Below are 1,153,433 nucleotides of genomic sequence, written 5' to 3' on the forward strand. Positions count from 1 at the left end.
CGTACGGGCCTTTCTGGATACAGAAAATGTCGCGACTGCTGCCCTGGCCAGCACATTCTGCAGATCTCTCACCAATTGAAAATGTCTGGTCAATGGTGGCCGAACTACTGGCTCGTGACAATACGCTTGTCACTACTATTGACGGCCGGCCGGTGTGGCCGTGCGGTTCTAGGCGCTTCAGTCTGGAACAGCGCGACCGCTGTGGTCGCAGGTTCAAATCCTGCCTCGGGTATGGATGTGTGTGATGTCCTTAGGTTAGTTAGGTTTAAGTAGTTCTAAGTTCTAGGGGACTGATGACCACAGATGTTAAGTCCCATAGTGCTCAGAGCCATTTGAACCATTTTTTTGAACTACTCTTGATGAACAGTGGTGTTGTGTTGAAGCTGCACGGGCAGCTGTACCTGTACACACCATCCAACGCCAGAGCTGGTTGTTAACTGCAAATTGCGTGAAAATGTAATGACATGTCAGTTCTAGTATAATATATTTGTCCAAAGAATACCGGTTTATCATCTGAATTTCTTCGACAACGATATTTTGTTTACAGATTTGAATTTCCCATGGTAAAGTGGTCTAGAAGCACACACTTCAATATCAGAAATGGAGCCCTTGTCGAACAGTGTAATCAGTAATGAATGGACCTATTCGTCACGGAGCTGAGGATATATGCCAGGAGAATTGTATACAGCGTGAGGTGCAAACCAAAGGAAAACGATGTACCATTTTTATTGAAACAATAACAATGTTGTACAAGGTTAAAAGCTAGTATGCAATTCGAAGTAGTTAATTAAATCGCTTCAGAACCGGGCGAAAGGTATGGCTAACGGGTCGGTACAATACCGACATAGGCGTCAGCTCTGCGTGGGAATTAAACAGTTAGCAGAGCGAACGAAGCACAAATAGAGTCCGCATTCGCAATCACAAGAAAGAGCTTTGTTCGGATTGATATCACAGGGCCAGAGACATTAAAAATGTTAATGGAATGAAAAGCGAAGATCATGATCTTATAAACCCCTTCCTCGGTAAAGTGAATGCTGACCTACGACGACCAGGAGTGGCAGATGGCACTGGAATCGCTGTGGCAGTGGAGCCACTGTACAGTGGCTGGTCCCAACAGCAAAAGAGAATATACGAATTTAACTCAAAGCAAACATGACTGTTGTACTAAACGTTATGTACCTTGAAGCAGAACGGCCACACTGAGGTACTGCCCTCCAGGTTATGTCTCTTTCTCGTTATCTTTAAAAACTTCGAAGTTGTTACAAGCCCTGTTTCTGAAGATGACGGACTTCACTTCCACTATTCTACAATCGAAGTAGCCAGTAGCAGCTGTAGTAATCGAAGTTGAAAGTCAGTCACTTTGTAGTTTAATTATATTCCTTTCATTTCGACTACACTTCATCATCCTCCTTACAGCCCGGACTTACCGCCCTGCGATTTCCATTTATACGGACAGCTTAAAGAAGCCCTAGGTGGCCGACGATTTGAAGATGACGAGAGTGTGGAAGACATTCAGCGCAACTGGCTGGTGACGCGGCCCATTTCTTCTTATGATGAGGGCATCAAAAAGCTGCCCATACGCAGGGACAAATGCATTTCCAAACCGGGAGACTATGTGGAAGATAAATTATAATCGTCTCGATTTTTTCAATAAATCAGTTTAAATAAAAAATAAAATTCCGTTTATATTTGATCCGCCCTTGTATACAGGGAGGTCAGAAAATGTGTGAAATGATTGTAGGGATGTTACGGGGCAGGTTGTACTGAGACATAAATGTCAAGAAAGAAATTCGATACGTTGCGCCGTTTCCGAGTTATTTAGCAGTGAAGTTAGCCAATCAGATCGTCGCGCGCGGAAATTCAAGTTTCAGCAAACGAGACAAAGCACTGGTTGGTCAACACCGCCCCTGGCAGGCCGCTTGAGTGTGAGCGCGCGACGCCCCGATTGGCTAAATTCTACGCTAAATAACTCGGAAACGAAGCAACGTATCGAATTTCTTTCTTGACATTTATGTCTCAGTACAACCTGCCCTGTAACGTCCCTACAAGCATTTCACACATTTTCTGACCACCCTGTATATATTACTCTGGAAGCAACTGATGATGTTTTGCAGAGGGTAGATAATGCAAAGTATCACGTCCGCCCCCGCCCCCCCTCCTCTTCCTATTCTAATCGCGGATGATACGTGGGTGCAAAGTTTTTTGGTATGACCCTGGATTTCTATAGTTTTAGAGCAGTGAACATTGAGTAGTCATTATATAAGATGTATGTTGGGGAAAACACTTTATTTTTTTAAAACGTGCATACTGGGGACTTCGTGTGTGAGGCTCTCGACAATTCACAGCGTCCTTCATGCAAAGTAGCCCACTGCACTATGGAGAGCAACTCTGAGAACCTTTCACGGTGGCTTTGTAAAACTATAACGAGTAGTACAGCTCTTCTCTGGATCTTTTCCATCTCTTCCGTTAATCTTGTTTAGTTTCAGAATGGTGAACAATAGTCAGGAACTGGGAGAACGACAATTTTTGTAGGCCATCTTTTTTATGCACGAAGAAAACTTCCTTAAAAATTTGTCAGTAGGTCTTGAGTCGTACCATTACACTTATTTATGTTTACATTCAGCTGCCAGCCTTTGGACCAAGTGCTGATCACCTGTAAGTCACTCTGTATTTTCTAACAAATTTCTGACTATGACACCTTCCTGTACAGCGCCTTCTGCTAGCAACCTCACAAGACTAAGATATTATCCGTCTGGTCATCTACATACATAGTACGTAAATTCACTATTCTCTGGAAAATATTTCAAGCACCATAAGGAAGACAGCACAACTTACATCACTCTCATCTGGGACAACACTATCATAATACGGTGACATGCGTCGTATGCTACCTTTTGCTTCTGATAATGACTTCTCCCTGTTAGCGACATATCAACTTTCGTATGCTATGAAGTATTTAACACGATTGTTTATTTGTGCTGATTTTCCGTATGTCGATATTTCGTTTACCATGTGACTGTGGTCAAATACACTCTAGGAATGGAAATGAAGTCCCATTCTTCTTGACAGAGCGTAGGGGAACGATGCGGGAGACCCGCACCGCCGTACTAGGTAAGGTTCTAATGGAGGTGGTTTGCCGTTGCCTTCCTCCGACCGTAATGGGGATGAATGACGACGATGAAGGCGACATAACAACACACAGTCATCTCGGGGCAGATGAAAATCCCTGACCCCGCTGGGAATCGAAACCGGGACCCCACGCTCGGGAAGAGAGAACGCAACCGCGAGACCACGAGTTGCGGACCACTTTAAGAAAAAAAAGAAAAAGCGGCACTTCACGGAAGAATTACCCGAATCGGAAGGAAATCGGTAGTTGTAGCGTACGTGAACAGAGGAACAAATTTTTATAATTCCAGAGAAATTGGATGGTTTATTCAAGAGAAAGAGCTTCACAAATTGAGCAAGCCAATAATGCGTTGATCCACCTCTTGCACAATATATATATAGCCTAGAACCGCTCGACCACGGCAGCCGGCTAAACAAATGGGTACCACACCACTCACATAGCTATATTAATGGGAGGGGTACTCTTCTAGCTATGAATGGAAACAAATGGGCACTGTAACAAATAAATTTATTGACTCAGAACATGAAAGTTACCCACTGCCGTTTTAAAAAACCATTAATAACCGAATAAGGGAATTCAAGTGAAAGCATAACCTTGGTACAGGTGGGTAGGCAGGATAAAACTCAGTTAATAACTCTCAGATACGGGCAGTGACTGAGTGAGTTATTAACTAAGGGTAGAAAGTACAGGGGAAGATAGGAGTGAACGCTGCTAGATTGCCAAAATGCGCTTTGAGAGCAACAAAATGGATGTGGGACTTGACGGTCACGCACTCGCCTCCTGAGGGGAACGAGTCAGATTCATTTCAGAACTGCTTCGGCGGTGCTACGAGCGCCATATTACGTGTTGGTCAGTTCGTATACAAACAGCAACAGCTATAAGATACGATATCCGCCCTCCTTTAGTAAGTGGAGCTGAAATGCAGACACCTCCCCAGCCGAAGCAAGGCCTGTCACTAAAGTCGTCTCTCTTGACCAAAGCCTAAAGAAAAGGCGTCACTGAACGAAGAGCTAAAGCGAAGTGTTTCCACTAAGAGCCGTCTGAAACTCGTCTGTCTTGCTGCCAGAACTGGAAATCACTGCCAAATGAAAGCACAGATTCCAAGTTCCTACGGACGAAAAATGTGTAACAGCGTTAAACAAGCTTCTATACTTTTCTGTCAGATTATACCTCAGACAATCGCTCAGAGGCGGGTAGCTAGAGGCAGGAGATTTCTCCCACTCCACGACGCGATTCTGAAATGGACACATGAGAATCTCTGCACGTAGGCACAGAGCAAAGGCGCGAGCGCTGCCGAAAATGCTGCGTGACCCAATAAGGAGGCTGTATTCTGAAAGTTTGAACTGGACGTTACTCCGAGGCATTATAACGAACCCTGACCAGAGCTACACCTGCCGAGATATCTCTTATTTGACTAATAGGACTCCGGTGAAAGGTTCGATGTTTCCTTCGATAGAGGAATGTGTGTTCCCTATCCCTTCTGCGGGATGAGAAGGCCAGGAGTCTCTCTATCTGCCGAAGGGCCACTGCCCAAGTGTAGCGGCAAATCCGTCTTAAGAGAGACTATAATCCTGCGCATCCATCTTCTGAGCTTCCCACTCTTTGTAACCACCACCAGCTACGTAAGAAAGGCAGAAGTAAAGCGAAAAAACAGACGTCTCGCAACTCTAATCTACACTACTTGCCATTAAAATTGCTACACCAAGAAGAAATGCATATGATAAACGGGTATTTATTGAACAAATATATTATACTAGAACTGAATGTGATTACATTTTCATGCAATTTGGGTGCATAGATCCTGAGAAATCAGTACCCAGAACAACTACCTCTAGCCGTAATAACGGCCTTGATACGCCTCGGCATTCACTCAAACAGAGCTTGGACTGCGTGTACAGGTACAGCTGCCCGTGCAGCTTCAACACGATATCACAGTTCATCAAGAGTAGTGACTGGCGTATTGTGATGAGCCAGTTGCTCGGCCACCATTGACCAGACGTTTTCAATTGGTGAGAGATCTGGAGAATGTGCTTTCCAGGGCAGCAGTCGCGACATTTTCTGTATCCAGAAAGGCCCGTACAGGACCTGCAACATGCGGTCGTGCATTTTCCTGCTGAAATGTAGGGTTTCGCAGGGATCGAATGATGGGTAGAGCTACGGGTCGTAACACATCTGAAATGTAGCGTCCACTGTTCAAAGTGCCGTCAATGCGAACAAGAGGTAACCAAGATGTGTAACCAATGGATCCCCATACCATCATGCCGGGTGATACACCAGTATGGCGATGACAAATACATGCTTCCAATGTGCGTTCACCGCGATGTCGCCAAACACGGATGCGACCATCATGATGCTATAAACAGAACCTGGATTCATCCGAAAAATGGCGTTTTGCCATTCATGTACCCACGTTCGTCGTTGAGTACACCATCGCAGGTGCTCCTGTCTGTGATGCAGCGTCAAGGGTAAGCGCAGCCATGGTCTCCGATCTGATAGTCCATGCTGCTGCAAACGTCGTCGAACTATTCGTGCAGATGGTTGTTGTCTTGCGAACGTCCCCACCTGTAGACTCAAGGATCGAGACGTGGCTGCACGATCCGTTACAGTTATGCGGATAAGATGCCTGTCATCTCGACTGCTAGTGATACGAGGCCGTTGGGATACAGAACGGCATTCCGTATTACTCTCCTGAACCCACCGATTCCATATTCTGCTAACAGTGATTGGATCTAGACCAACGCGACTAGCAGTGTCGCGATACGATAAACCGCAGTCGCGATAGGCTACAATCTGACCTTTATCAAAGTCGGAAATGTGATGGTACGGATTTCTGCTCCTTTCACAAGGCATTACAACAACGTTTCACCAGGCAACGCCGGTCAACTGCTGTTTGTGTTTGAGAAACCGGTTGGAAACTTTCCTCATGTCAGCACGTTGTAGGTATCGCCACCGGCGCCAACCTTGTGTGAATGCTCTCAAAAGCTGATCATTTGCATATCACAGCATCTTCTTCCTGTCGGTTAAATTTCGCGTCTGTAGCACGTCATCTTCGTGGTGTATCAATTTTACTGGCCAGTAGTGTATCTCTGCAATTACAGTGCAGTGTACCGAACTATTAATTGAACAAGGGAATTTGCATATTGACCTCTGAAATATGTTAGTGGACAGTTTCAAGGAAAAATGGCCACTTTGTATTATTATCACTGAAAGCGATGTCTCATTCAGTAAGCCAAGGAGAAATTCTATATAATTCATTCAGTATTACCTTACAATCTCGTCCACATGTGACTCCCTGCTGTGGACCTCACAGTTGGCTGCAAACAATTTAAAAACTGCTCGAACAGTCCACGGGTATACTGCCGGTTCATAGTGTCCAGCTGGCACAATATTTCGGCGATCAGACATGTCTCCATCGTCAGGTGCGCTGACGATGGAGACATGCCTGATCGCCGACGAAATATTGTGCCCGTTGGGCACTATGAACCGGCAGTATACCCGTGGACTGTTCGAGCAACAAATACGCCGGGAGAAAACTGAAGAATCACAATTTAAGAACTGTCCATTTAAGTACAGTACATGGGGAAGAACATGGGTCAGATGAGGGGCATTCAATAAGTAAAGCGACGTTTTTTTATCTCGGACAGTGCTGGTGGAAAAAATAAGAATTTATTCTGCAACATCTTGGAATATTCCCGCTTCAGTCCCTATAATTTTCATTTAGTTCCGAAAGGTGGCGGCGCTATACGTAGCCACCATTATGCCGTCTGTAACGGCGATGCGTTTACCAAATAGAGAGCTATTACGGAGTTTCTTTTGACGGAAAACAACAGCATCGCAGATATTCATAGGTGCTTGCAGACTGTCTACGTAGAAGTGGCAGCGAAGAAAAGCGCGACGAATCGTTGGGCGAAGAGTCTCTCAGCATCGCACCGAGGTCGCGCAAACCCTTCCGATCTCCCGCGTGCTGACCGGCTGCAAACATCTCTGGCTCCTGAAATGTTGGAACGTGCGGACACCCTCATTAGAGGTGATCGCTCGATCACAATCGGACACCTCGCTACTCAACTGGACGTCTCTGTTGGCAGTGCTGACACACTCGTCCACCACTTCTGGTACTCAAAGGAGTGTGCCAGCTGCGTTGCTCGCTGCCAAACAGAATACAATAAATGACAAAGAAGGAACGCGTGTGTGGAATTGCTTGCGCGTTACGAGGCTGATCTGACAATTTTTGGTCGAACGTCGTCACAGGCGATGAAACATGCGTTCATCACTTCGAACCGCAAACAAAACGGAAATCTATGCATTAGCGCCACATCACCTCTCCTCCGAGGGAAATTTTCAACGCTGCACTCTCAGCCGGTTAAGTCACGGTGACAGTATTCTAGGGCTCTGAAGGGTTATTCTGTTTGATGTCCTCCTTCATGGTGCAACCGGCAGCTATGATCCACAAGCTGCGACATTGTCGCGAAAAAACAGTGACCCGTATATACAATAAGTTTCCCTTTATTTACGTCTATGGTCACAAACTTTTTGTTAACAGATTATCGGTTTCGGTCTTTAATGACCATCATCAGATCTGCAGCAAAAATGGGAAAAACATAAATACACTCGCATATTGTCTACAGCTTAAAAACAATACATAGACCATAATGAAAAGTAGTACTGGTAATATATACATTTGTGCGCTTTAAGTATGAAGAAGCATACCTGTTTCATAAAAACAAAGTCCTAATGTACTGCAGCCATAGTGGCATCATCAAATGTCAAACGCAGAATCAGCACCAGCATCGTCAAATGCATATAAATAACATCATATGCATGAGTCATGTTGTCAGTAGCACTACTGTTTAAAACAAGCTGTCGAACGGTAGCCACAAGATGTTTGTGTTGTAAGTTCACCAGATGTCGCTAATGTCGGAATGCACTAGTTTTCAATAATCAATTGAAACAGGGAAGATAAGGAGGGGGGGATACAGTAGTTGAAGTCTGTAATGAACTTATAACGTATAAAAGGCATTACAGTAATAAAAAGGAATAAAAAGAAGAACATGACCAAAGTAAGATTGTTAAAAAGAGGAAGAGTTAAGAAACTGGTTGACATGTAGTCCAGTGCCAATATTATAGATAATGACATAAATATTAAACACCGTCGACAGTACACCGGATAATATTAAACAGCCATAAAACAAATGGCTAAAGGAGCCACAAATGAAAGAAAACACAGTGCTGCACATAGTCAGCGCCCTCTGTTAGCGCTAACTCCAGAATTCCGCACAGGCGGGAAGTGGTTGGAGGAACGTGACCGGCACAGGGCCCCTCGTTCCCAGCGACACTCCGTTGCAAGAAACGAATGATAAAATTCCGTGACAGCGGATGACCCACATTATCTGGTTAATGCAGTCTATGAAATGAATAGAGAAGGTACAAGAACATACTAGAGTCATACGCAAAACGTACGAAAACGAAGTAAATATGTGAGGCACTCGATACTCGGTGAAATTATCAACACACTATATATAACAGAGGCATGTAGCGATTAGAGAACACAGATTCCTACACATTTTTTTCCTCCACTGTTGTGCCCCAAGGTTCCGTCTTTTGCACCTTCTGTATACAGCGGACATGCTGCCGCCTTCATCCCCCCATCCACTTTCTCCAGTACTCCGATGACACCGCCTTTCTTGCCCTTGCCCCCACCCTGCAGCGCTCCCAACACCTTCTCCAGTCCCGTCTTGACCAGTTCACCACTTGATGCAACAGGTGGTTGCTTAAGGTCAATCCTTGCAAAACCCAGGCGATCACTGTAGGCAAAACCACCGCTTCCTTCCGCCTCCTAGATTTCTGTATTACCATCTATGGCCGTCCTATCGTGCTCACCCCCACCCTTAAGTACCTTGGCGTCACCCTCGACTGTCGCATCTCCTGGACCCCCCACCTCCGAACAATCCAAGCCAAGGCACGCTCCTGACTCCGTCTCCTCAAGCTCCTTTCCGGCCGTACGTGAGGTCTGGACCCCTCCACCATCCTCCATACCTATAAATCCCTCATTCGCCCTATCCTTTGCTACACCCACCCTGCCTGGATCTCCGCTCCCCCTACCTTTTACAAATCCCTTTAGATCCTAGAACGCCATGTTCTTCGCTTCGCCTATCGCATCCGTCTCCCCTCTCCCACGCGGATCCTGTATGACCTTATTCCGTTCCCCCACCTCCTCCTTTTCCTCGTATGGATACGGATCCTCTACACCTCCTGTAAACTCGATCCTCCACACCCGCTGGTCTCTCCCATCCTCTCCCGCACCCGTCCACTGCGGCACCTGTATTTCCACGTCCCACCTGCTCTCCATCTCTCCACTCACCATACCCTCTCCCAAGGTGGCTTCCGTCAGCTCCCCCTCCCTGATGATGCCCTCCTCCCCTCCATCTACCCCTCCTACCAGCTTTGATCCTCCCTCCCTCTTCCTGTGTTTGTTCCTATGGGCACCCTCTCTCCCTTCTCTCCCCCTTCCCTCCCTTTCTCCCTACTCCTCCCCTGGGATTCCCCTACCCCCATACCTCCATTCCTCCTACCATCTCCTCTGCCATTGGCATCTTTGCTCTCCCTCCCCCACCCCTTCTTCCCCTCTTGGCAGGTCCCCGGACTCGCACACATTACGTGGACATTCGCGCGCCGGAAATCATCGCCTAGTGTTTGTGTGTGGCGTCGTGTTCGTGCTGAAGTGTTCCAGTGTTCATTCGTTTGTGCTCCAACGTTCGCGTGTGCCATCTATCATCTCTGTGCGTGTCCACGTACCTGAACATTCTTATCTTGGACTCTGCGCCCGTGAACTGCTCCGTGTGTTTTAATTTTGTATGTCTACGTCTGTATATCCACCCTGTCTGTTCTACGACTATCTTCTTTTGTATCTTTAGTTTTATCTGTGGCCGAAGAGCGGCGTAATATGCCACTGCTGGCCTACCTGTATCAGGTGTGAAAATAATAAAGAAAAGAAGGTGACGATTAGAGTAAAACATTGTTAAATAAAGCAGCTATTATACACTCCTGGAAATGGAAAAAAGAACACATTGACACCGGTGTGTCAGACCCACCATACTTGCTCCGGACACTGCGAGAGGGCTGTACAAGCAATGATCACACGCACGACACAGCGGACACACCAGGAACCGCGGTGTTGGCCGTCGAATGGCGCTAGCTGCGCAGCATTTGTGCACCACCGCCGTCAGTGTCAGCCAGTTTGCCGTGGCATACGGAGCTCCATCGCAGTCTTTAACACTGGTAGCATGCCGCGACAGTGTGGACATGAACCGTATGTGCAGTTGACGGACTTTGAGCGAGGGCGTATAGTGGGCATGCGGGAGGCCGGGTGGACGTACCGCCGAATTGCTCAACACGTGAGGCATGAGGTCTCCACAGTACATCGATGTTGTCGCCAGTGGTCGGCGGAAGTTGCACGTGGCCGTCGACCTGGGACCGGACCGCAGCGACGCACGGATGCACGCCAAGACCGTAGGATCCTACGCAGTGCCGTAGGGGACCGCACCACCACTTCCCAGCAAATTAGGGACACTGTTGCTCCTGGGGTATCGGCGAGGACCATTCGCAACCGTCTCCATGAAGCTGGGCTACGGTCCCGCACACCGTTAGGCCGTCTTCCGCTCACGCCCCAACATCGTGCAGCCCGCCTCCAGTGGTGTCGCGACAGGCGTGAATGGAGGGACGAATGGAGACGTGTCGTCTTCAGCGATGAGAGTCGCTTCTGCCTTGGTGCCAATGATGGTCGTATGCGTGTTTGGCGCCGTGCAGGTGAGCGCCACAATCAGGACTGCATACGACCGAGGCACACAGGGCCAACACCCGGCATCATGGTGTGGGGAGCGATCTCCTACACTGGCCGTACACCACTGGTGGTCGTCAAGGGGACACTGAATAGTGCACGGTACATCCAAACCGTCATCGAACCCATCGTTCTACCATTCCTATACCGGCAGGGGAACTTGCTGTTCCAACAGGACAATGCACGTCCGCATGTATCCCGTGCCACCCAACGTGCTCTAGAAGGTGTAAGTCAACTACCCTGGCCAGCAAGATCTCCAGATCTGTCCCCCATTGAGCATGTTTGGGACTGGATGAAGCGTCGTCTCACGCGGTCTGCACATCCAGCACGAAAGCTGGTCCAACTGAGGCGCCAGGTGGAAATGGCATGGCAAGCCGTTCCACAGGACTACATCCAGCATCTCTACGATCGTCTCCATGGGAGAATAGCAGCCTGCATTGCTGCGAAAGGTGGATATACACTGTACCAGTGCCGACATTGTGCATGCTCTGTTGCCTGTGTCTATGTGCCTGTGGTTCTGTCAGTGTGATCATGTGATGTATCTGACCCCAGGAATGTGTCAATAAAGTTTCCACTTCCTGGGACAATGAATTCACGGTGTTCTTATTTCAATTTCCAGGAGTGTATCTATTATGTTACCCTCAGGAAACTGGAGAAATGACTTCAGCGAGTTCGTCGCCACGAAAGGGGAAACGAACTACTTATTCATGACAGTGCAAGGCCTCACACACGTCTGCATATCTGACAGGATCTCACAAAACACCATTGGCCTGTTCTTCCGCATCCAGCCCACAGTACTTGTCTCGCACCTCCCGACTTCAGTCTATACGGCCCAATAAAGGATGCACTCCGCAGGAAGCTGTATGCACCTGATGCGGAGGTCATTGATGCAGCAAGACGTTGTCTCTGGCGTCGACCAGTAGAGTGATACCAAGGGGGTATACATCCCCTCCCAGTAAGGTGGCGTAAGGCCGTCACATTGAACAGATGTTATGTTTAAAACTAAACCAACTAGCCAAAAAAGTGGGGCATAAAAAAATGTCGCATTACTTCTTAATGGGGCCCGGATTTTAATGACAAGTCATATTTTTTTCTGAACTATAGGGTGAATTTTAGAACAATTTATACACAAATCTAGACATTTTAGCGTCGAAAAATGTATTTTGATTGTGCATATAAAGTCGTATTTCAACAAATTTTAGTAATAGACCGTCTTGCGGCTAAATTTTAATATAATAGGTCATATTTCCGTCAACTTTTCCAAAAATGCATATAGCGTTTTCTCGTATCTTACGGGACACACGAATAAGAAAATGAATATGTTGCTCTCGAGACAATATTTAACGTGGTATTATGAAAGATAAACAAATTAGTACATAGCTTTATTTCTCAGATCTGTAGCAGGAAATCAGTGTACCACAACAATCGTTTCGCGAACATAAAACATTGTTGTGCAGAGTCGACAATACGCTCTCAGAGCCAACAAAGGCGGCTTCTGCCGTAATAATCATCACAGTCGTACAGGTGTTCCCAGTAACCAGTTTGAATACAGTCTTTGCCTTGTTCAACATGCCTAAAGCAAAGTGCCCCGACAGCGTGAAGTTGCGAGGATATGTTCGAGAATTTGGAGAGAAGTTCTTTAGTACTGATGGGAAAATATTATTTTGTAAACTGTGTGAAGTTAGTGCAGAAAAGCGCTTTAATGTGCAACAACAGTGTAATACCGCTAAACATACCAGCTGTGTGAAACGAAGTGCTGAAAATAACAGTAGGCAAACGCTGTTATTTGAACAGACAGGTCAATCGTCAACCGTGCAATCATTCTGCAAGGATTTGTGTGAGATGATGGTGTCCTGCAACATCCCATTAGAAAAGCTGAAGAATCCATGCTTCAGACGGTTCTTGGAGAAGTACACGACACATCCAGTTCCAGATCAGATCAATCTACATTGAGAAAGAACTATTTATCCGTATGCTACAATACGAAATACGAAATACGAATTACTATTGCTGAGCAAAAGATCTGACTGTCGATAGATGAAACTATTGATATTAGTGGGCGATATATTGCAAATGTTGTTGTTGCTGTTCTAAAAGTTGATGGCCCTGGACATGTTCCTACTAACGTGTGGAGCTCTCGACAGAGTAAAGAATCTACATCTACATCTATACTCCGCGAGCCACCTTACGGTGTGTGGCGGAGGGTACTTATTGTACCACTATCTGATCCCCCCTTCCCTGTTCCATTCACGAATTGTGCGTGGGAAGAACGACTGCTTGTAAGTCTCCGTATTTGCTCTAATTTCTCGGATCTTTTCGTTGTGATCATTACGCGAGATATATGTGGGCGGTAGTAATATGTTGCCCATCTCTTCCCGGAATGTGCTCTCTCGTAATTTCGATAATAAACCTCTCCGTATTGCGTAACGCCTTTCTTGAAGTGTCCGCCACTGGAGCTTGTTCAGCATCTCCGTAACGCTCTCGCACTGACTAAATGTCCCCATGACGAATCGCGCTGCTTTTCGCTGGATCATGTCTATCTCTTCTATTAATCCAACCTGGTAAGGGTCCCATACTGATGAGCAATACTCAAGAATCGGACGAACAAGCGTTTTGTAAGCTACTTCTTTCGTCGATGAGTCACATTTTCTTAGAATTCTTCCTATGAATCTCAACCTGGCGCCTGCTTTTCCCACTATTTGTTTTATGTGATCATTCCACTTCAGATCGCTCCGGATAGTAACTCCTAAGTATTTTACGGTCGTTACCGCTTCCAATGATTTACCACCTATGGCATAATCGTACTGGAATGGATTTCTGCCCCTATGTATGCGCATTATATTACATTTATCTACGTTTAGGGAAAGCTGCCAGCTGTCGCACCATGCATTAATCCTCTGCAGGTCCTCCTGGAGTACGTACGAGTCTTCTGATGTTGCTACTTTCTTGTAGACAACCGTGTCATCTGCAAATAGCCTCACGGAGCTACCGATGTTGTCAACTAAGTCATTTATGTATATTGTAAACAATAAAGGTCCTATCACGCTTCCCTGCGGTACTCCCGAAATTACCTCTACATCTGCAGATTTTGAACCGTTAAGAATGACATGTTGTGTTCTTTCTTCTAGGAAATCCTGAATCCAATCACAAACCTGGTCCGATATTCCGTAAGCTCGTATTTTTTTCACTAAACGTAAGTGCGGAACCGTATCAAATGCCTTCCTGAAGTCCAGGAATACGGCATCAATCTGCTCGCCAGTGTCTACGGCACTGTGAATTTCTTGGGCAAATAGGGCGAGCTGAGTTTCACGTGATCTCTGTTTGCGGAATCCATGTTGGTTATGATGAAGGAGATTTGTATTATCTAAGAACGTCATAATACGAGAACACAAAACATGTTCCATTACTCTACAACAGATTGATGTAAGCGAAATAGGCCTATAATTATTCGCATATGATTTATGACCCTTCTTGAAAATGGGAACGACCTGCGCTTTCTTCCAGTCGCTAGGTACTTTACGTTCTTCCAGCGATCTACGATAAATTGCTGATAGAAAGGGGGCAAGTTCTTTAGCATAATCACTGTAGAATCTTAAGGGTATCTCGTCTGGTCCGGATGCTTTTCCGCTACTAAGTGATAGCAGTTGTTTTTCAATTCCGATATCGTTTATTTCAATATTTTCCATTTTGGCGTCCGTGCGACGGCTGAAGTCAGGGACCGTGTTACGATTTTCCGCAGTGAAACAGTTTCGGAACACTGAATTCAGTATTTCTGCCTTTCTTCGGTCGTCCTCTGTTTCGGTGCCATCGTGGTCAACGAGTGACTGAATAGGGGATTTAGACCCGCTTACCGATTTTACATATGACCAAAACTTTTTAGGGTTCTTGTTTAGATTGTTTGCCAATGTTTTATGTTCGAATTCGTTGAATGCTTCTCTCATTGCTCTCTTTACGCTCTTTTTCGCTTCGTTCAGCTTTTCCTTATCAGCTATGATTCGACTACTCTTAAACCTATGATGAAGCTTTCTTTGTTTCCGTAGTACCTTTCGTACATGATTGTTATACCACGGTGGATCTTTCCCCTCGCTTTGGACCTTAGTCGGTACGAACTTATCTAAGGCGTACTGGACGATGTTTCTGAATTTTTTCCATTTTTGTTCCACATCCTCTTCCTCAGAAATGAACGTTTGATGGTGGTCACTCAGATATTCTGCGATTTGTGCCCTATCACTCTTGTTAAGCAAATATATTTTCCTTCCTTTCTTGGCATTTCTTATTACACTTGTAGTCATTGATGCAACCACTGACTTATGATCACTGATACCCTCTTCTACATTCACGGAGTCGAAAAGTTCCGGTCTATTTGTTGCTATGAGGTCTAAAACGTTAGCTTCACGAGTTGGTTCTCTAACTATCTGCTCGAAGTAATTCTCGGACAAGGCAGTCACGATAATGTCACAAGAGTCTCTGTCCCTGGCTCCAGTTCTGATTGTGTGACTATCCCATTCTATACCTGGTAGATTGAAGTCTCCCCCTATTACAATAGTATGATCACGAAACTTCTTCACGACGTTCTGCAGGTTCTCTCTGAATTCGACAGTTGCTATTTTGTTTGACAACTCTCTGAAGCTTTGTGGCCGGATGGTGTGAAAAGAGACAAAGTTTTGCTGCTTGTAACAGATGGTGCTTCATATATGGCTAAAGCAACCAAAGGGCTTGAGATTCTCTACACCAGTATGGTGTACGCCACTTGCCTTGCGCATGCCTTGCGCATGCGTTGCACAGAGTTGCTGAAGAGGTGCGATCAAATTACCCTGACGTGGACAAATTAATTTCCTGTGGCAAGAAAATCTATGTGAAAGCTCCGCTACGGGTGCAGAAATTCAAGGACACAAGCACCTTCAACGTCCCTCCCACCTAAACCTGTTCTTACACGAAGTGGTTCTTGGCTTAATGCTGCTGAGTATTGCTGCACCAACTACACCCAAATAAAGACAATCTTCTGTGAGCTTGATAGCGATGAATTAGGTGCTATCAAAATTGTGAAAAAAGTCTTTACAGATACATTGTCTCGAAACTTGGCATACATCAACGCCAATTTTTCAATGATATCAAAAGCCATCAAACGACTGGAAGCTGTTGGCACTCAGCTATGTGAGGCCCTGAGTATTGTACAACATTTGCAGAGTGAGCTGGGTCGAGCTCGTGGTCATGTGGCTGACAAAGTGAAAACCAAATTGCAAAGTGTTCTCCAACGGAATCCTGAATATTCTACACTGTGCAAAATTAGTGACAGTCTTTCAGGAAATGCCGCAACATTTGAAGATACTGAAACAAAGCTGAACTCCAGTGACCTGGCTGCCTTCAAATACGCTCCAGTGACGTCTTGTGAAGTGGAGAGGAGCTTTTCCAGGTACAAAACTATCCTCAGCGCCAACCGTAGATCTTTGACAATGCAAAACCTGAAAATGCACCTTGTGATCCAGTGCAACTTTGCAGATACTGAAGATTGACATACGGTATTAAATAATGCGCAACGCTTTAAATACTATGTAGAAATAAAAACATTATTTTACCGTTTCAACAGATGATCTTTTCACTGTACCTTGTGTTTAGAAACTAAAACATTCAGACATTAAAAAAATAGGTGCAAATTACCCACAAACACTACAGAAAGAAAGAACTATACTTACAATATTTTGAGAAGTGAATTTTGTATTACTTTATGGTGAATAAAAATTAATTAAAAAACAAGAATGCTTTAAATAAATTTCTATTAAGTCGTATTTTATTTTTAAGGTCTTATTTATGTAAGTTTTAGGCCCTAAATGCTTGCATATTTCACTGTTTTTTAGGTCATTAAAATCCGGGCCCTACTTATGAAACACCCCTCGTACCACTCTTCCTTCGGAATATCTGACGTAAGAGGTTTTTTTTTATACGACTGTCAAGCGTAACTATAGAGCTTGTATGTAGCTCCTGCTAAAACGAAATTCTAAGAGACGTCACCTACCGATGCCTGACTCACGACGGGAGACCTTTACGACGTGGAGCTGTGTAGAAATCCGGTTAATGAGGCGAAGGACCTACAGATGAGGGATATAAGGCGCCCGAGAATCTGGGCCGACCACAGAGGAGATCTATAACGCTAACGTGGCAAACGAGCCGCCAACCGCCAAGCATACGAGGCCGGCGACTTCTCCAGCGACCGCAGTCCAGCAGGTCTGTCCAGCAGCCCAGAAGCCCGCCACGTACGGTACCTCTCACGTCATGCCTGTGACGCCGCGAACATGAGTGACCTACACATTTTTAATTATATCTTTAATCACATCTTTACTTTGCCAGCCATCATACGGAACAAAGCGGAGGATACATATTGTATCCTAAATATGTTGCTCTCGTCCTGTATCAGTCAGAGGTGGTACACTTCCAATATTGCTGCACATTTACCTGGGCTTACTGATGTATCCAAGAAAACTGTTGTTATTGAAGAGGCAGATCTAAGTTGCAACTGCGCCAATCCCCCTCTCCCCTTCCTTTCTCCTTGGCTATGGTTGTGGAAACCCTGTTGATTCTTACACTGGAGTTGTTCGGCCTCCATTAACGACGCCAAACGTGACTGCAAGGGTACGTTTCTTAATTTTATGAACGTTTTTCGCTGTTGGTAGTTACAGTGTCTAACAGTTCTTACCTCCATATCAAAAACGTATCACATAGCATTATTAATCACAGAAAAGCCCTTTTCGCACTTAAATGGAATTCGTTTGGATTTGTGGGAAATTAATACCCGACTTACAGAACGATTCAAAAGTAAATATCAGTTTAATACTAGTGGAACCTGGAAGGTTAAACTATTTTTTTTGTTCTGGTTTAAATGTCGTCCTTTTAGTATTATCCAGTTGACACTTCTTTATTTAAATGAGTGTGTCTGTACTTAAATTGCAGAATGACTGAGAAGATGACACTTCTACGTTATCTGATTCTGAAACAGCTGAGTAAAACTGAACGTTCTGAGAATACTTTCCCTTTACTTTTTCTTATCATGTCAACATTGACCCACTATATTCTGACGCAACGCAAACTGACTACTCAAAAAAAAAAAAAAAAAAAAAAAAATAATAAAAAAAAATAACCTGACTTCAAATAATTAATTCAAAAGAATGGCCCTGACTAAAAAGAAATCTGAACAATAACCTATTTCATTAAGCACTTACCTCACAAAAATATTCGTTACCCGAACTACTGCAATACAGCGAGCTTCAATACTGCCAGATAAATAAAAGATTCTAACTACTGAAGTCACTAACTACTAATAGGCATGTGCTTAGCAACGGAAAGATTTTGTTGCAAACCAAATAATGTATTTTTTACCTTAATAATGTGACATCCAGTTCAAACACGAATATATATCGTCATTGACATACAGTACAAAGATATATAATACTTCAGACCTCTACCCTCCACCAATGCTAACTTCTCACATCTAACATCCATCACTGCTGGGTGTTCACCTCCAACTGCCCAACAGCACTTCCATTACTGTTGGCGACTAACTTCTACTGCCCAACACTACTGGCGATTAACTTCCAACAACGAGTCCGACCAGTCACAGGGTCTCTTACAACGAAAGCGCAGCCAGAGATCCAATGCAAAGCGCTACACAGCGCTGCCAACACAGAAGCAGCCCACTTACACAGAATTTGAGCATACTAGCTTAGTGCCTAAATCTTTAAATGTATAAATTGTTCACTGTATGTATTTCTCAGTATTTCTGTTGTTGAAATACGATAAATAAATAAAGTGGCAACTTTGTTAATTTCTAGTCACAATGAGAGGAAAGTTCGACCACATAAAGCGGATTAGCGCTGTCCTCTTGTCGCAGCCGCGCGGGTTCGAACTCCGGTCCAGCAAAGTATGTTAAATTGTTGCGAATGATAGTATTTGTCCTGTTCCGCGCTTCCATGCTGCTACTGCTGTATGAATCTTATAAACAGCTCTCAAACATTTTTCAGTATGGTATCTGTCCTAAGAACAACTGCTTGGCCATGGGGACCAATTTTATATCGATTACAGCAAACAGTCAAGAACCTACATCTACATCTGTACTCAAAATATCATCGGAGAGCGAATAATGAAATAAAAATATTTTGTTGGTTATTTTTAATGCTCCAAGTTCGGAAAGCTACATCTGGTGGTTATACGTGTTCGGGATGTAGTTGTTTACGATTTCTGTACTGCTATCCAGTCTATCATCTCAAGGTAGTAACGGTTCAATTACGTCCGATTTTTTAATTCTCACCTAAGGAAATCGGCCAGACATCTTAAACTAATCTTACTGCGACGGGCAGCTGAACTTGTTACAGAAAGTGCCGACAGTAAAATTTTCGTTATTAAGTAATCTGGGTTACTAGCCGCAGATACTGCCAGCGCTTTTTCCCATAGTAAATATCGTCCAATGAGTGCTTTGCTGGTTTGTCGTGACGATAAATACTTTTAAAGTGCGTTACGTTACCTTAACACTGGCAGCCATCAGGTGTAAATCTCACAGACATAAAGCAAAAATGCAACCTGCTGATTAACCGCATCAGAGAGGTCGGGAAATGTGAACAATAGTATTACAAAGACTACTCATATGTTGGGAGCCCGTAGTGTGGAGACGCCGCCACCGATCGACATACCAACGATACCAATAGATTTAACACATACTGAGTCATATTTTTTCTAGTACACAAGTGCTGCAATCCGCACCATATCTTATGATTTTTTTAACAAATGGCAAAAATAATCATCTAGAGAAAATATACCATCAGATAAAATGGAGTACTACCTGGAGGAATTTACAGAGTAACATTCTATCATGCGGTACACGATTGCCAATAAAATATAGCAACCAACGAAAATTGTGCAACATTCACCTCAGCACAATTTTCACGTGTCGATACGTTACTTCACAGGTTCAGATGAGATGCGGTCTTGTAGCCTAAGCAGACTTGCAGTCTTAGATTGCACAACTCCAGATTGCATTGATATAATGAAAGTGATAAGGTCTCAAAAGCTGCGATGGATCCGGTGCAAAAACAATGCATCATTTTGGAAAATGTTAAAATGTGTGCGAATTCTCAAGCGACCAAACTGCGGAGGTAATCAAAAATGGCTCGGAGCGCTATGGGACTTAACGTCTGAAGTCATCACTCCCCTAGACTTAGAACTACTTAAACCTAACTAACCTAAGGACATCACACACATCGGTGCCCGAGGCAGGATTCGAACCTGCGACCGTAGCAGCAGCGCGGATCCGGACTGAAGTGCCTAGAACCGCTCGGCAATCGCGGCCAGCTGGCGCGGGGTAATCGGTCACTAGACTTACACACTACTTGAACTAACTTATGCTAAGGACAACACACACACCCATGCCCGTGGGCGTACTCGAACCTCCGGCGGGAGGTGCCATGCAATTCGTGACATGGCGCCTCAAACCACGCGGCCACTCCGCAGGGGAGCATTTTGGATGGTCAAACACGCGGCTACTTATGCAATTCATAATCAATCGGCCTTTTTCACCGATTATTACTCACACAAACAATTCGAGTATCAAACAATAAGATTCTGTAAGAACTATGGAGAATTATTTAGCGATTGGGTAAACAGCATAATCACACCACCATAACTAAGATTAAGAAGATGAAGAGTAAGAAGCAGAGGAACAAAGAAGAAGAAGAAGAAGAACAAGAACAAGAAAAGTAGGGTGCAACAATGGACGGTTAAGAGTCCTGTGTTCCAAAGTGTCGAGCTTTCATTCAGATGTTCCTAAATACCACACGAGACAAAATTTGTATTGTACTTCTAAATGTTGTATTAACTTTCTGTTTCATTATCACTATGCAGAATAATATGTCGTTATTATTAATAAATCTCGTTAAAAATGAAGTATTAATTCCAAATGCAAAACTAGGGCCGTGTGTCCACTCCCGCAAGTAAATATTTTTTGGGATGTTTAGATTAGAATAAAAACTTGAGCAAGTTTACTTCTGTAAGTCGCTTAGATAAGCTAATTTCAGGAACTTGTTACAACCACTTGCAGAAATGTTTCCACGATAGTAGTCGTGTCATGAAATAAGCAAGTGAAGTTTATGGTGTCATGTTTAAAATCCAGAGCAGCTGTCACCTTTATTCCATTATTGTTACTGGACAAAAATCGTTACAAAATACATAATCTTTAGAAAGAAAGAGATGGTCTGGTCAAAAAGTGGATGCAGAGCCGTACATATTTAAGTAATCTAGAAACACCATTGGATGAATTAATATCAGAGGACTTCCTTCACTTTAAAAACTTTCAGAGAATCTCGGTCTTTTGTACGCCTACAACCAAACAGTTGAAAAAAGGATATAAAAATTTGGCAAATTTGCGATTTTTGCTAATAGTGTTTATTACTATCATTGCAAACGTGATGCATGTACACTACGGGCCATTAAAATTGCTACACCACGAAGATGACGTGCTACAGACGCGAAATTTAACCGACAGGAAGAAGATGCTGTGATCTGCAAATGATACGCTTTTCAGAGCATTCGCACAAGGTTGGCGCCGGTGGCGACACCTACAACGTGCTGACATGAGGAAAGTTTCCAACCGATATCTGCGATTTCTCATACACAAACAGCAGTTGACCGGCGTTCCCCGGTGAAACGTTGTTGTGATGCTTCGTATAAGGAGGAGAAATGCGTACCATCATGTTTGCGACATTGATAAAGGTCAGATTGTAGCCTACCGCGATTGCGGTTTATCGTATCGCGACATTGCTGCTCGCGTTGGTCGAGATCCAATGACTGATAGTAGAATATGGAATAGGTGGGTTCAGGAGTGTAATACGGAACGCCGTGCTAGATCCCAACGGCCTAGCATCAAGGTCCTGTAAGGGCCTTTCTGGATACAGAAAATGTTCGACTGCTGCCCTGGCCAGCACATTCTCCAGATCTCTCACCATTTGAAAACGTCGGGTCAATGGTGGCTGAGAAACTGGCTGTCACAATACGCCAGTCACTACTCTTGATGAACTGTGGTATCGTGTTGAAGCTGCATGGGCAGCTGTACCTGTACACGCCATCCGAGCTCTGTTTGACTCAATGCCCAGGCCGTTATTACAGCCAGAGGTGGTTGTTCTGGGTACTGATTTCACAGGATCTATGCAACCAGATTGCGTGAAAATGTTATCACATGTCAGTTCTAGTACAATATATTTGTCCAATGAATATCCGTTTATCATCTGAATTTTTTCTTGGTGTAGCAAATTAATGGCCAGTAGTGTATATTTGCGCCAAGTTTACACAAAAAATTTAAAAACCTGTGTCCAACCATTGTACTTCCCCTACTGGTGAAACAAAGTAATCGGTAAAGTGGCTCCGTACTTCATTGCCTGACGGTGACCAGTTTGATCAACCACTACAGACCCTATATGGCAGTGGGAGTAGCGGGACATGAGATCGTTAGCACAATCTCCCCTCAACGTTGGCGCACGACTCTTAATTCGCCAGCTTATTATACACAGTGGTACCAGATCGAAAAATGAAGTATAAGAACATCTTGCGGCGGGAGACGCATTTCCTACCTAATCCGTTCTACTCCATACGCTTTTGGTCGCTCGTAAGCCAAAGCAAGAGTGAATTTATTCGTGGCATCGCGGTAAGATTAATGCTCGATGAAATCGGACTCTCAAGACAAGCCGCTACGCAGAAGTAAAGAAAACGCTGTCGCTCACAATCAGCATTAACAGGCGAGGCTCGAACAAGACGTTCTCGCCTTACCACTACCGAAGGCAGACTACTCGCTCGGCTGCGAACTCCTTGAATACTAGTGACCAAAGTGTACAAACAGCCAAAATTTTCTAAGCGTGATTGCACCTGATTTCTAGTAAATGATTAAGAGTTGCGTGTTAACTGTTTCCATATGTTGAAGTCCTAATCGTGTCCTAAATGTCATGTCAACATGAATCAAATCTGTGTGTGTTTGTGGGGAGGGGAGATGGGGGGAGTTCGTACGGTGCCCTACTGGGAGGTCAGCGCGGGATAATGCCATGCGAGGACCCGGGTTCGATTCCCTTCCAGGTCAGAGATTTTCTCCTCTCGGGGATTGGGTATTATTGCGTTGTCTTAATCATCATATCATCCGCCTCGAAGTGCAAGTCGTAGAACTGGCGTCGACTAAAGAGATGTCCACCAGACTGGAAGGCCCTGACCACAGCCACATTTCCTTTACGTCTTCCCGAAGTTGTGTAGATATGTTTCTCCCTTCTTCTTAAGTCTCTTTACTGAGAGACAGCAACAGCTAGCGATTCCTGCAACCTACACGAGCACGGTTTTTAATGAGCATTTTCTTTCGTCATTTGCCTCTTCTGATAAAAATGGCACAGCATGTAATCCCACGTGTTTGGTTACGAAGAACTTTTGCTCTATCTGCGGCGGGCGGCAAACGCGGGGCCGTGCTGTATAGTAAAGAGATAGCGGACAGGAATGGAAACACTCCAAGCGTTCAGGCGGGCTGGCGATAACTAACCGAAGCGACTGCTCCTTCTCAACAAAGGGATGGAGTAGATCTTGTTTCGCTTACGACGAGAGTTCGTTTCCTGCGCCAGTGCCACGTTATTATGCGCGAGTTATACTCGCTTCAAGTCACAGTTTAACAACTCACGTCAGAGCAGCTCGTGTACCTGCTGTGGTAACGCCAAGTAACGAGGCTGGAAACTGCGTTGTCAAAAGAGCAACAGCGGAAGCCGAGAGTGACTACTGTGAAAACTTTGGTTAAAAAAGAAAGTACAGTTATACAGGTTGGGCCAAAGGTCGCGGAGAGCCTATAACTGTGAGTAACATGTTTATTTATTATTTTTATCATTCTTTTGTTTATGATTCCACCAGAACAAAGGATGCAGGTCAACCACGCAATATAATATATAATTCCTTCGTGACTGTATGACTTTTGGCTCAGCCTTTACAGTAAAAATGCGGTGACAACCTATCTAACAAGGCAGACAGGTCAGCTACAACAACAATTACATGTCCTTAATAAGACTCTCGGTAGATGAATGAATGTATTACTTTGCCAGGACGAAGCACTCTCGTCTCTCCACTGCTCCTGATGTATATTCAGTTTAAATTCCTGATTTTATTTAAAAGTCATTCCATCTGCCTGTTAGTCAAGCATCTTCTCGTAGTTTTGGGTCACGATTTTTATATTTATTAAAAAAAAAGTACAGTTACTTCTTGCTTTCCTGCGATATTCATTGCGCCTTTTATCTTTAAGAGACCTGAAGATGATCATTATTGTTGAAATTTTCTAATAATAAACTGGAATTACGGAAGGTAACTCCTGTACTGCCTCGGTACCTCGTGTACAAATGCAACGCTGTCGCATTTGTAAAATATTGACTCATACACTCTATGGGTGTGTTGTGGGGGGGGGGGGGGGGGGGACGTGTGCAATGTGGTGAAGTGGTGATGGTGTTGTCACAGTGGAATTATCACAAACCAGGATGAATTAAAGAGAGGTAGTTACGAGAAGTAAGAACTGCCTGATTACGACAGTAAGTGACATTTGAAGTGGAGCTTCATTGTCCATCGAGGTGTGTTGTTTCGCAAGAACGTTCGTGCGACCATTTTCCGCATTAGCTAGACTAATATTCGGCTATAAACAAAATAACCTACGCGTGCTGAAATTTTGAAATTTAAAATCTTAGATTCGTTTTGCCTTCTGTGTGATGGGAATGTCAGCTGTTGTTAGTTATAATGTCCTGACGATGTACTTTCTCAGGTTCAAACGCACACTTGCACCATTCGGCATATTCGCGTCGATGTTATTCGTTTCTGATCTTTTTTGTGAGACTTTATTCTGCATACAGTAGCTAATTCAAAGCCTTCTCTGATTATCTGGCTACCAACTGGCGCTCTTAAGGTGTCATAGTATGTCCTATGCCGCCAATGTTAAATTGTCGAATTTTGTGACCCATTATCTCGGAAACTTTAAGACACCAACTTACAATTTTCGATAATTATTGAATGCACCTTTCTAGATACACTGAACTAAAATTATTACTAAAATTATATTATGGGGCAAGTTTTTATTTTCAAACACTCAATTTTTTGACAGAATTTTGTAAATAAATGAACATAAAAACAAAAAAACTCAGGATATTTTAATTATTCTAGTTCCATATGTGTTGAATTTCACACTTGGCATGCTGTGAAAATTTCATGTCTCTATCTTCAGTACTTTTTTAGAAAACGGGACATTTATTGCTAAAAATGTAGTTCAGAGATATTGAGGTTTAAAACTTTTTTTATTACAAATTCTTAAACAGATTTAAATTTCTGCGTCTTTTATACACTAGAATTGCCCTGGCCCATAGTCTGTGTCTTCTTCAGTGTCACAACAGCCCAGTGCTTGCCTCCTTTTCTTTCTTGCTTCTTTTGTCATTTGATGAGCAGTTAACTCTGCTTCACTTACATACATTTCCTGTAGTCTTTTAGCTGTGTTCTGTCCAAATCTTGTCCCTAACTTCTCCAGAACCTTAAGTCTTTCATAGTTCCCACCATTAAAAGTTATTACAGCATTAGAAACTGCTAACTTTAGAGTTATAAGGCCAACAAATACATTTTTACCCACATGGCACCACACAACATTATTGAAGGACTAATTCACATTCTGGTTCTTCCCATGCAAACACTTGTTTAGTAGCTCCGGATTTGCCAAATCTCTGTAAAGAGGTTTGATTGCCTTCATTACTACCAAAGGAAGAGAATGTTTATGTGTAAATTCATGCAGGGTGCCAGAAAGTTCAGCTTGCCTGTATTTACATCAAGTGTGTGGTGGTGGTGGACACGAAGCATGATATGGCTTTTCATCGGTTGATATTCGATGAAAGAAAGTGCTCCACACATGTCTTTTCATCTTCTCTAAATTGTCACAGTTTTCTCTAATGGCCTTCCCATAATATTCCTGTTATACATCAATTACTTTGTCCGTTAGTCTTCCAGCACATTTTATTGTCTAGCCATCAGACAGTTTTATGTTACCCTGCTTGGTTTATAGGTTACGCAGTCGTGTTCACATCCTTTTCTTGACATGTCCTACACACTGTAGTTTTTGTATAGGAACATCATATGGCTAATATCTCATTATATGACTGCTCAACTGTGGCATTATATGCTTAGCCGCGAAATTTGACAGTCACGTGTCAACATTCAGAATATTATTTGAAGATCTCGCAATTGTCTGATTTTAATGTATTACATACCAAAATTTTCAGGAAAGTCCAAAGTACATTATGGAGTAGATAGCAGAAAATGTCAAGTTTCAACGAATTTCAGGTACAATGTCCCCTTAACACGAGAACTATTGTAGGTTCGAATGCAAGACGATTTGTGCGTACATAATTCGTTGACTAGTAGAGAAATACTAATATCGTCAGAAAACATTAAATTACGTAACATCCACTGAAAAAAGCTCTCACATAAAAAGTGAATCGTACTTGGGATTATATATTTCAACAATACAACACGTAATACTGTTCCATTTGAACGACTGTTCGTTCGGCATTACGTGAGATTGTACGAGTAGTTGCAACTCAGTACCGTTATGTAAACGGGGAAGTGCTCCACACGAAAATTTACCCATACACGAAAGCTCGGAGCGAAACACACGGTACGAACGTTGCATATTTTTAGTTAACGTAACTATCAAGTTGCTTCGTGTTACTGCTTTTGTTTTCGTATGACTATAATTTTCGACAGTCGCGAGTTGAAAACTTCTTAAAACAATCATGAGTTTTCTATCACGATCTACTTCAGTGTTGGGAAGTGTTATAAGTCAGATCTTATATTGCCGCAGATAGCACTGCTACAGTGATGCCTAAACTATTCTATTACGAACCGAAGTACATTTAAGAGACCTAACGAGTCAGGGAAGAATTAAACACAAAGTCATAATGAACACTAAATAACCTTAATTAAAGTTGTGTTATCATGACAACCAAGAAGAAAATCAAAGACGTTTATTATTTCATAACTAAAGAGCAGGAGATTCAATACCCGAAAAGTATCAAGAAATATTATATGATATTGTTTTATGTGAATATGCTCGCTACTAGACGTATTTTGTACTAAAAAACAAATGAAATAAATTCTAGGAGACTGACCGTTCAGATTGAGCTTTTGTGGTCCTTTTCGCTTAGTCGCACGACCGAATGGATGAAAGCATTGAAAAACATTGTCAGACCATAGCTAAATATAAATGAATTTCAGACTACCCGGACGCGTCAGTTAAACGCTAAAAACATATTAACCAAAATAACGACCTCTGAATTTACAAAAGAAGTGCAAAACAGAAAATAAAACTTGAGACCAGTTGAAACGAACGAGCATCATTTTAAGTAATTACTCACAGCTGAATCCTAGAAGTGAGGTCATGTATAACCGTAACTTCGAGGATTCAGGAGGCCTGTAAAGCGAGTGAAGTGAAATGATACGATATCTTTTTTAAATTTTATTTTCGCTGTCATACTGAAATACATGTGTAAAATGGAAGATAAAAACTATTATATTCTAACAACAAAGTAGAATCAGTAAGAACCTTTATCATTAAACAATCTTTGAAACTGTATCTGTATGTAAGGAGTAGCTGCTATCATTTGTTAAAACAGACACATCTGGGGAGAAGAAACTGCTTCAAGTTTTTTATGATTAGACTTTCCGCTTGTTCCTTCTGCTCAGATAGTCGAATGTACATGTAGCAGTCTTGTAATTTAATTTAGACAGAATAATAATTAGCCGGCCGAAGTGGCCGTGCGGTTAAAGGCGCTGCAGTCTGGAACCGCAAGACCGCTACGGTCGCAGGTTCGAATCCTGCCTCGGGCATGGATGTTTGTGATGTCCTTAGGTTAGTTAGGTTTAACTAGTTCTAAGTCCTAGGGGACTAATGACCTCAGCAGTTGAGTCCCATAGTGCTCAGAGCCATTTGAACCAATAATAATTAATTGTTTGCAACCGTGCCTACAATCAGTGTAGTCTCCTGTAGATTTTTCACATATATTTTCATGTTGCATATTTCCTGTTCTAGGAACGTGGTTTCAGAAAGGGTAACGTAAATTGCTCAAAAGCCATCAGATCGATGACGTGTCGCGACTTCTTGCTGTTTAAGCATTCCATTTCAGATAGAAGCTCATTTTTTAATACGAATCCCGAATCAGTATTACTACCACTACTTACGATGCAAACTAAATTTACACGTTTCACGATCAATCCACTAATCGAACAATGGGACTTTCGGCAACACCCATGGCTTGATACACTCATCAATTAGCAAAGCGATGGCTACTTTATTTTTCAGGAAAACAAGTCAGTATTTAACAGTGGAATTAATAATTTGATGTATGGATTTAAATTCGGTGCATCACGCCATCACCTTTGCAATGTGTCTTTTAGACGGCAGGTCTTCCATTTATGCACTGTATACTGTTGAGCAGATTTAATAACCTCTAACGTTTTCGCTTGCTCTTTGCTGCCAGACAAAGGCTACATTACACGTGGACCATCTCTCGTGGTAGCTACTGTACATCTTACAATACTGATACGGAAACGAGCGAAAAATATTGCGCATATTACCTTCCTTTCCTGATTCTTCTCCCAGTTGTCCTTGAAGACTTGTAACCAACAGGGTGTTCGTAAGCATGAGAGATAAACCTTGAACTGTTGAAGATGAATGTTATATTCATGCTATTAATGAGCGCCGCCCCAGGGAACCTTTCAGCATGTACACGGCGCCCGTATCAATAATGTTTAGTGCCTTGCTTCCTTCATTTAACTTCGCGTGTCTTCGACGAGTCCGCCAACCGTTCGTGTCACGTTTCCGAAGAACGAAATTATAGTGGCGGAGTCCTATCGGTCTTCCGAACAGGAATGACAGCTGCTGCGCCTCATGCGGAATTATAAATGACGGAAGTGTCTCTTTGTGCCGACTGCCACATGCAGGCAGCGGCTATCTGTTTTTTTCCATTCTTTTGTTACAGTACAAGAGCTAGAAAAGAATGCTGGAACCCCTTCCAGTTTCGTATTTACGCTTCTGGATATTAAAAACTGCAACACTGTGAAGATGGTACGCAAGAAACTTCCATCTGGCATAAACTGTATTCTTTACTTCAATACGCAATTGATTAGCATTTCACTGTATCTGTGAACAGTACATCGGAGTAACACCATCTACATTCTGTATGTAGAGAAAGATTTCGCTGCGTTTTCTCATTCAGAAATCGCATTTGAATGTTGTTTTGTTTGTGACAACATCGTGTTATGCCTCGTCTAACAAGATGATCTCAGACGTGTTAATCACTGATTTTGGCGAGTCGTAGGTATATTGCAAAGGGACTTTTCCTGTTCAGCTGGCTAGCGCCTTTTCATAAGTTTCCGAGGAAATCGACGTTAAAATTTTATGCGTACCTGCTGTACGTATAAATTTTGTTTCGTTTCGACCAGTTGAACGTAGAGCAGTGACGTAAGTTGACGAGCGCCATGCTGGCGGTATGGGTTCAAATCCTTCCTGCCTACTTCATTTACAAAATGTAGTGCATGGCTGCACGTTCAGAAACCGTGAATAGTTACAAGTGAAAGAAAAACAGCCCTCGGTCACTATTTTTGACAAATTAACCTGGTTTCAACACTGCTAGGAGTGTCTTCTTCAGAATTTAAAACAAAAACTTCGTTTTGCAACCAGCACCACGCAAATAACGAGCAGCCCTTGGTGGCTCGCCATTACAGTTTTCTTTATCTTAAATATCTTTGTGACTAATGCCCTTTTGGCCTATTTATTATTTTATAAATGACATATAAGTACTGTCAGTCTTTTATTATGATTCCGTACTTACACCCTGTCATACGTCTTTAGTCATTATTCTGTGACCAAGTTATAGAATATAGACCATTCTTTGTTTTAAATTCTGAAGAAGACTCTCCTAGCAGTGTTGGAACCAGGTTAATTTGTTAAAAATAGTGACCGAGGGCTGTTTTTCTTTCAATTGTACTTCATTTACTTTTCAATTTCATCGTATAGATTATCATTGAACAGTATACATCATGCAAAATATGCCAAAAAATCGTCATTTTCGCTGTAGTAGTTCTATCAATAAATGTGTGTCTTACTTTGCATCGCTTATATGGCTTGCTGTTATACAACACATCAGAATTCCGGGTCGCATTTGTCGTAAAAGCAACCGGAACACAAATTCGTAGAGCACCGCGCATGTTTATTGAAAGCCGTTGCCTTGCAGTCACGCAGATTATGCAGAAGCGATAAGGCGACGAAGCACAGTTCGATGAAATTAAAAAAAAGACTGTTCTTTATTCGATTGCCGGCCAGGGTGGCCGAGCGGTTCTAGGAGCTACAGTCTGGAACCGCGCGACCTCTACGGTCGCAGGTTAGAATCCTGCCTCGGGCATGGGTGTGTGTGGTGTCCTTAGGTTAGTTAGGTTTAAGTAGTTCTAAGTTCTAGGGGACTGATGACCTCAGAAGTTAAGTCCCATAGTGCTCAGAGCCATTTTTATTCGATTAACTTCGATACGAACTACGCGTATTTGGTCATTCGAGTGAAAGCAGATCCACTAAACCGATATACAATTAAAAAATGTATGTTTATGGAATCTTGCCTCGAAGCGATTTCTCTATCAGTCTTCAGCACGTCGGGAGGATTTTGAATGTTTTTTGTGAAAATTTTAACCTGTCTATAAACGAGAACATCTCGGTGTTGCGCAATTGCAGTACATTTGGGTGGAATAATTTAAAGGTGCATGTGCGTGATTTACTTTCATCTACAAAGATTTGATCGTAAACTGTCTGATCAATCTGCCCTCCCCACGAATGAACAAGTTGACGAAAATTACTCTTCTCTCACACAGAGAAGAATGACATATTTTAAAAATTATTCGTGCAGCACTTTCGTGAGCTTCCCTGATTTCGTGCGGGTCGCAGCTACATTACTTGAATTATGAGTCAACCCGCCAGCTCTTTTTTGAACAATACGAACAAATCTCCTGGATGCTTCTTGCATAAATGGAATAACGTAAGGGAAAAAAATGGTGCAAATGGCTCTGAGCACTATGGGACTTAACTTCTGAGGTCATCAGTCCCCTAGAACTTAGAACTACTTAAACCTAACTAACCTAAAGACCTCACACACATCCACGCCCGAGGCAGGATTCGAACCTGCGACCGTAGCGGTCGCGCGGTTCCAGACTGTAGCGCCTCGAACCGCTCGGCCAATCCGGCCGGCTACGTAATGGAATATTTGCACTGTGTTGTGCATACAATGCTGTGTATACTGTGCCGTGAAGGAATGACTAACCTTGATTGAAATATTTTTTTCTGCGCGGGGATGGTTTTCACTCCTTGTTCCGAAGGGCTCTACTGTACGCCGAATGGTACTGGCAGCCCGTGTGATCGGGATTAATTACATAATCGAGGTTAAAATTGGGGATTGGTAGTTCCGTCTGTAACTGGAATCCTTACTCAGGTGGTAATACCTGGTCCATCGTTGCGAACTCTTTGTTGTCCAAATACTTGGAATTTTAATTACGAACCACTAACGGTTTACACATTTGAATAAAGTGTGCAGTAATTGGGTTGTTCAGGGAGAGGAGACCAGACAGCGAGGTCATCGGTCTCATCAGATTAAGACGGGGAAAGAAGTCAACCGTGCTCTTTCAAAGGAACCATCCCAGCATTTGCCTCGAGCGATTTAGGGAAATCACGGAAAACCTAAATCAGGATGGCCGCACGCGGGGTTGAACCGTCGTCCTCCCGAATGCGAGTCCAGTGTGCTAACCACTGCGCCACCCCGCTCGGTTGCACAGTAATGTTCGATTTATTAATGAAATTACAACAACGAAAATGACTACTTTTGAATAATTTGGCGTAACGTAGTCTGTACGACGAAACCAAAAAATAAATTAAAATTGAACCCATACCGCCGCCTGTATAGTAGCAACTGCGCTACGCTCGCTTGCTCAAAATGTGTGTGCCATTACAGGTATGGGAGATATGCCTAAGACTTCAGTGTCGGTTTTCTCGGAAAATAGGGGCCGTCTCGCGGAATGCCGCTGGCCAGGTATTCAGGGCAGGCCCTTCTACAAGGTAGGTACGGCTCTGTATTCTGTCAAATAAAACTCATAAGTGCAAAAAACTAGCAAACAGAACAGAAAGGCAATAGCCAACATCAAATTTCGATTAACGATCGAGATATGGCAATACAGCTGCCGCAATCATGTAACCTCACCTGTAAGACATTGACAGCACCAATCGATGTTTAATGGACGTAAAAAGCAGCTACACGTAAGTGCTACTGTATAACCACCCAATACTGTTAATAACTGTACCATACATAAGAATAGAAACAAAAGTTAATGGAATCGTGTATTATTCACAGGCAGCTAGGAAATGGCCGTCAGATCATAGAAGTTAACCACTGTCGGGCTGGGCTTGCACTTGGATGGGTGACCCTCCTGTCTCCCGAGCGCTGTTAGCAAGCGGGGTGCACTCAGTCCTTGTGAGGCAAACTGAGAATCTACTTGATTGAGAAATAGCGACTGATGACCATGGATGTTAAGTCCCATAGTGCTCAGAGCCATTTGTGAAGTAGCGGCACCGGTCTCGTAAATTGAGTGGAGTGTTGACCACATGCCCCTCCATGTCTGTATCGAGTGATGGCTATTGACTGTGGATGACACGGCGGCCGTCGGTACGGTAGGGCCTTCTTGGCCTATTCGAGCGGAGTTCAGTTTACTTTTTCAATTAGAAAATGGCACTGTAGCCGAAATAGGCCTCTCGCGAACCAATAATATACTAAATAATTCAAACAGAGCAGCGATGTGGTTTTCTCTACTTATAAGTGGGACTCGTCAAGAAGCGTGATTGATAGGCCTGATGGTCCGGTTGTAAGAAGGAGGACGTCTGATGGCATACATGGAATTTGGACAGCGACAGGACCGTGACGTATGGTTCCGCGACATCCTTACTTTCATTTTCGGGGTCTATCTAAAGTCTCGGGAATTTGGAATCGATAAATTCAGTAGGATCATACTGAACGCCATGAAGGATCTTAACGACGCCACGCAAGTAGCACCCAAGAGGACACGCTCGTCGTTTGTTCGAGCGTGCATGGTCACATACACACATAAAAAAAGTTTTGCATCACCTCCGTTCCAAGATTTCCGGAACATGTAGAGAAAATTGGAACAGATATCAACATAAACCTTTTTATTGATCACGAAAGCTACACATTGCATGTTGTAACACCATACAGCGAGACCTTCAGAGACGGTGGTCCAGATTGCTGTGCACACCGCTACCTCTAATACCCAGTAGCACGTCCTCTTGCACTGATGCATGCCTATATTCGTCGTGGCATACTATCCACAAGTTCATCAAGACACTGTTTGTCCAGATTGTCCAACTCCTCAACAGCGATTCGGCGTAGATCGCTCAGAGTGGTTGATGGGTCACGTCGTCCATAAACAGCCCTTTCACCCTTTCCCAGGCATGTTCGATAGGGTTCATGCAATGTCATTATCCTGAAGGAAGTCACTCACAAGATGTGCATGACGTGGGCACGAATTGTCATCCATGCAGACGAACTCCTCGCCAATACGCTGCCGATATGGTTGCACTATCGCGGTCGCAGTATGGCATTCACGTATCTCACAGCCGTTACGGCGTACGTCGACCCACATAATGCCACCCCAGAACAGCAGGGAACCTCCATCTCGCTGCACTCGCTGTACAGTGTGTCTCAGGCGTTCAGCCTGACCGGGTTGCCTCCAAACACGTCTCCGACGATTGTCTGGTTGAACGCATACCGCACCGCAAGGTGTCGTTGTTGCAAAGAGAGACCTCGCCATGGACGTTGGGAGTGAAGCTGATCATCATGCAGCCTATTGCGCACAGTTTGAGTCGTAACACGACGTCCTGCGGCTATACGAAAAGCATTATTCAACACGGTGGCGTTTCTGTCACGGTTCCTCCGAGTCGTAATCCGTAGGTAGCGGTCGTCCACTGCAGCAGTAGCCCTTGGGCGGCCTGAGCGAGGCATGTCATCGACAATTTCTGTCTCTCTGTATCTCCTCCTTGTCTGACCAAAATCACCTTGGTTCACTCCGAGACACCTGGACACTTCCCTTGGTGAGAGCCCTTCCTGGAATAAAGTAATAACGCGTACGCGATCGAACCGCGGTATTGGCCGTCTAGGCATGGTTGAACTACAGACAACACGAGCCGTGTACCTCCGTCCTTGTAGAATGACTGGAACTGATCGGCTGTCGGACCCCCTCCGCCTGATGGGCGCTGCTCATGCATGGTTGTTTACATCTTTGGGCGGATTAAGTGACATCTCTGAACAGTCAGAGGGATTGTGTCTGTGATACAATATCCACAGTCAACGTCTATCTTCAGGAACTCTAGGAACCGGAGTGATGCAAAACTTTTTTTAATGTGTCTGCTTTGAGTCAGGATGTGGACTTGTTCACAGCAAGATAAGTATACACACGAGAAATGCGAAGACGTAGGCATCATCTGCAGCGACTTTCCGCAGCCCTCTCTTGATTATGGGAACTGCGAACAGTTGTAAACTCGTGTAACCTGGTGATGGAGGTTTAGTCAGCGTTACTCGGGAGACAACACGAGGAGGTTGGCTGATTATCTCCCACATTCGCCACCGAAATTACAACGGAAACACCAATCAACTAACACACCATGGGCAAACATCAAATCGTAAAAAATAAATAGTCCAGTTTCTTTATCGGGGCAGAAACCTGAAGCTAATTCTTTAGACAAAACCGAACCACTCGAAGACTGCTTTCCCCTCAAGTCTGCTTCTTTTCTTTTCTTTTTGGTCGCTTGGCACTGTTCGTACTCCTGATCTTCAAGTATCTGTCTGCTTGCCCCGTAAGAGGGTAGACAGGAGGCCGGGCACAATAATACGAACTGTTCAGTTTAGTTTAGAATGGAACGTTTCACAACTGTTAGTTGGCGGGAACAAGACTTCGAGAGATTTACGAGTGTCGAAAACGTAGCCGGGTTCAGTTTCAACACATGCTCCCCAAAAATGGTTCAAATGGCTCTGGGCACTATGGGACTTAACATCTGAGGTCATCAGTCCCATAGACCTTAGAACTCCTTAAACCTAACTAACCTAAGGACATCACACACAGCCATGCCCGAGGGAGGGTTCGAACCTGGGACCGTAGCAGTCGCACGGTTTCGGACTAAAGCCCGTAGAACGGGCACGTGCTCCCCGTCTTCCTATAGTATCACGTTTTCTCTGACAGTTTTCTGATGCCGCAAATGTTTATGCGTATCCACGCAAGTGATATATACAGCTCCAACACGATTGCGAGACAGAGAGAGATTATCTCTGACTCGTGATATAAAAACGCTGTGGGTAATGTGGAACATTTCGTGTACTATGGATTTGCGACTTCTAATTTAGCAGCTGTGGAGAGGAGGATCGCAGCGGAACTAGGATGATGAATCCTGAAATGTAGCGATGAAAATTAGTTATGCAAAAATATGTTTATTTATTTTTTGTTCCATGGGACCAAATAAAGGAGAAGTCTCCATGGTCATGGAACGAGTCAATACATGAAATTATAACACGATAGTAGAAACAGATAAAATGAAATATAAGAAACATATTCAGACGACAAGTCGTAAGTTTAAATAAAGAAAATCAACAGTGTAACACTGGAATTTGCTTAATTTTTCAGCTCTTCCAGGAGCTCCGCGACAGAATAGAACGAGTGAGCCATGAGGAAACTCTTGAGTTTTGACTTAAAAGTGTTTGGGTTACTGCTAAGATTTTTGAGTTCTTGTGGTAGCTTATTGAAAATGGATGCAGCAGAATACTGCACACCTTTCTGCACAAGAGTCAAGGAGGTGCATTCCACATGAAAGCTGGTAACCCTTGGGAATAAGCTAATATTGATAACAAAAAACGACATTAAAGAAAATATGTACTGTGAGGGCAATGTCAGAATTCCCAGACTATTGAATAGGGGTCGACAAGAGGTTCTCGAACTCACACCACATACAGCTCGATCAGCCCATTTCTGAGCCAAAACTAGCCTTTTTGAATCAGAAGAATTACGCCAAAAAATAATACCATACGACATAAGTGTATGGGGGGGGGGGGGTTGTTTTGGGGAAGGAGACCAGACAGTGAGGTCATCAGTCTCATCGGATTAGGGAAGGACGGGGAAGGATGTCGGCCGTGCCCTTTGAAAGGAACTATCCCGGCATTTGCCTGGAGCGATTTAGGAAAATCACGGAAAACCTAAATCAGGATGGCCGGATGCGGGATTGAACCGTCGTCCTCCCGAATGCGAGTCCAGTGTCTAACCACTGCGCCACCTCGCTCGGTCATAAGCGTATGAAAATATGCGAAGTAGACTACTTTTCGTGTTGACCTGTCACTTATTTAAGATACTGTTCTAATGGTAAATAAAGCAGCATTTAGTTTCTGAACAAGATCCTGAACATGGGCTTTCCACAACAGCTTAATATCTATCCGAACGCCTAGGAACTTGAACTGTTCCGTCTCGCTTATAATATGCCCATTCTGTCTGATCAAAATATCGGTTCGTGTTGAATTGTGAACTAGAAACTGTAAAAATGAGTCTTACTGTGATTTGGCATCAAATTATTTTCCACAAGCCACGAACTTATTTCATGAACTACATTATTTTATACTCTTTCAGTATTACATACAAGATCCTTCACTACCAAGCTGGTGTCGTCAGCAAACAGAAATATTTTTGAATCACCTGTAATACTAGAAGGCATATCATTTATATAAATAAGAAACAGCAGTGGCCCCAGCACGACCCTTGGAGAACACCCCACTTAACAATGCCCAATTGGGACTGAACATCACTACCACTCTCAATATTACGGAGAATTACCCTCTGCTTTCTGTTCTTAAAGTAAGAGGCGAACCAATTATAAGCTACTCCCCTTAATCCATAATGGTCCAACTTCTGCAGTAATATTTTGTGGTCAACACAGTCAAAAGCCTTCGTTAAATCAAAGAAAACACCTACCGTTCGCAACCTTTTATTTAATCCGTCCAAAACCTCACAGAGAAAAGAGAATGTAGCATTTTCAGTTGTTAAACCATTTCTAAAACCAAACTGTACATTTGACAGCAAATTATGTGAATTTAAATGCTCCAGTAACCTTGTATATACAACCTTCTCGATAACTTGAGCAAACAACGATGGCACAGAAATAGGTCTAAAATTGTCGACATTATCTCTGTCTCCCTTTTTATAAAGTGGCTTCACTACCGAGTACTTTAATCGGTCAGGAAACCGACCACTCCTAAAGGAAAAGATACAGATATGGCTACGTACTGGGCTAAATACATAGAACAATACTTCAGTATTCTGCTAGATATCCCGTCATATCCATGAGAGTCCTTGGTCTTTAGTGATTTAATCATTAACTCAATCTCCCTCTTGTCAGTATCATGGAGCAGCATTTGGGGTAACAGTCTCGGAACATTTTCTTCTAAGAGCGCTGTGTGATTCTCTGTTGGGACTAGGTTTCTATTTAGTTCACCTGCTATATTCAGAAAGTGATTATTGAATACTTTACATATATGCGACTTATCAGTAACACGGACATTCCCACTATCACTGATTCTATATCCTCGACCTGTCTCTGCAGACCAGCCACTTCCTTTACGACTGACCATATGATTTTAATTTTATCCTGAGACTTAGCTATTCTATCTGCATACAACATACTTTTTGCCTTCCTAATAACATTTTTAAGCACCTTACAATACTGTTTGTAATGGGCTGCTGCATTTAGATTTTGACTGTTTCTAACGTTTTGATATAATTGCCACTTTGTTCTACAAGATAGTCTTATAATTTGATGAATGAAAAATGTACGTTTAATTCTTTAGTTACTATAACTTCTGCCTTGTCTGTGGCTCAGAACAATATTTGGTGTAACTCGTAGGGAGATTTGTATCCTCGGAAAGCAGTAGAGTCTGCACCACGGTCGTTTATGCTTTATTTTAAGGGATTAAATTCTGGACTTTATCGAAATTATTACACAACTTGAACACTGATTCCCATGCTGCAGAATGAGTACGTCATAACACCCATGACGGCTTCCCCACGGCGCACGATTGTGCCTCTGATTATTTCAAGAATTTTCAGAGTAGATCACCGGAATTCTGTAGAGCCAGAGAAATTTTTTTGTACGTAGTGACTTCGACATCGAGAGGCAGACAGAGTATGATTACGAACTGTAACTTCTAATCTTTTCTTTTGATAGACTTGAGAGCTAAATTAGGAATTAATTTTATACCTGCAAGTGTGGGTGATAATTGTGTTAAGATATTAGGGTAACGACCTTTCTCGCCCAAAAGTTTCCACTCGAGCAACTAGATATTATTCAGTCACAACAGTTTACCTTCAATTTCATGAGGAGGGAAGTTAAATTCCCACGCCCAGTCACCAGGAATAGCTGGCATGAAACCAATTGTGATGCACCCCATCACCTCATCTGTACTCAAGAAAAGCAGCCCGAAGTAGGTTTTCAAGAAATAACTCTCTAGCCTGTTGGAAGCTACCTTGTACGTTTCCGACAGCCCTAGCTCCTCTATCTTGCGTCACCAAGACTGAACAAGGTGGAACCAGGGGATAACGGTGCTCCTGAAAAACTGTCTCTTGGAGAGCGATCAGTGGCCTCATATACACTTACTTTGAGGTTCTGTGGTGGCGCTTCCCGCGGAAGCGTCGTACTTCCACGCCCAGCGATTGCGGGGAAGGAGGGGGGGCGGGGGACCTAGCCGCTGTGTCTTCCTTTAGCGGCTGACGATGAACTCTTCATCGCCAACTTCTGTAGCTGAATCAATTGCCTCCAATGTGGAATCGATGGACGATGATACCACACATAGGACACCATGAAGCGGAAATGTGAAACACCTACATCAATAGTAAGTAAATAAAAGTAAATGAAACTGAGTGGATGACCAGAACGACGTGTTTCAGGAACGTGAGTAAATCACAGTCCGCAGTTCACAAAGTTTCGACAGCGAGAGTCGATGAGTGATTATCGGATTAATCGATAAGCCGGAACGTTCCGTAGTCCAGATGGCGACGTAGTGAGGTGGGACCCCTCTGGCCAGCATAGCCAATAACTGGACAGCAGCTATTACATTACTGATGTGCTCCGGGTTTTGTTTTATCTATCCCACCACTTAGCGTCCAAGAAGTGCTCTGAGAAGGAAGCTATTAAGCACGTGAATCCAGGCCCTGCCAGATTGTTTGATCCCAGACACGCCCACTGTTAGGCATCAGAAGAGCAGCTGTTGTTGGTGTACCTAAAATATGTCAGTCAGGAAGAGGGTCCTCCGTTTTACGACAAACAAACAGTCTACTCCCCGTACACAGAAATTTTTTATTACATACAAAGGGCGATTAAAAAGTTTTGCACAATCGTCTCTAATTTTTTATTTTTTGAAGGAGGAGAATGAAATTGTTTGCAAACTTACCAGAAACATTTAGCTGTAAGTTGGCGTATAAAAGTATTTTCTTTTATTTACAGGTGAGCCATAATGTACCGTGAAGTAGATGTAAGGTTACGACAACGGTCGGTGATGGAGTTTCTCTTCAAGACCGGCGATTACTCTGCCACATCGATTCACAGGAAGTTGCTCCCTGTTTATGGGGAGGACACAGTGGATCGCAGCAGTACCCAGCGGTGGTTACAGAGGTTTAAAGAAGGTGATTTCTCTCTACTGGACAATCCACGTAGCGGTAGACCATCGACGGCAGTGAGTAATGTGAATAAGGAGATCATTGCTCAAATCATCCAAAATGACAGATGTGTGACGACACGACAGCTTCCTGAAAAGACTCGTTTGTCACTGTGTAGTGCGGTATCGCTGGTACAGTCACTATGGTACAGAAAAATCTGTGCACGTTGGGTGCCTAGATTATTGACAAGAGAAATGAAAACGGTGAGGAAGAATGTGTGCGAGGGTCTCATGAAGACCTTTACTGCAGAGTGGAGACACTGTTTTGACGGCGTCATTTCCCAGGATGAAAGATGGTTGTTTTCGTCCGAACCTGAGAGCAAAACCCAGTACATGGAGTAGCCTCATCTGGGTTCCACTCGGAATAATAAACCAAGACATTCACGAACAGCAGGCCGAAAGGTGACAGGCCTCCTTCTTCTGGTATCAGTGTGGGGTCATCTTCATTGGCTTCTTGGAAGTTGGCTCCACAAACAAGCTGCGACGTGCCATCAAGACCCACAGACTACTCCATGACAATGCCAAACCCCATCAGCCCTTATGACGCAGGAGAAAATCAGGAAAATGGGTTGGAAAATTGTTCCTCATCGTCCTTACAGTCCGGACTTGGCTCCGTCTGATTTTTACCTCTTTGATTGCCTGAAGGCTCATCTGCGCGGTAAAACATTTGATAATGAGGAAGACCTTATTTCCTGTGCCAAGCGATGGTGTGAAAGTTCAAATGGTTCAAATGGCTCTGAGCACTATGGGACTTAACTTCTGAAGTCATCAGTCCCCTAGAACAGAACTACTTAAACCTAACTAACCAAGGACGTCACACACATCCATGCCCGAGGCAGCATTCGAACCTGCGACCGTAGCGGTCTCGCGGTTCCAGACTGTAGCGCCTAGAGCCGCTCGGCCACCCCGCCCTGCTGTAAAAGTCAATCCCCAGAATTTTACCAACGTGGATTTACATCATGGAAAGAACGTTGGGCCAGATACGTCACAGCTGATGGGGGCTACACTGAGTAGGCTCAATGTATGTCTAAATGTTCCAACTACGTTCACAAAAATTTTCATCCTCCTCCGGCAAAAAATAAAAAAAATTAGAGACGACTGTTCAAAACTTTTTGAAAGCCCTTTGTAAATTACCATACACATTCAGGTTCAGGATATGAAAATGGTAATCTCAGGAAAATCCTATGCAGTCTAGGAAGATCTCATTTCAAAAATATAAGGCAAGAAAAGTATGTTCATCAAATTTAACAAAACTTAATGCGAAAAAATATGACAAAAGTGCAAGCAGAAATCTCAACTGAAATTTGCGTCAGAAATATTCACTCTGACAAGATAAACCAAGCTACTGTAGTTGGGCAACGTTTCCTGTCACCTCTATGACTTTTCCGAATTTAAACCTCAAGGTAACATGACTGTCACAAACACGAGGGAATTATCTCCAACATTTAGTGCCTCAGCAATGAGTCATTTACCTTCGAGCGAATGGCGGTGGTGGCCGGCTGCTGTGTTCGACCTGTCTTGTACCTGTCAGCATAATAATTCTGCGTTGACCTCTGACTGAACTTAACCAGTCGAAAACTTCCCTGAGTTTCCGTGAAGGGAAAGACTGTATGTGTCCGCAGGCTAAGACAAAATGACTTTGCGCTCTCACTAAGGTTGGGTGACGTGCACAATACTGCCCTCAAAATTCTCACAAGAACGTTAACTAGAACGATTTCATCTGGTTTTCTCCCCTTTGGAGAACTAAAAGGGATTCAGCACAAATATTGCTGAAACAGAGAATAGTGAATCAAAAATGTGCAAAATGAAACCTCGCATGGTGAGGAATTAATAAGTAGCGTGGAAACTTCAGAATTCTTAGGAGTCCACATTGATGAGAAAATTGGGAAAAGCACATTTTGAAACTCGAAAAACAACTTAGTTCAGAAACATTTGCACTTACAATAATTGTAAATCTTTGAGTGAGACAAATCAGTAAATTGACATGTTTTACATATTTTCATTCATTAATGTCATATGGAATAATGTTCTGGGTAACTCATCTTCAAGAAAGAAAGACTTCATTGCTCAAAAACGTGCTGTAGGAATGACGTGTGGTGGTCATCCACGATCATCTTGTAGAGATCTGCTGGATTTGGGCAGTCTGACTGCTGCTTCACTGTATATTTCTACTCTCATGAAGTTCGTTGCAAATAATTCAATGCAACAAGTCCACTAAAGAGACAGCTTACACTACACTCGTTCGTCCTCTGTTAGAATATTGCTGCACGGTGTGGGATCCTTACCAGGTGGGATTGACGGAGGACATCGAAAAGGTGCAAAAAAGGGCAGCTCGTTTTGTATTATCACGTAATAGGGGAGAGAGTGTGGCAGATATGATACGCGAGTTGGGATGGAAGTCATTAAAGCGAAGACGTTTTTCGTCGCGGCGAGATCTATTTACGAAATTTCAGTCACCAACTTTCTCTTCCGAATGCGAAAATATTTTGTTGAGCCCAACCTACATAGTTAGGAATGATCATCATAATAAAATAAGAGAAATCAGAGGTCGAACAGAAAGGTTTAGGTGTTCATTTTTCCCGCGCTCTGTTCGGGAGTGGAATGGTAGAGAGATAGTATGATTGTGGTTCGATGAACCCTCTGCCAAGCATTTAAATGTGAATTGCAGAGTAGTCATGTAGATGTAGCTGTAGAAAGGGAACAATGATGTACATAATTACAATACAAGAACGAAAAATGACATTCATTATTCCACATTAAGGTTGTTTGCAGCACAAAAAGGGATGCACAATGCTGCAAAAAATATTTTGATCATTTACCCGATGACATAAACGTCTGACAGGCAACAAACTAAAATTTGAAAAGAAACTAAGAAAATTTCTCCTTCACAACTTCTTCTATTTCGTAGAAAAATTTCCTTTATCGTAATGTGCAAAAAGGTCGTGGGTAGATATTACTAAGTCGCATATGTTTATCTATTTTCTTTTTTTAAAAAAGGAACAAACCTAGAAATGTTCAGAATTTAACCATATGTACTAATTAATGTGCAATGTGAAAATGAAATTGCTCGTTCCATACTAATAGGGTCTATGCTGCAAAATGATACATGTGACATATGACTAACTAACTAAATAACTACCTAACTGTATATTCTGGATATTCGATGCCTGTATAAATACCAGCATTCTGGGATATTCGATGACTATATAAATAGCTGTAGTCGCTGTCCAGGAGGTCAGTTCTCTTCTGGCTGTACGCTCTTGTTCGCAATAAACTTGCTTTCAGTGCTAAGTGCTGTATTTCATTGACGATCCTGCTTTTGGATTTGAACTTGACTGTGGTTAGGACGTGAGATTATAATTACTTCTTCTTCAGAACACGACTATGTTGAAAATTCTGACGGCTCTTGCACAGATTTAGCAATAACTGCGATACTGAACAATAAAAAAAAATTTTAATTTTTGTCCGTTTATTATAATGTTTTTGGGGAAGTTTTCTCTTCAGCTACAGTTAACGTGGGTTATGTGCTGCATTTCCAATTTTACGCGTTTATAAACTAGTTTGCTTCGAGCGCACAAAGGTTCAAGTCGTGGTCTAGATATGCGACGTCTTTCTGCAATTTATCATGTCCTCTGCTGCTTTACATCTGTTTCTTTTTCTTAAAAAGAAACGTCACTTTTCATAAACTCTAAGATACAGTAAAATCGTAACTAAACAGTCCTGGAATGTGCTGTTTCATACCTCTTGTCGTCATCAAGCAACATATAGAATGGCAAATTGGGTGTCTTCTTTTAGTTACTGTCGCAATTCATTGCGCTATGTACGCTCTCTTTTATGGAAGCTGTGCTACAAATCAGTATAAACTATGGGCGACGGACTAAGCGCGTCGGAGAAACTACATGTGGACCTCTATCTGTTTAGAAAATGATGTATCTGTAATGAATATTTTGTAGAAAATGAATAATATCGGTTCGTGTACGACTGAGCACGACACCAATATATTCCAAAAAGCCACGGACGAAAATGAGATTTATCAATGGGTCATATGTAGGATTCTGTTGATACAGAGCTGGTGGGTCATGAGTTTAGGATACGTCTTGGCCTAGCGACCATTTGTATATCTATTGGAAAAATGGATATACTGTAGCAATCCCATAGTATAGGTCAAACTGAGCCAGTCGGTTGGTGCTTTTGCATTACATGTGATCTAGTGTGTACCTTAGGCGGCTTACAAAAAGCACCATTTGTTCATGTGCCCCGATAACACCAAAAGCCATGATTTTTGAGTCTGAAAAGTGCCAGTTGTGCGGATGGCCACTTCTATAATTTATATTCATAGTAAATCGTCGAAAGTGTTACCATATGTTTTTAAATCGATGTTCTCCGGCAGCCTTGGAACTTTTTCCGATATGTGTACCCGTTACCAAGACCCAAAGGTTCAAAGTTACCATACATACGCACCTAAAATGTGCATGTAATATCCCGTGCGAGGCATAAATGCAGTTTAACTGACATAGTGAACACATGACTTGGGTTCTAGTGTCGTCAAAATTCTTTCACCACAACAATTTTATGATGTGCCTATACGTATATAAAGAAAGTGGTACAGCAGTGACAGCAAATGGTCTAAAAAGGATCTTAAAATGCCTAAAAAGAATTTAAAATATCTGCCAAAGTTATGTTAAAATGGAAAGACTGCAAATTCAGTAAAATATTTCTAATAACATCTTTACTCTTTTAAGATACAAATCATGAGCTGGGCATTCTTGATAAATTACGATCACTGAGCAAAGTATATAGAAAAGTAATCTGTAGATTTATATAAATGTGTCGAAGTATACAAATAAACTGTCAAAACTTTACTGACATATAGAATTCGTTTTGTATAAGCAGCACTCTACTGTAGCAGGGAGAAGCAGAGAGCCAGCGGAAAACTGCACTTGCCGAATCACAAAAAAGAGGCAAAGTGTTCTTCTTTAAGAGACTGACAGAAGAGTGGGGAACCAGCTCCCTCAGTCTTCATTCCGCTTTCCTCACCAGATATTTCGGTCTGCGAATGTATTCGTGTTTTTTTTCTGCTGAAAGAGAGTAGCAGAGAGGCAGTAAAGGTGAAAGAGAGAGGAGATAGTGCGAGTGAGAGAGAAAGGGAGAGGAGACAGTGATGGTGAGAGAGGTAGAAAGTGGCAATGAAACACAAAGAGAGATGAATAAAGAGAGTATCAGTGGGAGCCAAAGAGAAAAAGGAGATAATGGTCGTCAGTGAGAGACAGTGGCAGGCAGTGAATGGGATACGCTGAATGTGAAGGCTTAACTACAAAGAGAGACTAGGGAAAAGGATTTAGAATGTTTTCTTTCAAAGAATATGTTCGTATGTCAAAATATTTGTTGAGCAAGGCGTAGCGAGGACAGAGGCAGCTGGTTCCCCACTAATCTGTCAGAGTCTTTGAAGGAGGAACATATTCGCCTTTTTTTGTGCTCCTACAAGGGCATTTTTAGGTTGGTAGATGTAATGACTAACAAAAAAATAAATAATGTGAGTACTCTACGTTGTTATATCGTGATGAACATATTTAAAGATATAGGTGAGAAAACTGGAATACGGATCACCATTTAGCACAGTAATCGACAAGTAGAATGTAAAGAAATAATAAAGAATAAAATTGGAAAATCACCTTTTGTTTTATGTACCTAGACAGAAAACTTCTACAATTATAATATCAGTCTCGCAGCTTTAGTATGAGACAGTGGTTATTATTTATTTATTATAATATATCATTCAGTACCATTATTTTACTGCGTCGTTGAAAACTATTTCATTTCAAACTTTTCTTTCAGTTGATATTAAACAACATACTGGATAGTTTTTCTTGATTTCTCGTAGAGTGAAGATAACTTTTCATTTGTATCAGTTCAAAAAAATTTCTGTTGCATGATGCGACAGAGAAACAAATGGTCAAGAACTATTGAATTATAAGTGATGTGCTGAGTAATGATTCACTGAAGACGCATTTATTTATAAATTGAAGGTGTTCTTCGGCTGTCCGTCTAGCAGCTACATCCAAATTCGTATCAGCTACACGAAGATACCTACGCTAGCTTTCTATTGCTTGCAGCACCTCCTCCTTATCGAATTCACTGCAAATTTCTATCAGTTTCTCCAGAGATATAGGTAGAGCGTCATCGGAAGCTTCAAGCATAAATTTTGTTCTGTTGTTTATGCTTCAAGCATAAATTTTGAAAAATTTTGATGATTTTTTTTCCATGGCCATGTATCGTTGAGGCAATTCTTGTATAAATCGGTCTATGCAATTAAACATTGGTGGACGAACTTCTTCTTTAATCAATAATTCAGCGTTATGAGCTAGTTCACTCCACATTGCTTTACTTACCTTCCTTATTCCTCGACGGTCAAACTTAATGTACACATCACTGCATTTTTAGTGCCAAAAGTAACAGCACTTTCTGCAATTTTTGGAGACTAGATATTGTTGGAGTAAATCTGCTTCCTCTAGTATGGTGTACCAATAGCTAATGTAGGTTGAAAGGGTATAACCACAACGATCTGCAAAGAACAAGCTTACTGCGGATTCAGTATCGAGGTTTTCCTTCGATGGATCTTGCGTATCTTCCAAAGTGCTCACAATTGTATCCACGTTTTCTTTTATGACTGTAACGGAATTGTAGTGAGGACTATAGCGGGTACCACATAATGTTTTTAAACTTACTCCTTTTTTCTCGCTAGCGCCCAGGTACTGCATGTTGTCCCTTTTATGAAATAAATCATCACATAATTTCTCTGTTGCTCGGACCTGTTATTTACGTTTCGCGCCGAAGCCGCCATAGACCGAGAGGGATGCACACCTTTAAGCCGCTGACTGTAATTAGATGAAGATTTTGCCCTACTGGGTGTGCTCAGCAGAAAAAAAAATTACGAACTTTTCTTGACGGTTAGTTCCAGCCTGTTGGTAAAAAACCATGTATGACTCTACACTAGTTCATGTAGTTGGATGTTCATATTCGTGAAAAAGAACTATTCTGTGTAGCCTCTGGCGTTAGGAACTTGCTTATACTGTATAAGAAACAGTAGTAAATAATAATAGTGATGCTGTCGCTGTTTGTTGGTAATATTTACTGGCAAAATGCAACCTACCACCAGATTGCGTACTTACGGCTATCCTGTGTGGCCGTTTTTCAGTACGACTTGAAAAGAGAGAGAGATTATTAATTGATCACCGATGCGGCGGTTCTCGATTGTGTTCATTTGAATTGTGTTTATTTGAATATAAAAATGGAAATGAAAGCAAATTAGTGGAGTTTCGTAAGAGAAAGATTAACAGTCGGAAGTTGAACACACTAGTGGTCTCCCAAATACAATCGAGACACCGCGATAAAGAGCGAACCTGTAACAAAACCCATATACAATTTGAACATCATTTTTGGTTAGTGAAAGAAAAGAATAAGGAAATTACTGCATCGTAAAATATTAATATATTTTGAACAAATTGGCTGTAGACTTCTAGACGTTGAGAAATACACAATAAATGCATGACTTACATCTGATATTTCTTTTGTACATTGGGCAGTCCAATAATCACTGTTTTGTCAGTCCGCTCCTTCTTAAAAATTAAATGTCTTTGCATGTTCGCAAGTACATTATATCCTCACCCGAGTTACCGGAATGTTTGTTCGTCGTTTCACATAGTTTTTGCACAAAATAAAAATACAACTTGTAGCAATGCTATGTAGTACGTCTTAGCATGTCGGCGACCAACAGTACGAGGAATAATGAAGTCTTTAGAATATTTCTTAACAAAAGATAGATTGTTCTTTCTTCTGTTTCGCAGCTTCTTGCTATCAAGCGCTGCGGCAATGATTTTAAATATCTGCGCACAGATGGTCATAGTGTTTATGTAGAGTATTTAAATGATGACCGCGCGTCTTGGTATAGGCGCACATTAAAAAAAATATTTCTACTCTTTACTCTCGCGCTGTGATGCTTAGCATTTTTGTGAACTACAGCTCGTTGGCTGTCCTTTTATATTATGACAAATATCTCATATGTAAAGTATCTGAAATCCAATAATATTACAAGCCTTTGAAAAAGTAATTTTTAGACTGTATTACTTTAGTTAAAAAAATTAGTAAATCACTGGTAGGCTCCTCACCACACTTATGCACTTATTATTAAACTGTACACCTACATAGAGCACAGGTATCAAAACACGTTCGATGTAGAATAACTGTGTGTAGCAGACAATTGGCTATCATTCTACAGTTTTTATGTTTCGTGCAAGTTTTACAAAATTGTAAAAATTCTAAACACATCAATTTACAATTTCCATGGCCAGATAATAGGTAAGTAGGTATCTGTGTTTATATTTCGCTTACTATGGGTAACTCCAAATAGCTTCTTATTTACTAAGCATACAGTGTCTCAATATTTGCGATTTGATTAAAAAAAAAACCTCCCCCCGCCACCAATTAGTCCACCACTACAAAACATACTATTCGCATTAATTGGATATCGTACTCAACAGAGAGAAGCTTACCATCCCCTTAGTAGAGCGCTACTGCCGTAGCGTATTAACAAAGTGAGCGGGGGTATGCCATATCCCCCCCGCCCCCCCCCCCCCCCCTGCCACTGGCTGGTGTTGCAGTGATGCTCCGGACGCCCCCGCCGTTGTCTGGAAACGTGCCGACCATGTTTGTGTCGCGTTTGCGCCCGCCTTTTGCGTCATCCGGCTGGTTCGTAACCTGGCAACGCCGCCGATTTTGGGCGTGACACAGCTAGTGCGTCACACGGGCGCGCCGCGGGTAGTTTCGCGGGCCTGCGCTCACGGGTAATTAATTAGTCCACCTGATCCGCTACTGCCACGCAAACACTGCCACCCACACAAAAGCACGTGTCAGTTTCCAAGGAAACCAACAAACACCGTTTGTTGGGATTGTCTCAGCGGATAAACAAAGAGCTTTTAACTGTCTGCCAAAGCCGTTTCGCTTCCGTTATTTGTGAGGCGTCATCAGTAGTTATATATACTGATCAGCCAGAACATTATGACCACCAAACGAGTATCGATATAAACCCGTGCAGGTGAAAGCAGCGTCAACTGGCGAGGAATGACTGCTGGTCAGACACACGTGTGGCGCACGTAGTATCAGTGAGTGTTCTGCCCGAGTGCAGAATGAAGAAGGCGCGCGATCTGAGTTTGTCAGAGGGCACGTTGTGATGGACTGGAAGCTCGGAACAAGCATTTCGGAAACTGTACAACTTTTCGGGTGTTCGAGGAGTGCTGTTGTGAGTGGCTTCAACACGTGGCGAAACCGAGGTGTAAAACAGAAGTAATATCCGGCGTTCGCCAAGGAAGTGTTATAGGCCCTCTATTGTTCCTGATCCATATTAACGACATAGGAGACAATCTGAGTAGCCGTCTTAGATTGTTTGCAGATGATGCTGTCATTTACCGCCTTGTAAAGTCATCAGATGATCAAAACGACTTGCAAAATGATTTAGATATCTGTATGGGGCGAAAATTGGCAACTGGCCCTGAATAAAGAAAAGTGTGAAGTTATTCACAGGAGTACTAAAAGAAATCCGCTAAATTTCGATTACGCGGTAAGTTACACAAAACTGAAGGCTGTAAATTCAACTAAATACTTTGGGATTACAATTACAAATAACCTAAACTGGAACGATCACATAGATGATATTGTGGGTAGAGCAAAGCAAAGACAGCGATTCATTGGCAGAATACTTAGAAGGTGCAACAGGTCTACTAAAGAGACTGCTTACACCACGCTTGTTCGCCATATTCTGGAGTATTGCTGTGTGGTGTGGGATCCGCATCAGGTGGGACTGACGGATGACATCGAAAAAGTACAAAGAAGGGCAGCTCGTTTTGTATTATCGCGAAATAGGGGAGATAGTGTCACAGACATGATACGTGAATTGCAGTGGCAATCACTGAAACAAAGGGTTTTTCGTTGCGACGGCATCTTCTCATGAAATTTCAATCACCAGTTTTCTCCTCCGATTGCGAAAACATTCTGTTGGCACCCACCTACATAGGGAGAAATGATCATCACGATAAAATAAGAGAAATCAGGGCTCGCACAGAAAAAATTTACGTGCTCGTTTTTCCCGCGTGCCGTTCGAGTGTGGAACGGTACAGAGACAGCTTGAAGGTGGTTCATTGAACCCTCTGCCTCGTACTTTATTGTGAATAGCAGAGTAATCACGTAGATGTAGATGTAGCAACCACGTCCAAACGTCGTGGCGCTGGGCTGATAACCCTCATTACAAATGTCGGACGTTGTAGGCTGAGTGCACTGCTAAAACAGGACAGGCGGAGAACTGTGGTGCAAATAACACCAGACTTTAACGCTGGGCAGAGTACAAGCGCATCTGAACACACATCACACCGGACATTTGTAACGATGGGCTTCCACAGCCGACAACTCACGCATGTTCCAATGCACCACGACATCGGGAAGTGGGTAATTTCCGAGAATGAGAGCCTATCGAAGTTGGAGGGCTCCAAATGATACATATCGAACGTGCGATAGTAAATTCATTATGGAAGTCTAGTGGCGCGCGTTTTGATAAATAATTTGTAATCGTCGTTTTTATCAGTTTCGCTTCGTTTTTTAAGTTCGTGTACATTACATTCCCGCCGTAATTGTTTGTAATTCCATTGGGAAATCGACACGGTTTCTCTTGATAGCGACTGAAATGTGTGCTGCTTCTCAAGTTTCTTCTGCGGATTGCCTCACATGGAACATTCTAATTCCATGCATATCCAGCATAGACAAACGTTTGACTTTTTGCCGGAAATATGGAGTTCTGCAGGATGACGAAAGGAGGGCCTGTGTTGACTGTGGTGCTGCGAGGTCTGTGAAACTCCGTAAGGCAAGTGCGAACACTGAGATTCCGTTGCAATTTCATTGCGGACTCTGCGGAAAGCGAACCATCATCAGGAAAAATACGTGGTACGAGTCCTCCGAATTATCGATTCAGACGAGCGTAATTGTTGTGTCGTGCTGGATTCGAGATTACACGTTGCAAGCCACAGCATCAGATACTGAGTTATCGGTAAGTACTGTATGTGACTACTTCGGGTTCTGCCTAGAAGTGTGCTACGTGATAATGACAAATGACAGTGTGCCAATTGGTGAACCGAATAAAACAGTAGAAGTAGACGAATCTCATATTGCTATACGAAAGAATCAGAGAGGACGACCTTCTAAAAGCGAAGTAGATCATATTTGGGCTTTTGGTGGGGAAGAAAGGGAGTCACGCAAGTGTTTCGTTGTGAGGGTATTGTCCCGAGACAAGGTGACTTTAGTGGGTCTCATAAAACATTTCATACTGCCTGGGACAAAAGTCACCACAGACGGGTTTCAGTCGTACCAGTCTCTCAAAGCTGACACGTTCCAGCACGAATTCTTGAACCACTCTGTGGAGTTTGCCTCTTTAGATGACGCCAGTGTCCATACCCAGAATAAAGAACGGCTGTGGAAGTCTGTCAAGTCTACCATAAAAAGAGAAGGGCGTCCAGGACAGAAGGAACAACTGTATTTGTTCCATTACCTATACTTTCACAACTTGCGTTTGCAGGGGAAAGTCGACGCATGCGACACTCTGCCGATATTCCTGCGCGATATTGGCAGAGTTTACCCTGGGTACGGGAGAAAAGGAATTGCTCCTGCAGCTTATACATCACGCGGACTGTCACAAGGCGTTAACACCGACGACGAGTAAGGTAAGTCGTCTCCTTTGAATTTACAAGTGCTTCTCCAACGCTTTTCTTTTATCGTTGCTGTAGCGACAACTTAATGGGGGGTAGGACGTCAAACTGGCCGACTTGGAGCAGGAGAGGCACCACAGGACATTTTAATCTCCACTGTCGATACTTTTACAAACAAATTCATAAAACTTTGTCAGCATGACCAGGAAGGGTTCAGAATTCACGCTCATAGCAGTGGAAGTTCCAAAATATAACAAAATATATATTTTTTACATGTGAAATGTCATCATTTTTTCACTTACTTTTGGCAGCATACGTTGCTATAGGTACACTTTTCTTCAAAGTAAGGGAGATTCTTCAATGAATTTTGCACAGCATACAAACCATACTTACAGGTGTATGAAACTCTAGAATTTTCCAAGTCTATTAAAACCTGTGTTAGAAATTGAGATAATTAACCATAAAATTTGAGTTTTTTCTAAACATGAAGTTTAAAATGTAACAGCTCATTTAATTTTTCATTAATTAAATAAATTCTAGAGTTTCGTACACCTGTAATTATGGTTTGTATGCTGTGCAAAATTCATCGAAGAATCTCTCTTACTTGTGAAGAAAAGTGTACCTATAGCAATAAATGCAGCCAATAGTAAGTGAAAAAATGATGAAATTTCACACGTAAAAAAATTTATTTTGTTATACTTTTGAACTTACATTGCTATGAGTTTGAATCCTGAATCATTCCTGGTCGTGTTGACAAAGTTTTATGAATTTATTGGTGAAAGTATAGACAGTGGAAATTAAAATGTCGTGTGGTGCCTCTCCTGCTCCAAGTCGGCCCGTTTGACGTCCTACCCCCCTTAAAACATACTCGTAACGCGCGCCACGAGACTTCCATAATCTACTATTGCACGTTCGATATGTATCGTTTGGAGCCCTCCAACTTCGATAGGCAATCATTCTTGGAAATTACTGGGAAGTGGGACTGAAATGAGCACCTGACCATGGGCACTGTAAGTTGGCGTAGCGACAGAGCGTGGCATGAACTGATAAATCCTGATACCTTCTTCATTATGCTGGTGGGTGGCGCGAATCCGTCGTCTTCACCTCCTTGACACCTGTACTGCGGGACGGAGACAAGCTGATGGCGGCTCCATTATGCTCTGTGGAATACTCATGTGCGAATCCATGGATCAGTGAGGCAACATGTCAGCCAAGAAGTATCGTACACTGGTTGCAGACCACGTACACCGCATCGTGACAATCGTATTTCCCAAAGGCAGTGGCATTTTTCAACAAGATAATGCGGCATGCCACAAGGCCTGGAGTTTGGTGGAGTGATTCGAGGAACACAGTGGCGAGTTCCAATTGGTGTGCTGGCCCCACAGATTGGAAGGTCTAAACCCGATCGAGAACATCTGGGATGTGATTGAACGTGGCGTCTGACCTCATGGCCCATCTCCCAGAAATTTACGGGAATTAGGTGACCTGTACGTGCAGATGTGGTGTCAGCTCTCTCCAGCGATCTACCAAGGCCTCATTCTTCCCTGCCACGACGTGTCGCGGCTGTTATCCGTGCCAAAGGGGGACGTAGGGCTATACAGGCGGAAAAGAAACGCAACACCAAGAAGAGTTGTGCAACATAAACGAAAGTTGGTAGGCGTGTTTCTACATCTGAAAGATGATGTTTATCTTGAGTCTCTTAAGAGTGGCGCTAGTAGCGTCCCTGTTAGAATCCAGATAAGGTTTGGTTTAAATACACGCTGTAACGCTGGTGAGCCTTCGTTACTTTTGAGACTGGACGTGGTGAGTTGATGTTAGTCAAGAATGCCTTTAAGGCGACAAATACTCCATTATCAACTCAGTTTGAACGAGGTCGTGTAATAGGGCTACCAGAAGTCGATACCGCAGAAAGACTTGAGAGGAATGTAGCCACTGAGCCACTGCACATGACGGCTAGCAGCACTGGTCACGAGAATCTACGGTCGCAAGAAGACCGGGGTGCGGATAGGCACGTGGCACAAGAAGGAAGGCCACTGTGTTCGGTGCATGGGTGTGGCGCATAGTACTGCATCTGCAGCAGCAATTTGAGCAGCAGTTGGCACAACAGTGGCACAATGACCTGTTACGAGTCGGTTACTTCAAGGAAAGGTCCAACCAGTCGTCCTGTAGCGTGCATACAATTGACCCCAAACCACCGTGATTTGCAACTTCAGTGGTCTCAAGCTAGAGCTAATTGGAGGACAAATTGGAGGTATGTCTTGTTTTCTGATGAAATCTCGTTCTGTCTTGGTGCCTGTGATGCCCCTATGTTGATTAGAAGGAGGCCAGTTGAGGAGTAGCAACCAACCTTTCTGTGCGCTAAACATACTCTACCTTTACCTGGAGCCGGCCGGAGTGGTCGAGCGGTTCTAGGCGCTTCAGTCTGGAACCGCGCGGCCGTTACGGTAGCAGGTTCCAATCCTACCTCGAGCATGGATGTGTGTGATGTCCTTAGGTTAGTTAGGTTTAAGTAGTTCTAAGTTCTAGGGGACTGATGACCTCAGCAGTTAAGTACCATAGTGCTCAGAGCCATTTGAACCATTTTTACCTGGAGTTATGGTCTGGGGCGCGATTTTTTATGGCAACTGGAGTACTCTCGTGGTTATCCAGCGCACTGTGACTCCATATTTGTCCGTCAGTATGGTGATTCAACCTAGTGTCCTGCCATTCATGAACAGCATTCCAGGTGGTGTTTTCCAACAGGATAACAGTCGCCTACATACCGCTGTTGTAACCCATCATGTTGTGCAGAGTGTCTACATGTTGCCTTGGCAACAGATCTGTCTCCATTCGAACACATATGGGACACCATCGGATGACGACTCCTGCATAATCCATAAAAGCATTAACCGTCCCCACAACCGCTCAGGCTTGGAACTCTGTCCCACAAACTGCCATGCGGCACCGGTACAACACAGTGCATGCACGTTTGCATGCTTGTGTTCAACATTCTGGGGGTACACCGGTTATTAATGTACCAGCATTTCACATTTGCAATGGCATATCTCGTGCTTACAAATATATTCTCGAAATTTCATTACTCTACATTAGTTATTGTTTAGTGTTCCGATTTTTATCCCTCAGTTTATATATATATATATATATATATATATATATATATATATATATATATATAATGACAACATAAATTAAAACGTTTTCACCTTTTATTCAGTAATTCGAAGCCCTAGAGGTTCAGCTTGATCATGTTGTTTCCCCTCTTCACCTCTGTGTACGACTGATCATTTATCGCAGCTTTGGAATATAGAATGGTCTTGATCGGACAATTTTATATTAAGCGTTATGCTTTTCAAAATTTCATCATAAGACTGAAGCTGTGGAATAAAGTGTACAAGAAAATTAACGATAGCGCATTGTTTATGATAACATAAGTATGCATCTAAGTATTCCATATTCAGGAATTCCGATTAGTATCGTACATGCATTAAAATCAAACTTTAGTACAAAACTCACGAAGGTGACCACACAGGCTGAATAAAATATAGATCTCATCTCTTGTAAGCATATTTGACAATGCTGGTGTTTATTCGAATAGAACCAGTGCCAAACTGAGTGTGGCGACTAAGCAATCAAAGAAGTAAACGAAGGCCAGTAGGTGGCAATAACATTAACACATTAACCATAGAAAGCAAGGCAAAAGAGTAACTTAGCAAACAACTATGCATTACGATGAAATACACGTCAGAACTTCGCTAGCAAATTGACTAAGATACATTATGCTATTTTTATAGAGAAGAAACTCATACTGACAGCGTGAAATGTGCGTTGTGAACAACGTTATGGAGATAGTCATTACTGAATAATCATAACAGAAGACATACAGGGCTATTACAAATGATTGGATCGATTTCGTAAATTCACTGTAGCTTCATTCATTGACATATGGTCACGACACACTACAGATACGTAGAAAAACTCATAAAGTTTTGTTCGGCTGAAGCCGCACTTCAGGTTTCTGCCGCCAGGGCGCTCGAGAGCGCAGTGAGACAAAATGGCGACAGGAGCCGAGAATGCATATGTCGTGCTTGAAATACACTCACATCATTCAGTCATAACAGTGCAACGACACTTCAGGACGAAGTTCATCAAAGATCCACCAACTACTAACTCCATTCGGCGATGGTATGCGCAGTTTAAAGCTTCTGGATGCCTCTGTAAGGGGAAATCAATGGGTCGGCCTGCAGTGAGCGGAGAAACGGTTGAACGCGAGCGGGCAAGTTTCACGCGTAGCCCGCGGAAGTTGACGAATAAAGCAAGCAGGGAGCTAAACGTACCACAGCTGACGGTTTGGAAAATCTTACGGAAAAGGCTAAAGCATAAGCCTTACCGTTTACAATTGCTACAAGCCCTGACACCCGATGACAAAGTCAAACGCTTCGAATTTTCGGCGCGGTTGCAACAGCTCATGGAAGAGGATGCGTTCAGTGCGAAACTTGTTTTCAGTGATGAAGCAACATTTTTTCTTAATGGTGAAGTGAACAAACACAATGTGCGAATCTGGGCGGTAGAGAGTCCTCACGCATTCGTGCAGCAAATTCGCAATTCACCAAAAGTTAACGTGTTTTGTGCAATCTCACAGTTTAAAGTTTACGGCCCCTTTTTCTTCTGCGAAAAAAACGTTACAGGACACGTGTATCTGGACATGCTGGAAAATTGGTTCATGACAAAACTGGAGACCGACAGCGCCGACTTCATCTTTCAACAGGATGGTGCTCCACCGCACTTCCATCATGATGTTCGGCATTTCTTAAACAGGAGATTGGAAAATCGATGGATCGGTCATGGTGGAGATCATGATCAGCAATTTATGTCATGGCCTCCACGCTCTCCCGACTTAACCCCATGCGATTTCTTTCTGTGGGGTTATGTGAAAGATTCAGTGTTTAAACCTCCTCTACCAAGAAACGTGCCAGAACTGCGAGCTCGCATCAGATGCTTTCGAACTCATTGATGGGGACATGCTGCACCGAGTGTGGGAGGAACTTGATTATCGGCTTGATGTCTGCCGATTCACTAAAGGGGCCCATATCGAACATTTGTGAATGTCTAAAAAAACTTTTTGAGTTTTTGTATGTGTGTGCATAGCATTGTGAAAATATCTCAAATAATAAAGTTATTGTAGAGCTGTGAAATCGCTTCAATCATTTGTAATAACCCTGTATTTGCATACATGTAGTACAATATAAACATAAAACCGATATGGATAAGAAATAAAATATAAGTTGTGAAGGAATAAATTTATGACCAGAACTAAATAAAATGTTACATAAGTAACACCACATGCAGTCATTTTACATAAACGAACATATAATAAATGACACAACAGTATCATTTATGTGAGCCCAGATTAGTGGCAAGAATTTGAAATAAAAAAAGAATTATCATACAGTAAAAGGAATTTTTGTATCATTTTTTTAAACTAATTGGTATAGTGTTAGATCGTATAACTGTCCAGCTGTTACCAGTTTACAACCATCACAAAATGAAATGTTACTTCAGTATGACCAATTGTAATCGTCACGTTAGTCGAACAAAGAATGGGTGACATGCAACATAACCATTTAGGAAAGCCTAGGTGAGTGGCAACAATTTGAAATAAAACAGCTCTTATCAGAATTTATAAGACGTAAAGGTGTAATATCACAATGTACTGTATAATAGCTCAGCTGATGCGTGAAGACATCCAAGAAACATCTTAACATGTTGTGTTTGAGGATGTAAAGTTGGGATCATTTGTTGACAAAAGCCGATGCCTACTCAATCGTAGTGCTGAAATAGTGGTCATAGTATATAGGAATTTATGGATTCCATTTGGACATATAATTATACGGAATGTATTTGGCGAATTTGTATAACCTTATGGAAATGTAGAACTATGCACAAAAAATTTTCTCTTTGAATTAGTAGCGAAATCCAAACGTTCAGCTTTCGTAAGGTTTAACTACAGTGTGATGTTCCGCCTCGATAGCTGAATGGTCAGCGTGACGGACTGCTGTCCTATGGGACCCGGGTTTGATTCCCGGCTGGGTCGGGGATTTTCTCCGCTCAGGGACTGGGTGTTGTGTTGTCTTCATCATCATTTCATCCCCATCCGGCGCACAGGTCGCCCAATGCGGCGTCGAATGTAATAAGACCTGCACCAAGGCGGCCGGACCTTCTCCGCAAGGGGCCTCCCGGCCAATGACGCCAAACGCTCATTTCCATTTTTACTACAATGTAATGTGGTAATGTACATTGATGAGCCAAAACATTATGACCACCTGCTAAATAGCTTGTTTTTCCGTCTTTGGAAAGAAATACATCACCAATTCTGCGTATCACGTATCCGACAGTTTGTTGGTAGGTTTGTGGAGCTACCTGTATGTGGCATTAGATGTCTAGACACAGGTCGCGTAACTCGCGTCAGTAACGGGCCTCTGATCTGCGTACGCGGTGATGGCGCCCGATAGCTACCCAGATGGGTTCTGTGGGCTTTACATGAGGTGAATTTCGTCGCCGAGACATCAACGTGAGTTCACTGTAATACTCCTGACACCACTGTAGCACGGTTCTGGCTCCAAGACACGGACAATTATACTACTGAATGATGGCATCGCGGTCGGGGGAGACATCAAGCATGAAAGGGATGGAGACGATTGGAAGTTGTCAACGTATCTTCGATTACTACCACAGGTCCCACGCAAGCACAGGAGAATGTCTCACATAGCGTAATAGTGCTCCCACCAGCCTCCATCCGAGCCACCATTCAACTGGATGACGGCGTTTGTAGAGAAAACCAGCGACCTAGTGTAGCAAAAATGCGATTCCCCCGAAGAGCCGACGCGTTTCCATTGATCTACGGTCGACTGTCGGTGGTCTCGTGCCCACTGCAATCCTATCTGACGATGTCTCTGGCTCAGCATGTGAACACTTACGGATGGTTTGTGTGGTGTCACCGCCAGACACCACACATGCTAGGTGGTAGCCTTTAAATCGGCCGCGGTCCATTAGTATACGTCGGACCCGCGTGTCGCCACTGTCAGTGATTGCAGACCGAGCGCCGCCACACGGCTGATCTAGGGATACGTCCTAGCACTCGCCCCAGTTGTACAGCCGACTTTGCTAGCGATGCTACACTGACAAATACGCTCTCATTTGCCGAGACGATAGTTAGCATAGCCTTCAGCTACGTCATTTGATACGACCTAGCAAGGGGCCATTACCAGTTTATATTGTTATTAATGTATCAACAAGAGCGATGTTCTCCAATTATGGATTAAAGTTAAGTATTCAATCAACTACGTTCTTTTCTTCATAGGATAATTACTTTACCTTGTTCCAGACCTCACGCCAGTCTGCGTGAGTTTAAACGCGTGCATTTCGGCCTCCTCTAGCAACACGGTGTTGGCTCTTCTGCCAACACAACAGTTTGCTGTGGAGCTCCGCGATCAACAATGTTCGATGAACGGAGTGCTCTGAAACACTTGCCCGTGCACCAGCACTGTGCTCTTTCGCCAGAGATGCCACAGGTCAGCACATATCCATCCTACTCTGCACAGCAGAAAAGCCTCCGAACTCCACGTTCTGTGAAGAGTCATGGACGTCCAACCATTTAGCACCTAGTGGTAGTTTCATTATTCCTTCTATCTTTTTCCGTAGGTGCTCACGACAGTAGCATGTGAACATTCGACCAGGTTCGCTGTTTTAGACGTACTCATTCAGAGGCTCTGTGTAATAAGAACTTGCTCTTTGTCAGGGTCGCTTATCTCAATGGCCCACAGCTTCGCTAGGGTGATACACTGTCCGTGACTCTCTGCCTAAAGGCTTTTGTTACCGTGTCACCTGTTCCCAATGCCACCAGGCGGAATCCAACGTTAAGGTGCTCTTTGTCCATAATGTTTTGCCTTGTCAGTTTACACGTAATGTAACTATATTCGATGCGAGAGTGAAATTTACTGTGCCCATAGTGTGGAACGCATGGCGAAGAAGCACACGAGTGTTGCGATAAAATTGTAAAGTAAGTGAAATGAATAGCATGAAGTACTAATGTTGGCGAAATGCAAAGTACCGATGCACTACGTATTGAAATGTCCCCTTTAGAAAAATTATACAGGACTATGCTTAAACTGACACACAATATTTTTAGCGCAACGCAATCTGACTTTCAAAAATCCCTGCAAAAGAATGGCCCTGACTAACATTAACCTATACCTTTCACAAATCACTTACCTCACAAAAATCTTCGTTACTCGAACTACTGCAATACAGCAAGCGCCACTACTGCCAGCTAAATAAAAGATTCAAAGTACGGAAGGCACTAACTACTGATAGGCATAGTTAGCAAATGAAAGATTTTAATAGAGAACAAACAATGTATTTCCCTTAATAGTGTTGAAAAATCATAATATACATAGCAGTTCATGACATCCAGTCTTGCAAATTTCCAAACTCTGCCATTTCTCTCCCCACATCCACCACTGCTGGCGGCTCACCTCCAACTGTGCAACGCTACGCGCTGTTAACATCCAGCTGCCCAACACTAAAATGGCAGACAACAATGCAAACCAGCCACAGACTGCACACAGCACAGCAAGTGATTTTCATACAGAGCGCTACGTGGCATTATCAATAAGAAAACCTAAATAGCCTACTTACATAGCCCCCATGCTCCCCACAAAAAATTTTACAAATTGTTTTGGGCAGTGGCCAATAATGATTTGAAGAAATTTTTCATAATTACAATAACAAAGATATCAAATGCACACACTTACTGATACGATGTTGGTCAAAAGCTAAAATTTTATCGCAGTCCATAAAGACAGTCCTGATCATTCATCACAGCAGATTTTTTTTTTCTCAAAGTCTGAGCAGTAAAAGAAAATGCACACGGAAGTAGTGGATTTCCATGCAGTCTTGAGGAAGTAGTGTTGTCCTTCAACGGAAAGACAGTGCTGACTCTTAACATGCAGATAGGTAATGGGCCACAACAGAGCAAACCCACAGCAGAGTCATTCGAAGTTTTGAAGAATATTGGTAGGTAGATCATCACAGACCAGACTCACTGTAGTCCTGGTAGAGATTACGGTATTGGTGAGTCATCAAAGGTGCAGACCCAGTGCAGTCCTTGTAGAAATAATGGTATTGGTGAGTCATCAAAGATGCACACCCACTGTAGTCCTTCTAGAAATAATGGTGTTGGTGAGTCATCAAAGGTGTAGACCCACTGTAGTCCTTGTAGAAATAATGGTGTTGGTGAGTCATCAAAGGTGTAGACCCACTGTAGTCCTTGTAGAGATAGCTAGCAGCCATCTGTTGCGACTGTGCAGGTGCACAAGCACCATCGAAGAGTCTTGCAGAGAATATAGCAAGTCCATAAACCACTACTTGTGCACTCACAAAGTTTCTGGAATCGTCCCTAGAACCATCAATGCTGTTATCCAGTCCCTTGCTGAATTATTAACACACGTGCAAACACTAACAGTCTCTACTTCTCACATATTGTCCATATACTATGACCAACAGAAACGTGTGCAGTGAAATGGAACTTACAAGGTAATAATATGATGAGCTGGTGTCAATTACAATGTTATAACATAAGAATACAATTACAAAGGTACAAAATACATCATTAAAGAACATAACAATACAGATAACATTTGTAGTAATACAGGCTTTACAAAAGAATAGAAATAGACATATACATCAGTGTTACAGGAATTATGACATAAGTAAATAAATAAAATAATGAGAATAGTTCTTGAAACATTAATTTCACACATGATCATTAAAACAAAACAGAATAAATAATGTCTAAACATCTTTACGAAGAAAATAACATAGTATTTGAAAAATTATACAACATAAATCTTTTTAGCTAAACACATAAAGACAGGAAAAACACAAATATACAAGAGTACACAAACGCATAGCAGAATAACACAGGGGGAAAGGACAGGGTTTGTTTTCAGTGTAACATTTGGTACTGCAGTATTTTGCAAACAAAACCTTTTTTTTTCTTGGAGATCTCCCTTCATTCATCATTATTCCCAAAAAGTCCTATCTATACCTGCTTTCTGTACTTTTTTCGTATTACTTCTCAATGTATTTCTTCCAATTCATCGCAACTCATTCTCTTATACAGTCTACCCCCTTTTAAGCTAACTTAAATCTACTGAGCTCAGATGCTAAACTAAGGGACGAGGCAATGCAGCAGCATAAAACAATTAATACAAACAGCAATGAAAAAAAAATGGAAATTGTCAAAGCAAGCTGCAGTAAATCTAAATTACCAAGCAATGCAACATTACAACTAATATGAGCCAATGTGCAGCAACAAGAAAAATAAATCAGTAGTAAAACTAGATTAACAGAGTAATACAAAGTGGAATTTAATAGCACTATGCCTGGCAAGCAGCAGCAGCAAATGCAATAACTTATGTCTAATCATGAAAAAGCTCAAGCAGAAAAAATATTACAGTAAAGATGGCCATGTCTAATACCTATGTCACATCTTAACAATAGAGTGATGCAACTCTGTAACTTGCTCTAGCAGAAAAGTTACCAAGTCACTGACAAAAATTATGTATGCAATTCCTATGAAGTGGAAATGTCTTTTTGTGCTCCCTCATTTTTTTGGAGTACATCCATCATAAAGTTATCTTTTACTGGATCTGTAGGCATAAAATATTTACATTACTACATCTATAAAATTTTATTTTAACCAATGCTGCAGTGCAGCTAGGAACTAGATATTAAACAAAATAGGCAAAGCAAGGCTTGAAACGTCATTCACTAGCCTTATGGCATTTCATAATGCAGTAAACAATCTTTCAACTAGCAAGACAATAGACATGAAATGTTTCTCATCATTTCATTTCAGTAAATATCATAAATTAAGAACTCTACAGTGTAATCATGTTTTCAAGTTTGAGGGTGTCGTATTTACGATGCTTTCTACAAAGGAATGTCAATAGCGAGGATAATGGCCTTTTTTTTTCTTCTCCACCTGTGCCTCTGAAAGGCACACACTAATGGCTTTTTTCCAAGCATCTGTCACGCAGCTGGGTGCCCACGACGCATTACGTGAAGGTGGTCACTTAACTTTCCTACCGAAATATTTACGACAGCAGTTTCCGCTACAGTGACAGTCTCATATAAAAATATTTCACAGGTCAAGAATTTGCGTTACAAATCTGTAGAAACAAAATCCTATTGATATAACAGTGTCCAAAAAATTTTCGGTGGCATTGTAATACATTCACGCATTTACATACATTTCATAACTCTTAAAGTACGATTCTTGGTTTCCAACATCCTTTTTCACAAGTCAGAGTCCCTAACCACTATTCATTACTCCTTACCTTATTACACATATACATATTCGTCGACACGTCAATCTTGCAGCGACACTTCAATATTTCATCATAATAAATACATAGCACAATCAAATTCCTCCTATAGCATCAGTTTATTGATCATAAACATGCCTCAACAGCATAATACACATTGTCATCATAATAATAACATCATTAAAAACTCAGGCAAATCTCAGAAACGTCATAGCTTTCTGAAATAATTTCAAAACCTAAAAAACATTCTCTGCTCATATCAATAGTGTCATCTACCTCAAACTTACTTTAAAATCATGATTCCATACCAAATACATCATTCAAAGCTCTCATAGAATCACAATGGTTCTGAAAAAATATGAAGAGTTCACAAAGTACATACAAAATACAATTTCATAAGTGTGAAGTTATCCAACTGTGTAATTACATAAACATCTGTCACTGATGTAGTAAAAAAAATGTTTGTCTCTCTCAGTTAAATGATCAGATAGCTGTGTAATTTGTGTGTTAGAGAAATATGATACCGATGTGTAAAGTTGTATAAGCAAATACCATATTAGCTAGGGCTCCTTGTGCTTGCCAAACACATGGTACACAAAGTAAGTGTGTACCCCCCTGAGGATTAATGTAATTATACCCTCAGGTGTTACAGATTACAGCAATGGAATGAAATGTATCACGGAAAACTTTCTTTGTAATTCAAAAATCTTTAAAAATAAATGATTTAAGTACAAAATTAATCACTCAATTACGTATCCTGTAGCGCTAAACTGTGCGTCTTGTTGTAAGATAATCTCTGTGGAAGTGTCGTAGTTATCGTCCTCCAAAAGCTGAGTTCTGTAGAAGCCAATGTACTTACCTCATGATAAACAAAAGTGAAATGCTTTGCATATACACTCCTGGAAATGGAAAAAAGAACACATTGACACCGGTGTGTCAGACCCACCATACTTGCTCCGGACACTGCGAGAGGGCTGTACAAGCAATGATCACACGCACGGCACAGCGGACACACCAGGAACCGCGGTGTTGGCCGTCGAATGGCGCTAGCTGCGCAGCATTTATGCACCGCCGCCGTCAGTGTCAGCCAGTTTGCCGTGGCATACGGAGCTCCATCGCAGTCTTTAACACTGGTAGCATGCCGCGACAGCGTGGACGTCAACCGTATGTGCAGTTGACGGACTTTGAGCGATGGGGCGTGAGGTCTCCACAGTACATCGATGTTGTCGCCAGTGGTCGGCGGAAGGTGCACGTGCCCGTCGACCTGGGACCGGACCGCAGCGACGCACGGATGCACGCCAAGACCGTAGGATCCTACGCAGTGCCGTAGGGGACCGCACCGCCACTTCCCAGCAAATTAGGGAAACTGTTGCTCCTGGGTCTATCGGTGAGGACCATTCGCAACCGTCTCCATGAAGCTGGGCTACGGTCCCGCACACCGTTAGGCCGTCTTCCGCTCACGCCCCAACATTGTGCAGCCCGCCTCCAGTGGTGTCGCGACAGGCGTGAATGGAGGGACGAATGGAGACGTGTCGTCTTCAGCGATGAGAGTCGCTTCTGCCTTGGTGCCAATGATGGTCGTATGCGTGTTTGGCGCCGTGCAGGTGAGCGCCACAATCAGGACTGCATACGACCGAGGCACACAGGGCCAACACCCGGCATCATGGTGTGGGGAGCGATCTCCTACACTGGCCGTACACCACTGGTGATCGTCGAGGGGACACTGAATAGTGCACGGTACATCCAAACCGTCATCGAACCCATCGTTCTACCATTCCTAGACCGGCAAGGGAACTTGCTGTTCCAACAGGACAATGCACTTCCGCATGTATCCTGTGCCACCCAACGTGCTCTAGAAGGTGTAAGTCAACTACCCTGGCCAGCAAGATCTCCGGATCTGTCCCCCATTGAGCATGTTTGGGACTGGATGAAGCGTCGTCTCACGCGGTCTGCACGTCCAGCACGAACGCTGGTCCAACTGAGGCGCCAGGTGGAAATGGCATGGCAAGCCGTTCCACAGGACTACATCCAGCATCTCTACGATCGTCTCCATGGGAGAATAGCAGCCTGCATTGCTGCGAAAGGTGGATATACACTGTACTAGTGCCGACATTGTGCATGCTCTGTTGCCTGTGTCTATGTGCCTGTGGTTCTGTCAGTGTGATCATGTGATGTATCTGACCCCAGGAATGTGTCAATTAAGTTTCCCCTTCCTGGGACAATGAATTCACGGTGTTCTTATTTCAATTTCCAGGAGTGTAGATATCTTAGTTAATACGCTTATTGCTGTGATGAAGAAAGTACTGTGCTGTAACGTATTGTTGTGCTACGGAAAAGGCTGTCTCCTTGTAGCTATACCGCAAAAGTTACTACTAAAACACGTTTTACTTTCCAGAATAATACAGAAAAACTGTGCTGATATAAAACAGAAACACTGAAAGAGCAACACTGTAAATTGTCACTCATTAGTAGCGTCGTGATAAAATCGTGTAGCTGTCATATAAACTAACCACTGTGTCATCTGGTATCTCACAGAAAGTACTTTAAATCCAGAATGTATTTTCAAGTAAACCAAAATGTTGCATTAAAATCTCATTAGCAGTACTGGTAAATGTTCTAAGTATGTGAGCCTTATAGTCGTTATGTAATTGTGCAAGTAACAAGCAAGAATGTACACACACAATAACACTGTGTCATCTGTTCACAATAACAATGCATTCGTAATTTCTGTTTAAATAAGTTCTCTAGGTTCTTGACTGGATATTTAACTTCAAACATTGTTGCATATTAACAGATACTAAGTCTGACAATGCATACTAGAAATGTGAAGTGAAAAGTTTTATGGCAAAGACGAAGTTAAAAAGCAGATTATCTTTCAATAAACGGTTTTACATGTGAAATGTTGTGTAAACCTTAACTCTTCCTAGTACGCAGAGTTTCAACCTGAACGCAATTATCATGCGGTATACGTCGATAAAAAATATTGGAATTTTTCTCAAGGTTAGCGTCTATATTATTTTTCTCTGAGCCAGCCGGCGCACGCGGCTGCCTGCGGTGCGAGTCATTGTCTGCTATCTCTTTGTTGGCGTGCGTCGTTATTGGGATTAGGAGACCTAACTTCTACGAATTCACCTTGTCGAGAGTGCCCTGCTCTGTTTGAATCCCGCCAGTTCTAATGGAATTCAGGTCTGTCGTTTTGTCGGTGGTTTACATAGTGGAGAATTTCTCCAGGAATCGTAACTGCGTGCTAATCTGTTGCGTCTGAAGTTATTCTGTCTCTCTTGATAATAATTGTTTTTGTTCCCATATTGTCTCTGTGGTAATCTCTGTCATATTCATTACTACGGAAATGCGATCTTTCTCTGTAACTATTATTTCTCTGCCAGTGGTTGTCATATGGGTGGTGTCTGTTTAGGTCACGATTTGCGTTGTAAGAATAGACTTGTCGTGTCCAGTTATTGTTTCTGTCGTCACGGAATTGTGACGGATGTGACCTGTAGTGGTTGTTTTCCTGTTTTCGCATCCCGCGACTGTCTGTGTCAATTTCTAATTCTTGTAAGAGTCCCTGAAAAGCTTCAATGTCGTCTTTGCAACGTCCTGCCAAAATAATATTTCTTAAATGTTCAAACAATTTCATTAAGCAAATGCGGATGAGTTCTGAAGGGCTGTATGCGTTTGAAAGATATGGTTCTTATGCAACATGTCTTCAAAATATTGCACAAGACCGGAAAATTCGGATTGTTCGAAATGTTTCATCATTATGATGCTATGTTTTACTCGGCCTTGTGTAGCTTGAGACCAATATGCTGAGAGGAAGGCATGATAAAACTCTGCTTCACTGTGACAATCGTGAATGACCAATCGCATTCTTACAGCTGGTTCATTCTCTAAGTAGCCACACATAAATTCTAATCTGTGTTCTAACGACCTGTTGGGAGGAAAACAATGAGAGAATTGATGGAGCCATGCTTATGGATGAATGTCGTTGCCAGAATTCTTAAATGTTTTGAATTTACGTGTAGTAATGAACAGCTTATAGTCAAAATCATCGTGTCGGCGAGTCGCACATCGCTCATTGTTACTTCGTTTCGGCGGTTCCATCTCAAAATTCAATGCGCCTTGCCAATTTCTTTCATAATTTCCGAAGTGTCCTGTGTTATTATTTTGTGGTTGCTCCGTATTTCTATGTCCCTCTTCCCATACTGGAGTGCGAGTGTCCTCTGAAATATGTAATTCTTGTATTACTTGTGCCAACTGATCTTGTACTTCCCGGATTTCTCTTTTGTACTGTGTATTGATTTGATTTTGATTTTGTTTGAATTTTCTAAGTTGTTCATACTCTTCAGTGTCGGTGAAAGCTACAGGTCTTGTGTCATTCAGATCATCATCTACCTTTGTAGATAAGTTAGTGAATTGATATGAAAGTTCGGCTACTTTATCCGATAGTGAAATTATTTCCTCTGTGTGTTTTTCTGAACCAAGTTTCAGAGTGTCCATTTGTGTTGAAATCGTATCTACTGTGTCCTTTAAATTTTCCTGAGTTTTTGCAAGTTGCGTACCAAATTGGTAGATGCAACTGAGTCAATTTTAGCTTGCAAGGTCTCATGATTTTCATGAACAATAATTTGCAGTTCTGTTATGGCTGCTTCGTGATTCTGTAATGCATTTTCATGCCGCCAAAAAATAGGTTGAAAATGCTCACAAATTTGTGGTTTTACGTCATTACAGGCTTTTTGACATTTCGATTCAATGTTATGTAACTCAGTAGTTAAATCTTCATGTGTTTGTTCAAGTGTGATGTCTAACTTTTGAAGCTTTGGCTGTGTTTGTCTCTGATTTTGTTCCATTTGTTGCATTAATTGCAATAATAATGTATTAGTGTCTGGAATGTATTTCTCTATGCTTTTTGGCAGTGCATTTTCACTGGCAACATTCGCATTTTGAAAAGCAGAAAATGTGTCTTGACGTATTTGAGAAAACGGTGAGGACGCAAAACCTGAATCTGCAGTATTTGTAAGATTATGTCTGTTAATTCATTACACAGTGGTGCTGATAAGCTACGTCCGTCGTCACTATTATTTCTCAATTTACTTTGGAGCCTAGTGTTACGTATTTCACACGCCATTATTGTCAAAATATTTCACACGATAACACAGAAAAGCACAATTTGAAGAGCAAAAATAAGAGAACACATTAACATAGCACTGATTAAAATATCTAGTTAATTGCAAGTGTAGCTGCGAAATACTTGGTGCAAATTTACATGCATGCTACAACTGTGTACAACAATGAAAAACTACAACTACAGAGGAAATTCTCTCTATGATTACGTGCTAGCAATAAACAAAAGCTACACTAATTACACAAACTACAAGAAAAAATCAGAAGATTCCAGTGAGGTATCCTCGGCTAAGGGTCGACATATGAAACGTCCCCTTATAACAATTATACATGACTGTCCTTAAACTGACACACAATATTTTTAGCGCAACGCAATCTGACTTTCAAAAATCCCTACAAAAGAATGGTCCTGACTAACATTAACCTATACCTTTCACAAATCACTTACCTCAAAAAAATCTTCGTTACTCCAACTACTGCAATACAGCGAGCGCCACTACTGCCAGCTAAATAAAAGATTCAAAGTACGGAAGGCACTAACTACTGATAGGCATAGTTAGCAAATGAAAGATTTTAACAGAGAACAAACAATGTATTTACCTTAATAGTGTTGAAAAATCATAATATACAAAGCAGTTCATGACATCCAGTCTTGCAAATTTCCAAACTCTGCCATTTCTCTCCCCACATCCACCACTGCTGGCGGCTCACCTCCAACTGCGCAACGCTACGCGCTGTTAACATCCAGCTGCCCAGCACTACAATGGCAGACAACAATGCAAACCAGCCACAGACTGCACACAGCACAGCCAGTGATTTTCATACAGAGCGCTACGTGGCATTACCAATAAGAAAACCTAATTAGCCTTCTTACAGTATAATTAAAGCAGCTACACATCGAGGCAGTTACATTGTGGTGACAGCCTGCGAAAACAGTGACACCGTCACTTGCGGTCGAATGATTCTACAGAGGAATCCTGGCAAGACAGCCACATCACGTTGGCCCATGAAAATGGTGCATCATCTAACAGGGCAGAAGGTATTAACAACCATTCAACTATAATTATTGTATAGTATATAAGTCACAAATTATATGTGATTATGGCCAAACTAAGCAACATTAGATCAATTGGGCCAAATACGTGATACATTTCGTATAGTGCCTTCAAATAAATCTAAAACCCAGTTCCCACTGAAAAACTCCTGCTGACTAAGTAACTGACGTATTGCCATGGACGTCCTTGATCCCATTGGTAGTGACGACCTCCCCAATCTTCTCACCATCTCCTCTGCCCATGGCCCCACTCCCGCCCCCCCCCCCCGCCCTGCCACCCCTCCGAAATCCGTCCACGACTACCACCGCGCCGACTGGGATGCCTACCAGGAATCCATAGCATCACAGGTCGAAAGCTACCCCCTGCACCTTCCTCTCCCCTCTGTTTCCCTCTGGTTAGGCCTCCCGTCCCTCAGCGGGCCCCTACCAGGACTTTTTACTCTTTGTGTGTGCTCCATTGCTTACAGTGGTTTTATAAGTGTCTCTCGCTCTGTTTGTTTTTAAACTGTGGCCGACTTTTAAATTGTGTGTGTGACTCCAGTGTATTTTAAGTTCCGACAAATCGCCAACTATGTTATTTTAATCCTATGTCGACTTGTCCCCCAATGTACGTCCATTTTCGGTGTTTTTATAACCCCCTTTTCTCTACCCTTTTTATTTATAAGTTTCCACTTTTTATTTTGTAATGCCCCTCAGCTGAAGAGTGGCGGATTGAGTCGCTGCCAGCCCTCCCCTGCCCATATGGGGCAGGGAAATGAAACTATAATGAAGAAAAAATGCAAACAATGTGATTGACAGATTTGATGTGTATATACTTCAAATTCATCCAAAATATTTAACAGACGACTATGAGGCGCGACATGCAAAACTTCAAGTCTTTCGGCTATCGGCAGCAAGCCGTGCTTCGTTTTTAATGCCGCCACAGAGCCAGGTGTTACCGGGACATGAGTGCTCTCTGTAACTAGTACTGACTTCTCTCCCCATCCCATCATAAAAATTATCGCAATCTCCACATTGTCACTTATATACACCTGATTTACGAAAAAATTCTTCTTGGTTTCTGTCCTACATCATGTCTTAATTTCATGTGTAAATTTCCTCTCGATTTAAACGAATCATTGATATCATCCATTCTCAAAACTTTCGCAATTTTGTCACAGTGGCGCCCATTACGTGCTAGGCTAACAAAACGGCCTTTTGTATCCTCTTTTTTGATTACCTTGGATTTCTTCTCCTGTATAGAATAAAACAATTTACGAATACTTTTAACTTTATATCCATTTGCTATATCTACTTGAACAGTCATCTGCAATTCATAATACCTTACGTCCTGATTTATAGCCATCCTCAAAATTTTGTGTATCATGGAGCGAAAATACACCCTTTTGTAGCTGCTTGCATGACATGAATCTTTAATGATTATAACATTGGGGGAAGTGAGTTTACAAAAACCTCTGAAAATAAGGTTATTGTCTTTCTTAGTAATTGAGATATCTAAATAATTCAGTGAACTGTTCACTTCAAAATTAGAAATGTCCTCATCATACCCTTCAAACAATAGTAGTATGTCATCTGCATAACGACCATATGATTTAACTGTTAGTATGGACACTCCGAATATGATTAAAAAAATGTGCATTCCAAGTGATTGACATAAATCTCTTCCAGGTTTCCAGCAAGTGAATTACCCATACCTAAGCTATTTGACTATTTGACCATGAGTAGAATTTGTCATTGATGGTAAAGGCAGTGAAAGACAAGGATAGTACTAGTACCTCAATGAATTCCACAGCCTCACCATGGTAAAGCACACTGTTGTTGTGTGGTCTTCAGTCCTGAGACTGGTTTGATGCAGCTCTCCATGTTACTCTATCCTGTGCAAGCTTCTTCATCTCCCAGTACCTACTGCAACCTACATACTTCTGAATCTGCTTAGTGTATTCATCTCTTGGTCTCCCTCTACGATTTTTACCTTCCACGCTGTCCACCAATACTAAGTTGGTGATCCCTTGATGCCTCAACACATGTCCTACCAACCGATCCCTTCTAGTCAAGTTGTGCCACAAACTTCTCTTCTCCCCAATCCTATTCAATACTTCCTCATTAGTTATGTGATCTACCCATCTAATCTTCAGCATTCCTCTGTAAGCACATTGTGGGTCAATAAATTCTTTTTACTTACATCAAGGGTTGCTTTAACGGTAACATGAGCACATGTTAGCAAAATCCAGTGAAGGTAAATGGGTACCATCTGGTACTTGAGTTTTGAGTTTGTCCATTAATTCTTAGGAATTTTTTACACTAAACTTCTTTTGAAAGACATCGGCATCATTAAATTTTTTGTTTAAAAACTTGTTAAATTTATTATTAGAGCTCAAACAATAATTAAAAAGAGGCCTTATAGGGAAAAGGTTGCTATGTAACTTCACTTGAGATCTAAGATCTGGTGTTTTTGGATTCATCATAATAACACTTTTCTTTTCGAAATCAGTTTGAAACAAGAAGTTACTGTTTTTGAGAAATACCTTTAGGTCATTATGGAACTTATTCACAATACTCTGTTTGATCTCAACTACTCCTCTGTCCCTGAAGAAATTTTGAATTTTGGTTATGTAATTTGTGTCAGAGCCACAGAGTTACCTTCATCTGATTTTGTAACAACAACATGCTCGTCATAGAACTTTATATTAAGCTGTTTAAAAATGCGATTATAGTCCATAGAATTCATTGGTAATGTCATAAAACCTCTGAACACCCTATTTGTTTTTGGCTTGACATTTAGAAAGCTTAGCATACTCACAAACTGCTTTAATCTCCGTGTCTGTATTTTTTACAAGCTATTTATTCATACGAGGCGTGAGGTTGTGTGTGAGATCCTTAGTCAATATTTTTAATTCATAGGGGGCAAATCTAACGTTAGAAAAATTGAAGACACGATCCGCAAATTTATGAACATTCGCTCTATGGCAAGCAGCATATTTGCACTAACCACACAATTTGGACTTTACAGTCCTGTGTATGAATCACCTTATCCTTTTCGTACTTAACAGCATCAGATAATAGTTTACCAACATTAGAGTAGTCTGCCTGAGGAGTCAACTGCTCTAGATAACACAGAAGATCGAACACTTTCTGAATCATAATGGCTTTCATCCTATATTCATCACGAAGCTCACTTTGACAAGACATAGGTATTATCTTATGGAAATTTGGAACACTTTTACACTTAATTTTTCCATAGTTAGGTGTAACACTTTAAGATAAACATTTCCTATTAAAACGCCTTTCACTAAGGCCTTCGTCGCCGCCAATCTAAAATGATACCGACACTTCATCTAACATTTATGTTTATCTAGATGATCCTTTTGGCCCACCTGGAACATACATATCGACATTTCTAAACTGTACACTTCACATCTTACCAGTAAGCCTATAAACGCTTCTTTTCTGCCTACATCAATGTGCTGTGGCAGACGTTGAAACGTATCGAAAGTCTACATGCATTTATTCAGGAAATTTGAAACGTAAGTGTCTGTATACACTAGGAATGCTTTAAAATTCCTAATGAACTCATTAACCTACTTTGAGTGTGACGAACACAGAAAGTAAAACTAAACTTGGGAACAAAATTACACAGATTATTCATATAATTTCTGAACTGAGAAAGACAGACGGTCTACTTTCTCACCTACGTTATTAAAACCTGGAGTAGTGATATGTACAAAACATTCACCCAAATCTTACAGTTAAAGCTGCAAATACGAACATCTCACATGTGGCATAAACCGATCAAAAGCAAAAATTCCTGGATACAGGAAGAGCCAGAACGAATGCGAGAGGCAGCTTTGGCTTTTTCGTAAATGAATCATAAAAATAGTACCTCGTCATCAACCTGAACAGAAGGTCGAATACAGTCACTCATAGGGAAAAGACGATCACGTAAAAGGACCCAGGAATTAAAGTAACTCATTAATAGCATTAAAAGATGATTCATAATAGACCAATCCAATAATAAACACCACGAATCACTCTTATTGGAGTATAAGTCATGTACGTACGATGAGCAGACTGTCAAGGAGGTTCAGATTCCTGAATTACACAGCACTGAGCCAACCAGTGGTATTGTGCAGACGAAAGACGTTGTCACAACCAAATAATTTTCCACATTCAAACTTAAGCCAAATGTTTACGAACAGACAAATTTATGTTGATGACTAATATTCGTGTATGTTCGACACACTCTGATGCTTATTCTATGGCCAATATTGTGTGAGGGGTCACTATTATAAATCAAGATCCTATGTAACTTCCCCAAATTACCTAACTCACAATACCACTTAACTGCAGCCATGGTTGTAGCTACACTCCTGGAAATGGAAAAAAGAACACATTGACACCGGTGTGTCAGACCCACCATACTTGCTCCGGACACTGCGAGAGGGCTGTACAAGCAATGATCACACGCACGGCACAGCGGACACACCAGGAACCGCGGTGTTGGCCGTCGAATGGCGCTAGCTGCGCAGCATTTGTGCACCGCCGCCGTCAGTGTCAGCCAGTTTGCCGTGGCATACGGAGCTCCATCGCAGTCTTTAACATTGGTAGCATGCCGCGACAGCGTGGACGTGAACCGTATGTGCAGTTGACGGACTTTGAGCGAGGGCGTATAGTGGGCATGCAGGAGGCCGGGTGGACGTACCGCCGAATTGCTCAACACGTGGGGCGTGAGGTCTCCACAGTACATCGATGTTGTCGCCAGTGGTCGGCCGAAGGTGCACGTGCCCGTCGACATGGGACCGGACCGCAGCGACGCACGGATGCACGCCAAGACTGTAGGATCCTACGCAGTGCCGTAGGGGACCGCACCGCCACTTCCCAGCAAATTAGGGACACTGTTGCTCCTGGGGTATCGGCGAGGACCATTCGCAACCGTCTCCATGAAGCTGGGCTACGGTCCCGCACACCGTTAGGCCGTCTTCCGCTCACGCCCCAACATCGTGCAGCCCGCCTCCAGTGGTGTCGCGACAGGCGTGAATGGAGGGACGAATGGAGACGTGTCGTCTTCAGCGATGAGAGTCGCTTCTGCCTTGGTGCCAATGATGGTCGTATGCGTGTTTGGCGCCGTGCAGGTGAGCGCCACAATCAGGACTGCATACGACCGAGGCACACAGGGCCAACACCCGGCATCATGGTGTGGGGAGCGATCTCCTACACTGGCCGTACACCACTGGTGATCGTCGAGGGGACACTGAATAGTGCACGGTACATCCAAACCGTCATCGAGCCCATCGTTCTACCATTCCTAGACCGGCAAGGGAACTTGCTGTTCCAACAGGACAATGCACGTCCGCATGTATCCCGTGCCACCCAACGTGCTTTAGAAGGTGTAAGTCAACTACCCTGGCCAGCAAGATCTCTGGATCTGTCTCCCATTGAGCATGTTTGGGACTGGATGAAGCGTCGTCTCACGCGGTCTGCACGTCCAGCACGAACGCTGGTCCAACTGAGGCGCCAGGTGGAAATGGCATGGCAAGCTGTTCCACAGGGCTACATCCAGCATCTCTACGATCGTCTCCATGGGAGAATAGCAGCCTGCATTGCTGCGAAAGGTGGATATACACTGTACTAGTGCCGACATTGTGCATGCTCTGTTGCCTGTGTCTATGTGCCTGTGGTTCTGTCAGTGTGATCATGTGATGTATCTGACCCCAGGAATGTGTCAATAAAGTTTCCCCTTCCTGGGACAATGAATTCACGGTGTTCTTATTTCAATTTCCAGCAGTGTATCTTCGGATATATAGTGTCTGATTCATGGTTTTGGTTATTTACACAATGTTTTGCAGTCTTGCTAACCTGTGGCTAGCTTACAGTTAGTTTAGTATATACTGATATTTTTATAAACTACCAAGGTCAGTAGTGAAAGCTAGTCTAGTCCCACACTGATTTCTGCGATTATTTCACACAGCGTTGCTACCTGGTAGCACTGACAACTCTGCGCAAAAAAAGCTGCTGTCGATCGTTAAGTGAAAGCCGACGGCCACTTTGTAGTCACCACTTGGTGATGAGACATGGCTCTACAGCTTCTTTGTTGAGACCAATTGTCAATCTTCAAAATCGGTCAGTAAAGGTTCTCCAAGACCAAAAAAAGCTCGCCAGGTAAGGTCAAATTTCAAATCCACACTGATAGTTTTCTTTGACTTTAGAGGGTTAGTTCATCATGAATTCGTGCCACAGAGACAGACTGATAATCGATGGTACCATCAGGCTGTAAGACATCTGCGAGAAAATGTGAGAAGGAAATGGCCTGAGATGAGACAATTCACGGCTATTGCATCACGATAACGCACCTGTTCATTCATCCCTGTTGCTTCATGACTATTGAAAAAAACATTGTGCTGACTCATCCTCTGTATTCTACAGACCTGTCCCTGCAGACTTTTCATTTGCAAAGTTGAAAACCCCATTGCAAGGACAAGATTTTCAATGACAGACGAGATAAAAAAAATTCGCAGACAGCACTTTGCACGATCCATCAAGAGGTGTACCAAGACTGCTTTCAGGAGTGGGAACGGCGTTGGGAACAGTGTATCAGTTGTGGAGCAGAGTATTTTAATGGATACCATGCACAATAAAGAAAAGATAAGTGCAAAAAATTTTCTGAACAGACCTTGTGTACATTGGGATAAACTTGAAGCTACAGGAATAAACTTGAAGCTACAGGGATGAACTTGAAGCTACATGTTACAATGATTAAAATACTACCCACAAAACTAACACTACACAAAAGATGATCAGAGCCAACTGAAATTGTACAAAGATTCTGGGAAACTGCTACTGTTATACGCTACAATTGCTCAGTATCTACTATTATTTAACTTTAATGTAATTATTACATTTCATGATATTGTGCTTCGAAGCAAAATACAGCAATCAACTGAAAACTTATATTACACTCAGAGAAATTCCCATACAATTTTAGTTCTGGATATTTTTTTATATGACCACAAGACTTTTTGATTCGTAATGGATCTTCAAAAAACTGGAAAAAGAAAATAATTATTCACTTAGAGTTTGCATGTACTCTTCTCTGTTTATTGCATGGTGCTCTGTTGAGATGGATGGTGTAAGAGGAAGGTAGGGAGACTTATTATATTTTCAAACATTTCATTTAAAAACTAATAGGGCAAAATGGTAATTATGAATCTATACATAAACCTATTAGCCATGATGACATGAAATTATGAGCAACACCTACAAACATATGAAATTAAATTTTCATTTACTCTTGACGCCAGTCAAGTCAGAGAGACATATCCCATCAAATACCAAGAAAAAACATTTCCTCACTACCAAGAAGCAACTACTATACGTTACGTGATCGAAAGTATTCGGACATCTGACTGAAAATTCTTAAAAGTTCATGGTGCCCTCCATCAGTAATGCAGGAAATCATTATGGGGTTCGCCCACCTTTAGCCTTGATGACAGCTTCCACTCTTACACTCATACGTTCAGTCAGGTGCTGGAAGGTTTCTTGGGGAATGACAGCCCATTCTTGATGGAGTGCTGCACTGAGAAGAGGTGTCGATGTCGGTCAGTAGAGCCTGAAACTTTGTGGCGAGGGGTAATACCTGAAATTTTGTATTCTTGGCACACTGTTTACACCGTGGATCTTTGAATATTTAAGTGCCTAACCATTTCTGAAATTGAAATATCGCATGCGTCTAGTTCCAACTAGTATTCCGCGTTCAGGGCTGTTAATTTCCGTCCGTGCGGCCATAATCCCGTCGGGAATATTTTCACGTGAATCACTGAGCACAAATGACATCTTCGCCAATGCAATGCTCTTTTACACCTTGTGTACGCGATACTACCGCCATCTGGAAACGTGCATATCACTATCCCACGATTTTTCTCGCCTTAGTGTGTTGCTCATACAACGTTACGCATTCCTACATCATTACACCTGAACCATAGAAACGATAACGTTTGACAATGCTGGTTATACACTCATATGGCGAGGGCTGGCAACAATGAGTACCCAGGAGCATTGTCGGATAAGATCGTTTTGGAGATTTACGTGTTATGGTGTGGCCAGGCATAATATTGCACGGGCGGATTGACCTCAAAATCTATGGACACGGTACATTTGCCAGTCAACATCGTTTGGACACTACTTATCTATGTGTATCTTTTCAGGGGGCATTCGATCCTTACTCCAGTTTTGTGATGACAATGCGCGCCCGCATCAAACAGCGCAGCTTGAGGAGTTCTTGGAGCCAGAAGATATTTGCCCTTTCCTCCGTCTTAAATTCCACCGAGCACGTGTGTGACTCGTAGGGGGATGTTATGTATACACTAACGACCATCCAGTAATTGTCAGCTGCACCGGAGGAGGAATGGAACGGACAGTCGCAGTACTCCTCACCAACTTTGTGGCCAGCATGGGATCACATTGCCTAATAAGCATTGCCATGCGTGGTAATCATACACACTGTTAAGAACCTTGTCCAGCTTTTGTAACGTCCAGGGGAACATCATGAATCGCAGTGAGTTCAGTTTAATTAGAGTGTTTGAATAAAGGTGTCATTTCTGTTCCTCTCTTTCAGTATTTCTTTCAGTTACCCTCTGTACTTCACTACAGCAGTTCTTCCTATGTATGATCCAAGTCTCATCGAGCTATGTTACTTGGTGGTGACACATCATGCGAAAGATACTTTCGCTCGTAAGTTTTATACATCAGTGTAGTATTACTGTACTGAGTCAGAGTTTATTTGTCTTATTGGTAGAATGATGCGAAAGCCAAAGGCATGCTGCGAGTACTTACCTATCATGAGAAACTTCACACAGAACCGAAGTATTGTAGTAATTATGCGTGTAGTTACTACAAACAGGATTAAGAATCATCTGTTGTTGTTGGGCAGATAATGAAAGTATTTTGAACGCTCGACATACAACTGTTTCGGCCAGAAGCTCGTCAGTGTACTAAATTTTTAATTCCTGCATTAAAGCAGAGAGACCATGTGGTGTCACCGCCAGACACCACACTTGCTAGGTGGTAGCCTTTAAATCGGCCGCGGTCCGTTAGTATACGTCGGACCCGCTTGTCGCCACTATCAGTGATTGCAGACCGAGCGCCGCCACACGGCAGGTCTAGAGAGACTTCCTAGCACTCGCCCCAGTTGTACAGCCGACTTTGCTAGCGATGGTTCACTGACAAATTACGCTCTCATTTGCCGAGACGATAGTTAGCATAGCCTTCAGCTACGTCATTTGCTACGACCTAGCAAGGCGCCATTATCATTTGCTATTTATCTTGTGATGCATGTACCGTCAGACCCATGTTCACCAATTATGGATTAAAGTTAAGTATTCCAGAAGCTACGTACTTTTTTTACTAGACTCAACTCCTTTAACTGTTCCAGACCTCACGCCATCCTGCGTGAGCTTAAATGCGTGCCTTTCGGCTTCCTCTCCTAGTGGCTTGGCTGTCTTACCAAGTCACAACAGACCGCACCATTATATGCTTTACGTAGTAATCGCCAAGGATTATGGTATAAGAAAAATGTGACTTTATGCAATAATGCTATCATTTAGGTCCATAAATGACTTGCAAGGTGACTTGTAACAAGAATTTACACTGAATGAGCTGTACGATAGCATCATGCAGGAGTGTAAACAATATGTCATGAGTCGTAAGTTACGACTGGTCAAAATTTGCTCCAGAGTGGGATCAGAATCCGGAGTATTCGATATTGAGAGAAACGACCTAAACATTTTTTGATTTGATATTTTCCTTAGATTTAATTAATTAATTAATTATAATTTCTGGGTCTTCATCCTCCCTGTGCTGCATTTCATTATACTCCCAACAGTTGCCTTCTTGGCCTTGATTCTTCACCATTGATTTGCGTATAGCAAAGGGAATACACTGTACAAACGAATTGGCGGAACATGACTTTGGGTGAGCAATAATTTAGGATTGGTTATGTTATTGTATTATACTTTTATCTTTCACGGCTTATGCCCACAACAACAAATCACTAAATTCCAGTCAATTTGCGTAACAAGAGGTGAAACGTCCGGCAGGGGTCGAAAACGAAGTGGAAATACTGACCAGCCCGCTATCCTGGATGCCCTTCATTGGACTTTCAGACCCTCAGTAACATATACGCCGCTCGTGAGCGTTCATCTCCGCCTGACATCTACTACGTGGCATGCTTCATAGAAGCCAATCTTCAGTGAGAGAGACCTTGAGTGTTCTTGGAGAACATGTAGTGGAACAGGACGACCCCGATCAAGTCTGTCAAGCAGATCCCACACACACTCGGTGGGGTTTAGGTTAGGACTCACTGGTGGCCATACCCTTACTTGAACGTCCAGTCTTCGCAAAACACTACTGGTGACACCCGGCACATGAGCCATGGCACTGTCATGCATGAAAATAATTCAGGGCCATCACCGTATGCGGCAGGTAAGCTACCACATTTCCCAACAAAATGTGTTCGACATACTGCTTAGCGATAATGCGACCGTGGACAAAGACAAGATCCGTATCTCAGTCAACAATCATGCCTCCCCACACGATCACAGGAGCGTAGCCAAATGTGTCAATATCCTGGCCAACATTCGGCACCGCTAACAACAACGTCTGCATACACGAACATGGCCATTAGCTTGCGTCACAGCAAATGTGGACTCATCCGTGAATAACGCATTCTGTCAGTGACGAAGTTGCCATTAAATATGGGGACCACAGAACTGAAGGCGAGCTGCAAGATGTTGTGTCAAGCGGGGTACTCTAACAGGCTGTCTACGTCGTAAGTGTCTCGTCAGACACAACGGCTCCAGTGTTCCTTCTAAGACCGTCTTCTAGAGCTCTGGTGGTATTCGCACGACACCGCAACACAGAGGCGGCCAGATATCGGTTTTCATGTGGGGTGGTAATGCGTCGGCGACCTTGTCTTGTTCACCTTGTGTATTGATCTGTCTCCCTGTAGCGTCTCCATAACCTACTGATGACAAGTGGAGAGATATTGACATCTGCAGCAACACGACGGAATGTCCATCCTTCATGAATCAAACAGACTGCCCTTACAACCTGCACTGCTTCAAGAGTCGCACTGCATGTCCTTGGCTGAATACAATGTCCACGAATGACAACATACATCTGTGTACCTCAATAGAAAACTCTAGGACACTGGTACTCACTTCCTTGTGAGGGGTCAATGCATACTGTAATGCATAACACAACCAACAAATGACGAATATCTTTAGTTTCCAGAATGAGATTTTCACTCTGCAGCGGAGTGTGCGCTGACATGAAACTTCCTGCAGCATAAAACAGTTTTAATCTGCCAGGAAGTTTCATATCAGCGCACACTCCGCTGCAGAGTGAAAAGCCGGCTGTTGTGGTCGTGCGGTTCTAGGCGCTACAGTCGGGAACCGCGTGACCGCTACGGTCACAGGTTCGAATCCTGCCTTGGGCATGGATGTGTGTGATGTCCTTAGGTTAGTTAGGTTTAATTGGTTCTAAGTTCTAGGCGACTGATGACCTCAGAAGTTAAGTCGCATAGTGCTCAGAGCCATTTTTTGCAGAGTGAAAATCTCATTCTGGAAACATCCCCCAGGCTGTGGCTAAGCCATGTCTCCGCAATATCCTTCCTTTCAGGAGTACTGGTTCTGCATGGTTCGCAGTAGAGCTTCTGTAAAGTTTGGAAAGTAGGAGACGAGGTACTGGCAGAAGTAAAGCTGTGAGGAGGGGGCGTGAGTCGTGCTTGGATAGCTCAGTTGGTAGAGCACTTGCCCGCCAGAGGCAAAGTTTCCGAGTTCGAGTCTCGGTCCGGCACACAGTTTTAATCTGCCAGGAAGTTTCATCTTTAGTTTTGCGTACACTGAAAGCGGCGATCTGAAGCTGTGCAAAAAGACCATTCTATCAAAATACGTTTCGCTTACCGGACGTTGATCTCTGTGTTCCCACGATTATTCAGAGCAGCGTATTTCTTTCGCTATGAGATTAATTTACACTTCTTCGTTTGTGGGTTCTTCTTCTGAAATAAGACGTCTTCTTCATAAATTAAAATAGTTATTTAGTTATTTTTAAAATGGGAACTCCTAATTTAAGTAAACAATTTAGAACAACAATATTCTTTCTTCGGAGAAAGAGCGAGAGAAGAAATAGGGAGAATCAGGCTTAGAGGCAAGCTCAGGTAACGTAATTATTAAATAGACTTTCATTGTTCCTACTGAACAATTATTAAATAGACTTTCATTGTTACTACTGAACAATCGAAGGTCCTCCATTACGGAATGGGACCACCAAGGAAACGAAGGAAAAAGGGCGGGGATAAAAACCATGCTAAGCTTTGGCAATTTTCGTAGGTAAGTTGCAGTCGATCTAGAAACTCCGAATTACGAAGGTGTGTAGTAGCCTATCTTCCAGTCAGCCTGATTTTTTCTTTCACGTTGGACAATAGGAAAGCACCTACCTGTAAATAATCGATAACACGGAAAACACCGAAGTGCACATGTGCCTTATAGGGTACTGCTGAAAAGGGGTAAATAAATTGAGAAATCAGCTTTACCTTTGAAAAGGTGTACTGAAAACAGAAAGAAGTTACTTTCAGTACAAATTGCACTTTGAGAGTAAAAAATGTATTACATAACATTATACACATTATAGAACTTAACAACAAGAACATATCATTTTTTCAAGAAAGATTTTATGATTACTAGCGAGAAAAAGTGAAGTGATTCAACAAATTTTAGACTAGGTTTACGCGCAAATAATCATGTTCGTCCTGACCAATAGCCGTGCTGTGTCTTTGGCGTGGCCCCATATCCTGGACACTTGACCTTAACTTCATAGTTGGAAATCTTTTCCGGAAACAAGTAATTCTCTCTCGTCCGTTGTCATCTCCTTATTAAAATTATCAGGAAGATTATTCGTCCCAGCCAGATCAAATGCAGCACATCGCATCTAGTTAAGTCTTAAGATGGTAGTAATTTCCATCTCTTATTTTGAAACAGAAACGGTCTGCAACCCTCTAAGTAACCTGTTCCTCTCAGCAGCACGTAGACGTCTCTTTCTCACTCTTATCTTCAACGTATTGCTTGGAACTCGTTAGGTGGATGCAGCAATTTTCAGAGCCATGCTGACCTTCGCTGTCTGTATTGTTCACTCCATGTCACATGCATCCCACGATTGACTGACTTCGTAACGCTTTCATGTATACACCGTCGCTGCTGAGAAGAATAAATTATTTTTGTTTTTTATAAATATAATTTATTATTGTGGGGTAATTATTACGTTCATTATTAATCATTATAATTAAGATTCATCGTTTTCTCTGGCCTACCGAGAACAACGTGAAATAACTTACGCCTTTCTGTCCAGTAGTTTTTCATTCTTTACCAATGATCTCTTCTTCCTGCTGCTCATTGTGTGCCTGTCGTTTTCTTTGTTGTCTTCTGGAAGCCCTTGAAACTTTTTACTTTTCCTATGAACTCTCCTCTTTTTTCCTATTTCATTTTCAGTTATTTCCATTTCCCACAGCTCTGCTAGACTGATCCACGTCAGTGATGCTTTTGTGTTTCTGTTAATGAAATAAAAAATTCTTTTTGTTGTTCCTATTTCGTGTAGCCTTTTTAGGCGTCTACAGAATACAAATTTTCTCTTCCTCATTTTGCCTAATAATCTTTTTATCCTTTCGTAAATTTCTTTTTGGGTTCCTCGTCACAGTCTGTAAATACGGAACCCTTACAGGATCTCTTTGTTGTCCATCTGTCTGTTTACCTGTCCGACTGTTAAGGACCCTTTTTTCCAGGAACAGGCAAACGTACCAAGCTCTCATTTACACTGATATGACGAAAGACATGGGTTGCCTCCTAATTTTTTGTCTAACTTCCTTTTAGCCGGCGTAGCGCAGAAACTCGATGTGGCGTGGAGTCAACAAGTCGTTGGGAGCCCCTGCAGAAATATTGAGCCATGCCGCCCCTATAGCCGTGCATAATTTCGAAAGTGTTGCTGGTGCAGGATATTGCGGATAAATGTTCAGTGGGATTCATGTAGGGCGATATGAGTGGAAAAGTGGTACGCTCGAATTGTCCAGAATGTTCTCCAATCCATTTGCGAACAACTGTGGTCCTTCGACACGGCGCACTGTCATCCATAAAAATTCCATCTTTGTTTGGGAACATGAAGTCCACGAATGGCTGCAAATGATTTTCATGTTGCCGAACATAACCATCTCCAATCAATGGTCGGTTCAACTGGACCAGAGGATCCAGTCTATTCCATGTAACTCAGCCCACCACCACCAGCTTGCACAGTGCCTTGTTGACAACTTGAGCCCATGGTTCCGTGAGGTCTGCGCCACACTGTTACCAACTGAAATTTTGACTCATCCGACAAGTCCACGGTTTTTTTTTTTTTTTCGTCTAGGGTCCAATCGATGTGGTCACGAGCCAAGACGCTGCAGGCGATGTAGTGATGTTAGCAAAGGCTCGCGCTCGATCGTTTTCTGCGATAGTCCCTTACAGCCGCACTGTCCTAGTGGAAATGTCTATTGTACGTCCCTTATTGTTATTTCATGTAGTGAAATTTCGAGAGAGCACTTTCCGGGAAGAGTCGGGCCCCCACATACGTCTCACGTAATGAACACAAGGAGAAAATTCGAGGAATTAGAAAATGGTTCAAATGGCTCTAAGCACTATGGGACTTAACATCTGAAGTCATCAGTCCCTTTGACTTAGAACTACTTGAACCTAATTAACCTAAGGACATCACACACATCCATGCCCGAGGCAGGATTCGAACCTGCGACCGCAGCAGTAGCGCGGTTCCGGACTGAAGCACCTAGAACCGCTCGGCCACAGCGGCCGGCCGAGAAATTGGAGTCAGTACTGAGACTTATCAACAACCATTCCTCCCAAGCACTATTAACGAGTGGAACTGGGTTGGAGGGTTCAATTAGTTGCACAAAATGTACACACAAAGCTTTAGGTGGCCTGCAGAGTACGTTGTAGATGTAGATGTTGCTTGTTTCTCAGCACTGACAACTCTACGCAAATGCTGCTGCTCTCTGTCGTTAAGTGAAGGCAATCGGCCACTGCGTTGTTCGTGGTACGAGGTGCATTCAAGTTCTAAGGCCTCCGATTTTTTTTCTAATTAACTACTCACCCGAAATCGATGAAACTGGCGTTACTTTTCGACGTAATCGCCCTGCAGACGTACACATTTTTCACAACGCTGACGCCATGATTCCATGGCAGCGGCGAAGGCTTCTTTAGGAGTCTGTTTTGACCACTGGAAGATCGCTGAGGCAATAGCAGCACGGCTGGTGAATGTGCGGCCACGGAGAGTGTCTTTCATTGTTGGAAAAAGCCAAAAGTCACTAGGAGCCAGGTCAGGTGAGTAGGGAGCATGAGGAATCACTCCAAAGTTGTTATCACGAAGAAACTGTTGCGTAACGTTAGCTCGATGTGCGGGTGCGTTGTCTTGGTGAAACAGCACATGCGCAACCCTTCCCGGACGTTTTTGTTGCAGTGCAGGAAGGAATTTGTTCTTCAAAACATTTTCGTAGGATGCACCTGTTACCGTAGTGCCCTTTGGAACGCAATGGGTAAGGATTACGCCCTCGCTGTCCCAGAACATGGAGACCATCACTTTTTCAGCACTGGCGGTTACCCGAAATTTTTTTTGTAGCAGTGAATCTGTGTGCTTCCATTGAGCTGACTGGCGCTTTGTTTCTGGATTGAAAAATTGCATCCACGTCTCATCCTTTGTCACAACCGACGAAAAGAAAGTCCCATTCATGCTGTCGTTGCGCGTCAACATTGCTTGGCAACATGCCACACGGGCAGATATGTGGCCATCCGTCAGCATTTGTGGCACCCACCTGGATGACACTTTTCGCATTTTCAGGTCGTCATGCAGGATTGTGTGCACAGAACCCACAGAAATGCCAACTCTGGAGGCGATCTGTTCAACAGTCATTCGGCGATCCCCCAGAACAATTCTCTCCACTTTCTCGATCATGTCGTGAGACCGGCTTGTGCGAGCCCGAGGTTGTTTCGGTTTGTTGTCACACGATGTTCTGCCTTCATCAAACTGTCGCACCCACGAACGCACTTTCGACACATCCATAACTCCATCACCAGATGTCTCCTTCAACTGTCGATGAATTTCAGTTGGTTTCACACCACGCAAATTCAGAAAACTAATGATTTCACGCTGTTCAAGTAAGGAAAACGTCGCCATTTTAAGTATTTAAAACAGTTCTCATTCTCGCCGCTGGCGGTAAAATTCCATCTGCCGTACGGTACTGCCATCTCTGGGACGTATTGACAATGAACGCGGCCTCATTTTAAAACAATGCGCATGTTTCTATCTCTTTCCAGTCCGGAGAAAAAAAATCGGAGGCCTTAGAACTTGAATGCACCTCGTAAGAGGTAATGCCTGAAATTTGGTGTTCTCGGCACGCTCTTGACACTGTGCAAATCGGAATACCGAATTCCCTGACGAATTCCGAAATGGAATGTTCCATGTGTCTAGCTCCAACTATCATTCCGTGGTCAAAGACTGGTAATTCACGTCGTGCGGCCATAATCACGTTCGAAACATTTTCACATAAACCACCTGAGTACAAATGACGGCTTCGCCAACGCACTGCCCTTTCATGCCTTGTTTACACGATACTACCGCCATCTGTATATGTGCATACTGCTATACCACGACTTTTCTCGCCTCAGTGTAAATCTCTTATTAAGGTCTGTGGTCCTATGGCGGTCTAAAATTCTAAGCTTCCAAGTCAATTCAGTTACAAGATACTTCCGTTAACGTCAAATATTTTGATACAAACTCACTCATCAAAATCTGTGGGGTACTATCCGTTGTCTTAGAATCTTGAAATTTCGGCAGAAAAGTTTTAACAGTACAAATAAAGTAAACAATGTGAGCGACGTGTGGGTTGCTATTCTGTCATTCTGCGCAACGGATTAATCTGAGATGTACCCTTTGCCCTGCGGTTCCTGCAAGATGCAATTTCCACCCCCACACTACTACAGAAGTCAGACAGACGCTCCGAACGTTCTAAAGAGAAATGCCTGAAAAACTTCCAGCAATAAATATCATCTGGAGTCGTCCGCTGTAAGGAAATGACACAAAAATTCACAAAATTTCTTACGCAACTGGTGGGTTCAAAAAAATGGCTCGGAGCACTATGGGACTCAACTGCTGAGGTCATTAGTCCCCTAGAACTTAGAACTAGTTAAACCTAACTAACCTAAGGACATCACAAACATCCATGCCCGAGGCAGGATTCGAACCTGCGACCGTAGCGGTCTTGCGGTTCCAGACTGCAGCGCCTTTAACCGCACGGTTCACTTCGGCCGGCGCAACTGGTGGGATACTTGCATACTGGAGTAGTGCTAGTTAGTGTAAGAAAAACATGAAACTAACGAAAATTATTATTTATTTTGCAAAAATTCTGAGAAATCCCAATGGTACTTTTAGTTATGAACTGAACAAGTTATTTCCGGGTTCTTTTCGGAATGTGAAGTTACCTCTTAAGAATAGGATTCGCTAATGAAATTTCTATACAAAGTTTAAGATGGCTGTTGACTTGGCAGAATGGCTGAGAGGCGCGCCTACTCAACTTGAATAATTATCCTTTAGAATGTTGTTAGGTATGGTTGAGGCTGTAGCGTGTGAAATGCAGTGAAGTGTACTGTCGTGGAGGAAATATGGGGCTCGCAAGAGCTGTAGCGCACAATACCGTAACCTGTGATGACTGCTGTCTGCGCCGCTCGCTGCTGACAAATAATATAACTCTCGTTCTATCTGGATTAACCTTCGCCAATCAAACTCTCCCTACACCTTGATGAAGTCAAGGTCTCCTATTCACCCCTAGTCTAACTATTGGCATGGTACACCGGTCAGATAACCAGTCCACCGCGATGCCACTCAAAAATTCGCTCGCAGGCGTTTAACTATAACTCAGTGAACAACGCTTAAGCGCAAGGACTAAATATAGAGTCGCACTTCTATTTGCTCTCGACAGAGGTGCTCTCACAGCGAAGTACTGAAGAGAGACTTGTTCCTCGCTCTTTGAGTACACATGTGTGTGTATGCCAGCCTCGAGTATTTCAACCGCGGTGTGCAGTTGCGATTTACTTGTTATTTGCATATCGTTTACATGAATTCATACAACATTTACTTTAACTTATCGAGTTTGGGTTCGAATGAAGTGTCTTGATGTGCGGAATATGATTGTGAGGGCGGAATATGTAAGCAATGAAGGTCAGGAGACCACGACGTCTTACAACAATCAGAAACTTGTTAAGTTGTACTTATATGATATAAAAATATTTCTTTTGCAGATTGAAGATGCATTGCATTTATTATCCATTAGAAGTATAACAGACGAACATTTATGCATGCAAACATAAAATGTAAGTTGTAATCATTAAATAAAAAATGTTTTATTAAATCTTCTTTTTCTCTGTATTTAAACTGAAGACCCCTGCTCGCTTCTTTCTGTGTTTCCAGGCTGGTCTGAGGAACTACTGTACAGATCTTAACACTGTTTTGGAATTTCCGGGACAAATATCTAGCCAGTACCGTTATCGAAACCAGGCCAAAATCGTTGAAATCCTCGATTCCTAGGATGGATAAACTATTTTTGTACAGAATCCTATTGCGCGAGAGTTTCTCGCACTTGTCCAATTTTTTACTTACTTTCACTTCGTATTGTCATATTTTAATTCCAAGATTTTCCTGAATGTTTTGCTTCCATTCTTATCTGTTTGACGTAATTGGCTGTATTTAACGAAAAACGTTCCGAAGCATAAAGCGTTCAGGTCTAATGACAGTATAACAGTGCTGGAGTTTTGCTTTTATTGATAAAGATTTCTTATTGTACAGTTGTTTTTGTTAGTTGAAGACCAATTGCCTTGCCAAGTTAGGTTCTTTGTACTAGGTGTGTGGCTGTATTATTCACCTAGATATGTAAATTTTATTGCCATTTTTATTCTTCTACAATCGGTTTCTAAGTAGTTCAGTGCCTGCTTCGCATCTGTCATATACTCAGTCTATTTTTTTTTTTTTTAAAGTTGTCTTTTGTGGGAGATTCTCCTGCATTGTTGCACACTCAATAGATTCACCTAAGATGGCAAGATCGTCTTTAAAAGACAAACAGTCAATTCTCATATTATCCCCTTTTCTCCGACATTTTTTTTTTTTTAAATTCGTTCTCCTTCTCTTTCTTTCCTCCATTCCCCGATTGCCTTTTCTAGCACACAATTGAGCGACAGTGGGGCCATCCATTTCCTTGTCTAACACCAGTTTTGATCTGAAAGACCTTGGAGGTTTCACCCAAAAATTTTAATTTTACACTTGGTGTTTGTTAGTGAGTCTTCTAGGATTCACACTGCTTTGTTGCCAGCTCCATGCTCTTTTAAGGCGTTCAACTGCGTTTCCCTGTCGCTCTAAACATTAGCTTTTTTGAAGTCTGCAAATGTTATATACTCTTTGATTCACATTCTCTATACCTGTTTATAAATTACAGTTTTAAAATTTGTTCTACACACGATCGCCTTTTTCGAAATATTCCTTTACTGTAGTTAATTCAACATATTTTCACAAAAGTCAGAGCAACGGGAGGCTATGGTTCTCTCATAGATGGCATTCCACAAAAGTAGTTGTTACTGGGCGATAGCCAGCGATGAGCATTCCTCGAGACGGAAATTTGTCGTTAAGCAACCGCTATTTCAACACAGTTATTTTATAAAAACATAATCTTTTGTGTATATTTGTAATGAATACTTGAATTCAGAATTTACCTTAGAACGGAAGCTCTCAAAACCATACGAAACGTGACTGCGAGATAAGCGATGCCCTGGCTTTTCAAGTGAGTATGCGTGACTGAACGGGTTGCGAGAGTCACGTTATTCAATTTCCGTGCGGTTGCAGCACTGAAAGGAATCACAAATTCAATTGCCCTTCACGCTTACACTGGCCATTATGCTCGCTCTTCCACCAGCATTTGAATTAAATTCTCTGACATGAAACGGATGGAATCGATGAGGATGAATTGCATCAAATGTAGTGACATGACGTGACATCTGTACGGTACGCGGTAAGTCGCTTTTATCAATAGGCTACGAGCGCGCCTTCTGTTCGATGTGGTTTGCTACGAGATTTTAGCTGGTCCATTCACTGTATTTTATCACTAGTCAACGAACCCCAGCTTAATGTTTTCATCTTATTACGGGATTTTAATTGCAGATTATTTAACCTACGTCAGCTAGTGTTGTTTTAATAATCTGATAAGGAAATATTAAAAATTCGGAGTAGGAATTAAAATACATGGAGAAGAAATAAAAACTTTGAGGTTCGCCGATGACATTGTAATTCTGTCAGAGACAGTAAAGGACTTGGAAGAACAGTTGAACGGAATGGACAGTGTCTTGAAAGGCGGATATAAGATGAACATCAACAAAAGCAAAACGAGGATAATGGAATGTAGTCGAATTAAATCGGGCGATGCTGAGGGTATTAAAGTAGTAAATGAGTTTTGCTATTTAGGGAGTAAAATAACTGATGATGGTCGAAGTACAAAGGATATAAAATGTAGACTGGCAATGGCAAGGAAAGAGTTTCTAAAGAAGAGGAATTTGTTAACATCAAGTATAGATTTAAGTGTCAGGAAGTCGTTTATGAAAGTATTTGTATGGAGTGTGGCGATGTATGGAAGTGAAACGTGAACGATAAATAGTTTGGAGAGAATAGAAGCTTTCGAAATGTGGTGCTACAGAAGAATGCACATAACTAATCAGTAGGTATGGAATAGAATTAGGGATAAGAGAAATTTGTGGAACACCGTGACTAGAAGGACATGTTCTGAGGCATCAAGGGATCACCAATTTAGTATTGGAGGGCAGCGTGGAGGGTAAAAGTCGTAGAGGGAGACCAAGAGATGAATACACTAAGCAGATTCAGAAGAATGTAGGTTGCAGTAGGTACTGGGAGATGAAGAAGCTTGCACAGGATAGATTACACGGAGAGCTGCATCAAACCAGTCTCTGGACTGAAGACCACTACAACAAACAAGAAAATATTTGCGAGTGCTGGTAACTTAGATGCTGAACTCCCCAACTCACAACAGCGACAGCAATGACGATGTATTCCTTACGTTAGAGTCCAGCAGCTCTGAGCATACTTCACGAATATAATTATTCGTCACTGCGTTTTATTCAGTTCACTCGCCCCAATGTCATACATTTCACGCCCGTAGATTTAATACTGCTGACAGATAGAAGAGTAGGGTATGAAGGCCTTACACAAGACACCACACATAGACTATACAAACGAGGTAATCAATTAAAGACTAGTGTTTATTTAAGTTCAAACATCTGGGCTCAGAGACCATGGTCAATGTACAGGGTGTTTCAAAAATGACCGGTATATTTGAAACGGCAATAAAAACTAAACGAGCAGCGATAGAAATACACCGTTTGTTGCAATATGCTTGAGGCAACAGTACATTTTCAGGCAGACAAACTTTCGAAATTACAGTAGTTACAATTTTCAACAACAGATGGCGCTGCGGTCTGGGAAACTCTATAGTACGATATTTTCCACATATCCACCATGCGTAGCAATAATATGGCGTAGTCTATGAATGAAATTACCCGAAACCTTTGACAACGTGTCTGGCGGAATGGCTTCACATGCAGATGAGGTGTACTGCTTCAGCTGTTCAATTGTTTCTGTATTCTGGCGGCACACCTGGTCTTTCAAGTGTCCCCACAGAAAGAAGTCACAGGGGTTCATGTCTGGCGAATAGGGAAGCCAATCCACGCCGCCTCCTGTATGTTTCGGATAGCCCAAAGCAATCACACGATCATCGAAATATTCATTCAGGAAATTAAAGACGTCGGCCGTGCGATGTGGCCGGGCACCATCTTGCATAAACCACGAGGTGTTCGCAGTGTCGTCTAAGGCAGTTTGTACCGCCACAAATTCACGAAGAATTTCCAGATAGCGTGATGCAGTAATCGTTTCGGATCTGAAAAATGGGCCAATGATTCCTTTGGAAGAAATGGCGGCCCAGACCAGTACTTTTTGAGGATGCAGGGACGATGGGACTGCAACATGGGGCCTTTCGGTTCCCCATATGCGCCAGTTCTGTTTATTGACGAAGCCATCCAGGTAAAAATAAGCTTCGTCAGTAAACCAAATGCTGCCCACATGCATATCGCCGTCATCAATCCTGTGCACTATATCGTTAGCGAATGTCTCTCGTGCAGCAATGGTAGCGGCACTGAGGGGTTGCCGCGTTTGAATTTTGTGTGGATAGAGGTGTAAACTCTGGCGGATGAGACGATACGTGGACGTTGGCGTCATTTGGACCGCAGCTGCAACACGGAGAACGGAAACCCGAGGCCGCTTTTGGATCACCTGCTGCACTAGCTGCGCGTTGCCCTCAGTGGAGCTCCAACGTCAGGCGCGTAATGGGGCCCCTTAGGGAAATGGCAGCAAGAGAGGGGAAGAAAACCAATGTGCACTCCGTGTGCATACCGGGGGGAGTCATTCCAGATGTGGAAAGGGTCCTTCCGGATGCCATGAAGGGTACAGGGTGCACCCATCTGCAGGTGGTCGCTCATGTCGGCACCAATGATGTGTGTTGCTATGGATCGGAGGAAATCCTCTCTGGCTTCCGGCGGCTATCTGATTTGGTGAAGACTGCCAGTCTCGCTAGCGGGAAGAAAGCAGAGCTCACCATCTGCAGCACCGTCGACAGGACTGACTGCGGACCTTTGGTACAGAGCCGAGTGGAGGGTCTGAATCAGAGGCTGAGACGGTTCTGCGACCGTGTGGGCTGCAGATTCCTTGACTTGCGCCATAGGGTGGTGGGGTTTCGGGTCCCGCTGGATAGGTCAGGAGTCCACTACGCGCAACAAGCGGCTACACGGGTAACAGGGGTTGTGTGGCGTGGGCTGGGCGGTTTTTTAGGTTAGATGGCCTTGGGCAAGTACAGAAAGGGCAACAGCCTCAACGGGTGCGGGGCAAAGTCAGGACATGCGGGGACCAAGCAGCAATCGGTATTGTAATTGTCAACTGTCGAAGCTGCGTTGGTAAAGTACCGGAACTTCAAGCGCTGATAGAAAGCACCGAAGCTGAAATCGTTATAGGTACAGAAAGCTGGCTTAAGCCAGAGATAAATTCTGCCGAAATTTTTACAAAGGTACACACGGTGTTTAGAAAGGATAGATTGCATGCAACCGGTGGTGGAGTGTTCATCGCTGTTAGTAGTAGTTTATCCTGTAGTGAAGTAGAAGTGGATAGCTCCTGTGAATTATTATGGGTGGAGGTTACACTAAACAACCGAACTAGGTTAATAATTGGCTCCTTTTACCGACCTCCCGACTCAGCAGCATTAGTGGCAGAACAACTGAGGGAAAATTTGGAATACATTTCACATAAATTTTCTCAGCATGTTATAGTCTTAGGTGGAGATTTCAATTTACCAGATATAGACTGGGACACTCAGATGTTTAGGACGGGTGGTAGGGACAGAGCATCGAGTGACATTATACTGAGTGCACTATCCGAAAATTACCTCGAGCAATTAAACAGAGAACCGACTCGTGGAGATAACATCTTGGACCTACTGATAACAAACAGACCCGAACTTTTCGAATCTGTATGTACAGAACAGGGAATCAGTGATCATAAGGCCGTTGCAGCATCCCTGAATATGGAAGTTAATAGGAATATAAAAAAAGGGAGGAAGGTTTATCTGTTTAGCAAGAGTAATAGAAGGCAGATTTCAGACTACCTAACAGATCAAAACGAAAATTTCTGTTCCGACACTGACAATGTTGAGTGTTTATGGAAAAAGTTCAAGGCAATCGTAAAATGCGTTTTAGACAGGTACGTGTCGAGTAAAACTGTGAGGGACGGGAAAAACCCACCGTGGTACAACAACAAAGTTAGGAAACTAGTGCGAAAGCAAAGAGAGCTCCAATCCAAGTTTAAACGCAGCCAAAACCTCTCAGACAAACTGAAGCTAAACGATGTCAAAGTTAGCGTAAGGAGGGCTATGCGTGAAGCGTTCATTGAATTCGAAAGTAAAATTCTATGTACCGACTTGACAGAAAATCCTAGGAAGTTCTGGTCTTACGTTAAATCAGTAAGTGGCTCGAAACAGCATATCCAGACACTACGGGATGATGATGGCATTGAAACAGAGGATGACACGCGTAAAGCTGAAATACTAAACACCTTTTTCCAAAGCTGTTTCACAGAGGAAGACCGCACTGCAGTTCCTTCTCTAAATCCTCGCACAAACGAAAAAATGGCTGACATCGAAATAAGTGTCCAAGGAATAGAAAAGCAACTGGAATCACTCAATAGAGGGAAAGTTCCACTGGACCTGACGGGATACCAATTCGATTCTACACAGAGTACGCGAAAGAACTTGCCCCCCTTCTAACAGCCGTGTACCGCAAGTCTCTAGAGGAACGGAGGGTTCCAAATGATTGGAAAAGAGCACAGATAGTCCCAGTCTTCAAGAAGGGTCGTCGAGCAGATGCGCAAAACTATAGACCTATATCTCTTACGTCGATCTCTTGTAGAATTTTAGAACATGTTTTTTGCTCGCGTATCATGGCATTTCTGGAAACCCAGAATCTACTATGTAGGAATCAACATGGATTCCGGAAACAGCGATCGTGTGAGACCCAACTCGCCTTATTTGTTCATGAGACCCAGAAAATATTAGATACAGGCTCCCAGGTAGATGCTATTTTTCTTGACTTCCGGAAGGCGTTCGATACAGTTCCGCACTGTCGCCTGATAAACAAAGTAAGAGCCTACGGAATATCAGACCAGCTGTGTGGCTGGATTGAAGAGTTTTTAGCAAACAGAACACAGCATGTTGTTATCAATGGAGAGACGTCTACAGACGTTAAAGTAACCTCTGGCGTCCCACAGGGGAGTGTTATGGGACCATTGCTTTTCACAATATATATAAATGACTTAGTAGATAGTGTCGGAAGTTCCATGCGGCTTTTCGCGGATGATGCTGTAGTATACAGAGAAGTTGCTGCATTAGAAAATTGTAGCGAAATACAGGAAGATCTGCAGCGGATAGGCACTTGGTGCAGGGAGTGGCAACTGACCCTTAACATAGACAAATGTAATGTATTGCGAATACATAGAAAGAAGGATCCTTTATTGTATGATTATATGATAGCGGAACAAACACTGATAGCAGTTACTTCTGTAAAATATCTGGGAGTATGCGTACGGAACGATTTGAAGTGGAATGATCATATAAAACTAATTGTTGGTAAGGCGGGTACCAGGTTGAGATTCATTGGGAGAGTGCTTAGAAAATGTAGTCCATCAACAAAGGAGGTGGCTTACAAAACACTCGTTCGACCTATACTTGAGTATTGCTCATCAGTGTGGGATCCGTACCAGGTCGGGTTGACGGAGGAGATAGAGAAGATCCAAAGAAGAGCGGCGCGTTTCGTCACTGGGTTATTTGGTAACCGTGATAGCGTTACGGAGATGTTTAATAAACTCAAGTGGCAGACTCTGCAAGAGAGGCGCTCTGCATCGCGGTGTAGCTTGCTCGCCAGGTTTCGAGAGAGTGCGTTTCTGGATGAGGTATCGAGTATATTGCTTCCCCCTACTTATACTTCCCGAGGAGATCACGAATGTAAAATTAGAGAGATTAGAGCGCGCACAGAGGCTTTCAGACAGTCGTTCTTCCCGCGAACCATACGCGACTGGAACAGGAAAGGGAGGTAATGACAGTGGCACGTAAAGTGCCCTCCGCCACACACCGTTGGGTGGCTTGCGGAGTATCAATGTAGATGTAGATGTAGATGTAGTGGTTGCCGTACGCGGTCGCCCTACCTTTCCAGCACGTTCATCCGTCACGTTCCCAGTCCGTTGAAATTTTTCAAACAGATACTTTATTGTATCGCTTTTCGGTCCTTTGGTTACATTAAACCTCCGTTGAAAACTTCGTCTTGTTGCAACAACACTGTGTTCTAGGCGGTGGAATTCCAACACCAGAAAAATCCTCTGTTCTAAGGAATAAACCATGTTGTCTACAGCACACTTGCACGTTGTGAACAGCACACGCTTACAGCAGAAAGACGACGTACAGAATGGCGCACCCACAGACTGCGTTGTCATCTATATCTTTCACATCACTTGCAGCGCCATCTGTTGTTGAAAATTGTAACTACTGTAATTTCGAAAGTTTGTCCGCCTGAAAATGTACTGTTGTCCCAAGCATATTGCAACAAACGGTGTATTTCTATCGCTGCTCGTTTAGTTTTTATTGCCGTTTCAAATATACCGGTCATTTTTGAAACACCCTGTATTAAATTATTGTGTGACGTTTCGACAACATATGCAGAAGACATCATCACGGACATCGTTATTGGCCGACTTTTCCTTGAAGATGTCTCTCAGAGATGGGGATGAAACATCAGTAAATTGATATAAGTTGTCTCCTAGCGTCTATCTGCATCTTCTTTAGTGATTTTTATCCGATTTTCATTAACAGATCCAATGATCCACAAGGAACAGTTTTGTATATAATTTATAAAAGATTCATACAAATTGTCTGAATTACGATGAATTAAAGTTAATTACTTGGGTTGCCCAGAAAGTAATGCAGCACATTTTGCTATGTTACGAATGTGATCGTTACGTACGTATTACTTGAAGTCTCCCGAGTGAGCGCGCCAAGTTTCAGTCACGTCCGACAGATAGCGTAGCTGCAGGACAGTTTCAAAATGGCGTCTGTAGGTGATGTACGTTACAAGCGATGTGCCGTCATTTAATTTCTCACTGGAGAGAACGAAACTGTGCGGAAAATTCACAAACGCTTGCGCAAAGTCTACCGAGCGTCTGCTGTCGACAGAAGTAGAGATAGTCGCTGGGCACGGAGGGTGAGGTCATCAGAAGGCGGTTCGGCGGAGCTCCACGATTTGCAGCGGTCGGGGAGACCGTCCACGGCTGTCACACCTGACTTGTTGCAGCGAGCTGATGTTGTCATTCGCGAGGACAGACGCATTGACGCATTACAACTCGACAGTTGGCGCTGCACCTGTCAATCAGCAAAGGAAGTCCACACAGTGAAGCACTGGCTCCGCCACCAGGACACTGCTTGGTACCGACAGGGCATACACACCCTTGTTTCGCACTGGAGAAAGGCCATAGAACGAGATGGAGATTACGTGGAAAAATAGGGTGTGTAGATAAAATAACACGCTTTCGCGTGTGTAATTCTCAATATGTTCAATAAAGAATTCTTGAAGAAAAAAATGCGGTGCATTACTTTCTGGGCAACCCTTGTATATGAATGCATGGTGTCTGTTCTTCCAAAAGAACGGGCATGACGCACTCAAAACTGATACACCTCAATGGGTAACGAATCCATCACCTTCAATGCGGTTGCGCAATTATGCTCGACATCCAGCGGGAATCTAAAATTCTAGAGCATTGAGCACATGGACAGGGACTGCAGATAGGTGGCGCCAGGTGGGAAAGCCGACTGGCTGGGGAGCGTTCCCAGATAGTCAGCGCATTTGTGATAAACACTGTGTCTGGATGGCGAAGTGGTTAAAGCAACAATCTCAACCATGAGATCCCGGGTTCGAGTACCTATACGGCACTCATGTTCACCCGTCGCTGCGGTTTTCGCGATGCAGCTTGTAACCTTAGTTCCTTTCCTCTCTTTCCCCTCCACCTTCAACTTACATAAAATTAAAGTTGCAAAAACGATGACACTGCCACCTAACGAACAACGACCATAACTCGAGAGACCAGATGTCTCTTAAGTTAGCAGAAAGTGTGGCCAAGTTCACACCTGCTTTGATGGCTTAGTGCAGAGGGTTTGGCTGAGAACCGAAACGTTACAGCATCGAATCCTAGCTAGTTCACTTCTTTTTATCCTGTCTTTTAACCTAGCAGACGGACATGGAAGTCGTCTAACTGCCATCGAATTTATTAGAATCGTTTCAGAATAACTGTCTAGCTAAGAAACGTGATTTTCAATTATTTATGCATAAGTCAAACGCAACATTGGATGTAGCTTACTTCGTTTATATAAAGAAAGTTTTGTAGCAGAGCAGCAAATGATTCATCTCTCTTTGGGTGAAACATAGGTGGCATCGCGATTATCTGCATGGTGGGGCGAAAGATATTATTTGTTTGAACACTTTAAAAATGTGCAGAAGAATGGTAAACGAATCTTCACTGGCGGAAAAGAGATTTAGGCCTTTTGAAAGTCATGAAGATATGGGCACGATCTACTTTTTTGGAATTTTGAAGTTTCTGTGGATGAATACAGAGGATTTCGAAACACATTTACAGATGGGTCACGGACGCATTTTTAATTTACTGTTTACCTGCAGTCGTTTGAGAACAACTGGGCCGGTCGGAGTGGCCGAACGGTTCTAGGCGCTACAGTCTGGAGTCGCGCGACTGCTACGGTCGCAGGTTCGAATCCTGCCTCGGGCATGGATGTGTGTGATGTCCTTAGGTTAGTTAGGTTTAAGTAGTTCTAAGTTCTAGGGGACTGATTACCACAGCAGTTAAGTCCCATAGTGCTCAGAGCCAACTGGATAGCGAAAAGAACATGCGAATCAAAAATATGTTTTATTTTTTATGCTTCAAATACAACATATTCCCAAAAAGTACTTAGTAACTTCGCTTCCTCTACAAACAGTACGTTCTTTCAGCAACACAACAAGTGACTCAACTTTCAGCTTTCTGCTTTCCTTGAATCAAACCTACATTGAACAGGATTTTTTACGTAGCACGTCGAAGAAGTATGCTATGAAGACTCCACGACAAAGAATTGTGGCAATGAGTCTTAACAATGCATCACGGTGCGCACTAAGCTTCGCAAGAGGAGCATTGTAACAATAGGTAATCACGCCGATGATACGTGTTTCTTCTTATTTTTCTTGTTTTGTACGTGCCACGTCAGCGTGCCTCTGATACATATTGAATTACTCACGCACACATATATCCAGGGGCGATTCTAGAAGTCGGTAAAGGGGGGGGCTAATGGGGGGACGGGGTTTGGGGAAATATCGCTTAACAAAAGGAGAGTTGGGCCCCTCCACCGAGATATTGGTAAAATTTGGTGTTGCTTAAAGTACTTTTTGGTAACTGTTTTCGAGTTCAGGGTAAAAAATGTGTATTAATAAATAATAAGACGCCCATTTTAAGTTAAATGGTATTTATTGATTTAGGTAGTAATTTATTTGCCGCTCTTATTCTTTTGTTGAAATGTGTTTGAAATACATTGGAACCTATATTGCTGCGTAATTACAAAAAAAAAAAAAAAAAAAAAAAGATTGAATCAGTTGGAGTAATATATTCGCCGATTTCTGAAGTCATTTTATCCAGTGTAATATGATACTCCATTGGGGAAGGGGGGGCTATAGCCCCCACAGCCCCCATAGCCCACCCCCCTCTTGCCACCGACCCTGCATACATCCTACATTTTTATACGGTATTTACATTGGTTGTAAACTAATTACTTCCATCATTGCCATGTGACGTCATTCAAAACGCCAGTTCGGTATAGAAGGCATAACATTCATGCCTCCAGACAACTTTCCTGGCGTTTGCTACTTACGCTACGTAAGTTGTGTCAAAGTGATGATATTCACATATTTAATGTTACTCTCTGAATATTAATCGTGACCACAAACAAAACACACTGCGCTAGTCAAGTCATCTGGCGGTAGATGCGTAACGCTACTTGCACAAAGCCGTTACAGGTCACTAGTAGCTCCTAAAGAACATTCATCCGCCAAATGTAGGTGTAAGCAAATGCGCAGCTCCACTCAGACAGTGCCTCACGGTGCATCGACAGTTAATTCGACGGTATCTACACCGTGTCTCAAAACAGCAGCGGGACTTCTACAGTCGCAGCCCAGAAGAGCACAACTGGACCTCGCACACGTGTCCCACTCGGAAGAGGCCGCACAAACAAATATTTGCTCAAATTACACTTAAAGGCTTTGCGTAAAAATCAGGAAAGGAAAATAAATGCACAGCTTATACCTCGTTCATGAGGAAATAAAGGTGAATCACAAAAGGTGGCCGGCCGAAGTGGCCGCGCGGTTCTGGCGCTGCAGTCTGGAACCGCGGGACCGCTACGTTCGCAGGTTCGAATCCTGCCTCGGGCATGGATGTGTGTGATGTCCTTAGGTTAGTTAGGTTTAACTAGTTCTAAGTTCTAGGGGACTAATGACCTCAGCAGTTGAGTCCCATAGTGCTCAGAGCCATTTGAAACACAAAAGGTGCTGAAAGTGACCGCCTCGACTTATGAACAGAGTTGAAAACGACGCTGCAGGTTCCCGAATGTTGCTGCCAGAACCTCTGGTGTCACTGCCTGGATTTCACGGATGATGTTCTCTGGTAAATCTTCCAGGTTGTTTGGTTCGTTCCTGTAGACCTTGACTCTCAGGTCACCCCAGAGCAAAAAGTCAAATGCTGTTAAATCAGCTCCTTTTGAAATCACTCTGTCGGGGAAAAATGATTCGACCTCAGCCATGGTCACTCGAGACGTCTGGCATGTGGCGCTATCCTGTTTGTACCAGCCGAGGGTAAGTTCTTCATCGTTCAGCTGCTTCACAAATTTCCGAAACATTTCAATGTAAACTGCGTTTGTGACAGTAGACTCGAAAAAAATTGGTCCGATGATGCGACGCTGTGATATCGCACAGAACACTCCAGACTTTTGTGATTGGAGGGGTTGCTCGACAAGTGCGTGTGGATTTTCATTACTCCACAAAGGTGTATTCTGAGAGTTTCCGTAGCCAGAGAGCTGGAACCACGCCTCATTACTGAACCAAGTGTACTGCAATAAATTGATGACACCAATGGCAACATGTAATACGTTTGTCTTTGTCTTTGACATTCAGCTCCTGAACAACTTTAAACCTGTATGGAGCATGCCGACTTTCTTCGTAGGCCTGTGACATACGCTCTGTGGCATTCCACATTCCTGAGATAAATGTTGTCCAGACTTTGCAGGAGAGGTCTAGCGTTAAAAGGTTTTGGCTTTTCACATTTAACCTAATATAACATTGATGATGATAATTTATGGCAATGTTTGCCGACAAGACAAAGAGTGCAGCCTTTAACACTAGATTGCGTACTCACGGTAGTTCTCCTTGGCCGTTTTTTGGTACGACTTGGAAAGAGAGAAAAATTAATGAAAGATCGCCGATGCGTCGGTTTTCGATTGTGTTCAGGAGACGCACAGATTGATTGCGTGAAAATAGTTTCTCAAATGACCTCCTAACCCGGATTGCTTTCACGCAATCAGACTCTTCAATGAAATTACCTAAGGGACCTATTTGAACAATAAAAAAAATTGAAATGAATGCAAAACAGTGAAATTTTGTAAAAAAAGTTGTCAGATCGGAAATTGAACACATTAATGGCCTCCCAAATACAATCGAGACACCACTATAAAGAGCGAACCTGTAACAAAGTTCATTTAAACATAAACATTATTTGTGGTTAATTTAAAGAAAAGAATAAGCATAGATTTTCTGTACAGTGAAGCATCAATATATTCTCAAAGAACAAAGGCATTAAACTATAAACATCAACAAATTTACAATGAATACGAAACTTACATTTTTATGTTTTTCTCATACATGGAGCAGTCCAACAATCGCTGCTTTTGTATGTGTGATATTTTGTAAAAATTAAATGTCCTGGCGAGCGCGTAAGTATTTTTTATCGTCACAAGGTTTACAAAAGCGTTTTTTTTCTTGGTGATAACGTGGTTTTTCACACTAAATGAAATATAACTTGTAGCGGTGCTACACAACACGTCTTAACAAGTCGGCGACCAAACATCAGACGTAATGATGTACATGTTAACATATCGGCGACCAGAAGTACAACTAACTATAAAGACTCTAGAATTTTTTTAACAAATGATAAATTGTTCTTTCTTCTGTTTCGCAGCTTCTTGCTATCAAGCGCTGCGGCAATGATTTTAAATATCTGCGCCCAGCGAGTCATAGTGTTTAGAAGTACCTTTTAAACGCTGGCCGCGTGTCTTGGTATAAACAGATTTCGTTTCTTTACTCTCGCGTTGTCATGCTTAGTATCATTACAAACTACAGCTCAATGGCTGTCCTTTTCTCATATGCAAAATGTCTGAAATCCAATAATATCACAGAGGCCAACAATCGTTGTTTCACGTCAGTCACTTTCTCTTCCGTTAGTGGCGTCCATCCACAGGGCTTGAAGATCCAACACCGTTCCGCTGCTTCCCATCTTGTCCACTAACTTCTGTATGCAGCATTGAGACGGTATACGGTGGTCACCAAACAGTTCAACAAACATTCTCTGACGTGTTTTAACGGAACCAATAATCCAATATTGTTTCACAAGAAACATGCGCTCGGCGACTGATTAGCGATATATTCTCACCAAACACTGAGCTCCAGCCACAGAGATGCCAGCAAACACAATGTTGCGTCAAACGATGTTGCAGAGTGCAGTGTTGCCACGTCAAACGTCACAAATAACATGGTGTAGTTTCAGCGAAATTACTACATGTCTGTCGGGCCTCTTGCGAGTGGGAGATCCTGTATTAGCCAGCATTCACTACATCCACGACCATGTGGCCCTCATGCCCCATGGTGAACCATATTTAATTGGATGTCATCACAAAGTGAAGAACGGATTACGCTTCTGTATGCCAGCAGGCTGTTGGAATCCGCAGAAATCCCCATCCCCCACGGAGTGTGAGGACGAAGGTTCGGGCAGGAGCCATGTCATGCTGGAGCACACGGAGGATGCAGTGACCCACACTGGGTGGTTTGGCGGGAAACACACAGTTTTGTTTACTAATATTAACTGTGTAAATGTGTATATACGGTTACTAGTAGTCTGTCGACATTATCCACACTGACAACTTCGTAACTATGATTTCAGTAACTCCAAAATCTAGCTCACATTTTAGTTAGAATTTTTGTTTAATACGAGCTGTATCCTGCCACCCTTTCCTCTGGCTCAGTCTGCTTAAACGGAAAAGAAAGAAAATATAAAGCACACGTTTCTAATAAGTATGGGAATTCGATATATGGTACACCCCAATTCTTCTACAAAACGTTTCATTATTTTGTTTGCCCAAATTTTTATTCTCGCAGTAACGATGTGTTAAAAGGGAAACTATGTTTTAATGTTAATGAAGCTACGTCTTTGATACATGTTCAAAGATTGCATTTAACAAATCGAAACATGCAGATGGTGTAAAAGTGGTGAAGGCGAAGCCAGTCTGAATAAATGAAAGAGCGCTTTTCTTTTACCTTCTCATTGTGTTATCACCTTTCGTGTGTGGAGCTCGATCTGAGCGGATGAATGTGTCGTGGATGTTCGTATATTTGTTCGATAAAGGTTATTTAAATCTATCTGTTGTATGAGTTCCATTATTAATTCAAGTCATTACCATCTCTTTTAACCATTTACGCTGTTATCTTTGCATATTACAGACAAAATTAGGCGAGTTTGGCCGCGGATTGTTGGGACACGAACGATCGGACATAATTAGTGTCCTTTCGTTAATTACTTTTCGATTAAGCTGCCGAACCCAACTGAGATTTTATCCTGATCATCTCCGTGCTGTACTCAGTATTTTTCAATCAAAACTGCACAGGTCTGATTGGCTTCCATTTCCGAAACACGTCTGCCAGCCTCCTCAGTGGAATAATGTCACGCAGATAAGCAGATAAAAATAAAGAGGGTGCAACTCAATAAGACAAATTATTGTACTGAAGCAGGGAACTTCGCTTTGGCGCACCACATGGTGCTCTTCTTACTGTCAGTAAAATTACCCATTCTCAATGAAGGTTCCCTCCATGTTGCGATAGTTCTCTTGTTCAAAACTGCCCCTTTTGTAAAGTGTTAAATTCTTGTCGTCCCTTCGAGCAACGCCTCATTTGGCTCTCATCTGCAAACTGTAGCGCGGGGGAGGGGAGGGGAAGGGGTGAAGCTTTACCCCCCATCTCTATCCATCGCCTCCTCCCCCTTTCATTGTCCATCCACTTCTCCTTCGCCTCTCTCTCTCTCTCTCTCTCCACCTCAAATTCAGATTCTGTCGTAGTATTATAATTATAAACCAATAAGCTATAAAGAGAAGTTCTCTACTAGCTAAAGACGTCTCACTGTTGTATATACGAGGGCTGTTCAATAAAGAAAGATCATAATTTTTATGGTCATAATTTCTTGCACTAAAATTAAATTATGATATTCTGTTAGCTTAATGTGCAACAAACACGCCGTAGCAGTTTTGTTGTTGGGACTGCTGGTTCCCGCCTGTCAAAGGTCAGACGTCTTCAGTATTGCCTACCGCAGCAATGAAGGTAACACGCGAGGAACAATATGCGGCTTTGAAATTCTGCTTCTCAACAAGGCCCATACAATGTTGCAGGATGCCTATGGAGAGTCTGTTCTTTCCTACCGCATAGCTGGAAGGTAGTTTAAAATGTGTAAGGAGGGGAGACAATCAATTTCAAAGGAAGGTAGACTCGGCGCTCCAGTTACTGCTGTTATGGAAGAAAACATCCATACTGCTGCTGTCATTGTGAGAGAGGATCGACGAATTACCTTAAGATCACTTTCTGGTGACAGACAAATTCCACATGACACGTGTTTATGAGCGATAGGTTCCAAGACTGTTGATTACCGAAGAAAAGGACATTCGCGTGCAGGTATGCATGCAGTTAAAGTTGACTTTACAGGAATATCCGGAGTTTCTATCAAATGTAATCATTGCTGATGAAACTTGGCTACATGATTTTGATCCTGAGAGCAAACAGCAAAGTTCAGTGTGGAAATCTGCTTCATCACCAACCCCCAAAAAAGCAAAAATAGTTGCTTCTGCAGGGAAAGTTAAGGTCATCGCATTCTTTGATATTCATGGAATAGTTTATCAGCATATTGTACCTGCATACACATCTGTAACAGGAAAATACTACACGAATGTAGTGAAAACATTGCAAGTCCATATCAGGCGCAAAAGACCACATTTCCCTGAAGCAGCCTGGATGCTGCACCACGATAATGCGCGGCCGCATATTGCCAATGTTGTTGCTGAATATATTGCAAAAATCAACGTAAAGTGCATCCTTGATCTTCCCTATAGACCAGATTTAGCTCCGTGTGACTTTTTTCTATTCCCTAAAATGAAGAAACGCATTCGTGGGAGGCGTTTTCGATCATCCGAATCAGTGGAGAAGGCTGCAGAGACGATTTTGAAGGACCTCTCAGAAAATGGTTTCCAGCATGTATTTGAAGACTGATTATGAGGATAAGTAAAGGTATGTTGTCAAAAAAAATAAGATCATTCTTTATTGATTGTGTGTGTGCACAGTCTATATGTATCTAAATGTTATGTTTATTGCAGTAACGTGTAAAAGTTTGAAGTAAGTCGGACAGGTACGCCTTCAAATATTTCGTAACAATGTTTTTCCTACATATATCTAAAAACACGCTCGTATTACAATTCAAGGTCGTGTCAAATTTCTAAGCATTCGGTCAAGAAGTTTCGGAGCTCAACGATTTTGAACAAACCCTTTTAACTACACATATGCCAAATGGCGTTCCAGCACATTTACGTTTTTATTTAGATTGTCAGTCATTGGCCGAGTAACCCAACCAATAAAAACGCACCCTCTGTTGTTAGCTGACTAGGATGTTTTTAACCAGCTTTCAAACGGACAGTATGTGTGCTTTGCAAGTTCTGGTATCATCCAACTCAAAAGTGATTTAGTGATTAAGAGTGCGCCGGAGAACGTTTATATACGATCTCGTGTGTGTACGACTTCGATTAGTCTTTAAAACGGTATGGAGATAATTTTATGAACTTGCAATGGGTGCTCGATATGTGAAGATTATATTATTCGAGTATGCTGTTAGAATGACTCTAAAGACTTTGTTTTCCTTATTCTGCATTAAAATAAGGTGGCGTCCTTTAATTTCGAGACTGTCACAAAAGTAGCGTTAACACTTTTCCATTTACCACTCCATCATTCACAGTTGATTGTACGCATCTTAGAATCTGCGACCAGCGAAGAAGAAGACCAATTACACCATCGACATGAATTTACTAGATACAAGGGTAGAAAACCCCTTACGATATGTTAGGGAACTTGCAGGTGTGCTCGACCTTATCGGTACGAGCTCCACAAGCAACAGTTCGCGAGGAACGACTTGTGCTGTTAGCATGTCGGACGCAGTAATGTTTCACGGCAGGAACACGGCTTATCCTGTCCTAATTAATTAACTAATTAATTAATCAGGCAGTGGAGTGAAACGTAAGAGGAGCTGCTACGAGTAGACCACTGTTCAGAGATAGACCAGTACAAGTGAACATTTTCCTACGTTGCCACACCTCGTCTTCACTCTCAACATACATATCATAGAAACTCCTTCAATACATCCCTCTCTATCACACACACACTTTCTCTCTCTCTGCCTCTCCTTCTGCCTCCAGCCCCTCACTCCTGTTTATTAATCCCAATCAAAGAGTGTCATTATGTATCATTTTACTGCTGTAGCCATTGCAATTCAAATCTGTAACATTTCACCTAACCGTTATTAACAAGTATGAAGTTTAAGCCATTTTAACATTTCACCTGATTGTATAAACAAGTACGAATGTTTAGCTGTTTTAACTTGTCAAAATTGGATTTATATACCACCTGAAGTACACAAACATATATTCGACACCTCAAAACAAACACCTCCAAATGCTTTAAACAATTATTCTGTAATAATGTTGTTACGATGTATATTCTTTGCACTTTCCGATTATGTCTTCTCTTTGTAATGACACATTCCTATGCAGAGACATACAATATCTTAAAAGCTGCGCCAAAGATAAATTGAGAGGCATGTATATTATAATTTTTGTAAAGTTCACATTGGATTCTCTTTTGTTTGATACTCCAAGGAGCTAAGGGACACTTTCGATTGTTGCCTTGTGGAGGATGGACGTGATTTTTGGACTGTGCGGAAAGGCAGCCATATGGTTGGTAATTATGGTTTGTGCGACGAGCACAGCAAGTCTTATTGTGTTGTGAATAAAAAAATAGTGAAAAGTATCGAAGTGTTACGAAAATTATTTATAGCGACGTAGCATAGTATTCCTTGGTTTCCACCGTCTTCGTGAAGTGAACCGATGCCGACTCATGGTGGTACACACGGTCAGCAAAGAGAAGAACATCGATGGCGACTAATGAATTAATATTGTGGCAGAAGGACTAATTCTACGTCTAAGGTGAGAACTCTGATTAAATCAACAATGACGTGGAATTTAAAATGTAAAAATGTTTTTTATTTATTTCGCCACACTGGCAACCGCTGACAGGGACAGTGCTGGTGGAACAAAGAGTAAGTACTTCATTGTTGTGCTACAAATGTACTTGTACTAATTACTGTTTCTCTGTTACATGACGCACATGGAAAATGACGAATAAAGTGAAACAGTATTAACTGTATAAACGGATGGCACAATAACCAGAAGGAACAAGGACAAGGATTTACAAACCTAACGTAATCGTGAGTGACGCAGCTCAGCCGTAATTAAGGTAGGAAAGCGCAAACGCATGCAGCGGCTGCACCTTGGCTTAGCTCCACTTAAAGCAGAACCTTTTCCTGTCCATATTAAAATCCTGGTAGTGTTTGTGGCAACACACAATTACACTTTGATAATTACTTTTTTATGTTCAACAATCGCAGAATTAGAAGACGTAGTGCGCCATCTTGTAAATTTCCGATGCGCAACAAATAACAATCGCGAGATATTTTTATAAATTCAACTGCGAGAGAATTTAAAGATTTAGATTAACAGTAAAGTACAGATAAAAATAATATCTTCACAATGGAATCGGAGAACTTTAATTTAACAAATGTTCATGGACACGTCACCGATTCTGACAATAGTGACGTAAATGATGATGCAATTAGTTTTTCAGCACAACATAATGTAGAAGTAAATACAATTCAATTGCACTCGACAGGGATTAACAATAACGAACCACTTGCAAATGAAACCTTGTGCACAGTCGATGAAGCATCGATTACCAGATCAGATGAAAATATTTCGCGTGAAATCAGTGAACCTAGCCAGGTTTCGATTGAATCAGACCGTGGCAGAGAAACAATGGCAACAAATAATGGCATAAATACAAACACACAAGCTTCGTCAGTTACGTTTGAGGCATTATATAGTCTGATGTCAAACGTGAGCGAGCAATTATCTGATTTAAAGATGAGTCACAACACAACGAATACAAAACTGGCGAATCTAGAAGTCAGCCACAACACAACGAACACAAAACTGGCTAATCTAGAAATCAGCCACAACACAACGAACACAAAACTGGCGAATCTAGAAATCAGCCACAACATGACAAACACAAAATTGTCAAACATGGAAATTGGGTTCCAACAGCAGTTTTCAAGTGTAAACACGCAATTTGAAAACATACACAGACATTTCGATCAACGCTTAAATAAACTCACCAATGAAATCGATCAAAAGATCGAAGACAAAGTCATCAAAACCGTCAATAGTGTATACAATGTATTGGCAAATGACTTAGAAAAGAAATTGTCAGACTTTACAAACAAACAGGAACAGGAACTGTCAGAAATAGTAGAAACACACAATCAAACACAAACCGTACAAAAAGAAATACATGAAAACGTACAAGCTATTCAATTAAATTTAACAAGAGTACAGTCCGCATGTGAAGAAATACCTGACCAAGTTAATAAAGTTAACGAAGAAGTCGGTTTTCTGAAACAGGAGACTCGACGTATCAACGCGGACATTATCAAAATAAATGAAACTTTAGAAAACGGTAATGTAAATGAATCAATAACTGACCGGGAAACAAAACTTTTTGAAAAATTAGGTAATGAAATCAAAGTAGCCGAGGACAGAATACGCAAGGAAATTGCTGGTAGACTGAATGTTTCAAATGACTTGCCTACGTCAAGCAGCAGGCAGCGCGACACTTACTCGCCCGTGCCAGATTACGATGTCAATAACGCAGAACATCACGCGCCCAGTCCGGCGTATGTGCACGCACCGGCACAGGCAAACAATGGCTATTCGCCAAACGCGGTGCTGCAACAGGCAGTAGGTGTGTCGCCTTGCATCTCGACGATTCTAGTCGATGAGAGCCTGTTGAAACATACACAGTTTCCAGTTTTCTCCACAGAATCCAGAAAAACTCATCCAGTCGTATTCGTAAGAGCATTTAAAAGTGTCTTACCAAGAAACTGGACTGAGGCACAGAAGATTAGATATGTAGTAGGCTTCACACAAGGCGACGCACTTTTGTGGGCCACAGACATGGCTGAACAGTGCGTCACCTACGAACAATTTGAACGGGCATTCTTGGAGAAATATTGGTCTGCTGGGGTCCAAGAAAGACTGCGCCGTGAAGTATTCAACCCACAACCGTTCAACCTCAAAAACGGCGGGTTGAGAAAGTATTTCGAAAAGTACTTGAATAAGACGCGCTATTGGAACAATCCAATACCGCACGTAGATGTTCTCAAAATTCTGAAAAACAGACTACCCGCGAACCTACGCGAAAAATTGGTAACCATACCGGAGAACGACCTTGAATACTTTCTTTCCGTGCTTGACTCAATTGATCTAATATACGAAGAAGAGCCGAGCACAAGTAATCGGAATGAATATTCCGGAACCAATCAAAACAACGGTAACGGATATCATTTTAATGGCAGTGGACAAAACCCACACAGTTGGCATCCGTATGCAACAAGGCCAAATAATGGAACCTGGAATTACGGAAATCGGAGGAATTCGGCGCCACAGAGACGTGAAGACCGAAGGTATAGTACAGATTACGGTCCACGCCGGTATGGAAATGATGGAAATCACGTGAATGATTGGTCAGGCCCGCGTGATGAAAGGCGGCACACAAATGAAAATTACAATAGTTACAGTAATAGGAATGATAGACCAAGGAGGAATAGCGACGGCCGGTCGCAAGAAAATGTTGCACGCAGCGGTCCGGAAACTAATTGGCGACAGAATAACCACTCAGTACACTTTGTAGAGGTAACGGACAGTACTGAAGCAACGCCGTTGTCTCCCCCGGTAAACAACAATCGGTCGTAATGAGCCCCCACCGGCCGACCGATTTGACAACAGGGGGCACAAACAAGCACACATTACATCTTAGACAATTATTTTTAAGATATGATCAGGATGCGACCGTAGAAGATGATCTATGTGAAGAAGAGACGAAAGCACCAGACAAGGTAAGTGACCTCGTGCAGGCTGTAATAACAACAAAAAGATAAGAAAGGTTACAGAATTTAACATTGGACAGGAAGTACTATTACGTACCCACCCAAAATCCTCTAAAATTAAGGCATTAAACAAAAAGTGGCAGTTGTTGTATGATGGCCCTTTCATTATAATAGACAAACCTCACCCAGGATGTTATCTGTTAGGTAACACACGAACGGGCAAGGTGAAAGGGTTATACCCCCACAAGGACATCAAGGATTTTTTTCATTAAAGGTTATATGTTATTTTAGCAAAATTGAAATTGTACAACCTTGGATCACATAGTAAAATTGCTGTCATTAACCTAAGAAACTTGCGAACAACTGGGGGCATATGATAGCTTGAAAACGCATATTTAACCAAACCTAATGAAACATGTGTTACTGTGAGTCTTAACACTATAAAATAAACCATACGGTACTTTTGTAGTCTAACTCAGTTATTTAAGAGAGGGGAACAAAGACAAATTAGCGCGAAGGTCAGAGTTTGTTCGCTTGAGACGAGCAACAAACCACACGTCGAAGTTGCAATCCAACGCTCAGCTCATGAGCACGCGATAGCTGCATGTCAAGACGAGGTCATTGGCCGCGCTGTAGGCAGCGAGCCGGGGAGAAATCTTCCCCCCTTCCATGTCCGATCAGCTGAGCGTATACAAAGCGCAAAGGCGCATGCGCGGTCGAGTCCAGGTGTCACGTGACTATTACACGATGGTGGCTATCACGAATATTGTTCACCAACAATGCAGAGTTTTCCCCGCACCTACAGTCCAGTCGTGGTACGTAAGCGCGCATGCGCGGAAAGTTTAAATGTTTTGAGACTACTCTTACTATGAGACACAGAGACGAAAGTCATTCAAGAACAAGAAAGGAAAGGGTACACAAGTCTTGTAAATAGTAACTTAGAAAATTTAATTATAAGCTGGTATTACGTAATAAAAGTGAACATACAAGTACATACTGGTCATGGACGGTATTGTAATATTATATTATACTGAGTAAAATTTTAGCTTGTACGGAAGGAGAAAGAAAATAGAAAAATAAATAAATAAATAAATAATGCAGATATATAACCGGAAGAAAGGCTATGTACACGAGAACAGCACACAATTACATATAGGGAAAAAGCAGTAAAGAGGAAATCAAAGAGATAACGCATACATTTACATTACACAGTAGCTAGCGATTTTCAGAATGAACAACAAGGTAAACGCGGGAATTTTTGTGACTAAGGAAAAGAGTGACACAAGCTTTAAAATAGGATAATAATAAACAGATCTATGCAGCGTGAGGTATGAACTGAATCGCTCTCAAAACAAATACCTAGGGTTTATAGAGAGAGACACACACATTAACGTTGGGAAACACCTGAAGCACTCAGCAAACAACTTTGTAGAATATATAAGCTATACACGAGGGTACATGTACGAAAGCTAAAGTGTAAAGGAGGAAAATAGGGAATGTTGCACATTAATGGACTGTAAGGCAGTTATGTATGTAAGAAGAAATATTTAGTTGTAAGTATTATTAGTATAAGGGACGATGCTCAGCACACCCTGAATTATTTTGGAATATTGAAGGAATGGTGCAGGGTACCGAAAAAGGGCCCCACCAGCAAAGTGTATACTATAGTGGTAGATATTTTTTTGTGTATAAACGTATGTATGAATGTGTGAAAGGCGAAAGAAGCCCTGTACATGTACGGAACTTAAACAACGTAGAAGTGTATAAGGAAAATTAAACTGTAAGACAACCTCGTATAAACAGGTATACCTAACGTCAGGAAACAACTTAATTAAAACTGTAAGACTACGAGTGTACGAGAAAAGGTGAAAAACCTGACACAAAGTGCAATATTAGCGATGCTTCACTCATGTATGCAGAAGGAAGGTATGAATTACTTTACCCACTTGAAACATGAAAGGATAAATCATGTTAAAATTATATCTTTCACACATATAACAATTTACAGTCACAAAGAATGAAAATGATGTCGCCGCTATACGAGAAACAGGTAAGTAGTGTGATCGACGACCTGTAAGCAAGGGAATCGCCTATAAAATGAATTATGAACAAAAACGTCATAAAGAATTTCATGCTGCACTGAGGCTATGAAGGTCTGATTGTTCGTGTACATAGATTTTCATGACAACCGATGCATTAAAATGTCTGTATTTTTTCTCCCATGATATCACAAGACGCCTATAAGCTCACTTTAATTGAAAATGATACACGCACACAAGGGCGTGCCGCTATTATGAAACACTGTACATATTAATAGTAGCTACACCCTGAACTTCAAAATTGTATGTTTATATGTCTATGTTAATGTAGGAAATTTTATTAGAGGTAATGATTTACAAGCACACCAGAACGTGCTTAAGCACAAAACACTGTACATATTAGGGTTATGCTGCATATAAATGATTATTTCGTGCATTTTCAGATTTTATACGCAAAAAACCGTAGCATACACGTAGTCGTTGCCACTACCCTAAGTAGAAGGTAGAAAATTCCCTTCCCAAGCTTCAGTGGAGCGGCTACAGCTGTATTCTCTGCATGCTGATGCATGTCGTTGCGTATGAAGAATACGTAACGGAGGTAAACCTTAACTTATACTCGAGTTCAAGAAGGAAAACAAAGGACTTGTTCCTTCTAACAGATTAATGGAAAAAGGCGAGTGTGTGTGTGTCAGTAAAATCCAAGACGAAGAAGCCACTATGAGTGGTCAAAAATTTTTTCAATTTTAGTCGATAGTTTTTTCCTGTAGTTAATGTAAACAATGTATTGTATGTATTATATGTTATTCCTTTGTATGTGATGTATTTTGTATTTCATGCCAAGTCCCGTGACTTACAAATTATGTACATTGACCAGAAGTATTGAGGGGAATGAATCTCAGTACAATAGGTAAAAGGGGTTAATGCGAAGAAAAAAAAAGTGTAGTGAAAAGGAAGTTTCGATCGCAATACTCGCGGTTAAAGTGGTGTGTGCAGAAATTAAAATTGTGCAAAGTAGTGCTACGTTGCAAGTGTCAGCGAGCCTAAACAAGTGACATCGAAAATTGAAGCTTGTATCGTCAAACGACCCATGGCGTCACAGTAGGAAAGGACAATGCCAAACAAGTTTGACATGGTACGCTTCTTACCAGGAGCTGAATCGACGGGATCGTCCTCCGCCTCGCACATAGTGTGGTGTGTTCTTCGGGGCACATATTCCAATGTACCTCGTCGTATCCAGTCTAAGTACTGGAAGGAACTACAAAAAGCACACGCATACTGAGGTTCGGAAGTCTCGACGGTACCCGCACGTCGGTGTATATTCAGTGCACTATCGCGCGCTAACGGACGACCAAACAATCAGGCGCGCGTATCACCCGCCCATATTCAACACGGGCTAGCGAACAAAGCTCGTCGCCCCAGAATAAATACAGAAAGCAATACAAGGACTTAATTTTCACCTCTGATGAGGAAGGAAACATCTGTATGTAACGTTGTATTCAGTGTATATCTTATTGTACAAACTTTACTACATGATGTCATTTTCTCGGTATTAACCAGAACTTTGTATATTAGGATTAAGGTTTGTAAATATTAGCATAAGTATACCAAAAAACTGACACACACTCAGAAATACCAAAGAATTCACAGTGCCATGAAAATGAGACAATAAAAATGAAGTGTGTAAATAAAAGACCCCCAAACCTATCAATTGCAAGGTCGACTACTGTATCCTGTCAATCAAATAAAATTTTCTAGTGACAGTATACAGTAGGGGGGCAGTTGTAATGACACATTCCTATGCAGAGACATACAATATCTTAAAAGCTGCGCCAAAGATAAATTGAGAGGCATGTATATTATAATTTTTGTAAAGTTCACATTGGATTCTCTTTTGTTTGATACTCCAAGGAGCTAAGGGACACTTTCGATTGTTGCCTTGTGGAGGATGGACGTGATTTTTGGACTGTGCGGAAAGGCAGCCATATGGTTGGTAATTATGGTTTGTGCGACGAGCACAGCAAGTCTTATTGTGTTGTGAATAAAAAAATAGTGAAAAGTATCGAAGTGTTACGAAAATTATTTATAGCGACGTAGCATAGTATTCCTTGGTTTCCACCGTCTTCGTGAAGTGAACCGATGCCGACTCATGGTGGTACACACGGTCAGCAAAGAGAAGAACATCGATGGCGACTAATTAATTAATATTGTGGCAGAAGGACTAATTCTACGTCTAAGGTGAGAACTCTGATTAAATCAACAATGACGTGGAATTTAAACTGTAAAATGTTTTTTATTTATTTCGCCACATCTTCTGCTATACGAACCTTGCACCCAGCTGATTCCAGACGCCATATTTGTTTACAAATGTGGCAGTATACATGTGATGTGTTACGACAGCAAAAGGAACCTGTGACCACTAAAGGTACTCTAGTTCACTTATTTAATGTTTACCATTAGATATCAGTTTAATTTTTTGTCAAAAGTAATCCTAAACCATATTCTGAAATAGTGTCTTGTTTCTCCACTAGGCAGTGCCCCAAGTTCCTCCAAAAAATCGTAACACGACACAAACACACAAATGTCATACTGACTAATGTAAATCCACCCGATGATGGAGGTTTAAATCTTCGAAACGCGTCGTGGAAATAAATAAAGCGGTGACTGGCCACAGTAAACTTGTTGTTTCATTTAATGTCAGTAACAGTCACGGTAAAGCCTAACCTAAAAATGTTCGCATTTAAAATTATTGTAGATTGTTGCTAATTTGTGTTGCCATTGTTTTTGCTGTAGTATGCGTAAAAGTAGAGTGCTCTAAAGGATTAGGAGAACATGACTTTGGGCGTCAACTACACAATAATTGAAGACTGCGTATGTTACCAAATTACGTGTACCCTTCTCTTTGGCAAATTAAGCACAGAACGAAATATTACATCCTCGGTCGTTTACATAAAAAGAACTGCAGTCCCCGACAGGTGTCAAAAACAGTGTGGAAACAATCATTCCTTCAGTCATCCTGGGTGCTTTTCATTGGATTTTGAGGGCTTCAATAACGTGTATGCTCTCCGTAAGCGTTTATCAGTGACTGACACCTACGTTGTAAAGTGTAAACTTTCACGGTCTGAACTGTCACAGTTAATAAAATATTCCGAGCTATTATGCCGTGGTCTAAAATATTTCACTGCAGAACCGGACGCTTCGTCCCCATCTGCGGAGGAAATTTTCAAGGGGGATCGTAGCTTTGCTGAACGTCCAATTCACATCCTAACTCGCTACTGACTACAGCAAAATTCCGCTTCCGCGAGCTTACGTCCAGTGGCGTAATGTCACATGTTCTGAATACTCGAGCGCAACTCAAATGTTCGAATGTGTGTGAGTTCCTAAGGGACCAAACAGCTGAGGTCATCGGTTCCTAGACATGCACACTGCTTAAAGTAACTTACGCTAAGGACAACACACACACCCATGCCCGAGGGAGGACTCGAAGCTCCGGCGGGAGGGGCCGTGTGAGAGCGGAACTGGCCGTTGTCGACTGCCGTCTTCCGCTGTTGCTATCATCCCACGGTGGAAGACTGGTACACATCTTCTTCAGCAGCGGAATCCAAATTTCATTCAGTTTCACGCCCTCCTCCTTCCTATTAAAATTTCTGGGTATCCGTTTGCAGCTGCCAGTACCTGAGTCCGGTGAAAATGAATGTGATGGTCTCCTGCCTGTGAAGCATATTCCGCAACAGCTAATCTGCCAGTCTCCCTTCTTCTGCAATTCCCCTTGTGCTCTTCGAGTCGGTCACTTTTTGTCAATTTTTTTTTTTTTGTAGTATCCACGTACACCTTGCCACAGCAACACGGAACCCTATAAATGCCAGCTTTTTCCAGCGGTTGGCTGCCATCCTTGGCCGATTTTAGATCATCTTGTAGCCGGCCGGTGTGGCCGAGCGGTTCTATGCGCTTCAGTCTGGAACCGCGCGACCGCTACGGTGGCAGGTTCGAATCCTGCCTCGGGCATGGATGTGTGTGATGTCCTTAGGTTAGTTAGGTTTAAGTAGTTCTCAGTTCTAGGGGACTGATGACCTCAGATGTTAAGTCCCATAGTGCTCAGAGCCAGCCAGATCATCTTGTATCTTTCGTGTGGGTGTGTAAATTATCGCGATGTTCCGCTTTCGCCAAGATTTTCCCTATGCAGTCAGTCACGTCCTTATTGAATGGTAGGAAAACTTCCGATTTCACCGGCGCTTGAGCATCACTATGATTTCTACGCTGTGGTCCTAACGCTTTTTTCACCTCAGCGAACGAATAAGCATTCTTGACCAATTGTAAGGTGTCAGGCAAATCCAACACCTTCCATGAAAACCCTGACATGATAAGCAAATCAAGTAGTATGTCACATAGCTCAGAATAAATCGTGACATTAAATTAACCAAACTAATACGAGTAACGAGTGAGCAAATGGAATACCACAGACTAACACAAGAATGCCTAAATGCATGTCATACCTTCCCACCGTGAGACACGCAGTTCCGAGGGGAGAAACGAGAACAGAAGCCGAGAGCAGAACCGTGTTAAGCTAGAAGGCCCTACGATAAGGGACGGACACCCACGTTGCCAGCTGACCACCAGGACCACCCTCCAGCCCATGTTAAAAGCTAGAGCACTCCAGAAGAACAGTTTAGATCTTACGATAACACTAAAAGGGCCACACCAGCCGCAAGTTTTAGCGTGAGACTTTTTCGCGTCTCTGTTACGTTGCAAACTTTAAAAACATTGCCCCACCACGAAAAGTATAATGTTTCTCATTGGATGGACAGAATTTTTGTAGGCGGAGCTTAAGGTTAACATTGAGACCCTGATTGGTCAGATGAAAACACAGCCAGATAGTTTTTTTAAACCAGCTTCGGTAAATTGTAGTAAGGAGAAGTTAGGCGAGAGTTGCTTCCGAGTCGGCGAGGTGCGTAGAGCTGTGCCGACCGACGCCCCCTGACACTGCCTAACCAACGACAAGGTAATGAACGCACGCGATGCCGCATAACAGCGCATAAAGCTTCACTCAGAACTGCAGAAGTCTCATCTGTTACACCCCCGTTTTGCGTAATACTAGTGTCGATCGTCAATTAAAGCTCATGGTATTCACATTTGCTACGTAAGTTAAAATCTGAAACGTGATGATTTTTCTGTTATATAATTATTGAGCAGCCACATCAGCCACTGTAATTTACGACAAGTTAGATAAGTAATTAAAGATAATTGAGGGTCACTGTAGACCATTTTGATAGTTTTCTCTTTTGTGAAACTTAATTTAAACCTAGATTATAGATGTGATATGGCATAGGTCATCCTTCGATCCATTGTAGAACTTGGAAACCCATTCAGGGAATATTCGTTCACATTTTTGTTGAACGCAGTTGGTTTTTATCATCCTGTATTAAAACATTTCTTTTTATCAATAGTGCAATTTATAAACAGTGTTTTGTGAGTAGAATAAAATTTCCAAAGGTAAACTTAACTGCTTTTTCGACGTTATTTTACCAGCTAACTAAAAGTAGGAAAGCCTTGAAGCCCTTCCACTAAATTTACTTAGTATTAAGATTCTTTTACAGGGAGTGCAGTGGAGCCGACGCTGAAATCATTAAGTATTTGGTTATATCATCGCTAGTCTCACTGAACTCTTCTTAACTCTACATGTCATGTGTGGTCTGGCGTCTCCTTACCAGCAACAGGTCCCAGATTCAAACTAGTCAATTCCCTAAAAAACACGCTCAGAGCGTCGTTGCGCGAAAGTGGTAGGGAGACACGACATAGAACAACAGAAACCACGCAGAATGTTAGACAATGCAGTGGTGAAAGGTTTTAATTGTGCGTCTAGCAGCTCTGGTTCACTCGAAGAGCAGAAGGGGAATTCCAGAAGAGAGGAGATCGACACATCAGCTGTTGCGGAACATGTTTTACGGTCAGGTGACCATCACATTCATTTTGACCGGACTCAAGTACTGGCAGCCATAAACAGATGCCACGAAAGGCTATACAGGGAGGGCATAGAGATTGTGAAACACCGCAGGAATATTAATAGAAAGGAGGAGGACGTGAAATTGAATAAAATTTGGATGCCGGTGCTGAAGAAGATGTGCACCAGTCTTCCACCGTGGGATGACAGTAACAGCGGACGACGGCAGTCGACAACGGCCAGTTGCACTCGCGTATTCAAAATATGTGACGTCACGCGAGTGCGCGTGATCTCGCGTAATCGGAATTTTGCCGTAGTCAGTAGCGAGCCAGGGTGTGAACCCTACGTTCAACAAAGCTACCATCCCCCTTGAAAATTTCCTCCGCAGATGGGATAGCTTTTTGAAGTGAAATCACTTAGACACGGCATAATAGTCGGGAATATTTTATTAATTGTGACACCTACGTTGCATGCTCAGTTTGTGTCTACGGATGTCACCCTTTGGTATCCGTTCCCATTTTTCAATGACAGCCCACGAAAGTTGTTGGAGGGTCTCTGGTGAAACAGGACGACCGTGGATGCGTCTGCGAAGATCGTCGCACATATGTACAGTGGTGTTTAGGTAGGGACACGCCACTGGTCATTCCATTATTTCAAAGGCCAGTTTCCATAAGACATCCCTCGTAAGGCCTGCCCCATGGGCCCTGGCATTAGAAGGAATTCAGGGCCACCACCAAATGCAGCAGCCAGTGCGTGGTCCAACGGGATCTGTTCAGCGTGTAAGTAGGCTGTTTAGGTTTTTTTATTGGTAACGCCACCTCTGTATGAAAATCACTGGCTGTGCTGTGTGCAGTCTGTGGCTGCTTTGCATTGTTGTAATACTCGCCATTGTAGTGTTAGGCAGCTGGCTGTGAACAGCGCGTAGCGTTGCGCAGTTGGAGGTGAGCTGCCAGCAGTGGTGGATGTGGGGAGAGAGATGGCGGAGTTTTGAAATTTGTCATGAACTGCTATATTTATATATGATGATATCAAGGTAAATACATTGTTTGTTCTCTATTAATATCTTTCATTTGCTAACTATCCCTATCAGTAGTTAGTGCCTTCCATAGTTTGAATCTTTTATTTAGCTGGCAGTAGTGGCGCTCGCTGTATTGCAATAGCTTGAGCAGCGAAGATTTTTGTGAGGTAAGTGATTTGTGAAAGGTATAGTTTAATGTTAGTCAGGGCCATTCTTTTGTAGGGAATTTTGAAAGTCAGATTGCGTTGCGCTAACAAAATATTGTGTGTCAGGTTAAGCACAGTCTTGTATAAATTGTTCAAAGGGGACGTTTCATATGTCGACCCTTAGCCGAGGATACCTCACTGGAATCTTCTGATTTTTTGTTGTAGTTTGTGTAATTAGTGTAGATTTTGTTTATTGCTAGCGCGTAATTGTAGGGAAAATCTCCTTTGTAGTTGCAGTCTTTCATTGTTGTACAGTAAAACAGTTGTGGCATGCATGTAGATTTGCACCAAGTATTTCGCACCTGCAATTAACTAGATATTATTTTCAGTGCTATGTTAATGTGTTCTCTTATTTTTGATCTTCAAATTGTGTTTTTCTGTGTTTTCGTGTGAAATACTGTGACAATAATGGCGTGTGAAAAACGTAATACTAGGCTCCAAAGTAAACTGAGAAATGACAGTGAAAATGAAAGCAGTGTGTTAGCGCCACCGAGTAATGAATTATCTGATGTTCAAAGTAGTAATTTGGTAATTGTGCATAGGGAAATGGAGCGGGCTGCAAACAATGGTGTAGACAGTGAAACAGGTAGTGAACAGGGAAGCATTATCGATCAATCGGTCGGCAACAGCTCGCCTCAGGAATCCGAAATGACAGGACACAATTTCGCAAATACTGTAGATTCAGGTTTTGGGTCATCACCGTTTTCTCAAATAAGTCAAGACACATTTTCTGCTTGTCAAAATGTGAATGTTGCCGGTGCAAATGCACTGCCGAAAAGCGTAGAGAAACAGATTCCAGACACTAATACATTATTATTGCAATTAATGCAACAAATGGAACAAAATCAGAGACAAACACAGCAACAGTTAGACACAATGGAACAAAATCAGAGACAAACACAGCAAAAGCTTCAAAAGTTAGACACAATGGAACAAAATCAGAGACAAACATAGCAAAAGCTTCAAAAGTTAGACACAGTGGAACAAAATCTTAAAAAGTTAGACTCATTGGAACAAACACTTGAACAAACACGTGAAGATTTAACTACTGAGTTACATAACATTGAATGGAAATGTCAAAAAGTCTGTAATGACGTAAAAACACAAATTTGTGAGCATTTTCAACCTATTTTTTCGTGGCATGAAAATGCATTACAGAATCACGAAGCAGCCATAAAAGAACTGCAAACCATTGTTCATGAAAATCATGAGACCTTGTGGGCTAAAATTGACTCAGTTGCATCTACCGATTCGGTTACGCAACTTGCAAAAACTCAAGAAAACTTAAAGGACACAGTAGATTCGATTTCAACACAAATGGACACTCTGAAACTTGGTTCAGAAAAACACACAGAGGAAATAATTTCACTATCGGATAAAGTAGCCGAACTTTCATATCAATTCACTAACTTATCTACAAAGGTAGATGATGATCTGAATGACACAAGACCTGTATCCTTCACTGACACAGAAGAGTATGAACAAATTAGAAAATTCAAACAGAATCAAAATCAAATCAATACACAGTACAAAAGAGAAATCCGGGAAGTACAAGATCAGCTGACACAGGTAATACAAGAATTACGTATTTCAGAGGATACTCGCGCCCCAATACGGGAAGAGGGACACAGAAATGCGGAACAGCCACAAAATAATAACACAGGGCATTTCGGAAGTTATGAAAGAAATTGGCAATGTGCATCGAATTTTGAGATGGAACGGCCGAGACGACCTAACAATGACCGATATGCGACTCGCCGACATGATTTTGACTATAAGCTGTTCATTACTACACGTAAATTCAAAACATTTAAGAATTCTGGCAACGACATTCATCCACAAGCATGGCTCCATCAATTCTCGCATTGTTTTCCTCCCAACTGGTCGTTAGAACACAGATTAGAATTTATGTGTGGCTACTTGGAGAATGAACCAGCTGTAAAAATGCGATCGGTAATTCACGATTGCCACAGTGAAGGAGAGTTTTACCATGCCTTCCTCTCAGCATATTGGTCTCAAGCCACACAAGACCGAGTAAAACATAGCATCATAATGATGAAACGTTTCGAACAATCTGAATTTTCCAGTCTTATGAAATATTTTGAAGACATGTTGCATAAGAATCAGTATCTTTCAAACCCATACAGCCCGTCAGAACTCATCCGCATTTGCTTAACCAACTGCCTGAACATTTACGACATATTATTTTGGCAGGACGTTGCAAAGACGACATTGAAGCATTTCAGGGACTCTTACAAGAATTAGAAATTGACACTGACAATCGCGGAACGCGAAACCAGGAACACAACAATTACCTGTCACATCCGTCGCAATTCCGCGATGAAAGAAGTAATAACTTGACACGACAAGGCTATTCTCACAACACAAATCGTGACCAAAACAGACACCACCCGTATGACAACCGTTGGCAGAGTAGTAATAACTACAGGGAAAGATCACCTCTCCGTGGTAATGACTATCACAGAGACAATAAGATAAACAGACAATATGGGAACCAAAATAAATACTTTCAAGGGAGACAGAATAACTTTAGACGCAACGGACCAGCGCGCAGTTACGATTCAGGGAGAAATTCTCCACCATGTGACCGACAAGAAACAAACTATGGAATCTACCGAAATGACGACAGACGATATGATCGTAACGACAGACCTGAATTGCATCAGAACTGGCGGGATTCAAACAGAGCAGGGCCCTCTCGTCATGGTGAATTTGTAGAAGTTAGGTCTCCAAATCCCAATAACGACGCGCGCCAACAAAGAGACAATAGGCAATGACTCACACCGCTGGCAGCAACAAAACGTACTTATGAAACTGATGACGCAGCTGCCGTAGCTAGTAATTACGTAAAAATGGAAGACATTAGGGACATCTTACTCCAGGAACACGACGTAACACTTAACAACATTGCATATCCTGTGATTCACATTACTGTAAATGACGTAAAATTTACGGCAGTACTTGACTCTGGCAGTCCCATCTCAGTAATTAGTGAAACAGCCTTTAGCAAATGCAACAAATCGAACGATTGCCCCACACTTCCGTTACGTAAGATTAAATTACAAGGTGCAATCTTTGGAAAAAGTGTAGATGTACGCCAACAAACCAACTTAGAATTCTTTTGTCAAAGCCACAGCTTCTCTACGAACTTTCTTATTGTTCCATTATTGTCGACGGAAATTATATAGGGAGTAGACTTTTTGAATGAATTCAAAGCAATCTTAAACTTTCACGATGCTGAAATAAGTTTAGAGAAAGAAGGTAAGTCAATAGCTTTGAAATTTGAAGACTGGCTCTCAAACCATGATGAGGAAATTAATCGGCTTTACGTTCTGTTAGACAACAGTTCGGAATGTTCTACGGAACTAGACACTAACAATCACTCTGCAAGTACTGACAGGGATGACATCGACGGCATATTTGAAATTAATGAGTTAATTCAGAATAAAATTCAAACAATTGAGAATTGTAATGACACTGATAGGCAGGACCTTTTTGAGATTTTACAAGCACATTCCACAGTTTTTACTCACAAAACAGGAACAATCAAGGGATTTCAATACCAATTTCGTGTTCGTGAACATACTAAATTTTGTGTTAGACCATACGTAATTCCGGCGCATTATAGGGACCGTGTTAGAACAGAAATACAATCTATGCTTAATGAGGGCATTATTGAGCCTGCAGTAAGCTCATACAACAACCCATTACATGTTGTTGAGAAGAAAAATGGATCGATCAGGCTTGTTTTAGATTCGAGACAAATCAATACTATCATCATTCCTGAAACAGACAGGCCGCAGACGATGGAAGAACTTCTTCAAAATTTTAATGGTGTAAAAGTGTTGTCTTCCATTGATCTCAGATCCAGCTTTTATCAGATCGAACTTCATCCAGAATGTAGAAAATACACAGCTTTCCTTTGTTTCGGCGTTTGTTACCAGTTTCGGAAACTTCCTTTTGGTTTGAACATTTCTTCGGCAGCATTCATTCGTGGGTTAAATTCCATATTACCTGAGTTCTTAAAACGTCACATCACCTTATATGTGGACGATATTCTGATAGCAGAAGCTTCATGGGAACAACATAATCGCATTCTCAACAGTTTGTTACGTATTTTTGCAGAATCTGGAATTACAGTTAACTTGGAAAAGTCTGAATTCGGTAGGACAAAGGTGAAGTTTTTGGGACATATTATTTCTTCTGAAGGGATTCAGCCGGATCCTGAAAAGTTAGAAGCAATCAGAGCCATTCCAGTTCCATCCACAAAAAGACAAGTCCGCAGCTTTCTAGGTCTCGTAAATTTTTACCGTCGTTTTCTGAATATGCAAATTCTTGTTACACCAAAACTTTGTTCTCTCACTGGAAAAAATACTATTTGGAACTGGGACGCACAAGCACAATTGGAATTCAATTCTTTGAAAGAAGCGTTACTTCACGCGCCAATCTTAGCTCATCCAGATCTGTCACAAGATTTCTGCCTTAGCACGGATTCTTCTAAAGTCGGTCTTGGTGCCCATTTATTTCAAGAAGCCATAGAAAATGACACTACCATTCAGAAAACCATTGCTTTTGCTAGCCGAGTGCTAACAAAATCTGAAAAAAATTATTCCGTTACTGAACTAGAAGCTTTAGCTATCGTTTGGGCATTTAACAAATTCCGTTTCTTTCTTTCTGGTAAGCACGTAAAAGTATACAGTGATCATCGTGCATTACAATTTCTTATGTCTTCAAAATTAAATCATGACAGGTTAAAACGTTGGGCATTGTTTCTGCAAGAATTCCACTTTACAATGGTCTACATTCCCGGCAAGGAGAACATTGTTGCGGACGCGCTGTCACGCGCACCGGCTGGGCTTGAGAAAAGTAACACAGAAGGCAACCTCGAGAAAAATTTCAGTATTCTTTACATTCAGAAAGTCGCCTTTGAAAACTTCATCACCACATCTTTAAAGGACATTGCTCATGAACAAGGTAAAGATCCGATTTGGAAAGACATCAAAAGTAAATGGCATGAAAAGACATACACTCAGATTTGGCATTATTACCTGGTTAGAAACAACATACTCTTCAAACGCTGCAGTGTTGATGACAAGCTATGGGTACTTTGCATTCCAGACGATTTTGTTAATAAGCTCATTTGGTACATTCATTTCAGCTACGCACATTTTGGTCCACGAAAATGTTATCATATTCTTCGAACGACTTGTTATTTTAACAATATGGAAAAGCGAATTCGAAGAGTTTTTTCTATTTGTAAACTTTGTCAAAAGGCGAAACCATCTACTATCTCACATCGTGCTCCGTTGTTTCCTATTATTCCTTCTAAATTAAAAGAATTTGCTGCTGTTGATCTCTTGGGACCCCTTGTCAGAACATCCAATGGATTTTCGTACGTTCTAGTCGCTGTTGAACTTACTTCAAAATTTGTTTCTTTCACTCCGTTACGTAAAGCCACTGGGCAATCTGTATCCAACGCCTTTCTTAAAAATTTCTTACGTGAAGTTGGCCACGTTGCTAAAGTCATTTCAGATAACGGACCGCAATTTAGATCTGCTGTTTGGTCACGCACGCTTCGGAATCATAAAATTAAACCTGTTTTTATTTCATTGTACTCACCACATTGCAACCCGTCTGAAAGGATTATGAAAGAAATCAATAAGCTTTGCAGACTTTATTGTCACAGAAAGCATCAGCATTGGGACAGATATTTACACTTATTTCAAAATGTGCTGAATGAAATGCCTCATGATTCCACTGCTTTACCACCTATTCTTGTACTGAAGAATGAAGAACCACCGAACAGAATCAGAGAGCTTGTACCTTTCCCGAATACACGTAAACTTCGACACAAAGACATAATTGATTTGGCTCTTAAAAATATAAAATCTGCAGCAGACAAAAGGAGAAAACTACACGGTAAAGCAAATGCAAAGAAATTGTATACTGGTCAGAAAGTTCTCATTAAAGCTCATTCATTGTCACATAAGAAGAAACACTTGAGTCACAAATTCTTTCTAGTTTACAATGGACCTTACAGAATCCGACATATACCACATGATAATTGCGTTGAAGTTGAAACTCTGCGTACTAGGAAGAGCAAAGGTTTACACCACATTTCACATGTAAAACCGTTTATTGAAAGATAATCTGCTTTTTAACTTTGTCTTTGCCATAAAACTTTTCACTTCACATTTCTAGTATGCTTTGTCAGACTTAATAAACTGTTAACATGCAACAATGTTTGAAGTTAAATATCCAGTCTAGAACCTAGGGAACATTTTTAAACAGAAATTACGAATGCATTGTTATAGTGAACAGACGACACAGTGGTTAGTTTAAGTGACAACTACACGGTGTTATCACGACGCTACTAATGAGTGACTATTTACAATGTTGCTTTTGCGGTGTATCTGTTTTATATCTGCACAGTTTTTCTGAATTCTTCTGGAAATCAAAACATGTTTTATTAGTAACTTTTGTGGTATAGCTACAAGGAGACAGCCTTTTCCATAGCACAACAATACGTTACAGCACAGTACTTTCATCATCACAACAATAAGCGTAATAACTAAGATATCTCTACGCAAAGCATTTCACTTTTGTTTATCATGAGGTAAGTACATTGGCTTCTGCAGAACTTAGCTTTCGGAGGAAAATAACTACGACACTTCCACAGAGATTATCTTACAACAAGATGCACATTTAGCGCTACAGGACACGCATTTCGGTGATTAATTTTGTACTTAAAACATTTATTTTTAAAGATTTTTGAATTACAAAGAAAGTTTTCCGTGATACATTTCATTCCATTGCTGTAATCTGTAACACCTGAGGGTATAATTACATTAATCCTCAGGGGGGTACACGCTTACTTTGTGTACCATGTGTGTGGCAACCACAAGGAACCCTAGCTAATATGGTATTTGCTTATACAACTTTACACATCGGTACCATATTTCTCTAACACACAAATTACACAGCTATCTGATCATGTAACTGAGAGATAAACTTTTTTTATTACATCAGTGACAGATGTTTACGCAATTACACAGTTGGATAACTTCACACTTATGAAATTGTATTTTGTCTGTACTTTGTGAAATGCTCATATTTTTTCGGAACCATTGTGATACTATGAGAGCTTTGAATGATATATTTGGTAAGGGAGCATGATTTTAAAGTACGTTTGAGGCAGATGACACTTTTGACATGAGCAGAGAATTTTTTTAATTATTGGAGGAAGCTACGACGATTTTGAGATTTGACTGAGGTGTTATGATGTTATTTTTACGACGACGATGTGTTTTATGCTGCTGAGGTATGTTTATGATTAATAGGCTGAGGCTATATGAGTTATTTGATTATGCTTCATATTTATAATGACGAAATATTGACGAGTGTCGATGGATTCGTATATGTGTAATAAGGTAAGGAGTATGAATAGTGGGTAGGGACTCTTGACTTGTGAAACAGGATGTTGGAAACCAAGAATCGTACTTTAAGAGTTATGAAATGTGTGTAAATGCGTGAATGTATCACAATGCCGGCGAAAATTTTTTTGGACACTTATATTTATAGGATTTTGTTTCTACAGATTTGCAACGCTAATTCTTGACCTGTGAAATATTTTTATGTGAGACTGTCACTGTAGCGGAAACTGCTGTCGTAAATATTTCCGTAAGAAAGTTAAGTGACCACCTGCACGTAATGCGTCGCGGGCACCCACCTGGGCGACAGCCGCCCGAAATATTTTTACATCTGCACACGTGATTAGGACAAGTGTCTTTCTACGAGAGTTGAGAGCTACTGACTTACGAAATGCCACATAGCTATTGAATGATGTTTTTATGCTTTGGTTTGCGTAATTGCTTATTTCATTTGACATCTGTTTTCCAGCTGTGTTGCAGCATTGGTTTCATAAAATAAAATTAAATGCATTTGCTAATGTGAACACTTTCTGTCAACAGATCTATTAAATAATAATTTTGTGATCCACATTCTTCAAAAAAGGAGCACTCGGAAAGGAAAGAACAATAAGAAGGGACTAGTAACAGTAACTGCATACATAATATTCTTTTCAAGTACATGGTAATATTTCTTTTACAATAAGTTGTTGTGGTGCACCACTTTAATTACTTAGACATTAAGATGTGATTATACATTTCCCTTGTCTGCATTGTTATCTTTAGTGTACTATTTTTTCTGCTTGAGCTATGTCATGTTTAGATATAAGCTGCTGTTTGCCAGGCATAGTGCTACTGAACTTTAATTTGTGTTACTCTGCTAAGCCAGATTTATTTTTTTGTTTGCTGCGCATTGCCTCATATTAGTCGTAATGTTGAATTGCTTGGTAATTTAGATTTACTGTAGCTTGCTTTGCGATTTTCCATTTTTTTTCATTGCTGTTTATATTAATTGTTTTATGTGCTGCGGCATTGCCTTGTCCCTTAGTTTAGCATCTGAGCTCAGTAGATTTAAGTTAGCTTAAGAGGGCGTAGACTATATGAGAAACTGACTATGGAGAATAGGTAAAGAATGCATTGCGAAGTTATATAAAAAAGATTTGGGCCCAAATGAGTATTGTACAATCAGAAATAATTATTTTGAAAGAAATATGAACAGAATACAGAAAGCAGGCTTAGATAGGACTTTTTGGGAATAATGATGAACAAAGGGAGATCTCCAAGCAAAATACTGCAGTAAACAAACCCTGTCCTTTCCCTTTTGTATAATCCCAGTATATGTTTGTGTACCCTTGTGTATTTGTTTTCTTCCTGTCTCTGTGTACTGTTTCATAGAACTTTTTTCTCTTCTAATACTAAGTTACATTCACTATGATGAGGAATACTGTTATCCTCAAATACAATTGGCATTAATAATGCGTTATTTACTTTGTAAAGATGTTTAGACATTATTTATTCTGTTTTGTGTTAATGCTAATGTGTGAAGTTGATGTTTCGAAAGTTACTCTGATCTTTTATGTATGTACTTATGTCATAATTCCTGTAACACTGATGTATATGTTATTTCGATTCTTTTGTAAGGCCCATGTTACTACAAATGTTATCTGTATTATTATGTTTTTAATGATGTTTTTTGTACCTTTGTAATTGTATTCTTATGTTATAAAATTGTAATTGTCACCAGTTCATGATATTATTAACTTGTTAGTTACATTACACTGCACACGTTTCTGTTGGTCATAGTATATGGACAATATGTGAGAAGTAGGGACTGTTAGTGTTTGCACATGTGTTAATAATTCAGCAAGGGACTGGATAACAGCATTTCTGGTTCTAAGGACAATTTCAAAAACTTTGTGAGTGCACAAGTGGTGGTTTATGGACTCGCTATATTATCCGCAAGACTCTTCAATGGTGATTGTGCACCTGCACAGTCACAACAGATGGCTGCTGGCTATCTCTACAAGGACTACAGTGGGTCTGCATCTTTGATGACCCACCAGTACCATTATCTCTACAAGGACTACAGTGGGTCTACATCTTTGATGATCCATCAATACCATTATTTCTACAAGGACTGCAGTGGGTCTGCACCTCTGGTGGCCCACCAATGCCGTTATCTCCACCAGGACTACAGTGGGTCTGCTCTGTGATGACCTACCTACCAATACTCTTCAAAATTTCGACTGACTCTGCTGTGGGTTTGCTCTGTTGTGGCCCATTACCTGTATGCATGTCAAGAGTCAGCACTGTCTTTCCGTTGGAAGGACAACACTACTTCTTCAAGACTGCATGGAAATCCACTACTTCTGTGTGCATTTTCTTCTACTGCTCAGACTTTGAGAAAAACACTACTATTTTACCGTAATGAACGATCAGGACTGTCTTTATGGACTGTGAGAAAATTTGAGCTTTTGACCAACATTGTATCAATAAGTGTGTGCATTTGATTTCTTTGTTATTGTAATTATGAAAAATTTTTTCAAATCTGTATTGGCCACTGCCCAAACCAATTTGTAAAATTTTTTGTGGGAAGCATGGGGGCTATGTAAGTAGGCTGTTTAGGTTTTTTTTATTGGTAACGCCACACTGTTGCTCCTGGGGTATCGGCGAGGACCATTCGCAACCGTCTCCATGAAGCTGGGCTACGGTCCCGCACACCGTTAGGCCGTCTTCCGCTCACGCCCCAATATCGTGCAGCCCGCCTCCAGTGGTGTCGCGACAGGCGTGAATGGAGGGACGAATGGAGACGTGTCGTCTTCAGCGATGAGAGTCGCTTCTGCCTTGGTGCCAATGATGGTCGTATGCGTGTTTGGCGCCGTGCAGGTGAGCGCCGCAATCAGGACTGCATACGACCGAGGCACACAGGGCCAACACCCGGCATCATGGTGTGGGGAGCGATCGCCTACACTGGCCGTACACCACTGGTGATCGTCGAGGGGACACTGAATAGTGCACGGTACATCCAAACCGTCATCGAACCCATCGTTCTACCATTCCTACACCGGCAAGGGAACTTGCTGTTCCAACAGGACAATGCACGTCCGCATGTATCCCGTGCCACCCAACGGTCTCTAGAAGGTGTAAGTCAACTACCCTGGCCAGCAAGATCTCCGGATCTGTCCCCCATTGAGCGTGTTTGGGAATGGATGAAGCGTCGTCTCACGCGGTCTGCACGTCCAGCACGAACGCTGGTCCAATTGAGGCGCCAGGTGGAAATGGCATGGCAAGCCGTTCCACAGGACTACATCCAGCATCTCTACGATCGTCTCCATGGGAGAATAGCAGCCTGCATTGCTGCGAAAGGTGGATATACACTGTACTAGTGCCGACATTGTGCATGCTCTGTTGCCTGTGTCTATGTGCCTGTGGTTCTGTCAGTGTGATCAAGTGATGTATCTGACCCCCGGAATGTGTCAATAAAGTTCCCCCTTCCTGGGACAATGAATTCACGGTGTTCTTATTTCAATTTCCAGGAGTGTATGATGATATCAAGGTAAATACATTGTTTGTTCTCTATTAATATCTTTCATTTGCTAACTATCCCTATCAGTAGTTATTGCCTTCCATAGTTTGAATCTTTTATTTAGCTGGCAGTAGTGGCGCTCGCTGTATTGCAATAGCTTGAGCAGCGAAGATTTTTGTGAGGTAAGTGATTTGTGAAAGGTATAGTTTAATGTTAGTCAGGGCCATTCTTTTGTAGGGAATTTTGAAAGTCAGATTGCGTTGCGCTAACAAAATATTGTGTGTCAGGTTAAGCACAGTCTTGTATAAATTGTTGAAAGGGGACGTTTCAAGCGTACTGCCTGGTGGTAAGACGAGCGTGGACAACGACTAGACCCGTATGGCTGTCAACTATGAAGCCTCCTCACTATATCACAGAACCTTGGAAATCTATTGATTTCCTGGCCAACATTTGGCAAGTACCGCTCACCACGGGTCTCCGCATACGAGCAAGGCCTTCACCTTGTGTCAGAGGATATCGGGACTCGTCCGTGAACAGCACGCTTCGCCAGTGTCGAAGTTGTGAGTTCGTATGGGAACGACAGAACTGAACGCGGGCTGCAAGATATTGCCCTGACAAACGGGACACCCTAACAGGACGTCTGGGTTGTAAGTCCTTTCTCGTAACGTGTTCATTACAATCTGATCGAACACAGCGGCCGCAGCGGCCCTCCAGAGACCGTCTTGCAGTGCTGGGGCGTTATCTGTACGACGCCACAACGCAGAGACTGCCAAATATCGGTCTTCACGGGGGGTTGTAATGTGTCAGCGACTTTGTCCAACTCGCCTTGTGTACTAAGCTGTCTCCCTGTAGCGTGTTCACAACCAGTAGATGACAGATGGAGAGATATTGACATGTGCAGCAGTATAACGTAAAGCCCGTCCTTCTTGGATCAAACAGACCGCCCTTGCAACTTGCACTGCATTACGATGTCGCAATGTATGTGCTTGGTCGAATGCAACTTCCACAAATGAGTACTGCCGTCTGTGTACCTCACTAGAAAATACGGGGACATCGGTATTCACTTCAATTAGAAGGGTCACCTGATACAGTGATGCATACCACAAACAATAGGTGAGGAATGATTTTAATTGTTGCGTGCATTGAAAGCGGAGATCTCAAGCCAAGCAATAAGACCACAGCTACCGCCGGTATCAAAAAAGATTTAACATACCGGCTTTGTCCTAATACTTTCGAACAGCGTAGTTAGCGCTATGGCGAGGTTGTATAGGTGCTGCATGCATGCAACGCACCTCATTAAGAGCAGCCGCTTTCGGTGTTACAAGGCTCTCTTTGTGCTACATTTGTATGTTGGATGCCAAGTGTGTTTGATGAACCCAACGATAAGAAGATAGCGTGACTGTATTTTGTATATTGGACGCCAAGAGCATTTGATGAATCCAGCGATGAGAAGAAAACGTGACTATGTTATGTGTGCAAGCCACAGTTCGATCTGAAGCTTCAGTGTTGCAGAGAATGGGATAAATTAACCACAAAGCTCTGTAACATTCTTTAATGATGTTTTGTCACAAATGATTTTGAAAGTGAAGTTCCATGTTGTAATTATCTTGTATTATCTATTACATTTCATGCCTCTGTTTTGAGTAGACTGTGAGATGCTTTTAATAAGATGAATAAGTAAAGGACGTAATAAACTGAAAAAAAAACCTGCATCCGAAGAGGCTTTTGAGGCTAAACAGTACCGACCGACCGCCGCGTCATCCTCAATCCAAAGGCGTCAATCGTTGCAGATATGTCTGGGGATGTATTCAATACACCGCTCTCCCTGCCATTATCAGTTTTCGTGCTTCTGCCCCACCAAGTAGCTCCTCAGGTAGCCTCACAAGGACCGAGTGCACCCCGCTTGCCAACAGCGCTCAGCGGACCAGGTGGTCACCCATCCGAGTGCTATCCAAGCCCGACAGCGCTTAACTTCGGTGATCCGACGGGAAAAAGGGCATACGAAGGCGTTACATAATGTGTTGCTACACACTGTACGAGGCGACCAGTTTGTTAAAGCTGCTGCAGTCTCGGGCGCTCGCTTATTACGTGCTGCTACAATCGCAGGACCGCCCGCCACTGTGCTAGTGCCTGGCGAACAAAGGACTGCGTAGCGTCGGGGCGGCGCGGGCCGGCGGCCAAGATGGCGCCGGCGCAGGTGCAGTCGTGACCGGTTACGAAACCGGGAGGCGCGGCTCGCCGCGGCGCGCCACGCCGCCTCGCCGGCGGCGTCGTCAGCGGTGAGGCGTCTCCGGCGCCGCATTCCGCTCGACGCCGACGCCGACGCCCGACGCCGGCCGCCGCTATGCCAGTCGTACGCCGCACCGGCAACACCGTCCTCGCAGTGGACCCTGTGGACGCCAGCGGCGTAAGTCACACCGCAGCTCCTCGCCGTTTTGCGCTTTCTCACCCTGGCTGGCGCTAATTATTATTCACAACGTATGAAAAGTATCGGAACGTTGTGCAGGGCTAGGATACAACGCACGGACAAGTGTCCTCGGAAAGAGTACAATCTCTGTGAGGTAACCAGACAACATCGCACTACAAGACGAGGAACTGACCTTTCAGTGACGTGTCATTTATCGGGTACTAAATTATCTGAGTCGTCAATTATGTGTAAATTCGTGAATGTTATTGTGGTCATGTTATGTTTTATAAGGTGTCTGTGGAATCTGTTTTGGTAGATTTGCCGACAAACACGTGCACCAATTGCTCCTTTTTTTTTATCTCCCTCTTTCTCTCCTTTCCGCGTTCGTCTCTCCTCTCCAACTCTCTCTCTCTCTCTATCTCTTCCCTGCACTCCGTCACCCCCCCCCCCCCCACACCCCGCAGACACACACATACACTCGCACCAAGGGATCCGCGTTTTTTATTACATACTATACTATAAAAAATAGTAGCACACACATACACAAACACAAGCTCGCACACAGTGAACTGAAGTTTACGTTGATCTGATATTCAGCATCATATACCATATCTTCTTCACACGTTTTTCTGGCTGGAATATCCACAACTGCTGATATCAATCATCAGTGATAAATGCCGGCCGGCCGCGGTGGTCTAGCGCTTCTAGGCGCTCAGTCCGGAATCGCGCGACTGCTACGGTCGCAGGTTCGAATCCTGCCTCGGGCATGGATGTGTGTGATGTTCTTAGGTTAGTTAGGTTTAAGTAGTTCTAAGTTCTAGCGGACTGATGACCACAGATGTTAAGCCCCATCGTGCTCAGAGCCATTTGAAACATTTTTGATAAAAGCCGCTACAGATGTAAATATTATTCGTTTCTAAAAAGGAAAGCACAACCTGGTTTCAACACTTGTGTTCCATCTTCAGGCATATCTGCAAAATCATAAATCAATAAAAACAATAATACGGACTCAAATTTTAAAGTGTGTGCAAGGTTTTCTTTTCTAAGAACCTCTGCTTAACTTTTCTTATCTTACCAATGTAGATAGATGCCTTAAATGATTTATAATTTTTCAGAGGGACCTGAAGATGGGACACAGGTTCGAAACAACTTCTTGTTTCCTTTTCAGAAATAAATAGTATTTACAATTGTAGAGCATTTTATCATTGATGATTATAAATTTTTTGCTCTTTCCAATACTTTATGCACACTAGAGGCAAAAAACTGAGGATATCTGTCCGTCATTAGGCACTGTAGTTTAAAAAAGATATATCTTGAAACTTCCTGGCAGATTAAAACTGTGTGCCCGACCGAGACTCGAGCTCGGGACCTTGGCCTTTCGCGGGCAAGTGCTCTACCATCTGAGCTACCGAAGCACGACTCACGCCCGCTACTCACAGCTTTACTTCTGCCAGTATCTCGTCTCCTACCTTCCAAACTTTACAGAAGCTCTCCTGCGAACATTGCAGAACTAGCACTCCTGAAAGAAAGGAGGGTTCGCAGCAGAGCTTCTGTAAAGTTTGGAAGGTAGGAGCCGAGATACTGGCAGAAATAAATCTGTGAGTACCGGGCGTGAGTCGTGCTTCGGTAGCTCAGATTGTAGAGCACTTGCCCGCGAAAGGCAAAGGTCCCGAGTTCGAGTCTCGGTCGGGCACACAGTTTTAATCTGCCAGGAAGTTTCATATCAGCGCACACTCCGCTGCAGAGTGAAAATCTCATTCTGAAGATATATCTTTTTTATCAGGAGTGCTAGCACTGCAATTTACAATTCCTGTGAAATTTGGAAAATATTAGAGGGTTAGTGGTGGAAACAAAGTCGTGAGGGCGGGTCGTGAGTCTCGTCTGAATAACTCAATCAATACAGCAGTTGTCCTCTTGTTTCGGGTTCGAGTCTTGGTGAGGCATACAGTTTCAATCAGCCAGGAAGAAATCATCGCAGCTAAAATTCATTCTGTAAGTAATCAAATTAATCAAACAAATTTCCGTTTTTGTTATAAACTCTATTGCAAAAAGCTAAACTCTTTCTCACAGAAGGCAAGTTACTATGGCGTGACAGTGGAAATGATAATCGTGGTATATTTTTCTTCACTTTGTTTGCTCTTCATTGGTTCAAATGCCTCTGAGCACTATGGGACTTAACAGCTATGATACTAAAATGTAAAAGTTTGGAAGAGCACAAGGGAAATTGTAGAAGAGGAGAAACGGAACGATCAGCTGTTGCGGAGCATACTTTCCAGCCAGGGAACCACAATATTCGTTTCGAGGAGACGCAAGTACTAGCGGCCACGAGCGGATACTACGAAAGGCTATACAGGGAGGCAATCGAAATCGCTAAACACCCAAATAATTTCAACCGAGAGGAGGAGGGCGTCAAATTAAACGGTATATGGATGCCGGTGTTAAAGAAGATGTGTACCACTCGTCCACTACTGGGTGATGGCAACGGCGATCGACGGCGACGGACAGCGGCCAATTGCACTGACGTTTGCAAAACACGTGACGTCACGCCGCGGCGCGGGGGCGCGCGGACACGGAATTTAGCGGCAGTCAGTAGCGAGCCAGTGTGTGTGTTGGACCTTCCATCAAGCTACGGACCCCCTTGAAGATGTCTCCCGCAGTCGGAGACGAAACGTTGGGAATCACCACAGAATTCATCAACCGACCACGGCATAACAGCCCGGATAATTATAATGGACATAATGGACAATTAACAGCTATGGTCATCAGTTCCCTAGAACTTAGAACTACTTAAACCTATCTAACCTAAGGACACCACACAACACCCAGTCATCACGAGGCAGAGAAATGCTCTTCATTACTTGAACTGATTTAATGTAATAGTTTCTTTCTTTCTGACCAAACAGTCTCTTCATGGTTGTCACACGTGTTGTAAGTACTTCAGTACCATATTTTCCAATATCTAGGCTTTGCACTACCATATAATTTTTCTTCTACGGTTGACATTATTTCAGTTTTGACCTTGGACGCTTGGGGCGTGTTCGTCTAATCTTTCCTTTGCTGCTGCAACCTTGTATGATTCTGTGTCCGACATAATAATATTTTTAAAACGGTTCTTGTTTATTCTTCAGTCTTAGTTGCACAATTTTTAAATACATGACATGTTTCGATCACTCTGGATTATGTCCAGATCGATGCAGTTGTATCAGCAGTCCGTCCTGCCTGTGTCAGAACCTCATATCAAGTATCCTGAAGATGATCCAGAATGATCGAAGCATGTCACGTATTTAAAAATGTGCAACTGATAACTAAAAATTAATGAGATCTGTTTTAAATATCAGCACAGTTGTTGCTCTCGCGGCAAATATGTTGGCTGTAGTGATAATAATATTTCTTCTGTTACATCTTCCTCGCTCTGGGTTTACAGTTGTTATCGTTTCTGCTGTTTTTAGTTCCTTTCAATTTCACTTTTTAATCAGTAACTGATATTTATGCTAATTGAGGTATCTGTTTGGTTTAACAGGACTCTGTTTCAGCTAGAAGACAAGTATCATTCACGTGTATTCTGCTTCTGTGCTAGTACCTTCATGTGTAACGCCTCTCCATCTTTGAAATTAAACGATCTGAATGGTAGAGTGTATTGTGACTTTACACCATTTTTTTTTAAATCTGTGGTTGCACAATCCATTTTTCTTGTTTTATTTCTCTCAACAGCATCTCTATGTTTTTGTTTCCATCTATATTCTCATCAAAATTTAAATCGTTTTACTCTGATTGGTAAATACAGTGACAGTAACAACAGAATGAAATCGACTCTTTTGATCGTGTAGCAGACGTGGGATTCAGATTTCAGCGGGAAGTGAATCAACGTCATAGCCAAAGAGTCAAAGGGGCTAATGACACGGGCTCTCCGACCAGGCTGCTTTCTACATTACAATGTACTGTTCCCCAACACGACACCCACCTCGCACGCAAGTTCACAATCGATCCAAACCCCCCTGCGGACTTTCCGTGTCATATTTATCGGCTGTCTGCTTTTAAATGTAAGAAACGACAGTGTTTATCCTTAATGTCACTCCTGATAAATTTACTATCGTGTTTTGCAACGGCTCTGACAAGTAGGCTAGTTCCTGAGGTACATCGTCCTAGCTATCGCTAAAGAACGTAAAATTGTGTAGATAACTGGCGAACTACCTTTTGTGTGGCCTAACAGAAACTGTAATTTCACCTTACGCAGTTAGAAAAGTGTGACAGGTACTTTGCACTTACTGTTTGTTGCATAGTAAAAAGTAAAATATGTACTGTTTTATGTCTTTATATGAAGTGACGAGTTCATCAGTTAGTTTCAAGTGTCTACATTTTTCCTGCTTGGCTGTCGGCAACAGTTTTCATCACATGCTAAACAGACTGCTGGTGTATGTCTTACTTGGTAGTTCGTTTAATTTTTACGGAACAATAAACGTTATTCGTTGCTGAGTTTGAGAATTAATAGCCAAGAGACGTTAATAGTTTCGTCTATTACCTCATATTTTCGGCTTAGTGATCCTGCTTATTATACAGGGTTAGTCACTAACTACTGCCACCTAGAATAACTCCAAAAGTATGATAGTAGATGAAAAGTTTGTGGGACAAATGTTGCATTGGACAACGGGGGCCACAATATGAGGTTGGTTTTTTGTTGCTATGTGGGGTCGTGTCAGGGATATGAAGGTCAACCTTTTTTTATGGCATGCTATATTTGGTACTTATTTTGTGATAGCGGCTATCGAGACGATTCCAATGATGTGTAACAGTATGGCCTTTGGAGGACAACGCAGGTGAAAAAGGTGGCATGAACGTCCACTTACAGGAGGTGTTCGAACTGATGACCATTAGTATCAGTGCAGTGCTGCGATCTTCTTATCATGGATCGAATGGTATCCCTTATCTCATCGGCACTTACCGAAGTACATGCTCTGACATTTCTCTCTCGTGTGTCGTGCAAATAGTAAATATTCGCAGAATACGGCGAATCCATCTAACGTGACATTGACATGTAAACACCATTCCACGGTTTCGCAATACAACGCTAATAGGAACGGTAAGACTAGTATCGTCGATTAAGGGAATATAAATGATGTATTCCTTCGAAGAACAAGTCGATATGCTTCTCATTTACGGAGAATGCCAACGAAATTAAGTGAGAGCTACAAACGTATACGCGGTTGTTCCAGAGACAGCGACTAACTCGACTTCAGATGATGTGGCAGTAAAAACTGCGATAGCCATGGTATTAAGGAGAGGCTGGACATGCACTCGAATTAATACGTGCACCAAGCAAGTTAAAGGGAAAATCAATTGTAACTCAATATTCACTGTAACAATTGTTGAGTCCGGAATAGCAAAATAATTGAAATTAAAATTACGAAACAAGACTACGGCTATGACAGGACTTTCACTTGATGACAAGGTTGCTAAAAATCACACGACGCTAACCTCAATTAAATCCTAGCACTAATGCGAGAATACTCACCATTCTGGCTGCCACCTCGGATCTCGGAGACCAACCGCACTCCCTCGGTCTCAGAAACAGGAATTCGCTTTTCACCACCACTCCCCGAATCAGAATCTTCTCTCGACAACTCTCCGGCACTGAAAGATCACTGCACCCCTCTCCAAATCCAAATTCTCTCTGTACTCTTTCCTTTCCCTGTCTCTGACTTCTCAACAAAGTAGTTTCGCCATAAGTCTGCACCAGCCAATCAAGACTCGTGCCTACTTGTTTCACCAAATGGAAGAGGGAAAATTATCCAAGATAACGCTCCTTTGGCAGGCCAATAAGAGCTCTGGTCTTGGCGTTAGCCTTTGAGACGTGAACAAATACTCGTTTCTACCCTTATCATCTTGCTCATTTTTCGATAGCATCTTAACTCTTCCCACGGTTTTGGTAAACTTTTGGCGTCGGTACGTGTGTCGGGGGAGAAACTTACTTCCTAATCAGCGGGTTGTCAATATTCGACTGGCTCCAGTGTGTCGACTGGGAGGTGGGGAGTCGGGGGGAAGGATTAGGTGTCTTCAGTTTCTGAGTTGTCGTTTCTGGGTGGAGCCATCTAGTCTGCAAGGGACATGTCTTCACTGTTAATCAGAGAAGTGTCCCGTTCGGTGCATATCGGCGAGAAGGTACCATGATGAACCCCTTCTGGGCTCGTTAAGTGACCGCTCTGGGCGGTCCTGCACTGTTTGAGAGATATAAAGAGGGCTGCATTGTCGGAAAGGGCTTGGAGCTCTGCCATCCTAAAATTACTGCATACCACCAAAAACTGTTATTTCAATAAGATCTAAGTTTCTTATTCCTTGACCTGTTAAGAGAAGCATGAAAATGTCTATCTAATTTCCATTTAAAGGAGCTAATTATGAGTATGGATGCTATATTGTTAATGGCGAGCGATCTTAATCGACTTCTAATCACAGCAGACGAATACCAGCATCTTCCCATATTCCTTTTAAAATCTACCTCTTTGTCGTCTGTTGTCAGTTTGGATTTCCATATTAGTTGGATTAGGAATGAGATGAGGATTGTGGACGCAGATTATTATTTAACAAAAATGTAAGCCTAAAGTAAACAGTAACACGCTTAACTGAATTTTACACATAATCAGAGCAGTTTATTTATTTATCGTGTCAGAAGCAAACTAAAACAATATTAGATACATTACTACATATATACATACATTATGGTTTGTAAATTAAACTAGTCAAGAATGAAATAAATGACTAGACACAGATTGTGTTGTCAAACATAAGGCAATTTTAATCTATACAGTGGATGCCCAAAAATTTGCAACGTCCAGTGCACTTTGTGTAGCGTTTACGAGGTCCTCCATGGTGCACACAGTTGGAGGCAATGTGCATTGTAGTAGATGTGTTGATGTCTGCACGGCAGCTCCGCAGTCACACTGGAGAGAGTCCACCTGGAAGCCCCACCTCTCCAGATTACTCTTGGATCTTGTGACAGAAGAACGCAGGCGGTTGAGTGATTTCCATGTGGACCATTTCTCTGTGTGGCCTGGGGGAAGAACTTGTTGCGGGATCAGCCACTCCTCCAGATGCTGGCATCTGACCTGCCATCTCTTCTCCCGGTGTTGATGTCTAGTGTCAGCGAGTGACCTCTGTTACTGTTCCTTTACAGGATGTAGAATAATGACCGATACCAGTCACAACAGAAGGCGGTATTCGGTTTCGGGCTTGTGCCCATCATCATCTGGTTTACATACATGTTTCAACGCTCAATCTTGCAGATCACTTTTTAAATAAAAAACCAGATACTACGTTAATGACTAAATAGATCCAATTGAGGCACGTGCAAGTTGCAAAGCAACAAGTGTTGTAAGTTATTGTAGTATTTATATACAGCTGAAGTATCCAAGTCGTTTTCACATCACATTCATCACAGCTTTGACAAAAATATCTCAATTTTTTACTCATTAAATGTTTTTTAAACTTCAGGGTAAATACTGGTTTTCCTTGTTATGTCTTTGATACAGCACAAGTTAGTACTGCAGATGCACATACGCTCACAACATATAACGTGTACATATAGGGAAATAGACGTTGTTGTCTAATACCTTAGATCTAAGAACTTCAGATATAATACATGTACAGAGATGTAACTGATATTACAGATTATGAAAATGAAATTTTTACACTGACTATTTGTCTTGTTGCAGTGACTGAGATGCTGTTGTAGCTTACTGTTAGCGCTGAAGGATATTTGAATACCATTGTTAGGACAGAGGTTAGCATTTTCGTAGGAAATTTTTCCGATAAAGGGGATGCAAACAAATGTCTGCATTAGTTCTTGTGAACATGATTTAGGAGGTGTGCCTCGTTTCTTTGCGATTTTGTTGTTAAGTTTATCATTTACATCTGGGCCGTATCCATTCCTATGAGCAATTCCTTTGATAGTGTTCTGCACTGGGTGACAGGATGTGTTGTTTATGACAACACCACTGGTGGTGGATTTTCGGTAAATTTGGAAGACACGTCTGTTATTTACATTAGAGACTGTAGGATCAAGAAAGTTGAGTTATTTATCTAATTGATGACCTACAGTGAAGTTAATGTCGTTATGCACTCTACTGACAATATTTGCAAGTTTTTCGGTCTCGTCAGTTGTACCATCACACAAGTTAATGGTATCATCAACATACCTTTTGTAATAAATTACTTTAGCTTTATAAAGATGTAATTGATAACAACAAGATCAAAAAGGAACAATGCACATCTCCTAACCCAGACGCACAAGAACAAATACACACATTTGCTCGCATCCCCTTTAGCAGAAAAATTTCATAATAAATTGCTAACCTCTTTCGTAACAACGGTATTCAAATATCCTTCAGCACTTACAATAAGCAACAATAGCACATCATTCATTGCAGAAAGACAGACAGCCAATGTATCAGCAAATCAGTTATTTACAAATTTTTATGTGACAATTTCGTACAGTTATACATTGGCCAGAGAGGAAGGAGTTTCACTATAAGGCACTGGGAACACATGGACGCCTTAGAGCTATAAAACTTGGATAAATCCGCTTTACCGGGAACACATGGATGCTTTAGAGATAAATAACTCTGATAAATACATTTTTGCAACAGATCTGAAAGAACATGGCCACTCAGCCGTAACTATTAAAGACAACCTGCATATAGTACACAGTGCGAGCAAAGGGAAGAAAAAGAATGTTCCTGAAGAGCTTGAAATTTGCATTCATACCACGAACTCTCCACACCTCACTCTCACCAAACAAGTAGACCTGGCAAACAAGTCACTTACACACATCTTTAATGAAATTTTTAAAAAGTAAAACTGTTGAACATTATCTGCCACAAATAGTAACAAAAGTTAATAATTGTGACAAAGTTATATAATTTTCCATTAGCCATTCTATATATTATATGTAAGCGGGGTTCTATAATCACGTGACAATTTCATTTTCATACTCTGTAACATCTGTTATGTTTTTGTATGTGTAACATCTGTGAACTTCTTAGACCTAAGGACTTCGACCGTTACCCTTGTTTTCCTAGGTAAGAATGGTGGGAGCTGTGAATGTATGTACTTCTAAAGTTACTAACATCTACTGTATCAAAGGCATGACCTGGAAGGACCAATATTTACCCTGAATGGTAATATACATTTAATGAGTAAAACGCTGAGATATTTTTGTCAAGAATGTGATGAATTTCACGTGTATACGACATGGATACTCCAGCTGTATGTAAATACTGTAATACCTTACAACATTGAAACATATAATTGCATGTTGAACACCTGAAGATGGGCACAAGTCAGAAACCGGTCGTGCATTAAGTGAAGCCACCCTATACTGTGACTGGTATTGGTTGTGAACGTCCAGTATACTGGAATGGGTGTGTGTCAGGAACTTCTGTATGCGCTGTTACTGTTCGTTTGCACGGTTTTGACTAAGTTTTTACATTTTCTGAAGTACCATTTTGACTACCTTATGACGATTTGAAAATGGGTCTCGGCCCGAAACTAGTCATGGAGTGAATAAAAAAGTGAAATTTGCTACTTTGGACTGGTTTTTCGGTGTACTCGTGTCGGTTATTACTCTATACCCATTAGGGTATTTTCGAGAGGTTTGTAATATTCACAATCACTTAGGAAGTGGAAAAGCAAAGAACAATTTAGAAAAGGAAAAAGATGTGAGAGGGAACTGACAGATGTCTCTCAATGTTGTCATTGATGCCATGGATGTATTGCCAAAACAGTCAACCATTAATTCAGGGGCATTTGTGAAGGCTCGAAGCAATCCAACATTCTCGGCCAGACAAGAATCCAAAAGAATTGCTGCTCCAAAAAGCCTATGCACCAGTCTCACAAACACGAGAAACTGTAGTCAAATATCCTACAGCCAAGACATGGCACCCATGCCTTCCATCTGTTTGAGCCATTTAAGGGCACTCTACGTGGTACACGGTTTAAAGATAATGAGAACGTAATTCCTGCACTGTAAACATGGCTACGAGCACAAGGCAGGAGTTGTTACCAACGGAATACATAGTCTTGCCCAACGTTGGCTTAGGTTCATAGCACGTGGTGGTGACTATGTGTGTAACTGTTTAGTGAGAGAGTAAGTGTTTAGTGAGAGACCCTCGTATAAAGAGACTCAGCTCCATCCTCTCGGCATCAGTGCCTGACCATGATGACAACGATTTAATACACTCTTGTGTCGTCCTTAGATAGCAAACAGACGACAGCGGCTGGTACCTGTTGGCCGGATTTTACTAAGTAGGTCTGTACATCTTTTTGGTGACTGTCTTACCGTGCCGGCCCGTGTGACCGAGCGGTTCTAGGCGCTTCTGTCTGTAACAGCGCGACTGCTACGGTCGCAGGTTCGAATGCTGCCTCGAGCATGGACGTGTGTAATGTCTTTCGGTTAGTTAGGTTTAAGTAGTTCTAAGTTCTGCGGGACTGATGACCTCAGATGTTAAGTCCCATAGTGCTCAGAGCCATTTGAACCATTTGTCGCCGGCCGGTGTGGCCGTGCGGTTATAGGCGCTTCAGTCTGGAACCGCGTGACCGCTACGGTCGCAGGTTCGAATCCTGCCTCGGGCATGGATGTGTGTGATGTCCTTAGTTTAGTTAGGTTTACGTAGTTCTAAGTTCTAGGGGACTGATGACCACAGATGTTAAGTCCCATAGTGCTCAGAGCCATTTGAACCAACCATTTGTCTTACCGTCTCCAGGAAAAAAAATCTTGGTTCATATCTCCTATTCACTTTTCGTTACAGTCACGACGTGGAGATTCAATACACTGATTCGATCTAAGTGAATTCCTATGACAGACGTGTGGTAGCTCGCCTCAGAGCGTTACCTTGAACTGCTGCAATATTTTCACATAACAGATAGATGCTCAAGTTCTTCATAAAACCAGAGAACTAGTTCCGTAACTGCGTATTTATAAATATTGTTAATTAAATAATTATTGACATAACTTTTCTCCTTTGGGATGGATACTCCTTGCCTTCTTGCCGTTTTTACTGGCTTTTGAGGAACTACATACAGTCATGTATGCGCGCAATAGAGGAAGGAAATGTCTTAAGGTGATACGTGACAGATAAATATTTAATTGCAGTATAATGACATATGGTACCTAAAGACAGTAAATGTGACAACAATCCGGTTCCAACATTAAAAGGATTGCTTTGAGTTTCATGAAGTCTCTATACAGTTAACTGACTGAGATGGAATGTGATGTTCCACATATTAAAATGTTGTTCCATGATGACTACAGGGACCGAGATTGGTAACTGTTGTTTACACGACTTATGTTGACACCTTGACGTGTCTCGTGTTCTGCCAGATATTAGTGTTTCGTTGTCTTCATGAGGTGTTATCTGAGACTAAGAGTCGTGTGGCATGGGTCCAATATTCATACCTACTGCCTTTCCCCTTCCTGATTGCCTCAAGCTCACCGTCTCAGGTCTGCGACTGTTCACGTACGCTGATATGTCGGTTCTCAAAGGAATTTTTTCAACAGACTCTGCATGCTGCACCACATCTCCTTTGTCCTCTTACTCAGTTGTATACTATGTCTATAACGATCAGAACTTCACCATGCAAGGGTGTCCTAGTGCCATCGCTTGACTGTTGGTGTGATAATATTTGAACGTTGCCTATACCGACACTACTTTCTCTTGAGAAATTTACACGAGATCAGCTTTCTTATGCTTGCCCTTACCGAAAACTTCGGGCGATTTTTATTCTTTACAGCCTTCTTAATAATGACGATAAACAGTTCCACTTAGGCCTGATGTTTCAAAATTTTGGCTTCAGTATTTTGTATTAACATTTACCGCACCTACCAGGTTATCATTTTCACCATTTCAAAAATAAAAAAATAAAAAAATAAGGGGGGGGGACACTAGCACTCACAGCTGGTCAGCTCTTTTCCTTATCCTCCCTTTGATGTATCTGTCGCTTACAAAGTTGCTTAAAAAGGATCACATTATGCTATCAACAACTCGCTATATCAGTCACTGTACCATTTTACGTTCATCTCAGTCTATTGCCCGTTTTATTTATAAGCTGCAAACTTTAACACAATTCTTCAACTGGTGCACTTTCAAAAATGTCCATGCCTCGGTTGTTATCTTTATATCGGTCTGTTCTCTCCAGCTTACCCCGTAAGTTCTTTAAGCCACATCTACAGTCAACAAACTGCAGAAATTCCTTTTTTCCTATAAAAAATTATGTTTGCTTACATGGCACACAAAACTCGTCTGCCAACCTTATCTTGACACCAGACATACATTCAACAACAAAAACACAAAATAAAAACTCGCCAATTTGTAGATAAAGGAAGAAAACAGAGCAAAGAGCAGAACAGAACAAGGAAAAGAACTGTTCTACACAGCCCAAGTGTGTGCAGTCACCCAGTTGTGAAGCTTCCCAAACTCAAGGTAACACTCTATCCTTTTCTATTTAATACACCTTTTTGAATCCAACTCACCGCTCATCTGCATTTGACCTCCTTGTCTCTCAATTTTAATACCATACAAATTACTTATCTGTTCTACTTTTCTTCAGTGCAGCGACAACCATCGCAGTAATGAAGTTCTGAAATGTACAAAAATTGTTCTTTACATCTTACAAAGAGAATCACAAGATGTGTTTAACCTACCCATCCCTTCAGCAGACAAGTATGTAAAACAAGTTTACAGAAATAATTATATATTAAATCACCACCTACACTCATATCAGCTCTAAGATGTGAAACTATTAAGAATGGATCTGCCATCTCGAAGTTATTAAATTACAAAGGAAGCAGCACTTTTTGCTTGATAACTTTGGGCTGTTTTTCGGTCGCTCCATAAATTTTGATGCCTGACGGTGTCATTAATACCACTCCTCTTTGCTTGGAAATGCATCAGAATATTTAAGTAACACGCTAGCTTTTACTTAACCGTTGTGTATTAATATTTTCGAATCGATACAACAGGGCTGAAGTTAATACTAGTTGGCACTGGATCATCTTCAGGCAATAAATCTACAATCACTCTTCTGAGATCAAAATCTTGCTTAATGAGAAATTTTCAGTTTGTGACCTCCGCAGGATTCAACACTGAAACCCCTTAAGCTTCCTGTCGGGAAGCTACATGTCCCATATGCACTATGGCTCACACTACTCTTTGTATCTGTCTAAAAGAGGTGCTACGTTATTAACTAGTCTGAAGGGCAGTTTCCATTCGAATTTCATCCCAAATGGAAATCATTGTATATTATCACTTTCCTCTGTAGACACTTCTGTATACTTCAGTTGTTCAAAAATGGTTCAAATGGCTCTAAGCACTATGGGACTTATCATCTGAGGTCATCAGCCCCTTAGACCTCGAACTACTTAAACTTAAATAACCTAAGAAAAACACACACATAAATGCCCGAGGCAGGATTCGAACCTGCGACCGTAGCAGCAGCGCGGTTCCGGACTGAAGCGCCTAGAACCGCTCGGCCACAGCGGCCGGCTTCTATTTTTCTGTCATATTAAGTTCCAAGGCTGAACCCTTACGTACAGTCTCGACCATACCTTTTTCCCAAGTCCTTTTTCACTATGCAAAGCTGCCACTGGAAAAATGCTAAATAGGTCACTTACGGGGCTCCAGAAAGGCTCAAAATCATGAAAAGTTCAATTTTTACTTTTTTGCGTTTTCTGAATCTGCAGACTATTACCTTTTAATAGATATATAATTTATTCAATTCCGAAGACTACAACTATTTTTAAATTTTTTTTGAAATGTGTTCTACATGGGCGTGACCCACTGTGGCGCTGTTAAACTGTTGTCAAATGGTGTTATTATTAACGTCCGTGTTCATCAGGTACATTTTAGTGATGTGAGATAAAGTATGTGTTGTGGCTAACCTGTGATGGATCAATATACATCGCTGGTGTGATTGTCGATTGTTTCATGTTTATTTACTCTGTCGTTATCTCGAAAATATTCGTAATTAATTCTGTTTCTTGAGTCTCTGTTTTGTTGAAGTATAATAATGAGTAAAAGTAAAGTTATTAGAAATCCTGTGAAGGCTTTTAAGAAAAGGAGAAATGTTGGAAAGCCAAAGGTATGTGTTATTACTGTAAACAATAAAGACGATGACCAAGTGAGTGAACCTAACCTCTCAAGTACACCTGCCCATAGCAGTCAAAGTGGGAAAGAAAATACTTCACAGAAGAAGCTTGGTTCAATGAGTGAAAACTATGAATGTTTTATGGGCGAATCGGATGTGAATGAAATATTTGATATGTCGGTTCTCAAAGGCATTTTTTCAAACTGTGTAAGATGTATTAATTGTAGTGAAGTTGGTCTGGAACTCTCCATAATAAAGCACGTAGGACTTGCTAGTGAAATACAACTGAAATGTGATAAGTGTTCATACATGACGACCTTTTGGAACAGTGTTGCAGTAACTGCAACTGAAGAAAATGGTAGCAAAATCTACGAACACAACATTAGATTTGTTTATTCCTTGCGTTCAGTTGGTAAGGGTGCTACTGCAGGTGCAATTTTCTGTGGCATCATGAATCTTCCAACTCCCCCAACCAAGTTTACGACCATAATAAATTAATAGGGTCTAAAGTATAAGATGTCTGTATAGAATCTATGAAGAACGCTGTGGAAGAGGCAGTAATGGAAAATAATGGTAACAGAGATTTGACTGCAGCGTTCGATGGTACCTGGCATAAACGGGGACACACATCTCTTCATGGTGTAGTATCTGCCACCAGTATGTATACAGGGAAAGTTTTAGATGTAGCAGTAATATCAAAGTATTGTAGATGTCCACAAACATATAAAGGTACACATGAAAATAATTGCAAAGCTAACTATAGTGGCAGTAGTGGAGGAATGGAAGTGGCTGGTGTTGCCAGTATATTCCAGCGTTCTGAGGCGTGTGATAAAGTGCGATATGTTAATTACCTTGGTGATGGTGATTTTAAAAGTTTCAAACATGTTCAAGGACTGAAGCCCTATGGTGATGATGTTGTAGTGCAGAAATTTGAGTGTATTGGACACGTACAGAAGCGAATGGGAACAAAACTTCGGCGACTGAAAGCTTCGTACAAAAAACAAAAACTCAGTGATGGTAAAGGGTTGGATGGGAAGGGAAGGTTAACTGACAGTGTAATTGACAAAATACAGAACTATTATGGAATGGCTATTAGGCAAAATACACAAAGTGTCGACGAAATGACGAAGGCTGTTTGGGCTCTTTTTTTTTCATACTTCTTCAACCGATGAAAATCCCCAACATAGCTTGTGTCCCAAAGAAGAAGACGGTGTAAATATAACAAAGGATTGCTAACTGGTGAAGTGTACACTCATAAGCATAGTCTGCCTCATGCAATAATGGAGGTGATAAAACCTATTTTCAGAGACTTAGCAGCACCTGAACTGTTGCAAAAGTGTATTCACAGAAAAACTCAAAACCCCAATGAAAGTGTAAATAGTGTTATATGGTCGAGAATCCCCAAGACTGTATTTGTTGGAATAGAAACACTTCACTTTGGTGTGTATGATGCTGTTGCGACTTTCAATTATGGCAACATTGTAAGGTGCAAGGTATTTAGAAATATGGGAATGAAGATAGGTTCTAACATGGTACGAGCGATGCTTGCTTTAGACAAGGAACGCCTTCGGGCTGCAGACAGGGCTGTAAAGAGTCTAGAAATACAAGCAAGAGTAAACAGGAGGAGGAACAAGAGGAAGCTGGAGCAGGAGTTTGCAGAGGATGAAGATAATCCATCCTATGGACCTGGAATGCACTAAAAAGTTAATCCAATCTTTGTCGCTCGATTCCCAAAACTTTTATTTTCCCATACTAATTACATGTTTTCTAAGGATCTTCCAGACATATTTGTTTCAAACTTTCAGTAAATGTTACACAGTACCTTCTGCATAATTTAACACAGCCTTTTTCCAAAAAACTGTACATTTTTGAATATATAAATAAAAAATTGCAAAAAAATGTTGTGAATTTTCATTACAATTGAAAAAAATCATCTTTAATAACTGAACTAAAATTTCGTAAAATCCCTGTGTTAAGTTGTAGCCCATATTCCAATAAATAATCTGTAAAAAGTTCAACTTCCTACCTCAAATACTTTGTGAGGAAAGATGTAATTTATAAGCGTTATTTTAACATTGCAAGTATAGGGCGTTCCGGAGCCCCTTAAACATCACCAGCTAGTGACTGTATAACTTTAATTTTATGTGTTTTGGGAATTTATAAAACTGAAGTCATTCATTTACCAGGTGATGATGATTTATTAAGTGACTTGTTCATCATTTTTGCAGTAGTGTTCCAATTATACAATAAGGTCACACGCTTCCTGAACGACTTTTTGCTGCGTCTCCAAGCAAAGCTATCACATTTGGTAACTACGTGCTCTTCCAGTGACGTTCTGTCATACTGTTTTTTTTTTTCATGTTTGCTGAAAACATTACAGTCCTAAAATATCGTCCACTTTCATCTCGTCAAAAATTATTTTGTGTCTGGAATTGCTATGAAGGGTGTCATTCTGAACTGCACACACATGTGGAGCTCAAATAATTCATCGCCAACGTCAGTGTTGTCAACATGGGCCATGGGTGGGTCACTCATACCATTGTAGCCCCGCCACTGGCATCGAAGATAAATCATGGCGCTAGTTTTCCAGTAGCTTTCAAATCTGAGTTCTCATCTTTTAAATTTGACGTTGGTACTCCAGTCGATCCTGTACTGAGACGCTATTTAGTTTAATGGCTCAGGAGGATTATGCTGGTTGCATAATCTCACACCTCAAAGTGAATTGTATTATGTTGCACATTACATGAGTTTGGCCACCCACCTTGTCCATACATTGTATGCACTGGCATACCATTATCTTAACTTCGTTGTACCTTCATGCAGCAGCGTGCACGTGTAGACATTCCATACATTCTAAAAATCTCACATAGTTTTTGTAATTATCTTGCAGTGCTGCAGTTAACTCTCAATGAATTTGAAAAGGCAGCATTCGTTCAGTGCCAGATAGTTCTGTGCCCGTTCAAGCACCAGTTTATTTAATGTTTTTCCAACAGTACTCCCAAAAAACCTTTCATTGTGCCTTTCTGAGTGGTATTTTTCTCCAATCCTAAAATTATGTAATAGATCTCTTGGAATTTCTGGCACTGAAAATCCCTTCAAAATGTTATTGTGAAATTATTTTAGATTAATGCAAGTATTTGAAATTTCGTTCACTACGCGAACTGTATGCCCTTTCAGATGTGCAACTGTAAAAGAAATTTCTTCCTCTGTCAATTAAGGTGCCAGCAGCACCATAAACTGTCCCCAATTCGTGGTCTAGTGGCTAGCGTTGTTCCCTGTGGATCACGGGGTCCCGGGTTCGATTCCCGGCCGGGTTGGGGATTTTCTCTGCCCGGGAACTGGGTGTTTGTGTAGTCCTTATCATTTCATCATCTTCATTATTTGTGAGAGCATCTAGACGGAATTGTGATAAAAATGGATTGTGTAAGAATTGGGGCTTTGTATGGACGCTGATGACTGCGCAGTTGAGCACCCCACAAACCAAACATCATCATCATCATCATCACCATAAACTCCTGGATGTACAACTTCATGGTGCACTTTAACTTGCACGTCAAAGTAACTGATCATACACCATTTAGTAAATTTTGCATCAGCAGAGTCGGCTGGCGAAAGGTGTACTGCATATTGCGACAGCTCTGGAATTTCTTGATCGCTTTTGACTAATCTCTTCCCAACAACAGTACTGTGTGCCAGCTGTATACATTGAAATGACTCGCACGCTTTTCACACAGTGTCCAGTATACGATTTGCTTCTTCTACATGTTCACTAAAACTAGTACAAACCTCCTGCATAACAGTAGCTCTTCTACACATTGCTTCCTCATCAGCAGGTTGCCGTTGCCGCTACCTGTTGAATGAAGATGTGATAGTAGTTTACATTGATTGCAACTTTTTCGCGAGTTGTAACTCGGACCTCTTCGCACATATTTCACGAAATTTGAACACAGAACTGAGTTCCTTCACTTTCGAATTAACATGTTCACGCTGTTGTATTATGTATGGGAAAACTAATATTCAATGTGTTCCACTTCCAATTTCAAGTTAGAAATTTCAGTAGAAGCGTGTTCTCACCCATTCTTAATCTCCATATTCAGACGTGAATTTAGATTAGCATTGTCCTTCTGCACTTCAGACTTTAAATTACTTACAGTTTGAAATTAAAGACGATATCAAAACATTGTTCCCATTGGGTTTGACCTCCAGAGACAGTTTTCCTGCTGTAAATTCTGTCAATAGGCATGTGTCAACAGAACCATCAGGTGCTCAAGCAGTCAGCTCGAATACGACCGATTCTCTTGTCACTTGATCTATTGGATATCACACTCGAATATCCTGCAGCAGTTTCATCTTCATACTCAGCACTAGCAGAATACATAATTGGAGGGAACATTTCATTACTCGTCCGCAGCTCGTGGTCTCGCGGTAGCGTTCTCGCTTCCCGAGCACGGGGTTCCGGGTTCGATTCCCGGCGGGGTCAGGGATTTTCTCTGCCTCGTGATGACTGGGTGTTGTGTGTTGTCCTCAGGTTAGGTAGGTTTAAGTAGTTCTAAGTTCTAGGGGACTGATGACCATAGCTGTTAAGTCCCATAGTGCTCAGAGCCATTTGAACCATATTTCATTACTGATGACCACCACATGAACTTTATCCAGACCAATATTATCTCTCACGTCTCTGTATGCCGAAGAACCTAAGGGATCCTTGGAGTTTTACAACAGTGCCCAGCAGCTGTCAACATATGTTTCGACTTAGCTTTCAGGCTGTCGCTCACCAAGTAGCTTTCCGTAGCGCCGACATTAGCTGTGATCGCGTTGGTGAGGTACTCCCCCCAATTCCAGAGCGTGGCCCGTGTGCCACATATTCCAGCTGGTCTCACCCCACCGACAGGTTAATGGCCACCCATCGTTCTTATCGACTCTCGGTGAGAGTGAACGGACGGTTGTAAAATGCTCACGCTTTCTGGCATTTAAAAGGACTATCTACGATCTGAACATGTTATTCTTGATGTTGTTTTCTAAAACCTCTTCCAGGAGTATGTGGAGAAGAGGGCACAAAAACCTTTTCCCTCGATATTTCTATAGCAGTACTCAGACAGTTTCCTGGTTGATGCACCAACTGGAACCTGTTTCGCCTTCTACATTTGCATTTGTGCGTCGAATTTTAACAGAGAGGTGAATCAGTCAAAAATAGACTTCTCTGTCAAGAAAACTCTGTTACTGTAGCTGGCGCAATAAATGCACACAAAACTAATATTACTATGGACTTACCAGACGCTTCCTGCAACTTGGTCCAGATCAGCTCCGCCACAGCCTGTTAAATCCTACCTGTCTTACCTGGTCTGCACTGCTGCTGATGTTGCATTCCAACTGGTGGCACACAAACATCAGGCAGAGATTAAAAGAGAGGCCAGGAATGAGGTCGGAGGACCATCAAATAAGCAAACAACGCGTCTGATACCAACAGACTATATTGTCGAGACCCTGTGTCCTCTAATAAGATTTGTGAACATCAGCAACCACTTCAAAGCGAGATAAATATTCACTGCTCCGGAATTCACGGAGCCTTAACAGAATCCACCAAGTAGAAAAGCAACTGGAATCACTCAATAGACGAAAGTCCACTGGACCTGGCGGGATACCAATTCGATTCTACACAGAGTACGCGAAAGAACTTGCCCCCCTTCTAACAGCCGTGTACCGCAAGTCTCTAGGGGAACGGAGGGTTCCAAATGATTGGAAAAGAGCACAGGTAGTCCCAGTCTTCAAGAAGGGTCGTCGAGCAGATGCGCAAAACTATAGACCTATATCTCTGACGTCGATCTGTTGTAGAATTTTAGAACATGTTTTTTGCTCGAGTATCATGTCGTTTTTGGAAACACAGAATCTTCTATGTAGGAATCAACATGGATTCCGGAAACAGCGATTGTGTGAGACCCAACTCGCTTTATTTGTTCATGAGACGCAGAAAATATTAGATACAGGCTCCCAGGTAGATGCTATTTTTCTTGACTTCCGGAAGGCGTTCGATACAGTTCCGCACTGTCGCCTGATAAACAAAGTAAGAGCCTACGGAATATCAGACCAGCTGTGTGGCTGGATTGAAGAGTTTTTAGCAAACAGAACACAGCATGTTGTTACCAATGGAGAGACGTCTACAGACGTTAAAGTAACCTCTGGCGTGCCACAGGGGAGTGTTATGGGACCATTGCTTTTCACAATATATATAAATGACCTAGTAGATAGTGTCGGAAGTTCCATGCGGCTTTTCGCGGATGATGCTGTAGTATACAGAGAAGTTGCAGTATTAGAAAATTGTAGCGAAATGCAGGAAGATCTGCAGCGGATAGGCACTTGGTGCAGGGAGTGGCAACTGTCCCTTAACATAGACAAATGTAATGTATTGCGAATACATAGAAAGAAGGATCCTTTATTGTATGATTATATGATAGCGGAACAAACACTGGTAGCAGTTACTTCTGTAAAATATCTTGGAGTATGCGTGCGGAACGATTTGAAGTGGAATGATCATATAAAATTAATTGTTGGTAAGGCGGGTACCAGGTTCAGATTCATTGGGAGAGTGCTTAGAAAATGTAGTCCATCAACAAAGGAGGTGGCTTACAAAACACTCGTTCGACCTATACTTGCTCATCAGTGTGGGATCCGTACCAGATCGGTTTGACGGAGGAGATAGAGAAGATCCAAAGAAGAGCGGCGCGTTTCGTCACAGGGTTATTTGGTAACCGTGATAGCGTTACGGAGATGTTTAATAAACTCAAGTGGCAGACTCTGCAAGAGAGGCGCTCTGCATCGCGGTGTAGATTGCTCGCCAGGTTTCGAGAGGGTGCGTTTCTGGATGAGGTATCGAATATATTGCTTCCCCCTACTTATACCTCCAGAGGAGATCACGAATGTAAAATTAGAGAGATTAGAGCGCGCACGGAGGCTTTCCTACAGTCGTTCTTCCCGCGAACCATACGCGACTGGAACAGGAAAGGGAGGTAATGACAGTGGCACGTAAAGCGCCCTCCGCCACACACCGTTGGGTGGCTTGCGGATTATAAATGTAGATGTAGATGTAGATGTAATCGTCTTACCGATTTAACTTCGACGAACTAGAGCCCCCAGTGGGATAGCAGCCAAAATATGCTGCCACGCGAGACTTAATAACATAAACACCAGGATAGTGCTGAGACTGCTTAGCGGCCCCAACCCAAAAGATACTTCTCTACTACTGAAATTCTACACACAACCACAACCAGAAGGCCCTCTGCGACTATCTACCACAGTAGTGAGTACAGACAGTAAGCGTGGTCCCACTTACCAGTACCGTGAGAGGTGATGTAACAGCCTGACATAAGCTTCCTTCGTCCACTCCAACTAGGTCTAATTCTGTTGTTATTGCCACAGTTAGAAGTATAGCTTCTAAACACAGGTCAATGCAATTTTCTATGCGACTCTCCATAGCTATACTTCGCCAACGTCACATGAACTAACAAAATGCTCATTGCGCCATTGCAGTTCAGCTGCCATTGGCTGCAAGTCTGTCGTCAGGCAACATCCTGAACGATCTGCCGAGAACAATGGGACGCTGTCCCTTTGTTGAAACCTTTAAGCGATCCGTCACGCTGTCGTTTATTGGGCAGAAAAAGTTTTGGGTTATCTACGTTAGATGTATACGTAAGGTACTGTGAACAGTTTCACATACATTTAGAGTTTTATAGTACTTATTCTTTCAAAATACAGCATGTTACTTGTAAGCAACATTGCCTGTAAAAGGCGCATGGATGCTACAATAGGAAGTACCACAATTTTATTCCAGTAGCTGAAAAAAATGGTTGCATGTTGCTCTATTTCATGTGAAATATCTTGAAACAATTCCTCTTTGGAACAAAACACAAAGCAATTCGTATTTTTTCACATTTTGTAGCCGAATATTCCTGATGGCAAAGCCGATAACTCCCCTTTGTCCCTCACTCTGTCCAGTGACCAAGACTTTCATATCGTATGTCATTCACAGGCACAGTATATACTATTTTCGTCTTCTTATGAAATGGCTGTCGGTCCAGCGACGGCGTGCCAGGCTTCGTATTCCCAGAAAAAGTCTGTCCTCGAAACTGCTTCAACGACACTTTACTGTCTTTTGTTTCTCAGCACTATAGAAGACAAGTAGAGATACTATCGTTTTTGACTTGTGGTACACTCTTCAGTTCCGTTAGCATTCCTGCCAAGTTCGCTCCCCCCATGTGCTATTTATACTGCTGTTCAATGTTGGGACAAGACACATCGACCTTTTCTTCTCCTTCAAATTCCACCTCTTTACAGCAGTAATAAGATCAATGCCACAGAAGGAGCTTGGTAGACACACAACTTTATTATCTGATCACTATACCATTGTGATTTAAGACTCACTGTCCTTTCGGTAATAAAAACAGCCACGACAGTTCTTCTGGACTGTTTTATCATCTCCTGAAGGACAGTTTGTCAATGTGATTTTTTTTTCGATTGTGTCGACTGAATATATCTTCATTGCCAAAATATACATTGCAGATCAAATCATTAGGTATAGTTTGTTGGGCGGCAGGTGAAATAATACTGTTATGTTTGTTCTTTAATTTTTGAACATAGCTGTTCTTTGTCTGGTAGTCTTGTGCGATTTATGGTAAGCACAGCCTTTTTTAAGGGCCTGAAGACTATTTGGGCAAACAGCCAGAAAGCAAAAGAGAACGTGCTGTTCACGAAATACTTGTCCTATGGTTCTGAGTACTCGAACAGCTTCGACACTCTTTGTTCGTAATTACGTCAATAGTTCGTCTTAAAAGTGAAGAATAATTTCGGACACTGCTACACGGTTTTCTATTATACAGCGAGCGGCACACAAAACATAACACGACAAGCGAAAGGAGGGCTTCCCAGATAAATTCTTAATCCAATTAAGTTCAGTTCTCCAAAGTTTCAAAAGATATAAGCGTTATATAACTCGACGGAAACACACTCAGTCATCATTAAAGCCATCCGAGCTTTAAGCGACCACTGTCATGGATAAAATCACGGTACAATCTGTATCTGAGCGTAGCACCTTGCCTGACAACTGACAACGATCGAATAACGATCGAATAACCTCTCAGGTGCAGACACCTTGTTCTTTATATATGCTCGGTACGGACGGCGAAGGAAATACTTGCACCAAAACTGCTTCCAGCTTTGACAGCCGGCATCTTTTATGACTACAAAATTATTTGTGTCATCGTTAATTGAAGACTAACAACTATCCCAATTTTTCTTTCCGTAAATATGTACTTCATTACACTACATTGCATTAATAAATGTTCCACAGATCATAAATACGACATTTAATAATGATGTGGAACATGTCAGTCTAATATAACATTTTTTTACACGATATAATTAATCTTTTTTACATTCATTGCTTCATATTTAAAAATTCATCTATTGAGTAGAAGGAGCTGTCATTCAGAAATTCTTTTTTTGTTTTCCAATACTGTCTGTCTGTCTGTTAGACTTTTAAGGCTATTTAGCAAATGACCAAAGACCCCCATGGCAGTATAATTCGCTCCTTTCCTCTAGTGTTGTACCTATGCACTTTTTTATTATTATTGATTAAGGAGACGTTGTTAATAACAAATTTTGTAAGTTTATATACGTATTGTGAAGGTAAAAGGGTTCAAATGGCTCTGAGCACTATAGGACCTAACTTCTGAGGTCATCAGTCCCCTAGAACTTAGAACTATTTAGCCGGCCGAAGTGGCCGTGCGGTTAAAGGCGCTGCAGTCTGGAACCGCAAGACCGCTACGGTCACAGGTTCGAATCCTGCCTCGGGCATGGATGTTTGTGATGTCCTTAGGTTAGTTAGGTTTAACTAGTTCTAAGTTCTAGGGGACTAATGACCTCAGCAGTTGAGTCCCATAGTGCTCAGAGCCATTTGAACCATTTAGAACTATTTAAACCTAACTAACCTAAGGACATCACACACATCCATGCCCAAGGCAGGATTCGAACCTACGACCGTAGCGGTCGCGCGCCTCCAGACTGTACGGCCTAGAACCGCTCGGCCGCTCCGGCCGGCTATTGTGAAGGTAATGTGAATACCTCTAGCTCCTTATATAAATGACTGCAAAGTGATCTTGGGTGGTCTCCAGCTATTATTCTGATTACACGGTTTTGTGCAATGAATACTTTTTCTCTTAATGATGAATTACCCCAAAATATGATGCTATATAAAAACAGTGAATGAAAATAGGCGTAGTAGGCTAATTTACTGATATATTTATCACCAAAATTTGCAATAACCCTAACAGAACAAGTAGGTGAACTCAAATGTTTCAGCAGATCATCAATGTATTTCTTCCAATATAAATTCTCATCAATGCACAAACCCAGAAATTTTGAGTGTTCTGCCTTAGCTATAGAGTCTGTTCAAAGTCTTTAGTTCTCAATGGTGTTATGCCATTACTGTACACAACTGTATATGCTGCATTTTCTAAAAAAAAATAGTGTGAGTCCATTTGAAGCGTACCTCATAACAATTTTCTGAAAGACATTATTTAAAATTTCCTAAGCTAATTCCTGTTGCTTGAGTATGATTACTATACTTGTATAGCCGGCAAAAAGACCTAAATTTACATCTTCATGAATCCAGAGAGGCAACTCATTAATATATATTAAGAACAGTAAGGGACCCAAGACTGAACTCTGTCAGACACCGTTCTTGATACCTTCTCAGTTGGAGGACTGCTGATTTTTGCAGGCTATCTGTAATGTTAGTTTCAATCTTCTGCATTCTTCCATTTAAATATGAACTAAACCGTTTATACACTGCCCCAATTATACCACAACACTTAAGCTTATGTAGAAGAATTTCGTGATTCACGCTGTCAAAAGCATCTTAGAGATCGCAAAAAATTCCAAGTGGATATTCAGTGCATTTAATATTTTATCAGTGAAAGCATATATAGTACTTTATGTTGAAAATCCTTCCCGAAAACCAAATTGACATTTTCTTAGTACTTCTTTTTTACAAATATGTAAAGATACTCTCAAATACATTACTATTTCCAAAATTTTGCGTAAACCTGTCAGAAGTGAGATTTGGCAGTAGTTGTTAGCGTCAGACCTATCCCCTTTTTTATGCAATGGTTTAACAATAGCATATCTCAGTGTGTCTGGAAAAATGCCCTGTTTCAATGAGCTACTTGCTACTTCTATATGATTGACAATCCTACTTAACTGCTGGGAACAAGCTTTTAGTACTCTGTTGGAAATGCTATTAATTCCATGTGAGCTTTTACTTTTGAATGAATTTATAATTTCCCTAATTTCAGTAGGAGAGCTGGGATGAATTTCAGTTTTATTAAATTGCCTATGTATTGTATCTTACATACAGAGCCTGGCATTTTTTAACTAATATCTGGATCTTATTTTCTCTACAACATCTATAAAATCATTAATAAAATATTTTCCACTTCTGACTTTTTGTAAACAAATGTTTCATTTGATTTCGATAGAAATACAGTCTTCCTGTGCTCTCAGTTGCCCTATTTCCTTTTTAACAGTACTCCAAATTGCATGAATTTTATTGTCAGATGCGCTAATCACAGACATAAAGCACATACTTCTGGACTTTTTAATAATTTTTCTTAATACAGTGCAGTACGTTTTATAGTATTGACCCTCTTGACAGAGTTGTTCAGTTGGAGCCGATCATACCTCATGAAAGCAGGATCCAAGTAAGCATTTGCAGGGTTCGTTGCACATGCTATTTTTACAAATCACACTCAATATTTTATCCCTGATTCCTATCAATACTGTTTCCTGCTCCACCCACTATCACAAGATGCTGCTGTGTAAAACACTTGCACAATGACCCTAAATTCTCCGTCACTTCGCTAAGACATGCACTTGGCTTGAAAAAACCCCTCATCTGGTACCTGCCACCTAATCTTTCCTGTACGATTTGGCCCAAACCTCTTCTGTAGCTACTGGCTAACAACAGAACTTTCCTCCTACTGTCTACTTTTAAAAAATAGATGATTTCCTGATGGAAGTCTGTTGTGTATAGACTACAATTACATCTACTTGAGCCTCTTGCTTAGTTAAATAAGGTAGCAAGGCAAATGTACCAATGATGAAAGTGTCAGATACTGTTCTCTTTCTGTGGTCTTTATTCACTCTTACCACCTCCCACCTGTCTTCACCCTTCTCCCCCTTAATCGTATCAGTTCCTCCGTAGCTTCCTCTGTTCTATAGCATCCTTAGCTCAATAAATCTTAAATTCTGAACTTCAGAATTTTTCAGACAGAACCGAGGGCAGACGGTGTCCTCTAAGCTGTTTCTGTTTTAATTTCAGTATCTTTTTAAAACTGTTGATGGTGCACAGCAACAAGCCACAGTTGCTTTTAGGCTACTTTATTCAGAAAGTGCCGTTACCAGTATCAAGTTTTTCACCGTTCATCATCAGACAGCTTTTCAGACTTTCAACGAAACAGATAATACGTTGGTTTGCTGGTGAGCTGCCATAGAGTAAACAATAATTGACAATTACATACGTGTAACCAAAATGGCCGCGCTGCAGATTTTTGTTGGAATGCAACATAGGTGAAATATCCATTTGGCGCATTTGTTTTTTTATTTCAGTTTTCTTCCAATGAAGTACATTCTCAAGGATGTTTGTATTTTCGAAATCGATAAGGGTACTTTTTGAGTAATGCAACTTAAAACCAAGTTGTGGCTGGTTGCAGTATACTGTCAACAATTGATTTCATATGACAGCAACAGTCTCCATCCATGTCTTCATTTGACAAAACCGCACTTCGTAAAATTATCATATTATCTTAAAACTTGGTACTGCTTCGTCATTTCATATTAAAAATGTAACGCTATCAACTTGGCTTTGTAGCTTAATAACAAAGACCAATTACTATAATTTTGGGTACTGACTTTGCTTCTGTCTTAATTATTCAAAAACTAAATGAAGTAGCCTGATGAAAACTGCTACCATCTGTTTTTTATTGTAAATGGAACCTAAATCCAAAAGTAGAACCTTCTAGATTTAATAGCACGCTTCTCTTAGAATTTTAAAAAAAGTGTGTTTTCGAAGGCACTAATAAGCTAACCATCATGACATACACAACATTTAACTTTTTCATAGTGTTGCATAATCTGACCGAGTTCTGAAGCATTGACCACTGTAAGTATATTGTGCTGCCTCTTTGTCAGCGGATCAGGACATACGCTAGACTCTGCTCTATCGACCTTGGCCAAGCAACGAGGAAAAATCAATACTTACAGTTAGTGAACCTCTCAGTGCTTGCTTGCTTCCCCACGTGTTCTACACAAATTATTACAGCACGCCCATCAATCCCACAGAATCTCTCCTCTTCCGTAACATCTGGCAGCATTCCCTTGCCTGTATAAGGAATAAAATCCTAGACGATGACTGATACACCAGCACGTACATATTTTAAGCCCCATTTTTGGGGTTTACTTTAATTACATAGGTTTCCAGCCCTTGTACCATTAAGAGACATCATCTCATAAATAGACTGTTCAGTTTCTTGTTACTGTTGGGAGCAGTTTTTTACAACACAATCAATAAATGTTTTGATCTTGAATAATTTGTCATTACTGTTTGTTGCTGTCTCATTGTTTGCAAAATATATATAGCTACGAAGTTATTTGAAGCATTTCGAGCTCGAAATGCATGAAATTTTGTCAAGATTGGTTGTCTCTGGTCAGCAACCTGTGTAAGAAAATATATTTATAATACATGTAAATGAGCATACCAATGAACTGCTCCACCATGCTGTACCGAATACGTGTTAGTATCTCGAGTAAATGTGGCCACCAGATCACCTCTAAATAATATCCTGAAACACTGCAGTGAGATATCTGCCGAATCGATGTCACACACAAAAGGAGCATCAGCTACTCATGAATGCAGTGCCTGTCTTCTTGCTGTGTTTGTTGCTTCTGTTGCTGCTGCGTGATGCACTACCAGCATATGAGGTCAGATTTGGTTGTTAGTGCCTGATAAATCCCCACATTAGATTCTGGAATAACCTGTGATACGCTATTGCGAAGAGTCTCTGGATGATATTCCGGATCCTAGTCACTGTTGTAGGTAAGATATCGTCCTATGGATCCCTTTCACATCCAGAATCATAAAAACAAGGGTCTTCAGACGGTAAAATAATGCTGAGTCTTTTATTTCTTTCATAAAATGTGTGTGCCTTCATTTCCAATATCTTGTAAATAAGTATTCATAACAGTATTAGAAACGCTACAGACATATTTTTACAGAGTTCGATATCTTTTCACGCTTCATATTTATAAACATCAAGTAATAATTCGCTAAGAAACTTTTATAACTCATCTTCAAGGTTTCTGAAATGGCAGGAAACTTTGATCTCGGAGTGGTAAGGTGCTAAACACTGAGAAAATGTTCACTTTCGACGTATGATTTGCCACAGACGCCAAATTTAACATAAACAGTGATGAGAATTATTTATTTGCCACACAAGCCAAACTTAGAATAAACAATGACAAGTAATCATACTCAAGGGGACATTACAATAAGTCACCAAACCTTTAAATTTCTGTCCTTTGACTATTCCAGACAACTGCCTTGTTTTAATTTATAACAAAGGAAAATCTTGAACTTGATAAAAATCAAAAAATCGCCCACAGAAGCACTCAGTGGATTTAACTTTTATTTGCCTACTTGAAAATCAATATTACAATAATCGCAGTACTAATAATACTTCAGATATTTCAAAGAATTTTCAAGATAACAGAATATGTAACTTATATCTTTCTTTTCAAAAAAGGAAGCGAGCTTTGACAAATCAATAAGCATAAGCAACCATTCGTAAGAACAAGCAAGGACAATTTCAAAGCAATAAAGTGCGAGAAACACGTGGGTGAGACAAAGCACCATGGCCGACTGGAGCTTGACCCACGCTCCAAACGGTTGCTCCATTTAGTACAGATTCTAAAACACACACAGAATATACATTAGATTTTTTTTTGAGTCATCAGTCTTCTTACTGGTTTGATGCAGGTCCCGACGAATTCCTCTCCTGTGCCAGGCTCTTCATCTCGCAGTAGCACTTGCTACCTATGTCCTCGCTGGATGTGTTCCAAACTCTGTCTTCCTCTACAGTTTTTGGCTCTGCAGCTCCCTCTTGCACTGTGTAAGTCATTCGCTGATGTCTTCATGTCTTATCATAGTATCCCTTCTCTTGGTCAGTGTTTTCCACATATTCCTTTCCTCTCCGATTCTGTGCAGAACCTCCTCATTCCTAACCTTATCAGTCCACCTGATTTTCAGCTACACCGTAGCTACACATCTCAAATACTACGATTCTCTTCTGTCCCGCTTTTTCCACAGTCCATGTTTCGGTACTCCAAACGTACATTCTCAGAAATTTCTTCCTCAAAGTAAGGCCTATGTTTGACATTAGTAGACTTCTCTTATCCAGGAATGCCGTTTTTGCCAGTGTTAGTCTGCTTTTGATGTCCACCTTGCCCCGTCCGTCATTGGTTATTTTGCTGCCTAGGTAGCAGAATTCCTTAACCTCAATTACTTCGCGATCATCAATCCCGATGTTAAGTTTCTCGCTATTCTCATTTCTGCTACTTCTCATTACTTTAGTCTTGTTTCGATTTACTTTCAGTCCACTTGGATCCATGAGCTGTTAATTCTCGCACTTGTCAGCTCTTGCAGTCTTTGGAGCTGCGCGGATGATATTTTCCCGAAAGTCAGATGGTATGTCGCCAGACTCATAGATTCTACAAGTGAATAGTCGCTTTGTTGCCACATCTCCCAATGACTTTAATAATTCTGATGGAATGTTATCTACCCCTTCTGCTTTATTTGATCTTAAGTCCTCCAAAGCTCCCTTAAATTCTGAATCTATTACTGGATCCCCTATCTCTTCTAAATCGACTCCTGTTTCTTCTGCTACCACATCAGACAAATCTTCCTTCTCATAGAAGCCTTCAATGTGCTCTTTCCATCTATCCACTCTCTCCCCTGGATTAAACAGTGGAACTCCCGTTGTACTCTTGATGTTACCACCCTTGCTTTTAACTGCACTGAAGGTTGTTTTTGACTTTCCTACATGCTGAGTCAGTCCTTCAGACAGTGATTTATTTTTCGATTTATTCATATTTTTCATGCAGCCATTTTGTCTTAGTTTAGTTTGCACTTCCTACTTATTTCATTCCTCAGCGACTTGTATTTCTGTGTTCCTGAATTGTCTGAACAGTTTTGTACTTCCTTCCTTCATCGATCACCTGAAGTATTTCTCCTGTTACCCACAGTGTCTTCGCAGTTACCTTCCTTGTACCTATGATTTTCTTTCCAACTTCTGAGATTGTCCTTTTTAGAGAGGTCCATTCTTCTTCAACTGTTCTGTCTACTGAGGTATTCCTTGTTGCTGTATTTATAGTATTACAGAACTTCAAACGTATCTCTTCATTCCTTAGTACTTCTTTATCCTACTTCTTCACGTATTGATTCTTCTTAACTAATCTCTTAAACTTCAGCCTACTGTTCATGACTACTACATAGTAATCTGAGTCTATATCTGTTCCCGGGTACTCCTTACAATCCATGATCTGATTTTGGAACCTCTGCCTGACCATGATGTAATCTAATTGAATTCTTCCCGTATTACACGGTGTTTTTCAAGTATACTTCCTCCTCTTGTGATTCTTTAACAGAATATTCGCTATCACAAGCTGTAATTTATTACAGAACTTAATTAATCTTCCTTCTCCCTCAGTCCTTGTCCCAAACCCACATTCTCTTGTAACCTTTCCTTCTACTCCTTCCCCTACAACTGCGTGCCAGTCCCCCATGACTACACTCCTGGAAATGGAAAAAAGAACACATTGACACCGGTGTGTCAGACCCACCATACTTGCTCCGGACACTGCGAGAGGGCTGTACAAGCAATGATCACACGCACGGCACAGCGGACACACCAGGAACCGCGGTGTGGCCGTCGAATGGCGCTAGCTGCGCAGCATTTGTGCACCGCCGCCGTCAGTGTCAGCCAGTTTGCCGTGGCATACGGAGCTCCATCGCAGTCTTTAACACTGGTAGCATGCCGCGACAGCGTGGACGTGAACTGTATGTGCAGTTGACGGACTTTGAGCGAGGGCGTATAGTGGGCATGCGGGAGGCCGGGTGGACGTACCGCCGAATTGCTCAACACGTGGGGCGTGAGGTCTCCACAGTACATCGATGTTGTCGCCAGTGGTCGGCGGAAGGTGCACGTGCCCGTCGACCTGGGACCGGACCACAGCGACGCACGGATGCACGCCAAGACCGTAGGATCCTACGCAGTGCCGTAGGGGACCGCACCGTCACTTCCCAGCAAATTAGGGACACTGTTGCTCCTGGGGTATCGGCGAGGACCATTCGCAACCGTCTCCATGAAGCTGGGCTACGGTCCCGCACACCGTTAGGCCGTCTTCCGCTCACGCCCCAACATCGTGCAGCCCGCCTCCAGTGGTGTCGCGACAGGCGTGAATGGAGGGACGAATGGAGACGTGTCGTCTTCAGCGATGAGAGTCGCTTCTGCCTTGGTGCCAATGATGGTCGTATGCGTGTTTGGCGCCGTGCAGGTGAGCGCCACAATCAGGACTGCATACGACCGAGGCACACAGGGCCAACACCCGGCATCATGGTGTGGGGAGCGATCTCCTACACTGGCCGTACACCACTGGTGATCGTCGAGGGGACACTGAATAGTGCACGGTACATCCAAACCGTCATCGAACCCATCGTTCTACCATTCCTAGACCGGCAAGGGAACGTGCTGTTCCAACAGGACAATGCACGTCCGCATGTATCCCGTGCCACCCAACGTGCTCTAGAAGGTGTAAGTCAACTACCCTGGCCAGCAAGATCTCCGGATCTGTCCCCCATTGAGCATGTTTGGGACTGGATGAAGCGTCGTCTCACGCGGTCTGCACGTCCAGCACGAACGCTGGTCCAACTGAGGCGCCAGGTGGAAATGGCATGGCAAGCCGTTCCACAGGACTACATCCAGCATCTCTACGATCGTCTCCATGGGAGAATAGCAGCCTGCATTGCTGCGAAAGGTGGATATACACTGTACTAGTGCCGACATTGTGCATGCTATGTTGCCTGTGTCTATGTGCCTGTGGTTCTGTCAGTGTGATCATGTGATGTATCTGACCCCAGGAATGTGTCAATAAAGTTTCCCCTTCCTGGGACAATGAATTCACGGTGTTCTTATTTCAATTTCCAGGAGTGTATTAGATTTTCACCTCCGTTTATGTACTGCATTACCCTTTCAGTATCCTCATATACTTCCTCTATCTCTTCATCTTCAGCTTACGATGTCGGTATGTATACCTGAAGTATCGTTGTCGGTCTTGGTTTGCTGTCATTTCTGATAAGTACAACCCAATTACTGAACTAATCACAGTAACACACTGTGCTACCTTTCTATTCATAATGAATCCTACGCCGGTTAAACCATTTTCGGCTGCTGTTGATATTACCCTATATTTAGCTGTCCAGAAATCCTTGTCTTATTTTCATTTCACTTCACTGATCCCTACTATATCTAGATTGAAACTTTGCATTTGCCTTTTCAGATTTTATAACTTCCCTATCACATTCAAGCTTCTTAAATTCACGTCCCGACTCGTAGAACGTTATTCTTTCATTGGTTATTCAATCTTTTTCTTATGGTCGCCTCCCCCTTGGCAGTCCCCTCTGGGAGATCCGAATGGCGGGCTATTCCGGAATCTTTTGCCTATGGACAGATCACCATGACACTTTTTCAATTACGGGCCACATGTCCTACGGACACGCGTTAATGCAGTGGTTTCCATTGCCTTCTGCATTCTCATGTCGTTGATCATTGCTGATTTCTTCCCTTTTAGGGACAGTTTCCCATCCCAAGGGTAAGAGAGTGCCCTGAACCTCTGTGTCCGTTCCTCCACCATCCTTGATGAGGCCGTTGGAAGGATAAGGGTGACTTCTTATGGTGGAATATTTACGTAACAGATAAATGCTAAATCGCGCACAAGACTCCAGCCATGACAGGAAAAAATCAGGACAGACAGCAGAGCACTCATGACGCGCAGGTACTTAAGGAAACCAGAGTAAAATTTAAGTAACAATTTGAATTAGAAGACGTACATGGTCCATTTAAGCCTGACTGAGGAAAAGCAAATAAATAAGCCTTTTTGACGCACAAATACTTATAGTTAACTGACAACGAAAAATATTGGACACCTAAATCTAGAAAATACATGCACCGGTAGTGCAGGTAAAAGAAGATGTTCCTAGAGTAGGTACCCACAAAACAGAACTAGGCCTTCTCACAACTGAATCAACGTCTAACTCGGACACAATCTTATTGTTGGGATACTGATCGATAATTATTGCAATGGCCAGTACTACACATACCAAAAAACGTTTTGCGTCACCCAATTTCCCAGAACTCCTGTAGGTAGACGTTGACTGTGGATATTGCATCACAGACACAGTCCCTTTGACTTTTCAGAGATGTCTCTTAACCCACCCAAAGATGTAAACAACCATTCATGAGCAGTCCCTATTAGACGGAGAGGGTCCGACAGCCGATCAGTTCCAGTCATTCCATCAGGAAGGACGTACACGTCTTATGTTGTCTGCAGTTCAACCATGCTTAAACGGTCAATACCGTAGTTCGATCGTGTCCGCATTGTTACTTTGTACGAGGAAGGGCTCTCAACAAGAGAAGTGTCCAGGGGTCTCGGAGTGAAGCAAAAGTGATGTTGTTCGGACATGGAGGAGATACAGGGAGGCAGGAACTGTCGATGACATGCCTCGCTCAGACCCCCAAGGGCAACTACTGCAGTGGATGACCGCTACCTACGTATTTTGGCTCGGAGGTATCATGACAGCAACGACACCATGTTGAATGATGCTTTTCGTGCAGCCACAGGGCGTCGTGTCACGAGTCAAGCTGTGCGCCATATGCTGCGTGGTGTGCAGCTTCACTCCCGACCTCTATGGTGAGGTCCATCTTTGCAACCACGACACCATGCAGCGCGGTACTGATGGGCCCAACAACATGCCGATTTGACCGCTCAGGATTCGCATCACGTTCTCTTCACAGATGAATGTCCCATATGTCTTCAACCAGAAAATCGTCGGAGACGTGTTTGGAGGCAACCTGGTCAGGCTGAACGCCTTAGACACACTGTCCAGCGAGTGCAGTAAGGTGGAGGTTCCCAGCAGTTTTTGGGTGGAATTATGAGGGGGCGACGTACACCGCTGGTGGTCATGGAAGGCGATGTAACGACTGTACAATACGTGAATGGCATCATCCGACCGATAGTGCAACCATATCGGTAGCATATTGGCGAGGCATTCGTCCTGATGGACGACATTTCACGCCCCCATCGAGAACATCTTGTGAATGACTTCCTTCAGGATAATGACATCGTTCAACTACGGTGGCCAGCATGTTCTCCAGACATGAACCCTGTCGAACATGCCTGGGATAGATTGAAAAGGTCTGTTTATGGACGATGTGATCCACCAACCACTGTGAGGGATCTACGCCGAATCGCCGTTGAGGAGTGGGACAATCTTGACCAACAGTGCCTTGATGAACTTGTGGATAGTATGCCACGATGAATACAGGCATGCACCAATGCAAGAGGACATGCTACTGGGCATTAGAGGTAGCGATGTGTACAGCAATCTGGACCACCACCTCTGAAAGTCTCGCTGTATGGTGGTACAACATGCAATGTGTGGTTTTCTTGAGTAATAAAATGGGCGGAAATTATGCTTATGTTGATCTCTATTCCAATTTTTTGTACAGATTCCTGAACTCTCCGAACCGAGGTGATGCAAAACTTTCTTTGATGTGTGTATAAGCCACACCAGGTGATAGTGAGAACACCAAACGAATCTCTGTAGCAAAAGTACAAGGATTTTCACGAACTGTACATTTTAGGCGCACAAGACATGGTCCTTACATTTTGTTCCTGCATCGGGCTTTACGAGAATTAAGGAAGGTGTATGTGGCAACGTCCACCAACCAACACAGCAAGAAACAGACCTAGTGACAATCCAAAGCACGACTCGCTACCGCAAAGCCAGAGTGACGTGGCAACTCTCCAGTAGACGTAGGCATGCTCTCCGAAGTAAACATCCTCCATCCAAATACAGCACGCACACCTGCACGGCTAGCAAAGCGCAGCCCGCGATCGAGCCGAACTCCTTCACTGACAGACAACCACTTAATAGCATGAAATGTGCGCCTAAACACAACCCCAAGGTGCTACAAGGTTGTCACCTATTGAGACGCCAGAGAATCCACACTCAGGTAACGAAATTCAAAGGAATGGAAGAACCGATATGAGCCCACATGCTTGGCTCAGTTCTCCCCCTTAACGAAAACAAGGGATGGGGGGTGGCGAGTGATAGTAACAAGGCCCCATAATCATAGGGACAGTCTGTGGTTCAGCATCCCGATTACCAAGGACATCCTGAGATATCTATTCGTGGCTTTGCCCTGTGCAGAGAAGCTGACTGGGGAGGTCAAAAAAAAAAAAAATGGCTCCGAGCACTGTGGGACTTAACATCTATGGTCATCAGACCCCTAGAACTTAGAACTACTTAAACCTAACTAACCTAAGGACATCACACACATCCATGCCCGAGGCAGGATTCGAACCTGCGACCGTAGCAGTCGCGCGGCTCCGGACTGAGTGCCTAGAACCGCAAGACCACCGCGGCCGGCGACTGGGGAGGTCATCCTGATGATGATGTACAGCCCCACAAAGCGAGGGAGCGTCTTAGCATTAATCTTCTGGCCGGCCTCACTCCGACTCTTTAAGAAAACAACATCACCAGCTTTTAGCGAGGCCAGATACCTGCCGCTGTTATGCCGGGCAGCCTCCCCCGTTGTGCGAAAATTGTTCCTAGTAGCGTCCCAATTAACCAGGAACGATAATGTTAGCTTAGAAAGTTTAGTTTTGTTGGTTTCATGCACAGATGTATTAAATGCATAATTAATCCGCTAGATGGACTGGTCCCATTTCAGTTGAGAATGGGAATGGAAAATAATCATGACTAATTTCAAGTTACGATTAACTCGTTCCAGAAAGGATGGCCACATGTTACTGGAAATGGTCGCGATGTGAGAAACTGCAACATTAAAACAAAACCTCCTGAATTTTCAGGACAAAAATATCGGTCGCTAAAAGCTGGGGTGCCCCAAAAATCGAAAATATTCTAGCCAGATGCTGAATGGTAACCGCGGTTGTCACAAATTTACTCATAATGCGAGCTAACATCCCAAAGATGTTCGGGCTCACATGCGGTTCCCCTTCATCGAAATGTCTTGGCTCAAACTCGTCCTGGGGTTGAACCACACATGTCGCATTACACGCCCTGAATTAGACACTTGTAACCCTTTGGTTAAATTATCTGGCTGATGCCAAGCTTGCGGATTAGAACAGTAATAAAAATATCAGGAACTAAATTAACGACCCATAAATGATGTAGGCCACACAGTTGCAATTTTATTAGAAAAATGTTTATTCAGAAAGCAAATTAATAGCGAAAGTGGTCGTACTTAGAGTTACTGTTACACTCTAGCGCATATCCATTTGACACTGTTTGATCATTCAGAATCTCAACGCGAATTACCAGTCCAATACCACACCTCGTAAACTATGCGAAAAGTTAGAGTTCACACCAGGCGCGTGGCTGCTCACCGCTCAAAGTCCCGCGATACCACAGAACGCAAAATTTTCTAAGTCGTTTCACTTCCTAGCTGCCTAATGACCGACCGTCCGCTTTTGTGTCTCCATCCGAACTGACCCCTTTGGTGTCTCGGCCAGAACTGTCGCTCTGCCCGTCTCTAGGCCACGTTTCCCCACGCGCCGAACATCCTCACTCAACTGAATATGGCAGTCCCCTTTCCTGAAGCCGTCCATCTGATTGTCTACAGCTTATTCTTGATTATTTTACATTTTAACGTAATTTAAGGGACTCCGGAACGCGCTATACTTGCAATGTTAAAATAACGGCTAGAAATTACATCTTTCCTCACAAAGTATTTGAGGTAGGAAGTTGAACTTTTTACAGATTATTTATTGGAATATGGGCTACAACTTAACACAGGGATTTTACAAAATTTTAGTTCAGTTATTAAAGATGATTTTTTTTCGATTGTAATAAAAATTCACAACATTTTTTTGCAATTTTTTATTTACAGGGTGTTTAAAAAATGACCGGTATATTTGAAACGGCAATAAAAACTAAACAAGCAGCGATAGAAATACACTGTTTGTTGCAATATGCTTGGGACAACAGTACATTTTCAGGCAGACAAACTTTCGAAATTACAGTAGTTACAATTTGCAACAAACTCTATAGTACGATATTTTCCACATATCCACCATGCGTAGCAATAATATGGCGTAGTCTCTGAATGAAATTACCCTAAACCTTTGACAACGTGTCTGGCGGAATGGCTTCACATGCAGATGAGATGTACTGCTTCAGCTGTTCAATTGTTTCTGGATTCTGGCGGTACACCTGGTCTTTCAAGTGTCCCCACAGAAAGAAGTCACAGGGGTTCATGTCTGGCGAATAGGGAGACCAATCCACGCCGCCTCCTGTATGTTTCGGATAGCCCAAAGCAATCACACGATCATCGAAATATTCATTCAGGAAATTAAAGACGTCGGCCGTGCGATGTGGCCGGGCACCATCTTGCATAAACCACGAGGTATTCGCAGTGTCGTCTAAGGCAGTTTGTACCGCCACAAATTCACGAAGAATGTCCAGATAGCGTGATGCAGTAATCGTTTCGGATCTGAAAAATGGGCCAATGATTCCTTTGGAAGAAATGGCGGCCCAGACCAGTACTTTTTGAGGATGCAGGGACGATGGGACTGCAACATGGGGCTTTTCGGTTCCCCATATGCGCCAGTTCTGTTTATTGACGAAGCCGTCCAGGTAAAAATAAGCTTCGTCAGTAAACCAAATGCTGCCCAGATGCATATCGCTGTCATCAATCCTGTGCACTATATCGTTAGCGAATGTCTCTCGTGCAGCAATGGTAGTGGCGCTGAGGGGTTGCCGCGTTTGAATTTTGAATGGATAGAGGTGTAAACTCTGGTGCATGAGACGATACGTGAAGTTGGCGTCATTTGGACCGCAGCCCCAACATGGCGAACGGAAACCCGAGGCCGCTGTTGGATCACCTGCTGCACTAGCTGCGCGTTGCCCTCTGTGGTTGCCGTACGCGGTCGCCCTACCTTTCCAGCACGTTCATCCGTCACGTTCCCAGTCCGTTGAAATTTTTCAAACAGATCCTTTATTGTATCGCTTTTCGGTCCTTTGGTTACATTAAACCTCCGTTGAAAACTTCATCTTGCTGCAACAACACTATGTTCTAGGCGGTGGAATTCCAACACCGGAGAAATCCTCTGTTCTAAGGAATAAACCATGTTGTCTACAGCACACTTGCACGTTGTGAAAAGCACACGCTTACAGCAGAAAGACGACGTACAGAATGGCGCACCCACAGACTGCGTTGTCTTCTATACCTTTCACATCACTTGCAGCGCCATCTGTTGTTGAAAATTGTAACTACTGTAATTTCGAAAGCTTCTCCGCCTGAAAATGTACTGTTGTCCCAAGCATATTGCAACAAACGGTGTATTTCTATCGCTGCTCGTTTAGTTTTTATTGCCGTTTCAAATATACCGGTCATTTTTGAAGCACCCTGTATATATTCAAAAATATACAGTTTTTTGGAAAAAGGCTGTGTTAAATTATGCAGAAGGTACTGTGTAACATTTACTGAAAGTTTGAAACAAATATGTTTGGAAGATCCTTAGAAAACATGTAATTAGTATGAGAAAATAAAAGTTTTGGGAATCGAGCGACAAAGATTGGATTAACTTTTTAGTGCATTCCAGGTCCATAGGATGGATTATCTTCATCCTCTGCAAACTCCTCCTCCAGCTTCCTCTTGTTCCTCCTCCTGTTTACTCTTGCTTGTATTTCTAGACTCTTTACAGCCCTGTCTGCAGCCCGAAGGCGTTCCTTGTCTAAAGCAAGCATCGCTCGTTGTTGTGTTCGTAGATTTTGCTACCATTTTCTTCAGTTGCAGTTGCTGCAACACTGTTCCAAAAGGTGGTCATGTGTGAACACTTATCACATTTCAGTTGTATTTCACTAGCAAGTCCTACGTGCTTTATTATGGAGAGTTCCAGACCAACTTCACTACAATTAATACATCTTACACAGTTTGAAAAAATTCCTTTGAGAACCGATATATCAAATATTTCATTCACATCCGATTCGCCCATAAAACATTCATAGTTTTCACTCATTGAACCAAGCTTCTTGTGTGAAGTATTTTCTTTCCCACTTTGACTGCTATGGGCAGGTGTACTTGAGAGGTTAGGTTCACTCACTTGGTTATCGTCTTTATTGTTTACAGTAATAACACATACCTTTGGCTTTCCAACATTTCTCCTTTTCTTAAAAGCATTCAGAGGATTTCTAATAACTTTACTTTTACTCATTATTATACTTCAACAAAACAGAGACTCAAGAAACAGAATTAATTACGAATATTTTCGAGATAACGACAGAGTAAATAAACATGAAACAATCGACAATCACACCAGCGATATATATTGAACCATCACAGGTTAGCCACAACACATACTTTATCTCACATCACTAAAATGTACCTGATGAACACGGACGTTAATAATAACGCCATTTGACAGCAGTTTAACAGCGCCACAATGGGTCACGCCCATGTATAACACATTTCAAAAAAAATTTAAAAATAGTTGTAGTCTTCGGAATTGAATAAATTAAATATCTATTAAAAGGTAATAGTCTGCAGATTCAGAAAACGCAAAAAAGTAAAAATTGAACTTTTCATGATTTTGAGCCTTTCCGGAGCCCCTTAAATAATCAAACCTTGACCACTTTCACGTTCTAAATAAAGTAACAATAATATTCATTACATAATAAACGTTAAATTCCTTTACGTAAAACCAGCAAAATTTCCTTCTTAACTTTGAATGTCACTGCCAGTGCCCTTGCATCAATGTGCTCTCTGGTAAATAAATACAGAACAAAAGTAATTATGCACTAAACTTTACAACAAATATTCTATTCCAGAATGAGATTTTCACTCTGCAGTGGAGTGTGCGCTGATATGAAACTTCCTGGCAGATATTCTATTACCTAATGATTCAATAAGGTGTCATGCCGTCATCGTTCATTGTGTTTTGTGTGGAGGAAATGATGATCTGATGTTTAACGAAAGTACTGATAATTTAAATTTACTATATATTTTAAACAAATAAAGTTACAGAGTTGATATTTACATCATTTGTCATTTTAATGATGCGCTTCTATATGAAATGTCGATCGTTAAGATCGACCAAAGTGTTCAGAATTTAGCATTCAGGTCTTTGTTACAAAACTTCTTAATTTCACTTTAACAGTAAGTCCTAAACTATTATACACATGATCAATATTCATGTTTTATTGGGATCACCATGAAATGTTATGGAGGATAGCAGATTAAAATTACTATGGCTTGATTCTCTGCAACTACAGAATTAAATAGTTTTCATAAATGTTTCCGTTTATGGCTGATCTTAGGTCCGCCAAAAAAACTGCTACGTCTCTTTGGCCACAAAAGGCTTCTACTGGGTTTTCCTAAGACGTAGGTTCTCGTCTGTCTGATCGCACACTACATCGCTTACGCCTCAATAGGCAATATACGCCTGTGAGTTCCCCCATCTCGTGGTGAATCTGCGCCTTTTGTGCCACGCGGATCTGGACGACAGGGTTCGTTCCACAAGTCCTGCAGGCTGACTTTTTCGGTCATATTTTTAAATGAGAGCGCAATGTTCGTTAACTCACAATCAGTGACGAAACTAAACGAGTAAATATGTCAACCATCACAAGTATGTCCCAGATAGTTTATAACCAGCTTATCCATAGGGTTCTCTTCCCGACTGGAAAGAAGAATGCCCCTAGGGCTACTAGAATTAGGTCTAACCATTCTGGATTCTTCACATTGGCTGACTAATTACCTTACGTCAGCATTCTAACGCTACCAAGTTAAGTGTTCTTTAATCCTCATCATGGTCTTGTAAGTACCCAAATGTCCTCCACATACAAACGGGTGAAAGTATTTATTCGAACCAATAATTTGAAATGACAAATTTTCACCTTCCCATAATAGTGGGTATGATAACACAAGAGGTCTTTGTTGGTGGAATATCCCGGCCCCTTCTAACAATCCCTAGGCCATTGCTTAGCGTTACTTCATTGAGCATCTTTCTCTTGTTTCCCTTTTAAGTCACCGAACAATGCAGGTATCTCGCCCAGGACTGCAGAAACACACACGGATTCCTGGGTAATTTGTGGGGCCTCAACGACTTCTGAATCACATTGGAAAATGTGACGACAGCATTAGCAACTTGATTACCTACACCTCTAACTATCTTCACTTGAAAACGGAAGGTGAAATTCTAATCGCTAGCTGACAATCGCATCCATTTTACAGGGCCTATCCAACACCTAGGTCAAAGCCTCGTTATCCATTTCCTACAGCTCGTGCTCAAGGTGGAACTTAAATTTCTCTGGTCGGAACAATACAGGCAACGCTTACAGCCCAAATACAGAGTACTTAACTTCAGCAGATGATAATAGCCTGAAATTGAAGACGACCAGCTTCCGGTCTCCATCACAACTTGCAGTATAGCTGCTGTCCCTGAATGAGAGGCGTCAGTTTGTAAGAGAAAATAGCGATCTTAATCAGGGACAGCTAATACAGACATGCTAGCAAAAACCGTTTTCAAGGCTTCGAACGTGGATTTATGACTGTCGGTCCACTGAAAATTTTCACCTGTTTGGAGCAACTCATATAGGGATGCACCCAGTTGGGCAAAATAAGCGATAAATTTCCAGAAAAACTCAACCATTCCTATGAAGCTAGCCATATGCTTCTCATCTTTAGGCAGAGGGAACTGATAGATAGTATTACTGTGATCCTGATCGACCCTGATTCCATCAGCCGATATGATGTGTCACAGAAGGGAAATATCCTGGTGGGCCAAATTTACCTTGGAAGGTTTTTTAACAGTCCGACTAGATTCGCATGAAAGACGCAAGACATGGCATAAATGATCAACGTATACAACTAAGGTCTTAATGTTTAACAGAACAGAATCCATCAAACGCAACAACACAACTGCCTTAGTGGCCATCCTAAAAGGGACTCGATTATATTCAGATTCCTGTCGGAGAAATAAACCGATAGTTACCGTCTATTCGTCACGGGGATAGGTGTTGGGTCTGAATCCCAGTGAAGCAAAACTTATACGTCCTGTCATTTCGGATTCAGCCACCTCGATAGTGCTGAAAAATTTCGATATCTAATATCTGATTGTGTGTTGTTATCAATAGTTTATGTGCTACAATCGAATCTCCACCCAACACAAAACTTGACTTCACATCCTTTCAAGTTTAAAAATGTGTACACCTCATGATCTGTGCATGAAACATCTTCGGTGGTTAGGTAACAGCTGAGTAGGATATCCGGGTACCAGTCCAGTACTAAAATCTTAGTCACGCAATTTCAAGTTGAAACCTGCTTTTTTGAAATTTTATTTATTGTACTGAAATGGAATTTACAAGCTTTAAATACTGAGTCATCTCTAATGACATGTTTCTTGATATTTGCATTATAGTGGCACTACTTTGCATCTAGATTGATAGCCATACAAAGCAATTTTCTATAGTGGTCTCTTTGGCTAAGCCAACGAACAACATAAAATATCAAGTGGCCGGGGAAGGGGGGGGGGGGGATGGTGAAGGTGGGAGGGGAATTCGTGTAGTCGCAAGTTTTTGTGCGCTGGCAGAGTATGAGTGTCATGGACAACACACTAAAAATCCTGACCAGTGGGATATGAGTGTGGGGGTGAGGACGCGTTTATAAGGTCACTTCTAAACTGCATAATATTTCCTACGAAAAGAACCTATCCATTTTTTCTCTAGGGATAGTAGTTCTCACTTTTTAGGGTATGGACAAATCGCAGATTTAAAAAAATTATGTTTTAATGGTATGAAATTTATGTTCATTGTTAAATGAAGTGGGCTAAGAAAAAATATTACATTTGCGTACCTCACGCACGTAACAGGGAGGAGAGGGGGAGGTGGGGGTTAGAAGCACGAGGAAAGGTAGGTCGCCGGGTTGTGGTCACGCACGCCCCCCCCCCCCCCCTCCCCCTACACAGGCCTGCAAACTGGAGAGCGAGCAGGCGATTCCCCATGTCTCTCTGTCCAACATCACAAAATGCAACCTCAGGGTGTTTCACAATGTCATACCGACCCTTCCGTCACTCAGCTTATGAATATTGGCGAAGCAGTCTGCAGACTTGCGCAAGGGTTCGTTATCGTCCACAAAGTGTATTAACACTACATCGAATACAGATATGAATTTCTAATAACACTAATAAACGCTTAGTAACTGAATATATATAAATTTCATACTGCTAGAGGGAAAACTGATTGTTAGTCATCGTGCATGGAAACTGTAGCATTCTTCTGGAAAAGGCACCCTTTCCCCCTCACCCCACCCCACGAGCGATGTTCGCTGTTGTGTTTACAAACAGATTATTCCTATCCAGCTTTTCCTGTCTCCTACGTTAATAGATAAAATAACTTCCCTGTCCTTGTGTTTATATAGTGGATTTATTTCCAGTTTATTGAGTACTTAGATGCGGTACATCAATTTTATACCATTAAAATACTATTTTTAAAAATCTGCGATTTCACCATCCACTGCAGCGCGAAAATCATTAATCCTAGAGAAAAAACTAAATAGGATCTTTTTTTAGACTCCTTAATGCTGCTGAATAGTTGCAGGAAAATATTTTCGCTTCCAATTTTCGTGATATTCAAGAAGAACATAAAAAGTGAGTTTCAAATACACCCTCCCCCCAACACCAACCCCACGCTCACACACCACTGGCCAGGATTTTTAGTATATTGTTAATTACATTCCCGCCCCCTCCCCGTTGCCACTGTTCACAAATTTGCGACTACACGAGGTTTCCCCCTGATTCTGCTTCGTTGACTAGACTATTTATAGTAACCATTTTGTATAGTCAAACGACTGTACGGAAAAGTCATTACAGGACTTGCTAGAATTTTACGTTATCTGCATTGTACACAAAACATCAGAACACAATACAGGTCGTTTGGATAACTTTGAGCGTGATAGTACACTAAGAGTAGAATTTCCTCTTCCTTTTCTTCCCTGCACACTGTTATCTTCAGGATGAATTTTCGCTCTGTAGTGTAACGTGCGATGATTCCGCTCCCATTTGCGTTCAAACGTCTGATCGTATTCTATTACGTTGTATGCTCTTCTGATACAGTTTGCAGGTATCCCATCTTAATATTCCTGTAACGGCAACGTATACCTCTCTACTCTTCCATTACTTAATTTGAAACTCTGCTGGAAAGCAAATCCATGGTACATCTTTTGTCCTTACTACCACCCATCTAGTATATTAACTCTTTCAGAGCCAACAGCATTCCGAACTCTCTTGTTCTATCACGGATTCATTCTTTTCATTTCCACCATTCTTTTTAAGTGTGTGGCTCATGGGTGCTAGGGTCTTTAATTTCTACCTCGTTTCTCACTCCAGCACCCTTCTAATCCAGTTCCACTATCACCTGTACTGAAACAAAAACTTAACAATTTTAGATTGAACAATAACAACGAACTGTTAGTGTTACACTACATTACACTACAATATCTGAGTAAATCAGTGGTATAACACAACTTCTGAGCCCTTCTTACATACGGTTTAGTTAGCAGAAAGCTAAAACTCACCTCGCAGACTGCTTAAATTCCTTAGGTTGTTGTGATCGTGTACTGTAAGCCCATCGGTTCCTATAAAATAGAATTCTTATTTGTGCTTTACGTTCTGAATTCTTGTTTTTAGCTAAAGGTTTTGTTTTGTACCTGCATCTGTCAGTGTAAAATAGTATTTACGTTTATTAGTGTCATTTAGACTTGATACGTTGAATGTAGCAGTTTTTATAGTTTTATTAGACCATTTTCGCGTGTACGTAAACGTTTGTTTACATTATAAATGCGAGGGATAATTTGTAGGTGTAGCTTACCGTAGGTTACTGTTTAATTCGTTAATAATATTCACTATAGAGCCCCTAGCAGTTTACTGTAGGTAACTTTTTTCTTTAGTATTCACTAGATAACCCCTTGCAGGAAAATAAGCACCAGATCTAGCTTCTACCATACATTTTATTGTTTTTAATTGTTTTCTGCCAACTAAAGTGTAGCTCTTAAACTTGTGTGGCAGTAGCTTTCCTTAAGTTTCTTATAGTAAATCACATATTAGCTAGATGGATAGGGACTGTGTCTGTTGTATGCGGATACAGGAGGAGTTGGCCACAATCCAAAGGCAGCTGGAAGCTATGTTGGCCACAGTCAACAGGCTCCAGAGCGCCACCTAGAAGTGCGGTGGGGATGGGGTGCTTGGGGCAGCCTCTGCTCTATTAGATGTGCAGGGGGCATGTCACAGCTCCCTGTCACTGAGCCGACCTCAGGTGCAACTGAGCCGGCTGGCCCACTCTCACCTCAGTGTAAGAGGCGGACTGTGTCGAGGTCTCGAGCCTCAAGGCGAAGGCTGCAGGGGGAAGCAGGCTCCTGCCAAATCCCATGCACTTTGCAAATAGATTCAGTGTGCTATCTGATGCTGGAGGGGGGGGGGGGGAGGCTGAGCCGGATCAGAATGCACCTTCTGCCAGGATAATGGCTGCTCCTTCAGCAAGGTCCGGACAGGCACGTGGGGATAGGGGTTTGTTAGTTATTGGGAGCTCCAATGTTAGGTCGCTCATGGAGACCCTCAGGAACATAGAGGCTAGGACCGGAGAGAAGACCAACGTTCACTCGGTGTGCTTGCCAGGGGACATTGTCCGGGACGTGGAAGAGGCCCTTCCGGCGGCTATCGAGGGCGCTGGGTGCAGCCAGCTGCAGGTTGTCGCCCATGTTGGCACCAACGATGTCAGTAGTCGCGGTTCCGAAGAAACCCTTTGGTCCTTTTGACGGCTGGCTAAATTGGCGAAGTCGGCCTCCATCTCTCGAGGAGTGAAAGCCAAGCTGACGATTTGTAGCATCGTACCCAAGGTGGGGTCGTCTGGTTTGCAGTCGAGAGGAGAATCTAAACGAGGGGCTACGTCGACTCTGTGACGACCTACGCTATGTGGTGGAAGGTTGTAGGACGCCCCTCGATACATCAGGGGTGCGCTACACACAGGAAGCAGCTACATGGGTAGCACAGTAATTGGGCGTGCACATGGGGGTTTTTAGATCAGGTTCCTCCCCAAGCGGAAAAAAACCGTTGGCCTGAAAAACTACCAGTTCATGACACTAATGTGGGTGTGCCAACTGTAAAAATAGTTATTTTGCCTAAACAGCTGATTCCAAAGGATTTAAAGATGCTAAATCTCATGTTAGTAAATTGTCGAAGTGTCTGTAGCAAGATCCCCGAGTTACTCTCCGAAATATACAGTAGTGATGCCAATATTGTACTAGGTAACGAAAGCGGGTTGAAACCAGACGTAAACAGCAGTGAAATTTTGAACTCGGATTGGACAATGTTTAGGAAGGATAGGACTGATGCTATGGCAGGTGGAGTGTTCATAGCAGTTAAAAGCTGTTTAAACGCAGTTTAGATCGGTACTGGGTCGGACTGTGAAATAGTCTGGATAAAGCTGTCAATCAGACAAGGAGTGACCATTGTATTAGGATGTATTTAATAGACCACCAGAATCTGCAACAAACGTCGCAGAACGATTCAGGGAAAGTCTTGAGTACATAGGAAATAAATATGCAAATTATCCATTAGTTATAGGTGGAGACTTTAAACTGGCGTCCACTGACTGGGAAAATTACACGTTTATCATACGGGGCAGAAGCAAAGACTCGTGTGAAGTTATTCTAGGAGCGCTCTCAACATACAACCTTGAGCAATTGGTTAGAAAACTAACTCGAGATGGGAACATATTAGATATCTTGGCGACAAACAGACGTGATCTTTATGTGCAAGTTAATCTAGAGGAAGGTATTAGCGACCATAATGTCGTTGTGGATTCTATGTCAGTGGAAGTTGCAAAAACAATCAAAGAAACAGCGTAGAGTTTTTTTGTTTGGGAAAGCAAATAGAAGTGTCATTAATGAATATAAGCATTCATCTCGGGTCACAAAGATATTGAGCATCTTTGGTCGAAATTTAAAGGTATTGTCCACCACATGCCAGAGAAATATGTGCCTCGCAAAAATATAGGGGAGGAAAGGGATCCACCTTGGTTCAACAAACATGTTAGAAAGTTGCTGAGAAATCAGAGAATTTTGCACAGTCGGCATAAATGTAGTCACTGCCCCGCTGACAAACAGAAATAATGCGAAATGAAAACAGCTGTCAAAAGGTCAATGAGAGATTCTCTTAACGAATTTGAAAGCAATATTTTATCTGCAGATTCTAAAAATAACCCCAAAAAATTTTGGTCATACGTAAAATCTATGAAAGCTACAAATAATTCTATACCTTCTCTTGCTGACAGTATGGGTAATGTAATGGATGATGATAAACAGAAGGCCTAAATTCTAAACCTAGCTTTCAAACACTCGTTTACAGTAGAGAATTGCAGCACCATTCCTCCTTTCAACTGTCGAACAAACGCAAGGATGGCTAAAGTAGTGTTTAGTGTATCTGGGATTGTAAAACAGTTAAGATCCTTAGACACCAGGAAGGCATCTGGCACAGACGGTACCCCCGTAAGATTTTATGTTGACTATACTACAAATATAGCACCCTTCTTATTCATCGTCTATCGGAGATCATTAGATCAGCGGAAAGTTCCACGGGAGTGGAAGGAGGCCCAGGTCATAGCAATCTATAAGAAGGGTAGAAAACGGGATGCTCATAGTTACCGGCCAATGTTACTGACATAGATTTGTTGTAGAGTCATGGAACATATTTTGTGTTCAGACTTAATTACTATTCTAGACTCTGAGAAGTTCATCTGCAGAAACCAGTACGGTTTTAGGTAACAGCGGTCAGGCCCTCTTTGTGCATGATATACAACAGGCTCTAGATATCGGCTTCCAGGTCGATGCCATATTCCTCGACTTTCGAAAGGCGTTCGACTCAGTTCCGCACTGTCGCTTGCTCCAAAAAGTGCGCGCGTTAAGGTCTATCCAATCACATATGCGGTTGGATAGAAAATTTTCTAACAGACAGACAGCAGTATGTCGTCCTGAATTTGCATAAACGATCTGGTTGATGGTATTGACAGCGGCATTAGTCTGTTTGCCTATGATGCTGTAGTCTGCAGGAAAGTAGTATCACACGGAAGTTGTGAACAAATGAATGAAAATTTGTGGAAAATAAATGCGTGGTGTAATGACTGGCAGTTATCTCTCAAAATTAGTTAGTGTAACCTACTGGGTATAACAAGGCGAAAATTCCCATTAATGTACGGGTACAAAATAAATGCCCAGTCTTTGGAAGCGGTAACATCCGTCAAGTATCTGGGTGTGGCTATTCGAAAGATCTCAAATGGAACGATCAGATTAAATAAGTAACGGGTAAGGCCAACTCTAGATTGCGGTTTATTGGTAGAATCCTGAAACGATGTAGTCCTTCAGCAAAGGAAATTGCTTACAATACGTTAGTACGTCCAGTCTTAGAGTATTGTTCGTCTATATGGGACCCTTGCCACTTGGGCCTGAGTCAAGACATTGAGAAGGTCCAAAGAAGAGCAGCAAGATTCGTGACTGGTACATTTATCCATCGCGAGAGCGTTACAAATCTCATATAAAGTTTGATGTGGGACACACTTGCAGATAGACGAAGCGCTAAACGGAAGGGGCTGCTCACTAAATTCCGAAATCGATCTTCACCGAGGACGTGGATTCTTACAGATCTGTGCACTCTCATATTTGAGAGTTTCTTGAACTGAATTCTTAGCTGCTGCTATTAGGTTTCCCTGCGAGTCTAAAGATAATTCCATTAACAATATTTCCAGAGCCTTCTGCATTTCATTAGGCTCACCCGATGTCATACTTTTGTTATCCTATTCATTCCATAGAAATATTCGCTACAGGCAACGTCTTTTATGAGACTGTATTCCAAAAAATAACTTATATTTCGCTGTTCATTGTTTTGTTTTGGATTAAGGAATGTAATTTACAATTTCTTGTAGAATTCCTTCGTTCAGCTGAACTCCATGATTCATTACGAGCGGTGGTAATGAAGTTTTAATTATCATCTCGAAAAAAATAAAATTACATAATAGATATTCGTTTTCAAGTGTCTCTGCAATCCTGGTGCACGTTGAAATCCTCGCGCCACCGTTCCTTAGCATGGCACTAGAAGTGCGAAAACGAGATGGCGCAGATCACTGGTAAAGTTTAATACCAGACAGTGATTCATGTCCTGCATCTGAAGGGAAACCACGCTGTGACTGTCTATACCAGAGCTGGTCACGGTGTGCCAGACTTCACGCGGACTGAGTGTGCAGGCAACGGATGGGCAAAGGCTCCACGTGAATCGGCTTTATTCGTTATTTCCCAGAAGTACTCGGTATAGTGCGACATTTCATTTAGTATACAAAATGAAGGTGGAGAGGAAAGGTTTTTATTTCTTTATTGTGATTTCATTTCCCTGCCCCATATGGGCAAGGGAAGGCTGTAAGCGGCACAATCTGCCGCTCTTCAGCCGAGTGACATGACAGCTAATACAAGAAGAAAAAGTTACATATAAAGGCGATAAAAAGAGGGACATAAAACAGAGTAAGGGGAGATAATGGAGGAAAAAATACACTGACATGGAGACGTTCATGGAGGGACAATTAAAAAAGTTGGCATAAAGTTAAAAAACACAGTTGGCGATTCTTAAAACACGAAGAAGTCACTGAAGGCACACGCACAGGTTAAAAGTCGGCCACAGTATTAAAAACACTTCAGAACAACACACTTTAAACCCACTTGGAGCACACACGATGAAGAATAAAACTGCCAGCCGTGACCTGCCGAGGGAGAGGTCTGAGAGGATGCAAAAGGAGGGGAGAGCAAGGTGCAACAGGGGAGGGGGCGGGATGGGAAGAGTAGGGATGCCAGTGGGTGCACCAAGAGGCAGGAGACAGGTGGGGCAGGAGATGAAGAGGGAAGACAAGGCAGGAGGGAGTGCAGAGAGACTGAAAGGGAGCACAGGAGAGGGAGGGGGAGTAGGAGGGGAAAGCCTCTCAGGAGAAGGGAGGGGGAGGGGAGGGAGCCCTGAGGAGGAGGCAGGAGGAAGATGGGGTTAGAGTTGGTAGGAAGGGTAGATGTGAGGGTGAAGCTCATCATCTGGGAGGGGTAGATGGTGGAAGTTGCATTGGGAAAGGAGGCGGAGGGTGTGGAGATGGAGAGAGGGTGGGACGCAATGGTAAAGGCGCGGCAACAGGCAGGGGGCGGAGAGAAAGGGAGACACCAGGGGGTGAGGGGGATCGAGGCGGTGTTGATGTGTTCAGTGAAATGGACAAGGTGGGGGAAGGGGATGAGGTCCTAGAGGATCCGCGTGGGGGACGGAAGGCGGATGGGGAAGGCGAGGCAGAGGGCATGGCATTCGAGTATTCGGAGGGCTTTATAGATCCTGGAAGGGGCGGAAATTCTAGGCGCTACAGTCTGGAGCCGTGCGGCCGCTACGGTCGCAGGTTTTAATCCTGCCTCTGGCATGGATGTGTGTGATGTCCTTAGGTTAGTTAGGTTTAAGTAGTTCTAAGTTCTAGGGGACTGATGACCGCAGAAGTTAAGTCCCATAGTGCTCAGAGCCATTTGAACCATTTGAACCAGGGGCGGAAATCCAAGCAAGGCTGGCATAACAAAGGATGGGGTGGATCAAGGATTTGTAGGTGTGGAGAGGAAATGAAAAGGAAAGAACAATATATGTGAGCTGCATTGAGACCTTTTGGAGAATTCGCGGCGACGAGTGAAAATGCGTGCTGGAGTTGGACTCGAATTCTGGATTTTCTGCTTACTAGGCAGTTATGTTATCCACTGCACAACTCTGAAGACGGTGTTTATCCGATCTGTGCGGAATATCTCGGGACGCATCTTTGCCGACTCACATTCCCACCTAGCGCCACCTATAACCATGCCCTGTCCAAGTGCTCCATGCTCGCTGCTTCGAATTCCCGCAGGAGGTCGGACGTAAAGTGCATCTGCACTGAGGAAGGAGGATTATTGGCCACCGAGGAGAATTAATTATATGAATACATGGTGTCTGTTCTTTTTGACATGTCCAAAGGAACAGGCGGAATGTGCAGCTGCCCTGAGGAAGATGGATTCTAGCCTGTCAAGGCGAATTAATTATATGAATGCTAGTTGTCTGCTCTTTCCGACATGTCCGGAAGAGCAGACACCACGCATTCATATAATTAATTCGCCTTGACAGGCTAGAATCCATCTTCCTCAGTGCAGTTGCTCATTACGTCCGGCCTCCTGTGGGAATCTCGAAGTAGAGAGCATGGATGGAATGGACAGTATCTGCAGATAAGTGACGCTAGGTGGGAATGTGGGTCGGCCGAGATGCGTGCCGATATAGTCCACGCAGATGCGATAAACGCTGTGTTCCAGATGGCGCAGTGGTTGCCTAGTATGCAGGAGAACCCGGGTTTGAGTCCCGGCCTTGCACACATTTTAATTCCTCGCTACTGATTTTGCATAAAGTTCCGGACATGTCCGAAAGAACAGACAACACGCATTCATATAATTTCCTTTAGTAATGCGTTGTAGCATTTTTAGGTCGGCACATATCTCTTCCGTTAGACAAGAACTGTGGTACCAGCGCAGTTTACCCTTTGCTATTTGTGCATAGGATGAAGGACGTTCGCAGGTCCAGTGGATGTTTGTGGAGAAAGAGGTAGTCTTGCTATCTATCGTTTCAGGCCTTTGTAATGAATGCGAATGACAGTAAAGAGGGATGAGAATTCTCAGTATATGTTATGCAGTCGTATAAGCGACGGGAACTGCAGGTATGGAAGGAACCGATATTACAGTACCACACAGAAAGAATATGAAGATTTAGTTCACAATGAAAGGGCACCGACTTACAACTATCGACAGATAGGATTCATTGGTCAGTGCATGATGCTAAATTTGCAGCCACGCACCACGTGAAGATACTGGTGGTATGAATAGCAAAAACTTATGATGTGATACGCATTATTCCACAGTCAAATGCAACTATTTTCGACGGGACTGAACTGAGAATATACAAACTTCATACATGTATTACTGCAAACGTCGCTAGTTAGGTCAAGGAGCAAGTCTGGAGCGATTTTTCGATTTAAAACTCGCTGCTGTTCAATTTATGAAGGAAAAAGGAGAGCAGGAACGAAAATGAGAACATCCGGAATGGATTGCAGACCTCGCATTTTAAGTGGACTTGACTGCACACTGCCCACAGTAAGACATTGCAAGGTTAAGAATAACTTCTTTCTCATTTGACGGGGATGCATTTGAAAAGGAAAGCTCGTTGTAGAAGGGGCACATTTCGACAAATAGTCCAGTTCCCTAATCTCACTGACTTTTAGGGAAACGCGAGATTTGAAGAATTCATTGTGACATTGAAAGAATTACAAAAATAGTCTCCTAAACGCTTTGAGGTCTCTCTCAATCTTACATCTGTTTCGAGACCGTTTGACATTTCAACTGAAAGTGCCCCTGTGAATGTGCAGATGTAACTGATTCTTGTGCAAGGTAATTATCGCTTTGATGACAAACCCTATTACGTTAGAACTGTCCTGGATGTCTACATTTCATTCCTCAGGTAGAGTTTCCACGTCTCCATAATGATGTTGCAGAAGTGCTACAACATTTCAATCGACATTTTTTCTATTACGAAACTCAGTAAGTCACGATCGCGTACAGACTGAGTGCGTAAATCTGTGAAATTGTCTGCGTCTGTCCATATGCCAGCAGTTGGTACTAGATAAAAATCATGTCTTCAGCATGTCAAAAATATCTATGTTGTTGAGAAATGTAAAATATAAAACCAAGTTGTACGCAGTGCGACTGCACTGCGATTTAAATGCGGTGCGTTCGCAGTTTTCCCCCCTCCTACCTCCTCCCACACAAGACAGCGTGCGGTGGTGGTGGGGGAAATGTGCAGCGAAGCAGGGCACTATGGCACTCGTGCCAGGGCATGGCCCGCGAGACGAAGTCTTAGCTGGCCCTGGTCTATCCTGATTTGGTGGAAGTATTCGTATGTACCGTGGGACATAGTAGATACGTGGCGTACACGGTTCTAGTGTGACTAAACAAGTCTGAATGACGAAGAGGGAACTGGCAAACCATCTCTCTGTGATGAAACGGAAATCGCAAGAGAAGTGCAGGGCTCAGTGCTTAAAGGCAGGCGTTCAACAAACGAGGCAACAGTGGAAACACTGAAAATCGGTTATGCACCAGTTTACAAGAAGTAGCACGACACGACTAAGGCTGCAGCCTGCTGGGTTAGGCGACTGCTCACACCCTTTCGAAAACTTGCTGGACCAAGCGGGCAGCGGGAATGCTGCAGCTGTGTCAGGCCAGTCCAGATGATTACTTTAGCTGCCTAATCCATCGAAGGTGTAGCACTACAACCTGTGATGAAGGAGAAAATCAGTGGAAACACGTGGATTCACCACCGATGAAAAAGGTGATACTGATGGTTTTTGCGTCTGTCATGGTGTGGTTGTGCTACAGAAGAACGTTGAAGATTAGATGGGTAGATCACATAACTAATGAGGAAGTATTGAATAGGATTGTGGAGAAGAGAAGTTTGTGGCACAACTTGACCAGAAGAAGGGATCGGTTGGTAGGACATGTTCTGAGGCATCAAGGGATCACCAATTTAGTATTGGAGGGCAGCGTGAAGGGTAAAAATCATAGGGGGAGACCAAGAGATGAATACACTAAGCAGATTCAGAAGGATGTAGGTTGCAGTAGGTACTGGGAGATGAAGAAGCTTGCACAGGATAGGGTAGCATGGAGAGCTGCATCAAACCAGTCTCAGGACTGAAGACAACAACAACAACAACATGGTGTGGTTACAGGACCGTGTTACCGTAACCTCCTGATGAGGTTATGGGAGGCTTGCCAGGATGAAGCTAACGGGATGCTTCTTCTCCTGGACAACACCGCAGCTCACTCTGGCCACAACACAAAACAAAGTACACTTTACTTCTTTGGACTATCAAACTTTGCCTCACTCCTCCGCCGTATTTACCTGACTAGACACCCAGTTGCCATTCCTCGAAGGAAGATACCATCGCATATTACGCATTTCCAGAATGCTGACGAAGTTAGTTTTGAAGTAGAACGTTTCCTTAAGGGGAGCCGGAGGTGCCTATGCTGCCTTTGTTAAAATCACTAAGTTTGGGGAAAATTTACGAATAAACTACCAAATAGAAAAATTTGAATTTTATTTTACATATAGAGTGGTTTAGTATTGCAGTTATGGCAGAGGGATTTTGGAGTATCTTTTCTAGTTTCCTTCCAATTATTTTTTTTATTAATGACCCAATTTTTTTACAAATAATTGCTTTATAATTAAACTGAAATGAAACTACTGAACATGGCTGTGTTACAATGTAAGTTTGACTACTAGTAGTGCTGTATAAAAATTTCATCTCTCTAGCTTGCGTGGATTTTGAGAAAATGTTCCTTATATTCGAAAAATTCTAATTGATGGGAAATGGCTATCAAAGTTTCTCAATACATTCCTGCACTATAGGATGGATTATCAGGGTCTTCTTCTTCATCCTCCAAAAGCTTCCTCTTCTGTCTTCTTTTCTGGCCTGTTGTTCCATCATACTTCATATGCCCTTCTCTTCTTTCTGCTCCTCTTATCCTTTCTCTGTCAACATTTCTTAGTGCTCGTACAGTGTTCACCCCAGCTGTAAGTCCTAATGCCTTCAGAACTTCACACTTCACACTGTTCCCTTGGTTGTAGGTTGCTATTGCATCATAAATGCCAAAGTGCAGTGTTTTTATGCTTACAAACATCCTTTTAGGAATCACTTTCCAAATCAAATTGTTTACGCCCTCATTAGGAATCTGCGTCTTTCCGTGTAGACATTTGTGCAACAATTCTGGCTGTGCTAAGTCATGAAAAATTGGTTTTATTGTTCCCTCCTGATTCTTGTACATACTGCTTATTACCCGTTTTACACAAGAAGTATAATACTACCAACAACAGGCGCAACACTGAACTAATTCGAAACGGTAAACAGCAAAGAGACGATGTTCCGCGCTCTTATTCTTTGTAGTATCGCAACTTGATATTAGTGTTAATTTTCTTTTCCCTACGTTCTTCCTCTTCTTATATACACGGTTACTAAAACGTGGCATCGTAACCAGAACAAAAGTGTACGACAATATTAAATGGAGCAAGATGTTCGAAATTCTGAGGAAAATAGGAGTAAGCTGTAAGGAAATACGGGTAATATTTGTCACAGAAAACAATGTAGCCAACCCTTGCGCACTCGCTGTATGCGTAACATAAGGCGCTGTATGCGTAACAGGCCGAGAAAATCCCAAGCAGTTCGCCAGGAAGTCACGAGAGGGTGTTAGATGCATTCATCGGCCGCCCATTTCCTCTGCAGGCGTGGGAGAAAATGGTAATAACTCCACTTCTAGGGCGAGTAGAACAATAATTCAAAGTTTACATTAAAGAGGAATGTTCCAATTAATTTTCGGTAGCAAAAAAAAAATCGTAATTTTTTGGATTTGACCACCTCCGGCTCCCCTTAACAGAGAAGAAGCAGGCCTCTGGCAGGTTATTGATTGTTGAGAAAAGTATGTCATATCGAAGGATTAATATGCGGAGCAAGTCTAACACCATCATCAAATTTCACGATACCAGCTTGACATCTGCCAGGCGACAGTTAAAATGTATGAATACGCTTCGAATTTGAGTTTCTTTCTAGGTAGTTATTTGTTCGATACACAAAGTGATCGGAAGCAAATTTATATACTCTTCAACAAGCAACGCAAGACGGCTTTTCTTGCCAGAAAGCAATCGCTCTACCCACGCTGTATCTACATGGTTACAATTATTGAACTAGATGAAAAGGAACGTAATTTAGTTACCAACTAAGGCGTGCACACACTTCATTCAATATGTAAAGTCACTAACGATAGTCAGATTTAGGTAACAGCATGTTCGATATACCTACCATAATTGGCGATGATGTGGCGCAGACGAATAGCGAAATTCTGCATAACCCGCTGAAGTGGCGGAACATCAATGCTATCGATGACCTCCTGAATGGCTGTTTTCAGCTCAGCAATGGTTTTGGGGTTATTGCTGTACACCTTATCATTAATATAGCCCCACAAAAAGAAGTCGCATGTGTTCATATCCGGAGAATATGGCGGCCAATCGAGGCCCATGCTAGGGGCCTCTGGGTACCCCAGAGCCACAATGCGGTCCCCAAAGTGCTCCTCCAGGACATTAGACACTCTCCTGCTTCGATGGGGTCGAGCACTGTCTTTCTTGAAACACATCGTGTCGAAATCAGGGTCACTTTGCATAATGGTGATGAAATCATCTTCCAAACCCTTCACGTACCGTTCGGTAGTCAAGGAATATCGCACAGATTATTTCGTGACTCGAGATTGCGCACACACAGTCACCCGTTGATGGTGCAGAGACTTCTCGATGGCGAAATGATACAGTTTTGCTAATTGACAAACCCATCCAAATGAAAGTGGGTTTTGTCGCCAAACCAATAATAATACTAATTACCATCATGCCCCGCGGCCAACCTTGCCGTTTCAACGTCCTAAAGCAGACCTTTCAGAAGATATGAAGATTTTATTTCATGGAGTCACCCTGTATATGTGGAAGGCAATAAACTTTCTTTAATCCATACTACACTAAAAGTATCTTTGACTACATACTGCACAGCTATAAACATAGTATGTATGTAAATGCTTTTGCTCTTTCCAACTGACCGATGTAGACTATTTAAGTTCCTCCCATATGGGCTTGATATTCCAATACGTCTCTCCTACGTTTTGAACTCCAGAGAATTTGTTCTTCGTATCCAGCATAACTTTGTTTAGTTGTGCTGGTACTGTTCTTACGATCTAAACTGTATCACGTAGTTGCTACCCTGACGAAAACAGAAAGAGTTATACCACGCAGCACCATTCCCAAATGTATTAGACTTTTTGGAGGTGTTCACCACATAATGGGTGTCACATGATTAAACTTTCGTTCTATTCGGAACTGATGCCCATCAGCATCTGTCAGAGACATGATCAGACAGGCACGAATACTCTCTTGTATGCGCTGTGGTATTGTTGCAAACAGCCACCGAATATCATCTGGAGGAGGATTTTCGCATGCCTTAAGCACACGTTATGCCAGTTCACATAGGGTGTTGGCCAGAGGCTGTCATGAAAGTGTACATCTTCCCATCACTTCTAGAGATGCTTTGTAGGCTACAAATCACGGGACTGGGAAGCATTCAAGGATCTGCACAGTCCTCAAGGCTTTGGTGCAACTGCAGTGTGGGGATTTGCATTATCCTGCTGGAATATGCCATGTAGTCAGGCTCCTGGAAATGGCATATTGTAGTGAAGGGCACTGCAACAGGCTACTGGTATAACCTATACCGTCTTGAAGTGTAAGGCAATATACTGCTGGAATATGCCATATTGTCGTCAAGGGTACAGTAATAGGCCACAACAAATTGCTGCTGGAACATGCCATAGGGTCATGAAGGACACGGAAACAGGCTGCTGGGTTATGCCATATGGTCATAAAGGGAATGGAAACAAGCTTCTGGAATATGCCGTATGATAACGAAGGATACGGCAACAGGCTTTATCATTACTTCCACATGCTGACGAACCCACAGCATCCGTTCAACAATTACCAAATCAATCCTGTTGCCATACCCAGTAACAGGTCACGTCATGATTACAGGAGCTGGAGAGGCAAGGATCTTTAGAATTGATACCTGCCGGCTGATGTGGTCGAGCGGCTCTAGGCGCTTCAGTCTGGAACCGCGCGAGCGCTACGGTCGCAGGTTCGAATCCTGCCTCCGGTATGGATGTGTGTGATGTCCTTAGGTTAGCTACGTTTAAGTAGTTTCTAAGTTTTAGGTGACTGATGAGCTCAGATGTTAAGTCCCATAGTGCTCAGAGCCATTTGAACCAATTTATACCTTCTGTGGCTATCACCATGTCGTTCACGACCCGCTGGCTTCGTTTTGTTCGCCACAGACAGAAGTGAGACACACAACTAAAGACCACATAATGCCACCCAACGTCCCAGTTGACTCTGGCTCCATATAATGCAAGTGTCTGCTGTCTGTCGTATGGTGACCGCAATAGACAACTCATTCCAACACACTTCCACAAATCTGTTCTCGGCAGTTCGTGGTGATACTCTGCTCGTAGCCTCTTCCTGGATTTCAGCTGTTGTCATCCGTCTATTTGTAAGACCCATCCGAGCTGTCATACGATCCTCTCGTTGTGTTGTCTTTCAGCAAGGATCCGTGCCTGGACGCTTGTTGCCACACTGTTGTCCCGAATTCATCTCGCTGCCGCCCTTTCTGTGGTCATTGCACTACAAGAAAACTTCTTTGCGATCTTTCTGTATGATGCTTTCGGTGCTAATGATTCGACTCCTCTTAAAAGTCCGAAAAATTTGGTAAGTTGCACGTGCACTGTCTCTGGGCGCGATACGTTGCTATCTCCACTTAAAATGTTCCAAAAACATTAGACACATGCAACAACCATCATGTATTCACACTATTCTTCATTTGTGTGATTAGCGTTTTTCTGCACTGAATATCCTGAATATTATTTGCCATATGCATTGTTGTTGTTGTTGTTGTTGTTGTGGTCTTCAATCCAGAGACTGGTTTGATGCAGCTCTCCATGCTACTCTATCCCGTGCAAGCCTCTTCATCTCCCAGTACCTACTGCAGCCTACATCCTTCTGAATCTGCTTAGTGTATTCATCTCTTGGTCTCCCTCTACGATTTTTACCCTCCACGTTGCCCTCTAGTACTAAGTTGGTAATCCCTTGATGCGTTAGAACACGTCCTGCCAAGCGATCCCTTCTTCTAGTCAAGTTGTGCCACAAATTCCTCTTCTCCCCTATTCTAATCAGTACCTCCTCATTAGTTATATAATCTACCTATCTAATCTTCGACATTCTTCTGTAGCACCACATTTCGAAAGCTTCTATTCTCGTCTTGTCCAAACTACTTATCGTCCACATTTTACATCTATAAATGGCTACACTCCATACAAATACTTTGGGAAAAGACTTCCTGACACTATACTCGACGTTCACAAATTTCTCTTCTTCAGAAACGCTTTCCTTGCCATTGCCAGTCTACATTTTATTTCCTCTCTACTTCGACCGTCATGAGTTATTTTGCTCCCCAAATAGCAAACCTCCTTTACTGCCGGCCGCTGGTGGCCGAGCGGTTCTGGCGCTACAGTCTGGAACCGCGCGACCGCTACGGTCGCAGGTTCGAATCCTGCCTCGGGCATGGATGTGTGTGTTGTCCTTAGGTTAGTTAGGTTTAAGTAGTTCTAAGTTCTAGCGGACTTATGACCTCAGCAGTTGAGTCCCATAGTGCTCAGAGCCATTTGAACCTCCTTTACTACTTCAAGCGTCTCATATCCTAATCTAACACCCTCAGCATCACCCGATGTAATTCGACTACATTAGATTATCCTCGTTTTGCTTTTGTTGATGTGTATCTTACATCCTCATTTCAAGACACTGTCCATTCCGTTCAGGTGCTCTTCCGGGTCCTTTGCTGTCTCTGACAGAATTACAATGTCATCGGTGCACCTCAAAGTTTTTATTTCTTCTCCATGTTGAAAATTATTGGAAGAGTTAAAAAAACTACATAAATATTGGAGAAAAATCTGCTGTGGAAAACGCAATTATAACTGTAACGAAAATTAAGTGAAGTTATGCAGGACGTACAGCCATGTGATTGGATGATCCGCAAGCCACAGAACTATTGAAACTGCCTGGCAGATTAAAACTGTGTGCCAGACAGAGACTCAAACCCTGGACCTTTGCCTTTCGTGGGCAAGTGTTCTACTAGCTGAGCTACCCAAGCACAACTCAAGGCCCGACCTCACAGCTTTAGTTTCACCAGTGCCTCATCTCCCCAATACTTGGGAAGGTAGGAGATGTTCAAAATGGTTCAAATGGCTCTCAGCACTATGGGACTTATCATATGAGGTCATCAGTCCCCTAGAACTTAGAACTACTTAAACCTAACTAACCTAAGGACATCACACACATCCATGCCCGAGGTAGGATTCGAACCTGCGACCGTAGCGGTCTCGCGGTTCCAGATTGAAGCGCCTAGAACCGCACGGTAGGAGATGTACTGACAGAAGTAAGTACAGCTGTTTGGATGGATCGAGCGTCGACCGTAGGTAGCTAAGTCGGTAGAGCACTTGCGAGCTTCGGGCAAAGGCCTTCAGTTCGTGTCTCGAGCAAGAACACAGTTTTAACTGTTGAGCTGAAGCATGTTTCTTATCAGCGCACACTCCACTGCAGAGTGAAATTTAATTCGTAGAATTATTACTCTGCATTCCAAGACATAGGGCAGAGAAAGCGACATTATGTAAAGTGCGTAGGTGGCGTTAGAGAACGCGCATAGGGGACTGATGACCATAGATGTTAAGTCCCATAGTGCTCACAGCCAAAACACGCATAGCCGGAAACCCTAATCTATTTAGAAGTCTGGAACAGTGGTATTTCCTATAGCAGATGTCAGGTAGCGTTGACGATGTCGGAAGTGAATATTATATGTCCAAAAGTACGGTATGTGTTCTATACAGGGTTATTACAAATGATTGAAGCGATTTAACAGCTCTACAATAACTTTATTATTTGAGATATTTTCACAATGCTTTGCACACACATACAAAAACTCAAAAAGTTTTTTAGGCATTCGATATGTGCCCCTTTAGTGATTCGGCAGACATCAAGCCGATAATCAAGTTGCTCCCACACTCGGCGCAGCATGTCCCCATCAATGAGTTCGAAAGCATTGTTGATGCGAACTCGCAGTTCTGGCACGTTTCTTGGTAGAGGAGGTTTAAACACTGAGTCTTTCACATCACTATGCCTGAAACTTGCCCGCACGCGTTCAACCGTTTCTTCGCTCACTGCAGGCCGACCCGTTGATTTCCCCTTACAGAGGCATCCAGAAGCTTTAAACTGCGCATACCATCGCCGAATGGAGTTAGCAGTTGGTGGATCTTTGTTGAACTTCGTCCTGAAGTATCGTTGCACTGTTATGACTGACTGATGTGAGTGCATTTCAAGCACGACATACGCTTTCTCGGCTCCTGTCGCCATTTTGTCTCACTGCCCTCTCGAGCGCTCTGGCGGCAGAAACCTGAAGTGCGGCTCCAGCCGAACAAAACTTTATCAGTTTTTCTACGTATCTGTAGTGTGTCGTGACCATATGTCAATGAATGGAGCTAGAGTGAATTTATGAAATCGCTTCAATCATTTGTAATAGCCCTGTAGATTCACAAGAACATTAGTAAAATCAAGAATCAGTAATGTGTCAAGTTTGCTTCCTAGTCACTCATTCGATTATTACAGACTGGAAAAAAAATTGCTCAAATGAAGAAGATAGAAGGCTAATTGCCACTGTGTAGGGCGATCAAAGTTTTCTTTTGAAAGGCAACTGATCCGTTGCCTACACGGTGGTGGTTATATATCCGCATCGGAGTCGTACTGTCTTGCATATACGTTGCAGCATCGCCCTTAAAGGGCATCTTTTTGGTCGCCCCTCATACCTGGGAAGAAAGCCGGCCGAAGTGGCCGTGCGGTTAAAGGCGCTGCAGTCTGGAACCGCAAGGCCGCTACGGTCGCAGGTTCGAATCCTGCCTCTGGCATGGATGTTTGTGATGTCCTTAGGTTAGTTAGGTTTAACTAGTTCTAAGTTCTAGGGGACTAATGACCTCAGCAGTTGAGTCCCATAGTGCTCAGAGCCATTTGAACCAACCTGGGAAGTAAACGATGGAAATGAATAGGAAATTATCGTACCTTCCTTTGAAGGAGAAATTGTAAAACTCAGTCAGGAAATTGCTGTTCATATTGCCTTACGATTTTTTGAAACTTAGCAGTCTTTCGACTGGTAGGATGTTGTCTTTCAGCCCTCAGTGTCTTGTGCTAATCTCGTCTTTTCTGCGTAAGTAGGTTACAGTACCCTTGTTCGCCCACTGCTTGAATACTGCTCAGCAGTGTGGGATCCGTACCAGATAGGGTTGATAGAAGAGATAGAGAAGATCCAACGGAGAGCAGCGCGCTTCGTTACAGGATCATTTAGTAATCGCGAAAGCGTTACGGAGATGATAGATAAACTGCAGTGGAAGACTCTGCAGGAGAGACGCTCAGTAGCTCGGTACGGGCTTTTGTCAAAGTTTCGAGAACATACCTTCACCGAAGAGTCAAGCAGTATATTGCTCCCTCCTACGTATATCTCGCGAAGAGACCATGAGGATAAAATCAGAGAGATTAGAGCCCACACAGAAGCTTATCGACAATCCTTCTTTCCACGAACAATACGAGACTGGAATAGAAGGGAGAACCGATAGAGGTACTCAGGGTACCCTCCGCCACACACCATCAGGTGGCTCGCGGAGTGTGGATGTAGATGTAGATGTAGATTACTTCACACAACATGTTCTGTAAGTCGTTTTGTTTATTCTAGATTTTGTGTGTCTGAAATTTTTCTCTATATTGCTCCATCAGCGATACATTAACTATTTATTAATACCCCATACCGCTTCACTAACCTGTCTCTCCATTTGGCAGGGATTTTCTCACCTATTCTTTCCAGTACTTTTTCATTTCGTACGTCATCTGTTCATATAATTTGAACATTGTTCGGCAGCATCACATTTCAAATGCTTCCAGCTTTTTCTGCTCCGAATTCCCGACGGCCCACGTTTCACCTCCATACACTTTTTTATTGGTGACCTAGTGGTGCACTCGAATTCCACGTGTGTAGCACTAACAATAAATGTCTGCAGCTAGACGTCCTGTTTATGGACCACTGAGAAGACTTATGATTAAAATTCAGAGAAAGTCAGTTGAAAAAAATTACTTTTATATAACTTAAAAGATTTACGCAGCATACACTACGAAAATTCTTGGAGGCATGAAAGTTATCCTTTCCATGTCTAATTGGCGTTTGGAGTGACATCTCGTGGCAATGATAGGAGCTGCAAGCTAATACCCTGCCAAGTCTGTGCGACTGCATGAGCTACGGCCGCTTTCTAGCCACCTGACTACAGCGTCAGTACTGTGCGAACTCCTTGACTGCAACAGAGTTTGGCATGAGCTACGGCTGCCTGTCGATCATCCAATTCCAGCGCCATTCTGGTGCAAGCCACATTTTCTGTGTGACTTTTCCTTCAGCTCCCTTAAACATCACGCCAAAAATTCTGTTGTTATCAGCTAAGTATCTGGCATGTAGTCAACTGCAGATGAGTCAAGGAGTCGACAGTAGCTTCTTCTGACCTCCCTGTAGTGGTAACTCAGTCCAAACTGGCACTGCGGTCAGGAATCGCTACACATGTCTGCTGTTCACCACTAGATTGCAATGGCATCGTTTCCTCAGCGATGGTGAACTTTAATTCATCTTAGTTCATTAGGTTCGCTTAAATATTCGTAAATTTCGCACTAAAACCTTCCTTACAATCAATGTATCTATTAGTGGAAAGAGTATCAAAATCGCCGTAGTACATCCTGAGACTATGCCAAACACACAGGCTTAAACTGTAGCACGGGACTTTATATTGATTCTCTCTTCATCTGCCTCTCTTTCCCACCTACCCGAGGTCTTCTCCATTCCTGACGATCCCCATTTTGATTACTCCCTCTTCCCCACCGTCCTTGAGCGCACTGTTACCTCAGTCCCACCGCTCGTCTCTAGTGTCCAATACTTGTATCAGTTACCCCCCTCAGACATCAAAACTCCTATCACCACACATGACATCACACTCGTCCTCCACTCCAAACGCAACACCGCCCCTAGTCAAGACACTCTCACCTACCACCACCTTATGGAATTCTCCACGTCCTTCCCGGTTGTCCTTGCTACCCTGTACAGCATCCTCCCCTCCACTGGATTTTACCCTTACCCGTGGAAGACGTCCCGTGTTCTACTGTTCCCTAAACCCAACAAAACCCCCTCTGACACCTCTTCCTATCGCCACATCAGCCTCACCTCCGTGTCCAGTAATGTCTTCGAGACCATCCTCTCCTGCCGTATTCACCGCCACCTTAACCAGCACCATCTCCTTCCCCTTACCCAGTGTGGCTTTGGGCCCTCCTTCTCAGCCAACGACACAGCACCTTAACCTTACTAATCTTCTTTCCCTCCAACTTAACTCCCGTCACTCTGCTATCTTTGTTTCCCTTGACCTCCAGACACCTACGACCATGTCTGACATCCTGGGATCCTCTTCAAACTCCAGACCTATACTCTCCCTATCAATTTCGTCCGCTTCGATGCTTCCTTCCTCTCCCGTCGTCCCTCCTATGTCACTACCCACAATTCCAACTCCTGTATTTTCTATCCCTTCACTGGCGTGCCCCAAGGCTCTGTCCTTTCCCCTCTTATCTCCTGTACACTGCTGATATGCCCAAGCCTTCCCTAGCTGTTCATCTCCTCCAATTTGCTGAGGACACTACCTTCCTGGCCTTTATCCTACCCTTCAACAGTCCCAATGTACCCTCCCAACCCACCTTGACCAAATCATCACTTGGTGCAACCAGTGGTTCCTTTGCATCAACCCCTCCAAGAGGCAGGCAATCATTATATGCCACCACCCACTCCTTCCGTCTCCATGATTTCTACCTCACCATTTATGGTCGTCCTATCCACCTCACTCCTAGCCTAAATTACCTTGGTCTCACCCTTGACTACCACCTCATCTGGACTCCCAATCTCCTTACAATCCAACACAAAGCCCACAACAGACTCCACTTCCTGAGACTCATGTCTGGCTGGACATTGGGACTGCATCCTTCCTCCATCCTTCACACATACAAATCCTTGATCCACCCCATCCTTTATTATGCCAGCGTCACCTGGACTTCCACCCCTCCCAAATTCTATAAAGCCCTCAAAATCTTCCAATGCCATGCAATCCACCTCACCTTCCATATCCGCCTTCCGTCCCCCACACGCATCCTCTACGAACTCATCCCATTCCCCCACGTTCTTCTTTTTCTTGAACACATCCACACCCTGTATATCATCTGCCGACTCGATCCACCCCACCCTGTAGTGTCCCCCTTCGTCTCCACCCCCAGCCCATTGCAGTGCCTTTACTGTTGTGTTCCGCCCTCTCTCCATCTTCACACCCTCCATGTCCTTTCCCACCGCCACTTCCAGCACCTAATCCTCCCGGATGATGAGCTTTGCCCTGACATCTACGCCTCTTACCAACTCTAACCCCACCTTTCTCCCCCCTACTCCTCAGCGCTCCCTCTCCCATCCCCTTCGCTTTCCCTGAGAGGTTTATCCCCCTCCTCCACCCCCTCCCTCTCCTGCGCCCTATTCTGTGTCTTTGCACTCCCTCCTGCCTTGTCTTCCCTTTTCATCTGTCACCCCACTTATTTACTGTGTCTGCCTCTTGGTACACCTCCTGTTCCCCTTTTTTTCCGCTTCCTCCCGGCCCCCCCAGCACTGCCCCCCACCACTGCACCCCCCCCCCCACTCTTTTTCCCTCCTCTCCAGTCTCCAGTGTCTCAGCAGGTCCTTTCCAGTATTTTTTTTTAAATAGCTGGCTCTGTGTAATTTTTATACTGTGACCGACTTTTAACTTGTGTTTGCCTCCAGTGTTTTTTAAGTGCACTTCGAATTGCCAGCTGTGTTCTTATAATTTTATGTCGACTTTGTAACTGTCTCCCGGTGCATTTCCCCGTATTAGTGTACATTTTAACTCCCATCATCTCCATTTACTGTGTTTTTTATGACCCCCTTTTTATCCCCCTTTTCATGTAAGTCCCCCTTTTTGTATTTTTGTAAAGCCATTTGGCTGAAGAGCTGTGGACTGTGCCACTGACAGCCATCCCCTGCTCATATGGGGCAGGGAAATGAAACTACAATAAAGAAAAAAAAATGTCATTTGCCTCTATCTCCTGTCCCTCCCCCTTTACTGTTTCCTCCCTTCTACCCCCCCCCCCCCTCCCCCAGTCTTTGCACTCCTTCATGGACTTCTCCCTTACCTAACCTCCAAGTCTCCTGTCACTTGGTATGCTACCATCTCTCTGCCCCTTTCTGTCGTGTTCTGGTGCTCGCTGTTTGTGTTACTTAAGTGCTGTGTGTTTTAAGTGTCATCGAACTGTGTAGCTTTTACTACTGTACACTGTTTTATCATGTTTCTGTACAACGTATTCATTGAGTGTGATTTTATTTATACACTAGACTCTCGCTAATCTGGCCTCCCAGTAATCTGGTGCACATCCAAAAACACGTGAACAATGAATTATCCTGCCCAACAATGCTTAGTTAAACAATGTTTTATATACTGTCCTTGAAATTTTAGCTTTCTTTATAGTTCAGAATCTTCTCTAATAAAGGAAACACGTTACACTAGACCTCAAGCAGAAATTCGAAATTTTAGATAAGCTAAATCGAGGTTCTTGGCAGAAAGCCATTGCTGTTGAGTTCAGTGTTGGACTAGCAACTATTTGTGACATCAAAAAGAGAGAAGATGTTACAGTATTCGACAGTACTCAAGACAAATGGATAGTGAGTTGGAAGGTTAAGCGAAAGATTGAGAATGAAGAACTGGATGTAGCTGTTTATACTACAATGCAGTAAAGAAATTCCAGTCAGTGGCCTGATTATAAAGGAAAAAGGAGATGCTTTTAACAACCAGCTTGGCGGTAGTAACTTGTTTGAAGTGAGCGAAGGTTGGCTATCAAACACGGCATTCGGCAGCTGACAGTCACCAGGGAAAGTCGCTCAGCTAACGATAAGGATGCTGAGTTTGTAAGCAAGATACGGAAGATAACAGAAGAAGAAGATTTAACTGCTGATGCCTTGTATAATGCTGATAAAACAGGACTCTTTTACAAGATACTTCCTTCAAAAGCATTAGCTGCCAATAACGAGAAGGAAGCTCGTGGCTACAAGCAACAGAAACAGTGTGTAACATTAATGGCGTGTTGCTATGCAAATGGGAGTCATAAACTACCGCTTATGGTGATTGTAAAATCCCAACATCCACGTTGTTTTCAACACGCTGACATGAATACTCTACCAGTGCAGTATTGCGCTCAGAAGAAATGGTGGGTGGACAGACAAACATTCTCTTGGTGGTTCCATGAAACGTCTGTACCACCAGTGAGAAAAGAGATAAAGAAGAAGAAGCTTCCACTGAAAGCTATCTTTATAGCTGACAATGCTCCCAGTCATCCTTCAGATGTTTCTCTAAAGTCCGATGGTATACAAGTGCTCTTTCTCTCACCAAATGCGACAGCCCTAATTCAGCTCACGGACCAGGGAATTTTGGTGTCAATTAAACGTCGTTATCGACATTTACTTCTTGTCTCCTTATTGAACAAAACGACTCTATCGAGACTGTGCTTAAGGCGTGGAATGCAATTAACATACGTGATGTTGTTTTTCAAGCAGCCGAAGCCTGGGATAAAGTGGAGAGCGCTACCATAATGAAGAGCTGGAGAAAATTGTGGCCATCCATTGAAGCCGAGTTGGATCCAATAGAGAGTGACCAGTCAATTCTGAATCATCAATTACTTTGTACAATGACATGTTCCACAATCTTCCAGGAGGAGAAGTAATTGATGATGGAGATGTTACTAAGTGGCTGAATGACGAAAACAGTGATACATACCAAACTTTAATAGATGAAGAAATAATCAAAAGCGTGCAAGAAAGTGATGATGAAAGTGATGAAGAAGAGGACACAGGAAGAGAGAGCATGAAGATTTCTCACACTGCTGGCGCTGAAGCTGTCGAGGTCTTCCTACAGTGCATTATGCAACAACCAGATACATGCAGTACGGATGTAATGCTTGTAAAGCGATTGCGCGATAAAGCATGCCGTCGTCGTGTATCATCATTGCGACAGTTCAAAATTAGTGACATGGTTCATAGTGAGTGATACAACTGTATAATTATCTACAATATACACTCAAGGAATAAGCTTTCTTTGAAAATTAATGAATTTTTGGATTTAATAAAGCGTATCCTCTATGTTTTAAAATTGTATCCTTCGGTTTAATGAAGTACAGTACACTATATCCCCTACGTTTTCAAAATAAATAAAAAACAAAATAAACGAATGAAATAAATTTCAGGCACTCAATAATCCGGCACTTCCGCTAATCCGGCACCCATATGTGCCAGGAATGGACGGATTAGCGAGAGTCTCGTGTGTGTGGATTTTATGCAAATGTCCCTTGTTAAACTCAACCTTTTTGTATATTTTAACCCCAATTGTTTTCCCCTTCTCATGTGTCAATTTAATCTTTTATCCCTTTATTATTTGTTTTTTTTTTTCTCCTGTCTTAGTTGTACAGTCTCTTGGCTGAAGAGCGGCGAATTGTGCCACTGCCAGCTCGCCCCTGCCCACATGGGGCAGCGCCATGATATTACAATAAAGAAAAAAAAAACTTGATGTGTGTGAACCAACTACTGATGTCTCTTGTGTAGTTATTCTTCATAGAAATGAGAATTCGCTTCTTGCACTAAATGTCACTGACATTTTAAAGCTACCCGACTCTCTGTTACTCATCATCTTTGTCTTCATTCTTTTTATGCTTGAGCCAGCGACTTAATTGGAGCAACTGGTCCCTTTCGTTGAGCAGAAAACATTTAAGATATGACTCATAGTGGTCGCCCATGGTCAACAACGCCAGATAATAACCGCTGAGTGAAAATTATGACCCTGACAAGAAATTCGGAAGAACTCCGCACCGACTTTTGAAAGCAACTGGCAGGGCCGTGTCGATTCAGGTATTCCACAACCGTATCCACAGGATCAATATGTTTTGTAGATGACCATTATAAACGGTATCATGGTATGCGTGGAAGGTGGACAGGGAAACATGTAACTGGACTTGGATCAATGGCCATGTGTTCTCTTCGCTGGAGAAAGCAGGATTCGTCTGATACCTGTTGATCGTCGTAGAAGAGTGTGGAGGAATCCAGACATTGCTGCACGTCTCGGCTATGCAGTCGCAAGGATTCATCAGGTAGGGGTTTGTTATACCATGGGTTGGTATCGTGCACGTGTGTCGGGTGGACCCCGTCGATACCGAGGGTAATTTGAAGGTTGTGCAGACTCGGGACAGGATCGTTCAACCCACTGTCCAAACCTACAGTCAACATACTACCGACGAGTTCGTCCCACAAGCCGACAAAGGACGATACACTGTGTGTTCTCCATAGAAAACTTCCTCCAGAATACGAAAGGAATCGATTGGAATGGAGTGCAGTAAATGCAGACGTGAACCAGTTGAAACGAGCAGTATGGCGTCGAAGGAGCTCAATAGGTCCGCCGATGAAGAGTGTAACAGACTTTGTGAAGTTAATCTTTGTCTTCTGTTGCTGCGGTGGTAATACATACACTGTGTCCTGCGGCGGGGACAGATGCAAAACTACTGTTTTCTCATGGCGACGGATGTAAAGCTCCTCATTTCTGTCTTTATTAAATGTCTTCTGTAGTTTTTTTTTTGTGACTATCGGACTATTAGGCTCAAGTATGGGAGCGTTACGTAGAGATCATGCTGCATTACGAAAATAACTGATCATGTGCCTAGAACGAATACTCGTCTCTTATACTTTACAAATATTGAAGTTATTTAATTAAAAGATGACACATGAAAATTTGAAATAATAACAGTACAATTAAATTACTTCAATTCTTGTTCCTTATGCACGTAGCAAACTACCCTAACAATGACTACTTTCATGCAGTCTCGTTTAAAAGCTATGTTAGTGTCAGCCGGCCGAAGTGGCCGTGCGGTTAAAGGCGCTGCAGTCTGGAACCGCAAGACCGCTACGGTCGCAGGTTCGAATCCTGCCTCGGGCATGGATGTTTGTGATGTCCTTAGGTTAGTTAGGTTTAACTAGTTCTAAGTTCTAGGGGACTAATGACCTCAGCAGTTGAGTCCCATAGTGCTCAGAGCCATTTATGTTAGTGTCACATTGAAACCGAAGTGAACATTGTTATGTTACGTTTTCACATTAATTAAACAGGTAATCACTTAACGTGTGAGCCTTTTAATTTCACGTTCTAATCGCAATATGTTACCGACGACAATGACTGATTCTCAAACACGACAATGTATCAACCATATACCTCATAATAAATCCGACGCGCCTTTCCTTAAAATAACTGAAATACGTTTCTTCTTTAAACCGACGTAACACCTTTGATTATTAATTCCATTTTCTATCAAACTGTAGACATCACTTATCCGCAACGCGGCGGCGCGCGGCCGCTCCGTAAGGAAGCTTCACAGCGACCCTCCCTCCCTCCGGCTGCCCCCCCCCCCCCTTCCCCCGCCCACGAGGACGGCACGTGACCACTAGTGCTGAGGCATTGTTGTCGCTATACAGAGAAAAGACACGCTCGGCCCCGAAAGTTTCAGAAGCCAGCGAGAAGTAAGGAGTATAATATCGGTACATGATTATATCAAATACGGCCTTACGTACTTCTTACAGCTTAAGCAGCCCCCACGTCGACCGCCCTGCGGACAGCATCACAAGAAGGATCTAAGCACGTTACGATGCACAGGTTGGAGTAACACGGTTCTGAATGTTACTCGCAGGAGACAACCTTCAGAGACGCGGAAAGACATTAACCTCATAAAAAGTGCAATACAATTAGCAAAAGCAATGGCTGTCTGTAGTAGAAAAACAATAAGGACAAAGTGTGAAATTTAAAATTTTCCCGGCGAACTAAGTATTCAAAAAGAGAGAGCACGCCTATTAAAGCTTTAGCTGTTCTTCCCTTTGTTGGCAACATTTCCTTCAAAATTGCAAGAATCCTCCACGGTTTCGAAGTGAAAGTAATTTTCCGTCCACCATCGAAGATTTCCGACCTGCTGGGATCAGTGAAAGACGATCTGGTATTGCGGAAGGCGGGAATTTATAAAATACCTTGTCAGTGTGGCATGTCACATATACAGGGTGTTTCAAAAATGACCGGTATATTTGAAACGGCAATAAAAACTAAACGAGCAGCGATAGAAATACACCGTTTGTTGCAATATGCTTGGGACAACAGTACATTTTCAGGCGGACAAACTTTCGAAATTACAGTAGTTACAATTTTCAACAACAGATGGCGCTGCAAGTGATGTGAAAGAAATAGAAGACAGAACGTGACAGATGAACGTGCTGGAAAGGTAGGGCGACCGCGTACGGCAACCACTGAGGGCAACGCGCAGCTAGTGCAGCAGGTGATCCAACAGCGGCCTCGGGTTTCCGTTCGCCGTGTTGCAGCTGCGGTCCAAATGACGCCAACGTCCACGTATCGTCTCATGCGCCAGAGTTTACCCCTCTATCCATACAAAATTCAAACGCGGCAACCCCTCAGCGCCACTACCATTGCTGCACGAGAGACATTCGCTAACGATATAGTGCACAGGATTGATGACGGCGATATGCAATTGGGCAGCATTTGGTTTACTGACGAAGCTTATTTTTACATGGACGGCTTCGTCAATAAACAGAACTGGCGCATATGGGGAACCGAAAAGCCCCATGTTGCAGTCCCATCGTCCCTGCATCCTCAAAAAGTACTGGTCTGGGCCGCCATTTCTTCCAAAGGAATCATTAGCCCATTTTTCAGATCCGAAACGATTACTGCATCACGCTATCTGGACATTCTTCGTGAATTTGTGGCGGTACAAACTGCCTTAGACGACACTGCGAACACCTCGTGGTTTATGCAAGATGGTGCCCGGCCACATCGCACGGCCGACGTCTTTAATTTCCTGAATGAATATTTCGATGATCGTGTGATTGCTTTGGGCTATCCGAAACATACAGGAGGCGGCGTGGATTGGCCTCCCTATTCGCCAGACATGAACCCCTGTGACTTCTTTGTGTGGGGACACATGAAAGACCAGGTGTACCGCCAGAATCCAGAAACAGTTGAACAGCTGAAGCAGTACATCTCATCTGCATGTGAAGCCATTCCGCCAGACACGTTGTCAAAGGTTTCGGGTAATTTCACTCAGAGACTACGCCATATTATTGCTACGCATGGTGGATATGTGGAAAATATCGTACTATAGAGTTTCCCAGACCGCAGCGCCATCTGTTGTTGAAAATTGTAACTACTGTAATTTCGAAAGTTTGTCTGCCTGAAAATGTACTGTTGCCTCAAGCATATTGCAACAAACGGTGTATTTCTATCGCTGCTCGTTTAGTTTTTATTGCCGTTTCAAATATACCGGTCTTTTTGAAACACCCTGTAGGACAAACATTGCGAACAGTAGAAGAACGTTGCACTGAACATCAACGCTGTACTCGCCTTTTGCCACCTAGCGAGTCTGCAATTGCTGAGCACCGCATTTCCAATGGACACTCAATGGAGTATGGCGAGACAACAATTTTGGCCACAGCAACATCCTATTGGGACTCCGTCATAAAAGAATCAGTGGAAATTCGCATGACAGACAATCTTATCAACCGTGACAATGGCTACCAGCTAGATAATGCGTGGAACCCCGTCATCTCTAAGATCTGCTCCAGACGAAGACCTCAGAGTACTCCGATGGCCGCGGCAATTGACAACGCCGAAGACAGCTGAGTTCTGCAGTTCCACCAGCGAGGGCGCTACTGGCGGGCGGTGTGGTTCGTCTGTCCATATGATTTTGACGCATGCGCGGAATACTCGCTGCACGCTACATATTACGGAACGGAGGGCGTCTTCGTCAGTCTTCGATGGCTCACCTCAGGATGGCTGGCAGATGTCCACTCCAAATATCGTGGATGGAAGCTAACGATGATCGGCTGCAAGCCCGAAATCTTTTGGAATAAGGATAAAAACAGATATATAAAACAAATAGAGCAAGTAGATAGATTTAAATTTTTAGAGACCATGTTAAAGTACTTAGATCAAAGAGTTCAGTTATCGAAGCAGTACCATCAACAGATATCTCCAAAATAAAGTAAGAACAGAAACTTAATATAAAGTCTATAAAGTTATGTCAGGACCAACATTGCTGTTTGCGAGTGAATCTCAGGTAACGTAAAAACAAGAACATGTAAAATAAGATTACACACCAACGAAATTCTTCAGGAACATAGCAGGATATACAAAGTTAGGTTATCAAAGAAATATACATACTAGTAAATAACTTAAAGTATTTGATATAAACAGAAAGGCTGAAGAAAATAGCCGGAAATCGATATTTCATGTGTTGCGAATTCAGGAGTCGATATTACGAATACACTTTTGGCAGTATATTCCGCAAGGTGAAAGACGTATCGGAAGATCAGCAAAAAATGGGAAGACTATATATACATGCAATATGCCCAACAAGGGCTAACGCATGACGGAAGCAATAAGGCATACCCTTCTTCATATGAGAACATACAAAAATCTTTCTCAGAAACGGAAAGTATATGACTGACAGTAACCCGCTGCACTGGTTATCATAACTTGGATATCCTTATATTTTGCTTCTCCGCTGGTTTTGGCTGTGCAGCCTTGTGGTGTAACCCCTTAAAATGACATATTTAGCTTACACTCAAAACTCACGTTCTTGTAAATTGTTCAAAATGCAGTTATGTTGTCGAACTTAAAAATAAACAACGTGACACAGAATGTTTCTTGAACGTAACATATCACTTGGAAGTATAACTGGATAAATGAACGTAACATAGCACTTTCTTCAACGTAACGTATCATTTTCAAGTACAACTGGATAAACAAACAACATGACATTGTTTCTTCAACTTTCAAGTATACTTGCAAATGACGGGAATGGTCGACTTAAATTTAAATAATATAAACGGCCGTGTATTTAAGTGGTGACCTAATCTTGGTATGTTGCACTGAATGAACTTAATATTGGTTAGCAGTGATTAATTCTACGTGTAGGATTCTGGGCAAAAAGAATGAAATTAAATATACTATGCAACTCAGGCGCAATAAATCTGCATCGATAAACTCGCCATGTACATTTCCCCAAATATGCGAAAACTATAATCAATAACATGTCCGACACTGAATATAGTTGGCACAAATCAGTGTTATTGAACTATAAGTATGCAATGGGCACAGGCCTGTATTCAATTACTCGAAATACACTGACACACCCAACCCACGCAAATCGTGTGCTGTTGTAGACAAACCACATCCCAAAGATGTGTACGTCACCAGTCAATTTCAAACGCTGGCCGGGGAGGCTGAGCGGTTCTAGGCGCTACAGTCTGGAACCGCGCGACCGCTACGGTCGCAGGTTCGAATCCTGCCTCGGGCATGGATGTGTGTGATGTCCTTAGGTTAGTTAGGTTTAAGTAGTTCTAAGTTCTAGGGGACTGATGACCTCAGAAGTAAGGTCCTATAGTGCTCAGAGCCATTTGAACCATTTCAGTTTCAAACACCACGTGGGTCGTGGTTCTCGGCCAATCAAAACAAAAGCACATTTGTAATAGCTTGTGCGCACTTCGTACAATGATGGTTTTTCCGTCTGCTACTTCAGAAAAATATATATTTAGTGGGTGAGAAACCGAAGCTGCGAAACGTGGTTAATGTACTGATTGAATGGGAGCACATGTGACTACTGTTTTAAAAATAATATGGAAAATTGTAAGAAGGAGTGTGGAGAAAACACCATATTTACAGTATATGTCGGTACTGTTGTAAGGACGATGTTATCTTAGCTCGAGAAATTACAATGTTACGTGTAGAACAACAATATGTTTTAAAGAGAAAGCAGATACTACATAAGTTTTGTTATTGAGAGCCTGATTTTATGTAGATTATATTTCAAAAATCTGTCCTTTGGCTACACCTCATCTCGTAGCAGGATTCCGAGACGTGTGTGGTGCCGATGATACTCAGTGCTGGTATTTCACTATTCTGCGGTGAAAATAACGTCACCATATCCGTTTGATATCGTGGGATTCCACTTCCAGAGTGTGCACAATTTGATATACGTGGCACTGACTTATTTACGAAGTATATTTCTCTATATAATTCCATATTCCGAGCCATCTACGATACAGTGTCAGTTCAGTGACTGATATGACGAAGTTCAAGGTTTATTTACATCCACGTATAGTCCTCAAAATGTGAAAACCTGACACAGTGAATATATATTGTTTCATACCTGACCCACAGATTGGAGCCCATCGCACATGCGAAAACAGTCTTAGTTTATCCACAGATAAAAGCGCAGTGCACAGGTCACAGTTCAACCCATATTGGGCATCACCTATCTGCAGTTCACATTGATACAGTAGACATACACTGGGGGAAAAAAATTATTACACTCAGAAAGACGACATCGATTTTGATCCGATGACAGGAAATGCCACCTGCAGGTAGTAGATGTAGTGATAATAATTTCAACGTCGCCCGCCAACATATACCATAGTGATATAGCTACCAGAGCGCCGTCTGTGTCTATCCTTTAACAGGGAATGCTCGCAGCCATATGGCTCAGTGTGGTGCAAACGTGTGAATCAAGCAGACGACCATGCCACCGAGATGGACTCGTGCTTCCTACAGCCAGATGAGCAAGTTTGAAAGGGGTCAAATCGTGGCCTTCCGAGTGGCGGGATGGTCGTTTCGGAGAACTGCCACACAGGTTAGACGTGCTGAGTCAGTTGTGCGTCGATACTGGTGTCAGTGGTCACGTGAACACTCAAACCTGTAAATGAGATTTTGGACGTCCACGCAGTACAGACGCCCGCCAGGATCGCCGTATTGTAAGGGCAGCAGTGGCACATTGTACAGGTACCAAAGCACAGATAAGAGGGCTTGTGAACCCAGACGTGTTAAAATTAACTGTTGACAACCGGTTGTTAGCAGTGGGACTACAGGTATGCACGCCTCTAGCACGTCTTCCACTCACTCCACAGCACCGACTTGTGCGGATCGACTGGTGCGGTTAGAGGATCACTTGGAAGATGGAATGACGCCCCTGGTCTTCAGTTATGCAAGCAGATTCTGTTTGCAGGCAAGTAATGGTCGTTCGCGTGTACGACGTAGACCTGTCGAGCGCTGTCTCAGGCCCCAGACCAGGCCTTATGGCTTGAGGTGCGATAAGCTACAATTCTTGCTCACCTCTGGTGTTCCTACAGGGGACGCTAACCAGCACTTGGTACGTGCAGAATGCTGTTAGACCTGTTCTTTTGCCGTTCTTGCAGTGGGAAGGTTATGTGACGTTCCAACAGGATAATGCTCGCCCACACATTGGCTATGAAACACAACGTACGCTACAAAACGCGCAGCAACTTCCCCGGACAAAACGATCTCCGAACTTGTCTCCAACCGAGCACGTGAGGAAAATGATGGGACGAGAAGTGACACGCTCGAATTGTCATCCAACAGCTCTTATAGAATGACGTGAACAGGACGATCAGACGTGAAATAACGTATCCCAGGACAATATTCGCCATCTGCACGATGGACTGGACGCCAGATCAGCGCCTGTTCTCACTTTTATTTTATTTTAGAAATTGTAATTGTATACTTCCTTATCTGACATTCTTTACAAGACGCTTGAGGATACCCACTGCCTTCTAACACAATATTTTCATTATTGCAGTTAGCGCCAGGTGATGGAACTTTAAGTACACTCCCGGAAATTGAAATAAGAAGACCATGAATTCATTGTCCCAGGAAGGGGAAACTTTATTGACACATTCCTGGGGTCAGATACATCACATGATCACACTGACAGAACCACAGGCACATAGACACAGGCAACAGAGCATGCACAATGTCGGCACTAGTACAGTGTATATCCACCTTTCGCAGCAATGCAGGCTGCTATTCTCCCATGGAGACGATCGTAGAGATGCTGGATGTAGTCCTGTGGAACGGCTTTCCATGCCATTTCCACCTGGCGCCTCAGTTGGACCAGCGTTCGTGCTGGACGTGCAGACCGCGTGAGACGACGCTTCATCCAGTCCCAAACATGCTCAATGGGGGACAGATCCGGAGATCTTGCTGGCCAGGGTAGTTGACTTACACCTTCTAGAGCACGTTGGGTGGCACGGGATACATGCGGACGTGCATTGTCCTGTTGGAACAGAAAGTTCCCTTGCCGGTCTAGGAATGGTAGAACGATGGGTTCGACGACGGTTTGGATGTACCGTGCACTATGCAGTGACCCCTCGACGATCACCAGTGGTGTACGGCCAGTGTAGGAGATCGCTCCCCACACCATGATGCCGGGTGTTGGCCCTGTGTGCCTCGGTCGTATGCAGTCCTGATTGTGGCGCTCACCTGCACGTCGCCAAACACGCATACGACCATCATTGGCACCAAGGCAGAAGCGACTCTCATCGCTGAAGACGACACATCTCCATTCGTCCCTCCATTCACGCCTGTCGCGACACCACTGGAGGCGGGCTGCACGATGTTGGGGCGTGAGCGGAAGACGGCCTAACGGTGTGCGGGACCGTAGCCCAGCTTCATGGAGACGGTTGCGAATGGTCCTCGCCGATACCCCAGGAGCAACAGTGTCCCTAATTTGCTGGGAAGTGGCGGTGCGGTCCCCTACGGCACTGCGTAGAATCCTACGGTCTTGGCGTGCATCCGTGCGTCGCTGCGGTCCGGTCCCAGGTCGACGGGCACGTGCACCTTCCGCCGACCACTGGCGAAACATCGATGTACTGTGGAGACCTCACGCCCCACGTGTTGAGCAATTCGGCGGTACGTCCACCCGGCCTCCCGCATGCCCACTATACGCCCTCGCTCAAAGTCCGTCAACTGCACATACGGTTCACGTCCACGCTGTCGCGGCATGCTACCAGTGTTAAAGACTGCGATGGAGCTCCGTATGCCACGGCAAACTGGCTGACACTGACGGCGGCGGTGCACAAATGCTGCGCAGCTAGCGCCATTCGACGGCCAACACCGCGGTTCCTGGTGTGTCCGCTGTGCCGTGCGTGTGATCATTGCTTGTACAGCCCTCTCGCAGTGTCCGGAGCAAGTATTGTGGGTCTGACACACCGGTGTCAATGTGTTCTTTTTTCCATTTCCAGGAGTGTATTCAGAAGCAAGTCGAGTATGCGATGAAAGACCGTTGATTCAGCAGCTGTTGCGCTGTTTCTTGAACGTAACGAACTACTTTGTAAAGGTGTAACACTAGAAAACCTGTTTTAGCTGGTGGAGGCTAAACCACTTACTGATATTGGTATTTCAGTATGGATCGATACCTGGTACCTCTGAACCGCTTGTGCTACTGATGTGCAAATGTAATCATTTCCTGTACTCCACATGCTACGTTGCAACGATAAATCTTGAGTGAACTGGAAACCTCTGAAAGGGAGTACTAATTTTTTCCGGTAGTTTATTAATTTAAATGTTCATCCATATATTTACAAACGAATACATTCACACCAGTTACGCCGTCTCCCTCAACAATCAGTGTTTTCCCTGCCAACGCCCTACCACTCGGTTGCACAGTTTTGATAGTGCAAAGCAAGCTCTCTTATACTAAAAATATGCACAACTTCGTCGAAACATTTATGCTCTGATGGGCGTGTGACTGAATGTGCAGAATTTAGTACTAAATATAATTAAGAAAACAAAAGAATTAGGGAAAAATACGAGGGTTATTCGGAAAGTAAGGAACGATCGGTCGCGAAATGGAAACCACAGTGAAAATCCGATGAAGTTTTGCACAGGTGTGTTGCGCAGTGTCTCTAGTATGACAGTAGATCGTCTTACGTCGTTCTTTTTAGTTCTGAGCACACAGGGAGCACATAAAGATACCTAGAACAATAGTGTCTCCCGCCAAGTACGAGGCCCTGGTGAGAAATTTCGCCTGAAGCTATGCAGCCAACATTACATAACTGTCGTGCGTTTTCTTCTTCAAAACAATTCTCAGTTGCATTCTGCAGGGGCAATGAAGATGCTCCTGCATCGTTTTCAGTTGGAAATGTTTGATACCCACAATACAGTCTTTAATTGTCTCCCTCTGAGTTTCATCTGTGCTCACATGAACCGCTGGCTACTAAGACAACATTTTGGCACAGACAACAAGCTGTAGGCCAGCGTAGAGAATTGGCGGAAAGCAGTGGCGCCTGCCTTTTGTAACGAGGGTATAGGAAAGTTGGTACAACGCTACGACAAACGTCTAAGTCGGATCGGCGACTATGGAGATAAGTAGCTGGAAGCTGTAGCTAACTGTTGCAAATAAAACAGTTTTGATTTTCACTATCGTTTCCATTTCGCAACCTATCGTTCCTTACTTTCCGAATAGCCCTCGTATTTATACAGGTTTTCTAGTGTTATACCTTTACAAAGTGGTTCGTTATGTTCAAGAAACACTATATATATCATGCTATTTATTTTAAAGTCTCGTAACACTACTACATTTTAACAATGTACGACCAAAGTAAGTTTTACCTGTTATATTAAATACGTCCAGATAATATGTTAATCTGGTGGGTTATACCATACACTTGGAAACGGATATATAACTGAAACTGCGCAGTAATAATTATTACAAACCAAAAGGATAATTCAAGGCAAGTTCCGATAGTCACTGGGCTATTCCACTGTCGCACGAAAATTCACTTCGGCTTTGGATCCCGTTGCAACTGAGATGTCATATTGAACAAAATCTATGAGGGCTTCCTCCGAATTGTTATGTGAAAGCTCTTAAAACGTTTTAAATAATTTTGTAAAATGAAGAAACCGCACAACAATTGCTGAATCAACTTTCATCGCATACACGACCTGTTTCGGAACACTTAACGTTCTTTCATGTGGTGTAAAGTGTAATAATGAAAATATTGCGTTACAAAACAATGGGTATCCTCAAGCGTCTTGTGAATTTAGTGTCAGCCAAGACCATTGTCATGAGAGACGGGGCGGGGAGGGCGGGGGGGGGGGGGGGGGGCGGCTTCAGGTGAGGACTTCACGGGAAGAGGTGGGAACTGCGTTGGTAGAACAGGAATAAGTCTCACAACAGACTAAGGATGCTCCTCGGGAACAACATTCTTTTAGCAATTAGAACGCAGCACATTATTTTTAACCGAGAGAAATCTTCAGACGTAAAAGTAACCTCGGATGTACCGCAAGTGAGTGTTACAGAACCATTATTATTTTTTATACAATGTGAGTTCGTGATGATGTTACGGACTTTCAGGGATGATGGAGAAGAGTAAATGCATCAACTTGAGGTAAGGGACCCTGGTCAGGAAACGAACGAGTGGGAAGTTATAAGCGAAAATCGTCCTGATACGTCTGACAGAGGAATTCATTGCCGGTAAATTTGCTGCTAAAACTGCAGGGCAGGAAACTGTTAGCGGTGATATGGACCGAAACAACAGAAAAATGTGTAGTAGACATGCGCTCTGAAATGCGTGTCTTAACAGCTATGAGAGGTTCTTCTTCATCGAACACATCTCTTGTAATGAATCTTTGAACACATCTCTTCTGTTGCAAGTTCTTTGGTTTCCATACTTCTAGAAGAAGTAGTAATAACCTAAACAAAAGAAAGTCTAGGAAATATGGGTTCTGAAATGTGCATCTGAAGAACTAAGGGCATTTGTTCAATAGAAAAGATGTATTTCACAGTAGTAAAGATAAATGAGTGCTCATAGCTATTAAGATATGCTTATTAGGACCCATGTTTACTACATTTTTTTAGCTTGTTTTCGTCCATACTACCACCTCTGAAACTTGCTTAGCCTACAGTCTTTGCAACAACAGTACCGGTAATGTATTCCATTGTCAGACGTATCAGAACGATCTGCACATGTAGTTTTCGACTCGGTCGTTTTCCGTCTAGGCTCCCACACCTCCAACTAATACGTTTACCCTCCTCCAATTCCCTGACAGTTTGTAACATCGTCAGTGAATCAGCATGTATATGCAAATGACGTAGTGTATAAGTTCGAAAGTTCCATGAGGCTGTTTGTGGATAAAAGTGTTACACAAACGGAGATCTCAAAGCTATAAAATTGTAGCGAAATGCAGGAGGACTTGCGGAGGAGTGATGCTCGGTGCTGGGATTGGAGGTTAGCTCTCGGCATAAACAAATGTGACGAATAGCGCACAGGAATAAGCAGAAAGTCTCGTTATTTATGATTACCGCATGAGTACGGAGTGATTTAAATTGGAACCGCCACATAAAACTTATAGCAGGTAAAGTAGACGGCAGACAGATTCATTGGAGGAATCTTCAGAAAGTGTGGTCCGCCCACAAAGGTGGTAGCTTAAAAAGTTCTTGTCCGACCGATACGCGAATATTGCTCGTCAGCGTCGTACCTGACTCAGGGAGGACTGACAGAGGAAAGGGGGAAGATCTAAAGAGGGTGCTGTGTTATGTTGCAGGTTCTGGTCATACATAAAGCACACCAGTGGCAAGACGCAATCAATACCTTCACCGCACAATAACAACGATGACCTCACTGATCACACTGCCACTAAATCATAGTTACTAAATGCGGTTTTCCGAAACTCCTTCACCAAAGAAGACGAAGTAAATATTGCTGAACTACAATCAAGAACAACCGCCAAGACGAGAAACATAAGAGTAGATACCCTCGGTGTAGCAAAGCAGCTTAAATCACTTAATAAAGGCAAGGCCTCCGGTCCAGACTGTATACCAATCAGGTTCCTCTCAGAGTATGCTGATACAATAGCTCCATATTTAGCAATTATATACAACTGCTCGCTCGCAGAAAGATACGCACCTAAAACCGGAAAATTGCTCAAGTCACATCAATATCCAAAAAGGGCCATAGGAGTAATCCGCTGAATTACAGGCCCATATCGCTAATGTCGATTTGCAGTAGGGTTTTGAAACATATTCTGTGTTCGAACGATATGAATTACCTCGAAGAAAACGATTTATTGACACATTGTCAGCACGGATTCAGAAAATATCGTTGTTGTGTAACACAGCTAGCTCATTATACTCATGAAGTAATGAGTGCTATCGACAGGGGATGTCAAACTGATTTCACATTTTCAGAAGGCTTTTCGACACCGTCCCTCACAAGCCTCTTCTAAGCAAACAGCGTGCATATGGAACATCGCCTCATTTGTGTGACTGGATTCGTGATATCCTGTCAGAAAGGCCACATTTCGTAGTAATAGACGGAAAGTCATCGAGTAAAACAGTAGTAACATCCGGCGTTCCCCATGGAAGTGTTATAGGCCTTCTGTTGTTCCTGATCTATATTAATGACATTGGAGACACTCTGAGTAGCCCTATTAGATTGTTGCAGATGATGCTGTCATTTACCGTCTTGTAAAGTCATCAGATTACCAAAACGAATTGCAAAATGCATTAGATATCCGTATGGTGCGAAAAGTGGCAGTTGACCCTGAATAAAGAAAAGTATGAAGTTATTCACATGAGTGCTAAAAGAAACCCGCTAAATTTCGATTACGTGGTAATTCACACAAATCTGAAGGCTTAAATTCAACTAAATACTTAGGGATTACAATCACAAATAACGTAAATTTGAACGATCGCATAGCTAATGTTGTGGGAAGAGCAAACCAAAGACTGCGATTTATTGGCAGAAAAAGAATGTGCAGCAGGTCTAGTAAAGAGACTGCTTGCCCTACGATTGTCAGCTCAATCCTGGAGTATTGCTGCGCGGTGTGGGATCCCCATCAGGTGAGACTGACGCATGACATCGAAAAAATTCAGCTAAGGGCAGCTTGTTTCGTAATATGGCGAGATAGGGGAGATAGTGCCACAGACATGATACGTGATTTGGAGTGGCAATCATTGAAACAAAGGCGGTTTTCGTTGCGACGGGATCTCTTCATGAAATTTCAATCACCAGTTTTCTCCTCCGATTTCGAAAACATTCTGTTGGCACCCATCTACACAAAAATGGTTCAGATGGCTCTGAACACTATGGGACTAAACATCTATGGTCATCAGTCCCCTAGAACTTAGAACTACTTAAACCGAACCAACCTAAGGACATCACACAACACCCAGCCATCACGAGGCAGAGAAAATACCTGACCCCGCCGGGAATCGAACCCGGGAACCCGAGCGTGGGAAGCGAGAACGCTACCGCACGACCACGAGATGGGGGCCCCATCTACACAGGGAGAAATGATCATCACGATAAAATAAGAGAAATCAGGGCTCGCACACAAAAATTTATGTTCTCGTTTTTCCCGCTCGCCGTTCGAGAGTGGAACGATAGAGAGACAGCTTGAAGGTGGTCCATTGAACCCTCTGCCAGGCACTTTATTGTGAATAGCAGAGTAATTACTTAGATGTAGATGTAGGTTCATTCAGTAAGTCACCGGTATGCTCAGCCAACTGCAGAGGCAGACTCTGCAAGGAAGGTGTTGTGCACTGAGATCGGTCTATTGTTTATTAAACTAAGACTTCACTAATAATGTAGAATTCTAAATCCACACCTCTAGTGCATATACTTAGAAGATTACAGAACTGTGGCTGGATTTCGTCTAGTCAAAACGTGAAGCCAGTTACTGATACGTCTTCATCGATGTTTTAATTAGTGAATAGTAATGAAAACATCGTGTCTGAAGTAAAACTAGTTGTCACCAGAAGCAAGGTATTTGGACTGGCTGCTCGGAATGAAGTATGTCAGTTGGTTCAAAAGAATTTTATAGAAAATTTGAAAATTAAGATGAGGGGCTTGTCATATTAGACTTTGCTAGATTAGTCGATGTAAGCCACCTTCACATATCCTATTAAGCTGTGGTTCTGACTTACAATACATGTTAGTAGAACTGGGAACAAATTCTGAAAGATATGTACGAAAATTCGAAACACACCAAAAATCGATAAAGCACATAATGTTAACAGGATCAACATGAAAATGGACATGTAACATACAGTAGTTTTGTGTAGTGACCGAAAACATCGCTGTTATGTTACATCGGAACCAGATTTCATTACGTACAAGGATGTCAGGAACAAAGCAGATTTCATTTGAAACACTAAGTTTGGAATAGATCGATTGGTTGCCACAGCTGTCAGGTTTATGAAAAGCGCTATGAGTTAAACTGAATTATACCTGAATGCCCTGGTGCGGTTTACAGTTATAATTCCTATAATCTACGTTCCTAGAAGAGCCAGCCAATATACTGCTTGTTCCTACATATATCTTGCAAAAGACTGTGATGGTAAAACTAGAGACATTACAACTCGGAGGACAGCTTGTCTTCTCCTCGTCCCTTTGCCCTGCATCGGCGCAGGTTCGGCATGGTTATTAACAGTTTTGGCGTGGTTAGTTTAAAGGTTAGTTTAAAGGGTGTCCAGATACCATTCCTGTCACCACCCCATTACCCTCCAGCACAGAATATGTGTACCCCTACTGTCTCCATGTAGCGTTAATCATGTGAAAGCGAGCAAAAGTTTTGCAAACGTTCTGCAAATCGTGCAACTGATGCCGTGCTTGGGTACCCGCTTGTAGAGATCAGGAACGGACCGAGTACGAATCTGATGTTGCGGGTTGCGTACTTCACAATCTAAGGCGCCGCTGTTACGCCGGTGCTAACCGGCTTCCTTCGTTCCCGCTGAAGGTCCGCGAGTCTGACTGTGGCGCTGCTGTCGCTTCATACCCGTCAATGCGTTCCCTCTTCCTGAAGCAAGCTGGAGTGTAAGGTTAGTCACAACTTATTGTTACTATGGAAGACGAGTACGCGATCTTGCTACTGTAAAGTAGCACTGAGAAGGCGAAATGACCGATTGTCGGGATGAGATGGTGTTTAACGAAACTGTATTTTCCGAGGCTGCGTACGCTGTAAGACGAAAATCAATTGATGGAAAGTACACAAGTGAGGAGTGATATTTGGAATAAGTTTCATGCTGTAGTCCACGCTTAAGACGAAAAACATACAAATTCTGTTCGTCCAATGCAAACAAATGGTTGTATTGTTGTTTATTAAACTTCCAGCATCAGAAAACACATGTGCTGCCCCAAACACAGAACAACGTCATTGATATATCCCTGCGACTAAAAAGCGCGCTATTTCTGTATTCATTTGGTCATGGCAACTTGCGTTTATGGGCTAACGGCAAGGTGGGTCACTTATCGTTCATTTCTGTAATTTTTTTAAATAATTCATCACTATTTACAGACTGCAGTTCATCATCAAGTTATGTTTTCTGTGTACCGTCGTTACAGACTCGATAACAACTCGAAAGTTTGTGTATGTCGACATAATTCTAAGACTATACCTGAACTGAAATTAAATACTGAAATAAATTTACAGCAGTCTCCAAAATTGTTTTATCTATATAAATGCATTCACTTCTAACGGATCAGTCGTTATATCGGTATACAATAATAATCACGCCCAGTTGTTGCTTCTTTCATTTAGTAGGTTAGACATTTTCTGACATTTCTGTTTCCACTTGAGAATGGCTATAAGGCCGAGATCACGAGTGTGTGAAATACTTCAACAGTAATTGGCGGTTCTATGGCAGAAATTTCTTTCAAAACGTTTTCGTATGTAGTGGGAAACCCGCGAGTCCGCGGTTACACTTGCGACCTCGTGCGCTCGCTCTCCTTTCTGAGCGAATCGAGTCCACTTGTACCCGATAACAGACTCGGGTGATGAGTGGGCTGCAGCCGGGCGAATTCGATACAGGGCGGGCGCACCTTGAAAACTACCTCTTTGATTATTTTTATCAAACACTGGCCTACAGAATTTCCCCTGACAAAGACAACTCAAATTTAACCTATTAATTTATTACCCATAATATACAAGCCCAACGCAATCTGACTGCTTTACATTGGCAACATGACTTCCAATAACTAACACAAAATAATGGCCCTGAATTGCCAGAAATCCTAACAATAATACAGATCCAAAAAATTTGAAATTAAAGAAACATGAAACTACCTCCAACTCTGTTAATGGTCTAAACTCATTTCAATATTCATAACACGAACTAGAGAAGTTACAGCAAGTAGCAACTACAGCCAGCTAAATTGAAAGATTCTACTTCAGACTCTAACTACTAGATGACATATGGTTAGCGGAAGAAATATTTTGGTGAAGAGCAAACAAAGTATTTAGCAAATTTCACCTTTTTCATGTGACATCCAGTTCCAAATATTGTATAGCTCTCAATAATTCCAGTGCCCAAACATTATCAACCAAACATCCATCGTCATACATTTCCTTCCGTATTATAAACACATCATTTCATCTCACTTAACAATGCATGTCCCACCAACACAGAGTCTCCACTAAGAATATCATGTCCATACACTTCCCTATTCAATCGCTATCTGCTAGTCCGTCCAACCACAGGATCTCTTGCCGAGGGCGCATAGGGCTGTCTGCGATATTAACACGGTCTATAGCGCTGCCAACATACAAACAGGCTACCTACAACCTCCCCGTCCCTGTACGCGGCACTTTAACACGCACAGCTATCCGGGCGGGCTACACGGAGGCTTGTCACCAATCATTATTCTCGTAAACCATTCATGACCGGAACAGGAGAGGAGGGGTGGGGGGGGGGGGGTTAAGTGGTACAGGAAGTACTCACCGCCATGCGCCGTAGATAGATGAAAAAGTCAGTAGTGTCATACAATGAAGAGCCAAAGAAACTGTTACACCTGCTTAATATCGTGTAGGGTGCCGCAGCATGACATGGCATGGACTCGACTAATGTCTGAAGTAGTGCTGGAGGGAACTGACACCATGAAACCTGCAGGGTTGTCCATAAATCGGTAAGAGTACGAGGGGTTGCAGATGTCTTCTGAACAGTACGTTGCAAGGCATCCCAGATATACTCGATAATGTTCATGTCTGCAGAATTTGGTGGCCAGAGGAAGTGTTTAAACTCAGAAGAGTTCCTGGAGCCAGCCTGTAGCAATTCTGGACGTGTGGCTGTCGCATTGACCTGCTGGAATCGCCCACCTCCGCCGGAATGCAGAATGGACACGAATGGATGCAGGTGATCAGACAGGATGCTTACAGACATGTCCCCTGTCAGAGCCGTATCTAGCCGTATCAGGGGTCCCACATCACTAACGGCAAACGCCCCACACCATTACAGAGCTTCCTCCAGATGGAACAGTCCCCCACTGACATGAAGGGCCCATGGATTAATGAGGTTGTCTCCCTACCCGGACACGTTCATCGTTCATCCGCTCGATACAGTTTGAAACGAGACTTGTCCGACCAGCTATCAAGAGTTCAATGTCGGTGTTGACGGGCCCAGGCGAGGCGTAAAGCTTTATGTCATGCAGTCATAAAGGGTACACGAGTGGGTCTTCGGCTCCGAAAGCCCATATCTATGATGTCTCATTGAATGGCTCGCACGCTGACACTTGTTGATGGCCCAGCATTGAAATCTGCAGCTATTTGAGGAAGTGTTTAACTTCTGTTGTCGTTGGTCGCGTTCTTGCAGGATCTTTTTCCGGTCGCAGCGATACCAGAGATTTGTTTTACCAGATTTCTGCTATTCAGGGTACAGTCATGAAACGGTCGTACAGGAAAATCCCTACTTCGTCACTGCCTCGGAGATGCTGTGTCCAATCGCTCGTGCCCCCACGGTAACACCACGTTCAAACTCACTTAAATCTTGATAACCTGCCTTGTGGCAGCAGTAACCGATCTAACAACTGCGCCAGATACTTGTTGTCTTATACAGGTATTGCCGACCGCAGCGCTGTATTGCTGTATTCTGCTTGTTTACATATCGCTGCGTTTGAATACACATGCCTGTACCAGTTTCTTTGGCACTTCAGTAAAGAATCTGAAAGTTTCAGCACAGGCTAGGATGACGTACAGTAACTTTGGCTCGAGTCTAAAAGAATAGTTGACCACGCACTGGATGGATATGTAGGCAGTAGAACAGTCCATAATGGGAGGGAACCTCTATTGTTTACAGTCACCGTAAAAAAAATCTTGTAGGGAAACAGAGATTACTGTATAACAGATGTAAAACAAAGCATAGGGCTGTATATAGAGAGATGCTGAATGAAACGCGTTTGGCTGTCAAGAGGGGAGTGTGTGATGCTTTCACTGACTACCGTAGTAGGATCTCCTCAACTGATTTTTCATAGAATCCAAATAAATTGTAAAGGATGTTAGAGGAGCCAAAGATAGTGTCCATCCCCTACCGAATGAGACTGGAACTGAAATTGAGGGTAGCAAAGAAAAACCCCTTTTTCAGATGTTCCTTTACAAAGGAAAGAGAATTGCCCCAATTTAATCGCTGTACCACTCAAAAGGTGAGTGAAATAAGTATTTGTGTTAGTGGTACTGAGAAACAGCTGAAATCATCAAAATTGAACAAAGCCCTAGGGTCCCATGGAATACCCGCCAGATTCTATAGTGAATTTGCGTCTGAGTTAGCCCGTCTTCTAACTATAATCTGTCGTAGATCACGCGAACAATAAACCGTGCCCAGTTCTTGGAAAAAAACACGGGTCACACCCGTGTACAACAGGGGTAGCAGAAGTGATCCACAAAAGTACCGTGCAATACCACTGATATCGATTTGCTCTAGAATCTTAGAACATATTCTGAGCTCAAACATAATGAGGTATCTTGAACGGGGTGACCACCTCAATACCAGCCAGCATGGACTCAAAAAACATCGAACACGTGAAACCCAACTCGCGCTTTTCTCACGTGACATACCGAAAGTTTTGTATCAAGGCAGTCAAGTAGGGCAGTATTTCATAAATTCCCAAAAACATTTGAAGCAGTATCACACCTACGCTTATTGTCAAAAGTACCATCGTATAGAGTATCAAGTGAAATTTCTAACTGGACTGGGGACTTTTTAGTACAGAGGACACAGCACATTATCTTGGATGGAGAGCCATCATCAGATGTACAAGTAACTTCGGGTGCGCCCCAGGGAAGTGTGTTGGGACCCTTGCTGTCCATGTTATGTATTAGTGACCTTGAAGACATCAGGCTTTTTGCAGCTGATGCAGTTATCTATAATGAAGTACTATCTGAAAGAAGCTGTATAAATATTCAGTGAGATCTTGATAAGATTTCAAAGTGGTGCAAAGATTGACAACTTGCTTTAAATGTTCAGAAATGTAAAATTGTGCACTTCACAAAACGAAAAAAACGTAATATCCTGTGACTGTAATATCAACGAGTCACCTTTGGAATCGGCCAACTCATACAAATAACGGTGTGTAACAGTTTGAAAGCATATGAAATCGAATGATCACATAGGTTCACTCGTGGGTAAAGTAGGCGGCAGACATCAGTTTTTTGGCTCTAGAATATTGCTCAAGAGGGTGGGACTCATATCAGATAGGACTAATAGGGGATACTGAAATGGCATGAATGGTTACAGGTTTGTTTAATCCGTGGGAGTGTGTCACAGAGATACTGAAGGAACTGGACTGAAAGGCTCTTGACCATAGACGTAAACTATACCAAGAAGGACTGTTAACAATGTTTCAAGAACCGGCTTTAGATGATGACTCTAGGAATATACTACAATCCCCTACGTATCGGACACAAAGGGATTATGAGGATAGGACTAGAATAATTAATGCACGCACAGAGGCCCTCAAACAACCCTCCTTCCCGTGCTCCATAAGTAAATGGAATGGGAAGAAATCATAATAACTGGTACAATGGGATGTAGCCTCTGCCATGCACCTCAAGCTGGTTTGTATACACTACTGGCCATTAAAATTGCTACACCAAGAAGAAATGCAGATGATAAACGGGTATTCATTGGACAAATATATTGTACTAGAACTGACATGTGATTACATTTTCACGCAATTTGGGTGCACAAATCCTGAGAAATCAGTACCCAGAACAGCCACCTCTGGCCGCAATAACGGCCTTGATACGCCTGGGCATTGAGTCAAACAGAGCTTGGATGGTGTGTACAGGTACAGCTGCCCATGCAGCATCAACACGATAGTACAGTTCATCAAGAGTAGTGATTGGCGTATTGTGACGAGCCAGTTGCTCGGCCACCATTGACCAGACGTTTTCAGTTGGTGAGAGATCGGGAGAATGTGCTGGCCACGGCAGCAGTCGAACATTTTCTGTATACAGAAAGGCCCGTACAGGACCTGCAACAAGCGGTCGTGCATTATCCTGCTGAAATGTAGGGTTTTGCACGGATCGAATGAAGGGTAGAGCCACGGGTCGTAACACATCTGAAATGTAACGTCCTCTGTTCAAAGTGCCGTCAATGCGAACAAGAGGTGATCGAGACGTGTAACCAATGACACCCCATACCATCACGCCGGGCTATACGCCAGTATGGTGATGACGAACACACGCTTCCGATGTGCGTTCACCGCGATGTAGACAAACACGGATGCGACCACCATGATGCTGTATACAGAACCTGGATTCATCCTAAAAAATGACGTTTTGCCATTCGTGCGCCCATGTTCGTCGTTGAGTACAGCATCGCAAGCGCTCCTGTCTGTGATGCAGCGTCAAGGGTAATCGCAGCCATGGTCTCCGAACTGATAGTCCATGCTGCTGCAAACGTCGTCTAACTGTTCGTGCAGATTGTCGTCTTGCAAACGTCCCCATCTGTTGACTCAGGGATCGAGATTAGGCTGCACGATCCGTTATAGTCATGCGGATAAGATGCCTGTCAGCTCGACTGCTAGTGATACGAGGCCATTGGGATCCAGCACGGCGTTCCGTATTACCCTCCTGAACCCACCGATTCAATATTCTGCTAACAGTCATTGGATCTCGACTAACGCGAGCAGCAATGTCGCGATACGATAAACCGCAATCGCGATAGGCTACAATCCGACCTCTATCAGAGTCGGAAATGTGATGGCACGCATTTCCCCTCCTTACACGAGGGATCACAACTATCACCCGGCAACGATAGTCAACTGCTGTTTGTGTATGAGAAATCGGTTCGAAACTTTCCTCATGTCAGCACGTTGTAGGTGTCGCCACCGGCGCCAACCTTGTGTGAACGCTCTGAAAAGCTAATCATTTGCATATCACAGCGTCTTCTTCCTGTCGGTTAAATTTCGCGTCTGTAGCACATCTTCGTGGAGTAACAATTTTAATGGCCAGTAGTATAGATGTGGTAGGTAAAGATGTGGACTTGATCCTCCTCGGAACGCTGTACTCCTGGTGTGTATTATCGCTTTTCCCGTCACGAGGAAATGAGAAGGCAGCCGCAGTTATTGGAGGAGTTCTCGTTAGCCCGCTTCTAGCTCGTGACGGAGGGACAAGTTTGCCGGATGCTGCCAGTAGAGAGAGAGCAGGTCCAGCCGCCCGGCGCGGCGCAGCGCCCGCGCCCCGCGGCTTCTGCGCATGCGCCGCGACTGCCGCGGCCGCAGCCTCCGCCCCTGGCACTACTGTGCTCGCGCCTCTGCCGCCCGAGGTGCGCGCTCCACACGGCGACGCCGCCTCCGCCTGCCCCCAGGTCGTCTCGTCCACGGCCCGCGTGCGGCCCGCCGCCCTCACCGACGCCGGCGCGCCCGCCTCCATCACGTCTGTAACGGCGCTGCCCCCCGTCACGACGGCCGCGGGGAACGGCATCGCAGCCGGCATGTCCGCCGCCGACGGCGGAGAGAGCATCGCGCTCGACAGCTTCCGCCGCCCCGACGAGCGACGCATCGTCATCGGCGGTGAGTAGCCCGGCGCCGCCTCTCTGTTTACCTGCCGCCCCCGCCGCGCCACGCCTTCTCGCTGGCTCGGAGTCACCAGCTCCTAATAATAGAACAGCAAGTGTCTCCGCTCTTCGTACGGATTGCGCTGAACTCACCTGGGCGTCCTGTCTTTGATTTCGTCGTGCCTGTACAGCGGAGATGTGCAACAGCTCTTACATCTTTCATACCGTCAATATCTGTTTAACGCTAACAAACTACTCTGTTTCAATAAAATGCGAGTCGTTAACCTTTTTTTCAGTTCGCCGTATTTTATTGAACGTTAGCTCCGATTACTGTTGTGTCATTTTAGGTAAGACCAACCCAATTTCTAAAATAAAAGGGTCCCTCTATGCCGCTAGCCCAGTTGAATTTGTACCTTCGGTGTGACAAGTACTGCTCTCTGATATGTACAGATAGTACAGTTTTACTGCTTGTTTTTATAAGTTCACAGGGCTTTAATACCAGCACTCATGATGGTCATTCTGTGACTGAAACCGATTTGCAACGGTAATAAAGATTTCTACTTCAACGACCAATGCTGACCGTCCCTTTGTTATTAACAGAACGATGCGTTTTGAAATAATAAACTGCGCGCTGCGTGTGTTAATCTCTCAAGTGTCACAATATGATCACAGACCCATTTTCAGACTTAAATTGAAAAATTTGTTAATTAGTTCGACAGTGCACGTCGGACTTCTTGCTTTAGCTCAAGTTAATATTTTGTGTTACTGTCCCAGTTACATTCTTGACGCTCGGTCCATGAATCATCGCTGCACAAAATCTTTCGGAATTGCTTCCTTGTTAATAGTTGGTGGCGTAATTTTAACGTTTTTCATTGAATGACGCGAAGTTCACGGAGCTCTCGAAGCCACCAATGTGCGGTGCTGATAGGACACCACCTATGCGAACGGAAATAGGCTGCATAGAACACGTCACATCGAGTAGGGGTTGCTGGTAGCCTCACACGTCCCATAATTACAAATGATTCAAAACGCACATGAACACAACTGAATCTTACAAATTTAGCATGTAAAAAGGTAAGTAAACACTTCCATTAACTCATTTTATTAATTTTCTGGTATTTTTCGCATTTGCTGTGTAATTATAATGTGTACTATTTTGTACAGAACCACAAAATCATTTGAGGCTGGCTTGGAAGGCTGAAACTAGCCATCAACAAACAAAATTGTGGTTCTTCAATTTCTCCAGGCGTATTTCAAGACGAAATAAATCTCGGGTGAACAGGTACATCAGCGCACCTGATTATGGCAACGTGGTCGATTGCCGAAATATTGTGTCCTATGGACACTCATACCAGGCTGTTCACCCGAGATTTATTTCGTAACAAACGAAATTAATACAGCAAAAGCGGAAAAAAAAAAGAGAAGGGAGTTTCTCAGTCATCGATCAGTGGCTGAATCATTTCTGAGAAACGCCTTGAAAGATTGATCTCATTACCAGTGTTACGGATGTGTCATTGCGTCATATTGCGCTACACACACCAATGTTGCAACCAACAACAATATCAGCTGAAATATTGGACTTTTCACACCGTGAGTCGATTACTCTTCCAGAAGCGTTGCTGAAACTGATTATTAACTATTATTAACTGAGAGCTGACTGCCACCAGCCATGCTAGCGCTGAGATAAAAAGTAGTAAAGAGACACTGAATTCAACGAAAAGGCGAACTTTGTCTCGTCTCATCACTGCAGCAGCATTTACGGCACGTTACATAATCGTTATTAGTCACCCAATATTATTTTACTAACAGCCGGAAGACGGACTTCCTAGTCAAAAGAATTTGGAATCTTAGCGAACGTCAGGGTGTAGAATGCAACAGAAAACCACCACCTTCCTTCGAACGGAACAAAAGCAGGAAGATTAAGCACGCAGCGAAACAGCTGGTGCAATATGTTACTGTAAGATTTTCGCAGAAGAGCAGAAAATAGTGCAAGAAAAAGTGATGACAGGTAAACCCTATTGTACCATTATTCTGTTAAAAGTAAGGTCACAATCAGGCACGGCAACAGAGAAAAATCGTTAATTGAGCCGTACAAAGCTGTACTGAGCAGTGGTGCAGCTTCTGAGCTACTAGGATGGGTTGTGATGCCATGTTTTCTTACCATCTGCCTAATTATTCTTTCCTTCTCTGTGGCAGCCCCTTGCCCTCTCATACCGATGGTGTTTTGCGAGTCTCGAGTCTCGTGCAACTAATCATTTACTTCAGTGATGGGCACGACACGAATACCGGAAAGACAATTTCCTTTACACCAAACGTAAGTGAAAGGTGTCACCTACTACGCGCGCAGTAACCTAATTTTCTAGCACGTGGGACTCACGAAACGCTAACGAACTCTCAGTCTAACGGATTTGTGTGTATATGCGCATCAACACAAATGCGCGCGCATCGGCGTGTAGTTGGGGTAAGTGCGCGGTGCGTTTGGTCGATCGCAGTACACGGCTGCTGTTACGTTGAAACTTTGAGGAGCGCCGACATCCCATTTGGGTAGACCTAAACAGCTGTGCAGGTATTGATCTTGGTCCAGTTGCAAGGGACAAAGGCGGTGAAACTTCTGTTTTCGGTAAGCGATTATCCGAAGTTAACGATTGCGCCTCCAAAGCCGTAATGCGGTTTAAGATTTTTTTTACATAAGTTTACTTTTAGTCGCTTTGATATCAGTAATGAGAGGATCTATATATGTTAAAATAAGCTGGCTATAAAAAGCAAGGAGTCTAGCAGTCGTTATAAGTGAAAACAGTGTATAAATCTATCAATAGCGTAAAAGAGTAGTTGTTTTTGTGATCTGCTGTTCGAAGAAAGTTTTAATACAGTTTTCCGCGCTAATCTTCTTATTGGCCGAGCGGTTCTACGCGCTTCAGTCTGGAACCGCGCGACTGCTACGGTCGCAGGTTCGAATCCTTCCTCGGGCATGGATGTTTGTGAAGTCCTTTGGTTAGTTGGGTTTAAGTAGTTCTAAGTTCTAGGTGACTGATGGCCTCAGATGTTAAGTCCCATAGTGCTCAGAGCCATTTCAACCAATCTTATGCACAAGCCCGTTCACCTCTGCATAACGTAGGCAACCTACATCCATTTGAAATCGCTTACCGACCCCTCATTTCGGTCAAGGTGTGTCGTAAATTTCTGTTTCCGCACATTCCATTCAGTGCCTACTCTTTAGTTATTCGATCTATCCATCTAAACTTCCTCATTCTTCTATAGCAGCCATTTCAAACCATTTTGCTTTTCTGTCGTCTGCGTTCACGTCCGTACAAGTGTACACTTCATACAAATACTTCAGAAAAGACTTCTTAACGCATCAAACTTATATTTCGTTGTTAACGAATTTCTGTTTATCAGAAACTCTTTCCTGGCTATTTTCAGTCTGCATTTTACATCATGTCTGCTTCGACCATGGACAGTTACTTTCCTCCCAATTACCAAAACTCATCTATTCCTTCTAGTGTCTCACTTTCTAGTTCACTTCTTGATCAGCATCAACTGCAGTATATTGGTAAACACTATGCTCTTTTTAGTTATACAGGGTGTTACAAAAAGGTACGGTCAAACTTTCAGGAAACATTCCTCACACACAAAGAAAGAAAATATGTTATGTGGACATGTGTCCGGAAACGCTTACTTTCCATGTTAGAGCTCATTTTATTACTTCCCTTCAAATCACATTAATCACGGAATGGAAACACACAGCAACAGAACGTACCAGCGCGACTTCAAACACTTTGTTTCAAGAAGTGTTCAAAATGTCCTCCGTTAGCGAGGATACATGCAGCCACCCTCCGTCGCATGGAATCCCTGATGCGCTGATGCAGCCCTGGAAAATGGCGTATTGTATCACAGCCGTCCACAATATGAGCACGAAGAGTTTCTACATTTGGTACAGGGGTTGCGTAGACAAGGGCTTTCAAATGCCCCCATAAATTGAAGTCAAGAGGGTTGAGGTCAGGAGAGCGTGGAGGCCATAGAATTGGTCCGCCTCTACCAATGCATCGGTCACCAAATCTGTTATTGAGAAGCGTACGAACACTTCGACTGAAATGTGCAGGAGCTCCGTCGTGCATGAACCACATGTTGTGTCGTACTTGTAAAGGCACATGTTCTGGCAGCACAGGTAGAGTATCCCGTATGAAATCATGGCGGTGAATTGAGGAAGTACAGTACATACTGACGAAACTAAAATGAGCTCTAACATGGAAATTAAGCGTTTCCGGACACATGTCCACATAACATCTTTTATTTATTTGTGTGTGAGGAATGTTTCCTGAAAGTTTGGCCGTACCTTTTTGTAACACCCTGTATAGAAAAAATGTCACCACTTGTTTCACTAATTATTGCGACCTATGTTTCGGGTTATTAGCCCATTATCCACCATAGATCACGAAGATATTGTTTTTTAAAGACGATTGTCTACTAACCCGTTTGTTCATTTACATACACATTAGCGTTAAATGTTAATCTTCCCTCGCACACAATCTGACCATCTTGTTGCCTAGCTGTGACGCGTTACTTCGTGCTGCCACGCCTAGTTGCTATACAATGTTACAACCTCGTCCAGATATTCAATTTATGTTTTCATGGTTTGCTAAAATCACTTCTATTAACAGATCTGTATCCTATTCCTGTCGGGATCAGCAATTAATTTGTAATAGCCACGCTATCCCCTGGCTATTAAGCTCTCGACGTTCTTCCATTTTTCTTCTGCTTATGAAGCACACGAATGACGTCTCATACGTGACGGCGTCGTGCAAGAGCCACTCTCAGCACCTCATTCACGTGCTCGTTTCCTCGCCAGAAGAGCGGGACAGGCGTGCGTACGGCAGTTTTACACGGCGCTTCCCTCGCCCGCCAGCCTCACGCAGCATTGATTTTCCCATCAGATGGCGCGCCGGGGCGCCAGCGGCGCGCCGTAGAGGGCGCGGTGCTTCGTTAGCTACTTGTTGTTTATTTCTGGTTGTGTGCTCCAGCGCTCTCGCTTCGAGTGCGCCGCGTCGGCCGCAAAAACTCTGTTATTCACTGTACCGAGCTTTCCGCAGTAGTACTAGTCGAGGCGCGACGCAGAGCTGAATATTGCTTAGCGGACTGCATTTGTGACAAAAATTCGCCTTCCCTAGCTCTGCAGACCTAATCTCACATACGACAGCAGATGTTGCTGTAATTTACCGTCTAGTAAGGTCATCCGAAGACCAGTATCAGTTGTAAAGCGATTTAGAAAAGATTGCTTTATGGGGTGGCAGGTGGCAGTTGACGCTAAATAACGAAAAGTGTGCGGTGACCCACATGAGTTCCAAAAGAAATCCGTTGGAATTCGATTACTCGATAAATAGCACAATTCTCAAGGCTGTCGATTCAACTAAGTACCTGGGTGTTAAAATTACGAACAACTTCAGTTGGAAAGACCACATAGATAATAATGTGGGGAAGGCGAGCCAAAGGTTGCGTTTCATTGGCAGGACACTTAGAAGATGCAAGTCCACTAAAGAGACAGCTTACACTACACTCGTTCGTCCTCTGTTAGAATATTGCTACGCGGTGTGCGATCCTTACCAGGTGGGATTGACGGAGGATATCGAGAGGCTGCAAAAAAGGGCAGCTCGTTTGGTATTATCACGTAATAGGGGAGAGAGTGTGGCAGATATGATACGCGAGTTGGTATGTAAGTCATTGAAGCAAAGACGTTTTTCGTCGCGGCGAGATGAATTTACGAAATTTCAGTCACCAACTTTCTCTTCCGAATGCGAAAATATTTTGTTGAGCCCAACCTACATAGGTAGGAATGATCATCAAAATAAAATAAGAGAAATCAGAGCTCGAACAGAAAGATTTAGGTGTTCGTTTTTCCCGCTCGCTGTTCGGGAGTGGAATGGTAGAGAGATAGTATGATTGCGGTTCGATGAACCCTCTGCCAAGCACTTAAATGTGAATTGCAGAGTAATCATGTAGATGTAGATGTAGATGTAGATGTAATTAAAGTTTCGCTACTTGAGCCAGTGTAGACGGAAAACTATTTACTGTATGGCTACCCAACTTCATAGGAATGATGTCCAGGCTGTGCGTTTTTAGCATTGGCAGTGTCACGACTAGAGACCGGATTATATGCATGATAAAAACCTTAAAATAAGCATGCAAATGTGCATGAAAAATGCTTAAAAACTGCATGAAAAGTGTCGAAATATGCAAGATAAAATAGTAAAAATACTTGGCTCTTACTGCGTGCGTTTTATCTGAAAGCCGAATTTCTGCATATCAGTTATGAGGATGAGCGCCGGCCACACGAAATATCGGTACATTTATAACGCTGATATTTTTTGAATACTTCCTGTTGGCGGTTAGGAAGGAAATCTCTTTGGGATTGCTTTCTAAAAACGTGCAAAATAGGGACGCATACCGTATTTCAAGAATTGTTCCTTCTTTGCTGTTGTTGTCGGTAACAAGCGGATGCGATGCGAATGAGTCGCAGCGAAACAATCGATACGTAAAGTACCAACTTCGAGATATATCGCAAGCAGGGCGGCTCGCTCGAAAACTCCCTAATACTTTATTTAAAAAACAACTCACAATCATGAAGAGTTTTGAACAGCATTAACTTCTAATTAATAGTATTGGTCCAAGTATCATTTACAATTTATTTTACATTTTTCTACTATTGTTAACGTAAAGGACCAAGTACTATTCCGAATGTTCGGCAGTAGTAAGATTGTGTTTTCGATCACTCAAAACATTTTATAAGGACAAAAGAACGTTCTACTTCAACTGAGGTAACTGGACAGTATCTGAATTTGGGTGCTATGTTGGCACTTATTGTTTCTGGTAAAAGTTAACCTGCTCATTTAATAAAACTATCAATATAGTACAAGGGTTGAAAGCCTGGGTTATTGTTTAAATATTTTCAAACTTTTCTTTCAGCTTTTTTGGGAATACTTCTGGCAATGAGGAGAAAGAAACATTTCAGTTTCTACATTGTATAGCAACCTTTGTTAAGTGCGTACCACGTTTGTATTCCAAGTTACAAACGTTCCTCGGTGTGTCGGCCATCTTCATCCACAACAGCCTGGAAGTTTGTTCGATTACCATTTCACAATAGGTCGCAGCACTTTTCGAACGGTGGACCCTGGAATGTCCAGCCGTCGTGACAAAGCTCGTACACTGCTTGAAGATTGCACATTGCGTCCAGCATTCTCAGACATGGGAAGAGTAATTTCTTCAACAGTTTGTGGCGGTATTGAACATCGGCCTCTCCCAGGAGCAATTCCCAAATCACCGTTAATTTGAACTTCCGAATAATGTTATTTGACCGCTGTCCGGAAAGATGACTTCCCCTTATTCCTTTAATGGGTTGATATTCACGAAGAACAGCAGCGCTATTGCTGTTGTTTTGATAAAATAGCTGCTCACCTTGTCCAGGCCCATGTTGACTGTAAGTTGAAATGTTACAAAAAAGTAACAGAATAATCAATAGAATATGCTCCAGTTTTTTAATTAAGGCTAAAATATATTAAGAATTTATTTTTTTCTGTGTAAATAAATCAGTAAAGTAAGGAAAAACGTCATGATTTAATGTAAGGAATGTATTTTTTATTGCTGTTCTGCTAACGAATGTTGCAGAGAAATGTTTATCTATCGGAACTGTAAAGCAAGTTGAAGTCAGTAGTCGTAATTTGTTTTTGGATTATATAAAAACAGGAGCTGTGAACTCTCTCTCTCTCTCTCTCTCTCTCTCTCTCCCTTTCTCTCTCTCTCTCGTTTGTTTTCCGTCGCTGTTTCACAAGTGTAAGTGTCGCTCTGTAAAGTTTGCCAAATAATTACGCTAATTTAATTTCAAAAGCCGTGTTTTAATGAAGACTGTACTTTCCTTCTTTATTAATTCCACATATCATATTATTATGCTACCAGAAATTTTCCAAGTTGCAGCGAATGAGAGGTGCCGACGGATCGTTTGGTGGCCATAGCGAACGCTACTAGTGTTGAAAAGGCTATTACTTTATCAAACTTTTATTTCAGCGTCCCTGAGATATGTTTTACCGGTCTTTTCAATCAGTATCCGGGAAATGTAATTACGCAAACTGCGTAATTTTTTGATCAGTCTAAACAATGCCGTCGGTCAACGTTCTCGTCAGTCTGGTGGGAATCTGATGCTGGTTGGCAGAATATATGATTTCATCATCCACAAGTAAAATTTTTTTATGCACCATTATATCATTTTACGAGCTTGCCGCCAGTAACAGCAATAAATTTAATATTACGTTTTGTTAATACCAATAATATTAAAAAGTGTAACGCACCCTATGTCGCCGAGCCGTAAGTCATGACTGGAGACCGGATTATATGCGTTTGCATTTGCATATTAGGTTCATTTTCAACGGTTATCGCATATTTTAACTAAAAACTTGTGACGATGCATATTTTCGCTCTATGTTTACAACATTTTAAAAATTTAGACGGGCGGTCTCTAGCTCAATCTAGCTTTGATGTCTCACAGATTGACCGCGCCCTAGAACTGCGTGCAATGGCTAACCGAGACGCCACTGCCTAGCGAAATCGTTACAGAACGAAAGAGGAACAGGAACAGGCAGACAGAGTCAATGCTCTAGCGCCCGTGCCCCAGTTAATCCCCTCCGCTGTCGTACTGTACACGTCGGCAACAATTAAATTTAATACGCTTCTATTTACTTGTACACAGGTGAACGTGTTTACGACGTGTAGTGTGTAACGTATTGTGCGTCATGCCACCCGAAAAAAGAAACGCCGTTTCGTGGATAGCTGACCATCCTGTAACATTTACGAGGGCAGTTCAATAAGTAATGCAACACATTTTTTTTCTCGGCCAATTTTGGTTGAAAAAACCGGAAATTTCTTGTGGAATATTTTCAAACATTCCCGCTTCGTCTCGTATAGTTTCATTGACTTCCGACAGGTGGCAGCGCTGTACGGAGCTGTTAAAAGTGGCGTCTGTAACGGATGTGCGTTGCAAACAACGGGCAGTGATCGAGTTACTTTTGGTGGAAAACCAGGGCATCTCAGATATTCATAGGCGCTTGCAGAATGTCTACGGTGATCTGGCAGTGGACAAAAGCACGGTGAGTCGTTGGGCAAAGAGTGTGTCAACATCGCCGCAAGGTCAAGCAAGACTGTCTGATCTCCCGCGTGCGGGCCGGCCGTGCACAGCTGTGATTCCTGCAATGGCGGAGCGTGCGAACACACTCGTTCGAGATGATCGACGGATCACCATCAAACAACTCAGTGCTCAACTTGGCATCTCTGTTGGTAGTGCTGTCACAATTGTTCACCAGTTGGGATATTCAAAGGTTTGTTCCCGCTGGGTGCCTCGTTGTCTAACCGAACACCATAAAGAGCAAAGGAGAACCATCTGTGCGGAATTGCTTGCTCGTCATGTGGCTGAGGGTGACAATTTCTTGTCAAAGATTGTTACAGGCGATGAAACATGGGTTCATCACTTCGAACCTGAAACAAAACGGCAATCAATGGAGTGGCGCCACACCCACTCCCCTACCAAGAAAAAGTTTAAAGCCATACCCTCAGCCGGTAAAGTCATGGTTACAGTCTTCGATGTCCTTCCCCATGGTCAAACCGTCGGATTTCCATATGTTTGGCCCAATGAAGGACGCAATCCGTGGGACGCACTACGCGGATGATGAAGAAGTTATTGATGCAGTACGACGTTGGCTCCGACATCGACCAGTGGAATGGTACCGTGCAGGCATACAGGCCCTCATTTCAAGGTGGCGTAAGGCCGTAGCATTGAATGGAGATTACGTTGAAAAATAGTGTTGTGTAGCTAAAAGATTGGGGAATAACCTGGTGTATTTCAATGCTGAATAAAACAACCCCCGTTTCAGAAAAAAAAGTGTTGCATTACTAATTGAACTGCCCTCGTACATATGATGGAATTGTTTATATTGTCGAGTTTGCGAGAAAAACGTTTCGTGCCAAAAAAGAAGTTTCAAATAGGCCAGCATGTCAAGGCAGGTCTTTATACCGCAGGATTGCCGAAGAAAGTACCACGACAACAACTTCTGGCAACAGCAAGTTGCAGTAGCTGGGATTTCTCCAAAGGTAACCAGAAAAGTCGGTTTAATATGGATCCATGTGAAGCAGTCATTGGAAGCAATACTCCTCTTCACACACCTACAAATCCTATGCTCATAGGGTTTCTGCGCTAATATTCTCTAAATCAAAATATGGCAGATAAGTCAACATTGCGTAAAAATTACATATCGACGATTTACGTAAATGTTCTGAATGAAATACGCAATGAACTCAAGGACAGCATTACATGGATTTCAGTTGACGAAAAAACAGAGACTTGTGGCCGATACATTGCAAATTTAATAAAAGAAGAGCCTTCTTCTTCCTATTCAGCGGCCTGCAAAGAACTTGAAAAAGTAAATCATTCTACAATCGTCAGATTTGTGAATGAGGGTACTAGAAAAATATTTCCAGAATCTTCTGCAGATGGAAGGGTCTTTGTATTTCAGATGGTGTTCCCCTATCTAATCAAAGCAGAAAAAGCCGTCCGACTATTTTGTCCCAATTTGATTCACGTGACACGTTTTGCGCATGGAGTACATCACCTTGCTCAAGACATACGTTCCACCTTTGTGAATGCAAATAAACTGATTTCATCCACAAAGAAAGTACTTCTAAAAGCTCCTGCTCTCATCAAGACCTACAAAGAAAAACTACCAAATGTGCCTTTACTTCTCAAACCAGTCGTTGGGGTATGTGGGTCGAAGCTGTGTTGGTTTACAATGAACATATCGAGGCCATTAGAGTGATAGTAAACAGCTTCTACAGTGCAGAGGCTTTGGCAGTTTGCCAGTGCAAGGAAGCTTTTAATGATTCGGGCATTTAAAAAGACATTGCTGTGATTATCACTCGTTTTTCCCATGTGCCTGCAAGTGTAAAGAGCTTGAACTGAAGGTTTGGCGTTGAATGATTCTATTCAGTTAATGAATTTTTAGTGAAATGGTATTCGAACAAACTTCCAGGCTGTTGTGGTTCCAGATGGCCGACAAACTGAGCAACGTTTGTAACCTGGAATACAAACGTGGTACGCAGTTAACAAATGTTACTACCTAGTGTGGAAACTGAAATTTTTCTTTCAATGGTTTGTTCGTTTTCCTCTTCCCAATGCCCCTACAAACGTGCGAGTGCATAACCAAGCGCCTTCCGCCCTCTGCCCTTGCAACCACCACAGGTGCTCCACCCCACTATTCACCCCGATGATCTGTTCTACTTATTTTGATGACTTCCACTCTTCAAGGGTTTGACTTTTGACTACGAACATCGGGAGCGTTTTGGTGCGCTAATGAGGCACTGTTTTCAGTTCAGGATGCTGTTTTCATACAGCGAAACCGCTTGTGACAACAGAGATATTACCAATTACAGCTGTTTCTCAGTTCATTTTATTTCCATTGATTATGAAAATTAACAGTTGTGGCTGCCCACATTACAAAGATCTATGTTTCCAAAATGTTTCCTTGTCCTATGATCCCTCGTTTTTCATGGGGGCCCTCTCAGCTAGCAGAAGTTTCATCTGATGTTCCTTTCCTTGGTCCATTATTTCTATTCTGAATGACAATAGTTTGTCGCGTTCGTTGTCCAGGAGCGGAATTAAGCTGGGCAATGGGCATCCAAAAGAAAGAGATGGAAAAAAATGGAACATTTAAATTCTTTGTTACTTCGTGCTCTTAGTAATACCCAGTCCACCTTCCCACAACTAAGTGTTGTATACGGCTATGCTTTTTCTGACGGTTCAAAATGGTTCAAATGGCTCTGAGCACTATGGGACTTAACTCCTGACGTTATCAGTCCCCAAGAACTTAGAACTACTTAAACCTAACTAACCTAAGGACATCACACACATCCATGCCGGAGGCAGGATTCGAACCTGCGACCGTAGCGGTCGCACGGTTCCAGACTGTAGCGCCTAGAACCGATCGGCCACCCCGGCCGGCTCTGACGGTTCGTGAGCTATATAAATTGACCTTTGACGTCCCGATTGCTTACTTGGAAAACGGTGTACGCAATTTGCAAAGCTGGAACAGAGGAGCGTCAAGGCAACTGCCGAGAGAGGAAACAGATAAAACAGTTGTAACGGGACAAGCCACGTAGCGGAGAACCAAAAAATTGTGTCCGGTAAGACTTGGGTCTCGGTAGCCATTAGTGCAGAAGTTCCCAGTCTTTCTTAGACCATTACCTCCGTGTACAGTCAGGCATTAGCTATTACCCGGCACCCCAATTCCAGCCCCCACATAAAAATTAACGGCTAATTAAACGTTGCAGTGAAAACGAATTTTGTTTAAACATTGTTTTTAAAAGACAAAAGGTTAATGATACTTGGTTTTGTTAGGTGTTTCACTAAACGATGAACTATTTAGTCAATGACACAACTGGTTCTGCTAATTTCTGAGATCATCTTTTTTTATTGAGTGAGCGAGCTGTACTCGGCCACGCGTTGCGGTGACTCAGTTTGCTTTAAGGGAGCAGAAAGAAGAGAGAAATCACACGTTTCTAATATGTATGGGAATCGGACACACAGCCTAATCTCCTTCCCTCCCCTGTCTCCGGCCGTCGCCTCCTCCCCCTCTCTTCGTCCATCTGCTCCTCATTCCCTCTCTCACTTTCCATCACTCTGTCCATCTTTCGCTGTCCAACACCCCTCCCCCTTTCTCTCTCCATCTTCTCCTTACCCCTCTCTCTACAACTCGCCCTCCTTCTCTCTCTGTCCATCTACTCCTTCCCGATTTCTGCGCCCATTTGCTCACACCCCTGTGTCCTCCTACAGTCCTACCCCCCCCCCCCCTCCCCCCACCATTACTCAGAACTTGAGCCTTGTTTATTGTTATTCCAAATTCCTATTTTGTAACAGTACTTTAATTATAAGCCGATAATTCTTGTATACAACTTTCCTGTCTGCTAACAACGTTTCACTGTTCTATATACACACATCAAAAAAAGTCTTACATCACGTCGGTTCTGAGAGTTTCAAAACCTGTACAAAAAACTGGAATACATATCAACATAAACATCATTTCCGCCCTTTTTATTGCTCATGAAAACCACACATTGCATGTTGTACCACCATACAGCGAGGCCTTCATAAGTGGTGGTCCAGATTGCTGTACACACCGGTACCTCTAATACCCACTAGCACGTCCTCTTGCGTTGATGCATGACTGTGTTCGTCGTGGCATACTATCCACAAGTTCATCAAGGTACTGTTTGTCCAGATTGTCCCACTCCTCAACAGCGATTCGGTGTCGGTTCCTCAGATTGGTTGGTGGGTCATGTCGTCCATAAACAGACCTTTTCAATCTATCCCAGACATGTTCGACAGGGTTCATGTCTGGAGAACATGCTGGCCACTCTAATCGAGCGATGTCGTTATCCTGTAGGAAGTCATTCACAAGATGTGCACGATAGGGGCGCGAATTGTCGTCGGTGAAGACGAATGCCTCGCCAGTATGCTGCCGATATGGTTGCACTATCGGTCGGAGGATGGCATTCATCCATCGTACAGCCATTACGGCGCCTTCATGACCACCAGCGGCGTATGTCAGCCCCACATAATGCCACACCAAAACAGCAGGGAACCTCCACCTTGCTACACGCGCTGGGCAGCGTGTCTAAGGCGTTCAGCCTGACCGGGTTGCCTCCAAACACGTCTCCGACGATTGTCTGGTTGAAGGCATATGCGACAATCATCGGTGAAGAAAACGTGATGCCATTTCTCACCGGTCCATTAGGCATGTTGTTGGGCCCATCTGTACCGCCCTGCATGGTGTCGTGGTTGCAAAGATGGACCTCGTCATGGACGTCGGGAGTGAAGGTGCCCATCATGGGTCTATTACGCACAGTTTGAGTCGTAACACGACGTCCTGTGGCTGCAATCAAAAGCGTTATTCAACATGGTGGCATTGCTGTCAGTGTTACTCCGAGCCGTAATCCGTAGGTAGCGGTCATCCACTGCAATAGTAGCCCATGGCCGGCCTGAGCGAGGCATATCATCGACAGTTCCTGTCTCTCTGTATCCCCTCCATGTCCGAACAACATCGCTTCGGTTAACTCCGAGACGCCTGGACTCTTCCTTTGTTGAGAGCACTTCCTGGCACAAAGCAACGATGCGGACGCGATCGAACCGCGGTATTGACCGTCTACGCACAGTTGAACTAATGTCAACTCGAGCCGTGTACCTCCTTCCTGATGGAATGACTGCAACTGATAGGCTTTTGGACCTCCTTCGTCTAATAGGGGCTGCTCAAGCATGTTTGTTTACATCTATGGGCGGGTTCAGTGAGATCTCTGACAGTCAAAGGGACTGTGTCTGTAGTACAGTATCCATAGTCAACGTCTATCTTCAGGATTTCAGGGAATCGGGGTGATGCAAAACCTTTTTTGATGTGTGCATAAAATAAAAATACAGAGCCTATGTTGGTCCATACTATTATTGCACTAACGTGTAAAAATTTGAAATAAATCGGTTGAGTACTTTTTGAAATTTTTAGTGAGAATGTTTTCTCTCACATCATACATATATGTTAATATATAATATATATTAAAACATATGTCCGTCCGAATGTTCGCCCGAGTATTGTGCGAAAATCTGAATTAAATCGATCAAGAACGTTTCGAGATTTTTGGCAATAACATGACATTTTTATAAATTTCGCACATATTTTGATATTATAGGTATTTAAAAATTAGGTATACAAAAACAAGCGTGTTTTCGCATGCAACGTTGCGTCAAAATTTCCAAGCATTCAGTGAAAAACTTTCGGAAATTTAAAATTTTCCACAAACGAACTTTTGAATTTTTTGTTACACAGAAGTAAATATTCTTTGTTGTATGTCTCAAATCTCCGAAAGTTCTTAACCGGCTGATTTGAAATTGTGACACACTGTCGAATTAGAATCACTTGTGTTTTTTATACCTGTTGGAGATCAACACCGTAAATAAATATGTGTCAGGGGATACATTGTAAGCAAATATCGCAAGTTAGTTTGTTCAGAATATTAAATTTCCAAAACTTCTCCACCCGTACTCGCATGTTTCTACATGCCTTTTGGTGCTCCAGTAGTTTACAAGAACACGGAAGTATTCGAATGCAATGTTCAAAGATGGTTCAAATGGCTCTGAGCACTATGGGACTTAACATCTATGGTCATCAATCCCCTAGAACTTAGAACTACTTAAACCTAACTAACCTAAGGACATCACACACCACCCAGTCATCACGAGGCAGAGAAAATCCCTGACCCCGCCGGGAATCGAAGCCGGGAATCCGGGCGAAATGCAGTGTTGCGACGAAATTTCAGAGCAGCCGATGATGAACTTTGGGAAGTAGACGATTTTGAACAAACGAACATTCAGATTTTTATTTATAAACGTGCAGCACTGCCGGGTGCGTTTTCCGTGCTCCCTGAAACTACTGTTCAGAAAAGGAAGCTACGTATGCACACTGAGGGTGGGCACTTCTTACAGAATGTGCTTGTTTTGTACTGCGCCGCTTGCTGCCGACACTTCCGTCACCTTCGCACTCTGCACCATCATTTACAATCATCCAAGTTAAAATTCGTACTCTATACTTAGGCCTGTTGTTCGTAAGTCACCTGATTAGCTAGGCTCCTTACTTACGTAACGGAAGAAGTTGGAAAGCTTCAGGTTGCCAATGCTCTGTACATGATCACTGCCTCTTATAATAATGATAATAATAATAATAATACACTCCTGGAAATTGAAATAAGAACACCGTGAATTCATTGTCCCAGGAAGGGGAAATTTTATTGACACATTCCTGGGGTCAGATACATCACATGATCACACTGACAGAACCACAGGCACATAGACACAGGCAACAGAGCATGCACAATGTCGGCACTAGTACAGTGTATATCCACCTTTAGCAGCAATGCAGGCTGCTATTCTCCCATGGAGACGATCGTAGAGATGCTGGATGTAGTCCTGTGGAACGGCTTGCCATGCCATTTCCACCTGGCGCCTCAGTTGGACCAGCGTTCGTGCTGGACGTGCAGACCGCGTGAGACGACGCTTCATCCAGTCCCAAACATACTCAATGGGGGACAGATCCGGAGATCTTGCTGGCCAGGGTAGTTGACTTACACCTTCTAGAGCACGTTGGGTGGCACGGGATACATGCGGACGTGCATTGTCCTGTTGGAACAGCAAGTTCCCTTGCCGGTCTAGGAATGGTAGAACGATGGGTTCGATGACGGTTTGGATGTACCGTGCACTATTCAGTGTCCCCTCGACGATCACCAGTGGTGTACGGCCAGTGTAGGAGATCGCTCCCCACACCATGATGCCGGGTGTTGGCCCTGTGTGCCTCGGTCGTATGCAGTCCTGATTGTGGCGCTCACCTGCACGGCGCCAAACACGCATACGACCATCATTGGCACCAAGGCAGAAGCGACTCTCATCGCTGAAGACGACACGTCTCCATTCGTCCCTCCATTCACGCCTGTCGCGACACCACTGGAGGCGGGCTGCACGATGTTGGGGCGTGAGCGGAAGACGGCCTAACGGTGTGCGGGACCGTAGCCCAGCTTCATGGAGACGGTTGCGAATGGTCCTCGCCGATACCCCAGGAGCATCAGTGTCCCTAATTTGCTGGGAAGTGGCGGTGCGGTCCCCTACGGCACTGCGTAGGATCCTACGGTCTTGGCGTGCATCCGTGCGTCACTGCGGTCCGGTCCCAGGTCGACGGGCACGTGCACCTTCCGCCGACCACTGGCGACAACATCGATGTACTGTGGAGACCTCACGCCCCACGTGTTGAGCAATTCGGCGGTACGTCCACCCGGCCTCCCGCATGCCCACTATACGCCCTCGCTCAAAGTCCGTCAACTGCACATACGGTTCACGTCCACGCTGTCGCGGTATGCTACCAGTGTTAAAGACTGCGATGGAGCTCCGTATGCCACGGCAAACTGGCTGACACTGACGGCGGCGGTGCACAAATGTTGCGCAGCTAGCGCCATTCGACGGCCAACACCGCGGTTCCTGGTGTGTCCGCTGTGCCGTGCGTGTGATCATTGCTTGTACAGCCCTCTCGCAGTGTCCGGAGCAAGTATGGTGGGTCTGACACACCGGTGTCAATGTGTTCTTTTTTCCATTCCCAGGAGTGTACTATGTTTGCCCTACAGCAGTGTAGCAGCTTTTACATAATTACTGTTATGCTGTGCCCTCATTTAGTTCGCGTATTGTTATGATCTGAGTAAAGAAGCAATTTTTGGCGCTCTACGCAAGCTGTCTTGAACTCGGTGAAGGAATTTTCTTGAAATATTTAACCGTATATGACATAAGTCTCAGTTTTACTGTCGTAGATGCACAGTACAAGCTATGTCTGTAGCTGCTGGACAATATTAGGAAGATCATGTTCATTCATTTGTTTGAAAATAAAGTAATTAGTTATTGGTACCAATTATTTTATTGATTGCTGATATTTCTTCAGTACCGGTAGTAAATATTTCAGAATAACATTCAGTCATCAGCTACAATTATATTTTCATTTCACTTTACCGGTTTCGACATCTCCAGAAGAGTATAAAGCTAACGATACTGTAAATATTTTGAACTACATGTAAAGTATGAGAACTGTGTTGCAGAAACTTACTTAGTATTGGTTCATCAGATTTCAATACAGCCAAGGCCTAAGGATTTATAATATCCCTAATTTTCTACGTTTCTGAAGATGACAAATTAATCTGTCGAAACGTGTACAGCGAAATATAGATATGTTTGCAACTGATGACTAAATTTTATTCTGGAATTATTGGTAGGATACGTAATCGGTACTACAGTGTTGCGCAATTGTGATAATCATAATCACTTTCAAGAATAATTTAGTTTCGTGACCGAAACACAAATGAACCCTTTGTTTTTACTCCTGAGAAGAAATACTTTAATCTTCAGGTGGTAATTACTCCCGTCTTGGGAACCATTGAACTAGCCGCTGTTAAGTAGATAATACAGAGAGAGAACAGATTTACTAGACACACAAACAATATTAATCGGAATATTGAACTTCAGTTATATCCACTTTTTGATTGTGAATGTCGAGAAGTTCTGCAACTGCTTAATGTACCCGTTTGCATTTTGGTGTTAACGGCAGCCTAGGCACGGGACGATAATACTCCGACTGCTTCTAGTCTCTGACTACTGGTGCGAGATGATGTAGAATGTTGGGGGGGGGGGGGGGGGTGTCAGTTACTTTTTCTCGGATGGCAGGTGCAGATTTGAAGAGGTTGCAGTGAGCTTGGTATACAGTAGGATGATCCTCCATTCTGGTGGTCAGACATAGATGGAAAGTTTGATGAGTATGCCTGCCTTCACGTTCTCATGCAGTCTAACATCGGCCACTGTCCCATCTGGATGTCTCATAAATCTGGATATTGCTCGATTCAACCAACCAGCCAAGTGGAGACCCCCAATGACGACCCTTTCAATCTCTTTTGGGTGCTGATAACGCTATCTCACACGATTATACGGCACCGCCATGTCCTTGACAGTGACCGCTCAACAGCTGACACTGTTCACGCCACTTATACGGCGTGTAACAGGTACAAGTGCAGATATTTCTATATGTGGTACCTCAATACGTACTCACATCGGTGTAGTGGTTGTTTCTTCCCTGTGTCGAACTGTCTTCACGCACACACGACAAATAATATAATACGTGACGTTGTCCACACGGTCGCAACTGCACCACATACTGGACTATGCCTGTCAGTATAGACTAACTGTTTTGCATCCACCCGTCCACACATCAACAGCTGACAAGCTGCCCAGCGGAAAATAAGCCGTGATGGCTTGCTCCTTCTAGCTGTACTTGGAGACACTAACCAACCTAAAAGTATACGACTTGTAATAGCAATAATTATTGGTCTGCAAATGACTCAAGTACTAATTAATGTTGTTCAGTTCATCTTCCTCACTCATCAACAGATATATCTGCGCTTATGCCCGTTACACGCTATGTAAAGTTCTAGGCCTGGTAACAACACGAACAGTACTACCGGATACAGGTGGTATTCCTACCTAACACAGAGGATTGCAACTCCATTGTACATGTAATAAGTTACATCGACATTCGACCGGGTCTTCCGGGTGCTTCACTTTTTGTTGTCAGGCTTTATACAAACGAGAACACTCACAAACTTTGTTATCTCGTCCACGATAACATAGTAAAAAATCTAAACTCGATATGTTTTTAGTTATGAGTATACTTTGGATGTCAGCGGCCTCACCCTGTACGAAATTAATTCGCAAGATTACCTGAGTGAGCGGATTAAGACTAGTCATAACTTGTAGTAAGCATATAGAAGTAGCTAGCTGTGGTTGCTTCTGCCTGTTAATGTATAACTTCACTCGTTCAACATCCGTAATGGCTTGCCTCCACTACGAGATTTACGTAACGTGGTGTGCGAATGAATGAATGAATGTCACTGCGATGTGGGATATAGATATACGTGAAAAATATATAGATATGACCCACCATCTTCCGGAGAGAAATGTTAATCCATACTGGACGATCGCCAAGAGTGATAGGCAGGGCGGAATTGGATACCACGGGCTATCTTGCCTGCTTCAGATTGCTGATATTCTCAGCCACAGAAGATGGTTTACTTCACATGTCCAGTCCGTGTGAGTGGTACCGCAATCAGCAAGTAGCTTTGTTCAAGCAAAAGTGAAACACCGTTACGTTACTAATATTATGATTATCTTCGCATCAGAAGACGTAATTGCTTACTGGATATCTACGAACTCTCCAAGAGATTGTAATCTGCCGATATGGTGGAGTGTCTGTCCCCACGGAGTAGCACACCGCATTGTCCGCTGGATGATAATGCCACATTTGTGTATTGTTTGATCTTTACCTTTCCGAAACTATTCTACGACTGTAATACCTTACGGCAGAATCACTTCAGAATAAATTGATGGATATGTACTGTACTTTACACTATTTTGCTCGACAATGTAAAATAGTTTTATTTATTCCAGAATGAGATTTTTACTGTGCAGCGGAGTGTGCGCTGATACGAAACTTCCTGACATTAAAACTGTGTTCGCAGAAGAGCTTCTGTGAAGTTTGGAAGGTAGGAGACGAGGTACTGGCAGAAGTAAAGCTGTGAGGACGGGGCGTGAGTCGTGCTTGGGCAGATCAGATGGTAGAGCACTTGCCCGCGAAAGGCAAAGGTCCCGAGTTCGAGTCTCGGTCCGGCGCAAAGTTTTAATCTGTCAGTAGGTTTTATTTATTACCTGTTAACATCATCTGCTGCTACGAACTGTGTTCAGTATTAAGGCAAATTCGTTTTCATCACCAGGGGATCCACTTACATACTGCATGTAATGTGACGTTGGCTGCAAGCTATGCGCGCCCAGCCATATTAAAGTTTGACGTAGCACGATCGTTATGAAGTTGCAAAAAGCATCCACGCTTCCAAGCGTTGTTTGGAAGAGAAATGCAATAGTGTAACGATTGTCTGTAAGATGCAGTGAATGCTCAAGATTACATGTTTGCACAACAAATACCATTCGTTCCGGGACCTGTCGATCAACAAACGTGTCAGTCACAGGGCGTCACCCATTTTGCGTTAGTGTCTCACAGGTGACACTCATCCGACATTGCTTCCGTTGAATTTTAGGCTATAACAAAAGCGATAAACCCACTCTTAGTAAACGAACTCCTATGTTTAGATGATTCTGCTTCTTGGTACGCAGTTCTCTTTCTCTTCTTTCTGTATTAAAAACGTTTAAAACGGTCATGCAGTCGACGTAAGTTGATCGCAGTTAGTTGCAGTAAGCTGGGCGCGGCAGCTTCGCGTGCCTACGTCAGCCAATAACGCAACATAATTCTGTAAACGTCTCTATGGCAACGCTTCAGTGCTGTCACAGCTCTGTCGATGACTATTAGTTTCGCATGCAGCCGTTATCACTTCGCAGTTCAAAGCTGGCAGGCAACAGCGCTGAGAGCTGTCGGGTATCTCCTTACGCTGTAACGACTATATAGCCCAGTTGCAGGTTGCCTGTCGAACGGCTTCGAAGGGGAACAAATATTTGATTACCAGTGTTTCATATAATTGATGACTGAATTTAAAAATTTAAGAGAAATATAATCTTACGTAAAATATTTAGCACAATAAAGTAAGTATGGAAGTTCGAATCAGTGTATATGTTACGGTAAAAGTAAGATAACCGGTAAATCCTAGTATTAACCGGTGAAACCTAAGATCTACGATCGCGGTGTGGTAAAAGTCCGAAATTTCGAACTTTTACCAAGAGACATTGGCAAATCTTAGGTTTTACCAATTTTGTGTTAAGATAAGTTGCTTCGTTGGCAATTACGCGTAGTTTCAGTCAGTGTCGAGCATCGTGCGTACAGTCATCTTTGTGACTCGTTTTAGTGGTGTTTCTTCTGCAGCTTTGCATCAGAATGAGTGATAAGTGAATCACTGAATAGGAAGAAGAACAACAATTTTTATGTAACTGCTGAGCAATATAATAATCTGTTAAGTGAAGTGCAAATGCAAAAATCGTTTCCAATAAAACATCTGTTCACTACAGATGTTTGAAGGGATGTGATGTTCTCAATATCGGAGGTGAAGAGTAACACATAGGACCGGTGTCTCCTGGAAAAGAATGAATTCGTTATTATGTTCGTTTTGATGAGCTGTTTAACATACTACACGAAACCCACATTACTATAGGCCGCCGGCCGGCGTGGCCGTGCTGTTCTAGGCGCTACAGTCTGGAACCGCGTGACCGCTATGGTCGCAGGTTCGAATTCTGCCTCGGGCATGGATGTGTGTGATGGCCTTAGGTTAGTTAGGTTTAAGTAGTTCTAAGTGCTAGGGGACTGATGACCTTAGAAGTTAAGTCCCATAGCGCTTAGAGCCATTTGAACCATTTTACTATAGGCCTTGGCGACCGAACACGGATGATTGTGGAACTGAATCGTAAGTACAAGAATGTGACTGTTGAATCAATCGTCACTTATCTGAGATTATGTGAACCGTGTCAGAAAAAGCGAAAAACATTGAAAAGGGGGGGAAATGAATTCACAGTGCCAGATTGACTTAATCGACATACAGGCAAACTCAAACAATAAGTCGAAGTTCATACTTGTATACGAAGATCATTTGACAAAATCTGTTATCCTCCACGCGCTAGTTTTGAAAAGGGCTGGTGAAGTAGCATATCATCTTTTGGACATTTTTACCACCTTTGGTGCTCCGAGTATCCTTCAGTCTGATAATGGTAGAAAGTTTTGTAACCAAATAATTCAAAGTTTATGTGGGTTGTGAAGTGATATAAAGAGAGTCCATGGGAAGCCGAGGCACAGTCAGTCTAAGGGATCGGTCGAAAGATCAAATCAAGATATCAAAAATATGTTATCAACTAGGATGGAAACTAACGAAACTTGAAAATGGCCTGAAGGGCTGAGGTTTGAGTAAGCAATGAAAAATAGGGCTTATTATGAAGAGATCAGATGTTCACCATATGAAGCCATGTTTGGGGGTTCCAATGAAAATGGGCATTGCGACCACAGTTGTCCCGCATGGTTTATTAAAAAAATTAACACTGAAGAAGACTTGGAAACAATGTGAAACACCACTTCCAAAGACTCACAGGAAATTGAAAATGACGGCCAAGGAATTGATGCAAGTGAGTGAAGTACTGGAACAGAGGGAAAGGAGGTAGGAAGTGCGGCTGCAGCAGGTGAGGAAGTACCAGAGACACAGGATATGACGACACACTTAACAACGAGTCAGCAGCTGATGGTTGTGACGACACACGCTGACGACTCCTAACAGTGTTAGTAAAGTGAAGCGGATCCGAGAAGCAGCCAAAGAAGGTCTTCAAATGCAGGCAAAGGAAATGAAAGCAGAGTCATGTAACAAAATTCCAAAACTTTCAGTCGGACAGAATGTGCGAATTAAAGTAACGGATGTAGACAGGGCAAAAATTGATGCAAAATCTGTAACAGCAGTAGTGATGAATATTCAGGATAAAGAATTTGTCAACTTGGTACCAAAACTGGTAAACTGAAGTCATTGTACAGTAGGAACCAGTTTACATTGTGCAAGGAAAATTTTATCAACGTCGAAGAAGTAGCAAGAGAAGAAATTAGTCTACGGGAAGTGTTTGCCAAACAATGTTTTGCTGGATGACAAGGGTTAAAAATGTGCAATGTCTTAAAAAGTGTGCAACTAAAAAATGCTTGGGTAAATCGTCTTCCATATTATGTAATTCGAAATGACACAATAGTCAGCCTTGTTGTAACAAAAATTAACGTTCACAAGGTAACATTTTTTACAACATTTTTCACTAATATGGAATGTTGCTCATTATAATTACATTGGGATGCAGTAATATTTAAAATATGTAAAGTTACTATAAATACAAACTATTTCAGTAAATTGCTCAACTGATTATTTTTAATGAATACGGTTTTACCAGTTGGTATGGGTACGATTTACCAACGTCTCTTGGCAAAAGTTCGAAATCTATGCATGTAATAAGAAATGTCGGACTTTTACCACACCGTGATGTTATGTCTTAGGTTTCGCCAGTTAATTCTACGATTTACCAATCATCTTGCTTTTACAGTAACATATATATCTAGAGGCAACTTAACTCACAGCGACTACAGTCTGATGACAATCACTGGTTGGTTGACACTTCGCACATCAGAGCTGGTCCCCGCCAGTCAGGACACTCACCGTAACGACCGACTTCGACCATTGCCAAACTGCCACGAGAGACGGCCAGTTCACTTCCATCTGCTTGTCCGGCTTTCTTTCTTGATGTGTTTGGGAGTCGTGGATCCTGGTTCCTGGACCAACCCTCTGTACTTTGCATTTTATCAGGCATGATGGGACTTACGAGGATGCTAAGGAAATACAATGACTTAAGGAAACACATAACTAAGAAGGGGATGTGCGGCATAAAAGAAACTTGTTAGGGGTGTATCTACATCTGAAAGATATATGCATTCAAATTTAGAGCCAGTAGCATGACAGTGGCGGTACTAGCACCACTATGAGGATGCAAATCAAGTTTGCTTTAAATATACGCTGTTACGATTCCTGAGCGTTAGTTACCTTTCAGGACGAACGTTATGAGTTTATATTAGTCAAGAAAGCCTTTAAGGGGGGTAGGACGTCAAACGGGCCGACTTGGAGCAGGAGAGTCACTACAGGACATTTTAATTTCTACTGTCTATACTTTTACAAATGTATTCATAAAACTTTGTCACCATGACCAGAAAGGATTGAGGACTCACACTTACTCAGTGGAAGTTCAAAATCGTAGCAAAATACCTTTTTTTACATGTGAAATTTCATCATTTTTTTACTTATTACTGACTGCATTTGTTGCTATAGGTACACTTTTCTTCCCAAGTAAGAGAGATGCTTCGATGAATTTTTCATAGCATACAAACAGTAGTAACAGGTGTATGAAACTCTAGAATTTTCCAAATCTATTAAAAACTGTGGAAAAATTGAGATAATTAACTATAAAACTTGAATTTTTTTTCTGAACATGAAGTTTAAAATGTAACAGTTCATTAATTTTTTCATAAATTAAATAACTTCTAGAGTTTCGTACACTTGTAACTATGGTTTGTATGCTGTGCAAAAGTCATCGAAGAATCTCTCTTACTTAGGAAGAAAAGTGTACCTATAGCAACAAATGCAGCCAGTAGCAAGTGAAAAAATGATGAACTTTCACATGTAAAAAAATGTGTTTTGTTACGTTTTTGAGCTTCCACTGCTATGAATATGAATCCTGAGTCCTTCCTGGTCACACTGTTAAAGTTTTATGAATTTATTTGTAAAAGTATAGATAGTGGAAATTAAAATGTCCTGTGGTGCCTCTCCTGCTCCACGTCTGCCCGTTTGACGTCCTAGCCCCCTTAAGGCGACAAATACGCCATTATAAACACCTCACTGAGTTTGAACGAGGTCGTGTAATACGGCTACAACAAGCTGGATTTTCCGTCTGCGATATTCAGAAGGACTTGGTAAGAATGTAGCCACTGCGCATGATTGCTGGCTACGGAGGTCAATAGAATGTACGGTTGCAAGAAGATATGGCTGCGCATGGATACATGGCACTACCGAGAGGGAAGTCCACCGTGTTCACCGTGTGGCTCTGGCGCATCGAACTGCATCTGCAGCAGCAATTTGAGCAGCAATGAACACCACAGTGACACAAAAAACTGTTAAAAATCGGTTACTTCAAAGACAGCTTTGAGCTAGACACCCCGTAGGGTGCATTCCACTGACCTCAAACCACAACCACTTGCGAATTCGTTGGTGTCAACCGACAGCTCATTGCGAGGCAGGGTAAAGGTCTGTTATGTTTTCTGATGAAACCTGGTTGTGCCTCTCTCGCAATGATAGCCCCGAGTTGGTTAGGAAAAGGTCATCTGAGGGCCTGCGACCAACCTCTCTGCATGCTAGACACACTGGACGTATACTTGTAGTTGTGGTCTGTGGCGATTTCGTATGACGGCAGGAGCACTCTCGCGGTTATCCTAAGTAACCTGACTTCAGATTTTTACGTCCGTCTGGTGATTCGACCTGTTGTCCGGCCATTCATGAACCGCATTTCAGGGGGTGTTTTCCAACAGGATAACGCTCGTCCACAAACTGCTGTTGCAACCCAAAATACTCTACAGAGTGTACTGTACACATGTTGCCTTGGCCCGCTCGACGATCACCAGATCTGTCTCCAGTCGAGCACATACGGGACATCACCGGACAGCTCCAGCGTCATCTGCAAACAGCATTAACCGTCCAAGGTGCTACTCCAGGCGTGTGTAAAATGGATGTACGCAACGGATAATGCTGAACGCGAAAACGAAGATTTGGCCCTGTCTGATTACCCCCTGAAGCAGCTCTTAGGACCTCTTAATGGTGATATTATCTCCTCCTTCTTGCTCTTTGAGATATAAATTACAACATAATCATAAATGAATAATTAAGGGAACTACTAACTACAAATGGTAAATGCTGTATCTGCTCATACATTTGTTGTGGATTAAAACCCCTTTATATATTACAAATGTTTATATATCAACATCCAATGGACATAAAGAGATACAAATGTATTTCCTAACTAATATGATCGATCAATTGTCCAAATCTGCCTCTTTTTATGGCTACGCGATCTAATATAAATAACGCAAGATGACTGACATCACCTACGTACCAAACACTAGAAGACACTACTTTCTAAAATGATCTACAGTGATGTGCAACCTCAGTGGACGTAAGATTTACGTAATCGCAGCTGTTTAGCTTTATAGCCCTAATAAACCGAAGCAATTAGCAATATCACCGTATGTACTGCGTCCGGTGTGTGGGAGTAATGGTTCTCGTACACGTCTGTGACGACAGAGAAACTCCAGCCTCAAAAATATATTTAAAAAAACCCTCATTCAAACACTAGGACGGCAGAAGACGGTCCTCTGACTAGTATAATCTAATACTGTCTCCACGTCTCTGTGTTCTACACACGTGAAACGCGAACTTCCAGCCACAAGGACGGAGTTCAGATGACGTCTCAACCTGAGTATAGGCAGAAGAAGTGCTCTCAATCACTGAGCGCTGCGTACTCAACGACGACTCCCAACTCCGGCGGCGAAGTCCAGAATCATATAAGTTCGCAACAGTACAGTACCTAACCGTTCTATCAGATCTCCTGAGAGCAAAGACAGAAAGTCCATCTGTACGAACAAAAGCTGATACTGAGTGGCTGTCCAACACGGGCGCTCTTAACGGAAGACCTCATCCTCAACACTGGTGGCTTTCCAGCAAAGCTCGGCTCCCTTCCCTTGCAACTGCAGAAGGCGAATCATATTCTCGAAACCACGGAATATTCTCCCTCTCTATAGATTCTTCCGAATGCCGACCAACCATATGTAAGAGTTTTGTCGTCTAACCCGGGCCGGCTGCGGTGGTCTAACGGTTCTAGGCGCTACAGTCTGGAACCGCGCGACTGCTACGGTCGCAGGTTCGAATCCTGCCTCGGGCATGGATGTGGGTGATGTCCTTAGGTTATTTAGGTTTAAGTAGTTTTAAGTTCTAGGGGACTGATGACCACAGATGTTAAGTCCCATAGTGCTCAGAGCCATTTGAACCATTTTTATCTAACCCGGAAACTTTGCGAGGAAATACCTATACCCATTAATTAGGGACTCATACAATGGAACGCTTCTCAGAGTAAAACTCCTCGGAAATAACCCTCCCCGCGAGATTTCCGACATAACGCTTCCTTGTTCCCCACTGCCGTGTCCAAGATTTTCAGAGTTTCCGGTTTTCCTTCCGGTGTAGTTACAACACTGGGCCGGCTTGAGTGGCCGAGCGGTTCTAGGCGCTACAGTCGCAGGTTCGAATCCTGCCCCGGGCATGGATGTGTGTGATGTCCTTAGGTTAGTTAGGTTTAAGTAGTTCTAAGTTCTAGGGGACTGATGATCTCAGAAGTTAAGTCCCATAGTGCTCAGAGCCATTTTTTTTACAACACTGGCCGGCCGTCGCTGTATTGTGCTTCAGCGCTCAAGTACCCCGCCCCGACCGTCCATCTTGGGTTACTTCCTGTACTATGCAGGACCAACACAGCTGTGCGGCCTTTTCCACCCAGGACCTGAGTTACGCCTGTCTTTTCATTTCCACTGACGTTCCAACTTATGCTAGTATATGCAATCATTCGCCGGCCGGTGTGGCCATGCGGTTCTAGGCGCTTCAGTCTGGAACCGAACAACTGCTTCGGTCGCAGGTTCGAATCCTGCTTCGGGCATGGGTGTGTGTGATGTCCTTAGGTTAGTTAGGTTTAAGTAGTTCTAAGTTCTAGGGGACTGATGACCTCAGATGTGAAGTCCCATAGTGCTCAGAACCATTTGAACCATTTTTGATTTGCAATCATTCATTACGCCGTTCTGATAATAAAGACAATTCATCACCTTTGATGCAATAAGCGTTAACAAGTATTCACAGGGTGTATGTGAGAGTGTCAGTCTCCTTTAAATATTGAAATATACGATGTAGAACCTATCCAATGGTACCTAATTCCGGTTGTAAATCACGGCAAAGTATGTAGATGAGTGCTTGTAAGGTGAGAAATTAGAGCCACCTTACAACCGTCGTTCCTGTATTGACCAACCGAGTGCACCAGGCACGGAAATCCATCGCACAAGCTGGCATCCGGTACCTGTAGTACAGAATGCATGCTTGCATCGAACATTCTGGTGGTTATACCGGTTCTTAGTGCACCAGTGTTAACCTTCTGCAATGGCTTATTTCGCGCATACTTTAACCTGTGATCTTGCGATGTTAATCTCTTAAATGTCTTGCCTATGCAAATGTATTCCAGAAATTTCATTACTCTACATTAATTATATTTTGGTGTTGCGATTTTTTTCCATTAGTGTATGTGCGTCTCGTACATGGCTCTAACCAGACAGTACTGGATCCTTTAGCACAACGCGTGTTCCCGCGTTACATATACAATTATTATCACACGGAGACTGGCCTACATTAGATAACTTTCGTACGTGAGGCAGAGCTTTTTGAAGGCAACAGGCCATCGCTACGGTTGGTTCTGTAATAACACTATCAATGTAGACAAGTGTAATGTGCTGCGAATACATAGACATAAAGATCCCTTACCATTTAGCTACAAAATATCAGGTCAGCAACTGGAAGCAGTTAATTCCATAAATTATCTGGGAGTACGCATTAGGAGTGATTTAAAATGGAATGATCATATAAAGTTGATCGTCGGTAAAGCAGATGCCAGACTGAGATTCATTGGAAGAATCCTAAGAAAATGCAATCCGAAAACCAAGGAAGTAGGTTACAGTACGCTTGTTCGCCCACTGCTTGAATACTGCTCAGCAGTGTGGGATCCGTACCAGATAGGGTTGATAGAAGAGATAGAGAAGATCCAACGGAGAGCAGCGCGCTTCGTTACAGGATCATTTAGTAATCGCGAAAGCGTTACGGAGATGATAGATAAACTCCAGTGGAAGACTCTGCAGGAGAGACGCTCAGTAGCCCGGTACGGGTTTTTGTTAAAGTTTCGAGAACATACCTTCACCGAGGAGTCAAGCAGTATATTGCTCCCTCCAACGTATATCTCGCGAAGAGACCATGAGGATAAAATCAGAGAGATTAGAGCCCACACAGAAGCATACCGACAATCCTTCTTTCCACGAACAATACGAGACTGGAATAGAAGGGAGAACCGATAGAGGTACTCAGGGTACCCTCCGCCACACACCGTCAGGTGGCTTGCGGAGTATGGATGTAGATGTAGATGTAGGGAACAGTGTAAATCAGGACAGTGGTGTAGCGAAGTGGTTAAGATTTGAAGGGTGGTCACAGGAAAGGTACGAAACAATACTGTGAGTATAACTGAAGTCTCTATTCAAAGGTAATCACCAGAGGCCCGAGCACAACTATCCCACTGTTTCACGAGTCGAAGTATTCGCTGTTCCCAGAATTACCTATTCAAAAACGCAGATAAAAATTCACTTGACGCCTTCTCGAGAGACAATCTCCACTCATTCCAAATTAATAATATAAGTGTAAACCAGATGTGGCTTAAATGCAAAGAAATAGCGCCGGCAGCAGCTGAGAGATTTACACCAAATGAATTAACAAACGACGGAGCTGATCCTCATTGGTACACAAAACGGGTTAGAACACTGTTGCAGAAACAACGAAACAAACATGCCAAATTTAAACAGACGCAAAATCCCCAAGATTGGCGATCTTTTACAGAAGCTCGAAATTTAGCGCGGACTTCAATGTGAGATGCCTATAACAGTTTCCACAACGAGACTTTGTATCGAAATCTGGCGCAGAGAAACAATCAATGCCTTCTCTGCCCGGTAGCAAAGGAGATACCATCGAAGACAATGCTGCCAAAGCAGAGTTACTAAACACAGCCTTCCGAAATGCCTTCACAAAAGAAGACGAAGTAAATATTCCGTAATTCGAATCAAGAACAACTGCCTACATGAGTAACGTAGAAGTAAACATCCTCGGAGTAGTGAAGCAACTTAAATCACTTAATAAAAGCAAATCTTCTGGTCCAGACTGTAAACCAATTAGGTTCCTTTCAGAGTAAGCTGATACATTAACCCCATACTTAACAATCACATACAACCGTTCGCTCGACGAAACGTCCGTACCCATAGACTAGAAAGTTGCACAGGTCACACCAATATTCAAGAAAGGTAGTAAGACTAATCCACTAAATTACAGGCCCATGTCGTTAACGTCGATATGCAGCAGGATTTTACAACATATGATGTGTTCTAAGATGATGAGTTACCTCGAAGAAAACGGTCTACTGACACACGGTCAACATGGGTTTAGAAAATATCGTTCCTGTGAAACACAACTATCTCTTTATTTGCATGAAGTGTTGAGTGCTATGGACAAGGGATTTCAGATCGATTCCGTGTTTCTGGAGCAGCTTGTAGTGAAATTGCGTACTTATGGAATATCTTCTCAGTTATGTGACTGGATTTGTGATTTCCTGTCAGGGAGGTCACACACAGTTCGTAGTAATTGACGGAAAGTCATCGAGTAAAACAGAAGTGATTTCTGGTGTTCCCCAAAGTAGTGCCGTAGGCCCTTCGCTGTTCCTTATCTATATACACGATTTTGGAGACAATCTGAGCAGCCGTCTTCGGTTGTTTGCAGGCGCTACTGTCGTTTATGAACTAATAGAGTTATCAGAAGACCAAAACAAACTGCAAAACGATTTAGAAAAGATATCTGAATGGTGTTAAAAGTGGCAGATGAGCCTAAATAACGAAAAGTTTGAGGTCATTCACATGAGTGCTAAAAGGAACTCTTTAAACTTCGGTTACACGATAATCTAAAAGCCGTAAATTTAACTAAATACCTAGGTATTACAATAATGAACAACGTAAATTATAAGGAACACAGAAAATGTTGTGGGGAAGGCTAATCAAAGGGTGCGTTTCATTGGCAGGACACTTACAAAATGTGTAAGTAGGCTGTTTAGGTTTTCTTATTGGTAACGCCACGTAGCGCTCTGTATGAAAAATCACTGGCTCTGCTGTGTGCAGTCTGTGGCTAGTTTGCATTGTTGTCTGCCATTGTAGTGTTGGGCAGCTGGATGTGAACAGCACGTAGCGTTGTGCAGTTGGAGGTGAGCCGCCAGCAGTGGTGGATGTGGGGAGAGAGATGGCGGAGTTTTGAAATTTGTAAGACTGGATGTCATGAACTGCTATATATATTATGACTATTAAGGTAAATACATTGTTTGTTCTCTATTAAAATCTTTCATTTGTTAACTATGCCTATCAGTAGTTAGTGCCTTCCGTAGTTTGAATCTTTTATTTAGCTGGCAGTAGTGGCGCTCGCCGTATTGCAGTAGTTCGAATAACGAAGATTTTTTTGAGGTAAGTGATTTGTGAAAGGTATAGGGTAATGTTAGTCAGGGTCATTCTTTTGCAGGGATTATTGAAAGTCAGATTGCGTTGCGCTAAAAATATTGTGTGTTAGTTTAAGCACAGTCATGTATAATTGTTGAAAGAGGACGTTTCAAATGTAACAGACCTACTAAGGGGACTGCCTACACTACGCTTGTCCTTCCTCTTTTAGAATACTACTGCACAGTGTGGGATCCTTACCAGATAGGATTGGCAGAGTACATCGAAAAAGTTCAAAGAAAGGCAGCACGTTTTGTATTATCCCGAAATGTGGGAGAGAGTGTCACAGAAATGATACAGGATTTGGGCTGGACATCATTAAAAAGAAAGGCGTTTTTCGTTGAGAGGGAATCTTTTCACGAAATTCCAATCACAAAGTTTCTCCTCCGAATGCGAAAATATTTTGTTGACACCGACCTACATAGAGCGGAACGATCACCACGATAAAATAAGGGAAATCAGTCTTGCGGCTCACTCTGAAGATGGCTGAACGTTATACAGCCGAAATATTAGAAGAAGAAGGAGATTTCTTGCGGCTGCACACCAGAAACTTAATGGAACAAGGGAAATCAGAGCTCGTACGGAAAGATATACGTGTTCATTCTTTCCGCGCGGTATACGAAATTGGAATAGTAGAGAATTGTGAAGGTGGTTCGATGAACCCTCTGCCAGGCACTTAAATGTGATTAGCAGAGTATCCATGTAGATGTATATGAAGTAGATGTAGAATTCCTGCTGCTATGACAGGAGCCAGTCCTGCTCTGTGTCCCTCAGTTGGTCGTCTAAGTTGAAGCGCTTTCCTTTGAGCTGTGTTTTTGACAGACGAAACACATGGAAGTCGCAGGGTGACGTGTCCGGGCTGTAGGGCGGATGTTCCAGCTGCTTCCACTTGAGCTTGGCCATTACACATCGTGTGACTTCGGAGACGTGTGGACGCGCTTTGTCGTGGAGCAGAGTCACTCCCTACGTGAGCAACCCAGGCTGTTTGCTCCTGACGGACTTGCATAGGCTACTGAGTGTCTCACGGTACACGTCGCTGTTAACGGTTTTACCGTCCTCAAGGAATTCGATGAGTATCTGACTTGAAGAGTCGAAATAGACGGAGAGCTTCACCTCGCCTGCTGAAGGCACAGCTCTGAATTTTTTAGGTAGAGCTGACGATGCGCACGAAAACGCCGGACACTACACTCGTGTCCCTAGATGTCTCACTGCGTTATCCGAATGCGGCAAATGCAAATTTGAACTGATTGGCTTGTTATGACGTTTGGTACCATTTCATTCGAACACTCCTTATGCATTCCAGATACGTAGAAGTTTGCTGGCTCGAATTTTGTCACATGTTTTGAAATTTTTGGTTCTAAATCTTATCAAACTTAGTTTGATTATTATTTTTATTCCATAAGTTGGTTTAATTGTATTTTTTTATTTCTAATAGTTTGCTGCGTCATTTCCACTATCATACATTGTAAGTAGGCTGTTTAGGTTTTTATGTTGGTAACGCCACGTAGCGCTCTGTATGAAAATCACTGACTGTGCTGTGTGCAGTCTGTGGCTGGGTGGCATTGTTGGAATAGTCACTATTGTGTTGTTGGGCTGTTGGTTGTGAACAGCGCATAGCGTTGCGCAGTTGGAGGTGAGCCGCCAGCAGTGGTGGATGTGGGGAGTGAGATGGCAGAGTTTTGAGAGCGGACGATCTGGACATGTGTCCGTCAGAAAAACGAAATTTGTAAGACTGGATGTCATGAACACACACACACACACACACACACACACACACACACACACACATATATATATATATATATATATATATATATATATGACTTTTGAACACTATTAAGGTAAATACATAGTTCTCTATCAAAATCTTTCATTTGCTAACTATGCCTATCAGTAGCTAGTGCCTTCAGTGATTAGAATCTTTTATTTAGCTGGCAGTTTTGGCGCTCGCTGCACTGCAGTAGTTCAAGTAACGAAGATTTTTGTGAGGTAAGTGATTCATGAAAGGTGTAGGTTATTGTTAGTCAGGGCCATTCTTTTGTAGGGATTATTGAAAGTCAGATTGCGTGGCGCTAAAAAAAATATTGTGCTTCAGTTTAGTGTTGATCAGAATAAGTAAAGAGAGAAATGTCTGAGGACGTTCAGTTTAGCTCAGCTATTTGAAAATCAAATAACGTACAGGTTTTCCAGCACTGTAATTTGTTAATTTTTCTAAGGGGATGTTTCAATATATTCTTTTATTTTCTCTAATTTTTTCTTTGTATCATGCCTATAACCTGCAACCGACACTGCTCAACGGTTGATAACGTGGCAGCTCTTGTCGCCAGTGTAAGGACGGTTTCAGGCAGCCAACAAAAGCGAGAAATTACAGTTTCATTTTTACGCTGAAACTGTAACTTTCCTTTCTTGAATTTGCTCTTAGGGGGTATCTTTAACCGCCGAGGACAAAACGAGCCTCATTAATAGTTCTGTCACAGATTGTTGGCCGCAGTTTTCTCGGATACACTGCACACGTGAAGTTGTGGTTAGACTAGTCATTGGCCTCTTAGAATCCGCTACACACAGGGCATCTCCCCTTTCTGTCACATCTCATGGTGGGCGCTTCCAACCAACACTGCTCCGCGTCGTTACACAGCACTTGCGAAGTGACCCGACGTGTATGTGTGCCGCCTATCAGCCGACAGGCAAAAAAATAAATAAATAAAATAAAGGTTCAAATGTGTGTGAAATGTTATGGGACTTAACTGCTAAGGTCATCAGTCCCTAAGGTTACACACTACTTAACCTAAATTATCCTAAAGACAAACACACACACCCATGCCCGAGGGAGGATTCGAACCTCCGCCGGGACCAGCCGCACAGTCCATGACTGCAGCGCCTAAGACCGCTCGGCTAATCCCGCGCGGCCAGCCGACAGCCATGCGGCAATACTGTAGACAGACGTCGGCTAACAAGTAATTGCAATCAGATTATACTCAGGTCACAAAGGTCGTGGGGTACCTCCTAATACCATGTCGGACCTCCTTTTGCCCACCATGGACTCACCAAGTCGTTGGAATTTCCTTGCAGAAATACTGAGCAAAATATTGCGGAAGTGATGCCTCTGAGGAAGTTTGTGCACGAACTGACCTCTCGGTTACGTCGCATAAATGTCCGTTGGGATTCATGTTGGGCTATCTGGATGGACAAACCATTCCCTCTTGCTGACCAGACAGTTCTTCAAACAAATGGAGAAAAACTGTGGCCCGTAACACGGCACTCTCTCATCCATAAAAATTCCAGCGTTGTTTGCGAACCTGCAGTCCGCGAATGGCTGCAAATGGTCTCCAAGCAGCGGTAACAACTTTGCAGCCAAATGCCGGCCACTGTGGCCGAGCGGTTCTAGGCGCTTCAGTCCGTGACAGCGCGACTGCTACGGTCTCAGGTTCGAATCCTGCCTCGGGCATGGATGTGTGTGATGTCCATAGGTTAGTTAGGTTTATGTAGTTCTAGGTTTTAGGGGACTGATGACCTCAGATGTTAAGTCCCATAGTGCTCAGAACCATTTGAACAATTTTTTTCCAGCCAATGATCGGTTCAATTTGACCAGAGGACCCGACCATTCCATGCAACCAAAGCCTACACCATTAAGTAACCAGCACCAGCTTGCACAGTGCCTTGTAGATAATTTGGGCCCATGGCTTCGTGGGGTTTGCGTCATACTCGAACCCTACCATCAGCTCTAAACAACTGGAAGCATGTGACCAGGCCACGGTTTCCCAGTCGTCAAAGATCCAACCGATATGGTCACGAGTTCTGTACAGGCGCTGCAGACGATGTCGTGCCGTTATCAAAGGTACTCGCGTCGGACGACTGCTGCAATAGCGCATTAACGCAAAATTTCGCCGCAGTCTCCTAACGGATACATTCGCCATACGCCCCACTCTGATTTCTACGGTTATTTCACGCACTCTTGCTCGTTTATTAGCACTGACAACTTTATGCAAACTCCGCTGCTCTCTATCGACCGTTGTCCGTGGTGAGAAATAATGCCTGAAATTTGGTATTTTCGGCAAGCTCTTGACACTGTGGGTCTCTGAATATTGAATTCCCTAACGATTTCCGAAATGAAATGTTCCATGCGTCCATCTACTATTCCGCATTCAGAGTCTGTTAGTTCCAGTCGTGCTGTCATAATCAGGTCGTAAACCTCGTCACATGAATCAACTGAGTACAAATGACAGCTCCGTCAGTGCACTGCCTTTTATACCTTATGTAAGTGATACTGCCGCCATCTCTATATGTGCATATCACCATCCCATGTTTTTTGTCACCTGTATAGACTCCATTAATCCAGTATTTGAGAATCAGAGCACTTAGCGACTTCGAACAAACTTTGCAAATAATTTCAGTTCTTTTCGATACTTTTTACTCTTTAGGACCCCCTGCCCCCCCCCCCCTTCCCATGAAACAATGAAAGAAAAAAAGTCTGTCCCTTATCACACTTTAACTATTCACGCAGTCAGACTGCAGCATGAGGCATGACGTTTTGATGTATCAGCTCTTCACTGCTACATCTATTCACAACACAATTTGCAGACAATATCCATATACAGGGTTAAAATGTAAGTGCCATGTGGCTAGGGCATCCCGTCGGGTAGACCGTTCGCCTGGTGCCAGTCTTTCAAGTTGACGCCACTTCGGCAACTTGCGTGTCGATGGGGATGAAATGATGATGATAAGGACTGCACAACACCCAGTCCCTGAACGGTGAAAATCTCCGACCCGGCCGGGAATCGAACCCGGGCCGTTACGTATAACATTCCGTCACGCTGACCACTCAGCATTTTTTTTTTTGTCTTTTTTTTTTTTTTTTTTTTTTTTTGTCATCAGTATACTGCCTGATTTGATGCGGCCCGCCACGAATTCCTTTCCTGTGCTAACCTCTTCATCTCAGAGTAGCACTTGCAACCTACGTCCTCAATTATTTGCTTGACGTTTTCCAATCTCTGTCTTCCTCTACAGTTTTTGCCCTCTACAGCTCCCTCTAGTACCATGGAAGTCATTCCCTCATGTCTTAGCAGATGTCCTATCATCCTGTCCCTTCTCCTTATCAGTGTTTTCCCCATATTCCTTTCCTCTCCGATTCTGCGTAGAACCTCCTCATTCCTTACCTTATCAGTCCACCTAATTTTCAACATTCGTCTATAGCACCACATCTCAAATGCTTCGATTCTCTTCTGTTCCGGTTTTCCCACAGTCCATGTTTCACTACCATACAATGCTGTACTCCAGACGTACATCCTCAGAAATTTCTTCCTCAAATTAAGGTCGGTATTTGATATTAGTAGACTTCTCTTGGCCAGAAATGCCTTTTTTGGCATAGCGAGTCTGCTTTTGATGTCCTCCTTGCTCCGTCCGTCATTGGTTATTTTACTGCCTAGGTAGCAGAATTCCTTAACGTCATTGACTTCGTGACCATCAATCCTGATGTTAACTTTCTCGCTGTTCTCATTTCTACTACTTCTGATTACCTTCGTCTTTCTCCGATTTACTCTCAAACCATACTGTGTACTCATTAGACTGTTCATTCCGTTCAGCAGATCATTTAATTCTTCTTCACTTTCACTCAGGATAGCAATGTCATCAGCGAATCGTATCATTGATATCCTTTCACCTTGTATTTTAATTCCACTCCTGAACCTATCTTTTATTTCCATCATTGCTTCCTCTATGTACAGATTGAAGAGTAGGGGCGAAAGGCTACAGCCTTGTCTTACACCCTTCTTAATACGAGCACTTCGTTCTTGATCGTCCACTCTCATTATTCCCTCTTGGTTGTTGTACATATTGTATATGACCCGTCTCTCCCTATAGCTTACCCCTACTTTTTTCAGAATCTCGAACAGCTTGCACCATTTTATATTGTCGAACGCTTTTTCCAGGTCGACAAATCGTATGAAAGTGTCTTGTTTTTCTTTAGCCTTGCTTCCATTATTAGCCGTAACGTCAGAATTGCGTCTCACGTCCCTTTACTTTTCCTAAAGCCAAACTGATCGTCACCTAGCGCATTCTCAATTTTCTTTTCCATTCTTCTGTATATTATTCTTGTAAGCAGCTTCGATGCATGAGCTGTTAAGCTGATTGTGCGATAATTCTCGCACTTGTCAGCTCTTGCCGTCTTCGGAATTGTGTGGATGATGCTTTTCCGAAAGTCAGATGGTATATCGCCAGACTCATGTATTCTACACATCAACGTGAATAGTCGTTTTGTTGCCACTTCCCCCAATTATTTTAGAAATTCTGATGGAATGTTATCTATCCCTTCTGCCTTATTTGACCGTAAGTCCTCCAAAGCTCTTTTAAATTCCGATTCTAATACTGGATCCCCTATCTCTTCTAAATCGACTCCTGTTTCTTCTTCTATCACATCAGACAAATCTTCACCCTCATAGAGGCTTTCAATGTATTCTTTCCACCTATCTGCTCTCTCCTCTGCATTTAACAGTGGAATTCCCGTTGCACTCTTAATGTTACCACCGTTGCTTTTAATGTCACCAAAGGCTGTTTTGACTTTCCTGTATGCTGAGTCTGTCCTTCCAACAATCATATCTTTTTCGATGTCTTCATATTTTCCCTGCAGCCATGTCGTCTTAGCTTCCCTGCACTTCCTATTTATTTCATTCCTCAGGGACTTGTACTTCCTCCTTTCATCAATCAACTGGGGTGGATAGGGTGACAATTATTAAACTCTATTGAATAAAATCGTCATAACTTGTAAACGGTAGCACGTTCAGATTGCACGGTTGGCCGCAGGACATGAAAGGAATTGGTATGCACGTGTATGGTTTGGTTTAGCAACGAAGCCGACTTTCATTTGGATTGGTTCGTCAATGAGCAAAACTGCATCATGTGCGGGAATGAGAATCCGCATTTCGCAATCGAAATGTCTCTGCACCATCAACGGGTGCCAGTGTGGTGTGCAATATCCAGTCACGGAATAAGAGGTGCGATATTCCTTGATAGCACGGTGCCTACCAAACGGTACGTGAAGTTTAGGAAGATTATTTCATCCCTATTATCCAAAGTGACCCTGATTTTGACAAGATGGAGTTCATGCAAGTCGAGGCCTCAGCCCATCGAAGCAGGAGAGTGATGTCCTGGAGGAGCACTTTGGGGACCGCATTATGGCTCTGAGTACCCAGGGGCCACTGGCATGGGCCTCGATTGGCCGCCATATTCTCCGGATCTGAACACATGCGACTCTGTTTTGTGGGGCTACATTAAAGACAAGGTGTACAGCAATAACCCCAAGACCATTGCTGAGCTAAAAACAACCATTCGGGAGGTCATCGACAGCATCGGTGCTCCGACACTTCAGCGGTTAATGCAGAATTTCGCCAATCATCTCGGCCACCTCATCGCTAATGATGGTAGGCATATCGAACATGCCAGAATCTAAATCCAAATATCTGTAGTGACATTTACGTGTTGAATAAAGTGAGTGCACGTCGTAGTTCGTAACTAATTTGCATTTCTTTCATATAGTTCAATAATTACCACCCTCTATATGACTAAATATACCTGCAAGATTTTATCATTTTACGACGCGTAGTTCAGAAGATATGACGTCATAAAAATTGACAGGGGTGAAAAATTAGCTTTTCTTAAAGTGGAGCGCAATTCACCCAGGCTACATTCATCCAGTGTCTGAAATTGTTTCGTGTATGGGAGCCCGATTCTTTAAAGAATCAGGTTGCTTGGGTTAACTAGTGTTTGTTAAGAGAGGTGGCAGCTTTAAACTCTTATTATGTTAAAATAACATTTAATGGTACAATATCAAACACCGTTGAGTTGTGTCGAACAGAAATCGATATAGCACAAGCACCACAAAGCTGGTGAGCCCTCCACGGGTCAGTTTCAATTAGGGTACAGTGTAGAGACTTGGTTGACCTCCTTAGCTTATTAGCAGCTACGCCGCGGTCGAGAGGGTGACACAGCTGCGTCGCGACTTACAAATATAATTAGAATAGTAGTCTATTTGTGGACCATTACACATGAAGCACTTACGATTCGTTTATTACAAAACATCTGCTTTGTCATAATGTCATGTTTTTAACCGACAGAAAGAAGATGCTGTGATATGCAAATCATTAGCTTTTCAGAGCATTCACACAAGGTTGGCGCCGGAGGCTACACCTAAAACGTGCTGACATGAGGAAAGTTTCCAACCGATTTCTCATACACAAACAGCAGTTGACCGGCGTTGCCTGGCGAAACGTTGTTGTGATGCCTCGTGTAAGGAGGAGAAATGCGTACCATCACGTTTCCGACTTTGATAAAGGTCGGATTGTGGCCTATCGCGATTGCCGTTTATCGTATCGCGACATTGCTGCTCGCTTTGGTCGAGATCCAATGACAGTTAGCAGAACACTGAATCGGTGGATTCAGAGGGATAATACGGAACGCCGTGCTGGATCCCAACGGCCTCGTATCACTAGCAGTCGAGATGACAGGCATCTTATTCCCATGGCTGTAACAGATCGTGCAGCCACGTCTCGATCCCTGAGTCAACAGATGGGGACGTTTGCAAGACAACAACCATCTGCACGAACAGTTCGACGACGTTTGCAGCAGCATGGACTATCAGCTCGGAGACCACCGCTGCGGTTGCCCTTGAAGCTGCAGCACAGACAGGAGCGCCTGCGATGGTGTACTCTACGACGAACCTGGGTGCACGAATGGCAAAACGTCATTTTTTCGGATGAATTCAGGTTGTGTTTACAGCATCATGATGGTCGCATCCGTGTTTGGCGACATCGCGGTGAACGCACATTGGAAGCGTGTTTCGTCATCGCCATACTGGCGTATCACCCGGCGTGATGGTATGGGGTGCCATTGGTTACACGTCTCGGTCACCTCTTGTTCGCATTGACGGCACTCTGAACAGTAGACGCTACATTTCAGATGTGTTACGACCTGTACGCGCCATTCAAGCTCTGTTTGACTCAATGCCCAGGCGTATCAAGGCCGTTGTTACTGCCGGAGGTGGTTGTTCTGGGTACTGATTTCTCAGGATGTATGCATCCAAATTGCGTGTAAATGTAATCACATGTCAGTTCTTGTATAATATATTTGTCCAATGAGTACCCGTTTATCATCTGCATTTCTTCTTGGTGTAGCAATTTTAATGGTCAGTAGTGTATCAATATCAATATTGCGGTTTACAGGATTCTGTGAGAGTCTGAGTCGATATGAAATAAATTTGTGCCAGCAATGGCTCGTCGGAGAAAGAAAAAAGACCTGCCTAACCAAAAACAGGCTTAACAGATAAAAATATTACGATGAAGCTTCTGGCGGACTATCAACGAGTCAACCCTTAATCTGTCTTCCACTGATGAACTGAATTGTTTCTGTACTGCAGTACTGTGAGAAACTTTTGATTCAGTCTGGCTGATCCCTTCTCTTTATCTGAGACCGCTGGAGCTCATAACCAATGACGTTAGTCCAGCTGAGGCTTGCATCTGAAATGCCGTCAGGCCCAGTTTGCAGATCCGCACTGCCACCATTTTAGTATTTTAGTATTCTGCTAGGTACCCCGTCTCACCCATGAGAGTCCTTAGTCTTCAGTGATTTAATTATTGACTCAATCTCTCGCTCGTCAGTATCATTATATTCAGAAAAGAGTCTTGGTAAGGCATTATCTAAGATAGTTATATGGTTCCTTGGAGGAACTAAGCTTTTATTTAGTTCACCTGCTATATTCAGAAAGTGGTTATTAAATACTGTACATATATCCGACTTACCAGTAACTGAAACATTTCTACTATGCACTAACTTTAGACCCTCAACGTGGTGCTGCTGACCCCACACATCCTTCGCGAGTGACCATAGGGTTTTAATTTTATCCTGAAAATTAGCTACGCTATTTGCGTACCACATACTTTTTACCTTCCTAATAACATTTTTAAGCTCATTACAATACTATTTTTAATAATACTGCTTCAGCTCCATGGTGACTGCTTCTAAGATTTTGATATAATTCCCACTTTGTTCTACACGATATTCTTATCTCCCTGGTTAGCCACCCAGGATTCCTGTTAGCGCCAATAGCCTGTTCTAATGGAAAGCCACTTTCGAAGGGCACTAGAAATGTGTCGAGGAAAGCATTATATTTATCGTCTAGGTTTTTAGCACTGCAAACATCCTGCCACTCGTCTTCTTAATTTGGAATAAGAAGGTCTCTTTTGCAACTGGATTAGCTTTTCTAAATACTTTATAATTATACTTAACATATGATTGAGCACAAAAACGTTTTAGTGTTAAAATTTTTGCATTATGGTCTGAAAGGCGATAGACATTTTTGCTAGCAAAATACCCCTCTAGTAATGAAGAATGAAAAAAATATTGTCTATGGTTGTGTTACTGTTCCCCTACACTCTCGTTGGAAAGAATACAGTTTGCACCAGATGACATGAATTAAGGAGGTGTACCAGCATAGTATTTCTTAGACACTCACTTACACAACTGATATTGAAATCAGCACATACAACGAATTTCCAGCACTTTCTATGAAGTGAAGCAAGATCCCTCTCTAGCTCGAAAAGGAGTGTTCCGAAATCAGAGGCAGGCGACCTATAAAGAACAATTATAAGTTTATTTCCACTAAATTAAACCACAAGTGCACAACAGTTTGATGGGAGGGACATCCTTGTCGTTTCCGTGAAACAAGATCTGCGTTAAGGTACAAATTCTTCTCAAGCAGAGGCCTCGGATATCTCGCTGAGGGCACACCCGGAAGCGCCGTGGCGGCTGCTGTTAAGTGAGAGTCGAGTAGCCCCACCAGGCGGCTGCCGATCGTTAAAAAAGTGCGCACGCACGCGCAACCCTTTAGCGCGTGGCCCCATATTAACCTCATTAGTCACCGGCGGGATCGAAGCTAATTGTGACTCCAGGCGTCGACAGTTGGTGTGGGACGTGGTGGCTCGGGTGGAGATGCATGCAGGGAGAGGGGGTGGAGGGTGGGGGGGAAAACACTGCGTATGGGACGATGTTATCGTCCAGTTATGGCGTTTATGCCTCATCTCAGCCCACATTTTATCATACTCTCTACGACAAAAAGAATGGCTCACCTCTAAGTACGAGGGGCGTTTGAAACGTCCGTGCAAAAATAAATACTACTTACGTGTTTGGGGTAAACCTTTTTTGTTTTTCGACATAATCTCCTTTTAGACTTATACACTGCGTCCAGCGCTGTTCTAATTTGTTGATATCTTTCGAATAACAGGAATTGTCCAATTCTACAAAATACCTATTAGTTGCTGCACTCGCCGGCCGGAGTGGCCGAGCAGTTAAAGGCGCTACAGTCTGGAACCGCACGACCGCTACGGTCGCAGGTTCGAATCCTGCCTCGGGCATGGATGTGTGTGATGTCCTTAGGTTAGTTAGGTTTAAGTAGTTCTAAGTTCTAGGGGACTTATGACCATAGCAGTTGAGTCCCATAGTGCTCAGAGCCATTTGAACCATTAGTTGCTGCAATCACCTCTTTGTTTGAATAAAATCTTTGTCCTGTCAGCCATTTCTTCAAATTGGAGAACAAATAGTAGTCCGAGGGAGCCAAGTCTGGAGAATAGGGGAGATGTGAAACGAGTTGGAATCCTATTTCCATTAATTTTGCAACCACAACTGCTGAGGTGTGTGCTAGTGCATTGTCGTGTTGGAAAAGGACTTTTTAGCGTTTCAATCGCCTGCATTTTTCTTGCATCACGGTTTTCGAACGGCGCAGTAACGATGAATAATATGCACATGTAATAGTTTTGCCCTTTTCCAGATAGTTGATGAGGATTATCCCTTGCGAATCCCAAAAGACAGTCGCCATAACCTTTCTGGCCGAAGGAATGGTCTTCGCCTTTTTTGGCGCAGATTCCCCCTTGGTAACCCATTGTTTAGATCGTTCTTTGGTCTCAGGAGTATCCATGTTTCATCCACAGTGGCGAAACGACGCTTAAAGTCCTGCCGATTCTTCCTGAACAGCTGCAAACCATCCTTGGAACACTCCGCACGATTCCGTTTTTGTTCAAGTGTGTGCAATCGCAGAACCCATCTTGCAGATAGCATTCTCATGTCCAAATGTTTATGCAAAATATTATGTGCCCGTTTATTCGAGATGCCCACGGCACTAGCAAGCTCACGCACCTTAACTCTTCTGTCATCCATTACCATGTCAGGGATTTTATCAATGATTTCTGGAGTCCTAACCTCCACAGGGCGTCCAGAACGTTCAGAATCACTTGTGCCAATATGGTCTCTCCGAAAATTTTGAAACCACTTATAAACTGTTCCAATCGAAGGTGCAGAGTCACCTTAATGTTTATCAAGGTTCTCTTTAGTCTCCTGAGGCGTTTTGCCTTTCATAAAGTAATGTTTAATCACCACACGAAATTCTTTTTCGCCCATTTTTGGACAGTCACTCGACTTCCTTGATTCATACGAATGCCAGACACAATAAAATAGACGAATAAGGCTGCAGCTTGGTGTGCGTTCTTTCCAAAGATGCTAATAACTAAACATGACCTCGATATCGCGCCAGTGGTGCCATCTCTCGGACTTTGCATGGACTTTTCAAACGCCCCTCGTAGTTATGCACATTAGTTACACATGGATATTCATGCAAGAATCGACGGAAAATCCAAAATAGTAAACTTTGGCGCCCGATGGATAGCAGTCTGACTCTGCAGCGCAGTTTCACCGCGAATCTGGCAACGACAGTAAACAGCGGACATGTCGACACTAGGACATCAAGTCTTTGCGAATTTCATTCCGTTTACTCAGTTGGTCAGTGACTGTGTCTCCCAGACAGGCGCGTGAACAATGTCAGCGTTTGGGAGAACACGTGTAATGAGGTTCAAAGAAGCCTGTTGGAGTAATGGGCGACTCGCTCGACATTTCAGTAGTAGTGATGCCATTATTCGACGATGTTGGCAGGAATGGCTCAACCATGGCTGAAGACAGCGACAAGGGATCCGTCGACCTAGAGAGGCGACAGAACGTGAGCAATCGTAAGAGAGGCACTCAGAGTCCCGGAGTTATCATTGTCATCGATCCGAAGTGAAACTGGTCCTTCAGTGACCACAAAGACCATTAACAGGCGGCTTACAGAAAGGGGGCTGAGCTCAAGACGCCGACTACCATTGACCTCTGTATACCAACAAACATGTCTGCAGTGCTCTCAGGCACATTCAGCCTGGATTCTCATTGGCAGGAGTAGAATTGTCTCTAGTGATTAGTTCCGCTTCGAGCTGAGCTCCAGTGACCAGAGAAGACGTGTCTGGAGGTAACCCCGACAGCGGTGGGACACAAACCTGACTTCCGCCAGCCATATGGCCCGACAACGACGAGTGATGGGTCTGGGGTGCCATTTCTTTTCATACCAGGGACACCTTTGGTGGTCATCAGCGATAACCTTACAGCACAGCAGTATGTTGACGGTATACCACGCCACGTATTGTTTCCCTTCGTGGCAAGCCATCCTGGGCTTGCATTTGCGGACTTTCTAATAACTACACACCCCCCGACTCAGAACTGCAATATTAAAAGTTTTGGCTGGTTTCGTTGTCTAGGGGCTGGGATATGTAGTTGCCGCATTACAGGGCAAATACTGCTGTGTCTACAGTATACGATAAGAATACACATATGAATCGAATGGTCGAAGGTTTCTATCACTTGGCAATTGCGAATTATGAATGTAACATATAAATTTATAAAAGAATGGTTGCAATTAAATAAAATCTGCCGGTGCAATCTTAACGGCATTAAATGGTGAGTACGATAGTAGAAGTACTTTTGAGAATGCGGTATATTTCTGCAAAACACTTGTTGGTGTCGATGGTCCAGCAATTAAATACAATATAACTCAAATAACAGGACAACAAAATACCGGGTGATCAAAAAGTCAGCATAAATTTGAAAACTGAATAAATCACGGAATAATGTAGATAGAGAGGTACAAATTGACACACATGCTTGGAATGACATCGGGTTTTATTAGAATAAAAAAAATAGAAACGTTCAAAAACTGTCCGACAGATGGCGCTTCATCTGATCAGCATAGCAATAATTGGTATAACAAAGTAAGACAAAGCAAAGATGATGTTCTTTACAGGAAATGCTCAATACGTCCACCATCATTCGTCAACAATAGCTGTAGTCGAGGAATAATGTTGTGAACAGCACTGTAAAGCATGTCCGGAGTTATGGTGAGACATTGGCGTCGGATATTGTCTTTCAGCATCCCTAGAGATGTCGGTCGATCACGATACACTTGCGACTTCAGGTAACCCCAAAGCCAATAATCGCACGGACTGAGGTCTGGGGACATGGTAGGCCGAGCATGACGAAAGTGGCGGCTGAGCATACGATCATCATCAAACGACGCGCGCAAGAGATCTTTCACGAGTCTAGCAATATGGGGTGGAGCGCCATCGTGCATAAACTTCGTACGTTCCGGCAGGTGTTTATCAACCAGGCTGGGGATGATACGATTCTGTAACATATCGGCGAACCTCTCACCCGTCACGGTAGCAGTTTTGCTGTCCTGCGCCATCTGTCTGACATTTTGTGAACTTTGTTTTTTTTTTTTTTGTTCTAATAAAACCCCATGTCATTCCAAGCATGTGTGTCAGTTTTACCTGTCTATCTACATTATTCCGTGGTTTATTACGTTTTCAAATTTATACTGACTTTCTGATCACCCTGTATTCCTACTGCACTTAATTAGCTGTGAACGACAATATAGTTCGCGAGATATTCACTTCTAAATGCACACTACATCTTCACTGTAGGAGCCACGGAAATCTCACAAGTGCACAAGTCGGCACTCCGAAGTATTTCTATCTGCCGCGACCACGAGCAAACCGCTGAACACTCTCCAAGTCTTTCCGTGCGTCCGACGCGCTTTCGCGTCCAGCACCACTCCTGTCCAGTCCCGTACTCCCCGTGTCCTGTGCGACTCTCCCTCCGCCGGCCGCGGTGGTCTAGCGGTTCTGGCGCTGCAGTCCGGAACCGCGGGACTGCTACGGTCGCAGGTTCGAATCCTGCCTCGGGCATGGGTGTGTGTGATGTCTTTAGGTTGGTTAGGTTTATGTAGTTCTAAGTTCTAGGGGACTTATGACCTAAGATGTTGAGTCCCATAGTGCTCAGAGCCATTTGAACCATTTGACTCTCCCTCCCGCCGCACTCCCCCTAACTACTCAGGACTCTGGAATCGATGCTCCTGCCCACTTCCATACAGTCTCTCCACGTGTCCTTTTTGCAACGATTGCTGTGGTTGGACGACGGTTCAATCCCGCGTCCGGCCATCCTGATTTAGGTTTTCCGTGGTTTTCCTAAATCGCTCCAGGCAAATGGCGGGATGGTTCCATTGAAAGGGCACGGCCGACTTCCTTCACCGTCCGTCCCTAATCCGATGAGACCGATGACGTCGCTGTCTGGTCTCCTCCCCCCCAACAACCGAACCCAACCCAACCCGCTATTATTGGCTAGAGAGCTCCCGCCCTGTCTTCAAACCAACGCACTCTCACAAACATAATGACACATATTCGAAATACTGGAGCCTTATTTAAATACTTGAAATTAACTAAATATTCCTACGGCTAGACCATAAACATGCTCTAACAAACATTATTAAATACATAAAAAATTAAATAAACATTTATCAAAGGAAAAGAAGCAAGAAGGAGGCCAGTAGCCTAATGTCTCTGTGCTTTCTAAAGCACAGTAAATATTTAACCAATTTCTTCATGTATAGTATATATCTGATATAAACAAAGATATAGATGAATAAATATATTTATAAGCATGCTGCTACCGTTTTTTCGTGTAACTGTGGAGTGCTTATGGGAGGACGCGATCAATAGTAATCAGCCACTTTCACCTCGAATAACTCATGTACTATTCAAGTTACATGCCTGTAATTCATACCAATTTAGGTTTACACTAATAGCTTTCTAAAGACATGGTGGTCGACAGAATCGGTTGAAGCGTTTGTATTTTGGAAATTCGTTGCTGCGTGTTACTTGTATAATTTATCGTCAGATACTGAACTTTAAAATAATAAATAAACTGACGATCTGATCACACCATCAGAACCGTCGTGCAAATAATAGTAATGTACTTGTTTCTTTTTGAGGTGTCATCATTCATCTGGCCACTATTAATTTCTATACGAACTGTGAAATGTCTGCTATTATGGTTTCACAAAGTCCGCCATCTTTGTCACTCGCGGCATAGACGTCCCCTTCACCGACACAAAACACCGTCCTCGTCAGAGCGGAATTCCCAGTCACGCGGCTGGACCATGCGCTGGGGCTGCCCCTCTCGTCCGGCTGACGTTCGCCACCACGTGTTTGCTGCCGGGCACCGGCTGGCCGATCGGTCTGTGCAGCCACGCCAACTTAGAATATTTTCCGGGTGCCACAGTCCGCCCGTTACCTCACACATTTCAGCAAGATAACGCGCTGTCGCACATGGTGAGAGTTTCTACTGCTTGTCTTCGTGTTTGTTAGACCATACCTTGTCCAGCAAGGTCACAGAATCTCACCTCAACTAAGAACGTCTGAAGCATTATGCATAGCACCCTCCAACCAGCTCGTGATTTTGACGATCTAACGCGCCACGTGGAGAGAATTTGGCACGATAGGACATTCATCCATTTTATCAATCAATATCAAGCCAAATAACTGCTTGCATAATAGAGGTGAACCAAAGCGTTATCGACTTGCTCAACTTCTGAATCTCTTTCTCTTGAATAAATCATCAATTCTTTCTGAAATTTTAATCATTTGTTTGTCTACACATATACCCCCTATCAACTGATCTCCATCAGAGTCAGATACCTCCTTCGTGGTGCGCCGTTTTTTTTTTTTTTTCGCAGTGTGTGAAAGCTCACGCTGCTGCAGGTTAGCAAGCAGGCAACACCAAGAGAACACACCGCCCCACAAACGACAGATAGCCGAAGAGCGAGAGAACGAAGCCGAAGCCTAGTCGTGCTGAATTAAGCATAGAAATTTGTAATTCACCTTCTAGCAATGGCGCCTAGCGCATGACTTTAATTATTTGTATTTACTGTTCGTACGTTTTTGCAGAGTTCCAGCTGTATTGATGTTGTTATCCAAATTGATGCCTTTCTAATTATGATGTTAATAACTCTAATTTGACACTCTAACTTTCGTTTAACGTTATACGTCGTTGGCGCAGAACCAGTCACGAATGTACCCTGGGCGGGTAGGAGCGGAACAGTCAGGCTACCTCATCATCGCAGTCTAAATGAAACTTTCCATTCTGCAGCTGATGATTGTTCATATTCGCAATTGCAAATATATTTAATGTATTTCATAATGACTATAGCCGCCGCAGTGTCTGTTCCTTTGAACATCGCCGGCCGTTGTGGCCGAGCGGTTCTAGGCGCTTCAGTCCGGAACCGCGCTGCAGCTACGGTCGCAGGTTCGAATCCTGCCTCGGGCATGGATGTGTGTGATGTCCTTAGGTTAGTTAGGTTTAAGTAGTTCTAAGTTCTAGGGGACTGACGACCTCAGATGTTAAGTCCCATAGTGCTCAGAGCCATTTGAACTATTTGAACCTTTGAACATCCACACATCTCCACAGAAACTTAGCAACATCATTCGATATAACACGGGCACTGCAGTACAGTTAGTCTGAAACTAGTTTTCCAAGACGCAGTATGTGTGCACGGAGGATGTTACGTTGTTTAGCGTAAAAATTAATTTTTCATTCAAAATGATTCGCGAAAATTTACATGTCATTTACGTGTGATGACAGTTGTTAAATATTATTGTGGCGTTACATAAGTGATAATCACATTCCGGGATCTTTTATGCAAACTTTAATACTGGGATGGCTCTCAAAAATTTACCCTGATTTTGACACTGAAGTAACAAGAAGTCAAGTGGCATTCGCGTATTCTGAACTTTGAGTGTTGCCATAAGCTGCTCCAAATATTCCCTGTTTTATGCGTGCATGATGGGATCTGCGGCCGACGGAGAAGGAATCCAGTGGGAACAACGGGACAGCTACGCGAGATACGGGGTAAGCAAACAAGTGAAGTCAGCAGACGATCTGGGGAGAGTGCTGGAGTGTTTTCTTGGGAAGTACGCAGCACAGTCCCCCAAGTGCAACAGTTCGCAACTTCTGCTGTTAGCAGGTTCCACGCAATAGTGTGTCACGCCGAAAACATGCCATTTTTTCTTTTTTTGTCATCAGTCCTCTGACTGGTTTGATGCAGCTCACCAAGAATTGATCCCCACGTCAGAGTTTTCATCTCAGAGCAGCACTGGCACCATATGTCCTCCAGTTATTTGCTGGATGTATTCCAATCTCTTTCTTCCTCTACAGTTTTTACAGTCTACAGCTGCCTCCAGTACCATGGAAGTCATTTCATGAGGTTTTAACACGTGTCCTACTACTCTGTCCATTCTTTTTATCAGTGTTTACCATGTATTCCATTCCTCGCCAATTCTGCAGAGAACCTGCTCATTCCTTACGTTATCAGTTCACCTAATTTTCAACATCCTTCTGTTGGACCCACGTCTCAAATGCTTCGATTCTCTTCTGTTCTGGTTTTCCCACAGCCCATGTTTCACTACCATACGATGCTGCGTTCTACACCCACATTCCCAGAAACGTTTTCCTCAAATTGAGGCCTTTGTTTGACACTAGAAGACTTCTCTTGGCTAGGAATGCCTATTATGCCATTGCTAGTTGGCTTTTTATGTCTTCCACAGTCCGTCATCTTGGGCTATTTTGCTGCCCAGACAGAATTTCTTAGCTTCGTCTACTTGGTCATCCTCAATTCTGATATTATGCTTCTCGATGTTCTCATTTCTACTACTTCTCATATCTTTCGTCTTTCTTCGATTTACTCTCAATCCAGTCCTGTACTCATTAGATGGCTCATTCCATTTAAAACATCCTGCAATCCTTCTTCACTTTCACTGTGGATAACAATTTCATCAGAGAATCTCATCGCTAACATCCATTCATCTTCAGTTTTAATTCAACTCTTGAACCTTTCATTTTCGCATTGCTTCTTCGATGAACAGACAGAATAACAGAGGTGAAAGACGACATCCCTGTCTTACACCCTTTTTAATCTGAGTACTTCGTTTTTGGTCGTCCACTCTTATTATCCCTTCTTGGTTCTTGTACATATTATACATATAACCTGCCTTTCCTTGTAGCTTACCCCTATTTTTCTCTGAATTTAGAACATCTTACACCATTTTACATTGCCAAAAGCTTTTTCCAGATCGATAAATCCTGTGAACGTGTCTTAATTTTTCTTCAGTGTTGCTTTCATAATAAACCTCAATGTCAGAACTACCTGTCTGGTAACTTTACCTTCCCTAAAGTCAATCTGATCCTCGTCTTTCCACATATCTTCTTAACATTACTGTCTTTGTTTATAATTTCACATAAGTCTGTTCTGACTCTTCTATATGCTGAGTCAGTCCGTGCGGCAATCATTGCTTTTTCGATTTCTTCACATTTTTATGTAGCCATTTTGCCTTCGGTTACCTGCATTTCATATTTATTTCGCTCCTAATTGACTTGTATTTCTGTATTCCTGAATTTCAGTGAACATTTTAGTACTTACTTCTTTCGTTCATCAGCTGAAGTATTTCTTATGCTTACTGTAGTTTCTTCGCAGTTACCTTCCTAGTAACTATGTTTTTGTTTCCAGCTTCTGTGATTGCCCTTTTTAGAGATATTGATTCCTCTTCAATGAAACTGTCTACTACACTATTCGTTATCATTTTATCTATAGCCTCAGAGAATTTCAACTGTTTCTACTCATTCCTTAGTACTTACGTATCTCACTAATATTCTTGACTAGTCTTTTAAACTTCAGCCTACGCTTCATCATTACTAATTTGCGATCTGAGTCTATATCTGCTCCTGGGTAAACCTTGCAATTCAATATCTGATTTTGGACTCTCTACCTGACCATGATGTAATGTAACTGGAATCTTTCCGTATCTCCCGCCATTTTCCAAGTATACCTCCTATTCTCTCTCTTGAAAAGAATATTCTCTATGACTAACTGAAATTTATTGCAGAACTCAGTTAGTCTTTATCCTATCTCACTCCTACTGCCAAGCCCGTATTCCCCCGTAGCACTTTTCCCATTCCTTCTCCCACAACCGAATTCGAGTCTCCCAGTCCGCAGCCTCCCATTACTATCAGATTTTCATCTCCCTTTCACACTGAATTACCGTTTTCTCTGTTTTCTCTTATTCTGTTTGCGAGGTTGGCTTGTCTACCGGAACCGTTATTGTTAGTGTTGGTTTGCTATTGAGTTACAGAAACTCACTCTCTGCCCCACCATCCTATTCAATACGAATCCTACTTCTGTTATACCATTCTCTGCTGCTGTTGCCGGCCGGAGTGGTCGTGCGGTTCTGGGCGCTACAGTCTGGAACCGAGCGACCGCTACGGTCGCAGGTTCGAATCCTGCCTCTGGCATGGATGTGTGTGATGTCCTTAGGTTAGTTACGTTTAATTAGTTCTAAATTCTAGGCGACTGATGACCTCAAAAGTCGCATAGTGCTCAGAGCCATCTGCTGCTGTTGATATTAACCTATGCTCGTCTCACTGGAAATCCTTTCTTCTTTCCATTTCACTTCACTGAGCCCCACTACATCTAGACAGTGCCTTAGTAGTTCTCTTTTCATATTTACTAGTTTCCCTACCTCGTTCACACTTCTGACATGTCACGTCCTAACTCGTAGAACGTTGTCCTCTCGTTGGTTATTCAATATTTTTCTCATAGTCACCTCCCCCTTGGCACTCCTCTTCCCGAAATCCGAATGGGAGACTACTCCGCAATCTTTTGTCAGTGGGGGGATCATCATAGCACTTTTTCAGTTACAGACCACATCTGCTGTGGATACACATTATGTGTCTTTAACGCAGTGGTTTTCATTGCCTTCTGCATCCTCATGCCTTTTAGGAGCAGTTTCCAATCCCAAGTGCAAGAGAGGTCTCCTAGATAAATACGAGCCTCCGACTCGACCAGGCAATCCTTGATGAGATTCCCAGCCGCAAAGGGTTTCCCTGCCTTCGCAACTCTCAGTGAGCATTTGTAACTTGCGCGAAATCTTTGCCCTCCTGTTTCATGCTCCTACTACGGCAAAAAACCTTACAATTAATTCTGTACAATCCTGTTTTTAAAACACTTTTATAATTTTAACAATTAACTGTTTCATTCATTGAAACCCAAATAAAAAACTAACAAAAAAAGATTGGTTTTAGGTGCGTTTTCCCCTAGTTCCTCTGAAAAGCGGTCATAGACGCTAGATAAGACAGCGAAACGTGATCGGAAAATAAATTTTTATCTATGGGAATATTTGCGCTTTAATTAATTGAAAACATACCTCAAACTACAACATATGTTTTCCCATCCATCAAAACACATCCATCAAATACATAGAAAGAAAGAATGACTCTTAATGACACTTTGCTGTCCGAGAGAGCGTTTGTGACGGCTTTTCAGAAAGTGGCGAAAAATAACGTACCTGAAACTACTTTTATGTCAGTACGGCGCGATGTAATGCAACGCAAATACACTCCTGGAAACTGAAATAAGAACACCGTGAATTCATTGTCCCAGGAAGGGGAAACTTTATTGACACATTCCTGGGGTCAGATACATCACATGATCACACTGACAGAACCACAGGCATATAGACACAGGCAACAGAGCATGCACAATGTCGGCACTAGTACAGTGTATATCCACCTTTCGCAGCAATGCAGGCTGCTATTCTCCCATGGAGACGATCGTAGAGATGCTGGATGTAGTCCTGTGGAACGGCTTGCCATGCCATTTCCGCCTGGCGCCTCAGTTGGACCAGCGTTCGTGCTGGACGTGCAGACCGCGTGAGACGACGCTTCATCCAGTCCCAAACATGCTCAATGGGGGACAGATCCGGAGATCTTGCTGGCCAGGGTAGTTGACTTACACCTTCTAGAGCACGTTGGGTGGCACGGGATACATGCGGACGTGCATTGTCCTGTTGGAACAGCAAGTTCCCTTGCCGGTCTAGGAATGGTAGAACGATGGGTTCGATGACGGTTTGGATGCACCGTGCACTATTCAGTGTCCCCTCGACGATCACCAGTGGTGTACGGCCAGTGTAGGAGATCGCTCCCAACACCATGATGCCGGGTGTTGGCCCTGTGTGCCTCGGTCGTATGCAGTCCTGATTGTGGCGCTCACCTGCATGGCGCCAAACACGCATACGACCATCATTGGCACCAAGACAGAAGCGACTCTCATCGCTGAAGACGACACGTCTCCATTCGTCCCTCCATTCACGCCTGTCGCGACACCACTGGAGGCGGGCTGCACGATGTTGGGGCGTGAGCGGAAGACGGCCTAACGGTGTGCGGGACCGTAGCCCAGCTTCATGGAGACGGTTGCGAATGGTCCTCGCCGATACCCCAGGAGCAACAGTGTCCCTAATTTGCTGGGAAGTGGCGGTGCGGTCCCCTACGGCACTGCGTAGGATCCTACGGTCTTGGCGTGCATCCGTGCGTCGCTGCGGTCCGGTCCCAGGTCGACGGGCACGTGCACCTTCCGCCGACCACTGGCGACAACATCGATGTACTGTGGAGGCCTCACGGCCCACGTGTTGAGCAATTCGGCGGTACGTCCACCCGGCCTCCCGCATGCCCACTATACGCCCTCGCTCAAAGTCCGTCAACTGCACATACGGTTCACGTCCACGCTGTCGCGGCATGCTACCAGTGTTAAAGACTGCGATGGAGCTCCGTATGCCACGGCAAACTGGCTGACACTGACGGCGGCGGTGCACAAAGGCTGTGCAGCTAGCGCCATTCGACGGCCAACACCGCGGTTCCTGGTGTGTCCGCTGTGCCGTGCGTGTGATCATTGCTTGTACAGCCCTCTCGCAGTGTCCGGAGCAAGTATGGTGGGTCTGACACACCGGTGTCAATGTGTTCTTTTTTCCATTTCCAGGAGTGTACAAAATTTAGCCGAAAAGAAATGTTCGTGTTGTTGACAATCTGATATTCTATAAATGGCACATTGCTAAAGGACATATCAGATTGTAAATTATAATTTCATTTATTATCTTTATAAACAATGAAGAGTCATATGCTGCTTGAACTTATTTTTCAGTTCTTCAGACTTTGGACTGGCGTTCCTAATGCGACAAATTTTCGAACTGATATTTGTGACAGGTATTAAAGCGCCGTTCAATCGAGTACTTTCTAAATACATGAGGTTCCAATGACATGCTAAACATTTGGCATGATTTTCGACAGCCGCACAAAAGAAATTAATTTCCCACCCGGGTTTAAATAGTGCGGACGCGCCACTCCTTTTCTTTGTCCGCTGCTGTTGCCCTTCCGTCTACATCTACATCTACATCTACATGACTACTCTGCAATTCACATTTAAGTGCTTGGCAGAAGGTTCATCGAACCACAATCATACTATATCTCTACCATTCCACTCCCGAACACCGCGCGGGAAAAACGAACACCTAAACCTTTCTGTTCGAACTCTGATTTCTCCTATTTTATTTTGATGATCATTCCTACCTATGTAGGTTGGGCTCAACAAAATATTTTCGCATTCGGAAGAGAAAGTTGGTGACTGAAATTTCGTAAATAGATCTCGCCGCGACGAAAAATGTCTTTGCTTTAATGACTTCCATCCCAATTCGCGTATCATATCTGCCACACTCTCTCCCCTATTACGTGATAATACAAAACGAGCTGCCCTTTTTGCACCCTTTCGATGTCCTCCGTCAATCCCACCTGGTAAGGATCCCACACCGCGCAGCAATATTCCAACAGAGGACGAACGAGTGTAGTGTAAGCTGTCTCTTTAGTGGACTTGTTGCATCTTCTAAGTGTCCTGCTTTGGCTCGCCTTCCCCACAATATTATCTATGTGGTCTTTCCAACTGAAGTTGTTCGTAATTTTAACACCCAGGTACTTAGTTGAATTTACAGCCTTGAGAATTGTACTACTTATCGAGTAATCGAACTCCAACGGATTTCTTTTGGAACTCATGTGGATCACCTCACACTTTTCGTTATTTAGCGTCAACTGCCACCTGCCACACCACACAGCAATCTTTTCTAAATCGCTTTGCAACTGATACTGGTCTTCGGATGACCTTACTAGACGGTAAATTACAGCATCATCTGTGAACAACCTAAGAGAATTGCTCAGATTGTTACCCAGGTCATTTATTTAGATCAGGAACCGCAGAGGTCCCAGGACGCTTCCCTGGGGAACACCTGATATCACTTCAATTTTACTCGATGATTTTCCGTCAATTACTACGAACTGCGATCTTCCTGACAGGAAATCACGAATCCAGTCGCACAACTGAGACGATACCCCATAGGCCCGCAGCTTCATTAGAAGTCACTTGTGAGGAACGGTGTCAAAAATTTCCGGAAATCCAGAAATACGGAATCAACCTGAGATCCCCTGTCGATAGCGGCCATTACTTCGTGCGAATAAAGAGCTAGCTGTGTTGCACAAGAACGATGTTTTCTGAAACCATGCTGATTACGTATCAATACATCGTTCCCTTTGAGGTGATTCATAATGTTTGAATACAGTATATGCTCCGAAACGCTACTGCAAATCGACGTCAATGATATAGGTCTGTAGTTCGATGGATTACTCCTACTACCCTTCTTAAACACTGGTGCGGCCTGGGCAATTTTCCAATCTGTAGGTACAGATCTATCGGTGAGCGAGCGGTTGTATATGATTGCTAAGTAGGGAGCTATTGTATCAGCGTAATCTGAAAGGAACCTAATCGGTATACAATCTGGACCTGAAGACTTGCCCGTATCAAGCGATTTGAGTTGCTTCGCAACCCCTACGGTATCTACTTCTAAGAAACTCGTACTAGCAGCTGTTCGTGTTTCAGATTCTGGAATATTCCATTCGTCTTCCCTGGTCTCTGTTGACTAACGGCTTAGTGTCGTATCAACGTTTTTGACCGCTGCTGGCGCGGCGGTATGTCTTCCGTATGGAGCACGCTTACAGCGTGGTGGCAAGGCGCGGCTGGCGGACCCCACAGTCAGCTAAGCGACAAGGCTCGACCACTGCAACAACATACGTATTCGCCCGGCGCGCTGGCCTCGGGCGATCGCGGCCGCTAGCGACCCAGGGGCAGAGTTTGGACGAGCCCGCACTAAGATATGACACGCGAGGCGACGTGGAGATCTTTCACATTTGCCTATCGATCCTCGAGGCACGTTAGCTTCGCAAACAAGTGACTTGCGCGGGGCACAACTGTGCTGAATTTATGAATTATGAAGCAGATCGGATCGTTTGGCGCCGACGTGCTTCGGTGTTGACCGAATGCTACCTAAACTGATACTCCATTCTGACGGCACATATTCATTAAAATATCGGGTGGTTATAATGAAAATGCAGCTATACAGATACACTGCTGGCCATTAAATATCCTACATCACGAAGATGACGTGTTGCAGACGCGAAATTTAACCGAAAAGAAGAAGATGCTGTCATATGCAAATGATTAGCTTTTCAGATCATTCACACAAAATTGGCGCCGGTGGCGACACCTACAACGTGCTGACATGAGGAAAGTTTCCAACAGCAGGCCGCGGTGGCCGAGCGGTTCTAGGCTCTTCAGTCCGGAACCGCGGGACTTCTACGGCCTCAGGTTCGAATCCTGCCTCGGGAATGGATGTGTGTGATGTCTTTAGGTTAGTTAGGTTTAAGTAGTTCTAAGTTCTAGGGGACTGACGACCTCAGATGTTAAGTCGCGTAGTGCTCAGAGTCATTCGAACCATTTTTGGGAAACTTCCTTGACTCTCTTAAACCACTCATATATTGTTCCATTTACACCAGAGTATTGTAATTTCTGTAAATAATGTCATGGTTCACACAATCAAATTCTCTGCATAAATCACAGAGAATTCCTGTTGATGACATTTTACTATTTAAAGACTCTATTATGTTGGCAGCAAAATTGTACATTACTTTCTCAGTGAAACAGCATTTTGAAATTCAAAGACGTTTACTTTCGCACCAACTTCCTGCCGGCCACCGGCATTCCCGAACTGACAAAACATTTTCATGACGGTAAGAAATTCTTCCAGACGAGATTCGCACGCTGCCTGCTTCCATTCCACAACGAATACAAAAATGTACACCCTCCCGTACATCAGTTCCGAATGGAATGAAAGTTCAACAATTTATTGCCTAACATGTGAAGAACACTTCCATAAAGTTTGCTAAGTATTGTTCTAGTACTACAGGGTGTAACACTTTCCATTTTCGTCAGTCTTGGCGGCGCTGTTTCGGGCATGATGTCTCAGACAAAGCAGTAATGTTACGAAGCGTTTTGAACGTGTGACGCGTCTGTTACGGTATTGCAAGCATTTTTGAAAATTTATTTTACATGTTTATACACAGATATCGATATGAGGAGAAGCATTTCTTGTTTTAGGATTCAATAACTCGGTAAACCTGGAACCCAAATGGGCTCTGTCTGTCTGTCCGTCCGACTGTTAAGAAAGCTTTCTCTCAGGAAAGACGCATCAAGTTGAAATTCATGTCACATATTAAGGGTTATAGTCCCCTATCGATGTAAAAAAGTAGGACGTCTAAGTCAAACCAATCAAAACGTATAAACATAAAATTAGGCAAGAAGAAAGATTTCACAGTACAAGTAAAAGGAAAATATCAGAAAATTAATTTGTAATCATATCGCAAGTAAAAATATTACTTTTGTCAATTGTTATTTGACTTCAAAATTCTCGCAAGGCTTGGAATCCGTGGGACCGATATCTCGCAAGTATCAATATCGATAAGGCAAAAATCGTCGAGATTATCGATTTCCGGAAGGGATGGATTATCTACATACATAATAATCGTAGGGGGAGACCAAGAGATGAATACACTAAGCAGATTCAGAAGGATGTTGCAGTAGGTACTGGGAGATGAAGAAGCTTGCACAGGATAGAGTAGCATGGAGAGCTGCATCAAACCAGTCTCGGGACTGAAGACCACAACAACAATAAAGTTTCTACGGAAACCTCCGTGAGACAGTCCTACTCTCATCTGACCATTTTTTTGTTTTTACTGCAGATTCTGGAAGAAAGTTTACTTTTCGGGTACTTAATGTAAGCTACACACTTAGCAGCGTAAACTTGAGCATAAAATACGGTATATTACACGGCACTGTCACGTTAATCTGAACACCGCCTCTGTTCGACGTCAACGTGAAATACCTACTCACAGACAGCAGGTGGCAGCACTAGCAGTGGAGGGTATGTAAAACATGTCTCGGGGCAGCGGGAAACAAAGCAGTCGTTGCCGTAATGCGGAAACGGTGATACTCATCTGACGTCCAGAAGGGCATGTTAGTTGACTTTTGGACCAAGATTGGAAGTATTTCCGAAACAGCTAAGTTTGTAAACCGTTCGTGTGCCACCGTGATTACAGCGTACCGTGCGTTGCAAAACGGCGCTATCCAAACCTCACGTCGAAGGAACTGCAGTGCACCACGGGTCATACACTACTGGTCATTAAAATTGCTACACCAAGAAGAAATGCAGATTATAAACGAGTATTCACTGGACAAATATATTATACTAGAACTTACATATGATTACATTTTCAAGCAATTTGGGTGCATAGATCCTGAGAAATCAGTACCCAGAACAACCAGCTCTGGCCGTAACAACGGCCTTGATACGCCTCGGTTATTGAGTCAAACAGAGCTTGGATGGCGTGTACAGGTACAGCTGCCCATGCAGCTTCAACACGGTACCACAGATCATCAAGAGTAGTGACTGGCGTATTGTGACGAGCCAATTGCTCCGCCACCATTGACCAGACGTTTTCAATTGGTGAGAGATCTGGAGAATGTGCTGGCCAGGGCAGCAGTCGAACATTTTCTGTATCCAGAAAGGCCAGTATAGGACCTGCAACATGCGGTCGTGGATTATCCTGCTGAAATATAGGGATTCGCAGGGATAGAATGAAGGGTAGAGCCACGAGTCGTAACACATCTGAAATGTAACGTCCACTGTTCAAAGTGCCGTCAATGCGAACAAGAGGTGACCGAGACGTGTAACCAGTGGCACCCCATACAATCACGCCGGGTGATACGCCATTATGGCGATGACAAATACACGCTTCCAATGTGAGTTCACCGCGATGTCGCCAAAGACGCGTCTGACTATCATGACGCTGTAAACAGAACCTGGATTCATCCGAAAAAATGACGTTTTGCCATTCGTGCACCCTGCTTCGTCGTTGAGTACACCATCGCAAGCGCTCCTGTCTGTGATGCAGCGTCAAGTGTAACCGCAGCCATGGTCTCTGAGCTGATAGTCCATGCTGCTGCAAACGTCGTCGAACTGTTCGTACAGATGGTTGTTGTCTTGCAAACGTCCCCATCTGTTGACTCAGGGATCGAGACGTGGCTGCACGATCCTTTACAGCCATGCGGATAAGATTCCTGTCATCTCGACTGCTAGTGATACGAGGCCGTTGGGATCCAGCACGAAGTTTCATATTACCTTCCTGAACCCATATTATGCTAACAGTCATTGGATCTCGAACAACGCGAGCAGCAATGTCGCGATACGATAAACCGCAATCGTGATAGGCTACAATCCGACCTATATCAAAGTCGGAAACGTGCTGGTACGCATTTCTCCTCCTTACACGAGGCAACAACGTTTCACCGGGCAACACCGGTCAACTGCTGTTTGTGTATGAGAAATCGGTTGGAAACTTTCCTCATGTCAGCACGTTGTAGGTGTCGCCACCGGCGCCAAGCTTGTGTGAATGCTTTGAAACGGTAATCATTTGGATATCACAGCATCTTCTTCCTGTTGGTTAAATTTCGCGTCTACAGCACGTCATCTTCGTGGTGTTGCAATGTTAATGGCCAGTAGTGTAGATGACAACGGTGAAAGGCGGCTGCGAAGATATGTGCTGGAGAACAGACGTGCAACTGTTGAGCAACTGACCACCCACATGAACCAAGGGGCGACCAACAGAGTCTTCTCAACAACCATTCAGCCAACGTTCCTGCGTATGGGCCTCCGGAGAAGGTGACTGGCTTGTGAATCCATGTGGACCGCTGTTCATCCACGACGCAGACTTAATTTTCGCGGTAGCACTGCAACTGGACGTCCAATGAATAGTGACATGTGGCCTTTTCAGATGATTCACGTTTTATGCTCTATCGGCTACATGACATTGGCTTGTACGGGCCTTAAGTATCGTCGTAAGGGTCCAGGACGGAGGGAAGAAGCGTTATAGTTTTGGGAATGTTTCCGTGCCATTCCCTGGGTGATGTCGTCATTCTGGATGCCACAATGGATCAACACAAGTGCGTATGTATCCTTAGGGACAATGTCCACTGCTACATGCAGTTTCTTTTTTCATCGGAGGAGGAAGAGGACGGGGAGATTAGTGTTTAACGTCCCATCGACAACGAGGTCATTAGAGACGGAGCACAAGCTCGGGTTAGGAAAGGATGGAGAAGGAAATCGGCCGTACCCTGTCAAACTAACCATCCCGGAATTTGGCTGAAGTGGTTTAGGGAAATCACGGAAAACATAAATCGGGATGGCTGGACGCGGGTTTGAAACGTTGTCCTTCCGAATGCGAGTCCAGTCTGCTAACCACTGGGCCACCTCGTTCGGTTTTTTCCACGGCATGGTGGTTTCTACCAGCAGGACAATGCAACATGTCACACAGCTCGCAGTATTCGTGCGTGGTTCGAAGGGCTCCATGATGAGACTCTTGTACTCCTCTAGCCACCGTACTCTCCTGATTTAAACTCATTCGAGAATCTGTGGGACCACATCGGTCGGGCTGTCCGCCCCACGGATCCTGGACACGGTACTGCAGTCAGCACGACTCAACATCCCTGTCGGTGCCTTCCAGAACCTCGCTGACTCGCTTCCTGAACGTTCGCACTGCAAAACGTGGTTTTTTCAGGCTTTCGACAGGTTGATCACACTAATGTGACTGGACACTGTAGTAGTGAACTCATCCACAAACAACATTTACTTTCACTTTAAACAATAATTACGCACCCGATTGCAGAGTTCGACCGGACCTCCAGCAGGGGTCCTAGCGGGATAGCGGACGGACATTCATAACGGACGCCAATTCGTAGCCCGGCTGTGTCAACATGCCCAACCTAACCGGATGGCCAGCTTTTATTCAAGGCAAGTCAGATACCGTTGTGGTTGAGATCATATACGTTCCTCACCAACGGCCGTCGAGGAATCTCGAAACGCCGGTTACTGCCCCAGCACCCGGGTCGTGATTTAGGAGCTGGTGGCGCGGCATAAGTGCAGGTGTCAGCACGCTTTCTGATTTCCGTATCGGGCACTGGCTTGTGCTTGAGCTGCTGCGTATGCAACGCCTTCATTGTAGAAGAGAGGAGTGACCGCTTACGACAATTGTAATGTCTCATCCAAGAGATCTGACACGTCAAAACATTGTATAGGCGAAATATTTGAAAGTCGTGGAGTGGAGTTTGAATTTTCAAGGAAAATTCGTTATAGACGTCTGCATATCCACCAGGCCAGACTACGTTTTCCTCTCCCCATTAGACGCTGTACTGGACTCGGTTCTCAAGAAAGACATGAGGCTGATTTTCTGTGGGGATTCCGGTATAAGCTTTCTGACTGCTTCTCCAGAGAAAAGAATGTACAGGTGCAAAAATTTGTTTTCCAACTAAGGTTTAGGCAAAGAAAGGCACGATCACAGACAATAGCTTCGTAGGGTCTCTAGCTGGTGGGCAGAATGCGAGAAATATTAGTAACACCTACACCTACATCTACAGCCATACTCCGCAAGCCACCTGAGGGTGTGTGGTGGATAACGATGTCAGATAACGATGCACAAATGGTAATACTGAAGGGAATCAAAACAGTGTCATATCCCAAAGTAGTAAAGATTCAGATATACAAGTCCACTTGCACTGCAGCCTATCTCCAAGAGCTGACTTGGCAAGAAGTTTATAGTACAGACGATCTGAACGACGAGTATTGTACATTTTCTCAACCGTCATCAGTTTCTTTAGCCGCACCGTTCGCTCGGCGCCCCCCGTCGGAGGTCTGAGTCCTCCCTCGGGCATGGGAGTATATGTCGTTCATCGCGTAAGCTAGATTATCTAGTGTCCAAGGCTAGGAACCGATTACCTCAACAGTTTGGTCCCATAGGAAGTTACAACAAGTTTCCAAATTTACACTTTCTTTAATAGCTCTTTTCAATAAAGAAATTGTAGGTAGACTTTCAGTATTAAAAACAAACCGATTTCGATAACTAATGACACTAGAATATCATGTGGAACGAAACAGATATGAAAGACAGTCAGAGTCCAGTATCAGAATTTTAGTACAGACAATGCTGCAAAGTGTAGAGAAATGCCATCAGATAGGCTAAGACAATTAATTACACCAACAGAACAGAAAGCTCACAGAACAAAATTACAACTATATGGTGAATTACTGTGAAAAACGTATCAGGGCAGAAAGTGGGTGTCCAGCACAATACGCCTCTCTTGTGTGTGAATGAAACTGTTAGTCATAGACGAAAGTAGTGCAAAGTATTTAAAAATCACTTCTTTTCAATAGTCTCCAAGTTACCTCCGACTTTCATTAGTACAGGTAAATATGCAGGGCTCTTGCAAGCAATGTATAGGAGCTAGTGGCACATGTCAGTGTACACAGTTTGGTGTCAGACTCTCAATTTTGGCTTTAGGGAGGGAGTGCCCACAGATACTACTATTTATTCTTTTGTGTGTGAGGCGCCAGCCGAGTTAAACGGTGACGACAGTAGACATTTTCTTTGATTTAACATAGTACATGTTTTCTTTTACATATGTTGGAAAGTTATGGGATTAGGAGAAAATCTCTGCAGTGCTTCTTCTCATATGTGGATTGAAGGAAGCAGAAGATTGTTCTCCGGTGTCAGCGAACAGGGAAGATGTTTGAATCTGACTGAGTTCGCTTACAGTGGTGGGTAGAGAGTAACTTAGGCTTCTATTCTGGTCCCATTGCTGTCCTTGATGTACATCAATGATCTGCAGCTAAACATGACAGACGACACAAAAACTGTCCTCGTTGCAGATGAAGCAAGTGTCACAGTGAAAGATTTGGAACGTAGTATAAATGATGTAGACAATAAGGTAGTCAGTAAAATCACCAAGTGGTTTCTACAGAATAGTTCACGCTTAACAGTGGCAAAAAGTAATGTATATAGTTGTGCGACTGGATTCGTGATTTCCTGTCAGGAAGGTCGCAGTTCGTAGTAATAGACGGCAAATCATCGAGTAAAACTGAAGTGATATCAGGTGTTCCCCAGGGAAGCGTCCTGGGACCTCTGCTGTTCCTGATCTATATAAATGACCTGGGTGACAATCTGAGCAGTTCTCTTAGGTTGTTCGCAGATGATGCTGTAATTTACCGTCTAGTAAGGTCATCCGAAGACCAGTATCAGTTGCAAAGCGATTTAGAAAAGATTGCTGTATGGTGTGGCAGGTGGCAGTTGACGCTAAATAACGAAAAGTGTGAGGTGATCCACATGAGTTCCAAAAGAAATCCGTTGGAGTTCGATTACTCGATAAGTAGTACAATTCTCAAGGCTGTAAATTCAACTAAGTACCTGGGTGTTAAAATTACGAACAAATTCAGTTGGAAAGACCACATAGATAATATTGTGGAGAAGGCGAGCCAAAGCAGGACACTTAGAAGATGCAACAAGTCCACTAAAGAGACAGCTTACACTACACTCGTTCGTTCTCTGTTGGAATATTGCTGCGCGGTGTGGGATCCTTACCAGGTGGGATTGACGGAGGACATCGAAAGGGTGCAAAAAGGGCAGCTCGTTTTGTATTATCACGTAGTAGGGGAGAGAGTGTGGCAGATATGATACGCGAATTGGGATGGAAGTCATTACAGCAAAGACGTTTTTCGTCGCGGCGAGATCTACTTACGAAATTTCAGTCACCAACTTTCTCTTCCGAATGCGAAAATATTTTGTTGAGCCCAACCTACATAGGTAGGAATGATCATCAAAATAAAATAAGAGAAATCAGAGCTCGAACATAAAGGTTTAGGTGTTCGTTTTTCTTGCGCGCTGTTCGGGAGTGGAATGGTAGAGAGATAGTATGATTGTGGTTCGACGAACCCTCTGCCAAGCACTTAAATGTGAATTGCAGAGTAGTCATGTAGATGTAGATGTTCTGATACGAAACTATACCGTCTCAAGGTGGTCAAACATTCAATGAAGTCGACCGTTTTAAATTCTTAGTACTGAGGATGGATAGAAGGCTTTCTTGGAGATTATGACGTTTAACATCTTGTACACGAAATGAATACCGTTATTTTCACTAGAAGAATGGTCTCCGCTATTTCTGACACTGAAACACCCAAGTTTATTTACTTCTCTCAGTTCCACTCTACTATCTCGTATGGTGCCAATTTGTGAGAAACTCTGTGGGCATTCTCAGCCCAGGAACGGGCTGAGAATGCCCACAGAGTCTGCTGCGTCAGTTCACGAATTTCGTGAAGGCCGTTCCTCAGGTGTCTCGGAATACTAACTCTGCCTTCTCTGTACCACATTGCTGACAGTACTGACTCGTTCAGTGAACACCAGACGGAAAAACAATATATCCTTGGATAACACTTCCTTAAGCACTGTATAGGAAGGTGTGCGCAACTAAGGTGGTTACATCTTCAATAGGCTTTCAGCCGAAGTAATAAACCGCAAATATTCAAATCCAAGGCCGCGCGGGATTAGCCGAGCGATCTTAGGCGCTGCAGTCATGGACTGTGCGGCTGGTCCCGGCGGAGGTTCGAGTCCTCCCTCGGGCATGGGTGTGTGTGTTTGTCCATAGGATAATTAAGGTTAAGTAGTGTCTAAGCTTAGGGACTGATGACCTTAGCAGTTAAGTCCCATAAGATTTCACACACATTTGAAAATTTTTTTTTCAAATCCAAGTTGAAAGGTTTCCTTGTATTGCACTCCATTCATTCTATACAGGAGTTCCCCGCAGTAGTTCCGAACTTTTCTTTGTAACCTGTTGTTTGTTAGAAGGCAGAGTCTCACGGCGATAGCATTGAATAAAATATTCTCAGGCTACCAGCCGTTTCAAGTGATCAAAATTACACGAGCTTTACGGTGAAGCACATCTTGGCATTTCCAAGCAATATGACTACCAGTAGACTGCTGGTACGCCCTTACATACACAAACTACCGGCTGTGACGTCACTGGTGCCCGTGGAATCGCCACTAGCGCTTTAATCGCATGAAGTGTTGAGTGTTATTGACAAGGGATTTCAGATCGATTCCGTATTTCTGGATTTCCCGAAAGCTTTTGACACTGTACCAAACAAATGGCTTGTAGTGAAATTGCGTGCTTATGGAATATTGTTACAGTTATGTGACTGGATTCGTGATTTCCCGTCAGAGAGGTCAGAGTTCGTACTAATTGACGGAAAGCCATCCAGTAAAACAGAAGTGATTTCTGGCGTTCCCCAAGGTAGTGTTAAGGGACCTTTGCTGTTCCTTATCTATATAAACTATTTGGGAGACATTCTGAGCATCCGGCTTAGGTTGTTTGCAGATGCCGCTGTCGTTTATCGACTAATAAAGTCATCAGAAGATCAAAACAAATTTCAAAACGATTTAGAAAACAAATCTGAATGGTGCGAAAATTGGCAGTTGACCCTAAATAACGAAAAGTGTGAGATCATCCGAATGAGTGCTAAAAGAAATTCGTTAAACTTCGGTTAATCAGTCAAATATAAAGGCCGTAAATTCAACTAAATACCTAGGTATTACAATTACGAACAACTTAAATCAAAAGTTGTTGTTGTCGTGGTCTTCAGTCCTGAGACTGGTTTGATGCAGCTCTCCATGCTACTCTATCCTGCGCAAGCTTCTTCATCTCCCAGTACCTACTGCAACCTACATCCTTCTGAATCTGCTTAGTGTATTCATCTCTTGGTCTCCCTCTACGATTTTTACCCTCCACGCTGCCCTCCAATGCTAAATTTGTGATCCCTTGATGCCTCAAAACATGTCCTATCAACCGATCCCTTCTTCTGGTCAAGTTGTGCCACAAACTTCTCTTCTCCCCAATCCTATTCAATACCTCCTCATTAGATACGTGATCTATCCACCTTATCTTCAGCATTCTTCTGTAGCACCAAATTTCGAAAGCTTCTATTCTCTTCTTGTCCAAACTAGTTATCGTCCATGTTTCACTTCCATACATGGCTACACTCCATACATATACTTTCAGAAACGAATTCCTGGCACTTAAATCGATACTCGATGTTAACAAATTTCTCTTCTTCAGAAATGATTTCCTTGCCATTGCCAGTATACATTTTATATCCTCTCTACTTCGACCATCATCAGTTATTTTACTCCCTAAATAGCAAAATCCTTTACTACTTTAAGTGTCTCATTTCCTAATCTAATTCCCTCAGCATCAGCCGATTTAATTTGACTACATTCCATTATCCTTGTTTTGCTTTTGTTGATGTTCATCTTATATCCTCCTTTCAAGACACTATCCATTCCATTCAACTGCTCTTCCAAGTCCTTTGCTGTCTCTGACAGAATTACAATGTCATCGGCGAACCTCAAAGTTTTTACTTCTTCTCCATGAATTTTAATACCTACTCCGAATTTTTCTTTTGTTTCCTTTACTGCTTGCTCAGTATACAGATTGAATAACATCGGGGACAGGCTACAACCCTGTCTCACTCCTTTCCCAACCACAGCTTCCCTCTCATGTCCCTCGACTCTTATAATTGCCATCTGGTTTCTGTACAAATTGTAAATAGCCTTTCGCTCCCTGTATTTCACCCCTGCCACCTTCAGAATTTGAAAGAGAGTATTCCAGTTAACATTGTCAAAAGCTTTCTCTAAGTCTACAAATGCTAGAAACGTAGGTTTGCCTTTTCTTAATCTTTCTTCTAAGATAAGTCGTAAGGTTAGTATTGCCTCACGTGTTCCAACATTTTTACGGAATCCAAACTGATCTTCCCCGAGGTCCGCTTCTACCAGTTTTTCCATTCGTCTGTAAAGAATTCGCATTAGTATTTTGCAGCTGTGACTTATTAAACTGATAGTTCGGTAATTTTCACATCTGTCAACACCTGCTTTCTTTGGGATTGGAATTATTATATTCTTCTTGAAGTCTGAGGGTATTTCGCCTGTGTCATACATCTTGCTCACCAGATGGTAGAGTTTTGTCATGACTGGCTCTCCCAAGGCCATCAGTAGTTCTAATGGAATGTTGTCTACTCCCGGGGCCTTGTTTCGACTCAGGTCTTTCAGTGCTCTGTCAAACTCTTCACGCAGTATCTTATCTCCAATTTCGTCTTTATCTACATCCTCTTCCTTTTCCGTAATATTGTCCTCAAGTACATCGCCCTTGTATAAACCCTCTATATACTCCTTCCACCTTTCTGCCTTCCCTTCTTTGCTTAGAACTGGGTTGCCTTCTGAGCTCTTGATATTCATACAAGTGGTTCTTTTCTCTCCAAAGGTCTCTTTAATTTTCCTGTAGGCAGTATCTATCTTACCCCTAGTGAGACAAGCCTCTACATCCTTACATTTGTCCTCTAGCCATCCCTGCTTAGCCATTTTGCACTTCCTGTCGATCTCATTTTTGAGACGTTTGTATTCCTTCTTGCCTGCTTCATTTACTGCATTTTTATATTTTCTCCTTTCATCAATTAAATTCAATATTTCTTCTGTTACCAAAGGATTTCTATTAGCCCTCGTCTTTTTACCTACTTGATCGTCTGCCGCCTTCACTACTTCATCCCTCAGAGCTACCCATTCTTCTTCTACTGTATTTCTTTCCCCCATTCCTGTCAATTGTTCCCTTATGCTCTCCCTCAAACTCTCTACAACCTCTGGTTCTTTCAGTTTATCAAGATCCCATCTCCTTAAATTCCCAGCTTTTTGCAGTTTCTTCAGTTTCAATCTGCAGTTCATAACCAATAGAATGTGATCAGAATCCACATCTGTCCCTGGAAATGTCTTACAATTTAAAACCTGGTTCCTAAATCTCTGTCTTACCATTATATAATCTATCTGATACCTTTTAGTATCTCCAGGATTCTTCCGTGTATACAACCTTCTTTTATGATTCTTGAACCAAGTGTTAGCTATGATTAAGTTATGCTCTGTGCAAAATTCTACAAGGCGGCTTCCTCTTTCATTTCTTCCCTCAATCCATGTTCATCTACTATGTTTCCTTCTCTCCCATTTCCTACTGACGAATTCCAGTCATCCATGACTATTAAATTTTCGTCTCCCTTCACTACCTGAATAATTTCTTTTATCTCGTCATACATTTCATCAATTTCTTCATCATCTGCAGAGCTGGTTGGCATATAAACTTGTACTACTGTAGTAGGCATGGGCTTTGTGTCTATCTTGGCCACAATAATGCGTTCACTATGCTGTTTGTAGTAGCTTACCCGCACACCTATTTTTTTATTCGTTATTAAACCTACTCCTGCATTACCCCTATTTGATTTTGTATTTATAACCCTGTAATCACCTGACCAAAAGTCTTGTTCCTCCTGCCACCGAACTTCACTAATTCCCACTATATCTAACTTTAACCTATCCATTTCCCTTTTTAAATTTTCTAACCTACCTGCCCGATTAAGGGATCTGACATTCCACGCTCCGATCCGTAGAACGCCAGTTCTCTTTCTCCTGATAGCGACGTCCTCTTGAGTAGTCCCCGCCCGGAGATCCGAATGGGGGGACTATTTTACCTCCGGAATATTTTACCCAAGAGGACGCCATCATCATTTAATCATACAGTAAAGCTGTAGTAGCACATTGGAAGTAACACACAGAAAACGTTGTGGGGAAGGCTAACCAAAGACTGCGTTTTAATGGCAGTGTAACGCCGGAAATGCATATCCTCCTATTTCCATCTATTATACTATAAATTTTTTCCTTATTTTGTCACCTGAAGATATGACATTTCTGTCTCTTTATATATTGCAATTGTTTTACTATTTGTATATATATATATTTATGCATTTATGTCGATGTATTATTGGTTTGTTTTGTAAATATTATTTGTAATTTTACGCTGAGTCTGGCCTAGGGAAAACTATGCTATCGAACGAATACATCGATAGGTCGTGTGGAGAACCAAAGTGTTTAGGATCTTTGGTAGTGTTAACTCTAACACTTTCGTTCTTCACACGACCTATCGATGTGTTCGTTCGATAGCATAGTTTTTCCTAGGCAAGACCCAGCGTAAAATACAAATAATATATACAAAACAAACCAATTATACATCGACATAAATGCATATATATATATATATATATATATATATATATATATATATATATATATATATATATATATATCAACAACACCATGGATTAGCCAAGTAAAATTAGATTTACAAAAAGCAAATATTGAACTTAAAGATGTCAAAGATAGAAAAACTTTTAGAAATAAGGTGGAAAAGTGGATTGTATTGTCGGAGAAGGAAGCACTAAAGAGACCAGGAACAAAATGGACAGAAGAAAGAAAAAGAAAACATGGAGAACGAATGAAAGAAGTATGGAAGAAACGACGTCAGAAAGCTTTGCGTGATCCTTCTGGGTCCATTCGCGATAAGTAAGTAAGTATATATATATATATATATATATATATACAAATAGTAAAACAATTACGATATATAAAGACACAGAAATGTCATATCTTGAGGTAACAAAACAAGGAAAAAAATTATAGTACAATAGATGGAAATAGGAGGATATGCATTTCCGGCGTTACAAGGTGATGAAATATGGGTTCACCAATTTGAGGCCGAAACAAAACGACAGTCCTTGGAATGGCACCATTCCCACTCTCCACAGAAGAAAAAAATTCAAAGCGGCTGCTTCCGCCGGTAAGGCCGTGATCACCGTATTCTGGGACTGTGAAGGTGTGATTATCATTGATGTGACGCCAAGAGGCGGTACCATTAATTCAGAAGCATATGAGTATATCAACACAAAAAACAAAAGTCAAGACGCGCTTCCGGCGACCCCGGCGCCACGGCAACCCAGCAGATGTTTCGCTGCAACACGATAACGCTCGGCCCACACAAGTCTAAGGACAGATGAACACTACGCAAAACAGCGTTCGACAGTGTTACCCCATCCACTCTACAGCCCTGACCTCGCCACCTCGGACTTCCACTTCTTTGGGCCACTAGAGGATGCCATTCGTGGAAGAGATTTTGAGGACGATGATGAGGTGATTCACACACTGAAGCACTGGCTCCGCCATCAGGACAAGGATTGGTACAGACAGGGCATACACACCCTTGTTTCGCACTGGAGGAAGGCCACAGAACAGGATGGAGATTACGTGGAAAAGCCGGCTGTGTAGATAAAACACCATTCTTTTGTGCGTGTAATACTGATTATGTTCAATAAAGAACTGCTGGGAAAAAATGCGGTGCATTACTCTGAGCAACCCTCGTATAGGGGCGTACCAGCAGCTCTCTGGTGGACATACCACTTGACAACGGCTGAAGACTGCTTGGCTGAAAACTTTTTAATCTCTTGACGCGGCTGGAAACGCGAGAACTTTTTATTCTATGTACTGTTTATTCGTATACCGCACTCTGTTTTGTTGTTCAAAAAATGGTTCAAATGGCTCTGAGCACTATGGGACTTAACATCTGAGATAGAACTTACAACTAGAGCTGCGATGACCACTGTGTCCGGATGGCGCAGTGGTCAGCGCATCTGCCTAGTAAGCAGTCTGCCGCCGGCAGTGCTGCGAGGCGGTCACGCGCCAGAGCGCTGCGGGCGAGGCGCGCACGGTGTGTTTGTGTTTACTTCGGTCGCTGTAAGTGCCGTTTTCCTTCTAGACCACCATGGCGCACAACTATCGGAAGAAGACATTACGTTTCAACTTTTGTTCCGACTTCGCCCGACCCAAGGCCCTGGAGGTAGAACGATTTATACGCGATGAAGTTAAAATACCACCAACGGATCTAATTGGTATCCACTTGTCCATAGTTAGCAGTACCGTCTACGTCAAAATGATCAACGATGCGGCGTGCGACAAGGTGCTTCAAGACGCAAAACGTGGACTGCGCTTCTGTCAATCCGACGGCAACGTCGGACCCATTACCATCGATCACGCAGGTCTCGGCACACGTACGATAAGGATCTTCGAACTGCCATTCGAACTACCTGCAGACGTCGTCATCGAGGCGCTCCGTCCCTATGGCAACGTTCTGGAACATGTTGCCGAACGATGGGTCCAATTTCAGACCTATCCAGTTTTAAACGGTGTTAGACAGGTCCGCATCGAGTTGCAGAAACACGTGCCTTCCTATCTACGTATCGGAGGCTGCCGTGCCATTATAATGTACGACGGCCAACCTCGGACCTGTTCCGGTTGTGGGAAAGAAGGTCACCTACGGTCTGAATGCATTCAACGACGTGTCGCGCAGCTCCCGTTGTCGAAAGCGTCCGTCACACCTACGATGACCGCCCTACCGGTCACTTACGCAGCGGCTCTTGCCACGTCTACAGTTTCGTCCAGTCCGTCGCCCGGTCCTTCCGATCGGCACGTCCCACCGTCCCAGTCACCAACGGACGGTACAGACGTCCCACCTGACAACCTTGCCTCCGAACAGGCTCCCGCACCGGACGCTGAGGAGACCAGTACATCTTCACAACACCTGTTTGACAATTTCATTGTACCCACCGACGCCTTCGAACCAGGTCGACGCTCCTCCTTGCCGTCGTCCGACACTGAGGAACACGTGCGCAAACAACGATCGCCACGTAGGCGCAAACGCCGTCGCCGTTCACCCACGGGCTCTCAGAGCGTTGCCACCCGCGACGACGAAGACGACACCCAAGCAGCCGACATTTCCACGCAGAGGTCGGCGGACAACTTTCACGATGAACAAGACGTTTCGCAGGACGGGACCACTATGGAGGTCGCCACGCACAATGTAACGATCGGTGCGCCGGTTGAGACGCCTGTCTCCCCGCCGACAACTCCAGATCTCTCTCACCACGACGCAATTCCCATGGACATTGGACAGACCCACGGCACAGGAGCATGGGCCGACGACATTGAGGAAGGTACGCCCCCTCCTCCGGATGAGTTACCTCCGCCGGACGAGGCTGCCTGTTAACATCCAAAGCGAGGCATTGCAGCTGATGGGACGGGACTTCCTGTCGGTGCCCTCCTCTTACTTCCCTTGGTGATGGTAGATGCGCGTCCTCCACCACTGAAACAAACATACCGGTTTGCCACACTGAACATCAACATGATCGGCACTGCACCCAAGCTGCAACTCCTATGTGACATGCTTCGGGCCTCCGACGTCGACGTCGCCCTTCTTCAGGAAGTACGCGTTGCCACACTACCACCAGTCTACGGCTACGACTCATACACGTCCACATGTGATCAATCAGGGCGTGGAGTGGCTTTCTACATACGCGAAGGAATCCCACTCAAGGACACGACAATCCTTCCCTGTGGAAGAGGCATGGCTGTTACCATCTTCGACACGCGCGTCATCAATATCTACGCTCCGTCTGGCTCCACGAACCGTCGGCAGCGGTCCACTTTCTTCGGACATGACGTGGCGCCCCTGTTTTCTGGACGCTATGATCGCCTTATCATGGGAGGCGATTTCAACTGTGTCCTCCATCCGCAGGACCAAGTACCTGGTTATTCGCCATGCCCGGCGCTGCTCACCTTAATCGAAGATTTTCATCTAGTGGACGTTTGGGAGAAAATTCATGGCAATACCCCCGGTTTTACCCACTATACAGCACATTCTGCGAGCAGACTGGACCGGTTTTATGTCTCTGCTCACCTCGGCAATGAAGTCGCCCAAGCCGAACGATGGCCCCTTGCATTTTCGGACCATTGCGCCGTCATTTGCTCCCTGGCTCTGCCACCTCAGTCAGTGTGGCGCAGCAGAGGTTACTGGAAGCTTAATACCTCCCTCCTTAATGATCCACACTGCCGACAATGTATTGCCACTACATGGGCGTCTTGCGAAAGACGCCTTCCGCAGTACACATCCACGTTCCATTGGTGGCTCAAATGTGCCAAACCTGCGATCAGAAAGGCCTTCATACAATGTGGCAAGGAAGCAGCAGCATGGCATCGAGACACCACAAATTTTCACTACGCCGTCCTCCGTGAGCTCGATGCGCTCCCTCCATCACCTGACACCCACAGGGAACGACAACGTACTAAAGCTCGTCTCCTCTCTCTTCAACGTGCACGACTGCATGGTGTCGTGGTGCGTTCCCGACGACAAGACCTCCTCCACGACGAAACCCCATCCACAATCCATGCCGCATCCGACCATAGTCGTCGACGTCGGCTTTTCGTCCCCAACATCACGACCTCCGATGGTGTTCACCACACAACACAGGCGGCGGTCGTGTCCGCCTTTGCTGAACATTATCGCCAATTTTATGATGATAAACCGATGGCGACGCCCATTCCTGACGATCTCCGTCCTTCCCCTGATCGGACCCTCACCGTAGCGGAGTCAACGTCCATGATGTCTGCAATCACCGCAGAAGAGGTGGTAGATGCGATCAACAAAGGGGCCAAGAACAAATCACCCGGACCAGATGGTCTCCCAGTGGAGTTTTACCGGGCGTTCACCACGTTAATGCTTCCTCGCTGGACGGAAATGATTCAGGAACTCTTTACTCCGTCCTTCCCAATTCCACCTGAATTCGTCACTGGCATTCTTCTACCTGTGCCTAAACCGAAGGGAGGGTCTCATGTCTCTGCATATCGCCCCCTTACACTACTGAATGCAGACTATAAAATCTATGCACGCCTCTTAGCAGCGCGCATACGCACCGTCTTACCTACGGTCCTTTCACCTGAGCAGACTGCACGTGGTTGTGGGGCCACCTTACAAACAGCCCTAGGAGAATGCCGTGACCTCATTGCACTGGCGTCGGTTTGTCGCCTTCGTGCAGCACTGGTATCCGTCGATTTCACGAGTGCCTTTGATCGCGTTCGACACCCATTCCTCCTCACGGTGGCGACACGTATGGGGTTCCCATTGCTTTTTGTCGATGCCATTCGCCGGTTACTCCTTCCCGCGGTCTCGATGGTACAAGTCAATGGGAGGCTTGTGGGGCCGATTCCTATACGCCGCTCTGTGCGTCAAGGATGCCCTATGTCTACTTTACTATATGCCATTGCACTTGAGCCCCTCATCACTGGACTTACCTCTAGACTGCAGGGCCTCACTTTGCGTGACCACACCTTTCACTGTAGGGCTTATGCGGACGATCTCCTCTTTCTCACCTGCTCCTCCACGGAACTCAATGACGCCATCCAATGGATCCACCAGTATGGACGTCTTTCTGGTAGCATTCTTAATGTCCATAAATCGACTATGATGCACATTGGGCGCGGCCTCCCGGCTATGGTGCCGACCCCACTCCCAGTTAGTGCCACCCTTCGTTACTTGGGTATCGAATTTACGAGCTCCACACACCGCACAGTGGCCCTGGCTTATCGGCGGCTTTTGCAGTCGATTCGGCACCATGTCCGCGGTCAAGTGCACCGTAACTTAAACCAACTCCAACGTGTGTCCTATGTCAACATCTATGTCGCCCCTAAACTGGTACACGTCGCCCAGATCCTCCCAATGCCGTTACTCCTTGGCCGCCGCATCCAATCAGCCTTTGGATATTCCGTGTCAGCAGGGGCACTTTTCAAAGTCCGCTACAACACTCTAACACTGCCTCCTGCAAAAGGTGGCATCGGACTCATCAACGTGCGGGCACGCTCTTCTGCACTCTTTGTCCACACTCTGTTGCGGCACTGGCAGTGGCCGGTCCCGTCTTTAACACGCAGTCTCTTAGATATCCTCCGACCAGCTTCTCTCGATCCACCGATCAATGTGGCACCTATTTCTCCATTATTGTACTACGTCGCCAATTGTTTCATAGAACTCAGCTACGTTCGGGCCGATCTTCCAGTCACCCGTCCTCCCCGTACAAAAGATTATTATCGTTTGTTTATGCTGTCCAACCCTTGCGACCCCATGGTGCTACAGCATCCTGACATTAACTGGCGCACGGTTTGGGGGTGTGTGCATGCACCCTTTTTACCGTCGTCTGTGTCTGCACTCTGGTATGTTTTAGTCTATGGAAAATTCCCGACTAATAGTCGACTTTATCGCATAGGACTGGCCACCTCCCCACTCTGCCCTGACTGTCAGCTCGAAGACACCGACGAGCACCGTCTTACGTGCCCCCTGAAACAAAACGTATGGCTCCTCATCCAACGAATCGTGGGCTTTTACCTCCGTGCCCCGCCAACGACGGTAACCCCGGATTTCCTGTTGTTGCCCCAGACATTTCACTACCCTCTTGCTAAGCACCATACCCTAATCTGGTTTCGAGGACAGGCTTTAGAATATCTCTTTCGGAGTGGTCCGCATACAGTCCTTGACTTCTGGTACAAAGTTGTGGCCGCACATAGCACCCTCACCCGAAAACCATCTTACCGACAAACTTTTGCCGGTTATCTCCGCAGCGTCTTCCTTGACCCCCCTCAAAGTTGGGGTGTACCATGCCTACCTGTCACATGATGCAACACGTTCTCATGCATCGACCAAAAACAAACACAATTTTTTTTTTTTTTTTAAAAGGAAGTGGACAGATTATGTTATATTTTGTTGTATTTAATGTTTTTCTTTTTTAATATTTTTTTGTTTAACTAACAGTCATTTGTATATTTTTAAATGGTACCTTGAAGAACTCTTGCATAGTGAATATATATATATTTTTAGTTTGTTCAATACAAATTTTTAAACAAAAACAAAAACGGAAAAAAAAAAAAAAAAAAAAAAAGGAAAACAGGATATGTTCTAATTTGTTGCATTTCATGTTATTCTAATAATTTGTTTACCTAACACTCATTTGTATATGTTTAACTGGTACCTTGAAGAATTTTTGCTTTGTGTATATATATATTAAAAAAAAAAAAAAAAAAAAAAAAAAAAAAGGAAGCAGGAGATTCGGTTTCGAAACCCGGTCTACACAAATTTTCAACATTTAACCAATGTCTGTTAGCAGCTCTGAGTCAGTCATTTCTTTGTGTCTTGAGGAGATGCAGAGGTCGGCGACCACGGACTACCAGGCTGCACATCACTCTTTATTTATTTTATTTGTTAGGTTCTGTCTAACACACGAGCCAGAGCTACTTGATCAAAGAATGAATCAGTACACAGTTGACACAACGCCGAATTAAAGAATTTATAAACAAAGATTTAAAAAATTAGCAAAACACCACAGAACAGCCGGCCGCTGTGACCAAGCGGTTCTAGGCGCTTCAGTCCGGAATCGCGCTGCTGCTACGGTCGCAGGTTCGAATCCTGCCTCGGGCATGGATGTGTGTGATGTCCTTAGGTTAGTTAGGTTTAAGTACTTCTAAGTCTAGGGGACTGAGACCTCAGAGCTTAGAGCCATTTTTGACTGGGGATAAACAGCGCCGTAACCGGTTTCGAATCGACAGATTCACTATCGGAGGGCTGTTCACATTTATAGTTACTTTTTCTGTACACCTGACGTTAGCTTACTATCGAGGAAATTCCTTGAACTGGGTGCCCTACAGCAAGTAAAACGATATAAGAAAAAATGAATGTTTTGTTATAGATTGACCTAACAATGAATTATGATAGCGTTAACAATTTTCTAAAATTACAAAAATGCCTCTGAGCGCTATGGGACTTAACATCTGAGGTCATCAGTCCCCTAGAACTTAGAACTACTTAAACCTAACTAATCTAAGGACATCACACACATCCATGCCCGAGGCAGGATTCGAACCTGCGACCGTAGCGGTGGCGCAGTTCCAGACTGAAGTGCCTAGAACCGCTCGGCCACACCGGCCGGCCTCTAAAATTACTACATTAGTTTTGTGTTACTTACATCGAAAATCCTGCGTTTTATTGCGTTATTGACTGCTTCCGAAGAAGAACAATTTCGCCGAATGTCAGGCAAGATTTAAAATTTTCTGAACGTCGAAAACACAGGTGGGGTAGAACACCGCACACAGTTAAGTATTTCAGCCACCTGGTTGTTGACCATATATGCAAAGACAATGAATTACAGACAAAAACGTGCCAAAGACTGCGTCTGTCAGGGAAGACACAATCTATACGTAGATGTTACAACAGGAAATTCATGGAGCGTAGTTGTTGCAGTAAATGCAATATATAATGGAATGAGCGTTGTTTGGAACCGTACATAAATAAGAAAAATCTAATGGAAGTATATGCTCTGTTAAATTACTGAAAGACACAGAACATTAGAAACCTGCCTGCACTAAATACGTTACAGAGGTAGTAACTTGCAGCATGATAATTTCATGATTAACTGTGGAATGTTGCCGTTTTTACTCTGTCGTAACAAGTAACATGTATTTTCATGCAGCCACAGCTTCATCATGTCAATTTTCGACAAAATTGCAATAAGTATATAACATTTTTAAAAAATATAGCAAAATAGGATGTCTCCATATGACCGCAATGTCGTCCTCCGTAAAATTATCTGCTTAGTTGTATATTTCCACTGCTTTGCGAGACGAGATGGACTTAGTAATACGCTGGACTGATGACAGAAGCTCCCATGAACCGGGTAACGTGACTGTGTATTGACTTTTGTGTTTGTCTAAGCCACTGTTGACATACTTCCTGTTACGTACAGTGTAGAACTGTCGATAGTTTTACAGACGCCTGCGTTGTCCACTGACTTCTGTTTATCTTTCTCGGAGGTTGGTAGCTGTTTAGCTTTCGCTGCGGTTTGCACACAGCTGTTATTAAGTGTTTATTCAGAAGTTTCCCAGTGCGGCCCTTCACTGTGTTTGTATATGGCAGAAAAACTGTAGCACTCTGCGGTTCTTATTCACGCCGCCCTTCAAACTATAACGCAGAGTAATTATTCGACGATATTTTTTTTTTTTTTTGGAATCGCGTCCATTAACTTTAATAAAACGTTGTGGATTTCTGTTTGTCGTTTATTAGACAGGGAAGACAGATATTGTTCTCTTATTCTCCAAGGTATAAGACTAATAACTCAGGATATGATTAAAGCTTTTTACATTGATCCGTAGTTACCACTTTTCTACATGCTGGATATTCAGGTTTCATACTGATGGATGTATCTTTTCTATGAGGGTTGATTAATGGTCATAATAAAACAGATCAAAGAATAATTCCTTCGCAAAAAATCGTTATGTGCAAAACTTTTTTAATTGTCTTTGGTTTGAAACTACTTTTAAATACATGTGATGCATACCTGTGTAACTGTAAATTCTCTTAGTGTAGTTCAAATTCAAATGGCTCTGAGTGCTATGGGACTTAACATCTTAGGTCATCAGTCCCCTAGAACTTAGAACTACTTAAACCTAACTAACCTAAGGACATCACCCAACACCCAGCCATCACGAGGCAGAGAAAATCCCTGACCCCGCCGGGAATCGAACCCGGTAACCCGGGCGTGGGAAGCGAGAACGCTACCGCACGACCACGAGATGCGGGCTCTTAGTGTAGTTGACAACATTCTCGAGATCTTGAACACTTTCACTGATGACGCAGTGGATTAACGTTACAGTAAATCATCTTCAAAACGCTTTGTGTTTTTGGGGCACAAGATCTCTCTACTGGCTTTAAAAATCCTTTTATCTGTATATAACTTGAGTCTTTCTATTTCCAACAGTAATTTCAGTGAGTGTTGACTGACGCATCGATTCATATTTGACGCAAACACATTACCGTCCCAAACTCTCTTTGATTGTACATTTACGTTTGATTCGATTTTTAAAGTAAGGAGTTCGTTACGTTTGCGGATAGTTCTTGGCGCTGCAATTCCTTTCCATCTTGTTCACTTTGAATTGGCAGAAGCATTCCTTTAATACACAACAATAACGTTTGTGTCATTTGTTCAAATGTGTGTGAAATCTTATAGGACTTAACTGCTAAGGTCTTCAGTCCCTAAGCTTCCACACTACATAACCTAAATTATCCTAAGGACAAACACACACACGCATGCCCGAGGGAGGACTCGAACCTCCGCCGGGACCAGCCTGACAGTCCATGACTGCAGCTTTTGTGGCATTTCAAACGTTTTGTATTCACGGTATCCTGCTGCCAGTATGAAGTTGAAGAACGACATTGTATCTATAGGGATAGGCGAGGCTGCTTGTTCTATTTTTTAATTTTATTTTGGCCGGGTCGCTATGGGGCTACATACCCCTCTTTAGCAGTCGTATAATTTATTATTGCGCTCTCATAGCACTTCTGCTAGTATATTTTTTGAAATTTTACTTTAACTTCTATTTAGTTTTTGGCGGCTCGCGTTATAACTCGACGAGGACATGCTAAATTCCAAATAAAAGCTAAAGTAACATTTCCAAACAAAGATTTTACGGGAGTTCTTTGAGGGCAGGAAACTACATTACTCAGTTACATTAGTGTTAAAAACCATTGAGCTTCTGGAAGGTAGCGCCATGCCTACCCCAGTGCCGTGGCGAGCTACGCTAGGTTTCTCGGTTGCCGATCCATGGCGCCAACAGCCGTATCGTGGCGGTCCCAGAGATTCTACGAGGATTGCTCATAAAGCAATGCTCAGCACTTTTTTCGCAGCCGAAAACAATGCTACAAATTCGAAACGTTACGTATGTATTATTTGAAGTTTCCTGAGTGAGCGCGCCAAGTTTCAGTCACTTCCGACAGATAGCGTAGCTCCAGGACAGTTTCGAAATGGCGTCTCTAGATGATGTACATTACAAGCAACGTGCCACTATTCAATGTCTCACTGCAGAGAAAGAAACTGTGGGGAATATTCACAAACGCTTGAGCAACGTCTTTGGAGCATCTGCTGTCGACAGAAGTACAGTTATTCGCTGTGCACGGAGGGTATATCATCAGAAGGCGGATCGGCGGAGCTCTACGATTTGCAGCGGTCGGGGAGACCATCCACGGCTGTCACACCTGACACAGCCCCCGCGGACTTCCACGGACCATTAAAGGATGCCATTCGTGGAAGACACTTTGAGGACGATGAAGAGGTGATTCACACAGTGAAGCACTGGCTCCGCCAGCGGGACAAGGATTGGTACAGACAGGACATACACGACGTTGCTTCGCGCTGGGTTAAGGACATAGAACTGGATGCAGATTACGTGGAAAAACAGGGTATGTAGATAAAGCACCATTCTTTCGTGTGTGTAATTCTCATTATGTTCAATAAAGAACTGTTGAAGAAAAAAAATGCGGTACATTACTTTATGGGCAACCCTAGTGGACTGAGTTTAAATCTGGGGTGACAGGTGGCCAGGGGATTACCGTAAACCTACCCATGTGCTCTTCGAACTACGTACGCACACTGTGAGGTGTTTGACATATTGCTTACCCTTGCTGACAAATACCATCAAGCAGTGGAAAAACAAACCGCACTTAGGATTGCGCACTGTTTCCAAGGATAGATCGACTGTGCTTCCTAGAATCTTGAGATCATACAGGTGATGCCACGAAAACATTCCTCACACCATAACGCTGCCCCCTCCCGTCTGGACCTTTCTGGCTAATGTTGCAGGGTGTTTACTTTCAGACGTTTCACGCCGTACGCACCAACAGCCATCTGTTCGATGGAGCATAAAACGTGTTTCATCTGAAAAGACCACCTGTGGCCAATCAGTGGCCATTCAGTTACGGTGCTGGCGTCAAAATTCCAGGCTTTGTGGCTGATGAAAAGCAGTCAGCAGTGGGGTATGAACCAGGAGGCGCCTGCTGCGGAGGTCCATATGCAGCAACGTTCGCTGAACGGTCATTGAGGTCTCGGTAGCCTCTTGGTTCATCTGGCTCACCTACTCAACAGCTGTACGTCTATTCACTCGTACACATATCCGCAGCCGCCGTTCACCACTGCTATCTATGTCCCATAGTGTACCCCAGTTGTGTTGGTGGCAGTTTAGGATAGCGTCATTTTTCCGTGCGCGGCATAATTCAACCACAGCGGCACACAAATAGCTTACGTAAGTCGTTTAGGATATGTTTCCAGCCATGCCCGAAAAGTAATACTCATTCAATTTCTGCCATCTAATAAATCGCTCCGTTTCCGCATTACGACAATGGCTGCACTGTTTTTGCCCCTTTCGGCCTATCCGTCACTGGAGTGCTGCACCTTACGTCTGTGAGTGGTTACTGCACATAGACGTCGAACTTAATGTGACTGTACTGAAGACTGAAGACTGGCATGTAGCCAAGTAGTGGTCATGTCAAAATAAAAAGAAAGAATAAAACTAACTGACTTGACTGTGTATTTAGTGTAGCGGCACCACAGTTTAAGATAGGACAGTTATATTCGGTGCAACATTTATGAGCGCACAAGTTACAGCCAGGTGCATGCCTGTTGACAGAAAGTTTGCTGGCCAGCGGTTGCGAAGTAGAATGGTGACCACAGGGCCATCGAACCACTGAAAAGCATAAACACAGCGGTTTTCATGGCGCAAGTTACAGGCAGAATGGGCCCAATGGCGCAACATAAGTGTTGTGAGTACGTGACCCGGAGCGACGTGTTAGCAAAACAGGGACGCACAGCCGAGTGTAAATAGGTGCCGCTTTCTAACGAGATTCATTCAAGTGTGGCGGCTCTACTGGACAGCGGGCTGTGTTACACCACCAGCTACATGCAGCAGTAGATGGGGTGCCAGCATCCCAGTACACGTGGGTCGCTAGTTGGACCCTCTGAGGCCGACACGGGGTCTGCCACCCGCCAGTGGTGGGCTGTAACGCCGGAAATGCATATCCTCCTATTTCCATCTATTGTACTATAATTTGTTTTCCTTATTTTTGTTACCTGAATATATGACATTTCTGTGTCTTTACATATTGTAATTGTTTTACTATTTGTATATATATATTTATGCACTTATGTCGATGTATAATTGGTTTGTTTCGTAAATATTATTTGTATTTTTACGCTGGGTCTTGCCTAGGGAAAACTGCTATCGAACGATTACATCGATAGGTCGTGTGAAGACTCAAAGTGTGTAGGATCTTTGGTAGTGTTAACTCTGCCGCGTGGAGCGCGGGCAGAGCTGTTGGAGTCTGGCTGGAGTAGCGAGTGGAGCAGGTGTGTTGTGTGACGCTCCCGCGAGTTGCCGCGCTTTCGGGGTTTGGCAGCATGTAATTGCGCTCGACTCGCGATGATAGTTTCTGACATGGTGTCGCGGACGGGAAGCATTAGCTGGCGCACATCAAGAGCCCGTTTCGCCTGGTGACCGTGTCGAGAAGAAGGCGCGCCAACATCCAGCTTCTGCAACAGCGACGGCCGACAATGAGTGACTGTCGCCACCTCCTCGATCGACGGCTTCAAACCTTCAATCAACCAACAAGGAAGACTAAAAGCACGTAAAGTTTCAGAACTGTATGGCAGACCTCAGCTTTTCAAATTGTTGCATCACAAAATTACAGCAACTTAGCATGAACCTTTGTTGCTCATTGTCCGAATTGCATTGCCAAGCAGGGTCCCTTCCTTTTCCGAAATGAACCCGAGTGTCGTTGAAATTCAAACGCCAGCATAATTCCATGTCACTGCTTTAATTTCAAAGTTCAATTTTAGTATTCATAGCTGGCTACAATATTTAGATTACACAAGCACAAATTAAGAGTGCGAGTTTTGTTACCGTATTTTAGCTTACCTGTGACTGCAGCTCAGCTTGGTACGTACTAAATTTTACTATTGTTAATTGTTCAGAATCGTTTAAGTCAAGTTCAAAGTTAAATCTCTTCTTTCTAAATTGCGTAGATTCAAGTAGCTTTAGAAATGATTGTTGAGGTAGTCCAAGACTAACTGTATTTCGATGTGCTTCAGAAAGAAAGCTCACTATTAACTTCAGTCACTAAATTAACTTTCGATTTTCCGGTTTCATTAATTCTTTTGCTAAATTAAGTGTAGCGAAATTTATTACTTCTGACAAACTTTCAGTTTTCTCACTACACGTGTCAACCTTCAGTTGCCACGCTTCTAGTGCTAATTATATGTGTAATAACCTTTCTTTTTCAGTTATTATAGTAATTGTCCATAGGACTGGCGACCGTAATTTCCCCCAAATCTCAAATATCTAATTACCGCTAGTTGATTGTTAACGTAACGGCCGCACATTTACTTTCTTTATTAACTTTATCCCTATTTCAAAATTAATTTCCACCAGTTTCACTTGCATTTTTCGTTTCATTTAGATGTAACCCTTTCCTCCCTCTTTACCGACAGGTTAACTTCGGTGACGATTGCTTTTCCAAAATTCCCATTAGGTACACGCGTTTTCATTTTTCACTGTCATTAAGGTCGATAAGTGAGAGGGAGGTTACAGGGCCGCTCCATGGCTCACTACCAAGGGCAGTCGTCCTGGCTTCCAACACAAGCTGGAGGCATCCCGAGCGGAGGGCTGCAGATTTTGACTCCGGATCACGGACGCTAGTTGTCACCACGTCCTAAGCTATGCCGGCGAGGGAACACGGCGCAGACCATCTTGCAGTTGTCACTTGGCCGGTCGGCGGCTCCTCAGAGTGGCGCGGAGGCAACGAGGATGTGGACAGCTGAGTCGGCAGGGATGCAGACCGCCGAGTCAACTGCCGGCATCCTGATGATGATGCAACCCCACTGGCATACGAGGCCAGCTCGACACAGCTTTGCATTGCGTGGGCCGCTGGGTGCTGGGGTGCTTCCTCAGCACTACGAGGCCCTGTCATGCAGACCGAGGTGTACGAGGGCACTGCAGTTGGAAACAGTAAATCACTTGGAAAGCTCGGATACGGCGCCTTCTACCTCTTCCTGCTACATTTGGTCATCCTGATACATTCGGTGGCAGAAGTTTCCACTAGATACAGTATCATTCTTCAGCAGATATGGTACTTTTGTATTCTCCTCGGGTTATTCTGTAACTGTACTACATATCTTTTGCTACTAGGCTGTCCAAAAGAGCCACTCGAGAGTTCTTTCTGTTCTCAATACAACGTTGAAAGTGACGGTGTACTTGTACGAAATTACTTTCTTTGCTAGCTCCAGTATGCGGACAAATGTTATACGCATACATCCATTGAGCTTTCGGTTGCAGGGCTGCTGTTTCAGAGCTTACACTGTGTTGAAGTTGAGGTTGCTCGCATGTGTGGCTTCAAATACACCCCACACACACCACGACTTTTACGCCAAATCGGGTCGTCCGTGAACTCGTAGACTTTCCTCGTTTGTAAAGCGGAAGATCGCGACCCGCCAGATCACACTGCACGGCTCCTGTGAGTCACTGGCCAGTCCTGCGCTATTTGGATCACTCAGCACATGCAGTTAATGTACCGCTCTGACCGATTGCCTTTTCCCAAGGTACCCGACTGCAGTCGTCCATTTCATGCAGTTCCCTTCGCAATGTTCGCTCGAAAACGGGTGATGGACCTACATTGACTGACAGCAATAACTGGCGTCAGGTTTGAAACTGATGGTCATTGACGAGACCTGACCCCCTGTCTCCGGCCCCGGCGGTTACACCACTGCTCCTAAGCCATACACAGTTGCGAGTAGTAAACCATTCCTTGTAGACACGGTGGATAGCCATGTTACGAAACAGAGCAGCTTTGTTCATTGGGCATCCCTAGACGCAATCAGTCTTTTCTTCCACTAACTCACGTTTCCGCGTCGACCATCTTACAGTGCTGATCCCGTACAACCTACTGGCACACACTTGCACACACACACACACACACACACACACACAAACACACAAACACACACACACACACACACACACACACATGCAAACGCACACCACTTCACTGTTATTACGAACAGCAATGATCACGTGACTGCCTGCACTAGTTCTTCTATAATTATGGCCCTCCAAAGCGACCACTGTGCTCCCTTACGGATGTAACTAATAATTTGTCCGTTGAGCTTAGTTGTTTGCATTATTCGTGAAATAAACCTTGTATGGCATTTTAGTGGCCTAGTTTTCAAGGTAGCCCCTCTGCTAAATATAACCTATCGCAGGTCCCTGTAACATCATACTGTGCCCAGCAGTTGGAAGTCAGTAAACTATCATCCAGTCTCTTCGAACATATCCTGAGCTCAAACATAATAAGGTGTATATGGATAAGGTGATGATCACCGACGATCATTTCTTTCAGAGTAGATGCACACCACGCTCAATCTCTTAACGTGGATCAGGGACTGCAAGTAAGGGGTTCAGGGATACGTGCCGCTACACGTCAGTAGTGAATAACAGGTTGAGAATTTGGTTCGGAACAGAAGCGCGCTCGGATGGCCGAGGTGCTTAATGCGACCGCTCGCCTAAAGCGAGAAATCCTGGTCCGAGTCCGGTGCGGCACAAATTTTCACCTGTTCCCGTTCATACATGTCAATGCCTAAATGCGGCTAAGGCCGTTAAATCCTTTCGGCGACTGAATAATGACGTATGTCGAACAGAAAGACGTTGTTCGTGCCAACTAGTATCGATTTCGGAAACATCAGCTGTGTCAAACCCAAATCGCACTTTTCTCACACGAATCCTGAAAACTATGGATCAAGGCAGTCGGCTAGATGCAGTATTTCTCGATTTCTGAAAAGTATTTGACTCACAACCACATATACACTTTTTATCAAAAGTATTATCATCTGCAGTAAAAGGTAAATTTGTGTGCGGATTAAGGACTCTTGGTTGGGAGGACACAGCAAGTTATCTTGCATGGAGAATCATCGACAGATGTAGAACTAACTTCGCATGCGTCCTAGGGAAATGTATTGTATCCCTTGCTGTTCGTGTTACATATTAATCATCTTTCCGACAATACTGGTGGTAACCTCAGACTTTTACCAGATTTTAGACAAATTAATTTGTCATCTTCAGAAGCTTACAAAATTAGGGATATTATAATTCAACATACCTTGACTATACGTCTGTGTACAGTGTAAGATGTATATTACACAAACTTACTTATATTACAGAAACTTACTGCTGGTTCAGCAGATGTCAATATCTTCTTCATAGAAGTATAATGCCATAACATGTCCAAAAATTGACATATTGAATGTGATTATTGTAAACACATACTGACAGTTTACGTTAACTGAATCACACCTATGTACATGTCAAGCTGCTGCGCTAGCAGCAAGGAACGTATATAAAAGCACATGAAGTCCAGCTAAGGTATATAAAGAAGTTACATATCATAAATTTTACAAAAACCATTGCGCATAGTTCTAACACTTAAAAGAAAGGGGATAATTTTCACATTTTATTAAATGCTATGCACTCAGAATAATATCTATTTTTAATGCAAGTTGATCAATCAAAGAATCTTTTGAATTTTGGGGGGAATGTTTATTTATTACAAATTCTTGTGAAAGATTCATATTGTAGCCCTTATCAACTGTCTGCAAAATTTCCATGTTAACCAAAGATAGAGGAGGAAGACTGTATTTCTTAGTTTTGAGATGTTCTGTGTTCTGCAAAGACTGACATATGAAATCTCACCATTTTTGTTGAGCATAGCGCAGATTTGAGAAATTCGACAGTTGGAGGTTTCTCATTATTTATAAAGAGCAACTTCGTGGCACTATTGGTAGTAAAGGAAACAGTGATGTCATGTTTTTAAACATATTAGCTACGTGATTTAAAATGTCACAAAAGACAGTGAGAATTCATATAAGTCAACTTTTGCAGAACATTTCAAAACTGAGAAACACACTCTTCCTCCTTCATCCTCGCTTAACTTGGAAATTATACAAACAGTTGACAAGGGCTACAAAATGAACCTTTTAAAATAATTTTAAAACCAAAGAATTATCGAACAATCAACTTGCCTTAAAAATAGATACTGTTTTGATTGCATACTATCTCCTATAAAAAGTGAAGAATAGTCCATTCCTCTTGTATATTAGAACTATGTGCCCATGTTTTTCTTTTCGAATGGCATATATATATATATATATATATATATATATATATATATATATATATATATATATATATATATTCCTTTCTAATAACACAACAATTTGACATATAAATAAATGTGATTCAGTTACTGCAAATTTTCAATCTGTGTTTACAGTCATATGCAATACCTACATTTTTGGACATATCATGGCATTATGTTCAATGAAAAAGCTGTTGATATCAGATTTACCAATACTAAGTAAGTTTCTGTGATATATTTCTTATATTTTACATAAATGTATAGCCAAAGACTAAAGACGTATAATATGCCTAGTTTTGTAGGTGTCTGAAGATGTCAAATCAATTTGGCGAAACTGGTAAAGCTAAATAAAAGTATATTTGCAACTGACGACTGAATTTTATTCTAAAAACCATACAAATACCTGGGTGTAACATTTCGTAGGGATATGAAATGGAATGATCACATAGACTCAGTCATGGGTAAAGCAAGTGGTACACTTCGGCTTGTTGGTAGAGCACTAGGGAAATGCAATCAGTCTACAAAGGACGTTGCTTACAAAGCACTTCTAACACCCATCCTACTATATTGCTCAAGTGTGTGGGACCCATACCAAATAGAACTAACAGGGGATACTGAACCTATACATAGAAAAGCAGCACAAATGGTCACAGATTTATTGGACCTGTGCAAGAGTGTCACAGAGATGTTTAAAGAACTTATAACTCTACCAGCTACCACTAATTAGCAATACACCAATGATATTATTCCTGTGAAAGTAATCAAATTAACCTTGATTGAGCATTAATTGTTAATTTATCGGACTATGTTTTGATTGTCTAAAGATATCTATTGAAAGAAGTAATAGCAGAAGGAATGGTAATCGAACCAAGGTTCTATTAGTAATAAACTGCAGATCCCAATTACGCAAAGATGTACAAAGTGCGTGCACGGTTTGTAAGGAAAGTAAACTACTAGTATTTATTTTCGGGATAAAATTCAGTCAGTTGCAAATGAATTTTATTATGCTTTAACGATTTCGACAAATTAATTTGTCATCTTCAGAAGCTTAGCATTTGTCGAAACCGGTAAGCATAATAAAATTCATTTGCCACTGATGACTGAATTTAACCCTGACAAAATAATACTACAGTTCCTGAAAATTACAGACATGAATAAAATAATATTTATATTTACTTTACTTGATACTGAAATTCTATTTTCCTCATAGGTCACAAGCAATACACCAGTGGCTTGCCACGAATAACACAGAAGTAGTGAATCGTTTTGGCAACAACTGGCTCTCTGTATAGTATGTGTATATTAAAACTGAAAGCTAATGACCATTAAAGATAAATGATTATCAATTGTAGAGCACTACTAATGTGTATATGAGGATTTCTGATCAGTTTAATTGCTGGGAAATACTGTGACTGAAATAATATTCAGATTTTTATGTTATTTGTTCCGATTACTATTTGTTTTGTCATTTAGCATTCACTTCTGTATACTCAATAGAGCACACATTAAATATGTGATGTTTGAATCTGTAGTAATTTCAGTAGTGGTAGCCACTTACTTACTGTAGCGAACAAATGTTATAAAATAGGTAGTTGCACTTAATTAGTACAGTAGCTGTGATATGGACAGCAGAGCTTGCTCAGCAAGTTGTATGTAGGGCCAGAAACCAATCTACCAGTGACCAGATCAAGACTGACTAGTTTTGGTACGACACAGTATGAAAACCACTGTGAACTGCAAACATATAAAATATTCATATTATTACAACCCTGTGCATTAATTATTCCTTGAGCTAACTTTCAAGTTTACTAGACAGTAACTACTCAGACTGATTACAGTTTTATGCAGGCAAGTTTGATACTGTGCTGATATTTCTATAAGAATGACATCTACGAAAAGCGCTTCAGATCTTTTGTTGGCAGTTACACCTTAGTGAAACGATAACTATTCTATGAAAAGCACGTGGAATGGTTCAGGAACAATACTTACAGAATGGTAAACAAATCTACTACTCCACAAAAGTTATTAAATGTTATAGAAATAAATTATTTTTAAGTACAGTGAAATAAGACACACGGAAATATCGCAGCTTTGGAATAGGACCTTCTATAGGTAAATGACTACTAATAAAATACGAGTGATCAATACAAAGTTTACAGAACACGAACTTATTACTGGATTATAAAACGCGTAACTGATCCATGCAGTTATACAGTACTCGATTGATTCTTTGAGATAAAGGTGGAGGCTGTGGCGATTTACTGCGGCTATTAAAAAACAAAAAATAATAATAAAAAGGCTGCAAAAGTGTCCATGGCTCTTACTGTGTATCAATCTCTGAAACTTCCCTTCTTAACGTCGGATGTTCGTAGTACAGAGGTAGCCAATGTATACCACCAATAATGAGCCACATTTTCTCCACGTCCGAGGCTATATTCAATAATCTTCCTGCTGTTCTTGTCTCATTCAGCACACAACATGAGAATTCTTCGCATGCTATCCACCAACCAACGCTCGTCACAAAGGAGCAGTTTGACCAGTGCAGTTTGACCGCCAAATCCAATTTTTCTATTTCGTGCCACGCGGGTTTCTTTTCAGATGAACTTCTCTGCATGTTATTACAAACCATGTTCCCTATGTATGAACTAATTTTACAAGTAAAGTTTGAACATTTATTCTTCTACAGAATATTATTTTTAAAATTACATCCACAGATTAATTATATTTACATAAATGGACATAAAAATGAATAAAATATTTACATAGGTGATAAATCAAGACATGGTTATACAGATGCCACATTAAGTAAAAGCAGACGAAGAAGTTACACTGATCAGCCAGAACTTGGTGACCACCTACGTTATAGCCTGTATGTCCAACTTTGGCACGGATAACAGCCGCAACGAGTCGTGCATGGAAGCAACGAGGCCTTGGAGGGAGTTGGCATCACATCTGCATGCACAGGTTACCTAATTCCCGTAAATTCCGAGGAGGTTGGCGATGAGTTCTGGCTCCACGTTCACTCACATTCCAGATGCGTTCCATCATGTTCAGATCTGGCGAGATGAGGGCCATCATATCAACCGGAACTCGCCACTGTGGTCCTCGAACCACTCCACCACACTCCTGGTCTTTTGACATGGCGCATTATCATGTTGAAAATTGCAACTGCCGTCGGGAAACATGATACCATGAAGGTGTGAACATGGTCTGCAACCAGTGTACGATACTCCTTGGCCATCATGGTGGCTTGCTCGAGCTCCAATGGACCCTTGGATGACCACGTGAATGTTTCCCAGAGCATAATGGAGCCCCTCCAGCTTGTCTCCGTCCCGTGGTACAGATGTCAACGAGCTGTTGCCCTGGAAGACGACGGATTCAGCCCTCCCATCGGCATCACGAAGAAGGTGTCGGGATTCATCATACCATGAAACGCTCAGCCACTGCCCCAATATTCACTGCCGATGGTCACGTGCTCATTTTAGTCACAATTGCCAACATTGTGGTGTTAACATTGGTACGTGGCGTTAACATTGGTACGTTGGCCGTGCCCCATCTTTAGGAGTGTTCGGTGCATTGTGTGTTCAGACACACATTTACTCTGGTCAGGATTAATTCCGCCACAGTCCGCCACCTGTTCTGTTTTACCAATCTACCGAGCCTACGAGCTCATCTGTAATGAGGGGTGGCCGCCCAGTTCCACGACGTCTGGACGTGGTTTCACCTTCGTTTCGCCACGTGTTGAAGACACTCATCGGGTCAGTCCTCGAACACCAAATAAATCGTGCAGTTTCCGAAATTCTCGTGCCGAGCCTCTATGGGATCACATTCTGGCCTCGGTCGAACTCAGATATATCTTGCGCCTTCCTCATTCTACACACATCAGCGAGCCTATTTCGGTACATATGGTCATTTTTATGTACCTCAGTTAGATAAATAACACGACAGAACATAATTCACATAGTAACAATATCAAATGCGTATTAGGCCTACCTCCATGAACCATGGACCTTGCCGTTGGTGGGGAGGCTTGCGTGCCTCAGCGATACAGATGGCCGTACCGTAGGTGTAACCACAACAGAGGGGTGTCTGTTGAGAGGCCACACAAACGTGTGGTTCCTGAAGAGGGGCAGCAGCCTTTTCAGTAGTTGCAGGGGCAACAGTCTGGATGATTGACTGATCTGACCTTGCAACACTAACCAAAACGGCCTTGCTCTGCTGGTACTGCGAACGGCTGAAAGCAAGGGGAAACTACGGCCGTAATTTTTCCCCAGGGCATGCAGCTTTACTGTATGGTTAAGTGATTATGGCGTCCTCTTGGGTAAAATAGTCCACCATTCGGATCTCCGGGCAGGGACTACTCAAGAGGATGTCATTATCAGGAGAAAGAAAACTGGCGTTCTACGGATCGGAGCGTGGAATGTCAGATCCCTTAATCCTGCAGGTAGGTTAGAAAATTTAAAAAGGGAAATGGATAGGTTGAAGTTAGATATAGTGGGAATTAGTGAAGTTCGGTGGCAGGAGGAACAAGACTTCTGGTCAGGTGACCACAGGGTTATAAACACAAACTCAAATAGGGGTAATGCAGGAGTAGGTTTAATAATGAATAAAAAAATAGGAGTGCGGGTAAGCTACTACCAACAGCATAGTGAACGCATTATTGTGGCCACGATAGACACGAAGCCCATGCTTACTACAGTAGTACAACTAGCTCTCCAGATGATGAAGAGATTGATGAAATGTATGATGAGATTAAAGAAATTATTCAGGTAGTGAAGGGAGACGAAAATTTAATAGTCATGGGTGACTGGAATTCGAGAGTAGGAAAAGGGAGAGAAGGAAACATATTGGGTGAATATGGATTGGGGGAGAGAAATGAAAGACGAAGCCGTCTGGTAGAATTTTGCACAGAGCATAACTTAATCATAGCTAACACTTGGTTCAAGAATCATAAAAGAAGGTTGTATAAATGGAAGAATCCCGGAGATACTAAAAGGTATCAGATAGATTATATAATGGTAAGACAGAGATTTCGGAACCAGGTTTTAATTGTAAGACATTTCCAGGGGCGGATGTGGTCTCTGACCACAATCTATTGGTTATGAACTGCAGATTAAAATTGAAGAAACTGCAAAAAGGTGGGAATTTAAGGAGATGGGACCTGGATAAACTGACTAAACCCGAGGTTGTACAGAGTTTCAGGGAGAGCATAAGGGAATAATTGACAGAAATGGGGGAAAGAAATACAGTAGAAGAAGAATGGGTAGCTCTGAGGGATGAAGTAGTGAAGGCAGCAGACTATCAAGTAGGTAAAAAGACGAGGGCTAGTAGAAATCCTCGGGTAACAGAGGAAATATTGAATTTAATTGATGGAAGGAGAAAATATAAAAAGCAGTAAATGAAGCAGGCAAAAAGGAATACAATCGTCTCAAATATTAGATCGACAGGAAGTGCAAAATGGCTAAGCAGGGATGGCTAAAGGAAAAATGTAAGGATATAGAGGCTTATCTCACTAGGGGTAAGATAGATACTGCCTACAGGAAAATTAAAGAGACCTTTGGAGAAAAGAAAGCCACTTGTATGAATATCAAGAGCTCAGATGGAAACCCAGTTCTAACCAAAGAAGGGAAAGCAGAAAGGTGGAAGGAGTATATAGAGGGTCTATACAAGGGCGATGTACTTGAGGACAGTATTATGGAAATGGAAGAGGATGTAGATGAAGATGAAATGGGAGGTACGATACTGCGTGAAGAGTTTGACAGAGCACTGAAAGACCTGAGTCGAAACAAGGCCCCGGGAGTAGACAACATTCCATTAGAACTACTGACAGCCTTGGGAGAGCCAGTCCTGACAAAACTCTACCATCTGGTTAGCAAGATGTATGAGACAGGCGAAATACCCTCAGACTTCAAGAAGAATATAATAATTCCAATCCCAAAGAAAGCAGGTGTTGACAGAAGTGAAAATTACCGAACTATCAGTTGCAAAATACTTACGCGAATTCTTTACAGACGAATGGAAAAACTGGTAGAAGCCGACCTCGGCGAAGATCAGTTTGGATTCCGCAGAAATGTTGGAACATGTGAGGCAATACTGACCCTACGACTTATCTTAGAAAATAGATTAAGGAAAGGCGAACCTACGTTTCTAGCATTTGTAGACTTAGAGAAAGCTTTTGACAATGTTGACCGGAATACTCTCTTTCAAATTCTAAAGGTGGCAGAGGTAAAATACAGGGAGCGAAAGGCTATTTACAATTTGTACAGAAACCAGATGGCAGTTATAAGAGTCGAGGAGCATGAAAGGGAAGCAGTGGTTGGGAATGGAGTGAGGCAGGGTTGTAGCCTGTTCCCGATGCTATTCAATCTGTATATTGAGCAAGCAGTAAAGGAAACAAAAAAAATTCGGAGTGGGCATTGAAGTCCGTGGAGAAAAAATAAAAACGTTGAGGTTTGCCGATGACATTGTAATTCTGTCAGAGACAGCAAAGGACTTGGAAGAGCAGTTGAACGGAATGGACAGTGTCTTGAAAGGAGGATATAAGATGAACATCAACAAAAGCAAAACGAGGATAATGGAATGTAGTCGAATTAAGTCGGGTGATGCTGAGGGAGTTAGATTAGGAAATGAGACACTTACAGTAGTAAAGGAGTTTCGCTATTTTGGGAGCAAAGTAACTGATGATGGTCGAAGTAGAGAGGATATAAAATGTAGACTGGCAATGGCAAGGAAAGCGTTTCTGAGGAAGAGAAATTTGTTAACATCGAGTATAGATTTAAGTGTCAGGAAGTCGTTTCTGTAAGTATTTGTATGGAAGTAGCCATGTATGGAAGTGAAACATGGACGATAAATAGTTTGGACAAGAAGAGAATAGAAGCTTTCGAAATGTGGTGCTACAGAAGAATGCTGAAGATTAGATGGGTAGATCACATAACTAATGAGGAGGTATTGAATAGAATTGGGGAGAAGAGGAGTTTGTGGCACAACTTGACAAGAAGATGGGACCAGTTGGTAGGACATGTTCTGAGGCATCAAGGGATCACAAATTTAGCACTGGGGGGGCAGCGTGGAGGGTAAAAATCGTAGAGGGAGACCAAGAGATGAATACACTAAACAGATTCAGAAGGATGTTGGTTGCAGTAAGTACTGGTAGATGAAGAAGCTTGCAGAGGATAGAGTAACATGGAGAGCTGCATCAAACCAGTCTCAGGACTGAAGACAACAACAACATTAGGCCTAATACATTCAAAAAGTTTTATGTTAGGAAATAGTTTTATATTTCGTTCATTCGCTACAGTGTCTCAAGTATGAGGTCGAGAAGTTGTAATATTAAATTTTTATAGAAATTTGGGATCGTCATATTCCTCCACGTAATTTGTGTGATGTTCCCGCGTGTTCTCCTTCTTCATTCTAACAAACAATCTTTTCATCACTAATTGTGCAACTACTTCTGTCATTGTCAAAACTTATTCTCCAGTTAACTTCACTAACGCTGCCAGAATCACCGGTTCAGTTACACCGCGTTTATTCTCCGTTTAGGCATTATTATGTGTGTGTACAACGCGCTATTCCGAGAATAGAACGTAAAGAGGCTGCTGACCGGGGACTGTACAACTGGCCCATAGTATTGTAGAGTTCTGGCAAAAATTTTATGTCAAAATCCTTCTCTGGTATTGTTACATTACATCCTGGATTTTCCATTGTTTGATTTTTGCCTGACGGCTTTTCTTCGATCCTAACCCTGTGCTGTTTTCCTTTGTGACTACTTTCTATTGCATCGCTACGCTCAATGTCCATCCTTCTTTAGATTCTTTCCTGTGTTTCTCTTGTTGCCTTACGAACTGCACTGCACGCTCTACTTATGACCCACACTGTATCTCCCTCTCTGGTATTGTTACATTCCATCCAGGGTTTTCCATTGTTTGATTTATGTCAAAATTTCATTTTCTTGGATACATCGAGAAGATAATATGTGACCTTTCTTACATGTTATTCCCGTTAGTCGTTTATTTCCACTGTGGGAGTTTGAGTTTATGAATTTCGCTAACAATTACAACAACGCTGATCATTCTGTTCAGCTCGTAGAGCCCCGAACAGTTTTGTCTAGGGGAAAGCTTTTTGTTTCTAGATGGGACGGGGATTTGCCTAGTAGAAACGTCACGCACACAATGCACGCATTCAAAAATCGACTTGTGATTCGTTCGGAAATCACCTTAGAATGTGTTCGGAAACGTTCAAAAACAAACTGGGATGTGTTTCAAACATGAATAATCGGTAGACCAACGTCCGCTGAATGCTAGGCGCTTTGTGAAACAAGGTTTTCTTCTTCAAGAATATGAATGAGGCGTCCCCCGAAATTGCCGTTCTGGGCCGACGATACCACGGGTTGTCCCCCCCCCCCCCCCCCCCAAGCCGTCGGCACACGGACCGTGCTGTCGAACGTTAACGTTGAGCGTGCCGAGTTCAACGTGCTGCTGAACGCATAGGAGCGATGCGACTTGTGCATACGGTACGTGGACCCCAACGAGGTATACGCGATCGCAACGCACTGCAGCGGCAGTTGAGGGATGTTTCTAGTTCGTAAATCACACTGTTTACTCAACGGGCGAACGTAAAATTCCCACATTTGCTCTATTAAAACGCACATTTCCTGTATCGTCCACGAAAAGGAAAGTACCATGTCCAATCAATTAGGACACAGGCTTATAAAAGTTCCATTACAAATAGTTCTGTACAAATTTGGAATACTTCTCCGCATAAGGTAAACATTATTTCATCATTCCCACATTTTAGTAAAACCCCAAGGTCAGTCTTACTTGATCACTGTTCCTACCCAGTAGCAGAAACTTTGCAACATGTGAATTACGAAGCGTAAAAGAAAAAGGGGCAAAATATCTTGTAACGGAACTGAAATGATGGTGGGCTGACAGTAATTTGGAGCCCGCGCGTCGGAAACGGGCGCGCTGGTGTGAGACTGCCAGGGAGTGCACCCTGATGCCATCTATTGGCGAAACTGGGAATTAGCGCTGTCTCAGACAATGCAATAAGATATCGGAGTCAAATGTATTCTTTTTCTTGGTATTTATAAGCTATTACTGTATGATTTAATGTTATAAAGCGCTAGTAGTAAATTATTATGACTGGTATGAACTCCAGGGTAATAAATATAAATATTCTTAAATACTAAATGATTTCGGTGAAAAGGTGGTAGGGGAACGCCCCCACTCTGGGTGATACGAGCGTAGCTAGAGGTAGCTGGAGACACAGGGACTGAACAATGGATTGGCCTGGGGAGTGTTGACGTGACAGGACGTGCGTAACTGTGCTCACGCAAAAGTGATTGTGCAACAGCGAAGAGGCGAATACCGTCGCCGTTTGTGGAGTGGAACGCGACGAATGGTTGTCGAAGCCGTCTCTATGCCACTGGGGCTGATTGTAAGAGTTCCTGCGCCCAGATTTTATGGCGGACGTGCAGTAGCTTATACGAGTGCTACAGCTCGTAGTTCCAGCCACCATTAAGGGCATGAGGCGTGAAGAGCTGCGTTAGCCACCTGCATCTCACCACCAGCACCGACACGTCTACCCAAGGCAAGACTGCTTGCAATTGTTAAGTCGAACTTTGTATACATGTAAAAGGAGAATACCAGTTTTCTTTTATGCAAGTGCAGAGGACAGAATATAGTAATGAGTAAAATTACGACGCATGTTGTTCATTGTAAAGTGTAGTAACCTGAAACATAGTGTAGTGAAATCAGACTGAGGCCACCATCGCCTCTTTCATTTACAATTCTTTTGGGTGTAGAATACTTTAGCGTAAAAGAATATTGAATAGAGCAACGGTCATACCAGAATGAGTCGCCTATTTATAGTTACTTAAATTTTTCTGAGTAACCTTTCAAGTAAAGTCACTTAACTAATTCTATAGCAATTGTCCAAAGAGTAATATCCCAAAATCATTAAATAAGTTGAAGGGTAGAAGTTTGTTAACCTAAGTTGCTTAAATTGTCTTGGTAGTAATTACCAAGCCAACTCACAGAAATTGAGAGAGTATTTGCTTTGTAGAATCACCTAGAATGATCAGAAATAGTAATATTCAGAATTAAGTTTAAAATTCAACTCAAGCCGTTTCACTTTGAAACGAGCCAAAAAATTGATTTATTCTTTTGCTCCTTCAGAGCTGGCGACCGTAGTTATAAGTATTTTCAGGAGGATTCGACGGTAAGTCTGCTGCTCTCGTCGTGCTGATAGGATTATCCACTGCTGCTAGCAGTGGTGATTGGATACATAAGCTCACTACCAAGTTAAGTGGGTCAGGTAGGCAGTGTTACCGTGTGAACTGTAGGGCACTGTAGGCCGTGGATCGAACCCGTTCAATCATCACAGCTCTTTGGGAAATAGTCCGGTTAGGAGTGTACTAATCCAATAGGTAAATACTGGCGAGTAACGGTCAAAAATGTATACGCAAGTGAATTTAGCAAGGTCCATGTAGCTCCTAGTTAATGTGGTGTAATGGCGAGGGTAGGAGTGGAGTAAAAGTGAGCTGAGCTTGTGGCAGCTGTGCCGTCTTCAAAGATTAATAACGCCAGAATTCACTACTAACTCTTACCATTAGGGCTGAGCTATTTACGGTTAAAATACGTAGCAGTAAGCGCAAAGGCGTGACAGCTACAAGTCCGTATCGGCTTTATACATACGGAAGTAGGAAGCGGGTCATTCTGTCAGTGGAGGGGGTTAAAACACCGGAGTCAGTTGAGAACATACCCCATTTACTGATGGAAAGATTCGGCGGTTCGGTCGCAATCTTTATACAAGTAGAGCAAGCTGTCCTGTAGATTAAGCCAATCAGTCACCTCTCAAAAAAAGGTGAACTCATATTTACATAACATCAAATATTACAGTATATACCTATATATTAAACTAATAATAAAGTATCAGAACCTAATAAAAACGCGAATGTTAGGAAATAAAATTTGGAAATGTCAAGACGCAACCACTGCCCAACAAACAACTCGTTACAGGATATTGACGCTACTCATTACGCTAATCCAACAACCGAAGCCTCACATCTAATCATATTATGTTACCCCTTGCTGAAAACCTTAATCGTAGATATTACTAATTGAAATTTAATTATAACAAACTGTACCAGGAAAAATGCGTTTTGGGTGGATCTTCAGTGTGTCGCTGCCATCAAATAGCCCACTCTCATAATCCGCAAGTTACAATAATTCTTTTGCTGCGAATACGATGTTTTTAATTATTTTATTGGAACGAATCACACAGTTAACAACGGGGTTTCCAGTGATTCTCAATTTGCTGGTGCTCAGAAACGGCATATATACATATAGACTTGAATTGAATGCCAATATGGCGCCTCACAACTCTGTACTGAAGGGAGACGGCGTGCGTGTGACGTAGGTGGCGTTGTGCCATCTCATTGATCAACGCTCCGACGCACGCTCAGAATATCTGACATGCCAGATATTGCTCTGCACGTTCGGAAAGACTCCCGAACGTGCTATTCCACGCTGTGACGTCAGAAACTCGGCACGCCCAAAGCTCAACGTTCGGACGCACGGTCCGTGTGCCAACGGCTTTGGGATCCGAGCTTGAGAGCAGTTGGCCGACCTGGGCGGCGAGCATGGCTGTTGGGCTGTTGCCAGTTCGCGACGCCGCTATTTGCGTCTCCCCACTCGCTCTTACGGCCAGCCGATGGGTGCCTCAACAGGTCACTTCTCAGTCCTCGAGCGCCCTTGTTTACGTCCGGCAGTTCTCGAAGACTACGGGTAACACAAGCGTGCGAAGTTTTAGAGAAACTCCTGCCTGCCGTAACGATGTTATCAGAGTGCCTGTTTAGGTTTACTTTCGAGCGGAAATGAACCACAATAAATGAGTACAAGAAAGAGATCGCGGATCCTTACGTGTTCACACGAGGTGCCAACAGCAGTCAACGCAGCCATCAGCAATGTCCAAGGAGCTTATTCAATCCGCCGAGCAAGTGTTTCCACATGAAGCAACGGACCTGGAAGCTTGTCGCCAGCCCCGGCGTCATTCTTACGTACAAGAGTCGTGCAGCGCCGAGTGCCAATATCAACAGCAGCGGCTGCATCATCCACAAAAGTCACAAGCATTCGAATTACCACCGAATCAAGAAGGGCCACTATCTTCCCACGATGTTCCCCAAGAATGTCCACCTCATCAGCAAATACAGAAATCTAAACCATCATCGCGAGGTACGCAACATATGTATTACTAATGACAGTGCGGTTCAGTTCATATATTTTTTTAGGTTAGTATTATTACGCAATATTTCACAGTTGTTAAGATACATTTGTTACACCTTTTAAAGAGCACATAGTACTAACCATTGCTTAGCTTAAGCGTTCTTTTTCTTATAAACTTTCATAAACCTCTTCATCCTCCCACTATTTGTCTCTTCGTCTTTCTGTCAGTTCCTTGTACGTGAACGTGTTAGAGTCGACCCTCTGTTTGTAAGAAGTCTCTGTACAGGCAACTCCACCGAGAAGTAAAGCCTTCGCACATACGTCTGATTGTGAGAGATCTGTGACGTCACTTTTCTGCGGCTGAGCAATACGATCTCTGATTAGGCTACGGTTGCAGTGGCACCGACATCGGCAGATCTCGCCGACGACCGACGTCGTCCGAAGATGGCCGATCTTTTCAAATCAATACGTCACAACGTATGCGGTCACAATGTGGCGGATCTCATCGCTCGAACGTACAGATTTCCGGCGACAGTCGTTGAAATTGAAATCAGTTTGTTTTTATCGATCATAATGGCTGACAACACACGAAACATGGACTGTGAGAAACTGGTAAGTTTAGCCAGAGGTGAAGTTTGTGGCATCCTGAGAATAAAAATATCATAATCCGTTTATAGATCCGAAACTATGGATTTAAATCGCAGGTTTATTGGAAACCATAAGTAGGCAAACTCCTTATCAGAAATTTTAGGCGTGGATTATAAACTCTAAAAATAATTTGTTCAAGAGACAAGGATGGTGTCTCTTATGATTAAAAGTAATGCACTGGGTATTTTTGAGTTATGATAAGTGGCCATTAGCTGTCTACACACTATTTTTACTACTTACTGGCGTTTGTATGCCAGCAGTCTGGTTATTCTGTTACATGAAGTGGTTTGTAAATGTGATGTATGTATTTGTTTTCACTTTACAGTGCTTTAGGTGTTCAGGTTATCTTACTCCAGGCTTTGTGTTCGTTTTTTACACATATGCTGAATGACAGTCATTCAAGATTAACTGACGTAGTTCTACGCAACTGTCAAACAAATTCAGCAAAACAGATTTGGAATGCTTGTCTAGAGGTGTGATTTGAGCTCTGTTAAAAAATCCGATACTCATATTAAGGATGGAGTTCTGGCTCGAGTAAAACGAGAAGTGACAGTTTGATATTTGACATGTGACGATTACATCTTTCCCATGATTACACCTATTCCGCGTTCTGAAAAGTACGGTTGCAAAATTTTGAGTGATATGTTGGATGGTATTTACCATGTCCTAAATACTAATTTTAAAGCTAATATTTTCGCTCTTTCACCCCAAATACTACGAAATTTTTACCTTATTCTATACTGAATTTTGGAGCTATGCTACTTGCAAGTGCTCTACAAGACACTGCAATATGATTGATTTTCTTTATTAAAAGCTAAACTGAATTTTAAATAATACTGTCACCAGTCATCTCCGTACGTCCTTCCTCAAATCTAATGGCCAAGCCTTCAAAAGAGCAGCGAAGTTTTCAGTACTAGAATTTGATTATCTGAACATATCTACCGCCAGTATTGCATTAATATTCACCTGTGTCAGAATAAAGTGAGCTGCTGTAGCGGGACTTTGAATTTCGCCGCGCTACACTCGTTCCCTCAGATAAAAAATATCCCGTCGCAGCGGTATGAGCGCTCGACGGCAGAGAAACTACTAAAATTGTAACTCTTTTTTTGTTTTCTATCCGTTTCAATTGTCTCTTGATAGCCGAAGCTTAAGGCAGGCGTGATCTGATGAAGACGTTAAAAAAACTTATTAGCTAGTCTTGATATGATTTTAATGTGTAGACATATTGTGGAAGTTGTTCAGAAATTCGGAGGATGAAAGTAGCGAAGTAAATTAAATTGCATACAGTATCAAGATGATTTTAATTGGTATAAATTAGTGATTCCTGGACGATTGCAAGATTTTGGAGCAGACTTTTCACGCAGAATTGAAGGAGATTTTTGAAGACCTGGACGCCGCACGAAAGAAGACATGTTAACCTGGTAAAGAATGAACTCAAAGCTACGCCATTTCCCCCTGTCAGTTACACTTTGTTGTTGTCTGTTCTTTTTCAAAAATTTTTGTAGTGAAAATTGGTTTAACTTTTGCTCAGAAACGCCACAAGGACCACCCCAACAATAGCTTTTCCGAATAACGAAGTCCGGTAGCTTTTCTGTAATACAAAGTCAGATTTGCTTTTCATTTTTCCCCTTTTTCACGGTCATTAACGATTTTAAAAACCCATTTCCGCTTACGATTTCTTCCCACATTTTAAAACTTTTTCCTTTCTTCTCTAATACTTTTCTTTTTTTTATTAACCACTACACTGCTCTGAAACCACAAATCTGCTTTTTATTAATTAAATAGTACTTATTTACTCACACACAAATTTCAACCATTCACAATATAATAGAAACATCCACTTTCACTACGTAAATTAACCAATATGTGCTCTTCATCTCACTGGCAAAACCTTTGTGCACCGACGTTGCCACTGTAGCATCATAAACCGTATTCTGAACAACGTATTTTGGAGAGATCCTTAGTGCAGTGCGTCATTGAAACTACATATTTTGGTAGTACATGGGTACTTCGTAAAACGTGTCTGGTAACTCCAGTAATTGAACACGGAGTGTACTGAACTGGAAACGTTCTTTTCGAAACAGGTATAGCTCATCCATCAATATTTTTGATAGCAAATACCGCACTGCAGCCCTAGCGTCTAAGCACAGAGGCGTCGTGATGTCCATTCCATCACTAGAAGCTAAAATCTAACATTTATCATACATAGACTTGATTCTAACCTAATCTGCTAGACCCCGCCAAAAACTGACGAATGAGATCGAGCGCATCGCGACCAAGCCGTCGTCCGATGTTATCGGGCGACCTCTGGCGCCGGCGTCTGACGACCGCTGTCGATGCCGCTGCCAGCGCTGCCTAGGGCTGTCCTTGAACAAGACTCAACCTGTTCAAACAGTTTGCGTCACAGTTCGCGCTCTGTTCGATCTTTTGACTGGCCTGCGATCTACTGACTTTTGTTGGAACTATCAAAACGATCTGTCTTAGCGCTTACAGTGCACTATCGGTTTATGGACAGCCGGTCAAAAACTGAACACGGATCAAGCATGAAAACAGAAAGAACGTGTACTGGACAGCGCGCGCGCAAAAAAAAAAAAAAAAAAAAAAAAAAAGCGAACGGTTCCAAGGACAAAAAGTGAAATATACAGGGTGTTACAAAAGGTACGGCCAAATTTTCAGGAAACATTCCTCACACACAAAGAAAGAAAATATGTTATGTGCACATGTGTCCGGAAACGCTTACTTTCCATGTTAGAGCTCATTTTATTACTTCTCTTCAAATCACATTAATCATGGAATGGAAACACACAGCAACAGAACGTACCAGCGTGACTTCAAACACTTTGTTACAGGAAATGTTCAAAATGTCCTCCGTTAGCGAGGATACATGCATCCACCCTCCGTCGCACGGAATCCCTGATGCGCTGATGCAGCCCTGGAGAATGGCGTATTGTATCACAGCCGTCCACAATACGAGCACGAGGAGTCTCCACATTTGGTACCGGGGTTGCGTAGACAAGAGCTTTCAAATGCCCCCATAAATGAAAGTCAAGAGGGTTGAGGTCAGGAGAGCGTGGAGGCCATGGAATTGGTCCGCCTCTACCAATCCATCGGTCACCGAATCTGTTGTTGAGAAGCGTACGAACACTTCGACTGAAATGTGCAGGAGCTCCATCGTGCATGAACCACATGTTGTGTCGTACTTGTAAAGGCACATGTTCTAGCAGCACAGGTAGAGTATCCCGTATGAAATCATGATAACGTGCTCCATTGCGCGTAGGTGGAAGAACGAACTAAAATGAGCTCTAACATGGAAATTAAGCGTTTCCGGACACATGTCCACATAACATCTTTTCTTTATTTGTGTGTGAGGAATGTTTCCTGAGAGTTTGGCCGTACCTTTTTGTAACACCCTGTATAGCTGACGGGTAAAGGAATGGCGTGGTGGTTAAGTGGATACCGTGCTGGACTGTCACACGTGTTCTACTCTCCCTCATACCAGTTTTTCTTATTTTTGCTCTGTTCCCTTTATTCAGATTTGTTCTATGTCGTGCTGTAACATCCGTTTGCAACAGCGCGGTGTAAGGTAGGGACCTGTAATGAAAGTTGATACTGCCGAACTGTTCTATTAGCAAGTGGTTTTCGAGAGGGAACTGCAAACGTTTGATGACAAGGCGACAAGTCAACCGAATCCCCCACCGGTAAACACGTCTGGTGTGTCACACACATTATTGGTGACAGAGCGTGTGTTATATGATAGGAATCCCTTATCGACGCACCTAATTTGTACGTCTGGTTAGTCAGCGACAAATGCCTCCTCGCCCGATATCCTACGGATGTGGAAGTGAATGTGATCACTCTCAAGGAAATAATAAAAAAAAAATAGATTGTCACATAAGCTGCAACAAATGAACGCAACAATTTCACGACCACACAGTTTCTCTGTGCTCTGTCAAAACATATGTTTTTAACGTTTTTCAAGTTCCGTTACGTTTTGGAAGTTTTTACTCTTTGAATTCCTTTGTTGTAACATAGTTTACATCCGTTTATTTGTTGTCTTCATTTCTGTGAGACGGCTATGTGGTATCTGGCATACTCTCATTATTCATCACATTTACTTGCGACGCTAACGTATTCTTACCACATGACCTGTATTCTGTAACCAATGTATAGTATAACAACTGTCAAGACTACAGAAAGAGAACAAACATTTGAGTGACCGGACGGACTAAACATAATGTTGTGAAAAAAAAAACTAATAACAAATGGCACGAGGGAGTTTAGAATACTGCTCGTCCGCGTGGCTGTCCAACATCATGACACCATGACTACTTATTTACGACGCCGATGGTGTTTCAGGCTGCTCTCTATTGCACTGTTTGTTCTTGGACCGTTCACTGTTCCTATTTTGCTTTTTTTTCACAGTTCAGTATGCTTTCTTCCTGTTTTCATGCTTGATCCGTGTTCAGTTGTTATCGGGCTCTCCAATAGGCCATCTAATTATTAAATCTGATAAAGGTGCGATGGGGATTTGTCCATGATAGTCTACCGCTGTAATTCATTCACGCTATAAAAATTACAGTTACTTACGATACATTTTGTTTGTTCCGCATTTAATCCTCGATAAACTGTCATGATTCTTTCACCAAAATTTTTCCGCCTTATTTTCAAACCGATTAAAATCGTAACGATTTCATCTGTTATTCTAAAAGAGATTGGTACCTACTTGGTAAAACATTATCGCCTCTCATAATCATATAAAATATTGTACTGTGTTCAGTCAAGTAATATTTTTTGAAGGACGTTTTTGTCTTTGTTACCTTGACTTAAAAATCAACGTAAATGCTTATATAGCCTTACATACCGGTATGAGAACTCGTTTTGTGAATTTGTTCGAACACGATAGAAGTTACTGTACTGGTAGCATTTAATGGTATTTCCTCCAGCGTTTCACGAAATTTTCAAATTTTAAGCAGAGCCATAGCATTTTGTTGATGTTGGGATTCGAACGCGCAAACGCTAAGATGCCGTTGGTCGAGGGTAGGCAATTTCAAATCTTCTATTAATGACTTCACTATGAAGGATGGTTGGCTTCCATGTCTAGCACACTTCTAGCAAGTTTACGTAGTCCTGTTCGTCCTACGATGCGCACCTGAGAAGTCTGCAAGAAGGTAAAGGTGGGCGTGACGTTGCTCTGTGCTGCTTTATTACACTTCGTACCTTCGACGCATATCGACTTATGATGTGGTTTCTTAGAGTTAGCGCAAAATGTCCTACCCTGCTCCCGCAATCTGACATTTTATGTCCTCTGTGTAGGTATAGGAAACATCGGTTAGTACTTTTTAATTTATGTTTTCTTTCAATGTCAGTAACTGTATTACATTCTTGGGCCCAATGGCAACGTTCTACGCAAAATACGCAAAATGGATCGTAGTTTTTATCGCCCTTTGGTAATGTTTGTTTGTGATTAGCGTAGACATGACGGGCTGCAGATGTGGGAGTGTAAGTCAACGTTCTATTGTCACGGAGGATCTTCTGCGAACAGTCCGGAGCCGCGCGACTGCTACGGTCGCAGGTTCGAATCCTGCCTCGGGCACGGATGTGTGTCATGTCCTTAGGTTGGTTAGGTTTAAGTAGTTCTAAGTTCTAGGGGACTGATGACCATAGATGTTAAGTCCCATAGTGCTCAGAGCCATTTTTTTTTTATCTTCTGCGAAGCAAGCGCTGCGTTTATTTCTGTTCCTATAAATCCCACCAAGTGAAATATGTCCACTTTTGAAGGACCGGTTTGCTTGAAGTGAATGAGCCAGCGTCGGCAGATATCATCGGGAAAAGTTCTGAGAATTTTTGGTGTTAGTACGCGACCATAACCATTTACATATTCACCGAGCGCGCGCAAAGCTTGGCTGCAGCGGTTGCACTCCATAAATGTAGAAATAAGGGATTCTGGATTCGGAAATTGAATGGGATTAATATATTCTAAATAATTCAGGTGAGCTTGTATAATTCTGTTTTTATCGTCATAGCATGCAATGAGCATTCTCTTGGTTTCTTTATATGCGGCTAAATACTTTGGTTCCGCTTCTAATCAGAAATATTTGTTTATGAATGGTTGATATCGTGAAGTCTTAAGCAAATGATTGCTGGAATTGTTCTAAAAAATGAGCCCAGTTCTCAACATTTCCGGAAGACGTCTCAAGTTTTGCAGTGGGCAATCTGATAATAGATGGTGGAACAGTTTAAGTGACGGTCGTAGCAGTTTGTTTATCACTGATCGTAGTGTGAGCCATGAAATTCTAAGTTCCCCTCTCTTCTGTGTGACGTGCGCACAATAGCGCGCTTGGCTGCGTCTATATATTCTTCGCATTTGAATTCATCAGCAGCATAACCAGCGTCATCGAAAAGATCGTGTACTTTGTTATCAAAATCTGTTTGTGTACTAAGTAGTTCCTGCAATCTATCTTTGGAATATTCATAATTTTCGGTGGCAATTGTGTCATTTAAGTTGTGTATCTCGTTCAAAATACGTGTAATATTAGCTCTTGCTCTCGCCCATACACCTTTCAAGCGTTATAAAAGATAGATTGCTTTTCCGAGTAAGACGCCATGAAGTTCCTGCAATTGTCTAACAACGGGAGGCCACGACGTTTGGGACGCGGATTTACTGCAAACTTCGTACAGTCGTAGTACTCCATTAGGACAACAAAATGTGTAAGCAGTAGCGCGTACTTCTCAAGCGTTATTGAGAAAATCGTAAGATAATTTCGGTCGTCAAATATATACAAGTGCGTGGCCCTTTTTACCATGGAGTGGCGGGAGCCGATTGGTGCCGGCACGGTAGCTCAGCGTGTTCGGTCAGAGGGTTTAGCTACCCTCTGTAATAAAAGAAACTGAATGAACGGATCAACTAACAACCTGAACGGGTGTCATCGGATGGCCGCCACGAACAAATTCAACGAAAAATATAGAACCAAATGATATTACAAAAAAAAAAAATGGTTAGAGTTCAGGCCCCGTAATCGCGGGGTCGCTGAATCGAGTCCCGTTCGTCAGTTTTCTTTATTTTCATCACAGAAATTTTCTTTACTATTTATATTACAACTGATAGAATGGGAAAAATACGTGAAATCGGATGAACTTTTATTACATTTACAATGTTATTTGGCAGCCTACAAATTTTTATTATCACAAATAATATAATATTCATAACTACCAACTAGTAAACGATCAAACGCATAAAATGATACTGAAAAAGTATGCTTGTCCGTGATTTGAGAAATCTCTTATACCTGGAAGGAGCCTGAAACGACTTCTTACCTGCTAATTTTGACCGGCACAGACGGCTTTCGAAAGATGTACAATTAATCGTCGCTTTCGATATTACGAGTACAAGTTGCAGGATGTTATTCTTCGTAAACACATGGAAAACATAAGGTTAAACAGCACCAGCTGCATTGAATAAATGCTATGTTTCCGCATACGCAAGGTCTTTTGAGGTTTTCCGTGGAAAAACAAACCTCGTTAACATTTTCAAAAACGTCTCTTTCAGCCGATAATTTGGAAGCAAACCATGCATAACGCAGTGTTTCCTTAAATATCGGCGCTGATAATTGGTCATGCAGGATCGAGTGTATTTTAATAGCGTCTTCGCGAGAAGCAATTTCTGGTTCTCTTTCGATTAAATACGAATAATTCTCAAGACACGGGCAAGCATACATTTTCAGTATCACTATAAGCGTTTGTTCGTTTACTATTCGTTAGTTATGAATATTATATTATTTTTGATAATAAAAATTTGTAGATTGCCAAATAACAATGTAAAATGAATAAACGTTCACCCGATTACACGTATTTTTCCCATTATGTCAATTGCAATATAAATAGTAAAGAAAATGACTGTGTTGAAAATAAAAAAAAATAAAAAACTGACGAATGGGATTTGATCGAGCGATTACGGGGCTTGAATGGTAACCACTTTTTTGTTAGTTTTTTTTATTTCTTAAATTTTTTGTTTTTTTATTTTTTTAAATTGCTGACCACTTTTTTCCATAGTCAGACTTAGCACCTTTGCTGACATACATTTTGTTGTACTACCGCATAAATAGTGTCTACAATGTCCATATGTTGACAAATAGTGGCTAATTAGAAAATTAATTAATTAAGGAAATGAATAAAACTGAAAATGCCCAAATGAAAGACATGAAGACATTGCGGATAGTACAAGAAACATGCTCCTGTAGCAATGGAATGAAATTCGTGTCGGGGTCGACACCTGCTCACGACCCGACGTTCGATAGAGCAAGAGAGTCATCTATCGACTCGTTCTCCAGACGTTGGTGTAAGACTGGGTCGGCTTCTCGGAATTAACTAAGGGTCCGTAAGTGTGATCGATGTCTATCTCGGCTTCTTCGTCTATCTCATCTCTCACCCGTCACACCCCATCTGGCCGGCGGGTCGGTAAATGTAAGTCGCAAGTAATTAGCGAGGTCTTGTCCATATTTCTTATGCTGTTGCAGCTTCGTGTGTCCATCCAGGAGAAAATGCCAAAAATCAATGTTGTCCTTTCCGATTCGTTATACACGTAGCCCACCATTCCCCGTACCCATGTCACTGCATTGGTTTTTTGGACCGGAAAATAAGATCCTTGGGGGAAAAAAAGTGTGTCTGATGAAACTGTGTGAGGGGCGGAGAGTAACAGGAACGGCAATATCTGTTGTGCCAAATGCCACACTGGAGCCGTCCCACTACATCCTAAACGATGTTCATCAGTGTCCACTGTTGCGCAGCCTAAACATAGTGGAGTGTCTGCCAAATGAATCGCGTGCCGCAGTTGATTCGTTGCGAACTTCCTATTTACCACCACATACCATGTTGAGCGTACCGACGTTGGGAGGTAACCGTTCCGTATAACGCGCCATATCTGTCGCCAGTTCTTGTCTGGGTACTTCTTTTCCAGGGTATTCCTGGGGCACCGGCGCAGTAAGAGTTGGTATACATCTCGCGTCGTCGGTAGTCGTGTTGTTGGGAAGGAATCTCTGACATAGCTAAGCTAAAAAAAAAAAAAAAAAAAAAAAATGGCCACACACAAGTATATATTTCACGAGCGAAATTATCTTTTCTCAGTAACACTTGAGAAGTACGCGCTGCTGCTTACACATTTTGTTGTCCTCATGGAGTGCTTCGAGTGTACGAAGTTTACAGTAAATCCGCTTTCCAGACGTTGTGGCCTCCCCGTGTAAGTGGATCAAGATAGTACGTGGTTTGGCAAACAACTAACAGATGACAGCACCAGCGTAGCGCAAAACATGAAAATCCGTTAAAGCGCCAGTCGATCAGCTAAAATAGCAATACAGAGGGGCAATAATGTAATGAGTTGTCGTTACAAATGGCACTACAAAATATGTGGCGTGATAATTCAGTTGAACTTAACTGTGTGTGCAAGCGGTTGTCGTCGGAAACTTTGTTGCTTGCCTGACAAATTGCTGTAGTAAACTCCCTCGTGGTATTGCCACGTCACGTGCGTACAAAATTCGTGGTTCACAAAAAGAAATCGCGGAAATCACTTCCCAGGTCTCGGCACCATTTCTTATGACGTTAATCACAGTAGTAAGTAGCGATTTTTATTCTAACACAACACTTTATGTAACAGTCACAGAACATACATATAACGAAAGAGTTTACAACATGTTGTGTCTTACAAAGAGTATTATTAATCAGAGATATAAATGTTCCGACGATTTCAGTTCCCAACAGTTCTGGCTAGTTTGTAGTTCCTTGCGTATCCCTTGCATTCACTTCGCGAGCCAAATGTCACCTGATCGTTCGACTACGCCCTATACTGTATCGAATGTGTGTCGTATCAGAAAGTTTCGAGCCTGTTCGAACGAGAGTATTGTTTGACCAGTCCTGTCTCTGATAGACAAGGCAGTTTCAAAGCAACGTGGAAATTTTGTGCTTTAATGTTGAATTAATTGTTTCTGAGTGTAACTTAGTGTCTTTTCAAAAGGACGCCAGATTGTAGTGAAAATTATGATAACGGACCGTGGCGGCTCGCAAGTATACAATCTGAGGGTTCATAAATTTGTAGATTTAGATAAATCTGAGAGTGTGAAATTAATCGTTGTATAACACCTATGATTACGAACAAATTTATACAACTACAGTAGTAGTATCACTGCGTCTTCAGGCCACAAGCGGCCCATCGGGACCATCCAACCGCCGTGTCGTCCTCAGATGAGGATGCGGATATGGAGGGGCGTGTGGTCAGCACCCCGCTCTCCCGGTCGTTATGATGGTTTTCTTTGACCGAAGCCTCTACCATTCGGTCGAGAAGTCCTCAATTGGCATCACCAGGCTGAGTGCACTCCGAAAAATGGCAACAGTGCATGGTGGCCCGGATGGTCACCCATCCAAGTGCCGGCCACGCCCGACAGCGCTTAACTTCGGTGATCTCACGGAAATCGGTGTGTCCACTGCGGCAAGGCCGTTGCCCATACAACTTTACCCACTGCCAATACTAACAGTAACAGTATAATAATATGCATCACTTGTTTGACAGAAGAAAGAATTGTTTTTGTGGAATTTTGTTGTTTTGCACATAATTAAACACAGTTTAGGGCAAGAACGAAATAATCTGTATGTTTTCGCTACTCACCGTTTCGCATTTTTTTGTAAGTGGGAGTTTTCGTGCTTTTTTGCTTTTTCAGACCAATATACAAGATCCCTAACACCTGTATTAGCCCACAACTTAACTTCCGGGCTGAAAATCGGACATTCTTACGTTTCACCCACACAACAACTTACGCCTATTGAATACTTCTTGGTTAAATTTTCGCTTATTTGATTACGTCACTTTTTCAATCAACGGATCTGCACCGAGTGGCCTTAGCTCCTTTGCTACTATGGTTTCCTGGTAATTTTCTTTCCTTTAGGACTTAAAATAGATTCAACAGAGTTCATGTTGACATCGCACATGAAAGCCGATTCCCAACAATAAACTACCGTTGTGGAAATGATTTAATTCAAGTAGTTTTGGCTGTCAATATGGTCACTTGACTAGACTACAACGTAACCCACAAAATAGGCTTTGCTATCAGTATAACTATAACGTATGCTGACTTCCAATCTAATTTTACTACATAGTGAATGAATTGGCATATGTGAGGAATGTACTGCCGCCAAGCGGGATTTATGCTAAGCGCATGAGGATGAAAGTTTGCTGTCGTGTGCTACCACCTGTCGACATTGAGCTCCACTTGTGCTGGAGTGGTAAGGGCTAGCTGTAGACGCCACGAACTATGCACGTTGCTTATCAAATCCGTGTGTATTTTATCCATAAAGCAATTACGTCACGCTAGTTACGCATCCATGAAAGCTCCTTAAAATGTGGACAGCTGAAGTTGGGTTCAAGTCCCTGATGCTACGGTAGCAGTGTAGCATAGCGCGGTAGATTTAGTGCCGCATATTTCAGATTACCGTTACGTTACGTTACGTTTAACAGCATTAAAAAACATAACCAATAAATCCGTAAGGTATCAAAAAATAGTGTGTTTATGTGCTCTTACGCTGCAGCCGCCGCTGATAATGGACCTAAATTTAGTGTGTTCACATTCCCGTCTGCAAAGACGTAAGACAGAAATGGGTCTCAGCAGTTCAGAGGACCTGCACATTTATCTTGATTAATAATGTATGGTTACTAAGTTTAATAGTTTAATGCTACAAAACTGAAAACTCTAACCAATATGCTAACAATAACGAAACATTACGTCACCTCAATTTTTGCCCTCTTGAGTCAGTTTTCCTTTATCTGCTCGCATCCTATGTCTACGTTAACAATGAGATGTGTGCTTCTTTTGAGGTGTGAAATTGCATTTGAATGCGGACGACATTTGAAGAAGTACCAGAACTTATGGCCAAAGAATTAGCGAACTCCTTACGATATCTTTGGACTGTCCACATTTAAAGAAAGGTGTGTGAGAATTTATGTAGTACTTAGCAGAAAATTCTTGTAATCACTTTTAAAAAAAATCTAAATTGAAGTACCAGTTCCTTAAGTTATTTCCATGTTGATTCTAGTCAACCACATACAAGTACACAATAACTAATTGCTTTTTTAATGTTGTGTTTATGTGTTTATATCCTGATGCTCTCCCGTTATACACTCCTGGAAATTGAAATAAGAACACCGTGAATTCATTGTCCCAGGAAGGGGAAACTTTATTGACACATTCCTGGGGTCAGATACATCACATGATCACACTGACAGAACCACAGGCACATAGACACAGGCAACAGAGCATGCACAATGTCGGCACTAGTACAGTGTATATCCACCTTTCGCAGCAATGTAGGCTACTATTCTCCCATGGAGACGATCGTAGAGATGCTGGATGTAGTCCTGTGGAACGGCTTGCCATGCCATTTCCACCTGGCGCCTCAGTTGGACCAGCGTTCGTGCTGGACGTGCAGACCGCCTGAGACGACGCTTCATCCAGTCCCAAACATGCTCAAGGGGGGACAGATCCGGAGATCTTGCTGGCCAGGGTAGTTGACTTACACCTTCTAGAGCATGTTGGGTGGCACGAGATACATGCGGACGAGCATTGTCCTGTTGGAACAGCAAGTTCCCTTGCCGGTCTAGGAATGGTAGAACGATGGGTTCGATGACGGTTTGGATGTACCGTGCACTATTCAGTGTCCCCTCGACGATCACCAGTGGTGTACGGCCAGTGTAGGAGATCGCTCCCCACACCATGATGTCGGGTGTTGGCCCTGTGTGCCTCGGTCGTATGCAGTCCTGATTGTGGCGCTCACCTGCACGGCGCCAAACACGCATACGACCATCATTGGCACCAAGACAGAAGCGACTCTCATCGCTGAAGACGACACGTCTCCATTCGTCCCTCCATTCACGCCTGTCGCGACACCACTGGAGGCGGGCTGCACGATGTTGGGGCGTGAGCGGAAGACGGCCTAACGGTGTGCGGGACCGTAGCCCAGCTTCATGGAGACGGTTGCGAATGGTCCTCGCCGATACCCCAGGAACAACAGTGTCCCTAATTTGCTGGGAAGTGGCGGTGCGGCCCCGTACGGCACTGCGTAGGATCCTACGGTCTTGGCGTGCATCCGTGCGTCGCTGCGGTCCGGTCCCAGGTCGACGGGCACGTGCACCTTCCGCCGACCACTGGCGACAACATCGATGTACTGTGGAGACCTCACGCCCCACGTGTTGAGCAATTCGGCGGTAAGTCCACCCGGCCTCCCGCATGCCCACTATACGCCCTCGCTCAAAGTCCGTCAACTGCACATACGGTTCACGTCCACGCTGTCGCGGCATGCTACCAGGGTTAAAGACTGCGATGGAGCTCCGTATGCCACGGCAAACTGGCTGACACTGACGGCGGCGGTGCACAAATGCTGCGCAGCTAGCGCCATTCGACGGCCAACACCGCGGTTCCTGGTGTGTCCGCTGTGCCGTGCGTGTGATCATTGCTTGTACAGCCCTCTCGCAGTGTCCGGAGCAAGTATGGTGGGTCTGACACACCGGTGTCAATGTGTTCTTTTTTCCATTTCCAGGAGTGTAGTTGTCATGGTGTCCCAATTGTATGTCAGCTGCTGAAAATTCTTCCGGGTTGTATAGACGTTTCGTCCAAGGCTACGTTGGACATTTTCGGCGGTGCTCCTGGTTGTGCTGAGTCTTGCCGACTGACTCAGCAAAACCAAGAGCACCTCCGAATATGTCCAACGTAGCCTTGGACGAAATGTCAGGGAATGAAGAGTTCCATGGACCAACCCCGAAGAATTCTCAGCAGCTGAAACATCTGGTCGTGAAAGCCTTCGTTGTATGACTAATTGTATGTCATTGAATCAGGCATTTGCTCGAGAAGATTCAGATAGAGGTCGAAAACGTTTGGAAGACAGCACACTCGAGATAGCCATACAGCAGAGTGTAGAATCGCATGAAAAATCAATTGAGACGGCTTTTAGCAATTTAGATGAATTTTAAGCTAAATTGTGAAAACTAATTGTGAAAAGACATGATAAACAAACCAAACAGTTTGTGTCTTGTGTCAGTTAAGAATAAGCCTTATCTAATGGTTATGTGTTACGTTTTTATACTCGTAAATAATGATTTATTTCTGACTTTATTAATGATGCTGAGTTAAATCATGCTGGAAAGCGGAAGATACTCAAGAAAGTAAGTGAAATTCATGCAGCTAGTAACGTTCTGAAAGAAATTTATGTGTTTTTTAATGTAACTGAGGCTCCGTTTTAGGCGAGTTTGTCCTGCACTGAAAACATTTTGGAAGCTTTAGGAAAGTTACCTGGAATTGAAGATAATATTAAATTTTCGAAGGAACAAATTTCATTTATAAGATTAAAAAGTTCAACACTGTTTAGGTACTGATGTGATTTAATGATTTTGTGGTCATTAATGTACTTATGACTCCACATGCATACACGTTTATGAGAAGTGCTTGCATTTTTTCTATTCCAAGACAAATACCTTATCAATACTTTGTAGTAAGCTTTCAACAAACCCACTCATTGAGCAGCGAACAGACCAATTTCTTAATAATATAACAAACAAGGCTGGAGTTTATCTGTAAACGAAAAAACTCTACTATTGATTGAAGAGATCCATTTGAAGTCCCAACTTGGTTATAAAGGTCGAAATGATGTCTGTAGTGCATTTAACACTGACAAGCTTTTGTGTGCAACTAGTGCCTATGTTTTCATGATCCAGTTTTCAAAGATGTGGTGCATATTCTCTCACTTCACACAATTCAAGCTGACGGCTTTTTTTCCGCTCATTAAAAATATTATTACGAAACTAGAAGCAGCTGGCATTCAGGTGATGCGAGTAGTAGCTGATAATAGCGCAATTAATAAAAAAAGTTATTACATATTTATCTGGCCCACCTAGTGTTAAGATAAAACATATTAATCCCATGCAGTCTTCTGCAGGCTACTCAGTTTACTATTTTGTGGATACTGTTCACATTTTAAAAAAGCATCCGCAACAACTGGTATAACCAAAAGGACCAAACTCTGCGCTTTCCCGTCTCTAGTGATAGCCTGAAGGAAGGTGTTACTTCCTTCACACCACTGAAGGAACTACATTTAATAGAAAAATATGGCAGTATTTGAACATATATATCCTTATACCCAAATTCAGTTGAACAGCAAAGCGTGAAGTTAGAATTGCGTGTTTTTAACAACCTGTTAATTGTTGCTTTGCACCAGTTAGACTCAAGGAAAAGAAATGAAAACTGGGAAAGTGCTGCCACATTTATAGAAATAGTAGGTCAATAGTTGGATGTTGTAAATGTTAAACTATTGCTTAAAGTTCAGTGGCTAAGAAATGTTTTCCAGGAACATGTAACCGTCAATTTAAAACATATTCATGATTTTTTGAGAACATTTCTGCCATTGTTGTGTGTATGAGAAGATTTCACTGATGTAAGGAAATCGAATACAGAAACGCATTTTCCTCCTAAGCCCACTACTGCAGTCTTGCTTGAATTTAGTAATTACTGGTTGTGTGAGAAAAAAATGAATTTGCTTTTTGGGAAAATATAGACAGACAGTTTAGACGACACGTTTGGGAAATATCTCCACCTAAAGGCGGAAATTATCATCTCTCTTTAAGGATAGTATTTGAATGAGAGGGAATATTAAGGGCACGGAGCTTGGTTTCTCTTGTACTAAATCCAAAGCGCTTGGTGATGTCATAAAGCCTCCTCATGTTGATCTGCTAGTTGTGGAATCCCAGATTTAAAAGATTCAGCTGCAGCCACATTTCTATTTAGTAGTAGATGATAATGATGTAGATGAAATAGAGGGAAATACTTGGCCGTTACTCCATTGTGTGTCAGGTTATTGTTCACGCCAGCCACTTAAGAAATTCAATGTACGTATTGCAAAGATTTCCCCAGTCTCAAGAAATGAAACAAGCAGACGATTTATATACTGATAACAGATGGGGAGCTCTAACACATCCAAGCGATGACCCTTAAGGAAAATGAAACGTTGTTTCTACAGCAAGCAAGTCAAAGGGGTGTGCTTGTGAAAGTTGCCCAGACATTAGTTCCTTGGTTTTGTTTGTACAAACAGCCACAAACTTGAATCCATAACAAGTGATATAATGATTAGATGCGCAAATGTTTCGTTGACTACTGAGGTTGGGACTTTAATAGTGGCAACTATTTATTTACAGCTCGTACAAAATAGATACGTTTTCCTAAGTTTTACTGGCCTTCAAAGTCGTCACCAGCGTTGTGTATAACCCGTTGCCAGCGATGTGGAAGTCGTAGTATACTTTTAGCAGTACCAGTTGTGTTGACAGTTTGAGCGGCGCGGTCTATTGCCAGATGAATTTGTAGCAGTTCTGAAGCCTACGCCATGAAGTATTTTCTTCAGTTTAGAAATCGAGTTGAACTCACGAAGGCTTAAGTCAGGGGAGCGCAGTAGGTGGTATAGCACTTAGTAGCCCCATCAGTCAAACAAATCAGTAACAGCTTGCACTGTACGTGCTTGAGCCTTATCCTGCAAAATGATTGTCAGGTCCTGCAGAAAGTGTCATCACTTCTGTCTCTAAGCTGGCCGTAGGTTGTGTTCCAAAAATGAACATCATAGACACAGAAGTGATGACACTTTCTGCAGGACTTGACCATAATTTTGCAGGACAATGCTGAAGCACGTACAGCGCAAGATATTACTGATTCGTTTGACTGATGGGGCTGCTAAGTGCTATACCACCTACTGCACTCCCCTGATTTCGTCCTTGTGAGTTCAACTCCATTTCTAAACTGAAGGAAACACTTCACGGCATTCGCTTCAGAACTGCTACACCTTCGTCAGGCAATAGACCGAGCCGCTCGAAGTGTCAACACAACTGGCACTGCTAAGAGTATCCTACGACTTCCTCATCGCTGGCAACGGGTTATACACAATTCCGGTGACTACTTTGGAGGTCATTAAAACTTTGAAACACTTATCTATTTGGTACGAGCTGTAAATAAATAGTTGCCACTATTAAAGTTCCAACCCTCTTAATTTTGCAAACCGAAAAAAATAATATAAATGTCACCAAAAATATAACTATTTACTCGTATAAAAGGGTGAATAACTGATTTGTAACTGCGTCTTGTCACACATGAAATTACTAGCAAATAAACATTTCGTGCGCGCGCGTGTGTGTATGTGTGCGTGTGTGTGTGTGTGTGTGTGTGTGTGTGTGTGTGTGTGTGTGCGTGCGCGCGCGCGCGTGTGTGTGTCTGTGTCTGTGTTTTTATTGGTTATGTTAATTACACTGAATATATTTTTACAATCAGACTGGAGAATTTGTTTATGTTCTCACTAAAATGGAACATTCTCAGTACCATATTTGCCGTTTTATTGCGCGCTTCAATGAAAAAAAGTCTATAAAAGCTTTACTTCATCAGTTGTGTACGAATTTGGAAGTGCTGTGTGGTCCGAACAAGACATAGCCAAGGCAAAAGCACCACAGTCGCAAAGATGCGAGTTGGTGCCAGTGACATAGAGACTCGCCACTTGAGCGAGGTACACCAGCGCTACATGCGGCGCAGAGGATGAAGATATCGACTTCGCCTCTGCCAATTGCCGGCCGAATACAATCGGCCAATGACCGGAAGACAACGGACAGAAGCCTACTCGGAAGATAGCAGCTCTCGCCCACTTGGTTATAGATAATCGTCCAGGGCCGACTTAGACGTGGAACGTCGTTCAGTGAACTCTTAGGAGTGAACAGACAGTTGTTGTAAATTGCATTTACTTTGTGCTGTGAAGTTTACCTGCGATTATTTGCACTGAGCCATTGAGGGCCTTAATTTTTGTGTTGTATTACAAGCAACGTGCCAAACTTTCTTATTCAACTAGCCACAAAGACAAGTAAACCTTATAACTCATTTGTGTGACTTCGTTACTAATTTGTTGCAGTGTTGTATAACCTTAGTTCTCCTATACTGTTACCTGATCCTGCGGCATAGCTGTGTAATAGCGCCACGGAGAAATTGTCTTAGCGGTGTACTGCACCAGAAGCCGTTTCACGAACTCACAAACTCGGCTTACCGTAACAGTGGCAACTCGGACCCCACAGCAGTAGCGACGAGTCCTTTACAAGACTGGCGATGAGGCTTTACAAAAGGAAGGAAATGTATTGTAATGTCTAATTAAGAGTTGAGTGTTACCTAATTGTGAATTAGAATTTGCGACAAGAAGATGTCAGTGTTCAACATCAGGCGCTAGATACATTGCCTTTAAATACACAGGCCACTACATTTCTATAGCTCTTTTCACTTTAATTTGTTATGAGACCTTTCATCATTCACAAAGTAGTGCAACAGAGTACGCAGTACTCGCATACTTGTAGGAGGTTTTCTCGTTTCCGTTCATGTCTGTCTTGGTTTAAACAGTGAGTGAAACAGCGTCTCCTCGCCTTTGTGCGTGGGGTTGCCTCAGCCGTAGAGCATGACGTCACAGCACTTGCGATCATGCTTTGCTCGTAGGTGGCGTTGGTACAAGCGTTCGACAAAAATGTGGAGACACCAAAATCACAACACATTACTAAGCGTATCTTGGTGTGGGAAACCAGTTGCCATTCAGAACAGCTCCCAGTTGTCTCGGAATGGAAAAATAGAGCTCGTGAATGCTTTTGAAGAGAAGGTTCTACCATTCTTCTTACAAAATAGTGGCAAGTCTATGGAACGATGGTGAAAATGAATAGCGCTTACACATCTACATCTACATTTATACTCCGCAAGCCACCCAACGGTGTGTGACGGAGGGCACTTTACGTGCCACTGTCATTACCTCCCTTTTCTGTTCCAGTCGCGTACGGTTCGCGGGAAGAAAGACTGCCGGAAAGCCTCCGTGCGCGCTCGAATCTCTCTAATTTTACATTCGTGATCTCCTCGGGAGGTGTATGTAGGGGGAAGCAATATATTCGATACCTCATCCAGAAATGCACCCTCTCCAAACCTGGACAGCAAGCTACACCGAGATGCAGAGCGCCTCTCTTGCAGAGTCTGCCACTTGAGTTTGCTAAACATCTCCGTAACGCTATCATGCGTATCAAATAACGCTGTGACGAAACGCGCCGCTCTTCTTTGGATCTTCTCTATCTCCTCCGTCAACCCGACCTGGTACGGATCCCACACTGATGAGCAACACTTAAGTATAGGTCGAACGAGTGTTTTGTAAGACACCACCTTTGTTGATGGACTACATTTTCTAAGGACTCTCCCAATGAATCTCAACCTGGTAACCGCCTTACCAACAATTAATTTTATATGATCATTCCACTTCAAATCGTTCCGCACGCATACTCTCAGATATTTTACAGAAGTAACTGCTACCAGTGTTGGTTCCGCTATCATATAATCATACAATAAAGGATCCTTCTTTCTATGTATTCGCAAGACATTACATTTGTCTATGTTAACGGTCAGTTACCACTCCCTGCACCAAGTGCCTATCCTTCTCTTCAAAAAGCAGAACACAGAGGATCAGAAGTACTGAGATATGGTGACAGCGGTGGCCAGGGCAGATGCGACACTGTGATAACTATTGACAATTATGAGAGTGAAAAAATGGTTCAAATGCCTCTGAGCACTATGGGACTTTACATCTGAGGTCATCAGTCCCCTAGACTTAGAACTACTCAAATCTAACTAACCTAAGAGCATCACACACATCCATGCCCGAGGCAGGATTCGAACCTGCGACCGTAGCAGCAGCGCGGCTCCGGACTGAAGCGCCTAGAACCACTCGGTCGCAGCGGCCGGCTCTAGACGTTTATCGCAGGAGAAAATTAAAACAAGAGGTCTACAAGCAAACATGGACAATTCCCTATGGCATGAAATGCTTCATAACACTGATCTACGCAGCGATATGTCCAGGTGAAATTCGGTAAGGATATGATTTTGTAAACGTCTTGGTCGTAAGTTAATTTGTTCACCGTTAGGCGTTCTGATACATCACGATCAGAGTAAAGCTATGGCGAGACAAAAAAATACAATGTAAGAAATGTTAATGAATATTATTTCATGCATTAAAGAGCAATACGTACTCGCACTTAACAATAAAATATAAAGCAAAGTTCACTAATGTGAGCATGCAACTAACTGTAAATAGAAGGGTGAAAGCGTTGGTATCAGGTGCTAAACTGTCTAAGCACCGATAACGTACCGATCAAAAACCCGGATGGCGTTAACAGCCATTACACAGGATAAACTGAATACCAAAGAATACGATCGCAATGAAAAAACCTAAGCGACTTATCGATTGACTCTTGCAAATGTATGTGATTACGTTAAAATGCACAGTAATAGACAGTTACAAAAGAATTTGCAACATGTAGATGTTAACAGTATACAGTTTGGTACTAAACTACACTCCTGGAAACTGAAATAAGAACACCGTGAATTCATTGTCCTAGGAAGGGGAAACTTTATTGACACATTCCTGGGGTCAGATACATCACATGATCACACTGACAGAACCACAGGCACATAGACACAGGCAACAGAGCATGCACAATGTCGGCACTAGTACAGTGTATATCCACCTTTCGCAGCAATGCAGGCTGCTATTCTCCCACGGAGACGATCGTAGAGATGCTGGATGTAGTCCTGTGGAACGGCTTGCCATGCCATTTCCACCTGGCGCCTCAGTTGGACCAGCGTTCGTGCTGGACGTGCAGACCGCGTGAGACGACGCTTCATCCAGTCCCAAACATGCTCAATGGGGGACAGATCCGGAGATCTTGCTGGCCAGGGTAGTTGACTTACACCTTCTAGAGCACGTTGGGTGGCGCGGGATACATGCGAACGTGCATTGTCCTGTTGGAACAGCAAGTTCCCTTGCCGGTCTAGGAATGGTAGAACGATGGGTTCGATGACGGTTTGGATGTACCGTGCACTATTCAGTGTCCCCTCGACGATCACCAGTGGTGTACGGCCAGTGTAGGAGATCGCTCCCCACACCATGATGCCGGGTGTTGGCCCTGTGTGCCTCGGTCGTATGCAGTCCTGATTGTGGCGCTCACCTGCACGGCGCCAAACACGCATACGACCATCATTGGCACCAAGGCAGAAGCGACTCTCATCGCTGAAGACGACACGTCTCCATTCGTCCCTCCATTCACGCCTGTCGCGACACCACTGGAGGCGGGCTGCACGATGTTGGGGCGTGAGTGGAAGACGGCCTAACGGTGTGCGGGACCGTAGCCCAGCTTCGTGGAGACGGTTGCGAATGGTCCTCGCCGATACCCCAGGAGCAACAGTGTCCCTAATTTGCTGGGAAGTGGCGGTGCGGTCCCCTACGGCACTGCGTAGGATCCTACGGTCTTGGCGTGCATCCGTGCGTCGCTGCGGTCCGGTCCCAGGTCGACGGGCACGTGCACCTTCCGCCGACCACTGGCGACAACATCGATGTACTGTGGAGACCTCACGCCCCACGTGTTGAGCAATTCGGCGGTACGTCCACCCGGCCTCCCGCATGCCCACTATGCGCCTTGCTCAAAGTCCGTCAACTGCACATACGGTTCACGTCCACGCTGTCGCGGCATGCTACCAAGACTGCGATGGAGCTTCGTATGCCACGGCAAACTGGCTGACACTGACGGCGGCGGTGCACAAATGCTGCGCAGCTAGCGCCATTCGACGGCCAACACCGCGGTTCCTGGTGTGTCCGCTGTGCCGTGCGTGTGATCATTGCTTGTACAGCCCTCTCGCAGTGTCCGGAGCAAGTATGGTGGGTCTGACACACCGGTGTCAATGTGTTCTTTTTTCCATTTCCAGGAGTGTATATGTCAAAAACTTAATGGCAGGTAGAGGGGACCGAAATAAGCAGATGTCGTATAGGATTGCGTGTCTGGTAATGTTTGTTTAAGATGGTCAGAGCGCTGATGACTGCGGCGTATAAAAACGCTTCGCTAGCTCGATTCATCAATTCCTGCAAGGATATCGAGCAGCATGCATCGACCAATGCGGAGCTAGCCGACATGCATTTCATATGCGGGGCTGCACAAGGAATTTTTTTTTTTTTTTTAAATTTCCGACCCAGCCGGGAATCGAACCCGGGCCCATAGGATTCACATTCTGTCGCGCTGACTACTTTTTTTTCCTTTATTTTTTTTTCGAACCCGGGTTTTCCGATTCCCAGCCACGTACCTGGTCCGTTTTTTTCTTTTTTTTCCGCGGGCAAGTGCTCTACCAAACTTTTTTTTTGGGTGTGAGGTGTTGTTATTTATTTATTTTATATGAAGGAAGGTAGGAGAAACAGAAATTTATTATTCACATAATAAACATAGTACGTCCTGACACATGATAACTGTTCTGGAAAGAACCTCGCTGCCGTCCTACCATGCAGCATGAAATAACAACAAAATCAAAGTGGGGCCACCTCCGCCACCCTAAAGAAAAGTATTTTGGATATGAAAACAAAATTTGAAGTACATCCATTTACTAACTGTTCAAGCGTGAGTTTTTCGTAGGTACTCGCGTAGTGTTCTTAGTCGATCACATTACTTGGTCGGTTTCACAACGAAAGCACCGCCGCTCATCTTTGCGCACCCGGCACACCCCAAATATATGGCGCGTCCGCAAACTTGGCTACACAAAGGATGTACACGGAGTACTTCTCGTAAAGGAATCAGGCGAATCACCGTATATTCGAGCGTCTTCATAGGGAGGTACGCACGAGTGGATCGTTTTATGCATCCAGGCGTGGATCTGGCATTCGAAGATATCGCAAAACTCCTGCGGTGGAAGACAGAATACTACACACAGTTGAGGATAATTCTTCGAGAGCTGCAGGACGTCCTTGGGTGTGAGCCGTCAAAGTGTTCTGAAGACTTTACATCAAGACGGAATGCATCCGTATCATTTACAGAGAGTGACCCCTGATGATTATCTTCCACGTCTCAACTTTGCTCTTTGGTATCTACAACATACTACAGCCAATGAAACGATTACTTTCCACATCTCAACTTTGCTCGTTTATACCTACAGCAGACTGTAGCTAATGAAACCTTCCCTGCAGGTGTTTTATGTACTAATGAGGCTACCTTTACACAGACGGTTACGTTGAACATCAATAATTCTCACCTGTGGGCTCATGGTAACCCACGTGGCACAACAGCACAGGCCTACTGAGAAACGTTTTCCATTAATGTTTGGGCAGCCTATTCGTTTAACTGGCCATACAGACAACAGCTTCCTACAGGAGGTCTCATCTGAACTTGTGAGCGATATTCCTTTAGCAGTCTAGCTGCTCGCTGACGAATGCGGCTCCAGCAGAATGGAGCCCCAACTCATTTCAGTCAAATCGTCACGAATCACCTATTGCTGCCTACGGCCAGCAGTGGATAGAACGGGGCGATCCAGTTTCCTGGTCATCGCGTTCTCGCGATTTAACCTGCGCGGATTTTTTCTAGTGGGGTCAGATGAAAAGCCTGGTGTATGAGAGTCCCATCACATCTGAAGAAGATCTAGTTCCCCGCGTGTCTGTTGCTGCTGGACATATGATCGACATGCCTGATGTCTTTTCTAATCTACGCCAATACAATCGCCGTTGCTGTGAATCGTGCATCACTATTGGTGGCCGCTCTTTCGAGCACCTCCTGTAAATTATTAATAAATTTCTGATGTCCTTTGTCTTTACACGCCCTCTCAGATTCTTGTGATTCACACTGCTGCACACGCTAGCACTGTAATGTGTCGTTGACTCACACACATTCCTACAGGAAATCTGCCTATTTAAGTCCCATCTACCTGCCTTTACATTTTTGACCAACCTGTATACATGGATCGCATGACATTTCCTACATTCAGTGGTCGCTTTCGACTGGGTCCGGCAGAATCCCATTCAAAAAGTCCGACGAACAGGGGGCAGCAGCGGAAATGTTGCAGCTGTGTGAGACCAATCCAGATGACTGCTATAACGACCAAGTTGATGTCTACCTTAGCAAAGTTCTCGTGGAAAGGGGAATTGCTTCGAGTGCCGGTGAAGACAGCAGTTTTGCATCCATGCAATGGAGGAATGGGTCTAACCGACATCAAGTCTAAAGCGATGGCACTGTATGTCAAACGAACATGGAGCATAATGTGTAATGATCCAGGGTGTATTACAGCAAAACTATACGACACTGTCAGGCCAGAAAGTGTAGAGCCGCCGATAAATATACAAAAAATAAATTTTAAGCTAAAACACATTAGGGAGTATTATCTTGAACTAAGTTATCTCAGCAAAAAACTTTTAAATTCCCAAAATGTTGCAGCAACGGCGATTTTCACTGAAAGACGGAAGCATGAAAAGAAAAATAACATAGTATGTAAGTGCGCTGGAATAGCATGGAAAAACATCAGTAGCGATCTTCTTTCGTTTGACGTGAGAACAGCGTGGTGCAAGGTAGTCAATAACATCATCAGCACTAATGAGCGTCTCTTTGCCATCGGTTTAAGTGACTAACTTCTGCAGCAAATGCAACCTGTTGATAGTGTGCCTCATCGTTACACATGTGGATATCGCATTATCAACTGCAGGTGAACCAGGGAGAAAATTGCTCAAATAACAAGAACTTCAGCAAACAAAGTACCGACTAACATTTTCTTCAGATCAGAAGAAAGTTACTACCCTCAGGCAAAAAATAAGGCAGTGATTTGGTTAATGGCCAAATATACAAGTTACGTTTTTAACAATATTGGGAGCGATGAACATATTGAATACAAGACGTATATGGAAAATGAATTCGAGAAAACACAAGTATCAGAATCACAATAAGAAATATGGTAACATGCACCGAACTGCCTTCAACAGAACGGGTATAGGTTAGGAACTGGATTCCTCGTAGAGATGGGATGGATTGGGTCACGTTCCCGACCCTAACCTCACCTGCAAGTTACACATGAAAAATAAATCAGTAGTACAGCAGATACAAGAATATGGCGACAAGCATCTGGTGTCTGATATAAAGGAAAATCTTGAACTCCCTAAGGATGCGTTTAGAAGGCTGGAACTGACAAAAATTACAAGGCAGTGAAGGACTTTACGATGTCGCTGTTCGGGACTTCTCTTCTGTCCATGTAATTTAACCTGGAAGGAAGACATATGAAGGATTTACTGAATGATTAATTTGGCTCTGGGAAATGATGATGAGGAACCTCAGGCTACAGAAGAAGAAAATGTGCGTGCTGAACTGCCACTAGTTGAAGGTGACAGTAAAGGTGCTAAATGTATGCTACTGCTAAAGACTGAATATGATTCCTCATTCTTTGAATGCTGTAATTTATGACTGCAATTATCTGTCACTTTATTTATGTCATTTTATTGTAGCCATTTTTGTTACTGTTTTTGTGGTATAAAAAAAAAAGTTGATGAGCCACTGTGGTGAATAGTGGTCGAGGGAGATCGTGGTCAGGTTGAAGGGTGGGTTACAGTTCGGTGGTGAGTGGGTGCCTATTATACGCCCGATCAAACGTCACAGAGATAGCACTGGAAAACCAATCATTTATTGCTCAAAATATGTTTGTCGTGTCGTTGCCTCAGGATGGCAGCACCAACGGCACATAAACAGCGTACGTCCAGTTGAGGAAGGCGCTGCAGTCTGCACTCGGAGGTCTGCAGACACTATGGAATGACGAGGCAGCTGTTGGGACAGGAGAAGAGCTCCGCATCAAAAGCGCCCCTTAGCGGCCGTGTCGCAGCCCTGGGCTAGGGCAGACAATGCGGACACGATCATGCCAGTGACCCCGTGCACGTGTGATAGTTCCCAGTAGTAGAGTCTGCTTAGAGCAGAGACGGGCGGCAAGAAATTTGCCTGCACAGGCCTTAGCGGACAAGCGACTGCATGTCCCCAGATGGAAATCAGAGATCCCGTCCCCAGTCTTGAAGGCGGTAGCAGCTGAATTACGCCCTCCGGGAAGCTCGACCGTTGGAGAGCACCAAGTCCACAGCATTCGACTTGGCATCAGTACGTCTTGTATGGTTAGCAACGTCAGAGTCTTGAGTGGGTGACTGTTGTGCCATGTAGCCTCGTACCCTCAAGGGCTCCTGGACCGACGCAGGTCCCTCCCCGAGACTGGTGGCCTGCAGACTTTGATAGCTTCACTAGAAATGAGGGTTATTTATACTGGCTTGGTGTGTTCTGGTTTTGCTACTGCATCGGTTCTGATCACGTAAGTCACGATGAGTCCATGTCTCAGAAGTGAAGCAACCGGGCTGAAACGCCCAGCTTAATCCGCAGGACAGGATAGATAGTTTAAATTGTGGAAAGGGGCTAAAATAAGGGGCTGTCAGTTACACTCGAGCATACAACTTTATTATTTGATCAAACATTACAAGAGCCTAATTTTTTTTTCTTTCCTTAACACCCAGCTTTAATCTTTGGGGCTTAATTACCTGTGAAAACCACTTTAATTTAAAAACGGCTGAAGGCCAATAACTTAAAACGCAAGCCTAATCAGAAATTTAAAAGGCAAGCCTTATCTTACAACAGTTCTTTATTTAGGCTGAAGGCCCAAAGAATCTGAGATTTTCTGAGCAAACATGGCTAAAGAACATTAATTTTTTTCAATGTTACTTATAACCTGTCTTGATTGCCAATTTTTTTTATTCATATGACCGGTTGGACGGGTTTCGGTTCATCCAGAACCATCTTCAGATCTGATATTTCGGTTACAGGAGTAACCCGTTGGACGCATGGACTACTCAGTTTATTTTACTTATTTTTTCATAGTTCCACACAACTTCTTACTGTTTTCTCGATTGATCTGTGTTCAGTTTTTCAAGGCCTATCCACTGTGCCAACTTATAATTAAATCTGAGGGGGGTGCGATGGGGAGGTTCCCTTGTAAGTTACGAACTATAAAATTTTTCAAGGAAATGACAGCAATAAATATTTATTGTTTATGGCAGCTACTGTACATAGGTTTTAGTATGACGTGTAAAAAAAAAAAAGGTTTATTTGCTCCACATAAACTATTAATAGTCCTCAGTCAGTAGAAATCGGCAAGAATCGAAAGAATTCTATAAAATAACTTGTTTTCTTCAGCACCGACCTATGAGATCTTACAACACCGTAGCGAAGTAACAACAAGAAATTCGTTATTCAGCATGATGGAGCTGTGTGAATCAATTTCACTATTACCACGTACTCTGAGGCGACAAAAGTTGTGGGACACCTCCTAATATCGTGTCGGACCTCCTTTTGCATGGAGTCGTACGTAAAATCTATGAACGCTACAAATAATTCAATGCCTTCTCTTGCTGACAGTACGGGTAATGTAACTGATGATGAAAAACAGAAGGCCGAAATTCCAAACCTACCTTTCAAAAACTCGTTTACCGTAGAGGACAGGAGCACCATTCCCCCTTCCAATTACCGAACAAACGAAAGGATGGCTGACATAGCGTTTAGTGTATCTGGTATTGTAAAACAGTTAAGATCCTTAGACGCCAGGACGGCATCTGGCCCAGACGGTATCCCCGTAAGATTTTATGTTGACCATGCTAAAAATATAGCACCATTCTTATCCGTTATCTATCAGACATAATTGTAACAGGGGAAAGTACCACGGGACTGCAAGAAGGCCCAGGTCATACCAATCTATAAATAGGGGAGAAAATCGCATGCACATAATTACCGGCCAATTTAACTGGCATCAATTTGTTGTAGAATCATGGAACATATTTTGTGTTCAGTCACAATTACCTCTGACAAGCTCATCTGCAGAAACCAACACGGATTTAGGAAACAGCGGTCATGCGAGACACAGCTGGCCCACTTTTTGCATGATATACAACAGGCTCTAGATGCCGGCTCTCAGGTTGATGCCATGTTTCTCGACTTTCGGAGGGCGTTCGACTCAGTTCCGCAGTGTCGCTTGCTACGGAATGTGCGCGCTTACGGTCTGTCCAATGACATATGCGGTTGGATAGAAAGTTTTCTAACGGACAGGGAGGAGTATGTCGTCCTGAACGGGGTGACTTCAACGGAAACAAGCGTAACTTCAGGTGTGCCCCAGGGCATCGTAATAGGCCCTCTGCTTGTTGCGATTTACATAAACGATCTGGTTGATGGTATTGACAGCGGCCTTAGACTGTTTGCCGATGATGCTGTACTCTACAGGAAAGTAGTATCACACGGAAGTTGTGAACAAATCAACAAGGATACGCAGAAAATAAATGCGTGGTGTAATGACTGGCAGTTATCTCTCAATATTAGTAAGTGTAACCTACTGCGTATAACAAGGCGAACATCCCCATAAACGTACGAGTGCAAAATAAATGCCCAGTCGTTGGAAGCGGTAACGTCCGTCATGTATCTGGGTGTGATTATTCGAAGTGATCTCAAATGGAATGATCAGATTACACAAGTAACGGGTTTATTGCAGTTTATTGGTAGAATCCTGAAGGGATGCAGTCCTTCAAAGGAAATAGCTTACAATACGTTAGTTCGTCCAGTCTTGGAGTATTGTTCGTCTGTATGGGACCCTTACCAGTTGGGTATGATTCAAGAGATCGAGAAGGTCCAAAGAAGAGCGGCAAGATTCGTGACTGGTACATTTAGCCATCGCGAAAGCGTTACAAATCTCATAGAAAGTTTGAAGTGGGACACACTTGCAGATAGACGGCGCGCTAAACAGAAGGGGCTGCTCACTAAATTCCGAATTCCCATCTCCACCGAGGACGTAGAGCGTATATTATTACCACCAAGTTTCAAATCACGCAATGATCACCATTCAAAGATGAGGGAAATAAGAGCTCGTACGGAGGTGTTCAGACAGTCGTTTTTCCCCCTCGCGATCCGCGAGTGGAACAGTGGGCGGGGGGGAAGGAATATGACTTTGGCGCAAATTGTGCCCTCCGCCACACACCACTGGTCGCTCGCGGAGTATATATGTAGATGTAGATGTAGGTGAGTGGTGCAGAAATAAGAGCCATGCCGCCGGTGCAGGATGTTGTGCACCAACTGTCCTCTCGATTATGTCCCATAAATGTTCGATGGGAGTCATTTCGGTTGATGTGGGTGGTGAAATCATTCGCTCGAACTGTCCAGAATGTTCTTCAAGCCAGTCGCGAACAACAGTGTGTCAGTGACGTGACATCGTTGTTTGGGAATACGAAGTCTATGAGTGGCTGCAAATGGTCTCCAAGTAGCCAAACATAACGATTTCCAGTCCGTGATCGGTTCATTCCATGTAAACACAGCCCACACCATTGTGGAGCCACCACCAGTTCGCACAGTGTCAACCTGCATCCATGGCTTTGTGGTCTCAGCGCCACATTCGAACCCTACCATTAGTTCTTACCAACTGGAATCGGAACTCATCTGACCAGGTCACAGTTTCCCAGTCGTCTTGGGCGCAACCGATAAGGTCACCAACCGAGGAGAGGTGATGGAGGCGATGTCGTTCTGTTAGCAAAGGCACTCGCGTTGGTAATCTGCTGCTATAGCCCATTTACACCAAACTTCGCCGCACTGTCGTAACGGATATCTTGGTCGTACATCGCACATTGTTTACTGTGGTTATTTCGCAGTGTTGCTTTTCTGCTAGCACTGACAACTGTACGCAAATACCGCTGCTCTCGGTTATTAAGAAAAGCCTTTGGCCACTGCGTTGTCCGTGGTAGTGCTTGTAATGTGGTACTCTCGGCACACTTTTGACACTGCAGATCTGGGAATATTGTATTTTCCAACGATTTCTGAAATGGAATGTAACATGTGTCTGGATCTAACTACCATTCCGCGTTCAAAGTCTGTGAGTTCCCGTTGTGCGGTCATAATCAGGTCGGAAACCTCGTCACATGAATTGCCTGAGTACAAATGACAGCTCCGTCAATGCATTGCCTTTTATACCTTGAGAGCGCGATAGTACCGCCATCTTTATATAAGCATACCACTATACCATGACTTTTATCAGCTCTGTCTATAAACATTCGTCTTGGAGGGCGAGCAGCTTGAGGAAAGAGAGAGTTCCTTAAAACAGAACAGAACAGAACAGATTCTGCGCCTCTGTTACAACTCCTAGTGTTGTGGCCCCCCTATGCTCATCCCCTCCTGTAAAACTACCTTTCTGCAATTTTTTCTACACTTATTTCGCGTATTTTCAATCTTGTTCAAATGGCTCTGAGCACTATGGGACTTAACACGTGAGGTCATCAGTCCCCTAGAACTTACAACTACTTAAACCTAACTAACCTGAGGAGGTCACACACATCCATGCCAGGGCAGGATTCGAACCTTCGACCGTAGCGGTCGCGCGGTTCCAGACTGAAGCGCCTAGTACCGCTCGGTCACACCGGCCGGCTTCAGTCTTGTAAATATGAGTAACAAAAATGAAACATCACTGAAAAACTTTGGTTAAATGCACTCCATTGATATTAAAGTAAGCCGCGCGGTCTAGGGCGCCTTGTCACAGCTCGCGCGGCTCCCCCGTCGGAGGTTCGAGTCCTCCCTCGGGCATGGGTGTGTGTGTTGTCCGTAACGTAAGTTAGTTTAAGTTAGTTAATTAGTGTGTAACCTTACGGACCGATAACCTCAGCAGTTTGGTCCCATAGAACTTACCACAAATTTCCAAATATTAAAGTAACATTTTAGCAAATAAACTACAAAATTTCCCAAAAAATTACAAGTTAAAAATCTTATTGTTTATAGTAGCTACTGTAGGTCGGCTTTAGTACGATGTGTTATAAAAAATGAAGTTTATTTGCTCCTCCTAAATTATCAATGGCCCTCAGCAGCAGAAATCGGCAAATATGGTCCGTGGAAGCTGATCGGTACGACAACCTGCAACAGGCGACTCATCTAGCCGTTTAGTAATATTCAATGAAGCACCAAAGAAACTGGTAAAGGCATGTGTATTCAAATACAGAGATATGTAAACAAGCATAATACGGCGCTGCATTCGCCATCGGTTATATAAGACATTAAGTACTGGCGCAGTTGTTAGATCGGTTGCTGCTGCTGCAATAACAAGCCATCAAGACTTTAGTGAGTTTGAACGTGATTTTATAGTCGGCGCACGAGCGATGGGGCGCAGCATCTCCGAGGTAGCGCTGAAGTAGGGATTTTCCCGTACGAGCATTTCACAAGTGGATCAAAATGGTTCAAATGGCTCTGAGCACTATGGGACTTAACTGCAGAGGTCATCAGTCCCCTAGAACTTAGAACTACTTAAACCTAACTAACCTAAGGACGTCACACACATCCATGCCCGAGGCAGGATTCGAACCTGCGACCGTAGCGGTCGCGCGGTTCCATACTGTAGCGCCTAGAACCGCTCGGCCACCCCGGCCGGCTTTCACAAGTGTACCGTGAATACCACGAATCCGGTAAAACATAAAATCTACGACATCGCTGCAGCCGGACGTCCTGCAAGAACAGGGCCAACAACAATTGAAGACAATCGTTCAACGTGACGGAAGTGCAACCGTTCCTCAACAGATTTCAATGCTGGGCCATCAACAAGTGTCAGCGTGCGAACCATTCAATGAAACATCTTCGATATGGGCTTTCGGAGCGGAAGGCCCACTCGTGTACCCTTAATGACTGCACGACACAAAGCTTTACGCTTCGCCTGGGCCTTCAACACAGACACTGGACTGTTGATGACTGGAAACATGTTGCCTGATCGGACGAGTCTCGTTTCAAATTGTATCGAGCGGATGGGCGTGTACGGGTATGGAGACAACCTCATGAATCCAACGACGCTGCATATCAGCAGGAGACTGTTCAAGCTGGTGGAGGTTCTGTAATGGTGTGGGATCATTGCAGTTGTAGTGATACGGGACCAAATGGTTCAAATGGCTCTGAGCACTATAAGAGATAACATCTGAAGTCATTAGCCCCCTAGACTTAGAAATACTTAAACCTAACTAACCTAAGGACAACACACACATGCATGCCCAAGGCAGGATTCGAACCTGCGACCGTACAGCAGCGCGGTTCCGCATTGAAGCGCCTAGAACCGATCGGTCACAGCGGCCGGCGATACGGGATCCCCGATAGATCTAGATACGACTCTGACAGGTGAAACGTATGTAAGCATCCTGTCTGATCACCTTCATTCATTCATGTCGATTGTGCATCCCGACCGATTTGGGCAATTCCAGTAGAACAGTGCGACATCCCTCACGTCCAGAATTGCTACAGAGTGGCTCCAGGAACACTCTTCTGACTTTAAACACTTCCGCTGGGCACCAGACTCCCCAGACCTGAACATTATTGAGCATATCTGGGATGCCTTGCAAAGTGCTGTTAAAAAGAGATTTGTACTCGATTCATGTTGCAGTTCCTTCCAGCACTACTTCAGACACTCTTGGAGTCCATACCACGTCGTGTTGCGACACTTCTTCGTGTTTGCGGCGACCCTACACGATATTAGGCAGGTGTACCAGTTTCTTTGGGTATTCAATGTACTGGGTGATCAAAAAGTCAGTATAAATTTGAAAACCGAATAAACTACCGAATAATGTAGATAGAGAGGTACAAATTGACACACATGCTTGGAATGATATGGGGTTTTATTAGAACCAAAAAAATACAAAAGTTCAAAAAATATCCGACAGATGGCGCTTCATCTGATCAGAATAGCAATAATTGGCATAACAAAGTAAGACAAAGCAAAGATGATGTTCTTTACAGGAAATGCTCAATATGTCCACCATCATTCCTCAACAATAGCTGTAGTCGAGGAATAATGTAGTGAACAGCACTGTAGAGCATGTCCGGAGTTACGAGGAGACATTGGCGGCACGTGTTGTCTTTCAGCATCCCTAGAGATGTTGGTCGATCACCATACACTTGCGACTTCAGGTAGCCCCAAAGCCAGTAATCGCGCGGACTGCGGTCTGGGGACCTGGAAGGCTAAGCATGACGGAAGTGGCGACTGAGCACACGATCATCAACAAACGACGCGCGCAAGAGATCTTTCACGCGTCTAGCAATATGGGGTGGAGCGCCATCCTGCATAAACATCGTACGTTCCAGCAGGTGTTTATCAGCCAGGCTGGGGATGATGCGATTCTGTAACATATCGGTGTACCTCTCACCCGTATCGGTAGCAGTTACAAAACCAGAATCACGCATTTCCTCGAAGAAAAAAGGCCCGATAACGGTAGATGTTGTAAATCCAACCCATACCGTGACTTTCTCGTCGTGCAATGGAGTTTCCACAACATTTCTAGGATTTTTGGTAGCCCATTTCTGCAGTTGTGCGCGTTGACAGACCCTCGGAGCGCGAAATGAGCTTCGTCGGTCCACAACAAGTTACTCAACCAATCGTCATCTTCGGTCATCGTTCGACTCCCCTACCTATGGCGATAGGATCGTAACGCTGAACTAGCGCATTCCCCATTCCGATAATACAGCTTCACTAAAAGCGCCTTTTCAGGTAACGTCAACATGCTGCGTCTGCTGGCGCATCTGATTCTCCCTCTTTTTTTTTTTCTTTATTGTATTTCAATTCCACATCGTGGCAGGCTGGCAGCAGCATATGCGCTGCTCTTCAGCCGAAAGACATAGAACAAACAACAGAAGACAGTTAAAAATATACAAAGGAGAAAATATGGTGAACATAGATATAAAAAAAGGGGGAACATCGTGGAAGGCAAAAGGCAAAAACAAAGGGGCGACTGTAAAATGGAGATAAAAACCGTAAAAAAGTAGCACACACAAAAAACTACACACTGCGACAATTAAAAGAACGCAAGGAACAGTATGATCGGAGCATAAAAGTATCGACGGATGGCGTAGCACATAACAAACACTGACAGCGAACCACAAGGCAGTACACAATTAAAATCACACCTCTTGACGCACAGGAGAAACAGCACTAAACACAACACTGATGTGGCACACTGACGATGAGCAAAACAGAGGATCTGCCAGGCGCAAGGAGATGAGGAAGACTGGAAGAAGGGAGGGAGGGGAAGAGAGGGGGGAGATGGGCTGAAGAGGGCCAGGGAGGGAGGGATGTGGAAAGGAAAGAGTCAAGGTGCAGGGTCTCAGGGGAGGGGGGCATGGAGAAAAATCCGCTCTGGGAGAAGGAGGGGAGAGGAGAAAGGGGGCCCAGGGGAGGGGGGGGGAACAAGGCCAGGTTATAGTTGGAAGGAAGGGTAGATGTCACGGCAAAGTTCATCATCCGGGAGGGGGTGGCACTGGAAATTACCCTGATGAAGGAGGATGTGCAGGTGGAGAGAGGGAGGGATACATCGATAGAGGTGCGGCAACCGGCGTGGGGTGGAGAGGAAGGAGGAAACCAGAGGGTGGGGGGGATCAAGCCTGCGGACAATGTAAAGGATGCGGAGATGTTGGAGGAACAGGGGGAAGGGGATCAGGTCACACAGGAGCTTTGTGGGGGAAGGAAGGCGGATACGGAAGGCAACGCGGAGCGCATGGCGTTCGAGGATTTGGAGGGCCTTGTAAAAGCGGAGATCCAGGCAACACTGGCATAACAGAGGATAGGACGGATGAGGGATTTGTAGGTGTGAAGTATGGTAGAAGGATGCAATCCCCATGTCCGGCCAGACAGGAGTTTCAGAAGGTGGAGGCAGGAATGGGCTTTCTGCTGGAGGGTCTGGAGATGAGGGGTCTAGATGAGGTGTCGGTCGAGGGTGAGGCCAAGGTATCTCACGGTGGGAGTGAGCTGGATGGGACGACCATAAAGGGTGAGGTAGAAATCATGGAGGCGAAAGGAGCGAGTGGTGTGGCCTATGATGATGCCTGGATTCTCTCTCTCATTACATCCCCTTTTATACACGATTTTCATGCATAGTCACTAACCTTTTGCTGTCCAACGCCATCTGTTGGACATTTTGTGAACTTTGTTCCTTTTTTTGTTCTAATAAAGCCCCATGTCGTTCCAAGCATGTGTGTCAATTTTTACCTCTCTATCTACATTATTCCGTGGATTATTAAGGTTTCGAATTTATTCTGACTTTTTGATCACACGATAGATGGTTATTGGACGACATAGCATCGTGACAGCTGTATGATTTTACAGTCGCGGGCCGACAGAAAAGCTTCTTCTCGTAGAGAGAAGGTAGGAAAACAATAGGCAGCAGAACTTATGTACCTCTCCTGGTTACGACTTTAACTTTGTCTTTGCTTTTGTTTTAAGTATAAAATTTTGGGGCCACTCTCCCTGCCTGCACCCTTGGCGGGGTGTAACCGCCACTCCCTCGGTACCCCCCTGTCTTTAAACTACCTTGGCGTAGGACGTGGCCTGTGTATAGGTGAGGAGGGAGAGGCCGCATTCGTATAGGAGCGGCAGGGCGCAGCACAATCGAGGTGATCGGCAGCTCTACAGAGTTCGCTCGCGGACTCGCACTCGCCGCGGCGACAGTGCGTGCTCGGCCGCACGGTGCAGGGGCGAGCCGCGGCGCGCCGGCTGCATATCGACTGGCGGGCGGCTGCGCGGGCCTGCGCGCTCGCCCCATTCGCGCGGCCGCCGACCGCTGCAGAGCAGGCCCGCCGTCGGCGGCCAGCAGTCGCCATGCCGCGCATCGGCACCAACGACGTCTTCGGCAAGATGGAGGCGGCGCCGGAGCCGCCGTCGCCGCCGCTGCCGCCGCGCGCCGAAAGCTTCTCCGTTATGTATAGCAACGGTGGGTGAGTCGCCGCGCCCGCCTAGTAGCGCTAGCCCCCGGCAGGGGGACGCGGCAGCTAATCTGCCCGTCAGCGCCGCAGCGGACGCGCCGCGTACTAAGCGCGCCGCAACACGCACTGCCGTGTCCTAGTCCTCTCTCTCTCACCCCACGATCTCGGCTGCGTTGCATTCCGTACCGTACGCGTGGGCACTTTTGCTTGGAGATAAGCGGTAACTAATAATGGGGCTTCACCCTTTATTAAATGATAAGTAATTCAAACCCTCAGCTGCCGACAGGTGTTGTTGATATACCTCGATAGGGACAGCTGAAAATGTGTGCCCCGACCGGGACTCGAACCCGGGATCTCCTGCTTACGCTCTGTCCATCTGAGCCGCCGAGGACACAGGTGAATAGCGCGACTGCAGGGACTTATCCCCTTGCACGCTCCCCGTGAGACCCACATTCCAAAAAAAATGTTCAAATGTGTGTGGAATCTTATGGGACTTACAAGGTCATCAGTCCCTAAGCTTACACGCTACTTAACGCAAAGTATTCTAAGGACAAACACTCACACCCATGCGCGAGGGAGGACTCGAACCTCCGCCGGGACCAGCCGCACAGTCCATGACTGCAGCGCCTAAGACCGCACGGCTAATCCCAACTGTCCACAATCTACATACTTAATGTACCGATATTTGCTCATCCACTCATTACTCGCGCACACTAAGGTGACGAATCCCTTTATAGGCTGAGCTATTAAAAACACATCAGTTTTCCAGATTTTGTAAGAACCATAGCATTAAATGTGAGACGGAAAGCGAAAATGGACCTCTTCTCGAAATTTTTGATTCTGAGTTATTGTAATTTTTACGTTTAGGATTAGAGTCTGAAAAATTGGAAAAAAATACAACTCTGGCTCTAAATTTGAATCATTTATGACAGGCTGAATGTGTGTGATGAGCTATTTTGAGATAAGGCGTTTTAAAGTTTCACTTTATCATAATTGTTTAATTTGACATGTTTAAGAAGCAAATTTTACAAATATATTACCCTTAAAATGACGTTCGTCAAATGGGACAGAGTTATTTTAAGTTAACATTACACTATGTGGTTAATCCCTTCAGACCTACAGCACATTATAGTGTACGTAATTTAAAACCAAGAAAATTGACCACAAAATGAGAGAAATTAGTGAATCCTGCTTCTTTTTTTTATTTTTTGGTTGGCGGGAGGCAGACTATTGGTGTTTTTATTCTGTCTTATGGCCAACTGCAAATATATAAAAAGGGATGACGCGTCTTGCTTGGCATCATTATAATCACAAATTGGTCTTCTTTTATAGAAAGCTACTCTGACCTCCTTAAAACGCCTCTGAAATTTTAGGTGGTGTTGTTTTGCGAAGCATTACATAGACAACTGGGAGATTATCAAAAGGAGACTCTTGTCGTGCCGGTGTTATTTCCCCATTACAAGTGAGTTTCAGAAGACTGAAGGCTTTCAGTGCTGTTGTTGACTCCTGTTGGATTCAAACAACTTTCAAATCGATGCGAACGTGTTCAGAATGACGTAAATTATCATAATACATACATACAAACACACACACACACACACACACACACACACACACAAACGGATATTTCAGACATTATCGAAAATTTCTGCTTGTTAAAAATTTTACTTCTCTGGTAAGAGGTCACTTTTCGCTTTCCGTCTCGCAAATAGTAAGAGAAAAATAGTGAATTCTTTTCAGGTGTCTGAACTTTTTTTACCATTTGGCAAGGGTGGTACTTTTGAGGTCTGTGTGGCGCTCCAGTTGCTTGCACACCAACGCGTCTCAGCGCAGCAGTTTCCCCTAATAACGAACCGAAATGTGTTAGAATGTGTTTGTGTTAGAAATCAGTCATTTGGAGGGTAATTAAGCACTTACTACGTGGAATTCACCAAAATATTTTTATTTTCATTGCAGCACGGAAATACTCCACACAATAAATATTTTGGATTTGGCGTACACTGATCCTTCCTTTTCCTCCATACACCTCCCCCTGTTTCTTGCAAAAGTGGCAAAATGAACACCCTTACTTCCTTATCTTTCGTCGTTCCGGACTAATTTCTTCGTTTTCTTGCCTGTATTGCTGCCTGTCAGAACTACCGTTGTAGCACTGGGACTGGTAGTTTCTGCATTCGTCTTATCCATCAGTCCCCTGAGCAACATTTCTTCAAAAGTGGAGTTTTCCCATACACCGAACATCTACAAAAACTTTTTGCATTTTTGTCCCCACCCATAAGGAGACCCAAATCTGTCGGAATGATTCACATCTCACACATTACGACTGTAGCCCTCTATTATCACGAAGAGGTGAAAGAAGAGGTTCATAACTTTCTGAACAGCTTGGCGGCGAGCTGCTGTGACAGCGGCATACAAAAACTGCCACAGCGTCTACAAAAATGCAGCGACAGAAATGGTGATTATGTGGAAAAAAGCTAAATGTTCAAGCTTTAAACCGATGTAAACCACTGTAGAAATAAACAGGTCTATGTACTTATAAAAAAATAGGAGACCTTACTTTTGGGATTACCATCCTGCTATAATAGATGCACTAATCCATACATCAAAATTAAACCAACCAATCGTTGATGAACTATCCACAAATAGGAATACCATGTTTTTAAGACTGTCTTTCCTAGGGATGACTTCAAACCAAATTGCCAACCTTTTCTACACGTACAACATCTCCAACAACAAAATACAGAACAACGTGAAACGTCCCCTTAGAAAAATTATACAAGACTGTGCTTAAACTGACACACAATATTTTTAGCGCAACGCAATCTGACTTTCAAAAATCCCTACAAAAGAATGATCCTGACTAATATTAACCTATACCTTTCACAAATCACTTACCTCACAAAAATCTTGGTTACTTGAACTACTGCAATACAGCGAGCGCCACTACTGCCAGCTAAATAAAAGATTCAAACTACGGAAGGCACTAACTACTGATAGGCATAGTTAGCAAATGAAAGATTTTAATAGAGAACAAACAATGTATTTACCTTAATAGTGTTGAAAAATCATAATATACATAGCAGTTCATGACATCCAGTCTTACAAATTTCAAAGCTCCGCCATTTCTCTCCCCACATCCACCACTGCTGGCGGCTCACCTCCAACTGCGCAACGCTACGCGCTGTTCACATCCAGCTGCCCAACACTACAATGGCAGACAACAATGCAAACTTGCCACAGACTGCACACAGCACAGCCAGTGATTTTCATACAGAGCGCTACGTGGCGTTACCAATATAAGAACCTAAACAGCCTACTTACAAACGTTATTCATAGAACCAAAACCACAACGCAACAGTATCAAAAATTAGATGTGTAGGAACTCATTTGCAACTCATGTCCTAGCTTCTGCATTGCACAAGCTGGCAGAAGCTTCACAACAAGATTTAAACAGCTTTTGGATGTCGTCCGTCTCAACAACCTGAACAACTAAATTTTCGCCATACTTCTAGTCCACACACTCATTCTACAAACAGCTCAGAAGAGAACCTCCAAATACTTCAACTTCCCGACAAAGGCATGAAACTTGATCTGCTTTAAGGAAGTGATATCTTTACCAAAACGAATACAGCATCGGACTACCTACTCAGTGAACAGACGGGACTGAGAAACAAACTGTTTCTTCTGAACTTCAAAGACTTACTAGTCCAGAACAGCTAATCAGTCAACCAACTCCCCCATACCACCCTCTCTTTACATCCAATGTGCACTGATTTCAACATAAATAACCTACTACAGAATAAATCCTGCACTATGTTATAAATATGCAAGCCTACTATTAATGAAATAAATTAATACTCACACACATATTAGCTTTAGCTGCAATAAACGTAATATGGTTTTACTAATATTTGAGACGATGGTAGTATAACAATATAAATAAGACAGCGGTTAATTTGAAGTTTTGTTCACGTTGTTTTCAAAAGTAATGTTCATATACATATAAAGCACTCCGTCTTGATGCCACGAGTGGCCTACCGGGACCATCCGACCGCCGTTTCATCCTCATTGAGGATACGGATAGGTGGGGCGTGGGTTCAGCACACCGCTCTCCCGGGCGTTATGATGGTATTCTTGACCGAAGCCGCTACTAATCGGTCGAGTAACTCCTCAGTTGGCATCACGAGGCTGAGTGCACCCCGAAAAATGGCAACAGCGCATGGCGGCCCGGATGGTCACCCATCCAAGTGCCGACCACGCCCAACAGCGCTTAACTTCGGTGATCTCACGGGAACCGGTGTATCCACTGCGGCATGGCTGTTGCCCATATACATATAAACAGCTGCAATTCTCTGCATATACTACAAATTCATTTTATTTTTGGGAAGTCATGTTAACTCCAGTTTTCATTGAAGCATTTGCCCATACTTCGACTGTGTTAAATACAGAGAAAAACAAATAATTTCTATGAGAAAAGTACGTTATATAGAATATTTCGCTTGGTTCTTTGTAACAAGCACCAGCTGCACAGCTATGTTTCTTAACCTGTGAAAAATGAGCGATGCGCTGTGAACTGTCAATCGCAATGGAAGCTGATAGAGGGACAGTAATAACAAAGCCACCCATAATGTCACAGGCCAGCATCTAGTATACGCTTTGAAATAGTCATGTAAAATCCTGTTCGTCATCCGAAGATGAGCCTGAAAAGATTCGAAAACTTGTTTAAGCAACTAACAACATTTCAAAAAAATGTGGTTCCGAATTTCCGTATTTATATAGTGCAAGAATATGCTGAACTTTGCACAGACCCGCAGCCCATATACGCTACCTCCTTGTACGAGGCGCAGCGGTTAACACACTGGACTCGCATTCGACAAGACAACGGTTGAAACCCGGGTGCGGCCATCCAGATTTAGGTTTTCCGTGATTCCCCTAAATCGCTCCAGGCAAACGCCGGGATGGTTCCTTTGAAAAGGCACGGCCGGTATATTTCTCCATCCCTGACACAATCCGAGCTTGTACTCCACCTCTAATGACCTCGATGTCGACGGGACGTTAAACTCAGTCTTCCTTCCTTTATTCCTTCGCAGTACGTGTGCCTGCTCCATTTACAGTACGACGAGGTCGGCTGTATAGAGGGCAGATTTGAAAAGAAAATGCACTGGCAAATACGAAGAGCTATGTCCACACACAGTGCAAGAAGCCGCCCCAGTCCTGCTGTCCAGGGAAGACAATCAACAGACTTCCGGACACCGAGACAACACCGGACGTCCGGTTTTAGTAGTCCCTGGGACTGCAGGCTGGTATTGTCAGCTGCGAGTCACCGTTGGGCTCCCGAGGTGCCTCTTCAAGTCTGTGTTATTCCGTTGCTTGACAACGCGCTCCCTGACTTTCAAATGACCTTCGGTATTCTCGGCAAGAGTCTGTACACGCAGTCACATTAAACGAGAGGGTAGCGTAACCAGCTCAGAATTTACGACAATGACGAAATGGTTCAAATGAAACGTCGCTTATATTGTGAATTGCAGGTCTTTTCCAAGTCTATAATCTGTTGCGAGAAATCCCAGAGTCGTCTTTTATGGTATAGACAAGATTTTTAATAAGCTCTGAATTGAAATAAAAATCCTGACCGTAAAATGTTCATAGAGATATCCATTTATTCACTTGCGGATTATCTTCTATTCACTGCGGTCATACACTTCAAAATCGATGATAATGTTAAATAAACAGTTTACTTTACAATCACGTCTGTTCATTACCACATCCAAATAGCTTCTATATTGTTGAGACGAGACTTCACATGGTGGGTGGAAACCGTCAGTATCAATTAGCTGCTTACATGTTGACATCCTTGCGCAGGCAAACTGGAAACTACGATATTTATGATAAAAAGTGATGGTGGTACTTTCTATAAAGTAACTGAATATTTATGTAATCGTCGTTTTATGTAGAAACGAAATGTATAGTTTTTGCCTTTGAAAGTAGAGGTAATCTTGGATTCGGAAGTTGATATGGCAGTTCTCTAGCCAAATTTGTCTTCAAATATTTCTTTCTCTGGCAGAGGTTTTTTGAGTGTTGTGTATTACTTCACTGGAGCAAAAATCCAAAATGAATGGTGGTGTTATCAGTTTTGCAATTGTAGTGTATTTTGGAGTTAAGAATTTCGATGCAATTTAAATGTTTCCACTTCAGTATTACCTCAGTCAAGCAAGTTTGACAGAATATGATATTTATTCCGGACCATCTCCAAATCTTCCTCATGAGATATAAATCCTTAAAAAGATTATTATTTTTGTAACAGGCAACTCTGCAAATTATTAATGGTTCGTCAGTTTACTTTCTATTTCTACTATGTAGTATGGTCATTTACACATTGTCCTCATTGTTAGACTAGATTGAATGTTGTTTTATTTTAACTGCTTCGCAAATCTACCTGTTTTCTATTACTGCATATTTTCAAAGTTGGTAATAATAACGGTATAATGAAAAAACTTCGCTAACTGGGAGGATGTAAATCCACTCTTATGACATTAACTAAACGTGCCTATCACGGATAGAAGATTTTCATTTCAATTATAAATATAATTCGCAAAACTAATGCGAAAAGTCGACGGAAGTGATTGACACCGAGCAGCCTGTGTCTTGGTGCTCGACAACTGGCCAGTGTACTTAGTGATCGAACCAACACACGGGCGAGAGCGTTACAGCTTCCAGTCACCAAGACACTAGCGGCTGCCCTATCCTCCATTCCTACAGGACAGCTAGCTCAGCTTTCCAGCAGCCAGGCATCACTCACGCGTGCTCCGCTGCTGCCTGACCAGCTGATGGACTGCATGATGGATGACACAGGCCGGCCCATCTCCATGCATACTGGGCCGCTCGCCTGTGTTGCCAGGTTGTTAACTGCAGTTCGTCTCCCTAGGCATACACCTCATGACCTGGTGGCGTAATGTGTGTATTATGTATTAAACCTGGGACCTAGAAATTTACATGCCTTCATTTTAATTTCTTAAGCCCAAGCCACATCTCTAGTAGTTCGCAGTTGGTTCAGAGGTTACATTAGGCTGGCAACCTTTACTTATTTGTTGTTACATTTATGTTTTTTTGGGTTGGGCCCAGTTTGCCTAGTTTGGTATTTGTTCAATCAGAGTACCTTTTCATGCCTCACCCGGACGAGATCTCACATGCTACTTGATAAATATTTGCTGGATTTTTTTACATGACCGGTACGACTTTCTTGTACGCAATAAAGGTATGATCTGCTGTTCAGATTTGTATACGACCTTTTAATGTTAATTAACCATGAAGAATCTCTGTTGGTTTACCTTTCTTATAGAGCCTGAAAATGAGATTTACGTCCTGAAATCCGGGTCTTGTGTACGATTTCAAACAAATAAAGTGTTGGTCATGTGCAACTGGAGCGTTTTCATTCATCAAGAAAAATTTTAGCCACGGTTGTGGCATGTTTCGCGAAGAGTATATTACATCACAATTTAGTCCATAGATAAATGACGTATGTTTCTCCGTAAATCTCGAAGCTCTCTCACCTTATGACCATAACTGTATGGTCTATTAGATGAAATGAAAGTTTTACGCACCACTGTAACTGCGAAGGACCTATAATATACGTACGCTAAAACGTGACCAACATCGTTTTTCAGCTGCCTGGACTGGATTCATGGACACCAGAGTTGGACATTTTGGCAGTCCTTCGAAGAAGAATCCTCAGTGATTGTGGGATTTTCTGGCCTAGCTGGTTTTATTGTAGGATTTTCTAGCCTAACTGGTTTGCTTGATACAAAGAGAGCTGCGTTCATTAAATAGCAACTCAGGAAAGTATGATTCCGAAAATATGTGGTCTATGGTTAAATGGAAGCACCGGAAAAAATAATATTGTTGTTATCATTTTGCCCATGATTCACGCTTCTGAGTTGAGATCCATTGTCTTATTGTTACGCTGTCCACCTGTTCAGGACTTGTGTGGCAATACATTTGCTGTCAGTAGCAAACGTGTTGTAGCGAAGAGCGCAATCGCACACTGACATAGCCGCGGACGTGTACGGGGGTTCGACAAAAAATACGGAAACATCGTCAGAAACGCATGCTTGAACAAAAACGCTACTGCTAGCCGAGCCTGCAAACTGCGCTGTTGTATTTCAAGACGAACAGCACCCGTGAAATGTCGTCAATACGTTGCAAGTGTCAGTCGGAGCTAATTCTAAAGTGGCCGAATTGTTGGTACTTGTATGTTAGGTGCTTCCGTAGCCAAGGGACTCGAAGCGTCTGGTGTTTCAAGAGGCACTGAGTAGAAGTTTTTACCGTATAGAGGGAAGCGGAAAACCTCATCCGTGAAGTCGCAAGGTGGACGAAATGTGCGTTTAGTGATCGCGACAAACAATCATTAAAGAGGATTGTGACGAAGTATAAGTGCACAATAGATGCGGAAAACCCGAATGTCGCACTCCTGAACCCTGCCAGCACCAAAACAACACGAATGGAGCTCCTTAAGCAGAGAACTGTACGTAGGACGAGCTCGACTTCCGAAACACTCATTAGTGCAGCAAATGCCCGTAACAGGGAAAGGTGCTGCCGAAGCCATAAGAACTGGCCTATGGAGCAATGGAAAGATGTCATTTCGTCGCATGAGTATTCTTTCGCACTGTTTCCAAATTCTGACCTAGTTTATGTCCAATAGTAAAACATGGCGAGGGTTCGGTGATGGTTTGGGTAGCTGCATTGGGTATTCCATTGGCCACATGCTTACTCTGCAATGTCACATTACTGCAAAGCCTTACGTGAGCATTTTGAACTGATGAAGAACATTCCATTGTACAATGTTTTCCCCCAATGCTGATGCTGTGTTGAAGACGACAACGCTCCTGTTCACACGTCTTGCATTGTCCAGGACTTGGTTTGTGAACTCGAGGGTGAATTATCGCATTTCTCCTGGCGACCACAGCCTCCAGATCTCAATATTATTGGACCTCTGCGGTATACTTTGGGAACTACAGTGCGCGATCGCTATTAAGTCTATCTTATTACCTGAAATTGACAGTATTTTGCAGGAATAATGGGATAAGATCCCCCTGGAAGCCAAGCAAGACCAGTTTTCATCCATTCCGAGACGATTGTAAACTGTTCAGAATATCAGTGGGTTTCCTACACCGTACTACATAGTGATGTGTTGTATTTTTTGGTGTTTCGATACAGAAAAACAGGTGCAGCGCAGTGAGCAACTGAAATGGCACAGCAACTGGAAACATACTCCAAAGCTCTACTAAACTAAACACTACGATTATTTAAAGCAAACCATCTAAATTGAACACAGGTTCACTGCGAATCCCTGCGGTACTTGGACCAAATGCATTGTCGCACCCAGCAGTAGTAAATTGGTGCTACGAATTTGATCAAGGCCGCACATACGTGGATGATGCTTATCGGTAGGTCTAGATATTGTACCATGCATTTCCATTTTTTTGGCAAGCTGATAGAACACAGAGCATCTGCGGGGGAAGGCGGAACGTGGGGGAGGGGAGATTTTCCAAGGATGAGGACGTCCACTCAGCAGTTCTCGAATCTTGAATGGCTCGGTGAACAAGGAGAGGATTTTTATGGAACGAATTGTAGGAAGTTTCCACTGTTGTTTTCTGTTTATCACAGACATGGTGACAATGTTGAAAAACAGTGTCATATATCTGTATAACTCTGAAGTGTAGTGCAGCGTTTAATAAAAGTTACTGGGTCTGTAATAATATTGTGTACTTACTTTTTGAAGTTCCCATGTACGTACTCAAAAATGAAAATATACCGATGCAGATAGAGCATATATGGTTACAGTCTACTACAGATATCCGATAAAATAAATATACAGAAGGAAGTTTTTCACTCTGCAGCGGAGCTTGTGCTGATATGAAACTACCTGGCAGATTAAAACTCTGAGCCGGACTGAGACTCGAATTCGGGACCTTTGCCTTTCGCGTGCAAGCGCTCTATCGACTGAGCTACCCAAACGCGACTCACAATCTCTCGCCAGAGCTTTACTTCCGCCAGTACCTCATCTCCAACTTCCCAAACTTAACAGAAGTTCTCCTGCGAAACTTTCAGGACTACCACCCCTGCAAGAAACACGATACTACGAAGACGCGCCTTAGACACAGCCTGGGGGATATGTGCAAAATGAATTTTCATTCGGCGCACAGTTTTAATCAGCAGGGAAGTTTCATATCAGCGCACACTTCGCTGCAGAGTGAAAAATACCTTCTGGAAACATTCCGAAGGCTGTGGCTAAGCTATGTCTCCACAATTTCGTCTCGAGCTTAAAACGAAACTCGTGGAGTCCCTAATACTCCCAATTCTTGATTATAGTGATCCTATTCTCCAAGCACTTTCGTATGAGAGCTCACATCTGCTGTAAATGGTGATGAATGTTTGTGTTCGATACATATGATGTACGCTATTTCGACCATATCACTCCTGACTGTTTTCATGACTAAGTGCCGATAAGCGCAGAGATTACCATGCCCTGTGTTTGGTGTATCGTATTCTCAGTCATTGCATTGATTGCTACTTATTTTCAACTCTTACACTACAATCTGAACAACACAGCAGAAATACTCGTTCTCAGCAAAGTAAAATCTGCTCTGCGCCGCTCCATAGCACTGCCATGTTTTTTTGTATCAGGACCCCGACTTTGGAACTCTTTTCCTCGAAATATTAGAGAAATTAAGGGGAGTTAGAACGGAAACTTTTTTCACATTTTCGGATTTTTATCTAATTATAAAATTTGCAATTTTCCGAATAAAATGATATATATCACTTATAAACTCACATGGGAAGTATTTTATTTTATTTTTTAAATATAATCTACATCCGTTGAAAATGGTAAAATTTTTACGTGCATTACTTCAAAATCTAATAAAATCGGTATTTTTTATACAGGAGGCTGTGGATTGCTCTGTTATAAAGGTTAATAGTGTCGGTCATGTCCAGAAGAGGATGGGCAACAGGTTGAGGAAGTTGAAACAAAGTCTGAGAGACAAGAAACTTTCTGATGGTAAAACCATGAGAGGCAGGCTGACATACAAAATGACTGATGAACTGCAGCAGTATTGTCGGATGGCCATTAGAAATAATACTGAGGATTTGTTGAAAATGAAGCAGGAAGTATGGGCTACCTTCTTCCACAGACTGTCAACTGATGAAAAGCCAGTACACCACCTTTGCCCTCCTGGACCTAATTCATGGTGCAATTACTGCAATGCACAGTACTCAAACAGTTCATACAACCATAAGCATTCCATCCCAGCAGCAGTCATGGATATCATAAAACCTGTTTACAGAGACCTGGCAAATCCTGAATTACTGAAGAAGTGTCTATATGGTCAGACTCAAAATCCCAATGCGTGGTTCAGTAATCTTATATGGACTCGCTTACAAAAAATTGTTTTTTTTTTGGAATGAAGACACTAAAGTATGGAATCAGTGATGCTGTTATTTATTTTAATGATGGCAATATTGGTAGCATGAAAGTGCTACAGCATATGAGAATTAATCCTGGAGCAAACTTCATCAGAGAACTTGAACGGATGGACAAGGTTTGCATTGATAAAGCAGAGTATGGAGCACAGTTGGCCACTAAGGAGTCCTGAAAGAAGAAGAACTTGGCAAAAGATCAAAAGGATAATATAGAGTATGGTACAGGGTGCTTCTCAGTGACTAAAAATAAAAAAATAAGCATATATTAATTGAGTTACAGTCTTTTGAAACTTTAGAAGCCGTTCCTGGAAATTTACATTCTCTGTTGCAGTTTTCCCTAGATCTTCGAATAGAGTATTATAATTTACAGGGAGTAATAACACACACATTCTGAGTCTACTGACCTAAAAGGAGAAGATAACGTTATGTATAATTAAAATTATTTATGATAACGTACAAAAAAGTACACCAAATTTTAACAATTAAAAAATTGTATTTGCGAAAGCAGTGGCTGAAATTCAATAATTGTAGTTCAGTAGACTCAGAACATACACTTTAATGTCCTGTAAAAGTTTCATGTCAATGGCTACAGCGGTTCCCGAAATACAGGGAGGCCAAGTCCCTAAATTTGACATTGTTGGGATAGGGCGTTCCAACTCCCCTTAAAATCCTCCCAAACTTCAAAAGACAGATGAAGACTCACCTTCCGTCACAACAGCTATCTCATCTTGCAGCGCACTTTCATCAACCATCCCTCCCCCAACATTTTCCCTCCCCTTGTCCAAAGAATTCTCCAGTGAAATTCACTTCTGTTGAAGTAGCTATTGTCACTTTCATTTGAATCTTCTCCTTTTCATTGTCCCTTCCACATCTTGTAATGCCAAAGAAGACTTCAAAAGTGTTAAACTAATCAGTATTATACTTAACGCCTCCAAAATTTTATTATTATCTTATTATTATTGTTACTAATAATGTCATTAGTATAATAATAATAATAATTATTATTATTATATAATAATTATTAATTCTCCAAATTATTATTTTTACTAATGATGCAAATTATTATTATTGAGTTTGTTGTGATTAGATTAGATTAGATTAGATTAATACTGTAATATGATTAATACTGTAATAATATGATTATTACTGTAATATGTAATAACTAATTACTATCATTCTCAATCCCTCCATTATTTTATCATCATTATTAGTTTATTGCTAACTATTATTTTTATTAATAATGCAGATTTTTATTATTGTGATTGTTATGTAATATTTTTTTTATATATTATTCCTGGTCAGATATAAGAGAGAGCCTTAAGGCCTTAATCTCATCAGACTAAATAAGTGATTATAAATAAATAAATATCCTTTCTTCTAGGAATGCTAGTCCTACAAGTTTTGTAGGAGAACATCCGTGAAGTTTAGAAGGTAGGAGATGAGCTATTGGCGGAAGTAAAGCTGTGAGGGCGGCTCATGAGTTGTGCTCAGGTAGCTCCCTGCTAAAGATGACGGTTCGGGGCTCGAGTCTCGGTCCGGCATACAGCTTTAATCTGCCAGGAAGTTTCAGTATCGAATACATCCGTCACCTCGATAACAGGAAACAACTGTGTTGTACAATGTTGAAGATAAAATCTTCTTCATAACATAGGACTATTTATTTATTTAGCGTATGGCATCTACAGAGGAAAATTGCACACAAAGTATTAATTAATATAACAAACGAATTACAAATATATTATCAAATAATTGATTGCAAACAACAATATGCGAAAGATTAGGGAGACAGCCGCTGCAGCTATTACAAGTCCACATCTATTCAGGTCTCCCACTGAACAGCACGTTGAGTAGCATTCATGATATCCCTCCATTCTCCTTCAAACCTGCTCGCAGGACATTCGAAGATCTGGTGAGGGACTGTTTGTTCTTCTGCACCACAGTCGAATCGTGCGTCATCAGTGAGTTTCCATTTGTGGAAAATGGCCTTACACCTGCCGTGGTTAGTCCTCACACGATTAAGTCTGCACCAAGTTCTTCTGGGCGTTTGCATTCCATCCACCGGTATCGAAGGATCAAAATCGGTGATGACAGGATGGTGATTATTCAGCGACCAGTATTGCCTCTATTCCCCTGCTATGTCGTACCTTTCTGGGAATATGAGGACTTCGTCTTCCCATACAGGTTTCCTGGATTTTAGGCAGGTACTTGGTAGATGGTCCAATATGTTTCGGATAGTTGTATCTTCAGAGACAGAGGGGTCATTAATTTTCTTCCATTCTCGGATAGCTGCTTGTTGCCTTCTGAGGGAGGGAGGAGCTATATTGCAAAGGGCATGAAGCCAGAGAAGTGGAGTTGATGGCAGAGTTCCTGAGACAATCCTCATGGTGGTATTAAGCTGGGCGTCTGTTTTCTTCGTGTGTGTGCTCTTGTACCAGACTGGGGCGCAGTATTCTGCCACCGAGTAAACAAGAGATTGTGCTGCGGTGCGTAGGGTGTTAGCTTGAGCTCCCCAGGAGGTTCCAGTCAGCTTTCTTAATATGTTATTTCAATTTTTTATCTTTTGACTGGCTATTTCTAGGTGGTTTTTATCGGTCAGGGACCGGTCAAGAGTGATTCCTAGATATTTTGGATGGCTGTTGTGCGTCAATTGCTCATTGCAGAATGTTACTTGTAACTCTCGTCTTGCCTCATGATTGTTCAGGTGGAATACGCTTACCTCAGTTTTATTTGGATTTGGGCAGAGCCTCCACAATAGAACTGAAATACACATTTGTAGTGACAAAATGTAGTTCTAGGACATGTCTGTAAATCAGGTGTTACGATTTTTCTTCTGTTTTTTTTCGGTAGGGAATGTCAGGTCTTAAATGGCTACACAGGATAATGGAAATGGCGTGGGAGTCGGGACAGGTTCCATCAGGCTGGACGAAAGCAGTAATCACACAAATCTTTAAACATGGAAACAGAAAAGATTGTAACAACTACAGAGGTATCTCTTTAATCAGCGTTGTGGGTAAAATCTTTTCGGGTATTGTTGAAAGGAAAGTGCGAGTATTAGTTGAGGACAAATTGGATGAAAATCAGTGTGGGTTTAGGCCTCTTAGAGGTTGTCAGGATCAGATCTTTAGCTTACGGCAAATAATGGACAAGTGTTACGAGTGAAACAGGGAATTGTATCTATGCTTTATAGGTCTAGAAAAGGCATATGACCGGGTGCCTAGAAGGAAGTTATTGTCTGTTCTACGAGATTATGGAATAGGAGGCAAACTTTTGCAAGCAATTAAAGGTCTTTACATAGATAGTCAGGGAGCAGTTAGAGTTGACGGTAAGTTGAGTTCATGGTTCAGAGTAGTTTCAGGGGTAAGACAAGGCTGCAACCTGTCTCCACTGTTGTTCATATTATTTATGGATCATATGTTGAAAACAATAAACTGGCTGAGTGAGATTAAGATATGTGAACACAAAATAAGCAGTCTCGAATATGCGGATGACTTAGTTGTGATAGCAGATTCGATTGAAAGTTTGCAAAGTAATATTTCAGAGCTAGATTAGAAATGTAAGGACTGTGGTATGAAGATCAACATCTCCAAAACGAAAGTAATGACAGTGGGAAAGAGATATAAACGGCTTGAATGCCAAATAGGAGGAACAAAGTTAGAACAGGTGGACGGTTTCAAGTACTTAGGGTGAATATTCTCACAGGATGGCAACATAGTGAGAGAACTGGCAGCGAGGTGTAGCAAAGCTAATGCAGTGAGCGCTCAGCTACGATCTACTCTCTTCTGCAAGAAGACTAAGTTATCTGTGCACCGTTCAATCTTTCGACCAACTTTGTTGTATGGGAGCGAAAGCTGGGTGGATTCAGGTTACCTTATCAGTAAGGTTGAGGTTACGGATATGAAAGTAGCTGGGATGATTGCAGGTACTAGTAGATGGGAACAATGGCAGGAGGGTGTCCACAATGAGGAAATCAAAGAAAAACTGGGAATGAACTCTATAGATGTAGCAGTCAGGGCGAACAGGCTTAGATGGTGGAGTCATGTTACACACATGGGAGAAGCAAGGTTACCCAAGAGACTCATGGGTTCAGCAGTAGAGGGTAGGAGGAGTCGGCGTAGACCAAGGAGAAGGTACCTGGATTCGGTTAAGAATGATTCTGAAGTAATAGGCTTAACATCAGAAGAGGCATCAATGTTAGCACTGAATAGGAGATCATGGAGGGATTTTATAAGGGGACTATGCTCCAGACTGAACGCTGAAAGGCATAATCAGCCTTAAATGATGATGATGATGATGATGATTTTCGGTAGGGGGAGGCGAGAGAGAGGAAAATTACTTGGCCGCTCTAGAGTCGTCACATTTGCGTCAGGTGACCAGTATGTGTTGCCCCACGCGCGTAACGTCACGCAGCAGGGCGTTGTCCGTGTGTGCACATCGGCCTGCCCGGTAGATAATTAGGCTAACTGCGACGCCGGCCTGTCCGCCGCTCATGCGTGTCCAGCCTCGCAGGCGCAGTCGATGTCCGGTGTCACGCGCCGCACGCGATCCTCGTCCCCTGCCACGCGCGGAAGCACTCGTGTTTCCTCTGCCCCAGTTGTGTTCGGGCGAGAGGTCACACGGTAGTCTTCTGTTCCTTCCGCGTCCTGCCCCTTCCCTCTCCACGCGCTTGACCGCAACCCAAGGTCGTTATGTAACTGTAGGTAACTTCGCAACCATTGCTGTTGTCTATGTCGGCTGAAGACTGACATTAAATATCGCCCCATCGATAATGTAACGGAGGGCATTACGTTGGCTTTTACATACCAATTGGTACTGTGGTATTTCACTGGATATTCACAACTACGTCAAAGCAGTAGTGGCTCATGACTTTCGATTACTATCTGACGTCACATGAAACATACTTTTTCCCCTCTTTCTCCCTTTTCTTTCTTTAATCCTTATAGCCACAATTCTTTGACTTTAGCAATTTTCGATCATTTTATGTCATTAGAGTAGGTCGGAAATCGCTGAAGTAGAAGGAAACCAGAAGAATATGTTTTGAGACCTTTATTTCATTTTCTCGAAAAGGCGTTCGAGAGACCGCCAGGCCATAGCGGTACAGACATCAATAAGCATTTTTTACTTAATAAAAATGGTATTGTTGGAAACAATTCTTTTTCTGAGTGGCACATATATGCCTTACATGAGGGACACTTTCAACGATGTCTTGCTTCTGTATTGTAAATAGCACAGATTTCATGTCTCTCATGACAATAACATTTCGCGACGCGCCTCAACTTTGGGTTTGGAATTTCATTCTGGAGTGAAAATCTCTTCTTTCTTCTTTAGTTCTGAAAAGAATTGAAGGTGTTACTTGTTAGCACTGATATCTTCAAAACTATTTTATTCGGACTTTGTAGAAAAAGTGGACGTATTTTATTGATGACTGATACGTGTCGTGGTGTAATTTTTCTTTTATTTCTTCGCTAAATAGTTCGAATTCTCCAAGAACCACTACTTTCCTAATTTACTGTAACAATATTAGATGCAATCCTCCTGGAGTAACTTCAATATCTCGTTATAAGGGTGCTATCGCCCTCTGTCTACTTCTCAAAAAACAGTGTTCACTTTACATTCGTCTTTTCGAGAGCATGGTCACGTCTCTGAAGCAGCATGACCTTGCTAAGACCTTCTTTGTCTACCGTAGCGTCAATATGCGGACTCGCCAATATAGTCAACAAAATTAACACTCTGAACACTATGTTAGAGGATAATGCTCTCACTAACCTTGACCGCGTATTTACCTCACTGAATTTTAATTTGGCTATCGAATTCCTTGTGAAGCGTTCAGTAGACAAACTGCTGGGTAGTTACATATAGCAACAAAGTATTTGTCGCACTTCGCTTCTTACCTTGAATTATCGTTCTGATACTGTTTTCCACTAAATACTGGATACACAACTGGAACAGGAACCGTAACTACACTCACCCAGCCGGCCGCTGCGGCCGAGCGGTTCTAGGCGTTTCAGTCCGGAACCGCGCTGCTGCTACGGCCGCAGGTTGGAATCCTGCCTCGGGCATGGATGTGTGTGATGTCCTTAGGTTTGTTATGTGTAAGTAGTTCAAGGTCTATGACACTGATGACCTCAGATGTTAAGTCCCATAGTGCTCAGAGCCATTTGAACCATTTGCACACTCACCTAGAGCAGTTCCTCCGGCAAATTCAAGTCTATTCACGGTCACCACGTTCTGATGGAACGAATTTTGAAAGTTAAACCTGTTCTTTCAACTTGGAACAGTTATTTAATTTATGTTCTGATGTTAGAACACGGTACTGAAAACCAAAATGAAAGTGACAAGATATTTATCGATTTTCTTTTGTTACTGTAAGTCTTCCCAAAAAACGAAACTGTTGAACCTTCAAGAAAAAGATTTGATGTAAATTAATTTTACTCAGTTACTGAAAATTACTCATGCTGCTGTTACACTAATCATTGATAAATTTTGGTGTGCGGATTGAGAAAACTCAAACGGGTGATTCAAATTAAACAGTCACAAGCTGCAGAAACTAAATCTCTCTACATTGTGGAAAAGCACGCCCTTGGCAAAACCAACTAATAAATAGTTTGTAGCTTGTCTTGTTAGCAGCAGTGCAGTTGAGGATATGGTGTCAAAAACACTTCTGCAAATTCTTCGCGTGTATGGGTACAGTTATATGACAATGGCGTCGTAATTGCTGTCTGTATTAACACTGCTTGGAGCCAAGTTGTGCAGCGTCATGATTTAGCCTGGTAAGTCTTATAACCAGGGCTAATAACTATCAGAGACGCTTTCTTAACGCAGAAGCATTAATAAACCTTGTCTTCCAACAATACTTGGCTATGTTAGCACGCAGTAGTAATGTCTTGAAGAGTGCACCAAACCATAAAACCACTCACTATTACTGCCGAGTGGCTACTACCCACAGTGCAGTCTGTCTGTGGCAAACGTTTCTCCGCATAAAAGGTGTTCCCCAAATTCGACAAAGCCACCTGTTATCTCTGTGTCGTCAGTCACTGTTCGCAGCCGGCCGGGGTGGCCGAGCGGTTCTAGGCGCTACAGTTTGGAATCGCGCGGCCGCTACGGTCCCAGGTTCGAATCCTGCTTCGGGCATGGATGTGTGTGATGTCCTTAGGTTAGTTAGGTTTAAGTAGTTCTAAGTTCTAGGGGACTGATGCCCTCAGAAGTCCCATAGTGCTCAGAGCCTTTTGAACCATTTTTTTTCACTGTTCGCCAGGCGTGCCTTCTTCGCCTTTTCCCTTGAAGAAAAGACGTACACCTAAAAGGAACGGTATTGGGAACAGCTTGGTATCCCTCATGGCTAATGACTCCCTTATTTCTTATGCACCAATTATACTTTCCGTAATAATAATTAATACCAAGTTAAGGAGGAGCTCCGGTAACATAGAAATTACTTTTTTATGTTGTTAATTCAAAAACAACAATACAGCAGTGAATTTTCCATTCTAATTAAACTTTTAAAAAATTATTAAATGAACACTTCAGATCTCTGCTTACACTGACTTCAACACTGTTGTGTTATGTCCTTATCTTTGAAATTTCCTGCATGGTCCGTCATGCGAAATCATTAAGACTGACGGGAATTACAAGTACAAAATATCTTACAAGAAAATTTTCTAAATCTATTGTGCTTCTAAGCGACTATGAGCACAAATAAACTTACCATGTGACCAGGAAAAGATATGAAGACATAATTTTCACAGTAAACACTCAAAGTCAAACTCACAGTGACCTAGTTCCCACTACTCGTGACACTGCGACTACTGAGACTCAAACTGCTTTGGAGCTACAAATAATACACCCGCGTAGGTTGTGCTATCAGGATAGTAAACTAAAAATAAATGGGGCGTCGCAGACCTGTTAGACCTCAAGCGGTACATGACATTATATGCTCAGATTTTAGGTGGAATGATTCACTTCCGTACATTATCCCATCAGCCAGCCTTTAATGCATTAGAATCGAAGGAAAAATAATGTATTACACAAAATAAATTCACATCTGAGTCCCTGGTGTGCTCACGAGTGCTACTACACACACACACACACACACACACACACACACACACAGAGAGAGAGAGAGAGAGAGAGAGAGAGAGAGAGAGAGAGAGAAAATGAGATTTTTCACTCTGCAACGGAGTGTATGCTGGTATGAAACTTCCTGGCAGATTAAAACTGTATGCCTGACTGAGACTCGAACTCAGGACCTTTGCCTTTCGTGGGAAAGTGCTCTTTCAGGAAGTTCCATATCAGACCACACTCCACTGCAGACTGGAAATCTCATTCTGGAAACATCCCCCAGGCTGTGGCTAAGCCATGTCTTCGCAGTATCCTTTCTTCCAGGAGTGCTAGTTCTGCAAGGTTCGCAGAAGAGCTTCTGTTAAGTTCGGAGGGTAGGAGACGAAGTATTGGCAGAATTGAAGTTCTGAGGGCGGGTCATGATTCGTGCTTGGGTAGCTCAGATGGTAGAGCACTTGCCCGCGAAAGGAAAAGGTTCCGATTTCGAGGCTCGGTCCGGCACACATTTTTAATCTATCAGGAAGTTCCAACAAATACCCCTCCAACATTGAAACTTTTTTTCCGAGGGCCTAAAACGCAGAATATTTGTTAGTAAATCTTATTAGTTGTCATTAAAAAACTAAAAGGGTAGGAAAATGCTAATTTAAGGTTAATTCGACCACGAGGTCATTAGAGACAGAGCAGAAGCTTGGACAGGAAGGGTAGGAAAAGAAATCGACCGTGTCATTTTGAAAAGCATAGCCTCGGCATCCGCCTATGCCATTTAGGGTCACCAAGTAAAACCTAAATTTTAGCGACCGTCCGAAAGTGCCTACAGTGTCTTATCACTGAGCAATCTCTCTTGGTGCTAGCAAATTCTGCATAATAGTGGACAACTACTGCTCACAATTTAATGTACTTCATAGTAAGTTCTAATTAACAACACAATGAATTTTTGGGAAGGATTTGATGTGGTACCGTGTAGTTAAAATTGAAGTGCAACTATTCAAAGAGGTCCACTGTGGGCTGTAATTATCATATGGCAACGAAACGTGGTACATACGCTAACGCTTTAATGTGGAACCGATTTACGCAGGAAAAAAGATAGTTCCAATTTTGGCCACAAGCTGCAACTCTGGCGCTGTACACTGTTCGTATGACAAGAAGACAGCCAGGCAGTCATTTGAGGAACTATAACGGTAATATCCCATTCCTTATCCACTGTATATGGAAACTTTTCTATGCGTCTTACTTGAACTCACAGCGCCAGATTTGCATCTGGTGGCCAAAATTGGAACTAATTTTTTTCCTGCATAAATCCGTTTCGCATTAAAGCATTAGTATATCTGCAGACTTTCGCTGCTATGTGACAATTACAGGTCAGGCCGGACCTCTGTGAATAGCTGCATTTCCTGCACCCTCGTACAACGACACTCCGCAAGCCACCGTACGGCGCGTGGCGGAGAGCACCCTGTACCATTACTGGTCATTTCCTTGTTCCACTCGCAAACAAAGCGATGGTAAAATCTATATGCCTCCATATGAGCCCTAATTTCTCTTATCCTATGTTCGTGGTTCTTGCACGCAGTTGGCAGTAGTAGAAGCATTCGGCAGTCAGCTTAAAATGCCAGTCCTCTGAAGTATCTCAGTTAGATATAACTACTCGGTATCTCTGAACTGAGATAAAGCAGTTTCATTTAAATGAGTTTGTGCAGTAAAGCTATTAATCATCACACAACTGACTTCGCTCAGTACGGTGTAAAGTTTATTGAATATGTAATTAAACTGACTACAGCGTAAAATAACAAACAATTAAAAAATTTGAGACTGATAATTGCATCTTGCGTGCTGTACCTTGATGGAAGTGGATTGCAGGTGAGAGGTGATATATTTTATGAACAATGATTTTGGAATCATCAGTCTTCCGAATTATTTGATGCGATTCGTCAGTATTCCCTCTCCTCTGCCAACCTCTTGATCTTACGTCAACACTTATAACCAACGTCCTCATTTGTTATTGGGTGTATTGCAATCTCTGTCTTCCCTTACTCTTTCTGCATTGTATGGCTCGCTCTAGTGCCGTGCAAGATGCACTAATGTGTGTCCGTCCCTTCTGCTACTCAGTGTTTGCCACATATTCTTTTCCTCGACGATTCTGCAGAGAACCTCTTCATATCTTACCTTAGCAGTCATCTTAATTTTCAGTACCCTTCTCCTCCCAGACGCTTCGACAGTCCTCTTGCCCTCTTTTCGCACTCTCCGTGATTCACTTCCATACGTGCTGTGATCCAGACGTATATTCTTCGCCTTTCCCGCTGCTAGCTTTACCCCTCCGCCTCAGGATCATGGTGTTATACTCAGCACTCATCCATAGAGATTAGGCGGCTAAAAATGTTGTCTGGACTGGCCTGACGCAGCCGGTAATAACTTCATGTGGCTGAGTGGACGGGTGTGAGTCTTTCAATTGAACGCCATTTCGGCGACTTGCGCGTTCCTAATCTACCCCAGTTACCCACACGGGAAAAGGAAACTCATGGTTTAATGTAGAATCTGAGTCAAGTGTCGTTCCTAGAGACTCCTCGCATCGTACACTTCCATTAACTCAGCGTGGATCAATGCAGCGCTTTTTCCACTTAAAGTACAGGAAGAGGATTACCGCACGATCCTCCACATTATCAGTAGCCTGCGCCATTTTGTTTTTGATTTTGTGGTGCAGTGCTGCGGTACTGAGACTAGGGGATCTGACTGTGCACCAGGACTGCGAACACATACCTGCAAACAAACGAAACGGAAAATTAATTATGTCACTTCATTTTTTCGAGGTGATAGTTAGAATTTTATGACTATTCTTGGAAAAGTTTACTTGATGCCGATTTTGTCTTTCATTATTTCAGTGTAATAAATATCACCGACGCAAATGATCCTGAGATAATTATTAATACAATTACTAGACACCATTTTCTTTCTAGATTCGGTAAGGTATTAATTGTTTCACACTACATTTAATGGAGGGTATCAGCAATCAGTTTAACCATATTCTAAAGTAGCAACGAAAACGGTTACGATGTATGTTAATAATGAATACGAATTATTTATGATTCTTTTTAATTCATTCATTATCAGGATAATAATACAAATTATATTCTACGTTTACAGCATTTGTAGACTTAGAGGAAGCTTCTGACAATGTTAACTGGAATACTGTCTTTCAAATTGTCGAGTTGGCAGGGGTAAAATACAGGAAGCGAAATGCTATTTACAATTTGTACAGTAAACAGACGGCAGTTAAGGGGTATCAAAGGGAAGCAGTGGTTGAGAAGGGAGTGAGAAATGGTTCGAGCCTATCCGTGATGTTATTGAATCTGTATACTGAGCAAGCAGTAGAGAGAACAAAAGAAAAATTTGAAGAAGGAACTGAAGCCCAGGAAGAAGAAATAAAAACTTTGATGTTTGCCTCTGACATTGTAGTTCTCTCAGAGACAGCAAAAGACTTGGAAGAGCAGTTTAACGAAAAGGACAGTGTCTTGAAAGGATATAAGATGAACATCAACAAAAGCAATACGAGGATGATGGAATGTAGTCAAAGTGAATCAGACGAGGCTGCGGGAATTAGGTTAGGAAATGCGAAGCTTAAAGCAGTAGATGAGTTTTGCTGTTTGGGCAGCAAAATAACTGATGACGGCTGAAGTAGAAAGGCAATAAAAGCGTTTCTGAAGAAGACAAATTTGTTAACCTCGAGTATGTATACAGGGTGGTCCATTGATAGTGACCGGCCAAAAATCTCACGAAATAAGCGTCAAACGGAAAAACTACAAAGAACGAGACTCGTGTAGCTTGAAGGGGGAAACCAGATGGCGCTACGGTTGGCCCGCTAGATGGCGCTGCCACAGGTCAAACGGATATCAACTGCGTTTTTTTAAATAGGAACCCCCATTTTTATTACATATTCGTGTAGTATGTAAAGAAATATGAATGTTTTAGTTGGACCACTTTTTTCGCTCTCTGATAGATGGCGCTGTAACAATCACAAACGTATAAGTACGTGGTATCACGTAACATTCCGCCAGTGCGGACGGTATTTGCTTTGTGATACATTACCCGTGTTAAAATCGACCGTTTACCAATTGCGTAAAAGGTCGATATCGTGTTGATGTATGGCTATTGTGATCAAAATGCCCAACGGGCGCGTGCTATGTATGCTGCTCGGTATCCTGGACGACATCATCCAAGTGTCCGGACCGTTCGCCGGATAGTTATGTTATTTAAGGAAACAGGAATTGTTCAGCCACATGTGAAACGTCAACCACGACCTGCAACAAATGATGATGCCCAAATAGGTGTTTTAGCTGCTGTCGCGGCTAATCCGCACATCAGTAGCAGACAAATTGGGCGAGAATCGGCTTGCTCTGAGCACTATGGAACTGAACATCTGAGGTCATCAGCCCCTAGAACTTAGAACTACTTAAACATAACTAACCTAAGAACATCACACACATCCATGTCCGAGGCAGGATTCGAACCTGCCAACGTAGCAGTCGCGCGGTCCCAGGCTGAAGCGCCTAGAACCGCTCGGCCACATCGGCCGGCGCGAGAATCGGGAATCTCAAAAACGTCGCTGTTGAGAATGCTGCATCAACATCGATTGCACCCGTACCATATTTCTATGTACCAGGAATTGCATGGCGACGACTTTGAACGTCGTGCACAGTTCTGCCACTGGGCACAAGAGAAACTACGGGACGATAACAGATTTTTTGCACGCGTTCTATTTAGCGATGAAGCGTCATTCACCAACAGCGGTAACGTAAACCGGCATAATATGCGCTATTGGGCAACGGAAAATCCACGATGGCTGCGACAAGTGGAACATCAGCGACCTTGGCGGGTTAATGTATGGTGCGGCATTATGGGAGGAACGATAATTGGCCCCCATTTTATCGATGGCAATCTAAATGGTGCCGTGTATGCTGATTTCCTACGTGATGTTCTACTGATGTTACTACAAGATGTTTCACTGCATGACAGAATGGAGATGTACTTCCAACATGATGGATATCCGGCACATAGCTCACATGCGGTTGAAGCGGTATTGTATAGCATATTTCATGGCAGGTAGATTCGTCGTCGAAGCACCATACCATGGCCCGCACGTTCACCGGATCTGACGTCCCCGGATGTCTTTCTGTGGGGAAAGTTGAAGGATATTTGCTATCGTGATCCACCGACAACGCCTGACAACATGCATCAGCGCATTGTCAATGCATGTGCAAACATTATAGAAGGCAAACTACTCGCTGTTGAGAGGAATGTCGTTACACGTATTGCCGAATGCATTGAGGTTGACGAACATCATTTTGAGCATTTATTGCATTATTTACATGTAATCAGGCTGTAACAGCATGCTTTCTCAGAAACGATAAGTTTACAAAGATACATGTATCACATTGGAACAACCGAAATAAAATGTTCAAACGTACTTACGTTCTGTATTTTAATTTAAAAAACTTATTTATTACCAACTGCTCGGCTAAAATTGTAAGCCATATGTTTGTGTCTATTACAGCGCCATCTATCAGAAAGCGAAAAAAGTGGTCCAACTAAAACATTCATATTTCTTTACGTACGACACGGATATGTAATAAAAATGGGGGTACCTATTTAAAAAGACGCAGTTGATATCCGTTTGACCTATGGCAACGCCATCTAGCGGACCAACCATAGCGCCATCTGGTTTCCCCCTTCAAGCTAGACAAGTTTCGCTCTTTGTAGTTTTTTCGTTTGGTGCTTATTTCGTGAGATATTTAGCCCGGTCATGATCAATGGACCACCCTGTATATTTTAGTGTCAGGAAGTCTTTTCGGAAAGTATTTGTAAGGAGTGTGTCCATGTATGGAAGTGAAATATGGACGACATATAGTTTAGACAGGAAGAGAACAGAGGATTTTGAAATCTGGTGCTACATAAGAATGTTGAAGATTGGTTGGGTAGATTACGTAATTAATGGAAGGTACTGAATGGAGTTGGGGAAGAAAGAAATTGTTGGCACAACCTGACTAGAAGAAGGGATCGGTTGGTAAGACACATTCTGAGACATCAAGGGATCATCAATTTAGTACTGCAGCGAAGTGTGCGGGGTAAAAATGGTAGAGGGAGACCAAGTGATGGAAACAGTAAGCAGATTCAGAAGGATGTAGGTTGCAGTAATTATCGGAGATGAAGAGGCTTGCACAGGATAGTGTAGCATGGGGAGCTGCATCAATCAGTTTTCTCACTGAAGACCACAACACCAGCACTATGTCAACAACTATTGCTTCATTGCGTCAGATCACTCCACTGGGAACTCGGCTACGGAGTTGAAAAGGGAAAAGATAGCGATTCAGAAGTGAATAGAGAAGACCACTGGGACCTGAAGAAAATCGAAACGAAAGAAGAAAATATAACAAGTAGTACACCGGCACATGTTACACTGAAAGTTGAAGAGCTAGAAACCCAGTAGTTTCAAACGTATGGTGCATTAAATGTGTAAGCTTATTCATACATTTTATTTTGATCGTGCAACTGTTTAAAATTGACCTTTAGTTATCCTCAATGTCTCCGCTACCATCAGGAGAAATTTCTTCCACTGAAGTAACAGATCTTTATCTTACACGCATTCAGACGCCCACATCGCTACAATCTAACTGCACTGAATGTTCCATAAGAGCGACGTTTCTGTACTCTGAACGCTAATGTCCGGTGCGTACACTGAAAGCGTTCACATTGATTTTGCAATAAGGGAGCTTTGCGTGTCTGAGTTCATCGCTGATTGTTCTCCAGCGTCAGAGCTTGTGACAACAGTGGACTGAGAGCTATCGATTAACAAAACAGGGTTAAAAAACGTTTCGTTTGTTTAGAAACATGTGTATTACTGAACCACGTTCCAGGCGTAGGTTTCTTATTTAAGGGTTTCCAGGGACGACAAAAATTTTATTTGCAGTGTTTCTTATACTGACGGAAAAAAATCGCAACACCAAGGAGCTGCGCGACATAAACGAAACTTGGTAGTCGTGTTAATGCAGCTGAAAGATAATGTACACACATCAAAAAAGTTTTGCATCACCCCGGTTCCCACAACTTCTGAAGATAGACTTTGACTGTGGATATTGTACCGCAGACACAGTCCCTTTGACTGTTCAGAGAGATCACTAAACCCACCAAAATATGTAAACAACTATGCATGAGCAGGGGTCCGACAGACGATCAGTTGCAGTCATTCCACCAGGAAGGAGGTACACGACTAGTGTTGTCTGTAGTTCAACCATGCCTAGACGGTCAGTACCGCAGTTCGATCACGTCCGCATTGTTACTTTGTGCCAGGAAGGGCTCTCAACAAGGGAAGTTAACGAGAGCGATGTTGTTCGGACATGGAGGAGATACAGAGAGACAGGAACTGTCGATGACATGCCTCGCTCAGGCCGCCCAACGGCTACTACGGCAGTGGATGACCGCTAGCTACGGATTATGGCTCGGAGGAAGCCTGACAGCTACGCCACCATGTTGAATAACAGTTTTCGTGCAGCCACAGGACGTCGTGTTACGACTCAAACTGTGGGTAATAGGCTGCATGATGGGCAACTTCACTCCCGACGTCCATGGTGAGGTCCATCTTTGCAACCACTGCAGCGCGGTAGAGATGGGTCCAACAACATGCCGAATGGACCACTCAGGGTAGGCAACACGTTCTCTTCACCTATGACTGTCGCATATGCTTTCAACCAAACAATCGTCGGAGACGTGTTTGGAGGCAACCCGGTCAGGCTGAACGCCTTAGACACACTGTCCAGCGAGTGCAGCAAGGTGGAGCTTCCCTGCTGTTTTGGGGTGGCATTGTGTGGGGCCGCTGGTGGTCATGGAAGGCGCCATAACGGCTGTACGATACGGGAATGCCATCCTCCGACCGATATTACAACCATATCGGCAGCATATTGGTGAGGCATTCGTCTTCATGGACGACAATTCGCTCCCCCACCGTGCACATCTTGTGAATGAGTTCCTTCAGGATAACGACATCACTCGACTAGAGTGGCCAGCATGTTCTCCAGACATGAACCCTATCGAACATGCCTGGGATAGATTGAAAAGGGCTGTTTATGGACGAAGTGACCCAGCAATCACTTATAGGCATCTACGCCGTTAAGGAGTGGGGCAATCTGGACCAACAGTGTCTTGATGAACTTGTGGATAGTACACCACGACGAATACAGGCATGCATCAATGTAAGAGGACGTGCTACTGGGTATCAGAGGGACCTGTACAGCAGTCTGGACCACCACCTCGTAAGGTCTCGCTGTATGGTGGTACAACATGCAATGTGTGGTTTTCATGAGCAATAAAAAGGGCGGAAATGATTATGTGTATTCCAATTTTCTGTACAGGTTGCGGAACTCTCGGAACCGAGCTGAGGCAACACTTTTTTTGGTGTGTGTATATTTACATTCCGCGCCAGTCGCGTAGGAGAGACGCTAGTGGCGCCACCATGAGAATGCAAATCACGTTTGCTTGGTTACCTATGAGACTGGACGTCGTTAGTTGATGTTAGTCAAGTACGCCTATAAGGCATCAAAGATGCCACCATCAGCAGCTAACTGGGACTGAACGATGTCGTGAAATAGGGGTACGAGAAGCTTCCTTCTCGGATATTGGAGAAAGACTCAGTAGGAATGAAGCCACTGCACATGATTACTCGCAGCGGTGGTCAGGAGTATGTACAGTCACAAGAAGACAGTGCTGCGGACGACCACGTGGCACTACCGAGAGGGAAGACCACCGTGTTCCACGTATGGCTCTGGCGCATCGTGCTGCATGTGCAGCAGCAATCTGAGCAGCAGCTGGCACCATGGTGACACAACGAACTGTGTCGGATCGGTTACTTCCAGGGCAGCTTCGAGTCAGGCGCCCTGTAGCGTGCATTCAACTGACCCCAACCACCGCCATTTGTGACTTTGGTAGTGTCAAGCTAGAGCTCATTCGAGGGCAGGATGGAAGTCTGTTGTTTTCTCTGGTGAAAGCTGGTTCTGCCTCTGTACCAATGATCACCATGTATTGGTTACAAGGAGGCCAGCTGAGGACCAGCAACCAACCGGTCTGCGTGCTAGACACACTGGACCTTCATCTGGAGTTATGGTCCGAGGTGCGATTTCGTATGACAGCAGGAGCACTCTTGTGGTTATACCCCCCACGCTGACTGCAAATTTGTACATCAGTCTGGTGATTTGACCTGTTGTGCTGCCATTCATAAACAGCATTCAAATTGTTCAAATGGCTCTGAGGACTATGGGACTTAACATCTGAGGTCATCAGTCCGCTAGAACTTAGAACTACTTAAGCCTAACCGACCTAAGGACATCACACATATCCATGTCAGAGGCAGGATTCGAATCTGCGACCGTAGCGGTCACGAGGGTCGAGACTTAAGCACCTAGAACCGCTCGGCCACAGCGGCCGGCTGAACAGCATTCTAGGGGGTGTTTTTCACCAGAACAACGCTCTCCCACATACCGCTGTTGTAACCCAACATTCTCTACAGAGGGTCGACATGTTGCCTTGGCCTGCTCGATCACCACATCTGCCTCCAGTCGTGCACATATGGGACATTATCAGACAAAAACTGCAGTGCCATTCACAACCAGCGTCAGCCGTCCCTGTATTGACCGACCAAGTGCAAAACGGCTGGAAATCCATCCACAAACTGACATCCGGCACCAGTACAACACAATGCATGTACGTCTGCATACTTACATTCTGAGGGCAACAGCGGTTGTTAAGGTACCAGCATTCCACATTTTCGATGGCTTATCTCGCGCTTGCATTAAGCTGCGGTCTTGAAGTATTAATCACTTACATATGTTACCTAGACAAGTATTCCAGAAATTCTATTACTGTACATTAATTATTTTTTTCTGTTGCGTTGTTTTTCCTCAGTGTATGAACATCAACCGAACTTAAAAATTTAAAATGTTGTCATAATTTACTCATTAAGGGGCATAATCGTACATCGAAGGTTTAACACAGTCATGTATTAAAATTACAGACTGTGTATATATCTCATGAGAAAGAGTAACTCAAGGAGCGCTAATTAGGCCCACTATATTCCTCTAGTATTGGAGATTGAGAGAACTTAACGGCATCCACCAGGCCATATAGGTGATATCAAAGCTTTTCGAAATTTTTCTCCTTTTCCATCTCTGTCCCTCTCCTTGCCCATCCCTTTCCCCTGCCCACCACCGTACACACACAAAATAGTGAAAGAGCAAGGTTTATGGCTATTCATGCTGTAAGACTTCAGCATCAGCTTAACATCATTTAATTTACACGTTAACTCATTTTAGAAGATATTGGGCGTTTGAAGCTGCTTCATACATACACTACTGGCCATTAAAATTGCTACACCACGAAGATGACGTGCTACAGACGCGAAATTTAACCGAAAGGAAGAAGATGCTGTGATATGCAAATGATTAGCTTTTCAGAGCATTCACACAAGGTTGGCGCCGGTGGCGACACCTACAACGTGCTGACATGAGGAAAGATTCCAACCGATTTCTCATACACAAACAGCAGTTGACCGGCGTTGCCTGCTAAAACGTTGTTGTGATGCCACGTGTAAGGAGGAGAAATGGGTACCATTACGTTTCCGACTTTGATAAAGGTCGCATTGTAGCCTATCGCGATTGCGGTTTATCGTATCGCGACATTGCTGCTCGCGTTGGTCGAGATCCAATGGCTGTTAGCAGAATATGGAATCGGTGGGTTCAGGAGGGTAATACGGAACGCCGTGCTGGATCCCAACAGCCTCGTATCACTAGCAGTCAAGATGACAGGCATCTTATCCGCATGGCTGTAACGCATCGTGCAGCCACGTCTCGATCCCTGAGTCAACAGATGAGGACGTTTGCAAGACAACAACCATCTGCACGAACAGTTCAACGACGTTTTCAGCAGCATGGACAATCAGCTCGGAGACCATGGCTGCGGTTACCCTTGACGCTGCATCACAGACAGGAGCGGCTGTGATGGTGTACTCAACGACGAACCTGGGTGCACTTATGGCAAAACGTCATTTTTTTCGGATGAATCGTGGTTCTGTTTACAGCATCATGATGGTCGCATCCGTGTTTGGCGACATCGCAGTGAACGCACATTGGAAGCGTGTATTCGCCATCGCCATACTGGCATATCACCCGGCGTGATGGTATGGGGTGCCATTGGTTACAAGTCTCGGTCACCTCTTGTTCGCATTGATGACACTTTAAACAGTGGACGTTACATTTCACATGTGTTACGACCCGTGGCTCTACCCTTCATTCGATCCCTGCGAAAGCCTACATTTCAGCAGGATAATGCACGACCGCATGTTGCAGGTCCTGTACGGGCCTTTCTGGATACAGAAAATGTTCGGCTGCTGCCCTGGCCAGCACATTCTCCAGATCTCTCACCAATTGAAAACGTCTGGTCAACGGTGGCCTAGCAACTGGCTCGTCACAATACGCCAGTCACTACTCGTGATGAACTGTGGTATCGCGTTGAAGCTGCATGGGCAGCTGTACCTGTATACGCTATCCAAACTCTGTTTGACTCAATGCCCAGGCGTATCAAGGCCGTTATTACGGCCAGAGGTGGTTGTTTTGGGTACTGATTTCGGAGGATCTATGCACCCAAATTGCGTGAAAATGTAATCACATGTCAGTTCTAGTATAATATATTTGTCCAATGAATGCCCGTTTATCATCTGCATATCTTCTTGGTGTAGCAATTTTAATGGCCAGTAGTGGATATCTGTTGAGAAAGATTAACTCGAGGAGCGCTAATCTAGTATTGGAGATTGATAGAACTTAACGGCTTCCAGCAGACCATACAGGTGATATCAAAGGTTTCCGAAATTTTTCGCGCTCCTTGCCCAATCCCTCCCCCTGCCCACCACTGTACACACACAAAATAATGAAACAGAAAAGTTTATCTCTGCTCATGCTGTAAAACTTCAGCATCAGCTTAACGTTATTTAATTTACACGTTACCTGATTTTTGAAGTAATCAGACGTTTGAAGCTGATTCGTACATGGGAATTCGATTCTTTAAGTAATCGAGGACCGAGGAATTACCGGTTTTTAAGGCTCCGTTAGTAATTCGGCGCTAACTGAATTCTTATACGATCGTTTTGTTGCACGTCTGTCTGTTCGACTGCAAATAATCAGTTTTCTCAGGAATGCGTAGAAATATCAATCTGTCACATGCTAAGTCCTGACTGTAACACATTTACGTTTCTAAATGAATCCAGTCAAAAGACAAGGCCGTTTATGTAATAATTTTCGACATCGTGCCAGTGTCGATAGAGATAACACGCAAAAGTGTCCGCTTGCGCAGCTGAGTGGTAACGTGTTTGCCTACCACGCAGTGGGCCTGGGTTCTATTCCTGGCCGGGTTGAAAATTTTCTCCGACCGTGAACTGAGTATTGTGTTGTCTTCCTCAATCTTTCATGATAATCACCGGCACGCAAGTCGCCCATTGTGGCGTCGACTGAAATAACACTTGCAATTCGGTGGCCAAATTTCCCTGGAAGGGGCCTTCCGGTCATCAGAGACAATATATATATATATATAGGGTGAGTCACCTAACGTTACCGCTTGATATATTTCGTAAACCACATCAAATACTGACGAATCGATTCCACAGACCGAACGTGAGAAGAGGGGCTAGTGTAATTGGTTAATACAAACCATAAAAAAATGCACCGAAGTATGTTTTTTAACACAAATCTACGTTTTTTTTAAATGGAGCCCCGTTAGTTTTGTTAGCACATCTGAACATATAAACAAATACGTAATCAGTGCCGTTTGTTGCATTGTAAAATTTTAATTACATCCGGAGATATTGTAACATAAAGTTGCCGCTTGTGTACCACTTCCCCGATGTTTGATCGTGTGTATCGGAGAGCACCGAATTACGTAGGGATCCAAAGGGAATGGTGATGGACCTTAGGTACAGAAGAGATTGGAACAGCACATTACGTCCACATGCTAACACCTTTTTATGGATCTTTTTCACTGACGCACATGTACATTACCATGAGGGGTGAGGTACACGTACACACGTGGTTTCCGTTTTCAATTACGAAGTGGAATAGAGTGTGTCCCGACATGTCAGTCCAATAGATGTTCAATGTGGTGGCCATCATTTGCTGCACACAATTGCAATCTCTGGCGTAATGAATGTCGTACACGCCGCAGTACATCTGGTGTAATGTCGCCGCAGGCTGTCACAATACGTTGTTTCATATCCTCTAGGGATGTAGGCACATCACGGTACACATTCTCCTTTAACGTACCCCACAGAAAGAAGTCCAGAGGTGTAAGATCAGGAGAACGGGCTGGCCAATTTATGCGTCCTCCACGTCCTATGAAACGCCCGTCGAACATCCTGTCAAGGGTCAGCCTAGTGTTAATTGCGGAATGTGCAGGTGCACCATCATGCTGATACCACATACGTCGACGCGTTTCCAGTGGGACATTTTCGAGCAACGTTGGCAGATCATTCTGTAGTAACGCGATGTATGTTGCAGCTGTTTGGGTCCCTGCAATGAAGTGACGACCAATGAGATGGTCGCCAATGTTTCCGCACCATACATTTACAGTCCACGGTCGCTGTCGCTCTACCTGTCTGAGCCAGCGAGGATTGTCCACGGACCAGTAATGCATGTTCCGTAGATTCACTGCCCCGTGGCTTGTGAAACCCGCTTCATCGGTTAACAGAACTGCAACGCATTCTCTGTTAATGCCCATTGACAGAATTGCACTCGGTGATTAAAGTCATCACCATGTAATTGCTGATGTAGCGACACATGAAACGGGTGAAAGAGGTGACGATGCAGTATGCGCATGACACTACTTTGACTCAGTCCACCGGCTCTCGCAATGTCCCGTGTACTCATGTGTGGGTTCATGGCAACAGCCGCTAACACACCAACTGCAACCGCTTCTCCTGTGACGGGCCTGTTACGGACCCGTTTGCGTGCTACGACCATACCTGTTGCATACAGTTGGCGGTAGATGTTTTGCAATGTGCGGCACGTTGGATGCTCTCTGTCCGGGTACCGTTCTGCATACACCCTGCAGGCTTCAGCTGCATTTCGTCGACACTCGCCATAGATGAGTATCATCTCCGCCTTTTCAGAGTTCGAATACACCATGGTCACAGTTCCTAGAACACTACACTATCACAGACGTCTGGTAACACGGTGTACCGCAGTTGGTCTGCATGCGGAGACGAATGCAGAATAACAATAGCAGTAAGCGCCACATGCGGACACTGCGACAGCTAGACCAAACCACAACAATGCACTACGGCCACACTCGTAAACACGGTCGTCATCGTAAACATGTCCCTGCAGATGCTGCTCGCCGACCGTGGCCCGTGTTTGTTACAACACGCAACTTAACGTCGGAGGTTTCAAAAATGGTTCAAATGGCTCTGAGCACTATGGAACTTAACATCTATGGTCATCAGTCCCCTAGAACTTAGAACTACTTAAACCTAACTAACCTAAGGACATCACACACATCCATGCCCGAGGCAGGATTCGAACCTGCGACCGTAGCAGTCGCGCGGCTCCGGACTGAGCGCCTAGAACCGCTAGACCACCGCGGCCGGCTCGGAGGTTTCAAGCGTCAACTTTAGGTTACAATATCTCCGGATGTAATTAACATTTTACAATGCAACAAACGGCACTGATTACGTATTTGTTTATATGTTGAGATGTGCTGACAAAACTAACGTGCTTCCATTTAAAAAAACGTAGGTTTGTGTTAAAAAACATACTTCCGTGCATTTTTGTAATGTTTGTATTAAACAATTACACTATCCCCTCTCCTCACGTTCGGTCTGTGGAATCGGTTCGTCAGTATTTGATGTGGTTTACGAAATATATCCAGCGGTAACGTTAGGTGACTCACCCTGTGTGTATATATATATATATATATATATATATATATATATATATATATATATATATATATATGTATGTATGTATAGGGTGGTCCATTGATAGTGATCGGGCCAAATATCTCACGAAATAAGCATTAAACGAAGAAACTACAAAAAACGAAACTCGTCTAGCTTGAAGGGGGAAACCAGATGGCGCTATGGTTGGCCCGCTAGATGGTGCTGCCATGGGTCAAACGGATATCAGCTGCGTTTTTTTTATAGAAACCGCCATTTTCATTACATATTCGTGTAGTACGTAAAGAAATATGAATGTTTTAGTAGGACCACTTTTTCTCTTTGTGATAGATGGCGCTGTAATAGTCACAAATATATGGCTCGCAATTTTAGACGAACAGTTGGTAACGGGTGAGACAAAAGGAAGTCCGCTCGATATTAAGAGATATCTCATGACCTTTGTCACCTCAGCGTATACAGCAACCATACATTTCAATCATTTGTGCAACAATATAACACGTCGGACATGCATCAAAACAAGCCTTAAATGCAACCTAAAATCATCTCTCCAGGACGACTCCTATTCCAGGGACGAATTTTTATTTAAACGTCTCTAGTCGGTAAAAAAATTTAAAATAAACTGGTTTGTAAATGTAGCTGCATCAGTGCTCTAATAACTGTACCATCCATCTTTCGGCGCATGAGTTGCAGCAGGTAGGCTTTGACACGGTTGATTTCTACAACACTGTGACACAGACCACGGAGGATACTAAAGTAAAATTCCACCGTGTTGTTGTACCATCGCATTCTGTATCGCCAGTAGTTCATCAGTGTCCACCTCAAAGCCGGTTTGGCGCATTGCATTCGCCACAGAAGTACCGGCTGAAATGCATGTTTGCGTCGTAAACATTTCGTCGGCGACTACTGCACGGCAACCTTTTCTTCAGAACGGCTACATTCCGTTTCCACATCTCCCTGCCCCCATAAGTTGCCTGTCGCGCCAGGATAACGGTGCAGATATATGCCAAATGGTTTGAAAAGACCGTCGGCCAGTATTTCGACTGCTGGAATCTGGTACGTAGCTCGCGTGACGTGTATATGCGGCCCGGACGACTCGCTGACATATCCGTAGATAAACGGGAACTCCGGCGCGTTCCCGTGTAGGCAGGCCCATGTGTCTAATAAGGCCATGTCAAACACGGTGGTGCTTACTTCTGAACACATGTGGTAACTCGTACTGACAGTAGGCAATTGAAATGACCTCCAAGGACTATATGATTGTACCCACCCACGGAGAGGGGCAATATCACAGTCCGCAAAAATTCCGATCGGGCTCATCTGTAACCGGTGCCAGAAGGGCGTACACATTGATGATCCGGACGTCGACGAGCGTAAGCGCTGCTCCTCTCTCCGAAGCTAAAAAGTTCGATATCCTCTTTAGCTAGGATTGCAGGGCCAGCTCTTCGACGGTACTTGGGTTGCTAAGAGCGTGATAAGCGCGCAACGAGCGGAGGTACGCCTCGCTTATATCCTGTCACAAGGCGATATTGGCATTTGTTGCCCGTAACATGCCACTCATAAGCTACAGTTAACGCCAATTGCTGCTTTTAGTGATGTTTACGATCGCTATTCGACACACTTGTTGGGGGTTCGTTCAGCACAACTCCGCTAAATATTCTGCTGCTGAACTCGCCGTTCTCTCTAGGAGTCGGTGGCTGTTTCACTTGCATCTTCCTGTATCATACTGTCCATGGCATCTTTGCTCTCGTCCGCATCACGTGTTGCCGTCGGTATGTCCGTCGTTCCTGCATCCTATTTGTCACAGTCAACATCATCTATCCAATTCACCGGGTTGTGGCCAAGGGTGGCTCGGTGCAGGGTCAGAACTTGTTGGTTAGGGTTGTCGCGCTGTACCCACGTCCATGGGCGTTGCACCACTGCCTTTACCGCCATAGTGACCTCAGATCGTCTTTTCCTGCATGGGTGGCTGTTCGTTTGCATGACCCAGACCCGTCGCCAGAGTGCTGGGCTGCGTTTATGCTATTGGTCTGGCCTTTTCTCGATATGGGCGGCCTGTCATAGGCACCAGGGGGCGCGATACATTGTTTCTCGCGTTTCTTTTGTTGGTGCCGAGGCGTGCGTCCTTCCTCCATATCAGTTGTTTGAGACTGCGCCCATTTCTTAATCTCCTCCTATCTCGTGCGTGACCTCAGTGGACACATCCATTCCTTCCGTTCGTATGGGATCAACACGCACCGAGGCAGCGTGACCTTGGAGCGTCTTCCACCGTTCTCACCGGCTGGTTCGCTACCGGTCCATCCTGCAGCGCTGCTGTCTACCGTCGTTCACCGCCAGGCGCTTGTGTAGCGGGTAGCGGTGCCATAGTTCATCGCGCCGCCACGACGTTGTGGGTGGGCCATGCTTGAGATCGTTGCGATTCAAGGCTTTCTTCCATCGCCAACTGCGCATTTCGTCGTTGTAGGCACTCTGATCGCAACTGACCTTCTTTACCACAACCGAAGCATGTGCGAGGCTGCCTCTCGTACATAACGATTGCACGGCAGCCAGAAATGTATACGTAAGAGGGGCCGCGTTTGTAGACATCGATTCTGACTTGACGAACAGCACTGAGAACAGGCTGTGTCTCGATGCTCATCCATTTTTCTTCCTTGTGGGCGAGGACCGTCCTGTACTGCTGCAGTGCCGCCGACGCGACTTGTGCCGTCACCTCAGACGTTAGTTCCTTTATAAAGGATAACATTTTACATTCTTGTACTAGTGCCCACTGGCTCCATCAGAACATTCCCCACATCGTCATCGGAGTGAAGGAACTTTTAAGACCCGCCTGCCGACTGAATGAATCAGTTGCAGCAACCATCATTGATGAGTTTTAGCCGGCCGCTGTGGCCGAGCGGTTCTAGGCGCATCAGTCCGGGACGGCGCTGCTGCTACGGTCGCAAGTTCCAATCCTGCCTCGGGCATGGATGTGTGTGACGAACTTAGGTTAGGTTTAAGTAGTTCTAAGTCTAGGGGACTGATACATCAGATGTTAAATGCCATAGTGCTTAGAGCAATTTGAACCATTTTTTTAAAGATTTACGTATAGGACATTCGCTGCTATTGAAAGATGAATGCCAATCAGTTCGTGAGGATCGAGTTTGTCCACGTCTCCCAAAAACGTTCAATTTCAAGCGATTTTGGTAGGACAAATCGATTTTAAAATGTGCACTTCACAGTCGATTTTCGCAGCGAGCTAGACATGTGAAAGTCGTCTGTGTACTCTGTACTCTCCGCTGCTAAATCAATACACCGCCGCTTCTTCTACGCTGCTTCTCGCGGGAAGGACCTAAACAGCACGTCCTCGCCGCACGATCTCTTCAGCTCGATTGCTTACGAAGCGCGACTCACGACCCTTCCTTACACCTTTACTTCCACCAGTACCTCGTCTCCTACCTTCCTAACTTCACAGAAACTCTCCTGCTAAAGTTGCAAGATTAGCTCACTCTGCAGAGGACTTTGTGCTGATATGAAACTTCCTGGCAGATTAGAACGGCTGCAGAATGAAAATTTCATTCTGGAAACATTTCCGAGGCTGTAGTGTTAGTTTTCCAAGTTTCACAGGAGATCTCCTGTGAAGTTATGAATGTAGAAGACAAGGTACCGGAAGAAGTAAAATTGTGAGGACGGCTCGTGAATCTTACTTGGATACTTCAGTCGGTAGACATCTTGCCTGCGAAAGCCAAAGGTCGCGAGTTCGAGTCTCTGTCTGGCACACAGTTTTAATCTTCCAGGGAGTTACATATCAGCGCACACTCAGGTGCAGAGGAAAAATTTCATTCTGGTATCGAATTGTTGTCTGCACACAGTGTATTGGAGGTATTAGGCACTATTATGAAGTATTAGCATTATATGTTTGATAGTTAATAATATTTTTCAAACATATGGTCATTTATTTTGTAGTAAATTGTCGTTCATTGTCTTCACCCTCCCTCTTCCACGTAAGAGGACCTCCATTAATTACCTGAGGCTTCTTTTCCACATTTTTACTCCTTCTACCCTCTCAGTAAGATTTGATGAGATGTGATGGGACCCACCCACTTCCTCACCTGACGTTTTCACCGTAAGCGAATAAAAACCACAAAAAATGAGAAAGTTTTCATTTATTTTAAACATTGATAAAAACATTTTAGCCGTGCGGAATTAGCCGAGTGGTCTAAGGCGCTGTAGTCATGGACTGTGCGGCAGGTCCCGGCGGAGGTTCGAGTCCGCACTCGGGCATGGGTGCGTGTGTTTCTCCATAGGATAATCTACGTTAAGTGGTGTGTAAGCTTAGTGACTGATGACCTTAGCAGTTAAGTCCCATAAGATTTCGCACACATTTGAACATTTTTTTTGAAAACATTTTAACATGTCTTGTTTAGAAAATGTATTTAACAGTGTTTAGAACAAGTAATTAGAAACACTTTATTTTAAACATGCCAACCACGAGTAGCATTCGAACTAACGGACGGAGGCATAAAAAGGCCCCACGAAATTAGTATTAACCATTTTGCCCGATCCATAAAAATTGACCTTTTATTGATGTATTATGTGCATCTCAATGAAAATTTTATTACTTTGCAGATGAGACCCATTTTTTGGACTTTCTTTGCAACCATACGATTATACAGCTTTTCAGTCTATTGATTTACATGATCAATAAGATAATTCTTGTTGATGAACTATAGCTTGGCTTTCTTCCACAAACGGACAACTTCTTTCTCGCATGCGTGTTTCAACTTATCGGCACGCCGCGTAACATAAGCGCTTTAAAAGATTTGTTACAAATTAATACTGATAGCAATAACATCGGTTCCTTATGAATTACAGAACATCACCATTGGCTCACTCCCCGTATTATCTCTGACATTTAGGAGGAACTTGGTTCAAATCGGGGAATACTCGGCATGCGTACGTTCAGTTCAGATATGCCATAAGGACTGTTGGGCTCTCTAATGTTGTCTGTGCTCGGGATTAATGTTGTTGTTGTTGTTGTGGTCTTCAGTCCTGAGGCTGGTTTGATGCAGCTCTCCGTGCTATTCTATCCTGTGCAAGCTTCTTCATCTCCCAGTACCTAGTGCAGCCTACATCCTTCTGAGTCTGCTTAGTGTATTCATCTCTTGGTCTCCCTCTACGATTTTTACCCTCCACGCTGCCCTCCAGTACCAAATTGGTGATCCCTTGATGCCTCAGAACATGTCCTACCAACCGATCCCTTCTTCTAGTCAAGTTGTGCCACAAATTCCTCTTCTCCCCAATTCTATTCAATACCTCCTCATTAGTTATGTGATCTACCCACCTAATCTTCAGCATTCTTCTGTACAACCACTTTTCGAAAGCTTCTATTCTCAACTTGTCTAAACTATTTATCGTCCATGTTTCACTTCGATACATGGCTACACTCCATACAAATACTTTCAGAAATGACTTCCTGACACTTAAATCTATACTCCATGTCAACAAATTTCTCTTCTTCAGAAACGCTTTCCTTGCCATTCCCAGTCTACATTTTATATCCTCTCTACTTCGACTATCATCAGTTATTTTGCTCCCCAAATAGCAAAACTCCTTTACTACTTTAAGTGTCTCATTTCCTAATCGAATTCCCTCAGCATCATCCGATTTAATTCGACTACATTCTATTATCCTCGTTTTGCTTTTGTTGATGTTCATCTTATACCCTCCTTTCAAAACACTGTCCATTCCGTTCAACTGCTCTTCCAAGTCCTCTGCTGTCTCTGACAGAATTACAATGTCATCGGCAACCCTCAAAGTTATTATTTCTTCTCCATGGATTTTAATACCTACTCCAAACTTTTCTTTTGTTTCCTTTACTGCTTGCTCAACATACAGATTGAATAGCATCGGGGAGAGGCTACAACCCTGTCTCACTCCCTTCCCAACCACTGCTTCCCTTTCATGTCCCTCGACTCTTATAACTGCCATCTGGTTTCTGTACAAATTGTAAATAGCCTTTCGCTCCCTGTGTTTTACCACTGCCACCTTCAGAATTTGAAAGAGAGTATTCCAGTCAATATTGTCAAAAGCTTTCTCTAAGTCTACAAATGCTAGAAACGTAGCTTTGCCTTTCCTTAATCCAGTTTCTAAGATACGTCGTAGGGTCAGTATTGCCTCACGTGTTTCAACATTTCTGAAGAATCCAAACTGATCTTCCCCGAGGTTGGCTTCTACCAGTTTTTCCATTCCTCTGTAAAGAATTCGCGTTAGTATTTTGCAGCTGTGACTTATTAAACTGATAGTTCGGTAATTTTCACATCTGTCAACACCTGCTTTCTTTGGGATTGGAATTATCGTATTCTTCTTGAAGTCTGAGGGTATTTCGCCTGTCTCATACATCTTGCTCACCAGATGGTAGAGGTTTGTCAGGCCTGGCTCTCCCAAGGCTGTGAGTAGTTCTAGTTGAATGTTGTCTACTCCCGGAGCCTTGTTTCGACTCAGGTCTTTCAGTGTTCTGTCAAACTCTTCACGCAGTATCGTATCTCCCGTTTCATCTTCATCTACATCCTCTTCCATTTCCATAAAATTGTCCTCAAGTACATCGCCCTTGTATAGACCCTCTATATACTCCGTCCGCATTTCTGCTTTCCCTTCTTTGTTTAGTACTGGGTTTCCATCTGAGCTCTTGATATTCATACAAGTTGTTCTCTTTTCTCCAAAGGTCTCTTTAATTTTCCTGTAGGCAGTATCTATCTTATCCCTGCTGAGATAAGCCTCTACATCCTTACATTTGTCCTCTAGCCATGCCTGCTTAGCCATTTTGCCCTTCCTGTCAATCTCATTTTTGAGACGCGTGTATTCCTTTTTGCATGCTTCACTTACTGCCTTTTTGTATTTTCTCCTTTCATCAATTAAATTCAGTATCTCTTCTGTTACCCAAGGATTTCTACTAGCCCTCGTCTACTAGCCTTCACTATTTCATTCCTCAAAGCTACCCATTCTTCTTCTACTGTATTTCTTTCCCCCATTCCTGTCAATTGTTCCCTTATGCTCTCCCTGAAACTCTGTGCAACCTCTGGATCTTTCAGTTTATCCTGGTCCCATCTCCTGAAATTCCCACCTTTGTTAATGTTACAAAGTAAAATGTAGTGTATATTGCCTTTCGTATTTAAGCATGAAATCTCTTTCGTGCTGTTACCGAGACTCCTGTTCTTTGACGTTTTTATATCACGAGGGTGCGCCCGAGGCTGCGACACGCGTTGACAGGATGCGGGCAGCAGACCCGAGGGTGTAACAGCGCGTATCGATCCAGCGGCTTCGGGGCTCCGGGAGGCCGGGGCCACGAACACCCTGTGGGACAGGGGAGGCCCCTGGAGGCGAGCCGTATCCCCCCGTGAAGCTGAGGCGCTGTAGCGTAGTCGCCACAAAACCACGAATTCGGCACGGACTTGTCATACGGCTAATACGCTATATACAATACAGAATAGTACACTTTTGGTCATTAAATTTGCTACACCAAGAGGAAATGCAGATGATAAACGGGTATTCATTGGACAAATATATTATACTACAACTGACATGCGATTACATTTTCACGCAATTTGGGTGCATAGATCCTGAGACAGCAGTACCCAGAACAACCACCTCTGGCCGTAATAACAGCCTTGATACGCCTGGGCATTGAGTCAAACAGAGCTTTGGTGGCGTGTACAGGTACTGCCCATGCAGCTTCAACACGATACCACAGTTCATTAAGAGTAGTGACTGGCGTATTGTGACGAGCCAGTTGCTCGGCCACCATTGACCAGACATTTTCAATTGGTGAGAGATCTGGAGAATGTGCTGGCCAGGGCAGCAGTCGAACGTTTTCTGTATCCAGATACGCCCATACAGGACCTGCAACATGCGGTCGTGCATTATCCTGCTGGAATGTAGGGTTTCGCTGGGATCGAATGAAGGGTAGAGCCACGGGTCATAACACATCTGAAATGTAACGTCCACTGTTCAAAGTGCCGTCAATGCGAACAAGAGGTGACCGAGACGTGTAACCAATGGCACCACATACCGTCACGCCGGGTGATACGCCAATATGGCGATGACGAATACACGCTTCCAATGTGCGTTCACCGTGATGTCGCCAAACACGGATGCGACCATCAAGATGCTGTAAACAGAACCTGGGTTCATCCGAAAAAGTGACGTTTTACCATTCGTGCACCCAAGTTTGTCGTTGAGTACAACATCGCAGACGCTCCTGTCTCTGATGCAGCATCAAGGGTAACCGCAGCCATGGTCTCCGAGCTGATAGTCCATGCTGCTGCAAACGTCGTTGAACTGTTCGTGCAGACGGTTGTTGTCTTGCAAACGTCCCCATCTGTTGACTCAGGGATCGAGACGTGGCTGCACGATCCGTTACTGCCATTCGGATAAGATGCCTGTCATCTCGACTGCTAGTGATACGAGGCCGTTGGGATCCAGTACGGCGTTCCGTATTACCCTCCTCAACCAAACCGATTCCATATTCTGCTAACAGTCATTGGATCTCGACCAACGCGAGCAGCAGTGTCGCGATATGATAAACCGCAATCGCGATAGGCTACAATCCGACCCTTATCAATCTCGGAAACGTGATGGCACGCATTTCTCCTCCTTACACGATGCATCACAACAAAGTTTCACGAGGCAACGCTGCTCAACTGATGTTTCTGTATGAGAAATCGGTCGGAAACTTCCTCACGTCAGCACGTTGTAGGTGTCGCCCCCGTCATCAACCTTTCGTGAATGCTCTGAAAAGCTAATCATTTGCATATCACAGCATCTTCTTCCTGTCGGTTAAATTTCGCGTCTGTACCACGTCATCCTCGCGGTGTAGCAATTTTAATGGCCAGTAGTGTATATTAGAGTTGTTGGTAGTCAATCAGCGTACAGTGAAGCTGCTAGGTCGGTCCAGTGGTGAGAGCCAGCGTATAGTTTGGTGCTCACACAGACAGCAACACACACTCACGGAAAAAGCCGCAACAACAAGAAGGAGTTATGCGATCAAACTAAAGTTGGCAGGCGTATTTCTACATCTGAAAGATGATGTCTATTCAAATTTCGCGCCAGTCACATACGACTGGCGCTAGTAGCGCCACTATAAGGATGGAAATCAAATTTGTTTGAAATACTTGCCGTAAAGAATGGGAAGGCCTCTCAGCCCAGCCGTTGCAAATTTATTTATGGAGATCTTCGAACAGCGAGCGCTACAGACTGCCAATAAAAAGCCTGCTTAACGGTACCGCTATGTTGATGACAAATTTGTAGTGTGGACTCATGGTGAAGAAGTGTTGGATGTCTTCTTGGTGCATCTGAACAGTATTAACCCGAAGATACAGTTTACGATGGAAAAAGAGAGCAACGGTCAACTCAGTTTCCAGGATGTATCGGTAATTAAACGGGTGGATGGGACACTGGGCCACAAGCTATATAGAAAGAACACTCACACGGATCGATACCTCCACAAGGAATCTAACCATCATCCAAGGCAAAAAAGAGGTGTCATGAAAACTTTGGTGGACAGAGGCAACAAAATCCGCAAGCCGGTTTACTTACACAATGAACTAAATCACTTACGGTCAGCCTTAATGGAAAACCAGCAAGGAAATTGACCGAGCCCTCCATCAAAGAAGAAAAGAAGCCAGAAGTCCATATCAACAACGGTCACCTACTGGAAAAGTTTTCCTACCGTTCATTAATAAAGTCACGGACCGTATCGGGAAAGTTCTGGCCAAGTATGGGATCGAAACAATCTTCAGGCCCACTAAGAAGGTTAAGGAATATTTAAGATCTGCAAAAGACGCCCGACACCCCCTAGCAACACCTGGGGTATACACTATTCGATGTAGTTGTGGACGAGTATATATTGGAACAACGAAAAGAAGTGTAAACACCCGCTTAGCCGAACATAAAAGAAAATGTCGCTTAGGACACATCGAAAAATCGGCCGTAGCTGAGCATGTTTTTCGAGATGGGAATCACGAAATTAAATTTAATGAGACAAGCGTTCTGGCACGAACATCCCATTATCATGCGCGCATGTATAGAGGAGCAATAGAGACTCACAAACACCATAACAATTTTAACAGAAAAGAGGAAGTTTTAAAGTTAGACAAAATATGGATGTCGACGTTGCGCCAGCAGAATGACAGTCGATTACTCTTAATCGAGATTGAGGACGCCTTCCAAAGATAGGCATACCGTCGGCATCACGTGACGAACGGTGGTGCTCTCTATGCTCTCTATAAATGCGAGAGTACCTGGAGCCTCAGTGGCAGTAACTGGACGACCACAGAAGATGTCTCCCGCAGCTGGAGAAGAAACGTCAGGTAGAAATTTTATACATCGACCACGGCCTCTCAGCCCGGAAGTTTCAACTGAAGACTTGCTGTAACGGTTGTATTTGTTCCCCTTGAGACCGGACGTGGTGAGTTAATGTCAGTCAATAATGCCTTTAGGACGACAAACATGCCACTATCAACATCTTACCGAGTCTGAACGAGGTCGTGTAACAGGGCTAAGACAAGCTGGATATTCCTTCTGCGATACTGCAAAAAGACTTGGTAAGAATGTAGCCACTGTGCACGAGTGCTGGCAGCGGTGATGAGGAGAATGTACGGTCGCAAGAAGACCGGGCTCTGGATGGCCACGTGGCACTGGCGAGGGAGGAGACCAAATTGTTCGACGTCTGGCTGTGACGCGTCGCATTGCACCTCCAGCAGCAGTTGTCACTACAGTGACACAACGAACTGTGACAAATCGATTACTTCAAGGACAGCTCCGAGCCAGACGCACTGTTGCGTGCTTTCCATTGACCACAAACCGCCACTATTTGCGACTTCAGTGGCGGGCAGGGTGGAGGTTTGTTGTATTTTCTGATGAAAGGTGTGATGGTTAGTAGGTAAGTAGAGGACCTGCAACCAACCTGTCCACGTGCAAGAGACACTGGATCTATACCTGGAAATGTGGTTCGGTATGCGAACTCATATGGCACTAGGAGCACTCTTATGGTTATCCCACGCACAGTAACTGCAAAATTGTACATCAGTCTGGTGATTGGACCTGTTGTGCTGCCATTCATGAACAGCGTTCAAGGAGCTGTTTTCCCACAGGATAACGCTCGCCCACATACCGCTGTGGCAACCGATCATGGTCTACAGAATGTCGACATGTCGTCTTGGCTTGCTTGATCACCAGATCTGTCTCCAACTGAGCACATGCGAGATATCATCGGACGACAGCTCCAGCGTCATCCACAAACAGCTTTAACCGTCACTGTATTAACCGACGAAGTGCTACAGGCATGGAACTCCAGCCCACAAACTGGCATCCGACACTTGTACAACACAATGCATGCACGCCTGCATCTTGCATACAACATTCTGCGGTTTACACTGGCTATTAGTATACCAGCATTTCACATTTGCGATGCCTTACCTCGCGCTTACATTAACTTGTGATCTAGCATTGTTAATCACTTACATATGTTACCTAGCGAAATGTATGCCCGAAATTTCATTACTCTACATTAATTATTTTTTGGTGTTACGATTTCTTTTTCCGTCAGTGTAGTTGGCCACGTACTACTTATTAAACCATCCATGTCTAAAATCGTTCAGACTTCATAGACAGAGGCAATATCGTTTTCCTTCGTGAAAATTTGCTACCGTGAAAGTGAACATTTTTGAAAACTTTCCTGTTGCTCTAGCGTTGTCGGTATTAATAACTTACTCCTGGAGCGTATGTGACACAGTCATGAGGTGGTGGTAGTGGTAAGTTCCTATAACATCAAGCTGCTGATGCCATCGGTCCCTAGGCTGACACAGGTAGGACTCGAACCTCCGACGGCGGGAGCCGAGCGAACCGTGGCAAGGCGCTGTAGACCACGCGGATACTCCGCGCGGCGACTCATTCATGAGACTGAATTTCAGTTTTCACATCAAAATGTTTAAGCTGATATGGTTTCCTGCTCAATGAACAGACTGAGTTAGCCAATTCTGCGTTTTTACAAATTTTCAGTCATCTACTTTCCAGTACGATAAACGGATAGATACGACTCCCTTTGGCAACAACAACATCCAGACGCTAACTCAACATGAAATACCAAACTAAAATGCAGTAGTCTGGTTAGTCATACATTAATACTAAAGTTAAATTAATTTAAAATTTGACCTCGCTATCACATATTAATATAATGCCCACTGTCATAATATTTATTTATGTAGAACTGTTTCTTATCGTATATTCTGTTCCTCTTCTATACCACAATATTTACGTAATATCTATTTCAGGCATATATACATATGTATATGTATATTGACTATTTGCTACAATTAAGATAAACAAATAAAGAAAACAATTTTGTTGCGGAGATAGATGTTACATATATATTGCTACAATTATATATTGTTACAATTAAGATAAACAAATGAAGAAAACAGTTTGTTACAAAACAAACTGTTGTAACCTCCCCACAATAAATATATATATAGTGTAACCTCCCAACAGAAAAATTATATAACAACCTCCCAACAGTAAAAGATATATTTATATAATTCACATTCAGCGTAACCTACCAATAATACAATGTGACTAACCTCCTAATAAAAAATCTGACCCATATACAACCTTTCAATAACAGACTGACTGTGAATCTAAACTGGTAAATTTGGATGTCAGCAGTGCTGCTTCATGGCCCTGAAAGATCATACTGAATAAATTGAAAATTTTTACCTGAATTAAGTCGCCGGATAACGCGTATATATCTGCTCCTATAAGAATTTTTTCTGGCACAGGCCAGAGCAATGCTGGCCGATAGATTTGTCATGTATAAAAAGAACAACTGATTTTTCTTTGCAATAATCGGGATGACCATGGATTGGAGAAATTAGTAAATTCTTTAAATTGAGATGATTGATTGTCAAAAACTAATTTTTTGTAAAAAAGATTATTATTAAGAGATTTTTTAAAACATTTACATGGGACTTAATATAACAATGGTACATATGAGCCAGGCTGCTTTTACCTTATACTACACCGATCAGGCACCCTCATCGCTCCCCACGACAGGCCCAGCCAACTCCATACACACGACTGCTAACTGCTACTTACTGCTACTGCTACACATTTCGTACTGCATACAACACTGCTGTTTGGTCTGAGATTATCTTATAGCTTACATATCGCAGGCAGCGCGTGAGCAATCCATCCAAATTACATCTGCTCGAGTGCGCTAGCAACAAATTCCTTAGTCATGGACCTCTTACACTGTTTTCTTTATTTGTTTACTTTAATTATAATAAATACTCAGTGTAATAGAACATTTATACATTGCAAATTTACTGCTGTCACATCAATGTATACATCGTAACTTCTCTGAGGGAGAAACTCTTTGGCATTGTTTTGTATCTGGTTTCGCCGTCATTCCATATAATCTCCCATGTGTCAAAAACAATTTGAATTTGATTTCTATGCAGTGTTCCTAATTATGTGTATATTTATACAGATCGCTCAGAAACAGTCTTAAAAGCTTTTAAGGATGTTGCAGAGTAAGCTGTACTGAGAAATAACTGCTAAGAAAAAGAATTCAATACGTGCCACCATTTGCGAGTCAAAATGGTTCAAATGGTTCTAAGCACTATGGGACGTAACATCTGAGGTCATCATTTCCTTAGACTTAGAACTACTTAAACCTAACTAACCTAAGGACATCACACACATCCATGCTCGAGGCAGTATTCGAACTTGCGACCGCAGCAGCAGCGTAGTTCCGAACTGAAGCGCCTAGAACCGCTCGGCCACAGAGGCCGGCCATTTGCGAGTCAATTAGAACTGAAGTTACGTCACTAAGGCAGGTGAGTGCGGTAATTCAAGCGGCCTACCAGAGACAGTGTCCCAAAGGTGTGCTTCGTTTTTTTTTTATTTTTATTTTTTTTTAAAGCCGCATAAAAGAGGGATACAAAAGTTGGACGTCGAACGGCAGTAAGGATCGAAGCCGACCCAAAGGCTGAGCAGTCTTATCTGCCATAATGTACGCTATGGGGACTGCAGACACCGTGTCTGGCGGGCCGCTTGAATTTACGCGCACAACGGCCTCATTGGCTCAATGCTAATTAACTCGGAAACGTATCGAATTTTTTTTAAGAGTTATTTCCCAGCACTACCTTCTGTGCAACACCCTTACAAGCTTTCCAGATAGTTTCTGATCACCGTCTGTATAAAGATAGTGTATTATACTTTTTTTAAACTGAAGTGCGTTTAAAATTAGTTGCGACTGTTCACGTATGGCTGACCGGAAGGGGACGTGACGCCGTTGTCCGGTTAACACCAATGAGGAGCCGACTTTCCCTACCACACCTCCAGCAGTTCTGCTGGTAAAGCGCCCCTGTTGCCACATCATGAATAAACAATAACACGTGACGTCACACATTAGGTGCATCTGTGTTCGTCAGCTGTGGTAAAAAGTCGTATTTTCTATTCTGTAGTCGTCAGGTATTTTGAACAAGTCTTGTGTTGGCGTTGCATTAATAACAAAATTGCAGTACGTTTGCATACACGATTTGCAATAAAAGTTTCGTCCAAGAACACGTTCACAAGCTGGGAAGATAACGAACGTTCTGCTGCAAAACATTCCTCAGTATTTGACAATACTAATGGACGAAACGCCCTACCACTCTGTTGTGATGCCTAAAGCTCCAGCAATGCAATGGAGGAAAACGGATATTTTCCTCTGGGGACAAAGAAATGTTTCACGAGATAAAGCTGAACCTAGCATGTATAAAATGAAGTTAATGGAACTTGTGCTATTATACAAGCCGGAACTTCACGCTGCCGGGTCGATGAACAGGCTAACGGTAAAGGTCATAGTTTAAGCAGGCTTCCTCCGTATCATGCTTGTTTAAATCCGGCTGAGAATATATGGACCTAGGTGAAAAGTAATGTGGCAAAAAAACAGCAAAAAATTTACGATCACTGAGGTTGGAATGCCGTCTTAAGCATCCACTGCAAATTTTACACTACAGGACTGGTTTTTAATTGTCACTCATACCAAGAACATAGCTGAAGAGACACTGATTCATGAAGGAATGTGACGAGTTTTGAGGAATATGCAGCATCTTTTGTTGCCATGTTAAAATCGGCTTCTTTTGTTGAAACACAGCAGAATTTAGAAAACTTCGTCTCACTAACATTGTAATCCAGTTGAAATTGCGACAGAATTCTGAAATCGTGTACTATTAAACTAGCAACTGACTGCGAGTCAAGTCAATTGTTTATGGAATGGCCCATTCTCAGTACAAAAACAAACGTGTAACTTCTTCACTTACATCGTTACAAAACCCACAGCTGTTCTCGTTTCACCAGCTATCGATTGTCCTCAACAATTACATTATTCCATTCAAAAAATCTGTACATGCTTGAATATCTCAGTAAATACGGATGTTTCGCGTATTGATCATATGGCAAAACACTCTCGTATTTGCTTGCTATCATTTGCCAAAATCATGTTTCGATATCTTACACCATTTATGAGATACGAGAGGAATGTACGAATATACATCTCATGCTTTTCTTTCTTTTTTTTTCTTTTTTCTCCACTGATCACGAGTTCGTGACGGAGCACTTTACATACCCTCCACTCCCTCGAGATTGGAAACCGACGGTGATATCACTCCAAGTTTAAAGAGTGATTCAATATATACGCAGCAACATGTAACCTAACACGCACCTCCGGCCGGTGTGGCCGTGCGGTTCTAAGCGCGTCAGTTTGGAACCGCGTGACCGCTACGGTCGCAGGTTCGAATCCTGCCTCGGGCATGGATGTGTGTGATGTCCTTAGGTTAGTTAGGTTTAAGTAGTTCTAAGTTCTACGGGACTGATGACCTCAGAAGTTAAGTCCCATAGTGCTCAGAGCCTAACACACACACCAAAGACAAATTCATAGCGACACCTATTTTTCACTGCAAAGTATTTCTAGCAGTAGTTACCTACTAACGAAATATCACAATAACTGTGGCCATTAACGAAATGATAGGCTTTTCATCGTGAAGCTGACTGTTATTAAACTTTAAGATGTGCGAGGATGAGAGTTTATTGCCCATTGGTTTCTTTAAAAAGCGTTTGAGAAAGATCGTGGCGCGCACTCAAGCGAGCCTGCCATTATACTGTGGTCACATGCTGACGCACCAAGCACACGCTGGCAGCTACCCTTCTCTCCACTCGCTCCGCGCTGAACTGTCAAAAGTCGCAAGTAATTTTAAACGCACTGTAGTTCGTGAACACAAGCAGTAAACAGTGGAACATAATGACTCAGGAATTTTGATGCAAGTAACGTAAAGCTAAGCCAGTTCTAAGTTAAAGCTTTGTCTTCGTCGGTTACTAGGTCTGTCAAGTAAGTCCTTTCTCACATACCTTTTTTTTGCTGCAAGACACCATCACCGCAAAGGACTTACGTCTCAAGCAGGAAAAACAGTCGACAACCAGTGTAAACAACAAATATGATTTAAACTTGAACAGCCGCCAGATGATGAACCTGTCGGTTCGAAATCGGTAACTCCGCTACTTGTGTAAATTACTAGTTGTGACTGACTCTCGCTTCTGTGCAAGAAACAGTTAGTATTTTGTATGCACCACGGTTTCAAGATATCAGCTTTCGAAAACATGTTTTACTGGCCCCTCAGATCTCGACCTAACAGGGCCATTAAACGTAGAAACTGACAAAGGTTTACACTGGCATAATCGGGCACTCAAAAAATTTTGTTCGACCATAAATGCAACGATAAAAACGTAGAAACATGCTGAGATTGTACCCCAGACAACATGACTGCAAATGCGAAAGGAGTGCTGTGATGCACCAAACCAGTCAGCTACATAGTCTTGTTTGTTTGAACACTTATTGTCGCTTCCCATCATGTTTTTCTAGCAGATACTAAGAGGATCGGTTCAGAAAACATATAAAACTGGTGCGGAGGTGTGGAGACCCTGTAATGTCTGTGGGGAGCATAATGAGAGAAAGCTAATTATGTTAGGAGAAGGCAAATAAAAATGATTCGGGGACAAAAAGTGTCACTGAGTCAGGTGGTGTTGTGAAAACTCACTGTCCTCGTATTCTGGAGGTAGCGATTCAAATCCCTACACGTCCATTCTGAGCTAGGTTTTCCGTGATTTCTGTAAATCGCTTAAGCAGAATGCCGGGATGGCTGCTTTAAAAAGCACCCCGCCGAGTTCCTTTGCCTTTCTTCCCCAGTACGGGCTTGTGCCTCGACTCCAATGATCGATAGTTTGTTAAACCCTAACATTTCTTCCTCCTTTCTTCAACAAATGGTGCAGGTGGTTTATTGTGACAACTGTTCCTCCCCAAAAATTCCGTGGCATTCATTGATTGTGAGAAAAGGAAATAAATCCGACTCATTGAGTACACCGTTACTAGAAGAAAGATTTTGGGCGTTAAGGGAAAGGAGACTTGCTCCAGCACCGATTTCCAGGGATGAATGTTTAACAAATTTAGAAGGTGTAATCTGATATTAGAATGAAGTAGGATATGTCTCTTGACATTATTCCAAACAATTTCATATCCGTATATGGTCTACGTATCGTGTGATACTAAAGGGTTTCAATTTACAAAAGAAATAAAACCTTCACCGATGAAGCAAAACAAAAAATTGCCACTGGCAGGTTTCGACAACTGAACAGTTTTCATTTGTCCACTGTTAATACAGTGCTTAACCTGCAAAGGGCTGCTTTTTTGAGGAATCACGCATGAAACTGAACATCAAAGATCTCTGCGCGTAACTGAGACAATGTGAAGACGAAATGGTGAAACTGCGTTGCTCGAAACTGGATCTGCTTCAGTAGTTTTATTTCGTCAGTCACACAGTTACAACCAGACGTAGCACCTCAAATAACTCGTGTACGCAAAGGTACAGGGGTTCGACAATATGGAAACACCGCTAGAAATGCACGTTTAAACATAAACACAGACGCTAGCTAAGCCTGCAGGTTGTGTTATTGTACTTCAACACGAACGTCAGCTTTGCAATGACCTCAGTACGTTGGAAGTGTCAGTCAAGACCAGAACAATGTTCTGTGTAGTTTTGAGGGCATTACGTCGGAGTCAAGTGAATTCGAACGTGGGCAATTGTTGGTGCTCGTGTTCTGGGCGCTTCCCTAACTAAGATTGCCGAACTGTTTGGTGTTTCAAGAGGAGCCGTATCGAACATTTTTACTGTATACAGCTTAAGCGGAAAAACATCATCCGCTAAGTTACATCGTGGTCTAAGTGTGTGTTGAGTGATCGTGATGGACGGTCACTGAAGAGGACTGTGACGAAAAACTAGAGGACAGTAGCTGCAAACGTCACTGCAGAGCCGAACGCTGCACTGCAGAACCCTGCCAGCAGCAAAATAAAACGAAGAGTGCTCCAGAAGCAACGAATTACAGGGCCAGCTTTAATTCCAAAACCACTCATCCGTGATTCAAATGCCCGTAACTGGAAAACGGATTACAGAAGCCATTAAACCTGGAATACGGAACAAAGGAAAAAAGGCATTTTGTTAGTGAGTCTTTTTTCAAACTTTTTCCAACTTCGAGTCCATGGCCCAAGACTCGCGAAATCTAAATCTATCACAATACTCGAAATATTCACCAGCTCAGGCTGTTTCGCAAAGTGACACACGGGATACTAAGAATAGTAACTTACACTCTATCTATCCTCAGCTTCGCTATACAAGCGGAACAAGTTAGTCCTAGACTGGAGCACCTTCAGACCTCTCGAAACATAAAGTCCCTTCAGAAGTTAAAGTATCGTAGCGGCCGTTCACTGCCCAGACTCAAACATCTCCACGATCGAACACCACTGCCTTCTCCCAGAACTGGCGTAAAGGTTTCCCGCATCGCTCCCTTGACCTCCTCACTCGAAACATTCCAGTCTCCACTTGACTCCAATAGTGTTCCGCCACCTTCATTGGCTGAAGGCCATCCCCACCAAAAATACATCGTTCTCAAGCTCTGCATTCGTGATTTGACTCACCTGACCACTTCTCAGACTATACAAATATATTACAACACTATTTAAATAAAAGAAATGTACAACTTTGAACATGGCTGACGTTGGCAGCAAGCGTGTACACAAATTTGAAAAATAAGTAAAAATCTGCCGATGTTACTTATGTTTTAATGTTTCACTTTTTGAAGAACATTATGTCTTATATTTTAATGTATGACTTGAGCAACTCAGCTCTTAAATAACTGTACATCTTTGACAATATGTGCTTCATGTAATTACCTTACCTTCTGATGAAGTCACCCTTAGAGGTGACGGAACCTGGTCAAGGTATATAGAAAAATCTATGCAACCGGTTGGCAGATTTTTACATATTTTTCAACTAAAAGAAGTGTTATAAACATTCCGTTACATTAAGACCACTTACAATAAATGTAGTAATAGTTGGTTCATACGTAAATATGCCATTATGCACTGCGCAAGCGTGCTCACGTTAAATGACAACAAATTGTCATTAAATATAGTTTAAAGAGTTATTTAAGCCTGCTTGTCAGAAGTGTCTTTTGGCATTCTTTTATAAATGTGTTGTCCGCTAACACACGCGATTGGCCATTTTAAGTTGGCACAGTTTTTAACAGAATTTGCAGTCAGCATTTAAATGAAGTTACTGGCAAAACAATGAACCATTCATTAAATAAAAACGCAAGTATTACAAAATATGAGGTACATCTACATCTACATCTACCTCCATACTCCGCAAACCACCTGACGGTGTGTAGCGGAGGGTACCCTCTATTGGTTCTCCCTTCTATTCCAGTCTCGTATTGTTCGTGGAAAGAAGGATTGTCGGTATGCTTCTGTGTGGGCTCTAATCTCTCTGATTTTATCCTCATGGTCTCTTCGCGAGATATACGTAGGATGGAGCAATATACTGCTTGACTCTTCGGTGAAGGTATGTTCTCGAAACTTTAACAAAAGCCCGTACCGAGCTACTGAGCGTCTCTCCTGCAGAGTCTTCCACTGGAGTTTATCTATCATCTCCGTAACGCTTTCGCGATTACTAAATGATCCGTAAGCGTACTGTAACCTACTTCCTTTGTTTTCGGATTGCATTTCCTTAGTATTCTTCCAATGAATCTCAGTCTGGCATCTGCTTTACCGACGATCAACTTTATATGATCATTCCATTTTAAATCACTCCTAATGCGTACTCCCAGATAATTTATGGAATTAACTGCTTCCAGTTGCTGACCTGCTATTTTGTAGCTAAATGATAAGGGGTCTATCTTTCTATGTATTCGCAGCATATTACACTTGTCTACATTGAGATTCAACTGCCATTCCCTGCACCATGCGTCAATTCGCTGCAGATCCTCCTGCATTTCAGTACAATTTTCCATTGTTACAACCTCTCGATATACCACAGCATCATCTGCAAAAAGCCTCAGTGAACTTCCGATGTCATCCACAAGGTCATTTATGTATATTGTGAATAGCAACGGTCCCATGACACTCCCCTGCGGCACACCTGAAATCACTCTTACTTCGGAAGACGTCTCTCGATTGAGAATGACATGCTGCGTTCTGTTATCTAGGAACTCTTCAATCCAATCACACAGTTGGCCTGATAGTTCATATGCTCTTACTTTGTTCATTAAACGACTGTGGGGAACTGTATCGAACGCCTTGCGGAAGTCAAGAAACACGGCATCTACCTGTGAACCCGTGTCTATGGCCCTCTGAGTCTCGTGGACGAATAGGTATTCATGATGCACTCAGTTGCTGTGTAAATGTGGAGGATACGATGTTATGACAGACGTCTGCATAAGAAAGAAACGTATAAGACGTCGTAAATCAATAAATAAAATAGATTCAGATCCATAGCTTTCGGGGATGATAGCTATAGTGCAATGCTACTGGAAATTTGTGGTAAGGTCTTATGGGACCAAACTGCTGAGGTCATAGGCTTCTAAGCTTACTCACTACGTAATCTAACTTAAACTAACTTACGCTAAGGACAACACACACACCCATGCCCGAGGGAGGATTCGAACCTCCGACGGAGGGAGCCGCGCGAACCGTGACAAGACGCCTCAGACCGCGAGGCTACCCCGCGCAATGTTATTATCTGAGATAATGTTTGTTGAAATCTCATGAAGCGATTAAAAGTTGTTAATTCAGAGGGTCATTGTGAAAATGTTTAATCGGTGTGAGACATTACCTTCTGTAGTTTTAAAGATACTGACTGATACATTACTGTGTCACTGGATGGGCCTCATTTTTCTGAGATCACCAATGTGTTCAGACTTGCATTAACGTTTGGTGTGAGTTACTGTAGAATCTCAAAGAGCTGTAACTTGGTCATCTTTAAGAATGTGTGATACCCCGCCATTTCCTGGAGCATATTCTGTACAGAGCCAATGCGAGTATCATCCGTCCAATTTCCCAGCTCTGGGCTCTACATGTTTCCGACAACATGCTCTTTGTCTCTGCACCTGGCTGGCCGGAAATGTTCCACATACACGGACTCGCAGCTGGTGGTGTAGCGGCTAGCGTTGCTGCCTCGGGATTACGGGGTCCCGGGCTCGATTCCCGGCCGGGTTGGGGATTTTCTCTGCCCGGCGACTGGGTGTTTGTGTTGTCCTCGTCATTTCATCATCATCATTTGTGACAGTTGCTGGATTGAATTGGGTAGAAACACTTGTACTGTGTAAAAACTGGGACTTTGTACAGGCGCTGATGACAGTGCAGTTGAGAGCCCCACAAACCAAACATCATCAAACCCGAGCTCGCTGCGGCACTCCCTGAACCCCGGGCCCACTATCGTTCAGCCGTGGATCAGCTTCACCTTGCCTCGTAGAGGTTCTAGGCGGCCGATTAGCTTACCTATGTATACGTAACGTTACATTTTGTAGAGTTGTTGTTGTTGTTGTTGTCTTCAGTCCTGAGACTGGTTTGATGCAGCTCTCCATGCTACTCTATCCTGTGCAAGCTTCTTCATCTCCCAGTACCTACTGCAACCTACATCCTTCTGAATCTGGTTAGTGTATTCATCTCTTGGTCTCCCTCTACGATTTTTACCCTCCACGCTCCCCTCCAATACTAAATTGGTGATCCCTTGATGCCTCAGAACATGTCCTACCAACCTATCCCTTCTTCTGGTCAAGTTGTGCCACAAACTTCTCTTCTCCCCAATCCTATTCAAAACTTTCTCATTAGTTATGTCATCTACCCATCTAATCTTCAGCATTCTTCTGTAGCACCACATTTCGAAAGCTTCTATGCTCATCCTGTCCGAACTATTTATCGTCCATGTTTCACTTCCATACAAGGCCACACTCCATACAAATACTTTCAGAAACGACTTCCTGACATTTAAATCTATACTGGATATTAACAAATTTCTCTTCATCAGAAATGCTTTCCTTGCCATTGCCAGTCTACATTTTATATCCTCTCTACTTCGACCATCATCAGTTATTTTGCTCCCCAAATAGCAAAACTCATTTACTACTTTAAGTGTCTCATTTCCTAATCTAATTCCCTCAGCATCACCCGACTTAATTCGACTACATTCCATTATCCTTGTTTTGCTTTTGTTGATGTTCATCTTATATTCTCCTTTCAAGACGCTATCCATTCCATTCAACTGCTCTTCCAAGTCCTTTGCTGTCTCTGACAGAATTACAATGTCATCGGCGAACCTCAAAGTTTTTATTTCTTCTCCATGGATTTTAATACCTACTCCGAATTTCTCTTTTGTTTCCTTTACTGCTTGCTCAATATACAGATTGAATAACATCGGGGAGAGGCTACAACCCTGTCTTACTCCCTTCCCAACAACTGCTTCCCTTTCATGTCCCTCGACTCTTATAACTGCCATCTCGTTTCTGTACAAATTATAAATAGCCTTTCGCTCCCTGTATTTTACCCCTGCCACCTTTAGAGTTTGAAAGAGAGTATTCCAGTCAACATTGTCAAAAGATTTCTCTAAGTCTACAAATGCTAGAAACGTAGGTTTGCCTTTCCTTAATCTTTCTTCTAAGATAAGTCGTAAGGTCAGTATTGCCTAACGTGTTCCAGTATTTCTACGGAATCCAAACTGATCTTCCCCGAGGTCGGCTTCTACTAGTTTTTCCATTCGTCTGTAAAGAATTCGTGTTAGTATTTTGCAGCTGTGGCTTATTAAACTGATTGTTCGGTAATTTTCACATCTGTCAACACCTGCTTTCTTTGGGATTGGAATTATTATATTCTTCTTGAAGTCTGAGGGTATTTCACCTATCTCATACATCTTGCTCACCAGATGGTAGAGTTTTGTCAGGACTGGCTCTCCCAAGGCCGTCAGTAGTTCCAATGGAATGTTGTCTACTCCTGGGGCCTTGTTTCGACTCAGGTCTTCCAGTGCTCTGTCAAACTCTTCATGCAGTATCGTATCTCCCATTTCATCTTCATCTACATCCTCTTCCATTTCCATAATATTGTCCTCAAGTACATCGCCCTTGTATAGACCCTCTATATACTCCTTCCACCTTTCTGCTTTCCCTTCTTTGCTTAGAACTGGGTTTCCATCTGAGCAATTGATGTTCATACAAGTGGTTCTCTTTATCTCCAAAGGTCTCTTTAATTTTCCTGTAGGCAGTATCTATCTTACCCCTAGTGAGATAAGCCTCTACATCCTTACATTTGTCCTCTAGCCATCCCTGCTTAGCCATTTTGCACTTCCTGTCGATCTCATTTTTGAGACGTTTCTATTCCTTTTTGCCTACTTCATTTACTGCATTTTTATGTTTTTGTAGAGTAGTTCTTACAATTATAACAGTAACAATAAGTCAACACACCTTCACGCCTTAGGTTTTCCTGAGACTGGGACTTTGTATGGGTGCTATTGACCGTGCAGTTGAACGCCCCATAAACCAAACATCATCATACCCGAGTTCGCTGCGGCGCTCCCCTTTTTTAGCAACAAGGAGTTGTTAGTAAATGGTAGAATAGAAGACCGTTCACGGAAATATGCCGTATACCTGAATAATACTATTGAGTTTTGTTTGTTACACACTGAGCCGAACCAAATTATGAATTTGGAAAATACACAAAAACGCGTGTGTAATGCACTACGACCCGTTGAAACTCTCTTTTAACTTTACTTTTACTTCAGCCTTATACACTACTAGCCATTAAAACTGCTACACCACGAAGATGACGTGCTACAGACGCGAAATTTAACCAACACGAAGAAGATGCTGTGATACAAATGATTAGCGTTTAAGAGAATTCACACAAGGTTGGCGCTGGTGGCGACACATACAACGTGCTGACATGAGGAAAGTTTCCAACCGATTTTTCGTACACAAACAGCAATTGACCGGCGATGCCTGGTGAAACGTTGTTGTGCTGCCTCGTGTAAGGAAGAAGAGAAATGCGTACCATCACGTTTCCGACTTTGATAAAGGTCGGATTGGAACCTATCGCTATTGCGGTTTATCGTATCGCGACATCCAATGACTGTTAGTAGAATATGGAATCGGTGGGTTCTGGAGCGTAATACGGAACTCCGAGCTGGATTTCAACTGCCTCGTATCACTAGCAGTCGAGATGACAGGCATCATATCCGCATGGCTGTAACGGATCGTGCAGCCACGTCTCGATCCCTGAGTCAACAGATGAGGACGTTTGCAAGACAACCACCATCTGCACGAACAGTTCGACGACGTTTGCAGTAGCACGGACTATCAGCTCGGAGACCGTGGCTGCGGTTACCCTTGACGCTGCACCACAGACAGGAGCACCTGCGATGGTACACTCGACGACGAACGTGGGTGCACGAATGGCAAAACGTCAATTTTTCGGATGAATCCAGGTTCTGTTTACAGCATCATGATGGTCGCCTTTCTCGATACAGAAAATGTTCGACTGCTGCCCTGGCCAGCACATTCTCCAGATCTCTCACCAATTGAAAACGTCTGGTCAATGGTGGCTGAGCAACTGGCTCGTCATAATACGCCAGTCACTACTCTTGATGAACTGTGGTATCGTGTCGAAACTGCATGGGCAGCTGTACCTGTACGCGCCATCCAAGCTCTGTTTGACTCAATGCTGAGGCATCTCAAGTCCGATATTATGGCCAGAGGTGGTTGTTCTGGGTACTGATTTCTCAGGATCTATGCACCCAAATTGCGTGAAAATGTAATCACATGTCAGTTCTAGTATAATATATTTGTCTAATGAATACCCGTTTATCATCTGCATTTCTTCTTGGTGTAGCAATTTTAATGGCCAGTAGTGTAATTTCACGGCAAGACATCATTGTAGGATGGTGAACCATTTAACCACGAAACAGACATCAGTGTCTGACAAGAGCAGAAGTCGACAGAATCATTGTTCGGAGACATATGACCGAATCATACGCACATCTGTTGCACACAATGAACGCAAAATACATTAAAATGATTGGCCTTTAATCTCAGGCACCCTCATTGCTATGAGAAAGTACAAATTAATGACTGACCGCAATATCCCTTCGGTCATTGGGTCTCTACACAACGATCGACTGACTTCACTGGAACCTGTCTAACAGTTTTAAACAGATATCAAATTTGATTGCTCTAAGCCAGGCAAATATATAATTTCGAAGCAAATTGCACTGCATGTCTGTTCGCTACGACAGACAACCGGAGAAAGACAAAGAGAGTAAATGAGCTCCCGTTCTTATACAAAAACAGGAGGAAAATCTTTCCCTACTCTGTTTTGTTTAAGCATCAGGCCACTTCAGTATCGTTGATCATCGATAAATTTCCACTACACCCTCACCACAGACCTCTGTGGGTGTCACAAATACAATTATTACTACACATAGAGACAATTGACGAAGAAGAATATGTGTATGCGAGTCTGGCTCTTTACAAATATTAACTAAAATACGTACATTGTGAAACGTCCCGTTAGAAAAATAATGAATTACTGTGCTGATAAACCTCTTACGTTATTTGATTTTCAAACAGCTGAGCAGAACTGAACGTTCTCAGACATTTCTCTCTTTACTTATTCTGATCAACACTAAACTGACACACAATATTTTTAGCGCAACGCAATCTGACTTTCAAAAATCCCTAAAAAAGAATGGCCCTGACTAACAATAACCTATACCTTTCATGAATCACTTACCTCACAAAAATCTTCGTTACTCGAACTACTGCAATACAGCGAGCGCCAGTACTGCCAGCTAAGTAAAAGATTCTAACTACTGAAGGCACTAACTACTGATAGGCATAGTTAGGAAATGACAGATTTTGATACAGAACAAACAATGTATTTACCTTAATAATGTTCAAATTCATCATATATATGTATCAGTCCATGACATCCAATAATACAAATTTACTCTTTCTGATGGACACACGTCCAGATCGTCCGCTCTCAAAATTCTGCCATCTCTCTCCCCACATCTGCCACTGTTGGCGGCTCACCTCCAACTGCACAACGCTACGCGCTATTCACATCCAACTGCCCAACACTACAATAGAGAATATTTCAACGATGCCAACCAGCCACAGACTGCGCACAGCACAGCCAGTGATTTTCATACAGAGCGCTACGTGGCGTTACCAATATAAAAACCTAAACAGCCTACTTACATAGCCCCCATGCTCCCCACAAAAAATTTTACAAATTGTTTTGGGCAGTGGCCAATACAGATCTGAAAAAAAAATTCATAATTACAATAACAAGGATATCAAATGCACACAACATACACTGTTGGTCAAAAGCAAATATTGTTCTCATTAAGACAGCCCTGATCATTTATCACAATAGTAATTACAGTTTTTTTTCACAAAGTCTCATTAGTAGAAGGAAATGCACACGGAAGTATTAGATTTCCATGCAGTCTTGAAGGAGTAGTGTTGTCCTTCCAACCGAAAAACGGTGCTGACTCTTGACAAGCAGACAGGTAATGGGCCACAACAGAGCAAACCCACAGCAGAGTCAGTCGAAGTTTTGAAGAATATTGGTAGGTAGGTCCTCACAGAGTAGACCCACTGCAGTCCTTGTAGAAATAATGGTATTGTTGGGCCATCGAAGGTGCAGATCCACTGAAGTCCTTGTAGAAATAATGGTATTGGTGGGCCACGGAAGGTGTAGACTCACTGTAGTCCTTGTAGAAATAGCCAGCAGCCATCTGTTGCGATTGAGCAGGTGCACAATCACCATCGAAGAGTCTTGCGGATAATATAGCAAGTCCATGAACCACCACTTGTGCACTCACAAAATTTTTTTTGAAATGTCCTTAGAACCAGCAATGCTGTTAACTAGTCCCTTGCTGAATTATTAACACACGTGCAAACACTAACAGTCCCAACTTCTCACATATTGTGCATATACTATGACCAACAGAAACGTGTGCAGTGAAATGTAACTTAATTATTACAATTATAAATTTACAACATAAGAATACAATTACAAAGGTAAAAAATACATCATGAAAGAACATGATAGTACAGATGACATTTGTAGTAATACAGGCTTTACAATAGTATCGAAATAAACATATACATCAGTGTTACAGGAATTATGACATAAGTAAATACATAAAAGATCAGAATAGCTTTCGAAAATAATGTCTAAACATCTTAACAAAGTAAATAACATATTATTAATGCAAATTATATTTGAGGATAACAGTATTCCTCATCATAGTGAATGTAGCTTGGTATTAGAAAAATTCTACAACATAATCCTTATTAGCTAAACATATAAAGACAGGAAAAACACAAATACACATAGCGGAATAACACAAAAGGAAAGGACAGGGTTAGTTTTCAGTGTAACATTTGGTACTGCAGTCCAACCGAAAACTTCATTCCATAGATCTTTCCTCTTACTTCAACATTTGCTCCTGCAAAAAAAATCCTATGTAACACTGTTGTCCCTAAACCCCACTGTTTTGTTCGTATCCTCTTTCAAAATAAATATTTTCGGTTGCACAATACTCATTTTTGCCTAAATCTTTTTCATATAACTTCTCAATGCATTCTTTCCCTATTCTTCATAATTACTTATGTAGTCTACCCCCCCCCCCCCCCCCTCTTAAGCTAACTTAAATCTAGAGCTCAGATATATATACTAAGGGACGAGTCAATGCAGCAACACATAACAAATTAACACAAACAGCAATGACAAAAAATGCAAATTGGCAAAGTAAGCAGCAGTAAATCTAAATTAGCAAAGCAAATGCAATATTACAGCTAATATGAGTCGATGTGCAGCAACAAGAAAAATGGATCAGTAGTAAAACCGGCTAAACAGAGTAATACAAAGTGAAATTCAGTTGCACTATGCCTGGCAAACAGCAGCAGCAAATGCTAAACTTACACCTAAACATGACAAAGCTCAAGCAGAAAAAATATTACAGTAAAGATGGCCATGTCTAATACCTATGTCACATCTTAACACTAGAGTGATGGATCATGATAACTTACTCTAGCAGACAAGTTACCAAATCGTTAAAAAATTATTTATGCCATTCCTGTGAAGGGAAATGTCTATTTGTGTTCCCTTTTTTTGGGAAGGTAGATCATAAAATTATTGTTTAACGCATCCATAGACAGAAAATATTTACATTAGTACACCTATTAAATTTTATTTTAATCAATGCTGCAGTGGAGCTGGAAACTAGATATTAAACAAAATAGGCAAATATATATACAAACCAAAGCATGAAACATCATTCACTAGCCATATGGCATTTCATAAGGCAGTAAAAAAATCTCTCAACTAGAAAGACAGTAGTCATAATCAGGTGTATAGACATAGCTTCTGGAATACTTAACTTTAATCCATAATTGGTGAACATCGGTCTGACGGTACATGCATCACAAGATAAATAGCAAATGATAATGGCGCCTTGCTAGGTCGTAGCAAATGACGTAGCTGAAGGCTATGCTAACTATCGTCTCTGCAAATAAGAGCGTAATTTGTCAGTGAACCATCGCTAGCAAAGTCGGCTGTACAACTGGGGCGAGTGCTAGGAAGTCTCTCTAGACCTGCCGTGTGGCGGCGCTCGGTCTGCAATCACTGATAGTGGCGGCACGCGGGTCCGACGTATACTAACGGACCGCGGCCGATTTAAAAGCTACCACCTAGCAAGTGTGGTGTCTGGCGGTGACACCACACTGTGTCTTCTGTTCACTATAACAATGCATTTGTAATTACTGTCTAAATATGTTCCCTAGGTTGTAGACTGGATAGTTAACTTCAAAACATTGTTGCATGTTAACGGTTTCTAAGTGTGACAAAGCGTACTAGTAGCGTGAAGTGAAGAATTTTATAGGAAAGACTAAGTTAAAAAGCAGATTATCTCTCAATAAACGGTTTTACATGTGAAATGTGGTACAATCCTTTACTCTTCGTAGTATGCAGAGTTTCAGTTTCAACGCAATTATCATGTGGCATACGTCGGTAGGGTATACTGGAATTTTTCTGAAGGTTAGCTTATGTTATTTTTCTCAATCCCAGCCGGCACACGTGGCTGCCTGCAGTGCGAGTCATTGTCTGTTTCTTTGTTGGCGCACGTCATTATTCGGATTTGAAGACCTGACTTCAACAAATTCACCTTGTCGAGAGGGCCCTGCCCTCTTTGAATCCCGCCAGTTCTGATGAAATTCAGGTCTGTCATTTTGTCGGTAGTTTACATAGTTTCCTGTTTGTCGGTCATGTGGTGGAGAATTTCTCCTGCGCGGTGGACCGTTGCGTCTGAAGTTATCCTGTCTCCCTTGATAAAAATTGTTTTGGTTTCCATAGTGTCTGTTTCTCTGATTGTCTCTGTCATAGTCATTACTGGGGAGAGGTAATCTTTCCCTGTAATTATTACAACTCTGCCAACTATTGTCATACGGGTGGTGTCTGTTGTGGTCACAATTTGCGTTGTAAGAATAGCCTTGTCGTGTCTAGTTATTATTTCTGTCATCGCGAAATTGTGACGGATGTGACCTGTAATTGTTGTGTTCCTGTTTTCGCTTTCCCTGAAAAGCTTCAATGTCGTCTTTGCGACGTCCTGCCAAAATAATATGTCGTAAACGTTCAGGCAATTTGATTAAGCAAATGCGGAAGAGTTCTAAGGGGCTGTATGGGTTTGACAGGTACTGATTCATGTGCATCATGTCTTCAAAATATTTTACAAGACTGGAAAATTCAGATTGTTCGAAATGTTTCATCATTATGATGCTATGTTTTACTCGGTCTTGTGTAGCTTGAGACCAATATGCTGAGAGGAAGGCATGATAAAATTCTCCTTCACTGTGACAATCGTGAATGACCGATCGTATTCTTACACCTGGTTCATTCTCTAAGTAGCCACACACAAATTCTAATCCGTGCTCCAATGATCAGTTGTGAGGAAAACAATGAGAGAATTGATGAATCCATGCTTGTGGATGAATGTCGTTGCCAGAATTCTTAAATGTTTTGAATTTACGTGTAGTAATGAACAGCTTATAGTCAAATTCATCGTGTCGACGAGTAGCATATCGGTCATTGTTACGTCGTGTCGGCGGTTCAATCTCAAAATTCGGTGCACCTTGCCAATTTCTTTCATAATTTCCGAAAAGCCCTGTGTTATTATTTTGTGGCTTTTCCGCATTTCTAAGTCCCTCTTCCCATGTTGGAGCGCGAGTCTCCTCTGAAATATGTAATTCTTGTATTACTTGTGCCAACTAATCTTGTACTTCCCGGATTTCTCTTTTGTGTTGCTTATTAATTTGATTCTGATTTTGTTTGGATTTCCTAACTTGTTCGCATTCTTCTGTGTCATTAAAGACTACCGGTCTTGTGTCATTCAGATTATCATCTACCCTTGTAGATAAATTATTTAGCTGATCCGAAAGTTCGACTTCTTTCTCAGATAATGAACTAATGTCCTCCATGTGTCTTTCTGAACCAATTTTCAGAGTATCTACTGTGTCCTGTAAGTTTTCCTGAGTTTTTGAAAGTTGCGTAACCGAATCGGTAGATGCAACTGAGTCAATTTTAGCCCTCAAGGTCTCGTCATTTTCATGAACAATAGTTTGCTGTTCTTGTATGGCTGCTTCGTGATTCTACAATGCATTTTCATGACGCGAAAAAACAGGTTGAAAATGCTCGCAAACTTGTGTTTTTACGTCATTAGAGACTTTTTGACATTTCGATTCGATTTTAAGTAACTCAGCAGTTAAGCCTTCACGTGTTTGTTCAAGCGGTTGTTCCACTGAGTCTAAATTATGTAGCTGTTGCTGTGTTTGTTTTTGATTTTGTTCCATTGCGTCTAACTGTTGCTGTGTTTGTCTCTGGTGTTGTTCCATTCTGTCTAACTTTTGAAGATTTTGTTCTGTTGTGTCTAAGTGTTGCTGTGTTTGTCTCTGATTTTGTTTCATATGTTGCATTAATTGCAATAATAATGTATTAGTGTCTGGAATCTGTTCCTTAGCAGTGAATTTGCACCGGCAACATTCACATTTTGGCAAGCAGAAAATGTGTCTTGACTTATTTGAGAAAATGGTGAGGACCCAAAACCTGAATCTACAGTAATTGCAAGATTGTGTCCTGTCATTTCGGATTCCTGAGGCGAGCTGTTGCCGACCGATCGATCGATAATGCTTCCCTGTTCACTAATTGTTTCACTGTCTACACCATTATCTGCCGCCCGCTCCATTTCCCTATGCACAATTACCAAATTACTACGTTGAAGCCGGCCGGTGTGGCCGTGTGGTCTGGGCGCTTCAGTCTGGAACCGCGTGACCGCTCCGGTCGCAGGTTCGAATCCTGCCTCAGGCATGGATGTGTGTGATGTCCTTAGGTTAGTTAGGTTTAAGTAGTTCTAAGTTCTAAGGGACTGATGACCACAGATGTTAAGTCCCGTAGTGCTCAGAGCCACTACGTTGAATGTCTGTTAATTAATTACACGGTGGTGCTGATAAGCTACAATCGTTGTCACTATCGTTTCTCATTTTACTTTGGAGCATAGTGTTACGTTTTTCACACGCCATAATTATCACGTATTTCACACTATGACAAGAAAAGCACAATTTGAAGAGCAAAAATAAGAAAACACATTAACATAGCACTGAAAATAATATCTAGTTAATTGCAAGCGCAGCTGCGAAATACTTGGTGCAAATCTACATGCATTCCACAACTGTTTTACTGTACAACAATGAAAAACTACAACTACAAAGGAAATTCTCTCTATAATTCAAATGGTTCAAATGGCTCTGAGCACTATGGGACTTAACATCTATGGTCATCAGTCCCCTAGAGCTTAGAACTACCTAAACCTAACTAACCTAAGGACATCACACAACACCCAGCCATCACGAGGCAGAGAAAATGCCTGACCCCGCCGGGAATCGAACTCTCTATAATTACTCGCTAGCAATAAACAATAGCTACAATAATTACACAAACTACAAGAAAAAATCAGAAGATTCCAGTGAGGTATCCTCGGCTAAGGGTCGACATATGGAACGTCCCCTTAGAAAAATTAATGAATTACTGTGCTGATAAACCTCTTACGTTATTTAATTTTCAAACAGCTGAGCAGAACTGAATGTACTCAGACATTTCTCTCTTTACTTATTCTGATCAACACTAAACTGACACACAATATTTTTAGCGCAACGCAACGCAACGCAATCCCTACAAAAGAATGGCCCTGACTAACAATAACCTATACCTTTCATGAATCACTTACCTCACAAAAATCTTCGTTACTCGAACTACTGCAATACAGTAAGCGCCACTGCTGCCAGCTAAGTAAAAGATTCTAACTACTGAAGGCACTAACTACTGATAGGCGTAGTTAGCAAATGAAAGATTTTGATCAAGAACAAACAATGTATTTACCTTAATAATGTTGAAATTCATCATATATATGTACCAGTCCATGACATCCAATAATACAAATTTACTCTTTCTGATGGACACACGTTCAGATCGCCCACTCTCAAAATTCTGCCATCTCTCTTCCCACATCCACCACTGCTGGCGGCTCACCTCCAACTGCGCAACGCTACGCGCTGTTCACATCCAACTGCCCAAAACTACAATAGAGAATATTTCAACAATGCCAACCAGCCACAGACTGCACACAGCACAGCCAGTGATTTTCATACAGAGCGCTACGTGGGGTTACCAATATAAAAACCTAAACAGCCTACTTACAATTGTTCTTCCAAAAAGTAATACTTTAAATGTGTATATTATTTAACATTCCAGATAAACCACTATAGTCGTCGTCCGGGGCTCGTGGTCTTCTGGTAGCGTTCTCGTTCCCAGCGCACGGGGTCCCGGGTTCGATTCCCTGAGGATTTTCTCTGCGTCTAGATGACTGGGTGTTGTGTGTCTTTCATCATCATTTCATCCTCATTCACTCGCAAGTCGCCGTAGTGGCGTTAAAAGAACTTGTGGAGCGGCGGCCGAACCGCCCCGCGAGGGGTCTCCCGGCCACCAATGCCATACGCACATTATTATTATCATAGTTGTCGGTGAAGAGAAAACTGCCACATAGGCGTGACAACAAAATGCCAAGACCCATAAAATGGCCTCCCGACAGAGAAGAAACAAATTCCAGAATTGCTTATACTTCAGAACTTTAAACAGCGCCATAAACTTCAGTACGTACAACATAGTAAATAAAAATATTTTTGTGCGTCTTAAAATCGAGTGAAATGTAAAATTATCACACGACAAATGGAAAATTATTAGATGACAAGGATATTGTCTATCATAATAAGAATAGGAAGCAACAAACTTTAGATAAGTCAAATGAAGAAAGACAACCTTTCTTTCAACAAAAATGAGATCCAGCTACTTAAACAGAGCTGAAGCTTTATTTATTTGGTACGTATTTTATTTTTGTTTCTAGCTTCTTTCTTGCTTGACAGATTATTCGAGCCACTTGTGTTTCTGGTGACTGAGAACGCTATAAAGACATAGAATGATTAATATAATACGTACATTAATATTAACCGCCATGTAAGTTATGTATTATAACAAAACGCATATTATAAAAAAAATTTAAATCATACTTCTACCCTTAACCGGAAGAACCTTATAGCCCACAGAATAATGAGACGGAAGTTGACTTTTTGGCAACGGGCTTGTTAATAACCACAAAATAGAACAAAACGTAAAATCGTGTGTTATTCCTCTTTACTCGTGGAAGTACATAGATATGTTTCTTAGGCGTGAAATATTGTGTTTATATTATTTTTTTTTTACCAGATGTGATGCAGTTAGCTTAAATGATTTTATTCAAAAGCTTTTGCTCTGTTTACATTTTTTCTTTACAATCATTCATGTTTCTTGATGTTTTACTACTGCTTGCTACTCAAAAGTATACCATCTATAACGTCAGTTACGTGGAAAAACACTTGAAAAAAAGAAAACACATTTCTTAACGGTGCATATGACTTTAATAGACAGTAGGCTTTCTTTCCGCTACCTGCTCTAGTATCGCCCCAAATTTCAGACAGTAACAACTTTCAGAGCAGTGAGAATCTCGGCTTTATACGACAATTAGTGTGTCCAGGTCTTAGGAAAATGGTACTGTTAGTTATCTGAGGCATTGGTGTTACTTTTTAAGGCCATGATATGACCCAGTGAACACCATCAAACATTTACCAACAGGAATAATGTTTAAATGAGATTTCCGAAGTGTGCAGCATGAAACGTCCTTGGCTTTCTTATAGCGGCAGTTCATCGTGCGTCCGCGCATTTTCAGATAGAATAATTCTCTTCCCATTTTGTCCGTCAATTCGCAGATTTATTGTACACAAGAGACGCGGTGGAGTTTATGTTCTCCGTCGATGTACAGAAGTCCCTGATCGAAAAGAAGTTCTCCGGAGGATTCGAGAAGTTAGCTACTGAGTCAGCATGAAAGCGACATCTATCTGGCTTAGCTAAAAGTGTTCTTAATGTACAATTATCGTCAGTCATTTGACATCCACTACACCTAGGATTTTCCATCCATTATGGTCCTCAGCAATAAGCATCCATGTTGTTCTTACTTTTTTTTATGACGTCATCTAAAAATCCTTCATTAGGTCTGTGTGTTTTTTTTTATCGCTCCGAATCCTGGAAAGGATTTCTGTGGCGCATCTTCCAGTTAGGTCCCATTCAACTCTGTCGCTTTTGCAATATAGTCTTAACTTTCTAGCTCATTAAAACTGTGTGTCTGACGGGGACTCGAACTCATGAGCTTTACCTTCCGCGGAGAAATGCTCTACCGACTGGGCTACCAAAGCAGCACTCACGACACCTCACCAAAGCTTCATTTCCGCCACTACCTCATCTGGTGCCATCACAGAAGTTCTCCCGCGAAACTTGAAGGACTAGAACTCCCGGAAGAGCGGATATTGCAGATACACGGTTTAGTCGTAGCCTGGGAGATGTTTTCCAGAATGAAGTTTCATATCAGCACACAATCCCCTTCAGAGTGGAAAATTTCATTATTGTCATAATTTCTTCCTCCATTATGATATGCTCCATGATTCACATTTTTGTTTTCTTCATTCTTCTAGTAATTCCCAACCTACATCACTCAGTTATTTCGCGGTGCAATTTGTGAATGCTTTTCGAACTATAATTCATGTCAAGCTGGTAGTGCACAACAGTCGTAAACTTTCCGTTACAGACGCTATGGATGCTTCGGTTTGAAACCTTTATAAGCTGGACCTCCCAAAATTACGAGTTAACTGAGGGCGTTAGTTGAGCAACACCCGAAATTCCACCAGGATATACATCATAACCAATGATATTTTGATCAAAATGTAGGAAGATTGGAACAACATGCCCTTCAATGCGCGTCTACAAATAAGCGTTATTTCACCAAGAATTGAGCGGGGAAGTAAGTTCAGCAAGTCATCGATACGCCGACGTCGTGTTATTACATCGATCAGACAATTTTCCAGCTGCGCACTACCGTAATCAAGCAAATCTTTCCGAGCTGCGAGGGTAGTAGTATTATAAAATGTCAAGGAAGATGGCGTGACTGTAAGTGCAACTACGGATCGATGTTATTACGCGCTTCGCAGAAAAACTATTTTCTTTTTGCTTCTTCCGCTACAATTCTCTAATTCGGCGGCTAAACTGAACTTCCAGCGCACATACACTCAGACTCTCATTCAAAAACACAGCACTAACACTGGTAAATAATAGGAATCTGAATATTTGCGCTGTGTGTTAAGGTGATGGTCGTTATTTGGTCGTATGGTAACAAAGCTTATGGATTGAGTGATCACAATCAGCTGCTGCGAATGAAGGTATGAATTCCACGCGCGGCTAATGAACAGATTGTTACTTACTGAAAATAAATCGTTAGCTGACGGAATATAATAACTTCATAGTTTTAGATATTATTGCCCTGTAAACACACAAGTTCTAGAACGACTACGTAGATCATCCCGTGTACGACAGTACACAGTACTAAAATGCTCCACAGACCTGCGCTCGAAATGCAATTTTTCAAGGGACTGTATCTCGGTTTCTGTTGATCACAGAGATAAGGGGTCAAGTGTTTTGGGCCGGCCGGAGTGACCGAGCGGTTCTAGGCGCTTCAGTCTGGAACCGCATGACCTCAGATGTTAAGTCCCATAGTACTCAGAGCCATTTCAACCATTTCGAATTCTGCCTCGGGCATGGATGTGTGTGATGTCCTTAGGTTAGTTAGGTTTAAGTAGTTCTAGGGGACTGATGACCACAGCAGTTAAGTCCCATAGTGCTCAGAGCCATTTGGACCAAGTGTTTTGGAGAGTCCCTGGTCTAGCGACCATTTGTATACCTAACGGAATAACGCACATACTTCAGCTATCTTAGGCTTAAGGGTCAAAATTTAAACATTACTCACATCCTCCAGCCCACACAAATTGAGAAATAACTTGGTTCTTTTGCACTGGCTGTGGTCTATGGTGGACCTTAGGCGACTTATAAAAGCACCATTTGTGCATGGTCGGTTCCTGAGAAAACCCCGGAAAACCATGATTGTTAAGTACCTAAAGGAGCAGTTGTGGGAATTACCTATACTTTCTACTCGTGACCAAATTTTTACCGTAAGTTCTTAAGATTATGTTGTCGGGGAACTTTGAAACTTCTTGCGATATTATTATCCTTTACCTAAATCCAAAGTTACCGTACCTATATACTTAAAATATACACGCAGTATCCGGTCTTAGGCGCAAATGTAGTGACTTAGTGGAGGCAAGGAAAAGTGTTCTACCGTCATGGAAACGGTTCTGAGGACGCCGAACTATATTTATAGCCGGCATTTTTCACGAATAAAACTTTATGACGAGCTGTCTCTGTATAATGGGCTCTTTGGCCTGTAGAACTATGCCCAAAGTGGCACAGTAGTGACCAAAAATGGTCTAAGAAGGTTCTTAACATGCTTGAAATAACTTAAAATTACTGCCAACATTTATTTAAAATTGTAAAGACTGCAAATTCAATAAAACATTTATAATAACACTTTAAAGATACAAATCATAAGCCAGGCGTTTTCGATAAATTGTGAACTATGAGCAAGTCCATAAAAAATTTAAAGCAAACGATTCTATGTTGACCTCTTTTTCTGCGTACTTATTTGTTGTTTGTATGTGTCAAGATACATAAATGTGTCGAAGTATACAAATAAACTGTCAAAATTATACTAACACACACACACACACACACACACACACACATATATATATATATATATATATATATATATATATATATATATATATATATATGTATATGGACCTTGCGTTGGTGGGGAGGCTTGCGTGCCTCAACAATACAGATAGCCGTAACGTAGGTGCAACCACAGCGGAGGGGTATCTGTTGAGAAGCCAGACAAACGTGTGGTTCCTGAAGAGGGGCAGCAGCCTTTTCAATAGTTGCAAGGGCAACAGTCTGGATGATTGACTGATCTGGCCTTGTAACACTAACTTAAACGGCCTTGCAGTGCTGGTACTGCGAACGGCTGAAAGCAAGGGGAAACAGCTGTAATTTTTCCCGAAGGCATGCAGCTTTACTGTATGGTTAAATGATGATGGCGTCCTCTTGTGTAAAATATTCCGGAGGTAAAATAGCCTCCCATTCGGATCTCCGGGCGGGGACTACTCAAGAGGAAGTCGTTATCAGGAGAAAGAAAACTGGCGTTCTACAGATCGGGGCGTGGAATGTCAGATCCCTTAATCGGGCAGGTAGGTTAGAAAATTTAAAAATGGAAATGGATAGGTTAAAGTTAGATATAGTGGGAATTAGTGAAGTTCGGTGGCAGGAGGAACAAGACTTTTGGTCAGGTGAATACAGGGTTGTAAATACAAAATCAAATAGGGTAATGCAGGAGTAGGTTTAATAATGAATGAAAAAATAGGAGTGCGGGTAAGCTACTACAAACAACATAGTGAACGCATTATTGTGGCCAAGATAGACACAAAGCCCATGACTACTACAGTAGAGCAAGTTTATATGCCAACTAGCTCTGCAGATGATGAAGAAATTGATGAAATGTATGATGAGATAAAAGAAATTATTCAGGTAGTGAAGGGAGACGAAAATTTAATAGTCATGGGTGACTGGAGTTCGAGTGTAGGAAAAGGGAGAGAAGGAAACATAGTAGGTGAATATGGATTGGGGGTAAGAAATGAAAGAGGAAGCCGTCTGGTAGAATTTTGCACAGAGCATAACTTAATCATAGCTAACACTTGGTTCAAGAATCATGAAAGAAGGTTGTATACATGGAAGAATCCTGGAGATACTAAAAGGTATCAGATAGATTATATAATGGTAAGACAGAGGTTTAGGAACCAGGTTTTAAATTGTAAGATATTTCCAGGGGCAGATGTGGACTCTGACCACAATCTATTGGTTATGAACTTAGATTAAAACTGAAATACCTGCAAAAAGGTGGGAATTTAAGGAGATGGGACCTGGATAAACTGACTAAACCAGAGGTTGTACAGAGTTTCAGGGAGAACATAAGGGAACGATTGACAGGAATGGGGGAAAGAAATACAGTAGAAGAAGAATGGGTAGCTCTGAGGGATGAAGTAGTGAAGGCAGCAGAGGACCAAGTTGGTAAAAAGACGAGGGCTAGTGGAAATCCTTGGGTAACAGAGGAAACTTTAAATTTAATTGATGAAAGGAGAAAATATAAAAATGGAGTAAATGAAGCAGGCAAAAAAGAATTCAAACGTTTCAAAAATGAGATCGACAGGAATGGCAAAGCAGGGATGGCTAGAGGACAAATGTAAGGATATAGAGGCTTATCTCACTAGGGGCAAGATAGATACTGCCTACAGGAAAATTAAAGAGACCTTTGGAGAAAAGAGAGCCACTTGTACGAATATCAAGAGCTCAGATGGAAACCCAGTTCTAAGTAAAGAAGGGAAAGCAGAAAGGCGGAAGGAGAATATAGACGGTCTATACAAGGGTGATGTACTTGAGGACAATAGTATGGAAATGGAAGAGGATGTAGATGAAGATGAAATGGAAGATACGATACTGCGTGAAGAGTTTGACATAGCACTGGAAGAACTAAGTCGAAACAAGGCCCCGGGAGTAGACAACATTCCATTAGAACTACTGACGGCCTTGGGAGAGCCAGCCCTGACAAAACTATACCATCTCGTGAGCAAGATGTATGAGACAGGCGAAATACCCTCAGGCTTCAAGACGAATGTAATAATTCCAATCCCAAAGAAAGCAGGTGTTGACAGATGTGAAAATTACCGAACTATCAGTTTAATAAGTCACAGCTGCAAAATACTAACACGAATTCTTAACAGACGAATGGAAAATCTGGTAGAAGCCGACCGCCGGGAAGATCAGTTTGGATTCCGTAGAAATGTTGGAACACGTGAGGCAATACTGACCTTACGAATTATCTTAGAACAAAGATGGAGGAAAGGCAAACCTACGCGTCTAGCATTTGTAGACTTAGAGAAAGCTTTTGACAATGTTGACTGGAATATTCTCTTTCAAATTCTAAAGGTGGCAGGGGTAAAATACAGGGAACGAAAGGCTACTTTCAATTTGTACAGAAACCACATGGTAGTTATAAGGGTCGTGGGGCATGAAACGGAAGCAGTGGTTGAGAAAGGTGTGAGACAGGGTTGTAGTCTATCCCCGACGTTATTCAATCTGTATACTGAGCAAGCAGTAAAGGAAACAAAAGAAAAATTCGGTATAGTAGTTAAAATCCATGAAAAGGAATTAAAACTTTAAGGTTCGCTGATGACATTGTAATTCTGTCAGAGACAGCAAAGGACTAGGAAGAGCAGTTGATCGGAATGGACAGTGTCTTGAAAGGAGGATATGAGATGAACATCAACAAAAGCAAAACGAGGATAATGGAATGTAGCCGAATTAAGTCGGGTGATGCTGAGGGAATTCGATTAGGAAATGAGGCACTTAATGTAGTAAAGGAGTTTTGCTATTTGGGGAGCAAAATAACTGATGATGGTCGAAGTAGAGAGGGTATAAAATGTAGACTGGCAATGGCAAGGAAAGCGTTTCTGAAGAAGAGAAATTTGTTAACATCGAGTATAGATTTAAGTGTCAGGAAGTCGTTTCTGAAAGTATTTGTATGGAGTGTAGCCATGTATGGAAGTGAAACATGGACGATAAATAGTTTTGGACAAGAAGAGAATAGAAGCTTTCGAAATGTGGTGCTACAGAAGAATGCTGAAGATTAGATGGGTAGATCACATAACTAATGAGGAAGTATTGAACAGAATTGGGGAGAAGAGGAGTTTGTGGCACAACTTGACTAGAACAAGGGATCGGTTGGTAGGACATGTTCTGAGACATCGAGGGATCACAAATTTAGCATTGGATGGCAATGTGAAGGGTAAAAATCGTAGAGGGAGATCAAGTGATGAATACACTAAGAATATTCAGAAGGATGTAGGTTGCAGTAAGTACTGGGACTGAAGACCACAACAACATATACATATATATATATATATATATATATATATATATATATATATATATATATTTTGTACCAGGGAAAAGAATGGAACCAGTTGAAAAATGCAGCTATCGGGGCACAAAGAAGGCGAGTACGTTGCTCTTTAAAAGACTGGCAGAAAAGTGGGGAACCAGCTGCCTCACTCATCCCGCTTTCCTCACGAACATTTTTGTCTTGCATTGTGCAAAAGTGAGTGGCAGAGAGACAGTGCCGGTGGGAAGGAGCTGGTGCTTGGTGCTAGGAGGAGACAAAGAGAGAGGAGACACTGATAGTAGGAAAGTGACAGTAAAAGAGAAAGAGTCGTGGATGAAGACCAGGCAGTGGCAGTGGAAGCCAAAGAGAGAGGAGATGTTGAGATCGGCGACAGAGAGTGGCAGTAAAAAACAAAGAAAAATAGATGGTGATAGAAGCAGTGGGAGCACAAGAGAAACGACACAGTGGAAATGCAAAGTACAGATAAGTGGATACCATACATAGCCTTCTGGGAGTCTGGACCCTTCCAGACCGCCGAACGTTAACATGGAGGTATACGGGAGGGCGCATTATCTACCGAAATTTGAAACATGTAGGGAAAAAATTACTTGGACCCCAAAGAATTTTTGAGTTGTAAGGTATGATGGCATTGAGAAAGAAACACAAAAAGAGACAGAGTAAATGGGAGAGGAGACATTGACATTGGAACATACTGTAAACCAGTGGGAAGTAAAGGTGAGAGTGGGAGAGAGACATATATAGACAGAGGCAATGAGAGGGAGATGCTGAGTATGAATGCTTGACTACAAGGGTAGACTGTGTAAAAGGATTGATAATCTTCTATATTCAAAGAGCGTGAATATGTTCTCATGCCAAAATTTCTGGTGGGAAAGGCAAAAATGAGCGTTCAGTCAGCTGGTTCCCCACTTCTCTGCCAGCGTCTTGTAAAGAGGAAAATATTCGCCTTTCTTGCACGCCGCTGGTGCCAGGAATGTTAGTTTAATTTCTCCAGGGATAACGCTTGTAAATAAGCAGCTTGTCTCGCCAAATCAAGGAAAGAAGTCTTTTTAATTAAATTCAACTCGAAATAGAACTGCTTACTGTACTCCGAACTGCTGTGTATCACAGAGTATTTTCTCCACAATTCAGTTTTCTGTCAGTATTTTTCTGTGAACAGAACTGTATGCATAGATAGTGCTCCCACATGGGTTACGATCCGCGATTATGACCTGGAATGGTAGCTGATACTGCAGTATCTGCTCTCGCTGAAACTTTTTCCAGTAGGGTGACGCATCTTTCTTGAGTTTCAGGAAACTTGTCGTCGTAATTATTGTCGTACACTGAATTACTACCCACCTCGTAGACATTCCCGGCAGAAGAGCACGGGACACAGCGATTTTAAACAGATTTATCCACAGAACTGCTACTGTGCAGGACCACCTGGATTCTTACGTAAAACTGAAGCGCAAGTTTTGAAAAGAAAAAAAAATATTAAAAAAAGCACGGTTGTAGAGATCGAAATATTAACGCTCCCCGAGAAACGGTAGGTGTTCAATAATCACCGCACGATCAGCCTATTACACTGCTCCCTGTATATGGGGCTGCACGTAGGAAAATAGGTAGGGTTCTCCGTGGATAAGGCAAAGGACCTGTTTTTCGACGACATAAGAAGATAAACAAGATGCTGCTCTCGGTTAAGGAGTCTCAGCCTCAGGATTCGTGAAGTGTACAAAATCCAATAATGAAAAAAAGCCAGTAATACATCAATCATATGGTGCTAGTAGGTACCGATATCTTCTTTTACATGAGGAGAAATTCATATGAAAACTATATTGATAAAAATAAATTATTTCACGTCTAAATATTTATATTCCAAGTATTTAAAACAACATGGAACCTTTAACATAAAATTTTGGGAATTCATCTTTATTGATTTTGCTGTATATTTACCAGCGTTTGTCTCTGACAAAGATGTCTTCGCTTTGTACAGAATCCGATTTTTCCTCGTTGTGATCAGATCTGGCGGGAAGAGATTCTAAATGGAAGACGAGTCGTTTTGTGATGATGCAGAAGGCAGATGTCCTACTTGTCTTGTTTGTTCAAATTATGCCATCATAATACCTGTTGCAGAATGCAGATTCTTTACTTCCTTCACTATTTCCAGAATTACCCGATTTTCACAGTCCTTTCCTCCTTACTAGTAGAAAATCCGCATATCTGCAGAAAAGATAACGAAGCAGACATGAAGACAGACAGCAGAGCATAACGTCTCTCTTTCATATGTGGACGTCTCTTTCGATGCAACTCACTTCAGAACAACAGCTACCGTCCTGCCTGAGGACAACACATTGGATACGCAGCTCTGGAGAAGCACATTACAATTATCCGTGCGAAATTAACTATATCTGTTAATCAACCTGCACAGTTTTTTCGAATATCAGCGGCCAATTAGAAATCATGATACAGAAAAATCAGTGGCTGCTGAGCACAGCGTCAAGAATAAACACAAATTTTTTTGTGATGAAACGAAAAACTTTCCCCTTGTATCAACCTAACGGGAACCTTCCAGAAAAAGGGTCTAGAGTACGGAATGTGCAACAGTAGCTTTAACGGGGGCAGCAGCTAGACTTTATACGTGGAAGCAAGCACTTGAGGTGCTTAGACTACGGGGAAATTCGCCATGCTGTACACGTCCCGACGGAGGCAACCAGCACTGTAGGACCTCTGGCAGCGCGATGAAAGTCACTTGTTCCTGACAAAGCCGGCTGAAGTTAGTGTTGAAAGATCGAGTTGTAATTCAGATTTTTGTGTCAATAATATCAAGAACATTTTACAAAACACTGCTCTTTTAACATAATACTGTCCGTATCTTATGTATAATATTCTGCTCTTTGTGGTAAATAAATTTTGATATTTTCCTCTAAAAAATGTGTAGTCAGAATAAAGATGGAATACTAATTGTTCTGAGGTGGGAAAATCATACAGCCTTCAGCAAGACTGAAAAAGATATTGTATAGTTTTTAGTTAAAACGTGATTTCAACAAACTCCCACTGCAGCTGGTTCTGAGCGTGTTATCATTGCTATTTCCGTGGTGATGACTCCAGGCGCATAAATCGCTGTAGAAGAGTGGTACGTTCTCTCATAGTTGACTGTGTTAAAATGCAGCACAATTCGATGAGATATGTCGCACTACACGGCAAGAGTAATCGGACTTCGAATAACGAACAATTGAAACTGCAGGTTCTAAGATAAAGAATGCAAATACGCGTGTGATAGCGCCTTAATGGAGCGTAATCGTCACATCACCTAAATTTCGATTCCCAGCGGAATTAGGGCGCTGAAACATATAACAAATTTGTACACACAGTTAGTGATATTTAAGGAACTATTCAGTATACAGGGTGTTACAAAAAGGTACGGCCAAACTTTCAGGAAACATTCCTCACACACAAATAAAGAAAAGATGATATGTGGACATGTGTCCGGAAACGCTTAATTTCCATGTTAGAGTTCATTTTAGTTTCGTCACCTACGCTTCCACCTACGCTCAATGGAGCACGTTATCATGATTTCATACGGGATACTCTACCTGTGCTGCTAGAACATGTGCCATTACAACAACGACACAACATGTGGTTCATGCATGATGGAGCTCCTGCACATTTCAGTCGAAGTGTTCGTACGCTTCTCAACAACAGATACGGTGACCGATGGATTGGTAGAGGCGGACCAATTCCATGGCATCCACGCTCTCCTGACCTCAACTCCATTGACTTTCATTTATGGGGGCATTTGAAAGCTCTTGTCTACGCAACCCCAGTACCAAATGTACATCTACATCTACATCTACATTGATACTCCGCAAGCCACCCAACGGTGTGTGGCGGAGGGCACTTTACGTGCCACTGTCATTACCTCCCTTTCTGTTCCAGTCGCGTATGGTTCGCGGGAAGAACGACTGTCTGAAAGCCTCCGTGCGCGCTCTAATCTCTCTAATTTTACATTCGTGATCTCCTCGGGAGGTATAAGTAGGGGGAAGCAATATATTCGATACCTCATCCAGAAACGCACCCTCTCGAAACCTGGCGAGCAAGCTACACCGCGATGCAGAGCGCCTCTCTTGCAGAGTCTGCCACTTGAGTTTATTAAACATCTCCGTAACGCTATCACGGTTACCAAATAACCCGGTGACAAAACGCGCCGCTCTTCTTTGGATCTTCTCTATCTCCTCCGTCAACCCGACCTGGTACGGATCCCACACTGATGAGCAATACTCAAGTATAGGTCGAACGAGTGTTTTGTAAGCCACCTCCTTTGTTGATGGACTACATTTTCTAAGCACTCTCCCAATGAATCTCAACCTGGTACCCGCCTTACCAACAATTAATTTTATATGATCATTCCACTTCAAATCGTTCCGTACCCACACTCCCAGATATTTTACAGAAGTAACTGCTACCAGTGTTTGTCCCGCTATCATATAATCATACAATAAAGGATCCTTCTTTCTATGTATTCGCAATACATTACATTTGTCTATGTTAAGGGTCAGTTGCCACTCCCTGCACCAAGTGCCTATCCGCTGCAGATCTTCCTGTATTTCGCTACAATTTTCTAATGCAGCAACTTCTCTGTATACTACAGCATCATCCGCGAAAAGCCGCATGGAACTTCCGACACTATCTACTAGGTCATTTATATATATTGTGAAAAGCAATGGTCCCATAACAGTCCCTGTGGCACGCCAGAGGTTACTTTAACGTCTGTAGACGTCTCTCCATTGATAACAACATGCTGTGTTCTGTTTGCTAAAAACTCTTCAATCCAGCCACACAGCTGGTCTGATATTCCGTAGGCTCTTACTTTGTTTATCAGGCGACAGTGCGGAACTGTATCGAACGCCTTCCGGAAGTCAAGAAAAATAGCATCTACCTGGGAGCCTGTATCTAATATTTTCTGGGTCTCATGAACAAATAAGGCGAGTTGGGTCTCACACGATCGCTGTTTCTGGAATCCATGTTGATTCCTACATAGTAGATTCTGGGTTTCCAGAAATGACATGATACGCGAGCAAAAAACATGTTCTAAAATTCTACAAGAGATCGACGTAAGAGATATAGGTCTATAGTTTTGCGCATCTGCTCGACGACCCTTCTTGAAGACTGGGACTATCTGTGCTCTTTTCCAATCATTTGGAACCCTCCGTTCCTCTAGAGACTGTTCGTGCTCGCATTGCGGACGGCTGTGATACAATACGCCATTCTGCAGGGCTGCATCAGCGCATCAGGAATTCCGTGCGACGGAGGGTGGATGCATGTATCCTCGGTAACGGAGGACATTTTGAACATTTCCTGTAACAAAGTGTTTGAAGTCACGCTGGTACGTTCTGTTGCTGTGTGTTTCCATTCCATGATTAATGTGATTTGAAGAGAAGTAATAAAATGAGCTCTAACATGGAAAGTAAGCGTTTCCGGACACATGTCCACATAACATATTTTCTTTCTTTGTGTGTGAGGAATGTTTCCTGAAAGTTTGGCCGTACCTTTTTGTAACACCCCGTATAGTAAGCCATTTTAACTCAACATCAAGATGGTTCTTACATGCATCTAGACAGAAGAAGTGTGTGAGCGTACAGGCTGTGGGGGGAGATTAGAGCGGCAGTTTCCCGCCACAGAGCACGTGGCTGGCGGTTGCTACGGGGCCGTGGCGAGCGGCTAGCGTTTACGCGGTGTTGGAAAAACCCGAGCGCTTGGCCGTGTTTGCAAGCTTGGAGAAATTTAAATGCCAGAGAAAAATGGATAAAAACAGAACTAATAGTGAATCGGAGGTGCTAGCTGGCACTCATGGGCAGAAAAATATGTAAAGCTAAATTATCTAGACGCCCCACAAAAATGCATAGTAGTTTAAGAGTTACTGTTGTCTTAAAAATTGTAAATTTATGAAAGTTCAAAAGCTAATATCTTGGCAATGCTTTGGCCAATTAATATCAACAAAGTGTTTACGGATGCGGCTAGTAGATTTTGCATACTGTGTACCATTTTTGAATGAGAGGTCGGAATATGAGATTCGACTGAGAGAAACTGTGATTTTGGTAATAAGAGACGAAACTAGCCGCAACATTCTAAAGTTTAAAGAGGTAGATGAGTAAATAAGTGTGAATTTTTATTTGTTTATTTATGTTTAGTATCAAAAATTCGGGAAAAACAAAATTACGCCATGAGAACATTTGTGAAAAGAAACAGTGGCATATACACAAAATTGGACTTTAAATTGTTATTGTCCAGAAAATTTCCATATTTTTCAATATGCCATTTGTGATTTTGTGTGTAGTTTTAGAATATTCGTAATTTTTGTCAAAGATTGTTTTGAGTTACGCAGTCGTTTCTAGCGGACGTGCCACGCATCCGGGGGGGGGGGGGGGGGGGTAGTAGGGTAGTAGCGGGTTGGTATCTACGTTCGAAAGCGATCAACTGGAGCGCAATGTAGTGGCTTAGTAAAACAGACAAGAGTGTATTTTGTGAATTGTGAACAGACTGTCGAGTGCTGTGATTCGCGACATATGAATTTTATAGTGAAGTGTTGTTAGAGGCCGCCCTTACGTAAAAGCCCCTCAGACTGCATTTTAAGTGTTTACTCAACATACTGAAGATTATTCGTGGAAAAATAGAAATAAACTACTTGTTCAAATTATAAGTCAACGTGAATGACTCAATATTTTTTTTTAATTTCGCCACAATACCTGCCTGTATTGTTTTTTTTATATTTTATTTTAGCTTTAAAAATTGAGTTCACGACAGGTGTGAGCTGGCACCCTATGACGAAAAACGTAGGCAAACATTGAGACCAGCCCCATCTTTCGGCCGCTCAATTAAGCTGATTGTAACACACAAACACACACACACACACACACACACACATATTCATGCCATGGCACTATTTAAGCTGCAATGTGTAGTGCTCAGTACCGTCGTAAGTGGGATGTATGTAGTGCTTCGTTTACTTCATATAAAAAGAGAAGGAAATTAATCCATCAACCCTAATACACAGAGATCAATAATATACATCTGTGCATAGTTCTTGATTAAAAGACATAAATTAATTTATTACAAAATGAAGTAGTATCGTTTACTTTGTAATTAACAGACAGTCCATTTTTAGAGAAGCACTTCCTAATTTATAGATTTCCAGTGGGATGGTTTAACTTATTTATTTCTATTTATTTATTCAAGTTGATCAGATTAGGGCCATGAGGTCCCCTCTCTAGGTTGGACCAGGGTTCCACACATGCAGCATTTTACACATCATGGTTACATAATGACAGTAGTTCGAAATGAGAAAAAATAGATTAATCTAGTGACAATATGGATAAACAGTAATGACGAAGACCTAATAAAGTTAATACTGGCAGTATTTTTACAACAGCTGCTATACATAAAATTATGATAAAAGCAATAATAATAACAGTAAAAGAAAAATGAAATAATAATGGTAAACATGAGAAAAATTGGCAGTAGTAATGAAGATTTGTGCAGATGTACATTAATATATTGGTATATAAAGCATATGTATACTAGTCTAGCGAGTTTGGGGAAGGGAGATTTAAGGAGGCAGCATCAGTTAAGAAAAAAACTGGGAACTGAGGAAGAGCTCGTATGAAAGAAGGAAGTAATGGGGTGAAGTGCACTCCTGTACAGATGAAGGCATTACTGTCGCTTTCGTAGATACGTCATTAACTGTTTTTTGAAGCCGGACATGTTTTTAAGTTCTTTTATATAACGAGGGAGGTTATTATAGAGTCGGATTCCTGCTACCATAAAGGAGTTCGAGAAGGTGACAGAGGGGATTTTATTGCGGTGGGAACGTGTGCATGTTGTTCATACATGAGCGTTAAGGACGAGGAGAGATATGAGGACAGAGTACATTTATGACAGTAGATGAGACAGAGTGTATGGATATCTCTGCGTTTGTTTGCACGCAGCCACGACTGTTGTGCATATGCTGGTGAAATGTGCTCAAAAAGTGGAACGTCACAGATATATCGGACGCAGGCATTCATGACCAGTTCCAGACGTCGCGAATTTTCCTGAGAGAGACCTTGTAGGATAATATCGCTGTAGTCAATGATTGTGATTATAAGCGTTTGTACTAATTTCTTTTTCAGGTCAAAAGCGACGAGTTTTTTATATTTTTGGATGGCATGAAGGGATGCTGATGCTTTTTTGCACACTGCAGTTACGTGCTCTGTCCAATTTAGATTTTCATCTATTATTACTCCCAAACTCTTTTCTGAGGGAGAGAAGTTGATATTTGTTCCATTTAGGATTAGAGATGGTACGGATTCCCTATGTTTTTGCGCTAATGAGCTTAGAGTGGCCAACAAGTACCGCTTGAGTCTTAGATGGGTTGTGTTTTAGTCCTATGTTCTGTGCCCATTTTGATAGTGTATCGAGGTCAGTATTGAAATTTTCAATATATTGCTTAAGATTCATTGGTTTTGCACTTAGATACAACTGAAGGTCATCAGTATACATTTGATATTTGCAGTAGGTCAGAACCGATGACACATCATTGACATGCAGAGAGAAGAGTGTAGGACCTAATACTGAGCCTTGGGGAACGCCTGACACTACCAGCTGCCATTGTGATTTTATATTCCCGGACAGCAAACGTTGCTGACGAGATGTCATGTATGAGCGAAACCATTGCACTGCACTTGGCGAGAAATTTAGACCGCTAAGCTTGGCAAGTAAGATGTCGAAGTCGATAGTATCAAATGCTTTGCTGAAATCTAGGAAGTAATTGATAGTCGCTTCTTGTCTATCCATGGCAAGTTTCAGGTCATCAGTCACTTTTATCAGTGCGGATGTTTACGGAAACCTGATCGGTATTCGTCTAATAGGTCCTTAGTTGTTAGGTAGTTGGTGAGCTGGTAATGGACTATATATTCTAAGGCTTTTGATAGTGCAGGAAGAATGCAGATGGGGCGGTAGTTAGAGGGTGCTGTGGCAATGTCCTTTTTAGGCAGTGGCTTAATTTAGCCCAGTTTCCAGGCCTCAGGGAAAACTCTTGTGGTTAAGGAATCGTTGAAAATGTCTGTTATAGAGGGCAATAGTGGATCAATAATACGTTTTACAATCTGGATAGTGATGCCATCATATCCAGTATATGCTGGTCTAATCCGCATGATGGTTTTCTTGACATTATTGCAAGTAACGTGTTGTAGATAGAATTTTTCTTTGCTACAGTCGTTAATCCCCATGAAGTAATCAATGATTCTCTTGTTTTTTTTTTGCGGTTCAATTGTGGTTAACTACACTCATCCTCATAAATTAAGGATAATGCTGATACATGGTGAAACAACGCTCTGGTGGGCGGTTTGCGGGTTTAAATCACCTCGGGGTATGACCATGCCGTGCATTTGACCTGCGGTCGTCGCACGGTGGCGCTGGCAGCAGTCCACATACGCAGAGGTGTGTTGGTGCATGTCAGAGTATGGTGCAGCGAGTAAGTGTGCAGACGTTTTCAGACATGCTAATGGTGACTGTGTGTTGAAAATGGATCAAAGAACACATATTGATGACGTTATGAGGGGTAGAATACTAAGGCGACTGGAGGCTGGTCAAACACAGCAGGTCGTAACACGGGACCTCCGTGTGCCACAAAGTGTGATCTCGAGATTATGGTGACGATTCCAGCAGACAGGAAACGTGTCCAGGAGCTACAGTACGGGACGTTCACAGTGTACAACACCGCATGAAGACTGATATCTCACCATCAGTGCCCGCAGACGGCCATGGATTACTGCAGGTAGCCTTGCCCGGGACCTTACCGCAGCCACTGGAACAGTTGTCTCCAGACACACAGTCTACAGACGACTTAACAGACATGGTTTATTCACCCGGAGACCTGCATGGTGCATTCCAGTGACCCCTGGTCACAGGAGAGCCCATAAAGCCTTGTGTCAAGAACACAGTACATGGTTTTGGAACAGTGGTCCCCGGTTACGTTCACGGACGAGTCCAGGTATAGTCTGCCGGGTTTTCACCTGGCGTGAACCAGGAACTAGATACCAACCCCTTAATGTCCTTGAAATGGATCTGTATGGAGGTCGTGGTTTGATGGTGTGGGGTGTGGGGTGGGATTATGACTGATGCTCGTACACCCCTGCATGTCTTTGACAGAGGAACTGTAACAGGTGTATCGGGACGTCAAAAAAAAAAATGGTTCTGAGCACTATGGGACTCAACTGTTGAGGTCATTAGTCCCCTAGAACTTAGAACTAGTTAAACCTAACTAACCTAAGGACATCACAAACATCCATGCCCGAGGCAGGATTCGAACCTGCGACCGTAGCGGTCTTGCGGTTCCAGACTGTAGCGCCTTTAACCGCACGGCCACTTCGGCCGGCTATCGGGACGTCATTTTGCACCATTTTGTTGGCCTTTTCAGGGGTGCAGTGGGTCCCACCTTCCTCCTGATGGATGATAACGCACGGCCCCACCGAGCTGCCATTGTGGAGGAGTACCTTGAAAGAGAAGATATCAGGCGAATGGAGTGGCCTGCCTGTTCTCCAGACCTAAACCCCATCGAGCACGTCTGATATGCTCTCGGTCGTCGTACAGCTACACGTCTGCAAACCCCTAGGACACTCCAGGAGCTCCGTCAGGCACTGGTGCAAGAATGGGAGGCTATACCCAGCAGCTGCTAGACCACCTGATCCAGAGTATGCCAACCCGTTGTGCAGCCTGTGTACGTGTGCATGGTGATCATATCTCATATTGATATGGGGGTACATGGGCAGGAAACAGTGGCGTTTTGTAGCACATGTGTTTCGGGACGGTTTTCTCAACTTATCACCAATACCGTGGACTTACAAATCTGTATCGTGTGTGTTCCCTATGTGCCTATGCTATTAGCGCCAGTTTTGTGTAGTGCCACGTTGTGTTGCACCACATTCTGCAACTATCCTTAATTTATGGGCATAAGTGTAGTTTGATACAGAAACAACCAAAGCTGCAAGATCAGCTTTTTATTTAATTGTTGACTAGTTTCCGCTCATCTGGTCACATTTTGAAATAATTCTGCGGGACAGAAAATTAAAATTACGGTTCACCCAATAAACTGTTACAAAAATTATTGAGTGCGTATAACAAGATACGAAATGTATCGTACTAGGACATACCTATCAGACAGACAAAATAGTATTTTCAGAAATAGCATAAAAACGATGTCAAGATAACACGCATCGGCACAACAAAGTCAACTTTAATCACGAACAGTGACTGAGCTAATACATGAGTAATTGCCTACTTCCTCCACTGCCACAGAGAAATCTCAGGTAAGAGCTGCCCTATCAGGATGTAGGGAATCTCTTCGTTACAACTTCTGATCATCAAGGGTAAATGTAGTGTTGGCAGAAAAGCCAACACCGTGTTGCTAGAGGAGGCCGAAATGCACACGTTAAGCTCACGCAGACTGGCGTGAGGTCTGGAACAGTTAAAGGAGTTAAGTTTAATAAATAAAGTACGAAGCTCTTGGAATACTTAACTTTAATCCATAATTGTAGAAAATCGCTCTTGTTTAGACATTATTACAATATAAACTGGTAATGGCGCCTTGCTAGGTCGTAGCAAATGACGTAGCTGAAGGCTATGCTAACTATCGTCTCGGTAAATGAGAGCGTATTTGTCAGTGAACCGTCTCTGGCAAAATAGGCTGTACAACTGGGGCGAGTGCCAGGACGTCTCTCTAGACCTGCCGTGTGGTGGCGCTCGGTCTGCTATCACTGACAGTGGCGACACGCGGGTCCGACGTATACTAATGGACCGCGGCCGATTTAAAGGCTACCACCTAGCAAGTGTGGTGTCTGGCTGTGACACCACAGTAAAACAACTACTGCACACTGAGTTGGACTTCAGTGGGATATGTGGTGGTAATCGATGGCATTGACCCGCGCGGACATTACTGCGGACCACCTGTAATGCTTCATATTTATTCCCCATCCCCACAACGATGGCATCTTACAGCAGCAGGTTAAGTGTCCGTGTAGCAACGTCGGAATCGTGCTACAGTGGTTAGAGGAAGTGTTACAATGAAATCAAATTAATGTTTCTGATCTGTAGCCACTGGAACACACATCGGGCGCCAGTCTCGTGCCCGTAAACCAACATCCCGTAATTCGTGAGAATTGCTTTCGCTGTGCGTAGATATCAGGATCCTCATACTTCTGGAATCCTCTCAGGGACTTGTAGAATCCATGTGAAGCAGAATCTCTCTCGTACTGTGTTTGAAAAGTGGAACAGCACGCTATTAAACAATTGATTATAACGTTTTGGTTCATCGGTGTACAAACAGAAGTTGTATGCTGTAGCGACACGTAACTTCATTCATTGCGAACCACAAAATTGTATGGAAAGAAACCAAAATAGTATGACACTGAAAAATCATTAGCACCTTTCGAAATACAACGTACTCTTAAAGTACTTAACCAGAAAAAGACCAAACAGAATATATAGCTGTAAGAACCATTTTGAATGACACTTCATAAGAAAAGACCAAAATTAAAACGCTACGTTGTCTTTTATTTCATAATTCCTTGTAAAGCCCCTGCGGCCGTCTTTGAGGCAACCAGCTTGATTTTTATTTGGGCCCTTTGGCGCTAGAAGTACTTAGTAAATCCTGTAGCGTTCGATAACAAGACAAGGCCCCCCTCTCCACATGCCCCACGCAAGAAATAAGCTCCAGAACACTTTGCGAGTTTCACATATCTATGCTGTGGCGTACAAACGAGATCTTTGTGGATTCTATAACATCGTGCTTAGGTATCTCCACTCTGTTCACGCGTAAATTTGATAATATGATAATTTAAGGAGCCATTTCTACCTCTCCAAGTTCAAAAGAAGACAATTCTGTGCATATTCCAAGAGGAATGGAAACCCAAAATGTCTTTCTCTTGCCTAACTGTTCGAAAGTGGATAATGAAGTTCAAATGGTTCTGAGCACTATGCGACTTAACTTCTGAGATCATCAGTCGCCTAGAACTTAGAACTAATTAAACCTAACTAATCTAAGGACATCACGCACATCCATGCCCGAGGCAGGATTCGAACCTGCGACCGTAGCGGTCACGCGGTTCCAGACTGAAGCGCCTTTAACCGCACGGCCACACGGCCGGCCGGATAATGAAGTGTTTCTGTTCCTCTACACATCATTTAACGAGTACGATCTCTCTTTTGCCATTGTTGGTCGTTTCGCTTCATGTGATATGTACCATAACATACTGCAACTGGTTACCTAATTATCGTACAAACACTGTTACACAGACGTTCAGTTATTCCGCTTGCTAGCTGACTAATGAGTTACGATACTCAAACGTGTTCAGTGGAGCGTCAGTATTCCATCACGCATGTAATACACAATTCCAGAGTATTACTCATTCTCATTTTCTTTTTATAAATTTTTCAAATACATCTTTCTACAAGGACTGTTCGCAAATTTGATTTTGTATTTATTAAGGCTTAGTGCACTGCGTAAATTTTGGTAACATCTGTTCATCAGCGGGAATGGCGTCGTCAAGTTGACATCTGTTAAAATATGGAAACGTGATGAGTTTAAAGTTTCTGCTGTTGTGGATTCCAGGGGGACATGCGATTTTCGGTGGGTCATCAACAAAGGTGAGGGCCGATTTGACAGATATCAGTTTTAATCATCGACCGTCGAATATTGTATACCGCTTATTTCTTCTCTCCGTTATTCACAAGGGAGCAAGACGTACTCGTAGAACTGGCGAATTTCGCTGCATCTCACCAAATTACGCAACACGCAATCGAAGTACATCTTGCTTTGATTTGTCAAGCAGTGGCCATTTCTGACGTCAGCGCCGCGTGTGGGATGTGTTCTCTAGCACCGCATTCTTGTATCGCTCTCTTGTTCGGTTTTAGGAAACCAAACGAAGTAAATATGACGACATCGTCGCTGGCGAGTCGCTTTAATTTGTGTGTGCAACATCCTGATCTACTCAACGTATCGAATTTTTTATTAACTGTAATTTCCCTCCATAACCTACCCTGCAACATCCTTACAAGCTTTTCAGACTTTTTCTCACCACCCTGTATACAGACTATCTCATTAATGTCGCGACAAACTTCTAGGGGATGTGGGACACAACATAAGGATTTAGAATTGCATAATACGAGGGTAAGTCAATTATTATCCGAAATTTAGTTATATTTTTGTTTCTTTTGGTGGTACTGTCGTTTTACATTGATGACGCATGTTTTGTTTATTTGTTGTTATATCTTTGAAATTTTCAAGCTGCTAGGGTAGTTATCGCTGCCGTGCTGTTAATCATGGCTGCTCCGCTGTCTATTTCCACCAAAGAAGAGCAACGTTCAGTGATCCGTTTTTTGCGGTCGGAGGCGTATCAGGGGCCCAAATTCATCCAAGACTTTCGGTACAGTACGGAAACGGTGTTTTGCCACTACGGAGTGTCTACGAATGGACTGAAATATTCCGAAATGGTCGCACGAGTGTTACGCACGATGAAGGTGCCAAACGACCGTTTACCGACACAGATTAAGAAACCATTGAGCGTTCACGTGAAATAATTCTTAGACAGATGATTAACAATTGACGAAGTGGCACATCGTCTGTAAATTAGACACGGTTCTGTCTTCGAAACGGCCGGCCGGAGTGGCCGTGCGGTTCTAGGCGCCACTGTCTGGAACCGAGCGACCGCTACGGTCGCAGGTTCGAATCCTGCCTCGGTCATGGATGCGTGTGATGTCCTTAGGTTAGTTAGGTTTAATTAGTTCTAAGTTCTAGGCGACTGATGACCTCAGAAGTTAAGTCGCATAGTGCTCAGAGCCATTTGAACCATTTGTCTTCGAAACCATCCACAACAGACTTGGGTTTCATAAAGTTTGTGCAAGATGGATCCCGAAACAACTCACTCTGTTGCATAAACAAACGCGCTTGAACATCTGCAAAAAACATTTGGATCGCTATGCTAACGAAGGGGACAACTTCTTAGACAGGATCATTACTGGTAACGAAACATGGATCGATCATTACGAGTCGGAGAGTAAACGGCAGAGTATATAATGGAAACATCCAGATTCGCCGTGCAAGAAAAACTTCAAGACCCAACCGTCCGCAGGAGAACTGTGCTTACGGTTTTTTGGGACGCACAAGGTGAAGTGCTGGAACATTATGGGGAAAGCGGCAAAAAAAAATGGTTCAAATGGCTCTGAGCACTATAGGACTTAACATCTGAGGTCATCAGTCCCCTAGAACTTAGAACTACTTGAACCTAACTAACCTAAGGACATCACACACATCCATGCCCGAGGCAGGATTCGAACCTTCGACCGTAGCGGTCGCGTGGTTCCAGACTGTAGCGCCTAGAACCGCTCGGCCACTCCGGCCGTCGGAAAGCGGCACAACAATAAACAGTGTACGTTACAGTGAGATGCTTTCTGCCAGGCTAAAGCCGGCAATTCGAAGCAATCGCCGAAAATTGCTGTCAAAAGTTGTTGCACGACAATGCCCGTCAGCATACTGCTGCCCACACTGCTGAAAAGCTCCAGAAACTTAAATTTGCAGTACTGGAGCATCCTCCATGTAGTCCCGATTTTGCCCCTTGTGACCAGCACATGTTTGGCCCACTCAAACAGGCATTAATGGGCCGCCGATTTGCCTCGGACGAAGCAGTGAAAGAAGCGCTCCATTCCTGGCTCGCAGCTCAACCGAGAACCTTCTTTTATGAGTGCAGCAGGAAGCTTGTACAACGATGGACCAAGTGCGTTGAAACGCAAGGAGACTACGTCGAAAAATGATGTTCTTGCAAGTTCCCTATTTGATTACAATAAAATTTTATAACTACTTTGCCGATAATAATCGACTTACCCATGGAAGCAAACGTCAGGGGTGAGTGGTACTAGAGATCGATTATCGGATAGAAAATGAGAGTGATTCATTTGAAATATTTAACGGAAACAATGAGTACACATGGGGTGTGATATGAATACAGCTGAAATGTTACAACAGGTGGGCGAAGTTTGCACAATGAAACGCCATGCATGCCGAACACCGACGGCGCATTGACTGCCGGATACGCTCGAACACATCGGGAGTTTCTTTGATTGTAGGCGCTTCGCAGATGATTCTTGCGACGAGGTCAGTTTGAGACTCCGCGGGATCGCGATATACAGGGATTTCGTAGCTCCGCACAGAAAGAAATGAAGGCTCGATAAACCCGGTGAGCATGGGAGCCAGTTATACTATCCACCGCGCTCAATTCATTGATGCGGGGAGTAACTGTTCAAAAGCCTACGAACAGCCAGTTCAAATAGAGCATTTGGAGCCACGTGCTGCGCTTCGCATTTTCCGGACCATCTTCAAGCAAGCTGCGAAGAATCTGTTCCAGAGAGGTCTAATACTTCGCGCTACACACATACATTAACTGTGAAGCGATGTTGTAGCGCGTAGTGCTACACACCGTGGAACTTTTGCGGTGTCTACAGTACAAATGCTCATTGAGGTGATTGAATACGCCGTACCTAGAGAACGTCAACTCAGCAGTAAACAACACGTAAGCTGAATACACATCTCGGTTACTTTGTTTGCAAAAATCACTGTGTCAAACACACACATGTTGGATGGTCGTCGGGGTGAAAAAATTTCACCCTTATGGGATGAAATACGTGTAAACGCTTTGGCTTACAAAACACTCGTTCGACCTATACTTGAGTATTGCTCATCAGTGTGGGATCCGTACCAGGTCGGGTTGACGAAGGAGATAGAGAAGATCCAAAGAAGAGCGGCGCGTTTCGTCACTGGGTTATTTGGTAACCGTGATAGCGTTACGGAGATGTTTAATAAACTCAAGTGGCAGACTCTGCAAGAGAGGCGCTCTGCATCGCGGTGTAGCTTGCTCGCCAGGTTTCGAGAGGGTGCGTTTCTGGATGAGGTATCGAATATATTGCTTCCCCCTACTTATACTTCCCGAGGAGATCACGAATGTAAAATTAGAGAGAATAGAGAGCGCACGGAGGCTTTCAGACAGTCGTTCTTCCCGCGAACCATACGCGACTGGAACAGGAAAGGGAGGTAATGACAGTGGCACGTAAAGTGCCCTCCGCCACACACCGTTGGGTGGCTTGCGGAGTATCAATGTAGATGTAGATGTAGATGTAAACAACAGCGTCTTCACGACATATGCCGAGGAGGAAGCAATATACACTACTGCCCATTAATATTGCTACACCACGAAGATGACGTGCTACAGACGCGAAATTTAACCGACAGGAAGAAGGTGCTGTTATATGCAAATGATTAGCTTTTCAGAGCATCCACACAAGATGGCGCCGGTGGAGACACCTACAGCGTGCTGACACGAGGAAAGTTTCCAACCAATTTCTCATTTGACCGGCGTTGCCTGGTGAAACTTCGTTGTGATGCCTCGTGTAAGGAGGAGAAATGCGTACCACCACGTTTCCGACTTTGACAAAGGTCGGATTGTAGCCTATCACGATTGCGATTTATCGTATCACGGCATTGCTGCTCGCGTTGGTCGAGATCTAATGACTGTTAGCAGAATATGGAATCGGTGGGTTCAGGAGGGTAACACGGAACCCCGTGCTGGATCCCAACGGCCTCGTATCACTAGCAGTCGAGATGACAGACATCCGCATGACTACAACGAATCGTGCAGCCATGCCTCAATCCCTGAGTCAACAGATGGGGACGTTTTCAAAACAACAACTGTCTGCACGAACAGTTCGACGACGTGTGCAGCAGCATGGACTATCAGCTCGGAAACCACGGCTGCGGTTACCCTTGACGCTGCATCACAGACAGACAGGAGAGCCTGCGATGGTGTACTCAACGACGAACCTGGGTGCACGAATGACAAAACGTCATTTTTTCGGATGAATCCAGGTTCTGTTTACAGCATCATGATGGTCGCATCCGTGTTTGGCGATATCGTGGTGAACGCACATTGGAAGCGTGTATTCGTCATCGCCATACTGGCGTATCACCCGGCATGATGATATGGGGTGCCATTGGTCCATTGGTTACACGTCTCGGTCACCTCTTGTTCGCATTGACGGCACTTTGAACAGTGGACGTTACATTTCAGATGTACTACGACCCGTGGCTCTACCCTTCATTCGATCCCTGCGAAACCTTACAGTTGAGCAGGATAATCCACGACCGCATGTTGCAGGCCTGTACGGGCCTTTCTGGATACAGAAAATGTTCGACTGCTGCCCTGGTCAGCACATTCTCCAGATCTCTCACCAATTGGAAACGTCTGGTCAACTTAGGCCGAGCAACTGTCTCGTCACAATACGCCAGTCACTACTCCTAATGAACTGTGGTATCGTGTTGAAGCTGCATGGGCAGCTGTACCTGTACACACCAACCAAGCTCTGTTTGAGTCAATGCCCAGGCGTATCAAGGCTGTTATGACAGCCAGAGGTGTTTGTTCTATGTACTGATTTCTCAGGATCTATGCACTCAAATTGCATGGAAATGTAATGACTTGTCAGTTCTAGTATAATATATTTGTCCAATGAATACCCGTTTATCATCTGCATTTCTTCTTGGTGTAGCAATTTTAATGGCCAGTTGTGTACTATTTGACTCTCGTAGGAATATACGCTCTCGGATCTTTAACAATGAACCATCATTTGATGCAGAAAGCCTCTTTTGCGGCGTCTGATGTTGATTCATCATCTCACTGACGGTTTCGTGCTTACTAAATGAACCTGTAACTAAACGCGTCGCTCTTCTTTGAATTTTGTCTACTGTCTCTATCAATCCTATCTGGTACGATTCCCAGACTGACGAGCAATAATAAAGTACTGGTTGAAAGAGGGTATTGTAAGCTACCTCCTTTTTTGATCGACTATATTTCCTGAAGATTCTTCCAATGAATCTGTCTAGCATCTGGCTTTCCTGCAGTTAGTTTTATGTGGAACTACCATTTTAAATCGCTCCGTACTCCTAGATATATTTATGGAAATAACTGCTTCCAGTGACGGTGTAATCAAACAATAAGAATTCTTTCTGTCTACGAACACGCAATATGTTATACTCGTCTATGTTGACGATCGATGACGACTACCTGCACCAAGCGACTATCCTCTGCAGGTCATCCTGCATTTCGCTACAATTTTCTAGCGTTGCAACTTCTCCGTATACAGCAGCATCATCCGCGAAGAGCCTCATTCAACTTCCGATGTTGTGAACCGTGTCATTTACATATAGAGTGAAAAGTAATAGTCCTATGACACCCTCTTGGGGTATGACCGAAATGACTTTTACGCCTGAATGCTTCTGTCCACTGAGAATGACATGCTGTGTTCAGTTTGCTAGAAACTCTCCAATCCAATCACGTAGTTAGTCTGATATTCCGCACGCTCCTATTTTTTTTTTTTCGTTTGGCGGTAATGCTGAACTGTGTCGAGTCCTTAGGGAAATTAAGGAGTGTGGTAACTATCTGGGCTCTCGTGGACGAACAGAGACAGCTGGGTTTCACACTATCGTTGTTTTCGGAACCTACGTTGGTTACTACAGAGATAATTTTCGCTCTGGAGAAATGTCATAACAAGCGAGCATAAAGCACGTTTCAAAATTCTGCAGCTGACCGATGGAAGAGGTGCAGACCTACAGTTTTGTGTGTCTGTTCGACGACCCTTCATGAAAACGGGAATGTACTGTGCCTTTATCCAATCATCAGGAACACTACGCATTTCAAAAGACCTACGGTACACGGATAATGGAAGAGGAGCAAGTTCGTTGATATACTCTGTCAAATCGAGTGGCCTATCCCTTGTCGAGTGGTTTCCGTTGCTTTTCTATCCTATGGTAAGTTGTATAGATTTCTGCGAGACGATTTAAAGGTGGCACTAAAGTGTGGTCTTCCTGTGTGAAACAGTTCTGGAAAAAGATATTTATATTTCGTCCTTCCGAGCGGTTCTAGGCGGTCCAGTACGGAACTGCGCTGCTGCTACGGTCGCAGGTTCGAATCCTGCCTCGGGCATGGAGGTGTGTGATGTCCTTAGGTTAGTTAGGTTCAATTAGTTCTACGTCTAGGGGACTGATGACCTCTGATGTTAAGTCCCATAGTGCTTAGAGATATTTGAACCATATTTTGTCCTTTTCTGTGTCGTCCATTCCTCCTTTAGTGCCATTATGGTCACAGAGTGTCTGATGATGATGTTCGGTTTGTTGGGTGCCCAACTGCGCGGTCATCAGCGCCCTCACAAAGTCACAATTTTTACACAGTTCGATTTTTACGCAATCCAATGTAGCCACTGTCACGAATGATGGTGATGAGGTGATGAGTACGAAATGATGAGAGCAACACCAACACCCAGTCTCCGGGCAGAGAAAATCCCCAACCCTGCCGGAAATCGAACCCGGGATCCCGTGATCCAGAGACTAGACTCCGGGCTGCGGACTCAGAGTGTCTGGACAGATCCGTTTACTGATTTATCAAAAGACCAAAACTTCTTAGGGTTTTCTACCAAGTTGGTAGACAAAATTTCAATTTCGTTGAACGCTTCAGCCGGCTTATTCAAAATCCGGCCGGAGTGGCCGAGCGGTTCTAGGCGCTACAGTCTGGAACCGCGCGACCGCTACGGTCGCAGGTTCGAATCCTGCCTTGGGCATGGCTGTGTGTGATGTCCTTAGGTTAGTTAGGTTTAAGTAGTTCAAAGTTCTAGGGGCGTGATGACCTTAGACGTTAAGTCCCATAGTGCTCAGAGCCATTTGAACCCATTTGAACGCTTCACGCAAGACTCTCCATACAATAATTCCGACTTCGTGCAATTTTTGTTGGTTTGTGAGGCTTTGGCTACGTTTAAATCAGCAGTGAAGCTGTCGAACCACAGCGAGCCTTTTCCATCTCTCACAACTTTCCTCGGCACATAGCTGTCTAAAACGTATTGTACAATGCTCTTGTACTTTGAAATTTATTCCTGAAGATGAGTTTAGCTATAATAGTTTAATTGAGTGCCTAAGGCGACATATGAGAATTTATGCCGGACCGGGAACCGAACCTTAATTTTCCGCTTATCGCGAGGGATCGTGTTACCACTCAGGCTATCCGAGCACGATCCCCGAACCGACCCAAACATCTATATGTCACACGTCTATATTTATCTTTTTACAGATTATTTATTCATTTACCCATACTAACACATCCCGTGATTCCCGTGCATGTTTTAGAATGGAGACAACGGAAAGCCACTGACTATGGTTGTCATTTTTATCACAGGCCCTTCTTCGCCTTATACATGTTAATGTTTGCTGAGGAATTAAAGTTTCAAGAACTTAAATTCGTTCCTGAAACTCATTTTAACTGTAATAGGTGTAGATTTACTACCTACAGCAACATATGACATTTTGTACCAGACCGGGACTCGAAAGGGATTTTCCGCTTATCGCGCGCGGTCTTTTACTTTGTCCACTCGAGATGAAATTTTCGTGCTGACCGCTCAGGCAATCTGCAATCCGTTTCTTGTCGCTGTTACTAAGCAGAGAGATCTTCCTACGTTTCTTTGCATTCTTTTTTACAGCCGTACTCAGAGAAGCACAAACGACCATACCATGACTGACTCTTTATTGTAGATTAACTGCCTCAAAAAGTTCGGGTATACTTGTCATCAGCAGGACTAAGTGGTTACCTTCACGAGTCGGCTCTCTGATTAAATGCTCAAGGTAATTATCGGGTGACGCATTTAAAACAATTTCACGTGATGCATTTTCCCTGCTACCCGCCCTAATCTCTTGAGCTTCCTAGTATACAGCTGGTAGGTTGAAGTCTCACCTGATAATACAACATGATCGGGAAACTAACGTGAAATATTCTCCGTCTCTCCCCTGAAACGTGCCGCTTCTGAAGCAGGACGTCTGCGAAAGCTTCCGACGACCACGTTTGATTTACCTATAACCTTGCAGAGAAAGTACAAGGATTAGCAGTTGACCCTGAACGTACATAATTGCAAGGTACAGTGCATGAAGAGTCGAGCAGATCCACCACTGTATAACACTGTCACTGCATTTTACGTAGCTTGTGCAATCAAATACGAAATTTGGTTTATTACATACTATGCCCAAACAGAACAAATAGTCCTGTCACGGAAAAGCCACGTATAACACTACCGCCTGCCACTGTTATACCACAACCTCAGAGCTCGAGGTAGTTCGTATAAATGAAACCAATTTTATTAAAGCAATTACAGTATAAAGAAGCAGAGCAGTGTTACCCTCTGAAAGGAATTAAGTTGTGTTGACCGTGATATACCTAACGGAAGTGGCTTATCGAAAGTGAAAGTTAGAATTACGTAAATATTTAAACAGTAACAAACAATAATTTACCTATCCACAGTATCCAAATGATAATAACAACGGTCGCCAGCCTTATTAGGCATAAGAATATGTAACATTCTTGTTCAAGAAACTGAAAATGGGTAACTTCAATGGGTAAACACAGCCTATACTTTTGTCACACCAAAGTGCAATGAACTAGGTTCACGTTAAGGTTGGATCTGACAGAGCAGAACAAAGTATTTGAATAAATATAACAGATAACAATACACACTATTACCTTCAGGGCTTATTCAAACTGAATGGTGTCAATAACATTACTATTAATATTTACTGTAAAATTATAAATTGGGCATAGGTCACCTAGCAGGAGCACAATAGACAAACTGTGGATCCTGTTACACTGTTAATATGCACTTCCAATACACAAGAGAGACAAACACTTAGCGAACCTGAGTATATAATTTTCCACAAATGCCGTTCACGACTTTTGCTGCAGTGAGACACAATGTTGACAAATTTGCAAGAAACTGACTCACCTTTTAAAATTTACTACAGGCAGCACTGTGATCATTAACCAAGCAAAACTTTATAAGCCCCAGTTTTAAGAACTTTTAATTTTTAAAAGTAACAGCAAATTGTCTTTATTACCACAGTCTTCTACTTTTAAGTCAATGATTAAATAGGTAACTTTCAAAGTCCACAAAACTTTCAATTGGACTGTTTCAATTGCTGGGAGGCTTTCACAAAGCTACATTTACTACCTCCCACAATTTCACTAAATCCACAGTAAATCTGAATTCTCCCTTTTTACCAAACATCAAACAACATTATTTAATTAATTGTTTGGCTTTGAGGCTTTCATTTTTTCCACAACAAGAACTCTCTGTAATCATAGTTCAAACGGAGAGGAACCTGAGAGGTGATGTGATAAGAAAAGAATCACGGTAGGTACATAAATTCAGTTATAAGTTACCTTATATTTGAGCACACTAAAACATCAAATGAGCTGATCCTTCACTTAGCATATTTATAATTCCTTGATTCCATTTCAGTGATCGCGCAACGTGGTGGCAAGTGCATGTCGGTGGGTGGATTTGCAGGCGGAAATGCTAGACTGTCATTTCTTCGTGGCGATGATAGGTACTGATTCCAGAATAGTTCCAGCTCTTTATCCGTCCATCCGAGGCATTGGAAAGCGGCACGAGAAACCTCCCTCGGCACCAGCACAATACACAACTTTAACATGAGCAGTTGACCGTTTGGTAGCTCGTCCCCGACTGACTCTTGATTCCACCTTTTCTACCTAAGCCAACCACATTTTGCGCGCGCTACACAGTTCCGTTCCCGAGGGGAACCACACCACCTTTTACTTACAAAATAATTAATAACCCTACGTGAAGGTCAGCAGTTCACATAACAGCAAACAATCACTTTAAATAAAACAGAAAACAGAACCTTTGCACCTATTGACATTTCTACAAATAAATTATTTAAACAAAAGTATTCAACCTCAAAGATAACCAAAGAGATTATGTGAGAAAGACAAAACATATCATTTGCTCATTTTATGCATATTACAGAGATTACACTTCATTGCAGTATCGAATTAAACATACACTAATTACAGAAGTTCAACGACGGGATGTTGAACAAAACAGAAAGCTAAATGAATCGACAAAGAGTATGTAGTGTGTAAGCTATAGTGTTACAACTGGTCGATAATGGTTTTTCTTTCTTGAGTCTGTTTTGATGCGTCCCCCGCCCCCCTCCTCCCACGAATTGTTTTCTTGTGCTAACCTATTCATATCAGAGTAGCACTGCCAACTCACGTCTTCAGTTATTTGTTAGATGTATTCCAAACTTTCTCGTTTCCTGCAGTTTTTACCTTCTACAGCTTCTTCCAATGCCATAGATGTTAACTCCTTGCTGTCTTAACGCATGTCGTTTCGTCCTGTCCCCTCCTTCTGTAAGGGATTCCCGCATGTCTTTTTTTTTTTCGCCGATTCCGCGGAGAAATTCCTCGTTCCCTATGATACATTTCAATTTTCTACATCATTTTATAGCACAACATCTCGCCGGCCGCGGTTGGCCGTGCGGTTCTAGGCGCTCCAGTCCGGAACCGCGCTGCTGCTACGGTCGCAGGTTCGAATCCTGCCTCGGGCATGGGTGTGCGTGATGTCCTTACGTTAGTTAGGTTTAAGTAGTTCTAAGGTCTATGGGACTGATGACCACAGCAGTTGAGTCCCATAGGGCTCAGAGCCACAACATCTCAAACGTTTCTATTCTCTTTTTTCCCGGTGCACCCACAGTCCATATTCGCTGACAAGCAATTCTGTGTTCCAATTTTAGATTCTCAGAAAGATTTTCCTCAAATTGAGACCTATGTTTAACAGTGTAGTCTCCCCTTGACCAGGAATGCCCTCATTGGCTGTCCTAGTCTGCCTTTTATGACGTTCGTGCTTCGTTCGTCATGTACTATTTTGCTTCCAGGACAGCATAATTCCTTAACTTCGTTTACTCCTTGGTCACGAACTTTGATGATAAGTTCATAGCTAATTTTATTTCTGTTACTCATAATTACTTTCCTCGTCCTTCGGTTTACTCCCAGTCCTCATTCTGTTCTCATTAATCTGTTCATTCCATTCAGTGTGCCCCGTAATTCTTTTTCACCTTCATTGAGGATAGCAACGTCATCAGCGGATCATACTGCGGCGGCGCGGTTCCTTTTGTCCTTCACCGACCTGTAAACTCGTCGCCAGCAGTTTGCCGGTAGGAAAGCCAGCAGAAACCTGCCCTACTGCGACTCGCACCACGCTGCGTACATCGTAACTATCCTAAAAATCAGGAAAAGGTATTAATTTTGAATGAAAGGTGGAAATACTGGCAAAACTTCTATATATTCTGAAGTTCACTGCCAAGTCCGTGTTAATCCTAACACAGTCATGCACGAACCCTTTCATTCACGTTAGCAAGTTTATGGTAACGTATTTCCCGAAATCTGAACATCTACTAAGCACGGATTCTTCTTAAATGGAAATGCTCGCCATACTATTAAGTTTATCAGTATCTAAAGCACTCAAGTTTCTATTCAGCAATCTGCTCAATACGCCACGCGGAATTACCGTCTTTTCTCATTTTAAATAATCTGGTAATTACTTAAACAATCCGTAATTTCTAAAAAAAAAAAACACACCGGAATAAATATGCATTCACTTTAAAGCACTTTTGAGGCATGTAGCATAACTAAAACCGGCAAACTTCCTTCGGAGCTCATACTACACACGTCTGTACCATTGAAAGGCTGGGCTCCGACTCCTTTAGACTGCTGTAAGCATTCTCTATCTCCAAGAGAAAAGACACGTGAAGAATACTCTGTTCTGACTGATTAGTTTTCTTTAAGGCGAATAGAAAAATATTATTCTCCCGCGTTAGTCCGCGCTTTTCATGACTAACCAATCAACAAACAACACTCTTTCGAATTGTACTCTTTTCCGAAATAAATATTTAACAGTCTGATACTTTATTCATACTTTACGTTATTAACTATTTTCATTTGCACTCTAATTAGTTTTCCTTCTACCATAAACTTACTTACTATATTATGATACGAAATTCCCTGTCGTCTGCATTGACTTAAAAATTTCTCACGCTGGTTCTCATAGCCTCAGCCGCTTGGGGTCTCGCGGTAGCGTTCTCGCTTCGCGAGCACGGGGTCCTGCGTTCGATTCCCGGCGGAGTCAGGGATTTTCATTTGCTCTGAGATGACTAGGGTCGGAGGAAAGCAAAGGCAAGCTACCTCCATTAGTACCTTGCCTAGTACAGAGGTGTGGGTCTCTCGCATCGTTCCCCTACGTTCTGTCAAAAAACATATGACTTCATTCCATTTTCCAGTTCGTACAGCGTTTGTCAGTATAACAATGATACACATATTTACATTATACAACATTCACGCATCATTCACACTGCTAAAATAATTTACAAAACTGTACAAACACAAATAAACAAAAAAGCCTTCAAGAAATAAAATTCTTCTTGAAAATGGTTAATGTGGCTCTGTGCACTATGGGACTTAACATCTATGGTCATCAGTCCCATAGAACTTAGAACTACTTAAACCTAACTAACCTAAGGACATCACACAACACCCAGTCATCACGAGGCAGAGAAAATCCCTGACCCCAACGGGAATCGAACCCGGGAACCCGGGCGCGGGAAGCGAGAACGCTACCGCACGACCGCGAGCTGCGGACAATTCTTCTTGAATGTCTCTGTCTGCTGCTGTACTCTAGTGGATGAAAATTAGATCTACGTACTCGACGGAACCCGCTTCAGACCATCTGTCACTGTACACGCATGAGTCATTCTCCCGCTACACAGGCTCCAGACAGGGGCGATATAAAGGCCTCAATACCATTGATTGACTTACTGGCGACAGATAGCTGGAAACAGTAACTACCGTAAAATAGCTGGAAGTAACTAATGGAGCAATCCTAATACGAACGAGCTCAAAAAATAGATTGTAAAGAATGTGGATGTTAGGCTGAGAACCGCTACAGGAATCTTAAGAAAATTTTATTCACCCACAGAAGATTAGGTTAAGAAGCAACTGTAGGCCGTCTCTGAATATTGGTCATGAGTTTAGTTCTCTTAGCTAGTTTTATTAATGGAAGAGATAGACAAAATTCAACGAAGAGAAGCGCATATCGTCACGGGATCGTTTAGCTGGTGCGAGAGTGTTACGACTATAAAATACGGGAGAGTCGGACGCTACAGGATGGGCTTTGTGCGTTTCGGAGAGGTTTACTGTTGACTTCCACAGAACGTAAGCTACAAGAAAAATCGGGAACCGTGCTACTCAGCCTCACATACATCTCACGAAATGACCGGAATGAGAAAAATCAAATAAATTCCAGAGACTTACCGACGGTTTTTCGTCACACGCACTATCCGCGAACGGAACAGGGAAGGCTGAACGTATATTGGTACCAGAAATTCCCTCCGCCGTAAAGTACAGCGAAATGTGCTTGCAGAGTATAGTTGGAACTGTAGAAGTAACCTGAACCTCTCTATCAAAGTGTTTCTTGCAGAATTCTGTAGAGTTTTTTCCAAGTGGCATCTTCGCTTTTTATGTATGTCGGCCTGAAACAGCCGGTTGAGGTAAGCGACCATTACTATTACTGTACTCGACTGGATTTTAGAAAAGCTGCCGGCCGTGGTGGCCAAGCGGTTAAAGGCGCTACAGTCTGGCACCACGCGGCCGCTACGGTCGCAGGTTCGAATCCTGCCTCGGGCATGGATGTGTGTGATGTCCTTAGGTTAGTTAGGTTTAAGTAGTTCTAAGTTCTAGGGGACTGATGACCTTAGAAGTTAAGTCCCATAGTGCTCAGAGCCATTTAGAAAAGCTGGGTAGTCGCAAACAAACAAGTACTAGCTGTCTTTTGGTGCATTTATTCCAAACATGTTTCGGTCTCTACCCATCATCTGATTTCCATTTCATAGCAAAAATAACTTGACCGCTTGTTCCTTATTCATAGATCCACGAAGCAAAAGGTGTTACATATAAATTAAACTTGGAGAATGGAAATGTTGGTCATCAGAAGTAGTTTTTCGTAATGCTTTCCAAGACCACATTCCCATTCTCCAAGTTTAATTTACGTGTAACACCTTTTAGTTCGTTGATGTATGAGTAAGGAACAAGCTGTCAAAGCTATTTTTGCTATAAAATGAAAATCTGATGATGGGCAGAGCGCGAAACATGTTTGGAATAAATGCACCAAAAGAGAACTAGTACTTATTTGTTTGCATCTACTCAGCTTTTCTAAAATCGGGTCTATTATATCTTCGCTTTTTGACCGGAGCTTTGGAAACATTTTTCTCGGTCGGTAAACATGTATGCATGCATTACACCTTTGTAATGTGCCTGTCGTTGTCCCTGTCCTCAGCTGTTGTCCGGCACGCATTGAAGGCACCATGCCCAGTAGAACTTGTAAGAAACATCCCATCTGTCAGCAATGGTACACGAAAATGGCTCTGAGCACTATGAGACTTAACTTCTAAGGTCATCAGTTCCCTATAACTTAGAACTACTTAAACCTAACTAACCTAAGCACATCACACACATCCTTGCCCGAGGCAGGATTCGAACCTGCGACCGTAGCGGTCACGCGGTTCCAGACTGTAGCGCCTAGAACCGCTCGGCCACTCCGGCCTTCAAAAAATACACGAATTCTGCGTTTCTCCCAAATTACCTTTTCTACATAGCACATGTCCACAAAGCATAATCGAAAACTTCAGGATCACTTTACCTCCTCAATTCGCGTTTTTACTTGTTCTGTTAATACGGGTATCAGAGGATGATGTGCATGGTGAATGGGATGGATGTCCCAGGAGCTGACTCTTGAAATCTTTAAGTTCTATCACTGTCGAAGCACGTTTTTACACCTTTTATCTTGCTGAAAAATGACTGCTTTCATTTCCAAGCTAGATCTCGTCTCGTGTACATTGTCATTCAGATGATCTACAACTCTTGCGTCATGTTAATCAGCTATTATTTTACCTTATGCATCCCAGAAAACACTAGCAGGTTGTATCGACATCATCATTTTTAATCTCTGTTTTGCTTGTGATGTAAAGTAATGTATCTACACTGACATTTTTCTCAGATTAAGCTGTGCGTTATCAATGCATTTTTTGCCTCTCTGTTTTGCAGTAACATATGTGGGCAGCGGAAATGTGTACTTTGAGTGCAAGCTTCACGCCTTCCTAGCGGTGCAGGAGGGCAGCGGTACGGTCTCAGCTCTCCTTTGTCGGCAGAGAATAGTCTGTGAATCTCGTTAGCCCAAGCGCACCTCCCTGGGGTGCTAAGTAACTTTAGCAAAAGCCAGGCTGTGACGAGCTACGCTGCCATTGTGTTAACGCTGTTGGCGCCGGTCCCTGTGCTGGACTGTGAACGCTATGCCAACCGTGCCGTCCATGGAGAATATGAGCACGACATTTTCGCTTTTATGCGTTAACTTCCAAGGCCCAGACACCGTGGAGGTGCTTGGCTTGCGTTCGAGCGTCGGTTGCTTTTCACTCCAGAAATTTAGTTTATCCAGTGAGATTACATCGTGCCACCGAGCACATAGCGTGCACAAACTGATCAATCAAAGACCGCTTCAGTCCAGGGCCAATCTCATGATTGTAATATGCGGGTCTTCTACGCAAAAAGTGGGAAGTTTGTCGCCCTTTCTACAATTTTTCGTAAAGTTTACTTTGCTCCTCACCCATCACATTGGCAATAGTTTGGAATGGTCCTCCCCACGCTGAATATTTGAAAGACTCGAAATTGAGCAGGAGGGTAGCATTTTTTAAGCGATCGTGGACGAAAGCCGGAGAAGTCGGAAGCTGATGGCTACCTGGGGCTGTTCGGCACACTATGCTGATCTTGAGGTGAGAATCCGTAATTCAGTCAAGCTTGTTTGTTTCATAACTTTTGACTAACTTTTGTAGAACTGAAGAGTAAATAAAATTATGTTAAAAGCAGAATTGACTTCCATTTCAAGATTTTAAGATTCTCCTACATCTTTGCTGGTTAGTTAACCCATTAAAAAATCACTATAATGAGATATGTTACCACGTTGTCCTGTGACATGTCGGCTTTGCCCTTGCACACACTGATGACATGGCGTATACAATTTAAGTACAAACATCAAATATTTAATAATTCTGTCAATTACTGACTTGCTTTTCCGAAAAAAAACTAGCGACCGCTTGACTGACTGACGAGTGTATCAAGCGGTGGGTGATGCTGCACGTACCATTGTTCGATAAGGGTACTCACCGTGAAAAGCGTTGATTTAGTTTCGACCTTTATCACTGGTAGCAATAATGATTCGGACTTCGTTTTAAAAGAAGTCGTAGGTTCTGTTTGAAAAGAAATGCTTACACAGCTAGACGCAATGCGCAACCGGTCTGATGGCTTTTAAACAATGTACGTTACCCTTCCTAAACATCTTTTCTAGAACAGAAAATACATCATCCAATGAATCTATAGGGCCGGCCGCGGTGACCGAGTTGTTCTAGGAGCTTCAGTGCGGAACCGCGCGAATTCTACAGTCGCAGGTTCGAATCCTGCCTCGGGCATGGATGTGTGTGATGTCCTTAGATTAGTTACGTTTAAGTAGTTCTAAGTTCTAGGGGACTGATGACCTCAGATGTTAAGTCCCAAAGTGCTCAGAGCTATTTGAACCATTTGAATCTATAGGAGGCTACATTGATTGTAGACACATTTTTAAATATTTCATTGTTATTCAGAATTAACCTAATTACAAGATTAGCATACGTACCTACAACTGTTTGAGTCGGAGGAGTAGTCTAAAGTAAGTTAAACCGGATGGAGCCTCTTCCCTTGGTAATCTTTCTACAGTTTTCAACAGCTGATAATAGTTTCGTCTTAGATATCGATACAGTTATCCAAAATTGTTTTAATGATACAGGTCATCGTTGATTTTATTTATTTGTTAGAAATAAATAAAATTTCCACGGATAGACCTCACCATGACAACAACAACAAAATATTTAAAAACAAATATCGTATCCTTTTACTTCGTATGGTTTCACACTAACAGGATTTATGTACAATGGAATTAGTAACAGTGTTCTTTTGATAGTTACATTATACATCACACATGCCTAAGAAGGGGTCAGAATTTCACTTCTAAAGCCGTTGTTTTTCTCCTCATGTTAGTACTGGAGAAAATGGGAGAACTGGGTGGTTTAGGAGGTGGTGGGGAAAGGGGGAGAGGGAGTCTTGTGGCTAAGAGAAAGCTGCATGTGGTTCCTTCAGCTGCGATTGGATAGATCATTTAACAGAGCGTTTCTTGAGAATGACAGAGAACAGTTTCTTCATTATCAGGAAGAATAACAGTTGAAATGAGAAAATCGTGAATATGCTGCAGAATCGCGGACGTGATACATCGGCCACTGTGGAGCCACACAGACACTCTGTTATACAGATGAAAGAGACGACGGCGTTACAGTGTTCAACGGGGCTCTTCCTGCTGTTGTTAACCAAGCCGGGGAAAAGACGCAAAGGGGGGGAAAGCGAACAGACACAGAACTGCACAAAGGTCTTGACGGGCAAAGGACAGCATTTCTGTCAACTGCTAAAAGCCCCGTGGTGACAAACGCGCCCGCTGATCGAAGAGCGAGAGCGGCCACGCTCCGTTTTCCCGCCCCGCCCCGCCCCGCCACCCCCGCACTTCCCAGCCCCATCCCTCTCCCCGCCCCGCCCCCGCCGCCGCCACGCTACCCGCTGGCGTGACTCCGCCCCCGCGGGCTGCGCACTTGACTCGGCCAGGCCGTGCCTGCGTCAGTGTAGTGAGAGCCGCCCACCCGACCCAACGCCCCGCCGCCGCAGCCGCCGCCGCCGCCGCCGCCGCCGACCATGCCCAACGAAGGTAGGCAACCAGGCGCTACACACTCGCTTCATCCTCGGCGTAACTCCAAATCAAAACAACACAGCCAAAAAAAAGAAGATGTTTTCCATCGCGTCAAAGAGATACACATTACTTTCTCTTGACACAATCTTTACAGAATAGCTGATTAAATTGGATACTGCCACAGGAATTCCGTACGATTCCGACAGGAGTATGGCGAAAATTTCTCAGCGTTAATATCAACGAATTCAGTACGTACTAAGGTTGTACAGGTTGCGCAATAAATTAACGTCAGGTATCAATACGATACGCTGAACAGTACTTATGATCATCAGCCATCCGACATCCACTGCCAAATAAAAATGCTTTCCATGCATTTATTGACAAACACCCATGTTTAGTTTATTTGGATGTGCCGTGTTTCATATCGCATCTCGACATCTTGTAGAACGTGTCAATGGAGTCACAAGTAAGATTTATATTCTCTGTGAAAATATGACTAAATGCTGGCCTTTTACGTTAATGTCTTTTTTTAAATCTAAATCTTCAACAAAATTTGATAAAAGCAAACAAATCACAAGCATTCTATCTATTCAGAAATTTACGTATTAATTAGTAGGAGTTGTTGAGTAGCAATGATTCCAGATTGTTTTTAAAACTTTCATTATCTGCCGGCACATGTAATTCACAAATCCTGTGGACAAAAATTTTTATGGCTGCATACTTTGCTCTTTTATGTGCAAGAGCAACGTTACATTGTGGAAAGTGAAGGATACTTTTGTTCTTGATGTCATATTTATAAGTGTAACTATTAATTTCTAATAATTTCTGTTTCTTCACAACATACTTCATATCAAACTAACTGTATGGTGAAGATATTGTTGCCGACCGGGGTGGCCCAGCGGTTCTAGGCGCTACAGTCGGGAACCGCGCGACCGCTACGGTTGCAGGTTCGAATCCTGCCCCGGGCATGGATGTGTGTGAGTGAGATGTCCTTAGGTTGGTTCGCTTTAAGTAGTTCTAAAAGTTCTAGGGGACTGATAACGTCCGAAGTTGAGTCCCATAGTGCTCAGAGCCATTTTTGAAGATATTGTTAGTAAGCCTAATTTGTTACACACTCGTCTACATATCGTTCCAGGATACTGATCCCGGATGGTTTCTGTTGTCACCTGTCCACGATACAAGAGGTTGTCGTCTTGGGGTTTTCTTATCGTTTGGAATCCAGAAATGAGCTACCTTGAACCATCTGTTGCTCTTTCGCTTAAATACTCGCTCGTACAACTGCAATGTCGTTACATTTACGCCTTTCGTTCGAGACTGTTACCTAGTCTGTTTGTTTATTTTCTTTTCTGTCCCAGTAATTTCCGCTGCAAATGGCTCCGTAAATAGCTCTGTGGCTCTCTGGTTTTGGATGGCATGCACCAAAGGCCTCGTCGCACAGTGTTAAGTCAAAGCTTTGTTATGAAATCACCAGTTTACCAAAAGAATTCCAAGCCAGTTTTACTCAAATAAGGAAATTTTTGTTTATTTTCCTGTTCATCCAGTCGTGGCCTTTAACTACTCGAAATACAAATAACAGCAAACGCTGTTAGCTTTCATAACTTTCTCTTTGGTGTGTTCGTTGGACATTAATTTAGTCTTACTGTCTTCGAATTCAGGCCTACTTTCAAGCGGGCTGTATTCAGTTGTGCCATTCGATGTTCAAATTTAATTGCGCGTTAGACATATAATCAAATGGAATCATCAATACGAAGAGTGTTCAGATACGTTCCATTAACACATGTTCCTTCTTCGTGTTCCTACTTCAAGGATCTGAAAACTGTTTCTGTCAACAATGATAACTGCTTAGATGATACAGAATCTTCTTGTACAACTCCTCAGGAGTGGCTTCTAATCAGATTACACGCCTTTGGAGTATCGTCTCAGTTGTGCTACCGTATTCTAGATTCCCTGTCAAAAATGTCGCAGTTGATAATAATTGAAGGGAAGTCATTTAGTGGAACAGTACATTTGTCGTTTACCAAGGAATTTTTAAAGGTCCTTTGCAGCTCTTCATCCACTTTGGAGAAAATATATGCAGTTGTCTTAAATTATTTCCAGATGAATCTGTAGTCTACTTACTAGGATCTGCAAAATGATTTAGTCAAGATATCTGTATTGCACGAAAAGTGGCAATTATGATCGGTTTAACGTGGAACCATAAAATAGAAAATGTTGTGGGGAAGACGAACCAAACACTGCGTTTTATTGGCAGAATACATAGAAGATACAACAAGTCCACTGAACAGACTGTCAACGCTGCAGTTGCTCGTCCTGTTCTGGGGTACTATTCTGGAATGCAAAACGTTAGGACGAAAGAAACTTTCGCATAATGCGTCGCTGCCAGTAACATAGCTCGATGAAAAATGGACGACACATAGAAAGAACATCTTGTGCTTTGTAAAGAAGGTAGCCGGAGGAAATACGCGATGACATGAACAGAAGTGACACATTCGTTCAAGGACAACAACTGGACCGAAATCACTGCGATTTACGATGGTCTCCTGGACACTACAAAAGGAGGGACATGGTTCTTAATAGGGTGTCCGATCACCACTGATAGTAACGTATACTCAGCAACATACTCAAGGTTAGTAAGGTGTTCCTGTGGTGGGGTGTTTTGCCCTCCACCAGCGCTGTAGAGGAGCTGGTTGGTTGTTGCTGCATGATGTTAACATGCTGCAGAACGTCTCCCAAACGCATCCCGCACGTGCTCGATGGAATTTAAGAAGGGAGGGGGGGAGGTGCATGGACTGGCAGGGTTAGTCCGCTCGCCGAATATCCTCCCAGTCCACGAGCTCCTCGAAACGTGCAATTCAGTGCGATCGGACATTTTCATCCGCAAAAATGAAGTCAGAGCCAAATGCACTCCTCAAACAACACAAAAGTGTAAGGAGCACAGTGTCACAGTGAACTTGACCGGTGAGTGTACAGACTTAAAAGATGTGGAAATGAGTATGCCGATGCAATATTTTGTCTCCAATTTTTTCTCAGAAACTCAGTTCTTAATTACTTTCGTCCTGGTTTGCTTATTTCGGTACCAGTTTTGTAAACTACGGAAACATTTTAGTATGATTTACACAAAAAGGTAATAATCCTTATATTTATCACGATCAAATTTAATATAAATAAAAAGATTAATATTGTATAAAGTAAAATATGTTGTCAATAACACAGAGAATATTTATTTCACTCAGTTACGTATATATGACTTGTAGTCTCTTTGGAGCTGACTTTCGCGGCATTACTCCGAGTTAGTTCGCCGTTGATTCTGGAAAGTAGAAGAATGGTCGCTCTTGGACTGAAATTCAAAATGGTTCAAATGGCTCTAAGGACTATCTGACTTAACATCTGAGGTCATCAGTCCCCTAGAACTCAGAACTACTTAAACCTAACTAACCTAAGGACATTACATCCATGCCCGAGGCAGGATTCGAACCTGCGACCGTAGCAGCAGCGCGGTTCCGGACTGAAGTGCCTATAACCGATCGGCCACAACTGCCGGCTGGACTGAAATAATTAGACGCTTATTGTCACGAAACTGTGAGAGCACGAACCTGTGAGAGCACGAACCAGCACTTACGAGAAATCTACCTGAAAGAGTTATTTGTTTTTACTTGTGTCAAGTGTAAAGAGTGCACAATAAAACGGCAATTTTAGAATAGAAATAGTATTTTCAGTCATTAAGATCTGGAGAAGCGGGCCGACAGACTTCAATTTTAGGAGAAATTGTAATATCCCCTGAACCACTGTGGCCTTCAAAGAGACAAGAGCAGACATTTACATACAACAGCCACAAAATCATTTAATTTTTACATTGCAAAAATAGTGTCTGTGCACTTACAAGCAGTCAGTGATTATTGATTCAGCCTACACTGTGTGTGCGTGTTATAACACGCATTAACGGCCATCCGGCACCTGTCAACCGTGCTGGTGGTACAATGGAACCCCCTACCGTAAGAATTCCTTACCCACAATGTAGGCAGTATGGCAGCGCATTACAGAGTATGCAGTGCCGTCTGTGGTGATCACACACCCTATAAATAACCGTGACATGCCTTTTGTAATGTCCAAGGGACTGTCATGAATAGCGGAGGCTTCAGTGTAAGTACTGTCTTCTAATAAAAGTGTCACTTCTGTTCGTGACATTGTCTATTTCTTCTTTACGACACTGTAGCAGTTCTTTCTAAGTATGGCCAAAGTTTCATCTACCTATGTTACTTGGCAGTGACGCATCACGCGGAAGTTACTTTAATCCTGAATCTTCGCACACGAGTGTAAAATTGCCAAATACTTGGATACAGCGAACCCCATACTAGACGGGATTGACCCTCGCCAGGAGAAGAAACAGCGGAAGTTCATGGCAGACCAATCGTATTAAAACGTCAGTTTTTGTGACGAAAGCACGTCTTTTGCAGTATTATATGAATATTTTGAAGAAATTGGTGCCCGTTAAATACATAAACCAAAGAATTTTCTGTGCGGCTGGTCCCGGCGGAGGTTCGATCTCCCTCGGGTATGGGTGTGTGTGTGTTTGTCCTTAGGATAATTTAGGTTAAGTAGTTTGTAAGCTTAGGGACTGATGACCTTAGCAGTTCAGTCCCATAAGATTTCTCTCACACACACACACACACACACACACACACACACACACACACACACACACCAAAGATTTTTTTTTAAATTAATGTGTGTGCTTTTTAAGTTATCTCTAAACTCGCAACGGTTACTGTAAGAGTGAGCCCTCGCGCAAGTGCACGTCGTTCACCAGCTAGCTGAAATAACAGTACTTTCTCCAGTATCTACTGGAAGATACTTTTCGTCTTCAGGGCTGGAGCTTCGTTTGGGAAGTGCGAAAGTCACTCATCCCATAAACCCTCTTCGAGGAAAAGATTGCGTCCTGCGATAAGCCCTTGCAAACAGCGTGCGGCTAATTCGACACGTCAGGTGTCAGAGGCGATGGTCGTTTTCGAAAGTGGGCGATCGATGGTTTGGTTGGCGTCCCTGAAAGCCAAGTCTTTGACAATACATCACTTACCTCAGACAGGCATTCTACACAGATAGTAAAACAGCAATTGAAATTCTAAGGTATAGGCCCTACTGCACGGAGAACCATGTGTTTAATCTGTTTCCACTGATGTGTGCTGATCTGTGACTTAACGTTTCTTCGGACGCTAGACAATAAAACGACATGTTAAACTACCTTAGAAATTATTCGTTTCACATATCAATTATAGGGAGACCACTGTAAACGCAAGATAAGCCAGAATAATATAACATGAGATATATTTTACACAAAAATTAATAAGCTTAGAGTTAATGTTCACTCAGTAGATTCTTGCTAAAGTAGTGGTCAAGGAAGTGGAACAAGTAAAAAAAAAGCCTCTCATTTACAGCTTACTAAAATTTTTGTGGTAGATACGTAAATAAGTGCAAAATAAAGAACATAAAATAATATTTAGGCTTTAATGGCAAATCATCTTTGGCTTAAGAGAATATACGTATTAGCTTGTGTGGTCCATATTACTGTACATGAAATGATTGTGGTTGAGTACAAGATGTTGCCTAAAGCATCCTTTTAGACTGTATTTTTTGTAGCCAAATTTTATGGGGTGTAGAAAGTTACAGAAAAGGAGCGTTTCTTAATAATGTACATCGTTTAGTGTTACAGTAAGTGAACTTAAGTGTATACTCAAATTTATACACCTAGTAATGATTTTATGATCTAAATTACTGGCTTAAAAGTTATTTACAATAAGTATCATACAGAAATAAATACACTAGGAAGTAGTAGTTACTGAAGTTCAATCTTTGAAAGGAAGAAAGCAAAAAAGTGCCATTTACTTTGACCTCTGCATCAGTTAGGCCTTGTAAGCCACACAGCAAATAAATGTTCTATGTCATTTCCAGAAATTCTGCAGTGTTTTCCTCCTAATTGTTATTTTCTCATCACGTACTTTATGATTACGCTGCATGGAAAGTATACACACATATAGTTGAACGGCAGTGGTGATTACCTTAAATATTTAATGACAGTGATTTGGCTAAATATGTTTACATTTTCGAAAAAACTTCCTCATGAATCCAAGTGATGAAAGGTCACTAATAATTAAATAAAACGCAGTTGCCCTGAGATGGAGCCTCTAGGTACTTCTCACGTAAATACTTTCGATTCGCGTAATTGCTGACAGGTGTATTTGTAAGGTTTTCGCATTGAAAACATTCGTTTCTGTTAGAGATATAACGATTCTGTCGCATTCTCTCATTTGCTGGAAAATTTTTGTAAAGGAATATATGACTTTAGTGTTGGAGGGCAATTAGACGATCGTATTTTCTAATTAGACAAATTTTGCGTCATGTCTCTTGATAAAAACATTCAATAGACTTGTGTTATACAGGGCACTTGAACGGTTAATTTTTCGTGTTGTTATATTTATATGACTGGTGCATTTCGTTAATCCTTGAAAATAATTCTGCTTAGTCTTCCAACAATCAGCAAAATTGTGATGGGGGGATGTGTTCAACACTTTCTTATTAACATTCATACACGACTTAAACGTACTGAACCGTTTTAGGTGACCAAGTTTCTTTGTGTGAACGTTGATTACAAAATAAGAATTAATTTTCCAAGGTGATAACACACCGACTCACTTGTCTGTAAATATATAAAATCATGATCAGACGTTTTCCTTGCTGTCCACGATCACATCTGAATTGTCCGCTTGAGGGAATACGTTAGTGAAAAACCGATATCACACAGCTCAGGCTTTCATGGCTGGTATTTGCGGGTTTTTTTTATAATTTTTGTTTCATAGGCATTGCGCCGTGGTCCACGGCATATTTCTCTCAGTACCGTCTCGTCTTTCAATGCTGGAGACATCATCAGAGGCTCAGCAAACGGAACTGTTCGTACACGTTCACGCAAAGGTGGCTCATGACGTCGTCAGATTGTTGCCTAAGATCGCGGCATCACACCGACATGTGCTATGGAGGTTGTATTTAGGACGCTTTAACACTAAGGCCCACAGCTTGTCTAATTTTAGTTCTTATTTTCTTTAAAGTTGTTTGTGTGGTTCTGAGTTTATATGTGCTCTATGTACATTCTAGCAGAGAAATGATTGGAACTTGATAAAGGCGTAATATTGGAGAAACGGATTTGGTTGTCACATGGTCCCAGAGCATGATTCGCTACTGGCGATTTATGTTGTGTTAATTAAAGGGAGAGGCGGCCGGTGTGGCCGAGCGCTTCTAGGCACTTCAGTCTGGAATCGGGCGACCGCTACGATCGCAGGTTCGAATCCTGCCTCGGGCATGGATATGTGTGATGTCCTTAGGTTAGTTAGGTTTAAGTGGTTCTTAGCTCTAGGGGACTGATGACCTCAGATGTTAAGTCCCATAGTGCTCAGAGCCATTTAAACCATTTGAATTTTTGAATTAAGGCGAGTGTTAATGCTTCTTTTTCTAGTTTTTACTTTAGATGCACTTGACCGCATGTGCAATGCATTTATATAGTCCTGACGTCATAGACCGGTGGTTTGCGTGGATACGGTTAAAAAGTTCTGCTCGTTTGAGACTGCGACTGATTTGAATTATTACAGCGTCTTATGAGGTATCCACCACTGGAAGAGGAAACGTTACGTTGGTAAATATAACTTAGTCCACGACCTAATGCCCACGAAACAAAATTCACTAACGACGGAAAGAGAGATAACTGCTGTGTTGATGGGAGAGAACTTCTGTCACCAAGCGAAATCTCGGGTGTCTAGAAGTCGCTAGACAATTTGCTGTTCATCAAAGTAAACACGAGCGCAGTATGGGCAAGGCTCGTGGTCTGAGCGAACATGACTGCATCCTAGTTATAGGTACCCGATACGTGGGACACTACCTCGCAGGGAACATACGTGCTTTTCTCGTCGCAGCGTGCCAAAGTGTATCGCAATTGTTGAATCCTCGCTAGCCGCTTTTATGTCGTCTTGTTGTGTCTGTAGAGCTGACCCTGGGAAGCAAGGACAGGATGTTTTGATGGTAGCCGGTGTCCTCGTTCTTTAACACAAACTGTCCGCAATTATTGCCAGGGTTCTTTACTACATAAACAAAGAGCTACTTAGGCTTCCATGAGTTGTGGTACAAGCTCTCCTATATAGACCATTTCAGCCTCACTGCTGTTGAAATACGAAGTCCGCTGTGGGCACTATTGTGTTCACCGTGTGCTGCCTGATTCTAAGCTAGAGGCCGTGACTGCGGCTCCATCTCGGTGACACGCTGGAACTCACACTGCTTACAGACTCCAACTAATTCGGCGTAACAGGCTCGAACTAACTGGCCCTCCGGTCCTCGGCTGCGATCCTAAATACTGGCGACTGAGAGGGCGTTGGCGCAAGCTCACGCCAGCACAGCCATTACCTATATTCGAGAAAAATCGTCACCGCCAGAGACAACTGTTTTGATCAGCGACAAAGACCACCGTCCACTACGTTGGACTGTAGCAGCAATGCCGTAATTCGATCACTAGAATAAGAAGAGCTGGGGATTAACCCTGCCAGCACGCGTCGATATGAAATACAGAAGTCATTTGTGTCTCTTCTCACTCCATATCAATTTAGGATTTCGTGGTAAGGAGGAAAAAGCGAGTTTACTTTGATGGAAAGTTCATCGAAAGATATACAGATAACTTCAGGTGCCCCCAGGGACGTGTATTGCGACCGTTATTGTTCATGTTGTATATTAATGACCTGGCAGACAAGTGTCTCTCCTAAGAATCATCAGGTGCATTTTCTCTAACGTTATCTGCAATTTAGTCTCTGCGGTATGAAGCTGGAGTCAGCCCCCACCCCTCAAGAAGAAAAAAGAAAAAAAAACTGCTAATCACGTATCTAAGTGACGCTCATAGTCGACGGAAACCTTCGGTTACTTTCCCATTACTAACAAAATAACTTTAAAGCGAAATTGTACGTGCCCACTCGATATAGCGCTCCCAAATTAGGCTGGTACGATATTCCTTTGTATCGGCAGTAAAACACGAAGAATGACCGGTACTCTAGCAGCGACTGAGCAGCGCTACTGCATGGCGATAGCAGTCAGTGCAGGCCGGGGCGGTGCTGTGGAGCAGTGGGTATCCTTCGTGTTTTACAAGCCCTGTTGCTACAATGCCGATATAACAAAAATCGCACAAAGCTGATCTGAGACGGGTCAGTCGAATGGGCACGTAACATTCCGCTTTAAAAATCACAGAAAACATACCGACGCTCTCAGTTGACAACAGGCGCCGCATGAAAGGATAATGAGTAGAATGTGGTTGGGCTGACTTCAACTAAGCACTACAAAAACGAAATTCCAAAATTCTCCCGAAACATCAGAGAAAATTAGTCTGACGACCCTTAGGAAGGATATCTCGTATTATGAAGTACTACCTAAAATTGGCTGCACAAATATTCATTCAGATCGTAATAATAATAATAATAAAAGTAATCACAGCTCCCTTTAAATGTCCAGAAATGTATAATTGCACACTTCAAGAAAGGCAAATACGGAGTGTTCCATGCTACAACATCGATGGGTCATCATCAATAGTGAGGTCACACAAATAAGTCAGTTTGTGGGGATATGAAACTGACTGATTGAGCAGGGCCAGTCGTAGGTAAAGCAAATGGGGGTTCACTTATATGGCACTCGGACAATAAAATCTGGCTATAACGGAGATTGTTTACAAAACATTTGTGCGACCCATCCTAGAATGTTGCTTACATGTGTGAGACCCATGCGAAATAGGATTAACAGGAAATGTTGAATGAATACGAAAAATGTCAGCATGAATCCTTACATGTAACTTAGCCCGTGGGAGACCGTTATAGGGATGCAGAAAAACCTGAACTGGCGGAAACTTGAAGGCAGACCACCATCCAGCAAATTCTAACTTTCCAAGTTTCAACAACGGTTACTGAGTGAACAATCTAGGAATGTACGACAACAGCCAAGTATCGCTACCGCAGGTGCCGCGAAGGCAAGACTGGATTAAATAGAGTGTGCACAGAAGGATTTAAGCAATCATTCTTGCCACACTCCATACTTGAATAGTGGTGGAAAAATTGTAATACTAGTACAATGCACTTCACATCGGTTTTCAGAGAGTGGATCTAGATGTTGGATGGACACAGAGATGAGCATAGATGCAGGAGCGCCTCTATTGGGATGAAGATCATCTGGGCTCACGAGTCGCAGTGTACAAGTATACAAGCCGATGGAAAGGTACAGACAAGTACTTCGGAAACATCATAAGGTGTCGCGTCCCTTTTGCCTCCAGAATACCGTTCAACCGGCTGGCGTATGTACTGTGTCGGGACTCATAGCCTTCCAGCGTAACAGCGCAGCTTCACGGGTGGCCTATGCGAAAAGCTGTAGGGGCTACAAAGGCGAAAACCAAGCGCACGCCTCGCCGACAGGCGGCAGCCCGATCGCTCCGAGAGGGTGCAGACAGCACAGACCTACTTGCTTCAACAGAATAACGTGCTCGAAAATAGATCTCACTGTAGCCTGGAGCCTCGACAGTGTTTATGCCAACTCGCAACTACGGCGAGTCAATGCCCCGGGGGCGGCCTCTGCGGGCTTCACATAAAACGCTGCCGCTGTTTCTCAATCTGAAGCTCACCTACAATCAGCAGCGAATTTTCGTCCAACGCCAAGTCGTCTTGTATGAGATCTTCATCTCCGATGCTAAGTGGAGCCGCCATCAGTCGTCCGCGAGCTACGCCGAGATATGGCCTCTACACCGCGAAACTCCTGGACGTTGGTATTTTTCGCCAGTTAAACAGTCCCTCGCGAACCAGTACTTTGACTCTAGTAATGGTGATCCAGTTTTCCATAGCTGACAGGGCAACGGACTTAAGTATTTCACTCACTTCGAATGCAGAGACTTAAATGTGAACTATTTCTTTTCTTCTGTAATTACGCTCTAAAGAAGGAGAATTGAAATTCTATGTTCATTTCAATAAGCTTTCTTTTCATTGATTACTGCACATTAGATTATCGGCATCGAACCTGGAGCGAGCCACTTCAGGATGCACTCTTGTGTACTGGAAGCTTAGATAAGAATGAGTGAAGCACCTTTTATGTCTCACATCATGTATCACTTGGGGAAGCCGGCAAGTGTGGCCGACGGTTCTAGGCGCTTCAATCTGGAACCGCGCGACCGCTACGGTCGCAGGTTCGAATCCTGCCTCGGGCATGGATGTGTGTGATGTCCTTAGTTTGGTTAGGTTTAAGTAGTTCTAAGTTCTAGGGGATTGATGACCTCAGATGTTAAGTCCCATAGAGCTCAGAGCCATTTGAACCATCACTTGGGAAGTATAATTAAACCTCATTGTCCAATCACAGGCATTCGTTTGTTGGTCGACAGCAAACTGCAGACTGATCCAACGGTGTCACAATGTCCTGTGATATGTAACTGTGTTCTACTGCCCCCCCCCCCCTCTCACCCCACACTTCGCTGGTCGCCTCATCTCAATCCTACAGGGCACATATAGGACGCCACGATTGACATTTGGAGCCAGTTCCCCCCATTTTCTTCTATTGAGGACAGATGTATAGGGATCATGGACCAGGATAGCTTCCCAAAACTTTCGTCGTCTCCTTATGTTCGCAAGGGCAAAAGGGAATGCTAGGCTTTAATTCAATTGATCATGAGTGTATCATGCTCCCAATTTACGATGTAATTCATTTTTTCGTTAACTACAGTTTCTGTGAATATTTCAAAATATAAGTTCCCAATTGTTATCCGACTGATAATCCGAAAGTTCAACAATCACTACGTGTTGCCCAATCATTTGTACTAAACATTCTAACTGATATCGGTAGGCTTAGTCGCGAGTGTCAGACTTTTCAGTCTTTCTTTGCAGGAGACGATTTTGATTCTGCATGCCTGACAATCTATGCATAATCAGTCCTTTCCCGCGAATCTCAGTTCCACACGTCATCCTTCTCATCCACTTTCAGTCTCCAAGAAAATGCGAAAGTCTCCAAGAAAATGCGAAAATGTACTCTCCTCAGAGAATTTGATTCCGATGCCGGTCTGTTCATTCGAATTTAGGTTTCCTGTGGTTTCCCTTAAAAATCTCAGGTCGAATGCAGCAAAATGCCACACTTAGTGAAATGCTCTGCGATGTTATCCAGCGCTCGAATGAATTTCTTGCTGGTCTCCCCTTCTTCGGAGGGCATCTTCGCCTACTAGCTTCAGATTCGCTACTCACTGAAGTAAAATCTCGTTTCCACAAGCTCCAATGCAGAGATGTGAAGTTATGTGTTTTCAAGACTCGAGTGCAATTTGCCGTTGTCGTGTGCTGTCGTCCTGCTATTGCTGTCGCCCTACGGTGAAAGACTGGTGCACATCTCTTTCAGCGTCGGAAGCCGTACGATATCTGTGTCGTCACACATCTGCGCAGAAGCTATCGAAAACGAAGTTTTACTCCAGTGAATAGCGAACCATCGCCCTTGAAAATATCCTTCGCCGATGTGGGGGAAACTTTGCATTTCTCCAAGAACTTCATCCGACCACAGGATGGTAGCCAGGAATATTTTGATAGGTAAGAATGCGGCAATGATTGCTTCGAAACGGTCGTGGGTGATTCCCTCGCTCAAACCTAACTGATCTGTTACCTCGACCCTAATGGTTTTCTACCGGCAGTGACTTTCATGTCGACAAAACATAAAAATCTGTTCCTCGTTGGCTTCACTTTAAGCGTCCCGTCATTTTCTTTTAAAGTAGGAGAATGTCACAACGATTTGTTTCTCCTGAAGATGTATCTGCGGCACAGAATCTTCATCACGAGTCACAGTACTTTACACAGAGGATCCTAGACACTGGAGAAACGATACCGTTTGCGTTTAACGTGGAATAGTTGGTTGCTGAAACAGCTTACCATAAGCAGCAAGGGTTCAATCAATGTTGCGATAGGTCAGGGTCGGGCCTCTATCGAACGAGAGCGATCAAACTCTCTGGTCGACGGTCGTGAAAGTACGGTAACGATCTGCATCTATAATCAACATGAACTCCTCCGCACCTACGTCGTTACAGATGGAAAAGCCAAACGGGACAAAAAATTCTGTAGCATTAATATAAACGTGGCAAACTTTTTCACGATGTTTCCTACTTCGTGTGATTAATGCTCCAGTATTGCTTTAATTTCGTCTAAATGAACTAAGAAGGCTTTAGATGTTTTGAAAACTGTAGCATTTTAATAAGTTTTGTAAAAGACTTTGTCCTTTTCCTGACAGAATTACTCGCGTTATTAGTCGTATTGTGATAATACCCCCTTCGTTCTTTTTCAGCCTGGCAAGAAGCCATCAAGACATGGAAATTTCCGGAAACATGTCCCGGTGAATTATTATTTCGACAATAAATACTATTTCCAATAACACAATAGAGAGTTTCTTCAGCGCTATATAGTAACAGTAATGTATATTAACACCCACTTCTGATAAAAAGATACAGATAACACATTCGTTAAGTAGTATCCCGTTCTCACTGGTTGGGAATGGTTTCTTGTTGCCAAGAATTTGTGTACGGAATGTTTCTAGGTGATGAGGAAAATTTTCGGAATTCATAAAAACCTAAATAGGCCACGAATCAACAGAAAAAAAACTCTGAGCTAACAACGCCCTTTGAAAACAAATAAGAAATTTTTGACAGTAATAGGTAACACGACATCTTTCAGCAAGCAGCAGGAGGGAAAACTCTCTCGTTGAACATTCATCGGCAGGTGACAAAGTGGCTGGTGCACAATTTACTACGTTGAACAGAGATTCTTACAGTTTATTTACTTGGTGGTGCTGAGCTCATAACGTCAAAATGCAGTGCGCTTCAAAAAGATTCATTCGATTTCACAAGACTGTACGTTCTACATGAAGGAAGATTGAATTTTAGCTTAAGCATTGCACTCCATAGTTTCTTTTTTCGAAAGAACCATCCTATTTTACAAGAGTACATCATTTACACTTATGCACATATAATTAGGCTATACTTTTTATCATTTCGTTTATTATCAGATCTACATTTCACAAATATTCAACGCCGCCTCCACCGGACCCTCGATGAACGTGCAGACAGTAGTGAGATTAGTCCCATACTGTAGAGGTCACGTGTGGGGTTACTGCATTCATTGCTGTTGTTAGTCCGTGTCGCTGTTCATCCAAAGTTGTTGAAAGGGGAGGCACATAGCTGGAGTTTTTCCCAACCTCCGCGTCCCCCCCAAAAAATACATAGTGACATATCTTGAGTTATGAAGACTTTGGAGACTAATCGTGCAATTTCAGATTCGTGCATCCATTGCAGACGATCCACCACTAAGGAGGTGCAGTGTCGTACTCTGCCGCAAAATCACTTCACACATTTATAGCTGTATTACATCTTTTGAAATGGGGAACGCAAAACGTCTTTTCTTGCTGTGTTAGCAGCACTGTTTTACTCTACTCACTACACTCCTCTGCAGAACTTAGAGAGGAGCTCGGAAAAGTAACATAACATATTAACCACTTGGTGGTCAACAGTCAATGTGCGAGAGCATGTTGCCAGAGGTGTCCCAGACGTAAACGGAAAGTTGGACGTCACATGGAATGAGATCCTCGTTATTGTAACGCCAAATGGGGCTGTACTCGCAACACGAGGCACTTGAAAGAACGGGAAAATTCAGTGTTTGTCAGAGGTAATTTACGCTGCACTGTGGTGGTGTTCTTCACTACAACATGGCCCGGCGACAACGTTTTGATGACTTCACATGAGGAAGAATCATCGGGGAACTGGAAGGAGGACGAAGTATGCCGTGTGAAGCCCAGGTGTATGGTATTTCTCACAGCATTGTTGCACTTGCATGCGACCGCTCGCGGCCCTTGGGACTGGGATGGTTGACAGGGAGGACACTCGAAGTTTGCAGCGTTTCCTTCTGTTAATGTTGCCAAGCGGAGACTTCGTCGGGCACGAACGACAGAGTCTAAAGAAACAGCTGTAGAGGCACTGTCAGTGTATTTCAGCACACATAAGGAAGAAAATTGCCCACGAGAAGCCAAGAGCTCATTTTTCAGTCATCGACATGCCGGATAGTCCACGTACAGCCTCCTTCCTACGCTCTTCCTCTGATTATTGATGGCCTATTATATACGAGATTCAATAAACGTCCAGAAATATGACGTATTGACACGGATACATGCACTAAACAGGGGCAGCTCTCCGCCAGTAACATCAGTCTTGTCCAAAGAAAGACCACTGTAATGCGGCCGAAACGTCTGTTTCATAGTTTATAAATATAAAAATATTTTATTTTATACTAGCCGAGAAACCCGGCGATGCCTGGGTATTTATTTGTGGCTGTGCATGTGAGTGCGTACACATGAAATTTATTTATGACCTATAAACCTTTCTTTAATACAACGTATGAAGTATACTGAAGAGCCAAAGAAACTGATACACCTGCCTAATATCGTGTAGGGACCCGCGAGCCCTCAGACGTGCAGCTGCATGCACTCCATTCATGTCTGAAGTAGTGCTGGAGGGAACTGGCACCATGAACGCTGCAGGGCTGTCCATAAACCTGTAAGAGTACGAGGGATGGACATCTCTTCTGAACAGCTCGTTGCAAGGCATCCCAATTATGCTCAATAATGTTCATGTCTGCGGAATTTGGTGGTCTGCGGAAGTGTTTAAACTCAGAAGAGTGTTTCTGGAGCCACTCTGTATCAATTCTGAACGTGTGTGGTGTCGCACTATCCTGCTGGAATTGGCTATGTCCGTCGGAATGCACAATGGACGTGAATGGATGCAGTTGATCAGGCAGGATCCTGACGTACGTGTCAGAGTCGTATCTAGACCTGTAAATGGTCCCGTATCACTCCAACTGCACACGCCCCACACATTACAGAGCCTCCACCAGCTTCAACAGTCCCTGCTGACATGCAGGGTCCGTGGATTCATGAGCTTGTCTCCATACCCGTACACGTCCATCCGCTCGATACAATTTGAAACGAGACTCGTACGACCAGGCAACATGTTTCCGGTCATGTTTCCAGTCCAATGTCGGTGTTGACGGGTCCAGGCCAGGCGTAAAAATTTGTGTCGTGCAGTCATCAAGGGTGCACGAGTGGGCCTTCGGCTCCGGAAGCCCATACCGATGATGTTTCGTTGAATGGTTCGCACGCTGACGATTATTGATGGTCCAGCATTGAAACCTGCAGCAATTTGTTGAAGGCTTGCACTTCTGCCACGCTGAACGATTCTCTTCAGTCGTAGTTGATAGCGTTCTTGCAGGCTCTTTTTCCCGGCCGCTGCGATGTCGGAGATTTTACGATGGCGGTTCAGAAAGTAACCTCCGATTGGTCACAGTGCGGGTTGTGGGGGGAGTAGCGACGCCATCTGTGCGTTCACGCACTCAACAGGTCAGTTGGCATCAAGCCGTGGTCGAGTGAACGTCGTACCTGCGCTAGTTTAGTTTTTGTGGCAGTTTGAAATGTGTGCTGCAATAGAAAACCCCGCCAAATGTGAAGTGCGTGCTGTCATAAGGTTTTTTACAGCCAAAGGATATTCTGCAGCAGCTATTCATCGTGAGCTTTGTGCCGTGTACGGACCAAGAGTTATGACTGAAGGAGTTGTCCGTGAATGGGTACGTTTATTTAAAAGTGGACGAGAAAACATTCATGATGAAGAGAGGAGTGGTAGACCATCATTGGTGGCTGACGAACTCGTTCAGACAGTTGATGCAAAAGTTCGTGAAAATCGACGTTTCTCAATGTCGGAGTTGTCTACTGGTTTTCCACAGATTTCTAAGACTCTCTTGTACGAGATAGTGACAGCAAGATTGGGCTACCGTAAGTTCTGTGCACGATGGGTGCCCAAAATTCTTACCGACCACAACAAAACTCAAAGAATGGCCTCTGCATTAGACTTTCTGTCACGTTATGAGGACGAAGGAGAACCATTGTTAAACAGAATCGTGACCGGTGACGAAACCTGGATTAAGTACGTGAACCCTGAGACAAAAGAGCAATCAAAGATGTGGGCACATTCAAATTCGCCTACCAAACCAAGACAAGCCTCGCAAGATTTTTCTGCCAGAAAACTAATGGCAACGGTGTTTTGGGATGCCAAAGGGGTGTTGTTGGTTGAATTCATGGAACGTGGTACGACCATTAATCAAGACGTTTACTGTGAAACAATAAAAAAGTTACGACGGGCTATACAGAACAAACGCCGTGGTATGCTGACTTCCGGTATCGTTTTTTTGCACGATAACGCCCGTCCTCACTCTGCTCGCAGAACAACGGCCCTTCTTGAGTTCTTCAAGTGGGACGTTATCAACCATCCACCTTACAGCCCAGACCTGGCGCCAAGTGATTATCACCTCTTCATGCATTTGAAGAAATGGCTCGGGTCACAGCGGTTTGATGACGACGAAGAGCTCAAAGATGCGGTCACAGGCTGGCTCCAGGGACAAGCGGGTGATTTTTATGCAGAAGGAATTTCAAAGCTTGTGAAGAGATACGGTAAGTGCCTCAATCGCTATGGAGACTATGTAGAAAAATAGTGCAAAGATGTAGTTGTAAGATGTATATATTAAAATATTTTTATTTAACTTGGTGTATTTTTTAAAATCAACCGGAGGTTACTTTCTGAACGGCCGTATGTTTTACTAGATTCCTAATATTCACTGTACACTCGTGAAATGGTCATACCGGAAAATCCCCACTTCATCTCTCCTTCGGAGACTATAACACTTCACCGACTATAACACCACGTTCAAACTTACTTAAATCTAGATAATCTGCCATTGTAGCAGCAGTAACTGATCTGACAATTGCGCCAGATACTTGTTGTCTTATACAGGCGTTGCCGACCACTGGGCAGTATTCTGCCTGTTGACGTATCACTGTTTTTGAATTCGGATGCCTATACCAGTTTCTTTGTCGCTTCAGTGAAGTATTATTCGGGAAGTGAACGAAGAACTCGTTTGCTTCACTAACATGGGAGAGAGCTGGCTGTATGAAAAGCAACTGGCATCCAGTGTCTGGCCTTGTGCTTCGTTTCTGATCATGGGATAACATAAGATCACCGAGAATTGTGCACATTGAGAGCGAAATGGTAAATTGTCACGAATAAGCGGGAAATTGGTGTATACAAACTGACTCGCCTGCGCCACTTTCCGTCAAAATTTCCGCTTCTATGATGTTACGTCGGAGAGAAGTAACGTAAAGCCTCTGTGAGTGATGGGGTCTGAGGAGCGAGATAATGCACGACACTCTCGATCACAGTTATGTCACGCCTCGCTCTTCTAAGCAGGTTCGGAAGTGCAAGTTAAAGCCTGTTGTTATCGAGCGACAAAGTTTCGTCCCACGATCTTCGTTGAATTCTCAAGACTGTATAGTTCTCAGTCATTTAGCCATACTGATAGAGTCAGAAAGACTCAGTAGTTTCCTAGGCATTTTTACTCGTAAACAAAAGAAATCAAAATGTAATAAGTGGACATGCAAATCACGAAGCTAACTTAATCTTTCCCATTTCCCTATCAAATAATATAGCTAAAGCCTGTCGAATGAAGTAAAGCAATGCCGTAAAGTTTTTAATACACAAATCGAAGTCAGTACATTTTTATATTGTAGCCAAGTAAATTGGTTGTTAGTTTGTATTCATAAAAATAAGATTGTGGGGCTTAATTCTGTAATTTAGATGAAGTTTCGAAAGTTTATCTGTCACTGACGTTAAAATGGAACATCGCTATTAATTGGTTCTTCGATGTACTACGAAACTAACAGCACTATCTATTGGTTCTTTGCTGCACTGCGCTGTGGTGATTGAAGATCTGAATTACTAAGCCGAGCAGGCGTTTTTAGGCAAACTTTTAAGTTTTGATATCTTTCTTTCCGTGTTCCAATTATGATGAAATATAAGCTATACTTTCCCTCAAGCTACGGTTAAGTTATACGTGAAAACCTCATGAAAATTTATCTGGTAGAGGGACTAACGTGTTTAAACAGACTGGAAGACACGACGGTTTTCCTGTTTTATTATTATATTTGTACAATGACGTGGTATAACACCTAGAAGAATTTTAATTATCTTAATTATCAATAATACCGCTGACTGGTCCGTGCTCCGGAACGTAACAGTTACCATGGCAGCCTCGTCTCGAGATCTACATTGTCGTCGAGGACGTCTACCAGCCTTCATTCTCTATTCATGAAACTGGGCCGGGCTATTGTAGAATTTTGTTCTTTCCAGACAAATATCGCAATAGATTGGGAGTTGGGAAAAGAGATTTTCAATTTAAACAAATTACACCTTTTTTTTTAGTTTTTACGTAGCGGCCAACGAAAAAAGAAACTACGAATGAAAGAAAAATCAACCATTGAAAAGTTACTCAGCCAACGCAAGTGACCACGAGTTGCGTGCATTCCTGTGCATTAAATTTGTGGCAGCCAGTTGATGTGACACAGCTTTCCATTTTCTGCCATTTGTCACGAAACACGTAATTCACCTGACTGTTGTGTACACACACCTTGACCTTTTCTTGTGTCAAGCGCTGGTTGTTTGCTATTGCCATGAAAAATGACTCACCACGTCTGTTTGTTTTTCTGCTTTGTTCTTCATTCTCTGGCGCGTTGCGCTTGAGTTAGATATTACCAACCTTTGATTTCTTTCTCAGAGTTTACACACGTCAGTCGCGTGTGTCATTTTGTTCCAAGACTAAAGGGTGGTACCTTTTCTCTAATCTCTTGAGGCGTTAGTGCTTTCTTAGTGGCTTCTCTATCTCCTAGAGGCAAGTATTTATTTTTCATGATTTCCGTTGTTGTTCTTGCCACATATCTAGTTGATAATGTAACTTGAGAATGGCGTTTTTGCTTTCTAGGAGTTAGCATTACCATCTGTAGTTTACGTAACTACTATATCTATACAGAGAATGGTAGAAGTCCAGCCCCATCCTAACGATTACTAAGAAACTTTACACATAGATTTCTTTTTCTTTCTTGGTCAGTAGTTGAACAATATTGTGGCGTTAAGGCACTCGTGTTCCTACATCTCATCGATATGCTCTGAAATGATGCACTGCTGTCATAGTGTTTCAAACTTCTGCGCTGGATTCTACTTCATAGTAGTCGCACAATTTATTACCAGTAATATAACAGCATTTTTTTAAGGCGGCAATACCAGTCCATGTCCTCGAACTAAATTCTTGTTAGTTTATGTATGAATACATGGGAAGCAGAAGAAACTTTGCCTCCTTAATCACGCACCATTACACGTCGTGTCTCTACATTTAAAAATTTCTGGGGCATCCAGGCAATGCGGGGTGGATGGTCTGAAAACAAACAATTCTCTTGCTACAGGATCAATATGCATTACACTCAATTTCTACTGGCTGTAAAAGAAGAAAGGAAGATTAGTGTGCTTAACATCCCGTCGACATCACGGTCTTTAGAGGATTAGGGAAGATTGAGAAAGAAAATCGGCCGTGCCTTCTCAAAGGAAGTATCTCAGCATTTGCGTCAAGGAATTTAGGCAGCTCACGGAAAACCTCAGTCTGGACTTCCGGAAACGGATTTCTAGTGTCATGCTTCCGAATCCGAGTCCAGTGTGCTAACCACTGGGCTACCTCGTTTGGTCGATGTAAAAGAGTTAATAATTTACTTTTACTTCGGTCTTTACTACATTTGTAACCAGTTAACAATTGTGCTAACAATGCCTGGTGCTAAGGTAAACATACTATTCGCTTCTGACCTCACGCTTTCCTTTGTTCCCCTCATGGACTACAATGCGGTTAGAAATGGAATATTGTTGCCAAGTCAGTTATTTGTTTCCAGACGTAATAATTATCAGAATGACAGTAAATTAGGGACACTGTTTCACCTTGCATACAGAGGAAAGAAAAACCAGAGTTAGAGAGAGAGAGAGAGAGAGAGAGAGAGAGAGAGAGAGAGAGAGAGATGTTACGTCCCGAGGCATAGGCTGCTATTCAGAGCCGCCTGCTGTGGCCGAGCAGTTGTAGGCGCTTCAGTCCGGAACCACGATGCTGCTACAGTCGCATGTTCGAATCCTGCCTCAGGCATGGGTGTGTGTGATGTCCTTAGGTTAGTTAGGTTTAAGTAGTTCTAAGTCTAGGTGACTGGTGACCTCAGATATTAAGTCCCATAGTGCTTAGAGCCATATTAACGATTTTGCTATTTAGACCACTGTACAATCAACGTGCTACAAACATACTTTTAGCGTGAAAATTGTTGGATGTGAGGTCCGCCAGTTATTCAAAACACCGTTTTTTCTCAATACCCAAACATGTTTCGACACCACTGTGCCATCATCAGTGGGTTTTCGTTTTATTTATTCTACAATGTGAACATTTTTGTTAAATGATTATAAAATTATGTGCATCTTTAGTTCAAACAACAGATCGTTTCTTTTTGTAAATTTTCTAGAAGATGGATTAACTCCCAGCATAAACCTCTCTCATCAACATCGTTTGGTTGCAGACGACAAGCTAGCTGTATTAATTAACAAACAAGTGATCCAGAAAATTCAAGCACACCAAATGTAAAGGTATTTACAACAAGAAACGATGTGTTGTTTGAACTAAAGATGCACATAATTTTATAATCATTTAACAAAAATGTTCGCATTGCAGAATAAATAAAAACGAAAACCCACTGATGATGGAACAGTGGTGCCGAAACATGTTTGGATACTGAGAAAAAGCGGTGTTTTGCATAACTGGCGGACCTCACATCCAACAGTTTTTAATTTAAACACGGTCAATACAAGGAGCTGCAAAACAAAATGATGAATGTTTTAGCGTGAGTTTTCATGAGCAAAAAATTGTGTCATCGAACTACGGGTCATTCCGTATACTTGGAACCTTTCCGTCTGCTTCTTTAGAGAGTCAAAGAAGTATCCTGCAGTATTTCTATTACAGTTCTTCATGGAAAATATGACAGTGCTACTACCTTATGCAGTTCATCAGCACACATTGTCCAAATAGTCAGTGACGATGACAGACTAGAGTACTGACGAGTCGTAGTGTACAACTATATAAGCCGATGAAAGGGTACAAACAAGTACTTCGAAAACGACACAAGGTGTCGGGTCCCTTTTGCCTCCAGAATACCGTTCAACCGGGTGGCGGATGTACTGTGTCGGGACTCATAGCCTTCCAGCGTAACAGCGCAGCACCACGGGTGGCCTAAGCAAAAAGCTGCAGGGGCTACAACGGCGAACACCGCCTCAGCAGTGCCGAGCGCACGCCTTGCCGACAGGCGGCAGCCCGATCGCTCCTAGAGAGTGCAGACAGCACAGACTTACTTGCTTCAACAAGATAAAGTGCTCGAAGATGGGTCTCACTGTACTCTAGAGCCTCGACAGTATTTAGGCCAGCACGCAACTACGGGGAGTCAATTCTCCGCGGACGGCCTTTGTGGGCTCTACGCCGAACGGTGCCGCTGATCCTCAATCTGAAGCTCCCATAGGATCAGCCCGCGACCTGTAGTCCGACGCCAGTCTGCTTTCCTGGGATCTTCGCACCCGATGCTACGTGGAGCCACAAGCAGTCGCCGAGATTTTGCCTCTACGGCGTGGACCTCCTGGACTTCGGTACTTTTCGCCAGTCAAACAGTTCCTCGAGAACCAGTACTTTGGCTCTAGTAACTGTGACTCAGCCGGCCGCTGTGATCGAGCGGTTCTATGCGCTTCAATTTGGCACCGCGCGACTGCTACTGTCGCAGGTTCGAATCCTGCCTCGGGCATGGATGTGTATGATGCCGATAGGTTAGTTAGGTTGAAGTATTTCTAGATTCTAGAGCACTGATGACCTCAGATATTAAGTCCCATACTGCTAAGAGCCATTTGAACCAGTTTTAACTGTGATTCAGTTTTCCATGGCTGACAGTCAACCGGACTTACCTACTCGCTCACTGTTACGGTGAGACTTATATGTGAACTATTTCTTATGTAACTACGCTCTGAAGAAGGAGAATTGAAACTATGTTGATTTCAATACACTTGCTTTTCATTGTCTAGCGACGCTTTAGATTCTCTACATCGAAACCGGCTTGTGCCACTTCAGAATGTGTTCTTGTGTAGCGGATGTTGGGATCAGAATGAGCGATGGATGCACTTTGTGGATTTCACATCGTGTATCATTTGGGAACGATAATGGACACCACTGTCCGATCACGGAGATTCGTTTGTTTGTGTACAACACATTTCAGGCTACTGCAACGGTGTCGGAATGGTCTGATAAATATGTCTGTGTTCTACCACTTCCCCTCTCTCACCCCACCCTTAGCTGGTCGCCTCATCCAAATCCTATAGGGCACATCTAGGACACCATGGATTGACATTTGGACTCAGTTTCACGGGAGTAGAGCGATCATTGACAAGGATAGCTTCCCAAAACTTTCGCCGTCTTCTAATTTCCATGTCAAATGGTTCAAATGGCTCTGAGCATTATAGGACTTAACATCTGAGGTCATCAGTCCTCTAGAACGTAGAACTACTTAAACCTAACCAACCTAAGGACATCACAAACATCCATACCTGAGGTAGGATTCGAACCTGCGACCGTAGCGGTGGCGAGGTTCCAGACTGAAGCGCCTAGAGCCGCTCGGCCACATTGGCCGGCTTTCCATTGCAACTGCCTCCCATCTGTCACAAGGGCAAAAGCGGATGCTAAGCTCTAATTCTATTGATCATGAGCGTATAATTCTCCCAACTTACGACGTAATTTATTTTTTCGTTAACTACAGTTCCTGCAGATGGATATTCGAATAAATAAGTTCCCAGTTGTTATCCAACAGACAATCCGAAAGTTCTACAACCACTACGTGTCGCACAATCATTTGTACTAAACATTCTAATTGAGATCGGCAGGCTTAGTCACGAGTGAGAAATGCTTAAGTCTTTATTTGCAGGAGACACTGTTGATTCTGCGTGCCTGACTACCTATGCGTTGTCAGAATCCTTTTCCACAAATCTCAAGTTAAGGCTGTTTCACACGTCATCCTTCTCATCTAGTTTCAAAAATGTGTTAAATCTCTTAGAAAATGTCAAAACGTATTGATTCGGGTGCCGGTCTGTTCATCCGGATTTAGGTTTCCAGTGGTTTCCCTTTAAAAGCTCAGATCGAATGCTGCACTTATTGAAGTACTCCGGGGTATTATGCAGTGCTCGAATGAATTTCTTGCAGGACTCCCAATCTTCGGAGGTTGTCTTCGCCTACTAGCTTCAAACCCGCTACTCACTTAAGTAAAATCTCGTTTCCGCAAGCTCCCATGCAGAGACTCGAGTGTGATTTGCCGTTGTCGGGTGATGTCCTGCTATTGCTGTCGCCCTACGGTGAAAGACTGGTGCACATCTCTTTCATCATCGGGAGCGATATGATATCTGTGATGCCACACTACTGCGCGGAAGCAATCGGAAACGGAGGTTTATTCCACTCAATAACGAACCATCCCCGCTTGTAAATGTCCTTAGCAGATGAGGACGAAACGTTGGGTTTCTCCAAGAAGTTGATTAAGCCCTGTGGCTTGATCAACTGGAATATTTTAACATGTATGAGTGCGGCAATGATTCCTTCGAAATGGACGTGGGTGATTGCCTTGCCCAAGTCTAACTGATCTATTAGACCGACTCTAATGATTTTCCAAAGGCAGTGACTTGTATGTCGACGAAATATAAAAATCTATCCTTCGTTGACTCCTTTCTTTACGTCACTTATATCCTCACATCATTTTCTTTTAAAGTAGGAGAATGTCACAACGATTTGTTTCTGCTGAAGATGTATCTTCGGCACAGAATCTTCATCATGAGGCACAGTACTTTACACAGAGGATCCTAAACACTGGAGAATCGATACTTTTTTGTTTAACGTGGAATAGTTGGTAGCTTAAAACAGCTTACCGTAAGCAGTCAGGGCTCAATCAGGGTTGCGATAGGTCAGGGTCGGGCCTCTATCGAACGAGTGCGATCAAACAATCTGGTTGACGGTTGTTAATGTACGGTAACGATCTACATCTATAATCGACATGAACTCCTCCGCACCTAAGTCGTTACAGATGGAAAAGCCAAACGGGACAAAAATGCTCTAGAATTAATATAGAGGTGGCAAATTTTTCGTAACGTTTCCTACTTCGTGTAATTAATGCTCCAGTATTGCTATAATTTCGTCTAAAAGAACTAAGAATGCTTTATATCTTTTGAAAACCATAAAAGTTTAGTAGGTTTATTTTTGAAAATTATTTGTCCTTTTACTGACAGAATTGCTCATGTTGTTAGTCATAGCTAGATCCTTAGTTTAATAGATTCCGACGTATTGTGGTATTGACCCCGTTCGTTGTTTTTCATCCTGACACGAGGCGAATCCCGACATAGAAACTGCCCGGAAACATGTTCACGCGAATACCTATTTCTACAATTATTTTCACTAACACGGTAGAGGTATTCTTCAGTGATTCACAGTAACAGTAATGTATATGAACACCAACTTCTGAAAAATGAAACATTGGTTAGGCGTGGTTTCTTGTTGCCACGATTTTGTGTACAGAATATTTCTTGATGATAGGGAAATCTTCCGTAAGTCGTGAAACAACAGAAAAAAGTTCTGAGCCCACAATCGCCGGTCAAAAGGAATAAGAAACTAATTTTTTGACACTAGATTGTAGGTAACAAGACACCTTTAGAAGAAGGTAGGAGAGGAAACTCTCTCGTTAACATTGGTGGGCAGGTGACAAAGTGGCTGATGCACAAGTTTCTCCATTGACCAGAGATTTGTTTACATGGGGGTCCTGATCTCAGAATATCTCAATCCATGTGCCTCAAAAGGATTCATTCAGTTTCACAACGTGGACGGAGATAGGATTTTAGCTTAAGCATAGCACTGCATCGTTTCTTTTTTCAAAAGAACCATCCTTACAGGAATATATCTTTTACATGCACGTACAGTTACTTGGTACTTTTTACGAATTCGCTTATTATCAAAGTTTTCACCTACATTTCACAAATATTCAACGCCGCCTCCACCGGATCCTCGATGAACGTCCGGGCAGTAGTGAGACTAGCCCCATTCTTTTGAGAGCACGTGTGGAGTTTCTGCATTCATTGCTGTTGTTAGTCCGTGTCGCTGTTCATCCAAAGTTGTTGAAAGGGGAGTCACAGCTGGAGTTTCCCCAACCTCCCCATCTCCGCCGAAAAATACATAGTCTCATATCTTGAGTTATGAAAACTTTGGACACTAATGGTGCAATTTCAGATTCGTACACCCAAAACGGAAGATCCACCACAGTGCCGTACTCTGCCGGAAAATCACTGCACACATTTATAGCTGTATTGCATCCCTCGAAATGGGGAACGCGAAACGCCTTTTCTTGCTGTGTTAGCGCCACTGTTTTACTCTACTCACTACAGTGCTCTGCAGAACTGAGCGGCGAGCTATAAAATGTAACATAACATATTAACTACTTGGTGGTCAGCAGTGATAGTGCGGTACTGGACCGACGTATGACATCGAGAGGGTACAAAGAAGGGCAGCTCGTTTTGTATTATCGCGAAATAGGGGAGACAGTGTCACAGACATGGTACGTGAATTGGAGTGGCAATCATTAAAACAAAGGCGTCTCTCGTTGCGACGGGATCTTCTAATGAAATTTCAATCACCAGTTTTCTCCTCTGATTGCGAAAACATTCTGTTATCACCCACCTACATACGGAAAAATGATCATCACGATAAAATAAGAGAAATCAGGTTTCTCACGGAAAAAATTATGTGCTCGTTTTTCCCGCGCGCCGTTCGAGAGTGGAACGGTAGAGAGACAGCTTGAAGGTGGTTCACTGAACACTCTGTCAGGCACTTTATTGTGAGTAGCAGAGTAACCACGTAGATGTAGATGTAACATGTTGCCAGAGGTCTCCCAGGCGTGCACGGAAATCTGACGTCACGTGGAATGAGGTCCTCGTTATTATAACGCCAAATGGGGCTGTACTCGCAGCACGAGGCAGTTGAAGGAGCGGAAAAATTCAGAGTTTGTCAGAGGTAATTTACACTGCACTGTGGTGGTGTTCTTCACTACAACATGGCCCGGCGACAACATTTTGAAGACTTCACATGGGGAAGAATCATCGGGGGACTGGAAGGAGGACGAAGTGTGACGTGTGTAGCCCAGGTGTGTGGTACTGCTCACAGCATTGTTGGACGTGCATGCGACCGCTCGCGGCCCTTCAGAGTGGAATGGTTGACAGGGAGGACACTCGAAGTTTGTAGCATTAGCTTCTGTTAATGTTGCCAAGCGGAGACTTCGTCGGGCACGAACGACAGAGTCTAAAGAAACAGCTGTAGAGGGACTGTCAGTGTATTTCAGCGCACAATAGGGAGAAAATTGCCCACGAGAAGCCAAGAGCTCATTTGCCAATCGTCGACAAGCCAGATAGTCCATGTATAGAATCCTTCTTACCGTCTTCCTCTGGTCATGGATGGCCTGTTATATTCTAGACTCAATAAACTTCCAGAAAAATGACGTATTGAGACGGATACTTTGCTCTAAACAGGGCCAGTTGCCTGCGTATTTATTTATAGCTGTTCATGAGCGTTCGTACACGGGAAATTTATTTATGACCTACAAACCTTTCTTCAATACAACGGTTGAAGTACACTGAAGTGCCAAAGAAACTGGTACACACGCCTAATATCGTGTAGGGCCCCCCGCGAGCACGCATAAGTGCCGCAACACGACATGGCATGGACTCTACTCCATCTGAAGCACTGCTTGAGGGAATTGACACCATGAATCCTGCAGGGCCGTCCATAAATTCGTAAGAGTACGAGAGGGTGGATATCTCTTCTGAACACCACGTTGCTTGGTATCCCATATATGCTCAATAACGTTCATGTCTGGAGAGTTCGTTGGGCAGCGGAAGTGATTAAACTCAAAGTAGTGTTCCTGGAGACAGTCTGTAGCAATTATGAACATGTGGGGTGTCGCATTGTCCTGCTGGAATTGCCCATGTGTGCCAGAATGCACAATGGACATGCATGGATGCAGGTGATCTGACAGGATGCTTACAAACGTGTCACCTGTCAGAGCGCCCGCATCTCGTGGTCGTGCGGTAGCGTTCTCGCTTCCCACGCCCGGGTTCCCGGGTTCGATTCCCGGCGGGGTCAGGGATTTTCTCTGCCTCGTGATGGCTGGGTGTTGTGTGCTGTCCTTAGGTTAGTTAGGTTTAAGTAGTTCTAAGTTCTAGGGGACTGATGACCATAGATGTTAAGTCCCATAGTGCTCAGAGCCATTTGAACCATTTTGAACCTGTCAGAGTTGTATGTAGCCGTATCAGGTGTCCCATGTCACTCCAACTGCAGACGCCCGCACCATTACAGAGCCTCCACCAGCTTGAACAGTCCCCTGATATGCAGGGTCAATTGGTTCATGAGGTTGTCTCCACAACCATACACGACCGTCCGCTCGATACAATTTGAAACGAGAGCCGTAATGTTTTGTGTCAGGCAGTCATCAAGGGTACACGAGTGGGCCTTCGGTTCCGAAAGCCCATATCGATGTTGTTTCATGGAATGGTTCGCACGCTGACACTTGTTGATGGTCTGGCATTGAAATCTGCAGCAATTTGCGGAAGGGTTGCACTTCCGTCACGGTGAAGGACTGTCTTCAGTCGTCGTTGGTCCCGTTCCTGCTGTATCTCTTTCCGGCTGCAGCGATGACGGAGATTTGATGTTTTACCGCATTCCTGATATTCACGGTACAGTCGTGGAATGGTCGTACAGGAAAATCGCCCCTTCATCGCTACCTCGGAGAAGCTGTGTCCCATCGCTCGTGCGCCGACTATGACACCACGTTCAGACTCACTCAAATCTTGATAAGCTGCCATGGTAGCAGCAGTAACCGATCTAACAACTACGCCAGACATTTGTTGTCTTATATAGGCGTTACCGACAGCAGCGCCGTATTGTTCCAGGTTACGTATCTCTGTATTTGAATACGCACGCCTACACCAGTTTCTTTGGCGCTTCAGCGTAGTATGATTCAGTAAGTGAACGAACAACTTGTTTGCTTCACCAACATGGTAAAGAGCACGTGGAGCTGGCCGTATGAAAAGCAACTGCCACCCAGAGTCTGGCCTTGTGCTTTGCTTCTTCTCGTGGCATATCATAAGCTCACCGGGAATTGTACAAGTTTAAAGTGAAATGGTAAATTGTCATGAATAAGCTGGATTTGGTATACACAAACTGGCTCGCCTACGCCACTTTCCGTCAAAATTTCCGCTTCTATGGTGTTACATTGGACAGAAGTAACGTAAAGCATCTGCGAGTGAAGAGATCTGAGGAGCGAGATAATGCATGACGTTCTCTATCACAGTTACGTCACTTCTCGCTCTTGGAAACAATTTCCGAAGAGCAGCTTAAAGCCTGATGTTGTCGAGCCACAGGAAGTTTCGTCTCACGATCTTCGTTGAATTCTTGAGGCGACACAGTCCTCAGTCATTTAGCCATTCTGATGGATTCGGAAAGACTCAATGGCTTCCTATGTATTTCTACTCGTAAACAAAACAAAATCAATATGTAATGAATGGGAATGGAAGTCACAAAGCAAACTCAATCAATCCGTTTTTTCTAGCAAAGAATATACCTGAAAACTATCTGAAGAAGTAAAGCAATGTCGTTACGTTTTTAATTCACAAATCGAAGTCAGTACATCTGTATGTTCATGTCACGTAAATTCGCTGCTAGTCTGTATTCATAATACGATTGTGGCCTTAATTCTGTCACTGTCATTAAATTCCAAAAATCCATCTTTCACTGACTTTAAAATGTAACTCGTTCTTTGACATACTACGAAACGATCAGTACCATCTATTGGTTATTTATTGTACTGCGCTGTGAAGATTAAAGATCCGAATTACTAAGCTGAGCAGACGATTTTAGATAAACTTTTAAAGTATGAAATCTTTCTTCCCTGTTCCGATTTTGATGAAATAAAGCTACACTTTCGTTAACCGTAGAAATAGAAATAGAACTGTTGTCATTCCATTCTACAGCTGATGGTATTCCTTATTCGCAGTTGCGGATTCATTTGACGTCTATCACCTTTCGTTCACTATTCATGAAATCTGGGCGGGCTATTGTAGAATTTTGTTATTTCCAACCAAATATCCCACTAGATTGGGAGTCGGGCAGAGGGATTCTCAGTTTAGAAAAAGATGAGAACTTTTTTCAGTTTTTGCATAGCGGCCAATGGAAGAAGAAACTACGAGTGAAAGAAAAATCAAACATTAAAAGTTACTAAGCCAACGCAAGTGACCACGAACTGCGGGTATTCTTGTGCATTAAATATATGGCAGTGAGTTGATGTGACGTGCGGCTTTCCATTTTCTGCCATTTGTCGCGAAGTACCTGATCCACCTACCGTTGTGTACTCAACTCTGACGTATTCTTGCCGTGACAAGCGCTGGTTGTTTGCTATTGTCATCAAAAATGAATCGCTACTTCAGTTTGTTTCTTTGCTTTGTCCTTCATTCTCTGGGGCGATGTGGTTGACGTAGATATTACGAACCATTGATTTCCTTTTTCAGTGTTTACACACGTCCGTCACTTGCATCATTTTTTCCTAAGAATAAACGGGCACACTTTGTGCTATTGTTTCCCTATTCTTTTGTGGCATTGGGGCTTTCTTAGTGACTCCTCTGCGCCCGAGAGTCTAGTCTTGATTTTTTCATACTTTCCGTTGTTCTTGTCACATAACTAGTTGATAACATAACTTGAGAACAGCGTGTTTGCTTTCTAGAAGTTAACTGAACAGTTTGTGATTTACGTTACCGCTAAATCTCTACAGAGAATTATGGTAGTGCAACCATCTCCCAACGGTTAGGAAACAGGTTTGACATAGATTTTTTTTCTTTCTTTGTCAGTGGTTGAAGAATATTCTGGCGTTAAGGTACGTGTTTCTACAACTCATCGATATGCTTGTGTGCCATACCGCATGCAGTACTTCACAGTAGTCTTCTAAATTTACTGTCAGTAATGTAATAGTATTTTTATGGCGGTAATACCAGTCTATGTACTCGAACTAAATTCTTGCTAGTTTATGTATAAATACAGATAAAGCAGAAGAAAAATCGCCTCCTTAATCGCTCACCATTACACGTCGTTTTTCTAAATTACGCATAAAAATTTCTCGGGTAGATGGACTGAAAAAACACGTTTCTCTTGCTTCTGAATCAATATGCATTACGATTCAACATCTACTGGATGTAAAAGAACAAAGGAAGATTAGTGTGTTTAACATACCGTCGGCATCACGGTTGTTAGAAGATTAACGAAGGGCGGGAAAGGATATCGGCCACGCCCTTTCAAAGGAAGCATATCAGCATTTTCGTCGAGAAATTTAGGTAGATCACGGAAAACCTAAATCTGAATAGCTGAAAACGGATTTCTGCTGTCGTCCTTCCTAATGCCAGTCCACAGTGCTAACCACTGGGCTACATCTCTCAATCGATGTAAGAGGGTTAATAATTTACTTTTACTCCGGTGTTTACTACATTTTCAACCAATCAACTATTGTGTTAACAATGACTAGTGCTAAGTTAGACAGGAAAGCGTGCTATTCACTTCTCACATTATACTAACGTTGGCTCTCGTTCCCTCATGGACTAAAACTGTCGTCAGCAATGGAAATTGTTACCAAATGAGTCACTTGGTTCCCAATGTAATAATTATTAGACTGACAGTAAATTAGTGACACTGTTTCACCTTGCAGCAGACACGGGAAAGGAAAACCACAGAGAGAGAGAGAGAGAGAGAGAGAGAGAGAGAGAGACTGCTTTTTTAAAGAGTCAAAGAAGTATCCGGCAGTATTTCTGTAACAATTTTTCACGGAAAATATGAGACTGATACTACTTAAGCAGTTATGCAGCACATGTTGTCTATTCAGTCTCGTCTAGTTAGTCAGTGAGGGTGACAGTCTCAGCTACTGACGACACACCAGTGTAGTCTAAGAATACACGCTACGCTAATTTTCTGCCAGCTCGAGAGGCTAATTTAGATTCATGGAGACGCTTTCACAACTCTCAGCTGTTAGAAACGGAGGAACAGCTAGCAAATGAGGAAGAGTTACAGCTTGAAGAATTCATGCCGCATGGATGCAACTGCTTTTCGTGTAGCTGCATCCTCACGAGGGGATCACAGACGCCGAGATGAACTATAATCTTTCAAGCGATTTCATTTTGAGTCTCCTCATTCCCCCGTAATGCGCTGCTGGCATTGAAGACTGCAGCACCAGAAAGGATAGAAAATACGAAATTTTACTTACTGTCTACGTAAGTGATAAAATTTGTTTGTGATTTACGCCTTTACAGTGGATGAAATTTAGTTATGAGGGCATTTTTCTTTATGTTTATACGCACGTGATGTGTGTATCCTCATTTAGATAAATGAAGCTACAATAAACAACGTTAGTATCTATAGGGTAGAATTGTTAATTGGAGATGCATTTTTTACGTGCTAAGCGTAAAGGTCACAGTGCCCTCTCCAAGTACGAGTACGTAAGCTAATTAGCTCTAATGCTTCGTTAAAGCGATTTATTTTTGGACAGCCCTCACACTGACATATAGCACGGCACGCTCACATTAATGCACGCGACACTCTTTCACAGGATGAAAAACATCTCAACGAAATGGCACTGCCACAGCCGAAAGTGGTGTCCGGACTGGCAACATAATATGCCGACGACGTTATGAATTGAAACTACACTACTGGCCATTAAAATTGCTACACCAAGAAGAAATGCAGATGATAAACGTGGATTCATTGGAAAAATATATTACACTAGAATTGACATGGGATTACGTTTTCACGGAGTTTGGGTGCATAGATCCTGAGAAATCAGTACCCAGAACATCCACCTCTGGCCGTAATAACGGCCTTGATACGCCTGGGCATTGAGTCAAACAGAGCGTGGATGGCTTGCACAGGTACAGCTGCCCATGCAGCTTCAACACGATACCACAGTTCATCAAGAGTAGTGACTGGCGTGTTGTGACGAGCCAGTTGCTCGGCCACCATAGACCAGATGTTTTCAATTGGTGAGAGATCTGGAGAACGTGTTGGCCAGGCCAGCAGTCGAACATTTTGCCTATCCAGAAAGGCCCGTGCACGATCTGCAACATGCGGTCGTGCATTATCCTGCTGAAATGTAAGGTTCCGCAGGGATCGAATGAAGGGTAGAGCCACGGGTCGTAACACATCGGAAATGTAACGTCCACTGTTCAAAGTGCCGTCAATGCGAACAAGAAGTGACCGAGACGTGTAACCAATGGCACCCCATACCATCACGCCGGGTGATACGCCAGCATGGCGATGACGAATACACGCTTCCAATGTGCGTTCACCGCGATGTCCCCAAACACAGGTACGACCATCATGATACTGTAAACAGAACCTGGATTCATCCGAAAAAATGACGTTTTGCCATTCGTGCACCCAGGTTCGTCGTTTAGTACTCCATCGCATGCGCTCCTGTATGTGATGTAGCGTCAAAGGTAACCGCAGCCATGGTCTCCGAGCTGGTAGTCCTTGCTGCTGCAAACGTCGTCGAAATGTTCGTGCAGATGGTTGTTGTCTTGCAAACGTCCCCATCTGTTGACTCAGGGATCTAGACGTGGCTGCACGATCCGTTACAGCCATGCGGATAAGATGCTTGTCATCTCGACTGCTAGTGATACGGGGCCGTTGGGATCCAGCACGGCGTTCCGTATTTCCCTCCTGAACCCACCGATTCCATATTCTGCTAACAGTCATTGGATCTCGACCACTGCGAGCAGAAATGTCGCGATACAAAAACCGCAATCGCGATAGGCTACAATCCGACGTTTATCAAAGTCGGAAACGTGATGGTACGCATTTCTCCTCCTTACACGAGGCATCACAACAACGTTTCACCAGACAACGCCGGTCAACTGCTGTTTGTGTATGTGAAATCGGCGGCAAACTTTCCTCATGTCAGCACGTTGTAGGTGTCGCCACCGGCGCCAACCTTGTGTGAATGCTCTGAAAAGCTAATCATTTGCATATCACAGCATCTTCTTCCTGTCGGTTAAATTTCGCATCTGTAGCACGTCATCTTCGTGGTGTAGCAATTTTAATGGCCAGTAGTGTAGCAATCAGATGAAATATAAAAGCTCTTGCAATCTAAAACTCATACAGATTCTACACTCTGCTGTCACATTATGTGGCCACCTGTCAGAAGGCTGAGTAACCGCATTTTTCAGCACGGGCCGCTGCGAGACGTCCAGGACGAGGGTAAGTGAGGTTCTGGAAGGTACCGACAGGGATTTGCAGCCATTCCGACTCCAGTGCTGTGGTCAGCTGCTCTAGGTTTCCCAGCTGAGAGTCCATGCTGCTAGTGGTCCCGTCCAGTCGGTCCCATAGATCGTAGACTGGGTTTAACCCGGGAGTTCTACATCTACATCTACATTTATACTCCGCAAGCCACCCAACGGTGTGTGGCGGAGGGCACTTTACGTGCCACTGTCATTACCTCCCTTCCCTGTTCCAGTCGCGTATGGTTCGCGGGAAGAACGACTGTCTGAAGGCCTCCGTGCGCGCTCGAATCTCTCTAATTTTACATTCGTGATCTCCTCGGGAGGTATAAGTAGGGGGAAGCAATATATTCGATACCTCATCCAGAAACGCACTCTCTCGAAACCTGGCGAGCAAGCTACACCGCGATGCAGAACGCCTCTCTTGCAGAGTCTGCCACTTGAGTTTGCTAAACATCTCCGTAACTCTATCACGGTTACCAAATAACCCTGTGACGAAAGGCGCCGCTCTTCTTTGGATCTTCTCTATCTCCTCCGTCAACCCGATCTGGTACGGATCCGACACTGATGAGCAATACTCAAGTATAGGTCGAACGAGTGTTTTGTAAGCCACCTCCTTTGTTGATGGACTACATTTTCTAAGCACTCTCCCAATGAATCTAAGCACTCTCCCACTCGTTGGCCAGGGGAGTAGGATAAACTCATGCTGGTGCTCTCCGAACCACGCAGTAGACTGCGAGCTGTGCAATACGTTGCACTGTTCTGCTGGTAGATGCCATCTTGCCGAGGAGAAACGAATTGCCTTTATGGATGAACGTGGTCCCCCAGGATAGATGCATTCTGGTGTTGATCCATTGTGACTTCCAAAATGACGAGATGGTTCAAATGGCTCTGAGCACTATGGGTCATCTGTCCCCTAGTCTTAAACGTAACTAACCGAAGGACATCACACACATCCATGCCCGAGGCAGGATTCGAACTTGCGACAGTAGCGTCGCGCGGTTGCAGAGTGAAGCGCCTAGAACCGCTCGGCCACAGCGGCCGGGAAAATGACGAGATCACCCAGTAATTGCCACGACAACATTCCCCAGATCATAACACTCCCTCCTCAGGTCTTGACCCTACCGACGATTTTTGCAAGGTGTTTAGTTTCTGACGTTTCACACTGTACGTGCCAACGACCATGCGACCTGGAAAGGCAAACTGTCCCCAAGCAGTCGACGTTCACTTTTGGTATTGGTCTGTAGATTCCAGCCTTCGTCGCCGATGAGCAGCAGTTTTTACTGAGCCGTGGCGGCATTGAATTAGTAGGCTGTTCTGTCTGGGGCCACTGGCTCAGGTGTAGTATCGACTATCCCTCTTGCGGCCCCATTGCCAATATCTATGAGGAAGAGTTGGTATCTGTGGGTTGTGTCCTTACAAGGTCTTTGCTTGCCGAGATATATATATATATATATATATATATATATATATATATATATATATATATATATACGGGGTTCGCTGGTCCGAGAAGGAGTTTGCGGATTGGCGGTAGCGTTGCGATAAGAGGTGGTCACGAGGTCCGAGTGGCCGAAGCCACGATCTGCCCAAGGAAAGACTATGCAGAGCAAAGATATCGGAGTACTTCGCCGGGGTCAGTGTCGACTACGAGCAGCAGGCCGGCATCCCGTCGGTTGGTCGGCAACATTCGTGCCGAACGACCGCTCGTGGCCTAGCTGCCCTCTTCTTCCTGGCTTTCATCGGCAAAACTCAGTAACCGATGCGACGCACCGTGGATCCATGGGACTGCTTGCTGATAAAGGGGAGTAACATTCTGTAATCCTCGTGGTGATTTGTGTCTTTGTCTACCTGCCCCCCTCATTATTTTGTACCCGACCCTCAGAGTTTTACTCGGTCGGCTCTTTGGTCGTACATATAGGCAGTAGTATTGTACTAAGACACTTGTTGTCGTTTGAAAATTTGTCCCGCTATTATATTGTCTTTCCTTCCTGGATTGTACCCGATCATTAATATTCTAATTAATCAGCTCTTGATCGTAAATACAGCCGGAACAGATTCACTAAGGCACAGGTTACCGTCAAACGAAGGTAGAACCTTCTGGTTAGATTTAGCTGTTAACCGGTTCAGTTCTTTGATTGTAATTGCATTTCTCAGTCAGTTATAATCTGAACAATCTGTTGTACTAAGCTGTTCGTTTCCGTATTTGAAAGACCCGGCCATTATTGCTGTACTTTAGCTGAATCTTGTGGTTCCGTCGTGTGAGTTTGTAATGGACCTGGGAGATGTGTTATTTTCTACCGGATTTGTCGATACCAAATCTAATGAGGGAGGTTGTAAATGTTTTCTTATATTTTCGTCAGAATATTTTTTGTGAACTGTAATTTGCCTTATTTTATGCTAATTTGCTTATATGTTCGAGAGTGACAGCATATTGATTAATATTAGCAGGTGTGACGAATAATATCAAAGAGACTGGTTACAAGTGGAAGCTTGTGTGTTGTGACAAATGTCTTTGACGCTGGAGTCGTCTTTGACCGTAGTCAGCCGGCAGTGAACTCTCGGTGTGTGAGGATGTAACAATGTACAGGTCCCGGTTATTTGTAAGTGACCAGAAAAAGTGAGTTTTTTATATAAACATCGAGAAGCACATTCGGAAAAATGGTATTTGAAGAACCAAAAATGAGGCAAACGCATTCAACCAGGACATTTCCGCAGCCGACGAAATAGCATTATGGAATCATACTTTCACTAGACGACTGAAGCCAACACAAAAAAGTCAAATATCATCTTATAAACATCCACGGAAAAGTGACTAGTGTCACGAAATATGCTAAATTCAAGTATATAAAAATAGTGAGTATATTTCAAATTCTCTTGTAATAAGTGTTCACAAGTGATGTTTTAAGACGTTCCTTCAGAGCGGTCTTAATAACTGACAATCAGTTTAACCTTGAAAATATTAACAGCCAACTGTCACCAGTGCTTTAGTCCAATGTCAGAAGGGATGGGTTGGGATCCAGTTGCACCTTGGTTGCCGATTGAAATTAAGAGGTTGGTTGCTTTGAAATAAGCCTTATCATTGTCAAATTGTTTGCTAATCTGTTTAACCTTTAAACACAGGTGCTCATCTTAACCCCGAACCTTTCGACATACAGTTTCCAAAATAAAAGTTAAGTCATCTGTTTTCAGTAATTGAATCACTCTTGTCATCAATGATGCTTATATAGTATTCATGTGTTGCAGAAGGGCGTTTAATAAGACATACTGTGTCCAGCGCGGTAGTAAACACCGCTGTTTCATCCGATAACGGGCGGGCTGTAGGTCCGGCTGACTTGTAGTCATTGTTATATTGTTTGCTGTTTTGCAATACAGCACTTCAGATGTCTTTTGCAAAGGTTAAAAGCTTCCTCAACTTAAGGTTTAAGGTCAAAAGAATTTTGCAAATTTGTTAAAGAAAATTTTATAGTTAAATGCTTCGATTATGTGACACACAGTTTATATGTTGTTCAATAAACAGGTTGTGGGAAAAGGAAGTTACATTGGTGGGTCCCCCCTTCCACGTTTTCCTGAATTCCCGTAAGTACCACGTATCAGTCACGGGAAAACGAACCAGCCGTCTACTGCAGAGGCCCACACGCAGAGGAGACACTGTTCGTAGCCCCTTGGTTTCGTAGCCCCTTGGTTCAGCTGGGCAATCAGTTGCTTGAGAGCTGCAGATCTGTTCGCCCACACACATCTCCATAGCCGTCGCTCACCCCTGTCGTCTATGCCTTGTGATGCACCGCATTTGCCTCGGTAGCAGTTTTCGATGGCGTCATTTTGCAATCCACGATATACTTTGATTACAGTGGCACGCGAACGGTTTACAAATTTATCCCTTCCGGGGATGCTTCCACGCTTGGCCCGGTAACCAATGATATTGCCGTTTTGGACGTCAGATAAATCGCTCCGTTCCGCATTACGATGACGATTGCACTGTTTGCCGCGTCCCCCCCAAATGCTTTTGTACCCTCCACTGCTAGTGCTGCTACCTGCTGTCTGTGAGAGGTTATTTCAGGCTGACGTCGAACATAGGCGGTGGTCACATTAATGTGACTCGACCTCGTACAAACCATTTGCTCACTGTGACTTTTGGCCTGTTGTTCGCTGCTGTATTGATTCGGCATCGGACTCTTCGTTGACTCCATTGCTGGACAACTTACTCCCGAGGTACACATATCACTGCAGTAACACGCATAACGGTGCAGCTACGTGACACGTGTTCTCTCAATGTACTGCTACTGTTCAATGAAACTAAGTACGTGAATGTACTACAAGGTTTAGCATGTATTTACACGTATATAACTTACAGATAACTATTCTACACACATTGCTGTTACTGAAAATCCAAATTATAGTTTATTTCTTAAAAAGGTCACGGGACCAATGGCTTCTATCATTTACGATGCATTACTGAGGACGTCGGCGAAAGCTCATCAATGCGTTAATCATTCATTTCTTGAGGAATGAGCTCTATCTCTTCCCGGACCATGGCTTTCAACGCATCAGTGTTGTGGAGTCGCCGCGAAAGAAACGATGTTGAGATAACCGCACACAAAAAAAATCAGGAGCTGAAAGCAGAGGTAAACTCGCCGGCCTTGGGAAAGCACCAAATCTTGAGAGTATTCGAGGTGGAAAATAGCGCCTCAGAGCAGAACGCGAATCACGGGTCGTATAGGCTGTAGCCCCATCTTGCTCAAACCGTACTGCATTTAGATGGCACTGCCCCTGCAGCTGTGGAATGAAAAATTTGTTAATCATGGCTAAATACCGCTCGGAATTAACACTGACTCGTCCTGCCGCTGACAAATATCCACGAGAATTGAATAGACTGAATAATAGGCAGGGGCAGTACAAACTTGTATCAGAAAGTGTGGTTAGCTTCGTCGTGCCCGTCGACAGAGATGCAGAGCGTTGGATTTCTACGAATTCACGATCGTAATTTTCATGGTTGCATTGTACTGAATACTAAACAATACTAAACCGGAGGTGTGAGGTTCATGTCTTCTACTAAGAACAGCACGCAGTACAAGGACTTAGGAATGATGGCAACACCCGCGCTATTGAAGATCACCAGCTGACACCAACCAAGAAATGCAAACGATTGAGGACGAGAAGACCTTTCTCGTTAGTTTTGTTACGAGGACGCTGCACATCATTGCCAGAAAGAGGCGCCCAGGACCAACCTAAACAGGGCGAAAGCTAGAGTTGTTCCGGCGAGTGGGTGTCCCAATACCACGAGAAAGCCATGGCAAGAAATTTAGCTGCTCGACTAGCCTTTGTGGCTATTTACGGTATTCATTGTCAGTCTTAATCCGAATAACAATACAATGATCCTGCGGACATGTATGAATATCCGAAGGAACAGACACTGCGGCGACTGCAGCTGTTGTGAAAAGCATGAATCGCTTTCGCAGTTCGAATATGGGCAGCCATTATCTGTACAATGGAAGGACGACTGTGAAAATTTGTTCCTAACCGGGACTAACCCTGATTTCCCGCTTATCGTGTGTGGTCGCCTTATCATTACGCTGTTGCTGTTGTTGATGTTGTGGACTTCAGGCCTGAGACTGGTTTGATGCAGCTCTCCATGCTACCCTATCCTGTGCAAGCTGCTTCATCTCCCAGTACGTACCGCAGCCTACATCCTTCTGAATCTGCTTAGTGTATTCATCTCTCCCTCTACGATTTTTACCATCCACGCTGCCCTCCAATACCACATTGTTGATCCCTTGATGCCTTAGAACATGTACTACCAACCGATCACTTCTTCTAGTCAAGTTGTGCCACAAACTCCTCTTCTCCCCAATCTTATTCAAAACCTCCTCATTAGTTATGTGGTCTAACCATCTAATTTTCAGCATTCTTCTGTAGCGCCACATTTCAAAAGCATCCATTTTCTTCTTGTCCAAACTATTTATCGTCCATGTTTCACTTCCATTCATGGCTACACTCCATACAAATACTTTCAGAAACGACTCCCTGACTTAAATCAATACTCGATGTTAACAAATTTCTCTTCTTCAGAAACGCTTTCCTTGCCATTGCGTCTACATTTTATATCCTCTCTACTTCGACCATCATCAGTTATTTTGCTCCCCAGATAGCAGAACTCCTTTACTACTTTAAGTGTCTCATTTCCTAATCCAATTCCCTCAGCATCACCCGACTTAATTCGACTACATTCCATTATCCTCGTTCTGCTTTTGTTGATGTTCATCTTATATCCTCCTTTCAGGACACTTTCCAATTCCGTTCAACTGCTCTTCGAAGTCCTTTCCTGTCTCCGACAGAATTACAATGTCATCGGCGAACCTTAAAGTTTTTATTTCTTCTCCTTGGATTTTAATACCTACTCCGAATTTTTCTTTTGTTTCCTTTACTGCTTGCTCAATATACAGATTGAATAACATCGGGGAGAGGCTACAACCCTGTCTCACTCCTTTCCCAACCACTGCTTCCCTTTCATGCCCCTCGACTCTTATAACTGCCATCTGGTTTCTGTACAAATTGTAAATAGCATTTCGCTCCCTGTATTTTACCCCTGCCACCTTCAGAATTTGAAAGGGAGTATTCCAGTCAACATTGTCAAAAGCTTTCTCTAAGTCTACAAATGCTAGAAACGTAGGTTTGCCTTTTCTTAATCTAACTTCTAAGATAAGCCGTAGGGTCAATATTGCCTCACGTGTTCCAACATTTCTACGGAACCCAAACTGATCTTCTCCGAAGGCGGCCTCTACCAGTTTCTCCATTCGTCTGTAAAGAATTTGCGTTAGTATCTTGCATCCGTGGCTTATTAAACTGATACTTCGGTAATTTTCACGTTTGTCAACTCCTGCTACCCCTGTACAACTCACGGCCAGATCCAAACTTCCATATGCCGTCAACCAAGTGTCTACACCCTGTACTTGTACATCCGTTATGTGTATTCCATATACAGGGGAGACATTTAATTTGAAACTCGCTTGCTAATTGCCGGCAGATGCCTCCCCCCCGCACCACCTCACTGTCCGTTATCCCAAGGAAACGACCACCACAGACATGATGATAAAAGTCTAGGAAAGATAAATCATTAAAGACGGTAAAAATAAAAGAACAAGAAGAATAAAAAGATGGGAAGGGTAGAAGCCAGGTCAGACTGCCGAGTAAGGGCCACTTTGGAATCCCTGGGCCAGAGCAGGCGAGGGTAGTCCCTCCAACCCACTTCGCGGGTGAAACGTAAAACCAGGTCATCCGCTTTCGCATCGTCCCCTAGCACCAGAGATAGCGTGTTATAAAGTCAAAGATATCGACGCAAGGCAGCGAAATTTGAGTAGTCTAGTAGGAAGCGAGCCACCATCAAGTGAGCACCACATCGCCAGTAATGTGGGTCCTCATGTTGGAGAATGTGGTCATGGATCAGCCAAGTGTGGCCAATGCATATTAGACAAAGGACAGTGGATTCCCTGCGACAAGCGCGAAGGGAAGACTGCCACGTCGTTGTGGTCTCATTTATTGACCTCCATTTGTTTGGGGAGCTCAGAGAAAACCATTCTGAGTTCCAGACATCCAACAACTGGTGGTACAGAGTCGACCAAAAGTCCAGATTTGTGATCCCACTTCCAGAATCGGCAGCCTGGTAGCCAACTTTGCTAAGTGGTTGGCATGTTCATTACCTGAGATCCCAACATACCCAGGGGTACAAACAAACACAATCAGATGTCCAGCTTGATGGAGGTCTGGAAGAATATCCCGGAATGTTGTGACTAGAGGGTGACGAAGGTAGTGTTGGTCTATAGCCGGGTTCGAGTTCCGGTCCGGCACAAGTTTTCATTGTCGTCATTCCATTATACAGCTTATGGTTGACCAGATTCGTAACCACAAATACTTTCCATGTATCTATGGCTATTCGTCATCTTGCGAATCGGTATGTATAATTAAACCAAGCCTCTGAAAATTCCTGCGCCCTCTGATCAGGCAAGCCCATAGCGAACTCTAAAAGCCGGGGATATTAGTTTCATACCATTTAATTAATGATTAATTTCATCGACATTTGGAATATAATTCGGAGCGACCCATGATGTATAGAGAAGATTCGTTGATTTGCGTACAATCAGAATCCACCACCGGAAATACAAATAAATGGCTCTGAGCACTATGGGACGCAACTGCTGTGGTCATAAGTCCCCTAGAACTTAGAACTACTTAAACCTAACTAACCTAAGGACAGCACACAACACCCAGCCATCACGAGGCAGAGAAAATCCCTGACCCCGCCGGGAATCGAACCCGGGAACCCGGGCGTGGGAAGCGAGAACGCTACCGCACGACCACGAGATGCGGGCCCGGAAATACAAATTATATTTCATTGAGAGATGTTCTTGGTCAGGAAGCCTGAACAGGGCGGCGGTTGTTCCTACTGCATACCTTGAGATGAGCCAGAGAAGTGTGTCTTCTCTACAGGACGATTCCACAGATCATGATTATGGCCGTTTGACAGGAACTAACAAACTTTGGATGGGGAGCGGTAATTGGAGCTACAAACAGGGCACATTCCGTTTCGAAAATCTTTAGGGTACTTAGTAAACCGAGATCCACAGTGTCAACCGTGTGCTGAGAATACCAGAGTTCAAGCATTATCTCTCTCCGTAGACAATTCAGTGGTCGACGGCCTTTACTTAACGACCGAGAGCAACGGTGTTTGCGTTAGAGTTGTCGTTGCTAACAGACAAGCAATACTGCGTGAAACAACCGAAATCAATGTGGGACGTAGTGTAACCTCCCCCTTACTAATCAGCCTATCCTGCTTGCGATATAAAATATGACCGTGGATCGTATGTATGCGTAATGGATTTTTACTAATTGGATAAGGCTATCTTTCCCGAAGAAATAATACCGATAAGTAGGGGGAAAGTGTACAACCGATGTTTCTGATAGAAAAGTCTACTAAAAATAAAAAAGTAATTAAACCGAACAGGGCTACAATTTGGAAAAATAAAAGTTATTTTGTGCATTCAGTCACGAACAACACTGGACAGAAAAAGGGTACCACTGATCATGAATCCAAAAGTTACACTAATGAAGGAAAAGGAAATAATTACGGTCGCCAGCCCACTAGGGCGATTTACATCCAAAATCCTGTACAAGACGACGAGGAAGAAAAACTATTATTAAATACTGACGTGGCTACTGAAGGTTGCCACGTTTTTTGACACTAATTTTAGGTGAGTATGTAATGATAAAGAAAACTGAGAAATCACTTTTACGTTAAGTTTGTCATTAAATTTTGAGAAAGGCAATCGAGTAATGATTTGAAAATATGTTAGTATTGAACTTCGTTACGTGAACAATGACTTTCAGAGACCTCAACATAACGTCATCAAAGAAATTTAGAGAAAGGCAAGCCCTTTTTACTTTGCAGCTACTTAGGTTTCATATTGGATTTCATATTATTGTCTGAACAACTGAGCCTTTTTTTTTACTAACTTGAACAGAATTAAATACTAGAATATGTACCAAACCAAACAGCTATGTGCTCCAAGCTATATGTAAAATAAATAAAACTTCCGCACTCTTAATTTGTGCATTTTGTTTAGATCTGGATTTTTTCCAGTGATAGATTCTCAAACTTCTGTTAGCATATAAGGAAAAAAGGGAACAATATCTGGCTGCTATGAGGACACAATCGCACCGAATTTGACTATTATTTAAATAAAGTTCATTAATCAAATCACATTCAGTTGTGCTGCTGGGTTAGCCGTTGATAGTTTCTTCCAATGAACGGTCTTACTTCAGTGATGTGCATACGACAAAACTCGGAAGCGACGACGAATCTGTGTTGCTGGAACTGCTGCTGCCGTTGAAGACGGTGGGGCCACGGCTAATTACAGGAACTGGCAATCTTAATTAATACAGCCTCTTCCGCCCGTCCACTGTCCTTCCTCGCGCTACTAGTCATCTGGCCGGTGCGCGTACATGATGCCGCCGAGATGGTACTCTCTACTGCGAGAGCGTTAACACCACCCTTCCGCACACTACAAGCGCTGGAACCCGTCTCTAGCTCTCTTCGCGCGCTCTGCGCAACAGTCCCCTACCCAACGATTTTACAACGCACAAGCGTCGATGCAAATAACAATTCCTTTGGCTTTTTCCCAGAGCTTAAAAGTTTCACAGTAAAACACAGATAAATACAATGAAACGTCAACAGACTTCTACCTAAATGTACACATACAGTGGAGCAATGTCCTTACTTATTAAAAGAAAGCATTTAAATTACAAATATTTACATACAGTTTCAAAAATGATGTATCGGTAGCAGGTGCATCCTGCATTTTCGGTGTTACAGCAGGACTAACGTATCCGTAGAACAGTGCGACGAAATTGGGCGTTAATAGGCTACAGTAGAAGACGACCTACGTGAGTGCCTTTGTTAACAGGCACTACACCGCCGCTCCTGGATTCGTACTATATCGGTTGGACCCTAACTGACTAGAAAACCGTGCTCTCGCCAGATGATTCCCGATTTTATTCGGTAAGAGCTGATGGTAGGGTTCGAGTGTGGAGCAAATCCCACGAAACCATGGACCCATGTTGTCAACAAGGCACTGTACAAGCTGCTGGCAGCTCCATAATGGTGTGGGCTCCGTTTACATGGAATGGACTGGGTCCTCTGGTTCAACTGAAACGATCATTGACTAGAAATGTTTATGTCGTTGGCTACTTGGACACCATTTGCAGCCATTCTCATGGACTTTATTTTCCCAGACATGTCTTCAGGCCACAGCTGCTCGCGACTAGTTTCAAGAACATTGTGGACAATTCGAGCGAATGATTTAGCCACCCAGATCGCTCAGCATGAATCCCATCGAAAATTTATGGGACATAGAGACTCCAGTTCGTGTACAAAATTCTGCACCGGCAAACTTTCGCAGTTGTGGACGGCTATACAGGGTGGTCCATTGATAGTGACTGGGCCAAATATCTCACGAAATAAGCACCAAACGAAAAAACAACACAGAACGAAACTCGTCCAGCTTGAAGGGGGAAACCAGATGGCGCTATGGTTGGTCCGCTAGATGGTGCTTCCATAGATCAAACGGATATCAACTGCGTTTTTTAAAATAAGAGCTCCCATTTTTATTACATATTCGTGTAGTACGTAAAGAAATATGAATGTTTTAGTTGGACCAATATTTTTGCTTTGTGATAGATGGCGCTGTAATAGTCACAAACGTATAAATAGGTGGTATCACGTAACATTCCGCCAGTGCAGACGGTATTAGCTTCGTGATATATTACCCGTGTTAAAATGGACCGTTTACCAATTGCGGAAAATGTCGATATCGTGTTGATGTATGGCTATTGTGATCAAAATGCACAACGGGCGTGTGCTATGTATGTTGCTCGGTATCCTGGACGACATTATCCAAGTGTCCGGACCGTTCACGGGATTGTTACGTTATTTAAGGAAACAGGAAGTGTTCATCCACATGTGAAACGTCAACCACGACCTGCAACAAATGATGCCCATGTAGGTGTTTTAGGTGTTGTCGCGGCTAATCCGCACATCAATAGCAGACAAATTGCGCGAGAATAGGGAACCTCAAAAACGTCGGTGTTGAGAATGCTACATCAACATCGATTGCACCCGTACCATATTCCTATGCTCCAGGAATTGCATGGCGACGACTTTGGGCGTCGTATACAGTTCCGCCACTGGGCACAAGAGAAATTACGGGACTATGATAGAGTTCTTGCACGCGTTCTATTTAGCGACCAAGCGTCATTCACCAACAGCGGTAACTTAAACCGGCATATGGTTCAAATGGCTCTGAGCACTATGGGACTTAACATCTGAGGTCATCAGTCCGCTAGAACTGAGAACCACTTAAACCTAACTAACCTAAGGACATCACACACATCCTTGCCCGAGGCAGGATTCGAACCTGCGACCGTATCGGTCGCGCGGTTCCAAACTGAAGTGCCTAGAACCGCTCGGCCACTCCGGCCGGTAAACCGGCATGATATGCACTATTGGGGGAACAGAAAATCCACGATGGTTGCGACAAGTGGAACACCAGCGACCTTGGCGGGTTAATGCATGGTGCGGCATTATGGGAGGAACGATAATTGGCCCCCATTTTATCGATGGCAATCTAAATGGTGCAGTGTAAGCTGATTTCCTACGTGATGTTCTACCGATGTTACTACAAGATGTTTCACTGCATAACAGAATGGCGATGTACTTCCAACATGATGGATGTCCGGCACTTAGCTCGCGTGCTGTTAAACCGGTATTCAATAGCATATTTCATGACAGTTGGATTGGTCGTAGAAGCACCATACCATGGCCCGCACATTCAACGGATCTGACGTCCCCGGTTTTCTTTCTGTGGGGAAAGTTGAAGGATATTTGCTATTGTGATCCACCGACAACGCCTAACAACATTGCCAATGCACGTGCGAACATTACGGAAGGCGAACTACTCGCTGTTGAGAGGAATGTCGTTAGACGTATTGCGAAATGCATTGAGATTGACGGACATCATTTTGAGCATTTATTGCATTTATGTGGTATTTACAGGTAATCACGCTGTAACAGCACACGTTCTCAGAAATGATAAGTTCACAAACGAACATGTATGACATTGGAACAACCTAAATAAAATGTTCAAATGTAGATACGTTCTGTATTTTAATTTTAAAAAATTGTGAGCCATATGTTGACTAGTACAGCGCCATCTATCGCAAAGCGAAAAAGTGATCCAAGTAAAACATTCATATTTCTTTACGTACTACACGAATATATAATACGAAATGGGGGTTCCTATTTAGAAAACGCAGTTTATATATGTTTGACCTATGGCAGCGCCATCTAGCGTGCCAACCATAGCGCCATCTGGTTTCCCCCTTCAAGCTAGACAAGTTTCGCTCTTTGTTTTCTTTTTTTCGTTTGACACTTATTTCGTGAGATATTTGGCCCGGTCACGATCAATGGCACTCACTCCGTCTTCAGGCCACAAGTGGCCCATGGGGACCATCCGACCGCCGTGTCATCCTCAGCTGGGGGTGCGGATAGGAGGGGCGTGTGGTCAGCACACCGCTCTCCAGGTCGTTATGATGGTTTTCTTTGACCGGAGCCGCTACTGCTCGGTCGAGTAGCTCCTCAGTTGGCATCACAAGGCTGAGTGCACCCCGCAAAATGGCAACAGCGCATGGCGGACCAGATTGTCACCCATCCAAGTGCCGGCCACGCGCGACAGCGCTTAACTTCGGTGGTCTGACGGAAACCGGTGTATCCACTGCGGCAAGGCACCTTGTACATTCAGTATGGCTCAATATGTCAGCAGGTGACACCGATGGGCTTGTTGAGTCCGTGCATTCTCGAGTTGCTGCACTACGCCGGACAAAATCAGGCCCGACACGATACTAGAAGGTAACCCATGACATTTGTCACCTCACTGTATGTCGATCCTGATTTTTTTCCACACGCGGGATGGGTACCCGCTGACACGCTATTTTGGTTTCCGCCAGTTTACAGTCAGTCCCAGGTTGCCTATCACATTACGCCCCTGCGGTGGAAGCCCACGGCTGGCAGTTAATTAAAGTCGGCCGAGGCGCGCCAGTCCACTGGTGGCCGGCCGACCCCCTCTGCCCGCGCCGCCATATTAGAGGACGCGTGTAATTACGTCCGGCAGCGGCGCACCGCCTCGCTGCCTCCCGTCTCGTGTAACTAACTGACTGACTGGCAGCCGCCGAAACTTTTCGCGACAACACCGAGCTCAGTCTACATTTCAGGTTATTCGCATACACTTTTTATGTTAAATACCGTAACATTCAGTAGGCGTACCTGATGGGATACCAGTTCGTTTTTACGCAGAGTACGCGAAGGAACTTGCCCCCCTTCTTGCAGCGGTGTACCGTAGGTCTCAACAAGAGCTTAGCGTTCCAAAGGATTGGAAAGGAGCACAGGTCATCCCCTTTTTCAAGAAGGAACGTCGAACAGATGTGCAGAACTATAGGCCTATATCTCTAACGTCGACCAATTGTAGAATTTTGGAACCCGTATTACGTTCGAGTATAAGGACTTTCCTGGAGACTAGAAATCTACTCTGTAGGAATCAGCATGGGTTTCGAAAAAGACGATCGTGTGAAACCCAGCTCGCGCTATTCGTCCACGAGACTCAGAGAGTAATAGACACTGGTTCCCGGGTAGATGCCGTGGTCCTTGACTCCCGCAAGGCGTTTCATACAGTTCCCCACAGTCGTTTAATGAACAAAGTAAGAGCATATGGACTATCAGGCCAATTGTGTGATTGGATTGAAGAGTTCCTAGATAACAGAGCGCAGCATGTCATTCTCAATGGAGAGAAGTCTTCCGAAGTAAGAGTGATTTCAAGTGTGCCGCAGGGGAGTGTCGTGGGACTGTTGCTATTCACAATATACATAAATGACCTTGTGGATACATCGGAAGTTCACCGAGGCTTTTTGCGGGTGATGCTGTAGTATATCGAGAGGTTGTAACAATGGAAAATTCTACTGAAATGCTGCAGGATCTGCAACGAATTGGGACATAGTCCAGGGAATAGCAATTGAATCTCAATGTAGACAAGAGTAATGTGCTGCGAATACATAGAAAGAAAGATCCTTTATCGTATAGCTACAATATAGCAGGTCAGCAACTGGAGGCAGTTCATTCCATAAATTATCTGGGAGTAGGCATGAGGAGTGATTTAAAATGGAACGAACATACAAAATTAATCGTCGGTAAAGCAGATGCCAGACAGATTCATTGGAAGAATCCTAAGGAAATAAATCTGAATGCAAAGGAAGTGGGTTACAGTACACTTGTTCGTTCACAGCTTGAATACTGCTCACTGGTGTGGGATGTGTACCAGATAGGGTTGATAGAAGAGAGAGAAGATCCAACGGAAAGCAGCGCGTTCGTTACAGGATCATTTAGTAATCGCCAAAGCGTTACGGAGATGATAGATAAACTCCAGTGGAAGACTCTACAGGAGAGACGCTCAGTAGCTCGGTACGGGATTTTGTTAAAGTTTCGAGAACATACCTTCACCGAAGAGTCCAGCAGTATATTGCTCCCTCCTACGTATATCTCGCGAAGAGACCATGAGGATAAAATCAGAGAGATTAGATTCCACACAGAAGCATACCGACAATCTTTCCTTCCACTAACAATACGAGACTGGAATAGAAGGGAGAACCGATAGAGGTACTCAAGGTATCCTCTGCCACACACAGTCAAGTGCTTTGTGGAGTACGGATGTAGATGTAGATGTAACACAGACGCAGTCCAACAAAATCGGTTCTCGTGTAAGACTAAAAGGGTAATTTGCAGTTATAGTCATCGCTTATATCGAACAGGTAATTAAGTGGGTCTGTTTCTCTGTCGTGTGACGGCTCACCACGTGGTGCGAGTCTATCTTACGTGACGTCGTTTAGGCGACTTGGGTGTCGGTGATGATGAAACGATGATAAGCACAACATAACGCCCACTCCCGTAGCGGAAAAAACCTGCGACCTGGACAGGAATCGAACCAAGGCCCCTTCGGATTGGTATTAGGCCACGCTGCCGCTGCAGCTATCATGGCGAACATTGTGAAACGCCCGCTAAGCCCGCAGGGCAGAACAGGTAATTAGGATTGTCGAATGGGCCAAATAACGTTGGGGTCAGTTCAAATGGCTCTGACCACTATGGGACTTAACTTCTGTGGTCATCAGTCCCCTAGAACTTAGAACTACTTGAACCTAACTAACCTAAGGACATCACACACATCCATCCAGGCAGGATTCGAACCTGCGATCGTAGCAGTCCCGCGGTTCCGGACTGAGCGCCTAGAACCGCTTGGCCACCGCGGCCGGCTTGGAGTCAGTTTCAGCATCTAATTGTAATTTATTATAATTTAATAACACATTTATAACCAAAGCGGCACATTGTCGAACCTTTTCCAAATGCAGCTCTTTCACGGCTGAAGGCCTCCAAACACGAAATCTTAAAAATCAACAAGACAAAAATCCAATTAAAACAGCAATAAAATAATTAAAAAACATCTATTACAGCTAGGTGGAAAGCCTCAAAGCAAAGTAGATAGAACAAAAATAGGCAAGGCGCAATACAAATGGCTGAAGGCCACAATTAAGTTTCAAAATTTTAAAATATATTACCATAATCTTTTAAAGGCAGAAGGCCGCAATGTTTAATCTTGAAAAATAATTTTAAGAATCAAGCCCACACTGAATTTTTCAAATTTAAAAAAAAATTTAGCCATAAGCCTTAAAATTTAAATAGCTGAAAACATAACTAAACACCAGTGGAAAAGACAATGAAGACAACTGCACTCAGAAGCCTCCAGGGATGTCTGTCTGCCCTCGTTCACTTAGGTGAGACAGGTGGTGAGCCCAACTGCACTTGATCCGTCGGAACCCAACCAGTGGACAGCCACGGACCGACCGACACAACGACTTGCTTGCCACCAATCAGTATATGAGAACTCAAACACAAAAGGTTACGAACGTGATAACCCACAATGAAATACGTATTAGCTGTCAAAATTACACACCATGTTGGACAGCGACAACAGCTGAGCAAAGGACGCTGCCCGAAATTACGTTATTGACCAGGGCAGGTAACCAAAACACAAACGGCCGACTGCACCGCACGGAGATACCTTCCCTGGTCCGCAGCAACCGACCGACTCCTGCTGGTCCATCGCGACTGCTCTGCTGGTGCGTCTCCCACTCACTTCCAGACACACGACGGCGAAAATACTGGCTCTGACTCAACTATGCAGAGGAAACACGCCCACTGGCTAATCGACATCCCTGCACCAGGAAAGGACCGACCCAAGTTCCAGAAGATGGTAATAGAAGGGGCCCAGAAGCACCCGGAGAACCAGTTACTCGTCGCCGAATGAGACGACCGACCTGAGCCAATACGTCGACAACATTTAAAACAACTTGTCAATCAAGTCACACATCTACACCTGACAAACACTTACACGAAGACCTGAACGATACCCAACAGTCACTAGGCACGCACGAAAACAAACCGGGAGTCGATGCACGCACACACAGCCGACTCATGAACAATCGGCGAGCCAAAACGCGTCATCCAGTAGGACGACCGACCGACGATCCAACAAGACCGTGGCCCGGCTCAAGTAATGCGTGGCGGCAGTGGTCGGGCGAGCCATGTCGACGCAGACCTCACAGCTCCAACCCGGCTGCACTAATGCCGCATTGCAACTCCCCAACTGGCAGGTCCAGACTGCGCTCCAGACGCGTTCCAACTGACTGGGAGACCCGAACTCGCAACCCGAACTCGCTTATGACAGACAACGACCAGGAAGTCGTAGCAGTCGAGCAAAGATACTACGAGAGGTGATATATCGATATGCGGTGCTAACGCCGCTCACGGTCAGGCAAAGAAGCAACTCAGTCACAGTAGTAATTCAAATTAAAAAGAGGGTGTAAAATACATGATGGCGGGAACACGAGCCATGCACGGCTCACACTGTATGGGTAGTCCTCTTTGAACACATGAAAAATACACTGACGGAAAAAAAAATCGCAACACCAAGAAAACTGATGGAGAGAAGTAAAATTTTGCGACTCCATTTTTCCTCAGTGACGTTTTTGAGTCATTGCAAAATCACAGGTTAACGTAAGCGCGTAATTAGTCACTGCAAATCTGAAATTCTGGTACCTCAGTAACCAGTGCAACCGCCAGAATGCTGAATGCAAGCATGCAGACGTGTGTGCATTGTGTCACAGAGAGCCGGTTGTGGCCGGGCGGTGTGGCCGTGCGGTTCTAGGCGCTTCAGTCTGGAAGCGCGTGACCGCTACGATCGCAGGTTCGAATCCTGCCTCGGGCATGGATGTGTGTGATGTCCTTAGGTTAGTTAGGTTTAATTAGTTCTAAGTTCTAGGTGACTGATGACCTCAGAAGTTAAGTCGCGTAGTGCTCAGAGCCATTTGAACCATTTGAACCAAGAGCCGGTTGTAAGTTTGTGGGATGGAGTTCCATGCCTGTTGCGTATGGTCGGTCAATACATGGAGGGCTAATGCTGTTTGTGAATGACGCTTAACTTGTCGTCCGATGATGTTCCATATGTGCTCGATTGGAAATACACTCCTGGAAATTGAAATAAGAACACCGTGAATTCATTGTCCCAGGAAGGGGAAACTTTATTGACACATTCCTGGGGTCAGATACATCACATGATCACACTGACAGAACCACAGGCACATAGACACAGGCAACAGAGCATGCACAATGTCGGCACTAGTACAGTGTATATCCACCTTTCGCAGCAATGCAGGCTACTATTCTCCCATGGAGACGATCGTAGAGATGCTGGATGTAGTCCTGTGGAACGGCTTGCCATGCCATTTCCACCTGGCGCCTCAGTTGGACCAGCGTTCGTGCTGGACGTGCAGACCGCGTGAGACGACGCTTCATCCAGTCCCAAACATGCTCAATGGGGGACAGATCCGGAGATCTTGCTGGCCAGGGTAGTTGACTTACACCTTCTAGAGCACGTTGGGTGGCACGGTATACATGCGGACGTGCATTGTCCTGTTGGAACAGCAAGTTCCCTTGCCGGTCTAGGAATGGTAGAACGATGGGTTCGATGACGGTTTGGATGTACCGTGCACTATTCAGTGTCCCCTCGACGATCACCAGTGGTGTACGGCCAGTGTAGGAGATCGCTCCCCACACCATGATGCCGGGTGTTGGCCCTGTGTGCCTCGGTCGTATGCAGTCCTGATTGTGGCGCTCACTTGCACGGCGCCAAACACGCATACGACCATCATTGGCACCAAGGCAGAAGCGACTCTCATCGCTGAAGACGACACGTCTCCATTCGTCCCTCCATTCACGCCTGTCGCGACACCACTGGAGGCGGGCTGCACGATGTTGGGGCGTGAGCGGAAGACGGCCTAACGGTGTGCAGGACCGTAGCCCAGCTTCATGGAGACGGTTGTGAATGGTCCTCGCCGATACCCCAGGAGCAACAGTGTCCCTAATTTGCTGGGAAGTGGCGGTGCGGTCCCCTACGGCACTGCGTAGGATCCTACGGTCTTGGCGTGCATCCGTGCGTCGCTGCGGTCCGGTCCCAGGTCGACGGGCACGTGCACCTTCCGCCGACCACTGGCGACAACATCGATGTACTGTGGAGACCTCACGCCCCACGTGTTGAGCAATTCGGCGGTACGTCCACCCGGCCTCCCGCATGCCCACTATACGCCCTCGCTCAAAGTCCGTCAACTGCACATACGGTTCACGACCACGCTGTCGCGGCATGCTATCAGTGTTAAAGACTGCGATGGAGCTCCGTATGCCACGGCAAACTGGCTGACACTGACGGCGGCGGTGGACAAATGCTGCGCAGCTAGCGCCATTCGACGGCCAACACCGCGGTTCCTGGTGTGTCCGCTGTGCCGTGCGTGTGATCATTGCTTGTACAGCCCTCTCGCAGTGTCCGGAGCAAGTATGGTGGGTCTGACACACCGGTGTCAATGTGTTCTTTTTTCCATTTCCAGGAGTGTATATCTAGTGATGAGCAGACCGAGGCAACATGTCGACTCTCTGTGCAGCAACAGCGGTATGTGGGCGGGCGTTATCCTGTTGGAAAACTCCTCATGGAATACTGTTCACGAATGGCAGCATAACAGGTCGAATCATCAGATTTGCAGTCACAGTACGTGGGACAACCAGAGAGTGCTCCTGCTGTTATTCAGAATCGCGCCCACGACCATAACTACACATCTAGGTCCAGCATGTCTAGAACACTGACAGGTAGGTTACAGGCCCTTTTTCTTTCCTTTATTGAATTTAGATTCTCCCCCTCCCGGTGACTTAAATTGTAAAACGGAGGAAAATTGTGGAAAGTTAAAACAGAAAACAAAGGGTTGGCGATGCTAATAAAATGCACAGGAAGCAGACAGGTAACATAGTAGACAGACAATTAAAAAACACAGTGACAGTCTGGTTTCTGTTCACAAGACATATCAAAATTACACCCAGCGACAGTATGATTGCCGTTCGCAACACTTCGGAAAAGATGCACAAAACGTAACACTCACTGGAAACACTGCACTAAAAAGTCGGCACAAAGATGACACACCACAGCCAAGGGCAGATGGGGGAGGGGGGGGGGGACCTAGGCAGATGAGGGGAGAAAAGGGGGGAGGAGGGGAGAAACGAAGGGGGGGGGACCGACGGAGGTAGAGGACAGATAAGGGGGGCAGGGCAGACGCGAGAGGGAATGGGGAAAGGCAGAGGAGGGAAATGCAAAAGGACTCGTAGGAGAGAAGGGAGGCAGAGAGAAGGTAGGTGGGGAGAAAACGGGATGGAAAGGGGGGGAGAGGGAGTCCAGGAAAAGGACAGAGTAAGGGAGGGGGAGTGAGGATCATAGTTGATAGGAGGGATAAATGGAGGGAGAGAGGGCATCATCCGGGAGGGGGAGTCGACGGAAGCCACCTTGCGAAAGGAGATGGTGTAGAATGGAGGGTAGGGGGGACACAGCGGTGAAGGCGCGGCAGAGGGTGGGGGTTGGAGAGGAGAGGAGCAGCCAGGGGATGAGGGGGATCAAGGTAGCGGGACGTGTAGAGTTGCACGTCCTCAACTGGAATCCTTTTAACCAGCACACGGCCATTACTGACACTGAGGCGGAACCAGCTTTCATCAGAAAACACAACCCTGCTCTTCAAAGAACTCTTCCTTGACACCACTCAAATAGCAAATGGCGGTGGTTTGCGGTCAGTGGAATGCACGCTTCAGGGCGCCTGCCTCGGAGCTGTCCTTGAAGTAAGCGATTTGTAACAGTTCGTTGTGCAAATATGGTGCCATCTGCCGCCCGAACTGCTGCAGCAGATATAGTTCGATGCGCCGAGCCATACGCCGAACACAATGATCTTCTTCCCTGTCGGTAGTGCCACGTGGTCGTCAGAAACCTGGTCTTCTTGCAGCTGTACATTCCCGTGACCGCCGCCGCCAGCAATCATATACAGTGGATAGTTATTCGTAGCCCTATTATATGACCTCGTCAGACTCAGTGATGTGTTGATAATGGCGTCTTTGTCGCCCCAAAGGCATTCTTGACTAACAACGACTCACCATGTCCGATCTCAAAGGTAAGTCGCACGACCGTTTCAGCGTGTATTTAAAGCAAAGCGGGTTTCCATCCTCAGAGTGGGATTACTAACGCCACTCTTAGGCGCGAAATCTGAACAGACATCTTCTTTCAGATGTTGAAACACGTCTAGCCGGCCGCTGTGGCCGAGCAGTTCTAGGCGCTTCGTAACCGCGCTGCTGCTACAGTCACAGGTTCGAACCCTGCATCGGGCATGGATGTGTGTGATGTCCTTAGGTCCTTAGGTTAGTTAGGTTTAAGCAGTTCTAAGTTCTAGGGAACTGATGACCTCAGATTTAAGTCCCATAGAGCTTAGAGCCATTTGAACTTTTATTTTTTATTTATTTTTTTTTTTTAAACACGTCTACAAGCTTTAATTTACGTCGCTTAACTCCTTCTTGCTGTAGCGATTCTTTCTTTCTTGGTCAGCACAGATGAGATTCGTGACTTTTTTCTAAGAAAATAACAAATAATGCTAAATCCGATGATACCGTCTTATTCCTTCACTTCTGTCTTTAATTTTTTTGTCCACATCGGACGCTCCCAGTAAGCGCTGAACCAGGTAGGACGACCCCCCTGCAGCCGGAACATTAGTCATTGACGGAAATTTCCAAAGCCAAAAAAAAATGTTCAAATGTGTCTGAAATCTTATGGGACTTAACTGCTAAGGTCATCAGTTCCTAAGCTTACACACTACTTAACCTAAATTATCTTAAGGACAAACACCACACACCCATGCCCGAGGGAAGACTCGAACCTCCGCCGGGATCAGCCGCACAGTCCATGACTGTAGCCCACCAGACCGCTCGGCTAATCCCGCGCGGCTTTCCAAAGCCCTCTAGTCGACCTGTAACAAAAGAATTTTTTTACATTTTCAATAATTTTTTATTAACATTGGTAAGGTAATGTAAAAACAGGGATTCTATCAACTTGGTGACGTGTTGAAATAAATGTCATTTTCTTCGCCCTAAAAATCGAAACAACAGCGTGCACCGATAACAGCTACGTACACTGATAGAGAACTCAATGTGGAATACTGGCATTAAATTCCGATCAGAATCATATGTAGGGCTACCGGTCTCAAGTTATGGTTCCCGTCAATTTGAAAAATACGGTTTCGAGAAAAATACGTTTAAAGTTTTCGGTTACAATTTTTGTAGTGAAGTTAAACATACCTCTAGTCAGTGATCACATACACTCCGTCTTCCGGCCACAAGTGCCCCAGCGGGGCTGTCCGACCGCCGTGTCATCCTCAGCTGAGGATGCGGATAGGAGGGGCGCGTGGTCAGAATACCGCTCTCCCGGTCGTTACGATGGTTTTCTGTGACCGGAGCCGCTACTATTCGGTCGAGTAGCTCCTCAATTGGCATCAAGAGGGTGAGTGCACCCCGAAAAATGGCAATAGCGCATGACAGCCCGGATGGACACCCATCAGCGATCACTGGGCCATATAGTAATCCTACGAGGTCCAGAAGGAGATCTCCTCCGTAGCGATGGTGGTGGTACTGCGGGCCGCCTTGGCAGCTTCCGTCACCCGCTGCTCTGCTCGCTCGATACGCCCTCCGTCCACTTTCATGTTGAAGTTGCTACAGGTGACCCCATCTCAAGTTCGACCGCTTTTGTAATTTTCATAACGCCTGTTGGGACGTCATTAAAATTGCTGCTGCGATAGTTGCTATATCGACTATTTTTTCCCCGCTGTGAATGAGTTTCTGAGACATTTTTTCACAAACCGCCACGTAACCCGATAACGGAGTTCCTGGCGAGCTTGAGAGGAACACTGTAGTAAAGTAGACATCGCAGAGAACGTTTAAAGCAAAAAAAAAAAAAAAGTTTTTAATTTTAGAAGAGGAATACCCCCTTAGTTTCAACGGATAAAATATTAGTCACCGTGTTCAAGGAACACACGGTTCGTTTCGGAGTTCTGTAGATGGTTTAAAACTAGCTACAGGAAGTCACCTGACCTCCGCTACTGACGTCGGCATGGCAGTGAACTAGTTTGTGCACGACAGTTGGTCATATATAATCACCACAGAAATATAAGTGGATGTAGACATGTGACAATAGCAGAAAGGAGCTGCATCACGCCAAGAGTGCCCATTAGCACACCGTGAACGAAGTTGCCCTGTTAATAGTCTATCAACATAAATTGTCCAGCGTGTCTGAAAGAAATGGCTTACCTTCCACAGCCGTGTAAAACATCGTATGAACAGTGGTCATAAAAATATTCCAACTGACGGTCAGCGGTAAGTCACGCTTTGCCAGCAAGAGGCTATATAATAAAAGGGCTACAGCTGCTGCTGTATGAATATAGCTCGCTCAGTGATACTTCTCCACCCACTTGCTAAAAAACGGAGTTTTGGAGACGTGCTACTGCCAATATCGAGAAGTGGCAAGACATGTGGTCTATATCTTTCATAATTATTCAGTTTCTCAACGAGATTGAAAAGAAATAGAGTACATAGGCGCTGATACGAGATTAATTAAAGGAAAGATTTATTCGTGGTACAGTGCTTGCTCAGACTGATTCTAGTCTTTTCATCGACACCTTACGATAATTTGGTGCTGCTACGCTAATCGTGGTGAAATCTAAAGCTGTCATTTATTTCGCACAGTTCGCTACCAATTTCGGTCAATGATCATAATCAATCTTTGCTGACATAAACGGCAGGAAAGTTATATCATAATTTGGTCAAAAGTGATACGCTCTTTTAAGCCCCCTATAGTACGTAAAAAATTTCTCACAATAATAATTGTGTACGATAGCTTTCGTCAGGAGTCAAGTCCACATCGACAACGGGTCTCACACTGCTATCGATGTAGACTTGCATCTTGACGACGATTGTCGTGCAGCAGAAATTTTTTACGTGCTATGGTGGGCTTAAAAGAGCAAATTACTTTTGTTAAAATTATGGAATAATTTTCCTGCCGTTAATACCAGCTAAGCTTGATAATCCTCACTGGCCGGAACTAGTAGCCTATTATGCAAAATAAATGACAGCTGAAGATTCACCAGCCGGCCGAAGTGGCAGTGCGGTTAAAGGCGCTGCAGTCTGGAACCGCAAGACCGCTACGGTCGCAGGTTCGAATCCTGCCTCGGGCATGGATGTTTGTGATGTCCTTAGGTTAGTTAGGTTTAACTAGTTCTAAGTTCTAGGGGACTAACGACCTCAGCAGTTGAGTCCCATAGTGCTCAGAGCCATTTGAACCATTTTTGAAGTTTCACCATGAATTTTAGCCATTATTTGGCGGCTGAATACCCGCACCTACAAACATACATGAGCTGTGTGCCGGTGCTGAGGACGAGTTAACGGTACGGGTTTTGACCCCCAAGAGAGACGCTCTGGAAATTCAGCCCGGAAAACAGGGCAGTGACCGCTCCCGGACAGACACTGTGTATTGTTAACTCGCGGCCATGAAACAGCTTTCGCATCGGGGAGCGAGCTGCGTGTCAAAGTCGCTCCTGTGATAAAAAACCTGTCAGAGTGTCAGAATTCTTCAGTGAATGGCCATCATAGCGTACGGGTTTGGGAAGAGCTGGGAGTATGAGGAATTAGCCTCTCGTTCAGCCCTTGAGCTTTTTGCGGGTTGCGTAGCGAGGCTACTGGCTCAATGGAAGGCAGCTTCTGGTCAATTGCTCTGTTAATGATGGATGTAGGAGATTTGTCTAACATACGATTGCCGCTCGTAGCTCTTGGTGGGAGGTACTGGAAAGGCAGTTGTAGAACAAGCTAGAAAGAACATTGGATTCTGGACTGCCAGGCAGTACAGATCCTCACGAGGCCCGAAACGATGACAGTAAGTACATAACTTTGTCATGTACAGCGATGGGTCAACTCCCAATGGCCGACTACTTTTCGTGAGTGATTTACGGGGTCACAGCTCAATTCACATGCCGTCGATTGTTATGGTGAGCATCAAAGCAACAACGGCATATTTGGGAAATTCGATTACTGAAATGTCATCAGCAGTTAGGGTGCGAATTTTCGGTCTACCAGTGTACGCTGAGATCCAGGACTATCTTTTGTAACTTCTAGCGGACAGTCAACCACTATAATCAATTAATAGGCGAAACGAACAGTCCGTATAGTTTCAGGAACGAACGAGTAGCTGAATTCTATTCCCCTTCAGTAACTTTGCCACTCAACAGCTTCTGGAAAGATTGTTATATTCATTATTGTAAAATAAAATTTTGAAAGTTACAGTATGTATATTTTTCATTGATTAACGTTCTGCAGATTTTTAACTGTAATAAACCAACTAGTTAATTTGAGTTTCATTCATATTCAACTAGTGACTAATTTCCTCATCGTTATCAATAAATTTAATAGTAAAATTGTGGATCTCCACCTTAAGTTTCGATGCCAGGGTCATGATCTCCTTTGCATTTCAAATCCGACGTGCACATTTTCATCAGTACAGGTCGTATCTGACTAGGTCAGATCCAGCTAACAGTATCAAATTACGCAAACTGGGTTTAGAAATTTGGCAAGCCGGCAGTTGGTGCTTTGAAGCACATCCACTTTCAGGACAAATGTTAAGAGAATCAGGGTCAACGTTTTAAAGCTGTTATTGAGCCTTGCTCACTCTCTGCCGCTCCGCATTATCCCAGTTCTTGGAGATCCATCTACGGTTTCATCTCAATCCATAGTTACGTTCACAGCGAAAGGACACACGAAAATCTAAAATACAACAACGAAAGCTGAATTTAACAACAGAATAAAAGAGTCGGCTGAAGACAGTGCTAATCCTCAAGACGATTTTTTTGAGTTATGGTATTGCAAGTTATAATGTTGGTTAGAATGAGAGACACACTACATTACGCCGAAGTTATATATGTTGTAGATATTACTTTCTAGCGATAAATATGGATGTACTTGTTATCAGCATTCAACTGAATGTACTCGAAAATCCTTCAGGCAACGTGATCGGACTAATCGTTTGCAAATCGAGGCTTAGCACTTTATTACGCGGACCCCTTCTGTTGAAACAAACATTGCGGTGTAAGAAGTTAGTTGACTATCAATCAATATACGGTGGTGCAATACTATCTGTGTAATAGTTTCAACTTGATAACGACAAGGAGTCACGTAGGAATGCAACTACATACATTGTATTTGTAAACGTCACTAAAACTCTCCAACAGCCGTATACTTGAAGATATTATTTTGTTCTGGAAGCAACCAGTTTCGGCATTTCATTATGCCATCCTCAGGCCCCATACACTTAAGGCGTATAACAATGGAATTCACGATATCCAGTGATTTATAGTGCTATACGGTGAGTTCGTTTATTTGGACAGAAGCGTATAGGGCCTAAAGATGGCATAATGAAATGGCGAAACTGGTTGCTTTCAGAAAAAAATAATATCTTAAAGTACACAGCTGTTGGTGAATTTTACTGACATTGAAAATTACTTACCAGCCAATGTCCCTTGGCCATGCTGGACCAACAGAGATATATACTCTAGGTTGAGATCATGTGTTTGAAAATGAACAGATATTACTTTATTGGTTATTTAAAAGCTTTCACATGATAATTTGTGATAGTTAAAAAGTATTTAAGCTAGAGGCCACATAAATTAACGTAATAATAATCTTCAATTACACATATATATACTAGCAACGAATCAAAGCAACATATTTAACTAAGATGCACAATGAAGATACGCGAGGAACGTCTGAAACATGCTCATCTTATGCTTTGTTGTAGGACAGGAAACAAGCGTCCAGTTTTCATCTGCAACTGTGTCAAGCATTATAGCCCCAATATCTAAAGCACCGCATCCAAAATTCCAGTTCTTGTAATATTGTTATTCAGAATACATTTTTCTTCACAAAAATTTGCATCTAATATATGATGACTTCAGTCGCATCAATCCATACGAACTGGATTTCATCCATCTAAAAGTTCCAGTCACAAAAGCAGCACATGACAATCGTATTTTTGATTTTTTTTTACATTTATGGTACGTGAAAGTCACAAGTCAAATATTAATCCCTCAAAATAGTTCGATGCAACTCTCACAAATTCTCGAGGAAATCGACTTTGAAATTTTCCGATCGTCGTCAATACGCTAAAGAAAAGCCCATTATTCTCGATAGATTGCGTGGCTCTCTGGCAAAATACTCGCCTACTAAGTATGTGCCATGGGTTCGTTTCGCAGCTCTGCCAAAATTTTAAATAAAGGTGCACGCTCCATGAACATTTCCATGAAGCGAAAATTACTTAAGATTTAAACAATCTTTTATAAAAATCATTAATTAATTCAGATAGTGAATGGAGACGAAAATTTAATAGTCATGGGTGACTGGAATTCGGTAGTAGGAAAAGGGAGAGAAGGAAACGTAGTAGGTGAATATGGACTGGGGGTAAGAAATGAAAGAGGAAGCCGCCTGGTAGAATTTTGTGCAGAGCATAACTTAATCATAGCTAACACTTGGTTCAAGAATCATGAAAGAAGGTTGTATACATGGAAGAACCCTGGAGATACTAAAAGGTATTAGATAGATTATATAATGGTAAGACAGAGATTTAGGAACCAGATTTTAAATTGTAAGACATTTCCAGTGGCAGATGTGGACTCTGACCACAATCTATTGGTTATGGACTGTAGATTAAAACTCAAAAACTGCAAAAAGGTGGGAATTTAAGGAGATGGGACCTGTGTAAACTGACTAAACCAGAGGTTGCACAGAGTTTCAGGGAGAGCGTAAGGGAACAAATGGCAGGAATGGGGGAAAGAAATACAATAGAAGAAGAATGGGTAGCTTTGAGTGATGAAGTAGTGAAGGCAGCAGAGGATCAAGTAGGTAAAAAGACGAGGGCTAGTAGAAATCCTTTGGTAACAAAAGAAATATTGAATTTAATTGATGAAAGGAGAAAATATAAAAATGCAGTAAATGAAGGAGGCAAAAAGGAATAAAAACGTCTCAAAAATGAGATCGACAGGAAGTGGAAAATGGCTAAGAAGGGATGGCTAGAGGATAAATGTAAGGATGTAGAGGCTTATGTCACTAGAGGTAAGATAGATACTGCCTACAGGAAAATTAAAGAGACCTTTGGAGAGAAGAGAACCACTTGTATGAATATCAAGAGCTCAGATGGAAACCCAGTTATAAGCAAAGAAGGGAAAGCAGAAAGGTGGAAGGAGTATATAGAAGGTCTATACAACGGCGATGTACTTGAGGACAATATTATGGAAATGGAAGAGGATGTAGATGAAGATGAAATGATAGATATCATAGTGCGTGAAGAGTTCGACAGAGCACTGAAAGACCTGAGTCGAAACAAGGCCCCGGGAGTAGACAACATTCCATTAGAACTACTGACGGCCTTGGGAGAGCCAGTCCTGACAAAACTCTACCATCTGGTGAGCAAGATGTATGAGACAGGCGAAATACCCTCAGACTTCAAGAAGAATATCATAATCCCAATCCCAAAGAAAGCAGGTGTTGACAGATGTGAAAATTACCCAACTATCAGTTTAATAAGTCACGGCTGCAAAATACTAACGCGAATTCCTTACAGACGAATGGAAAAACTAGTAGAAGCCGACCTTGGGGAAGATCAGTTTAGATTTCATAGAAATATTGGAAAATGTGAAGCAATACTGACCCTACGGCTTATCTTAGAAGCTAGATTAAGGAAAGGCAAACCTACGTTTCTAGCATTTGTAGACTTAGAGAAAGCTTTTGACAATGTTGACTGGAATACTCTCTTTCAAATTCTGAAGGTGGCAGGGGTAAAATATAGGGAGCGAAAGGCTATTTACAATTTGTATAGAAACCAAACGGCAGTTATAAGAGCTGAGGGGCATTAAAGGGAAGCAGTGGTTGGGATGGGAGTGAGACAGGGTTGTAGCCTCTCCCCGATGTTATTCAATCTGTATATTGAGCAAACAGTGAAGGAAACAAAAGAAAAATTCGGAGTAGGTATTAAAATCCATGGAGAAGAAATAAAAACTTTGAGGTTCGCCGATGACATTGTAATTCTGTCAGAGACAGCAAAGGACTTGGAAGAGTAGTTGAACGGAATGGATGGTGTCTTTGAAGGGAGGATATGAGATGAACATCAACAAAATCAAAACGAGGATAATGGAATGTAGTCGAATTAAGTTGGGTGATGTTGAGGGTATTAGATTAGGAAATGAGACATTTAAAGTAGTAAAGGAGTTTAGCTATTTGGGGAGCAAAATAACTGATGATGGTCGAAGTAGAGAGAATATAAAATGTAGACTGGCAATGGGAAGGAAAGCGTTTCTGAAGAAGAGAAATTCGTTAGCACCAAGTATTGATTTAAGTGTTAGGAAGTCGTTTCTGAAAGTATTTGTATGGAGTGTAGCCATGTATGGAAGTGAAACATGGACGATAAATAGTTTAGGCAAGAAGAGAATAGAAGCTTTCGAAATGTGGTGCTACAGAAGAATGCTGAAGATTAGATGGATAGATCACATAACTAATGAGGAGGTGTTGAATAGGATTGGGGAGAAGAGAAGCTTGTGTCACAACTTGACTAGAAGAAGGGATCGGTTGGTAGGACATGTTCTGAGGCATCAAGGGATCACGAATTTAGTATTGGAGGGCAGCGTGGAGGGTAAAAATCGTAGAGGGAGACCAAGAGACGTGCATTTCTCATATATGTTGATTAGCGTACATCAAATGAATTTCATATTAAAATGACGTAGGTATTCTAACAGCATGGAACAAAAACGGAGCAAAATAATGACCAAAACAATACTCGAACCAGAGATTGTTTGTTTCAAATGCTATTGATTTTTCATTTCCCATCTTCATGCGTTTTAAATGTCACGGAACTGCTAGTAGAACATGCACTTCTGTTTAAAACTTTTCATCAACTGGGAATCGAACCTAAAATCCCTCGGTGACAAGCAAGCATTCTACCACAAGACACATGGCCTCTCGAGCAAAATCGACCTTGCCTTAGCGTTTTAAAGGTGGTGGGAATACTTCAAAATCGACCTTCTCGAGAATTTTTGTGAGGTGCATCGAATTATTTTGGGGAGTTAATATTCGAGTTTTGAAATTCATGTACCATAAATACAAAAAATTCCAAAAATTCAAATGCCGTGTGGTCACCATGTCAGTATAAATCACTACCATCAATATTGTGTTTGAATAGCGAAACGAACAAGGTGTATCACAAAGCTTTCAGGTCTGTGTCTACATATCACAGTGTTCGAAACAAAAATGGTGTATTTTGCACCTCTAAAGATGAGAATTTAATTGAAAGGAAACGCTCTTCCCAACATGCTTGTTATTAGGTCAACTTGCCTTACCCAAGAGTGTTTTAAGCCCTTAAAAGGAGAAGACAGTTGATCACAAAAAGAAAAACTTTCATTAGCAACGTAATCGCTAACGGAGACTGAATGGCGAACGCAGACTGACGAACGCTTCGGGATCAAACGAAACGCGCCAGCATGTCGTAGTGACTACAGGTTAATCTCTATAGCGTATCAGTCGTTACTGGAAATGGGTAGCCATAAAACTTCATATTAAATCAATGAGAAAATGGCTGAAAAGAAATTGGGAATCGTGTTATGTACTTTGTAAATCAATGTCGAGACACAGGTACATGTATACAGGACATGTTCGTGACGATGGGATAGTCATCCAAAGATATTGGGCAAACAGTTAATTTCAGGTAAGCCCAGATGAACAAGAGGAGCAATTACGAATCTCAGTTAATACGTAGAGCACACCTAAATCTAGTGGCAACAGAATCCTCTGATCCAGATATCACTGTTCTTCTTGGGCATCATTTATGCAGCCTACTCGTATCAAATGTACAAGGAGAACTTAAATCGCGGAATTCTACATTTAAAAATTATGTGAAATGTCCCCTTTTGAACAATTATACATGACAGTCCTTAAACTGATACACAATATTTTTTTTAGCGCAACGCAATCTGACTTTCTAAAATCCCTACAAAAAAAAATGGCCCTGACTAACATTAACCTATGCGTTTCACAAATCGCTTACCTCACAAAAATGTTGGTTACTCGAACTACTGCAATACAGCAAGCGCCACTACTGCCAGCTAAATAAAAGATTCACACTATGGAAGGCACTCACTACTGATAGGGATAGTTAGCAAATGAAAGATATTAATAGAGAACAAACAATGTATTTACCTTAATATCATCATATATATAGCAGTTCATGACAAATTTCAAAACTCCGCCATCTCTCTCCCCACATCCACCACTGCTGGCAGCTCACCTCCAACTGCGCAACGCTACACGCTGTTCACATCCAGCTGCCGCTGCCCAACACTACAATGGCAGACAACAATGCAAACTAGACACAGACTGCACACAGTGATTTTCATACAGAGCGCTACGTGGCGTTACCAATAAGAAAACCTAAACAGCCTACTTACATATGGATCAAACTAATCATATGTGTAGTCATACTTTGAGTAGTTAGTTAGTTTACAATATTTAAATTTATAGATTCCGCCCTCCCTCCCCCTCCCAAAACACTGGAACCATAGTCATTATTCACCGGAACAGCCAATAAATCCATTAGACCAACGTTACATAGATGCGCGAACGATCCAAGGGGTGGAATACCAAATGCCTGAGTCCGTCTCGTGCCCTTGTCAATAACACCGCGAGGTGGAATTCGAGGTCGGCTGTTGCATATTTGACGAAACAGATCGAAGCTGTGACCCGAGCATTGCGCGTATGTACTCATCATGGAACCTAATACCACTTCCTAAATAGCAGTACGAACGTACTGGGAAACGTATCACAGATTAATCAGACTTAGGTAGACTGTAATTGAAACACATTGCTGTATAATTGATGGTCATTGAAACAGGTTTCCAATTTTTTCTCTCGCTATATCTCTCTTTTCTTTTGCTTGAAAGTTCTGCAGTGGCAGTAGCACAAAAGTATTCGTTACCATTAACGTACGACTTGGCATGAGTAATATTTTAGAAATTAGAAGAACGACTTATCACACTGCTGTGACTACCAGCACCGCGCGCAAAACTTTAAAATGATGACTGAGAAAGGACTGATGAAACATCCTTGCGTTGGTCACGAAGTACGTGGACGTCGACTTTATAATGTGTTGTATGCAGAATATCCGCGACCACCTGGATTTACACAGTTCAGTGAAGGCGGGACGTTTTCTTCAGTACAGTTCCCGTATCAGCATTTCCATACTTCTCTTACATATCACCATCTCTCTGTCTAATGGTAAGACATCTGTTTTGTAATGGGAACCGATCTACCTTGTCAAGTAGCACTACCCAAATCTTGTGTTAACTGAAACTTCATGGCAAATTAAAACTGTGACCCGGACTTGAGTAGAACCTGGGACCCTGTCAAGTGCTCTACCAACTGAGCTACCCAAACACCACTCACGATCCTATCCTCACGGACTTACTTCCGCCAGTAGCCCATCTCGTGCCTTTCATACTTCATAGAAGTTCTCCTGCATACCTTGCGGAACCATTACACCTGGAAGAAAGGAAGGCAGGTGGTGACTCGTGCTTAGACTTCTCAGTCGGTAGAACCTTTTTCCGCCAAAGGCAGAGATTTCAGTTTAGACTCCTAGGGCACAGTTTTAATCAGCCAAGAAATTTCAAATCAGCGCACACTCCATTGCAGAGCGAAAATTCGTTCTGGACCGTTTTATTCAATGGTAGCCGAAGTGTAACATTCGCTAATAGCCACTTTAATAGCTAACACGTAAAGTAGTAGAAAATACTGTGAGTTGGACAGCCAGGCTGAAGCCACGCTGTAGGCGTAAGGCACCTTACAGCATCTATTTGTTCATTAGGCCATTTCGCACATATATTTACTAGAGTCAACGATAGTTACCAATTTTTTGATCATTTAATGTATGAAATACATACAGGAAATAGATGCGAGAACTATCCCACAATCAACTTAACAAAAATGGCTCAAATGGCTCTGAGCACAATGGGACTTAACATCTGAGGTCATCACTCCCCTAGAACTTAGAACTACTTAAACCTAACTAACCTAAGGACATCACACACATCCATGCCCGAGGCAGGATTCGAACCTGCGACCGTAGCGGTCGCTCGTTTCCAGACTGTAGTGCCTAGAACCTCTCGGCCACACGGGCCGGCTCAGCTTAACAACTCATAGGTTTACATCCAAGTTTGTGTCAAGATCAATATGCATAAAAATGAAGAAGCAAATAGAGGAACAAACTGATGACGATCAGTTAGGTTTTAGGAAAGATAAAGGCACCAGAAGTTAATTTCATGTTTCGCTTAATAATATAAGCAAAACCAGATAAATCGAGACACCTCTGTGGTGTCACCGCCAGACACCACATTTGCTAGGTGGTAGCCTTAAAATCGGCCGCGGTCCGGTAGTATACGTCGGACCCGCGTGTCGCCACTATCAGTGATTGCAGACCGAGCGCCGCCACACGGCAGGTCTAGAGACACTTCCTAGCACTCGCCCCAGTTGTACAGCCGACTTTGCTAGCGATGGTTCACTGACAAATTACGCTCTCATTTGCCGAGACGATAGTTAGCATAGCCTTCAGCTACGTCATTTGCTACGACCTAGCAAGGCGCCATTACCAGTTACTATTGATGCTGTAAAACATGTACCGTCCAGAGCGATGTTCACCAATTATAGATTAAAGTTAAGTATTCCAGAAGCTACGTACTTATTGGCTATTATAATTACCTTGTCCTGTTCCAGACCTCACGCCAGCCTGCGTGAGTTTAAACGCGTACCTTTCGGCTTCCTCATAGTGGCTTGGCTGTCTTGCCAAGCCACAACAACCTCCTTGGGATTTGTTGACTCAAAACAACCTTTCGATGATGTAAAATGGTGCAGTATATTTGAAATCTTCACAAAAGTTGGTGTATGCTAAAGAGAAAACCACGTAACTTGCAAATATACAACAAACTGAAAAGCCGCGAGCAATTTCGCATGCCCATTTTCATTTACTATGACAATAACACACTGAGTAGAGGACAATGATGGAGAGGAATACGATATTAATGTTTCATTAAAGTGAACTGGAATACAGTGACTGCGCTTCTAACTTCACATCAAATACACTGAGGAAACAAAAGTTGTAGGATAGCTATATGCACATATACAGATGATCGTAGTACCATGTACGCAAGTGCATTGGCGGAGCTGTCGTTTCTACTGAAGTGATTCATGTGAAGCGGTTTCCAACCTGATTATGGCCGCATCACAGGAGTTAACAGACTTTGAAGGCGGAGTGATAGTTGGAGCTGCACGCGTGGAACGTTCCATTTCGGAAATCGTTAGGGAATTCAATATTCCGAGATCCACAGCGTCAAGAGTGTACCGAGAATATCAAATTTCAAGCATTATCTCTCACCACGAGTAATGCAGTGGCCGACGGCCTTCAGTTAACGACTGAGAGCAACGGCGTTTGCGTAGAGTTGTCTGTCGTAACAGACAAGCAACAGTGCCTGAAATAACAGCAGAGATCAAGGTGGGACGTATGGCGAACGTCTCCGTTAGGACAGTAGGGCATTAATAGGTTATGGCAGCAGACGACAGATGCAAGTGCCTTTGCTAACAGCGCGACATCGCCTGCAACGTCTTTCCTGTGTTCGCAACCCTGCCAGTTGGACGTTAGTCGACTAGAACCCCGTGCTCTGTCCAGATGACTCCCGATTTCAGTCGGTAAGAGCTGATGGTAGGTTCGAATGTGGCGCAGATCCCACGAACCCAAGGACACAAGTTGTCAACAAGGCACTGTGAGAACTGGCAGTGGCTCCACAATGATGTTGGCTGTGTTTACGTAGAATGGACGGGGTCCTCTTGTCCAAACGAACCGACGATTGATTGGATATTCGGCTATAAGGAGACCATTCACAGCCGTTCATGGACTTCATATTCCCAAACATGTCACTGGGCCACAAATGTTAGCGAGTGGTTTGAAGAATTATTTGGCCACCTAGATCGCCCCACATAAGTCCAAGGTCAGTCCGTGCACAAAATCCTGCACCGGCAACACTTTCGCAATTATGGACGGCTGTAGAGGCAGGATGGTTCAAAATTTCTGCTGGGGACTCCCAGCGACTTGTAGAGTCCATGTCACTTCGAGTTTTGCACTACACCAGGCAAAAGTAGGCCCGACAAGGTATTAGGAGATACACTCCTGGAAATGGAAAAAAGAACACATTGACACCGGTGTGTCAGACCCACCATACTTGCTCCGGACACTGCGAGAGGGCTGTACAAGCAACGGTCACACGCACGACACAGCGGACAAACCAGGAACCCCGGTGTTGGCCGTCGAATGGCGCTAGCTGCGCAGCATTTGTGCACCGCCGCCGTCAGTGTCAGCCAGTTTGCCGTGGCATACGGAGCTCCATCGCAGTTTTTAACACTGGTAGCATGCCGCGACAGCGTGGACGTGAACCGTATGTGCAGTTGACGGACTTTGAGCGAGGGCGTATAGTGGGCATGCGGGAGGCCGGGTGGACGTACCGCCGAATTGCTCAACACATGGGGCGTGAGGTCTCCACAGTACATCGACGTTGTCGCCAGTGGTCGGCGGAAGGTGCACGTGCCCGTCGACCTGGGACCGGACCGCAGCGACGCACGGATGCACGCCAAGACCGTAGAATCCTACGCAGTGCCGTAGGGGACCGCACCGCCACTTCCCAGCAAATTAGGGACACTGTTGCTCCTGGGGTATCGGCGAGGACCATTCGCAACCGTCTCCATGAGGCTGGGCTACGGTCCCGCACACCGTTAGGCCGTCTTCCGCTCACGCCCCAACATCGTGCAGCTCGCCTCCAGTGGTGTCGTGACAGGCGTGAATGGAGGGACGAATGGAGACGTGTCGTCTTCAGCGATGAGAGTCGCTTCTGCCTTGGTGCCAATGATGGTCGTATGCGTGTTTGGCGCCGTGCAGGTGAGCGCCACAATCAGTACTGCATACGACCGAGGCACACAGGGCCAACACCCGGCATCATGGTGTGGGGAGCGATCTCCTACACTGGCCGTACACCACTGGTGATCGTCGAGGGGACACTGAATAGTGCACGGTACATCCAAACCGTCATCGAACCCATCGTTCTACCATTCCTAGACCGGCAAGGGAACTTGCTGTTCCAACAGGACAATGCACGTCCGCATGTATCCCGTGCCACCCAACGTGCTCTAGAAGGTGTAAGTCAACTACCCTGGCCAGCAAGATCTCCGGATCTGTCCCCCATTGCGCATGTTTGGGACTGGATGAAGCGTCGTCTCACGCGGTCTGCACGTCCAGCACGAACGCTGGTCCAACTGAGGCGTCAGGTGGAAATGGCATGGCAAGCCGTTACACAGGACTACATCCAGCATCTCTACGATCGTCTCCATGGGAGAATAGCAGCCTGCATTGCTGCGAAAGGTGGATATACACTGTACTAGTGCCGACATTGTGCATGCTCTGTTGCCTGTGTCTATGTGCCTGTGGTTCTGTCAGTGTGATCATGTGATGTATCTGACCCCAGGAATGTGTCAATAAAGTTTCCCCTTCCTGGGACAATGAATTCACGGTGTTCTTATTTCAATTTCCAGGAGTGTATCATATGGCTTGTCGTCCCAGCACAAATTTAATTTGGTGCAGGTAGTCCTTGTTTTCCCTATGCTTTCTGTGAGCGCTTGGCAACGGGAAGTACGAGTGCGACGGATCTGAGACAGACAAGGCATTTACCGTCATCACTAAATAAAGCGACCCTGGAGCATCAGCAGAGGCGGGCAGTCTCTATTGTTGTCTTCCTGAAAGTCGCCAAGCCGGACCAGACGCGGGGGTGTCACCTACTGTGCGCTGCTGCCCTGCAGCAGACCCTATAACAGGGAACGGTTTCTGTCAGTGAGAGGCCAGCGCTTTCTCGTTTGCCTTCAGCATATAACAATCCTGCACTTTCCTAAAGAAACACGGCTTACAGGAAAGTAAGAGCGAAGCTTCAGGCACAGTTTTCGCTTTCAGAGGATTTCTGATGCCAGGCTAGTTACTGGGCGAGCAAATGCGCGATGGATAAAAATGTCTGTGACGTCACGGAGACGGAGAAGAAGCAGCAGATTTTTGCGGCAAGAAGGACGAATCGAAAAGTCATTGGCGTTTTATCGCGGCGCGTTTTCCTCGGCGGGACTTTTGTGCATGAAGGGACGTCGCCTTTGGCCGCCTGAGTGTTCATATTCTGCGATTGCCGGATATGTCCAGTTTGGCGGTGAAAAATATCAGGCTGTACGTTTCAGCTAAAGAAGCTTGAAGCTCTCTGGGAGACAAGGAGGTGCACCCATCTTGTGCACGTTACTAGCGATCGTTCCCAGACAAAGAGCCGTGCTCATTTGGCGCGCATCTTAGCATTGGAGCACGGACCAAAGATCGTGCCAACGGAAGCTCGACCCTCGACCTGAACTGCAGAGCCACAGGTATGATGGCAGCCTTCTGCACGTCTCGTGCTGATTACTTACGGTCAGCATAGTCAGCAGTACCGTCGTCGTAGGACAATTCTTGGTCCGCATTTGCTCAAACCATTGCGATCATCAATCTCAGGTTTAGCATAGCTTTAGTGGATACATGAGTTTCTCAGTAACTATCAGGCCAACAGTCGTATTCGTTTAGTTAAATATTCATGACTAGTTTTCAGAATGTCTAAGGGAGATGTCTTTTTCTCGAACTTCCAGCATGCTGGAGAAACTTGGGTCAGCAACTTTTGTTAACCAATAGATAGAAAAAAGTGTCCAAGTTACAAATATTTTATTCTTCATTCCACGACTAGTTTCGGGCCGAGACCTCTTTTTCAAATCAAAGTAACAAAGTCCAAAAACGGCATTTCCGAAGATATCAACAAAATATGTAAAGAATAGTGCATACTGTATGCACTGTCAATGTACATTACACGTTTTGTTGACATCTTCGGAAATACCATTTTCGACTTTGTCATGTCGATTTCAAAATGGGTCTAGGCCTGAACCTAGTCATCGAATGAAAAATTAAAAACTTGCAACTTGAACTGGTTTTTTGCTCTATTGACACGTTGTTCAAGTAACGCTCAAAACCAATAAGTTTACTTGGTAGAATTCACACAAAGCACATTTGTAAAGCCAAGTGATATTCTTTCATATTCAGATCCTTTTAATGTTGTTTCAGTTGTATAAATTAATGCGTTAGTGCAAAGCTTGTTTCTGTTAACATCTTCCATTCATATCAAATTTATTCCTTCGTAACGCTCCACTTTAGGATCCGTAGCTATGGCAGTAAATTCTTTGCGTTATCCATTCAATTGTGCACAGTAATTACAGCGTTGGTCTTAAAAGCGCGTTCGACTCCAAATTAACATTCTGGGTCAGCATAAATATTTTTACACTTAAGGGCTTTTGCAAACCAATAGTGAACCACGAGAGAAGGGTTCCAATTAAACAGACAGTAATACAGGTATTCAGGCTTCCTTCTTTAATGTTCAGTCTATCTATCGAAGTAGCAATGAAGAAAATTAAAAAAAAAAAAAAACATTCAGAAGCGGAAACATGATTCAGGGTGAAGCATGCCACAGATGGGATTATCTTATGACATTGCCAGGATGGCCGGTGGTCTAGCGGTATGCTGGAAAGGTAGCTTAGAGTTTTCGGTCAAAGGGTTAGCCGCCCTCTGTAATAAATTAAAAAAAAGCAGAGTAAACGGATCAACGATGAACTTAAATGGATGTCACTGGATGGCCGCCCCGAACAAATTCAATGAGCCATAACGAACAAAATGACATTTAAAAAAGGGGGGGCAGCGTCCTTGATTACTAATCAAACCGTCCTCGGTCCCGCATTTGAAACCCGCCACGGCTTAAATTTTGATTAATAATCAGCATTGGCGGCTGAAGACTTCCGGCATAAGAAGTTACCCTCATTATGCCAATGGCCTTGTCAAAGAGGGCGGAGGAGCGGACAGAGGTCCAGGGCACTCTCTTGTCCTTGGGGAGGGAAACTGCCCCTAAAGGAGGAAGAATCAACAATGATCAACGGCATGAGGATGCAGAAGGCAGTGGAAACCACTGCAATGAAAACAATAACGTGTATCAACAGGACATATGGCCTGTAACTGCAAAAGTGTCGTGATGATTTCTACATTGGCAACAAATACTGGAATAGTCCTCCATTCGGGAGGGGACTGTCAAGGGGTAGGTGACCATGAGAAAAAGATTGTATAATCAACGAAAGGATAACGTTCTACGAGTCGGAGCTTGGAATGTCAGAAGCTTGAACGTAGTAGGGAAAATAGAAAATCTGAAAAGGAAAATGCATAGAGTCGATCTAGATATGGTGGCGGTCAGTGAGGTGAAATGGAAATAAGACAAGGATTTCTGGTGAGATGACTATATGGTATATCAATAGCAGCAGAAAATGGCATAACGGGAGTGGGATTCGTTGTGAAAGTTGTTACTGTGAACAGTTCAGTGATAGGTTTGATCTTATCTGAATCGACAGCAAACCAACGTCGACAACGATAATTCAGGTATACATGCCAACGTCGCAAGCTGGAGATGAAGATGAAGAGAGAGAGAAAGTATATGTGGGTAGTGAAAGGGTATACAGTGAGGAAAATCTAATAATCAGGGGGGACTGGAATGCAGGTGTAAGGGAAGGAGTAGAAGAAAAGGTTACAGGAGAATATGGGCTTGGGACAAGGAATGAGAGAGGAGAAAGACTAACTGAGTTCTGTAATAAATTCCAGCTAGTAATAGCGAATACTCTGTACAAGAATCACAATAGGAGGAGGTGTACTTGGAAAATGCCGTGTGATACGGGAAGCTTTCAAAAAAAATGGTTCAAATGGCTCTGAGCACTATGGGACTTAACTACTGTGGTCATCAGTCCCCTACAACTTAGAACTACCTAAACCTAACTAACCTAAGGACATCACACACATCCATGCCCGAGGCAGGATTCGAACCTGCGACCGTAGCAGTCGCGCGGTTCCGGACTGCGCGCTTAGAACCGCTAGACCACCGCGGCCGGCGGGAAGCTTTCAGTTAGATTACGTCATGGTCAGTCAGAGATTCCGAAATCAGATACTGGATTATGAGGCGTATCCAGGAACATGTATAGACTCAGATCACAATTTAATAGTGATGATCAGACTGAAGTTCAAGAGATAGTCAGGAAGAATCAATACGCAAAACACTGAGATACGGAACTACTAAGGAATGACGAGATACGCTTGAAGTTCTCTAAGGCTATAGGAACAGCAATAAAGGAATAACTCAGTAGGCAGTACAGTTAAAGAGGAACGGATATTGCTGAAAACAGTAAACAGAAGTTGGAAGGAAAAACATAGGTACAAAGAATGCAACTGCGAAGAAACTATGGGTAACAGAAAAAATACTTCAGTTTATCGCTGAAAGAAGAAAGTACAAAAACGTTCTGCGAAATTCAGGAATACAGAAATACAAGTCGCTCAGGAATGAAATAAATAGCAAGTGCTGGGAAGCTAAGACGAAATGGCTACTCGCAAGAGAAATGATTGTCGGAAGGACTGATTCAGCATATAGGAAAGTCAAAACAACCTTCGATGAAATTAAAAGCAACGATGGTAACATTAAGAGTGCAACCGGAACTCCACTGGTAAATGCAGAGGAGAGGGTGGACAGGTGGGAAGAGTACACCTAAAGCCTCCATGAGGGGGAAGAATTGTCTGATGTGATAGAAGAAGAAACAAGAGGCGATTTAGAGCAGATAAGGAATCCAGTATTAGAATCAGAATTTAAGAGAGCTTTGGAGCATTTAAGAACAAATTAGGCAGAAGGGATAGAAAACAATCCATCAGAATTTCTAAAGTCAATGGGGGAATTGGCAACAAAACGACTTTTCACGCTGGTGTGTAGATTGTATGAGTCTGGCGACATACCGTCTGACTTTCGTAAAAATATCACCCAAAATCCCGAAAACTGCAAGAGCTGACAAGTACGAGAATTATCGAACAATCAGCTTAACAGCTGTTACTGACTAGAATAATATACAGAAGTATGGAAAAGAAAATTGAGGATGTGTTAGATGACGATCAATTTGGCTTTAGGGAAAGTAAAGGCACCAGATAGTGAATTCCGACCTTTCGGTTGATAACGGAAGCAAGGCTAAAGAAAAATCAAAACACGTTCATAGGACCTGTCGAACTGGAAAAAGCTTTCGACAGTGTAAAATGGTGCCGAATGGTGGAAATTCTGAGAAACATAGGGGTAAGCTATAAGGAGAGACGGGTAATATACAATAAGTACAAGAGCAAAGAGGGAATATTAAGAGTGAACGACCAAGAACGAAGCGCTCGGATTAAAAAGGGTGAAAAACAAGGATGTGCCAACGGCCTTGCCGCAGTGCTAACACCGGTTTCCGTCAATCACCGAAGTTAAGCGCTGTCGGGCTGAGCTAGCACTTGGATGGGTGACCATCCGGTCTGCCGAGCGCTGTTGACAAGCGGGGTGCACTCAGCCCTTGTCAGGCAAACTGAGGAGCTACTTGACTGAGAAGTAGCGGCTCCGGTCTGGTAAACAGACATACGGCCGGGAGAGCGGTGTGCCCACCACGTGCCCCTGCATATCCGGATCCAGTGACGCCTGTGGTTGAGGGTGACACGGCGGCCGGTCGGTACCGTTGGACCTTCCACGGCCTGTTCGGGTGGAGTTATAATACTCTCTTTATCTCCGGTTTTATGATATTTACAATCACGAGTCGCGACATAGTCACAGGAAAAATCCATACTGATACAGGAACGTTTTTTTAGATCCTATTTATTCCAGGTACGGATGACAATATATTACACCCCATAGTTAATTTTGGCCTGCGATGACAATCTTCACACCTAAGTACAAACAATGTTTGACTCATATGTTAATCCTAGATGATTGAAAATTTGTTTGTAGTAATGTCTGAAGTAGGCCATCAAAGCAAAAATAATGACCTAGTATAAAATATTGTCGTTTTAAAACACGTACAGCGAAGATTGTCGTCTGTTAAAACAGTATAAAAAAAGTAGCAAGACTGGAAAGAACGTCGCTTCGATGGCATGCATTAAAGGTTGTTATCAAGTTTGGATTAGAAAAGGATGAGGAAGAAAAGTCGCCTTGGGTTAGTTTATGGACCCCTTGTGCCACGCGCGTAAGTCTATTTATGGAATCTACAGGAAATCTAGAGACCGATATTGAGAGTAAAACCTGCTACACCGTAATGGGAGTCCAGTGTCTCAGCCTTATCGCTCCCTGATAGTCACAAGATGTTCCCGAGGAAAGAGGGAGGTTGATGGGGGGGGGGGGGGGGAGGGGGGAGCGGGGAAGAGGGGATAGTACTGAGCGGTATGCACAATATTATCGATAAAAACTGCAATACCATGAGAGTGACATACAACAAATGTCAAAGAGGAATAACTGTACTATGAGCTTCGATATGCGGCAGATTATCATTTCAGCGCAACCACACTACTTTTCTGTATATAAGGAACGATTAAGCAGAGGGTTTTTCATCCGGCAATCGCATTTGAATATTGGTTGTTTGTGACAAGTTGGTGTTAGCCCTCTTGGAAGGAAAAGCACGGTCGAAATTCAACGGTGGCTGGGTTTTGTCTTATTGAGACGGTAGTTTACTGTTCCGCGACATTGCCGCTAGCGATGATCGGTATCCCGTAATTGTCCTGCGAATAGGGAAACGATGAGCTCAGGAGGGATGTGCTCAACACAGCGATTGCAGCATCTTCACGACGCCTTCGATTAGTGCCCGAAAGGACAGACGTATTGTATAGCAAAAAAAAAGGTTCAAATGGCTCTGAGCACTATGGGACTCAACATCTGTGGTCATCAGTCCCCTAGAACTTAGAACTACTTAAACCTAACTAACCTAAGGACATCACACACATCCATGCCCGAGGCAGGATTCGAACCTGCGACCGTAGCAGTCGCGCGGTTCCTGACTGAGCTCCTAGAACCGCTAGACCACCGCGGTATTGTATAGCCTGGCATGCTAGATATTACAGCCACGTCACGAGCCCTGAGTAAGGTAATGGCCTTCTGTACACTAAGACTAGTATCGACAAGGGCTGTGAGACGATTTCAGGGTGACCACTAAGACCAACGAGATGTACAGGCACCGCGGTGTACGTCACATCACGTGACACTTCAGGTCTTACGAGTTTCGGCGACCGTCTCTCAGCGGGGAGTGTGCTACTGTTTCCGACCAGTTTAATACTTCTTTGCTGCACGTTAAATAGACTTACGTTCCCGATAAATTACGCCAAATTTGACGAGTTTATTGGCTACCTTTTCATTGACATAATGATTTCCCACCTGTCCTCGGGCATAGCCGAGCGTTTGCGATGTACACCACAAGACAAAAGACGCACCACGAAATAATTACTCTAATGGGACGGAAATCGGTAAATGTGATGTACATGTACAGGCAATCAAATGATTACAATTTTTCACAATAATCTTCAATCAAATGATTACAATTCTTCATAATAATCTTCACAAGGATTTAAAGTCAGTTACTCTTGTACAAAACGGTGTGCATTATTCAGGAACACACATTTTCAATAACTTGCCAGCAGCCTTAAAAAGCTTAACAACCAATGAAATTCAGTTTAAGGGAAGCCTAAAGGATTTATTAGTGGCCAACTCCTTCTACTCCATTGATGAATTTCTCAGTAGGACCAACTGCTGCACCATTTCAGTGCAGTAATGTGTCCATTGTAAATAAGTATTGTAGTAGTTTGTTTATTACCTTATAAGTAAATAAAAACTTTTTTGTTTTAAATTCAGTGCATTAGTGTTTGTAAAATGATTCTTTCATATAGTTTTCATTAAAAAATGACGATCATTCCACTTGGGACCAGTGGACGTATTATCGTTTTTCTGACATGTTCCACATCCTGGAGGACCTCCTCACTATGGATCAATTGGAATGAATGTAAATCTAATATAATCTAAAGAGAAACTGGATGATTTATGCAGGAGAAAAAAGCTTCGCAAATTAAAAAAGTCGAAAGCGCGTTGGCCCATCTCTGGTCCTTATGCAAGCAGTTATTCCACTTGCCATTGATAGAAGGATTTCTTCCGGCGGGATATTGTGTCAAACAGTGTCAATTTGGAGCGTGAGATCGTCAAAATCTCGAGCTGGTTGGAGGGCCCTGCCCTTATTGCTCCAAATATTCACAATTAGGGGGAGATCCGACGACCTTGTAGTCCAAGGTAGGAGTTGGCAAGCACAAAGACAAGCAGTGGAACCTTCGTGTGAGCGGCCATTATCTTGCTGAAATGTAAGCCCTGGCTGGCCTGCCATGAAGGGCAACTTGGTTGGGGTTGGGTTGGGTTGTTTGGGGAAGGAGACCAGACAGCGAGGTCATCGGTCTCATCGGATTAGGGAAGGACAGGGAAGGAAGTCGGCCGTGCCCTTTGAAAGGAAGCATCGCGGCATTTGCCTGGAGCGATTTAGGGAAATCACGGAAAACCTAAATCAGGATGGCCGGACGCGGGATTGAACCGTCGTCCTCCCGAATGCGAGTCCAGTGTGCTAACCACGAAGGGCAACTTAACGGGGCGTAGAATATCGTCTACGTGCCGCTGTGTTGTAAGAGTACTGCAGATGACAACCAAAGAGAACCTGATATGAGAAGAAATGGGTACCTCACACCATCACTCCTTGTTTTTGTAAGTCCATCCTTCCGACTAGAGGTCTGGGGGAGTACGGTCGTTCACTGTTGTTCCTTACGATTTAATTTATTGTGTAGCTGCAAGTTTCGGCACTTCGGTGCACAAAGGTCTGAAGATGGTGCACTAAAGCGCCGAAACAATAAATGACATCATAAGGACGGCTGTAGGTGTTCATTTATTTACAATCACTCCCTGTTGTCAGCCGCTGTTCAGGGCGACAACAAACACATCTTCGTCCTGTAATCTCATTGACTGGAGTAGAACTGACTTCAGTGATGAGTCCCGCTTCGAACTGAGCCTTGATGACCATGCGACGACCCTCAGTTTTCTTTTCCGTTCTTCTGTATATCATTCTTGTCAGCAACTTGGATACATGAGCTGTTAAACTGATTGTTCTAGCCCCTACAACTTGCGATCTTTGACATAGAGCTGAAGCGGCATAGAATGACGTACCCATGTCTGTCATCCATACTAGGTTCAGCTTTATGCCCGGCTGAGTTGGAGCCATTGCTTCTGTCGAAAGTGGCAGCCTTATTTACTAAATTTCGAAACCTGTACAGCCCAAAATGACCTACAGGTTTAATTATGTATTTTCCAAGCTGTACAGTATAGGCACAATAGGCAAAAATCCGTTATGTGCTACCTTTCATGGTGCCACAGATTTAGCTGCCGGCTGTGTACGTGTGTGACCCAAGTTCTGCGCCGAGAACTGCTCTCTCCGCCACAGGCTCAGACAGGCGTTGTCTCTTTAATAATCCAATTTGCGTGTTTGTTCTCCGACGTGCGTATCGCAGCCACCATCAACTGGGCGTTTCTGCTCTGGAAGTGTGACGTCAATGGCCGGCGACACTGTTGCGAGTATCGATCGATCTCTCGCGCTGGGTCAACACCGCGTGTCGCCTTCTAAGGAGGGATGTGCCGCGACGCCATCCGCTGAAGATCTCCGCGCTACGTATTTATTTTGGATCCAGGTGGTCATAGTTATTCAACTATACACACTTTGCGATAAGTAACTGGACGTGAGACAGCGTCTTTCGTATTTCATGAGAGCGAAATGCCTCTTCAAGAAGATAGGAATTCGACTCCTCCTTCAGAGTACATTGTTGTTGTGGTCTTCAGTCCAAAGACTTGTTTGATGCAGCGCCCCATGCTACTCTATCCTGCCCAAGCCTCTTCATCTCCGAGTCACTACTGCAGGCTGCATCCTTCTGAATCTGCTTACTGTATTCATCTCTCGGCCTCCCACTACGGTTTTTACCCCCATACTTCCCTCCAGCACTAAACTGATGATCCGTTGATGCCTCAGAATGCGTCCTACCAACTGATGTCTTCTTCTAGTCAGGACGTACCACGAATTTCTCTTCTCCCCAGTTCTATTGAGTACCTCCTCATTAGTTACGTGACTTACGCACCTAATCTTTAGCATCCTTCTGTAGCGCCACATCTCAAAATAAGCTGTTCTCTTCTTGTCCATTATAATTATCCGGGCTGTTATGCCGTGGTCGGTTGACGAATTCTGTGTCGATTCCCAACGTTTCGTCTCCGAGTGCGGGAGACATCTTCAAGGGGGTCCGTAGCTCAATGGAAGGTCCAACACACCCACTGGCTCGCTACTGACTGCCGCTAAATTCCGTGTCCGCGCGCTCCCACGCCGCGGCGTGACGTCACGTGTTTTGAAAACGTCAGTGCAATTGGTCGCTGTCCGTCGCCGTCGATCGCCGTTGCCATCACCCAGTAGTGGGCGGATGGTACACATCTTCTTTAACACCGGCATCCATATGCCGTTTAATTTCACACCCTCCTCCTTACGGTTGAAATTATTAGGGTGTTTAGCGATTTCGATTGCCTCCCTGTAGAACCTTTCGTAGTATCCGCTCGTGGCCGCTAGTACTTGCGTCTCCTCGAAACGAATATTGTGGTTCCCTGGCTGGAAAGCATGCTCCGCAACAGCTGATCGTTCCGTTTCTCCTCTTCTGCAATTTCCCTTATGCTCTTCCAAACGTTTAGAAACAGTTCTTTTAGTGGTACCCACATAAACATCACCACCGCTGCATGGGATCCTATACACTCCAGCTTTTTCCAGTGGTTTGCGAGCGTCCTTGGCAGGCTTAAGGTATTCCTGTATCTTCCTGGTGGGCTTGTAAATTACGGTAATATTTCGCTTCGTCAAGATCCTCCCTATTCTTTCCGTTACATTTTTAACAAACGGCAGAAAAACCTTAGATTTTGCAGTAGCCTGTACGTCAGTATGATTTCTGCGTGGGTGCCTCAACGCACGTTTACGAACCCCCTTGAAGATGTCTCCCGCAGTCGGAGACGAAACGTTGGGAATCGACACAGAATTCCTCAACCGACCACGGCATAATAGCCCGGATAATTATAATGGACATGATATTTCCGGCCGTGAAAGTCTACATTTTTGTTCTCTTCTTGTCTAAACTATTTATCGTCCATGTTTCACTCCCTTACATGGCTACACTCCATACAAAAACTTCCAGAAAGCAGTTACTGACGCTTAAATCTATACTCGATCTTAACAAATTTCTCTTCTTCAGAAACGATTTTGATGCCAGTGCTGGTCTACATTTTATATCTTCCCTACTTCGACCATCATTAGTTGTTTTGCTTCCCAAATACCAAATAGCAAAACTCGTCTACTACTTCAAGTATCTCATTTCCTAATCTAATTCCCTTGGCATCACCTGATTTAATTCTACTAAATTCCATTACCCTCATTTTGCTTTTGTTGATGTTCATCTTATATCCTCATTTCAAGACACTGTCCTTTACGTTCAGCAGCTCTTCCAAGTCCTATCTGACCAAAACTATCCGGACACCTATTAACAGTCTTCAGTATGTGGTGTGTCTACTCTCTGCCTTTATGACGAACTCTACTGGGGACACTCTCAATGAGGTGTGTGAATATCTATGGAGGAATGGCAACCCATTCTTCCTCAGTAACCGAAACCGAAGATTGTAATGATGTTGGACGCTCAGGTTTGGAGCAAAATCGAAGTTCAAACTCATCCCAAAAGTGTTTCACTGCGTTCAGATCGGAACTCTGGGCGGGTCAGTCCATCTCAGGAACTTTATCGTCGACAAACTATTCCCTCATGTACACTGCTTTATGACTGGGTGTATTGTCATGCTGATACAAATAATCCTCATCTTCGAACTCTTCCTCTACTGTACGCATTTCATAGCGCTGTAAACTGTCTTCATAGGGTGCTGATAAAGGAAGTGCTACTGTAGTTATGAATATAGAAGATTATCGAAACAAAATTTTGAACTTTTCGACGTCAGGACAGTACAAAAAACTTACGAAAGTCTCTACAGCCAGCGTACTGAGGGAAACAAATAATCTGATTAAGTCATCTATCTGTTCAAAAAGAAGATAAAAGAGAGCTTTGTTGAAGAGTGAAGCTATGTGTCCTAGATGTATAGTTAGTGCCATCAATTCTCACACGTATGAAATAGGAAGATATCTGGCAACACGTTTACAACCATATGTTGGGCAAACTGACTCATATATAAAAGACTCGCGTCATTTTATTGAGAAACTTGAAGGGCTAATCCTAGGCCCTGAAGATATTCTTTTAAGTTTTGACATAGTGTCCTTATTCACTATGGTTCCAGTTAACGAGGTTATGATTTTTATAATGGATATTTTTTCCAGGAGATTTGACTGCTCCTTCTAAAAATTGCCTTACTTCGAGTCAGTTCCATTGGGACAATTAATTTTATGAGCAACTTGATGGTGTACTAATGGGTAACCCATTAGGTCCTGCGTCGCTAATTTCTATATGGAGAAATTCGAACAATCGGCTCTGGACAAAACAAATAAGAAACCATCTCGCTGTTACCGGTTTGTAAATGACGCATTTCTGGTTTGGTCCCATGGTAGAAAGGCGTTGGATGGATTCTTTGACCATCTAAATAAAACTAATCCAAAAATTCAGTTTACCATGAAACTGGAAAATGATAACAGAAAATCTTTCTCGGATGTTTCAGTTATGAAACAGTCTGATGGAAATTTGGAACATAAAGTTTTTCGGAAAGTAACACATATGGACAAGTATTTTCATAAAAACTGAAATCACCATCTGCAACAAAGCTAATTGTCACTAAAAATTTCGTCGGAACTCCTGGACACTGAAATAAAACACCTGAAGCAGGCTTTCGAGAAAAATGGCTACTCAGGGAAAGAGGTAAACAGAATTTTGCGACCAAGGAACAGAAGACCGAAGGACAAGGATGAACCACAACGACCGAAAAATACATTCTCTCTCCCTTATATTAAAAAAGCAACGGATCAGATCGGTAAGATTTTACAGAAACATGACATCAGACCGGTCTTTAGACCAACAAAGAAACTAAGTACTCTGATCTGTGAAGGACAAACGCCCTCCTCTGTTGACATGTGGTGCATACAAAATTCCGTGTACGTGTGGTAAAGTTTATATTGGAACTACCAAGAGGAGCCTAAATACACGGCTAATAGAGCACAAAAGCCTTTGCCGACTAGGAAAAATAGTGAAAACAGCTGTAGCAGAGCCTTCTCTTCAAGCAGGAACCACGAAGTGACGTTTTCTGAAACAGAAATTTTATCTACAACGTCAAATTTTTATCCACGCTATGTAGAGAAATTACTGATATTTATAAGCATCATGATAATTTTAATAGGAAAGAGGAGGCAATGAAACTTAGCGACATATGGACAGTAGCTCTGCAGAATCGCTGGACAGTTTTATCTTTGACAAGACGAAAATCGATAGTTAAGTTTTATCTCTGACAAGGATTATCTCTGCTCATCATATGTTACTTTGACCACGCCCCCTTTCCTACAGTATTTATGTCTCCCTCTCGGAGAAGAGCGCCTCTGAGGATGTCCAGCGCAGTCCTGGACGAACGTCAGGAACAGAAGAGTTTCTTGGACAACGACTTCACATCCCGAGAGGTTTAGCAGCAGCCATGTCATCCGGTCGTGAAAGTCTTCATTCTACGTGTTCATATCCTTCCGCATTTAGCATTTTCTTAAGCTCAATAAAGAGACCATACTGTAACCATGAAAGACACCGAGCGACCATAAAACCATCTAGTTCATACTTCATCGTTGGCACGACACCTGGTAGCAGGTAGCGTTATCCAGGCAGCCGCCAAACCCAAATTTTTCCGTCGGATTGCCACAGGGCTATGGCGTGATTCTTCATACAGTATCACTCGTTTCCAGTCATGCACTAACTGTCCAGTGGTGCCGCTTCTCACACCATCTCCAGCGTCGCTTAGCATTGACAGCAGAAATGTGTGGCTTATCAGGAGCTGTTCGCCCACTGTATCTCATTCTTTTTTAATTCTCAACGCACAGTCATTGTGCTCTGTACTGCTGGCAGCAGTTTGGAAATTTCGAGTGAATCCTTCTGCTGATTCCACGTGATTTTGCTTTACAACTCCCACTGCAATGTTCCACAGTCCCTGTTCATCAGTATGTTAGATCTGCCTGGTCTTCGTTTAGCAGTAATTGTTTCTTCGCGTTTCCACTTCAGAATCAGCTTACCAACTGCCTACTTGGGCAACTTTAGAAAGTCTGATATGTCCTTGATGAAATGGTCACTCAGGCGGCATCCAGTGACTAGTCCACGTTCGAAGTCTCCCCACCAGTCCATTCAGCTGTTACTGCTTCTATACTGCCTGCTCGTCTTCTCTGAACTGGTGGGTCCGCCTCTCCTGACATCTAGTGGTCAATTCCGAATCACGTAGGGGCAGCCGGATATTTTGATCAGATAGTGTATGTAGAGACCGTGGCATGTTGTCACACGGTTAGTTGTCACAGGTCCCCTTTTCTCATTCGCTGCTGCTTCCTAGAGCTTTAAACTCAACGGCTGGTCAAATAGTCAACAAAGAAATTCGCCAAACAGCCGTGCAAATAGAGAAGTTATTTTATTCTTTTAATTTACTCTACCAGTTTCGGCAATTCATTATGCCATCTTCAGGACCGATATGCACCTTTCAAAAATTATGGATATTGGCATAGTGGGGCAATACGTTTCTGGATGTCCTGAATTCTCAAGTGCTTCCTTCGAAGACCTGATTGCAACTTAATTTGCAGTCAAGTCTTCGAAGGAAGCATTTGAGAATTCGGGACATCCAGGAACATATTGCCCCAGTATGCCAATATCCACAATTTTTGAAAGGTGCATATCAGGCCTGAAGATGGCATAATGAATTGCCGAAACTGGTAGCGAAAATAAAATAAAATGACTTCTCTATTTGCACGGCTGTCTGCTGAATTTCTTTGTTAAATAGACATTCTAAGCAGGTTATACGCAGTTTTTAGGTCCAGTTAACAATTTTCTGGGTTTTATTGGCGTTTCTGTCTTTTTGCAGCTGTAAGTATTCATTTACTGATATAATTAACCTGCATTATTTACTCCGCGTTCAATGTGAGCTATGTCCAACTATTGTCTATTAATTTATAACAGTTGCACAGAGTTATTCTGTGTCGACATGGAAGTCAAGATCTGTTATTCCTACTCCGTTTTTATGTGAAATTGCTATTCAGAACTGGTTGTAAAAAAATCTGGGATGGTTGTCACACCGACATCCTATCCCGGCAGGTTTTTAGTAGCTTTTTTACTTGTTTCAGGCAAAGGTATTGGAAAAAAATAAAAAGCGACAAATCAAGAAGAAAATGCTTCGGATGTCATGTTTGCAGCAGTGAGGAATGTGAAAACGGAGTTGCTGTTGGGATTATGAATTCGTAAAGTAGCAGATGGTTATCAAATCAGCTTTAGAACTTTAGCAATATACTATAAGAAAATTCCCCAAGACGATATTGACAATGAAAAGATAGTTCGGCCTCCCACCACCGTTGCCATTTTCCAAACAGAAGAAGTTTTTCTTATCTTCAACCAACGCTTTCATTGTGAAAATCAGAGGCGAGCGGTTTTGCACTAACTTCTAGCTTCAGCTGAACAAGCGTGAATTTTTTTTTTTTTTTCATAATCAGCTAAGTTCTTGGAAGATGTAATTTTCAACCTCTCGAATTTTGTGACATGGACGAAATAGTCGTTATTTCTGTGCAGAGAACAGATAGGGGCTGGTGCTACAAGTAAAGCTAAGGAAAAATGGATCTAAGTTATAAAATGTAAGAAGTGAGCTCATGAACTATGTATCGATGATCAAATAAATTTCATACATGTGAACATTATGACAGAGTGCTCGAAAGTGATTAAACTAATATAGAAAATATACTTAAACATTTGCTTAAACTATTATTTTAGTTTATAAATAGGTTTTAAACACGTACTAGTGCTTTATCAGCATATCTAGATGAGTTTTCTATTCTTAATACAACTTTGTAAAAATATAATTTCTTTTTTCCCAGCTACAGAACCTGTGACAACCAAACGAAATGCATGTGACAACGACCCATAGATAGGGCACGTTGTTACAAAAAAAATTTCGGACACAACTCTTTTCTTGAAAACCCAAACGCTGCTATTGATTTAATGTATTGGGAAAATGTGGCCAAGGATACATATTACAGGTACATTAGCGACAGAAAGGGAAGGTCTAAACAGTATCTTTTCAAAAACTAAAACCCGTAAGCTCTGACGACATGCTCCAGTTTCCACTATATTCGTTAATTAAATTCGTCATAATTTCAGGACATTGATGTCTATATCAAGAAAACTAAAAAGAAACGAGCTTTGTTATTATTAAAGCTGTCTGTTTCTCAGGAAATGCTTCAATACGCAGCGTCAAAAATCTATGATAATTTGTCCAATAGCATGAAACGTCTGACAGGCAGTAAGGCAAATTTTAAATCTACCCTAACATAATGTCTTCTGGACAATTCCTGTTATCCCATACACGAAGTTTTAATTAAAAACTAGAATCATCTCTAGTTGAAATAACACTACGAGTACTGTTCCGAAGGAATGGATTCTCAGATCGTGAAACTGAATGTGCGATGCAATCAAAACCAAGAACCTCTGGGAAAGAGGTTGAGATCGAGAGTGAGGAAGAGAAGGTACAAATCACTTATCTGCCTTATGCTGGCCCAATATCCTGGAAAGATCAGTAGACTTCTATGGAAAAATACCGATCACTGAAGCTCGTGCCCTGTAACTAAAATGGGTAATATTTTTTGTAGTGTTAAACGATGTACGTCTCAGAAAATTGGTTGTATATCGCTTTCGATGCCAATGAGGGGAGGCCTTACGTGGGTCAGACTATCAAAACAGTCGTGGAGAGGTGCAAGAGAGAACAGAGATACACCCGACAAGAACAACAAAGCAAACCAGCTGCCGCCGATCACTGCCTTCAATATAAGTATGGAATGAGATACGGCGAGACCAGTGCCGTGGTACAAACATCATGTTTCTGGGATTTCGTAATTAAGGAGTCTATCGAAATAAAGATGTGAGAAAATCTAATAAACAATTTAAATAGCGCTTGAGTTCCAGAACTCAGTTTCTTAAAATCTCGCCGGCCATCAAATCCATCAGAGATGGAAAACGCTAGGGGGAATTTACGTGTCACAGAATATCAGTGCGAGCTCTGAAAAACAAAAAAGCATCAAAGGGAAACAAAACAGCATCAAAGGGCGTAGTGGGAATCGGACTCCGCTGTAAATGTCGGCGTGAGACCAACAATAGTTGTCAATCTGGTTGGAATCCACGCAGCGAGTACACGTAACAGCAAAACTCGCAACACCTGAAGAAGGTGGCTGGGTCTGTTGTCGAAACATTGTGCGTAAAATGGAAACAACAACTCGGCAGAACACGCGGAAGCACAGTATACATTAAAAGTTCTCATAATTATCAGAAAGGATAAATAAATAAAGGCGCGAAAAACCAAGCTCGCATGCAAAAACCGCGAACCGCGAGGAACTACCAACATTGGTATCGGACGGCTAAATAAAGAGAGGTCTATTCAATTTTGCACAGCCACTGCACCACGTCATTCAGAGGGTCGGTACCCTCAGAGCTACGGCCGTAAGCTTCGCGGCAGGCTGGGGTCAGCTGCCGTGTACCTTCCGTGTAGGGCATTATTAAGCGAACCAGAACTTTCTGCCCTGTACTTTCTGGTGCTACCTGCTGCCTCGGAATATTCCCGCCCACGATTCGATTTCCGACTCTAGCAGACACTAGCGTTAAAAATTCAGCACAGGCCTGCGCTAGGCTTACCTTATTTTGACCTCAGCTCGTGTCTGACAGCGGTCGAACTTGACAAGGCCGAATAGCTTGGCCTACTAGTGGGTCACAGCACCCGGGCGTACAGAGGTTACGGGATTGATCGATTCCGTCCTCCGAAACTGGGAAGTTACACGGTATATTCCATTCGTTATCCCTTGCAGCCCAAATGTTTCTTGAGCTGTACAGGAATATTTATTCTATTACTTATAGAAAACATAAGTTTTGTATTCAACATGAACGTAAATTATGTATACAGCACGATTATTCTTGAAAATGCCGACTCATCATCAATCAGCCGAAACTGGTAAGGACAGAAACTTCATATTTGGAGAAGATGTGGATTTTATACTGTAGGCGTCTTTTAAGAAGGGATTATTGGAAATTCCAACACTAATGTGGTAAAACAGGGGATGAAGGTTTTTTAAAAAAAAAAACGTCGCTGTTAAAGTAATTTTGAAGGTAGACCTACGAAAATTGGTATTTGGTTTCTCAGTCAGAAATAAAGAAACACGTGTTCCAGCATTTTTCGAATTTTAACCCCATGGAGTTGGAATAGTGGATGAAAGCTGTTTTTGAAAACATGTCATTGTTAAAAAACTATTAAAGTATTTTAAAGCTACATCTATGAGCACTAGTTTCTGACATCTCTGTTACAAATTACGAAAATGCGTGTTTCAGTGTTTTTGGAAATTTAACCCTTAAGGAGGTGAAATAGAGGATGAGATTTCTTATGAAAATATTTTATTATGAAAGCATTTTTAAAGCTAGATCTATGAAAATTTAAATTTGGTTCCTCAATTAGAAACAGAAAAATATGTGTTTTACTGTTTTTGGAAATTCAATCCCTATGGGGGTGAACAGGGGATGAAAGCAGTTTTAAAGCGAAATTTTTGAAAATTGGTCATTGACTTTTCGGTTACAGATGAAAAAAACGCGAGTTTCATTATTTTCGGAAACTGAACCACTAAGGGGGGTGAAATACGGTCAGAATCATTCACTGACTCATCATCGCCCAGCCCAAACAAGTAAGTATAGGAACCTGAAGTTTGGAAAGGGTGTGGATCTGAACTTCAGGCATCGTTTAAGAAAGGATTGTCCGAAATTTCACTCCCACGGGGGTAAAATAGGGGATGAAAGGCTGTTTGAAAGTGTGTCGCTATTAAGGGAATTTTGAAGTTAGAACTACAAAAACTCGTATTTGGTTTCTCAGTCAGAAAATAAAAAATACGTGTTCTAGCATTTTTGGAAATTCAACGACTAAGGAGTTAAATAATTACTAAAGAACTACTAAAAGATTTTTAAGGCTACATCTGGGACAGTTGATTTTTGACTTCTCGGTCAGATGTAATAAAAAATGCGTGTTTCAGTGTTTCTGCAAAATGACTCCCTAAGGAAGTCCAGTAGGGAATGAAAATTTTTAAGAAAATATTTCGTTACATTAAGAAAAATTTAAAGCTAAATTTATGAAAATTGGTTTTTCACTTCTCGGTTACATATAAACATATTTTGTTAGTGGATGAGAATTGATATGGAAACACTTCCACAAGAACGCAAAAGGAATGATTTACAAAAACTTTGGACTCCAACTACCATAATCGCTTTTGATCAGAAATACGTTCGGGATAAACCATGCCTATATGACCGTCATTAGCGTGGAAAGCTTAGAAGGTCTTGCAGCTTGTGAACAACAAAAATATTAGATAAAATAAAAACAAAATAAAACAAAAAATCTCTGCAGACCACACAGTCTACGCTAGCGAAACAGCGGGTGCTAAGCTAAGATATGTAATTTGTTGAGTTACTCTCCCTACGACCAATAATATATGTCATAAATACTTCTGCAAGGGAGAGTGCTGTTCCTGTAGAATAGTGACGGACTTTAGAATAACGCGGACGAATGCGCGCTAGAGACCGTCATAAGAGCTTCCGGCATTTGCTATAGTTATTGTTCTTGCTAGAAATGAGGCTGTGTTTTGCACAGCATTTGTAAATACGAGAGGCTTTCGACAAGCAATGCCACAATAATTTTTTCTGAAAGCAGATTGCGTTTCATTCACGATTCCACTACACCGTATTACATCACCATAAGAGCAAAAGAGATTGCGAAACGATTTAGAAAATATATTTGTATGGTGCGGAAATTGGCAATAGACTCTAAATAATAAAGTTTGGGGTCATCAACATGAGTGCTAAAAGAAATCCGTTAAACTTCGATTACAGGATAAATCAATCGAATCTAAAGGCTGCACATTCAGCTAAATACCTAGGAATTACAACTTAAATTGAGAAGAGCGCATAGAAAGTCTACATCTACATACATGGATACTCTGCAAATCACATTTAAGTGCCTGCCAGAGGGTTTATCGAACCATCTTCACAGTTCTCTATTATTCCAATCTCGTACAGAGCGGAAAGAATGAACAGCTATATCTTTCCGTAAGAGCTCTGATTTCCCTTATTTTATAGTGGTGATCGTTGCTCCCTATGTCGGTCGGTATCAACAAAATATTTTTACATTCGGAGGAGAAAGTTGGTGATTGAAATTTCGTGAGAAGATTCCGTCGCAACGAAAATCACATTTCCTTTAATGATTTCCAGCACAAATCCTGTAACACAGGGCTTAACAACTGGCCGGTTTTGAGCGCGAGTACTCGCGTCTGCTCAGGCACGTGCTCGCGAGCAGCTGCAAGGTCGTAGGGGTAGGGAGGGAGGGAGGGGAAATGCGCGCGCACGTTTGAATAGGGCCGCAGCGTGCCTATTGAATTCGCGCCGACTGTGTAACGTTTAAAGTACTACGATCAGCTCTTAGCAGTCACTTCGCTGGTTAAGAATCATGTGAAGTAGCCGTTGTGTAACCCCAACCATGTTTTCGCAGTTCAACCCCCATTGGGAGGAATTGTATCTGTTCACAGAAAAAGATGGTGTTGCAAAATGTTTAGTATGTCACAAAACGCTGAATTCTTTTACGAAATTTAATTTGCAGCGACATTATATGTCGTACCACGCGAAAGACTACGGACGTGGAAAATGTGATTGACAGATCGTGCACAGGAAGTTATTAAACTTAAAAGGAAGCTATCCGAAGAAGATCTGGACGACGAAGAAAAATCAACTGAGGCAGCTCTCAGAATGGGTTACAAAATTGCTTTGCTTTTAGCAAAATCCCTGCGGCCCGTAACTGATGGCGATTTAATAAAAGAATGTTTGGTACTTGCAGCGGAACATTTGTGTCCATCTCAAGTTGAACAGTTTCGGATTGTGCCATTGACCATTATGCGTCGCATACAGGACATGGCAGACGACGTCCAGAGCCAGCTTGCAAATATCTGTAAAGATTTTATGGCGTATTCTACATCTACATCTACATTGATACTCCGCAAGCCACCCAACGGTGTGTGGCGGAGGGCACTTTACGTGCCACTGTCATTACCTCCCTTTCCTGTTCCAGTCGCGTATGGTTCGCGGGAAGAACGACTGTCTGAAAGCCTCCGTGCGTGCTCTAATCTCTCTAATTTTACATTCGTGATCTCCTCGGGAAGTATAAGTAGGGGGAAGCAATATATTCGATACCTCATCCAGAAACGCACCCTCTCGAAACCTGGCGAGCAAGCTACACCGCGATGCAGAGCGCCTCTCTTGCAGAGTCTGCCACTTGAGTTTATTAAACATCTCCGTAACGCTATCACGGTTACCAAATAACCCAGTGACGAAACGCGCCGCTCTTCTCTGGATCTTCTCTATCTCCTCCGTCAACCCGACCTGGTACGGATCCCACACTCATGAGCAATACTCAAGTATAGGTCGAACGAGTGTTTTGTAAGCCACCTCCTTTGTTGATGCACTACATTTTCTAAGCACTCTCCCAATGAATCTCAACCTGGTACCCGCCTTACCAACAATTAATTTTATATGATCATTCCACTTCAAATCGTTCCGTACGCATACTCCCAGATATTTTACAGAAGTAACTGCTACCAGTGTTTGTTCCGCTATCATATAATCATACAATAAAGGATCCTTCTTTCTATGTATTCGCAATACATTACATTTGTCTATGTTAAGGGTCAGTTGCCACTCCCTGCACCAAGTGCCTATCCGCTGCAGATCTTCCTGTATTTCGCTACAATTTTCTAATGCAGCAACTTCTCTGTATACTACAGCATCATCCGCGAAAAGCCGCATGGAACTTCCGACACTATCTACTAAGTCATTTATATATATTGTGAAAAGCAATGGTCCCATAACACTCCCCTGTGGCACGCCAGAGGTTACTTTAACGTCTGTAGACGTCTCTCCATTGATAACAACATGCTGTGTTCTGTTTGCTAAAAACTCTTCAATCCAGCCACACAGCTGGTCTGATATTCCGTAGGCTCTTACTTTGTTTATCAGGCGACAGTGCGGAACTGTATCGAACGCCTTCCGGAAGTCAAGAAAAATAGCATCTACCTGGGAGCCTGTATCTAATATTTTCTGGGTCTCATGAACAAATAAGGCGAGTTGGGTCTCACACGATCGCTGTTTCCGGAATCCATGTTGATTCCTACATAGTAGATTCTGGGTTTCCAGAAATGACATGATACGCGAGCAAAAAACATGTTCTAAAATTCTACAAGAGATCGACGTAAGAGATATAGGTCTATAGTTTTGCGCATCTTCTCGACGACCCTTCTTGAAGACTGGGACTATCTGTGCTCTTTTCCAATCATTTGGAACCCTCCGTTCCTCTAGAGACTTGCGGTACACGGCTGTTAGAAGGGGGGCAAGTTCTTTCGCGTACTCTGTGTAGAATCGAATTGGTATCCCGTCAGGTCCAGTGGACTTTCCTCTATTGAGTGATTCCAGTTGCTTTTCTATTCCTTGGACACTTATTTCGATGTCAGCCATTTTTTCGTTTGTGCGAGGATTTAGAGAAGGAACTGCAGTGCGGTCTTCCTCTGTGAAACAGCTTTGGAAAAAGGTGTTTAGTATTTCAGCTTTACGCGTGTCATCCTCTGTTTCAATGCCATCATCATCCCGTAGTGTCTGGATATGCTGTTTCGAGCCACTTACTGATTTAACGTAAGACCAGAACTTCCTAGGATTTTCAGTCAAGTCGGTACATAGAATTTTACTTTCGAATTCAATGAACGCTTCACGCATAGCCCTCCTTACGCTAACTTTGACATCGTTTAGCTTCTGTTTGTCTGAGAGGTTTTGGCTGCGTTTAAACTTGGAGTGGAGCTCTCTTTGCTTTCGCAGTAGTTTCCTAACTTTGTTGTTGTACCACGGTGGGTTTTTCCCGTCCCTCACAGTTTTACTCGGCACGTACCTGTCTAAAACGCATTTTACGATTGCCTTGAACTTTTTCCATAAACACTCAACATTGTCAGTGTCGGAACAGAAATTTTCGTTTTGATCTGTTAGGTAGTCTGAAATCTGCCTTCTATTACTCTTGCTAAACAGATAAACCTTCCTCCCTTTTTTTATATTCCTATTAACTTCCATATTCAGGGATGCTGCAACGGCCTTATGATCACTGATTCCCTGTTCTGTACATACAGATTCGAAAAGTTCGGGTCTGTTTGTTATCAGTAGGTCCAATATGTTATCTCCACGAGTCGGTTCTCTGTTTAATTGCTCGAGGTAATTTTCGGATAGTGCACTCAGTATAATGTCACTCGATGCTCTGTCCCTACCACCCGTCCTAAACATCTGAATGTCCCAGTCTATATCTGGTAAATTGAAATCTCCACCTAAGACTATAACATGCTGAGAAAATTTATGTGAAATGTATTCCAAATTTTCTCTCAGTTGTTCTGCCACTAATGCTGCTGAGTCGGGAGGTCGGTAAAAGGAGCCAATTATTAATCTAGTTCGGTTGTTTAGTGTAACCTCCACCCATAATAATTCACAGGAACTATCTCTAGCTCTGGACGAAAGTGTTGATATCACTGAAACAGCGCAGCTTGCCATATTATTAGAGGTGTTAATAGAGATCTTCAGGTGAGGGAGGAGCTCCTCGATGTAGTAGCCATGAAGAACACTACAACCGGAGGTGATATTTTAAGTAGTGTTGAAGAAAGTGTTGAAAATATAGGATTGTCGTGGAATTCTTTAGTTTCAGTGTCTACAGATGGTAGAGGCGTACACTAAGCTAATAAAATTATGTGGCACGTGTACATTCTCCATTATTTGTTTCATTTGTCGCAGTAATAATTCGTGAGTGATATCCCTGCAGGTGGCCGCGGATTTACATCGACTGGCGGCAGCTGCTGTGTACCCCGCGTGACTCTCTCCACTCTCCGCTCTGGTCCGGTAGTGGGGGTAGCGTGCTCGCGCTGCTCACAGCTTGCTCCGTGAGCACGTATGTTGTGAAGCCCTGCTGTAACATTTCAATGACAGCCTCTCCCATATTTCGCGATAATACAAAACGTGCTGCCCTTCTTTAACTCTTTCGATGTACTCCGTCAGTCCTATCTGGTAAGGATCCCACACTCCGCAGCATTATTGTAAAAGATGACGGACAAGCGTAGTGTAGGCAGTCTTCTTAGTAGATCTGTTACATTTTCTAAGTGTCCTGCCAATAAAACGCAGTCTTTGGTTAGCCTTCCCTACAACATTTTCTGTGTGTTCCTTCCACTATAGGCTGTTTGTAATTGTAATTCCTAGGTATTTAGTTGAATTTACGGCCTTTAGATTTGACTCATTTATCGTGTAACCAAAGTTTAACGAATTTCTTTTAGCACTCATGAGGATACGTCACGCTTTTCGTTATTTAGGGTCAACTGCCAATTTCAGCACCATTCAGATATCTTCTCTAAAGTATTTTGCAATTTGTTTTGATCTTCTGATGACTTTTTTAGTCGATAAACGACAGCGTCATCTGTAAACAACCGAAGACGGCTGCTGAGTTTGTCTCCCAAATCGTTTATATAAATAAGGAACAGCAAAGGGCCTATAACACTACCTTGGGGAACGCCTGAAATCACTTCTGTTTTACTCGACGACTTTCCGTCAATTACTACGACTGTGACCTCTCTGACAGGAAATTACAAATCCAGTCACATGACTGAGACGTAATTCCAATAAGCACGCAATTTCACTACGAGCCGCTTGTGTGGTACAGTGTCAAAAGCCTTCCGGAAATCCAGAAATACGGAATAGATCTGAAATCCCTTGTCAATAGCACTTAACACTTCATGCGATGTATTCTAAACCCATGTTGACTGTGTGTCAGTAGACCGTTTACTTCGAGGTCATTCATAATGTTCGAACACAATATATGTTCTAAAATTTGCTGCACATCGACGTTAACGATATGGGCCTGTAATTTAGTGGATTACTCCTATTACCTTTCTTGAATATTAGTGGGACCTGTGCAACTTTCCATTCTTTGGGTACGGATCTTTGTCGAGGGAACAGTTGTATATGATTGTTAAGTATGGAGCTAGTACATCAGCATACTCCGAAAGGAACCTAATTGGTATACAGTCTGGACCAGAAGAGTTGCTTTTATTAAGTGATTTAAGTTGCTTCACTTCTCCGAGGACATTTACTTCTACGTTACTCGTGTTAGCAGCTGTTCTGGATTCTAATTCTGGAATATTTACTTCGTCTTCTTTTGTGAAGGCATTTCGGAAGGCTGTGTTTAGTAACTCTGCTTTGGCAGCACTGTCTTCGATAGCATCTCCATTGTTATCGCGCAGAAAAGCCATTGATTGTTTCTTGCCGTTAACATACTTCACATATGACCAGAATCTCTTTGGATTTTCTGCCAGGTTTTGAGACAAAGTTTCGTTGTGGAAACTGTTATAAGCATCTCGCGTTAAAGTCCGCACTAAATTTCGAGCTTCTGTAAAAGATCCCCAATCTTGGGGATTTTGCGTCTGTTTAAATTTGGCGTGTTTGTTTCGTTGTTTCTGGAACAGTGACCTGTTTTCTGTGCCACGGAGGATCAGCTCCGTAGTTTGTTAATTTATTTGGTATAAATCTCTCAATTGCTGTCGATACTATTTCTTCGAATTCAAGTGTTGTGAAGAAGGCGAACCGAAGAGTGCGTTTTATTGACAGAACACTTGGAGGATGCAACAGATCTGCCAAAGAGACTGTCAACACTAAGCTTTAATTCCTCTTTTGGAGTGTAGCTGTGCGGTGTGGAATCCTTACCAGACAGGTTTAACGGAGTACATCGATAAAGTTCACAGAAAGCAGCACGTTGTATATTATCGAAAAACAGGGGAGAGAGTGTCACGGACATGATACAGGATTTTTGGTGTACATCATTAAAACAAAGGCGTTGCGACGGGATAGTGTCACGAAATTTCAATCACCAACTTTCTCCTCCGAATGCGAAAGTATTTTGTTGACCCCTAACTGCATGGGAAGAAACGATCATCATAATAAAATAAGGGAAATCATAGCTCGCATGGAAAGATGTAGGTGTTCGGTTCTGGCACGAGCTGTTCGAGAGTGAAATAATAGAGAATTATTGTGAAGCTGGTTTGATGGCACCTCTGCCAGGCACTTAAGCTTGATTTGCAGTGTAGCCATGTAGATGTAGATGTAGATTTTGGCTGCAAAACCTTATTTTTCAACGTAATCTCTGTTCAATACGTCACCTTACTAGGAAAGCCTGTAGGCCCGCGTGGTACCACTCGCTGGTCGACGTCGGAGACAACGTCTTGCTTCATCAATAACCTCCTAATCATCCACATTCTGCTTTGCTCATTTGGCCAAACAGGTGGAAGTCGGAAGGTGCGAAATACGGGCTGTAGGGTGGATGAGGATGAACAGTTCATATAAGTTTTGTGAGCTCCTATCGGGTGTGCAGACATGTGTTTGGCCTTGTGTTGTTCATGGAGAAGGAGAAGTTCATTTGTCTTTTTGTGACGACGAACACACCGAAGTTGTTTCTTCAGTTTCTTCATAGTTGATTGTTGCACCAGGAGGGAGGACATCAATCAGAATAACCCCTCCAGAGTCCCAAAGGTCATCGCCTTGACTTTACCGGCTGACTGTTGTAACGGGACATCCTCTTCTGACATTAGTTTTCCTAAACAGCAGTTGTCAATACCAGTATTATCTTCCGGATTTTGGACAAGTCAATATTATCTCAGTTACTTTTCTGAAAACTTTTATATTATTTTATACACAGTATGTTATATTTCGAGCTAAAATTTATGCTAATTAATTACTTTATAAAATGTTTTAGTTTTGATGTTTTAATTGATAAGTACTAGTCCTGAATGTATAGTTAAAATTGTTTTTTTTAGAAACGTTCGAAATTACGTATTATTTGGCACACTTCAAATTTCGTTACTCATTACGCAATCTACGAGGTGCGACAATAAAGTAATGAGACTGATGTGAAAAAAAATGTTGTTAACCGTTTTAGTCAAGTTTAGTGTTATCTCCTTCAAAGTAGTTCCCTTCTGATTGCATACAATTTTTCCAGCGCTTCTGCCATTGATGGTGACATTTCTGGAACTCATCTTCTGTTAAATGCTCCAAGACCATCGTCGCAGCTTTTTGGACATGTTGTGTTGTATGAAAATGGTGTCCCATGACCGCCGTTTTGACTCTAGGAAATAAAAAAAGTCGCATGGAGCGATATCTGGTGAATAAGGTGGCTGTGGTAGTACTGAAATTTGTTTTGAGGTTAAAAATTGCTGTACTGACAGTGCAGTATGGGATGGGGCATTATCGTGATGCGGAATCCAATTATCAGCAGTGTTGGCACGGATACGAAGAACTCTTTTACAAAGTCTCCCTAAAATTTCTTTGTAGTAATATTAGTTAATTGTTTGTCCATGAGGCACCCACTCTTTATGAACAATTCCCTTGGAATCAAAGAAACACACAGGCATGCACTTCACTTTTGACTTTGACATGCGAGCTTTTTTGGTCTGGGTGATCCCTTTGAGCACCATTGCGAACTTTGACGTTTTGTCTCTGGATCGTACTGGAAAAATCAACTTTCAACACAGCTCAACAATTCTGGATTGATTTCCGTTAGCTCTAACAGATCGGCTGCCACATTTTCCTGTGTTTCTCGCTGTTGTGGTGTGAGATTTTTTGGGACCATTTTTGCATAAATCTTTCTCATACCAAGATCTTCAGTTATTATTAGACGTACCGTTTCTCGATCGATGTTCAGTTCTTCTGCAGTCATTTTCACGGATAATCTTCGATCAGGTCATACGAGTTCATGCACCCTGGCCAAGTTGACGTCCGTCCGTGAAGTTGATGGTCGTCCACTGCAGTCTTAATCTTCAACATTCGTTCTGCTTTCACTAAACATTTTATGCCAACGAAAAACTTGATCTCTTGACATAAGCTCCTCTGCAAAAGCCTTCTGCAGCTTACCCGTAAGTTGTCGTCGCGTTTTCACCCAATTTAACGCAAAAAGAAATGCCATACCGTTTCGTAATATTATGCGGTTCCATTTCCGTGACAAGAGACACGTACACATTTAACTTATTACAGCACAGCTCACGACTGAGCAGTTGCATCAATGTGCCGCTTGGACTAGAAGCAGCTTATAGACAAGGTCAAAGATATTGTGCCTAAGCAAGCCTGCAGGGTTGCCACATCTTGCAAAGAAAATCAGTCTCAATACTTTATTGTCGCACCTCATAGTACTGTTTACTATGTTTATTTCTTGATTCATTGATGATCGAAATTAATAGAAATACATTTGTCAAGAAAAATTGTAAACTCTTTGGAATATGGTTATTACAGCAGTGTGAAGTGGTAATAAGCATGCCTCTGATGTGAACCGACGTATTTTGTATTTTGGGCGAACAACGTAATTCCGGCTTTGTTAATGTGAAAATTCAGAAGACTGTATGATATACTAAAATGCGACAAAATATATTAATGCGACAACAAAAATTCTGCAACAACAATCTTCAAATTTGAGAATTTCACCTTCAAGAAGCAGACCCCTAGACAAGAAGAACTAGAGCCAACTGAACATGAAAACTAAAAAGTTTATTGTTATCTTCTCTCCTCTTAAATTTTTCATTAAGGACTTAGTTTATTGTGGACAATAGGTGCATCTAGGAATGAGGGGTGGATTACAAAGTGCATCCTTGAACTTTTTCTTCGGAAGAGAGGTGGTGTGGAGCCACTCCATGCATTGCTGTTTTGTTTCCGGTTCGAAGTGATGAAACCATATTTCATCACCTGTGATGATCTTCGGCAAAAAAGTTACACGATCAGCCTCGTAAATGAGTACCCCACCTGGTGGACGAGTGTGTCGGCGCTACTAAGAGAGACATCCAGCTGAGCGGTGAGGTATTTGATTGCGATCCGCCGATCACTTGGAATGAGAGTGTGCGCATGTCCCAACACTGTAGGAGTTACAGCTGTGTGCGGCCGGCAGACATTCAAGAGATCTAACAGATTTGCGCGACTCTTTTGCGATGATGACAGACGCCCCGCCCGACGACTCACCGTGCTTTTGTTCGCTGCCAGGTCTCCGTTGTCATTCTACAAGAGCCTCAGAATATCTGCGATGCTCTGGTTTTCCGCCAACACGAACTCAGTGACAGCTCCCTTCTTGGAACGCACCTCCGTAGCAGACGCCATTTTCAAGGCTACCTATAGCGTCGCCACCTACCGCAACTTCATGACACTACAGGCGCCGATGCTGGAATATTCCACGATGCCCGACAACAATTTCCCGATTTTTTCAGCTGGAAGTGCCAGAGAAAAGAAAGTGTTGCATCATTAATAGAACGCCCCTCGTATTTCGCGTTCTACACATTTATTTGCTCTGTGATATATTAAAGCTATTTGTAACCGTTAATTCTTCAAGTACGTAATTTTATGGTGATTAAAATGATACGAATTTTTAGAACTATTTGCATAACATGTTGACAGTTAAACCATAGTTAGTCAGCCGTGCACCATATTGTGCCTTGAAACAGAAGAATGTCTTCTACCATGGAAAATGGGATATTTGCAAATTAACTGTTCGTTTCTTTAACGTCTCAGCTATTATCCCTGCTCTAAAAATTGAAATTTTTGTTAGTTTCCTGTAGCTTCTATGTCAAAACGTATTAACTTGTAACTGGTTTTTGATAATACGTCTTCTTAATTTGAGTTCACTTGGTTATTGTTGTGTAGTAGTGTAATAATAGACCATACAGACTATTAAATGTGATAGTGATAAGATTTTCTCCATTGCAACACTTCTAAATATCAATCGAGTTTTGTTCATAGGTACATGTCCACTTTGTACCTTGGAACATGTTATCATACTTGGGAAAACGTTGACTTCCCTAAGTAATTTTTTGCAATTTCAGAAAAGGACTGCAGCTCATAGAAAGGGAAATCCATCATTTAAAAACTGAATAAGAAAACATGCTAAGTCTGAAAAGCGTCCCAAGGTGCAACACCTTCCTCTTCTCTATGTGGCCACACACTAATCTGTCAAGGGCAGCTGAACCTAATGCATTTCATTTTTGTTTATATCACTACACTACTGGCCATTAAAATTGCTACACCAAGAATAAATGCACATGATAAACGGGTATTCATTAGACAAATATATTATACTAGAACTGACATGTGATTACATTTTTCCGGCCGGTGTGGCCGAGCGGTTCTAGGCGCTACAGTCTGGAGCTGCGCGACCGCTACGATCGCAGGTTCGAATCCTGCTTCGGGCATGGATGTGTGTGATGTCCTTAGGTTAGTTAGGTTTAAGTAGTTCTAAATTCTAGGGGACTTATGACCTCAGCAGTTGAGTCCCATAGTGCTCAGAGCCATTTGAACCATTTTTGATTACATTTTCACGCAATTTGGGTGCATAGATTCTGAGAAATCAGTACCCACAACAACCACCTCTGGCCGTAATAACGGCCTTGATACGTCTGGGCATTGAGTCAAACAGAGCTTGGATGGCGTGTACAGGTACAGCTGCCCATGCAGCTTCAACACGGTACCACAGTTCATCAAGAGTAGTGACTGGCGTATTGTGACGAGCCAGTTGCTCGGCCACCATTGACCAGATGTTCTCAATTGGTGAGAGATCTGGAGAATGTGTTGGCCAGGGCAGCAGTCGAACATTTTGTCTATCCAGAAAGGCCCGTGCACGATCTGCAACATGCGGTCGTGCATTATCCTGCTGAAATGTAAGGCTCCGCAGGGATCAAATGAAGGGTAGAGCCACGGGTCGTAACACATCTGAAATGTAACGTCCACTGTTCAAAGCGCCGTCAATGTGAACAAGAGGTGACCGAGACGTGTAACCAGTGGCTCCCCATACCATCACGACGGGTGATACGCCAGCATGGCGATGACGAATACACGCTTCCAATGTGCGTTCACCGCGATGTCGCCAAACACAGGTACGACCATCATGATGCTGTAAACAGAACCTGGATTCATCCGGAAAAATGACGTTTTGCCATTCGTGCACCCAGGTTCGTCGTTGAGTACACCATCGCAGGCGCTCCTGTCTGTTATGCAGCGTCAAGGGTAACCGCATCCACGGTCTCCGAGCTGATAGTCTATGCTGCTGCAAACGTCTCCGAACTGTTCGTGCAGATGGCTGTTGTCTTGCAAACGTCCCCATCTGTTGACTCAGGGATGGAATCGTGGCTGCACGATCCGTTACAGCCATGCGGATGAGATGCCTGTCATCTCGACTGCTAGTGATACGGGGACGTTGGGATCCAGCACGGCGTTCCGTATTACCCTCCTGAACCCACCGATTCCATATTCTGCTAACAGTCATCGGATCTCGAGCAACTCGAGCAGTAATGTCGCGATACGATAAACCGCAATCGCGATAGGCTACAATCCGACCTTTATCAAAATCGGAAACATGATGGTACGCATTTCTCCTCCTTAGACGAGGCAACACAACAACGTTCCACCAGGAAACGCCGGTCAACTGCTGTTTGTGTATGAGAAATCGGTTGGAAACTTTCCTCGTGACAGGACGTTGTAAGTGTCGCCACCGGCGCCAACCTTGTGTGAATGCTCTGAAAAGCTAATCATTTGCATATCACAACATGTTCTTCCTGTCGGTTAAATTTTGCTTCCGTAGCACGTCATCTTCGTGGTGTAGCAATTTTAATGGCCAGTAGTGTGTTTCATACGAAGTACCTTTGAAGCTGCTCTGTGGCGGCAGCATATAGGACGTTGGGCACCAAAATTGTTCAAGATAGCTGTTCTCATACATACTGAGGGTGGAATCGTAATCTCTTCATTGTATGTGGCGTAGAAGAGTGAAGGCATATAGGTTAACCTTTGGGGGCTAGAAAGGCTCTATTTATTTACTATTAGGTATAGCTTTCGGAGAGAGGTTGGAGCTATCTGACATTTTAGGAAACGTATTTTCCGTGTAGGAACAAGCTGGGAAAAGTGATAGTCAACTTCATAAAAATACATTATGATTACCTATTTTGTTATGGTGCGCGCTGCCCGATCAAAAGTGTCCAGATAGCTGTCAGACTACGCTACTATGGGTTGTGTCCACCCTTCGCCTTTACGACAGCTTGAACTCTGGTCGGGGCACTTTGCCATTTTCAGTCTTAATGACTGCGCAGGAAGCCCATTCTTCATCAAGAGCCGATACCAGGCAAGATAGTGATGTTGGATGCCGGGGTCTGAAGCGCAGTCGAAGTTCTGCCTCATCTCAAAGATTTTCCACTGCGTTCAGGTCCGGATTCGGGGTAGACAAGGCCATTTCGGGTATGTTATACTCGACCGACCACTGCGTCACAAATGTTGCTTTATGACTGGGTTCATTGTTATACTGGTACGAGCATACAGTTATCGTCTCCGAACAGTTCCTCTACTGCACTCAGTACATAATGCTGCAAAATGCTTTCATATCCGTCCGCATTTAGAGTTTCCTCGAGCAGAATAAAGGAGCCATACCCTAACCAGGCAATATATTGCAAAAGCAACGAAAAAAGCATGCCAAATTTAAAAAAGCGCAAAATCCCAAAGATTGACAAAGTTTTACGGCAGTCCGGAATTTAACCCCTGCTTCAAAGCGAAATGCTTTTAATAGTTTCCACAACGAAATTCTGTCTCGAAATCTGGCAGAAAACCCAAAGAGATTCTGGTCGTGCGTAAATTACACCAGTATCAACACGCAATCAATACCTTCACTGCGCAATAGCATTGATGATGTTATTGATGGGCTCTGAGCATTATAGGACTTAACTTCTGAGGTCATCAGTCCCCTAGAACTTAGAACTACTTAAACCTAACTAACCTAAGGATATCACACACACCCATGCCTGAGGCAGGATTCGAACCTGCGACTGTAGCGGTCGCGTGGTTCCAGACTGTAGCGCCTAGAACCGCTCGGCCATCCCGACTGGCCGATGTTATTGATGAGAGCGCCACTAAAGTCAAGTTATTAAACACGATTTTCCGAAATTCCTTCACAAATGAAGACGAAGTAAATACTCCAGAACTCGAATCAAGAATAATTGCGAACGTGAGTAACTTCGAAGTATATACCCTCGGTGCAGCGAAGCAGTTCAAAACATGTAAGAAAGGCAAGGCTTTCGGTCCAGACTGTATACCAATCAGGTTCCTTTCAGAGTAGGCTGAAACAATAGCTCCGTATTTAGCAATCATAACAAATGGCTCTGAGCACTATGGGACTCAACTGCTGAGGTCATTAGTCCCCTAGGACTTAGAACTAGTTAAACCTAACTAACCTAAGGACATCACAAACATCCATGCCCGAGGCAGGATTCGAACCTGCGACCGTAGCGGTCTTGCGGTTCCAGACTGCAGCGCCTTTAACCGCACGGCCACTTCGGCCGGCCAATCATAACAACCGCTCGCTCGTAGAAAAATCAGGACTCTGGAAAGTTGTACAAGTCACACCAATGCTCAAGAAAGAAAATAGAAGTAATCTGCTGAATTATAGACCCATATCACTAACGTCGATATGCGGTAGGATTTTGGAACATGTACTGTGATCGAACATTATGAATCAAGTCGAAATAAACGATTTATTGGCGAACAGCTGTTTGAGGCGCCATGTCACAGATTGAGCGGCCCCTCCCTCCGGAGGCTCGAGTCCTCCCTCGGGCATGGGTGTGTGTGTTGTTCTTAGCATAAGTTAGTTTAAGTAGTGTGTAAGTCTAGGGACCGATGACCTCACCGGTTTGGTCCCCTAGTAATTCACACACATTTGAATATTTTTTAGTTTTATTTATTTATTATTATGTTTTTACAAACAGCCAACACGGATTCAAAAAATATCGTTCTTGTGAAACAAAATTACCTCTTTGAAACTTCCTGGCAGATTAAAACTGTGTGCCGGACCGAGACTCGAACTCAAATTCGATCGGCACGCAGTTTTAATCTGCCAGGAAGTTTCATATCAGCGCACACTCCGCTGCAGAGTGAATATCTCATTCTAAAATTACCTCTTTATTCTCACGAAGTAATGACTATTATCGGCAGTGGACGTAGAACTGATTCCACATTTTCAGATTTTCAGAAGGCTTTTCACACCGTTCCTCACAAGCTACTTAAAATTAATTTGCGTGTCTACGAAGTATCGCCTCAGTTGCGTGACTGAATTCGAGATTTCCTGTCAGAAAGGTCACAGTTGACGAAAATTCATCCACTAAAACAGAAGTAATATCTGTTGTTCCTGATCTACACAAGCGTTTTAGGAGACAATCTAAGCGTGCTCTCATTTACCGTCATGTAAAGTCATCAGATAATCAAGACGAATTGAAAAATGATTTAGACAAGATATCTATGTGGTGCAAAAAAGTGGCAGTTGACTCTAGATCGTAGAAAGTATGAAATCATCCACATGAGGGCTAACAAGCATCATCGAAATTTCAATTACACGATAAATCACACAAATCTGAAGGCTGTAAACTCAACTAAATACTTAGAGATTAGGATTACGAATAACTTAAATTGAAACGATCAAATAGATAATGTTACTCAACTAACTACTTGGCGATAAAAATTACGAATAACTTAAACTGGAACGATCACATAGAGAATGTTGTGGGGAAAGCAAACCAAAGACTGCGATTTATTGGCAGAACACTTAAGAACGCTTAAAAAATATAACAGGACTACTAAAGAGACTGCTTAGACCACGCTTCTGCGCCCTCTTCTGGACTATTGTGTGCGATGTGGGATCCACATCAGAAGGGACTGACGGAGGACATCGAAAAAGTTGAAAGGAGGGCAGCTCGGTTTGTATTACCGCAAAACAGGGCAGAGAATGCCACGGATATGATAAACGAGTCATTAAAACACGTGTGTTTTTCGCTGCGGCAGAACCTTCTCATGAAATTTCAGTCACCAACTTTCTTCTCAGTGCATGAAAATAGTTTTTAGACGCCCACATACATAGGGAGAAATGATCATCATAATAAAACAGGAGAAATCAGAGTTCACGAGGAAAGATTTATATGTTCATTTTTCCTGCGTGCTCATCGACGGATGGAACGGTAGAGAAATGGCTTAAAGTTGGAGCGATGGACCCTCTGCCGGGCACTTAATCGTGAATTTCAGAGCAATTGTGTAGACATGTAGATGTAGATAAAGATGAATATATTTTTTCTCTTTCTGCAGATATTTTCTTCCAAATTTGGACCATGTTATCTGTAAGCAAATTGTTCAATTGTTTTCTTAGTCATCACTTCCACTTCAGTTCTACTATTCTGCATTAATAAAAAATGAAAATCATCCACCATACTCATATATTGTTTTTGGGATGGTCCTCCACCACCGCTTCCCACCTTGTTTGTCTTGTTAGTTTTTAAACCTATCACTGCGCCGCCATTAACACCACACGGCAATCCGCAGCCCATTAGTTAGTTTCTTGTTCCATAGACCATTTGTATGATTAATCGCGATAATGTTAAACGAATCACTTTACACTCATATTACCGGTACGCAGTCATGTAAATATAGCTACATGTAGAACATTTTCAAAATTCTATTCCTTTTTTCACATACAAATTGTGAATTTGTAAGCCCTACCCACCACCTTCTACACTTTACGTAAACAGAAAATCTTCTACGGAATAGAAGGACCTGTCAGATGGTATATTTTTTAGTTTGTTTTCAGATTTATCATTTTCTAACCAATCAAAACTTTTGGGATTCTGCAGTGCTTTTTCTGCTAAAGTCAACATCAATGTGGAATAATGAATATAATTTTTTGTCTCTGGTATTGTAATTACGTGGCAGAGACTGGAGGAATACCGACATATCAGGCAATACCGACACCATCTTTTCGTCGGTTGACTTGCATTGTAATCAGTGGGAAACAGTGCTGCAGTACAGCGGATTATACCATAATTAGGATGCAGAGACGACCACCTCTTGTATACGACAGTCTTACTGTAGCAATATAAATTGTTATTACATAATATTTATGTTATTTTTACTCTTTGCTTAAACTGAGGTAAGTGTTTCAAAACCTTTTTAAAGGTATAAATTATAATTTAGATACATAATATGTTTTCTAGTGTTTTAGAATGGGTTTTGTAACATTTCGAGCATAAGTAAACCCATTAAGGACTGGACTCCACCATGGTGTCTGAGTGAGATAATATCGACAGGCGAATATGGAGCAATGTCGACAGTGTAAAAGTTGTTTACGCTTGAGTAAAGTCTTATATTTAATTTCACATGGCGAGGACAAGAAAGAAAATAAATCAGAGAGGGCTAAGGAGAGTCAAGAAACCCTTTTAAAAAAATGGCGTTAGTTTAATAAAGTCAGGGAGAACATTGAGCAGTGTGTCAAAGGAGCTGAACATATTAACAATTATACTTTATGATCGATTCGGACAAGAAATCTTCCTTGGGGAGAAGAACCTTTTGTTACTCCTGAACAATTACAAGAATTAGTCACCCATCTGACTACATTGGCACAATCATTCTATAACATTTTCCTGGTTGAACTGCGGCGAATTGCTTGTAATCAGGCAGAAAAACTTGGCCTAAAACCGCAATTTCAGTATAATTACCAAAATGGCTGGTGATATTGGGTTTTTGTTTTAAAAAGAGAAAACCCAAAGAAACTTGAGAAAACCGTCAGCTACAAGTATCAACAAAGCTCTAGATTTCAATAAAGCTGAAGCTGATTTTTTTTTCCAGCTTGAATACCATTTTCGAAAAACTGGCTGTGTACGTATTTTGATGCACGTTAAGATAGTAAAATGTGTTACTTTCTTAGAACAGGAATTCTATTCTGTCTGTATTTCCTACCTTTGGTGTTATCCTCTGGGGGTGTAGAGATTATCCAGCCACACAAGGCAATGCCAAAAGGATGCATACTAGACAAAATGTTTATGTAACTCTGAATGGATTCGACAGTTTTCGATTTTTCTGCTACAGCTATATGTCTAACATTCATCGGTCACACAGACCCTATGAATTTTTGCATAGAAGTGACATATCCAAAACAAAACGAGAAGTCTCTTAAGTATCGGTATTCCCCGGTCTCCCTTACATCATTATTTGTTTTGGGGGAATACGTATTCCTGGAAGTGGTAGTCAAAATGCTTAACTGCTTAAACAGGTAGTCATGAGTGAGCCTCACATATTATTCTTACAGTACACTTCTCATAAACGAAAACTTTAGTTTTTTCTTTAAGCCGTGCCATCCCGTAACATTATTTCATGCGACATTGTTGAACGAAAATTCTTAAGATATGTTAACTTACTGTTTTGTCTCGTAATAAAATCTGCTGTGATTCGAATTAAACTAGTTGTTTCAAGAGCTGAAAATGTGTATTTCTCGGTTTAAATTCTCATCGTTACGGATACCTAATATTTTTGAAGTTTCCACCTTAGTTGTTATTTCCTCATCGTGGGTAAGATTTGAGCTGCTCGGGGGAACAAAATGGTAAGCGCCAAAATAACAGTTTCGAGATACAGCGCATCTAAAGTTTCAATTGATCTGCAAATCTGAATAATTTTTTTCTGAACAGTCCTTTTATTCTGTAGTGATTCTAACATCTATCTTCTACTATACAGACATAAATGAAACTCAGAACTGACTAAAACAAATGAAATATTCAAAAATTATTACATTACCATACACCACTAACAACACATAGTCATAGAACATTACATATTAAATTTTACAATAAGTCTTCAACACTTTACTGAAACTGCAAAATTATCAACACTCTCATTACTAATGTCTTTTTCATCTAAAACCGTTGGCTTTAGTGACAGGAAAAATCCATTGTGGACAGGAGGCATGTAATTTAGGAGCGACAGGACGTCAGCAACTTTCTTCTTTTCAATAAGCCTTGGCCCATTGTATTTAAGTCGCAGTGTAGTAACTGGTCCTTGCCTTCCATGTTTCCTGAAGTTTATTTCATGCCAAATGTCATGACAAAATGTCTCGCTGATGAATCAAGATGATGGATATTCGGAGGTCACCTTCCACCTACATATTTTCCATTTACATCTCGATCATCAAATGTCTTCTTTTTGAAGACAAACGGTTCTTTAGAGTGTCATATTTGATATAAATCCTCTCTTTTCATATTATATACAAGCCGACTTCTTGATGATCTCGCACCACTGATCTGGACTGTACACATCTTGTACTTGTCGGCCAACGTAATTTTCAATTGTACTTCAGGAACATAATGGTATGTACATGCACTTACCATTACGTTCGTGACACGCACTAAAGACAGTATATTTACAAAATAACATACCTCTGAGTCATCTGAATCGTTAGTAATGTATTCTGGATCCCTCTCGAAGATATTAGTATCATTGGAAGTATATTCCTCGTCTTCTGCCATGTTCACTGTTGCCATAATCTGAGAGATGTTTTTACTTGCCGCCATTCTCTCTGTCACTTACCATTATGTTTCCGCAACAGACGGACAGTGGCGCTTACCATTAAGCTCGTCCCTGACATCTGTTGAGTGAATTTGGAACTACTAGCACAGTCTAACATAACAGTCGCGACACTTCGCCTTTATTTTGTTGCTACAGCGCCAGCAGCGCCCCAAGCGGCCGGTAGGTTGAGCTGTGAGTTCGGCGCGATCGTGAAAGCGAATAGTGATTGTTTATTTTGATTTATACGATGGTTTTTACCATCGGGAACGATTGTAGCAACAACAACAGGAAGAAGACACCACAGCTGTCTTTTTTTAGGTTTCCTAAGGATCCTGGGAGGTATATACCATCATGTTACTAAACTGTATCGTCAGGATTCACTTGCAAACTATATGTGTATAAATGATGAATGTTTCGTTTTAGGAGCAGAAAATGGCTAGTTAATAGCAGACGAGACCACTTTATGAAGAAAGACCCAGTTTACCTGTTTCATTATATTAGCTTTTGTTCGCTACATTTCGAACAAAACCGGTTCATGAACGCAGACAATAACAAAATCGTTTGGAATGCAGTACCCACACTGTTTGACATTCCCCTCAGCTGATGATGAAGAAGAAACTGCCACAAAGATTCGACAGTCAATCTAAAGCTGTTAAACAGTCCTATGACACTGAAGCAGCCAGTTCGACTCTCCATGTATCAGTGCCAGATTCGTGTGAATCATCAACACAGACCTGCTTTGAAGATGAAGTGGTTAAATAAGTGTAGCTGTTCGTGTCTTACAAAAGCGTGTGAAGTGTCAGAATGCCCAGAAGCGAAACTATTACGGGACAAGGAAAGTGCCTACAGACAGATTGTTTGAAAATTATTCAAATATTTGGTTTTTCGTGAAATGTAATGTAATCAGCTCATTATAGTGTTTTCAGCATATGTATCCCACTATTTGGCAGTTGCTTGTCCCACTTAGATGAAGGTCGTACTTGTGGCAACAGGAGACAATGACAAACACAGTAAGCCTACAGAACGATAAACGAGCTGTCGATCGCTTTTGCATGTAGAGGTACGTGTCTGTGCTTCTTACATGTGAATCTGTGTGTTTATATTCTTTTGATATCAACGTGGTAAGCTGCAATTCTGTCCAATGTAACAAGTGTTTCTTCACGAATGTGTTGTAGCTTGCCACTCTATTCATGGTTTTTGTCCATACTTGCGCATATTTTAGAATCATTTTTAGAAACGTATATGCCTTCTGATACCACACAAACTCTTGGAGGCAAGAAAATAACTCGAATAAATCGGATATTACGTAGGAAACAAATGCAAACAAACACAATGCTTACGACGCGTCTGACGTTCACCTTACCTGCCGCTTGGAGCGCTAGTGTCGCTCCATCTGTCAAACGGCAACAACTTTTACAGCAGTGAGTGTCGCGACTGTTATGTTAGACTGTGCTACTAGTAAGTTTACTGCATTGTGCATCCCAGAGGTGGTGTCATTAGCCATCTACCGCAAAATACACGGCGATGGCGCTTACCATTGTGTTCCCCAGAGCAGCTCATTTATAAACGTTGTAGTAACTTCAGATGTGCAAAACTGAGTATGTTGTGTCTTTTTGCAACTGGTAGTGAAACAATGTGCAGGAGCTACTCAATAATGCTTTCCAAAGGGTAATTTTCTTTATGTACTTTTGGACTGATTACAGTACTGGTGTCATGTGCAAAAAGAACTGATTGTGATTGTATATTAGATGAGAGGTCGTTTACATAAAAGAAAAACAGTATCGGACCAAAGTGTGAGCCTTGTGGAACCATATAAGTGCTTTCTGCCATGGCAGAAGAGCGTCCCCTGTTTTCATTGCCTGGATTATGTTTGTTACAGCTGACGAACCGGAACACGACTCCGGGCTGTGTGGGACCATCCTGACCGCCATCTCCTGGGTCCTCGTCGTCCTCACGCTGCCCTTCTCTCTCTTCGTCTGCTTCAAGGTAATTGCAGAACAATAATACCAATAGCATATAACTCTTTACTTCCACATGATGATCGACAGGACGTAAGTGTACAATCCACGATGTCTCAAGCGACCGGCAATCAAAAGGTTGTGGAACTGGAATTTGTCTTTGACAAAAAAGCTTACTCGTGTGTTGTCGACCAGAATTAAGAATTTTTTTAGTCAGTTAGTTCACAAGTCTGTTACATGGCGCCACTTAACGACACGTGAGCAAATTCTGAATTATTTTGCATTCGTCTAGAAGGGCCGTAGGTGAGGTACTACGCATTAATCTTCAATAATTACCATTAGAATTGAAAAATAATCTCCTTGACGTTTATGCTAGCAGATTCTTATGTTGTACAAGGGGACATCAAAAAGTTTCCGTTCCAAGGCCACACTAATGCCTTGCCTGCAAGTCAATGCTTGTATAACCGCATCGGAGTTGCGCTGGGTTGCATACACGCTGCATCATCACCCTCAGACGGAATTTTTTTGACCCCTCACTAGATTACCGTCAATGATAAATTGAGTAAACAAATGAGAAGATATAGCCACAGAAGGAAATGATGTGGATTGTAGAGGGGAAAATGAAACGAGATCAGCTATCTAGAAGATGGGTAACGGATTTAAAGGCAGGCATCGAGTTCAGGAGTCCTCAAGACGGGGAATTTGAAAGACCATTGCTCTAATGAACATCAGATAAACAATTAAACCCATTCGCGGTTACTGTACTTAGAGTACATTAACAATTAATATATCTTAAATCGCAGGATCCTTGCAACTGCGAAAAATGGGAGTCCACAAGAAAATAAGCGAAGGAACTGAAATTGCGGACCTTCAGCGTCTATCAAAGGATGCAGTCAGAGACGCTTGACTATAACGTGAGAAAGTTCAAAGTGTTCCTTGCGACATAGGCCATGATAGCACAGATATCCTGAACAAACGTTTCAAAATTTGTCACCTACAGTCGAGCACTGCTGACGGAAAAAATAACCCCAAAATGGATGCCGGAACGATTAACATCTTGTGCAGAATTTCAGTAGACCCGAATTTGAAAGTTGTGGCAATCTGTCTCGTGTTTTTATGTCGCTTCTCAAAAACAAAGGAAGATAACACTTAAGCCTCTAATAGATGAAGTGATAGAGACCGAACACAAATTCAGATTGCAGAAGAGTGGGGAAAGAAACTGTTCCGACATTTGGCTGAAGCGATTTATTAAAGTCACGGAAAATATCAATGTGGACAACGAACAGAGATATGAACTTGATTTCTTCCGAATGCAAATGTAGCGTACCGAATGAACTGATGCGCAGCCTCGCTTTGGTGTCGTCTCATAATGTATTCCATTCAAGTTCTGTACAACGTCCAAAACAAAAGCTCTTCTTGGGTGACTGCTACGTAAGTGTTATAGTATTCCTGTGGTGCCTGGAGGAAACGGTATAGGCCTTTGTCAGAAAACTTCCAAAAGACAGTTACGTTACGTGCTCCAATGCGTCCAACCAATTGGCTACACGTGACAAACGCAAGAAAGATAAACGGTGTCTTCACTGTAAGTGTAATAATTTAACTGCGTAAAAGTACAGCAGACAAATTTTGGATAAAGAATATTACGTAACTTATAACGAAAATGCCAAAAGTGACAAATTTCCATTTAACCTTTTGCGTCCCAACAACATGAAAATAACTATAATTTTAAAATTTTACACAAAAGTAACGTTTATTATCATAGTAGGGAACAAATACAAGAAGAAGTTGGGAAAAAAGTAAACGCTCAGTTGTTTTATGGAGGTGGTCTTTGTAACGTAATTTTAAAATTTTAAACAAAATTAACCTTTATAATCGTAGTAAGCAACGGATACAATTCTCGAAAAGTAAGCAGGAAAATTTTTTATAGAAGTAGTTTCACTTTGGAACCATAAGGACACACAGTGATCAGTATCCATCATTTAATGTGAAATATTTGAAAGCAAATTCGTATTCCTCCTAGACACAATCACAAATATCATAACTTCCATCAACTCACAACACCTAAAACAAATTTTAGTCCTAAATAACAAACAAAAATGGGCATAAAATTTAATAAATTTGGTATCACACCTACATAGAGTCCCAGTGGTTTTAATTTGATAATACTCTTAAAAACAGTAGTACAAACTCAAATTTACGTTACAGAAACTTAGATTTTCTTATTTGCACTGTCAATGATCGCGTCAGTATGGCTACTATAACAAAAACAGCATTTCGCTGTCTGCTACAGTGACGCTGCACATTTCCACCCCGAATATTGCTTTGAACGCTAAAAGTAACTGCTACGACGCACTAAGGTTCGTGGAAGTACCTCTGTATACCATTGGTGTGCCTGTGTTGTAACAGCATCGATGGTTTCATTCTAAAGGTACTGGTACTTCAAGAAAATAATAATCAATAAAATGGTGGTTTCAGCCAGGAACTACTGGTACTCAAGTGTATACTAGGCGCCACACCGTTCATATCTCGTCCTTCAGCTATGACAATTACTTTAATTTTCGATGGCGACGTTGACAGTAATTTAGGCCATACGTAAGCTGCTCCATATTTCAGTTTTTCTGTGCTCAACGCCTGAAGAAAGGCAATCCCGCAGTTCTGTGTTGTGTTACCGGTAATAGGAATAGGTTCCTGAGACATGCGCTTGGTTTCATCAGCGAGTGGAGATCGATAATACAAACTGTAGGTAGATCATTGGTCAGTGCTTAACAGCTAGCTTGTTTTGTCAGCAAGCAAGTCGTTGCTTTCGAAAAGACTGACTATTAAATGAACTCACTGCGGTCCAGGTCACTCATTTTTGTGAAAAATGTTTCACTTAGAGCAGCTTTCCACTGGTGACATGCCGTATTTGTGAATTTAAAGTCAGTTACATCTTCTTCCTGCGTAAAGGTCTAAAAAAAAGTAATATGCTGAAAACTGTCTCTACTATCACAAAATACAGGGTTATTACAAAGGATTGAAGCGATTTCACAGCTCTACAATAACTTCATTATTTGAGATATTTTCACAATGCTTTGCACACACATACAAAAACTCAGAAAGTTTTTTAGGCATTCACAAATGTTCGACATGTGCCCCTTTAGTGATTCGGCAGACATCAAGCCGATAATCATGTTCCTCCCACACTCGGCGCAGCATGTCCCCATCAATGAGTTCGAAAGCATCGTTGATGCGAGCTCGCAGTTCTGGCATGTTTCTTGGTAGAGGAGGTTTAAACACTGAATCTTTCACATAACCCCACAGAAAGAAATTGCATGGGGTTAAGTCGGGAGAGCGTGGAGGCCATGACATGAATTGCTGATCATGATCTCCACCACGACCGATCAATCGGTTTTCCAATCTCCTGTTTAAGAAATGCCGAACATCATGATGGAAGTGTGGTGGAGCACCATCCTGTTGAAAGATGAAGTCGGCGCTGTCGGTCTCCAGTTGTGGCATGAGCCAATTTTCCAGCATGTCCAGATACACGTGTCATGTAAAGTTTTTTTCGCAGAAGAAAAAGGGGCCGTAAACTTTAAACTGTGAGATTGCACGAAACACGTTAGCTTTTGGTGAATTGCGAATTTGCTGCACGAATGCGTGAGGATTTTCTACCGCCCAGATTCGCACATTGTGTCTGTTCACTTCACCATTAAGAAAAAATGTCGCTTCATCACTGAAAACAAGTTTCGCACTGAACGCATCCTTTTCCATGAGCTGTTGCAACCGCGCCGAAAATTCAAAGCGTTTGACTTTGTCATCGGGTGTCAGGGCTTGTAGCAATTGTAAACGGTAAGGCTTCTGCTTTAGCCTTTTCCGTAAGATTTTCCAAACCGTCGGCTGTGGTACGTTTAGCTCCCTGCTTGACTTCCGCGGGCTACGGGTGAAACTTGCCCGCATGCGTTCAACCGTTTCTTCGCTCACTGCAGGCCAACCCGTTGATTTCCCCTTACAGAGGCATCCAGAAGCTTTAAGCAGCGCATACCATCGCCGAATGGAGTTAGCAGTTGGTGGATCTTTGTTGAACTTCGTTCTGAAGTGTCGTTGCACTGTTATGACTGAGTGATGTGAGTGCATTTCAAGCACGACATACGATTTCTCGGCTCCTGTCGCCATTTTGTCTCACTGCGCTCTCGAGCGCTCTGGCGGCAGAAACCTGAAGTGCGGCTTCAGCCGAACAAAACTTTATGAGTTTTTCTACGTATCTGTAGTGTGTCGTGACCATGTCAATGAATGGAGCTACAGTGAATTTATGAAATCGCTTCAATCATTTGTAATAGCCCTGTACTAGTTAGCCAGGAAACATTGCATTCGAGGGTATAGTTCTGTAACGCTTGTTAGTTAATTAGTTACTTGTCCCATAGATAATATTCACGGTTAACTTTACTATCTTGAACTGTATATAGGCTTTCCTTCTATCTTAATCCATATTCTGCAAACCGCTGTGGAGTGCATGACAGAGGGCTCTTCCCACTGTAGCAGTTATTAGTGCTTTTTCCTGTCCCATTCACCTCTGGAACGTGGGGAGAACGACTGTTTTAATGCCTCAGTGCGTGTTGTAATCAATCTAAACTTGTCCTCACTATCCATATTGGTGCAATATGTGGAAGGACCTTTAGGGGTTTGTAGTATATTCGTAGAGCCATCATTTAAAGACGGTTCTCGAAACTTCTAAGTACCCTTTCTCGGCATAGTTTGCCTCTGTTTTCAAGTGTCTGCCAGTTCAGTTTATTCTACATCTCTGTGACACTCACCCACAGGTCGGACAAACCTGTGATCATTCTTGATGCCATTCTCTGTATACGTACAATATCCGCTGCTAGTCCTATTTAGTGCGAGTCCTACACTCTTGAACAATGGAAATAGGTCGCACGAGTTATTGCATTTCTCCATTATTCTACCAATAAGCGGAAGTCAGACATCTGCTTTACCTACAACAGAGCCTATGTGATCGTTTGATTTCATATCCCTAGGAAGACACACCGAGGTATTACACCTCCAGTTAATCAATTTCAATCATGATTCGTTGATATAGTAGTCATAGGATACTACGTTTTTTACGTTTTGTGAAGTGCACAATTTTACAGTTTCGAACATTTAAAGCAAGTTATCAATCTTTGCACCACTTTAAAATCCTATCGAGATATAACTGAGTAAATGTGCAACTTTTTTTCAAACAGTACCTCATTATAGATAACTGCATCAACAACAAAAAATGTTGCCTACATATACAACGTGAACGGCAAGGGTCAAAATACACTTCTCTGTGGCACTCGCGAAGTCACTTCAACATCTGTCGATAAGCCTCCATCCAAAATAACAAACAGCGTCTTCCGTACCAAAAGAACAATTTCAAGTCAGTCACAATTTTCGATTGATATCAGACATTGTCGTGCTATTGATAATCAGTGTGCATGTGGTACCGAGTCAAGTGCTCTTCGGAACTGAAGAAATACTGCATCTGCCTGGCTGCCTTGATCCAAGGCTTTCGATAGGTCACGTGAGAAAAGTGTGAGTTGGGTTTCACATGATTGATGTTTTCGGAATTCATACTGGTTGAAATGGAGGAGGTCACTCTGTTCGAGATAACTAATTGCGTTTGAGCTCAGGAAATGTTCTAAGGTGTTTAAACAAATGGAGGTCAAGGATTCTGAATGGTAGTTACCCGGATCACTTCTGTCACCCTTTTTATAAGTTGGTGCGACCTGTGCTCTCTTCTAAATCCAGAACACGGTTTTTGTTCAAGTGATCTACAGTTAAGAGAGGACCAACTCAGCCGCAAATTCGTTATACAATCTGGCAGAGAATCCATAATGCCCTTGAGCTTTGTTAAGTATTAGTGGTTTCAGCTATTTGTCGACATCAGTGACACTAATATCTATATCATTCGTCCTTGCAGCAGTTGTTGTTGTTGTTGTGGTCTTCAGTCCTGAGACTGGTTTGATGCAGCTCTCCATGCTACTCTATCCTGTGCAAGCTTCTTCATCTCCCAGTACCTACTGCAATCTACATCCTTCTGAATCTGCTTAGTGTATTCATCTCTTGGTCTCCCTCTACGATTTTTACCCTCCACGCTGCCCTCCAATACTAAATTGGTGATCCCTTGATGCCTCAGAACATGTCCTACCAACCGATCCCGTCTTCTGGTCACGTTGTGCCACAAACTTCTCTTCTCCCCAATCCTGTTCAATACTTCCTCATTAGTTATGTGATCTACCCATCTAATCTTCAGCATTCTTCTGTAGCACCACATTTCGAATGCTTCTATTCTCTTCTTGTCCAAACTATTTATCGTCCATGTTTCACTTCCATACATGGCTACACTCCATACAAATACTTTCAGAAAGGACTTCCTGACACCTAAATCTGTACTCGATGTTAACAAATTTCTCTTCCTCAGAAACGCTGTCCTTGCCATTGCCAGTCTACATTTTATATCCTCTCTACTTCGACCATCATCAGTTATTTTGCTCCCCAAATAGCAAAACTCCTTTACTACTTTAAGTGTTTCATTTCCTAATCTAATTCCCTCAGCATCACCCGACTTAATTCGACTACATTCCATTATCCTCATTTTGCTTTTGTTGATGTTCATCTTATATCCTCCTTTCAAGACACTATCCATTCCATTCAACTGCTCTTCCAAGTCCTTTGCTGTCTCTGACAGAATTACAATGTCATCGGCGAACCTCAAAGCTTTTATTTCTTCTCCATGGATTATGCAGCAGTGTGAGGGTTAAATTGGGGCCATAGCCCTGAATACAGCTTTTCTGCTTTTGCTTTAATACCCTCAAGTTCAGTCCCTGTCTCGTCCATGAGTATCTGGACACTAACTCTGAGGCCACTAACAACCATTACATATGACCATGATTTCTTTGGGATTTGTGCAAGATTTTTCGTAATATACCGCTACAGTGCTCGTTGGAGGCTTAAAGCATTGCCCTCATGACAGCCAAAAGTGTTTCATTCAGCGTCTTCCTGTCTCTGGCCCTATGCTTTGTTTTACAAGTATAATGCAGTAGTCTCCGTTTCTTTAGAAGTTCCTTTACAGCGGCTGTAGCCTATAACATAAAGGGTCCCTCCCATCATGAACTATTTTTCTAGGTATATGCCAAGAATTCTTCTAAATTTATGCAACAGTTCTTCTACATGCTTTTCTCCAGAGTGAAACGTTTCCAGTTCGTTACTGAGATGACGCTGCCGCCTCTTTATCTGGTTTGTTGAAAATAGAAATCCTTTTGCTTGTTTTAATTGCTCTTTGTACTTTGGTAATCATTTTTGCTACAGCTGATACTAGTTTCTATGTGAACATCCTGAATGAGACCAGATCTTTTTGTTGCTGTTGCATTCATTATATTTCCATCGTGAGTGGGCTTCCGGACAAACTGTTCCAGGCAGTGCTGTGCTTCCGGATGTTCTGCCAAGTTGTTTCCATTTTCTGCTCAGTATTTTAATGACCGACCCAGTTGCTGCGAGTTTTGCTGTTATCTGTACTCGTTGCCTGGACTCCTACCAGACCGTCAACTATTGCTGCTACTTATCGATTTCTCTTTGATGCTCTTTTGTTTTTCACAGATCGCAATGATATTCCGCGAAACGCAAACTTCTCGGTGGTTTCCAGCTCTGCCGGATGAGTTGGCCTGCGAGACTGTGAAAAATTGAGTGTCACATGTAAAGCATTATTTAAATTGAAACCTTCGTCCCTGTTATAAGGTTTTCTGGCATCTTTATTTCGACAGATTCATTCATTTTGCTGGCGCTGAAACTTGGCGTTTGCACCACGGTACTGGTATCATCGTTTTTCATTTCACGATTATTTTCGAGGCAGTGCTCGGCGACAGCTCATCTGCTTTGTTGTTTATTTGGGCGTGTCTCTGTTATTCCTTGCATCTCTCCTCAACTGTTCCGATAGTATGCCCCACGTAAAACATGCCGCACTTGCAAGGAAGGCGATACACACCCCATTTCCCGAGCTTTTCATCGTTTAACATTACAAATAATACTTTTCATATTAGCTGAAGAGAGCGAAATACAGTGGATACCATATTTATGTAGGGGTCTACAGATCTGTCCTGATATTGAACCAGCATAAGGTAGATAAGCGATTTTTGGCTTCTCTTCATCGGTCCCAATGGCTGAATCGTCCGTTCAGTTTGATGGTAGGAGTACCCATTTCTTTGCAACCCTATTCGTAAGTGTTCTAATTCTTCGGCGAGGCTTCTCCTTGTCTGAAAGTGTTCGAGCTCTATGGACCAGGGTGTTTAGCAACGAATTGCTTTGTGTTGGATGGTAACGGCTCGAGGCGTGGAGGTAGAGGTCGGTGCGCTTAAGTTTTCAACTGCACTGCCACCCAGAGATCCGTTTGTTCTTCTCTTAACTAACGCGTCGAGGAAAGGTAGTGGGTCCTCTTTTCCAAGTTCCATCTTGAAGTTTGTATTGATCTGGATAAATTTTTAATGTTCCAGGAAATCTTGAAGCTATTCCGCTCCATGTGGTCAGACCGCAAGCGTATCGTCCACTTATCACTAGAAACACGTTGCTTTTAACTTGGCGGATAGTAGTGCCTTTAGTTCAAAGTATTCCATGTATATGTTCGCCACGTCAGACGATAAAAGACTACGCATCGCCAAGCCATCGTTTTGCTCACAATATTTTCCGTCGAACAAGAAATAAGTTGACGTCGGAGCGCGCCTAAAATGGAAACAACTCAGCAGAACATCCTGAAGTGCACCATTCATCAATCACGCCACGAAAACTTCAATGTTCGAGGTAGTTCCCAGAGAGCAAACCAGTTACATATTCTCCCAGTTCGATATGAACTTCCCTGTGGTCGTCTTTATGTGCCTGTGTGAGCAATGTCCTCTTACGAGGTGACCAACTACACATGTTCATTGCATGCAGTTCCAGTCGCTGTGTTCTCTCACTAACAGGTTGGGATCAATCTTCATTCACAGTCTGCAGCAATTTCTGTCGGGTTTGACGCGACCATCTCATTCAGGATGTTTTTTCCGACAACAGTTCTGATGTCATGACGACGTATGTTACACCACTGTTTGTAGAAGACGTTGAACTGTCCGCTGTGAAACACCAACAAATCCGGCAACTTTACACACTGTATAGCCATGGGCACTGTTAAACCCGATTCCCCTTTCTGCCACTCTGTCACATTTACCCATGTTTACGTCCAATGTCCCCTTGAAATATATATGTGTCACCAATCGTTACTGCCTTAGGGTCACGTGCAGGCAGAGCGCGTGCGGTTGAGCACGACTGGATCCCTGTGCCGTCTGTTGAGGCTTAATGATTCATCTGTGCGTGCGCACTGGGGCGCTTATTTCCATCATGATTGTGATTACGAACTGTTCGTTGTAGGTAGATTTCAGAAAACGCATTCGGTAATGTTTTGCAGGACGTATTGTCACGCCTAACAGTAACAAAATTGTAATTATCCTAGTTGACTGTTGGATGATTAATGTCTCCATCAATGATTACAGTATGATTGCGGAACTTTCGTACAAACGAATTCAAGTTTTCTCATACATCAGGAGGTGCATCTGGTGGTTGGTACAAGACTCCACCGAGCTAGGTGGCGCAGTGGTTAGACACTGGACTCGCATTCGGGAGGACGACGGTTCAATCCCGCGTTCGGCCATCCTGATTTAGGTTTTCCGTGATTTCCCTAACTCGTTCCAGGCAAATTCCGGGATGGTTCCTTTCAAAGGGCACGGCCGACTTCCTTCCCCATCCTTCCCTAATCTGATGAGACCGATGACCTCGCTGTCTGGTCTCCTTCCCCCAACAAACCAACCAACCAACCAACCAACAAGACTCCAGTTATAATTTTACGCCCCTGATACCGAGTCTTGCCCAGATAATCTCTCATGCAGGTTCAATTTCGATCCCGAAGGGTACGAGTTTCTTGTCTGCTGCGACAAATATACCGCCTCCATCTCCCAATAGCCTATCCTTTCAATATACACTTAAATTTTCCTCAAAAATCTCACCGCCATCAATTTCAGGTTTCAGCCAGCTTTCTGTACCTAGCTAACAAGCTTCTCTGCTTTACAAGAGCTCTTCATACTCTGGCACTTGGTTGCAAATGCTTTGGAACTTATCTACTAGGATTCTAATACTATCGCCTGGGGGGGGGGGGGGGGCATTCCATTCTTATACCTCTGGATCTCCTACAGCTGCCGTTATCTGGACTGAATGAAGAGTCGCCTAATTTAAGAATTCCCTGTGTGCAGCCACACATTCAGTCAGCTACCTGTGTAGCAGTCTTTGATATGTAGTGCACGCTTGATCTGTTTAGAGGGACAGTTCTCAAACCTATAGCGCAAATCCGGGAAGTCGCAGCCTAGCTTGTCACAGAGCATTCGAAGTCTCTGGTTCAGTCCTCCCACTCGACTCAGAACCAGGGGACCACGGTCTGTTCTGGGGAAAATGCTCCAAATTGTGAGCTTCTTTGAAACTTGTGCAAGGATGATCTTCTCAACTTTCTCTCTCAATTATTCGAACGATCCAAGTATGACCTCACAACCCAGACAAGAGGCATCTTTTGTTGCACTTTGCGCCCAACAATCTGCAGCTGCTTGCACTCTGTTTCCTCAGTGGCTGCCAGAATAGCTTCTTCAAGATGTTGACTGAGGCCCCCAGGCACAATCGCTGAGTACACCTGAAGTACCTTCCCATATCTTGCTGCCATTTCCCTAAGGGGTACCATTATTCGCCATATACTTGAGCTGACAATGATTAATAGACCTTTGTCTTTTTGGCACTGCGGGTTTCTACAGGCAAAGTCAGTCTCACTAGGTGACTTTCAGTTTCAGCGAAAGACAGCAGTTCAGACTTATTGATTTGGGGGATCAGTATAAAATCCCGAGTTCTCTCTGTTCCTTGTTAACCCTACACAGGTAGTCTAACCCTACCACTGGCATGCCACTCACTGATAGTCAAGTAGACAGCCAGTAATAGATCCCCTGCTTCTTGTAGAGGAGGCAAGATCCACAGGAGAGTATAGCACTTGAGGTACCTTCAGTATCTCTGGTACACAACTCGAGAACTCTGTCAACACCCGCATTCGCAACATCCCCCATCTGATTGACAGCAGTCAGGGCGATTTACAGCTCAACTAACTCATCCTGTGCAAGAAGGGCAGTCACAGCGGGGCTGCATTGCGGCAAGTGCCATGGTTTGCAGAACAGAAAATAAATAACTTTCTAATAGACCTGCTAACTCGAATTTATTTTTAGCTAAAAGTATTAATGTACAGTGTGTCCCAGTTCTGTTAGGGCTGCGGCTATGAAAAATAAAATTCGGGGTTACGTGTTGTTACTTGGCAAGACAGCCAATCCACTAGGAGGTGAAGCCGAAAGGCACGCGTTTAAGCTCACGCAGGCTGGCGTGAGGTCTGGAACAGTTAAAGGATTTGAGTCTAGCAAATAAAGTACGTAGCTGTTGGAATACTTAACTTTAATCCATAATTGGTGAACATCGGTCTGACGGTACATGCATCACAAGATAAATAGCAAATGATAATGGCGCCTTCCTAGGTTGTAGCAAATGACGTAGCTGAAGACTATGCTAACTATCGTCTCGGTAAATGAGGGCGCAATTTGTCAGTGAACCATCGCTAGCAAAGTCGGCTGTACAACTGGGGCGAGTGCTAGAAAGTCTCTCTAGACCTGCCGCGTGGCGGCGCTCGGTCTGCAATCACTGACAGTGGCGACACGCGGGTCCGACGTATACAAACGGACCGCGGCCGATTTAAAGGCTACCACCTAGCAAGTGTGGTGTCTGGCGGTGACACCACATTACGTTCACAGAATCACTGTATTTTAGCGTTTCGAAACAAGTCAGTGCAGTTCTTTTTTGGAACTGCATTTAGTATTTTGAACTGCATTTAGTATTGCAGTATAATTTGCTTGGATGACCGCAATTGTGTCGTAATGGTGTCCTCCTACTGCCAGCTTCAATTTCAGGAACAAGTAAAAGTTAGCTGGGGCCAAATCCGGCGAATACGGCTGGTTACCCAGAACTGTGATTCGTTTCCTGACCTAAAATTTGCGCACGATCTTCGCTTTGCAGGATGGGGCGCTGACGTGGAGGAGTGACCAGGAAACCACCTCTCGGTATTCGGGTTCAATTCGACGAATTCTCGCCCACAAACACTAAACTTGTTGTTGCGTGGTTGCTCCGCCTCCGCACTGCTACATCTGTGGCCAGGACACCTGCTGCAGTGACTCTGGCCTTCTGAACGGCTGTTGTTGAAACTTGAAGGATCGTTGCGTCACAGCTCGCCTCGAGATAGCATTGCAGTTTGGAATTTCACACAAGCATTTCTAACGGAACTGGGAACACTGTGTCCTTCACTTTAAGCACTGAGGCAATTGCACTACTGACCATTAAAATTGCTACACCACGAAGATGGCGTGCTATAGAGGCGAAATTTAACCGACAGGAAGGAGATGCTGTGATATGCAAATGATTAGCTTTTCAGAGCATTCACACAAGGTTGGCGCCGGGGGCGACACCTACTACGTGCTGACATGAGGAAAGTTTCCAACCGATTTCTCATACACAAACAGCAGTTGACCGGCGTTGCCTGGTGAAACGTTGTTGTGATGCCTCGCGTAAGGATTGTAGACTTTCGCAATTGCTGTTTATCGTATCGCGACATTGCTGCTCGCGTTGGTCGAGATCCAATGACTGTTAGCAGAATATGGAATCGGTGAGTTCAGGAGGGTAATTCGGAACGCCGTGCTGGATCCCAACGGCCTCGTATCACTAGCAGTCGAGATGACAGGCATCTTATCCGCATGGCTGTAACAGATCGTGCAGCCACGTCTCGATCCCTGAGTCAACAGATGGGGACGTTTGCAAGACAACAACCATCTGCACAAACAGTTCGACGACGATTGCAGCAGCATGGACTATCAGCTCGGAGACCATGGCTGCGGTTACCCTTGACGCTGCATCACAGACAGGAGCGCCTGCGATGGTGTACTCAATGGCGAACCTGGGTGCACAAATGGCAAACGTCATTTTTTGGGATGAATCTAGGTTCTGTTTACAACATCATGATTGTCGCATCTGTGTTTGGCGACATCGCGGTGAACGCACATTGGAAGCGTGTATTCGTCATCGCCATACTGGCGTATAAGCCCAGTGTGATGGTATGGAGTGCCATTGGTTACACGTCTCGGTCACCTCCTGTTCGCATTGACGGCGCTTTGAACAGTGTACGTTACATTTCAGATGTGTTACGAACCGTGGCTCTACCCTTCATTCGATCCCTGCGAAACCCTACATTTCATCAGGATAATGCACGACTGCATGTTGCAGGTCCTGTACGGGCCTCTCTGGATACATAAAATGTTCGATTGCTGCCCTGGCCAGCACATTCTCCAGATCTCTCACCAATTGAAAACGTCTGGTCAATGGCGGCCGAACAACTGGCTCGTCACAATACGTCAGTCACTACTCTTGATGAACTGTGGTATTGTGTTGAAGGTGCATGGGCAGCTGTACCTGTACACGCCATTCAAGCTCTGATTGACTCAATCCCTAGGCGTATCAAGGCCGTTATTACGGCCAGAGGTGGTTGTTCTTGGTACTGATTTCCCAGGATTTATGCACCCAAATTGAGTGAAAATGTAATCACATGTCAGTTCCAGTATAATATATTTGTCCAATGAATACCCGTTTATCAACTGCATTTCTTCTTGGTGTAGCAATTTTAATGGCCAGTGGTGTAATATACAAAATGCGATTTCTCGTCAGGCAACAGGAATTTCTGAGATCAAAGTTACTAATTTCCTGAAATTTTATGGGGTTTATTCTCTAACAAAAGCGAAAATAGCGTTAATTTGCGGTAAATGCGGATAATATTAACCCCTGTTGAAAGGGAAAACTAAATGTAACACAATATGCCAGTTATTATTTGTGCTGAAGTAATTAAATCCCATATGACTGTTTACCGTGTAGATAGCTTCCCTTGCATAAAATAGGGAATGTACCAGTAATACACTAAACCTGATATACAAGTATAATGCTTTTATCAGAAAATGGCACAATACACTGCATCCACTTTGTCACATGCTCTACAAGCCTGTTCCAGTAACAGATATTCCACACTTCCACGCAGGAACACTGGACAGTGGCTGTATTTGTTGTGATGTCCTCTAAGAGCTCGCCCCTCCCCTTCCCCTCCCAGAGTGTGGTGCAGCAAAAGGTTTGCTGTGAAGTCAACATCATCAAGCAGTGAATGCTGCTGCTACTCGTCGATGGCTGGCACGTCAACATTGAGTACAGGTGGTATTGGGCAAGCTGATGGAATGACCACTCCGGTGAAATACTGGGGGCTAGAGGAAATTCATTTTCTGCTACAAATGGTGTTAGACTTGGTGCTGGCAAAAATGGCAGTGGTGACTTAACTTGGGTGGTGTGAGGGCATAGAGTTACATGGCAGGGTGATAGTGAGCTCACCTGCGGGAGAAAGCTGGGAGGTCACAGGAGCAAAATCTACAGTTGGCAGTAGACAGAGGATGCAGAAGAAGCAAGTGGCATAGACAGGGAGTCTAGAGCCACATGACTACCTTCGAGCAAGTTCCTTGTTAGCCAGTTTGTCCACAACTTCGTCTGGTCAAAAATCATGGATGTCAACTGTAATGGTTGCTGCCTCTGTGGATTTGCAAGCCTGGTGGGGGTGAATCATCACAATCATTTCCACCCTGAGGAGCAGCTGAGTCATCCAAGGTGGAGAGCATCCATGCAGGCTTCAGCCTGTTGATGGAGACCATCAGAGAATTGCCATTAATGTCAATGTCAAAGGAGCGGCTACCCTGTTTCAGCACTCAGAATGGTCTAGTACAGGACTGTTGTAAGGCTGACCAGTCATCGCGGAGCATGACATATGTACAGTCTGTGAGCTTCTTATGGATCAATGGCTTTGGTGCCAAGCGTGGAGATGGGGGAGGCATTACAGATGTTATTTTTCACATGCTGCACCAACATGGGGGATTCCATCGAGTTGAGTGTTAAGAGTTGATAGAACACATTCCACCAGAAGCATGAGGGCTTCCCTGTGTTAGGAAGGCATATAAGTCACATTTGAATGCTGTACAGATGTCAAGGAGCACCCATAGAAGGGCCTCAGTTCATGTACCCCATGGCTTCTGCCTCTCCCTAGTATCCTCTTCACTCAATTCTGTATTCTGGGACTGACTGTTAAATTCTTAATCACAACTCTTTTTATCTAAACAGTTTCCACACACGCAAAAGAATAATAAAGATGTACATTATGTTGAGCTTCAAAATCAATCTTCAGAACGTCCAGAGACTGGTCAACTCTCTTTGGAGCTCTAACTACACACTTACTGATGAAGAAAAATGAAGCCAGGAAGAAATAAGTTTTACTATTCCATGAGATACCAAAAGCAAGCACTTTCCAAAAGCTATATTTATTTCAAAAACATGTGTTACTACTATGAATAAATATTTTTCTATAGAACAACTTTGATCTTATTGGCTTTCTGCATTTTCTCATCAAACTTTTTTTTTCTTTCAAAAATTATTTGTTTTCTTAATTTCTGCTGATGCATAAACAAGCTCAAACTGACAACTACGTTTGTGCTTCAATGTTAACCCCACTTTTAGTCCTAGTTTTTAGTTTGGGTGTATGTGTCTGTGTATGTGTGTGTGCATGTGTGTGTGTGTGTGTGTGTGTGTGTGTGTGTGTGTGTCTGTTGTCAGGTAGTATGTATGTTCTATTCATTGCTTTGTTTTTCCAATTCAACATCCACAAATAGTACATTTAGTTGATAAAATGTGAACATGTCTGACTTTTGTGTTGCATTTTATTTTGTGGCTATTTGTGTTTTATTTTTTATTAGATTACTAATATTTAACATTTTCTAAGAATTATTGACTTGCTTTAATGTATTTAAAATCTACAGATATTTTCCATTTTTTGTGTTACTTTAGTTTAAAAATACATTTATTTAGGTGACACCACTCTGATGGCCTCCGAGAATTCAGTTTCATCTACATTCCAAATATGATGAGCAGGATGAAATCGTTTATTTTGCAATGTCTTAAGGATATCAAAAAACTTGTCTATGTCCACCTTGTTAAATGCTTGTGCTCTAGCCATAGACGTAAATTCTGGCTTCCTAAGACTAATATTAGGATGCCATTCTCTAAAGCATGCCACCCATTCTTTGCATGTTGAAAATGTGGTATTATTAATGCTCTGCCAACTGGAATGCTAATCACCTCAGGTCAGTCACTGTAATTTCATAAAATCGCTTTTCCCTTTCAAAAACGTAATTGAGGACTTCTTGCTCCTGTTCTTCACTGAACACTGCCCTTCAGCTGTCCATAGCCTTCTTACTGCCAACTGCATCTCTGTTTTTCCTAGAACCCTTCGTTTTAGCATATTATTGGGAATATCAAATTGTTTTCCTGCTGCTGGAAAAGGCATGTTATCATTCCTCACTGCTTCAATTGCTTTTTGTATCACAACAGAGGTCTATATTTGTTGCTTTATTTTCTGGATGTACTTGTTGACATCTTGAAGCTCCTGCGAGTCCATGCAGGAGAGCAGAATAACAGATATTAGTTTTGTGTATAAAATTATTTGTAATGTTTTGTTTCAGTTGTTATACTACTCATAAAATATGGAATTAGCTAATTCTCATTGGGATAAACAGACCTTGGCCACTTTTACTGATGTGTAGTTTGGCCATTTTTCCCATTTGGATGCCACGTCTGTATCAGTGGTTCACATGCAAAACAATACAAGAGAAGGAAATGATGGTTCAAATGGCTCTGAGTACTAAGGGACTTAACATCTGAGGTCATCAGTCCCATAGAACTTAGAACTACTTAAATCTAACCAACCTAAGGACATCACACACATCCATGCCCGAGTCAGAATTCAAACCTGCGACCGTAGCAGTCACGTGGTTCTGGACTGAAGTGCCTGGAACTGCTCGGTCACCGCAGACAGCAGAAGGAATTGACAGTGACTTATATTTGTAAGCCAAAAGGCATTGCAAGAACCATGAGATCACAAAAACCTGTTGCTCTATATAAAAGCAAAGCAACTAAAGTAATATGAGTGACTTTTGATCAAATAATCAAAAAACCTAAACAATGGTGCAAGCTTCTTTTTTCAACATCACTGGCAACACTAATGGTGTGGATTACACCTAGTTTGGCCACTTCTCAGTAGGAAGCAGCTATGTTGAAGGCATCAGATAAGCAGTGTCCACTTTTCCCAACCTGGTCACTATACCCTTCTTTCCTTTATTTACCATTAGATATTTTTCATTTGCCAACCTAATTACCTCCTCATGCATAGCCTCTGGCATATTATTCATGTACAGTAAGAAAAAATGATGTTAGCAATTAATCTTCCTCAACCAAATATGAAACCTATATCTTCCATATTGTTAACTTTTTTCTCATTTTTGACTTATAATGAATGATTTAATTATATTAGTTATTCATTCTTTGCTATAACTTAGTACAGTCTCCACTAAAGATGTGTGAAAGATACAGAAAAGCCTTAGAGATTGCCAAGAAAAACTATAAGGAGTAGTCACAAACCTTTAATTATCACCCTCAAATACAATCCAGCTGTGATCATGAAAATTTGTGATGGCGTTAGTCTTCTCTGTGTATTTGCCCTCCAATATGACATATTTTTCCCAGTGATGGATGGCCTGGCAGAGGCCTTAGTTGCAGAAGTCAGCATTTTTCCTGCTCAGGAAACATTCCACCTCAGAAATCACCTAGTCACCATTCTGTAAATGACTAGCATGCATCCTAAAAAAGAAGAAAGTCACTACCTGCCACCATGTCAGAAAAATATGTAGGGAGGGGAGGGAACAAATTTGATAGCCCAAAGAAGCAATGTCTGTGAGACTGTCCTGTGCAGCTTGAGCTGGGAACTGTCATGAAGCAAATACGCCCCTTTGGGCAGCTTCTTATGATGCTTCATTTTGACAGCCTTCCATAACATCAGCAGAAGATTTCCGTAATATGGTTCCCCTTGTTGTTGATGTGGTCTTTCAGTCTGAAGACTGGTTTGAAGCAGTTCTCCATGCTACACTATCCTGTGGAAAACTCTTCATCTCTGAATCTGCTTACTGTATTCATCAATTGGTCTCCCTCTATGATTTTTACACCCCCTCCCCTCCCACCCTTCCCACCAGTATTAAAATGATGATTCTTTGATGACTCAGAATACTTTCTATCAAACATCTCCTTAACTTAGTCAGGTTGTGCCACGAAATTCTTGTCTTCCCAACTCCCCTCCCCCCCCCCCCCCCCCCCATCCCCCCACCTACGTTAGAAGTGCATCTACACATCAAATCTTCAGCAGTCTTCTGTAGCACTACATTCCAAAAGCGTCTACTCTATTCTTGTATAAACTGTTTGCAATTCATGTTTCACTTACATACATGCTTACACTCCAGACAAATACCTTCAGAAAAGACTTCCTAACACTTAAATCTATTTTCAAAATTGTTGGTGTTGTTGTGGTCTTCAGTCCTGAGACTGGTTTGATGCAGCTCTCCATGCTACTCTATCCTGTGCAAGCTTCTTCATCTCCCAGTACCTACTGCAGCCTACATCCTTCTGAATCTGCTTAGTCATAGTGTATTCATCTCTTGGTCTCCCTCTATGATTTTTAATCCACGCTGCCCTCCAGTACTAAGCTGGTGATTCCTTGATGGCTCAGAACATATCTTACCAACCGATCCCTTCTTCTAGTCAAGTTGTGCCACAAACTCTTCTTCTCCCCAATTTTATTCAGTACCTCCTCATTATTTATGTGATCTACCCATCTAATCTTCAGCATTCTTCTGTAGCACCACATTTTGAAAGCTTCTATTCTCTTCTTGTTTAAACTATTTATCGTCCATGTTTCACTTCCATACATGGCTACACTCCATACAAATACTTTCAGAAACGACTTCCTGACACTTAAATCAATACTCGATGTTAACAAATATCTCTTCTTCTGAAACATTTTCCTTGTCATTGCCATTCTACACTTTATATCCTCTCTACTTCGACCATCATCAGTTATTTTGCTCCCAGAATAGCAAAACTCCTTTACTACTTTAAGTGTCTCACTTCCTAATCTAATTCCCTCAGCATCACGCGACTTAATTTGACTACATTCCATTATCCTTGTTTTGCTTTTGTTGATGTTCATCTTATACCCTCCTTTCAAGACACTGTCCATTCCGTTCAATTACTCTTCCAAGTCCTTTGCTGTCTCTGACAGAATTACAATGTCATCGGCGAACCTCAAAGTTTTTATTTCTTTTCCATGGATTTTAATACCTACACTGAACTTTTCTTTTGTTTCCTTTACTGCTTGCTCAATATACAGATTGAATAACATCTGGGATAGGCTACAACCCTGTCTCACTCCTTTCCCAACCACTGCTTCCCTTTCATGCCCCTCGACTCTTTTAACTGCCATCTGGTTTCTGTACAGATTGTAAACAGCTTTTCGCTCCCTGTATTTTACCCCTACCACCTTCAGAATTCGAAAGAGAGTATTCGAGTCAACATTGTCAAAAGCTTTCTCTGAGTCTACAAATGCTAGAAACATAGTTATGCCTTTCCTTAATCTTTCTTCTAAGATAAGTCGTACGGTCAGTATTGCCTCACGTGTTTCAACATTTCTACGGAATCCAGACTAATCTTTGCCGAGGTCAGCTTCTACCAGTTTTTCCATTTTTCTGTAAAGAATTCACGTTAGTATTTTGCAGCTGTGACTCATTAAACTGATAGTTCAGTAATTTTCACATCTGTGAACACCTGTTTTCTTTGGAATTGGAATTATTATATTCTTCTTGAAGTCTGAGGGAATTTTGCCTGTCTCATACATCTTGCTCACCAGATGGTAGAGTTCTACATCTACATCTACATCTACATTTATACTCCGCAAGCCACCCACCGGTGTGTGGCGGAGGGCACTTTATGTGCCATGGTCATTACCTCCCTTTTCTGTTCCAGTCGCGTATGGTTCGCAGGAAGAACAACTGTCTGAAAGCCTCCGTACGCACTCGAATCTCTCTAATTTTACATTCGTGATCTCCTCGGGAGGTATAAGTAGGGGGAAGCAATATATTCGATACCTCATCCAGAAACGCACCCTCTCGAAACCTGGCGAGCAAGCTACACCGCGATGCAGAGCGCCTCTCTTGCAGAGTCTGCCACTTGAGTTTGCTAAACATCTCCGTAACGCTATCACGGTTACCAAATAACCCTGTGATGAAACGCGCCGCTCTTCTTTGGATCTTCTCTATCTCCTCCGTCAACCCGATCTGGTATGGATCCCACACTGATGAGCAATACTCAAGTATAGGTCGAACGAGTGTTTTGTAAGCCACCTCCTTTGTTGATGGACTACATTTTCTAAAGGCTCTCCCAATGAATCTCAACCTGGCACCCACCTTACCAACAATTAATTTTATATGATCATTCCACTTCAAATCGTTCTGCAGGCATACTCCCAGATATTTTACAGAAGTAACTGCTACCAGTGTTTGTTCCGCTATCATATAATCATACAATAAAGGATCCTTCTTTCTATGTATTTGCAATACATTACATTTGTCTATGTTAAGGGTCAGTTGCCACTCCCTGCAACAAGTGCCTATCCGCTGCAGATCTTCCTGCATTTCGCTACAATTTTCTAATGCTGCAACTTCTCTGTATACTACAGCATCATCCGCGAAAAGCAGCATGGAACTTCTGACACTATCTGCTAGGTCATTTATATATATTGTGAAAAGCAATGGTCCCATAACACTCCCCTGTGGCACGCCAGAGGTTACTTTAACGTCTGGAGACGTCTCCTCATTGATAACAACATGCTGTGTTCTGTTTGCTAAAAACTCTTCAATCCAGCCACACAGCTGGTCTGATATTCCATAGGCTCTTACTTTGTTTATCAGGCGACAGTGCAGAACTGTATCGAACGCCTTCTGGAAGTCAAGGAAAATAGCATCTACCTGGGAGCCTGTATCCAATATTTTCTGGGTCTCATGAACAAATAAAGCGAGTTGGGTCTCACACGATCGCTGTTTCTGGAATCCATGTTGATTCCTACAGAGTAGATTCTGGGTTTCCAAAAACGACATGATACGCGAGCAAAAAACATGTTCTAAAATTCTACAACAGGACTTTGCTTAGAACTGGGTTTCCATCTGAACTCTTGAATATTCATGCAAGTGTTTCTCTTTTCTCCAAAGGTCTCTTTAATTTTCCTGTAGGCAGCATGTATCTTACCCTAGTGAGATAAGCCTCTACATCCTTATATTTGTCATCTATCCATCCCTGCTTAGCCATTTTGCACCTACTGTCTATCTCATTTTTGAGACGTTTTATTCCTTTTTGCCTGCTTCATTTACTGCATTTTTGTATTTTTTCCTTTCATCAATAAAATTCAGTATCTCTTCTGTTACCCAAGGATTTCTACTAGCCCTCATCTTTTTACCTACTTGATCTTCTGCTGCCTTCACTATTTCATTCCTCAAAGCTACCCATTCTTCTTCTACTGTATTTCTTTCCCCCATTCCTGTCAATTGTTCCCTTATGCTCTCCCTGAAACTCTGTACAACCTCTGGTTCTTTCAGTTTATCCAGGTCCCATCTCCTTAAATTCCCGCCTTTCTGTAGTTTCTTCAGTTTTAATCCACAGTTCATAACCAATAGATTGTGGTCAGAGTCCAGATCTGCCCCTGGAAATGTCTTACAATTTAAAACCTGGTTCCTAAATCTCTGTCTTACCATTATATAATCTATCTGAAACCTTCTAGTATCACCAGGCTTCTTCCATGTATATAACCTTCTTTCATGATTCTTGAACCAAATGTTAGCAGTGATTAAGTTATGCTCTGTGCAAAATTTTGTATTGATAATGTGGCAGCTGTGCATGCTGACTGACTTTACAGTGTTGATAAGCTTGTCATGTAAGCTTGAGCCCAAAAATTACATTCTCATTTCACATTCAGCCAAACAAACTGGTCAGTGACTAGTTTAACCAAGGGATGTACTCTTGGGTGTGACTGTCCATGCAAGCTGCCAAACATAGGTTTACACAAATTGACTGGAGCTAGTGATCTCAAGTGGTTTTATGAAGTGTGGAGGAATCTGGAATGTTACACCATTCAGGATTCAAACCAGTCATGGTATCTTGCAGGAGGTTGCATTTTTGTGTACCAGTTCGTTGTGCCTTAGCAAGCTCATCATAACTAACATCAACTGAAAATGTATTAACTTGAGACGGGTAGTCAGCCAACACATTTTCCAAGCCATTGAGCTGATGGATACCAGTGACAGACTGTGTGATGTAATGAAGGTGTCAGAAGTGACTTGGGGAACAGTCTTTTGCTTGATTACATATGGAATCCATCAGTGGTTGGCAATCATTACAAATAGTAAGTGGTCTGTCCTGAGTGTTGACTTTGAAATGTCACACTGCTTTGTATATTGCAAACAATTCTCTGTCATAAGCTGACCAGTTATGTTGAGATTCAGTTAGCTTCTGGGAGAAGAAATTTAATGGTTCACCTGATATTGTCTGTTAAAGAATAGCTCCAAAGATATTGTCACTCATGTCAGGTGTAATTGACAAGGGAGTTGTCATGATTGGATGAGCTACTATTATAGCATGTGGTAAACTGAATGTAATTTGATGAAATGCTTGTTGCACCCCTTATGTTTGCTGGGCAGTGCATTTGTCAGCAGTGCCTGTCTGCCAACTGCATGGAGTATGGGATGTCTATAAAAATTAATGGCAAGAAATTCGCATAATTCGTGATAATTCTTGGCCATCAAAGCTAATGGATGGTTTCTGTGTGGTGAATCATGGGGCTAACCCTGTTGTGAGTGAGAAAACATTACTCCAAATTTCCTAAGTTGGCATTTGTCATCAGTTATCACTGCAGCGAAATGTTCAAGACTCTTGAAAATGAGGGTGAGATATTGCTCATGTTCCTATGGGAAGGCTGAAAAAAAAGCAAAATATCATCTAAGTATGCCTAACAGAAAGGAAACTTGTAGAGGACACTGTTAATAAAGTGTTGCCATGTTTGGTCCACAATTTTCAAATCATGATGTGTGAACAAACATGTGTCAAGCTCAAATGGTGTGATGACTGCTGTCTTGCATATGTCCTCAGAAGCCATAGGAATTTTCAGGTAATCTTTTCTACAGTCTGAAACAATGAACACAAAAGTGTTTGCTAAGATATGAGTTAGGTCTTGAATGTTCAGTATTGGGTAGCTGTTAGGAACTGTGCTTGTGTTGCAAACACAATAATCTATACGTTCCATCTTTTTTGGGACAAAATATGTAGGCAAAACCCAATAGCTGTCAGACTAGCAGACAATGCTAGCTTTCAGTGGTTTGTCACTGGCAGTTTTGGCTGCTCGAGACTATCTGGGCCAGCCTATGCAGCCTGGTGTAGTACTGATTTTATGCACAATTTCATGTTGAATATCTCTTTCTTGAAATGTCACAAGTGAGTCCTAGGCAGGAAGGGGAACATCGATACCACACTCTGAGCATGCATGCAAACTGCGAGAAAAATTCTTTGTACTGACCTGTGTGTTTGATGGACTCTGCATTGCATGCTGTCTCAATTGTATGTGTGTGTCTGCTGCTGACACCATGCTTGTTGCTGGCTCATTCTTGTTGGTTATATCAGGACAGTGGTTCTGCCCCTGTTTGAGGTGTTGCTGCTAGGAACTCACAGCATCTAACTTACTTCCTAAAGAAATAAATATGGCATGCAACTCGCAATTCTTGTTGTGTACTCTGATTTTTTTCCTTTCTGCTGTCCTCATAGCATGTTTTGATCTTGTGTATTTCTGATTCTTACATCTGACAGTAACAAGGTAGCTGTAGACAATTATCACATGTAGAGCACAGGGAAAATATTTGTGGAGTAGAGCCCTCTGAAGCTAGCTGTGCTATAGCGGTGAGTTACCGGTGATGCCTTGTACTGATTCTCTGCTATTTGTGTGGGAAGGGCTCATCACATCAGATCTGGGGAGAGATTGAAGTGATGGAGGAAATCCATGGCCAAGACTAGTTCATGAACATCTGTAACTATGAACTGCCATGAAAATTTTTCATGGAGACATCTTAGAGGTCAATAAATTCTGACAGGAGAGTCACTTGTGGCATGCAGGTGGAGAGCTGGTGTAGGAATCTCTGTTGCTGGATTCTCCCTTGAAATGGTGCTCACTACACAGTTGGTGTCAATCGTGAAGTATTGATTTGTTTAGTGATCTAGCAAGCTAGTCTACCACTGTCACTTAGATCTTTGTCAGAACAGGTCTGGTCACTGTGTTTCAACTGTAGGCAACTTGAGTGAGTGCAGTGATCTGCAGGCCACATTTTGTATTTTGGTGACTGCACATTGTAGAGCAGTGGCCTGCTTTGTCACTAAAACAAGTGTGGAACCAACACGGTCATAGTCACATCAGCTCACCTACCAGCAGAATATTGTCATCAGTTGGGAGCATGTTTGTTGTAGCTGGCCAGAGGTCACCACTATCATGTCACTACCATAAGTGTCCAGAACTGCGTGGGTCATGTCGGCTGCCCACAGTTGCAATTGGCATCATGCTTCAGGAATGTACCGGTGGGGTGACCATTGTTTGCTACTACATTTGGGTGCTGTCAGTGTTGACAAATAGAAAAGAGTCTGTCAGTCAGAAGTAATTTGCACTCCATCAGGCAACTCTCATGTGTGTTTGTTTCCAGTTGTACCTGTGATGATGGTTTGATAAGCCACACCATCCATAGTGGTTTTTCAGCATGAGATTCGAGTTGATAAATGTATGGTGACATCCGCAGAGCTGAGATGGTGTCCTGTTGCCTAGTCGTTCATCATCAATTACTTGTCATAACTGCTGCACCACTGTCTTGGTGAGCTAGTAAAGCAACACTGCTTTGCCAGTGGCATATTTCCATTGGATGGAGGGGTGTCTACAACATCACTGATGGTGTTGGCATGCTCTCCTAAGTTGATTAATAGAGCTCTATAGAATGTATTTGATGACCGTGAACCAAGTTACCAGTTGCAGTTGTACCTGTTGGCAGGGTGACAGTTTTGGGTGAAACTTTGGCTGTACAAATTTTCCCCATAAACTTTGTAGTAGAAGTAATGTGGTCAGAGTGTGACAGCAGACAACATCCTCTGGACCATGCACAACACAGATGGTGAACTGAGAATCCTCTCGCATGGCCCAGCTGGCTGGATCTCATGTGGGATTATGAGCCAACTTGGCTGGATTGTGTCTGGTGTGGAAGGACCAGCAAACTTGAATGATTCACCACTGTGTAGTCCAGAAATATTCTGTGGGGAATTGCCTTGATGTTGGGAAAACAGCTTAAGCTCATTGCCAAAGTCACCAAGAAGATAAAAAGTACAAGGAGTCCTTCTTATTAGGCAGCCACAACAGTAAAGTCCATTGTTTAAAATGAAGAAACTGCATAACAGTTGCTTAATTCACAATCTTTTTTTTGTATACATGACCAGTTTCACAACACTTAATATTTCATCATCTGCTGTTAACTGTAATGAAGGTGTTGTGTTGCACAACTTGGTGGAGGGGGGTGGGGGAGGGGGGGGGTTGGATCCTCAAGTATGAAATGTCAGATAAAGAACTATGCAGCTAAAATTTATAAAATGACAGAAAATAAATTAAAAGAGAGAACAAGATGTTACTTAAAAATAAAATTGATTAGATCATCTTCACCCCAGTGTTGTTCATGGAACCATAGTTTCCCTGTGAGAATGATAAAAGGGACCTAGAAAAATCTGAAAAGATGGACATCAAGACTGGATACCAGAAGTCACTATAAAATGCAAATAAAGCTGAAGAGAAATCACATACCATGTGGCATTACTTATACAAATTTCATAAAAGCTATTTCCCCATCCTGCATGACTGGGAACACAAACAGGAAAAGTATGTAATGGTAAATACAAGCTGTGAGTACTGAGGCCATACAAAATCCATAATGCAGGAATGATATGAAACACATATGAGATTAATGAACTGTTTAAACTGAAAAAGCAGAAAATAACAGCAGAAAGGTGATGAAACCATCACAACATTAAGAGGGAAGAGTATGTGTGCATTTAAAAAAGAATTTTTTAAAAGGAAAAATGCTATGTTATATGCTCATGCAAACATGCCTGCATATCATATTTAACTAAAACATTTTTGTGATACAAGTAAGTGCATTCATTAATTGTACTGAAGGGTGAAAATGAAGTCATCTTAAGATTTCAATTACTTCCAGAACAATGTGTATCTGACCTTTCTCTGCAGTATAAGGCAGTTAAGTTATCACTAACCTGCTGTAGCTGATGCTGGTTGCCAATCAAATGCATTGTCAGAGCTGACCTGGAATTGGCTAGGTCTTTATGTTCTATTAACCTTATATAAGAATTCCTGCCTGCCTGGTCAGAGTGTCTGCTCTTACACAACTGGCTTGTATCCCACTCAACATGATACTCTCTAGGGTAGAAGAAAGTAGGTTCTTCCCTGTAGATGTCAAACCATTCATTTCTGCCATTTAACTACTGACTTAGTTCTAAATGTAGCAACGACCCATCTGTTTAAATATAAACCTGTCGCCTTCTGGTCCCTCCTAAACAGATTAAATAATGTTCCATAAGATGCAGGTGAAAGAGGGTTCAGTAAATCAAGTATATTGCCATGCACATCCAGGGTCTATTATTGAGAAACTGAATAAGAAACTACAACTGGAATGTGAGGGAACATGGAAGGGAATCACTATGAACGCAGTAGAGAACAAGAAAAAGAACAAGTTTTATGAGATCCATAACATGGGTACATATCAGAGAGGATTGGTAAGAAACTGATGTCAACCAATACAACTCCGATATTTTTCATACCAAAAAATTTGGGTAATAGGTTAAAGAACCATAAAGTCTTCAGAAAGGATCATTTCTCCTATCCTGGAATGTATATTATTGAGTGTGATACAAATCAGTTGTGTAAGAACAGTGTTCTGAAACTGGTCATGAGCACAATAAAAGACTGTGGATTCAGTAACTGTTGTATTATTTCTTCATTTTACAAAAGATCAAAAGTCATTGCACATTGTTCATGCACAAATGGGTTATTGTTGCAGTCAATACCACAGTAAAGAAGAATGTTGGCTTTATGTTTCACGTATTCTGTAGGTTAATCCGTGAAGTGGAAAACATTATATGAAGCACAATGAGACTCATTTTCTGATATCTTTTGTTCAAACAAGTGGCAATTGTGGGGCGGCTTCATTGTCAAATGGAAACAGTCAGGCAAAGCAAACTCATTAAATTGTAGTAGCTGCTGTTATTCATTGCAGCCCCAGTGCTGAGAAATTCCCTTGAGGAAAAGCATGTAGTGAAATGCAGACAGCAGATTGATGCTGTTTAATGAACTTTATTAACCACATGGAGATACAACTCAAACAATTATACTCTAGACAATTGTCTACATGAACTAAAAGCATTAAAGATAGTCACTGGGCAGGAACACAATCCTACACCTGAAGTGTCTTATTCATTTCCACTTGCGTCATTGACAGTGAGGTCCCCATAGACTTCATTATACTTGCATCATTGGCCAAAATGGCTATTTCTGCTTTTTGGATGGTCAGTTATATAAAATGAACAAGAGCAGACCCAAGACTTACCCTTGTTTATGATTGTAGTCATTATTCCACATTCTGCACATGCTCTTTTGCTGTGTACATTCCCTGAATACTTTGTTGTCCTGTCACAGATCACTGAATTTATGTTGAGGTCCTAACTACCATCAAAGTTGTTAATTCATTTATAGCTTATCTAGCAACACTTCATGTTCCATTGCAGTTGGTAAAAATAAGCGATATATTCCTCCAAATGAGGCAGTTTTTCTCTGAAAATTGTATTTAAGAAGCAGTTAACATCAAAGTATAAAGAGAGAAGCAGCACTGACCATTTGTAGTAAGTTACAACTATGTTTCAGACTTGGATATTGACAACATCTGTGAAAGTCAATGTTTGAGTATGAACCACTATCCAGTACACAGTTTTTACTTTTTAAAAATTATCAATAAAGCTTATAGTCTGCCATGAGTAAAAAATAAAGATAATAAAGCTTATACTCTGCCATGGATAAAAAAATAAGGAAATACATCTTTTGTATCATACAGTAGACAATCTGTCATGGAATACAGTCATTCACCCCTATGTGAAGATGCATCACAATTTCCCACATTTCTGTTCGCTTCCAGAATACCATGCCCATCTTTCACAACCAATTAAAATGTAACTGTTGTCTCACATCCCTTTAACTCATATGAAATCATAATAAAAATCTTAGCTACCAGTTATGACAGCCCCTTTGGATATTGTGCAGAAGTTTCATTCATGCATTTCTAGTGACCATCACTATTACTACATTTTCTTCTTTATGTTTCAAGAGAATATTGTTGTACAAGTACTCACCTTATGTGTGTCCAGCATCAGCTTCTAGAAGATGGTGTCCAATAAAAATCTTGCTTAAAATACATTTAATCCAGCTTTGTAGTTATATAAGACTGAAGCATAAATAAATTTATTTTTGGAGTGGTTCCACCCAGAGCAAAACTATTTTTTCTTTGTTCCTTCTATTACACAGACATGTTTTGCTGAAGTTTCAGTATCATCAGTGAATTTTAATTTCTATCTAAGAAACAGGAAAAATGCTCTTTACTACTTGTACACATATAAATCTGACTTTTTAAGAAGGTATTTACAAAATTGAAAAACAAAGTTTTTTATATACATATTTTACCATGCAAAAGACAGATTCTGTTGAATTTTATGTTAGAATAGTTTTGAGGAATTTTTCTGCGGTGTTTTGGAATTTGTTGTGGAGCTTGCTTGGAAATGCCTAGCGGGACACTTAAATAATTACCTAGATGTTGAAACTTTTCTTCCACGTTTGATTAAAAATAATTATTTTTGGTGGGTCCACCTTGATCAAAATACAGTTTTTGTTAGTCATGTTCACATAGAAAGCAGCATACGTTGTCACTCCTCCCCCCCCCCCCCCCACCCTCCCCCACCAACCCCTGCTCCATTAGACACAGTTGGGCTCTAGTGCCCTCTGACAGTTTGTGAAAAAGGTTTAATATTTTATCTGCCATTTTCATTGTGCCTGTCTGCAACTCAACACATCCTCCATGAAATGAGTAGCCATCTGCCCTCTCATTATTGTTTTTATTCCATCTGAGACTTCCTATTGTTACATTTCTTTTGTGTGATCCAGTTTATTGATTATGTTGCTTTCAGTAGTTCTCACAACTGGAATATCATCTCTGAATTTAAACATATTCCACAGGTTGTCCAAGAATATGAACGAGCAGTAATATTCCGCCTTGGGAGACTGATGTCTGGAGGTGCCAAAGGACCAGGTGAGTTGCAATCTTTTCTTAATTTTAGCATTTGATGCTCAGTGAGAAATAAATGCCATAGAGTTAGTATGAAAATTGCTGTTATGGAGTATTCAAATCACAATTAGTAAGATGAATTGTGCAGAAGTCATTTGGGAGCAGCATTTATTTGTCCACCATATATATACCATGACACAGATGCATAGAACAGCCAGTTTTAAAAAAATGGTGTTTTCCACTTTCTGTATGAAGTGCACTAAGGCAGTTTATCTGATTATGATGTGAAACACATTGAAAATTAAGCTGAGAGTAGAGACTACAACCATATGCAAAGTGCAATTCATCACATGCTTCCTCAATGCCAAATACATGCTATACTCTGGTATTTGATATTTATTGCATGCATTTTATCATGTCCAGTGGTATAGGAATTCATCAATCACTTTTGCTTCCATGGAAGAGTGACAGAAACCAACAATTTCATATTAGTGTGGCAAATTTGTAGAAAACTGTAGGAGGAATGTCTATGGTGATGGAAAAATGAGATATTGTGTAAGATCTGTGGTAAAAAGGCTGAATCTTTGTTCATATGGAACAGCAATGCAAGCCCATAACAAATCATAAGGCATTCCTACACATTATGCACAATATTGCATCGTCTTGTTTGAAAACTTCCAATTATCAAAGCAGCTTCACCCCACACTCTTAAAATGGTGAAACAAAAACTACTGATGTGTTCACCATGTATTTTTTGTGAAGAGAACTTGATATGGGACTGTATTCCTCCCACATTACATCATGACTGACTAATCACTCTTCTCCTGAATGATGACAACAAGCAAACATCAGTCTGCAAAATGGCATCACCTCCAGTTGTAATACAGTTTTTATTGAGCACAAAACATTTTTTCAGCTGTTTTACAGGGCTGTTAATAATCCCTTATGATTAAAAAATACTAATGAAAAGGATAGATTGCTTCTCACTGTATAGTGGAGATGTTGAGCAACAGACAGGCATAACTAAAAGACTACTAAACAAGTGAGCTTTCAGTCAAAAGCCTTCATCTAAAGTAGATGGTGCACACACATGCACACACACACACACACACACACACACACACACAGACACACACACACACACACACACACACACACACACACACACACATGCTAGTGCATTTTTCTAGATTTAGACTAACATTCCAGCACGACATATTGATGATGAAAAGAGAAGTGTGGGCCAGTCTGTCGAGTCGTACACCTTTTTGAAATCTACAAATGTGCATACTAGAGGTTTTTGCCTGAGGGCTCACATTTTGAGTAGACTGAAGAGACTGTCAGGAATATTGACAATAAAAATGTGTAATGGGAATTAATGTAGATGTATCGAAACCTTTGATACAGTAAATCACCGAATTTTGTTGAACAAGATGGATGCAATAGGAGTAAGAGGAGTTGCATGGAAATGGTTTGAATCTTACCTTCAAGATAGAACTTAGGTTTTAGAAATCATCCCAGATTATAACAACCAGAAAATCCAGTGGGTTCTGGATGCAAAAAAGGTCGAAATAGGCATCCCACGGGGAAGCGTTCTTGGTTCCTTGCTACCAAAATTATATTGTTCACAGATGACATGAACATAATTATAACTGATGATAAAGAATCACTATCCACTACAACTGATATAGTCCTAAAATATATACAACAGTCATTTAATGCAAATGCGTGACACTTAAGTAAAACAAATTATATACAGTGTGGCAAAGCAACCCAAGGAAATGACCTCCAATTAAACCTGAGTGACAAAAAGATAGAGAATGTGCAATCCACAAAGTTTCCGTGCATGCACATTAATCAAAACTTAAGCTGGAAAGACCATATTAAGTATTTATCCCACAGGCTCAATTCAGCATGTTTCGCATTAAGGATTAAATCCAGAGTATGCAACATAGAGAGTGCTAAATTAGCATATTTTGCTTACTTTCAGTCTATTGTGTGTTATGGTATAGTATTCTCAAGAAAAACTAAATCACACTTTATAGATACCAGTACTTTAAAACTACAGAAAAGAGCTGTTCAAATTATAGCACAAAATTCTCCAAAAACTCACTGTAAGCCCCTCTTCAAACAATTACAAATACTGACAATACTATTGCTGTATATATTTAAAAGCATTCTATGTACAAGAGCACACCTGAACAATTTACGCACCAATGAGAACTGCCACAATTATAATACTGTCAACTGTAAAAATATGCGTGTAGAAAGGGTAAGGATGACACAACCCCAAAATCATGTAATTTACTTTGGAATGAAACTACAATGTTCTGCAAGTGTACATGAAGGAAGTAACAGATGAAGTAAAATTTAACACTGAGCTTAAAAATTACGTTTTAAGCAAAAGTTTCTATGACATAGATGAGTATTCTGAATATGTGTAAAATTACTGTGTTAACAATTATGCACACATTCATGACAAATATTGTACTCTCAAAAATGCATTGAAAGTAGCTATTTAAGTGATATTCTGTTATTATGTTTGTATTACATGTAATTTACATGTTAATAACACTTGTGACAATTCCTACATCATGTAAATTATTTACAGGAAGATAATAAAATTAAACGAAATGAAATTAAAATGGGTCTTGAGGCTAAAAATTTGTCTGGGCATGATCTGTTCGGTCTGAATCCTGCTAATATTCTGCTAATTTTGGCTGTGATTGCTTTTGTGGTCTATTCATGAGACAAGTTTATAGGATTTGTAGATGATCCATTAGAGGACGATCCCTCTGTAGTTGTTTACATCTGATTTGTTGCCTTTTTTATGTAGTGGTTGGTGTGACAAATGTTTTGGATTATTTGTGTAATTTCTTTGAGTGAGTTTTGGCCTTTTTTTTTCAAGAGTTCAGGTGCTTTGTTGTTTTTATGTCTGTTGATGTGTGAACAAACTTCTTCTTGTGTTGGTGGTGATGAAATTCCTTTGTGGTTTTGTGATGCACTTCTGGAAATTCTTTGGAGTTCCAGACAGTTTAAAAGCTGTGAAAACTTGTGTAGTTCTTGACAGTTTTCTTTATGTGTCAAAGTTAATTTACCATCTCGTTTTTAAAAGCAGAGGTTCTGTGGTGAGTACCCTTTGATTTGGTTCACAAAGCTCTCATAGAAACTGTGTATGTTGTAGTTTCTAAATTTGTCTTCAACTGACTCCAGTTGGTCACTTAAATATTTTTTCTTGTTTTGTCTTAAAATCTTGGATGTTTGTTTCCAAACTTTGAGTAATTTCTTCCATGTTTCCTCCGATCTGCAATTATAATTTTCAAATACCTTTTGTCTTTCTTCTGGTGTATTCTCACATTCTTGATTCCAGCAACGGTGTTTTGATATTTTGTGATGACGATCAGGTCTTTCACAGTTTTGATCATTTTAGTTTTAAGTTTGTCCCAATATTCTGCAAATTTTTCTTCCCATTTTTCTGTTATTTTAGAGTCGTTGATCACGTGTAGATCAAATTTCAAAATCACCAGTGTTTTCCTATTGAATTTTCTTTTGGGTATGAATTTAATTGTGATTCTGGTTAAATAATGACACAAATCAATGTTTGCACCTCTGCATATTTGCAAATTGTGAATCTATTTATTACTATTATTATTATTAGTCATTAAGGTGCAAGAGTGGAAGACGCTAAGTAAAGATGGTTCATTTTCTGTTCTTTCTAATTGTCCATCAGCTTTTCATTGTTTGCAAAAATTTAGCTTTTCTTTCTTTGCTCCATTTTGTTCCAGTTCTTTGGGCTTTTGTTTCTGGTTTAACCTCCCATTTTTCTACTTTTATTCTAAAATTGTTCCTTACGTCTATTTCTTCTTTGGTGATTTTGGCTAATTCCAAGTATCTTTTAACACTTTGGATCCATTCTCCTCCATTATCGAGGGAATCTATATATTTAACTTTTTTTTTTTTTAGTCCGTGTTCAGGGAGCCTCATTATGTGGCCATAGAATTTGTGGCATCTTTTCCTCATTTCCTCATGTCTGTCTCTGTGTTAGAATATTCTTCAATTTTGGACATTTTCTGTAATCTACATCCATTCTCAGTCCATCTTGGTCCCAAAATTTTCCTAATTATTTTTCTTTCTTATTTCTTTAGATTTTCTATATCTGTCTTCCTGCTTAGTGTCAAGGTTTTGCTGGCATATAACATTGATGGTTTAGTTACTGTTTTGTAATGTCAAATTTTGGCATTTAAAGATAAGCATTTTTTTAATTATATGGGTTTTTATCTAATCCTAAACCTTTAGAAGCTTTTTGTATTCTTTCTTGTTGTGCATCTTTTCAGAGATAATTTCTCCTAGATGTTTAAAGTGTTATACTCTGTTAATTTCTCCTTATTTGGTTTGTAATTTGAAAATTTCTAAATATGTTGTTGTAAACATGGTCTTTTCAAATGATATCAGCAAACTGACTTTCTCTGCACATTCTTTTAGAGTTTCAGTCTGTTTTATAGCCATCTCACAAGAATCTGCCATTATTATTCATTCCTAATGAAATTGGTTTCCAGCAATTTTCTTCTTCAAGGTTTTTTTTCCCATTCTGCCATGACTCTACCTAGAACCTTGTCTAACCCCAGTTTTTATCTCGAATCATTTTGAAAGTTTTCCTATAAATTTCACTTTGGAAGTTGTATTTGTTCATGTCTGCTGAATGATTTTCTGTATTTTCAAATCCAATCCTTTTTCTTCAAGAAGCCTAAATAGTGTGGTTTTGTGGCTTGAGTCATAGGCCTTTTTGAAGTTGATGACATATACTGTAGGCTTGCCTTGCATCTTTCTTATTCTTGTGATCAATTTTAGGTTCAAAATTTGCTCTGGGTATGGTCTGTTTGGCCTGAAACCAGCATGAAAATCTGAGATTTTTGGTTCTAGCAACTGCTGTGCTCTTTCAAAAATACAAGCTGATAATATCTTATATATGACAAGGAGTAGAGAAAACCCTCTGTAATATTCACACCATGTTTGTCCCCTTTTTTATGTAATGGGTGCATTAAGGCACACTTCCATTCTTCTGTGATTTCTTTGGTGACCCACATATTTTGAATAATTCTTACTAGCTCCTTTCTTGAATTAGGCCCTAGACTTTTGAGAAATTTAGCTACAATTTCATCATCCTCAGAGGATTTGTTACTTTTGAGCTTCTTTATGGCTTTGATAATTTTGTCTTCTGTTGGTGGTGTAGAATCTTTTTGCCATGGAGCTTTGGTGTTGGATATTGGGAGGTTTTCTGTTAGTTCTCAACAGTTTAGTAGTTTTTCAAAATATTCGGCTAGTACGTCACAATTCTCTTCCTCGATTAGTGCTGAATTTACATCTGGTTTTAGGAAGCAAACATTTTGAGAGTTATACCTTTTAATTTGGTTTGCAGAGTTCTTGTAGAATCCACGTGTATTATAATTTTTAAAATCTGTTTCTATTGATCCTTATTGCTAGATTACATACTTTCTCTTCTCTTGTCTAATAATTTTATTCGAAACCTTTGATGTTTCCAGAAAGTTTTGGTGATTCTCCTCATTCTTATTCAAGCTGTATTTTGCGAAGGCTTTCCTGCATAGTTCAGATGTCTTTTCACATTCTATATTCCACCACAGATCTTTAGGTTTCTTCTGAAATGGTATTTGTTCCTTTGCTATTTCTGTGATTTTTGTCTTAAATTTTTCCCAGTTGTTTGCAGGAGAAGTTTCCCATTTTTCTATTGTTTCTGATTCTGTTAGTTTTTGTAGATTAAATTCTGGAACTACTGGTGGTGTTCATGATTTTTTTGTCTTAGGATGAATTGTGCTCAAACCCTCATGAGGTAGTGATCAGAGTCAGTATTTGTGTGTTTCTTAACTTGGATATCTCTGATCTCTTTTTAGAAGTCATAAGAGATGGCTAAATGGTCTGTCTGAAATTCTCCAGAGTTAGCTTATAGGGGATCTACTCGTTTTCTGTTTACTAGGTTTCTTGTTGAAGTAAGTTGAGCTCTTTTTCATGTTGAACTGTTGGCAGAGTTGGATTAGTCTCATACTATTTTTGTTGGTCATTCTGTGTGCTGGGTATAGGTGAACTGTCGTCCTAAGCTTGTTTAATTGCCAATCTATGTGTTGAAATCTCCAAGAAGTATTTTGATGAAATTTCTTGGTGTTTTACAGATTTCAGGTTCTAATCATTCCCAGAATTTATCAACATCTTCTTGGTTCTTCCTATTTTCAATGTTGTAAGGTGCATGAACATTAATTAGAGTGTGGTTTTTATTCTTATTTTTAGACCTAAGAAACATTAGTTGTTAATGTTACCTACAGAATTTATAGATTGAACAGTGGGTTTTTTGACAATAAAGGCCACATACAAGTACAGCATGAAAGCATACAGGCTTATCTCATCTGTTGACTGACAGATTCCATATTCCTATATTTCCAGAAGGCTTTTGATACCATTCCTCACAAGTGGCTATTAATCAAATTGCATTCATATGGAGTATCATCTCAGTTGTGTGATTGGATTCATGATTTTCTCTCAGAGAGGTCACATTTCATAGTGCTAGATGGTAAACCATCGAGTAGAACAGAAATCTGGTGTTCTGCAAGGTAATGTCATAGGCCCTCTGCTGTTCCTGATTTATATAAATCATCTAGGTGATAATCTGAGCATCCCCCTTAGATTGTTTACAGGTGATGCTGTGATTTACTGTCTCATAAAATCATCAGATGATCAATTCCAATTACAAAATGATCTAGAGAGAATTTCTGTATGGTGCAAAAAGTGGCAATGATCACTAAACAAAGAAATGTGCGATTTCATCCACATGGATACTAAAAGAAATCCGATAAATTTTGGGTATACAATAAATCGCACAAATCTAAGAGCTGTCAATTCGACTAAATACCTAGGTATTACAATTACAAGCAACTTGAATTGGAAAGACCACATAGATAACATTATGGGGAAGGTGAAACAAAGACTGCATTTTGTTGGCAGAATGCTTAGAAGATGCAACAGACTCACTAAAGAGACAGCCTACATTACACTTGTCTGTCGTCTGCTGGAATATTGCTACACGGTATGGGATCCTTACCAGGTGGGATTGACAGAGGACATTGAAAAAGTGCAAAGAAGGGCAGCTCATTTTGTGTTATCGTGCAATAGGGGTGAGAGTGTCACTGATATGATACGCAAGTTGGGGTGGCAGTCACTGAACCAAAGGCGGTTTTCTTTGCGGTGAGATCTATTTACGAAATTTCAATCATCCACTTTCTCTTCCAAATGCGTAAATATTTTGTTGACACCCACCTACATAGGGAGAAATGATCATCATAATAAAGTAAGAGAAATCAGGGATCAAATGGAAAGATTTAGGTGTTCCTTTTTCCCACACACCATTCGAGAGTTGAATGGTAGAGAAGTAGTAGGGGAAACTGGTTTGATGTACCCTCTGCCAGGCACTTAAGAGTGAATTGCAGAGTAACCATGTAGATGTAGATGTAGACAGAGACAGCTGACAGTTGAAGAAGGTTGTAATGTGTAATAGGCAGACATCTGTCCAGACCATCACAATGGAATTCCAAACTGCATCGGGATCTACTGCGAGTACTATGACAATTAGGCAGGAGGTGAGAAAACTTGGATTTCATGGTCAAGTGGGTGTTGAAGAGCAACTCAGGGATGGTGATTGCATCCTTCAATATGTTCAAGCACCTGTTCACAGCCTGTGGCAAGGGGTTACAAGATAGTGACATCTCTGTAATGGACTAGCCTGCACAGCGGTCTGACCTGAATTCTATAGAACACCTTGGAGATGTTTTGGAATGCTGACTTCATGCCAGGTCTCACTGACCAACATGGATACCCCTCCTCAGTGCAGCACTCCATGAAGAATGGGTTGCCATTCCCCAAGAAACCTTCCAGCACCTGGCTGAATGTATGCCTGCAAGAGTGGAAGCTGTCAAGGCTAAAGGTGGGATGTGTAAGTCATTTTCAGCCCGGTGTCCGCATACTTTTTATCACATAGTGTACATACATACATACATTAATCCTTGTTCCATAGATCATGTATATGACATTTCATAATGATGTGGAACATGTCACTGATGTCATCTTTCCAACCCCCAAAGAGAGTGTGTCTCCTGTACTTTTAACAGCTCTCACTGGATTTGGCTCATCATTAGGGAGAGTGCATATTGACTGGCAAGAAAACATTGATTTAAATGGATCACAGTGTGGTCTGACTAGTGTGCTAGACCAGTTTGCTAGAAAGAAATGCTACAGAGGTAAATTTTTCTCCTATAGTATATAATTCAGCACTGTACCAGAAAAACAACTGATTGGGTGGTGTGTGGCAGTATTTAGTATCATGACCAATCCTGGGTTCCCTGAAAATCAAGCAGCCTCAATATAATACTCTACTTCAGGAACGTGATGGAACCATTTAGATCTGAGCTATCCCCACACATTGCTTGAGGTGTTTTCTTGCAGAACACTATTTCTCTGTAAACAGCAACAAATGCCCAAGTATTTATCTTTGAATCAGACATAGCACTACTTCTCCAGACTTCTTATTCTAAGCACACCTGTCATTTTGAACATCAGAAACTGACTATTGGTGTTCAACCAGTAGACAATACAGCTGAGACTTTAATCTATTTTATCAAGGACTGATTTAAAGCCTTTTTGATTTGTTGCCACATCACACAAATAATCCAGCTGCCACGTGTTGGGACCTGGAAAATACAGATTTAGAGCATGTCATTTTTTCTTACATCATTCACTTTTTGTGTTATTGTGGCTTGTATATGATACTGTTGGATAGCTGAGGGTGTTAAGGTGGTGCTTCCAGGATTTGAGAAGGTTAGTCTCCCCCAGATTGAACCTGTCTCATGGATTAACAATGAGGACTGGTGAGGCAGCTAGCCTAGATGGTTTCCCCACACCTGACTAGATAACACCTATGTTGTTCCTCATGTGGATGCTAAGCAAACATTTGCCAAATTTTCTCACACTTGAACATGAGATCCACTTTGATGCAGACAGATAGGATGCACAAATACCATCCTTGGTGGTGTGATGGCATGAGGAGGTGCATCTGGCCAAACAGTAATACCACCCTATAGTGAAATAAGAAAAGAAAAACAAGAAGATTGTGGGTCATCTGTGAACTAAAATATCATTTATTTTTGAAAATTATTTCATTATGTGTAAATTTCACAAATAGATAGTTTACATTTTCAAATGACATATGTTATTTGTGACAAAAATTTCCACTGAATCTTTAATTAAAACTAAAACAAAAACAAGAGCTGGGCAGTTTCACATATATTTGTTTTTCCACAGGAATCTTCTTTATCTTACCCTGCATTGATTGCTATGCTAGAGTGGACTTGAGAACTCGAACATATGATGTTCCTCCACAAGAGGTAAGAACATATCTTCAGATAATCATCAGAGCTTTATATGTACTGGATGTCCTAAATCATGAGGGTCTTATCTCTCCTTACAAAATTAAAATAAGGAAAACTAGTTATTTAATTGATGATACGATACAAATTTTTGGGTGAACATGATTTCATTTTATTATTGTCTGAGTAATGTTACTTTCCTTCCTAATTCCTTATTGATGATATTCTTTTCAAAAATCGATTATGAAATTAGAGCCACATAATTTGATAAAACCCTTGGAGCCATAAAAATAAGAACTAAGGTCAAAAAATGTTGTACATAAATTCTAAGACCAAAACAAATAAAACACACCATGAAGGAAATTGGTAGATGTGATTTGTGATGTACATGTACAAACAAGCAAATTACAATATCATAAAAACTGGATGATTTATCAAGAAAAAGAGCTTCACAAATTGAATAAGTCAATAATGTGTTGGTCCACCTCTGGCCCTAATGCAAATAGTTATTCCACTTGGCACTGTTTGTACAGCTGCTGGACTTCCTCCTGAGGGATAGCATACCATTTCTGTCCATTTGGTGCATAGATCATCAAAATCCCGAACTAGTTGGAGAGTCTTGCCTATTATCTCCAAATGTTCAATTTGGAGAGATCTGGCAGGTGACAGTCAGACTGGTATCCCACTGCTGTCTGTGGTATTTTCAGACACACCTTCAATGGTCATCAGGGTCCAGTTTGAAGTGGTGCTCATCACTAAAGACAGTCAATGAGATTCCAGGCTGAAGACGTTTCTGGAGGTGCCTCTCACAGCAGTGGAATACCAACCCAATTGTTGCCCACCATATAGCCTGACAGCCAGAAGTGATGGTCTGGGGAACTATTTCTTTTCTTTGGTCACCATTCATGTCATCCTTCTAGGACAGTTGTACATTGATGAAATTCTGTGCCCCATTCTGTTGCACTTCATGGCAAGCCATCCTGGTCTTACATTTCAGCAAGATAATGACTGCCTGCACACGACAAGAATTTCTACTGCTTGTCTTCATGCTCGCCAAACTCTACCTTGGCCACCAAGGTTGCCAGATCTCTTCCCAACTGCAAACATTTGGAGTATTATGAGTAGCACCCTCTAACCAGCTGGGATTTTGACAATCTAATGCACCAATTGGACAGAATTTGGCACAATATCTCTCAGGACATCCAGCAACTCTATCTGTCAATGCTAAGCCAAATAACATCTTACATAAGGACCAGAGGTGGACCAACATGTTATTGACTTGCCAAATTTATGAAGCTCATTCTCTTGAATGAATCATCCAGTTTTTCTGAAATTGTAATCATTTGTTTGTCTGTACAAGTACATCACTTTGACCAATTTCTGTCTCAGTCAGATAATTCCTTTGTGGTGCATCATTTTTTTCCCCTTCTTCTTCTTCTTCTTTGAGCGTATTAGGTAATATCAAGTCAAAGCACAGTAGAAGGCAGGAACATAAAAGGAATTATAATGACAATTCCATTGAAATGCTGAATTCTAATCATCTGTAGGATTTCTATGAAGCTCTACAAAGTTTAGCTGTTAGAAGGTTCCCCAAATCATTTGATTCAAATATGGACAACGTGTTATATAACAACAAAATTATTAGTAAACACCATTTGTTTCACATTCCCTTCTTTTATTCATTTTACAGCAGTATTCTGAAATATAAATTACATAAGTGAACAGAGTATCTTGCAAAATAAAAACACAATTAGCAAGTTTATTTTGTATCTTTAAATATGTCTCAGATTACATTTTCATGTATTCATTGCATTGTCCTTAATGCCTACACAGTCAGCAGTTTCTCTTGTGTTTTATATTGTGTTAATGTTTTCCACCTTCATATTCAGTCTGCAAGGAGTAACTCTCCCATGCCTCTGTTTGGCTCATTTGAACCCTTCACCATCTCATTCTACAGCTCCACTCTGCATGCAATACGAGGATCTCTTGAACAAAAAATTTACAATTGGTTTCCCTTGTCTTACAAATAGGTTCTTACAAAGGACAGTGTGACAGTGTCAGTGGATGCTGTGGTGTATTATCGTGTCTCAAATGCAACTATTTCTGTTGCCAATGTGGAGAATGCTCATCATTCAACACGACTACTGGCACAAACCACTTTGCGAAATACACTTGGCACACGACCACTCCATGAAATTCTCAGTGACAGGGATACAATATCAAGTCAAATGCAAGTAAGTACAAGTAATATATTAATGTTTATAATTTTATAGTGGCTACATTAAGCTGTTTATGCAATTCTTATATTAGTATGTAGATAACTTTCCTTCCAATTTACCATAAACTTGTTGTAGTTTCTGTTTAGGTTGGTCTTCAGATCTGATTTGTAATACTGTGTAATTTAATACCTCAGGAAATATTGCATGATGTGTAGGCCTGTTTAAAAGTTGGCTGTCTTCTTACACACAGTGCCCTGTTCCAGCTGACGCTCGATGATGCTACTGAAGCCTGGGGAATCAAAGTTGAGAGAGTCGAGATGTAAGTCCAATTTTTCAAAGACTCTTTGTAATCTTCTTGATTAGTGTTAGTTTGAGTAATTTTATTAAGGAGTTTTGACAGCTAACCACATTTGCAGTACAGTTCCAGATATGACTTCATTAAATCATCGCTAACAATAATCTCACTACAATACTTATGTTTGCTAAAATAAGATGTTTGTTATTAAATGAAACAACAAGTTTACTGTTACCAGTCACTGTTTATTTACCTCCATGACATGTTTCAAAAGTTGAAACCTCCACCACCAGGATCACCAGGTGGATTTATATTTGTTAGCATGACATTCGTGTGGGTGTGTGTTTCGATTTTTCTAGTGGAGAAACAAAACATTATTTCAGAACGTGGTTTTGTGTTTATTTTGACAAAAAACTAAACATATATCTAACCATGTTCTGAAATAGTGTTTTGTTTCTCCACTAGACAGTGCCACAAGTTCTTCCAAAAACAAAAAATAAACAAAAATTATAACACAACTAACACACAAATGTCATACTAACAAATGTAAATCCACCTGATGATGGTGGTTTAAACCTTTGAAATGCATCAAAGAGATAAATAAACAGTGACTGGTAACAGTAAACTTGTTGTTTTATTTAATGTCAATAACAGTCACGGTAAAGTCTAACCTAAAATGCTCACATTTAAAGATGATTGTTGTATTATCTGTATGGTTCACTTGTAAGCCTAATTTCAACAGCCCAAAAAATACTTCTAAAGCACTCTAAATTTATGTTAACTTGGTGATGGCATATAACCAATACTTATTTCTGGTACTATTTTGTATAATAATCGCAATTGTTCATTAAATTACTCTCTTCTCTCAACCACTGCATCACCACCACAAAAGCCTCAAAATCATTTGTAAATTTGTTTCCATTCAAGTATGTTGCAACTGTTACATCAGAGGGGTATTACTTGATGCAAGATTAGGAGTGTATTAAAAGACGCATAAAAACTCCTCATCAAAAGGACTCCAACAGTTCCTGTCTTCCATACACTAAATGTAGTTCAGTGTGTGGATGAAAATTGTCATGCACAAACCAAGTTTTCTATTACAGTAATCAGCAATCTACTTGGCAAAATAAAGTGTTATGTCATTAATGGAATCCTTCTGGCTTGGGTGGAGTCTTACCTTCGTAACAGAATGCAGACGTTCTCATTGACAGATTATGACATAGGCATGAAACTAACCTCAGAATGGCTGAATGTAGTGTGTGGGATCCCACAAGCAATAGTTTTGGGACTAATCTTGTTCTTAACCTACATAAATAATCTTCCAATGCATGGTTCCAAAACTGTAATGTTTTTTAATGACCCATGCCCATTATCAAGGGTTTGGAACAATAGGACTGAACTGTAATGTTTTTTGATGACACATAGGTGTACAGGGACTTGATAGGCCTGTAAAGAAAATGACAGCCAAAAATTATGTAAAACATAAAAGACCATAATTTCAGTTAAATATTTCTAACATTGTTTTTACTCTTTCTGATACAAATCATAAGCCAAGCACTTTCGATGAATTACAGTCAATGAGCAAAGTACTGAGGAAAAAAGCCTTGTATTATGCATACTTATTTGTTGTTCATGTGTGTCAAAGTATATAAATGTGTTGAAGTATATAAATAAACCGTCAAAACTTTACTGATCTATAGGATTCAATTTGTATATGCTTCTTACACTGTTCTATACAGCAAAAGAAGCAAACCAGTGGAAAAATGTCCCAGACAGAGAACAAGAAGGAGGTTCCTCTTGAAAAGACTGACAGAAAACTGAGGAACTATCTGCCTCAGTCCTTATTCCACGTTCCTCACCAAAAATTTTGGCATGTGAACATATCCGTGCTTTCTTTGTGCTGAAAGAGAGTAGCAGAGGGCCAGTGATGGTGGAAGAAAGAGGAGACAGTGCCAGTGGGACAGAAACCAGGAGGAGACAATGGTGGTGAGAGGGAGAAAGAGTGTTGTTGAAGGAGAAAGAGAGATGGGTGAAGACAGTATTAGTGGGCACCAAAGAGAGGGGAAATATTAATGATTTTTCTTTTGCAGGGGTTCACAGTTATGTAGAATTTTTTTAAAACAAATTTCCATAATTTGACTGCTAACTGTTCATTTGTTTAACCCAATAATGATTTCAGCTTTATAGCCATTCTCACATCCATGTTGGAACTTTAAAATATGTCTGACCATCCTGTGACATTTCATCGTTGAAAGAACATCTTTCTGGTCTTATAGACTGTGCACAGTGTCAGGTACATTATGTGCACTCACACCCTGCAAAACTACAGCTCATCTTATGAAACCATAATTTTTTTGTGACAATGACAAATCCCAGATGGGTGAGACACATTTTAACATTTCATCATGAACTTGATAATGGTTATAAAGCCAAAATCGTGATTGTCTGAAAAAAGTGAACAATCAACAGTCAAATGTGAAAATTCTTTCTTAAAAAAAAAAAACAAAAAAAACGAGATATTGATGGTCAGTGAGAGACACTGGCAGTAAGAGAGAGAGAGAGAGAGAGATGAAGCAGCAGTGGGAGGAAAACAGATACAGTATAGGAGAAAAAGAGACAAGTAGATACCACACACAGGCTTCAGGGCCGAGGGGGGGGGGGGGGGATTGGGGGGGGGGACAGTCTGGGGGGGGGGGGGGGGAGGGTCTGAACTCTCCCAGACCAGCAAACTAAAACATGTAGGTACAGGAGGGGTTGCATTTAGGATTGAAATTTAAAACCCATGGGTACAGGGTAAAAAATAACTTGGACAACCCAGAATTTTTGAGCTGCTGAGGTATTATGGATACAATGGCAGTGGCAAAGAAAGACAAAAGGAGACAGTGTAAGAGTGAGAGGAGACAGTAGCACTGGAATATACTGTAACTCAATGAGAGAAAAATGAGACAGTGGGAGAAAGACATAGACAGTGACAGTGACAGAGAGGTAACAAGTGTAAAGGCTTCACTGCAAAGACAGACTGAGAAAATATATTTAGAATATTCTGTGTTAAAAGAGTGTAAATATGATTGAATGCCAAATTTTTGGTGAGGAAGGTGGAATGAAGATTGAGACAGCTTTTCTGTCAGATTTTTAAAGAGGAACCATGTTGTTGTTGTTGTTGTTGTTGTTGTTGTGGTCTTCAGTCCTGAGACTAGTTTGATGCAGCTCTCCATGCTACTCTGTCCTGTGCAAGCTTCTTCATCTCTCAGTACCTACTGCAGCTTACATCCTTCTGAATCTGCTTAGTGTATTCATCTCTTGGTCTCCCTCTATGATTTTTACCCTCCATGATGCCCTCCAATACTAAATTGGTGATCCCTTGATGCCTCAAAACATGTCCTGCCAACCGATCACTTCTTCTAGTCAAGGTGAGCCACAAATTTCTCTTCTCCCCAATTCTATTCAATACCTCCTCATTAGTTACATGGTCCACCCATCTAATCTTCAGCATTCCTCTGTAGCACCATATTTTGAAAGCTTCTATTCTCTTCTTGTCTAAACTATTTATCGTCCATGTTTCACTTCCATACGTGGCTACACTCCATACAAATACTTTCAGGAATGACTTCCTGACATTTAAATCTATACTCAATGTTAACAAATTTTTCTTCTTCTGAAACGCTTTCCTTGCCATTGCCAGTCTACATTTTATATCCTCTCTACTTTGACCATTATCAGTTATTTTGCTCCCCAAATAGCAAAACTCCTTTACTACTGTAAGTGTCTCATTTCATAATCTAATCCCCTCAGCATCACCTGACTTAATTCAACTACATTCCATTATCCTTGTTTTGCTTTTGTTGTTCATCTTATATCCTCCTTTCAAGACACTGTCCATTCTGTTCAACTGCTCTTCCAAGTTCTTCGCTGTCTCTGACAGAATTACAAAGTCATCGGCGAACCTCAAAGTTTTTATTTCTTCTCCATGGATTTTAATACCTACTCCAAACTTTCCTTTTGTTTCCTTTACTGCTTGCTCAATATACAGATTGAATAGCATCAGGGAGAGGCTACAACCCTGTCTCACTCCCTTCCCAACCACTGCTTCCCTTTCATGCCCCTCGACTCTTTTAACTGCCATCTGCTTTCTGTACAAATTGTAAATAGTCTTTCGCTCCCTGTATTTTACCCCTGCCAGCTTCAGAATTTGAAAGAGAGTATTCCAAAGTCTGAGGGAATTTCGCCTGTCTCATACATCTTGCTCACCAGATGGTAGAGTTTTGTCAGGACTGGCTCTCCCAAGGCTGTCAGTAGTTCTAATGAAATGTTGTCTACTCCTGAGGCCTTGTTTCGACTCAGGTCTTTCAGTGCTCTGTCAGACTCTTCACACAGTATCATATCTACCATTTCATCTTCATCTTCTTCCATTTCCATAATATTGTCCTCAGGTACATCGCCCTTGTATAGACCCTCTATATACTGCTTCAACCTTTCTGCTTTCCCTTCTTTGCTTAGAACTGGGTTTCCATCACAGGTCTTGATATTCATGCAAGTGGTTCTCCTTTCTCCAAATGTCTCTTTAATTTCCCTGTAGGCAGTATCTATCTTACCCCTAGTGAGATAAGCCTCTACATCCTTACATTTGTCCTCTAGCCATCCCTGCTTAGCCATTTTGCACTTCCTGTCGATCTCATTTTTGAGACTTTTGTATTCCTTTTTGCCTCCTTCATTTACTGCATTTTTGTATTTTCTGCTTTCATCAATTAAATTCATTATCTCTTCTGTTACCCAAGGATTTCTACTAGCCCTCATCTTTTTACCTGCTCCAAGAGGAACCATATTTGCCTTTTATATACTCCAGCAGGAGTATACTATGGTTTATACTATGGTACTATGCATTGCACAAGATATTGAGTGAATTAATAGCTGTTCATTGTGCAGTTGGTTGAATCAGAGAATATGGTAGTATACACATGTGTATCATCAAGCCACTATTAACAGTTCTAAACTGGGTTGCATGTTAGATGCATTGTTATCCTGTATTGCAGAACATGTCACCATTTGAGTTTCTGGGAATTTTGGGACCTTATCGTTATAAATAACAACCTGTTGATCCACTTGTTAAAACAATGAGCACATTTATTGTCACACTTCAGATATACGTCATTACACATCGAAAGTATCACATAGACAGAACATAATGGCCACCTTGGCCCCAAAGAGTTTTGCATGCCATAGATGTTATGGCACGTCAGTGTTGCCACAGAGGCCCCCCCCCCCTCCCCCCCGCAGTGCAGAGCACGAGGCTCTGACTGTTGTGGGGGGAGGGTGCAGGTGTCGTGCCATCTTCGTTCAGAGGGGGAACTGGGTGGGACGGGGTCGGGGTTCGAGCCTTTTTGGATGGAAAAATGCAATCACAGTGCCACACCGGTGGGAGTATGCAGTGATTGGTTCGTGAGGTGACAGAGCGGGTGGGGGGTATAGATGGAGACATGGGGTACAACATGTACAGTGTTCCTGTGGCATCAATGAAAGATTGAATGAGGGAAGGATCTAAGGAATTGGGAATCGGTGAGGAGTGGAGAACGGAAAGTTTGAAGGTGTCATCGTCGGCGGAGTGGGGGGGGGGGGGGGGGGGGGAGTGTGGATGACTAAGAGAGAATCATTTGTTGTAGTTATACAGATGTCAGACGGTGAAAAGTGTGAGACGTTGATGGAGACGGTAGTGGGTTGTTGAATGTTGGGTGAGAAGTGTGTGACGGGCGTAGCAGGAGAGGGTGGGGTGAAGGGTGTGGACCCTGGACTCTGCCCAGTGAGGGTTCCTGGCATTAGGGGAGGGGGGGGCGTGGCCGGTGTGTCATCCCTTGAGGAGGCGGCAGTGTGGAGGTTGTCATCCGTCGTGGTCGGTGGTGTTGGGTCGCAGGAGGTGCTGTCATCTGCAGTGACCCATGCCAGCTTGAGTTGAGACACTGACACTTGTAACGTCTCCGCTCTGCAAACATTAACTCTTTAAAGCCTGTACTATGATAAGTTGATGGGCTTCACCTTATAAGAAAGGATTTTAGTAAATATGTTGACCGCGTGTACCTGAATGGAGGCAAAATCAGACTTACGCCCACTCAGTAACAACCATGATATGTCAAGCAAGTCTAAAGTGCAACTACACATTAGGACGGGCAAGAAACATACACAGCAGATGCTACCAATTGTTAATAATATGGTCGCCAGCCTAATTAGGCATTAAGTGAGTTTTTTCCTTGTACAAGTGGATGTACGTACAAGCATAACAACACGTAGTAATACTGCATTATATGGTAAATTTTAGAACCAGAAAAATCTACTGAACTAATATTTTCCCTTTCTGTACTAATTTGGGCAAGCTATAAATACACAACCTTACACTATAATGATTACTACAAACTGCGTTTTGTCTACTGATCTGACTGAAATCGGGCATAGGTTACCCTAGAAATAGCACTTTTGAAACACACAATCAATGTCAATTTTAATAAGGGTAAAACACTGATAAATTTAGGTTTAATATTGACTTTAACTTTGCAGGTCAAATCAGTTCAGTACACTCCAGAATTTAAATGAATAGAAAAGAAAAGAGTGGAAAGGGGGGGGGGGGGGACCCTGAAACTGTTATGATCACTGTGTAGCAACTATTAACTATTGGAAACATTAATCACTCAAGATTTACAAAATATGAGTTACTACTCTTTTTGTCTTATTACTTCCTCATTTAACTACCATTATTTTTGTCTCAAATTAATTAAGCTTCATTACTAAACCAGTTCCAAATTTAACTTCCAACTTTGTCAGACCTTTGTTCTTTGCTTATATTTTCATTAACAATAAAGCTCCTTAAAATTCATTCTGGCATAAAAAGGTCTGCAGGAAATTCTTATTAACATAAACTTTAAATCTTCATTTTGGGGCACTCAGATTGCACAACATGTGGAAAGGACCCTGTCTAGGTTAGTTATAAGGATAATTAATTGATAGGACAATTCTGGTAAAAGTTAAGTTGTTATTGAACAGTCAGGAACAAAACTAACACTGATCCACACGAATACATTTCTAAAGATTCAACCTGTTCGTGTCGATGCGGCAGTTGGCGGGCGGCGAGATGGCGAGGCGCACAGCACACATACAATCACAGCTATGGCTCTTGGTGTATCGGCACTTTGCTTCTTCTTAGCGTCGCAATCCTTTTCAATTCAGTGCCTATAGAAAATAGCCATTCTGTATAGTCATCGGAAACGGCACATCCGAGGCTCAATGAAACCACTATTTCCAGGATAGCCTCCTCGATCCGGATCATGTTCCTCAGACCGATGCCCAACTCCGACTGTATTGCTGAGCCCGTTATGCCGTGCCGCGCCCGTGTGCATTTTCCCGCGCTCGCCTGCCATCCACCCTTTACCGCTCCCCTACAGATAGGGTATTCACCAAAGGTTTTACATTCCACATATCCTAATACATTGCCTACGTATGGACCAGGCGCACAATTACAATTTTAAACATGTTACAATAGATTCAACATGTGTTACACTTCAATTCTGTTATAGCATTTCTTGAAATTTGACATAAATATTAACATTCACATCGAAAGTTGCTTACATTTTCTTTAACATAATGACACGAAAAGAAAAAGAAATGAAATCAAAACATTGCTTACATTAATTCATCGAAAATCAGAAGAAAAATTATTATATGTACAGTTGTTGTTGTTACATACTGTCAAGGATTTTCCTTTGATACAGATGTCGAATGTATTCGACGAGCGCCTAAGTACCCTGTAAGGGCCTGTTTATGGGGGTTGCAGGGCAGCACGCACTGTGTCATCCCTTAGCATCACAGCTTCACACATGTCTAACCACTGGTGCATGAATGTTTTAGATGGAGTGTGTGCTTTCGCGGCGGGTGCGCTCTGTCGTATGTTCTCGATTAGCACGGGGTATTCGATGGTATCTTGGAGCGGTGAAGGCTCGAAATACTCACCTGGTAGGGTCAACATCTCGCCATAGAGCAGTTCGGCCACCGAGAACTGCAGGTCATCTTTATATAGAGAACGGAGGCCTAGCAGTACCCACGGGAGGGTGTGTAACTGCCGTTCCTCATGGCACATTAGAGCTGTCTTTAATGTGTGGTGCCATCGCTCAACTAAGACATTTGATTGGGGGTCATAAGCTGTCGTGCGAATGCAGATGATGCCGAAGAGCTCACACATTTTTGTGAAGAGGACAGCCTCGAATTGACGGCCTTGATGTGTAGTAATGGTTGCCTCGACCCATCTAGTTGTTCTGTCAATAAGAGTAAGCAAGTATCGGTAACCATCCACCTGGGTAAGGGGGCCAACAATGTCGATGTGGATGTGGTGAAGTCTACCAGAAGGAGAGCGGAAGACACCTGAGGAGGGCGTGCAGTGGCGTCTGACTTTGGACCGCTGGCATGAAATACAAGTGCGACATCAGTCGCGACAGTCTTTGAGAAGCGAAGGCCATACGAAAAGCTCGGTGAAGATGTGTGTAGTTGTGTGAATGCTTGGAAGGGTGAGACTGTGCATTGTGTCAAACACCAAGTGACGCAAAGAGGAGAGGACGAGGGGGCGTGGCATGCCAGTGGAAGTGTCGCACCATAGCTCCGAGTGTGTGCTGGGGAACGTCTTGCGCCCCAGGCACAGAGAGTGATTATTGTCAGATAAAAGGCTCGCCAAGGAGTCATCTTTTGTTTGCACTTGAGCAAGAGTGTCAAAGTCAATTGAGGAAGATGTTGGCGTGGAACCAACACAGCGGCCAGGCTGCGTTAGGCGGTGGTGATGTAGAGCTCCTGGTGTCAACTGTGTCCATTGTGGAGCACTGCAGTGTGGTGTCAGTTGTCATGGCGGATGTCATGGAGATTCTATCTGGTTCCCCGCAATGGCAGGCATGTATCACCACTGTCGTGGTGTGAGCGCTGAGGAAGCGAGCTCACCCGAATAAATGGAGGGAGAAGGGGGTGGGGGGGGGGGGGGGGGGCGTGCTGTTGAGATCGCTATCCCCACTCTTCATGCTGTGCCGTCGCCTGTTAATAATCCTGAAAGCTCGATCCGCTAGTGAAAGCTTCTCATCCAAGGTGCTGTTGGTGAGCGGCAGGGGCTGTTGTTGCAATGCTAACAGCATTTTGATGAGCCACATCGACCATAATGTTGTATCAGGTAGAAAATCCACAGGTGCGAGGGTGCAGAGTCATTGCCATAGTCGCGATGGGGTGAGGTCGTGTAGGTGTTCCTCGTGAATGATATGATGAATAATCTCGTCTGGAGCTTGAGAAAGTCTTTCACAAATGAGTCTTTTCGCGTTCGTATATTTCGCTGAAGGCAGCAAGCTGATCAGAATGTCATTAATCAAATCCAAATGGTCATGCCAATGTCCCACCAAACACACAAAGCATGATTCTTCTGAGTCAATGCCTGTGGCGGCGAAAATAGTCGCCTAACGCGAACCATGTGTTGGGCTGCGTTTTTGCAAAAGTCGGCAGTTTAGGTAACTTAGTTGGTTTGGAATCCATGACCACTGGGTGTGTAAGACCCACAGGTGTGGGAGCAGTCAATAGGGCGTCTGCTGGGGGCCCGAGGGGGGGGGGGGGGGGGTATACCTGGGGGCCCAAAAACTGTTACACCCCTCAGATCGGTCTTTATTGCTGTCTGATGTCTAACGAAAGTGGGCGAGGTACTAGGAGAGGTCACATTCACTATACACTGTACAGTTCGATCAGAAAATTGAGGCTGTGCATAGCCAGGTGCAGAACCTATTCGCGGCACAGATGATGTAGCAGCCATGTTGTGGCACTGCGCCGAAAGTTTATGCAAAGTTCTGAGGGGGGTTGCGCACCCCTGAGCGTGCGATGTTAGTGGTGGAATGTCCGGATCTCTCTTCACACTTTTTCCTGTATGTTTGAAAGAACGATCTTGAGGCAAGATGGCGGGCAGTACGTACGCGTTGTCTGTGAGTGTTGTGCTACTGGAATCCACTCGCAGGTCGGAGGGCCTTAAAATGTTTTATGTATAAATTCCATGCATAGTGCAGGTGGGTGGCATGGTCGGATTCTGACCATATAAATTGTATGGCGGTACACCTCATTGTGTAGGCCACATGACGATACAGGCAATTCACTTGTACACACATGATTTTTATTGTTATTGGACTCACTGGCATCACAAACTGTCATCGGGGTCACCAAAGTGGGAATTCTGGGTCCTTGTCATTATAAATAACAACCTGTTGATCCACTTTTTAAAACAATGAGCACATTTATTGTCACACTTCAGATATATGTCCTTACACATTGAAAGTATCACATAGACAGAACATAACGGCCGCCTTGCCCCCAAAGAGGTTTTGCACGCCAGAGATGTTATGTCACGTCAGTGTAGCCATAAGTTCCTGATTTTCTGATGTGGTGGAGGACCAGAATGTAAACACTGCTCATTGGTAATATGATGTCTGGTAATGCTTCATATTGTGTACAAAAGCCAGTGCTCATCACTCTGAGTTTAGATGCTTTTACTTCAGCTGTTTTTCTTACCACAGAACTACTGAAGCTAATTGGTTACTATTGGCCACAGAATATCTTCTGTGAAACTTCTTTATGCAGTTTCATATATTAAAATATGTAACATTGTTTTTCTATGAAAGTGGGAACATACAGGCCTCTTAATTACAGAACAGACACTGTAAGTTAATTTGCTGCCTCCAGTGTGTAATTCTTTTCCAAAAACATTTTATGCATTCATATTTCTGGTTTCCAAACACATTTTTAGCCAGAATTAGTATGGATTGCACTATCTACAAATTTATGTAACATTTATAAATATATTTGCAAATTTCATTGCATTTGATTATAATAATTTCAGTAGCACACCCATGTGATGTTTCGCAGTGAAGTACTTCCAGCACTTTTATTACATTCCAGCCCAAGATCAAAATGGTGCATTACCGGAAGTAACTGTATTAATAAAAATGTTTCATTTCATGCCCTCTGTTGTGGCACAAAACTAGTAATAGCTGCTATGATATATTTTGTATAATGTTTTATTACAATCAAAATTATTTGAATTGTAGCAGAGAAAAGGATAGTCATAAACCGTATCTAAAGTGTCCCATTGTGGGTTTGAAAGAACAAACATCCCAATCAAATTAATCATGAAAAAGTGTGCAAAGATTAAATATACTGAAGAAGAATATTGGTGCCATGACTCTTTCATTGAATAGGAGACTGAAAGAATAGTAATAAACCGATTTCAAAACTAGTGATGAAGACAGTTATGAGGAGCCCAAGATTGCCACAGCTAGGGTACTGGATGATAGCTCAACCATAACCTACATGGCAAGGGAGAGAACTGGTATGACTGACAAACTTACAAGCTCGGCTTCAGATGCCAATCAGTAGAGACCAGATTATATGCATTTGCCTGTTGCATGTGCATTTGCATATTTGGCTCCTTTCCACTGGTTATTGCATATTTTAACTAAAAATTAGTGACAGCACAAAATTTTGCTCATATGTTTACAATATTTTAAAAATTTATATGGGCAGTATCTATCTCGATCTAGTTTTAATGTCTCAGAGATTTACCGTGACCTAGAACTGTGTGCAATCACTAACGAAGAGACCAATTCCTAGTGAAATCATTACAGAAGAGGAACAGGAACAAGTAGACAGAGTCAATGCTCCTGTGTCCAAGACCCTGGTTAATCCCCTCCACTGTCATACCATATGTGCCGGCAACAATTAAATTAAACTATGTAAGCATTTAGTAGCACTTTCTTTTTTTCAGCTTAGCTTTCTATTTACTTGTACACTGTTGAACATGTGTACAATGTGTAGTGTGTGACACATTGTGCGCCATGGCACCTGAAAAAGAAATGTCATTTCATGGATGGCTGACCATTCTGGAACATTTACATATGGTGGAATTGTTTTATGTTGTCGAGTTTGTGAGAAAAACGTTTCACGCAAAAAAAAGTTTCAAATAGACCAGCATGTCAAGACAAGTCTTCATATCACAAGAATACAGAAGAAAGGACAATGATAACAATTTCTGATAACAGCAAGTTGCAGTAGCAGGGATTTGTCCAAAGGTAACCAAAAAATTCGGTTTAACTGGGATCCATGTGAAGCATTCATTGCAAGCAATATTCCTCTTTACAAACTTACAAACTGTATCCTCAAAGGCTTCCTGCATAAATACTGCTTAAATCAAAATATACCAGATGAATCAACATTGCGTAAAAATTACATACTGACAATTTATGTAAATGTTCTGGAAGAAATATGCAATGAACTCAAGGACAGCATTATCTGGATTTCAGCTGACCAAACTAAAGACACTTGTAGCTATTACATTGCAAATTTATTTGTTGATGCTTTAAAAGAGGAGCCTTCTTCTTCCTATTTAGTGGCCTAAAAAGACGTTGAAAAAGTAAATCACTCTATGATCGCCGTATTTGTGAATGAGGGTATTAGAAAAATTTTTCCAGACTCTTCTGTGGATGAAAGGGTGTTTGTGTTTATTTCAGATGTTTCTCCCTATATGATCAAAGCATGAAAAGCCCTCATAGTATTTTATCCCAATTTGAATCATGTGACATGCTTTGCTCATGGAATACATTGACTTGCTGAAGAAGAACGTTCCACATTTGTGAATTTAAATAAACTGATTTCATCAACAAAGAAAGTGTTTCTATAGGCCTCTGCTTGTATCAAGACCTACAAAGAAAAAACACCAAATGTGCCTTTACCCCAGAACTAGTGATAACTCATTGGGACACACAACTGGTCACACAGCTGGTCAAGCTGTGTTTTACAATGAACATTTCAAAGCCACTAGAGGAGTGGTAAACCACTTCAATAGTGCAGAGGCTTTGTCAGTTTACCAATGCAAGGAAGCTTTTAATGATTCTGGTATTAAAAAAGACATTGCTGTGATTATCACTCATTTTTCCCATATACCTGCAAGTATTAAAAGGCTTGAAACTCTAGGTTTGGCATTGAATGAATCTATTCAGTTGATGAATAAAATTATTCTAGTGAACTCCTCACTGCAGGAGGTATACCCAAGAAACCTTAAAGAAAATTTTGAAAACATTTTAAACGATAACCTGGGCTTTGATTCTTCATGCCAAATTGATAATTTTATTAATGGGATGGGTGAACTTTTACCAGAAACAATAAGGGCCAACATAGCACCCAAATTCAAATACTGGCCAGTTACCTCAGTTGATGTAGAATGGTCCTTTTCTGCTTATAAAAATATTTTGAGTGATCAAAGACTCAATCTTGCTACCAAAAACTTGGAACAGTACTTGGTCATTTATGTTTATAACAACAGAAAAATGTAAAATGAACTGTAAATTATGCTTTAGTCCAATAGTATTAATTAAAAGTTAATGCTGTTCAAAAGAATTTGTGATGGTATGATGTTTTTTAAATAAAATATTACAGAGCTTTTGAGCATGCCCCTCTGCATGTGTTATATCTGTACACATCAATTATTTCACTGTGAATCACTCACATTGCACCCAATTATTACCAGCAACAACAGCAAAGAAGGAACAATTCTTGAAACATGGTATGTGTCCCCACTTTCTAAATTTTTAAAAACATCTACCAGAAAGTATTCAGAAAATGATATCAACATTCTAAATGTACCGATATTTCACGTGGCCGGCGCTCTTCCCTGTAATTGATATGCGCGGGTTCAAATTTGAGATAATGACCATGTTTTTTTTATTATTTGATCTAGCATATTTTGACACTTTTCATGTGTTTTTTATGAATTTTTCATGCATATTTATATGTATGTTTTAAGGTTTTTATGGTGCATATAATCCAGTCTCTATTAATCAGTAATGAATTATGGTAAAATATATGTCTGCTCCATATAATTTTATTTTTTAAATTAGTTTAATGTAATTTAATTTCACGCCACTTCAAAACAAAAGGCTAAATATTATGCTGATTTGTACAATGACGAATTGCCTGATGCCAGTAATGCTGTTATATGGAGTGATCTGTTCCTACTTGTTCCACAGTGTAGCTACACATTTCAGTAAATAAACATCAACATACTCTCATGTAAACTGCCATTAGTCATACAACAGGTAGCATATTATAACCTACTTGCCTGTAACACTGTCAATGATGCTTTGTGAGCATTTCCTCCAGGAAATGTTTAATCTAAAATCTTCAATGTTTCATATCACATTTTTAAGTTATCCACCAGATTGTCAATAATGACATTAAATATATTGATCTGGAATAAATCTATTCCTGGTTTCATCATGAAGTCATTTTCTCTTCTGAGTGTGCACCTCCCAAAATTCAGGATAAATATTAATTGCACTGGAAACAACTTTAGATCAGAAGGAATGGTGTCCCAATTTTTGCGAAGATTTTTCAAGTCACTTAATAACCTCTCTGAGTGTCTTACCTCAAACTCAATGTAGCTTCTTGGGCATGTAGTAATTTGCTTCACCAGCCAATTAGTGTCACCAACTTAAGCTAAATAGATGCCATGATTAAATACCTTAATGATCTCACATAATCCAAAACACCCCATACCACAGATCATGTTTTAGCTGACAAATTTTACTTACTGAGAGTTTCAACAACAACTATAAGCTTATCCAAGTGAGCTGCAATTGATATTGCAGCACAAACCTGAGTATTCCAATGGGTATCAGACATGAAATATAAAGATCTTCCAACACACAGTTTTGGAATTTCCTAACATTGTGGACTGCTACTGAACAGATTGTAAGAAGTTGAATTTCTCTGAATAAAGTATCTGTATCATGGCAATTCACAGCTGCTTGTACTCCACATAATTCTATGACAAACACATGAAGAAATAAAATGCTCAATAGCAGTTTTCATTTTCTGATTGCAATCTATGAATTCCAACAACTGTTCATTTATTTCACATTTATTAATTTTCTTTTGGAAGTAAATATAACTAAGGATGAATGTTGTTTGCTCATATGATTTGAATCAAGAGTCGCAGCAACACTAATTGAATAATGTTTCTAATTTTCTCTGTGTTCCAAGATGGCACCCCTGACATGATTGGCACAACTAGAAATAAATCCATTCTGGGTATCACATGACAGATAATGCACATATAAATGCTTTCCAGATTCTTGTTGGTCTCTGACATTGCTAATGTGTTTTGCAAGAACTGGATCATAGTGACTCAGAAGTTCTAAGATTCTGAGGATATTTCCATTATTTTGATCTGCAATTTTCTGAGCTAAACCTCTGAATGCCAAGACTTTTTGACGAGGAAATAATGTCACTTCAAGTAAGATGAGAGCTTCAATACAAGTTGGCTGTTCTATGGACAAACAAAAGAAGAAAATTAGCTCTTCACTTCTGAGCATCAGCATTACCAATGTACCACTATCATGTAATTTCATTTCTTCATTTTCATGACTCTTCCAGGACAACTTTTTACAAACAGAAATACTCTGTTTTCTATTTACTCTGAATTCAAAATATTTTCCATATTTTCTGTCCAAATCACCTCATGATGGAATCAGAAACACCTTACTTCTGAATGTTGGCAAACTTACCAAAATATGATGTTTCACAGTTGCTGGCATGTACATTTGTTGGGGAAATGTTTTGGTAGGACTTCAAACAACATTTAAACAAAGTACTTTTTTGACTCCATCACAAAGTAGTTTTAGTGCAAAATGTCTAAAGAAAATATAGTGCATTCAAGATTAAACATAAAATAGACTCATAAAACTGAACCGCTGAAGTGGAAAGGAAGACTGCTTATACTGGTGCTGGGGTAGTGTTCTTTTATTTATTAATTTATACAAAATTTGTTTTACAATAGCAGCCTGATATTTGCCAACTTAGCTTCCTGGGAGATCCAAACCCTTGAGAGGCTTGGTCCCCCCATGAGGCTTGGGCCCCAAGAATTTTGATCCCCCCACCCTCTTGTTGGGCCTGTCTGTCCTTTCATGATATTGTCATTATTCCATCCTGTATTTTCCATTGTATAAATAGATGAATAAAATGGATGACGTGACTGTGTTCTAGGTATGAGTGTGTCTAAGGTGTGACAAAAAATTAAAATAATTTTGCAGTGTTTTTTATGTATTATTATACCCACTTTCTGTACACAGTGAACTAAATGCTGAATTCTGCACTTAATTATAACTCTGTAAGCATTTTAGCATTCTTTTTCTTGTGTGAAAGTGATCTATCACATTACAGTGTTTCAGTCTTTTTCACTCTAATTGTAATTATTTTTGGGTAACTAGTAACTTTATCAGATTGTGTTTGTCTTAGTAGTTTTAAAATTGTGGAGCATCAGCGTGAACTAATCATGTCTTCTTGTGTCAGTTTTTCTCCATAAAGTCACATTAGAAGTTTTAAAATTGTGGAGCATCAGCGTGAACTAATCATGTCTTCTTGTGTCAGTTTTTCTCCATAAAGTCACCTCCTCTTACAATTAGTAATCACGACATTCTGGAAAAACATATAGTCTGACAACTTTGCTAAGACCCTATGCTACAAAATAATCTAAAAGAACTGGATGTATAGCTTTGCTACCATAATCATGGCTGCAAAATATTTAAACATGATTTACTTTCAGTGTTTCCAAAATAGTTGTAAAAGACATAAATTTGTAACCGTTCTTATTACAGAAAGGATGTGAGACTTCCTGTGCAGTTGCAGAGAGCAATGGCTGCTGAGGCTGAAGCAGCCCGAGAAGCAAGAGCGAAGGTGAGCATTATCAGGTTCTGGTTTGTAGTGAATATGCTACACTATTACCAAAATGGCACAGTATTAAACCAGATAACAGCTATCAATGGGTGAACAATTAGTAACAAGCAAGCACTGGATTTTTGGACTAAACTTCCAAAGCAGTATTTGTTATTTTCACACTCACACTAAATACTCCTACTGTCTGTTTGGAATGTTCCTGAATTGTAATCTGATATTAATTACAGAAATCAATATTTAATATTATCAGTCAGTGTTAATCAGTGTTGCATTATTATTCATCATTATTCTGCATCACATGGTAACAATACACCATACATCATAGTGGCAACAGAAAATTCTTGGTAGAATATATGTAATGGAAGTAAAGGTAACAGCTCACCTTAGAGCTCAGACTCTCAGTTATCAGTAAATACATAAACAATGCTAAGAATGCTGCTGAAGTTTTTAATGAATATTTCTTGAGAAATAATAGAATACACATACATACTCAAACATATCCCTGCCCAACCACATTGTGACAGTAGAATGAATGAAGGAGGGGATATGAGACAGTGGTGGAGGTTGGTACAGTACAGGGACTAGCAAAGACCTAGACCAGGAGGACTGCTGTATCAAAGGATTTATTGCAATGGCAGTTTCCATCTATGTAATTCACAGAAGCTGGTATTGGAGGGAAAGTTCCAGGTGGCATGGGATGGAAAGCTTATTCAAAGTCGAGCATGTTATGTTCAGCATTGTTTTCCATCCTTGGTTCAGCTCTGTTGTTGGCCATAATTTGGCAGTGGCCATTAATTTGGGTTTCAGCTGGCTGGTCATCATTCCTACAGAAAATGTGGCACAGATATTACAGCAGTGCCACTATGTGATACAACTGTTTCTACAGATTGTCCTGCTTCTGATAGGATAAGATATATCTGTGGCAGGGCAGTAGTAGTATGTACTGAAAGAGTGCATTTGACAGGTCTTACACCTGGGTCTTCCACAGGGAAGGGGTTGAGGTTGGGTATGGCATAAGGATGGAATAGGGTATTTTGTATGTTAGGTGATTGGTGGAACACCTCTTTGGGAGGGTTGGGAGGGACTGTGGACAGAATGTTCCTCATTTCCAGGCATGATGATAAGTAGTCAATGCCCTGTGATAAGATATGGTTAAATTGTTCAAGTCAGAGGTAATATTGGATGAAACAGGCGGTGAGTAAGGGATGATGCTCCTTTGCAGTTGATTCAGAATGATGGTTGGAGGCTTGTAGGTGTGTAGGGATATGGTCAGGGAAATATGTATGTTGACTAAATTTAGGGGTAATGCCTGCCTGCAAAGGCCTCAGTAAGATCTTCTGCATACTGTGCAACAGATCACCTGTTACAGCACTTGCAATGTCCATTGATGACCAGGCTGTACGACAGGGGCTTTTTAATGTGGAACAGATAGCAAGGAAATTGATGTCCAGGAAGGTAACATACTGGGCTGAGAAAGAGGAGATAAATTACGTTGGGGAGAAGTCATTGAGGCTTTGGAGGTATGAGAACAATGTGTATTGACCCAAGGGCAAATACAAGAACAGGGTTAGACAGATGATACGCATTAAGACAATTATCTCTGCAGATTTAGGTGACAACTAAAGGGTACAGTGGTATGGTTCATATTTAAGAGGACAGAACTTCAGGTCCCTATGCAGGCATGCAGATTTAGGTTTTCTGCAATTTTACTAAATTTCTTAAGTAAAATGCTGAAATGGTTCCTGTGAAAGGGTACAGCTGTTATAACCTTTAATCACTAATAAATTGCGTGGATACACAAAAGTAGGGACAATAGCGGGTTACATGCTATTAACTCCGTATCTGTCATTAGACTGCCATGCCTTGACATGTGGCCGGCGCCGTTCATAGCCAGGTGGCGCTCCCGCGCTCGGCCGAGCTGCGGAGCGCCTCTATTGCCGTGTTCACGTACTGACGTAGCGGCACTTTTAAATCTCGTGGCACTGTGACAACACTTTTCCCCCCTTGAAAAAAAAAACACTCACTTCCTTGGAGACACGGACAGTGCGGAGACATCCATGGCCTCTTGGGAGGCCCCGAGAAGATCCCGCGGAGAAACACGAGAGTATGGTCGAAAATGTCCAGGATGGAAGCTTGCGCGTGGAACGCGCCTCCTGGATGAGATGATGGGGGAAAACTCCGGAGCAGCATCCATAGGTGTCATGGACCTGGGGGTGTGCCCCAGCGAGATGGGTCCCGGAGAAGGTGGCGTCGCGACTGGGGCGGTTCCAGCGTACTCGGAAGCGGTAGCGACGTCGGCTGCAGCAACACGCCCGGAAGATCGGCAGCAGCGACAGGACTGGCTTCTCGGGCTGGTGGAGACGAAAGAAGGGGCGGTGGCACCGGCGTGGCCACCACTCATGGGCGCATCTGGTCGTAATGGTGAACAACCATGCCGTCGTCCGTACGTATTTCACAAAGCCGGCGGCCGCGAAGAGCCTGGACCACCCCTGGAATCCATTTAGGGCGAGATCCATACACCCGTGCCCACACACCGGCACCCACCGGGTATTTTCCCGCACTAGGGGACACAGTACAAGGCCTGACAGGGTGAAGCAGGTGCAGTAGAGTGCGCGGTTGGCGGCCATGCAAGAGTTCAGCAGGGCTACGATCACCCAGAGGCGTGAAGCGATAAGAACTCAGAAATTGCAACAGAGCGTCATCTGTGGAAAAATCACTAAGGAATTTTTTCATCTGGCTTTTGAAAGTGCGGACAAGGAGCTCACCTCCCCATTCGATTGCAGATGGAAGGGCGGTGCTGTAACATGATGAATCCCTTGTCCAGTACAAAAATCACGGAAGATCTGCGAAGAGAACTGAGGGCCATTGTCCGTGACAATCGTGGATGGAAGACCTTCTAGCGCAAAGATTTTGGACAAAGCCAGCGTCGTCGCCGCAGTGGTGGGCGACGGACATCGAACAACAAACGGAAACTTCGAGAAGGCGTCAATCAACAGTAGCCAATAAGTGCCAAGGAAGGGGCCGGCAAAGTCAGCATTCACCCGTTCCCACGGCTGCGCCAGATCAGGCCACAGAGAGGGCATAGTACGAGGTGCAGCAGTTGTTGAGCTCACTGACCACACGCAGTGACCATGTGGGCGATGTCTGAATCAATACCGGGCCAATAAATGTGCCTGCGGGCCAGGGACTTAGTCCGAGAAATCCCCCAATGGCCTTCATGCAATAGTTTGAGAACATCTTTGCGAAGAGAGGCTGGCACCACGACCCGTGGAGATGCGCCATCTGTGGCCAGAAGAACAACACCCTCATAAACAGACAGATGAAGGCGCAAGGCATGGTAGCTGCGAAGGGGTTCCGATACCCGGCCCTTGGTCCAGTCCGGCCAACACCGTTGAACAAAACCGATCACCTGACCCAAGACCGGGTCCTGCGCAGTAGCCGACGTGACCTGCGAACCTGTAAGTGGAAAACCCTCGACCGCACGACGTTCTTCCTCATCAATGTGGAAACAGAGTAGTTCATCTTGATCGAAAACCGGGTCAGGGCCCATCGGCAAACGCGACAACGCGTCAGCGTTGGCGTGCTGGACCGTGGGGCGATAGTGAATCTCATAGTGAAAACGAGACAAGTATAAGGCCCAACGTTGCAGGTGGTGAGCTGCCTTATCTGGAAGCGATGCCGAGGGGCTGAACAGAGAGACCAGTGGCTTGCAGTTGGTGATGAGGTGAAACTTAGAACCATACAAAAAAACGCTGAACTTTTTTCGAGCATAAATGATAGCGAGCGCCTCCTTTTCAATTTGAGAGTAACGCCATTGGGCATCGTTGAGGGTCTTGGAAGCGTAGGCGATGGGTCGTTCCGACCCATCCTCATACCAATGGGCGAGAACAGCCCCTAGGCCGTACTGTGACACGTCAGTCACCAGAACCAAGTGCTGACCCGGACGGAATGTGGCAAGACAAGGCACCGACTGCAAATGAGCCTTCAGGCGGACAAAAGCCTGCTCACACTCGTCGGACCAGCAGAAAGGAACGTTTTTGCATAACAGCTGATGCAGAGGATGAGCCACCGCCACCGCGGAGGGAATGAATTTGTGATAATAAGCAATCTTGCCTAGAAACGCCTGAAGTTCTTTGACCGCAGACGGCCAGGGTAGAGCGGTAAAGGCTGCAACATGCTGTTGTAGAGGACGTATACCCTCACGGGACAAGTGGAAACCAAGATAAACAATGGAGGGTTGGAAGAACTGTGACTTGTCCAGATTGCACTTCAACCCAGCCGAATGCAGAACCCGAAACAGTGAACGCAAATTGAGAAGGTGCTCCTCAGCGGAGGCCCCCGTGACAACAATGTCATCCAGGTAGCTGATGCAGCCAGGAACGGAGGCCGTGAGCTGTTCCAAAAACCGCTGAAAAATGGCCGGCGCACTCGCGACGCCAAAGGGTAAACGCTGGTACTGATACAACCCACAAAGAGTGTTGATGCCGAGAAATTCCTTGGAAGACGCATCCAACGGCAACTGATGGTATGCCTCCGATAAGTCAAGTTTGGAAAAGAACTGGCCCCCAGCGAGCTTGGTAAATAACTCCTCAGGACGGGGAAGAGGATAAGTGTCAAGGAGGCTCTGAGCGTTGACAGTGGCTTTAAAATCACCGCACAATCGCAGACTCCCGTTTGGTTTAGAAACCACCATGATTGGCGATGCCCATTCGCTGGAGGTAACAGGAAGCAGAATCCCTGAAGCTGTTAACCTGTCTATCTCAGCCTTGATAGGCGCACGCAACGCCATCGGAATAGGGTGTGCCCGGAAAAAGTTAGGGTGAGCTGTAGGTTTAAGAGTAATGTGGGCTTCAAAATCCTTGGCCCGACCCAGACCAGTAGAGAACACGGACGAGAATTCAGAACACAATCCATCCAGCTGTTGATACGGAATATCCACAGATATGAGGTGCACATCATCATCAATGGAGAACCCAAACAACTGGAAAGCATCATAACCGAACAGGTTTTCCATGCCCGCATGATCCACCACATAAAACATGAGGCGCCTAACAACAGACTTGTAGGCAATGGAAGCATCAAACTGGCCAACGATAGGAATTTTCTGCTTATTATAAGTTTGCAGATTTCGCGTAACTGGAGACAAGGGAGGGGAGCCCAACTCCAAATATGTGCGAGAATTAATGAGAGTTACTGCAGAGCCAGTGTCCACTTGCATGCGAATGTCTTTATCCAGAACACGAACAGTAACAAACAACTTATTTGTCTGAGAAAGCACACAGTTAACATCCATGTCCGATGCCTCGTCCTCGTCGACACAGAAGCAATGTGGCCTTTTTTCCTAAATGAATTACACGTGGCCCAACATTTTGGGCACGCGGCCCTGTCATGTTGTACGAAACAATGTGGACAAGAAGGAAGTGCGGAACGAACCTTCTTCTGTGGTTGCTGTTTTCGCTGCGAGCGTGGTGGCCCAACGCGACGTTGTTGACGCGAGTGAACCGCTGCCACATCATCGTTCCCCTGTGAAACAGGCAAATTGTCCGTGTCGAAGTGGTCTGTACAGTGCCCACATCACACCACGCGTCTATTTGCGCACCAGCAGCGTGAGACACTTCAAAAGATTGAGCGATGCTGAGAACTTCCGACAACGACGGGTTTGGCAGTTGTAAGGCACATTGCCGAACTTCTTTATCAGGAGCAAGCCGTAGAATAGCGTCCTGAACCATTGAATCAGCATAAGACTCATGATGAGTGTCCGTGACAAACTGACATTTCCTACTCAGACCGTGTAGTTCCGCCGCCCAAGCCCGGTAAGATTGATGGGGCTGTTTATGACACCGGTAGAACACCACGCGGGCGGCAACGACGTGGGTGTTTTTTCGGTAATAGTTAGACAATAATTCACACATTTCTTGGAAGGACAGAGAGGAAGGTTCCCGCAGAGGGGCTAACTGAGATAGCAGCTGATAGATCCGTGGGGAAATCCAAGATAGAAATAATGACTTACACATAGGAGAGTCGACAACGCCGAAAGCCAAGAAGTGTTGCCGCAAACGCTTCTCATAATCCTCCCAGTCTTCAGCGGCCTCGTCGTAAGGAGGGAACGGAGGCAGAGAAGAGGAAGACAGACGATGAGTTAGCGACGTCGACAACGCCTGAATAGCAGCCGTCAGCTGTGTTTGTTGTGCCTGAATAGCAGCCGTCAGCTGTGTTTGTTGTGCCTGAATAGCAGCTGTCAGCTGTGTTTGTTGTTCAATGAGCGCTTGCATAAGCTGTTCCATGTCAGCCCCGACACGAACACACAATGCCACAACGCAGGAAAAAAAATATCCCATCCTCGTCGCCAAAAAGTGTTATAACCTTTAATCACTAATAAATTGCGTGGATACACAAAAGTAGGGACAATAGCGGGTTACATGCTATTAACTCCGTATCTGTCATTAGACTGCCGTGCCATGACATGCGGCCGGCGCCGTTCATAGCTAGGTGGCGCCCCCGCGCTCGGCCGAGCTGCGGAGCGCCTCTATCGCCGTGTTCGCGTACTGACGTAGCGGCACTTTTAAGTCTCGTGGCACTGTCACAACAACAGCTAATTTCCTTGTCAATCGTTTATCAAGCTGCACTTGGGTCCATTTCATCCACAGCAGGATGTTTAAACCTCTCCTTCTCTTTTTTGTTCCTTTCTTGAAATGTCACATGTTTTCCTTTCTGCATATGTACCTGTAGTCTTCATAAATCTTGAATAGTTCATTTCACAAGAAGTCAAGCAGTGTATCTGTCCTCTCCCTTAGCTACAAAATGACTTTTCATCATTCTCCTTTTAGCATGTGGGTTTTGTTAGATTACACTATAGTGTCTTGTTAAATATGCATGTGATGTAACAGTTATGCAAGCTGTTTATCTTACAAAGATTTCTTCACCAGTTGTGACAACTGAAATTTGGCACTAGACCACTATGTATCCCAGATCTCCCATGTCTCACAAGCCGTCACCTAGACCAAATCGGCCATCCATGTGTACATTCAGTACTCTATTGTAACAGACATTTCCCTAAGAGGAACATTGTCATAACTTTCTTCCCTGTCATGCTGTTCCATTACACTCTATATATTGCTCATGGTGTTCAGGAGCAATTTTCATAGGCTCAACTGAATTTGTCACATCTCTTACCAATTTCTTATCATCATAAACATTACAGTAAAGAACCAATGCATGTATTCACTTGAAACAGTGTTAGACATTACTTGTAAAAGTTTTCAGTACTGATACATCATAATGACAATTCATGTGAGGAAATTTAACAATATAACACATTTTTTATTCCCTAGCATCTCAAAGTTACCACTCGACTAATACCATACTACCAAGCTGGAATTTTATTCATTATATTAATCCCATGTGTAAAATGACTGCTATTTCACATGCTGTTCATGAAAATTTGAGTACTAGCATACATAAACTCATTGGCATCACAATGCCAGCAACTGTAAAGATTCTGGAGAGTTTGGAATTTCCAGAAAGAATATTTTTCCAGAAACAATTTAATAATCACCTAAAAACCAAAATATGGATTTGAACAATTCATAACAATAGTTAAAACTTATCGATAACTACCATTCCTAACTAATATGAAGTTGTGAGGGAAGTAAAAAAACTGAACCATAGTCAGCTAAAATTAAATTACAAATTAAATATGAAAGTAATATTTATTTCCCACAACTAATCACAATGTTAAAGAGATAATTACAATGTTTATTCCACAAGATTTCAGGATTGCAGCCGGATCTCATCGACTTCTTTCCACGATATTTCGGCTGACAACCTTACAGCCATCTTCAGGCGAGTGTTTGACACTGGAGATTGCTAGTGCAAGTCGCTCTATTTATACGTAAAAGTGCCGCAGGTGCACATGCACAAGTTACTGTAGCATGCGTGCCACCTGTCGATTCCAAGGCTCTCTACAATATTACTGCATCTATGGAGCGCAAACGAACGCGTGAAAAAAGTAAAACATGCATGCAGACGTGTCCAAAACAATAAAATGCAAAATATTCAATATTAAAATTAAAATTACTTGTCGCTCGACATGTCAGAAGCCATAAAAAGTTTTCTTTTGGTTGAAATTAAAGAAATCAATGGGTCCCAGGCCTTATTCAATAAAAAGCCGCCATCACGATTAATGAGATTTTCCGCTAAATGTATTTCCATGGATTCCTTCACAACTGAATCCCAGAAGGATCTCGATGGGGCCAAGATTTTCATGGCTGAATAATCCATAGTATGTCCTGTGGAAATACAATGTTCTGCTATGGCCGGCTTACTGGGCTGTAAAAGGCGAGTGTGGGGCTCATCTTCAACGCAGCGGTCGTGTACTGTGCGTGTGGTCTGACCAATGTAGGCTTTCCCACACTCGCAAGGTATTTTATAAATTCCAGCCTTCCGTAATCCCAGATCATCCTTGGCTGAGCCTAGAAGAGCAAGAGTCTTTGCAGGTGGCCAGAAGATTGCTTTCACACGATGTTTCTTTAAAATTCTGCCTACTTTCGATGAAATGTTCCCCACATATGAGAGAAATGCTCTGGACTTATACACCTCCTTATCCTCTTCATCTTGTGGATGGTCACGTTTTTTCCTCCTTAAAGCAGTACTGATCTGATGTGCAGAATATCCATTATGTTGAAATACCGATTTCAAGTGCTCTAATTCGTCTGCAAGGCTGTCTTTATCAGACACGACATGTGCCCTATGCACCAACGTTTGAAAGACGCCCATAGTTTGTGACGGGTGATGACAGCTTGACGCCTGCAGGTACAGATTGTATGCGTGGGTTTTCGATAGACAGAATGCCCCAATGACCCATCCACCCTGCGTTTAACCATGACGTCCAGAAATGGTAGGCAACCATCCTTTTCAACTTCCATCGTAAACTGAATGTTTGTGTGGATGGAATTGAGATGTTGTAAAAACCGTGAAAGCTCTTCTTCACCGTGAGGCCACACTACAAAGGTATCGTCCATGTACCACCAGAAGACTGTTGGTTTCAACATCGCCGAATCGAGAGCCCTCTCCTCAAAGTCTTCCATATAAAAGTTTGCTACCAGAGGGGACAGAGGACTGCCCATGGCAACACCGTCAAGTTGCTCAAAATATTCATTATTAAATAGAAAGTAAGTAGAGGACAGGGCATGGTGAAACAGCGCCGTTATATCGCCCGTAAACGTATTGCCGATAAGTGACAATGAATCCAGAAGAGGGACCCTCGTGAATAGTGAAACGACATCGAAACTTACTAACAAGTCCGAATCCTTCAGCTGTAGTGTTCTCAGTCTATTGATAAAGTCCGCAGAGTTGTGAATATGGTGCGTACATTTGCCAACAAAAGGTCTTAGTAGCGAAGCCAAATGACTAGATGCCACCTATAGGAAAATTAAAGAGACCTTTGAAGCACAGAGAGGTGCCTTAGGAATTTCAAGAGCTGAGCTGGCAATCCACTACTAACAAAAGAGGAAGCTGAAATGTTGAAGTAAAATATGCAAGGACTGTAGAAGGTAAATTAATTTCTAGACAATATTTTAGAAAGAGAAGAGGAAGTAAATGAACATAAGGTGGGACATAAAGTCAAATGAAGTTTCCTGGTGTAGACAGCATTCCCTCAGAATTATTAAGATCCTCAGGAGAGCCAGCTATCTTATGTACAAGATATGTCAGACAAGTGAAATCCTCAGATTTCAAGAAGAATCAGTAAATCCTATTCCAAAGAAGGCAGGTGACGATATGTATGAATATTACCAAATTCAAAAGCAAAGCAAACCTACATTTGTAGACTTAGAGAAAGCTTTTGACATTGATGACAGGAACACACCCTTGGAAATTCTGAAGGCAGCACAGATTAAAAAAACATAGATTGAAAAGCTATCTACAGCTTGTACAGAAACCATGCTGCAGTTTTAGGAGTCAGAGGGTGTGAAAATGAAGCCATGGTTGAGGAGGGAATGAGAAGGGTTGCAGCCTCTCCCCAGTGTTATTCAGTCTATACATTGAACAAGCAGTAAAGTAAACCAAGGATAAATTTAGAAAGAGAATTAATGTTCAGGGGGAAGAAATAAAAATTTTGCAGTTTGTAGATGGCATTGCCGAAATGTTTGGTCATCCAAAGATACAAAATATCTGACAGTGAGCAAAGTAAACTTTGAAAGTAAAGTGTAATAGTTTCTTTTTGACAACTCCTTCTATTCCTTAGAAGAATTTCTGTCATAGTAATGTGTAAAAGGAGCTGGGTAGAAATTGCTAACTCACATGTGTATATTTAATAATAAAAAATAAAACAAAAAAACTTATAAATGTTCAACATGTAGCCATATTTACAAAATAATTTGTGTAGTGAATGTAAAATGGCTTGTTCCTTATCATAAAGATTTATCATAAAAATGATCTGTGGTATCTGTCACTGAGGGCAACCTTTGCTCAAAAGTCAGTTTCAACCTTTGTTTAAACTTTCCCATGCTTCTGTTAGAGCAATTAATTCATGTAGCTTCAGTAAATGTAACTGTTTTAACTGTTTCTACCTAGTATTGGCTTCTGTTCACACAGGTATTGGACTATTTCAGCAGAACTACCACTGCCCAAGTGGTGAATAAGGTCTTCTTTTTATCAATCACTTTCAAAAAGATTTATTCTAGAGTTGTCTAATATGTATTTGGTATGGGCATGGTTGCAGGTAATTGCAGCTGAAGGTGAACAAAAGGCTTCAAGAGCCTTACGAGAAGCATCTGAAGTTATTGGAGACTCTCCTGCTGCTCTCCAGCTCCGGTATTTGCAGGTAATTAAAATAAGAAACAGTATTTTAGCACTAATGATAAAAATAATTCTTCTATAGAGCACTCATTTATATTGTACATAATTCACTGGGTTGGCATCCTTACCAATTTGAATTAAAGAAAGAGAAGATTCAATGAAGAACTAAATGATTCTGGTCAGTCTTTTGATTAGTTAGTGCAAGATTGTTGCATATACATTAAACAGAACCCTGTAAAACAATACAGTGACACAATAAGGGTACTTAACATTGGGAATAGGCTAAATCTAAAAAAAATTCAGAGCCTGTGTTGCAAACAGAATAAAAAATACATGATTTTCTTCAACATACATTTCTTACAGTGATGATGGTACTAAAATAATGGAAACTTCAGCATATACAGAGGAATAATGACCACCATTCTTTGTGTGTGCCATCAACTTCTCTATCCATACTCTAAAAACCACTGTGAAGTGCATGTAAACTTTAAAAGAGATACAGAAAAATTAATTTAAAGTCCGAATCTATTATACTACTTGGTTTTCAAGTTATATTTAAGAACTGAGACTGCAACACCCAAATATGCAGTTTGTGTTGTTTAAGAAAAATACATGGAATAATTTATTGCTGGACAGGCCATAAAGGGCCAATGGTACCAAACAGTACCATGTCATCCTCAGCCCACAGGCATCACTGGTTGCAGATGTGGAGGGGCATGTGGTCAGCAAACCACTCTCCCGACCATATGTCAGCTTATGACACTGTGAAGCTAACAAAGCATCTCAAATCTTTGTAGGTATTTACACGCACTGACTGTCATCACAAATTCAGAAACAGTGTTAATACGTGACATATATAATAGTTGCGATTATGCTGCACTTGTGAACTTTTAAATACTGACTTAGTAAAAATAGACCAATGAGCAGAAAAAGTGGAAATGTTGCATTAATCACATTAGTATTTGTGCTGCAGCATGGAGAAATGGTTTTCCAAATAGGATATTGCTGGCAAAATGTGTGGAATAAGGCAGTTTAGCTTACAGCTGTTGATCTATCATGAAATATGTTATACCTTATATTCAAAATCTTTAAAAAATTCTTCAAAAGGTATGTTTACTTGAGTAAATACACATTAAAATTAAGGATCAATAATTGTCTGAAAGGTGATACTGCTGCCAAAATCTGTAAAAAGCATACAAGTAGTTTACAACTGACAATATAAGTGAAATTTTGTGCAACACTCAATTGTTCAAAAATACACCATCTATCATGCATTAGTCAATGAAGGTACTGGGGAACCAGTGAAAATACTAAAATATTCTAATATAGAATGGTAAAAATGTCTAATCTGACACACACAGCAATGAGGAAACAAGAAACCAAAAGCTGACAATATTAAACAACAATTCTTCTGAGATTCATGTACAGACATATAAATAGCCCTTTCTCATTCAATTCAGTTTCTACATTTTGCTTTGCAGTTCAGTGATGGTCTAAACAGTTTCTCAAAGATGTAATTATTTTTACATCAGAGTAGGACCATTTCAATATCAGTAGATCAGCATCTATAGGTAGAGAATTATCAGTTTATTTGTACATGGTTCATTCACTTAACCATTCTTATCTGATATTTTTACCAAGTGAAGTGGTGAAATGATTAGCACACTGGACTTGGGATGACAATGGTTCAAATCCACATCTGGGCATCCAGATTTAGCTTGTGCTCTGTCTCTAATGATCTCAATGCCAATTAGGTGTTAAACCCTAATCTTTCTTCCTTACATCTCACAGTTTGTTTAGTTTCTTCATAATTTTCTTTGAGTCTTGTGGAATCTCCTTTAATATGTGAGTTTCTCAATTGTTATTGCTCTGTCCTATGAATTCACTTTGCTAGACAGTTGTGCACCTCCTTTTATGCCTTCTTGCTTGGGAAGAATTTGTGTATGTTTATTCTTCCATTGCAATTTATGTGTGCACACAGAAAAAGGACAGAAAATTATTGAGCAATGGAAAATTCAGGGTGGAATACAAACACCATGAAAAGGATAGATTGCTACTCATGACTCATGGTATTTTGTGGACTATAAGATGCACTTTTTCTTTGAAAGATTACCTCCAGAATTCAGGTTCATCTTATACTTGAAATTAATATAAAAAGTTGAGTGTTTGATTTGAAATTCATGCCAGTCTTAAACATGGCCATACATTCTATGCTGCAGTAAACTTATCTCTATATGGCAGCATTGGATTCAACTGAGAGCAGCAATGTGCTGATATGATGAATATGATTTGCGGGGATTCACAAGCTTGCTAACACTGTCTCCCTTCCACCCCATCATCACAAACCCAAAACATTATCTAGCCTATGATTTGTCATTGCACTCTACACTGCCAGTGAACTTGAATTGAACGTGATTTGTGTTGTTGGTAATAGTACAATATTTCTGTTAGTAGTTAGCTTCATAATGAAAAAAAATAAAAGATACTCACATGATGTGGGTTATAAATTCATTATAATAGTATATGCAGAAGAATATGGAACCAGTGCAGCTGAGTGACATTTCAGCCCTCCACTAACAGAAAAAAAGCCATTCGCAATTGGTGGGCTAGTAAAGAAGAACCTCAAAAAGTGAGGAAGACTGAATGCACAAATAGAGGACCGACTGCAAAATGGCCAACACTAAAAGGTGACATATTGCAGTGGAGTCAAGGACAGTGTCAAAATGGCACTGGAATTTCTACAAAAATGATCCAAATACATGCTCATAAGCTGGTATTACAGTGGAACTTAACAGATTTTAAGGGTGAACTTGGTTGGTGCTACAGGTTTATGAAACGTCATGGACTTAGCATGTGCATCAAAACCAGAATATCTCAGAAAATTATACAAGTGTATGAAGAGAAAACATTATCTTTCAGTTACTTTATTATTAAACATCAAAAGAAAACCAGGTGGAACTAATCCAAATAGTGAACATGGACAAAAGTCCTCTGATATTTGATGTGCTGAGTAACAGAAGTGTTGCCATGAAAGGAGCTAAAAATGTAACTATAAAAACAAGTAAACATGAAAAAATGCACTACACTGTTGTCCATTCATGTTGTGCTGATGGTACCAAATGTAGTCCAATGATCATTTCCATGTACAAAACAGTTCCAAAGCCTTCTGAAACACCTCCAGGTTTTGTTGTTCACATAGATGACAAGAGTTGGATGGATGACATTGGTATGAAATTATGGATTAACAGAGTGTGTGGAAGAGAGAAGGTTCTTTATTGAGAAAGAGTTCTCTTCTTGTGCTAGATCAGTTTAACAGACATTTGGAAAATTCTGTGAAACAGAAACTGAGACATGGGAATGCAGAGCTTGCTGTTCCAGGAGGCCTTACTTCAAAATTGCTACCTCCTGAATTCTTGATAAATAAACCATTTAAAGTGTATATGAGAGAGGAATGGAACAAATGGATGATGGATGAAACCCAACATTAACTCACACCAAAGGGAGCTTTAAAATGACCTACAATCAAACAGGTATGTCATTGGATGAAACATTCATGGTCTAGAGTGAGAGAAGACATTATTGTTCAATCTTTCAAGACATGTGGCATAAGTAATGATCTTGATGGCAGCAAAGATTGTCATATATAAAGGGGGCAACAATGATGGCAAAGAGGAAGATGAAAAAAAAGAGGAAAGTTCAGTTGATGATTTTTGGGGATTTTAAAGGTCAGTTCAGTTTTATAAACTAAGAATTTTTTTAGTCTAGCTATGCAATCTAATAATAAAAATAGTAAAAATGTTATTTTTCAAAAAAAAAAAAATCACTTAAAATTGTGGTACATATTGAAGTCCATAGCGTCTAACAGTTCATAGCATCTTACAGTCTGCAAAACAGAGTAGAGCAGGTGTTGAATTGCAGACATGCACAATGAGAAACAATGCTGGATAATTAAACTTTTGGACAAGAAGTTTCTTCTTCAAACTAGCATGACACTCTGGTGCTGCAGACCATCTGCATACTTGACTGCACCTGACTTGAGCAGTGGTCTGCTGGCATGAGTAGTGGGAATAAGGAGGAGGCAAGGGACAAGAGGGGGAGGGATAGCAAAGTAGGGGTCGGAGAAGATGATGTGCTACCTGTGGGAGCATGCAAAGCTGTGGTAGTGACAGAATGGGCTGCAAGGTGCAAAGTCAAAAGGTTGCACTTGAGGCAGGGGTTGTGGGAGGGATGAGAGGGGAGAAAGGGAGAGGGGAGGACTGAAGAAAAGGAAAAAGTATTAGGTAGTAGGTTCATTAGTGGGGTAGAAGGCACATGTAGTGTTGGAGTGTATGCAGGGAAGGGGATACGTAAGTGGAGGACAGGAACAAGTGAAATTTGAGGCTAGGGGTATTGTGGGGGTGAAGCATATATTGTAGGAAGAGTTCTTACCAGTGCAGTTCAGAAAAGCTGGTGATAGTAGGAAGAATCTGGTTGGCACAGGCTGTGAACCAGTCATTGAAGTGAAGCATATTATGTAGGGCAGTATGTTCAACAGCTGGGTAATTTAGCTGTCTCTTGGCCCCTGTTTGGTGGTGTCCATTCATGTGGACATACAGTTTGTTAGTTGTCATGCCCACACAGAAACTGGCACTGGGGCTACAGCTTAGTTTGTATATCATATGGCTGCTTTCACATGTAGCCTTGCTTCTGATGGGGTACGAGATGCCTGTTATGGGACTGGAGGAGGTGGTCATGGGAGGATGTATGGGACAGGACTTGCATCTAGACCTATTTCAGGGGTATGAGCTGTGAGAAAAGGAGTGTGGATGAACAATGATGTGGTATAGGTTCAGTGGGCAGCAGAATATCACTGTAGGAGGGAAGGGATGGTGATTTCAGGACATGGCAAGAAGTAGTCCAAAGGGGACTGCTTGACACTACAAGTGTAACAACCTTGGATGGCTAGGCTGTATGGAAGGGATTTCTTGGCTTGGAATGGGTGGCAGCTGTTGCAGGGAAGCTATTGTTGGTGTTTGGTAAGTTTGATGTGGACAGAGGTAGTGAAGTATCTGTCCTTGAAGTGGTGATCAGTATAGAAGAAGGTGGCTTGTTGAGTTGAGGAGGATTAGGTGATGCAAAAGGGGGAGAAGGTGTTGAGGATCAGGAAGAATGTGAACAGGGTGCCCTGATCCTTGGTTCAGATCATCAGTGAATCAGGTTAGGGGTTTGGCATTCTGAGTGGCTAGGAAGGAGTCCTCTATATGGTAAAGAATAGGTTGACATAGGGCAGTGCCATGCATGTGTCCATTGTTATACCATGGATTTCTTTGTAGGTGATGCTTTCCTAGAAGAAGTAATTGTAAGTGAGGATGTAGTTGGTCATGGTGACCAAGGGAGGAGGTTGTACATTTGGAGTTAGACAGGCATTGGGAAAGGTAGTGTTCAATAGTATCAAAGCCATGAGCATTGGGGATGTTGGTGTAAAGGGAGGTAGCAATGAGAGGCCACTGGGTGATAAAGCAACAGGAATTGTGGAGAGATGGTAAAGCAAATGGTTGATGTTTTTTGTGTGGGAGGGTAATTTACAGGTAATAAGCTGAAGGTGTTGGCCCATCAGAGCAGAAATTATCTCTATTCTGTGGAGGCACAGTTACCGGTGACCATGGGTTGTCCTAGGTGATTAGGTTTATGGACTTTAGGAAATGTGTAGAGGGTAGGAGCATGGGGGGTAGTGGGGGGTGACGTGACAGATAGGCTCAGTAAATAAATTCTGAGGATGGACCTAAGGATTTGAGGAGGGACCATAGATTCTGCTGGATTTCAGGAATGTGGTCGCTGTGGCAGGGTTTGTAGGTGTCTATATCTAACAGTTGCCAGAGTCCATGTGCCAGTAATCAATGCAGTTCATAACCTCAATGATGGAGCCTTTGTTGGCACATAGGATTATAAGGTCAGGATCCCTTTACAGGTGGTGGACAGCAGTTCTTTCTGTGGATGTAAGGTTGTTTTCTAAATTTTGAGAATGATTTTGAGGCAATGTTCAAGGTTAGGAAACAGGGGATGACTTCAGGGCAAAGGGACTGGATCAAGGATGGTCAAAGGAGAGAACTCAGTTTATAGCTTTTGTAGGTTTAGAGAAAGCATTTGCCCACGTTGGCTGGACTACTTTCTTTGAAATTTTGGAAAGTTGTGGAGGAAATCTAGGAGAAATTTGAAAAGTGAACTAAAAATCAGGGAGAAAGGGAGACAAAATAAAAACTTTGCAGTTTTTTTATGACATTTAATTCTGTCAGAGACAGCAAAGGATTTGGAATAATAGTTGAATGGATAAATAGTGTCTTGAGAAAAGCTTGTAAGACGAATGACAATAAAAGTAAAACACATGTAATAAATGGCAGACAAATTAAATCAAGCAATGCTGAGGGAATTAGATAAGGATATGAGACACTAAAAGATATAGATGAGTTATGCTATATTGGCAGCATAACAACTGATGATGGCAAAAGCAAGGAATATATAAAATCCAGAATTTCAAGGGCAGGGAAAGAATTTCCAAAAAAGGGGAATTGGTTAAATTCTAACAGTAACATGTTAGGAAGTCTTTTCTGAAGATATATGTCTGGAGTAAAATGTGAGCAACAAGCATTCAGACAAGAAGAGAACAGAAGCTTTCAAAATTTGGTACTATAGAAGAATGCTGATAATTAGATAGGCAAATCTAATAACAAATGAGGAGGTGCCAAACTGAATTGGGAAAAAAGATATTTGTGGTGCTATGTGGATGGAAGAAGGGATTAGATGATTGGACATGGAGGAATCATCAGTTTCTTAATGGAAGAAAGTGCACAAGATAAAAACTGTAGATGGAGAATGAGGCTTTCATATAGTATGCAACTTCAAATTTATGTAGGTTGTGGTAGTAATGTAGAAATGAGGAGGCTTGCACTGGATAGACTAGCATGGTGAGTTGAATCAAACTAGTCTTAGACTGAAGACCACAGCAATATCATACAAAAATGGAGATATCATAGAAGAGGGTAGGAGCATGCCTACATCATCACTGTGTCTTCTCAAATGTGGATGTTTTTGCTGTGAAAAACAGTGTTTTAATTTCTTGGTAAATATGAACCTATCCCCTGCAATTCAGCACAGCTACTGTAAAGTTATGAATACTGAAACCTCTATGGCACACTGGCTCTTGAAAACATTTTGAGTGGACTGAACCACATCAGTAGCACTACGGGGATACATTTTGACTTCTTTAAAGCATTAGATATAGTACAACACAGTATTTTATTGGAAATATTAGACAATACTTTTATAAATAGAATAGTTAAAAATAGTTTTCCAGTATTATCTTGAAAATGGTACCAGGCAGTGGAAGTCTGACAGAATCAAAGCATTAAATTGGCATAAAAAATTGAATCAATAACAGTAGGTGTTCCACAAGACTGTTTGTTATGATAGCTCCTATTCCTTATTCATATTAAGGAAAACAGGGTCCCATTCAACTACACTATGTGATCAAAAGTATCTGGACACACCCAAAAAACATACATTTTTCATCTAAGGTGCATTGTGCTGCCACCTACAGCCAGGTACTCCATATCAGTGACCTCAGTAGTCATTAGACATTGTGAGAGAGCAGAATGGGGTGCTCCATGGAACTCACAGACTTCAAACATGGTCAGCTGATTGGGTGTCACTTGTGTCATACATCTGTACATTTCCACGCTCCTAAACAACCCGAGGTCCACTGTTTCTGATGTGATAGTGAAGTAGAAACATGAAGGGACACATACAGCATAAAAGCGTACAGGCCAACCTCATCTGTTGACTGACAGAGACTGCCAACAGTTGAAGAAGGCTGTAACATGAAATAGACAGACATCTACCCAGACCATCATACAGGAATTCCAAACTGCATCTGGATCCATTGCAAATACTATGACAATTAGACAGGAGGTGAGAAAACTTGGATTTCATGGTAGAGTGGCTGCTCATAAGCCACACATCATGCTGGTAAATGCCAAACGACACTTTGCTTGGTGTAAGCAGCATAAACATTTGACGACTGAACAGTGGAAAAACATTGTATGGAGTGACAAATCATGCTATACAATGTGGCTATCTGATGGCAGGGTGTGGGTATGGCAAATGCCTGGTGAACATCATCTGCCAGCTTGTGTAGTGTCAATAGTAAAATTCGGAGGTGGTGGTGTTACGGTGGTCTCATGTTTTTCACGGAGGGGCTTACAACCCTTGTTGTTTTGAATGGCACTATCACAGCACAGGTCTACATTGATGTTTTAAGCACTTTCTTGCTTCCCACTTTTGAAGAGCAATTCGAGGATGGTGACTCTGTGTCTTTCAATACAATCAAGCTCCAGTTCATAATGCATGACTTGTGGTGGAATGGTTACATGGCGATAACGTGCCTGTAATAGACTGGCCTGCACAAGGTCTTGACCTGACTCCTACAGAACACCTTTGGGATGTTTTGGAACACTGACTTTGCACCAGGCCTCACCAACTGACGTTGATACCTCTCCTCAGTGCAGTACTCTATGAAGAATGTGATGCCATTCCCCAAGAAATCTTCCAGCACATGACTGAATGTATGACTATGAGAGTGGAAGCTGTTATCAAGGCTAAGGGTGGGCCAACACCATATTGAATTCCAGAATTACTGATGGAGGACACCATGAACTTGTAAGTCATTTTGAGCCAGATGTCCAGATACTTTTGATCACATAGTGTATGTACATATTATAATGTCTGCTGATGATGCAAGTATCATTATAAGGGATATAAATCAGGCATTGTGAAACACTGCAAAAAGAGTTCTGGAGTATATGTAAAACATGTTTGACCAAAATTTGCTTGATGTGAATTTTTGAAAAACAAATTTTATTTCTGTTAAGAAATTGCCCGGCAAGCAGTCATAACCACATATTAGAGATGGTCTACCTGACAGGAGGCTCTGGTCACACGACATTTTGTTTCGATATGGGGGTACAGTAACTTCTTGTGGTTTCAACTTGGTGGAAACATTTAAGTATGAGATTATGTTTATGACACAGTAAAACAAATTTCATAATGGTTCTTACCTAGCAAAAATGGACAGTATGAATAAATACAAGTTTTCAATTAATACCTCACAAACAATTATTTGTTCAACCAAACATACTTCTTTTGCCTTGTATGTTCATCCAAAAAAGTGTAATTAACATAAAGCTAGATTAAATTAATCATGTACATTGATAATTAATTCTCATCTCCACCCATACAATACAAGGACATGTAACAACTTCTGTATAATGAAAGTAAATTAGATTACCAAATAAAAACATCAAAGCAACTTGGGTATTAGACTGTATAACAAATTTGTTGATGCCATAAAGGTAATTAAGATCTTTGCTGTGCTTAAGAATACTCTTTTCAAATATCTGGTACTAAACTACTTCTATGATTACTTAGATCAAACACAATACACAGTTGTTGAACCTTGCAGTAAAGGACTGCAATGTCATTATTTAGATAAAATGTTAATGTTACATTATTAGTCAACATTTTTCTCTGCTTCTATTATTTTATACTTCCATCACCACCAGTGGTTCCCAATCTTTCTTAGATCATTACCCCTGAGTGCAGTCATACATTAGCTACTATCCCTGCCCTCTGCCCTGCCCGCTGTCTGTTGCCCCCTGTAGCACGTAACTAAACTGTAAAATGAAAGACTTTTCTTGGGGCACTTTTATTTTTAAAATGATGAAATATGAATGACATTTAGTTTGTGTGTGTGTGTGTGTGTGTGTGTGTGTGTGTGTGTGTGTGTGTGTGTGTGTGTGTGTGTGGCAACAGGGGGGATGCAGTGTTTCTGTTTTTGGATCTAAGTCCAATACTCTGCATACTGCTTCCTGCTCCAGCTACACAGTTTTGATTTTACTATTGCCAGAGTGACGGTTAGGATAGATTCCGGTCAAACAATTTGAGTCGTTGTACTCGTTGTGGCCAGCCTATCAGTTTGTTTATTGCTACTTATTCCTGTGTCACCAGGGACCCACAGCCTCACAAGGGATTCATTGCATTCTGTGATGATCTTTGGTCTCATTTCAGGGGCTGGTAGAGAATTCAGTGCTGTTTGGCTGCCTGAATGAATGCAAATGTCACAATCTTTGTAGCACCTATGCAAATTCTCCTCTGTGCTCATTCTGATAACAGACATTTCTGCCTGGAATACTGAGGCAAGTTTTATAGAGAGACAGCTCTCACCAGTGTAGACAGTATCTGTAAATCTCGGCCCCAGCACCTTCATGTGTTTTTGACTCATCAGTAAACTAGACTATGTCCCTGAATGATATCATGGTTCATTCTTGTAGAGTCTTGTACCACAAGGAAACAACGGAGAGAATGTTGTTATTGGTGGCCACTATCCTCTTTCTGCAATGCAAATGCATACATGGATTAATATGGTTCTTTATCTACATGAATTGGGAACATTTACTCTAGATGAACTGGAAACATTTACTTAACTTGAATAGAGTCCACATTTTATGATGCAAGATCATCAGTAATAGTGCTCTTACACACTGATATCATGTCAGTATCAGTAATCTTGCTATTTGAATCTTCCAGTTTCTCACTGTTAGTAAAAAACAATTCTGGCTGAGGTAAACTAGTCCCACTGTAGTCACTAATCTGGTCACTATGTACTATCATAGCCTGTCATGAACTAAACCTGTTCTGCAAGTAAACTGACAGGCACCAAATGAGATTGAGAGAGGCTTTCTGGTCAGTGGCAACAGCAGCCTAAATACACTCTGTCAAGAGGGCGTTGGTGGCATGTTGCTTTTGGGTGTGTCTCCAGCCTCTCTCATGGTAGACGTGCCTGATGCAGCATCTTCTAATCGATTTCTGTGCTTCACCTTTGCCGTCTGGTGTGCTGGTGACAGCTTATGCTAGCACAGTTCTGCCATAGTTCACTATTACCAAATGTTACCTTGAAAAGTACTGAGTGAGGTGCCAACCAGTTAGCACACTGGACCTGCATTGGGGGGATGATCGTTCAGACCCACATCCAGCCTTCCAGATTTAGGTTTTCTGTGACTTCCCTAAACCGCTCCAGGTGAATGCCAGGATGGTTCATTTGGGAGGGCACATCTGATTTCCTTTCCCATCCTTGATGCAGTTTGGGCTGGTGCTCTGTCTCTAATGACCTCAATGTGAACAGGATGTAAAACCAAATTTTCCTTCTTTTCTTAAATTGAAAGGTTTACTGAAGCAGCTGGAAGTTATTGTATAGTCAAATGGCATTTCTCTGAACATTCCTATATTTACCACATTCATTATATTTGTGTGGGATTCTGGATATACTATAGATTTCCCGTTATTTCCAGTTTTTAACCTGTATGTCCCTACCACTGCCTCCACTGTGACACATAGGAGCAATGGGGACATGTACAACATGGTCTGCATCCCAGCAGTGGATATGCTGCCAATTCTGCCTGTTATGGCTAAGCAGGCCAAACTCTTAACCTTGCCAAGTTCCTAAGCAACCACCTTTTGTTCTACTTTATTCCATCATACTGTAGCCCCATAAATTATCATAGGTCTTATTACATTAGTGTATATCCAGTACATACTGCTGGGACTTAGATTCCTGTTTTTACCATAAACCCTTCTAGCAGACACAAGAGGGTCTACAATCTTGGAATATATATTCTTTATGTGAAGGGTCCATGATAGTTACTTCGACACTTCAGTGCCTCCTCTACTGGTAGAGTTTGGTCAAGAAGCTTGAGTTCAAGTTCATGTCCTGGAAATGCCTCCTTGTGAGTGGTGCTATAATAGTATTCTTTGGACTGATTCTTACACCCTGTTTCCTCCACCAGTTCAGTGCTCATTGTGCCATTGTTCTAATTGTAATAAAAAAATCTGCCATCTATTATTATGGCTAAATCATCTGTGTATCATTGGAAAAAGTAATCTTTAGCATTTAACATCTGATGAGTTCATTCACTGTTAGGTTCCACAGCAGTGGTGACAAAACACCTCCTTGTAGACATCCTTTGCTTTTGTTAATCACTGTCTTCTTGTTCATCATGGTGGCTTCTGCCTTTTATCTACTCAGGATTGTCTTAATTCACCTCCATATGGAGTGATGCCCTGCTCTTCTGCAGCTCTAATCATGGATTTGAAGGTTGTATTGCTATAAGCCCCCTTAGTATGGTTCAAATGGCTCTAAGCACTATGGGACTTAACATCTGAGGTCATCAGTCCCCCCACCCCCTCAGTATCCAGGAAGACGCAGATAGCAATTTTCAGCCAGCCGCGGTGGCCGTGCAGTTCTAGGCACTCCAGTTCGGAGCCGCACTGCTGCTACGGTCGCAGGTTCGAATCCTGCCTCGGGCATGGGTGTGTGTGATGTCCTTAGGTTAGTTAGATTTAAGTAGTTCTAAGTTCTAGGGGACTGATGACCACAGCAGTTGAGTCCCATAGTGCTCAGAGCAATTTGAACCATTTGAACCATAGCAATTTTCTGGAAGCTTTGAGCTTTTTCCACTTACCCAGCAAGTTGGTGAATTGCTGTTTCACTATTTGCCTTGTTGATGTGTGTGTTGATTTTCATGTAGAGGAATCTCAGTTAACCTCCTTTCCCTAACATACACATTAATGAGTTTCTGTAATGGTGTTAGGAGGAAGGATTACAGACTCATTGGTCTCATATCCTTACCCTTGGCATGATCAATCCTCCCTGCCTTCAGAATGAAAATAAACTTCACTGCCCTCCAATCATTATGAATGACTCCAACTGCTAGTATATCCCCACACAATCCACATAGGAATCTAATTCAGTCCTCTCATACCTGTTGCTGTAGAGACAGAAAGATTAAATATGGGTCTGGTAACTTGAATGGTTTAAATGTTTCCACTACCCACTGGCATTTAAAAAAAAACACACATCTTCTCTGGCAGATTCCCAGTTCTCCCTTTGGTTTCCTGTAAAGCAGTACCTCCCAGGAGCTGAATTTTGGTCTGTGTTATCTACCAGTGTGTGCTGATGGAAGTGAGTCTTGAGGAGCATATCCAGCATCTCACATGCTGTCCTTGTGTACCTACCATCCTCCTTTGCTAGAGTGCCTGATATTTTAGTGAGGATTTTATGAAGTCTGATGTAAGAAGCTGTACTTTGCACCTCTTCACAGAATACCTTACAGGATCATAGTTCTGCTTATTTAACCACAATGCTATAATTGGCAAGGGCTTCCCAATATTTTGCCCACTGTCCTTTCTTTCTTCCAACATTGAACAACCTTCTTACCTGCTTCCTTAGCAGTTCCATATTGTTGTTCCACCAAGGTACTTTCTTGTTTCTGCATTTCATGGCCATTGGACAGTTTCTTAAGTAAGAGGTCATCATTTTGGCTGCATTTCTTCAAGATCTACTGAATTTCCTATTGAAGTTCTGACTTCAGATAAGTGTGAGTTTAGGTATTCCCCAAATGAGCCCTAGTCTGCTTTCATAGGAGTCCTATAGGTCATGGTCTGTTAAACATTCACTGTAACCTCAGATTTATTATACATTTGGTCAGATAAATATGGCTCCAATGCCACATGCTATTATGAATTTTTCATCCCACAACATAGTGTGTGCTGATATGAAACTTCCTGGCAGATTAAAACTGTGAGGCTGACCAAGACTCAAACTCAGTCCCTTTGCCTTTAGAAGATAGCAGATGAGGTACTGGCAGAAGTAAAGCTGTGAGGATTGATCATGAGTTGTGATCAGGTAGCTCAGTTGGTAGAGAATTTGCCTGCAAAAGGCAAAGGTCCTGAGTTTGAGTCTCAGTCCAGCACAAAGTTTTAATCTGCCAGGAAATGTCGCATGCCAATATCTGGCACAACTAACCATTAAGATGGACCCAAAAGATATGTCAATTGCTTCTCCTGTTTCTGAAGGTAGATTCCCCACCCCTATTCAAGATCTCAGAGTTGCTCCCAGGTAGATATTTGGTTAGGTGCTCACTTCTGCTGATGATATTACTGCTTCCCCATTCCAGGTTGTGAGCAGTGGCATCACAACCAATTGACAGTGTTCATTCAGCTGTGAACAACTGTCTACCAAACTCCTCACTATCTAAGGAAGGAGGCGTATTGTTCTTATAAGAAAAGCAAGCTGAGGCTGGTATAGTTTCCCTCATGCCTCATTTCCTTATTCTGTTTCACCCTGATGGTCACTAAGCCTCTGGAACAAAAGTTCACCATCGGCAAAATTCCATTTTTGACATAAATGTATGTTCTGGAGTTTTTTAGTTTTCTAGCATAAATCAAGTTACCTCCAGTTTCTCCAACCCTGAAATTCCCTCTTTATTATATATATAGTTCTGTGATGTGATTAATTATTCTGGCAGTAATCTGTGAGAACCCTAAATAAAGTTTCAGGTCCTGTTCCCACACTGCTCTCAGTGATTCTTTGCTGACCCACCATAAAGGCTTGGCCACCCAGTACAGCCTTTTGGTTGATTAACCTCTGATCCCCTGCTGAGACCTTATGGTTCTGTGCTCTTATTTTCTTGACCAGAGTCTTTGAAGGAGCATCCTTAAGAAGAGTCACTTGCCAGAGTGGTATATTTGCAGTCCTGAAGTGTTCAGCTACTTTTTCGACCAGCAGCTTTGCCTCCTCACATGGAAGTATCTTGAGCACCACTTTCTTAAGCCAGTCCACTGTTCCAGGTCCTCCCAGACAAAGATTAAAGCATCTTTACCCAAATAGACTGTGTAAATTTGGGGCCTGGACTTACATCCCCCACAACCCTCCCCCTCCAAAATTGTCTCATGGGGAGCCACCTGAACAGCACCTCCAGGTGTGAGATGATGTTGATCAGTGGTCATATTTACTGGATAATCACTGTTCTAAAAACCAAGACTGCAATACTTCAGGTCTGTCATTCTATTTCTTGCCTTGAAAAAAATCAATTATTGACAGATCTATCCAATTAATTAATATTTCTTGCCTTGGATTTTTCTGGATCAGATTCTCCTGAGAAGTGGAAGTATTAGACTCCTGTTTCCCTTCTTGTCCCCAGCCAGGGGTTTGATTTTGAGCTGATCCAACTTCTCAGTGATGATTTACACTTCTTGGACTGCTCTATCACCAAATACAGTTGTGGAAACAGCTTCCATCAGTTCCAACCTCAACACTTGGGTGTTTGATGCCTCATCGAGTCCCTCGGTTTTTGTTTTGTTTTCTGTGTTCTCCATTTAGGTTCCATGAGAAACAGGAAATTGTCAGCTCAACACCCTGGAGCCCCAAACAGTGAAAGATTAATTACTCAGGGAAGTTGCCTGGTACCTTGAGGCTTCGTTCATCATACATTTTTACATGTGCCAATGCAATCCTTGGTAAGGAGTGCATCACACCTTGGGTTGGGAACCTGGGGAAGGACTATGGAGATAGATGTGGGAGAGATGGGGCATCATGGAACATGCTTCATCTGGCTCGTCTGCTGAGGCCTGTCCAGCATTGCTGACCCACACAGCAGCAGGACTGCATCCAGCATAGCCTTCAGCTCCATGCAAATACACAAGTTTCTCCATCCACATGAACAAGACAGTGTCACATGGAGTGATAAAAAGTTTGGCACACAGTTATTTGTATGTTCATCAATTCAAATGTGTCTCACTGATATTATGGTCATAGGACATAACATTTTTTTCAAATTGCGAAGTACACAGTTTTGTGTTTCTGAACACTTAAAGCAAGTTGCTAGTCATTGCACCACTTTGAAGTCTTATGAAGATCTGACTGAACATGCATGCAGCTTCTTTCGGACTGTACTTCATTATAGATAAATGCATCATCTGCAAATACTTTTAAATTGGTATTAATAGTGCCCACAAGGTCCTTAATACACAACATGAACAACAAGGGACCCAACACACTTCCTTGGGGCATAACCAAGTTATTTCTACATCTGTTTATGATCCTCCACCCTAGATAACTTTCTGTGTCCTCACAGAAAAAAAAAAGTAAGTATACGTGTGATACTGAGTCAAAAGCTTTTCATAGATCAGAAAATACTGCATCATCCTGATTGCCATCATCAACGATGTCCAGTATGTCGTGTGGGAAAAGTGTGAGTTGGGGTTTGTATGATCAGTGTTTCAAAATCAATGCTGGCTGGCATGGAGGAGACCATTCTCTTTAAGACACCACATTATCTTTGAGCTCAGAATGTGTTACAAATAGCTCAGCACGTGTTACAAATAGCTCAGCACAAACTGGGTATAGAACCTGACAGGGATCCCATCAGACCCTGGGACATTGTTCAGTTTTAATGATTTCAGCAGTTTCTCAACACCACTGTCACTAATATTAATTTCATTTATTTTTGCAGTGGTATGAAATTAAATTGTGGCAATACTCCACGTTTCCCTTTACATAGGAATGTTTGGAAACAGTGTTAAGCATCTCTGCTTTTGCTTTTCTGCTCCCAATTTCATTTCCTGTCTCATCCATGAGAGACTGGACACCAACTTTGGTCCCACTCACAACCTTTACATATGATCAGAATTTATCCAGGCTTTGTGGAAGATCTTTTGACAATATTCTGCTACGGTAGTCACTGGAGGCTTCACACGTTGTTCTCTCAGTAACCAAACATATTTCATTCAGTTTCTCTCTATCTATAGCCCTATGCTTTGTTGTACACCTATTCTGCAATAGACTATGTTTCTTTAGAACTGTATGGCACAGAGTGTTCCTCCTGTCATGAATTCTTCGTCTGGTTCATATTTATCTGTTCATGGTCAGTTATTATTTTAAACTTGAGCCATAATTCTGCCACATGCTCCCATCCTAAGCTAAAAGTTTCAAGTTATTCATTGAGATGTGACATTACTGCTTCTTTATCTAATTTGCTGAACATATTGCAACAATGGAAACTCCTAGCTAGATTAATATACAAAATAAAGGAAATGCTACCACTCGCCTATAGCTGACAAGTGGCGCATAGACACACAACATAAAACAATATTTGCACTAGCTTTTGAGCTCTTACTCTTTCTTTAATAAGTCCACACATTCATACACACAGACTGCCAAACACACATGCCTATGACTGTTCTGAGACTGACAGTCAGTATCACCATGTCCATTGGTGTGTGTGTGTTTTAGGATATCTGTGTGAATGTGTATACTTCCATTGCAGAAAGAGCAAGGGCTCAAAAGTGAGAGTAAACACTGTTTTACATGGCGTGTGTCGAAGTGCCATACATTAGTTAGCTATAGGTGAGTGGTTGCCTTTCCTTTATTTTATGTATTGCTGAACATATGTATATATAAAAACAAAGATGAGGTGACTTACCGAACAAAAGCGCTGGCAGGTCGATAGACACACACTTCCCACTTCCAAAACTCAATAATATGTAACCCACTTCCAAACCATTTGTGTGTCTATCGACCTGCCAGCGCTTTTGTTCGGTAAGTCACCTCATCTTTGTTTTTATATATAATTTTTCCCACGTGGAATGTTTCCTTCCATTATATTGAACATATGTATACATATTTTTACTTGTTTTTGTTGTCCTTTGTACTTCCTTGGTAGTCATTTTTGCTAAAACTGCCTCATAGGCACTGATACCAGCTTTGATGTGCACATCCCAAAAAGTTCAGCTCTATTTGTTCCATTTTGATCTAATAGATTTCCATTATGAGTGATGTTTTGAACTATATGTTCTAGGTAGTTTTCAGAGAAATAATTTAATTAGGATATACAGGGTGTCTTGTCACGCCCACCACTAAGAAATCTGTATTTTTCCCTACTGATTGTTGGGTGGGTAAAGTCTCCTCTGATAATTAGAAAGTGTTGGGCAATTTATGCAGAAGCAAACTGAGGTTTTCTCTTAAGTTTTCAGTTACATCAGAAGGTAAGTCTGTTACTTGATAGAAGGATCCAGGTATAATGTTATGCTGATCCTTGTTATTGTGATGCCCACACAGTATTGCATGCAGCTTCAATTTGCATCTTTGTGGATTTGAGTTTCTTGTCTACTATGACAAATACATTACTTCCATTTCCCATTAGCCTTTCCTTTCAGTTTAAACTTAAACTTTTCCCAAAAATCTCACTGCTCTACTTCATGTTTTAACCAGCTTTCTGTACCAAGAATTATGTGAACTTCACTACTTTTAAGAGACACCTCAAACTCTGGCACTTTGTTGCAAATGATTTGGCAGTTAATACTCTCACTTGTGGGAGACATTTCCTTAGATAACATATTGATGATTCTTGGTTTTCTACAGCTATTGTCATCTGGACTGGAGTGAACGGAGAGCTTCCTAATTAAAATAAATAAATTTCTGTGCACTCCCCAAACAGTTATCTCCCTGGATAACAACCTCCAATATGTAGCCTGCACCTTATGCATTTAGAGGTTCCCTTGTTCTCAACCATATGACACAAGTGTAGGAAGTTATGGGTTTTAGTGTTGTGTGATTGCCGAATCCAATGATGGACACTATACCACATGTAATAAGCACACACATACAGTTATATACATTCTTGATTCTCTGTGCACGTGTGTACACTTTTGCATGCGGCCACAGACTGCTGCAAAGAGCTTGCCAAGAGAATAGATATTACAAGCGACTTGGTTGATAGTCGCTACACATTAGCCGACCCCCCCCCCCCCCCCCTTCCAGAGTGTGGAGCATGAAACATAAATATTGAGACATAAATTTAAAGGAAACACCCAGGAGAGAGGGAGAGGGTGTTTAAACCAAAACCATACCTTACATTACATTAGTAAATGAAGTCTTCAAGCCAGCGAGTGGGGCGGATGGTTCTTCCTGACCAGATGAATCCTCATACATCAGTTGAGGGATCTGGGGAGGGGACAGAGGTTTGTGAGGAGCTGGGGTAGCAGACCTGAATGCCTGTTGTGGTACATAGTACTTTTTCCGTTGATGGGTCAGTACCAACAGGCAAGGGGACATACTGCAGAAGATGAATGTGGGTTAAGTTGTCATTGGAGAAACTGGCTTTTTCGTAGAAGATATACACATTATCTGGCTGCATAACAAAAAACACTTTAGAGCTGCAAATAAAATCTGTGTTGACATTCACTACCACTTTTGTATATGGGCTGACAGAATCTCCACAGGAGTCGGTGGCGGTGACATCATACGTTCCGAGGCTGGCCCCTGATACGTCACTGAATCCTAACAGGGGAGAGACAGGGGGATGCCTGTAGGAGGGGAAGTCATCACACGCATCACTCTGCATGAGAATGTCACACACACATGTAGCACTGTCACACGACTGGGAGTGGGTAACATCACACGTGCGTGATTGGGCATCACTCATCCGAGGACTGTCGGTGGATGCCTCGTGCAAGGTGGGTGTAGCAGGGGTTGGGGCTGACTGGGTGGGGTATTGGGCAGTTCTCCCAGAGACCACGCATGTTTGAGGTTGCAGACAGATACCGTTTGAGGTGTGCCATTAATGAACACTTTGAACATGTTGGTACGCCACAATATGACTTTGTGCAGGCCTGAGTATGGAGATCTGAGTGCTGGTCAGATGGTGTCATAGCGCACCATGATGTAAGTGCACAACGCCAAGTCCTTATGCAGAAATATGGGAGGGAGTGAGCGTGGTCGAGGAGAAGGCACGCAAATGTTAGTGATTAGCTCCTTGACATGCCTGATGAATGTCGAGCCACAGATTTGATCCGGAGGAAATTAAGGCTCAATTAGCTCTGTTGGGAGTGTGGGGGGTTCTCCATACAGTATTTCTGCCAGGGATGCACCAAGGTCCTCTTCTAACATGGCCTGAATGCCTAACATCACCCATGGTAAGGCATCAGCTCACTCACCTCCATGGCAGTGCCAGCATTCGACAAGCCTATTGCTCTGGGGGTGGTATGCTGTAGTCCTAAACCTTTTCACCCCACACAGTTCTCAAAGCTGTTGGAAGAGGGCATACTGAAACTGGTGGCCCTGGTCAGTGGTGATAGAAAGTGGGCAGCCGAGGCACAAGATCCACATTAATAAAAGGGCTCGGGCCACTGCATCAGCTTGTCACGAACCCGCTCTACTGTGCAGGAAAAGTTATCTCCATAAGGACACTGTTACGGTGTGGCTAATGGCTGTATAGTACTTTAGTAGAGCTGGCCATGATGTCTCCTTTGTTGATGTTGCTAAGTCTGCGTTGTCCATGTGGCTTCTCTATGTCTAGGCGATGATTCCTTTGCTGCTCTGGGTCCAAGAAAAGGCGCGGGTTTTTTAATTATCACTGGACTGTCAATATCATGACACAGTATTCCACGGTTTCTTTGTATCAAAAACACACTTTTATTGCCAAAACTAGATACACAACTACACTCAACCGTGGCCAACACTCAAGTGGCCAAAAACCCGTTGTAGACCAAAGATCACGGTCATAAGCTACAAAGAACATACAATTCCAATATCGATTATTGATCGCAACACCTAACTTAGTATTATCTTAACCAAAAGCTTTTTTAACACGACATTAGTGTATAATAAAATAAAATTAAGTCTATTTGTTAGTTCCATTACAATAGCCCCCGAAGAATTTTGTAAGTATGAAAATGCGAACAAAATTCTGACACCAGAATAATGGAACTGCCAAGAATACGATTTTAAATAAATTAAAATTTTTAATAGGATTGTTTCCTTTTAATTATGCGAACATTGAAATTGTTATACTAAGTAAAGGAAAACATACAATTTTTAACCTTAGAGTAAATGAAATACAAAAAAAGATTCACAATTTTCACTTAGAAGAGTCCATAATGTTGTAGCACTTCACATGAAACCATTGAAAGACTGTAACTTTTAACTGCAGGCTTGTTTTATTTTCTTTTGTTGCCCACTTTTCACACTACTCACAGTCTGTCCCACATTGTCCATCTGCACATAGGTGACTTCCATTAAAAGGTCTGATTTCTGCTTGTCCTGCAGTGCGTCTGTTTCCAAAGCTTAGGTGTTTGTATTGCTTCATTGACTATAATGCCATGTTATCTAAAAATCACATACAGAGATCACCTTTTGGTTATAAAATGTTTATATGTAAGTACGTGGTTAGGATACATAGTCTATTGATTGAAGGGAATAATGAAGAAAATCTTACTGCATCTGCAAAAGATATTACAAAAGGAGTGTCTGAATGGTTTACCAGAAACAGGCTAATAGTTAATCCCCAAAAAACTGTACTAATGAATTTCCACACTGATCAAAATAAAAATCCTACACAACCTGTAATTTGTATAGATAACCAAAACATTAGTTCTGTCAATGAAACTAAATTTCTTGGGATTCATATCCAGGAAAATCTTAAATGGAACACTCATATCACAGCCCTAAATTCAAAACTAGCAAAAATGAGCTATGTGGTAAGAATTCTCTGCAACAGTACTAGTGCAGAAACAGTTAGGGCTGTATACTTTGCTCGTGTACATTCAATACTGAAGTACGGTATAATTTTCTGGGGAAATGTACGTCAGGCCATAACAGTTTTCAGGAAACAAAAGGCAATTATAAGAATAAAGAAACAAGTGAGCAGCAGAAAATCATGCAAACCTTTCTTTAAAGATCTAAAGATCCTACCCCTTCCCTGCATTTATATACTGGAAATAGTCACGCATGTCAAAAAAAGCATACTGAGAAAAGAAAACCTTTTTACTCAAAACAAAAGTGTCCATGATTACAGTACCAGGTCAGACAGTGACATACACGTCAATCATTGTAACACCACATTATGCCAAAAAGGTGTATAACATGCAGGAACAAAACTGTACAACAGATTACCAAGACATATAAAATCTCTTACTGAACTACAAAGCTTTAAAAAGTCTGTGACATCCTACCTTCTGAAAAACTGCTACTATTCAGTCTCACAGTATCTTATGCAAGAAAAAATGTAATTTGTATCTTTAATTGTAGAAATAAGTTATAAATATACAGTATTTCAAAAATTTGTAATTATTAACTGTATAGATTCAATTTGTCATAAAAATTTATAAAATTTATGTTTGATATTTGAAATCCAATAGCCAAAAAATGTTTTCTGTCAAATATCCTGTGTACAATACATGTACTTAAAAAGAGATTTATATGGACAAATAAATAAATAAATAACCTTCTGGTAATGTTTATCTAGTGGGAGAAGTTTACAGTATCTGTCTGAGTAATACTACACAGATATGAACTGGTCCAAAAAAAGATCCTTTAAATAATAATAAATTCAATAAACATGTAATACAAATGCATTAACATATTGGGTGTACAATGTCTCATCTCAAAGGCATTACTCCAAGCATAAAAAAATTAAATTGTTTTCAAAAGTAAAGTTACAGGCAGTTTGTTACAAGGGTTCATATTCACAGTAAAAGTGCAAAGGTAGAATCATGGATGAAAGTTTTGGAATGGTATGTATCTATCAAAATTAAAAAATATTACTGCCTATGCATTTGCAGTAGTTGAGAGAGAAATATACAGTAATTCATGTGGTTTACTGAAAATGATTGTCTCCTTGTAGAGTTGGACATTTCAAGCACTTAAGTGTGTAGCAATTAGGACTCTGCCTTTAAGAGTAAAAAATTTAAAAAACGTAATTGTTGCAAGACAGATTTAGTGCTGATTAGTGGCTTGCATTTTAAATGATGTCTCAACAAGTGTGGTGTGAGAGTTACACAAACTAAAATTACACAAATTATCAAACATCAATCAAATTGCATAAACATACAGAAATATCAAAAACTAACATGACTAGCATATCACACAGAAAATTCATTGCAAACACTTCATACAGTGAATACATATTAAACAAATAATAAACACTTTCAAAGGCACAAAACTGTATCAAAATCAGACAATTTTTTTATATACAAAATTTCAAAATTTCCAGTGAAAAACTTTTGTTGAGTCACCTTTTGACTTTCTCAGACTAGTCTTATCCCTTTTGTTTACACAATTTCAACAAAACAATATTCCTTAGCCCGAGAACTTTCCTGGATTTAGGATACACCAACCGGTATGCATTTGGGTGTGGATGCTGCACAATTTTGAATGGACCCATGTATATATCAAAGAATTTCTTTATTTCAGAAGTTAGAATTTTTGATTTCTCATGTGATTCATAGTTGAAATGTTGTAAATACAATGCTCATCTTGTAAGCCTATCATGATAGAGCTTGCATTCCTGTATATAGCTTAAGGCTTTATGATCAGAGTACACTATTACCTTATGTCCAAGTAAATAGGTCCTGAATTTTGAAAATGACCACTGTATGGCTAATAGCTCTTTTTCTGTTACTGTATAGATCTTTTCATGCTTCAGTAACATTCTGCTTGCAAACGCAATTGTAGCATGAACTGTCTCCCCATTGACTTCTTTTACTTGAAATAATTCAGCACCTAGCACATAATCACTGCTGTCAGTATGTAAACAGAAAGGTAAATTGAAATCTGGTCTGTGTAACAGGTTCTGGTTATTCAGTTCCTTTTTTATTATGTCGAAAGCCTCTTGACAATCTTTACTCCATATCCAAACAGTGTCCTTCTTTAACAAGTTACTTAGACAGGGTGTGTTTAAGCTTTGTTTACTTAAAAATTTTCTGTAGAAGCCACATAGCCCATAAAATGATTTCAGTTGTTTTCTGTTACGGGGTATAGGAAACTCTGCAATAGCTTTAATTTTGTCTGGATCAGCCAAAATTCCTTTTTCTGTTATGACATGTCCCAAAAATTTTAACTCAGGTACTGCAAATTTGCACTTTTCTAGTTTTAGTGTCATTCCCCCTGCTTCTAAGTTTCTCACACACCTGTCTTAAAAGCCCAGCATGCTCATTCCAATCATGTCCAGTTACTAAAATGTCGTCTACATAAATCACTAATTTGGAAACAAGTTCCTGCCCAAACACATGGTCTAAAGCTCTAATGAATTCTGCTACCGATGAGTTCAAGCCAAAAGGGACTACACAATACTGATAGCAATGGCCATTGTAAAGAAAAGCAGTGCATTTCCTAGATTTGGGTGCCAGGGGTACTTGGTGAAAGCCTGAGGTTAAGTCTAGACTTGACATTAATTTTATGTCCTTGAACTTGTGCAACAGCTCATCAATGTTTTCAGGGTGGTCTGTTTCCCTGTATAAGATCTTGTTTAAAGGCCTGGAGTCAAGACCTATTCTTACTCCCCCATCCCTCTTTGACACAACTACCAGTGGGTTATTATAAGCACTGATACTCCTTTCAATAATGCCACACACTTCCATCTTATGTAATTCTTTCTCAACTGCTGTACGTTTTGCTATGGGCACACCATATGGTTTTATGAAAAATGGGTCATGTGGTCTTACTAGCAAAGTACATTTGTAACCCCCAATTTTCCCTAGAATGTTGCTAAAGACATCACTGTATTCCCATAACAAAGACTCTAGTTCCTGTTTTTGCTCATCATTTAGACTGCTAGCTTCTGAAACCTTAGTGTTTACCAGGGTGTTGAAATCTACTTCACTTAAATCTAGCTCTGTTATGTGTTTGTCAACATATCTTTTCTCCTTTACAAGATTTATAGTGTTAAATTTATCATTACACAAAACTTTATGTGATCTGACAAACTTGGTGGAGATACATCCCCCATTTAGTGTTGCTATGATAAGTTTTTGTCCTCCCCAGCCAAATCTTGCATCTACACTCCGAATCCATGACATCATGAGAATACAGTCCTCACTGAGGCCTGGTATAATTAGGCATCCATGTGTAAATGTGACTCCCTCAATAGTAAAAGATAAAGTTTGTCTTTTCACAGTTTTACTATGTTTTCCTGTAGCCCCTCTTATTTTCACCCCAATGACTGGCATTTCAATGTAATCTTTCTCGCACTTCAGCTTTTTGCTTAGAATTTCAGATATTCCTGACACCTGACTCCCTGTGTTTATAAGGCACTTGCCTTCCCAGGTACCAACTTTTGCTCTAATGAACGGACTACCTATGTCATCACCTTTTTCAGGCTGAACATATTCATACAATAAATCATTTTGAATTTCACTGAAACAATGACTCTCTGACTTACAAGTACCCATATTACTGTCACCTTTATTATCTATGGTCATTACATTAACACACACATCATTAGCACTGTCGCTTGCATTGATAATTTCATTGATCCAAATATTTTCACCCATATAACATTGTTCACCACTAAGGTATTTATCCTTCAGTTGTTCAACAATAATATGTTTAGTGTTTTGCCACCAATCAGGATATAAAATTTGAGACATATTAAGAAGCATTTTTCGAAAATTGCTATCATTTTTAATTGCATCACTATTTAGCCACATATTATAAAGAAATAATTCACCTTTATTCATTGCAAATGGTAGCCTACCTGCACAGTCAGTTTTACTCTTCAGGGAATCTTTATCAACTGCCCAGGTTCCTTCATAAGATGTTGGATTACAGAGCCTATTGGTCATGACACTGGCATTAACACCACTTAAACTGTTAATAACATCCTTGGGTACATCTACAACATGCACATCAGTTTCTCCCACAACACCTAATGCCTCCATTTCCTCTTTCAAGCAAACAAAATATTTTTCACCATCATCATGTATCATTAAATCTTCATTTTCCCAAATACTACAATCATCAACCACTCTCTTCCGAAAACTTAAAACGTTGCTTTCACACCCAAGTGTACTTAATTCTTTGCTCATTAAATCAGTGTCAACAATTTGCTCACCTGGTTCCTTCATCAGTGCATCAATTCCTAAATCATTTAAATTGTTAACCTGCTGGTCCTCTGACAAACTACAAGCTTCTGCCCATTCATAAAATTCAACTAATTCAATTATTTTCTCTGGCTCTTTATTACAACCAATGTGTTCATTCTTAACAGGTACTGTGTTTAGAGGGTAGTACACATTCATAAGATAACTACTCATTACTTGAGACGTATCTCTTGGTGCAACGTAGTCACTGTTATTGGTCCATCTATTATCGATGCTTTTCGCCCCTACCTTGTGGACTGACAATGGAGCGCATGCTAGTTTTTTACTTCATGACTTCCCATAGCATTTTGACTCCTGGTGTCACTATGTTCACGCCAATTCCTGTTTTCAGAATCCCTGTAATTACTTCTGTTCCAATTGTTCCCAGATTGTCCTCTTGAATGGAAATTATAGTTTTTCCTTGAATGGAAATTATTATTAATATTGTGACTATTTTGTTCCCTATGATGGAAACTGTGGTTGTTGGGCCTAATGTTTCCCCTTCTGTTAAAATTAGTGTTTCCCCAACTATGATCCCCACCTCTTTGTGCGTCATTGAAATAGATTTTTGGTTTCCCCACTTTGTCTATAATCCTGTCAAGTATGTCCACATAGATTAGAAATTGTTCAGTGTTGTCATCTGGTCCATACACTAGGTCCCATTGCACATCTGTTGGCAACCTTCTCTTTAAAGCATCTATCTGTGTGAGCTCATCAAAGGGTTTACTCAAATGTACAAGTTTCTTCAGTTGATTCTTACAAAACTGTTTCATAGTCCCCTGTGTTACTCTATAATTTGCCCCATTCAGGAACTCGCTCTTTATCCTGGCTTGTTCAGTTTCAGACCAGAACCGTTTTAAGAACTCAATTCCAAATTCTGCATAAGACATGTCCATAGAAAAATTTTGATTGGCCCATGACAAAGATTGCCCCTATAAAATTTTTTTAACAAACTTAATTTTGAAACTTTCACTCATATTGGGCAAAACAATTGTCTCTACAACTCTGCAGAAAGTCAACAGGATGCAAACTACACTCATTAGAAAAGTTGTTAACTGGAATATTGGCTAATTAGGTACATGTGTTCATAGGAAAATTTTTGTTAGCTTCATCATTGCTAAATATTTCAAACTTCTGGTTTAACTCTGATACTGTACTTTTTAATTCACTAACGTCTGTCTTAGTTTCAATCTCGTGGAGTTTTACTGTGTTACTGACTTTTACCACTTTATCATCCACAACATTTAGTTTCGAATCTACTCTACTTTCAAGATCTACTGCCATAGCTTTTACATTTACACAAACTGTATCTATTTGACTATTAACATTAACAAAACACTTTGCATTTTTCTCTCTGTCTGTGACCAGTTCATTTTTTACAGACTGAATTTTGCTACTCAGACTAGATTTTACTTCTCCCACTTTAGATTCTACCACCAAAATCTTTGTTTCCGCCTTGCTAAGTTTCTTGCCTATCTTTGATATATCGTTGTGAAGTTTATTACCCCAAAGTAAGACATTATCAAATTTTTTGTTCATAGCTCCCTCTAGACGTGACACTTTCTGATTTATAACCCGAAAACTGTCTGCAACCGTCTGATTCATGCTTTGCAATTGTTCTTCATTAGCTTGTAAGCGGGCTGCAACAGTCTGATTTAAAGCTAACGATTGGTCCATCATTTGTAACAGTGATTTAATGTCCAACGTCTCACGTTCTGATGAATTAAGACTCTGATCCGATTCTTTGACTGACTCATCTTCCGTTTTTATCGGCATGTCGACATCCCCAAAGACTAACAAATTTTCACAATCCTGCTCGGATTCAGCACCACTTTTCTATTTCACAATGGTAATTTTCATGAAATTTCACACACAAAATAATAAAAGGAATAAACAGCACTACACAAATGTACTTATCTTTTCAGTCTGGGTCCTCACTCGTGTGGTCAGTCCACTTTACTGTTTTGTTTCGTCTCCCTTGACTTCCATGTATAGCACTTCTTCATACCACGTGGTCATTAGACTTCTGCAAAACAGATTTCGTCAATCCAGTACATATAAATGTCTTAATCCCGGCAAAGAGCCCCCAGTTGTCACGAATCCGCTCTACTGTGCAGGAAAAGTTATATCCATAAGGACACCGTTACGGAGTGGCTACTGGCAGTATAGTACTTTAGTAGAGCTGGCCATGATGTCTGCTTTGTTGATGCTGCTAAGTCTGCGTTGTCCATGTGGCTTCTCGATGTCTAGGCGATGATTCCTTCGCTGCTCTGGGTCCGAGAAAAGGTGCGGGTTTTTTAATTATCACTGGACTATCGAAATCATGACGCAGTATTCCACGGTTTCTTTGAATCAAAAACACACTTTTATTATCAAAACTAGATACACAACTACACTCAACCACGGCCAGCACTCAAGTGGCCAAAAACGCATTGTAGACCAAACATCACGGTCATAAGCTACAAAGAACATACAATTCCAATATCGATTATTGATCGCAACACCTAACTTAGTATTATCTTAATCAAAAGCTTTTTTAACACAACTTTAGTATATAATAAAATAAAATGATGTCTATTTGTCAGTTCCATTACAAGCTGTGATAGTAGTGAGAGGAATTACCTCTACCCAGTAGGTAAACCTGTCAATGGCAGACAGTATGTAACAGTAGGAGCCCAAGGGGGGTAAGGGCCTGACAATATCGATGTGTATGTGCTGGAATCTTCCTTTGCCACATTGAAAGTACCCATGGGGGGCTGTGCATGACATCCTACTTTTACACGCTGACAAACCACACGTGCTCGCGCCCAATTGGGACATTGTTTTATCACTCCAGGTCAAACAAAATGTTCAGGTACCAGATGTGTGGTGGCAAGAATTCCAGGGTGTGCCAAGTCATGGATACTATTAAAAATGTCCTGGCAGAGAGGTGCAGGAATCACGGGACTTATGCGTCCTGTTGAAATGTCACACCAGATAGGTGATGAAAACCCAGGAAGTGTCCGTAACTCTAGTTTGAGTCCTGTTTTAACACCAGAGCGCAATGCGGTGAGTTCAGTATTCTCTGTCTGCAATTTAGGGAGTTCACTGAGGTCCAGTTGTGAAGATAAAACTGACACATGAGATAGAAAATCGGCGATGACACTGTCTGCTCCTCTGATGTAACATATGTCATTCATAAACTGACATATAAGATCTACATGTCGAAAACATCACGAAGATGAGTCCTTGCCTGGGTTATGGAAAATGTATACCGGTGGCTCATGGTTGGTAAATACCAAGAAATGGTGATCTTTGATATTGTCTTAGAAATATTTGATAGTGCCGTAAATAGCTAACATTTCCCAGTCGAAGGACTGGGAAGCAGACAGTTTGTGGAAGAAAAATCTGAGCGGCTGTACAACAGAACCCATGGATTGCTGAAGTACCACCACCACTGCTGTATCACTTGTGTCTGTAGTAAGCACGATGGGAGCATCAGAAATGGGGTGAGCAAGCTTAACTGCCATCTGTAAGGCTGACTTTAGGTTATCAAATGTGTGACGCATATCTGGAGTCCATATGACCACCCGAGACCCTGAAGTGTTTTTTCCTGTGAGAACATCCATCAGTGGGGCTTGTATGTTAGCGGCATGGAGGATGTGTTTATGGTAGTAATTTATCATTCCAAGGAAGCGATGGAGGCCCTGAATATCTTTGGGCAAAGGCACTGTACTAATTGCCTTGACCCATTCCAGTATGGGCAGATGCCATCAGCAGAAACACTGTGGCCCAGAAAAGTGACACTAGTGCAGTGGAGTTGTGACTTAGCATCGTTCACTGCAACACTGTTTGCTTTTAATAGTTGGAACACTGTTCATGAAGTTCATGTTCCTCGAGGGAGAAAGAAGAAATTAACAAGTCATCCAGGTAGGCATACGCAAAGTTCAGCTTTCCAACCAATGAGTTGATGAACCAATGCCATGTCTGTGCAGCATTTTTAAGGCTGAACAGCATAAACAAATACTCAAATAACCCAAAGGGGGTGATGATATCAGTTTTTTCAACATCCTCCAGTGCCATTGGCAGTTGGTGGTACACCCTGTAACAGTCAATTGCACTGAAAATTTGTGCCCCGTGCAGTTGGGAACCAAAGTCTTGAATATTAGGGACAGGATAATTATCTAGAATTGTTCAGGTGTTAAGCGCCTGATAGTCACTGCAGAGGCAGAAAGTGTCATCTTACTTGGGCACCAAATGAATGGGTGACGACCAACTACTAGAAGAAGGGCAAATAGTCTTACTATCTAAAAGTTCCTGAATAATAGCTTTGGTGTGTTTAAGTTTTTCTGGATTCAAACACCTAGCCATTGTACATACCGGTGGGCCTTCTGTGGTATTGACTCTGTGGACAGCACTGTTGTTGATCACAAACACCGATGGGATGATGGACCCGCATCCGCTGCACTGTGACTAAGCTGTAATGCACACGCTTTTGTGTCCCAGGCCAACGGGTCAGCAGCAGTGGCGGTGATCCACTGGTAGTCCTTGTTGTAGAGCTTGGTGGAGTACTTGGTAGCGTCACGGGCACAGCTTCTGTCCGGCAGTAGAAATGTCACGACGCTTCGGCGGCAGGTGTGAGGAAGTGGTGCAGGGATTGGGGGCGTGGTTGTGTGTGACAGCTGGGTGACCAGCTTACGAGCATCAGTGAGCTTAGTTTGCATGGTGGCGATATGTAAGTGGAGGGCTTCATTGCTGTCCTGAAGTTTGTCGTTGTGCGATCTAAGAGAGAGCACTGCAACAGCAGTTTCAGCTAGCTCACACAATAGAGTGGAGCTCTCAGATGAGAGGGAAGAGATACGGAACCAGTGGTATGGTCTATTGAGTTAAAGGTTATTGTATCTCATTCTAGGTTGGGTGACAGTACGTGGGCTAAGAGAAAATCTACCCCGAGCATGGGTTCATCCACCTCCACGATAATGAAAGTCCATTGTAAGGGGGTATTAATGTCCTGCAGTTTAAGGCTTAAATTTGTTATTCCATGATATTTGATCAGGGTCTTATTGGTGGCTCAAAGTGGGGGGCAAGGCTGATGCTCAAATTTAATACCTGCGGACAAAGGTATCACACTAACCTTGGCTCCCGTGTCGACTAGAAATGAAAGCGAAGACACTGCATCTTTCACGTACAAGCATCCAGGCACATGAGGTGAAGAAGCATTAAGTGATAGGTGTCTGTGTGGTGCAACGTGCACTGTAGTGCCTGAGTTGGGTCACGCTATTAGTTTGGGAACGTGCGTGGAGAACAACATTTCTTAGCCACGTCGCCAAAGCCAACACCAACTGGAATGGCACGTGGCATTGTCCGTTGTGCTAGCTGAGGTTGAAGTGGAAGTGGAAGGGGTCATGTTTGTAGGTTCCTCTGACGGCAGTGTTGCAGTAGTGCTGGTAGGAGAGGAGTTATGGCAGCAACTGCCAGGAGGCATTGGGTTGGCCCACGTGTGTGGAGTGAGTCACGTGCACTGTATACCCCATGATGGAAGCTGCCACGCAGGTGTGCCAACCCCTGAGGCCTGAGGGCCACCTGTGGGGGTATGCGGGGTGGGCTGAATGTTGTAAACCTGGTCTGCAATCTTCAGTTTGGCATCTAGTGGGGCTGAAGTCACATGGAGAAGTTGAATTTGAACTTACGGAGGAAGTCTGAGCAACGAGATGGACCAAAGTGTAGTGTCTGGCATGTGATGTGTGTCTATCATGGTGCAGAGATGACGCCAGAGCTGCGACATGGATTTGGAACCCATGGGCTCATGACTGATGAGGCAGATAGCTTCCTCTGTCAATGTGGATAGTCGCTCAAGAATGGTGCATCAGGCGAACACATATTTGTCCTTAGTAAGGGGCGAAGACACAATATTGCAGATCAGGTCCAGTTCATCATGGAGGTGACATAGTAAGCAAAGGAACTTCGAATTGTCATTGAATTGTGGTCGACCAAGGCAAACCATGTGTGTGGGTGGTCCTTGTGAAGGGGTAGCATTGGCCAATGGATGGGGAAGTCTTGACATAACTGTTTATCAGAAACTGTCACTCCCTGTCCATAGTTCTGCATCCTAATTGGCTCGGGTGCAGTAGCAGTGCACCAGCTTCCGACACTGTCAGTGGCATGCGGCACAGTAGGCGTGACTGGCTCGACCTTCGTCATGAAATCAACGAATCTGGCATTTAACAGAGTAACGCCAGCAGGCATGGAATGGACCGGTGTGGTAGAGTCGACCATAGTTGACTGATGTGCGGAGAACGACGGAGTATAGTTTCCGGGCCCCTCCCCAACATGTGCATTAAAATTGTAAAAATCAACTAATGTTTGTGCAACACACATGGTAGATGCAGCAGGAATAGCGTGTGCCATCAGAAACACTCGTAAAGTGGACGCTGGTGGTGTGGGGGTAGGGGGGACTAGTGAAAAATACGGAGTTCAGGGATAAACATGAAATTTCCTGTCTTGAACGTTCGGCTCAATTTGTACCGCCACTGATTCAGGTGGAAAGTTCACACTGGCACTTGGGAAACCCATAAACATAGTCACTGGGGTTTGAGCACATTGTGTCAGCTGTTGTTGAGCACTCAGAACACGTGGAAAGCTCATATTCATCATAAAACGTTCGCAGTCAAAGTTTTGTGCACAAAAAATGTTCTGTTGGTAAGGAACACTGCCGCATGACTGCTGACTCATGTACAGTAATGGAAAGTTATTGTTCATACCTGATGCCGGCAAATGTGGCTGTGGGAATGTAGAAGCACTGTCTTGTTGAGTACAGCTAGTCAGTATGTTCAGGAACTGCATCAAACTATTGTGAACAGGATGTGGATAATTGGAAAACCATGCTGAAGCACCCATTGGAAAACTTAGTTGGCACATGTGCAATGTAGCAGGCAGCAAGCAATCCATTGTCATCTCGATGGTAGGAGAGTTCATTGTAGCACTCAGGAACAAAATTTGGGGTCACCAGTATTGGTTTTAGTGATGTAGGATTGCCAAATTCAATGATGCACACTATACCAAATCTAATAAGCACTATTTTATCACTCAGAAGCACACATATACAGTTATATACATTCTTGATTCTCTGTGCATGTGTGTACACTTTCACACACGCCCACAGACTGCCACAAAGAGCTTGCCAAAACAAAGGTATTACGTACAACATGGTCGATAGCCACCACAAAGTCATAGAAACTTTGCAGTGTCTGGTTCAAGCCTACCACTCAACTAAGAACCACTAGCTCACAATCAGTTTAGGAACTATTCTGCAGATTGTGAACTTCACTGAAACATCATAAATAATATATTCTTTTTGCATTTGTTCTTTTGTTATGAAACCAATGTTAATGGTCTTTCTGTTCTGTGCCTTATAATGTTCAATTTTACTTAATAGGACTGTGAAAAGATATGCCTCAACAATTTTTACTTCATTGTATATTCTATATTATGTCATACTGAACTTTTGTTTGATGGCATCAATATCAAATATCATTGTATGTGCATGAATAAATGAAATAAAATGACATGTGAGTTTTAATCTAGATTCTATTTGAAGAAGACATTCTTCTTCAGTAATTATTCATTGAATGTTGTGTTTGTAACCTATTCTCCGCTTTGAAGTCTTCGTCCTTTTATGTTAATCCCTCTACTTGTCGTCTGTTTTAATGTTATTGTTCCTCTTTATCATGAAATAGTTTTTCCTCTAATAATATTTTTTGAGTGCACTTTACTAACTCTTTTCAAATTATTTTTCAGACTTTGAATACAATTTCTGCTGAGAAGAATTCTACAATTGTTTTCCCACTGCCTATTGACTTTTTGACATATTTCATAAAAGCATCTGAAATGCAAAATGCTGCGAAGCAATGAAGATCACACCATCTAAGATACAATATATTTTCATTGCTTCAATGAAATATACTTTCCCATTTATGTGCAACATGAATGTTGTAAGTGTCGATTTTTATAATCATAGAAAGGGCCAGAGTAAGTCTCTATACTTTCTGTAAAGAGTGTTTGTTACCCCTGGTACTGCTGTCAAGAAACTAACATATAAACAATGCAATTTACATAGGCTGTGTTACATTTTCCCATATCAGTAATATAGGGTCAATTTGTATATGTTTTAATTCACTGGTTAGCTTTCCTTTTCATTTCTAAGATTCTAAAAGAATAACCACGCTACAAATAACTGAAAACTTTATACAAATGCATGGAAGATATAATGCAAAAATGGAAGACTGACAACCATTTATAAATAGAATATTGGTACAAATAATAGCCTTTAGGAATATTTTCTGAATCATTGACAATTGGTGCAATCACTATAACCCTTAAGAATCAGCTCAGTTTTGTTTACAAGCCATTAAGATTTAAAGATAACCTGATTATTACTGTAGCATAATAATAATATTTTTTACTTATCCATAGAATAATTCAGTTTTACATACATGAGAAAATGCTACAATTTATGTACAAAGTGACTGACAGGAAGGATCCAGGGAATCAATCAATTAAGGTCTAAGTACTGTGCACATTAGTATTAGAACAAGAATTTGTTTTCTTAATGAAAGATAATGGAAGATATTATAAATTTGAAACTGTGATATTATATTGATTGAAACCAAAACAAATTATGTTTCCCACAGGAAATAACTTATTGACACTTTAATCACAAATATAAAATATTTTTTCTCCATTGCATATGCCCATCTGAATTCATTATAATCATGTTACCAGTACTGTATTTTCTATTTGATCATCGATTTCTCACAAGACATTCTAATTTATGTTTACTCCCTTTAACACTGTTCACATTGCACTGCATAGTTCGATTTTGTTTGCTAAAATAATGAAACTATGATCACAATATAACATGTTGTATGTCAATCCATATCTCTGAAATATACAGTCCAGTTGTATTGTAATACAATATGTCAAAATAGCATCTATGTGGCTCAGTTTGCAACAAACTTATTTCTGCTGTGCTGCTATATTTGGATTTATTGAAAAATACTGTAGCTACAAATACATCCATGCCTGAAAGTATATTCAGATGAACATGGATCTTGTGACAAAATGTAGAAAGTGATAGTATGAACATAATCTTGATGGTTTTAGATAAATTTGTAGTTGTAAGAACCAGAGAATCTAATAAATTATATCTGTGTGTGTTCAGTTGTTAAAATTCTGGAATATCTCCATAATCTTACATAATTCTCCTCCAACAAAATATGCATTTAGCCAAATGCTAGTAGAACAGTGCTGATGAATGTATAACTGCTTGAAATTGTTTAAAGCTGTGTGTTTTAATCATGAACTATGCACATATTATTACATTAGCATTGTCTTACAGTTAGTTCCTAGCAACAGTGACCTTTTCCTGCTTTAAGTTCATATGATTCACCCAGTTTGTGATAGATTAATGAAAAATGGTAAGTAAGGCAGTGCATTTTATAACACATAATTTTTTTTTATTTTGAAGAACTGTCAATGCAAATAAAACATTTATAAGCAGTAAAATGTGAAATATATGTATCTACCACATACACTGCTTATATGAACAGTGCATGTGAAAAGATGAACTAAATATACATGCCAATTTATTCTTGTTTTATACATATCATGGATAATGGAAACAATTTAGGGTTTGTATGTGTGATTACTATTAAAATATTTTCTTTTTCTATGGGCAGTACATGAAACAGTGCAATATGTCACATTCCAATTTTTTTGTACAAGCACTAACAGAAACCACCTAAACCTGAAGCATTATCGACTATGAATAATAAATTCAGGAAGATTTTATTCGTTAAGTTCTTTAAATTATAAAAAGTAATGGTCTGGTTTGCAAATGACTTTTCAGGAAAATTAAACTAGAAATTAAATCTATAAAGCCACATACAATTGAGATATTATATAGTGCATTCTGTTACTTTATCTTGGCTATTTTATAAATAATCTTTATTTAATTTCATTTTATAATGTTCCATTCTAATTCAATAACTTATGAGCAATTTAGAAACAGAACGGGTCATTAGTTGTTATACTCAGGTATTGCATTCGAAAACAGCACAAGTATCAAAATGTATGTGACACTATTCACATTGAAAAAATCATGGTAAAAAATAAAAAGGACCCCTGATACAGATTTTTATGTTGGCCCTTGCCAGATTGTAAAAGACACATGTACTTAACAAAGCTAAGAGAAGAAAAAATGAGGCAAAACATATGCTCTCCAGTTCTGATACATGAGTTTTTTTCCCAAGATGTCAAGAGACGATAACTAAAACTAAAGAACTGTTACACACTATGTTGCTACCAGTTCTGAGATTTGTAAAAGTGAGAAATGTTTGCTTTTGCTCTGTTCTTTACTGATTACATTTAAGATACTATGAGCAGATTTTTGTATCTCATCTACAATCAGTTTACCACAAAGGGCAAACACATGGCAAACCAATTATATTTGCCTGCTTTAAACAAACATTGTTGCAGCATGTTTATAATCTCATTACATGTCTTCTACAAAGAATGCTTTGACAATTCAGTACAATCACTTACTTTAAAATATATTTTCATGAATGTTGTCTAATATTATCTAAGTTAATCATATTATCTCCATGTACATTGTTTATCTTTTTCTTACACTGAAATGATGTGCATTAACTATGTCTATGTGTAAATAAAGAACTTTTAACCACTCACATTTGCTGAAATATTTAAATTTACTCATGAGAAATCAAGTGAAATAGAACCTCAATATGAAATGACAAACATATTTAATTGTGTGAATATGAATGGACTCCTTTTATTTCCTGTGTAGCTTTGCAAATGTTTCTTCCCTCCAAATGGTGGTAATAGGCTCAGAAAGATAAACCTATAGGTGGAAACAATATAAGATACAGACCAAGGTAACAGACTTGTGCTGGACAAACGGAATTTCAACAGTAGTTGCATGGTATGCATAATCTGCTTTTACTTACCATTACACATACAAATCTGTAATAGTTCGTTAAATTCATAAACAGAAGGAAAAGATACCTGAAGCAAACTGATAAAAACACAACATATATTATGGTTTTTCTAATCGTAGGTGCAAGTCTGTTTGACATTTACATTTCAAAAATGGCACCAACTCTCTCTATGGGCTGTAATTTCTTTTTTTTTTTTTTTTTTTTTTTTTTTTTTTTTTTTTTTTTTTGATCATAAGACTACTAAAAATTAATTTACAAAAATTGAAAAGTGTTTTACACAAGATTTATATCTGCTCATTTTCTGCTAACACCTGGATTAAACAGTGAAAATGACTCTCATTTATTCAAATGATGTCTAAGTTCCGATAATATTTGAATCATCTTACTTGAAGCAATCACATCGAATAATTATGACTGCCTGTTTCTAGACTTAAATTGTTCTTAAGATTTTGCTACTTCACAATCTGAAGGTAGTATGCTTGATACAATAGAGACTTCATGAGCTATTGTTTCAGATGAAAAATGAAATTGTGGGAATCATTGATCCACAAGTATAGTAAATACTGGTTGATATTGAAGCCACACCCTTTATTAATACTCACTGAGACATACACGACACAATCTCAAATGAAACATCCCACTCCACCAGTTACGAAGAGAAACAGACTAAAAACAATAGTTTCCAACTAATTGTGTTTTCACACAGCCCCCTGCCCCCCTCCCCCATTCTTCCCAGAGCAGAGCTCATGGAATGAGCGGATATTTGTGATATACAACTCTGCCAGCCTTAGAGTGGATTGTTGATCAAATCAGAGAGGCTGGTTGAGAGCCCTATGGAGTTCAGCCTGGTGATGATATAGTCTCGGCAGAAGCTGCATCGTCCAATGTAGGCAGCAAGAGATGATAGTGACCCAGCCTGAAACATTGTCTTCTTGAAGTAGGCAGGTCAGTTGGACATGTTTCAAGGACACCATAGTGAGCTTGCCATTACACCAACACAGGATAAGGACCCATGTAAAATAGCAATGGAGTTTTGACAGTCAGTACATAACATGAGAACACATGCTTAGATCCTTGTGTACAAAGATATTAGGATGCTGCACATGGACAAAATTTTGAGATGCTGTTTTTGACTTATTACAATAGGAATGGAGGGTCTGACAATGGGTGGTCACATATATGAACTCTGCTGCAGAAACTCCTGAATCAGGCCGAACTGCAGCAGGTAGTCCCAACAACACTAGCAGCAGGGCAGATTGCCACAAGTTGCACAGCATATTAAGAAAGGTTTTAAAATGTGATGCTACTATTTCACTATCTTGTTACTTGCTGGGTCACAGATGGTGGTGATGGTACTTAAAACCAAATAAGTTTGCCAGCACATGGAACAAATGGGTCTCAGATTTACATCCTGCAACTAAACTCGGGCTCGTTCACTACCTAGTTTTTTTTTTTTTTTTTTTTTTTTTTTTCACCTGGCTCATCTGCAAACGGGGTTGGTAGTAAACAGTTGCATTTGCAGCCCTATTATTGAGTCAGATACTGGCTAACTTTTGAACAGCAGTGAAATGAACTATACACGTTCAGGCTGAAACTTATTCATTCAAAGGAAACACTTTAACTTTGTGGCCATGCATTTTTACGTTCACAAATAAATTCGATCTGTACAAATAATAATCGGTGCACTTTGTACACTGTTTGTTTCACACCCACACACTTTCACGTCCTTGCTTCGCATACACTGGCATCCACGCTTGCACTCGCGGCACCTTTGCCGCTCCCAACTTGCCACCATAACAGACAACGCACAAAGACCCGATTTTCCCGCTCATATCCACAGTTCTGAGTCAGGTCACATGACACCACAGTAGTCAAAATAATCGCTAAAGATGGCCACAATTCATTAACAATATTTTTTAATATTTAAATACTTAAATCTAAATACATTATATAAGTTTACGCATTTATCACCATACTTTTATAATTCGTTGCAATTAAAAGAAAAACAAAACACTATGCACCGGAACTACAATGCCCATCAAAACACAAAACAAGTATTTTCCAGTCTATTTTGCCCAGCATATTATCTCTGCTGCGGTGCTTTAAATTTAAATTATGAACCACTTGAAAGAGCTCCATATTATCCCCTGTTGCCTTACATACCCCCACTTCATGGAGACATTACTAAGATAATGGCAACATGAAGTAGCACCAAACAGAGGCAACCCATATTACTTTATATATTAAACATTTTAATTGTAACTATAATGGCACCAAAACATATAGAATAGTGTTATAGTGGTGAGTTAATCAGTGTAATTACTGTCATCAGAAAACATACAAACATTATCCAACAATGTATCCAACTCAATTATACAATTAGATGGTCTCCTATTGAGTCTGACTGGGCTGGCAAAATGCAAAGAAATTTACATTAGCGTATAGAAATGCCCATGTTAGTCTATATGTAGGTTGCACACTCATTGCACATTAACACTTTCACTTTTTGCACAGTTGTTTCTGTAGTTGCACGAGGTTGTTGTAACCAGATCCTTGTGTCCACAGCTTTATGCATTGCAATGCAGGCTTTCCAAACTTGTCAGCCAGCAGCACTGTGCTTCCTCTTGTTAGCCAAGCCATCCTATCAAAATTTAATCAAATCCTAATAAATCTTGCCTAGACATGCAGACCCACATTTCCCAGGAGTTAGGCTATCCAAACCCTGCCTGTAACATCCTGTGTTCACTGATCAGCTCTTATTGAGGTTTATACAAACGACAAACATACACACAAATCAAACACAAACATGGCATAGTTAAATATATTCTGTTCCACCCTTCAAATGTTCCCAAATCAGGAGCTCAGACATTTCTACCCCCCACACCAAGAGAGTTTATTCCCAGATGCAGATTCTTGTATTTTTTTAAGCGCCCATACAGCTACATCACTGTACATGAATAAGCTCATTTTTTTAAAATTTCTATATCAATTTTCACATAATATTTGGCAATATCTTGAAACCCATTCTTTTATTCCATTTCCATGGCTAACTAGATTCCATCATAAATGGCAAACAAACTCACCAAGGTCATAAAATTTTTTACAAGCATCCACTTAGCCATTAGTGTTCTTTCCCTCATTTCCCTCATGAACATCTTATAAATAACAAGTTAGTTATTTCCCATATGCCTCTACAATTTGCATATTTAGTGAGTGCCCTACATGACTGTCCCAGCAACAATCCTACCCCCACACACCAGTATCAACTCCAGATGCCACAGATACATTAGAAATTTTAATAAAATCTCAACTATTTTTAGACAATCTATTTGCAGATTTCCTCCCTCCTATATTCTCCACACATTTATATAGAAATAGGGGGACTATATATACAGTAGGTTTCAGTTCCCATATGACTTTTTCAACAAGGCTGCTATCACACCCACACCAGTTGCGCAAATCCATTGGACAACAGATTCCCTTATTGCAAATACACACAGTATAATGAAGTTTGTTGACCACCAACAATGGCATTGCTACATATACAGTAACCCAAATAATACTCCAATTATAAATACACGTATACATAGCCCCCAATAATTTTTTTTATAGCTGCATATAATAGTCATAACACACTTCCTTTTTTTTCCTTTTTAACTAGACAATAGTATACATGAGAATCTCACTTTCTTACCCTTTATTCTTTCACCACATATTTTTTTAACTCCGTTACATTTCTCAGTCCAAATGGCTTTTGGATGCTGGATATACCAACCTATATGCATTAGGGTGTGGGCAACCCGTTATCTCAAAGTGTCCATGGTATAATTCAAATAACTTTTTGATTTCGCCATCAATGTCACTGGATTTTTTCTTGTTCCTCACCAGCATCTTATCTCCCTCCTTGAACTTTGTTGTCTTATACCTTTCTCCATGCCTCCTCTGTCTCTCATGTCCTTTCTTTAACATTTTCTGTCTGGCCATCTGCATCTTCTCTTGACTTGTCAAGCCTTGAGATGGAGGAAAATCTATGTATTCTGCTATTAGATTGTCTGGCTTGATACCTTTCATGAGCTCATAGGGTGAGAATCCTGTCGCACAACTCTTCACTGTGTTCATTAGATCCTCAAACACAGTTATGTATTCTGCCCAAGTACTATGCTTTTTACTGCAATATGTCCTACACAGCCTACCCAGCTCCCTCATATACCTCTTAGCCAGGTTTCCCACAGGGTGATACACTGAAATCCTTATATGCTTTATCCCAGATCTTTGCATAAACTCCCCCCCACACGCTAGATACAAATTGTGCTCCATTATCAGACAGAACATTCTCTGGTTTTATAACATTCACAAAGTAATCTTTCTCTAGCTTGTTAATTATATTCTGGCTAGTGGCCTTTTTCAGTGGATACAGCCTTACAAACTTTGAGAATACATCAACAGCTAAAAGAACATACTTTACACCCCCTTGACCTGTTGGCAGCCTCCCAAATAAATCAATAGCCAGCAGTTCACCGTTTCTTTTAGGAACAATATTCTGTATCTCTCCTTGTACTGCAATAGCATTATACTTCACTTTTTGACACTTGTCACAAGAAGCCAACTGTCTCTTTACTCTCCTGGCCACGATGTTAAAACTAACATAGTCCTGCAGTATTTCCAAACATTTCTGAGCCCCATAATGCCCATGGCTAAGGTGGATGTAATTGATTAATTTTTCCACATGCTCATCTGGAAAACATAGCTTCCACTTCTCTTTGCCCAAATTTCTTCGTCTAAATAAAATACCCTTATAAATTTTATAATATTTAGCTAATTTTTCATGTTCTTTACTTCCAAAGTTTGTTTTGATAAACTTCAAGGTTTAGTCCCCATTCTGAAGTCTCCTCATGTCCTTACAGATGGATCTGATTTCCTTCTCTCCACCCACTCCTTTCATATACAATATCTGTAGTTGTTTCTCGTCTCCATTCCCTTCATGTTCCCCAATGAAAGGTAACCTTGATAAGGCATCAGCCACATTGTTGTCTGTGCCTTTAACATATCTTATTGCATAGTTAAACTGCTGCAGAAACATGGCCCATCTCATGAGTCTATTATTTAACAGCTTACATTCTTGCAAATAGCTCAGAGCCTTATGGTCTGTGTAAACAATCATGTTCCTACCTTCCACATATATCCTGAACTTCTGAAATCCAAAAACTATGGCTAAAAGTTCCTTCTCTGAGATATCATACATTAATTCATGTTTGGACAGCATTCTGCTTGCAAAAGCGATTGTTCTGTGCTCAGTCTACCCATCTACTACCCTCTCCTGAAATAGCACTGCCCCTATCCCATAATATGAGCTGTCTGCCCCAATACAGAAAGGCAAAGACAAATCTGGATAGAACAAAATTTTGCTATTTTTTAAGCTATTCTTGATGGCTTTAAATTCCCTGTCACACTCAGATGTCCAGCACCAGGTTACACTTTTCTTTAATAGTCTACATAAGTTAGGTGAATTCAGGCTATAATCACTTATATACTTCCTGTAGAATGAACATAGTCCTATAAATGATTTCAATTGTTTCCTGTTCATTGGCACCTTGCAGTCAACAATAGCCTTGATTTTCTCTTTATTGGGCAGAATGCCATCAGTAGTTAACTGATGTCCGAGAAATAGTAATGTTGCTTGAAAAAATTCACACTTACTTAACTTAAGGGTCATTCCCCCTTTAGATATAGCCTTGAATACATCCTCCAACAGCTGACAGTGCTCTTGCCAATTGCTACTCGTAATCAAAATGTCGTCTACATACACTGTCAATTTTCTCATTAGTTCATCACCCAACGCATGACTTAAAGCCCTTACAAAAACTGCTACAGATATTGATAAACCAAATGGCACAACTGTAAACATATAGGTCCTGCCCTCAAATAAGAAAGCAGTGTACTTTCTGCTCTCTTCAGCCAAATGCACCTGACAGAACCCTGAAGTCAAATCAACACTTGACAGAATTTTAACATTATAAAATTTTTGCAACAGCTCATCCATGTTCTCTGGCTGATCATTTTCTTTGACTATTATTTTATTTATCTTTCTTGCATCCAATACTATTCCTATAGAACCATCCCTCTTTTTCACCACTATTATTGGATTACAATACTCACTCCTCCCCATTTCCAGTATGCCCCACTTCAACATCATCTGTATCCTTGCCCTTACCGCCTCTCTATTAGCTATTGCTATAGGATAAGGTTTGGCCCTTATTACTTCATGTGGCAATACCTTCAAAACATAACTGAAATCATTAACTTTTCCATGTCTGTCAGAGAACACATGCTTATTTTTACACAATAAATCTGTAAGCTTCACCTTTTGTTCCTCATTTAAATGTCCCATTTCATTTACTTTGTCATATATCTGCTGTTCAGTGCACATTTCATCACGTACCTCATCTATCCTTTGTAAATGAGTCATTGTCTCACCTCCTTTTAATTCCCCTTTAAAGTTTATTCTTCGTCTGTTTCCACCAGCATCAAATTCCACCACTCTGTCCTTTACAAAAATGCTACAGTCATACTAGTACAAGAAGTCCATACCCAAAATTACATTCAATGGCAAACCCTTCACTACATAGCAACTAATACCAAAACAATACTCATTACTATTAAATTCCCGTAATACTTCTCTGCTGATGGGCTTGTTACATGTCTCAGTTGCTGTCTTAATTTTGACTCCTTTAACTGGTAATTCTATTAATCCTAAACCTTTAATTTGCTGCTAGAAAGATTCAGAGATTGCAGATAAACTTGAGCCAGAGTCTAATAATGCTATATCCATAACTCCTCCCACATTGATATCAATTATTGGCTGTATCACCTCTATTTCTACTCTGTTCAGCCCTGATTCCAGTAATAAATCTCTTTCAACTTCACTCCTGCTTTCCTATTGCATAATGTAAATACCTTTAGGTCCTTCTCCAAAACATACATCAGTATTCCCTTCAAACAGATCCTTAATAGCAAACTCAACATTCTCTTCTTCACAATTCTGCTAATTTTCTGGCAATTTTAAATTTTATTTTACCCCATTCTTCAGGCATCAAAGCTTTATGTAATTTGGCATAGGACACCCAATCACTCAAATCATAATCAGCCTCCTCCTTTCCTAACCATCCACAATTAACGTCTTTCAGGCATGCATCATCAGTTAAGAAAACATAGGTTTCAATTTTATCTTCTGGGCAACCTGCAGCAACATTCTCCATATCATTACACATTTCCATATCCACATTGAAGTCATTATCACTACCACAGTTAGCACCTGCACCCACAAGCACAGTAACATTACCAGTAGGTAATTTACCAGGATTTTCCACATTGTCAAATACACCACTCATATTAGCCTCTACATCACACTGAATAACCCTCTCCTCACCTTTTCCACAATTCTCCATACTATTTCCAATAGACATCTATACCCATTCATCACACCCATTATTACTGTGAACATTGCCCCTTAATTCCATATCCACTTCTGTTCCCCCTTTTGATGAAACTACCTCTGTCTCTGATCTTTCAATGAATTTTGCTGCACACAAGCCAGTATTGTCCTCCTCTGCTTGCAATTTCTCTTCCCTTTTAAACATGTCATCAATGTTAAACTCACACTGTTCATTGCTGATATTAGCCTTGTTCCCTTTTTTCCTCTTATACCTTTTATCTGTATTTCTATAGTTGTTGAACCTCCCCATAGATTTTCATTTTATAAGACAGCATCCATATGACATATCCCAATTTCCTTATTTTCCTTGTTGACTTTATTATTCATCCCATCATGTCCTTGTCTGGCCCTGTTCACATAATTACCAGCCCCCCTGCAGACCTTAAGTGAGGCATCAATTAGTTTTTTGATTGCCTACCCTGTCCATTTGCATCTGGCATTCCTATTCTCACACCTTCTCTATCACTCCTCATCTGATCAAAATTGTCTCTTCTCCACCCCAAAATTTCTGTTATACCTTTGTGGCCTGCTTCTCCAATCTCTATACTGATTATTCTGATCACTTGTATCTTCTCTCCACCTGTTATGATTATTACTGTATTCATAATTAATACTGTTTCCCCTTTCGTGATACCTTCCACTTTCCCTCTGTTCCATGTATTTAGGTCTGTAACACAATGCCCTGTCCATATTATCCACAAAATTAAGAAACTCTTCCACTGAATCTGTTGCACTGTGAATCAAATCCCATTCCAAATGCCCTGGTAATCTTCTCTTTAGTGTAGATATTTCTGTTAATACACCCAGTGGCCTATGCAGATGATTTAATTTATTCAGTTCTCTAACACAGAACTCTCTCATACTTTCCTTTCCACTCTTGTAACTGGGTCCAGTCATAAAATCGTTTTGCAACCTTAATTGTTTTGCCTGGCCCCAGTATTTGTTCAAGAACAGGTTTTCAAAGGTTTTAAAATCACAAAATTTATCATCATTTTGGTTTGCCCAGGTTTGAGCTCCTCCTTCCAACTGCCTCTTAACATATTTAATTTTTGCCTGCTCACTGACCCCTGTCACAAAGTTATCCTTACACGCAGCTAGAAAGTCAACTGCATTGTATTTATTCTCCCCACTAAAACGTTTTGACTGAAATCCACGCCCCATAGGATATCCCAACAATAAATTTCCATTCCCTGCTGCCACAATATTAACTGTTTCCCTCAAGACATTTATTTCCCCTTCTAATTCCTTCTTATTGTCAGTAATCCCTTTATGGCAATCCAGCACTCCTTAATCTTAATGGATTCAATGTCTACCTCTGTTTGTTTTTGAAATAATGTGCATTTCTGTTCCTGTACCTGAATCTGCCCCACAAGATTACTTTGCACAGTGTCCACTTTGGCTACTAGTCCTCTTTCAACCTCATCAACTCTCTCAATAATTTCCTCAACAATTTTAACTGTGCTTTTGACTTTATCTGTAATTTGAGTGAATTTGAGATCTAGCAGGTCAAATTTTTCACTCACTGTCTTTATTTTATCACTAAGCCTCAATTCCATATCCCCTATTTTCGAATCCATTTCTCCAACTATTACAGTTTTTGTATTCCCTATTTTTGAATCTATTTCTCCGAATTTACTAGTAAGTTTTACAAAAAATGTACTCAGGTCACTTCCTGGTATCCAACATATTTCTTTTGGCATGCTAGGGCTACTGCAGTTACTCCTAACATCCACTGATTCGCCTTCACTTTGCAATTCACACGTCTCATCGGCCATGGCTAATGAAGGGACACAATTTTGTAATGTAGCTGCTGGCTGTACTTATCTTTTATATCCTCATGTGATACAACATCTGCAGTGAGCTCCACAGCACAGCTATGCAATGAATCATAATCGGCAGTGTGGACATGCAGCAAACTCGATCAGGAGCGAGAACACGTTGCATAGGCCCCTGGCAGCATGTAGTCATGTTTGTCATTGGCACGGATGATGGCGTTGATCATTGGCAGCACGTGGATACAGCTTCGACTGCTTTACCCATAGCAACACATGGATATGGCACGGACGACGGTTTGTTTCCGCAGCAACACGTTGTCACAGCACGGCCGACTGTTTTACCCGTGGCAACACGTGAACACAGCACGGATGACTGTTTTTACCTGTGGCAACACGTGGTCGACTCATCAGGCTATGTAAATTACTGCCTCACAATCGTGGTGGCCTTATATCAGTGTAACCAAGGGGCGGCACATATCTTGTCCAGCACAAACACTCTGCTACTGCTAATGCACCGATTTAGCTCAGAGCCCCCACACTGACTGTTCAAAAGCCTAACATCAGACTGACATTTTTTTTTTTTTTTTCATGTGGCTCATCTGCAAAGGGGGTTGGTAGTAAACGGTTGTATTTGCACCCCTATTATTATTGAGTCAGATATTGGCTAACTTTTGAACAGCAGTGAAATGAACTATACACATTCAGGTTGAAACATATTTATTCAAAAGAAACACTTTAACTTTGTGGCCATGCATTTTTACGTTCACAAATAAATTCAATCTGTACAAATAATAATTGGTGCGATTTGTACACTGTTTGTCTCACACCCACACACTTTCACATTGTTGCTTCGCATGGTGTCCATGCTTGCACTCGCGACACCTTTGCCGCTCCCAACTTGCCACCATAACGGATGACGTACAAAGACCTGATTTTCCCGCTCATATCCACAGTCCTGAGTCAGGTCACATGACACCACAGTAGTCAAAATAATCGCTAAAGGTAGCCACAATTCGTTTACAATATTTTATAATATTTAAATACTTAAATCTTAATACATTATATAATTTTCACATTTATCACCATTTATCATTCCATTTCATCACTATCAAAGTAAAGTCATTGAATGTCTTGTTTAAGTTTTAGAAAAGTTTTGAAAACAAATGAAAATTGTTGGGACTGTTTTCTGCAAGTCATTGACTGTATGACAGTGAACCCAAGGCATTGGATTGTTGCAGATGTCACAGCACTCTTGTGTGGTATGATACAGTCATGCTGCAGCATGAACTCTACAAATTCATGCTTTCAGTTTACTGAGGGTCTCACAGTACCTTGAGGTGAGTATGATGGTGCCTTCATCTGATGAATACATCAACCCCATTCAGATTATTAGTGTCATCAGTTGCCATATGCTGTTGTTCACTCCTAGTTCTGTCATACATGTTGAGGTTAGCACCACCATTTCCCTCATTACAACCATAAAAACCCACTCTCACACATTACTGGTGTTTATACAATTATCACCATAAACAGCTTTTATACTTCTAGGTATTTCTTGGAGGCACATTTTCTGCAGTTAGAAACTTGATAACAGTATGCTGTTTCTAATGCACTGACCTATTTACATTACACACCACCATGTTATAAGTTACAATTCAGAGCTGTGTAGTGGCTGAAGATTGCAATTGCATCAGGGAAATGGGAACTTTGACAAGGTAGTATGCTCAACAGGTAATACTTCAAGCAACACTGAAAGCAGGATAAAAAAATCCAGAGCCAATACTTTTCACCACACCATCATAGTTTTCCTTTTGGACAATTTTCAGGAAAAGAAGCTAAGTGGTTGCCATGTACCACCTATTTGCTGGTGATGTGCCACCCCTATTGCTGCTTGACTAGAATCTATCACAATGGCAAGAGGTGAAGAATGGACAAGGTGCACTAAAAGGACAATGTCACTTAAATTGAATTTGACCTTGTCAAATGCCTGTAACATTTCTGGTGTCCAAGCAATAGGGTGTTTCCCACTTGTGTTTAGCCCTGATGATGCGACCGTGATGGTTGCCTGTCATGGTGCTGTGTGAAGATGTTGTTTATTGAATTCATCATTCCCAGAAAATAGCTGCTGGAAGATATCTGGAACAGGTACAGAATGAATCATGTCAACTTTATGGTGTGAAGTTGTGATTCCAGAATGAGTAGACAAAGAGCCTAAGAACTCCACTTCTCTCTATCTGTGAACAAATGTGTCCCTGTTGATCTGCTACCCATTCTTAGAGAGCTTGTCAAAAATAATTTGTAGATGTCTGTCATGTTCTGATAGAGATTTTGAGAAAATTATCACATCATCCAAATAAAAAAAAACACCAGAGGAGGCTGCAGATAACTTCACTGATGAAGTGTTGCCACATCTGGGAAGCATTCTTGAGACCAAATGGCATCCTGGTGTATTCCATAGTCTGAATCTTGTGATTACACCCACTTTCGGTATGCATGCAAGTGCCACGGGAATCTGATGGTAAAGCTTCTCAGAATTAACCCTGGTGAATATCTATGCACATGCTAAGGCTTCTGTAAAGTCCTGTATGTGAGAGCACATGGTTATATATAGTGACCAGAGTCTGACAAGAACAGGAATGACTCAAGAACCAGCAACAACTGGTAGAGTTGCTGAGATGAAACAAGAAGACACAACGAGAGGAGGACAGAGAACAGATGACACAGCAGAATAACAAATCCAGTTAATAAACCAAGATCAAAAACCTAAAATGTAGGAAATCCAGAACCAAAACAAATAAGTGTAGGAGATCAGTATGAGATCACAGTGCAATCATGACTGATCACGACTGACAGCTCCACTGGTTTTAAATGGCAGCCATTGGAGATGATAGGCTGGCAGGTTGGAGGGTGTCCTTGCAGCAGAGACACCAACACCTGCAGATGTAGCTGCACTACCTAGCAGCTTACAGTACTGCCACCAGCACTGGATGTGTCCCAAGTGGAAGTGCCACAGACAATGTTTTGGAAGGCATTGTTGAAGTCCTGGCATTCAAGCCTGTCGGCTGGTGGGAGAAAGCCTGGGTGCTGTGCAATGTGCTTGGACACAGCAATGTGGTCTGACAATGGAATGGGTAAGTATGACCAAGGGTGGAAGAAGCTACACTGAGACCATCACCTCCATGCCTGCATCCATGGAAACCATTGTTCTCTTGAGTGCAACTTGTACCCAGGTGAGTGTGGGATTGGCAATGGAGTGCATTCCAGGTCCAACTGAACAGCTGACAGTGGGACAGTTGGGATGTGTAGATGGAGTTGGTTGGTGTGGTGGTTCTCCAAACTGCTCAGAGTGTCAACCATCAAAAGGTGCCACCCAAGCATGTTTCCCAACTGGTAACTGCCATAGCCAGCATCCACAAGGGTTTTACCCTGTATAAGTGTGCCCAGCAGGTAGGGTCTGGCATGCTGGGTCAGGTGTTCCCTCTGCAGTTAGGCCAGAAGATTGAGAAGAGTATGTGGCTGCCATAAATGGAGGAACTCTGCTGGACTATGGTCATGAATGGTGCTCAATGACATCATGAATGCAGCTGTGATGGTAGAGGCGCCCCTTACTTTTAACAGTTGTTGTTTAAACCTTCGCATAATATTATCCACTTTGCCACTGGATACTGGGTGAAATGGCAGAATAAACAGGTGCTTGATGCTGCTGGAGGTACAGAATTGTTTGAATGCCATTACCATGAATTGTGGACTGTTGTCTGATATAATTGTTCCCAAGAAGCCTTTCAATGCCAAAAATCTGGACGAGAACATTGAGTGCGCCATCAGTGCTGGTGGACACCATAATGACCACACCAGCATTAGATTAAGCATCTACATCTACATCTACATGGTTACTCTGCAATTCACACTTAGGTGCCTGGCAGGGGGTTCATCATACAATTTTCATACTACTTCTCTACCATTCCACTCTCAAATGACACTTGGGAAAAAGGAACATCTAAATTTTTCCGTTTGAACTATGATTTCTCTTATTTTATTATGATTATCATGTCTCCCTATGTAGGTGGATGTTAACAAATTATTTTTGGATTCAGAAGAGAAAGCTGTGATTGAAATTTCGTAAATAGATCTTTTCAGCGACTGCCACCCCAAGTCGTGTATCATATCAGTGACACTCTCACCCCTATTGCATGATAACATGAAATGTGCTGCGCTTCCTTACATTTTTTTGATGTCCTCTGTCAATCCTACCTGGTAAGGATCTCACACCGTGCAGGAATATTCCAGCAGAGGACAAACAAGTGCCATGTAGGCTGTCTCTTTAGTGGGTTTGTTGCACCTTCTAAGTGTTCTGCCAACAAAGCACAGTCTTCATTTCCCCTTCCCCACAATTTTATCTTTGTGTTCTTACCAATTTAAGTTGCTTGTAATTCCTAGGCATTTGGTCAAAGTGTTGGCCCTTAGATTTGTGCGATTTATCATATACCCAAAATTTATCGTATTTCTTTTCGTACCCATGTGGATGACTTCGCACTTTTCTTTGTTTAGTGCCAATTGCCACTTTTCGCACCATACAGAAATTCTCTCTAGATCATTTTGTAAATGGAATTGATTATCTGATGATTCTACTAGATGATAAATTACAGCATCATTTGCAAACAATCTAAGGGGGCTGCTCAGATTATCACCTAGATCATTTATGTAAATCAGGAACAGCACAGGGCCTATGACACTACCTTGTGGGATGCCAGATATTGCTTCTGTTCTACTCGATGATTTACCATCCATCACTACAAACTGTGACCTCTCTGAGAGGAAGTCATGAATCCAGTCACACAACTGAGATGCACACAATGATTAACAGTCGCTTGTGAGGAACGGTATCAAAAGCCTTCTGGAAATCTAGGAATATGGAATCGATCTGAGATCCCTTGTCAACAGCACTCATTACTTCATGGGAGTGAAGATCTAGCTGTGTTGCACAAAATTATATTTTCTGAATCAGTATTGGTTATGCATCAATAAGTCATATTTTTGAAGGTGATTCATAATGTTTGAATACAGTATATGCTCCAAAATCCTACTGCAAATTGAGGTCAGTGATATGGGTCTGTAATTCAATGGGTTAATCCTATTTCCTTTCTTGAATATTGGTGTGACCTGTGCTACTTTCTTGTCATTAGGAACAGACCTTTCATCAAGTAAGTGGTTGCATATGGTTGCTAAGAAGGGCGCTATTTTGTTTGCCTACTCTGAAAGGAACCTGACTGGTATACCATCTGGACCAGAAGACTTGCCTTTCTTAAGTGAGTGAACAACACCTAAGATATCTACTTTTATGTCGCTCATGCTAACAGCAGTTCTGGTTTCGAATTCTGGAATATTTACTTCATCTTCTTCCGTGAAGGAATTACAGAAAACTGTTTTTAGTAACTTCACTTTAGTGGCACCATCATTGGTAACATTTCTATCGCTATCGCGCAGTGAACCACACAACAACAATGAACTACATAAAGCCCAGAAAGGAGCTAGGAAACTGCATGTGAATGTGATCCCTGGGTTGATGGGGAGTAGGCCAGGGTGTGAAAGATTGTGGCGGAGCTGCCTGGTACTAGGTGCAAGTGGAACAGTTGTGCACCATGGCCACCACATCCTTGTTCAGGCCTGGCCAGTGGATATGTTACCTCATGAGGGCTTTCATCCATGACATACCCCAGTGCGTGAAACAAGGGAGTGCAAGATGTGAGGGCAGAGGGTAAGCAGGAGAGTGTCCATGACAACTAACAAATGGTGGATGAGGCAAGCCCAGGCCTGGAGCTCTGTACTGACGTTCTTTGAAAAGTAAGTGGGCCACCCATGGAGCATGTAGTGCATGACACACCATAAGATAGTGTCACAACGAATGTCTGCATCAGTTTGAGTAGCTGTAATAGGAAACCCATCAAAGGTGTTCCACCACTCTACATCGATATGGAAATGGGAGATTTACTATTGGTCAAAGGCCAATTTAGGACCAGCATAAAGTTGATGAGAGCATCTGGATTTGTGTGTTACACTGTACTCTTTCATTAATGGTATATTTGTAGAACCTGAGGAAAAGCACCCAGTGCTGGAGCAGTTGTGCCATCTGGTCTGTGAGACAGAAGTGCAGCCCAAAGAGTGCTTTCAGCAGTTTTTGGTCTGTAAAGAGTGTAAACTTGGTCCAAAATAGGTAAAGATAGAACTCCTTAATGGCAAAAATAGCAGCGAAAGCTTCTTTTTCGATCTGTGCATAGTTATTTTGAGTGATTGCCAGTGTCTTTGATGCATAGGCTATTGGTTGCTCAGTCATATTGTTATTATGTGCCAGCACATTACCAGTATCACAAGGAGAAGCATCAGCTGCCAAAACCATAGGATGTGATGGTGAAAAGAGCATAAGGCAGGGCGCCAAAGACAGCACATACCTTAGCTGTGTGAAAACAGATTTGCAGGCAGCCATCCACCAGCATTGAATGCCTTTCTAAGCTAACTGGTTTAGCAAATGCATAACACGGGCCACTTGTGGAAGGAACTTTGAATAAGAATTCACCTTCTCCAAAAAAGCCTGTGGCTCAATAAGTTTGAGGGGCATGAAAGAGGAGTCAGTAGCTGTGACATTGTGGTCAGTGGGCTGGATCCCTTCTTCATTGGGCAAGTATCTGAGATATTCCCTTTGCTCCTGAAAAAATTGGCATTTGCAAAAGGGACACTTGAGCCATGCAACACACAACACAGTAAAAAGCATGTGGAGAATGCATACATGGTACTGACACATAGTGCCTAAAGTCATCAAGGTAGTTACTGCAAGCAGGGAAGGATATAGTTAACTGTTCCTGGAATCACTGAAAAACTACTGGAGCAGAAGAGATCACAAAAGACAAACTCTTGTATTTGTATAAACCAATGGGAGTGCTGATAATCATAATACTTTGTGACTCATCCAGCAACATCTTCAAATGTGTGCCACTTGTGCCCAGGTATTTAACCCCCTCCGACCTTTTGGATACAATTGTGTACATTAACTTTTCTGTCTCTTAGCTGCTAGAGAAGTATTTTTTTCCCAGTGGAAACCTGAGGTACATTTTAGTGAATGTTCAATCTTTTCATCATGCAGAAGTTCTGCCAACTGTTAGGCATCAATATGAAAATATCAGCAAGTTATTGTAGCAGTGCGCATTTTTGTGGCAGTGCACAGCAGCTCATGACAACCAGAATACATGGATATGGATATAGTTGGTTCGCTATTTTTCATTGTATAACTGAATATTGTTATTGTTATTTTGCATGTTAATTATTGAATGATCAGTTTACTATTTATTACAATAGACAATATTTCATATTTAATTATTTGAATCCAGAAAATAAAGCCACGGGTACAATGTATGCTTAAGAACAAACACTTATTTTTGTATAAATCTTGCATCTAAAATCATTAAAAAATCACCTAAGACAATTACAACATAATAAAAATTTTCCTTCCTCCGGAAAAAAATCAGGTCTGAAAGGGTTAAAGATTCTGCTGATGCATGGTAAAGTGGAATTGCTGATGGCAAGGAAGTCAGCATGGTATGAGAAGTGTACAATATGAATTGCTGATAAATAAAATATTTGCAGACTTATTGAAAATTTATGCCAAAAGTTGTAGCAAGTTTCACGGTCACAATAACAACATGAACTGCAAGAATTTAAAAAATAGGCATCCACCATCTGAGATGCAAATATCTCAACAAACTGATTGAATTGAAAACTGCAGAACTGTTCATTAATTTAGAGATGAAATGTTGTTACCAAAAATGCTTGTCAGATTTACATAACTTGTAGATTTTCATTCTTGAGGTGTAGCTTTTCTGCAAATGCTCTGGAGCTCTTCTGCTGTGTTGCTGTATTAAACGCATCATGAAAGGTGTGAAATAAATTCCAGGTACTAATTTTACACATGGTTATTCATATGCAAGATGTCTGGTGCAAAAAATTTGTAAAGAAAGTTCGACATGCTGTGTTGTTGACAGTAGATAGCAAACTGCCCTCCAGCTGCATGCAAACTGCTGGTATTGATAAGATTTACAACAATAATTGACAATCAGAACTTACAAGTTTTAAGAAATGATAATCAAAAATGTGTAACAAAATTAATTCACAAACATAGAAAAATAACATAAATAATGCTTTAGCATTTCTGTGTGGAGAGGGACACAATTTCATAATTTTGTTAAGAATTACAAAGTAACTTACAAGTTTCCACAAAATAACAATATATATTGCATTTTAGTTAATCATAGATCAAAGAAAGAGCAGAAAGTATTCCTACAATGTGTATGAATTATAAATAATATGTTTATCAAAAATAGCTACCCAATTAGCCAAATATAAATTTGTAAGCTGCAAAATACACTTTATATTCATTGACATAGCTTGTTTAGTACAGTTACTTAGTAATTATTGAACACAAGATATTTCTAGCATGCTCACAAACTTCTTACTGGGTGCAGAATACAATAACAAACTCAGATGTTACGTAAGTTGCCTGAAACAGACCAATTATTTGTGTATGTGCATAGTAGTATTGTACATTAAACAATTAATTAAGCATAAAATACATCTAGTCTCTTCAGGAGGTAGCAAAGGATGCCCAAGGAGCTGTTTTATCACAAGAGGGAGCCATTGGCTCTCTTGTGCACTACCCGGGGTGTGGCCCAATCGCTCGTTCAGTCTCTAAGAAGATATGAGCCAGGAACTCTGTGATGTACCCCAAGAAAGGTTTAAAAAGAGGCACAAAGGCAACACAGAGGTCACTGAGTTTCTGAAAGGGGGCTCTCAACAATATAAGGAAAAGGATACATTGCCATTCAGTGTAAAGATGACACATCAAGTTGCAGACAGGCATAATGAAAAGGCTGTTACACATTTAGCTTTGACCAAAGCCTTCTTCAGAAAACAAAGCACACATACAAACACATTCATTCAGAAAAGCAAGTACACACTTGACCAACATCTGCAGCAAATTGGATATGGTCAGTACCTCTGTGGAGGTGGAGAATTCAAACAGCAAGAAGGAATACAGCCAAGTGACTATCAACAATAAATAGTGCTATTAGCCATGTAACATTTTTGCAGGCAGTGTTGATCTTAATTGACCCTGGAGGGGAAATGAACTGCCACAATACATGACCAATGTGCAGGAGGGCAAGGTCAGGTCAGAGGAACCCAGATGAACAAATGTTCAGAGAAGGAATTATAGCTCCTGCATCCACTTGGAAATGGACATTCTGGTTTGGAATTGTGAGGATGATAAACAATGAGGTACTGAAAGGATCACCCTGTCAAACAATCACATGAATTTCATGCAGCGTCTCTTGATACATTTGAGGAGTGGGGTCGAATTGCCCTGACGATTTTCAGCAGACACTCCAGAGGTACCTGTCTTTCCCACAATGGATGCAGCATACCCAGTGATCCAGACAATCCACAAGTGGGTGCACTGTGTAGCAGTCAGGAAAAGATGTAAGACCTCACTGCTTATGCTGATGGACAGTGACTGACTATTCAGAAGTCATTGACACATCAGAAATCAATTAATCACAATGCTGGCGTCAGGAAGTAGGCTTACAAGACTTCTGCCCATGAGATGGCAGCTGGACCACTGCTAGTTGTAATTGAGCCTCAAGGCATTTATTTGTGGCGTTTGTGCTCTCAAAAGAGTGCAAAAGTGTGAAAATATCATCCACTGAAATCTTATTTAGTTTGAGAGTGACAGTGTGCAGCTTTGGATTGGGAGCCAATTGGACCACAACATCTTGAATCAAAGAATATCGATGTAAGATTTTGCAAGACACATTCACACAAGTGAAATTGCTACAGCAATTCAACCCTTGCAAATATATCACCCACAAGTGATACAATTGACCAGGTCGCCCACAGTATTGGTGGAACTATAGGCGTGACACGACCACATGGAATCGTCACGAATAATAATTCTAAAGCAATGAGAACAGTTCCTTGAATGTGAGTGCAATATGATTTGAGCATGGAGCCAACTTCTTTATTATGAAAAACATCTCTTGGTGTGTCCAAGAAAGGAAGACTGACCATTGGAGAGCATCATCAGAAACACAAAAAGTGATGACGTGCTGTTTCAGTCACTGCAAAGACATGTGCCAATCCTCTTTTTGTGTCATTTACATGGCAGAAATGTGGGTGAATGGTTCTCAAGCCTGTGGAGTGACCACAGCCTGAATGGGTTGGAAACCTGGAATCTGTAGCTGATTTCCTGACAGAGTTAATCCATCTGTTGTTGGAACTGCTCCTGCAGTAGCAGCTGTTGCTGTTGTTGTTCCATGAGTTGTACAAGCTTGACATACACGGTACACTACTAATATTTTACCTCATCACCAGTCATAGCAACTGGAATCTGACAAGTGTGAGAATGACTAAAGAACCAGCAAACACTGGACAACAGCTAAAGGTGCCAACAGCGAGATGCTGAGAATAAACAGGTGGACACAGTGAGAGGACCACAAACAACATTCAGTACAGCAGAGGACAAGTTCAGTGAGTACACCAAAGTTGAAAACCTAAGAAGTGAAACTACAACCAAATCAACAATGTGTAGCGAGATAAATACGAAAGTGCAGTGAAATCATGATTGACTGTGGAGCCCCGGCTTTAAAAGGACAGCCATGGGTGCTGACAGGCCAGCAAGGTAGGCATGTCCCTGCAGCAGTAACACTGGTGCCTGCAGATGTAGCAGTGTTTTCTAGTGACTGTCATCAAATTTCATAACTTTGAGCACACCTTCAAACTCACCGGGCTGGGATACCAGATAGCAGTCTGCAGTTGAATGTCCATTCAAAGTTTGATAGTCACCACAAGGTCACCAGTATCTGTCCTCTTTCTTTAACAAGTGTGGCACCAAAAGGCTGTCAGAGTGGTGAATAACCCCTGTTGTTAGTAATTTCCATAATTCTTTCTTTGCTGCAGCATATTTTTTGGTGCTAACCTGCAAGGCTTTGAAGGGGACCAATGGCCTTGGAGTAGTTGAAATGTGTGTGTGGCACCTGGGAGAGATGCAGGGTACTGTTTTACATCTGCCAAGGTAGCTGAAGATGTACTGTGTGGGAGAAACATTACCATTTAAACTCAGAATTTCAGTTTGGGCCTCTTCCAAGTCTCTGATTATTTCACAAATTCGAGAATGTAGCACTATATTTTCTTAAGGAGAAAAGTTGGAACAAATTGTATGTCCATAAACAGTCTCACCATTCATGTGGCTTTAAATCTTCCACATGGAAATGCAGAAAATCAGTGCTGAGAATGAGCTCAGTGACATAGGCAATGAGGAGATTCCACTACAATTAATTTTTGAAACCTAAATTCACCACCTTGATGTGTTTGCTAAAAGTAGGAATTTTCAAGTTATTAACTGTGGGGAGTCAGGAAGTAATTGAAGATCACTTTTCTAGTCTTGTCAGCAGAACACTGACACCTGATCTAGAATCGATTAAATATGTTCACGAAACACAAGTGTCCTGGACATACAGGCAGTGTCATTGACCAAGAATGCTCATAACAGACTGTCAATTTGCCATTTCTGAGAAATTCAAATTGTCAATACTGGGAAGGAAACCATCTTCTTGTAATGAAATGGAAAAGTTGACTTGAGATCAAACAAAGTGATAGACCCATTGTGCACTTTGTCGGTTACACTCTTCAGGTAAGAGTGATTTGTTGTGTCAAAGGAGTGGTACACTTTCTTGCCTATTGTCTGATACATAAATGATACCAACACCAGCTCTATATTTGTTCATTGACCTCACAGCAAGAATTGTGCTGGTTGCTATGCTTTCGTGAGTTTGTGCCAAAGCTGTAGTTTGCTTGAAATGCTGCTGGAGAATGCTCAAGTCAGAATGGAGTAAGCTGATTATTTCAGATAGTAGGAGCTGCTATTCCTCAGCGGCATTCGAAGTATCTAAACCTGTGATGCCATTACCAGTTAGCGGGCACCCACCCGCATCATCAACTAAAAAGATATTGTGCATTTGGTGAGCTACCAGTAACTGAGAGTCCAAGTCTGTAGTGTTATTTGAAATCACAGCACTTTTAATAATGAAATGCAGCTGACTGAAACACACTTGTTTTAATACCACCTCAGGAACTTCACAGTAAGTGACTAGTGTTCTTTGGTGATGCCAGAATTCAGATGGAGATTTATCACCATGAACCTCACTTTTTAAAACTTGTTGAACATGTGGGTCTCTTGATTTGTGAACATGGAAGAGACATGGCCTTTAACGTATGCCTTCTTGCACATGAAGGGTATGTCATGCACATTGTCTGACAATAACAAAATGGTATGAGTGTCAAAAGCACTGATGACCAGGATGAGTTGTAAATTGTCACTGTATAAACCACAGACAGCAAATAAAAATTCCCATAGTTTGAACCACAGGTATGGTTGCAGTGGCATATATCATTAAACATTTTTGCTTTGCAGTGCAGAATAAGTGATTCAGCTTATTGATAAATTGTCTGCAGGCTGCACATCACATGAATTATCTGGTAATTGTCAGTCATTTGGGAGCATTGAGGAACAAGAGTTACAGCCATTCCTCTGAATTGCACAATAGCTGCTCTGATGAGATGGTGTCTGTTGCAGTTGATGTAGTATTGTCACACTTATTGTGTGTCTTGTGACTCATTGCTCCCTGCAGGGCTGCCATTCATGGGAAAAATCAATTCATGATAAGTACAGTAAATATTGATTGACACTGAAGTCACATATTTTGTCAAATCTCATGAGAGACGCACGAAACACTACAACAGAAATCACTCAAACAAAACTTGCCAGTCCTTCAGGAGGGTAGACAGAGATCCTAAAAACAAAGATACTTTTCCCTTCATGGGTTCTGATGTATTTTTTGACTATGTAAATGTGTTCCCACAAAATAATACTGAGATTTTAGCCTGAACATAAAGACTAAATGCAGCATTATAAAGCATCATACAACTAAGATACTGTTTTCCATGTATTCTGTTATTCTATTTAGGCCAGTTCATCGAGATGGATGACCTCTATTTCATTAGTTTCTTAGTTTTCCATTCTAATCTAACATATTATAAATGACATATAAGCAGAAGAGTATCTTTGATATAATATGCAAGAGTCTGTGGGTTTCACTGACACAATTTTAGGAATTTCTTATCCTCTCTGAGTTTTCACTTATCTGTAAATAAGAGGAGGAGAGGAGGAGATTAGTGTTTAACGTCCCGTCGACAACAAGGTCATTAGAGACGGAGCACAAGCTCGGATTAGGGAAGGATGGGGAAGGATATCGGCCGTGCCCTTTCTAAGGAACCATCCCGGCATTTGTCTGAAGCGATTTAGGGAAATCACGGAAAACCTAAATCGGGATGGCCGGACCCGGGATTGAACCGTCGTCCTCCCGAATGCGAGTCCAGTGTGCTAACCACTGCGCCACCTCGCTCAGTTGTAAATAAGACATGTGGTACTTATCGAACACAGTGTTATCCATTGTTACATTTAAGTTGTATCAAACTCTACTCCACTATCTTAATCGAGGCAGATACCATTGGAGCAATCACAGTCACAGAAAACAACTCAATCGCTGCTTGGGAGTTAGCAGTGCATACAACATAATGGAAAAAGGAACAACCAAGGAAGACTGTGCCCATAGCAAATGATCCAACAGCAATGAAGTGCTATTAAGCCAAAGGTAAATCTAATGTAATGTAGAATCTGTCAACAGTGATCTAAGTCAAAGCACAATGATTACTGAAATAGAAAACCAAGTGGTAAAAAACGCATTTCTTCAAATTCTATTTTCTTTATATTTGTAGTTCCTATTTTTTCTGTTACTAATAATGTGTTTATTTTCTGTTTAGTTCCTCTGAGACAAAGAAATGCTTTTAACTTAAATGCACAGTTTATTTCAAACAGTAAAGCAAAATCAGGTTTGTCTGAATCTACTGAATTTCTAACTTACAAAACAACTGCCTGCTATCTTCTGGTGCTACTGTCGTCTCACTGAGAAGCTTGCCAATTTATATGTTGGATTTCCATAACAGTGCAGGCACCAGCAGGGGCATAACGTCATCAAAGGCCAATCATAGACGGCGTCGAATACCAGAGCCCACTGCTGGAGAAATGGGTCGCGGTCTGCAGAAGCGCGCCGTGGCGCGGAAAAATGCAGCTGGGAGTGATGGACCCCTTTCACACGTGCGAGGTGTTGGTGTGCAATTTAAGCATCTGCATTAAGGTTTCCCATCTGCATTGACTCGGTGCAGTTGCTAATCTGTGGCTGATGATTCCTTAGTGCTGCCAAGGCGGACTCCCAGGCTTTGCTCAGGTGAAACCCAGTGTCACTGTTTACTAGGTCACTGCTTATACGTATTTTGACCTCCTCTTTGGTTATAGAGTCCCAGTATGTGGAAGCATATGAGAGGACCTTGGTTTCTTCATAGTTCATGCCATGTCCCATGTCAAGGCAGTGTTCAGCAACCGCAGATTTCTCTGGCTGACCCAACCTCATGTGACGTTTATGTTCGTTGCTTCTGTCTTTAACCGTATTACATGTCTGGCCAATATAAGACTTCCTGCAGTGGCATGGGATTTTATATATTCCTGGTCTCCTCAGGCCAAGGTTGTCTTTAACAGAGCCCAGCATTGATTGCACTCGTGCTGGAGGCCATAAAACTGACTTAATCCAGTATTTCTTGAAAATTCTGCCCATCTGAAAAGACATGCCAACAACATACGATAGAAAAACCAACCCTGTGGTGTTCTCTGCTTCTTCAGACTGTTCTTGAGGTTTGGAGCATGCTGGTCGAAATACATTCTGGATCTGGGCAAACACAGAGCAGAGATGGCTAAGCTCTGCCGATAAGCTGTCCTGATCTGAGATGGCTCTAGCCGTATGCACTAGCATCCGTAGCTGTGCTGTGAGGGATGATGACAGCTTGTAGCTTGTAAGTACAAGTCTGTGTGCGTAGGCTTCCAAAACGCTCTGTGACCCAAGGAGCTGTCTCCTTTTCTACAAACGAAAACATCCAGAAACGGGAGCTTACCATCTTTCTCTACATCCATGGTGAAACAGATGCTTGGATGGAGGAGTTTAGATGTTCCAGAAAAGAAGGAAGCATTGCTGCCCCATGCGGCCATACCACAAAATGTATCATCTACATATCTCCAAAAACATTTGGGTTTCAAAACCGCCATCTGAAGTGCTTTGTCCTCGAAATCTTCCTTAAAAAGATTAGCTACTATGGGAGCAGACACTGCAGTTGTGTGTGTGAGTTGTGTGTGTGTGTGTGTGTGTGTGTGTGTGTGTGTGTGTGTGTGAGAGAGAGAGAGAGACTGTCTATTGTTGACGAAGGCCTTAATCGCCGAAAGCTATAATTGTGAGAATCATTTTGTTGTGCCTATCTGTGACTCCGCATCTCTGCTATATGGTGAGTAGCAACTTTCCTTCTCATAATATTGTTACATTCCATCTTGGATTTTCCATTGTTTGATTTTTTTTCCTTTTGGCAAATTGCTTCAGATTTCATTGCTGGGCCATCCACAAGTGTCAGTGTATGAACCATTCAGCAAAACATCATCAATATCGGCTTTCAGAGACAAAGGAACACTACTGTACCCTTGATGACTGCATGACACAAAGCTTCATGTCTTACCTGGGCTCATAAACACCAACATTGGACTGTTGATGACTGGAAACATGTGGCCTGGTCAGATGAGTCTCATTCCGAACTGTATCGTGTGGATGGACGTGTATGGGTATAGGGACGACCTCATGAATTCATGGACCCTGCATGTGAGTAGGGGACTGTTCAATCTGGTGGAGGCTCTGTAATGATGTGGGGTGGGTGCAGCTTGAGTGATATGGGACCCTGGATATGTCTCGATATGACTCTGACAGGTGACATGTACATAAGCATCCTATCTGATCTCCTGCATCTACTCATGTACACTGTGCATTCTGACAGACTTGGGCGATTCCAGCAAGATAATGAGACACCCCACATGTCCAGAAGTGCTACAGCGTGGCTCCAGGAACACTTTTCTGAGTCTAAACACTTCTGCTGGGCACCAGGCTCCCCAGATGTAAATATTATTGAGTATATCTGGGATAGCTTGCAACATGCTGTTCAGAAAAGACCTCCATGAGAGTGGAGATTTATCGACAGCCCTGTAGTATTCATGGTGTCAATTACCTCCAGCACTACTTCAGACATTAGTCAAGTCCAAGCCACATCGTGTTGCGGTACTTCTGCATGCTTGCAGGGTTTGTACATGATATTAGGCAGGTGGACCAGTTTCTTTGGCTCTTCGGTGTATAAGAAAGCCACCTCAGATCCTTAACATGGCAATCCATCACAACTTGAGTGGTGGCAGTCTGTCCAGTGGACAGCACCAAACTGTGGCTCATGTTCTGCATAAAAATTTGTAGCTGTCACTTTACTTCAGGCTCTCTGTCAGAAACAAAGACAACACCTGACACAACTTTCACACTAATGAAATGTTTATTCTTGTTTTTGCCAGTGTTTTTAACAAAAACTCAGACTAGTCGTTAGACTTTGTCATTAACAGTCACAAAAAATTGATGAAACAAGTTTAAGTGACTTGTGCTTTGTGAAAATGAACTACGGTGAGACTTGATACTCATATTTCACAGTATTTATTCATATGTGGCTTGTGAAGAAGCCAAAAATTGGCAAGTATTAGTCAAACTCATCAGTGTTTTATGATTCCTTTCCTGCAATCATTATGAGCCATGCTCAGTTTGAGATGTGGCAATGACATGTTATTCCTGTGACCATGCTCATTTCTGAACAGAATATTATGTAATCCCTTAAGTGGAGAGAAAGCAAAACTTATTGTATGTAAATTATTCATGCAGTCCACATCTAAATCCAATGTTTGGTTCAAGTGTTATGGAAATTTTGATCAAGCAGAGCAGCAGAATTCAGTGAGATGTGAGGTACCCATGTTATGCAAGGTGATTAGGAATGGCAGCAGGAGACACAAAGCCACTAAAAGTGGACAGAAGCTGTGACCTGGAGAGGGAGAAAAGAGATGTCTTAAATGTTCTAGAAAGTCAGCATAGGAATACTAATAATGAAACTGAAAAGTAAGATGCACTTTCAGTGGAGAGACACCCCTTAGCAACAACAACAGGAGAATGGACTCATCACTGTCATTGAAAAGTGTCAGTGGGTTGGGGGGGGGGGGGGGGGGGGAGGCACGTGAACTATTCTGTCAATAAAAATATGGTTTGGAAAAGAAAGATCCATCCTAAAATTCTCACAAAAGTTGCTCCTAGTGAGTGTAAACATTAGTCACCATTGGAGCAAGTAATAGAATTTTAATTACAAATGTTATGAAAAGTGATGCACCTAATGACACAGATGGAGGAAAGTTAATCTGATGTTAAAAAGTAAATCATATCAACTCACATAGGAAGTGACTTTGGCTGGTGCACAAAAGTCATATTTTTAATGCTGACAGCAACTACTCACTTCAGCATGGTTAGGTCAGATAAAGAAAGCTACTCCATCATATCTCTGAACTGCCCAGGTATGTACTACTATGCTCACTATCATGCTGTGTATACTGTCAGTGTGGTGGTAGATAATAGCATATGCCTTATGGTCATGATTGAGTGGTGAAACATAATAGGTGCGCAGAATCTTGTTGTAAATGGTCACAAGCAATATTTTAAACATCCTGGTATTTCATGCAGAGAGTACCATGTGGCAGCCTATTTTGTACAGGTGTCACTGAAGTTCCAAAACAGTTGCATTTATTTAGTTTCTATTGCTGAGAATATGGATAATTATTGTAGAAGAAGAATATGTGCTTAATACAATTTCCTCACTGTTCAGTTGTGGATCTCTTGCTAGTAGAATATTGGGGCTCTATGTAAGTAAAATTGCTCATTTCTAATGCGTATGCTTAGGATTGGAAAAATAGTTCAGACCTTACTTGCTTCTGTTTCTCCGTGTTATTTCATTTTATTCATGTCACAAATTAAACTTCCATTGCAAAATAAGCATTAACCAGGCTTGTTGCAGCAAAAAAATGTTGAATCCAGAGTTCAACAGTTCATGCTAGTTATAAACAGACTCCAAAATACGTATTACATGTTACTCCATAACTGCTTGACTGCATACTACTAGAGTCCAACTAGTTTACAATTCCAGTGATACATTAGGTTATAGAGATAAGTATACACAGTCAATAAAATCATTGTTCCTTCCAAAGAGATACAGACATTTCATTAAAAACACATATTTTTAACAGTTTTATCTTTTTTAACAATTATGGGACACAATAAATACTATATTAACAATGTCTCATAATAGTCATTACTTTAATTTGCATTATATCATGTACTTTAGCACTTAAGGTTTGTTCAGCAGTTCCATTACAAAATGTAATGCTTGCCTGTCAAGTTATCTCCAACTAGTGTTGCTAGTTTGTAGAGAGTATGGTGGGGAGAAAATATCTCAGAATTTTGGCTGCCATGAAGGCTCCATGAATTTTGCTGTGATGCACATGTATATTTGATTTTGAACATACATGGGCATGCTGAAAAGTAATGCCTCCAAATTTTTTATTTGAAAATTCTTGACGCTTTTTTAAACAAAACGAGCTTTATTTACATTCTAAATCTTTATTCTTCATGTCTACATTTTTATTTTTCAACTCAGCCACCTTGGCAACAAACAAATTTCTCCTGAAGAGAGATCAGTTTGTTGATGCATCCACTGTAGAAAGTTCAGCTATGTTGATGGAGCTACAACCTCACCTTCAAGTGAGGTGCTTGAAGATGTTCTGTAAGTTATGGAAACAGATGAAAATCAGATGGGGCCAATTTGGGTCAGAATGTAGGATGTTTGTTGACAGTGAACCCAATGCATCAGTTTCTTGTAGATATCACAATACATGAGTGTGGTATGGCATTGTCATGATAGAGGGTTTGTTCCATATGTGGATGCACTCTTCAACTTTATGCTTCCAGTTTTTTGAGGACCTCACAGTATATCAATGTAGTCATGTAACACAGTGCCATGTTACATGCAATGATACAGAGCCTTCAAAATGACAGAGGGTTGCAACATGTGTCAGCAAAGTGAGGAAATCAACTGAGTAAATTTGCATGACGTCTTGAGAACAGAACAAAGAATTTGGAGGCACTACTTTTCACTGTGCCCTCATAATACTTACACATCCCAACTTAACTGGATGACACACGATCTCAAAAATGTACTTTTCTTTCACCCGACATGTTGGGTAGTTATTTGCTAGCTAACTGACCTTTTCCTTGGCCTAGCATTTCATCAATGTGCACACTCACTTCATCAGCAGAAGTGTAATGTCAGAACTTGTGCAGTGAATGAGAGGTAGGTGAGTTCTGCAGGCTGCAGCTTCTCTGATGCGAGTGAACTTGCAGAAACAAATGGGTCATTTTGCTTTAGAGCGTGTGACAATGCAGAGAGCTATTTTTGGTAAAGGCACTGTCTGCAGTTGGGCTTTTCACCTACCATTTAAAAACTGATGTAGTCTAAGAGATATGTGACTTCATCATGGGTTCAAAACAGTTTTGTGGAATTTTCACCTCAGTAACAATGACAGTAGAAAGAAAACATAGAAAAAAATTAAACAATTAATTCATCTCAAACAAACCATTTCAAGAATTAAATCCTTTGAATAAAAACCAGCCAAAAAAGGTATACCACACAAAGACAAACTAGAAACATTAAAACAAACAGAAGTCAAAGGCATAAAATTAACAACTGAACCCATAAAATGAATATCCTGAGAATCGTTTAAATTATGAATTATTGGACCTGCACACATGCCCTGTAACCAGCCTAACTTCAGTCCATTTTTCAAAATGTGATCTTTTTTTATCAGTGTCTTCTTTTTCTCTTAATCCCTGTGGGTATAGGACAGCTGACAAAAGTACATTTTTGAGGAAGGATTCATTTTAACTTGTATGAGGGGCATTCAATACGATTGCAATACTTTTTTTCTGAAAGCAGGTGGGTTTTATTCAGGCTTCCAATACATCATATTATTCCCCACTCTTTTGATTACAAAACCTTATTTGTCAACATAATCTCCATTCAACATGATGGTCATATACCATCTTACTGGGATGGCCTGTATTCCTGCATGGTACCACGCTATTGGTGATGTCAAAGTCAAAGTCTTGCTGCATAAATAACATCCCCATCATCCATGTACTGCTTCCCATGATGTGCACCCTTCATTGGGCCGGGATGATGGAAGATCCTGGCTGAAGGGTGGGTGAGGAAGAACAGTCCAATGAAGTTTTGTGAGCTCCTCTTGAGTGTGCAGACATGCATGAGGCCTTCTGTTGTCATGGAGAATGAGAAGTTCCTTTACATTTTTCTGACTATGAATGTGCTGAAGTCGTTTCTTTGATTTCCTGAGATTGGCATAATACACTGGTTATGCCACTCTTAGGAAATCAAAGAAACAATCAGTGGTGTATCTGCAATAGTCTGGTTTTCTGGCAGAAGAAACTCAATGAAAGTTCTCTGCTTGGAATTCACCTCTGTTAGAGACATCATTTTCAAGGCTATCTATAGCACCATCCACTATCAGAAATTCATGAAACTATAGCAATTGAAGTGGGGATATTCCACAACAATTCTGTATTTTTTCCATCCAAACCATTTAAGGAAAAAAAAGTGTTTCATTACGTACGGAATGCATATGTATGGCAAAAAGCTATGGTCTGTGATGCTGTGACTGCAGATATACTTAGGGGTATTTATAGGGAAAGGAGAATAGGAGCCAGATGTTATGGCCTTTTAGAATAGAATACTGGAAAACTATTTCAACAGTGGTTATCCCATAGATATGAATCACTGTTATGTGTTAACAGCTGTGTTTGGGTATTTATGGGAATGAAAACCAAAATAATAAACGCTTGCATGACTAAGATCCTTGACAAAATTTGCTTGCCAAATTGAGAATCAGAGGAAGAAAATTGATTTTTGTGATAAGGGAACATCTTCTATGCTTGAAATGGAAGGACACAAGAGATGGCCCATGCTCTTAACATGTGACATTATTTCAGTATGTTCATGAAAGGTACAAAGACTAAAACAAAACTAGATGTTTTTTTGGATTACAGTACTCGCAAAGTAAGAATGGCCTAATTTAACCAAAAAGAAAGCACTTACTGCATCAAGCAACGTCTGCACATTGCTGGAATAAGGACTGGTAAGTAAAACTGTGTCACAAAGAAATCTCTTGGTGGTGTGCAAATTCTAATGCTGCTCTCTGCATTCCTGAGTGATTTGAAACATATCACCCAAAGCCATATTTTGTGAAGCATAGGTTAATAAGTTTTCTTTCAAATTACAATTATGACCCAGAAAAAGATGATGTATGTTTACTAGTTTCCAATATATTGCAATAATATCTTTATGAATATGAAGAATGGAAAGTCCAGGATGAAATAACAACAATAAGGAAAGGATCGATTGCTACTCACCACACACAAGAGACACTGCAATGCAAAGAGGCACACTGAAAAACAATCCTAGAAACATTCCACCTTTGACATCAAGTTCTTCTTCAGAAGTAGACAACCCACACAGAATCACACAACAACAATGGCAATGTGTGTGAATTTTCTATCTCTCAGGAAGGACTTTGTCTGAGAGCTGAAATATTTCTAGTACTCTTTTTCATTATCTTTCCCATCCTGATATCAGAAGTCAGTCTCAAGTGTGTTAAATATGACAGTCTTCTGCAAATAGTCACAATAAGTCCAAGTTCATAAATTTAGGAATGTACTTTCACTGCCAAAATCAATGACAGGATAACACAGGGCTATTCAAAAAGGAGGAACAGATTTCAAACATTTATGGTGGAATCCCTGTTGGTTGTTTTTGTTCAGTCCAGGTTAAAAAAAAGGAAAATGGAGAAAAATGTAGAATCAAGGAAAATGTTAAAACCACATAATATGAGCAAATACTTATGTAATTGGCATTTATGATTAAAAATCGTAATCCTCTTCAATACATTATATAAAATCTGCATAAGAGAAGGAAATTAAATGTACAGTACAATGTTTATACAATAATTTGAGGTAGTGATTTTCATCACTTCTTAAAATATCACAGATATGTAACAGCAAGAAAAAACTTGTCAAAAAATTTAAATTGGTATCTGGGTACAAGGTAATTGTGCTAATTTCTGACATGCTACAACCACAAATTATATGTCAAAACATGCGTTTTTGAGGGCTCTTTCCTTTGTGCTAACCCAGAAAAAAGCAAAAATTGATGAACATAGTAAATTGAACTGAAAACTGTGAAGTGCAGTGAAAGACATTGGAATCTAACATGTGAGGTGTGTGTTTTCCTTTTCTTGATGAGAGAAATAGAGATGTGGAAAAATGAGTTCACTTCCCCAATTGATGTTACAAGCTTATTACGAGGACAGTTCAATAAGTAATGCAACACATTTTTTTTCTGAAACAGGGGTTGTTTTATTCAGCATTGAAATACACCAGGTTATTCCCCAATCTTTTAGCTACACAACACTATTTTTCAACGTAATCTCCATTCAATGCTACGGCCTTACGCCACCTTGAAATGAGGACCTGTATGCCTGCACGGTACCATTCCACTGGTCGATGTCGGAGCCAACATCGTACTGCATGAATAACTTCTTCATCATCCGCATAGTGCCTCCCACGGATTGCGTCCTTCATTGGGCCAAACATATGGAAATCCGACGGTGCGAGATCGGGGCTGTAGGGCGCATGAGGAAGAACAGTCCACTGACGTTTTGTAAGCTCCTCTCGGGTGCGAAGACTTGTGTGAGGTCTTGCGTTGTCATGAAGAAGGAGAAGTTTGTTCAGATTTTTGTGTCTACGGACACGCTGAAGTCGTTTCTTCAATTTCTGAAGAGTAGCACAATACACTTCAGAGTTGATCGTTTGACCATGGGGAAGGACATCGAACAGAATAACCCCTTCAGCGTCCCAGAAGACTGTAACCATGACTTTACCGGCTGAGGGTATGGCTTTAAACTTTTTCTTGGTAGGGGAGTGGGTGTGGCGCCACTCCATTGATTGCCGTTTTGTTTCAGGTTCGAAGTGATGAACCCATGTTTCATCACCTGTAACAATCTTTGACAAGAAATTGTCACTCTCAGCCACATGACGAGCAAGCAATTCCGCACAGATGGTTCTCCTTTGCTCTTTATGGTGTTCGGTTAGACAACGAGGGACCCAGCAGGAACAAACCTTTGAATATCCCAACTGGTAAACAATTGTGACAGCACTACCAACAGAGATGTCAAGTTGAGCACTGAGTTGTTTGATGGTGATCCGTCGATCATCTCGAACGAGTGTGTTCGCAGGCTCCGCCATTGCAGGAGTCACAGCTGTGCACGGCCGGCCCACACACGGGAGATCAGACAGTCTTGCTTGACCTTGCGGCGATGATGACACACGCTTTGCCCAACGACTCACTATGCTTTTGTCCACTGCCAGATCACCGTAGACATTCTGCAAGCGCCTATGAATATCTGAGATGCCCTGGTTTTCCGCCAAAAGAAACTCGATCACTGCCCATACAGCGCTGCCACCTGTCGGAATTCAATGAAACTATACAAGATGAAGCGGGAATGTTTGAAAATATTCCACAAGAAATTTCCGGTTTTTTCAACCAAAATTGGCCGAGAAAAAAAATGTGTTGCATTACTTATTGAACTGCCCTCGTAGAATTTGGCCCAGTGAATTTCTGTATACCGTGTAAAATGTAAATTTAAAAGGAAGTTCAGGTGCTACAGTTTCCCTTCATGCCTTCTATCACTACTGCCAGTCCTTACAATTTACAGTGTGTGGTGCAAAGCATATATGTGAGTAGTGTTAGTTTTTTCAACTGTATGGTGCCAGATTTGAACACAAAATTATTTGAAATGTGCTATTGTAAAGCCCTTTTCTATTTCTGTGTGACATATCAGCCACAGCACATGATCTGCACAAAACGTAAACATTCAGCACTTCACAAAATGTTTTCATCTCTATCTGCACTCCCTTTGCTGAAGGGCCAATCCTCCTCTTCACACACCCAGCAGGTAAACTCTTTTTACATGTGTTAGTGTGGTGTGATGGCTCGACTTGCTGTTGGGTAATGCTGTCACCAACCAATAGTAGCCCACTAGCTGGAAATGGCTGACATTTCCTTGATTTTGACCAAGCATATTCTTCAAGAGTCAGTTTGAATTTAAGAGATTGACAGTCAGTATTGTTGCTGAATACAGTACATTGGAAATACGTGCAAAACATGAAACGAAGTTGTAAGTGACACAAGAAAATGTGGCTGATGGGTGCATTTGTCATGTACTGACTCAGTCCACAATACTTCACATTCACTGTCCTGTTTCTCCATTGCTGCTGCAACCTAGCAGTAGTCGTATCATAATTGCTTGGTGAAGCTAAACATTGCAGGTTATGTGGCCAACACTGATAGATGTTATATTTTGTGTCTAGTTTTTTCTCCAAAATGTTTCTGCAGTACCTGCTTTGGCTGTCACTTACTATTAAAACTTTTGGATTCCATACTGCATTCCTTAAGTCATAACTTTGTTTCATATGTTCAGGTGCTTTATCTTCTGGAACACTGAGCTGAAACATAATGAGGTATTTCAAATTGAATGACCCTCATGCCATCCAGTACAGATCCCAAAATCCCTGATCATATGATACCCAACTTGCTCTTTTCTCATGTGATATACCGAAAGCTTTAGATCAATGCATTCAGGTAGATGCAGTATTGCTCGGTTTACAAAAATCACCCAACTCAGTAGCATATCTATGCTTATTAACAAAAGTACAGTAGTGTATGTATAAAGTGAAGTTTTTGAGCAAATTGAGGTGTTTTGGTGGGGAGGACAGCACCTGGATGGAGAGTCATTTACAGATGCAGAAGTAACTGTGGTGTGCCCCAGAGAGGTGTATTGAGGCCCTTGTTGTTCATGTTTTATATTAATGACATTGTGGACAATATTAACTGTAGCCTCAGACTCTTTGAAGATGGTAGAGTTATCTACAATGAAGTACTGTGCACTTCACAAAATGAAGAAATTTAGTATGCTATGATGTAACACTTTTTTGGGACACGAAATGGAATGAACACATACATTCAGTTGTGGATTAAGCAGGCAGCAGGGTTCATTTTATTAGTAGAATACTGAGGAAATTGAATTAATTTACAAAGGGGATTGCTTACTAATCACTCATGCAACTCATCCTATGATATTGCTCACATGTTTGGTACCCATACCGGGCACTCCGACTAGGATTGTGATGACAAGATCAGCGAAGAGATCTTTGAGGTGTTGAACATGTCAGAAAACAAGAATACACAATAAATATTTATGAAATAAGAGCAGATATGCTAATGTACCTTCCACAGGCTTCAAATGAAATTGCCCTTCTGGATGTGGATCAGTAAAGTTAAAAAAGTTGAAACTTTTCAGTGTATTTACATTTATAAGGATATAAAATTTGTCAAAAAATATTAAATTACAATTAAATTATAATAATATTAATTAATCTTTGCTTCACTCCATTTTAGTTTTCTACATCCTGTACTGTCTTTCCCGTCTATTTTTCAACGCCCCCTCCCACCTCTGTTATGCACAATGCACTTAACTTTTCACTCTTATTAACTCATGAATGATGTTTAAGCAGTTATCTCTGTCTGCATATTACCCTGTCTTCCGCCTTTAAGCTCTCAGGTTTTCAAATCTCGTCTAATGCAGTCCCCAATGATCAGTCTTTCCTTCTCATCCTGTACAGTAAGTTTCCCCTGACCCACAGTTCTGGGTGACTTTCCTGAAATCTACCCCTTTTCCTACATCTCTCCAGTCCTTTTCCTTCAGCCTTCCTCTTCAACCCTTCAGCCTGAGTAAGGAGCCACTGGCTTGGAAATCTTACCAATTACAACCATATTTTAGGTGTGTGCTCTGCCGTCGGTTGGTGAGTAGATTTTGTATCTATCCAATTACATAATTGATTGTTTTCGTCGTTATATTTGCCCATATGGCCATCATTCCTTCTTATTTTATGCTCTTGTCAGTCTTTGTTGTCATCTGTCTTGTTCAAACTGTCATCTGTTTTCTACCTTATGTGCTAATCCATTAGTTTATTTATCTGTATCACCAAGATTAATCAACACTTTGTCCCTACATCTTTTCCAATACTGATTTCCATGCTCATAGATGGGTCCACTTTTATTTGACTACAACAATTCCATTGTTATTTATGAATCTGCATACAACAATTTACGATTCATTACACTGGATGGCCTTCTCCCTATCATCTTTCGCCAATTTATTTACAAATTTTACAGCTCTTTTCCACCATCCAGTTATCTTGTTTATACCCAATTCTTTCATGTTTTTGCGCGTTTGTTTTTCGGCAAACCATTCTGATCAACTTTTACTGCTAGCTCTTAGACCGGTATTACACTATCAAATTTCATTGCCAAAGATGTGGCCCAATATTCCATCAAATATATTTGACAAAGATCTTTGACGTAGTGCTAGAAGGGGTATTACACTGTCATCATATTTTTTGTCAAAGTTCAAGATGGCTGACAACTACAAATTGTTATCAGGGTGTATGCGTGGACAAGGAAAAAAAATTCCCGGATTTTTCCTGGATTTCCCGGTTAAAAATACACTTTCTCCCAGGTCAAAATACGCTTCTTCTGTGTTAAGAAACAGTATACTCTTCCTTGACACTGTTAAACTCATCAATCCTGTGTATGTTTATGGTTTTATGTACCAATGTAGAATTTCCTGGCACTTTAGAAAACAAAACTCAGGGGGGGGAAAACACGTTTTGAAAGGCCTTTGATGTGCAGTAACATGTACACTGCATATTTTCGTGTTACATAGGTATAAATTTGAATTCCACCAAACACCGCATGTCACTTTCCGAAGCATTGAAATCGAGATTGCGATGCACTTTTGTAAGCCAGTCATAGCTCATGTCACGTGATCTCACCAGCCGATGACAGGATACGACACATGATGTAGTCAGCCAATAGCAAGATCACTCTTAAGTAGTGCGAACACACAAGTAAAAAAAGGTAATGGTTTAAATTAATACGTATAGCATTCACATATAATATTGGTCTCGAAGATTAATAAGCTAGAAGAGAAGCTAACGTTCCACATATAATGTTGATCTTTTTTGCGCATGTTACACTTTAAGATACAGCACAAAAATGTGCCAGTAAAATTTTTAATAACGACGTAATGTCTGATCTTCTAGGCTCGAAATTCTTCTAAACTGATGTCCTCAAAGAGTTGATTTTTAAATAAGAGTCAAACACTTTGTGATTTAAGAAATGCATTGTACATTCTCGCACATAGTTCATCTTATGTAAAAGGAAATTTGCTTTGGATGTAACACTTTTCAAACCACCATTCGCGACATGTTAGAAATAGGTTCGTTTCAGCAGTTGCAAGACAGCGCCACATAACAAGCATCACCGCGCTTACGCAGTTAGGATGACGCATTAAGCTCACATGTTTGGACATGTGAAACATTAAAAGATCTTACATTATGTCATAAAAGAAACAAGACATCAGAGGATACTTCAAGAGCATAGGAATTTCGTGAACCATACTAAAATGCATAATTTGGCTTAAAGTGCACATTCGTATGTCCAGTTTCGAACGTAAGTTTTCTTGGAGCAGCAGTACTGTATTATCTCATGTTTGGTTCTTTATTATGGCATAATGCGATACGTGCACTTGAAATGCAGCGAACAGTTGAAAGTAGCCAATAGTGTGAAATTTAACACTTTGTTTCAAATAAACTGACTGTCAGCAGAAAAGTTTAATAAAAGCCAAATCTCTTTAGCAAACCAACAAAAATAACTTCATTGTTCTGCAAGGTGATTAATGCTTGGCTGTTAGAAAGGTGGAAATAAAATCTGAAACTAATAACATATTTTTGCCTTCCGTAGTTATGCGAACGTATTTTAATTCATTTGATAGCTCCCGGCCACAGAAATCCGTTGTGTTTTCATTTAATGTGACAGCAATAAATGAAGAGGAAACAATAAAATCACAGAACGTAAACACAGGTCACGTGGAGACGACCCACCTCCCCACAACACTAGACTGCTCTGTGCATCATCCCCAGATTTACTATATTTCCGAACCGGGGCAATATTAGGTAGTGGTGTCCAGCCACACTCCTGTAACCAGAAGCGGGTGAAGGTACTACTGTACTCATACGTGACTCAACTGCACATGCGCAAGAGCCCGCCCGCAACTGCTCAAATGAATCTAATTTAAACAGTTGTCACTTCACGCTCATCGGAGGCAGTTTGTTGTTATGAAGCATTGCATACTCTTCATAAAGCCTTTGACACACTTGGTCGTTGGCAGACGTTTGTATGAGCACTGTGTTTTGTTGTTGTACATGGCGCATTTCCTTTGCAACTTAAGTTTTATTTTCGTTTTTTTTTTCTCTCGTTCATGTTTTGTTGCTGCAGTATTATTCTTCAGTAGCGGGATACCGTAATAAAAATTACAAAAATTTAACTGAAAACGAAAACAATGAAAAATTCCCAGAATTCTAAACAATTCCCGGGGTTTCCCGGCTTTCTCCCGGACGAAAAAATTCCCGGGTCTTTCCCGGATCTCCCAGGTCGTATACAGCCTGGTTATTATCCGCAGCAGTTGCTTGTACCATAATTGCACTGTGTGCGGGGGAAAAAAAGGAAACGTACCTGGGTGAAGCCGTGGGTTTCACGACGAGATGATAAAAGCATTCAACACAACTTGTTATGTGAGCTTATGGTGGAGGACGTCAAGTCATACATCAATTACTTACGAATGGATAAGCATACATTTCAGTATGGGCTCAGTGAAGTGATTCCTCATATCTCAAAGCACAATACTCAATTAAGCACTGCTATATCTGCAGAAGACAGGCTCACTGTAACACTCTGATTCCTTGCTACAGGAGAAAGTTACTCTAGCTTACAGTGCAGCACTCGAATTCCACAGTGCACATTAAATAAAATAACACCTGTAACGTGTGAAGCAATTTATAAAGCAATAAAGGACCAATGTCTGAAGGTAAATAAATGTTCAATACACTTTATGTTCATTAAGAACAATTTTTATTTTATTTTATTAACACAGCATGTACCAATTGGTGTCTGAAACTACAAAATTAATAGAGATGTATGAGGCTGATTAGGCGTTTTACAACGTGAGGCATCCTGAGTACAAAAATAGATTAAGAAGATTGGAGAGTGTTATGTCCGCACTATAACACAACAGATATTCCGTGATAACCAAATTTATTTGACCTTCTGCCACTCAAAACAAAACTTAAGTTCGACTACACAACACTTCCCTGGCGGTAGCGCCAAGGAGAAATCAGAGTCACTAGTAGAGAATACAAGTCCAACCACTGCCAACCAGTCGATACCGACGCGTCGCAAGTTTCCAGCCAGGGAGGCCACAGTACGGTTCGGTCGTCGTGAATCCAGCAGCCGGATAGTAACACAGTCATCAGTGAAGATTGAACTGGTTAAACGGGCTCAGGGAGCTTGCCTAAATCCGGGGGTCCGGCCAATCAGTGTTGGTAGATGGCACCCTTATATGGTTACTCACTCTGGTGGCAAGGGCAGTGCCGCCAGGGTAATCCGTATCGATAGTGGTGTGTACGCTGCCACTAACGCCGCGTTCACTTGCGCCAGTTGTTGACATCGTGTGCGGCGCCAGCGGTACTCGCTGTGTGCCGCGCGTGTTGTAGCACGTCGCGCAGAGTTGACGGCTGCTGTCCAGCAGCTGATATGACAGAGAGCTACAAAAAAAATTATATATATAGTATTGTCCTCTTCTATACCATCCTGCTGCAAGGCAGCCTGGATATATCCAGAGGTGGATGGTTGTGCTTGTTGAGATGTCACATGCACCAAATCCCACCTGTCCATCAAATATTGCTGCAAACCATGTAGTGTGGCCGTTGTAAATTACCTACCACCCACATTATCCATCTCACGCAGTTCAGCTGCGATGTGGGTGCCAAGGGCACTGTAGAAGTGTTCTTGGACAGGTTGGGGCAGAGTCCTGGCCATATCACTCACAGCAATCAATGTCCTGCTGGTCTCCACAATGACATCCGTTGCGACGTCTGTTGTGGCTTTCCTTCTTTTTGTGGGAGGCTGCTCTTGATGCTGGAGCTGTGGCTCACTGCATGCTATAAAATAAGAGACGAAAGCCATTAGTTACATACTTCCTTGCACATATATAAATCTTATTTACAGGTACCCACAAGCAGAGAAGAGTGGGAGCAAATTGCAGAGGATTTTGAGAAGAAATGGAACTGTTATAACACTATAGGAGCAATGGATGGAAAGCATGTTCGTATTAAATGCCCACAAGCTAGTGGATCTCATGTTTTTCAATTACAAATCCTTCAACAGTATCATTTTAATTTCCATGGTAGATGCTTCCTACAAATTTTTGTATGTTGCTGTAGGAACTAATGGGCGTGTCGGTGATGCTGGAGGGCAATGTCTCATTGACCGATCTGTTCTCAACATTCCTAAAGACAGGAAACTTGGGAACACAAACATTACAACTCCAATGGTTGTACTGGCAGATGATGCTTTTCCTCTGAGTTACAACATTATGAAGTCATACCCCTTAAAAGTAATCACAAAGAAAGAAGAGGTTTTCAAATACAGACTGCCACGAGGAAGAAGATTAGTGGAAAGCAGCTTTGGCATTCTTGCAAGTCGTTTCAGGATTTTTCTTACTACCATTAATCTGCCTCCACAATTACACTGGCTGCCTGCACACTGCACACCTTCTTAACTGACAGAAGAAAACACTTGTACACTCGTCAGGAAAAATTGTCAGTCGTAGTAGGAGACTGCACTTATCTTGAGACACAAAGCACTGAGGACCTACAGCGAATGGAACCAATAGGTTTCCAACCTGCTTCTGGACGTCCAGTACACAGGAGAGCAGTTAGAGAATACTTTAAGACATTTTACAATGGCGTTGGGAAAGTGTCCTGGCAAGATAATCACAATACGTTATGTAAATTGTAAACAAATGTACATACCTCAAACATTTCTTCGAATGTTGGTGTAGCAGGTTCACTTTCACTGTTTTGCGAACACTCTCTGTCGCCTGGTCCAGAAACTTCAGCATGTGGAGCCAGTACACTTGCGGAATATACGCTGCTTGTGCACTGGCTCCACTTTTGCTTTTATGCATCTGCAATAATAATAATGAGAATAATGTAAACTACTTATAGGCTATGTAAACATTATTGTATGCTTCAAGTCGCTGCAGTGAACAAATTAATGCCAATCATTTGTATGACATGTAAACTTTACTTGCATAAATAAAAAGAAAGAAATATGTCGATACGTACTTTTGCTTTCTCGTACGAGTAACTTGTGCGGAGGCCATTAATTTTCTGCTTTATGTCCTCAGCCGTACACCCAGGCCATATGTCACGCTAATAACCTCCGCAATATTTCTGTAACTCTCCAGTCTTCGTAATCTATTTTTATAATCAGGGTGCCTCACATTGTAAAGTGCCTCATCCGCTTCATACATCTCTATTAATTTTGTGGTAGACGCCACACACCAATTGTACTTTCTGGCCATGTTTACAAACACACTAAAGAATAAAGGTAACAGAATGCTGCGGCGATGCTAGCGTTCCACGTGGTAACATACCGCATTGCAGTGAACAGAAACCAAGCGACTTCTTTGATTACAGCGAGGCCCTAGATTTGATCAAATATTGGACGACATTTGTCAAAGTTCCCTATTACACCATCAAATATCTTTGACAAAGATAGTTGACAAAGATATTGGACAAAGAAAATTGATAGTGTAATACCGGCCTTATTCTTTGTGCTCTCATGTCGGGTAGCATTCATCTTACGCTAGGTGAGGAGAGCTCTACGTCATAGTGACGTAACGCTACGGCATCATGGCGTAAATAAACCTAAATCGACTTAATGAGTACGTATGTCGATCTTTGCAGTTGTACCACAGAGGTTGCACGGTAACGTGAATGCTGAATGTAAATACACGTGTACAAACGAAGTGACAGCAGTTGTGTGGTATGCTTATCCCAGTTGAATTACTTATTAAGCTGTAATCTCAACAGTTTTCGATGTTATTGTGTGTTTCTTAATGTAATGAATGTCTGAACGAAGGAACCAAAACAATAACAAAAGTCAAAAATAGCGACTAGTCTTTTTTAAAAAAATCCTTTTAATTGTGCATAAACCGGGTCTAGTGAAGCAGGGGATACAACCCGTCGGCTTTGACCAATGACGTCATACATTAGTCATAGATAGTAATGTCTGTTCCGGATAAGCGCTATCATTGTACATTAAAATAATTATTCGTAATTATATCGAGGTAATTTGGAGTATTAGTTTGTTGTTGCAGAACAATTTTTAGTGTCTTATTTTCGTTTATAGAAATGGATTTGTCTGTTTGTGGGTATGTAATTTTCGTTACTGTCTGTCTAGGCGAGCTTCGGTTATTCCTCGATATATTCCGTGTGGTAAGCTCACTTTTCCATTTGCTTCTTGCACAGTATTTCACAATTTTGACATATTTCACTGTTTTCTTCCACCAATATGTGTATTTTCGTGTTGTGAAGTACGTAATAGAAATTTCTCAGCTGTCGATCTTTTTTCGTTTCCCAGCACTAGTATCAGTACAACATTTTCGAATGTGTACTTGCTATATTACAGGCGAAACCCCCGACACAACTAAACTTTGTATCCCGTCCTTCACTTCGCCTTTACACTGACGACACAACAAAAATTTGTACCCCTCCTTCACTTCGCCTTTACACTATGTATGTCAATTGGCGAGCAAGATACAAATGTTGCGTATAGCTATATAGCTCAGGTAAAGAATGGGATACTATTAGCGTCCAAGGCAACAAGAAAACTGTACCCCATAGTGAAGTACAGGATGCAAATTGTACATGTGTCGTCTTCTTGTCTCCGTGTAGTTCAATTGAGGTACGGATTGCAAATGTAACGTACGTCTATTTCCACCTTTACGTTACCAGCGTACATATATCGAGGTCAACGGAAGTCTGGTATACATATATTACATATGTAGGTCCTTCTGTCATCAGTAGTACTGATATGTACATAAGAAAAGACTGTTACTAATAGCGGAGACGAAATAAACAACATATCTACAATTTGTATCCCGTGTTCCACTTAGGGTTTACTGACGTGGAGGATACATCGTTCAAGTGAAGAACAGGGCAGTAATGCTAGTGAAAACGAAGAAATCGACTTACGACAAACTCGTGTTCCGTACTGTACTTAAGCAACAGACTTCGAATGAGCTTTTCATTTGTATCCGGTTGTTTCATTTATGGTTTAGTGGAGCAGGGGGTACATAGTTAAAGTGAACAACAGGACAGCAATGCTAGTTGAAACTAAGAAATCGACGTACGCTGAACTTGTATCCCGTACTGCACTTGAGCAATATAGTTCGAAAGAGTTTCGAGACACAACTGACATACATGTAACGTGATGTATTCTTTGCTAGTAATATGTGTCATTCATTTCTTTCCATTGTATTTTGCGGAGAAATACGAAGATACAAACAAGCGATATAGTGAACGTGAAAATACTACTGGCCCTTATATACGTGAAGTACAGTTTTTCTCTCTTGCATTCCTTTGTTTCTGAATAATCTTCTCAGCTCTTTCATCTTTGTAATACATGCTGTTTGGCGAATTCTGACGTCATTGGTCAAAGCCGACAGGTTGTATCCCCTGGTAAACTAGACCCCATAAACCATGTGGATAGAAACGTGAAATAGAGAGAAATTAAAGTGTTTCGTATTTCTATAAAAGCCAACGGATTGTACATAATTCTTCTGGACAGAAACGTTAAACAGAAATTAATGTAGTTCCAAAGATAATTCCGAATGTTGCTGGAATTTTGATTTTGCCTTCATGCTGCAGATCAGCACAGACACTTTTGCTCTTCAGAAATAAGTTATTGCTGATGATTATAATGTACTGACCTGTTATAACACATGTCATTATTTTTCTTCATATGTTGTATATCGTGAAAAAACAATGACATGCAAGTAACATTTACCAGAATTTTAAGCAACTGAAAGCAGTGAGTGCTTTTGCCAGTTTCAGCTACTTTTTGTATGACTCTTAGGCAATATGGAAATAGCTATAGTAATCATGCCAAACACCCCCAAAATTAATACCATGTCTATTGAGAGAATAAACAAACACAGTATTCCACCATCGCGTATGAAACATCGCTTAGTGCAGCTAAAACTGTGAGCTGTTGTGGCTATTTTGTCAAGTAGCTCACCCATTGTGACAGCCAGTGTTCCAACATCATTTGGCAACTACTAGGAGACTTACTTTTTTTATAGTCGATACAGCTTACATATTAAAATGTTAGTAACAATTACGGACGGAATATCATTGTTTTTTTCACAGTATACAGCGTATAAAGAATGAAGGCAAAATTAAAACTCCAGCAACACTCCGAATTATCTTTGGAACCACATTAATTTCTCGGTTTATCGTTTCTGCCCAGAAGAGTTATGTGCAATCCATTGGCTTATATAAAAATACGAAACTCTCTAATTTCTCCGTGTTTCACGTGTCTGTCTACATGATTTATGCAGAATTAATTGGATTTATATGAATGATTACTCCCTTTGTTTTTACTTTCGTTGTGGTCGTGGTTCCTTCGTTCAGATATTCGCTATATTCATGTAACACACAATAACATCCCACATTCTTGGGATTACATCTTAATAATTAATTATTTCACGTTTCTTCCAATTGATTTCTGGACGATTCATCGGATTTAAAAAAAAGGCTGCAAGCGATTCTTTTTTTCTTTCGTTATGGTTCCTTCGTTCAGACATTCATTATGTTCTAGAAACACACAATAACATCCAAAACTGTTGGGATTCCAGCTTCATAAGTAATTCAACTGGGCTGAACATATCACATTTAGCTTTCACGTTACCATGCAACCTCTGTGGTACAACTGCAAAGATCGATACACGTCCTCATGAAGTCGATTTAGGTGTAATTACGTCACGATGACGTATCGTTACCTCACAATGACGTAGGGCTCTCCTCAGCTAGCGTGAGGCCGTGAGATGAATGATACCCGTCCAGAACATGACGTGAGAGGGTGACACTGCCATGACAGGCTCAGTTTTGCGTTTTGTTCGGGCAGGGGGCTTTTATCACTTAATCTTAGTCTTTGTCATCTCTTTGTTTTGAGTCTGGCCTTTGGCCTACAATCTTAGAATGGGTTATTTTTTTTAGTGTGGTTCTAGGTGGTTGGCTTTTTCTTTTTTGTCTCTATGGTCGGCCAACCACTGTCACACACTGTGTGATTTTACTTCTTTTTGTCTGGTCTCTGTCTGAGTCTGTCTTGTTTTGTGTCGTCTGTAGTTGTCTCCATTCTTCGTTTTTATTCTGTGTGGGTGTTTGAAGTTTTGGAAAAAGAGACCAATGACCGTAGCAGTCTGGTCCCTTCAATCCCACAAACCAACCAACCAACCCCTTTGCCACGCCTAGCATTTAACTTACGTTTTAACTCACCTAGTGTTTACGGACTATTTCTGTCGTACCCCCTGAGAAAGACTGTATTTAGACTTGGCTTGTTCCTGCGGTTACTACAACTTGTTTAAATACACCTTGTCAAAACGCCTTGGAAGGAGAGCAGTTGGAGTACTAGCTGGTGTGTTCCAGCAACTGTAAAGCTCTGACAAATAAACAAGTGTTGTTAACAGATTAATTGGTGTATGTCTTGTAGTGACCGAAGACTTTCTGCAGTGAAGTTGTCACATCCAAAAATGTAAACCATCCGGTGTTTCTGCATCTGGTTACGTTATAATGTATACATGGATTATATTTTGAATTGTGTTTTGTTAACATCCTTGAAAGAGTGGTCCATGAATGAATAAAACTACTTATACTATTTAAATTTTAGTCATTCCTAGCCAACAGTATGTCCATTTACCTTTCTATCCCCAAATATTTCTGTGTGTTGTTGGTGTTCATAACTGCTCTCTGTGTATTTGTCTAGTTTTCACATCTTAATGTCATTTAATGTGGTCAGTTGTTGTATCAAATTTCATACCATCCCACAGTGACAGACTTAATCATAGATGTGATAAACTGAAGACCACAAGAGAAAAAAGGGATAAATTCATGCAAATAAATTTTATAGTTGAGCAGCATCAAAAAATAAAGCAAATCCTTCATACCTCAATCTCCTTCCAGAAAACTTCAAAGATTTTATTAGTATATACACTGCCGGGAAAAAAATTGTTACAACATTTTAGAGGCTTCAAATCACTCAAGATTTATTGTTGCAATAGCGCATATAGAGTATATGAAGTGGCTATATTTATAGATCAATAGCACAAGCAGTTCTAGGGTACCAGATATTCACCCATGCTGAAACCACTATATTAGTACTTGGTGTATTCTCCACAGGTGAAAATGCAGGTGCTGACTCTGGAATCAGTTGATCATACAAATCTGGGATATGTTATGCCATGCCTGCTCAACCTCTTCACGTAGAGTTGCTGGTTGAAAAGTTGCATGAGTCACTTTTCATCCCATCATAACCTGCACATGCTCAGTTGGAAACAAATCTGAAGATTGTGCCTGGGTAGGGAAGTTGCTGTGCATCTTGCAGAGCACATGGAGTTTCATGACCAGTGTGTGGTGAGCACTGTCCTGTTGAAACAACACTTCACCTCCCAGTTGCAAGAACAGCAAAAGAATGGGTCTAGCAGCATTCTGCAAGTACCAAGCACTGGTTAGCATTCCCTCCAGAAACAGAAAAGGTTAAATGGGAGCTGTAGCTTATCATACCCCAGATCATGAGGCCTGCCACAGGGCCAGTGTGTCTTGGATGAACACACACTATGAGACAGCACTCATCAGGTCTATGTCATATTGCAAATGACCATCACTTGGGTGCAGGCAGAATCTGATCTCATTGCTGAAGACCACGGCATGCCTTTCCATCTTCCAAGTGATCCTCTGATGGCAACAATTGAGCCTGGCTCGTCGATGCTGTGGCATGAGTGGAAGATGGGCTACACGCATACATGCCCGTAGTTCCACTGCTAATAGCTGGCTCGCAACAGTTTGTTTTGACATGTGTGGGCTCACAAATCCTCTTATCTCTGCTTTGGTAACTGTATGATCTGCCACTGCTGCCTTTACAATACAATGATTCTGACATGTGTCAGCACTGTGTCTACATCCACATCTGTGGGTGTAAGAATTTTCATGTGACACAACTGACACAGCACATGCAACGTGTGTGGCAATTCTCCAAAAGGACCACCCCACCATTCTGAAGGTGACTAATGGAGCCGTTTCAAACTCGCTCAGCTGGCTGTAGGGAGCACAAGTGCGTCTCGGTGCCTGTCTGCCTGTTTGTTTCGCACGCTAGTCCCACATTGTGCTGTGGTAACTGTACAGCTGTGAGCATTCCCAATTAATGGATAGATACAAATGGTGCTCTGGTACGTATGTCGTTATGCTATCTTTTGGTGAATGATGGTGAAACCAGTATCAACACATCTACTATCCACCAGCTGGCATATGCTGTCATTGGATCAAAAGCAATGTCGTCTTTCCAGGTGTACTATTTTTTTTTTTCTTTTTCTGGCCTTGTACTTGTGGGAGGAAATGAACGTATTTTAGATGTTATACATGCATTTTTATAAGGAATAAGGAAAACACAGTAGAAACTAATGTGACATGAGCCTTCCCCAGAGCAAATGAGGTCACACCAAATTATATGCACAAAAATACGTTTTATTCATTTTGGGGTTCAAAATGTTGATAAAACATTGAAAGAATTTATTTTCCAGCTTGTTTTAATCTGATTTAAAAGTTGTAATACATCAATCATATTGTAGAGAAGATTAGTAGTCTTGGGCTTTAAGGGAGCGAAAGTATTAAGAGCTTTAATTGTAATAGAGCCAAATAGTTACAACTTCCTATACCTGATTAGTTATATGGATGACATCTTGTGCTTGATAGATGAACCAAGCAATAAAATTGATCAGTTACACACAGACATAAATTCTGTTCATGATAATATACATTTTGCAATACAGAACGGTAAACTGTTAAATTTCTTGAACATCACCATAAATATTCAAAACAACCAACTATTTTTGATCCAGTGGTGGCGTATACTACCTGGGGGATAGTAGATATATGCCAAAAACTTAACAGCAACAGACACAATTATAAATGAGACATTACAACACCACAGTTCTCAAAACCAGGCAACACTTTGATACATGCTCCACAGACTAAACACAGTACCATTAGATACAGACAATTACAAAAAAGAAATGAATACCATAATACAAATAGCCACAAATAATGGATAAAAAGAGAACTTTGTAACAAATCTGAACAAGAAAATCAAGAAACAGAAAAGAACAAACACCCTGTCACCAACACAAGGACAAAATTGCACACAAATAAACATACAAAATACAAGAACAGGAACAACACTAAGTGTGAAAGAAACAGAAAGTGAAAGATGGGATGCAATGACCTACAAATGCAAATACACACAGAGAATATCCAATATTTTCAAAAAACTAGGCATAAAAATAGCCCACCAAACTAACAACTCAATTCAATAATACTCAAAAACAATGGGAAAAATTGGTTATATCATAAATCTGGAATATACCAAACAAAATGCAATGCATGTGATTAAAGATACATAGGTCAAACCAAGATGACATTTGTCACCAGGTACAAAGAACATATAAGAGCATGAAAGTACAGGACAAATCATTCAACTTTTGCAGAACACTTACACCAACAGTAACGTAATATTACCGCCAGAGACACAGACATGGAAATCGTAAGGCTAAACAACAACAAAAATACCTCCTCATCTTACAAGAAAATTACCACATTCAAAAAACCATAACAGAAAAGAAACAGCTCACAAATGATCAGACCAACTTGGCAAAAACGCTGTTTAAACTGACAGACCACTTAATATAACATTAAATACACACATACACAATAAATACTACAGAATGGCAAAAACTGCCAAGTGTTTCTCATTTTAAACTGTTCAGTGTTAACTGCTGCTAGCAATGAGGGAAGAAGCAGAATATTGTAATGATTCATGATGAATGTTACTTAAGTTTGTTCTGCCTGATCCATTGATGAGTGAATGGGAAATTTTCATGGTTCACAAACTTTATTCATATTAATTGACATCTAATCTTCACACTCGTCATGTAAACAAAAACATGGACTGACTTCACTGATCTCTTTGACTTCCAAAAGTAACTTTAAACTGACTCTCAAAACAACAACTAACTCACAACCTCGCTGCATCGCTCTATATAGAATTTTAACAATAACTTTCAAAATAAAGCATTATTAATTTTGTACAATTTTGATGTTAGAATTAAAATTCATAAAAAATAAAGAAACTGATGTTACAGCCAAATAAGGTATAAAATACAATATTGAATGACAATCTTTTAAAGTAATAACTTTAGTTTTCCATAAGAAAATCATTCTGTACTTTAATTACAATAACGTCTCTCTTATTGTTTTAGTTACATAATTACTTAGAGTTTGGATTTGGTTACTGATATGTAATGGTAGTACAGAGCTTGCACTTTATCTGATTAAATAAATAGAATGTACAAATAAATCTTCAAATTCTGTAAATTGGAAAAATGTGAGTTGTATACAATTGGAGAGTTAAGTAGAAATGTAATTACAAAGAATATTAATTACAGAGGAAGACATAAAAATAAATAACAAATGAAAATACGTTGCTTGGTAATAACTTTTAAGCTGTTTCTCAAGATAGTGTGGTCTAAGGTACTGGCTTTTTAGATTACAAGTTTGTTAATAAGAAGCATTGATTTTTCATGCTAACATCTCTACAGTCTCTAGTTATTTATTTCCAAGGACTTATTACTTCAATTTCTTGATTAGTTACTTAATTTAGTATATGTACATAATTTTATGAATGACAACAATCCACCAATAATTACAACAACGCACATCCTTCTACAACATTCCACATGCCTTCGCAATGAAGATAAAGCCTTTTATCAAATAAGACAGAATGGTATATATAAAGACACACATACAAGGCCTTAGTAGCACTGAATTGTCTATAACTATCCAGATGCATATTTAAAAAAAAGTGATATCGGATATTTGATATGAGTCCTAGTGGAGGCTGTACCGTTATAATATGTAAAGAAACACTATATGTAAGTAGCATGCCAACTTTATAAACAAAATGCTATTTTTAACCTAAAACAACCAAAAATGTACCGATTTGCAGAATAACCCTGGAAAATGCTTTATAAACAAAGGTGAAACACATCTGGTGTAATTCTCTTTAATTAAATTGCAGTACGCTCAAGACAGATAATCAACAGTAACTGAAATTTAATTATCTTTGATCTTTGTGGTATTGTCAAAAAATGCTAAGTAGCTGCTCATGGCTAATCTTGCTCATGTGAAAATGGGTTAAGCTTGTTGATTGCATCTCTTAACCCTCCTTTGTCTTAAATTCTTTAGTATGATTTGTTGATGTACATAAGTCAATATTTTCATCTGTCAGAGACAAGCTGTCAGCCTCCTCAGGGCATGGAAAAACAAAGACAAGGAAAATCTACTGCTAGTCACCATAGGCCACTAATAACAACACTACTAACAAAAACATAGTTCTTACAACAAACTGTGCATATAGTTTAAGATTAGGGCAAAATTGTTTAGCTATGTGCTGGTTGGCTAACAGAAAATATGAAAAATCCACTGTTGCAGCAGTCTAATTCATTCAGATAATTGTGCAACTCTAGATCATGTAGCGAAAATAAATGAATACAGAAGGTTCTGTGAAAGCAGAATACCATTATGTAGCAGCGACAGTTTCCTCCTCCTTCATATAAATGTACAATCTCTTAGGTGTAAAATCAATGAATTACAATACTGGCTCGATAAAATCAACTGCAGTGTTCTATGCACCAATGAACACTGGATGAAAGACACTGAAATAGACTTGTGTATTCCTCTTGGATATTCGTTAGTTACAAGCTACTGCAGAAAAAGTATTACACATGGTGGGGCCTCAATATATGTCAAAAGTAACCTTGAATTGCATTACTCAGTTATAGACCTTAGTAGAATATGCCTTGAAGCTGCAATAGAAGTAGCTGGTGTGGTAATGCACGAACAGAAAACTGTAATTGTCTCAATCTATTGAATCCTAGGCTCTGATGAGATAGTATTTATAGAAAAAATTAGTACTTTAATATTGTTGTTGTCAAAATATAAACAGCATAGAATTGTAATTGTAGGTGATATTAACATAGATATAAGGGCAAAGAGAAAAAATGTAATTCATATGATTAACACTCTGAAGTCATTAAACTATTACTGTCTCAATGAAAAACCCACTAAACTAAACGCATGCCTTGATAACATAATTAGCAATGTACAAAGAGACTCCATACAATGTGATGTAATAGAATTAGGAATATCAGATCATGCAGGGCTATGGCTTCAAATAGAAAAGTCAGCCTTCAGTTCAACAGAGAGAGAAGTGACATATACAATTCTAGGTGAATCCAATGTAAACAAAATGATAAACCAGTTAAAAGAAATGGGTTGGACTCATGTAATGGATAACAAGAAAACGATTAATAAATGTTTTTCCAGTTTCCTGACAGAGATCAAGCATATAGTAGAAATGACATGCCCCTTGGTAACCAAAAGGTACCAGAGTAATATTACTCATAAGCAACAAAATACTAACAAGTGGTACACCCCACAACTTAACAAACTCAGAATACTACTGATGATTATGAAAGACAAAACTCATAACAGTGATAGGGACAAGGAAAATTACACTAAAATGAGAAACCTTTACAGATTAGAAATAAAAAATGCTAAGTGCTGTGCAAATGATGAATATATTTTAAATTCTAAAAATAAATGTAGAGCTGCCTGGATTGTCATTAAAAGGGAAATTAATAATACCAATAAAGAAAGGAGTATCACTATTAACTGCAATATTCTCAATGAATATTTTGTAAATAGCGTCACCACCTCACCCATCAATTCTGCCTCTGATGCAGAAGCATTGCTCACTTGTGAAAAACAGACAAAAGTGAGAAGTTCACTTGGACCCGAATCACATTAAATGATATTCATAAGTCAATAAACAAATTAAGTAATTCCAAAACAGAAGATTATTATGAACTCAGTGATCTCATCATTAAATGTATAGCAAAAGAAATTGAAGTGCCACTTCTCTCACTATCAAACAGAGTACTTGATGAAGGAATATTCCCCGACTGTCTTAAGCTCACAGTTACATTGCCTGTGTATAGAAAAGGTGAAAGAAACCTCCCAAATAATTACAGACCCATTTCAATAATACCAATCATATTCAAGTTAGTAGAAAATTGTGTGCATAAGCAGATATACAGGTATTTTGAAACCAACAAAATTTTAAATGAACAACAATCTGGCTTCAGGTCACACCTATCAACTGTAAAGCAGTAGAAGCTTTGGTAAGCAATGTTTATGAAGGGTATGAAAAAAGAGTATCAATGTCTGGAACACTTATTGACCTAAGTAAAGCTTTTGACTCAGTGTCACATGACATACTCATCAAAAAGTTAAAATATTATGGCATTGAAGATGACACACTCTGACTATTCAGATCTTATCCAAGCAATAGGTTACAACTTGTATATGCAAATAATCAGAGGTCAGAAATACTCCCTATAGAAAGAGGAATACCCCTGGGCTCTGTTCTTGGTCCTTTTCTGTTCATTGTCTATGTTAATGACTTCTTGAATTACATACCATGTAAGAACATACTATATGCTGACGATATGACATTAATAAGTACAGGAGAGAACTTACAGAGTGTACTGGACAAAAATAGAGAGATGATGCAAATGGCTAATTACTGGTGTCAGGCTAACCAGCTGTGCATAAATCAAACAAAAACAGAAGAAATTATATTTAATCTCAAAGTAACTAAAAATGAAAACAAAACAGTGAAGTTACTTGGACTAATCATAGACCAAAAGCTCTCATGGGAAGGACACCCCAATTATCTATGTAGTAAACTAGCATGAGTACTTTTCTTATTGTATAAATTAAGAAACAGTGTGAGCAAGCAACTGCTACTCCACTCATACTATGCTTTTTTTAATTCCCAACTGCAATCTGGAATATTGCTTCGGGGTAACTCCGCAGGGGCTGAATGTATTTTCAGATGGCAGAAGAAAGCAATCAGGTGCATGGAGGGGTTAGCACCCAGAGAGTCCTGCAGAAATTATTTTAAATCTCTTGGCGTAATGACAGTGCCAAGCATGTACATATATAACTGTCTAATATATGCCAGAGAAAATCTGAAAAAATTGAACATGAGATGTGATGTGCATGCACACAGCCCAAGAAACAGTCACCTGCTGGACCTGCCTTCCACAAGACTTGCTGTAGTCCATAATAACTATAAGTACTTAAGCACAAAATTTTTCAATAAGTTACCATGCTCAGCTCGTACAGTACCACTAAATAAATATAAGAATACATTGCAAACCTGGCTAAAAAACAACAAATTCTATACAACTGAAGAATTCTTAGAAACTAATCATCAATATATATGTTTTACCTAAGTTATGAAGAAAATGTTTTGATATTATATAAGCTAGTTATTTACTGTGATTCTTTTCTTATGTGTGTATTTAATTACTGTATAAAACACTGTTTTACATAATGCTGAAGAAAAGGTCTTTAGTTCCTTTTCTCCCCTTTCTGTAATTATTTGAATATCGTACTGAAACTAAAACTGTCTGTAAAATTTGATGAAGCCAATTGTGTGAAAAATACTGAAAGGCTAATAAAAATATTCTATTCTATTCTATTCTACAGTGTGGCTTTTATGGATCATTTCCTCCATTCCCGCTGTAGGCACATATACACTGGAACAGTCAGTATCTCTATGATTAACCTCTTTCTCCCCTGAAATATTCTAAGCCTCATGAACGAAGCATGAAGTAACTTTGACAAAAAAAAAAAAAGCTGACTTACTTTCTTTTTCCTCTGTGTTCCTCAATTCCTATCAGGTTCTTCTGGAACCTTACATGTCATATACCCCCTGACATATGTCATACATACAATTTGTCTTTGTTTGCAAAAAATATGTTGCACTGAAAGTATTTGTCTGTTGCATGCACAAGAGCACCTGGTAAAAATATTTTTTTTTTAAAAAATACAACTTGTTTTTATTAAACAAAATGTAAATTTGCATACAGATTCACATATACTTTAGAATGAACACTGAGTACTTTTATCACATCAACATGTTATTCAAACTACATTCAGTTAAATGTCTATACTGTTGATGGAAAATAACTGTCATAAGAAAACATTCACTACACAATAAAGGCATATCATTCTCAATAAATCAAATAACATATAAGTGCAATCAGTATTGTATTCAAACAGTGGAAGTCAGGGTTGAAATAACAACAATATTATGAGAAGGATAGATTGCAACTCACCACACAGAGCAGTCACTGAGTTGCAGACATGCTACTAAGACTACTAAGATTTGGTTGTCTTTTTATTGTGCCTGTCTGGGACTCATCATTTTCTCTGAGCAGTGAGTAGCATCTGTCCTTTTCATAAGATTGCTGTTGTATGTAGATAGCTCAGTTCTTTGTTTTTCAAATAACTGTTCAACACACATTGGCAGGACTAAATGATATCTGAATTTTTATGCAGATATATTATTTGAGAAAAGAAGTGTGATCAAAATGTAATGGGAATTTTTTAAATTTCTCAAGCTTTATAATCTGATTTCCAATTTTTTTTCTTGTTGGAACACATGTGCCAGATGTATTTTTGCATTTTCAGCTATTTTGAACCTTTAGCGTATTGTTTACAGCCAAAAAGGGTATACATGTTTTTGAGTGCTTGGCAAATCTTTGCTTTCGGAAAAGATACATAAAAGAATCATCATTAAACTTTGCTGAAGAATGGAATAAGGTGCAGCACCACTTTAGAAATATTGACTGTGGCTTTTGGTAAACCTACTATGAGTAAGACAAGAATTAAAGAGTTGTATACATGTTTCAAAGAGGGTTGAGAAGATATTGGAGATTATGACTGCCCTGAATGTCCTAGCTCTTCAGTTACTGATGACAGTGCGGAAGAAGTAAAGAAAATGGTTCTGGAAAATTGCCAAAACTCAATTAGAGAGGTTGCCAATCATTTATTCATATCTTTTCTCTCATTCCATGCAATGTTTTGGAGGTCTGGGCATTAAACATGTAGTAGCAAAGTTTGTTCTAAAAGTGTTGAATTTTGACCAAAAATGACCCTGTGTAGTCATTGCTCAGGAATTGCTGAATGAAGAACTTCTAAAGACAGTTATAACAGGTGATGAAACATGGCCATATGGATATGAAATTGAAACCAAGCCCCAATTGTCCCAAAGGAAACAGCCTGAAGGGCTAAGACATAAAAAAATTTGGCACATCTGATCATGTTAGAAGATTCTTCTCACTGTTATCTTCAGTTACAATGGGATAGTACATATGAAGTACTATCTGGAAACTATGTGTCATTTGTGTGAAGCAGTCTGAAGAAAATAAACAGAATGATGGCAAAACCACTCGTGGAAATTGCATCACAATAATGCTCCCACCAACATGTCAATGCTTGTTTATGATTTTTTGCCAAAAAACAAAACCTTTATGCTGCATCAACCACCATATTCACCGGACAAGGCCCCCTCGGACTTCAAGTCCCTGTGACTTCTTTCTATTTCTAAGGCTGAAGAGCAACATGAAAGGACATCAGTTTGCCACCCCTGATGAGATAAAAGCAGAACTGATGAAGGAGCTGAGCACCACAACAAAAATTGAGTTCCAGAAGTAATTCAAAGATCAGAAAAAGCAGTGATACAAGTGTATTATATCTGAGGGGGCTACTTTGAAAGGAACAAAGTTGATGAATAAGTAAAGTCTTTAAGAAAAACAAAATTTCCTTTAACTGTTTGATCACAGCTCATATTAGTTAACACGAATTTTCAATAATAACAGTTTCCCTTACTGGTGCCTACAAAATAAATCACCCATTTAAGGCAGAGCAAGGCTGTTGAATGTAGTTGAGGCAGAAACCTCTGTTCCCAATGTCATTTGGAGCTTCAGAGCTGTCAGTATGAAAAGCCAGCCGGAACGGTCTTGTCCTACCTACAAATGATACATAAATTTTGATTATTAAAAGCAATGCTGGCAGAAATTGGTAAATCATAGCAAAATAAAACAAAACAACAACACACTTAAAATTATCATTTTGTGTGAAAGATACCATAGATAAATAACAGATAGTTTTAGTTATCTGTAAAAGATGATAATGTTACCAAACTGAGTGCTGAGTAAGATATACAAAATATTATATTTGTCATGAAACAAAATTGTTTAGTGACCCACAATTCTATAATAATAATAATATAGTAATAATAATAATAATAATAATAGTATGAATGTTGAATTTTCTTAAACTAAAAGTAACATTTCTCCACATTTGTTTGTACATTACAATCCACTAAAGCTTAATTAAGCATATTAATTCAATTTCTTAGAAAAACAATATGTGTATCATTTTACTTTTTATTTTTATTTATACTGAGTCACACAGAATGGAATGTATATTTGAAGACAGATCACTACTCACCAAACACAATCATTTCCATGGAGTCAAACGTGATGTGTTTGACACACGAAAAACATTCATGATGATTGGTTCCTAATCATGTTATGAACTTGGTAAGTATCAAAAAAACATGTTGCAAGGTCATTCATTTAGCAAAACATAGAATAAAATAATAGGGTATTATCACATTAGAGCTTTCAGACTGTTACTATATGACACTCATCTGTGCTTATAAATAATGTTATGTTGCAAATCTATGGAGTGAATGTTTTTTTTCCCCTTTGCAGTGACAATGTAGAAAACTGGAGAGAACACAGTAAAGTAAAGTTCTCAAGATTTCTGTGTACATCATATCCCAGTAAAGCTTAATTAAACATGTTAATGCAATTTCTTGAGAAAAAGATGTGTGCAGCATTTAATCTTTTATTTTATACTGAGTCCTGCATGCACACATGCACATGCACTCACTTGCACATGCATAGTCACTGGAATCTACAGACCCTGCACCCAGAGTGATGAGAGTAGTAGTGTTTGCTGGAATAAGTAATAGTGAAATGAAAGTGACAGTAACCGTTTTGAAAGGGATGATAAAAACAGTGCAGATGATATTCCTCATGTCAGTGGAAGGCAACAGGTAGTCAAAGCCCTACTAGAGAATGTGGCTCAGTTGCTGCAGTCCTGACTGGTAAGGAAGGACGAAGGGAATATTCCTTGTAATTGAATAAGGTAGAGAGTGAGTGTGTGTGAGAGAGAGAGAGAGACAGAGTTTGTTTTTGGATACAAGGCATGGGATGTCTGTCTACAGACAAGGTAAGGGTACTTTTGCTATGTATGGATTTCAGTAAGATCTTCAACACACTGCAAGAATCACTACCTGTCACTTAAAATGTAGCATCCTGGGATATCTAATTTGTAAAAGAAACTGTTTGGGGTGTAATGAGTGACAACAATCAATGTGGAGATATAAATGGTGATCAGCGGTTTAGATGGTAATAGAGTTTCTTGTGGAGCTATCTGTGATGTATAGATGAACATCCAGCACTGTGGCTCACTGAGCCAAATACTACCAGGTGAAATTTATAAGGAAGAAGCTGTTAAGGTTCTGCAAAAAGTGGTCCATGCATGATATTGTATGGTACCAATACGTTCCAAAAATTGGTGCGTAAAAATATCTTAGTTTCTATTGATTACAGACATAAGGGATCAAGTATTTTGGACAGCCCTTGGCCTAATCAATCACTTATATACCTATTGGATGAATGAGCATACTGTAGCTATCCTACAGTACACAGTCAAAATTTAAACAGTACACGTTTCCTCCAGTCCAATTTTTTTTTTTTTTTTTTTCATTAGCTTTGGTCTAGGCTGGGCCTTCGATGTTTCACTAAAGCATTATCTGTTTATGGGTAGTTCCTGCGAAAACTATGAAATATCTAACACAAGTATCAATATTGTGGGGATGGCCACTTCTGAATTTTTATTAATGCCAAATCATCAAAATTTTTGCCATATGTACTTGAGAGGATGTTCTCAGGGAACTTTAAATCTTTTAATATCATTACCCATTACCAAGATCCTGATGTTCAGAATTACTGTACTTTTTCAGATAACCATAAAACTGGTTTTTAGCCATTTTTGCACAAGGGGCTGCAATTGTCTAAGTAACTAACCACAGAAAGTGGCTCAGTTTTTAACTGTAAAATCTTTAGACGTTTATCTAGAAAAGTGTACATCCTTTAGACTTTTATCTAGACACTTCATTTCCTTGTTTTAGAAAATCTTTACCTACTATTAAGATACACCCAAAAAAAAAAAAAAAAAAAAAAAAAAAAAAACACGATTTTTGGGCACCAGAAATACTAGTTGTGGGGATGGTTTCTTCTATAAATTCTGTTCTCAGAAAATCATGAAAATTTGGACCATATGCTCTTATGATTATGTTCTCAGGAACCTTGAAACTTTTACAATCCCATTGTCTGTTATCAGAGCCAAATGTTAACATTCAGTCTGAGATGCAATGTAGTTTTAACTGATGTAGTAAACACATGGAAATAGTTCTGGGGTTGTTGCAAGGGTTCTGAGGTCACCCAGCTATATTTTTAGTTGAGATTTATTCACAAATAAAATTTAATGATGTACTGACTCTGTATAATGGCCACTTCACCCCTATAGAAGTTGACTTAACACGGAAATCATTCAATGGTGCCATGTCGCAGCATAAGCACCTTACAAAAAAGCTTTTGACATACAAAATTCCTTTTACTTGCAAACCGAACACCAAATTATTTTGGGTACTGTAAGTATATCCTAAAAATGTTGTGAATTTTTATTTAAAGTACTGTAAAGTGAACTGTTTTAACCTTATATTGAGTAAAGAAAATACTTATCTGTTGTTTACATGTGTCAAAGTTTGTAAATGTGTCAAGGTACCGGGTAGTTATAGTTAAACTTTCACTACTTAGGAGACAATCGCAATGAGGGAGAAAAAGAACGGGACACACGCAACAGGACAGAGAGAGTGAAAGGGGCAGAGGCAGTGGGAGAGAGACATACAGGATGATTCAGAAGGAATGTCACACTTTATGAGGTGATTCTAGATGTGAAAATAAGCTGAAAGGGTCCTGTGAACATGTGTCCAATTTTTTATCATTATGGAACTGGAGTGGGTTGAAGACTACACACATCTATGAATGATTATGAAGACATGTGTGAGTATTATTTACCAAAATTGTATGGTGGACAGAATAACAGTGGGATAGGTGACTGATCCATCCTACAAGAGGTGTCAAAGAGCTCCCACCCATCTCAACACACTTGTCAATGCGTTGAAGGGTGTGTTGTGTTGCACATCGAATATCATCCTGGCAGATTTTAATGCAGGCAACAGGATCAGTAATGTGAGTGACAAGTTCGTCACATACACTACTGGAAATTGAAATAAGAACACCGTGAATTCATTGTCCCAGGAAGGGGAAACTTTATTGACACATTCCTGGGGTCAGATACATCACATGATCACACTGACAGAACCACAGGCACATAGACACAGGCAACAGAGCATGCACAATGTCGGCACTAGTACAGTATATATCCACCTTTCGCAGCAATGCAGGCTGCTATTCTCCCATGGAGACGATCGTAGAGATGCTGGATGTAGTCCTGTGGAACGGCTTGCCATGCCATTTCCACCTGGCGCCTCAGCTGGACCAGCGTTCGTGCTGGACGTGCAGACCGCGTGAGACAACGCTTCATCCAGTCCCAAACATGCTCAATGGGGGACAGATCTGGAGATCTTGCTGGCCAGGGTAGTTGACTTACACCTTCTAGAGCACGTTCTGTGGCACGGGATACATGCGGACGTGCATTGTCCTGTTGGAACAGCAAGTTCCCATGCCGGTCTAGGAATGGTAGAACAATGGGTTCGATGACGGTTTGGATGTACCGTGCACTATTCAGTGTCCCCTCGACGATCACCAATGGTGTACGGCCAGTGTAGGAGATCGCTCCCCACACCATGATGCCGGGTGTTGGCCCTGTGTGCCTCGGTCGTATGCAGTCCTGATTGTGGCACTCACCTGCACGGCGCCAAACATGCATACGACCATCATTGGCACCAAGGCAGAAGCGACTCTCATCGCTGAAGACGACACGTCTCCATTCGTCCCTCCATTCACGCCTGTCGCGACACCACTGGAGGCGGGCTGCACGATGTTGGGGCATGAGCGGAAGACAGCCTAACGGTGTGCGGGACCATAGCCCAGCTTCATGGAGATGGTTGCGAATGGTCCTCGCCGATACCCCAGGATCAACAGTGACCCTAATTTGCTGGGAAGTGGCGGTGCGGTCCCCTACGGCACTGCGTAGGATCCTACGGTCTTGGCGTGCATCCGTGCGTCGCTGTGGTCCGGTCCCAGGTCGACGGGCACATGCACCTTCCGCCGACCACTGGCGACAACATCGATGTACTGTGGAGACCTCACGCCCCACGTGTTGAGCAATTCGGCGGTAGGTCCACCTGGCCTCCCGCATGCCCACTATACGCCCTCGCTCAAAGTCCGTCAACTGCACATACGGTTCACGTCCACGCTGTCGCGGCATGCTACCAGTGTTAAAGACTGCGATGGAGCTCCGTATGCCACGGCAAACTGGCTGACACTGACGGCGGCGGTGCGCAAATGCTGCGCAGCTAGCGCCATTCGACGGCCAACACCGCGGTTCCTGGTGTGTCCGCTGTGCCGTGCGTGTGATCATTGCTTGTACAGCCCTCTCGCAGTGTCCGGAGCAAGTATGGTGGGTCTGACACACCGGTGTCAATGTGTTCTTTTTTCCATTTCCAGGAGTGTATATCCACCTCTGCAGCATTCACTTCCCACTTACCGAGCCTCAAAAATAGAAGTCAAATGGGATTAGGTCAGGTGATCTGGCAAGCCAAGTAATGGGTCCCTCATAGCCAATGTACCATTGAGGTAATGTGTTACTCGGATACTGGGATACTTGTCTAGTATGATGAATCGGTGAGCCATCATGTTGCAGGTATAACTGATGTTGTTGCTATAATGTCATGTCTTCCAAAAGTGCTGATAGGTCTTCTATCAGGAAATGGACATATGCTGCAGTTGTCATGTGATTTGGCGGGAACACAGGCTGTATCATCAGGGCATCAATTGTACCACAACAGATGTTCACTGAGAACCCTTTTCATGTGTGGAAATGAGAAAAAGTCACACCGAGCCAGGTCAGGTGAGTAAAGTGTGTGGGGTAGCAGAACCATGTCAGTTTTAACCAGAAACTGTCTTAACAGAGTTGGCTGTGCATGCAGGTGCTTTGTGGTGGTGGAAGAACCAGATTCCTGTTTGTCACAAAACGGGTCTATTTTTATTAACACTGTAGTGCAATCCTCTTAAAACTTACAAACAAAAGGTTTGTTTGATGGTCTGGCCTGGGGGAACAAACTCTGAATGAACTATGCTTTTGGCACCAAAAAAAGCAAATCAGCATTTTTTTTATGTTTGATTTAATTTGATGACATTTTCTTCGACGGGGTGATGAAGATGTCTTCCATTGACTTGACTGTTGCTTTGTTTCTGAGTTGTAACATAATGACCTTCAGAAAATCTGGATCAGTTTCAAGCTGTTGTTTCTAAACATGACATGTTTCAACTTGCTGTTCCTGTTGATTGCCAGTCAGAACCTGTGGAGTAAACTTGGCAGCAACCCTTCTCATTCCCAAACCTTCTGTTAAAGTTTGCTGAACTGATCTCTAAGATAACCCACTAATCTCTGAGAGTTGAGCAATTGTCTGTTGACAGTTGTGAGCACAAGCTATCAAATTTTTGTAAATATTTTTGTAGATTCAGGCAGTTGGTGGATGTCCCGAATGAGGTATGACAACATTACAATCTGCATGTGGCCATTTTTAAATTGAGTGAACCACTTGTACACTCGAGTTTTTCCTGTAGCATCATTTTGGTAAGCAGCTTTCAACATTAACACAGTTCCAGCAACATTTTTACAGAGTAGAAAACAAAATTTCACAGCTGTACATTGTTCACTTAAACTTACCATCATAAAAAATGAAACAAGAACAAAATAGTGCTATCAGAATAGTCACTACAGATAAACAGAACAAGTCTGGTTGACAACACAGGTGGTACTGAACTGGCAATGAGTTGTGCGATACATACCTAGTGGCAGAAATCCATATTGAACAAACTCCATTCCAGGATTTTTTTTAACCCCCTCATAGTCTTCAACCCACTCCAGTTTCATAATGATCAAAAATCAGACAAAAGTTCATAGCACTCATTCAGTTTATTTTCACATGTTGAATCACCCCACAAATTATGTGATAATCCTCCTGAATCACCCTGTATGCAGACAGTGGCAGTGAGAGGGAGATGTTGAGTATGAAGGCTTCACTACAAAGAGAGAATGGGTGAAAGGATTTAGAACATTCTGTGTTTAAAAAATAAGTGAATATGTTCACAGGCCAAAATTTTGGTGTGGAAGGTGGAATGTGGATTGAGGCAGCTGGTCCCCACTTTCCTCTCAGAGTCTTTTAAAGAGAAGCATATTCACCTTCTTTGAGCTCTGACAGGAGCATTTTTCAGCTGGTTGGGATCTCTGAACATAAAAAGCATGAGGGATGAAGGATTCTGTATGACTATAAACAACTTCCTGATATGGCACTCAAACAGACTGATACTGAACAGTTTCATTTTGAGAGCCCATCATGGCACTGCTGCAGCTTTTTTCATTGGTTATATCTTCAAAGCCGGCCGAAGTGGCCGTGCGGTTAAAGGTGCTGCAGTCTGGAAACGCAAGACCGCTACGGTCGCAGGTTCGAATCCTGCCTCGGGCATGGATGTTTGTGATGTCCTTAGGTTAGTTAGGTTTAACTAGTTCTAAGTTCTAGGGGACTAATGACCTCAGAAGTTGAGTCCCATAGTGCTCAGAGCCATTTGAACCATATCTTCAAACAAACAGTTTTGTGTATGAGGATATACACATATCAAAATAAGTTTTGCATCACCTTGGTTCCGAGAGTTCTGGAACCTGTACAGAAAATTGGAATAGAGGTCAACATAAACATCATTTTCACCCTTTTTATTGCTCATGAAAACCACACGTTGCATGTTGTACCACAATACAGCGAGACCTCCAGAGGTGATGGTCCAGGTTGTTGTATACACCAGTACCTCTTATACCCAGTAGCATGTCCTCTTGCATTTATGCATGCCTGTATTCATTGTGGCAAACTCTCCACAAGCTCATCGAGGCATTGTTGGTCCAGATTGTCCCATTCCTCAATGGCGATTTGGCCTAGATCCCTCAGAGTGGTTAGTGGGTCACATCGTCCATAAACAGCCCTTTTCAATATATCCCAGGCATGTTCAATAGGGTTCATGTCTGGAGAATATGCTGGCCACTCTAGTCGAGCAATGTTGTTATCCTCTCTGGTGACTGTCTGGTTGAAGGCATATGCGACACTCATTGGTGAAGAGAATTTGATGCCAATCCTGAGCGGTCCACTTGGCATGTTGTTAGGCCCATTGGTGCCGCGCTGCATGGTGTCATGGTTGCAAAGATGGACCTCGGCATGGATGTTGGGAGTGAAGCTGCACATCATGCAGCCTATTGAGCACAGTTTGAGTCATAACACGACGTCCTGTGGGTGCATGAAAAGCATTATTCATGGTATTGCTGTCAGGGTTACTCCGAACCATAAACCACAGGTAGCAGTTATCCACTGAAGTAGCAACCCTTGGGCGGCCTGAGCAAGGCATGTTATCAATGATTCCTGTCTCTCTGTATCTCCTCCATGTCTGAACAACATTGCTTTTGTTCACTCCAAGATGCCTGGACACTTCCCTTGTTGAGAGCCATTCCTGGCACAAAGTAACAATGCAGACGCAACCAAACTGTGGTATTGACCATCTAGGGTATGGCTGAACTAAAGACAATATGAGCCATGTATCTTCTTCCTGGTGGAATGACTGGGACTGATTGGCTGTCAGACACCCTCCGTCTAATAGGTGCTGCTCATGCATGGTTGTTTACATCTTTGTGCGGGCTTAGAGACATCTCTGAATAGTCAAAGGGACTGTGTCTGTGATACAGTATCCACAGTCAAAGTCTATTTTAAGGAGTTCTGGGAACCGGGGTGAGGCAAAACTTTTATTGACATATGTATTTTGCCATGATTCCCAAGAAGAAGGTTGTGGGTTATATCATCAGTGGTGCATAGGGAGAAGTAGTCTTCAGTTGAAGTATGACCATAGGAGGTTGTATCCCAAGGAAAACCAGTTGCTCTGGATACATCCTTTATTCATGCAAATCCCTCACCTCAGTACTCACTAGTGGCTGAATACCTGACTCCATTCACTTTCTCCATCTCATTCCACCCTCCTAACCAGTCCTTCCTTCTGCTGATACTTTTCTGCTCACCCCTTGTGATCTATTGCAACTTTTTCTTATTCTGTTCTTATTGTACTGTTTCCTCTATGTTGCTCCTAGCAGTCCCCTACCCTGCTATCTGCCTTCTTGCCTAGGTGCCTGTTACCTCCTCTGTGCACATCTACAAACTCTGCAGTACCATGAACTTTCCTAAACCAATCCTATCCCTTTCAGTATCCACATTTGTTCTATTTCTCAACCTCCCACACCAGCCAATGCCACTACTTTGTGTGTGTGTGTGTGTGTGTGTGTGTGTGTGTGTGTGTTATCTAAAAGTTAAGCAATTTACCACTGTTGCTAAGTGCCTGTTGCCTTCTTAGTGCCTCATCTGTTTGGTGAGTACAAATCTATCTTCATATATATTATGACAATATTATGAAGAGGACAGATTGCTACTAACCATATAGAGGAGGTGTTGAGTTGCAGACAGGCGCAATAAAAAGGCCTTTTTCTAAAGTAGACTACACACAAACACACACACACACACACACACACACACACACACACACACACACTCACACATATTCATGCAAGCACAACCCACACGCATGTGATCACCATCCTTGGCCATGGACACTGGACTGCAGGCAACTGCTCATGATGGGAGAAGCTATCTGGTTGGTGGGGCTGAAGAGGAGGCTGGGATGAGGAAGGGGAAGGATAACAGGGTAGGGGTGGGGGACTGCTTTGTGGAAACATTCAGAGACACGGTGGAGACAGGGTAGGGCAGCTTAGTGCAGTCAGGAGGTCAGACACAGGTATGGGGGAAGGGGTCGGGGGGAAGTGAAGCCAAAAAGGAGAGGAATAGAGGAGGGGAAAAAAGACTGTGAGTGCATTAGCAGAATAGACAGAAGGCTGTGTAGTGCTGGAATGGGAGCAGGGAAAGGGATAGATGGGTTAAGGCCAGGGATTAACAAATGTTGAGGAAAGGATGGTACGGGAATGTAGGATACACTGCAGATTTAATTCTTGAATGTTTAGTATTTGCTAACATACATTATTATTCGTAAGTCTGTAAGATTTTGCAACATTTGTAAATGTATTTATGTTTATGATTATTAAATTACTATCATTAAAGTAGTTTATGCTTACTGAATTATAGTCATTAAAGATTCCCCCCCATGAATCATGGCCCCTGCTGCTGGTGGGGTGGCTTACATACCTCAGCAATACAACTAGCTATACTGTAGGTGCAACCACTTCAGAGGGGCATCTGTTGAGGAGCCAGACAAATGTGTGGTTCAAGAAGTGGGGCAGCAGCCTTTTCAGTTGTTGCAGGGATAAGAGTCTGAATGATTGACTGATCTGGCCTTGTAACATTGCCCAAAACAGCCTTGCTGTTGCTGATACTGTGAACAGTTGTAAGCAAGGGGAAACTACAGTCAAGACTTTTCGCATGGGCATGCAGTTCTAGAGTATGGTTAAATGATAATGGCATCCTCTTGAATAAAATATTCTGGAGGTAAAATAGTCCCCCATTTGGATCTCCAGGTGGGGACTACTCAGGAGGATATTGTTATCAGAGGAAACAAAACTGGCATCCTACGAATCAGAGCGTCAAATGTCAGATCCCTTAATCGGCCAGGAAGGTTAGAAAATTTAAAATGGATAGGTTGAAGATGGATATCTTGAGAATTAGTGCAGTTTAGTGGCAGGAGGAATAGGACTTCTGGCCAGGTGAATACAGGGTTATAAACACAAAATCAAATAGGGGTATTGCAGGAATAGGTTTAATAATGAATACAAATATAGAATACAAGCAAGCTAGACTATGAACAGCATAGTGAATACATTATCATAGCCAAGATAGACACAAAGCTGACATCCACCACAGTAGCAGAAGTTTATGTTCCAACTAGCTCTACAAATGATGAAGAGATTGAAGAAATGTATGATGAGATAAAAGAAATTAATCAGATAGTTAAGGGAGATGAAAATTTAATTGTGATGGGGGACTGGAATTTGATAGCAGGGAAGAGAAGGAAAAATTGTTGGTGAATATGGACTGGGGGAAAGGAATGAATGAGGAAGCTACCCTGTAGAATTTTGCACAGAGCATAATTTAATCATTGCTACAAATGGTTTAAGAATCATGAAACGAGGTTGTTTACATTGAAGTGATCTGGAGCCACTGGAAGCTTTCAGACTGATTATATAATGGTAAGACAGAGATTTTGGAAGCAGATTTTAAACTGTAAGACATTTACAGGGAAAGATATGGACTCCGACGACAATTTATGGGTCATGAACTGTAGATTAAAACTAAAGGAACAGCAAAAAGGTATGAAATTAAGGAGATGGAATGTGGATAAGTCGAAACAGCCAGAGATTGTTGAGAGTTTCAGAGGGAGCATTGGGCAATGACTGACTAGAACAGGGGAAAGAAATACAGTAGATGTCTGTGTAGCTTCAAGAGATGAAGGCAGCAGAGGATCAAATAGGTAAAAAAAGGCCTTGTAGAAATCCTTGGATAACACAGGAGATACTGAATTTAAATGATAAAAGGAGAAAATGTAAAAATGCAGCAAATAAAGCAGATGAAAGGGAGCACAAATTTCTAAAAAATGAGATTGACAGGAAATGCAAAATAGCTAAGCAGGAATGGCTAGAGAACAAATATAAGGATATAGAAGCTTATATCAGGGAAAAGATAAGTATGCCTACAGGAAACTTAAGAGGCCTTTGGGGAAAAGAGAAGCAGCTGTATTGAGAGCTCAGATGGAAAACCAGTCCCAAGCAAAGAAGGGAAAGCTGAAAGGTGGAAGTAGGTGTCTGTACAAGGAGATGAACTAGTAGACAGTATCATTTAATGGAAGAGGACATAGATGAAGAGGAGATGGGAGACATGATACTGAGAGAAGAATTCGACAGAGCGCTGAAAGACCCAAGTCGAAACAAGGCCCCAGAGTAGACAATATTCTGTCAGAACTATTGATAGCCTTGGGACAGTCAGCCATGATCAAACTCTTCCATCTGGTGTGTAAGATATATGAGATAGGTGAAATACCCTTGGTCTTCAAGAATAATGTTGTAGTTACAATTCCAAAGAGGTGCTCACAGGTGTGAATATTATCAGACTATCAGTTCAGGAAGTCATGGTTGCAAAATACTAACAAGAATTCTTTACAGAAGAATGGAAGAATTGGTTGAAGCTGACATTGGGGAAGATCAGTTTAGATTCTGGAGAAATCTATGAACACGCGAAGCAATACTAACTGTATGACTTATTTAGAAGACAGATTAAGGAAAGGCAAACCTACATTTATAGCATTTGTAGACTTTAAGAAAGTATTTAACAATGTTAACTGTAATACTCTCTTTCAAATTCTGAAGGTAGCAGGAATAAAATAAAGAGACCGAACAGCTATTTACAACTTGTACAGCAACCAGACAGCAGCAGTGAGTCATGGAGCATGAAAGGGAAGTAGTGATTGAGAAGAGAGTGAGACAGGATTGTAGCTTATCCTTAATGTTATTCAATCTGTTCACTAAGCAAGTAGTAAAGGGAACCAAAGAAAACTTTGGTGAAGGAATTAAAGTACACGGATAAGAAATAAAAACTTTGAGGTTCACCAATGACAGTGCAATTGTGTCAGAATCAGCAAAGGACTTGGAAGAGCAGTTGAATGGAATGGACAGTGTCTTGAAAGGTGGCTATAAGATGAACATCAAGAAAAGCAGAACAAGGATAATGGAATGCAGTCAAATTAAGTCAGGTAGTCAAATTAAGTCAGGTGATGCAGAGTGAATTAAATTCTGAAATGAGACACTTAAAGTAGTAGATGAGTTTCGCTATTTGAGTAGCAAAATAAATGATGATGGCTGAAGCAGGAAGTATATAAAATGTAGACTGCCAATGGCAAGAAAAGCATTTCAGAAGAAGACAAATTTGTTAACATCAAATACAGATTTAAGTGCCAGAAAGTCTTTTCCAAAGGTGTCCGTCTGGAGAGTATGGAAGTAAAACATGGACTGTAAACAGTTTGTCCACTGCTTGTGATCTCACATTAGCATTCTTGCTTCCCGAGCATAGGGTTTCAGGTTTGATTCCCAGTGGAGACGACTGGGTGTTGTTGTGTGGTCTTCATCATCATCATTTATGCCCATTATGGCTGGAGGAAGGAAACAGCAAACTGCCTCCATTAAGACCTTGCCTAGTATGGTGGTGCGGTTCTCCTGCATCATGCCCCTACGCTCTGTCAAGAAGCATGGGACATCATTTCCATAAACAGTTTAGACAACGAGAGTATAGAAGCTTTTGAAATGTGGTGCTACAGAAGTATGTTAGAGATTAGATGGGTAGATCACGTAACTAATAAGGAGGTACTGGATGGAATTGGAGAGAAAAGACATTTGTGGCACAACCTGACTAGAATAAGCAATCGGTTGGTAGGTCACATTTTGAGATATCAAGGGATCACCAATTTAAAGTTGGAGGGAAGTGTAGGGTGTAAAAATTTTAGAGGGAGACCAAGAGATGAATACAGTAAGCAGATCCAGAAGGGTGGAGGTTGCAGCAGTAATTCAGAAATGAAGAGGCTTGCACAGTGTAAAGCAACATGGAGAGCTTCATAAAGCCAGTATTCATACTGAAGACCACAGGAACAACATTACAGACATGTGATAAATACTTTGGTTGTGCTATAAATGAGCCCAGTTATTTTCCATAAAATTTTGGGCAAACTACTGGATGTCAGTAACCTGTTGCCATGATTCTTCTGCCCATCTTTAGGTGTATTCTGGTGACAGTATGCTGAGCCTACCTGCTTAAAAACCTCTCTGTGCATAATTGGTATACCTGTTGTCCATGTGAATTTGTTGCTTGAGTACAAGCACTTCTGTTGCAAGTCTGCTCACTACTGAGACTGGCCTCCAAGGTGAAAACTAACCTGATCAACATCAGATTGAACATTTCCATGTGGTAAAATCACAGGACAGTACTGGGTATGCAGAGCACAAAGATTCCATACAGAATCTAACTGGAAACTCCCATTTCTGCTGCTAAGGGCCTCAGATATTGTTTTCCACTAATGCATTGGTGATGAGGTTCCAAAAGTTATGCCTATGAGCCACAATTTTTATTTCATTGTATTTCACTGAAGGATTAGTAGAAATAAAATGTCCAGTGATAGTGAACTTCCTGCCTTTTTGAAAGTGAGTCTGCCACTGGCATTCCACAATGCACTCCTGACCAATGGTGCTGTTTGCCCTGCTCTCACGTGAAATCCTATAAACATTTGCCTTGTGCAACTCATCATCTTTGATCAATTTCAAAAATGCCAAGATCTTTGACAAAGGATGAAAGATCACTTTTACCTTATGTTTTCGAGTAACTTCTCCCATTTTCATGCAATTATTTTTAATATGTGGCAGGAAGGGTATTGTATTGATGGACATATCCTAATCCTCTTCCTTGCTCTGTCATTTTTATGTCTATGATACACAATATATCATATATCTAAAAACAAAGATGATGTTACTTACCGAATGAAAGTGCTGGTAGGTCGATAGACACACAAACAAACACAAACATACACACAAAATTCAAGCTTTCACAACAAACGGTTGCTTCATCAGGAAAGAGGGAAGGAGAGGGAAAGACGAAAGGATGTGGGTTTTAAGGGAGAGGGTAAGGAGTCATTCCAATCCCGGGAGCAGAAAGACTTACCTTAGGGGGGAAAAAAGGACAGGTATACACTCGCACACACACACATATCCATCCGCACATACACAGGCACAAGCAGACATTTGTAAAGGCAAAGAGTTTGGGCAGAGATGTCAGTCGAGGCGGAAGTACAGAGGCGAAGATGTTGTTGAAAGACAGGTGAGGTATGAGCGGCGGCAAATTGAAATTAGCGGAGATTGAGGTCTGGCAGATATCGAGAAGAGAGGATATACTGAAGGGCAACTTCCCATCTCCGGAGTTCTGACAGGTTGGTTTTAGTGGGAAGTATCCAGATAACCCGGACGGTGTAACACTGTGCCAAGATGTGCTGGCCATGCACCAAGGCATGTTTAGTCACAGGGTGATCCTCATTACCAACAAACACTGTCTGCCTGTGTCCATTCATGCGAATGGACAGTTTGTTGCTGGTCATTCCCACATAGAAAGCTTCACAGTGTAGGCAGGTCAGTTGGTAAATCACGTGGGTGCTTTACAGAGATGAAAACCCATATTCCAGTAACAAAGTTTGGAGGTATTCCAAGTCCACATGTAGGTTATCAACATTTGAGATAGTATGGGTTCAGTGAATCAAAGTCTTCAGCATACTCATTGTTTGTTCCAAGATGGTGGCAAAAGGTAGCCTGTAAATACAGGTTTGCATAATTGGGCATACAAAATTACCATAACTGCATGCATACCATCTCTCTCTCTCTCTCTCTCTCTCTCTCTCTCTCTCTCCCTCCCTCCCCTGCCCTGTTCCATCCCTCATCCTCCTTTCTCCTTTCCCTCCCTGTCTCCCTCTGCATCTCTATCTTCCTCTCATTTATTCCCCTTGCTTTCCCCCTTCCCTCCCTCTCTCTACCTCTCATATGCCCTACCCTCTGAACTCATTCCATTGAGTTATCTGCCCTACACTATCCTGCTGCCCCTTCCTTGCTCTGTTTTTCCTTTCCTACCCCCTCCCTACATCCATCTACCCGAGCAAGTGCTAACAATAATCAACAGTTTGTTTTGCCCTGGTCACAGGTATGGCTGTGTGTAAATATAAGTGCTTTTACTAGAGTAAGAGCAAGAGAACAAAAGCAAATGTAAAGATTGTTTTCAATTATGTGTTTCTATTAGCTTACTATTTGCATGACAACTTACACACTTACCACAGAATAAGTCATTTACATCTGTTAACAGAAGTAAGTTTACAACTGACACTTCTATTTGCCATGCTGTGGTCACTGAATCTATATAACCAGATCAGGCGCGGCTCGTAATTTAAGGCTCTGAGGCAGAGCCGCCCCAAAATATATGTTAAAGTAAATTTCGCAAGAACATATTACATAGTTTAAATTATCAGGACGAATTTCGCATAATTCCCATTCCGACTAAAATAACGACGGTCAACGTTTTTGGAACTGTTTGTATCGATAGATGTTTTCCGAATGGTTAGTAGTGTTTAGGCTGCGCCTTGGAACGTCCGTAAGCTGCATGTAGTAGCGGTTTGGGGGCGTGGCTTCTGCATAGTACTACTATTTATGGGCGACCCGAAGGCTCAGAGCTTGCAGCCTAAGGGTGTCATACCAACCACCACACGTTTTTCACGTTCCACTATCTATGTAATAAAGGAATGTAGAGTGGCCGAAACTTCGCTATCCAATCTCTGTCTCTGCACATCTCTACTACGCTTCGATGCGTCATTAATCGACGTTTAGTATTATTGTTTTGATAATGTTTTACATAGTTGTTTTGTTTCTGCCATTGGCTATTTTATCCACATTTAGAATAAGTTTGCAAATATCCCGCCAGAGTGCACTAGACTACAGTAGCATAACAGTACTGCCATCTAGCGAGAGTTTCATAAGTGATTAGAGGAAAAAGCGCGCGAAATTTGACCCATTACTTTTCTTGCTTGCTGATGCTGCCTGCTTTTTTTGATATCATGTGATATTAGCAAGTTTCTTTTTCAGAGTATATTTTGCAAGATTTTAGGGAGTTTTACTTGCACAAAACCTGTGACGTTACCAAAACATCACAGTATCGTCATGCGAACTCGTAAACTTCGAGCTTTGGAGGTAAACCACAATAAACACCTTAAGTTTAGAACTGAAAACACCTAAAATATCAAGCATTAAAGATCTCTCCGAAACGCGTCTTTTCATATGATTTGCTGCAAAGTGTCAGAAAATGTAATGATGGCGTTTAAAAACACTAACCAAAGATTTTAACTCGAAGTTAGCTTCTAATGATATTTAATACCTGATTATAGAAGATACAGTGCGTAAAATTATAGGTAGAGAGTGATATGCCCATCCCCCTCCCTTTGAATTCTTAGCTGTTTACGTCAGACTAATCTGTAGCGTAACCCGAGGTCTATGTTGGCTCCGATCGATAAATACCGCAGCCTTCCCCAGTATAGAAACCACGAGCCGCGCCTGAACCAGATTATTTATACAGTATAAGGATCAGCTAATAACGTATTTTAATTTTGGATGGTAGGAGTTCCCAATATCTTCTGATAAATAACAATAAGTTAATGCTCTTCTGTTTCTCTTGTTATTTATGGTAATTCTTGATTTTCAGTCATTAGTCTCCGCTACATTTCCATAAATGTCTTTTTATAAGTAGGAATGCTTTTGAGTGTCTGGTAACAAAATATCATTCATTCAAATCACAGAAATGTTATTGTCATCTTCCTTTCAAGAATTACGCTATTGCCTATTGCGAACCCATAAATAAAACCATTGTCATCTTTTTCAAGTCTTCCAATATCATTTTTCGCTTGGCTTGTAGTTAAGCATCTTCTGGCATTCTCATGACGTGTTGTCTCCAATTTTCATGATACTTCTGAATCTTTTCATTCACGTTGAAAGTATTTAACTCTGTTCTTTCAGTTGCCTGAGACTGCAGTTGTGTGTGTGAGTTGCATTTGTGTGTGTGTGTGTGTGTGTGTGTGTGTGTGTGTGTCATCTATTTTTGACGAAGGCCTTACTGGCCGAAAGCCTTATTTATTTGTGACAGTCTTTTTGTTGTGCCTATCTGAGGCTCGGTATCTTTACTATATGGTGTGTGGCAACTTTCCTTTTCATGATATTGTTACATTCCATCCTGGGCTTTCCATTGCTTAACTTTGTCCTAATATCTTCATTTCTAATCATGTGTCGTCTTGTGCATTCCGTCCTCCTCCTTAGAAACCTCATCTCTGCTGTTTGAATTTTATTATCTTGTAGTAACCCAGCTTGCATTCCCAAAGAACAATACAGAATTTCATGATGGACTCTTTTTGTAATTTATGACCAAATGTCCTGCTAATGCTACTACAGACAGTTTGGAATTTGTGACTTTTGTTTTCAGTATCAGGGTCAAAATTGTAACTTATAGCACAGCCTAAATAAGAGATCTCAGAGACTTGTTCTACAGCAGAATCATCTAAAACAATGTTTGATCTCACTGGATATTTTCCTCAGAATGACATTATTTTTGTTTTATTACAAGAAAAATGTAAGTTGTATTTTAACACTTTTGTTCAGGTGGTGTTCTGATCTTTGGAGGTCATCTTCATTCTCTTCAATAATAACTATATCATTTGTAAACAGAAATGCATTCAGGTATTTCTCATTTGCTATCTTAATTCCTTTGTATACATTACATTTCGATTTACAAATGAAATCAAAGTAGATATTAAAAAGGGTCAGTGATAGTCCACACCCTTGTCTTACAGTTGAGTAAGTAATTATTTCTTTTAATTGACTCCTACCTGTGTTTTGTTACAATGTGTGTACTTTTATAAATATCTTTCACTACCTGTATAAAGTGATAAAGATATCCACATTCAGACATAATCTTCCATAGGCTATCATGGCTCACACAATCCAAAGGCTTCCAATGGTTGATAAACATACATATTGGTTTCTAGTGTCTGATGTTTTTATATAATGCTCTTAATTACAAACACACTATCTGTACTTGAACTACCTGATCTCAATCCATTTTGTTCCTCAGAAATAACAGCTTCTATCTCATTCTTCATGTGATTATTGATTGTCTTCGAGTATAGTTTGTTGGCAGCATTTAGGAGACAGATGCCACAATAGTTTTTACAGTCACTGCATTTCCTTTTCTTGAAGAGAGAGAATACTTAAGCCATTTACCAAGGGTCTGGGATCTTAAAGTTCCTCCAGCATTCATTTACTACTTATAAAAGTCCTTTATCTATTGATAAGCCTCCACATTTAACTAACCTGCACATCACTCGTAACACACATAGCATCCTGATATTAAAGAACATTAAATGTGGAAGTAACCAAAAGACAAAAACAACATAAATAAAGATGACCCACTGTTTGTTGTTCATATATGACAAAAAATGGATTTTTAGTGAACAAAACGACATTAATTATGTAAGCAAGGAATAAACAGTTTACGTTAACCTCTACAGAGGAATACTTTTAATGTATGATCTATTGTATTCCTTCTTTTAATAATGTACAAGGATTGCTCTTGTTATGTCTGTGATCGAAGCTAGTCACATTGTATATGAACTGCTGCATCAAGGTCTGCATTTCACAAAATACTCCAAACCTATGGGTTAAATGTTCACCTTGTATTCATTTAAGTAATGTTAGCATCCTCCTCCACATCAAATATGTAAATACTTCCAGATTTTCAGGATAACAGTAACTGCTAGTACTAGCATTAATAGTGGTGTTCATTCAGAGTGTAGCAATAGGCCACCAATATGTGGCTAATTCAAATTGCCTTATATATAAAAATAATCTCTCACTTTATGTAAAAGAAAAGCAGTAACTCCAATTTGCATTATCCTTTTGAGTAATAGTAATGCAACTTAAGGTGATGTTTCAGCTTACTGAATACTTGCAACACCTTCTGGCCTGTACTAAATTAATGAAAGAAAAATCCATGATAGAAATTTTCACTCATCAAAATACCAGTTGCCCATAATTAATGAGAGAAAGTAATTTAATTTATATTAGGAGATATTGTCTCAAAAGAGAAGAATAATTTTCCATTTCCTACTTCTAGTGCTCTCGGTATTTAGTGCTGATACATGAAGATAAACAGAAGATATTTTCATGGTATAAAGGCTAAACATCAGGAGAGACACTGTATGCAGCTGGGGGATTCTAAAATTACTGGAAAATTCACAAACACCATCATATACAGGACTGGATCATAAACATATCAAAATCAACATTCTGATAATATGGCCAGTTTTAGCTCTTAGAAGGCAGTTTGAACGAAGACAATAGCACATAAATTAAATAAATGTAATAATCATTCCACTGCAGTGATGATGGACTGACTATGGGGAAAAAGAGGAAACAAAGCACAGTATGAGTGGTATGAGCAGTTTTGTTCTTAGAAGTATACTCATTGTATTGATCTTAAGACAAAGAGTGCTGGCTTATTTTGCATGTTTTCATGTTACTTTGTCATACTGAATTATTCTCTGTGACAATACACCTAAAACAAATAAATTATTTATCCAGCAGAAGCGAACAGTAACAACATTGTGCAAAGCAGATAGCTGCACTTGTTGCAGAGTTCTTTTTAAGGATTTTGGCATTATTATGTGACTTGCACAATCACAACAAGAGTACATGCTATGATGTAAAGGGTCCAACAAGCTCCTATCTAACACAAAGCAAGAAACTGAAAATCCCAGTCATTTTAAAAATAAATTATTGTAGTAAAATAAATTATTGTATTTCATTGTACTAAAATTAAAAATGTATCTCATTAGCCACTCTGCCTGAAAATTGTCTGATTATTTGTATTCAGGGATTGAAAATTTCTGCTACCTACATGACAATAACAGTGTTTATTGTACAGCTATATTACAACTAATAGTGTATTATGAAGAAGCCTTCACTGCTACAGATGCAAATAACAATTTTTCCTAAAAAATGCCAACAACCACAGCTAGTTGTCATCTGTGTATGAGTCATGCTTGTGTGCATGTGTGTGCGTTTTCTGCTTTACAAGAAAGCCTTTTGGCCAAAAGCTCAAATACTGAGTGTTCCATTTATCTGATGACTGCCTGTGTGGCACAGTAGATGTAGGGCAGTGAGCACTCTGTTGCCTGGCAATCAGATGCCATGTTGCCCAGCTACTGTTGCAATATGACATGACTACATTTAAAACATAAGCAAATAAGTTTTGTACTTGCCCATGTTGTGCAAAGAGATGCTGGAACTGACTGTCATTATTTTCCACGCATTTATAACATTGACTCAAGAAGTTATTAATCACATGATGTAATTCTCTCTGAGATACTGAAGTAATTGATTCATAGATATTATCCTTGAGTTCCTCTATTGCGTGAGGATTTGTTGTGTGCACTTTGTCCGTCAGTGCATCCCACAAATAAAAATTACATGGAGTTAAATAGGGACTTCTAGTGGGCCAGATATTGTTACTACAGTAATCACTCTTTCATTGAACACATCATGAATTGCATGCAAAGAAACATTGACTGGATGAGCCCTTGCCAAATCCTATTGGAGAAACTTGAAACTTCATTATCTTTCACTCACTTCATTAAAAAACAGTCATAAAATGTTCTGCACATATTTTTTAATTGTAACTGTGTCATTTAAAAAATTGGCCTGTTAATCTGTCACCACTAATTGCACACCACACCACTATTTTCTGATCATGAAGGGGTTCCTCATGAAGCACAGGTCTATCTGCATTCCAGTGTTGACAGTTTTGGGAATTAACATACCGGTGTAAAAGGAACAAAGCCTTGTCTGAAAACATAGTGAGGTAAGGATCCATTTCACCATCATGCACTTGTTTTAAAACCAATTCACAAAACTTAACCCAGTGCACAGGATCACCAGGTTGAAATTATTGTACTACTGATGCTTTGATGCTTTATAGTGTCTTAGACCAAGCAGATTAGCACCTCTTTGTACAGAGATGCACGACATTTGTGTTTGCTGCGAAAGACATCTAAGAGACTTTTTAGGGGAATTTTCCTGGTGGTATGCAATGTCATTGAGATGAGCTTCTGTGTGCACTGTTTGCTGTCATTAATGCTTCTTGTCTTAAACTCTTCCCATTTCATGAAATTTATTCACTAATTTGTGAACTGCATCATTACTCAGAACTCAAACAACTGCAAACTTCTGTTCAAACAATCTCCAAACAGTACAAGTGAACTCTGTATGCACATACAAATCATAAATAAACACTCATTGTGGAATTGAATAATTTGCTCTTTCCATTGTTGCATTCACAAACTTCATTTTTACGCTCATGAAGCCTGTTTCACTGCTTGAATGACACTGGCTGACTAGGCACGTATGTTTGTACGGCCCTCAGGCTAAAAGCCACAAAAAAAGGGGGGGACCTAGTGCAGTCCCATGAGATCCATTCTATTGGTAGATGCAGCTTCCATGGCCAGCCTGCAATACATGACATTGTGAACACAAGAAATTTGACAGGAGCAATAAAAAATGTTGTAAATGGTGGGAAAACATTAATTCTGGGAATGTTAAAGGGAAATTATACTGTACTTCCACTAACACAATAGTGTTGCTTTACCTCTCAGTCTGCTATCAGTCTTATGCACTAGGGCACACAAACATACGCAACTTTCATTAATAGTGCAGTGGTAGTGGTGGTGGTGGTGATGGTGGTGATAACAATGATGGCCTGGTGCAAGTCCTTCAATTGGATGCCACTTCAGCAACTTGAGGGTTGCTAACCTACTCAGTTATCCAACTGGGGAAATGGCCCCTAGGGTTTAACCTGCAATCCAAACCACATATTACTTCTAGCGAATCTTCATGTTATTGAGAAGTGAAGCCTGGGTTAAAGGCAGACTGAATAAATCTGTGATCCAAATTGGATTCGAATGGAACACCCAGTATTTAGCAGTCTTTTTGTTGTACTTGTCTGTGACTCAATGTCTCCTCTATACTGTGAGTAACAATCTATCCTTTTCATAATACTGTCGTTATTACATCTCGGGTTTTCCATTGTTTGATTTTGGCAATATATACAAATATCTGAATATGTATACTTTGCAAATGACCGCAGCTGTATAGCAAAAGAGCATTTACCACTGGACCAGTTTTCGGGTCCCTTCCTCTTCCATTTGTAGAGCATAGGAAGAATGACTGCCTGAATGTCTCTGTGCATGCTGTAATTAATTTTGGGTTTTCATTCACCAGGGAAAGGGGGCAAATTGGGGGAGGGGGGGGGCGGGGGCACTTTGGTCTATCATGTATCATTTCAGTCTCAGTATATATACCACTGAACTGAGTATAATCTATTTATTTAGTTTTAAAAGGAACTCTAATAGATGACTGCCTGGAAATTATCATCAAGTGCTAAAAGAGCCTCGCAAAAAGATCAGATTGCAGGCTGCAGATTGCTCAACTTTCGCCATAGTGTGATTGGGTTTTGGATTTCACTAGAAAGGTCAGCAGTCCACCAAAAGCAGGAGGCAGCTACACAGAAAGCAGGGGCTGTGTGATGTGGACTGGGTGGTTTTTTAGGTCAGAGGATCTCAGGTCTCAAGGAAACACAAAATGGGCTTCAGCCCCAAATGGTGCAGGTTGAACACAGGGAAAACATAGATCAAGGAACCATCAGTATAACAGTTGTAAATTGTCACAGTTGTGTTGGGAAAGCACCAGAGTTGGTGATTATATAGGACCAAAATGATTAGCATTAGAGAGTTTAGGGAGAAAACAAAGAATGGGAAAATAGGTTTAAGTAACAAAAGAAAGACAGCAACAAAAAAAATACATGATCAAGAGGAGACCATATAGTGTGTGTGTGTGTGTGTGTGTGTGTGTGTGTGTGTGTGTGTGTGTGTGAGGATGTGTAAACTCGACTAAAACTAAAAAAATAACACAGGCTTGAAAGCTCATGAGGTTACGTCATTTTAAATGTGACTGTGCACACAAACCATTGCTTTGCAGATAATCGCCATCAGTCTTGGTTGTGAGATGAAAGCAGAGCTCACCATTTGCAGCATAGTTGACAGGATCGACTGTGGACCTCCAGTACAAAGCTGGATGGAGCATCTGAATCAGAGGCTCAGATGGTTCTGCGACGATGTAGGCTGCAGATTGCTCAACTTTCGCCATAGTGTGGTTGGGTTTTGGATTTTGCTAGAAAGGTCAGCAGTCCACCAAAAGCAGGAGGTAGCTACACAGAAAGCAGGGTCTGTGTGGTGTGGACTGGGTGTTTTTTTTTTAGGTTAGTGGGTCTCGGGTCTCAAGGAAACACAAAATGGGCTTCAGCCCCAAATGGTGCAGGTTGAACACAGGAAGCACATAGATCAAGGAACCATCAGTATAACAGTTGTAAATTGTCATAGTTGTGTTGGGAAAGCACCAGAGTTCCAAGTGCTAATAGAAAGTACTGATGTTCAAAATGTTATAGGCACTGAAAGCTGGATAAAGCCAGAGATAAGATCTAATGGTATTCAGAAAGGATAGACTAAACACAGTTGGTGGTGGCATGTTTGTTGCTGTTAGAAGCAGTTTATCTTCTAGTGAAATCGAAGTAGATAGTTGCTGTGAGTTAGTCTGGGCAGAGGTCATTCTTGGAAACTAACCTCCCAGCTCAGATGATACAATTGCTCAAAGGATCAAAGAAAACATGAGTATAATTTCAAACACGTATCTGACTCAAACAATTATAGTTGGTGGTGACTTCAATTTACCCATGACATGTTGGCAAAAATACATGTTGAAATCCAGAGGTATTCATAAAACATCATCCAAAATTGTGCTAAATGCATTCTCTGAAAATTACATTGAGCACTTAGTTCAAGACCCCACTCAAATTGTAAACAGTTATGAAAACACACTTAAACTCTTAGCAAGAGATAATCCTGAGCTAATAATGAGCATCAAAATGGATACAGGGATTAGTAAACACAGGGTTGTCACAGTGTGACTAAATATTGTAGCTTCCAAATCCTCCAAAAATAAATGAAAAACATATGTATTCAAACAAAGCAGATAAAAATTCACTTGACACCTTCTTGAGAGAAATTTCCACTCCTTCCAAATTATCAATGTGCCAGTAAGTGTAAACCAGATGTTGTTTGGATTTAAAGAAATAATATCAGCAGCAATTGTGAGATTTGTACCAAATAAACCAACAAACAGTGGAGCTGATCCCCCTTAGTACACGAAAGAGGTCAAAACACTGTTGCAGTATGGACTTCAATGTGAGATGCTTATAATAGTTTCCACAATGAAACTTTGCCTCAAAACCTAGCAGAAAATCCAAAGAGATTCTGGTTGTTTGTAAAGTATGCTACTGGCAAGACACAACCAATGCCTTCTATAGTGCTGCTAAAGCAGAGTTTCTAAACACAGCCTTCTGAAATTGTTTCACCAAATAAGACAAAGTAAATATTACAGAGTTCAAACCAAGAACAGCTTCCAACATGAGTGACTTAGAAGTAGATATCCTCAAAGCAGTGAAGCAACTTAAATCACTTAACAAAAGCAACTCTTCCAGTCCAGACGGTATACCAATTAGGTTCTTTCAGAGTAGGCTGATGGAACAGTTCCATATTTAACAATCATATTATACAGCTGCTCACACTAAGAAAGATATGTATCCATCTTCTGGAAAGTTGCTCAGATCACGCCAATGTTCAAAAAAGACATTAGAAGTATCCTACTAAATTATAGGCCCATATTATAAGCTGATATGCAGCAGGATTTTGGAAAATATATTGTTTTCATACATTATGAATAGGCTTGAAGAGAACGGTCTACAGACACACTGTCAACACATATATAGAAAACATCATTCTTGCGAAGCACAAGGTCTTTACTCACATGAAGTGTTGAGTCCTATTGAGGAGGGATTTCAAATTGATTCCATGTTTCTAGATTTCCAGAAGGCTTTTGAAACTGTACCTCACGAGCGACATGTAATCAAATTGTGTGCTTATGGAATATTGTCTCAGTTGTGTGACTGGATCCATGATTTGCTGTCAGAGAGATCACAGTTCATTGTAGTTGACAGGAAGTCATCAAGTAAAACAGAAGTGATTTCTGGCATTCCCCAAAGTAGTGTTATAGGCCCTCTGCTGTTCCTTATCTATATAAATGATTTGGGAGACAATCTTGGCAGCCATCTTAGGTTGTTTTCAGATGATTGTTGTTTATCATCTAGTAATGTCATCAGAAGATCAAAACAAAATTTAGAAAAGATATCTGTATGGTGTGAAAATTAGCAATTGGCCCTAAATAATGAAAAGTGTGAAATCATCCACATAAGTGCTAAAATTAATCCGTTAAACTTTGGTTACATGATAAATCAGTCAAATTTAAAGGCCCTAAATTCAACTAAATACCTTGAAATTACAACTACAAACAAATTAAATTGGAAGGAATACATAGAAAATGTTGAAGAGAAGGCAGAATGCTTAAAAGATGCAACAGATCTACTAAAGAGACTACTTACACTATGCTTGTCCATCCTCTTTTAGAGTACTGCTGCACATTATGGGATCCTTACCAGACAGGATTAATGGAGCACATTGAGAAAGTTTGAAGAACAGCACATTTTGATTATCAAGAAATAGGGGAGAGATTGTCACTGACATGATACAGGATTTTGGATGGGCATCATTAAAACAAAGGTGTTATTCGTTGTGAGAGTATCTTCTCACAAAATTTCAGTGACTGACTTTCTCCTCTGAATGTGAAAATATTTTGTTGATGCTGATCAACATGCGGAGAAATGAATATCATAATAAAATAAGGGAAAACAGAGCTCACACGGAAAGACATACATGTTCATTTTTCCTGCATGCTGTTCAAGATTGGAATAATAGAGAATTATTGTGAAGGTGTTTCAATGAATCCTCTGTCAGAAACTTAAGTGTAGAATGAGATTTTCACTCTGCAGCAGAGTGTGCACTGATATGAAACTTCCTGGTAGATTAAAACTAAGTGCTGGACCGAGACTCGAACTCGGGACCTTTGCCTTTCATGGGCAAGTGCTCTACCAACTGAGCCACCCAAGCATGACTCATGCCCTGTCCTCACAGCACTTGCCCACGAAAGGCAGAGGTCCCAAGTTCAAGTCTCAGTCCAGCACATAGTTTTAATCTGCCAGGAAGTTTCATATCAGCGCACACTCCACTGCAGAGTGAAAATCTCATTCTGGAAACATCCCCTAGGCTGTGGCTAATCCATGTCTCCGCAATATCCTTTCTTTCAGGAGTGCTAGTTCTGCAAGGTTTGCAGGAGAGCTTCTGTAAAGTTTGGAAGGTAGGAGACAAGGTACTGGCAGAAGTAAAGCTGTGAGGACGGGGTGTGAGTCATGCTTGAGTAGCTCAGTTGGTAGAGCACTTGCCTGCGAAAAGCAAAGATCCCGAGTTCGAGTCTCAGTCCAGCACACAGTTTTAATCTGCCAGGAACTTCCACTTAAGTGTAATTTGCAGAGTATCCATGTAGATGGAGATGTGGATGTAGATGACTACATAACTGCATTGATGTGCAAATTATATTAAGTTTCTGATAAAATAATTTTGGTTATTGGGTCGCGTCATCATAACTACTGCTGTTTTAGTAGTGGCCCAAGACCCAAAATTATTTAACATAAAATTAGACCAGCCATGGAAGCCAAAAAACTTGTAAATTAAATTTTGATTGACCAGTATCTTCAAATCATTTACTACACATGCACACAATTAGAAGAAATGTGTCAACTATAATACCAAATATCCATGATTGTCATGGTGGCACTAAGCAAATTAATAGAGACTGTTGTTCTCACATTTATCAATACCTCCCAACACACTAATATTATTCACAACAGACAACTCTTATACCTGGTGTTAATCCTCACTTTAACCTAAGTTTTCCTCAACAAATTGTTATCTTTTTCACCATCAGCTGCTTAATGTTGAGGATGCTGTTAACTAATCAAACTGATAAAATAAGGAAAATCAAACAATCCAGGTTGCAATATCAACAATTATGGAAAGGACAGATTGCTACTGACCATAAAGATGACATGTTCTATTGCTGTCAGGCACAACAAAAAGATTGTTTCACATTGAACTTCTGGCTAAAGGCCTCTTTGGCCAAAAGTTCCATGTAACAGTCTTTTCCTTGTGTCTGTCTGCAATTCAACATGTCATCCTTATGGTAAGTAGCAGTCTATCCTTTTCACAATTGTTTATAACATCAGCAGGTAGAATCACTCTTGCTACAGGTTTGCAAATATAAGCAAATGAACATAATGAACCAATAGCATCTCTCTCTCTCTCTCTCTCTCTCTCTCTCTCTCTCTCTCTCTCTCTCTCTCTCTCTCTGTGTGTGTGTGTGTGTGTGTGTGTGTGTGTGTGTGTGTGTTTTCATATGCATGCACTTGTACATACCATGGATCTTTCATTTTTAATACAGGTATCATAATAGACGTCTTATTCAAGCCACTGCTAATTCATAAATCTAAGTCACCATTTAATATAATGGAAGGAAACATTCCACGTGGAAAAAATTATATATAAAAACAAAGATGAGGTGACTTACCGAACAAAAGCGCTGGCAGGTCGATAGACACACAAACAAACACAAACATACACACAAAATTCAAGCTTTCGCAACAAACTGTTGCCTCATCAGGAAAGAGGGAAGGAGAGGGGAAGACGAAAGGAAGTGGGTTTTAAGGGAGAGGGTAAGGAGTCATTCCAATCCCGGGAGCGGAAAGACTTACCTTAGGGGGAAAAAAGGACAGGTATACACTCGCACACACGCACATATCCATCCACACATACAGACATAAGCAGACATATTTAAAGACAAAGAGTTTGGGCAGAGATGTCAGTCGAGGCAGAAGTGTAGAGGCAAAGAAGTTGTTGAAAGACAGGTGAGGTATGAGTGGCGGCAACTTGAAATTAGTGGAGATTGAGGCCTGGCGGATGATGAGAAGAGAGGATATACTGAAGGGCAAGTTCCCATCTCCGGAGTTCGGATAGGTTGGTGTTGGTGGGAAGTATCCAGATAACCCGGACGGTGTAACACTGTGCCAAGATGTGCTGGCTGTGCACCAAGGCATGTTTAGCCACAGGGTGATCCTCATTACCAACAAACACTGTCTGCCTGTGTCCATTCATGCGAATGGACAGTTTGTTGCTGGTCATTCCCACATAGAATGCATCACAGTGTAGGCAGGTCAGTTGGTAAATCACATGGGTGCTTTCACACGTGGCTCTGCCTCTGATCGTGTACACCTTCCGGGTTACAGGACTGGAGTAGGTGGTGGTGGGAGGGTGCATGGGACAGGTTTTGCATCGGGGGCGGTTACAAGGATAGGAGCCAGAGGGTAGGGAAGGTGGTTTGGGGATTTCATAGGGATGAACTAACAGGTTACGAAGGTTAGGTGGACGGCGGAAAGACACTCTTGGCGGAGTGGGGAGGATTTCATGAAGGATGGATCTCATTTCAGGGCAGGATTTGAGGAAGTCATATCCCTGCTGGAGAGCCACATTCAGAGTCTGGTCCAGTCCCGGAAAGTATCCTGTCACAAGTGGGGCACTTTTGTGGTTCTTCTGTGGGGGATTCTGGGTTTGAGGGGACGAGGAAGTGGCTCTGGTTATTTGCTTCTGTACCAGGTCGGGAGGGTAGTTGCGGGATGCGAAAGCTGTTTTCAGGTTGTTGGTGTAATGATTCAGGGATTCCGGACTGGAGCAGATTCGTTTGCCACGAAGACCTAGGCTGTAGGGAAGGGACCGTTTGATGTGGAATGGGTGGCAGCTGTCATAATGGAGGTACTGTTGCTTGTTGGTGGGTTTGATGTGGACGGACGTGTGAAGTTGGCCATTGGACAGGTGGAGGTTGAATCTGCTCCAGTCCGGAATCCCTGAATCATTACACCAACAACCTGAAAACAGCTTTCGCATCCCACAACTACCCTCCCGACCTGGTACAGAAGCAAATAACCAGAGCCACTTCCTCGTCCCCTCAAACCCAGAATCCCCCACAGAAGAACCACAAAAGTGCCCCACTTGTGACAGGATACTTTCCGGGACTGGACCAGACTCTGAATGTGGCTCTCCAGCAGGGATATGACTTCCTCAAATCCTGCCCTGAAATGAGATCCATCCTTCATGAAATCCTCCCCACTCCGCCAAGAGTGTCTTTCCGCCGTCCACCTAACCTTCGTAACCTGTTAGTTCATCCCTATGAAATCCCCAAACCACCTTCCCTACCCTCTGGCTCCTATCCTTGTAACCGCCCCCGATGCAAAACCTGTCCCATGCACCCTCCCACCACCACCTACTCCAGTCCTGTAACCCGGAAGGTGTACACGATCAGAGGCAGAGCCACGTGTGAAAGCACCCATGTGATTTACCAACTGACCTGCCTACACTGTGATGCATTCTATGTGGGAATGACCAGCAACAAACTGTCCATTCGCATGAATGGACACAGGCAGACAGTGTTTGTTGGTAATGAGGATCACCCTGTGGCTAAACATGCCTTGGTGCACAGCCAGCACATCTTGGCACAGTGTTACACCGTCCGGGTTATCTGGATACTTCCCACCAACACCAACCTATCCGAACTCCGGAGATGGGAACTTGCCCTTCAGTATATCCTCTCTTCTCATCATCCGCCAGGCCTCAATCTCCACTAATTTCAAGTTGCCGCCACTCATACCTCACCTGTCTTTCAACAACTTCTTTGCCTCTACACTTCTGCCTCGACTGACATCTCTGCCCAAACTCTTTGTCTTTAAATATGTCTGCTTATGTCTGTATGTGTGGATGGATATGTGCGTGTGTGCGAGTGTATACCTGTCCTTTTTTCCCCCTAAGGTAAGTCTTTCCGCTCCCGGGATTGGAATGACTCCTTACCCTCTCCCTTAAAACCCACTTCCTTTCGTCTTCCCCTCTCCTTCTCTCTTTCCTGATGAGGCAACAGTTTGTTGCGAAAGCTTGAATTTTGTGTGTATGTTTGTGTTTGTTTGTGTGTCTATCGACCTGCCAGCGCTTTTGTTCGGTAAGTCACCTCATCTTTGTTTTTATATATAAGTCACCATTTACATATAAAGGAAGTAACATGCACTTATCATACTAGTTTGAAGTCTCAGTTAATATCATACATTGTTGGTTAATCCTTATGCAATAAATATGAGATTAAAACTTTAGCCATCAGTGTTTATGAACAAGAGAACTCTTGTTACAACATGAAAGTAGTTGTAACAAAAAATGTTGCTCAGTTGGAACAAATTGTTTAAAATAAAATCTTTAGAATAACAAAAAACGTCTAAAATATCATTGTAATAACTATTTTCAAAGATTTTTAGGGTATTCAATAGTACTAAATTGATAACAAGAAATAACAGAGTAATATTTCTTAATAAAACCAGATAACAAATCAAATTAACTTACTGTAGACAAAAGCTGTCTGCTGTCCAACTTCTGCACTGAACGTTCCTCCACAGATACGATCAACACATTGAGCTGGATATCTACGTCCAGCATTTATTGCACATGGTATATTAAGCCAGTCCGTTGTACATGCATAAGGCCCTGCACTAGCAACACGTGCTGGTATATTTGCAGTTGGACTTAATGTGTTGTCGGTTAGTGTGAAAGCATGAGTCCTATTGTTTACTGGAAGCAACAAGGAAAATAAATGTAATATGGGATCTTTGTATTATAATTCTTATACTGAGATGATGAATATCATGGTACAATGATCTACATACATGTAGACATCACATACATAAGGCATAAAATGGTAGTCCATTAGCAAAGCTGTCATTTGTACTCAGGTGATTCATGTCCAAAGCTTTCCAATGTGATTATTGCCACACAATGGGAATTAACAGACTTTGAACATGGAGATAGATGCATGGGATATTCAATTTCATAAATTAGTAGATAATTCAATATTCCAAGAGCCACAATGTCAAGAGTGTACTGAGAATACCGAATTTCAGGTAATACCTCTCGCCATGTGCAATGCAGTGGTCATAGGCCTTCACTTAATGACAGAGGGTGTAACACCTCGACTCAGTTTACAGTGATAAAAGCTATAGAAAGAATAATTTAAAATTAAGAATAGAATTTTTAGAGTGGAAAATAGTGCAGAATCAGAGTTCAGTAATTGCAGATCAAAATTATAGAATATCAGCAAGTAGTTTAAAGTCTAAGTACAGCAAAGCCATGGAAGCTCCATCATGGAGAAGGCAGTGACATTAAACTCTTGTGATGAAAAACAAAACCTATAAAAAGGCCTGATCATCATTATTGCCGCCTTTTTTCCTTGATTGTTGCATTAAAGGGTAGGGAACCCGTGTCAGTCAGCAAGACAATAATTATATTGGACTTCATTGTGTTAAGATTCATGATAAACTGTTAGAATATTACGGAGATTAAAAGTGATGTAGTGTACAATCTCTGACTGTTGGAAGCAACAGAGTATTATACTATAATTATCTGCTGATACAAGTGAATTCAGAGGTACCGGTATTCAGATATTAATGTGTGGACTTTTGAAAGTGTCATGTGCCGTTAGTTGTGAATCTGGATGAAGAGCATGTGCATATCGGCATTTGCAGACTATTTAGATTCCTCCAGGCTAGGAACCTTTTAAATAGACCATCATCCATCACCATCTTAATCCTTGAATATAGAGTGAAAGTGAAATACAAGAGTGTTGCACTTATTTCATTTACCTAGTACCAATCAGTGAAGGTTTTACGGAACCAAAGCTATTCAGGAGTAAGTCAGCACCATCTAGCAGAAAGCATAGGCATTAACTAACACGCTAACTGAAGTGAATGTTTATGTGTTTTACGGACTGCTTAATATGAAATTTTGTGGCTCTTTGACATCCCCACTCCCTCCAAAAGGTGGCGCAGGCTGTCTTAATCATAAAAGGGGAGAGTTTTAGCCGGGCAAATTACTAAATAAAAGTGATTTTTACAAGACTCGCAGTAATAGCAAAACACAAGGCCTGCACCACATCGGAGAGTCATTGCTGTCACGTCGGGAAGTAAAGCCAGAAAACCTACCGACGATACGTATCTATGAGCAGACATCAACGTGGAGTACCTAAAAAGGGAACCACAAGAGAGTTGGGGATGCTTCAAGGGCAGCAGTGTTTGTGTTGCCAGTGCTAACACATAACCACAGAAATCAATGTGGGATGTATGATGAACTTATCTGTTAGGACAGTGCAGCACTAATGGACTATGGCAGCAAATGACTGATGCGAGTGCTTTTGCTAACAGCGCAGCATTGGCTGCAGTGCCTTTACTGAGCTTGTGATCATATAGGTTGGGCCCTAGATGACTGGAAAACTGTGGCCTGGTCAGATGAGTCCAATTTCAGTTGGTAAGAGCTGATAGTAAAGTTCAAGCTTGCCATGGATCCCACGAACCCATGAAACAAAGTTGTGAAAAAGGCACTGTGCAGGTCGGTGGTGGCTCCATGATGGTGTGGCCTCTGTTTACAATGGAATGAACTGGGTCTTGTCATCCAACTGAACCAATCATTCACTGGAAATGGCTATGTTCAGCTAATTGGAGACCATTTGCAGCCATTCACAGACTTCAAGTTCCCAGACAACGATGGTATTTTTGGGGATGACAATGTGTAACATCACCAGGTCACAATTATTTGTAATTTAACAATGGAAAATCCAGGATGGAATGTAACAATATTATGAAAAGGAAAGTTGCTACTCATCATATAGTGGAGATGCTGAGTCACAGACAGACACAATAAAAAGACTGTCACAATATAGGCTTTCGGCCATCAAGGCCTTTATTGTGTACGTGTCTGTCATCTGTTTTCGACAAAGGCCCTGATGACTGAAAGCTGATATTGTGACAGTCTTTTTGTTGCGCCTATCTGCAACTCAGCATCTATGCTATATGGTGAGTAGCAACTTTTCTTTTCATAATATTGTTATTTTTAATTGGTTTGTAGAATTTTCTGGACAACTCAAGTGACTAATTTGGCCACCCAGATCGCTCCACATGAAACCCATCAAACATTCATGGAACATAATCAAGAGGTCTTGGAGGGTTTTAGTATATTCCTATATTCGTCAACTGCAGTTGGTTCCCATTGTTCACACTGTAAATTCTCTCCGAATAATGTGACTGAATTGGAATTTATAGCTCCATGAACCAGCATTTTTTCCCTTCTTTGCTAAATCTGATTGAGAGGATGTGAGGTTGCAACAACTAAAGCAGGCCATCAGCAAGTCCAAGTGAGATTTAATCAATACTGAAACCAGCAGACAGAGCTACTTCCAAGTCATTTCTATTAAATCTTATTAGTACCCTCTCTGGATGTTTAACAAACTTGCAAACTTGACGATATTTGCTGTTGTGGGCGGGGGGAGGGGGGAGGGGTAGTGGTCTGTGTGCTGTCAGAACTGCTATTCTTTATGTTTCCAAGTCTGTTACTGAAGCACTCATTTAAGTCTATGACCTGAAACCTCATTTCACTTTATGTGTATCTAGTTTCTCCTTCTTTCCTTCCTTACATTACACCTAGAGTAAAAACATACTAACTTGTAACCATATGACAGGCTCTTGCAAGGGTGCCCCTGGGCATCCTCAGCTCAGGTGCAGGTAGTGTCGGCTACCTTCCAGGCAGCCCAGTTCCATACATTCTGCTCATACATGTACTACTTTGCATCCTTTCCCATGTATGTTTGGTTAGTGAAGTATGGTTCCATATGCTATGGTCCAGCTGCATCACTACCTAAGAGTCAGCTTCCTTCCCACCCCTGCCCACATGTGCTAGCCAGCAGGAACTAAAGCTGGAATAGCCTACCATATAAGGTTTACAAAATACTGACATTAGAAGGTCACTTTGGCATTTGACCACCAGATATTTCTCTTCACAAGAAGCACTGTCAGATATTCCTAGTTGACTTGCAGTTTGTACCAAAATTTCACTACAATGGTGATGCAGTCAATATTTCTGATAAATCACTGAAAGATATTCAGAAGAGGTTTTACCAATTTCTCAAGTAACACAATTGTGATATCATTCACTGCATGGTTGAAATGCAACCTTGATCGGGTACCTGTGCTGGAATCCTTCACGTGTGACATTGTGCCAGTAGCCCTCATCTGTTTCTACGAATCACCTATTGTATCACATTCAAAGCCCATTAATTTCTGATAGGTTTCAGAATGAGTTTCCACAGTTTCCTCAATCACTTCAGATGGCAGAATGTAACTTCAATGTGACCTCTTGCCAACATCTCTCCCATACTTCCCCACCTGAATTAATACTCCCTCTCTAAAGACCTTCAAGTTGGCAATATGTTGAACTCTAACCTCACTTCTATCAGTTTTTTTAATGCTCTATCTTTCTCCCAGAAAAATGGTGTGACTAAAACACTGTTTAATGCTTGAGAAGTCACACTTTCTGTGTGTGCCACTGTCTACACCAAAGAAATTTGGAGAGGTCAGATATGCTACTTGACATGTGTGACATTGTTAATATAATCATGTTGAGATCTCCATGTCATCACCTGCTCTGTAAATTTAATCTCCAGAACTTTTCTCTTCTCGTATACTCAAATTTTTACATACAGTGGTGTCTGTGACCATCTGACATAGCTTTGGACCAGGGTTCAAATCTCAATCTGGCCATTATGGCATGGTTAATTTTCTTCCCCAGTCTTCACAATACCAAGCTTGTGCTCAACTCTATCTCATACTTATACAAAAAGTGGACTTACAACTCCACATCCCTATCTTTTTCAAAGTGTTCGTTTACATAGCTAGCCATTCTTTAATACCGGTAAAGCTTAACAGTACATCATCAAACCCTGGCTTTTGTATTTTCGAACTGAAGAGGAAGTCAGTATAAAAGTAGACTGACTAACACTCACACTTTAAAAATGTTTGGTCAGACTCTTCTTTATTTCATAGTCTAAATTTTCAAAATCTGAGTAGACAAGCATGGACATTATTAAAGAAACTAGGAAGTTGTGACGAAGCAAGTTGGGATATTTTTACTTTCCCTCTTGTTTTGCCTTCTGCCTCTTTGAAATTCATTTTTTTGTGTCTGGTTAACTACCACCATTAACATATGTGAGTATTATCTGCATTTTCATAAAAGAGAAAGGTTGGCCCTCAGTTTTAAAGAATATAACACCAGATCTAATTTTGTGCTTAGTTTTATGTATGTAATTGAGTTTCTAGTTTATTTTGACTATTCCAAGTTAATATCTTTCATTACAGAGTGAAATCAATAATTGTTTCATAACTTAAATTCTACTGTTGACTTATAAACAAATATAAATTCCGTATTAATTATAAACATTTGGAAGAACAACTAACAGTATTCTTGAAGTATTTATTGGCACTAATTGAAAACATGTTAACAAAGCCAGCCCTTAATTAATTAGAAAGTAATTACCAGTTTTGTCAGAAGTATTATTTGTGTAACTGCATCTGTTAATTTCATCATTTAAACAGATAATTCGGCCCAACCTTTGTAATAGAAGAAACTGTTAAAAGGAATGAACTTTTTGATGTATTCAGTTAATTTAGTGAGTTAAGTTTTAATTGTAATTTCTGTAAATTAAACTTTGAACAATGCGTAGTTTCAGCACCTGTTATGCAAAGATATATAAGAGCCTGACCTTTGGTCACAAATCATTCAGTCTGGGGCTGAGTTTCAGATGAACCTGTGTTGGTTAGAATGACAACAATGCATTAACTTAACAGTGAAATAAGTGTAACACAATTAGGCTATGTATTAAAACAATGACAGTGTCTGTTCAATACATAATGTAATATTCTGCAAGATTTGTGAACTGTGTGGTTAGGTTTTTACTGCTCATAAATATTCAACAGTAAACTATCATAGCTGTATGCTGACATATGCCTGCAAACTATTAATGAGGCTTATCAAAAGCTAAACAATAGTGCACTGGCCATGTAACTGTGTATTATTGGGGGGGGGGGGGGGGTTGTGAAAGAACTGTGAAATGCAAATGTGCACCTGTTGGCTACATCATTTAAAGTAGCCAGTGTTGAACTTCCTCCCCCCCCCATGTTTCAGCCAGTATAGCAACTCAGTATGTCAACATCTAAAACAATCAACAAGGAAATAAAGCAGGTGAAAGTCACAAAGTGGGACACTCAGACAAAGGAATAAGACAACAGTCTGAGACCTAAGATTCTCCCAGTGTACACAATACCCAAATAAACTATGGATACAGAGTTGGGTGACATTGTAAACAGCTGCTGACATTTTGACAGATGCACCTCTGTCATTTTTAAGGCAAAACTACAGCAAGTGAGTGCTACGCACATGCACACACACACACACACACACACACACACACACACACACACACACACACACACACTAGTGCCATCACATGACAAAGGATGATAAACGTCAGAAGTCAAACTTAATAACAGTGGATGAGATAGTATTAAATCTGTTCCTCATTTTTATGACAAGGGAGAGAGCAGGTCTGCATGAGAATTTAAACGAAAACCTCTATCTCTATTTATAAGGTTACTTGCTAACTTAACACCAATTGCTTCCTTCACAACAGTATCCCAAGAGCTGGAAGTACATGTCACAATGTGCATGTTGTTATATTCAGTAGGATGACTGGTGACTGACAATGTTCTGAAATAGTAGATTTCCTCAGCTGTTGTAAGAGTGTGACATTTGTGCTCAGTACATCTGTCCTCCACATTCCTGATAGTTTGATCAAAATACAATATGCCACAACTGCGAGGAATATGGTAGACACCTGAGGTGGCAGGGATAAAATACAGGGAGCGAAAGGCTATTTACAATTTGTACAGAAACCAGATGGCAGTTATAAGAGTCGAGGGACATGAAAGGGAAGCAGTGGTTGGGAAGGGAGTAAGACAGGGTTGTAGCCTCTCCCCGATGTTATTCAATCTGTATATTGAGCAAGCAGTAAAGAAAACAAAAGAAAAATTCGGAGTAGGTATTAAAATTCATGGAGAAGAAATAAAAACTTTGAGGTTCGCCGATGACATTGTAATTCTGTCAGAGACAGCAAAGGACTTGGAAGAGCAGTTGAATGGAATGGACAGTGTCTTGAAAGGAGGATATAAGATGAACATCAACAAAAGCAAAACAAGGATAATGGAATGTAGTTTAATTAAGTCGGGTGATGCTGAGGGAATTAGATTAGGAAATGAGGCACTTAAAGTAGTAAAGGAGTTTTGCTATTTGGGGAGCAAAATAACTGATGATGGTCGAAGTAGAGAGGATATAAAATGTAGGCTGGCAATGGCAAGGAAAGCGTTTCTGAAGAAGAGAAATTTGTTAACATCCAGTATTGATTTAAGTGTCAGGAAGTCATTTCTGAAAGTATTCGTATGGAGTGTAGCCATGTATGGAAGTGAAACATGGACGATAAATAGTTTGGACAAGAAGAGAATAGAAGCTTTCGAAATGTGGTGCTACAGAAGAATGCTGAAGATTAGATGGGTAGATCACATAACTAATGAGGAAGTATTGAATAGGATTGGGGAGAAGAGAAGTTTGTGGCACAACTTGACCAGAAGAAGGGATCGGTTGGTAGGACATGTTCTGAGGCATCAAGGGATCACCAATTTAGTATTGGAGGGCAGCGTGGAGGGTAAAAATCGTAGAGGGAGACCAAGAGATGAATACACTAAGCAGATTCAGAAGGATGTAGGTTGCAGTAGGTACTGGGAGATGAAAAAGCTTGCACAGGATAGAGTAGCATGGAGAGCTGCATCAAACCAGTCTCAGGACTGAAGACCACAACAACAACAACTGCCTTATGCAAACTGAGACCATCCTTGATGGAACTTAAAAGGACTCTCTCTTAGTTAGTGTTTGAAAAACACATATCCAATCATATTTCTGCAAAATACCAGCAATCCTGTTGGAAATGCTCCCTGCATAAGGCAAACATGCCACAGACTTCAGTGCCACCTTGGTATTATCATCATGTGCATGGTTGGCTGCTAGTGCAATGCGTGTTTGATCTGTCTTTCACTACAACCATTTTGAAAAAGAAGATAACCTCAATATGGGCTGACTCAGCTGACAAACTTACCGGGTCCAAGACAACATGGGCCCTGTGAACCAAGGTATGAAGTACCTCTTCACATTGAGCCAGATGATGACTACTATCAGCATGTAGAAACAAGATGTGATTAAGCTTCCTGTAAATGGCATGTCCCAAGTCACAATGAACCTTTGTCCTCTTCACATTGAGCCAGATGATGACTACTATCAGCCTGTAGAAACAAGTCAATGTGATTAGGCTTCCTGTAAATGGCATGTCCCAACTTACAATCAACCTTTGTCCTGATCAGCACATCAGGATAGTCACCTTGTCTACACCATCATGAAACAAATATTCAGGTGGGTTGAATTCATGTGTTCTAAAAATTCATTCAAATTCTCTCATTGCCATGAGGCCAAACAGCAAAAATATCATCTACAGATGTTAGAAAATATCCATGTTTAAAAGCTAGTTACTCCAATGCATGTTACTCAAAGTCTTCTATAGACAAATTGGCAATAACAGGTGATAACGGGCTTCCCATTTCAACTCCATCTGTCTGCTTATTAAACTGGAGATTTAATAAAAAGTACATGGAATTCAACAAATTTCAAAATCTGAAATTACAATGAAAGCCAGACCATTAGCTGCTTACAGGTGTTGATAAATATAAACAGGGGACAGTTGAAAATGTGTGCCTCAACTGGGACTCAAACTCGAGATCTCCTGCTTACATGGCAGATGCTCTATCCAACTGAGCCATCGAGGACACAGAGGATAGTGCGATAGCAGGGACTTATCTCTGGCACGCTCCCTGTGTGAGACCCACTTTTCCTACTTACTGTCCACACACTACATTTGTAGTACCCCTGCCCGCTACACTCATTACTCACGGCAGTCAATCTAGCGATTCCTGTAAGAGTTCAAGCAATGTGAGTGCATCCATACTGAAGGAGGTCACTGGCCATTAATCCTTATCTACAAGAAGATTTGTTCTTTTGGACATGTCTGAAAGAACAGATACCATCTTCATATAGATAAGGCTTACCAACCAATGATCTTCAGTACGGATGCACTCACATTGTTAGAGCTCTTACAGGAATCTGTAGATTGACTGCCATGAGTAATGAGTATAGTGGGCAGGGGCACTACAAATGTAGTGTGTGAACAGCAAGTTGGAAATGTGGGTCACACGGGGAGCATGCCAGAGACAAGTCCCTGCAGTCACACTATCCTCTGTGTCCTCGATGGCTCAGTCAGATACAGTGTCTGCCATATAAGCAGGAGATCCCAGGTTCAAGTCCCCATCAGTGCACACATTTTCAACTGTGCCCATAGATATTTATCAATGTCTGTAAGCAGCTAATGATCTGGATGTCATTGTAATTTCATTCTACGAGGGCTGCAAGATCACCAATCGTATCTGTCCTTTCAGACATGTCCGAAAGAACAGATACCATCTTCATATACAATGTCAAAATAGGTTCATTTATTAAAAACAAAACCTAAACTCAATTAACTGTAACGAATCAGACAGGGGGTACAGGAGGGAAGAGAGAGACCACATCAGAACTTAATCAGAGAATAAGAGTCATTCAACATATTCCCTATAATCAAAGTAAGAAATCTGCTGAATTCTTAACATGATACTCATACTAATCTACTAGTGGGCTCAATAGTGTAGCAAGAGGTTTTGGTATGCAATATGTTGGAGCGCCAACGTTACCACAATCGGCCTCTGAGTAACCCCATCTTTGTGGACCTTCAGAAAGTTATATAACCTTGGAGGACAGCATACTAAAAATTAAGACTCCTGATATTCTCCCATGACAAGGAACTTTTCTCCAGGAGGCTGTTAGTCTTTCTTTTTGTACTCTTTGTAGGATCAGCACCAATCTTCTGATATGCTGAATCAAACAGTAAACACTACATCTTTTGAATATACTCCTACTGGATCAAAACAACTGCAGCTCTAAACCCCTAATTGGAGGAAATTTATAATTTATTGTTGCTTGTGGAGGCTGGATAACTCTGCAGCTGTAGAGTGAAACTGCAATATGCATTGTAATTTTTGTTGAGATGTTTCAATGAAAATATTGTCCCAATGTTTGCCAAAGTTATGCATCATACTAATTCTCAAGTCACATCAAGCAACATCATGAAAGGATCCATCACACTCATTGACAGTTGAATTTTGCTTCCAAGCAATTGTTTCAGCTTTATTTAATGATTTGTACAAAAATTATGGCTTTTTCTTGAGATCTGTTGGACAGTAGTTCAGATTGCAGTCTGAATGGGAATTTCATTCTGTAACTGCCTGGCATTTGGCAAAGTTTTAATGCTTTCTTGGCATCTACATCATGATGTTCTGTGATAAGTCTTGCAGAGAAAGCTGTTGACAACACAGCTTTATATGTACTAGGGAAATGTTTAAATTTTCCACCAACTCCCAAGCATTTGCCAGGGATTCATTTTATTACTTCTGTTAAATAGGCTGGTTTTAAACTACTGAAATGTTTCCTGGGTACCTCCATGATGGTTTTGCTGAATAATGCAATACATTAGCTGGAGGGTAGGCTGTTCCTGTAAAAATGCTTTTTTCCTGTTACCTGTATCTTGAATTGAAAAACTCTATCTCTCTTTCCAATTTGGCATCCAGCTATACTGTGTACACGTTGTATCATTGACTTCTCCTTTTTGGTTTGCAGCTGAGTGCTGAAAACTCAACAGTAGGCTACTTGTCTCCACACTACTAAATGAGAGAACTTTCTTATTTCATAAACCACAAATATTATAACAACTTTTTACTCTGGAAGCAGCTTCAAACAATTCTCTGTCTGCTCGACAAGTGTATATCAAATAAATTGTCAACAATCAGTGTCACAGTTCATAGCAGCCCCTTCAAACTCAAATTTCATTTGTTCCATGACTTTTTCATGCATTGTCACAGTCATCTTCTTCCATGGAAGTTTGTGTAGCTCCAAGGCAGGGGTCCACAGCACAGAGAAAATATTACAGTATTAGGAACAACAAGTGTGGCCAAACATGAGCCACCAATAGCGTTGCCCTGCCCAGTAGCAACACCATCTCCATTGCCATCTGGTTAAGATACACCTACAGAGAAATCCCACACTCAACATTCATGTCCCACCTTCAAAACTAACTTAATTTCTTCAGCAATTCATGATCATCATTTGTTGGTCCTAAATACACTGTGCAACACATCACTTTAACAAAGTGGTGTGTCACACTATATATGCCCTACCTGAGATGAATGATGCCATCTCTGTTACAAAATCTACAAAACTACATAACCATAATACTTACAAAACTTGTTAGAAAATTCTTAGGTAATGCATTACACATAACAGGTTTGTGGAGTATTAATTAATGCCTTCATATCTATAATCTCTACTGTTTCTTTCCATTTATATGCTCAGTACCACAAGCTTAATTTAATCAGACTTCTTTTTCAGTTTATATAACATACTACCAATTTTAAGAGAATGTATAAGCTTTCCCTTTTATTATAAACTTTTGAATCTATTTCTATTTCTATTTGAAGATATAATCAGCTATTAGCATCTTGATGTTAATTCCCTTTCAGTGTAAGAGAGGTAACATGTATGGTCCTCTTACTTAATCTTTCTTAGGCTAAGTACCACTACAAAAGTATACATTAACACAACCATGATGTTTCCCAAAAACAAAAACAAACATAATATCACCAATACTAAAATTCTTTTCAAATATACTATATGCTACTTGACCTCAAACTCATATAAAACTTTACAAATGAATGAAGGTATATTTCTCTTTATTTGTCCCCAATTAGCACCAGCAATCATATATTTTGAACACACTTATGCCATCCACTGACAACAATCCCTTTCTGATACTGAACCTGACAAGTTACATAGCTCTAAACAGTAACACTCACAAACTGCCCAACTAACTAGATTTCTCATCTGCTATTGTTTCTCATACACACAAAGCTCAGACATTTTCCTTTATATCATTTACGTAGTACCTGTAATTAACAGTGAACTACTAAAAGCAGTAAAATACATTTATCTCTCACAACTTGGGAATCAGTCAAATGAGCTGTCAGCATCCTAACTCTGTAGGAATTCAGCATACACTACCTTCCACAGAAAGCCAACTCCTACATCGTTACCTAAACTACTGACAGAGGTGATTCTTTATACTCTCCTTGTAGTGTTGATTCATACTTTCTACATCTACATCCATACTCCGCAAGCCACCTGACGGTGTGTGGCGGAGGGTACCCTGAGTACCTCTTATCGGTTCTCCCTTCTATTCCAGTCTCGTATTGTTCGTGGAAAGAAGGATTGTCGGTATGCTTCTGTGTGGGCTCTAATCTCTCTGATTTTATCCTCATGGTCTCTTTGCGAGATATACGTAAGAGGGAGCAATATACTGCTTGACTCTTCGGTGAAGGTATGTTCTCGAAACTTTAACAAAAGCCCGTACCGAGCTGCTGAGCATCTCTCCTGCAGAATCTTCCACTGGAGTTTATCTATCATATCCATAATGCTTTCGCGATTACTAAATGATCCGGTAACGAAGTGCGCTGCTCTCCATTGGATCTTCTCTATCTCTTCTATCAATCCTATCTGGTATGGATCCCACACTGTTGACCAGTATTCAAGCAGTGTTTTTGGTTCACCCATACATCCAATCATTCCTCTAATTTATACATGGGTACATTACCCTAATCTAGTATGCCGTCCTCCTTACTATCTTTAACTTAAGAAATTGGCTCATTCCTGTTGTTTAAATTATGTTTCAGAGTCCTGAACTCATGCTTCTAGTAAATTCCCTTGCACTCCTCTGTGAACCTATTCACTCTATTCATTGTTCTTGTTTACTACTTCTATGTACTTGCAGTGGTTCCACCTGCTTTATTTCTTCATTTGTTGCTCTCGGTATTGATGTACTGCATTGCTATACTGGCTGAAAAATGGGGTTTGTAATTTAGACACTGACTACTGTAAAATAATATAGCTGACATATGCACAGTTGTGCTGCACAGTCTTTTACTTTCACTGTTTACACAACCCCCTAATAATACACATTTAATATGGCCAGTGCACTATTGTTTAACTTTCCATAAGCCTCATTAATAGTTTTCAGGTGAACCATCCACATATTGCTACAATAGTTTACTGTTGAACATGTATAAGCAGCACAAAATTAGATCTGGTGTTATTTATTTTAAAACTGAGGGCCAATATTTCTCTTTTATGAAAATACAGATTATACTCATGTATGCTAATGGTAATTAGTTAAAATTGAAATAATGAATTTTAAGGAAGCAGATGGCAAAACAGGAGGGGAATTAAAAATATCCCAGCTTGCTTCGTCACACACTATGTGCTATGGTTATTAGTACTTTATTCTCATATTTTAATCATTTACATGTTAGCATGTCAGCTAATGTTTTTAGTCTGAGATTCTGTCCTCATCTTTCTCCCCATTAAATTTGACATGACTAACATCTAGTAATCTTCATAACAATTTGTAAACCATTTGGGGATAATGCCACTTGATCCACTATTTGCACTGAACTTAAATATACTCACAACTTGTGTAGTGTATGACGAAATACCTTGGAACACAATGGGCTGTTTTCATCTAACCTACAATCTCATTTTTATGTGATATACTTCTTTAAAATGTTGACAACGTAGAGGCCTTTTGCTTTTCTTTTCATAGGTCTGCAAGAAATACTTCTTTTGGGTGTGCTATTCCCACTATTTTGTAAGGGTCTTCATATCAATTGAAGAATTTGCTTGTTTTGTGTTTTAGATTTAAGCCTAGGTGACAGCCTATCCCTAGCAATAAGGCATATAATTTAAAGTCTGACACTGCCACATTTTTATCATACTGGCACAATCTGTTCCTTGCATGTTTTCTTAGATGGTATTCGATATTCTGAGTTCCCTCTTTCTTGTCTCCTCATTTCTCTAATGGCCAATTAAAAAACTTTAACAATGGTTCACCAATTAAGTTCTATTTCTATTGGGGATAATTCTGTCGATAAGTGTGGAAATTCGTTTAAGATGCTTTGAAACTCTGGTGTCACCTGTGCCCAAGTAGTATGTTAGCTTGAACAGAATATCTGACATAACTTTCTAGTCTCTTTCATCCTGTGTGTTGATGGGATGGACTGCAGATGATATTTAGCAACAGCAGTTGTTTTATTTCTTCCCATTCAATGAATTACTTAGTTATCCAAACTAACTGGGGGACATGGATGTTCAGAAAACCAGTTTATGTCGATAATCAAAGTGTATTTTTAGTCATCAACCATACAATATCGCTGAGCACCTGACATAATTGCTGTCACAAACTTTCATCTGTAAATTAAGTTTATTTCTGATCATTATTAATGAAATGCCAGAACCCATCAGAACACACAACTACAAAAATAACAATGAAACAATATAGTCAATAAAGAGGTAGACACCAACGGAATTGATGATATTGCATTGAAGACAGGACTTGAAAACATAACCTGATAATGGCTGTGCTGCTGAAATAGGCCTATAGTTCAAATAAAAAGATAATACCCATAGCAGCATAACTGATTGTACAAAATTTATTATATCCTTGAAAGACGTTCATTATCCAGCAGGCCCAGAAGACTACAAATAGCACAAATATTTATAATAAAAGAATCTCTTTTATCATTGCAAAAGGAAGTACATTAGAAAAGTATGCATTATAGCATAGTAAACCAAAAAATATGTAATACATATGCATTTTGCATGTGCAGTACATATGTATAGAATTGATACTTCAAAAAATCCTTATTTTTCTGGTACTGGTCACTCTCCTCTTGAGCTTCAGACCATTGTAAGGCAGTATCTAAGCATGTAAATGCTTCAGAAGCAGCTGGTACATTTTTATCTCCATTTTCTGAAACACTAGTGTGACATGCTGGCAATGTCAGCTTCATCAGTGTTGAGGTTTACTATCCTACATGACTTTGTACCTTGGGATCTGCGTCATCAACATTAATCTATTCTTGAATGTTTTCTTCATCACATTCAAGGCAACAGAGTTGTTTTAGCATGTTGAGTATTACAGATATATCATTCTGTTTGTTATTTTCAATTTAACTTTGAGAACTTTCCATCAAAACAAAAATTTTATTTCAGGTTTTTTTCAAATTTGTTCCTTTATACTACACGATGCTGTTCTAAGCATGTAGTATGCATCTTCAAGGCAACAGAGTTGTTTTAGCATGTTGAGTATTTCAGACAAATCATTCAGTTCGTCATTTTCAATTTGACTTTGAGAACATTCCATCGAAACAAAAATTTTATTCCAGGCTTTTTTCATATTTGTTCCTTTATACTACATGATGCTGCTCTAAGCATGTAGAATGGATCTTTCAAATCAATATTTTTGAAATTTCTTAACAGACTTTCTTCTCATTCCTTTTTTCTCTCTAACAATAACTTTTTATGAATTCTTTTCTGGAGTACCATTTGAAAGTCCCATGCCTTGATCTATGAGCTGTAATAAGGAGAAGATATCACATGATGGATGAACTGGTGCACTGTCAAGGAGCAGCAATGTTTTCTCCATTTTGCCATTCTTTAACTGAAGAGCTTTTACATAGAGTCCAAAAACGCCCATAAACCATTCCATAAAAACCATAGTATCCATTCAAGTTCTCTTTTGTGGCATGTATGGGCATATTAATGTGTTTGAAACAATGTGGTTCTTACTTTTACCAATGATGAGCATTGGCAGTCAGTGGCTACCAGTTTCATTAGCACAAGATGAAGCAGTAATGCAGTCCTTATTTATTTTAGGACCAGGTTCTGCTAATTCACAACATGAAGCAAGAGTTCTTTTTGGCAAAAATTTCCAATTGAGCCCAGTTTCATCAGTAATGTAAATGTTTTTGGGGGCATAATCTTCTTACCTCAATACACCCCTTAGTTTGGTTTTGAAAGAATCAACAAACAGTATTCCTCCCTGTATTTGAAGTTCATGAAGACTGTGTCTTGACTGAAAGAGGTTTAACCACCCAATGCTTCTTCTAAAATTCGATGGCCCACCAAGATTTTCATTAAATTAAATTGTCTTTCCACATAGAATGGAACCAGAGATAGGTTTCCATTGTGAACCTTCTTGTAAAAACGGTATGTAAATAGTGTCATTTAGATCAACACTCATGGCAAGCTTCATAGTTTTATGATTTGTTAATACATCAGAGGAATCAAGCTTTGATATAAAATTTGTGGTGCTCATCTTTTTCCCCATGATTATCAACTTGCCAGCCTTGTACCCATTGGATAACTTGCTTTCAGATTCACCTCTGTCCAAGCTTTTATTAATTTCTTCTTCACTCTCATAGAAAGGACAGCATGTTTATGTTTAGGCATTTTATATCACATGTTTACATTACGCAGCAAAGGGTGACACATACAAATGATAGTAACAGAGCACAAATGGGACTAGTACAGTTGGCAACTTGGAACTGGTCTGATATGAAGGGCAGGGGTGGGGGGGGTGGGGGGGGGGGGGAGCATAGCAGGGGGAGAGTGGCACAGACAAGCTAGTGAAGTTCAGTTAAGTGGTTGTTCACTTGACCAACATTTAGGTAATTGATGTTCTACTGAACTTAGGAACTGTGACCTGCCATCAGAGAGTAATCCACGTGGTTTACCAACATCCTCAAAATATTCATGTGAACAGTTAATTACTGTACGGTTATTGGTTACCTTTATAGTATACAGTTTGACACATTTTGACCAACACTCTAGTAACACAAATACATAGTAAACCCCTCCTGTTCCTTTTGGTAAATGTCAAAAAAATCTACAGCTGTTAAATCATGCAGTGCCATAGGTATAACCAGATACCACCTGTATTTTACTCAACTGAAATCTTTAACTTTCTGATGCAAGTCACAAATCTGTAAAACTCAATTAGCCATCTGAACTAGGTTTTTAAAGAAGCAGAACTTGATGATGTGTTTCATGCATTTCTGTATTCCATAGTGTCCATACCCTTTATGTATGAACCATAGCAAATCCTATCTTGCTGATTGTGAGGTACATAACTTCCAAGATTCTTCACACGCACACACACACACACACACACACACACACACACACACACACACAAACACACACAGATTCCTTTTCCAAAACAAAGTACCTTGTTGTATTATCCACCTAGCTTTTATTTTATTTGATAGATTTTTTTGTGAACAAGAAGTACACAAGTTACCTAGATCTTAATCTGTCTGTATTTCTTCCCTAATTCTTCTTGCCAAGATACACAATCATTATTAGTGTAGTTAATCAACAAGACACTGACTGTAAATATCACTCCAGGACCTTCTCTTCTAGTCATTAAACCCATCCATAATGGTAATCTGGATAAAACATCAGCGACCACATTCTGAGAACCATTGACATGCTGTATTTCTATATGAAACCCTTGTAGGAAAATGACCCAACATATTAATCCCCTATGAGACAGTCTGCTTTCGACGGCAAAAGATAAAGCTTAGTGATCCATTTATACTATAATATTTAATCCACATATAAGCATCTGAGATTTATTTAATCTCATAGTACTGCCAACAATTCCTTATCTGTGGCTGTGTAACTCAGCTCATGCTTGTTAGGGCTTCAACTATCAAATACTACAGTTATGTGTTCACCCTTTCTGCAGCCCCAATCCCCTGCTCCCAAATCATATCCTGATGCATCTGAGCCACTTTTAAAAGGCCGATGCACTTATGGATGACCTAAAATATGATCATTCACTACAGCTTGCTTTGCCTTATTTAATGCTTCCATTGCACCATTGTTCCAGAACCATTTGGTCCACTGTTTCATCAACCCTAGTAAATGCAAATCATTCATAACTTGTTCTTTTATGAAATGCCTATAAAATCCTGCTGGGCCTAAAAACAAATGCAGTTGCTTAAGGACTCTCTCTGATAAGCCAAATAAGTTCATAATCTGGTTTTATACCTGTCACTCTCAACATATACCCCAATACTTTTAACTCATCTATCCCAGAATGTGATTTTGTTAGCTTTATAGTTAGTGCTACATCCCTAAAGCTCTGTCCAGGGCACAGGTAAATATTGCTACTGATATATTTAGGCCAAATGGCAACAACTTAAATTGATAAGATTTTCCCTCAAAAAGAAAGGTTGAATAAGGTCTTGAATCTTTGTGCAAGAGTACTTGTCAGTACCCAGTTGTTAAATTAATCAAACTGAAAAATTTTATCTGTTCAAAACGAGACAGTAACTCTTCTTCAATAATTGGTCGATCCCTTTCCATTGCAATACATTTAAGTTCTTGCACCTAAAACTATGTGCACTCCTTCTGTTTCTTTACTAGTAATAATGAGTTGTTGTAAACACTGTAACATGGCTCAGTGATACCACTGTCAATCATTTTATTGATTTCATCATGGATGGCAGTACATAAACTCATTGGAACACTGGTTGGTTCACAAAAAGAAAAGTCTTCTTGGTTTTTATTTTATGACTACAGACTTAATCAACAGTTACTTCTGGTTTCTCTGAGTGAACACCTTTATATTGTAATAATATGTTCTGTAAATCTCACTTTTGGTCTTGAGTTATTATTCCTAATTTGTGTGCTTTCTCACAAATATTCTTTATTACCTCTATTTCTCCCATTAACTGGTCATCCACTGCTATAGCCTTCACTGTTGCCACTATATGAATATGGACTACTGTTCATAATTTAGATTTAAAAGCAAGTGTATCATTTGAGAATAACATTTTAGAAGTTTTATTTGGGAATTCCTATGTTACCATATTATTCTTGGAATCTGAAGATCCTCTGCAGTTCAAAAGTCAATCTAATCCCACAAATATGTTAAAATTCAAGCCTCATACTACTAGTAATATTTGATTGCAAACACAGTCATTGAAGTTTATGAACAACCGCATTTCCTCTTTAATCACCCTTCCTTTATTCACCATAATGACCACTATAATACTCCCATCACAGGAAGTACACAGCACAGATATTTCCTTGGAAGAAATAAAGTTAATTCCTGGGTATAAATGATGTTTCTCTGCCTGAGTCTAAATGTATTTTCACAGATGATCATGCAAGTTATTTCTTCCTTTCATTTTTTTTTTTTTTTTTTTTTTTTTTTTTTGCATAGTAACCAATTACATGTTGAAACTGAGAATTTTAGAGCCACCAGTTTCTGCTTAAATCCTGGAGCTGCCCCCTGTTCCAGAACATCCACTATTTTCTGAGGGATCAATCACTAATGACTGATTCCCCAGAGCATACACATTGTTATTAGTGGGTATGAGTGCCTGATTATTCAGACTGGATGATATAACATTATTTCACTAATTACCTCTGTGGTTATTTGATTACAGTCACTATGCTTCCTTACTTTTCAAAGTATACTTCCATTCATGTGTGGAAACTTGGACAGATAACGATTTTCTTCCTGATATTCTATTATCATTCTGTAAGTACTCTACCTGTTCCTTATTTAATGTATCTAATCCTTCCACAGAAGTTAACAGATCATTTACTGGTGTCCAGCCCCTGTACTGAAATTCTTTTCTGACACGAAAAGGCAACCTTCTAACACTCTGACCAAATGACTTTCTTCCAGTGGTTTGTCTAGATATTTTCACCTAGTCAAATGCCATTCAGTATAATTCTTGTACATATCCCAACTATTGTTTAATACTTCAAGTCTAGGAATTCCAGTGCCCATTTTTCTTGGGTACTGGATGACCAAGAATCGTTTTTAAATTTCTTTTTAAAATCACTCTAGGAAGGGAATTTTAAAACTAAATCAATTCTTTCTTCATTGTCCCAGGAATTCAGTAACAAACTTGAAAATACTCTAGAAGTATGTGGGATAAAGTTCGCCTTCCAGCTTAAACTTAGGAAACTGTTTGGATAAGTTTGTTCCTCCAATAAAATTTAGTTCTTCTGGTATTTCTGGTGAAAGCCAATTACTTTAATTAAATTTCCATTTACTTAATTCCTTTTTGTTTTATTAAGTTCCTCACAAGCTTTCATACTACCCCAGTCTGATTTTTTTATGAATCAACTGTGGACAGTGAGCACTGATCAGTGAATCATTTCTTGTACCTTTCAAGTAATTGATTCATTTACCCACTCCTCCCAAGTTGAGGAAGTCAAGCCTGGTGAAGCTGTTATATCTGAATATTTACCCTGCTCTAACATGTGTAATTATAACTGTGTGTCTGATATCTGCTAATTTAGTGTTGTCAACCTATGTTCAGTCAATTCTATTTTTTTATGCTATAATCTAGCACATTAAACTGTTCCAAAACCTCATTCCTTACAAGGTCACATTGTTGTTTTTCTCAGCATGTAAATCTTCCTGTACAGTGGATAAAACTATTTTCAAGTTGGTTATTTTTGTGCTTATCTCTTGTTTCTCTTTACAAGATTACTAGATATGCTATTTGAGGCTAGCATTTATGGTATCTATTTTTGCATTTAAATCCACAATCAAAGTGTCAGACTTAGTACTGAGCTCTGTCCATAATTCAGTCTTTGCAATATCTAGCTTAGTGCCAAGAACTCTTCTTAAATCTCCTGCTATTTGTTACCTAAACTTTATGTTCCACACCTAGAACCACTCTTGTATACTACCATCCATTCTTCTATTTCTCATAGATACTAAAAAATAGGGGGGAAGGGGATGTTGAATAGTCACTGTGAAAAGAGCTAACGAGTTGTCTGTTGGCCCAGTATTCCAGAACCGAACAACACAAACTTTTTAGCCAGACACTCACTTCTAATTCATCACACTGCACAACACCATCCACAAAGGCATTATTTTTTTTTCAAATACAGCTTGCCCATGAGTTTTAGTGGTGCTCAGTGTGCTGAGTTGTTGGTGCAAAGTTGGATCGTCACAGTGGCATGAAGTTGCTGTGGTGGTGCCCAGTGCCAACGCTGGTACTAGATACATCGCCAACATAACTGCAGTCAGGTGGTGTGTGACGATATGGAACTGATGACTTAAAAACAGCCACCTGATACTAGAATTGTCGGTCTTCTATATTGTAGACTCATATTTTATTCTGAGTAGTAATTGTTGCCAAGTAATTTAATAGTGATTTCTCAGAAGCTAAATTTCTTCTTTTCTTTCGGTACCACTGAGGAACTTCAAGTTTTCTCCTCAACAGCTCAATTCTTCATAAACACTTCTCAAATGTAGCAGCATTAATGACTGCTGCACTAAGTAATCTTTACAGGTAATCTCATAGTCAAGAAAAACACCTTTATGAACTGAAACTTAGTATGACAAAAATGACTAATTTCTTTCACGTATCTTGGTAAATTAGTACAGATTCGCCATCCTGAGATGGTCCCCACAAATGGGCTGTTTCCTGGGTATCCATTTGACAGTTTTGCCGAGTAAAGCAATACATTAGCGCTGGAGAACAGATTGTGTCTTGACTTGAGAATCTCTGTCTCTCTCTCTCTCTCTCTCTCTCTCTCTCTCTCTCTCTCTCTCTCTCTCTCTGTCTCTCTCTCTCCCATTCAGCATCCAGCTACACTGTGTATATCTGTATTGCTGATCTCTATTCCCTTTTGCCATACTGCTGATTGCTGAAAACTCAACAGTAGACTACTTCTGTCCACATTACTAAATGAGCAACTTCCTTCCTTTGTAAACTGTATATACTAAAACAAATTGTTACTCTGGAAACAACTTCAAACAATTCTTTCTGTGCTTGACAAGTGTACCTCAAACACATTAGTAACAATCAGACCCTACTAACACAAATTTCTTTTGTTCTGTGATTCTTTCCCGCATTGTCATAGCCATCTTCTTCCACAGAGGCTGGTGCAACTCTGAGGCAGTGGTCCACTGGATGGAGAAAACATTAAGAACAACAAGTGTGGTCAAACATGAGCCACCATTTTTGTCGTCCAATTGAGTAGCTACACCATCTCACTGCTATTCAGTTAAGATGCACATATGAAGAAACACCATTTTCAACATGTGTCCCATTTTCAAAACTACATTAATTTCTTCAGCAGTTGATGATCAACATTCATAAGTCCTAAATACATTGTGCAAGACATCACTTTGCAAAAGTGATATGTTACATTATACTACCTCCTGTTGTTGCAGGAGACATGTTGATGTTGACTGGAGCACATCCACCCAAGAGTAACAACAACTGAGAAGACTGCTTTACATTAACTTAGAGTTGATCTGGATGCTATTTTACTTGTGGACAAGAGCAATGTTACAGTTGCTTTGGATAAGCAGGATTATGTTCTTAGATATGCAGTGTTTACTCTCTGATTCAGCACATTGCAGGATTGGTGCTGACCTATCAAAGGGTGTTGGCAAAACGAATAATAACCCCCTGAAGAAAAGTTCCTTATCACATGAATCTATCAAGAGTCTTAATTCTTACTGTGCTGCCCTTCCAAAGATCCATAAGGAAGGCATTCCTCCTAGGCCAGTTGTGAATAATACTCGTGATCTGATGTATCATGTAGTAATGTATCTTGCTGCTCTTTTGAGCCCACTTGCAAGTCAATATGAATGTCACCTTAAGTACTCAGCAGATTTCTTGTATCAATTAGAGAGAATGCATTTGAATGACTCGGTCAAGTTCTGATGTGGCTGCTCTCTTCACTCCCGTTCCCCTGTCTGACTTGTTACAGTTAACTGAGGCTAGGTTTGGTTTTGAATAAATGAACCTATTTCAACATGTGTTGAATTCCATGTACTTTTTATCAAATAACCAGTGCTTGAGCAGTGAGATGGAGATGTGATGGGAAGCCCATTGTCACCTATTATTGCCAATTTGTTTATAGAAGACTTCAAGAACAGATGTTGGAGTCAGCACCTTTGAAACCAGCATATTTTTTTAGATATGTAGATGATGGTTTTATTGTTTGGTCTCATGGCAGTAATAATTTGAATGACTTTTTGAAACACCTGAATTCAATCCACTTGAATATTTGTTTCATGATGGAGGTGAAATGGGATGGCTGCCTTCCCTTCCTTGATGTGTTTGTCTGGAGGAAGTTTGATGGTACATTGGAACATGCTGTTTATACACTGAAGAGCCAAAGAAACTGGTACACCTGCCTAATACATCATGTAGGGCACCCATGAGCATGCAGAAGTGCCACAACATAATGTGGCATTGACTCAACTAATGTCTGAAATAGTGGTGGATGGAACTGACACCATGAATCCTGTAGGGCTGTCCATAAATCTGCAAGAGTATGATGGGGTGGAGCACTTCACATTGCATGCCATCCCAGGTATGATCAATGCATACATGTGTGGGGAGTGTGGTGGCCAGCAGAAGTGTTTAAACTAAGAAGAGTGTTCCTGGAACCACTCTGCAGCAATTCTGGACATGTGAGGTGTTGAATTGCCCTTCTGGAATTGCCCAAGTCCATCAGAGTGCACTATGGACATGAATGGATGCAGGTGATCAGACATATCACCTGTCAGAGCCGCATCTAGACATATCAAGGGTCCCTTATCACTCCAATTGCTCATTCCCCACACCATTACAGAGCCTCCACCAGCTTGAACAGTCCCCTGCTGACATGCAAGGTCCATGGATTCATGAGATTGTCTCCATACCTGTACACGTCCATCTGCTTGATGCAGTCTCAAATGAGACTCATCCGACCAGGTGACATGTTTACAGTTATCAACAGTCCAATGTTGGTGTTGACAGGCCCAGGTAAGGTGTAAAGCTTTGTGTCATGCAGTCATCAAGGGTACATGAGAGGGCGTTCAGCTCCAAAAACCCATATCAATGATGTTTCGTTGAATGGTTTGGGCACTGACACTTGCTGATAGCCCAGCATGGAAATCTGCAGCAATTTGTGGAATGGGTTGCACTTCTGTCATGCTGAATGATTCTCTTCAGTTGTCATTGGTGCCATTCTTGCAGGATCTTTTTCTGGCTGCAGCAATTTTGGAGAATTGATGTTTTACCAGATTCCTGATGTTCATGGTACACACGTGAAATTGTCGTACAGGAAAATCCCTAATTCGTCACTACCTCAGCAATGCCGTGTCCCATAGCTTGTGCACCTACTATAACTCCACATTCAAATTCATTTAAATCTTGATAACCTGACATTGTAGCAGTAGTAACCAATCTAACAGCTGTGCAGACATTTGTTGTCTTGCATAGGCACTCCCAACCACAGGGTCATATTCTGCCTGTATTTGAATATGCATGCCTACATGAGTTTCTTTGGTGCTTCAGTGTAGAAAGCCTACTGACACTGACCTGTATCTACAGGCTGATAGTTGTACTGTCCAGCTCGATGTGAAGGATTACTTCATACCTTGGTTCACAGGGGCCACATCATCTCAAACTCTGAGAGTTTGTCAGCTGTGCCAGCCCCCCTTGAGGTCACCTTTCACCAGAATGATTGTAGCAAAAAGCAGATCAGACATATATCTCACTGTCAACAAATCATGCACAATTTAACAAAGAAATCTGCCAAACAACCACACAAATTGAGAAGTTATTTTATTATTGCTACCGATTTTGGCAATTCAATATGTGATCTTCAGGCCCCATATGCACCTCTCAAAGTCATCAATACTGGCATGATGGGGCCATCTGTTTCTGGATGTTGTGAATTCTTACATCAAGTGCTTCTTTCAAAGACCTGACTGCAACTCATCTGCAGCTAAGTTGCAGTCAAGCCTTCAAATGAAGCACTTGAGGTCAGAATTCACGGCATCCAGAAACAAATGGCCCCAGGATCCCAATATTGATAATTCTGAGACATGCATTTAGGCCTGAGGATGGCATATTGATTGTTGAAACTGGTAGTGAAAATAAAATAAAATAAATTCTCAACTTGCACTGCCCTTTCTTCGAATTCCTTTGTTAAATATTTGACTAGCTGCTGTCCCACATCCACAAACATGCATGAGGTGAGTGATGATAATACCAAGGATGCACAAAAGACTATGGCACTTTTGGCTTATGCAGGACTGATGGTATTTTGTGGAAATATCATGTTAAATGTGATTTTTTACCACTGTCTAAGATTAAGTTCCTTTAGATTCTATATTGGATGATTTTTGTTTGCATAAGACAGGTGTCTACCATATTCCTTTCAGGTTTGGCATGTCATAAATTGGTCACACTGTCAGAACTGTGGAGGACTGGTGTACTGAGCATTATGTCACACAAAATGCTATTGTGGAACATTGTCTTGGTACTAATCATTGTATGGAATGTAACAGCATGGAGATTCTGACATGCATTTGCAGCTATTGTGATAGTGTTGTTAAGGAAGCAGGTGAAATTAAATTAGCATGCTATCTTATAAACAGAGATGGAAGTTTCTGTTTAAAATCTACATGGAATTCTGCTTTCTCCCCTGTCAAAAGACAGAGAGAAAGAGTTAATGTTACCTCACCTGCTGGTCATTAATGTTCACTATCAACAACTTCTGATGTCAGTATCATTGGTTGTGTGATGGTGCTAGTATTTACAGTGTGTTATCTTTCCAGAATTTCTCTGTAAAGCAAGGTTTTGTGCAGCACTTGCTTGTTGCAGTTTTGCCTTGAAAGTGCCAGTGTGAACCTGTCAAAATGTTGATGATTGTCAACAATGGCATCTGGCTGCATCCCTGTAAGTTATCTGAACAAGATAATAATTAAAATGAATGCCACTGCTTCACATCTGGTAGCAGCATCTAAAGCAAAAAAGACAAAGTGCACACAATCAAAGTGAAATTAGAACTCAGAACTCTAAAACCTAAAGCCACAAAAACCAAATAATCCCTTCCCTTCACTTGCAAAGAAATCTGACCAGCACTAAAACATGCCAAGCCAAGTAAAGCTCCAGTGTTTAACAATATTCACCTCAAACTTCTAATAAACTGAGGCAAATATACAACAGTTTGGATGACTTATTTTTTCACAGACTTTATCCAAACTGGTAATATACCACAAGAATTTAAATGCTCAAAGATTATTACTGTATTACAACCTGGCAAATCACCTAATAGCTGCTTCCACCTGAATAATAAAATCACCAGAAGAAACTCAACATATAGTTCAAAAATACTATTCTTACTCCTGATAAAACACCATAGTATCTGGGGATGATCCCTAACAGAACTTTATCTTTCAGGGAGCATCTAACTAAAACACCTGAAAAATTGAAAATAAGAAGCATCATTCAAAAGCTTTGTGATACAATCTGGGGATCACTGGCATCCCCCCGACATTCATCTGTTCCATATCTTATCTTCTCAACCACTAAATATCATGCCCCAGTTTGGCTTAACTGCCCCTTTTGTACAGAAGAAAGATATCCAACAAAATAATACAATGAGATTGATTACTGGTGTTACCAAATCAGCACCTACAGAACAAGCTGCTAAGCCACATTCCATACCCTCAACTGTGACACATAAAATAATGCTCTCACAAATGAGTACAAAAAGATCATGGATAGTAAAACTCTACCAATCCATCAAGATATCAATGATGTAAACCATAGCAAACTCTGCTCTAGATCATCACCAACAATAAAAGCAATAGCCACTGTGGAAAATGAGTTCAATCTTACTAATGCATGGACTCAAGAGTGGACTGGACAACAAAATAATAAGAAGCTGAGTATCACCCAAAGACTTCTAAATTTGATTTGCCACATTAAAAATAGTTAATGATAAACAGAATTATTAGAACCCAGTATGGCAGATGCTCATATTTGTTGCACAAATGGGTTAAGCAACCATCTCCACTTAGAGACTGCAGAAAACCACAGATCTTTAGACACATTGCAGAAGAATGTACTGAAAGATCATATGAAGGCAGATCAAAAGATTTCCTGCTAGCGACTCCACAAAGTTGATAGATTATATAAACTTTCTAGATTTTTTAGTAAGATTTTCTGTTGTATGTATTATGCTCCACACTCTGGGTAAATTCCCCCCTGCCTCCCCAATGTATCATAAAGCCATATGATAAATAAATAAAACAAATTTATTTCATACCTGTATCTGGACATGTTGCATATTGTATACCACAGAAATTTCTCTCAGGTCGAATGCACATGCTGTAGTCCTGATTAGATAACTGTAGGCCAACTTCTGGATCATAATTGAATGATTTAACTTGTCCTGTTACTCCAGTAAAATACTGAAGACATCCTGATTCAGCTACAACAACATAAATTAATTACTTAGCATTGTTTTTTTCCAGATTCAATAGTTTATCATACCAACAGATTAAAGATAAGAGAGGCAAGAACAGCTACAGTTTAAAATTCTGAGTTGTCAGTCAGGATAGAAAAGATTTCATTCTTCTTCTACATTTTACTGTGTCATTAGTAAGGAGCTAAGAACAGAATAAATGACTATAAGTAACTTACACAAATCCTAACATGTTTATTCCTTAATTGATATTTAATATTTCCACTAATAAAAACATGACTTTAATTCTGCAACAGAAAAAGTGATTGGTATGCTAATTAGGGAATTTAAATTTAGCACTCAGGTTCTCCAGAGAGCAAAATGAGTATTATTTAATTCATCCTGGAAATCTAAGATGAACCTATTTCCTGTATTTGATCCATTCATTTTCTGCTACATTTGATAATTTTTTCTTGATATTTTATGGTCATGGTGCCCTCTCCCTTTACTGTCTCCTTCACATGTCCCTCTCTCTTGTTTATGAGATTTTCATACCTAGTGTTAGTTCACTTTTTACACAAACCAATTTATCTCTGTTCTTGTATATCCAAATGACTGGATACCATCATTCTTCATTCCTGAAGAAGGCACTAAAAAACGTTTGATCTTTTCAAGATAATTTTAAATTAAATTAAAAAATCAATACAGCATATGCACTCAGGCCATACAACAATATATTACCTTGTTGTTTTATTAAAGCATGTTAGATAGCATATTCATAACAAATATGAAAATAAATGAGTTGGAAATGTTTGTTTCATAATACTGTGACATTTGCAATGGCATGCAGTATTCTGATACTGATTAATGCACTCTAACCATTTTACATGAAACTTACCTCTAAGCGGTGATGAACAGGCTATTTGGCTGACTCTCACTTTCCACCTTCTTGAAAATGTGGGGCCACTGGTTACAAACGTTAGGGCAATTGGACTAATTTGGCCCTCATTGGCATCAACATACACTGAAATATAAATAGAATCCAACAGAGTCTATAGTCCAGAAAATCAGTGTTAGTAACACTTCCATGAGAACACAACAGAGAAAGCATCATGTAACATACCACAGAATGTCAGGACCATTTTTGAGACAGAACAGTATTGGTACATTCAAATGGGAATGCATAATCCAGTGAAAGAAGAAAGCAAAAATATTGGAACTCTTGAGCTGCATTAAAAATATTACAGCCTCTATAACACTCATGAGGAATTTGTTATTATGGTTGTTAGTTAAAGAAGGCTAGTTCTATGAGACAGGACCGCCATAGTATTTCACCTCATTTACAATGTTTTTGCTTCAGCACAATGAGCTTAGGAAAAAAATGAGAGAATACTTTTCTATTTATGTTCACTTATTTTCTTAATACAGATATTAATACAAGTATTATATGTTGACCAGTTGGCTCTTTCTACTGAGTACATTTTATAAAAACAAGCAGCACTTTCCATTAATGGTGTGCCTCTATGTGTTCAGTAAAGTTGTCATTTCCATTGTATGCAGAATATTTTCACAAGCAACCTACCCTCCTCTTTAGCTGCTGTGAGTTGTGCTATTATGTATACTCGCTTCCTGCACTCCAAACACACTGTGAATTACTGTTAGTATTGTGCTGCTATTTATAGCTGAGTTCAGTTCTTGATGCCCACTACATCATTTGGTGTTCTTTTGTTTTCCAGAGCCCACACAGATATTCCTTACAACACACATTCTTTCAGTATTTCTGAGCTGTGGTGACTGTGTTTTTCAAATAAAAACGTCCATTTCCATTTATTAGTTTTTCCAACATCATTATTTTGATTGAGTTATAACCTATCAACACTAAAAACACTCACACATAACACCTATTTGCATTTATCTTGTCTTAGGTATTTTTATAAAATTTATCTGTAACTTGTTTATGTAATTTTCAGGTACATTCTGTGATTGTAAAGTTGTTCTGATTATGTTTTCTTTCACTTAAATTTGTAACAGTATAATTGTGTAGGAATGTGTCAAATAATTTAAAATTATAAAAGATTATGAAGAATTGCACCCTGCTTAGGATCAATATTTGTGTTCCTCTGAAATGGAGAATCACAGAGAATGTGGAAGGGTTTTGCTAGCAAGTACGTGCACCAGATTACTGATAGTACAGTCAGTCACTGGCCATAGTAGTGGATAGTTTGTGGTAGTCTTCATATGAAGGAAATGGTCGTATATTCATTATCGAGTGCTCCATATAAAAATTTAGTTATGTGGCACTATGTGGCAAGAAGAACTTTAGAGCAGATGAAAGTTGGATGTGTTCTCACCTGAATTATAAAATCCAACATTGGAAGAATAATGGAATATTAATTGTACATATCTGTACCAATGGAGAAGAGAAATTTGCAATCAGTACGGGATTCTTAACACATGTAATTATATTTATGAGCACCTTCAAAAATGAACACAAAATTCATCACCTACACCTAACAAAGGCAATATTCACTCATTATGTAAACTTATAGCTGTAACTTGGTGGTGATTCAACTTTGAATTAACTTTACGTAATATACAGAGAATGATAATTTCAGAATACTTCATTAATTATGAGCTATTGCGTCATACCCATCATCAAAGAATTCATGTGCTGCTAATAGTACTCAACACATTAAAAAAGGCTCAACAAAACAATTTCAAAGCAAAATTAAGGAAAAACTGCAGAGCACACCTTTTCTATTGATAGAAACTTAAAAGAAATACCAAGCATGAATCCAAAGGCACCATGCTAAAAGTACAGCCAAAGATGCACAAAGAAGTGTAAAAGAGTACATGCTGGGAAGGGGGAATATAATTGTTACATCCCACTTCTGACACCAGTTGTAAAAGAGTACGTGGTTTGGGGATGGGGAGGGAAACTTCTGACACCAATGTTAATGTATTAAATGGCAGGGAAGGGGGAGAGGCAGTTATTACATATGCTTTGTGACGGCAGAGTGCAGGAGTTTGAGCGGTCGGGATTTGATAGTGGGCATCTAGGGCAGCGGTTAATTGACAAAACAGGGAATTAAGTACAAAGAGGATGTATTTCGATTTACAGAGTACAAAAGGTGTGCCTAGGGTCAGAAGTTAGCAGGTTTATGCCAGTCTAGAAAGTTGAACAATTAAATGAAATGGGTAATAGAAGGGGAAGTGGTTCATGTTAACTTACATTGGTGGTCAGTCATGAAAGCAGAGCCAGAGGCTGTGCCTTCCAAAAAGACGTCTGTTCTGGTCGAGGTCTGTATTACAAGAGAGAGAAGCAAGTGGGTTCTGCACTGCAGGATGCTCCAGTATCCACAAATGTGATCGGTATCCTGTGCACAGTATTGGCTAAAACCAATGGCATGAATTCACTAGCAGTTTCAGCAGAGGGCTCAGGGTGTCTCCTGTCAGCAGCTTTAACTGGACAGAACCACCTCAGTTTTGAAAGGCAAGTGACTTGTGTCACGTAGACACAGCGTGAATTACTCTGGGAGAAAACTTGTAAAGATTCCAATGGGCCTTTGAAATAAATTTTTTTAACTAATACCCTAAAATATTCCTTGACTGGCTGCCATCCTGTATAGAAGGTAATCCAATACGTCGCATGATGAACTCTACAAATAGTCCAGCATACAAGAAACTGAGTAACACACTGGTGAAAATTGTACATATGAAACAATATATTCTATTAACGGTAGCATAACGCTATCTGAAGAACAAAAAGGCAAAACACTCCCCCAAGATGCTCAACTCTTACCACTTGACAATACCAATCTTTACTTAAACATACTCATACAAGAAGCTTAACAGTAATCCCAAATAACCTTATGTAATGTAAGAAACTTGCACAGACAGATACTATTGAATTTATCATCAAGCTAACTCTAAGTTACAACTACTTTACCTTTATGGTAACATATATAAGCAACAAGATTTCCTATTAGTGAGATCATGTATATCAGGCACCACAGCTGACTTATACATAAATTGCTTGGAACAAAAGTCATTTAACAGCCAAGAACTCTGCCTAAAGAAAACTGACTTTTGTAGGAGATATTTAGATGACAAACTACTGTTACTGAATGGGGATGCTGAAGACATAACAGACATTCTGAATTGCTTCAGTCATCTACATGAGAGAATTACATTTACAGTGGAACACAAATAAAAGAAAAGCATCAATTATCTGGTCCTACACATTTTGAGAAACAACAACAAGTGCACATTTAAAATTTATAGGATAAATACAATGACTGAGACCACAATACCTGCAACTTCATATCAACTGAACATTCATAAGCAGGCAGCATACAGATCAGGGCAACTGAAATACCTTTGAACCAAGAAAACACGCAACAAGAAATAAGCAAAGTGAAACAAGTTGCAGCTGCTAATGATTGTATTGCTTCCATGGTTGACACAGTCCTAGAAAATGTGAAGAAGACCCAAACACAAAGTGCACCACAGAAGAAAAAGACAAAACAAATGCATATCTAGCACCCTATGCACTGGCAATATATCACAGAAGATTGCAAATATATTAAAAAATTACAACTTACAAAAAAAAGTTGAATTTTCTACATCAAATAAACTACAAAAAATACTAATACATGGGATAAAGTGTAATCATGACCAATACAAAGTAACATGCAGGAAATGCTCCATGTTCTACCTAGGACAAACAGGCTGAAGTTTCAACACTGGGTACACAGAGTACATTAAAGCCGACACACACAACAAATGCACAACATTGGCAATAGCTACACTCATACCAAATACAGGACATTCATTTGGAAAATTAGATCAAAATATCAAGATATGGCACTGACTAGTTAAAGGGTGTAAAATGTTAGAAAAACTAGAGATACACTATGTGATCAAAATATCTGGACACCCCCAAAAACATATGTTTTTCATGAAACTTCCTGGCAGATTAAAACTGTGTGCCCGACCAAGACTCGAACTTGGGACCTTTGCCTTTCGCAGGCAAGTGCTCCACCAACTGAGCTACTGAAGCAAGACTCACGCCCGGTACCCACAGCTTTACTTCTGCCAGTACCTCGTCCCCTACCTTCCAAACTTTACAGAAGCTCTCCTGCAAAACTTGCAGAACTAGCACTCCTGAAAGAAAGGATATTGTTGAGACATGGCTTAGCCACAGCCTGGGGGATGTTTCCAGAATGAGATTTTCACTCTGCAGCGGAGTGTGCACTGATATGAAACTTCCTGGCAGATTAAAACTGTGTGCCCGACCGAGACTCAAACTCGGGACCTTTGCCTTTCGCGGACAAGTGCTCTACCAACTGAGCTACCGAAGCACGACTCATGCCCGGTACCCACAGCTTTACTTCTGCCAGTACCTCGTCTCCTACCTTCCAAACTTTACAGAAGCTCACCTGCAAACCTTGCAGATCTAACACTCCTGAAAGAAAGGATATTTATGAGACATGGCTTAGCCACAGCCGGGGGGATGTTTCCAGAATGAGATTTTCACTCGACGAGGTACTGGCAGAAGTAAAGCTGTGGGTACCGGGTGTGAGTCATGCTTCGGTAGCTCAGTTGGTAGAACACATGCCCGCGAAAGGCAAAGGTCCCGAGTTCGAGTCTCGGTCGGGCACACAGTTTTAATTGGCCAGGAAGTTTCATATCAGCGCACACTCCGCTGCAGAGTGAAAATCTCATTCTGGAAACATCCCCCAGGTTGTGGCTAACCCATGTTTCAACAATATCCTTTCTTTCAGGAGTGCTAGTTCTGCAAGGTTCGCAGGAGAGCTTCTGTAAAGTTTGGAAGGTAGGAGACGAGGTACTGGCAGAAGTAATGCTGTGGGTACCGGGCGTGAGTCGTGCTTCGGTAGCTCTGTTGGTAGAGCACTTGCCCGCGAAAGGCAAAGGTCCCGAGTTCGAGTCTTGGTCGGGCACACAGTTTTAATCTGCCAGGAAGTTTCATATCAGCACACACTCCGCTGCAGAGTGAAAATCTCATTCTGAATATGTCTTTCATATTAGGTGCATTGTGATGCCACCTATTTCCAGGTACTCCATATCAGTGGCTTCAGTAGTCATTGGACATCGTGAGAGAGCAGAATGTGGTGCTCAGTGGAACTCATGGACTTTGTACATGGTCAGGTGATTTGGTGTCACTTGTGTCATATGTCTGTACACAAGATTTCCACACTCCTAAATCTCACTGTGTCCACTGTTTCCACTGTGATAGTGAAGTTGAAATGGCAAGGGACACGTACAGCACGAAAGCATACAGGTCGACCTCGTCTGTTGACTGGCAGACCGTCAACAGTTGAAGAGGGTCATAATATGTAATATTCTGATATCTATACAGACCATCACACAGAAATTCCAAACTGCATCATGATCCACTGCAGGTAGTATGACAGTTACGAGGGAGGTGAGAAAACTCAGATTTCATGGTCGAGTGGCTGTTCATAAGCCGCACATAATGCTGGTAAATACCAAACGACACCTCACTTGGTGTAAGCATCGAAACATTGGACAATTGAACAGTGGAAAAACATTGTATAGAGTGATAAATCATGGTACACAATGTGGCAATCTGATGGCAGGGTGTGGGTATGGCGAATGCCTCGTGAACATCATCTGCCAGGGTCTGTAGTGCCAACAGTAAAATTCAGAGGCAGTGGTGTTATGGTGTGGTCATGTTTTTCATAGAGGGGGCTTGCACCCCTTGTTGTTTTGCATAGCACTATCACAGCACAGTCCTACATTGATGTTTTAAGTAACTTCTTGCTTCCCAATGATGAAGAGCAATTCAGGGATGACGATTGCATCTTTCAGCATGATCGAGCACCTGTTCATAATGCACAGCCTGTGGCAGAGTGGTTACACAACAATAACATCTCTGTAATGGACTGACCTGCACAGAGACCAGACCTGAAACCTACAGAACACATTTGGGTTGTTTTGGAATGCCAGCATCGTGTCAGGCCTAACTGACCAAAATTGATACCTCACCTCACTCCATGAAGAATTGGCTGCCATTCCCCAAGAAACCTTCCAGCACCTGATTGAACATATGCGTGCAAGAGTGGAGGCTGTCATCAAGGCCAAGGGTGAGCCAACACCATATTGAATTCCAGCATTACCAATGGAGGGCACCACAAACTTATAAGTCATTTTCAGCCAGGTTTCCGGAAATTTTTGATCTCACAAGGTATATTCACATTACAAGGAAATATGAAGAGAAAATATTAAATGAAAAGTTTGAAAGTGAATAGGTGAATCTCTGCAGTTGCCTTGAGAACATACTTAAATAAAAAATAGTAACACGCAGAAATAGGCACCATTCTAAAATCGATGTAAACAAATTATAATGAATATTGATAAGATAAATATAATCTGTCCAAAAGTGTATCATACTCTGTGAAAGAACTGTAACATTATTTCTGCCAACTAGATCCAAAAACATCTTTGTAACTGTTTGTTTATGTGAGTTATTCTCAATGTATAATGTGCACAGGAAGTTGTGTGTGATGTTTAACTCGTGTGAGACTCTGCACAAATGGACCATAAGAAAACTGTAAGTACAAGTTCTTCTAAGTTTCACCAATAACTACATATGAAAATAAATAACTAACTAAAAATTGTGAATTCCTCATATATTGCAGTAAAGTCAACAAAACAAAGCAGAACTCCACACATTGAAAAAATGACATAAAAATGGGATAGTACAAAGAGACAACTCACTTTAAAATGGAATCATTTCCCAAAACTCATCATGTAAAATACGAATAAAGGAAAATCATGTCTGGTAGCAAAAAAGATGTTTACAAACAAACCCTCTGATTCCATTAAAACTACTTTGTAATGTGACTATTTTTCTAATCAAATGCCAGTAACCAATTAATCAATCAACTGCATAAATAGTCTTCAGTAGCTATTTTTGTCATTTAAATGCAAACAGTAAAAGAATAGTCAGAACAAATTTGGTATGTGCACCATGATACTAGTCTCATTATATTTCATTTCATGATTATGTTTGAGGCAGACCCTGGTGGCAGCTGATTTTCCTGGCTGTTTTAATTTGTTGCATCACTGATACTCCTTGTATCTCTCCTCACCTGTTCCAATAGTATGTCTCTTGTAAGAGATGGTACAATCACATGGGATGCAGTACACACCCAATTTTTGGAGACCTATTTCATCTTTAACATTACAACGAAGTCTTTACCTTTACTGATGAGGGTGAAGTACACTTGATGCCATTTTTCTGTGGAGTCTACCAATATTTCTGGATATTGGGCCAGCATAAGATGTTGTTGTAGTTGTTGTTGTTGTGGTCTTCAGTCAGAAGACTGGTTTGAAGCAACTCTCTATGCTACTCTACCTTGTGCCAGCTTCTTCATCTCCGGATAACTACTGCAACCTACACCTTTCTGTATCTGTTTACTGTATTCATCTCTTGGTCTTCCTCTACAATTTTTACCACTCCAACGTGTCTACTATACTAAATTTGTGAGTCCTTCATGTCTCAGAATGTGTCCTATCAACTGATAGCTTCTTACGATCAGGTTGTGCCACAAATTCCTTGTATTCCCAGCATAAGATAGATAAACAAATCTTGGCTTCTCTTCCTCTGTCTCAGTCTGAACCTGTTTGTTGGGTGTTTTTAATTTTGGCTCCATCACCTACTCAATTTTACAATCTGAGTACCCATTCCTTCAGAACACTATTCACAGGTGTTGTAATTCTTCAGCATGGCTCTCCTTGTCTGAAAGTGGTTAGAGCTCTATGGGCCAGAGTCTATAACACCGAACTTTGAGACAGATGGTGATGGATGGAGATTTGAAGATAAAAGGTCATTGTGCATGGTTTTCTTTATGTCTTAACTGTGACCCAGTAAAAAGTCAAGGAAAGATGTCGAGTCATCTTTTTCAAACTCAATCGTGAATTTCATATTAGGATGAATACAAATGTGTCTCCACATCTCAATACAATTGTGCTGCTTTGCACTTGACAGATTCTAGTGCCTTTGCTTCAAAGTATTCCATATTCAGGTTCACCATGACAAGCAATAACAGACTAAACGTTTCCACACCAACAGTTAGTTCTTAATATTTTCTCTTAATGAGGAAATAAATTGATGTCAGAACATGCTTAAATGTTCAGTGAAACAATTGTCGAATTTTTCTGCAATTAGTTCCAAGGATTCAGATAGTGGGACTCTTGTAACGAGGTCAAAACTGATCATAATGTCCATATCCAGTTGACTGAGGTGGTGTACGCACCCCATATTCACTGAGAACACATTTCAGGCATTGTGCCATCTATATGCGAAAACTACTACCTATGGGTCTTAGAGGAATGCCTTCATTGTGCAGCTTAGGAGCCAATATATTCGTGGTGGCACAGCTGCTCATGTTATAAGACCCTTAAAAGACATTATGTGGCAAGTTTTAATGAAATACGCTGCAACCAGTACCATGGTGCAAACACCGAGTTTCTGGGACACTGTAATTAAAGAGTTATCAAAGCAAATATTTTAGAAAACCTAATAAACAGGGATTGAGGTTTCTATTTGATCTAGTTTTGGAGTCTGTCACTCAATTTATTAAGATATAACTGGCTATCGCATCCACCAGAGTTGGGAAATATTATTAGAATGTGCATTTCGTGGCATGTCAGTGTGAATTCTGAAAATTAAAAGAATGTCAATGAGCATAATGAGGATCAGGAGTTTAATTCAGCTATAAATAGTGGTACAATACCAACAATTGTTCAGTCTGGTTGGAGTCCAGGCAAAGAGTACCTATAACAGTGTATCTCACAACACTGAATGAAAATGACTGCATTAGTCTTCAAAAAATTGTGCATAAAACTGAAACAACAACTCAGTTGAACACCAGGAAGCACACCATTAATCATTTATTCAAATGCAACATTAAAGATCATAGTTGTTGCTATTTCTTTATAAATCTTTAGACATGTTTAGTTTCTACCAATAACTGAAGTATTACAAGGGTATTGGCTCATTTGTTTTTAGATCTAGCAGGGTAGTAACGCATTAAAATATACACTTAGTCAGGCATTCATCTAAGGTGAAAATTTTAAATATGTCCTTTTGAATTGTGTTAATAGTCATACCTTTTTTGTTTCGATCAATTCTGTTAGATTATGAGCAAAGTTAGCTTTTTGCAAAATTGTTTGCCATAATTGTCTTATTTCAGATCCGTGGCATGAAGAAGAACATATAATGTAGCAGGGCGGATCAAGTAATGCATTAGCTATGAAAATGAGCTATTATAAATCATTTCTGTTTGTTACAATAGCTAATGTTTTTTTGTAACACTCCCTTTGTCAGAAAAGTTCCATGACAGACTTTTTTTATTTCTGAGTTTGCAATACTAAAAAGGAACAAATGTTGTATTAGTTTCCGTGACACAATGCATACTGATAGTGAGCAAGGAGTGAACATTAAGTTCTGCATTAAGCTCAGGAAAACCCACAGTGGAACATGGACAATGATTAAGCAAGCATATACAGGCAAGGCACATTCAGCAAATCATGTTTTCGAGTGAGGTAAAATGTTTTGTAAACACAGACATTCAATGCAAGAGGACCCCAGTTCTGGTCGACCATCTACAGCACATACTGATTGAAATATGGAGCATGTAAGGCAGTTATGGCAAGAAGACTGTCATGTAACTGTGTGTGCAATGTCAGAAGAACTTTGAATAGTGATGTGTGTCATAATGTTTTAAGCGAAGATTTAGGGAAACAGAAACATAAAGCAAAACTCGTATCTCGCACACTAACAGACAAACACAAAGAGGTAAAATGAAGAATTGCTGCGAACTACTGGATGGAGCCAGATGTAATACCACATTTCTGTCAATGATTATCGCTGGGGGTGAAAGCTGGTGCTACCAGTAGGACCCTTACACGAAACGTCAAAGCCCTGAATGGCAGAGTCCTGGATCACCAGCCTTAAAAAAAGTCAAATGACAACCTTCAAGACAATGTTGATCACATTCTTTGTTAGTAAATGATTAGTTCACCATAAGTATGTTGTTCCAGCTCAAACAGTGAACCAAACTCCTTACATCGAAGTCTTGAAACATATGCAACAAGCAATTTGATGTCGCTGCCCTGACTTGTGGCATTCTCAGGATTGGTTCTTACTGCATGACAATGCAAGACCCCATACTGATGTATCCATTATTGAGTATCTAGCCACACATTCTGTTACTACCATCCCTCATCCACCATATTCTCCTGACCTCTTGCTTTGCCATTTTTTCTTGTTTCTGCGAGTGATAAGGTGACTGAAAGGAAAGCTTTATCAAGATATTGCAACATCCAGTGGGCTGTGACAAATGAGCTTACAAACACTGCAGTTGAAAATTTCCCTGCTTGCTTCCAAGACCTCCAGAAACAGTAGCAACTGTGTATAAACAGCCAAGGGGACTATATGTATAGGAGCCAGGACTGTTACTAGGTAAGTGCAATTTTCTATTTAAAAAAAAGCCAATCCTGGTACTTTTCTGAGAAAAGGAATAGATGGCTTTTGTGATATTACACGAGAACATCAGCTCTACCTTACTTATACACTGATGACCATTAAAATTGCAGTGCCATGAAAGCATCACACAACAAAAGTGGAACTATCATGAAATGTACTACATGCTAGGATCTATAAATCATCAATATTTCAGTGACACTGCACAAAGTAGATGCAAGATTGTACAGCCACATAATGTACCTTGAGTCAATGAAACAAGGCTTTGCACGACAGTGCAATGACATCTGGGTTGCCATGGACTGTCAGCATGGTGAACTTGTGGCCTCTCTTGAAACAGCAGCAGAAAGAGGCACAGAAAGTGGCTTGACCAGTAACAATGCTGAACTCAGGACTGTCAATGAGTTGTCATTTTAGATGCATCCTCATTCTGCATACAGCATTAAAATTGAAATATCTGTGTGTGGAAGCTCCAGCAAGAATGAAATTCACCATATTGCATTCTTCATCATCATACTGGGGGGATGGTGTGAGGTTCCACTGGATATGATCATCTCAGGTTAATGTAACCAGTTATTTGGACAGCAGGTATTACATTTCTGAATGTTAAAGCCAGTGAATGTGCTGTTATCTTCAAGGTCACCATGACATTATCTTTTAATGAGTTAACACAAGATGACATGTTGCCCATACTGTTCCAATCTACTTTGATAGAGGGGGTGTTCAACAGTTGCCCTATACAACACCCATTACAAACAGTTACTCAACTGCATTTTCATAACATATATACAATATATGCTTGTTCTGACTGTAACCATTTGATGGGTTATCAAATACATAATACAATGCTCAACAAGGCAATCCTTCCAGTATTTTAGTTGCAACAGGGTCCACAGCCAAACAAGAGTAACAGGGTCCACAGCCAATATTTTTTTTACTGATGTTTTATTTAATTACAGAGCTCTGATGTGATCTCAAAGTTATTATGCCTCTTATTTAATTATCTAGTTATATTACATAACTTCTTATATTTCTTTCTCTGCTCTGCTTGCTACCTAGTAACACTGCATCCTTGATTACCTAATTTTAATCCTCTCATCACATCCGATATTTTACCACCTTTGAGAGACAAATGCTCATCACCAATGTGCATTTGAGATACAATATGTGACTGCATAGTCCACATTTAAAATATTAGAGTTTAATGAATATTTAGAAAAAAAATAATGACAAGTCTGCTAATTGAGATGAAAGTAAGAACACCAGATTACTGTCAGCGTATTTTTTGGGCTTACTGTGGTTGCCTTTGTTGATTCCACATATCTCATTTATAGGACTCCCTCCAGTAACAAGAAACTGGTCATAAATGCAGGTGTTGTTTACAGGCTCAGGACCAGCTATTCTGAACTCATCAAAATCAAGCCTGAAAAGAAAGCAAGTCATTTGTATTTAAGATTTATAAAAAAATAAAAGTAAATACACACACTACTCATTGAACCAATACCCACTTTTCCCTGTTGAAGGGGGAGGAGGAGGAGAGGAGAGGAGAGGAGAGGAGAGGAGAGGAGAGAGAGAGAGAGAGAGAGAGAGAGAGAGAGAGAGAGACAGAGAGACAGAGAGAGAGAGAGAGATGGAAGCACAGAAAAAACTGATTTCACACAAATTGACACAGCTATGTGATTATGAATATAAATTAGATAATGATGCAAGTATTCACTAACACATATAGCGTATTTAATGATCATGACCTTTGTGAGAGACAATGAACACTATTTTATTCCAGTTTCATTATTACCTGCATCTGAAGAACCTAGTAATCAGCTTACATTAAGATACCTTCTCTTCAATGGAAAGGAACTGATGTACAGTATTGTTGGCTAGGAGAATCTGAGGGGTAGGTTCAACCATCTAATCAGAAAGTTTTCTTCCTCCTTGCATTGAAATATGTGAGAGTTGTGCCTCAAGTGTATCTGTTGAGCATAGGTGTCCCTAATGAGTGTGTGCTGTGATTTTTTGTACGATGAGGAGAGGAGGGAGAAGGTGAAAACTGGTGCCAGCATGTAGGCTGCTCCTTTCAAACAATACCAAACACCCATCCTATGCATGGGTCACCATCAACAGTGTCACATGCCATTACTTAATGAGACACTGCAGAGTGATCTTAAATTTAATCCAGAGCACTGACACAAAGTATATTAATTAAGGATTTCCTGTCACTACCTCTTCACCCTTTTCCAGCCAAATCCTGGCCACAAAAATTTCTTCCACCACCAGGATTAAAACCCGCTATCTCTGAGTCAGCAATACAATGCAGGCCTATGTTAGTGACCTCAACTAAGGAGACAACATCGTCCCCATTAAAGATGTGAAAAAATAAAACCTCCAACTATGTTTGATGCTTCCTCCTTTGATCCTTTTTTATGTGTTGACCTATATTCCTTTCCAGTGCACTGGAATGCAGTGAGCTACAGGGTGGTGCATGAAATGTGTTACCAATTGTTTCTTTCACAATTTACGATGCACATTAGATATATCGCTGGGACCTCTACAGCAGTACCAGCAGAGCTTGGAAAAACAATGAAATGACGTGTAATTCACAATACTGCTGCTAGGAGACTAGTAAGCAGCAATGGCTGACAATGGAAGACTGACGACACAGCAACGAGCGGCAATTGTTACTTTTTCATGAAACGAAAAGCCTTGTTGTGACTCAGAGGCATTTTCGACAACAGTTTAACACACGATGGGTCCCTTGCAAGAAGACCATCCACAGGTTGTATGATAAATTTGTAGAGGAAGGAACAGTATTGAAAGCGAAGAGACCTTGGCCTAAGCCTGTTTGTTTGCCGGAGAATAATGAAGTGGTACGAGTTGCTGTACAGAGAAGTCCCGGGAAATCATGTAGAAACACAGCAGTACAACTGGGAATATCCAGACACTCCGTTCAATGCATTCTTAAAAGTGACCTCCATATGTACCCATACAAGATGACCTGTGCACAGAAGCTCACTGAAGAACACAAGCAGCAGAGATTACTGATTGCTCAGTGGGCAGAGGATACGGAAGAAACTCTCAACAATGTTTTGTTTTCAGACGAGGCGCATTTTCATTTAGACGGTGTGGTTAACAAACAAAATGTACGTTTTTGGGCCACTGAAAACCCACAAGTGCTTCATGAGCGACAACATTATGCTCCAAGGATTACAGCATGCACAGCAATTTCCAGTCACGGACATATTGGACCCTTTTTCTTTTAAGAAACTGTGAACAGCGAGCGTTATTTGAGCATGCTTTGCAATAGCTTCATTCCACAGCTTCTTGCTACTGCCTTGCCTTTCAACATGCACTGGTTCATGCAAGATGGAGCAAGGCCACATACTGCAAACACAGTGTTGGAGTTTTTACATGAGCATTTCGACATGCGGATCATTTCACTCAGGTTTCCAGGTCACTTCAATGATGGACAAAATTGGCCCTCCAATAGTCCAGACCTCAATCCGTGTGACTTTTTTCTTTGGGGGTACCTAAGGGAAAAAATTTTCCTGAAACGTCCACATGATTTAATGGAGCTCAGAAGACTTATTCTTCAAGCTTGCAGTGAAATTAGAGAAGACATGTGCCGTAGGGTAATCACTAACTTCAGTGTTCATTTGAAGGAAGTTAGGAAACAAAATGGTAGACATATTGAGCATGTGCTGAGTTAGAAGAAATCTCCATGGACGGCTCTTCATTGTAGTATATGTTCCTTCCAGACTGTATTGACAATAAAGTTTATATTCAAAAACAAAATAGTAACACATTTCGTGTGCCACTCTGTATTTAAAAAATGGGGCATTCTGACAATCCCAAGTGAATATATCTTGCAAAGTAAAAAAATATTGATCAATATTTAGCAAACAGCTGCATACATGATCACCAAACTGGAAACAGTAATTGCTTGTACCTAGACAGAATGAATAAAACTAAAACCCAAACCACTATGCTTTACCAAGGTGTCAAGATATACCACAAATTGCCAAAAGAAATCAATAACATAAAGGAACTCTGTAAATTTAAAGCATTCCTTAAAGAATATTCATTAAAAAATAGTTTTTACTCAATTAGAGAATTCATGCAGCATAAAATTGGCGTAAATAAATAATCAGGTTAATCAATTACAAAGTGGACATTCTAGTTTGTAATTTACCCATACAAGTATTAGAGGAGTCTTGTGATCTATTTCCTTTGATTGAAGCAGGTTCTTCTGCTTTATGTAATTCAATGATAAATTGTGTGTGTAATATACATATATATATTATGAATTTATTATATATAGCTTGTATTTCATTATCTTATGTGACAAAATAATGTACATATGTATGTATAATGATGCCATCCATACAAAGAAATTTGTTTATGTATGAATGAATAAATAAATAAATAAAATAAATACCTTCCTTGATAGCATCATTCATAAGATATGTAACCCGTTTAACCACTTCATTTGTACATTTTTTGAGACCTTCATACGTTATATTTATTGCTTACCCTTCATGTTTGCACATGTTTTATGGTATATGTTAATGAGTTTCCCATAGGCATGGGTTATGTTCAGTGATTGTGCTATTGTATCAATGTAGACCAGTTTATAAGATTTAGTAGCTGTGATTCAAAACTTTGCTTTCGACTTGTATATATTTTTTCGAAAATGTACAGCCCAGACACTTTGTAAATATATAGAGATGATGATTTTAGTGTTTGGGCCTCATTTCTGCTAAATAATTATTCCAATTGCTAGAAAATCCACATATATGTTGTCAATTTTCTGGCAATAATGGTCAGATTAGTGGAATTTCAGCTTACTGAAATGAATACTGTCTTCACCTTATTTACTGATTATTAAATAGTCTAGTGCTTTGGAGGATGACTCTCTTATTCTGGCAACTTAAATAATTACATTTGTAATATTAACAAACTTAATCTGTCTGATAATTTTAAACATTGATATTACAGACATTGTTTGGAGTATATGAAGCATTTCAATCTTTTCCTTTTCTGTTAAACAGGACTGAGGCAGGAACTGCTACTGACTAAACAAACATGAGTTTTTTGAAGGTCCTGTTTCGCCATATTTAATCCTTGGTTAACATTGTAGCAAAGCAAGTGCAAATAAAGCTACCTCATAAGGTGGTGAGTTTCACACTAGCCAGTGGACACTGTTTATAAGAGGTCATATACTACTCACCACGTACAGCTAAATAACTGAGCAATTACCAAAAAGTATAAGAGGCACTCTAGAAATTGGAGGTAAATCCTTATGCTTTATAAGTTTGGCAGACATTACCTTTTACATTAAAACAGTGAGATCACTTATATATCACAGAGTGACAGGAAGGAATAACAACGACATAGAACTTTCATAATATTGTAACAATATAAAGGGGATAGATTGCTATTCGCCATATAGAGGAGGCACTGAGTCAAAGGGTAGAACAAAAAAGACTGTTAAAATATTAAACATTTTGGACAAAGTCCTTCTTCTGTAGAAGAACACACACATTCTTACAACTCACACACATGGTCACTGTCTCAGGCACTCTGTATTCTATTGGAGAAGAAGGATTTTGTCCAAAAACTTTAATGTTTTAGCAGTCTTGTTCATCATGCCTGTCTGCGACTCAAATCTTCCTCTTCATGGTGAATAGCAATCTATCTTCTCCATATTGTTGTCATTCCACCCCTAGACTTTCCATTGTTTCACAAGGACATGAATGAATCCTGAATGTATTACTATCATCTGAACATTTTAGAGGTATAGGATCAAGTGAATACAGTATATGTTTCCAAAAAGAATTTTCACTCTGCAGTGTAGTGTGCACTGATTGATTGATTGGAAACTTACTGGCACACTAAAACTGTGTGTTGGACAGTTATTAAAACCTGAAAATTTGCATCATGAGCAAAATGCTCTGCTGACTGAGCTGTCCAGACACAACCTATTTACCAACCTAACAAATTCACTTCTGGGAGTATCTCTCTTGTACTTTCAAAACTTCTCAAAAGTTCTTCTCCAGACCTTGAGGAACAAGCACACTTTGAAGAACAAATACTCCAGGGAAATGGCTTAGCTAAAGCTTAGAGAACCGTTTCCAGAATGAATTTTCACTTTGTAGTGGAATGTGCATGGGTAGTTCACTCAGTAGAGCATTTTGACCATGGAAAGCAAAAGTTCATGTTTTGAGTGCTGGTTTGGCACACAGGTTTAATCTGCTTGTAAGTTTCAAATTAGAACCTACTTTGCTGCAGAGTGAAAATTCATTGTGATAATAATCCACTGGGCTGAGGTTAAACCATTTCTCTGCAATGCCCTTTCTTCCAAGAGTGCTGGTCCTGTAAGGTATGTAGGAGACATTCCAACCATTTGCTGAAGCATTTTCCCATATCCTTTACGAGTTTGACCCCCAGTCCAGCACAAAGAAAGTTTCAAGTGTTTTGCTTGTTCGGAAGATCACAAGAGTTGAAAATGGATTACAGTGATCTGATGTCTGATTGCTATGTAACTGTAGCATTATGACTATAAGTGGTTGTATGTTAGCTGCACACTCATATACATCCAGTTAGTCTGAAGGAGTTATCACACTTTTAAAAAAATGAATAAAATTTTTAAACATGGAAATCATTAGATTCTTTAGTATCAACCCTTAGAAGCATACTGGATAATTTTGTGCTTGTAATTGTTATAAAACACACATAACCATCTGGACATTGCACAATTTTCCCAATTAACTGTGTTTTATCCCATGTCAACAGAAATTATTATTAACATGTATCAATTTAAATATCATAAGAAAAGTGATTTGGAAATTCAGTCAGAACTCACAACCTATAATAAGTCACAGTAAGGGTTTTTCAAAATGAGTATACGTACCAGTTTTAATGCTTTGTAGCATTTATTACACTCAACCTACAATTATAAATACTACATCAAATGTAACAGTAACTTAAACAATTATGTATGTTTACCTATGAGTTTTGTTTCTATACCTGTTCACAAAGATAAGAGTATGGAACAACCAAGAGTGACAAGTGTTTAACACATAGCACCAAGAAATCAGTTTGGAAAGCTAGTCATCAGTTAGTAGTTCCAGTGATATCTGTTTGTATTGTTTGTTGATGTTACAATCTTTAAGGCCTTTAGGTACTGTTTCCACAAACTTTGCAAATGATATGTTGCTCCATGATGGTGAAGACATTTTGGATAGTGTCATCTTCAGTGATGAATCACCATTTAACCTAACTGGAAATATGAACCCATATACTATGCACATCTGGGGGTCAGCAAATACCCATGAGATGGCACAGTTGCAATGAGACTCCACTAAATTGAATGTTTTGTGTGACATATCCCAGCGGAAAGATTATGGGTCTTCTTTTTTTTTTTGGTGAAGCAACTGTAACTGGTTTTTCATATCTTGATGCACTAGAACTATGGCTTGACAGGAGCAGTTCAGTTCACTCTGTGACTCTTGTCTGTTGTGTCATGTATTCTTGTATTGACTTTCTACAAAGCAAAGCATGTTATGTGCTCCATACCACTGTGTCATCCATCACTTTCCATCACTATGTACTGGCCTCCCACACTGGTGACGCCAAATTTCAAATGACTGCTAAAATAGTGAACATTTTTGTCGCAACAATGCGGCCATCACACCCCCACTGTGTTACACTGACCACAAATATCATTGACCTCTTGCACTCCTTGCTGTTGACTGACATGAACATTGGACCATATGCCCAAGTGATTAAAGGCGACAGTGACATTTCTCACAGTGCAACTTCATCACAAATCACAGGGGCACTACAATTCAATGCAACTGACAGTCTGCTTATTGACTTTGTTATGGACTCTTCTAGCATGCATCTACCCCTACATTCTGTCAACATTTTCATGACCTGGACTACTGACCCATGCTGACCACGTTGCAGTTGGTTATTGTATATAGTGGACACCTGACCGAAATGCACACCACCTCATCTATGGGGTGCGTTGGGTCACCCATCCTCCAGTCCATGCAACCAGTGGCATTACTGCCCACCGCTCACCCACAGTTCTCTCTGTGATGTGTGGCCATACTCCAACCACATTACTGAACCAAACAGTTGACTGCTTCATGGTTCACATTACTGACATTCCATATGGATAACCCATACCTGTAGCTTGCCCCACTGAAAGCATGTATGCCTTCAGCACCATCGTAAGGGTGACATGAAGCACATCACTCTACTTAGTCCCCTTGGCATCCACGTTGAGGTTATTACAACATCATTCTGGCAATGCCATCTACGGACAAGTATGGGACCACAAAAACAATGCCCTTACGGCACCTCTTCTGGACTCCCAAAGAGCAACTACACAGGCATCATGCACAGTGAGGTGCTGTGGATGAATGGGATTGTCATTCTCCCTTTACAGTTGCAGATGACTTTAATCGTCACTAGTAACCAGTCATTTGATGCCCACCTGTAACTGACCAACTGCATTTTCTCTGCTTTTTGACATTGGCACAGTATCAACAAAGCCCCCAACAATACCATTGATACACACAATGCACTGCCACATGCCTAACCTCCTGACACAACTGACAGTCACTGTGTGTTTCTGCCCTCTCTGTTTACAAAACAAACTCAGCTCCAGCTCTCACTCCTGGTACATCGGCAATTGTGTACACATACTCTCACCTCTGTCCGTACCATGCCTGCTTTGCTGACACTACACGCTTCTGTCACAAACCGTGTGACTACCAAAACATGCCTCACAGCCTGCAAGAGGTGCCCTTGAACTGTGAATGACACATAAGCTGCTTCGACACACACAAATTTGCCACCTGCTGCCAGCTTCCAATGTCGCTCCCAACAACCGTCCGTATGTCCTTGACCTCTTCAACGATCTATGTTATCTGGTCAACAATGCATATCAGCACAGCACAAGCTCGTCTTGCCTATGTCTGAAGACTTGCATATTCGCTTGACAGCTGCTAATGGCTCTCCTATCACCGTTATGGGTATCCAGACATGGACTCTAGACTTCAGCTTCGTCATACCCTTCTTGTGGTCATTCATCATCGCTGGTGTTATGGAGCTAGTTCTGTGTGCTGATTTTCTATGGGCCTTTCACCTTGTGCCCTTACTGCAGGCAAACGAACTCACCCACATGCCTCCTGACCATACTGCTGACAGTACATGTGCCCCGGCCACCTCACCGCCCCAACATGATGATGTCAACACTCCTTCACCTTCAGCCATGCTCACACAGTGGTGTGTACAACAGGATGTGGACTGCACTGACTGCTTATTACATGTCTGTCAACAGTGTGCGGACATGAAACTTCCTGGCAGATTAAAACTGTGTGCCCGACCGAGACTCGAACTCGGGACCTTTGCCTTTCGCGGGCAAGTGCTCTACCAACTGAGCTACCCAAGCATGACTCACGCCCGGTCCTCACAGCTTTACTTCTGCCAGTATCTCGTCTCCTAGCTTCCAAACTTTACAGAAGCTCTCCTGCGAACCTTGCAGAACTAGCACTCCTGAAAGAAAGGATACTGCGGAGACATGGCTTAGCCACAGCCTGGGGGATGTTTCCAGAATGAGATTTTCATTCTGCACCGGAGTGTGCACTGTAATGAAACTTCCTGGCAGATTAAAACTGTGTGCCCGACCGAGGCTCGAACTCGGGACCTTTGCCTTTCGTGGGCAAATGCTCTACCAACTGAGCTACCGAAGCACGACTCACGCCAGGTCCTCACAGCTTTACTTCTGCCAGTATATTTCACCCTCATCAATAAAGATAAAGGCTTCTTTGTAATGTTAAAGATGATATAGGTCTCCAACATTGCGTGCATACTGCAATCATGTGACTGTGTCATCTCTTACTATGGACAGACATAGATTACTGAAACATAATCATGAAGTGAAACGTGATAAGTCAAGTATCATGGTGCACACACCAAGTTTGTGGAACAGCATAATTAAGGAGTTACTAACAGTACCCCCCCCCCCTCTCTCTCTCTCTCTCTCTCTCTCTGTAATGATCTGGCCATTTACGGGGCCATAGAATATTTCAGAGAAGATACTGAAGGATGCTCCCCGGTCATTTATATGGACCACCTGCCCCTAGCCAACACCATCTGTTGCCCACCAAAGAACAAGTGCTTCTGCCATTACCATCACCATGAATACATCACGCAATTCATCATAGATGTCCATCAAGTGAAAGGCACAGACAACTTAGTCACTGACCACATGTCATTCATCGGTGCCATCTTATCCATGACGAACTTCAACAAGCACGCGCAGGCTCAGCAGAACAACCCTCAGCTACAGGACCTCTTAAATTATTCCTCCTCCATCCTCATCACTGAGCCAAAGTTTATCCCCAGTTCAACCTGCCCTGTCCTCTGTGACACAGTCCAGGGATGTACATGCCTGCTCATCCCACAACAATCCCACAGAACTATTTTCAACTTGTTTCACAACCTTGCCCACTCCAGTGTCTACCTGCTACTCACCTGATTAGTACATTTTGCCCCATGTTAAGCGAGACTGCAAGTTGTTGATGAGGGCCTTTGAACTGTGCCAGTGATGTAAAACCAACCGGTACGCTCAGTCCCCACTAGGCACATTCCAGATGCTGAAGGCATACTTTTAATACATTCATGTGTGCCTGGTTGGCCTCTTACCCATCCAGCAACTACTACTGCCCCCTCTCCATTGTTGAATGGATAAAACATTGGGTAGAGGCTAGACCCATCCAAAACATCACTGCTGAAACAGTTGCCAGAGCTCTTGTGTCTACCTGCTTCATGCATTTTGCCTGTCCTGCCTCCATAACCACTTACCAAGGTAGGCAATTCAAAACCTTGTTGTTTATCAAGCTCCATAAACTATGCAACAATACCCATTACAGAACCACCGCTTTATACCCTTAAGCTAATTGGCTTGTCAAGAGGTGGCATTGCACCCCTAAAGGCTGCTCCTATGTGCACAAGGGTGACTGGTCTGATGCACTCCTATGGATGCTGCTATGTATCCACATGGTGCATAAATAAGACCTCAGTGCCTCACTGGCTGAGATTTTATACAATGAAACGCTATCCCTACCCAGTGATTTCGTCTCTTCCAACCACCCCCTACCCCAAACTCACTTGTCAGCTTCATTGACAGGGTCCAGCCTCACACTGCCAACCTTTCTTCTCCAAAGACCTATGTCATGCTGCGTGACAATACTGTCCATGCCACACTTCAGTCCCCATTCTTGGGCCCACATAGAGCTCTCCAGCTTGCCCCTAACTCCTATGACATTTTGCTTAATGGCAAACCAGTCACAATCTCCATCAGCTGACTGAAACCTGCCTGGTATCTCATCAACAAGTCCCCTGAAGCAAACTTTATCTTCATGGTGGCTTCACCACCTACTCCTAACCCACCTCCCCCTGCGACCGCCTCCTCTCCTTTCCAGATTCTATTCAACATCTGCTGCTTCTGCCTCAAGGATCTTAGCCTCATGATTACAGACAAGGAACTGGTAGTCACAGGGGCTCACAATGACTGCACGGTGCACGGTCTCACCAGAGCCCCTGGAGCTACCCAGTGCACATATACCAGGACAGACATCTTCCCTACTTCCCCCTCTCATACCAACCTGTGTGGGCCATGCATGCACCTGCCTATTTCCATGAATATCATCTGTACACCTCGCATCAGACTCACATTTCTGCCCCCCCCCCCCCCCTCTCACAGTAGTCATGGTTTCCACATCATGCCCACACAACAGGGGAGTGAGGGGTGGGGTGGGGGGTGGCTCTGTGGGAGCATTAGCATCACTGGCCAGAGAAAATGACTCACAGTCTTATCTCAGATGGTAGACGGGAAAGCAGTTCAGTTTGCTCTGTGCCTCAAGTGTGTTACGTTATTTATTCTTCTATCTATTGAGTTTCTATAAAATAAAACATGTTGTGTACTCTGTGACACTATGTTGTCTATCACTTGCTATCATTATGTACAGGCCTCCTACATGTTAAACAACATTGCACTCAACTGCTGGATTGGTCCCAAGGGGGTAAATGACAAGAGCTGGTTTTTGATGGCCTCCACATTGACACACAATCTGATACCAAGCTGTTTTTACCTTTGAGGACCATAAAGGATCATGTATATATGTCTCCTTCATCACCTTATCTAGTCAAGCTTAGAAACTGCATTGCCATAACAATTAGTCCAGACACACTGATGAAAGTTCGCGAAGAACTAATCTATCGACTCAATGTGTGACATGTGATGAATGGGGCTGATGCTGAACACTGGTAGGAAAAATTGTGTAAGTTGCTCTTTCATTTGATGTATTATTTATAATTGTAAATTGAACATAATAAATGATTCAAAGTCTTAAAATCTGTATATCCATTTTGAAACACCCTGTAGTGTAACACATTGATCCTGAGCCTGTAGAGAACAGGCTCTCATACTACATGTTGTTGTTGTTGTTGTTGCTGCTGTGGTATTCAGTCCAGAGACTGGTTTGATGCAGCTCTCCATGCTACTCTATCCTGTGCAAGCCTCTTCATCTCCCAGTACCTACTGCAACCTACATCATTCTGAATCTGCTTAGTGTATTCATCTCTCGGTCTCCCTCTATGATTTTTACCCTCCACGCTGCCCTCCAATACTAAATTGGTGATCCTTTGATGCCTCAGAACATTCCCTATCAACCGACCCCTTCTTCTAGTCAAGTTGGGCCACAAACTCCTCTTCTCCCCTATTCTATTCAATACCTCCTCATTAGTTATGTGATCTACCCATATAATCTTAACATTCTTCTGTAGCACCACATTTCAAAAGCTTCTATTCTCTTCTTGTCCAAACTATTTATTGTCCATGTTTCACTTCCATACATGGCTACACTCCATACAAATACTTTCAGAATTTCTCTCCTTCAGAAATACTTTCCTTGCAATTGCCAGTCTATATTTTATATTCTCCCTACTTCGACCATCATCAGTTATTTTGCTCCCCAAATAGCAAAACTCCTTTACTACTTTAAGTGTCTCACTTCCTAATCTAATTCCCTCAGCATCACCTGACTTAATTCGACTACATTCCATTATCCTCATTTTGCTTTTGTTGATATTCATCTTATAACCTCCTTTCAACACACTGTCCATTCCATTCAACAGCTCTTCCAAGTCCTTTGCTGTCTCTGACAGAATTGCAATGTCATCGGCAAACCTTGAAGTTTTTATTTCTTCTCCGTGGATTTTAATTCCTACCTTGAATTTTTCTTTTGTTTCCTTTACTGCCTGCTCAATATACAGATTGAATAACATCGGGGAGAGGCTACAACCCTGCCTCACTCCCTTCCCAAACCACTGTTTCCCTTTCATGCACATGAACTCTTATAACTGCTGTCTCATTTCTGTACAAATTGTAAATAGCCTTTTGCTCCCTGTATTTTACCTCTGCCACCTTCAGATTTGAAAGAGAGTATTCCAGTCAACATTGTCAAAAGCTTTCTCTAAGTCTACAAATGTTAGAAACGTAGGTTTCCCTATCCTTAATCTATTTTCTAAGATAAGTCAGCGTGTCAGTATTGCCTCATGAGTTCCAATATTTCTATGGAATACAAACTGATCTTCCCCAAGGTTGGCTTCTACCAGTTTTTCCATTCTTCTGTAAAGAATTCGCATTAGTATTTTGCAGCTGTGACTTATTAAACTGATAGTTCGGTAATTTTCACACCTATCAACACCTGCTTTCTTTGGGATTGGAATTATTATATTCTTCTTGAAGTCTGAGGCTATTTCACCTGTCTCATACGTCTTGCTCACCAGATGGTACAGTTTTGTCAGGACTGGGTCTCCCAAGGCTGTCGGTAGTTCTAATGGAATGTTGTCTACTCCCAGAGCTTGTTTCCACTTAGGTCTTTCAGTGCTCTGTCAAACTCTTCACACGGTATCAAATCTCCCAGTTCATCTTCATCTACATCCTCTTCCATTTCCATAATATTGTACTCAAGTACATCGCCCATGTATAGACCCTCTATATACTCCTTCCACCTTTCTGCTTTCCCTTCTTTACATAGAACTGGGTTTCCATCTGAGCTCTTGATATTTGTACAAGTGGTTCTCTTTTCTCCAAAGGTCTCTTTAATTTTCCTGTAGGCAGTATCTATCTTACTCCTAGTGAGATAAGCCTCTACATTCTTACATTTGTCCTGTAGCCATCTCTCCTTAGCCATTTTGCATTTCCTGTCAATCTCATTTTTGAGATGTTTGCATTCCTTTTTCCCTGCTTCATTTACTGCATTTTTATATTTTCTCCTTTCATCAACTAAATTCAATATTTCTTCTGTTACCCAAGGATTTCTACTAGTCCATGTCTTTTTACTTACTTGATCCTCCGCTGCCTTCACTACTTCATCTCTCAAAGCTACCCATTCTTCTTCTACAGTATTTCTTTCCCCCATTCCTGTCAATTGTTCCCTTATGCACTCCCTGAAACTCTGTACAACCTCTGGTTCTTTCAGTTTATCCAGGTCCCATCTCCTTAAATTCCCACCTTTTTGCAGTTTCTTCAGTTTTAATCTACAGTTCATAAACAATAGATTGTGGTCAGAGTCCACATCTGCCCCTGGAAATGTCTTACAATTTAAAACCTGGTTCCCAAATCTCTGTCTTACCATTATATAATCTAAATGATACCTTCGAGTATCTCCAGGCTTCTTCCACATATACAACCTTGTTTCATAATTCTTGAACCAAGTGTTAGCTATGATTAAGTTATGCTGTGTGCAAAATTCTACCGGGCGGCTTCCTCTTTCATTTCTTACCCCCAATCCATTTTCACCTACTATGTTTTCTTCTCTTCCTTTTCCTACTATTGAATTCCAGTCATGCATGACTATTAAATTTTTGTCTCCCTTCACAATCTGAATAATTTCTTTTGTCTCATCATACATTTCATCAATTTCTTCGTCATCTGCAGAGCTAGTTGTCATATAAACTTGTATTGCTGTAGTAGGTGTGGGCTTCATGTCTATCTTGGACACAATAATGCATTCACTATGCTGTTTGTAGTAGCTTACCCACACTCTTGGTTTTTTATTCATTATTAAACCTACTCCTGCACTACCCCTATTTGTTTTTGTATTTATAACCCTGTATTCACCTGATCAGAAGTCTTGTTCCTCCTGCCACCGAACTTCTCTAATTCCCGCTATATCTAACTTTAACCTATCCATTTCCCTTTTTAAATTTTCTAACCTACCTGTCCGAATAAGGGATCTGACATTCCATGCTCTGACCCATAGAATGCCAGTTTTCTTTCTCCTGGTAATGATGTCATCTTGAGTGGTCCCCGCGCGGAGATCCAAATGGAGGATTATTTTACCTCCAGAATATTTTACCCAAGAGGATGCCATCATCATTTTACCATACAGTAAATCTGCATGCCTTCGGGAAAAATTATGGCTGTAGCTTCCTCTTGCTTTCAGTTGTTCACAGTACCAGCACAACAAGGCAGTTTTGATTAGTGTTACAAGGCCAGATCAGTCAATCATCCAGACTGTTACCCTTGTAACTACTGAAAAAGCTGCTGCTCCTCTTCAGGAACGACACGTTTGTCTGGCCTCTCAACAGATACCCTTCCGTTGTGGTTGCACCTGCGGTATGGCTATCTGTATTGCTGAGGCACGCAAGCCTCCACACGAACGGTAAAGTCCATGGTTCATGGGGAGGGGTGGTCATACTACTTAACTATCCAAATTGACTTTTAGTTAAAGATAAGGGTCTTACACACATTAAAGACTGAATATAAGTCTCCCCAGAATCAACATAATTTCTAGTTAAAGATGCTGTGAACTGTTTTTGGTGGTCTGATGCACTTGCAAGCATAAGTGTAAGGTATATTACTGGTTAACAACTAAACAATGAAGTGAAATTAATGGAAGAAGGGGTAAGAGTATTAGAAATTCCCACTGCTGACACAAAAAATGCCAATCTGTAACTGCAGCATGTTTTAGCTAAACAGTGAACAATATTTTATTGCTACTTTGACCTCAGGAAACCTGGAAGACATGCAAGAAGCCTCAAGAAATCAGGAAGACTTACAAGAAGCCTTTTGGCCTGAAGTAGAAACAGTGAGGAGAAGAAATAACTGATTTTAAGCAGGTGTGGTTTTAAAAAGTGAATGAATCATTTAGACTAGACATGTCACTTTTGCAAAATGTGTGATTACAATACTAACAACTGGCTGAAGTGAGTTTCATCATGCAAACAGCTGTAACTCAGTTGGTCAAAGTGGAGCTAGGCTATGGTATTTTTGTGGGAGGCTAAAGTGTTTGCTTATGTGCCACTGATTGACACTTGCACAATTTACCTATTAATTCTACAACTTTTCTTATCCAATATCTCATAACATCACATGGGAGCAATTGCAAGGATGAATGCTGACTGTTGGCACTGTGCAATATCCATTTCAGTGGCTGGATTAGATATTTTCTAGCACTGTAACATAGCAATACAGTACAAATCAAAGTTGTAGATCTAGTGATTAATTAGTGTCGGATCATAGGGGAAGTAATGCTGGACCATGTGTACAACAAAAGTGGATGTTATATTCATCTTGGAGAAGGGGCAAATAATATTACAATGTCTGCAGTACTAGAGTATTCACATTGATGTAATGTTCGGGAAACACATGCAATGATGATAGTGACAACATATTTTTCAGCTATTCACAAGCTGCTGAATTTTTGTTGCCACTTAAAAGACTATACTGCAGTCTCTTCTGTGACTGTTCATACACTGTCATAGTGTAAGTAAATGTACAATTCATATGATTTGCCCCAAAATGCGTAATTCTGGTAATATATGGTGCCATATGCTGTTTGTGAAAGATACACATCACACAACATGTAGGAACAGCAAAATTTGTTGGAAATAAAAGTAGGGCATAATTTATACTCTGATTCAAGAAAAGTAAAGTACCTAAATATGTCTTTCCAAGCATTCAAACAATGAAAAACCCAGGACAGAATAATGATTTATAATATATTGCAGAGATGCTGAGTTGCAGATAGCCACAACAAAAAGCGTATCAAGCAAGGCCAGAAAGACCTTCATCAGAATTTCAGAATTGGACAGCACACACACACACACACACACACACACACACACACACACACACACACACACAACCACAGTCTCTGGCTGCTGAGTACCCCAAACTGCTTCAAGTAAATGTTATGATGGTTCTTTTGAAAGTGCACAGCCAATTTCCTGCCCCAACCTTCAAACATTCTGAATGTGTTCTCCATCTCTAATGATCTCAATGTCAACATGACATTAAACCATAAACTTCCGTTTTTTTAAGCTGATTCAGATTTTCTATTAATTAGAGAGCTATTTTGACAAAATAAAAGCAGAATTTCCATGAAGCTGGTCTCCTGAAAACTGAGAAGGAAACTAATAACATTTATTGCGCAGTTACCAGAACAAATAAATACAAAAGAAAAAATGTAAGAAAGTGACATTGTAGGGAGCATTGTATAGTGATGTAGAAGGAAGAAAGCAGCTGCCTGTGTTTTTATTGTGTGTGTAAGAAGCAATAATATATATGGATTTAATGTTTATGATGTTGAGACTTTGTAAGGTAATCCATTAAGTAATGTGTTTGTTTAATAGTAAATGTGGTATACTTAATGTCCTCAGTACTATAATGCTGCAGGGTAAAAAATTGATCATGTGTGAAAAGTATAGACAAGTGTAAAACAAACAAACAAAAAATGTGTGTGAAATCTTATGGGACTTAACTGCTAAGGTTATCAGTCCCTAAGCTTACACACTACTTAACCTAAATTATTCTAAGGACAAACACACACACCCACGCCCGAGGGAGGACTCGAACCTCCGCCGGGACCAGCCGCACAGTCCATGACTGCAGCGCCCCAGACTGCGCAAAACAAACAAGGCAGCCTGTGATGGCTGTTATGGAAGACCACTGAAGGCAGCTCAAAGACAACAGAATGGTTTCAGATTATTGTGGTCCTGGGGATGTACTGGTTTGTAGCGTGGTGAGTCCAGTGATCCAACACACACACAATGGGTTTAGGTAGTATGAATCATGAGAGATCAAGTAGTACACGTCAGTATAAAGTACTGATGTGATGACAAAATAGTTGCACACTGCACTGTAGCATTAGCACAATTAATAGACAAAATAATAACGGCCATAGAGAACAAGGAGTATGTAACTGGAGTGTTCCTTGATCTAGAAAAAGCTTTTGATTGTGTCAACATCACCATATGACTTGACAAGCTGTGCAACCTGGGTATCAGAGGAACTGGCTATGAGCTAATAAAATCGTATATGAGCAATAGAAAACAATTTGTCTTGCTTAAAACAAACAGTGGGTCTTACAAATCTAAAATTACTGATATCAAATATGGAGTGCCTCAAGGTTCTGTCTTGGGACCTCTTTTTTCTTGATTTATGTTAATGATATACAGTATTGTTCTCCTAACTGTACAAAAATATTGTTTGCAGATGACACATCAATAGTGTGTAAACACAAAGACTATGAGAGTCTGGAGGTACAGTGCAACAGTGTAACTAATGAAAGAGTCAAGTATTTTAATGAAAGCCATCTAAATGTAAGTGCTTCAAAGACTGCAATGATGGAATTTAACACAAGGAAACAAATAGAATTTGACATGAAATTATCCATAGGAAATGACATTGTAAAAAAGGAAAAATGGACAAAGTTCTTGGGAATTACAATCCAGGACAGCCTCAAATGGGACATGCATATTGATTCCTTAGCATGTAAGCTGTCAAAAAATGTGTTTGGTATAAATATGATTAGCAAATATTGTAAGGACATGTGTGTACTAAAAACTGCTTATCATGCCCTATTCTCATCAAACTTAAACTATGCTGTAGAAATATGGGGTGCAACAACTCAAGCCAACCTAAGTACATTATTAATACTACAGAAAAAAGTTATCAGAATTATTTGTGGTGCCAAACCTCGAGAATCATGTCGGAATCTGTTCCCAAAATTAGGTGTGCTTACCATTATAGGGGTATACATATTGAAAGTTATATTGCTTGTGAAAACAATAAATCCGAATTTCAACTGTGACCTGCACCAGTATGATACAAGGCAAAAGTTCAGATACCATGTAAATAGCCACAGAACAGCTTTATATGAAAAAAATTCACTTCATGCTGGGCTGAAGCTAGCCAATGCCCTACCAAAAAGTCTCACAACCCTTCCTACTAACAAATTAAAAGATCAGCTAAAAAGAATTCTAATTGAAAACCCTTTTTATTCCCTAGACGAGTATTATATCTGTATGAAAAGTGCTTCATAAGTATGTCAAGCTCATAGTTTTAAGTAACCTGCAAGTAATATAATGTTGATGAAAACAATATTTGTAATATCATGATTGTATACTACCAAATGTAAAATCCATCACAATGTAAAATTGATTAATACAAACAAATCTTTAGTTTGTAATTTGTAAACTGACGTATTCAGAAGAATAATCTGTATGATGTCCTGAAACTGTATTATTTCTAGGGATTGTATTTGATTATTCAATGTTGAATAAATATTATTATTATTATTATTATTATTGCTGCAGTCAATGATCATGTGTCACTATGATACAAAACTGTAAGTTTTCAATTTTTTGTGGCTGCTTCTAGTGGTGTGGTTCTGAGGAAGCACCCATAAAGAAGTAATGAGAGTTGAGGACCATGGAATTAAAGTACGGATACTAAGCACATCACAGGTAAGGACTGAAGCTTCCACCTAGATCTGTTGTGTGTTAATCCTTCAGTGTGTAGTACATGTTGAAGTGGGGATCACACTACAACATAAAAGATTAGAAATTCTTTAAAGTAGTACTTGAAAGCTATAAGTGAACTGCAATTGCATCTTTCACAGCATTTGGATCTATCACGTACAAAGTCTGTTCAAAAAATTCCAGAACTTTGTCCACAACATTTTTCTACACTTACCTTTTACTTATTATGCATGGTCTCTTACGAAATACTCTTCTCCACAACTGATGTACTGCTCCCAATCATGTTTCCACTTCTGGAAACAGTCTTGGTATGCCTCTTGTTGGGTTGCACAAAGTACTGTCTGCAAATTTTCTTTTATCTCATCTATCATTGCAAATCTTCATCCTTCCTTCAAGGTTTTTAACTTTGGACATAAAGGAAAGTCCACAGGTGCCAGGGCTGGAAAGTATGGAGGATGAAGCAGAACAGTGATTTCGTTGTTTGTTCAATAGTCATGCACCAACATGGATGAATGTGTGGGTGCGTTATCATGAGGCAAGAGCCATGAATTATCTCACCACATTTCAGGTCATCTTCTTCTCACATTTTCTCACAGTCACTGCAACATGTCCTGATACTAAAATTGATTAACAGTTTGTCCCTGTGCATTAATTCATGATGAACTAACCCTTAAAAGTCAAAGAAAACTATCAGCATGGCTTTGACATTTGACATGACCTGACAAGCGTTTCCTGACCCATTGTGAAGACAGAACCTTGGTCTCAACATTGTAGTCATAGATTCATGTCTCATTACAAATTATGATTCTCTTAAGGAACATCTTGTTCTCATTTGTGCAATCCAAAAGCACTTCACAGTCTGTTTGGTGGTCTTGATTCATGAGCTGTGGGACGAACTTGGGGGCAACAAAATGCATTCCAAGTTGCTATGTGAGGATTTCATGATATGAGCCAACTGAAATGTTACATTTTTCTGCAATACTTGGACAGACCATCTTCAACTGGCACACACAATTTCATTGACATTCCTGACATGAGCATCATCGGTAGATGTTGAAGTGCGTCCTGAATTAGGGTAATCTTTAACTTCCGTCCAGCCATTTTTAAACCATGTGAACCATTCATAAAACTGAGTATGGTTTCATCACTCATCACCATGGCTTCCTGCATAATCTGGTGTGTCTCTGTAAAGATTTTCTTGAGTTTCATGTAAAATATAATGCAATATAGCACTCAACCATAACCAACAGACATACAACAATGAAACTTCTGGCAGTTACACATTAAACACAGACATGTTCATGGATGCCAAACACATTTTGTGCTAACACACCATTGGTGTGAAACTATGAATGTTCCAGAATTTTTTGAACAGACTTGTGTATAATGAGCCATCTGCCTCTACAGCCATCCACAATTGTGAAAGTATTGTCGATACAGGATTTTGTGCATAAACTGACCGCTTCATTATGTCCCATAAATATTTGAGGGGATTCATGTCACACAATCTGGACGGCCAAATTATTCACTCAAATTGTCCAGAATGGGCTTCAACTTATTGTGCAGACGTCCTTAAAAATTCTATTGTTGTTTGAGAGTATGAAGTCCATGAAAGGCTGCAAATGGTCAATGATCAGTTCAGCTGGACCTCAGGACCCAGTCCATGCCATGTAAACACAGGCCACACCATTATGCAACCAGCATCAGCTCGCACAGTGTCTTGTTGACAACTTGGGTCCATTGCTTCATTGGGTCTGTGCCACACTGCACTTGAACCCTGCCATCAACTCTTACCAACAAAAATTGGGACTCACCTGATGAGGCCATGGTTTTCCAGTTGTCTAGAGTTCAACTGATATGGTCATAAGTCCTGAAGAGGCACTGCAGGTGGTGTTGTGCTGTTAACAAATGCACTTGCATCAGGCATTTCCTGCCATAGCCCATTAATGCCCAATTTTGTCACTCTGTCCTAATGGACACGTTTGTTGTGTGTCCCACATATGGTTATTTCATGCAGTGTTGCTTGTCTGTTGGCACTGACAACTTAATGCAAATGCTGCTGCTCTCATTTTAAGTAAAGACCGACAGCCATTGTATCATCCACTATTAGAGGTAATGCCTGAAAACTGGTATTATTGGCACACTCTTGATGCTGTCTGTCTTGGAATACTGAGTTCCCTAATGATTTTGAACTGGAATGTCTCATTCCTTTAGCTTCAACTACCATTCCCTTCGTGTCACCATAATCACATCAGGAACCTTTTCACATAAATCACCTGAGCACAAATGACAGCTCCACCAATACACTGCCCTTTTATACCTGGTGTACACGGTGCTGCCACCATCTGCATATGTACATATCATTGTTCCTTGACTTTTGTCATGTCAGTGTGAATCTGATGTGGAGAGCTATGGCTTAATCATATTCCTTGCATCTGTGTCCCTGTTTAATGGATACACAGATAAGTTAAATGAAATCATAAGATTATTATGAAGCTGATAACATTTGAGAAATGCATCAAAACACATGGAATTAATTTTTCATTGGCACTGTAGTCTATGCATTAAAAATGTTTGGAGTGACTTTCCATACTTTAATTGTGGTTCTGAACAGATTCTCATTTAATAGTTTTGACTGTAAGTAAAAACAAACGATTTGCATCAAAATATAATTCAGAAGGAAAGCAGCAATGGGGATTTGTTTGAAAGCAAAAAGGATGTGGAATTCTTACAGCATTTCTTATAAAATACTGGGTGATTTAAGATTATGTTACCATTCAAATGGGGTTAATATGTATCAATTAACTATGCTCCAAACATGTTCAATGTTTATCTTTCTATAACAATTAAACAAACTTTAGCATGTAGGCCATCCAACATGAGTGATACAAACTTTACTGTTTTTCTTCTTTATAAGTAAGATTGCATAATGGCTGACAGATTTACACCAGAGTAAAGAATAGATCTACCAAGCTTCATGGAAGCATATGGTTCACCAATTGCAGCACATTCAACATTTCAGGATTGGTTTTCATATGAACCATCATGTCATTAATGGTTTGCTGCAATTATCAAAAGTTTGTAGAAACTGGAGCAGTAGCAGCCAACTCAAGGAAATACAGGACATCCAAGATCAGGAAGATCTGAAAGGAACATTGCTGTCACTCAGTAATGTGTAGTGCAGAGTCCTTCAGAGTCAACTAGACACTGTAATTTTAAAACTGGGATTCCCCAATGAACTGTGTGGCATATTTTGGAATATGATTTTGTGATGTGGCCGTACCACATTCAAAAGCCTTAACAATAGAGCCAAGAGTGTTAGAGTAGAATTATATCAGATATGAGCTGAACTAATGAAAATTTAGAATGACAACAGCAAGTTACTGGCATTCAGCAATGAGGCTACATTTCATACAAGTGGATTTGTTAATCAATATCACAAAATTTTTTGAAGCATTGAAAATCCTCACAACATGTGTGTGGCTCTCCGTAGGTGAATATCTGGTGCACTGTGACTACCACTGTAAAATAGGGCCCTACTTCATTGATAAATCTACAGTGAATACAGACATGTTGCAGGAGTATGCCATTGGTGAAATTCCACTACAAATCTAACGCAAGAATTTCTTCTAACAAAACAGCATTCCACCACATTATGTACACACTTTTTGTGCATATCTTAACCAAAAATTTCCTGCTATCTGGACAACTACACCGACCTCCACAATCACTGGAGTTGACACCCAGTAGTTTTGGTTCTGGGGATTAATCAAGGAGCATATGTACAACAGGAAAATCAACAACATCAGTGACCTGAAGGATAGAATTCAACAAATAATATTATCCATTCTCTATGAAATGGATGCATGGGCTTCATTTGGTATTGTTAAAAAGTTTCGTTTACACACAGATTCAATGATCAAGAATATATCTACTGCTAGAGTGGTAACATAATCTTGACTCAGCTGGTAATAATTAATTTTCGTGTGTATAAATAACAAACTTTGCTTGAAACACAAAGTTTAATTTTGAGTGAACGAAGTAAGAAAGATTGGTCTTGCACTATGAAAAAAAAGATGAACTGCTCAACTTCATCATGAGTAGCCAATTGAGATGGGTTTAAATAAATAGAAGGGATAGCTAAACATCATTTATGACAATGTGTGATGATTCTGAAGTGGATGACAAATTCCAAAATAGTACAGATGTGGTCTGTATGTAAGATGAAACTACAGAATTCAATCTGTTGACTGATATGTGCTATGGTAAACCAGAACAAAATATGACACCAGCATAACACAGTGTAAATACAATAAGGACATTATTCCAGAGGCCAATCCTGCATAGGTTTGTACTACCCCCAGGAATACTTTTGTTCAACTATGCTTGCTTTTTGAGTTTTTTTTATACAGGTTGAGAAGTAGTATGCCATTTTCCTCTTTTGAAACGCCTGGGCTAAAAATTCCAAAATCAACTGAATAGGATGAAAGTGTTCCAGTGCCAACTTGAGTTGGGCTGGGCTTGCAGACGTGGACCTGCGTGTCACAGGGCGGCAGTACAGGGGAGGGGGAGTGAGTGATGTGCTGTGCACTGAATATTCTTGGCAACAACATATTTGTATATGCGTCTTTGGTGTATAAACACCACTCCAGCCACCTGATTAGATTTTGGATTAGATTTACTTTCATTCCAATTGATCCGTAGTGAGGAGGTCCTCCAGGATGTGGAACATGTCAGAAAAACAACAATACATGACAAATATTTAAACTAAAACAAATAAGCTAATGTACCATTCCACAGGTCCCAAGTGGAATGATCGTCATTTTTTAATGAACACTAAGAGTCATTTTACAAATACTATTGCACTGAATTTAAAATAAAAAAGTTTTATATTTATTTATAAGGTAAGAAACATGTAATACAACTACTGTAATACTTATTTACAATGAACACATTACTGCAATGAAATGGTGCAGAAGTTGGATTATACTTACACACACACACACACACACACACACACACACAAATTTTCAGTGAACACATTACTGCACTGAAATTGTGCAGAAGTTATGTTGTACTTATATACAAATCAGTTGGTTTTCCTCAGAAATTCATCAATGGAGTAGAAGGAGTTGGCCACCAATAAATCCTTTAGGCTTCTCTTAAACTGAATTTCATTGGTTGTTAAGCTTTTTATGGCTGCTGGCAAGTTATTGAAAATGTGTGTTCCTGAATAATGCACACCTTTTTGTACAAGACTAAGTGACTTTAAATCCTTGTGAAGATTATTCTTATTTCTAGTATTGATTCCATGAATTGAGCTGTTGGTTTGAAAAAGTGATATATTTTTAATGACAAATTTCATTAAGGAATAAATATATTGGGAAGCTGTAGTTAGTATCCCTAGTTCCCTAAACAGGCTTCTGCAGGATGTTCTTGAGTTCACACCACATATAATTCTTACTGCACGTTTTTGTGCCCGGAAAACTTTAGCTTGGCTTGATGAATTACCCCAGAAAATAATCCCATATGACATTATGGAATGAAAGTAAGCATAGTATGCCAGCTTTTTCATTTTTATATCCCCTATGTCTGACAAAATTCGCATTGCAAACAGAGATTTGTTAAGACGCTTCAGCAGTTCTGTGGTGTGCTCCTCCCAGTTGAATTTATTATCAAGCTGTAATCCCAAGAATTTAACACCGTCCACTTCTTCTATCTTTTTGTCATCATATGTTAGACATATACTCTTGGGACACCCCTTACAAGTTCTGAACTGCATGTAGTGTGTTTTTTCAAAGTTTAGTGACAAAGAATTGGCTAGGAACCAGTGATTAATGTCTACAAATATTTTATTGGCTGATCTTTCTAAGACTACACTTGATTTGCTATTTATTGCAATGTTTGTATCATCAGCAAACAAAACAAACTTGGCATCTGGTAATGTTACTGATGAAAGGTCATTGATACACACAAGAAAAAGTAAGGGCCCCAAAATGGAACCTTGTGGGACCCCACATGTAATTAGTTCCCAGTTGGATGATGCCTGATAGCTTGATACATGTCTCTTTCCTAATAACACCCTTTGTTTCCTGCCAGAGATATAAGATTTGAACCATTTTGCAGCATTTCCTGTTACACTATAATATTCTAGTTTACTTAAAAGGATATTGTGATTTACACAGTCAAATGCCTTTGACAGATCACAAAATATACCAGTTGCCTGCAATTTTTTGTCTAATGAATTAAGTACATTTTCACTGTAAGTGTAGATAGCCTTCTCAATATCAGAACCTTTTAGAAATCCAAACTGTGACTTTGACAGTATGTTATTTGAGATAAGATGGTTATAAAGACGACTGTACATTACTTTTTCGAAAATTTTTGAGAATGCTGGCAACAGTGAAATTGGACGGAAATTTGATGCTATTTCTTTATCTCCCTTCTTAAACAGTGGCTTAACTTCAGCATATTTCAGCCATTCGGGAAATATTCCACTGATAAACGACTGGTTACACAAATAGCTTAATATGTTACTTAGCTCAGAATCACATTCTTTAATTAACTTTGTTGATATTTCATCATACCCACTAGATGTTTTTGATTTTAAAGATTTTATGATGGACATTATTTCTGTTGGGGTAGTGAGGGTCAAATTCATATTATGGAAGTTACTTGAAATGTCTGGTCTAAGGTAATCCATAGCAGCATCTACCGAACCTGACAACCCCATCTTTTCAGTAACAGTTATAAAATGTTTGTTAAAAAGTTCTGCAACACTATACACATCTGTCACCAATGCATCATTTACTCTTAATGCTATTTGTTCCTCTTCATGTCTGGTTCTACCGGTCTCCTCCTTCACTATATCCCATATTGTCTTTATTTTGTTATCTGATATGACTATCTTTTCCTTGTAATATATTTGCTTTGACATCCGTATTACAGTCTTTAATATTTTGCAGTATTTCTTATAATGTGCTATAGCATCAACATTGGAAATGTTTCGGATTGACAGATACAGTTTTCTTTTTGTTTTACAAGATACCCCTATTCCTCGAGTAATCCATGGCTTCTTTGTAGACTTTGCTCTAACCTTGGTAAGTTTTGGGGGAAAGCAGTGTTCAAATAAGGTAAGCACTTTATTAGCAAAAATGTTATATTTTTCATTCATGCCATGAGCACTGTAAACATCAGTCCAGTGAATGTCTCTGAGGAGTGTCCTAAAATAATCAATTTTTGGCTTACTGATTACCCTCTTGAGCTCAGATTTAACAGATTTTATATCCTGTTCAGTATTAACATTTAACAGAAGGAACTGCATGTCATGGTCTGAGAGGCCATTGACTATTGGTTTTGTAATATAATTTTGTTCATTTGACTTTTCTATAAAGATATTATCAATGGCTGTTTGTGAGCAAGTGGTTATCCTAGTGGGGAACTTTACTGTGGGAATTAAGTTGAATGATAGTGTTACTAACTCAAATAGGTTCTTATTGGGAGAGTCTTTAAGGAAATCTACATTGAAATCACCAGCAACCACTATTTCTTTGTTTTTGGTTGTTAAATGGGCCAGAACAGCTTCAAGGTGGTTTACAAACAGATTAAAGTTACCTGCAGGTGCTCGATATACACTTAATATTATGAAAGATTTTTTGTGAAAATCTAATTCTGTTGCACATGCTTCCATATGCTGTTCTAGGCAAAATTTATGAATGTCTATGTTCTTAAATTTATGACAGTTCCTGATGAATGTGGCAACTCCTCCTTTCTCCATTTCTGATCTACAATAGTGAGATGCTAACCTAAACCCTGTAACACTTAAAAGTTCTGAGAGAGGAGGCAGTAGCCAAGAACAAGCTGAGCAGCATTTGCCACTGACATGCAAACAAGACAAAACCTCCTAATCATGCCATGAGAATGACTAAACATGTGGATGCAACCTGCAAAATAGCATCAAGTCACTGGTAGGTCCTATCATGGAGTGACTGATGGAGAAGCTTGCAACTGCAGTGTGCAACAGTATGGTGACTGTACTTCATGCAATCAAGTGGCAAACAATGATGGCAACATGTAAGGTGAATGTCGGAAGTGTCCCCTTTAATCCCTTCCAAATAAATTCTTAATTAGGAGATATAAAATAAAGCCCTCCTTTACCACAACAAATGAAGAAATAGTGCCACAACGGAGTAACACAGCCAGTACCTTGGGCCCGACAAAGAAGTAGCACTCAGTGGCTTGCCCACCATCTTCCTTCCGAAGAGAACCAGAGCTGTCAGATCTTCAAAGTGGGGTTCCTTACCAGTTCATGTGTAGCTGTGAGCAAAGTAATTATTTCCTGGCCATTGTACTTGTTATTTTAGTGTGTCCTACAGAATTATGAGAAAAGTGAATACATGAAATAATGAATCACATAGTTTTTTTGTCCTCTCAGTCCGTTATTTTAAGCAAATTTGGAAAAAATAAATAAATAAATTAGAAACTAAGAAGGTAGGTAGACCAACTCTTAGTTTAATGATTTTCCAGACAGATAAAATGAAAAGTCATCAGTTCAGTAGAAAATATAACTCTGATCCATAAAGTAAGCCCGAATGCCTGTGTGGTTGTGATTTGGAAAACACCTTGTTTCATGTTCCTTGTTTAGTATTTGAAGGAGAGCTTTCACGGACTAAACATGGATTCTGTGACATTCATCCTCTATGACAAAATTAAGAAACACGAACTTTCCTTGGACCATCTGAATGACATTTTGAATCTAGCAATTGTACACAACATAAATACAACAATGAAAAGAATAGTTGCTACTCACCATATAGCAAAGATGATGAGTTGCAGATAGACATAACAAAGAGACTGTCAGAAAGTAAATACAACTGTTGAATTAGACAGTAAATACAGAAGGCCTATGCCACTACACAATCTAAATGTTACCGATAATAGATACATACTAAATCTAGTTACTAACTATTTGTTTCTGTCATGCATTGGAACTTGCCCTCAACCAACATGAACAGACCGAATCATGTTCCAATCCTGGCATTTTTAATGCCTTGACTAATTTTGGTGCAGAAGTAGACTCAGTATTAAAATCACATTTAGGAAAGCAATGATTTTCAAAACCACCTCTAAAACCACCCAGAATGAACTCATGTAATGTGTGCTTCTAGTTTAGCAAGAGGAATTTAGAAAGGAAATTAAGGGTTTAGAGTTTCTGGTTGCAACAGATGGTGAAACCTGTGATGTAACCTGTTTTTCCTAGATGGTTATTGTATGTAGGTACGTCATTATTAGAAGGTTTTGGGCCATCATAGAACCAGAAAAGCATTGTGCACAGTCTTTGATGATGTACATCACAGAACAGATAAATCATAATTTCAAGAACTGTCCACACAAACTAGTTGCACAAATGTACGATGATGCAGAAATCGTGAGTGTCTCATCACAAAGGGTGCATGCTCTTCTTAAGGAAAAATTTTACACTGCTTCTCCATAATTCACTGTTATGGTCACCAGTTGAATCTGGTTGTGCTTACAGGCACTTCCATTAATAAAAATGTGTGAACATTTTCACCAAATGTCAGGGACTTCATAGCTCCTTTTCAGTGTTTCCTCAACGGACAGTGAAACAGTATAAAAATGGCTGTCATGTTTTGTGCCTACTCATTGGAATTTCCAGTGAAAGAGTGTCAATACTGTTTTTGAATATAGGAATGATTCCTCCAAGTACATTAATAATATAATATGATAATGAGATGGCAGAAAGTGAGTGACATGCACTAGCTTGGCTCACAAGTTTACCTGAAATTTTGTAGTGTTGGAGGTGTTATTAAGCAGTTATGTTGTTGTACAAGTTCAAAATTCATGTCAAGAGTGCCTATTGTCATATAAGCAATTCATTTTTATACACTGCATCAATCTGTTCTCAAAATAGAAAATGACTGAACAATGTGCAGCACCACCGATAACCAGGCTACCTAAAATGCTGAGGTCGAGATGATACTGGGAGTTGTGGCTGCATTTCTTGGCATTTCTGATGTTTCTGCACTCTTCAATGCTTAGGGTAGTATCATTCTATATGTGCAGGACAGGCTTGGGCTTGTTGTCTAGACCATCACTGAAGCTGTAATTTCATTAGTGTCATACTAAATACAGCAAACTGTGGAAGCTGTGAGCAAATCACTGAAAAAACTGAGGATAGGGCAAGAATGTTTGAACAGAAATGGTCAAGAAGCCTAATCAACTTGAACAATATCAGAGATGCAATAACCTCAAACTGTTTGGAATTCCAGAGGATAACACATAGGAGAGAATACAGACAAATTAGTGATAAATCTTGCCTGCAAGAAGGTAGGCCTGAAAGTGACAATGAATGACACAGACTGAAGTCATAGAGTGGGACATATGATACCAGGATCTACAAAACCTAGACCAATAATAGTGAAGGTCATGTCCTACAGGAAAAGATCAGAAATCTTCAGAGCAAAGAAGAAATTTGTGATGTTGGGTCTACCAATACAAAAGGACTGACCATTCTGAACAATGTGATTTCAAGATTTAGGGTACAAAACATTGGCAAAATGAGGGCAGGATAGTGCTGGAGACTGAAAATGGAAACAGATCAGTTTGCAATGGAAATGAACTTTAAACCCTGTTATTTTGGAGTTAAGAACATTTCAACTCTTGCTGCTGCAAGCTTGTGTGTGTATATCATTATTGTAGATTATAGCTTATCATAACTTAACCAGTTTAAAATGTTTTGTTTCACTTCACTATTAATTCCTGTTTCTATTGTTTCTTATTTACTTTATTAATTACTGTACTCACTTAGTGTTACTTTCACTTTCATTTGGCAATTTATCATCGTATTATTATTGTTACTCAATATTAGTGCCATTAATAGTACACTCTGTTTTTATTCAATTTGCCTTGTTTTTCAATACTGTTTCTTACAGATTATTTTAGCTCTGTTTAGAAAGTTTCTTTTCCTGTCACTGACTACTTAATGGCTGCTGCAAAACTCACTGGCCTTGGCCACAAAGCCTCACAGTGCCCTGAAGGTACCACAGTTTTCACTTCCAGGAACCTGCACTCAGCTACCTCAGTATGCTTCCTTATGCTCCATTCCCTCACCAGCACCTGACCCAGAGTTCCTAATGTCCAGCAGTGGTAACCTCGTAAGTTCTGCATCTGAATGTGCCAAGCTCCACATAGCATACGCATATGTCCAATCTCTGCCAGCTCATCTCAACAAGTTCTGTCATATATTTCAAGCCACAGACATCCATGTAAGACTTCTGTTGAAGACATGGCTCAGACCAAGTGTTCCCGATGAGCTCAGTAAGTATAGATGGCTGCATCTTTCTAAGATATGACAGATGTAACAGGCAAGGGGATGGAGTAGGGACATACCTACTGTGCTACACACATACAACAATAATGAAGGTAAACAAGTGGAATATGTGCTCATGGAAATCACAACCCATGAAAGAAAGTGGATTGTGTGTGTCCTCTGCAAACTTTCTAAAGTAGGCAGGTTTGCCTGCTTCAGAACGGGTCTTTCATGTCTCAAGTTGACATATGAGCATATAATTATAGTTGGTGACACTAACATAATTTTTTTATGTAATAGTTCTTCCAGTGTGAAATTTCAGTGGATGCTTTTTTCTTCTTCGAAAGTGTCACTTCTTCAGCTTGCTCCTACCCATCACATGAAGAGTAGTCACACTTTCATAGACATATTTGCAACAAAATCCCCAAACAGAGTAATCTGAACTTCTTAGATACCTACAACTGACATGTCTGCCCGTGTCATATTTGTCATGAAATACTCGCTAGAATGTCCTAGAAAGAGACCTAAACTGACAACATACTGAGACTTCAGAGGCATCAATTTATCCGAATTTGCAGCTGAGGTGCAAGAAGTTCTTTGGGGGACATCTTCTATGCTATTCTAAGACAGAAACAAGAAACTCCATTGATTTACTAATAAACTTGCAGGACTATATAACAGGTATGGTTCCCTAAAGACCACAAAATGGCTAACTGAAGAATTGACACAGCTGATGAATCTCAGAAACACTACATATTAGGCATACAAAGTGCACACCATGCCTGAAACTGGTGCTGCTTATAAGCAGAAGCAAAACATCATCAGTCAAGCTGTGCAAAATACAAAACTTAGGCATGCCCATACATTAATCTATAACAAAAAATGAGCAGTTTCCTATAGAAAAACCTACATGGTCTTGGTATAGACAAAGTGAAAGTTACAGCTAATCCCTTTGTCTCAGTCAGAAAAATGGACCAGTACTACATATTACCTACAACCACAACTGAACCACAAGCAAAATAGACACTCGTTGATTACTTCAGAGAGGTAAACAACTACAGCCACAAGAAATTCTATCTGAAGCATCTTATTTGCAATACCATCAAAAAGCAATCATGCATATCAGATCAGTATCTACTGGGTACAATGACATCATAGTCCAAATGATGAAGCTCATTACTGTCTCACTAATGTCCCCAATAACAGATATCATCAATTACTCCTTAACCTTGACATGCAAGCCGCCACTGGCATCAACTAAAAAGGCTTGCACAGGTGACCGGCCTACCCGACGGGAGGACCTAGCCACATGACATTTCATTTTTCACTCCTTAACCACAAGTTTTTCTTGAGGCCTGGAAACAAAGACTAGCTAAGCTGCTAGCATAAACATTTCCAGAACTTCCTCCAATTGCTGACCTATTTGCATTCTTCTTGTGCTGTCCAGTGCCTTAAAATATATATAATTCAGACCAGCTAACAACGAACAACCTACTAGATGAATACCTATTATATGAAACTGGTGACCTGAAGCTTTCCATGGATGCACAAGAGAGAGTATCATGCGCTTCTTAGACTTTGGCAAAGCCTTTGACACTGTCAACTTCGACCTTTTACTTGCCAAACTTAACAGCCTACCTTTCTCACCAAGTACTGTGCAGTGGTTTCACTCATATCTGATGTCTTGCCAACAGTGTGTCTCGTCTAACACCATAAAATCACAATGGGGACAGGTAGCATCAGACACCCCCCAGGGTTCAGTATTAGGTCATATACTATTTTCATTGTCAGTTTTGTTCTGCTGCGAACATCACATGTATGCTGATGGTCTCTATCTGTATCGAAGTGCAAAACCAATAAACCGGGAGACAACTATCAAGAATCTCAATACCACCCTGTGTACACTATCTAAATGAGCACAGGATGTAGTATTACAGCTCAACCCATCCAAAACCCAAACAGTACTGGTTCATAATTCTGGTTTCATTAATCCAAAATATAGGGAATTCCTACCATATTTAACACCCAATGGGACAAATACCTACTTCTCATCTTCAGTAGAGTCTATGAGTAGTAGCAGATGAGAATCTAAATTGGACTGAGCATCTAACTGCAATGTGCAAGAAGGTATCAGCATATCTCGATGTCCTACAAAAAACATAAAAAGCACTTCCATTTGGCCTGAAAACAAAACTTGTACAAACACTTACACTTCCAATTATTTATTACAACAGAGTTATTCTGCAAGGCCTTTCTTGGGAAAGCTCTTGACACCTGCAACTGGTTATGAATTCCTGTGTTTGTTGTACCTGCAATGTTCAACTTCAACTCATATTTTATCATCACATGCACACCTATCCTGGCTGTGTGCATACAAGCACTGAGATTTCCATACTATCTGTCTTCTCTACTGTCTTATCAATGTGCACTGTCCCCTGTATCTCTCTGTGACTTCAATTATTTTGTCTGAACAACATGGCAGAAACACCTGTTCCCATAAAAAAAATCCATTCAGTCCCAGTCCACCAGAGTCCTTCTCAGTAGCAGGAACCTGACTCTGGAATAACCTCCTGCATCAACTTCAAATGGTTCAAATGGCTCTGAGCACTATGGGACTCAACATTTGAGGACCTCAGTCCCCTAGAACTTAGGAATACTTAAATCTAACTAACCTAAGGACATCACACACATCCATGTCTGAGGCAGGATTCAAAGCTGTGACTGTAGCAGTCACACGGTTCCAGGTTGAAGTGCCTAGAGCCGCTTGGTTGCATCAAGTTAGAGAACAGAATAACACCTACAGGTTCAGAAGAGAGTGACATATCTACTAAAGCAACAGTAATGATAACCATCGTCCCTGCATGCATCCATTAGCCTTGTACATCTATTTTTTCAATGCGATCTTACTCATTTTCAAGTATTCTTAGCTGGTGTAATCTCCTTTTCTTTCCCCAAAACTCTCCATATCAGGAAACATCTATTTTCTACAACTATACATTCTTTTTATGTCTGCCATTATCATTGTTATTATTATTATGTTATTATATTATTATTATTATTATTATTACTTTATAGTGGCAGAAGCATCAATAATTGGATGAGTACTGCCAGAATAAATTTTTCTAGTTTCTAGTCAGTATTATTCACTCACATTGTCAGTATACACACTGAAATCGTTTTAATGCTATTTGTTAGATTAAAATGGTTATCTCTTAGGTTAACTGTGATGTAATAAAGGTACTGTATGTGTGAAGCCATGGTCTAATGTAAGAGAGGATCTGATGGTCAGGTCAAATTAAATAAGTAATATGAATATAATAGAGGGAAACATTCCACATGGGAAAAAAATATATCTAAAAACAAAGATGCTGTAACTTACCAAACAAAAGTGTTGGTATGTTGATAGAGATAATAAAAAACACACAAACACACACACAAATTTCAAGCTTTCGCAACCCAAAGTTGCTTCATCAGGAAAGAGGGAAGGTGAGGGAAAGACAAAAGGATGTGTGTTTTAAGGGAGAGGGTAAGGAGTCATTCCAATCCCGGGAACAGAAAGACTTACCTCAGGGGAAAAAAAGGACAGGTATACACTCACACACACACACATACACACACACACACACACACACACACACACACACACACACACACACACATCCATCCGCACATATACAGACACAGGCATTTACATATGTCTGCCTGTTATTGGAAGATTTGTTAAGCTGGATAAGGCTTTATACAAGAAATGAAATGAACCAAGTTAACAGTGCACATAATATTAGGTAATGTTACCATTTATGAATTTTTCTTTAAACATTCTATTAGAAGCAAGATAATGTCAGCAAAGCACACTGTTTTGGTTTCATCATAAATAATAAAGATGGTTTCAACTTACCTGTACTGACAGACATCAGAACGCAGCTTGTTGACAAGCAACCGGCATGCTCCTGTTCCATCATAAGGTTGGGGATAGTTGGCACTAATGAAATATGTGTTGTTTTCTCTCACAGTTTGTCCACAAGTAGCATAAACTACAAAACAGAGAGTTATTATTTGAGAGCAGTATAAGACCTACAATGGTAAGATATTGTTAGCAATTATATTTCCAGTACTATGAATGCAATCAATTTATAGCCAAAACAATATAAAAACTTATTGTAAACACCTCCCAATGTTGAAAGGGATAGAAAGCTTTGTGTCACTCTGTTGTTCATTACTAAATATCCTAGTACTATAATGACATGAATGTTAACTGGAAGAAAGGATCAAAATGTGGAAAAAAGAAGCTAATTGAGAAATGGAAATTGACTGTGGGGCACGAACTGTAGTTAAGATATATGACCATGATAATGTCATCTTATGCAATCCTAAAGCCTTCAGCATCTATTATGTCAAAGTAGAATTAACACCTGCATGAAGAACATAAATTATTTCCCTGAAACAAAGTCTTCATTAAGTCCTAATTACAATAACTTCATTTGTTTACAATGCTTCTTGTTGACAGTGGTGAGTTTAGAATTCTTGCCCAGCAAGACACAAAATTCTGCTTATAAAATTCTACATAAATACAAAATGGCTGCAACTGAAATTAAGCCAAAAATTATGAAAGGTATTATGTGAAATAAAAGTTCTCTGACATGTTGAGTATTAGCATTACTGCTTATAACATGAATTTCTCTTTTATTTTAGAGAATCTCATTGAACATCCTATGTACTTATACTGGTTGTTTGTGTACGAACATGCAAAAATGTAACAGGACATAGAGAGTGCTCCACTGTACAATTTTAGACTGGGAACCTGAGGTCAGAGAAGCCAGTTTAAAGAGATATGGAAGTAAACTTGTGGATTGCTTTGTCTAGCATAACTGTTTTCCAGTTTATTTACAACTTAAATTCCTACAAGTTTGAACATACTGTGATGTTTATTTACATACACATTCTTTATTTCCTGCAAAGAAACAAGGAGGATGAGCCTAATTACTGGGAAGTCACAATGCATGTTTTGTTTACTTTACTTATGCATAAGATGGCTCTGTTATATTATGTTTACACTGTCCCATGATAGAAAGTGCTATGCCTGGTACAGTGTTTTCAGAACTTACTGACAGGGAAGTATATTGCAATGCTCTCACTGCTTGAAAAGCTGTACAGGGAATGATTTCCTAACAGACATCATCCATCATGATGAGTGTTTATCTCTCTTGATTGATGAATGCGGGAGACTGTGTCACTGGGAAGAAGAAACGAGGGACATGGTAACATGATGACCACTCTCGCACCTGATTTTGAAGAGGAGATGCTGGAATGTGTTGCAGCAGATGCCACTATAAGCAATTGTCATATTGCACATGAAATGGGTGCTGCATATATTACTAGCAGTATTTCACCCATATCACCCACATTGAGTCCATGGATGCTGTATACTGCTGTGGTCTCATTTGATCATGATGATATTTTGAGCAGCATGAATAGTCCTGTGTGGTATGAGGAATATCCTCACACCATAGTAATCACATTAAATACTTTTTGCTTTGAGTATCTGTGTTAGCATTTAGGTGACAATCTCACTGGCCCATATCTTCTGCCAGGCAATCTGAATGGCTACCTGTACTTAGGTTCATGCAAAGAGTTCAGTCTGAGTTGAAGAATGTACCTTTGGCTGTTCATGATAGGGTGTGAATATAACATGACCATGCACCATCTCACTTCAGTGTTGATGTGGGTCATATCTACTGCCTGGCCATCTGAATGCCTGCCTGTATTTAGGTTCATGCAAAGAGTTCTGTCTGAGTTGTTGGATGTAGATATAACATGACCATGCACCACCTCACTTCAATGTGGATGTCCACAGCCATCTCAATGCTGTATTTACTGGTCACTGGATTGAAAGAGGAGGTCCTATCACAAGGCCTGCAAAGTCACCTGACCTGAATCCCCTTGATTATTTGTGATGGGGATATCTAAAGTCACTTGTGTATGAGACCTCAGTGGATACAGAGATGGAATTAGTTGCCAGAATTGTAGCTGCCTGTGATGTGATTCGAAACATGCCACAGATATTTGTAAGAGTGCATCAGAATCTTGCTCACTGATGTCATGCTTGCATTGAGGTTGATGGCCATCAGTTTCAGCACATTATCTCCTTAAGCTGGCTTCTCTGACCCTAGATTTCCAATCTCATATTGTTCAGAGGAGCATCATCTATGCCTCGTTAAATTTTTGCATGGTCTTAGGGAAACACCCTGTATACAACACTCCAGAGAAACTGAAAAGTGTATTATCCTTAAATTGTTTAACAAGTAATTGGATCCAGTCCTCTTGCATAAATTTCAAAAGTCTGAAAAATCTTTTTCATTAGTGAATACCATCTATGTCATTTCACACCCCAAAGAAATCAACATATATTGAAACTGATGTGCTTCTACAGACACAATTTGTGTTCCTGTAAAGATTTGGACAACACTTTTTAGTGACTTTCATAAATGGGGCTTATGGTGAAACTTACATTCACAACAGACACCGTAGCCCCCAGCACAAGTGCCATTGATAATTCCACCTCGCCGTTCACATTCTGATACTGTCAGGCATGTTCCAATATTTCCTGTTGATGATACACATTCCTGGTTCTGGAATTGGAGCACTGAGAATAGCGGCAAAACTGTAACAATATGCATTTTGAATCAGTATTATTCTGGCTTCAAGAATAACCACCTTAGTCATATTGTACTAAATTTGTAAATGTATCAATGGTCTGATGCAAAGTATTAACCATTAGAGTCAGTTCCATATGTTCTCAAGAACAAATTTATTATTAGAAGGAGACATATAAATCAGTCTGCACTATTATTCTATACAGAATGTTCAGCTAAGATAGCTCCCATTACAGCCGTTAATACACTGCAGAAACTTTGAACAAAAACTTTGGGCAACGAATGGAAGAAAGCACAGGTCACCAACTACCTACAAGAAATATGGCAGTACACAAGATGGCACATGTAGATGTAACAGTAAGTGGCTCCATAAATTGTATTTAGCTTCTATAAAGTGTATATTATGTGACAAAGTCACATCAAGTGGTGTTAGAATGTGTTCAGTGTTGCGTAGGTGGTATCATTCGCATTGCTTCATGAAAGTGGACCCTGAAAACATATTGTGTGTTTATGGAACAAAGTGTAATGGCTGTTTAACCACAACTGAAATGTGCCATGCAGATCATGAACTTAAAGTCCTAGAAACATTGCAGAAAGAGCTGAAAGCAAGAACATTTTCTGCTGCTGGAAAGCATAGTTAAAAGCCTATCTGAACCACCACATGAAGAACTCTGACAGTTTCAGACATACAGTGAACCAAATACGCATGCAAAATCCAAACATATTTCAAAGGAATTTAAGGTTCCTTTAAGAAACTGATTTCAACATCTTACTATGGATGTGAAACAAACTCATGAGTTTATCAGCACGGTGCCAGGAACAAATAGTAAAATGAGCAATATGTCACTAAAATCCAGCTCTCGTGAGAATGTAGCCAAAGTGACACAAAAAATACCAATATTAGTACAGTTTTGCTCATTGACAGCCACAGAAGAGGACTTGCACAATTCTTCATTATCAGCAAGATTTAAATGTTTCAAGCATTGTGAAACCTGCAACAGATTTGCAAGAAGTTCTAAAAGACTATAAAATCAGTAGGTATGTGTTACAGAATCATATATTGTAATTTTTGGTGCCTCAACTGACGTGTATAAAAATGAACTAAAAATAGCAAACAGAATCTTAAGAGATGCACTATGTACATTAAGTGATCAAAAAGCAATTGTGATTGGTATACCTCACAGGCATGACCTTATAGAATCTTCTTGTGTAAATAAAGAGATTCAAAAAGTAAACAGGAGTTACAGAAAGATCTGCAAGACCACTATAAATGCTTTTTTTCTCCCTGTTGATGATTTAGAAAGAAAGCATTTCACAACACACAGAATGCATCTGTGGCGTAGAGTGCCATAAATATCAATATTAGTACAGTGCGGAAGTGTGCTATCTTTGAGGAGAGGGCTTTGGGCAGGATGTTTGACGCTAACGGCAGTTAACCTCCAGACTTGTACCTCTGTAGAAGCGGAGTGCTAATAAATCTGTATCTGAGAGAATTCTAGTTCTTTACCTACAACTATGCCAAGGTGTCACCTATCAAGTACACAAGACAGCTTTCCAACAGTCGTCCTAAAAATTTACAATCAACTGCCTCCAGAAGTAAAATCCCTGCCACCTGAATTATTTTGGAAAAAATTGCTCAGGACTTGAAACAACATCCACTATATTCCTTGGAAGAGTTTTTCAACAGCGGTTCTAGTGAATGGACAAAATAATAAATATTGTTATGTTTTATATATAATTTTGACTAAATTTAATCTTCTTTTTATGTTAACTGCACATCTAATTTTGTGTTTTACTTAAAGTACATATTTTGCCAAAATGAAACTTTGTATGTGTGATGTACATGGACTTGTAAACATTTTGCTTTATGGTATTTTCATTTGCTGCTATGAAGTTTTACTTTCCTGTTTAATTATATTTCATTCCCACTATGTTCTATGTGTTTTTGTGCACTGCATAAATATTTTCTTTTATTTGTAATATAAATTTTGTATATGGTGTTGTATAAATGTTAGTTGATAAACATTGTATTTGTAACGCAGTCTGTCCAGCCATGGCTGGTAAACGACAAAAATATAGTAATAAAGTAATATTCCCTCACATCTAAATAAATGGGACAAATCACAACTCAGCCAGAAAATCAAATCCTCAGTGAAAAGTGTTTTTATGACAGTCAGAAATGTGACAAAATTTCACAGCCAACTGCAAAGGAGATGTGCAAAATACCTTCCTTACAAATAAATCCTGCTACAGCAGTGCTAGAACAAAAAGAAATGATTATAGTGGGAAGTGTTGAGAAAGAAATTATAAGAACAGTGGTATCAGGTAAAACAACACAGTGAGGACCAGAGAACACAGAAACAGCAACAGTGACAACATATTCAGTTACAGAAACAGCTACATCAGACACAACTGTAAAAATATCCACAGGGACACAACCTGCTAGAGCAAGACAACAACCATCAAGAAGTGAGGATTTTAACTGGCCACAGATGAAGACAGCACCTCCATAGTTCATCCCAAAAGTGTTCTTCAGATTAAAATTAAAGGAAGCCAGAGACAAATAATGGTAAGTGATAAATCGGATATGCCAAGCAGAAACGCCAAGTTTATGATTGTCCATCAAAATGTGCAGTCATTGCGAAATAAGATTAATGGGCTAAAAGTATTACTGTAAGATCAATTAAAAGAAGTATCTGTAATGTGTTTTAGTGAACACTGACTAACTGATGAGATGTTAGCAATCACAAGTATTCAGGGTTATGTTATGACATATTGTTTCTGTAGAAAAATATCTACACATTGAGGAACATGTATATTTGCGAAAGGAAGTATCAGCTATTGCTGACTAAAATCCCTTGAAAAGTTAGGAAAAGAAGGTGACTTTGAAATTTCTTCTGTAGAGCTAACTTCAATAAAAGCAATCATCATTAGCCTGTACAGAAATCCAAACTCAAACATAAAAATATTCTTTAACCAACTTGAAGGTAGTATTGACAGTATCAGGGACGTAAACAAAACAGTTATAATATGTGGAGACTTTAATATTGACTTTCTCAGACAGAGATGATCTTATGGCTATTTGTGCAACGTATAACCTGCTCCCAATTGTAAACTCCCCTACCAGAGTTACAAGTGTATCCAGCACCACTATTGATATGGTACTGATACACAAGGAAAGCCATGAATATGCAGCTAGAAACTTCAACACAGGTTTCAGTGACCACTATGCACAGCTTCTTGAAATATCTTCAGTGCCAAACTTAATAAAACAAACAGATTCAATAAAAATAGGAAGAACTTTCAGCCATCAAAACATTGAATACTTCAGGAATTTATTACAGAAGGAAAGCTGGACTGAAATCTATAGATACGAAAACACAGATGAAAAGTCCAAGATATTTGTGGATATATTTACACATTACTTGAACATGTCATTTCCAGTTAAAAATCATAAAATTAAGTATAGTAGTCTTAACAGGAAAAAAATGCTAGTTGACAACAGGTATAAAAATGTCATTTACTGAAAAACAAAGATTGTATGAGATCTCTAAGTCTTCCACAGTATCCCATGAATTCCTCACAAATTTCAAGAATTATAAAACGATACTTAAACAAGTGATCAAAGAAGCTAAAGTAATGGCAAACGACTGCTATATAAATAACTCCAATAACAAAATGAAAGATGTATGGAGTACAGTGAAACTGCAAACTGACAACGTTCCTCCTCGTCATTCCTATATTAAACTGAATTGTAATGGCAAAGAAACTAACGGTTCTAAAGAAATAGCAAATGTGTTCAATGCTTATTTTAGCAATATAGGTGAGCAACTAATTGCTGAAATCAAACCTTGCAATACAAACTGCCCAGTATCATCTGTAAATACCAAAATAAATCCTACTTTATTGTTTCTCTTTCCAACAACCCAGGAAGAAGTCTTGTCAGTTATCAGAACTTTAAAAGTGAATCATTCCACTGGAATACATGGCATCCCAGACAGCCTTATTAAAAAATTGTGGAGATCTCATTACTGAACCATTAGCTCACCTTTATAATAGTTCCTTTCAAACCGGAATTTTCCCATCATGTGTAAAAACAGCTAAGCTCAAACCACTGTTCTAAAAAGGTAAAAAGGATGAAGTGCCTAACTACAGGCCCATTGGTCTACTATCTGTATTCTCAAAATCTTAGAAACAATTATCAAGGAAGAGTAGTAGATTTTCTGGAAGAGCACAAAATACTATCCACAGCACAACATGGTTTCAATAAAGGCCCAGCAACTGAAACAGCAATTTTTGAACTATTAACTGAAGTACTTTAGAAACTATATAATGGCAAAAATGCCACTGGAATATGTCTAGATCTCTCTAAGGTTTATGATGTCATAGAGCACACAAAACTATTGCCTAAGCTTGACAACATGGGGATTAGAAGAACATCTGACAACTGGATAAAATCATAACTAAGCAGTCGAAAACAAGTGGTTGAAGTGCAACATCAAAATTTTGTCAAACTCATTCAACACTATTCAAACTATGAAACCATTAAATATGGAGTGCCACAAGGTTCAGTTCTGGGACCTCTTCTATTTCTGTTATATGTGAATGACCTAAACAAACTCTGCAAGAACATCATCCAGTTTGCTGATGATACAAGTGTGCTAGTGAGTGGGAAAGAAATGTAAACGCTTCAGAAGTCTACAACAGAGACACTGAGCAATATTGAAAACTGGTTCAGTCACAACAAATTGGTAATAAATGCAAGTAAGACAGTGGCACTAAATTTCTATAATGTGGAAAAAGGTGAGAAAACCGTTCAAAAAATGGTTCAAATGGCTCTGAGCACTATGGGACTCAACTGCTGTGGTCATAAGTCCCCTAGAACTTAGAACTACTTAAACCTAACTAAGCTAAAGACATCACACACATCCATGCCCAAGGCAGGATTCGAACCTGCGACCGTAGCGGTCGCGCGGTTCCAGACTGTAGCGCCCAGAACCGCTCGGCAACTCCGGCCGGCAGAAAACCGTTCAGTTCAGATATCTGACAAAGGGCTTCAGAATGTAGACAACATTAAGTTCTTGGGAGTATGGGTCCCAGATAATCTTAAATGGGGGACATATATTGATAAAGTCTGTAAGAAATCAAGCACTTCATGTTACTTAATGAGAATGTTAGAGGGATGCTGCAACAAAGATTGTCTGAATACTGTGCATTATGCCTATATATACTCACAACTGAAATATGGAATTATTTTATAGGGTAACTCTTCTCTTAGCCACAAGCTCTTTAGGCTACAAAAAGGAATTATAAGAATAATGAAAGGCGTAAAATGGAACAAAACTTGTAGACCACTCTTTAAAAAGCCAGAAATCCTCCCACTTCGATGTATATATGTCTATGAGATAACGGTGTTTGTGAAAAAAATATTCAATGGGAAATCACTCTCTCTTCCAGAAAAATGAAAATATCCACTCCTATAACACCAAGCAAAAAAAGAAACTTTCATTTAGAGCCCAGCAACACCACCCTGAATAAAAAAGGAACCCTATATTATGGGAAAGTTCCTTACTTCCCTCACAAATGAAATCAATAAATGACATGAAAACTTCAAGTCAATTGCTAATGCACATTTGACTCGTCGCTGCTTCTAGAGCCTTCATGAGTTCCTTCGGGAACTTGACTAACAATTTTTGTCTCTGCCTTTGTGATGTATCATATTAATGTTGCTAGAACTTTAATGATTTACCATGTAAATGTTACTGTAATACAAATATTAATCTGCAAGTACAGTACATGCTGTTTCTGCTTTAAAATATCTACTCTTTATTTTTATACAATATTTGATCTGTATATTGTAACTCAGTGATCATTTAATGTAGAAATAGTGAAATTAATGCTAATTTAATCGTATATTTTGTTATAGATTGACTTGTTCTACACGAGAATGTACTATTTGTGGACTATTTGATTACCAGGACAAATAAAACTCTACTCTACTATATTACTTTATTACTAGATCTGTGTGGTTTACCAGCCATGATTGGACAGACTGTGTCAAGATCAATTACATATATACGTTTAAAAAAATATTCACAAAATTAAGAAATTTATACTTAATAGAAACAATATTTGTTTGTCCATTCACTTTGGTCACTATTAAAGAATTCACCAATGGAGTACAGTGGGCATTCTTTCAGGTCCTGTGCTACTCTCCTTCTGAATGTTCCTAGCGGCATGGATTGCACTTCTTTAGGCAGTGAGTTGAACATCTTTATGGCAACCACTGGAAAGCTGTCTTGCGTTCCCGTCAGTCGACACCTGGGTATTTCGATGCTCCTCTTGTGACAGGTATTGTGATTGTGTATATCTTGCCTCATGCTGAAGACTCCTTGGTTTTCTTTCATGCTGATGAGACATAAAAACACATACTGGCTGAAGACTGTAATAATTCCTAACTGCATGAATATAGGCCTGCAGTACTCTTGTCTTTTGCTTGATGTGATTATTCTGAGAGCTTTTCTCTGTAGAATTAGCACATCCTTACAACCTGCAGAATGTCCCCATAATAGTAGGCCGTAATTGATGTGGCTATGAAGTAGGGTATAATATACTGTTATGAGATATTGGTCACTTAATACACCTTTTAACCTCCTCAGAAGGTATATTACACGGCAGAGCTTGGAGCACACGTACGCTGTGTGTTCGTTCATTGTCAGTTTCCTGTCTTTCATGAAGCCCAACAGTTTGACAGCCTCCATATTATCATGGCATCCAATGTTGTTAAGGGTGCATATCAGATGTTGTGTTTTTTCTTCATTCATTTTCATTTTATTTTTGATGAACCATTCTTTAATGTTTTGGAAGAATACAACTGTTTCTTGGAGTGATTCTGCAGCAGTTCTTCCTTTGGCAAGAAGCGAACTGTAACATATTGTTGTTATAACCCATATCATTGACATAAATAAGGAACAGGAGAGGCCCTATGACAGACCCTTGGGGTACTCCACGTTCCAGCTTCTGTTCTTGTGATGTTGCTCCATGAATTGATACCACTTGTCTCCGGTTTTCCAGACAAGACTGAAAAGTTGCAGAATAACACCTCCGACACCATAACACTTCAATTTATTGTGTAGTATCTTGTGGGAAATGCAGTCAAATGCCTTGCTAAGATCACAGAGTGCCTGTGCCACACTTTCTCTGTCTTCGACTCCTTGCCTTATTTTTCTGGTTAAGTCCAGTGCTGCCGTAAACGTTGACTTTCCCTTGCGAAAACCATGCTGAGTGTCCTGGAAGAGCTTATTTACTTCAAAATAATTCTGTAACTGGAGTTTCATAACAGACTCCATAACTTCAGCTAGAATAGGTATGACAGAAATTGGTCTGTAGCTGGACACTTCACACAGGTCACCTTTTTCGTAGATTGGTACTGTCTGTGCTAGTTTAAGAAATTTTGGGAAGACATCAGAGGATAAGCATTTGTTAATTGCGATAGATAATGGTTGAGCAAGCTCTAGAATAATTTTCTTCAGCATTGTGCAAGACATACCATAGATATCTTCGCTCTCTGAGTTCTTGTATGACTTCACTATTTTTACGATATCCTTAGGGTGCACTTCCTTCCAGTTTTCAAAAGTGCTACTGGTTATGTTTCTCATGTGACTTGTGGGGACTAAGCTTGAGTCAGGTATTTCATTAATAGTATCTTTCACTATCCTAACAAAGTACCGATTGAAGGCATCAGGGCTACCGGAATTTAAGGCTGAGGTGGGCTTTTTTCTGCACCAGCTCGTTTACCAGATTCCAAGCTGCCTTGCATGGATTGTGAGCGGCTTTAATGAATCTGTCATTGTCTCTCTTTTTTGCATCCTCCACTTGCTTTCTGGAAATTCGTTTGGCTCTAGATGGGAGATCTGGATGGGAGATGTCTAGCTGCTTTCATACAGTCCCTGAAAATTAGCACAATGCATTTTAATTTGTTTATCTCAGGGGTATACCACATCTTCCCTGTAGTAGGTTTGTCCCTTCCTTTAGCTTTGCCCGTAGGATACTTCTTGTGGATTTCTGGAAATAAATCATCAAATTTAGCTTTTAATGATTGGAACAGGCATTCAAATGAGGCACTGGCCCCCATTTCTGCAATTTTTTGCTGCCAGTTTACACTTGACAGGGCTATTTTAAAATCATTTAGTCTTTCTTCTTTTATGATCCTTTTACTAAATGTGTAACTGGAGTGCCATGTGCTTGGTTGCAGTTGACTCAAACATTTCATACTTATTTCACTTACTATTGCACTATGGTCAGCAATCATTGGTTCAACTACACTGATATTATAGTCCCAGATATTGAGGTTAGTGATAACTGTGTCTAGGCAGGCATCACCTCTTGTTGGCAGTCCTTTCGCAACAAAAAGAGAAACAGCCCATTGCTATTTATCAAAGTCATGAAGACTCTCTCTTTAGTGCTTCCATCACCTATATGTATGTTCTCCACACATTGCAAATTTTTAGATTTAAGACATGTTAGACATGCAGATGGCACAAGTATTGCAATAAGTAGTTTGTCAAGTGTAGTTCTAGAAAGATCTGCTAATGATATTTTCATGGATATTGATAAATGGTTTAAAGCCAACTCACTGACATTAAACTTTGATAAGACTCACTATACGCAATTCAGAACCTGTAAGAGGTTTCCACCTAGCATACGCATAAAATATGAAGAAGAGCAGATAGAAGAGGTTGACAGTCTTAAATTCCTGGGATTACAACTTGATAATAAATTCAGTTCGGAAGAGCACACCACAGAACTGCAGAAACGCCTTAACAAATCTGTATTTGCAATTCGAGTGTTAGCAGACATAGGCGACATAAAAATGAAAAAGCTTGCATACTTTGCCTACTTTCATTCCATAATGTCATATGGTATAATATTTTGGGGTAACTCTTCGAGTCAAACAAAAGTTTTCAGAGTCCAAAAGCGTGTAATACGTATTATTTGTGGAGTAAGTTCACAGACGTCCTGTAGAAACCTCTTCAAAGAACTAGGTATACTAACTACTGCCTCTCAGTATATTTACTCATTAATGAAATTTGTCCTAAATAATATATCTCTTTTTCCAACAAACAGCTCAATTCATACATACAATACCAGGAACAAAAATGATCTGCACAAGGACTTAAAAGCCCTTACTTTAGTTCAAAAAGGGGTCCACTACACAGGAACACTCATCTTCAATAATTTGCCAGTAAACATAAAAAATTTAGTTACAAATAAAGATCAGTTTAAAAGGAGCCTGAAAGACTTACTAGTGACCAACTCCTTCTGCTCCATTGACGAATTTTTTAATAGAAACAAATGATGTATTGTATATATTCATACTATTAGTATTGTTATTTCAGCTTAAAAAAAAAAAAAAGACTTGTTCCACATCCACGAGGATCTCCTCAGCACGGATCTATGGAACGAAAAACTAATCTAATCTAATCTAGGTAGGACAAACAGGTTTCCATTTGTGCAATAAAGTTTTCAAAATTACCATCTGGTGAGTGGTACACAGAGACAATAATAAGGTCAATATGTGTTAACACTAGTGAAGCTAATTGTAGATCTAGGTCTGTGGAAAGGTTTTTTAAGTCTATTTCCTTTACACTAAGAGTCTTGCTTGTATATACAGATACACCACCATGAACTGTAGTAGTTCGATACCATGAATTTAACATGTCCAAATATTCAATGGCTCTGTAATAGTCACTTTCTGCTTCATCTAACCAGTGTTCACAGATACATAAAACATCTGGTTTGACTTCTTCTACAAAGAATGATAGAAGGTCCACCTTGGTTCTTAAACACTGTATATTAACAACTCCTATAACTATGGGTATATAACTATCATCTCTACTGTTACTTCTGTGAGATTTTATGGGGCCTAGGGTTTTTATTTCAGGCACTATTTTACTGGGGCACTGGTCGATCACCGGAATAAAAAACGCCTGACAACAATATTCTTTGGCCATAGTGTTGTGTCCATCACCTTGTCCTTTAGATGGAAGTCCACACCAATCTTGAAGCTGCTGTTCACACCCTTTGTTTCCAGTTTTTCTACATGAAAGTTGCAATATCCTGGAAAGATTTTCTCAAGGAATTTGCTTACATTTTCAGTTGTTGTGCCGTTTTCACTTTTCCTAAATGAAACCATGCTCTTTTCTCGCCATATAGCATTCCTTGCTCTTCACCAGTGCCTATAATCTGATTTTTTCTTTCTCTAGTACTTGAATTTCTGACTGATGCTATGACAGATGCTTGAGGTCTTTCTTCCTCTACACTTTTCTTCAGTGCAGTTGCATACAGTATTTTTGGTTGTGCAGATGAATTCTGCTTCGTTTTGTATATGTTGTTGGTTTGTTGTTTTCGTGACATGAATGATACTTGCTGATCTGTAGATCGAAAAGTTCTTTTCCTACACTGTACATCACGCCAATTTGTATCTGTATTGGGTGAAGGTTTCTCATCTGAAGGTCTGGCGAAGATGTAGGGACTGGTTTCATTTATACTGGCTCTAATTTTCGAATTGTTCAAAGGAGTAATGGTAACACATCGGTCTTCTGTCGCTTCATGGACTGTAATCTCTTTATTCGTAGGCCTATTTGTTTGTTCCGATTTGTTACATGCATCTGTCGTTGTTGGAATGTTTTCTTGCCCTGTTTTTGTTTTGTAAGAGGAAATACTGGTAGTATTCACATAGAGATTCTGGTTTACACTGTGGGTTATTGATTCACTATCGTTTATTTGTTCCAACTCGCCTATTGTGGTTAATTTTTTTTTTTTTCGTTTGCACACTCAGTTTGTTTTTCAAGTAATACAGGAGGTTGTGACGAACTTACATTTGAATTTTGAATAAATGGAGCAGAGCCGTGTGTTACAGGCTCAGCACTCTACCCTATATTTGCTATTAGACATTTAGTGTTGCTATTTTTAGCAATCAGTGTGATGTTTTTTCGGGGTTTTCCACTTTTTTTGCGAGATGATATAGTCAGATGTGATGCTACCTTTCCTAATCTACAGTTTTTGGCGATCACTGTACTGAGCTGCATTCTCATTTTCGAACTGTCTTTTGTTAGTTGATTTACTGTTTTTATTAAACCTTCAACTGCACTGGTTAATCTCAGGTGGTTTTTCGTATTATTTGCATCACAAGCAGTGTTTTCTATTTCCAGCAGTTCAACTCCACGTCCTTTACAGGTTTGTTTTCGTGAGTTGTCTTGCAGATCAGAACATTTGCATTCATCACTGACTGTTATATCGTCACCTACCTTCACTTTTTCACTGCTGCTATGACTGGTTCCAGTAGCAAGCTGTTGATATTTTGCTGTAGACGCCATTTTCAAATGTCTTTTGTGTAAACTAACTTCACATGCACCACAGCAGAACTTAATTTTTCCTTTTGAACTATTTACCAGGCGAACTTCACTGTTGGTAAGTTCAACACATTCACTGTGAACCAAGATCCCCCACCATAAACCACAAATCACACTTATGTCCGTTTATTTTAATGTTTTCTTACAAGTTTCACATAATCTGCTAACTTCACTTTCTGCCATATTGAAAATCATTCTACTGATCCACAAAATTACTATCTAATTTCATTAATACCCACCTGTCGTAGAATCTTAGAACAGGTATCACAAACAGAATGAACTTCCCCATGCCAACCACCATAGATTCCAAAAACATTCGCAGTACACAACTCAACTAACGCTTTCTTACATGATATTTTGAAAGCTGTGGATCAAGGTAATCTGATTTTTGTTACATAGGTAAGATTTCATCCATACAAGAGGAATTACATTAATGCAACAACCCTTTAGTTTGCTAAGTAGTATTTTGTGATCCACACAATCAATGACTTTGGCAGTATCACAGAATATACCCACAGGACGATTTTTCTTGTTTGTATATGTTAGCACTTCATTTATGAGATCTTGTACTGCATTAAATGTGGAGAATCCCTTACAAAGTACAAATTGAGAGGTAATTAACAAATTTTGGTCAGCTAAATGAGTCAGTATGCTATCATAGGTTATGTTTCAAAACATTTTTAAAGCCTGGAAGAAATGATACAGGTCTATAATTAGAGGTGGTTTGCAGATGTGTGTTACTACAATATATTTAAGTCTATCAGGAAATATGCCACAGGTTGTTGGTGATTACAACAATAGCTTAAGGGTAATCCTATCAAGTCAACACATTGTTTTAATATTTTGCTACAAACACCATCACAGGCAGCAGAAGTACTCTTTAGTGACCTCATGAATTCCATAATCTCCTTATGGGTCATATGTTTGAAACTAATGACAGATGGTGATCTGCACAAGTAAATCTCTCACATTTGTATTTGGTTGTTTTTTACTGGATGCAGTGTTTACAGCCACTATGTGACAGTAATCATAGAATTAGGTGGCCAACAATTTTAAGGTGACACCATTTCTGCTCAGTTTCATTTGAATGACTAGTTTTGTTTGTTTCTTGTTTAATAATGTTTCGAGTACTTTTTGCCTTATTCTTAGACTTTCCATTTTTCCAACATAATACAAAAAAAAAAAAAAATGGTTAAACGGCTCTGAGCACTATGGGACTTAACATCTGTGGTCATCAGTCCCCTAGAACTTAGAACTACTTAAACCTAACTAACCTAAGGACATCACTACATCCATGCCCGAGGCAGGATTCGAAGCTGCTGCTGTAGCAGTCGAGCTGTTCCGGACTGAGCACCTAGAACTGCTCGGCCACCATGGCCAGCAACATAATACACAAATTTCACATTCGTTATGGGAGAATGGAGGATTCTGCAATACTGATGGTAACGGGGTTCCAAATCTGGACTACTGATTGTTTTCTGAGTTACGTACAACATTCTCTTCCTAATGCAAGATACTTTAATCCCAAGGGTTATCCATCCTTTATCCTTGCTTTTGTTTAATTGCATTTTATAGGAAAACAAGATTGAAAGTGCTGTAGAAATATCTGTAAGAAAGAGTTAAAATTTCCATTAAGACTGTTTCTTTATGAATTTCCCCCCAGCATTATTTCCATTATTTGTCTCTAAATGCTATGATTGAATCTGTGAGTAAATAAGCCTCAATCATGTTGGGAACCTCTCTGATGAGGCATCGAGGAAGGTCTTTGACAAATAGTAGAGTGGCAGTGTTAGTAGATGATGCTTGTGTTTGGATGTGTAACCAACAGTTTGTGTAATAAAGTGTGTACTGCATAATGCACCATGTATTATTGGTGGTGTCCTATCAGCTTGTAGTCCAATATTATTGCCACATTGATGACAACACATCTACCAAAGAACACACATTCATTTGGCATTCACAAAAATCCAGCATGAGTTATTATTTTGCAACAGTGTGGTTGCCCCACATCAGTTCATCCCCCACAACATCTGTGGACAACAGCTCAAGAACTGCAGTGCAAGATGTGCAATGTGCTAATCATGTGATTAAATCTGATTGCAGTGTTCAAGTGTGATATTTCTGTGGGTAAAACTAGCAATACCACAGTTCAACAATTTCTGACTGCTCTGAAGCTATAATTATACTTTGAAGAACAATACTGCATCTGGCCCTGACACAGTTCAGCAATGGTAATAAACTATGTATGACACTGTGTTCATGTCTTCTGCTTCATCTGGCCATGCACTGGATTTGGGCAACCACAATCAGCTGTGCACCACGTGGACCAGCAGTCATGTCACATAATGTGACAAATCATATGACTACTCATCTGCTTTTCTTCTTGCAACCATCAGGCTCACCTTTAAAACTACTGCCATTTGATGCCACTCAGCCAGCATTATGGTTTGTGACTGCAAAATATATTGTTGAGACTTTCAGAATTTTCAGTGATATCAACAAGTATGTGCATCTAATCTGCCCTCTAGTAGCGTGGGCTGAACTCACTACTGGCCCTGCCATATTAGAATAAGTAATGTGCAATGAAAGCCCCCCTGTTTCAGAGACTTTCACACTCTCTCAATGACGTAAGTACAGAACTGCAACTGGCTGAAGAACACTTTCAGGTGCTGAGTATCAACAACCAGGGACAGAAAGTCATTCCTCCAACCTCCATCCCACTCCTTGTGGCCAGTCGTGATTCACACGGCATGCCCCCCCCCCCCCCCCCTGACACAAACACACTAGCTGTCACTGCTCTACTTCACAGTAGTCTTCCCCAGTACAGCATTGTACACAGCGTCTGTAAACTGTGTCATCAATGCAGCCACCTCTTGAATGCATGTGCAATTTGGACAAAGACAATGCTTTGTATCGTGATCGATAATGGTCCACCAGTTCCCAGAAACCTCAGCACTTGTGGACCCTACACTTACTGACAGCCCTCACATTAACTGGCACCCAAAAAAGATGGTTCTGTCAGACTATGCAATGACTGTTGGTTACTGAAATCTAGGACTGCATACAATAGTTACCCCATACCTAATATCAGGGACTTAACCCACTCACTTGCTGATAGTGTTTAGCATCATTGACTGCACACAAGCATATGTACAGAATACTGTTGCATCCAGAAGGTATACAGAAAACAGCAATCTGTTCTGGCTTTTTGACTATCTCTTCATGCCTTATAATCTTAAGAATGCTGCTCAGAGTAGACAGTAGTGTACTGATGGCCTTCATTTCTATTTTCCCTTTAGTTATACAAATCTCTCCAAAAATGATGATAAACATTCAAGGCGCCTAGAAATATTGTTAGCGTTGCTCCATTATGGAAGTGTAGTTATTAAACAAACCAAATCACAGTTACTTCAACTGGAGGTCACATCACCAGGTCACGAACTCCTTGCTTCGAGCATCTAGCTGAGAGAGGAGTGTATTTCTACAGGGTACACTCTTCCCCTTCTTAAAATGTATCACAACCAGTGGCACTTCCTAGGGATTTTCTAAATTTCTACCATCGCAACCTGGTTTATACAGTTGAGCTAGAGGCACTGTAACCAATGCTCTGGTGCGCACCAATAAACAGAGCAAGAAGTAAATTAGATGGACTTCAGAGACAATGGATGCATTTCAACATGTCAATTGCTGCTTAGCTCATTCTGACACCTTGGCACACACCTACCTTGGTGCCCAGTCGACTCTCATGACTGAAGTGACCAATTCCACTATCAGGGTATTTCTGCGACAGGTGTTCGATGGTGAACCTTAGCTACTCTGTTTTTTCTCCAAGAAACTGTCACCCTCCCATGCAAAGTGGTCTTTGCTTGACAAGACCTGCCAAGCCAAGTGATCTGTGTCCAAACAGAAGATTCTGAAAGTCTATTCCACTGTCTGGTACTTCCATAAAGACATTGAGGGCCATAAGTTATCATGTATACAGATAACAAGCTGATAGTTGATGCCATAAGAAACCCAGCATCAGATGTCAACCCATGGCGATCCCAGTATTTGGACCTTATCTTGCAGTATACCACAGACATCAGAGTTATATATGGCACAGAAATCACTGCAGATTATCCTTCATGGGTCAGTACAGTATGAATTCATGCACATGGTGAGGGAACAATTGAATGGCCTGAGTATCAGAGAGCTGCATAACAATACAGAAGTTGGCCTCCGCATCATGCATCATCCATTCTCCTCATCTACTGAATCATTGTTATGTGAAGTGTCGAAAGGCAGACTGTGCCCATTGCTGCCTCCTGCAATGTATACGGAGACATTCAACCAGCTATATAACTTAAACCATGCCAGTATTAAGGCCACAGTATGTCTAACACAGACAGATCTGTGTGGGCAAAAGTGAAATGTGATTGCTGTCAGTGGGGATCTGTGTGGGCAAAAGTGAAATGTGATTGCTGTCAGTGGGATCAGGCATGCATTCACTGCCAATGAAGTAAAATCAGTTGCCACACTCAGAGCCAACTTGGCCACTTTACAATCCCAAAAGCACACTTAAACCATGTGCATCTTCACATCACTGTCTCTCTACCATAATCAGACAGCTATCACTACATTCTTTTGCTGATTAACAGAACAACACAGGGGGTCAAAGCAGCACCTCTAACTGATGTTACAGCTATGTCTACTGTTCAAGCAGTCATCCACCTATGTGTCACATGATTCAGAACACAAAAGGTTATTACCACTGATCAGGGCTGTCAGTTTGAGTCCAGCTTCTTTCAAGCCCAGTGCTGCCCCTGTGTAATATCACAAATGCACACGAACACCTATGACTCAAAAAGTATTGGAGAGGTGTCACAGGAGTATGAAAGCAGCCCTGATGTGCCACATGAGTACTGGACCAAAGTTCTTCTGTGGGTTCTACTTGGTGTATGTATGACATACAAAGACAACATGCAGGCATCACTGGCAGAGGCACAATACGGCTAACATTCATCATTTTCATCGGGTACACCAGCATTTTCACACATTTCACACCCCATTGCAAACACCACATTCAACAATGAAGATCTTTCTGCACAAGGATCTGTGACAGTGCAATTATATCATGTTGGCCGTACGGGCCACATTGCAGCCTCTGTACTCGGGGCCACAAGGAGTCATCAGCTGAGGACCACAGACCTTCAAAGTCCTGCTATGTGGTACATCAATGACCATTTCCACTGCCTGCCTGAAACAAATGTGGATAAAACAAGGTAACCACACCTCATCGCAGGCTGCTCTGTTCACTTTACTGGCAGTCCAGAATGACTGATGCGACCCTATCAACAAGGTTCTGCTACAGAATTGTTGAATAGTACCATGGAGGATGAAGCAACCTCCTCCACACACACACTGCACCCACTGAGGCATTGGAGTTATGATATGGCAGCTGTCACCATCCTCCTACACACTTGGCCCAATACTAGCTGTACAGCATTTGGGCCACACTCATATTTCATTTGAGAAACAGCTCACCCAAGTCATGCATTCACAGCACAATGAGGTGGCTGGTCACCTGCACTTGTGCGCATTGACATTCCCTGTCATAATTCACTACAGTTTTCCATGCTCCCAGCAGGAGGCTCTGTGGGATTTGGAACCTCTCTGTCATGGCAGTGAGGAAGTTCTTTGCACTAGGGCATGATGTATGAGGAACAGTACTACCCTCTAGGAAGAAACCATGCATACTGTAAGTGAGGGTGCATGGTACAGCGTGTATTAGACCGCACTCTCTGTAACAAGGTATGATTGGATACATGGTCTCTAGCATGGAAGCTATGTATTTACGGACATTAGACCTTTTTTGTTCCATATCCTCTCATCAATAAATTCCTAGAGTTTGTACAAGGTGTAAAAAATCACTCTGTATGGATTAAGAACTTCCTGTCTCTTGTGTAAGCCCCTATTATAGTTTCCTGGATGATAGCTCCACACAAAATGAACAAACATATTGCTGGCAATTTTCATTAAAGTGGATGACAGCCAATGTAGCATAGAAGTCATGTTCTCATTCAGCTGAGTACAGCCATTAATTCTGGAAGACATCCATGCAGAGGCCTCTATGACTAGCATATTTTCTTTGAAACACACTTGGCCATTGCTATATAGAATGCATATGCCAACTACTGTGTTTGACAAACACACCATAGTCTGCACTATGCAGCCACTTTCCTGTTCCTGATAACAGTGAGCAGATAACAATGTCAACAATGTAGTTACGTGCTTACACTACTAACATTGCTGAGGGTCAATACACTGCAAAGATAGTACCCTCAACACAAAAAGGCATGTGAGAGATTTTGCTTTATTTCATCATTTCCATTCCCATACAAAATACTCACTTGTCCCCATGCAATATCCCTTCACTTATCAAAATTTAATAATTGAATGGGCCTATTAAAAATATTCCAATGGCGTTGATTGGCCCATATATGGAGCATGTTTGTAGTTACAGAAAAGGCAACTCTACTCACAGGCTGCACCAGTACTGTAGCTCCCTGCAAGGTCAGACTGGTGGCTCAGGTATTTACTTTTAGAATTGGCTGTTGCTTTCTCTCATAATCCCTCTAAGCATCTGCTCACTTCCATCTTCCCCCCCCCCCCCCCCCCACCTCCCTCCACCCCCACCCCCAACCCCACTTCTACTCGTTTAATGACTCACAAAAGTTGATGTTTCGGTGGAGTGAAATCCCAATGATGATAGTAGATGTCAGTATATTTTGATAGGCAAAACACCAACTGAATGTAATTGTCCAAATGAAGTTCTAAACTGAAACTAGAAGTTTTCAAATTAGCATAGGAGTGGATCACGCAGTTTTCGACACTTAAGTAGGCATACTTTGGACTGGTCCAGTATTTGATCTTCAGCAATGCAGCAAACAAACAGTTAAAATATGGATCAGAATCGTGAAACTAGACCTTCGCCACCTCTTACTGAGTGAGATATTGAGGCAAGACTGACTGCGCACCTTCAAAGCTTCAGTTTGGTAAATCTCTCTCATCCATTTTCCAAACCATGCACAAGCTTCCTGCACACCTTACTTGAGCAACACTCCAGAAAGAAAGAAGTGGTCTGCCATGTGGGGTAGCCATGCGGTCTGAGGCACCTTGTCACATTCCGCGCAGCTCCTCCTGTCGGAGTTTCGAGTCCTCCCTCAGGCATGGGTGTGTGTGTTGTCCTTATCATAAGTTAGTTTAAGTTAGATTAAGTAGTGTGTAAGTTTAGGGATTGATGACCTCAGCAGTTTGGAATTTGGTCCCATTGGATATTACCACAAATTTCCAAAAGAAGTTGTCAAGTAACCTATCCAGGAAAACTTGTGTAAAATTTGACAGTTAGCAGACAGAGCTTGACAGTACTCAAGAGTTTTAATCTTGCAAGACATTTCATTACAGCACATGTTCAACTGAAGGGCCAAAGATTCATTCTGAAAGTTTGCATGGTTTCAAATGAGCCAATGACGACACCTGTGCAGAGAGTTTAGCCATGGCACATAATATGGACCATTTTAGGCAGACCACGAGAATTGACAAGCCTCACCTGGCTAGAAATGAGCCTAGGATTCTCACCTGGCACACCCAAAGTTACATCAGTGCACCACAGTCTCTTAGCCTGTTGACCACTGAAATCACCAGGCATTCGGAAAGCCATGTTCACATTGATCCTCTCACAGCAGTCTGTTCTGTGTTTTCATAAGAAACCGACCACATTTATGAATGGTTGGGCAAAACTCTCTTCACCTAGCCTGTTCAGCACAGATGGTACGTTAGCCCCTTTCATCAGAGTAGTTTGAAGCAAGTAAAGGAAGTAAAACAATTGTATGCTATGCTTCCAAGCCTCGTGGCCTGGAGTAGTTTATTCGGGCATCAAGTAACATCCTTACTGTGTAAGCTCACTCACTCAGTCTACAGGCCATAAGGAGTCCATCGGTACCATCCGGCCGCTGTGTAATCCTCAGATGAGGATGTGGATAGGAGTGGCGTGTGGTCAGCATACTGCTCTCTCTGCCGTTGTGATGGTTGTTGTTGACCAGAGCTATTCGGTCGAGTAGCTCCTCAATTGGCAAATCGAGGCTGAGTGCACACCGAAAAATGGCAGACGCAGGCCTCAGTCTTGTCGTCTTTGACAAAATAATTCCAGCATACCCCCCAGATTTAATTTATGGAAAAGACAGAAAACGGAACTGCAACAGTCAGATGGTGATTTAAACTTTGTTTCTCAAATTTAAATCAGGGTACCTGGATGATAATTTTAATTTCATTTCTCTCGAAAAGAATTTATTCGACCACTATTCAACAAAGCAAAGCAAGACTGTACATAGTACTGGGTGGTTATAGTTAAAATGCAGCTACTCGCAGAGATCCAGCGTGGGTTGTAATTATTGTATGGCAGCGGAAGTTCGTAAGATATTCCAATGAGTTAATGTGGAACTGATTTACACTGGAAATAAATATGTTCAAATTTTGGCCAGCAGGTGTAAATCGGACGCGGTGAACACAAGAAAGGCGTATAGAAATGTTTCCATACATAACAGATTATGAATACGAGGTGGCAGAAAACGTCAAACATGTGAGCAAGGCATAATATTAATATCGTTATTAACCACCGCTTACAGAGTCTGGAAACGGTCTTGCTGCAGTGGATACACCAGTTCCCGTCGGATCACCGTAGTTAAGCGCTGTCGCGCGTGGCCTGCTCTTGGATGGGTGACTATCCGGCCACCATGCACCGGTGCCATTTTTCGGAGTGCACTCAGCCTCGATTTGCCAATTGAGGAGCTACTCGACTGAATAGCACCGGCTCTGGTCAACAACAACCACCACAACGGCAGAGAGAGCAGTATGCTGACCACACGCCACTCCTATCTACATCCTCATCTGAGGATTACACGGTGGCCGGATGGTACCGATGGACTCCTTATGGCCTGTAGACTGAGTGAGTGAGCTTACACAGTCTGTTCAATATGAGCACTGGAGACGTCTGCAAGATGCTGTACAGCAGCCCGCATCTCGTGGTCGTGCGGTAGCGTTCTCGCTTCACACGCCCGGGTTCCCGGGTTCGATTCCCGGGGGGGGGGGTCAGGGATTTTCTCTGCCTCGTGATGGCTGGGTGTTGTGTGCTGTCCTTAGGTTAGTTAGGTTTAAGTAGTTCTAAGTTCTAGGGGACTGATGACCGCAGCAGTTAAGTCCCATAGTGCTCAGAGCCATTTGCCATTTTGCTGTACAGCACCAGATTAGCGCCTGGTGGCCAAAATTTTAACTAGCTTTTTTCCAGTGTAAAACGGTTCTGCATTAGTGTACGAGGGTCACTTCAAAACAAATGCACATTATTTTTGTAAAAATACAGTTTTCATTCTGCATGTGTGAAAGTTTTTCCCGCTTGTTTTCAAACTTAATTCAACCTGTTCCCGTGAGCGGCGCCATCACAGCATATTTTCAAGATGGCTGCTACACTTGACGTTCGTCAGAAGCAACGTGCTGTCATAGAATTCCTGTGCTGTGAAAACGAGACAATGGGAAACATCCACAAGAGGTTGAAAAAGGTGTATGGAGATGCTGTTGTCGATTTCAGTACAGTTAGTCGGTGGGCAAGCAGGTTACGTGATGAAAGCAGGCTCGGCAATATTGAGGATTGTCCTCACAGCGGCAGGCCCCGTACTGCACACACTCCAGACAATGTGCAAGGAGTTAACGAATTGGTGACTGTTGGCAGATGCATCACAGTGAACGAATTGTCACACTACGTTGGGAGAGGGGAAGGATGTGTTTGCAGAATACTGGCAGTGTTGGCGTTAAAAAAGGTTTGTGCCAGGTGGTTTCCCAGGATGTTGAAAGTGGCTTACAAAGAAACCAGAAAAATGGTATGCGGCGAACTTTTGGAACAGTACGAGAATGGTGGAGATGAATTTCTTGGAAGAATTGTGACAGGTGATGAAACATGGCTCCATTATTTTTCGCCAGAGACGAAGAGGCAATCAATGTAGTGGCATCATTCAAATTCACCCAAGAAATGGTTTAAATGGCTCTGAGCACTATGCGACTTAACTTCTGAGGTCATCAGTCGCCTAGAACTTAGAACTAATTAAACCTAACTAACCTAAGGACATTACACACATCCATGCCCGAGGCAGGATTCGAACCTGTGACCGTAGCGGTCGCTCGGCTCCAGACTGTAGCGCCCAGAACCGCACGGCCACTGCGGCCGGCTCACCCAAGAAAAACAATTCAAAACCGCACCTTCTGCTGGAAAAGTTATGGCTATTGTGTTTTTCGATTCCGAAGGAATCTTGCTTGTGGACATCATGCCAAGTGGAACCACCAAAAATTCTGATGCATATGTGACGACACTGAAGAAACTTCAAGCTCGACTGAGTTGTGTTCGACTACATCAGAAAAAGCAGGATGTTTTACTGTTGCAAGACAATTCACGGCCACATGTCAGTCAAAAAACCATGGAAGCGATCACAAAACTCCGATAGACAACACTGAAACCCCCGCCTTACAGTCCTGACTGTCTTCTCTTTGGGAAACTGAAAGATTCTTCATGGAACGAGGTTTTAAGATGATGACTCCCTTGTGCACTCTGCCAAACAGTGGCTCCAACAGGTTGGGCTAGAATTTTGCCGTGCGGGTATTCAGTGCAACAGGGAATAACAATATTAATGTGCTAACAGTAAGCTGCAGGAGCGTCTATAGAAAGGTCCCAGAACTGCTCTCATTAATAAACGGTCACAATGCCCATGTTGTACTAGGGACAGAAAGTTGGCTGAAACCAGACGTAAACAGTAATGAAATCCTAAACTCAGATTGGAATGTATATGGTAGAGACAGGCTGGACATTGAAGGGGGAGGAGTGTTTATAGCGATAAGAAGTACAATAGTATCGAAGAAAATTGACGGAGATCCGAAATGTGAAATAATTTGGGTGAAGGTCACGGTTAAAGCAGGCTCATACATGGTAATTGGATGTCTCTACAGGCCCACTGGCTCAGCAGCTGCTGTGGCTGAGCGCCTGAAGGATAATTTGGAAAGATATTTCGAGTAGATTTCCCCACCATGTTATAGTTCTGGGCGGAGATCTTAATTTGCCTGATATAGACTGGGAGACTCAAACGTTCATAACGGGTGGCAGGGAGAAAGAATCCAGTGAAATTTTTTAAAGTGCTTTATCTGAAAACTACATTGAGCAGTTAAACAGAGAACCGACTCGTGGCGATAACATATTAGAACTTCTGGTGACAAACAGACCTGAACTATTTGAAACAGTTAACGCAGAACAGGGAATCAGCGATCATAAAGCGGTTACTGCATCGATGATTTCAGCAGTAAATAGAAATATTAAAAAAGATAGGAAGTTTTTTCTGTTTAGCAAAAGTGACAAAACGCAGATTACAGAGTACCTGACGGCTCAATACAAAAGTTTTGTCTCAAGTACAGATAGTGTTGAGGATCAGTCGACAAAGTTCAAAACCATCGTACAATATGCGTTAGATGAGTATGTGTCAAGCAAGATCGTAAGAGATGGAAAAGAGCCACCGCATTACAACAACCGAGTTAGAAAGCTGCTGCGGAAGCAAAGGGAACTTCACAGCAAACATAAACATAGCCAAAGCCTTGCAGACAAACAAAAATTACGCGAAGCGAAATGTAGTGTGATGAGAGCTATGCGAGAGGCGTTCAATGAATTCGAAAGTAAAGTTCTATGTACTGACTTGGCAGAAAATCCTAAGAAATTTTGGTCTTATGTGAAAGCGGTAGGTGGATCAAAATAAAATGTCCAGACACTCTGTGACCAAAATGTTACTGAAACAGAGGATGACAGACTAAAGACCGAAATACTAAATGTCTTTTTCCAAAGCTGTTTCACAGAGGAAGACTGCACTGTCGTTCCTTCTCTAGATTGTCGTACAGATGACAAAATGGTAGATATCGAAATAGACGAGAGGGATAGAGAAACAATTAAAATCGCTCAAAAGAGGAAAGGCCGCTGGACCTGATGGGATACCAGTTCGATTTTACACAGAGTACGCGAAGGAACTTGCCCCCATTCTTGCAGCGGTGTACCGTAGGTCTCTAGAAGAGCGTAGCGTTCCAAAGGATTGGAAAAGGGCACAGGTCATCCCCGTTTTCAAGAAGGGACGTCGAACAGATGTGCAGAACTATAGACCTATATCTCTAACGTCGATCAGTTGTAGAGTTTTGGAACACATATTATGTTCGAGTATCATGACTTTTCTGGAGACTAGATATCTACTCTGTAGGAATCAGACGATCGTGTGAACCCAGCTCGCGCTATTCGTCCGCGAGACTCAGAGGGCCATAGACACGGGTTCCCAGGTAGATGCTGTGTTTCTTGACCTCCGCAAGGCGTTCGATACAGTTCCCCACAGTCGTTTAATGAACAAAGTAAGAGCATATGGACTATCAGACCAATTGTGTGGTTGGATTGAAGAGTTCCTAGATAACAGAACGCAGCATGCCATTCTCAATGGAGAGAAGTCTTCCGAAGTAAGAGTGATTTCGGGAGTGCCACAGGGGAGTGTCATAGGACCGTTGCTATTCACAATATACATAAATGACCTTGTGGATGACATCGGAAGTTCACTGAGGCTTTTTGCAGATGATGCTGTGGTGTATCGAGAGGTTGTAACAACGAAAAATTGTACTGAAATGCAGGATGATCTGCAGCGAATTGACGCATGGTGCAGGGAATGGCAATTGAATCTCAATGTAGACAAGTGTAATGTGCTGCGAATACATAGAAAGATAGATCCCTTAACATTTAGCTACAAAATAGCAGGTCAGCAACTGGAAGCAGTTAACTCCATAAATTATCTGGGAGTACGCACTAGGAGTGATTTAAAATGGAATGATCATATAAAGTTGATCGTTGGTAAAGCAGATGCCAGACTGAGATTCATTGGAAGAATCCTAAGGAAATGCAATCCGAAAACAAAGGAAGTAGGTTACAATACGATTTTTCGCCCACTGCTTGAATACTGCTGAGCAGTGTGGGATCCGTACCAGATAGGGTTGATAGAAGAGATAGAGAAGATCCAACGGAGAGCAGCGCGCTTCGTTACGGGATCATTTAGTAACCGCGAAAGCGTTACAGAGATGATAGATAAACTCCAGTGGAAGACTCTGCAGGAGAGACGCTCAGTAGCTCGGTACGGGCTTTTGTTAAAGTTTCGAGAACATACCTTCACCGGAGAGTCAAGCAGTATGTTGCTCCCTCCTACGTATATCTCGCGAAGAGACCATGAGGATAAAATCAGAGAGATTAGAGCCCACACAGAAGCATACCGACAGTCCTTCTTTCCACGAACAATACGAGATTGGAATAGAAGGGAGAACCGATAGAGGTACTCAAGGTACCCTCCGCCACACACCGTCAGGTGGCTTGCGGTGTATGGATGTAGATGTAGATGTACAGGCGCTGGTTCCAAGATGGCGTAAGGCAGTTGAGAGGGATGGAAATTATGTGGAGAAATGAAAATATTGTTCCTAAAGGATGTATCGACACGCTGTAAAACTTTCAAACGTGTAGAATAAAAGATGGATATCTTTTGGAGTGACCCTCGTATTAGCATATCTACCAAGTTTCGCTGCCGTACGATAATTGCAGCCCATTCTGGACGTCTATGAGTAGTTGCAGTTCGATTACAATCACCATGTTGATTAAAATCACCAGGTGTTAAGATAACAGTTTCCAGAGTAACTGCACTGCGATCTTGTGTACCTTCTCTGGCAATAGGGTGTGGGCTTATGAAGTAAATGGTTCATGCATGAAACTTCGGTATGGAGATCTGACTCACAGCGCTTCTCTCTTTCTGGTTTAGTCGTCCGACTGACATTCTGTAGTCCTGAAACGTTTTCCGGTCTTCGTCTTCTGGCTGCTCCAGGTCGAACAAAGGTAACTGCACTTCCATGTGATGACTGCTGCACAAAAATAAAATAATTAGTTTTGGATAATATTACTGTGAAACTTCTACACAAGCTATTAGCAAGCGAATTAGCATTACTCTATCACCACAGAAGAATTAAGACATTAATGGTAAATTGCATTCTACAAGGGGGCTTGAAAAAGTAAGTTACACATTAATACGGAAGGCCAAATAAATTTTATTGAATGTTGTACTACTCTTCAGTGCGACACAGGCACATGGTACTATTTTTCAACATAGTCGCCAAGTGAACAACTGTCGGGACGCTGTAGAAATCGTTCAATTCCTCGACGCCACAAATCTGCTCCTTGGTTGAAGAACAATTCAAAAACCGCTGTAACAATGTCCTAGTCACTGGAAAATGTACGATTACTGTGACTCATTTCCTCGACTGCCTGCACCCTTTCATCTGTAGTCGATGTCAATGTCCTTCCTACTCGATCGTCATCACAAACGTCTGGGCAGCCTCGGTGAAACCGTCGGCTCCATTTCACTATGACGGGACGCGCCATTGCATTTGGTCGACACAACTCCAGAACTTCACGCTTTTTACTATGGCTGGAAGCTGCACTGCGCTTCGTCCATATCTGCCAGAATTTCGCAGTGGATCTGTCTGCGATTCAGACGTTTTGCCGACAAGAATCGTACTGCCCCACATACTTCAACTTTCGAATGCGTTGCCGTTTCAGTTGCATGCTGTCATGCACATGTTATCCGTGCCGCAGCAGAAGTGTCTCTGCAGGAAACCTGGAACATATACTCTCTCCTCACAATGTGCCAAACTTGTTGCACAATGGTCGTAGCATAGGGCAACATGTGTAACTTAAGAAACTTCCTGGCAGTTTAAAACTGTGTGCCGGATCGAAACTCGAACTCGGGACCTTTGCCTTTCGCGGGCAAGTGCTCTACCGACTGACCTACCCAAGCACGACTCACGCCCCGTCCTCACAGCTTGAATTCCGCCAGTACCTCGTCTCCTACCTTCCAAACTTCACAGAAGCTCTCCTGCCTGAGTCGTGCTTGGGTAGCTCAGTCGGTAGAGCACTTGCCCGCGAAAGGCAAAGGTCCTGAGTTCGAGTCTTGGTCCGGCACACAGTTTTAATCTGCCAGGAAGTTTCATATCAGCGCACACTCCGCTGTAGAGTGAAAATTTCATTCTATGTGTAACTTAGTTTTTGAAGTCTCCTCGTATGCACCAAAGATACTGTAAATCTTGCCAGGCAATATAAATGCATAAACGAAATAACTAAAAGAACAGTATCTTCCAAATTCTGGCGGATGTCATGTGCATTTTAAGCCAAAATTAAAACCAAAGAAAACCAAAAGCACACTCCAAGGTAAAATGAACTGAGATATGAGACCATTCTAAGTGTAGGAGAGTTCATGCGAGGTAGAGACGATGTTGTGAAATGCCACCACATGATAAGGGACGTGCAGTTCGACAGTTGGCGGCTATGCACAAACTTAAATCGCGCGTGATAATTCGACAGATGCAGACGTTCGAAGTCAATAGTTTTCACTAGAATGCCGAAAAAGAAATAGTCGCATAAAGAAAGGATCAACCAAATAAAAACACATTGACTACAAGCAGCCAGAAAGAAATATCATAAAACAAGAGTGAGGTACAATATATAATGTAGCGGATAATGTCACTGACGACGAAACTGATAATACACTGCTCAAAAGAATTAGGAGATCTATGACTTTGGGCGTCTGCCACACTCCAGTGAGCAACAATTGAGGAATGACTATGTTACCAATTATACTTTTACCTTTCACAAATTAAGTACACAACAAGACACTAGTACATTCTCGATCGTTTACATAAAAAGAACTGAAACCTCCGACAATTGTCGAAAGCAATGTGGAAACAATCATTCATTCCGTCATACTGGGCGCTGTTCTTTGGACTTTGAGAGCTTCAGTCACGTGTATGCCCACCATGAGCGTCCATCACTGCCTGGCACGTGGCATGCTCTGTATAATTCTACGGAGGTCATCTTGTGGTATCCGTTCCCGTTCTACAGTAGAAGCCCATGAGAGTTCTTCGAAAGACTGTGGTGGAACAGGACGACCATAAAAACATCTGTCAAGCCTTCCCCACACATACACGATGAGGTTTAGGTCGGGACTCATCGCCGGCCATTCCATTACTGCAATGTCCAGACTTCGCAGCACATCCCTGCTGACGCCAGCCTTATGGACCCCTGACGTCAGAAGGAATTCAGGACCACCACCGTATGCAGCAGCTGCCGCATGACCTAACACGATATGTTGGGTGCACTGCCTGGAAGTAAGGCGACCATGGACAACGACGAGATCTGTATTGCTGTCAACACTGAAGCCTTCCCTGAAAGTCACAGAACCTTGGACATCTGCCGATTTCCTGGCCAACATGTGGCAAGGGCCACTCACCACGGATCTGCGCACACGAACATGGTCGTGACCTTGCGTCGGGGGATATCTGGACTCGGCTGTGAATGACACGTTTTGGCAGTGACGATGTTTTTCATTGACGTGGGAACGGCAGAACTGAAGGCGAGCTGCAAGGTGTTGTCGTGCCAAGTGGGGCACACGAACAGGAATCGTCTTGCAGTGCTCTGGTGGTATACGTACGACGCCGCAACGCGGTGGTGTCGGCCTTCACGTGGGGTGTATTACGTCAGTGACCTCGTCCAGCTCACCTTGTGTACTGACCTGTCTTCGTGTAGCGTGTCCACAACCTATAAATGACACATGGTCCCATGGAGAGGGCCGGCCGCTGGTGGCCGAGCGGTTCTGGCGCTACAGTCTGGAACCGTGCGACCGCTACGGTCGCAGGTTCGAATCCTGCCTCGGGCATGGATGTGTGTGTTGTCCTTAGGTTAGGTAGGTTTAAGTAGTTCTAAGTTCTAGGGGACTTATGACCTCAGCAGTTGAGTCCCATAGTGCTCAGAGCCATTTGAACCATTTGAACCCATGGAGAGGCATTGGCATCTGCAGCAACAACGGCAGGAAGTCCATACTGTCTGCATCGAACAGACCGCCCTTGCAACTTGAACTGCATTAAGACGTCGCACTGCATGTGCTTAGCTGAACAGAGGGTCTACAAATGACAACTGCCATCTGTATAGCTCACTAGGAAACAATGGGACACCGGTACTCACTTCCTTCTGAGGGGTCACCTGACACTGTAACGCACAACACAGCAAATACATGGCGAATGATTTTAATTGTTGCCTACATCGAAAGCGAAAATGTCAAGCCACCCAATAAGACCACAGATTTAACATACCGGACGTTGATAGACGACAGAGGGATAGAAAAACAATTAAAATCGCTCAAAAGAAGAAAGGCCGCTGGACCTGATGGGATACCAGTTCGATTTTACACAGAGTACACGAATGAGCTTGCCCCCCTTCTTGCTGCGGTGTACCGTAGGTCTCTAGAAGAGCGTAGCGTTCCAAAAGATTGGAAAACAGTACAGGTCATCCCCGTTTTCAAGAAGGGATGTCGAACAGATGTGCAGAACTATAGATCTATATCTCTAACGTCGATCAGTTGTACCATTTTGCAATACATATTATGTTCGAGTATAATGACTTTTCTGCAGACTAGAAATCTACTCTGTAGGAATCAGCATGGATTTCAAAAAAGACGATCGTGTGAAACCCAGCTCGCGCTATTCGTCCACGAGACCCAGCCATAGTCACGGGTTCCCAGGTAGACGCCGTGTTTCTTGACTTCCCCAAGGCGTTTGATACATTTCCCCACAGTCGTTTAATTAATCGTCGTTAAAGCAGATGCCAGACTGAGATTTATTGGAAGAATCCTAAGGAAATGCAGTCCGAAAACAATAGAAGTAGGTTACAGTACACTTTTCGCCCACTGCTTGAATACTGCTCACCGGTGTGGGATCCGTACCAGATAAGGTTGATAGAAGAAATGGAGAAGATCCAACGGAGAGCAGCGCGCTTCGTTACAGGATGATTTAGTAATCGCGAAAGCATTACGGAGATGATAGATAAACTCTAGTGGAAGATTCTGCAAGACAGACGCTCAGTAACTCGGTACGGGCTTTTGAAGAAGTTTTGAGAACATACATTCACCGAGGAGTCAAGCAGTATATTGCTCCCTCCCACGTATATCTCGCGAATAGAGCATGAGGATAAAATCAGAGAGATTAGAGCCTACACAGAGGCATACCGACAATCCTTCTTTCCAAGAAAAATACGAGACTGGAGTAGAGGGGAGACCCGATAGAGGTACTCAAGGTACCCTCCGCCACACACCGTCAGGTGGCTTGCGGAGTATGGATGTAGATGTAGATGTTCCCCTTAACTCTTTTGAATTCAAGTGGAAATTATGCACGTCAGTTCCCTGACAACCCATTCGTCAATATAACCTACATACAGTAGCGGATTTAGGGAAAAGGGGGTGGGGAAGGAACAGGGACACGCCCCCCCCCCCCCCCCTCCAGACGGGATTAGTATAAAGCATGAAATACCGCTTCTTAGAACAGTGTATTCGTGACCCACTCATTTTGTACGTACATTTTTTCAACTACGGTCCGTAGATGGTTGTATCTCAGGCGTTGCTATTGCTATTTGGTATAATTTAAACAAGAGAGGTTAGCAATCTTTTACTTGTGGAATGAACGTGACGAGCGTGATAACTTCAGCAATTGTTCGTAAGCATACATTATTGTGGTTGCTTACCGCCGTGTAAAAACAGGAGACGATATGAGCGAGTCTAAACGACAAAAAGACACTTCACTGTTTTTGAGCGAAATTAATGTTAGAGGAGGGGCATCATTTCCAGCGATTGTGGATTCAGCTTCCACTAGTAATTCCACTGTTAGTAATGTGAGTGGTTTATGTGACGAAGAGATTACTGTGGATGAACATGATGTCGGTCATGTGCTGAACAACAGTCGACATCTGCCGGACGAGGAAATACTTCAATGGTTAAAGTGCATTTGGGTACCTCCTACCAAATACTGCTTACCGCAAATTGCACAAGGTAATAAAAGGTGATCGTTACAGAGATAATGGTTAGCAGAAAATGTTTGGATAGGCTACAGCCACACGTTAAGTGGCGGATTTTGTTAAGCTTGCGTTCTCTTCGGTAGAGCGGAGGGAGGCAACAACGGTGTAACATTAGGAAGACTAGTGAATGAACCAATGAAAATGTGCAAGAAAGCAAATGCAATCATACACTGTCACAGGGAGAAAGGGAAACATTGTTGCCTGACAGAATTTTCTGCATGTCACTTAAGGGGAGTCAACGGATGTTTTAACAAGAATGGATGATGTTAGAAAGAGAAAATATAAAAATGCTAATCCCAATTATAAAGACAATAATGTTATGTGGAGCCCAAAATGTGCCCTTGCGGTGCAAGGAAATGATGGATTATTTGCTTGGTGTAGGCATTTAGGAGATGGACAGTGAATCATTGGAATTTACTTCTGCGCGAAACCTTCGTGATTTGCTGAAATATTGAATAGATGCAGGTGATGAAGTATTAATACAACACATGCAGTCGGTCTCAAAAAATGCCAGTCATATTAGTAAGACAACACAAAATTATTTAATAGATTGCTGTGCTGATATTATTAATGGAAAAATGGTTGATTCCATAAAGGAATCCAAACTTTTCACGATAATAGCACATGAGATAACGGAACAATTATCGCTTTGCATACGTTTCTTTGATGTTGAGAGTCAAGTTGTAAGAGAAGAATGTCTAAAATTTATTGCTGCTACTGACCTGATGGGCGAAAACTTAGCAACCATCATCCTCCAGGAGATCAAAGCAAATGGCATTGACGAAGCTTATTGCCGAGGACAATCCTACGACGGAGGAGCGAGTATGAGTTGTAAATTTAAAGGAGTTGAAGCAGTTATATCACAGGAATATGCATTAGCAATTTATATTAACTGTGCTAGTCAAAGGTTCCGTTTTGCACTAAGCTAAGCCTGTACTCTAAGCAACATACAAAATGCTATGGGTATAATTGGTTCAGTAGCGAACTTCATCAGGGAATCTGTTCAACGACGATACTTAGATAGAAGAAGAAATACAGTAGACATCGTTCCTAGCCTCACTACTGCACTGCAGAAACCGTGAAACATTCCGCAGTGGCAGTAGTATTGCAACGCCTGCATTTTCCTCACTTCATACTGTGCTATCATCAGAATTTATTGTAAGTTTACGTGTACTTGCCAAAGTGCTTTGGATGACATTGCCACTTGCACGACAACGGCAAGACAAAGAAATCGATACATTGCAAGCAATGCAACTCGTGGAAGCAACGTGCGGCAGCTTGAAAGAACTTCGTCAGGACGGTATTGTACTCTTCCATCCTGTCTCTAAGGCAGCAGAAGAACTTCCTGAGAAATTTCGCATTGAGATAAAATTTCCTAGAACAATTGGCCTGCAGAAGAGTAGAAAGCTAAGTCACACGAGCAATAGTTAAGGGCGGCAATCTGGATTCCTGAAGCTAATACTACAATACATTTTCTGATGGGTCCACTGGAGAAGTGTTGAGGAGCGCTGAAATATGGATGATACCTTCGTTATCTGGCCACATGGAAGAAATAAACTGGCAGACTTCCTCACACATCTCAACTCCAGACACGCGAATATTAAGTTCACCATTGAGATCGAAACGGATGGGATGCCCCCTTTCATTGATGTTTTGATTAGAAGACGAGCTGACGGCACTTTGGGCCACAGCGTGTATAGGAAGAAGACGCACACCGATTTGCACCTACATGCGGATAGCTGCCACCACCCGGCACAAAAGAATGGCGTGCTCAAAACTCTTGTACACAGAGCTCACCATCTCCGGCAAGGGCAGTCTACAACAAGATTTGGACCATCTGAAGACTGTGTTTCGGAGGATCGGTTACAAGGAAGGGCAAATTCGGAAGGCTCTACATCCCACACCTGCAGCACCGGCGGCCTTGGCTATTATTCCGTTTTGTGGGGCCTTATCCGGAAAAATTGGGCGCATTTTACGTAAACACCAAGTGAAAACCATCTTCCGTCCTCCAAGTAAAACCAAGAGCCTTCTTGGTAGTGACAAGGACAACCTTGGTCTACGTAAATCAGGGGTTTATCAGATACCTTGCCAATGCGGTAGTGTATACATAGGGCAGACAAACCATTCGTACCATTGAGGACCAATGCCGAGAACATCAACGGCACACTAGACTGCAACAGCCCAGTAAGTCGGCAATCGCTGAGCATTGCCTGTCGGAACTCCACAGCATGGATTACGACCAAACCAAGGTCCTGGCACAGACTTCCAAATACTGGGACTGTGTCATCAAAGAAGCCCTAGAGCTCAGAGTAAGGGAGCCACAACTAAATCGTGACAGCGGTTACATCCTTAGCAAGGCGTGGGAACCCGCGATCACCCGGATTAAGAAGAAAAAGGTTATTTCCCAGAGTGTACCGACTTCGGGGAAGGAGGGAAGAATAACGAGAGCGGTGCCGGCAGACCCTCCTGAACGAGAAGACCTAGGACGCGGCGCCCAGACGGCGGGAGAACGGACGCTGTACTTGGACCGCACCGACTCATAGGAAGCGCCTGAGGAAGGAGCGGGAGGGGGATTGTCCTATATATACATGGCGCCGGCCCACCGCCGGTCAGTACATCAGCGCACCTGATGATGGCAACGTGGTCGATTGCCGAAACATTGTGTCCTATGCACACTCATACCAGGCTGTTCACCCGAGATTTATTTCGTTATACAAAAATGATTTTCCATGTTTTGCAGTTTTGGAAGGGGAACCGACGATCTGGAATCAGCTGTGGAAAATACAAGATCACAAGCCAACCTCTCCGGCAGAAGCTCATAAAAGTTCGTCTTTTGTTCCAAATACCGCAGTCCTCCTTCACCTCTTACCGATTCTGCACATCACTACTAGCACAGCAGAAAGATCATTCTCTGCGCTGCAACGCATAAAAAGCCATCTTCGTAGCAACATGGCAGAAAACCGAATAAATGGCTTGGCTTTTTGATACACATCAATAGAGACATCAAATTTACAGCAGTAGAAGTGCTAGAAGTCCTGTCGAAAATTTAAGAAAAGACTGAACATGCAGTATTTTTGACAGTGCAGTAATTTTCAAAGTGTAATATCTATATAAAATATTTATTTAACTTGCTTTGCTGTAATTAAACCAGTAAATTTTGAATCGGACAGTTCAGTTGATTTAAATTTATTACAAGTCCTTGTGAAGACCAGCCTAACTAAAATATAGGTATCCCATCATAGACAGATACTCAGCGCTCTGCTGTGGCATGGAAAACTATTGTCGTGAAAGCTTGTACCCCCACTCCAAGAAAAATATTTTACATCCGCCATTGCCTATACAGAGTGTAAACCATATCTGTTTACAATGAACCACAGTGGTGTGGGCGAAGTCGAGACGAACAATTTTGTATAGGATACTATCAAGCCGGGAAGCGACCTCGAAGTGGCCTACAAAGGTGACGTAAGCCACAGCGCATGCTCGCCACGCGAGATTTCCAGTATCCTCTCGTTCTCTTTAAGTCACCGGCTCACACGGCTACTTCACCAACATTATTAACTTAGACTTTTGCGTGAGGGAACGAAAGAAAAACTACTTATATAAGATTTATCCAAAAACTAATTCACGTTTAAAATTCGACAAAAATTTAATTTTACAAGCCCAGCAGTTTCGTAGTAAGGGGGCAATAGAACAAAACGATTTAGTTGTTAATTTATGCTGTTAAATCCACAATATTTTGAGATAAAACTTACACATTGACAATTTTACATTTTTTAAGAGCAAGAACAAGGTTTTTTTTTTTTTCAAAATAACCAGAATCACGCACGGCGGGCATGCGGTTTGGTAGCTTTCGTAAGCCACTTTGACACTGTTCCAGCTTCATAAGATTGCAGGTGTCCTATATCAATTTGTTCGTCTCGACTTCACCTACACCACTGCCGTGCGTTGTGAACAGTTATCGTTTGCAGTCTGTAAACAAAGCTTGCTTCCCATTATTCCACCACCGAGGGGGGTGTCGCAGTGGTTAGCACACTGAACTCGCATTCAGGAGGCCGACAGTTCAAACCCGCGTTTGGCCATCCTGATTTAAGTTTTCCGTGATAAATCGCTTCAGGCAGATGCCAGGACGGTTCCTTTGGAAAGGCACGACAGACTTCCTTCCCCGTCCTTCCCTAACCCGATGGGACAGATGACCTCGCTGTTTGGTCCCCTCCCCCAAATCAACCAACCAACCAACCTCTTCCACGATATTTCTGAAATAGTGAAGCCTCAGAAGGTACTGTAGTTGTAGGTATGTTTTCCTTCTGCTCCTTTACTATCCATTGCGTGGAATAGCAAGCGGCTTCCGCAGCCCTCTGAAGCACAGTTTGAAGAACTTTCTCTGCACCCATGTGCCGTAAAACACAGAGATAACAGCACAATTCGGCAGGCGACAATCAAATGCGGTGGGCGCGCTTTCGGAATCGCTTAGCGCCCAGGATGAGAACGAGTTTCTCACGTTGGCTAAATTACATTGCACCAGCTCTATTGACAGGAATACAGCTGTGAGGACGAGTCTTCAGTCGTGCTCACACTGTGTGAGGTAACCCTTGCTGCCTCTCGATCGATAAGAGATCAGACACAACCGCTCGGAGGTGTAACAAAGCCCGGTTGAACATCTGTGGGCTCAACAGTGAGTTTTCTGGTTGCTTAGTTTCTGAGCGCGTGCCTGCGTGGCAGTTGTTAATGTGGAGTCTTCAGATGTGGCCGGCCGCAAATTCCCTGACAGTGAAAGCCAAATAGTCTCCTGAATTTTATGATCGAGTATTGGAAGAATTTTGATCAGGAATTTGCTCTTACGGAATGTCGTCCAGAGCTGAAGCATTCATGGAAGTTGAAGTTTTATTCCAGTCTTGTGGCATGATTTCATTACTGTGATTCAGTAATACCTTTTGACAAAGGGTATAGCAGAATGTTCTTGGCATCTCAATAGATAGTACTTAATGCACTCAACCCATCGAAAAGTAGGTGATGAGTGATGAAACAATACATTATCGACAAGGAGAAGTTGGAATTGGTTAACTCATATAAATACTTGGATATATATATATATATATATATATATATATATATATAGATATATATGCATAAATGACCTCGTGGATAACATCGGAAGTTCACTGAGGCTTTTTGCGGATGATGCTGTCTCAATGTAGACAAGTGTAATGTGCTGCGAATACATAGAAAGAAAGATCCTTTATCATTTATCTACAATATAGCAAGTGAGCAACTGGAAGCAGTTAACTCCATAAATTATCTGGGAGTAGGCATTAGGAGTGATTTAAAATGGAATGATCACATAAAGTTGATCGTCGGTAAAGCAGATGCCAGACTGAGATTCATTGGAAGAATCCTAAGGAAATGCAATCCGAAAACAAAGGAAGTAGGTTACCTTAGGCTTGTTCGCCCACTGCTTGAATACTGCTCAGCAGTGTGGAATCCGTACGAGACAGGGTTGATAGAAGAGATAGGGAAGATCCAACGGAGAGCACTGCGCTTCGTTACAGGATCATTCGGTAATCGCGCAAGCGTTACGGAGATGATAGATAAACTCCAGTGGAAGACCTGCAGGAGAGACGCTCAGTAGCTCGGCACGGGCTTTTGTTGAAGTTTCCTTCACCGAGGAGTCAAGCAGTATATTGTTCCCTCCTACGTATATCTCGCGAAGAGACCATGAGGATAACATCAGAGAGATTAGAGCCCACACAGAGGCATACCGACAATGTTTCTTTCCACGAACAATACGAGACTGGAATAGAAGGTAGAACAGATAGAGGTACTCGCCCTCCGCCACACACCGTCAGGTGGCTTGAGGAGTATGAATGTAGATGTAAATATAGATGCAGATGTAAGATTTTGTAGGGATGTGAAACGGAATGAGCACAGTGGCTAAGTCGTGGGTAAGGCATGTGACAGACTTCGATCTTGCAAGTAGATTGCTTGTAAATCACTCTGGGGACTCATCCTACAATATCCCTCAAGTGTATGGAATCCTTACCAAATAGGAATAATGGGGTATATTGAACGTAGGTAGAGAAGGGCAGTACAAATGGTGAGAGGTATGCTTGATATGTGGGAGTTCAAAATGGTTCAAATGGCTCTGAGCACTATGGGACTTAACTGCTGTGGTCATCAGTCCCCTAGAACTTAGAACTAGTTAAACCTAACTAACCTAAGGACATCACAAACATCCATGCCCGAGGCAGGATTTGAACCTGCGACCGTAGCGGTCTTGCGGTTCCAGACTGCAGCGCCTTTAACCGCACGGCCACTTCGGCCGGCATGTGGGAGTGTTACAGAGGTGCAGAAGAAACTGAACTGACAGATTCTTGAAGATAGACGTAATGTAACCCGAGAAAGCCTACTTACAAAGTTTTGAGAACCGGCTTAATGATGATTCGAGGAATATACTACAACACCCCACGTATTGCTCCTGTAGAGATCGTGGGGACCAGATTATATTGATCACAGCACACACAGAGGTACTTAATAATTCTTTCCGCGCTCCTTACGTGAATGGAAAGGGAAAAATGCTAACAGCTGTTACAATGGGATGTGCCATGTGCATGCACTTCACACTGGTATGCAGAGAATAGATATGGATGTAGAAACATAATTATCAAAGCATTGCGGCAATGCAGCAGGAACCTTGTAATATCTAGCATTGAAGATTCCAGTTTGGAATTCCAGTCTAGTAAACAGTTTTAGTCTATTACATTGTCTTATAAAGTGTTTATGTTCAGGTACTAGATATATGTGTTGAATACTTTTGAACATAATGGCAATATCAAGAGAAATATTTGTTGTGCATTCCTACTCCCTCTGGAGGAAAAGTATGTGCCGGTTAGTTGAATCATTTTCTGGTTAGATCTCTGCAGTCTGTCATTTAAGAAAATCACAGGACCTAACGCCGTTGGGCCATTAGCTAATATAAGTGAATAGGCTGAGTCGTTGCAAAACAAAGAAGCATGGTGCCTTTGCGCTGCGTGACAATGCCGCACCACAGGCTACAGCCTCAACAACTTCTTTGCCGATTCAAATGGGAGGTGATGGACCGCACTCCCTACAATCCTGATTTGGTACCAGGTGTTTTCTGGCCACAGGTGCCCCCAAAGGAGGGGCAGGGGAGGGGCACTTGTCTCCTACTGATATCTGGGGGGGGGGGGGGAAGAGGGGGGTACACTCTTTATTTACTTTAAAAATCTCACACATTTACTTCTATATGTTGTCTGTGAGTTTACTAAAGCACAGATTGAACATTTCTGAGAGCGATGGGAAATACTGTGGGTTTAGCAACCACTAAACAAGGGTATATCAAAAAGTATCATCCGATTTGGCACGTCTATATTTCTGAAACTAATAAGTTTCTACAATGAATTTTGGTTTTTGATGAATGGGGGGGGGGGGGGGAAGAGGGGGGTAACCTCTTTATTTACTTTAAAAATCTCACACATTTACTTGTATATGTTGCCTGTGAGTTTACTAAAGCACAGATTGAACATTTCTGAGAGCGATGGGAAATACTGTGGCTTTAGCAACCACTAAACAAGGGTATATCAAAAAGTATCATCCGATTTGGCACGTCTATATTTCTGAAACTAATAAGTTTACACAATGAATTTTGGTTTTTGATGAATGGGAATCTAAAAACTTTCCTTTTTTTCATACCTTTTCATAGGTTGGAAGGAGAATCAGCATTGGTCGTATTTTTTTTTTTTTTTGTTTTATTATCCGGAAAATCGATTTTCGGTCACTAAGTGACCATCCTCAGTGCTGTAATATACAATTAAATTTGTTAGGGACTGGTATCAACATAAGTGTATGTGACCGCTCTAAGCTTGTTGATACCAGTGCCTACCAATTTTAATTGTATAGTACAGCACTGGGGATGGTCACTAAATGACCGAAAATCGATTTTGCGGATAATAAAACAAAAAAAAAAAAAAAAATACGACCAATGCTGATTCTCCTTCCAATTCTATCCACTATTTGGTCGTGGTGCACAGAACAGTCCATGGAGTCGCCAATCAATCTTTTCATAGGTGTTCAATATGTCCCCCTTGAGATGCACGGCATATGTCAATGCGGTATTCAAATTGTTCCCACACTGCAGCCAGCATGTCTTGAGTTACAGCTTCCACAGGTGCTGTTATGCGATGTCTCAGTTCATTCACTGTTGTTGCTAACGGAGGCACATAAACAGAGTCTTTTATAAACCCCCACAAGAAATACATATAGTCAGGTCTGGTGATCCTGGAGTCCAGTAATGTAAGGTTAAATCTTGGGTCCAGTACGACCGATCCATCGTTCAGTAATACTTTGATTTAAAAATTCCCAAACTTTCAGATGCCAGTGTGGCGGTGCCCCATCCTGTTGGTAAATGAAGTCGTTCGAATCAGTCTCCAACTGTGGGAAAAAAAATTTCTCAAGCATATGGAGATATGTGCTTCCTTTAACAGTGTTCTCGGCAAAGAAAAATGGACCGTACGCCTTTTCTCTGGAAACTACACGAAACACATTAAATTTTGGAGAGTCCCTCTCATGTCGTACAACTTCATGTGATTGTTCCGTACCTCATATTCTCACATTATGAAGGTTCACCTTTGCATTTGAATAGAATGTTGCTTCGTCACTGAACACTAATCGTGGGAGAAAACCCTCATCTTCCATCTTGCCAAGAACAAAATCACAGTACTCCACACGTTTTTGTTTGTCACCTTCACGAAGAGCTTGCAGTAGCTGAACTGTGTATGGTTTCGTGTGTAAGTGTCGGCGCAACATCCACCAGACAGACATCCGGGACACGTTGAGCTGTCGACCTGCATGGCGAACGGATTTCTGCGGACTCCTTGTGAAACTATGGCGGATGTGTTCGACGGCTGTGTCAGACACTAGAGGACGGCCCGGCGATTTGATTTTATACGAATAACTTGTTTCTCGGAATTGTTCATGCCATCGTCTAATGCTATGTACTGTAGGAGGACCCACACCAATCCCAATACGAAAGGCACGCTGAACAATTATTACTGACCCGCACTGCGGAAAAAGTAGAGCACAAAATGCTTTCTGTTGTCCCGATACTGTTCAAGCAGGTGGAGGCTCTGTAATGGGGTGGAGCGTGTGCAGTTGATGTGATATGGGACCCCTGATACGTCTAGATACGACTCTGACAGGTGACACGTACCAAAGCATCCTGTCTGAACACCTGCATCCATTCATGTCCATTGCGCATTCCCACGGACTTGGGCAATTCCAGCGGGCCAACGCTACACCCCACACGTCCAGAATTGCTACAGAGTTGCTTAAGGGTTCTTCTGAGTTTAAACACTTCCACTGGCCAAGGCATATCTGGGATGCCTTGAAATGTGCTGTTTGGAAGAGATCTCTATACCCTCGTACTCTTACGGGTTTATGGATAGTCCTCCAGGATTCATGGTGTCAATTCCCTCCAGCACTACTTCAGACATTAGTCGAGTACACGCCTCGTCGTGTTGCGGTATCTCTGCGTGTTCACGGAAGCCCTACGCTATAGTAGGCAGGTGTACCAGTTTCTTTGGTTCTTCAGTGTATAATGCACCGTGGAACACAGCGAATGCCACAGTGGAAGGGGGCCCAGTTTGAAATGATCAAGTCACTAGAAACAGAGCACAAGATCGAAATGCGAGTGAACGGGGCAGGAAATCAGCGGCGACCTTTTCAAAGCAACCACAGTGGCATTCCCCTTAAGTGGTTTACTTTAACCACTTCATTGCAAAACGGAGAGCAGAACACCGCTCCTCCCGAATGCGGGTGCAGTTTGTTTACCACAGCACCATTCCACTCTAGACATTTCAGAATGTAGTTTAAACATTTTTACACAGAAAACTTAAAAAGTCCGAGGACTGATATACTGACCTGTTGGTTTAGGCCTCCAGATGTCACGAAAATTCCTTGTTGCTGTGCCGGCCTCCACAGAAAAGTGCATGCTGCGAGCACCATCGACAACGTCCACAATGTATCCATCTGGAAAATGAAGTTAGATGAAAGGTTTGAAAATCTCGTTCGTTGCTTACGTAGGACTACGTATGCTAGGCAAGGGCGGAAGAATAAACCCACCATTGTTTTTTTTAACAGTCCCTTAAACCTGTTTACAAAACTAAGTACACCAGCCATGCACTGATGAGCCGAAGTATTATGCCCACCTGATTAATAGCTTGCTTGTCCATCTTTCGAACGAAATACATCACTGATTCCACATATTAGGATCCGATAGTTTCTTGGTGGGTTTGTAAAGGTATGTGGCAATACATGTCTACGCACATGTCATTTAAACCGCGTAAATAACGGGCCGCTGATTTGCCTACACGGTGATGGTCCCGGTAGCGACCCAGATGGGTTCCATAGAATTTACATCAGGCGAATTTGGTCGCCGAGACATCAACTTGAGTTCGGTGTAATATTCCTCAAACAACTATAGGATGGTTCTGGCTCCGAGACACGGAGCTATACGCTGAAATATGACATCGCCGTCGGGAAAGATATCAAGTTTAAAGGGATGCAGGTGGCTCGGAATGGTCAGCGTGTCATCGATTATTGCCACAGGTCCCATGTATGCGCAGGAAAATGTCTCCCATAGCATAATGTTGCTCCCACCAGTCTGTGTCCTTGACGCGCTGCACGTTTCGAACCACCGTCCACCTAGATGACGGCGTTTGTGGAGACTATCATCGACCTACTGTAGCAAAAATGCGATTCCATTGATCGACTGTCGAATCCCGATGGTCTCGTGACCGGTGCAGTCGTAACTGACCATGTCGTTGGGTCAACATGTGAACACATAGGGATGGTCTGTTGCAGAGCGCCGTGTACAATGAACGGTGAGCTCCGAAACACTTGTACGTGCACCAGCATTGTGCTCTTTCAACAGAGATGCCACAGATCTTACTTTAGCAGAGCAGAAAAGCCTCCGAGACCTACGTCCTGTGAAGAGTTGTGGACGCCCAACTATTTAGCCCCTAGTGGTAGTTTCACTGCCATTCTAGCTCTTTCCGTAGATTCTAAAAACAGTAACACCTTGTAAGTAGCCTGTTTGGGTTTTTATGTTGGTAACGCCACGTAGCGCTCTGTATGAAAATCACTGACTGTGCTGTGTCCAGTCTGTGGCTGGTTGGCATTGTTGAAATACTCGCTATTGTAGTGTTGGGCAGTTGGATGTGAACAGCGCGTAGCGTTGCGCAGTTGGAGGTGAGCCGCCAGCAGTGGTGGATGTGGGGAGAGAGATGGCAGAATTTTGAGAGCGGACGATCTGGACGTGTGTCCACCAGAAAGAATAAATTTGTAATATTGGATATCATGAACTCACATATATATGATGACATTTGGACATTATTAAGGTAAATACATTGTTTGTTCTCTATCAAAATCTTTCATTTGCTAACTATGCCTATCAGTAGTTAGTACCTTCAGTAGTTTGAATCTTTTATTCGTCTGGCAGTATTGGCGCACGCTGCATTGCAGTAGTTTGAGTAACGAAGATTTTTATGAGGTAAGTGATTCATGAAAGGTATAGGTTATTGTTAGTAAGGGCCATTATTTTGTAGGGGTTATTGAAAGTCAGATTGGGTTGCGCTAAAATAGTTATCGTGTGTCAGTTTAGTGTTGATCAGAATAAGTAAAGAGCGAACTGTCTGAGTACGTTCAGTTCTGCTCAGCTGTTTGAAAATCAAATAACGTAAGAGGTTTATCAGCACAGTAATTCATAATTTTTTCTAAGGGTACGTTTTATATGTCGACCCTTAGCCGAGGATACCTCACTGGAATCTTCTGATTTTTTCTTGTAGTTTATGTAATTAGTGTTTCTATTGTTTATTGCTAGCGCGTAATTATGTAGAGAATTTCCTTTGTAGTTGTAGTTTTTCATTGTTGTACAGTCAAACAGTTGTGGCATGCATGTTGATTTGCACCAAATATTTCGCAGCTGCGCTTACAACTAACGAAATATTATTTTCAGTGCTATGCTAATGTGTTTTCTTATTTTTGCTCTTCAAATTGTGCTTGTCTTGTTATCGTGTGAAATACGTGATAATTATGGCGTGTGAAAAACGAAACACTAGGCTCCAAAGTAAATTGAGAAATGATAGTGACGACGAGCGTAGCTTATCAGTACAACCGTGTAATGGATTAACAGACATTCAAAGTAGTAATTTGGTAACTGTACATAGGGAAATGGAGCGGGCAGCAAATAATGGTGTAGACAGTGAAACAATTAGTGAAAAGGGAAGCATTATCGATCGATTGGTCGGCAACAGCTTGCCTCAGGAATCCGAAATGACAGAACACAATCTTGCAAATACTGTAGATTCAGATTTTGCGTCCTCACTGTTTTCTCAAATAGGTCAAGACACATTTTCTACTTTTCAAAATGCGAATATTGCCGGTTCAAATACACTGCCGAATAGCACTGAGGATCATGTTTCAGACACCAGTGCATTGTTATTTCAGTTAATGTAACAAATGGGGCAAAGGCTTCAAAAGTTAGACACAACGCTTGAACAAAATCAGAAACAAATGGGAGAAAAGCTTCAAAAGTTAGACACAATGGAACAACACCAGAGACAAACACAGCAACAGTTAGACGCAATGGAACAAAATCAAAAACAGTCACGGCAACAAATGGAACAAAATCAGAGACAAATTAAAGAAACGCTTCAACAAACACGTGAAGATTTAACTACTGAGTTACATAACATAGAATCGAAATGTCAAAAAGTCTGTAATGACGTAAAAACACAAATTTGTGAGCATTTTCAACCTATTTTCTCGCGGCATGAAAATGCATTACAGAATCACGATGCAGTCATAAAAGAACTGCAAACTATTGTTCATGAAAATCACGAGACCTTGCGGGCTAAAATTGACTCAGTTGCATCTACCGATTCGGTTACGCAACTTTCAAAAACTCAGAAAAACTTAAAGGACACAGTAGATCCTCTGAAAATTGGTTCAGAAAGACACATGAAGGAAATTAGTTCATTATCAGAGAAAGTGTTAGAACTTTCGGATCAGCTAAATAATTTATCTACGAAGGTAGATGATAATCTGAAGGCCGGCTGGAGTGGCCGTGCGGTTCTAGGCGCTACAGTCTGGAATCGAGCGACCGCTACGGTCGCAGGTTCGAATCCTGCCTCGGGTATGGATGTGTGTGATGTCCTTAGGTTAGTTAGGTTTAATTAGTTCTAAGTTCTGGGCGACTGATGACCTCAGAATTTAAGTCGCATAGTGCTCAGAGCCATTTGATAATCTGAATGACACAAGACCGGTTGTCTTTAATGACATAGAAGAGTATGAACGCAACACAAAAGAGAAATCCGGGAAGTACAAGATCAGTTGGCACAAGTAATACGAGAATTACATATTTCAGAGGAGACTCGCGCTCCAACACAGGAAGAGGAACTTAGAAATACGGAAAAGCCACAAAATAATAACACAGGGCATTTCGGAAATTATGAAAGAAATTGGCAAGGTGCACCGAATTTTGAGATGGAACCGCCGACACGACGTAACAATGACACGATGATTTTGACTATAAGCTGTTCATTAGTACGCGTAAATTCAAAACATTTAAGAAATCTGGCAACGACATTCATCCACAAGCATGGCTTCATCAATTCTCTCATTGTTTTCCTCCCAACTAGTCATTGGAGCACAGATTAGAATTTATGTGTGGCTACTTAGAGAACGAACCAGCTGTAAGAATGCGAACGGCCATTCACTATTGTCACAGTGAAGTAGAATTTTATCATGCCTTCCTCTCAGCATATTGGTCTCAAGCTACACAAAACCGAGTAAAACATAGCATCATAATGATGAAACATTTCGAACAATCTGAATTTTCTAGTCTTGTGAAATACTTTGAAAACATGTTGCACAAGAATCAGTACCTGTCAAACCCATACAGCCCCTCAGAACTCATCCGCACTTGCTTAATCAAATTACCTGAACATTTACGACATATTATTTTGGCAGGACGTTGCAAAGACGACATTGAAGCTTTTCAGGGACTGTTACAAGAATTGGAAATTGACACTGACAATCAAGGGACGCGAAAACAGGAACACAACAATTACAGGTCACATCCTTCACAATTCCGCGATGAAAGACATAATAACTGGACACAACAAGGCTATTCTTACAACGCAAATCGTGACCAAAACAGACACCACCCGTATGACAACCGTTGGCAGAGTAGTAATAATTACAGGGAAAGATCACCTCTCCACGGTAATGACTATCACAGAGACAATCAGAGAAACAGACAATATGGGAACCAAAATAATTATTATCAAGGGAGACAGAATAACTAGAGATGCAACAGTCCACCTAGCAGTTACGATTCTGGGAGAAATTCTCCACCACATGACCGACAAAAAAGAAACTGTGGAAACTACCGACATAACGACAGACCTGAGTGTCATCAGAACTGGCGGGATTCAAACAGAGCAGGGCCCTCTCGACAAGGTGAATTTGTAGAAGTTAGACCTCCAAATCCCAATAACGACGCGCGCCAACAAAGAATCAGTAGGTGATGACTCACACCGCTGGCAGCCACAAAACGTACTTATGAAGCTGACGACGTAGCTGCCGTAACATGACGTAAAACATAACAACATTGTTTATCCTGTAATTCATATTACAGTAAATGACGTAAAATTTACGGCAGTACTTGACTCTGGGAGTCCCATTTCAGTAATTAATGAAACAGCTTTTAGCAAATGCAACAAATCGACCGACTGCCCCACACTTCCTTTACATAAGATTAAATTACAAGGTGCAATTTTTGGAAAAAGTGGAGATGTATGCCAATAAACCAACTTAGAATTCTTTTGTCAAAGCCACAGCTTCTCTACGAACTTTCTTATTGTTCCATTATTGTCGACGGAAATTATATTGGGAGTAGTCTTTGTGAATGAATACAAAGCAATCTTAAACTTTCACGATGCTAAAATAAGGTTAAAGACAGAAGGTAAGTCAATAGCTTTGAAATTTGAAGATTGGCCCTCAAACCATGACGAGGAAATTAATCGGCTTTACCTTCTGGTAGACAACAGTTCGGAATTTTTGACGGAACTAGACACTAACAATCACTCTGCAAGTACTGACAGGGATGATATCGACAGCGTATTTGATGCTAATGAGTTAATGAGATTATAATTCAAACAATTGAGAATTGTAATGACACTGATAAGCAGGACTTTTTGAGATTTTACAAGCACATTCCACAGTTTTTACTCACAAAACAGGAACAGTCAATCAATACCAATTTCTTGTTCGTGAGCATACTAAATTTTGTGTTAGACCATACGTAATTCCGGCACATTATAGGGACCGTGCTAGAACCGAAATACAATCTATGCTTGACGAGGGCATTATTGAGCCTGCAGTAAGCTCATACAACAATCCATTACATGTTGTTGAGAAGAAAAATGTATCGATCAGACTTGTCTTAGATTCGAGACAAATCAATACTATCATCATTCCTGAAACAGACAGGCCGCAAACGTTGGAAGAACTACTTCAAAATTCTAATGGTGTAAAAGTGTTGTCTTCTATTGATCTCAGATCCAGCTTGTATCAGATCGAACTTCATCCAGAATGAAGAAAATACACAGCTTTTCTTTGTTTCGGCGTTTGATATCAATTTCGGAAACCTCCTTTTGTTTTGAACATTTCTTCGGCAGCATTCATTCGGGGGCTAAATTCCATATTACCTGAGTTATTAAAACGTCACATCACCTTATATGTGGACGATCTTCTAATAGCAGAAGCCTCATGGGAATAACATAATCGCATCCTCAACAGTTTTATTATTGCAGAATCTGGAATTACAGTTAACTTGGAAAAGTCTGAATTCGGTAGGTCAAAGGTGAGGTTTTTGGGACATATTATTTCTTCTGAAGGCATTTAGCCGGATCCTGAAAAGTTAGAAGCAATGAGAGGCATTCCAGTTCCATCAAAAAAAAAAAAAAAAAAAAAAAAAAAAAAAAAAAAAAAAAAAAAAAAAAAAAAAAAAAACAAGTCCGCAGTTTTCTAGGTCTCCTAAGTTTTTACCATCGTTTTCTGAATATGCAGATTCTAGTTACACCAAAACTTTGTTCTCTCACTGGAAAAAATACTGTTTGGAACTGGGACGAACAAACACAGTTGGAATTCAATTCTTTCAAAGAATTGCTGCTTACCGCGTCAATACTAGCTCATCCAGATCTGTCACAAGATTTCTGCCTTAGCACGGATTCTTGTAAAGTCGGTCTTGGTACCCGTTTATTTCAAGAAGCCATAGAAAATGACACTACTGTTCAGAAAATCCATTGCTTTTGCTAGCCGAGTGCTAACAAAATCTGAAAAAAATTATTCCGTTACTGAATTAGAAGCTTAAGCTATCGTTTGGGCATTTAACAAATTCCGTTCCTTTCTTTCTGGTAAGCACTAAAAAGTATACAGTGATCATCGTGCATTACAGTTTCTTATGACTTCATAATTAAATTATTACAGGTTAAAACGTTGGGCATTGTTTCTGCAAGAATTCCACTTCACAATAGTCTACATTCCCGGCAAGGAGAATATTGTTGCGGACGCACTGTCTCGCGCGCCGGCTGGGCTTGAGAAAAGTAACACAGAAGGCAACCTCGAGAAAAATTTCAGTATTCCTTACATTCAGAAAGTCGCCTTTGAAAACTTCATCACCACATCTTTAAAGGACATTGCTCATGAACAAGATAAAGTTCCGATTTGGGAAGACAGCAAAAGTAAATGGCATGGAAAGACACACACACAGATTCGGCGTTATTATCTGGTTAGAAATAACATACTGTTCAAACGCTGCACTGTTGATGACAAGCTATGGGTACTTTGCTTTCCAGACGATTTTGTTAATAAGCTCATTTGGTACATTCATTTCAGCTACGCACATTTTGGTCCACGAAAATGTTATCATGTTCTTCGGACGACTTGTTATTTTAACAATATGGAAAAGAGAATTCGAAGAGTCTTGTCTATTTGTAGACTTTGTCAAAAAGCTAAACCATCTACCATCTCACATCGTGGTCCGTTGTTTCCTATCATTCCTTCTAAATTAAAAGAATTCGCTGCTGTTGATCTCTTGGGACCCCTTGTCAGAACATCTAATGGATTTTCGTACGTTCTTGTCGCTGTTGAACTTACTTCAAAATTTGTTTCTTTCACACCGTTACGTAAAGCCACTGGACGGTCTGTATCCAACGCCTTTGTTAAAAATTTCTTACGTGAAGTTGGACACGTTAAGTAAAGTCATTTCAGATAACGGAGCGCAATTCAGGTCTGCTGTTTGGTCACGCATGCTTCGCAACCATAAAATCAAACCTGTTTTTATTTCATTGTACTCACCACATTGTAACCCGTCTGAACGGATTATGAAAGAAATCAATAAGCTTTGCAGACTTTATTGTCACAGAAAGCATCAGCATTGGGACAGATATTTACACTTATTTCAAAACGTGCTGAATTAAATGCCTCATGACTCCATTGCTTTACCACCTATTCTTGTACTAAAGAATGAAGAACCACCGAACAGAATCAGAGAGCTTGTACTTTTTCCGAATACAGGTAAATTTCGACACAAAGACATAATTTATTTGGCTATTAGAAGCATAAATTCTGCTGCAGACAAAAGGAGAGAAGTACACGATAAAGCAAATGCAAAGAAACTATATATTGGTCAGAAAGTACTCATTAAAGCTCATTCATTGTCACATAAGAAGAAACACTTGAGTCACAAATTCTTTCTGATTTACAAAGGACCTTACAGAAACCGACGTATCCCACATGATAATTGCGTTGAAGTTGAAACTCCGCGTACTAGGAAGAGTAAAGGATTGCACCACGTTTCACACGTAAAACCGCTTCTTGAGAGATAATCTGCTTCTTAACTTAGTCTTTGCTATCAAATTTTTCACTTCACGTTACTAGAACGCCTTTGTCACACTTAGAAACTGTTAACATGCAACATGTTTTGAAGTTAACTATCCAGTCTAGAACCTAGGGAACATATTTAGACAGTAATTACGAATGCATTGTTATAGTGAACAGACGACACAATGTTATTTGTGTGTGTACATTCTTGCTTGTTAGTTGCACGATTACGTAACGACTATAAGGCTCACATACTTAGAACATTTACCGCTACTGCTAATGAGATTTTACTGCAACATTTTCGTTTAGTTGAAAATACACTCTGGGTTTAAAGTACTTTCTGAGAGATACCAGATAACACAGTGGTTAGTTTATTTGACAGCTACACGATTATATCACGACGCTACTAATGAGTGACACAATTTATATTATTGCTTTTGCGCTGTGTCTGTTTTATATCTGCACAGTTTTTCTGAATTCTTCTGTAAAGTAAAACATGTTTTAGTAGTAACTTTTGTGGTATAGCTACAATGAGGCAGCCTTTTTCGTAGCAGAATAATACGTTACAGTATAGTACTTTCTTGATCACGATACTGTACGTAATAACTACGATATCTATACGCATAGCATTTCGCTTTTGTTTATTACGAGGTAAGTACATTGACTTCTACAGAACTTTGCTTATGGCCTACGATAATTACGACACTTAGCACATTTTTTTTACGCTTAAATAATGACAAAGATTATCTTACAACAAGGCGCACAGTTTAGTGCTGCAGTACACGTATTTGAATGAATAACTTTGTACTTAAAACATTTATTTTTAAAGATATTTGAACTGCAAAGATACAAAGGTTTTCTGTGACACATTTCAGTCCATTGCTGTAATCTGTAACACCTGAGGGTATAATTACATTAATCCTCAGGGGGGTACACGTTTACTTTGGGTACCATGTGTGTGGCAAGCACAAGGAGCCCTAGCTAACATGGTATTTGCTTATACAACTTTACACATCAGTACCATATTTCTCTAACACATAAATTACACAGCTACCTGATCATTTAACTGAGAGAGACAAACATTTTTTCTTTTTCACTATGTCTGTGACAGATGTTTGCGTAATTACACAGTTGGATTACTTCACACTCATGAAATTGTATTTTGTCTGTACTTTGTGAACTGTTCATGTTTTTTCGGAACCATTGTGATACTATGAGAGCTTTGAATGATGTATTTGGTTTGGGATCACGATTTCTGAAGTACGCTTGAGGAAGATGACACTATTGAAATCAGCAGAGAATTTTTTTTAGGTTTTGAAATTATTGCAGAAGGTTACGACGTTTTTGAGATTTGGCTGAGGTCTTATGATGTTATTATTACGACGACGATGTGTATTATGCTGTTGAGGTATGTTTATGATCAATAAGCTGATGCTATATGAGGAATCTGATTATGCTACATATTTATTATGATGAAATATTGAAGAAGTGTCGACGAATATGTATATGTGTAATAAAGTAAGGAATAATGAGTGGTGGTTGGGTACTCTGATTTGTGAAAAAGGATATTAGAAACCAAGAATCGTACTTTAAGAGTCATGAAATGTGTGTACATGCGTAAATGTATCACAATGCCGGCAAAAATTTTTTGGACCCTGTTATATTTATGGGATTTAGTTTCTACACAATTTTAACGCAAATTTTCGATTGGTGAAATTTTTTTATATGAGACTGTCACTGTAGCGCAAACTGCTGCCATAAATAGTTCGGTAAGAAAGTTAAGTGACCTTGATGCAATGTGTTATGGGCGCCCAGCTGCGCGAATTGCATGGAGAAAAAGCCATTAGGTGGAGAAAAAATGGCCGTAACCTCGGTATTGACATTCCATTGTAGAAAGCATCGCAGATATGACACGCTATTACTTGGAAACATATGATTATACTGTGGAGCACGTACTTTGTGCTACTTACTGAAATGCTTATGAATTGATGGGAAATATTCTTACATCTGCACACCTGATTATGACAAGTGTCTTTCTACGAGAGTTGAGAGAATTTCTACTGACTTATGAAATGCCACATGGCTATTGAATGGTGTTTTTATGCTTTGCTTTGTACATAGTTGCTTATTTCATTTGATATCTGGTTTCCAGCTGTGTTGTAGCATTGGTTGTATAAAATAAAATTAAATGCATTTGCTAATGTGAACACTTTCGGTCAACAGAGCTATTAAATAATAATTTATAATCCACATTCGTCAAAAAAGGGGCACTTGGAAAGGAAAGAACAATAACAGTAACTGCATACGTAATTTTCTTTTCATCTACATCTACATCCATACTCCGCAAGCCACCTGATGGTGTGTGGTGGAGGGTACCTTGAGTACCTCTAAAGGTTCTCCCTTCTATTTCAGTCTCGTATTGTTCATGGAAAGAAGGATTGTCGGTATGCCTCTGTGTGGGCTCTCATCTCTCTAATTTTATCCTCATGGTCTCTTTGCAAGATATACATAGGAGAGAGCAATATGCTGCTTGACTCCTCAGTGAAGGTATGTTCTCGAAACTTCAACAAAAGCCCGTGCCGAGCTACTGAGCGTCTCTCCTGCAGAGTCTTCCACTGGAGTTTATCTATCATCTCTGTAATGCTTTCGCGGTTACTAAATTATCCTGTAACGAAGCGCGCTGCTCTCCGTTGGATCTTCGCTATCTCTTCTATCAACCCTATCTGGTACGGATCCCACACTGCTGAGCAGTATTCAAGCAGTGGGCGAACAAGCGTACTGTAACCTACTTCCTTTGTTTTAGGATTGCATTTCCTTACGATTCTACCAATGAATCTCTCTGCTTTACCGACGATCAACTTCATATGATCATTCCATTTTAAATCACTCCTAATGCCTACTCCCAGATAATTTATGGAATTAACTGCGTTCAGTTGCTGACCTGCTATACTGTAGCTAAATGATCCCACACTGCTGAGCAGTATTCAAGCAGTGGGCGAACAAGCGTACTGTAACCTACTTCCTTTGTTTTAGGATTGCATTTCCTTACGATTCTACCAATGAATCTCTCTGCTTTACCAACGATCAACTTCATATGATCATTCCATTTTAAATCACTCCTAATGCCTACTCCCAGATAATTTATGGAATTAACTGCGTTCAGTTGCTGACCTGCTATACTGTAGCTAAATGATCCCACACTGCTGAGCAGTATTCAAGCAGTGGGCGAACAAGCGTACTGTAACCTACTTCCTTTGTTTTAGGATTGCATTTCCTTACGATTCTACCAATGAATCTCTCTGCTTTACCGACGATCAACTTCATATGATCATTCCATTTTAAATCACTCCTAATGCCTACTCCCAGATAATTTATGGAATTAACTGCGTTCAGTTGCTGACCTGCTATACTGTAGCTAAATGATAAGAGATCTTTCTTTCTATGTATTCGCAGCACATTACACTTGTCTACATTGAGATTCAATTGCCATTCCCTGCACCACGCCCCAATTCGTTGCAGATCCTCCTACATTTAGTACAATTTTTCATTGTTACAACCTCTCGATATACCACAGCATCATCTGCAAAAAGCCTCAGTGAACTTCCAATGTCATCCACAAGGTCATTTATGAATGTTGTGAATAGCAACGGTCCTACGACACTCCCCTGCGGCACACCTGAAATCACTCTTACTTCGGAAGACTTCTCTCCATTGAGAATGACATGTTGCGTTCTATTATCTAGGAACTCTTCAATCCAACCACGCAATTCGTCTGATAGTCCATATGCTCTTACTTTGTTCATTAAACGACTGTGGGGAACTGTATCGAACGCCTTGTGGAAGTCAAGAAACATGGCATCTACCTGGGAACCCGTGTCTATTGCCCTCTGAGTCTCGTGGACGAATAGCGCGAGCTGGGTTTCACACGATCGTCTTTTTCGAAACCCATGCTGATTCCTACAGAGTAGATTTCTAGGCTCCAGAAAAGTCATTATACTCGAACATAATACGTGTTCCAAAATTCTATAACTCATAGATGTTAAAGATATAGGTATATAGTTCTGCACATCTGTTCGAAGTCCCTTCTTGAAAACGGGGTTGACCTGTGCCCTTTTCCAATCCTTTGGAACGCTACGCTCTTCTAGAGACCTACGGTACACCGCTGCAAGAAGGGGGGCAAGTTCCTTTCGCGTACTCCGTGTAAAATCGAACTGGTAGCCCATCAGGTCCAGCGGCCTTTCCTCTTTTGATCGATTTTAATTGTTTCTCTATCCCTCTGTCGTCTATTTCGATATCTACCATTTTGTCATCTGTGCGACAATCTAGAGAAGGAACTACAGTGCAGTCTTCCTCTGTGAAACAGCTTTGGAAAAAGACATTTAGTATTTCGGGCCTTTAGTCTGTCATCCTCTGTTTCAGTACCATTTTGGTCACAGTGTGTCTGGACATTTTGTTTTGATCCACCTACCGCTTTGACATAAGACCAAAATTACTTAGGATTTTCTGTCAAGTCAGTACATAGAACTTTACTTTCGAATTCATTCAACGCTTCTCGCATAGCCCTCCTCACACTACACTTTGATTCGCGTAATTTTTGTTTGTCTACAATGCTTTGGCTATGTTTATGTTTGCTGTGAAGTTCCCTTTGGTTCCGCAGCAGTTTTCTAACTCGGTTGTTGTACCACGGTGGCTCACTTCCATCTCTTACGATCTTGCTTGGCACATACTCATCTAACAAATATTGCACGATGGTTTTGAACTTTGTCCACTGATCCTCAACACTATCTGTACTTGAGACAAAACTCTTGTGTTGAGCCATCAGGTACTCGGAAATCTGCTTTTGTCACTTTTGCTAAACATAAAAATCTTCCTACTTTTTTTTAATATTTCTATTAACGGCTGAAATCATCGATGCAGTAACCGCTTTATGATCGCTGATTCCCTGCTCTGCGTTAACTGTTTCAAATAGTTCGGGTCTGTTTGTCACCATAAGCTCTAATATGTTATCGCCACGAGTCAGTTCTCTGTTTAACTGCTCAAGGTAGTTTTCAGATAAAGCACTTTAAAAAATTTCACTGGATTCTTTCTCCCTGCCACCCGTTACGAACGTTTGAGTCTCCCGGTCTATATCCGGCAAATTAAAATCTCCACCCAGAACTATAACATGGTGGGGAAATCTACTCGAAATATTTTCCAAATTATCCTTCAGGTGCTCAGCCACAACAGCTGCTGAGCCAGGGGGCCTATGGAGACATCCAGTTGCCATGTCTGAGCCTGCTTTAACCGTGACCTTCACCCAAATTATTTCACATTTCGGATCTCCGTCAATTTCCTTCGATCCTATTGTACTTCTTATCGCTATAAACACGCCTCCCCCTTCACTGTCCAGCCTGTCTCTGCGGTATACATTCCAATCTGAGTTTAGAATTTCATTACTGTTTACATCTGGATTCAGCCAACTTTCTGTCCCTAGTAGTATGTGGGCATTGTGACCGTTTATTAATGAGAACAGTTCTGGGACCTTTCTATAGACGCTCCTGCAGTTTACTATTAGCATATTAATATTGGTATTCCCTGTTGCATTTTGCCTACTCCTTCCTTGCCGCATCTCAGGAGGCGTCTTGTCGGGCCTAGGGAGGTAATTCTCTAACCTGAAAAACCCACATGTGCACTCCACACGTACTCGGCTACCCTTGTAGCCGCTTCCTGCGTGTAGTGCATGCCTAACCTATTCAGGGGGACCCTACATTTCTCCACCCGATAGCGGAGGTCGAAAAATTTGCACCCCGGATCTGCGCAGAATTGTGTGAGCCTCTGGTTTAAGCCTCCCACTCGGCTCCAAAGCAGAGGACCGCGATCGGTTCTGGGAACGATACTACAAATAGTTAGCTCAGATTCCAACCCACTTTAATGACATAAAGATGTGAATAGACATTTCGCTTATCTGCATTGTTGTCTTTAGTGTACTTTTTTTCTGCTTGAGCTATGTCATATTTAGGTATAAGTTACTGCATTTGCTGCTACTGTTTGCCAGGCATAGTGCTACTGAATTTCACTGTGTATTACTCTCTTAAGCCAGTTTTACTACTGATTTATTTTTCTTGTTGCTGCACATCACCTCATATTAGTTGCAATGTTGCATTTGCTTTGCTAATTTAGATATACTGCTGCTTGCTCCGCCAATTTGCATTTTTTTGCCATTACTGTTTGTGTTAATTGTTTTGTGCTGCTGCATTGCCTCGTCCCTTAGTTTATGCATCTGAGCTCAGTAGATTTAAGTTAGCTTAAGAGAATGAGCTATATAAGAGAATGTGTTGCGATGAATTGGAAGAAATGCATTGAGATGTTATAGGAAAAAGTTTTTTTTTAAAAAAAAGGGTAGTGTACAATGAAGAATAATTATTTTGGAAGAGAATATGAATAGAATGCAGAGAGCAGGTATAGATAGGACTTTTTGGGAATAATGATGAACGAAGGGAGATCTCCAAGAAGTAAAGAAAGTTTTGTTTGCAAAATACTGCAATAAAACAAAACTTGCCCTTTCCTTTTGTGTTATTCCGCCATGTGTTTGTGTACCCTTGTGTATTTGTGTTCTTCCTGTCTTTATGTGCTTATCTGATAAGAGTTATGTTGTAGAATTTTTCTAATAATGTGTTATTTACTTTGCAAAGATGTTTAGACATTATTTATTCTGTTCTGTTTTAATGCTCATGTGTGAAATAATGTTTCGAAAACTATTCTCATTATTTTATTTATTTACTTATGTCATAATTCCTGTAATGGACACCAGTTCATCAAATTAAGTAACTTGTAAGTATTCATTTCAGTGCACACATTTCTGTTGGTCATAGTATATGCACAATATGTGAGAAGTTGGGACTGTTAGTGTTTGCATGTGTGTTAATAATTCAGCAAGGGACTGGTTAACAGCATTGCTGGTTCTAACGACAATTCCAAAACCTGTGAGAGTGCACAAGTGGTGGTTGATGGACTTTGCTATATTGTGCACCTGCACAGTCGCAACAGATGGCTGCTGTGCGTCTCTACAAGGACTGGAGTGGGTCTGCACATTTGGTGACCCAACAATACCATTTTTTCTACAAGGACTGCAGTAGGTCTGCACCTTTGATGGCCCACCAATACCATAATTTCTACCAGGACTACAGTGGGTCCTACCAATATTCTTCAACTTCGACTGACTCTGCTGCGGGTTTGCTCTGTTGTGGCCTATTACCTGTCAACATATCAAGAGTTAGCACTGTCTTTCCGTTGGAAGGACAACGCTACTTCTTCAAGACTGAATGGAAATCCACTACTTCTGTGCGCATTTTCTTTTACTAATCAGACTTAGTGAAAAAAAACTGTAATTAAAATGGCTCATATTGCTCTGAGCACTTTGGGACTTAACATCTGAGGTCATCAGTCCCCTAGAACTTAGAACTACTTAAACCTAACTAACCTAAGGACATCACACACATCCATACCCGGGGCAGGATTCGAACCTGCGACCGTAGGGGTCGCGCGGTTCCAGGCTGAAGCGCCTAGAACCGCTCGGCCACACTGGCAGGCAACTGTAAATACTACTGTGATAAATGATCAGGACTGTCTTTATGAGAACAATTTTTGCTTTTGACCAACAGTGTATCAATAAGTGTGTGCATTTGATATCTTTGTTATTGTAATTATGAAAAGTTTTTTCAAATCTGTATGGGGCACTGCCCAAAACAATTTGTAAAATTTTTTGTGGGGGAGCATGGGAGCTATATAAGTAGGCTGTTTAGGTTTTTATTTTGGTAACGCCATGTAGCGCTCTGTATGAAAATCACTGACTGTGCTGTGTCCAGTCTGTGGCTGGTTGGCATTGTTGAAATACTCGCTATTGGAGTGTTGGGCAGTTGGATGTGAACAGCACGTAGCGTTGTGCAGTTGGAGGTGAGCCGCCAGCAGTGGTGGATGTGGGGAGAGAGATGGTAGAATTTTGGGGGCGGACGATCTAGACGTGTGTCCATCAGAAAGAGTAAATTTGTAGTATTGGATATCATTAACTCACGTATGTATGATGACTTTTGAGCATTATTAAGGTAAATACATTATTTGTTCTGTATCGAAATCTTTCATTTGCTAACTATGTACCTTCAGTAGCTAGAATCTTTTATTCAGCTGGCAGTATTAGCGCTCGCTGTATTGCAGTAGTTTGAGTAACGAAGTTTTTTGAGAGGTAAGTGATTCATGAAAGGTATAGGTTATTGTTAGTAAGGGCCATTATTTTGTAGGGGTTATTGAGTCAGGTTGCATTGCGCTAAAAGAAATATTGTGTGTCAGTTTAGTAATGATCAGAATACATAAAGAGCGAAATGTCTGAGTACGTTCAATTCTGCTCAGCTGTTTGAAAATCAAATAACGTAAGGGATTTATCAGCGCAGTAATTCATAAATTTTTCTGAGGGGACGTTTCAAGCTGATACTCGTTACAGGTTCTGCGTAATGAGAATCTGCTCTTACCATATATTTGTTGGGTGGTCACCCATCCATGTCTGCTCCGCTTATATACTTTTGTTACCAAATCACGTGCCCGCAACACCACTAGGCGGCGTTCAACGTCAGGGTGGCTGGGGGTCATAATGACTTGCCTTATGAGGGTGTAACTCGTGACCTCCAGGAGATAACACGATAATGCTATGCAACACTGCCTCTGCCATTCAAACTGACCTCAGTTCGGCGAAGAGGAGAATCCAAAAATTTCTTCAGGTGTGCCACATTCAGCTGAACCCCATTGCTGTCAATTAAATCCCATAGAACTACCTAGGCGTTGGGCTGTGGATTGCTACGTTTCAGCTATAGTTGCAAAATGTTCTGGACATTTTCTGTGGGATTAAAGCCAGGTGATATAGTGGGCCAATCAAGATTCGATAGGGTGCCTGAGTGTTCATCAAACCATTAACATATGCCTGCAGCCTTCCGAAATCGGCTGCTGTCATTTTGGGAGACGTGTAACATTACACGTACGTAGGCGAGCTAATCGGCTACGAGGTAAGACGAATTTGTTGTATGGCTGAACGATAGAGGTCCCCGGACAGAGTGCGCCGAGGAAGGACCAGCTAGGTGACTTGTACGAACGAGTCTAGGTACAAAGGTGAGCAGCGTCGCTGGAAACGAGAACTTGGACGGCTGTTGTTAGCATGGCCTTTGTGCAGGAGATGCATCTAAAACGGTGGAGTGTCAGAGAAGCTGAAATATGGCTTCTCACAGCTCTTCGAGAATATACACTACTGGCCATTAAAATTGCTACACCAAGAAGAAATGAAGATGATAAACGGGTATTCATTGGACAATATATTATACTAGAACTAACATGTCATTACATTTTCACGCAGTTTGGGTGCATAGTTCCTGAGAAGTCAGTACCCAGAACAACCACCTCTGGCCATAATAACGGCCTTGATTCGCCTGGGTATTGAGTCAAACAGAGCTTGGATGGTATGTACAGGTACAACTGCCCATGCACCTTCAACACGATACCACTGTTCATCAAGAGTAGTGACTGGCGCATTGTGACGAGCCAGTTGTTCGGCCACTATTGACCAGGCATTTTCAATTGGTAAGAGATCTGGAGAATGTGCTGGCCAGGGCAGCAGTCGAACATTTTCTGTACCCAAGTAGGCCCGTACAGGACATGCAACATGCGGTCGTGCATTATCCTGCTGAATTGCAGGGTTTCGCAGGGATCGAATGAACGGTAGAGCCACGGGTCGTAACACATCTGAAATGTAACGTCCACTGTTCAAAGTGTCGTCAATGCGAACAAGACGTGACCGAGACGTGTAACCAATGGCACCCCATACCATTACGCCGGGTGATACGCCAGTGTGACGATGACGAATACACGCTTCCAGTGTGCGTTCACCGCGATGACGCCAAACACGGATGCGACCGTCATGATGCTGTAAACAGAACCTGGATTCATCCGAAAAAATGACGTTTTGCCATTCGTGCACCCAGGTTCGTCGCTGAGTACACCATCACAGGCGCTCCTGTCTGTGATGCAGCGTCAAGGGTAACCGCAGCCACGGTCTCCGAGCTGATAGTCCATGCTGCTGCAAACGTCGTCGAACTGTTCGTGTAGATGGTTGTTGTCTTGCAAACGTCCCCATATGTTGACTCAGGGATCGACACGTGACTGCACAGTCCGTTACAGCAAATCGGATAAGATGCCTGTCATCTCGACTGCTAGTGATACGAGGCCGTTGGGATCCAGCACGGCGTTCCGTATTACCCTCCTGAACCCACCAATTCCATATTCTGCTAACAGTCATTGGATCTCGACCAACGCGAGCAGCAATGTCGGGATAAGATAAATCTCAATCGCGACAGGCTACAATCCAACCTTTATCAAAGTCGGAAACGTGATGGCACGCAGTTCTCCTCCTAACACGAGGCATGACAACAACGTTTCACCATGCAACGCCGGTCAACTGCTGTTTGTGTATGAGAAATCGGTTGGAAACTTCCCTCATTTCAGCACGTTGTAGGTGTCGCCACCGGCGCCAACCTTGTTTGAATGCTCTGAAAAGCTAATCATTTGCATATCACAGCATCTTCTTCCTGTCGGTTAAATTTCGCGTCTGTAGCACGTCATCTTCGTGGTGTAGCAATTTTAATGGCCAGTAGTGTACAATAATTTACAGTCCAGTAGTAAAGCAAAGCGGAATAAATGTGCTATCTCAGAAAAATGAGGCGCATCTAATAACACAGTAATATTTACAATATCTTGAAAACTGCAGCAGAAGTAAATATTTCACAGCGACTAAATATTTTCACAATGAACCTTTGAATTAACAACTTTTAATTGATTCATGAGTTTTGAAAAAACAGTATCTGAGATGATAGCATTGCATGACAGCTATCATCCTACAAAGCCACTCGTCTGTATCTATTTTATTTACTGGCTTATGGCGTCTTTTATACCTTTTTTACTACCCAAAGTTTTGTCAGAGTATTGTATCCTCCACAATTACACAGCACATGAATGCAGCATGAATACCTCATATCTCAACATACGTGTGTAGTTGTTTAATGAACAGTTCACTGTTTTGCTACTAACTTTATGTAAATGATTGCAAATGCTATTAAAAAAACTGTGCTAATGTAAAAGTTGTCTGTCGCAGTTGTTAGCGGACATCACAATTGAAAAGAGAACCAAAAGACGCTTCTGTCAAGAAAGCACAAACAAATGTTTAAAAAAATATTAAGCGAAAATTCGTTCTCATTTAACATGAGCAAACATGGGCAAGAATACTAGTGTGCTTACTTATGAACAACCATTTAATTGTAATTACAGTGAATGATCCGAATATTTATTGCATTTCTTTGTTTAAATATTGTTTTAATACATTAGTACGGTCTGGAAAGCAGTCATGTTGAGTCAAATCGTGTCTGTAGAACTTAAGAACAATGCACTTTTTGGTAGAGATGGGCTTCGGCTAATGGAAAAAGCAGACATTAGCAGAACACTACAGAAGTAAAGTGAAGACTGGAACTTTTCGAATGAAGAGCTCAAGGGAGCGGTATGGTACACTGGGATGTTCGTACTGGGAGAAAGCAGACTTGCTTGTGGTACTGGATGATATTTGATCGAGTTTATGATAGACTCTGGATGGTGAACAGCCACTATGAGACTTTTGAGGACACTTTACACGGAAATCTGACGGAAGACAGACCTGCCTGAGGTAACGTGTGATATTTAGTTGTGTCAGGGAACGAGCCGCTACAGTACTCTCAGTTTTGAAGGGACTTTATATTTCGAGAGCTTTGAATGTGGTCCAGAATAGGATTCTAACTTTTCCTGGAACTGGGGATAGACAGAATATCAGTTTCTGCCTCATCATCTCGCGTGTGTTAATTTTTAAATCATCATGCTGAACTCTGAACTGTCTTGAGCTGTAGAATATTTCGTGTTTTGTTATTATGAAATGGACTTAGTCTTCTCGAATCTTTGATGAGTACATAGTTTGGGGATTTTGCTACCATTCTCTAATGCTCTCATTGTAACTTTACTGTATTCGATAAGGGTATTTTCTATACGTATTTTGACTGAATACCGTAGGACCACTTATCGTTTATTTGAGATGTCCTTCCTTGAATAAACATTGTTCAGCATAATTCCATGTCGTCTAGATAAATTACAGAGTTAGAATAGAGCCTTTGCTATTAAATTATTTATTTAACTTTTATTTTCTGTTTCTAGGTATTTTATTAACTCGTGAATCTAGCCCATGCAAAGGGTATTTGAGTGTGAATATTTTAGAATCATTCATCTGCTAACTATGTACAAGAAAACTAAGATCATTGCTGTACTAACGAAAAACCCAAAAAGGTGACGAAAAACATGTGCAGGGTACCGAACGCAGACATCCAGCTCAGACAGATCGACTTTTCTCGCCAAGAAGAACGACGGACTTGCTCCCCAGGAACAGCGGAGCTAGAAAAAGTGCTGACATAGGGTCCTAGAACTGCAGACTAAATGTAACTAACGAAAACACGTTTTTTACTCAAATTTTGATCAAAACTGGTTAAAGCGTAATTTTTGTGCCGCAGTATTGGATTAACCATTTTGAATTTTGAAAATCTAGCATCAAATTAGTGTTTAGCAATCGCGAAAACCCTTGTATCTCAATTTTGTTGGAAACTGCATAAACTAATTTTTTTATTCCTCCATTTTGGATCCGCTAGTTTGAATTTTGAAAATATAACTTCAGATTTGCGTTCAGCGACATCAAAAGTATATAACAATACGAAGCTTTTATGCAAATTGAACTAACAAAAGTTGTACCTAAACTATAACAAGTTTTTCGCGAAAAATTATGTTTCCAGACTGCCTGCAGCATAAAATGAAAGTGGTTCAACCTATTAACTTCTACCTTTGACCCCAGGGAAGTAAACACCTACCTATAATATATGAAATTTGTTAATATTTACTATTTTTTGCAGAGTCATAAAGAGTTAGAAGAACTCAACAATCGAACTCAAAATTCAAGTTAGCACCACAATGTGAACAGGTATAACCTCCCACAAATTTCATACAGTATCGACTGATGTTATCTGTTTTTGATTTCAAGTAACTCCTGAGGGGCTACGTAGCACAGAGTCTGGGTACTTCAGACTCACAGGCCCTTGATCAAACCATAATTACGGGCACCCTTTTGTTTTTTTCTTGTATTAAGGATATAAAATAAAGTTCAAAGTATGATTAATCATAACATCCAAACAGATCCTATGTATTTCGTTTCACTGTCTCAGAAAAAATCCAACCTTTGCCTATTTTTTGCTGATTTGAATGAGAATCTTGCCTTCAGTGAGCATCGGCCAATTGCCTGCTCACCACTATCATTTTTGTTTTACCTACATTAATTTTCATGTTATAGGGAAGAGCTGAGGGTGGTTTCCATCTGCGCCAGCAACGCTTCTAATTGTTCTGCATCTTCACTGAACATGTCAGCAAATTACAGCTTGTCTATTTTATTGCCATGAATTTTAATTCCTCCTTTAGCTCTCTGTTTCTCCCTAGTTTCATATACTGCTCTCTGAATGTATTCATTGAACAATACAGGAGAGAAAGAGCAACCCTAGCGTACAACCTGCTTGATAGCAACTTCTTGATGTTTTCCATACGTTATCAAGCCACCTCTTCTGTATACAGTCTCTGCATTGCTCTTCTCCTTATACTTGATCCCAGTCTCTGTCAGCATCTTAAAAACTGTCGTCAGTACAGCACGTCAAATGGTTTTTTTAAGCCGGTGAAGGCAATATGTGTCTTGACCCTTCTTTAGTCTCTTCTTAGGAATTATTCGTAATCCGAGTATCACTTCTCGTGTGCCTACACCTCTTCAAAATCCAAACTGGTCTTCCGTGATCACTGCACTTATCCTGCCTTCTATCCACCTTAGAATGATAGGCTCCAAGATCTTCGAGGCGTATGTTGCCAAACAGAGGGTCCTACACTGTTCAGATCCATTTTCAGATGATTTCTTTGGTACTGGCACTGTGACGCATTTTTAAAAGTCTGTTGGCGGTTCCTCGATTTCGTATATAATTTGTATGAGACGGAAAAGTTCTTCACGTAGCCGTTCTCCAGCAACTTTGATGAGTTCTTCTGGCATATCAACAACTCCTGTGGTTTTCCCGGGTCTTAGCTGCCCGACTGTAAGGTCGAACTCATCGCACAAGTTATAGTCTGCCTCTTCTGCCGGATAGATTTCCTCAGCGTTTTCAGTTCCAAATCTGCATTATTTCCTACACAAGACGAGGAACCCGACTTCAAATGTCCACTGTACGAATTTCCCTTTGCTATGTCTGCTCGGGAAACGGTTAAGAGGGATCTGCGCTCACTGACAGCACCAATCACTGTCGGATTTGGAACCTTTTGTTACAGACAAAGGGTTGTGTTACGGTAAAATTATTAATTTTAGCCATTAATCGTAATTCCTTATCGACTGGAAAATGGCACAAACAGAAATGAAAGAGAACGTTTGCAAAATGTAAGCAATTTGTGCAATTAACATTGAGTTCGGAATTAATCATCCAGCGGCGATAAAACTATGGACTAGTTTATCAATAATCGCTACGTTTCGTTTTATTAACTAGTGATGTTGCAAATATTTATTACAAACACAGTTTATCGCTGGGTACATGATGAAGCCCACTCACGTTAATGAGCAATTAATAATATTGTCAAGATACACTGCGTCACTGCTCACTGGAACGTAGGTATGTTTACCATTAGGTCAAATTCCGACCAAAGAGAAAGCTTCGTAAGAGACGATGGCGAGAAATCGTTGTTAAATGCACAGATATCCGTGAAATTACAGCCGTAGTTAAAAAAAATTAGAAGTAGAGGGATTTTAGAATCTCTTCGATATCGAAGTCATTACAGACAGTGTGGGGCGGCGGGTGGAAATTTGTACTTGTTAATAATATCTGGTTTGTAATGTAGAAAAGATGTATTTCCCTGCCGTTTACCCATATATGGGGCGGTGGGTGGAATTAATTGTTTATATAAATGTTCCTATTATTTATGCTGTCTTTTGCCGTTCTCGACACTGGCTCTCTAACTACAATATTGGCAACCAGAAAGTGATTAGCATAACGTGAAGCCTGTAATTAGAATTCCTAGTGCCCACTTCATCTGAGAAATACGCTTATAGCGACAGCTTATAGCTCTGAGGAATTAGGAGATTGTCTGGGATTCATAATCAAAAACGATACTGTAAAAACGTTCGCTATATTCTGAAAGTCACAGATCAAAAAAAGGAATCCACACAATCCAACTACCAGAGCAGTTCAGAGTCTAATGCGCTGATGCAACTATTACTGTCCAAATTAAATGTTTAAGTGAATGCTCGCCATAATTTGACGATAATGTTCATCAAACGTCACGCTAAATAATGGTAGAACGTTTGTCCCGCGGCGGCACGTTAAACTACGACATACGCAAACTGAAGATAGATCATTAAAGTCATCCCAGAATTAACACTTCACTCGAAAATGATTTCATGGTTACGTGTATCCCGAGTAACTTAATACGGCGTCCGAGGCTGTTTATAGCAATGATACCGACGCGATGCGACGCGACTCCCGACACAGATGGTGTGTTATTCAGCGTCTGGAGGGAACTGGGGCCTTCCTTCCTCGCACAGCGTTCTTATATGTAAAGCCGCGGTGCGGACGGCTAAGGGAACGCCTGATCAAATCTGCTCTCCCGACTAGCCGCTGGGCTAGTAATGCACCACATTAAGTTATAGAATAAATCATTGCTTCCTTTGCTGATGGCCGATGAAGCTCTCAATTTAAATGTGTATTCAGCACACAGGTAAGTAATCATAATAGAAGTCCGACGTGGCTAAGTAAAATATTTTGGGCGAGAGAATTAATTTAATTACACTACACGCAGTAGACGAGCTCTGAACTTGCTCTTTGGAGATACGCTATAGCTATAATTTTATAGTTATTCTGTTGAAACTTCTCACATTTTTATGATTATAGCGGATCTCCCTTCTACTTAAATTTAAACATCCTAGCTTCATTTATTCGCCTACTTAATCTATCTTGCTTCCTTAATTTTTAAGACAAAAACCAGAAAATTATGAATTTCAACAAAAATTTTAATTTGTGAGATCCAGAATACTGTTCCTACTAAATTATTATGAAAAAGGAATCTAAATATAAATTTTTAAGTCTCTAGCTCTATTCTGTTGCGCCAATGATTTTTACAGAAAAACATCCAAATTTCGAAAATGGTTAAAGTTATTGAACTGACATTCAACACATATTGATTTAGTATTACTCCTGACATGCTAGAAACGTTTCAGGTTATTTACTTGATTTTTAAAGTATTGCACAACTTTTATGACGTCAGAGCTAGTTACAGCGGCTGGCACACAATGGAAAGACTAATGTGAATTTTATACGGCGTGAGTGGGCTGCTTCCCTACAACAGAGTATTAGTATGAAAAAGTATCTTCCGCTCAGGCTGTGTTACGTGTTAGCTTTCTGAACGTTCTACGGTTAAAGTTGCTTTTCGAGCCCAATCATTTCAACTTTACGGTGAGTTACTTATTTTTGTTGCTCTGACGATGAACGATAGGTCTTGGGTCGAACTGTTTTTCCTACATACTACAATGATTTAAAACGCAAAATCATCTGATGATGTATTTCAAGAATCCGAAACAGGTCCTGACCTTTCAGTTAAGGACTTTAACAGTGAGAGCCCGAGACTTTCTATTCAGCATGCAGAATTTCGGCCATGGTTGCCCTCATTTTAAAGTATTAGTTCAGCTTCAAGAGAACAGGGGTTAGGAACTGGTCATGATATGGAGTTTCTCGAAGTGCACTGAAGATCAGTTGAATCAGAAGTGAGTGTCTCGTTATAGAGAGAGCGCTCATGTTACCCTATCAGCGTTTCCCGTGGCACTGCCATCAAAGCGCTAGTGACAGAGAAAGCTACGGGAGAGGTCTCTCTCATTTAAATGTCCATCAGTGTCTTATCAATGTGACACTACTGGAAAGTATGTACACAAAGCTGTGTGCCAGTGTCAGTGGTGGTCTAATGAAGATTTTACTTGCCGTTTTTCGTAAAGAAGGATAATGTCCGCCACAAAATCTATGAAAATATAAAAGACATTTGCAAAGAGTGTGACACTTTCTAGTTAACACTAACATATGAGAACCCAAGAGATCATTACTCTTTCAACCGAATTTACGTGCCTGTGTACCCTAGCATGGAAAAATTCCTTTTCACTGGTATCAGTTATTGGTAAATATAATTTTTTAGTAGATAAGATGTATTGTCTCTTCTGATTTGTACCTATGGCAGAAAGAGATGGATGCTATATAAAGACAATACTAGTGTTATGTATTGTCTCTCCTGATTTGTATCTATGGAAAAAAGAATCGGAGGCTATATAAAGACAGTACTAATGTTCGTCTAGACCAAAGCAGATCCAGTACCGTATCATTAGTTTTAGAAGTGATGCTTCACTGTAACTGTTGATTCTAAGCAAACCCTTGTCGCACGCTGCCATTCTTGTCTGAGACCGCAGTTAACTATCGGTGGTCACCTTTAGGAAGTATGTCATTCAGACAGGAAGTGACTTACAGAAACCATTAAACCACAAATTTGGATAGCCGAAAGGGGATTTAAGTCCCACTATTTACGAGAGCCAGTCTTATCTCCCAACCACCTCACTCAGTGGTAAATCTCTGACAATGAGTGGAAATGTATTATACTTGCACCATGACCTGAATGGACACAATGCCGGACCTCAAAAAAGAAGAACAATGGACGAAAAATCGGTCACCCAGGAGAGTAGTTGTTTTTGTGGTCTTCAGTCCTGAGACTGGTTTGATGCAGCTCTCCATGCTACTCTATCCTGTGCAAGCTTCTTCATCTCCGAGTACCTACTGCAGCCTACATCCTTCTGAATCTGCTTAGTGTATTCATCTCTTGGTCTCCCTCTACGATTTTTACCCTCCACGCTGCCCTCCAATACTAAATTGGTGATCCCTCGATGTCTCAGAACATGTCCTACCAACCTATCCCTTCTTCTAGTCAAGTTGTGCCACAAACTCCTCTTCTCCGCAATTTTATTCAATACCTCCTCAACAGTTATGTGGTCTACCCATCTAATCTTGAGCATTCTTCTGTAGCACCACATTTCGAAAGCTTCTATTCTCTTCTTGTCCAAACTATTTATCGTCCACGTTTCACTTCCATACATGGCTACACTACAAACAAATACTTTCAGAAACGACTTCCTGACACTTAAATCTACACTCGATGTTAACAAATTTCTCTTCTTCAGAAACGCTTTCCTTGCCATTGCCAGTCTACATTTTATATCCTCTCTACTTCGACGATTTTCAGTTATTTTGCTCCCCAAATAGCAAAACTCCTTTACTGCTTTAAGTGTCTCATTTCCTAATCTAATTCCCTCAGCATCACCCAACTTAATTCGACTACATTCCATTATCCTAGTTTTGCTTTTGTTGATCTTCATCTTATATCCTCCTTTCAAGATACTGTCCATTCCGTACCCAGGAGAGATATCAAACTAATGCAGTGTAACACAGCCTCTAGCCATTTTTCGTAGGCTGGTACTCGTATCCGAGTTTTCATTCTTCTCCTGTACTTCCTTTATTGCATCCCAGTTCATGTATGGACATGCCTTTGATGGCTTAGCAAACAAATCCTGGCATGATACATGCGGCTACATAGGCTACACGGAAAAAAGGAAAGGAAAGATTACTATCCCATCAACATCGAGGTCATTGGAGACGAAGCACAAGGTCGGATTTGGGAAGGAGGCGGGGAGGAACTCGGCCTTGGCCTTTCAAAGGATCCATCCGGGAATATGCCTGGATCGATTCAGGGAAATCACAGAAAACCTAAACAAGGATGGCCAGGTGGGGATATGAATCGTCGTCCTCCTGAATACGAGTCCAGTGAGGCAACCACTGCGCCATCTCGCTCGGTACACACAGTAATAGAGGGTGTATCAGCTTGACGAAGTTTGTGTATCTGACGGCTCTCATTTTCCAGTGTACGACAATCCTGCCCAAATTGTAAAGCAGCAGCTGAAGTAGTAGTGCACCAGCGATTACGATCTTCCCCTATGGCGTACTAATTACTCGGATCGATGTTTACACTCCTTAGGTTCTTCTTCAAGTGGTCCTTCTAGCGCTCCAGAGGACCACTCATCTTCTGGAGATGACCAGTCCACCTGAGCTGGTGACCAACGACGGTCACTTCAATGCTGTACACTTTGCTTTGTCAAGAGCAGTTGCGTTTGATATGAAGCCATCCCGTTTGATGTTCATAATCTGTCTAAACTTCAGTTGGTTTGAAGCGTTCTAGTTTCTTTAAGATCATGACGATACAGCGTCCAAGTTTCGCAGCCATAGAGCAGGTTGGAAACAACAACTACTCTATATCAGTCTGATACGTAGCGTCAGATATTTATTTACGAAGATCTATAGAAGAGCCACAGAAAGTGGTACAGCTGCCTAATATCGTATAGGGCCCACGCGAGTACGCAAAAGTGCCGCAACACGACGTGGCATGGACTCGGCTAATGTCTGAAGTAGTGCTGGAGGGAACTGACTCCATGGATCCTACAAGGCTGTCCATAAATCCGTAAGAGTACGACGGGGGTGGAGATCTCTTCTGAACAGCACGTTGCAAAGCATCCCAGATATGCTCAATTATGTTCGTGTCTGGGGAGTTTGGTGGCCAGCGGAAGTGTTTAAAAAGTGTCTCTGGAGCCACTCTGTAGCAATTCTGGACGTGTTGGGTGTCGCATTGTCCTGCTGGAATTTTCCAAGTTCGTCGGAATGCACAATGGACATGAATGCACGCAGGTGATCAGACAGCATGCTTACGTACGCCTCGCCAGTCAGAGCCGTATCCAGTCGGTGAGACTCGCTAACATTTTAGAATGTAGTCTGCGCTGACAAAATAGTCCTGCCGGACACGTGAGGTGTAGGAGGGGCCAACCTTTTGCCTTTACGACGCCTTGAACACTGCTGGGGAGCCATTCAGTGAGGTATCTGGATATCTATGCCAGCCCATAGAAGGCTTCGAAAAAATCACGAAAACCATCTGTTTTTCATGCGTTTAAAGAAGGCTTCCCCCGTAAATATAAAGGTGGAACAGTTACGCTACCACCGTCTCCAACTTTTTCTGTTTAAGTGCTAAGTGTATAAAAATTAAGAAAAAAAAGGGGTCTAATGTCTAGCAGACGATATCTCGCGTAGACAATGTACTCTACATTTACACTAACACACAAGAGCTGACATTCTCTTTCTCCTTGAGACTGGCCAGGTTATGATCTTTACTCATGTAATTTCGAACTTTTCAGAGACCAGAATTTTCGCGTAAATTAGAGTCAGCTGTGAATCAAATACTTTTAAGATATCCATGGCATGTGTCAGGCGAATTACAGCTAATGAGCTTAATGTTCAATCTTGAACGTGGCTGACGTGCAGCTACGATATTTGCGTTTTAATGAGGGATAAAAGGAGCCATACGGTTACACAAATTTTATTGCTGTTTCGCTAGCTACTAAGGGTATCTTCGTCAGAATGAGTTTCAGTTACCTGCAAAAATTTTTCATCAACGTAGATGAATAACGAACATTTCAAAAACCTTAAGTAGAATACGACGTATTAACAACAGACGTATTATATAGGTTTACATTGCATGGAGAGATAATAAAACCACATGAGATAGAGAACTCAAGTAAGATAAGTAAAATTTATCTTGTAAATCCAACATTTAAACCACGAGTATATCAAGCCGCTAGGATTGACATCAGAGTGAAAGGTTTGTCAACTCATTTCACAGCTACGTGGAAATTGTACAGTGCTTGCCACCTATGAGTCGCGAACAGTATAGAGCGCCAAATATAACGAACACAGTTATGTTATAAATGAAAATAGCTATAACAAGAGACCAAGCTTAATAACGGAAGTATAAAGATAGGTAATAAATGAAATGATGCAAATTGAAACAGTAGTTCATACATGCCATCTGTCCATTGCAGATAGTATTAAAGTGCCAAAAATGAACAGAATTAACACAGTAGGATTAACAGCTATGGAGTACAGTAAAAACAATTAAAAGAGGAGGAAAACTATATTTGAGAATTGTGTGTAAAGACCTTCAGCCAAAGAACGACAGTATTTCAAAAAGTTGCCGCTAGTGGTTTGAAGCCGTTAAAGAAATTTTCGTTTCGCAGTTATAGCTGTTCATTGAGAATGAGATCGTCATTAACGGACATAAGCTTAAAAATTTCCAGTTCTTCAAGAAGTCTACAACTTTTCTTTTCTTTACGGAGGACAGTAACTTCATCTACTTCGGTTTGTGGCCTGTAATAAGCGAATGATCCGGAAAGGACGAATTACGCACATTGGTGCCCTTTCTTCTAATCAAATGCTCTTCATATCAGATGCTGCTGGCTGTTTCAGTCTGTCCTGTGTAATAAACTGAACAAGTGTCACAGATTACTGTATAAACCTCTGAATTACAAGAAGGTGTAATCAAACATTTCAAATTGTAAATTAGAATTTCAGCAAACAGTTATTAGCGGGAAAAGCACTTTCCATTCTTTTTTTTTTCTAGCACACGACGAACTCTGTAGTAAATGGTCCATAAATACGGTACTGAGTAAATTTTTTGCTTTCGTCACTGTCATTATCAGCATTATTGTCTGGTGTAGAGACTCTGCTGTTAGTTTTTTGCTTTGAAAATACTATCCACTGACGAAGGTTCATAAACATTGTTAACTGCTATGGTTGTTATTGAATTCATTTCAATACTACGTTTTTCAAGAGATAAAGGTGTTCCAACAGCCCGATGAACGATTGAACAGAAAAAGGTTTTTTATGTATCTTATCATTAATTTGTGCAAACGGTTGGCTGTTTATATTCATGATTAGACGTTACTGATGTGTATTTTGCCACGTATCATTTTGTATGTGTATGTGTACATCGCCCCCATGAACCATGCACCTTGCCGTTGGTGGAGAGGCTTCCGTGCCTCAACGATACAGATGGCCGTACCGTAGGTGCAACCACAACGGAGGGGTATCTGTTGAGAGGCCAGGCAAACGTGTGGTTCCTGAAGAGGGGCAGCAGCCCTTTCAGTAGTTTCAGGGGCAACAGTCTGGATGATTGACTGATCTGGTCTTGTAACACTAACCAAAACGGCCTTGCTGTGCTGGTACTGCGAACAGCTGAAAGCAAGCGGAAACTACAGCCGTAATTTTTGCCGAGGGCATGCAGCTTTGCTGTATGGTTAAATGATGATGGCGTCCTCTTGGGTAAAATATTCCGGAGGTAAAATAGTCCCCCATTCGGATCTCTGGGCAGGGACTACTCAGGAGGACGTTGTTATCAGGAGAAAGAAAACTGGCGTTCTACGGGTCGGAGCGTGGAACGTCAGATCCCTTAATCGGGCAGGTCGGTTAGAAATGGATAGGTTAAAGTTAGATATAGTGGGAATTGGTGAAGTTCGGTGGCAGGAGGAACAAGACTTCTGGCCAGGTGAATACAGGGTTATAAATACAAAATCAAATAGGGGTAATGCAGGAGTAGGTTTAATAATGAATAAAAAATAGGAATGCGGGTAAGTTACTACAAACAGCATAGTGAACGCATTATTGTGGCCAAGATAGGTACGATGCCCATGCCTACCACAGTAGTACAAGTTTATATGCCGACTAGCTCCGCTGATGACGAAGAAATTCATGAAATGTGGGATGAGATTATTCAGATAGTGAAGGGAGACGAAAATTTAATAGTCATGGGTGACTGGAATTCGGTAGTAGGAAAAGGAAGAGAAGGAAACGTAGTAGGTGAATATGAAATGGGAGTAAGGAATGAAAGAGGAATCCGCCTGGTAGAATTTTGCACAGAGCATAACCTAATCATACCTAACACTTAATTCAAGAATCATAAAAGAAGGTTGTATACACGGAAGAAGCCTGGAGATACTGACAGGTTTCAGATAGATTATATAATGGTATGACAGAGATTTAGGAACCAGGTTTTAAATTGTAAGACATTTCCAGAGGCAGATGTGGACTCTGACCACAATCTATTGGTTATGAAGTGTAGATTAAAACTAAAGAAACTGAAAAAAGGTAGGAAGTTAAGGAGATGGGACCTGGATAAACTGACAGAACCAGAGGTTGTAGAGAGTTTCAGGGAGAGCATTAGGGAACGATTGACAAGAATGGGGGAAAGAAATACAGTAGAAGAAGAATGGGTAGCGTTGAGAGATGGAACAGTAAAGGCAGCAGAGGATCAAGTAGGTAAAAAGACGAGGGGTACTAGTAACACTTGGTTAACTTACGAGATACTGAATTTAATTGATGAAAGGAGAAAATACAAAAATGCAGCAAATGAATCTGGCAAAAAGGAATACAAACGTCTCAAACAAGAGATTGATAGGAAGTGCAAAATGGCTAAGCAGGCATGGCTAGAGGACAAATGTAAGGATGTAGAGGCATGTATCACTAGGGGTGAGATAGATACTGCCTACAGGAAAATTAAAGAGACCTTTGGAGAAAAGAGAACCACTTGAATGAATATCAGGAGCTCAGATGGAAACCCAGTTCTAAGCAAAGAAAGGAAAGCAGAAGGATGGAAGGAGTATATAGAGGGCCTGTACAAGGGCAGTGTACTTGAGGACAATATTATGGAAATGGAAGAGGAGGTAGAAGAAGGTGAAATGGGAGATACGATACTGCGTGAAGAGTTTGACAGTTCACTGAAAGACCTGAGTCGAAACAAGGCCCCGGGAGTAGATAACATTCCATTAGAACTACTGACGGCCTTTGGAGAGCCAGTCCTGACCAAGCTTTACCATCTGGTGAGCAAGATGTATCAGATAGGCGAAATTCCCACAGACTTCAAGAAGAATACAATAATTCCAATCCCAAAGAAAGCAGGGGTTGACAGATGTGAAAATTACTGAACTATCAGTTTAATAAATCACAGCTGCAAAATCCTAACACGAATTCTTTAGAGACGAATGGAAAAACTGGTAGAAGCCAACCTCGGGGATTATCAGTTTGGATTCCGTAGAAATGTTGGAACATGTGAGGCAATACTGACCTTACTAATCTTAGAAGAAAGATTAAGGAAAGGCAAACCTACGTTTCTAGCACTTGTAAACTTAGAGAAAGCTTTTGACAATGTTGACTGGAACACTCTCTTTCAAATTCTGAAGGTGGCAGCGGTAAAATACAGGGAGCGAAAGGCTATTTACAATTTGTATAGAAACCAGATGGCAGTTATAAGAGTCGAAGGACATGAAAGGGAAGCAATGGTTGGGAAGGGAGTGAGACAGGGTTGTAGCCTATCCCCAATCTGTATATTGAGTAAGCAGTAAAAGAAACAAAAGAAAAATTCGGAGTAGGAATTAAAATCCATGGAGAAGAAATAAAAACTTTGAGGTTCGCCGATGACATTGTAATTCTGTCAGAGACAGCAAAGGACCTGGAAGAGCAGCTGAACGGAATGGACAGTGTCTTGAAAGGAGGATATAAGATGAACATAAACAAAAGCAAAACGATGATAATGGAATGTAGTCGAATTACATCGGGTGATGCTGAAGGTATTAGATTAGAAAATGAGACGCTTAAAGTAGTAAATGAATTTTGCTATTTGGAGAGCAAAATAACTAATGATGGTCGAAGTAGAGAGGATATAAAATGTAGACTGGCAATGGCAAGGAAAGCATTTCTGAAATAGAGAAATTTTTTAACATCGAGTATAGATTTAAATGTCAGGAAGTCTTTTCTGAAGTATTTGTATGGAGTGTAGCCATCTATGGAAGTGAAACGTGGACGACAAATAGTTTAGACAAAATGAGAATAGAAGCTTTCGAAATGTGGTGCTACAGAAGGATGCTGAAGATCAGGTGGGTCGATCACATAGCTAATAAGAAAGTACTGAATAGAATTGGTTTGAAGAGAAATTTGTGGCACAACTTGACTAGAAGAAGGGATCGATTGGTAGGACATATTCTGAGGCATCAAGGGCTCACCAATTTAGTATTGGAGGGCAGCGCGGAGGCTAAAAAACGTAGAGGGAGACCAAGAAATGAATACACCAAACATATTCAGAAGGATGTAGGTTGCAGTAGGTACTGGGAGATGAAGAAGCTTGCACAGGATAGAGTAAAATGGAGAGCTACATCAAACCTGTTTCGAGACTGAAGACCACAACAACATGTGTAGATATTTGCTTTTTGTATCATCACAGCCTGTTACGTCCTCTGTTAAGTGAACCATACATGGTGGTCTATTGATAGTGAGCGGGCGAAATATCTCACGAAATAAGCATCAAACGAAAAAACTACAAAGAGCGAAACTCGTCTAGCTTGAAGGGGGAAACCAGATGGCGCTATGGTTGGCCCGCTAGATGGCTTTGCCATAGGTCAAACGGGTATCAATTGCGTTTTTAAAAATAGGAACTCCCATTTTTGTTACATATTCGTGTAGTACGTAGAGAAATATTAATGTTTTAGTTGGACCACTTTTTGCGCTTTGTGATAGATGGCACTGTAATAGTCACAAACGTGTAAGTATGTGGTATCACGTAACATTCCGCCAGTGCGGACGGTATTTACTTCGTGATACACTACCCGTGTTAAAATGGACCGTTTACCAGTTGCGAAAAAGGTCATCGTGTTGATGTATGGCTATTGTGATCCAAATGCCCAACGGGCGTGTGCTATGTATGCTGCTCGGTATCCCGGACGACATCATCCAAGTTTCCGGACCGTTCGTCGGATAGCTATGTTATTTAAGGAAACCGGAAGTGTTCAGCCACTTGTGAAACGTCAACCACGACCTACAACAAATGATGATGCCCAAGTAGGTGTTTTAGCTACTGTCACGGCTAATCCGCACGTCAGTAGCAGACAAATTGCGCGAGAATCGGGAATCTCAAAAACGTCGGTGTTGAGAATGCTACATCAACATCGATTGCACCCGTACCATATTTCTATGTACCAGGAATTGCATGGCGACGACTTTGATCGTCGTGTACAGTTCTGCCACTGGTCACAAGAGAAATTACGGGACGATGACAAATTTTTTGCACGCGTTCTATTTAGCGATGAAGCGTCATTCACCAACAGCGGTAACGTAAACCGGCATAATATGCACTATTGGGCAACGGAAAATCCGCGATGGCTGCGACAAGAGGAACATCAGCAGACTTGGCGGGTTAATGTATGGTGCAGCATTATGGGAGGAAAGATAATTGGCCCCCATTTTATCGATAGCAAATCTAAATGGTGAAATGTATACTGATTTTCTACGTAATGTTCTATCGATGTTACTACAAGATGTTTCACTGCATGACAGAATGGCGATGTACTTCCAACATGATGGATGTCCGGCACATAGCTCGCGTGCGGTTGAAGCGGTATTGAATAGCATACTTCATGACAGGTGGATTGATCATCGAAGCACCATACCATGGCCCGTACGTTCACCGGATCTGACATCCAACATGCCTCAGCGCATTGTCAATGCATGTGCGAACATAACGGAAGGCGAACTACTCGCTGTTGACAGGAATGTAGTTGCACCTATTGCCAAATGCATTGAGGATGACGGAAATCATTTTGAGCATTTATTGCATTAATGTGGTATTTACAGGTAATCACGCTGTAACAGCATGCGTTCTCAGAAATAATAAGTTCACAAAGGTACATGTATCACATTGGAACAACCGAAATAAACGTCTAAAATTGTGAGCCATATGTTTGTGACTATTACAGCGCCATCTATCACAAAGCAAAAAAGTGGTCCAACTAAAACATTCATATTTATTTACGTACTACACGAATATGTAATAAAAACTGGTGGTTCCTATTTAAAAAAAACGCGGTTCATATCCGTTTGTTCTATGGCAGCGTCATCTAGCGGGCCAACCACTGCGCCATCTGGTTTCCCCCTTCAAGCTAGACAAGTTTCGTTCTTCGTAGTTTTTTCGTTTGACGCTTATTTCGTGACGTATTTGGCCCAGTCACGATGAATGGACCACCCTGTATACAATCACCGTCGGACTCTGTGACATAATGATGAAGATAATGAAGTCCGATCGCCCTTATAACATGGAAACTAATTACCGCACCTCTCCCCTTCCCTGCTGCGCGCCCTCTCAGAAGACATCTCGCTTATGTCACGTAACACCGCGTCATAACGGTTTCCGCACATGTCCGGAAGAACAGATACCACGCGTTTATATAATAGTCCATTAACGTCAACTTTGCCGTATTATCCCAGCGTCGTACGTAACAAATTTATTTCTGTGGTTATTTCGTGCAGTGTTCCTTGTCTGTTAGCACTGACAACTCTTCGCTAACGCCTCTTCCTCAGTCGTTAAGTGAAGGCCGTCGGTCTAAAATTTGGTATTCTCGGTACACTCTTGACACTGTGGATCTCGTAATATTGAATTCCCTGAAGTTTTCCGAAATTGAATGTCCCATGCTTCTAGCTCCAACCACCATTCCGCAGTCAAAGTCTTAATTCCCGTCGCGCGGCCATAATCACGCTGGACACATTCTCACGTTATCCAGCTGAGTAGAAACGACATCTCCGCCAATGCACTGCCCTTTCACACTCTGTGTACTCGAGACTACTGCCGTCTGTAAACGTGACCTTTTTCACCTCAATGTATCTGAGGAAAGTGATCGTTCGACACGAAAATTAGTCTACTTCACTAATTTTCATTCGCTTATGTCGTATGGTATTATATTTTGGAGTACCTCTTCCCATTCTAAAAGGATATTTTTGGCTAAGAAACGGGCGGTTCGGGCAATAAGTGTTGGTAGTTCACGAACGCTTGTCGACCCCTATTCACTAGTCTGGGTATTTTGCCATTGCCATTTTTTTGACAAAAATGGCTCTGAGCACTATGGGACTCAACTGCTGAGGTCATTAGTCCCCTAGAACTTAGAACTAGTTAAACCTAACTAACCTAAGGACATCACACACAGCCATGCCCGAGGCAGGATTCGAACCTGCGACCGTAGCGGTCTCGCGGTTCCAGACTGCAGCGCCAGGACCGCGCGGCCACTTCGGCCGGCTTTTTTTTTGACACACCATATATATATATATATATAAAAACAAAGATATTGAGACTTACCAAACAAAAGCGCTGGCAGGTCGATAGACACACAAACAAACACAAAGACACACACAAAATTCTAGCTTTCGCAACCAACGGTTGCTTCATCAGGAAAGAGGGAAGGAGACGGAAAGACGAAAGGATGTGGGTTTTAAGGGAGAGGGTAAGGAGTCATTCCAATCCCAGGAGTGGAAAGACTTACCTTAGGGGGAAAAAGGACAGGTATACACTCGCACACACGCACATATCCATCCGCACAAACACAGACACAAGCTGCTTGTGTTTGTTTGTGTGTCTATCGACCTGCCAGCACTTTTGTTTGGTAAGTCTCAATATCTTTTATATATATATATATATATATATATATATATATATATATATATATATATATATATATGGTGTGTCAAAAAAATTTATTCACACTTTGAACTGTCATAGACAATTTATTTCCCGTTCTACAAGATTAAATGATTAACTATCTGTGAGAAAGCAATGTTATGTTTCTGCAACAGGTGGCAGCAGCGGCAAGGAAGTAACTGCAACATGGCGGACGTGCGTTCGAGCTTTGAAGCGCGGAAGCAGATAATTAAGTGGTCCTGGAAGTTTGAGAATGTAGCTGCTGTTCGAAGACAGTGGAGAAGTGAGTATGGTACAGAACCACCTTCAAGGTTAACAATTACACGTCTACGGGACAATTTCGAAATTCATGGAACAGAGTGTGATGTGCATAAAGGTCGATCAGGGCGACCTCGTACAGCTACAAGTGATGATTCCACAACTGCGGTCTTGGAACTGTTTCAGCGTTCGCCTCAAATCTTCAAGGCAAACGGCACGTGAGAGTAATGTAAGTGCTTGCAGTGTGCTATGCATTCTAAAGAAAGACAAGTATCGTGTGCACATTCCAAGACACACCCTGTTATATATATATTCTTTACTGTCTTTTCTTGTTAACAATATCAGCTAAGTGACGACGATCCAGATCGAAGGTTAGAATTTTGTGAATGGGTTCAGGAGATGGTGAGACGTGAACCGGGATTTATGGGTAGCATAATTTGGTCGGATGAAGCCCAATTCAAACTCAATGGAACTGTCAATAGGCACAATTGTGTGTACTGGGCTGAAGATAATCCTCACATTACAGTTGAAAAGGCTGTGAATTTGCCTTGTGTAAATGTGTGGTGTGGTTTGTCTGCAAGGGGACTCACTGGGCCTTTACGCTTTGAAGGTACCGTTACTGGAGAAACGTACCTCACAACGCTTGCTGACACCATATTCCCTGCCATTCGTGCATTATACGGTAATGATGAGTTTTATTTCCAACAAGATGGCGCCCCGCCGCACTATCATAGGGACGTACGAACATACCTGGATCATAATGTGCCAGGCCAGTGGATAAGATGCAGGGGACCAATCGAGTTTCCTGCACGCTCTCCAGACCTCACGCCACTGGATTTCTTCTTATGGGGCACAGTAAAAGATGATGTGTACAAACGTAAACCACGTAACCTGGACGCACTTTGGAATGAGATTCAGGCGGTGTGTGCAGAAATCTCATTGGACACTTTGGTACAATGTATGGAATCAGTGGTGACTCGTACTCAGAAATGTATTGACGCTGAAGGCCACCAGTTTTAACATTAATCACATTTGCAAAGTACATTTATTTTTCCAATTGGACTTTAAGCTTTCCATTTCCAGAAATTTAACATTGTAGAACGGGAAATAAATTTTCTATGACGCTTCAAAGAAAGTGTGTATACATTTTTTGACACACCCTGTTATATATATATATATATTCTTTACTGTCTTTTCTTGTTAACAATATCAGCTAATTCCTAAGAATAAGCAGCTTTCACTCAGTTAATACTCAGCAAAAATCAGACCTGCAATTGGATCGGACCTCCATAACTCTTGTGCAGAAATTTTTCAATTCAAAAAAACTTTACCAACAGTCATACACTGTAAGACATTTTATTTTATTTCGAAAGCAACCAGTTTCGGCAACTCATTTTGCCTTCTTCAGGCACCTTGCTCTTTTTTCGAATCAACGAGCTTATCGCACAGCGCCATAAAACTGGATATCGTGATTCCCAATCGTTGTGCAGCTGATTCATACGAAGGCATGACAGCAACTGAGCCCAACTAAAGTCCTTGTGCAGAAAGATGTGCAGTATACTGCTGCATCCAAATTCAATAAGCTACCACAAAAATCTTAGCAGTAATCCATGCGCTTTCAAATCGAAACTGAAGAGTTTCCTCATGGGTCACTCCTATTCTGTCGAGGAGTTCCTTGAAACATTAAGCTGTTACTTGTTGTATTGGATTGCGCTTACGTAAACTTACGGCTTGACTTTTTTTAGGTTCATAAACATTTAATATTTATCTGTTATTATTTTTACGTTGTAATTTCGTGTACCGACACGTTCCATGACCTTGGAGATTTGCTCCTCAATTTGGTCCTACGGAACTTGATGTGTAAATAAATAAATAAATCCCGTAGAGCTACGATATTTCAGGGATGCTCATTGCTACGGTTCACTCTCCGTTCCAAAGCGTCTCGGACGTATTCTATGGGATTACGATAAGATAATTTAGCGCGACAGCCGAGATGTGATAGAGTACCAGAGCGCTCATCAAAATAGAAACTTATAGATGCTCTATGAACACAGCTGATGTCATCCTGGGTGTGCTCACAGCGTTTCATAATGACGAACTGAACGAACGGTAATTCTTGGTTAGTGAGATTGTTGATGTTAATATCCTTGGTTCACGGTCACGGTAACCTGAATGAGCGGACCGAAATCACCGTACGAAAAACTTCGCCAAAATAGAACCGCTTCAGGCATGAACTACCTCCTTGATACTTTGCACTTTAAGCGCCTCATCGGCCCGTATGGTCATTAGACGCCTTCTGTCATGTGGAAAAGAGGTAAAAACCACTCGTCGAACCACGCTGCGCGCCGCAAGCCTGCTACTGTTTAGTTTCTGCGCTGTTTGGTCCATAGTACGTGCAGCTTTATGTAACGCTCTGATAACTGGCTTTTCGGAAGGTACCCGACTCCAAATGGCAGTCACTCAGTAAGTTTGTTCCATTGATCATTTTGGATGATAAATCATAATGATGTGGAACGAGTCATTTTACATTCATATCGCATATTAATGGCTACATGCTAAACATCCATATCTTTTTTTATTTTTTTTATTTTTTGAAATATACAGGCATGAGTTAGCAATTCCTACCCATCACGTTTTACACATTACAATAACGGAAATTCTTCTACTGACTAGAAGGAGTTGTCAAGAAGAAACTTCCTCCGTTTGTTTTCAAATTTTACCTTTCTGTCTATCGTACATTTTACGAGGGCAGTTCAATAAGTAATGCAACACATTTTTTTTCACGGCCAATTTTGGTTGAAAAAACCGGAAATCTCTTGTGGAATATTTTCAAACATTCCCGCTTCGTCTCGTATAGTTTCATTGACTTCCGACAGGTGGCAGCGCTGTACGGAGCTGTAACGGATGTGCGTTGCAAACAACGGGCAGTGATCGAGTTTCTTTTGGCGGAAAACCAGGGCATCTCAGATATTCATAGGCGCTTGCAGAATGTCTACGGTGATCTGGCAGTGGACAAAAGCACGGTGAGTCGTTGGGCAAAGCGTGTGTCATCATCGCCGCAAGGTCAAGCAAGACTGTCTGATCTCCCGCGTGTGGGCCGGCCGTGCACAGCTGTGACTCCTGCAATGGCGGAGCGTGCGAACACACTCGTTCGAGATGATCGACGGATCACCATCAAACAACTCAGTGCTCAACTTGACATCTCTGTTGGTAGTGCTGTCACAATTGTTCACCAGTTGGGATATTCAAAGGTTTGTTCCCGCTGGGTCCTTCGTTGTCTAACCGAACACCATAAAGAGCAAAGGAGAACCATCTGTGCGGAATTGCTTGCTCGTCATGTGGCTGAGGGTGACAATTTCTTGTCAAAGATTGTTACAGGCGATCAAACATGGGTTCATCACTTCGAACCTGAAACAAAACGGCAATCAATGGAGTGGCGCCACACCCACTCCCCTACCAAGAAAAAGTTTAAAGCCATACCCTCAGCCGGTAAAGTCATGGTTACAGTCTTCTGGGACGCTGAAGGGGTTATTCTGTTCGATGTCCTTCCCCATGGTCAAACGATCAACTCTGAAGTGTATTGTGCTACTCTTCAGAAATTGAAGAAACGACTTCAGCGTGTTCGTAGGCACAAAAATCTGAACGAACTTCTCCTTCTTCATGACAACACAAGACCTCACACAAGTCTTCGCACCTGAGAGGAGCTCACAAAACTTCAGTGGACTGTTCCTCCTCATGCACCTTACAGCCCCGATCTCGCACCGTCGGATTTCCATATGTTTGGCCCAATGAAGGTCGCAATCCGTGGAAGGTACTACGCGGATGATGAGGAAGTTATTGATGCAGTAAGACGTTGGCTCCGACATCGGCCAGTGGAATGGTACCGTGCAGGCATACAGGCCCTCATTTCAAGGTGGCATAAGGCCGTAGCATTGAATGGAGATTACGTTGAAAAATAGTGTTGTGCAGCTAAAAGATTGAATAACCTGGTGTATTTCAATGCTGAATAAAAAACCCCTGTTTCAGAAAAAAAATGTGTTGCATTACTTATTGAACTGCCCTCGTATATCACTGGGTGAGTTATCAAAAACCTTAGTTGCAGCATTGCGCACCCTGCTTTGTAGCAAAGACAAGCTTAATATGGAATTATGAATGTCATTTTTCTTTCCGGTATTGTAATTGTGTACATCACTGTTCCTTTTGAACTTCAGTGGGTTATTTACAACAAACTTCACGAGGGAATTAAAATACCGTGAAGTGGTAGTCAAAATGCCCAACTCCTTAAACAGATGTCTGCAACATGGTCGTGCGTAAGCACTACATATTACTCGTATTTTTACTGCACGTTTTTGAGCAATGGAGACTTTCTTTCTTAAAAATGAGTTATACCAGAACATTATTCCATATGACATTACTGAATGAAAATATGCAAAATATGTCAACTTACTTATTAGTCTTTCCCCAAGATCTGCAATGATCCTAAGTGTAGACATGGCTGAACTAAGTTGTTGTAGGAGTTCTAAAATGTCCTTCTTCAAGTTTAAATTTTCATCAATATGGACACCTAAGAATTTTGAAGTTTCCACCTCGTTTATTGTTTCCTTAGCAATTGTTACACTTATCTGTGGAGTAGTACCCACAGATGTGTAGAACTAAAAATGTCGTTCTTGAGGTTATTTTTTTTCTGTCGTTGCAACTATAAAAATAGTGATTTTTTCACCAGACGCGTTTCACTTTATTGAGGTAAAGCATCATCAGTGGTGATTTCTCGCTTACAATAATACCCTCAAGAATTATGAAGCAACTACGGATACTATGGGCACACAAATGATGAATTCAAATATGTTGTGTCTTTTTGAAATTGAGTGTGAGACTATTCGCTTCAAACCAGTCAATGGTACTTTTAAGGATACTGTTTACTGTTTCTTCTGTTGCTGTATATATGCTTGGACTGATTACAATACTAGTTTCAGCTGCAAAAAGAACTAATTCTGCTTGTTGTATGTTAGGTGGAAAATCGTTTACATGTATGAGGAACAACAGAGGACCTAATATTGAGTGCTGAGGAACCCCCTACGTGATTTCTTCCCAGTCAGAATAATGTCTCCAGACTACACTGGCTGTATTATTAATTACAACTTTCTGCTTCTTTCTGGTTCGATACGACATTATTCACTGGTTGGCTATACCATAAATTCCTTAAAACTTAAGTTTATCTAAGAGAACACTGTGATTTACGCAGCCAAATGCTGATAGGTCACATAAAGTGCCAACCGGTGGGTGATATTTTATTATTTAACGCTTGTAAATCTGGCGAGTTAACACGTAAATGGCATACTCAGTAGAGCAGCCCTTCTAAAACCCAAACTGTGATTTGCTGAGGATATTATCGTTGCTAAGGTGAGATACACTTCTACAATACATCACCTTCTCAAAAATTTTAAAAAATAATTTCAGTAGTGAAATAGGTCGGTAGTTATTGACATCTCTCCTATCATCATACTTAAATAGGGGTTTCACAAAGGTATATTTCAGTCTCTCCGGAAAAATGCCTTTATTTTTGAGCGAATGTCTAATTTTCATAATTTCAGAAGGAGAGGTTGGTGATGTCCTCATATATTGAAGTTTATGAGAGTAGCTTTTTCAACATGCTGCAGTCATTTTTACCTGGAACTATTTGTCCCTATACATTCTACTATGTTTAAGAAACGATTACCAAATATTTTTGCTACCTGTGACTCAGCATTTATGCAGTTTCTTTTCCAATGTTCGCTCTTAAACTGGTTGAAATGGCCTTTACTTCAGTGATAGCAGCAAAGTTATTGCTTAATACAAGAGAAAGACATTACTGGAATGATGATAAGAACCAGCTATAATATAGAGCCCCCTCCGATTTACGGAATCAAAAGTTCATTGTCGGATATTATTTTTTATAAAGCGTCTTCTGCATGTCGTTGTCAAATTTAGTATGGGGTTACATACTAGCCTTTACTTAACGCCATGGTCAAAATTGAATGGGGTTGTGATGCTCTATAACAAGGCACATCGTACTGGAACCTAATAACAAAATATGGAAGATTATTACGCTTTTTACGGACCAGTCCAACTGTAATGACTTTGATGTCGATGGGACGTTTGCTTATAAACTTCTTACTCTCTCTATGTGGACCAAGTGAATTTTTTGCGCCCTCTTAATGTGGAAAATTTCATTGTATTGCTGAAAAACAATATTTCGCTCTATATGAAGGCAGAAAAAAGAAATACTCAACATATCGCTATGCTTTCATATATTCGATATAGGGCACCATACACTCATCATATCGACCACTTGGTTAAGTGAGTACAAAACTTAATCAACGGCCGGCCGGTGTGGCCGTGCTTTCTAGGCGCTTCAGTCTGGAACCGCGTGACCGCTCCGGTCGCAGGTTCGAATCCTGCCTCGGGCATGGATGTGTGTGACGTCCTTAGGCTAGTTAGGTTTAAGTAGTTCTAAGTTCTAGGGGACTGATGACCGCAGATGTTAAGTCCCATAGTGCTCAGAGCCTTTTGTACCAGCCCTTAATCAACGAAGATTTCATTTTCTGCTCAGAAAGCACGTAATATTTGGTCCCTCTGCAATATTCCTAATTAACTTTCTTGTTGCATGACACCACCATACCACAACATTCGGTCACTGTGGACAGACCTTGGCATTTGAACCTAGTTTACTAACAGTTTTCAACAACAAAATTTAGAATAGGTTGTCAAACGTTTCTTAATCGCTAACAGAAGGCAGTGCAGGGAACAAAATAACAAAACTCTATCTCATTCACACAGCGCTGATATTTCCCACACACTGTGCCTCATAGCGAGCATCTGGTAACGCAAAAGTGTTCACGAAGAAGCGAACACTTAAAGGACTCGTAGACGCGAAAAGACGAAAAGTTACAAATCATCAGCACAATATGCTATTAATTAAGCACTAGCACAGTGTTATAAATAGTATTGTTATTTTTTAGTAATTACCTCCCGGCTGTGTGATCGCATCATTACACAATAAAACTACACACGTTTCATTAGTACTGTAGTCCGCAGTTGGTGGTCTAGTGGCTAGAATTGCTACCGCTGGATCACGGGGTACCGGGTTCGATTCCCGACCGGGTTGAGGATTTTCCCTGCCCGGGGACTCGGTGTTTGTGTTGTCCTCATCATTTCATAATCATCCGTGAAAGTGGCTAGATTGGACTGTGTAAAGTTTGGGATTTTGTACGGGTGCTGATGAGCACAAAGTTGGGCGCCCCACAAACCAAACATCATCATCATGATTAGTACTATAGGATGTCAACCATCCCGACTATAGCACCTTTTAATCAATAACAGAATGTTCACTTTTCATAGTACATTAAAGCATAAAACACGGAAAAAACAGGACTGAAATTTTATAAAACAGTCGCATTTCCGGCCACATTATATAGAAGTGAACAGTACGTACTCAATAAAAGTGAAGGAAATCAAATACAAGGAACGGAAGCAATGTATCTTAGAGCAGTGAAGGGATGTAAAAGAGTAGCTAAAATCAGAAATGGAAATGGAAATGAGCGTTTGGCGTCATTGGCCGGGAGGCCCCTCGCGGGGCAGGTCCGGCCGCCATATCGCAGGTCTTATTACAGTCGGCGCCACATTGGGCGACCTGCACGCCGGATGGGGATGAAATGATGATGAACACAACACAACACCCAGTCCCTGAGCGGAGAAAATCTCCGACCCAGCCGGGAATCGAACCCGGGCCCAGAGGACGGCAATCCGTCACGCTGACCACTCAGCTACTGGGGCGGACAAATCAGAAATGAATGCATGCGAAAGGAGTTGAAAATCTGGAGTTTCAAACAAAAACTGAATAAAAATAAAACAAACGGAATGTACCGTACATCTACAAAGAATGAATTCACAGAGACTACCACGCCAGACGAACAACTTTAAAGCAAGAGGGAAAAGAGAACCTAACAGTCTGAGAAGACATGGAAACGATACCAGGCGACAGCTGAGCAAATATGATAAGTGCAGAATGAGAAGAAAAGATGAAAAGGTTAAATAAATGTCGCTAGTTGCTATCTCAGCATTCTGTAACACGCCTATGTTTCTACCTAACTACGGTCGCAACATATCACCTTTCAAAAAATACCACACAAAAATGGACAATCTGCTACATACTAGTATGTGACTGTTATACAAAGACAAATACGTAACTAGAAGTTATAGTTACCTGACATTTTGTAAATGCCGTTTTTGCTGAATGCAGTTTCCGCCTTGTAACCCTCCATTTCGATATCTTTCAGACCTGAAGATGACCGGAAACAATCGAAACTAGTTACTTACAGAGTGTACCAGAAATGTTGCCAGAAACTTCGAGGGTTTGTAGAGGGCGTCTTGAAGAATCAAGGACAGGAACCCATGTCCAGAAATTCCATCCAACGACGCTACAGAACATTAAGTATAGGCGCTTGCACCTGCCACTAGGCTGTCCCTTCGACAGCAAACGTGACTTAGTACACTGAGGGGCTGTTGAAGGGACGTCTCACAATGTTGTTTGTTATTCAGTGATCGCGACCGATTGCCATGATTGTCGATCGAGAAGTTGAAGCTAGTTGCTGGGCCTTGACAACTATGAATGCGATGCTCTGTTGCCTCAGTGGATGGTGATTTTGGACATGGGTATCTACCTGTAGTTTATTTTTCTCCTGGAACACTCTAAAATCACCAATGTTTTTCGTAGGCAGGAGAAAAATAAACTGCAGATGGAAACTGGTGTTCGAAACCGTTATCTGCTGAGGCAACAAATCATCACGTTCACAGGAGACAAGGCCTGCCTACACAGCAGCTAGCTCTAAGTTCTTCACTGGCGACTGTGACAATCAACTGCGAACACTGAATAACGAATAACATTGCAGGATGTTATTCCTACAGTCCGTCAGTATACAAAGTCACGTTTGCTGCTGAAGGTGTTGCCTAGTCGCAGGCGCCAGTGCCTGTAAATTCGACGCCCCATAGCGTTGCTGGATGACGTTTCTGGACATGGGTTCCTGTCCTCGATTTGTTCTTCAAGACAGCTTCTACAATGCTTCGACTTTTGTCACAACATTTCTACGATGCCTTGTATTTTCCTATATGAGATCTTGGCTAGTAAAAGTTTTTCCAGAAATCAAAATTGAATGAGATTACAAGAAGTGTTCGAGAGCGTTGGCTGGAAACACATTCGTGGCCTCAATACTGCTGCTGCTGTGTGACGCCACTCAAGCACCAGCTAACGAAGAGCACAAGTCGTGGGCAGCGTCTGTCCTCCACCTGCTGAACCCCATCAAAGAGAAGAGTAACGTCTTCGGAGAGTGGCAGCTCAGCGGCAATCCGGACATCAGGCAATTGCTAAGTAGGGATGAGGATGGACATAAAAGCTACTTCGGAAGACTCCAGAATTCAATCATGGACAAACAAAATTGCCAACTTGTTGTTTGAAGATGCGACGACATGAAAAGCGAGGTGACTGTTCATTGAAAAGAAACGCGAAATCGCACCCCATCTAAAGGACAACGACACTATGTGTGAACTTGATGCGAAAGCGAACGCCCGGGCTGACGCCTTCGCCATTAATTTTTCACCGATGACCGACACAATAGATCCGCAAACTGTCGACATCTTCGTTTAGCGACTATCAATATTCCTGCCTGAACCAGCAGAAGACGTTACCACAGAACCAATAGCACTGCAAGAAGTCAAGAACCAACTAAACTTCCATGGACACAAAGTTCAGGAGGTTCTGACTTACTAACCTCCTACTAAGACACATAACGTGTGCAACATCGGACTGTCTGGCAGTAACTGAGAAAGTAATCAGTTCAGGAGAATTTCTCACAGCGTGGAAGCACGCTGAGATGCTCACAATGCCGAATCCTGACAAGGATTAACGATTTCCAAAGAGTTCTCTACCGTTAAGCCTCGTTCCTGTGCTGTTAAAACTGAATATATCTGACAAGTCTCCAGGGGCACAAGGACGTGGAAGGGCTACTCTCAGACGACCAATTCGGTTTCAGACGACCAATTCGGTTTCCGACATCACCAGATCACTGCTCCTACGCCTAATAGAAGACAATACCCCAATCATGGAAAGTCGGGAGTATTTCACCGATACCTTCCTTGATATTTCACGAGCTTTTCATTCCTGTTGCTCGAGGGCCTTTTATACAAGTTACTTGTACAATGAGACCTCGTACCACACGTCTTCCCACAAGGAAGAAGTTTCCACATAAGGGCCGATGGCGACGTTACGACTAGTCGTCTCGTCAATGCAGGCGTTCCACAGGGGTCTGTACTCGGCCCGCTGTCGTACACACACGACATGGCGCACCTGCCTCAGACCGAAAGGGCGCAATTTGCCTTATGTGCTGACGATGCTGCATGAAGGCTGACATGGTGCGCCGAGGACAGTAACAGGCTGCCGATAACCTAGCTGAGTGGACAAGGAAATGGCGATTCTCCTACAAAGCCTCGAAAACAGAGAGTACAAACTTACAAAAGTAACCAGCCGAATGGTCCTCTACTTGTCTTGGCGTCAAGTAGGACAGGAGACTAGATGTGGCACCAATACGTTTTCCAGATAACAGGAAAAGCATTCGGAAGACTGAGGGAACTTTGCCCTTTCTTAACTCCAGGTCTTCTCTACCTCATTACCTAGGACTCACTTTTTATAAAACTACGGTGTTGCAGCTACTGGAGTATGCTGCTGGTATGTGCGGCTCCACACATGTAAACTATGAACAGCGCAGACAGTATAAAACCGCACTTTAAAAGTGCACTGAAAGTACTTTCTCGGTATCCCACTAAATCGGTTTTCAAAATGGCTGGGATGCCGCTCCTCGGCGAGTGTTCCAAGAAAATGGTGCAACAGTTCTATGAAAAAAACCAATGCGAAAATTAACACTCTGGGGGCCACATTACCTGTAGTTGCTGAAGCTGCCACGTTAGGAGCCACTCTCGCGTCACGCTGACAGCAGACTGTCGCGGGCGTCGCAGGCGAGGGCTACTTATGGCCTCCGCTGTCACGTCACGCGCGACACCGGAACGGAAGTGGCCGCAAACACAATGCGCAGCCAAGTTTTCGGCGGGTGCCATGCATTTTCACTATTTACGCCGTCTCATAAGGACCCTAATTCGTTCCTGTCTGTGTCGCTGCGCAGTCAACGAAAGTGGTTACTGTAAGTCTCGACTCAGATCCACATGTTGTTACCCTAGAGGATCGTTCAACGCGTAACGTAAAAAGAGCTCTCAAGGCTGTATACTCCTAAGTTCTATTTCTAGACAAAAGAAACTGTCGAAGCTTTCAAATGACGTCGTAGATGGGGGTAGGTGTGTGTTGCTCTTTTAATACAGTTCCAAAAATTAATTTAGGGTAAACACTTAACAGTTCTGGTCTCGTAGATAGCTGCCATTACCTGTGAACTAGCTAAAATATGTGGTTTTCTGTAACCCACAATTCTTGTGTAGAAAGATGTAGTTGGTATCGCAAAACGTTTTTTGGTTTATTGAAGTAAGTAGGCTGTTTTGGTTTTTATGTTGGTAAAGCCACGTAGCGCTTTGTATGAAAATCACTGGCTGTGCTGTGTGCAGTCTGTGGCTGGTTGGACTCATTGTTGGAATATTCGCTTGTGTAGTGTTGGGCAGTTTGATGTGAATAGCGCGTAGCGTTGTGCACTTGGAGGTGAGCCGCCAGCATTGGTGGATGTGGAGAAAGAGATGCCAGAGTTTTGAGAGGTCACTATAAGCGGACTATCTGGACGTGTGTCCGCCAGGAAAAGGAAATTTATAAAGATGGATGTCATGAACTGATATATATATAGGGTGAGTCACCTAACATTACCGCTGGATATATTTCGTAAACCACATCAAATACTAACTAATCGATTCCACAAACCGAACGTGAGGAGAGAGGCTAGTGTACTTGGTTAATACAAACCATAAAAAAATGCACGGAAGTATGTTTTTTAACACAAACCCACGTTTTTTTAAATGATACCCCGTTAGTTTTGTTAGCACATCTGAACATATAAACAAATACGTAATCAGTGCCGTTTGTTGCACTGTAAAATGTTAATTACATCCGGAGATATTGTAACCTAAAGTTGACACTTGAGTACCACTCCTCCGCTGTTCGGTCATTTGCATTGGAGAGCACCGAATTACGTAGGGATCCAAAGGGAACGGTGATGGGCCTTAGGTACAGAAGAGACAGGAACAGCACATTACGTCCACATGCTAACACCGTTTTATTGGTCTTTTTCACTGACGCACATGTACATTACCATGAGGGGTGAGGCAGACGTACACACGTGGTTTCCGTTTTCAATTACGGAGTGGAATAGAGTGTGTCCCGACATGTCAGGCCAATAGATGTTCAATGTGGTGGCCATCATTTGCTGCACACAATTGCAATCTCTGGCGTAATGAATGTCGTACACGCCGCAGTACATCTGGTGTAATGTCGCCGCAGGATGCCACAATACGTTGTTTCATATCCTCTGGGGTTGTAGGCACATCACGGTACACTTTCTCCTTTAACGTACCCCACAGAAAGAAGTCCAGAGGTGTAAGATCAGGAGAACGGGCTGGCCAATTTATGCGTCCTCCACGTCCTATGAAACGCCCGTCGAACGTCATGTCAAGGGTCAGCCTAGTGTTAATTGCGGGATGTGCAGGTGCACCATCATGCTGATACCACATACGTCGACGCGTTGTCAGTGCAACGTTGGCAGACCATTCTGTAGAAACGCGATGTATGTTGCAGCTGTTTGGGCCCCTGCAATGAAGTGAGGACCAATGAGGTGGTCGCCAATGATTCCGCACCATACATTTACGGTCCACGGTCGCTGTCGCTCTACCTGTCTGAGCCAGCGAGGATTGTCCACGGACCAGTAATGCATGTTCCGTAGATTCACTGCCCCGTGGTTTGTGAAACCCGCTTCATCGGTAAACAGGTAGAACTGCAACGCATTCTCTGTTAATGCCCATTGACAGAATTGCACTCGATGATTAAAATCATCACCATGTAATTGCTGATGTAGCGACACATGAAACGGGTGAAAGCGGTGACGATGCAGTATGCGCATGACACTACTTTGACTCAGTCCACCGGCTCTCGCAGTGTCCCGTGTACTCATGTGTGGGTTCATGGCAACAGCAGCTAACACACCAACTGCACCCGCTTCTCCTGTGACGGGCCTGTTACGGACCCGTTTGTGTGCTACGACCATACCTGTTGCATACAGTTGGCGGTAGATGCTCTCTGTCCGTGTACCGTTCTGCATACACCCTGCAGGCTTCAGCTGCATTTCGTCGACAATCGCCGTAGATGAGTATCATCTCCGCCTTTTCAGAGTTCGAATACACCATGGTCACGGTTCCTACAACAGTACACTATCACAGACGTCCGGTGACACGGTGTACTACAGTTGGTCTGCGTGCGGAGACGAATGCAGAATAACAATAGCAGCAAGCGCTACATGCGAACACTGCGACAGCTAGACCAAACCACAACAGTGCACTACAGCCACACTCGTAAACACGGTCGTCATCGTAAACATGTCCCTGCAGATGCTGCTCGCCGACCGTGGCCCGTGTTTGTTACAACACGCAACTGAACGTCGGAGATTTCAAGCGTCAGCTTTAGGTTACAATATCTCCGGATGTAATTAACATTTTACAATGCAACAAACGGCACTGATTACTTATTTGTTTATATGTTCAGATGTGCTAAGAAAACTAACGTGGTTCCATTTAAAAAAACGTAGGTTGTTTTAAAACACATACTTCCGTGGATTTTTGTATGGTTTGTATTAAACAATTACACTAGACCCTCTCCTCACGTTCGGTCTGTGGAATCGGTTCGTCAGTATTTGATGTGGTTTACGAAATATATCCAGCGGTAACGTTAGGTGACTCACCCTGTATATATGATGACTTCTGAACATTATTAAGGTAAATACATTGTTTGTTCTCTATCAAAATCTTTCATTTGCCTACTATGCCTATCAGTAGTTAGGGCCTTCAGTAGTTAGAATCTTTTATTTAGCTGGCAGTACTGGCGCTCGATGTATTGCAGTAGTTCGAGTAACGAAGATTCTTGTGAGGTAAGTGATTCATGAACGGTATAGGTTATTGTTAGTCAGGGCGATTCTATTGTAGAGATTATTGAAAGACAGACTGCGCTGCGCTAAAATTATTGTATGTCAGTTTAGTGATGACCAGAAGAAGTAAAGAGGAAACTTTCTGAGTACGTTGAGTTTTGCTCAGCTGTTTGAAAATCAAATAACGTAAGAGTTCTCCAGCACTGTCATTCATAATTTTTTAAGGGAACGTATCAGACTTTCTTCTTCGTATACAAATATTTTGGTACCGCTAGTGTTAAATCTGGATACACAGATGAAACTTGAATTTAATAGTAATTAGCACACAAAAAATTGAAAATGAGCTCTAGTATTTAAATACATAAGCAAACATGTGAACTTTCTGTTTGAGTTATTTCATACAAAATTTAAATCTAGAGCAACATATAAAACACCAGATCAAACCAAGATTTAGCGTTCACACTGGAATACACTGTGTAAAAATTGAAACGTGGAGAGATACACTCTCTAACATGTGACTCATTGGAGTCATATGTTCAGATTTCTTTCATGATCTACCTGCAGGAGAATCGTTCATAACAACACATTCTGTGAAAATAATATGATAAACATATGCAACAACTCATCTTCAAAAAAGCCTATAATTACTAATATTTTCAGATGACGTGTAATCTAAACAGTCATCAGATAGTTATTTTTCATCGTCTCTAGACTCGTCACGGAAGTTGTAAATTATTTTTTTCCAAACGTTTCTCCGCTTCACTGCTCATTTTGAACGCAAAACCAACATAAAACCACACAAAAAGCACAGAACAGAGAGCTCGGAAGTCAGCTAAATCCTACGAAACAAGAGAGATAACAAATGTTTTAAAAACGACCAATTTTTCCAGTGATAACGCTGCTACCGTCTAGCGGTCACAGCAGAAACTGCGAAGCCTGCAGAACTGACAGGCTTTTGCGGAAACCTTAAATATACGTTCGACACCACGAAAAAGCACCGTAACTGGCGTGACATAATGTTACGCCCGCAGCACGTTCAAATGGCTCTGAGCACTATGGAACTTAGAACTACTTAACTAACCTAAGGACACCACACACACATCCATAACCGAGGCAGGATTCGAACCTGCGACCGTAGCGATCTCGGTTCCAGACCGACGCGCCTAGAACCGCTCGGCCACACCAGCCGGCGCAGCACGTTCCCATTTCCCGCAAGCACCGTAATATTACTTCAGGCGCACGTCCAGTCGACATTGAGGTCATTAGAGACGGAGCACAAACCCGGACTGTGGTAAGGATTGGGAAGGAAATCGACCATTTTCTTCTAAAGGAACCATCCCTGCATTTGCCTGAAGCGTTCTAGGAAAATCAAGGCAAACACAATTTGGATGGGTGGATACGGATTCGAACCATCGTCCTCCCGAATGCGAGTCCACCTCACACGGTACAGTTTCAAAATACAAGCGAATACTTTTGCATAGTCGGCGATTGAAGTGTAAAGTATTATGAAATTTTGACGTTTAGAGAAGATGTCCTAAGTTGCAGTTCATTCTCAACTAGTGCAAATTTACAAAGCGAGTGTAAGATAACGATAACTGGAGTTGTTTTGGTTCCAGAAATTACACTGCGTGACAAAAAAAAAAAAAAAAATTGTGAGGGATCCAGAAGGGGAGGAGGAAATGAAATGAACTTCAAGAGGCTGAGAGAGCCTGTGATGTTAGGCCACTGATTAAAAAAAACGAGTCAAATTCACAAAGAATTTGGCAGTATGATCCCAGTCATCAGTCTGTCTTTGCACCACCCTCTGGCCTGGATACATCCACTGATCCGATTAGGATTACCTGTCCTGAGGTAAGCTGACGCGTAACTGTTGTAAGTCTTGCTTGATATCTTGGGTACTGACACGGGGATAGTGTTGACATATAAATTGGACCAACACATGTTCCATCGACAAAAGATCTGCGGATTTTGCTGGCTACAGAGTACCTCAAAATCACGCAGACGCGTCATAGACATACCTGCGATTTCTGTACAAGGATTGACCTGTTGAAAAATGACACCACGATCCTGTCGTATGAAAGATAACACGTGAGGACGCAATATGCCTGTGATGTACCATTGTACCAACTGAGTTCCCTCGATCACAACCAGATATGACCTGAAGTCATACCCAATGGCTCCGCCCACACCACGACACCAGGTGTAACACCTCTTGCCACTCCAAAACTTTGGTAGAATGGGACCTCCTTTCAGACCGTCATCACACTCACCGACGATGATCATTCGGGGCAGCGCAGAATCGCGGTCCATCACAAAACACAATTCGACGCCATTCACCTGCAGTCCATGCTTGATGGTCACGGGACCACACCACATGCAGCCGTCAGTGCTGTGGTCTTAACACCAGTCTATGCAGGGGACTGTAACTAGCCTACGACTAACGACATAGAATGATACAGAATGATGCACGGAGTGCATTGTCGCAGGTTCGAATCCTGCCTCGGGCATGGATGTGTGTGATGTCCTTAGGTTAGTTAGGTTTAAGTAGTTCTAAGTTCTAGGGGACTGATGACCTTAGAAGTTAAGTCCCATAGTGCTCAGAGCCATTTGAACCATTTGAACGGAGTGCATTACTTGTTCTCGGGTGGCGGGCGCAGATGTCAAGGGGTTACGATATGCTTGGTGCATCATCGATCCGACGTGCAACTGGTGCTTCAGTGACTGGTCGCTTACAGAAAGGGGACTGAGCTCCGACACCCCTTGCGCCGACTACCATTGACCTGTGTACACTGTTTGCAGTGGTGTTGGGCACATTCGGCCTGGAATCTCAGTGACTGGAGTAGAATTGTCTTCAGTGATGAGTCCAGCTTCCAACTGAGTCCCGATGACCAGTGAAGACGCGCCTGGAGACGCCCAAACAGCAGTGGGATGCCAACCTGACTGTCGCCCGCCATACTGTGGGACGACCAGGAGTGATGGTCTGGATTGTCATTTCATTTCATAGCAGGGCCATTTTGATTGTCATTCACGGCACCTGTACAGCACAGCGATACGTCGATGATATTCTACATCCCCTTTTGTTGTCCTTTATGGCAAGCCATCCTGGGTTTACATTTGAGTAAGATAGTGCCCACTCGCACAAGGTGAGAGTTTCTACTGCTCGTCATCGTACTTGCCAAACACTACCTTGGCCAACAAGGCCGCCGCAACTTTCACCAGTTTACAATGTTTGGAGCATCATGGGCAGGTTCAAATGGTTCAAATGGCTCTGAGCACTATGGGACTTAACATCTGAGGTCATCAGTCCCCTAGAACTGAGAACTAATTAAACCTAAGGACATCACACACATCCATGCCCGAGGCAGGATTCGAACCTGCGACCGTAGCGGTCGCGCGGTTCCAGACTGAAGCGCCTAGAACCGCTCGGCCACATCGGCGGGCCGCATCATCATGGGCAGGATCCTCAAACCAGCTAGGGATTTTGAAAATTTAATGCGCCAATTGGAATTTGACACGATATACCTCAGCAGGACATCCAACAACTCTATCAGTCAGTCCCAAGCCGAATAGCTGCTTGCATAAGGGCCAGAGGTGGACCACCTATTATCGACTTGCTCAATTTCTGAAACTCTTTCTCTCGATTAAATCATCCAATTTTTCTGAGACTGTAATCATTGGTTTGTCTGTACCTATACATTACATCTATTGATTTCCGTCCCAATCCGATAATTCCTTAGTGATGAGTCCTTTTTTTTTATATATAGTGTATCTATGTGAAGTATTGTACCTTCGAACTGAACATCTCTACTGTCAGTGTAGTGCGCAACACACTACACTACTGGACGATGTATTAATGCTGGGTGCCGCGGTAATTCTCAGACCATAATGAAGTGGAACAAATGGAGTTCGTTTCTCCAGCACTTAAAGCAGTAGCCGGCCGCGGTGGTCTCGCGGTTCTAGGCGCGCAGTCCGGAACCGTGCGACTGCTACGGTCGCAGGTTCGAATCCTGCCTCGGGCATGGATGTGTGTGATGTCCTTACGTTAGTTAGGTTTCAGTAGTTCTAAGTTCTAGGGGACTGATGACCACAGCTGTTAAGTCCCATAGTGCTCAGAGCCATTTGAACCATTTGAACTTAAAGCAGTAAGAGTCGGAAGCTGGTTCATTCATACACTGTATCATCATAGAGGTGAAATGTGGGTGCACCATGTGACACCTGATACGGAGAAAGCATCAGCTTACTGGAAATACCCCGCGTGCCCCCAGTCCACTCCCCGTTCAGAGATTCAAAACAACGGTGTTCGGGAAAATTACAGTCGTCTGGCATACGCAGAATGTTCTCCCGGTTTATTTCCTCAAACCTATAAAGACAGTGAATGGGGTCAGTTATTGTGTCGCGCTGGAACTATTGAAGAAGATTCGGAGGAAATTGTCGTGACTGCTGTCGTAAGGAGTTGTGTAGTAACACAACGGTGCCCCCGACCGCATATGATCTCGTCTACTTGTGGTTTGGTCCCTCCTTTGCAATGGACTGCGTTGGAACACCCCCTCTCCCCCATACACCCTGAATCTTTCACCAAGTGATTTTCATCTGTTCGAAATGTTTTAGAACCACCTGACCGGTCGTCACTTCAGAACTGATGCCAATGTTCGGGAAGCTATAGTTTGATGGTTCCCATACCAGGATCTCAATGTTTCCGTGCGTTAGTTTCGGATTTCTACCAACCTCAGCCCGGCACGCAATGTCGTGTGCACTATCTTTCCGTGTTGTCTTTGCTGTGCTGAGTTTTAATTCGTTTGTCATGAACTCCACGTGCCACGTCCGCTTTCGTATAACCAAATCGACGAAGTGAGCGTATAGTCATTGCAGTAACTCTAGTTGATGGACCAACATCATGTCTCATCGTTTTACGGCTAACACCGTATACAATCGTTAGAGTAGATGACCCTGAACCAGTCTAGGTGGGCAGTAAAGGTCAAAAACTTCACAGCTCCACGGGGTTCCAGTTTTGGTACGTTAAAGAAAATAAAAAGTCGGCTGATGGTGTTGTAACAATGCGCCTGGTATTAAAAATGTATATTGATTCCGTCATTTTATTACGAAAATGTCTGTTTCGGACATTTTAGATGTCACCCATACTTCAAAAACGAAAAGAACATTCCAGCGATTGTTAGCGTCCTGAGTTGAAGACTGCTATTTACTTGTTGATCTCATGTCCCTCGGGTCACGTCCCACGAACGCATGAAGTCAGACCTTCGGATTTCGCAAAAGAATTGAAAAATGTAAAACTTAGAGAAGCTCCAGTCAGATTTGTAATTAATAATAGGACTCAAATTAATCACGACATGTGCGATGAACAATGGGTTGAATATGGGACTGTTAAACAGTTTATTAAAAACTAACTTGTCAAGAACATAGGAGACAGGTACTAAGATTATTTACTATGTTTGTTAAATTAGTTAACAAGGTCGAGCATCTATTCAGTATTCAACACTGACATTTTAACTAGAGTAGAGTTGGGTAAGTATGAGCGGCGGTTAAGACTACGCAACGCTTATATCTCAGTTTTAATAATTTAGCAATTAGCTACTCTTGAGGGCACGAAATAGCCTTTGTGGTTGACCCTTTGTTGCCGTAGTTTGGTTGTTGTCCTGGTGTTGGCGGTTGCTCATTCCGCTAAGAACTGTTCTACGTTATTTCCATATAAAATTTTGTGTTTCAGAAGTAAACTATAACTCAGGCAATAATGGGCTTACGAATTTTAACTGTATTCCATTGTGTACTACGATGTATTGTCAGTCTTGTGATATATTAACACATCAACTTTCCTACAAATCGTTTCTATGTGCAGACGAAAGCTGCAGTCTCGCAGTACGGGACAAGTTTATGCGCCCCAAGTGGGGTAAAACTGCGAGCTGCGTAATCTTACCCCATCAGTAATAATTATCAGCTTTGTCGTTGGTATGAAGCTAGATATGTTTATGAGCATTACAGGTGGATACTATACACCGACAGTTGTCTTAAAAGAGTCAATTTATTTTGTATTTTAGCGTCTACAAAAGGAAAACTGAACGGTAGCCATGCCCTCCATAAATGCTGGAGGCTGCAAAAGAGGGTTTGAAAATGGGAAGACTAATTGACTAGTAGCGAGGGAGTTTTTAGTTAGTGAAGCTGCCTTCAGAAATCGCCTTAAAGAAGTGCAAGGCCCTTTGAAGAGTCTTTTATCTCTAGGTTTTTTATACTGGGAATGTTGTCTACTTAAAGATCAAAATTAATACTTCTACCCCTACAATTTTCAGGGTTATAGGGGTAAACAAACTGGGAAGATTCGGAAGAACTTTTAATGACGAGCAGGAACTGGAACTCGTCGAGCATGCACATGTTTTTACAGATATTATGATATGATACTGAAATAATTCAGAAGATTAGATCATGACCACTCAGAGAGGAATAATATAAAAACAAAATTTCACAAATAAACTAAGAACTGGAAAGGATTGGCCTTGTAATTTGATGCAGAGACGAAACCTTGGCCTTTGGATGCCACAGAAAATTTGCCTCGGATCTGTGATGGGGTTCGACAAACAGCAAATAAGCATCTTCTTTGACAATATTTCGACGGTAATGGAGATGTACACATTTGAACTTCATGCCATATTTAACGTGGATGAATCGAGGATTACAACTGTTCCTAGTAACGTTTCGAAAGTTATTGCAACATGCGACAAGAAGCACATAGGCACCATTGCATCCGGAGTAAGAGGTCAGGTAATAACGGTAGGATGTTGTATGGGAGGTGGGGGTGTTACATTCGTCCAGTAATAGTAGTTACTCGGAAAAGGATGAACGAGAGTTTGAAGAATGGTGCTCCTCCTGGGTCACTATTGATGTGTTCGGACACTGGATACATCAGCGCAGATATGTATCACACACGGCTACAACATTTTGAGGAACATACACAGATTACAGACGAAAATGAAGTCTTGTTAATTTTGGACAATCAAGGTCCTCCTTTATAGTAAGGACCATAACATTCATGTGCTTATCATTCCTTAATGCACTAGCCACATACTGCAGCCACTGGATCGCTGCTTTTTCAAGCCGCCGAAGAACTTTTATTGACAAGAATAACACTAGTGGCTCATTAACCATCCTGGATACGTAATTACGCAAGAATTTATTGTTGAAACGTCCGGAAACGTTTATCAAAGGACAGTCACAATTACGAAGGCAACAAAGGAGTTCGAGATATGAGGCAGTTATCCGATCGATCGCCATATGTTCACCAAGGAAGATTACTTGCCTTCGACCGCTACAGACCAAAGTGACACATTTAATGATGCATCCACAGTTGAAACTGGATCTGTCCACAGCCAAAGTTCACAGACGTCTGCTAATGAACCACAACCAGGACCAAGTACCTATGCCCACACCCGAAGCCCTCCAAAAAAAAATTCTTTTACCAAGAAGAAAAGATTGCCAAAAAAGACAGAAGAAGGGGAAGAAGTTGGAAATAGTCCCTGGGACCCCATTCAAGAAGCAACTGGCTTCCCAATCAACAGAACAAGGAATAAAGAAACCAGAGAGGAAGCTACGAGTATTTGATTCAGATCAAGCAAACAAAAAGAAACCGAAGCAAAACTTAAATACTCCGGCGGAAAATCCACAAACTTTTCACTGTCCAGGCTCTAGTGAGAAGTATAATAATCCACCAATAGATGACTAGATTCAATGTCTAACGTGTGAGGAGTGCTTGCATGAATACTATTCTTGTTATGAAGCTTCTCAACACTTCATTTGTGATCTCCGTTAAACAGCTTTTCCTCCGACTGGAATATTTTTGTCTGTTTTTGTTCGCAGGCATCAGAATTGTTCATTAAATCAAATATTGTACCAGCAGTAACTCTTGTATGCTGAGAAAGAAGTCGTATTATGTTTACGTATGCAATAAATTAAATACAGAGGAAGTACTGAGTGACACATATGTTTCTCTCATTTAATAATAATGCGCAGATTTACCTCGCTAACAACGCATTCTTACTCCACAGTCGGGTAGGACTACGCATTTGCATTACTTTTTTTTTTACTAACTGCAAAATCCAGTTTAAATTGTACATGTGACTTCCCGACTCTGTTATATGATATGCAAATGTTAGATGAAATGTCAGTTAAAATATGGTTGTCATTTTTGAAGTTTCGTTCAGTATATGGCTAATTCAACCTTAAGTACACAATCTTGCCCCACTTTACTCTATCGTGCTTGGGGATATGGTATTTTTGAAAAGCTCCGTAACGATTTGGTTTAATGTTGGCGTTGGTAATTACCGGCCGTTATATTAATGTTTCGTGTGTGAATGAAACAAATGGACTGCTCTAGCAAAGTCATTACCTGCTTTACATGCTATCACCGGATGCGATTCCAACCCCATGTTCCATTGCAGGATAAAGGAAAGGCTATTGATAATGCTGAAGTATTCTACACGCCACCAAGACGCTTTCACAGAGTTAGGCAGATATGTTTCAGACACAGGGAATGTATTGAACGTCTTAGAAGAATTCACGTGCAGATTACACAACGAAAAAAATAATGCTTTCGATTCGGTTAGATTAAATATTTTTACATAAACATATAAAAAGAAAAGTGAATATTCTTTCACAGCTCTAGGTCTGGATTTCCCTAATTTTTACGCCTCCAATCTACCGCCGTGTAAAACAGAACTGGATTAGCATTAAAATATATTTCGCAAGTATGGAGCAACGCTCACACAAAAAATTTTACAGATTTAAGCCTCACAGATTTCGGGTAATATGACAACGAGGGACGTTATGACTTTTCGTGACTCTCCGGTAGCGAACTACCAGAAATGAGCGACGTTATTTTAGACGGAGAATCAACATACATAAAAGGTATAGATATCGTGAATTTCACTGTAAGATCTTTATATAGAAATGAGTGATTTAAAATAATAATATTTCTTTCGCTGGAGTACACATTGAAGAAATTGGTAGTAAGAGGGTGAGTGATTTTCATGATGGTGATAATGCTGTTGAATGCGACAGCGATTAAAGACTTTCACTTTTTTTCTCTTTAAATAAAATGAATTTTTCCAACTTTATCCCACATTCATTTTGTGCAATTAAAAAAAAAAATCCTTTAGCGCGATGGTTTCGAAGTCTTTATTACCAATATCAGAATTTAAGATAAGCAGCTTATTGATTGACTTGCAACACAGACTTTCATACGCGTTAATACGATCTTGTAATCGTTTTTGAGTATCGAAAATTTATCTGATTAGTAAGGCGCTGTACTAAATTTGTCTGATATAATTTTTTTTGTATATGAGCAACAGTTTTTTGATGTAACGCTTTGTTGTCGACAGGCAACAATTTTTAACAATTTCATAACAATCTCAAGAGGGAAGATACTTATGCTTTCTTCGGAAAAATTATTCATGTGCGGTAACTGACGCAAATCTACAGGTACAACAAATTCTCAGGCTTTTGCTACAATTTTGTTTTTGCTTTCATTTTTTATTTTTTGAAATGGTTCATGAGGTTCGTGCCGCACTACAGGCGACTGAAAAACATATTTTTCGTATTTTCAATCATTCACCTACATTTCAAAAAAATCAGGCGTATTGCTATAACACAATTCGGTAAATTTGGCATTACTGAAAATGTAGTCAGATCAGGCGTGACGTGAAAAACATCTGAAATTAGTATCTTTGGCTTAGGGTAATCGAATCTATCAATTTTATATGGTTTTGGCCGTACTGTTATGAGTAAAAAGATTTTTCTCGTGCTCTCCCGTACTATCAGATTTTCCAGCAACCAAACGTTCATTGTCATTTGTCTAGCAAGGCCTGTCAAATAAGAAGTGGCGGTGACATCTGTTCATGACAGTGACGATGTTATTCGACGAACCCAGCATAAATATACAGAAATAAATATTTGCGCTGAGATCACCATTTAGATAACTCAATTTACTTATCCAGAACTCTTCTGCTTGCAATATGTGTCGTTTTTGTGAACATAAAACACGAATCCTTCATCACTAGGTCTCGTAACAGACCAAATCGGGCAGAATTTAATTCGTGAAACAGTGTTTCGTAGGTATGAAAAGAGCAGTGAGATTCAAGAACTTTTATCGAGCAGTCAGAAGGGAAATAGGTGACTTGACTGAGTGGTTCAGCCGGTCGGTGTGGTCAAGCGGTTCTCGGCGCTTCAGTCTGGATCCGCGCGACCGCTACGGTCGCAGGTTCGAATCCTGCCTTGGGCATGGATGTGTGTGATGTCCTTGGGTTAGTTAGGTTTAAGTAGTTCTACTTTCTAGGGGACTGATGACCTCAGATGTTAAGTCCATAGTGCTCAGAGCCATTTGAACCATTTGAGTGGTTCAAAAAATGGTTCAAATGGCTCTGAGCACTATGGGATTTAACTTCTGAGGTCATCAGTCCTCTAGAACTTAGAACTACTTAAACTTAACTAACCTAAGGACATCACACACATCCATGCCCGAGGCGGGATTCGGACCTGCGACCGTAGCGGTCGCGCGGTTCCAGACTGAAGCGCCTAGAACCGCTCGGCCACCTCGGCTGGCGACTGAGTGGTCAAAGTGACAAAGTAGACTCAGTAAAATATAATAATGGTTTTGTGTGGAGTACAATGTGCAAGTGATAGCGCCAGTTGCGAGAGCCTGCGTATTTGCGTTGCAAAAATGCTGTAAAACTGCTAAAATTGTTGCAAATTAACACTCTCATTAGAAATAACTGAATTTTTCATGATTCATTGTGAAACTACTAGTGAAGCATGTTGCTTTATGTTTGAAAGATCCCTTACGTAGATACCGCTTTAGCTCCTGCAGACAGGTATTCACAGGAACTAGCTTAGGCGCCCGCTCCAAGTTCAAAAGCGGATTCGTGCTTGTGTGTTTTGGTTGCCTCATTTCACGGCTAGATCTGAAGAATTTCATGTAGTGTGTCTTAAATATAATATGTGTAGCGTGCTAGTATCAGTGCGCAAATAGGGGGACTGGAAGATCGTTTTGAGCTGAACAGCGGTAAAAGAAATGGATTTGCGATCAGAAAAAAAAAAAAAAATCCACATCGAAGCAGGGAGGCTGCACGGATGGTCTGTAAAACTGCACAGCCGGCCGAAGTGGCCGTGCGGTTAAAGGCGCTGCAGTCTGGAACCGCAAGACCGCTACGGTCGCAGGTTCGAATCCTGCCTCGGGCATGGATGTTTGTGATGTCCTTAGGTTAGTTAGGTTTAACTAGTTCTAAGTTCTAGGGGACTAATGACCTCAGCAGTTGAGTCCCATAGTGCTCAGAGCCATTTGACCCATAAAACTGCACAGCCTATCATAAAATACGTCGGTGAGTGACTGTAGACTTCTACTTTTTAAAAGAAGCTCGTATTTCCGCTTAATGAATTGCGCTGTAGAAGGAGATGGGAAGTAACGGGTGCTCCTCCGGTTACATGCGCCTAAGCCACCGGAGCGTGAGCTTCAACACACAAAACATCTTCCTCGCCACGCTCAGAACGGTAACCGCATTTGTTTCGCGGCCACACAGCAGAACCTGCCACTCTGTGGCGCTGCGCCGTGCTCCCGAGAGCACCGCGGCGGCGGCGGAAGTGGAGGAAGCTGGCGGGGAAAGCAGCGCCGCGCATCCTTGCGTGGCCCGCGGGAGAAAGCCGCGCACACACGGCTGTCGCGGTGCTGGCCCGTATCGCAACCGCGGATCTCGCATCCCTCCGTGCCGAGCACTTGTCAGCAGCGTGGCTCCCCGCTGCGATCGCTGTCGCTGGGCCGAGCTCGAAAATGGCAGGTGAAAGTTATCTCTCGTTAACTGGTGATAAAGCCGTCTTCTCACGGGACGCGAAAACGCGCGCGAACGAGGAGCTGGCGACATCGCAGCGCGGAATTCGGAGCCCACGGGAAAAAAAAAACAGGCCTCGCAACGAACTTGTGACGTCATACTAGTTGCCTTATCCGCCACACTTCGCGAACGCTCGGCTCCATGCAGGGCCCATGGGAAATCAATATACCGTGTGATCAAAAAGTCAGTATAAATTTGAAAACTGAATAAATCACGGAATAATGTAGATAGAGAGGTACAAATTGACACACATGCTTGGAATGACATGGGGTTTTATTAGACCCAAAAAATACTAAAGTTCAAAAAATGTCCGACAGATGGTGCTTCATCTGATCAGAATAGCAATAATTAGCATAACAAAGTGAGACAAAGCAAAGATGATGTTCTTTACAGGAAATGCTCAATATGTCCATCATCATTCCTCAACAATAGCTGTAGTCGAGGAATAATGTTCTGAACAGCACTGTAAAGCATGTCCGTAGTTATGGTGAGACTTTGCGTCGGATGTTGTCTTTCAGCATCCCTAGAGATGTTGGTCGATCACGATACACTTGCGACTTCAGGTAACTCCAAAGCCAATAATCGCACGCACTGAGGTCTGGGGACCTGGGAGGCCAAGCATGACGAAAGTGGCGGCTGAGCACACGACCATCTCCAAACGACGCACTCAAGAGATCTTTCACGCGTCTAGCAATATGGGGTGTTTCTTTGTTCTAATAAAACCCCATGTCATTCCAAGCATGTGTGTCAACTTTTACCTCTCTATCTTCATTATTCCGTGGTTTATTAAGTTTTCAAATTTATACTGACTTTTTGATCACCCGGTATAATTGAAAATGTACCCACTAAGGACCCCACCCCCTATGATCCATGGACCTTGCCGTTAATGAGGAAGCTCACGTGCCTCAGCGATACAGATAGCCGTATCGTAGGTGCAACCACAACGGAGCGCTATCTATTGAGAGACCAGACAAATGTGTGGTTCCTGAAGAGGGGAAGCTGCCTTTTCAGTAGTTGCAGGGGCAACAGTCTGATCAACTGATCTGGCATTGTAACAACCAAAATGGCCTTGGTTTGCTTGTACTGCGAACAGCTGAAAGCAAGGGGAAACTACAGCCGTAATTTTTCCCAAGGGCATGCAGCTGTAATGTATGGTTAAATGATGATGGCGTCCTCTTGGATAAAATATTCCGAAGCTAAAATACTCCCCCATTCGAGCCGCTAGGCGGGGACTATTCAGTAGGATGTCGTTGTCAAGACAAACTAAACTGGCGTTCTACGGATCGGAGCATGGAATGTCAGATCTCTTAATCGGGCACGTACGTTAGAAATTTTCAAAAGAGAAATGGATAGGTTAAAGTTAGATATAGTGGGAATTAGTGAAGTTCGGTGACAGGAGGAACAGGACTTCTGGTCAGGTGAGTATAGGGTTACAAATACAAAGTCAAATACGGGTAACGCAGGAGTGGGCTTAATAATGAATAAGAAAATAGGAATGCACTTGACCTATTATGAACAGCACAGCGAAAACATTATTGTAGCCAAGATAGACACGAAGCCCATACCCACCACAGCAGCACATGTTTATCTGCGAACTAGCTGCACAGATGATGAAGAAATTGAAGAAATGTATGATGAGTTAAAAAAAATTATGCAGGTAGTTAAGAGAGACGTAAACGTAATGTCATGTGGTACTGGAATGCGATAGTAGGAAAAGGGAGAAGAGGAAAAATAGTAGGTGAATATGGACTGGGGAAAAGGAATGAAAGAGAAAGCCGCCTGGTACAATTTCGCACAGAACATAATTTAATCAACGCTAACATTTGGTTTAAGAACCATGGAAGAAGGTTGTATCCATGGAAGAGACCTGTAGATGAAGGTTTCAAATTGATTATAATAATTGTAAGACAGATTTCGGAAACAGATTTCAAATTGCAAGACGTTTCCAGAGGGAGATGTGGACTCTGACCACAAATTATTGGTTATGAACTGTAGATAAAAACTGAAGAAACTGCAAAAAGATTGGAATCTTAGGAGATGGGACCTGGATAAACTGAAAGATCCAGTGGCCGAGCGGTTCTACGTGCTACTGTCTGCAACCGCGCGACTGCTACGGTCGCAGGTTCGAATCCTGCCTCGGGCATGGGTGTGTGTGATGTCCTTAGGTTAGTCGGGTTTAAGTAGTTCTAAGTTCTAGGGGACTGATGACCTCAGATGTTAAGTCCCATGGTGGTCAGAGCCATTTGAATCTTTTTTGAAAGAACTAGACGTTGTTGAGAATTTCAGAGGGAGCATTAGGGAAGAAGGACAGGGGAAAGGAAAACATTAGAATAAGAATGGGTAGTTTTGAGAGACGAAATAGTGAAGGCGACAGAGGATCAAGTATGTAAAAAAACAATAGCTAGTAGAAATCCGTGGCCAACACAAGAGACACTGAATTTAATTGATGAAATGAGAAAACATAAAAGTGCAGTAAATGAAGCAGGAGAAAGGGAATAGAAACGTTTAAAAACGGCTAAGCAGAAATGGCTAGAGAACGAATGTAAGGACATAGAAACATATATCACTCGGGGAAAGACAGATACTGCCTACAGGAAAATTGAAGAGACATTTGGTGAAGAAGCTTTTGAAATGTGGTGCTACAGAAGAATGCTGAAGATTAGGTTGGTAGATCATGTAACTAATGAGTAGGTACTGAACAGAATTGGGGAGAGAAGAAATCTATGGCACAGCTTGACTAGAAGAAGGAATCGGTTGGTAGGACACATTCTGAGACATCAAGTGATCACCAATTTAGAAATGGAAGGAAGCGTGTGAGGTAACAATCGTAGAGGGAGTCAGAAATGAATACAGTAAGCAGTCTGAGAAGGATGTAGGTTGCAGTAGTTACTCGGAGATGCAAAGGGTTGCAAAGGATAGTGTAGCACAGGTTACAGCCGCGTCAAACGAGTCTTCAGACTGAAGACCACAACAATAACAACATCCAAAAAAGGTCTTAACTTTGTCTTGTGCTATCGAAAACTCATGCATTTGAGCGAGCAGTCAAGAATTATGAAACTCATGCGAAAGATGGCACACGTAAGACGTGCAGTGTCACGTGGTGTGACGTACGAGCACGTCGCAGTCTGAAAGTCTGTCTTTCTTGTGTGCCACGGGGGAGTTCCATTACGCTGCGGAGCGAGAAATAAACAATCTCGCCTTATTTGATTTTTGCGTTGTGGAGAGGAACGTTGCCAGTGTGATGTGACATCGTTTTACGTCACAAACAAAACATAGGAGCCTCCATATTCTATGGCGTTAAACATCATACTTGGTGGGTTTTCTTGCTCTTAGAATAAGTCGTACGAATAAGCTGCCCGGCCGAAGTGGCCGTGCGGTTAACGGCGCTGCAGTCTGGAACCGCAAGACCGCTACGGTCGCAGGTTCGAATGCTGCCTCGGGCATGGATGTTTGTGATGTCCTTAGTTTAGTTAGGTTAAACTAGTTCTAAGTTCTAGGGGACTAATGACCTCAGCAGTTGAGTCCCATAGTGCTCAGAGCCATTTGAACCATTTTTGAATGTAAGCTGTTTCAAGGCGTCAGCAGACTGAGGATTCCTTGAAAACGCTTCGTTTAAACTACGATTTGTTGTAATAAAATGACAGGAAACTACATAACAGTAGGTGAAGAATTTTTCTAGTTGATTTTTGTTGTGCTGCGAACGTATACGTTTCAATGCAAAGGCACGACGATGATCTATCAAATCCGCGTCTTCTTGGTCCAATTTATGTGTTAAATATGAAATAATCATATTTGTAGATATATTCTTTACTCATTGTGTGCTGAAGGAGTGATTGTTAAGTCGAAATAGTAATGTAGGTAATAAATAGCGTCGCGGTGTTTGAGCTGTAGACATCAAAGATAGCACGTTTGCATCCGCTCTCTTCCACTTTCTTTTGACTTTTTCTTTTCTAAGAGATCCTAGTTCTTTCTTAGTCATTTAACAGAATTATTAGCTCAGAATCCGATGTTATTTATTGTACATAATGAATTTGCTGCAATTCTTGTTGCAACTACTGGGATGTTTCCCGAGCCACAAATCATATCGTAACTTCCAGCCTGTGTCTGAAAGTAAACACACATCACACACTGGAAAGTTTTGCTATTACGAAACTTTCTGTAAAATATATCATATACATAGAGTGGTCCATTGATAGTGACCGGGCCAAATATCTCACGAAATTAGCATCAAATGAAATATAAGAACAACAAATCTGTTCGGGAGTGACGGGGAAAAACAGATGGTGCTATGGATGGCCCACTAGATGGCGCTGCCACGGGTCAAATAGAAAGAAACTGCATTTTTTAAATAGGTACCCCCATTTTTATTACATATTCGTATAGCACGTAAATAAATATGAATGTTTGATTTGGAACATTTGTTTCGCTTTGTGATGGATGGCGCTGTAATATTCCAACACTTACAATATGCCATTTACCCATTTAGATGAACAGTTGGTAACAATGTGGTTCTTTAAATTAGAACACAGAAAGTAGTTACGTTTAGACTTTATTTCTATTGTTCCACTGTGATACATTTACTTTTGTGACCTTATACGCAAGGCATGCTCTTACTGCGTGAGCAACCGTAATAACCTCATTAATGTAATAAATGCTCTAAATGATGTCCTTCAGCTTCAATGCATTTGGCAATACGTATAACGAAATTCCTCTCAACAGCGAGTAGATCCCTTCAGTAATTGTCGCAAATACATTGACAATGTGCTGACGCATGTTTTCAGGCGTTGTCCGTGGATCACGATAGCAAATACACTTCAATTTTTCCCAAAGAAAGAAGTTCGGAAATGTAAGCTCCGGTGAACGTACAGGCCATGGAATGGTGCTTCTACGACCCATGCACCTGTCATTAAATATTCTATTTAATACCGCTTCAACTGCACGCTTGCTTTGTGCCGGACATCCATCATGTTGAAAGTATATCGCCATTCAGTCATGAAGTGAAACATCTTGTAGTGGAATCGGTAAAGCATTAATTAAGAAATCGACATTCATTTCATCATTTATGTTGCCATCGCTAAAATAAAGGCCAATTAGCTGTCCTCCCATAATTTCATAGCATACATTAACCATCCACTGTCGCTGATGCTCCACTTGTCGCAGCCATCGTGGATTTTCCGTTGCCCAATAGTTCATATTATGCCGGTTTACGTTGCCTCTGTTTGTGAATGACGCTTCGTCACTAAACAGAACTCTTGAAAAAAACCTGTTATCGACTCGTAATTTATTTTGTGCCCAGTGGCAAAAATTTACACGACATTCAAAATCATCGCCAAGCAATTCCTGGTGCATAGAAATTGGCAAGGATGAAATGTATGATGATGTAGAGTTCTCAAAAAGGACGTGTTTTGAAATTCCCGGTTCCCGCTCAATTTCTCTGCTACTGATGTGCGGATTAGCCTCAGCTGCAGCTAAAACACTTATTTGGGCCTCTTCATTTGTTGCGGTACTTGGTTGCTTCTTCGTCTTTGGCTGAACACTTCCGGTTTCTTTAAATGCATTAACTATGTGACGGAAGGTCCGGACACTTGGATGCTGTCTGTCAGGATAAGGATCAACAAGTATAGCACAAGTTTGTTGTCCATTTTGATCACAATATCCGTAAATAAACACCATATCTACCTTTTCTGCAACTGTTACATGTCCCATTTTAATAAAATTATGTCTTCCGCGTAATTATCATGACTGGACAAGCGGTTTTTTTTTTCTTTATCGTTATTTCATTCCCCTGCCCATATGGAGCACAGCACAGCACAGTCCACCGCTCTTCAGTCAAACGGGTTTTCAAAATACATGAAAGGGGAACGCTTACAAAAAAAAGGGGGGGAATAAAAGGGGGACAGAAGAAAAACAGTAAATGGAGATGATGTGAGCTTAAATACACACTAATATGGGGACATGCACAGGGGGACAGTTAAAATGTCGTCATAAAGTTAAAAGACCCACAGATGGCAATTTGTTGCGCACATAAAATCACTGGAGTCAAACACAAGTTAAAAAGTCTGCCACAGCATAAAAAATCACACGAACAATCATGGACTATATACATGTCGAGAACACAATTAAAACCACATCACCTGATGACACTGTATAATGGCATCGAACACAACACTAATGCAGCACACATTATGATGAATAAAAACGTGGATCTGCCAGGAGTGGGGGACAAGGGAGAAGGGAATAGGAGGCGAGAAGGAGGGGAGAGAAAGTCGGTAGAGAGGATGATGTTCTACAGATTGGCGAGGACAGTCAGGAAGGTGAAGGGGACAATCTCTGAGGTGGCAGTACGTGACAGTCGTGGAGAAGCGTTCTTTTTTTTCTATATTGTATTTCGATTCCTCCCCCCCCCCCCCCCAGTGGCGGATCGGGCTGGCAGCAGCGTAATACCCCGCTCTGCAGCCTACAGATAAAGTTAAAAAAACATCAGGAGAAGATATAACAATAAAAAGGCGATAAGATTGTGACTGTTTAAAACTGGTACATGGCGAAAAAGTTGTGAAGAACACATAAAAAACAAAGAGGTCACTGACGCTGATTACAAACACTGAGGAAATAGACATGCACAATTAAAAAACATTGCGACAGTCTGGTTTCTGTTTGCAATACTTTAAAAAGGGGATGTACACCACTGAACACTCATGGAAGACACTGCACTATAGAGTTTGAAAGCATATGGGATGGGGGGGGGGGGGAGGGTCCAGGCTGATGAGAGGGGGAAATGGGAAACAAATGGAGGGAGAGGGCACAGAAAAAGAGGGGAGCAGGAGGCGCGAGAAAGGAGTGGGGAAGATAGGGTAGTGGAAAGAAAAAGGACTCGGGGGGAGAGAATGGAGATAAGGAGTGGGTCGGTGGAGAAAAAACAGAAGGGAGGGAGAGGGAGCCTGGGAAAAGGACAGAGGAAGGGAGGGGCAGGTGAGGATAATAGGTGGTAGGAGGGATAAAAGGGGGAAGAGAGGGCATCATCTGGGAGGGGGCATTGGTGGAAGCCACATTGGGAAAGGAGATGAAGTGTGTAAAGGTGGAGGGCAGGGGGGACACAACAGTGAAGGAGCAGCAAAGGGCAAGAGGAGAGGAGCAACCAGGGGGTGAGGGGGATCAACTCAGTGGGAGTTGTAGAGGATGCACAGATGTTCGAGGAAAAGGAGCAGATGGGGGAAAGGAATCAGGTCATAGAGGATCCATTTGAGGGATGGGAGGCTTTTACGGAAGGAGAGGTCGAGTGCATGGTGCTCGAGGATCTGGAGTGATTTATAGAATTTGGGGTGGGGGGGGCACATATCCAGGTGGAACTGGCATAACAGAGGATAGGACAGATTAAGAATTTGTGGATGTGGAGGATGGTAGAGGGGCTCAACCCCATGTCTGTCCAGAGAGGAGTTTAAGGAGATGGACACGGTTGTGGGCTTTGGATTGGATAGAGCAGAGATCACGGATCCAGGTGAGGTGGCAGGCAATGGTGAGTGCAAGGTAGATGAGGATGGGGGAGAGACGGAAAGGACTAGCTCAGATGGTAAGGGAAAAATCAAGGAACCAGAAGGAGCGACTGGTACGACCTACGATGATTGCCTAGGTCTTGGAAGGATTGATTTTGAAGAGCCATTGGTTACACCATGTGGCAAAAAGATCAAGATGATTCTGGAGAAGGTGTTGGGACCGTTGAAGGGTACAAGCAAGAGCAAGGAAGGCGATGTCATCAGCATACTGCAGGGGGTGGACTGGAGGGGGGAGGGTTGTTGCGTCATATCTGCCATGTACAGGAAGTAGATGAGAGGGGAGAGGACAGAGCCCTGAGGCACACATGCATCGGGGTAGACGGTCTGGAAATTGACGGTATGCATGGTAACGTAGGAGGGGTGGCAGGAGAGGAAGGAGGCAATCAGACAGTCATAGCTGATAGGAAGGGTATAGGTCTGGAGTTTAAACAGGAGACTGGGATGCAATACATGGTTGTAGGCCTTTTTAAGGTCTAGGGAGACAAAAATAGCAGAGCAATGGGAGTTAAGCTGGAAGGAGAAGAGTTGAGTGAGGCATAGGAGTTGGTAATTGGCAGAGAAGGAAGGTCGGAAGCTATATTGGGTGTTGGGGAGTAGGTGGTGTCGGTGGAGATAGTGATGGATGTGCCGGGTAATCATGGATTCCAAGAGTTTGCTGAACACCAAGTTGAGACATATAGGGTGATAGGAAGAGGCATCAGATGGAGGCTAGTTGGGTCTGGAGAACATCAGAGTATGGGAGGTTTTCCAGAGGTCGGGGCCAGTAGTAAGGATTATGTTGTAGAGGGTGGCAAGGACTGCAAGGAGGGAGGGAGGGCAGTGTTTGGCATGGCAGTAGGTAACGTGGTTGTGGCCAGAGCAGTGTTGTGATTAGTGAGGAGTGTGAGGCTGATGTCCTGTGTAGTGATGAGAGTGTTAAGTCCTGATGGTAGCATGTGGCCCAAGAAATGGAAGCTAGGATCAAGTGGAGGAGTGGAGGTATCTGTACATTCGATGACATCGGGGAAGAGGAAATAATTAAATTGGTGATCATCTGGAATGGAAAAGACATCAGATAGGTGGGAGGCAAAGTGGTTTGCCTTACTGAGGTTGTCAGGAAAGGGATGGTCACCAAGGAGGAGAGGGTACTGCGGGGTACAGTGATTCCCAGTAAGGCAGTGGAAAGCACACTAATACTTGGAAGAGTTTATCGGGAGTGTGGCGTTGAGTTGTGTGTACGTCTGTCGCCAGGCACAGCGTTTCTTCGCAGTAAGCATGTGTCAGATGTCTCAATGTAGTTACCGGTGGAGGATGAGTGTGTCCTGGTCATGGGTGTGTGGACAAGCGATTTCTTTTCCTTTATTATAATTTCCATTCCCCACCAGGCCTGGGCTGGCAGCATCATAAGCGTGCTCTTCAGCAAAGAGACATAAATAGACAGGAAGACATTTGAAACAAGATAAAGAAGAAAACATGGCTGAATACAGAAACAAAAAAGGCGGAACAGAACAAAAGAAAGCATACAAAGTGGTGACTGTAAATCGGAGACAAAAATCTAAATAAGTATGTTACACAAAAAACACACACTAGATTAAAGGGCACCAGGCAAAGTAAGGCCAGAGAATAAAAAGTTTTAGAACGATTAAAACAGCCATGTGACGGACAGCATAGCACGGAACAGTCATGGACGATAAACACGTCGAGTACACAATTAAAACCACATCATTATATGAAAGTGTAGAGTGGCACCGGAACACAACACTAATGCAGCACACTCATACCGAATAAAAACCTGGGAGGATCTGCCAGGTGGGCGGAGACAAAGGAAAGGGGAAAAGGAGGCGAGGAGGAGGGGAGGAAAAGGGGGATGAGGTGGAGAACACGCCGAAGGAGGGCTGGTGAAAAAAGGGATGGGATAGGAAAAGAGCTGAGAAGCGGGTGCAGGGACTCAGGGAGGGAAGGAGGAAAATCCGCTCTGGGAGAAGAAGTAGAGAGGAAAAAAGGGGCCCTCGGGAGGGGGGAAAAGGCCAGGTTACAGATGGAAGGAAAGGTAGATGTCACAGTGAAGTTGAACATCCAAGATATGGAGGTGCTGCAGGGTAGGATAGAGAGCCAGGAAGGCGGTGCCATCAGCATGTTGGAGGAGGTGGACAGGTAGGGATGGTTTGGACATATTGGTGGTGTACACAAGATAGAGGAGAAGTGAGAGGACAGAGCCCTGGGGGACACCAATAGTAGGGTAATAGATACTAGATTTGATGTCGAGGAGAGTGACACAGGAAGGGTGGCGTGAGAGGAAGGAAGCGACCAAATGGACAAAATTGATCGGCAGGGTGTGGGCTGGGACTTTAAAGAGGAAGCTGCGATGCCATATGTGGTCATAGGCATTTTGGAGGTCGAGGGAAACAAAAATGGCGGAGTGTCGGGAGTTAAGCTGGAGGGAGAGAAGGTGGATGAGGTTAAGGAGTTGGTCTTCAGCAGAGAAGGAGGGTTGGAAGCCACACTGGGTAAGGGGAAGGAGGAAGTGTTGATTAAGGTGCTGATGGATACTATGGGAGAGGATGGATTGTAAGACCGTACTGAAGATGGAGGTGAGGCAGACGGGACGACAGGAAGAGGCAACGTAAGGGGGTTTGTTGGGTTTGAGGAATAAGAGGATGTGGGAAGTCTTCCACAGGTTGGGGTAGAAGCTGGTAGAGAGGATGACATTATAGAGATTGGTAAAGGAAACCGAAAAGGAGAAGGGGCTTTCTCTAAGTTGATGGTAGGTGTCACAGCCATGACCAGGGCTGTATTCCATTTTGACTGGAGAATAAGTTTAATGTCTTGTGCTGAGATTAGAGTGCTGATGTCGGAGGGGGGCAACTGCCCCAAGTACTGGTGGCTAGGAACAAGTGGAGCAACCAAGGTATTGGCTCATTCCATGATCGTGGGGAAAAGAGAATAATGAAAGTGTGGATCAGGGGGGATGGAGAAGACCTAGGAAAGATGGGAAGTGAAATGGTTGGCCTTACTGAGGTTGTCAGGAAGGGGCGGTCGTTATGGAGAAGGGGGTAGTTGGGTGCAGAATGGGAACTAGTAAGGCAATGGAAGGTGGACCAGTATTTGGAGGAGTTGATATGGAGGGTGGCATTGAGTCGTGTACAGGTCTGGCGCCAGTCTCGGCGTTTATTTGCTGCCATAAAGTTCCATAAGTGTCGCTGTGTTGGCCAGTAGCATTGGAGTGTATCCCTGTCACGAGTGGGCAGGAAGGAGAGATAGAGGCGGCGGGATTGACGGAGGAGTAGGACAGCTGGTGGAGGGAGAGTGGGATGGTAGGGGTAGATGGTTTTAGTAGGAACATGGCCTCCACGGCGTCAGTAATTGCCTTCAAAAGGAAGTGGACGAGCGTTTCTTTTTTCATTATTGATTTTCGATTTCCCCCCCTTAGAGGGGAGGGGCTGACAGCAGCTTAATACACTGCTCTACAGCCGAGAGCAGAGTGAAACAACATAATGGTAAAATAACAAACAATATAAAAAAGGCATTAAAATGGTGACTTTGTTAATAACAGTAAAATGGCGGAATGTTGCTGAATTTAAAATATAAAAACATGGCATTGAGGATGCAGATGAAGACACACAGTCAGTAGATGCACACAATTAAAAAAACATAGCGACAGTCTGGTGTCTGTTTGCACAAGATAAAAAACATAACTAGCGACAGTATGGTGGCTGTTCATAACACTGACCGAGGATGCGCAACACTGAACATTCACCGAAAACAGCACTATAGAGACGACACGGCAGCAGATGGGGGCAGGGGGAGGACCTGGATCAATGAGGAAGAAAAAAGGGGGAAAGAGAGGAAAAGAAAAAGGGGAAAATGGGGGAGCCGATGGAGGAAGAGGACCTAGAGAAAGGGGGCAGGGCAGACACAAGAAGGAGTGGGGAAGGCAGTGGAGGGGAAAGCAAAAGGACTCGGGGAGAGAAGGGAGTCAAAGAGAGGATAGGCAGGGAGGAACAGGATGGAAGTGGGAAGAGGGAGCCCAGGAAAAGGACAGTGGGAGGGAGGGGGAGGTGAGGATTAAAGTTTAATAGGAGGGATAAATGGAGGGAGAGAGGTCATCATCTGGGACAGGGGGGGGGGGGGTTGGTGGGAGCCACCTTGGGAAAGGAGATGAAGGGTGTAAGGGTGGAGGGTAGGGGGGACACAATGGAAATGCACTGTATTACAAGCACATAAAGGTTAGACATTAGAATAAAACAAAATTTCACAACTCACCGTAAATGATTATGCCACGTAGTAAACATGCACACTTCGTTGTGCTTGGTGGTGGAAGTTCTTGACGAAAAACTGCAACATTTGATGAAGAGAATGAACGCACTGGAGTATCTAAATGGGCCTAACATTGAATCTGACATGAAAATTTTACAGAAATACGTTGACAAACATACTGCCATGGGACACTATAGCCTAACTTAAAAATGGTAAAAGAAAACAAAAATAGGATAGGTGAAACAGTACTAAATGATCTAGACTGTTGTGGGGTCTCTGACTTGAAGCGACAATTCTTTGATTATGCTCTTTGGTTTTGTCTCCAGTCTTTGTTCTCTCACGCCATGTTCGACATCCATTTCTATATTCGCTCTGATAAATCTTCATTCTGACTAAAAATGTGTTATTACGATTCTACGCCACGTAATGCCCACACCATCATTGACTTATGAATATTCAAACGAGTAACTGTCAAGAGTTTGAGAGTGCCCAGGCCATCGTCGCTTGCTGCGAGATTATATCAGCACCAACTTTTAGACGAAATTTGTTAAAAATGTCAAGCAAATTGTCTCTGTAGATAAGCCTGTGGCCGAAGCTCAAAGTGATGCGCCGCAGACTACAATGGGGCAAAGCTTGTCAATAAAATTCTAGTGGCAATACGAAATGGGTAAATTGTGCTACAAAAAAAAAAATAGAAATATGTCGAATATATTCTTTGAACATTCGAAAATTCAACAAAAAAATTGGCACTGATCTGTAAACAAACAAATAAATTACATCAGCTGCTCAAAAAACTCCGTACAACATTACAAAAATGATTCCAAATAGTTGGGAAGAATGTTGTACGTTATGTAATAGGATGACTGGAGCGGGTGACGTGGTCGGGGTTGTAGGGCGTGGCTGGGTAGAAGGTGGCTGTTTTTAGCAATCTTGTTGGTTCTTCCAATACATTTTCCGTTAGCTCAGCCCCACCGCTCGTGTCGTGGTGGAGATGTGCTGATGCGCACAGCCCGGGAAACGCGACGCCGTGCTCGATCAGCGGCTGCGCAGGCGGTAGGGGGTTAGCAGCACGAGGCCAGCCTAGCTCGCCTCCTGCAGACGCTGCGGCTCGTGATGATGCCGGGAGTCGCCGGTGCAGCTGCGGGCAACGCCCTCCACCGACCAGTCTTCGGGGACAGTGTCACTGATGACGACGACGTAACAGCGACCGAACGCCCAATCGGTCGAACCGATGCCGACGCCCACCTCTGATGCCCTTAAATAGTGCAGACCGCTGCAGAATCCGCTGGTTACGCGGCGACGTGTTTATTAGAACGTTCTCGATGAGTTGGCTAACGTAACTGGGCCACACGCAGCCCGCGCCTGCGTAATTCTGCTAATGCTGCATTCTGGTTGTTGATAGCTGCCACACTGGTGCACACATACCGACGCTCATTGCAAACCTGTGTCACCTGTATAATGCGCTGGCCAGCCTTCATTCGCCGTCTGCCGTGAGGCTAGTGCATCGCGCACTGAAATACCCTAAATCACAATTTCGCACCATATTTCCTAAAAATAACCCCTTGTCCTCTACAATTCCTCCCTCGAACGAAAATTATTCGTCCCCGAATTCAACCAAAAAGTCGAAACAACTACAATTCAAATGGTTCAAATGGCTCTGAGCACTATGTGACTTAACTTCTGAGGTCATCAGTCGCCTAGAACTTAGAACAAATTAAACCTAACTAACCTAAGGACATCACTCACATCCATGCCCGGGGCAGGTATCGAACCTGCGACCATTGCGGTCGCTCGGCTCCAGACTGTAGAGCCTAGAACCGCACGGCCACTCCGGCTGGCCAACTACAATTCACTTCACAAACACCACAAAATGCGATTGATTCACTATTTACACTGTGTTCATTCACTTCTATCCTCAGTCCAACCTTTGTTCACAAACACTACTCAATATTCTGCTGCAGTGCCTCACAACTGTTCAGTAATTTTGTCTGGACCCTTAGGCTAAAGGTTGGAAGGGGTGCGATTTTGGCTACCTTCCTTTTGAGCCGATGGTGCACTAATCCTACGACAAAGATAAAAATACAGGGCTATTACAAACGATTGAAGCGAATTCATAAATTCACTGTAGCTACATTCATTGACATATGGTCACGACACACTACAGATACGTAGAAAAACTCATAAAGTTTTGTTCGGCTGAAGCCGCACTTCAGGTTTCTGCCGCCAGAGCGCTCGAGAGCGCAGTGAGACAAAATGGCGACAGGAGCCGAGAAAGCGTATGTCGTGCTTGAAATGCACTCACATCAGTCGGTCATAACAGTCCAACGACACTTCAGGACGAAGCTCAACAAAGATCCACCAACTGCTAACTCCAATGGGCGATGGCATGCTTAGTTTAAAGCTTCTGGATGCCTCTATAAGGGGAAATCAACGGGTCGGCCTGCAGTGAGCGAAGAAACGGTTGAACGCGTGCGGGCAAGTTTCACGCGTAGCCCGCGGAAGTCGACGAATAAAGCAAGCAGGGAGCTAAACGTACCACAGCCGACGGTTTGGAAAATCTTACGGAAAAGGCTAAAGCAGAAGCCTTACCGTTTACAATTGCTACAAGCCCTGACACCCGATGACAAAGTCAAACGCTTTGAATTTTCGGCGCGGTTGCAACAGCTCATGGAAGAGGATGCGTTCAGTGTGAAACTTGTTTTCAGTGATGAAGCAACATTCTTTCTTAATGGTGAAGTGAACAGACACAATGTGCGAATCTGGGCGCTAGAGAATCCTCACGCATTCGCGCAACAAATTCGCAATTCAACAAAAGTTAACGTGTTTTGTGCAATCTCACGGTTTAAAGTTTACGGCCCCTTTTTCTTCTGCGAAAAAAACGTTACAGGACACGTGTATCTGGACATGCTGGAAAATTGGATCATGCCACAACTGGAGACCGACAGCACCGACTTCATCTTTCAACAGGATGGTGCTCCAACGCACATCCATCATGATGTTCGGCATTTCTTAAACAGGAGATTGGAAAACCGATGGATCGGTCGTGGTGGAGATCATGATCAGCAATTCATGTCATGGCCTCCACGCTCTCCTGACTTAACCCCATGCGATTTCTTTCTGTGGGGTTATGTGAAAGATTCAGTGTTTAAACCTCTTCTACCAAGAAACGTGCCAGAACTGCGAGCTCGCATCAACGATGCTTTCGAACTCATTGATGGGGACATGCTGCGCCGAGTGTGGGAGGAACTTGATTATCGGCTTGATGTCTGCCGAATCACTAAAGGGGCACATATCGAACATTTGTGAATGCCTAAAAAAACTTTTTGAGTTTTTGTATGTGTGTGCAAAGCATTGTGAAAACATCTCAAATAATGAAGTTATTGTAGAGCCGTGAAATCGCTTCAATCATTTGTAATAATTCTGCAAAATTTTTCAGTTCACTGGATACGTATGCAAGATGTAACATTCAAATTTACAGTCCTTATATGTGAATGGTATTATGATATGAATTCTCAGCAGGGTACCCGTCCGTGTACTGGTAACAGTGGCCATTTTGTAGTACAGAGATAAGTGTTCGTCTGTTCATGTCGTCAGTTGCTCCAGGGATGAGGGCAACTTCCGATTGAACTTTCCGTAATTCTTCCCGAAGTTGTTCCGAAGGTAACAGTACAGGGGTTAAGTGCCCGCGCATTGCGTGCAACAAAGCCTCCTGTAGTTCCGTGGCTTCTATGCGTAATTTTCGGACGCCGCATTAGTAATCCCTTGCTTGACATTGTCACGTCATTTAAATAAATAGCGTAATGTCGCAAAGCGATGTGAAATGGAATGAGCATGTGAAGACTGTGGCAGGGAAGGCGAACGGTCGACTTCGGTTTACTGGGAGAATTTTAGGAAAGCGTGGTTGATTTGCAAAGGAGACTGCATATAGGACGCTGGTGCCACCTATTTCTGAAAACTGCTCGAGTTTCACAAGCTGCAACATGGTCGCGAATTGAACAGTGACCCGAAAATGGAATAAATTTCCTTTACTTCACGTCTATGGTCACAAATGTTTATATGTCATCAGACTACCGGTTTCGGTCTATAATGACAATGTTCAGATCTGTTTAATAAAAACATGTCCCAATATACTGGAGCTACAGCGGCATCGTCAAATGCTGGCGCTGATTTTATGTTTAACTTTTGACGATGCGACTGCGGGTCCAGTATATTAGGACACGTTTTTATAAAACAGATTTGAAGATGTTCGTTATAGACCGAAACCGGTAGTCTGATGACATAAAACTTTTTGACCGTATACGTGAACTGCTCGAGTGCTTGGGATCCGTGCCAGGTCGGACTGAAGGAAGACATCGAAGCAATTTAGAGGCGGGCTGCTAGGTTTGTTACCGGTAGGTTCGTACAACACGCAGGTATTATGGAGAAGCTGCGGGAACTCAAATGAGAATCCCCGGAGGGAAGGCGGCGTGCTTTTCGAGGAACAGTATTGAGAAAATTTAGAGAACCGGCATTTCCGTGTAGGGAGCATGATGATAAGATATGAGAAATTAGGGCTCCTACTGAGGCATATAAACAGACGCTTTTCCCTCACTCTGTATGGGAGTGGAACGGTGAAAGGAAAGACTAATAGTGGTACAGGGCAAACTCCCCCATGAACCGTAACATGGCTTGCGGATTACATACGCTATGTGATCAAAAATATCCGGGCACCTTGCTGAAAATGACTTACACGTTAGTGGCGCCCTCCTTTGGTAATGCTGGAATTCAATACGGTGTTGGCCCACCCCTAGCTTTGACGACCACTTCCACTCTCGCAGGCATACGTTCAATCAGGTGCTGGAAGGTTTCTTGGGGAATGGCAGCCCATTCTTCACGGAATGCTGCACTGAGGAGAGGTATCAATGTCGGTCGGTGGGGCCTGACACGAAGTCGGCGTTCCAAAACATCCCACAGGTGTTCTATAGGACTCAGGTCAGGACTCCGTGCAGACCAGTCGATTAAGGGATGTTATTGTCGTGTAACTACTCCGCCACACGCTGTGCATTATGAACAGGTGCTCGATCGTGTTGAAAGATGCAATTGCCATCCCCGAATTGCTCTTCAACACTGGGAAGCAAGAGGGTGCTTAAAACATCAATGTAGGCCTGTGTTGTGATAGTGCCACGAAAAACAACAAGGGCCGCAAGCCCCTCCATGAAAAACACGACCACACTATAACACAACCGCCTCCGAATTTTTCTGTTGGCACTACACACGTTGGCGGATGACGTTCACCGGGCAGTCGCCATTCCCACACCCTGCCATCGGATCGCCGTATTGTGTAGAGTGATTCGTCACTCCACACAACGTTTTTCCACTGTTCAATCTTCCAATATTTACGCTCCTTACACCAAGCAGGGCGTCGTTAGGCATTTACCGGCGTGATGTGTAGCTTATGAGCAGCCGCTCGACCATGAAATTCAAGTTTTCTCACCTCCCGCATAACTGTCATAGTACTTGCAGTGGAGCTGATGGAGTCTGTAATTCCTGTGTGATGGTCTGGATAGATGTGTGCCTATTAGACATTACGACTCTCTTCAACTGTCGGCGATCTCTGTCAGCCAACAGACGAGGTCCACCTGTAAGCCTTTGTGCTGTACGTGTCCCTTCACGTTTCCACTTCGCTATCATATAGGAAACAGTGGATCAAGGGATGTTTAGGAGTGTAGAAATGTCGCGCACAGACGTATGATACATGTGACACCCAATCACCTGACCACGTTCGAAGTCTGTGAGTTCCGCGAAGCGCCCTATTCTGCTCTCTCACGATGTCTAATGACTACAGAGGTCGCTGATATGGAGTATGTGAGTTAACGAGCATTGCGCTCTCGTTTAAATATATGGCCGAAAGAATAATCGTTCAGGAATTGTGCAACGAACCCTGTCGTCCAGGACCGGATGCCAGAAAGGGCTCAGATTCACAACGAGATGGGGAAACTCACAGGCGTCTATTGTCTATTGAGGCCTAAGCGCTGTAGTGTGCGAGTGAGACAGACGAGAACTTACGTCATAGGGAAACCCAGTAGAAGCCTTTTGTGGCCGAGGAGACATAGCAGTGTTAAATATGGCGGACCTAAGATCGGCCACAAAGAGAAACATTTATGAAAACTATTTCATTTTGTAGTAGTGCAGGGAATGGAGCTACAGTAATTTTAATCTGCCATCCTCCATAAATTTTCATGGTGATTCCAATAAAACTTGAATATTGATCATATCTATAATAATTTAGGATTTACTGTTAAAGAGAAATTAACAAGTTTTATAACAAAGACCTGAATGCTAAAACCTGAACACTTCGGTCGAACTTAACGATCGATATTTCATATAGAAGAGTATCATTAAAATGACAAACATTGTAAATATCAACACTGTAACTTTATTTATTTAAAAGATATAGTAAATTTAAATTATCAGTATTTTCAGTTAAGCATCAGATCATCATTTCCTCCACACAAAATAGACTGAACGATGACAACATGACACCTTACTGAATTACTAGGTAATAGAATATTTGTTGTAAAGTCTAGTGCATAGTAGTTACTTTTGTTGTTTATTTCTCAGAAAGCACATTGGTGCATGGCTACTGGCCATGACACTCAAAGTTAAGAAGGAAATTGTATTGGTTTTATGTAAAAGAATTTAGCGTTTATTATGAAATGGATATTATTGTTACTTTATTTAGAACGTGAAACTGGTCAAGCTTTGATTATTTAAATATGTTAAAATGTAAAATAATGTGGAATAAGCTGAAGCCAATCAGATGGACGGCTTCAGGAAAGGGAACTGTCATAGGCAGTTGGGCGACGATGTTCGGCGCGCGGGAAAACGCGGCCGGCGACCGGCAGAGGGACAGTTCGGCTGGAGACACCAAAGTGGACACCTCTGGTCTAGACACCAAAGAGTGCAGTTCGGCTGGAGGCACCAAAAGGGCCAGTGCTGGTGGAGACGCGTAAGCGGACGGTCGGTCTTTAGCTAGGAAGTGAAACGACTTCGAAAATTTCGCGTTGTATCGTATCGCGGGACTAACGGTGAGCAGCCGTGTGCTTGGTGTGAAATCTAACATTTCGCGTAGTTAACGAGATGGACTTGTAACTCGCAATGAGACTGTGAATAATCGAACTGTGTCAAATGGATATGCGCTCGAATGTAACGGTAAATACGACCACTTTCGCTATTAGTTTGCTTTCTGAATAAAAATTATTCTAACAAAATAGCAACTGTGTTGCCTACATCATTTATGGGTCGTAAATTTAGTTCCCGATATTATTATTACTGTTATTATATATTATATTCATGCCATCAGCCAGATAATTTAACCAAAGGGTCACAAGTCTCTAATTTACGGCGTGTAATGCGACGCGTGCGGTTCAACCCCTAGACGAGTTTTAGCCAAGACACATCGACGAAGGGGAACCGCATGTGAGCCCGAACGTCTTTGGGATGTTAGCTCGCAAGTACCTGGCAGTAGGTGGCAGCTCAGTGCACCTAATATGAAAAACGTATGTTTTTGGGGTTGTGCGGATACTTTCGATCACATAGTGTATGTAGATGTAGACGAAGAAAGCGGAAAGTACGAGATAGACATAGAGAGGGGCAGGAGGAGATGGAGCGAGAGATGGGAGAAGAAGATTAACAGAGAGAGGGATGAGGAGGTTTTGGACAGAGAAAAGGGGAAGGTGGACGAGATGGACAAAGAGAGGGGGAGGAGGAGATAAACAGAGACGAGAGAAAGGGTATTAGGATGTATATCCGATTCCCGTACATGCTAGAAACGTGTGCTTTCTCTTTTCTTTCTTTTCCATTTCAAAGCAACGCATGGCCGGTAACAGTTAGTATTGAATAACACAATGGAAAATAAAGACTGGATACAATGGCGTGGCTGTGCAGCATTCAAAATGACTTTTATCCTACTGAGAGTGAAAGTACGGGGTGGTATCCACAAGTTCTCGAAATATTGTAAATAAAATTATAACGTCTCATTTAGATCTTTTTCTGCACAGTTAGCTTCAAAACAGTCTCCTCCTTCGCAGCGAATACACCGCCAATCATCGTGAAACCGCATACTCCCGGAAACACGACAATGGAAATACACTCACCAGCAATCAATGAGATCACCGAGCTCGTAACCGCACACCTCACTGATTCACGGAATCAAGAGGGATATTCGGGGAGACACGTGGCTGTATTTTAGCTACTAGTACCCGTCTGCGAGGAAAATTCCAATTTCGTATATAAATCATGAATGCGAGGCAACAAAATTTCAAACAGCTGTAGTAGAGAAACTGTTCGATATCTTTAGGACACGATGAAAATTTGTAAGGAGGCCCGAGCTGATTGTCCAAAACGGATTAAAAAGGCTCTACAATACTCAATGCTGTCGACTGTACAATTTCATGAACGCGTGTTATTTTGCCCTTGTTGTTGTTGTTGTTGTTGTTGTGGTCTTCAGTCCTGAGACTGGTTTGATGCAGCTCTCCATGCTACTCTATCCTGTGCAAGCTTCTTCATCTCCCAGTACCTACTGCAACCTACATCCTTCTGAATCTGCTTAGTGTATTCGTCTCTTGGTCTCCCACTACGATTTTTACCCTCCACGCTGCCCTCCAATGCTAAATTTGTGATCCCTTGATGCCTCAAAACATGTCCTACCAACCGATCCCTTCTTCTAGTCAAGTTGTGCCACAAACTTCTCTTCTCACCAATCCTATTCAATACCTCCTCATTTACTCATACAGTAAAGCTGCATGTCCTCGGGAAAAATTACGGCTGTAGTTTCCCCTTGCTTTCAGCCGTTCGCAGTACCAGAACAGCAAGGCCGTTTTGGTTATTGTTACAAGGCCAGATCAGTCAATCATCCAGACTGTTGCCCCTGCAACTACTGAAAAGGCTGCTGCCGCTCTTCAGGAACCACACGTTTGTCTGGCCTCTCAACAGATACCCCTCCGTTGTGGTTGCACCTACGGTACGGCTATCTGTATCGCTGAGGCACGCAAGCCTCCCCACCAACGGCAAGGTCCATGGTTCATGGGGGGGGGGGGGGGATTTTGCCCTTATGCTCATCAAACGTTTCTTCAACATTATTATGGTGTCCAAAAACATCGCTCCTCTTTGCTATAGCAATCATTCGTTGTTAGAACATCACAAAACTATGACAGAACCAACAACGCAGATCAGATGCTTGTACGACCGAGCTCTGTTGAAAGAAAAAAAAAAAAAAAAAAAAAAAAAAAAAAAAAAAAAAAAAAAAACTAACAGCCAATCGGATTGCCAGAGAGCCTACGAAGTGAAGCCGTGGTCGTAAGAGTCTGAACAGTCATTGATCCAAAGGTATATCTTGTATCTTCTCAGGTCACAGCAGCAACTCTGAATCTGTAACCGTAACATATGGCGAGTTGTAGTACTATCTGGCACGACGAAGTAATTGTTTATTCTTCAACGTTAATTTTATTTACCGCACGGGGTGGAGGGTGGGGTGGGGGGGAAGGACAGTGTGTGGGAGGTGATGATGATGTTTGGTTTGTGGGGCGCTCAACTGCACGGTCATCAGCGCCCGTGCCCGGCCGGTGTGGCCGAGCGGTTCTGGGCGCTTCAGCCAGGAACCGCGCGACCGCTACAGTCGTAGGTTCAGATCCTGCCTCGGGCATGTATGTGTGTGATGTCCTTAGGTTAGTTAGATTTAAGTAGTTCTAAGTTCTAGGGGACTGATAACCTCAGATGTTAAGTCCCATAGTGCTCAGAGCCATTTGAACCATCAGCGCCGTACAAAGTCCCAATTTTTACAAAGTCCAATTTTTACACAGTCCAATCCAGCCACTGTCACGAATGATGATTATCATGAAATGATGGGGTCAACACAAATCCCCAATCCCCCGGCAGAGGAAAGCCCCAACCCGGCCGGGAAAAGAACCCGGGACCCTGTCATCCTGAGGCAGCAACGCTAGTCACTAGACCACGAGCTGCTGACGTGTGGGGAGGGGAAGGGCGAAGGCTGGTAGCAGACCTACTACTGCTCTCTTCCCTAATCCTTCTACACAGATATAAATTACAGTCCCCGGCACAGTGTCTATCTGTACGGGCTAATCTCAGGAACTACTGTAGGGATTTTGATGCGGTTTTCAGTGACAGATACACTGATCTACGAGGAACCTTATTCTTCAACTTCAGAGGCTCTCTGCTGGTCGATTTCCCCGTGCATGGAACTACTGCATACGCCAAGGATGGAAAAACTTTTTTGCTGAAAATACCTTATTCTTATGTTTTTTGGGGTGGGAAATTCAAACATGATACTTAAAAAACTGTATCACCTACTATTTCTTCACATTTTACAGTTAAATTTATTACATTAAGCGATTTTTAAACAATTTAACAGCTTTTATATGGTTAAAATAATTTAAAAAGGAGGTGTAAAGAATGTAGATGACTTTGGTAGCACTGCTGAAAAACATTTGCTGGCAAAAAAAGGTCGATTCTATTTTTGTGTTAACAGATGGTGTTTTGTTTACTGTCAACCTAATCTCAGTTTCCCATTTCCGACACATGTGCTCTGTACAATGTCTAATCGTGGTTGTAAGAACCCTGCAGACAGTTTTTGTTATATTTTTGTTGAATTTGTTATTAAAAAACACCAAAGAAACATTACAGACTTTGTGAAAAAGGTTTATCTATCATACTTTTGATCTAAACTTAGTGATCAAGATAAATCTTGGGCGCCGCGTAAGTCGTGTTATGTGTGTGTTGAAGATCTGAGAAAATGATCCAAAAAGAGAAAAAAGTCTTTAGATATGCCGCTCCTATGATATGGAGGGAGCCAAGAAATCATTCCAATGATTGCTACTTTTGCAATGTTGATATTACTGGTCATAATTCGAAAAACAAGAAGGTAATAACCTACCCTAAACTTTCGTCCGCCATCCGACCAGTAGGGCATTGTGTCGATTTGCCGGTTCCTGAACCACCAGATGATTTAAATTCTATTCCAACTGAAGTATTTTCTGATGTACAGTCTGATTTAGATGAAACAGATGATGAGTTCCATTGTAATACAGAAAGTCTATAGCCCATATTGTTTACTCAGACCGAGCTTAAAGATTTTGTTAGGGATTTGGACTTAACGAAAGAAAACGCTGAATTGCTTGCCTCTAGAGTAAAAGAACAGAACTTATTGTCAGTTGGAACTAGCATATACAGGTATAGAAAGAGAGAGCAGCAATTTTCCAAGCTTTTTCAACAAGAAGATAATTTACTATACTGCTCAGACATTCCCTGTCTGATGAACGAGTTTGGTATTGAATACAAAAAGGAAGACTGGAGGCTGTTTATTGATTCATCCAAAACTAGTGTAAAGGCTGTTTTATTACACGTGTATGCATCTATACTTGTTGGGCATTCTGTACATATGAAAGAAAGCTATGAAAACCTAGAAATAGTATAAAATAAACTAGGCTATTCTGCTCATGGTTGGATGATATGTGGCGATCTGAAAGTAACATGCATGCTCCTTGGTCAGCAAGGTGGTGGCTTTACCAAATTTCCATGTTTCTTGTGTGAATGGGACAGTAGGGCTAGGGATCAACACTGGTACAGAAAGAACTGACCTGCGAAGGGGTCTTTAAACCTGGTGAGAAGAACATTCTATGCAGAAACCTTGTAGATTCAAAAAACGTACTCCTACCACCTGTACACGTAAAGTTAGGCCTAATGAAACAGTTTGTAAAGGCTTTGCCTAAAGATGGACCATGTTTTAAGTATCTCTGTCAAAAATTTCCACACCTTTCAGAAGCTAAACTAAAAGAAGGCGTCTTTGTCGGACCTGAAATTAGAAAATTGATGTTTGATGTTAACTTTGAATCCAAAATGACCATAAATGAGAAAGAAGTAAGAGTATCATTCAAGCAAGTCGTTACAAAGTTCTTAGGAAATGAAAAAGACCAAGAATATGTTTCTATTATAGCTACAATGTTAAAGAAGTTTAAATCTTTAGGATGTTTAATGAACCTGAAAGTTCAGTTTTTGAACAGCCAGCTTGATTACTTCCCGGACAATATGGGAGATGTTAGTGAGGAGCAAGGAGAGCGTTTTCACCAGGACATTAAAGTGATGGAAAAACGCTACCAAGGCCGCTGAAACACCAACATGATGGGGGACTAGTGTTGGTCACTTCACCGAGAAGTTCAGCAAGCGACTCATCGTAGAAAAAGCTACACAAGGAGCTTCAAAGAAAAAAGAGAAACAAAATACAAACCAATTCCAGCTGACAAGTGAAACCTCTATTAACACATGTCATTGTTTTAAGTAGCTTACTGTAGACACTAAGCATGTTTATGTTGTACCAAGCCGGCCGGTGTGGCCGAGGGGTTCTAGGCGCTTCAGTCTGAAACCGCGCGACCGCTACGGTCGAAGGTTCGAATCCTGCCTCGGGCATGGATGTGTGTGATGTCCTTAGGTTGGTTAGGTTTAAGTAGTTCTAAGTTGTAGGGGACTGATGACCTCAGATGTTAAGTCCCATAGTGCTCATAGCCATTTGAACCATTTTTTTTTTTTTTTTTTTTTGTAACAAAGCATTTCATTAATTTCTCCATTTACCGTATAGCATAGGATAAAAAGCATATTGCTCGAAAACTATGGGTGACACAAAAAACTAAGGCTAGATTTGGATTCAGCTCATAAAAATCTATAAAGATCAGCTATTGAAGGAAAAAAAAGTTTTTAAAAAAATTTTTCGTTGGTCTGTGGTATCAGTGTGCAGCGCTGTGCAGACACTTTGCAGGAAATGTTACGTGCCATAAAGTCAAAACGGTCAAGAGTGCTGTCGAACGGAATCAGTCTGTTGCACGAAAACGTCCGTCCCTACACCGCCAATCGGACGGAGGCTACGCTTCAGCGGCTGGTCGCGAAACACTGCAACATCTTCCGTAAGGCCTGCATCTTTCACCGTGTGATTGCCACATCTTTGACGACCTGAAGAAAAGCATGCGTGGACGTTGATTTCAATCGGCCGAGGAAGCGCAAGAGTATGTGCAGTTGCGGATCCGTCAGCGGCCCACCAGAATCTACGAAACAGGACCTGATCGTCCCGTCTCTCAGTGGTGTAAAATGTCTTAACGTGTGTGTCTTTACTTTTGAATGGAACCATTCCATGGCCCCGTTGTAGCGCGTGTTTGATTTTCATTTGACTGCCCCTTATATTAGCAGGAAGTTCTGGACTAGCAAAACGGAAGCGAACATCCCTTGGGATATGATATCTAGAAGTCTGAAAGCAAGAGGAAACTACAGCCGTAATTTTTCCCGGGAGCAAGAAGCTCTACTGAATCATTAAACGCTGATGGCATCCTCTTGGGCAAAATTCTAACATGAATCAGTTGTAGAAGAATGAAAAAACTCGTAGAAGTCGACCTCGGGCAAGATCAGTTTGGATTCCGAAGAAATGTAGGAACACGCGAGGCAACACTGAACCTACGACTTGTCTTAGGAGACATGTTAAGGAAAGGGAAACCTAAATTTATAGCATTTGTTGACTTAGAGGAAGCCTTTGACAATGTTGACTGGAATACACGCTTTGAAATTCTAATGGAAGCAGTCTAAAATACAGGGAGCGAAAGGCTACTTACAGCTTGTACAGAAACCAGGCGGCAGTTATGAGGGTCGAGGGGCATGAAAGATAAGTAGTAGTTTAGAAGGAGTGAGACAGGGTTGTGGCCTATCCCCGAAGTTCTTCAATTTGTACATTAAGCAAACAGTAAAGGAAACCAAAGAAAAACTGGAGAAGGAATTAACTCTCAGGGAGAAGAAATGAAAACTTTTAGGTTTGCCTATGACACCGTAATTCTGTCAGACAGCAAAGGACTTGGCGGAGCAGCTGAATGGAATGGGCAGTGTTTTGAAATGCAGCTGTGAGATGAATGTCAGTGGTAATGGAATGTAATCATATTAAATCAGGCAATGCAGAGGGTATTACATTAGGAAATTATATGTTTTCTGGATCTCTTTCGTTTCATGTTCCTTCCGATCTCTTATCAGGAATTTTACAATTTTAATTGCCATATGTATTCAAATTTTAAAAAAAGAAAAATATAAAAAAGTAATAAAGAAGAGAAAACAGATGAACACAACACTTTGTGTAACTGGATTAGGAAATATCACCGTCGAAAGCTATTGTTTAGCTGCGACCACTTATATTACCTGTGACAAACCTCAGTTACATATCGAACTACATGTGGCAGTAAATTAGTATGAAAAGAGGAAATACCGTAAGTAAGACAGCAACATTTAACGGTTTTTCGATTTCTCATTTTTCAATCTCTGCTGCAATGGAATGCTTTCCTTGTCGTTTTGCAGGTGGTGGATTTCAGGTTTATTACCAGGGTTAGGATTTTTAGATTTTTCAGATGAAAAAAGGAAGGGAAAAGAGACAAGAAAGTTCTGATTTACTCAACTTCTTCAAGAAATTCTCTTTCTTTTATTTTAGTTTACTGAGAGTACATCAGTTCATCACCTATCAGAAGAAGAAAAACGAATGAAGCTGTTGTACTTCAAGACATTGAGCATGTCCACATTTTTAACAAAAATTAGGTTGGTATTAGAAGATAAAATCTCTTCGTAGATGCTAACACTGCTTTTAACATCCACAGACACCCGAGGGGCAAACTTTTTATTTACTCGAAATGGCAATTCTACAATGTGGCAAAGTCGTCAGTGCTCTGATTCTTCTAATAGAATAGTTTCAAGTTTGTCTTTGGTAAAGCCATTTAACTGCTCCGTCATGGAAGTAGAAATATCCTATTATTTTATCTTTTCAAGATTTTGTTCGCCTAACCGTTCAGTTGCTGCAGTCGTGTTCCTGTATCTATAGACAAAAGATAGTTCTGAGTGCAAATTATGTGTTTTCTCCTTTAGCAGAACTTACTACTGCCTCTTGGAAATTGCACTTAGTGGGCTGGATCCAAAGAAAGGACAAACTCTTTAATCTTGTCAAAATTATAACATACCATAGCAGTACATTCAGTCCAAGATCCCAATGGTCGGGGGATTTTGCAAGTAGTGAGCCAGTGATTTCGCCGTAGACAAGAATATGACTCGGAGCTTTCATAAGAATCTTATTAAGAGCACATATGAATCGATTTTCGGGGTCGTTTTCTTTCCTTATCGCTTCAAATTTGGGCATAGACCGAATGTGTCACATGCTTCATCTTAGGGCACAAAAGTTTTAATTGGTTAACAGCTGAAATCATGTATGGAGCCTGGTTCATAACCACCAAAAGATCCTTATGAAACTGATACCACTAGGACGCAGTTTTTGACATAAGTCAATGACTAATTGCATTACTGTACTGACATTGGCTTTCTACAGCTCACACATTTTTAACATAGGCTTGACTTTTTCCTCTGCGAAGAGAAAAACTAAAATGTTCAAAACATATCGTTCGAGAGAGTCTATGTTTTCATCCAGAATAATTCCCACATCGGAGACAGGCACTTCCTCCTTCATTCTTTGTATTATTTCTTTGTAAACAGGCTCCATGTAGCTTTTTCTTACAATACTCTCATCGGACATTGAAATATTTGTATATTTTTGATGGAATCCCTTGAAGAATTGATGACTCACTACACTGAGTGGAATTTCTGCTTGTTTAAGAGTTGCACATAAATCATTGTTGAATTCCTTCCAATTTCGACCCATTTAAGAGCGCTGTTCAAATGCATTTCGTTATACAGGTTGCGGTGATTTGTTGCTTTGAAGAGTCTTGGTCTCTTGATGCATAGAGCCGGAAATGTGCTGTCTGATGCTATACCGTTGATTTTCGTCTAACTTAATTCTAGGATCGCAAATAGTACACGGCTATCAGTTCCATTAGTTTCTAAGGAATCTTATTGGAATTCCTGAGCCAGGAGAGAAAAATCGAGCACTGGACACCTTCGGCGTGGTAAAATCTAGTAATGTAATCGTTTAGTAACAAAAGTTATATTCACGAACAGCAGGCTATTGATCCTGGTGAAATTAAAAGAGCAGAATGAAGTACACTCAATGTACTTGTATTGTTGCAGGCTATCTGCATCTGTAGAATAGAGAAAGAGGATTTGTCGTATACACAATTATTTTCCATTGTTGCAAGTGTGCTTTCAATCCCGCGTTTACTTACAGAGGTATGGTAATTAGTTGGAGGAAAAATTCAATAAAAATCCCAAAAGAAGTAAAACGGACATGAAAAATGCGTCTTTTCGGAATTTTGCACTGTGGTATCGTTCTGTAGAGCTGTAATTTACCATAAAAAAGGTGTTCACCAAAAAATGCTAATCTTGGTCATTACTTGTACTTGCAAACATGCTGAAGTCATTGCAAACCTTAACAGCATTCTATTTGTCTGGTAAGACAGCGGACAAGAATTACTTATTTCCACATAAAAATTCAGAGGTATTACTTTTAAGTAAGTCCTGGTAATAATGTTAAATTAGAGTACATTCATACGAGATTTCGAAAGCGCCAATGGATCAAAATACATTTATCATGCTTTAGTCTCATAACGCTACCATCTCCATTACAAGCCGAATAGCGCCACATTAACTCATTTCCTTTCACAATTAAAGAACGCAGCTCCATTTACCATTATAATTGTGACTTTTGTTAATAAGGATCGCACGTGGGCCGTATTTGTTTTCTTTGAAGTCGAAGTCAGTTTTACCCTGGCATTTATTCGTAGTAAATAGCGTAACACAATCGAGTATATTTATAAACTTCGCTCAGTATGCGAACAATTATTGTCATTCCACTCCACACTGAACCCTATCATTTCCGAGAACAGAGTCGCACTCGATTTTGCTGTACTGTACCGCCAGACGCCGGCGTCGTGGGCTTCCCTGCCGTCGGCTTGTCGACCCGTGACGTCAATGTAGTAGTTCTGACCGACTGTTTTTACTGTCAAAAGAAGCCGCAACGCCGGAGAGCTGGCCGCGGTAGCCGAGCGCTTCTAGGTGCTTTATTTACAAAACAAGTATTAAGATTCATTATTTGAATTTTTCATTTTTGGTTTAAAAACCTGTGGAGTGTTGACTTGCTGTGCATCGAAAGAAGTCCAAATGTCCTCTAATACTCATAGTGTTGCGTCGGCAGAAGTCGAGACATATCGTGTCGACTGTGTCCTGTTTAATTCAGCCATTAATGGTAGTGACTCTTAAGCAGTGTGGCGAAGTCTTGTATTGTGTGTGTTAATTCAGAAATTAAAAAAAAATGTAAGAAGCGTGCTTGAATATGAACGTCTCTATGGTGTGCTTTAACCAAACTTTGTTACTGTTGTAATTTATACCACAGCTGCTGATCGGTACGAGACGCATGAGCCCGGGAGTTGTCACCACTGGACGTAAACAAGCAATCATTCCCCCTTCCGTATCCCCACTCCAATCTGTGGCAATGTCTTTCTTCTTGTGTCCATGGCCCGCCTATGTGCCAATCCGAGTTCCATCCAAACTCAAACCTTTTTGTGTCCATTTTCGAAGTTTTCTTTATTTTTTGTAGAACTAACCTTTCTATCAATGTTTTATAGATACAAAAATAAAGATAGAACAATAAATGAAATAATCTATTGTTAAGATACAATTAATCGATATCATAATCGGTCCATTTAAATAACGATACGGTGACTTAATCGATTCTTAATCATAATCGTTCATTAATTCCCATAGCTCGACTTGTGAGGATACTGAAACAAAACAAAGTGGAAAAATAATTTTGATATCAGAGGCTATCCTACATCAACTTCAGAATTAGATGTAAGGCTAATTTACTATAAACACACACAAGTTACAGAACACTCGCACGGTATATATTATGATACTGGTAAAATGTATTTGATCTACAGCAGACTAACAGAGGACAACGAAGGAGGAGCCATTATTGGTTGCAGACCTGTCATCCTGTCATCCTGTCTTCAAAGTGTAACGGCGATTATGGAAAATAGCACCGGGTAGCCACTTGAAGAAAGCTGCCAAATACTTCGCTATAAACCATTTCGAAAATTCCAGGGGACGGTTCACAGAGTGGGATCTACGACTATTCTTCAGTGTCGGCATAGCGTTACTGTAGAGACTACGAGGATGAAATCGCTTCGCTTTATCCATTGCGAAGAATGAGTATCGTAGCCTCGAATTAAATCACTGGAAGAATAATTGTAAACTGCTACTTTTTAACTGTTATTTATGCCAAGGCACATAATAGGACTCATCCCGTTTTCCGTTGGATAGCTGCGGCAGGACATTTATCGGTGTTTTGCAGTTTGCGCTTTCAGTTCTCTACAAGGCAACCATCTAATTATCTGTCCACTTGCTTGTGCTTGGGCCGGTAAAGCAGTCTCCTGCTTCAGAACCTGCTAACTGAGCAGTGCTGCCATCTAGCGGCAGATGTCTTAGGTACGTTTCTTCTAGCCTTCTACCGACGTTCGTAGCGGGACCCCTCCAATGAAATAACATCAAACTCATGGAATGGATGTTAAGCCTTACGTTGAAGTTCTCACGCGGACTCTACGTGGATGCGTCTTTAGACACGTATCTTAAGTCATTGTTTCGTTCTTTTGAATTAAATTGTGGTTGTGGAATCATGACTTGCACTACACTTTCTAATCATTTATTGTTTCTGCAGTTTTTTCTGTCTGCGACAAGATTCAGTTCAGATGGTTTTGAAGCTTCGTAATATACAACGTCACTCACAATGAAATAATCACGTTCTTGGGCAATATGAGATAAAGAGCTCGTTGGAAACATTTTTTGTCATCTGTGGCTGCTACTGGATAATGAGTCTACAGATGCCAATGTGTTTCCAGACTACCGTCTATTTTAAGGTCCTATTGAAAGTGATTTTACTGTAGAGTATTGTGACAGATTTAAATACTGTACCAACCATGAATGAAATCGAGACATTTGGCTTTCACGGACAAATCTGAACTAACTGAATTCGCCCAAATTAAAGCAGCAATCTGCGAGCGCCTTTCTTTTAAAGAAACTCTAATTTTTGTTAAGTAATGTTTCAATCAGCTTTTTAAACTTGACGAACTAATAGTTGTTCATTACTATATAATAAAGTTCATTTCTGTGGAAATATGTCTGAAAGGAAAAACTTTGCTTAACTATAAAATTGTTATGTATGAAACTTCATAATTTACCAATATTAGGGAATAATGTTATTGGATTTGGTGTTTCTAAATGAATTACATACTTCTTGTGTAATTTATAAAAAAGTAAATTGTAATTTTTTATCGATTTATACAAAATGGGTAAATTGAATGGACACATGTGTCCATATTGATGGAATTGTATAAAGAATTAATAAAAGTGTTCAAAACTCTTAATTTCGGTTTACATTTAATTGTAAATAGAATCGAAAAATACAAATACAGAAAAACAGAAAAAAGTTGTAAATTTCAGGAAAATGTCACTATAATAAGACGATGATTTGGACTAGTATTTTTACTGCAAGGGGCTTTCCTTAGTGATGGCAGTAGTAAGAGTTCGGGGTGAGACAGAAGTACAGTAAGACCTGACGAATGGTCACCCACTTTTTATAACGATGACGTAAAACTCAACGAAAATAATAAAAGAAGTTATACTAAAAATGGCACAAAGGAATCTGATCTTTGAAACAATCATTATCAAATTCGTCGCTTGTAATATCTGAATTAATTACCTGGAAAAAACGAAGACTTAATGAAGTTCGACCTCAAGAGATAGTCATGGTAGATACTTTATAACTGTTGTGTTTCTCATCCACATATATGTCTCATATTTAGTACATGAAATCCGGTGAAGTTTGGAATAGTGCACTATCTAGCTATTGACATTAGAGAATGTGTAAATTAGATTTTCTTTCTCGTGATGTGAAAGACAGAGTGAAACCACATTCGTCTTCTGCGGCTGCAGATCTCAGTTCAAATGGATCCTTTTAGCAAGCTCATTTTAAACAGCTATTGAATATGCTCTTTTTTGTGTTAGGAACTGGTGCTTGCTATATATTTGCGTTTCCCATCGTTATAAGGCAGGCAGAACCAATATTCATTTTTGAATGCAATCTTTATTATTCATACTATTTTCACCTATAGTGATAACAAGAAACTGATAACTAGAAACTGATGATAGTTTTCCAGGCGTGTTCGATTAAGACAATGTTACAGGTGTTCGCCTGGATCGATTACTTATTTCTGCATAATATTTCGACAAATGGTCTAGACCCATTCTTCAGAAGTGAGGTTTTGAAATTTCTAGAAGTAGTAGGCTACTAGGTTCCGGTACAATGTGATAATAAAATTAAGATCGAATAAGGGTTCAGTGATATGAGTATCAGTAGTGTAATTGGTTTCGCAATCTCGTTATGCTTCAATGAAAATACTGTAAGGTTCACATGCATATGAAGTAAAATACAACAATTAAATTAGCGAAAACCTTGTAATAATAATGATCAATAGGGAAAACTGAAAAACCTCAGTATTACATGACTAATTGACAAGGACTTAAATAATGCCGTGGGTCTTCATGGCTTGGTCGGGCGGAGTTTAGTAGGTTCAAATGGTTCAAATGGCTCTGAGCGCAATGGGACTTAACGTCTGAGGTCATCAGTCCCCTAGAACTTAGAACTACTTAAACCTAACTAACCTAAGGACATCACACATATCCATGCCCGAGGCAGGATTCGAACCTGCGACAGTAGCGGTCATGCGGTTCCAAACTGAAGCGCTTAGAACCGCACGGCCACACCGGCCGGCAGGAGTTTAGTAGTTTGATAAATAATAAGCTGATCGCGGAATTCGAAACTGGATACCATCACACGTTCATAAGGATCATAATGGTTCCGAGTATGCGGTAATTTAATAATGAACTCAATCACAGTGTGCGATACGGTAATAATAAGGCGCCGCGCTATTGCAAAACGCAATGCTCATCCTGCTTAGTAATTTCCACAAGTGTCAGGTCTTTCTGTGGAGGAATAGGCAGCACATCACGATATATAGTGGGTGTTTCATCATTTCTCTTACAGGGTTCAAGAGGTCATAGAGGGGACTTAGTAGAAGAAGTTTTGATAAGGACACCATGTCCGTAAATTCACTGTTTGGATATAAATAAGATTAAATATCGGATTACGGCAAAATCTCCAAAGCTACTGAACGATAGGAGATACTACATAATTAAAAGAGTGCAAAAATTAATAAGATAAAAACTAAATTACATTCGAAAACAAAATTTTTGCAATAGTAATTATATAAATAACTAACATAGTAGAGCAAGGCGCTCTGAACTGCTGCGAGGAAATGCTGTTGTTGTTGTTGTCTTCAGTCCTGAGACTGGTTTGATACAGCTCTCCATGCTACTCTATCCTGTGCAAGCTTCTTCATCTCCCAGTACTTACTGCAACCTACATCCTTCTGAATCCGCTTGGTGTATTCGTCTCTTGGTCTCCCTCTACGATTTTTACCCTCCACGCTGCCCTCCAATGCTAAATTTGTGATCCCTTGATGCCTCAGGACATGTCCTACCAACCGGTCCCTTCTTCTTGTCAAGTTGTGCCACAAACTCCTATTTTCCCCAATCCTATTCAATACCTCCTCATCTAATTTTCAGCATTCTTCTGTAGCACCACATTTCGAAAGCTTCTATTCTCTTCTTGTCCAAACTATTTATCGTCCATGTTTCGCTTCCATGCATGGCTACACTCCATACAAATACTTTCAGAAACGACTTCCTCACACTTAAATCTATACCCGACGTTAACAAATTTCTCTTCTTCAGAAACGATTTCCTTGCCACTGCCAGTCTACATTTTATATCCACTCTACTTCGACCATCATCAGTTATTTTGCTCTCCAAATAGCAAAAGTCCTTTACTACTTTAAGTGTCTCACTTCCTAATCTAATTCCCTCAGCATCACCCGACTTAATTCGACTACATTCCTTTATCCTCATTTTGCTTTTGTTGATGTTCAACTTATATCCTCCTTTCAAGACACTGTCCATTCCGTTCAACAGCTCTTCCAAGTCCTTTGCTGTCTCTGACAGAATTACCAAGTCATCGGCAAACCTCAACGTTTTTATTTCTTCTCCATGGACTTTAATACCTACTCCGAATTTTTCTTATGCTATAAAGAATTAAAGAAATGAGCTAAAAGGAAGCCTTATAGCTTTAGGTCTGAGACTCTGTAGTTTATCGTTTATTTTTTCAGTTCTTCTGAAAACTTACTGGAAATGAAAGCTGCAAAATATAGGGTGATTATAATGAAAGATAAAACTTTCAAAACGCTGTAGAAATAACCTCACTGGTCATAATGACGTCAAACTGCAACGGAATGTTACCGGAGAAGGGGAAAACGTATGACAGAAGAAAAAAACTAGTGTGAAAGTTGATCAGTACATGGCGGTGTATGTGTCACAGTACGTAGATGAAATCACCTGTTATGTTGACTACACACTGAAAAGTACACTGAAGTTGGTCTAAGCACGCCGGGTACACGGCTTTTCCTCCTTTCTCGTCTGCTTTGTTCGGCATGACTGTCTCAATGCAGGATCGCGCTCTGCTAATAAAGCTGTATTACAAGAATGATGGCTGTGCACACGACGCTCTGCAGAAGTTCCGGACACTGAGGGGTTTGAAAAAAGAAAACATCCGACTCTATGTGTATAAAGAGCAGGCTGCTCTGTGTACATTTAGGATTCTGATGTTTACTTTTAAAGTCTTGTCTCATATATTTAAATTCATGGCATGCCCTACACATTTTAAGTAATGACTAGTGCAATATGGTGGCTTAAGCCCTTTTAACCCTTTATACGTGAAGACTGTTCAACACCGAAACCGGTAGAATTTGGGTTGAAAATAAAAACAGCTGATGGTTCAAATACGTATTTTAGACATTTACGTGTTCGTTTTCCCGTGTGCTGTTAGAGTATGGAACGGTAGGGAAATAGCTAGAAGATGGTTCTATTAACCGTCTGCCTCGTACGCAACTGTGAACTGCTGAGTAATCATGTAGATGTAGATGTAGCTCATACAGTGCAGTTGTCGAAATTCGATGACTACCAAGCAATACATGCTAACAGCACGGTACAAAGCTGAAACTCATTTTTCTACAAACTGAAGACCAGCATATATCAGATTTCAAATGGTTCAAATGGCTCTGAGCACTATGGGACTTAACATCTTAGGTCATCAGTCCCCTAGAACTTAGAACTACTTAAACCTAACTAACCTAAGGACAGCACACAACACCCAGCCATCACGAGGCAGAGAAAATCCCTGACCCCGCCGGGAATCGAACCCGGGAACCCGGTATATCAGATTTCACAGAAATTAGGGCGACAGTATTGGATAAAGTGTTATTGAACTAGAAGTACCTATGAAGAAACACCTTCATCACATCAGCAGTGCAGGACGTAGGAAAATGGAGTCTCAGTACACGCTGACATTTTACTGCAGACAACTGAATTTGCTTTTGCTAACTAACGTGGCGGAGGAATGCAACCATTACAACAAACCCAATAAACTTATATTTTAGACTTGATAGCAATTATCTTTTTTTCAAGTCACTAGCCTTCTTGGTTTTTACCACTACTACAAAGTTCAGCGCCGTGTTAATAATTCTTGGGTGCCTTAGCAGATGCTACGTATATGCTCTGTCTCCTAGTAAGGTTCTCCAGTTGACATTGATCTTCAACTATACTTTTTAGAACTTTTTTACGTCATTCTTTACCTGTCCACTTAGTTTTTTTACATTTTTCGATTGCACCACATTTCAGATGATTCCAGTTTCTTCTTCTACGGGTTCACGATGGTCCACGTTTCACTTCCGTACGATGCTGGTCTACAGAGGTACGCATACAGCAACTTCGTCCACAGTTTCAGGTTAGTGTTTTTTTAGCCCATGTCTGCCTACGTCTCACATCTATTATCAATATAGAATTAGTTACAATATTTTATTGCGCTAGTTTCCTTCTTATTAAGATCACTATAAGGTGAGAAATTCAACATGATAAATCATTACTTGGAACCAAAATGAAGACTCTTTCAATTGCAGAGCACAAGAAACTCGAGTTTGCTGATACAAGTTAATCCAGAGTCGAGACCAAATTTTTACATCCAATTATAATCGCCTGCGTGATCTTTTGAAAAATCAAATGCCTTCAAAATCCAATTATTGCTACCTGTCTAATTTAATGACGAATATTACAAAGCAGTTAAGATTTCGCATGAAGGGAGTAGAAGAGAGAAAAGGCGAAGCGAAAATAACAAACGAAAATTTGAGCATAATCGTTTCTTATATGATTTAATTTCATTTTTTTTTCTTTGATTGAGGCAGTGAGTGAATAGGCTACCGAACTATGAAATTAGAGAAAAATATTAGAGTGGAAATAATAATAAAGGTGTAGCTTAAGACTTTGATTCATTTTATAAATTTTAATACTAGGCTAAGAAAAGGGAAGGTGTCTGCCCCGACTTATTCGGGAAAATCATCTCCGAATTCGGCTGGAATAGTTGGGGAAGAACATAAATAACTCAAATCAGGATGACTAGTTTTTCGTACTTTTCCAGTAATTTTAGCGAGTTACACCAAGAAGATCTAAAAATATATAGAACGTTATACAGTTAATTTCAGCTAGCTACATCTCCATAATATAATGAAGTGAATCTAAAATATTTTTGGTGGGGAAAAGAAACTGTTTAACAGAAGAAAAGGCCTTATTTAATTTCAAAGTCGTTCCGTTCACCATTAACAGCCTTCAAGTTCCGAGGAAGTAAATTGTAAATATATGTTGCAACATACTGTACACTGTTTTGAAAAGTGCTTGAGACTGTGTAAGAATTTTCAGCATATTGCAGCCCCGTCAGCAACTGTGATAGACTAATATATTGAAAAATCCGCCTCAGTTGCGAGACGGATTTTTCAATATATTTGCTTAAGACTGTGCTGGCAACATAGAGATAAAAAGTTTCAACGTCGTTCTAATTTACAAGTTGTGCATGAAAGAATCTGTACACTCGACGTTATTACAAATCACATACCATTTAACGTTAATGATCAGCATGGCGTCGCGGCCTTTCGGAATCTGATGCTATTAACAGACAGTTCCTGCAGTAAATAACTGAACAAAACAAAAAGAGACGTAAAGTGTTAGTACTGTAGCACTGATACTTCAGTTCAGTACTTTTTTGCACAGTGTTTCACAATACACTCACTATCATTGTATTTGCAACGGTGCAGCGAACCGAAAATAAGATTTTATTCGGTTCTTATTTTCTGCGTTTATCAAAGACCGTAGCCCCAAAAGCTTGAAAATCCGACGAGTGCACTATTATGAATTTTATGCGCAAACTGACGTGTTTGTTTTACGAAAGGAAATCTAAAATTGGACTATTTTCCTTTTTGAAAAATATGTGTCCCTTTTTTGTAGCTATTTTACTTGCAGAAAGACAAACAACTTTATAACTCACTTGTACATTTTGCTCTGTGGAAGTAGATGGTTCGAAAATGTTCACCGTTTGCACAGATCTATTGCGTAAATTGATTCTAACTTGGAAAGCAGTTGATCACTGGCTTCTAACACATTTCTTTTTATTTTATAATACAACATCATCGTTTTTCGCAATGTTTAATGAAAATGATAATAATAAAGGCGTCTGTCTGTTCAGTGAAGGTACAGCCACAGGTACTGATGGCATATATTTTATTACCTTTAATTACTTCGGGTACGACTGATACTTCATAGGGAAATGTAGCACTAATATAGGGAAACCTCTCAATTGCAATGTTACCACAGGGGTAGTCAACCTTACCTGCCAAATTTCTAGCTGCCCACGTAGTAACGGTGATTTATAAAGTAGGGAAGTACTTCTTACATGTCTATGAATAGAGTCACAGCAAATTAAAGCATATAATAATAATCAGTTACCAAACACTTTGCATAAAAATAAAAATTTTAACAAAAACTCGACGGAAATGTACCGTCTGCCGCTCACCATGAAAGCTGGAACTCCCACTTAGTGGGCTGTAGGGATCAGGTTGACTACCGCTGGTTTAACACATAGTCGTGACATACATTGCTGTGAAAGCTATTACTGTCTGACAGCTAAGACCCCTGGCGTGCAGAATGCCAGCCGTCAGATTAATGCTTGTTTTTCAGTTATTTTTCTAGTTAATGAACGTAATAGCTGTTATATTTTTGCATTACAATCACTAGCAAATTATCAAGAGACAGAAATTATTGTGAAATAATAGTAAAAGCAGCCGAATCTCACTGATTCGGTGTCACAAGCTACAATTGCTTCATAAAGAAATACTTTCGAATGTGTGTATAACTGCAGCTTACTCTGCTGAAAGCAAGAGAACATAAACACACATTCATGCATGAAAAGCATAGGCCGCATTTCTGTTTTTGTCTGTTCTTATTATAACAGCCAATTTACTTGACACATAGCAATTTTGTATAGAGTCTAACGATTCGCAAATTCTCTAGCTTCACTCCACTTTTTAATACACTGTTGTTTTTGTAAATCTAATTACTTTTGCTACAAAAATGATTGTGTTTTAGAGTCTTCCATTCGTAGCTACATAGCAACAATAGCAACAATAATCGTACCGGTTTCTTCTCTGTTAGAGAGAGAGAGAGAGAGAGAGAGAGAGAGAGAGAGAAAGAGAGCGGGGGGGGGGGGGGGGAGGCGAAGAGGGGAAATGTTATTGCTTTTGACGTTTTATTATCACATCAGTGTGGTTTTCCCTTCTGCTACAACTGTGGTAGTTTATTTGGTATGTTAAATGATGTAGGTATTGCATTCCATATGTTTCTTACATTCTGTTTTCACAGATTTGACTGGAAGTGCGGGTCGGTGTGACCGCAGGTTCGAATCCTGCCTCGGGCACGGATGTGTGTAATGTCCTTAGGTTAGTTAGGTTTAAGTAGTTCTAAGTTCTAGGGGACTAATGACCTCAGCAGTTGAGTCCCATAGTGCTCAGAGCCATTTGAACCATTTTTTGACTGGAAGTGTAGTGAGGAAAACTTCACGTTATTGACTAGATCTACGACGCCTTTCTTCAGATGGTCATGTCTTCTGCTGCTTACTAGCCATTTTTCGTTTCTTAGAAGAAAAAGACTTTTTTCAGTAAATAGCTGTACGTTACAAGAGAACCACAAATAAGCTGTCCTGAATGTTCCGTTTAACACCTCCCAGCGACTTTACAAAACTAAAGAAAGACAAATGTGGTGTCATTTAATCGTCAGCGTCGATTTTTATCTCACTACATACGCTCCCTATTCTAAAAACTATGTTACAAGTCAATATAAGCGATACCCTTGGCAACATTCTGTATCGTATTCGGAATTGTAGTTTTTTGTCCGCTTGGAGCGCTGCTATTGCAGTGTATAGCAGCAGCGCTCCAAGCGGTAAAAAGCTGCAATTCCGAATGCGATACAGAATGTTGCGAATAGTATCGCTTATATTGATTTGTAACATAGTTTTTAGAAAATGGGCGAGTGTTGTGACTCCGTTAGACAGTAGTGTTACTGAATTTACTACTGGAAATTGCGAAACCTTCAGTTAGTTTCTACTGCATTTCAACATCCCTGACGCTGATTATTATTTAAGTTCTATGCTCCTTTTGAGTTTCATTTGGTTCTTATTTGTCTTCCAGCGTTTTAAGCCTCTGCTCTATGCCGTAAGAGATATGGGGTAAGTATTTAAATGTGGCTTCAGCTGACATCTTTCTTTAACGACATTTTTCTTAATTTTCACGAATCTTTCTTATCTCTGGTTATCAATGTTGAAATGTGTGCTCAACACCACGTTCAAGTTTGCAGGTGGTTGAAATTACATTTGAACATTGATTTTGATACTCACAATCTCTCATCCATTATGGAAAAAAAATCAGATTTATGTTTGTATCTCTGGTGACGAACCAGACAACAGAGCACGAAGATACCTAGTGACACGCGCTAACTGCTTGTACGAACTATCTTCTGTGTTCAAGGCAATTACGCGTTCCAGTATTACGAGGTGAGTTCGAACTGCATCCACAAAATTTTGGAACGGGTGGGTATTTTGGTGTGGGTTCACTGTGGTACATAGAAAGTAATTTAATTTCATCAACTTTCTTAATGGCCGGCCGGAGTGGAGTCTGGAGCCGAGCGACCGTTACGGTTGCAGGTTCGAATCCTGCCTCGGGCATGGGTGTGTGTGATGTCCTTAGGTTACTTAGGTTTAATTAGTTCTAAGTTCTAGGCGACTGATGACGTCAGATGTTAAGTCGCATAGTGCTCAGAGCCATTTCTTTCTTAATGCTGTTTTTGTACCTGTAGTGCATTGAAAATATCTCCACAATAATACAAAATTTGACGGTATGCTCTGTGTGTCTTGTTTGTAACAAAACATGTTCCATTTAATCAGGTATTGTCTGCTAACAACAGTAGTGCCCATTTCATTCTTCGCCCTCAATTTTGTGTTCAGTGCTGCTCGGTTCTGTTCCTGCTTTGTTCCTCGGTAATGTTTATTGTACGTTCACAGTGATACACAACAGAATGGATAGGTGAACTGATGACGAGTTGTCCGATATGCACGTCGTGTATGGGTGCATAGACCCGATGGAGGAGCAGCAGAAAGATGCTGAGCTGTTTCCACAACTACAACCACATTATCAGTACCTTCTTACCTGAGACTTGCTGCGTTATTCTGTGTTTTGTGGATTTTTCACTGTTGTAAAGGAATGTTCACAGTAACACTGGTAACTGTGGTAAAGCACCTTATGTAACATACTATTATTCTGTAACAAGTCGCAGGAGACCATGGGTTCTTTATACCAAAATACTCAGATAATATTTTATCTCTGAGAAACCTCCGACATTTTGTACGTGGAATTCGAATTTACCCTATGTGTGTACATGCAAATATTATCTACTCGTAGATACATTTTGTGCGCAAATTGACTTTTTCGTTTTGCAGCAGGATATCTTATAATGAACAATGTTCCTGTTAAAACAAATGAGTGGTCTTTTGGCAGCAATTCTTAATTGTTAAACGAAAAACAACTTTATAAGCTTAGCATTTATTTCCACATTTTGTTTTTGTTTTCTCTCTGAGTGTGGGTGATAGCAATAAGAATATATTCATAAACTGCGCAGAGCAGAACCTCATCTGTTGTAACAATAGATCTGAATGTTCTTAGCAATGATTCTAAACGGACATCACAAAATATTAGTCCAAAAGTGGTGCCTTGAACAAAAGCCTTCGGAAAAAGAAAGCATCTAGAGATTAGGTCATATGAAATATGCGTATCACCATGAGTTCTCAAAAGCACAAGGAATGTCTATAGTGGCGGTAGTACTGTATTTATTTTTTGCAGTAAATACCCTCTCATTCTCTTTCTCTTCACCGTCGTGGATCGACTGTCCTTTAAGGACGCCAGAATAGCATTCTAGTCATTTATGTTTTCAGAATCGTTAATTTATTGTACAGTTTTTCGCGAGGTAATTCTTGTTACTGCAACTCTATTTACAAAGAGTAAAGTCAATTTCGCTCCCAACCAGTGCTTTGACCTGATACCAGAATGTTGATAGCGAAATTTGGTAGAGGTCAGGCTGTTAGATCTGTTCCTCTCTTGCTTGCAGTACAATAAGCCTATCGTACTTTTCTGCCTGTCTGATATCGTAGAGAACGGGACTGTAACACGTGGCTGCAACGGAAGTAAGCGCCTTCTTTACTCGATGCGATCCAGCCGCCGAGCAAATTTCGAAATGAGGTGGTTGTCCTCATACAAATCTGAGGCTACTATACTACTACAGCTTTTATATCTTTGAAAAAAGTTACGGTACGACATCGGTTGGAATGTTCCCACTTTTGATCCTCTCTAAATTTACTGGGGAGCGAGTAGCCTTGCATTTTGAAGAAATGATTCCTGTTTACATAAAACGTCGATTTGGATTTTCATCATAAAGTCTTCTTTTCTAGTATTTATCTTCATTTATAGTTGCTTTAATATACATCACTAGAACTGCAATTTTTTCGAATCAGAAACAGCAACAATTTTGCCAACGTGTCTCTTGACATGCAACTGGCTTGGACTACGTTCTTTACTGTTATGGCATACTTTTTGCACTTATCTGCACATGACAGACTGTTTCGTCTTCAGACACTGGCACTATCTGTATACCGAACCCACCTTGCAGTAATTCTCAATCTGTCTCAGACACTATTTTAAGACTTTTAGGGGTCTACAGATTTATAGCGCATATACTAAATCGATCAGTTTTAATTTTGTAGTAATGAAAGTAAGTAATTGTACCGATCGAATGGACTTTCACTGTAAAAGTCAGACGGTAATACAACGTTTCCATGAATATTAGAAGAAGTCTCGTTCTTTTCTGAAAATACATCAGCTATATGAGTGGCGCGAATTGCACGCCACTGCTCACCGAGTTCTACATCTACATGTACATGGTTACTCTGCAGTTCACACTTAAGTGCCTGGCGGAGGGTTCATACTACTTCTCTAACATTCCACTCTCGAATGGCGCGTGGGAAAAAGGAACACCTAAGTCTTTCCGTTCGAGCTCTGATTTCTCTTATTTTATTATGATGATCATTTCTCCCTACGTAGGTGGGTGTCAACAAAAAATTTCGCATTCGGAAAAGAAAGTTTGTGATTCAAATTTCGTAAATAGATCTCGCCGCAAAGAAAACCACCTTTGTTTCAGTGACTGCCACCCCAACTCGCGTATCATAGCAGTGACACTCTCGTCTCTATTGCGCGATAACACGAAACGGGCTTCCCTTCTTTGCACTTTTTCGATCTCCTCCGACAATCCTACCTGGTAAGGATCCGACACCGCGCATTAATATTCCAGCAGAGGACGGACAAATGTAATGTAGGCTGTCTCTTTAGTGGGTTTGTCGCATCTTCTAAGTGTTCTGTCAACAAAGCGCAGTCTTTGTTTCGCTTTCCCCACAATATTATCTATGTGGTCTTTCCAATTTAAGTTGCTCGTAATTGTAATTCCTAGGTATTTAGTCGAACTGAAAGCCCTTGGATTTGTGCGATTTATCGTATACCCAAAAATTATCGGATTTCTTTTAGTATCCATGTGGATGACCTCGCGCTTTTCTTTGTTTAGTGTCAATTGCCACTTTTCGCACCATACAGAAATTCTCTCTAAATCATTTTGTAATTGGAATTGATCGTCTGATGATTTTACAAGACGGTAAATTACAGCATCATCTTCAAACAATCTAAAGGGGCTGCTCATATTATCACCCAGATCGTTTATGTAAATCAGGAACAGCCGAGGGCCTATGACACTACCTTGCGGAACGCCAGATATCACTTCTGTTCTACTCGATGATCCACGGTCTGTCACTACGAACTGTGACCTCTCTGAGAGAAAATAACGGAAGTTCCCGAAAGTTCTGGTCGTATGTAAAGGCAATGAACGGGTCAAAACTTTAGATTTAATCTGTCGTCGATCAGTCTGAATTTTGTCGTAAAGACGAGAGACAGAAATGCGAAGTATTAAATTCCACATTTAAAAATACTAGAAGAAATCCAGTTTGACGTGGTTAACATGAAGGTTGCGCAAGTGTAATAGTTTTTCCTGTTTGCAGAGTATTGTGCCTGCAAAATATCTAAACAGATACCAGGCGACGTGACAGAACCCATGTATCAGATCCACAAGTCTAAAATTAACATTAATTTTATACAGCCTTTGTCGATGATCACAAAACAGCAAGTTTCTTCGAACATACCAAGGCCATAGTCACTAAGCTTTTAAAAAAACTTAAATATATGTTTAGGTATGAGATTACCATTTCACCAGCGTCTGAACGCGGCGCACACGAAGAAATGATTGATATACAGCACAGGCAATATAAAGCAGTTGGTAGCACATCGAGTGAAAGGGACATCAGGCACTGACGGTATTTCTGTTAGATTAGCCCCTGTTCTAGATCGTATTTATCGAGACTCTCTCACCCAACAAGTAAACCCCTGTGACTGAAAAAGAGCATAGTTACTATTGACAGCAGTGATGCACGATGTTTTTTATTTCATTTGGCGCAACTGTAAGAACATTGGCGTATAGGCTTCTGTAAGTTTGTGGTACATGAAGATAATCAGATGATCGAAACGCATAGTTAATAAACATTTGTCTATCATCAACACAGTTAGGCTCTGAAATATGACTTTTTTCTCAAATATTTCCACTGCTCCATTCGTGGACGGAATAGGTTAGAAAATCCCCAATACTTGTGCGAAGTATTCTCAAATGGTTCAAATGGCTCTGAGCACTATGGGACTTAACTGCTGTGGTCATCACTCCCCTAGAACTTAGAACTACTTACCTAACTAACCTAAGAACATCACACACACCCATGCCCGAGACAGGATTCGAACCTGCGACCGTAGCGGTCGCGCGGTTCCAGATTGTAGCGCCTAGAACAAATGGTTCAAATGGCTCTGAGCACTATGGGACTCAACTGCTGAGGTCATTAGTCCCCTAGAAGTTAGAACTAGTTAAACCTAACTAACCTAAGGACATCACAAACATCCATGCCCGAGGCTGGATTCGAACATGCGACCGTAGCGGTCTTGTGGTTCCAGACTGCAGCGCCTAGAGCCGCTCGGCCACTCCGGCCGGCGAAGTACTCTCCACCACGGACTGGAGAGTAGATTACGAAGGATTTACGTAGATGTGGAGCAGGGCTGTCCAACCTTTTAGCTTACGTGGGCCACACTGGAAGAAGACGAGTGTTTTCGGGCCGCACATAATGTACTTAACACAAACAATAACCGCTGAGCAAAGAATAAGTGCGAGAGAGGGGAGGGGGGGGGCGTTCGATGCTATGTAGTTAATACATTCAAGTACTATAGAATTTATTAATTTATGATTCTTTATTCTAAAAAAGCAAGATGGAATTAATTTGACATTTTAAATAGGAGATTTCATTAATAATTTAGCACCTAAATAACCACGAATCATAGAATTAATATGACACTTAACTTTGAATTTCGGAAAATAACGTATCAGTATCAGGTACGATCGAAGTGATAGCAGTTCTCAGGGTGTTGTCAAGGTTTTGAACTTAGATTTTGGTTCTATCTTTACTCTTTGCGTGCTTTACTCTAAAAAAAATATCTGTTCACAATTTTAGAACCGCCGACACCCTGAAATCCTGGACGTCCTGACAATATGAGTTGAAACTGTACTCATTAGCGAGAGATTACACGCCGGTGCAATAATGGAACGAACTCCTGTAGTAACATCATCAACTGACCCGGAATTTGTAGTGAAAGATACCCTATCCTCTTCACTGAAATTTGGAAATTTTTTCTCAGTATGCCTTACGGCACCTGTCAGTGTTACGTGGAGCGACAATAGCACGCAGCTGATTATTTGAATCATACAATTATCGAATGTATTATTTTCTTCGCCGCGCGCCACACATGGGAATGGTTTTCGACAGTCGTTATGAGGAAAATGCGATCTCTTAACTTTTAAGGACCATCTCACAGAAAATGCGATTGAATTTTGTTATGGTCATTGAATTTTTGGCCTACAATCATTTTTTAGGGATAAAGGCTCACGTCGTGCAATAAGATTTTGTAAACAATGGTGTGAGGCTAGGGACAGCAGCAAGATGTTTTCGAATTAAAAGTCGAGGAGTGCGCATCTGCGCGCGGCTTTTTGTCTCGTTGTTATCTTGACTTTGCACAGTTTTCACGGAACCGAAGTTTTCTGCTTTTCAATGAAAGCGTTTCCTCGAAGGTCCTTAAGCTACAAATGTATTGTGTTGCAGCTGCCGGCCGGGGTGGCCGAGCGGTTCTAGGCGCTACAGTCTGGAACCGCGAGACCGCTACGATCGCAGGTTCGAATCCTGCCTCGGGCATGGATGTGTGTGATGTCCTTAGGTTAGTTAGGTTTAAGTAGTTCTAAGTTCTAGGGGACTGATGACGTCAGAAGCTAAGTCCCATAGTGCTCAGAGCCATTTGAACCATTTTTGTTGCAGCTGGTGACTCGATCGTGACGTGATATGTTTCTGAGTGCGGTGGAACAAATCGCTTCGTATTCACACCGAAGCCACAATTAGAACAAATAAGTAAAAGGTTTCACTACTAATTCATTACACGTATTGTGCCACTGCTCTATCGCCTCTACCTGTAAAATGGCATCCCCTCGGTATTCGCTAATGACGGGCAATCGGCTACGAAACACTACTGCCAGTCTTCAGGTTCTTGGAATGAGTCAGGTTCCCAGATCCACTCAGTTCTTCCTCGCCAGCAAGGAAGCCCATACGACCGTTTGTAGGAGGGGGAGTGAGGGGGGGGGGGGACCTTGGGCTAAAGACTATTTTTAATATTTTGGAAGACGAATGGCGACTTATGCCATAACAATGTTCCAGTTCCGACCCTGTTAAAAACCTGTGAAATACCGACTTTTAAATCATTTTCTTGGAAGAAAAACCCCAGACTACAGTACATTTTTTAATTTGCCTGAGAGCTAGGAGGAGAATTGAGGGTGGGGGGGGGGGGCGCACATGCCCCCTATTATGGGCGTCCTTGCGTCCTATTTTGTTCTGACAAACGCCAAAAGGATTTTCCATTTGGTATTTATTTCTTAAGCACATCTGCTTGGCTCTTTCTGCAGACAGCATTATGGGTTTTTGCTCCTCAGTGCTTCAGCGTCGTATAAAATCACAAGTGACCTCTTTCTCCATCGTTTACCTTTAAGTTTCACTTAACCATAATATATTCAATAATTCAGCCTGCACGCTCTATAAGCCGTTGGTTGCTCGGATGGTAATTATTATTTTATTTCACGTAAATAGCGTTCTTGAGTGGTATGTCTGAACATTATCTTTTGAATTCAAGAATTTAATGTTAGTCTGTCAGGATTTGTTCATTACTGTTTTGTTGCCAGTCTTTGCTAATTGTTTATTTGAGGTTAACGACGTCGCAGCTACGTAAGGTAAAGAAAATTTTATACTGTGCACTGCCCTAGGTCTAGGTCTACATCTGCTTCTACGTCTGTAATCCATAAGCCATTTTACGGTGCGTGGCGAGAGGTATTTTGTGTACAACTCACATGGTTTCGGTTCGATGTTGCACTTGTCTCCTGCTAGCAGGCTCAATATGATTCCCACACGCAGTAGTGGGCGTTCCAGTTTTCATGGTGCGTGGCAGGCGGTAGGGGCTTTAAAAATAATTTCATTGGGTTTTCATAAAAATTTTGACACAGAATTTGGTAGGCAATTATAATGATATGGTTTAACTTGCTGCAATTCTGTTTTATAAATTTTGTGTAGTGAGGTAAGTTCCCTATTTTATAGATCAGGGTTACTGTGGAACCAGTTAGATACTTCTAGTACTAACGGAGATACAAAAGTGGACTGTAGGTAAACAAGGTTGATTACCTCTACCTAAGGGCCGAACCTTAGAGCATTCGCTTTAGTTTAAATAATGTTTCACCCACAAAATATCCTTCTGGGATCATATTTTTTACTGAAAACGCATAAATAAGCGTTACAGTGTTAGAGTTTCTTAACACTTCCACATGCTAGAGCAATACCGCCCAATACTAGATAAGGCACACCAGCAGGTGCAGTCTGACTTCCTGGTACGTTACCCTTGCCACTGTGAGTCTTTCCTTGATGAGGGGACTGGAAATGTTTGAACGGAGCCAAAATTAGATCGAGTGAAGAGTGCGCTACTTCAGGGATTAGGAATGGCTCTAGTTTGGAGATGCTGATATACTAAAGTTCAATGAAGCATCGGATATTTTAGTAGTTTGTCGATTTCGCGTGGCCTTTTTGGTATCAGGGTCTTAGAAAAGAAACTGGAATTGTCATAAACTGAATCTTTCTTTTTTATTAACTTTAACGTCTCCCGTTACCACAGTATTCGTTTATTAACATTCACAGCATCTGAGATGAATTTTCAACGCTAAGTTCTAAAATACAAGTCGTACTCTTGTATTTCACGGACGACGCAGATAACAGCCGAGTTATTTCAATATACTGTACTTACAGAAATCCGCGGTGCAGGCAAAAGAAGGCCTACGTCCAGCTTATTACGAAAACGGATGTGGGGCTAACATTGGGAACTTTTTATTAAAGCGGAACTAACAGCCGCGTTTTTTAAGTATGAAGCTTGAAATAAATTGTGACAATTCACTGCTGCAAAAGCTCCTTCTGAATTTTATGTGGCAGTCGTTAGATAAGTTTTTGTGCGTCACTCTTAAGTGCCAAGATTTCCTGTAGTATTTTATTCTGGGGAAGAGCGCACAGATACTCATCTACAAGTATCTCTTGTCCCATCTCTTTTGCGCGGTATCACTGCACGTTAATGAACGACTGAGAGGTACGGCGCAGCAGGAAGTAATTCTACAGCGGTTCCCAGTCATTACTATTAACCTTGGTAAAACCAAATGGAAAGATGTAATGACAAATAATAAACTCGCCCGCTACCCAGTCCGTGTGATTTTCTTCGTAGAGGACGGATCTTGTGACGTAGCAGAAAAATGTACAAGTACGATTTGACGAAAGAAAAATAACAAATCTCTTTAAGGTGGAAATGGACTTTTCCGACGAACTTCATAATTTGTTACGGAATCACTGAATTTGCTTACAGAAATAGGGAGTACATGGTCTACAGTACCATACTTGGATATAATTTCTGTTGTAATGATAGACATGTGTTGTGATGAAAACACCATAAGAGAGGGTTTCTGACGCACTGCAGTTATAAAAGATCTTTTTATGTATATTGATATCATCAATGACAATGTAATATTAGCTATTGGGTGAGCAAAACATCTCGTCAATAATGGACCAATCAGAACAAAATTGGGAGCTTTAGACCGGTACAAATCGTTTCCTCTGAGCAGGTTGTCAGCTACTGAAAATGTTAACCATTAGTCGCGGTTCACGTTGAGACGATAAGCGATGCTATGCAACGCGCGATACGACTGCTCACGATACGAGGCAGAAACAGCCCGCATCGGCAGAGCGCATAGAAACGTAGCTGAAGCTACTTGAGCTCGTATACACTGGGACTGCTGATATTTTTCAAAATCGCTACTTTAAAAAATATCATTATCAGTCCACGATATATCGAAGGAAAGTATCCATATATTGATATAAAATATTGACGTACTGGCCTAAAAAGATATCGGGTACACATTGTAAACATACTGCCGGTTTTACAGCTGTATATTTAAGTATTGATTTATTATTAGATATTCTGTACATCAACAAGCGAGCAGGCTGCTTATTCCCCTGTAACTGAGGCTGAATTACAGATTTTTATGTGCTAATTCCCTTACAAGTTTCTCATCTATTTCGATGCATACCACATCATTGAATATGAAAAGGTAAGTTATAGCTAAAACATGTTCTATAGGGAATTTGTATTTAAAAAGTTATTGGCATTTCGAAAACGCTTGCATTGTGACACTAATAGACAAGCAACTACAACTACTTTCATGCAGTACTGTTAAGAAATGGGAGAAAATAATTTTAGGTACCTATTTTAAGTATTAAAAAAAGAAAAAAGAAAAAAGATGCCATGACTCACCGCCAAGAGCTGCTGATAAAAAATTGTTATGCCTCTAGTTTCAGTCCACAGGCTATGATGAGGTATCATAAAATACTTATGACATCATAAAAGGTGATATCAAATCAATGGTGTCAAATAATATAAAATCCACGTTTTATCACTGTTGTTAAGTAGTAATATACGTTACAATTGTCAGTAGCAAAAACGTATCACACATTGCTCTGCTTCATTTGATATTAACAGTCAACGCATTAGCGCCCAGCGTTGCATTAATGGTACTTACTAGGAACGAAGATTCACTGTTTATCTATACAGCAATGGATTTCTATTATCTTGTTATGTTTGTTCAGGGATTGCTGAACATCTTTCACTCCTGTAGTACTAGTAATTGTGAAAAGCAGTGGACTATTGGTAACAACTGGCAACTGAATTAAAAAAAAAAAAACTTCTACAGCCTGAATCTCATCACAACTTGGATTTAAAATAAGTAGGACTATTACAATAATTTTTATTCGGATTCAAAAGCTGTAAATAGTTTATTAATAAACCAACAACCACAGGTAATTTATTAAAATTCATGCAACATTATTTATATCACAGAGATACTTGCTAATTTTTAGCATTACATGAAAGACACACTAAGCACTAATGAGAGCTCTTTAATAACTTTTACATGGTATTAAATTATGCTATTACTGTTCTAATTTATCTTAGAGAACAATATTATGGGGGCACTGGAACTGTGAAAGTAAACTGTATCCCCGCAAATCGCCTCCTTACAAAAAGGAAATACAGAAATACAGAAAAACGAAGGAGGTACTATTCATTTTGCCATACAAAAAGAAAGTGGTCTCTTTCTGTGTAAGTCACGTAACAACTCCGTTGTTTCTGCACCAGATGTGAAACCAGTAACTAATACTAAAATAGGTTCTCAGCAGTCAAGTAAACACGTTGACGGTCCTCGACTCGCTACCCTCACAGAATAAAACCACATGGGTGGAACAGATCGAATGCATCTGGTTGTGCATCAATAGAGGATAAATATCCGTTACAGAAAGTAGTATTGGACTCTTTTCTGTTGTTTATTGGATGTCACTCTACATAATACTTGGACACTTGCCGCAAAAATGTAAGTTTTCGAAAAGGTAAGTGACGTCATTGAAGGGACCTAGACGAACTCCATACTCCAGTGCTGTAGCAGATGAACTCTGGTTTGATGGAATGAACCACCTAACTGCGAAACACATGATCTCTAAAGAAGACGATTTGTTGGAATAAACTGTAAGACAGCTGTGCCGAGCACAAGGAATGTAATGTAGGTCTATATGTTGAGTGTCTCCCTGATTACCACGTCAATCAATTTGTTGTTTTTGTTTTTGACATGTAATTTGCACTTACTTTTAATTTGTTTCATTCAGTGCCAAAATATACTAGTAGAGCTTACCATTAGTAGTGCTTAGCATTATATACATGGTATGGTATAGTATATTAAAGCTAGAAAAACTGCTTTTTCACTTTATATGGTTCTTTTCAATATAACAAAGTAAAAGTAACATGTGTAAAGCAACTAACAAATAAGAAATTCAGCCACTAATAACAGTCAGCTTACAATGTTACAAAGGAGGCGGTCTCGTACAGTTCTAATCTGAACAATGGAATTTTATATTATTTGATGCCACTGAGTTTGAATCGCATTATAAGCTGTTGCAAATAATTTGATACCTGATGATGGCTGTGGGCCGGAACACAGTGTGTGATAAAGAAATTTTTATATGTAGCCTTAGGCGGTGAACTATGACGTTTTCCCTCCCATAAACCATGGACCTTGCCGTCGGTGGGGAGGCTTGCGTGCCTCAGCGGTACAGACAGCCGTACAGTAGGTGCAACCACAACGGAGGGGTATCTGTTGAGAGGCCAGACAAACGTGTGGTTCCTGAAGAGGGGTAGCAGCCTTTTCAGTAGTTGCAGGGCAACAGTCTGGATGATTGACTGATCTGGCCCTGTAACACTAACCAAAATGGTCTTGCTGTGCTGGTACTGCGAACGGCTGGAAGAAAGGGGAAACTACAGCTGTAATTTTTCCCAAGGACATGCAGCTTTACTGTATTCTTAAATGATGATGGCGTCCTCTTGGGTAAAATATTCCGGAGGTAAAATAATCCCCCATTCGGATCTACGGGAGGGGGGTGGAAGGGGGGGGGGCTACTCAAGAGGACGTCGTTACCGGGAAAAGAAAACTGGCGATCTACGGATCTGAGCGTCGATTGTTAGATCCCTTAATAGGGCAGGTAGGTTAGAAACTTTAGAAAGGGAGATGGACAGGTCAAGGTTGATATAGTGGGAATTAGTGAAGTTCGGTGGCAGGAGGAACAAGAATTCTGGTCAGGTGAATACAGGGTTACGAATACAAAATCAAATAGGGGTAATGCAGGAGTAGGTTTAATAATGAATAAAAAAATAGGAGTGTGGGAAAGCTACTGCAAACAGCGTAGTGAACGCATTATTGTGGCCAAGATAGAAACTGAAACCCACGCCTATCACAGTAGTACAAGTTTATATGCCAGCTAGCTCCGCAGATTATGAAGAGATTGATGGAATGTATGATGAGATAAAAGAAATTATTCAGATTGTGAAGGGAGACGAAAATTTAATAGTCATGGGTGACTGGAACCCGATAGTAGGAAAAGGAAGAGAAGGAAACGTAGCAGGTGAATATGGAATGGGAGTAATGAATGAAAGTGGAAGCCACTTGGTAGAATTTTGCACAGAACATAACTTAATCATAGCTAACACTTGGTTCAAGAATCATAAAAGAAGGTTGTATACATGAAAGAAGCCTGGAGATACTGGAAGGTCTCAGATAGATTATATAATGGTAAGACAGAGATTTAGGAACCAGGTTTTAAACTGAAACACATTTGCAGGGGCAGATGTGGACTCTGACCACAATCTATTGGTTATGACCTGTAGATTAAAACTGAAGAAACTGCAAAAAGGTGGGAATTTAAGGAAATGGGACCTGGATAAACTGACTAAACCAGATGTAGAGAGTTTCAGGGAGAGCATTAGGGAAAGATTGACAAGAGTGGGGGAAAGAAATACAGTAGATCGACAGGAAGTGCAAAATGGCTAAGCAGGGATGGCTAGAGGACAAATATAGGGATGTAGAGGCATATCTCACTAGGGATAAGATAGATACTGGCTACAGGAAAATTAACGAGACCTTTGGAGAAAAGAGAACCACTGTATTAATATGAAGAGCTTCGATGGAAATCCAGTTCTAAGCAAAGAAGGGAAAGCAGAAAGGTGGAAGGAGTATATAGAGGGTCTATACATATACGATGTACTTGACGGCGATATCGTGGAAATGGAAGAGGACCTAGATGAAGATGAAATGGGAGATATGATACTGCTTGAAGAGTTTGACAGAGCACTGAAAGACCTAAGTCGAAACAAGGCCCCGGGAGTAGACAACATTCCATTAGATAGCCTGGGGAGAGCCTGCCCTGACAAAACTCAACCATCTGGTGAGCAAGATGTATGAGACAGCAGAAAACTCTCAGACTTCGTGAAGAATACAATAATTCCAATCTCAAAGAAAGCACGTGTTGACAGTTGTGAAAATTACCGAACTATCAGTTTAATAAGTCACGGCTGCAAAATACCAACACGAATTCTTTACAGACGAATGGGAAAACTGGTAGAACCCGACCTCGGGGAAGATCAGTTAGGATTCCGTAGAAATGCTCGAACACGTGAGGCAATACTGACCCTAAGACTTACATTAGAAGATACATTAAGGAAGGGAAAACCTACATTTCTAGCACTTGTGGTCTTAGAGAAACCTTTTGACAATGTTGACTGGAACACTTTCTTTCAAACTCTGAAGGTGGCAGGGGTCAAATACAGGGAGCGAAAGGCTATTTATAATTTGTACAGAAACAAGATGGCAGTTATAAAAGTCGAGGGGCACGAAGAGGAAGCATTGGTTGAGATGGGAGTGAGACAGGGTTGTAGCCTATCTCCAATGTTATTCAACCTATCTACTGAGCAAGCAGTAAAGGAAAGACAAAACACATGTGGAGTAGGAATTAAAATTGATGGAGAAGGAAGAAAAACTTTGATGTCTGCCGACGACATTGTATTTCTGTCAGAGACTGCAAAGGACCTGGAAGAGCAGTTGAACGGAATGGACAGTGTCTTGAAAGGAGGATGTAAATGAACATCAACAAAAGCAAAACGAGGATAATCGAATGTAGTCGAATTAAATAGGATTATGCTGAGGGAATTAGATTAGTCAATGAGAAGCTTAAAGTAGTAGATGAGTTTTGCTATTTGCAGAGCATAATAACTGACGATGGTCGAAATAGAGAGGATATAAATTGTAGACTAGCAATGGTAAGGAAAGCGTTTCTGAAGAAGAGAAATTTTTTAACATCGAATATAGATTCAAGTGGCAGAAAGTCTTTTGTGAAAGTATTTGTATGGAGTGTAGCCATGTATGGAAGTGAAACATGGACGATAAATAGTTTAGACAAAAAGAGAATACAAGCTTTCGAAATATGGTGCTGCAGAAGAGTGCTGAAGATTATGTTGGTAGATCACGTAACTAATGAGGAGGTATTGAATAGAATTGGGGAGAAGAGAAGGGATCGGTTGGCAGGACACGTTCTGAGGCATCAAGGGATCGCCAAGTTAGTATTGGAGGGCAGCGTGGAGGGTAAAAATCGTAGAGGGAGACCAAGAGATTAATACACTAAACAGATTCAGAAGGATTTAGGTAGCTGTAGTTACTCGTAGATATAGAAGCTTGCACAGGATAGAGTAGCATGGAGAGCTGCATCAAACCATTCTCTGGACTGAAGACCACCACAACAACATCGAGCTGTTAAAACATTTTATTTCACACCACCGAACAAAATTAGTATTTCTGGAAAGACGATGTCAATTTTGATCCGATGACGGCTTATGCCACCTGGAGAACAGTAGATGTGGTACTAATGGTTTCAGCGTCGTCCGCCAACATATAGCGTAGTTGTCATTGCCATCAGATCGCCTTCTGTCCTCACCCTTTAACAGCGAATGCTCACAGCCGGAAGACTCAGTGTGTTGCAAACATGAAAGCAAGCAGGCAGCCATGCCACGAATCAGCACTCGTGCGTCCTGCAGCCAACTAAGCGAGACTGAAAGGGGTCTAATTGTGGCCTTCCGAGTGGCGGGATGGTCCTTCAGCCACACTAGTTGCACTTGCTGCGACAATTGTGCAACGATGCTGGTATCAGTGATCAAGTGAACATTCTCACATCCGTAGACGAGTTTCTGGACGTCCACACAGCACAGGCAATCCTCAGGATCGTCATATTGTAAGGGCACCAGTGGCAGATCGTACGGCTATCACAGTATAGATAAAAGGGCTTATGAGCACAGACGTGTCGAGACGAACTGATGGAAACCGGTTATTAGCAGTAGGTTTACGGGCATGCACACCTGTATCTGGTCTTCCACGCACCCCACATCATCTGCGTGCACGGCTTGACTGGTGCTTTCAGATGATCAGTTGGAAGATGGAACGGAGCGCCGTGGTCTTCAGTGATAAAAGCAGACCCTGCCTGCACGTAAGTGATGGTGGTTTCCTCATACGACGTAGACCTAGTGAGTGCTTTCTCTGAGAGAATATTCATCCAAAACACATTGCTTCTGCCCCACTCCCTATGGTCTGGGGTGCAATAAGCTTCAACTTTCGTTCATCTTTGGTGTTTATCGAGGTGACACTAACCAGCGCACGGTACGTGCTGAATGTTGTTAGACTCGTTCTGTTGCCGGTATTGCAACAAGAAGGTGATGTGTTGTTCCAACAGGCTAGTGCACACCCACACACTTCCCTAGAAACTCTACGTACTCAGCAGGTCGTGTGCAACTTCCCTGGCCAGCAAAATCTGCAGACTTGTCTCCAATCGAACACGTGTGGGGTATGATGGGACAAGAAGTGGCTCGTGCGACTTGTCACTCAACAACTCTTACAGAAATACGTGAAAAGGTCGAGTAGGCGTGGCACAAAGTATGCCTGGACAGCAATTGCCATCTATACAATCGACTGCATGCCAGAGTCAGGGTCTACATTGCCACCTGTGGAGGCTACACACGTAATAACACGGGTGTTTCAGCATGGGTCGATATCCGGTATGCCGACCGCGGTGGCCACGCGGTTCTAGGCGCTGCAGTCCGGAACCGCGCGACTGCTACGGTCGCAGGTTCGAATCCTGCCTCGGGCATGGATGTGTGTGATGTTCTTAGGTTAGTTACGTTTAAGTAGTTCTAAGTTGTAGGGGACTGATGACCTCAGATGTTAAGTCCCATAGTGCTCAGAGCCATTTGAACCATTTTTTTTGATATCCGGTATGTCAGAACCGCTTGTGCTGTTGATCTGTAAATGTAAACATTTGATGTACTCCATGTAAACAGCTTCAACAATAACTCCAATGTGAATTGGAAACCTCTGAAAAGGTGTTCTAATTTCTATTCTGACAATGTACTTTTTTCATGCTTTTTCTAGAGATGTAGAAAATATTAACAGTTAAATTACAAGCTGTCCTAAGCCAATAAACTTACACCCTTTTTCTGAGATTTCACCCGTCAGCCTTTCCACTGGTTTGATGGCGTCCTCCATCTTTCACTTTCTTGGGTTCAACTTTTAATCTGTCCGTAAGTTTTGCACCGATCTTCTTTTATAATCTGCTTTTCATATTCCACTCGCTACACTTTTGCTTCCATCACCAGCGTTAACTTTTAGTGGCTGCTACAGTAAATATCCCTTTGACTTATCGTTTCTTCTGTCCATACATGTTCTTTTTCGTACCTCTTTATTTCACACTGTATCTCTCCACTTAATTTTTAACATTATTCGATAGCATCACATTTCGATTCTCTCAATTACTATTTCTTTCATATCTGCAGGCCCACCTTTCGTTTGTCCACATTACTGTGCTCCAGACATACATTTTCAGGAAATCATTCTTCAGTTCTTCATCAGCGGAGTTCTTACATTGGAGAAAGCTTTCTTCGCTTTTGCCTCTCTACATATGGTGACTTTATTGGTTTGGCTATCATGCTTAAGCCTTCTTGCTAGAAAGGAGAAATTATTCTCGTTTTCCGTTACCATGTCGTCCCAGCTCTGATGCTGAGCAACTAGCTGCTCTCCTTTGTACTGCGCTTCTTCGTTTTTCCCTCTGCTATATTTATCTTTCAACTATATTCCCAAATCAGTTAGTGAAATATTCTTGGGTTTCAGGCTGCGTCAAGTGGTTAACTGCCCACGAGCTTTAGGCAGAGATAAAAAATGGCTGAAATGGCTCTGAGCACTATCTGTGGTCATCAATCCCCTAGAACTTAGAACTACGTAAACCGAACTAACCTAAGGACATCACACACATCCATGCCCGAGGCAGGATTCGAACCTGCGACCGTAGCGGTCGCGCTGTTCCGGACTGAGCGTCTAGAACCGCGAGACCACCGCGGCCGGCGGCAGAGATCTCCTCTGTTATTGTCAAGTGGTTGACTTGCAGAGGAGACCTCTGCCGAAAGCTCTTGGGCAGTGAACCATCTGAAGCAGCTTGAAACCCGATAATATTTTATTAATGGATATCACCACGAGAGGATGCATTCGTAGATACTTCCGAAATTGTTTCTACAGGTCCTCTTACATTACCTCAGATCCTAATGTATCGTCTGCGAACCTTAGCAATGATGCCCATTTACTTTGAACTTTTATTCTTGTTTCGAAATTTTCTTTCATTCTCTTTATTGTCTCATCTGTATAAAAGCTGAGTGATAGCGGTGATAAGCCACAACTCTGCATTTCACCATTCTCAACACTCGTTGATATCTCCCTACTTTCTATTTCTATCAGTTCCACTTGTAGGTGTTCCAGATTCTCCGTTTTAGCTCTTTAGCTTCAAAGTTCTAGGAATTATTACACTGTCGAAGGTTATCTCTACGTCCACGACTGCTGGGAAGGTATTTTGATTTTTCTTCAGTGCGCTTTTACATTACCAAGTGCTGTGTAAGATTTGCTCCTCTGGTACCTCTAACCTTCCTGAACTCTAAATGATCTTCCTCCAGTATGTCTTTCGTTTTCATACTTATTTTTATGGTCATGCGAGACTTATCAGAGTAGTTTTCACTTTTATCCGCACGTGTCTTCTATAGTAATGTGACGATAAAGTTCCTCGGCAAATCTGATGATAAGTCACCCGTTTGACAGATTTTTTGCTCCAACTCAAACAACGTTGTAGTTCAAACACAGATTTCACTAACGGCGAAGATATGGGGGGCGTTCAGTAAATAACGCAACACTTTTTTTTCCCGAAAGCAAGTTGGTTTCATTGAGTGAGGTCCAACTTAAAATGAACACGTCTCATAACAAAAAGTTTTTTTAACAGCTGAAGATGTCAGCAAAGTCTGTCGAAACTGTCTGTTATAAATATAGAAATATTTATGGGATCTTGGCTTTACAATGTTTTTAGCAAGTAAAACAGGTCGCTCCTTTTGTCTTCTCAAAACGAGAAATTTCAGTCTGTGTGTACTTTTTTATTTATTCTTCCGCTACACACCGTGCAGCCAGCACCTTATTAATACTTACATTGATGAGCCAGAACATTATGGCCACTGCCATCCGAAGGAAGAAAGCTGCCTGGCGACGCTACGGGTATGTGACACGGTAAGTAGCCGGCCTCTGTGGCCGAGCGGTTCTAGGCTCTTCAGTCTGGAACCACGTGGCTGCCGCGGTCGCAGGTTCGAATCCTGCCTCGGGCATGGGTGTGTGTAATGTCCTTAGGTTTAGGTAATTCTAAGTCTAGGGGACTGATGACCTCGGATGTTAAGTCCAATAGTGCTAAGAGCCATTTGAACACGGTAAGCACGATACATAAGCGGAGGAGCAGAGGCGAATGGGGAATCATTCTACCGACAATAAGTGATGCAACTGGGAAAATCCACAGGGATACTCGACTTTGAGAAAGGGTAGATTGTTGTGGCCCGGCACCCGAGAACGAGCATCTCTGGAACGGCGAAGATGGCTGCTACTGCCGTGAGCGTCTATGGAAAGTGGTTGAAGGACAGTGAAACCACAAGTAGGCGACAAGATGGACGTCCACGCCTCATCGCACATTGTGGAGGTTGGAGGCTTACCCAGTCTGAAACGCAGGATAGGCGGCGGTCTGTGACAGATCTGACGAAGCAGTACTACGCTGTTGCAAGCACAAGTGTCTGGGCGCACAGCATTCAGCGCAAATTGTTGAACACCGAACTCCGTAGCAGACGACCCTCACGTGTTCTAACGTTTACCCAACGAGATCATTAACTACGATTGCAGTGGGCGCCGTGCTATCCAGATTATACCGTGTGTCAACGGAAAGTGGTCACCTCGTTGAATAGATATGTATCTTGTTATTCCAGGTCGATGGTCGTGTCTACATACTCCATCGTCTTGTGGAACAGCTGCTCGGAAAACATGCACCGCTTCACGGACAGGGTGGCGGTGACAGTATTATGCTATGGGGGTGGGTGCATTAACTTCGGCTTCCATGAGACCTATGGTGGTATTCGAAGTCACCATGACAATTCTGGACTACGTGACCATTAGTGTGAACATCTGTACTGATTGGTGCTTCATGTCTTCTCAGACAACTACGGCATCAACTATCAGGAAAACTGTCTGTTTCAGGTCAGAATCGCGAGAAATAGTAAACTTACGTAGATGTCTTGGCCATCGATTTCGCCTGGTGTGAACCATGTGGAACACGTCTTTGGTGCTATCGGACGCACGAGCTCACGAACCACCTGCACGTAATTTACGGAAATTGCGTGGCCTGTGCATTGGCGTCTGGTGCCACATACGGTCAGAAACCTACAAGAGACTTGTTAAATCCGTGACACGCAGAATCGCTGACGTATTACCTTCCACGTGTAGATCAAAGGGCTATTAAACAGGTGGTCATAATAGTTTGGCTCACCAGTGTCAGTGGTACACATGAGTATTATGTCGTTTTTTATGTATGGATCTACGGATAACATAACAGCTGCTAAGAGATCACTGTAATACAAATGGCAACAAATACGAGGTGTGGCTAGAAAAAAACCGGACTAGTACTGGTGAAACAATAAAACGAATGCAATAAAGCTGAAAGTCGCGTGGCCTGTCACGTGACTCTCGCTCCGCCTACTGCTCGAGTTTCATCTGCCTCCTGCACTCAGTCTGCCCATGGCGTCTGTTTTAAGTAGTTGACGTTTTGTCTGTGCGTCGGAAAATGTTGAGTGTACAGAAAGAACAGCGTGTTAACATCAAATTTTGTTTCAAACTAGGAAAATCTGCAAGTGAAACGTTTGTAATGTTACAACAAGTGTACGGCGATGATTGTTTATCGCGAACACAAGTGCTTGAGTGGTTTAAACGATTTAAAGATGGCCGCGAAGATACCAGTGATGACACTCGAACTGGCAGACCATTGTCAGCAAAAACTGATGCAAACATTGAAAAAATCGGTAAACTTGTTCCTTGTCAACTCCTGTTAACTCAGACACTGCTCTGATTGTTAAACGGCGATCTTGTCGAACAAGTTTACCGATTTTTTCAATGTTTGCATCAGTTTTTGCTGACAATGGTCTGCCAGTGCGAGTGTCATCACTGGTGTCTTCGCGGCCATCTTTAAATCGTTTAAACCACTCAAACACTTGTGTTCGCGATAAACAATCATCACCGTACACTTGTTGTAGCATTACAAACGTTTCACTTGCAGATTTTCCTAGTTTGAAACAAAATTTGATGTTAACACGCTGTTATTTCTGTACACTCAACATTTTCCGACGCACAGACAAAACGTCAACTACTTAAAACAGACGCCACGGGCAGACTGAGTGCAGGAGGCAGATGAAACTCGAGCAGTAGGCGGAGCGAGAGTCACGTGACAGGCCACGCGACTTTCAGCCTTATTGCATTCGTTTTATTGTTTCACCAGTACTAGTCCGGTTTTTTTCTAGCCACACCTCGTACAATTATTTTAGGTAACTGAGGGAAAAAAATTAAGGAAAGGTGCTAGCGCATTATTTTGTTCTGTAGCAAATTAACAACGAAACTTCTGATTATACGATGGCTCTATAAGATAAATATTAAGTGATAATATTTAAGTACAGCGTAGCCACATAGCAGTCCTTAGGTTGTATAGGAACTCTCTGCGGGAATTATATGAAAAGATGAAAATCTCTTAAAATCTTAGTAATGAATTTGTAAGTTGTAATTTCTGAATAGAGACCATAAAAGTTAATTGTCAGTCATGGTACATCATACACAAAACTGATAGATGGCTAAAATAAAATTGAGATAGTGCGCCGCACGAACACACTATGGGCGTTACGTGCAGTCTCCCTCTCGTCTGACTCATGTAACACGGTCGTCTGCGTTGTTTGATAATCTGTGAAATTCAGCCGTTGTTTAATAGTACTTTGGACGTATTACATAAAAAGAAGAGTACAAAATTAAAACAGTCTCAGGCAATAAAATGTGTTCTTTCGTAAAGTAATACTAATTCAGTCTAAGTTAATGTGCTAAGCCAGTACTATTTGAATCATTATCCTCCACATTTCGATCTTTTTTATATAACAAATCCCCAACATTTATTTCTTCTTTCTGATTCCTACATTTCGTATTTTGTTTTTATTTCTAAAGGCCCTCCTCTGATCATACTGATTAAACCAGCCTCCAAACATCTCATCATTACACATAATTGCCTCCATTCCGCAAATCCGTTCTTCCCTCACTTGTTTATTTTTATCATGATTTACAAACACCCTGTTAGTTTGCCTGTAATTCTTATTCCATTCCTGCTCTTCCCTTGTTCCACTGCTTTCGCTTTCATTAAAATACCTCCGATTATTTTGCCTAAAACTATTAAAAGACCCACCATTATTTCTCCCACAATTATTTCCTGCACGGTTTATTGCCCCAAATTTGACCCTGTTTGGAACAAATCTCAGTTTAAAGAATTTTGTCTCTGTCGTCCCCTTGCATTAACTTCTTGTCTCCCATCTCTCTGTTCTTGCATTGGCCTTTGATCACTCCTGTTTCCATTTCCCCATGCACCTCTCTAGTACCAGACATCATTATTAAATCTTTCCCTGTTACCCTTCCAAGCTTCGTTTTGAATTCTCTGTTTTCTCTCCATTTACCATTCTGATTTCCTTTCCTGTTTGAATTATGGTGGTTATTACCCCAACTCACATTATTTCTTCTGTCTCCATTATTCCTCTGATTGTTCCCTGAATTATTACCCCCTGAGTTTGGCTTATAGCACATTGCCTGGTCCATCCTCTCAATAAAATCCAAGCAATTTTCTGTGGGATCTGTTGGATAATGTATCAGTTCCCACTGTACATTTTCTCCTTAGAGTAGAAATCTCAGTCAGAATTTCAATGGCCTCTCCGAATGTAGCACCTTTCTTAATTCCTCCTGACAAAATTCTCTCACAAATTGTCTACCTCCTCTGTAAACTGGCCCACTCAAAAAATCATTCTGTAATCTGCATCGTTTTGCTTGGCCCCAATACCTATTTAGAAACATCTGTTCAAACATACTATATGATTTAAATTGTTCACTACATTGATTTGCCCATGTCTGAGCAGAACCCTCCAACAATCTTTTTACCATTTTAATTTTGCTGTTGTCACTCATACCATCAATAAAACAATCCTTGCATGCTGTTAGAAAATCTACAGCATGGTAGTTGGTTTCCCCTGGAAAAGTCTTACCACTGGGTACTTGTACCATAGGCCATCCCATAGTTCCGTTAGCCCCACATAATTCCATATTACTTGATCTATTGTTAACTTCGTCAATTTCTACAGTAACAGCAGCCACATTTTCAGTTTCCTCCCTTAGATCACTAGCTGTCCCTGCCAGTTGACCTAATAATAAAGTTCTGGTTTCATCACAACTAGCAACAATCTTCTGATCCACATCAATCAGAGCTTGCCTTGTCTCATCATTCCTTGTGTCACAGAAGTGCCTGCCTGCCTGAATCAATTCTATCCCTTAATTGAACAGAAACTACATCAATCTTAGAATTCAAATTTCCTTCCACCTCCTCAAATTTTTGTAATAAATCCCCCAATTTATCATTTAATTTTCTGAATTTTGCCCCCAAAGAACTTTCCATATCCTCCATATCAGTTTTTAATTCAGTCTTGAAATCCCCCATATCAGTTTTTAATTCGGTTTTGAGTTCCCCCATTTTTCTCATTAATGGTCTAAACATAGCCACTACACTACCTTCTGGCTCTCCTGCCTGTCTGTGTGGGGTCTGAGGCTCATTCCCACCCCCTGTAGACTCAAAATCACTAGCTGACTTCTTTATCACCATCTCGCTAAATTCTGACTCCATAGCTAAACTGACTGTGAGACAAAGATCTGAGAAATTAATGCTGCTTGATGCTGTAGGCTGCCGAGTGGTGAAGTGCGGTGCTGTGTGGCTTTGAACGGCTTACATGTTGTTTCCGGAAGCGCCCCAGCTCCGGAGTGCGGCGGCAAAGTTGGCGCGACGGTGTTTGCCGGCCAGTGGCGCTTCATCTCCCGCTTTGGTGGTAGACGTCGGACTCAGCGCACTGCTCGGCGATCGGCAACGCGTTTCTCCCAGTCTCCTTCACTTCCAAACGCAATCCTGCACTGCCTACCGAGCCTGTCCAGTTAAGACAATCCAGGACGAGAAACCACGTATTACGACTGTACTGGGTACTAAACACTGAAGTTTGAATAGTTTGGCTCGAGCCCCCACGTGCTATGACACTATTTTGCTTAGGCCACTCTTCAGCATTAAAGCTCTTTGAGTCGATCAGCTAAAGTATGTCTTCGAAAATATTTTATGGCGAAAGATTAATTTATTATTGTGAATTCAGTATGCATTCTCAGGTAATAAAATGCATAGATAGATGCGTGATTAATTTGCATATCCTCATCACTGAGTCATTGAAGAAAGCAAAATGATTATACTCTGAAAAATTGACTAACTTAAAATACTATTTAATTTTGTGCCCGATGAACCTGCTACACGTGTCAGGTTTGAAGTTTCAGATAATTCAGTTTAAGGCCTACGGTAAATAGTAAGTTTATCCAGTGCCAACAGCCGCAGGATCAGACTGGTGTTGTTATCGTACTGAATAACAGTATTCGAAGCCAAAGTAAAAATAGCACTACTCTCGCAGTAATCGCATGTTTATAATAGCACCAGTCAAGTGATATAACTTTTAAAACTTCATAGCAAAATGCGTCCGCTATTAGGCGAATGTAATCTTCGAGTTTTCTTTTTCAGCTGGCAGTTACAGGGCGACAGTTATTGAACTATATGCAATAAAATCGTCATAACTTCAGAATGGTTTGCGTTGGGGCGTTCAAACTGCACGGTTAGCCGCAGGGCTGATGGGAATTAGTATGCGATGTATGGTTTGGTTTAGCGACGAAGCCCACTTTCAATTGAATGGCTTCGTCAACGAAATTGGCACATTTGGGGGACTGAGAACCCGCATTCCGCGTTTACCCTCGACGGATGAGTGTGCGGTGTGCAATGTCCAGTCACGTAACAATAGGAGCTATATTTCTTTATGGAACGGTGACTACCGAACGATACGTGAAGGTTTTGGAAGATGATTTCATCGCCATTATCCAAAGTGACCCAGATTTCGACAAGATGTGGTCCAGACAAGAACGGAGCTCGACCCCATCGAAGCAGGAGAGTGTTTGGTGTCCTGGAAGAGCACTTTAGGGACCGCATTCTCCCGACAGGGTACCCAGAGGCCACTGTCATGGGTCTCGATTGGCCGCCATATCTTCCGGATCTGAACACATGCGACCCCTATTTGCGGGGCTGCATCAAGGATAAGGTGTACAGCATTACCTCCAAAACTATTGCAGAGCTGAAAACAGCCATTAAGGATGACATCGGCAGCATCGATGTTCCGACACTTCTGAGGGTCGTGCAGAATTTCGCTATTCTTCTGCACCACATCAACGGCAATGATGGCAGGCATGTCGAACATGTCATAACCTAAATCCGGATATCTGTAGTGACGTTTACATGTTGAATAAAATGTTTGTACGCCATAGTTTGTAACTAATTTACGTTCTTTTTTTTTTGGATAGTACAATAATTGTCACCATGTACAGGGCTATTACAAATGATTGAAGCGATTTCATAAATTCACTGTAGCTCCCTTCATTGACATATGGTCACGACACACTGCAGATACGTAGAAAAAGTCATAAAGTTTTGTTCGGCTGAAGCCGCACTTCAGGTTTCTGCCGCCAGAGCGCTCGAGAGCGCAGTGAGACAAAATGGCGACAGGAGCCGAGAAAGCGTATGTCGTGCTTCAAATGCACTCACATCAGTCAGTCATAACAGTGCAACGACACTTCAGGACGAAGTTCAACAAAGATCCACCAACTGATAACTCCATTCGGCGATGGTATGCGCAGTTTAAAGCTTCTGGATGCCTCTGTAAGAGGAAATCAACGGGTCGGCCTGCAGTGAGCGAAGAAACGGTTGAACGCGTGCGCGCAAGTTTCACGCGTAGCCCGCGGAAGTCGACGAATAAAGCAAGCAGGGAGCTAAACGTACCATAGGATGGTGCTCCACCGCACTTCCATCATGATGTTCGGCATTTCTTAAACAGGAGATTGGAAAACCGATGGATCGGTCGTGGTGGAGATCATGATCAGCAAGCAATTCATGTCATGGCCTCCACGCTCTCCCGACTTAACCCCATGCGATTTCTTTCTGTTGGGTTATGTCAAAGATTCAGTGTTTAAACCTCCTCTACCAAGAAACGTGCCAGAACTGCGAGCTCGCATCAACGATGCTTTGGAACTCATTGTGGGGACATGCTGCGCCGAGTGTGGGAGGAACTTGATTATCGGCTTGATGTCTGCCGAATCACTAAAGGGGCACATATCGAACATTTGTGAATGCCTAAAAAAACTTTTTGAGTTTTTGTATGTGTGTGCAAAGCATTGTAAAAATATCTCAAATAATAAAGTTATTGTAGAGCTGTGAACTCGCTTCAATCATTTGTAATAACCCTGTATATATTCAAATTCAGTTCAAAATTAATTAGCGCGCTCGTTACGCACTAAACTCAGGAGAACACTATGCGTCTCCAGGACGTATTAGATAAAGGTAATGATTACTTAGATAACAGTAAAGCTTACTTAGCACCAGTAATTTCGGAGCGGAAGCAAAAGTGTTTAAGATAACTAGAGGACTCAGCCGCAAATGCTCTGCCATTACGTTAATTGCCGGCAATGTAACCTGTGAGCCACAACTTGCAAATAATGTGGCATTGTAAATGAAGCTTTTAAACTGGATACAGACCGACGGAAATACGTTAGGTTAACGTCGTACAAAACAATTTCAGTCTGACATTTAGTGTGTTTGTTGATTATGTATTGTATTTACCGAGTGTAGTTAATAGAAGGAAGTGAGAAGGTCTTAGACAGGACAAACAGTACTTGTCACTAAATTCAAAAGAATGCACACTGCCCAGCACCGGAGTGCAGCACCGCGGTGACCTCAACCTTTTGCTTCCTTTTCTTCCAAGGTCTCAGAGACACTTTTTCTTTGTTTTCTCTGCGACGCTGCCATACCACACGTCCAGGTAATTATTTTTCCCATTCGTTCATAGAAGCAACAAGACAAGAAAATTAGACCTGAACATTCCATAGACGACTAGATCAACAGAGGCAGCGAACAAGCTCAGCATGATCTATATATTTGTTGGCTGAAGGATAGACTCAAATATAAACAAATATATTACAATTTTAAACAGTATCCCCCTTAGACTGAGAGCTATCTTTGTCAGTATCCAGCATTCATCTGAACTGGTGATGCAATAAGAGGATAACATTTAAAAATAAGTGTAGGTACTTTTACCCTGAGGTATAAAATAGTGAAGAAATTTTCTTGTTCTTGCCATTGACTTGCATTAGCCATATCCTCTGATGAGCAGTCATGTTGCTATTAATGTTTTGATGTGGATGTGTTATTTTGTTCAGTATCAGTCGAAATATACCCTTTTGCATGCAGTGCAGTGCCTGTATTGACATCTTTGGGCATCCTGTTTTGCCAGTAACAGCATAGTCAATCTGGTACGTAGTTTAATCAAAACGGCCTACGAAGGTCACTACATAATTTGATAAGCAGCCCCCTATAAGACCAATGACGTGGCTACGGACTGTGTGTATCGAGTCCTCCAATAAAAGTTAATATTGTTTAGCGTCTACACAAAACTGGAAACTGGAGGTGTATATTCCATTTGATTCACAGATATCCACACATGGAAGTGTGTTTAGTGTGATTTCAAATAACTCACAAAATTACGTTCAAAATTAAAGTTTTTCTCAGAACTATGATGCGTGCAACCAAAATTTAACAGAAATACTGCGTGAAATTATATTTTGGAACAAAGCAATTCTAGTCGATCGTAGTGAGTAAATTTTTCGATCTTCTACTCCATATGCATTCGATCTGTTTATCTATGAAAGCAGTTCATGTGAATTACGTAACAATCTGCAAAGTTGGTCTTAAGATTGCATTTATTGTCATTATTGTGTAATTAATTTATCGCGGAATTCTACCAACCTTTGGGGCTGTTTATTATGTATTTCATAGAGTTTATGTATATTTCCACATCTCGAATCTCAAATGTGTTCCAATTCCAGTAGGTAGTGTTTCAAATGTCTGATAAGTGAAGAGTTGGATGTAATCATTGTGTTAAGGTATTCTTGTAGAAAGATACACTGCCGTACATAAATTCCCGAAACTGATTTGATTTCTTTCGTATTACCGGTGTCAGCGCAGTAACTACGGTGGCAGCTGTAAGCCGCAGATGTGAGTTTCGACCAGTCATTTGAAGACAGGCAGGGTCAAATAGTGGATGTGCAAACCAGTGTGTCACGAATACCAATGGAACAACATCTCTAAATCCAGTGTTCAAGACATTCTCCAGAATGAATGTTTGGAAAAAGAGAAAAGTGTGTGCACAGTTTGTCCCGCACATCTTGCCTCCCTAACAAAAACAATGAGGTGTGAATGCCTACAGCGACTTGAGTGAAATGCGAGCGGACAGATCCTTTCTGGAAAACACTGTCGTGGATGGCAAGACTTGGTGTTATCAATATGAACCGGCTATAAAATGACAAAGTGCAGAAATTCACAGGAAGAATCAACGTTTAGGCAACATAACATGTCTTCCAGCCAATGTGAGATGCGAGTTGAACAACATCCGAAAAAGGATGTTTTTGGGATTTTCCCGTGGTTGTATGACCGTTCTGTGCATTGTATTCGAGTGGAGGGGGGGGGGGGGGGAGGGGGGTTGGCGGGACGACTTTGTAGTACATCTCAAGTACACATATCAAACAAAGTTTTGCATCACCTCGGTTCCGAGTGGTCTGGAACCTGTACAGAAAATTGGAAGAGAGATCGACATAAACATTTCCGCCCTTTTTATTGCTCATGAAAACCAGTCATTGCATTTTGTACCACCATACAACGAGACCTTCAGAAGTGGTGGTCTAGATTGTTGTACACACCGGTTCCTCTGATACCCAGTAGCATGTCCTCTTGCATTGATGCATGCCTGTATTCGTCGTGGCGTACTATCCACAAGCTCATCAAGGCACTGTTGGTCCAGATTGTCCCACTCCTTAACTGTGATTCGGCGTAGATCCCTCAGAGTAGTTGGTGGGTCACGTCATCTATAAACAGCCCTTTTCAATCCATCCCAGGTATGTCCGATAGGGTTCATGTCTGGAGAAGATGCTGGCCACTCTAGTCGAGCGATGTCGTCATCCTGAGGGAAGTCCTTCATAAGATGTGCACGATGGGGCGGAATTGCCGTCCATGAAGACGAATGGCTTGCCAATTTGCTGCCGATATGGTTGCACTATCGGTCAGAGGACGGCATTCACATATCGTACAGCCGTTACGGCACCTTCCATTACCACCAGCGGCGTACGTCTGCCCCATATAGCCGGCCTTGTGGCCGAGCGGTTCTAGGCGCTACAGTCTGGAACCGCGCAACTGCTACGTCGCAGGTTCGAATCCTGCCTCGGGCATGGATGTGTGTGATGTCCTTAGGTTAGTTAGGTTTAAGTAGTTCTAAGTTCTAGGGGACTGATGACCTCAGAAGTTAAGTCCCATAGTGCTCAGAGCCATTGGAACCAATCTGCCCCACATAATGCCACCTCAAAACATTAGGGAACCTCCACCTTGCTGCACACGCTGGATAGTGCGTCTAAGGCGTTGAACCTGACCTGGTTGCCTCCGAACAGGTCTGCGACGATTGTCTGGTTGAAGGCATATGCCACACTCATCGGTGAAGAGAACGTGATGACATCCTGACTGGTCCATTCTGCATTTTGTTGGGTCCATCTGTACCGCGGTGCATGGTGTCGTGGTTGCGCACAGTTTGAGTCGTAAAACCAAGTCCTGTTGGTGCACGAAAAGCATTATTGGACATGGTGGAGTTGCTTCAGGGTTCCTCCGAGCCATAATCCGTAGGCAGCTGTCATCCACTGAGGTAGTAGCTCTTCGGCGTTCTGAGCGTTCCTGTCTCTCTGTATCTCCCCCATGTCCGAACAACATCGCTTTGGTTCACTCCGAGACGGCTGGACACGTCCCTTGTTGAGAGTCCTTCCTGGCACAAAGGAACAATCCGGACGCAATTGAACCGCGGTATTGACCGTCTAGGCATGGTTGAACTGCAGACAGCTCAAGCCGTGTAACTCCTTCCTGGTGGAGTGACTGGAACTGATCGGCTGTCAGACCCCCTCCGTCTAATAGGCGCTACTCATGTATGGTTGTTTACATCTTTGGACGGGTTTAGAGACATCTCTGATCAGTCAAAGGGACTGTGTCTGTGATTCAATATCCACAGTCAACGTCTATCTTCAGGTGTTCTGGGAACCGGGGTGATGCAAAACATTTTTTGATGTGTGTATTAAAACCATTATATTAAAGTTTCTTTATTTTTTAATTAATGAAGTCCCAAATCCTTCTGGATGGAGGCTGTACTTGAAGTAAAATGTAGTTATCGCTCACACGAACCACTTAATACACGCTGCTAGATAAAACCCTTCTTCAGATTTTCCCATGCAGCTCTACGCATCCATATCCATCCTGCATGTATTCTGATGACGTCTATCCATTTTCCTTCAGGTCGTCGCCTCGTATTTCTTTGTCCCCTGGAATCCAGTAAAGAATTTTCTTGATCGATCTATCATCAATTCGCCTCGCTACGTGTCTCACGCATTTCCACCTCTGTAGCTACTCTCGCCTATGCCGTTATCCGCTGTTTTTTCCTATCTCTCGCAGTAATTCCTAACATCGATCTCTCAGCTGCTTCCTCAACGACACTTAGATGTTCAACGGATTTTACTTTAAAAATCGTTACCTGACTGCCATACGTCGGAACTTACAGTGCACATTCAGTCACGTTGGAATCTTTTGTTCTAAAATTCTGTTCAGTTTACTAAAAACGCTGCGGACTGTCAGCGGCAGTCGCGCAGGCGAGAGAACCCGACTGTGACTGTAGCAGCTTGTCAGATGCTCCGTAATTTAGTTTTAGTTTCTGTTTTCTCATGCACTTCTGCGAGGACGTGAATTCTGCCCGTGTGTCATAGTGTGTTGACTAACGTTTACTGATTGAGTCAGAACTCCAGTCCCAGAGAGACAGTGTCTTCGTTTTTGCTCATGTATGTTTTTGGTAGCTTCTTATAGTTTGTGTTGACCATGTTTTCCAGTGAATGATGAAACTGTTTCATAAACCCAATCTTGGAAATTTTTAGCTCCATTTTTCACTTCATGATTAAAGAAAACAGACCTGTTTCATAGATAAATATTGTGTGTGACTGTATGCTTGAAAGAGGTAACGTTTCATTATTACCTCTATGTTCATAACTTTTTCTATATTTTTCCTTAACATGACCTAAAGTTACATTTATTTTACTTGAAAATCCTAAAGTTTCGACATCTTTGCTTTAAACTGACGATTATTCTATTCACCAATTATCACAAACACATTTTTGTTGTTACAAACAAACCTGTTATTCTCCTAAATAAATTCAAATATATTCTTACAGGTGCTTCTTATCTAGTGACAGCTGAAATGAATGTTCATCAGGTTACCTTCCATTAGGTAAGTAGGTGCACTCAGTGACTGTTTTGTGATTTACAAATTATAGAGCGCAGCAATGAGTCCTTTTTTATAGCTTTTATAAAACCTACAAAAAAAGGACGACTAATTGCTGTACTCTGTAATTTATAAATGAAGGATTACTGCCATTTAATTATAAAACTTATATTTGGAAAAAATATTTTATATGCAATTCTTATGCTTATTTCAGAAAATAAGAGAGTGTAGTCCTGGTTCATTGATAGATATATCTCCATATTTTACTGTATCATCGATATGTATATGTTTTTTGGTAATTTAGCTCTTTCTTTTCGTGGCCAGTCTTAAATTTTCTGATATATATATATATATATATATATATATATATATATATATATATATATCATGCAATATGAATGAGAGAAATAAGACTTTCACACTTTCTGTCTTTATGTTATCCTCAAGATGATGTCTCTTCATTCATAAATCAATTAATTGGTGATTGTGACAACCTTTTGACACTCGCCTTGTTCAGCTTTATAATGGTATGTCACTTACTGATCGGCCCATTCTGCTGTAGCTTCTTCTCTGCTGTCAATACTGTACTTCCCGCTCGCACTTATGCTGGTGGGTCCGCCCCTCGCGACATCTAGCGGCCATTTCTGCATTCCGTGTTGATGTGCGGGTAGTTTTGATCAGACACTGCACGTACTGAGATGAAACTGAGTTGAACAGGATAACTGTGAGTCGTGAAGAAACATGTGTGCTCCTGGGGCTGTGAGCGGCATTCAGCATCACGTCAGTAGAGGTACAGTGTGAGTCGTGGGATGCCTTTGCAATAGATATAACCATGAAATATCGAGCTGCGTCCCACTGGCTGAAGAAAGGAACACCCGATACGGTCAGGAGACTGTACGTGAAAATATCGAGCTGGCCTGTGCAGTTCTGGCAACTAGAGTGAGAGTCAACGAGTCGCTAGGCTGTATGGCTTTTTTCACATCATCAGGAAGCTGTTACAAATGAAAAATGTCAGTCGGAGGGGGGGCATGTTTGATTTCCTAACTGGGCACCTCCCTCATCCAGTGCGTTTGCAGCTTATGGTGGTGACCTCTAATGTGGGGAATATGGATCTCCGGTACGTTTAGCTCTATATTGTGTGCGGTGCAGCTACATAAGTCGAAACGTACCAGCAGTTACCCCAGAGACACTACAAGAATAACTCAGGGAGGCAGGCTCATGGAAACTATTAAACAAGCAACAAACACAAAAAGTTTTTCGATTTCTGCATATTAATTTAATATTTGCTTGACACAGTTCTCGCGTTTTCGATTGTGTCGGAAAGTAACCGATTTTGTGCCATTTTACAAGTTACTAACCAGGTTGCGAATTACTTAGTTCCAACGGTGTGCTTTGGTAGCTTAGGTTTTGAATCGGAGCGAGTGAATCTGACTTACTAGACACATTTCTTGCGTTTTCTTCAGTGTCTAGAATAGAGTTCCGCAGCGCATGTCGATAGTCAGTTGTTTGTCTGTGTAGTGTAGTTTTCTATGGCCTTTGGTATGGATAGGTACTGTGATTGCTGAGTGTGGATGCGAGCTGTGTTGGTGATACTTTACCCTCAGCTCCACGTAGCGCCGGGCTTCTGTTACACAGCCTCAGGTTGCAGTGCATGGGCGTCACTGTTGTGACCCGGCCATGGAGATGTACAACGCACATCCAGCATCACTCATTAGTCTGGCGATCAGTCCGCAACAGTGGCCAGCCCAGTTACAGCTCACGTTGATGTTGACCTCTCATTTGTGATCGAGTGGGAGGTCGCCTCATGACGTGGCAGACTGCAAAAGACTTCAAAAGGGGCCTCCCCAGTTAGTCTGACAAATATGTTCCAGGTGTTGTCTGTGGCTGACACAGTCCCTCAGCCCCATGGAGTCGCTGTTTCAGAGTAAACCTCTCGGCCTGTAGTGTCCGGGCAGTCACTGGGGGGCGGAATTACTGGTTGTCGGGAGATCCATGTTAAGAGCATTATGCTGCCCTTTAGGTACATGTCTGCCCAGGAGGGGAAGAATGCCAGTATGCACTCCGTGACCATGCTGGGTGGAGGCATTCCAGATGTGGAACGTGTCATTCCAGATGCCATGAAGAGCACAGGGTGCAACCAGCTGCAGGGTGTGGCTCACGTCGGTACCAATGATGTGTGTTGTTTTGGATCGGAAGAGATCCTCTCTGGTTTCGAGTCGCTAATAGAGGTGGTAAGGTTGTTTGCAGATGACGCTGCCATTTATCGGCAAATAAACTCATCATAAAATCAAACCAATCTGCAAAACGATTTAGAAAAGATATCTGAATCGAACGAAAATTGTGACAGTTGATCCTACATAACGAAAAGTGTGAGGTCATCCGCATCAATGCTAAGAGAAATCCGGTTAAACTTCGGTTACACGATAAATCAGTCAAATATAAAGACCGTAAATTCAACTAAATACCTAGGAATTACAATTACGAACAACTTAAATTGGAAGGAACACATAGAAAATGTTGTGGGGAAGACTAACCAAAGACTGCGTTTTATTTAGAAAATGAAGCAGATCTACTAAGGAGACTCCCTATACTACGCTTGTCTTTCCTCTTTCAGAATACTGATGTGCGGTGTGGGATCCTTACCAGATAGGACTGACAGACTACATGGAAAAAGTTCAAAGAAGGGCAGCACGTTTTGTATTATCGCGAAATATGGGAGAGATGGTCAATGAAATGGCACAGGATTTGGGCTGGACATAATTAAAAGAAAGGCGTTTTTCGTTGCCACGGAATCTTCTCACGAAATTCCAGTCACCAACTTTCTCCTACGAATGCGAACATATTTTGTTGACACCGACCTACATCGGGAGAAACGATCACCACGACAAAATAAGGGAAATCAGAGCTCGTACGGAAAGATATAGGTGTTCCTTCTTTCCGCGCGCTCTGCGAGATTGGAATAATAGAGAATTGTGAAGGTGGTTGAATAAACTCTCTGCCAGGCACTTAAATGTGATTTGCAGAGTATCCATGTAGTTGTAGATGTAGAAAGGCTGCGAGTCTGCTTGCGAGATGAAAGCAGAGCTCGCCATTTGAAGCATAGTCGATAAGACAGATAGTGCACATCTGGTACAGAGCCGAGTGTAGTCTGAATCAGAGTCTCAGACGGTTCTGCGACCGTGTACACTGCAGATTCCTCGACTTTCGCCACAGGTTGCTCGGGTTTCGGGTTCCACTGAATGCGTCAGGAGTCAACTGCACGCAGGAGACGGCTACCCGGGTAGCAGCGGCTTTGTGGCGTGGACTGTGCGGTTTTTGAGGTTAGAGGGTCTCGGAAAAACACAAAAAGGGCTACAGTCTCAAAGGGTGCAGGTCGAACACAGGAGGAACGTAGATCTAGGAAGAATCGGTATCACAGTTGTAAATTATCGTAGCTGCCAACTGCCTATTGGCTTCTGTCTCGGGTTCTTCGGCCGACCTCCATCTAATGATTTTTCTGACGTTTCGCCAGCACGAGTGGCTGGCATTGTCAAAGCTTCATCCTCCATTGCCGGTGGTGAACTGGAGCCGAGCTCGCGGCCGCAGACTATATGTACCTGGCGCGCCAGCGTCCGAGGGCTTCTCCGCGGTCATTTCCGGTGCGGTTCTCCTCTTGCTACCTGCGACGGTCGTTCGCTGCAGTACGGGCAGCCAGGATCCGTTTACCTTAAGGCTTTCCTCTTTCTTGTTGAAACTGTTCGCGTGTTTTTGGATTTCTACAGCTTCTCTGAACAAGCGCGTGTGATAGTGCTTCTCTACAGCCAGAACTTCCGTGTCGGCGAATTTTATTACGTGGTCGGTCTCCTTCAGTGCGTGCTCTGCCACGGCCGATTTCTCCACCTGCCCCAACCTGCAATGTCGCTTATGCTCTTTGATCCTGGTGTTGATGGATCGTCCAGTCATTCCGACATAAACTTTTCCGCATGTGCATGGTATACGGTATATTCCCGACGTTGCAAGTGGGCCTCTTTTCTCCTTCGCCGATCTAAGACACTATTTGATCTTTCTTGTCGGTCAACAATTTTGTATCGTAGCTGCGTTGGGAAAGTTCCAGAGCTCCAAGCGCTAACAGAAAGCACTGATGCTCAGATCGTTATAGGCACTGAAAGCTGGCTAAAGCCGGAGAGAAGTTCAGCCGAAATTTTTGCGAAGGACCTAACAGTCTTCAGAAAGGATAGGCTAAAAACAGTTGGCGTTGGTATGTTTGTTCCTCATAGAAGTAGTTTATCTTGTAGCGAAATTGAAGTAGATAGTTCCTGTTAGATAGTATGGGTAGAGATCATTCTTGGAAACCGGAAGAAAATAATAATTGGGTTCCTTTACTGACCTCCCAGCTCAGATGATACAATCAAAGAAAACTTGAGTCTAATTTCAAACACGTTCCCGACTCATACGATTATAGATGGTGGTGACTTTAATTTAACCTCTATATATTGGCGAAAATGCCTGTTTAAATCCGCAGGTACGCATAAAACATAAATCGAGATACTGCTAAACGAATTGTTTGAAAATTATTTCGAGCAATTAGCTGACGAGCCCACTCGAATAATTAACGGTTGTGAAAACACACTTGACTTCGTAGCAACATGTAATCCTGAGCTAATAACGAGCATCAAAACGGATACAGGGATTAGTGGACACAGCGTTGTTGTAGGGAAATTGAATACTGTAGCTCCCAAATCCTCCAAAAATAAACGAAAAATATATCTGTTCAAAAAAGCAGATAAAAATTCGCTTGACGCCTTCCTGACAGACAATTTCCACTCCTTCCAAATCAACAATGTATGTGTACACCAGTTGTGGCTTGAACTCAGAGAAATTGTACCGAGAGCAATTGAGAGATGTATATCAATTAAACTCTAAAAAAGCGCGGAGGTGATCACATATGGTACCCAAAATAGTTCAGAACACTGTTGCCGAAACAACGAAAAATTCATGTCAAATTTAAACGAACGCAAAATCCCAAAGATTGGCGATCTTTTACAGAAACTCGAAATTTAGCGCGGATTTCAATGCGAGATGGTTATTATAATATCCACAACGAAACTTTGTCTCGAAACCTGACAGAAAATCCAAAAAGATTCTGGTCATACGTGAGGTATGTTAGCTGCAACACACAATCAGTGCCTTCTCTGCGCGGTAGCAATGGAGACACTGCCGATGACGGTGCTACTAGAGCAGAGTTGCTAAACACAGCCTTCCGAAATTCCTTCACCAAAGAGGACGCAGTAAATAGATTAGAATTCGAATTGAGAACAACTGCCAACATGAGTACGTTAGAAGCAGATATTCTCAGAATAGTGAAGCAAGTTAAATCACTTAATAAACGCAAGTCTTCCAGTCCAAACTGTACATCAGCTAGGTTCCTTTCAGAGCATGCTGATGCAATAGCGCCATACTTAATATTCACATACAACCTCTCGCTCGACAAAATATCCGAACACAAAGACTGGAAAGTTGCACAGGTCACACCAATATTCAAGAAAGGCAGTGGGAGAAAGCCACAAAGTTACAGACCCTCATCGTTAAAGTCGATAAGCATCGTTCTTGTAAAACACAACTGGCTATTTACTCACACAATGTGTTGAGTGCTATGGATCAGTACGAGGCGTATTCGGAAAGTAAAGTCCGATTAGGCACGATCTGGAAACCATTGTGAAAATCCCTTGGAACTTTGCACAGATGTGTCGGGCAGTGTTTTTAGTGTGCCTGTTGATCGTTTCACGTCGCTCTTTTCAGTTCAGGGGGCAAAGCGATCACGCAGAAATGCCTAAAACAACAGTTTCTCCCGCCAAGTATGTCTGTTTGGCGAGGCATTTCGCCTGAAGCTGTCCAGCCCACATAACATAAATGTCATGCGTTTCTTTCTTCAAGGCAATTTTAAGCTGCATTCTGCAGGGGCAATGAAGATGCTCCCGCAGCGTTTTCGATGGGAAGTGTTTGATCACTTTAACTGGCTCCATCCGTTGTTCATCTCTGCTCACATGAACCTCTGACTACGAAGACAACATTTTGGCACAAACAAGAAAAGGCAAACCAGCGTAGAGAATTGGCGGAAAGCATAGGCGGCTGCTTTCTGTGACGAGGGTACTGGAAAGTTTGTACAGCACTATGACAAATGTGTAAGTCAGAGCGGCGACTATTTAGAGAGGTAGCTGGACAGTATGGCTAACAGTTCCGAATAGAAATTTTATTTGATTTGCACTGTGGTTTTCATTTCGCTACCGATCGGACCTTACTTCCCGAACAGCCCTTGCTATTTCAGTGTGACTCCGTACCTCTAGATTTCAGGATGGCTTTTGACACCGTACCTCACAAGCGGCTTGTAATCAAATCACGTGCTTATGAAATATCGTCTCAGTTATGCGACTGGATTACTGATTTCCTGTCAGAGAGCTCACAGTTCGTAGTAATTGAGGAAAGTCATCGAGTGAAACAGAAGTGATTTCTGGATTTCCCCCAGGAAGTGTTACAGGAAAAAAATGGTTAAAATGGATCCGAACACTATGGGACTTAACTTCTGAGGTCATCAGTCCCCTATAACTTAGAACTACTTATACCTAACTAACCTAAGGACATCACACACATCCATGCCCGAGGCAGGATTCGAACCTGCGACCATAACGGTCGCGCAGTTCCAGACTGCACCACCTAGAACCGCTCGGTCACCCCGGCCGGCCGTGCTACAGGACCTCTGCTGTTCCTTATCTATACAAACGTTTTAGAATTTTAGCAGCCGTCTTTGTTTGTTTGCAGATGTCGCTGTCATTTGCAGCCTAGTAAAGTCGTCAGAAGATCGAAACAAATTGCAAAACGATCTAGAAAAGATATATGTACGGTGCGAAAATTGGCGATTGACCCTAAATAATGAAAAGTGTGAAGTCATCCACATGAGTGGAATCCGTTAGACTTCTGTTACACGATAAGTCAATCAGATCTAAGGGTCGTAATTTGAACAAAATACCTAGGTATTACAATTCCGGACAAATTAAACTGGAAAGAACTCATCGAAAGTGTTGTGGGGTAGGTGAACCAAAGGCTGCGATTTATTCTCAGAACACTTAGAAGCTGCAACAGATCTACTAACGAGACTGCCTACACTACGCTGGTCCGTCCTCTTTCGGAGTACTACTCTGTTGTCAGGGAACCTTACCAGATAGGATTAACGAATGGTTCAGAGAAGGGCAGCCCAATGTGTATTATCACGAAATAGGGGAGAGTGAAATGGTACAGGATTTGTGGTGGACAGCATTAAAACAAAGGCGTTTCTCGCTGCCGCGGGATCTTCTCACGGAATTCCAATCACCAAGATTGTGAAAATATTTTGTTGACGGCGACCTACTTAGGGAGAAACGATCATCATAATAACATAAGGGAAACCAGAGCTCGCACGGAAAGATATAGGGGTTCTTTTTTTTTTCGTGCGCTGTTCGAGAGCGTAATAATAGATAATTATTGTGAAGGTGATTCGATGATTCTTCCAGGTACTCAAGACTGATTTGCAGAGTAGGCATGTAGATGCAGAAACAGACGGATCAAATCTCAAAAATTGTCTATAGTATCTATGAAGAAATGAGACCTCATCGACATCGACGACAGGGAGAACAATGGGTTATCGCAAATAAAGAATGCAGCATAACATATTCTTCTGGGATTAAGACAAACGACGAGACAAAGGAACAATAACATGTACATAACACATACACAGTACTAAACGCTGAAACAGTAACACACAGACTAGAAACCTGTTAACATATTATGTACGGTAGTTCTTGGCCGGTTATTGTTCCAGGCGAGACGTAAATTCTGTAATTGGACAATCTTAACTGTAACAGAAATAATCTAGCTAATTAACACAGATGCAGCATTAGACCGCCAACAAAACTCAGATATTAGAAGAGTTACGCGAGAGATGAAGCGACTTGTGATATCCGAGATTGAGAATGGGACGCTTTCCATGGACACCGAGCTGGAGGACACGTTCCGAGACCACGTCCATGAGCAGCGCGTGTGAGGAGACGACAACTTCGATCACCAATCTTCCCTACCTTCTTTTTTTTCGATTCTTAAATATTAAGATTTTGTAATTTTGCACTTAGAAATTTAATGTATTAATTTCAAGAAGTAATCACCGCTGTATGTTAAACAGAAAGGGATAAAAGACCTCCAAGCAGTTCCACCTGCACATGGTGCTGCGTGGGCATCAGTGCCCGTGTCCTCAGCTGCGTTTTTCTACTTCTACATTTAGGTAGATACCCCACAAGACACCGTATGGTGCTTGGCAGAGGGGACCCTGTACCGCTACAAGTCATTTCCTTTCCTACAAAATTGTTAAGGCTTTCGTGGCCACTTGTTGACAAACTGCCTATTGGCTTCTGTCTCGGGTTCTTCGGCCGACGTTCATCTAATGATTTTTCTGACGTTTCGCCAGCACGAGTGGCTGGCATTGTCAAAGCTTCACCCTCCATTGCCGGTGGTGAACTGGAGCCGAGCTCGCGGCCGCAGACTATATGTACCTGGCGCGCCAACGTCCGAGGGCTTCTCCTGGGTCATTTCCGGTGCGGTTCTCCTCTTGCTACCTGCGACGGTCGTTCGCTGCAGTACGGGAAGCCAGGATCCGTTTACCTTAAGGCTTTCCTCTTTCTTGTTGAAACTGTTCGCGTGGTTTTGTATTATGACCGAAGAGGAAGTGTCTGTTCTTCAAAAAGGAGGGACCTTTGCCTTTTACGGGCAAGTGCTTTACGAACTGGGCTGTGAGGATTGGGCTTGAGTCGTGCTTGGGTAGCTCAGTTGGTAGAGCACTTGCCCACGAAAGGCATAGGTCCCGAGTTCGAGTCTCGGTCCGGCACACAGTTTTAATCTACCAGAAAGTTTCAACTACGTGGCGGTTTTGTTTCTCTGCTATTGGAGCTCAACGACTCTTCAACTATCTAGGTGAATGTCACCGAAGTGAAGACAGTGTTCACACAAAATTCCTCTTTTGGCGTCGTACGGAGGGTGATGCACCCTGTTCTGCATTTGACGCTGATTCAGAGGAGAGTCCCCAAAATTTTCGGTCACGTGTCTGTCGTAACAAACTGTCCCCCACCTGAGTCCTTTCTTGTTTCACGTCACGGCTTTTTCCAGCCAATAGAAGAATTTCTTTCATCTTGTGGAAACTATCTCTGCCAATCGCAAAGGGCCTACCTTCAAACTGCATCGAAATTTCGGCACTTTACTCCTCCCTAGTTCATTTCAGCCAATCGCACATTTTGTGCCCACTCCAGACGCCTAAAAGTTACACGCATACATCACAAGCGTACCACGAGCATTTCACGTGATCAACTGCGTCGCTGGTCTGTTTGGATCCATCTGGAAATTTCCCAACGCAGTTTTCTAAAGCATGTCTCCGTAGCACGCAGCGCTGGCCCTCTACCTGATCTCCCCAAAGTGTCGCGCGGGTGCGTTCGTCGTCCCTGTCCCCACGGGTGCCCAACTCCTGTTTTAAAAGCGTTCTGTTGTGCTTGGGCCTTGACAGTGCCACTCGGGTCTGCCTCCAAACTAAAACGTGTGGTATCGATAGCTGCCACGGCGTAAGTGGAAGTTCTTAGGTTGCCACTACGACACCGACACCGACGACAGAGCCCTCTAGCTGGCGCTGTCCAGATCTACGAGCTCCGCTCCAGATTCACCCCATTTCATCAAGAGCAGACGGCTGGAAACATCGCTTCAACTTCAGAGGGTGTTGGCTTGCTGTTGAGACTATGTAGTACTTACGACAGGTCTAAAGCTTTGCTCATCATTGCAACGTTATGTAACCATTTATTGTCTTGTTTTTGCCTATGGTAAACATCTGTAATTCACACTGCAGTACCGAGAGATTTTCACCTTTTCCTGCTCCTACTTGCTTTCGTCATTCGGCCAACCTTTCAGTTTTCAGGAGCAGACTCACGCGCCGCCTTCCAGGCGGGATACAAAAAAAACGCTTCATCCAGCAAATTTCTTCACCTCATGCGCATTGACATGCAGGATTTTGGTTCGGTGTGTTAATATTGTCGAACTGAGTGTCATCCTTTGCATTGCATACTATACATGTTACAAGGCAAATCTGCTCGTTATCGCTGAAGTATGTCAGGTGACATAGTCATCTACTCGTTATGACGTATAAAATCTTTCACGTAGGGTTCGAACTTGAGATACATTCAATCTGCCACCTCGGAAGCCTTCGAGCGACTCACATATTTGTGAACTTCTTCCGTATGCTCGTACCTTCGTTAACAGTCTGTAATGAGCCACCGGGTAAAATTCTTTCTTGAGAGATAAAAATGTGGAATCTGCCTGTTGCTCTTCATCCATAGCTCTCAGTACATCACGTGAGAAAAAGGTAAGCTGAGTTTCACGCAGCGACGGTTTCTAAGACCACGCTGATTGTATACATAAGCTTCTCAGTCTCAAGAAACTTTATTATACCTGTTGTGCAGTGGGGGCCATGGGTACCTGCTAAGAGGACTGAGCGGGCCAGTACGGAACAGACAAAATTTACCTGGTAGCAGGCCCTAATTGTCTACATGTTGTAGCCTTGGTAAAGGTGGGGGGTGGGGAGAGGGGGGGTGAGTTGTAACTGTTGTGGACTGACAAGACAGCCAGTCCACAGTGACGGGTAACCGAAAGGCACGCGCTTAAACTCACGCAGGCTGGCGTGAGGTCTGAAACAGGATACGTAATGAATGCTATAAAGAAAAGTACGTAGCTGCTGGAATACTTAACTTTAATCCACAATTGGTGAACATTGGTCTTGTTACTGTACATGCTTCATTAGATACATAGCAAAGGATAAATAGCGCCTTGCTAGGTCGTAGCAATTGACTTAGCTGAAGGCTATGCTAACTATCTTCTCTGCAAATAAACGAGGCTTCGTCAGTGTTGCATCGCTAGCTAAGTCGTCCGTACAACTGGGGCGAGTGCTAGTACGTCTCTCTAGACCTGCCGTGTGGCGGCGCTCGGTCTGCAATTACTGACAGTGGCGACATGCGGGTCCGTCGTATACTACCGGACCGCGGCCGATTTAAAAGCTACCACATAGCAAGTGTGGTGTCTGGCGGTGACACCACAGTAACATTAGAGGACCTACCATCACATGCCTAGAGACGGCTGTAACAAACATGCCGGCCCAGTTTGACTTAGCATGTGATTTGTGACGTCTCTCCACGAGGCTGGTGGCAGGCCCTAGTTGTCTAAATGTAGCCTTAGTAAGGGGAGGGGGGGGGGCGAGTTAAAACGTAACATTAGAGGACCTACCATCGCAGGCCTAGAGATGGCTGTAACAAACGTGCAGGCCCAGTTTGACTTAGCATGTGGTTTGTGACGTCTCTCCACGAGGCTGGTGGCAGGCCCTATTTGTCTAATGTAGCCTTGGTAAAGGGAGGGGGGGAGAGTTAAAACGTAACATTAGAGGACCTACCATCGCAGGCCTAGAGATGGCTGTAACAAACGTGCCGGCCCAGTTTGACTTAGCATGTGATTTGTGACGTCTCTCCACGAGGCTGGTGGCAGGCCCTAGTTGTCTAAATGTAGCCTTGGTAAGGGGAGGGGGGGGGGGGCGAGTTAAAACGTAACATTAGAGGACCTACCATCGCAGGCCTAGAGATGGCTGTAACAAACGTGCAGGCCCAGTTTGACTTAGCATGTGGTTTGTGACGTCTCTCCACGAGGCTGGTGGCAGGCCCTATTTGTCTAATGTAGCCTTGGTAAAGGGAGGGGGTGGTGAGTTAAAACGTAACATTAGAGGACCTACCATCGCAGGCCTAGAGACGGCTGTAACAAACGTGCAGGCCCAGTTTACTTAACATGTGGTTTGTGACGTCTCTCCACGAGGCTGGTGGCAGGCCCTAGTTGTCTAAATGTAGCCTTGGTAAAGGGAGGGGGCGAGGGGGAGGGGGAGTGAGTAAAAACGTAACATTAGAGGACCTACCATCGCATGCCTAGAGACGGCTGTAACAAACGTGCAGGCCCAGTTTGACTTAGCATGTGGTTTGTGACGTCTTTCCACGAAGCTGGTGGCAGGCCCTAGTTGTCTAATGTAGCCTTGGTAAAGGGAGGGGGGGAGAGTTAAAACGTAACATTAGAGGACCTACCATCGCATGCCTAGAGATGGCTGTAACAAACGTGCAGGCCCAGTTTGACTATTGGCATGTGGTTTGTGACGTCTCCCCACGAGGCTGGTCCCGCCGCTGCGGCGTCGCCGCCGGCCCGCGCCTGGGGGCGGCCACAGCCAGGCCGGCCGTCCTCAGCCGCCGCCGTCGCCGCCGCCACCGCGCTGTTGTGTAATTGCGGCGAAGCATCGCGGCCCCCATTTTTTTTCCCGACGCGCCTGTCATCGTGTTGGCGGTGGCCGCTGCTGGAGCCAGCGCGGCCCGCGCCCCGGCAATCACCGGCCATTGAGCAGCCGCGGCCAGTTTTTACGGCCCTTCTGGGAAGCGGGCCGCGTGGCGCTGCGCTGCGCTGTGTGGCGTAGCGCGGCCTGCGGTGGCGGCGGCGGCGGCGGCAGCGGAGGCGGAGGCGGCAGGTGCGCCGTGGCCCTTTGACGCCGGGCTCCCAGCCGCGGCCGCGGGCGGCGCGTCGACGTGCGCCGGCTAGGGACCGCCTCCGGCCAGAGGTCAGCGCCACGGCCACCGCCCCGGCTACCTGCGCTTTCCGACCGCGGCGTTTCCGACCCCTTTGTAGACGCCTCTCGTTGAGTCCACGCAGGGTACGGTGGCCGGTCAGCAGTGACCAGTTTTTTTCCAAAGCGCTGGGCGAATTAATTCGTTTGTTCGGAAGGGGAGGGCGTCAGTGTCTGCCATATTTTGGCTGGCAGGCGATGACAGAATCGAGGTGCACGCCGTCCAATATATATATATATATATACTACTGGCCATTAAAATTGCTACACCAAGAAGAAATGCAGATGATAAACGGGTATTCATCGGACAAATATATTGTACTAGAACTGACATGTGATTACATTTTCACGCAATTTGGGTGCATAGATCCTGAGAAATCAGTGCCCAGAACAACCATCTCTGGCCGTAATAACTGCGTTGATACGCCTGGGCATTGAGTCAAACAGAGCTTGGATGGCGTGTACAGGTACAGCTGCCCATGCAGCTTCAACACGATACCACAGTTCATCAAGAGTAGTGACTGGCGTATTGTGACGAGCCAGTTGCATCGCTACAATTCTGAAGAAAGTCCTGGCAAGGTCAGCAGTCGAACATTTTCTGTATCCAGAAAGGCCCGTACAGCACCTGCAACATGCGGTCGTGCATTATCCTGCTGAAATATAGGGTTTCGCAGGGATCGAATGAAGGGTAGAGCCACGGATCGTAACACATCTGAAATGTAACGTCTACTGTTCAAAGTGCCGTCAATGCGAACAAGAGGTGACCAACCAGTGGCACCCCATACCATCACGCTGGGTGATACGCCAGTATGGCGATGACAAATACACGCTTCCAATGTCCGTTCACCGCGATGTCGCCAAACACGGATGTGACCGTCATGATGCTGTAAACAGAACATGCATTCATCCGTGACGTTTCGCCATTCGTGCACCCATGTTCGTCGTTGACTACACCATCGCAGACGCTCCTGCCTGTGATGCAGCGTCAACGGTAACCGCAGCCGTGGTCTCCGAGCTGATAGTCCATGCAGCAGCAAACGTCGTCGAACTATTCGTACAGATGGTTGTTGTCTTTCGAACGTCCCCATCTGTTGACTCAGGGATCGAGACGTGGCTGCACGATCCGTTACAGCCATGCGGGTAAGATGCCTGTCATCTCCACTGCTAGTGATACGAGGCCGTTGGGATACAGCAAGGTGTTCCGTATTACCCTCCTGAACCCACCGCTTCCATATCCTGCTAATAGTCATTGGATCTCGACCAACGCGAGCAGCAATGTCGCGATACGGTAAACCGCAATCGCGATAGGCTACAATCCGACCTTTATCAAAGTCGGAGACGTGATAGTACGCATTTCTCCTCATTACACGATGTATCACAACAGCGATTCACCAGGCAACGCCGGTCAACTGCTGTTTGTGTATGAAATGTCAGCACGTTGATAAGGGTGGCGACAACATTGTGTGTGTGTGTGTGTGTGTGTGTGTGTGTGTGTGTGTGTGTGTTAAGTACATCATGAGTGCCAATTATTTCGTTAATGGCCATAGTTATTGTGATATTTATGTGGAAGTAAGACACAGGGTGAAGGGGGATTCCAAAAAAATTACAATGAAAAACAGGGGTCAATGGTGGCCGAGCAACTGGCCCGTCACAATACGCCAGTCACTACTCTTGATGAACTGTGGTATCGTGTTGAAGCTGCATGGGCACCTGTACCTGTACACGCCATCCAAGCTCTGTTTGACTCAATGCCCAGGCGCATGAAGGTCGTTATTACGGCCAGAGGTGGTTGTTCTGGGCACTGATTTCTCGGGACCTATGTACCCATATTGCGTGAAAATGTAATCACATGTCAGTTCTAGTATAATATACTTGTCCAATGAATACCCGTTTATGATCTGCATTTCTTCTTGGTGTAGCAATCTAATGGCCAGTAGTGTATAACAACGAAAGGGAAGCCGTATCTTCTCAAGGGTGGTCATTGCTATTGGATGCACAGAAAATGTGTGCCTGGGCGTGAATTTTGAACGCACTGTGTCTAAAACCATTGAGAAATTGCAAATAGCAGAATCGTGGATGAACAGCAACATTGTTGGCAGCCTGACGAAGCAGATTTATAGCTTAAGAAACGAATGCATAACGGCAACAAAAGAGTCCACGAACAAAAGTACCATACCCGTTTTGTGAATTTTGAAGCTGGATTTTCAAGACAGGAAGATAACGGTTTAGATTACGTCGCATGTATGTCAAATTATCGGCCTCCAAGACTGCAGACTGTAAAGCAAGAAGGGAAGCTATTTGGGACGACCCAGAACTCTGGCACTGGCTCGGAAATCAACTGAGCAAAGACACTTGAAATTAAGTCAAGGTAATAGTGTTTTCAAAATTAACGATGGTCTGTTCCTGACAAAAGAATTCTCATTTTGGGTTGTGATCAAGCGTAGAAACTTCTTCTTTTGGAAGACACACTTGATAATAGTTCGAAACAGTTCAAAGAAATATACACCATACAAGTCGACAACGGACGCACAGAAGAAGAAACGAAAGTATTTCATGCTTAATTCGCTTTTTTTCCAGACAAAAGTTAAGACAGACATGAAAGACTTTTTTCTTAATTAGAAAGTAAGATGCCCGGGAGGTCATCGAGAAATGTATGCGAAACTTTCAAATGGCTGCAACTAAAGCTATGAAAATAGTGTTCCCCTAAACATGGCTTTCCTGTTGCAGTTTTCACTTCAAAGAAGAACATACAAGAACTAGGACTAAAGGAAGAATAAAGGGGTGGAGGAGAAGTCTGTTTTGCCACATGTGTATTGCAGTGGCGTATCTTCCATTAAAAGAGTTTGGATGCAGCGTGGTTGGTAAGTATGAAGGAAATGTCCAGTAGAGGAGAAAGGCTATGAAATTTCCAGATTAAATGGTCAGTCAGTGGATGGAAAATCCCAGTACAAGAGCTGAAATGTGGAATGTTTTTAACCAGCGCCACAGGACTACGAATGCTACCAAAGGCTGGCACAGTAAATTAAACTCCTCAGTAATTAAATATGTCCGAACGTGTACTTTATCATAAATAAAATGGGAGAGGAAGCAGTAAAAAAAAGTTTGTTTGTTACACAGTATTCTTCACTAGGGATAAACCGAATGAGGTAACATTGTTTTAAAGACTGGCCTTGTATTTGGAAGGATGGAGTATCCAATCCTCATCCGACCATTCTGGTTTAGATTTACGGTCATTTCCGTAAATTACACTCCTGGAAATTGAAATAAGAACACCGTGAATTCATTGTCCCAGGAAGGGGAAACTTTATTGACACATTCCTGGGGTCAGATACATCACATGATCACACTGACAGAACCACAGGCACATAGACACAGGCAACAGAGCATGCACAATGTCGGCACTAGTACAGTGTATATCCACCTTTCGCAGCAATGCTGGACGTGCAGACCGCGTGAGACGACGCTTCATCCAGTCCCAAACATGCTCAATGGGGGACAGATCCGGAGATCTTGCTGGCCAGGGTAGTTGACTTACACCTTCTAGAGCACGTTGGGTGGCACGGGATACATGCGGACGTGCATTGTCCTGTTGGAACAGCAAGTTCCCTTGCCGGTCTAGGAATGGTAGAACGATGGGTTCGATGACGGTTTGGATGTACCGTGCACTATTCAGTGTCCCCTCGACGATCACCATTGGTGTACGGCCAGTGTAGGAGATCGCTCCCCACACCATGATGCCGGGTGTTGGCCCTGTGTGCCTCGGTCGTATGCAGTCCTGATTGTGGCGCTCACCTGCACGGCGCCAAACACGCATACGACCATCATTGGCACCAAGGCAGAAGCGACTCTCATCGCTGAAGACGACACGTCTCCATTCGTCCCTCCATTCACGCCTGTCGCGACACCACTGGAGGCGGGCTGCACGATGTTGGGGCGTGAGCGGAAGACGGCCTAACGGTGTGCGGGACCGTAGCCCAGCTTCATGGAGACGGTTGCGAATGGTCCTCGCCGATACCCCAGGAGCAACAGTGTCCCTAATTTGCTGGGAAGTGGCGGTGCGGTCCCCTACGGCACTGCGTAGGATCCTACGGTCTTGGCGTGCATCCGTGCGTCGCTGTGGTCCGGTCCCAGGTCGACGGGCACGTGCACCTTCCGCCGACCACTGGCGACAACATCGATGTACTGTGGAGACCTCACGCCCCACGTGTTGAGCAATTCGGCGGTACGTCCACCCGGCCTCCCGCATGCCCACTATACGCCCTCGCTCAAAGTCCGTCAACTGCACATACGGTTCACGTCCACGCTGTCGCGGCATGCTACCAGTGTTAAAGACTGCGATGGAGCTCCGTATGCCACGGCAAACTGGCTGACACTGACGGCGGCGGTGCACAAATGCTGCGCAGCTAGCGCCATTCGACGGCCAACACCGCGGTTCCTGGTGTGTCCGCTGTGCCGTGCGTGTGATCATTGCTTGTACAGCCCTCTCGCAGTGTCCGGAGCAAGTATGGTGGGTCTGACACACCGGTGTCAATGTGTTCTTTTTTCCATTTCCAGGAGTGTACTTCGGGCAAATGTCGGGATGGTTCCTACCATAAAGCCATGGCCAACTACACGTACCATCTTTGTCAAATTAGAGCTGGAAGTATATAAATGACTGTAGGTCTACATATGAATTATGTTTCGTTTGTCGATCTCAAATTTTAGTACCAAATTTTAGTGAAACTGATCTACGGATGAATAAAACTACTACTACTACCACTACTACAGTTACTATTAGTATCATTTTCTAGCTAAAATCGACTACGCGTTGTACACGAGCATCACATGCTTGCGTGTGAATCAGCCTTCAAACACATCGCGAGTGGGTGAGTTACGCCACAGGAATGAGAAACTGACTGCCAAATTTGGAGTTCCAAAACCTTACACATGCAGAGTGCGCATGCTCGGAAACAACTAACATTTTAAGTTAATCTGTTCTCGCTGAGATCGCTACTACACTGAGGTGACAGAAGACATGCTTTACCTCCTAATATGCTGTCGGAACCCATTTCGCCCGGTGTAGTGCACCAACGGGACGTGGCATAGACTCAAGAAGTCGTTGGAGACCCGAGGAAATATCGAACTCCATAGCCGTTTCTAAATGCGAAGGTGTTTGCTTGTGCAGGATTCTGTGCACGAACTGACCTCTCGATCGTGCCCCATAATTATGTGATGGGATTCAAGCCGGGCGATGTGTGTGGCCAAATCATTCGCTCGCATTGTCCAGAATGTTCTTCAAACAAATCACGAACAATTGCTATTTATACAAATCCCGTAGTTGTTTGGGAACATGAAGTACATAAATGAATGAAATTGGTCCATTCCATGTAAACACAGTCCACACCATTATGGAGCCACCAATTGCTTGCTCAGTTCCTTGTTGACAATTTGGAGACAAGGCTTCGTAGTGTCTGCGCCACAGTCGAAACCTGCCATTAACCCTTATCAACTGAAATTCGTCTAAGGGTTCAGTCGTCATATTGACGAGCCCAGGAGAGGAGCTGCAATCGATGTGTTCTATTGGCAAAGGTCCTCGCTTCGGTCGTCTACTGCCATAGCCCATTAACGTCAAATTTCGCCGCACTGTCCTAACGGATATGTTTGTCGTACGTCCCACATTGGCTTCCACTGTTATTTCGCGCAGTGTTGCTTGTCTGTTATCACTGACAACTATACGCAAACGCCGCTGTTGTCGGTCGTTAGGTGAAGGCTGTCGGCCATTGCCTTGTCTGTGATGGAAGGTATTGCCTGAAATTAGATATTATCGACACTCTCTTGACACTGTGGTCCTCGGAATACTGAATTCCCAAACGATGTCTGAAATGAAGCGTTTAGCTCCAACTGCCACTCCGCGTTCAAAGTCTGCTAATCCCGTCGTGCCGCCATATCACCAGAGTACAAACGACGCCTCCGTCAATGCAGTGCCCGTTTATATCTTGTGTATGCGATACTGCAGTCATTTCTGTATGCACATATCGGTATCCCATGACTTTTGTCACCTCAGTGTATTATAGTAATGGATTTTGTGTTCTCTTTTGTTGTTCTCTTTGTTTTCGTGACACACAAAGAAGGTTGCACGGCGGCCTGGTGTTTCTCATAGTAATGTTCTCTCAGAACAGAGACGAAACATCTGAAACCAAAAACCTGTTTACGTTTTACAACTACTGAGCAAAGAAAGAGCCTGTACTATACAAGAATAAGAAGTTATGGATATCGGATTTCTTTATGAAAATTGCTTCAGCAGTGAAAAAATTAGAACCGTTTTGCGAGGAAATTATTTTCAATATTATTTGACACTTGAATCGAAAACAAGATACAAAGGATGAAGTGAAACGGCGCTCTTTACTGCCTTACAGAATTGACTGATGTGGTTGTAAGTAAATATTTTCTAGAGCACATAAACGTAGAATTCTGACATATTTAGACCACACTTCTCCTATTGTGTAAGTTCCGAGGAGTGTGCAGAATCTTCCATTCGACCTACGTGAACAACTCCACTACGATTTTAGCTTTTATCTTTGATAAACTCTGTTATTATTGCTTGTTACTATACTCTGACACCGTAAAAGAGATGGGCCCCGACAACCTCGCTTTCAACCTTCTGGTACCAAACTGCACGGCGTACAGCTGTCACAACAACACAACTTTGACGCTGACGCCTAAACGAAAACGACCTCTCGAGACAGACGAGGCCTAGACCGGAATAAAACGCTGGTGACGCTGCAACAGACTCACTTGTTAAGTAGTTAGTTAGTTTGTTACAGCTTCTACGAATCATTTGAACGAGTCCTTTCTCGAAATGACGTGGGACGAATCAGTTTACAGAATATGTATACATAATGAGTGTTAACATTAATGGGCACGTTATTATTTTTAGCTTTACCCACGCAACTACAGTAACACAGGATGATCCAGCTGTCCCTATCCAACCCATTTATGCAACCCGCAACGCCTTAAAAAACCACGCCCTAGATTTTCATATTCTCTCGCTCACTGCGCGCAAACTACTACGCATGTAGGACAAAACGGACAGGAGATTTTTGTGGGAAATTTAATGCGGGTAAATTTTGTACAGGGATACATTTTCTCTAATGGAAAAGAAGGAGTTGTCCAGGAGAAACGATTTTAAGCTATACTTGAAACCTGTTTTGCTGGCTATCAAACATTTTATGTTATTGAGCATATGATCAAAGAGTATTGAACTCCTTTCTGAGATACTCACAGCTTCAATAATGGGTAATAAGGCTATTTTTCTCTCTGCTGTTGTAGATATGAACAACACTCTTCTTCTCAAACTGTGGTGCATTATTTACGAAGAATTTCATTAGTGAATATATGTACTGTGATAACGGGGTTACTTACTGTTCGCTTTTGTGCAATCAGTACTTTCTTTCTAAGTGATGATTTAACACAGGAAATTATTCCGTAAGACATTACTGAGTGGAAAAATGCGAAACGTGTCAAGTGACTGATACGTTTGTTTTCAAGATTAGTAATTACACGAAGAGCAAAATTAGCTGAACTTAATTATTTGAGAAGCGTAATAATCTGTTTCTTCCATTTCAAGTTTTCATCAATATCGCACCCAAAAACTTGGAACATTCCACCCTATTTACTGAGACCTCCTCGCATGCTACATCACTTGGGCCGCGCCGGGTAGCCCTCGCGGTCTATGGGCAACTTGTCACGGTTCTCGTGGCTACCCCCGACGGAGGTTCGAGTCCTCCCTCGGGCAAAGGTGAGTGAGTCGTCCTTAGCATAAGTTAGTTTAAGTTAAGCAATGTGTGAGCTTAGGGACCGATGACCTCAGCAGTTTGGTCCCATAAGACCTTACCACAAATTTCCAAAAATTTTTACATCACTTGTTTGTGCGACACTGTTTGTTGTACAGAACTGAATGTACTGTTTTTTTTTCTTCAAAATTTAGGGAGGGTCTATTTTCAGAGGAAGACTTAATAATTCTTTGGAAGATATAATTTATCATTTACTTGCCACGAGTAGTCAGTTGAGACAAGAATATCGCTCGTGTAATAGGGGCTTAAGGAACTGTATTATCTGCCTCATTTTCGAGCACCTAATGACTATGAAACCTATCCTTCGCAGGTGTTCAGAACTTCCAGGAAGAGGGGTCCTACCGCCAATAGATGAGTCGTGATGTGAAGGCGGGAATACATGGGGGGGGAGGGGGGGGGGCGGTCAAGGCGGTCATGATCTGGGACCTCGAAAACATTTGGGTAAAGGCGTCTCTGTTTTTAAATACACTAATGTGCAAAATTCTGAGCTGACTTCTAGAGTATAAAAGAGGATGAAAGCAAAGAATCTCGGAAATGGCAAGGAATTCTAGCAACTGCAAGCTATTTTTACCACAGGATACACAGGATGCTTTTCTGGTCCTTACGTGCGGGTGTGGATGGGCTTGCGGCCTGTCTGCCTCCAGGGACCACTCCAGCCACGAATGGGCTGAGGGACTAATCCGGTACGGTTCCTCAGTCCACGGGTAAGTTACAGTCGGAAAACCTCAAGATGATAGTAAGGAAAGACTCTCCAGTCCGAAAAAATTACAGGAACACTAACTTCATGAATAAGTATGGACACTATTATAAGAAATAGTATTTCCCATCTCTTACATTTATTCTTGCATGGCCATACTCTGCAGATCAGTGTTGAGAATCGCAGTGCTAAGTGAAATATTGGTAATGGTGAGGGAAAACTACTATTTTATATTGTGTCAAGCACCACGTTGTCAAAGTTGTGGGAGTTTGTAGCTCTTAAACTGGTTGCATGGCACGTGTATACCTCAAACTTTCAGACAAATACTTCCCAGATGTTCTATTTGCCTCAACTGCAGTTTATTTGAAGTTATGCCAAAACGGTGTAGTAACCACTGGTGTAATCTAATCTGATCAAAGCTGTATAAAAGACCTAAGAGAGAATCTGAGCAGCCCTCTTTACCGTCTAGTAAAGTCATCGGAAGATCAAAATCAATTGTAAAATGTTTTGCACAAGATATCTATATGGTGCCGAAACTGACAACTGACTCCGAAAAAAAAAAAAAAAAACTTCTTAGGTCAATCACAAGAGTATCAAAATAGATCCGGTAAATTTCGGTTGCAAGATAAATCGTACAAATCTAAAAGCAGTCAATACAACTAAAAATCCAAGGGATTACAATTACGAACACCTTAACTTGGAATGACCACATGGAATATGTTTTGGGGAAGGCGAACCGAATACTGCGTATTATCGGCAGAGTACTTAGAACATCCACTAAAGAGACTGACTGCACTGCGCTTCTCCTTCCTCTTATAGAGTACTGTTATTCGAGTAGCTGTTTCTGTCAGATATTTTGAAAGTGCTACAAAATCGTCTGCATTAGCCAGGCAGTTTACTTTAATTCTATTTGTTTTCCTTCCCATCATTGATGGTTCAGTTTTATGATTTTTAGTGCCAAATTTCAGATCTTCACGGTTTTTTCTAATCCAGTTGCACAGTGAATGTGATAAACTGTCGTCTTGTCCAACATCAATCTTTATTTCAAGTAGTTGGGATCCTTCTCCCGTAAATTGAACTTTCGGTATCACTTTTGTTAGAGCTTCACAACTTATCTTTGCTACTTTTGCTTTAACACCAAAACCTATAATGATTTTATGCATTGTTTCTATGTTTACAGAATTAAATGCTTTCTTGAAATCAATAAATGATACTATCATGTGTTTGCTCGTTAACATTCTGGGACGAATTATTATTGATTTTAAGTTAAAAATCTGTTTTGTGGAGGATCAAATGGCTCTGAGCACTATGGGACTTAATTGCTGAGGTCATCAGTCCCCTAGAACTTAGAGCTACTTAAACCTAACTAACCTAAGGACATCACACACATCCATGCCCGAGGCAAAATTCGAACCTGCGACCGTAGCGGTCTGTGGAGGACCTTTCGTTTTAGAAAGCACCCTGATTGTATTCCCGGTTGTTTGTCTAAAGTTCCCGCAATTCTGCTGAGGAGTATTTTTGTTAATATTTTGTATGCCACTGACAGAAATGACACTCTTTTGTAATATCTGACATTTCTTTTCTCTCCCATTTTATGTAGCGGGCAGGTTAAAGCACTTTTACATCTACATCTACATTGATACTCCGCAAGCCACCCAACGGTGTGTGGCGGAGGGCACTTTACGTGCCACTGTCATTACCTCCCTTTCCTGTTCCAGTCGCGTATGGTTCGCGGGAAGAACGACTGTCTGAAAGCCTCCGTGCGCGCTCTAATCTCTCTAATTTTACATTCGTGATCTCCTCGGGAAGTATAAGTAGGGGGAAGCAATATATTCGATACCTCATCCAGAAACGCACCCTCTCGAAACCTGGCGAGCAAGCTACACCGCGATGCAGAGCGCCTCTCTTGCAGAGTCTGCCACTTGAGTTTATTAAACATCTCCGTAACGCTATCACGGTTACCAAATAACCCAGTGACGAAACGCGCCGCTCTTCTTTGGATCTTCTCTATCTCCTCCGTCAACCCGACCTGGTACGGATCCCACACTGATGAGCAATACTCAAGTATAGGTCGAACGAGTGTTTTGTAAGCCACCTCCTTTGTTGATGGACTACATTTTCTAAGCACTCTCCCAATGAATCTCAACCTGGTACCCGCCTTACCAACAATTAGTTTTATATGATCATTCCACTTCAAATCGTTCCGTACGCATACTCCCAGATATTTTACAGAAGTAACTGCTACCAGTGTTTGTTCCGCTATCATATAATCATACAATAAAGGATCCTTCTTTCTATGTATTCGTAATACATTACATTTGTCTATGTTAAGGGTCAGTTGCCACTCCCTGCACCAAGTGCCTATCCGCTGCAGATCTTCCTGTATTTCGCTACAATTTTCTAATGCAGCAACTTCTCTGTATACTACAGCATCATCCGCGAAAAGCCGCATGGAACTTCCGACACTATCTACTAGGTCATTTATATATATTGTGAAAAGCAATGGTCCCATAACACTCCCCTGTGGCACGCCAGAGGTTACTTTAACGTCTGTAGACGTCTCTCCATTGATAACAACATGCTGTGTTCTGTTTGCTGAAAACTCTTCAATCCAGCCACACAGCTGGTCTGATATTCCGTAGGCTCTTACTTTGTTTATCAGGCGACAGTGCGGAACTGTATCGAACGCCTTCCGGAAGTCAAGAAAAATAGCATCTACCTGGGAGCCTGTATCTAATATTTTCTGGGTCTCATGAACAAATAAGGCGAGTTGGGTCTCACACGATCGCTGTTTCCGGAATCCATGTTGATTCCTACATAGTAGATTCTGGGTTTCCAGAAATGACATGATACGCGAGCAAAAAACATGTTCTAAAATTCTACAAGAGATCGACGTAAGAGATATAGGTCTATAGTTTTGCGCATCTGCTCGACGACCCTTCTTGAAGACTGGGACTATCTGTGCTCTTTTCCAATCATTTGGAACCCTCCGTTCCTCTAGAGACTTGCGGTACACGGCTGTTAGAAGCTTATAGAACATTTTCTGTTTTCTAAGTGTTCTTAAGGAATACATATAGATCACTTACAATCTTTGAATCAGACCATTTCAGAAATTCTGCAGTAATTGCGATTTCACCATTTGCTTTTTGGTTTTTGAGTATTTTGATGACTTCACAAATTTCTCCCTCTGCTGGTGGGGACTGAGTAACATTCATACTAATTCTACCAATGCTTAGAAAACATTGATGACAAATTGCTTATACTCTACTCAACATATACAGTTGGCATGTTCACTGTGCTGATATTCAAATTTTTGACAACTATGGGTGAGGAGCGTACAGTGTCTATAATTTTTTCCTAAAAACCATGCGAGGATTGTCTTAGGATTGTTTATCTTTCAAAAGTTTGTTATTATTATGCTTAAAAACTAATTTATTTACACCACCAAGAGCTCTACTGCTATAATCGTTACTAGAACATACCATAATAATCAAAATAATTATTCGAACTAAGTTGTACTATGGGCCCAAGAAATATTGATGATGATGGGTGGGAAGGGGGAGGGTAGGAGGGGTGAATGACCATGAAATAAACAGGAAATTTAGGGATGCTAAGACGAAATGGCTGCATAAAAATGTGAAAAAATTGAAAAAGAAATGATTGTCGGAATGACTGACTCAGCGTATAGGAAAGTCAGAACAACCTTTGATGAAATTAAAAGCAAGGGTGGTAACATTAAGAGTGCAACGGGAATTCCACTGTTAAACGCAGAGGAGAGAGCAGATAGGTGGAAAGAATACATTGAAGGTCTGTATGAGGGAGGAAGATTTGCCTGGTGTGATATAAGAAGAAACATGAGTCCATTTATAAGAGATAGGGGATCCAATATTAGAATTTAAAAGAGCTTGGGAGAACTTAAGATCAAATAAGGCAGAAGGGACATAGGCCCTATAACATTCCATCAGAATTTCTAAAACCATTGGGGAAAGTGGCAACAAAACGACTTTTCACGTTGGTGTATAGGATGTATGACTCTGGCGACATACCATCTGACTTTCGGAAAAATATCGTCCATACAGTTCCAAAGATTGCAAGAGTTGACAAGTGCGAGAATTATCACATAACCAACTTAACAGCTAATGCGTCCAAGTTGATGGCAAGACTAATATGAAGAAGAATGGAAAATAAAATTAAGAATGTGCTAAATGACGATCAGTTTGGCTTTAGGACTGGTAAAGGCACTAGGAAGGGAATTCTGACGTTGAGGTTGATTATGGAAGAGACACTAAAGGAAAATCAAGATACAAGTGGAAGAAGCGATCGACAATGTAAAATGATGCAAGATGTTCGAAATTCTGAGAAAAATAGGGGTGAACTATAGGGAGAGACGGGTAATATACAATATGTAGAAGAGCCAAGAGGAAATAATAAGCGTGGACGACCAGGAACGAAGTGCTCGTATTAGAAAGGATGTAAGACAGGGGTGTAGTCTTTCGCACCTACGGTTCAATAAAAAAAGGTTGAGGAGTGGGATTTACATTCGAGGGGCAAGGATTTCAGTGATACGATTTGCTGATGACATTGCTATCCTGAGTGAAAGTGAAGAATAATTACATGATCTGCTGAGCGGAATAAACTGCCTAATGAGTACGGAATATGGACTGAGAGTAAATCGAAGAAAGACGAAAGTAATATAATGAGAAGTAGCAGAAATGAGAACAGCGAGAAACTTAACATCAGGATTGATAGTCACGTAGTAGATGAAGGTATAGAATTCTACTACCTAGGCAGCAAAATAATCAATGACGGACGGAGCAAGGAGGACATCAAAAACAGTCTAGCACTGGCAAAAAGAGCATTCCTGCCCAAGAGAAGTATGCTGGTATTAAACATAGACCTTAATTTGAGAAAGAAATCTCTGAGAATGTACGTTTGGAGCACAGCGCTGCATGATAGTGAAACGTGGACTGTGGGAAAACCGGAACAGATGAGAATTGAACCATTTGAGATGTGGTCTACAGACGAATGTTGAAAGTTAGGTGGGCTAATAAGATAAGGAATCGGAGAGGAATCGAATATGTGGAAAACACTGACAGGATCATAGGGCATCTATTAAGGGCAGCTACTAAGGGCATCTATTAAGACGTCAGGGAATAACTTCCATCGCACTAGAGGGAGCTGTAAAAGGCAAAAACTGTAGAGTAAGACAGAGATTGGAATACACCCAGAATGTGATTGAGGACGTAGGCTGCAAATGCTACACTGAGATGAAGAGATTGGCACAGTAGAGGAATTTGTGGCGGACCGCAACAGACCAGTCAGAAGACTGATGATTATATTTAAAAAAAAAAGCCAGAAACTTTGCTTGTGTACTCTGTTTACAGAGTTTCTGGTTTTCACTTCGCGATGACTTCATTAAATGTGGCTGTGGGTGCGTTACAATTCTTGTGAATTCTCTTACTTGCGTACCACTGCAAATATATACCGTTCGAACTCACTTATCAGACTCTGTTGTTTAACATAGCAGCGTTTTGATTGAATTAATTGAAGTATGTGATCTAAATAATGGAAGAAACCCATGCAGCACTGATTCTGTGTGGACTCACCAACATTCGATGTTACATCCCTCCATCTGCCCGTGAGCAGTTGGTACACTGGGTCACTTCAGAGGATTGGTCCAAGTATAGAAGTGACTGCTGAGCTAAATGTGCCGTATGACTTTCTTTCTACTCCTACGCCGGGCAGCGCGGCTCTGTTGGCCATTACAAGGATTGCGTGTGCTCGGCGGTGGTGCAATACGTAAGGCTGCAGAAATGACGCATGGCCCGGCCGCACGTCGTATCTCACGAGGCAAAGAGAATGCGACCATATTTCATTTGCTCGAGTGTTGCGTGTGCGAAGGACGTGTGCGGCTACACCTTGCAGGGAACTTTCAGCGTGAGCTGCACGTAATGAAGACACTGGTAACGGGCAGCTCTGGCCGTTGCAAAATACCACACGAAGGGCCTCAGCGGCTGCAGTGTCGCTGTCCTTGTAATCAATGAGCTAATACGAACGCAGTGCTGTTAGCCAGCTGTCACGCAGATGCCGGCCAATCTGAGTCTGTCGTAAGTAGTACTGTGTTAAGAAGTTGCTTTCTAATGGTGTAAAAACGGGCGAATTGCATATTCCTCGCCTGATATACAGGGTGTTACAAAAAGGTACGGCCAAACTTTCAGGAAACATTCCTCACACACAAATAAAGAAAAGATGTTATGTGGACATGTGTCCGGAAACGCTTAATTTCCATGTTAGAGCTCATTTTAGTTTCGTCAGTATGTACTGTACTTCCTCGATTCACCGCCAGTTGGCCCAATTGAAGGAAGGTAATGTTGACTTCGGTGCTTGTGTTGACACGCGACTCATTGCTCTACAGTACTAGCATCAAGCACATCAGTACGTAGCATCAAAAGGTTAGTGTTCATCACGAACGTGGTTTTGCAGTCAGTGCAATGTTTACAATGCGGAGTTGGCAGATGCCCATTTGATGTATGGATTAGCACGGGGCAATAGCCGTGGCGCGGTACGTTTGTATCGAGACAGATTTCCAGAACGAAGGTGTCCCTACAGGAAGACGTTCGAAGCAATTGATCGGCGTCTTAGGGAACACGGAACATTCCAGCCTATGACTCGCGACTGGGGAAGACCTAGAACGACGAGAACACCTGCAGTGGACGAGGCAATTCTTCGTGCAGTAGACGATAACCCTAATGTCAGCGTCAGAGAAGTTGCTGCTGTACAAGGTAACGTTGACCACGTCACTGTATGGAGAGTGCTACGGGAGAACCAATTGTTTCCGTACCATGTACAGCGTGTGCAGGCACCATCAGCAGCTGATTGACCTCCACAGGTACACTTCTGCGAATGGTTCGTCCAACACTGTGTCAATCCTCATTTCAGTGCAAATGTTCTCTTTACGGATGAGGCATCATTCCAACGTGATCAAATTGTAAATTTTCACAATCAACATGTGTGGGCTGACGAGAATCCGCACGCTGTTGTGCAATCGCGTCATTAACACAGATTTTCTGTGAACGTTTGGGCAGGCATTGTTGGTGATGACTTGATTGGGCCCCATGTTCTTCCACCTACGCTCAATGGAGCACGTTATCATGATTTCATACGGGATACTCTACCTGTGCTGCTAGAACATGTGCCTTTCCAAGTACCACACAACATGTGGTTCATGCACGATGGAGCTCCTGCACATTTCAGTCGAAGTGTTCGTACGCTTCTCAACAACAGATTCGGAGACCGATGGATTGGTAGAGGCGGACCAATTCCGTGGCTTCCACGCTCTCCTGACCTCAACCCTCTTGACTTTCATTTATGGGGGCATTTGAAAGCTCTGGTCTACGCAACCCCGGTACCAATGTAGAAACTCTTCGTGCTCGTATTGTGGACGGCTGTGATACAATACGCCATTCTCCAGGGCTGCATCATCGCATCAGGTATTCCATGCGACGGAGGGTGGATGCATGTATCCTCGCTAACGGAGGACATTTTGAACATTTCCTGTAACAAAGTGTTTGAAGTCACGCTGGGACGTTCTCTTGCTGTGTGTTTCCATTCCGTGATTAATGTGTTTTGAAGAGAAGTAATAAAATGAGCTCTAACACATAAAGTAAGCGTTTCTGGACACATGTCCTCATAGCATATTTTCGTTCTTTGTGTGTGAGGAATGTTTCCTGAAAGTTTGGCCGCACCTTTTTGTAACACCCTATATATATATATATATATATATATATATATATATATATATATATATATATATATATATATATCGGAATACTTATTCTCACTTTGTACTTCGTTCCCAGAAGATAACGTGGAATACCAACTCCCTGTATATGAGCCCAAATTTCTCTGACTCCAGAGTTACTGGCATGGAAAGATATCGGCGGTGGAGGTAATATTACTATTCTATTGTGTTCCCAAATAAAATAAAATGATAATGTGGGCAACCAAGTAGTTGTTTTATGGTCCTTAACTTACGTCGTCCATGTTGGGCTGGTTTGAAAACTGCGACATAAAAGATAAATTAAAAGAAGTATCTGTGTCAATCACTGTTCTTTTCTCACATATCGCGTGCCTTCAGGTCGATCAGTAGATTACATTACTTTTTTGTTTGCTGGATGTAGTCAGTTGTCTGTTCTGAGCTTCAATTCGCTACAAATGACGTATAAGTAGCACTTGCTTCGTAAGTTAAAGAGCATTAATTAATTTCGTAATGTTCAATGATGTAGAAGGGACTGTATTGCTACAGGTGTACAATTTCTAGGCTGTCTATGTCTCTTTTTTTCGTGTTTGTATGCCATCTAAACAGAAAATATATATTTATGACGACCATCAGGATTCTTTCTGCTGGAAAAATCTTGTAAGTAGCTTCATTGTTATTGAGACCTGGTAATCAAGGGAAGGCAGGATTCGGTTACGACTGTGGACGGGGCCGTAATCGGTTACTGTTGGTTGGCTTTTCTTTTAATCACACATAATTTATTTAAAATCAACGACAAATTAAAATAATGGCAATAATTTAAGAACTGTTTCACGGCTGAAGCCCTTAATGGCAATAAATTAAAAAATTGATTAAACTTGCTGCATTTACAATTACTGTTATTAAAATATAACCGACAAGTGACCAAGGTCCTAAAGCTCGCTGCAAAAAATACAATTGGCAAATTAAAATTTTAAGACAAGTAACGACCCAGTTCTAAGCAAAGAAGGGAAGGCAGAAAGGTGGAAGAAGTATATAGAGGGTTTATACAAGGGCGATGTACTTGAGGGCAATATTATGGAAATGGAAGAGGATGTAAATAAAGACGAAATGGAATATAAGATACTGCGTGAAGAGTTTGACAGAGCACTGAAAGACCTGAGTCGAAACAAGGCCCCGGGAGTAGACAACATTCCATTAGAACTACTGATGGCCTTGGGAGAGCCAGTCATAACAAAACTCTACCATCTGGTGAGCAAGATGTATGAGACAGGCGAAATACCCTCAGACTTCAAGAAGAATATAATAATTCCAATCCCAAAGAAAGCAGGTGTTGACAGATGTGAAAATTACCGAACTATCAGTTTAATAAGTCACAGCTGCAAAATGCTAACGCGAATTCTTTACAGACGAATGGAAAAACTGGTAGAAGCCGACCTCGGGGAAGATCAGTTTGGATTCCGTAGAAATGTTGGAACACGTGAGGCAATACTGACCTTACGACTTATCTTAGAAGAAAGGTGCAAATTATGAAGTTGGCAGGGGTAAAATACAGGGAGCGAAAGGCTATTTACAATTTGTACAGAAACCAGATGGCAGTTATAAGAGTCGAGGGGCATGAAAGGGAAGCAGTGGTTGGGAAACGAGTGAGACAGGGTTGTAGCCTCTCCCCGATGTTATTCAATCTGTGTATTGAGCAAGCAGTAAAGGAAACAAAAGAAAAATTCGGAGTAGGTATTAAAATTCATGGAGAAGAAGTAAAAACTTTGAGGTTCGCCGATGACATTGTAATTCTGTCAGAGACAGCAAAGGACTTGGAAGAGCAGTTGAACGGAATGGACAGTGTCTTGAAAGGAGGATATAAGATGAACATCAACAAAAGCAAAACGAGGATAATGGAATGTAGTCAAATTAAGTCGGGTGATGCTGAGGGAATTAGATTAGGAAATGAGACACTTAAAGTAGTAATGGAGTTTTGCTATTTAGGGAGTAAAATAACTGATGATGGTCGAAGTAGAGAGGATATAAAATGTAGACTGGCAATGGCAAGGAAATCGTTTCTGAAGAAGAGAAATTTGTTAACATCGAGTATAGATTTAAGTGTGAGGAAGTCGTTTCTGAAAGTATTTGTATGGAGTGTAGCCATGTATGGAAGTGAAACGTGGACGATAACTAGTTTGGACAAGAAGAGAATAGAAGCTTTCGAAATGTGGTGCTATAGAAGAATGCTGAAGATAAGGTGGGTAGATCACGTAACTAATGAGGAGGTACTGAATAGGATTGGGGAGAAGAGAAGTTTGTGGCACAACTTGACTAGAAGAAGGGATCGGTTGGTAGGACATGTTTTGAGGCATCAAGGGATCACAAATTTAGCATTGGAGGGCACCGTGGAGGGTAAAAATCGTAGAGGAAGACCAAGAAATGAATACACTAAGCAGATTCAGAAGGATGCAGGTTGCAGTAGGTACTGGGAGATGAAGAAGCTTGCACAGGATAGAGTAGCATGGAGAGCTGCATCAAACCAGTCTCAGGACTGAAGACCACAACAACAACAACCACGACACTTCATGGCAATAAATAAAGAATTGTTTAACTTTTTGCAACTTACAAACTACAGTTATTAAAATATTGAAAACAAACCACCAAGGTCTTAAAGGTTAACTGCCAAAATACAATTGCGACTTTAGAATTTTAACACAAGTAGCGACAGTCACGGCTGAAGGCCTTTAACGCCAAGAATGGCAATAATTAAAAAAATAAAGTTAATTTAAAAGACTGGCAACTGATCACCAAACAGGTGAGACAAAATGATAGGAAACTTGGTAGCACAACCGTTTAAACTTACTGTAACGCCAAGAATGGCAGTTATATGAAAAAAATTTAGAAACATACAATAAAACAGCAAATATAAAAACAAGGTTAATTCAAAAGGACAAGCAACTGATCACCAAACAGGTGAGACAAATGATGGTAACTTGGCAATACAATAATAAAACAATAATAAAACACAAGGGCTAGTCACAGACGGTGCTCCAGGAATCGACTTCTGAGTAGGTCAGGCCAAAAACACTTTCGCGAGCGATTAGAAAGGTAGTCAAGAGTTGCATTCACTTCACAAGATGGTAACTCAGACTAGTGTCAGCCTAACGAATGCCTAATGATAATCTGCTGAAGCTACGTAACGTCCGATAACCAATGCAACGATGGAACACCACGCCAAAGCAGGAACCGGCGGTCAACACTGCGTCCTCAGAATGCTGTGTTTAGAGCGCCCGAAAGGAGAAAGGAACTACTACTACCAGAGTAGAAGAAACATCGACTGACCTGCAAGTAAAGGAAACTGTCAAAACTACACGCCTTACCGGACAGCAGCGGCAAAGCGAGGAAATGTACACTGTCGTTACATACACTAACATCCAGGGCAGGTAACTGGGTCGTTAGCGGCCACAAGGCAGGAAAAATACCGCTGGTTGAACTTAACAAATAGTAACACACAGAATGCAGCAATTAGTAACAAGATGTCTAGTAAAGCTAATTAGATCCGCCTTTCCCAAGCACTCCGCTCGCTGCTCTTCATCTTGGCGACACTGCAAGCAGCAACACGAACCCAAGTCACTGGAGAATCGCGAGATCTCACAATAGTGAAAGTTTCACTGCTAGGATTAAAATCCAGTCAACTTAAAGCTTGTTGGATCTGGTAGACGACTAGGTCGTGCACCCTTGCGACCACAGCCCTTCCATCCGGCGGTGCATGCGTGCCGCCAGCGGTCCCAGCGTCTTCTCGCACTGCCCTCTTGGCTCCTCCGGAGTCCCCAACCGAACTGCTCACTCACCCGACTCGGAAGAACAACGACGTCACCCCAAAGATAGGGCCACAGTTACTACATATCGATAACGCTGCTGCTGCCACTAGTGGACAGGCAATGCTTGCGAAACCAATTGGCGCCAGTCAACACGAAAAGAACCGCAACCATGTCAACTAAACGATACCGTCTGGCCTCCAACAGAGGACGAAAACCAACAACAGCACCAACCCGAGCCGCAGCACTACTCAATTATTTATAATTTTTAATTACAGTGCCATGTTGTGTTAACAAGTCCTACAAAAAAAAAATGACTCTGAGCACTATGGGACTTAACATCTGTGGTCATCAGTCCCCTAGAACTTAGAACTACTTAAACCTAACTAACCTAAGGACATCACACAACACCCAGTTATCACGAGGCAGAGAAAATCCCTGACCCCGCCGGGAATCGAACCCGGGAACCCGGGCGCGGGAAGCGAGAGCACTACCGCACCAAGTCCTACACTACTCCTCAAAACTTAACCTACTAACTACTCGGTGTAAACTGATGAAAGTGCAGGAGCATATTTGCAGAGGTCTCCCAGTTGCGCACAGAAGGCGAGAAGTCAGCATGACTACGGCACCAAACAGAGCTGGTCCCGCAAGACGAGGCAGTTGAAGGAACGGGAGAAAGACAGGGTGTGTCAATCAGTGATCAGTCGTGGTGCACTGTGCTGGGTTGTTAATTACAACGTGGCCTGGACACAACAGCCGGATGACTTTATTCGGGAAGAATCATTGGGTTCAGATGGTTCAAATAGCTCCGAGCAGTATGGGACTTAACATCTGAGGTCATCAGTCCCCTAGAACTTAGAACTACTTAAACCTAACTAACCTAAGGACATCACACACATCCATGCCCGAGGCAGGAATCGAACCTGCGACCATAGCGGTCGCGCAGTTCCAAGCTGAAGCGCCTAGAACTGCTCGGCCACACCGGCTGGCTAGAATCATTGGGAAACAGAAAAATGGCCCAAGTATGACGAGTGTAGCCCAGGAATTTGGTATTGTTCACAATATTGTTTTACGATCACGAGGAGTTTCCAAACCACAGTTACCGATGCTCGAAAGGGAGGAGTTTGTCGACCATGGTCAGCTACAGCAGCAGATGACCGCTACATTGTGCGACGGGCAAGGAGGGACCCGTGTCAAACAGCGTATGGAATTGCAATCAAATCTGACAGCAGTGCTAATACGCAGTCCCAAGTTTCAGTGTGACACGGCGATTTCAGGGAGGTGGTCTCTTTGCCTGAGGACCAGTATGTTAAGTTCCGTTGATACAAGCATGTAGGTGGGAGAGTTGGCGATGGTGCCAAGAACATAGGGACTAGGTAACGAGGAGTGGGATCGTGTCCTTTTGTTGGATGAGAGCGGATTTTGGAAATTTGTGAAAAGTTTCTATTTGACCAACTGCTGAGGTCGTCGAGGGTGCCGCGCGCGACTAGCCTAGCAGTCTGAGGCGCTGCAGTCATGGACTGTGCGGCTGCTCCCGCCTGAGGTTCGAGTCCTACCTCGGGCATGGGTGTGTGTGTGTTTGTCCTTAGGATAATTTAAGTCAAGTAGGGTGTAAGACAAGGCTGTAGCCTTTCGCCCCTACTCTTCAATATGTACATCGAGGAAGCAATGATGGAAATAAAAGAAAGGTTCAATAGTGGAATTAAAATACAAGGTGAAAGGATATCAATGACACGATTCGCTGATGACATTGCTACGCTGAGTGAAAGTGAAGAAGAATTAAATGATCTGCTGAACGGAATGGACAGTCTAATGAGTACACAGTATGGTTTGAGAGTAAATCGGAGAAAGACGAAGGTAATGAGAAGTAGTAGAAATGAGAACAGCGAGAAACCTAACATAAGGATTGATGGTCACGAAGTCAATGAAGTTAAGGAATTCTGTTAGCTAGGCAGTAAAATAACCAATGACGGCCGGAGCAAGGAGGACATCAAAAGCAGACTCGCTATGGCAAAAAAGGCATTTCTGGCCAAGAGAAGTCTACTAATATCAAATACCGGCCTTAATTTGAGGAAGAAATTTCTAAGGATGTACGTCTGGAGTACAGCATTGTATGGTAGTGAAACATGGACTGCGGGAAAACCGGAACAGAAGAGAATCGAAGCATTTGAGATGTGCTGTTATAGACGAATGTTGAAAATTAGGTGGACTGATAAGGTAAGGAATGAGGAGGTTCTACGCAGAATCGGAGAGGAAAGGAATATGTGGAAAACACTGATAAGGAGACGGGACAGGATGATAGGACATCTGCTAAGACATGAGGGAATGACTTCCATGGTACTAGAGGGAGCGGTAGAGGGCAGAAACTGTAGAGGAAGACAGAGATTGGAATACATCAAGCAAATAATTGAGGACGTAGGTTGCAAGTGCTACTCTGAGATGAAGAGGTTAGCACAGGAAAGGAATTCGTGGCGGGCCGCATCAAACCAGTCAGTAGACTGATGACCAAAAAAAAAAAAAAAAAAAAAAAACAAAAAAAAAAACTGATGACCTTAGCAGTTAAGTCCCATAGGATTTCACACACATTTGAAATTTTTTTTTCGTCGAGGGTTACGCGCTACTTAATCTAACTTAACTTACGCTGAGGACAATACACACACCCATGCCCGAGGGAGGAGTCGAACCTCCTAAAGGGGGTCGGGGGGAAGCCGCGCGAGCCGTGGTAAGACGCCCTGAACCTCGCAACTACTCCGCGCGGCGAGAGCAGATTCAGTCTGGGTAGTCATTCAGGATTTTCCCTCATGTGGCGACAGGTAAGAACACGTAACGCACCCAGGAACATTTTCGTACATGATTCTTTTGGTGGTCCAGACGTTATGGTGTGGTGAGGCATAATGTTGCATGAGGATACTAACCTCCGAACCTTTGATCAAGGTACACTCATCGGTCAGCATTATTGTGACACTGTACTCGTCGCCACTTGCTTTTTTCAGGGGTACAGTCTGCCTCGGCTTCATTTTTTTGTGGACGATAATGCGCAACCGCGTTCTGCAGCGCAGGTCCAGAAACCCATGGAACGAAAGGATGATCGACGAATGGACAGGCCTGCCGGTTCCTCCGACTTAATTCCTGTCTTCATTGTGTGGGGTGCGTTGGAGAGAGGTGTTGCAGCAGATTCACACGTAGCGCCGACCACGCAGCAGCCGTCAACCGCGCTGGTGGAGGAATGAAGCGTCTTACCACAGGAGTTACTTATCAACCTTGTGGGCGACATGGGAGCACGTTGAAGAGCATGCATTTTTGTCACTGGTGCACACACACCCTATTAAAAAATATGTTTCGGCTTTAGTAATGTCGAGGGAACCATAATGAATGGCGGTGAGTTTTCAGTCGTCTCATTGCGTGTTTCTTTCAGTGATCTTCTGAACTACACTGCTGCAGTTCTTTCTATGTATGGCCCAAGTTTCATAGAGCTATGTTGCTTGGCAGTGACACATAATGCGAAAGTTGCTTAAGTTTTGAACGCCAGTGTAACTGTAGGTTACCTGCAGCGAAATGACGCTCAAATCAGGAATCCTATTTCTTTAATTCGATAGCTACTCTTAATCCAATTGGACCACAGTGACAGCAATGACAGAGTCTTAGACGGTTACTTGTGTATGTGGTACGAGGATCATCTTTAACATTTTTATACACTGGCAGTACAAAGTGTTACTGGGGATGTGACGTTTCTATTGTTATAAAATTTGCAATTTTTATTCTAAAAATGGAAGCCAACTCACAGAGTGGCCGAGTTGTTTGTTTACAGTGAGAGTTTAAAGACACAGTGTAGTTAAGAAAATGTAAATTTGGCGTCAGAGTTTTGTATGATATATTATACTGTCGTGTCCTGAGAGTGACTGCCAGAAGCACAGCGAGGGCTCTTACCTCGTCGAAGAACTCGCAGAGGATGGAGTGGCTGTGGGCTGCCAGCTGCTTTTCCGACTTCTGCTGAAGAGGCAAGCTTTAGGTGGTGCATAGCACGGCACTCGGTACTAACACGGGATACGGGGCGGGATGTTGTAAGACCATTCTGTACTGGAATCCAAGAACGTACCCCTCAACTTCCTACCTATCTGCAGTGACTACAAGTTCCCAGTTAACATCATACTGACAGCTCTTCTCTATCACAGCTAAGTACTAAATCGGTGGAGGCTAGTGCACATTTTCCTAAGTCCACACCTGACGGAGGAGTGACAAGGAGACGGCTCGCTGGTGGTACTGCCCTCCATACGGTATGGCGAGGTGGTCGGCCCTATTTAAACCGCCTCTTTTGTTCCTGTACCTTCTGGAGAGATCGATAATGGTGTCCAGGGAGTGGTCGGTCACGCGACTCGTGCGTAACGTTCTCATATTTGGCTTCATGGAAATTTCCTTGGCAGCCTCACATGAGCTTCCTGGTCTTGGATCACATAGGCCGCGGGAGGCTGGCCGCTAGCTGTTATCAGTATCAAATACTGATCTGTCGCTTCTGTTTTTTGGCGCAAGCACTGCACTGCCTCTGTTCCAAGCTCGCTTCTCTAACTTCATTTAATATACTGCCCTAAGTAATTTTTATATCCGCAACACCTCCCTTTCCTGGGGAAAAATTTTGAAATCTCGGACCTCCGAGGTTGCAAAATTATCGTTACCTACTCGCGTGTGCCAATGGACGTCCCTGTATCTTGATTTTAGTCACACTGGTCCTTTTTGTGACCAAAACGTTTGCTCTTCACACATTACTGTTGTATATGACACAGGTATATCTGTATGGAACTGTAGACACATATCGTTCTCAGATGGATGTTTCATCCTTACTTAAAACCAACTCGTAGTTAAACTGTCTCAAAAATTCCAAGTAATACATATGCAAAACGTTATTCACATACATAGGTTATGCTTCATAAACGGGGACCGGTTTATCTACTAAAGTATTACAACTTCCGTTGTTTTACGACGCAGAACACTTCAGTCGTGTGTTACTTGAGAAAAAAACATCTTTTTGCATACTACAAGACTTCACAGCGTCGGTCAACTGAGAACTCTTATTTACAGCAAACAGTCATCATAGTATAATTACAATTAGATTACACAAACGAAATTATAGTTCTCATTGTTACACTTGTTTTTCTTTTTTATCCATTGTATGATCACCATCCTCAAGATCAAGGTTATATTTACTTACAGCTCAAATGGTTCAAATGGCTCTGAGCACTATGGGACTTAACATCTACGGTCATCAGTCCCCTGGAACTTAGAACTACTTACTTAGAGTCACAAGTATCGTTATTACAGTTTTAATGTACACAAATTCTTAAAAGCTAGTCGTCATTATACCACAAAATTTACGTTAGTCTGGTGTGCACGGCGTATAGAGCGTACGTGTTGATTATGACTTTGTAATTCCGTAATCTTTTGTCAGCCTGCCACTTGGGCGACTCTAACATGGCTGTATCACTTCCTGTCTTTTTTTTTTTTTTGGTTGCTCTCGGCGTCTGACTTTGTTCTCTCCAGAGTCGGAGAACGTCGCTCGGTTCTAGTGTTGAGCGCGACTAGCTTCTCTGCCTCAACATATGGTTCAGTTAGGGGCGGGTTTGTATACCTCACAACATTCTTAGCGGAATTACTTGTTACTGCTGTATTAGTTACACGCACACTAGCACAAAGTCGGTCTCCTGCTTGACAGATCCGTTCACCACATATTCTGCAGCACTTACAGTAAAAAGACAAACAACAAGTGATAATTACAATACTAGATACTATTGAACCCATTTACCCCCGCACGGAGTACTCATTTATTGACCTCCTTCGGAAGGGCATGTGCTGGTGATAGTATGTTTCATTTAGTAGCTCCTCTATTTTATGTCGTGTGACTTCGAGGTCATCTAAATGTCCAAACACACGTTCTCATGGTAAGAGTAAGGGTCACAGATCACGTCTCATCTTCTACCAAGCAGCCGTCTGTATCAATACTTAGGTTAGGAACTATGTCTATTATACTCACACTGGTGCGTACCGTATGGTACCCTTTCCATTTACTTAAGAGTTTAAGTTTTCCCGTGCCTGTCAAAAAAGGGTCAGTGAGCGGTAGGTCGTTACACAATTTTGTTAGCCTTTCATTCTTCGGGGTAACAAAAAACCTCTCATTGGTTTGTATCTGCGTCCATATACTTTCGTTGAATACTATGTATTTAAGATAGCAATCATTTGGAATTTATCGTACTGGTTGTAACATGCGAGCCTCACGTTATTCGTGATCTTACGTACACGTCAGTACGAAGTATTGTTTACAGAGTTGATGCGTCGTGACCGTTTTGCGTAGGAGCTGATCAGCGGACAGTTGCTCATACTGTCGTTTTGCGTCATCAATAATTAGGAATTCCTTTTCTGGGGCTATGTAAGTGATCAGCTTCTTTGATTTCTCAATTTCAGCGGGTTGAGGCCAAACCTTGTGCAAGGTATACTGTATGTATACCATCAACTGAGGGTACGTTTAACACATAACTTAACCTGGTACCTGCTCGAAACACATCTAAAGCTATTATACGGATTGGTTGATATTCTTGGTCCTCAGTTAGCGCGATTGGGAATCTCTTCTCTTTCAAGTTGTCTTTAATGAGCTCAAGATACTTAGCGACTTGTACTGGATTTATCAAGTGTGGTTCCAATAGACCCTTCTGTGCATTCACTGTGAGAGGAATCAATAAATCGTATTATCACTCCTATTCATTAAGCATGGATGCGAGATGATGATGATTGGTTTGTGGGGCGCTCGTACAAAGTCCCAATTTTTACTAAGTCCAATTTTTTCTCAGTCCAATCTAACCATTGTCATAAATGATGATGATGAAATCATGAGGACAACACGAACACCCAGTCCTCGGGCAGAGGAAATCCACTATGAGTTAATACAGTTATCTCGTTACTTTTTACATTAGCACTCTATAACTGAACATAACCATTTGTCCCAGTGCAGTCGGCAGTTCGTACAATACTAGATGCAGCGTAATGGGACTACGTCATTACACTTGTCTCTCATTTCCCGTTGAGGTTTTCTTCTGTATGTTGGCCCACGTACTCTCCCGACACTCTCGGGCATAATGTAGCAAGTCACTGACTTGGCTCTCTTGTATGGGGGAGTGTGCGTGGTTAAATTGCATTGTGTGCACCATACGGGTGGCGCACATTGGGACCATGATCCATCCCCTTTGAATTATCTGATATCGGTTTCCTTGATGGGAAGTCAGGCCTGCATGGTTTGGGCTGGAGTGTTCCTAACGGTGTCTGCTTTGCATACAGAAATTTTTCATCGGCCCTCTCGTGCTACGTGTCTTTCCCTGCCACAGTTAAAGCAGCTGGACCTTGTCCAGCAGCCTTGTTTGGGGAGAGCCGTTACCTGATATTATTCGATGAAGAAAAACATGGAATTAATATCTCATTAACCTTATTTGTGGACTAACGGTTGCTTGTGGTTTCCTTACTGTATATAAGATATGCGTGTACAGCAGTTTTCAATAATTCGAGATGATCCAGAATCCTTTAAAAACCATGTTTCCAGATAACGACATCAGAAACGAAAAAATGTTTCTACAGATCGAACGAATGCAAAAGCGTATAGTTCCTGAAGGGGAATGTTTTCAGAAATATTAATACGAATTTTACTAAAACACGGATTTCTTAATAACTGAAATGGTGGCCATCGTGTTCGTTAGGAGAGCTGTCAATCAGATCAACGTGGACAGTGAAGAAAATGTGCGTATTCATAGACGCAGTGAATGAGGGTCGTGTTCGATGGCACCTCACACTTTATTGATTGAAAATTAATTAAATCTTCCGAATATACATGTGAATAGTTAAACTGACGATATGAGCTCCACTTTGTGCAGAATTATGATAACAAAACGCAGCGGTAAGAAAAGGAAATTGTTTGGGAGGAAACTGTAATAGGAAAATCACTTGACGATACTTGGTGCAATAGGTGAAAACATAGCGTGCGAGCCGGCCGGAGTGGTCGAGCGGTTCTAGGCGCTGCAGTCTGGAACCGCGCGACCGCTACGGTCGCAGGTTCAAATCCTGCCTCGGGCATGGATGTGTGTGATGTCCTTAGGTTAGTTAAGTTTAAGTAGTTCTAAGTTCTAGGGGACTGATGACCAGTGAAGTTAAGTCCCATAGTGCTCAGAATCATAAGCCATAGCGTGCGACGCCAGGGCGCTATACCGCAAGAGGGATGCCCAACTGGCATCACAACAGAACAACGCAGCAGCAGAATTGCCTCGGGTGTCAAGAGTGGCGGACTTAGATGGTAATTCCATGAGAAGTGAAGGTTTCGTTATCTCTGTAACAGTTCCTGTTCCTTTATTTGGTAACAAATGTTTCTTGAAAGCTTGGCAGTATGTTGGTCATATTCTATTATTTTCATGTTAACACTGCTTTGTCAGTTGTACAAATGTTATGTCTATAAGCATGGAACGACAGCGAAAGATGTGGCAGTGCTGTAGAAACTCTGAGATAATTAACAATTTTAGATCGGCGTGTTTATTGGATAACAATGGCGAACAAGTGTTAACAGAGTGGTGAAGATAGTGAAATATTGTAGTCAATGCTAATGTTGTATATTAACAGTCGGCGTCGTAAAGCAGATTGAAAATAATATGGGATAACTGTAAAGGAATAATTATAGAGTTATTATTTCATTTAATCATTTATCTAGGAATCAACGTCAAGAACCGATTGGCACACTCATTCGGATCTCACCATCATCTTGAAGGTAATGCAGAGCAAATATGAACATATGTAGTATAATACTTGTTCAAGGTACAAGATGCATGAGAATACTGTTTGAAGATAAAGATTCAGTTATTTCAGTAATAAACATTAAAGTCTGCGCTTCTCAGATTCTATTACTAACATTTCATTGCAGTCAAATTAGATCATACGATCAGATATAAAAATCCTTTGCGCAAAGAAATCTTTAAAAATTAACACTTAGTTCACAAACAGTAAACACACAACGGTAGCCACTTTATACTTGCCTGTCCGTGTCAGGATAGGCCTCGTTATAGTACCAATTAAAACAATAAATACTGTTGAGCCAAGGCGCTTTCCTGCATGTTTCAAAAAGCAAAATGCCTTAAATCGGAGTTATTATCTTTGTAGAAATGTCAAAACAAATTTCTAAAATGCATAAAAATTCGATTTTCACTCCAGTGTCAGGGAGTGACCATTGTACATAAATCATCCTCTGCCACAGATCGTAATGGGACCTACGGTGTATACCTAAACCTACAGTTACATCTGTACCGTGCATGCCAGAAGGTAAGTCCCACTGCACCGCACATGCGTTTCTTCCCGTTCCTTTCACTTACGGAGCGCTGGAAGAATGATGATTTAAATGCCTCTGTGCCTACTGCAATTAACGTTATTTTGTCCTCGAGACCTTTGTGGGAGCGATACCTGGAGGATTGTCGTAGTGTCATCATTTAGATATACACTCCTGGAAATGGAAAAAAGAACACATTGACACCGGTGTGTCAGACCCACCATACTTGCTCCGGACACTGCGAGAGGGCTGTACAAGCAATGATCACACGCACGGCACAGCGGACACACCAGGAACCGCGGTGTTGGCCGAATGGCGCTAGCTGCGCAGCATTTGTGCACCGCCGCCGTCAGTGTCAGCCGGTTTGCCGTGGCATACGGAGCTCCATCGCAGTCTTTAACACTGGTAGCATGCCGCGACAGCGTGGACGTGAACCGTATGTGCAGTTGACGGACTTTGAGCGAGGGCGTATAGTGGGCATGCGGGAGGCCGGGTGGACGTACCGCCGAATTGCTCAACACGTGGGGCGTGAGGTCTCCACAGTACATCGATGTTGTCGCCAGTGGTCGGCGGAAGGTGCACGTGCCCGTCGACCTGGGACCAGACCGCAGCGACGCACGGATGCACGCCAAGACCGTAGGATCCTACGCAGTGCCGTAGGGGACCGCACCGCCACTTCCCAGCAAATTAGGGACACTGTTGCTCCTGGGGTATCGGCGAGGACCATTCGCAACCGTCTCCATGAAGCTGGGCTACGGTCCCGCACACCGTTATGCCGTCTTCCGCTCACGCCCCAACATCGTGCAGCCCGCCTCCAGTGGTGTCGCGACAGGCGTGAATGGAGGGACGAATGGAGACGTGTCGTCTTCAGCGATGAGAGTCGCTTCTGCCTTGGTGCCAATGATGGTCGTATGCGTGTTTGGCGCCGTGCAGGTGAGCGCCACAATCAGGACTGCATACGACCGAGGCACACAGGGCCAACACCCGGCACCATGGTGTGGGGAGCGATCTCCTACACTGGCTGTACACCACTGGTGATCGTCGAGGGGACACTGAATAGTGCACGGTACATCCAAACCGTCATCGAACCCATCGTTCTACCATTCCTAGACCGGCAAGGGAACTTGCTGTTCCAACAGGACAATGCACGTCCGCATGTATCCCGTGCCACCCAACGTGCTCTAGAAGGTGTAAGTCAACTACCCTGGCCAGCAAGATCTCCGGATCTGTCCCCCATTGAGCATGTTTGGGATTGGATGAAGCGTCGTCTCACGCGGTCTGCACGTCCAGCACGAACGCTGGTCCAACTGAGGCGCCAGGTGGAAATGGCATGGCAAGCCGTTCCACGGGACTACATCCAGCATCTCTACGTTCGTCTCCATGGGGGAATAGCAGCCTGCATTGCTGCGAAAGGTGGATATACACTGTACTAGTGCCGACATTGTGCATGCTCTGTTGCCTGTGTCTATGTGCCTGTGGTTCTGTCAGTGTGATCATGTGATGTATCTGACCCCAGCAGGAATGTGTCAATAAAGTTTGCCCTTCCTGGGACAATGAATTCACGGTGTTCTTATTTCAATTTCCAGGAGTGTATATGTAGATCTATGTGTCCACAATGTTCTTCACGATTTTCTCTGCTCATGTTCGACGATCTCTAACAGAGCTAACGCGTAAGCCAACAAAGCGAACTGAAGACCTCGTAGCAACACCCGACAAAGTGGCACGTGAGGTGGTAATGGCGTACACACCACTACTTGACACTTAGGGGGCTCACTCGTTATGTGTCGATATGCCAGTGTTCTGCATAGCACAACATTTAAATACACTCCTGGAAATTGAAATAAGAACACCGTGAATTCATTGTCCCACTAAGGGGAAACTTTATTGACACATTCCTGGGGTCAGATACATCACATGATCACACTGACAGAACCACAGGCACATAGACACAGGCAACAGAGCATGCACAATGTCGGCACTAGTACAGTGTATATCCACCTTTAGCAGCAATGCAGGCTGCTATTCTCCCATGGAGACGATCGTAGAGATGCTGGATGTAGTCCTGTGGAACGGCTTGCCATGCCATTTCCACCTGGCGCCTCAGTTGGACCAGCGTTCGTGCTGGACGTGCAGACCGCGTGAAACGACGCTTCATCCAGTCCCAAACATGCTCAATGGGGGACAGATCCGGAGATCTTGCTGGCCAGGGTAGTTGACTTACACCTTCTAGAGCACGTTGGGTGGCACAGGATATATGCGGACGTGCATTGTCCTGTTGGAACAGCAAGTTCCCTTGCCGGTCTAGGAATGGTAGAACGATGGGTTCGATGACGGTTTGGATGTACCGTGCACTATTCAGTGTCCCCTCGACTATCACCAGTGGTGTACGGCCAGTGTAGGAGATCGCTCCCCACACCATGATGCCGGATGTTGGCCCTGTGTGCCTCGGTCGTATGCAGTCCTGATTGTGGCGCTCACCTGCACGGCGCCAAACACGCGTACGACCGTCATTGGCACCAAGGCAGAAGCGACTCTCATCGCTGAAGACGACACGTCTCCATTCGTCCCTCCATTCACGCCTGTCGCGACACCACTGGAGGCGGGCTGCACGATGTTGGGGCGTGAGCGGAAGACGGCCTAACGGTGTGCGGGACCGTAGCCCAGCTTCATGGAGACGGTTGCGAATGGTCCTCGCCGATACCCCAGGAGCAACAGTGTCCCTAATTTGCTGGGAAGTGGCGGTGCGGTCCCATACGTCACTGCGTAGGATCCTACGGTCTTGGCGTGCATCCGTGCGTCGCTGCGGTCCGGTCCCAGGTCGACGGGCACGTGCACCTTCCGCCGACCACTGGCGACAACATCGATGTACTGTGGAGACCTCACGCCCCACGTGTTGAGCAATTCGGCGGTACGTCCACCCGGCCTCCCGCATGCCCACTATACGCCCTCGCTCAAAGTCCGTCAACTGCACATACGGTTCACGTCCACGCTGTCGCGGCATGCTACCAGTGTTAAAGACTGCGATGGAGCTCCGTATGCCACAGCAAACTGGCTGACACTGACGGCGGCGGTGCACAAATGCTGCGCAGCTAGCGCCATTCGACGGCCAACACCGCGGTTCCTGGTGTGTCCGCTGTGCCGTGCGTGTGATCATTGCTTGTACAGCCCTCTCGCAGTGTCCGGAGCAAGTATGGTGGGTCTGACACACCGGTGTCAATGTGTTCTTTTTTCCATTTCCAGGAGTGTAGTTACCTGAACTTCTGTTTGGCAGGACTTGTAAATTACCGTTGTGACAACATGGTATCTTCTGTGATTTATCGAAGGCACTTGATTACGTCAGTCATAATATTCTCTCAGAGAAGTAAAGTTTTTATGGAATACGTAGTTCAATACATGCCTCGTTTCATTCTTACTTAAGAAACAGGTGCAGAAAGTTACCCTAGTCTGCTTGAGTAATGCATAAAGGCACGCCACTTCATATGTGACGGGAAGAAGTTCCAATGAGAGTCCAACAGGGTTACATCGTTGACCCAATAATGTCCTTGCTGTATTTTAATCATCGGTCGTTTTATTTGAAGCAGGAGGCGGAATTAGTCTTGTTTGCAGAGGATGCAAGCACCTTTTCGAAGTCGAAGAAAGAAGTATGCACGAGGAAAATGGTAAATGAAGTTTTTGTGAAAGCTACTAATTGATTTTTTGCACTCTGAAAAAACACAACTCATCCAGGTGTGTACTGGAAGAAATATCCCACCACCATTTAACGTACTGTACCGACAAGAAATAATAGATGGAGTAGAAATTTTTAAGCCCTTAGGCGAGTATATTGATGACAGATTAAAATTAAAAAACGATACAAAAGAGCTGTTAAACAATTGGTTCAGCTACTTTGTTATAAGAGGACTTGTCTACACTGGGGTATAGAAGTCACTAAATTAACATATTTTGAATATTTTCATTAAGTAATGTGTTATGGAATAATATTCAAAGGCAATTTATCACTCAGCCAAAAAGTTTTCATCGCACAAAAGAAAGTAATTACAGTTACTTGCAGGGTTAACAAACACACATCTTGCAGGCATCACTATACCAATTGGGAATATTCACTACCGCATCACATGACACTTATTCACTTGCGAATTTTTTGTCAACAGTCTATCTGAGTTCGAGAGTAACAGAGATATTCACAAGCACAACTCTAGAAGGAAAAATGATATGCATTACCATTTAATGAATCTAGCTTTGGATTACAAAGTAGTGACATATGCAGATATAAAGCCCTTTGACAATCTGCTTATGCAAATAAAATGTCTGACAGGCAGTAGAAGAGTTTTAATATGTAGGTTAAAGATGTTTCTCCTTCACAGTTCCCTCTGCACCATGGAGGGATTCTTGAATAGAAATAATTATTATTAGAGGAAAACCTGTTAATTGCTATGACTTAGCCATGTGAATATTTTATTTTAATTGTATGCATCTACAGGGCCAATGGCCGTGCCGCAGCACTGACACCAGTTCCCATCACATCAGCTGAGTTAAGCGTTCTCGAGCATTTGAATGGCTGACCGTATGCGTCTGCGGAACACTATTGGCAAGCGGAGTGCACTCAGCCCTTGTGAGGCCAAGAAGTTGAGAAGCTACTTCACTGGGAAGCAGCAGCTCCTCTCACGAAAACTGAAGTCGGACAGGAGGCATGCGTGCTGACCACGTGTCCTGCACAATCCGCATCCAGTGGCGCCTGTCGGCTGAGGATGGTATTGTGGATGGTCACTAGTGTTTCGCCTATGTAGAGGATGTTTCAAAATCTGCATCGTATGTCATGATGAACAACTTTTGTCAGAGATGGAATGTTTGCTGTTGCTTCCCGCTATGCAAGCCATCCTTTAGTATTTATCAGTCCTCTGATGACAAGATTTCGCTGAACTAGCAAAGTGTACTACCGACGTGTGCTCCAAGCTATCTGCCACAGTAAACTGAGAGCGTGATTTTCAAAAACAAAACCTTTAGAATGAGTGTGTCTAAGTGAAGAACGATATTTTTAAGGATGAATCAGGAACTTTAATTTTGCTAGATCTGACCTTTCATAGGAAGCATATGAGTGGATTGTAGGCAACACACAAGGCATATGTACACTGCGAAGTGTATGTCCTACTGCCTCGCAGGAGCATAACCAATACAGAAGAACACCTAGCACTGCCAGGAAGCGTAGGCGAACATTTCGTCTCTACCAAAAATTGTTGTCCGTGATGTGAGCCATGATTTGGGGAAATTAGATGACGTCATGGGGAACAACTTTTGTTGAAGATCTAATGTTTGTTGATGCTTTCCAGTGACACTAGTCATCCTTTTGCATTGCTTACGCATCAGAGAGACGGCACGGTGTAGACACTCTCCAGCGTGTGTAAATACAGCGTACTATTGGTATAGGAGCGGATATATTTGTATGTGGTACCTTAATACAGGGTGACAATTAGTGAACTATATGAAAAAAAACGTAAATTAGTTACAATTTGCGGAATGCACATACTTCATTCAACATGTAAACGTCACTACACATTTTGGGATTCAGGTTTTGACATGTTCGATATGCCTGCCATCGCTGAAGTGTCGGAACATCGATGCTGCCGATGACCTCCTGAATGGCTGTTTTCAGCTCAGCAATGGTTTCGGTTTTTTTTCTGTACACCTTATCTTTGATATAGCGGCGCAAAAAGGAGTCGCATGTGTTCAGATCCGGAGAATATGGTGACCAATCGAGGCCCACGCCAGTGGCCTCTGGGTACCTCAGAGCCAAAGTGCGGTTCCCAAGGTGCTCCTCCAGGACATCAAACACTCTCCAGTTCCGATGGATTCGAACTCCGTCTTGCATGAAACACATCTTGTCGAGATCAGGGTCACTTTGGATAATGGGGATGAAATCATCTTCCAACACCTTCACGTACCGTTCGGTAGTCACCGTGCCATCAAGGAATATCGCACCGATTATTCCGTGACTGAACATTGCGCATCACACGGTCACCCATTGACGGTGAAGCGTCTTCTCGATCGCGAAATGCAGATTCTCAGTCTCGCAAATTCGCCAATTTTGCTTACTGACGAACCCATCTAAATGAGTATGAGCTTTGTCACTAAACTAAACCATATTCACATCTAAGTCTTGTTCGTCAGTTCTGTCGACTATATTTTTCGGGAAACACAACCGCTGTTCCACGGTCCTGGCACTTAATGGCTGATGGACTTGAATTCTGTATGGGAAGAGATAGAGGTGTTCATCAACAATTTGTCGCAGTGTCTCCCAGTGATTCCCACCTGTTGTGCAGCTCGTCTGATCGATTTCCTGGGGCTGGTTTGAAACACAGCACGTGTCTTCTCGATGTTTCCAGGCGTTTTCACCCTTTTTGGATAACCGACAGAGCCGTTGTAAAATTTGCTGTTTTGAAGAGCGCACCGCAGCGCGTAGTGTAAAGCAGTCGCCTTCCGTTTCTGGCGGTGGCGCCGCTGTGGCTATCGCTGCTTTGGTGTCTCCCTCTGGTGGGAAAGGGGAAAAGTTGCCTGTTCAAGTGCATTTAAGGGGCGCTATGAGCTCGGCAGGGCTCTCCCAAGGTGGCTTCCATCAGCTCCCCCTCCCTGATGATGTCCTCCTCCCCTCCATCTACCCCTCCTATCAACTTTGACCCTGCCCCACCCCCCACTTCCGGTGTCCTTTCCTTTAGGCACCCTCCCTCCCTTCTCTTCCCTTCCCTTCTCTTTCCTTTTCCCCCGTCCCCTCCCTCCACCCCTCTTCCCCCGGGCTTCCCCTCCCCCTTCCTCCCTCCCCCCTATCTCCCCTGCCCGTGGCATCTCTGCTCTCCCCTCTCGCTCTCCCACTCCCCTTCCTCCTCCTCCTCTCTTGGCAGATCCCCGGACTCGCACACGCACAGTGAACATTCGCGCGCCGGAGATCATCACCATCAGTGTCTCGTGTGTGTGCCTTCGTTTTGTGTTTAGCGTTCTTTCGCAGTTACACCTCCACTGTTCACATGTGCCGTCGCTGTCCTCCGTGTTCTGTGCGCCGTGTCAACAAGTGTTAGTGCTTTTATCGTCCAGCGTGAACGGCTTCATGTTTATTGTTTTTTGTCTCTACCTTTTTTGCCCGCCATTTTCATTTCATTGTCTGTGTCACCTATTTGTCATATGATTGTACCACTTACGGCTGAAGAGCGGCGTAATATGCTGCTGACAGCCCGCCTGTATGAGGTGCTTAAAATTACAATAAAGAAAATGAAAACTCGGCAGGGCGTCAGTCTGTCAGAGGGGCGAGTCTGATCAGTTGGTCAGCCGGGTCAGTGTGGGGCAGTCAGTGTCTGTCTGTCGTCCGGAGTGCTAGTATGTGTTAGGCCGCCAGTCTGCTCGAGTTTGCTCAGGCAATGGGCATTGGCGGTGAGATCGATCGGTTGGTCGGTCGCGCACTGGGACACCGGATGACTTGTCCGCCTTGAGTGTCGGCGCATGTGAGGTCGCCACGTCAGTCCAGTGGGCCGCGCCGTATAGCGAGGGGTAGTGGCTTCGCGGCCGACACGAGAGCAACAGGAGTCAACCCACGACATCGGTCTGGCCGGTGTGAGCTGCGACGCCGTGAGTCAGGAAATCGGCGCGCCTTCCTGCGTCCGTTGAAGCGGCTGGCAGCGGACGGTTCGGGAGAGCGTTTTGGGCGTGCTGCGCCAGGTCTTCGCCAGACATCGCAGTTTATGAAAAGTTAAGTGATTCGTGATATGTTGTTTCATTTGCTTGTTAAATTCTACTTGTTTTGTTGGTCAGTCTCTCGTCCCCAGGTTCCTCGTCTGTCTCTAGTCCGCATTTGTTAGGCAGTTAGTGTCTGTCTGTCTGTCGGTCTGCGGTACGTTAATAGCTCCCTCTGTCATGTTTGTCGGATTCAGTGTTAACGCATTTATTGCTTAAGGTGTAAAGGCCGAATTCCTGAAAATTTGTAATGTAGAGCATGTTTGTATATTTTAAATAAGACTGCATTTCATGGGTTTTTATTTAAATGGTCATTTTAGTATATAAAGTTGCCACCCTTCCACCGTAACAGTTCTTTTAAAAATAAGTTGCACTTTCGGTGGCAAATAATTTTTAATGTGAGTGTTCTGAACCATTTCCATCCCTCTTACGGGGTGCATAGTTTATGCGTTTCTGTGAGTTGTTAAAATTTGTAGTTTAAGGTAATCTGGTGTGTTGCAGATTTGCACCAGTGTAATCTTTCAGAGGTTGTTGTGAGCGGTCGTGACTACGGCCGTATTAAAAGGGAGTGGCAAAGTACTCAGCCCGAAAGCTCCTACTGTTAAAAAAAAAAAAAAGAATTTTGTTATTTCTGCCTCTGAATAAATTGTAACTTGATATTTACAAGGAGCTTTCTGATTATAATTTTTAAATCTGTTTTTTTTAAACAAAAAGAGAAAGGGATTTTAGGAATAAAATTTCTATTCGTTGAAATTTAATTTGTTTTCATAAGTTACCTACTGGCAACTACTTCCACGCTCACATAGTGTGATTAAATGTGTTAATGTTCTTGATGAATCGCTAGTAAATAAAGTAAATTCTTTAGTAAAAGATTTTGAAAGTAAATTCACGGTTCACCGACATTGCCAACACTGTCATCACGAACATTACCCGTTCTCTCAAACTTGCGAATCAAATTCTTCGTTGTTAGAACACTTGGACCGTTTTTCTTCAACGTGGACTCGGTCGCAAGCTTCCTTTGAGGCGCAGTAAACTGTTGTTGCTCGCATAGTAGGCCTCCACAAGCGCTATACGCTCTAGCACGCTGTGACGTCACACTTCCACTTGCAAATGGCTGACAACAACAACACACGTGCGCATGCGTGTACTAATCCCCCTTATGCGCCGTGGCCAACACCCATTTTCAACGTCCCAACGCAAACCTTTCGGAAGTTATGACGATTTTATTTCATATGGTTCAGTAATTGCCACCCTGTATGTACACACGACGTTGGTTGGTTTTTCTCTGTATCGAACGTCTTCCCACATACGCGTCGCATAATTTACTGCCTGTCGTTTTCAGCACGGTCGTAACTGCATCATTGAGTGGACTACACCTATCGGTCTAGGGTAACAATTTTGCACCCATGTGACCACACTTCAAGACCTCACCCGCTGCCCAGGGCAAAATGAGCATTAATGTCTTGCTCTTGGCACAAGTACTTGGAGGTACTAACCAAATTAAGAACATAGTCCTCCTAATAGTATAATTAGTCTGCAAATGAAGTAAATTCTGCCTTTTACGAGGGTTGTTTTTTAAGTAAGGGCCGTTCTCGCGGACGCCGCAACAAGCCACCGCGCCACTGCCGGCATCCTTCCCGTTCACACTAACGCAAGTTGCAGCTCTGTAGCTGACGTGTACGCATCGTTGTGCTACTTTATAATGTTTACGATTATTGAACCGCCCGACGCGTATGAGATACGGTCAGTGATACGTTTTTTGACCGCGAGAAGCCTATCAGCTGCAGAAATTCATCGTCAGTTAACAGAAGTTTATGGCTTGAATGCAAGGAGTGAAGGTAAAGTGCGTCAATGGGTTAGAGAGTTTAAAAATGGCCGTCAAAACGTCCATGACGAAGAACGCTCAGGCCGGCCCTCTGTAATCACTGATGATTTGGTGGCTGCAGTCGAAACAAAGATTCGTGAGGACAGAAGATTCACAATTTCCACTCTTTCTTTGGAATTTCCACAAGTTTCAAGATCGGTTTTGTACAAAATTGTGTCTGAAAACCTAAACTTTAAGAAACTGTGTTCTTGGTGGGTACCCAGACTCCTCACAGAGGACCACAAAGGGAAGAGATTTGCCACTTCATTGGACTTTTTGATTCGTTACGAGGAAGAAGGGGATGACATGTTGAGTCAAATTGTCACTGGAGATGAATCATGGGTATCCCATATCACTCCCGAAAGCAAGCGACAATCGATGGAATGGCGACACACAACCTCACCCGTCAAGGTCAAAGCCAAACAGACGCTGTCAAAGTGCAAGATTATGGCAACTGTGTTCTGGGACCGGCGCGCTGTTTTGCTAGTGGATTTTATGCCACGAGGAACGACAATCAACTCAGCTGCCTACTGTGCAACTCTGAAGAAGCTCCGCAGAGCAATTCAAAACAAAAGGCGCGGCATGCTGACAAAAGGAGTTTTGCTCCTGCACGATAACGCTAGGCCTCACACCTCTCAAAAGACTCGGGATTTGATTGATTCTTTTGGCTGGGAAGTTTTGGACCATGCACCATACAGCCCCGACCTTGCTCCTAGCGATTTTCACCTTTTCCGGTACCTGAAACACCATCTCGGCGGGCAGCGCTTCAATGACGACGATGAAGTGAAAGCGGCCGTGAACTCTTGGCTGTCGGAGCAGGCGACCGAATTATTTGAAGAGAGAATTAAAAACTTAGTTGTACGGTATGACAAGTGCTTAAATAAACAAGGCAACTATGTAGAAAAATGGTTAAAAGTGTGTAGAATCAGAAAATAAAAGTTTTTTTACAAAAGTATTTGTATCTTTTTTTAAAAAAATAAAAACGACTCTTACTTAACAAACAACCCTCGTTTATCTCGTTTTTTGAGATGTTATACGTCGTAATGTTTACCTTACGATCTACAGAAGAGGTACGTAACTAACAAGGAGAACGTGGCAAGTGCCATGACAGGATATCCCAGAAACTTCGCTAAGTGGAAGAGGGGTCAAGCTAAGTAACAGGTGTCTCGGCTTATTTGTAGATACTCGACCATTTCTAAAATAACGGCAGTCAAAGTTTCCAATGCATTTTCGAGGTGCTCAATGTGCCCATGGAGCCGGCTATCCTCAGAGGAAATGGTGGCTCAGTAGCTAACGTCGTTGGTTATTAATTTTGCGCCCCGTATTCGAAACACGATTATTACTTTTGTTTTTCATTTGTATACGCATGTCTGTAGAAGACTACTACACGAATATTCTCCGGTGTATGCGACGTACCGAAAGGCATGTGAAGGTTTTGGAAGATGATTTCATCCCCATTATCCAAAGTGACTGATCTCGACAAGATGTTTCATGCAAGACGGAGCTCGACCCCATCGAAGCTGGAGAGTGTTTAATGTTCTGGAGGAGCACATTGGGAACCGCATTCTGGCTCAGGGGTACCCAGAGGCCGCAGACATGGACCTCGATTGCCCACCATATTCTCCGGATCTGAACACATGCGACTCCTTTTTGCGCGGCTATATCAAAGATAAGGTTTACAGAAAAACCCTAAAATCGTTGCTGAACTGAAAACATCCATTCACGAGGTCATCAGTAGCATCGATGTTCCGACACCTCAACGGCTCATGCAGAATTTTGGTATTCGTCTGCGCCACATCATCGCCAATGATGGCAGGCATATCGAACATGTCACAATCTAAATCCTAATATCTGTAGTGACGTTTACGTGTTGAATGAGGTGAATGCACTCCGCAGTTTGTAACGAATTTACGTTATTTTATAATATAGTTCACTAATTGTCACCCTGTATTAAGGTAGCACGTACAAAAATATCCGCACATGTACCGGTTATAAGCTGTGTTTACACACGCCGCTGAGTGTCTACACCATGCTGTCTCTCTGCTGCGTAAGCATTACGAAAGGATCACTATTGTCGCCGGAAAGCATCAACAAACATTAGATGTTCAATAAAAGTTGTTCCCCATGACGTGATTTAATTTCCCTAGATCATGGTTCACATCACAGAGAACAATGTTTGTTAGAGACGGAACGTTCGCTTAAGCTTCCCGGCAGTGCTAGGTGTTCTTTTGTATTGGTTATGCTCCTGCGAGGCAGTAGGTCATAGGCACTTTCAAAAATGGTTCTGAGCACTATGGGATTTAACATCTGAGGTCATCAGTCCCCTAGAACTTAGAACTAATTAAACCTAATTAACCTAAGGACATCACACACATCCATGCCCGAGGCAGGATTCGAACCTACGACCGTAGCGGCCGTGCGGTTCCAGACTGAGGCGCCTGGAACCGCATGGCCACTGCGGCCGGCCATAGGCACTTTGCAGCGTACATATGTCTTGTGTGTTGCCTACAATCCACTCATCTGCTTCCTATGAAAGGTCAGATCTAGCAAAATTAAAGTTCCTGATTCATCCTTAAAAATATCGTTCTTCACTTAGACCAGGGCCGGCCAGAAATTCTGCACGCGTGCGGTGCTCCTGCACATGTGCAACTTCCGGGTCAAAGCGTGCAGGCCGCAGCCGTCAGCGTTCACGTAGTGCATGTTTCTACGCACAGATGTCGCTTTATCCACTTGCTGGGATACTCTGTACCGGCGAATTCTAATGCTCTTTCCACAGCTTGCAAGCCAACCATGGGAAGGTATTTCGCGTATTAAACATTACTGTCACAGTCTGCTCATTGAGACGTCTACTTTTATGTTAACAGTTTAACCCAGCAAGACAAGCAGTACAGTTAACAACCGTGGGTTTTTATTAAGGCAGCTTAACTGACGGCACGTAAATACGTGTAATGTTTTTGATCTAGTATTTAAGAAAGAGAGCATTTAGCGACTTCCAACGAACCTTATTCATGATTTCAAATAACAGTAAACTAATGCACCCACATAATTTCTGTCTTACTGATCTCTGAAGAGAATGACAACCGCAGACCTCTCGATGATCACCTATTATTTCCATACCATTATTGCTAAATCTTTCATCAGTTCCGTCTGAAATCTGCATAATAACCGACAATTAGATGAATGTTATGTTTTATCGACTTCAGCTGAGCGTAGCCCTTCACACATTAATAAATACCTCTAAATGTAAGTATACATTGGAACAATCGGTTTAATGACCTATTTTCCTGATAATAATGTAACATGGAGCAGAATGAGGCAATAATGCACAATTAGTAAACAATAATTTTTAATTGTGAAAGGAATAAATCCGAACACGTTTATCACTGGTCATGAGAAATGATATAGTTAAAATCGTGCGCAAAAGCACGGCTCATAGACAAAGGCAAGCAGTTGCGAAGATTTTCATCACTTACGCTTGATCGAAACCTTGACTTATTCATTTTCATCACCGAGAAAAATCTTTCACAAACAAGCTCTTGCTTGCACCACATAAACAGGGAAGTAGAGCCGCCGCCGTGCATTTAGGACACATGTCTAATAACAGATGTCGCTGTCACTCGCTGTCGCACACGTGCGCACATGTGCAGCACTGCCGCACGTCTGCACACTGTGCGGCGTTTGGCCGGCCCTGACTTAGACACACTCTAAAGGTTTTGTTGCTGAAAATCATGCCCTCAGTTTTCTGGGACAGATAGTATGGAGCACAGATTGGTAGTACACCTTGCTAGTTCAGCGAAATCGTGTCATCAGAGGGCTGATAAATTCTTAAGGATGCCCTGCATCACGGGAAGCAACAGCAAACATTTTATCTGTGACAAAAGTTGTTGCTCATGACATACGATGCAGACTTTGAAACATCCTCTAGATGTATGAAAACCCCGTTCAAACAAGCCTCGGAAGGCGAAACAGTACAGACCATCCGCCATGTCATCCTCGGTCGACAGGCTTGGCTGGATGAGGATGAGGAGGGCACGCGGTCAGCACACCTACCTCCCGGCGGACTTCAGTTTTCGTGAGAGGAGCTGCTGCTTCCCAGTGAAGTAGCTTCTCGACTTCTTGGCCTCACAAGGTCTGAGTGGACTCCGCTTGCCAACAGTGCTCGGCAGACGCAGACGCTCAACCATTCAAGTACTGGTCAAGCTCGAGAACGCATAACTTAGGTGATGTGATGGGAACTGGTGTCAGTACTGCGGCAAGGCCATTGGCCCTGTAGAAGTATAGAATTCAGAAACACATTTACGTGTCTAAATGATAGCCATTAACAGGTTTTGTGGTTCGCAGGAGAGCTTCTGTAAAGTTTGGAAGGTAGGAGACGAGATACTGGCAGAAGTAAAGCTGTGAGTACCGGGCGTGAGTCGTGCTTCGGTAGCTCAGATGGTAGAGCACTTGCCCGCGGAAGGCAAAGGTCCCGAGTTCGAGTCTCGGTGGGGCACACAGTTTTAATCTGCCAGGAAGTTTCAACAGGTTTTTTCTCTGATAATTATTATTTCTATTCAAGAATCTCTCCATGGTACAGAGCGAGTTGCGAAGGATAGACAGCTTTAATCTACACTTTAAAACGCTTCTGCTACCTATAAGACATTTTATTTGCACAGGCAGATTGTCAAAGGGCTTTATATCTGCATATATCACTCCTCTGTAATCCAAAGCTACATTCATTAAATGGTACTGCACATCACTTTTCCTTCTAGTGTTGTGCTTGTGAATATCTCTGTTAGTCTCGAACTCAGATGGATTGTTGACAGCAAATTTCGCAAGTGAATAAATGTCCTGTGATGCAGTAGTGACTATTCCCAGATGCCCGTACTCATCTACTAACTGTATGTCAAGTGAAAGAATTAAAAGAAAATTACTTGAAATTGCATTCGGTGAAATATCTGTAGTGTATGTTTGTTCATAATCAACCAAATGCTCCATTTGTTGGAAAAATGGCCCGTAATGCGTGGCTTGTCGCGAAATTATTGCCAACCGGCGATATCTTCAGCGATGTTTACGACCTTTCTTTCCCGAGTGACTTTCATACGAAGAAGTGATGTTGTGCAAACATACCTTGTTGCGATGCTTGTGCTGTTCGGAATATCTACGTTTCGAAAGTTTCTGCGATTGATATCATCCAAGGGAATGCAGCAAATTTTCCTGAAGAATAAACATATTAATAAAATATAAAAATTTATACAAAAGCTGATATGAGAATGAAATCAGAATACGAGAACTGAAAAAGATTGTAACCCCTCAACATACATTACACACATATATTATACAGGGTGTAGCTAAAATGTTCGACACAAGTTGCATGACACATTCATCACATGTAAACAAAGAAATTACGTTATATGACCATGGGTCTGGAAATGCTTTTTTCCCATGTTAGAACTCATTTTTTCCAACTCATTAATCATGGCAAACACACAAGAACGGAACTTTCGAATCATGAGAAACATGCACCCTTGGTGACACCTGATTATGTTGTGCACCACCAGTGTTTTGTTTTACATGTCCTTCCTGCCATGCGAAGTACGTCATTGATTGTTTTCAGGTAACATCAATTTTTCCATCGATTAGTAGGACCGTTGCAAACACAAAGGCTACTATGCGGAGTTCATCACAGGCTTGGCTCGTGCAATGGCAGTACACACAAATGCAGAGATTTCCAGGACGAAAGTGGCCCGACAGGAAAACGGTTAAAGCCATTGATCGTCGACTTAGGAAATATGGGGCATTTAAGCCTGATACTCGCTACCAGAGCAGGCCTAGGCCAATTGATGGAAGCAGTTCCTCATACAGTTGACGACGACTGTAGTGTCAGTACAAGACATCTTGCACTGAATGTAGACAATATGGCTGTCTGGCGAGTGTAACAGGAGGACCATCTATGTCCAGATGATTTACAGCGTGTGCAGGCACTATGAACAGCTGATTTTCCTGCACAGGTACCCTTCTGCGAATGGTTTATTTAACGAAGTGACAGTCCTAATTTTAATGCAACGCTGCTGTTCGCAGATGAGGTGTCGTTTCAACGGGATGAGACTGTGAATTTTCACAGTCGGCATGTACAGGCACACGTCAGTCCTCACGCAATTGTTGAAGCAAGTCATCATCGAAGATTTTATATTAGTGTTTTAAAGGAATTGTTAGTTACAGATCCTCACTTTCTTCCACCTTGGCTCAACGGACAAAGTTATCATAATTTCGCAGAGGATGTTCTACCTGATCTGTTAGCTGATATGACGTCAGCTGTGCGGCGAAACACTTACTTCGTGCATCCTGGAGCACCTCCTCATTTTAGTGTTCATGCCCGTCAGCTTGTAAATAAGATTCGGTGACAGATGGTGAAGCAGAGATGGAGCAATGGAGCAATTGCCTCGCCTCCACACTCTCCGGACCTAAACCTGCTGGGCTTTATTTACGGGGGCCGGCCGGGGTGGCCGAGCGCTACTAGGCGCTTCAGTCTGGAACCGCGCGACCGCTACGGTCGCAGGTTCGAATCCTGCCTCGGCCATGGATGTGTGTGATGTCCTTAGGTTAGTTAGGTTTAACTAGTTCTAAGTTCTAGGGGACTGATGACCTCAGATGTCAAGTCCCATAGTGCTCAGAGCCATTTGAACCATTTTTATTTACGGGGGCATTTGAAAACCCTTGTGTATGAAACCCCAGCGCAAGACGCTCAGAGTTCCGTGCCTATATTACGGAAGGCTGCGAAACAATAGAAAAAGTTGCATGTGGTATGCTAGTGCGTGTGTGTTGGAGAAAATGAGTTGTAACATGGACACAAAGCGTTTCTAGACCCATGTTCATACAACATAATTTCTTCGTATACACGTGAGAAATGTATCCTGCAATCTGTGCCATGCATTTTTGTTCCACCCTGTATAATAAATGTATGACACTTATTATGAAATCCACGTGTAGTTTTACAATTAATATTAGGCTCGCGTATCGTTTAATTTGGTAAGAAACATTGGTGTAGTAAGCTTCAATAGGCATAGATAGATAAAAAAATAAAAATAAACAGAAACTACGAGAGTTGCCCAGAAAGTAATACACTGCATTTTTTTCTCATCCGGAAACAATGCTACGAATGGAAAACCTTACGTATGTGTTATTTGACGTCTGCTGAGTGAACGCACCAAGCTTCCGTCACTTCCGACAGATAGCGTAGCTGAAGGACAGCTTGAAAAATGGTGTCTGTAGGTTACGTGTGTAACAAGCAACGTGCCGTCATTGAATTTCTCACTGCAGAGAAAGAAACTGTGGGGAACATTGACTAACATTGGCAAACGCTTGTGCAAAGCCTATGTAGCACCTGCTATCAAGAGAAGTACAGTTAGTCGCTGGGCACGGAGGGTGAGGTCATCAGAAGGCGGTTTGGCGGAGCTCCACGATTTGCAGCGGTCGGGGAGACCGTCCACGGCTGTCACACCCAACACGTTGCAGAAAACTGATATTGTCATTCGCGAGGACAGACGCATTAGGACTCGGCAGTTAGCGCTGAATCTGTCAATCGGCAAAGGAAGTGTGGATGCCATTATCCGCACTCTTGGATATTCAAAAGAGCCCCGCAGTGTCTAATGGTGGATCACAAATCGCACAGAAAAACATTTATCTTGATATTTGCAACGTTTTGAAGCTGAGGGGGAGGCTTTCTTGTCCCGTATTGTGACAGGTGATGAAGCCTGGGTTCATTCTTTTGAGATCGGACCAAAACGACAGTCGATGGAATGGTGCCATTCCCACTCCGCACAGAAGAAAAAATTCAAAGCAACAGCTCCGCTGATAAGGTCATGATCACCGTGTTCTGGAACTGTGAAGGCGTGATTCTAATTGGTGCGATGCCAAGAGGTGGTACCATTAAATGAGAACCACATGCCAACATATTAATAAACTCAAGACGCGCTTCCGGTGACTTTGGCGCCACAGCAACCCAGGAGATGTTTTGCTGCAACACTCATAGCGCTCGGCCCCATACAAGTCTGAGGACTGCTGAACACATCGCAAAACAGTATTGGACAGTGTTACCCCATACACTCTACAGCCCTGACCTAGCGTCTCGGACTTTCACTTGATTGGGGCATTAAAGGATGCCATTCGTGGAAAACATTTTGAGGACGACGAGGAGGCGATTCACACAGTGAAGCACTGGCTTCGCCACCAGGACAAGGATTGGTACCGACAGGACATACACACCCTTGTTTCGCACTGGAGGAAGGCCATAGAACGGGCTGGAGATCACGCGGCAAAAATAGGGGTGTAGGTAAAACACCATTAATTCGTGTGCGTAATTCTCATTATGTTCAATAAAAAATTGTTGAAGAAAAACAATTCGGGGCATTACTTTCTGGGCAACCTTCGTGTAGTTGGGTTCCGAACACAGGACGCAAAACTAAGAACCCGCAATGCTAAGCACTGAGACACAGCTGCGTCTGTAGGTGTCGCGCAGTAAGAGTCACATAAACTACCCTGGAAATACCTCGAAGACTTTGAGCGTCGTTTTCCCAGAAACGGTCTAGTATCTATCCAAAGCTGTTTCACAGAGGAAGACTGCACTGTAGTTCCTTCTCTAGATTGTCGCACAGATGACAAAATGGTAGATATCGAAACAGATGTCAGAGGGATAGAAAAACAATTAAAATCGCTCGAAAGAGGATAGGCCTCTGGACCTGATGGGTTACCAGTTCGATTTTACACAGAATACGCGAAGGAACTTGCCCCCCTTCTTGCAGCGGTGTACCGTAGGTCTCTAGAAGAGCGTAGCGTTCCTAAGGATTAGAAAAGGGCACAGGTCATCCCCGTTTTCAAGAAGGGACGTCGAACAGATGTGCAGAACTATAGACCTATCTCTAACGTCGATCAGTTGTAGAATTTTGGAACACGTAATATGTTCGAGTATAACTACTTTTCTGGAGACTAGAAATCTACTCTGTAGGAATCAGCATGGGTTTCGAAAAAGACGATCGTGTGAGACCCAGCTCGCGCTATTCGTCCGCGAGACTCAGAGGGCCATGGACACGGGTTCCCAGGTAGATGCCGTGTTTCTTGACTTCCGCAAGGCGTTCGATATAGTTCCCCACAGTCGTTTAATGAACAAAGTAAGAGCATATGGACAATCAGACCAAGCGTGTGATTGGATTGAAGAGTTCCTAGATAACAGAACGAAGCATGTCATTCTCAATGGAGAGAAGTCTTCCGAAGTAAGAGTGATTTCAGGTGAGCAGCAAGGGAGTGTCGTAGGACCTTTGCTATTCACAATATACATAAATGACCTTATGGATAACATCGGAAGTTCACTGAGGCTATTTGCGGATGATGCTGTAGTATATCGAGAATGTAACAATGGAAAATTCTATTGCAATGCGGGAGGATCTGCAACGAATTGACGCATGGTGCAGGAAACGGCAATTGAATCTCAATGTAGACAAGTGTAATGTACTGCGAATACACAGAAACAAAGATCCCTTATCATTTAGCTACAATATAGCAGGTGAGCAACTGGAAACAGTTAATTCCATAAATTATCTGGGAGTAGGCATTAGGAGTGATTTAAAATGGAATGACCATAAAAATTAATCATCGGTAAAGCAGGTGGCAGACTGAGATTCACTGGAAGAATCCTAAGGAAATGCAGTCCGAAAACGAAGGAAGTATGTTACAGTACAGTTGTTCGCCCACTGCTTGAATACTGCTCACCAGTGAGGGATCCGTACCAGATAGGGTTGATAGAAGAGATAGAGAAGATCCAACGGAGAGCAGCGTCCTTCGTTACAAGATCATTTATTAATCACGAAAGCTTTAAGGAGATGCTAGATGAACTCCAGTGGAAGACTCTGCAGGAGAGACGCTCAGTAGCTCGGTACGGGCTTTTGTTGAAGTTTCGAGAACATACCTTCACCGAGGAGTCAAGCTGTATATTGCTCCCTCCTACGTATATCTCGCGAAGAGACCATGAGGATAAAATCAGAGATATTAGAGCCCAAACAGAGGCATACCGACAATCTTTCTTTCCACGAACAATAAGAGACTGGAATAAAGGGGAGAACCGATAGAAGTACTCAAGGTACCCTCCGCCACACACCGTCAGGTGGCTTGCGGAGTATGGATGTCGATGTAGATACGGATAAAACGAGACCCGTGTTCGCTTATTTTGAGTCCTCTCCCACCGAGCGAAGTTCCTGGGAAGTCGGGTGACGGCACTTGCTGTGTTCTCCTCGTGAGTCCGCCTGGGACGGCGGGCGCCTCGGTCCGGGCAGGCGGTGGCGCCCCGGCGGCGCCGCCTCCCACGGCAGAGGCAGGCCGGGTGACTGGCAACATTCCCTGCTGCGGCCCCAGGCCCGCCCCTGCCCGCTAATTACAGGCGACGGCGGCGGCGGCGGCGGCGGCGCTCCTTGCAGAATCACCGTGACGTCTGGGGCCGCTGGTTCGCTTCCCACGGCCGCCGCCTCTGACCCACCTGCCCCTCGGGCTTTTTGAGACTCGAGATGCCATAACCGTGACACTCGGGTATCCTTTTTCAAATCTTTTTCTGCTTCTTCTCTGAGTCAATGCCCTACGGACAAGTACAACGTAGCGATCACAAGGTCGGTAAAGCTCGGTGATTAGAAGGGGTGGGGGGGGGGGGGGGCAGCAATGCAAAGCCCATTTTGCACGGACGACTTCGTTGACTCAAGCTGGCGAGGTGGCAAGTGAGAAAACTACGGCGTCCCTGGCTGGCGTATTGTTCGGGTACTGATACAGAGGAGAGAGCAGATAGGTGGAAAGAATACATTGAAAGCCTCTATGAGGGTGAAGATTTGTCTGATGTGATAGAAGAAGAAACAGAAGTCGATTTAGAAGAGATAGGGGATCCAGCATTAGAATCGGAATTTAAAAGAGCTTTGGAGGACTTACGGTCAAACAAGGCAGAAGGGATAGATAACATTCCATCAGAACTTCTAAAATCATTGGGGGAAGTGGCAACAAAACGACTATTCACGTTGGTGTGTAGAAGGCGACATACCATCCGACTTTCGGAATAGCATCATCCACACAGTTCCGAAGACGGCAAGAGCAGACAAGTGCAGGAATTATCGCACAATCAGCTTAACAGCTCATGCATCGAAGCTGCTAACAAGAATAATATACAGAAGAATGGAAAAGAAAATTGAGAAAGCGCTAGGTGACGATCAGTTTGGCTTTAGGAAAAGTAAAGGGACGAGAGAGGCAATTCTGACGTTACGGCTAATGATGAAACCAAGGGTAAAGAAAAATCAAGACACTTTCATAGGATTTGTCGACCTGGAAAAAGCGTTCGACAATATAAAATGGTGCAAGCTGTTCGAGATTCTGAAAAGGGTATAGGTAAGCTATAGGGAGAGACGGGTCATATACAATATGTACAACAACCAAGAGGGAATAATAAGAGTGGACGATCAAGAACGAAGTGCTCGTATTAAGAAGGGTATAAGACAAGGCTGTAGCCTTTCGCCCCCACTCTTCAATCTGTACATCGAGGAAGCAATGATGCAAATAAAAGAAAGGTTCAGGAGTGGGATTAAAATACAAGGTGAAAGGATATCAATGATACGATTCGCTGATGACATTGCTATCCTGAGTGAAAGTGAAGAAGAATTAAATGATCTGCTGAACCGAATGAACAGTCTAATGAGTACACAGTATGGTTTGAGAGTAAATTGGAGAAAGACGAAGGTAATGAGAAGTAGTAGAAATGAGAACAGCGAGAAACTTAACATAAGGATTGATGGTCACGAAGTCAATGAAGTTAAGGAATTCTGCTACCTAGGCAGTAAAATAACCAATGACGGACGGAGCAAGGAGGGCATCAAAAGCGGACTCGCTATGGCAAAAAAGGCATTTCTGGCCAAGAGAAGTCTACTAATATCAAATACCGGCCTTAATTTGAGCAAGAAATTTCTGAGGATGTACGTCTGGAGTACAGCATTGTATGGTAGTGAAACATGGACTGTGGGAAAGCCGGGACAGAAGAGAATCGAAGCATTTGAGATGTGGTGCTATAGACGAATGTTGAAAATTAGGTGGACTGATAAGGTAAGGAATGAGGAGGTTCTACGCAGAATCGGAGAGGAAAGGAATATGTGGAAAACACTGATAAGGCGAAGGGACAGGATGATAGGACATCTGCTAAGACATGAGGGAATGACTTCCATGGTACTAGAGGGAGCTGTAGAGGGTAAAAACTGTAGAGGAAGACAGAGATTGGAATACGTCAAGTGCTACTCTGAGATGAAGAGGTTAGCACAAGAAAGGAATTAGTGGCGGGCCGCATCAAACCAGTCAGTAGACTGATGACAAAAAAATAAAAAATAAAAATACTGATACTCCCTTGCCACAAGTGGTCGTTTCTGATTGGACATCAGTGCCAACACATCTGGTCTGCTATTAACCCTTTCGTGGGCAAAATTATTGAGCAGTTTTTTTAATGAATAGAGAGCAGATAGTAGTTAACAGATAGGTATATATTTCTCAGACAGAACGTCAAATTTGCTCCAACAGTGAAAGTGAGGTCACACAATAAGGTGGGAAGTATTCTTCCCACTGCCCTTCCTTGGAGTTAAATGACAAAAACAACTTTTTCAAAATATGTCGTATTTATTTGATAAATTTACTTCTCTTGTTACAATGATTGTTCACAATTACTTGCCACGAAATTTTCTGAAACATGGGTCTATGCAAAGTGGTATTTGACAATATGTACAAACATAGCGAGTGGTCTTTTCCGCAGCTTTGGTACTACAATGACGGCACATCCAGTAGGTTTCTCCTAAAATGGGTCGATGCTCCCCTACAGCCACATGACGAAAATCTTCAGGCACTTTACCCCTTTTTGCCAGAAAGACAGGTTTTTGTCCACGCCTTTTTTGGGACGAGAAGCCAGCGATCAGTTGTCTCGCTAGGTGGATCCTGTATGTGAGCTGATCATGCTGTCCACTTTCTCTTTTACTTATTTTCCACAGGATAAAACTGTTCACTGGAGCAACGTCCACCAGGAAATAAAATATTCTGTGCCACCATTTTACAGAGCGTCTGCCAATAGCGTACCTTCCTCGTAATTGATCAAACTTATCGACACCACCCATTATTTTGTTGTATTCTGCCTCAACTTCAGGACAAGAAATCTCTGTACTAGTACCATCATTGTTTTTCCTTTTCACTGTTGCTGTTTCTCATGGGTCATGAATTGAGGACAGGAAAGTGACTGGACGGTTATCCATCCATTTCACTGCAGAAATGACTCCTTTTGTTTCAAACTGGAACTCTCCTCGTTCCAATTTTACATTTTCCTTCATAAATTTGTGTAAATCAAAAGTATTTACCTTATACTATAGCTTTGAGGAAAAAACCACAAAATGTGACGCAAACAGCACTGAAAGGCTCCTCTACAGAGCAACACTCAGCTATACAATGCCTCTGCGCGAAGGTAGAGCAAAAACGGCGGGAACTTCCGATTGGAAGTAGTACCCTATACTGTTCACTAGGTGGTAGCACCGAACAGAGGTGGGAACTGTGAATCCCACGGGACTAGGAGCGAGTTCATTGTAGTGGGAAGCACGTTTCCCACGGCTCAAGAAAGGGTTAAGGTGAGGTTATCAGACATGATCCTTCTTACGGACAGTTCGACCATGGTAACATCATTAGGAATTACGAACGGTAGTAAAGTTTGTTCGTGACAAAAGTCAAATTCGTAGTGAATTTTCTTGAAAAAGGTATATGGTCAATCTTCCACCCTGCTGAAAACTGAAAGAATAATAAAATCAACATGTACAGGGCTATTACAAATGATTGAAGCGATTTCATAAATTCACTGTAGCTCCATTCATTGACATATGGTCACGACACACTACAGATACGGAGAAAAACTCATAAAGTTTTGTTCGGCTGATGCCGCACTTAAGGTTTCTGCGCCAGAACGCTCGAGAGCGCAGTGAGACAAAACGGCGACAGGAGCCGAGAAAGCGTATGTCGTGCTTGAAATGCACTCACATCAGTCAGTCATAACAGTGCAACAACACTTCAGGACGAAGTTCAATAAAGATCCACCAACTGCTAACTCCATCAGGCGATGGTATGCGCAGTTTAAAGCTTCTGGATGCCTCTGTAAGGGGAAATCAACGGGTCTGCCTGCAGTGAGCGAAGAAACGGTTGAACGCGTGCGGGCAAGTTTCACGCGTAGCCCGCGGAAGTCAACGAATACAGCAAGCAGGGAGCTAAACGTACCACAGCCGACGGTTTGGAAAATCTTACGGAAAAGGCTAAAGCAGAAGCCTTACCGTTTACAACTGCTACAAGCCCTGACACCCGATGACAAAGCCAAACGCTTTGAATTTTCGGCGCGGTTTCAACAGCTCATGGAAGAGGACGAGTTCAGTGCGAAACTTGTTTTCAGTGATGAAGCAACATTTTTTCTTAATGGTGAAGTGAAAAGACACAATGTGCGAATCTGGGCTGTAGAGAATCCTCACGCACTCGTGCAGCAAATTCGCAATTCACCAAAAGTTAACGTGTTTTGTGCAATCTCACGGTTTAAAGTTTACGGCCCCTTTTTCTTCTGCGAAAAAAACGTGTATCTGGACATGCTGGAAAATTGGCTCATGCCACAACTGGAGACCGACAGCGCCGACTTCATCTTTCAACAGGATGGTGCTCCACCGCACTTCCATCATGATGTTCGGCATTTCTTAAACAGGAGAATGGAAAACCGATGGATCGGTCGTGGTGGAGGTCATGATAAGTAATTCACGTCATGGCCTCCACGCTCTCCCGACTTAACCCCATGCGATTTCTTTCTGTGGCGTTATGTGAAAGATTCAGTGTTTAAACCTCCTCTACCAAGAAACGTGCCAGAACTGCGAGCTCGCATCAACGATGCTTTCGAATTCATTGATGGGGACATGCTGCGCCGAGTGTGGGAGGAACTTGATTATCGGCTTGATGTCTGCCGAATCAATAAAGGGGCACATATCGAACATTTGTGAATGCCTAAAAAAACTCTTTGAGTTTTTGTATGTGTGTGCAAAGCATTGTGAAAATATCTCAAATAATAAAGTTATTGTTGAGCTGTGAAATCGCTTCAATCATTTGTAATAACCCAATATTTCCAAGAGAATATAATTACGCACAAACACATCAAACAAAGAATGTTGGGCTCCATAAGGTTCCTTTTCTGTGGAGCGACCGTGGAATATAAAAGTATAAAGAATGTAGCAACCAGTCGCGGCAACATAATTTATTTATTGATTATAAATAATCCGCCTCGATTGCAAATAGAAACCGGATCTTGACCTAGGTTTCGGCGCGGATAACCACGCCTTTTTCGGAACACACTAAAACTACAAACTGCCTAAAGAGGCATGGTCCAACATTAATACAGAACGCTCAAAAGCGCAAAAGACTCGCATAAAATGTAAAATAAACGCCGGCCGCGGTGGCCGTGCGGTTCTAGCGCTGCAGTCCGGAACCGCGGGGATGCTACGGTCGCAGGTTCGAATCCTGCCTCGGGCATGGATGTGTGTGATGTCCTTAGGTTAGTTAGGTTTAAGTAGTTCTAAGTTCTAGGGGACTGATGACCTAAGATGTTAGGTCCCATAGTGCTCAGAGCCATTTTTGTAAAATAAACGGTACATGTATACCATGTCAACAGCTGTACTGACAGCTGCGGGGAGCGAGGACATTAAAGGGGGAGTGTTGTCTTGTTTGCCTTGTGCTGCTGGCAACTGGCTCTGAGCACTATGGGAATTAACATTGCCGGCCGGGGTGGCCGAGCGGTTCTAGGCGCTTCACTCTGGAAACGAGCAACCGCTACGGTCGCACGATCGAATCCTGCCTCGGGCATGGATGGGATGTGTGTGATGACCTTAGGTTAGTTAGGTTTAAGTAGTTCTAAGTTCTAGGAGACTGATGACCTCAGAAGTTAAGCCCCATAGTGCTCAGAGCCATTTGAACCATTTTGAATTAACATCTGAGGTCATCAGTCCCCTAGAACTTAGAACTACTTAAACCTAACGGACCTAAGGTCATCACACACATCCCATCCATGCCCGATGCAGGATTCGAACATGCGACCGTAGCGGTTGCTCGTTTCCAGACTGAAGCGCCTAGAACCGCTCGGCCACAAAGGCCGGCTACTGGCTACTCACGACCGTGCACGTCTCGTACCTATAAGATGCAATGGTGAAAGTTACGCAAGCAAATAACATGAGTTCCTGAATGTACGTTATATGGAGAGTCATCTTCAAATGTGGGACATGTAGCTTCTTATACAACGCAATTTTATGCACACAATGTGCAGGTGACACAAAAGTTCGACGCGATCCTAACATTTCTGTGTCGCTTCTGCCTTTGCAGAGCCAGAAATCTCGTAGACAAGTTGGTTCCCCGCGTTTTGTATGAAGGGCGGAGCTTCTTCCCTTGAGACCGAATCAATGCCCGTGAAACTGAGTATGACAAAGAACCTAGCGAATATCTAGACTTTTTCATTCGTATACGGGCTGAGAATTAACGTTAGAATTTACCACTGTATTTACATGCTTACAACTTTCACAGTATTCTGTTCGTAAATACTGCTTCGGACGAAATGTGAATGTTCCAATGAATGCAAATCAAAACTAATGTCTTGTAGCCAGGACACGACTTAAATGCATTATCCAGTACTGCTACAGTCGCAATTCTAAGTGCTTTATATCAGCGTAACTGTGAATTTTAATTTTTTTTATATCAGTAAATTAATCGGTATTTGAAATCATATCTTTTTCTTTACAGTAAGGTTGCGCCCCCCGTTTAGTGTTACCACGCCTCCCTAGAGGAATGCGCCCCGCACGCTGAGAATCACTGACTTCCCTGTTAACAGACAACGCCACAGTCTCCTGTCTCAGCACACGTGAAATCTCCAGCATATCCATGATCTTCGATCTCTACACTCTGTACAGTTGGTAGGACTATAATCATGATGTCACTCCGTTGTAGAGCTACGGAAAACATTATACGCTCATACGTAATGACGGTCGCGCAGAACGAGAAGCTCTTCTGTAAGAACCAACTTGGATTCTGTTTACAGAGATCTTGTGAAACACATCTCACTGTCGGCAATTATATAGGCTGAAGCAATAAACTAAAATTCATCGCAGTGTCAGGATTCGAACCCGGGACTTCCGCTCAATAAACAGATGTGCTAGACATTGCACCAGACGGCGACTGTCACAGCTGCACGAATTACCCTGGTAACTCTGCCTACCTGGTACAGGTACCAACTCTCATCTCATACCGTAGCTATTCCCCGTCTAAACTCGCATCAGTATTGCTGAAGCGCTAGAATACTAGTGTAATCAGCGCATCTGTGGTAGCCGTGGTGTAATGGCTAGCGCATCTGTCTAATAAGCAGGAGGCCTGGGTTCGAATCCACAGACTGCCTTCGGCAGGGGAACGGCACTAACATCTTGTTACGCCCTCGCCGTGCAGCTCACGCCCCGATTTGTGTACATGATTAAGTCGTCTTAGTGCGCTATGTTTTCCCACGAAGAGAATGGCTTATGCCCACCCAGATTCGGCTCTGAAGAATAGCTTCTCGACTGAATATGCACGACCGAAGACAGCTGAAATCGAACAGTTTATCAGAGATGAAGTGGGGATTCATTATAAGCATCTTGTTGGCATCCACCTATCTATAGCGAGCAATGTGGTCTATCTGAAAAAAATGGTTCAAATGGCTCTGAGCACTATGGGACTTAACATCTGAGGTCATCAGTCCCCTAGAACTTAGAACTACTTAAACCTAACTAACCTAAGGACATCACAAACATCCATGCCGGAGGCAGGATTCAAACCTGCGACCGTAGCGGTCGCGCGGTTCCAGACTGAAGCGCCTAGAACCGCTCGGCCACATTGATTGGCGAATGTGATAGGCTTCTACGTGCAACTAGAAGTGGTCTTAAGTTCCGTCACTCTGATGGACACATTGGTGACGTAACTGTGGAACATGTAGGACTTGGACTGCAGGTGATTCGTGTATTTGAACTTACTTTTCAGGTTCCTTTTAAAGGTCGTGACCAAGAAGGACAGCTCTGTTCCAGCTGTGTGCAATGCAGAATCACACGGTTGCCGCCTGGAGGTGAGTGGGTCACTCTCTAGCTGACATTTGTCGTGGTTCTCCAAAACGACCTCTGACCACGGGTTGCGCCGATTCCTCATTACTGAACCATCGCTGTGTCGGGTAGTGTATCAGGGGGTTTGCGAGTGGAACGACGCCTTCACCCTTACCCCTCTTAACCGGCTGTCTTGTGCGGTGCTGAGCAATCCCCCGCGCAAGGGATGGGCTACGACTCTGCGGCTGTGGCTACCGCTGCTTTCGTGCCTGACCGTCAGGACTCCCAGGCGTCTTCGGACGCTGAAGACAGTGTGCACAAGCAACGGTCGCCGAAGAGACACAAACGCCAGATTGCCGTCTGTCAGATGCAGGTCACAGTTCCAAGACGATGAGGATCACACCTATCAAGATCGTGTCCCGATGGACGGAACAGTGGTGAAACTTTAAGCGTCAGCCCCCGTCTGTGGCAAAACCGTCATCGCATACACCAGGTACTGTACCTACGGACGTTGAACAGCAGCTGGGCCAGCACCACCCTTCCACCACAGACCCAACAAATGTTTCGGACTCGACACGCGCTCCATTGGACGTACAGCGTCCACGCGCTTCTGCATCGCCTGATGATGTAGAACACGAGACATCTGTAACAACAGTGAATACTGCTGCTCAAATCCACGACTATAATCGACAAGTTACTGGACGGAAATCTGCCTCACGCTGGGACGACGCTCCTGTACGCTGCTGCTCTTCGTGCTTCACTGAGCGTCCAGTAGTCACAAATCCGCGAAAAGCTTTCATGATGTCAAAACCATTGGCACATCTGTCAAACAACAATAGAATACTCTGCGCAGGTGCCGTTCGTGGTCAAATACAACAGCGAAACCTGCAGCCTTCACTAGCATCTTCATTTACGCTCAAGCAGGCGTTTGTCGCGGTGTTTCCATACTTTTGCCAAACCCCTGTAGGAGTAATACTAAGAAGGGGTATAAAATGCGTCGAGAATGTAAAATTAGGTTTAGAGACAACTGGGAAGAATTAGATTTGCTGGAAGAGTTCTGGGAGAATTCTGTGCAGTCCAAAGGAAATAGCATACAAGCCGCTAGTCTAACCATTTATACCGTTTGGAGCCCTTAGCGAGGAGACATCGAACGATTTCAGACACACACTGCTATCATCTAAACAGATCGGTATGGATCACGTGAAAGTGTAAAATAAATACTCGAAGTACTTAAATGGGAATTCTCTGAATCAAGACGATATAATTCACACGAAAACCTTTTGCATTTAATTTCGGGAACCTATATTAGAAAAAGACTGTTCTGACAGTTACGCTGTTAACATCGTATATCGCGTGTAGGAACAAGCAGAGTAAGGAAAGATACACTATGTGATCAGAATCGCCCGCCGCTGTGGCCGAGCGGTTCTAGGCGCTTCAGTCCGGAACAGCGCGACTGCTACGGTCGCCGGTTCGAATCCCGCCTTGGGCATGGATGTGTGTGATGTCCTTAGGTTAGTTAGGTTTAAGTAGTTCTAAGTTCTAAGGGACTGATGACCTCAGATGTTAAGTCCCATAGTGCTCAGAGCCATTTTTTTATCAAAAGTATCCGGACACCTGGCTGAAAACGACTTACGTGGCGCCCTCCATCGGCAATTCTGGAATTCAATATGGTGTTGGCCCACCCTCAGCCTTGATGACAGCTTCCACTCTCTCAGGCGTAGGTTTAGTTAGGTGCTGGAAAGTTTCTTGGGGAATGGCAGCCCATTCTTCACAGAGTGCTGCACTGAGGTGAGGTATCGATGTCGGCCGGTGAGGCTCGGCACGAAGTCGGCGTTCCAAAAACATCCCAAAGGTGTTCCACAGGATTCAGGTCAGGACTCTGTGTCAGGACATTCAGGGATGTTATTGTCGTCTAACCACTCCGCCACACGCCATGCATTATGAACAGGTGCTCGATCGTGTTGAAAGATGCAATCGGCATCCCCGAATTGCTCTTCAACAGTGGGAAGCAAGAAGGTTCGTCAGTGTAGGCATGTGCTGTGATAATGCCACGGAAAACAAACAGCAAAGGATGCAAGCCACCTCCATAAAAAAACGCGACCTCACCATAACACCACCGCCTCCGAATTTTACTGTTGGCACTACACACGCTGGCAGATGACGTTCACTGGGCATTCGCATACCCACACCCTGCCGTCGGATCGCCACTTTGTGTACCGTGATTCATCACTCCACTGTTCATTCCACTGTTCATTCGCACAATGCTTACGCTCCTTACACCAAGCGAGGCGTCATTTGGCATTTACTGGCTTGATGTGTGGCTTATGAGCAGCCGCTCGACCATGAAATCCAAGTTTTCTCACCTTCCGCCAACAGTCCTAGTATTTGCAGTGGATCCTGATGCAGTTTGGAATTCCTGTGTGATAGTCTGGGTAGATGTCTACCTATTACATATTTCGAACCTCTTCAACTGTCGGTAGTCTCTGTCAGTCAACAGACGAGGTCGGCCTGTACGCTTTTGTGCTGTACGTGTCTCTCCACGTTTCCATTTCACTATCATGTCGGAAACTCTGGACCTAGGGATGTTTAGGAGTGTGGAAATATCGCGTAGAGAAGTATGACACTAGTGACACCCAATCACCTGACCACATTCGAAGTCCGTGTGTTCCACGGAGTCCCCCATTCTGCTCTCTCACGACATCTAATGACTACTGAGGTCGCTGATATGGGGTACCTGGCAGTAGATGGCAGCACAATGCACCTAATACGAAAAAGTATGTTTTTTGGGGTATCAGGATACTTTTGATCACATAGTGTATATTAGTGCGCAAGGAGAATAGAGAAGAAAAACCGAATGTTAGTACAATTGCTTGCGTAGTATCAACGTAGATAGATTGTCGCGAACTGAACTAAAATTTGGCTGACATCGCAAGTGGACACGGCGTGGGATGTGTAAAATTATGTAACAGTGTGAAAATGGGTTCTTTATCTCACATATATTAATTAATCAGCCCCAAATGTAATGAATTAGGAGTCTTATGGCTACGAAATAAGATAAGAATCGCTATTACTTTGGTTTATTTCGATAAAGTTATTCGTAAAACATTGACAATGACAATATTAATGAAGTAAGTCCTTGGCACACATGAAAAAGGGGTCAGGAGGAAGCTTATAATAGTTGCACAAGCGAATTAATTGCATTCATGAAATGCATAGGGACTGTCGTGATGTTAATGGAAAGACGAATAGCGCTACAGAATGGAATACGTAGCACCTATGGTTGGGCTTGAAATCAGTTCACTGAACTGAGATACTAGTCTTCAAAGTGAAGCTCGAAATGATGAAATGTTGAAATGATTTTGATTTCCCTGTGCATCATCTCGCAGTTGCAGCTCGATGTCACCGTAGTACTGTAGGTGGAGGCTGAAATGGCTGCAGAATCCGTCACTGGTGGCATCAACGACCTCCACCAACGGCAAAGTGCAAATCAGCCCGAAATTTCTCTGAATCCGTAGATATATCCGATCTGGGGGCGGCACACTATCAATGGGTCTCAGCATAGTTTGACGATCAAGTCTTTGAAAAGCTGTCCTAAATGGAGTCCAAGATAAAGAAGAAGATGAAATTATTTCTGATCGAATGTTTTCCACAAAGAAATCTTGCATTGTCGCGTTGTGTCCCTTACTGTATTCTGATTTGCTGGGCTTCGGATTTTCCGATCGCTGACCGATAATATTGCTCCTTAGAAGATGCCAGTCTGTATCACCGAAAATGCAGGTAACATACCTTCTGCACTATCCAACCGTTTTCACCGTTTAATGCGTGTTGATAATTTGTAATATATTGCTATTTATGAATCTGTAAGCGTTATTACAGAAACTACACTAATGGCCATTAAAATTGCTACACCACGAAGATGATGTGCTACAGACGGCGAAATTTAACCGACGGGAAGAAGATGCTGTGATATGTAAATGATTAGCTTTTCAGAACATTCACACAAGGTTGGCACCGGTGGCGACACCTACAACGTGCTGACATGAGGAAAGGTTCCAACCGATTTCTCATACAGAAGCAGCAGTTGACCAGCGTTGCCTGGTGAAACGTTGTCGTGATGCCTCGTGTAAGGAGGAGAAATGCGTACCATCACGTTTCCGACTTCGATAATGATCGGATTGTAGCCTATCGCGATTGCGGTTTATCGTATCGCCCCATTGCTGCTCGCGTTGGTCGACATCCAATGACTGTTAGTAGAATATGGAATCAGTGGGTGCAGGAGGGTAATACGGAACGCCGTGCTGGATACCAACGGCCTCTATCACTAGCAGTCGAGATGACAAGCATTTTACACGCATGGCTGTAACGGATCGTGCAGCCACGTCTCGATCCCTGAGTCAACAGATGGGGACGTTTGCTAGACAACAACCATCTGCACGAACGGTTCGACAACGTTGGCAGCAGCATGGACTATCATCTCGGAGACCATGGCTGCGGTTACCCTTGACGCTGCATCACAGACAGGAGCGCCTGCGATGGTGTTCTCAATGACGAATCTGTGTACACGAATAGCAAAACGTCATTTTTTCGGATGAATCCAGGTTCTGTTTACAGCATCATGATGGTCGAATCCGTGTTTGGCGACATCGCGGTGGACGCACATTGGAAGCGTGTATTCGTCATCGCCATACTGGCGTATCACCCGGCGTGATGATATGGAGTGCCATTGGTTACACGTCTCGGTCACCTCTTGTAAGCATTGACGGCACTTTGAACAGTGGACGTTACATTTCAGATGTGTTACGACCCGTGGCTCTACCCTTTATTCGATCCCTGCGAAACCCTACATTTCAGCATGATAATGAACGACAGCATGTTGCAGGTCCTGTACAGGCCTTTTTGTATACAAAAAACGTTCGACTGCTGCCCTGGCCAACACATTCTCCAGATCTCTCATCAATTGGAAACGTCTGGTCAATGGTGGCCAAGCAACTGGCTCGTCACAATACGCCTGTTACTACTCTTGATGAACTGTGATATCGTGCTCTAAGCTGCACAGGGAGCTGTACCTGTACACGCCATCCGAGCTCTGTTTGACTCAATGTCCAGGTGTATCAAGGCCGTTATTACGGCCAGAGGTGGTTGTTCTGGGTACTGATTTCTCAGGATCTATGCACCCACATTGCGTGAAAATGTAATCACATGTCAGTTCAAGTGTATTTGTCCAATGAATACCCGTTTATCATCTGCATTTCTTCTTGGTGTAGCAATTTTAATGGCCAGTAGTGTATACTTGATACGCGATGGATGTAGTAGTGTGTTTATTTGTGAACGTTTATAACTGATTGTAATTATAAGGTAAATATTGTTAATTGCTGAGTAATAGCCAACGGATCTTTGTTTAAATGTATGGATAACAACGACGAAATGGTAATGGCTGTGCCGTTGTTTACCTTTGCTTATGGAGGGTCTCTGTTGCGGTGCGAGCAGACAGACGACACAGCAGCCTGAGCCTTGAAAGAGTGCGGATGTGTTTGTTGGGCGCTCCCGCAAACGCAGAGTGCAGTTTTGATGGCGCCAATGTAGGCCCACATGCTCTATCACCCAGGGAGTATTTAGAGCACGGTCGGAATGGACACGTGGAGCAAGCTGCAATTCTGTTTCCTGTCCCACAATTATCCGTAGCTCTGGAGGCGACTCGGGGTTCTCAACCAACAGCAGCAGCAGACAGCAGTGGTTCAGCATTGTCGCCGGCTACATTCTTCGTCGTCCGCACTGCTACACCATCGTAAGACTGTTATCTGACAGAGTGTAACTAATATCGTACAGGCATTACCCACTGGCATTTCTTTAACAAACTTTGGCCAACTTTGTTGAAAAAAAAACCCGCAATAATTAAAACTTGTAGGGCACCTGTGTTGTCATTGTCCTCAGACGTTATTACCAAGCAGTGTCCCTTTCCATGCAGTCACCGAGTATTGTAAAAATATGAAAATTGATTAACTATTTATGGCCAGTTTTGTTTGTTTGATAATGACCAGTTTCAGTCTAACGTTTGCTGTCTCAGTAACTGTTCATTCTTGCATTACATAACAGGTGAGCCATGCACGGCTCATGTTCATGCCATTAATTGTTTGTCATCTTGTATTACGGTGGTGCCGCCTCGTTTTCTTATTCCATTTACTGGCGTCACTAACTTCCTGCCTTACTTTCCCGTGTGTGGCAGCAGCAGCAGCGCGTATCGATAAGCGCAATGTCGTACCATCTCTGGAGCGACCGATTTCCAGGTCGTCGTGCGTCAGGAGAGCAAGTGGGAGACGCACAAGCAGTGCAGTCGAGACGGAGCAGCAGTCGCGAACCGACCAGCAGTCAAGTCGGTCGGTTGGCGTGTTGCAGCAAGCAGGCCCACTTAGCGCGATGTTGGGCTGGAGCCGCTGTTAGCGTGCACGCGCGGTTGGAGTGTGAGGTGCTGCTTGCGAGTGCTACGAATTTCGTCGTCCAGCGATCTTGGACATGAATGTTGAGTCCTCACGTAACTTACTATCGAGCGTCAACTGTTTACATTTCTTCGTTGGATCCTGGTTGTCGCTTTTGGGACACTCCTGCGAGCAACAACGTGTGTGTATTTACGTCGGCTAAGATTCCAGCCATCTTCCTGTGAAATTCAAATTAACTTAATTTTTTCCCTGTTATGTAAGTGCACCAGCGGTATCTTCTGCCTTGTGGCCGTTGACGTTCCGGTTACCTGCCCTGGTCGTTGACGTAATTTTCGGCAGTTCCTCGTCGTGTTGTTGCTGTCCAGCACGGCGTGCAGTTCGACAGCTGAGGTGTTGTTGGTCGTTGTGGGCACCAATATTCTGTTTGGCCTGTATTGAAATCTTGTGGTAATTTGCTGGTTGTGTGGAGCGGAACTGATTCCAACCCTTCGAAACTTCTGAGCGCCGTTCTTTGTGTGTTATGTAGTAATTTCCCTGTTTGGATTTTAGTTATTTGGTTGATGTGTGGCTTTCAGCCGAGTATCAATATCTCTTAAATTAGTGTTCTTGTCTTGCCCTTAAGGCATGAGATTGTTATATTTTTATACGGGGCCTTCAGCCGAATTTTACCGGAGAGGTTTTAAGATAAGACCTTCTGACTTTTAGATTGAAACTCTTTCTGGGCCTTAAGCCGTTATCGCGCAGTGGCTAGCACAATGGACTCGCATTCGGGAGGACGACGGTTCAATCCCGCGTCCGGCCATCCTGATTTAGGTTTTCCGTGATTTCCCGAAATCGCTCCAGGCAAATGCCGGGATGGTTCCTTTGAAAGGCACGGCCGGCTTCTTTCCCCGTCCTTCCCTAATCCGATGAGACCGATTACCTCGCTGTCTGGTCTCCTCCCCCAAACAATCCAATCCAATCCTTGAGCCGTTAAACATATTCTGTTGGTATGTGGCATTCAGCCGAGTATTTATATCTCTTAAATTAATGTCCTTCTCTTGCCCTTAAGGCATGAGATTGTTATTCTTTCTTTTATATGAAATGTTTTAAGATACGGCCTTCTACCCTTTAAAACTGAAGCTCTTCTTTCTAGGGCTTAAGCCGTTAAATTATTTGTTAGTGAGCGCCCTTCAGTCGAGTTTTAATATCGCTTAAATTAATCTTCTTCTCTTCCCCGTAAGGCATAAAATTGTTATGCTTTCGAATGCGGCCTTCAGCCTAATTTGCATGAAATTTTTGAAGATAAGAGCTTCTGCCTTTTGATTGAAACTCCTCTTATTGCTTAATATGCTACCTCCCGCCTAGTTCCATTAAAATTAATTTGCTAAGGCCTTCAGCCGATAAGATTGAAGATTTAGAAAATATTCTTGCCTGAAACCTCCAGAAGAACCTTGTATTTCAATTTTGTTTAAGCCTTGTAGACACAAGGATTTTCAACGTGGCCTTCAGCCGATCTTAAGTTAATCAAAGGCGGTCGATTAAAGTTTTGAGTGTTTTGCATCCTTGTTGTAATATTGTGTGTTGACAAATAAAATTTGTATGTTGAGTGCAACTGACAGGAACTCATTTTGGCCCCTTTCCACAACCTAATCTGCTCTACCCTGCTAGCCCAGGCGTTTCAATAGGCTTAACTGATCTGCAGTTTTGAGTATTAACTTTGCTCACTTAAAGTAACGTAAAATTTCATTGGCAAAACTAATGACTAAAGATACCGCACAAATTAAGAGCGCACAGTTTCATTTATTCTGTACTTAGCGAGTAACTTCTGCTGGCTTGGTACACACTTCATTGTTGTTATATTAAAAGTAAATCAGTTGCTCATTTGCTTAAAGTAAATTCTATTCATTCTTTCAATAATTGAAAGTAAATTGCTTGCCTTTTTACAAATTTTTTCATTGCATTATACCGAGGTAACTGAAAGTCATTTTTTACATAACATTGTTTGAGTTACAGTCAGTCATTTATTTAACCAGCAACTTCATTTAACTTTGGTTCAAAATTTATTATTTCAGAATAAGCAACTGCAAACTCAGTGCTTTCTGATTCATTTATTTTCTCGTGAACTGTTGCGCTGTGAAAAAGTGTGACAACCTTCTGTAGCCACGCCAGTGATTACTTGCTTATTTTTCTTTGCCATTATTTTCTTAGGATTATGGATGGCGACCATTTCATTATCCTTTTTTGCTTATCAGTATTTTTTATTAAATAATACGTGGTACTATTTATCACCCTGTATGGTTCGTGAGCGATTGCACTATTCCACCCATTTCAGTATTATTATCGGTCTTTAGATTAGGTTTAGAATAGATTCTTCCTTCAGAAGGGTCTGTTGCACACTTTCCTCCTACGAACCAGTATTATTTTCCTCCGGTAACGATAGCTTTACTCATTTTAATATTTCAGTAGGCATAGGCGATCAGGTTCGTTTATATCGCAATCCAATAGACCCATTAGGAAGGGGAGGATACAAGTCCCCTTCCCCGGGCCATCTGCTGTTTGGTTAACCACTAAAATGTGTTCTGCCATTTTATGCAGAATAACGTATTCTCATTCTCTTTCTGTCTCTCTCACTGTGTGACCAATGAGGTGGTCCTCGTTGGCATAGCAGAGATCCTCCGCCTAGCCTCCTGTTTATTTATGTAAGCCAATCCCCAAGATTCTTACATTGAGTAAACATTTGCTTTTTGTGAAATCAACACGTCCAGTGGCGTCTCGTGCCTTCAAAGGCATGTTCGAAATGTTTATCTGTGGTGTCTGGTGCTTTACCGAGAAATACTCAGCTTCCTGCTTTTGTGCACAATATTGCCTTGTGCTGAAGACGTTCCTCCTCTTTCCACTCTGCTCTGTTGTAAAATGTTTTGTGGCAGGGGGCTAATGCCGTAGAAATCCTGTCTGTGTTCATCCGCGATGCTATGGGCACCCCAGCGCGACAGTGGGTTAGTGATCTACGCCTCTGTCGGGGGTCCTTCTGTGAAAAGGCTTGGTGGTATACTTTAACTCCCCTGGCAGCCCCCATGCCTCTGCACCATCCAGAATGCTTTCAACGTCCTCTCATTTATATAAGACATGCAACTCTGAATCAAGGGTAAACGGAGAGTAAGGCTGCATTAGTAAACTACCGACAGTTACTAATACTGTGGTTTATCATATTCCTCAGTATGGATTAAATATTCTGATTTTGGGTCTTTCATTATGAATTTACATACGTTATGCACCTTTTTCCAGAGGAACGGTCACGTAACGACATCAACATGGGGTCAATGTAATTTAGTAGTTGTGCTCTTAGTAAATATGTTATACTTTTATCTTTTTTTAGCCTACAAACAGATTCATCAATTCTGTAGTAGAGAAACCCACATGATAAATAGACTCTGCCGGCCGGGGTGGCCGAGCAGTTATAGACGCTACAGTCTGGAACCGCGCGACCGCTACGGTCGCAGGTTCGAATCCTGCCTCGGAGATGGATGTGTATGATGTCCTTAGTTAGGTTTAAGTAGTTCTAAGTTCTACGGGACTGATGACCTTAGAAGTTAAGTCACATAGTGCTCAGAGCCATTTGAACCATTATAAGTAGACTCTGTATTATGGTTCAGCTTAGCATTTTTGTAAACACGAAATATTTTCAAAACATTGGTGAGAAAAAAGCTTCAAAGCGTGGCTAAATCCCTAATTAATGTAGTCTTTGTCTTAACATTTGCACACTGAACCATTTAGACAAACAACAGTTCATCATTTTCACCCAATACCTTTTTCGTATCTTTTCAGTGGAGTAACAATTAATTAGAAAACGATTATGAAAGGAATCTATGATGGCATTTCGAAACATTTTATTACAGCAGTCACTTAAGTGATTTGTGGAAATAATGGGAGGTATTAAGCATGATATATCAGTCCGATATCTAACGTAAAATGTGATTGTTCAGAATGCACTGAATATTCCGTCATCCATAACACGGTTTCTTCGTCATATTGATGAGCTAATGGTTAAAATCTTAAAGATGTGTGTGTACTACCAAAGCCTCAATCCCTTGTTATCCTCTACAAATCAAACTCAAACACAAAAAAGCTATACATACCCTGTAGTAGGACCGTGGCAACAGCAATCTTAATAACATATGTTAATGACACCAACAACTCACAATCCTTTGACAATATCGGCCAGTGAAGACAGTGACACTTCATCCGATTTAAAGAATTCACATCAGTCTAAAAACACCAAATACTGCCTGAAGAATAACGGTTTAAATTAAACATTCTTCGTCACGAGTTGACAAAAGCGGTCCGAAAGCAGATAATCGTAAATTTGAAATCAGACAACTTTAAGCTAGACTGGCCTTTGATGACGGTAAGTTTCCTTTAACGACTGATTTTCTTCATCTGATTTGTCCGCCTATAATGTCCTCTTTGTCAACGAGACGATAGCCTCTTCTCTTCCCTGCATCCACTCTTCCTTTCCATTCATAAAAATTACTGCAAAGTGAACGGTTGTATCATTGTTTGTGTACAATGCAAGAACTTTCACAATGTTGTCGAGGCGAGTCCCTAATGGACATGGTTTTGTTATTACCAAATTCAACCATGTATGCAATGTGTACATGGTGCTATCAGCTTCTGTCACACAGTTTGTAGATTGCAGAAAAGATTTTACAGATAAAGTTTTAAATGAAACATTTTCCTTTTCTGTGTTACAAAGAATATACACTACTGGCCATTAAAATTGCTATACCACGAAGATGACGTGCTACAGACGTGAAATTTAACCTACAGGAAGAAGATGCTGTGATATGCAAATGATTAGCTTTTCAAAGAATTCACACAAGCTTGGCACCGGTGGCGACACCTACAACGTGCTGACGCGAGGAAAGTTTCCAACCGATTTCTCATACACAAACAGCAGTTGACCGGCGTTGCCTGCTGAAACGTTGTTGTGATGCCTCGTGTAAGGAGGAGAAATGCGTACCATCACGTTTCCGACATTGATAAAGGTCGGACTGTAGCCTATCGCGATTGCGATTTATCGTATCGCGACATTACTGCTCGCGTTGGTCGAGATCCAGTGACTGTTAGCAAAATATGGAATCGGTGGGTTCAGGGGGGTAATTGGGAACGCCGTGCTGGATCCCAACGGCCACGTATCACTAGCAGTCGAGATGACAGGCATCTTATCCGCATGGCTGTAACGGATCGTGCAGCCACGTCTCGATCCCTTAGTCAACAGATGACGACGTTTGCAAGAAAACAACCATCTGCACGAACAGTTCGACGACGTTTGCAGCAGCATGGACTATCAGCTCGGAGACCATGGCTGCGGTTACCATTGACGCTGCATCACAGACAGGAGCGCCTGCGATGGTGTACTCAACGACGAACCTGTGTGCACGAATGGCAAAACGTCATTTTTTCGGATGAATTCAGGTTATGTTTACAGCATCACGGTGATTGCATCCGTGTTTGGCGACATCGCGGTGGACGCACATTGGAAGCGTGTATTCGTCATCGCCATACTGGCGTATCACCCGGCGTGGTGGTATGGGATGCCATTGGTTACACGTCTCGGTTCGCATTGATGGCACTTTGAACAGTGTTACGATCCGTGGCCCTACCCTTCATTCGATCCCTACGAAACCCATTATCAGCAGGATAATGCACGACCGCATGTTGCAGGTCCTGTACGGGCCTTTCTGGATACAGAAAATGTTCGACTGCTGCCCTGCCCTGCACATTCTTCAGATCTCTCACCAATTGAAAACGTCTGGTCAATGGTGGCCGAGCAACTGACTCGTCACAAGACGCCAGTCACTACTCTTGATGAACTGTGGTACCTTGTTGAAGCTGCATTGGCAGCTGTACCCGTACACACCATCCAAGCTCTGTTTGACTCAATGCCCAGGCGAATCAAGGCCGTTACTACGGCCAGAGGTGGTGGCTCTGGGTACTGATTTATACACCCAAATTGCGTGAAAATGTAATCACATGTTAGTTCTAGTGTAATATATTTGTCCAATGAATACCCGTTTATCATCTGCATTTCTTGTTGGTGTAGCAATTTTAATGGCCAGTAGTGTAGAATCGGCTCACTTACTCAAGACCCGGGCCAGTTTTGGAGTTACGTGGTTCTCCTGCGTGACGGGCGCTAATCGTATGTTCTCCTGATGTCGTATGACATCCTCTGTTAACAAGAAAGTAGCGTAATTGGGAGATTAGGCCTAGTGGCTTGTTTTCCTTGCAGGAATACCGCTGGAGTTCTTAGAAGACGTGCCATAGCATAGTCGTAAATAAACGCGCTGTCGATATTACGGCTCGCCAGCACGTTTAGCAGTTCCCATCTGACACAACAGTCAACTTAAAGTGGAGACTTCGAAATGGACGACGTGCTTGGTTGTCATAGCCACTGAGTGTGACTCCTTGATTCATTGACCAGCAGTAACACACACGAAGTCTTGTCTCCAAGACTCCTGGAAAATCAGAAGAATATCTGCTAAAAATTTGGGAGGGGGTAAGTGATTATACACTGTACAGCCAGTGAGGAACGTAGCATAGCTTACCCAGGTGATACTGTTGGCATTCAATAAACAGGGTGCTCTGCAGCTCGTGGTCGTGCGGTAGCGTTCTCGCTTCCCGCGCCCGGGTTCCCGGGTTCGATTCCCGGCGGGGTCAGGGATTTTCTCTGCCTCGTGATGACTGGGTGTTGTGTGATGTCCTTAGGTTAGTTAGGTTTACGTAGTTCTAAGTTCTAGGGGACTGATGACCATAGATGTTAAGTCCCATAGTGCTCAGAGCCAGCCAGGGTGATCTAGATGCCCCTACAACTGTCGTTTTATGCAACCCGCAATGTTACATCTGGCCATCACTAACCACACACGAGATTTTCATATTGTCTCTCTTGTTATGTGCCAACTATTAGTCTTACAGATAAAAATGAACAGCGCCTTTCTGGGGAAATTTAATGTAATTAAATTTTGTACTGGGGTACGGTTTCGCTAAAGGCTGCAGTTTTAGAGTTATTCAAGAAAAACATACACACGTGTGCTTCAAACGCACCTCCGCCTCCACGCTCAACTATTACCGCCGGCCGCGGTGGTCTAGCGGTTCTAGGCGCGCAGTCCGGAACCGCGCGACTGCTACGGTCGCAGGTTCGAATCCTGCCTCGGGCATGGATGTGTGTGATGTCCTTAGCTTAGTTAGATTTAAGTAGTTCTAAGTTCTAGGGGACTGATGACCACAGATGTTAAGTCCCATAGTGCTCAGAACCATTTGAGCCATTTGAACCACTACCGCTCAGAAGTTCTAGTATATTGTTCATGGCACTACCTTCTGCCGCTATACAAATATTTGCGGCTGCACGAATTATGTCCCACATTCGACATTCTTCGGCCTTGACTGGCTGACCTTCTTACGCCACCAACTTAGTCGAGCACTTACAATACCGCTTTCGAACATTAGGAAATAACTCGAGGAAAACCACCCAGTGACAAATAGCCAGCATGGATTCAGAAAATATCATTATTGTGAAACACAACTGATGCTTTATTGACGCAAAGTAATGAATGTTACTGACAGGACATTTCAAGCTTATCCCATATTTTTTAGATTTCCGTTACCTATTTGACAACGTGTCTCTCAGGCGTCTTCTGATCAAACTGCGTGCCTATGGAGTATCGCCTGAGTTGTTTGACTGTATTCGTGGTTTTCTGTTAGAAAGGTCACAGTTCGTAGTAAATTCATCAGGTGGTCAATACGAATTACAAAATAATTTAGACAAGCTATCGGCTTGGTGGGCAAAGTAATAGTTGACACTGAACAACAAAAAGTATGGGATCGTTCGCATTAGTACTACAAAAATTCTACTGAATTTCGACTGCACGGTAATTCATACAAATTTAAATGTTGTCGATTCAGCTAAATACCTCGGGACTACAATTACGAACATCGTAAAATGGAATCATCATATAGAAACTATTGTCAGGAAGGAGAACCAAAGACTACGTCTACTGGCAGAATACTTAGGAGATGCGAGAAATATACTAAAGTGACTGCCTACAGTACGAGGGAGGGAGGGGTCGAAAAGTTTCTAGCCTAACAAATAAAGAATGACAGAAATTTCATAATACCAATTTATTTTTCAATATAATACCCATGTAGACTAATACATTTGCGGCGCTCGGGTAACTTCTGCAAACCATTCAAATAAAAGGTCTTCGATGTCGAGTCCAACCAAGCGTTCACAGCCTCAATCACTGCATCATCATTGTCAAAACGTCGTCCTTTGAGTTCTTTTCTTAGGTTTGGGAAAAGAAAAAGTCTGATGGAGCCAAGCCTGGAGAATATGGCGGATGCCATAACAATTCGAACCCGAAGTCACTCAGTTTCCCGTGTTGCGACGTCTTTGTGTGTCGGTGCGTTGCCCTGATTCAACAGAACTCCGCTCGCCAATTTCCCGTGTCTTTTTTTCTTTATCTCTTCTCTCAAACGGCGCAGGAGGGTGCAATAGTATGATGCATTGGTAGTTACACCCTGTTGCAAGTAATTCACCATAATTTCCGCTTCTGCATCTCGCAAGACCGATGCGATCTTCTTACTGGCTGATTTTTGCAGTCCGCAGCTCTTGGTCGTGCGTCAGCGTTCTCGCTTGCCACGCCCGGGTTCCCGGGTTCGATTCCCGGCGGGGTCAGGGATTTTCTCTGCCTCGTGATGACTGGGTGTTGTGTGCTGTCCGTAGGTTAGTTAGGCTTAAGTAGTTCTAAGTTCTAGGGGACTGATGACCATAGATGTTAAGTCCCATAGTGCTCAAAGCCATTTGAACCATTTTTTGCACTTAGAATTTTTTAGGGGTAGGGGATGAAGGATGTTTTCGTTGTTGTGACTGTTGTTTTGTCTCATGGTCGAAGTGATGAACCCACTTTTCGTCTATTGTCACATACCTTGCCAGAAAGCCGTCTTCATCCACATCAACTTGGCGGACGATTTCTTCACCACACTGCACACGCTCCCATCTCTGATCTGCATTCAAGTCTTTCGGGACCCGCAGAGATGAAACTTTCCGCTTTCCTAAAATATCTACAACGATGTCATGGGCTAGCCCATGGGAGATTCCAAATGTGGTTTCAATGTGTTGCAACGTTGTCCATCAATCCTGCAAAATCGTATCGTGAATTGTAGTCACTGCTTCATCAGCGGTAAGGGAGACAGGCATTCCAGTGCTTGGCGCAACTTCCACACTCGTTCTTCCACGTTTGAAGTCTGGCACCCAGTTTTTCACTGTTACATAAGACGGAGGACTGTTCTTAAATGCATTTCTCATGTCTTCCGCAGTTTCCTTGGGCGTCATTTCTTTCAAATGAAGATATTCAATCACAGCACGGTTCTCGATTCTCTCGATATTTGCCCTTTTGCTTACAGTACGGTATAAAACGCAAACTAACGAAGCTAGAGCTGCGAAATTTGACTTGTATACCCACAAAGGCTCCCCATAAAAGTAGATGCTGTTGTTTTTGCGAGACATTACGGTAACTATCTCGGGCTAGAAACTTTTCGACCGCTTCTGGTACGCTTGTCCATCCTCTTCTGGAGTACTGCTCTCTTGTGTGGAATCCTTACCTGATAGGATGGCATAGCATCGAAAAAGTCCAAAGAAGAACACCTCGTCTTGTATTAACGCGAAATAGGGAGAGAGTGTCACGGATGTGACACGCGTGCTACTGTTGCAATCATTGAAACAAAAGTGCGTTACCTTGCGGCGTCATCTTTTCACGAAATGTCAATCATCAATTTCTCCTCGAAATACTAATATATTTTGTTGACTCACACCAACGTAGGGAGGAAAGACCATCGTGATAAAATAAGAAAAATCAGATCTAGCACGGAAAGTCTTATGCGTTCATTTTTGCAATCGTGTTATTCGAGACTGGGACGACCGAGGAGTAGACAGTCCGAAAACGGATCCACGAACCCTCTACCAAGCACTTAAAGTATGAATTGCAGAGTATTAATGTAGATGACGATGAAAACCAAAGCTCATATAACTGCTCAAATGACTGCCTCGTGCCGGCCGGGATGGCCGAGCGGTTCTAAGCGCTACAGTCTGGAACCGCGCGACCGCTACGTTCACAGGTTCGAATCCTGCCTCGGGCAGGGATGTGTGTGATGGGTACTGCATCGCACAAATCGACTGCGACAGGCGGGTCGTATGCCTCACTTCAACAGACTCTGAGGAAAGTCTTGGGAACTGATGCGCAACATCAACCAATGAGCTATAAAACAGTTTCATCGCTACTGTATCAGTGCGATGTAGCATATAAGTAGCTGAGTCACCCCAGTAGACACTGTTTCGCTTTTCACTTTACGACACGTCCGCAGACAAATTTGGTTCGCAAGCAAGAAGCTTCTTTGCTCTAGTAATGGACCCAGCTCTTCTCGTAGCTCAATAAAACGCGACTACGCTATGATCGACGATTTTTTTTCACTCTCTCCCTCTTTCCAATACATCCGACTTCGGCTTGATCCTTCTTGCTCCGAAATGGCTCCCCATATAAGCACATAGCACTTGCGGGCAGCCGCAGCCAGTCACATATTAATAAAGAATTTATTTTACTCGCCGCCGCAGCGTCCGCCGGTCCATTGTGCACGACGGTAAAGTAGCCGCAATGACCACGTAGGTGGCATTACATTACGGTAGCCAAGTACACGGGGAAGAATGTTATTATCGTAATGACGCGGCCGCTTCACTTGATTTAGACCCATTACGCGCGTAATTTCGGTTTTATTTTCCCCCGGCGCCGTAATTCCACGGCAGCGCAACAAAAGGACGGACGTGGCGGAGGCGGCGGTGGCGTCGGCGGCGGTGGCGGTGGCGGCGGCAGCTCCTTCCGCCCCACGGACCACAAATTTGTGAGGGGGCGGAAGGGGGGCAGGGGGGGGGGGGTGTCCCGTCCGTCCGCGCAGCGCGCATCTTCACTCCCCGAGACCCCGCCCCCAAGAAATCCACCTATTGTGTTGTATCGGCCGGGCGGCGGCGCAAGCTGCGGCCGGGTCCTATTTATCCGCGGATAAACACAGACGTTGGACGCACAAAGACTGCAATCTCACCTGCTTGTAATGACACTCGTTCGGAAATTACGTATCGGGAGGACGGGCGGGTGCGAGGGGCGCCGATGCCCTGCTGCAGGTGAGGCGGCAGGAAGTCTGGGTGGACCCTGGGGGGGGGGGGGGGGGGAGGGGGGGAGATAAGGACGAGGGTCGGGGACCGTGCCGGCCGCTGGTTAGTACCCCCGGTAGTCCGGCTGGCGTGCGTGCCGGCATGCTTCCGACCAGACAGCCGCACTTCTAACCTCTGCGTTACCAGTGCACTCTGTACGAGGCGACACAGGCGCTTGTTCTCAAGGCTACAGCTATTTCCATAAACGGCTGTAACAACACCATGCGTCCACATAGTTGGATCAGTTGCTTACTGACACTGATACGTTACAAGGTAGCGGATACTGGCCCATAAATAGCAACAACTTAGTAGAAATTATAAATAATCTTTCTTTAGCAAAAGCCGGCTGGTGTGGCCGAGCGGTTCTAGGCGCTTCAGCCTGGAACTGCGCGACCGCTACGGTCGCAGGTTCGAATCCTGCCTCGGGCATGGACGTGTGTGATGTTCTTAGGTTAGTAAGTTTTAAGTAGTTCTAAGTTCTAGGGGACTGATGACCTCAGATGTTAAGCCCCATAGTGCTCAGAGCCATTTGAACCATCTTTAGCAAAGAAATTCTTTTATCAAGACGTTTATCGCACTAGCCCGTCGGTAACAGTGCTAAATTACAATACAGCATGTCAAATTAAACACCTTTCAACCGTCTAGTTTCCAAACTTACTTTATTTGGCTACCACTTTCAGCGTTTTACTACGCTATCTTCAGGCCCCTGACCGACGTGTAGGACGATTCTATCTTGGTTGTGATCAAAACAGTGGCCAGAAATGCTGGTATTAATTGGTTCAAATGGCTCAGCACTATGGGACTCAACAACGCAGGTCATCAGTCCCCTAGACTTAGAACTACTTAAACCTAAGGACATCACACACATCCATGCCCGAGGCAGGATTCGAACCTGCGAACGTAGCAGCAGCGCGGTTCCGCACTGGAACGCCTAGACCCGCACGGCCACCGCGGCCGGCACTGGTATTAGTAGATTTTTGCTATAGCGATCACTTCAACCATCATCTGCCGACTCTGACGATGAGGTGAGGCAGTAGGAAGTCTGGCTCACCGGGGGGAGGGGTAGGAGAATAGGCGCGAGGTTCGGGCACCGTGCCGACGCTGAAACAGGTAGTCAAATAAAATAAGTTTGGAAACTAGAGTGCTGAAAGGTGTTTAATTCGACATCGTGTATAGAACAACCAAGTCCCGCAACCATCTGTAAAAAGATGGACACACAGGGACTTAGGTTACAATAGGTCCAGAAGGTCCAGACCATTGAACTTAAAGTCTAAAATAAAATGAAATGATCGTATAGCGCCGGCCGGTGTGGCCGAGCGGTTCTAGGCGCCACAGTCTGGAACCACGCAACCGCTACGGTCGCCGTTTCGAATCCTGCCTCGGGCATGGATGTGTGTGATGTCCTTAGGTTAGTTAGGTTTAAGTAGTTCTAAGTTCTAGGGGACTGATTACCTCAAGTGTTAAGTCCCATAGTGCTCAGAGCCATTTTTTGATTGTATGACATTCGTAGGCGGGAGTGCTCACCCGGCCCTTGTGAAGCAAAGAGGAGCTACTTGATTGAGAAGCAGCGTCCGGGAGAGTGGTGTGGTGACCACATGCCCTTCCATAACCGCATCCGGTGATACTTGTGGGCTGAGGATGACACGGCGGTGGGTCGGTGCCGTTGGGCTTTCGGGGCCTGTTCGGGAGGAGTTAGTTTTTAGTCTGGAGTCCCCACCTGGGGAAGTTCGGCCGCCGAGTTGCAAGTCTAAACGTCACATCGGACGACTCACGTCTCGATGGTGATGACGTCAACACAACACCCAGCTCCCCAACCGGATATAATCTCCGACCCGCTCGGGAATCTAACCAGTGTCCGCTGCAAGGCAGTTATACAAGTTGGCCACTTTTTTATTATTACACAAACGGTAACAAAAATAATTACAAAAAAAGGGTTCAAATGGCTCTGAACACTATGGGACTTAACATCTGAGGTCATCAGTCACCTAGAACTTAGAACTACTTAAACCTATTGCCCATACTCAATTATTCGGTAAACCCTTGATGTATGCTTCTTAGTCTTCTCCGGAGTAAATTATGGTGACAGACCAGCAGTCCAGAACAGGGGTATTGCAAATTCCTTTTCTGCCTTGTTACATTTGCCAATTTCAGCCTCCTAACAGCATCCTAACAGACACCAGATGTTTGATGCGATAGTCAGGTGTATGGTGCACTACTGATTTATTTTTCACGTGTGACTCCTGGAGAGGTTAGGGTCGGCAATGCGTTGCAGAAGTAGAGGGAACCTCTCCACGGCACTTTTAGTGCTTCTTGATCCAACCCATCCCCTGTCAATGAGGAAGTCGCGTCTTCCTAACCTATACCCCCCTTCTTCCGGAGCATGTTACCATATTTCTTATTGTGGTCCGGATACTTAAAGTTTTTTTTTTCAGGTTCAGTTTCCACATTCATTTTGTATTTAAGATGTTCACCGCTCCCAATATTAATAAGCTGAATAGAAAGTATTGATGTTCCACAATGATACTGATTAAATAGTTCGTTATCAGCCAGCTTTCGTCTTCTTAGATCATCTTCAGGTAACTTAATACTAAACAGATAATCCACACAACTTCAGCAAGAATGCATAGCTGTATAACAGTTGCTGTGCAAATAAAGGTGACATTTTATGACTATATCAATACAAAACACAAACATAATGTAATACCTAAAGAGACACTGGACAAATAAATCTTATAAGACAGTATATTCAAATACTACAACCATGTCAATGTATAAGCCAAAAATGTTTTACAATGAGTGTGTCGTATGGACGAACTAGTGAATTTGACGAACGAACCGAAAAAAGGAAGCGAGAGAAATAAATATCTGGAATGTCTGTGTGGACCAGGTGTAACAATGGTGAGTGAAATAATGAATGGCTGCTACTTTAATGTAAGTAATGATTGAGTAGTGGAACGGCGTTTGGTCATTAAGGACGCGGTCAGGCACAGTATCAACAATATTGTATATACAGCAAAGGTCAGTTGTCACTGAAGCCGATAGTAAAGAGACGCTTATTCGTGCTGACGTTGTTATTAACGACTTTGTACCACGCTGTTCTCACGTCCGACGAAAGAACATTACTGCTGATATTTTGCCAGATTACATTCCACACTATTCTGGCATATTTAGTTTCTATGCTGTTTTCCCTTTCGTGTCTCCTTCTTTCTCCTAAAATTGCCTTCCCCCAATGAGCTTTAGATTTCAAGAGCTTTTTGTTAAGATAGCTTAGTTCAAGATAAAATTCCCTAATATATTTTAGTTTAAAACTTACATTTCGTGTAGAGCAACATACAGGGTGGTCCATTGATCGTGACCGGGCCAAATATCTCACGAAATAAGCGTCAAACGAAAAAACTACAAAGAACGAAACTTGTATAGCTTGAATGGGGAAACCAGATGGCGCTATGGTTGACCCGCTAGATGGCGCTGCCATAGGTCAAACGGATATCAACTGCATTAAAAAAAATGGGAACCCCCATTTTTATTATATATTCGTGTAGTACGAAAGGAAATATGAATGTTCCAGTTGGACCACTTTTTTCGTTTTGTGATAGATGGCGTTGTAATAGTCACAAACATATGGCTCACAATTTTAGACGAACAGTTGGTAACAGGTAGGTTTTCAAATTAAAATACAGAACGTAGATACGTTTGGACATGTTATTTCGGTTGTTCTAATGTGATACATGTACCTTTGTGAAATTATCATTTTTGAGAGCGCATGCTATTACAGGTTGATTACCTGTAAATACCACATTAATGCAATAAATCCTCAAAATGATGCCCGTCTACCTCAATGCATTTGGCAATACGTGTAACGACATTCCTCTCAACAGCGAGTTGTTCGCCTTCCGTAATGTTCGCACACGCACTGACAATGCGCTGACGCATGTTGTCATGTTGTTGTCGGTAGATCACGATAGCAAATATCCTTCAACTTTCCCCACAGAAAAATATCCGAGGACGTCAGATCTGGTGAACATGCGGGCCATGGTATGGTGCTTCGACGACCAATCCACCTGTCATGAAATATGCTATTCAGTACCGCTTCAACTGCACGCGAACTATGTACCGGACATCCATCATGTTGGAAGTACATCGCCATTCTGTCATGCAATGAAACATCTTGTAGTAACATCGGTAGAACATTACGTAGGAAATCAGCATACATTGCACCATTTAGATTGCCATCGATAAGATGGGGGCCAATTATCTTTCCTCCCATAACGCCGCACCACACATTAACCCGCCGAGGTCGATGATGTTCAACTTGTCGCAGCCATCGTGGATTTTCCGTTGCCCAACGGTGCATATTATGGCGGTTTACGTTACCGCTGTTGGTGAATGACGCTTCGTCGATAAATAGAACGCGTGCAAAAAAATCTGTCATCGTCCCGTAATTTCTCTTGTGCCCAGTGGCAGAACTGGTGCATAGAAATATGGAAAGGGTGCAGTCGATGTTGATGTAGGATTCTCAACACCGACGTTTTTGAGATTCCCGATTCTCGCGCAATTTATCTGCTACTGATGTGCGGATTAGCCGCAACAGCAGCTAAAACACCTAATTCGGCATCATCATTCGTTGCAGGTCGTGGTTAACGTTTCACATGTGGCTGAACACTTCCTGTTTCCTTAAATAACGTAACTATCCAGCGAACGGTCCGGACACTTGGTTATGTCGTCCAGCAACATACATAGCACAAGCCCGTTTGGCATTTTGATCACAATAGCCATACATCAACACGATATCGACCTTTTCCGTAATTGGTAAACGCCCCATTTTAACACGGGTAGTGTATCACGAAACAAATACCGTCCGCACTGGAGGAATGTTACGTGATACCACGTACTTATACGTATTTGTCTATTACAGCGCCATCTATCACAAAGCGAAAAAAGTGATTCAACTGAAACATTCCTATTTCTTTACTTACTACACGAATATGTAATAAATAATGGGGGTTCCTATTTTAAAAAACGCAGTTGATATCCGTTTGACCTATGGCAGCGCCATATAGCGGGCCAACCATAGCGCCATCTTGTTTCTCCCTTCAAGCTAGACGAGTTACGTTCTTTGTAGTTTTTTCGTTTGATGCTTAGTTCGTGAGATATTTGGCCCGGTCACTATCAATGGACCACCCTGTATAGAAGCATGTGGATGTGAGCTTAAACTAAATAATAGCACTTTTATAATTGTAGTCGTGTATAGGTCCCCACTGGGAAATTTTCAACTATTTTTGAAAAAACTTGTATTCTTTGTTGCACTACCTATCAGACAAAGGAAAGCAAATTATTGTTTGTGGGGATTTAAACGTAGATTTTCTGAAAGAGTCCGATAGAAAGCTTGATCTTGAAGAATTATTTGGTTCTTTCAATTTGACATCATTTATTGATTTTTCTACTCGGGTGGTTCAGGAAAGCAGCACACTGACAGATAACGTTTTCGTAGACCAAGATAAATCTAATCAAATAAAAACTTTTTCTTTTATGAATGGTCTGTCTGATCACGATGCACAGATAGTTTCAGTACATGATGTAGCTCCATACAGTAATGGAAAACAGTTCTCCAAAACAGTGTGTTCCATTAACGATGTAACAATTCAAAATTTGAGGGAAAGCTTGCAACAGTTAGAATGGGATGAGGTGTATAGAGAACATGATGCTAATTTGAAATTTAACTTATTTCATGATAGCTTTGTGAGTATATTTGAAGACAGTTTCCCTAAGAAAACAGTGAAATATAATTGTAAGAAACCACGTAAAAAGCTATAGCTTACTAAAGGGATAAAAATATCTGGTAAACAGAAAAGAGAAATGTATCTTATAGCCAAGACGAGTAATGATCCTGAAACGGTGAAACATTATAGAAACTACTGCACCGTATTAAGAAAAGTTATTAAAAACTCCAGAGTATGTCTGAGATTAGCACATCTGATAATAAAATTAAAACAATTTGGAATATTGTGAAAAGGGAAACAGGGCAGCCGAGAGCACAGGAAGATTACGTTTCTATCAAACACAATGAAAAGTTTGTTAACAAGAAGTCAGAAGTAGAAAACATTTTTAATAATCATTTTTAAGCGTTGTAGAGAAAATAGGATCCAGCTATTCATTACAAAATGCAAGGCAGTATATGGAACAGGCTGTTCTTATGAAATTTGATAAAACTGAAATTGAACCCACCTCTCCTACTGAAATTAGGGAAATAGTAAATTCACCAAAAAGTAAAAGCTCACATGCAATTGATAACATTTCCAACAGAGGACTAAAGGCTTGTTCTCAATAAATAAATAGTAATCTCAGCCACATGTGTAGTTGCTCACTGAAACTGGACATTTTTCCAAATAGACTGAAATATGCTATTGTTAAACGATTGCATAAAAAAGGGGATAGATCTGATGCTAACAACTACCGCCCAATCTCACTTCTGACAGCTTTATCCAAAATTCTTGAAAAAGTAATGTATTCAAAAGTAGCATCACATATTTGTAACAATTAAGTACTAACATAATGTCAGTTTGGTTTTCAGAAAGGCTTTTCAACAGAAAATGTTATATATGCTTTCACTGATCAAATATTAAATGCATTGAATAACCAAACATCGCCCATTGGATTATTTTGTGATCTCTCAAAGGCTTTTGATTGTATGAATCATGAAATTCTTCTAGATAAGCTTAAGTATTGTAGTATGATTGAGACAGTGCACAAATGGTTTAATTCATACTTAAGTGGAAGAATGCAGAAGGTTGAAATTAACAGTACAGATAGTCTGCAAAAACCAGAAGAGTCCCCTTACTGGGGGGGGGGGGGGGGGGAGAAATCAAGAATGGTGTCCCACATTGTTACATTGTTCAGTCTAGGGCCCTTTATTGCTTTTGATTTATATTAACGACTTGCCACTCAGTATTCATGAAGATGCGAAGTTAGTTCTTTTTGCTGATGATAAAAGTACAATAATCACACCCAAGAAGCAAGAATGAGCTGAGGAAATTGCCAATAATGTCTTTCAGACAATTATTAAGTGGTTCTCTGCAAATGGACTCTCACTAAATTTTGAGAAAACACAGTTTATACAATTCTGCAGAGTAAATGGCATAACACCATTGATAAATATAGACTATGAACGGAAGTCTGTTGCTAAGGCAGAATACTCAAAATTTCTGTGTGTGTGCACTGGTGAGAAATTGAATTGTAAGAAACACATCGATGATCTGCTGAAATGGTTAGGTTCAGCACCTCATACTATTAAGGTTATTGCAAATTTTGGTGATTAACCTTTTCAGTAAATTAGCCTACTACGCCTATTTTCATTCACTGCTTTCATATGGAATCAATTTTGGGGCACTTCTTCATTAAGAGAGAAAGTATTCATTGCACAAAAGAGGGTAATCAGAATAATAGCTGGAACCCACCCAAGATCACCTTGCAGACATGTATTTAAGGAACTCGGGATATTCACAGTACCTTCACAATACATATATTCACTTTTGAAATTTTTTGTTAATAAGCCATCCCTATTCAAAAACAACAACGAATCGCATAGCTACAACACTAGAAGAAAGGCTGATATTCAATATTCTGGATTAAATCTCGCTTTGGCACAGAAAGAGGTGAATTATGATGCAACAAAAATCTTTGGTCAATTGCCAAATAGTATTAAAAGTCCGACAGATAGCCAAACAACATTTAAAAGAAAATTAAAAGAATTTCTGAATAAAAACTTATTCTACTCAATAGATGAATTCTTAGATATGAAGTAGTAACTGTAAAAAATTAATTAATTAATCATTTTGTTGAAAGTAAACTTATGTTAAAGTGACACATTCCACATCATTACGAAATGCCGCATTCGTGACCTATGGAACAAGGATTAATGTATGTATGTATATTGATCAACTTTTCTACAATTTCCAGCCTGACATGGTCGTATAGTTTTGCAGTAAAGCTTCCTGCAAAACTTACGTGATTAAAGCCATCTAGCAACAAATAGACAGTCGACAATTAACTCGCTGATGCAATATGCGCATCTATTCCAAGTAGATGTAAGTATGCATGCAAACTGACGTTTCTGTACAGCTTTTACAAACGTAAGTATACTCATCAAATACAGCATCTACAGGCTTACTTGAGAATGATGCTGTAGCCGAAACAAACTTGTAGTAAAGAAGGAGGAATACTAATCAAACCATTTGCAAAAAAATGACTGAGCACTATGGGACTCAACTGCTGTAGTCATCAGTCCCCTAGAACATAGAACTACTTAAACCTAACTAACCTAAGGACATCACACAAATCCATGCCCGAGGCAGGGTTCGAACCTGCGACCGTAGCAGTCGCACGGTTCCGGACTGCGCGCCTAGAACCGCGAGACCACCGCGGCCGGCAAACCATTTGCAGCCTACCTACTTATTCACTACAAACTGTCACATTATGATGCAATCTGCGGTGCGCGCCCAAATGAAAAGAAGACATTGATTCTAACGTCATATGAAGCTAGAGGGAACTTCTCGCTGCTTACATATGAGAAATAGAAAGCATACGTTACAACAGATAGCGTCTAAGGTACAAAATTATTCTACCACATGTGTGCACCGAGGTAAAAGCAAAATCCGATTCACTAACACACATCAAGAATATTGAAGCAACAGTATGGGTAAAACAATAAATGAAGAACAACTTACATCATAAAGAAGAATTGAACTAAGAAAGCTATGTAGCACACTTATGTCTAAGTAATAGTGTAACACCACTGATGTACGATTATATGGCTGAATTTATAGACAGATGTATGTGCTAATGCACACCAAAAACCACAGAAAGAAATAACCTCAAGAAATTTATCACCTTTCCAATTCTATACAAGTATAAAAAATCTAAGAAATATCATATTTACATATGAATAAATAATCCTAATTAACAAAGGTCTCAAGTACAACATGGAACCAGAACCTCACAACACAACCATTAAACAACTTGTAGCTACAACAAAAGTAGCCTTCGATGTGGCAAGACTTCCAACAAGAAAACAAAATGAACTGACAATAAATGCAAACAATACTGAAAGGAAGCTACGAAACAGAAAAATCTACAACAAACGGACACAATATGAAAGCAATACACTAAACAGCGTATATAAGGAAGTAGAGACGCAAAACGCTATTGCAGTAAAATCCAATAAATCGAAGTATGGTTATTATAAAACACAATGAATATATTAACAAAGTAACAACTTTTTTCAAAGAAAACAACACTACAGAATTGCCACACAGTTCTATTAACAAGTGTGCTGCACAAATAAAGGAACACATTAAAACATTGTAATATCCATAGAATACATGAAAAGAAATTTAATAAGCTAATGTACACCCAACACCAAAGAGAGGAACAACCTCAAGAAATTTGTCACTTTTCCAGTTCTATGCATGTACAAAAAAATCTAACAAATATTGTATCATATCACGTTATAATATTAACAGACTAAAAAAAAGACAACTTCCATCATCATGAGCCCTTGTATACCAACACAACACACGCAACCGAAAATACATAAACAATTAATTCAAATTCGTCCGACTATTGACTGTATTGACAGTCCTACTTACCTTGTAAGTAACAACCTCAATATATTACTAACCAACCCATATACCAGCAACAGGAAATATTCAACAAAAAACTCAATAACGTTGGTACATGCGATAAAAGACATAGAAATACCATAAAAAGGCAAACTTATTTCCTTTGATATCACAAACATCACAAAAACGTAAGAATACAGGAAACAATCAAATTATAAAAAACAACCTTCTAAGACAAAGAAGAACTTCTTTCACAGGGAAACATGAAATTACATATCTCCTAAAACTATCACTCAACAAAAATTGTTTTGATTTCAACGAAATAAATTTACACACAGGCAAGTGGAGTGCCGATGGGAAACTATACTGCCGGGACAACTGCAGACACATTTATCAATACACTGGAAAATAAATTTTTCACTTCCAAATTGTCACTCAACAAAATTACATACACTATGTGATCGAAAGTATCCGGACACCTGGCTGAAAATGACTTACAAGTTCGTGGCGCCCTCCATCGGCAATGCTGGAATTCAATATAGTGTTGGCCCAGCTTTAGCCTTGATGACAGCTTTCACTCTCGCAGGCAAACGCTCAATCAGGTGCTGGAAGGTTTCTTGGGGAATAGTAGCCCATTCTTCACGGAGTGCTGCACTGAGGAGAGGTATCGCTGACGGTCGGTGAGGCCTGGCACGAACTCGGCGTTCCAAAACATCCCAAAGGTGTTCTGTAGGATTCAGGTCAGGATTCTGTGCAGGCCAGGTTATTACAGGGATGTTATTGTCGTGTAACCACTTCTCCACGACCCGTGTATTATGAACAGGTGCTCGATCGTGTTGAAAGATGCAGTCGCCTTCCCCGAACTGCTCTTCAACACTGAAAAGCAAGATGGTGCTTAAAACATCAATATAGGCCTGTGCTGTGATAATGCCACGGAAAACAACAAGGGGTGCAAGCCCCCTCCATGAAAAACACGACCACAACATAACAACGACGCCTCCGAATTTCACAGTCGGCACTACATACGCTGGCAGATGACGTTCAGCGGGAATTCGCCATCCCCACACCCTTCCATCAGATCGCCACATTGTGTACCGTGATTCGTCAGTCCACACAATGTTTTTCCATTGCTCAATCGTCCAATATTTACGCTCCTTACACCAAGCGAGGCGCCGTTTGGCATTCATCGGCGTGATGTGTGGCTTATGAGCAACCGCTCGACCTTCAAGTTAAGTCATGGTACTTGGAGTGGATCCTGATGCATTGTGATGGTCTGGATAGATGTCTGCCTATTACACATTACGACCAACTGTAGGCAGTCTCTGTCAGTCAACAGATGAGGTCGGCCTGTACGCTTTTGGCCGGCCCGTGTGGCCGAGCGGTTCTAGGCGCTATAGTCTGGAAACGCGCGACCGCTTCGGTCGCAGGTTCGAATCCTGCCTCAGACATGGATATGTGTGATGTCCTTAGGTTAGTTAGGTTTAAGTAGTTCCAAGTTCTAGGGGACTGATGACCTCAGCAGTTAAGTCCCATAGTGCTCAGAGCTATTTTAACCATTTTGTACGCTTTTGTACTCTATGATGTCCCTTGAAGTTTCCAATTCACTATCGCATCGTAAACAATGGACCTAGGGATGTTTAGGAGTGTGGAACACCTAGTCACCTGACTACGTTCGAAGTCCGTGATTTCCCCGGAGCGCCCCATTCTGCTCTCTCACAATGTTTAATGACTACTGAGGTCGCTGATATGGAGTACCTGGCAGTAGGTGGCAGCACAATGCACCTAATATGAAAATGTATGTTTCTGGGGGCGCCTCGATACTTCTGATCGCATAGTGTATTAACACAGACGCGTAGATGACTCTTTGGTGCTAGTAGATGGAAATGATGAAGTCATCCGGACAATGCATCAAGAACTGAACAAATTGCATCCAAAAATGAAATTTACGTTGTAAAAAGAAACTAACAAATCATTAAACTTCCTCGACCTTAAAATCACCAACGACAACAGTCATCAGGTGTTTGAAACGTATAGAAAACAATTACTACAGACAGCATAATCAATGGAAGTTCTTGTCACCCAGAATAACAAAAATGTCTCTATTTCAACTTAGTGACCGATAGAATAATCAGCCTACCATTCGAACATCATGCAGTGCAAAATGAGCTTACAATCTTGCAGTATATAGCCCAACAAAATAATTTCACCTGAATATAGATCACAAACTGTACGAACAACACACGAAACCTAAAGTCCAACCCGTTCACAAAGACATAACGTTAATGAGGGAAAATAAAACTAACCAAGAGGCAAATTACGTACCGACGATGTACTTGGGGCAAATATCGAATAAAATAAAAAAAAATCTTAAACAAAACAACAATGAAACTAGCTTTCCGAACAAAGAACAATCTAAAAACTAAAATTCGATTTGGAAAAACCAAAATCTCAACTTTTGCCAACCCAGACATCTATAACGTTTCGGGGTAACGACTGCGCAGAATTCTATATCGGTCAAACAGGACACATTTTAACATTATATTCAAAGAAAGTACACTGACTGACAGCAATCAATCAAGTTTTTCCATCAAAAACCAAAACCATCAAGCAGAACATATCGAAAATACATTACAGATTCAACACAGAATACCTTAGGGAATTAGAAATGTACCCACACAAAAACTATCTAAACGATATTCTTAATGAACAAATTGATCTCACCACAAAAACTATCTAGAAAATTTTATTGACGTAATAGAAAACGAGAACGGATAAAAATCACAGTAAACAGAAACCAGAATTGTAATGGCATAGCCACTGACTGGCGAAAAGTGTACTGTAAAGATAAAGTATTAACGAGAATACACTGTCATTCCTGCTGTGAACAGTATTTCGGGAAAATATTCCATAGAAGCAATACTTACGTGATTATATCTGTCTAGTAATAAATGGATAGTCGACAGTCTACTCACTGATGCAATACGGGCATTCCAACTAGATGTATGTATGCAATCTGACTTTTCTGTACAAGTTTTATAAATTTAAGTATACTCGCCAAACATAACATCTACACATTTACTTGAGAATGGCGATACAGTCTAAACCGCTTGTAGTAAAGAAGGAGGATTACTAATTAATTCGTCTGCATTTTACCTGGAATTTTTGCTTGTACTGTCACTGAAGAATGTTCTAGTTTGTTGACGGAGCCACAATTTCATCTCTGCCTGCACCGCTTCACCAGTACCAAAACGAAATCCCCGAAGGTGTTCTTTAAATTTTGAAAAGAGATGGATGGGCCCAAGTCAGGACGGAGGACGATCGATGACAATAAACCCAAGGCCGGCCGAAGTGGCTACATTCTGGAACCGAGCGACCGCTGCGGTCGCCGGTTCGAATCCTGCCTCGGGCATGGATGTGTGTGATGTCCTTAGGTTAGTTAGGTTTAATTAGTTCTAAGTTCTAGGCGACTGATGACCTCAGAAGTTAAGTCGCATAGTGCTCAGAGCCATTTGAACCAATAAACCCAAGGCGTCGGATTGTTGCTGAAGTCGCAGAGTTCCTGTGTGGTGTGGCATTGCTGTGTTTTTTCAACAGTTCTGTTTTCAGCCCTTCTGTGTCGTGATCACGTGAGAGTGCAACATTAACAAGTGCGTGAATAAAGCGCAATCGATTCCTTTATAAAGAAAAACCAGTTCGGCAACACTCTCGGTGCCATCCACGCAACTGTGTTGAGCACAGAACAAATGAACCCGTCAGGATCTTCGACACCAATTCAGCCTGGCGGCTGCCCTAGCACTTAAACATAGGCAAAGGGCACCAAAGGAGTGTCCAAGAGGTTGCCTAATCGTGAGGGGCTAGAGGAGCCGCCAGGCTGATTTGCTGTTGAAATTTCTGAAAGTACAAATAAGATGTAAATAAAATACGTAAATGCTGAAATCGATGTGATTGCATTGAAACTCCGCAACAGACATCGTTCTTAAGGGAGACCACTGACAGACGCGAGAAGTGTGACCAGCATACTTCTAGGTAGTGTGAGCATAACGACCTGCATATGATCACCATCTGGTTGCAAAGAGTGATGGCTCAACCTGATTAGATACACATGAAATGTATGGCGCGGAAGTAGGCGAAAAGGTCTGGCACCGTTTGTCGATCACTCACAACCGCAAAATATATAGTAGTATCTGACTAGTGTGATCTGGCTGGAATGACTACGTAATCGCGGTGAGGGCAGGCGGAAACCTTAGGCTACTGGGAGAGTCCTGAAGAACTATATTTCACGCACGGAGGAAGTCTTCCCGGTGACCTTGTCGGACCAATTCTCCAGTACCGTTCGATGGACTGTGGTTCTTACCAAATTGATTAACGAGAGAGAGAGAGAGAGAGAGAGAGAGAGAGAGCAGGTTCAAAGATGTGCTGCTTAGTTTGTCAGTGGTTCGTTTAGTTACCAATAAAGTGTCACAGAAATGCTCACCTTATTAGACTACAGGTTCTCCATCTACACTACTGGCCATTAAAATTGCAACACCACGAAGATGACGTGCTACAGACGCGAAATTTAACCTACAGGAAGAAGATGCTGTGATATGCAAATGATTAGCTTTTTAGAGCATTCACACAAGGTTGGCGCCGGTGGCGACACGTACAACTTGCTTACATGAGGAAAGTTTCCAACCGATTTCTCAAACCCAAACAGCAGTTGACCGGCGTTGCCTGGTGAAACGTTGCTGTGATGCCTCGTGTAAGGAGGAGAAATGCGTACCATCACGTTTCCGACTTTGATAAAGGTCAGATTGTAGCCCGTCGCGATTGCGGTTTATCGTATCGCGACATTGCTGCTCACGTTGGTCGGGATCCAATGACTGTTAGCAGAATATGGAATCGGTAGGTTCAGGAGGGTAATATGGAACTCCGTGCTGGATCCCAACGGCCTCGTATCACTAGCAGTCGAGATGACAGGCATCTTATCCGCATGGCTGTAACGGATCGTGCAGCCACGTCTCGATCCGTGAGTCAACAGATGGGGACGTTTGCAAGACAACAACCATCTTCACGAACAGTTCGACAACATTTGCAGCAGCATGGACTATCAGCTCGGAGACCATGGCTGCGGTTACCCTTGATGCTGCATCACAGACAGGAACGCCTGCGATGGTGTACTCAACGACGAACCTGCGTGCACGAATGGCAAAACGTCATTTTTTCGGATGAATCGAGGTTTTGTTTACAGCATCATGACGGTTGCATCCGTGTTTGGCGACATCGCAGTGAATGCACATTGGAAGCATGTATTCGTCATCGCCATACTGGCGTATCACCTGGCGTGATGGTATCGGGTGCCATTAATTACACGTCTCGGTCACCTCCTGTTCGCATTGACGGCACTTTGAACAGTGGACGTTACATTTCTGATATGTTACGACCCGTGGCTCTACCTTTCATTCGATCCCTGCGAAACCCTACATTTCAGAAGGATAATGCACGACCGCAAGTTGCAGGTCCTCTACGGGCCTTTCTGGATACAGAAAACGTTCGACTGCTGCCCTGGCCAGCATAATCTGAAAATTTCACACCAATTGAAAACGTCTGGTCAATGGTGACCGAGCAACTGGCTCGTCACAATACGCCACTCACTACTCTTGATGAACTGTGGTATTGTGTTGAAGCTGCATGGGCAGGTGTACCTGTACACGCCATCCAAGCTCTGTTTGACTCAATGCCCAGGCATATCAAGGCCGTCATTACGGCCAGAGTGGATGTTCTGGGTACTGATTTCTCAGGATCTAACCACCCAAATTGCTTAAAAATGTAGTCAGATGCTAGTTCTAGTATAATATATTTGTCCAGTGAATACCCATTTATCATCTGCATTTCTTCTAGGTGTAGCAATTTTAATGGCCAGTAGTGTACATCAACGCTCCGCAAGCAACTTGACGATGTGTGACGGAGGCTACTTCCGGTACCACAAACTGTTTCATTCGCGAATGCTGCGTGGAAAGAATGATTGTCGGCAAGCCTCTATATTAGCTTTGAATTCTCTAATTTTTTCGTTGTGGTCATTTCATTATGGAGCGCCTTACGCAGTTTTGAGACCAACGTAGCGTTCATACACTGTAGGGTGCTAACGAGGCGCGGCTGTAAATGTAGATGCATCGTGAACCCCTTTTCATTCTCCGTCAACGATAGGACTACTCACGTGAACTGACCAATAGGAATCCGTTGACTCATTTCCCAGTTGGCCTACTCATAAACCGTCTTCGGTGTGTACGCGACATGTATCACGACTCTTTGGTTGAGGCGGTATTCTGCGTACTTAAATGGTACGCTGCGCTCTTCCCTTTCTTTGTGCTCTTGCTTGTGTGACTCAAATAAGTCAACAACAGTAGTTTTTGTACCGCACAACGTAAAGATGGTTTTGTGTGGCATAACTGATTATACATCGTTGCCATCCAGCACTGGGCTGGGAATGTATCTGCAGCACGGAAGGGCATTTTAATACGGGGACGTGTTGAAAAGTAATGCCTCCGAATTTTTATGTGAAAACTCTTGAAGCTTTTTTAATAAAACGAACGTTATAAATATTCTACATCTTTTAAGTAGACTGTTTAGGTTTTTATGTTGGTAACGCCACGTAGCGCTCTGTATGAAAATCACTGACTGCGCTGTGTGCAGTCTCTGGCTGGCTGGACTCATTGTTGGAATATTCGCTTGTGTAGTGTTGGGCAGTTGGATGTGAACAGCGCGTAGCGTTGTGCAGTTGGGGGTGAGCCGCCAGCAGCGGTGGATGGACAGAGAGAGATGCCAGAGTTTTGAGAGGTTACTATAAGCGGACTATCTGGACGTGTGACCGCCACAAAAAGGAAATTCGTATAGATATAGGTAATGCATTGATATACATATATGATGACTTTTGAAAGCTATTAAGGTAAATACGTTGTTTGTTCTCTATCAAAATCTTACATTTTCTAACGTTGCCTATCAGTAGTTAGTGCCTTCAGTAGTTAGAATCTTTTATTCAGCTGACTGTATTGGCGCTCGCTGTATTGCAGTAGTTCGAGTTACCAAGACTGTTGTGAGGTAAGTGATTCATGAAAGGTATGGGTTATTGTTAGTCAGGGCCATTCTTTTGTAGGGATTATTGAAAGTCAGACTGCGTTACGCTAAAAATATTGTGTGTCAGTTTAGTGATGATCAGAATCAATTAAAGAGACGAATGTCTGAGTACGTTTTACTCAGCTGTTTGAAAACCAAATAACGTAGAAGTTTACCAGCACAGTAATTCATAATTTTCCAAAGGGAGCGTTTCATAATCTTTATTCTTCACGTACAAAGATTTATTTCTGAACATAGTAACCCCGGCTACGAACACATATCTCCCAGTGAGAGATCAGTTTCTTGATACCATCACTGTGGAATGTTTGACTTTGTTGACGGAGCCACAACCTCGCCTCCGCTTGCACTCCTTGTTCATATCAAGGTGAAGTCCTCGAAGCTACTCTTTGGAAACAAATGAAAGTCGAGTGGGTCAAGTCTGACTTGTACGGTGTAAGATCCATGGTGGTGAACCCAGTGCGTCAGACTGTTGCAGATGCCGCTGCGCTCGTGTGTGGTCTGGCATTTTTATGTAGAAGGAAAGGGCGCTCCATCTGTGGACGAACTCTTCGAATTCGAAACTCCATTACAGCACGCCGTTTCTCACTCACCGACGTAGTTACGTTACACACCATCATATTACACGCTACAATTCAGAGTCCGTCTGCGGCAGAGGGCTGCAAATGGCATGAAAAATAGTGTAGAATGTTATTAACGTTTGTTTTATTTTAAATGATTTAAGTGTTTGCACATAAAAAATTCGCAGGCTTACTTTTCAGCACGCTCTCGTACATAGAGATACAGCCATAAGACTTCAGTAATTTTAAAAGTACACTACTGACCATTAAAATTGCTACACCAAGGAGAAATGCAAATGATAAACGGGTATTCATTGGACAAATATATTATACTAGCACTGATATGTGATAACATTTTCACACAGTTTGGGTGCATAGATCATGAGAAATCAGTACCCAGAACAACCACCTCTGGCCGTAATAACGGCCTTGATACGCCTGGGCATTGAGTCGAACAGAGCTTGGATGGCGTGTACGGGTACAGCTGCCCATGCAGCTTCATCAATAATACCACAGTTCATCAAGAGTAGTGACTGGCGTATTGTGACGAGCCAGCTGCTCGGTCACCATTGACCATACGGTTTCAATTGGTGAGAGATCTGGAAAATGTGCTGGCCAGGGCAGCAGTCGAACATTTTCTGTATCCAGAAAGGCCCGTAGAGGACCTGCAACATGCTGTCGTGCATTATCCTGCTGAAATGTAGGGTTTCGCAGAGTTCGAATGAAGGGTGGAGCCACGGGTCGTAGCACATCTGAAATGTAGCGTCCACTGTTCAAAGTGCCGTCAATGAGAACAAGAGGTGACCGAGACGTGTAACCGATGGCACCCCATACCATCACGCCGGCTGATACGCCAGTACAGCGATGACGAATACACGCTTCCAATGTGCGTTCTCCGCGATGTCGCCAAACACTGATACGACCATCATGATGCTGTAAACAGAACCTGAATTCATCCGAAAAAATGACGTTTTGCCATTCGTGCACCAAGGTTCGTCGTTGAGTGCACCATCGCAGACGCTCCTGTCTGTGATGCAGCGTCAAGGGTAACCGCATCCATGGTCTCCGAGCTGATAGTCCATGCTACTGCAAACGCTGTCGAACTGTTCGTACAGATGGTTGTTGTCTTGGAAACGTCCCCATCTGTTAACTCAGGGATCGAGACGTTGTTGCACGATCAGTTACAGCCATGTGGATAAGACGCCTGTCATCTCAACTGCTAGTGATACGAGGATACCGATTCCATATTCTGCTAGCAGTCATTGGATGTCGACCAACGCGAGCAGCAATGTCGCGATACGATAAACCGCAATCGCGATAGGCTACAACCCGACCTTTATCAAAGTCGGAAACGTTATGGTACCCATTTCTCCTCCTTACACGAGGTATCACATCAACGTTTCACCAGGCAACGCCGGTCAACTGCTGTTTGTGTATGAGAAATCGGTTGGAAACTTTCCTCGCGTCAGCACGTTGTAGGCGTGGCCACCGGCGCCAACCTTGTGTGAGCGCTCTGAAAAGCTAACCATTTGCATATCACAGCATCTTCTTTCTGTCGGTGAAATTTCGCGTCTGTAGCACGTCATCTTCGTGGTGTAGCAATTTTAATGGCCAGTAGTGTACTTTGTGTGGGGTCCTGCCCACTCGTGTCGCATATGGTGCCTAAAGGACGCTGCGTTCTCGGAATGCTACACAACAATTCAAGAAAATCTCATTAACAATTTTTATTACCATAAAGAAGATTGACTATACTTTACTTCGAATTTACAACGGTGTCGCAAACGATGGGCGAAATACAAACAAGTATTGTTCTTCTCTATAGACAATGTCCATATAAGCAAGGATATGGATCACTAATAACAGCTTTCCTAGTGCCGCTCTATTACTGTACAGCCGAGGCTTATGTTCTCTTCTTGTAGAGGCCGCTCCTGTCGTGGTGCAGTCCCAGTCAGCGGGCTATTGGCCGACGTCGTCTCACAGCTTTCTCTGTTCTAGCGTTCTTCATCTTCGTTCCGGCGTTTCTCGATGCACCGGAACACTTTGTAGGAATTCTATGTGAACCTCCTTGATCACATGGAGAACATCTAAACGATAATATGAGTACATTCCACATGATATACTCTTAAGCATGTGTAGAGTTTCCAATGCAAGCGCTCTAGAGTCTTTGGAATTAATGTTCGGGAGATGAGGCAAATAAAGGGCAGTCGTACAACCCTATCAAAAGAAATCAGTGGGTCGCAGTTCCTGAGACCCAGGTGACCAAGAGCAGAGCACAGAATCACCATGCCAGTACAGCCGATCCGAAAGTCTGGAAGACTCCGATTTAAAAATGAATGAGCCTGGATGTGGGGTTGTTCCATCTTGTTGAATGATGAAATCTGTGGAATCCGGGTCAAGCTGTGACATCAATCTGTACTTAAGCGAGTCGAGGTCTATGTTTGTTAAAACATCAGTTCAGTGTAGAAAAAGAGACGGTATAATTTTACCGTACAGAACACATTAGCTTCTGGTGAGTCACAATGAAGTTTCTATTACAAAGAAAGGCTTCTCTGTATCCCATACTCGAACACCGCACTGGCTAACTTTGACACCAAAGTGTAAGGTTGCATCATCGCTAAAAATAAGACATGCAATAAATATTTCTTTGTCCGTGGCATTGCGGTAACACAATCTGTACGTCTGACGCTGTCTTCCTGGTTCAACATCAATGAAATTTGAGTTGCGTACGATGTTTTGAGACCACGCCAAGTCGCTGTTCGTGGCACTTGCGGCGATCTACTGGCTTCGTATGACGATTTCCGTAGACCGCGTTCAAACTAAAGGCGAAAACAGCAAGTTCAAATGATGAATAATTCTTTCAATAGTTTTTGCTGATAGACGTAGCCAGCTAATGCCGTTTTCTATGCACAAACACCCCGTTTCCTCAAATTGCGACCATTGCTGGCATTTGGCGGTGCTCGATTGTATCGCTGAGGAAATCTTCTGTGCCCTCTAATTACAGAAAGACAGTTGTTAAAACGTAAGACTTAGAATGTTATCTGTACGTCACTCCCTATTTTCAGTTATGATACGAGACTTTTCACACAGGAGTCGCCACTACTGCACCGGCTCGTGCAAAGATCGAAATTTAGAATTTTCTTTTACATTTTATGTAACACTTGCCGATATATCTACGTGTTAAATAAACTGCTTCACAATGAAAGTCAATCATCCAGAAGGGAAGGAGCAGAGGAAATGAAAATTGATCGGCTTAGAAGCTATGTTCAGAGATTAAAAACACCAAGTTATATTTAAAAAGAATTAGCAATACGAGCCCACTTATAGCACTGCACTCCCTCTGGCATGGATGCCTGCACTAACTCGACTGTGAAGGATGTCGTAAGACGTTTTGTCCCTTCCTCACGCAAACTACCTAGCGTGGCGGTACAGTGGTTAGCACACTGGACTCGCATTCGGGAGGACGACGGTTCAAACCCGCGTCCGACCATCCGGATTTAGGTTTTCCGTGATTTCCCTCAACCGTTCCAGGCAAGTGCAGGCATAGTTCCTTTGAAAGGACACTGCCGATTTCCTTCCCCATCCTTGGCACAATCTGATCTTGTGCTCCATCTGTAAGGACCTCGATGTCGTCTGGACGTCAAATCCAATCTTCCAACTTACCCACAACTATTGTAAATGGTTCTTGACTCCAGCATGCTGCCACGGGGATGTAGTTGATGTCCGAGCTGTTCCCACAATGTTTTAAAATCGTAGATAAGTAAATGCCTATCTGGTACAGGGGTTCGGTGGGAAAGATGTTAATAATCGCACAACGAACTTACTTATAATCATGGAATGCCTAGTGATTGTTGTAAGCTTACTGGAAACAGGGAGTGAATACAGCGTACCTGTGAGCAGAGTTGAAAGTCAAGTGTTCCTTACTGTAATAACACATGTCTTCAGAGTAACACTTGAAGTAATGTCATTACAAAAAGGTTACCCTGATTTCTCTAGATCTGACCTCGCAGGTGAGGCACTGTCTCACCATAATATTGTAGGTGGTGTCTGAAGTGCCTGCAGAACCGATCATTGGTGGGACCAGTCACCCTCCCCAGCGGCTAAGTGTGAATTAGCCCAAATTGTTTCTACATTCCCACTGAATCAGCTCAGGTGGCCCTGCGGTGGCTCTCAGCGACGAAGTCTCGCGGCGGAGGCTCCGGATCTTGATCCCCATCTCCATCGCGTTGCCGCTTTCATCGTTTATTACTGAATTTTGATTCACTCGGCTCTTGATCTTCCGAGCACCGACCAGTCAAACTGCTCCTTACAAAACAATTGTTTCCTTTCTCCGACTGATTAATCAATTACTTGCGTCCCACCATCTTATACCGAAAAAAAAGTGTCACTCTCTCTCTGTCTCTTTCTCCGGCCAATGAGGTTCTCTGTCTCGTCACCGTCCAATATCTCCTTCTAATTTAGAATTTATTTACGTTAGCCAAGACTTGCAAGTTTCTCGTGGAGTAAACATTGTTTTTTACTTAGTCAAACAGCTCGGCAGTGTCTCACGTTTTGAAAGGCCCAGGACTGAGTGTCCACTATCTGTCATTTCGATGTTCGTCATTTCTTTCCAGGCTTGTCTGGGGAAAGGGCGAGCCTTCTACATCTCGAATGTAAAGACGAGTCTCCTCACTCCAATGCCCCTTGCGGGCTTTCAATTAATAAGGGAGGTGCTGTGGCCCTCAACTACGTACCCTCTGACTCACAGTTGAAATGTTAAACGTTTTGGCTGGTTTCGTTGTCTAGAGGCTGGGATACGTAGTTGCCACATTACATGCCAAATACTGCTGAGTCTACAGTATACAGTGTGAATATGCACATGAATCGAATGGTGGAAGGTTCCTGTCACTCGGCAATTGCGAATTTTGAATGTTACATAAAAATTTATAAATGGAAGATTGCAGTTAAGAAAATTCTGTAGGTACTATTTTAACGACATTAAATGATGGGTACAATAGCAGAACTACCTTTAAGAATGACCTTTATCACTGTAAAACACTTATTCATGTCGATGGTCCAGCAATTAAATAAAATATAAGTTGAATAACAGGGGAACAAAAGATTCCTACTTCACGTAATTAGTTATGAACACCAACATAGCTCGCGAGATATTCACTTCTAAACGCTTACTACGTCTTGAGTGCAGAAGCCACGGAAGTCTCACAGATGCACAAGTCGACACTACGAAATATGTCCATCTCCTGCGAACACGTGCAAACTGCTCCACTGTCCAAGTCTTTCCCGCGACTGTGTGTCCGTCGTGCCGTACTGTCCAGGACTCTCCGTGTCCTGTGCGACTGTCCCTCGCTCCGCGCTGTTCAGAACTCCACTGTCCTCTCTCGAAACGATTCTGCTCCCCCACTTCCATACAGTCTCTCTACGTGTTCTTTTTGGAATGATCGCTGTCATTGGCTAGGGCGCTCCCACCCTGTCTACAAGCCAACGCACACTCACAAACGCGGCCGCGGTGGTCTAGCGGTTCTGGCGCTGCAGTCCGGAACCGCGGGACTGCTGCGGTCGCAGGTTCGAATCCTGCCTCGGGCATGGGTGTGTGTGATGTCCTTAGGTTAGTTAGGTTTAAGTAGTTCTAAGTTATAGGGGACTTATGACCTAAGATGTTGAGTCCCATAGTGCTCAGAGCCATTTGAACCATTTGAACTCACAAACATAATGAAACACATTCGAAATACTGGATTTACATTTAGATAACTTGAAATTAAATAAATATTCCTACCATTAACACCCTCTAACACCATTATCAAATGCGTAAACAAATTAAATAAACATATATCAAAGGAAGAGAAACAAAAGGTAGGCCTGTACCCTAACGTCTCTGTGCTTTCTAAAACACATCAAATATTTAACCAATTTCTTCATGAATAGCATATATCGGATATAAACAAAGACACAGACGAATAAATATGTTTATAAGCATGCTGTTACGTTTTTTCATGTAACTGTGGAGTACTTATGGCCTGATACGATTAATAGTAATCAGCCACTTTGACCTCCAATAACTCATGTACTACTCAAGTTAGATGCCTGCAATTTATACCAACTTAGGTTTACACTAACAGCGTTCTAAAGACATGTCGAGCGACAAAATCGAATGAACCGTTTATGGTTCAAATGGTTCTGAGCACTATGAGACTTAACATCTGAGGTCATCAGTCCCCTAGAACTTAGAACTGCTTAAACCTAACCAACCTAAGTATATCACACACATCCATGCCCGAGGCAGGACTCGAACCTGCGACCGTAGCGGTTGCGCGGTTCCAGACTGAAGCGCCTAGAACCGCTCGTCCACACCGACCAGCAGCAGCAAGGTGGCTTTAGTTATTTACCAATGATTGATAGTACTGTGGCGTATCTTGTTTAACGATGTAAATTAAGTAATCTAATCAAACGGATCTCATTGCGACGCGCGTTTTGTGCTTGACAGATTTAGTGTGCTACAGTTACTTATAGCGGACGGGGGAGCTAAGGGTCGGAACTAGACTACGAACTAGACTAGCTGCTGGGACGGCGCCATCTGCCGATAGCGTCGGCGTGGCCAGCGGCGGAACCTGCGAGCGGAGGCAGCCAGCCGCGCGCGCAGATCGCGGCGATGGACGCGCTCCGCCGGAACACCTGCCGGCCGCCGCTCTGCGCCGCTCTCGTTAGCGTCCGCGCCGCGCAGTGGAGCGGCGCTCGCCTCGCGGGACGGACAGCGCGAAGCGGATGGGCGGAAGACGCGCGATGCGCGATGCGCGACAGGCCGCCGGTTCCGAGCCGATGCTGTCCGTCAGCCACCACCTGCGTCGGTGCTTCGCGACACGCATCTCCAGGCATCCGCTGCTCTGTAGTACTATGTCACCAGCAGCGTAACTAGCAGATCCTAGGAGTTCCTTATGTTACTATCACAGAATGTAGACAATCTACATCTACATCTACGTCCAAGCCACCTGACGGTGTGTGGCGGACGGTAACTTGAGTAACTCTATCGGTTCTCCTTTCTGTTCCAGTCTCGTATTGTGGAAAGAAAGATTGTCAGGTTGCCTCTGTGTGGGCTCTAATCTCTCTGATTTTATTCTCATGGTCTCTTTGCGAGATATACGTAGGAGGGAGCAACATACTGCTTGACTCCTCGGTGAAGGTATGTTCTTGAAACTTCAACAAAAGCACGTACCGAGCTCTTGCAGAGTCTTCCACTGGAGTTTATCTATCATCTCCGTAACGCTTTCGCGATTACTAAATGATCCTGTAACGAAGCGCGCTGCTCTCCGTTGTATCTTCTCTATCTCTTCTATGAACCCTATATGGTACGGATCCCACACCGGTGAACAGTATTCAAAGAGTGGGTGAACAAGTGTATTGTAACCTACTTTCTTTGTTTGCGGACTGCATTTCCGTACCGAGCTACTGAGCGTCTCTCTTGCTGAGTCTTCCACTGGAGTTTATCTAACATCTCCGTAACGCTTTCACAATTACTAAATGATCCTTTAACGAAGCGCGCTGCTCTCCATTGGATCTTGTCTATCTCTCTATCAACCCTTTTGGTTCCCACACCGGAGAGCAGTATTCAAGCAGTGGGCGAACATATGTACTGTAACCTACAGTCCTTTGTTTTCGGACTGCATTTCCTTAGGACTCTTCCAATAAATCTCAGTCTGGCATCTGCTATACCGACGATTAATTTTATACGGTCATTCCATTTTAAATCGCTCCTAACGCCTACTCCCAGATAATTTATGGAATTAACTGCTTCCATTTGCTGACCAGCTATACCGTAGCTAAATGATAAAGGATCTTTCTTTCTATGTATTCGCAGCACATTGCACTTGTCTACAGTGAGATTCAATTGCCATTCCCTGCACCATGCGTCAATTCGCTGCAGATTCTCCTGCATTTCAGTACAATTTTCGATTGTTACAACCTCTCGATTTACTACAGCATCATCCGCAAAAAGCCTCAGTGAACTTTCGATGTTATCCCCCAGGTCATTTATATATATTGTGAACAGCAACGGTCCTACGACACTCCCCTGTGGCACACCTGAAATCACTCTTGCTTTAGAAGACTTCTCTCCATTGAGAATGACATGCTGCGTTCTGTGATCTAGGAACTCTTCAATCCAATCACACAATTTCTCTGATAGTCCATATGCTCTTACTTTGTTCATGAAACGACTGTGGGGAACTGTATCGAACGCCGTGCGGAAGTCAAGAAACACGGCAACTACCTGGGAACCCGTGTCTATAGCCCTCCGAGTCTCGTGGACGAATAGCGCGAACTGGGTTTCATACGATCGTCGTATTCAAAACCCACGCTGATTCCTACAGAGTAGATTTCTAGTCTCCAAAAAAGTCACTATACTCCAACATAATACGTGTTCCAAAATTCTACAACTGATCAACGTTAGGGATATAGGATGTGAACATTGTCTTGACTAGAAGGTGGGATGTCAACGACAATAGTTTGGTGGTTTGTTCAGTGGAAGAATTATACCCAGACACAATGGGACAACCAATATGGAGACCTATGGGATTACGTTTGACATTTAGGGAGTAGGTAAAAGGTAACGGGGCTTTACTGCCAAGGGGAGGGGGGGGGGGGGGGGAGGGAAGAAGTTATGATTCACAGAGGACGAAATTTGTTTGCATTCTTCCTTGAAGCATGGTTAACAGCTATGGAAATATAAATGAAAAGTATCGGCAGACGTATTAGTCAATTTTAATATGGGATGTGTCCATCCCTCTCCTTTATGAGGGCTTGAATTTGCTGTGGACTCTTTCAATAAAGCGTCTGCATCTCCGTGGAGGAATGGCAGCTGGCCGTTGTGGCCGAGCGGTTCTAGGCGCTTCAGTCTGGAACCGCGCTGCTGCTACGGTCGCAGTTTCGGACCCTGCCTCGGGCATGGATGTGTGTGCTGTCCCTAGGTCAGTTACGTTTAAGTAGTTCTAAGTCTAGGGGACTGATAGCATCAGATGTTAAGTCCCATAGTGCTCAGAGCCATTTGAACTTTTCTTTTCTTTTTTTTTTTTAATTAGTGTAGAGCCAAAACCAGAAAGGTAGTGATACCGGACGCTACGGTCTGGTTATGACTCATCCAAGAATTGTTCTATCGAGTTCAGGACGGCACTCTGGGACGCCAGTCCACTTCACGAGTGTCATTGTCCACAAACCATTGCCTCACAGGTCCTGTGAAACTTCTTTATTTTAATGTCTGTGTCTGTACTTACATTGCTGAATGACTGAGAAGATGAAACTTCTACGTTATTTGATTCTGAAACAGCTGAGTAAAACTGAACGTACTGGGCCTACTTTCTCTTTACTTTCTCTTATCACGTCAACATTGACCCACAAGATTCTAGCGCAACGCAATCTGACTGCTCAAAAAAATTACAAGCTGACCTCAGATAATTAATTCAGAAGAATCACCCCGACTAAAAAAAAAATCTTAACAATAACCTATACATTTCATTAAGCACTTAGCTCACAAAAATCTTCATTACGCGAACTACTGCAATATATCGAGCGTCAATACTGCCAGCTAAATAAAAGATTCTTGCTACTAAAGCCACTAACTAGTAATAGGCATGTGGTTATTAAAGGAAAGATTTTGTTGCAAACCAAATAATGTATTTTTTACCTTAATAATGTGACATCCAGTTCAAACACGAATATAAATCGTCATTGACATCCAGTACAAAGATATGTAATCCTTGAATAATTTTCAGTCTCCAAGGCGGATACTTCCAGATCCTTAGCCTTCGCTAACACTTAAGACCTCTACCCTCCATCAATGCTAACTTCCCACGTCTAACATCCATCGCTGCTGGCTGTTCACCTCCAACTGCCCAACAGTACTTCCAGCACTGTTGGCGACTTAACTCCCAATAACGGGTCCAACCAGCCACAGAGTCTCTTACAAAGAAAGCGCAGTCAGAGATGCAATGCAGAGCGCTGCCAACATAGAAGCAGCCCACTTACAGCTGTTTAAGACAGGGTGCATGTCATGCTGATACAATCACCATCTCGAAACTCTTCATCTACTGTATGCAATACACAGTTCTGTCAAATGTGTTATATCCTTCCGTTTTTAGCGTTTTCTTAAGTAGCATACAGAGATCAAACCTAGATCTCTGAAAACACTACTCTACTGTAACGTCACTCCTTCCTTACACCACTGTTGGCACTACACAAAAAGTCAAGTGACGTTCTCCAGGCATTAGCTGAAACCAAAGCCTTGCATCGGATTGCCACAGGGTATAGCGTGATTCATTACACCAAACCATTCGTTTCTAACCATCCACTGTCCAGTGGCTTTGCTTTTTACGCCACCTCTAGCGTCGCTTAGCAGTGACTACAGAAATGTGTGGCCGATGAGGAGCTGCTCGACCTTTATTCTTTATTCTTTTTAACTACATACGCACAATCATTGTAGTACCTGGGCTGCTGAAAATACTTTGGAACTCACGCGTGATTCCCTCCGCTGATTTCATGCGACGTTTTACAACCATCATCCACAATTTTCGACAGTCGCTCTCCATCAGTGCATGATCTCTGGCTGGTCTTGGTTTAGCTACGGTTGTCGCTTCGCGTTTCCATTTCACCGTCACATCATCAACAGTCGGCTAGGGCAGCTGTTGAAGGGTTGAAATGTCCTCGATAGATTTGTTGCTTAGGTGATGTCCGAGAAATAGTCCACGTTCCAAATCACTCGGGTCTTCTGCTCTTACTGCTTGCCTTTTTTTTTTTTTTTTTTTTTGTCATCAGTCTACTGACTGGTTTGATGCGGCCCGCCACGAATTCCTTTCCTGTGCTAACCTCTTCATCTCAGAGTAGCACTTGCAACCTACGTCCTCAATTATTTGCTTGACGTATTCCAATCTCTGTCTTCCTCTACAGTTTTTGCCCTCTACAGCTCCCTCTAGTACCATGGAAGTCATTCCCTCACGTCTTAGCAGATGTCCTATCATCCTGTCCCTTCTCCTTATCAGTGTTTTCCACATATTCCTTTCCTCTCCGATTCTGCGTAGAACCTCCTCATTCCTTACCTTATCAGTCCACCTAATTTTCAACATTCGTCTCTAGCACCACATCTCAAATGCTTCGATTCTCTCCTGTTCCAGTTTTCCCACAGTCCATGTTTCACTACCACACAATGCTGTACTCCAGACGTACATCCTCAGAAATTTCTTCCTCAAATTAAGGCCGGTATTTGATATTAGTAGACTTCTCTTGGCCAGAAATGCCTTTTTTTGCCATAGCGAGTCTGCTTTTGATGTTCTCCTTGCTCCGTCCGTCATTGATTATTTTACTGTCTAGGTAGCAGAATTCCTTAACTTCATTGACTTCGTGACCATCAATCCTGATGTTAAGTTTCTCGCTGTTCTCATTTCTACTACTTCTCATTACCTTCGTCTTTCTCCGATTTACTCTCAAACCATATTGTGTGCTCATTAGACTGTTCATTCCATTCAGCAGATCATTTAATTCTTCTTCACTTTCACTCAGGATAGCAATGTCATCAGCGAATCGTATCATTGATATCCTTTCACCTTGTATTTTAATTCCACTCCTGAACCTTTCTTTTATTTCCATCATTGCTTCCTCGATGTACAGATTGAAGAGTAGGGGTGAAAGGCTACAGCCTTGTCTTATAACCTTCTTAATACGAGCACTTCGTTCTTGATCGTCCACTCTTATTATTCCCTCTTGGTTGTTGTACATATTGTATATGACCCGTCTCTCCCTAAACCTTCTCCCAACTTTTTTCAGAATCTCGAACAGCTTGCACCATTTTATATTGTCGAACGCTTTTTCCAGGTCGACAAATCCTATGAAAGTGTCTTGATTTTTCTTTAGCCTTGCTTCCATTATTAGCCGTAACGTCAGAATTGCCTCTCTCGTCCCTTTACTTTTCCTAAAGCCAAACTGATCGTCACCTAGCGCATTCTCTGTTTTCTTTTCCATTCTTCTGTATATTATTCTTGTAAGCAGCTTCGATGCATGAGCTGTTAAGCTGATTGTGCGATAATTCTCGCACTTGTCAGCTCTTGCCGTCTTCGGAATTGTGTGGATGATGCTTTTCCGAAAGTCAGATTGTATGTCGCCAGACTCATATTCTACACACCAACGTGAATAGTCGTTTTGTTGCCACTTCCCCCAATGATTTTAGAGATTCTGATAGAATGTTATCTATCCCTTCTGCCTTATTTGACCGTAAGTCCTCCAAAGCTCTTTTAAATTATGATTCTAATACTGGATCCCCTCTCTCTTCTAAATCGACTCCTGTTTCTTCTTCTATCACATCAGACAAATCTTCACCCTCATAGAGGCTTTCAATGTATTCTTTCCACCTATCTGCTCTCTCCTCTGCATTTAACAGTGGAATTCCCGTTGCACTTTTAATGTTACCGCCGTTGCTTTTAATGTCACCAAAGGTTGTTTTGACTTTCCTGTATGCTGAGTCTGTCCTTCCGACAATCATATCTTTTTCGATGTCTTCACATTTTTCCTGCAGCCATTTCGTCTTAGCTTCCCTGCACTTCCTATTTATTTCATTCCTCAGCGACTTGTATTTCTGTATTCCTGATTTTCCCGGAATATGTTTGTACTTCCTCCTTTCATCAATCAACTGAAGTATTTCTTCTGTTACCCATGGTTTCTTCGCGGCTACCTTCTTTGTTTCTATGTTTTCCTTCCCAACTTCTGTGATGGCCCTTTTTAGAGATGTCCATTCCTCTTCAACTGTACTGTCTACTGCGCTATTCCTTATTGCTGTATCTATAGCGTTAGAGAACTTCAAACGTATCTCGTCATTCCTTAGTACTTCCGTATCCCACTTCTTTTCGTATTGATTCTTCCTGACTAATGTGTTGAACTTCAGCCTACTCTTCATCACTACTACATTGTGATCTGAGTCTATATCTGCTCCTGGGTACGCCTTACAGTCCAGTATCTGATTTCGGAATCTCTGTCTGACCATGATGTAATCTAATTGAAATCTTCCCGTATCTCCCGGCCTTTTCCAAGTATACCTCCTCCTCTTGTGATTCTTGAACAGGGCATTCGCTATTACTAGCTGAAACTTGTTACAGAACTCAATTAGTCTTTCTCCTCTTTCATTCCTTGTCCCAAGCCCATATTCTCCTGTAACCTTTTCTTCTACTTCTTCCCCTACAACTGTATTCCAGTCGCCCATGACTATTAGATTTTCGTCCCCCTTTACATACTGCATTACCCTTTCAATATCCTCATACACTTTCTCTATCTGTTCATCTTCAGCTTGCGACGTCGGCGTGTATACCTGAACTATCGTTGTCGGTGTTGGTCTCCTGTCGATTCTGATTAGAACAACCCGGTCACTGAACTGTTCAGCCCGCATCTCGTGGTCGTGCGGTAGCGTTCTCGCTTCCCACGCCCGGGTTCCCGGGTTCGATTCCCGGCGGGGTCAGGGATTTTCTCTGCCTCGTGATGGCTGGGTGTTGTGTGCTGTTCTTAGGTTAGTTAGGTTTAAGTAGTTCTAAGTTCTAGGGGACTTATGACCACAGCAGTTGAGTCCCATAGTGCTCAGAGCCATCTGAACCATTTTTGAACTGTTCACAGTAACACACACTCTGCCCTACCTTCCTATTCATAACGAATCCTACACCTGTTATACCATTTTCTGCTGCTGTTGATATTACCCGATACTCATCTGACCAAAAATCCTTGTCTTCTTTCCACTTCACTTCACTGACCCCTACTATATTTAGATTGAGCCTTTGCATTTTCCTTTTCAGATTTTCCAGTTTCCCTACCACGTGCAAGCTTCTGACATTCCACGCCCCGACTCGTAGAATGTTATCCTTTCGTTGATTATTCAATCTTTTTCTCATGGTAACCTCCCCCTTGGCAGTCTTCTCCCGGAGATCCGAATGGGGGACTATTCCGGAATCTTTTGCCAATGGAGAGATCATCATGACACTTCTTCAATTACAGGCCACATGTCCTGTGGATACACGTTACGTGTCTTTAATGCAGTGGTTTCCATTGCCTTCTGCATCCTCATGTCGTTGATCATTGCTGATTTTTCCGCCTTTAGGGGCAATTTCCCACCCCTAGGACAAGAGAGTGCCCTGAACCTTTATCCGCTCCTCCACCCTCTTTGACAAGATCGTTGGCAGAATGAGGCTGACTTCTTATGCCGGAAGTCTTCGGCCGTCAATGCTGATTATTTATCAAAATTTAGGCAGTGGCGGGGATCGAACCGGGACCGAAGACGTTTTTGATTATGAATCAAAGACGCTACCCCTTTCTTTCTTTTTTTTTTTTTTTTGTAAATCTGATTTTGTTCGTTTTCGTTCGTTGTATCTGCTCGGGGCGGACGTCGAAAGACACCCATATCAGTTCGCTGTTGATCCATTAACTCAGTTTTTTTTATTATAGAGTGCAGCTAGCCCTCTGACCAAACACGCTGAGTTACCGTGCCGGCTATAATTATATCTGAAACTTCTTGCCAGATTAAAAGTGAGTGCCGGACCGAGACTCGAACTCGGGACCTTGCCTTTCGCAGGCAAGTGCTCTACCAACTGAGCTACCCAAGCACTATCCCTCTTCTCTTTTTATGTGAATTTAGCATGTATTTGTGTTTGGGACGCGTGTGTATTGGACTGGCATGCCTCATCAATTCATACGTTCATGAAGTGCTGTTTCATTACTTCAGAGTTCAGTAACGATGTTAGGAGTACAATTATAAGCGACGTCGCATATTCTCTCTTGAGATCAATTGCTTCTGAACAGCTGCAAGGTCATGAAACCACATCCACACCGCGGCCTCCAATATCGTCTATGTACACCGTTCTCTCATAGACCACCTACAAACATAATGTGGTGCGATCTCATATCTTATTCACTGCGTGCTCAACCCTCATTCGAACGGTAGCTCACGGACGTCTCGCAAAATCCGGGAGGGGAACGGGGATTGAGTGGGGTCGTAGGAAGGGCTCAAGACTCTAAATTTGCCATTCCTGATATAAATAGGATGGTCAGTTTCTATACATTAATGGCACAAGAACTAAGTTTTATAGGTACCACAAAAAACTTATTATATGGCAGAGAACTGATGATTATCCACCAGGTATTTGTTATAGTTAGATTCTTTAATGAATAAAGACTCTGCACTACATATTTCGGAAGGGGGAGTGGGTGAAGAGGGTAAGTGCCCCTTCTTGCCTTTCCCGCTTCCCCCTCCCTTACGGACGGCTATGCGGCCGCCAGAAATTCTGGAGACATTCCGGCCATGTTCAAGATCGAACAGTTCGATTTGAAGAGACGAAAGGGACATAAGCCCCTCTTGATCGTAATTAAGTCCAGTTGCTAATCGGGATGTTTTCGTGTGTGGCAGATCTTAAATAGGCTGTGTAATAGAGGTGGACATAACACCTTCCGAAGATGAGCAATGGCCGGCCGGTGTGGCCGAGCGCTTCTAGGCGCTTCAGTCTGGAACCGCGCGACCGCTACGGTCGCAGGTTCGAATCCTGCCTCGGGCATAGACGTGTGTGATGTCCTTAGGTTAGTTAGGTTTAAGTAGTTCTAAGTTCTAGGGGGCTGATGACCTCAGATGTTAAGTCCCATAGTGCTCAGAGCCATTTGAATTTTTTTGAAAATGAGCAAACAGCTTCGTGTTTAGATGGATTGTAATGGTAACGCTATTTGAAGAAGGAAGAAATGAATCTCAAGGTTTGTCGTCCCTTGGGCAACTAGGACATATACATCTACATATATACTCCGCTAGTGATCAAGCGATGTGTGGCGGAGGGTACAATTCGCGCCAAGGTCATTATTCTCCATCCCCCCCCGCCCCCCCCCCCCCCCCCCCGCCTCTGTTCCACTTGCGGATCGCGCGAGGGAAAAGCGATTGTCTGAACGCCTCAGTACGAGCTCTAATTTCCCTTATCTTTGAATGATGGTCATTGTGTGATCTGAACGTTGGTGGTAATATATGCTCTACATCCTCAGCGGAGATCGGATTTCGGAATTTAGTGAGCAGATGCTTCCGCTTAACGCGCCGTCTATCTGCAAGTGTGTCCCACTTCAAACTTTCTATGAGACTTGTAACTCTCTCGCGATGGCTACATGTACCAGTCACGAATCTTGCCGCTCTTCTTTGGACCTTCTAAATCTCTTGAATCAGACCCAACTGGTAAGGGTCCCATAGAAACGAACAATAAAACTGGACGAACTAACGCATTGTAATCTATGTCCTTTGTTGAAGGTCCGCATCGCTTCAGGATTCTTCCAATAAACTGCAATCTAGAGTTGGCCTTGCCCGTTACTTGTGTAATCCGATCATTCCATTTGAGATCATTTCGAATAGTCACACCCAGATACTTGAACGATGTTACCGCTTCCAAAGACTGATCATTTATTTTGTACTCATACATTAATGTGGATTTTCGCCTTGTTATACTCAGTAGATTACACTTACTAATATTGAGAGATAACTGCAAGTCATTACACCACGCATTTATTTTCTGCAAATCCTCGTTGATTTGTTCACAAATTTCGTGTGATACTACCTTCCTGTAAACTACAGCATCATCGGCAAACAGTCTAAGGCTGCTGTCAGTACCACCAACCAGATCGTTTATGTAAATCGTAAAAAGCAGAGGACCTATTACGCTGCCATGGGGCACACCTGAAGTTACGCTTGTTTCGGTTGAAGTTACCCCGTTCAGGACGACATACTGCTCCCTGTCTGTTAGAAAACTTTCTATCCAACCGCATATGTCATTGGATAGCCCATAAGCGCGCACTTTCTGTAGCAAGCGACAGTGCGGAACTGAGTCGAACGCCCTCCGAAAGTCGAGAAACATGGCATCAACTTGGGAGCCGGCATCTAGAGCATGTTGTATATCATGCACAAAGAGGGCCAGCTGTGTCTCGCATGAAACGACAGAGCATAACTTCGGATTACAGATGGACGGCTAGTCGCTCGTATCATTTTCAAAGGAATTATCCCTACGTTTGCTGTAAGCGTGTTAGGAAAACAATACATTATCATAACCCGACCTGTACCAAACGTACGTCCAGTGCCATAACCGCTCTGCCACCTCGCTTAGTAAACGACGTCTGAGGAAACAGATGAAGGTATGTTGACGGTGAAGTTCTCTTCACACCGAGGTCATTACAGACGGATGGCTAAATCGCTTAAAGAGGGCTGGGTTAAGGGAACAGCTCATAGACTTGTTGGGGGAAGTGTTGCAGCATACTACAGCCGGGGCTTAGAGAAAAACATGAAAAGGTTTAGTGGGCCTCATTATAACAGTATTATTCTAACAACATTATTGTAACAATACAGGCTACCCAAAAAATACTTCTTCTTATACATTGTTCCACAGCCGCAGCAAATTTTTTGAAGGTGTAAGGTGTATGCTTCGCCGGCGATGGGCGAGGCATGACAGAATCTCTGACCAGAGAGTAGTTTATTGTTAGTTGTTGCTTGTCGCGTGTCTGCGCTAGTCTGCGCGAGTCGACAGTAGAAGTGAGTCTGCAGTGGTAGTCAGTCGGATACAGTAGTAGTCGGTCGGCTTTAGTAGCGAGTGGACGGTAGTAGTCGGCGGGAGTCGGCATGCGTCGGCTGTGTGCTCTGCTCGCGACTCTGGTCAGGACTCTGGAGGATGAGTATTGTTGTAGAAGGTAAAGAAGCAGCCTTGCGCATAATTAATAATGTATGTTAATTGTAATTTAATTTGTTCAAAAAAAATGCCCCAATAAAAATTTTTATAATATAAAGTAATTTTTTTTTTAAAGAAAAACATTCATTTCAATTTAAAGAATATTTCCTATGCATTCCTTCCAAGAATCAAAAAATATATACGCCGGCATTGCACGAAGCTGTGTCAATAAATAAGAGCAGATGTAGTTGCAGTTTTTATTGAGGTAAGAATTTTTGCTTTTGTTATTCAGAACACAGGGCTGAAGGTCAGCGCTGCTGTCCTTATAAAATTTACCAGATATTATTATTTCTGTTGAGAGGTTACATTTGGTTCATGGTTCATTATTTAATTAATATTATGAAATATTCTTTAAATTGAAATGAATGTTTTTCTTTAAAAAAAATTACTTTATATTATAAAAATTATTATTGGGGCATTTTTTTGGAACAAATTAAATTACAATTAACATACATTATTAATTATGCGCAAGGCTGCTTCTTTACCTTCTACAACAATACTCATCCTCCAGAGTCCTGACCAGAGTCGCGAGCAGAGCACACACCCGACGCATGCCGACTCCCGCCGACTACTACCGTCCACTCGCTACTAAAGCCGACCGACTACTACTGTATCCGACTGACTACCACTGCAGACTCACGTCTACTGTCGACTCGCGCAGACACGCGACAAGCAACAACTAACAATAAACTACTCTCTGGTCAGAGATTCTGTCATGCCTCGCCCGTCGCCGGCGAAGCATACACCTTACAAAGGATGTCATTGTCCTGCGTAGACTTATTTTTATTTTTGAAATTAATCCTATATTTCATGCTTTTTGGCTATTATCTAAATTGCAGTTGAATTCGCTGACATGCATACCATTTGATTTTTAGGCGCTGACCATATCAAAAAATGGTTCAAATGGCTCTGAGCACTATGGGACTCAACTGCTGTGGTCATCAGTCCCCTAGAACTTAGAACTACTTAAACCTGCTTAACCTAAAGACATCACACACATCCATGCCCGAGGCAGGATTCGAACCTGCGACCGTAGCAGCAGCGCGGCTCCGGACTGGAGCGCTTAGAACCGCACGGCCACCGCGGCCGGCTGACCATATCATGTGCACCTTTTTTGTATAATGTGAACTAACGGATTTTAATGTGCTTTACGGTGGCACAGAGACAAAGACCCGCACAAGGGCAACATTTTGTAACTTTACATACTGAATTCACTTGTGTGTTGTGCCCATTACCACCACGTTGACATGTAATCTCTATTAGAGATAACATAAGATGGCGCTTCCTCCAAAGAAATGTGTGGAAGATAAAGTACGTGATCACAGTTTTCCACTGTGACTGGGGTGGCTTGAAAATACCCAAGGTTGCTGATAGCGAAATACCATGTAATAAAGTGTTTATATGAAAAATAAAAACAGCATATGTTGGGCAATGACTAGCATCAAGGAAAAAAATTGTCCACAAAATAACATGTAAATCCCTTAACTACCATCAAAAATCAGGCATGCATCAGATGTGAAAGATACCTTAGTAGACAAACTTGCAAAGTATGCCTATGCTATGGAAATGATCATATTAGTTCCTGTATTTAAAGAAAAACATTTGTTTTATAAGAGACGTGATACAACTCGTATCTTGTATCTCTGTTAATTTATAGTAAAGTTTCATATCCTTATACGGATATAGTCCTTTTACCCTTCCCGTATGGGAAAACTTAATAAATATGATTCAGGGTATTGGATACACAAATCTCGAATGGATTAATCCACAGCAATTTTCACTACTTTATTTTATTAGTCATTAAGACTTGGGATGTTTTCAAGTCAAGATTAAGTAAACAACTCTGTAGTCGCGAATCTGAGTAGCTTTTCTGTCAAAAGACAATTTTCTTTGCTTTACTTGTGCAGATAAGATTATTAATGCTTGCCTCACTTTATATGGTCGGACCTGTCTGTATGGCACGCAAACTCTTGAATGGGCTTGCACCGTTTATTGCTTTCTGGACCGTCAAACCTCAACTCGCGTAGTGTGTAGTTCGTTGTGTTTTAAATGATGCCCCAACGTAGCATGTGATGTATCTTCTTTGTAGCACCTGGTCTTTTTCCCCACGGGATGAACTAAGAGGGCAGAGGGAACGGTTGGTAGACACAATGTCGATTTTTCACTCACAGTAATTTATTACGCCTGGCTTCTTCTCAAAGTATCCTTATAAGTTGTTAAAACGTTCTGCGTATCAACTTTCTGTAAGTCTTTGGTATGACTTGACCCAGATCCGTTATACCTAGAGGCTGTTGCTAAGTCATCGACACTACCAGTGCCTAAGTGGCCAAGACATAAGGTCCGGGTCTGGGATTGGTTCCCACCATTTGCACCCGTACCTGTGGACAGCATCGGCCGCGTTTTTCAGCTGGAACTAATAAATTGCACCATACTGCCCCATAGTCATAAATAAATTTTTTTCTACAGAAAAGTCTACCATGGAGTCTTTCTCTGCTGGGAAGTCGACACCTCATGAACAACAAGGATAGGGCGATACACCACCTGTTCCTTGCATTATTCTCGGGCCAGGACTGTAGCTTTATAGTCTAACTTCGCATAACAACGGCACATAATATTCTGCATGTGCCAACAGGGAACGTTGGCTCCTTGTTCTGTTAAGATATTTTTCCGAACGAATTGATCGAGATTAATGTCATCTCCACCCCAGAAAGCGTTAAATGCCACTCTATCAATGTATTCAATGGAAATGGCAATATACGATCTTTTCTGATTCTGTTCTAACTGCAGACAACTTTTGTGGATAACTTGTAAATTGTCTCTCGTGTCCACATCACCATTGTGGCGTAGCATATGAACGCCTAAATGCGCGTCGCTCACATCCCTTTCGACCAATACCATGCAGTTTATTTGTCTGGCCGGAATTAGCTTTCTTGCGTATTATTATCTGAGGGTTCATCCGAACTATGAATCTGATAGCGATCTCGGTTTTGATACACAGGCTGGTGACATCCTTTTCTTTGTACTTTCCAGTGCTCGTTATTTAGTCGTAGAGAATATTTACCATTGCCATTCTAATTACCTTCCCACTCACCATGCATTTTTATGTATCAGTGGTGACTGATCGTCAGATGAATCTTAACGTGAGTATTGAGCGTTCTGTCCCCTCTTACATTTACGATTACTGTCATGTGATGACTGAGCATTTTTTACAGAAGTTCACCTATCTTCCTCAAGTAAATCAATCACGTCAGTTGTGGACAGGAACTTACGCACATCATGAACTAGAATAGTGAATCATTTCTTCTTATGTGAAATGGAAGTTTTTCCTTCAAAGTTTTTGACACCTAAGTTGATGGGATTTCCTGATTAGACATTTCTCAAAGTAAGTGTGCAGACTGCCATGCTCATTATTGTAGAAGTGAGATTAGTGACTACTCTGCGTAATCTTTCAAGGTTTCGTTTCACCAGTACTTGGCCAATAATGCTTTTCCAGTCGCCTTAAGTAAAATTTTTGAATAATGTTCTGTGGCTCAAAGCGAAAAACTGCCTTTCATACATCCTGTTAAAAACATGATTTTTTGAACATCATACTGGCAGGAATATAAGCCAATTTTTGATCACAGGAGGAGAGCAATGTACACTTTGGACCAGATTTGACCATGAGTTCCCACTTTCAATCACCTACTCACTCTGCCACGCCCTCCCTCTCCTCTACCCATTCAACCCTATACCAAACCACTTATTTGGAAAAAAGGCCATTCAGTGAGCTCTTATACCAGTTGCGTTACACATATTTAGCCCTCACAATCACAGCTCAGTATTCTACTGCCATAAAAATGTAACATCCTATCAGAGAAATTCCTATGACTAGGATAGTTGGGGTGGGCGAGGGGTGTGGCGGGTGGGGGGCATGACACCATTCTCATCCTGTGGTGATGGCAATCCTACAATTGTCCACCATGCAGGCTGAAACAGGATTATACTTTGCTTGTCTACACGCAGCTAACTTCTCACACATACAGTCTTGCAAAATGCGCCATTTCACGGAAGTTATCACATGTTATAATCTAGGTTATTGTACACATATGAGAAGAAGATCAAATATTCTATCTGTCATGCAGGTTCAAACAGACAGTGTGATATAGTTCACAAGAAAACCACTAAGGTATGTAACTCATAATACATGGAAGCTTTTCATCATAATTTCGTAACACATAAACTGAATTTCTTCTCCATCTACGAGTATAAACAGAGTGTTACTGTCACATTTTCATAACACACGCCTGTAACATACAGGTTACAATTTCATACATTACAAGTTACTACTTGAGTTTTCACCTTCTACGGTGGAAACTGTATTTAACTTAGAACATAAGTGTATACTGATCAATCACTTTATCAACTTATTTCAGTATAAATTCTCAGTAATCGGCAGTGCTTAATTCCTAAGCTGATTAGCGTTTCACCTCTTTCACTCTATGCATTACACATTGTGTTATAGTTTGAAGAGTGAAAATTTTTGATCTCAGTTCTGTGAATTGTGTAATAATGTCCCCTGATAATCCATGCTTCATAAAAACATTTTCTGGTTATTGACACTTAGGGTCTTTGAAATGTTATTACCAGGGACACTAGAGGTATGTACCCAAATATTGGTGGGAAATTCAAAATAAGCCAGTTGTCCTGCATATAAAATGATGGCAAATTCAAAAACAAATTGGTGGCAAATTTCAAAATCAAAGGTAGAGGATGAGCTGAAATTCATAACAGGCGGGAAATTCTAGAAAATGAAAGATGACGTTGGTGTGAAATTTAAAAATTGTCGAGAAATCAAAAATCCAACTAGCTTGTGTCTTGTGTTCAGACTCTCCTCCTCTTTGCAAACAATTATAGCGAAGTATAAAAATAAAGTGTCCAATCAGAATGCAATAAATTTAAACAAATCAAATTAGCCCATTTGCGTTTCATACGCTTCCCCTACTCTCATTATCTCCAGCCAGGCACAGTGCAATTAAAAATCCAATTTGATGGAAAAGGCCAGATTAGGGATTAGTATTAAAATAATGTGTAAAACCGGGTGATATCAGATGGAAGTAAGGTGTTATATTATTCAGTGTGCCTTCACGCAATGTTATGTAAATAACATTGGTTTGGTGTTATTTGTAAACATCATTTTAATATTGTACTCTAACTGGTTGGAAAGAGTAGAGGGAGGGGTATAAAATAAACAATTGGTTGTACATAAATAATGTCACTTACTATTCTTATGCCAGAAATAACTAGTTACTTTCAGTTTCAAGGAAATATTGAATATCTTTAGGATTGGTAGGAAAGAAGAGGGGCAGAGTGTATGAAGCACGCAATTGGTCTATTCCCGCAATCTTCGATTTTTAATACTGCACTGTGATTGGCTGGAGATAAGGGGTGGGGAAAGGAGTGTGGACAGGTCTTTAAATTTTCCATTAACACTACTGGGCTACTGCCACCATCTTGCATTTTTAATACTACGCTAAGATTTGGTGGAGTTTAGGAGGGGAGAGCAACACAAATATGCTACTTCGAGTTTTTAATAATTTATTTTAGTCTGATTGGACGACTGTTTCCAATACTTCGCTGTGATTGGCTGGGAAGCGGAGGAGGGGTTGAGGCATAAAGCAGAATTGAGCTAATAAGGTTTTCGAAATTCCCGCCAATTTTTAAGTTTCCCACCAACGCCATCTCATGTTTCTTTTTTTTTAATTTCCCACTTTTTAAATACCCTGCTAGCCTCCATCCTTGATTTTGAAATTTTCAGCCATTTTATATACATCACAATTGGCCTGTTTTGGATTTCCCAACAAGTTTTTGAATTTCCCGCAGTAAGACATCTTTGGTGTTTTTTTTTTTTTTTTTTTTTTTTCAATTTTGCACCATTAGGGACTGTGAGTGCCGTGACACAAACCGAAACTATTTGCCACCTTCTACATTCCTATACTTTTACCAGGGTAACTTGAAGTGTCAAACCTCCTAATAATGTCAGTTATAATGCCATAAGTATCTGAGGTAGTAGATTCCCGTTTGTCGACTTCTGGAACAGGTTGATGTCGAAGTGATGGAATGGCGCTGAGGCAGATGCCTCGAAGGTAAATATGGCAGATGCTTCTGTCGCTAGTATTCGTTACATTGGTTTCGTAGTATCTAACCGATCGGTAGAAACCTCACCAGTGATACCAGCGTCTGATTCTGTCTAGAGTCTTCGAGTCCCAGGTGAAAACATGTGGGAGCGTCGTGGAAACAGTTTTGGATAGCTGGCTGTAGGCGAGCTGTGGTTTACTTGGAATCCTCCTTGGTTAGTTCCTCATGCTTCAATACTTCTATAGTTAGGTTTTCCTGAGAACTACTGACGTAAAATTGCAACTTAATATGGATATAGAACAGTTACAATTTTCTGTGTGCCCCATGAGAGGCTGATTATTCACTCTCGTATATATATATACTTTTGCAAATAAAACGTCCATGTCTCATTATAATGAAAATAACGATGAATATTATATTCCTTCTACATCTACAGAGATACTCCGAAAGCCACCGTACGGTGCCTGATGGAGCGTACCATGTACCACAACTAGTGATTCTCTACCCTGTCACAATCGCTAATCCAGCGAGGGAAGAAGACTGAGTGCCTTCGTATGAGCCCTAATTTCTCGTATCTTATCATCGCGGTCCTTACGGGCAGTATATGTTGGCGGCAGTAGAACCGTTCGGCAGTCACCTTCAAGTGCCTGTTCTCTAAATTTTCTCAATAGTGATTCTCGGAAAGAACGTCGCTTTCCCATTAGAGTTCCTGAAGTATCTCCGTAACACTTAAACGTGCTCTTCAAACCTACCGGTAACAAATTTAGCAACCCGCCTTTGAGTGGCTTCGATGTCGCCCTTCAATCCAACCTGGTACTTATCCCAAACACTCGAGCAGTACTCAAGAATAGGTCGCACCAGAGTGCTACATGCTATCTCCTCTACAAGTGAAGAACACTTTCCTAAAATTCTCCCAATAAACTGCAGTCGGCCATTCGCCTCCCCTATCACAGTTTCCCACATTTAGAACTAGCTGCCATTCATCACACCAACTGGAAATTTTCTCTAAGTCGTCTTGTATCTTCCTACAGTCACTCAACTTCGACACTTTACCGTACACCACGACATCATCAGCAAACGACCGCAGATTGCTGCCTGCCATACCCGCCAAATAATTTATGTATACAGAGAGTAACAGCGGTCCTATCACACTCCCCTGGGGCACTCCTGACGATACCGTTGTCTTAGATGAGCACTCGCCATCGAGGGCAACATAGTGGATTCTGTTACTTAAGAAGTCTTCGAGCCACTCACATACCTGTGAATTTATTCCACATGCTCGTACCTTCGTTAACAACCTGCAATGGGGCACCGTGTCAAATGATTTCCGAAAAACTAGAACTATGGAATCTGCCTGTTGCCCTTCGTCCATAGTTCTCAGAATATCACGAAAGAAAAGGGAAAACTGAGTTTCGCACGAGTGATGCTTTCTAAAACCATGGTGATTCGTGGACATGAGCTTTTCAGCCTCAAGGAAGTTTATAATATTCGAACTGATAACATTTTCAAGGATTCTGCAGCAAACAGAAGTTAGGAATATAGGTCTGTAATTTTATGGCTCCGTTCTTCTGTCCTTCTTACATTCAGGAGTCACCTGCGGTTTTTTTTTTTCAAATCGCTTGGAAATTTCTGCTGGGGGAGAGTTTTTTACGATAAATCCAAGCTAGGTAAGGGGCCAATGCGGTAGAGGACTCTTTGTAAAACCGAAAAGGGACACATCCTGGTGATTTCTTCGCTTTCAAATCTTTCAGCTGTTTCTCTATTCCAGGGATACATAGTAGTATGTCATCCATACGGGAGCATGTCCAATGGTCAAATGACAGTATGTCTCTACAATTCTCCTGTGTGAACGATTTTTTGGACTTGAAATTTAAAACTTCGGTTGTCGTTTTGTTATCTTCAGCTGCCACACCAGACAGGTCGACAAGGAACTGAATGGAAGGCGTAGACCCTCTTAGCGCTTTTACATACGACCAGAATTTTTCCGGGTTGTATGCCAGATATTTTGCTAAGGTATGACGGTGGTACGTGTTGTATGCTTCACGCATAGATCTTTTCACAGAAGCACGAAGCATCCTTGATGTTCGCAGTCTTAAAAGCTGGACAGTGAAGTAACACGTACCACTCTCTGATTCTCCCTGAATCTGGAAAAGTCCTCTTTGTCGATCCCTCAGTGACGTCAGTATAATTATTGTTGATGAAGGTACGTTCTATCCTTACGGTTAAATGAATGGCAGTTTGCTTTTTGCCACATGCGTCTCGCTTCTTTTGTTTATGAAGATCTTCAATGGCCTGTAATACATGTTTGTTTTTGTGTATATAATAAATGTATTGTGTAGTAGTTACAAATTCGTTTCCCGTGTTTTTCTCTTGTTCTTCAGATTAGAAACAGCTGTTATAACACAAGGTTCGTGAGGTTAAATTATCGTTTGGTGCCACTTACCGATTTTCGTGAACTTACCGATTTCCAATTAACACATCTCCAAGACCACACACATGGACTGGAAACAATGGAAATCGTGACATCAAATGATCAACTGACCTCACGAAACTTGTGCTACAAAAGTTGTTTCTATTCTGAAAATAGCGAGAAAAAGTAACATAGTAACATATTTACGTCTACTACATAATAAATTTATAACATATATAAAACCAAAGATATACTACAGGGCACTGAAGATGCTTCAAAAATAAAATAAGCGAAAGACATATGGCAATAAAAAATGCCTTTCATTTACTTGCAAAGGCTGAACATACGTTCACGAATTTTGAAGCAACAAAGGAACGGCGGAAAACGGAAACAATGACGGTAATTATTGTGTTTGAATGAAAGTATTATTTCTGTTCGTCTCATAGCCTATTTCTTCCAGCTACCTTTTGTACTATACTATAGTAGTTCTTCCTATGTGTAGTCCAATTTCCATCGAGCCATGTTACTTGACAGTAACACATCAAGCGAGTGTTACCTTCGTTCTTAGGTTTTGCACACCAGTGTACACCAATCACCTTCTTTCGAACCCTAGGCTCGGTGATGCTTGGTAGCGGTAGCATTTGCTCTGGGCATAATAGTAGATCATTTTTTTTTCCTTTATTGAATCTCGATTCCCCCCCCCCCCCCCCCCCCCGTCCAGGGGAATCGAGATTCATTAAAAAATCATAATGGGAAGATAACAAACAAGATAATAAAGTAATAAAACGGAATTTGTTAAAACCAGTAAAGTGGCGGAAAAGTTGGGGAAGTTCAAACAGAAAAACATGGGGTTAACGAAGACACACAGTAAGTACACAGGCACAATTTAAAAAACACGGCGACAGTATGGTTTCTGTTCGCAACACTGTAGAAAGGGGCACACTACACTGAACATTCAAACACTGCACCAGGGATTAGAGACGAAAATATCTCACCACAGCCTAAGGTAGATGAGGGGGGGGGGGGGGGGAAGAGAAACCAGGTGGATGAGGAGGAAAAAGGGTGGGAAAAACTAAAGGGGGGGGAGCCGAAGTAGGGAGAGGACACAGAAAAAAAGGGGGGCAGGGACAACGCCAGAAAGAGTGGGGAAGGCACTGGAGGGATAAGCATAAAAAGGACTCAGGTTGGGGGGGGGGGGAGAGAATGGAGTCAAGGAGAGGGTAGGCAGGCAAAAAACAGGATGGGAGGAGGGGGAGAGGGAACCTGGAAAGAGGACAGAGGGAAGGAGAGGGAGGTGAGGATCTGAGTTAATAGGAGGGATAAATGGAGGGAGAGAGGGCATCATCCAGGTGGGGGAGACCTCGGGAGTGGTAGATCAGAGTGAAGGGTGTAAATGTTTTGCAGGTACTTACAGTCTAGTTTTAAAATGTAAGCTATTACTGAATCATCTAGTATGCTCATTACTTCAAAAATGTCAAAAGACAACAATGCATACTCAGAGGCTGGTAGATGTTTCCTTTCCTAGTAATTGAAACTATTAACACTGCGT

General features: G+C 42.1%; 2 protein-coding genes, 1 non-coding gene and 1 pseudogene across 5 annotated transcripts; 1 reads left to right on the top strand and 3 right to left on the bottom strand.

Annotated features, from left to right (window-relative positions):
• The first annotated feature begins 131,988 nt into the window (after positions 1 to 131,988).
• On the top strand, positions 131,989 to 684,297 carry LOC126481214 (band 7 protein AGAP004871). Of its 3 annotated transcripts, XM_050104815.1 has the most exons (10): positions 131,989 to 132,061; positions 223,961 to 224,165; positions 578,694 to 578,800; positions 608,240 to 608,312; positions 617,646 to 617,728; positions 619,741 to 619,944; positions 620,193 to 620,248; positions 636,916 to 636,994; positions 647,715 to 647,816; positions 681,350 to 684,297. In XM_050104815.1, exons 1-10 carry the CDS (start codon positions 131,999 to 132,001, stop codon positions 681,461 to 681,463), a joined length of 1,086 nt encoding a protein of 361 aa, XP_049960772.1. In that variant the 5' UTR covers positions 131,989 to 131,998; the 3' UTR covers positions 681,464 to 684,297. The 3 variants fall into 3 exon arrangements, with proteins under 3 accessions (XP_049960772.1, XP_049960774.1, XP_049960775.1); XM_050104817.1 differs by lacking the exons at positions 131,989 to 132,061; positions 223,961 to 224,165 and adding an exon at positions 323,454 to 324,066; XM_050104818.1 differs by lacking the exons at positions 131,989 to 132,061; positions 223,961 to 224,165 and adding an exon at positions 360,206 to 360,336.
• On the bottom strand, positions 364,533 to 364,650 carry LOC126482530 (5S ribosomal RNA; annotated as a pseudogene).
• Positions 684,298 to 738,143: 53,846 nt separating the features above from the next.
• Positions 738,144 to 877,081, bottom strand: LOC126481737 (uncharacterized). The gene is made up of 10 exons (XM_050105692.1): positions 877,026 to 877,081; positions 872,272 to 872,453; positions 846,848 to 847,000; positions 844,238 to 844,373; positions 810,461 to 810,588; positions 798,528 to 798,653; positions 797,492 to 797,656; positions 770,780 to 771,004; positions 740,173 to 740,290; positions 738,144 to 738,276 (listed from the first exon to the last, which is right to left on the bottom strand). The coding sequence occupies exons 1-10, from the start codon at positions 877,079 to 877,081 to the stop codon at positions 738,144 to 738,146; spliced, it is 1,422 nt and encodes a 473-aa protein (XP_049961649.1).
• Positions 766,329 to 766,403, bottom strand: Trnas-uga (transfer RNA serine (anticodon UGA)). The gene has a single exon. It is a non-coding gene; the product is annotated as a tRNA-Ser (tRNA).
• Positions 877,082 to 1,153,433: the final 276,352 nt, after the last annotated feature.

Source organism: Schistocerca serialis, chromosome 5, assembly GCF_023864345.2.
Source record: "Schistocerca serialis cubense isolate TAMUIC-IGC-003099 chromosome 5, iqSchSeri2.2, whole genome shotgun sequence".
Classification (NCBI taxonomy): domain Eukaryota; kingdom Metazoa; phylum Arthropoda; class Insecta; order Orthoptera; family Acrididae; genus Schistocerca; species Schistocerca serialis.

Excerpts from the sequence above, each read along its gene's own strand:
- LOC126481214 (XM_050104815.1), top strand. The coding sequence starts at position 131,999 with ATGCCAGTCGTACGCCGCACCGGCAACACCGTCCTCGCAGTGGACCCT. Across the intron at positions 608,313-617,645 it reads TGGAGGTGCCAAAGGACCAG|GAATCTTCTTTATCTTACCC; the intron begins GTGAGTTGCAAT and ends GTTTTTCCACAG. Across the intron at positions 617,729-619,740 it reads ATGATGTTCCTCCACAAGAG|GTTCTTACAAAGGACAGTGT; the intron begins GTAAGAACATAT and ends TCTTACAAATAG.
- LOC126481737 (XM_050105692.1), bottom strand. The coding sequence starts at position 877,081 with ATGTATGCTTACGAACAATTGCTGAAGTTATCACGCTCGTCACGTTCA. Across the intron at positions 844,374-846,847 it reads CTACGGTGTCTGTTGTGAAT|TTTATGCTACTTGTGGACAA; the intron begins GTAAGTTTCACC and ends TCTGTTTTGTAG. Across the intron at positions 797,657-798,527 it reads CTGTTCATCACCGCTTAGAG|CTGAATCAGGATGTCTTCAG; the intron begins GTAAGTTTCATG and ends ATGTTGTTGTAG.